At 35.5% G+C, this 1,153,433-nt stretch overlaps 10 long non-coding RNA genes, 1 other non-coding gene and 2 pseudogenes across 17 annotated transcripts, besides 8 other annotated features; 7 read left to right on the top strand and 6 right to left on the bottom strand.

The window, feature by feature from the left end:
• Nucleotides 43,342-44,541: an enhancer, noted in NCBI's record as "P300/CBP strongly-dependent group 1 enhancer chr4:28922847-28924046 (GRCh37/hg19 assembly coordinates)". NCBI's record gives its function as "activates an origin of replication core promoter dependent on BRD2, BRD4, P300/CBP, MED14 and CDK7 cofactors, with strong dependence on P300/CBP, by STARR-seq in HCT116 cells {active_cell/tissue: HCT116}" and the evidence as "EXISTENCE:reporter gene assay evidence [ECO:0000049][PMID:35650434]".
• Nucleotides 141,524-142,717, top strand: MESTP3 (mesoderm specific transcript pseudogene 3; annotated as a pseudogene).
• Nucleotides 146,098-146,184, bottom strand: MIR4275 (microRNA 4275). Its single transcript, NR_036237.1, has one exon. It is a non-coding gene; the product is annotated as a microRNA 4275 (primary transcript).
• RN7SL101P (RNA, 7SL, cytoplasmic 101, pseudogene) lies at nt 254,290-254,568 on the bottom strand (annotated as a pseudogene).
• Nucleotides 282,219-282,727: an enhancer, noted in NCBI's record as "OCT4-NANOG hESC enhancer chr4:28684661-28685169 (GRCh37/hg19 assembly coordinates)". NCBI's record gives its function as "activates a minimal SCP1, AML or CMV promoter by ChIP-STARR-seq in naive and primed H9 embryonic stem cells {active_cell/tissue: H9 hESC(naive and primed)}" and the evidence as "EXISTENCE:reporter gene assay evidence [ECO:0000049][PMID:30033119]".
• Nucleotides 282,728-283,237: an enhancer, noted in NCBI's record as "OCT4-NANOG hESC enhancer chr4:28684151-28684660 (GRCh37/hg19 assembly coordinates)". NCBI's record gives its function as "activates a minimal SCP1, AML or CMV promoter by ChIP-STARR-seq in naive and primed H9 embryonic stem cells {active_cell/tissue: H9 hESC(naive and primed)}" and the evidence as "EXISTENCE:reporter gene assay evidence [ECO:0000049][PMID:30033119]".
• LOC105374559 (uncharacterized) lies at nt 335,630-341,285 on the bottom strand. The gene is made up of 3 exons (XR_925530.3): nt 341,168-341,285; nt 340,534-340,741; nt 335,630-336,936 (listed from the first exon to the last, which is right to left on the bottom strand). It is a non-coding gene; the product is annotated as an uncharacterized LOC105374559 (long non-coding RNA).
• A 21,281-nt stretch (nt 341,286-362,566) lies between these two features.
• Nucleotides 362,567-848,256, bottom strand: LOC105374557 (uncharacterized). Of its 4 annotated transcripts, NR_188396.1 has the most exons (5): nt 848,050-848,256; nt 750,618-750,697; nt 489,257-489,316; nt 387,770-387,850; nt 362,567-365,719 (listed from the first exon to the last, which is right to left on the bottom strand). It is a non-coding gene; the product is annotated as an uncharacterized LOC105374557 (long non-coding RNA). The 4 variants fall into 4 exon arrangements; NR_188397.1 differs by lacking the exon at nt 387,770-387,850; NR_188399.1 differs by lacking the exons at nt 387,770-387,850; nt 750,618-750,697; nt 848,050-848,256 and adding an exon at nt 529,976-530,215.
• Nucleotides 380,413-443,365, top strand: LOC105374558 (uncharacterized). Its single transcript, XR_925528.3, has 3 exons — nt 380,413-380,607; nt 380,743-380,878; nt 442,610-443,365. It is a non-coding gene; the product is annotated as an uncharacterized LOC105374558 (long non-coding RNA).
• Nucleotides 474,825-475,119: a silencer, noted in NCBI's record as "tiled region #1062; HepG2 Repressive non-DNase unmatched - State 24:Quies, and K562 Repressive non-DNase unmatched - State 24:Quies". NCBI's record gives its function as "represses a minimal TATA promoter and a strong SV40 promoter by Sharpr-MPRA in HepG2 and K562 cells {active_cell/tissue: HepG2 | K562}" and the evidence as "EXISTENCE:reporter gene assay evidence [ECO:0000049][PMID:27701403]".
• Nucleotides 533,274-533,775: an enhancer, noted in NCBI's record as "H3K4me1 hESC enhancer chr4:28433613-28434114 (GRCh37/hg19 assembly coordinates)". NCBI's record gives its function as "activates a minimal SCP1, AML or CMV promoter by ChIP-STARR-seq in naive H9 embryonic stem cells {active_cell/tissue: H9 hESC(naive)}" and the evidence as "EXISTENCE:reporter gene assay evidence [ECO:0000049][PMID:30033119]".
• On the top strand, nt 562,815-574,353 carry LOC105374556 (uncharacterized). Its single transcript, NR_188386.1, has 3 exons — nt 562,815-563,114; nt 571,466-571,570; nt 572,416-574,353. It is a non-coding gene; the product is annotated as an uncharacterized LOC105374556 (long non-coding RNA).
• LOC107986268 (uncharacterized) lies at nt 577,915-603,262 on the top strand. Of its 3 annotated transcripts, XR_001741637.3 has the most exons (5): nt 577,915-578,045; nt 583,855-584,338; nt 589,276-589,353; nt 594,957-595,066; nt 603,174-603,262. It is a non-coding gene; the product is annotated as an uncharacterized LOC107986268 (long non-coding RNA). The 3 variants fall into 3 exon arrangements; XR_001741638.3 differs by lacking the exon at nt 589,276-589,353; XR_001741636.3 differs by lacking the exons at nt 583,855-584,338; nt 589,276-589,353.
• Nucleotides 613,173-614,372: an enhancer, noted in NCBI's record as "MED14-independent group 3 enhancer chr4:28353016-28354215 (GRCh37/hg19 assembly coordinates)". NCBI's record gives its function as "activates an origin of replication core promoter dependent on BRD2, BRD4, P300/CBP and CDK7 cofactors, and independent of MED14, by STARR-seq in HCT116 cells {active_cell/tissue: HCT116}" and the evidence as "EXISTENCE:reporter gene assay evidence [ECO:0000049][PMID:35650434]".
• On the top strand, nt 633,938-648,691 carry LOC124900843 (uncharacterized). The gene is made up of 2 exons (XR_007058440.1): nt 633,938-634,163; nt 648,228-648,691. It is a non-coding gene; the product is annotated as an uncharacterized LOC124900843 (long non-coding RNA).
• LOC107986269 (uncharacterized) lies at nt 651,673-654,097 on the top strand. 2 transcript variants are annotated; one of them, XR_001741643.2, is made up of 3 exons: nt 651,673-651,962; nt 652,488-652,613; nt 654,034-654,097. It is a non-coding gene; the product is annotated as an uncharacterized LOC107986269 (long non-coding RNA). The 2 variants fall into 2 exon arrangements; XR_007058439.1 differs by having other exon boundaries at nt 652,488-653,838.
• Nucleotides 832,668-832,884: a silencer, noted in NCBI's record as "fragment chr4:28134504-28134720 (GRCh37/hg19 assembly coordinates)". NCBI's record gives its function as "represses an EF-1alpha promoter that drives an FKBP-Casp9 reporter gene in an ReSE screen in HepG2 liver carcinoma cells {active_cell/tissue: HepG2}" and the evidence as "EXISTENCE:reporter gene assay evidence [ECO:0000049][PMID:32094911]".
• An 8,559-nt stretch (nt 848,257-856,815) lies between the features above and the next one.
• Nucleotides 856,816-941,509, top strand: LOC105374553 (uncharacterized). The gene is made up of 3 exons (XR_925524.2): nt 856,816-856,912; nt 939,629-939,803; nt 941,399-941,509. It is a non-coding gene; the product is annotated as an uncharacterized LOC105374553 (long non-coding RNA).
• Nucleotides 882,959-883,126: a silencer, noted in NCBI's record as "fragment chr4:28084262-28084429 (GRCh37/hg19 assembly coordinates)". NCBI's record gives its function as "represses an EF-1alpha promoter that drives an FKBP-Casp9 reporter gene in an ReSE screen in HepG2 liver carcinoma cells {active_cell/tissue: HepG2}" and the evidence as "EXISTENCE:reporter gene assay evidence [ECO:0000049][PMID:32094911]".
• Nucleotides 941,510-962,693: 21,184 nt separating the features above from the next.
• Nucleotides 962,694-1,034,582, bottom strand: LOC105374552 (uncharacterized). Its single transcript, XR_001741500.1, has 3 exons — nt 1,034,428-1,034,582; nt 972,128-972,277; nt 962,694-962,849 (listed from the first exon to the last, which is right to left on the bottom strand). It is a non-coding gene; the product is annotated as an uncharacterized LOC105374552 (long non-coding RNA).
• A 101,014-nt stretch (nt 1,034,583-1,135,596) lies between these two features.
• LOC105374550 (uncharacterized) lies at nt 1,135,597-1,146,606 on the bottom strand. The gene is made up of 3 exons (XR_925520.2): nt 1,146,495-1,146,606; nt 1,142,681-1,142,752; nt 1,135,597-1,135,901 (listed from the first exon to the last, which is right to left on the bottom strand). It is a non-coding gene; the product is annotated as an uncharacterized LOC105374550 (long non-coding RNA).
• Nucleotides 1,146,607-1,153,433: the final 6,827 nt, after the last annotated feature.

Here is a 1,153,433-nt window from a genome sequence, read left to right as displayed (position 1 = left end):
AGATTTTCCTAAATATGCTAAAATCTTTCATGTTAATATTAAACTTTTAAATGATAGAAAACAGAATTAAGACAGTAACTCACTGCTATACGCTAAATCAACCAATACCAATTGTGATTACACAATGTCTCTCTAACATATTAGATAAGGCCTTCACTACATCTTACCATAAACATGTTCCTTATTTCAACTCCCATGGTTCAGAATTGTCCTCTTGAACTCTGTCAGAGTTAAATTTACAGAAAAAAAAATAACATTTTGAAATAAACTTAAAACCATTAAACAAATTGCTGGTCTCACGTCTTTCCACCAAAATCTCAAGTTGTGGCTGTCACCAAACCCACAAGGTCACTTATTGGTTGTCCTTGGAAAACCATTCAGAGCTTGCAGACCACTCACTATTCAGAAGGAGCATGCATAGGGTCCAGTCTAGCTTCACATTTGTTTAGGTCTCTGAGTGTCTTTTCCTAAGCTAAAATGAGAGGACCATTTCCTCAGCATGGAAAAGCCAAGAAAGAAAGTAGAATCTAGCCTTTTCTTGGGGCCTGTCACTTTTTATGTAGTTAGCCAATTCCTTTGGGTTATGAGGTTAAAGATTTTAAATGTACCACCATTGTGAATTAAGTAGAAGAGGTATCTCAAAGTAAAAGAGTTTTGAGGTGGATGATTAATAAAAGAACTAACTCTTATCAAAGCAGCCCAGACAGGAGAGCAACTACAAGAAATAGCTGGTAAGTCACATATGTTGCATAGTCAAATCATGCTGGGGTTTAAATAAAACAAAATGGAAAAGAAACCACACAATTCCTGAAATTGACTAATTTATAGAGGACTACTAGTACCTTTGATAACTGGATGAAATTCCACTCAATAATTATGTTGCATGCCTTGCTAATTAATATTTTTTGTTTGTATGCTGGGTTAAGGATCTTTGTTATCTGGTATTTGCGTTCATTAGAATGTTTCATGTCTATTAAAATTTAAAAGAATACTATTTTGATTTATTCTTTGGTCATGCACATTCATTACTGGAGAAATAAAATTTTTGTTCTGTGATGTATTATTAAGTATAATTTAATTATTGAAAGCTGAATAATTCTGAAAAAGGAAAATGTGAGTGTGTGTGTGTGAATGTGTGTGTTTCATTAAGTAAATATATTATACATTTCCTCCTTTGCAAATTACCTAATAAATTTTATTTTTTTCAATAAAACCATAAGTACAGTTTCAAACTTTTCTTCTAGGGTGCTTATTGACACAAATAACAATAGAGTTGAACTATACTGATTTACCTATTTTTAAATAATTGCTAGAAACATGCTGTGAAAATTTTTATTTCTTATGATTCACAGTTCCAGGGGGCAATTATGGTAGATAGTCAAACAGCATTTACCTTCTCCTGAGACTTGTTAAAAGGCAGCACGTAGACAAGAGAAAATTTGTAGAAGTAAATTAAGGAAAAATATTTGCAATGATAAAATTTTATATAGTTACAGAAAATACATATTGGTGTGATTCTCATGCATTATTGGTGTGATTCTCATGCATGAGAGCAATTTTATGCCAAGTAGAAATTGCAAGTCTTCTGCAAGCCTGCAGGGGGTTTAAATACTTATGATCTTTTCTGTACAATAATGTGTTTGTCAAAAAAAAAAAAAGCCCAGTCTATAAAAGGAAAATGTGGAAAGGCAGCTACAAGCTGTAATGTAATGGTTTTCTACAATAAAATGCCAATCCAACTTTGAAACTGGTACTTCATGTTGAACCTTTTTATACAGCTCTTCCAGTAGATGAGTAGGCTTCAATAAATGTTGATATGACATAATTTATCACTTCCATCAGGCCTTTATCAACTAGAGTTTCTCATTTGAAACAAAGAAAAGAGATGATGAATTCCATAACTGTGTTCTCAATTACCCCACGTTTGATTCCATGACTATGTTCTCAATTCCCCCCATGGTTGAGTAGTAACTAATATCACACTAACTGTATAGGAGACAAGTTAATAATTTTTATATACAATGGATGCCTTAGGATATTAAAGCTTAATTTTCTTAAGAAACACTAGCTGAAAATGGCTGAGAGCTTCATCCTAAAAGTGACACACTGTTCATATCCCTTGCCTTTTTTTATATAAAACTGTGAATGGTAAAGGTGATACTGTAGATCTTGAATAGTGTAGCCCTGGCCAATGAGAAAGAGACATCTACTGCCACTCTATAAAATTTGAAACGTGTCATTTCCCTCTTAATATTATGTCAGTTTATTCTCTCACCAAAAACTGCAGTTGCTAAAACTGAGATAGTTTTGTGATTGGTATAATTGATGATCTGCTCTTTAATGTTAGGGTATAAATGGGAGGCATAGTTTGATGAGTTTTCAATTCCGTGTGTGGGTTTTTTTTTTCCTTTTTTTCAGTCTCTACCAGAAATCTTTCATTTATTCTTTTCAACAAATATTTATTACGCATACACTCCTTATGCACTGTTCTATGTATCAAGGATTTAAGAAGCGAATAAAACAAATCTCTGCTTTTCTTCAAGGGGTAGAGTAGGAGTGGAGACAGAGACTCTAGTAGAATAGAATGTATAAGGCCAAGGATAGAAGCAAGAGGCTCTAAGAATTTAATGAAATTCTGGCAAGGCTAATTGTGACTTTGGGTAGCCATTAAGGTCACAATGAGCAATCAAAAGTCACATATGTTAAGAAGCTAAAGTAGACAGAAATTTGTGGTACACTAGAGGTAGGTTAAGGAAGATTGAGAGAAATCAAGTAAGCTAAAAGGAACTTTGAGTATAAATTGTTTTATACCTAAATGAGTATCTTTTATGTAGCAGCCAAGAAGACATCATATAGTTACTCAATAATTGAATCATGATCAACTAAAATGAGTAATGGCAAACAAAATGTCTGGTCCCAATTATTTTTACTATTTTAATTTTTTAAAAAAATTTCAACTTTCAGGTTCAGGTAATACATGTGCAGGTTTGTTGCATGGTATATTGTGTGACACTGAGGATTGGGGTAAAAATGATCCCATTACCCCAGTAGAGAACATAGCACCCAATAGGTAGTTTCTCAACCCTTGCCCCACTCCCTCCCTTCTCCTTTTAGTGTTCTCCAATGTCTATTTTTCTCATTTTCATGTGCATGTGTCCTCAATGTTTTGCTCCCACTTATGTGAGAAAATGTGGTATTTGGTTTTCTCTTCCGGCATTAATTCGCTTAGGATAATGGCCTCCAGCTGCACCCATGTTGTTGCAAAGGACATGATTTCATTCTTTTTCATAGCTCAATTCTTGTATTACAGATTCTCTTACACATGGGAGTGCTAGAGAAAAAAGTGATGTTTTAAATTGCAAACATTGTATCCTATAAGAGCAAGATGTCCTAGTGATTTCATTTGATCATTTTAACTTGAATCTCAGAATATAACAGCAATCCAGCAAGTCTCTGAAGTTAGCATTGTTACTATTCCATCATTTTTGTTTCTAAGCTAGCCTATATACAATTAAAAATTCAATAGTTCTCAGACTTGTTCTAAGATGATCTATTATGGGATTCTGCAATTAATATTAATGATAATCTTACAGATATATACACAGGATGATAAATGCAAATTTCAGAATATGACACATTTTTAAGAACTGAAAGAATAATAAATTTTAGCAAATAGTAAAATAAATGAATAATCAATGACTTCAAATAAAAGTTAGTTTCTTTCTATGTACAAGTTCCTTTGCTGTCCCTTTAACTACCACTTGCTGATAGGAAGAGAATTTGTTTTACAACATTTACCATTGTGGGGGTGGAAAGGTGTGATGCCTTTCCTCAGCATCATAAGGGGAACTGCCAACAATCCTATAACAAAAAGCAGGTAAACAAGGACAAATATAATAGATTTATATAATCAAAATTTTTTTGTAACACAGAGCCTTCAGAAATGAAGACCCAAAGGTCCAGGAAAACCTGGCAATTTTTATGTTTAGGTTTGATAAACAATGAACAGCCATGTCGAAATGTGATCGGACAAGATATGATCTAGTAGACTGAGGGGGAAACTCCAGCAAGGCCTGTCTGTTAAGATTCTTCTTGGTCATTTTGTGTGGCATTCCTTCCTCCCACATATGGGGTAGCACCCCTCTAGAATGAGGGTCTTCAAGGGTGAAGGAGAAGAACCACCTTTCTAGGTTTTATGGCTTGCTTTGAGGGACAAGAGTTCTTTTCTATGACCCATCTCGCAGAAATAGAATTCCGGTTTGTGTGACCTGCTTCAGGGGAGAAGGAGACTTGGGAGACAGGAGGGTTGGAGAAGACCAAAGAGACACATTGCCTCTGAGGCCTTCCAATCCCCTTTAGTCGAAAGTACTCAGCAACACCAAAGTGCCATTTTTTGGAATCTTGTTTTTCTGTGCCCCAAAACCTCAAAATTCTTATTTATTATTCCAAAAAGTTCAAGCCTATCATCATTAAACTCAGAGTCAGCCTTCCTCATTTGAATCCTCTTTTTCTTAGACCTCATGCTTTGAATTTTAGCAATAACCCTGAATATGCTTGTTAAGTCCTCATTGGTGAAATCATCTTCAGTGAAGTTACAATTAGTAAACTAGTGTATTGGATGTTGTGCATATTGGTGGCATTTAATATAAAGACTAACATTAAAAGGGTGAAAATGTAACATGAATCAGGCAAAATGCAACATTAAACACTCAGGATCGGTTGTGTGATAAATCATATCTTGCAGTTCTTTCTTTTTCCCTTTTCAGTAGCCTTGTCTTTGTACCAATAGTAGCATTAACAAAACTTATCAATGAGTGCTTTTTGCCAGAATTTATTATCAGATGGAGACCAAATATTAGATAACCAAGAGATGAGGAAAAAGTCAGAGGAAAAACATAAACTAATAATCTTTAATTTTAAAGTGTTGACATAATATTCAAGTGATAGGTGATATATTTGCTTCAAAGTATAATCTTTTGGTCTAGAAAAAAAGAAACTACTATTTTGACCCTATGAATAAAAAAGAGACAGATAAATTATATATTCATTCATATATTTATATTTGAATTCAGTAAAAAATATATATAATGTTTAACTGTAAGTAGGCTGATGATGCAATAAAACATAATAGAACTAAATTCACAAAGTTACAAGGTTCTGGGAAAGAGGGGACCCACAGTTGTATTGTTGTGTGTGTGTGTGTATGTGTGATATTGTATTATGTTTCTCTATATTAGCAATAAATAATCAGAAAGAGATTTGACATGGCACCATTTGTAATGGCATCAAAACACATCAAATACATTGAAATAAATTTTACAAAACAGATGCCAGATTTATATGATGCAAAATATAAAATAGTGATGTGAGAAATCAAATATCTAAGTAGAGAGATATACTTTGTTCCTGATTGTAAAAATCAATATCATAAAATTCTCTCCAATTCTCTCTTATAATATCGTAAATTATTTCCAAATTCTTTACAGATTCAAGGCAGGTTCAATTCAATCAGAGCTACATTTTTGTTGTAAAAATTTACAAAATAGTTCTAAAATTTATATCAAAAACAAGGGCCTACAATAACCAAAAAATAATTTCGAATATGAGGAATAATGTTGTGTTTGTATACTACCTGATTCCAAAATGTCTTATAAGTGTACAATAGTTTATACAAGAGTAACATATAGAGATCAATGGAGTGGAATTGGGAGTCAAGAATTAGAACCACATATTTGTTGCCAGTTAATGGCTAATGTAGACAGAATAATCTTTTCAACATACAGAGCCAAAACGTTCAAGTATCGATAGACACACACACATACACACACACACACACACACATGCAAACTCTAAGACATATCTAACATCATACCCCAAGTAAAAAAATAACTTGAACTGCATTAGATATCTTGTTATATAAAAAAACTAATAACAACTATCTTAAAAGTAAATAAATGGAATTCACTAAAATTAAAATCTCCTGTGGTTCAAAAGACACTATTAACAGAGTGAAAAGACAAGCCACAGAATACAAGAAAATATTTGTGAAAAACATATACAATAAAAGACATATGTCCAGAATATATACTGACATCTCAAGGCTCAATAATAAGAAAATAAACAATTCCATTTAAAAATAAACAAGAAACTCGAACTGACAGTTAAATATATATATGGATGACAAATGGTTTCACGAACATATTCTTGTCATTAGTCATAAGAGAAATAAAAATTCATTTTTGCATTAATTAGTGCAAACCCTTACAGAAGTAATACAATACATAGCAATGTGTTGCATACAGTACACAATTAACATATGGATTAATTGCTTTTTAACCCTTAATGAGATGCAATTACACTTATACCAAAAATACTACCCCTGACACTGGTACTGCCATGTGCTGGCAAGGATGTGGAACAATTTGTACTTTTTAACATTCCTTATAGAAGTGAAAATGGGAGTCTAAGTCTCTTTTTAGGTCTCTAAGAAATTGCTTTATGAATCTGGGTGCTCCTGTATTGGGTTCATATATATTTAGGATAGTTAGCTTTTCTTATTGCATTGATCCCTTTACCATGATGTAATGCCCTTCTTTTCCTCTTTCGATCTTTGTTGGTTTAAAGTCTGTTTTATCAGAGACTAGGATTGGAACCCCTGCTTTTTTTTGCATTCCATTTGCTTGCTAGATCTTCACCCATCAATTTATTTTGAGCCTATGTGTGTCTTTGCATGTGAGATAAGTCTCTTGAATACAGTACATCAATGGTCTTGACTCTTTATCCAATTTGCCAGTCTGTGTCTTTTAATTGGGGCATTTAGCCCATTTACATTTAAAGTTAACATTGTTATGTGTGAATTTGATCCTGTCATTACAATGCTAGCTGGTTATTTTGCCCATTAGTTGATACAGTTTCTTCATAGCATTGATGGTCTTTACAATTTGGCATGTTTTTGCAGTGGCTGGTACCAGTTGTTCCTTTCCATGTTTAGTGCTTCCTTCAGGAGCTCTTGTAAGGCAGGCCTGGTGGTGACAAAACCACTAAGCATTTGCTTGTCTGTAAAGGCTTTTATTTCTCCTTCATTTATGAAGCTTAGTTTGGCTGGATATGAAATTCTGGGTTGAAAATTCTTTTCTTTAAGAATGTTGAAAATTGGCCCCCATTATCTTCTGACTTGTAAGGTTTCTGCAGAGAGATCCACTGATAGTCTGATGGGCTTCCCTTTGTGGGTAACCCGACCTTTCTCTCTGGCTGCACTTAACGTTTTTCCCTTTATTTCAACCTTGGTGGATCTGACGATTACGTGTCTTGGGGTTGCTCTTCTCAAGGAAATGCCCATAAATGATAGACTGGATAAAGAAAATGTGGCACATATACACCATGGAATACTATGCAGCCATAAAAAAGGATAAGTTCATGTCCTTTGCAGGGACATAGATGAAACTGGAAACCATCATTCTTGGCAAAGTAACACAAGAAGAGAAAACCAAACACCACGTTCTCACTAATAAGTGGTAGTTGAACAATGAGAACACATGGACACAGGGAAGGGAACATCACACACCAGGGCCTGTCAAGGGGTGGGGAACTGGGGAAGGGATAGCATTTGGAGAAATATCTAATGTAAATGACGAGTTGATGGGTGCAGCAAACCAACACGGCGCATGTATACTTGTGTAACAAACCCGCATGCTGTGCACATGTACCCCAGAACTTAAAGTATAATAATAATAATAAAAGTGAGAATGGGACAACTACTTTGAAAAAGTTTGGTAGTATCTTGCAAAATTAAACATATACACTCACCATACTATCAAGTAAACCTGTTCCTTTTTATTATCTAAGATAAATCAAAACTCATGTCTTCCCAAAGACTTCTATACAAATGTTTACAACAGCTTTATTCATAGTTAACAAAAATCTAAATCAATTTATTTTCATCATGAATGAATTATCATGAAACTGAGGTACATCCACAAAATGGAAGTCTGTTAAACAATTAAAGAGAACAAACTGCTAATAAGTGCAACAATATGGATAAATCTCAAAAGTATTATACTACATGTAAAAAGCCAGACACAAAATGCTACACACGATGTGATTCATTTGACATACTAGAAAAGATGAAGGTATCAGGAAATAAATAAAAATATTCTGTAAATATCCTCATATGCCAGGAAATGCAGAAAGTTCTATTAAATGGAGAAAAGGAAGATGGCACATCAATAAATAAAAAATAAACTTTCTGTCTTAAATGAAACTGTGCCCCCAGTTTTAGAAGATGTAGCTTATATTTAACTTTGTAAAAAAATGTTAACAGTCATATTTTAAGAAAATTAATCAATTTACATTTAGCCCTTGCTGAAGACTGGCTAATCAACACTTCTAATAATTAAACATTCTGTTCTATTTTTATTTTGTAACTCTGCCATACAATGATACCAGTTCGTAACACAATTTGGCAGTTATAAAATATTTGGAAATTAGTTGATTAACAAAAGCTACTTCTTAAATAATTTTTAATTTGTGAATCACTTTTAAAATGTGAATGTATGAGAAAGTATCAGCATTAATGTCATAAACTAACTCATATTTTATAAAGAATTGTGCAATATCAAAAGAGAAAATGCTCTGTATTGAGATTTTCTTTGTAGAGTGATTTGAAATATATTTTTAAATTTTATGTATACCTTATTACCAAATATAAAGTTATTTTTAGATTATAAATAAGATTTTTTAAATTGAAAAATATATTTGTGGTATAACATGGTTTATGCAGTTTCTCCTAAAAAACTGTTATGTATTTCATTGTTTCTATTTTTCTTTCTGCAAATAATCTAATACAGTATGAAATATCATGAATAGTAGATATTTACTTATTGATTAAATAGTTTGAATATTATTCTTAAAGTTTTTTCAAACAAGAGTTTACATTTATTGGATCCATGTATTATAACATAAAATCAATGTTGTGCTGAAGCCAGCTCATCCTGGCTCACAAGAGCCCATCATTCATTTTTCAGTAATTTTGCTTTCTAGTTATTAAATACAGCCATCATTAAAGATTAATTATAGAAACTTATGATCAAGCATATAATATTTAAAAAGGAAATGAATTCTCAAAACCATCACTTCCTAATGGTTTTCTATTCTTTATTAATATTTGTGTCTATGAAGTTATTCATATCTAGTTGCTGTGTATGGTAGAAATAACATCTCCCATTGTCAGCTAAAAATATGCTATGTTGGGAGTATTTGCACCATAAGAAATTCCATGAAATTTTTTTTTTCTACATTAACTTTATTGGTTGAGCAGCCATAATTCCCTGAAAATCTGTGGTTAATTTCTCAGGTTCAATTAATGTATTAAGAAAATATCAATATCATAGCTGTTATGTAGCTATATTTCTTTTTAATTTTTTTCCTTTTATTTATTTTTATTTTTAACTTCTATTTTTGGTTCAGGGATACACGTGCAGGTTTGCTATACAGGTAAACTGCATGTCACAGAGGTTTGGTGTACAAATAGTTTTGTCACCTGGATAATAAACATAGTACCTGATGATACTTTTTCTGATCCTCTCACTCCTCCTACTCTTCACCCTCAAGTAGGTCCCAGTGTCTGTCGTTCCCCTCCCAGTATCCATGTGTTCTGTTTATTTTACTCTCACTTATATGTGAAAACATGTGGTACTTGGTTTTCTGTTCCTGTGTTAGTTTGTTTAGGTTAATGGACACCATTTCTATCCATATTGCTGCAAAGTAGTTGTTAAACATGTTCCAGCACACAGCCACATTAAACCGTGCTTTTAGATATCTGCTATATAGTAAGCATGTATATTGAAAACACAAAAAAATAAGGTACGTCACTTGCCCAGGAAACCTAAAAGGATATAAGACTTGCAATAAGCAGTGATTGCACCACTGCACTCCAGCCTGGATGGGAGAGTAAGAACCTGTCTCAACAAATAAAACAAAACAAACAACAACAACAGCAAAACACTGCAAAAAAGAACTGACTGCAGACATGTGGGAAATGAACTCCTCCAGAATGCAGGGATAGACTATACAAAACAGGTGAATTTGGAGCTAGACCATAACAAATAAGTAGAAGCTCATCAGGTAGAGAACATGAGCAAAGTTATTCCTGTTATGGAGAAAAGCATAATCAAAGTAAAGAGACATAAGACAAAACCCTAACATTTCTAAGTCTCCAGAATAAAGGGTATGTTATCTCGCTTTGCCTCTGTTTTATAAAGAACACTTGTGATGATATTAATATTTAGGGACCATCCAGATAATCCAGAATAATCTTATCAAGATCCTTAACTTAATTGTATCTGCCAAGACTCCTTTTCCCAATAAGGTAACATGAATTTCAGAAACTAGAACTTAATAGTATCTTTGAGTGGCCATGGTTCACTGTACATGGTAGTGATAATTCAAACCAAAGTAGTAGAAGAATTTGCAAAGAAAAAGTTTATAGAGAAAAAAAGGAAAAGGACCAAATTTAGTATTGCTATAGTCACCACATTACTTCAGTAAGCAAATGAGAAACCAATGAGAGACATTAAAATGCCAGGAGATATTTAAAGGAAGAAGGCCAAGAAATAAACATGGGATCCAAGTGAGCAGAAAAGATACAAGGAGAAAATTGACAGCAGCTATGAATACCTGCATTTGTATGTTCATCACAGCACAATTCACAAGAGCAGAGATATGGAATCAATCTTAGTGTCCATCAAGTCATAATTAGATAAAGAAATTGTGGTATGTACACAAAATAGAATACTATTCAGCCATAAAAAATGAAATCATGTATTTGACAGCAACAGGGATGGAATTGGGGGCCATTATCTTAAATGAAACAACTCAGAAACAGAAAAAACAAATACCACATGTTCTCACTTACAACTGGAAGCTAAATAATGTGTACAGTGGACAGAGAGTGTGGAGGGATAGACAATAGACTCAGAAGCCTGTGGAGTGAGAAGAGGGTGGATGATGAGAAATTAATAGATACAAAGTACACTACTCAGGTCATGGATACACTAAGAGGCATGTAAGAAAATTACACATGTATCCCGTAAATTAACATACATTTTTAGAAATTAAAAAAATTAAATTGTAAAATACAAAAAGCTTGAATATTTACACATACTAATTGCAATCTTAGATCAATTGCACAGGCAATCTAGTCTCATTTCAGTTGTTTACAGATGAGCAATTGGAAAAATATGACTCTCACCCCTGAAGCTAACCTTAAAGCCAGGGAGTTAACTAGTAAACTTAGCACTAGAGAGGCAATATTAAAATCATACTTGTAACTCATAAAGTAGTTCACAGTTGTGAAATATTAAAATTTATACCATCAAGGGAATTTCTACTCAAACTAATCACAGTTACTAAGTAGTTGCTAAACTCAATTGCTTTTAATCTGTTGAAGAAGTGAATATGTGAGTATAAAGACATAATTAAATATTAGAATATTATAATCAATTATTGTTGAAAGACTTTATAATATTTACAGTTTGGTTCATTGTAGCAAAGCCATGTAACCTTAATTTAGTTAAAACTCTCCTTAAAGATTAAGATTATTCTAGCTTCATTACTAACTACATAGGTCTGTCATTTCTCCAGATATCCAGTTGTTTTACATATCCAGTTTTAGTTCTTATACGCCAGTAGATGTAGAAATGTGCTTAACCACTGTTTAATTCTGTATGGATTTGTAAATGATTGCATTTGAGTCTGTCTTGAAATTAACTCTTGCATCTTTTGATCTTTTGCAGAGTGCTTCTTTTGCCCTGATATTTGAATTTTGGTGTTACCAAAAAAAAAAAAAAAAAAAAAGAGAGAGAGAGAGAGAGAACTGACATTCTCTTAAATTAGGTCATTTGTTATTTTTTCAAGATTTTAAAATCATATCTAGTGTCAGCTTTCAACTTCTCAAACTGAAAAATCCTATTTTCCTCTTTTTAGACTTTATGGATTCTTTCATTTTATCAAAATTAAGGCCACATTTTAAACTTTATTTATATTATTCCCATTCACGATAGGATAAAACATACTGAGCTTTTTGACCAAAAATGTCTCAAATCCTCAAAAAATGAGTCATTGGCTCCTATGAAGAGGATCAGACTGGACACAGCAAAATGTTTACTGGGGAGATGGATCATTCAAAGAGCACTATGAAAATATAAGCTAATTCTATGTATCCCAAGCAGAAAGAGATTCAAATGTTTACAGCACCATTGAAAATTCTAGGTTTATGAAGTTTAGAAAGTCCCTGGAAGTTTCCATCAATTACCCTATTTGTCTACAGTTCCACAGTGAATGATCACAGGAAGCACTGTAAAACCTTAGCAAAATCCAATGTTAGAAAGCTCTGTAATCCACACATCTGTCTGTGGCTATCCCTTGAGAATAATGTTTTGTTCTTAAATCCCAAGTCTCAAATTTTACATTAATCACTCTCATTGGCCTAATATGAGAACTCTCCTGGTAAAGAAGTTAGGGAAATACAGTTTCCAGGCTTTTAATCATTGAAGTACAAAGGATAATTTAGAGTTTTCAGCACAGATATTTGACATGATTTAAAACATGATGATTAAATGTGTATAGTTCAGTCATGACAAAGAGTTAATAGTTCTCATTTGTTACAATTTGTTTTCTTGAAAAAAATATGACTGTTATATTACAGAACAAGTACAACTGTGACATGGATGAAAATCATAAACTCATTGTTTGTACTTTTAAGAGTTCTATAATAGTTTTATTATATACACATTTTTCCTACTCTGGTAAAGAGGAGGGTGATTGTGCCATTTCTCTTTATCCAACTGCTTTCCTGCAGACACTAATTTTTCAGCTCTTGAAATCTTCCTAGGTTTATTTGTTTACTGGTGTTTATTTATATTAGTGTATATTACTTATGTTTTATTTTAGTTTTGTATTTTATGTATCATTTTATTATTGGCAATTCCGTATGTTCATCATCTCTGTTTATAGAACCATTATTGAAAATCATGTATGATATTTAAAATAAAACTATATGTAATTCAAAAAGCTATAATTTTAAAATATCACTGCATTTGGTATCACATAGTAATTTAACTTTTAAAATTTTATTAATTTAGCTATTAACATGTATGAGGTATGGATTTATCTTTTAAATGGCTCCAGACCCCTTTATTTTTCAGTTAACGTATGGCTTATTTTCAGGTAACAACACAAAACTTAATGTTGCCAATGAAATGAAAAATATAAAAGAACATTAAACCATGAATAAATTTGTACATGTTGCTTTGGAATCTTAGAATGATTACTTCCTTTCTCACTTCAAAATGATCTCTAATTTTTACTAATGTATTGAGTAGGAGAAATATTAATTCTGCTTAATTCTTTCTTGATTACTACTCATATATATGAGTGATATATATACACACACACACCATATATATGTATATATAATTACACATGTATACACATATAATTACAACTCATATATGTGACTGGTGTGTGTATATATATATACACACACTATATATATGTGTATATATATGAGTAGTATATATTTATCTATGAAAATCACCTCTACCCTACAATTTATCATTAGCCACAGAGATTAAATTATATAAGAAATTATCTATTATGATCACATAGTCATGATTACTTGTTTCCAAACATTTTTGAGACCCAATTTATAAGATATACCTTAAATCCCAAACTAGAGGAAGATCTGATGGCTTTGTGACAGAATACATGTACATGTTGCAGCAATTGGTTCTTCTCTTTTGGTTCTAATTAACTAGTCCAAATCTCAAGGCTAAAAACCTAAATAATTTTAGTGCCCTTGCTCATGAACTTTTACCACAGTTACAAAAGTATAATGATATAAGGATTATTTTCTTGACAGTTTGCATTTTCTTATCCTGTTTGATCTTATTGAGTGACTAAAATATCCAGTGGGATGTATGAAAGTTTAAGACAAAAAAAAAGATAGTTGATTAATAAGGAAGACACATTCTCTAAATGAATGGATAAATAGATTTCATCACATTTGAAAAACATTTCGCAGATCCTAATATTAACAAAACTTAATTTTCAATTCTGAGCCATTTTATGATGCTCATACTTTAAAAAGCCTGAAGAATTGCTATTAACTACAGTTTTATTTTTCTATCTACTGTTTCTCCTATATGCAATCAAAAGCATTGTGGTGCTGTACAAACAACATTAATCTGAAGTTAGAAGACCTGTTTTCAAAATGTGATTCTTTTTTTCAGATGACCTTGAAAAAATCACTCATTTTCTCTCCAGTCTCACTTTAAAGAACCACCATAGGCCAGACGTGGTGGCTCTCATGCCTGTAATCCCAGCACTTTGGGAGGCCGAGGCGGTAGGATCACAAGGTCAGGAGATCGAGACCATCCTGGTTAACACAGTGAAATCCCGTCACTACTAAAAATACAAAAAATTAGCCGGGCGTGGCAGTGGGCGCCTGTAGTCCCAGCTACTCCGGAGGCTGAGGCAGGAGAATGGCGTGAACCCAGGAGGCGGAGCTTGCAGTGAGCCGAGATCGCGCTACTGCACTCCAGCCTGGGTGACAGAGAGAGAGACTCCAACTCAAAAAAAGGAAAAAAAAAAAAAAAAAAGGAATTTACATGGTCACTAGCTGGACCCAATGGAAGTGGGTTAACAACTCATTTTCTATATATATCTAGTCTAAATAATGAAGTAAATTCTTAGATTTGCGGATTTTATGTCATGAGAGAGATACAAGAATTGCACACAGAGTAAGATGAATTAGATAAAATAAGTAACCCCTTGCAGAAGCCACATGCTATTGGTCACATCTGACTCTAACCTGCTAAAAATAAAGTGTAATTTCTTTAAATCTGTCTCAATCTTCCAGGGAGTCAGAATGAGTAAAATACTTTCTCAAAGCAAGTTCTTCATACTTGAGAGGTAAATTGCCTCTCCTGAGGCACAGGAAGGAACTAATATACCCAAGCAAAGGTAATTTCTCAGGGAGTCTCTTCTGGAAGAATTGGCTAAGCAACGGAATATTTTATGTATGTAAGCTCCTCATGAAATCAAGTTCGATATAGACACAATTTGCACTGTTTTCCTCCAAACTTAATATCTAAGTTTTCCTTGTAAGTCTATGCTTTAACATAATAATAAATTCATTGACAAATTTACTATTTCTTGAGGGCACTGCATGTTCAAAACACAGTGCTAACTACAGTCGTTACACACTTGAATCATGCCTAAATGTAATTCTCAAATGCCTCAAAAGTTATTCTCAAATGCCTTAAAAGTTGTAAGGTCATGTTAGGTCAGCCCAAAGCACCATGGTCTTTATATACACATGATACGCACATTGCACATCAGAAATAATCAGTTGCTTCCCTATAACATGCTAATAGTCATTGTGTGATACAAATGCTTTATGTTCTGTTTTAGTCTTGATTTTTATAAATTTTATTGTCTACACTGTACAGCATGATGTTATACATATAGATATATAGAGAGATAATAAAGTTGCTACTATAGTGAAGCAAATGAACATATCCATCATCTCACCTAGTTACTCTTATTATCATACCACATTATCAACTATTGACCTCATGTTGTACATCTCTAGAATTGTCCAATCTACCTATCTGCTACTTTGTATCCTTTGGCCTTAAGAATCCCCATATGATGAGATCTTGCAGTATATTTCTTTTTGAGTCAGGCTTCTTTTACTTAACAAAATGTCCCCCAGGTTCACCCATGTTGTCGTGGCAAATGGCAAGATCACGTTCTTTTTAAAGGTGGAATAATATTTTATTTTATATGTATATATATATCACAGCTTCTTTGTTAATTTGTTGACATACACATAGGTTGTTTTCATATCTTGGTTATTGTGAATCAAACTGAAAGTAACGGCCAGGTGTGGTGGCTCACGCCTGTAATCCCAGGACTTCGGGAGGCCAAGGCGGGCAGATCACGAGGTTAGGAGATCGAGACCATCCTGGTCAACATGGTGAAAACCCGTCTCTACTAAAATACAAAAAATTAGCCAGGCATGGTGGTGTTCCTGTAGTCCCAGTTACTCTGGAGTCTGAGGCAGGGGAATTGCTTGAACCCAGGAGGCGGAGTTTGCAGTGAGCCGAGATTGCACCACTGCGCTCCAGCCTGGTGATAGATCAAGACTCCGTCTAAAAAAAAGAAGATACTGAAAGTAACATGAAAGTATAGATACCTATACAATGTGGCAATTTCATTGCTTTTGGGTATATACCCAGGAGAAGAATTGCTGGGTCATAATATAGTTCTAATTTTAATTTATTTAGAAATTTCCATACTATTTTCCACAATGGCTGTACCAATTTACATTCCCACCAACAGTATTCAACGATTCCTTGCTCCACACTGTCACCCACACTTATCTTTTGTCTTTTTGATAATAGTCATCCTAATGCTATGAGATCTCTCACAGTGGTTTTGATTTGCATTTTCTCTGATGATTAGTGATGTTGAGCACCTGCTAATATAACTGTTGGCCATTTGTAGGTCCTCTTTGGAGAACTATTTTTGAACTTGCATGCATTTCTTTATCTTCTTGCTAATAGTTTTAAGTCTTACCAACATGCACTCAATTGATAAATTACAATAATTTGTAAGGTTTCTGCATATGATTATAAAACATATAGGCAGATATATGTTTACCTATATATGTATATATAAACACATAAATATGTATATCCAGATGTGCACGCTTTCAAGTCACAAAAATAAATCTTCTTTGTTGGGGAAATAATTCAATGAAGAAATAATTTCTGGAAATATTATGTATTATTTTTTGTCCCTAGTGATTCAGAAAGCCTATTAAGACATATATAAACAACGTTTATTGAAGATACTGAGATGTTCTAAAATAAAGAAATATAATTAAATTAGACTGACTCAAAATTTTCTAAGTTTAATTGACTAAAGTATTACACACAACACATATTTATATCACGACTTCAGGCTGAGTCCACAGACATTGTGAAACCCTTTAGTAGAGTCATAGGATTTATCTTTAAGCAGCAAACTGCTCTGTGGCAAGACAGAAACATTGTGTATTTCAAAGTACATTTAAAACACAATGCAACTTGGCATATTAAAGTTCTAGATTAATATTCTAGACTACCACCTCTCAAAGTAATATGGAAAAATATATTTCTGAACCAAAATCTTCACAAATGAAAAGAGCAGTTAATAATACATAGCTCAAACGTTTGTGATTATATTTGTTGATTATATATGTAAAATGTATTCTTTCAGTACCTATTATGCAGCAGATAGTAGTATTCAACAAAAACTAGTTCATTTATCCCTCACTTAACTTGTTAGATTCTTATTTGCCATTTTCACATTACAGAATTCTGACTCTGCATAACTAGCCTCACAATTCTACTGTACATTCCACCCAGTAAACACGGAAGTATGAGGATTGAAGGAAAAGAGATAAGACTTGAGCAAACTCACCTTTGAGAGAATGTTTGACTTTAACATTTTAATTCTTCTTAATTCATAAAAAGATAAAGTACATGGATAATAAATGTCAATTCTAAACTATCTGGAACATGCCATTGATGTATAAGAAGTCCCTGACACACATAAAAATTGTACTTTAAAAATATAATACAAAAATAAATATAGAGATAAGGATAGGGATAGGAACATACACACATACACATTGGCACTCAAATACATGTATTTGAGGAAACCAGATAGGTAAAATATATAACATGTTGTACATAGAAAAAATAATATCTACCATACAATTTTTACATTCCTGTATTCTGTTTATTTTGCCTTAAGTTTTGCTTAACTCCCAGGGAATAGAAGTTCAATTTCCACCTGGTATACACCACTGACTAGGCTACCTTCTAGACTTGGGCTTATATATTAGGCTGGTGCAAAAGTAATTGTGTTTTTTGCCATTAAAACTGATAACTATCTTTCTAGGCCAATATTCTGTCACAACTGTGTGAACACAAGAGCTTGTGAACAAAATCACAATGATTAAGCTTCATTATTATTTACTTAAAATGTTTTAGAGCTTTGGCTTGTGGGCTAGAAATTGTTAGCTTACCTCCTAATAAATATTCTCTCCTTTTCTTATTAGTAAGAAAGTGTTTAGCTCAGCAAATAGACAACACTGCATTTTCTTTTTCCATTGAAACTGTATTTCTGTGATGAATTCTATGTGTGGAAGTACTGTGAACAACACCCTGATTAGAGTCTTAGAAGGAAATTTTCTCTTTTCATCCTGCTTGCTGGTAAGAATAAGTACCTAATGTTGAGCCATAATGGTTCATGAAAGAAAGACAATAACTTTGCAACGGTGGAGAAAAAGATAGCTACATCCTGGATCCCTGGGAAACCTTGTGGAGCAGAGCCATTATTCCATCTGTTCTTCCTACTTCCAGATTGATATTAATGAGAGATATAAACTTAACTTAAACCAGAGCTATTTTGGCTCACAGTTACACCTACAGCTTAACATATATCTTACCTAATAAACAATACCTCATCTTTGCTTATCTTTTATTAATTATTAAAACACACATTTAACCAAATTATAGGCAGCATACAATAAAAGTATAAATATGGGCTTTTGACGCTCCTGGTCCTAACAATTCACAGAAAATAAAAAGCATAGAAGAGCTTGTAAAACACTTCTATGATGTATTCAGAAAAATTTGCAATATTGAAACTCTGCAAATTAAATCACTCAGTTTAGTGAATAAATAAATAGTAAGAATAAAAAAAGTAAGGATGGGGAGAGGGTTTATAGCTGCAGATATTGCAAGGCACAAATCAACAAAATGTCATAAGTGGATCTTGTTTGGATTTTGATTGTAGCAAATCATCTTTGAATTTTGCATGAGACAATGGGGTATTTAAGTACTTACTGAGCATATGAAAATATAAAGGAATCATTGTTTATTTTCATTTAGATGTTATAATGGTACCACTGACACTTGAACAGCATGAGTGTGAACTGTGCAAGTCCTCTTGTAGGTGGATTTTCTCCCACCTCTGCCACCTCCGTCACACCAAGAGCAACTCTCTATGTTTTTCTTCTCCTCAGCCTTTTCAATTATAAAGATTAATGACCTTTATAATCATCCACTTCCATTTAATGAATAGTAAATGTATTTGCCTGATTTTCTTGATAACATTTTCTTTTCTCTAGATTCTTTTATTAATGTTATAAGCATACAGTATATAATATAAATAACGTAGAAAATATGTGTTCTTTTCTTTTTCTTTTCAACTTTTATTTTAGAATAAGGGGGTACATGTGCAAGTTTGTTGTAAAGATGTATTACATGATGCTGTGGTTTGAGGTATGACTGAACCCATCACCCAGGTAGTGAGCCTAGTATCCAACAGGTAGCTTTTCAGCCATTGGCTCCTCTCCCTCCCTCCCCCTTCTAATAGTCCATAGTGTCTATTGTTCCCATCTACGTGTGCATGTGAACTAATACAGAAACAGAAAACCAAATACTGCATGTTTTCAATTTTCAATGAGCTAAGCTGCCACTTAAAAGTGAGAACATGTGAAATTTGGTTTTCTGTTTCTGCATTAGTGCACTTAGGATAGTGACCTCTAGCTGCATCCACATTGCTGCAAAGGACATGATTTCATTCTATTCTTTTATATGCCTGCATAGTACTCCATGGCACCGTTGATGGGAACCTGGGTTGATTCTGTTTTTGCTATTGTGTACAGTGCTGCAATGAACATATGGGTGCATGTGTCTTTATGATAAAACAATTTATTTTCCTGTGCATATATATCCAGTAATGGGATTGCTTGGTCTAATGGTAGTTCAACTCAGTTCTTTGAGAAACCTCCAAACTGCTCTCTACAGTAGCTAGACTACTTTATATTCCCATAAACAGTGTATATCTTTTTCTTCACAGCTTTGCCAATATCTGTTATTTTTTTGACTTAAAAACAAAGTCATTCTGACTGGTATGAGATGGTATCTCATTGTAGTTTGTATTGCATTTCTCTGATGATTATTGATGATGAGTATTTTTTTCTTATGTTTGTGGGCCACTTGTATGTCTTCTTTTGAAAGTGTTCATGTCTTTTGCCTGCTTTTTAATAGAGTTATTTGTTTTTTGCTTGTTAGATTAGGTTTCTTATAGATTCTGAATATTAAGACTTTTTGAATGCATAGTTTGTGAAGATTTTCTCCCATTTTTAAGCTGTCTGTTACTTCCTTGATCATTTCTCTTGATATGCAGAAGCTCTTTAGTTTAATTAGGTCTCACATGTCAATTTTTGTTTTTGATGCAATTGATTTTGAGGACTTAGCCATAAATTCTTTGCTAATGCTGACATCAAGAAGAAGCGTATTTCCTAGGTTTCTAGGATTTCTATAGTTTGAGCTGTTACATTTCAGTCTTTAATATATCTTGAGTTAATGGTGGTAGATAGGGATTTGTTATTGGTAAGGTTTTCAGTAAACAGTGGGCTACCAGTAGCTAAGTTTTGGAGAGTAACAAGTTATACATGGATTTTGAACTGGATGTGGGATTGGCACCCCAACCCCTGAATTGTTCAAGGGTCAACTGTATTGCAACAGTGCTAAATAAAGTCCATGTGTTTTATAGAGCCACAGTGAAATTTTAAGTTGAAATTGTATGATATGTGAGATCTTTCAAAATAATACAGATGAGGTGGAGGGAGAGGTTTAGTGAAGATATGTATGGAACAACAATGGTCACGAAATTAGAAGTGTTCTGAAGCTGAGTGATGGCTATACAAGAGGTTATACTTTCATTCATACTTTTGTACATGTTTGAATTTATTTATATTAGAGGTTTTAAATGGCATGAATTACATGCTTTGGAATAAGATCCAAACTTTCTAGTCTTAGTTCAACCACTTGCAAACTGGTAAACTTGGAAAAATTGACGTCTCTATTTCTTTGTTATATATCAATAAAATAGGAATAATAGTGATTATATGTGCTAATAGTTACTAAGAATAAATTAGCTCATATTTTAATGTATTTAGCATGTTAAGAATCAATAGATGTTAACATTGATTTACACTTACTCAGTGTTTAATATAGTTTGGCTGTGTCCCCACCTGAATCTCTTCTTGGTGGGAGGTAATTTAATCCAGGGGCTGGATAACCTCATGCTGTTTTATATATATATATATATATATATATATATATTTTTTTTATATTATTATACTTTAAGTTCTAGGGTACATGTGCACAATGTGCAGGCTTGTTATATATGTGTACATGTGCCATGTTCATTTGCTGCACCCATTAACTCGTCATTTACATTAAGCATATCTCCTAATGCTATCCTCCCCCCTCCCCCCACCCCACAACAGGCCCCGGTGTGTGATGTTCCCCTTCCTGTGTCCATGTGTTCTCATTGTTCAATTCCCACCTATGAGTGAGAACATGTGGTGTTTGGTTTTTTGTCCTTACGATAGTTTGCTGAGAATGATGGTTTCCAGCTTCATCCATGTCCCTACAAAGGACATGAACTCATCCTTTTTTATGGCTGCATAGTATTCCATGGTGTATATGTGCCACATTTTCTTAATCCAGTCTATCATTGTTAGACATTTGGGTTGGTTCCAAGTCTTTGCTATTGTGAATAGTGCCACAATAAACATACGTGTGCATGTGTCTTTATAGCAGACCTCATGCTGTTTTTGTGATAGTGAGTGAGTTCTCACATGATCTCATGGTTTTATAACGGGCTTTTCCCCCTTTTGCTCGGCACTTCTCCTTGCTGCTGCCTTGTGAAGGACACGTTTGCATTTTCTTCCACCATGATTGTAAGTTTCATGAGGCCTCCCCAGAGATGCTGAACTGTGAGCCAATTAAACCTCTTTTCTTTATAACTTACCCACTCTTGGGTATGTCCTTAGAGCAGCATGAAAACAAACTAATACAGTATTATTTATAGGTATTTTGTGAATTAGTTTAGGAAGCTAAACAGCATTTATAACATTTTTATGGGGAAAAACAGATTATTAATTCAAATACAAATTAATTTGGGGGTCATAGTCTCTTTATAACTTTCTAATTTCTAGAATTATTGTAACTAGAAATGCTTTACATTTTTGCACATAAATAAAAATCTTGATAGATTGGCACTTCCTTGATTATCCCAAGGCAAAAATAAACAAGTCTCTTAGCAGAGAGATTTTTTTTTAATTTAAAAATGATTAAATGAAACCAATGATGAGAATATTTAGCAGGAGAGTCATGCAAATACATTTCTGTGCCATATATATCTAGGGAATTTATAGTAAATAAATGCATTTGATATCCTCTCTTTCTTTTTTTTTTTGTCTTAGTCATATGTAGAATCCACAGGATCTACTAATCATCTAAAAGGTTGCAAAGGGCATATTGAGAAAGTATTCATTGATGTACATTTGATAAATTTACATGAAATTATTGTGTCTGAATAAGTTTTTTGTCCTTTATAAGCGTAAAAAATGCAAACTTGCTTTCTTTTCCTTTTATTAAATCAGCACTTTTGGGGGCCAATTAAACAAATAGTCATGGAATTGAAAGATTTTTGATAAACTCTTTATTTCCACTTGCAATAGACATTTTCAAACCTTTTCTTATTTAATTTCTGAAAATAATTTAATCCTGAAAATCTTTCTGGAAGGCATTCTTCTCTTGACTTCCATACAATCACCTAATTCTTTTCTTTCACCTAATTTACTATTTCTTCTCATTCTGCTTCATTTTGCTCTTTTATGGCATAATCTGGTTATCTTGTGTTCCTTCTCTCAACTTGCTTCCTGAGAAATCCAATCTGTCAATGAATTTAGTCAACATCCAAATGTATATGCCTGTGGCCTCACAGCTTTATCTTAACAAGACTGTTTCTCAATGTTCAAAATCACATATTCAAGCATAGTTTTCCCAGCCAAATTACAAAATTCTCCCTAATACTTCTACATTCAATGTGACTTTTTCAACTTGGCAAATATTAATAGTGCATCTCTTCATGCAGTTGCTCAAGCAACAGGACAAGAACATGTACATCTTTGACTTCTTTACTCTATTAATTTTCATGTGTAAACACTACTGAATCATAATTTTATACATAGCTCACAGCGTTCTCTCTTCTATATTGTCACTACCCAATTCCAGGCCTCCATATCCTCTTACCAGAATGCAGTAACTTCACAACTGGTCTTTCTGATTTCATTCTTACCGTTTTCCTATCTGCTCATTGCTGAGGGAGTAGTTTCTCATAAGTATAGCTCTGTTACTTGTCTGTCTTATCAGCCTTTCCTGGCCCCAAATTGCTTTCAGTATAAGGTCAAAACATCTCAACTTTATATTCAAAACTTTAAACAAACAAGCTCTTGAATTCCCTCCAGTGCCATAGAATCAATAAGACCCATTTATTCCCCTTTGAATACATGTAGCTCTTTAATGTTCTTCTGTCTTTTTCACGTTATTGAATTACCTGGAAAATCTCCTTTCTTTTCTTTGAAAACATTTACATTTTACTGAGAAGTAGCTCCAACAACATTCTTGCCCTGGAATATGTGCTTATATCCACCAGATGCAAGAGGTCACTCCTATGTTGTTCTTCTCTGTCTCCCTATAACACAATGCTGTCATGATGTCATGATACACACATTATATTCATTATAATTATTGACTTTCTTCTGCTTCCTCACACTAGACTGTAGACATTTAGAAGTAAAAATCTTGATTATTCATCTGTAAACACTTTTCAAGATTGAAATCTCATGTGATCTCATGGTTTTATAAGGGGCTTTTCCCCCTTTTGCTTGGCACTTCTCCTTGCTGCTGCCATGTGTAGAAGGACATGTTTGCTTTTTCTTCCACCATGATTGTAAGTTTCCTGAGACCTCCCCAGAGATGCTGAATTGTGAGCCAATTAAACCTCTTTCCTTTATAAGTTACCCAGTCTCAGGTACGTCCTTGAAAAGACCGAAAAGTGTCTGACTTAAAGTAAGGCCTAGTCATGTTTGTGGATCTAGAATTTATCACAGTATGGTTGGCAAAAGATATATTTCCTTTACTAAGATAATTCAACCAGGGTTCCAAATTCTTGCATTCTATTTACAAGATTAAAGAGTATGTTGTAGTATTTAGGTTAAAATTCTTATATTCAATATCTTAGTTTGGCAAATCTGCCATTGTTATCATCCCTTTTCTCTGAAAAGTTTTGGCATAATTCCTTTGTTTTTGTTCTTCTTTTGGTGCTATCTGGTTTTTTTTTTTACAATAATGATGGCCCTATAGATTGGCTTTATTTCTAGCTGAAATAACAAGGGCAAGTTATCGAAAAGTCTAGTACTTTTCTTTGAATTGCGGAGTTTAGTCATTTTTACATACTCTATATAATGTTACAGATAACTTTGGATATAAACTAAGTTTTTCTTTGATAAGTTTTGGGTAAGGGTATATAGAAAATGTGTGGTCAGTGTTCAGTCTTGTCTACTAAGTTTGGAATTATCTGTTATCTTTGGTCATTTTACCAAAAAATAAAAATCAATCTGATTCAGGTCCCCCAATAAGGTAGGAGAAGAACCTGTTATTTCAAAGCCCTTTCTTTTCTTCAAATAATAGACTGATTTAATGACAAAACTCGGCTAACTTTTTATAAAATTTATTTCCAAACTTTCTTTTACAAAGTTATTTTCAACACATGAAGTCTTTTACTGAACATGAAAGCAGTAGAAGCACATGAAGAACTGTTAATGAAAAATAGTTTTTAATTAACCTCACTATTTTCCATTAAGTTAGGTAATATTTCTGTTTCTGTATAACAGGGAAATTTTGGCTGTTTTGAGTTATTATCATATAGTAATAGTAATTACTTCGTGTGGTATTACAAGCTACCCAAAAGGTAAAAACGAAAAGGAAATCTTAAATTGTTTGAGTAATTGATGTAATATTAAAATGAATGTATATCTTCCCATGGTAGTGATTTTTATGAATAATATTCATTAACATGTTTCTTTTAAAATGTGGCCTCATTATCTAGAGCTATTTTTTATGTATAATAAACATTTCACTCTAAGCCTTTGGAAACAACTTGTTGCAGAAATGGGCTAAGTTTTGTTTGCTTGTTTGTTTTTGTTTCGTGTGTGTGTGTGTGTGTGTGTGTGTGTGTGTTTTCTGTGAACGTGGGTAGACTACATATCCCATTTTCTTTAACAGAGGTCAGGTAACTGTGTTCTGCCACAGATGACAAGTGTGGATCTCTGGCACAATGATCTGTTCTTATCCCTCCTATGTTCTATAGAAGAACCAAGCGTGGACTTTAACCCCAACGGGGAAGTTCCATGATTTTCAAACAATAAGGTCTCATCATATTCAAACTCCTAGAGTGATTCCTACAAAACAGCCATCTTAGAGAGTTTCCCAGAAGTAAGATAGTATTTTGTTAATTCACTGACAATACAGGAGTTTTTGCTGTATTACTTAACATATTTTGACTAGTACAGAAGCAGAATACTAATGTGACCCACAAAGAAACAGAAACATATACTAAACCATGTGATGAAACTCATCTGACTTAGATGTCAGACCATGTGTCCACTGAAGTGCTAAGGGCAGAGGATAGAAACCAGAATGCTGGAATGTGTGTTGGTTGGTATGATGTGTGTGTTACACAGTAAAATTACATATGATTTGAAACAAGAACTGGCCAGTTGGAAAACATAAATGAAAGTGAGTAGAAAATGACCAGAAATATAGGGCCTTGAGAGATTGGAAAAAAATATTGTTTATGGACTCCAAGCAGTAAAACATAAGACTGAAAATGATTTTGAATTACAAAATGATTTTGAGTTACAAAATGATTTTGTGTCACAAAATGCTGTTAAGATTCAGCTTTGGATCAAAGATCAGATTAAGGATGTGGTTTTTCCACTCAAGACTATCTTAGATAACCTCCAGATAACACCTAGATATATCACATAACCTCAAGGTATATCCTTTAAGCACAAAAAAATGTAGTGAGATGAGTGCTAATAAGCAAAGCAATCAATCGATCTTGAAAATGCATTCTAAGGGAAAAAAGTAAAATCTTCAGGTATGATGACTATGACATAAGACTGTTTCAAAACAGCTAATTTCAGTATATACTAAGATTTTGAGTTAAGTGTCCTGCCCCAAAAGAACAAGGCCATTATTAAAAAAGCCTTTGTTTATCTGAAAAGCAATCTTGGGGGCAGTGAATTTGTTCCAGAAGGAGATGCTGTGCCAACACAATGCAATGCCTTTGGAAAGTTATTTCACAGGGTTTGCTTCTGAAGGAGCCAAATAGAATGGTACCCAAGGGCGAAGTCACAGGTCATGGAGAACAATGAACAGAGGAGTTCCTAGCACAGAGCAACATCAGTTTCTGGTCTTGAAGTGATAATTTATATTGACGAATAAAAATTGTGGGGTACAATGTGATGTTTTGATATAAGTATGCATTTTGTGTGATCAAATCAGGATGATTAGCATATTCATCACCTTAAGCACTTCTTTGTGGTAAGAATAGATCTGACGTTCTACTGCATAGTTGAGTGACTGTAGTTAATAATAATGTATTATATATTTTAATACTATGTCAGTTTTTAATCAAATATAAGGTTTTCACATTCCATGCCCAGCAGGATTTCAGAATTGCTATGGATGAATATACACCTGTATATTTCCCATTCTTTCCCTTGTCAAACTGGAGTTCGAAATCATTACATGTTGTCTGCATGAATGAGAGTATGGATAAAGATAATTTGCCTTTTTAGTCCGCATAATGCCAAACCCTAAGAAGCAATATGTGACTAATCCCTACAAGACATTAGACTTTGAAATGGTTAAATGGTTGCAAAAGTTGATGAAGACTTTTTTGTTCCGTTGCCAACCACTATCTCTTGATGGCTTGTAAGTTTCCATCACTTGTTCACTTTGTTCCTATGCTATACAGGCAAAACACTGGGAAATTATATGTCCCAGCCTCCCTTGCCAGGGAGAACTGGGTTAGATTCCACAAATAATGAGACACTTTCATGAGAAAGGGAGATGTGTAAGGAGAGAGCGGACATGAGTTTTGAGCAGCTTTTGAGTCAGCACACACAAATCACTGATGTTACAGGCAATTGCAATCATGAAAAAGTCTCTCCAAAACGCAGAAGAATTCTGATTTTGCCACAGTGCAGAGCAGTTTTCCAGGATATTTGCTTTTGTAGATTTTTCCTTGTTTTTAAGCATATAATTCCTTGTATCAAACCCCTTCCTTTTATAAGTTTTTTTTAGCATATAAATCCTTGTATCAAACCCCTTCCTTTTATAAATTCTGGAGAGGTTTTTATTTCTTGATCATCACTGATTAGTATATATCCCAAACAAAGGGTGTCTATTATACGTGCGCAAGAAGAGAGAAGTAGATATTCTATGTCAAGAAAAGTGAAATGTGGCAAAATTTGGCTAACTGCTCACCAAATCATTTTACTTTTGTTTTTAGGCACAAAGCTAATCTACATTTCCCAACCCCCCTTGTAAGTAATACAATTATGTGACCACCTTATAGCTAAGGTGGTATACCGGCCATACACAGAAGATTCCCCGGAGGACTACAAGATACAGGAGAATGGCAGAGCCAATGGGTGAAACAAAACTAAGCCTTTAAGTCACTGCTTGAAGGAGAGCCACCCAACCAGAAAGGTCTGTGTTGAGCTCTTTATACGTACAAATAAACTTTTATTGTTGTACTCCAATTACTTTCTTTTTGATGTTACAAAATTTAGTCCACCGTGTGTAATACACAGCTATTTAATATGAATTTTGTGCCAGAGTTGAAATATAAAATATGCATTATTTCCATTGTTTCTATGAATGATATACCCATTAATTGTGCACACGCTCACGGACAAATATTCAATGATTTCTTAGCACAGCATTGCCAGAGAGTTGAAAGCGAAGGAGGAGGAATAGGGAAGTAGCAACGGCTTGAAAACACTGGGCTCTTTCCTGAACCAGCCTTGACTGAATAATGAACAGATTCAGAGTCAGACGTTGCTACAGACATCAGATTACTATATCTTAGACCAATTGTACTTTCTGCATTCTGAGATTCAGGCTCTTTCCTCTTAATTTTTGCTGTTCAAAATCATGCTGCCTTCCTGATTTTCTCATATCCATGGAGCAATGGCACAATGGAAAGAGCAAGACATTTGAACACTAGTGCATATGTCAGCAAATCCTTGCTATTAAGGATTTCTACCTTCCTTTTCTGCTATGCAAAATACAGCTGGTAGTGTACACTTTCAGTGTGTGATAAAGGTTTGAGTTAAAATGAATTAATGTGTGCCTAAAATAAATGGATCACATTAGAAACTCAGGGAATAATAGTTTGTTCTATTTTCATTACTGACTTGCTTCCATTGCTTTTCATTTGAATATCACACAGGTTAGAACTTAGATATCTATTGCCTTATATTAATGATCATTTTACCAATGCCAGTATCATGTACTAGATATAGAGTCTTAGATATGTAATGTAAGGACATGCTCTTTGAATATAAAATAATAAGTCCTGCCTTGAAAATTAAAGATAAATTAATAGAAAACTAACAAACATACCTGTTCTTAATTTTATTATTAATTAAAAATTTTGAGAGGATAGGCAATGTCTAACTATTTTCATCATTATAATGCCCAGAATATTGTTGGACTACAGAGTAAAGAATTTAATGAATGATTGAGTGGATGTAAACTGACTGATTCTGAACCAAACTACTTTGCTAAGATTTTTGCTTATTTTTATATTCCTGTGTTTCCATATTTTGACATTCGTCTTACTTGAAGTCATGCTTTCCAAACTATGATGAGTTTAGTTAATTCCTAACCCAGCGTTTTATAAAATATGCTGCATATGACAGTTTTTTAATATGTTCTATGAAAAAAATAAAAAGTAATCTGTGTCCAATTAAGTTTACTGTACACTCTCTAGGGTATTTTACTCTTAGAGACTGATGGTGTACCTGAAGATATGAAGGGCTCCATCAACTTGAGCAGTAAAGAGACATTTTTACCTCTTCTTGTCTCAGTGTTTCTCTAATGCTTCTGCCAAATGAAACGTCCCCACCCTCACCAGCTACCCCAGTCTTCATCACGAGGTACTTATTAGCAACTTTTCAGAGCTAATATAATATTGAAATACAACCCCAAATCTCCATATTAAGCCTAGAAGAGTCTACCCTATGAGAAGTTACCTTTCCTCACTAATGTCACAATTCTCTTAGAGACCTGGTCATTTCCTAGGATGCCTGCCTATGCTCAGTATGTGTGTGCACCTGTGTGTAATTGTCTGGCTGTACAGAGTAGCTAACCATACATCTTTGGGCTTTTTCTTCTCATACCTAGGATGGCGCTGGGGAAGACAAAGGCTATCAGAGCCCTCTATGCTAAGAACAGCTGATAAAATAACTGCCTATCTACTTACCAACCAGTGTAATTGCTCAACATTTTATTTCTGTCTCAAAGTCTTGGCCCACTGGTGTTACAGATGGGCATCTCACTAGATGCTTGTGTTGTCTTCCTGTTTGTGTCTTCTTATAGAACTGTTCTGTGTGATAGAGAACTAATCTTCCTCTATCTACTTGGCTAGCCCACTGCCCTGGGTTCTTAGACTCAATCCTGGTTAGGCTTCACACATCCTGAATTCTGGTTTACATTACACATCTTGCTCAATAAAAGCAGCCCTTACCTGCTCCTTCAATTTTGCCTTTATTTAGTTTTTTTTTCCTCGTCTCATATATCTCTAATACCTTTATTTTACAAGAATTTTCAGAGAAAGAATTTTCACTTTTATGTTGTCAAATCTGTCAGGTTTCCTTCATTAATTCTAACTTTGGTTTGATTAGTAAAGTCTTCCCTTCTCTACCCCAATATTATTAAATTTTCTCCTGCAACTGCTTTTAGTTTATTTAAAGCCAAATATGTACCCCAATTTAAAAAATGTAGGAGCAAGTTAACTGAAGCTGTCATTTTGTATTGTGTGTTTTTATAAGCCTGAAGTTAATCATACTCATAATATTGCCTTATGATTTTCTTGATTGTATCTAACCTTTTCCATATAATGTCTCTAAAATGTTCAAATCTTTTTTTCTTTTTTGCTCATTTACTGTGATTTTTTTCCAGCCAGGCTTCTGCTCTTGAAATGTCATGTCTAGAAATCTTTATTCAAGTCATATAGCCTCGTCTGACTTTCTGAAGAACTGTCATTCCATACCTCCTTAAGACTACTATCCCTAGTCATTTGTTTTCTGCAACTAAAGTTTACTGATAGCACATTTTCTAAACTATTTCCATAGCATGAACAAGCTACTTGGGCTAACTGCTGTATCAAAAATATATAAATATAAAAACAGATAGACATTCATATAATTAAGATTTTGATTTTTAACAATTTATCATATAACAGTTGGGGATAAAAATAACGAAAACCAGTTAATTAACTAGTACAGATACTTCCAGTGCTGGAGAAGCTATCATGGTGATTGCAGCTCTTCTATTTATAGAGTAGAATTTCACCCATAGGCATAACTCTATCTCTGTATATTTATCTGTCTATCATCTACTGTAAATACCAACATTATAGCTTATCAAGGGCCCCATTCAGCTGGAGGTCAGTTTATTTTCCATTTAATGAAGAAAAATACATAGCTGCTTTCTCTAGTCCTATAAGTGAAAAATTTGAAATGCAACTGCAACCCTGTGGCAGAATGTAAACTATCCTTAATAAGTTCATGTAGAATATGTTTTAGGAACATCAGCCCCCCAGTTGAGATCTATTTACTTAATTCACCTTTATTAATTCTGACCTGTAGTCCAGTATTCCTGGCGTAAATTCTGCTACAGGCCTAGTCTACCTGGTTTATTGCTTATGGCCCTAGTTAATTACTGGGTTTGTCGCTCTCTTTAATTATCAGTACTGTTTCCCACCTCACTGTTCTGAGGCGCTGGACTTTTATGAGTATCAAGCAATCACTGGCTGGATGTTGTAGCAAATACATTTTGGAATGACTCTCTTTTTCTCCCTTAACGCGGTATAGTTCCTGCCATTTATTCATCAGTTACTGTGTATTGAGTCTAGACTGAGTTTCTTTGGCTCACCGTTGTGCCCAATTCTGAGTTTTGTATAAGCCTTTGATTATACTCTAGAAAGATACTTTGTAAGAAGTAGTTTAAATGGGTTGCTTATTTTCTCTCTCCCCCTCTTTCCTCATCCTCAGGCGTTTAGGAATTCTTCCCATTTTCTCCACCGTATCACTGAAGGCTTAGCATACATTGCATTGTGCTATGATCAGCATATAAAAAAAAGAGTTCTTACTTTAAATTACTTTTACTTTGAGATCCAGATATTTCCCTTTTTCAATGATTTATAGTAAGTAAAATGTATTAAATATGGTTTTGCACCCACTTATTTATTCAACATAAACTTATTGATCACCTACTGTATGCTGGCCCTAATGATTCAACAATAAAACAAGACAAAAACTTTAATAGTCAACTGTGTGTTTTCTGGTATTGTGAAAAAAATAGTTCACATACACATGTCTAAATTTTATTAGATGCTAGTATATTTTCAATTTCTGGATAAAGTATACAGGCCAATTACACAATGACAAAGATAGTTTCCCATTTACTCAGGTCACTGAAAAACACTGATCACTTTGTGTTCAAAGCAGCAGCTATCAGTACTCTTGGGTATGTAAGAAACTAAAACAAACTATGTAATTCCCAAACCCTATCTATGTTGCCCTTTGCCAGTGCCAAAGTGAAAGGGGATTGATGGCAGTTTTGTCAACCATCTTCACTCAGAGACTTGGCAGCCCTCATGACAAAAGACATTTCAAGTCCTTCTTTTGACTTTTGCCTAATGAAATCCTCCCTTACCAAATTAATTGCCCCAGCCACTTCTATTTCTATGTCTACAAAACTGCACCCTGTTCAGGTTACAGTTTAAAACTCACAACATGTTCGATCCGTCTTAAAGCCTTTATGCTGTAGCTAACATTAAACTTGGCCCATTTAATATTTTACAGTCCATACTTCTTATAGCTCCCATACTTGTGCTATGGTTATAATTCTAATAGCAATTAGATTGTAAATTTCACAAAGACGAAAATAAATAGGATGGGAAACAAATTGTAATACTGCCTATACTTTGAGTAAATATATCTTTATTTTACACACCTGTTTGTTATTTGCAAAATATGTTCTCATATACTTGTAAAACAGCTACATGTAAACATTTTATCAATTATCACCTTAAGTTAATATTATGGAATATGGCCTAGAGGCTTTTTATACTTTCCTAATTTTTCACAAATGTTTAAAACTTTAAAAATTAGCCAAAAACAATGCATCAAGACATTTAAATAACAAAAAGCATTATGTAATATGCATCAAATGCGATAGAGGTAATATGAGTACTCCAAAAGTGTGTTCAAATACTCATTAGAGATGTTTAAGCACCTCAGTTCACCGAGCTTCTTGCTCAACTCACATGCAAATATAACACCTTATGCATTTTTTTTTTTTTTTTTTTTTTTTTTTGAGACGGAGTCTTGCTCTGACGCCGAGGCTGGAGTGCAGTGGCGCGATTTCTGCTCACTGCAAGCTCCGCCTCCCAGGTTCATGCCATTCTCCTGCCTCAGCCTCACGAGTAGCTGGGAGTACAGGCGCCCGCCACCACTCTCGGCTAATTTTTTTTTTCTTTTTTTGGTATTTTTAGTAGAATCGGGGTTTCACCATGTTAGGCAGGATGGTGTCGATCTTCTGACCTCGTGATCCTCCCACCTCGGCCTCCCAAAGTGCTGGGATTGCAGGTGTGAGCCACCGCGCCCGGCCCACTTTACGCATTTTTATGTGATTCGAACTTCTCTTTTCCTTTGTTCACTGATTAAACAAATATGGAGAACAACAGCATTCCAGAAGTCATGCCAAAAATAGGAAGTAGGTTAGTGTTTTATCTCCATAATGATATTGTTGATGGAGAAAAGCATATATTATTATTCTCACAGACAGATGAAAGGTGACTGATTTTTTTGTTATAGACGATGAGAACCTTAAATCAAATTACTAAAACACCAGTTGGATGTAAGCACTTTCAGAGGTAAAGAGTGTTGGAGCGGTATATTGTTTTAGATATTGGGGCTTGGGCTAGGTCCTCTTGAGGACTCGATATTTGAGTAGGGAATTGAATTATGGGAACAGTTCATTTGGATATATAGAAGAAGAAGAATTATTCAGGTCTAGGGGAGAAAAATATAAAGACTCTGAGATGGGGATGAGTTTGGTGTATTTTAGGAAAATCAAACTAGCATAGCTTGACTAATATAAGAAAGAAAGAAATTATGATGGAAGATGAGTTCAAAGAGAAGGGCAGTAGCATTCATAAAACAAACGTTTATTCATTGCCATTCATCTATCAGGCATTGTCTGTGTGTGGGAAAAAACAGACTTAGTCTCTTTTCTCAAAGAGTTTATTACAAAATAAGTAAATACGCAAAAAAAAAATTCTTTTCTTAGCGGGCTTTGTCAGTGTTTTCTCTGCACCTTACTTTGTAACACCTTTTATGCTATTTTTCTCAATTACTATCATTCTGGGTAGTATTTCATCTCCATAATGATATTGTTGATGGAGTAAAGCATATATTATTATTCTCACAGACAGATGAACAGAAATAGATTGATTACTAAATCTGATTAGGCCATAATTAGTAGCGTGATGGAAACAGAAATTAAATCCAAGCCTCTGACTTTATGGACAAGCTGAGAGATTTTCTTTGGTGAAATATCATTGCCAAACACAAACTTATCAGGGTGATCATATTGTAGGCTATGAATTTTTCTGGAACAAAGGTGGTTTCACTGAACATCACACTCGGTGTGCAGGCAGAAAGGGAAACTAGGTTGATCTACATTTTTAAAAAAATTTTCCTATGGCCACTATACTCATGCTCCCCTTATTCTAAATGGGACTTCACTATAAATGCAGAATTATAAATCTTCAAGTCCAATATTTGCAGAAAAAGTATCACATGGATTCAAGCACAACTTAAGGACTTTCACTTGTTTAATTTGGTTTTTGTTTTGTGGGGGTTTGATTTTAGTTTGTGGTTTTGTTTTGTTTTGTTTTTAAGGGGTTGGGGGGCATTAAATAGGGAAGGTATATTAAAAGCCAACATGCATAGTTTGATGAATTATTGAAGTCACTAGGGAGATTTACTCTGAATGTGTTTGTTTAAACATAGGCACACATACTTAAATACATGAATTTGAAATATACAGATGTTTAGTATGCTAGTAATAATCTAAAAAAAATTATTTAATAATCTGAAATATATATACTAATATTTTTATCATTTGTGAATCAGCTACATATGTGGGTGTAAATAATGCTCACTACTTGGAACGCTGAACTTTTCTTAGCAGTGTTTTTGGAGTCACAGTATGTGTTCTCTGGGCAGATGGGAAGCAAAAGTTTATTGGCTAGGGAAGTCTGTTTGCAAACTGCAAAAATAAAAGGAAGGGATGATGTAGTACAAAAGATGTTTCACTAAATCAGCGAAATTTTCAGTTTAGATAGCTCATCTATCCTTCAAAACAGTCTTTGAAAATTGATAAGGCTAAGAAGGGTGACTGACTTTTTTGTTATAGACGATGAGAACCTTAAATCAAGAGGGTGTCATTAAGAGTTGTCTAACCCTAAATCATTCCAGATTTATGAAATTCTTGTTTACTTTCAGGAACTGGTAGAGAAAATTTGCCCTAAATCTTTCAATAGACACATCTTAAAGAACTCGTATGATTCTACACTAATGAATGGCTGCGTATTCACACACAGGGGTGGAGACAAGCTGGATCCTTGGAAATAGGCCTGGAGAGAATGATTTATTTGGGCAAAACATGATGCACTTTGGGGATTTTTAGTTTTCACTTTTGTCTTTGTTTTATGTGTATTTTTTTCTCAGATTGGTAGGTACTTGTCTAATACTAAGTGAAACACAGTGAAAATATGCCTTAAAGAAAAGTCCTTGTGAAAAAGTATGTACATAGTATTTCTTGGATGATGAAATAGAGCCTTATATTGAATAATGAAGTAAATTAATAACATAATTTCTGTTCCTAACCAAATACTAATTTTACTTAAACACGAAACCTCTAGGATTTCATATATATGAAATTCTATATTATATATATATAATTAAACTATAGGAGATGATTCAAACTAAAACAAAACTATATCTGGACATATTATAACGTCATTGAAAAAGAATAAACCTGAAACCAGGTTGTTTTCTCAAGTACATTGTTATCACATTTCCAATACCTAAAATTACCCTCATCGTGTTTTTTCATTGTTTCTTATAATCAACATGATAATGACACATCTTTGACCTAAGCCCAGAAGAAGAGTTGGAATGTTATGGAATAATTTCACTTTCTTAGAAGAATGTAGTGAAAAAAGTTTCAGCTTGGAGTTCCTTGTACACCCCTAACTCTGTAAGATGTTGCCAAAATGAATAACAACTACAATTATAGTCAAAATAACACAATGTATTAGTTGGGATTTTTTAAAGGGTCGAAAAAGATCTGGGAATATCCAATTTTTAATAATGTATTTTGGACCGGCTAAAACAGAAATTTATCTATTCACTTCCCTGGGGGGTCAATCCTGTAGAAATTATCTGTGGCCTTCTGTATATTTCAGGGCATACAAGGTTGACAGATCTTGTCTCTGCTGCAGAATAAGCTATTCAGCTGCAAATTTGGGTAGCCTGAAGAATACATTTTGCCTCATTAAATATGTCTGGATCAGCTCGTTCCACTGGAATAGAACATAAAGAAAATATAGCTGTGCCGTGGTTGGGGGCGAGCGAGGGGGAAGAAAATGGAGATGGTTTAACAAATGACTCAAAGCAGATTTTTTGTTTTGTTTTGTTTTTTCTTAATCAGATTGAACGATTTAGTATACTTTTGCCAAATAATATCTCTTTCTTCTTCCTTTTTTTGAAAGGAGATGGACAAGGACGTAATGACTAAGGATAATAACTTGCTCAAAAAGACACTGCAATGTTTTGAGTCTAATGATGCCTCTGCTTCCATTTGAAACAATGGAAATTCCATACAGCTTCTATTACCTGGAACGATCAAGCCACAGGGCAAAGCAGAGTGCTAATACTCCTCATTGTCAAGATAAATGTGGGAAAACAACATTTATTTTGTACCAAACCTTGTAGCTGAAAATAAAGTACAATTCTAGATTTCTGCCTAAGGACAATTGTAATTAGAAAGACTAAGTGTATTTTCTTAGTGATTCAGCATATCAGGAATACTTTCTAATGATCATTTTGAACATTGGTTATCACTTAGAATAGTGCAGCATTAGAAATGATATGAAGTTGGAGTGTTTGCATTTTGAATGAAAGATGTAACTTACATATTTGAATTTTTTTTTTCAGTAATTGACATGTGCTTGGTCCCATAAATTTTTCTTCTATTGTCAAATAAATGGCTGTAAAACTATTGTGATTACTTAAGTCTTGGGGAGTCATCTAGTGCGGAGTTGTTCACCTATGATGACCTATAAGTTGAATTCCATACTTCCAATATATCTAAGAAATAGCCAAACTAACCAAGAAGAAGTGCTTTATCCTCACATATTCTCCTTAATTTATTAACACTAGTTATTGTTGGTCTACTATACTTACAGGACACAGATAGGCTTACTGAACACTATGCTCAAACTTATTATCTATTATATGTCAGTCATAATGTATTATTCCATTTAATGCTCACAGCATTGCAATGTTAACATTATTTGTAATATTTGTTTGTAGCAAAACAATTACAGAAAACCAGGCATATCCAATTCCTAAGATGCTTTTTACCACATTATCTTTATACAAATAAATATATATATAAAATATATATAATGAAATAAGGAAGATGAGAAAGGAAGGAAAAAGAAAAGGAATAACAGGTGAGAAGAGAAAAGAAAGAAAAAGGAAATAACACTATAGGGTACATAATATGTGGTAACTATTGTTTTCATGTGAACTTTTTTCTGGAAATTCTTTGGATATTTATAAATTTTTAATTCTGATTCGTGAAAAAAGAATAAAATGAGAAATTGGGAGAAAGTATTGCAGTTTTTAAAAATTTAATAATATATAATATATAAATTAAAATATTTTCACAGTAATTAAAGCTAAACTACCAACTTAGAGATGTTACTGGTTCAAGGAATGTGTTGATCTCATGTCTGAAGCAAGAACAGAAAATATGCATTCCCTTATACAAGCAATGGTTCCACCATCAGCCCTGACACCTGCACCAGATACATTGAAGGCACTGCAGATTTTGCTTTTGCCATCACCCTCTTTACCCTGTATTCAGTCATTCATTAAGTTTTCAATATTTGCTACCTCAAATAAGACATTTTTTCTTTCTCTTTTTCCCATTGAAATGATAGTGTCAGATTCTCTCACCATGAAGAGCAATACACTCTGACTATTCAATACCTGCCTTCTGAACTCCAAAGTAATTTTGAAATACTAGAAATCTAATTAATTATATCAATTTTTCTCTTTAAAATGTGAATAATCATTAAGTCTCTGTGATAGATTGTATAACTACTCATAAAACATGTTATTTACCTTGCCATGGTGCCCTTTCCTTCAGGAAATCAGTAATGACCACATGACATGGTTTGGCCAATTAAATGTGAGCAAAAGAGTCATGTGCCATTTCTAGATAAGAGTATTAAGAAACACTGCCACCATGATAATTAACACTGAGCCAGATAGATGTTGTTTCACAAGCCTGAGTAATGAACCAGGGTAGCAAATGGCTCTATTGGATGTATTTTGCAATAGGAGAAGTAACACTTGACTTGTGATTATAGGCACTGAAAATAGAGTGTTTATTTATTTAATTTTATTTTTCCATAAGTTATTGGGGTGCAGGCGGTATTTGGCTACAGGAGTAAGTTCTTTAGTGGTGATTTGTGAGATCTTGTTGGATCCATCACCCGAGCAGTATATACTTATATACTGCACCATATATGTCATCTTTTATTCCTTGCTCCCCTCCCACTCTTCCCCTCAAGTCCCCAAAATCCATTGTATCATTCTTATGCCTTTGTGTCCTCACAGATGAGCTCCCACATATCAGTGAGAACATACGATGTTTGGTTTTCCATTCCTGAGTTACTTCACTGTGAGAGATATATATATATATATACACACACACACACACACACATATATATATATAATGGAATACTACTCAGTCATAAAAAGGAATGAATTAGCAGCATTTGCAATGAGCTGGATGAGATTGGTGTGTTGTTTTTTGTGGCAGTATAACCTAACCTTCCACATCTGCTAGTCTACTACACTGCCCATCACTCATGAAAAGATCTTTAAAACACCTAGAGTTTGACATGTTGGATGCTTTATCATATAATTCCTGCCAACACTTCCAGTTTCATTTCCATCCTTCTTTCCTATGTCCTTCTACTCTCAATATCATTTCAAATCCACAATGCTTCTCTGCCTTCCATGCCTTTAAACATGTTTTGGCACCTTTCTCTAATACTCATTACACTTCACATTTCATCTCCTCGGTGAAATCTTCCCTGAAGCATGTAATCCAGAAAGCTACTAACCTTGTGTTCCCAAAGTGGTCCACACATGTCCCAAATACTGTATTAAGTGGATAGTGTTATAATATGTTTCACATATTTATATCCTTGACTAGATAGAGCAACCTGTTGGGGACACAAAACTTACTTAATTCACTTTTGCATAAACAGTGCCTAGCACGGTGTGGTGATTGTGTAGCTATTCAAGAAAGCATTATTGAACATGTAAATAATCAATAAACAATGGATTTTGAGGTTAAGTTCTGATTGTTATTAATAAGGAACATTAAAATATGATAATGCTTTAGTAGCTATGGATATTGACTATAGAAAACATGATCAGATTTTGAATCATCTATTATGCTTTAAAAAATACACATACTAAGTCTGCCACTTCCCTTTAAAAACATTCACAGCAGATGAAGGGAGCTGGCACGTCATCACTTTAGCTTTATTCAGCAATGGCCATTCATCCACAGTTGCAAAACTCTTTTCAATATTTAGGAATTTTATCACTGAACAGGAGGAGTCTTTATAACTATTTTTCTTTACTATACTGTCACAAAATCTGTGCAGTCCATGAGAGCCCTGTAGTTAATGAACTGGAATCCCCTTTTCAGTGTTTGAGCATTCTTTCTTTTCCACCCTCCCTGCATAATTTTCTTCCTTTTGTTACAGAACAAGTCTGTACAGTAATCTGCACTTAATCTCCATATCTTATCTTCCCAATTCATCTTGTTGGATAGAATTCAACATCCTATAATTTTACCCTCCATTGAACTAGAATAATTTCTACATTTAGATTATTCAGAGCCATTAAGAGAACTTTGTTTTCCACCAGCATTTAATTCTACTATAATCCACTGTCAAATGCATTAAATAACAGCATCACAGACCTTTCAGGGGCAAAGACAAACTGGCAAGGAATAGAAAGTGTTTAGAAATACCTTTGTGAACCACTATAATAATCATGTCACTATTATGGGGCCATCATATGTATATTCTATTTTATGTGAAATCAAAATCAGTTGCTCAAATAACAGTCTTTGCTAAAGTACACAATGCTAGTTGAAGCCCCTTCTGAAAGACAGGCTACACAGAGCTGCTCAAGCTTCATGGCAGATATTTTCTATTTGATAAATGACAATCACAAATTTCGATGATTCAGAGGGCAATGAATAGCTACATCTTTCTTATAACTTAATTGGGATGTGAAGTAAACAACCTCCAAAGAGGGCTATGATCAGTAGTTTTCCTCCCTGTGGGTGCATGTCATTTCCCTGTGAAAACATGAACTTTACTTCTGTCTTCCAGACTTTCAGAGAACTGGCAATGTTTTCTCTCTTTTTGTTTAGAATACTTCTTGGCATCCAGATGCTATGCTGTGAGGCCCAAACAGCCACATAGATAAGCCCGCAAGGCCCCAGGCCCAGTGGCCCAGCAGAGCTTCCAGCCAGCAGCCAACTCTGACCATGCACGAGACCATTATACACCTTCCATTAATATCAGAGCCACAGTCAACATCATCTGATAGAGGACTGTTTGGTCAACCACCCAGTTACAAGAAATAAGAAGCGTTTTTATTTTATGCCACTAAGCTTTGAGATAGTTTGTTGTGCAGCAGAAAGTAACTGGAACAGAATTCTCTTATGCACTACATTTAGAATTAAACAGCTAGCTATTCTACAGAGAAATTAACGTAGCTTTAAAGAGAGTGCACCTGAAACCAGACTTCCTGGTTCAAATGCCAGTTCCATCACTAACCAGGTTCATGACTCTTGCTAAGCTACTTAGGTTCCATGAATCACACTTTTTTTTTTCCATTTAAAACATAAGAAACATAGTTAACAGCCATTTCTTTTAGAGTGGTTGCCAGGGTTATATGTGGGTAAAACAAGCAAGCATAATGCTTAGAATAGTGTGTTGCACATAGTAAATGTTTATACTAGATATCATCAGCTTCTGGATGAAGATCTTGATCATTTAGCTGCCATTCAAGGTCCTTTGTAATCTACTCCTTTTATTCTTTTGGTTTTTATCTTCCACCATTCTTCCACCAAACTAATCTATGTTCTAACCAATCAGAAAAAAAGTTGTGTTTCTGCTTCTTTAACATGACACTTTTTCCCTCTCTGTTCTCTTTTCCACATTCTACTCGTCCTTCAGTCACTAGACGATTTCCTCTTTACTAACAGTTTCCCGATAATCCCACAAACCATATATATTTTTTTATCAAGTATTTAATGAGCAGCTTCTGTGTGTCTGGGTTTGCAGATAGAATAGTATAGACGGTCAGATTCACTGTTCTGTCAAGGCATATAATCTAGTTTTTTGTTTTGTTTGTTTGTTTGTTTTGAGACGGAGTCTCGCTCTGACCCCCAGGCTGGAGTGCAGTGGCGCCATCTCTGCTCACTTCAAGCTCTGCCTCCTGGATTCACGCCATTCTCCTGCCTCAGCCTCCCGAGTAGCTGGGACTACAGGTGCCCGCCACCATGTCCAGCTAATTTTTTGTATTTTTAGTAGAGACCGGGTTTCACCGTGTTAGCCAGGATGGTCTCCATCTCCTGACCTTGTGATCCGCCTGCCTTGGCCTCCCAAAGTGCTGGGATTACAGGCGTGAGCCACAGTGCTCTGCCGACACTAGTTATTTTTTAAGCAACCTTGTCTACATTGGTCTTCCAAGTCACTACTTTTAATCATGACTCATTTTTGGAGATTTTGCCCCTTATTCTTTTTTCTGCATAATAAAGTAATTTATTGAATTCTGAAGATATTTAGCAAACATGTACTTATAACAAATTACAGCATATTTATAATAAGTAATTACAATGTACTTCCAAATACTTTATCTCAGGGTGTAATAAAAATCCCATTAACTTCAATACTATTTGCTCCATTTTGTAGACACAAACGGAGACAAGTAACTCAGATACGTTAAGCCTTATGTTACCAAGCTAGTGCCTAAGTAGAAATCAAATCAGGTTTCCTGTGTCTGAAGCCAATGATCTCTCTAATTCAGTTACTTATATCTGTGAGCCCATGTGTTACAAATCCTAAGGGAGAATTGTAAATAATTATAACACAAATCCCTAATCTTAAAGAGGGAGAGCTATTGTGATCAAGGTTAGAGGAAGTAGAAAGAATGAGAGTAGGAGCATGAGCCAGGTTTATAGAATATGAACTGTGTAATTTACTTTTCCCCCACTTAAAAAAAAAGCAAGCATAATTCTATGACATTTATATTTGTGAGAAACAAAAATGTTAGGCAAAATAGGAAACCCTGCTCATTCTTTTATCCTTAATACATATGTATTATTACACAGAATAGTTATTTGTGTATACACAAAACACTCAGGGTAAACTTCACATTTATTAAAAATAGGTTTTCCAGCATATTGGAATAAATCTTTCCCTCCTTGGGGGATCATCCTGAAAATACTCTTAATACCAATGAATGATTGATTATATAAATTCATATTGTGGTGGTTAAGAGTTCAGCCTTCAGAGTCACAGTGCTAGACAAGATTATTGGCAAATGCTCCGTTACTTTAAGGCTTACATTTATGCCTTCGTAGTTCTGAAAATGACCACGAATTCATTCTGCAAAAAGCAAAGAAAAACAGGTATTTATAATAACTTCACAAGGAGGAAATAAAACCAAGTAACATGGATATATACTTCCAGAAGAAAAGTACATAAAGAAGAACAGAGTATTGCATGTGTGTATGAGAGAAAAGAGGGAGAAAGAGAGGGGAGATGGAGAAAAAAAAAGAAGTCTCTAGTAAAGCAAATCTAGGCCAAAGTAGTCTTAATGTATCTTTACCAGACATTCAAGTAGTCCCCATGGAACAAGGGAATCCATAGGGTACTAGTTTCTCATTCCAGGACACCACCCACTTCTGTCTTAGAGGCTCTGACCCACTATCACTTTTGTCTTGTTATTTCCAGAGAACTATTACCATGAAGTCTAGGTATCCAAGAGAGACATCAAGGCTTGCAAGCCTTTGTACAGTCACAGCAGTTTCTTTTTTTGTTTTGTTTTGTTTTGTTTTATCGAAGAAAAAAGTCTGAAGTTAGAGTGTTCTATTCAGCCAGAGAGACCTAGGGAATTCTTGGCACAGTAAAATTTTACTCTGCTAATGAGGCAGGGATTTTCTGACAACCAAAGTATTTATTAAGCCAAGGAGGTTAGAGTTCTCCTCATACTTAAATCAGCACATTTATCTTTAGAGAAGAATAATAACTAGTCAGTAATGGCAAATAGATTGCTTGTAAATTTCCAATTCTGGTAGTGTCATTTACAGATGGATCACCTAAGGATTATTACTGTGGTCCATAGCAAAATTTTTCTGAATTCCTTGAAGATTTTCAGACTCTTACCTAAAAACTGATGCAATGCACTTTATATTTGAGATTTCAATTTTTTTCTTTTAAAAGTGTGTTAAGTTTATCTCTTCCTTAACTTTCAAATAAAGAGGTATTTAAATATCACATCTAAAGGAGGCAGCTAGGGAATACAGAGTTGGGCAAAATATAAAGATTGTTTTTAGTCGAAAAATCTAATGATTATAGGAAAGCATCAGAGAAAGTGGGAAAATTTTTAATGGGGGCAAGGAGGAGGTGGAATTGAGAAGTAAGGTCTTCCCAATGCCAATTAAGCTTTGGAATCAAAATCCATAGAGAATTCAGAGATGGAGAGAGACAATTGATATGAGGAGACAGTCTCTCTATATAGAACGTGTACACCATATTGGGTCCTTACTCTGCATAGCAAAAAGGGCACATACACACAGGTCAAGAAATGAAGTAAAGCAGCTCGAATTCCCCTCATACCAAGTGCATTGCAGCTCAGTTTCCTAATACCAGAATAATCAAGGTTGCTAACCCTCTTTCCCCTTCTTCTCCACCCTCTTCTTTTATTTGTCATGATCCCCAAGACTGAGGAATGTGCCTTTGACAAAACCACAAGCACACGTAGGTGTATGCACATTTATTACTAATTGTGACCAGGAATGCCAATTGTCTTTCATTACTTTTTTTCTTTCTCCTTAATAAAATAAACCCTACGGTGATGGTTAATTTTATGCATCAGCTTTACTGGTCATGGAGCGCCCATATTAAACAGTAATTCTGTACGTATCTGTGGGAAGGTTTCCAGATGAGATTTGAATTGGTGGACCCAGTAAAGTACGTTTTTCTCCTTCAATGCAGGCGAGCATCATCCAGTTCCTTGGGGCAAAAATAGAAAAAAAAGGCAGAGGGAAGAGGAATTCACTCTTTTTTGCTTCCTGCCTGCGTTCTGGAGCTGGAACACCTCATCTCATCTTTGCCCTGACTCGTATTCACACATTAGATCTCCTAGTTCTTAGGCCTTTGGACTTGGACTGAATTTTAGCACCAGCTTTCCTAGATCACCAGTTTGCAAAAGGTGGGCTGTGGGACTTCCTCACCCTGATAATCTCTCTCTCTGTCTCCCTTTCTCTATCTGGATAGAAATATAGATATAAATGTTTTATTGGCTCTGTTTCTCTGGGTAACTCTTATTAATAAATCCACATTATAGTTAAATCCATAACAATGAAGACAAAGACAAGATTCACCAGCCTCCCTTGCAGATAAATGTATTCATGTGACAGAGTTTGGTTTATGGAACATTCTGCTAGTTCTACTTCCGTGTCTCTTGATGCTTCTCTGTCCATTCCATGTCTGCTGGCCTTAGAATCCCGAGACATTTTTTTTTTTTCTAATATGGGCTTCTCCACTGACTATCTCTAATTTCCCTTTACACTAGTGCTTTCTGCTCATTTTCACTAATAAATAAATAAATCCCTCTTCAGAACTGTTAGAGTCATGGCACATTTCTGCTTTTCAAAGATGACTCCTTAGTGCATAGAGAATAAAACCCGAATCCCGTAACATAGAATTAAGGATGTTTCATAGTTCCAACTGGACCCTCCTTTCTTATATTTATTCTACAAAACCCTTGTTATTCCAGACACCCAAAGTCGCTTGCTATACAGAAAATAATTATTTTTCCCTACCCATCTTTTCTATCTTTCCTTGCTGAGCCGTGCTATTTATATGCTATTAGCTATTTATACGGCTATCACTCTGTTTTTTTTTTTTTTTTTTTTGAGATGGAGTCTTACTCTGTAGCCCAGGCTGGAGTGCAATGATGCAATCTCGGCTCAATGCAACCTCTGCCTCCCAGGTTCAAGCAATTCTTCTGTCTCAGCCTCCTGAGTAGGTGGAATTACAGGCACATGCTGACACACCCGGCTACTTTTTTGTATTTTAGTAGAGATGAGGTTTCACTGTGTTGCCCAGGCTAGTCTTGAACTCCTGAACTCAGGCAATACACCTGCCTTGGCCTCCCAAAGTGCTAGAATTACAGGCGTGAGCCACCATGCCTGACCACTGATCTTTTTAAAGCAGAAATTGATTATATGCACTGCAATGATTAAAAATCAATTGCGTCTCATAACACAATCCACATTCCTGAATATGGCTTACATGACCTGACTCCTACTTGCTTTCCTCATCTCTTCTCATACATAGTCCTCTCCCATCATCTGACAGCCAAATCCAACTTCTGGAATGGGTCATGTTCTTTCCTGACTCCAATTTGTCACATAAAGTTTCCCAATGCCAAAATATTCTTCCCTCCCCTGTTACCCTAGTCAGCTTATACTCATTTTTTCCATCGAATCTTTACTTATTTATATTTAATTGCAGAAGAATTAGTTGGCCCTCACGCTTCCATCTTAGTCATGTCCTCTGTAACAATATCTTGTTGTCGTCTTTAATTATACTTTATATCAGGAGCCAATACCTCTTTCCTATAAAAGGTCAGAGAAAAAATATGGTAGTCCCAGTAGGCCTTAGGTCTATATCAATGCTACTCAACTCTGTCATGGTAGCACAAATGCAGCCATAGAAAACAGACCAAAAAAAAAAAAAAGATGAATATTGCTGTGTATAAATGGACATAATTAAATTCTGCCTTATTCACATTTTAGGCTAGATAATTCTTTGGTGTGGTGGACCATCCAGTGTATTATAAGATGTTTTACATCATCCCTAGTATACCCACTAGTTGTCAGCTGCAACCCCAAATTATGACAATCAAAAATGCATACGGGTATTACCATATATCTCCTGAGGGGCTATATTGCCTCCAGTTGAGATCTAACAAAATATAATTTTGTTTACAAAAAAGGCTGCAGGTGGAAGCTAGTTAACCCCTGGTTTGTAGTAAAAATTGTAATTTATATTCACATTTTAACATTTTATTTATATGTATTTACACATGTAAGCAAACACTGGATGCTGCTCTCTATCTGTTTGACTCATCACAATATACTCATTGCTTATAACAAAGCAAGGGGTTCGGTAAGTATTTCATGAGTGAATGAGTGAATGAATGAAATCATTAACGTCTTTTCAGGAGAGTCACTAGGTCAAAAGTCAGTATTTGAGGCATTGAAACAGAGAATGTAGCATTTAGGGATTTAAGACAGAGTAAACCATAGCATATTCAAGGAGAACAACAATAGAAAGAAACAAATGAAAAAACATTACCAGATGGTAGAGAAGATCCAAGAAAGTAAAGAGTTCTTTTAATATGAAATAGATGTGAAAGTAGAAAGGAAAATGACAATAAGAAAATAAATAAATAAATAAATAAATAAATAAATAAATAAAAAGTTGTTAGCAGAAGGAAGTGGTGCATAAATGCCTAATGAAAGAAAACAGAATTTATTCTCAAGCTCAGGTTGCTCCAACACCCAAGACTAGTGGGTACATGTTTAAAATGAGTTTCAGACTATGCTTTCTTTTCCAAATCTGTAGTCTATTGACTATGAAAAAGCAAAATTGCCCTCAGGCTAGAAAGGTCTATTAATGCTTCCATCAAGAACAGTCCTCAGTTCGCAAGGCAAGCTGGAGAGTGAGAGAAAATCTGTATCAGGAGATAATGCATTTCTCATGCTTAGGACCCTTAGGCCAAGAAGTTTCTGTTGAAGCACTTCTCATAGAAAGAGTCAGGGTCACCTTAATGCTTGGAAATGTGGGAGGCAATGGTGTGTCTAGATTTGCCTGGAGCCTATGGGTTGTGTGAGCTACAGGCTTGTATGTTCTGTTCCTTATTTCATTCACCTACATAAATGTATTATATTTGACTCCATCTCTTCAAGCATCATTATATCTGGAAAATATAATCTGTTTTTTAAAAATTAAACTGCATAGCTGAGTATGCATAGGTATTTTTTCTTTAGTTATATGAACATTAACTATGACTATTAAAATGAAAATTAAAATAATTATTAAAATATCAGGATTTACACAGTAGTATTTCAATATTTTTTTGAATACACCTTTTATCCCAGTCCCTACTTTCCTGATGTATTCTGTTAAGGTTCATTCTCTTTCCCTATATTATATGTTGGTCCCTATTTTTTGTGGTTTGCTTTTGACAATATCGCAGGTTGGTACAATCGAAGGGAAAAATTGTTGTGGTGAGAATAATCAATAAAGAATTTGGAGGCAGAAATAATTATTCAAATAGCGATTCTATTTCTTTCTAAAGTTTTTAAGTCCTCTGCTATTCAGTTATCCATTTTGAGAGAGAGAGAAATCTAGTATAATTATTCCCTATATTGTTCTGTTTGACAAATATATCAATTCATCCTTCCATTCTGTCTCATAGTAGGATTACACTTCTAGAGACTCTTGTTGTCTAAGGTCATGTAACCTCGGCTGGTCAATGAATTTTGAACACAATGTGATATATCTCACTTTCAGTCAAAGCATTTTGTTGTTATGTAAAACCAATAAGAGCTCTCCTTTTTTTTCTCTATAACTATGATGAAATCATTTCTTATTTTCATAGTCCATTAATTCAGGATTTAGCATTGGCACGATAAGTATTAGTATACCACCTTACTCCCCAGTGTTGACTGTATTCCATTCTTGCGTTGCTATAAAGAAATACCTGAGGCGGGGCGCGGTGTTTCACGCCTGTAATCCCAGCATTTTGGGAGGCTGAGTCGGGCGGATCACGAGGTCAGGAGATCGAGACCATCCTGGCTAACATGGTGAAACCCCGTCTCTACTAAAAATACAAAAAATTATCAGGGCGCGGTGGCCGGCGCCTGTAGTCCCAGCTACTCCTGAGGCTGAGGCAGGAGAATGGCGTGAACCAGGAAGGCGGAGCTTGCAGTGAGCCGAGATCGCGCCACTGCACTCCAGCCTGGGCGACAGAGCGAGACTCCGTCTCAAAAAAAAAAAAAAAAGAAATACCTGAGATTAGTTAATTTATAAAGAAGAGGCTTAGTCAGCTCATTGTTCCATAAGCTGTAGAGGAAGCATAGCAGCTTCTGCTTCTAGGGAGAATGCAGGAAGCTGATAATCAGGGTGGCGGACAAAGGGAAAGCAGCCTTCCACAGGGCCAGAGCAAAAGGGAGAGACCGTGGAAGTGCTGCACGCTTTTAAACAACCAGATTTCGTGAAAACTCATGCACTATCATGAGAACAGCACCCCCAAGGGGGAAATCCACCCCCATGATCCAATTATCTCCCACCAGGCCCCACCTCCAACACTGGAGATTACAATTTGACATGAGATTTGAATGGCGACACAGATCTAAACCATTTTACATACCACATACAAAAAACTATGAGCCATTTTTCTTTTCGGCTGTTATTGCACCATAACCTAGCCTGTCCTGACTGTATACAAATTGCTTCAGGAAATGGAGCTCTGAAGTAATATCTTACCTCAAATATGCAGCATTGTCTTGAGAGTCAGGGCACAGCCCAATCATTGGAAGCCGGAAGGATGTTCATTGATGATACTGCAAACTTTTGGTAAAACATTAATCCATGATAACCTGAGACAGTGATAGCATAGAAGTAGCTTGTTATTTTATGGGAGAATTTGGAAAAAATAAACCCTTAATTGTAGATCTTTACTATTCCCTTCATTTTAAAAAGTAGTCTAAGAAAGATGCTCTCAAGAAAAAATAGCCCAGTTCACAAATATGATTAAAGGAGAACAAGAAGAGTCAAGAAATTGGGTTCTCATTGAGTAGGAAGAGGCAATATTTTTAAACTAGAAGACATGATAGAAAAATTTGGGAGAGGCTTTGAGTCACAAAGACTGATTAAAATTAAACCTTCTGGCAAGAAATTGATTTAGACGATACATGACTCAGGGAAAAGACCCTGAGGATATGACTTTTTCATGTATGACTGATAGACTCGTAGCACCTTGCACTTAATTCCTGAGACAGTGTCATAGATAAAAGAGAGCAGCAAAATACAGAAATTTTGTTAAAGAAATTTGGGTGTGGAGATTAGTATATAAAGTTAGTTAAGACCAAGTTGGTAATAAGCCAACTCTGTTTCTGCCAGAATATAACTACACAAAGAACCATCAACCTGAACCAAAAAAGACAGCAACAACATAAAATTAAAAGTAATCCTTCATATTAATTTGCTGTGCTGGAATACCAGGATGCAACAAAATCAGTGACTTAAATCACAAAAGTAATTGTCTTACACTTTTAGTAGAAATCCAAGACCAGAGAGTTGGAGGGTTGGTTCTTTCTGAGGGCTGTGAGGGAACAATTTGTCCTGGGGCCGTCTTGTTGACTTAAAGATGGCCATCTTCTCGCTACATCTCTTCACATCATCTTCTTTCTATGTGTAATTGTGTCCAACATTCTTTCTTTTATAAGGATCATTCTGGAGTAGTCCACCCTACTCCAGAATGATCACATCTTAACAAATTATGTCTTCAACAAGGTCTTTCCAAATAGGTCACATACAGAGGTACTGGGAATTATTTCAACCTATGAATTTTGGAAGAGACATAATTCAACTCATAACATTCTTGGTCTTCCAACATTTCACAGGCAGGAAGGAGGATAAAAAACCTGCTCATGCTGGCTAATACGGTGAAACCCTGTCTCTACTAAAATACAAAAAGTTAGCTGGGCATGGTGGCACGTGCCTGTAGTCCCAGCTACTCGGGAGACTCACTTTAACCTGGGAGGTGTAGGTTGCAGTGAGCAGAGATGGCGCCACTACACTCCAGCCTCGGTGACAGAGTGAGACTCCGTCTCAGAAAACAAACAACAACAACAACAAAAAAAAAAAACAAAATAACTGCTCAGCCCTTAATGAAGGCACGTTCTTTTGTTTTTCTCAGATATAGCCAGAGAATATAATGGATAAAGAAGTTCCTCTCAAAGGTTGGATAGGTCAACAAGATTCTGTGGTTGCTGCAACTGTTGAATTCTAAATGAGATTCCAGTTGTTACACAGGCACTTAATATCTTCTCTTCCAGAAAACAAACAAATAAACAAACAAACTAGTATGTTAGGAATGTTAACACCTCCTGCTCACATAGTTCTTAAGAAACCCACTATTAGGATAATGTGGCCATTGTGGGACAATCTAGCCCAAGTTGGGCAAATCAGTGGTCTTCTCTAGAAAGTTAAGAAGTGTTAATGAGGACGGGGCACGGTGGCTCACGCCTGTAATCCCAGCGCTGTGGGATGCCAAGGAGAGCAGATCACGAGGTAAGGAGTTTAAGACCAGCCTGGCCAACATGGTGAAACACAGTCTCTGCTAAAAACACACACACACACACACACACACACACACACACACAAATTAGCCAGGCGTGGTAGCCTGCACCTGTAATCCCAGCTACTTAGGAGGCTGAGGCAGGAGAATTGCTTGAACCTGGGAGGTGGAGGCTGCAGTGAGCTGAGATCACACCACTGCACTCCAGCCTGGGCGACAGAGCAAGACTATGTCTCAAAAAAAAAAAAAAAAAAAAAAAAGCATTAATGAGAAGCCCATGCTAGTTTTTCTCACGGCAGCAGTAGGTGAGCATATATACAATAGCATCTGATGATCTTGTTTAGACAAATGAACTGAGAAACAGAAAACGATGGCTGGTATAAAAGTGAAGTGTGCAGCAGAGAGAAGTGGAGGCCAAAAGCTCTGCTCCTCGGCTTCTGGTAGATCTGCATCTCTTTTGGAGTCCATTCCTGGCATTTATTTTCACCCTTAGATTTCTTGAGGTGCCACAGCATGTTTCTGATATATCTGCTCTTGTCTTATTGCCGTTGCTGCTATTCGGATACAGTCAGAGTTAGTTTTGGTTGCATGCAACCAAATGGAGACTATTCCATACAGAAACTATCACCCAGAAAGGAGTATTACCAAGGAAAGATACCAATATGGACTAATCAAATTGAGGGAGATTATAGGGTAGTGAAGTTTCCCCTGTTCTTCTGGAAAGATGAAAAAATCATTTGTAAGTATTACAATAATTGAATATAAAACTCAGAGGATCAAACCCATTGATATTAATGCTATGTCTTAGATCAGGCAGTGGCACCAAGAATTGTTTCTTACCTAGAATAGAGGTTGTGGCTGCTCTGGGGGAATAAACATAAGAGTAGTGGCTTTCTCAGCCTCCAGAATCACCATAGTCTGCAAATGTCCCCCTTCTCATCCAGAGCTCCCGGATGACTGTATTTGGTTTCTTCATGAAGACATGAAGGGTTCAGCAAACGTTGTAAAAATGTTTCACTTTGTTTTTTCCTGAAAATTCAAAATAAATTCTTGCTCTGGAGTGAGACGAACTCTGTACACTTGTTCCACTTTCTGTATTTCTGGCCACTGAACACAATGAGGTGCAAGGAGAATTATAGGATGCTTTGGAGACACGACTTTTTTATTTCTTCATAATTTCAGTATCTGTGAAATGGCTTTTGTGCTTTTTACCTTGTCAGGAGTCATGGTGCGTCTACCTGACTGCTTCATTTGCCACTGTAATGCCTTGTATGCAATTTTTTGTTTTTTGTCTGTTTGTTTGTGTGTTTATTTCAAATACCTTATATATATATAAAATGAAGTGTTTTAGTTCAGTGAGTATTTCTATACATTGGACGTAACTCTGAATTTGCTGTTAGTCTACTTCTTGCTGCACATATCTTCCCAAACTTCTGTGATGTTATGCACAGCCCTTCTGCTGTCTTTTCAATCAAGACATGTTCCTCTTTTCAAATATACTGACCAGCATTATTCTCAGCCACATCTTCACTGAAGAAGCTGTAGTTTTTAATCTGCAGACATCTCCAGTGTTTCAAAATTGAAAAGGAAAAACATAAGCTTTATAATAGTTACAGCTGATAATAAAATTCTTCCAGTATTTCCTCTCTTTGAAAATAAAGGGTTTTTCATAACATAATTGACTTTCATCAGTTCTGCAGTCTCTCTGGTGGCTGAGCTGTATGTCTTTAAAATTTGCCTCCAGGCTATCATGAAGAGGAAATGTTCTCAACACCACTCATGTTACGGGATATATGTATATATATGAATATGGATAGGGACATTTAAAATAATTATACTTTGAGATGGTATTTAAGACTATTTTCCACTTGAAAACTACTAAGATATTTTACATACCTTCAGGGTTTATAATTATGAGTTTTCAAATATAAATAGATATGTAGATAGATATATAGATTGATATAGATATCTCTCTCCTGCCTGCTACGAAGCTCATTTTCTTCCTGAAATAAAACATGTAATTTCACATTGTTTCTGAGTAAAATTATGTTCATTGCCATTACTTTATAAAAGATACGTCTATGGTTAAATGAAAATTACAATAGCTTTAATGAATTTCAAAATAGATATATATATATAGAAACTGTAAGTCTGAATTATAGAAAACCTAAGAGATAGTTGTTAAAACATATGTCAATATTTTACTGAAGACATAAATTACTCTAAATATCAGTGGTTTTAGCAACAAAGTTTTATGTGCTCCATCTGCATCATGGCTGTTATGGGTTGACTTCCAAGTCCCTCAAGCAGCCCGTGTCTCTAATAGTTACTGACAGTTTCTTAGATTTTTCTAGGCACAAAACCACATGGAGAAGAGAGCTCTTACATGAGTAATTAAATAGAATTGGTACTACTCTTTGGCCAGGACTAGTCATGTGACCACATTCAGCTACAACAGGTGCAGGGAAGTTTCTCTTTTTATGTGCTGGTAAGGTAAGGAGAACCATTTACCAGTGAATGTAATGAATTATTTACCCAAGGAAGAATACAATTTGGACTCAGAAGTCTTACATTTCAATTTCATTATCATCATTTGCTACCTAATTTACATTTAAAAAATCAAATAGTTTTGCTACTACTTCCACTTTTATAAAATGTGGATGCAGCATCTATTGCAATATTTTGATATCAAATGAAACCTGCTAATATGCAAGAATTATATGTAAGATATAAAATATTGCTTTTACAGAAAAATCCAGGAAAAGGAAGATCCATTTAAAATAAGCAGAAAAGAAATTAGATTATTTGGTTCATGTATCGAATATTAATTAGAAATTTATGCATCTAGAGAGGAGAAAATAGAAGAAATTAATTCATTTGAGTGTGTGGTAACACAGTCACACAAAATGCTTTCTCTGCCTATTGCATTATGATTATTGACATATCAATAATTTAGTTATTTTTCTGGATCTTCATCAATAGTGTTGCAGCAAAAAGGTACTTTTGCTCATCTAAATAAGAGGTCTCTTTTCACATATTTTAAGAATTTTTATTGATAGTTTATCAGTGAAATTTTGATTTTGATTTTTTATATTTGTATATTCGTGAGCTCACCAAATAGCATACTTTATGTTCTAATAGTTTATAGCTGATTTTTGTGGATTTTCTAGGTAGTAATTATGTCTATGAATAACAGTTCTAGGTTCTAATTTTCATTATTCAATATTTAGACTGCTTCATTTTGCATTGGGCCTTGTCTAATTTACTGGCTGCATCTTATGGTTAGGAAAGTTAAAAACGTGTTGGAATACTACCAACAAAGACTTAAAAAACTGTAGTTTAGGCAAACAGAATGTTTTATTATCTTGCAAAAAAATAAATCCAGAGGAAGACAGCTTGGGGATTAGTATAGAAGTAACATCATACCATAAAGCCTAACTCTTAACTCTTTACAGAGTTAAAAGAGTTTGAGAATTGGTTTTAAAAAAATATGCTGATTGACAACACTATAAATTGCCACCTATACACTGCTGACTCTCAAATGTGTGTCACTACATAGATCTCACCTCAGAGTGTCACAGAACAAAACACAACCACCAACATGACATTTATATTTAGATATGTAATAGGCATCTCAAAGTTGTCATGTCCAAAACTGACCCCCAGTGTGGCCCCTCCTTTGTCATGCTTTTTAAATTCTTTTCTTTATCTCAACTAACTGAAATTCTCTCTCTCTGAGCCAGAGCAGAAATCTAGTGTCCTAGTTTTTTCAGACTGCTATAAGAAAAATACCATAGATAGAGTGGCTTATAAACTAAAAATTTATTTATCACAGTTCTGGAGGCTGGAAAGTCCAAATCAGGGTGCTAGCTTGGTCAGTTGTGGTGTGGGTACTCTTTGGGATTGCAGATCACTGCTGTCTTGCTGTTTCCTCACATGACATAAGAAGCGCTAGAGAGCTATCTGGGGTCCCTTTTATAACAAGGACATAAATCCTATTCATGAGAGTCACTCTCATAACCTAATTACCTCCAAAGGCCTGACTCCATAGCCTCTTCACATTAGAGGTTAAGATTTCAATGTATAAATTTGGAGGGAACATAAACATTCAGTCCATAGCCCTTGGGGATGTACATGACTAGAGGGCTTCTCTCTTACCACGTGATATCAGACCTTGCAGAAAATCTTCAGGATGACCCTTCATTATATATTCAGAATTTGACTACCTCTCATGAGTCCAACTATACCACCCAGATCCACAAAGCTCAATCAAATTTCATTTGGATTGTTTCCATACTATATTCCTAACTAGTTTTCCAATGTATGCCTTTGCCCTTACCCTCACAACAGCAACCAGAAAAAATCATATTGATACCCAAGTCCAATAAAGCCACTTTTATGCTCAATTCCCTTTTCACTCCACTCAACAACTTTTCATCCCACTCAAACTTGGGGATTAAAAAAATAATTATTATTATAAAAGTCAATATCTTACTATGACCTACAAGACCTTCCAAAATCTTACATCTGCAACCCTTTGACTTTATTTCTCTCACTCTCCCCCAAGTTTCTCTGTTCAGATACGCAGTCCTCCTTAAACTTTCTCAAATGTGCCAGCCCTCCTTGTCTCAGGCCCTTTGCCCCCGTTCTTCCCTCTTCCTGAAAGGCTCTGGCCCTTAATATCACTATGCTTCCTTCCACCTGGCTGCAGGCCCGTTCTCAAAGTCATTCTTCAGTGAGGCTTTCCTGGCAAACCTATCTAAAATCCACTCTACTTTCTCTGAAAAAAATTTATTATTTTTTGTCATTGCTTTATAGGTTCTATGTAGCACCTATCATCCTCTAACATACTACGTATTTTTTAATAATTTTTTCATTTCCATCTCTCATCAATATAATGTAGTTTCATGTAGCTAAGGATCGTTGTCTGTTTTCTCCACTGAGGAATCTCCCACATCTGGAATAATATAGTACCTAGTAATAAAATGTTACTATTAGACTGTTACCTACTACGTCTACCAAAAGTATTTATTGAGAGAATGAGTGCATGAATAAATGAATGAATGTGTATTTATTTTATCTTACCTTTCTGTTGTCTATGGTTTCAGAGTGAGCACTAAAGGCTCAGCTAGCACCTCTACATGCAATGCAAAAGAAGAAATAAAGGGGCCAGGCATGGTGGCTCACGCGTGTAATCCTAACACATTGGGAGGCCGAGGTGGATGGATCACTCGAGATGGGGAGTTCGAGACCAGCCTGGCCAACATGGAGAAACGCTGTCTCTACCAAAAATACAAAAATTACCCGGGCATGGTAGCACATACTTGTAGTACCAGCTACATGGGAGGTTGAGGCAGCAGAATTGCTTGAATCCGTGAGGCAGAGGTTCAGTGAGCGGAGATTGCAACACTGCACTCCAGCTTGGTCAATAGAGCAAGACTGTCTCCAAAAAAAAAAAAAAAAAAAGAACAAAAGATTGCCTAGTGTTACTTTGCCTAGTGTTAATGCTAATTAAACCTCTTTCAGTAATTTTCCCAAACCCTCATATAATTTCTGATGAATCACAATGTATTTAAATATCTATATAAAACTTATTGGTATATGAATGTTCTTTCATGGAGCCCTGTTTAGACTTAAAATCAGAGTTCAGCCAACTTTCTCTGGGCATAAAAGTTGTATATTCCTTAAGTAGTCTTTCTACCAAAGCTATGACAAAAATTAATTCCTAAGCTGTATGCTGAAATCAATCAACATAGGTTATCTTTTAAGACAGAAGTAAATGATTTAATTAGAACAAAGTTGTTTTTTTATCAGTAGAAAGAAACTTTAACACAAAGTTGTATTCAGTTTTATTGAAATACGCATTATATTTTTTATCTCTTTGTGATAATGACTTCTATGTTTCTAACTCATTCTAACTCACTAAACACTGTTTTTAGTGAACATTGATATGGTTCACAGAGCTTGCCAAACACTGAGCCAAAATCTACTGATCTACTCAGATATTATTATCCCAAAGACAGTGAAATCTTAAGCAACTTCTTCCCAGTAGCACGTAAATATTGTCATGTGTACCATGAGTCAAAAAGAGTTGGAAAAGCATGGGACTAAGTATTTTCTTTGGATTTATAACCACCAATAATCTCAGTAGGTAGTTCCTCTCAAATAATTTAACAACTAGCAGGGAATGGAATAAAACAAAGTACAGTAATTGAAACCCAAATTTAAATATTAATTAAACCTCTACGAAGCTTAGCAGTTACAGGTTGAAAGAATTATAAAGGAAAATTGTAAAGAATTATAAAAGAATTACCTTAATTCTCATACATATAAAAACATTGACAGACAATATTAATAATTCATTCACAGCTCATTGTGTGGCTATTTGACAGTCCTAGAGGGAAGTATCAGTGTGTCTACTGGATAGTTGTGTTATTTATAAATTAAATATACTCTGAAGTGAAAAGTAGCTTGTTCTCAGGAAGAACTATCGATGGCAATAGCAATGGTAATTCCAGGCCTCATTAAGTATCAGGCTTCACAAACTCACCTCTGCGATAGTGGATATTTGCTCAGTTCTTTTCATACAACAGATTCATCACAAATGTTACATTCCTCAGACTCTTGTTACTGCCTATTAAACTGACCACTTCTCTGATATGTGTCTTCAAATCATGTTCCCTTTTGTAACATTTCAGTGTGGTCTTAAAAACACATTCTCATTTAACCAGTGCATTCCAGGTGTGTTGAAGAGTAATATTTGCTTACTTTCCAGTCAAGAGCTCCTGAGATTTAAAGCTACACAATATTTGAGCAAAGTGCTTTTCCTATATAATATCTCATTTGATGCTTATCAGAACTAAGGAAATTAGGAAACACATATAACTTCATTCTGGTTTTCCAGATTAGAATGATGAGATAGTCTTCTTCTTTCTCCCCACCATTCATCTTAGCAAGTTCAAGAAACGGTTGTTTGATAGCCTCTGGAATTCAAACTCATTTCCAACACTTACTGATTCTGGAATTGATCCCATTGCTAAAAATCTCTGAGCCTGTGTTTTCTTATCTGCCCAGTAATATTAAAAAGAAAAATCATTTACCTCATAGGGCTGTTGTGAGTATCACGTAAAATAATTCCCATAAATCTTTTAGAGTATGGTGAAACACTCACGGGGTGAAAAGAGTATTACTTTTTTTCCCACACATTATAAGGGTCACAGTCAACACTTCTATATTGAAAGACAGAACAATAAGAGAAAAGCATAACAAATTTAATTAAGTTTACATGATGAGAGACTTCACATTAAAGATGCAAAGATACAGAAGAAACTATTTGATATTATACTTAGGTTTGATGAAGCAGTGTCAGCCTTGTAGAGATGTGATTGGACAAAAAGTGTATGAGCTAATGGAAATAGATTGATCGGGGAAAGCTAGAAAGGCCTCTCTGTTCAGATTCTTCTTGACCTCTCTGTGCAGCATTAATTTCTACGGGGTATGTCAGATGACCCTTTCTGGAACAGGGGTCTTATGACCCTACTATCGGACACAGTAGGTCAGAGAATTTCTTTATGGCCAGTTCTTACACAAACATGTGGAAGGAAGTTAGAGTAATATTTTTAGGTTTTATGGCTGACTTTGGAGAAATGGAGTTCTAGTTTCTCTGACCTGCCTTGGAGAACAGGGAATCTAGTTTCTGGTGGTTAACCTCTGGGGGAGAATGAGGCTGAAAGAAAGGGGGTCAGAAGAAGTTCGGGTATCATTTTCTGAGCTGCAACATAAGCAATACATACATGTTAGTAGACATTACGGATATTACCAGAATTTCTAAAATGTTTCCTCAAATTTCAATGGCCTAATACTTCTTCAACTGCTCAAATCATTTATATGATCCCCTTCTTCCCCTCCAAATCCCTTTTAACCAATGGATTTTTATTTAGATGTGTTAATAAGTCAAAGCCCTGCTCCCTCTCAGAAGTTATTCTGTTACATCAAGAAGAATTTGCATCTGACTGATCTAATGCATTATTAGGTTGTTAGTTTCTCTCTCAGAACAATCTCATTTTTAGGATGACTGGAGCATCAAATCATTCTTATGTTAAGCTGCTTCCAACCCACACACCATTTATTGCCCATAAGACAGAAAAATAATATTTAGGTATAAAGTGGGATTTGAAAGATAGGTCGGAGGTTAGAGTAGAACAATCCAAAGTGGATTATAATGAGTCAATTCATGACAGAACAAAGAAGACAGGCTGGGATCATTAGATGCAAGAGAAGCGCTAATTCAGTTAGGTGTAAAGATGTAGACAGTTCTGACTCATTTCATATCATGTATCAATTTGACAACCAGATAAACCTTATCCAAACTGAATCCAATCACAGGGTCTTAGGAGATTTACCCGTTCCTAATTAGTGAAAATAGCAGAGAAATATCATGTCCCTAATGCCCCCAGGAAAAAGAAAAAAATGCAATTTGTTAATTGTCAACTGCCAGACTGCTCTCCTTATGTGTCAGTCATGACAAGGAGGGTAGCTGTGGTCACTAATTTGATTCTTTAGTACAAGAGAAGAGAGGAAGTAAGTAAAAATATTTCCTCTGGTGGCTGTTACAATTCCACAGACATCCAGAACAATTCCTGTGAACAAACTCAAATGATTTCACATTGAAAATTTACAGCTGGATCAAGGAACAAGATTACATTTGTGCTTTCAATGTCACCAAAGGTGCTAGAGCAATGAAATGAAAGTTGCCGTATGCATGACCTACTTATGATACCCCACACTAAGTCTGTACTTCATAAATCTACCTGGAAGTTTATGTAGAAATGGCCTAACGTAACAGTGCAATTAGGAAGAAGGAATACTTACGTAAAGTTGTTTCTTTTCAATAATAGAGGAAAAACAAATCCTTTCAGTTTACTAAACCCGCGGTCAGACCCTATTCAAATGTTCAAAATGTTTCCAGAAAATGACAAACAAGTTAGTTCCGGGCTTGCAGATAAAATATTTAAATCAGTGTGCTTCTAAATCCATGCCCATCAACCTCAGTTGTACCTCCAACACTGCTTCCAGTCTGATTACATTTTCCTAGTAGGTTCTGGCCCATTGACCACACCAACAATTTCAAACCTTTTCTACAGTTCACCTCCAAACACTGACTCATTTTCTCCTCCAGCTCCCAGCAGATAATCATGTCTCATAATTCACAGAAAAAAAAAAATGAAGTTGTTAGCTTACCACCTCTTCAACTTTTGGCTACTAACTTATGAACTTACTTAAATCTGTCTCATATCTAGATGTTTCTTATAATTTAAACATGCTTTAGTTTCTCCCATGTAAAATGAAATTAAATAGAAACCATGCTGAACTCTTTATGCTCCTACAACTGTTGCTAACTGCTACAACTGTATATATTTGCTAATTTTACTTTCTGAAGTTTTATTTACTCTTTAAAATGCTCTACTCTGGTTTCAGCCCTTATCATGTAGGGCAACTACTAGCTCTTATTTTGTTCTGGTATGGTGGCTAGAGGTGCTCTGTGGACTAATTCGTCAGTGGAAACAACCATAATAGATGAAAACCACAAAATGGAAAAAAAAAAACCCAAACAAACAAAACAATCATTTAAAGTATATTTAAGTAAATTACCATAAGGACATACAACAAATGGAGAAATCATCACTCATGATAATTTACTAAACCTCAGAATTAATAAAAGTTTGGGACATTTGACCATAATCCAATTTCTATTATTCCCTTACATCAATTAGATGGAAGCTCTACTATGAAAGGGTTCACCCAACAAACCAGAGGTCTCTCTCCACAGAAAGTCCAATCTAGGGCTATAGTTTCTCACTGAAAAGGACAGATCCCCAGTATTTATCCCACCCTTGCCTTCCCACCAACTCACCTAAAAATATTGCCAAAAAATAGCAAATCTCCTCAAATTAATCTACACATTCAACTCAAGCCCTATCAAAATCTCAACTGGCATTTTTCCAGAAATTGTCAAGTTATATTAAAACTCATATAGAAATGCAAGGAACCAAGAACAGCCAAAAGAATCTTTAAAAAAGAACAAAGATAGAGGAATAATACTTCCCAATTTCAAAACATATTACAAAGCTACAGTAATCAAGAATGTATGGTACTGGCAGAAGGATAGACATAGACAAATGGACAGAATTGAGAGTCTAGAAATAAACCCTTATACTTTTGGTTAACTGATTTCCAACAAGGACACCATGGACATTTTACATACACCACACACAAAAATTAACTCAAAATGAACAATATAAGTAATGCACAAATAAAAACTATAAAACTCTTATATGAAATCATAGAAGTAAATTTTGACTGGGGTTAATCAGAGCTTACTAGATACAATACTAAAAGTACCAAAGAAAACTTTAAAAATAGACAAAATGGACTTAATAAAAATAAAAATCTCAACTTTTACATGGCAAACAATACCATCAATAACTTAACACACAAAGCAAATAATGGGATAATGTATTTTCAAATACTATATCCAACAAGGAATTATATCCAAAATATATAAAGAACTCTTACGATTCAATAATAAAGCTATAATGTAAAAATAGGTAAAGAATTTAATTAATATAATGTAAAAATAGGTAAAGAATGTCCTTATAAATTTCTCAAAATAAAGTATATAAATGACCAATAACACAAACACACACACAGAAATGTTCAATACTATTATCCAGTAGAGCTATGTAAATCTGAACAACAACTAGAATCCACTCACACACACTTGAATGGATATAATCAAAAAAGACAGATAACTGAAGTCAAAGATATAGAGAAATTGGACCCCAGTATATTCCTGCTGAGGATGTGAAATGGTGCAGTCGCACAAAAAAAAAAAAAACAGTTTAGTAACCGTTTCTTCAATGTGTCAAACATACAGTTGCCATTTGACCTAGCAATTTCATTAATACATACATATTCAAGAGAAATGGTAACATAGTCCACACAAAAGCTTGTACGCTAATGTTCAGAGCAGTATTATTCATAATATCTAAAACTCAAATGCCCATTAACTGAATAATGGATATATGAAATAACTAAAATGTGATGTAGGCTTACAATGGAGTATTAATCAGTAATAAAATAAGGGAAGTATAAATGCACAACTACAACATGGATGAGCCTTGAAAACAGTAGGCAAAGTTAAAGAAGGCAGTCTAATATCCTGTATAGTGTATGATTCCACACATATAAAATATCTGGAAAAGGCAAATCTATAGAGACATAAATTGATGGTTTTCCAAGTGTTAGGGGGAAATAGAGTGAGGAATTATTGGTAAAGAGGTATGCGGCTTCTTTATGGAGAAATAAAATGTTCTAAAATTGATTGTGATAATGGAGATTTATCTATCTTTATGAGTATATACAAAGACACTGAATTCTACTTTAAGGAAGAAAATTTTATAGTGCATAGTATGCACATTATATCTTAGTAAAGATGAAAAAACATATTTTCCAGAAATATGATTCCAAAAAATATGATCATGTAACTTCTATAGGTCATTGTTCTACCTTCCTCTCTTTCCATATACTATGTTAAACATAGATAAAATAGAAAAAAGTAGGAATACTAGTAAGAATAAAACATTAGAGAATATGAACTTATGATAAATTAAAAAAGAGATATAAGAAATTAGATACAGGAGAAAGGCAGTTGTCTGCAACTGAAAACAGAGCTACTTAACTGTCATTAATTAATTACCAAAAAGATCATTATCAATACTATATCTGATGTTTTTCCTCCACCCCCAAAATTGAGAATGTTCTTGGAAAGTGCTTATGAAATATTGATCATAGGTTGTTTTTCTTGTTTTGTTAGATAACTTGCTGATAACTGTCTTGCTAACTACTCAGAATGTCTTTCTCACCTAGAAGCCCCAGAATTTTCTGGATGGGCTCCCTCAACCAAGCTAGCAGATTTTGTCACATCTCCTGTACTAACACTTGGGGAATCTAATGATGGCATTATGTTGGTATCAAATAAGCGATGTTCTCATGAAGATGAGATAATGGACTTAGTCCTTAATACACAGCTTCATTGAAACAAGTTACACTAAAATATCCAAAGTTTCTTTTGTACTAAATCAAATGAGCCCTTTTAATTCCTTTCCTTTTTTATTTTTCCCGCCCACGAGAATTCAATACACTTACTATTTTCTACCTGAGGCATTTTTTTTCCTAATCCTTGTTGCAATTTCTGATGGAAATTATGAAAATATTTACCTGTATTCTTGTATTTGTGTCCCATAAACTTGGGTGATGGAAAATAAAAAAAAGATTGTGACTTTGACAGAGACTCCAAAACTGATAGCTACTTTTGGATTCCGTGAGATTACCCAGGTTTTCTCTTTCATCTTGTACTCTCCTTTTCCATCTCTTTTGCTTGTTTCTTGTAATCCTCAAACAAATTTTTAAATATCAGAAATGACAGGGACTCAAATTTAGGCTTTCATTGTTTGCAACCATGCAATTATCCTGAATGTTACCCTACCCAGTACTTTGGTTTCAATTATAATCTATATGTTATTTCCAAATTTAAAATTTAGTTCATCACTTTTTCTTGAGATCTGGAGTTGCATATCCACTTTTCTATTCAGAACCTTCATATCACTGTCTCAAAACATCTGGAAACAAATATTTCAAACATTAAAATATTTGAAATTATTTCTTCCCCTCTGCTGAACTAACCAAAATTATTAAATTGAGAGAAAATTTTCCTTCTTTTTCAGTGTTCACATGCAATAAATCATCAAGCCCTCATCATTCTGTCTCCTAAATAGGTGTTGAATATCCTCATTCCTCATCTTTACCACTATTTTCTTAGGCTAGTAGGTCACCATGATATTTACTTGATCTAAGAAAAGCCTTTCTATCTCTTCTCTGCTCCTGAGTCACTTCTCACCGACGGTCCTTGTGATCCTTAAAGTAAACCCTGTCTCTTGTCTTCAGAGAAATACTTGAAGTTCTTAACATGTCTTACAAGATTCTTTGTGATGTGGCTTCAAGCATATCTATTTAGGGTCTTTCAACATTCTACTTAACACGTTAGCCATATACTGCTCTTTTTCTTTATTTTGTCATGATTTCTCTCTCAACTTCAGGGTTCTTTGATATTGTTATTTAGTTGTTGTTATTAAAAATTAATATTTCTTTCTGGAGTTCTTTTTGTTTTGTTTTGTTTTGAGACGGAGTTTTGCTCTTGTTGCCCGGGCTAGAGTGCAATGGTGCGATCGCGGCTCACCTCAACCTCCACTTCCCGGGTTCAAACATTTCTCCTGCCTCAGCCTTCAGAGTAGCTGGGATTACAGGCATACGCCACCACGCCCAGCTAGTTTTATTTGTATTTTTAGTAGAGATGGGGTTTCTCCATGTTGGTCAGGCTGATCTTGAACTCCTGACCTCAGATGATCTGCCCGCCTAGGTCTCCCAAAGTGCTGGGATTACAGGCGTGAGACACCGCACCCGGCTCTGGAGTTCTCTTTCTTTTCCTCCTTTCACAACTCCTAATTATCTTTTAGTTGTTAAGTGTAATTTTCTTCTAGAAATATCCATGAAAGCTCTATGCTAAGTCAAATATTTTTACTAGATATTCCCAGAACATCATAAACTTCCTGCAATACAAAATTATTATGTTTTAAGATTAGTTCCTATTTATTTGCCTGTTCTCTGTACATGAAAAAAGATTCTTCATAAAAAGATTTTGCAAATAAGATTTCTCAAATGTCTTCAGAGGTTATATCTTCGTGAATATATTTTCAAATTTCCGTTGAAGTTTTTAAAAATATTTTTAGTATCTTGTCATAGTGGTTAGATTCAGTAAAATCCTAAAAAGAAAAATAAGTTGAATAAATGAGTGAATTAACTCAGAAAAGACCCCTTGCAATTTAGTACCAGATTATGGAGAACTCTAGAAAGGAGTCCTCTATGTTTATAAATATGTCCATCTAACAATTTAATATTCACTGTCATATTCCGTTTCAAAAACACTTATTGTTCTAGGAGATATAAAGGATTATATATATAATATGATACTTGATTTGGTATTAGGCATTCTGTCAATTCCCAGTATCTACCATTTATTTTCAAGAAAAGAGTTACCCAGAGTGCCTATAAAAATGAGATTTTCAGCTAGCTTCTCATGACGTTAGATGTCCAAGACAGCTGGCCAGACATCCTAAAAGGAGTAAAGAAATAAATTATCACAAGAGAAGTGGAATTAAAGTCCATTTCAGCTATAATGGCAGGAAATTTATATGACATTTATTTTAATACACTTGATAAGTGTAATGTTTGGTAGAATTTGTGGTATTCCAGTTTATAATCTCTCAAATGTCTATCAAAAAGCTATAGTTGCATTTAGATTTAAATTTTAACAATAATATGTAGCCATTAAATATTTTTAAATTATGTGTCATTAGTTCACCAATACTCTTAACATTATCCTGATTTTTAAAATTATATCTGTAGGATAGATTGTTATAAATAACTATTAATAAATAACAAAAACAACATATAAAAGAGAATCAGTGTCCAAAGACAATCAGTGTCAGAAAAAGAAAAAACAGAATCTATTGCTTTCATAAAGTATTTTTAAATGTGTGTGTGTGTGTGTGTGTGTGTGTGTGTGTGTGTGTGTAGAAACCTTTAATCTACAAGAGCTTCTTAGCTTCAAAGTTAGGGTATAGGTTAGGCCCACAATATGTTGGGTTAAACAAAAATCTCCCATTGAATAAAACTCAACTCATATCCTCATTTATCTACAAGAGGTGCTGGAAAATATAGAACCTCACTGAATGGCTTTGGACCCAGTTGAAATTCAAAAATTTATTGACAATTTTGGCACCTAGAATTGTTATTACATAGCACTTATTATAGTTTATACTTTTATATGTGTAATTATTTGTTTATTGTATGTTTCTCCAATTAGATTTTAAGCTCTTATAGATTTTGTCTGTTCTTCTTATCATTGTAGAAGGTATCACAAAAATTGTACTGCAGATTAAAATCTCACTAAAAATTTTGAGACATAGAAGATTTCCAAAGTCTAACATAGTAACTGAACCACAGCCAGTCATGAGTAGACATTTATTTAATAAATGAATAAATAAATGTATTTAAACATGGAAGGCATTTAGTTTATCTTACCGGATATAAATGCTGATGAACCCTCAACCTCGTTCACTATTTTTAAAGCTAGTAAAAAAAGGTAAATTAAAATCATAGTCAACAGAATGTTCAAGAGTGGGACTTCACATATGATAAAAAGTTGCTCACAGTATTGCCAAACAAGGAATCATTAAGTAGCATGCGAAACCCTGCATTCTTTCCAATGGTGCTCTAAAATATTCTCCACGTGTATCCAGAGGTACAAGGCATTCTGTCAGTTCCCAGTATCTGACATTAATTTTAACTTTTGTTTAAAGTTCAGGGGTACATGTGCAGATTTATTACACAGGTAAACTTGTGTGATGAGGGTTTGTGGGCAGATTATTTCATCACCCAGATATTAAACTACTACCCATTAGTTATTTTTCCTGATCCTCTTCGTCCTCCTACCCTCAAGCCTCCAGTAGGCCCCAGTGTGTGTTGTTCCACTCTTTGTGTCCATGTTTTCTCATCATCTAGCTCCCACTTATAAGTGAGAACATATAGTGTTTGGTTTCCTGCTCCTGTGTTAGTTTGCTAAGGATAATGACCTCTAATTCCACCCATGCATCTGCAAAGGACATGATCTTATTCTTTATGGCTGCAATAGTAGTCCGTGGTGTATAAATACTACATTTTCTTTATCCAGTCTTTTTTTTTTTTTTGAGGCAAAGTGTTCCTCTGTTGCTCAGGCTGGAGTGCAGTGGCACGATCTCGGCTCACTGCAACCTCCACCCTCCGGGGTTCAAGCAATTCTCCTGTCTCAGCCTCCTGAGTAGCTGGGACTACAGGAGTATGCCACCACATCCTAGCTGGGACTACAGGCGCCCGTCACCATTCCTGGCTCACTTTTGTATTTTTAGTAGAGACGGGGTTTCACCACACTGGTCAGGTTGGTCTCGAACCCCTGATCTCAGGCGATCCACCAACCCCGGCCTCCCAAAGTTCTGGAATTACAGGTGTGAGCCACCACACCCAGCCTTTCCAGTCTATCGCTGATGGGCATTTAGGTTGATTCCATGTCGTTGCTATTGTAAATAGCGTTGCAATGAACTATTTACGCATATGTCTTTATAACACAATGATTTATATTTCTTTGGGTACATACCCAGTAATGGGATTATTCGTTTAAATGGTATTTCCATCTGTAGGTCTTTGAGGAATTGCCACACTGTCTTCCACAGTGGTTGAACTAATTTACACTCCCACCAACAGTGCATAAGCATTTTTTCCACAACCATGCCAACATATGTGATTTTTTGACTTTTTCATAACTCCCATGCTAACTGGTATGAGACTGTATCTCTTCGTGGTTCTGGCTTGCATTTCTCTAATGATCACTGACATTGATTTTTTTTTCATATGATTGTTGGTCACATGTATGTCTTTTTTTTTTTTTTTTTTTGAGACAGACTCTTGCTCTGCCGCCAAGCTGGAGTGCAGTGGTGTGATCTCAGCTCACTGCAACCTCTGCCTCCTGGGTTCAAGCGATTCTCCTGCCTCAGCCTCCTGAGTAGCTGGGACTATAGGCGGGCACAACCACACCTAGCTAATTTTTGTATTTTTAATAAAGACAAGGTTTCACCATGTTGGCCAGGATGTCTTCTTTTAAGACACATCTGTTCATGTCCTTTGCCTACATTTTATGGAATTGTTCATTTTTTTTCTTGTAAATTTGTTTACATTCCATATAGATCCTGGATATTAGGCCTTTGTTAGACGCATAGTTTGCAAACATTTTCTCCAATTCTGTTGGTTGTCTCTTTACTCTGTTTATAGTTTATTTCTCTGTTCAGAAGCTGTTTAGATTATTACATCCCATTTGTCAATTTTGCTTTCATTGCAATTGCTTTTGGCATCTTCACCATGAAATCTTTGCCCATGCTTATGGCCTGAATGGTATTGCCTAGGTTGTCTTCATGGGGTTTTATAGTTTTGGGTTTTACATTTAAGCATTTAATCTATCCACAGTTACTTTTTGTATGTGGTGTAAGAATGGGGTCCAGTTTTAATTTGCTGCGTATGGCTAGCCAGTCATCACAGCACCACTTATTGAGTAGGGAATCCTTTCCCCATTGCCTGTTTTTGTCAGGTTATTTAAAGCTCAGATAGTTGGAGGTGTGTGGTCTTACTTCTGGGTTCTTTATTCTGTTCCATTGGTCTATGTGTTAGTTTTTGTACCAATATCATGCTGTTTTGGTTACTGTAGCCCTATAGTATAGTTTGAAATCAGGTAGCATGATGCCTCCAACTTTGTGCTTTTTGTTTAGGATTGTCTTGGCTATTTGGGCTCTTTATTGATTCCATATGAGGTTTTTACTTTTTGTTGGGAGAGGGGGTGCAGAGTCTCACTCTGTCAATGAGGCTGGAGTGCAATGGCATGATCTCGGCTCACTGCAACCTCCACCACCCAGATTCAAGTGATTCTCTTGCCTCAGCCTCCTGAGTAGCTGGGATTACAGGCGCGCACCACTGGAGTGCAGTGGCACAATCTTTGCTCACTGCCACCTCTGCATCCCAGGTTCAAGCAATTCTCCTGCCTCAGCCTCTCAAGTAGCTGGGACTACAGGAGCATGCCACCACATCCTAGCGGGGACTACAGGCACCCGCCACCATTCCCAGCAAATGTCTGGCTAATTTTTGTATTTTTAGTAGAGATGGTGTTTCATCATGCTGGCCAGGCTGGTCTCAAACTCCTGACCTTAGGTGATCTACCCACCTTGGCCTCCCATAGTGCTGGGATTACAGGTGTGAGCCACTGTGCCTGGCCCCATATGAATTTTAAAACAGTTTTTTCTAGTTCTGGGAAGACTGTTGATGCTATGTAAATAGGCATATCATTGAATCTCTAAATTGCTTTGGGCAGTATGATAATTTTAATGATATTGATTATTCCTATCCATGAGCATGAACTGTTTTTGTCATTTGTTTGTATCATCTTTGATTTCCTAGAGCAGTGCATTGTATTTCTCACTGTAGCGATATTTCACTTCCATGTTAGCTGTACTCCTCAGTATTTCATTTTTTTGCATCAAGTATAAATGGGATTGTGTTTCTGATTTTGCTCTCAACTTAGAGGTTGTTGGTGTACAGGGGTGTCACTGATTTTTGTACATTGATTTTGTACCCTGAAAATTTGCTAAAATTATTTGAGAGCTCAAATACCTTTTGGGCAGAGTCAATGGAATTTTCTACATATAGAATCATGTCATCTGCAAAAGGTATAGTTTGACTTCCTCTGTTCCTATTTGGATGCCCTTTTTTCTTTCTCTTGTCTGATTGCCCTGGCCAGAACTTCCAATACTGTGTCAAATAGGAGTGCTGAGAGGGTATACTTGTCTTGTGCTGGTTTTCAAGGGGAAGGATTCCAGTTTATGCCCATTCAGTATGATGTTGGGGCTGTGGGTTTGTCATATATGGCTCTTATTTTTTTGAGGTATGTTCTTGCAATACTTAGTTTATTGAGAGTTTTTAACATAAAAGGATGTTGAATTTTATTGAAATACTTTTCTGCATCTATTGAGATAATCATGTGGTTTTTGTCTTTTTTTCTTCTTATGTGATGAATCACCTTTATTGATTTGCATATGTTCAACCAACCTTGCATCCTGGGGATGAAGCCAATTTGATCATGGTGGATAATCTTAGCTATGTCCCAAAGATTCTGCCATGGTTGTATCTTTGTTCTCATTAGTTTCAATAAACTTCTTGATTTCTGCCTTAATTTCATTATTTACCCCAAAGTCATTCAGGAGCAGGTTATTCAATTTTCACGTAACTGTATGGTTTTAAGTGAATTTCTTAGTATTAATTTTTAATTTGATTGTGTTGTCGTCCAAGACACTGTCTGTTATGATTTCAGTTCTTTGGCATTTTCTGAGGGTTGTTTTACTTCCAGTTATGTGATCAGTTTTAGAGTATTTTCCACGTAGTGATGAGAAGAATGTATATTCTGTTGTTTGGTGTGAAGAATTTTGTATATATCTATTATGTCCATTTGATGCAGTGCTGTATTCAGATCCTGTATATCTTTGTTAATTTTCTGTTTATGATCTGTCTAATAATGTTAATGAAGTGTTAAAGCCTCCCACTGTTATTGTGTGGGAGTCACAGTTTCTTTGAAGATCTCTAAGAACTTGCTTTATGAATCTGGGTGCTTCTGTGTTGGGTACATATATATTTAGGATGGTTAGATTTTCTTGCTGAATTGAACTCTTTACCATTATGTAATTACCTTCTTTGTCTTCTCCTTTATCTTTGTTAAAGTCTGTTTTGTTAGAAACTATAATTGCAACTCTTGCTATTTTGTCTGTTTTCCATTTGCTTGGAAGATTTTTATCCATCCCTTTATTTTAGCCTATGTGTGTCACTGCATGTGCAATGGGTCTCTTGAAGGCATCATAACAATGGGTTCTGGTTCTTTATCCAGCTTGCCACTTTGTCTTTTAAATAGGGCATTTCACCCATTTACATTTAAGGTTAGTATTGATATGTGTGGATGGATTTGATCCTGTCTTCATGATTTTTTTTTTCAGCCTTGTTTACGTGGTTGCTCTACAATGTCACTGGTTTGTGTACTTCAGTGTGTTTTTGTACTGGCAGTTAACGGCCTTTCCTTTCCATATTTACTGCTTTCTTTAGGAGTTCTCATAAGGCAGGTTTGGTAGTAACAGATTCCCCCAGCGGTTGCTTGTTTGAAATGGATTTTATTTCTCCTTTGCTGATGAAGTTTAGTTAGGTTGAATATAAAATTCTGGGTTGGAATTTCTTTTCTTTAAAAATGTTAAATATTGGTTCCCATTCTCCTCTGGCTTGTAGGATTTCAGCTGAGAGTTCTGTTAGCATGATGGGCTTCCTTTTGTAGATGATCTGGCCTTTTTCTCTAAGTGCCTTTAACATTTTTTCTTTCATTTTGATCTTGGAGAATCTGATGATTATGTGTCTTAGGAGTGATCTTCTCATGGAGTATCTTATTTGGTTGTCTTCATTTCCTGAATTTGAATGTTGGCCATTCTAGCTATGTTGGGGAAGTTCTCATGGATGTATTTGCCTTTTTGTCCTCCTCATAGTGAGTACCCCTTGATTTCCAGCTGCTGGGTCAATTTTGCCTGAGTACCCAAGCTTGGGAAAGGAGGATTTAAAACTGGGCTAACACTGAGTTTCTTCACAGGATATTAACTCAAAAGGCCAAGCATCACATTTGTTCCTTACATGTTGTCCTCATGTTTTACTTGGAAAGGGTAATCAATTTTTACCTTATTCCCCTGTGTCCAAGTCCCTCACTTAGAAATACTCTTACCAGGCTAGATCCTTGACGGTTGGAATCCAGTCTTGATTATTTCGGAATAAACTCAGGAGAGTTGAGTCCTGTCCAATTCTGGGCTCCTAACACTCACTAGGAGATGTCTCTTCTACCACCTTGTACCTGATTGTGTCTGTACATATCCATGTTGCAGGATTTCTCCTTCTGACCTGTCCTTGCCTTTAAGGACATCCTTTACTCTGCTATCAATTCTCCACCAATTACACAATTAGATGCACTCTGTCACCAAGTCTTTGACATTCATCGCTGCTTATCTCCGAAGCTGCAGTCTCAAACAGCTGGAAGATCTAATTCCAGGTACCAACATTACTCAGTTTGCTTCATCCTAATGATTAACTTTTTTAAAGCCAGCTACGTCCTTACAGAAGGTATCTGTAGTTTTAATGTTTCTAATTTTATTTTTAACATGGAGATTCTTTAATGTTTAAATTGAAGTCATAAAAAATGTTTCTATCTAATTGATTTATTTTTACTGCTCCATCACTGATAACACATTTGGTCAGATCCTCACCAACTTAGGCATTGACTATTAAGATATGTTTTGATTATGAGTTTTCTCAGCATTTATATCAGCATATATATATATATATATACACACACACATATATATATACACATATATATACACACATATATATATACACATATATATACCCATATATATATATATACATATATATACCCAACAGATTAATTACTCTCTGCACTCATTAATATTAAGTGATTTTTCATTGTTTATAAATGAATGTTTAAATTCCATAGCCTGAAAGTCCATACTGTTCACAAATCAAGGTTTACCTTAGTTTTTCTTTTTTTTTTTTTTTTTTTGAGACGGAGTCTCGCTCTGTGGCCCAGGTGGGAGTGCAGTGGCGCAATCTCGGCTCACTGCAAGCTCCGCCTCCCGGGTTCACGCCATTCTCCTGCCTCAGCCTCCCGAGTAGCTGGGACTACAGGCGCCCACCATCACGCCCGGCTAATTTTTTTGTATTTTTAGTAGAGACGGGGTTTCACCGTGTTAGCCAGGATGGTTAGTTTTTCTAATCTACTTCCACCTATTTTCTCACAAAGAGATTCTCCATTTCCAAGAAATTATTCAGTCAATGACTTAAAAGCTAATCTAGATAATTGCTCTTCAAAATCTTTGATCCTGTTTTCTACTTCTTTAAAAACTTAGTCCAAGTTCTATGTCTTCCATAAAGCCTTCATTATTTTATTTTGTATAAGCATGACATCTTTTATCTACAAAAGTAGTAATTATTTTTATATAAACTAGATTTATTTAAATCTATTTAAAATATAAACAATTGTCTTGCTTTCTCTTTGTTTGGTAGAATACATTTAGTGCTTGACACATTTCTTTTGCTAATACAAAGCATCATTTTGCTGTGCAATCTAAAGAATATATTATCGATTTTTAAAAAGTTATATCTATTCCTTTTTACTGTCATACCAGCCTAGCACACATTGTTGTCTTTTCTGAATGTCATATAAAAATGATCCAAGGTTTTAAAGATTTAATGCATAAATGATTTCAATCCTTATCTCTAAATGGTATATTTAAAACTTACAATTTCCATACAATTATAACAATTTCAATTTTCATAAACTTTTATTTAAAGTAAAGGATAATTCACTGATAGTTTATACAGTGTTTCTAATAATGCCTTGGTTTATTTACAGTTAATTTGTTAATCCTTTGCATTTCCCACAATATCTAGAAATGTTGTTCCAGCTTGCAGAAGAGAATGTTGAGGCACGTAGATTAAACGATCATCTCCAAATATATGATAATGAGATAGACTTTTACTTAATATATCCTAATAATGTAGTTGTATAGATTTTAATATGAAAAGGCATTTTATCTATGGGACAAAGACGAAGAGGTGAATTAAGATAATTATTTAAATAAGTCAAGATGAAGGGGACATTTTCTCAATTTTTTAAATAGTTTGACTGAAAGCTTTCTTTTTAAGTCTAAGATTACATGAATAATTACCTCATTTCTCCATTTCACTTTACCTGTGTCTATTTGACCTCAATAGTGTGAGATGTTATCCCTATTAGAAGCATTCAGGACGTTGCTTTCTCTTTTACCTTGCCAAGTCATTTCTTCCAAAGAAATAGAGAGAGAGTCTGAACTTGAAATTTAGAATGTTGTTTAACTTTCATCTTTCTTTTTCTTAGGGATATTTTTAAAATATTTGAATTCATACTCAAAAACCCTTTAATATAGATTTTGATTCTAATCATACAACAGAAGAGGCTGAACACAAGCTTATCACCAAAAAAAACCCACAAGCTATTTTCCAAAAATGATTGCCAACTTGAATATTTATAGTTAGCAAATGTTTAGTAGTCTGAACTTTCTCAGTAGCAGTCAGAATGCAAATTAGACCTGCGTAGGTACGAACAACTACCCACGTATTTACTGTGTAAATTAACCAATAAAAAATTTCAGGATTTTTATATGAGGCTGAAAACTCTCAGCTGTCTACTACAATATGGTACTTTTTAAACAATTCATGTTCTTTCTTAAGCACAATGAAAAATAATGACTAAATATGTGTAAAAAATTTGAGGCTTTTTTCCCTTGATGGTTATAGACCAAAACTATCTACCAATGCGAGAGAAAAAAACAAAAGACCAAGTTTTTTGTCTGGATTATCTGTATTTATTACCTACCTTGAAAAGTAATCTATTTCACTCTTCAATTCACTCAGATTAGAGAAAGAGTCAACCTTATAAAAATACAGGGGAAAAAAGATGCAACTTGAACATACATTGCTTTTTAGCTGTTGTATTACTAAAAAGAATAAATCTTCAAAGTGCAAAAAGAAATGTATCAATGCTTTCAACACTAAATTACTCATCTTTGAGGTTTTGATTCAAATTACATTTAGATTGACCCAAAATATTCTATGTAGGTTTTATATTAAATATGCACAATCTATTATTTTTATGTATTGGGTTGTTCTACTTTGTAACAATTTTAGTTTCTAAGATACGTCATCATATTCACTCCATTTTTAAGACAGGGTAGAGGAAAATTTCTTAAATGAGTGTCAAAACAGTATATTACATATTTATATGTAGAATATTTGAGAAATTGCCTTCATTGAAACAAACTATAAAAACCTTAAAGCTTTACAGTGACAGACTTGGTAGGCCACACAGCCAGTGTAAAATTGGATTCAGTGTGATTATTTCTGGGCAATAATTCAGAGCAAATAACATCAAGGAAGGCTTGCATAAATCCAGATGGAAAAAGTGGATTTAAATCAAACTAATAGGTTGCAAAACATGAAATATGCTTTGTACTGTGCCTTGGAGACACATGGCCAAATCCATATTCAAAAAGTAAAAACAAACCAGAATGATTTGAGGAATAAATTACTTGTCATCGTGATCTTTTAAAAATGCCAGAATTTAATGCAAAAATATAATCCTAACATTTATTGCAGCAAAAATAAATGTCAACATATTAGACTTAACTGGCAAAGCCTTGTGGTAGCATTTCTACAGAGTGAAAGGAACGTGACAAGCTGCATTTCACATTTATTAGAATAAGATTTGGTCTTCTTTATCACAAGCAGTAGATTTAAACACTCTATTTTAATTTACTTCATGGTATTGAGGAAAACATTGACTCAGATAAGAAAAAAAATGCTGTATAAACTTGTTCACTGAAGCAATCCATCAATCTTAGAAGCTAAATATGTATTATGACAACACCATGCCTTTATAGTTAGAAGAATTGAGCACAAAATGGCTGTGACACATTCCATGTTTCAGGCAGCATATGTGAGTGGGAAATTCTGCGTGGATGCCTAGTCATACATAATAGACACTTCTTTTTTTTTTGTATCTTTACTTGATATTTTATACAGAGCTCAAGAGTTGACTAGAAATAGTGTCTGGGCCTAGAAATTTCCTTAATTTATTCTTCCCCAGTTGTTTTCCTTTTATTAAAGACTATTACAAAGTATAATTTGTATGTGTATTAAGTATGTTTTTGATATTTCTGTACTATTTCAGAAATAAGTGGTAGGTTTCTGAGATTTTTCATAGCTGATATTTTGTAAGTCTTTTAGGCTAAATCAGCCCCTATATTCTCAACAGATAGAATATTCATAAAATTTAGTTATTCTGGACAAATGACAAATTTGACTTCTCTAGACTTGATAAGGGTCAAACATAAATGTACTTATCATAGGAAAAGTAAAATGTATACAGTGCACTATGTAATACCAAGAAGTAAACACAATAAATATGCATATATGTAAATCCAAATGTTTGCATACACATTGAGTGTGCACAGATAAACATATAAATACCTTTGCAAGGAGTGCAAAAACCAGGTTTTTATATGCACGAAGGAATGCAATTATACATGCAAATTTTGAAGTGTCTAGTATGAAAATTAGTAATTTTAACACACTGCACTCTGCAAAGATTTTTACATTTAAATATGATTCCACTTAGCACTTAGGTAGTAAACAGAATTCCACATGCCAATGCATAAATGTGTTTTACATAAATACCCTAAATGTTGAAAAACTATGTGATTATATGGACTCAGCATATGTGCCACCAAAGCTGACAAGTTATTAGATAATGTTTTGTGAAAAGGTATTTTTTTCCAAATACCTCCTATGGAGTTTTAATTTTAAACACTAATACTTGAGAATTAAGACCCCTTAAAAGTAAGCATTTCATGTACATTTGTTTGACTGTTTAATGAGAGTTTTAAAAGCTGCCATTCTTAAGTAGTTACCTGGGAAACTAAGATAATACGTTCATATTGTTTCAGATAAGAGATAAAAGTAGGCCAGGCAAGCGGTGGCTCACACCTGTAATCCCAGCACTTTGAGAGGCCAAGGCGGGTGGATCACAGGGTCAAGAGATTGAGACCATCCTGGCTAACACAGTGAAACCTTGTCTCTACTAAAAAAAAAATTACAAAAAAATTAGCTGGGCGTGGTGGTGGGCGCCTGTAGTCCCAGTTACTGGGGACGCTGAGGCAGGAGAATGGCGTGAACCCGGGAGGCGGAGTTTGCAGTGAGCCAAGATCGTGCCACTGCACTACAGCCTGGATGACAGAGCGAGACTCTGTCTCAAAAAAAAAAAAAAGACAGATAAAAGTGTAACCCAAACTAGCAGTATAGCATGCTGAATGTCACAGTTTTCTTTAGTTATTTGTGCTCCATACAGCCTTATGCCAGATTAAACCAGTCTTTTGATAATTCAATCCTGTCCACCGTTTACAATTTCTTATTCTCATTTTTTACTGTAATGCACTAAGACTCTAATGTACTATTTTCTTTATCTCAATTAATGATATATTTCATCAGTGATAAACTTAATAACTGTATCTATTAATCAATTCCTTCAGTGATAAAAAATCAATTTCCTATGCACATAGCCCAGGGCTCGGCATATTGTATGTGCTTTGTACATACTAAATGAACATACATCAGACCCTCATATGCCAACTACTGAACTAAGTGCTTCAGATTCAAAACAGATAACCCTCAGGACACTCATAGTCTAGTGAAGAAGACAGACAAGTTAATTTTAGTGTGATATGTTAAAAGTACGGAAGCAGAGGATGTACCTAATCCTGCTTAGGTTGGGACTGAAGAGTACAGGGTCAAAGGGAATGATAAGATGGTGGTTATGAGGGAGACTTCACATAAAAAGTGATTTATATCCTAAAGTTCAAAGATAAGTGGATGTTTTGCAGGTGAATAAATGGGTGGCATGTTCTATGCATGTGCTGGCTTTCAGAGGCACATCAATAAACAATGGCTGAAAGACTAGATTGATAAAGCCATAGGCAATTTTTGTCTTGCCCTTGCCATATATTCTAATTGGCTCAGGGTTCTCTTACTATTTCCCTGGTTCAGGGCAAGAAGAAAGTTTTCTGCATTTAAAAAATCCATCTGTTCAACCCAAAGCAAAACAAATCATTAATTAAAGAATCAAGGGGTTTACACATAAAAACATCAAGTCTGTATGACTCAGAGGAGTAAAAACAAAACCAAATCCATCCACACAACTTTTTAAGTTTCATTTGTGTGTGTGCACTGGTTCCTGATGGCTACTCAATTGCATTCTCTCTTTCTCATACCTACCTTGTTTCGTCCTGATTTCTAGCTCTATCAATTAGTATTTCCTATTCTTGAGCTTCATAGAAATAGATTCATGCAGTATATAATCTCTAGTGTCTGGCTTCTTTCACTTAAGTTATTTTCTCAAGATCTATTTATGCTATTAAACATAGCAATAGCTGATTCTTTCTCCTTATCTCACAGTTTTCCATCACATTGTATGCACAGTAAGCAAATTAACTATGCTCATGACTCAGTAATTCCTGGTTCAATGAAATGCCAATAAATGTATACAAGTTCATAAAGGATCACATATAACATTGTTAAACCCAGTGTTAGTGATGATAGGAGGGAAGCAGAGGCCGTCTGTTTCTCCATCTATGGAAAAGTGGGTAGAAAAATTGTGGAAAATGTAAACCATAAAGTGCCCCACAACATTTAAAAAGAATAACTAGCTGAATATTTTTAAATAATGCCAAAGTAAATATATGCTGCTAAGAGAAAAATTAAGTAAAGAATAATGTATATAATTAACAAAATTAAAAGTAAATACAAAGAAAAGAATAATGCATATTTTTAAGAACACAGACTTATACATTCACTAATCACATTAAAATGGTTGCCTGTGGAGTGTGGATTGGGGGGAATGATAAGGATAAAGGAAACAAACTGGAAACAAACCTTGCATAAATAAATGATATAAATAAATGATAACCTGTGCTAAAGGCATATGGTTAATTCAATAATCTGAACCTGAGGTCTAACAAAATAAAAGAATCTAATCTATCAAAAATAGTTGTTTGTTCTTAAATATATCCTGAATTCATCCATTTCTCTCCATTGCCATAGCTACTACTATAGTCCAAGCTTCCCTGAAGTCTCATAGGAGCCACTGAAATACCTTCCTAGCTGTCTCATGCTTCCATGCTTTCACCCCTGTTGTTATTTCTTTACTCAACAACCAAAGTGAGCTTTTTGAAACTTATATCAGATCGCTCTTTTCCTTTTCTAAAATATTTACCATTAGAAAATTTTAGGCAAACAGAGTAGGTCTTGTCAGTAAATGTTTTAACAATAAGAAAAAATAGCATGGAGAAATATGGGACATCTGAATAACAAGGTATGACAAAAAGCTGGTTATAAGACTTGGGCTTGTGTTGAGTGATTTTAGAATATGTTCAAGGAACCATAGGTTTGCCTTGGACTAGGTACTGAAGTTTTACAATCCATTGTCTTAAAAATCTGTATCTACTTGGCAAAGAAATGTGCAAAGCTGAAATTGAAACTGTCTTTGCAAGAATTATAACTGAGAAAATTATCACAGTGAAAGAGTTATCACTTAACCAACTCCATCTTGCTTCTAACTTCCAGTCTGTCCTTGTTCATTCCGGGGCGTAGGCTGAACTAACTTTGAGAGGAACTTAGTTTATAATTTAAAACAAAGATAATAACAGCCCTTTCCCAAAACAAACTCGTTTCCTGCCTGGGGACTAGCCCAACTTTGTAAGACTAACAAATTAGTCACAAGATTAGAAATTTGGTTTAGGGATCATGCAGTTGTAGGCTGCGAGATTCTGACTCTCCCAAGATTGCTCCTGGGGAAAACATGACTGTTGTAAAACCTAAGATAAATGCTTGAGATATTTCGCAGACCCTGCACTTGATGGATCAGCTGGCACCACCCAGATCAGTAAACTGGTTCCTCTGATCTCATAGCCCCCACCCAGGAACTGACTCAGGGCAAGAGGAGAGCTTGGACTCCCTAAGATTTCATCTTCGACCTAACCAGTCACTACTCTTGACTCACTGGCTCCTACCCACCAAATTGTCCTGAGAAACTCTGATCCCAGAGTTTTCAAGGAGACTTCATTGAGTAATAAAAAACTGGTCTCCCATACAACCAACTCTGTGTGAACTAAACTCTTTATCTATTGTAATTTCCCTGCCTTGATAAATCAGCTGTCTAGGCAGTGGGTAAGGAGAACCCGTTGAGCAGTTACAAAGCTCTTTTGGAAAAGAATGATCAGGCATCCATGTTAGTTGAGTGAGGAGGTTTGGTCATATTTCTGGTTTACCCAGTGTTATTGGTTTCGTCTGTGGTCACACATGATTACAATATGGGCTTTTATTTTGTCTCATCTCACCATAGTCTCAAAATGATCTTGCCTAGGTTTGGAGAAAATGTTTACTTTTAATAAAACTATGGTTTAGTTGTTAATGCCAGGGCAGACAGCTGGCAGGGCTTTTGTTTTCTTTCTCCAAATCCCCCTTTCGGCTAAGGTAGATGAAGTTAGCTTGTAGGACGTTAATTTGTGATATTTACATCTTCACCACTGCCAACATTCTGCTGCTCAGGAGAGTGTCCAGAGAATGTGGTTGGTAGTTAGACTCAATCTAGTCCCCTTTTATCATTTTGTTTTCAAATGAATTTTTGAGTTACCTGATGTATCAATAGCTACAGAATAACACTCAAGGCTCTGGACAGGATTTATAAACCAACTGCAACACAGACAATTGCCAAAAACCAAAATGGTTTTTGATGGTCATCAGTCCTTATAATTGGTCCTGAATACAAGGTCCTACAGTAACCAAACTCACACAATGAAAACGTGTCACAAAATTTATCAGGGCTCTTCTAGCTTTAAAATTGTAGAAAAGGACTACTTATGAAAGATTAAAAAGGTGAATTAGTGGCAACGAAGGCAGAAAAATATATAACTGAGTCAGAATAATGGCAGAACACAAGACCAATAAAGGGACCTATGATATCTCCGTTTACGTAATATACAATAGAGCTACAGGGATACAGTCTATCTTAAAGAATGGTCCATTGTTCTTTATTATGCCTTGTGAGTTTTCTGTTCTTCCTTCATGTGTCTCCACACTTTAAACTTCCATTATCTGAAGTAGCTTGAAGGGTCACTGGTATATCCTCAGTTCTTAGAAGAGACCACATAACAGTGCTCAATAAATACTGAAGGAATAATTAATGAGTATGACTCTGTTTCTGAAAGCTGGGAGAATCTAAACCACAATCTAGTACTATGGTTTATATTCACATATAACCTTCTCAGATACACTCCTTTTTCTTCTCCAAGAACAAAATTTATGTTCAGTCTGTGAGAAATGAAGTCAAACAATTGTAATCCTATCCCTATGGAACTGCCTTTTAATGTGTTCTCTGTCTTACAGTTATAGATCTCTAGTGGTTCAATAGTGAACTCCAGTTTCAGGTACAAATTACCACTTTCAGACAACAGCAGTCACGGTTTAAGGTTACACTCTTTACCCTAGACATGTCTATGCTATTTTGTGAAATTTGTAAGCTATGTCTCCAAGAATTTGAGTGTCTCTATCTAGGTTCTCAAAAAGCTTCAGTTCACCATTAAGAGGTGAGGTCACCATCTCTGAGATAAGAAAAACTCTAAATAAACATACAAACACCCTCACAAACACTAACACACAATTACAACCTCTGCATAAAACATGATTCCTCACTTTTCAGTCTTTATGTTAATCGAAGTAAATCAGGCCTAGAGATACTGTGTAGTACACTCATTAAAAAATATTTCAGCAATGTAATTGCCTGTCCTTAAGTTTCATAATCATAAAATGTCAGAGATAAAACTGAAAAAAGACATTAATGGACCCACTCATCTATTATCTCACCTATAAAAGGCTTCACAGTTAAGTGACCTGAGCTGTCTTCTGGGTGTTTCTCCAGGCCTGATGATGATATTCCTGTCTTTGTTGTCTTCCTTCATTAATCCCTTGGTTCTCTCCCTCCTATTATTAAAATAGTGTGTCATCTACATAACTTGAATGTCTTGTACAGGCTTTGTTTACTGTAGAAGTTTGATACCACTGTCCAGATGCAGCATGACACAGCTCCGTGTGCATGAGACAGCTAAGAGCGGTGGTGATGAAGAAATAAATCAAGGGATGTACATCTCTGAAAAGTGTCTGACAATGAGTAAATATTCAGTAAACATAAGTTGTCTTAATTTTGCCTAGTTCAGGCTGTGGATTTCTATATTCTCTCTACAAACATTTACGATGCCTCCTCCATAAATCATAATTCAATCTCTGGAGGTACACAATAGATCACTGCTCATTATAAAGCAACTTTTAATCTACTGGAGGAGATGGATAATAAACAGGCAAGTTATAATTAGCATAGTAAGTTTTATGATATTGATTTATGCAAGGTATTATTAAAATACAGAAACAATGTGAGTGGTTAGAAAATGGGCTGTGATTTCAAATCCCACTAGCTTTTTGTTTTTTGTCTTTTTTTTCCCCCAGAAATATAGAATTGCTGTATTGGGTTTTGGTAGTTCAAATATGCTTAAAAAGGTAGGTATAGATGCTATAGAAAACTTACTTCAATTTAAGACTCTTTACTCTCCCCATTGTTAAGTATAATTGCCTTTAATGTTTCTGCTGCAGGCATTGAACACATCAGATTGTGTTATAATTTTTGTTTCAACTATCAATAATAATTTTTAAAAAGCATGAGAAGAAATATAGTCTGTTATTATTTACTCCTACTTTTCTTCATTCTAAGCTTTTCTTTTTGAAGTTCCAAGCCCCTTTTTCTTTCAGTACTTGAAAAATATTATGCCGCTTCCTTCTGTCCCCTAAGGTTTTATATGAGACAGTCACTGTCATTCAAATTGGTGTTTCTGTATAAGTAACGTATAATTTTTCTGTGAATACTTTAAAATTTTTTCTTTGTTTTAATTTTCAGAAATTTAATTATGATACATTATGGAATTAATTTGCTTATGGCAAGCTTAAAAAATATATTTCTTTCTGTTTTTCAGATGGGGTAAATTCCACTAATCTATCCTGAAGTTTACTTATTCTATCCTCTGTCAACCACTCTCTCTATTATTGAGCCCTAGCAAGGTTTTTTGCTTTTGTTTCATATATTTGCTGAGTCTTTCCAGTTGTTAGTTTTCTTTCATTTTGTTTTGTTTTTTACTTGTTGAAAGTGTGTCCGTGATTGCGATGGAAGCATTTTTTGTAATTGTTACTTTAAAAGCTTTGACAGGTAATTCCAACATCTGAGTCATCTTGCTGTTAGCTTCTGTTGATTTTTTTTCTCATTCAAATTGTGATTGACCTGGTTCTTGTTATGAGAAGTGATTTACAATTGTATCCTGGACATTTTTAGGTATTATGTGAGATTACCCAAGAGATTCTGTGACCTACTTAATTTTTTAAATTGATTAAATTTAAGATTTAATTTGTCGTGAGATTCTGAAACTAGTTAGTCTTTTTTAGCAGGCAGTTGCTTTGTTTAGTTGCAGTGCACACAGGTGCTTGGGAAGGTAGATCCCCAGCTTTCTGCTGGGCCCTGTTGACATCACCACAGAAGAAATGGGGCTCTGACTCACACTATCTCATTGCAGTCAGAGTGCAAACTCAGCTTCCACTCTGATATGGGATTGAAGGGGGAACCCGAGTGGTAAGTAGTCCTTCTTCACACTGCTTCATTTAGTCTTGATACTGATGAGTGGGGGTGAAGGTTCAGTTTTCCACTAAGTCCTACTGAAACCTACTAAAAGAGGGGTCACAGAAAACTGAAATGCTGGCAAGCTCCTACTCACATTGCCTTGTTCAATCTCTGGACTGTTTCAAACCCTGGCAGGGGAATCAGAACACTGTACACATCCACTAAGCAAAGAATGAAAGATTAGCTCTCTGCTTGCTGGCTGACAATACAAAGTGAGGGATTAGGTTACCAATATGTTTCTCCAAGCGGGGAGAGTGGGTAAGAAGACTGGCTACCTGCTCAGTCCCACTGACCCCTGCATGGACGGGGAGAGGCAATTTGTATATTGATGTTTGCCTGGAATAGAGTTGCCACAGGTAAGCCACCCTTTTCCTCCATTCTTTGGCTGGAGGAAGAGTCTTTTCTTGGATTTATTGTTTATCTGTGTCTGTTGACATTTCCAGGTTGGAGTCTTCTGAACGTTGCTTTCCCAATTATATGGAAGGAAAGAACTCATTGCCATTTCATTCTTCACATTCTAGGATCCTTAAGCAATCTGCATTCTCCTTTCAAACTTTCATCATCTTTTTACATTAGTTTGTTGTGTTATGTCCATGGCTTCCTTAGTAGTAGAAGGGAAGACCTGGGAGGAATAGGCCTACTCCATGTTCATCAGGTCTTTAGATTAAATGTTAATAAATTTCTCAGGACAATTAATTAAGGGATTGAGGATTTACTAACAGGTAAGCCTAAATAAGGGGTATCATCCCCTGTGAATACTGTCTTCCTCACTAATTTTATCCCTTTGGTTTATCCTTTTGAATGTTTTGAATTCAGGCTCTTTACAACATAAAGATGATACGTATCACATTGAAGTGAACTGAAAAGTCACGAAATACATGGAACACAATCATCAGTTTGTATTGACTTACTTCTCTCACTCTTATGCTTCCTCCCATCATCTTTCCTCTCATGCTATACTTAAGTTATTCCAATTTCTGAAAGCAACCTCTCCTCTCCCCTCTAGACCTATATACTTATAGGACTCAGAACACTCCTCCTGTACAAAAATATCCCCAAGGACTCCATATATATTCTTCCAAGAAAACTAAGGGCAGTGTTCTGCATGATGGAAAATATGTTTTCTTCTGTCATAGAACTTGCCGTAAATATATATTATATACATAGGAGTTGCCATAAAATAGTTTGAAACCATACACTGCAACATTTTTACCATCACACTCATATTTGTTGATTACGGCATTGTCTTATTTGGGAGTTTTTTCATTTGACATCCAATTAATACTCATAATTGAATTAGCGTTTCATTTGAGCTAATTAACACTTTTCACAAAACAGTCTTAGGAAATTAAATGTGGATTGTGATGGAATGAAGAAAATTCTGGACGCGGTAGAAAAGGAAATGGAACTATAGCTGCTCTGTCACAAAAGCAGTGAACGTGCCTTAAAATGGTAGTGACATAAGAAGATTTTTGAGTGCTACTCCAGCAGACTTCTGTCCAGGGTAGATGGAGGTATAGGCCAGTCGAACCAATGAGAAAAATGAATGAGATGGAACAATAGAAGTTTTAAGTGCCATTATGGAATTTTCACAAGCTTTAAGCAATGCGATGAAATAACTTATTTTGAAATTACATTTGGTTGTTAGCTTTTGTTCTTTTGAACTGGAAATGTTCTGAGACTGGGCTTCAAAAAACCCTTAAAACGTGACCTTCAATAATAAAGGTTATTATTTTGCAGGGAGAGCTCTAGGTTGCATAAGACCTCAAAGAGTTGAGATAATTGCACAAGGATGCTAAAAGGAGAAATATTGCTGAAAAAGATAAGACATAAGTTATGGTGTCAGGTAATTTATATATAACTTATAATAATTATCTCAAATTTTATCAAAGTTAAAGCAGCCTAAATCCATGTCATTGTGCTACAATGCCCAGTGATAAATAAGACATTTGGCAGTCTTCTGAACTTCAATAGCCCTAAAACAATTTCAATTATACACAGTTGAAAATAAAACTGTACCTCTAATATAGTACATCTTCAACCAAACAGTGTCTGTTTTGTTGTTGCTTTCTTGTTTGGCTAAATTATTTTTTAAATTTTACCTATCTTGTACTATTCTAATATTCTTTCCTTTAAGTCTTTTAAAAATGCTCAGACAATGCATTCTGTCTCTACATTTTAAGATAATCTGTATATGACAGAACTATGGAATAATAACTTTATGCTAATGTCATATTTTAATTTGACTCAGGCAAAGTTAACTTATTATAGCAAAGTGTCAGGTGAAAAAGATCAACTGGTCTTAGAAAGGTATTTCCTATTTTCCTGATTTTGAGATTAATATTTGAGAACAACAACAAAAAAGTGGTACTGCATTAACAACATCTCATTTGTCGCAGGAAATAATTTCACCAATCTTGTCAGCACTTTTTAAAATAATTTATATTTACCTTTAGGTTTAGATAATGAAAAATTCATTTCTTGCTGTAATGAAATCTGTGTAGTCTTTTCATATAATGCTACCCACATCTGATCATATAAAAACAAGTTTGTATACACAAACATATATAAATGCAAATATTATAGACAGAGTTTTGATCTTCCTTCAAATATAATTTTAGACATGTCTTTGTATATGTATATGTGTGTGTGTGTATGTGTGAGTGTGTGTGTGTGTGTGTGTGTGTGAGAGAGAGAGAAAGAGTGGGGAAGTGAGGTGACCCACATACAGGTTTAATATTTAATGCTTTCTTTAGTGTTATCACTATTAATCAAAGCATCCATAATATATACACAGAAGTTATTTATCTCCAAGCTAGCAATTACGTTACTGTATGCTGATAGCATAACCATTCATATTCTCTTTCTTATTCTCACAATATATTCATTCCTCCATCTCCACCTCCCAGCATGATGCTTTCTCAGCAAATTCTAAGTGTAAATGCCAAAAACCTATCTAGTGTATCTCTTTTCTGTTCTTGTTTCACAAACATAAATTCTAATTCACTATCCTTGTTTGTGTCAGTTCTTCTCATAACCCCATTGTTGGGGATGCCAGTAAGGGAACAAATTTATTATGAATACTGGACACGTTTGTGTTTTCTGTCTGCTTGGCTGGGCATTGCCACCTCTGGTTGCTGTCTCTTTTGTCGTTGAAATATCTATTGCCTTGACATATAGCACATAAAGGCTTCATCAGTAAGGAAACTGTTTTTGAATATGCTCTGAAGTCTACAGAGTAATCCAATTGGAAGCAAATGATTGGCAATCATTAAATTTTCTCTTACATTACCAGGCTGTGATGACTTTATCAGCTTTGTCACATAAGCACAAATGCTTTCTCCCTCAAACTAACTGCAGTTTGTAAAATCTCACTCTGACTGTCATTAAAGTAAAGTCATCATCGTTTCATTGAAAATCCTCACTGCAGATTTCCCAGGTGTTTCCAAATTTCTGACTAGAACATGTGCTTTTCCTGTGATTAGACTATAGGGCAGACCTAGCCTTACTTTGCCTAGTATCAATCATCTAGCTATTTCCACTTAGATTTAGAAATCCGACATCAGTTCAGACCAGAAAATCCTAATATTCACCAATATATATGTTTCTTGAAAACAGTTCTTAATAAATAATTGTTATCCCTTCCTTTTATTACTTTAAATGTTGACATTGCTAATATTAAACTAAAGAAAAAAATTAGATGGCATTTTCATTCAGAGAGACCAGTTGGCTTTTTGATAAGGATCTCGAGGACAGTTTCTTGAGTGGGATAGTACTTGGGTCTTGGCCTCAACTTTTAGGCCTAGGAAATGCTTTTCAGCATGCATGGATGTGATTGCTTTCAAAGGTATGTGATTCATGCTAACCAAACAGAAATGACGTCTGTAAAGTCATGATGTGCAATTTATTTTACTAACCTGCAAGCTAAACAAAATATACATGTTGAAGAGTGCAATATCTTCCAGGAAGAAAGTTTTATCAGGAGGAAACTTCTAATCAATACATTGTGTGTTAAGTACGAATCGTAGCGAAAGGAATCACTGAAGATATTAATGATCAGTGTCATCAAGTCATTTGTAGTACATCTGTCTTCTGTGTAGAAATAGTTCTACTGAGCAGACTACACAACTGCATCAACTTATTATGAAGTATCTCTCCTGGACATTGGTGTGTGTACAATAACACATCCTTGCTGAATGCAACCCCTGTTTTTATGATGCCATGATAGCTCTACCTTTTTTGAAAAAAGTTATTGTCAGAGTCATATTTGATTAACTTGACAAATTTTATTTTAAAATTTATGCAATTTTAGTTTAAAAAGTTACTCTTATTAGGCAATTCATTTGTAAAAATCAATTCATGCCTACTTGATCAAATTCTTTCAGCTATTGCCTTATGAGGAAGATGACCACACTATTATTTAAACTAGAATACTTTTGATACCTTTATGCTGAGACTACCACTGTAAAACTGGACTTTGCCAAGAAAACTGGAATACATCATTATGTTACTGATAGGTATTTCATAGTTTTTCAGATGATTAATATCATCCGTGGAATTTACTTGTTCCATCCTTTTACTTCAAAATTCTTGGATTGAGTTTTTGTCATCTTTGACCTTTATCATGGCTGCTGTTCTTTTCTCTATCTGGTTGCTTTAGATTCATCACACGCTAGTACCCATCCACTTTTTTCCTGATATCTTTTTAATTTTGAAAGATTGTTGCCCACATTAGGACTCTAATGTAATAGTTGTTTGCTTGTATATTATTCCTTAACAGCCTTGTTAAGAAGTCACATTCTCTCAATTTCATCTGAAAACAACTTCTTTTAAGAAAACAAGCATCCAGACAACCTCAACTCACACACTGTAAGACACTTCAACTTGTTTCTTCATTGGTAGAGACAATTGTTCCCTGCTTATGTTGTAATTAGATGGAGAACTCACTGGATTCTGGCTAGAGTCACTCTCAGGTCTACCCTTTAATATCTCTCAAGAACCTTCTTCCATCTGTTCCAGATGGATTCAAAAGATCTAGTGGAGGACTGTTGTGTCACCTCCAGAAGGTGGCAGTGAAATAGAATTTAAAAAGCCTTGGCCCTACCTCATAGACCCTCTCTGGGATGAGAAATAAACTATCATTATGGTAAGTCACAGGATTCAGAATTACTTATTGTAATGCTTAATCTTCCCTGATAAATATGGGTGCCACTGAAGATGAATTCACAAAAACACTACCAGAAAAGCCCTGTCTAAATAATATGCAATACACTGGTGAAATAATTACATACTTTTCAGAGCATATAAGGCTTTGCAATATTTTCTCCAAGCACATCTTTTCTGATTGTCTTTCTCTTGATCATCTTTGCATTTCTACAAAACTCAACCAGTCAATGTTCTTCTTGCATTTCTCTGCTTTTCTGCTTTAGTGACTTCACTCATTGTGTAACTTTTGTCCTTCTTTCTAAATTGCACCTGCCCATATTTGAATAGCATCCTTTCTATGAATCACTCCCAAACAAAACCAACACACACACACACACACGCATTGAAAACAAATCCAAATAAAATAAAGACTTCGGAACGAGTTAACACTTTGCTGGAAAGACTCATGCCACTCCATTTGAGTATCTTTTGATTATGAATCTCATTTTACCTTATGTTATAATTGTTTAAGAATAAGTACCATCCCTTTTATTGGAATATGTTACAGATTTCACATTTCATTTAGCTTTGTATTTTCCAAAAGTTTCAAAGTACCATTGAAAATATTTGTTGAATGATTGGAAACTCTTGAGGGTATACTGTTTATTTCAAAATGTTTAGAGATTTGCCCTTTAGCTGTTATCTTTAAATCACTGCCAAATCTATATCTCTTGTCATTACACATTTCTACTGTCCATTGCTGGATAGTGCTTACTTTATATTTTACAGTGATTTTTAAATAATCATACACATTCCCTGCCTTTCTGAGTTCTCATTCTTTATACTTTTTCTTATAGCTCTACCTTAATTTCTATTACATTTACTTAAAACCTGGTAGACATCTTTGGTTTCATACTGTAAATTATCCCTTCATATATTCCACAAATAGGATCTAAGAATCAACTTAAGTGCAATATATACTTTACCACTACTTGGTACCAGTATAAGTAAGTCAGCAGGTCATGTCAGTGCTCATGGCTCGTTCTATTAGGTTTAATTTATTGTTAACTACATTAAACTAATTTACATTAAATGTAGTATTTCATTAGATTTTATTCTTCAAACAATGTTTATGAAGGTTTTACTAATTTAGGTCTTATCATCACAAATCTGTCTATTCTGCACTCCCAATTGACTATATTGCCACTTGTCTTTCTATTCTTTCATCCATAATATCCAGTATTTTTTGGTTGCTCTTCATAAGGCATTAATTTAATCACGCTGTTCAGTGGACTATCCCCAATGACTTCGTCTCTGCCACAGGATGAAGTCTAAACCTATTAGCCTGGTACTTAAACTTTTATCTTCCCCATAATATTAATACCTAAAAAGCCCAAACTGACCAACTTTAATACTCACTAATTGACCACTCCTTCACATTAAAAACTATGTTAATCACTGTACAGTAATCTTCCTAACAAGCTGCTTGCAATTTCCATTGAAATGGTGAAGACAACAAGCCTTACAAGGACTCAATATCCTACCCAAAATTGCATTGGTAGTAAGCACCCAAACTGAATCTATAATTCAGGCAGTTTTTACTTTAAAGTTTTCTAGATTCTGCTAGTATTTTGTCTTGCATTTATCTATTAGAAACACATATTTTCTTCTATATGCTTATGCTCATTTGCCTCAAAAGCAAGAATGAGCAAAGCCATACAATCCAAACAAATCTAAAACTCCAGTGAATGCATAATCAACTAGAATGTCCCAGCAGGTAAAGCACGGTCAGCACTCACTTTGCAGTAGTGTGGGTCATAAAAATGATCATGGAAGTGGAAACTTTGCAAAGCAATAGAAATAACCAATGTGAAAAAAATAATATTTAAAAATGTTTGCCAAAATTAATTTTTTTCTTATTTCTGATTATAAATGTCCAGTGAGAAATAATCAGCCAAGTAAAAAGACAACCCACAGAGTGGGAGAAAATATTTGCAAACTATGCATCTGACAAAAAACTAATATCCAGAATCTACAAGGAACTCAAACAAATCAGCAAGAAAAAAATTGATGAATCCCATCAAAAAGTGGGTTAAAGACATGAATAGACAATTCTCAAAATAAGATATACAAATGAACAACAAACTTGAAAAGGTACTCAACATCAATAATTACAAGGAAAATGCAAATCAAAGCCACAATACAATTCCCCCTTAATCCTGCAGGAATGACCATAGTCAAAAAAATCAAAAAATAATAGATGTTGGGATGGATATGGTGAAAAGGGAACACTTTCATACTGCTCGTGGGAATGTAAAGTAGTACAACCACTATGGAAAACAGTATGGAAATTCCTTAAAGAACTAGAAGTGGAACTTCCATTTGATCCAGCAATCCCACTGCTGGGTATCTACCCAAAGGAAAATAAGTTATATGAAAAAGACACTTGTCTGTTTATAGCAGACAAATTTGCAATTGCAAAAATGTGGAATCAGCCTAAATGCCCGTAAACCAAGGAGTGGAGGAAAAAAATGTTGTATATGTATATATGCATCATAGAATGCTACTTATCCATAAAAAGGAATAAAATAATGGCATTCACAGCAACCTCGATGGAGTTGAAAACCATTATTCTAAGTGAAGCAACTCAGAAATGGAAAACCAAACATTGTATGTTCTCACTTATAAGTGGGAGCAAAGCCATGAGGATGCAAAGGCATAAGAATGACATAATGGACTCTGGGGACTTGGGGGGAAGGGTGGGTGGGGGGTGAGGGATAAAAGACTACACACTGGATGCAGTGTACACTGCTTGGGTGATGGGTGCACCAAAATATCAGAAATCACAACGAAAGACTTTTTCCATGTAACCAAACACTGCCTGTTCCCCAAAAACTATGAAATAATAATATAAGAAATAAAAAGTATAATAAAATAAGTTAAGCAGTAAGAAATTAATATTATTGTTTTCTAATTAATAATATAAGTAACAAAAGATGCGAAAATATTCTTTAGGAGAGATTTCCTCTAGAAGTAGGATTGGGGGTCAGAAAGTTTTGGGAGAGACCCAGACTGATGCTCTAAGGTACTTAATTATACACTACATTCAAAACTTGGTATCTGGAAGGATTGGTCCCAGGACCCACCACAGATACAAAAATCCACAGATACTCAAGTCCCTTATATAATATGGTGCAGTATTGTGTATAACCTACACACATCTTTCTGTATACTTTAAATCATCTCCAAATTACATATAATACCTAATACAATGTGAATGCTATATTTAAAAAGGGCAGTGAAATTTAAAAAGTAAAAGCTATTTATTTAGCATATTACAATTTAAAATATTAGAGATATTCAAAAATATTTTCTTTCTTTTTTAAAAAGCTCACCAAGAGTAGTTTGAATAGTGAATGACTTATTTTCATATAACTGATGATATAGAGTAAGCATCTTTTTTAGGCTTGGCAAATCCTCACACTCCTCCAAGTTTAGGTTGGTTTCCAACATTTTATCCTCTACACTTTCAATGTCATAAAAAATTTCCAAGAATTTCTTAATTGAGAGGCTTCTTCTTTTTTTTTTTTTTTGCTAGCATCACTCCCTCTAGGATATCTTGTCCCCTTTTATCACATTTCCTCATTTATGTAGGTGCATTTGCCTTTACTAAATTCCTCCTCTGTTGTCTCTTGGATGGTGGCAATGTCATCCTTCCTACATATTTATTCTATAACTTTTCTTAAATTATATTCAAATTTTACCTCCAGTACTATCACTTTTTGTTTGTTGCATTTTAAGCTTTGTTGGCCATTTTCCTTTTTTGATTATCCAGTTTTGAAAATGTCATATGGGTTTATCACTGGAAGACAGGGATGCAACACAACTACACACTTTGCTGTCTGTACATGATCTAACTAACAAATATGTAGCAAATAATTGACAGCATTTGAAGGAAGTACCATAATTGCTCACAGATCGTGTTGCACATCTGTTACTCATTGTTGCCTCTGTTACCTATTACCAAGAATTGAAGTCTGAACACTTCTGCCCACTGTGTCTCTGGATAGGATTCACCAAAGAAAACACAAGACAGTAAAGCACTGGATGGAACAAGGCTTTGCTCAACATTGAGAAGAGACAGAGCAAGATCAGCTTCTGTAATGGGTGTTGAATGCCCATGGTCAGCAGGTTCCTCCCGGCAGCCACCAAAGGCAATTGGCCTGCACTCACCTCTCTTGTACTGCAACAGGACCCCATAACTCATTTCAGGGGACAGTTATAAGCAGTAAAGACACACTCAAGTAGAACAAAAAATACACATGGAATCAGAAACAAGGACATATATTCCCACACAAGATTGTATACCTAGCATAGACTGCATGTCAGACTATTTATCCCTTGGCAAAAAAAGTATTCTAAGCTCAAGGCCAGTTCTCAGGTGGCTTCCTGGGGATTGAAAGACTTTGTGCATGAGACCTTTCCCAACACTTATGCAGTGCTTTGCGGACTCAAGAGCTAGTAGCAAAGTTTGTACTTTATAAAATTACTTACAGTTCATTGGAAACTTAAATTTGAGCTGCAATTTCACGTAGATTCACAAATGATTCTCATCTCCAATACTTATGGGTATTCTTTTTTTCTCTTGTAAATAATTTCCTTAAACCCTTTACTCACTCTCATAGCCTCCTTCTCCTTTGTAATTTTGACTTAAAGAGTGAGGCAGAGTCTAGTCCATCATCATCATATTTGCATTTGTTGTTTCTTCCTATTCTCTCCCAATCACTCTTTTTATATAGGTTCATATGGATTTTATATAAACTATCTTAACTTCTACGTCAAAGGTACCAAAATACGTGCGCCTAAGGGTTAAACAAGTAATATAACTGAATGTTGTAGAAAGAAGACTTCTGACTGACTGAAGGATTTGTGCCCTTCGTAATGGACTGAACATCTTCTTTGCTCCAGAAGTATCTCTGCAATGCCAAAAAGAGAACTTTAGGATATTTTCCCAGAAGAAAGCAAATTTTGTTGTTGTTGTTGTTTTGTTTTGTTTTCATAAAAATTACTTCATATGACAGTTTCTCAATGAGTTAAAAATAGAATTACCACACGATCCAATAATTTCACTTGTGAGTACATACTCAAAAGAATTGAGAACAGAGACTCAAATAGATATTTGTATACTCATGTTCATAGCAGCATTATTCAAAATAGACAAATGGTGGAAGCAGCCTAAATATCCATCTACAGAGGAATGAATAAGCAAGATGTGTAATATGCATACAATAGAATACAATATTTTTAGCCTTAAAAAATAAGAAAATTCTCGGCTGGGTGCAGTGGCTCACTCCTGTAATCCCAACACTTTGGGAGGCCAAGGCGGGCGGATCACCTGAGGTCAGGAGTTTGAAACCAGCCTGGCCAACATGGTGAAATCCCGTCTCTTCTAAAAACACAAAAATTAGCCAGGCCTGGTGGTGGGCGCCTGTAATCTCAGCTGCTGGGGAGGCTGAAGCAGGAGAATCGCTTGAACCCAGGAGGTGGAGGTTGCAGTGAGCCGAGATTGTGCCACTGCACTCCAGCCTGGGTGACAGAGCAAAACTCCATCTCAAAAAAATAAATAAATAAAAGAAAAAGAAAAAGAAAATTTTGTCACATGCTACAACTTGGATTATTCTTGACGGTATCATGCTATATGAAATAAAACAGTCACAAAAGGACAAATACTGCATGACTCGACTCATTTTGACGTACTTAGAGTCATCAAATTCATTGAGCTAGAAAGTAGAATGGTGGTTGCCAGAGGTTAGGAGAAGGGATACTAGGCAGTTATCAGTTAATGGGCACAGTATTTCAGTCTTACAAGATGGAAAAAAAAAAAGCCCTTCAATGGATGATGGTGATAGTTGCATAACAATCTGAATGTACTTAATGCCTCTGAATGGTATCCCTAAAACTGGTTAAAGTGGTTAAAAAGAGATGCTATCTATATTTTTTAATGAATTATTTTAAAATATTGGCAACTAATTCACGTAAAAACAAAACAAAACAACCCTGGGTCAGAAGGGCTGAATATAAGTTTTTTTGTTGTTGGTGGTGGTGGGGGGGTGGATTATGCTTATAAAATAAAAGTGGGGGCTCCTTAAAAAAGGCTGTATAATCAAATATATTACTGACAGAGAGACTTTGCTTTTACTTGTTTTTAAAGGAAAACAAATCCTCTCCTTAACAACTACACATTTAATAACTGTAAGAATTTTCCACAGGCTAGCTTCTGCTCTGCACAATTCTAACTTTTTTATCCCCTTCTATCTCACATACTTTAGATCCCAGTTTTACAGAATATTTTCATGTGATTTCCACTTTTGCAAATTCATGTCAAAATTCCTGAAGCCTTTCTATAGGGCTGTAACTGGAAATACTACTTATGGGAGTGATTGCAACCATGTGACTATATCATACTAAATCTAAATGAAATGTCTCTCTCTTTATAAGATTCTCCTTAAGAGACTTGAAAACTGCTCCTGGCCACCCTAAGACGACTCACCATGAGGCAAAGTGTGGCAGAGGTGACATTGTAGTGGAAAGAGATATTTATCTTAACTAATCGAAAAAAAATGTACAATCTGATTAAAAACAAACTATAATTCTGAAGGAACAATAGACAAAAGAGGAAAAAGAGCAAGGAGAAGGATAAGATGTGATTAGCAAAGCTGAAGATATATACTTAATAATATTACTAGAATATTAAGAAAAAGACATTGGTATAATCTAAGAGTAAAGCTAATGGAAATTATATGGCTAGAGGATCTTTGACTCACCATAACATACTTAAAAGAGAGGGAAGGAGAAGAGATAAAGAGATGGTTGTATACAGAAAGAAAAATATGTTTGGCAGAACACATACAATAAAGCAGGTAGAAAGGATTCTGAAACGGAATGCCAGTGCAATGAAGCAATACTGATAAGATAGGAATGAGTACCTGGCAAAGAGGGAGTACCAGATTTAAGCACTAATGATATAACATGTAACAAGAAGGTGCTCAAAAGAGGAAGAGAGGAATGGAGTCAAAAACATTTACTTGCCAACTACATTTGCCATCTGTTAATATGACAGTGTAACATAAAGTAAAATTGTTCAGAAACACTAATGAATGGCCTTTAAAAAGTACAACCTGTGACATCTGATAAAATACAGATAATTGAATGCTTGCCAATTTACAGATCAAGCAAAATTAACTGAGTATCTGAGAATTCAAACCCTCAACTAAACATATATGTTCTCCAAAGGAGAAATGTTCTTTGATAACTGTTTAAAATATGTTGTATTTATATTATTTAATAATGAACATTTTATATCAAGTTTGAGATACTAAGAATGAAATTCTTTCATAAAAAAAGTAAAAAGTTAATGCCCATGATTGGTTTGAAGGTGCTTCAAATATATAGTACCCATCAGTAGTAGAAACTGTATGCAAATGTTCATAAATTGTATTAAAGCATTTTGAGGAAAAAAAACGCGGATTAAAAATGTTTGGTGCAAATTTAATTATTATTTAATTGGTAATTTAATTTTTTTCCTACTGTTTCTCATGGTATAGTTGATTTTGCCTTGAAAAGAACAGATATATTTTATTGCAGAAATGGAAAGATATCTTCAGAGGCTTCCATGCTGGTAAAATAAATATTCAGACATCTCAGGGGTACAATTTATTTCTGCTCTTAGAAGGATGACCTATTTTCTCCTGAATGTGAGGCGGTAGTGGCCATAAGGAAACTGAAGCACAAACATCTCACTGCTGCTATGGAGATGAGAGATAACCCCTCCTTCTAGGGAAACTCAGTTTGTCCTTTTGCTTGATCTTGTCAAAAATATTTACCTCTGTCATTAGATCCTTGAAGCTCCATCCCTTGACACTTCATAATAAGTAGTTAAATTACATAATCCAGTCACCTACGATATTAAGTATAAGATTTGAAATATAGAGCTTTAAGAAGTAAAAGTTTGGCCGGGCGCGGTGGCTCACGCCTGTAATCCCAGCACTTGGGGAGGCCGAGGCAGGCGGATAACGAGGTCAGGAGATCGAGACCATCCTGGCTAACATGGTGAAATCCCGTCTCTGCTAAAAAAAATACAAAAAAAAGTTAGCCAGGCGTGGTGGCGGGCGCCTGTAGTGCCAGCTACACGAGAGGCTGAGGCAGGAGAATGGCGTGAACCCGGGAGGCGGAGCTTGCAGTGAGCGGAGATGCACCACTGCACTCCAGCCTGGGCCACAGAGCGAGACTACGTCTCAAAAAAAAAAAAAAAAAAAAAAAAAAGAAGTAAAAGTTCGTCCGGGAATGGTGGCTCATGCCTGTAATCCCAGCACTTTGGGAGGCAGAAGTGGGTGAATCACCTGAGGCCAGGGGTTCGAGACCAACATGGTGAAACCCCATCTCTACTAATAATACAAAAAAAAATTTGGCCGGGTGTGGTGGCATGCACCTGTAGTCCCAGCTACTAGGGAGGCTGAGGCAGGAGAATCGCTTGATCCTGGGAAGCGGAGGTTGCAGTGACCCGAGATCACATCATTGCACTCCAGCCTCGGCGACAAGAGCAAAACTCCATCTCAAAAAAAAAAAAAAAAGAAGTAAAAGTTCAAATTAAGCATTCATATTTCACTTAGAGTATCAGTATTGTATATATAATTGTGTGTAAAAATCCTATGTAATAATTTCTTTTTTTTTTTTTTTGAGATGGAGCCTTGCTCTGTTGCCCAGGCTGGAGTGCAGTGGCACGATCTCGGCTCACTGCAACGTCCACCTCCTAGGTTCAAGAGATTCTCCTGCCTCATCCTTCTGAGTAACTGGGATTACAGGCACGCGCCACCACTCCCGGGTGATTTTTGCATTTTTAGTAGAGATGGGGTTTCACCATGTTGGTCAGGCTGGTCCCGAACTCCTGACCTCGTGACCCACCCACCTTGGCCTCCCAAAGTGATGGAATTACAGGCTTGAGCCACCACACCCGGCCCTGTATGTAAAAATTTCTCTGAAAAGTTAGAACATTTGGAAATCTGCCTAGGTTTTAAGCATTAATCATTTGCAATCATTTTTTAACATTTGGAATGTTACCACAACATTCCAAACATTAACTTTCATTGACCATTGTTATTAGCAATTGTTCCATGTACTTTCACATTAGCATGGACTAGTATGTTAAGTAGTAATTTAAATTAATTTTCTTGTATTTAGGAATTAAGTAACCCTTAATAATAAGTAGATTCATCATGATATCCAAGAGTCATACAAAAATATGACAGTAATTAATTTTTTTCTTTTCATTCTTTTTCTTTCTTTTTAAATTAATTTTTTCCTTCTTTTTTGTTTTTTTTAATTTTTTGTCTATACTATTTTCTTTTATTCCTTCTTATTTTTCACTCCTACTTGCCTTTCTAAGCATTGCTATCAACCAAATTAACTGATGGGGATGTGTCTCTTGCAAATAAATGTATAACAGACAAGAGGAGGTTAATCTGCAAGACGAATATACTTGAATGCAAAATTCCTCTGCAGTGGTATCTGTTCAAAAAAAAGTCAAAATACAAGTTAAAATATTATTTATAATGATATACATATATATTTTACTATATTTCTGAGGTTATTTGCTTTTGTCGCAAGTTTGCTGACCAGTCATTGCTGACATCTAATTATGAATTTTAACTACTAAATTTATTTTGGCCAAATGACTAAGGTATTTTCTAATTACTCCCCATTATGTTACATTTTATCATATCAGAAAGAATGACTTTTTATTTTTTTAAAGCTTTAATAAGACTATCTTCATAAAACATTTTTAATCTCTTTAAAACATCAATTTGATCATTCTCAGTGAATATCTGCTATGTGGTCTCTGCTATATTTGGCACTGAGACTACAAAGGTGAGCAACCTGAGCTCCATGGAAATGGAAGGAGTCTACTGTGGCTAGATGGAGACAAATGAATAAAGAAAAAAATGATCTGGATATTGAAGCATTAGAATGATATCTCTCAATGGAAAATGAGAATGCCACGTGGAAGATAAAGGAAAGAAAAAGGACATGACATTTGTAGGTGGAAGGCAACAAGGTATCATTCACTTTCAAGAAGCGCAAAAGTCCATATAGTAATAGTGAGATTAAGTAGAGTGAGGCTAAATTCAGATTAATCTAAGCTACTAAAAACAGATTTATATTTTATTTGGTCGACCTCAGAAAATAACGATGACTTTTTGAAAACGGAAATCTATATAACTAAGAAACATTTCCAGAATACAAATTTAAAGGCAAATATATAATATGAAGAAAGTAGAAGCAAGTTGTCCTCTAAGAGATTATTGAATTGATTCTAAAGAAAATGGCTGAGAAATTAGGATATGATTGGATTAAGTTTTGTTATCACAATATTGATAATAATAACATCTGAAATTTTCTGAGCACACTATTAAGTGCCATGTAATATCATAAAGCCTCTTCAAGTGATTTTTTGTTTATTTTATGATGTAGGTGACAATAATAATTATTTTCAAGATGAGAAAACTGAAATGTATAAAGATTATATAGTTTTCCTAAAGTCAGGCAACATAAGTGAATAAATTAGGGTATAACCAACTTTATGTATAACCAATCATATCTGATTGCAGAGTTTAAATTTTTAATCATTACATTTGCTGGTAATGTTAGGTTTGATAAGAAAGAAAATGTAGGAAATATTTTGAAGAAAGAAAAAGCATAACATTGACAAAAATTATTATATAGTAGAGAGTAAAACAGTTAAAAGTAAATAAAACAAGATCAGTAAGATGAACTCCCAGTGAATCTTACAATAATCTACAAGAATTCCATCAATCCATACAGAACAAATCTCAGCACAAGTGCTATCATAGCTAATGGCCTTTGTAATGTTGCTTCAACATTGTAGATAGCTATAGAGCACTCACTCCTATGCCCTCTTCATTTTCCCTGTTTTCTGATTTTCATGTACTACCTTGAATGTTATCCTACCATAGAGTCCATTCTCCCCAGGGACGGCTGTCATAAATTTTAGCTCCATAAACAAAAAGTCATTTTTATCATGGTTATTCATTAAGTAATAGGAAAGTGCCAATAATTAGGTCAAACAACTTGAGGTGAGATATGCTGGAGGCCTCTGCTATTAGAAAAAAAAAAAAACAAAAAAACCCTGTTTTTAAAAATCAAGACTATGTCACACTGAAATACTTCTTCTTCCTATACACAATATTGTATATGGCTTTGAAGTCTCAAGTTGTCATTTGCTATTGTCAGGGAAGCCAGCCTGATGATACAACCCAACCTGATGAAACAAGCATACAGGAGATCAGCCAAAGGTAATCTACCTCCTTCAAGGTACACCACCTTGGAAGTTCCAATTCTATACACCTCTATATAGTCGTATTCCTTAAGAGAAATAGAGTTGTTCTCTTATTTGAAGTTGAAAGCTTTCTGCTTGCCATGAATGTGTACCTCAAACGTTCAAATACAACACAACTATTTGTGAGGAAAAGTTCAGTTTAACTTAATATTTACAGTAAGTTATAGATTCCAATTAGCTCCTTCATTCCATATAGAACAAAAAATTGAGTTTAAATTTGTTGTGATCGTTTTATGGTGCAAATGTTGAACAAAGAGAAGTAAGATATTATCCTGTGGAATGTACAAATTCATTAAACAGACTATACTGGATGCCACACCAAATTACAATATCTGCAAAGAAAGCTACACACACACATACACACACACAAAATGACAGCAAGAAAAAGCGAGAAGTCAGAAAACATACTTCAAATAGCAAAACTTTGAGTGCTTTTAAAGATAATTCAATGCATACCAAGTCAGAAAGCTGCATTTCATATACGATACTTAACAAATGTGTGTTTTAAATATTAACAAAGAAAAGGAATATGAATATTATCAAATCCAATATTCCTAGGAATCATGAAAAAGAAGATATTATTATGCAATCCATACATATGTTTTAGGATTATATGTGTTGTCAACATTTGTAATTGTATTAGAATTCAGGAAAATCATCTAAGACAATATCCTTCTGAATCATATAAAAATAACATAGTCAACTGTTCATTCAATACACATGTATGCACAAGCATAAAGCAAATATCTTACTAAACCTACATATAATGATCAATTTCAACCACAAACTTATCAGGAGTCAATGTGAATGGAGGTAAAGTGATGTATCAGGAAGTAAATTTCAAAAGAATTGCAAAATTAAAATGAAATAATTATATTGATTAATAAAATAGGTTAGATTTGAAACTTTCAAAAAGAATTATTATATTTTGAACACTGACTAGAAAAAGCTGGAAAAACTAAACACGATTTATAGATGCAGAAAACATAATTTGCCCGATTTGGAGAGAAAAACAGAATATCAAATTTAAGAGAAATGTAGCATGGGAATACAGATCTTCATTAAAATCAAGAAATATCTGCATGATGAATTGCCTGTGAAAACAAAAAAAAATTAGTTTTCAAACTATTCGTTTTACCATTAATGATTTATGAGTAAGAAAGCTGGTCAGCAATGCATACCTCAACAACAACAAAAAAGGCACGTCTCATTCTTCAGATAACAAAGCACTACACAGACAGTTTATCATATCTTGCTATTTTTTTAAAGAAATCAACAAGCAGGAGTTTGAGATGCACCGCTAGAACTACATACAAAGTAAAACAAAGACAGGAAAGCTAACTAACTTAAAGATGAAATAATATACCTATTAAGAGCTGAATTGTACCCCCTTATTTTATGTCAACGTCTAAACCCCCAGTACCCCAGGATGTAACTGTATTTGTAAATAGAGCCTGTAAATGAGAAGAAATTAAATTAAATGGAGTTGAATAATGTAGGCCCTAAGTCAATATGACTGGTATTTTTATAACAGATTAGGATGCAGAAATACAGAGGGGAGACCACAGTTAAGACCCAGGGAGAAGGTAACCATCAATAAGCCAAAAAAAGAAGCATCAAAATGAAACCCACCCTGCCAACATTCTGTCTTAAATGTCTGGCTTTAAGAATTGTGAGAATAGAAATTTCTATTGTTTAACCTATCTATTCTGTGGCACTATGTTTTAGCAGTCCTAGAAAACAAATACAATGTGTATAGTCTATCTTCTCAAAAAAGAAACTCTTCTAGGTACAAAATGAAATGATCAGATCAATTAACAAAAATAGGATGGTCAGATTAACTAACAAACCTTCCCTAAGTACATACACTCTGAGGAGGAATGCAGTGGATTACAACCTATGCCTGTGTAAAACCCAATAAAATAGAAATATCTTCCTTTTTTGGTAGCCTAAAATATGTGTTAGTAAGTAAATGATTTTACTTTACAAGAACTAATAAATAACAAGATATTTAACAAACGCCAAATCCCTAAATAGCAAAGCACGCTAAAAAAAAAAAAAAAAAAAAAAAAATCACACAGGTTGACCAGATTCTACTGAATTTCAGGAACAATAGACTATATATGATAATATTTATGTTGTTTCAAATAACACTTATTGGTAACTGCAGTAAGTTATTTCTGGTCAATGACTCAAATGGTAAAAGATCGATAATCACAGCCGGGTACGGTGGCTCACGCCTGTAATCCCAGCACTTTGGGAGGCTGAGGCAAGATCACACCACTGCACTCCAGCCTGGGCAACAGAGCAAGACTCTGTCTCAAAAAAAAAAAAAAAAAAAAAAAAAAAAAAAAAAACCAAGCAAACAGACAAAAAAAGCGATAATCACTTTATATACTATTAAGGTATCCATTTACCAATTTCAAAGCAACAACATTTTTTTTTTATGGCTTCTACTACTACCACTACCACTGCTACTACTGTTACTACTACCTGCTTCATTTGCTTCTTTCGTTTTGTTTTGGAAAAATGACTGGGCTTTTGGCATGCCAGCTGGAAGAAATATAAAGAAGACAAATGTCCCTACTTTCATTGACTCACATTTTAGAATGAGATTTTAAGGTAGTATCTTCAGATAAGAGAACAAGCACAAATAAGTACCAAAAAAAAGTACAAAAGCACAAATAAGAACAAGCACAAATAAGTACAAAACATGGGCAGAATGGAACTCTGAAATGTTTTCTTATTTCTTATTGTTACAGGTAGTTAGGCATGAAGGGGGCAGGCCCCAGTGAGAAGCAACTGCCTGAGCATGCATGTTAAGAGACAAAAATGGTGAATAAAGTGTAATCTTCTGGGGGCAAACTCCACTGGAAAGGGTAAGGAAAACACTGCGCATGTGGGAAGCCACCCTTAAGGGAAGAATCATGGGAAAGACGCCAGCCTATGAAAGCCTTAGGATCCCGGTTAAACGGAGCGCTTGACCTTCTCTGTTTAACCTTCACTTGCTTGCTTGAGTCTCTTCTAAGCGCACCTTCCTTTTTTTTTTTTTTTTTCCCTGTTCTAAGGCCATTTAAATAAACTTCCATTCCTGCTAGGGAACTTGCCTTGGTCTCTTTCTGCTTTACATCCCTCAGTTGAATTCTTTCTTCTGAAAATGCAAGGGCTGAAGTTGCTGTGGATGAGTACAGATTTGCCCTTGGTAACTCGGGGTAACTTGGTTTTCAGCCACCAATAACATTATCTGAAATTCCATATTTGGGAAAATTATAACTTAGGAACTTAAAACTCAGTATAGTCATCCTTTGATATCTGTGGGGGATTTGTTCCAGGACTCCACTACAGATACCAAAATCTGTAGATGGTCAAGTCTCTTATAGAAAATGGCATAATGTTTGTATATTACTTATGCATATTCTCTCATATGCTTTAAATCATCTTAGATTAATTATAATACCTAATACAATGCAAATGGTATGTAAGTAGTTATTTTACTGTGCTGTTTTTATTTGCATTATTTTTAATTTTTGTATTGTTATTTTTTATTTTATTTTTTTCAAATATTTTTGATCTGTGATTGGTTGGATCCACAGATATGGGACCTGCGGCCATACAGGCCCTACTGCAAATGTCAATGAAAATGCATGTAAGCTTCCTGACACTTAATCATAGTTTATACATATTGGTTAAGTAAAAAAAAAAATTCTATGGCCACCTGGAATTTGAATCTAAAGTAAATTTCAAGGATATACAGTTGACCCTTGAACAACATGGGCTTGAACTGTGTGGGCCCATTTATACACAGATGTTTTTCAATAAATATATTCAGAAATCTTTTGGAGATTTTCAACAAATTGAAGAAAACTCCCAGACATATCTTGTAGCCTGGAAATATATTTTCTTAAAGTTAGATATGTCTTGAATGCATCAAATATATGTAAATACTGATAGTGTATTTTTATCATTTATTACCAGAAAATGTACAAAAATATTTTATAAAATATTAACATCTATCAAAATTCTTGCATCCAATTGCAGACAATACATGGTGCGACTTGCATGGAAAGAAATGTAAACAAATGTAAAGATGCAAGATTAAATCATAATGGCATAAACTTAACTGTAGCACATATTGTACTATTGTAATAATTTTGTAGTCACTTCCTGCTGCTATAATGGTGAGCTCAAGTGTTGGAGTATCTCCTGAAAACTCCATGTGCCTCTCAACATCTCTACATGAGCAGTTCATCTCTCCAGTAAACTGTGAATTGCAGTAGAAAGTGGCCTTTTGTGGTTCTTGCAGATTTTTCTATATGTTTAGTGCAATACTGTAAACCTTCAGTAACATCATGAAACCCATACAGAGTGCCACTTATGATGCCAGAATTGCTTCCAAGAAGTAGAGAAAAGCCATGACAGTACAAGACAATGTTGAATTGCTTCATATGTACTGAAGATTTAGTTCTGCAGCTGCAGTTGCTCACCATTTCAATATAAATGAATGCAGCTAAAGGATCATTGTAAAAACAGAAAAAAAGATCGTGAAGCTGTTGCTGCAGTTATGTCAACAAGTGCAAACATTTTACTTTTTTCAAAATACCTTTTTTATTTTGTGGTTGAAAATGCAGCTTGTATGTAAGTGCAAGTTTGCTACAGAAAGGCATACCTATAGACTCTAATAGAATCTGAGAAAAAGTAGAGTCATTATAACACAACTAAAAACAAAAGGAAGGTAAAAGATCCAAAACTGGGGAACTTAATGCCAGCAACGGATGGTTGGGAATTTATGAAAGAGGTTCGGCTTTAAAAAAATGTCAAGATAACAGGAGAAGGAGATTCTGCTGATCAAGAGACAGCAGAATGAGTTCCCAGGCACCATTAAGAAAAATAATCAAGGAGAAAGAATCTGCTTGAACAGGTTTTGAATGCAGAAAAAAGTGTCCTATCTTTGAAAAAAAAAAAATGCCACAAAGAACAATTATTAGTAAGAAAGAGAAACACCAGGATTCAAGACAAATAGGGATAGAGTAACTCTACTGTTATGCAAATGCAGTCAGATTTATGATCAGGACTGCTTTTATCTATAAAGCTGCTAACTCTTGTAGGGAAAAGATAAACATTTATCATCAGTCTTTTGGCTGTACAAGACCTGGACAATGAAAAACATTTTACTGGATGGCTTTCATCTACACTTTGTCCTTGAGGTCAGGAGTTACCTTGCCAGTAAAGGACTGCCTTTGAAGGTGCTTTTGAAATTGGACAATTACCCTGGTCTCTCAGAACCTCAGGAGCTCAACACCAAAGGTGTTGAAGTGGTCTACTTGCCCCCAAACACAAGTCTCTAATTCAGCCTCTAGAGGAGGGGAGTCATAAGGACCTTTATGTGTCATTACATATACTCTATGAAAACGGTTGTGAATGCTATGGAAGAGAACCCCAATAGAGAGAACATCATGAAAGGCTGGAAAAATTATACCATTGAAGATGCCATCATTGTTATAGAAAAAGCCATGAAACACATTCAGGCTCTCAACTGTGTCTAGACGTTGCACATGACTTCATAGGATTCATGACAGAGCCAATCCAATAAAGAATGAAAGAGACTGTGGATATGGCAAAAAAAGGTGGGTGTAGGGAGTTTCAAGATATGGATCTGAGAAATTCACCAGCTAATAGATACAACACTAGTGGAATTAACAGAAGACAACTTTATGGAGATGAGTGCTTCCAAACCAGTGCCAGATGATGAAGAAGAAGACATAGTAGAAGCAGTGGCAGTAAACAAATTGACATTAGACAATCTGGCAGAAGGGTTCTGAGTATTCAATACTGCTTTTGACTTCTTTAACCACACGGATCCTTCTATGATACAGACAGTGAAACTAAAGCAAATGATGGAAGAAGAATGGGAGGTGAGTGCTTTCAAACCAGTGCCAGATGATGAGGAAGAAGATGTAGTAGAAGCAGTGCCAGTAAACAAATTGACATTAGACAATCTGGCAGAAGGGTTCTGAGTATTCAAGACTGCTTTTGACTTCTTTAACCACACGGATCCTTCTATGATACAGACACTGAAACTAAAGCAAATGATGGAAGAAGAATGGCAGCATATAGAACAATTTTAGAGAATTAAAACAGCAAAAAGGCCGACAGAAAATATGGCGTATTTCTGAAAAGTTACTCAAGTATGTCTTCCTGTCCTGTCTCCCTTTCTACCTCTTCCACTTCTGTCTCTACCACCCCAGAGACAACAAAACCAACCTCTCCTCTTCCTCCTCTTCTTCAGCCTACTTAATATGAAGATGCTGTTGATGAAGACCTTGATGATGATGAACCACTTCCACTTAATAAATAGTAAATATATTTTCTCATTATGATTTTCTTAATAATGTTTTTTTCGCCAGCTTACTTGATTATAAAAATGTAGTACATAAAACACATAACATATACAATATGTGTTAATTGACCCTTTATGTTATTGTTAAGGCTTCTCGTCTACAGTGAGCTACTAGTAGTTATGTTTTTGAAGGGTCAGGGGTTATTTTCAAAGTTTTGACTTCAGGGGGTTGGGGTGGGGGTGACAGCTTTCCTAACCCCTGCATTGTTCAATTGTATATGTAAATGCTGCTTGCAGACTTCTGGTTAAAGTATTTCACTAAAGTCTGAGTTTAAAGTGCTTTATAGAACTATATCATTTTCTTGCCCTGTGCTATGGGTAAAGTTATTTAAACTCTTTGTGTCTCATTTTTCAACCAGTGCAATCTTCTTTTGCCATACATGACTCCAGAGTCAGGGTATTGTATCATCATCAAAACTCATATATGTTCTATATTTATTTGAAATCTTTGATAGTTTTTTCCGTTTTTTTTTAATACTCACTTTCATTGTCTTCAGACAAGGAAATTGAATTTAATTGACTTATTCAAGGGCACTAGGGCAGCTTGCATTTTTCTGTTGATTTAGATTAACAGCTTTTATTTTCCTGGTTGGATTGACCCCCTGAGCCTTGTCAACTCTTATTCCATTTCCATAAAATAGGGATAATAGTACTTAACACCTGGTTCAATTGAGTAGCTCTGTAATTATTCTCTTATACATGTAAAGTGCCTTGAAGCACAGAGTAAAGTGCTGTCTTTCAAATTTCAAGCTACTTAGAACAGAGAAGAAATAGCTTGAGAGATATTATAACTCCGATTTTTGGTTGGGCTGGCATTTGACAGAGGCATTACATATCTTTCCTGTTGCTCAAGATACTGACTTTTGGGGGGTTGCTGTGTTTTAATTTTAATAAACTACATACGAATGTAAGCATCTAAATATTGGCTTTTCAGAATAGTTATCACGGGAGACTGGACCAATAACAATTGGTCAAAATATTCTGAACACTTTATTTAATAGTTCCAAACCTCTTTCCCAATAATCTAAACCCTCTTGTACTAATCTATATTTCCTTTCTTGTACTAATCCATGTTTCTTGTACTTCTATCATTAATTTGTAATTATTGGATAATCACTTTATTTCAAAAATTAGGCTTACTCTGTATTTTCTATCATCTCCTTTTCTGACCAAGCACTTACTTACTACCAGCTTCATGGGGCAAGACTATTTGTTTATTATTATTATTGTGGTGTGGGTTATTGATATTATTTGGTAAATATGTCTTAAATTTATAGAATGCTGTCTGAAACATAATAGGTGCTAAGTGAAATTTACTGGGCTAATTAAATTTTGGAAGTTACCATTTAGAATAGATACCAATAATCATTTCTGAACATCTAGCAAAAGTATCATTACTTTATGCTCTATCATATTTTAAAACCCAATTAAGCCACCCACTCAATTCAATGGATTAAGCTCCAAAGGAGTCATGAAAACTTTAAAAAATAAAAATAAATAAATATCTTTGGTTCCAAAGATCAAAGTGAAACACTTGCACGAAAGTATTTCTCCAAATACTTGTCATTACACTGCTTTAAATTGGTTCTTTTTAATTAAAAATTTTGAGCAAAATATTGATATACTCAAATTTAGTGCATAATATCCAAGTTATTATTGCAACTGAATTATGTATAATAGCGCCTAGCATAATGGCAGCTATGTAATGTACACTCTAACAGCTAGTGTGTATACATTCTCTATTGATTCTTTCAATAGGTGACAGATTGTAAGGAGAGATTATTAAGCGAGGAAGCTAATTAATAAACAGAATTAAGCCGTGGAAAATTACATAGTACTTTATTAGATGTCAGAGTATATAGTATGCAATGTGTCAACCTTAACCCTAGTGATCTGACTTAAAAAAAAAATAAAAGTACAACACACGCATGCTGTTTAAAGTCTTCCTAAAGAGTATTTGATTTGCAGATGTTTTTGTTGTGCAGTTTGGATCAGTCTTAAATATCGTTCACTGTGCATTAAAAATTTAGGCTTCAGTAATGCTTAAAGTAATTGATGTTTTAAACCATGTGGAAAAAGAAAACTACAATTATTTGTAAGGAATTAAATTTTAATTAGTTTCCCCTACTTCCCACCTTTATGCTCTTAAAAAGTAAAACCTTATGAAACTTGCTCTCCCTAATGTGTTTTCTTATAGCCCAGCATTTGCACATGTTCATCTCTATCTCTGACTTCACTGAAATCACTTCAATTTATTTTTTTGGAGTTCATAAAGATGCAATTTCTTATACAAATTTTTTTCTTAGTCTTTCAAGGTCAGGCTATATGTGCATGAAAAGATTTGCAATTTATCTATGAATTTCCTCATTGAGAGCATAGGTTCAAGAAAGTAAAGACTTGACTTTACAATGATAATCACTATATGTATAGTGTCTAAAAATTTTCAGATACTTAGTAGGCATTTCAAATATAGCAAAAAAGAAGTTTTGATTGTAAATAGGAATATAAAGGACTATAGAAAGGTGCAATAAATAAGAGCGCTCAATGAAGTTGTATCATTCTTTTATTAGCTAGATTAGTTCTTATTATACTGTAATAAATTATCACAAATTTAGTGACATAAAACAACATGAGAGAGGTTCCAAGATGGCTGAATAAGAACAGCCCCAGTCTACAGCTCCCAGTGTGAGCAACACAAAAGACAGGTGATTTCTGCAGTTCCAACTGAGGCACCAGGTTCGTCTCACTGGGGCTTGTCGGACAGTGGGTGTAGGACAGTGGGTGCAGGACAGTGGGTGCAGCCCACAGACCGTGAGCCAAAGCAGGGCGAGACATCACCTCACCTGAGAAGCACAAGGGGTCGGGGAATTCATTTTCCTAGCCAAGGGAAGCCATGGCAGACAGCACCTGGAAAATCAGGTCACTACTGCCCTAATACTGTGTTTTTCCAATGGTCTTAGCAAATGGCACACCAGGAGATTATATCCCGTGCCTGGCTCAGAGGGTCCCACGCCCACGGAGCCTTGCTCACTGCTAGCACAGCAGTCTGAGATCGAACTGCAAGGCGGCAGTGAGGCTGGGCGAGGGGCACCCACCATTGCTGAGGCTTGAGTAGGTAAACAAAGTGGCCAGGAAGCTCGAACTGGGTGGAGCCCACTGCAGCTCAAGGAAGCCTGCCTGCCTCTGTAGACTCCACCTCTGGGGGCAGTGCATAGCTGAGCAAAAGACAGCAGAAACTTCTTCAGACTTAAATGTCCCTGTCTGACAGCTTTGAAGAGAGTAGTGATTCTCCCAGCATGGGGTTTGAGATCTGAGAAGGGACAGACTGCCTCCTCAAGTGGGTCTCTGACCCCCGAGTAGCCTAACTGGGGGGCACCTCCCAGTAGGGGCCAACTGACACCTCATACAGCTGGGTGCCCCTCTGAGAGGAAGCTTACAGAGGAACAATCAGGCAGCAACATTTGCCGTTCTGCAATATTTGTGGTTCTGCAGCCTCCGCTGGTGATACCCAGGCAAACAGGGTCTGGAGTGGACCTCCAGCAAACTCCAACAGACCTGCACCTGAGGGTCCTGACTGTTAGAAGGAAAACTAACAAACAGAAACGATACCCACACCAAAACCCCATCTGTACGTCACCATCATCAAAGACCAAAGGTAGATAAAACCACAAAGATGGGGAGAAACCAGAGCAGAAAAGCTGAAAATTCTAAAAATCAGAGCGCCTCTTATCCTCCAAAGGAAAGCAGCTCCTCGTCAGCAAAGGAACAAAGCTGGACAGAATGACTTTGATGAATTGAGAGAAGAAGGCTTCAGAAGATCGGTAATAACAAACTTCTCCGAGCTAAAAGAGGATGTTCGAACCCATTGCAAAGAAGCTAAAAACCTTGAAAAAAGATCGGACTAATGGCTAATTAGAATAAACAGCATAGAGAAGACCTTAAATTACCTGATGGAGCTGAAAACCATGGCACAAGAACTACGTAATGCATGCACAAGCTTCAGTAGCCGAGTCGATCAACTGGAAGAAATGGTATCAGTGATTGAAGATCAAATGAATGAAATGAAGTGAGAAGAGAAGTTTAGAGAAAAAAGAGTAGAAAGAAATGAACAAAGCCTCCAAGAAATATGGGACTATGTGAAAAGACCAAATGTACGTCTGATTGGTGTACCCAAAAGTGATGGGGAGAATGGAACCAAGTTGGAAAACACTCTGAAGGATATTATCCAGGAGAACGTCCCCAATCTAGCAAGGCAGGCCAACATTCAAATTCAGGAAATACAGAGAACACCACAAATATACTCCTCGAGAAGAGCAACTCCAAGACACATAATTGTCAGATTCATCAAAGTTGAAATGAAGGGAAAAATATTAAGGGCAGCCAGAGAGAAAGGTCAGGATACCCACAAAGGGAAGCCCATCAGACTAACAGCAGATCTCTTGGCAGAAAGTCTACAAGCCAGAAGAGAGTGGGGGCCAATATTCAACATTCTTAAAGAAAAGAATTTTCAACCCAGAATTTCCTATCCAGCCAAACTAAGCTTCATAAGTGAAGGAGAAATAAAATCCTTCACAGACAAGCAAATGCTGAGAGATTTTGTCACCACCAGGCCTGCCCTACAAGAGCTCCTGAAGGAAGCACTAAACATGGAAAGGAACAACCGGTACCAGCCACTACAAAAACGTGACAAATTGTAAAGACCATTGATGCTAGGAGGAAACCGCATCAACTAACAAGCAAAATAACCAGCTAATATCATAATGACAGGATCAAATTCACACATAACAATATTAACCTTAAATGTAAATGGCCTAAATATTCCAATTAAAAGACACACACTGGCAAATTGGATAAAGAGTCAGGACCCATCAGTGTGCTGTACTCAGGAGATCCATCTCACATGCAGAGACACCCATAGGCTCAAAATAAAGGGATGGAGGAAGATCTACCAAGCAAATGGAGAACAAAAAAAAAAAGCAGGGGTTGCAATCCTAGTCTTTAATAAAACAGACTTTAAACCAACAAAGCTCAGAAGAGACAAAGAAGGCCATTACATAATGGTAAAGGGATCAATTCAACAAGAAGATCTAACTATCCTAAATTTATATGCACCCAATACAGGAGCACCCAGATGAAATAAAGCAAGTCCTTATAGAACTACAAAGAGACTTAGACTCCCACACAATAATAATGGGAGAACTTTAACACCCCGCTGTCAACATTAGACAGATCCACGAGACAGAAAGTTAACAAGGATATCCAGGAATTGAACTCAGCTCTGCACCAAGCAGACCTAATAGACATCTACAGAACTCTCCACCCCAAATCAGCAGAATATACATTCTTCTCAGCACCACATCATGCTTATTCCAAAACTGACCACATAGTTGGAAGTAAAGCACTCCTCAGCAAATGTAAAAGAACAAAATTTATAACAAACTCTCTTTCAGACCATAGTGCAATCAAACTAGAACTCAGGATTAAGAAACTCACTCAAAACCGCTCAACTACATGGAAACTGAACAACCTGCTCCTGAATGACTACTGGGTACATAACAAAATGAAGGCAGAAATAAACATGTTCTTTGAAACCAATAAGAAAAAAGACACAACCTACCAGAATCTCTGGGACACATTTAAAGCAGTGTGTAGAGGGAATTTATAGCACTAAATGCCCATAAGAGAAAGTAGGAAAGATCTAAAATTGACACCCTAACATCACAATTAAAGGAACTAGAGAAGCAAGAGAAAACACATTCAAAAGCTAACAGAAAGGCAAGAAATAACTAAGATCAGAGCAGAACTGAAGGAGATAGAGACACAAAAAAAACCTTCAAAAAATCAACGAATCCAGGAGCTGGTTTTTTGAAAAGATCAACAAAATTGATAGACCACTAGCAAGACTAATAAAGATGAAAAGAGAGAAGAATCAAATAGATGCAACAAAAATGATAAATGGGATATCATCACTGATCCCACAGAGATACAAACTACCATCAGAGAATACTATAAATACCTCTATGCAAATAAACTAAAAAATCTAGAAGAAATGGATAAATTCCTGGACACATACACCCTCCCAAGTCTAAACCAGGAAGAAGTTGAATCCCTGAATAGACCCATAACAGGCTCTGAAATTGAGGCAATAATTAAGAGCCTACCAACCAAAAAAAGTCCATGACCAGATGGATTCACAGCCAAATTCTACCAGATGTACAAACAGGAGCTGGTATCATTCTTTCTGAAACTATTCCAATCAACAGAAAAGGAGGGAATCTTCCCTAACTCATTTTATGAGGCCAGCATCATCGTAATACCAAAGCCTGGCATAGACACAACAAAAAAGGAGAATTATAGACCATTATCCCTGATGAACATCGATGCAAATATCTTCAATAAAATACTGGCAAACCGAATCCAGCAGCACATCAAAAAGCTTATCCACCATGATCAACTGGGCTTCATCCCTGGGATGCAAGGCTGGTTCAACATACACAAATCAATAAACGTAATCCAGCATAGAAACTGAACCAAAGACGAAAACCACATGATTATCACAATAGATGCAGAAAAGGCCTTTGACAAAATTCAACAGTCCTTCATGCTAAAAACTCTCAATAAATTAGGTATTGATGGGATGTATCTCAAAATAATAAGAGCTATTTATGACAAACTCACAGCCAATATCATACTGAATGGGAAAAAACTGGTAGCATTCCCTTTGAAAACTGGCACAAGACAGGGATGCCCTCTCTCACCACTCCTTTTCAACATAGTGTTGGAAGTTCTGGCCAGGGCAATCAGGCAGGAGGAAGAAATAAAGGGTATTCAGTTAGGAAAACAGGAAGTCAAAGTGTCCCTGTTTGCAGATGACATGATTGTATATTTAGAAAACCCCATCGTCTCAGCCCAAAATCTCCTTAAGCTGATAAGCAACTTCAGCAAAGTCTCAGGATACAAAATCAATGTGCAAAAACCACAAGCATCCTTATACACCAATAACAGACAAACAGCCAAATCCTGAGTGAACTCCCATTCACAATTGCTTCAAGGAGAATAAAATACCTAGGAATCCAACTTACAAGGGATGTGAAGGACCTCTTCAAGGAGAACTACAAACCACTGCTTTATGAAATAAAAGAGGACACAAACAAATGGAAGAACATTCCATGCTCATGGATAGGAAGAATCAATATCATGAAAATGGCCATACTGCCCAAGGTAATTTATAGATTCAATGCCATCCCCATCAAGCTACTAATGACTTTCTTCACAGAATTGGAAAAAACTACTTTAAAGTTCATATGGAACCAAAAAAGAGTCCGCATTGCCAAGACAATCCTAAGCCAAAAGAACAAAGCTGGAGACATCATGCTACCTGACTTCAAACTATACTACAAGGCTACAGTAACGAAAACAGCATGGTACTGGTACCAAAACAGAGATCTAGACCAATGGAACAGAACAGAGCCCTCAGAAATAATACTACACATCTACAACCATCTGATCTTTGACAAACCTGACAAAAACAAGAAATGGGGAAACGATTCCCTATTTAATAAATGGTGCTGGGAAAACTGGCTAGCCATATGTAGAAAGCTGAAACTGGATCCCTTCCTTACAACTTATACAAAAATTAATTCAATAGGAATTAAAGACTTAAATGTCAGACCTAAAACCATAAAAAGCATAGAAAAAAACCTAGGCAATACCATTTAGGACATAGGCCTGGGCAAGGACTTCATGTCTAAAACACCAAAAGCAATGGCAACAAAAGCCAAAATTGACAAATGGGATCTAATTAAACTAAAGAGCTTCTGCACAGCAAAAGAAACTACCATCAGAGTAAACAGGCAACCTACAGAATGGGAGAAAATGTTTGCAATCTACCCATCTGACAAAGGGCTGATATCCAGAATCTACAAAGAACTCAAACAAATTTACAAGAAAAAATCAAACAACCCCATCAAAAAGTGGGTGAATGATATGAACAGACACTTCTCAAAAGAAGACATGTATGCAGCCAACAGACACATGAAAAAATGCTCATCATCACTGGCCATCAGAGAAATGCAAATCAAAACCACAATGAGATACCATCTCACACCAGTTAGAATGGTGTGCTGGAGAGGATGTGGAGAAATAGGAACACTTTTACACTGTTGGTGGGACTGTAAACTGGTTCCACCATTGTGGAAGACAGTGTCGCGATTCCTCAGGGATCTAGAACTAGAAATACCATTTGACCCAGCAATCCCATTACTGGGTATATACCCAAAGGATTATAAATCATGCTGCTATAAAGACACATGCACATGTATGTTTATTGTGGCACTATTCACAATAGCAAGGACTTGGAACCAATCCAAATGTCCATCAATGATAGACTGGATTAAGAAAATGTGGCATATATACACCATGGAATACTCTGCAGCCATAAAAAAGGATGAGTTCATGTCCTTTGTAGGGACATGGATGAAGCTGGAAACCATCATTCTGAGCAAACTCTCACAAGGACAGAAAACCAAACACCGCATGTTCTCACTTATAGGTGGGAATTGAACAATGAGAACACTTAGACACAGGGTGGGGAACACCACACACCAGGGCCTGTCTTGGGGTCGGGGAAGTGGGGAGGGATAGCATTAGGAGATATACCGAATGTAAATGACGAGTTAATGGGTGCAGCACACCAGCATGGCACATGTATACATATGTAACAAACCTGCACATTATGCACATGTACCCTAGAACTTAAAGTATAATAAAAGAAAAAAAAGAAAAAAGAAAAAAAACAACACAGATGTATTATCTTACATGTTTGTAGGTCAGAAGTCTGATGTAAGTTCCACTGGGCAATAATCAGGTTGCTGGCAAAGCCACATTCCTTTTTGGGGGTTCTAAAGGAGAACCTATTTTCTTGCCTTTTTCAGATTTAAGAAGCTGCCTTTATCAGCCTTTGGCTCTCTTACATATTCAAAGCTAGTAACACTTGTTTTTCTCACAGTACTTCACACTGACCATGAGGGTTTTGCTTTCCTCTTCCACATTTAAAGACCTGTGGGATCACATTTGGCTCCTTCCTAATAATCCAATTATTCCTAGGAATAACTAGGATTAGATTCCTAATCTTCCTATTTTAAGGTCAGTTTATTAACAACTGATATGAATGGAATTGGTCCTTCCCCAAATTCCTTTGTTGAAGCTTGAACTCCCAGTGGAACTATATTTAGAGAAAAAATCTTTTTTTGTTATTGTTTTGTTTTTTCTGAGATGGAGTTTCATTCTTGTCCCTCAGGCTAGAGTGCAGTAGCAAGATCTTGGCTCACTGCAACCTGTGCCTCCGGGGTTCAAGTGATTCTCTTGCCTCAGCCTCCCGAGTAGCTGGGATTACAGGCAAGCATCATCATGCCAGGCTAATTGTGTATTTTTAGTAGAGACAGGTCTTGTCATCTTAGCCAGGCTAGTCTCAAACTCCTGACCTCGGGTGATCCTCCCACCTCAGCCTCCCAAAGTGCTGAGATTACAGGCGTGAACCACTGTGCCCAGCAGCAGAAAAAATCTTGAAGGGGGAAATTGAGGTTATACAAGGTCCTAAGTGTGACATTCTAATCCAATAGGGCAGGTGTCCTCATAGGAAAAGGAAGAGACACCAGGGGTGTACATGCTAGAAGGAAAGGCCACATGAGGACATAATGAGAATGTGACCACTGCAAGTCAAGGAGAGAAGTCTCAGGAGAAACCAAACCTCCTGGCAACTTGATTTTGGACTTCTAGCTTCCAAAATGTTGCAAAAATAAATTTCTGTTTTTTAAGCCATCTGGTCAGTGATATTTTATTATGGCAGTCCTAGCAGCCATATATAGCAGCATTAATTGCATATGCTATCTTAATTTCTGTTGTGCCTTATAACACTTTTACCAGCTCTGGGATGTATGACATGTGTGGACATCTTTGGAGCTTATTTTGCCACCATAATAGTCTATGAGTGAAGAAAGGAAATTCCCTTTTCACAACAATGATGATGCAAGGACCCCAGATTTCCTCTTTTTTCAGTTTGGCAAATAGGCAAGGACAAAGAAAAATAAATTAAATTTAACAAATTGTCAAGAAATAAACACCATACAGACGTTTTTACCAAGGTGGAGAGGCCTGAATGGGATAAAGTCATTATTTTAAACAGTGTATGTTTTGTTGATAGTGAGAGGGGTGTGAGGGGTGTTATTTCTGAGGATTTCTTTTTTAAGAATTCTAGGAAATCAGAGCATAGTGTAGAGGAAGCAAAACTTTACCTCTTCCTTGTTTGTATTTTTATTCATCTGGATGTGATCATTACTTTAACGTGACAAGTGGGAGAAAAGCATGCAAATTTATTTCTTATAAGTTTTAGGTGACAAGGAGCTCTCATAAGGAAATGAAGGCTCAAAGAAGCAGTTAAAGTCAAACACCATATACTGAATTGGACAGAGTAGTAAACTGTGAAAATGTAATCAAGTAAAGGAACTTGGGCAAGGGTAGTTAATTGAGTAGAGAAGTGACTAGGAGTAAAAAGGATTACATTAACAAGCTTATTTTTTTTTATAGATTTCCCTTGGCTTTCAATTTTTTATCCTTGATGAAAACAATGTTACTTTCAGGCTAGGACATTAGCAAGATGGCCGATTTGAAGCTAATAGCACTCTCCTCTTCCCATAAAAACCCCAAAGCAACAAATAAAGATCTAAATTTTGACCAAAATAACTAACGAAGAGCATCAGAGAACAGCAAAGAAGCAGGAGGAATCCTTTAGAGCACAGAAACCCAGGATGGCTGCATAGAGAAGGGGAGAAAACACATTGGCTCTGCCGCATCATCTCCTGGGTCAGAATCAACACAGAACCAGGAGGAGCTTCTCACTGTGGGGGAAAGGGAAGTAAATGGACCCCAGCAGCTCCAGTCACCACCTTGGACACCTGTAGTCTTCTCTACTGGACATTCCTTTGTACCTCCCAAGCTTTGAACCGGCTGAGGGAGTTCCCTGGAGTCAACAGGGCTGAGCTAGCCACAGAGAAGCTGAGACTGTGCCCCACACCACTGTGGTCTGTGCTGCTACTGCTTTGCACTATTTTGGAACTGGAGACTCTTCTAGAATGCGTCCTGCTCTGGGGATGAGTAGCCATTGCATCCCTTTATCCCTGAGGCTCAGCTACCACTGCACCATGATTACCTGGTAACATACCATCCCCCAGCAGAGCTAATGCTCCATCTTACCCTTTAGGGGCAAGTTACTGCAGAGCAATTCCTACTCAATTATCTCAATTGCTAGGGCAGCCTCCTTTTAGAGTCACAGCTGAGATCACAAATGACCCCGCCCTGTCTAGGACCTCAGGCCTCTGGCATACAGGAGCAGTTATGCCCCCTGGCACCACAGCTAAGGCAGGACCCTGCATTCCATGGGGTCTAATACTCTGGCAAACTTGGGCAGTTGCACCTCCCAGCACCACAGCTGATGTGGTACCCCACCTGCAGGGATCCAGAGGCTCCACTGACCCATGGAACCACACTTTCTGTGGCCAGATAGACACAGTGTCTCACATTTCAGGGAATCAAAGGATTACCTGAGCTGTTTGGCCCTCCAGGCTGAACAAGCATAGATGGAACTGTGGAACTAGTTAGAGCTACTTGAAACTCGATGGCCCCTTGAGGTCTAAATGGCTGAGACATCTGCTCTTCCAGGTAGTAGAATCATCACTACACTGATCCCTAAGTCCCAATTCACAGTAGCACCTCGCCATTTCTAGGTTCTTGCTGCTGCTGCACCTGGCCTCACAAAGACTGGGTTACTGCTATTTCCTAACATCCTAACTGAGCTACTGATGTTTCCCAACATTCTAGGATCTAGTGTCACCTTATCTTCCAGGGCCTGAGCTGCCACTGTGCTCTGTTGGTTCTGAGTCTCAAATTGCAACTCTGCCCTATCTCTGGGGTCCAAACCCCTGGAGTCCTCCTTTTTTCCTGAAACTATGTTATGCTGTGCCCTGATCCCCAGTGTCAGAATTGCAGCTACATCCCAGACCCCTGAGACCAAGGTGCTTGGGTGTACTTCAGAACTACAGACTCCAGCTAAGTGAGAGAACTGTATGCATTTGTTTCTTGGAGAGTGAACTTCTGCCTCAAGTCTCAGGTGCTATACTAGAGTCTCAAGACTCGAAACCACGAATCTGGCTTCACAGCTTCTCCAAGCACCTGTGCCCTGAATCCCTGTGCCACTGTGGCTGTGTGTGAGCCGTGTCAGTCCCAATACCAAGAGAAATCCCCTTAGCTAAGACTCCTCACTGTGAGGAAGACAAGAACAGGAGAATACCTAAAGACCCCGCCCCAATGACCTATGCAGCCACCATCACTGCCACAAACTCCTATAGCCTAGACAACGGAGGCACCCAGTTATTGCTAACGTTGATTACAACAACAACAAAAAGTTGCGTGGAGACTAAACAACTGCACCCACACAAAAACCAGTGCCACCATACCCTGCCCAACCCAGCACCTTCTGGCCCATCTGCAAGTAAATGTATTCTCCTACCAAAGCCATTCGCTAAACTTTGAAATAGGTGGCTGCAACACCAGATGCACAGAAATCAACGAAGAGACATAAACAACATGAAAATGAAAGGGGACATGACAACACCAAGGGAATATAATAATCCTCCAATAACTGACCCCACGAAAACAAATTTATAAGTTGTTTAAAAAATAATTGAAAATAATGATCTTAAGAAAATTCAGTGAAAAACAATAAAATACAAATAGGCAATTCAATGAAATCAGGAAAACAAAACAATTCATAATCAAAATAAGACATTCAGCAAACAAATGAACGTCATTACAAAGGGTAAAACAAAACTGTTGTTGCTAAAGTATTCAGTGAAATAATTTTAAAAAAACATGAGCTACAATAGAAGACTATATCAAGCAAAAGAAAGAATCCATGAAGCAAGGTCATTTAAAATGACTCAAATCAGAAGAAAAAAAACCAAGAATAATATAAAAAAGAGTAGAGACAGCCTATGAGACTTATTGGACACTATTAAGTGAACAAATATTCACATAGAGTTTCAAAAAATGAAAAGATAGAGCAATGACAGAAAGTTTATCTAATGCAATACTTGCTGAAAACTTCCCAAGTCTTGGAAGAGATATGTACATCCAAATTCATGAAGCTCAATAGTCCCCAAATGGATGGAACTTGAAGAGATCCTTTCAAAGGTACATTATAATTAAACTGTCAACAGTCAAAGGCAGAGAATTCTAAAAGCAGTGAGAGAAAACTGTGAAGTCACATATAAGAGAAAAACCATTAGACTATTAACAGATTTATCAGCAGAAACTTTGCAGGCCAGAAGTGACTGAGATGATACATTCAAGGGACTAAAAAGAAAAAGAAAACTGCCAGCCAAGAGTACTATTCGCAGCTAATCTATCCCTCAGAAATAAAAGATAAATAAATTCAGTCCCGCAGAAGCAAAAGCTGAGGAATCATTACCATTACATACACCTTACAAAAAAAAGCTTAAGGCAGTTCTTCAAACCCAAACAAATAAAAAGTGATAAGTACAATGAATAAATATGAAAGTATAAAAATCACTGGTAAAGATCAATATTTAGTCAAATCCAGAATACTCTAATACTGTGGTATACATTAATAAGTCTATTAATACATTTCTCTAATATCAAATTTAGAGATATGTCAAAGTATCTAAGGCTACAAGAAGTTATTGAGGAATCTACAGTATAAAAAGATACATTGTGACATCACAAATTAAATTGTAGGATGGTAGGAAGGTAAAACTCTAGAGTTTTTATTTGTGACAGCATTTAATTATCAGCTTAAAATAGGCCTTCGTAATTATAATTTTTATGTAAGCCTCACAGGAACCACAATACAAAAAGCTACAGCAGTTATACAAACATTAAAGATTAAGGAATCAAAGCATAACACTTCAAAAAAGTATCAAATTACAAAGGTTGACAAGAGATGAAGAAGGAAACAAAAGAGCTACAAAACAACCAGAACGTAAATAACAAAATAGCAAGTCTTTATTTATCAATAAAAAACTGTAAATGAATTAAATTGACTAATTGAAAGCATAGAATGGCAATTATTAAAAAGTCAAGAAACAACAGATGCTGATGAGGTGACAAAGAAATAGGAGCACATTTACACTGTCGGTAGAAATGTAAACTAGTTCAACCTTTGTGGAAGACAGTGTGGTGATTCCTGAAAGACCTGGAACCAGAAATACCATTTGACCCAGCAATCCTATTACTGGGTATATACCCAAAGGAATATAAATTATTCTATTATAAAGATATATGTATGCATATGTTCATTGCAGCACTATTCACAATAGCAAGCACATGGAATCAACCCAAATGACCATCAATGATAGACTAGATAAAGAAAATATGGTACATATACACCATGGAATATTATGCAGCCATAGAAAGGAACAAGATCATGTTCTTTGCAGGACATGGATGGAGTTGGAAGCCATTATTCTCAACAAACTAAGACAAGAGCAGAAAACCAAACACCACATGTTCTCACTTACAAGTGGGAGCAAAATGATGAGAACCCATGGACATATAGAGGGGAACAACACACCCTGGGGCCTATCAGAGGGTAGAAAGTGGGAGGAGGGAAAGGATCAGGAAAAATACAAATGGATACTAGGCTTAATACCTGGATGCTGACATAATCTGTATAACAAATCCCCATGAAACACAGTTACCTATGTAACAAACCTGCACATCCTGCACATGCACCCCTGAACTTAAAACAAAAATTAAAAAAAAAAAAGAAATGAAGATGTACCACAGAATTTAAAGTGCCCCATTTGCAGCTCTTCCCTTGACCAGGACTCAACAGATGCAGAATGGGACAGTTGGCAGGAGGAAGGCTTGGATAAAGTCACCAAAGGAACTGTTGGCTATTGACTCATGGTTTAAGTTTGTTTAATTGTTTTGCCAAAGTCAATATGTTGCTCTTATGTGGAAATAGAAATAATGAGGATATTGGGGGGATGGTTCTGATTTTTTGACAGAGCTGCAGTAGTCTTAAATAAAAAGAATAGAGATTGGACCCAGAAAAGAAAGACTTGGGGCAAAAACATCCACTGCTTCTTTTAAGATTTTAATGAAAACTAATGTCCTCAAAGAAAAGAAATGTAACCCCTTGGAAAGCAGTCTTATAATATGGAGGAAATGGCAGCTTTTTGATAACAGTTTCATTTGTAATTTTTTTTTCTTTTGAGACGGGGTCTTGCTCTGTTACCCAGGCTGGAGTGCAGTGGTGTGATCTTGGCTCACTGCAACCTCTGCCTCCTGGGTTCAAGCAATTCTCCTGCCTCAGCCTTCCGAGTAGCTGGGATTAAAGGCATGCACCATCATGCCTGGCTAAGTTTTGTATTTTTAGTAGAGATGGGATTTCACCATGTTGGCCAGGCTGGTCTTGAACCCCTGACTTCAGGTGATCGACCCACCTCGGCCTCCCAAAGTGCTGGGATTACAGGCGTGAGCCACCATGCCTGGCCTCATTTGTGAATATTGTAAATATCTTGTAACTAGAAATTGTGATGTGAATAAAAACCTGTAATTTTCTTTTTTTTTAAAAAAAAAAAAGAAGAAATGCCTGAGGCTGGGTAACTTATAACAAAAGGTGTTTAATTGGATAATGGTTCCACAGGCTGTACAGGAAGCATGGTAGCATCTGCTTCTGGGGAGGCCTCAGGAAACTTTTACTCATGGTGGAAGGCAAATGGGAGCAGCCATCATCTTACCTGGCAGGAACAGGACGAAGAGGGGAGGAGGTGCCACACACCTTTAAACAACCAGATCTCATGAGAACTCACTCACTATCACAACATAGTCCCAAGAAAAAATCCACCCCCATAATCCAATCACCTCCCACTGGGTCCCACCTCCAACACTGAAGACTACAGGACATTATGCTAAATAAAATATACCAAACACAGAAAAAAAAAAAAAAAATCACATGATCTCACTCTTTTTTTTTTTTTTTTTTTTTTTCTTGAGGTGGAGTTTCACTCTTTCTGCCCAGGCTGGAGTGCCATGACACCATCTTGGTTCACTGCAACCTCTGCATCCAGTTCAAGTGATTCTCCTGCCTCAGCCTCCAGAGTAGCTGGAATTACAGGCGTGCACCACCACACCTGGCTAATTTTGTACTTTTAGTAGAGACGGGATTGCGCCATGTTGGCCAGGCTGGTCTCAAATTCCTGACCTCAGATGATCTACCCACCTTGGCCTCCCAAAGTGCTGGGATTACAGGCATGAGCCACTGTGCCTGACCACATGATCTTACTTTTAAGTCAAATCTAAAAAAATAAATAAATAAACATACAAACATAGAGAACAGAAAAGTGGTTGGAGGTGTATGGAGAGAAGTCGATCAGGAGATCTAAGCAGCAGATATGTAGAATGAACAAGACTAGAGATCTAATGTACAACACGAGGACTGAAGGTAATAAAAGTGCTATATATGAAAAGTAAATAAATAAAACAGATAATATATGAAAAAGAATGTTACTGTTTTTCCGTTTAGGGAGGACAACTTTCATATGGAAATTTTATCTCCTGTTTACAAGAAACAGAACGAAGGTCAGAGTCATATCAAAATGGTCAATATGCTAAAGCAGCATATTTGGATTGGCATATTCTTAAGTCCTTAAATAGCAAAAAGATCCAATCAAAAATTCAAGAGACACAGAGGAAATTCTTAGTAAGAGATAGTGAAGCTGGAGAGAAAGTAAAATAAGATAAATCATAGTAAATAAGTTGTTGAGGTCGGGCGTGGTGGCTCACACCTGTAATCCGAGCACTTTGGGAGGCTGAGGTGGGCGGATCACTTGAGGTCAGCAGTTCAAGAGCAGCGTGGCCAACATGGTGAAACCCTGTCTCTACTAAAAATAAAAAAAAAATTAGTCGGGCATGGGGGCGGGCAACTATAATCCCAGCTACTGAGGGAGGCTAAGGCAGGAGAATCGCTTGAATCCAGGAGGCAGAGGGTCCAGTGAGCCGAGATCATGCCACTACACTCCAGCCTGGGTGACAGAGTCTAGATGAGGGTGAGAAAGTGAGACTCTGTCTCAAAAAAAAAAAAAAAAAAATGTGAAAATTCCTTTCTAGCACCAAGAATCACCCTTTGTAAGCTGAGGGGAAGCTCAGACCAAAAAGACCAATCCAGGTTGGTAGGTGGTCAAAGATTTACTTAGAGGAAACTTAAAAAAGAGCAAGCTTTGGTGGCAGCAAGATGAGGTAGATCTCTGGGCTTGCAGTGCATGCTCATTAGTCTTTCATACCATGAAAAGAAAAAGGAAAGAAAAAAAAAAGAGTCACTGAAGGCATACTGAGCCACCTGATTGCTTTCTTAAATCTATTTACTTTCTTTCTTTTTCTTTTTCTTTTTTTTTTTTTTTTTAAGACAGAGTTTTGCTCTGTTGCCCAGGCTGGAGTGCAGTGGCTTGAGTTTGGCTCACTGCAAGCTCCACCTCCCGGGTTCAAGAGATTCTTCTGCCTCAACCTCCCGAGTAACTGGAACTACAGGCATGCACCACCACGCCTGGCTAATTTTTGTATTTTTAGTAGAGATGGGGTTTCACCATGTTGGCCACGCTGGTTTCGAACTCCTGACCTCGTGATCCACCCACCTCAGTCTCTCATAGTGCTGGGATTATAGGCATAAGCCCCCGCGCCAGTACTTAAATCCATTTACTTTCTACTTAAAGGAATTGTTTGTGTTCCCTGCAATCTGGTCAACATTGCCAAGGGGAATGTTGACAGAAGCAGCAGTTACCTTGGTGCTGGTATGCTTCCTCCTGTGGCTGCATCCTACAACTCACTTTGTGGTCACATACCCAGAATACATTTTCACAACATAATTCTTTCGTTTTCCATGTTAATGATCATTTTTTAATTGTAAAAGGCAGTGAATTTAAAAACACTTCTACATGTATTATTTGTTTGATTCTGTCAGAGATCTTATAGAAGATATATCTTTCATTCTATTTTTACAGATGAAGGACTAGAAATTCAGAGAAGCTAAAGTTCTTGAGAAAGTTAACATTTGTATCTAGATTTTCCAACACAAAGTTCAGGCCATTTTTCATTACCCCAAGGAGATGAATTTACTCTGAGCCAAAATTAAATGGAATACAAGACCCAGAATAGGAGCAAATCTACCTCTGTGGTACAGTTAGCTCACCTATAAAATGAAATATTGGAGTGAGTATAATCTCCAAGGTTCATGCAATTCAAAAACCTCTATGAGTAACCTTTCCCTGCTTTTATAGCAGACCAAATATCTTCTTCATTGACAATTTTTTCTTATAAGTTTCATATAAAAGCAATTTGTCATGTAAGTTTCCTATGTATTTCTTCTCTAGCCATTAGACACTGACTTCGTAGTTTTAATTCTCAAAGTCCAAATTATTTGATGATGGGAGTGGATTACTAACTTATTGTAGTCTTCACAAATGCTAGTCAAGTTGGAGAAGGTCACAGAATTAATAACAGAAATTCTATCACAACCAAGCCTCTTGACACTGAGATTAGTGATTTTTTGTAACACCATGCTGTCTATCATATCTATCTAGATAGCTCATCTGTATGTATTACTGGTTAAATTGCTTTCTTCTTCTCAAGATTTTTTTACCCTTCTTCTTTGGTTTTTCGTGTGTGTGTGTGTGTGTGTGTGTGTGTGTGTGTGTGTGTCTGCCATTTGATACCTTTCCGCAAGTAGAAAATTGCCTATAGAACTAAAGTGCAGTTTGGAAAGATAAGATGTCAATTATGTTGGACATTCAGAAATGATGTATGATTGTCCTGAGTTAGAAGACTGTGCAGGATTATTTTTGCTTTCCTCTCATTGGCTAAATAATCTCCCTCTCAGCTTAAATCCCAGTTGTAACAATTAGCTCAAATAATTGTGTGCATAGCATTCTCATTGCACTGAAAGATATATTTCAAATTTTACTTTTAGTGTCACCTCCATTGTGGCTCATATGTTACCATAAAAATGGATTTTGCTTATGTGTGAAATTAGACAGTGTTTCCCAGAAAGGAAAAGCATTTTCCACATGAAATGAAGCTGGGAAATGGGAAAATGTTACCCAACATAGTCTTAAACATTATATTATGCCCAGCAAAAGCTAAGAACTCAGTTACAAACTGCTCATTTTACAAGTGCTTTGCAAATGTCCTAATTTATTGCCATGACATCCACAAGAGAGGTTGGTTAAGTAATCCAGATATTCTAAAATGCTAACAGTGTCAACATCTGCAATCTAAATTTAACAAAAAAGTGTTTTACTGTGTTCAATATATTTTATACTTAGAGAGGTAGAAATATGTTGCTATAAAAAAGTATCTAGGGTAATGAAACTTACGGTGTTTGGGGGTTTGTAAATTATTCAGTGTTAAGCTCTTCTTACAGTATTTACCCTAGCTAGCTTTATAACATAATCTCTCCTGCTATATATCATTCCATCTTCAGTTTCAAAATAAGCTTTTAAAAAATTTTTAATAAAAAACATGAACTTTTAGAAGGGCTTTAATTTTCTAATTTTCTTAAATAAGAGTTATTTATTGCCTTTATTACCCCAACTTAATAACTAATATGAGACTAGTAAATAATGTTGCTACAGTATACATTTACAGCTTTGTTTTTTACATGTTAGCATAACCTATTCTACATATTATACTAAATGCACATAGAAATACAATATATATATCATACATGAACATTGTATATTACACCAAATTTACAATTCAATGCTACATATCATACATATACTAAATGTACAATACAATTTACATTATATTTAAATTCTATTAAAATATGCTAGCCTGGAATTTATTTTATTTTATTTTTATTTTTATTGTTTTTTTCTTGAGAAGGAGTCTCGCTCTGTCGCCAGGCTGGATGTGCAGTGGAGTGATCTCGGCACACTGCAAACTCCACCTCCTGGGTTCGAGCCATACTCCTGCCTCAGCCTCCTGAGTAGCTGGGACTGCAGGCATGAGCCACCACGCCCAGCTAATTTTTTTGTATTTTTTTAGTAGAGACGGGGTTTCACCATGTTGGCCAGGATGGTCTCGATCCCTTGACCTCGTGATCCGCCCGCCTCGGCCTCCCAAAGTGCTGGGATTACAGGCTAGCCTGGAATTTATCAACACCTATGAGGTATCTGTGTTAAATATAATTAAGATGGCACAAGTTTATTGGTGGCATAAATGGAAATTCTTATTTATTAATGATTTCCATGAATAAACAAAGAGTTAATTCTGTTCTGAATATTTCAAGTAGTAGAACACAACTCAGCTTTTCAGTTTTTTATCATTGGGAGTTTAAATTTTTCTTCTTGTAAGAGAAACATTTAGTTTACTACCTTTTTGGATATAATTACCTTAGATTTTACACATTAAGTAATTGTTAAGATTATTTATTTCTGAAAATCCAAGAAAATATAAATGAATTATATGCAAACATTTAAGATTTTGCTTCATAAATATGGTGTTTTAACAGGTAAGAGTTTCTTTTTTAAACACAAATTTTAAAATTATCCACAACCACACTTGACTTGTTTCATATTAAGTTCTAAAAAAATCTCATTATAGCATACTACATGAATGCAATGAGTTTATTCCTTTTCTGTAATGTTCATACTAAGTTTACCACCATATTGACATATAAAAATCTAAATATAGATTTGTATGTTGATTAGTGGTTTCTTCCTTACTGTTTGCTACATATACCATGCCACTTTCCTAAAAATCCTTCAGTCATGTGACATAATTTATTCATCCTTTCAGCATATCTCTATTGGATACCTGTATTTCCCTAAGTAGTTTATCAACAGCTACATGAAGTTTCTTCACTCCCTGACTGATTTCCAGTCCCTTCCTAATCTAAAACCTCTAAATTAACCAACTGTATTTTTTCTCTACTTTCAAACATCTCCCCTTATTGTTTGGTGAATTACAAATATTTTGTTTGTTACCACTGACTTTTTTTCATTCATTTCCTGACTAATCTAAACTTGATTCTCTTATGAGCCACAGCACTTGGAGTGTGTAGATTTGTTCTCACCAAATTCATTTTACATTAGCATATGTGTTAATTATCTACACAAAGCTGGAATAAGAATTACTTGAGGGAAAGGATCATTATTTATTCCAAGTCTTTCTTTCTTTTCCTTCTTAGGTAAGCATACATATTACACCTATATCAATTATATTCAGTTGATTCATGTTTTCTATCATCACGTTCACTGATTAGTTATGACCCACATCATCTCACCAAGATTATGATGGAAGCCTCCCAAATGAGGGCCCTGCTGATTCTCCTATACTGCCAACAGATTCTCATTACACACTCAAACCCCACCACTCCATCATTATCCTCATACCATTCTCTGGAGGGCTCCAGTGTAGAAGATAACTCAAATGCCATCCATATCGGACTCTTCAAACTTCTCTCGTAACTTGCTCTACAGTCTCTTCATTATCTCCACAGAGACACTGGCTAATTCACTGTCTTCAGAACATATCTGGCCCTGTCATGGCTGTGTATGTTTTTCATATTGTTTATTTCAAAACTATGAAGAAAATTTATGAAGAAAACCCAACTTCACACAGATAGGTAGTTGGAAAAGGAACTCCTTAATAGCCTTTTCAGATAATTTTGGATATATTTCTTTGATGTTACACCCAAACTCAATAAGTGATTGTTTCTTAAAGGATAGTTACGATGTGGACTTAAAGCCACATCAGACTCTCTTCCATTCAAATCTGTTGGTCTATTCTGCATTTAGAAAATATTACTTATATATAATCATATTATGCTTTGATCATCTCAAAGATATCAAATAACTTAATTATACAAGTCTTTCCTATTTTGATACAATTCATTATATAATATAAAAAAATCACTTGATTAATATAACCATCCAAATGATCAGAACAATCTCTAGTATTGGAAATCTTCCAAGTTTATTGCAGTAGATATGAGTTATCCAAAATTCTATTTTTAATTTGAAAACTTAAACTTTTTCTTTGGCAGAAAGTAGTCATTTATTCTTAAAGTAACAGACTCCTTGATACATTTTCGAGAAAATATCTGCCAAATTTTCAACTCAGAATAACCAGTTTGTTTTTTAGTCTTTTTTTTTTCAAATTAAAATGCTTTATGACAAATGTGCCACTTAAGCTCACAGCTCAATCACACACAAATTTTTATTAAAGTCACCATTGACCTTACATAGTGCCTCTAGTAACCTATGAGGCACTAGAACTCTATTGTACTTCTCACTTTATCACATTAGCTATCGAAGTTTGAAATTTAATATAATTAATAAGTACTGCTTCACCAATATTATTCTTAAGTGCAACTGGAATAATTATAATTTTACTTAGCAATAGGGTGGCAGTAAAGAATTCAACACTACTAGTACAGTTTAGTACTGAGGAGAAAACAGTGTGGCCACCATTGCTTTTGTATGATCAGTTGAAATGTTAATTATTGAAAAATGGAAATAAGAGCTTAGCATACTAATAAAAATATTTTTGCCTCTGAGAAGGATTTGGGGGATTTATTGACCATACTTGGAGAACTTGTGCTTTACAGCTTAGTATAACTGATTTGTATAAAATTATATATAAATTTATATTTATTTGGTATCTTGATGCTCAATATGAGGGAATAATCAATATATGCTGATTACCAGTACATTACTCATGAATTGATAAAATTGAGTGCATGGGGAAAAAATAAATTCTTCAGGCTTAAGATACATAAAACTCTAATTTTTAGTGAATTTTATGTTCATTTTGTATTAAAGCCTCCTCCTTAGTCAAGGTTATCCATATTTTGACTGTAAGTGGATAACCAAGACAATCAATAATACTCTTTTTTTAGAGAAATTGATTTTATAAATAAATATTATATGTTAAACTCTTAATTCTTAATTCAACACTGCCCCTACATAATTTATTTCAAATATTTTCTGGCACTGGTCTAGTTCTGGGCTTCATAGTATGTTGCACACAGATAATAAAAGTAAGAAATAGTGATCTCTGCAATGAGCCTCATAGTTTCTCAAAATAAAGATGATTAAAGAATATTATGAGAGATAGAGGACTAATTTGTATTTCCTATCCCTCCTTTGATTTCTATTACAATAGAAATGGGTCAGATTCTTTATTCATTCAGCAGTTCACTCATTGTGGCCACTCAGAACCAGATATTGTGCTAGAATAAGGACATGGTATATAATGAAGAGTAAAATTAAAGTGGATCCTGCCACCATGAGGCTTACAGGAATCCAGAGGAACACGTATATAATTCATACGCTATACAGGTTACACATTATAGCAAAAGCTACTAAAGGAAACAATAAGATCTATAAAAGAAAATTAGAGGTGAGATGGATTATAATTTGATTGGGGATCCATGAATGTGTCTTGTTAAAAGTGACATTTTTCAGAGTGTAAGAAGATTTGAGATGGAAGCAAATAGTTTACAATCGTATAACAGACAATGACAGAAAGAAGGAATAACCCATGTAAATACCTTAAGCTAGGGAACATTTTGGCATTTGGAGGAAACAAAAGATGACTGTGCTTGGTCTGGAATGCGTGAGAGAAAATGATCCTATGTTTTGTTGGAGAGGAAGGTGGGGAGAGGACAAGTATACTTTGATGAGGATTATATTGTATCTTCAGTGGACAGTGAGTCGATGAAGGATTTAAAGAAGATGAGGATATAATTCCATACTCATTTTCTTTCCCTTTGTTTTAAGTATTTTACAGGTAGAAAATGTGCAAATCATAAATAGGTTTTCAAAGAGTAAGAATAAAGTAAACATCCCTTTGTAACCTGAACCTATTGCCAGATGCTACTCCTACGCCCTCTTCTTTATCCTTCCTTTCTCCCAGGGTTGATCACTCTCCTTAATTCCAGCCCTTTAGATTAGTTTTGAATCTTCGAAACTTTACATAATAAATCTTATAGTAAATATTGTTGTGCCTGGCTCATTTTACATTATTTTACATGTTACATTTCTGCCTGCAGCAGTGGTTTATTCAATTTATTTCCGTATAATATTCTGCATTCTGACCATAACTCTATTTACTTATTTATTCTATTACTAATGGACATGTGGGTGCATCAGTGTTTGGCTGTAAAGTTAATGCATCCATCAACATTTTTGCACAATTTTTTGTTGTATCAGTGCACATATTTCTGTTGAATATATACAGAGGAAAGAAATTGCTAGACCAAAGGGCATATGTATATTTAAATTTAGTAATAATGAAACAGTTTCCAAAGCTGGTTGTACTCAATTGCACTTCCACTAGCAGTATATAGTAGAAACAGAAATAAATCTACAGTGTGGAAAAAAAAAAAAAAAAACCACACACACACAAAGAAACATGCCTATTGGGATCTTGGCATTGGATGGAAGGAAAAAGAAATCTCTCCTGAGAATTCATACTCACAAACTGGCCCTCATATGGATTTGCAGCTAGTGATCCAAAACTTTCAAGCTGAGAATTTATTTCTAAGTGATCCCATGTAAGTACCTTTGGGCACCAGGCAGAAGCAAATACAAGTACTCTCAAGAGAAATGCTTTTTTCAGCCAGGCCTTACAAAAATCTCACAGATAATCTTCCAGGAGAAATAAAACCACAGTTAAAAAAAAAATCACAAAGCTTACAATAAGAGAAACCATCATGAGCAAGAACTTACAGAAAGAAGAGACAGAAAAGTTAGATTCCCAACGAGTACAGATATTGGAGCTGCAAGTTAAAAAAAAAGTATGTATTGTTTTAGAAAGGTAAATAAAATAATTAAAATATGAATACTTAATATAATATAAAATATAATATCTAAGAATATATGAAAAAGAACCAATTAAATTATAAACCAGGTTATAAAGATGGATGAATTTTATAAATAGAATCACTGAAGCAAAACAGATTCAATATAAAAAAGATAAGCAGTATGGATGATTGAGAATGTATAATATGAATCTGAGCAGGTTTTCAGAAAGACATAAGAGAAAGAAGTGACAATATTCAAAGAGATAATGGCAGAGAATTTTCCTAAACTTAAAAAGAACAATTCTTAGATCCTGAAAACCCAATCAATTGTAAACAGTATAAAAAGGAGAAATCTAAACTTAGACATGTCACAGTGAATCTACATAGAACAAACAGCCAATGAAATATATTGAAATTAAGATAAATTGACCATAAAGGAGCCATGATGAAACTAAAAACTGACTTCCCAATAGCTACAATAGGTGTTTGATGGAGGCAACATCATTTCATATACAGTGTGTCACCCAGTGATTATCTAAAATCACTATAAATTTATATTAAGCCCGAGCCATATAAATTTGTATTAAGCCATCAAGCTTGGGCTTAATACGAATTTCACCTTTAATAAGAGTATTAAACGGTTTAATACTTGGACTTTAATAGTAGTATTAAACTGTTTAATACTATTAAGCTTGGGCCTAATACAAATAGAAATTTATAGTGTTTTGTTTTTGTTTTGTTACTACCAACGAACCATCATTATGAGTATATTTTAGGATATACTATGGAGAGAAGGAAACAAATCTCAGATAGAAAGTTGCTTGACATGCAAAATGAGGTTATGAGTTAAGATACTGGTAAACACATTGATATATATAAACAAGTATTTTCTGAATGAAACAAAAATAACATCATATTTGAGGAGTGTATTAGTTTCCTTGTGTTACTATATTGAATTACAATGGGCAGGGTGGTTTTATAAAACAGTAATTTATTCTCTTATGTTTCTGGAGGTTAGAAATTTCAAATCGAGTTGTCAACAGGGCCTAGATATCTCTGAAGATCCCAGGGGAGTGTCTGTTCCATGCTTGTGTGTCAGCCAGCCATCCTTGGCTTTCCTTGACTTGAAATGTGTCACTCAAGTCTCTGCTTCTTCACTGTTGTTTGAATCTCTTCTCATAAAGACACCAGCCATACTAATTTTAGGGCCCTCCTCACTCCCGTATAGACCCATTGTAACTTGATTATATCTGCAAAGACCCAATATCCAAATAAGATCGCATTTATAAGTACTGAAAATTTGAATTTAAACATATTTTTTCAGAAGACAAAATTAACACACAACAACAGGTTAAAAAAAATTACTAAAATCTAAACAATGCTTAGAAAGAAGAGGGAGGGGGTGAATAGTATTGAACTGTTCTTATGGGTTTTTTCTTTCAATGTTCTGGGGAAGAATAATGATATTAACTTTAGACTATTTTTAAACATATATGATAGAAATATTATTTGTATATATTCATTATTTAATGAAAGATTAAAATTAATCTTTGGGCCATGTCTATGTTCCTATAAGAATAGAAGAGTTCTTAGCAGAGTTCCAAAAACATAAGCCAACAAACGAAAACTCTAGATTTTTAAAAATATATCCATGTGACAAAAATTAGAGTTAGGTTTTTATTTCTTGTATTTTAGAAGTAAGGAGCATCATTTTATAGTTGTGGTGTCACATATCAAGGTTCTTAAAGAAATAAGATTAAGAGAATGAAAAAAAAGTGACTGCTAATGGCAAAGCAAAAAACTACACATAAATCAAAGTGAGATAAGTCTCCTTTCTATCTCTCTTTTATCATGACTCAGGTACTGTCATTATAAGGAGCAGATAGAAATTTAAGAAATACTTTTTCACAAAGAATTTTTAATAAGGGAATTTTTAAAAATCAGATTTTCAGAGTTTTATTTCTATGAGCCATGTATTAGAAAAAGAAAAATGACTGTTTCACAGAATTGTTCTACTTAATGACATTTGTATCCATGGAATTTTATATGTGATTCAAGTAATCAAACAAGTAAAAACTTTCTTTTTGATAATTTAACCTGAACTCTACAACCTCTGTTTCACTTACCTAGCTTTACATAGCCAAATATTAAAGCCATGTGGATTCCAATAATAACCTATTCTCTAACTTGAGACAGCTGAAGCAAGCTTATTTGCTATTTTTACCTGCTAATTACCTATTTGCAGAAGAATTTTAAAATGCTACCCTGATCTATGTCCTTATTTCCTTATGTTACATGCAATTCCCTGTTACTTTGTTTAAATAGGTTATCTCTTTAACAGTAATTGTCTAGAAGTGAGATTTGCAGTCTGTTGGGTCACCTTTACCTATAACCAGTTATTCTAAAAACAGAACATGACAGGCCTTATGTGATAGGAAACATTCTATAAAGTTCAGGGACTATATTTCACATATACCAATTATCAAGGGACCAGACTAGAAACTGTGCTATTTTGTAAAACCTTCGTAAAACTATTTGCTACCATGTATAGATAGGTTCTCATGTGTACAGAGGAGTTACTTTTATCATATATTATTTGTGGTTGCTCTCATTCGTCCTGTCAGAAATGACAATATTTGTTCTGCAGATAGGTTAGGGAGGAGAACAGGCTGGAAAAGTCTAGATATTTCTTTGATAGCAATTAGAAGCTGCTAGATGCTTCAAGTGCCTGGAGATAAATAAAACTACTGTAATTGCAGAGCCATTTTTAGAACTGCACATCCACTGAGACATTTTGACCTGCAGCTATAAACTACTAGTCAGTACTTGAACTGTTTGTATCAGTTAATTAGAAAATGAATATGTAACTGAATGGATTAATTCAACAACCTACACAAGCACAGCAATAGTATCTCAATACCTCAAAGCTCTACTATTTTCTTTTGTTTCTCCTTTTTTTTCTTCTTTCATTAATAACCACTCCATATGTTAATTTTTCAGTATAAACTTTCCAATAAACATAAGATGTTGTCATTTTTCGCATTAATTGATATTAACAAAGCATTTTATTCACAATTCTTGAACACAGTTTGTATGATGCTCATCTACGAAGTCATTTATTCCCGAGCAAGGAGTGACTTGGATATTCATTTATTTATTTATGCCACAAATATTTTCTTGAATATTTATTATGTAACAATCAGTATGATAGGTAATGTGAATGAAGTAGAGAACAGGATCACTGGCTCAGAAAGCTGAGTCTAGGCAGGGCCAGTATGGAACATATCAAAATGAACATCAAACATGTGAAATAATGACAGATTTTGATTTGTACTTTCATGGAAATTACAAACGCTGACATGACAGGAAATAACAAGTGAGCCTACTACAGATCGGGTGGTTGGAAAAGGCCTCCAAATGAAGTGTTTGCTAAAAGAACGATCTTGAGTCAGTCATGCCAGAAAAGTGAACAGCAAAACCAAGGTGGTGAAATATGAAAAATATACCATCCCTCATGCATTATCTCTCAGTTTAAACTGGTAAATGTGCTTGTTGCAATTCTGTGGAAAAAAGTAATGTAGAATTAGATATGATTAGAAAAGAGTCTGGAGACAGATAAGTAGGACTTCTTTAGCTACAAGAAGGGTTTTTAATTTGATTCTGCATACTATAGAAAACAATGGAGTAACTTTAAGCCAGTGAGTTACGTACTCTAATTTACATTATAAAAATAGGATATAGTTTGCCATGTGAAGAGTGGATTTTTTTCTCGAAAAGGACAAATTGGGAAATCAATTAATTAGTTAAATTTTTTTTATTAGGATAGTGATAATAGAGATGGAGAGGGGGGCAAACCCTAGATTTTGTCTTAAGAAACTAGTTGAATAGAATGCCTTTTCCTAAAATGAACATCTTGGGCAAGAACAAGATTAAGGGGAAAATTGTGATTTCTGTTTTAAATATGCAAAGTTTGAGATACTTAAGATATATTCAAGTAGATGTGTCAAGCAAGCTGTTGTAAATATATGCCTGGAACTCAGAAAATATGTCTGGGCTAAAAAATGTATATTTGGAGATGTTGTCTCACAGGTGGTGTTTAAAGTCATGGAGATTGATGAGATCTCTTAAGCAGAGGAATTTCAAGGTTTAGATTACGTCAGGAATGGAGCCTGTGAAAGAGGGAGAATCCAACAAGAAAGAACAAACACAAGGAAGCTGTTATATAAAGAAGTAGAAGGGTTGTTTCCAGAGAAATAAATGATCTAGTTATTGGATATCACTGACACAGCAAGCAAAATGAGAAACTGAAATCACCTAGAAGATTTGACTTCATGCAGGACATCCGTAGTGTCGACAAGAGCAGAGTTTAGACAATCACTTGGTAGGTTCTGAATTACTGGGAGAGATTCAGTCAGGGCAACCAACAGTAGACTTCACTCAATTCATATAAGAAAATACATACATGTCATTCAATCTATTAGAATATCATGGCGAGTCTCTTCCTAATGGCACACGTTACAAAAAAGAATTTGTTTGTATTGGTATTAAAGTGATCATCCACTCAGTAAGGGAACTCGGACCATCAGAGGTGTTCCTTCCAATTTAGAACACCCTTCCACACATTACAGTCAGTCAGATTCTGGTTGGAAAGCGCTTTTGTCTAATTATCCTATTTTCCATAAATAATTCTACTCAGAGTAATATGGCACAAGATTATATCAGTTGTGTGGTTGATACTCCCAGACCACTTGGAAAAGTACTGGTAATAGAAATAGGACAAAAATTATTTTATAAAAACCAATATTCACAGATATATCAGTAGAAATTATTAACAGTTAAGAATTTTTTTTAAATCAGTGATTATGCTTAAAGGCAGTTTAAAAACAAAAGACGTATTTTTGCATTTTCATAACCAGGTGTGATGAAAATTTTTTATGTTAATGTATTATTTCACATGGGTATATTCAATCTATTTACAGTGCTTTTTTTTTTTTTAAAGGAACTTTTACTCTTTTTGCCCAGACTGGACTGCAATGGCCTGATCTCGGCTCACTGCAACCTCCGCCTCCTGGGTTGAAGTGATTCTCCTGCCCCAGGCTCCTGAATAGCTGGGATTACAGGCGCGCGCCACCACACGTGGCTAATTTTGTATTTTTAGTGGAGACAGGGTTTCACCATGTTGGTGAGGCAGGTCTCAAACTTCTGACCTCAGGTGATCCGCCCGCCTCAGCCTCCCAAAGTGCTGGGATTATAGGCGTGAGCCACTGCGCCCAGCCTATTTACTGTTTTAATAGTTTCTTGCCACTCCTTTCTGGTGAAAGCTCTGACCCCTCCTTATTCTGCTAGAGATTTCAGAGGTCATCACTTTCTTTTGAAAATGTCAAAGTGGAGCTACATTATGGTTACATTCTTTGATTGTGACGGAGTTTCACTCTTGTTGCCCACACTGGAGTGCAATGGTGAGATTTCAGCCCACTGCAACCTCCACCTCCCGGGTTGAATTGATACTCCTGCTTCAGCCTCTAGAGTAGCTGGGATTACAGGCTCACACCACCACCTATTTTTAGTAGAGACACGGTTTCACCATATTGGCCAGGCTGGTCTCAAACTCCGGACCTCAGGTGATCCACCTGCCTCCACCTCCCAAAGCACTGGGATCACAGGTGTGAGCCACCATGCCCAGCCATGGTTACATTCTTTTTTTTTTTTTTAATTTGCTAAGGCCAGTGTTGAAGTTAAGAATCATATTCACCCACGGGAAGGGTTATAAGAACTTTGAAATGGTGGGAGATGCTGGGTTTCAAAGCGTAACTTTTAAATTACCAAAGCTTTAATTTATATTTAAATTCAACACCTGTCTCAAAAACTATTTAAAAGGCATATTTTGTCATATTTTCCCAACTGGAGCCTATTTAAAAGACAAAATTCTTTTTTCTTAGCTATTCAACTACTTTTCCGCAATTTTATTGAGGTATAGTTGACAAATAAAAATTGTATATATTCAATGTGTACAATATTGTGTCCGGAATTGGTGGGTTCTTGGTCGCATTGACTTCAAGAATGAAGCCGGGGACCCTTGCGGTGAGTGTTACTCTTCTTAAAGCTGATGCGTCTGGAGTTTGTTCCTTTCGATATTCAGACGTGTTTGGAATTTCATCTTTCTGGTGGGTTCGTGGTCTCGCTCGCTTCAGTAGTGAAGCTGCAGACCTTCACAGTCAGTGTTATAGCTCTTTAGGCAGCACATCTGGAGTTGTTCGTTCCTCCCGTGGCTTCGTGGTCTTGCTGGCCTCAGGAGTGAAACTGCAGACTTTCCTGGTGAGTGTTACAGCTCATAAAGGCAATGCACACCCTAAGAATGAGCAGCAGCAAGATTTTTTGCAAACAGCAGAAGACCGAAGTCCTCACAGTGTGGAAAGGAACCTGAGCGGGATGCTACTGCTGGCTCCGGTAGCCTGCTTTTATTCCCTTATCTGGCCCCACCCACATCCTGCTGATTGGTCCATTTTACAGAGACCTGATTGGTCTGTTTTACAGAGAGCTGATTGGTCCATTTTGACAGGGTGGTGATTGGTACGCTTACAATCCCTAAGCTAGACACGAAAGTTCTCCAAATCCCCACTAGATTAGCTAGACACAGAGCACTGATCACTGATTGCTGCAATCACAAACCCTGAGCTAGACACAGGGTGCTGATTGGTTTCTTTACAAACCTTGAGCTAGACACAGAGTGCTGATTGGTGCATTCACAATCCCTTAGCTAGACATAAAAGTTCTCCAAGTCACACCAGATTAGCTAGACACAGAGTGCTGATTGGTGCATTTACAAACCTTGAGCTAGACACAGGGTGCTGATTGGTGTGTTCACAAACCCTGAGCTAGATACAGAGTGCTGATTGGTATATTTACAATCCCTTAGCTAGACATAAAGGCTCTCTAAGTCCCCACTAGACTCAGGAGCCCAGCTGGCTTCACCTAGTGGATCCTGCACTGGGGCCACAGGTGGAGCTGCCCGCCAGTCCCGGGCGCCATGCGACTGCACTCCTCAGCCCTTGGGTGGTGGAATGGATGGGGCGCAGTGGGGAGGGGGGATCGAGGAGGTGGGAGGGGGGAAGGGTGGGGGAGAGAGGAGCCGCGGGGAGGCGGGGGTGGAGGATCAGGCATGGCGGCCTGCGGGTCTGGAGCCCTTCCTGGCGGGGAGGCAGCTGATTCCAGGCGAGAATTCGAATGGGGTGCAGGCGGGCCGGCAGTGCTGGGGAACCCGGCGCACCCTCGGCAGCTGCTGACCTGGGTGCTAAGCCCCTCACTGCCCAGGGCTGGCAGGGCCGGTCAGCAGCTCCGAGTGTGGGGTCTGCTGAGCCCACGTCCACCTGGAACTTGCGGTGGCTAGCAAGCCCGTGGGCAGCCCCGGTTCCCGCCCACGCGTCTCCCTCCACACCTCCCTGCAAGCTGAGGGAGCCGGCTCCAGCCTCGGCCAGCCCAGAAAGGGGCTCCCAGAGTGCAGCAGCAGACTGAAGGGCTCCTCAAGTGCGGCCAGAGTGGGCGCCGAGGCCAAGGATGTGCCGAGATTGAGCGAGGGCTGAGAGGGCTGCCAGCACGCTGTCACCTCTCAATATGATTATTTAATATACATATACATTGTAAAATAATTATCAGAATCAAATTAACAGTTCCAATATCACACTTAGTTACCATTTGTTCTTCTGTGTTTGTGTGTGTAAGTGTGTGGTGAGGATACTGAAAATCTATTCTCAGCAGATTTCAAGTAACAATATAAGATTATTAACTGTAGTCATCATGTTGTTAGATTTACAGAACTTATTCATCTTAAAACATTGTTTGTACCCTTTGGCCTTGGACTAATATCTCCCATTTACCCTCTCCGCGGGACCTTGGCAACCACCATTCTACTCTTTGGTTCTATGAGTTCGACATTTTTTAGATTCCAAAGTAAGTGAGATTATACAACGTTTGTTTTTCTGTATCTGATTTATTTTACTTTGCATAATGGTCTCCAGATTCATCTTTTTTGTCACAATGGCAAGATTTCCTTCTTTTTAATGGCTGAATAGTAATGCATTATGTGTATGTAGCACATTTTCTTTATATGTTCAACCACTGATGGACGCTTAAGTAGTTTCCATATCTTAGTTATCATAACTAATACTGCAATGAATATGTGGATGCAGCTATCTCTTTAAGGTAATGATTTTGTTTCCTTTGGATATATACACCTTGATATCTTAGAAGTAGGGTCACTGAATGTATGGTAGTTCTATTAATAATTGTTTTTGGTTTCTGGGGACTGTTTTTGGATGCCTCTCATGTATTTTAAATCTTAGTATTCCGAGTTTTTTTTATATCATGCTTGTCATGTAATAGATGATTAATAAATATTTTCTTGAAATTTAAATGACAGTCTCTCAGAAATTGGTAAACCTACTCATTTAGAACATTTTCTTTTTCTTTTATTTTTTCCTCTTTCTTTCCTTTTTTGTGCTGATGCTTTTTGACTATTATGTAAAATTGCTAATTTGAAAATTTAAAAAAACTTATATTGTATTAATTTCCCCCTCAAAATTAATTATGTGCTTTATTTCCAAATGAGATTATTGAATTTAAACTCAAGAAGGTAAAGTAGAGTAATTAAGTTAACCCAGTTGTTAAGTGGTCATGTCTGCAAAGAACCTAAGATTTCAACAAGTACTTAAATGTTGCACAAGTGATGTCAAATGCATATATTTTGCATCAAACTGCTTCAATTGCGTTGTATACCATGACCCCATGATGCAATCATTAATCTTAGCTAGTAGTGCTGCAAAACAAGTTATTTATTTGAAGAAAAGTTAAAGGATCTGGTGAAGCCTTGAAAATTACTTGTATCTGAGACTTTAATACGTTTTTTTAATTACTTATTTTCTACTCTTTGTACAAAAGTATGACTTTTTAATAATATGTATGTTTATGGAGCATTATATAATCACATTATTGGAAATATATTTTCATGATCATCACCACCTAAAAACACAAAATTACAAAGGCATTGGAAATTTAAAAAACCTAGCTCAATGTATGAGGAAGAACTAATGCTAAAACATAGTTTTCATTTACACAAAATTGTTACTATTAATAAATTGCTATTGATTAATATTTATTAATAAATAGTTTTTAATGACATTTAAAGTAAGGCTTAAATGTTTCAGAAATAAAATGTGGCCTATCTTGATAAAGGACAAAGGTGCACTTGAAATGAATGTTGTTCTCTTGGTTAAATGGTTCTATAAATATCAACTGTTCAAGTTGGCTGTACATAAGTTAAAATACACTAGACTCCCTAGATTCATGTCCAGTTCTGCTGTTTATTAAGTCTAAAGAGAATTCATTCTAATTCTCCTAGTCCTAGTTAAGCTTCTCCCTTTTAAAACTTGGGAATTTAATAACTCAATTCACAGTATTGTTGTAAGCATTGTTGTTTTAAAAACATTTAAGTCTAAAGCATCACACAAAAAGAACCTCTTATGAGTCTTCTAAAATAACAAAACTGAGTTACTCTGTAACTCTAACATAAACCTAAACATGATAATTTTTACGTTGATAATCACATTGTTCAATCTGCTTGGGTCTATCAAACTGACAGTTGCACCTATTTTCATTTTCCCATCTGTAAATTCAGAGTGGATTTGGCTTCCAAAGAGCTGCCCCACTTCTGAGCATTATTATCCCAACTTGAAGAATCTGTAATCTACTGAATTTGGAGAACATGCTCATCTCTGTGCTGTACAATGCCTCATAAGCATACATGGCATAAAGGAGAGGGGGCATGGTATAATGGAAGGGGTACTAGGGGAGAAATCAGGACAATGAATTCAAATTTCAGATCTTTCACTAGTTAGTGTGGGACCTTTGAGGAAGACTAATGGTGTTGAGCATCACGATCAATGGTATGACATAAAACTATTTCTGATGATAATTGCCCCATAGACGAGGTCTTGGAAGGTTATTTATTGTACTTGAAATACTGCTTTTTTTTTTAATCCACAAATTACTCCCTCCTAACCATGAAATCATTAACTGTGATAATATAAATAATGCATCTAATATAATGCCTAGCAGATATTTATGCCAATTAAATGTTTTCCTACTTTTTCTTGCTTTTCCTCTTCCCTTTTTCCTTTTTTACTCTTTCTTTCTCCCCCTCCCCAACTTTTTTTCCTCCCTTATTTTTTTCTTCTTTCCCTTTTCCGCTATTTGTAAAACTAGTATATTGAACTGTCAGATCTCTGAAGTTCTTTGCAGTTCATTGACTCCATAATAAGATAGGAATGCATACTGAGACCTTATTGTTCTAATCATCTCTGAGATTTTACATAGTCGTGTCATGGGTGTTGTTGTATCCTCTGTTTTGAAATATAATCTCCTTTGCCTTGGTATCAGCAACAATTTAAAAGAGCTAAAATAATGAACTTGAAAATTTGGCACTTTTCCTGTACCTAGAGCAGATCAAAAATACTGAGATGAACAGTTTTGGTCAAATTCCCAGATAAGAAGCCTGATTCAAAGAGGTCAAAGGGAAATTAGAGAAGTCTAATATTATAACAACAAAGCCCTTCTGTAGGACTTTCTCTTTGCTAAGGTTATAGGCAGGAAATAGGTGGTTAACAAGTCAAGCTGAAGAATACCATTTGCCTCATTATTATTTCTACCAATTATAATTGTCAAAGTGTATGAAATGCAAAGCAAAATTTATTTCGGATTTTCTATGCAACTCTGAGCCAGATTTTCTCCATCTAAAACGTCCTGCAAATATATGAGTCAGTTGTCAGAAGTTATATGAACTCTCACAGCTTTAAGACAGTATTCTTAACACCTTGAATATAGAAGAATTATACAACTAAAAGGGTCATTAATTTCTTGAATAAGTAAAATCTTTATCATAATTTTCAGAAAAGAGGTGTTATAGCTTAAATATCTGATTGTGAATCGCAGCTTAGCTACTTATTGCCTGTCATCTTGCCAAACCACTTATGGTTCTACACATCAGTTCTATTCACTATAAAATAAGAAAAGAGTCGTATCACCTGTTTTTGTTACAAGAAGAGTATGAATTAGGTCAGACACAAATAAAGCGCATAAGACAAAACTAAGAAAACACTTGATAGGAAACAATTTTTAAAATGGAATTATTGCACAACCTGTTTCTCCCAAACATGGGGTCCTGTAGCCCAGGTCTTACCCAAATCAGGATGAGGTAGTGGGGGGTCCAGGTGGGGCTGTTGGCCGTGACCCTGCTTGCTGCGTACCTGCACATCCCAACTCTTCAGCTGTCCCCTACCCTTCACTCATAGAAGTCTTCAGTAAAGTTTTTCACTTACAAGGGACTGCGTATCTTCTACCAAGACATTGTGGGTGTGGTTGGAAGTCCGGAGATAGTTGTGCTTTTACATGGCTTTCCAACATCCAGCTACGATTGGTACAAGATTTGGGAAGTCTGACCTTGAGGTCTTATCGAGTGATTGCCCTTGATTTCTTAGGCTTTGGCTTCAGTGACAAACAGAGACCACATCACTATTCCATATTTGAGCAGGCCAGCATCGTGGAAGCTCTTTGGGGCATCTGGGGCTCCAGAACCGCAGGATCAACCTTTAGTCTTATGACTATGGAGATACCGTTGCTCAGGAACTTCTCTACAGGCACAAGCAGAATCTGTCTGGTCGGCTTACCATAAAGAGTCTCTGTCTGTCAAATGGAGGTATCTTTCCTGAGACTCACCATCCACTCCTCTAGAAGCCACTCAAAGATGGACGTGTGCTGTCACCCGTCCTCACGCAGCTGATGAACTCTGTATTCTCTCGAAGTCTCATCCCAGTCTGTGGGCCGTATACTCGGCACTCTGAGACTGAGCTATGGGACATGTGGGCAGGGATCCGCAACAACGATGGGAACTTAGTCATTGACAGTCTGTTACAGTACATCAATCGGAGGAAGAAGTTTAGAAGGCACTGGGTGGGAGCTCTTGCCTCTGTAACTATCCCCATTCATTTTATCTATGGGCCATTGGATCCTGTGAACCCCTATCCAGGGTTTTTGGAGCTGTACAGGAAAATGCTGCTGTGGTCCACATTAGCCACGATCTACAGCTAGAGGATCCCATGGGCTTCTTTGGGCTTCATCAACTCCTTCTGAGCTGGAAAGAGTAACTTCCCTGTATTACCTCCCCTACTCCCTTATCTGTTGTGTATTCCACTTAGGAAGAAATGCCCAAAAGAGATCCTGGCCTTCAAACACTATTCTCTCACAAATCCACTTTACTCAAATCGGTGAACAGTATATAGGAATAAGCCAGCAGAAACTCTGACTAAGGTTGACATAATAGTCCACTTCCCATTACTTTGATATCTTATCAATGTATGGACTGGGCTTTGTTTTTGTGTTATTAGGAAATTCTGATGAGCATTACTATTCACTGATGTAGAAAGACATTTTTTTGCATAAAAGACTTTTTAAGACTTTGGACTTCTCTGAAGTATTTAGAACTGTTCATTTCTGGCCCAGCCCCAACAGGAATTCTACAGTAACAATGAAGAGAAGGGCACCTCCTTCCCTGTCCTTGAATGGCTTTATGGGCACATGCTTTTTAAAAGTTCCTTAAGCAACAGAGCTGAGTTCCCTTTGTCATACCTTTGGATTTAGTTTCATCAGCTGTTTTTAATTATAAACATTTTGTTAAAATAGATATTGGTTTAAATAAAATAGTATTCTATGTATGATTTAAGACTGTGATTTACCTACACATTACATATATTTTATAAGGATATTAAACCAGTGTACCCTTACTCTGCCAGATTAGTGAACCTAATTAAACATGTTTGATTTCTGAATAAATTGACCTAAACCCAAACTATTTACAGAATTTCCTAAAATCACAGGACATTAAGGACCAATAGCATCTGTGCCAGAGATTTACTGTTATTAGCTAAGAAGAGCAATTCTAACAGCAAATAACAGTCTGAGATTCCTCACACCTCAGGGCTTAGGAGCATGTCTCTCTTGAGCTACCATAGAGGGGAAGGGATTGTTTTGTAGTGAAGTCACCATGCTGAATGTACACTGATTCCTTTGTGATGGCTGCTTACCTCCCCAGTGCCTGTCCCAGGGAGGCTTTCCAATGTAACTCAGTAATTCCTGTACTTTATAGGCAGGAAAGTTCCAGAAACTTTAAGAACAAATTCTGAAGGATCTATGAGCAAATGGTGCTGAATACTACTTTTTAAAATCCACATTTCATTGCCTTTCAAAGCAGGATTATTAAGTGATTATTTAAAATTTGTTTTATTTAAATTAGCAACTTCAAGCATAACAACTTTGAAACTGGAATAAGTGTTTATTTTCTATTAATAAAAATGAACTGTGGCAAAAAATTAAATTATTGGCTCTTTATTTGATCAGAAAAAGGAATCTCAGACAGGATAGGTGACTTGCTGAAAGTGACACAAGTTCTTAGTGGTCTTTTAACTATTATGTAAGTCACAATTCAGGGCTCTTTACTGATAATTAATAGATAAAAGGACATGAACAGTTAGATCTTTGTCATTATGATATCATCTTAAAAACAGTAGGGCTGCTTAAGTGTTTCTGATTGTAAAGCTTAAGTAGCTGTTTATTTAAAAATTTTAAAAGTTAAATTATGTTACAGAATCAAATTATGGTTTTTGCTTAAGGAATACAATAAGGAACATCACATGTATTTTGTGAGCCATCAGTATCAGAATCTCCTCGAGTACTTTGTAGAAGTGTCATTTCCAAGATATCTCTCATGTACAATCTGAGACAGAATGTTTGAATTGGAGCTAATTATTTCTACGATTTACCTACCACCAGAAATCCCCATTACTATGAATGCTTGAATGTTCCTGATCTAATGTTCAAATGCAAAGTTATAGACTTGAGTTTAAATTCTGGTACCCCCACATTAAAATTATAGAATGTTGGTCAAATTAATTTCCTTTCCTCATTTGTGAAAAAGAGACAATGTAAGTACCTTCCTCATGGAGTTACTGCAGAATGAAATGAGTTAATACATATAAAGAGTTTGGCACATTCAAATAATAGAATGTGGAGTTTGGAAGAGACTGTGGAGGTGATTTCCACATACTTTGACCGTCTTAATTGCAAATCATTGAATTAGATTGTGATGTCTCTAAAGACAGCATCAGATTCATGACTCTGTCTCAAAAATCTAGAAAAAAGAGGCAGTTCAGAAGTCTGTTAATAGTATATAGATTTTTCAATATTTATTCTAATCTGTTATCCTCAGATCCAATCCCTAGGGCTGTAATGTTTCTAGATTTCTGAAATTAATGCAGATTACCCTCATTCAGTACAAGTACCAAAGATTATTTGATATAAATTTTCCTCCTGTATATGTATTTTCCAATGGATATTCAATAGAAAGTTAATTTTATAAGAAGCTTCATACTCAAAAATGTTGAATAATGCCACATCCTTTATACAGTCTCAGAAATATACCATTCATATTAAAAGCTACAAGAAATCCTATAGCAAAAAAAAAAATTTTGATTTACTTCTTTAACTCAGGATTTCTGAAAATTACTTGGTAAAGGAACATTTTCACTGCATAATATCTAACAACATTTTTTAGTATAAGTGATCATCTCTGGTCACTCTTTTGTTCATATAATGTTTAAAAACTATTCTTTGTTCCTCAGTCATTTTTGTATTTAGAAAAGCTGACAATGAAGTTGTGATCTAGTGCAGAAGCATGTCTAGCTTCAAATCCTGATGCCTCACTTAGTAGCTAAGTTATGTTAGGCAAGCTAATCCAACTTTCAGGACCTCTAATTTTCACATCTGCAAAATGGAGCCAATATTTGCTTTGAAGTATTTTTGTGAGTATTCTATTCTATGATATACATAAAGTAGTTATTCCAGTCTAGGAGTTATAAAAATGGCCTATTAATTTCCTTCTGTGTTGATCTCATTGTTGCCTGGAATTACAACAGCAATGTAAAACATCCTAATTATGCTTTCATAATAGCTTCCTTCCTTCTTTCCTCCATTCCTTCCTTCCTTCCTTCCTTCCTTATTTCTTTCTTTCTTTCTTTTTTTGAGACGGATTTTCACTCTTGTTTGTTGCCCAGGCTGGAGTGCAATGGCGCAATCTCAGCTCACTGCAACCTCCGCCTCCCAGGTTCAAGCGATTCTCCTGCCTCAGCCTCCTGAGCTGCTGCGATTACAGGCTTGCACCACCACACCAGGCTAATTTTTTTTTTTTTTTTTTTTTAGTAGAGATAGGGTTTCTCCATGTTGGTCAGGCTGGTCTTGAACTCCCGACCTCAGGTGATTCACCCGCCTGAGCTTCCCAAAGTGCTGGGATTACAAGCATGAGTCACCACACCCTGGCTTATAATAGTTTCAAATCACCCCTTTATCTTTAAATAATTTCACTTATCAAATAAAATAGACTTTTTCTGACAGTGAGAATGAGACAGGCCATGCATAATCACTCAGAGGGAGAGAGAGATTAACTAATGAAGTATTAGAATCCAAAACTCTTAGTCCAACATAGGGCCTTTTCCAGTTATATCCTTATATTTGTCACTGCTTTATCTTCTGCTATGGCTGATATCAATGTCTGCTAAATTCTATGTCAGGTGTTAGAGGGAAATGAAAGCCAAGGTCAGAAAAAAACATGCATTTTGTATGTGTTTTGTTCCTTTGAAGCGAAATGTGACCTGGTTAGACATTAACTTCCCATTATCACTTTTTTATGCTGACTGCTGACTGTGCTCAGGTGGCAAAAAGAAGTGGTAATTGGACAAAAATGTTCTAACCCTCATGGTAATTAAAAAAAAAAAAGTAGTGAAAGCAGCTTCCTCCTGAAGTCTCCATTGTGTAGTTAAGGCAAAATGTCACCAGGAACAATAAAGCAAAAATGGGGCCTTTCAAAATGATTGATCAGTACTTCAGGTCCCACTCATTGGTCATCTGACTTGGAATAAGCCACACTAATTCACAGCCTACTTTCCAAAGGCAATGTCCCCCATTGTGACCTCCAGTGGCACTTCTAGTCTGGATTTCACATCTTGTACCTGTAATGTTTCAAACGTACTTCATACTGAAGGAATATCTTTCTAATACTATGTGAAAAGTTTGTGATCAAAGACAGTTTGACAAAACTTCTTCTAGGACCTCATGCAGAAGAAAAACCTTAGTAAGCTAGATGTCCCCAGTATATGGTTCTCAGCTTTTCTGTCTCATTTTTTCCCTCTCTCTGCATGTATTAACATTCTAACAATAGACCATGTTTTGAGAACAGATTCACATTAATCAAGTTCATCAAAGCCATTTTTCCATTTTATCAATTGAGAATGAAATACATAAACTGTTAAATTATCTTAAATGATTAAACTTACCCAGTTAGCAGGAGTACCTGGGAAGATAGATTGTAATATGGAAATTGAGAAGTGCAGAATCAGAACTTCTATAGATAGAAAGTACATCGTATCTTACTTGTTGGTCATTGCACACCTTAAGTGAATTATTAATTTTTTTATTTTTTTAATTGGTACATAATAATTATATATATTTATGGGATACAGTGTAATATTTAGATAACTATATGCTTTGTGTAATGATTAAATCATTATAATTAGCATATTTATCACCTCAAACACTTCTCATTTGTTTGCAATGAGAACATTCAAAATTCTCTCTTCTAGCTATTTTGAAGTATACAATACACTATTGTTGACTAGTCACTCTAATTTTCAAGAGAATACCAGAACTTATTCCTGTCTAACTATGACTTTCTACCCTTTGACCAACCTCTCCTTATATCCTTCCCTGAATACTCTCCTCAGCCTTGGGGAACCGCTTTTCTACTGTTCACTTCTATGAGATCAGGTTTTTTCAGATTCCACATATGAGTGTGATAATGTGGTATCTGTCTTCTGTGCCGTACTTAACTTTATATGTCCTCTAGTTTCATCCATGTTGTTGCAAGTCGTAGGGTTTCATTTTTTAAAGCTAAATACAATTCCATTGTGTGTATATATATATATCACATTTATTTTATTCATTCATTCATCGATGGACACATATGTTTAGTCCATGTCTTGGCTATTGTGAATAATGCTGCAATAAACATGGGAGTGCAGATTCTTTTTGACATACTGATTTCATTACTTTTGAATATACAGCCAGAAGTGGGATTTTTGGGTCATTTGGTACTTCTATTTTTAAATTTTGTGGAACCTTCATGCTGATTTTCATAGTGGATGTACTAATTTACATTCTCACCAACAGTGTATAAAAGTTCTCCTTTCTCCACATCCTCCCCAAGTTTTGTTACCTTTTTTTTTCTTTTTTTATAGCAACTAGTCTAACTTGGGTGAGGTGATACTTCATTGTGAATTTGATTTGCACTTCCCTGATGATTAGTGATGGTGAGCATTTTTTGTAGACACCTGTTGGCTACTTGTACTTTTTTTTCCCAAAATGTTTATTCACATTCCTGCCCAATTTTAAACTGGATTATTTGTTGTTTTGCTATTGATTTGAGTTTCTTTATATTCTGAATATTAACCACTAGTCAGATACATAGTTTATGAATATTTTCTCCCATTCTGTAGGTTGTCTCTTCAGTCTTGATGATTTCCTTTGCTGTTCAGTGGCTTTTTAGTTTTATATAATTCTACATGTCTAATTTTGCTTTCATTGACTGTACTTTTGATGTTTTATTCAAACACTCTGCCCAGTCCAACATCATGAAGAGTTTCTCCTATGTTTTCTTTTAGGAATTTCAAAGTTTCAAGTCTTACATTTAAGTCTTTCATACATTTTTAATCGATTTTTGTAACTGGGAAAGATATGTGCCTATTTCTATTCTGCATGTGGAAATCCAGTTTCTCCAGCACTGTGTATTGAAGAGCCTGTCCTTTTCCTAACGTGTGTTTTTGGTTCCTTTGTTGATAATTTTCTATACATGTATAGATTTATTTTTGGTTTCTGTATTCTGTTTCATTAGTCTACAGGTATGTTATTATGCCAGTGCCATGTTGTTTTGGTTACCATTACTCTGTGATATGTTTTAAAGTTAGGTAATGTAATACCTTCAGCTTTGTTCTGTTTGCTCAAGCTTACTTTGGCTGTTCAGGGACTTTTGTGGTTCAACAAAAATTTTAGGATTTAAAAACAAAATTCCATGAAGAATGTCATTGCTATTTTGATAGGGATTGCATTTATTCTCTAGATTGCTTTGGGTAGTTTGTACATTTTAACAATATTAATTCTTTCAATCCATGAACATTTCATTTCTGTCCATGGACCTTCCACTGATGAGTGTCAACTTCATTTTTTTATCAGTGTTTTAGAGTTTTTATTTTAGAGATCTTTCCTCTCTTTGGTTAAGTTTATTCCTATATATTTTATTTTTATGTATCTATTGTAAAAGAGGTTGTTTTCATGATTTTATTTTCAGATAGTTTGCTGTTGGCATATAGAAATGCTACTGATGTTGGCATGTTGACTTTGTAACCTTTGATTTTATTGAAATTTTTTATTCTAACAATTTTTTCATGGCGTCTTTAGAGTTTTCTATATATGATATTACATATATAGAAACAAAGACAATTTGACTTCCTTTATTCCCATTTGGATACACTTTATTTTTTTCTCTTGCCTAATTGCTAGGGCTACAACTTCCTGTGCTACATTGAATAGTGAAAGTTAGTATTCTTGTCTTTTCCAGGTTTTAGAAAAAAAAATACTTTCAATTTTCTCCAGTCAGTATGATGTTAGCTGTGGGTATGTCATAAATGGCCTTTATTGTGTTGAAATGTTTTTCTTCTATGCCTAGTTTCTTTAGGTTTTCCTTTTAGTGAAACAATGTTGGATTTTATCAAATGCTTTTTCTGCATCTATTTAGATGATCGTATGTTTCTTGTCTTTAGTCCTCCTTATTTTCCTTCCTTCTTTCTTTCTTTTTCTTTCTTTCTTTCTTTCCTTGAATGTGATGTATACATGTTTATTGATTTGAGTATGTTAAACCATCCTTGCATTCCTGTCGTAAATGGTACTTGATCATGGTGAATGATCCTTTTGAAGTTCTCTTGAATTCAGTTTGCTAGTATTTTGGTTCAAGATATTTGCATCTATGTGCTTCTGGAAGAGTGGCCTGCTAGGTGTTTTTTTTTTTTTCTATATACTTTTTCTTGTCTGGTTTTGATATCAGGGTAATTCTGGCCTCCTAAAGTAAATATGGAATAATTTCCTCCACATCAGTTTTTTCAAATACTTTGAGAAGAACTGGTATTAGTTCCTCTTTAAATGTTTGGTAGAATTCAGCAGTGAAGTCATCAGGTCCTGGGCTTTTCTTTTAAGGGAGACTTTCATTGGAAATTCAATCTCATTACTTGTCATTACCCTATTCATGTTTTCTGTTATCTCATGATCCAGTCTTAGTATGTTGTATATGTCCAGGAATGTATTCATTCAATTTGTTGACATAAAGTTGTTCCTAACACTCTATGATGATATGTTGTATTCATCTGGTATCAGTTTTGATGTCTCCTTTATCTAATCTCGGATTTTATTTATTTAGTCATCTCTCTTTTTCCTTAGTTTGTCCAGCTAAAGGTTTGTTAATTTTGTTTACCTTTTCCAAAAGCAAACTCTTCAATGATTTTTTGTTTTGTTTTTAGCCACTATTTTATTTATTTCTGATCTAGTATTTATTACCACTTTTTCTTCCACAAATTTTGAGTCATTTGTTGTTGTTTTTCTCATTCCCTGGGGTGCAACAACAGACTGTTTAATTGAGATATTTCTACTTTTTGATGAAGGTGTTTTCTCTATACACTTCCCTCTTATAACTGAATTTGCTATAACTCATATGTTGTGTTTTCATTTTCATTTGTCTCCAGAAATATTTTGAATTTCCTTTTTAATTGTTTCATTGATCCATTGGTCATTCAGCAGCATGTTGTTTAAATTTTATATATTTGCACAGTTTCCAATGTTCTTTTCAGCCATTCTATATCTTTTAATGGAGAATTCAAGCTAATCAGTGAAGGTAATTATTAATAGGTAAGGACTTACTTCTGTATTTTGATGTCTGTTTTGTAATTGATTTGTAGATATTTTATTTCTTTTTTCCACTCTCATTGTCTTCCTTTGTAGTTAAGGGGTTTTGTTTGGTAGTATGCTTTGATTCATTGATTTTTATTTTAGTGTACCTGTTATAGGTTTTTTCTTTGTGGTTATCATGAGACTTACATAAAAACCTCTTAGAGCTATAATAAGTTGTTTTAAACTGACAACTGTGATTGCAAATAAAAGAAAACAAACACTATAACTTTGTTTTCTCCAACATTTTGATTTATTGATATCACACTTTACATCTTTGTATGGTGCCTATTAACAAATTAATGTAGTTATAATTATTTTAATAGGTTTGTCTTTTAGTCTTCATACCAAAGGTATAAGCAGTATAAATACTGTGATTACAGTATTAGAGTAAGTATTAAAGTAACTATACTTTGTCTGTATGCTTACTTTTACCAGTGAATTTTATACATTCAGATATGTTCTTCTTACATGTTAGCATCCTTTCTTTCAGTTTGAAGAAATCCCTTTAGAATTTCTTGCATTACAGGTCTAGTAGCAGTAAACTCTCTCAGCTTGTTTTTGTTTGGGAAACTCATATTTCTTCCTTATTTGTGAAAGATAGCTTTTTTAGTTACAGTATTATTTGTTGGCAGATTTTTTTTCCTTTAACACTCTCAATATATCATCACACTCCTTTTTGTCCTGTAAGGCTGCTCCAGAGATGTCTGTTTCTAGGTATATTGAAACTCCCTTATATGTTATTTGCTTATTTTCTCTTGCTGTTACCAGGATCCTCTCTATTTATTTGGCTTTTTAGAGTATAATTATAATATATATTAGGTTATTCTAATTTGGGTTGAATCTCATTGGTGACTTTCATCCAGCCTGCTTCTAGATATTCATATTTTTCTTGAGGCTTGAAAAGTTTTCTGTTATTATTTCTTCTAATAAGATTTCTACTACTTTGCCTTTTTGAACTCCCTCCTGAGCTCCAATAACCCAAATATTTTCTTTAAAATGTTGTCTCATATACCACATAAGCTGTTAGTGCTCCTTTTCATTCTTTTTTCTTTCTTCTCCTCTGACTGTGTATTTATAAATGGCTTGTCTTTGAGCTTTCTAATTTTATTCAATGTTTAATAATTCTGCTGTTGAGACTCTCTATTACATTTTTTTCTTTAGTTCATTGTACTTTTCACATCTAGGATTTCTGTTTGATTGTTTTATCATATTAATCTCTTTTTTTAAACAAAATTATCTGTTAAATGTCTTAATTGATTCTTTGTGTTTTCTTGAAGTCCATTGAGCCTCCTTAATACAGATTTTTGGAATTTTATGTCTAAGAGATAACACATTTCCATCACTTCAAGGTCTCTGGTAGCTTACTTTTTCTATTTGGTGAAATATTATTTCTCTGAATGTTCTTGATGCTTGTGGGTGTGCAACAATGTGATGTGCAACAATGCCTGAATATTGAGGGATTATGGATTTGTTTTGTTCTTTACAGTCTGGTTTTGTTTGTATTCTCCTTCAGGGCTTTCCAAAATTTCTAAGCAGAATGACTACTGCGTTCCCTGAGCCTAGGACCACTGCAGTCTCCTCAGCACTAGAGGACACTCTAAACTCAGGCTTATTGTGAGTCTCATGAGGGCTCCAAACTTGATCCAGCTCTCCAACCCCAATGTACTTGATGAAGACCTAAGGAAGGTATTGCGATATAAAACTGGCCAAGGATCCAAACCCAGAGGACTGTCCCAGTAACCCAGATGGTTCTTACAGAGGCAGGATAGATTCCCAGCTGCAGCAGAAAGGGCTGGAGCTGAGACAGAGCCCCTTCAAAATCTGTTGTAAGACAGCTTTTGGCAAACCTGTCTTCTTGACTCAAATGGGTATGCAGCTCTTCGCAAGTTCCTGCAGAGAGGGCTAGTTCCTCAGCTGCAGTGAGAGGAGCCAGAACTACGACTGGGAACCCTTGAGATCTGTTGCTGGAGATCCCATTAGTTTAGATGCACTTGCATTTCCCAGCAGGTCCCTGCATAGACAGGATAGTTCTTTGAATACCAAAAGAGAGACGCTGGGGTTGAGATTAGGTCTCCTTAAAATCTACTGTGGGACAGAGGTTGGTGACCCATTAGCTAAGACTCCCTCTAGGTCCTTGTGCAAGTAGTTTGAAACTGGAACCTCAGTTGCAAAGGGCTGGGGCTGAGCCACAGGGAAAATTTTAGGTTCACTGCCAAGACAATGTTGGCAGGCAGATAAGCCTCTCCACTGAGGCACTTCTTTGTGCTATTCCTCTTAGATCTTGTGGAAAATGGTTTTGGTTGCAGACTCAAGGTCAAATGGGGCTTATTTATTCCCCATTGGAAATGGGATCACTTGCGGTCTCAAGCCTGAGAGCACCCTCAGTAAATTAGCAACTTGGACACAGGTTTGGCCTCTCAAAATGACACTCCTAAGTCTTGGACTCCACTGGAATTTTACAGCCTCCTACCTGAACCCTGAAGCACCCGCAGAGACTTTTGTCCGTGATGAGTTGCAGAATACTTGTTGTTGAAGAGATATATAAGCTTATCAACCTCTATTCTATCATTCGTTGATTCACCCTCCTTAAGTAAATTTGAATTATTCCATTTGCTCATGTCTTATTGCAAGAGTAAGGGCCTCCAAGATTGTAACTGAGACTCAGTTTCTTTTCTGCCTCCAGAGTATAGTCCATTAGAAAAGGGACTTATACGTTCTTGCTGATTCAACCTAAACTGTTTTCTGACTGAGTCTTGCTTTTTTGCAAATTAATTGTCATTCACACAATCTTTTGCCAAACATTTTATGAGCTCCTACTACACGACAGATTCTTTCCTAGGTACTAAGAATATACAGATAAATTAGAAGAAGTACGTGGCAACAAGAAAGTTAAGGTTATAGCTTGGACAGTGTAGGTTAGTAATAAAAAAGTTGAATTAAAATTATTTACAAAACTACTTGATGAGTGTTATAGTATTGATAAGACTGGGATTTAATGTAACCACAAAGAAGGAGTAAGATGAGCCAAAAGAAAATCAGAGAAGACTTCTTGGAAGAGGTAATATTTCAACATTGAAACTGATGATAACTAACTTATTCAAAAGGGCATTGAGGCCGGGTGCGGTGGCTCACGCCTGTAATCCCAGCACTTTTGAAGGCTGAGGCAGGTGGATCATGAGATCAGGAGATCGAGACCATCCTGTCTAACACGGTGAAACCCCGTCTCTAATAAAAAATACAAAAAAATTAGCCGGGAGTGGCGGCGGGCGGGCGCCTGTAGTCCCAGCTACTCGGGAGGCTGAGGCAAGAGAACGGCGTGAACCCGGGAGGTGGAGCTTGCAGTGAGCCAAGATCGCGCCACTGCACTCTAGCCTGGGTGACTGAGTGAGACTCCATCTCAAAAAAAAAAAAAAAAAGGCATTGAATGCACAAATACTAAGGTATCGACATAATTTAAATATAGGGATAAACAGTGCAAATGAGGGAAGTAGAGAAATCAGGATCACTCCAGCACTCTGGAAGGCAGAAATTTATAGACCTTGTCCCTATTTTGATGCCAATAACATGACTAATGTCCACTCTATTGCTAGATTCAAGAGATCTAGCTGGGGTCAGGTGAATACATGAACTGTGGTCAAATGAGCAGTATTAATGGAGCTTAGAAGTAGCCACTAATGACCCAACTCAATGTATTTGGTAGTTATTAAAGAAAAAGCCTGGTGTGAATTGGTTGTCACTCAAGTCACCCAATGACATATTACTATGTCATTTCATGATCTGATTAGTATACTTGTGTTTTTCTCATAGTCTCAATAAAAAGCTCCAACAGCATAACATAGGCTTATAAGAACTTTTACAAACTTCAAGACCTCTGCTTATCTTTCTACTCCTATTACTTCAGACCACATTTTATAATCTAAGGCCCAACTATGCCAAATGTTTCTCTGTAGGCTCAGAAATGCATCCATGCTCTTTCTTTCCTACAGGGTTTTGCTGTGCTAAGGCATCACCTTGAAACACGCCCAATAGTCTCAATTCCTCTTTTAGCCTGACTGATGTCTCTCATTTTTAACTCATAACTATGATGTCATTTTTACTAAGGAGACTTCGTTAACTCCCAAAGAAGGTTCCATTGAGTTCCCATAGAAACTTGAATTTATTTCTGTCATGCTATGGTCCTATAATCTATCTCCCTGAGACAGAAATCATATCTGTCTTGTTTGTACAATAGTCCAAAAACCTACCACAGGACTAGCACATTGTGGTTACTCAATAATTATATGCTAAATTATTAAGGGGAGTAGCAGCTTTGAATTCCAAATGTCCATTTATTTGTATTTTTTAATATTTTTTAGAAACTAGATTTCTGTTCTACCATCCCATTGCATCTTAATTGTTTAGAGTTTCATGTGTAGCTCAATAAATATCTGTTGACTACACCAGTGAGAGTAATCTTCTTGTGATATTACAAAATGGTATGTTCTCGTGAAAAGTAAAAACATTACGATTGCAGAAACCTGTCTTTTGCTCTTCTACCTCCACAGGGACTAGAATAGGACTTGGCTCATAGTAGATGGCTAGCACTTTTTACTGAATGAGTAGGTGAGACAATGAATCCTGTTCCAAGCAGTTTTAAAAATAATTAAGTTTCAGCATCATCATAATGAGCATTCATTGTCATTGTGCTGGGATTCAATGGTGCAGTGGTGTACAGAGATTTTAAATTGAATAAATAGCATTAAATTAGTTTTATAGCCTGACACTTGTTTCTCCAATATCAGTGTTAATTTCCATATGTAAATAAATTATTAAGTATTGTTTTATTACCTATAATAAACATTGATACTATACAAAAATATTTAGCCAATCTTTTTTTATTTTTTATTTAAATAATAGTTTACAAATGTTTGTCCTTTTACCTCTGTAAGCTATAATCAGTAGAGGAAACTTTAAACAATCTTAGATATACTATGGAAAACGTAAGATTTTTCTTCAGTTGGTTAGGACCTCCCTTCCCAGCTCTACTCCCTTTTTTCTTCCTGTTGATTATCAAGGAGGCAAAATATTTCACCTCTGCAGAGATGCAATTGACTGTTTGGGGGTGGGTAAATACCATTTAATTTTCTCTGAGTATCCACCTGGCAGGTTAGGTTTCTGTATAAATCAAATGTAATAGCACATGCTTGAAGTAAGAACAAAAATGAGAGAGCAAAATTGGCCTTGAGACCAGCAATCTTAAAATAGCCTTTCTCTTAATATTATTAGAGAAAAAAATGTGTGATTTCTCCAATAGAAATGGCAAGCACAAAGGAAAATAAAAAGTGTTCAAAGTGGCAGTGTTTCTGCTTGTTCAGATTCTTAAAATATGGCTTCACATACAATCTCATAAGACACTAAATGAGAGGAAAAAAAAGGGAAAAAAGTTCTCTCGTTGCATTCCCTCAAGAAAGCACAAAAAGACAGATGGCCCAAATGAGAGAGTCCCTGGTCAGATAAGTCCTTAATAATCTTCCTTTGCTTGGACAGAAAAACTATGCAGTGAACTATGTAATGACTTTGTTCTCCCAGGAGAAGCACAACAGTGAGAAAAGAAAGATGCCTAAAAATGGCCACATCTTTGACAACATGGGTTATAATGCTTCATTTTGTTAAGTAATAAAAGAATAATAAGAACCTTTTCTTTTGTACCTTGCGCTATCCTTACTTGGGTATAAAACCAAAAGACAAAAGTCTAAAATAGTATGAATTCTATGGTTTATTTATTTTCCTTTCTGTTATATAATGAGGGAAGAACAAAGAAATTTGCTTTACTCTGTCTCTAAGAAAGGAATAGTGGCAAAAACAAAGAAAGCAAGCAGAAACAGCCCAAACCAACAGAATGTTAAAATAAATTCAAGAATCTGAATTATTATCTCACACGGAACTACGGAGCTCCAATTTCATCTGTCAGTAGCAGATGCCAGTCTTGTACCAGACTCTCAGTTTCTATATTACCTATAAAATAATACCTATTGTGCGAGATCCTAGACTAATTAGCATTAATCACTTCAAGCATTCCTAATTGGAAGATAAAACAGTTTTCCCTTTCAAAGACTCAACACCAACATCCTGGTAGTATAATTAGGGGAACTCTTCGTTAGAAAACTTAATTTCAGAGAAGCATACATCCAATGCTTGACTCATTCTTCAGAATACACCAAAAAAAAAAAAAAAAATGAGCACCAGAGGGGTTTGTTCATGGAAAGAAGTATGATATATTGGAAAGATTGTTTCATTTTCAAATCCAGACTCTGACACTTGGTTATGTGAACTTGCTTGTTATTTAATCTCCCTGCACTGTAATTTTTCAGATGTAAATAAAAATAGTCTCTATTTCAGAAAAGTGCTATGAGGTTTAAATATGAGAGTAAATATGAAATAATTGATATATTTTAGGTTTTTTTCTTTACTATATATTATCATATCAAATATATGTGATCTCAAGAGAGATCTGAAATGAACCAAAATAAAATAGCATACTTAATTCTTAATTAACATATGCCAGCAGTATAGACTAGAGACTGGCAAGCTCCAGTCTGTAGGCCAAATCCAGCCTATGACTGTTTTTGTAAGTAAAAGTTAATTGGAATCCATGCTTTCTTATTTACATATTTTCTACTGCTTTGTTCTTGCTTCCAAGGCAGATTTGTGCAATTGCAATGAGACTGTAAAGACTCCAAGCCTAGAGTCTTTAGCCCTTTACATAAATAAATAAATAAATAAAGTTTGCGAACCCTCATTTGAAAAAGAGGGAGGTTAGCATAATTCTTGAGAATTTCCAAAGTTGTTTAAAAAAATTCTGAAATGTATATATGCTGAGCACTAATATCGTCAACTTGCTATGAACTAATAATTAACCTAAATACCCATCTTTAAAGATTTGTTTCCATTCAGTAATTTAGGTGAAAATGGAATATATGTGTTTTGGTTTGCTTTGCTGAACTCCAAAATACAATAATAGCTGTACTCTTACAAAATATAAAAGCTCAGTAAATTGACTAAGCCAAGCATTTTTAAACCCTCACGTTGTCTTCTCTTCGACTTCTGTTTGTAATCACCTCCTTTCTTCTGTAACTACTGTTTCAAACACGCAACCAATGTCTCACGTCTATTGCTGAAAGAAACCTTAATTAGCCATCATTTAGTTCAAGACATTCGTTTTAGAAGAAAGAAACTGAGGCTTAGAGGATGAAGTGAACTATGTCCACACTGGTGATTAGCACCAGAGCTGAGAGGGGAATCTAGTCTCTGGGATCCTATTCCAGTGACCTTTTTAAGATACCACAATGCTTCTTCAATCTGACTAGCCTCTATTCAAATCCTAGGATCTGCATTCAAATATTATCTTTCATTTCTGGATTTTTAATATCTCCCTGTATCCTCAATCCCAGTCCAAATAAGTCCTGTCTACAGAAAAACTGTATTCCCATCAAGCTTAAAAATTTGCTGTTATAATTTGGGAAAGAGTTGTACCCACGAATTTCTCCGACTTTTTTTCTCTTTCTACCTCTCATGTTCTTACAAGGTCTTTTCCATGGCCACAGCTCTTCCAATAGGACTTGCTGGTTTGTCACCAAATCTTACAAATGACCTATTGTGTTCCCTCCTTGCACCCATTTCTAGCACTGCTTCCCAGTGGCAGCTGACTTTTTATATCCCTCCTTCTTTTTGTCAAATAATAAGGAATAATACTCCTTATTCCCCTGAAGATGTTTTCTTGTGGCTCTTTTCCTGTTATTCCAACCTGTCTTCCACTCTCTGAAGCTATTTTCTCTGAAGCCTTCTCCCTTTTTTTCTTTTTTATTCCATGTATCTCAAATGTTACCTGCACTCAGGAATTCTACTACTCTTTATTTACATCATCCCCAAGAGTATGGTTGATAATCCTAAATTCAGACAGCATTGTGACAAAGGATTCAAGAAAATCTCCAGTTAAGTCCTAAGTAAATTTTTTTCCTGTCTCATCTGTTTACCTATGTCAGTGAATAGCATTATTATTCCTAGAGTCCTGGTTTTTAAAATCTCTCTCTCTCTCTCTCTCTCTCTCTCTCTCTCAGTCTCTCTCTCCCCCTCCCTCTGTTTCTCTCCCCTTTCCTCCCTCCCTTCACATGGTTCTTCTTTCTCTCTGTAACCATGTGGATTCTCAACCACATGATATTTCTTATTTCACTAAACTCTCATTTTTTCCTATTTATACTATTGTCATCTCCCTAATCCAGACATGAGACACTTCCCCTTTCTTTCATGGATAAAGGAATCAGAATAACCGTGCACTCTCAATATCAAGAGGAAGATGAAGAAGTCAGAATGTACTCAGCATATTGCACCATTGATCCTGGTTTTGCTCAGAAAAAAAGAAAGCATCCTTAAATAATGTGAAACTGTACTAAAGGAAGCAGAAACAAGGGACACTTAAATAAAAACCAGCACATTCATAACAGGATTATGAATTCAAAAATACTTTAACTAAAATCATGTTAATAAGTGGAATTTTGTCTGTAATGTGAGTATAGATAGTGTGTTTTTAAGTTGAATTTAGTTTGCACTATGTGCCAAAACACCATTCTAAGTACTTTACACATACTAACTCATTTAAGTTTTCAAACTACACATGAGTTAAGTGGCCTTATTATAGCCATTTTGTAAATGGAAAGAATAATACACAAAGAGTTTGATCAAGGAATTTATAAGTAGTAAAGGGTATATTTGAACTCAGTGGAACCTCAGCTGTTAACTACAAATCTATAATGCTACTCTGGAAATAATTACTTTTGGAAGAAATTTATTACTTGACTGACCAATGTATTTTTACCTATTTACTCATTCACATATATATATATATATATATATATATATATATATATATATATATATATATATTTATATTTATATTTATTTTTTCCCCAAAACCTGGTCTGCAATAGTCAACGTATCCCATAGGGATATATCAGTGACAAGACAGACATGTCTTTGCCCTCATGGAGCTGGCTAATGGATCAGATGTAAGACAAGAAAGAAAAGGAAAGAAGGAAATGTAGGATAATCCTAGACATTTTATTTGAACAAATAGGTGGATGGTGACATTTTTTCCTGAGAAAAATGAGAATTATCCAGTCTCGTGTGTAATTTTCAATTAATTTGAGAGGACTAGACTTTTGTTTTGTTGATTTGCTTTTATCAGGAGGCACATAATGTCTAGGACTTCTCTTTTCATTATCGTTTTACCTATTATTGTTCAATGCTGAGACACAATAATAAATTCGAAGTGGGAAATTGTTGCTAGTCAAATTCTATAATTTCTTTTAATTTTTTTTTTTGCTATAATACTTTTACGAAAATAAACTTTCCCTCATTGCCTACTCATTTGCACAAATTCATTTAGCTATAAAATTAATATAGAAAATATGAAATAAATGCTTGGTTATTTTTCTTAATTTACCAGTTTTTAAGATTAAAAAGTACTTATTATTATCTCCCAAAGGTAATCAATATTATTGTGTGTATGTGTACCTATAAAAATGCATTAAACTCATAAATTTAAATACACTTTATGTGTTTCATTTCATGTGTTTTAATTGATTGCTGAGTCCTTTAGCAATTTAATACATGCTTTTTAAAAAAATAGAGTGACTTAATTCTAATAACAAAAAGTGACTCAACTTTAATACTTTTAACTCAAATGCAGGGCTTAAGGTGGTACTCAGAACATTCTCTATTACCTTATCTCTACTTTTTCTTTCTTACACAGAGTGAATCCTGGTTTTACAAGACACAGAGGATGAGAGAACTAACACACCACATGATTACATATTTTCAATTGCAAATTACAAACAATGGTCCAGAATAACATTATAAATATCCACAGTACTAACATTCTTAAAATAAACCAAATAATTGCTACAAATAGTAAATTTTTTCAGTTGTTGTTCACAATCTTCACCTCCACTTTTTAAGGTGTGACACACATAGTGACAGGATATTGATGTTATTTATTATGTTTTAATTTTTATTTAGTCTTTAGTTCTAGAATTTACTACATAATCTTAATTTTCATTTTGTTATTCTCTTAATCTCTACTCATTTATTGATCTGAAGGTCTTTCTCTAGTATATTTCTCAGGAATGGCACACGGAAATAATATTGCTCAAGTTCTTATATATTGATAACAGCTTATCTGCACACTTTATCTTTGAATAATACTTTTGCTCATTATAAACTCCATGGACATTTTCTACCTTTGAACAACTTAAATATAATCTGCCATTTTCTTTGTGGCAAATATTGCCCTTAACAAGTCTTAGGATTATCTGATTTTCTTTTCTTGCAAGTTCTTGCTCTTTCTGTTTAGATGGAAAATTTTTTTTTTCTAAAAATATCAATAATTTTTAAAAAACATATCTTGACTGGTTTTGCTGAGTAGGTATTTACAGGCATGCAAAGTGCCAATTCAGTATATAATTTCAAGTATTTTTTTAAAAATCTACTTAACAGTTATATTGCATTCCAGGTTAGTTTTGTTTTACTCTCTCTCTTTGTTTTGAGTTTTATAAGTTTATTTTTCTCGTATTTGCTATTTCTTTCAAGGCATTATTTCATTGTTCAAAAAATTGTGTTTCTTTTAGGTTATACTGCATAACAAATTATTTTTTCTTTGTTTATATAATTTATTTTATAATTGAATACTTTTATTTTTTCTTGTTCATATCTTTTCTCTTTCTTTTGAGATGAAGTCTCACTCTGTTGCCCAGGCTGGAGTGCAATGGCACGGTATTGGCTCACTGCAACCTCCGCCTCCTGGGCTCAAGCAATTCTCCTCTCTCAGCCTCCCGAGTAGCTGGGATTACAGGCATGTGCCACCATACTCAGCTATTTTTTTGTATTTTCAGTAGAGACAAGGTTTCACCATGTTGGCCAGGCCGATCTCCAACTCCTGACCTCAGGTGATCACCTACCCCAGCCTCCCAAAGGATTATAGGCATAAGCCACCACACCCAGCCCTTGTTTATGTCTTATATGACATTTTCAATATCTTTTAATTATTTTGAAATATTATGTTACACTTTTTTCCTGTTTTGTGGACAAGTCTTTGGGTATGGTTTCATTGTATGTAAAGATGTTTCAATCCATAGTCTCATTTTTCATATACAATTTTTCCAATGAATGTGATCTTGACTATTTTATGTTGCAAAATTAGCTTTTTATGGATTTTAATGCAAAATTAGTTTTCTGAATCTCTAGGTGGAAGCTTCGTTCAGCACAAGTCTTCTAACTCTACAGAGTTAAACCTACAGTTATCTCTTCTCTGTTGTTTACAAGCAATGCTAAAAAGTATGGTGATTTGCTTTCTGAAAATTTTGCTTCTGTTTCACTTTTGTTATTCCCTCATGCTTATGCATGCTAAATAAATTTGTATGCATAAGCATGGAGGAATTGCAGGAGAATGATCACCCACTTATACAATGAAGCCCCAGTGCTTATAAACCCTTCCTCAAGGGGGAAGAAAGGCAAGGGGCATAGAAGTAAACAATTTTCAGGGAAAATGAATGAGCCCAAAGAACAATGGTGTGGGACAATATTCTTCTATGCTCTGGGGGAGGTGGCGGGAAGGTGAGGGCAGAACTTGATTGTAAACAAAGGTTGACTTCTGTAGATAAAGTCTTCCAGGTAAGTCTCTCTCAGAGCTGTCCTCAGAAGAATAGATGAAAAGTCCACCTGGGCAGGACGATGGCTCCCAGGCTTTTCTTTTTTTCTGATGGCTAATCTTTCCTGGTTATGTGATGAGATTCCTAGAAATGGGTCTTAAGACAGTTTCATTTGTCTTATAAAGAAGCTTCTCAGTCCGATAAATGAATTTCAGAGAGAGTTCCTTCCCATGTTTCAGAAAAGTAAGATGATCAGAGAGACAGAGGGTGGGGAAAGGTCAGAGAGAGACCTTGGTTCTGAAGTTTATTTCTGAGGCCTTTCAATTTTTTTTTTTTAATTCAGGGCTCTCAGCATGCCAAAACACCATATTTTGGAGTATTAGTTTCTGAGCCCCAACAACAGAAGAGCTTCTGATAACATTTTCAGAATTAAGACTGTTCACTCACTCACTCACTTATTTATTCACTCAATCATTAACTTATTCATTCATTTTTATATTCAACATATAGTTAGTGATCACATACAATGTCCTTGACACATTAAATCCTCTAGACTTAGTGGTTAACTAGTAAAAACAATTATTAAATCCCTGCCCTGATAAAGTTGATGATAAATAGGTGGAGATAAATAATAAACAATAAACAAATGAACAAATACATAAAATGTCCAGTTGGGATAAGGAGTACAGAGAAAAATAAAGTAAAATAATGATTTGGATAATAATTACTGCATGTGAGAAAGGCCTCTATAGACAAATGACATCTGAGCAAAGACTTAATTCAATCAAGAGAGATAGAGTCCTGTGGATATTTGAGAGCAGCATCACTCACTCATCCACTCATTTCTCAAATATTTTAGAGTTCTACTTTAGGTAACATCTCAGCTAAGCACTGGAGATTAAAATGAGTAAAAGGGTCACTGTCCTGAAGCAGTTCAGAATGACTAATATATTTTATTGTTTTATTCATCAATTTTATAAATGTTACACAGATTTAATTGAACGATCTTCTAAAACCAGTAAAAAAGCACATGTGCTTTCTTTAAGAATTAAAGGAAGAACTACATTTAAATAAATTCTCAGTATTATCAAGAAGATAATTCACTTCTTTCAACATTTTTTTCTTACCTCATGGTATTTAAGTCATTCTCAAATTCTCAGTGTGAGTTTATTAAAGAGTTGTTATGTAGTTTGAGTACAGAGATTCATTCTCATCTACATGGAGTGCTCTCTTTTATCCTATTGATTGTTTTGATCTTATTTTTGTCTTCCCTTCTAAGATGGAAGTCGCCTTAACAATCCTTCTGAGGCATACAAAAGAGAAGTAGCACAAGCCGAGAGAGTTTCGTTGCTCTTTCTCTAAGAAATGAAGATTTTGTAATGAGAGCACAGAACACGGAGTCTCCCTCAAGGCAGAGGAATAAGTGCTTAGCTTTCCAACTCTGCATGTGAAATGATTCACTAATTAGTAGTCCTAAATGTTAGGGAAAGAGAGATGGAGAAATAAAAGCTGCTTATATGATGTTTTGTGCATGATGAAAGTGTTATATAAAACTTTGCTTCTTCATGGAAAATACCACTCTGTAAAAATCTGGTGCTATAAACTGTTACTTAAGCGGGTTCCTACAGCTGCAGACTTATTAAAACCCAGCAGGTAAAGCTATAATAAACAAATACCACCTGCTGCTGGAACAGGTGTTTGTGTCCTCATTTAGAAACCAAACTAAATGAGAGGATGCACAGGGGTTAGAAGAGACCATTTCCTGGATTACCAGGAGCCTGGCATTCTGCAATTCATTGCTTGTGTGTCCTTGAACTTAATGCTGTGGGTCTTGACTTGCCAGGTTAGTTGATGATGCCTCAAGGATGAAACTTCAGTACAATTAAGAAGACCTATATCTTCTCCTGGTAGGATTCCTCACACTCTGTGTCACATTTTTTTCTCCTAAAGTTGACCTCTCTTCATCCTGCACTACTTAAATCAATTACAGGACATAAATTATTGAGAAGAGTTCCCTTAACCTCGTACACCAAACAAAAAGAAATTTTACAGTATAAATTAAAGAAGAGTATACCGATAGCATACTATAAAATGTAATAAGTACCTTTTAAATATTCTTGCATTATGTGATATTAAACTCTTCTACTCCTAGGTTTTTTTCTATTTCTCACAACTATTCTAATTGTAACACTCACTATTTTCTGAGATAAGAAAATATAGTTTCATTGTACCAAAGATTTGTGACCTCTTCTTTTTAAACAATTTAGCTCTCCGTCCTCATTTTATAATAATTCTGAGAAAGTATGATTAGAAGAGGCTCAAAAAACTTTGGGTAAATGGTTTCCCCAATTTGTTTTCAGTAGCTGCTTTTTTGTTTTGGCTTGAGGTGTGCCTAATATTGTAATATCAGATAAAAAAGTAATTGTGAAAATGCTTGGACTATTTCAAAGTGCTCTGTGGATATAAAAAACAGTTGCATTGAGTTTTGCTTAAAGCCCATAGGAAATAAGCACTGCAATTTTGAAGTAAGTTTTAAGACTTCTGCCAAAGACTTGCAAAAGAGAGTTTGTGACTCTTAGGACCCTCTCACAGGGACTAGAGGTTGAGACCAAAGAGGTTTTGGGAGACCACCTGGAAAAATATTATTTATATCACTAAGTTTGGAGATCACAGTGATAGTAGGTGAGATCTCATACTCACACATTGGAAAATAAGAAAAGCAAAACACAACTGGTAGCTGCTTTGAAAGCAGAACAAAGGAGAAGTGACTGACGTGGGCAACCTGTGTGCTCAAACTTTGTGATCAACATATACAAGGTATATGGATATTCAGATGCTGTACTTGAGAGCTTCACAGAGGAATGTTTTAGTTAAAGCAACACTGGGTTCTTGCTGTAAAGACATAGTCCCTACACATTCAGAGGCTTAATAAGATATAATTTTATTTCTTGCTCATATAAAGTCCAAGCAAGTAGGAAGAAGGCTTTCTTCCTTGTAGTCATTTAGGGGCTCAAGGTCCTTCTGTAGTATGACTACTCTTGGTGATTAAAATTCTTCCCTACTCTTCTTGATACTGAGAAGTTAGACCGTCTAACCGAGTTTGATCTGCAAGGGTGTACATTGGATCTTTTCACAGTCCATATCCTTGCATAGATCCAAGGAAAATTCTTCAAAATACAGCCCCTTACTAAGATGCCACTTTGAGGAAACAACTCAACACTACAAATAAGGATCATGACTGTTTGGTTGTTAGTTATGTTTATCTTCCATAGTGAAGCATAAATTAGTAAGAGGGACCTCTAGGTGTTTCAGGGCTAGTGATCATGTAAAGGATCATCCAGGATAGAGAGGTCCTCAATTCCTTTAAGGGAATGGAGGGAGAAAATGTTCTGTGATCCAGCATATAAGTGGATTTCCAAGGAAATCAAAATAGCCATGAAAGGTGACAGAGCAGGAGCATCACCGTCTTGGACAAATACTGCCATTTTAAGTTCCTCTTGATTAAAAACCTCCTAAATCCAGCCCCAAAACATAAGCCTAATGGCTAATGTCAGCATGACCATAAGCCAGAAGTGACACCTCTGACCAGAAATATTCCAACCCTGAGATAAACCACCCCTGACCAGAAACATGCCAACCCTGAGATAACCTCCTCTCCCACCAGAAACATGCCAGCCCCGAGATAACATCCCCTCTGACCAGAGACATTCCAACTCTGCAATCAAACTCTCCTACACACAGAAACATTCTGAGTGTGTGATAAGCTCTCCCTCCCTAAACCCTTAAATACCCTTAATCTGTAAGAGAGAAGGCGCCTGACTGAAATTGGCCAGAAATCCCTCTCAGGTTTATTCTCTGAAATAAATGTCTTTGACTGTTGAGCTGCTTTTCACATTTCTTTCTTCTTTCTTTAACTCTTAAAAAAGGAAATGTCAGCAATAAAAATTTCCTAAACTAGAGAAAATAATCTGTCAGTGCTGGTAAGCCATTATTTTTCTACTCTCTTAACTCTTTTCCTTTTCTATTTTTCTCATTTTCAGCCCCATCCCTATTCTTTTGGAGTCAGAAGTGGCTGATAAAAAAATAAAGAAGGAAGAAATAAAATTGGGGATAGAAAAGAGACTATCCTATCCCTTTCACAGTAGAACTTGCAATACTGTTTTTAATTTTATTATGAATCTGCATTGTGCTACATATTACTTACTACCCAAGGAACTTTCAATTACCCCAAAATACAACAACAACATGACAGCAAAAAAACCATACCAGATTAACCTTTAATTTCATTCAGTAACATGGGAAGATCTGCCCCAGAGAACACATTTAAAAAGGTAGTTTAAAAAAAAAAACCTTATTATTATTTGATAGTTAGTTGTTTTATTATCATGTCCACAAGTCATGCTTATACAATGTGAGGATGGAATAAATAAAAAGTAGTGTATTGACTATATGAAAGAAAATCTTTAGTAGGTATATAAAATTAAAGGTTGTGGTTTATCACTTTTCTCATTTTATGAATGCTGATCTCCATACCTATGATATTTATTAATTGCACATAATTGTATTTGAATACACTTTTCTTCCTTAGTTCAAAGTGAGTATTATTTACTTTTTGGTGATTTATCATCATTGAGAGTTTCAGCATCACTTTAAAATAATGTAATTATAGAAGAGATCAGGCATATTAGAAAAACTGGCTCTCTCCTTCAGCCTTTCTTAATACTTTCTTCCTCTTTTCCAGGTAGAATGGATTAACCTTTCTTGCAGTTAATTCTATAACTTATAGACATCTGTTTCTCCTGTTGGACCTGAACACCTTGAAGGCAGGGATTTTGAATTCCCTTTATCTTCTACAATACTAAATATGTAAAGGATCTGGTAAATAGAAGAGCTAAATTTTTTTAAAAAGAGGCTGAAAGTTAAAATTTTATAATAAATTCCTGAAATTATCTTTTTAGTGTTTTTTTCTTTAAAAAATTCCCTTTATGTCTTTAAAGTGGAACATTGGAAAAAATTAGTTAATTGAGGCTTTTAGATCTATGTTCCTATTAATCAAAATTTTAATAATATAGATATATATGATAGATCCAGTGTTTGACAAGATGCCTTCCTTGATATCATAATAAAGTCTAACATGTTAAAAAGTCCCTGTAGTAGAGACCTACATAATTCAGAATTCTGTCTTTCTTTTTCCTATACACAGCAACTGGAAAGTGACAAGTGCATTGGTGTGTAGTTGAGCAGCTCTGAGAAAGGGATTAATTGGTCCAAGAGGGAGTATTTCCAATGGGATATTTAGCCTTGGAAAAAGGCAACACAATGCAAGCTATCCCTTCTGCTCAGAAAGGCTTTTTGGGTGTCTATACCATCTCTCCCAAATCATAAAATCTGTGTTGACCTTTGTTTTGCAAGTCAAATTGTGAAACACTTTTGATTCCAATGTGAGGAAACAAAAAGGATCTTTTAATGAATCATGTATGCTTTTGTTACATTTAAAATTAAGTGAATATCACTTAAGATTTCTCAGACTTTAGAAAAAAGTCAGTACGAAAAAAATCCTCCAAGTTTAACATTTGTTGTCATTGCCAACCTAATTGATTATCTTAGGGAAGCAGATTGTACAGTAGTGACAAAATATGATTTGAAAGGAGAAATATATTATTGAAGTGGTACATTAACTACGAAGTAATCTTAGATCTTCTAAGGGTTCACAGTCCTTCTGTTACATGTGAATGGAAAGTAAATGAACTATGCTAAATATTTTTCTACATTCTTCCCTTGTCTTTCGAGGTCACCAAAATTATTTCTGTTAGCCAATTTCCTTCCTATTAGCTCTCACATCAGAGTAACTACCTTGTAGAATTTCTTTGATGCTAGACATTTATGACATGTTGGACTTTTACTGCTTGAGGCTGTTTCTAGCACATTCACTAATTATGTTTAAATAGGAGCTTGCTCTTATAAAATGGCAAATCTGGATTTTTAGAGCAGAACAGTTAAAACAACACTGATGCAAATCCAAGGAAAGTGGGGTTAAAACAGAAGCCCATTCAGCCAAGAATAACAATTCAACGGAAAAGCAATTAATTCATACATATATTTCAGAGGACATATTTCAGGGCTTCCACTTTTTTATCCACTCTGAAATACTTCTTTTCTTTAACATGTTTGCAATTCATCACCTTTTCAGATAGACAACCTCAGCAATTTAAGTGCAGACCTATTGTGCTTTGTTGCTCTTGTTCAGTGATGTAAGACACAAAATTTAACGTTTGCCATCTTTCTCTCTACAACCAATACCAAAAACCAGGCTCTTATGTGGCTCCCTATACTGCTATTTCCTCTGTGCCTAGATAGACGGTGCAAAATGACGGAGAAAACTCCTAACATGGCAACCATATCAGAGGAAGAGAGAGAGTAAAGAGACTTTTTAGTCTGAATTTTTTCCCTAGCTTATGGTATCCATTTAGGCAAGTCAATAAACTTCTTCGAGTCTTAGTTTTACTATTCATAAAATGAGAAATTAAGTTGAAATTTTGTTTTTTCCCCAAATTGACCAACTGTAATATTATCATTATTATTATTACCATAGATTTATGCTTATTTTCATTTACTGAACTATAACTTTATGCAAAAAGCACCCAAACCTTAACTGTACAGATCAATGAATTTTTAGGTATGCATGGACCTGTGCAAGTACCGCTCAGATCAAAGGATAGGTTTCCAGCCCCCAGTGGGCTTGCTTGTTTCCCCACTGAGTTCATACCCTTAACCACTCTCTAGACTTCTGACATAGCTTTGTTTTTTCTGCTTTTGAACTTTTTGTAAATGGACTTATTCATATGTGGTATTTTGTGTCTGCCTTCTTTTGTTCAACAATACATCTGTGAAAGTCATCCATGTTGTCATTAGTAGTAATAGCTTATTTTTCATTGTTGTGTTGTATCCCATTGTGTGCATATGATGTTTGAGTTGTTTTGAGGTTTTGACTATCGTGAAGAAGACTGCTGATAACATTTTTGTAAGCAATAACTTTTTTTTTTGTTTTGGAGGAAGATATGTAACCTGAAACAGAACTTCTGAATCATAGGTTAATCATATTTTTAACATTAGTACATATTTTGAGAAAGTGTTTCATATGTTTTATAATGGTACCATTGTGTACCTTTTTTTATTTTTGGTACATTTTTGCTAACTCATGGTTGTATAATTATATGTTTTTATGGATTCTCAAATGTTTAAGCATTTTTACTTAAAAATATAAGTAATATCTATGATAGTTTGATGTGGTAATTATATTTTGTCGAATTTCCATTAAGACTCATCTAAAATTATTAACAGACAAAATAGTCATCTTGATATAATTTTAAATGCTTTCATGCTAACCATATTTGTTCTAGATAATTGTTCCTGGGTCACTCCCCCAAGAACTTTTAACTTTTAAAAAGTATATTTCTACTATATAAACAATATTTTTATTAAAATCAAAGCAAAATGTAAGCAGTTTGAGTTTGCAATTAAAGAAAATTTTAAGAACACACCAGAAAAAAATATTAACACTATCATGAGTTAATAAGAATTAGTTTTTTGATTGTCTATGCTTACAATGTAACTTCTGTAGGAAGTTTTGGTTTAGTGTTAGCTAAAAGTTTTGTCAAACATGTATGAACCCTAACTTTGTTTTCCAAATGATATCATAAATCTTTTTAAAATTTCACCACTCTGACAGCTGTTATTACCTTTATTATTATTAATGTTACTTTTATTATTGGCATTGAAAGTAATGGCAAAAACTGCGATTACTTTTGTACCAACCTCATATAATCCATTTTGCCACATAAGTCTTTGAGAATTATTTCATGAGTTTGGAAATAACGTTGTAGGACTTTTCCTTATTTCAGCTAAAAATGAGGTTCTTTGTCCCATGTCCACGAAAATTCAGGCTCACAGACAATTAAGTGGTGATTAAGACAGGGTTGCAAGGCCAGAGTCTCTGCTAGAGCACTTCCTGCATGCTGTAGAATCCCAGGTCTACACAGGAAGAGGAGGGGCCAGGCTCCTCCCTGCTGCAAATGGCATGAACTTCCTGAGGCTCCACCCAAATGGGCAGGCTGGTTGGAGTTTCTCCAGGGACCCCCTCCCATATGGCTGTCTCAATAACATGCATTATTAAAAATGATATACACTATGGCCATTACATACCACTGTCATCCAATGATAAAAACAACATGATGGCAAAAGTAGAAAATTTGAAGTTGGCTTTGTCTTTCAATGGAATGTAGTTGGTTTGTTATTGTTAATTATCTGGGTCATCTTAAAGCAAAACTGGTGCCTCTAACCTTTATATTTGCACAATGGACCATGATTACATATGGCAGACACTGCACTCAATAAAAAATATTTTAGGATGAGTATATTTTTCCAAAATTAAACCTGTATACATTTTCCAGTTTCTTTTTCCTGTCAAAATTTGTTTAGAAAACAACAATAACAAAAAACTAGTGTTAGGGGAGAACTCAGATAAAAATAAAAGGTCTGACTCTTGGGATCACTTCATATATTGGTAATCCCAAATTACATAATCTGGAGCCAAGGATATATTAGTAACCCCAAATTACATAATCTGGAGCCAAGTGTTGATTTTCATGGTGGCTAAACTTATTTTTGCTAAATTTCTGTGATGAGAATAGTAACACAAATCACTGGAATAAAAGAGAAAATGCATACTAAAAAATGAACTAATATTTTGTTCATACAAACGTGCTGCAAATTATAATTCTATTTATTCACAATCAGTTTTATTTACAAAGAGGACTTCACCCCTGGACACAGCTGAGCAGTACCCTGAGGCTCTAACAGCTACAGCGGACCTCCCGTATAAGGCAGTAGTACTCCACATGGGAGCTACCTCCATCTCCTGCCTTGGATGCCAGGTCAATAACTAGAGATAAGTTGCATCACCACCCTGCTGAAAATGAGCTAGGGCTGATAGAAGGGAAAAAAATAAACACTAAACTGGTTTTAATAATTAATTAGAAAGATCCAGTAGGAGCTACAGAAATACCCCAGGGATTGTATTTTTAGAGTATTTGATTAAGAGGGACAGAATGTAACTATCAATAAGCAAGCATTAATTAACTTGGGGAACATTTTCTCAGGACATGGGATTTAACTCCCTGGTGAGGGACAAAAAGAATGGGGTAAATTTGCTGCTGAATTAGCTCCTAGCAATCCAGAAAAACAAAAAAAGATGTCTGGTGCTCAGTAAAGTGGAAATATTTATGTTGCCCTCACCGGTGGTAGAGGATGAAGTAAAGAGACTGAGGGAAGGAGCATGCTAGAATGACATAATCAATGTAGCCGGTGACCACTAATAAGTCCAGAAGAAACACCATTCACCAAGGTCATTAGAAACATGGTGAGTGAGGCACCAGAACTTCAATGATGACTCTTCTCTTCAGACCATGGCTGATCATAGGAGAAGGGGGTCACAGAGCTAGAATTCTTAATATCCATGGAAATAGTGCACTCTCAGAGTAATGGAGGCCAGGAAGCAGCATTTACCCTCCACAAGCCAAAAAGCCACAATTTTCTTGAAATTCAGCAAGACAGGTAGGTGACCAAGGATTTGCTAAATTAAATTTGTTAATTTATTCAACTTCAATTACAAAAGAGCAGCTAACAGAGCTTGATCCACAGGGGGCTGAGAAGATGGCATTACTAGGGTCAAACTAGATGCACAGTCAATAAAATTGCTGCTTAACCTTTATTATCACATACATACATACATACATACACAAATGCGAGATACAGAGAGGCCACTGCAATTAAGATTAAGTCAAAATCTCTGGCAAAGTTTCCAGAACTAAGCACATTTTCTGTTCTAGAATCCTTTGATTGAGAGTAGTTACATCCATAGGAAGAAGGATCTTGCCATACGTCCTTTTACAAAGGGGAACTATGATCATTTACTCTGGTGACTGCACACTATGAAGAAAGTAATACTAAGACATTTTAAGTGTTCTTGAGCACGCAGTCATACCTGGAGACTCAAAGCATCTTTATATTTCTCCATTAGAGTGGGAGCTTAAGTGTGCCACATAATACATGAGGTTCTAAATAAAGTGTGTTTCATAATATACCAAATGGATACATGGACCTTGGCCTTGCCCACTGGCCATTTTCCCAGGCTCTGAGTGTGTAATTAGAATTGATATGCTGAGAATAACTCCCTACGTTGGGTCCCAGGCATGTGTGTAAGAGCTATCACACTGAGGTAGTTAAAGCAAAACTTTTAGAAATTGTCCCTCCTCCCCAACTACAATAGTAAATCTAAAACCATATTGCATTCAAGAGAGTGGGAACAGCAAAATCAGTTCTCCCATTGATGAATTAAGGGATACAGAAGTGCTGGTCCCCAACATACCTCCATTTAATTTGCCCGGGTGGCCTCTGCTGATACTGGCTGGACTTCAGAGAATGCCTGTTGATAACTGCAGGCTCAGATAAGTAGTGGTGCCAATCGCAGATGCTGGTAAATGTGGAAATGGTGCTAGAGCAGATTAATAAAGAGGTAACAGGTGCATAATAGGTGCCCATCAATTTGTTAAATATGTTTTCAACTTCAGTTACAAAAGAGGATCAGAAAGGATCATAGGGATTTCATTCATGTGGGGCAGGCAATAATCTTTATTTACAGTTTTAACTCAGGACTATGTTCACTCTGCTGCCCTGTTTTATGAAATAGTCTGAGGACATCTGGATTACCAGGACACATCCAAATACCATTACTTTGATCTATTTCATCAGTGAATTTATTTTTATTGGGAAGGACAAGAAATAGGTGGAAAACATTCAGGTGACTTTGGTAAGACACATGTTCCAGAGGGTGGGAGATTAGGCTAGGAAGATTCAGAAACCTGTTTACTCAGAAATCAATGACATATTTAAGTGTACTGTGCTTAGGGATATTCCCTCCAAAGTAATATATATATATATATAATATATAATATATATATATAATGTAATATATATATATATACACACACACACACACACATATATATATTATATATATGTATGATGGGAACATTTTGCATGCCCCAAAACAAATAAGCAAGCATTGTTCCCTTTTATGAGTTTTGGAGGAATCATACTCCACTTCTAGGAGCCAATTCCTTTTCAGTCTATATACTAGGTGACATGGAAACTTGCTAACTTTGAGTGATCTGGAGCTGAAGAGGGCTCTCGAGCAGGTCTAGACTCTGGTACTTGGGCCATATGAACTGACAGATCCTTTAGTTTTTGTAAGTATCTGAGATAAAAATAGATGCTGCATAAAATTTGTGGCAAGATCCAGTGGGAAAATCACAAGAGCACCCTTACTGAATGTTGAAATGGCTTCCTAAAGGCACAGTTAAAGTGGCATCTTGGAGGCAACACTCAGAAAGGGTGGCATCACATCCCTCAGAATGTAGTATATACACTAAATCATAGGCCTCTATATAATTCTCTGTCTTCAAAAGACAGAATTCATTAGAATCAATGAGTGGAAACAAGTGTGATCACATTTACCTTTACTCCCAAAGACCTGCTTGGAAATTGTACTTTCCAGCTTCATGACTTGAGTCTGCAGGGCTAGAAGTTCTGGTTCCCAAAAGTGGTGCATGCTTTTCAGGGGACAGGATAGATTTTCCATTGTACTACAAGTTATAGTTGCTGCCATGACACTTCGGACTCTTTGTACCTAGGGACCAGTAGGTGAGAAGGTCCGTCACCATACTGTTAGTGGTACTTAGCAACACTGAGCAGCAAGAGAATGTTGGGTTGGTTTTATACAATGGAGGCATCGAGGAATATATGTGCAACACAGGTGAAGCCTTTGGGGTGCCTGCATACTTTCTTGCTACATCGTAACTGTAAATAAAGCCATGCAGCAAACCTGGCCTAGGAAGGTGCCATGGAATACATTTTTGTGTCTCTCCAAAATTCATATGTTGTGTGTCTCTTCCCAATTCCCAATGTGATGATATTCAGAGGTGCGGCCAACTGAGGGGTAATTAGGTCATGAGAATAGATCGCTTACAAATGGGAGTAGTGCCCTTATAAGAAGAGACACAAGAGGAATGATCTATTTCTCTGCCATGTAGGACACAGCCAGAAGGCAGCTTACAGCCAGAAAAAGAGGTCTCACCAAGTGCCCAACCATGCTGGCTCCCAGATGTCAGACTTCTAACCTCCATATCTGTGAGAAATAAATGTTGGCTTTTTGTCCTTCCCATTCTACAGTATATTTGAACCCTTAGTTAACATAACCCTCTCTCTTAGTTCAAAGTACCCAGGAGATACATGTCGTAACACCAAGTAAGCCATGGAGTCAAAGGAGGAAAGGGGATTTTAGCATAGATAGTGTAAACAAGGAGTTGATTATTACCAGTTTTGGTACTAATATCATGTGCAGCAATGGGTCTGAAGTTTGTCCCATTAACCTCTCCTAAGTGTTTCCTCAGGGAGAGAAACCTACGGGAGCCTTGGAGGAGCTGGCTGTAAAAATGCCCTCTTCAGATCTCCTTCAGCAGAGGGAAGAGGATGAAGTTTCTATGAAATTCATTTCAGCGCTACACTCTGAAATCGCTCACCAAGTTCACACTGAAGCTACAATTTTCACTCAGCTATTTCCAGCCAATGCCTAAACTCAATAGGGATATGAATGAAGGCTCTCTATGAAAACCATCGGACTTTTCTATCCTGCGACTTCGGCACAGGGACAATCTGTCAGCCCCACCCAAACTATTTTAGAACTGCACAACATTCTAAGATCTTCCTTTTTCGCTTTCTTCTTCTTAAGAGACAGACACTTAATCACTGCCTGAAGAGCCTCCTATCCTCCTCAGGCTTCCTCCTGAGGCTCCTTCACGGGCTGGACTTTTCGATTAATAAATCTCCTATATATCAAACCTCATCCTGGAGTCTGCTTCTTGCAGGACGCAGATTAATTTACCCGTGATTTCAGGCACATCCTCACTTATTATATGTAAGTTTATGGAAAACTTCATTTCCATCATTACACACCAGTATATCAGCTTTAATTTTTTCATGGTTTTCTGTTTTTTAGGCATATAATAAAAAGTAAATAGCAGATCCTAAAACAGCCAAAGTACAGTGGAAAGAAGAGGATAGAGTGGATATAAAAGAAAAAATTAAGTTAATCCTTTCTCTTAGGGGAAATTAAAAAAAAAAAATAAAACATCCTGAACTAGATTAGATTATTGGCAGGTTATTACAATTTTAGTAAGAAGTAATCTTTTTAAAATTTTGCTTAGGACTGTAGTATTCTCCAGGGCAAATGATCTTTTAAATGATAGATCAAAATGGGTATAAAATTATTTACCCTGTGAGTTACCCACAAAGGTATATTTAGTTTGTCTAAAATAAAGCATCCTTCATTTGCCTTGATATTTGTGTGTGTGTGTGTATAATGCTTGAGATAATTTGTACTTTTCTGTTAGTTAACACTTTGCCTCAAAGTCAGTATTTTCAATGCAATTGGTTCAGTTTTGGGGCTTAGCCTTTTGTCACAAAGAAAACCAGGACTGCTCACTCGCAAAATTTTGAGCCCATGAGCTCTTTTTTCTTGGTTAGGGTAATTTTGTCATAATCACATTTTTGGAACTACAATTCAGAGCACATATTTCTAAATCTGTCACATACATTATATATATATATATATGTATTTGTGTGTATGTCTATATATGTATATAAAATATGCTATGTCCTGAATTGTGATTATATATGTCTCTCTCTATATATATATATATATTCATTCATTTATTTATTTAGAGCAGGAGTGAAAGTTTATTAAAAAGCTTTAGAGCAGGAACAAAAGGAAGTAAAGTATACTTGGAAGAAGGCCAACTGGGCGACTTGCGAGATCAAGTGCACTGTCTGACCTTTGACTTGGGGTTTATATATACAGAGAGAGAGAGAGAGAGAGAGAGAGAGAGAATGTATTTGTATGCATGGTCCACGCCTCCTTTGAACTTACCAACAATAAAAAGATTATTATAGAGCATGCATTTTTTATTTTCCCAGAAAAACAATCTTCAGAGAGGCTGTCCAATATGCCCAAGGCCACAAAACTTTTATATTTCATTTTAGATTCATTGTTATTTTAATTGTAGACTTCCATTTCTTGTCTCGTTTTTTAACCGTCCAATGAATTCTTCCTGCCCACTGCACAAACAAAACCAGACTATGGCATTACAATAAAGACAGACTTTAATAGACATGAGGCCAGCGACACCACGTGGTAGGCAGTCATTACTCAAATCAATCTCTGAGAATTTGGAGGCCAGGGTTTTGAGGGGAAGAGGTGGGAGTGGCTAGGCAATGGGTGCTTGCTGCTGATTGGTTGGAGGTGCAGTTATAGGGATGTGGGAAATGAGCCCGCTAGTGTCTCAGCGCGCTGAGGACAGGGCCTGGTCGGGGCGGGCTGGGCACAAACCAAAGAGCAGCCCTTGCTACTCCAACATGACCCTGGAAACATGAGTGTTCCATGCTGGGGGAATCTTTTGGGTTTCGGCCCCGACCCCCCCAAGTCCTCACCTTTCTCCCTGTACCAGTTAGAACACTTGGCTGATAAGGGAAGAACGCCTCAAGAGAGCATTCATACAACTCCAGCAAACACTGCACATGCGCCTCCTCCCAAGTGCTGACCCCTCCCAAGTGCTGGCAGGCCACGGAGCATGCAGACAGCCCACCCCAAGAGAAGAATCAGGGTAGAAAGGACACAACACCCCGGAAGTATGCCAACGCATAAAACCCCAAGTCAAAGGTCAAACAGTGCACTTGATCTCGCAAGTCGCCCACTTGGCCCTCTTCCAAGTGTATCTTACTTACTTTTGTTCCTGCTCTAAAGCTTTTTAATAAACTTTCACTCCTGCTCTAAATAAATAAGTGAATAAATAAATAAATAAAAATAAAAATATATAGGGATGTGGGAAATGGTCCTTGTGCTTGCTGAGTTGCTTCTAGGTGGGGCCACAGAAGAGGTCCGCAGATCCAGGTGGAGCCATGGGTAGTCAGACATGCAAAAACTCTGAAAGACATCTCAAAATGCCAATCTCAGGTTCTACAATAATGATGTTATCTGCAGGAGTAATTGGGGAAGTTGCATATCTTGTGACCTCTGGAATAATAGCCAACAATTGTTTATGTCTACACTTTGGCAGAATTCAGGCTCCTCTATCCTCCTAGCCTAGCTGTCTCTTGCTATCTTTACAAAGGCCATTGTTTTGGAGAAGGGATATTATCATTTAAACTATAAACTAAATGTCTATCACAGTTAGCTAGGCCCAAGCCCAGGAATAAAGGGAAGCTTGAAGACTAAAGGCAAGGTGATGATTGACTAGATCAGATCTCCCCTACTGCCATAGTTTTCTCACTGTTACAATTTTTACAAAGGTGGTTTCAATTTCAGCCACTGTTTCTTGAGTCTTTTTCGCATTATATTCACTCATTTTGACAAAACAGCTAAAATGACTGAAGAACTCCACCCCCAACCCCACAATAAAGGCAGGTTAACTACTCCCCTCACGTTTTAGCACTTCATAGAAAATTCTCTTGGTTTATAGTCAATGGAGAGGCAGTTTCCACCCTCTCCCTGCTTCCTGTACTCCTTTCCCAAAGGAGAACAGAGATTGAGAAAAGAAAATGAGCATGTATAGCTTAGACCTTGAAGCATTTGTCCTCAGGACAGAGGTTTTCTCTGCTTATTTGGATGGTAAATATACCATAGTAAAATCTTTCCTTGAAAGGGAGGCCTTCAAAAAAAGACTAGCTGTGCTTGTCTCAGCATATGGTTGTGTGTCTAATGAAACAAGAACAGTTTAGATAATTCATTTAGCCACAGCTCCAAGACATGTTACATCATCAGGATTATAAAAAAACAAAGATGACATTTTCAACTCGGTCTGATTCCTGTGTCTACTTATCCAGAGGTTTTGGTATCAACAAAGATGGAGGCAAATTACATATTGATAATTTTAAGTCCCATTCTAAATGCTGACACTAAAAAGCTCTGTTGTGACAATAAAGCAGCAAGAATGGAAACAAATGAAATATATTAAGGCTGGTAAATGTGAATGACAGAAGGAACCCAGATAACAGATGGAAGGACAGCAATTGCCTCACTCTAATTTTTGCATTTTATGACAAAAGTAAACATTCTTTATTTAAGTTATGTTAGTTATATTTTCTATTACTTCAAGTTGGAAGCAATTCTATAGCATAGATAAAAATAAAGTGGACTTACAAGACAAATGTGGACTTGGATTCGCAAGATAAATTTATATTTATTCATTCACTGACTTACTCATTCAACAATTGGTGCATATAATTCTACTTCATATATTTTAGTTTTAAATAATTACATATGGTTAATATAGAAAGGTATTTATATATTAAAATTTTTGTTTTATATATAAAATTTGTATACAAAATAATAAAATATATTATTATAAAATGTTGTATCCTAGTGCCTAGAATACTCTCTGTATAAAGTAGGCACTTAATAATAAATCACCATTGAGTAAATTTAATCTGCTATCTACTAGGTGTATAAGAACAATATGATAGGGAAGATATAAAAAAATAAACATATAATTCAGGGTATAGGTGTAATATATTTTACACCTATATTCCTTACTATATTTTAATGGAAGAAATATGATCCATATTATGGATGAAAACTATCAATCTGTTAAAAAAAAGAAATAGAGTTTTCGTTTTTACCATTTGCAACTCTGGAAATACTCTTACATTATTCCCATAAGTATCAAACTGTTATATATTTTAATGACCATTTGAAGGCTAATTGAAATAAGCGTATATGTAAACGGTAGAATTTGATCATTTTAGCATATGTGTATGCTTGAGAAACTGTCATCATAATTGAGTTGCCAAATATTTTCATCACCCAAAAACCTTTCTTTATGCCTCTAATTTCATTCCTTCCTCCACCTCTGTCTGCAGTTGATAACTAATCTGCTTTAGGTCATTCTAAACTAGTTCACACTTTATATGATTTTAGATATATACTCTTTTTTGCTTAATTTCTTTCCATTATCAGTTACATTGAGATTCATGTTGTGTCTCCACAGTTTTTTTTAATTGCTGAATAGCATTCAATAATAAGAATATATAATAGTTTACAGACATTTGGTTTGCTTACACTTTTAGGCTATTGCAAATAAAGCTGCTATAAACATTTCTGTATAGTTTTTGTTTCATATGGATATATGTTTTTGTTTCTCTTGGCTAAATGTCTTAGAGTCAATTGTTTCAGTCAAACGGTATGAATGTGTTTAAATTGAAATCTATTTTCCCCCTGGCAGGGCATGGTGGTTCACACCTGTAATCCTAGCACTCTGGGAGGCCAAGGTGGGCGGAATACTTGAGATCAAGAGTTTGAGACCAGCCTGGACAATATGAAGAAATCCTGTCTCTATCAGAAATACAAACATTTAGCCACACATGATGGTGCACGCCTGTGGTCCCAGCTACCTGGGAGGCTGAGGTCAGGGGATCCCTTGAACCTAAGAGGTGTAGGTTGCAGTGAGCCGTGATTTTGCCACTGTACTCCAGCCTGGGTGACAGAGTGAGACCCTGTCTCAAAAAACAAACAAAACAAAACAAGAAAACCTATTGCCTTGAGCTTTGCCAATATGTGCAATGTTCCATTGTAGCCATCATAATTCATAATAGACATGTAATAGTATCTTACTGTGGTTTAAGTTTGCAGTTCTTTGTTGATTCATAATGGTGACCAATTTATTCATGTTCTCCTTGGTTACCTGATAAAGTCTTTTGACTGCCTTTAATGGATTGCATATCTTCTTACTGAATTAGGAAATTGTTTATGCATTCTGCATAAAATGTATTTGTAGTATATATGTTATTAATATTTTCTCCCTGTCTATGGCTTGCTATTTTTATTTTCTTAGTTATGTATTTTGAAGAGCAAAAGTTTGAATTTTGATGACTTTCAAGGGTTCCTTTTTGTAGTTTTTTTCTCTTTTTCTTCTTCAAAATATTTGACTAACCCAAGGTTATAAAGATTTTCTTCTGTGATTTTCTAGAAGTTTGATGCTTTAGATTGTAGGTTTTATATTTTAGTCTATGATCTGTTACAAGTTATTGCTTTGTATGGTGTGATATAAGAATTGATATTTATGTTTTTGTGTATATATATATATATAAACAGTCGATCTAATAACATTATTTGAATGGGCGTCCATTAAATCATCTTTGCATCTTTGTCCAAAAATCTCCATTCTGTTCTAATTATCTCTCTTGCCATGTTTTTGCCAATGTTCAAATATTTTGATTATGGTAGGTGTATAGTAAGTAATAAGATCAGGTACTGTTAGTCCAACAATATTGTTATTTTTAAAACTGCTTTGATAATTCTACATGCTTTCTAAATTTTAGAATCACGTTGTCAATTTACACACTGAACAATCTTTATGGTATTTTTATTGGTATGTGTTGAATTTATAAGAGATCAATTTGGGAGAATTGTCGTCACAATTGTGAAGCTTGCACCCCATTAAATTCATCTATTTTTCCACTTATTCATTTATAAATTTATTTTAGTAATATTTATAAGTTTCAGAGAAAAGATATTGTATTTGATCTTGTGAAATTTATGTGTAGGTATTTTTTGTTTGGGACATTACTGAAAATACAATTTTAAAAATATCCAATTGTTCTATGTTTGCACATTGAAATACGATTGATTTTTTTAATAATAACCTTGCATCTTCTGACTTTACTAAATTCAATATTGAGTTCTAGTAGCTCTTTTTTAGTATCTTTGTAATTTACCATGTACACAAAACTGCATATAGGACATTTTACTTCCTCCTTCCTGTCTTTATTATTTTTCATTCTTTCCTTATTACAGGAATTAGGAGCTCCAGTAAAATTTTTGAATAAGAAGGAGGGAAATAGTCATCTTCATCTTGTTCCTAAATTCATGAAAACACAATTCTGATTCAATTTATATGCCATTTTAATATATCCAGAAAAAATCATCAATCAGTGCAATGGTAAGCCCACACAGAAATATATATAGTGAATTATTTTTAATGAGAAAAACAATAAAACAGCTCAAATATAATTAACCTGATAATAGTGAAATATATTGTATAATCAGCAATTTTAAAATTTGAATCAAATTTAGCTATATGAATCAGTAGATAAACACATAAATGTAAATTTAAATCAGGTAAATAGTAAGTTACATAGGATTACCTTAGTGTGATATCATTTAAATATTAAATATTAAAATTTAATAAATATTAAAACCATGTGAAACTGAACAGTATAATTGAAAGGATAGGTACACACATAGTAAAACATTTCAAAAACTCAAGGGAATAATAAATATAGAATTAAGGATACTGGTGCCCCTGAGGGGTTTAAAGGGAAATGTGATGAGAAAAGCATACACTAAGGATCAATAGTTATTTTATTTGGTAAGCTCGATGGTGGATATATGTATTTTTTAAATATTATTATTTGCACCTAATAGTTTACTTAAAAAAAAAGAAAACACTTGTTAGTAATCTTAGAAAGTCAAAGGTGAGTTCCATGTCCTATATCTAAAGGATATTTTCATCAAATTTATGGAAGAATAAGAGCCGATCGAACCAAGGTCTAAAATCTAAAATTAAAGTTTCTGATAAAGTTCTTAATTCTTATTCTTAATATCTAGGTAATAAAGCTTTAATAAAAAATATTCTTTTGAGTGTTTGAATGGCATTTCTGTATTTAAATCTACATTTGAGTGTCCAAAGTGTTAATGACCGCAACATATTCCAAGAATGTAGTACTGTTTACATAGTTCTAAGGATGGAATAAGCAAAATAAAACATTACTAAAAATATAGAAAGAGCTGGCTGTTTTTCTTGTCAAGTTGAATGATTGTGCTCTGCTCTTGAGCTCACTTTATGATGTACAATCTTGTGAATAAAGGTTTCAAACTGACTGATAGCAAAATATGAAAGTCACTTTCATTCTTGTATTTTATGGAAATTAGATGTAACAATCCAAATCTTCTAAAATAGAGTAATTATAGGGAATATTTTAAGGCAAAAGTTTCTCACATTTTACAGATTTGGGTCTTCTGTGTGCTATTCATGAAAGCTATGATGCTGGAATTAAAAAATAAATATTGTGAGCAAATTTCTTGAATTTAAGTTTCAAAAAGTCGTGGTTATTTCAGAGCCTCTACATTCAGTGGAATAAAATTAGTTATTTTGTAAGATTTCAAAAAAGTGGTCCATAACTTGCTTAAAAAGAAAGGACATAAAAAAGAAAGGAGACAAAGACTGAGTACAACCCAAAGTGTTGAGTTCCCTAGGTGTAATACCAGGTGAGCTGATCATCCCCACAGGCCCAGCCTGGCTAGGGTTCTCATACTTAGTTCTTACCCATTCTTGCTTCACTTGTTTCCAATTTACAGTTCCCACATATTTGCATATTTCCAACTCTGTCTATATAAGTGTGTCGCTTGTAATGCTTACTGTTGTAATGCTTGTAATGTTTAAACCCATAAACACTATGACATTAGCAATGAACAGCCATTCAAGACCTTTAATTTTAAAGCATGCATCTGTAAAAATATGCTTTTCAAGATGATTTCAGGGAAATAGTGATTGCTAAATTCCAATACAAGAAACACAACGTCTAAGTATGTTGAATTGAATGCTAGATATTTATAAATTTATGTCGTGTGACTGTTTTTCCCTTTAAGAGATTAAATTACAAGCTTATGAATTTGGAGTAAAAGATATATTTTCTCAAAATAAACAAAAATTTATAAATCATATAATAATAGTCATGAAAAACATCAATACAAAATCAGCTAATGCAACATCTACATTCACAACTTATAGGAGAAAAATAACATGCAGGGTTGACGATCTACAAATGTTTCTACAAGTTGAAAGGAGAGTTCAACTTTCTACAGGTTGAAAGGAGAGTTCAACTTTCTACAAGTTGAAAGGAGAGCAAGAATTGGACCTTAGAACTTCAGGCACATAGTTGTTGACATTATGACCCTTAAATAAGTCCTTTTGATTTACAGTATGAAAAGAAGTAAATTAAGGGAGAAGTAGATAATATGAGAATATAGAAGTACCTGATATCACCTTTTGCTTTCTGCTTTTTTTCTTTTAAATATAGTTTCTAAAATTGTTACTACTTCACATTTACATTCACATAAAAATTAGTTATCTTATCCAAAATGTCCTAGTATAATAATTTAGTGAAAAATAATGTCATACCCATAAAATTATTTCTAACGTCCTAGAGAATTTTATTTTTGAAACTTATTTAAATGATAAAAAAGGAAAGGCATGTCTATTCTGTCCTATATAGTAGAGTATAAAATAGTTTTGTACTTTGGAGAGTTAACAATATAAGTACACATGTAGAGACAATACTTCAAAATTGGGTATTGTTTCACTGAAGATTTGACAGCCCATTTCCTCAGTATTATTTTCATCGATAAGAAAACCTTCATGAAAAGACAATTGTGGAGGAAAAATGCATCGTAGAAATTTTATTTGCCTTTCTACAATTATCTCTTTTAAAAGTAGCATTGTGTCCAAAACAAGGGATTTTACATATTAAAATATTTGATTCACTCTGCTTTCATACAAGAATTTAAAGCTTTGACATGTTCTCAAATGGCAATTACTAAAATAATTATTTGATTTACCAATAATTTATTTGAGAAAAAGGATAACAATTTAAACACTGCTTGAGATAAAATTAACATTAAATATGTTAAACTTTTTTTTTCTTTTTTTTTTTCTTGAGACAGAGTCTCACTGTCACCCAGGCTGGAGTGCAATGGTACAATCTCGGCTCACTGCAACCTCCACCTCCTGGGTTCAAGTGATTCTCCTGCCTCAGCCTCCTGAGTAGCTGGGACTACAGGTGCCTGCCACCACGTCCGGCTAATTTTTGTATTTTTAGTAGGGGCAGGGTTTCACCATGTTTGCCACGCTGGTCTCAAACTCCTGACCTCAAGTCCTCCTCCGGCTTTGACCTCCCAAAGTCCTGGGATTACAGGCGTGAGCCACCGTGCACAGCCTAAGTGTGTTAAGTATTTACTGCTTAAATACCTATCAGTGTTCTCATCAATATAGGATTTTCCAGTTCCTCAGGATATAGTGCCCAACATTCTCACTGTGTCCGGAAAGTGTAATATAAAAAGCTGCTTATCGAAATCCATATTATATCAGTCTGTTTTAGTATTGCAACAACATATAATATTATTTGTTATATACATGTGTTATATGATATCTTACTATATAGCCAATTTAGATACTTATTCCTTCCTCTGCAGCTTTTCCAAGTTTATTGAAGAAATTCAATTCCATCTTCATCCTCAGTCTTCTGAATTGGAACTTAAAGCACTTGACATTACTTTTCTACACACTTACTGTGCCTATATATTTAGTTTCTGTCTTTTCACTTAAAAAACCAATTGCCTTACGTTTATAAAATGCTTTACTGTTATAATATGCCCTGGGTGAATATTTTTATTCCAATATCTGGTAAGATTTGAAGAACCACTGAGTTCCAAGTTAGCTGAAATGACATATGCTCTTGAATCTATTTCTAAACTAATTTCTATATGGGAAACACAATTATGCTCTAATCTTTTTTTTTTTCAGTGAAATACATATCTTTTGTCTGGGTTGCCACTGGCTGGCAAAGCCTGAGACGAGGCTTATTTGGAAGGTGATTCTACAGGTAGGAGTTGAAGACTAGGGACAGTCAGACAGGAATGAGTGAAAACCAACACTTGTGTATTCTCCACTTAGTCACACAGTGCACCACTGAGGTTCAGTTGTTGGTTCTTTTCAGGATCTGTCTAGAATGTGCCTTAGAATGATCATCCAGAGAAATAGAAGAGAGGAGAAATTATCCTTTGGCCCCTCTCACCCATTGTTCAAATATTTTTAAATAAGGTGTTTCCTCACATTTCTAAGACATACCTGATTGAATGCTGGACGGGCTATGACAAAAGTCCAGGGAATGAAAGAAAAGATTATAAAGCAGTGAGTCAAAGTGCTTTCAGTTACAACGATGAGAAGATGTTTGCTGAAGCTAGAGGTAATGTAACAGGTAGATTGAGATACGTGAGATAGGGTAGAAGTGATTTCTGTGTCCAGAGGTGTCAATAATTCATATTGCCATTTAAACAGTGTCCTCAAAACATAATATATTTCTGATGGATAAATAATTATAATTATAATTTTTCCATGCTGTTAATATTCATTATTTAGCAGTTATTGAACATCCCTATCTATTTATTCAATGTATAATTATTTATCATATATAACACAGAAGTAACTGAATAGACATTTACTTCCTTGTCTTAAATTGCACATTACTAATTTTTCTATGAATTTGTAAATCAACTAAATCATATTTGGCAATTCTTTATGCTAGTTGGGATGTTTACAAATAAGTGTGAACTTTCATTTATGTGAAAATGGAGTAGAAATATAATTTTTTATTCCTCTCACAAAATACAATAAAACACCATGGACTTTACATATAAGCCCTATTACATACAAAAAGAAAGAAAGGAAAGAAAGAAAGAAAGAAGAGAAAGGAAAGAAAGAAAGAGAAAGAAAGAAAGAGTCTCAAATAGGTAGGGAAGAAGGTAGATGGATTGAGATGTACAAGCCTAACTTAAAATAATAGCTAAAGGAAGTTGCAATAGCTAAAGGAGGTTGAAATAAGGTATTAAATATTTTAATTAGATTGTGACATGAATTAGTTGGGACAAACTCCTTGAAACACAATCATTAGAAAATATCTAGGAACATGGATGGCCCTCTTTATCTATCACTTCTCAACTTTCTTCCCACATCCTAAAAAAAGTGAAGAAAAGCAGAAATGTCAAATTATGCCCAGTTTCCTAGAAAAATTATATTTTGATGAGATAGACTGCTGTTCATTTATGGGCAATAGTAATGCAAAGAAAGAAACAGAATCCTTGAGCATAATGTAAAATTCATGAAAAACATAATTATTTACATCAAAATTCAGAAAAAAAGGTCTCTAATTATTTCATATAACTGATATGCAGTATTAGATACCTTTTTTTTTTTTTTTTGAGACAAAGTCTTGCTTTGTCTCCAGGCTGGAGTGCAGTGGTGCGATCTCGGCTCACTGCAATCTCTGCCTCCCGGGTTCAAGTGATTCTCCTGCCTCAGCCTCCCGAGTAGCTGGGATTACAGGTGTGCACCACCATGCCTGGCTAATTGTTGTATTTTTAGGAGAGATGGGTTTTCACTGTGTTAGCCATGATTGTCTCAGTCCCTCGACCTGGTGATCTGCCGGCCTTGGCCTCCCAAAGTGCTGGGATTACAGGCGTGAGCAATATTAGATACTTTAAGTGGCCAGAGTGTCTTCTTTTCAGAGAGATTTTAGGTATTCTGAAATTAGTTAATGAAGGTAATTTCAAAGTGTAATATATTGAGACAACACTTTAAAATTCTATGATCTGGGTTTTCCTTACTTTTAACTTTAATTGTGCCCTCTTCATTTTCCTCAAATTTTTTCTGCTTCTCTATTTATGGAGAAACTCTAAAGAATACACTTTCTAATCTTTGAGTTCATATGGATGTGGATTGCTATTTACTGTTTAGTTTGAGTAAAGAAACATTTACAATGTCTTGAACAGCACTCCCCACCCCTCACATTCTTTCCTTGTCATTTCTTGCTCAGGTTGTTTTATGTTACAAATTTGATCATAACTCACTGAAGGTTTCAGTTGTGGTAGCTTCATGAAATAAAAACAAGTTTCTAAAAAGTTAAATTATGTAGATTTCCTGTGGTGTGGAATAAACTGGGGTTGGAGGACTCCAATCTGTTTGAGAAACAAGCCCAGTGAGAATGTATTTACACTAATCCATTAATTGTAGAATAACTTTTGTCAGAAGTTAAATACTGTAGAGCAGTCTACTAGGTTATAACATTAATTACATATGTATTTATATTTTAGCAAAACAGTTAACTTTTACTTGTCACTAAAATAGGTCCATTATTTTAAAAAAACACATTCATGATATGACTCTGTATCTCCTGAATTTCTGTTTTTTAAGTTTTTTTTTAATCAAAAACCCTTTATGTTAAGTTCAGGTGCATATGTGCAGGGCCTATACATTATTATTTTTAAACATTTTCAAACACTGTAGTACCAAGTCTTCATTACATACTCTTTTATCATTCTTTTGTCCCTAAAATTCCCTCTAAACTCTTCTGATTAAAATATAATTTCCAAGACTGTTAATCTGAATATTTTTGACTACGCTGTCACTTTAGTTTATTGTGGTATCCATCTTTGAGCCAGCTAAACAAGTTCGCATCAAAGACACTATGTAGTTTCAAGGAGATAGCTGATTTTATTTTTTCCTTCCCTATTGATGTGACTTTCTCAGAAGGTTTTATTTAAATCCAATATTACTTTCCCAGTAATTCTGAGATCCTTGAATCTTCAATAAAGCAGGTTATCCTAAAATCCTCTGGAAGATCAGAATAAAGAAAAGGCCATCTAGGACCAGGCTAGAACTTCTAGTCCTTAAGCCCTCTTTTATATATGTCCTTTCTACTTGAGCAGATCTTAGCATGATTTGCAGTACAGAGTTTTGTCCTCTGTGATTAAATCTGCAGTGATCAAAAATTCAGATGTGTTTTGCAGAAGCAATCCTCAGACCCATTAAAAGAGCCTTCAGGGCCTGGGTTAAACTAGTCCTATAGCATGCTTTATTTAAATAAATAGCTCGTTTAATCAAATAACAGCTCCCCTAAAGAGCTCACTCATTGAATGAACCTTTTTCCTCTTAGGATTCTCTTCACTGCACCCAGATGTAATTTCTTTGCAAACTGCCTCCAGCAATATTTTTGTTCCTTTTTCTTAATGTACAGATTTGAAATTTTTATGTTCATCCACCAGTGTCTTCAGTGATTTCTCACTGAAGCATTTTCTTGATGAGAAATATTTTACCCTGTGGGAATCAACTGTCTTCTCTACCTGACCTTATCTAACTGATCCATCATTTTAAGTAAGATATACCATGGCATACACAGGTCCGGTCAACAGCAACAATTGCTGAAATATCTCCCATTCCTTAAATTACTACTAATCGGGACACCTAGTTCAGGCTAGTCCGTATTCCACTAACATCCAGGAATAGCAAACCTTAAATAGGACTATTTGCCACTACACGATTCGTTGCCTGAAAGCTGGTTGAACAAAACAAACCAGGAAAGAGAATCTCCAGCACTTCAGACGTAGCCATGAGAAGATCCACTCTGGAGCTAGTTTTTGTTTAACTGTAGCAGGAACATTTAACGGAATGAGATTTACCCTTTTAACACATGCGTAAGTGTACAATGCAGTATTGTTTATTATAGGCATCATGTTGTGTAGCAGATTTCTAGAACTTATCCATTGTACATGAATAAAACGTTATACCTGTTGAATAGCAACTCTCCATTTTCCTTTCCCTCCAACCCCTGGAAACAATTTTACTCTTTGCTTCTATGCCTTTGAATATATTAGATACCTTATATAAGCAGAATGATCACGACTTCCTCATAGATTTATGAACTTGGCCAACTAATTTAACCTTCGGGAGTTTCTGGTTTACAATCAATAAAATATTAACACTTGTGTATATTTTCCAATATTGCTATAGGGATGCATTGGGCTCAAAATAGTGAATGATGCTTAGTAAATATTTAACACACATTGTCTTTCTTCTTCCCTCCTCACTTTTCCCCACCCCATTTTTCATTTTCTCTTTCTAAATTTCTCATTCTCTCCCTCTCTCTTGCTCTCTCTCTCTTTCACAATCCATTTCCCGATCCTTCTCTTAATTTAAGTATTATTTTGCTTCCTCCTAGTTTTAATTCTGTATTTTCAGGCAAATTTGCAAGGTAGAATGATGTAAGATTGCCTAGTTGTCACAATATTATATATGTAAACAGTTCAGCAAAACTCCTATTATATATTAGTTGCTTAGTAAATACTGATTCTGCTCCATAAGAAGGAAGCAAATTCATTAAAGCTGTGGTTGATTTTGGTTGTTGCTGTAGTGATTGTTATAATTGTTGTTGTTGCCTGTGTATGGGGGGAGCGGTTCCTGTTAATTTTGCTTTGCTTGTTTTTTCACCTGAGGGAGCATCTTTTTGTTACTCTGTTTTCAAGAACTTTACTCCTGAAATTAGTTTACATTTGACTATGGGATTGGATAAATTAATCATGTTTTCACTTTTCCACTGTTACTACTATCATTGCGTAATAATAATTTCAGTGAATTTGTAGTATTTATTGTGTAATGTATTCTGGGCACTATGCTAAGGAAATTGTACATACTGCTGTGTTTAATCTCCTTAACATTTTTTTGAAAGTAGAAGCTGAGACCTAAAAGTGTTAAATATTTTATCTAGAATTACATAATTAAAAAGCAACACAACCAGAATTTCAATTCAGGCTTGTCATCCTCCTCAAACTTTTAATTAATGATGTGATGTCTCCATTTTAGCACCTGAAGCAAAAGTTTTGCCACCTAATATGTTTGCCTCCTTTAACTACCAATTTCCTTTCTGCATTCTTTGTATACATCCAAAGTGAAATATCTAAAGCATCAAACTAATCATGCCCTTTTTAGTTCCTGAAGTTTATCTATGGCATCTCATTGTTTCTGCATAAAGTCCAATCTCAGAATCAATGCTGTATCTCTTAATCAAATGTTTCCATTCAAGGAAGTTTTCTTTGTTTCACCTAGGCTGAGTGAGGCTTCCTGTAACTTTACTGTCAAAATACCTGGAACAAACTTACATGATGGCATGTATTATGCTATATTGTAACACTTGGTACACTTATTTGTTTTATACAACTGGATATCATCTATTTGTGGACAGGATTATGTTTTATTCTCTTAGTGCCTGTCTCAGAGCCAGTGTTGTAAAAACAATCATTTGATTAGGACAAAATATAATTAAATGCCTGCCAGGAAAATGCCCTACAAAATAAGAACTATGTATCCTATCACTGATTCCACATAAGACTGCTTAGGTAGGGTCTTGGCGTTCTTTGGGATTTCACCATAAACCTGGAAGACAACTTTGATCCTGTGATCTGGGTAGGGAGTCTCTCCATCAATACCAAGAACCTTGATGTTCTGAATAAAACCACTCAGGAGTAATGAAAAAATAATAATATCAAGCCTCAAAATTTTCAGACACAATCATCCATTACCTTTGCACATCAAGACCAGAAGCATTAAAAGAAACCTTATAATAACTGGATTTGTCATGGAAAAGCCAGGAACTATTGAGAAAAGGAAGAGTATCTGGGAATATGCAGAGATGTAAATACTTCAGGGAGTATTCTTCAAATTTTATTGTGTTTCCAATTTGACTCCACTCACTCCCTACATATTGAGAATGCAATCCTAAAAACAGAAAATGTTATGATACTCACAAGTTCCGCATACAGCTAAATTAGTTCTCATTCTTATCAAGCAATAATATCTTGAGATTGTATTCACTAAAGTCCCCACTTTAACCTCTGTGCTTTCAGCTGAAGTAAAATCCAACTGTCAGTTGATATGGGTGTTGGACATAATTACATACAACTCCTATAGCAGAAGAATGCCAGATTTTCCACTGCCTAATAATTCTCATTATTCTGTTCTGGATTCTGTCCAAATCTCTTAGGATAATTTTATGGAGAGTCCAAAAGTGGAGCATATTTCTTTTTAATAGGAGGAGGATTTCTTTAACCAAGGTTTATTAGGTTTATTCTCCTCTCTGTCACTAGGACTTTAATCTGTTTGCAAAGGATGGTAAAGGGGATATTTATAACATCCCACTTTCTGGGTTTCCACATTCAGTTTTTCCATTATGGAATAGATAACAAGCATATCTGTGTTTTATGCGGCTGCTAGTGGAGCTCTGTTTAACTCACCATATCAGTTCGCATTAATTGATGCAAGAGTAAGGAGGACTGGAAAGTTGACAGCCCAGCATTTCTGAAGCTTGAAATTCCTTAGTCAGGAAATGTGTATCTCAAATTGGTATATTAGGTTATCAAAGAAGTTTTAAAAACCTGGGGACTAAGAGTAAGCAGATTCTATACATTGCAAGATTTATACTTGCATGCTAATGTATTCTTAGAGGAATTTTGTATGCAAGTTGCTAAGGTTAATGTTTTCTAAATGGGCTATTATTATTATTATTTTCCTGAAACTATGGTAGATGATCCATTTAGTTTTGACATAAGTTGGATTATTTGGATTCCACAATCCTACATTTCATATGCAGTACTGCCTCTCCTTAAAACAAACTCAGTAGACAGATTTAATATGGATTTGCGCCTTGCAGTCTGTCAGCATTCTTGAATATTTTATTATCAGAACTAACCAAAATAATTTTCCAAGTCCCAAGTTTCTGCTGGTAGTTGGGCAGAAATCGCATTTAAGAATAATCCATATCTTTTTGGGTCAACAACTAAATGACAATAAAATGAAGGAAAAAAATCAAAAGCAGGTTACTTGAGACCATGAAACTTGCCGGTCAGTGAACTATATATCCTTACATCCCTCCCCTATGGCATGACAGATGCATGGCTATTGTAATTGGTCTTAGGAAGATGTTCATAAGACACTGAGATTTTGAACATTTGTAGTTTCAGAACATTTATAGTCAGTGTTCCTACAGAGAGTATCTTTCTACTAAAATTATTAAGAGTCCCAAACAGTGTTTAGCAACAGAATGTACTAAGTTGAATCGAAGAGAACAAATACAATTATGTGGTTTCATTTTCAGTTTGACTTCAGGCATAAATATCCTGGCCATTATAACAAAATTTGAATCAAAGGCAGAAATTTTTGTTTTACGCCATCTTTAAAAACCTATTTTCTGATCACAGTTACCAATCTCAGTCTTCAATAAAACACACTAGAACTGGAGCAGAATTCTAAAGAGGTTAGATATCTTGGTCTTTGAGAAAACTGAACACATATACAAAATGCAAAGACCACAGAAATAATAAAATGTATAAAAATAACATTTCAACACATCTCATGTTCCCAAATGTTGGCTGTACATTGATTAATCACTTCTTCAAATGATTTTGCCATATTATTTTGCGCATTTAGAATATAAAGATAATGAAAATTCCCTTCTTGGAGGCCGATCAAAATTTATATTTGTTACTTATAAAAAAAGTAAGTTTTAGATTTGTAACACTATCATTGATGACATGTACTCATTTGGAAAAATTATCAATTGGACAACCTCTATGAAAAAGAGAACTTTTGTATTGATTAGACATTAATTACAACTGAATTTTTATTTACTATTCTGTAAACTTTATAATTAGATAAATATTCTACAGCTTCTGTCTTTGGATGTTTCCAGTACTGTTTCTCTTCCACCAGCCTTACACTTTTGGCTCATATCAAAATTATACCAGTAGCCAAGAACTTTGTGTCCCAATATAGAGTCCATTGGCACAGTGCACGGTATGAGTGTTCTATGAGCCAAACCTATACTGGTATAGCTAACAATAACCTAGCTATACATACATGGAATACATAAATATATCCCATTAAATCAAAATCTAATGCATCTTCAACTCAGCATTCCTTTATCTGAATGGAGAAAAAAAAATCCCGAGGCCATTCCAACAGAAACAGATATGAAGGGAACTTGGAATAGGAGACAGTGTTGTTAATTGACTTCAGCTAAAATACCATATTTTGAAGAGTTTGCAAATATATACAACCAATTCATTATTACATTTTATTCAGGATTAAACTGTAGAGCAAAAAGAGAGAGAAACACATAAAAATAAGACAATACAACTAGTGAAGAGTGAGAGAACCAAAGAGGTAAAATAAGAATTGAGACCTGATAGAGTACAGAGCTCTCAGCTAGGGATAATAACAACCATAACAATAATTAAAACTTTTGTGGGATCTCCTATGTGCTAGTATGTTTTATATCCCAGAGAAAAGCCTCTATAATTTTTATCTGTTATTATACCATGCTAAAAACTCTTAAGCTAATTTGCCATCTTACAGGCATCAAAACTCTGATTCACAATTGAGTGTAATTTTCACTTCTCTGAATCTGAACTCCTGGTGTGAACACTATCACATCTCTACTTTAACTGATAATAAATTTGAGGCTTGATTCTTACAGGTCATGTGATTCATGCCCAAGCCATTTGTGAATCACAGGCCAGTGATGCAGAAAGCTTTCCAAGGAACCAGATGTATGTGAAAATAACCAGGCAAGATTTCACTTCAAATTAAGGAAGTATTTATTTTATACCTCCCCTGTGATACATTATTTCACAAATATTACCTTAATAGGCTTTACGATAAATGCTTTCACAAATATTTCCTTTACACTCCTCAAACAACAATGAATCTCCAGTCATGTGTGTTAATTTTATGGAGACAATGTTACAATCAAATGGAGTAAACCCTTCTGGCAAGCTATAGTATTTTGAATATTCTCTCCAAGTCTCATTCATAACTATGAATTTAATAATTATTTAAAAGTCAGAATGCTTTCAAAAGCTAGACAATCATATGTAGAAATTCATTTTGTTTTTCTTATTATCTAGTTCAGGCTGGCAACCTTTCTGTAGAGGGCCAAATATTTGCAGGTCGAATAGTCTCTGTCACAGCTACTTAATTCACAGACAATGCAAAAATAAGTAGGACTGGCCTTGTTCCAATAAAACTTTATTTACAAAATCAGACATGGAACAGACCAAATTTGGCTCATGGAGCTCTACAGATCCCTGCATAGATAATTGAATCTGAAATTTTAAAAATGACTGATAAGACATCAGACAATACCTGCATTTAGTTAGTAATTTAAGTTGTTTTTCAAAGGAAATTTTTCTATTACAATTGCGATGGACCCAATGTATAAGTTCCCCTGAAATAAGTAAGTTGAAACAACTAACTTCCAATGTAATGGTATTAGGAGGTGGGGTTTCAGGGAGATGATTAGGTCATGAGGACAAAGCTCTCAGTGCCCTTATAAAAGAGGCTCAAGAGATACACCTTGCTCCTTCCACCATGTGAAGACAAGGAGAGGAGACACCTTCTTGGACTTCCCAGATCTAGAACCCTGAGAAATGAGTTTCTGTTGCTGCCACTCTGTCTATGGCATTTTGCTACAGCCGCCCCAGTCAAAGACAATAATATTTGCCTAGGGAGTGACTTGAAATACTATTTAGTATATACCACAACTCTAGTGTTTATAGTCTAGAATCATTTAAACAAAGTTATGTTTTCCAAAAATACTTTTATGGCATTGAATTAAAACTTTGGAGAACTTAAATAGTGTGTAAATTCCACAAATATATCTAGTGATGATAATAATAAAGCAAAAGTTTGAGGATGTGTGAACAAGTAGGACCACCTGTCTAAGTAAGCACTATGGCTCTCTCTAAAAGAGGGTAAATTGCATGAACTCAGATTTCTTCTTTAAATGGGAAATTGTCATGCTTAAAACATGTTATTGTTTAAACTACCAAAGCTCAAAAAAAGCGGCTCTGGCATTTAATGTGTTAATACTTTTTATATATTGAATTGGGTCAATAATGCATCCCTGTCTATTTCTGTGTTTTCCTGTTTTTGGTTTGTTTGTTTAGTTTTGTTGGTTATCTACTAATGGGATTAAAGTGAGGCTGTGCTGTCTGGTCAACTTAATAAGCAGTGAGATAATGGCAGAGTTTGTGACTTTTTCTATTGCTAAAAGTAAATTCATACAAACAAACATCCTACCAAAGCCTATAATTATTAAAGAAAAGATACTCAATGTCTATAAAAATATAAGTGTTCTAGAAAATAAAACAAAAATTTGGGGAAAAAAACCCTTACTTTAAATTTAGGAAAAACAGATGTTTTTCTTTGTTTATTTCTATGTCTAGAACCAATAGCCCTGGATTGAAACAATAATGATAAGATCGATAATAATTATAATGGTATTTACTCTTCTATCAGTATGGGTTTTATTTTGTAGATACTTGAGAGCTAAATGTCCCTCTAATATTAAATAGTCACTAACGGCAAAACTCAAAGCCCGTTTAGTATACAAATGATTTTTTTACAGGTTAAAGAACAGTTTACTAGAAATTGTATGCATAAAAATTGTTGTATAGATCGTATTTTTTAGCTTATATTTTTAAGTGTGAAATAAATGCTTTCCATTTAAGCAAACTTTGAAGATTTCCTAGAAAAGTAATACTAGGATGAGAAATTACTTTTGGGACTATTGGCATTCACCTATGTATTAGTCAAGATTCCAGGTGATTTAGTTTCTTAAACTTGTTAACATTTTTTCCTAATAATTTCAACTTTTATTTTAGATTCAGGGGGAAATATGCAGGTTTGTTATATGAGTATATTGTTTGATGCAGAGGTTTGGGGTTCAAATGATCCCATCACCCAGGTAATGAGCATAGTGCCCAAGAGCTACTTTTTAAACCCTTGTCCTGCTCTAACTCTAGCCCCTATAGTAGTTCCCAGTGTCTGTTGTTCCAATTATGTCCAAGAGTATACTCAGGATTTAGCTCCCACTTATAAGTGAGAACATGCAGCATTTAGTTTTCTGTTCCTGCTTTGATTTGCTTAGGATAATGTCCTCTAGCTGCATTCCTGCTGCTACAAAGGACATGCTTTCATCGTTTTTTAATGGCTGCATGGTATTTCACAGTGTATATGTACCACATATTTGTTAACCAATCAACCATTGATGGGTGCCTAGGTTGATTCTATGTCTTTGTTATTGTGAATAGTGCTGAGATTAACATGCTAGTGCATGTGTTTTCAGTAGAATGATATATTTTCTTTGGGATATATACCAGTAATGGGATTGCGGGGTCACATGGTAGTTCTGTTTTAATTTATTTGAGAAAACCCCAAACTGCTTTCTACTATGGCTGAAATAATCTACATTTCCACCAGCAATGTGTAAGTGTTCCTTTTTTTTCCATAGACTTGTCAAAATCTGTTATTGTTTGTCTGTTTATTAATAGCCATTCTGACTGGTATGAGACGGTATCTCATTGTGGTTTTGATTTGCATTTCTCTAATGATCAGTGACAGTGACCTTTTTCTCATATGATTGTTGGCCACATGTATATCTTCAGAAAAGTGTCTGTTTATGTGCTTTGCCCACATTTTTATTGGGTTGTTTTTTTCTGGGAAATTTGTTAAGTTCCTTATAGATGCTAGATATTAGACACTTGTCAGATGCATACTTTGCAAAAATTTTCTTCCATTCTGTAGGTTGTCTGTTCACTTTGTTGATAGTTTCTTTTGCTGTTTAGAAGTTCTGTAGTTTAATTAGATCCAATTTTTTTCAATTTTTGCTTTGATTGCAACTGCTTTTGTCATCTTTGTAATCAAACCTTTACCCATTCCTATGTCCAAAATGGTATTGCCTACGTTGTCTTACAGGATTTGCATAGTTTTGGCTTTAAATTATTTTAATGTAATTTTTCTATATGGTGTAAGGAAGGAGTCCAGTTTCAGTCTTCTGCATATGGCTAGCCTGTTTTCCCAGCACAAATTATTGAATAAAGAGTCCTTTTTCCATTGCTTGTTTTTGTCAGCTTTGTCAGAGATCACATAGTTGTACATGTGACCTCATTTCTGGGTTCTCTATTCTATTCCATTGGTCTATGTATCTGTTTCTGGACCAATATCATACTGTTTTGGTTACTGTAGCCCAAGTATAGTTTGAAGTCGAGTAGCATATGCCTCCAGCTTTGTTCTTTTTGCTTAGGATTGTCTTGGCTATTTGGGCTCTGCTTTCATTCCACGTGAATTTTAGAATAGTTTTTTCTAATTCTGTAAAAACGACATTGGTAGTTTAATATGAATAGCATTAAAACTAGTTTTATTTGAATAGTATGGACATTTTAACAATATTGATTCTTCCAATCCATAAACATGGAAAGTTTTTTATTTGTTTGTGTTATCTATGATTTCTTTCAGCATTGTTTTGTAGTTCTATTGTAGAGATATTTCACCTTCTTGTTAGACGTATTCCTAGGTTTTTTATTTTGTGTGTGTGTGGCTATAGTAAATGGGATTGCATTCTTGATTTGGCTCTCAGTTATTTATTGATTATAGAAATGCTACTCGTTTTAGTGCGTTTTTTTTTTATCCTGAAACTTCACTTGTGTTGTTTATCAGTTTTAGAAGCTTTTTGTCAGAGATGTTGGGTTTTCTAGGTAAATAATCTTATCAGTAAAGAAAGATCGTTTGATTTCTTGTTTTCCTATTTAGATACCTTTTGTTTCTTTCTCTTGCCTAATTGCTTTGGCTAGGACCTCCAATACTATATTGAATAGAAGCAGTGAAAGTGGGCATCCTTGTCTTATTCCACTTCTCACTGGGATTGGTTGCAGCTTTTCACATTCGGTATAATGTTGGCTGTGGGTTTATCATAGATGGGTCTTTTTATTTTGATTTTTATTTTTTGATGCCTAGTTTGTTGAGAGATTTTAACATAAAAGAATGTTCAATCTTATCAAAGGCTTTTTCTACACCTATTGAGATGATCATATGGCTTTTGTTTTTAATTCTGTTTATGTAGTGAATCATTTATTAATTTGCATATGTTGAACCAAACTTGTATCCCAGGAATGAAGCCTACTTGATCGTGGTGTATTAACTTTTTGATGTCCTGCTGATTTTTGTTTGCTGCTATTTTATTGAGATTTTTTGCATTTATGTTCATCAGGCATTTGGGCCTTAAGTGTTTTTTTGTTTGTTTCTTTTTGGTTTTTTGTTTTTTTTCGTTGCCTCTGCCAGGTTTTGGTATCAGAATAATGCTGGCTTCATCAAATGAAGTAGGGAGAAGTACCTCATCCTCGAATTTTTGGAACAGTTTCATTAGTATTGATACCAACTCATTTGCATGTCTGGTGGAATTTGGCTGTGAATCCCTCTAGTCCAGTGCTTCTATAGTTGGTAGGTTTTTCTATTATTATTATTACTGATTTGATTTCAGAACTCAGTATTGGTCTGTTCAGAGTTTCAACTTCCTCCTGATTTCATCTTGAGAGGTTGTGTGTTTGCAAAAATTTATCAATTTCCTCTAGATTTTCTAGTTTGTGTGCATAGAAGCCTTCAGAATAATATATGAGGAACTTTTGCATTTCTGTGGGATTGGTTGTAGTGCCTCCTTTGTCACTTCTAATTATGCTTATTTGGATCTTCTTTGGTTTATTTCTTTGTTAATCTAGTTAGTGGTATATTGATCTTTTTTTGGTATCCCTTCAAAGAACCAACTTATGGTTTTGTTGATTATTTGTATAGATTTTTGGGTCTCACTTTTACTCAGTTTCACTCTGATTTTATTTATGTGTTTTTCTTCTGCTAGCTTTAGGGTTAGTTTGTTCTTGTTTTCATAGTTCCTTTAAGTGTGACATTTGAGATTATTAATTTGAGATCTTTCTAGCTTTTTGACATAGGCATTTATCATTATAAACATTCCTCTTAACAATTCTTTTGGTACATCACAGAGATTTTGATATATTGTGTCTCTTTTCATTTATTTTACAGAAGTTTTTCATTTCTGCCGTAGTTTTGTTGTTTACTCAAAAGTCATTCAGGAGCACACTGTTTAATTTATATATAATTGTTTGGTTTTGGTAAATATTTTTGGTATTACTTTCTATTTGTGTTCTACTGTATTTCAAGAGTATGATTGGTATAATGTTGGTTTTATTTTTAAATTTTTTGAGACTCGCTTTATAGCTGAGCATGTGGTCAATATTGAGGTATGTTCTGTGTGCAATTGGGAAGAACATATATTCTACAGTTCCTGGGTGGAGTGTTTTGTAGATGTCTATTAGGTGCAATTTGTCAACTGTCAAATTCAAGTGCAGAAATTCTTTTAATTTTCTGCCTCAATGATCTATTGCTGCCAGTGAGGTGTTGAAGTCTGCCACTGTTTTTGTGTGGTTGTCTAAGTCTTTTCATAGGTCTAGAAGTACTTGTTTTATGAATCTGGGTGCTCCAATGTTGGATGTGTATATATTTAGGATACTTGGATTTGTGTTATGTTGAATCACTTATCATTATATAATGCCCTTCTTTGTACTCTTTTATTGTTGTTGGTATAAAGTCTGTTTTATATGACATAAGAATTATGACTCATGATCTTTTTCTTCTCTATTTGCATAATAGATCATTCTCTAACCTTTTAATTTGACCCTACAGGCATCATTGCATGTGATATGGTTATCTTGAAGACGGCAGGAGGATGAGTCTTGTTTTTTATTCAACTTCCAACTCTATGCCTTTTAAGTGGGTCATTTAGACCATTTACATTCAAGGTTAATATTCATATTTGAGGTTTCTATCCTATTGTGAAGTTGTTAGCTGGTTGTTTTGCAGTTTTTGTTGTTTGGTTGTTTTATAGGGTCTGTAGGCTATGTATTAAAGTATTGTTTGTAGTAGCAGATGTAATTTTTTTGTTTACATATTGATAACCCTCTTTTGCTTCTCTTGTAAGGCTGGCCTAATGGTAACAAATTCCCTTGGCACTTGCTTTTGTGGAAAATATTATATTTCTCCTTCAGTTATGAGTTTAGTTTGGCAGGATATAGGATTCATGGTTGGAATTTATTTTCTTTAAAAATGCTGAAAATAGGCCCCTAATGTTTCCTGGCTTGCAAGTTTTCTGCTGAGAGGTCTATTGTTAGCCTGGTGGGGTTCCTATTAAAAAAGATATTCATTGTAGTTTGAAATTTCTTAAATGAGTGATCCTAATCCAGATACTCTGATTGATTTCTTTTTAAGATGATCATCTCTTTCTTCATTTTCTGGATTGCTTTAGAAGTTTTTTGTGTTGATTCTCAATGTCTTGGATCTCATTGAGCTTCCTTGCAATCCATGCTTTGAATTCTTTATTTGTTCTTTCTGAGCTTCCATTTTGGTTAGTGACCATTGGTGGAGAGCTAATGTGATCCTTTGGTCATGTCACTACATTCAGATTTTTCATGGTGCTAGAATTCTTGCTCTATTTGCCTCTCATCTGGAGACACTGGCACTTCCATTTTCTGTAATTATTTTTGTGCCAATATGGGCTTTTCTTTCATTCCCTGTAATATTACTGTGGTTTCATTTATTTTCCTTTATCTTCCCACCCCTTCTGGGTTGTTACTGTAGACAATGTTGGGGAGGGTCTTTTGGCTTTGCTCTTGTAGCCCTATGCACTTCTCTCAGCAGGTTTCATATTGGGCTGTATAGTTCAACCTACAAGCCAGTGCATAGCTCTTATGTGTGAGAGCTGGCTGCAACCAATATGACTGAATACATACCTGATCCTTATTTACCAGGAAAAGCTCTCATTGTTTCAGGCAATGGGCTAATCTTTGAAGATTATAGTAGTCTGATCTCCCCACTTAACTGTGGTCATCTCCCCAAATAACTCTGGAGGAATGGAGAGGGCAACATGGGTGGGCCCAGACTGGGCAGGCCAACCTCCAGTTCTCTTGATGGCAGGCACAAACACTAGTGCCAAAGGAGAATCCACTGGGCAGCTACCAAATACCTAGAGGTGTGCCTAGGCTTGGAGCTGAGAAAACTCCTTCCTTGGCCCCAAGTTCTGTGCTTGGAGAGTATGGGGTGACCTAAACTCCTTATCCAGGAGAGTGGGTGCTCCAGATTCCTTGAGATCTGCCTGGATGTGGAATGTATAGGGTCCCCCTATACTACAACTTGCACAGGGAGGGTGAAATGGCTCAGGTGCTGATTTGGGCTGGTGTGTGCTTTGAATTCCTGGTGATCTGCCTGGGCATGGAGTGAAGAGGGCCCTACTTCACCACAGTCTTTGCACAGGAATTATGGGGCAGATCAGGCTGCTGATCCAGGCAAGTGAGTGCTCCAAATGCCTGGAGATATGCCTGGGCTAGGAATGGAGAGACCTCCTCCCACACCAAAATCTCTGTATAGGAAAGGTGGGGCAACTCAGGCTGCTAAACTAGGAAAGCAGGTGCTCCAAATGCATGGAGATCTGCCTGGGCATAAAGCACAGAGGGCCTCCCTGCACAAGGATCTCCGCACAGGAAGTATGGGGCAGCTAGGCTACAAGTTCATGCAAGTAGGTTCTCCAAATGCCTGGAGATTTGCTTTTATCAGATAGATGCCATCATGCAGGCTTTTTGCCTGCATTCTCCTCCCCAGGATCAGGGGTGTCCTTTACAATTCCAGTAGATTCTCCCTGAATTAAGGCTCACATAATTTATCTTTATGCGCTATCTTGCTTTTTCCAAGTGGCTGAGACACACTAAAGGCCTCTAATCCACTCTCTTGGGGAAAAAAGACACTCATTAACTTTAAGAAAAATAGTATATAACATTTATATTGGGCAATTTACCTAGAAATGATTAGTGCATGTCTTTCATGAACATAATAGAGTGCTAGATATGAGGGAAAGGGTTATTAGAGTGCTCTTTCTCTTGGATTATGATTTTGGATTAATTTATTGGGCTACATAGAATTTGTATATTCATAGAAACACATGGGTAATTTGTAGTATAACATCTTGCTGGGCAAGAGTATAGTGTCACTTTATGTTGTCTCTGTCAAAATGAGAGTGTAAAAGTATGCAATGGTATCTAATGTTAATTGAAATTGCAAACCCCTAGTAAAAGGCACTGACAGCTGGTATATTGACTGTGTATTAAAATTGTGAGGAAATCTCTGAGAATCCTCATCTCACACACCACACCATATTTCCTCTATATGGGATTTATATTGGATTTTAGTTTTTCTTGTTGTTGTTGTTGTCATTTTCCCCTTTAAAATGTCACTTCCCAAAGTGCAGCATTAGGCAGAGAATGACTTCCAGAAATGACATTTCAATTTTGCTGATATACTAGCATTTGGTTTTGATTTTTTTTCCTTTTCAAAGCATGGCATCTAAGGCATGACAGTGCCTTAAATAAAATTGCATGGGAAAAGATATGGTAAAACATCAATAGCAAAGTCATTTCCCTTCTACCAAATGGAAGTTATCCTTTTGCGTATGCTCAGATATTGGTACTTGGCAGCCAGCACAATTAGGTGTTCTGTGCACAAGGAAGGGAGTGGTGGAATACTGAGAAAAAAACAATTTCTAATATTTTAATGCTATATGATTACAGAATAACAGAACTTAAAATTTTATGCCACCTCATTATGTTTTACTAGGTTTTATTTTAAAATATAAGAGATATGATCCATGTTAGAATACTTTCTATCTAACACCCATATAATACTACAGAGACTGGCATAATGTTCATGTTTCTGTTGGCTCAACTAAAATTGCTCATAGGCAGCCTTCAAATCCCCCTGAGTTTGATACTGTGTTACATAATGGTCTCAGAACATTAAGGATTTGAAGAGGAAAATTTATATCTTATGCTTCTTCATTTGACAGAACCAGTTAGAATGCTAACAAATACGAAATCTCTGGAACCACCACACTATCACAAATAAACCATCACAAATGAAATCAAACTCATTTGAGCAAGCACAAGACACATTAAGTAACAAGAGCTATTGCTAAATGTAAAAATTTTCTTCCAATCCCTTTCACCCTGATGTGAAAATCAAGGCATTGTGTTTGTATTAACCTTTTTATTTTAATTTTTTATTAACAACTTTAATTCTAGGTTCTCAGCCAGAGCCACTAAATTAATAAAAATAAAGGCCTTTGGAGTAAAACAGATCTGGAAGATCAAAGGGAGTCAAAATCCCTGGCAAGCAGCAGACACCAACATCAGCCATTTAGTAAAAAGCAGTGCTAAAAATGTTAATGTGGTGATAAATATTTAAATTTAGCTTGTTGATAAAAATGCCTAAAACATAAAGCAGATAAAACTTCTATTACTGTGAATACTAAGAAAAATATAAGATAAACTGGTACTAATAGAGAAAGAAGCTAAAAGAAGTCTTGTATAGGAACACTTAGATTTCAGAATTTTAGAGGTTTTGTAGTACATTAGGATGAATATATTTAAAGTGTTAGGGAATAGGGAACAAGGATAGATTGAAGCATAGAAAGAACTAAAGATAAAGATGCTATAAAGAATATTGATGAAGGTGTTTGCAGAGAATCCATTGCAATGTAGTGCCTCGTAGATATGTTTCCAAATGTAAAAGTCAAACTAACTAAAACAAACAAAGAAACAAACAAGAAAACTAATGGATAACAAATGTACTAAGCAACAGGTCATACTGAATTACCATTAGCTGATAAAAGTAATGTGGTGACTTCAACTCAAATTGTACTTATTACCATCATAAACAATTATTATTTTAGCAATTCTACCATGTAGGAAATGGTGCTATAAGAAAGTGCTATAATATTAAATTACTGTCTAAGTCTTTTTTTATTTTAGGTATTCTCATTATGTTGCTATTATGGGTTAATTTTTGTATTTTTTAGTAGAGACGGGGTTTCACCATCTTGGCCAGGCTGGTCTTGAACTCCTGACCTCAGGTGATCCACCCACCTTGGCCTCCCAAAGTGCTGGGATTACAGACGTGGGCCACCATGCCCAGCCTCAGCATATCTCTTATATATTTGTTTTTTGACCTTTTATAGTAGTTGCCCTAGGGCTTGCAATAAACATTTACAACTAATCCAAGTCCACTTTCAAATAACACTGTTCTATAGGTTGCTGCACAAGTAATTATGGTTTGTGCTATTAGAAGCAATGGCAAAAAAAAAGCAATTACTTTTGCATTGAACTAATATTTTGTAAATATTTACCTTTAAATGCATGTACCTTTAAATAACATAATTATTTTGATTCCTACCATCTGTTCCTTGTATCCTTGCTGCCATTATTTTACTTATATATTACCATATATAAATGCACATCTGTAATACATTGTTGCTGTTATTTTGAACACACTATTATCTGTTTGAGCAATTAACAATAATTAAAATGCAGTATATATATGTGTGTATATATATATATATATATATGTATGAGAGAGAGAGAGAGAGATGAAGTCTCGCTCTGTCACCCAGGCTAGTGTGCAGTGGCACAATCCCAGCTCACTGCAGCCTCCACTTCTTGGGCTCAAGTGATTTTCCTGCCTCAGCCTCCCAAGTAGCTTGGACTACAGGTGTGCGCCACCATACCTGGCTGATTTTTGCATTTTAAGTAGGGACAGAGTTTCACCATGTTGGCCAGGCTGTTCTTGAACTCCTGACATCAGGTGATTTACCCTCCTCAGCTTCCCAAAGTGTTGGGATTACAGGTGTGAGCCACCATGCCTGTCCAAAGTTTATATTTTATCTCAATACTTCTTCATTGTGCTTCCTTGATTTATGTAGATTTGAATTTTCTGAGCAATATCACTGTCCTTCTAAAAATATTTCTTTGAACATTTTTTGCAAGGTGATACTACTGACAACAAATTGTCTCAACTTTTGTTTATCTAAGAAAGTTGTTGTTTACTTTTAAATAAAGACTATTAATTCAATTTTGAAAGATATTTTGCAGAAAACAAAATCCTATGTTCTCTTTTCCCCTTCTCTCAACACTAAATATTTCACTCCACTCTCTTCTTGCTCACATGGTTTCTGAGATGAAGTTGGATATAACTGTTATCTTCATTCCTCTGTAGGTAAAGTATTTTTCCCTTCTGTCATCTTTCACTATTTTTATCTTCGATTTTCTGTTCTTTGGAAATGGTATGTCCAGTTGTAGTTTTTGGCATTTATCTGACTTGGTCATCTCTGAGCTTCTTGGATCTGTGATTTGGCGTCTGACAGAGAAATTCTCAGTCACCATTGTCTCAAATGTTTCTTCTGTTCCTTTTCCTTTTTATTTCCATTACATGAATGTTATACCTTTTCCAGTTGTCCCACAGTCTTGGATATCTTGTTCTTCTTTTTTTTTTCCATTATTTCTTTTCTTTGCTTTCAGTTTTCAATGCTTGTATTCATATGAACTCATCAGAGATTCTTTCCTCAGCTGTGTCCTGTGTATTAATAAGCCCATCAAAGGCATTCTTCATTTCTGTTACAGTGTTTTTGATCTTGAGCATTTCTCTTCAGTTCTTTTTCAGGATTTCCATCCCTCAGCTTACATTGCCCATTGTTCTTACATGTGATCAACTTTATCCATTAGAGACCACATTGGTGTTTTACATTTCTGTTCTGAAATTCCAACATCCTTGCTAAGTCTGGATCTGATACTTGTTATGTCTCCTCAAATTGTGTTTTTGACTTTTTGGCGTGACTTGCAATTTTTTTTTTTTTTTTTTACTGATTGTCGGATATGGTGTACCGAGTAAAATGAACTGTTCTAAATAGGCCTTTAGTAATATGGTGTAGTGGCAGGGGAAGGATTTTAGTTTAATGATTACGTCTCAGCTTTTTAGTGAGTCTATGCGTCTGGATTGTCAACTTTACAAGTGTTGTTCTGTTTTGTTCTCCCGCTTTGGTAGGACAAGATGACTAGAGTGGGCTGGAGTTGTGTATTTGCCTTCTCACAGGTAGAAAACTAGTGGAGCAGGAGACAAGCATTTCTCTTCCCCAGGTCAATTAGGCTCTGATGATAGTTTTGGTTAATTCGTTTCTTCTGAGGGCAGGCCTTGATAAGAGGAATAGAGCTCTGTGGTATATTTCAAAGAGGTTTCTTTTTCCCTTTCTCTCCTGAATGTACAAGTTAATTTTTCTCTGATATTTGCTGTGGAAAATGGTCAAATTTGTGAAGGTGAATCTCAAAATATTGTGAAGTTCCCCTTATGAGTTAGTTTTTCTGGAATGTTTAATTCTCAGTCTTGTCCTCACTTATTCTCCAGAAATTCATCAATTAGAGTTCAGGTTTCATACTCCATTTCTTTTTCTCATTGGTGTTTCTTCTCATGAATCTCCACTCTGGAGAGATGTGACTCCCTGTATTCTCCAAGTTGGGAGGCAGCATCATACTCAGTGACTTTCCGTCTTATAAGAGTTGTTGATTTTTTAGTCCATTTAGCTTTTTACTTGTTGATAGGATGGAGTGGCAATTTCCAAGTTCCTTATGTGTGGAAGTAGAAACCAGAAGTCTCTAGAAGCTTTTAATTTTTTAGTATAAGAGGTATACTTCTCTGAGGATATAAGTCAGCAAACCCAATGTTTTCTCAATGGAATCAGTAGCAAAAAGGGACCATGAAGGAGGGGGAGGGCAGTGGGCTATGAATAGATTCAACAAGTCATCTCCTTAGCAAAGCTAGACTGACTCATTGTTATGTGAAAAACTGACACTTAGTGTTATCAGTAGCAAACAGATTCAATTTCCAATATGATTTCTCAGCTATATAATGGATATGGTAGTAGCCCCCACCAAATAGGGTATGAAAGCAGTGCCTGACAATAGTATAAATATTACATATTATTACACTGGAGTGTAATACACAAGAGTAGAGGTATACATTTGTTATATTGTTATACATTTGTTATATTGTTACATTTGTTATATTGTTATATTGAAACTCTTCAGCTGTGGAAGAGTATCAGCTTATCCTTGATGAAACAGATACTTACTAAGATAATTTTACTTGACAGTGCCTCTCATGTTTCTGCTAGCACCATCATCTATGGGTTTAGCAAACATGTTACATTTGTTAAGGTAATATAGAATCAGAGATGACTATATAAATGAATCCACTGTTTCCTGATTTTTCCACACTGAATGGGAGAAGTTCATGGATAACCGGAGCAAATATTCAGACAGGACTTAACAAGTCACATATTCCATAGAAATATAGATTTTGGTTATAAAGTGCATTGAAGAATCTCTCAACTCACTTAAATGATGGCTATAGGAAGCTAAAATGTGAAATGGACAGTAGAGTAGAAAATTTACAATACTATTTGTGGTTTAATGACCAGTTGTAGAATGGGGAATAGAGCCTCTAAGTTATTTCCATTTCTTTTCTTCCCTCCTTTTCTAACAGTAACTGCAAACAGTGTTGTTGTTATTAACCTTTATGATTTAATTACATATTGTCACATATAAATGAAGAGTTCCTGGGCATGAATGTAGTTATTGATACGAACCTCATATATTCCCCTTTGGGAAGAGGTGGATCCATGTTCCATTATCCCAGTTAGGTGAGAGCTATCTTTTGGACACATAAGAAAGAGGAAAGAATATCAAATAGTGCGAATTTGAAGAAGGCAGGATTCTGCTTTTTACTTTTTTTTATGTTTTTGAGATGGAGTCTCACTCTGTCACCCAGGCTGGAGTGCAGTGGCACGATCTTGGCTCACTGCAAGCTCCACCTCCCAGGTTCACACTGTTCTCCTGCCTCAACCTCCCGAGTAGCTAGGACTACAGGTGCCCCCCACCACGCTGGGCTAATTTTTTGTATTTTTAGTAGAGACGGGGTTTCACCATATTAGCCAGGATGGTCTCAATCTCCTGACCTCAAGATCCTCTGGCCTCAGCCTCCCAAAGTGCTGGGATTATAGGCGTGAACCACCACGCCCAGTCCCCTGCCTTTTATGCTTAAAGCCAAAGTGGGACAGAGCTCTCTCCAGTTACTGTGACCTCATGCCCTAGACTATGGTCTTGTCTCAGCTATCTAGAAGTTCACAACCGTCTTTGGGTCTATTGATAATAAAAGAAAATCTTAGGATATTTCATGGACATAATGTCCACTGAGAGAGGCCAGCATCATCTGAATGACCAGTCAGTCAATAGCACACGTTTCCTAACATAATTCCTCATCAGAGTGTTCCTAGGGTATAAAAAAGGACAGATTTTTGGCTGCCTGATTTCACTTGGTTTCTTCCCATATACTGAGCCTGGCCCTCCACAATTACCCTTCTGATTCTGTGAGATTAATATTGTTGCATTAAGTTTGCCTTCTGCTTAAGTTAATCAAAGTTGATTTTCCTTGTTACTAATCTTTATTAATAAAGATATGATGTTAAATATAAACTATGAAGAGTCTGGAATGTGGTAAACATACTATCAGTAATAGTTCTTATTTCATTCTTTTTATTTACTTTTAACACCAGGAAAATAGTATAAAACTCTGTTAATAACACTTTAAGTTAAGATAACACGTACAATTAGGGTAACACTAGCAACTCCAACAAACATGGCATAAAAATATATAATTGCCAATATATGATATTTTATTTGTAGCTCACATATATTCCAAAATGAGTATTTTAAATCCTTAGCTCTTCCCTAACCACTGACTGAGGAACCTAAATTTCTTGTATATTATGACTCTGCCAATTTTTGTGCTGAACTCTTCTACGTAAGCTGGTGGAATAAAAAAAGGGCATGGAGAATCTCACATGGGACATTTCCATTACCTGGAAATATTGTTTGCTGCTTCTGCTCACATTCCATTTTTTGGAACTCAGTGTTATGATCACACAAAAATGCAGGGTTAGCTGGAAGGTCTACCTTCCCCAGCCCACTGACTCAAATGTTAGTCTCTTTTAGCAACACCCATACAGACACACCCAGGATTAACATTTTGTATCCCTCAATCCAATCAAGCTGACACTCAATATTAATCATCACACCCTGTTACAATTAATAGCCACATTTTGTATACATTCTAGCAACCACTACTATACAAACATTGTATATAACCTAACTCATTAAATCATCACAACAATGGGAAATAGACATTAGTTTGCCTACTTTAGATATGTTGTATTTTAGGTAGATAATTTAATTTGTTTACAATCGTGTGGCTTTGTATCAAGAGAACTGAAAAAAAAAAATAGACACAGATGGTCCTGCTTAAAAAACTGATGCTTGTTATACTGATGCACTACTTTTTACTTTTCAGCAAAGCTGACATTAATCACATCAAACAAGTTTAAAAGCAAGATCACAGTTAAATCAGCATTATTATTGACCTAAACCCTTTTGCCAATAGTTTCATGGTGAAATACTCAAACCATATGTTTCTTTCTAAACTTTATTAAAGAATAATTATTTGGACCAGAGACACATGAAGTGTCAGAAGCATGCATGAATGCACAGCTCCTAATTTTGTTATCTTATTTTCAATCTTTGAGTTATTTCATAATAAAAATCACTTAACATATGCCACTTAAAAATCTTAAATTTAGTTTTAGGTCCAAAATGTAATCAATGAATATTTTGTGTATGTCAAACTGAGGAACGAGTATCAGGAAAATCCTGATAGTTTAAGTTATAATATTTCAAGGAGTAAACATACAGGTACAAAGGTATAATACAGTTAGCCCTCCATATCTGTGGGTTTTATATCCATGGATTCAGCCAATCATTAGTCAAAAATATTTCCAAAAAATTGTGTCTGTAGTGAACGTGTACAGACTTTTTTCTTGTCATTATTCCCTATTCGATACAGTATAAAAATAATTTACATAGCATTTATTATACCATATTTGGCATCATAAGTAAACTAGGGAGGATTTAAAATATATAGGAGGACATGGGTAGTTCATATGCAAATAATACACAATTTTATATCAGGGACTTGAGCATCCACAGATTCTGGTATTTATGGGAGGTCTTGGAACAAATTCTCCAGGGATATAGGGAGACTATATATACTTTTTTCTAACCTCTCACCAAGACTATTCAAAATTATTAGACCATTCACTTGCAAAAGATGCTTTTCTTAGGAGGTTATTTAATGGTGTGTTTCAGTTAATTCCTTAGTATATAGAGAATAAGTTTCTTTTGCCATTTATTAGATGATAGTAACTTTTATTTTTTTCATTGTTTTGACAAGGAAAGATCAGTATACCTTTCACATCCACAGATGAAAAAATATAGTAAAATGAAAAAAGGCTGAAAAAATTTAATTCGCTTTTATAAAATATAATGCTCACTTTGTGAAAGGAAAGAAAGTCTACAGAGGTGCAGCTCAGTGACAACACCTTAAATACATTTTTATTCAGAAAAAAAAGAGCGTTGAAAGAACACATTTTCTCAATGGCAATTGAAACTTACATGGAATAAATGTAAACTGTCTCTCCCTGAAAGGAATACCTGATAAAAGAATAAGTCTCATTACCCATGAAGGAGATGGCATAATATAATCCCAAAGTCTTCAATTTTAAATAATAGATTTTCAGTAGGCTTCTTCAAACAATAGCTCAGAAAGAATAGAGTCCTCTTAAATACAGATATTACAAAAATCACTTTATGGAAAGACGGCGTTTTTTTGAGGAGCAAAGTTTTCCATTCAGTTTCTTTCAATTCTGGGTTTACTTTGCAGACTCTGAGATCTTGCATATTGAAAGGAATTCATATGCAAATACCATAGACCTTTGCAGCTAGACTTAAAAATATGTAAATTGTAAGGCTTTCTGTTCCATTCAGTCAGAATCATCATGTGCTCTTCTTTCTTGATGTAATTAATAGAGAAAAATTATGGATTTTTTTTTTTTTACTTAATTTAATATCTTGAAATACTTTTCTTACCTCTACATCTATCTTTATTGTAGGGCTGTCTGTGATCTGTAGAGAAGGAAACTATTCAGAAATGAAAAGGAGAAACTAAAATGTTAACCAACAACTCGCCTTTTTTTAATTCCAGTTTTTTTCCTAGTATAAAATCAGTAAATCATTTTTGATCTACAGTCAAAATTCCCATCTCAATGATTAACATTTCCTGATTAATTTGAAAGCCTTTCCTTATGTGATTAAGTTTCTCACTTATTTACTTTTTTCCTTTTATGTTGGAGAAAGACATTATATTAGAAATAGAGTTTAAATGCCCTTTCCTCAGCTCTCCTGTGGGGCTACTGACAACAGGCACACCCACACTCACACATATACACACACAGATTACGATCTCAAATATAAGAGGAAATGACACTTCTACTACGATGATTTGTGGAAAGGATTTGTCCTGTCATCTGTAAAGCATCTTGTTATCACTTTGCTTTGCTTTCCAAGTACTGATGAAAATCTAAATTGCATCTTTATATCTGTAAATACAGACTGGAATAAAAAAAAGAATGTAACTCAGCAGTTTGGTGATTGCACTGTGGGCCTGGCTCTCTGTAATGCTCCGAATTCTTCCTAAAGTAACCACAGACCTTGAAAATATAACTATTCAAATAGGTATTGTAAACTCAAGTGGTAGAAAATGAGTTTTCAATACCGTTTGCTTTATTTGAGGGCTGGGCCATCTGCTTGCTAGTGTCAGTTTTGCATGGATGAATTTAAAATCGAGAGGCATTGCTCAAGATTTTTTAAAAAGCATAACCTTGTGATAAAAAATGCTCCATTGAAGTCCACTTTGCATCTGGCATACATTCTGTGGCCTTTATCTGACTAGCTATTGACAGAAAATTTGAATGAGAAAGGCTGTATGGGACTTAATTAGTCAGTAACAAATGAGTGTTGCAAAATGCCAATATGTCATTAACACCTGAACAAAAATTAGTTGATAGGATTTATCAAGTTACCCACTAATTTCCACTTCCAAAACTCCCAAGAGTTCAATAATTAGGTGGTTCTTCCTTTTTAGAAAATGTAATTCTCAAGGTTAAGAGGCTCCTGATAGGCCGCTTGATCATTTTTACTCTTATCCCTGTAGAATCAGCTTCAGTGTACAACTATAGTGGTCCCACTCAAAGATTTTCCACTACACACAAGACTATGGCTCACCCTCAGTCTTCATAGTCCCAGAGAAATGAGTCCTAGGAAACTAGGCAAAGAGAACTGGCCAATGTAATACCTGCACTCTGTGATTCACCAAACATAATCTCAATAATTGTTTTACATAAAAACTTTAAGCTCTTTTTGTGACACCATGTTTGTGATACCTCAGGCAATGAACTACTCACTCAGCCTCTTCAAGCAGGAGGCTGACCAGGTAGGATATTCAGTCAAACTTAACCTGATTGTTTTGCCCCATGTAATCCTTTTTCCTTTAATCTATCAGTGAACAAATGGAGGATGGGTAGCTGCATCATTCTCAAGATAGCTTTATGAACTCACACTCAGCAGAGTGTGAGCTATATTTATTAAATATTAGTGGGTGAAATTATTTGGTTTTTATACATGCATTTAAAAATCCTTGCTAACATTACATCTGTTCTATCTAACCCATCACTTAGAGCTTATTGACGTAATGAAAAAGTAATCACTTCAAAAGAGGCAGTGGAGAAGACATTATTAAGATTTGCTATGAATAGTTCTATAGAAGTCTTTATGTAAAGATATGCTTTCATTTCTCTTGGGTAAATGCCTAGGAGTAGAATGGCTGAGTGGCAGAGTCATAGGGTAGGTGTATAATCAAATAATAATAAGAATGATAATAAAACCTGCCCAACTGGAGTATTATCTTTGAACTATTTTTTATATTGTTAAATAAACTTTCAGAGCACATTTTTATTTGTTGTAGGGTATTACATCTTGTGATTATTGCATAATTTGTTAATCTATTCCCCAATTGGGTATTTAGGTTAGTGCCACATTAAAACTCTAACATATATAAGCAAATAATATTTTTATTAGGCATCTGCATCTGTGATTATTTGTTTAAAATATGTTGCTATACATGGAATCATTGGCATTATTGAATCAACAGGATTACATGTTTTAAGATTCCTCTTATATGGTGTCAAATAGATTTTCTGAAAGGTTGCAAAAATGCATATTTTCAATGAGTGAGAGAGTATATCTCAATTAAACTTCTACATCCCCCCTCAAATTTTTTTTCTGAGTTTGATAGAATTTTAAAATTAAAAGGAACTGCATACTTCTTTTAGCCCAATTCTTTACCTGGTCTTCGAATATCCTCTGGAGCATATTTATGAAGTGCCTTTTCAGGCTCTGCCTAGATAGGGGAGTGTATGTATGGCTTTCAACTATTGTTGGACTGCATTAATTATTGAAAAGTGTTTCATATCAGTGAGCAGTGGTCTGCCTCATTTTAGCAAGTATCGGATGCATAAAAACCACAGTTCAGCTGAGGTTTCAGGCCAAATCTATGTAGTTCATGTGCAGCAGAAGTTAAGACATGAATATTTGTTCTGCTTCAGAAAAATTTCACCTTTATATGGCCTTCACTACATCTCTGGCTGAATACCAGGTTCTCTCTTAGTAGCAAGAACCATTTTCTAATTAATAGAATAGGAAGTTGAATACAAAACAACAACACTAGCTCAGTGTATGGTACATTTCAAACATTCAATAACCATTGGATGCTATTGTTATATAATCGCTATAGTATTTATATGAATGGAATATGTATTTATAATTTCTATTCTTAATTTTGGAAAAAAACTGTTGTAAGCATACTTGCTAATTCCTCTTGTCCATTTTTATTCATTGAATCCTTTTAACTGGTAATTTGCTCTGAAGCAGTGGGAAAAAGTGCCGTTGCTAGGGTGATGGTTAATGTTGTGTGTCAATTTCACTATGCTAAGAGGTACCCAGGTAGTTGATCAAGTTGTTCTGGATATCACTGTGAGGGTACTTTTGGATGAGATTAACATTTAAATTGGTAAACTGAGTCAAGCAGATTGCCCTCTCTAGTGTGAGTGGATATCTTCCAATTAGTTAAAGGCCTGAATAGAACCAAAAGACTGACTCCCCACTAAGTAAATGAGAATTTGTTCTGACTGTTTTTTAAAAGAAACATCAGAATTTTCCTGCTTTCAGATTCAAACTAAAGCAACCTTTAAACTGGAATGAAACCATCCCCTCTCTTAGGTCTCCACCTTGCTGACATACTCTGCAGACCTTGAGCTTGCCAGCCTCCATAATACACACACACACACACACACACACACACACACACACACACATATTCTATTGATCCTGTTTGTCTGGAGAACCCTGATTAATACACCTAGTTTATCAAATTCAACAGAATGCACTAAGCACTGTATTTCATAGTGTGGAAAACACAGACATTTAACTGTGCCCCAGCTTACACAGATTTAGCCATGTCAGAAACCTAGAGATTAAGTTCTTTGCTTCTTAACCAACAACCCAAATTGGATGAATGCTATACAATAATTTCACACACAAAAAAATGAAAGCAATCTATGTGAGAAAATCATGTGGATAGTTCTAAGAGGAAAACCCTATGCTCTCATTCCCTATCCTAAAAGCCATTCAATTCTTCTTGATGTCCGTTTGGACTGAGGGCCTTAATACTAGTTTTAAGTCAGATTAAGTGGAACTAGCAAAAAAAGCCTTCTAGTACTGATATAAAATTCGTATTTCAAACAGTAAGAAAAATTACTAGGTAGTGAAAAAAAAAAAAACCTCAGTTGTCTCTAATTACTTGCTTCAAGAAACCAGCTGAAAATCTGAAGCTAAAATAGACAATAGAACTTCACTCAACCTTGATGTCAACCTCTCACCCATTCCCTCTGAGAAAAACCTTATCTGACTTTATAGAAGGAAAATTGACCACCTTTCCACAATGACCTTTATTTTTTTTAGTAAGTTTCTTTTTAGTGATGAGATAATCCCCCAATGTGTCAAAAGGTTGTTTTCAAAGAGACATTAGTTTATTTTGGAGAGGCACAAAGCTTTACTAACACTGCTCTGGATTAAATGCATTCAAATACATTATCTCCTTTGAAATGTATTTTTTGAAATGCTTTGCAGCCATCCTGCATTATCTGTCCTGAATGGAAATTAATACACACTCCTCTGTGCATTCAAAAGATCTGTATATATCCTTCTCATAAGTTATTTGTATTATTATTATTATTTCAAAGAGTATATCAAAGTGGCTTCACTGAGATATGTTAAAAATGATAATTTTTCAGTTACATTATTTAACTAGATGACATTCTATTGAAATTTATGTTGGAATTTTAAATAAATTGTATACTACTTTAAAATACTTTCCTACCTTCGAGATAATCTTTGTTTAAAAAAGAAAGCGGAGAACAAAAAGACTTTATTTCCAAGTTTTCCTTCTTGTAAATAAACATGAAGTATGCTCTACACAGTTTCTAGGAAGTTCTTGGAACTATTCATTCCTCATTATTTCAATCAACATATATTATGTGGATTCTAGGTACAAGGCACTGTATTTTATCATTATATTTTGGTGTTATATTGGGCTTTTATTGTAAAGAGTAGGGCCCATCTTTAAGTAACACGGAATACATATTTTATGTGAATTTTATTGATCAGAAATCTTTACATTCTGGAAATTTACAGCTTTACTTTTATCTAAACTCCCTCATTTTTCGAGAGCTTTTTCTAAAACCAATTAATTCTTTCATGCCACTCCTTTTCCTGAAAATAAAAAGGGATTTTTAAAACTATATTTAAGACAAGTTCAAACTCCTTACAATGCGTAAAACTTACCTCACGACTTCATCATTTCAACCTCATCTCATATACTTGTGTGTGTGTTGTGCGTGTGTATAAAATCTCCCTCTGTTTGTTGTCTGTATCTTGCTTATGGAAGTCTCATCCTTTAAATATCAGTTGGGCATCACATCTTGACAAGGATCACATTTCCTTTCTTGGGCAATAGCATTGTTCCCTATCAAATCCTTATTAGAGAGCTCACTGCGTTATTTTGTATATTTTTATTGGTTGATTAATACTACTTTTTTTCATAATCTATTAAATTCTTGAATATAGACATTTTGCCTGGGGCATATTTACAAACCTAGAAAGGCCTAGCATATAGTAAACATTTAACCAATGCATATCTGAGTGAATGAAAGAATAAACGAATGAATGAAGAAGTATAGGAAAACAGAGATCCTGACAAGTTTAGTGATTTAGTCGAAGTCAGAGAGTGTAGCAAAATCAGAGTTGGGATTCCAGTTTTTATATCTCTTGTGCAGAGCTCACATTTCTACTTAGGTAACGATGGGTGACATTTTCTAAATTCATACACAGCAGAAAAATATAATATCCCTACCTTTGGGCCGGTAGCTTTAAACAAAAAAAAAGATAAGATGGATAATCAAAAAGGAAAGGATTTTTATTCCCAGTAAAAATTTGATTGAAGACCACACAGCTGCCTTTGAGGCCATTCATGTCCACACTTTGCATTCTCCATCCTGGAGCAGAAGTCAGCTTTGCTGGGGAGGAAGAACTCCCCAGGACGACAAATGTAAACGAAGATTCTTCCCATTGCCTGCCCAGCAATAGAGTGTCACTTTTTGCAGTGTGTGCTGTGAGACTGACGCAGGCTTCGCTTCTTTGGGGTATGGCAGTGTGTGAAGGTGTGACACTAGCTACTAAAAAAAATGTCCTACTAAATCTTCTATGACCTTTTCTTATCAGTACATAGGCAACTGGATGCCCAGAGATCCCAAGGCTCCAGCTCTAAGCTAAAGTTCAATCAATCAAATAATCAGACAAGAATTTTATCTTTATCTTTCTAGAGGGCTTAAGCTTATATCATCTGGAGAGAAATGGACAAATTTGATCATAAATAACTAAATAGGAGGACAGTCACTATTTCATTCATATGACAAACTTATTCTGATATATTATTGTTTAAACATATATGCATAATTTATACATAAATGTATGCATATTAGTGATATAAGTAAAAAGCAAATATATGTAAGACTAAAATTCAAAATTGTAAGATTTTTCTAAGGGCCTAACTGCTAATTGTAGCCCCTCCCGAAGTGCAGCTAAATGCTGATTCATATTTAAGAGTAATATCAAATGCAAGATGCAGTTGTTTTTGTTAACTTAAGAAACAGTATATTTAATCAGGTAAATGATTACAACTTAAGTTAACATTTATATTAACAGTGAGTTTAAAACTATACGAGTTTGCAATTGTTGAATGCAAAACTCCAAGTGATTATTCCATTAATGTGTTCTTTGTTTGTAACTAGTATTTATTTCAATAGGCTTTTTCAAATTTAACTTATTTTTATTTCCTAAAAAGTATATTTCCTTCTCTGAGATAAGATTCATGTGGACAATCTTTGCCATTGCTTGTGGATCTTAGTAACAGAATTAGATAAATTAGTTCATTAAACTAATTGTCTCAAAATTATAATGAATACATTGTAGTTCTAAAGCACTTCAGTTAAAGTATATAAATATAGGAAAAACAATAGCAGGTCTTCGAATGAAAAAATCACCGACATAAAGTAGTACATTGAGAAAGGAATATAAAGTAAATAAATTTAAAAATCAGAAAATACTGACTTTATGCCGCTACCAGGTGCAGGACAGAAGAACCCTTAACATAACTACTATTAGTCTGATGTAAACTAAGGGAATATTCTGGTGTGTGATCCAAAAAGAGCCCTGGAAAATATTTTTGCCTCTGGATACAGATGACTTTGAAGAAAGGATGGACAAGGACTGATTGAGCTTTGGTCAAGATGTTTGCCTGCCTGGATGTAATGTGGGATCATATCATACTCAAAAAAAAAAAAAAATAAAGGCGAGGAGAAATTTTTGAAATAAATATATTACAGAAATTTAATTTGCATACCAGATGGATTGGTATCATCAATAAATATCATCAATATAAAAATCACCTAATAATTAATTCCCAAATCAAAATGGATATCTAAAAGAGAAATAAAATTGTATAGAGAGGAATACACAAGAGGTTTGGAAGACAATTGCGAAGGCAAATTTAAATTAACTTCATTTCTGTAAGATCAAAATCTACCCATTATGGTTTCTTCAGCGAAACACAAACTACATTATCAAGACATATATTTATCACACTGAGTGCAAAAGTTTAGTAATTTTATTAACTATTTCCATTGAAATACATTTTATGAGTTTTATTTAATAGCCATATATAACTTGTCTATTTTAAAAAATATGTTCAACTCAAAGAATATCAATGTTCATAGCAAAGTCCTAATTTTCTGAACTAATAAAGAGGTTTAAATAATTTTATTTATTGAATATGTGCTTGGATAATTCTTTCAATATGGAAAAATGCTTATTAAAATGTAAACATGTTAATTATTTTAAGTCTCACAGTTTTGCACAATCTAAAATATTTCAAATAATTCTTGAGGTGATTTCTGGAGGTTAGAAAATTTACATTTTTCTTGGGTGCATTTAGATTTTTCTTGGGGTGCATTTAGGTTTTCTTGGGTGTATTTTACTGAAACACAAATATCAGGCTTTGGGCTCCATAGTGTTATATGTATTTTTAATAAGACATAATTTAACCCATGATAATTTAGCCCAGATGACTTAATATTAGACTATCCCCATGTAACTAGAGATTCTTTTCAGTTTGCAGTGTACACCTGTCCATTATGTATATAGCATTATAAGTGCTATGTCCAAGATGCCAGGGAGTCAAGGCAAACTTCTGAATTTAAGAATTTTTGACAATGTATTTGAAAGAATTAAAAGATTCAAACGTATATCAAACAAGTAGAACTCAAGTGTTTTTATAATATCATTATGTTAAATGGGGACAGCAGAAGCATCCTTAACTCTCACTCTATTTTTTTTTGATATGGAGTTTCGCTGTCCCTCACGCTGGAGTGCGGGATCTCCGCTCACTGCAAGCTCCGCCTCCCGGGTTCACGCCATTCTCCTGCCTCAGCCTCCGGAGTAGCTGGGACTACAGGCGCCCGCCACCATGCCCGGCTAATTTTTGTATTTTTAGTAGAGACGGGTTTCACCGTGTTAGCCATTATGGTCTCGATCTGCTGACCTCGTGATCTACCCGACCTCGGCCTCGCAAAGTGCTGGGACCACAGGCGTCAACTCTCACTCTATTTTATTATCTTTCAGGAATATATTTACTGCCTTGACCACACTTCCAGGCAAGATGATTGCATATTCTGGAAAATGCACTTTCTGCTTTGGTACTAGTTAACAGAACTATAACCTTTACTTTTCACTCAAAGCAAGTTATAATATGTTCTATGTGTTATGGTATGAACTCTCAGCTCAGAATTTTTTTTAATAGACAACATTATACTAGGTCAAGCCTCAGTTGAAGGAAAAATAAAATATACATTTATGAATCGTCTGAAGTCTTTTTATATTGAAATATATCTTCTCAGTTTTTATTTAAAATGTATTTATTGAAGGCCAAATAGGAGCTATAAACTTTGCTAGGTGCTGGTGTTTTAAAGAGGAATAAGACATTCTCTCAACCCTCAAGGTCCTTAAATTTCAGCCAGGGACACTTGGGGTAAACCCAAAACTCTAATATAGGCAGTTAAGAATCTCACGGTTGTTTGTGCTATTTATATCTTTGAGACGCATATGCCAAAATGCATTCTCTAATGTCCCAATTAACATATGTATACTTCACAAAGTTGCTTTTGGGCACATTTAATCTGCAATAATGGAATAATATAACTCTTCCAAAACTGTGAAACCTGTTTAAATGTATTATTTTTTTCTGAATGTATATGCCTTTGAAGAAGCTAATTAAATCAATTAACATTAAACATTGAAGAATTGAAGCATACAACAATTTTATTTATAACTTTAATGTGAAATTTGTATCTCCCACAAGTATCAAGAGAAGTAATAATTAACACCACCCTGAGGCATACCAAAGTGTTTCTTGGAATAAAAAAAAATAACTTTTTTTTTTTTTTGAGACGAAGTTTCGCTCTTGTTGCCCAGGCTGGAGTGCAATGGCGCCACCTCAGCTCACCATAACCTCCGCCTCCCGGGTTCAAGCGATTTTCCTGCCTCAGCCTCCCTAGTAGCTGGGATTACCGGCATACCCCACCACCACGCAGGGCTAATTTTGTATTTTTAGTAGAGGCGGGGTTTCTCTGTGTTGGTCAGGCTGGTCTCCAACTCCTGAACTCAGGTGATCCACCCATCTCGGCCTCCCAAAGTGCTGGGATTACAGGCTTAAGCCACTGCGCCTGGCCCAAAAATACCAGAATTTTTAGTGCTTTACATTTATTTAGTCCACATGCCATTCCATAACCCTCACTTACTCTTACATTTACAAATGTGATAATGGTTAGGTTAAAATTGTTACTGAGTTTGTCCTGCTTCAGTCATTCGGAGGTAGTCAGTCCTCTTTGTGTTTTATTTCGATAATCCAGATTCTTGTTATCTACAAGCTCTTCCTAAAAGTCTGTTTTACAAACTGCGTGGTGTCTTCCAGGTTATTGAATATCATTACATAAACATTAGGGAGCTATAATGTTCTGAATGATACTCATTGGTAGTTTAAATAAATTAATGAAATTTTAAAAACTACCTTTTCCATTCCAAGATAATTATAAGAGCTTATAAATAGATAGCTCTTAGTTCTATAAAGAATAATCTGTATGAATAATGTTATAGTAATTTTTGAGAGATTAAAATAGTAGTTTATTTGGAACAGCATAATTTACATAAACTTAAATGCACTAACAAGAAAGATAAAAGAAGATATTAATGGTGCTATTTAGATTATGCTGGGCTAGAAGAGCCAAGAATATTCTAATTTTGCTTTAGCCCAACCACACCTTTTTTCTACAGAGTCCTTCAGGTAGATTCTTGTGTAAAGGGGTGCAAGGAATAGGTAAAATCTCAGCAAACTAACACAGGAACAGAAAACCAAACACCGCATGTTCTCCCTTATAAGTGGGAGTTGAACAACAAGAACACATGGACACAGGGAGGGGGAACATCACACACCGGGGTAGGTCAGAGGGTGGGGGGCTAGGGGAGGGATAGCATTAGGAGAAATACCTGATGTAGATGATGGGTTGGTGGATGCAGCAAACCACCATGGCATGTGTATACCTATGTAACAAACCTGCATGTTCTGCACATGTATCCCAGAACTTAAAGTATTAAGAAAAAAAAAAAAAAAGAAATGATGCTCTCTCCATAGGCTCACAGCTCTAAAGAACTGGATTAGGCCCAACTGAGAGTATTCTGCCTAGACAAGAAGACCTAATTATAAAGGGCGATTAAAAGCCACACATAAACAGTACACAAAAAAACACTAACCAGAGATACAGATATAGGATAAATATATACCCGCTGTGATGCAACAACCGAGCCAGATACTACCCTTTCATTTGGTCCATCAGGTTTACTTTGGTGGTAGCTAAGCAGGATGGAAAATGCTAAGCAAGAGCAAGACAATGACTGTTGCTTTGATGCCACACAATCATGCACTGCTTTATCTCCTCTCTAATTTCAGAAAGGACAGAAAATGATATGCAAAACCTCAAACGTTGTGGAGTAGATCCCTTTTGAAAACTTTAGCCTTGAAAATGTGGTCTAATCAGGATCCTCAAACCTATGCCATATCCGTTTTTCTTGTGGGAACAAATGCCTTTCCTTTCAGTCATTATTGGGAGAGGATTCAAATGTGTTTATGTTAACAGAGGAAAGAAGGTTGGGAGGAGAAAAAAATGAAAGATCAAACAAACATTTAACTATATGGTAAATAATTATTGTACCACGTCCACGTGTATATAATATATGTGTGTGTGTGTGTGTGTGTGTGTGTACTGATTTGCACCATAATTATACACATATATTATTAGAGGTCTAGTTTTTTCTCTTCCTTCATCCCAGGCAATAAAATAGTTATTTTTAGAGATAAAGCATAAATTTAAATATCAAGTTTGCTTTCATATATTTAATATACAGCTTTTAAACTACAAAGAAGTGCAAATATTGTGTTTCCGCATTTGATGGATAACCATGGGTACTTGTCTCCTTGGATTTTCTCCTCATGAAGCTGACCCGACTCTCACTTCTTCTATGGCTCTCTGAATCGCCGTGTATGGTGAGTGATTCTCATGCTATTCACCATATATGGTTAAATGTTAGATATTTAATTTATTTTAATATCTACAATTTTATTTCATTTTGTATTTATTTATTTATTTATTTATTTATTTATTTATTTATTTAGAGACAGAGTCTCTCTCTGTTCCCCAGGCTGGAGTGCAGTGGCATGATCTCAGTACACTGCAACCTCTGCCTCCCAGGTTCAAGTGATTCTTCTGCCTCAGCCTCCCGAGTCACTGGGATTACAGGTGCCCGCCATCACGCCCAGCTAATTTTTGCATTTTTAGTAGAGACAGGGTTTCAACATGCTGGCCAGGCTGGTCTCGAGCGTCTGACCTCAAGGGATCCACCTGCCTTGGCCTCCCAAAGTGCTGGGATTACAAGTGTGAGCCACCATGCCCGGCCCACAATTTTATCCAAATGTACTCCTAATGTTTATCCCTAATATGTATCCAGAGATGGAAACTACTGCTATTCTCTCATTCTAACCAAGGTAGACTGGAAAAACAGTCTTCTACTTGCTACCTTTCCTAATGCAGACTTGGTTATCTGTTCCCTAAAGATTTGGGAAGAGTCACCCTCCACAGGGAAGAGAGAATAGGATGGAGAAAAGCTGAAGCAGAAAAGGATTGAACTCAGGAATATGATTGATTTATGGCTGCAAAAATCTTGGCAAAGGCAATTTTGCCTTTAGTCTTTACATAAAGGTCTTTTGGTTTTGTTTTGATTTATATGTTTTAATTGATAGAATATAATTGCATTGCATTTATGGAAGACAATGTAAGGTTTTGATATATGTATATAATGTAGACTAATAAAATCAACATATAGCATATTAATATATCCATACCTGACTTGACCTTCTTTTGTGGTGATACATTTAAAATATAGTGTTTTAGTTTTTTTGAAATATACATTATTATTGACTTTAGTCACCTTGTTATGCAATAGATCTCAAAATGTATTCCTGCTGTTCAGCTAAAATTTTATAACCCCGGACTGTCAACTTTCCATTCCTTTCTCCCCATCTTCACCCTCAGCTTCTGGTAGCAATCATTCTAGTCTCTCCTTCTATGGATTTGATGAGTTTTTAAAATTTTTTATTCCACGTATAAGTGAGATCATGCAGTATTTGTATTTCAGTGCCTTGCTTATTTTATTTAGCGTGATATTTTCTGGTCGATTCATATTATCCCAAATGAAAGAATTTTACTCTTTCTTTAAAGGCTGAATATTATTTCAGTGTATGTATAGGCCATATTTTCTTTATCCATTCACCTGAGGACTTTTTTGAACTAGGAAATTCATGAGAGAAATTTAGCTTCTTATGATCACATTGCCATAAAATCATACTTATATGACCTGTGGAGCACTTAGGTATCTTAGTGAAAAGTGAGTTAGTGCATATGCTGACCAGGGCCATATCCCAAGAAACTGATGAAATAAGTGGCTGTGGTTGTACTTTTGACAGAGGGCTAATTTACTGACCTTCACATCAGGGTTTGTCTCCAGGTGGACAGTGTTTCCTTCTCTTGGCAGCAATAGAGGAGATTGCAATAGACTTAGAGGTGGGTACGTCTGGTCAACCGGTTAAATAAATGAGTAATCCAAGAACACCAGTTATAGGCATGAAAATAAATGAGCAGGAAGGCTGCGTAAGTCCAGGAGAAACAAGAGAGATGTGTAAAGCATCCGAATTGGGGCAGGGGAAATTAAAAACTTGTGTTCTTTTAATACTATGTTCTGCCCTACTTTCAAATAATTTTTAACAATGGAGTGTAACAATGATGACTATTGTTTATCTAGTTAAATTTGGCAATTTGAAGAAGATGGGTTTTAGTTTGTTCAAATAAGGTCAAGGGAGAAGAATTAAGAAAGCAATAATTCATTTAGGTAAGACTTAATGAAGCCCAGGAAAGAGAGAGAAAGCATGGGGAAAAGAGGAACAGGCGAGAAAAGTAGAGAGACGGGGAGAGGGTGAGATAGGAAGAGAGGAGGGAGAATGGTGGAAAATGACTGAGAATAATACAAGTAATTTTATCCTATGACTGCTATTAGTAGAAAAATAAAACTGAAAACTGAAATGAAAGAGTAAACATACGGGAAATTGGTCCGTTGATGGGCAGGAGAAATTTAGAGTTTGTTTTAATATACAATGAAATTTAGATTTTGGAGGCAATCTCCATGTCTATCACAGAGATTTAGATGTGGAACCCAGAAAAGAAGCCAGGGATGAACTTCTTCAAAGTAAATTCAGTAGTCTCTTGGGTGTTGATGACCTAGTCCTGGGAGAAAAAGTCATGCCAGAGAGGAAGGAAACCTAAAAAGAAATTGTGAGAAAGAGTCTCATACAGCAGCAACCAAAGGCAGTCACAGAAGCTGCTTAATTCGAACAGGCCTCATATTAACCAAGTGAACCTCCTGCAAGAATAACAAAAAGCATAACGAAACTGTCCCTTTTCAAATCCAAGGCGGCTTGATTATCATGCTGTTCACCGTATGAATTTAAACTTTAAAACTTGACTGTAAGGAATTTACTCTAATTTTTTTTTGTCTATTACATCTAATTTTTGTGTCTATTTTATACAGACAAAACTTTAAACCATCAATTATATTACCTATATCCTCAGCAAATTTTACTGATTCCCCTATTCCATTCTAGAGCTTCTCATCTTCAGGGGGAGAAAATATTTGATGGCCAAATTATGTGAAAATTTTCTTCAATCAAATGAATATTTACTAGATCCAGTGTAATGAAGGAAAGAATGATGTTAATATTGTTTCAATGGGGCTTATGTTATATGCTATGAAATAATCCATGAATAGCAATTTAAGTGTACAATGAAAATTCAGGTAAAGATGAAAGAGTTTATCATTCAATCAAATTACTAAGTTATTTAATAAGATAAGCCTGAAAAATGTTGAATTCGTTCAGTTTGTTTATTTTTAAAGGAAATATTTTTTAAAAAACAACTTTCTAAAATATGATTGCTTTTCTAGTGAAAACACTAAGTCCTTTATTCCTGGAGCATTTCTCCAGTTTTAGTATTATTCATTTCTTGCAATCAGCTAATATGTATATCTTAAACACATTCTGTTTTAACTCAAGCATTTTTCCCCCCTCCTTTAAATTTTTTTTTCTGGTGCCGTGTATGGTGGCTCACCCTTGTAATCTCAGCACTTTGGGAGGACGAGGTAGGTGTATCACCTGAGGTCAGAAGTTTGAGACCAGCCTGACCAATATGGTGAAACCCCATCTCTACTAAAAATACAAAAATTAGCCAGCATGGTGGTGTGTGCCTGTAGTCCCAGCTACTCAGGAGGCTGAGGCAGGATAATTGCTTCAACCCGGGAGGTGGAGGTTGCAGTGAGATGAGATTGCACCACTGCACTCCAGCCTAGGCAACAGAGCAACATTCCATCTCAAAAATATATATATATATATATAAAATATATATTTTATATATATATATTATATATATATTTTATATATATAATATATATAATAGAATTATATAGACTAGCCAATGTTTGAGCATCAGATTTTTCCTTCCTAATTTTGGTCACCAGATAATTCTAGGCAAAGCAAGAGTAAAATATATTCTAGGCTGTGTGCGGTGGCTCACGCCTGTAATCCCAGAATTTTGGGAGGCTGAGGCGGGTGGATCACGACTTCAGGAGATCAAGACAATCCTGGCTAACACAGTGAAACCCTCTGTCTACTAAAAATACAAAAAATTAGCCGAGCATGGTGGCGGGTACCTGTAGTCCCAGTTGCTCGGGAAGCTGAGGCGGGAGAATGGCGTGAACCCAGGAGGTGGAGCTTGCTGTGCGGTGAGATAGCGCCACTGCACTCCAGCACTCCAGCCTGGATGACAGAGCGAGACTCCGTCTCAAAAAAAAAAAAATTATATATATATATATATATACACATACACACACACACACACACACACATACATACATGCATATACGTATATGTATATTCTAAATGTTTCAATGACTTACAGAAATTTTAAGAATGATCAAACCTCTCATAGGCTTCTGAAATCAAATTGCCTAAGATATTAAGCAATTGGCTATTTTGGATAGCATTATATACAGTGTGTTTAGCACAATGTTCTGAACATAATGAGAATTCAAAACATATTTATTTAATTTAATGATCTACTATTTATTGAGGAGAGTTGTTTTCTTGACATTATGTGACCTATCATTTTCAGTGTAATTACATGTATAACTTCTAATATTCAATAAGTATAATACTATTTTTAAAATGCATACCTGTATCCCACATTATTTAAGATAAAGAGGTTCTCTCACCAACTCATCTTTTATTAATTATTCTCATTTTCTCTATTAGCAGATTTTTGTTAGCATATTCCTGTCACTAAAATATCAATTGTCAGACATGATATTGTCCTGACAGGTAAGAAAACTTTGCAGTAACTCAATGTTTGTTTCTTGGTCTGAGACTCCTTAAGTTTTACATTTAAAAAACCCATCTCCAGCTATTTAAACAAAAAGACAAAAGCTAAAATATTCAGAAGCTTGACAGTTACAGCAAAGCTAGATGGATGTGCTGAGGTAGTATCTTACATTTCAAGGGCATTGCTGAATGTAGGGAAGTGCATCTGTGGATGCAGGCAGCCATTTTGTCAACACTAGGAGGAGAAGGGGGCTAACACGGGGGTAAAGTGACTGTAATATATGCTATAACAATCAAAAAATTTAGTTTGAAAATTTGAACTATCATCTGAAATTTTAGTTTTTGCTTTTTTGTTTAAAATGGTTGGAGTCAGGTTTCTTTAATGTAAATCTATGTCTTGGTTCTTCTTTTCTTCCACTTAACCTGTATATTCACACTCTTTCTTCAAAGTTTGAAAAATGGCTGTTTGTAGCTGTAGATTTACTTCCTCTTAATTTAGTAATCTCTACAGAATGTAGGACTCTCTTTCCCAAAAGAATTATACATTTTTTTGAAATTAATTTTGATATACCAAAGTTGATATAGTTCTATTTTTGAACCAATAATTGTGTCCAGGGATATAGTGTAGTTCTTGTTTCACATGGGTTAGCCAGAGGTTAACTTGTGGACTTCACTTAAGGGAGGGATGGCTCTCCAAAGGCAATTAAAAATATCCTTAACAGAAGTTTGGGGGAAAATCTAGAGCAGGCCAAACAGTAGTTATAAAATACAATGTTTTGAATAAAAACATAAATTACAGTATTTTTGGAAGGTTCCTGTGAATAAGCTGATTCGCGACTAAGCTTATTTCTGCCAAATGAGTCAGGTGAGATGAGAACACTTATCAATTTGGGTGGATGCATGTCAATATAGCTCCAAAAAGGTAGCTAGTATTTTATGTTAACAAGTACTGGTACTAAAGAGACATGTCCTCTCAAGGCATAAAATCACTTCTGTCATTATATCTGGCTACATTTTATCCATCAACCCAGTGTACTCTCACTCATTCACCATCAAATTACCCCTTTCTCCATTTACATCATTTTCTTCCTAGTAACTAGAAAACTCCTGATTGTTAGAGATTTTGGCTCAACGTCCAATTTTTTATTTATTTATTTTTATTTTCTTCTGTCTCTCTCCCTTCTGTTTTCCTTCCTTTCTTCCTTCCTTTTTATTTCCTTCTCTCCTCTCTTCTTTCTTTGTTTCCCTTTCTTTTCCCTTCCTTTTTTCTTTTTCCCCCTCTCCTTCTCTCTTATTTTTCTCTTTCTTTTGTTCAGATTTGCCTTCCCAGGAAATGGTCTGGAAAGTTGATGACAGCAATGCACTGCCCAGGAATCTAGATGAGAAATAGTAGAAATGAGAACCTGAATCCTGGGCATGTGTTCTTCCAGGCAGCAAGGAGAACAAAACATCTTTCTGAATTCCAGTTGAAGGAGATCTGGGACCCAAGGGAAACTGAAATATTAAGACTATTTCTCATTTTTCCTAGTACTGTTTGCTCAGGTTACAAGTCTTCAATAAGCTCCTGGAATCTTTTCCCCATATGTTTTAACTAGTCTTTTGATTTTTGGTCTTTCTTTTTTTTCTTTTTTTCTGCTATATATTGCCAGGAAAAAAATGATATCTGATATAAATATTCTAAATTTGACTGCTTTCTTGCTTGGACCCACCATACATGACTGCCCTTTTCTCAGAAACTGGTTTATATAAATATATAAATATATTTCTTGTTCTATTTAGCTACTAAATATTCCTAAGATCGTTACCTAGTGCCTAGGTTTGGCTTTATATCTAAATTGAACAATAATCAAGATGAAAATTGTGTGCTCCTTGAATAAATGTACTGGATTCACTGGTCATCAGGGGAGACCAACTCTGGCCCAAATTCTCTTTATCTTTTCTATTCATATTTAACCAATCAGAATCAATTTTGGGGGGTGTGAGGTGCTTAACAGAACAGAAATTCATTGTATCATTCTTCTGGAGGCTAAAGTCTGAAGTCAAAGTGTCAGTAGTATTGCTTCTTTTGGAGGGCCCTGAGGAAGAATCTATTCCATGCCATCCCCTAGCTTATGATGACGGCCATCACCTCTTGGTATTTCGTGGCTAATAGATGCATCATTTCAGTCTTTGCCTTCATCTTCACATGGCATTCTCCTTCTGTGGCTGTGTGCTATTTTTCTTTTTCTTTTTTTTCGAGACAGGGTCTCACTCTGTTACCCAGGCTGGAGTGCAGTGGGGAGATCACAGCACACTGCAGCCTTGACCTTCTGGGCTTAAGCAATCCTCCCACTTCAGCAACCCAAGTAGCTGGGACTACAGGCACACGCCACCATACCTGGCTAGTTTTGTTTATTTTTTTGTGGAGATGGGGTCCTGCTATATTGCCCAGGCTGGTCTTGAATTCTTAAGCTCAAGTGATCCTCCCACCTTGGCCTCCCAAAGTGCTAGGATTACAGGGGTGAGTCACCAGGCCTCGCTTAGAGTCACATTTTTAACCCCAAATATCAAATATCAAATAATACCAAATTTTTTTAGAGTCAAATTTTTAACTCCCAAATATCTCAACATATTTTAAACATTCTCAATGATTTGTTTCTGTAATCAACGAAAATAGTAACTCTCCTTCTGGCTATTCAATATATTTCTTTCAAAGTTTGTAGATATTTTATATAATTTTGCATTTTTATGTTTCTTCAACACTACCTCACTGGGCAGTACATATGCATCATATTCATGTTTATTTTGAATAAAGCACTAATATACGTTTGACTGTTACATTTTAACAGTTTAACTCCACTCTTCCTAATAATTTATACCCTCATTCCATATGTCCAGATGGCTAGTTGTCCATCAGCACTTATTAACTGAATCCACAATGTGAACTTGTTGCTAAAAGGTAGCTTTCCAGGCATGAAATTCCATTTCTTAGCCCCTTCTCCATCTAGGCTGTGTGACTAGTTTTTGTCAATGGAATAAACATGAATGACTCAGTTCTGGTTCAAGGCCTTGAAACATGAATCTGTCTTCTCCATGTCCTCTGCTAATGTCCTCTGTTACTTTTTTTGGCTATATGCAGGTGATAGGCAAGTAGAGAATAAGGAAACCAGAACCTCCAAGTGGAGGAAACTGGGTAACTGAAGCACTACAGGGAAGAAAGGCATTCTCAAACCAAAGATAACAGACTAGAACTGTGTTATTAAAAAAAAAATTAAAAATATTTTTGGATCATTGTATTATCACCACACTCTTGCCTTGGCTAGTAATTATAACTCAAACCCCTTTGACCTCAGTACTTTTGAGGCTCTTTTTTTTTGGGAAGTCTTTCATGGACCCTCCTAGACTAAGCAAGGTGTTCCTGCTAGGTGCTCTCTCAGTCCATGTTATATCATGTGTCATTTCCATCTTCAAACAATGTTTGATTTTTACAATTACATTTCCCAAGTAGACTGTAGTAGAATAAAAGTACTTTCTGTCTTGTTCAGAATAATATCTCCAGAATCTAGCCTATTACTTAGAACATATGAAATGTTAAATAAATATGTACTCAAGTAAGAAATGATTAAACATACAGAAATAATTAGAAAGCCACGTTGATTTAAGATTAGAGGGCTCCAGTAATACGTAAGAAAGTCAATAGATACCTTAATTTGAAAAGAGTATTTTAACATTCTTTATTTAATTTCTTTTAAAATAAGGCCCTAGAACTTTATCATAAATATTTCCATATAAAAGTTTGTATAAGCTTATTTAAGTAAATTTTAGATTTGTAGTATTAGAATACATTCAACAGTGTTCATGGCACTATGTGAAAGATAAAGAAAAAGAAGTCTCAGGATACAAAATCAATGTGTAAAAATCACAGGCATTCCTGTACAACAATAATAGACAGAGACCCAAATCATAAGTGACCTCTCATTCACAATTGCTACAAAGAGAATAAAATACCTAGGAATACAACTTGTAAGGGATGTGAAGGACCTCTTCAAGGAGAACTACAAACCACTGCTCAAGGAAATAAGAGAGGACACAAACAAATGGAAAAGCATTCCATGCTCATGGGTAGGAAAAATCAATATCATGAAAATGGTCATACTGCCCAAAGTAAATTATAGATTCAGTGCTGTCCCCATCAAGCTACCATTGACTTTCTTCACAGAATTAGAAAACACTTCTTTAAATTTCATATGGAACCAAAAAGGAGCCCATATAGCCAAGTTAATCCTAAGCAAAAAGAACAAAGCTGGAGGTATCACGCTACCTGACTTCAAATTATACGACAAGGCTACAGTAACCAAAACAGCATGGTACTGGTACCAAAACAGATATAGATCAATGGAACAGAACAGAGGCCTCAGAAATAATGCCACATATCTACAACCATCTGATCTTTGACAAACCTGACAAAAGCAATGAGAAAAGGATTCCCTATTTAATAAATGGTGTTGGGAAAACTGGCTAGCCATATGCAGAAAACTGAAACTTTCTTTCCTTACACTTTATAAAATAATTAACACTGGATGGATTAAAGACTTAAATGTAAGACCTAAAACCATAAAAACCCTAAAAGAAAACCTAGGCAATACCATTCAGGACATAGGCATGGACAAAGACTTCATGACTAAAACACCAAAAGCAATGGCAACAAAAGCCAAAATTGACAAATAGGATCTAATTAAACTAAAGAGCTTCTGCACAGCAAAAGAAACTAGCATCAGAGTGAGTAGGCAACCTACAGAATAGGAGAAAATTTTTGCAATCTATCCATCTGAGAAAGGGCTAATATCCAGAATCTACAAGGAACTTAAATTTACAAGAAAAAAAAAATCTCATCAAAAAGTGGTCAAAGGATATGAACAGACACTTCTCTAAAGAAGACATTCATGCGGCCAAAAAACATGAAAAAAGCTCATCATCACTGGTCATTAGAGAAATACAAATCAAAACCACTATGAGATACCATCTCACACCAGTTAGAATGGTGATCATGAAAAAGTCAGGAAACAACAGATGCTGGAGAGGATGTGGAGAAATAGGAACACTTTTACACTGTTTGTGGGAATGTAAATTAGTTCAACCATTGTGGAAGACAGTGTGGTGATTCCTCAAGGATCTAGAACAAGAAATACCATTTGACCCAGCAATCCCATTACCCTGGGTATATACTCAAAGGATTATAAATCATTCTACTATAAAGACACATCCACACGTATGTTTATTGCATCACTATTCACAATAGTAAACACTTGGAACCAACCCAAATGCCCATCAGTGATAGACTGGATAAAGAAAATGTGGCACATATACACCATGAAATACTATGCAGCCATAAAAAAGGATGAGTCCATGTTCTTTGCATGGACATGGATGAATCTGGAAATCATCATTCTCAACAAACTAACACAGGAACAGAAAACCAAACACTGTATGTTCTCACTTGTAAGTGGGAGTTGAAAAATGAGAACACATGGACACAGGGAGGGGAACATCACACACCAGGGCCTGTCGAGGGCTAGAGTAGGGATAGCATTAGGAGAAATACCTAATGTAGATGACTGGTTGATGGGTGCAGTAAACCACTATGGCAGGTGTATACCTATCAAACAAACCTCCACGTTCTGTACGTGCATCCCAGAAATTAAAGTATAATAATAATAAAAAAGAATTTAATAAATGGCCAGGCTAATTTTTTTATTTGCTGCAGAATGGTATTCTATATTGATGTCATGCCCACCAATATGCCTTTCACAGTCATTTAGCATTGATATATATCAAATATAAGTCAATTTTAAAAGGTGTTAGTGGCCATACATATCTGTTTTCAGTATAATTACTTTTCAAAAGAAAAAAATTATCAGCAGCCAAAACATTTCAAAAAAATGTAGCTCAGTAATGCAAAGAAGCTTTTACTAGATTAACCAACCATGTGAAAATAGCATCTTTGAACTACAGATATTTTTGCTTAATATGACAGCTAACTAAGCTTTCTTTAAGTATAATATTTCTACAAAAACTGAAAATCTTTTCCAACTCATTTGTAGGTTGGACGTTTTTATATATTCAAGAGGACATGATGCTTTCTTCCTTACCTCTTCAATTTTAGATACATATACCCTTAAATAAAATGGGTTTTATTCAGGTTAATCACCTTTAGCCAGAATCTGAACTCTTTCTTGTTAAGTTCTCTTGCTCTAAGGCTTAAACTACTTCTTAGATGTCTCCTTTCATAAATAAGATACAATCCTCAATTAAAATCCCTTCTAAAAGAGTTCTGGTTTATTGTCAGCTTATCATGACTATAGAATATAACCTAATTCACTGTTAGATCTCTAGACTTTATACTGCAACTGAAAATGTACAATAATTCATATTCGTCTGAGTACACATACTAATTACAAGTTGAACATTTATTTGAAGCTTAATAAGTGTTCATCCTTTTAAGACACTATTTCAGAGTTTCAGTTCACTTTCTAGTTGTCTTCACTGATTCTAAAATTACCAGCAATTCACCGTTAATTATTTTGTGGGTTTTATTTTTGAATTATTCCTAAGAAGGAGAAGAGGTTTGGTACATTGTATTTTATTAATCTAAGCCTTGTCTGTAAAATCTGATTAGCCTTTAAACAAATTATATCCCTCGTGATTCTTACTATTCCATACCATTAATGAATATGAAAGAGGAACTCTAAATACCATTTTGAAACAAAATATTTATTTGTTTAACTCTTGTTTCTACATGTGTATCTGAATTTATCTTATTACCAGTGAAAATGTTCATTTATGGTATATTTTTTGTTAAATTTTGAAAGCGGGGCATAGAAGCCCAAATGATTAGTCATGACTTAGAGAAACCTAAACAAGTCGATCCATTTGACAATTGAATTAGAGATTTGTTTTGTTTTGTTTTGTTTTTCTCCAAGATGGCAGATTAGAGGCTTTTTGGCATGGCTCAGCCACTTGGAAATAGCAAGATACTGCCTGAAAATCAACTCTGTGAGCTTTAATTCAAGCAAGAAAGTGGGAGTCTACCAGAATCATGAAGGCACCCCAGATCTCAGGGAGAAGAATACGGGCTACCAGCTCTCTTGATGGTACCTGGTGAAGTCCCAGTACATGAGAGAGGCAGGGAGCCCCTCTCTGTGACTCACCTTTCCACTGGGGATCTGAGCAACCTAGGCTGAGGGAGAACATTGTTTCTTGTCAGCCCTGGAGATAACATGGGGAGAGACTTGGTGATGCTATGAAAGAAAAAGCTACAGACAATTTCCCAAACCCAGGATGGAGAGCAAGATGCCATTTTTTAATCAAGATGCACATAAAGTCAGCCATTTTGGGGCAACCCAACAGCCTAGCCACACAGGCATTTCAGTATTGAGCCAGAGATTGGAGCGCCTGCTCTGGATTGGGGTAGGGGCCTCCACAGCCAAAACTGTGGAAAGCACCTCATCGGTAGTTACTGGAATTGTGCTCATCGCTGTTGCAAGCCTGGGGCTGGAGGGGAGCTGCTACAGCTGCAGTTTCTCTGGGGCAGTGAGATTTGCAGCCAATGCCAGCTTGGTGACCTGGAACTGATCCCATTTGTGTGTGCCATTGCTAGTGCCCAATCCCACTCCCCTGAGATTGTGGTGTATAGCAGAGCCCTTTCTGCTCCACCCCAGGCAGAAATCCAAGCATTTGATGCACCCACTTGTCTGGATTAGCAGCATTATTCCATGAATCCTTCCAGTACAGGGATATTGGGGCAGGGGAGACCTCTCTGCACAGGCATTTAGAGAACCTGCTTGCCTGGTCCAGCAGCCTGAACCATCACACCCTTTCTGCGCAAAGATCTTGGTGCATGAGGGGCCTCTCCATTCCATGCCCAGGCATATTTCCAGGCATTTGGAGCACCTGCTCACTTAGTTCAGCAACCTGACCTGTCCTATACATCCTGTGCAGAAATTCTAGTGCAGAGAGGCCCACTCTGCTTCACACATAGGCAGGTGGCATGGTTTGGCTGTGTCCCCATCCAAATCTCACCTTGAATTGTAATAATCCTCATGTGTCAAGGATGGGGCCAGGTAGAGATAATTGAATCATCGGGGCGGTTTCCCCCATACTGTTCTCATGGTAGTGAATTTGTCTCATGAGATCAGATGGTTTTATAAATGGGAGTTCCCCTGCACAAGCTCTCTTGCCTGCCACCATGTAAGACCTGACTTTGCTCCTCATTCAGCTTCTGCCATGATTGTGAGGCCTCCCCAGCCACGTAGAACTGTGAGTCAATTAAACCTCTTTCCTTTATATATTACCCAGCCTCGGATATGTCTTTATTAGCAGTGTAAGAACAGACTAATTCAGCAGGTCTCCAGGCATTAATAGTGCCTGAAATAAACATGTTTATTCCATTGTCGGTTTAGCAGCCTGAGATGACCTATCCCACCTGTGCAGAGATCTTGGTGTAGGGGGATCCTCTCCATTCCATGCCCACAAAGGTTTCTAGGCATCTAGAGGGCCCACTTCCGTGAATTAGAAGTTTAGGTACCCCTTCTTTCCCGTGTAGAGAACTTTCTGGCCAAGAAGTTTTCCCAGCCCCATGTAGGCACGTGTCTAGGTGCTTGGTGGTTGCCCACTGGATTCCCCATTGCATCTGCCATTGGGGGACTTGTGGGTGTGCTCCCCTGGTGGTCCTGCCCATGATGGACTCCATACCCTAGGGGCTCAGCAGGGAGCTCAGACCACTGTGTATTCTACAAATCAGGCCTATTGCCTTAAGAATGATGTATATACCAGCTGCAATGGCTATAGCCAGCTCCATAAGCACCATCTACTGGCCTGTAGGTCCAACTTCACAGCCCAATATAAAACCGTCAAAATAAGTGTGTAGGGCTACAGAAGCAAAGCCAAAAGACCCTACCCATCATTCTCTATAGTAACATCCCCTAGGGAGGGTGTAGGTGGAAGGAAAGGGAGAGAAAGAAATGTATAGAGAAAGAAAGAAAGAGTAAAGATCGTACACACTCAAAAATAATCATAAAAATTAGAACTGCCCCCATCTCCACATGAGGAGGAACTAGCACAAGAATTCTAGCATCATAAAAAATCTGAATGTATAAACACCACCAGAGGATTGCACTAGCTCTCCAGAAATGGTCCCTAACCAAAAGGAAACTCAGAAATGGAAGATAAAGAAAATAAAATATGGGTTGCAAGAAAGCTCAATGAGATCCAAGACAAAGTTAAGAATAAACACCAAGAAACTTCTGAAGCAGTCCAGAAATTATGGAAGAGATAAATATCTTAGAAAAAATCAATTGGAGCTTCCAGAATTGAAAAGCTCACTTAAGAAATTTCAAAATGCAACTGAAAATTTTATCAATAGTACAGACCAAACAGAATAAAAACTTTCAGAACCTGAAGACAAGTCTTTTGAACTAACCCAGTCAGACAAACACAAAGTAAAAGATAATTTTAACATGATCGAAGTGTTTGAGAAACAGGGGATTACAATCTGGGGTCAGTGGCTCACGCCTGTAATCCCAGCACTTTGGGAGGCCGAGGTTGGTGGATTACTTTAAGTCAAGAGTTTAAGACCAGCCTGGCCAACATGGTGAATCCACGTCTCTACTAAAAATACAATAATTAGATGAGTGTGGTGGTGCACATCTGTGGCCCCACTACGCAGGTAGCTGAGGGAGGAGAATCACTTCAACCCAGGAGGCAGAGGTTGCAGTGAGCTGAGATCACGCCACTGCACTCAAGACTGGGCAACAGAGTGAAAGTTCATTGCAAACAAACAAACAAACAAAAAAACAAATAGGGGATTATGTAAATAGATAAAAACTACAAATTATTAGCATTCCTGAGAGTAAAAGATAAAAAGTTAACAACCTGAAAACATATTTGAGTGAATGATTCAAGAGAATTTCCTTAATCTTGCTAGAGAGGTAGGCATCCAAATACAAAACCTCAGAGAAAATTTATGACATATTACACAAAACAAACCAAGGTATATAGGCACTAGACTGTTCAAAGTCAACTTAAAGAAAAAGTTGTAACGGCAGCTAGAGAGAAATGTTAGGACATGTATAATGGGAGCCCCATCAGGTTAACAGAGGACGTCTCAGAAGAAATCTTACAAGTCAGGAAAGATTGGGGGCCTATTTCCAGCATAATTAAAGAAAAGAAATTCCAATTAAGAATTTCTTTCCCAGCCATACTAAGCTTTACAAGTGAGGGAGGAATAAATATTTTCCATACAAACAAGCACTAAGTGAATGTTTTACCACCAGACCAGCCTTACAAAAGATCCTTAATGGAGTTCTAAATATGCAAACAACATAATGATACCTCCCACAACCAAAAAGCACTTAAGTACATATTTGGCTGACCCTATGAAGCAATCACACAATCGAAACTACAAAGCAAACAGTTAATAACCTTATTGTAAGAACAAGACTTCATATATCAATATTAACCTTGAATGTAAATAGTCTACCCACTTAAAAGGCAAAGAGTTGCAAGTTGGATTAAAAACAAGACTCATCAGTCTGCTATCTTCAAGAGACCCATCACATGTAACCATAGGCTCAAAGTAAAGGATTAAAAAAAAATCTACCAGGTAAGTATAAAACATAAAGGAGCAGGGGTCATGATTCTTATATTAGGTAAAACAGGCTTTAAACAAAGAACATTTAAAAAGGACAAAAAAGGTCCTTACATAATGATAAAGGGTTCAATTCAACAAAAAAACTTAACTATTCTATGTATATGCATGCCCAATGTCAGAGCACCGAGATTCATAAAACAAGCACTTCTAGACATACAAAAAGACTTAGCCACACAATAATAGTAGGAGACTTCAACACCCCACTGACAGCAATAGACAGATCACTGAGGCAAAAAACTGGTAAAGAAATTCCAGACATAAACTCAACTATAGACCAACTGGACCTAATAGACCCCTACAGAATACTCCAACCATTAACCACAGTATTTACTTTCTTCTCATCTGCACATGGAACATACTCCAAGATTGACCATATATGTGGCCATAAAGCAAGTCTCAGTAAATTCAGAAAAATTAATCTAGGCCCACATAACCGTAATCTAGTTCTAACCATAATCTAGGACCACAGTGGAAAAAAATAGAATTCAATACTGTGGAGATGTATTAAAACCCAAAATATATATATAAAAATTAAACAACTTGTTCCAGAATGACTTTTGGGAAAATGATAAAATTAAGGCAGAAATAAAAAAAAAAATTTGAAATAACTGAAAAAAGAGACACAACATACCAAAATCTTAGGGATGCAGCAAAAGCAGTGTTAAGAGGAAAGTTTACTGTGCTAAACACCTACCTCAGAAAGCTAGAAAGATCTCAAATCAATAATCCAACATTAAACCTCAAGTAACTCGTAAAACAATAACAAACTAACCACAAAGCCAGCAGAAGAAAAGAAATAATTAAAATTAGAGTGGGGCTGAATGAAATTGAGAGCTAAAATTTCATGCAAAAAAGATCAATGAAACTAAAAGTTTATTCTTTGAAAGGACAAAAAAGATCAATAAACTGCTAGCTAAATTAACAAAGAAAAAAGAGAAATCTAAATAAGCACAATCAGAAAAGACAAAGGTGACATCACAGCTGATTCCACAGAAAACCAAAAAATTCCTCAGAGACTATTATGAATACCTCTATGCACACAAACTAGACAATCTAGAGGAAATGCATACATTTATAGAAACATACAAACTCCCAAGATTATATCAGAAGAAAGTGAGACACTGACTAGACCAATATTGAGTTCTGAAATTGAATCAATAATAAAAACTCTACCAATTAAAAAAAGCACTGGAGAGGATGGATTCTCAGCCAAATTCTACCAGATGTAAAAAGAGCTGGTACTAATTTTATTGAAATGATTCCAAAAAATTGAATAAGTGGAACACCTTCCTAACTTGTTCTACAAACACAGCATCATTCCAATACCAAAATCTGGCAAAAACACAACAAGAAAATAAATTTAAGGAAACTACAGGCCAATATCCATGATGAACACAGACACAAAAATCCTAAACAAAATACTACCAAACCAAATTCAACAGCTATCAAGAAGTTAATTCATTATGATCAAGTAGGCTTCATTCCTGCAAGGCTGGTTCAGCATACGTGAATCAGTAAATGTGTTTCACCACATAAAAAGAATTAAAAACAAAAACATATGATCATCTCAATAGACATAGGGGAATCTTTCAGTGAAATCTGATGTTGCTTCATGATAAAAATCCACCAAAAAGTAGGTATTGAATGATCATACCTCAAATAATAAAAGCCATCTATGACAGACACATAGCCAACATCATACTAAATGGGCAAAAGCTAGGAGCATTCCCTTTGAGAACTAGGACAAGACAAGGATGCCTACTCTCACTACTCCTATTCAAAGTAGTACTAGAAGTGCTAGCTATGGCAACCAGGCAAGAAAATGAAATAAAAGACATGCACATAGAAAAAAAGAAATTAAACTATTTCTCTTTGTGCACAATCTGATCTTATACCTAGAAAACCCTGACAATTCTGCCAAAAGGCCCTGGAATTGAAAAATGACTTCAGTAAAGTTTCAGGACACTAAATTAATGTACAAAAATCAGTGGTATTTCAATACAACAATAATGTTCAAGCAGCAAAGCAAAGTCAAGAATGCAATCCTATGTACAATATCCATAAAATAAAATAAAATAAAACACCTAGGAATACATCTAACCAAGGAAGGGAAAGAGCTCTACAAGGAGAACTATAAAATATTGCTCAAAGTAATCATAGATAACACAAACAAATAAAAAACTTTTCATGTTCCTGGATTGGAAGAATCAAGGTCATTCAAATGGCCTTACTGCCCAAAGAAATCTGCAGATTCAATGCTGTGATGGTTAATACTGAGTGTCAACTTGATTGGATTGAAGGATGCAAAGTACTGATCCTGGGTGTGTCTGTGAGGGTGTTGCCAAAGGAGATTAGCATTTGAGTCAGTGGGCTGGGAAAGGCAAACCCACCCTTAATCCGGGTGAGCACAATCTAATCAGCTGTCAGTGCAGCCAGAATATAAAGCAGGCAGAAAAACATGAAAAGGAGAGACTGGCTTAGCCTTCCAGCCTACATGTTTCTCTTGTGTTGGATGCTTCCTGCCCTCAAACATCAGACTGCAGGTTCTTCAGCTTTGGGATTTAGACTGGCTTCCTTGCTCCTCAGTTTGCAGATGGCCTATTGTGGGACCTTGTGATTGTGTGAGTTCATAAACTCCCCTTCATCTATCTATGTATCTATCTATCTATCTATCTATCCATCTATCTATCTATCTATCTATCTATCTATCTATCTATCTATCTATCATAATAATTCTGTCCCTTTAGAGAACCCCAACTAGTACAAACACTATTCCTATCAAACTACCTATGTTATTTTAAACAGAATTAGAATCATGTTTTAAAATTTACAGGAGACCCAAAAAGAGCCCACCTTGCAAAAGCAATCCTAAACAAAAAGAACAAAGCTGGAGGCATCACATTATCTGACTTCAAACTATACTATAAGGCTACAGTAACCCAAATAGAATGGTACTGGTACATAAAGAGACTCATAGACCAATGGAACAGAATAGAGAACTTGGAAAAAAGCCACACACTTAGAGCCATCTGATCTTCAACAAAGTTAACAAAAATAGGCAATGGAGAAAGGACACTCTATTCAATAAATGGTGCCGGGATAGCTGTTTAGCCATACGCAGAATAATGAAACTGGATTCTTACCTTACACCATACACAAAAATCAATGCAAGATGGATTAAAGATTTAAACGTAAGACCTCAAACTATAAGAATTTTAGAAGAAAACCAAGGAAACACCATTCTGGACATGGGCCTCAGGTTTTGACTAAGTCCTCAAAAGCAATTGTAACAAATACAAAAATTGATAAGTGGGACCTAATTAAACATCCGCACACCAAAAGAAACCATCATCAGAGTAAACAGCCACAGAATGGAAGAAAAATTGTGCAAACTATGCATGTGACAAAGGTCTAATATCCAGAATCTATATGGAACTTAATTCAACAGGCAGAAAACAAATAAGCCAATTAACAAGTGGGCAAAATATATGAGCAGACGCTTCTCAAAAGAAGACACACAAGCAGCCAACAAACATATGAGAAAATGCTCCACATCATTAATCATCAGAGAAATGCAAATCAAAACCACAATGAGATACCATCTCACAACAGCCAGAATGGCTGTTATTAAAAAGTCAAATAATAACTGATATTGGTGTGGCTGTGGAGAAAAGAGAAAGCTTACACACTGTTGTTGAGAATGTAAATTATTTCAGTCACAGTGGAAAGCAGTTTAGAGATTTCTCAAAGAACTAAAAATAAAAATAGCATTCAACAAAGCAATCCCATTACTCAGTATATATCCAACAGAAAATATATTTTTCTACCAAAAGACACAAGCACTTGTGTGTTCATCACAGCACTATTCACAATAGCAAAGAAGAAATCAACCCAGGCGTCCATCAATGGTAGATGGGATAAAAAAAAAATGGTACATATACACCATGAAATACTATGCAGCCATAAAGGCAGCCATAAAGGCATAAATACTATGCAGCTAATTAAGGCAGGAGCAGAAAACCAAATACTACATGTTCTCACTTATAAGTAGGAGCTAAACATTGGGTACTCATGGACATAAAAATGGTAATAATAGAAACTGGTGACTATTAGATGGGGGGGGTAGAAAGAGGAAAAAGTGTTGAAAAACTAACTATTGGGTATTATGCTCAGTGCTTGAATGATGGGATTGTTCATACCCCAAATTTCAGCATTACGCAATATTCCCAGGTAAAAAATGTGCATGTACCCTCTGAATCTAAAAGTGGGAAAAAAGGGGAAAAATGGAATTACAACATGGCCTTTATTATTTTGTTTGTCTATTAGTACTTTGGAAAATCCAAAAGTTTTAGGAAAGCATGCAGCTTTAATACTGCAAAGACAATGATGAATCTAATCAATGCATAATCTCAAAAGCAAAAAAAAAGTTGAAATGAAATAAAAGATAATTTGTAACCTAACTTCATTCTTCTGTTTACCATCAAGGTCAAATGACTTTGTAACACCTCAGGGTATTGACTATCTTACTTTAATCAAAAAAAAAAAAAAAAACACCTAGTTTTAATGTTTTAATTTTATCTTGCTTGGATCCTTTTTTGCATCTGCATTTAGCATGCATAAAGTAAGTAAAAGTATTTTTGAACAAAATGAAAAAGCACACAAGTCTACATAGAATATTAAATTCACTGTGTACAGTCATGTTTAAATGGTTTCTCACAATCTTACACCCTCTTTTTATTTCTTGCTCACTAATAGTAAGCATTGGTCCCTGCCAATGACTGGAGAACTAACACTGCTTTTTATTGTTGTTGTTAATTCATTCTTTCAACACATGCAAACTGTTCTTTCTCTTAGGACTTGTGTGGTTCCTTGATTGAAAATTAAACAGATTTCATATAATCTGCTTTAATAAAACTGATTATCCAAAAGTATTCGAGGCAGTATCCTATAACAACATATGGTAAAAGAACGGCCACCATCGCAGACTGGGTTCCCTGGGGAGCAGACATTGAGATGAAGATTAGTATGATAAGGTGTTGTTATGGGTTTAACACCTCATGTTACAGAGATAAGTTTGCCTATAATGTAGTCACAACCAAGGACCTCAGCTGATGTCAGGGTACACGCTGTAGCTGAGATGGCCCTTCTGTAGTTTCCCAAGTTGTGGCAAAGAGGCGATAACTCGCTAACCCAGCATTTACTTGACATAGGATGAGGTTTTCCCAGAGACCACAGTTTGTCCTTGAATGAGGTGTCCATCTTCAATAGAAGCAACTGCCAAAGTAAGCTTACAGTGAAGAACCGTCAGGCAACCTTCCCAAGAGCAAAGAAAGAAATTGTTTAGAAAGGAAGAGGAATCTATGCTGCATAACATCTGCAATAAGCAATATACATAAAATAATTAGCTTGATAAAAAAATTTCTGGTAAGATTTCAAAGCAATGTGTAACTGAGCTATAGAAAAACTCAAAGTTTATAATTGTTGATATCTGAAAAACTGGGAGGAGAGAGTGTTGAAAATGAAACAGAGTTTATTTTTAACATCTTCTTCCTTTTATCTAAACCCTGCTTTCACTTCTTGCTTTTTTTTCCTGCCAAATGTCCACTGTCCTCATATTCTCACTCTGAACTAATACTCTCCTTTGCCTCACATCCCAAATATACAATTTTCTCCAACACCTTAATGTATTACTGGCAGCCTTACAATAAATAATTCTGCTTAACTAAGGTATATAACATTATGTGTTAACAATTGAATATCTGCCACAACATTAATTGTAGAATCACCTTTCACAAAGCGGTTTCCTGGAAAATAAAAGTTCTGTATCCTCACTCTTGATGTTCTGTATCCCACCTGAACTCCTGTCCACTCTGCCCTTGACAGCTGTGATAGAAAATATACCCCTCTAGTGCTTACCTTCCTAATCTAATTTGTACCTCATAACCTCTGGTTTTATAGATGAAAGAGATAAAAGCACTTAAGTCACTTTCCCAAGGTTGCAGACCTAGGTACTGATCTTTCCATTGCATCTTGATGTTTATTTGGTGTCCCCATGGCTATCACAGTGCCTAGAGCATAGGCAGTCTTTCATTAATATTTGTTGTTAAAAAAGTTTGACAGAGGCAGGAAGCAGACAATGAAAATGACTTTCAATAACAGAATAGCAGGCAACAAAGCCACCAGAAAAGGTAGCAATACTGTGGTCAAAAATTAGAACACATATGCTACTTACAAAATTGGCAATGTAAAAAAGTTATGTTACAAGCTATTTAACCATTGTATATTCTGGATTATAAGCACTTTGGGCAGCAATTGAGAACTTGAAAGGAAGTTAATTGGGTTCCTGATCATCATTGAATAAAGCGTCGTCTGTAGATTCTAGGACAAATAAAATAACTAAATTAGGTAGGAAGTGAGAAACGCTTAGTGATCTTGTTTTTCCCTTTAGAGGTATTCATCTATTAAAGTGAGAAATAGAACATATCTCTGGTCATGTAAACAGGACTGAGTAATTTTAATAATGACTCTAGTGATCTTACAACATCATCTTGCCTTAGGATTATATCAGTAAAGTCTTACAATACCTCTGAGCTTCAATGTTTCCAGCCCCCCCCCAAAAAGAAGTACTTTTTCTATAGTCTCTGACATCTCTGCAAGGACAAACCACTCTCTAAATTTATGAATACCTCTTGCTCATTTCTATAAGCATCATGTCCCATATATTTTCCCTATGCATATATCTTTCTTGATACATGTTTTTAAATTGCCTAGTATATTAAGTAGTACTTTTTCTCTAGATATCTATTTCTCTGTTTATATTTTCAAACACCAAGACATTTAGGACTAAAACATCAGAATTACATGTTTGAGAATACCTGTATATTTAGCTTCTAAAAATATACATATGTTTGATTATGGGATTCTCAGTCAAACTCTGTGAATGATGTCGTTTAAGATATACAGATGGTCTCCAAATTACAATGGTTCCACTTACAATTTTTCAACTCTGTGATGGGTTTATCTGGATATAATTCCATTGTAAGTTGAGGAGCTTTTTATGACCTACGATGGGTTTACAGTTTTTAATGAATGTATATTGCTTTTGGCACGATGGTGAAGTAAAAATTTTCTAAGTCAAATCACCATAACTTGGGGACTGTCTAGTGTGTTGTCAGAAATAAAAGCATTTTTGGCTTTTATTTTGGCTTAGTATATTATCAAGTATATTATTTGACTTAGTATATTATCAAGTTACAATGGGTTCATCAGGAGGTAACCTCATCATAAGTCGAGGATCAACTGTATATATTATATTATCTTCCTATAATCAAAGGAGAAAACTAAAACATGCTGAGTTTTAAAACACTTCTGGATCTAAGGAATTCATGTAACTCTTATGGACTTCAATATATATTTTACAAAGTAGATAAAATGCTGTTCTTGTAACATAGATATGGACTTTTACTTAGAATGGCTTTTACTGCTTTCCACAGGTTTATGAGTATATGACTTTCAGTGAACAAGAACTTACATTGTTTCATTGACTAAAGCATTAGCTTTATGAGTTCTTATTATTTGTTGCAATTCTTTGCCAGTTAATCAGAGACCCCAACTTCCTATTTTTCAGTGTATAATGCTAAAACAAACCCTTTTGTTCCAAAAGCCCAATGTTTTACACTTTTAATTCTTGATTTAAAAGTAAATGCTAAGATAGAGTTTGTAAAGTTTTCTAATACCTTAAGTTAGTTCTGAGTTTTAGCTTTTGTATATTTTTTCTTTGTTGCTGTGATCTTCTAAAGTGTTTCTACTGCTCAGTCCAATAGGAATCCAAGTTTGAGTGTCAGCATTAATTCTTGGAACCAGATCCCTCTGAGTTCAGAAAGACCATTTATTGTAACAAAGGAACAAAGCCTTTTACTAGAGAAATGTTCCCCAGGCCTACATGCTTTCTGCAAGCTTTCATCTTTTGGAGTATATCTTTTAACATAAGCAGTTGTACTAAAATTATAGTCCTTCTGAATAAACTTACAGCATATTTTTAAAGAATAACTACTTCCAAAGTAATCCATGAGGAGAAATACAGACAAACAAGACACTCAATGAAAACGGTGGTCTGAAATATAATTGGAAATTATTGTGTCACTGCAGAGAGTTCCATAATTAATTCTCCAGATTACTGCTGTGATTATCCAAATAAATTTTAACTTATTGTAGCAAAAGTCTTTCCAGTACAATGATGAGCTATTTTAAAATAAGTTAACATTTTTTATAAACTCCAAAATTGTGTTATACTTTGCTGAAGGAAGCATGAAAATGTTAATACAATGATTGGGTAGTTTCCCCCTTGCTTTCAGAAACTTGTGCAGTGTTGGTGGGGATGTAAAATGGTATAGCTACTATGGAAATCAGTGTGGCGGTTCCTTAGAAAAGTACAAATACAATTACCATATGATCCAACAATTTCACTTCTGGGTATATACCCAAAAGTTTTGAAAACAAGGTCTCTAAGAGGTATTTGTACACCTATATTCATAGTAGCATTATTTGCAATAGCTAAAACATGAAAGCAATCCAGGTGTCCATCAACAGATGAGTGGATCAGCAAAATATGGTATATACATGCAATGGAGCATAATTAAGTCTTTAAAAGGAAGGAAATGCTGACATATGCTATGACATCAATGAACTTGGAGGACATTATCCTAAGTGAAATAAAACAGACACAAAAAGAAAAGTACTATATAATTCCAATTACATGAGGTACTGACAGAAGTCAAAGTTATAGAGACAGGAAATAGAACAGAGGTTGCTCGGGGCTATAGATAGAAGAGAAGACGGGATAATCATTTACTGGGTACACAGTTTCAGTTTGACAATATGAAAACAGTTACAGAGATAGATGGTGGCGATTGTTACACAACATTACGAATGTATTTAATACCACTGCACTGCGATCTTCAAAATGGTTAAGATGGTAAATGTTAATGTGCATTTTACCACTATAACAAATTGAGGGAAAAAGAAGGGGGCGTTAATGACACTTGCGACCTAAGCTCTGAAATTTTTGGCAAAAAAAAAAGGTAACCCTTTTACCAAATAGTTCAGATATAAGTTTTAAAATTTTTAATTATTAATAATAATAAAGCATGACTGAGCACGGTGGCTCACGCCTGTAATCCCAGCACTTTGGGAGGCCAAGGCGGGTGGATCACCCGAGATCAGGAATTCGAAACCAGCCTGGCCAACATGGTGAAACTCCGTCTCTACTACAAATACAAAAATTAGCTGGGCATGGTGGCAGACGGCTGTAGTCCCAGCTACTCGGGAGGCTGAGCTAGGAGAATGGCATGAACCTGGGAGGTGGAGGTTGCAGTGAGCCGAGATCACGCCACTGCACTCCAGCCTGGGCAACAGAGCGAGGCTCTGTCTCAAAAAATAATAAAAATTAAAATTAAAATTAAAATAAATTTAAAAATTTTTATATTTTATATTCAATATATATATTCAAATATATATTCAATACATATTGAATACAATACATGGTAATATGTATTGTATTCAATACGTATTGAATACAATACATGGAAATATGTATTGTATTCAATACATATTACATATTACCATTACATGGTAATTACCATGGTTATTATCATTACATAGTAATGGTAATATGAATACAACTTACCATTTTCCCAGCACTACAGAATCAGAGAATGAAATCAGAGAAGAATGAAATCAGAATCAGAGAAGAATGAAAATTCCTTTCTCTCAAATATCTCAGAGTTCATTAGGTAAGATATACTAAACAGATGAACAAAAATTTCCTATAAAATGAGAATTGTAGGTAAACTCTTATTAAAGTAAATTTTATTTTCTAGGCTCACAGCCTCATAACTAATAATTATGGGTATCTTAAAAATTTGTATTTCAACAATACAAGATACCTCTTCATGGTGATGAATGATTTTCCACTTTTTCTCAGAGTAATTACAAAAGAACTAAGAATCATTATATGCAATTCATGTATCTATCACAGGTAGGGCTAGAAAATAACATCAAGAAACACAGATTTCCTTGTTACTGCAATTTTTTCTTTGTAAGTTGAATTATATTTTTGTCAAAGACAAATATGTAATGTTTGAATTTCTTTTTACTTAATATCTTTTACTTCAACTTGATCTCAGTCCATGAACAACAAAATTTACTACTTTTAGTTGTTACTTTTTCCTTTACTAGTTATTTTATAGAGCATATTTATGTCTCTATTTCTTGATACATTAATTTTAGATATATCTACTTCCTCACTTAGTTCCTATCAAAGATTTTTTTTCCTTTTTTTAACTTTTATTTAAGGTTCAGAAGTGCCTGTGAAGGTTTGTTACATAGGTAAACTCATATCACGGGGATTTGATGTACAGATTATTTTGTCACTAAGCACAGTGCCCTATAGGTATTTTTTCTGATCCTCTCCCTCTTACCACCCTCCACCCTCAAGCAGTCCCCAAAGTATAATTAAGCTATCTTATATTTTCATCCTCTTATTTTGCCATTTCTGCTAGTATTGATATATCAAAATTTGAATTGAATATGCTTTTATTCTTATTATGTTACGATTATATAATTTTAGTCACTGTAGATTCAAGTGGTCTTTGATGATTATTTTTTCCTTATATAATTTTTTTGTGTGTTTCTAGGATTACAATTTGCCTTTTGAAATAATTTCTTGTGTTTAAGGAAACAATTCCTTATTTCAGAAACCCAATTTATGTATCAATCATCTATCAATATTCAATTTCAAACTCAAATATATCAGATAATCTATCAATTTCTGTAATTGCTTATTTTGCTTTGATTACCTGGTCAGTTCTCTCTCATCATCTTTTGTTGTCCTGCTTAAATATGAGCTGTTTGCCTTCTGGACTTACTACAAATTTGACACCCTGAATTTTCCTTCCGTGCTTTCTAATGTAGAAAAACCTGTAGCCTAGATCCTATGTCTAAGATTTTCTTATTTTTTTCTTGGTTTCCTAAAAATGAATGCATGTTAAAAAAACATGCTTAAGCCTTTGCATATTTGTAAATACCTTTCTCTCTGAATTCCTGATTCAGAATTTAGCTAGACATCGAACACCGGGATGAAAATACTTATGCCTTATTAAGAAAGCATTGCCCCATCACCTCCTAGGTCCATTGTTGCTATTGAGTAGTCTAACTTTCTGTTTCCTATTTTTGATATATCATTTGCTTATTTTTACCAGAACTTTCTGTTCTTTTACTTATCACTTGTCTTTTGACATTTTGCAATCAGATAGTCTTTAGTTTTGATTTTTTGGGTCATTTCCTCTAGTTCAATGAAGGGGAAAGCCATGCTAGTTAATTAGTATTAAACTTTATCAGTTAGATGATAAATAGCTTGTTTTTATTAACAGAGCTAGAGCAAATCTCAAAATCAGAGTCTTGAGTAGGCACAATGTTTTCTAAAGTTTAATAACTAACATTTTTTGTTTGATTACTATTTTTTAATATTTTCTTTTATTGCACGATACTGGCTTTATTTTTATGGTAGTAACTTCAAGTTTCTTTTTTAGATACATTGATGTCAGTTTAAAAAGTGGCCCATTAAAAATATTCAGGGAGAAAAAGAAGGAACACATGCATGGCCAAAATAACAAGATGGTTTGTGGATTTAGCAAAATGTACAACAGAGACGTGAGAATGGCTGAAGGTGGCATTCTATCCTGTTCCCTCAATTTCTTTGTGCATAGGCCTAATCTTTGCAGTGCTTAAGAGCTACAGGACTTCCAAAAACTACTTTTCTGTTTTGTATAACAAGCACACTATGATTCAGTGTCGATATTTTTGTTTGAGTTTGCATAGTTTCACAGCACAGAGATGTAAGATGCAATTGGCTGAGCATCATTTTGTAGCAATGATGCCGTGACTTTGAAGATAGCTACGATTTGCTTTTCTGCTTGTTTCTATTACAAACTGTATGTGCCCAATGAGATAGCTTTTATTTAATGTCATCTGAGAAACTATTTGTAAAATAGTGACCAAAGAATTGCACTTGTATGTCTCCTAAAATAATATTCTCAGAGTATGGATTTTGATCACTGTGGTTTACTCAAAGCCTTTATGCTGGATAGAATAGAGAGATAATGATGACATGGCCAAGAGGCTAAGGATTGTTGTTTTTCTTTGGCAGGATTCTCATTTTTTGTGCTTTATGTGAATGAGGACACCCACCTTGACTGTATCTGAGGGTCAATGGTGCATCAAAGAATATTATCTCTTCTGCCTGTGCATTTTAAAAAGCAAAATTGCAGTCATTTATCTCTCACACTCTATGTTTTCCTTGGTTCAAATAATTGAATTAGTGATAAGCTTCAAATCTCTCTTAAAGGAGTGAATGGCTAATTTTGCTAATGCATTCATACCAAAGTTTTTGGATACCAGTTAGAAGTTTCAAGAAATTTCAATATCCTCATGGTTTATCACACAAGATACTGTCTTTTAAAACTTAGCTCCTGGTCTTCCATTTTCTAGTATACGGAGTCCCCTAAATGTATTTTATAATGGATGAAAGTGCTTCATCTGTAACAGGAGAAAAATGGAGTATGCCTGGGCATGTGGTTGTACAAATATTATGGAAATAGAATTACAAAAAAAACCTTATGTAATATATATCAGTAATCCATACTATTTTAAAGTGAAAAATGTCCAGAAGTAGAAAGAATCACAGAGCTTTTGCATTAAAAAGAAATCATGATGCTTAGAAATATGAGTTGACAATTTGCATTTGTTGGTTCAGATACTACTTTAATCACTATTGCAGTGTCACATTCTGGTGCCTGTACAGTTTAACGTTCATCACTGCTTTCCCGTAAATCTTTGAGCAATACATTCTGATGCACTAAATGTGAACTTTTTATCTAAGTTATATGTTGCATTAATGCTCATATTTACCTATGAAATAGTAGAAAAATACATATTCTTCTTAAATTTATCTAAAAATAAGTTAAATTATGGCAGCACAATAAAATATAAATTTTTATTTTGCCATGTTTTTCTTATCAAATATTGTTGACTTGTTTTTAAAGACAGAAAATCTAGGGGTGAGCTTATCATAAAATTTATCATAATTGTTTTTTAACTTTTGAAGCTAATTTTTAAATGCTATTTGGTCTATGTCTAAAAAAACCCAAAGCCTCCAATCAGTATCTTCCAGACATTGAATGCCCTTTCTGTCTGTCATTTTGCTAATATCTGGGTTTAAGAATAATAGATATTAACTGGAGATCAGAGGAAACAATTAACCTTGAGAAGCAGCACATAGAACTCTGTTAATGGAAATATTTCCACTTATGGAAATATTTTTCATACGAATAATATGACCTAAAACACATCCTGCTTATCACTCCACAATAATAAGAATTTCTATTGAATGGCCTCAGGCAACTAACAAATCAATGAAATAATCAAAACCTTATTAGTGGAGAATGTCTTAATACTAGGCCATGAAAAGAGTCTTGTCACACTGATATAGACAGATTAGTGTAAGTTGAAAGATAATAATGAATAATTTCTTTTAACTACAGACCTTCATCCTTTGTAGGACAGAAGATAGCATTATTAGAAGAATTAAAATATATGGATTACAACATTTAATATTTTAAAAGCTGATAATTTTTGATAAAATAATCTGCCCTATTTTTTCTTACTTAGAATATTTTACTTTATTCTTACATGTTCCATTTTTTTCTTTGTTTTGATTTTTTTCCACTGTGGTTATAGTATCAACTCTCAGTACCTTCGAAGGTAGGTGCACATGCCACTTATTAAAATATTATTTATTCTGACCTAAAGGGTAGCACACTCATTCATCATCACAGTGTAGGACTAGGATGAAAGAGTATCACACCTAAATCATAGCAAGTCAAACTAATTGTTCTCAAACTCTAGCATGCATAGAAGACACCTTGGGGATTTATTAAAACAAAAATTGCTGGGCCTACCCTGAGAGTTCCTGATTCCGTCTTGGGCATTTGTATTCATCTCAATTTCTCAAGTGATGCTGACGTTGAAAGTCTAGGGATCATGCCTTGAGAACCAGTGACTTAAACATGCACCTTTTTAAACCACTGCTTCTATCTGCACCTCATCTAGCTTCTTTTTATCCTGTTCACCAGCATTTACTCAATGTCCAAAATTCAACTGGTAAGTCATCTATTGGAAAACTTCCAAACTCTCCTGGCTTAGATTTGGTACCTGCATCTGTCATGTCTACTCAGGAGACAAACCACATTATAATTTGAAAATAAAAAGTTTAATATACAGAATACTAATTTCAGTAGATTGGAGTAATGTGAGCTTCATAGCAAAAGTTAAAGAGACCTCTAAAGACCAGAGGAATAGCAGATATAAGGAGCAGTCACTGTCCCAAGGACTGTGATCCAGACATCATTAGACAAAACATGGGCATGGCTCACTGAAGGGCAGAGAGGTCCCTCTGATGCTGCACCAGTGGAACTTCCTGGATATTATTCCTCTAAGGTACCAGGAGAAGCAGTTTTCAGGAAGGATGTTCACCTCTGTGCACACAGAGGCTGGGTGTCACAGAAGGTGCACATGCCATGAGAGCCTGGTGCTGAAGTCGCCCCTGCTGCAGGAGCGGGGCACTGGGTGCATTGAAGGAGTCTGTTGAGAGAAACACAGTGGAATCAGAAACGAAAGCCTCTTCTTGCCAGTAGTAGTTGGTCTTCAGCACAAACTACTGACAAAGCTTACAATCATGCCATCTTGAAAAGCAACAAGGTTTAAAGAGCCCCTGTTAAATTTTCCCAGAGCAGGAAATGAAGGATGGATTTGCGGCCGAGAACCAACAAATTGATGACTAGTCTGTGGGATATATTATATACTCATAGAATGTGTTGAAGTGAACTCCCATGATACCTCTGTATACTTTATTGGTATGTTCACTCAACGATTCATTCAATATGAAGCATTCAATAGATATGATTAAATATGCAATATAATTGTATATATTATATTATTATTTTATCCCCAGCATCGCCAAGTACCTTAAACATATTAGGAGCTCAGCAAATATTTATAGAATCCATGACTATCACATAATAAAAATAAAATGCCTAGGTAAATATTTTGAAATAACTTTAGATGTTTATATTTCGACTTTCAGAGAGCAGAGAGAAGTAATAAAGCATAAGTACTATAAAATTTAGAAAGCTTTACTTAAAGTGATCGAAACAACACAGAAAATTTATATATTCACTTAGGTTATATGTTAATCTACAAACAGAGCTCTTTTCAGGTAAGCCTTGATTCAGCAGGCCATACATACACTCTATGTTCTACTGTTTGTGACATCAGCTTCATTTCCATGTTCACTATGCTCATCCCCTTGGTAGCTCCAGACTTCATCCTAATATTTGCAAATTGCCCTATGTGTTACAGCCTTACTTCTTATCACTTCACTCTTCAAGGGAAGACTCAGTTTGTCTTCAGCACTATAAGCAAAATCCAGTGTCCATATCATAAGGAGGATATAGGTTGCATACTCACCCCAATCTATTTTAATCATTGTAGGCAGGAGGATGAGAGGCATAGATACCCTTTGCCTGGAGATAAGTGTCCATGTAATTAACCTGTATTTAAGAACCATCCTATAGAAACATTAACTCATGAACATAGTATCAATAAGTTGACATATAAATTGTTCAATTTAAATAAAAATCAGCTAGTCATCAAAAAATAAATAAATTATACTCTAGGATGGCCTGAAAATTGCAATTTTTTACCATTTCTTAAATATTACTGATGTGTTTTACATCAAAATGTGTCATGATTATGCCACTCATGTGAATGAGAAGGACCTTATACATCCCGTCTCCATAAATGAAATTAAAGATTGGCATTAAAAAGAGGAGAGCTGCTTTTTTTTTCATTGAAGGTAAAATTAGAGAGTAGGAAGGAGTCTCATATTATATCTCATCAGAGGAATACAAGAAATAAAGATAGCTAGAGAGAGTAATAATATTTGCAGTATATGTGTATGCATATTTTGCATATGTATGTCCACATATAACACTTTCTACAGGGTGACATATATATTAACACATTTAATTCTTATAACCACTCAGGGAAAGTAGCCAATCATTATCATCAGCTTGCAGATGGCACAACTAAAGAACTAAGAGATTAACAATTTGCTCCAAGTCACACTGCTAGTAAGCCTTAAGGCTGGGATTTAAAGCTAGGCTATTTACTCCTGTAGTTTTTCACTTAAACACTACATTGCATTTCTTTACCAGGATATACACTACCTAGAAACAATTGTGGCCCTATATAAGTAAGTGGTCTCTCCTTCTAAACAGACTGCAATATTAATTTCTCCCTCTGGCACACCAGACTTTCTAATCCTGCTCAAATAGTCCTTTTCACCCTTCTCTCCCATGACCCTCCTAGAAATTCTATGCTTCTGCCAGACTTATCCCTGTTTTATTCTCTCAACACAGCTTTTGCTTTCCTTTAAGCAGCCTACTGCTGACACTTTGCATTCATTTCTTCACCTACACTATTTTTTCACCATCTCTAGCTATGGAAAGTTTTTCCACCCACCCTACTCAGCTCATTGTCCCGTCCAATTGCTTACTAGACATGAATAGTTGCACCATAGCCAACCCTTATATCTGAACAAATTTAAACTCATTATCTCTCCCCTCTTTCAGTTCAATAGCCCACAACCTGTGCTCCTTCCATTGTCTTCCTTCCTTATACTAACGAGTTAAGAACTCTCATTCCCCTAGCCATTAAAACTATTTTATGGGAATGTAAGAGAAGAATTTAATCAGGAATGGAAATAATTAGTCCAGTTCTTATAAGTTAACTGCACTGAGACTATTTAATCTCTCTCCTTTTCTTGCCATGGTTTCTGCCACAGTCCTGTCGCTCTCTTAACTTTCTCAGGCCTCACAGTCCTTTAACCATCGTGATCTTTTAACATCATTAAATTATGCAAAGGCACTTTGATATTTCAGTGGAACATAGAATCCTTAACGAGTCATACAAAACCTAGCCACAGATTCCGACTCATCTCCCATTACTACTTCTCATTATTCTTTACTCCTGACCTATGAAAGCACTTGCAATTTTTTTTTTAAAGAAACGGGATCTCCCATTTCTATGGGAGAAATTGCATTAGTAGTGATCCCACTACTCATCAACACAGGAGTTTTGACCTGCTCTGTTTTTTTACCTGGGCTGTTAAATCCCTCCTTAGGCAACCTGGTGGTCCTCCTCTCCCAGGAAGTCAGTATATTGATGCTGAATTTATGGCGGACTCTCGATCACTATAGCACAGAACTCCTGGGCTCAAGAGATCTTCCTGCCTTAGCCCCTGAATAGCTGGGACTACAGGCACACACTACAGTGCCAGGGAGTGCTTGCAATTGTGTAAAGATGCTCAGCCATTTCCCTTGATGCCACAGGACTCAGCATTAACTTTGGTTGAATGTCTCCTTTTTCTTTCACTTCTTTTTTTTTTTTTTTTTTTTCATTTTTTCCTCCTTGTTTACTCTTAAAATTTTATTTAGGGTCAACTAATCTGGAAAGCTTGTCTTCAAAGTTTATAAACGTAAGATATGGACCTCTCCTTTCTGTTCTTGTATCCTTTTATATTTATACTCATGAATGTGTATCCAGGTAGGCATACATATTACTAAAATAGTGTATTGAAATGGATGCATTAATACAATATTTTTCTTCAAATTTATTTTCATAATGATTTTAAAAGTGATGTACACTTAATTGTTACAAATGTGGAAATTTCAGAAAATATGAGAAAGAAAAAAAACTAATATCATCAGCACTGATGAGGCAACCACTCTTCCCATTTTGTTATATAAGTTCCCAGTATTTTTATAGTAAATATTACACACTTATTTAAAAATATTTTATTTTTAAGTCTCTTATCTATTCTTCCTTTTGTGACATTTACAGTTTCATTGCAATTTAAAGCTCTGAAGTTTGAATTTAATGTTCATGGAGTAATCTGATGAAGGAGTTATGCCCATATTATGAAGAGTCTAAATTTTCTATTTTAAAAAATTAATAATAGTAGTAGTAAAAAGAAAAAAATGCTGAGCACTTACTTTATGCATGATACAATGGGGAAAATTTTATGTGGATAATCTTATTTAATTCTCACAATAATCCTGTGAAGCAGGTACTATTTTTTTCACACAAATTCTGCAGCAGAAATCCATCTCAGAGAGATTAAATAACTTACGCAAGGTCATAGACCAGAGAGTAGGGTACCAGAATTGGAAGTATTTTGATTCCAGAGCAGACGTGTCTTTTTAACATAAAGACCACAGAGGCTTTTGCTTCTCTCTCTCCAATACACTCTGCAAAATGCTGATGATCTGCTTTACTTGTTAGTCCTGGGAATATTTTTGGTTGGTATGCTTAGCCCTGCAGCTCTTCCTGACCTGCATGACCTGTTCTTTTTTTTTTTTTTTCTCTCTCTCTCTCTCTTTGTGTCTAGAATTCGCTTCCCACACTGCATTGATGAAAAACACGATATATTTATCTCCCTCTGGGGGAAAAGAGATAGTAGCATATTAGTCATCAAAGGGAAAAATGAAACAAACAAATAAAGTAAAATAAAAGTATTTATACTTTGTGTATATGACAGTTATATGAAGTTATGAAGTTATATGATACTTCCTGACAGTTCCTTGGCTGAAATAGTATTATGGAATTATTGCTTAACCATTTAACAACCAATCAAAGGCAGACCTCAGAAATATTGCACATTTAGTCCCAGGCCACTGCAATAAAGCAAATGTCACAATAAAGCAAGTCACAAGATTTTTTTTGGTTTATTAATGTATATAAAAGTTACGTTTAATTATACTATAGTTTATTCAGTGTACAATAGCATGAGGTCTACAAAAATTATTACCTTAATTTAAAAAATGCTTTATTGCTAAAAGAAAAAATGCTATAATTTGAGACTTAAGAGTCATAATATTTTTTGCTGTTGGAGGATCTTGTCTCAATGTTGATGGCTGCTGACTAATCAAGATAGTGGTTGCTGAAGGCTGAGGTGACTATGACAATTTTTAAAAATAAGACAATAATGAAGTTTGCTGCAACTATTAACTCTTTCATAAAAGATTTCTCTGTAGCATCCAATACTGTTTGGTAGCAATTTACCCACAAATATCTTTTCAAAATTGGAGTTAATCCTATCAAACACTGCTGTTGCTTTCCCAACTAAGTTTATTTAATATTCTAAATCATTTGTTGTAATTTTAAGAATGTTTACAACATCTTCACCAGGAGTAGACTCCATCTTAAGAGATCACTTTATCTGTTAATAAACAACTACTCATCTGTTTGAAATGTATCATGAGATGGCAGCAATTCAGTCACATGTTCAGGTTCCATTTCTAATTCTAGTTCTTTTGCTATTTCCAACTCATCTGCAGTTAGTTTCTCCAATTAAATCTCGAACCTCTCAAAGTCATTGATGATATTTGAAATAAACTTCTCCAAAATCCTTTTAATGATATTTTGACCTCCTTGCATGAATCATAAATGTAGTTAATGACATCTAGAATGGTGAATTCTTTCCAGAGGTTTTTCTGTTTACCTTGTTCAGATCCTTCAGAGGAATCCCTATATATGGCAGGTATATGATATGTATTTCTTAAACAATAAACTTGAAAGTCCAAAATTACTCCTTGATCCATGGACTGCAGAATAAATGTTATTTTAGCTGTCAGAAAAACAATACTAATCTTGCATATGTTCATCAGAGCCCTTGGGTGACCAGGTGTATTGCCAATAAGCAGTAATATTTTGAGAGGAATCTTGTTTTCAATGCAGTAGGTCTCAACAGTGCACTTAAAATATTCAGTATTACATAACGTAAACAAATGTCCTGTCATTCAGTCTTTGTTGTTCCATTTATAGAGCATAGGCAAAGTACATTTTGTATAATTCTTAAGAGCCCTAGGGTTTTCAGAATGGTAAATGAGCATTGACTTCAACTTAAAGTAACCAGCTGCATTAACCTTCAACAAGAGTCATCCTGTCCTTTGAAACTTTGAAGCCAGGCACTGACTTCTGTTCTCTACCTATGAAAGTCCTACACAGCATCTTCTTCCAATAGAAGGAAACTTTGTCTACATGGGCTACCATTCTTTAGTATAGCCACCTTCATCAATTATCTTTGTTAGATCTTCTTGCTTCATCATGTACATCAACACTTGCTGCTTCCTCTTGCATTTGTATGTTATCAAGATTGCCTCTTTCTTTAAATCTCATGAAACTATCTTTGTTATATTCAAAATTTTCTTCTTCAACTCCTCACCTCTCTTAGCCTTCACAGAATTAAAGAGAGTTAGGGCCTTCCTCTGGCATAGGCTTTGGCTTAAAGGAATGTTGTGGCTAGTTTGGTCATTTATCCAGACCACGAAAACTTTCTATCAGCCATAAAGCTTTTTCGTTTTTGTATTATTTGTGTGTTCACTGGAGTAGCACTTTTAATTTCTTTGTTTTTGTTTGTTTGTTTTGTTTTGTTGTTTGTTTTGTTTTTTGAAATGGAGTCTTACTCTGTCATCCAGGCTGGAATGCAGTGGCACGATCTTGACTCACTGTAAGCTCCGCCTCCCAAGCTATTCTCCTGCCTTAGCCTGTCAAGTAGCTGGGATTACAAGCATGTGCCAGCACACCCGGCTAATTTTTGTATTTTTAGTAGATATGGGGTTTCGCCATGTTGGTCAGGCTGGTCTCAAACCCCTTACCTCAGTTGACTTGTCCACCTTGGCTTCCCAAAGTGCTAGATTACAGGTGTGAACCACCACACCCAGCCCCTTTAATTTCTTTCAAGAACTTTCTCTTGAATTTATGACTTGGCTAGCTGTTTGGTGCAGGAAGCTTAGTTTTCGGCCTATCTTAGCTTTCAATATGCCTTCCTCATTAAGCCTAATCATTTCTAGCTTTCACTTGAACACTTTGAGGCCACTGGAGGGTTATTGGTTGGCCTAATTTTAACATCGTTGTGTCTCATGGAATAGGGAGGCCCCAAAAGAGGGAGAGAGAAGACTGAATGACTAATTGGTGAAACAGTCAGAATACACACGTTTATCAATTGTGTTCAGTCTTCCATGGGCATGGATTGTGATGCCCCAGCACAATTACAACAGTAATATTAAAGATCACTGATTAAAGGTAACCATAAAATATATAATAACAATGAAAATATTTGAAATATTGGAAGAATTACCAAAATATGACACAGAGATGGAGTGAGCACGTGCTATTAGAAAAATGGTGCCAATAGACTTGCTTGACACAAGATTGCCACAAATCTTCACTTTGTGAAAAAATGCAGTATCTACTAAGGACAATAAAATATGTGTGTACTTATAAACTGTGTATTATAGTAAAATTTGTAATTTTTTTTTTTTTGCCTCATGAGATTATTGCATTTTAGAGTCATTATTGTATTCTTAGGACTGACACTAGGTCAAGCATATAGAACACTCAAGAAATACTTGTGTAAATAAACTAATAAGTAAACAAATGGTTGAGTTACACTTGCATAACATGCAAAAAGGCATGTTCCATGGCTACTGGGAGGCATTAGTCTCGTATGGCCAAATAGAGGCAGTATGTAGAGATATTTCTTATTATGCCAAGTTTCTAATGTTTAAAACTTAAATATTTTTCCTCCATCATTACTATACATAAACAGCAAGACTGATTAAGCAGAAAAATTACAGTAATCGGTTACTCTATATGTCAAGTCTTGTCCTTAGAAGCAGTGATTAAGTGCTCCTACAAAATGTGCTTCAAAATGAGTTCACCTAATCACTGATTCACACAGACATTACAGGGATCCAACCTACTAAATTGGGTTTCTGCAAAACACTCAATAATCTTTAAAGAGTAGATGTACTTGGCCAGGCGTGGTGGCTCACGCCTGTAATCCCAGCACTTTGGGAGGCTGAGGTGGGCAGATCACGAGGTCAGGAGTTCAAGACCAGCCTGGCCAATATGGTGACCCCCCATTTGTGATTCAGCAGGTCTGGAATGGAGTCCAAATGTTTGCATTTCTAACAAGTTCCCAGTTGGTGTTGTTGATGAGGCTGCTAGTCAGCGCTCTTACTTAGAGAGTCACCACTCTAAACATCAATGTGCTGTTGCAAGGAGTTGTTTAAACCCAAAGAAAGGTTCAGAGATGTTTTGGCAAGGTCATTTACTCTTGTTTTGTTGAGTTAGTTTTTTACAAAATAGCAATGAGATTAAAACAAAATCTCACTGTCAGTTTCAAATTAAACAACTGACAGTCACGTTTCACCACATCATGCTACCTTTCTTATGTGTAATGCTGTGAAGTGAATAACTGTAAACTAAACAACATTAAACTTTACCCTTTCTAAAGACAAGTCAAATAAAATTGTGATTCTGCTACAGCCATTCAACAGTTGTAGCTGTAGTTCTCAATTAAGATTAAACATTTGGAGTCCAGTCACTCTGCCAAATTAAAAAAAAAAAGACTAAACATAATCTAATATATGCCATGGCTTCCAAGTGAGCATTGAGCAATAATACAAATGTGTATTTTCCCCATATGAGCTTATTCTTATTCTGATCCTAAGCGAATCCATAGCTTATATTGTTAAGTACAATGCTTACTGAATGTAATTTATTTTACAAGTGAAAAGTAAGAGAGAAGCAAACATTGGAATAATTTAGGCTAATTGAAGGTAAAGAGAATGTTTCTAGGAGAAGATTTCCACTAACTGCATGAGTACTGTGATTCTCCTTCATCTGTCTTTGCAGTCGCAGGTTAAAATTTAGAATAGAGTCAGTGCTACATTTGCAAGAAGAAAGAAAGTTAAACAAATTATACTTGATTTCTAGCTAATTATATCAGGTGGCAAAAATTCAGAAAGTTTGACATATGTTTATATTTGATATTTATCATCTTTAGCCTAAAGATGAGAAATAAATATTTAACTAAACATTGTATTTCTTATCAAAATAATATAATATATAGTGTGTATATATGTTAAACTTAAAAAGTAAACATGATAATTTGATTATTCCCTTAATTATTGATATTTTTCTTCTTTTTAGAAATCTGATTCAATGCATTCCATGTATAAAACTACAAATCAATGTTTTATTACTCCACATAATTGTGTTAATATGTTTTACAAATATAAAAAAGTTTCTCTGCTTCATGTCTTCTAAGAAGAAAAACAAGTTTCCATAGTAAAACAAATTTGGAAAACGTCATGTTAAATACAAATAAACAGTTTTCCTGAAGTCATGCCTTATAATTTTAATATATTAAATTGCTTTGTAGATCTCTCTTGCCAGTATGGATTATATTTTTGGTACTTATGTGACCACGGGTATCTTTCTTTAAGACCATTTCCTGGGACCAATAGTCCTCAGGATGATCACTGAGAAAGACTACTTTATAATGTTTGTTATGTCATATCCATAACCACCTTTCAGTCAAAGTAAGAGCTACTATCTCTATACTGTAATAGATATAAGTACATTAAAGATCAAAACTTCAAATGACTTGTACTAAGCCACCAGCTAAAAGTTTGTGGCATCAAAACTAGAATTTAAGCTCCTGAGCCCAGTCCAAGTTTTCTTACTGTGCTTGCTTTGGTGATTGTTAAGCTGGCCTTCCAGGCCAACTAGTATTCTGAGAGCATAGTTCATTCATACACATGTGAACTAGATGCCGCATATAAAATAACAATTGAGGGCATAAATATAGTCTGATTAAAATAAAGCAATTTTGTACTTGGAAGATGAAAGATCTTAATGAGTGGTAAGGAGAGCTAGTCAAGACATATTACTTGATAGAAATATATGTTTATTGAGAGATGAAAGCACTGGTACAATTTGAGTTGATTAATAACTGTTGGGCAATATACATGCTATGGATTCTACCAAGAAATAAAAGATATGCTTTTGTCCTGAAAAATAGTGCTTTTTTTTTTTTTTTTTTTTTTTTGAGACAGGGTCTCACTCTGTTGCCCAGGCTCAAGGGGTGCCGTGGTGTGATCACAGCTCACTGCAGCCTCAACCTCCCAGCCCAACGTGAAGTAATCTCCCATCTCAGCCTTTCTGAGTAGCTGGGACTATGCACATTTGCCACCATGCCTCGCTAATTTTTTATTTTTATTTTTTGTGATAGAGTCTCCCTATGTTGCCCTATGTTTTGAGATAGAGTCTCCCTATGTTGCCCAGGCTGGTTTTGAACTCTTGGGTTCAAGTAATCCCCCCACCTTGTCACCAAGTGCTGGGATGTAGGTGTGAGCCACCACACCTGGCCTCTTTTTTTTAAATTTAGGGAACAAAACCATCTTTATATTGATGAATATGAGACAATGTTGTATGCTTATTTCATATTGTCATTTTGAAGTGAAATATATTTTTAATTTAATTTAATGGCATGGATAAATTGGAGCTCTTTTCTTATTTCTTATTTTATAGCTTAATTTGTCTCGTTGTCTCTCTAAATACATTGTAAGCACTTTGTTGGCATATACTGTCTTTCTTTCATTTGCAATTTGTTGAATGAAGATTGCGTGACTAACTCAAATGTGGGGATTCAGTGAGAGGAGATATGAGTGTGGTTGGTGAACTGAATTTAAATCTTCCTAGTGGACACTCTGAACCAACAGAAAGCATCATTGGTAAAATGTCTTCTCCATTCTGCTATTCATTAAGTTGACATGTATTAATAGTGTTCTCAACGTGACAGACAAGTACAAAGCCCTTGTTCTTATAGTAGTTTTTTTCTAGGGAGACAAATGCTAAGAAAGCAATCAAGCTAATACCTTTGCAAAGGTTTCTTATAGGCAGAAACTAAAAGAAGGTCAATGTGATTAGAGTTGGAGAGCAAAGGGGAGAAGTGGGGCACATAAAATTAAATAGGGGCTGGGATACCTGGGGTTATCTGCAGGGATGTTGGTATTTAATCTTAAGAGATTTGGGAAGCCATAGAGGCTTTTAACAAAGGAAATTCCATGAGGAGATTTGGGTTTTGAAAACCATTCAGGTTGTAATGACAAGGAGGAATTAGAGATGTCAGGGTCTTTGCTGCGGGGCCAGTTGGAGGTCTGTCTTTTTAGAGTGGTAACTATGGGGATGAGACAAAATAATATAATTAGAGAAATAAACTTAACATGAGACAGCTGCAGTGCAATGTGATCAATGTGGAAGAGGCGTCAAGGACATTAATCTTTCAGCTCCCATAAAGTATTTTTCTTAACATTATTTCTAAAAGGATAAATAATTTTTGGGTTCATGTAAATGTATTTTCTGATTTTCTATGACTAAAGTCTTAAGACTTAATGACAAAAATCCAGGATTTTAAAATGTGAAGGATACTTCAGTTAGAGAAGCCACATAACAAATGCATACTAGTTGGTCTAAAAAAGTCAGTTCTAGTATTTGAAGCTCCTGGGTTTTAAACATGCATGTTAGGTGATGTTACCCTGGGATAAATCTAGACACTATGAGGAAATGTTCTCATCTGTGTAGTCTACTCTGGCTGTCCACTGGCAGCCACAATCTGCCCCATAAGTGAAACGATATTTTCTGAACAATGAAGGTGAGTTTATGGAGTAACTGGAGTTAAACTAATGGAAAGCATTGAATTGATCAGCTGGAAACTCAAAAAAGGTTAAAATAGCCTCCATTTTATGTTACTGTACAGTAGTGAGTAATGTTAATTGAATTCCCCTTGTGAGATTCTAAGAGATTTTCCCACACGATCCTGTGCTGTATAAAAAGAAACAATCGCTTGTGGTAAAGTTAATTCAAGCTGAGATACATTAACTGCACCACATTATCGGCTGCTAAGAGTGCTGTTAACACACATCACCCACTGTGTGTATTTGTGAATTAGGAGATTTCCTTGTTAATGGAAATGAGACACTTTCCTTGAAAATGCCAAGCACTGTGCATGTTGATATCGTTTTAAAAAACACAAAAAGAGAAGATTATTTTAATTCATATGTAATGTGGCTCCTCTCGCTTTTGACACAGCATTATTTTTTACTATTTCTTTTTTTTTTTTCTTTTTGGGCTGTCATTGTTTTTTCTTTCTTTTCTCTTCTTTTTTTTTTGTAGTGGCTGTGGATCACTTAGAACAGTGTCATACCATGAAAACACTTGCTTTCAATTATACTAATCCATTTCAAATTTTCTAAAATAACAGCTGCTTATTGTAAAACAGAAATATGCCAACTAAGGAATCAGGAAATTCAAGTTCAAATCCTGGCTCTGTCTCTGCCTATGAATGCATGCCTGTGACTGTAGGAAGGAGAAGAGAAGCAATATTTGTGGATATTGCCAGAAAGTGGGCTTAGTGCTTCGCTCATGATCTTTCTTTTGAATTAATCATTTTTTAACCTTGTAATCTATATACTGTTTTTGTCCTCTCTTGAGGACTGAGGTATTTGTAGCTCAGCAAACGACAGTCCCAAAACTGATAAATAAAATATAAATATAAGAGGCCAGGTGACTTAAATGGTCTCTGCAATATCGAAAACATATACAAAAGTGCATTTACCCTTCTATTCACACAGAAACACACACACTTGTGCCATACTCAAAAAGTTAAAGAAAACAAAACTAATGGATAACTTCATATTTTTATCATTATTAATTATGGCAATCACATGTGAAAAAATATTTCAGTATCATTATTTGTTTAATTAACCCCCTACTTATAAACTCAGGCTATGCATCAACATATTCTTAGAGATATTTCTTACACTTGATCAAACACCAAAGAGCATAGCACTTAAAAGCAAAGCATTAATTCAAAACTATGCTGCTGACATTTTCACACTACATTTGCTGCATTCGAAAAGTGGAACCAGGGTATGAATAGAAATATAATTCTTCACCAAGTACATGGAAACAAATGACAGTACAATTACATGATTAAAAATGAATTTTATTTATGCTTTTTCATGCATGAACTCTACATATGTAATTTCCTGCCTGGTTTGTAAATAGGCTTTAAAGCCTATTTACACATTATTACACATACTCTTCCGAATGTGTAATAATTTTCATTGGTGAATTTCTCATAAAATTGCAATTATTTCTGGAAAAAATTAGCTTCCAATACTCTAAGCTGGAAATGGAGGGGAAGCAACATAAGGGAAATTCAGAAAACATGTTTTCAGTTGGCCAAACTCTGCAAATGGCTATGTCACCTACCTAGATTTATCCAGCCATGGGAACAATAAAAACATCCATTTTATTCATCTATTAAGTTAAAAAAAAGATAAAGTAGATCCTGAATCATAAATATACCACAAAGAACACTTTGCATTATTATTAGTTAAAAATTTAGAACACGTTTAAATAAAAAACCTTAGTCTCTGTTGTTTGCATATAATGTTTACCTTAAAAAAATCCCCTTTTTTGATAGGTAAAGAGAAACAAACAAAAACTCTTCTGGGAGATATTGTGTGGGAGAAATGCTAATAATAAGAGATAGTAAAATAGAAAAATAGTTCATAAGATGTAGATAAAATTATATAAACCAAACTTTAAAGCTGACTATAGAAAATTCTGAACATTCCATAGCATTCCACTCACTCCTTCTGCATGTCATTTTGTCATTTGTTCCAGAACAGGGAGCTGCTTATGACAACCTGTTTTCTTCTTCTTCTTCTTTTTTTTTTTTAGATGGAGTTTTGCTCTTATTGCCCAGGCTGGAGTGCAATGGCGCGATATCAGCTTGGCGCGATCTCGGCTTACCACAACCTCCGCCTCCCAGGTTCAAGCAATTCTCCTGCCTCAGCCTCCCGAGTAGCTGGGATTACAGGCATGAGTCACCATGCCTGACTAATTTTGTATTTTTAGTAGAGACGGGGTTTCTCCATGTTGATCAGGCTGGTCTTGGACTCCCGACCTCCAGTGATCCGCCCTCCTCGGCCTCCCAAAGTGCTAGGATTACAGGCGTGAGCCACCGCGTCCGGCCACAACCTGTTTTCTTTTCTGCCTGGGCACACAAGTAAAGGAAATATGAGCAGAGAAATACGTGCCCTTTCCAGGCCTGGTCCTTAATCATTCACGCCTCCCCTCCCATCTTCTTTGAACAATTCTATTTGCTTCTCTTCTTTTTTCCTTTTTGCTATCTGGATGCCAAAGCTTGTGTGGTATTATAAACCATGTGTTGAAGAAAGAGGACTCCCTCTCAATCTGGGTTTCTTTTTCTTTTTTCTTTTTTTTTTTTGGTGGTGGTTGTTTTTTTGAGACAGAGTCTCACTCTGTCACCCAGGCTGGAGTGCAGTGGTGCGATCTCGGCTCACTGCAACCTTCGCCTCCCGGGTTCACGCCATTCTCCTGCCTCAGCCTCCCTAGTAGCTGGGACTACAGGCGCCCACCACCACGCCCAGCTAATTTTTTGTATTTTTAGTAGAGACGAGGTTTCACCATGTTAGCCAGGATGGTCTCAATCTCCTGACCTCGTGATCCACCCACCTCGGCCTCCCAAAGTGCTGGGATTACAGGCGTGAGCCACCGCCCCAGGCCTCAATCTGGGTTTCTAAATAAAAATGTGAATTAGAACCACATATCAGCCAATCTAGAATTACATTGGCTTGATTATGTAAGAAATAGCAACTTTTTATGCTTAGTCCATTATAATTTTAGAGTTTCATTTTCAAGTAGCTCATCTATGCCAATTAATAATTAGTACACTTCACTCTTTCTTGATTAAAATCTACTAAATACGTATAGAAAACATATTCTAACATTAGAACATCATAAGACAACAATGAATAAACTATTAGACATATACATGCAAAATGAATGACATTTTTGTCAATAGAATTAAAAAACAGGCAATCTCTGCACATTATGTATTTCTTTGAGCATCTACCAAATGACTAAACCTAAAAGTACTATCAGAAGACTGTCAGACTGTTCAAAAAGTAGAGGCTGCGTAGCTGTTCATAAGTTACCTAGTGAGAAAGTTAATTTAATAAGCAATGCTATATACTTATACAGATTATTCTCATTTACATAGATGGAAGAGCAAATGATCCTGAAGTGACCCAAACGAAGAAAACTTTAAGAACTAGGTAGTTGACTTACTCTGTGTGATTCAAGAGAAAATTCAAGCAAGCAATGTTTTTCTTCTTACTTTAGACCACGTTTTGTCTCTTTCACTGCTTATTAGCATTACTACCAAAATTGGTTAAGGAAGGGAATCTGAACTTCAGCACTCACCAGTATTGATCTATGCAATTGGTATTATTCCCAGCACCTCTACTACCTTGCCTGTATGGCCACTCAATGTCAGTCATGTTTCGACTACATCACTCTAGGACATGGACTCTAATTTGTAAAATGGAACAACCATTGGCAGCAGCAGACACTAGGCTGCATTTACTAAGTGCTGGCAATGGAAAGAAGCTGGAAGATGGCATTTTCAAGCCAACATTCAATCTATTTGTTGCTATAAAGAAAACATCTCCAGCATTAAGAAATCTGTATTGGAAAAAGCTGAAAAACATTTATTAGCAAAAATCAATGCCTTTCTTTTCTTCCAAACAAGACTGTTTGCTTTTGGAAAGTGCTGATTTTTTGTTACTGTTCACCAAAGTGTATATTGATATGTTGGTAAATACAATATTTCGTGAATGGTTTGCTTTACCCTTTAATTGTTTACTAAGAGTCTCACAGATCTCAAACAAAATTCTTAAATTTTCATTATAACTAATCATTTTTATAGGCTAGTATTGGAATATGCTGTTTTTGTGAATCAAAAGCTTATAGTATTTCTGTGTAGTCTTTTTTCTGCAATTATGCTGCTAACATAGCTCTATATATCATTTGTTAGTTTAAAATCTTTGTTGAACATCTATTTTATGCAAGACACTCTGTTAAGTGCTGGGAATATAAAGATAACATAGCACAAACTGGTTCCTATTATAAAAATAAACAACACAAAACATAAAAGCACTGAAGTTGGACAGTGTTGCTCAGGAGAAGACCTTTTACATAAAAGCCAATCTCAAGCTTAAAAAGAAGGATACTACATTAGAATTTGTTATATGTTTAATTTATGTCCCAGAGGCCCACTTGTTCTCTGAGTGTACTAGCTGAATCCAGGAGGAGACTATCTAAAGGGGTAGAAGATCATAATATTAAGAAAATATGTTCAATTGTCTTTTGTAAAATTTTAGTCATGGGTAAAATATTTTTTTAAATTTATTAGATTGATGAACAATTAAACCCATTACTGAATATACAAACAAAGTACAGTAAATTATTCTACCAAAAAGACACATGCACTCATACATTCATTGCAGCACTAGTCACAACAGCAAAGACATGGAATTAACAAAGCTGCCCATCCATAGTGGATTGGATAAAAAAAAATGTGGTACCTATACACCATGGAATGCTATACAGCAATAAAAAGGAACAAAAATTGTGTCTTTGCAGGAGCATGGATATAGCTAGAGGCCATTATTCTAAGCAAATGAACACAGGAATGCAAACTAAATACTGCATAATCTCACTTATAACTGGGAGCTAAGCATTGGGTACAAATGGACATAAAAATGGGAACAATAGATAGCATGAACTACTAGAGGGAACAGAAAGGGAGGGAGGCCAAGGGCTGAAAAATATCTAATATGCATGTTGAATATTATGCTCACTACCTGGATGATAGTATCATTTGTACTGCAAATCTGAGCATCACGCAACATACCCATGTAACAAACCTGCACATGTACTCCCTCAATCTGAAAAAAAAGTTGAAATTATATAGAATAAATTAGAATTTAGTTCAATGTCATTTATTCTGTCATATTTGCATACTTGTTTATTTAGTTTTCGACCCTGTGATTGGTAATCTAAGTCCAAGGTATTTTTTAAATGACCTGAATCATCAGAAATAAATTTGCCTGAGACAAGTTAAAGATGAGTCTGCAAATATGTTCATGTGGTTTCCTAAACTTACATTGAAGATATTTGCAGTATCATTTATAAGTTAAATATAGGCATTATAAATAATCACATCTTTATAAAAGTTATTTTTCTTATTAAATGAAAATCAATAAAATATCTTAGAAATGAAAAACTTTTAGATAATTAAACTAATAAGCTTATGTGAAGGATAAATAATGGACACCTATGAGACTTAGAGCAGGCCTGGATTTCATTCTTGGATTCTGATTCCAGCTCCATCACTATCACATTTTAGTTCTTATAGGCAATTCATTAAGACATTCAAAACTGTTCACATTGGTAAATGAGGGAGTTTGATTTGATTCTTTGGCTCTTTTTAACAATAAAAGTCTGTGATTGCAAAATAAATTTCCATGGTACTCTTACATACTTCATGTCAGTTTAAACTCAAGTGTCTTTTCTGAGGTCCAGTGTGCCAGATATGGCTTGTCTTTTGCAACCATCATGCCGGGGTTTTTGAATTAAAGATACGACCAGGATTCTATGTCCTCAGAAATTGGAATAAATATTCTTGTTCTCTTTGCATATTAAAGCATATTTGCCTATAAAACACTATTTCCAGCATTTTTCACTGGATAGTTCTAGAATGTAGGTTAGGACTATCCCTCTTCTCCAGGGAGTTAATTGTGGTATTGCATCCTTTCTTTAGATGTCATGTCAAGTTTCATATTAACAGAACACTAGACACTTCAATATGACAAATGTAGGTTTAAATACACTTTTGCTACTTATTATCCATCTACTTAAACCAGTTTGAGGTCTGATCACTGGAAATGAATCTTACATAGTTGAAAGAATTAAAAAGGCATAATATGCAAAATTTCTGATACATAAGCAATAAATCTTAGTGTGCTCATTCTTATTGTATGCTAATCTTCTTTCTTTATTTTGTTTTCTAACAGTAACCCCTTTTCCACTCAAGAAAACAAAAACAAAAACAGTCTGTTCTCATGCTGCTAATAAAGACAGAGCTGAGACTGGGTAATTTATAAAGAAAAAGAAGTTTAATGGACTTCTACATGACTGAGGAGGCCTCACAATCATGGTGAAAGGCGAAGGAGGAACAAAGGCACATCTTACCTGGCAGCAGGCAATAGAGCATATGCAGGGAAACTGTCCTTTATAAAACCGGCAGATCTCATTAGACTCATTCACTATTACGAGAACATCATGGAAAAACCCACTCCATGATTCAATTGCCTCCCACCGGGTCCCTCCCATGACACATGAGGATTATGGGAGTTACAATTCAAGATGAAAAGACGGATGAGGTCACAGCCAAAGCATATCAGTGGGTTATTAAATATAAACTCTAAATGTTATTATGTGTTAGAGAGTAGAGTTATGATAATCCAACCTCCCATCAGTCCTCCCTTCTGAACTAAATGTCTGGAGGAGTTTACACCTTAAAAACAATTGACAATTAATGAATAAAATTCCAGTTTAAAATGGACAGTTTTTAAATACACCAAGAAAGCTAAACAAGTTTTCTATTTCATCTTCTCTCTGTTTATGATTGCCTAATACATCTTACTTTTTTACCTCTTTACAAATATCTGGTTGGAGTGGAAGGGGCTGCAAAGGACATAGAAAGGATTAGATAGTTTCGTTTTAACTGTTTAACCCAGTAAGAAAACATGCCCAATCACTGTTCCATTCTCTGGCCCTTTACATTAGCAATAAGGGTCCTGAAAAGGAGTTAAGGAGAAAAAGAACTGTTTATCCTCTCAAAAGCTACAATGTAGGGAGACAGAAAAATTATCCACTCCCTCTATATATTTGCTCATGATTTGGAATAGTCTGACACTGAAAACTATACTCTGTATTCCAGGAGCCAAAATGTATAAGTGCATTATCATTATATAAATATTTTCTTTCAAAGAGATTCTTTAAGAGGATCTAATAAAAGAAATTTAAATTCTATAACTTGAGAAGCTGAAATGAAACAGGACTGATGCATTACATTTTGTAATGCACAATCAATCAGAAAGAAGCACTCAACCCCACTGAGAAAGAGAAACCATCCTCCCAAACCTACATCAACTCCACCCCCACATGGATGATCATGTACTGCCTTGATTTTTTAAAAAAATTATGATAGTTATTCATGCCTCTTGTTTTTGAAATTCAGCAATTAAGTTTCATATAGGATTTTAATGTATTTGCCACAAGATTCACTGAAAGCAGTTAAAAAGAAAACACCTCTTGGTTTAATATTTTAAAACTTCAACTTATTATTCATGTGGATGAGATTAGAGACAGCCATAGGATCTTAAGACATCTATTGTATAACACTTGCTGTCACTCTATTAATAAAATTCTCAGTGAGTGCACCTGTGACACATGGACTTCGCCTTGATATATTAAGCTTTACTCGGTATATTTTTCTTGCAATCAGGCAGATCATTTAGTAAGTTAAAAGTCAGGCTCTAAAACCAGAAGGTCAGGGGATCCCAAGTTCTACTAGTTACTGACTTTGTGACAATAATCAAGTTATTTTGCCTTTCATTGCCTCATGCTTCTCACTTTAACATGGGATAAAAGTATAAATGTCATAGTCTTATAGAGATTAAATGAATTAATATATGTAAAGTGCTAAGCATAAAACCTGTAAGTGTAATGCATACTGGACAAGTATGGCAACTCTATTATCAATTAAATCTTCTTGAAATTCACTCTTTTTTTTTTTATTTGAGACAGTCTTGCTCTGTTGCCCAGGCTGGAGTGCAATGGCATGATCTCGGCTCTCGGCTCACTGCAACCTCCGCCTCCTGGGCTCAAGCGATCCTTCTGCCTCAGCCTCCTGAGTAGCTGGGATTACAGGTGTGTGCCACCACGCTGGCTAATTTTTTGTATTTTTAGTAGAGACGAGGTTTCGCCATGTTGGCCAGGCTGGTCTCCAACTCCTTACCTCGGGTGATCCACCCACCTTGGCCTCCCAATGAAATTCACTTTTAATGAGCTTCATTGATACATGTGTGTTTGTTTGTTTTTCCCAGTAAACTGTAACTGTTAAAAGGGCAGATATTTGTCTGTGGTTCTATATCATTAGTGTTTAGAAGTGCCTGACACAGCCTACGTGTTAAAAAAATATTTGCTGAATGAAGTAAATAAATAACTGAATTCAATTTTTTAAAAAGTACTTTAAAACCATGGGGGCTATTGATTATATAATAATAATTTAGAAGTAATAATAACACAATTGTTTTTCAATCAATTATTATATGCCATCCTTGAATGTATCATTTAATAGGAGTCTAACTAGATTCTTACTGGCAGTATTACTATCATCTGCATTATAAATATGAGGACTCTTGTAATCAAAAGGGTGAATTATAAGCTGCTCAAGGTCATTCACTAAATATTGAAGCTAGGATTTATGACCAAGTAATATTATAGACAAAATGTGATTTTACTCTCAATGTCAAGAAACACTCTCTTTTTCAGATTTCTACAGAAATCACTGTGGCATAAAAATCTAATAATTGAATTAAATTTAGAAATTAGAAGTTGTTATTTCAAAGTATAAAGTATTAAAGTATTTTCAGAAATGCATTTTCAGTTATATCTAAACACACAGCAAAAGGGACTCAGATGTTATCCCACGAACAAGCAAATCCTTAAATTTTAAGAAAGTGAGTTTCATTGATTTTCATCTTGGCTGAAGGCCATTTTGAAATAAGTTGGTATGTAGCTCATAAAACATACAATAAAAAACAGGCAAACAATCAAAAGGCCAAGTTAGAATTATCCAGCTGTCAGGACTTTTGAGAAGGAAAAAATATACAGTCTGCCATCAAATATAGAGTAGGAATTAATTATTGTTTGCTTGATGAGGAAACAAATCAGATAATACCCATCTATTTAAAGATATAATTGATGCTGATCTATCAAAGACAGGAAGGAGAAATAAAACATTTTTCTGGATTTTATGAGAATCAGATTTTTAAGCAAAGTAAAACATACGAGATTCTAGAACCAAATGTATAGTATGTTTATCAAAAGATTATTTCCATTTTATGTCATAAAGGAAGCTAATATAAAATGATAAAAAATAGACAAACACCTTCAATACTAGGAACTGAATGAAAAAGAACCATAGTCATATAGGCTGGCATAACTGAATTGCTGCCTAATGTGTTGCATTGAATCCCATTAGGAAGAACTTTAGTTTAACAAGCATTAATTTTAAAATGAAACATAAGAAATTCTGTAGTAGAGAAGGTTAAAACTTTTGGAATCAAATATATGATTACATTAAAAATAAATGCCAAGGTTCTATAAAGTCATGGGATTTATGAAAAAGTATAAGAAAAATGATGAGAGCAAAATATGTTCATTTAATATTCAACAAATATTTATTAACTACCATCTAACAGAGTGCTAGGGTAAAATTGATTACTTCTTCCTTCACCTAGTAACTAACCTATTCAATATTAGGGGAATTTTCCAACAATTCAAGATAAAGAGCAGAGATTACAGAAAAATAATGATAAACTGTAAGACAGGTTTAACAGCAGGGCACAAAATTTCGAAATTTAATCTTTTTTTGTTCATTTGCTTTGCATATTTCTCTATTTTCCTGAGTGTTATATGGACCCATTTAAAAATATGAAGTAAATCTGAGGATAAAGAAGAGACTAATGCATAAATAGTATTTTTACACAAACTTTAAATGTCAATAAACCAATAACTTAAAACACTACACCATTCATGAAAATCTCAGTGAATTAAGCAAATCTCTAGGCAGCTTAGTTTCAAAAATTATTTTAGGCTCAACGACATGAAAATATCTAATTTGAAATAAATATTGATAGAATGTAGTTACTTATACAATTTTCCACAAGTAAAATGATGACTTACTATATTCTAGAAATTAACTAGAGATCTGGCAGTATAATGATGAATAAATGATAATTCCTGCCCTGCACATGATCGTAATTCAATCAGACCATGAAAATAACATAGAAGGAAGATAAATAGATAGAGGTCAAGAAATATGCTACAATTAAATCCACATGGACTCAGACAGAAAGATGTCTTTAACTGTTCTTGGTGAAGACAGGAACGTTTTCTGAGATGGTTGCTTTTAGAGCAAGGAAAGGAAACTTTCCACCAAGTCATAGAAGAAAGGTGGACTTTCTGGCAGAGGGAACACCTATCTAAAAATGTGTATTAAGTTTAGGGATTATAAATGAGCTCAAACAATCAGGATTGCAGGGTCATATGGAAAATTTATATTAATTAAATTTAGAAAACCAGAAGTGCCATGTCTTGAGGATCTTTGGTCTCATATTTAAGGAGTTTGAGTAATAAGGAACATTTGGCTGATTGAGACTGCGTTTTAAAAAGATCACGTGAGCATCAATATGGAGAGTGGCGTGCAAGGAAGAAGAAAATGGGGCCAGGGAACCCAGTAACCAATGTATTCCAATGGTTCAGGAAAAAATGTGTAGAGGCAGGAGATAAGGCAGTGCAGGTGGGGAAGAAGGGAAGGGATGAATTGAAGGGATCTTAAGAAGTTGGGTATGAAAGTACATTTTGGTTAAATTAGAAGTGGGGCTAAATGAAAAGGAAGAATCTAGAAGAGTGATTCTACAATGTTCACTGCCCCTATTAAACATACATATTTAAACACATACAATTTTTACGTAGAATTTCAGGAAGTTTTCTCAGATAATCTGACACTCAATGAAATTCAATTCAGAGTTCAATCGGAGAAGCAGAACCAATAGGAGACTGATGAGATAGATGGATAGATAGATAGATAGATAGATAGATAGATAGACAGACAGATAGCTAGATATAGAGAATAGATGATAGAGAGAATACATGATAGAATAGATGATAGATAGATAGGTGATAGATAGATAGATTAGCTAGACATAGAAGAGAGAGATAGAGAAAGATAGAAAGCAAGGATTTGGCTTCCTCAGTTGTTGGGCTGGCTAGGCAAATCCAAAATGTGTAAGACAGGCAGTCAGGAAGAACAGACTGGGACTCTCAGGCACGACTGAAGCTGCTGTCCACAGGTACAAGGTCTTCTCTTTGAGGGAAGTCTCAGCTGCTCTTCAGGCCTTTCAACTGACTGAATTATGTTTTCTCAGATTGGCAAGACTATTCTCTCTTACTTGAAGTAAACAGATTGTTGATTTTATTCACATCTCCAACATATCTTCACAGCAACGCTGGATAAGTGTTTGGTTGCATAGCTAGAGACTTTAGTCTATCCACGTTTTCATGTCAAAGACCATCATGCTATCAACCTCAACCTCAAAAATCTCTGTTCTCAAATGATACCAGATTTTTTATTTAGGAAAATGGAACTATTATGCTGCAATGAATCAAAATGGGAGAAGAAAAAGGAAAGGATAATAGATTTTTTGGTGGCAACAGTCATATTCTGGATATGATTTTGAAGTCACCATGGAATATTTAAGAATAAAATATGTTTTAACATTTTAAATGAGTGTTAAAATGCTGACATGACATACTAATGTGTAAGAAATAACTTAAAAGCATGCTTTTTCTTAAAGTGGTTTTGTGTGCTAGAAAATATAGGCAAGTGAGGATGGGAAACCTGGCTTTTACTTCTTAATATGTCACTAGGAAACTTTGCGTTTGGAAAAGGTATGTAACCTGTGTATGTCACTGTCTTATCTGTTAATTAAGGGGGACAGACCAGATTATAATGCATTGAAATGATTTTTTTTTCAGTATGACAAATAGTTCTCCTCAAAGTTGGAAGTAGGTTGCTGTTAACTAACACTTCACAAAATGCTTATAGTCAATAGTAGATTAAACACAAGTAAACATAGATAAAAGGATGGCAGAGAGAGAGAGAAGAGAGATATATTAAATGATTTCTCTGGCTATATCTAATTGTTAACCAGTTATTTTTATTCTTTCTTAGTATTTAGTTCTACATTTGTTCAACAACATTGGCACTTAATACAGTCAAAACTTTGAAGCCATATGCTTTCAGACACTCAGTATTGCACTTGCATACTTTTTTACATTAAACATTTACAAAAATTAATAAGAGAAGGATAAAAAATGAAAATAAGAATGAGAAGGAGAGAAAGTGTGAGAATAAGGAAAATGTGAAAGTGAAGGAGCATAGCTACCAGAAATAGAAATCTCATGGACACAAAATCAATTGTGGTTAATTTTGCCTTTGATGTACAAAAATTCATATTTAATCACTGTGATAATAAATTATTTCATTCCATTAAAATCTTTTCTGTGTAAGATTTCCTATACCACTAGATTATTGGTTGCCTAAATGTATGTTGTGCCTGAGTCATTGAATTCATACTCTATTCTGCAATGCTGTCAGCAATAGAGGTGATTTGCTACAAATTCCAGTTGTATTTGTGCATAAAATGTATTGATCCTAACTCCATATTCTCTAATTATCAGTCACTGCCAACCGACTTCCTGGGACTTGTCCTTGCCGGATATGCCACAATAGGTAAATGTGATACTGAAATAAAATAAGCCAATGAGATATTACTGAATAAATATTGTTTCTCTCTGTCTACACAATTTCATTCATTTCTTACTGAGGTTCTTCATCACATCCTAGCAATACCAATGAACATTTACAGGAAGGTTTAGCAAGTGAAAGGAAAATTCTTATAGGAGAAATAACAAAACTGAACTAAGTTCTCTAGGTTTGGTTTTACCCAGGCATGAACAAACTCATTACACTCTAATTCCCTCCAAAATTTACATTAATTATATTTACTGACCTGTACTTTTTCAAGTGGCCCAAGTTACTATCTTGTATTTTGTTTGATGATGTCCAAAATGCTTTTAGCAAATAATGATTCACAAAACTGACCCTTTACGAACTTTCTTTTGTTTTTCACAACCATGTTAATGATGCGCTCAATGTCAGTGAGTACTGGCAGCATAATAAAGAAGGGAGATTTATTTTATTTTGTTTTATTTTACTTTGATATTAACTTACATGTGAATCTCATCTAGGCCTACTTTCTCACAGCATTTTAAAATCTGACTTACGAATTTGCCAAATTTGTCAACCACTATCAACTTCAACTTCTCTGCCTAACAAAGAAAATCAAAGATGACATTGATCCAAAATGATGCATATTATAAAATAATGTTGATTTTGCTAAGGAATGTGTTTCTGATTTTTCTGCATTGTATCCATTACTATTAATATATAAGCATTCATTCACAATGTTTGAAATAATGAAGCCCCTTAGTCCTCCATCTTCCATTAGCTGTAGGCTGCCATTCAGATTAATTGTAAACAGAACTGGTGATGATATTATCAAAGATGTTACTTGCTTGTAGGGACAGCTAATTCCTCTGTTATAATCTTTTTTGAAGCTATGAAAGGCAAAAATGCTTAATCACATTGGAACTTTAATCATATATAAGGCATTTTAAGATTTGAAATAAATGAAGTTATATTAGAGATGAACTTAAGAACTGATTTCATTTTCTGAAATAACATTAAACTAGACCATATGCCGTATGTGCTGTATACTTATCTTGCCTCTATAGGCGTATACCTGAAAAAAAAATTCAAGTTGTTTATATTTACCCAATTCTCTAGGAAAGCAAACCTTAAGTTAAATTGCAAAAATACAAAAACAACAATAGTATAAACTTAAAAACAAACAAACAAACAAACAAAAAACATCAATATGGGACCCAAGCAGTCCCACAGAAAGTGAGTGAGCCAAGATTGAAATACAGGCTATAAAAGACAACTTTTACATGATTGAAAAGTTATAGTGGAAAAGATCACTTACTGAAAATCTCTCTGCTACCACCGAGTCAAAATGCCTAAAATATTTCCATAAAGTTATTTCTTTTACTTAAAGCACTATGCCATCCATTGTCCACCATATGCTTTATTGCTTCTGGAAGATTACAGCTATCAACATGCCAGCTTCAGTTAATTTACTTGATGATTTGCACCAGTATTTAATAACTTTGTGTGATAATCATTATTTACATGGTTGGATTTCCTATTGTCCCACACTGTATAACACAAGCTTCACTTCACAATAACTGTAAACACAAACCAGGAAAAATGCCCAGAAATGTAATTAAATAATTTTAGACATAGAACTTCTGACATAAAGACCTCCTTTTTCCTCCACTGGCAAAGGGTGAAGAGGGCTGTTATACGAGAAGGACACAAGGAGCTCTCTGTGATCTTTTTCTTTTTTTCTCTTTCTCTCCCTTAAATCTGGATATATACAGCCAATATTTAGGTCATAAGCCATATGGAGTCCATGTGGCCCCAGAGTGTGACTCAATATATATTAGCTACACGTATGCAGCATTATAGAATAAAGGGAGGTGAAATCAGTGGTCCGTAGCCTCCATCACAAAGGGTGACATGTGCTAGATGAGCAGATTGATAAATTTGGGGTGATGGTGGTATAGTGGGCTGCATATCCTCGAGTTATTAAACTTATGAAACAATTAATGTTGCACATCAATGATTATTGAGAATATACCAATATATCTCCTTCTCTATTTCTATTTTTATCTATCTTCCTATATATCAGTCTATCTAAAATGAGTTTAGATATGCTTTGCAGGAATGTGGCAGGCATGGTGTTACTCTATGTTAGCCCAATGTTGGTTGGCTATGTTTTTCACATGATCATTCCAGCCAAAAGATGCCCAATATTTAGTAATTACATATGTAAAGCCCTTCACTACAGGTAGAAAATAAAAAAGCTTACATGGGACAATGGGTTAGACTGGATTTGAAAATATTTATTTATAAGAGACTTGCAAAAAGTAGTCATTTTATTTTTCAATAAAACAAATCCAATTTTAAGAAAATATTAAATAATTCATCACAAGTTTTAAAATAACATGTTTAAATTTAAATTAGGAAAAAGAATGCTTACATCAGTGAATATGATTTTCTTTTACAGTCAAAGTAGCCATTCAAAATACCTGATTAGAACTATTTTTTTTTTTTTTTTGGTGGTGGGGGTGGCGTAGACAGAGTCTTGCTTTGTCACCTAGGCTGGTGCAATGGCGCAATCTCAGCTTGCTGCAACCTCTGCCTCCTAGGTTTAAGTGATTCTCGTGTCTCAGCCTCCTGAGTAGCTGGGATTACCTGCACTGCCACTATGCCTGGCTAATTTTTGTATTTTTAGTAGAGACAGGTTTTTGCCACGTTGGCCAGGGTGGTCTCAAACTCCTGACCTCTGCCTGCCTTGGTCTCCCAAAGTGCTGGGATTACCAGCATGAGCCACTGCACCTGACCTGATTAGAATTCTTAACGAGGATCTGTTCAAATTTTTCAAAGATAACTGTTAACAACAAAAACTGGGTTACAAAATCAATGATAATTTTTAAACAAATCTTTGAAATCATTTAAAAGTTTATATTTTAAAATATTTAAATAATGTAAGTTTTTTTGCTTTTATTATGTAAAAGTTTATATTTTTTAGTTTTTGTTTAAATTTTCTAATTTTGTTTGCTTTTATGGAGAGATGTAATGTTAAAATGTAATGTTCAAGTTAATGTTGATTTAAATTGAAAACAGATTCTATGTCTAGAAAAAAATGGCAAAGCTCTAAGTTCAGGACAAGCACACATTGTTATAGCAGTCACTGGGCATCTAGCTTGGATGCCACTGAAAGGGCCCTCAAGACAGACAGAAGCGTCTAATAAATGTGAATCTAGCCATTCTGGTGATCTCATTAAAGCTCTGCCTGCCAAGAGTGCCAGCATAGCCTTTCTGCCCCCTACTGGACAGGCTGCTGTTCATGTGGCAGAGCACGCATCTCCAGCACCTGGGCCACAAACATGTCCAGCAGCTCCATAGGGACCTTGCCTTCTGCTGGGCAGAGGCGCAAGATGAGGCTAGCTGCTAAAGCAGATAGAGCCCCTGCTTGGGAATGTTCATCCCAGAACAGTGGAACTGATGTTGTTCGTCATTCTTCCTTCCTGTTGGGAGGGCAGGGAGTGGCCTCAGACCCTTCTCAGCTAGAGCTACACTCTGACACATCCCCAATGAAATCAGTACCTGGGGTTACGCCTGTAACCCATTTAGGACAAACTTGAGGCCAATATTCCACTGACTAGGAGGCTCTATTTTATCAATACCTATTCCTAATAAAATACACTATGGAAGAAAATATACAAAAACATCATTAGCATACATCTTTATTTTAAAATGCCAGACACAATAAATCTCTGAAAGGACAATCTGTATTGGAGAAACTGGGTGGAAATTTTACAATTGGTCTGGGAATGGGGGAGCAATCAGTCAAATTCCAGTTGATTTTAGAAATTGTTTATGCAAAAAATAGTTCCTGGAAAAATGAGTATTTTTGTAGATTAGCCACCATAGTTTGGGCAATTTTCATTTTATCAAGTGATGTGAGAAAGAAGATTTAGGAGGTAAAGTGCTGTGTGAGAAGGTAGGGAAGAAAAGTAAGTTTTCCCTCAGCCCTCATAAGTTCTTAGTTGGAGTGGATCCCTGTAACAAAAGACAGATTAACAGGAGAAAAACAAAAGTTTATTAACATGTAGAGTTTTATATATACCTGAGTAATAACCAGTAAATCAGTAGTTCTCAATGATATGGCTTTGGGTTCTGGTTTATATAGTATCTTTAACAAAGAAAAGTACCATTTTAGAGAAGTCACGGGACAAAAGGAAAAGGACTTTTGAGTCTCTAAGGGCAGCAACTTGTGGAAAGGCAAATAGATAATAGATAAATGCTAGTTAGTAGAGCGTGTTAATGTAGATTCCCCTGGTGCCATCTCCAGCCCTGGATGGGTCTAAAGTGTTCTTCAGCGGTTAACCTTTGTTCTTTTGATAGAAAGGGGAGATGGGATCTTTTTTGTCTTTGTAAATTTCTGTCCTGTTTTTAGGCCAGTAGAAGGAGGGCAGAGAGCTTTCCAACATTTGCTTCATCTTAATTGCCTTCAGCTCAAGAATTCTTATGCCAAAAGGGAATATTTTGAGGTGGCACAGTTAGGTCCTTCTTCCACAAAAGGATGGAGAGAGATAGCTGGGAGGGCAAAGGTCATGTGAAAGCCACAGAAGAAAATTCTCAGTCCTTCAGGGTTTCTTACAGTACCACCGTAAGGACCTGAAAAATATATGTCAAAAGTTTTCACTTTTCTAGCTTTCTTAACTTTATAATTCCAAGGATCCGTTTTGGTAAGCTAAATCCGGAAAAAGAGGTGAAAAGAGAAATAAAGAAGAGAGAAAAATGGAAAGACTTAGTTGCTTATTTCTGCCATAAAATATAAAAAATAATGATTTATTTCCTTCGAGTCAATTATTTCCCTGTTATAACTTTATTTTTAATTTCACATTTTAATCTTTTATACTCTCTCCCCATGAAATAGCCTGAATGTTATTTAAGAATTATCCAAATAGAATTTGAGTAAAATAACATTACAGTTAGTGGAAATAATTCAGCCTTTTGAGTAAGCTGAATACAGTTTTGGTTCTGTCTGTATCACTTTTTAAAATATATTGTTGAACAAGTTAGACCTCAGAGTCCCCATTTTGAAAATTGCTTTTGTGGTTGAATCTGCAGATTAGAAGTGTAATATGCTTAAAACACACAAACAGGGTGCTAGCTTATAACAGGTTTATTAACATGTAGAGTTTTATATACACCTGAATGATAGCCAGTAAATCAGTAGTTCTGTAGGGATTTATTCCTCTCCCTTTTCTCCTTTTCCTTCCCCTTATCCTTTTGATTTGATAAGATCTTACCAGATACTAGGAAAGATACTAATTTTGAATAAAGCAAAAGATCACTTACCCATAAAAATACTCATACCTTTACCTTTAAGTTCCTCATCCTTTCTTGCCCTTACCCCTTCAGTAAAATCCAGGAATGTTTTTGTTTTTTCTTTTACCTGAATGGTATAGATACTTTTTTCATTTGTAGGAAAATGCAATGCTTATTAGAGTTAACTGGGAGAGAGGGGTCCATTCATCCACTCAACAGTTATTTATTAATCACCTAAACATTCAAGGCAGTGTTCTAGTAGTTGGGACTAATCAGTGAATGAAACCCTGTACTTAGGGAACTTATATTCTAGAAGGAAAAACACACCATAAGCAAGTAAGAGTATAATATAAAAATACATAGTGGTAAGTGCTATGGGGGAAAACACATCAGTGCATAAGATGGAGAGTGACAGATTTGGAGAGGGCTAGAACTGCTGATAAAGAAGTCTTAGGTGGTATTATTTGTGCCTATACTTGATGAAGTGAGCGAGGGACAACTGCGGTGTGAGCGGAGATTTTTAATGAAAAAATTATCCTGGCCGGGTGTGGTGGCTCACGCCTGTAATCCCAGCACTTTGGGAGGCCGAGGCGGGTGGATCACCTGAGGTCAGGAGTTCAAGACCAGCCTGACCAACATGGGGAAATGGTGTTTCTACTAAATACAAAAAATTAGCCTGGCGTGGTGGCGCATGCCTATAACCCCAGCTACTGGGGAGTCTGAGGCAGGAGAATCACTTGAACCCAGGAGGCAGAGGTTGCAGTGAGCTGAGATTGCACCCTTGTACTCCAGCCTGAGCAAGAAGAGCAAAACTCCGTCTCAACAACAACAACAACAAAGAAAAGGAAGAGAAAAGGAAAGAAAAAATTATCCATGACATTTGTTAAAACTGTAAGGCTGACTTTATTCAGCAGGGACTACTACAATGGTGTTTGGTAGTAGGGAAGAGAGATTTGGCTCAACTTTGAATCCAGTGAGGAAGAGTGGAGACTTATAGCCAAGGAGCAGAGTAGGGGGATCCATCAGTGGATGGAAAATTAGTAAGTAGGGTAATTCTTTGCTAAACCGATCTAACAGGATTTTTACTGGAGCTAGGTGAGGGTGGTCAGACCAAAGCTGCAGAATTTTCCCTAAACAGACTGTTATGATTCTTAATAAAACTGGAATAAGTGGGCCAAAACAGAGCCAAGTTCAGGGCTTAGTAAAAATAGAGGACTCAGAGGAGCCTGAATAGAGTTAGGTCAAGAAAAGACCATTTTTCATGAGGCAGCAGTGAATGAATATTTACTGTAATATAATATTACATTTTCCCATTCAAGATTTGTTTGTATTTTGGTAGATACACTCTACCTGGAGAATTCAGTATGCTGAGTCAATTAGTATGCTAACAAACATGCAAATAGATCAAACTTCATGAATTTAAAAAAGGAGTCTATCAAAATTATAAGCCATCCCTAAAAATCCTATTTAAGCTTTATTAAATATAAAATGAACCTCAATCAAGAAAACAAAAATCTGAAATAATTGCTGAGATATTAGAAATTTTGAGAATGTTTGTAGGAAGAAAAGGAAGGGGAGATTAGTTCGTAAAGAGCAAAAATGTCTTGCAATATGGTAATATGAAATATTTTAGGAGGAGGCAGCTGATCATTTTTCTTACTTCTCACTTTAACTATCCAATCAGCTAGTACTGAAATGCCCTGAATATGTGAAAGCTTCAATTCCTCCCAGATCTCTTTCCATTGTGTGGCTCAGCAGGTATCTTTTTAAAGGTAAAATGTTCTTAGTTGTCATTAACAATAGTGCAGATCTGTGACCACTGTGAGTGCTTCTTTTGTTCCCTCTGGAACTTTCTCTGACAGTTTTTCAATTCTCACTAGTAAAATTGAATCTATCTTTTCCAACTGTTCATCATTGGGTAATTGCATTCCTATTTGGGTAATTATCTCCTTAATGAGAAAATTGCATTTCTTCTCAATTTCTGCCATATTCCTGAGAACCAATTTATTTAGTTCAGTCATAGTAAAGGTCAACTACTAGAAATATTTACCCTTCCTTCTTAAATCTCTTATTAGTCTCACAGTAATTCAGCTGTATTTCTTATTATAACTAATCTCTTCCTTCTAAGAACACTAGATACAATCAAATCTATCTCTGATCAAATGCCTATTGTCTTTATTTTCAAATTCTAGAGAATCATTACTCTCTGAATAGTGACTGAACAGAAAACTTTTTTCCTTTGGTTCTGGGTTTAAAAAATTTGTTTTTATTTTAACCTTGAAATTAAGCATTCCTATTTAGTAATTTGATACATTGAAGTTAGAAATTGGATTTAAAATGATTGTGTCCTGTATTGCATTATTTGTACTTGCATTTGAGGACATAACTATTTTTCAAACAGGTAAACTGTGAGGAACATCAACAGAATTTTATGTGCCCTCAGAATTTTAAAACCTTTTATATAGTTTTTGACCACACAAAATGTAGTTATCATATACCATATCAATATATTTCTAATGAGGGTGTGTACCTTTTCATCAAAGTAATTCATTAAAACCAGTCAATTTTTGAGGAATATGATTCAACAATTTTGGGGTATATATAAAATGTTTGTAAACATTTTTAAAGATGGCACAACACTGAAGTATGTGTTTTCATTTTTAAATATCTTCTGTGATAAATATTAATGTCTCAGAATAAAGTATACACCATCTTAATTTTTGTAATGTAAAATAATAAAAATTAAGTTAAAATGTTATATAAATATATATATATTGCATACTACAATTATAAAGACAATGGTTTAAGTCCAATTCCTACCACTTTCTAGTTTTGTGGTCTTGGCAAGTTACAAAATTTCTTTGAAGTTTTAGTTTTGCACTTGTAAAACACATGCCAGCCTCATAGAATTATCAGAAGGACAAAATATAATAAATATATTTAAATTGAATACAGTGGTTGAGAGAGTGTGAACGTGATAAATTATATCTTGTTTATTCACTTATTCAACAAATATTTATTGACTGTCCATGCCTCCTAGGGATAAAATAGTAAATACATGCATACAGTGGCAAGCTTATCTAGGAGATAAGAATGAGGAGTATTACTGCTAGGTTGGAAGTTAAGCTTTAAATTGTTAAGGGCTTTAAAGTTTTAAGGGCTTTTACAGGAAAAGGTAATTGACATATTTAAGGGACAGTAAGGAGACCATGGTAGGTGGAGCCTGAGTAGGAGAAGACAAGCAGTAGTAACTAAAGTTTATTGAACACTTCCAATATACAAGGGATATTCTAGATGCTTTGTATTTATTAACTCACTCTTAAAAATCTCAGTGATCATTTTGTTATCCCCGTTAAAGAGCAGAGAGATTAAATAACACCTGGTAAGTGATGGAGCCGTCATTTGTACTTGCAGAGGTGAAAAGGACTTCTCTGTCTCTGAAAGTATAATAACTGAATCTGCTGAAATAAACTGATAATAGATTAATAGGAGAAAAGGCATACAGATTTATTACTTGCAAGCACATCATAGTCCTACAAAATACAAGATTCAAAGAAGATGGTTGAAGCTTAAATATCCTCTACATAAGAGACAGGGAAATGAAGAGTGTAAGCAATTTTAGAGAAGGGGTAAATGATTTTTAGAGGTGATCAATGCATCCAAATCACCCAGACCATAGCCTGGGAAAACGTTTTTCTGGGCTCCGGATGAGTATCAACTCTAGCCTTCTTTCTTGTGAGTTCATCTTTCCAGTTTGATGAGATTATAGGGAAGAGGCTCAAGACAATTGCATTCCTTCTGGAGGAACATAGTAACATTTCCTAGTCAGGTAAAAGAACTTCAGAGAAAGCTTCCTCCCTGCATTTGCTGCTCCCCAGGTTCTTTTGAAGTCAAAAGCAGCATATTTTGGGATATCATTTCCTGAGTCCACACAAACTAAGAAGTCAGCTCCTGAGACTATGTTCTGAATCACTGTATAATAGGAATGGAAACAGAGTTGTGAGGGTGGGGGAGGTCATTGCAAACATACAAGATTTTCCTTTGTGATTAAAAGCCACTTGAACATTGTGAGTAGAGAAGTATTATGATTTACCTTTAGTTTTAACAGGAGCACTTTCCTGTGTAGTTAAGAATGATCGTAGTGGCAAGTGCGGAAGCAGGGACAACAGTTAGGAAGCATTTGTAATAATAAAAACGAGCAATGGTGGTAGCTTGGATCAGAGTGATGGTGTTGATGAAATATGTTAAGAAATGGTTAGAATCTGCATACAGTGTGACATTAAACCCTATGGTATTTGCTGGCAGAATGATTGTGAGGTATGATATAGTATATTCAAGGATAGCCCTGTTGTCAACCTCAACAACTAGAAGGATGCAGTTGTCATTAACTGATATGGGAGGACGTGGTCTCAGGGTGAAGGTGAAAAGGATAGTTTCAGACATGCTGTATTTCAGATTCCTATTAGACATCCAAGTAGAAATATTGATCGCACCACTGGATACTCAAGTCTGTATTCTTTAGCATATAAATAATATGTGAAGTCATGAAATTGGATGAGATTACTACAAGAGGGAGTGTGGATCAAAAAGCCGAAAGGTCTAAGGGCACTTCTAGACTTTAGCAGCAGGAAGGTAAGAAAGACATAGCAATGAGATGAGAAAAGCTAGCTAGTGAAGTATATGAGAAACACAAAGATCGTGATATCATGCATGCCTACTGCAGTGTTCCTAGGAAGAAAGAGTGATTGTGGTAAACATTGCTGAAAGGTCCTGTAAAAGGGGCACTGAAATTTGGTCATTAGAATCAGCAACATGGGGGTCATTTATAACTCTGAGAATAGCAACATTTGTGGAAAGTTGGAGGCAAAGAAGAGAGAGACAAGGAGAGAGTGAGAAAGAGAGAAAGAAGGAACTAAAGACGATTTGAACAGACCACTATTCCAAGAAGATTTACTGTAATGAGGAGCAGAAATAGTGCACCTAGCTTCCCTGTTTGTCGTATATGAAATCAAGACACGTTGCTTTATTCTAAAGGTGGTAAAAATATATTTTTATGGTGATATGGATGATACAATAAAAGGGAAAAATTGATGATGCAGAAGGAAAGAGAAAATACCTAGGGAGATATCCTTATGCAGTTGAAAGCAGATGGGGTTTAATGTACCCATGGATGTGTTTCGCTTACAATCACAGGGAATTCATATACAGGAAGAAACAAAAAGAAATAGTACAATACCTGCTAATACGGAGAGATGAGAAGATGTGGTGGTGCGGGTGTATGGAATCAATGTTCTGATTGCTTCTATTTAGTATTTCCTCAGCATATAAGAGAAAAGAAAAATGTTATAGATGAATGTAAAGTAAGTAGAGAAAAGGAAAGCCTAAGAAAAAATATTATAATGGCCAAACAGCATTACTAGACCACTTGCAGTCAGTCGTCTTAAATTTAAAATAAGATCTGTTAACATTCACAGGATTTTATGTTTTTATATAGCTTTGTTCAGTTATAAGATCTATTACTTTCCATCAAAATTTCTTTCGTCATAATCAAGTTAAGCTGTGCATGTGTCTATCTATCTAGGAGTTGTATTTCAAAGGTTTATTTTTACCTAGGTGGAGTAACGTGACTACATGTGTACCTAGGGATGTGAGCAGAAGGATATGGGAAACTCCTCCTTCAATTGCTTAAAATAATACTGTTAACCTACATGTTCTCTCTTTCTAGATTATATAAATTGAGCCATGAGCATGCACATGATCCAGCTCCAATCAGGAAGGTGAGGACAAGGCCCTAGCTGTGGGGGGAAGAAAAAGAGAACCTAGATTCCTGAAAGTCTGCAACGAGTAGAGGAAGACATTGATGCTAAGGTAGACCATTCATCTTGATATCTTTAGTTGAAAAACAGTAAAACTTTCTCTCGTTGAATTCTATACATTTGTCATGTATCTCTGTTAAAACAGTGTATTATTGACCCTGATAGTCAAGTGAGAATGACAGCCAAGATAATAATTGAATTTTAGTTGGGTTTGGAGACTTGTTAAAGTACGAGGACAAAGTAAGAGTGGTGACAGGGCTCAGGGTGGGTGCATGAAAGACATAATAATGAATCAAGACTTTTAAGCTGTGTAAAAAAGGAAGTGAGGACCTCAGTAAGAGATAGGGAATGGTGGTAAAATCAAGTTATCTAAGGTCAAAATATTGTGAGAATTAAGTTTCAAAGAGAGAGAGACTGTAGAGAGAAGGAAGAATGGTAAAAAATGGAATATTTGAAATTGAAATTATGAAAGGTACAATTATTTATAATGACAAGATTCAGATCATGACCATAGAGTTACTTAAACCGAGGTAAAGTGAATAATAAGAGAAGCTGAGAGGAAAGAGTGTTTGCTTTTGATCAGCAATCTGGATATTGGAAGAAGCTAGAATTATAACAGGCAGTGTTGGGGATAGTGACATTAAAGCAAGAGTTAAATTTTCAAAGAATAAGAAACAATGACCTAAAGATTGCTAAATGAGTTCAACCATGAGAAGTGATTATTATTGTAGTATGTGTTTAAGCCTTACTTCAGTTAACTTATTTCAAACTTCGTAACCATGTAGTCCTTGATAACACATCTTTTACTTCATTTTAGGAACTAAGTATTAAGGATATTTCATAGCAGAGAAAGAGAACATACATAAAACTGTGGAACAATGACAAATGTTGAATTTTAGAGATGTTACAATTGGTTGAAATAACAAACATTTTTATAGCTGGTGTTCTGAGTTTTTCTTTTTTAGCACAAAGCAAAATGCCACTGTCAGCAAGAAAAAGCAAATCATTTGTATCACAGCAGGGAACAAAGATAATAAAACAATAGTGTGAGCCAACTACAACCTCTTTTCCTCTAATCACTCTCCTTTGAAAACTAGAACTTGGTAATTAAAGAGAACCTGGCTTATGTATTGGATGCCATGGAAAAGCAATTCAAGAAAAAAAATTTTGTAGCTTAAGGAAAAAAAAAATGGATTGGGTATCTGAAATCACATTGTAATTGAATAATTTTAGAGAGCTATGGAGCATTTATTTTAATGACAGCTTTCTGGTAACATTTTCAGAAAAATACTAGCATCTTTTTCATTGATAAATACTTACATTATCTTTTACCATCATTTGTAATACTCCTTAAGCAATAATGTGTATAATTTTTCTCTTGAGAACTTGAGATTATCTCAAAATAGATCCTGAGAGGGAGATTTGAGTGTTGGTCAAAGAGTACAAACTTTTAATTATAAAATAAATAAGTTCTGGGGATGTAATGTACAGCATGGTGATTACAGTTAATAATACCATAGTATTTACCTGAAATATGCTAAGAGAGGACATATCTTATGTCCTCATTACCCCCATACACACAATGTATACTTATATTGAGTTATCAGGTTGTACACCTTGAATAGATACAATTTTTATTGGTCAATTTTCAGTCAATAAAGCTGAAAAACATTTTTAAAAAAAATTAATGAGAAACTGACTTAAGAAAAGTCTGGAAATTTACAGGTCTTTGTATTTAAATACACAATACACATAACAAGGCACAGACAGATGGTTTTGCAATTTCTTTTTTTTTTTTTTTGTCTCCAAGAAATGGTTGTACTTGGTAATACTCTTAAATTATCTTATGACGTGTGGAACTCCTAGCACTTTCAGGATGCCCTTCTCCAGTGAAAAAAGGGTCTTTCAGTTTAGGCTACTGTTGGGGCTCAGAAAACAATACCCCAAAATGAAAACCTCAGAAGCAGCTCTCTCTAACCTCCTTCCCTCCTGTCTCTGGCCCCTGATTGTCACCTAAGCCTAGCCATAGAAACTAGAATCCTTCTTCCCCAAGGCAGTTCAGAGAAACCAGAACCTCTTTTCCCCAAAGCCAGCAATAAAATCTAAAAATATTAACTCATGCCCCAACCCTCACCTTTCAGTGTACAAATTTGCCACAAAGAAATTATTCAGCTGACCTTGTTTGGCTGTAGGTCATAAGACGCCCATCCCAGAGAGGATCCTGCCCCATACCCAGAAGGATGGAATGCTACACAGAAAGAAGAATCTAAACAGACAGGACTTGCTGCGTTTCCCCACTCAGTCTACTAGTATTTGATGATACCCTTTTTGTCCAATCATATTTCTGCACAGCTATCCATACTTAATTGAAACTAAGCATAAAAACAGTTTCCCCTATATCCTTGGGTCATCATTCTGAAGGCTCCTGTGTCATATAAAACAACTATATATATATATATATATATATATATAAAATATATATTTTATATATTTTTTTCTTTTTTAGATGAAGTTTTCCTTTGTCACCAAGGCTGGAGGGCAGTGACATGATCTCTACTCACTGCAACCTCCATCTTCTGGGTTCAAGCGATTCTCTTGCCTCAGCCTCCTGAATAGCTGGGATTAAAGGTGCTTGCCACCGCACCCGGCTAATTTTTGTATTTTCAGTGGAGACCTGGTTTCACCATGTTGTGCATGGCTGGTTTCAAACAACTGACGTCAAGTGATCCACCTGCCTCAGTCTCCCTAAGTGTTGAGATTACAGATGTGAGCCACGGTGCCTGGCCAAAATATCAGACCATAATATTTTTAAAATGCTTACAAATTTATATTGGCCATTGCACCCAGCCAAAACAGTGATACAGTTGCCTGCCTTTTCTTCAGTAAGTCAGCCTTTTGTAAGTTGATTTTCAGCAGATCCTTCCCTTCATCCTTACACTACCACATAATTAAGAACACCATTAGAAATTTTAGGTTTTTCTACAAAACAAACAGGTAATTTAAAGAGGGAAATTGGTAAATTACACATTTCTTTAACAAATAATGGAAATATAAGAAGGAAGGAAGGAGCAGACAGTGAATATGCATGTAAAGGGAAAATTGTGAAGATATATATCCAAAGGCAGTGCACAGACACTTACCCTAAAATTATAGGAGTAGCAAGATATCACTGAAACTGTTCACAGTAAGAGGAGGAGTGAGAATATGATTGGATAACAGCATGATGAGTAAGACCTTTGTTGGCAAAGTTAGTCAGCTCTTAAATAAATAAGTATTAAATGAGCAAAGGTTAAGATAATCTATAATGCATATAAAATGAAAGCCCTTTATAATCTAATAATCCCCCTCTAGAGTTAAGCAGAGTTAACAGTTCTGTGTTTACTCTTCTAAAATTATGCATGAAAAATAGAATTTAATTTTAACTGAGTTAATACATATAAAACTGTAACAAATATGAAGCCTAGCAAGAACATCTATAGATCCACAAGTCAAAGGAACTTTTGCAGTTTCATCTGTCCCTTAGCTGTCTTCCAAAGATAAAAATGAACACCAATTTAAGCTTATTTATTTAACCATTCCCTTGATTTTTTTGGTTTGTTTTTTGTTTGTTTGTTTTTGAGAAAGGCTCTGGCTCTGTTGCCCAGGCTGGAGCAGCAGTGCAATCAGGGCTCACTGCAGCTTCAACTTCCTGGGATCAAGTGATCCTCCCACTTCCGCCTCCCAAGTAGCTGGGGCTACAGGGATGCACCACCACACCTGCCTAATTTCTGCATTTTTTGTACAGATGAAGTTTTGCCATGTTTCCCAGGCTGGTCTTGAAATCCTGGGCTCAAGCGATTCTGTTGCCTTGGCCTCCCAAAGTGCTAGGATTACAGATGTGAGCCACCAGGCCCTGCCTTTTCTTAATGTTCTTTATATTGTTACCAGGTATACTGTATCCATAAACGATATATGTTTTATTCTGCTTGGTTTCCTGTGACTTGCTTTTTTAACTATTTTTCTAATAGATGTATATGTTGACGTGTGCAGCTACAGTTCTTTCATTCTAAATATTGCATAATTTCCAATTTTTGAATATATTACAGTGTATCCATTCTCTTCTTGAGCATTTGGGTGTTTGTTTGCTTGTTTGTTTGCTATTATAAATGTGCTGCCTCAGTCACTCTTGTGTTTGTCTTCTGGTGGGCCTGAGCTAGAGTCGCTGTATAGTACATACGTTCTATAAAGTGAAATTGATGGCCTGTATATTAGCATGTGAAACATTGCAGAAGATACTACATAATTTTAAAAATTGTTTTTAATAATTTCACTTTTACCAGAACTGATATCACAGTTCTCATTACATCACATTTTTGCTATCTGATACTATCATTCAAAGTTTTTGTCAATGTATTGGGTTTAAGATTGTGTCTTATTGTAGTTTTAATTTTTATTTCCCTGATTCATATAGAAGTTGAAAGTTTTCATATATTCAGTCATCAGATATGATTATTAGGGTTATTTCCCAATTCTAATCTTCTGTGAAATGTACTGAAATTATTTTTTAGTTTATAATTTATCTTAGTTTTGATTTAAAAACACATAGTATAACAATGTCTATGTGTAAAGAAAGAAAAAGTGGCTCTGAAAATTGTACTAGTAACAGGAGAACATAAAAATAATCAGGCAGTATTACAAAACAAAAACAAAAATAAAATTAAATTCTAGCAAAGAAGAAAAAAATTTTTTAAATGAATCACTTTCCTGAAGGGTTAAACCACAGGATAATCCCAACTATAAGAAAATTGGTAAACCAGTTTTTCAGTGTGAAAAACTATATAGTATATAGTACAGAAATTATGAACAATGAAAAGAATAAGATACATGCAGAATAGCTAAAAAGTTGCAACCTAAAAGTAATCAGAATTTTAAAAGAAAAATAGACAACATAGAGACAGGATTCGAATAAATTATTGGCAGAGGCTTTTCCAAAATTAAAGGAATTAATCCTTAAAATCTGCAATCTCTTGTTGGGAATGGTCAACTCCTTTGCTGAGAGATCTTGTTAACATTGTAAAGTTTCAAAGAAGCACAAAAATACAAATGTTTAAGCTCCCACCATGTGGGAGCTTAGAAATTATAGAGTCCCAAACCCTTATTCCATTAGTAACTGTCAGGGATATTAAGACATACGGCCAGGTCCACCCACCACTGGCAAGCAGAAGAGGAGTGCACAACACCAGGAGCTTCCATTTGCATTGACTTTGACATGAATCGGTCCCTCAGAGCTACTCAATGCATTGGCTTATTCATTGGTCACAAGGAATGTACAGACTCATACCTTTCTCAGGATATAAGAGCATAGACAGAGATATAACTCATGTTGCTATCTCCTTCTATAAAACAAAATTGTCTTCTTCTTAAAGGCCATAAATATTAACTAGATGTAACTGTTAAGAGACCATATCAATTTAAACCTTACACTTGATTTTGACAAAAAATAGCTTCAAAAGGGCAGAATCACGATTTCTTCCTTTTACTTTTAACCTTGGTCAATTGAAGCCTTGTTCAAAACAGGCTTTCCACCATAGCTTTATTAAGCCTCTAGGTGTTGGGTGAAAAAATCAGGCTTACATGTGGAAAAACCATCAGTGCTATTGATTGGGTCATCTAGCCCCAGAGAATTATTAAATGGGTTATTTCTGAGCTCTGCCTCCAGGACCTGTCCCATGGAGGTGTCTCTTTTCTTTAAGAAAAGGAAGAAGTTTTGTCTGAGTTTCAGCAGACATGATATTTTGTTGTTTTTTCAATAACTGAGAAATCAAAGAGACAAATTACTAACTAAAAAAAAAGAGCAATTTAATTCTGAAACTGGTGGCAGAGGTTAGAAAGACATGGAGAAATGAACATTTTTCTTCTGTCTTTGTCTGATATATCTCCATGATTGCTTTGTATAAGGTTTTGGATCTGTACTCTGCTATAGATTTTCCTCACAAGATAAAAAGATAAATCATTTTCTGTCTCCATTGTAGATCTCTGTCATGCCTAAGTTCCTCAAAGTTTCTTAAACCTTATTTTGTTCTCTAGATATACAATAGGCAATCATATAAAAAGAGCCATCAATTTTATGATAGAAAGGCTCAGCTTTAACCCTAAATATCAATGTTTTTGTTCAGATTTAGATATGATTGATGGGAAAGGAGGAGGAGAACCTACCCTTCTTATCAAGCTATTTACCTGTTTCAAATACTATACACAACTTGAATAACCTTAGCATTTTTTAAGGTTCTTAGATATACTTCTTTGTCACCCAACTATTATCTTGAAATGTAGATTAAAATAGTTAAATAAGAGGAGAGAGCAGGGTTCCATCGTGCTCTTTAACTTTGGACTTGAAACCCAATGCAATTGTCTGGTGTCTGCTTGCTGTGAGGTAACCTCAAAGGCAAAGTCGTTCAAATGACTGGTTTTCCAGGTTACTTCTTAATGGTACAGCCTAACCTCTTATACCCATGCTGTATGGCTTTTGTACAATTGGTTTAATGAGTATATCTTCTAATTGCCCCCCAAAGTGACTTTTTATCTAGAACATTAAGGATTTTAAGAAGTTAGTCAACCTTTTGAACCAAGATCTGTCCTTGAATTAAAAAATGTTTACATCCTACTGTATATATTATTTCTTTTACACTTCTAACAGGACACATCCTGATGGGAACCTTTGAAAAATTGTTTTCATTATTGAAAAGCAAAGCATGTTGTTTTTTTTCTAGGGTTTAAGTGTGTTTTCTTTTTCGTTTTGTTATTTTGCCTGTATCATTCCCATCTCCTGGCTGTACAGAACAAACAGGCAGGCAGACAGTGAAAAACATGTATTTAGTATCCACTAAGTCTGGCACTGTTTCACTGGAAGGACTCAGACAATAATCACTGGAATTAATAAGAAGAATACCTTACACACTGAGAAAGGCAATAAAGAAAATAAATAGAATAATGTAGTGAGGGGAGTGAAGGGGTACTACTTTAGTTTGAGAACTTGAAGGGTTTTCTGAGAAAAATGACATCTAGCAAAGTCCTCACTGAGGAGAAAGGGGCAGGCATATGAAAATCTATGAGGCAAAGGAGGAATATGGTGGGAGAAAGATCAGAGAGGTTTGTATAATGCAGCATCTTGAAGACTGTGGTGAAGAGTCTGAGATTTCATTCTATTTTATTTCATTCTATTTCATTTGAGAAACAGTTAAAAATCTTTAACAAAGAGGTGAGTGATATTTGACAAAGTTCCCTTTTCAAAGAGAAACAAAACTGGACATCAGTTAATGGTGATAAAGACAGATTTTATATGATAACTACTGCGGTAGGGAAAAGAAACTTCAGTACAGAACCGAGCTCAGTTTTCAACACAGCGAAGACAAATGAGGGTTTCTAGGTAACAAGCTGAGTGAGGGAATCAGTGGATCGAAAATTGCTAAGAGACATGAAGGATAGGAAGATTCTTGCCAAACTGGTGCAGCAGGACTCTTGCTAAAGGCAGGCCAAGAACTCAGACATCAAAGGTGGTAGATGAGAGACTTGATCAAGGATGATCAGATATCAAGAAAGGGTGGGATTCTTGCTAAACTGACTTGGCAATTTTTTTTTTTTTTTCTAAAACTAGCCTCAGCAGGCCAAGAGCAGGGCCCAAAGATGAGACCTATTAAAAAGGAGGAGCTTGTGTAAAGGTGTTGAAGGAGCATCTTTGTTTCTCTCTCTATGTAAAGAATGTATTCCAAGGGTGCAAAAGAGCCAAAGAAGGGAAACCTATTAGAAGTCTGTTATCCTAGTGTTAAGAAAGACGAGTAGCTGAGTTTAGAATTTTAGCACATAAAATAGGAAGAAATGGTTGTTTGTGGATATAACCTTTTAGTTAGATTACTAAAGATACCATCAGAAAGCAGTGAACCCAAGGAGGCTGTCGGAGCACTCTCCTCAGATTTTAGGCTGAGCACCTGTGTGGAAATTGTATCAATTACAGAGACAGATAGACTTGCAGAGGAATGGCAGGTGTAGGTATCAATCAATCGTTCTTTTGGTGAGGTTTCATCTGAGATACTATTCAACATCTCAGTTAGGTGTTAAATGAATAGCTAGGTTTGGAGCTGAAGAGTAAGAGCAGGCCTGGGAATAAAAATAGGATCCCTCAACACAGACATGGGATTTAAAGGTATGGGACTAGATGGAATCAGTTAAGTATATGTTAATTTTTAAAAATTACTCATGACATTCGTTAAAACACTAAGGGCAGACTTTATTCAAGACAACTGCAACATGTATAGGGACTGCTGCAATGGGGTATTGCAGCAGGGGAGAGAAATTGGGTTCAACTCCAAATACTACCAGGGAAAGTGGGAATTAATAGCCAAGGAGCAGAGCACGATGGGAAGGTGTGTGCATAGAAAATTACTAAGAGGAAATAGCAAGTTAAGAAGGGATACTGGCTCAATGAACCTAACAGGATTTTGGCTGGAGGCAGGCCAATTGTTCTTCACACATTACCTGGGGGATGGATGGGGATGAAGAATTTCTATGAATATGAGGGTGATCAGATCTTGAGGGCAGAGAGTCTGACTAAACTGACTTAGTGGGATTCTTGCTAAAGTTGGGCTTTTGATGACATAACCTAGAATGGAGCCAATTTAAAAAATGAGTTCAGGGGAGCTTGACAAGGGTTCAGTCAAGGAAAATACTTTTGTCAGCTATAAACAGAAAGTGCTGGAGTTTCCTCTTTACTTTGTTCATAAAGGATCAATAAAGTATTTGAAGCCCTCATATTAAATATTTTGACAAAATCACCATGTAGAAAATGTATATAGAAATATGTAATAGGATGGTATATTCTGCATGATTATTGAGTGGTAAATATCCACTTTATATTCTACAAGAGGAGGAAAGGAGAAGAAAACTAATATATTGAATATCTACTCTGCCATGACCTATGATAAATTGTTCACATAATTGTCTCATTTAATTGCTATACTATCTCTACGAAATAGCTATAATTTTCATTTTAGAGAGGAGTGAAGCAAACCTTAATAAGAAATGTGACGACTTTCTGATAATAACACTGCCTAGACAGGATTCAAACCCCCATTTGTCTGGTTAAAAAGCTTGTGCATAGCTCATTAGGGAAAAATCTCCAGAACCCTATCTAGATGGGAATAAATTAGTATCACCCCAGTATACGCAATTAAAATTATCATAATGATTTGTCTCCCTGGATTGCAATCAGCTAAAAGTAAGATCCACAAAACAGGGGGAACTGGCTTTAAGGTGAGTTTTTAATTCCAAGGATCCCCTAAGGACTCTACTTTCCCCAAGATTCCTGGATATGGCCATAGAAGTTGGGAACATTGAATGGAAGGTGATGTCAAAAAATAGAACGTTTTATTACAGTTCAAGATCCCATCCTGGATACACATATGGCCTTCCAAATTAATGGTGACTTTGTTTTCAAAGTAAAATCCCTTATTTGACTGTTTTATGGCTCATTGTGCTGTACATTAGGAGCTATACGTAGGCATTTGTTTTATCTGAGCTCATGATATCACAGCCAGCAAATGTATTATTTCATATTGCAGCATCCTTTTCCCAGAGGTATATCATGGGACTGACATTTATTTACCTCTAAATAATAATCACCAATGGTTTATATAATTGACTTCTCTTCCCCAGAACTTCCTTTCCCTTTGAAAATGTCTGACCTTGTTGTGTCTTTTTCAATCTACTGTAAGAGTCAGTACACATTATTCCGAACAACACTGTTTGAGCAATGTGTGTGTACGAGGAAATGGGAAGCTAACAAAATAACACATCTAAATTTATTTTCCAGTTCTGTTCATTAGTTGCTTTGATATTGTGATAGCATTAAACGATGTTTTTACTTTGCACTTGTGTTCTTAAACCATGCCACTCTTCCTAACCCATGTCACCAAACAGATAACTTGCTTTCATAACATAATTCATTTAAAGTGTTTAGAAGAGTACCTGGTGCACATACTCAATAAATGTAAAGACAAAATGAATTGTGAGAGTGAACCATGTTGAAAATTGGGTACAGGTCCCAAGGCAGAGAGAACAGCAAGTGGAAAAGCCCCTAAGGCAGAAGCGCACTGGGCATGTTAAAGCCGCAGCATGAGGGACAGCAGTATGGCTGGAGATTTAGGGGACGGAAAATAGGAGATGCATTTGTAGTGGCATTCAGGGGCCAGATCATGTAGGACTTTTAGCCCATGTTAAATGCTTTGGATTTCTTGTAACTGTGATGGGAAACTATTGGAGGGTTTTTATCAAGGGAGTGATGTGATTTGTCTTACTGCTTATTTAAGTGACTGAGACTTAAATATTAACATGATTAATATGTGTGTGTGTGTATATATATATACACACACTGGGTATATATATATACTGGGTGCACACACAAATACCTACATCTATGCCTATACCTGATATAGATCACACACCTATATTACTGATATACATCTCATAGATAACATATATACATATATAATATACAGTTTATTCCATTTTATGATCCACACTGTGTTAAAGAAAAATCTCCTGAATCCTCTCTAGACAGGAATAAATTAGTAGCACCCCAGTCTACACAATTAAAATTCTCATAATGATTTGCCTCCCTGGATTGCGATCAGCTAAAAGTAAAATCAAGAATAGAATAGACATAGACAAGAATAAGAAATTGTCCTGAAATACAATATATTTACAATTTAATATAGCAAAAAAAATTTATCTGCAATACCTACAGAAATGTGAATGGCTTGAGGCTTATCTTGGTATCTGTCTCAGTGGTCTTAGTTTTATCACTTGTTAACTGTATAATCTTGGATGTGGTTTTTAGCATCATTAAGACTTTTTGTTACATCTGTGAAACGGCAAAAATTATAATAACTCTTTCAGGTAATAACAATCTATTGGAAAGCAGCTGTTCCAAGGCAGATTCTTCAAACATATAACCATATGAAATTTCAGTGGAGAAAAAAAAAAACCCTAAAACACGTAAATACAAAAATGCCAATACATTGAGTAAAATGAAGTTGCAGTTAGTATTAATACTGTATCTTGGATATTAGTATATTTGAAAGAAATGGAAGGAAGGAAAGAAGGGAGGAAGGAAGGAAGGAAGGAAGGAAGGAAGGAAAGGAAGGAAGGAATGAAAGAAGGAAGGGAGGGAGGGAAGAAAATTAAGGCTATTATAATTACGTGATAAATTTGCATTATTCCTTATAAATGTAGAATAATAATAGCCTCTACTGAGTAGTTTCAAAGTGCCAAACATTATTCTAAGTATCTTATACATATTAAGTCAACTTATCCCCAAAATTTTCTTATGAGGTAAGAGTGTTTTTATTTTCACTTTACAGAAAGGATAATTAAGACACAGATTGTGGAAAACTTGCCCAGTGTCAAATGACAAATGGTATTAATTGTGCAGTTACACAGTACTGAAGGTCAGAACATAATACCCAAATATGTTGCTTTGGCATGTTAACTATTTTGAACTGAAAGAGATTGGACGGGCCCCAGAGCCAAGTTTCCTCTCACTTTCTCCTGCTTTCTTTTCTCATTCTCCCATTTCTCCCTCAAAACAGATCATAGAAACTACAACACCTCTGTCCCAAAGCAAGCTATAAAACCTTGGGAGGTCACCCTCTGACCTACCTTTCCTGAAAGTAGGCTATAAGATCCTCATTCTAAAAGAGAACCTGCCTCATACCTGGGGGGAAGGAGGAGAGGAGAAGAATCTGAACAAACGGGTCTGCCTAAGATCCCCTAGTTTATTAGCATTAGATCATACCCTTTATGTCCAACAACATTTCCAAATGGCTGTCCATTCTTTAGCGAATCCAAGCATAAAAACACAAAATTTTCCTGGTTCTTTGGTCTTTATTTCTGAAGACTCCATTGTCGTGTAAGACTTTTGATTAAATACATTCTTTATGCTTTTCTCTTTAATCTGTCTTTTGTTATAACAATGTCAGCCATAGACCTTGCATGGTAAGGAAGAGGTATTACTTTTTTTCTTCCTTATAATGGCAATATTAACAAAGTTTAGGTTCCGACTGTGTAACATCCAAATGCCAGCCTACTTGTAACTCTCTGAGCCTCTTCTTCCTCTTCTTCAAAATGTGGATTTTAATAACAACCTTATGATTATACAGATGGTGTCCCAAAACATCTTGGTGCTCAAAAAATTATTTTCCATATGTTGTGTTGTAGTCCTATTAACCTCAATAGAGAAGGGGCCAGGTTTAAGAAGCCGAAAAAGAGACCCAGAGACAGCAAATGAGACATAGGGTTTTGTTAGGGGCTTACTTTCGGGGGGAAAGAGTGGCAGTGGCTGTGGGCTGGACAGGATAACCACCATTCCCACAGTATGGTGGTCACTGGCTGGACAACATAACCACATAGCCCAGTGGCAGCAGGCAGGGCAACTACTTGCAAAGAACATGCAGTTTATATAGTATTTCCACTTAATGCCCTTCCCTTAATGACCTCCATCTGGCAACCTTCATTTAACCAAAAACTCAGGACCTAAATTCCCTGTACAGCCCATGTTCCATGAGATGGGCTGGGGGCTCAGATGTTCCTCATAGAGAAGGAATGGATCTCTGGATTGACCATTCCTGGATTCCCTAGCTCAGAACACACATTCAGGTGCATCTGCTGTACAGTGTCATCTTAAGGGTTTGCTCAAGTTATTGCTCTCAGGGGCATTTACCTTACACCACACTCAGTTAATAATTTACCAAATGTTAAGTATTGCTTAGTACATGTTATACATTTAATATTTTGCTAGTTTTTGCTTATACTCTTTTAAAATACCTTTTGAATACCTTGCTGCTATATTTGGAATAAAAATATATAGTAAGTGAGAAAATAAAGACATTATAGTTTCTAAAATAATACCAATAATCTAAGAGATGAGAGAAATGCAACCTCCTTCCCCCCGAATGTGTAAGCATTCTTCCTGTGTCCAGGTTCTTATAAAATAACTTTATTTAACTAACATATTAAAGAATAATTAATCATTTTTATCTTATACTATATAAAAAGATGGTAGCTCTTCAAACATACTTTCCAAGAACATGACAACCTACATAGCATGATCTTAGATTCTGATATGTTCAATTTGCTATGTTTTTATATAATTTATTACTTCCAAGGACCAATTTATTATATGTACAATTTAATATGGTTACATTTCATATTCTAATTTATTATAGCTAAAGGACTTTTCCATAACAAAAGATACTTTTTATATATATATATTTTTTTAACCAAAGTTGGGACATGAATCATAGGTAATTAAGAGAAGAATGCCAATAGAGAGGATTTGAGGATTAAAGAATGTCAGCCTCCAATTATTCATATTATCATGTCACCTCCACCATGCAGTTCTTATTAAGTGCTCTAGGACAATGTGGTTTCTTCCTTACATAAATTGCTGTTTTGACATGTTTTGTTTTGCAGGGAACTAGGGTTATTCCCAGAATTCAGGACACTTGGGAATTTAGTAGTAAATACACTCATCATGAATCTCAATACATTTATGATGAGTGATTCCCCAAAGAAACCATGCATATTTTTTTAAGATGCATACAGTTGCGCTCCAGTATCTACCACATCAGTCATCAAAACTTGTAATTTTATCTTCACATATTCATTTATTCTTTGTTTTTTTGAGACAGTGTCTTGCTCTGTCACCGAGGCTGGAGTGCGATGGCATGATCTCGGATCACTGCAACCTCCGCCTCCCGGGTTCAAGTGATTCTCCTGCCTCAGCCTCCCGAGTAACTGGGATTACAGGCATGTACCACCATACCCAGCTAATTTTTATATTTTTAGTAGAGACGGGTTTTAGCCATGTTGGCCAGGCTAGTCTTGAACTCCTAACCTCAAGTGATTCTTCTGCCCTGGCCTCCCAAAGTGCTGGGATAACAGGTGAGCCACCACGCCTGGGCAAAACATTAGACTGTAATGTTATAAGAAAATTTAAGAATTTGTACTGGGCAACATTCAAAGCAATCCTGGGTCATAGGTTGGAATAGCTTTTTCTACATTGTATAAATAAGACTTCCTGGCAGATTTCCAAAATATTTTTGGGGAAATTTTATGGTGAATTAAATTCCTATGGAAAGTACTATTATATTTAATCATGGACATGGGTGTCCACTATTATATTTAATCATGGACATTTTCCAGGACAGAAAAATGACCTAAACGTGAACAAGGCCATCAAACTTAGAAGCAAGTGTATATAATAATACATTACACAACAACAACATAAAAGAAATGAGGGATATGCAAACTCCTTCCCTCCCTGAGTCTGTAGGTATTCTTCCTGTGTCTAGGTTCTTACAAAATAAACACATATTTGTGTGCGTGTGTTTCTATATGGAATGTACACACGCACATTCCATCGCACATACGTACATACATACATGCACACATAAGCACACAGAGAGGGAGAAAGACCTAGATAGCAGAGTTGCGAATCTCTCTGATCCTTGAGATTCTAAAGAAATACTTGTTCCAAATGCAATTTCCCACTCTGTAGAAAACAAAATCACTTTCTCCCAAATCCCTGAGAATTCTTTTGGGCTTTAATGCTTTTGCCTCCTGTGGCTCTGAGCTTCTATTTCCTACTTTACTACTTTACAGAACTTCTCACTCTCCCATGCGTATCTCTTCTGCAGTTTGGGAACCAAGAAATTGAAAACAGAAATTCCCCATGCCTTCCAAATGAAAGAAAGCAATTCATATAACCAAGTTTATTCAATATTCAGGAAGATGTAGAGAAAAAGATGATTTACAATAACTTAAAAATTTAAATATTAGCAGTTACTGTTCTTAAAAAAAATTATCTATAATTTCCAAAATTACAAATCTTAGGTCCATCTTTGGTTCACTGTCTCCATCTTTTATTTCACTCTGCCCTCTTTGAAGGGCCTGCTCGTCCTTTTCTTACGCCTTCAAATTCATTTATGTTCTTACCTCAAATCTCACCACTGGATCTCGAGATCTCTGCAAGGCTACTATATGGCAGAATTAATGTTCACAAAGCTCCACTTGATTAAGTTCTTAAGCATGACCTTTAACCACATTACAGTCATTAACAGAGTTTTTTTTTATTTCTTCTACTTTATATAGGCATCCAGGTGAAATTATTTTATATAATGAAATACAATAGAACAATATAAATTTTGGAGACATAAAGACTAAAGTTGGAGTCAAATTTGAATCCTAATTCTTTTACCTGGACAATTAAACAATAATATCAGAATAATTCTTCTTCTTCTTCTTCTTCTTCTTCTTCTTCTTCTTCTTCTTCTTCTTCTTTTTTTGGAGTCTGGGTGTTGCTTTGTCATACAGGCTGGAGTGCAGTGGTGCAATCATAGCCCACTGTAACATTGAGCCCTTGGCTCTAGCTGTCTTCCACATCAACCTTCCAAGTAGCTAGGACCACAGGCACATACCATCGTGCCCAGCATAAGATTCCTAATACAGTTCAATAACCTGAGGACAGAATAACTTTTCAAATGGATATTATAAAAACTAAAAAGGTGACACGAAAGCCAGTAAATAAGTACTATCTTAATTATCTTCTATTTCCATTTCTTCCTCATTTACAATGTACAAACTGAGGTCCAGAAGGGTGATGCAACTTGCCCAAGATTATTATTTTCTTCTTATTTTATGTATTTTAATTTTGCTTCCCAATCTTTGACATTGCTTTCTTGACAAGAAGATAAAAATTTGATGAGTTTCTGGCTAGGGTAGAGTAGTATCTCCTAGGTCTCATCAAGAACTTAGATTTGTGGTACCCGCAGTCAAGAAGCCGTTAAAGAGCAAGTCATTCAGAGCAAGTAATTTTTTAAGATAAAAATTAGTCTGATTATTCAGGGAAAATAGAGCAAAACTGTAGGATTATTGAGATAAAGAATGAAAAATCAAGTAAATAAACTACTGGGAAAAAAAGAGAAGAAAAAATAAGTAGAAAAAATAAATCTGGAGTAATTTCTAGGTGGGAGTGCCAACGGTCTTTCATGCCTTTAAAAATGCTCTCTACTAATGGAGTCACAACCAGAATATTGAAGAGAAGAATAAGAATAAACATACTTGTTATAAGTTTCTAGAGATAGCAAGGATTGTATCTTATTTGCATGGATTGTATCTTATCTGCATTCTGAATGTGCAATGCACATAGATAATCTGGTAGTTACTTAATAAATACATTTTGGTTCAATCAATCTACTCTGTATGCTGAGCAAAGTTACATATTTCTATATTGATCCTTTCATATAGGCTTTACCTGGTTTCCAAACAATACTCTTGGCAACCATCAACTGTCAGGTTAAGGTTCTTGAGGAAGGTTTCACCCCAGATCCTTCTGTACTCTCCTCCCAGAGTCACAAAGGACTTAAGGGTCCTTTATGCCTTGGAACATTCACTTTTTTACCAATTATCAAAAAATTGTGGTTTATTCATTGGGAGAAAGATGGAAATATATGAAAAAAGAAAGAAAGGAGATAAATCAAGTTTATTTTGTAAAGCGTTTAGATACTCTGAGTTTATAAAGACAGGGAAATGTTCCAAGCATCATGAGTTATCCCTGAACTACCTATAATTTGGAATTTTTGTTTTTGGCCAATTCATGAATCTCTAGAAAAATGTAATAGTCATGTTTGCATTTGCATACTAATTTGCACTTCTTACCAATAGAATTTCTGATTTTTCTCTGACAGTAAGAAAAAGAAAAAGGCCCATCAGGCATTTTCTTTTCACTTGCTCGCGGGAAATAATACAGATGTAAATTTATCTTCAAAATATTCTCACAATATTTTAGAATAGTCATACCCCAAGCAAAAACTATAAATTTTTCTTTTAGAAAATCCTTTGAAACTTGAACATATATTTCACTCCCAGGCAGGAGTAATAAACATTGCCTAATCTTTTAGGCAGAGTGAGGTAGTAGTGAAGTGGAGTTATAGAAACACTTAATGTTTTAAACTGTACGAAGCAACTTATACTTTCAATTATTGTGAAACTTTGTGTTACATAATTAGACATACTACAGCTTTTGGGTTTATGTGGATAAGTTCTTTTCCTGGAGAAAATAGAAAAATTGACGTAGGTTCCAGAATGTTATGAAATCAATGTCATAAAACTTTAGAAGCTGCAAAATAAAACAGTGTCTTTCTTTACATAGACAACAATATTTTAAAAGTTATCTCTGAATTGCTTAGAGGTGGATTATTACTAAAATGTTCAGTTTACCATGGGCTGTCAAAAAGAGTGTAAGTGGTAAAAACTCCATGTCTGTATCCCCAGAGGGGAGTAGGGTCAAAGTTGAGCCACGGCAAATCAAACCGAAGCAATTTTATGTTCCAGTGTAATTCTCCAACAAATGTGTGGAAAGAGAGAGTGCAGGGCCCAAGGGCATCCCTATGGTCTGGGCTAAAGGTAAATCACAACATGGATTCAAACTTCCCTTTTTCTTTTTCCTTGCTGGCTGTTTATATACTGACAAAATCAGGTTAATGTGAAAGTCAAGGTCAACCACGAAAAAGAAAAGGCTTTTACAAAAAGGCAGCCTAAGGCTTTTAATGGTAGTAAACAATGGTTGTTGACCAACTGCACACATGTGTAACCCTGGGTTCTTCAGTATCATCTGACAGAGACATGACCTTTCTACCTAAATCACATTCTTTCTCCCCAAGGCATTGTCCATTTGACTAAATTCACTAAGAATAACTTTGAAAATGAGCTAAGCCGGGTGCAGTGGCTCACGCCTGTAATCCCAGCACTTTTGGAGCCTGAGGCGGGTGGATCACCTGATGTCAGGCATTCAAGGCCAGCCTGGCCAACATGGTAAAACCCCGTCTCTACTAAAAATACAAAAAATTATCTGGGCATGGTGGCGGGTGCCTGTAATCCCAGTTACTCGGGAGGCTGAGGCAGGAGAATCCCTTGAACTTGGGAAGCGGAGGTTGCAATGAGCTGAGATCATGCCATTGCACTCCAGCCTGGAAAACAAGAGCAAAACTCCGTCTCAAAAAAAAAAAAAAAAAAAAAAAAAAAAAAGGAAAATGAGCCAATTAAAAATATTACTATAATAAAAATGTTTCCTGTCTTCCTAAAGGAAAGATGATGTCTTCCTCAGTTTTGGCTTTTGTAACAGAATACCATAAACCGAGTGGCTTAAACAACCTTTCTTTCTCATGTTCCTTGGAGACTGGAATTCCTACCCTCCAGAGTAGCATGGTCAGATTCTGATAAGGACCCGTTTCCTGGTTTACAGACCAGCCACCCGCCTTCTAGTTGAGTCCTTATGTGGTGGAGAGAGTGAAAGCAAGTCTCTTTCTCCTCTTTTTATAAGGCACTAATCCCACCATGTGGCTTCACCCTCAGGATCTCATCTAAACCTAATTATCTCTCAAAACCCCACCTCTTAACACTATCTCTTTGGGGGTTAAGGTTTCAACCTACAAATTGCATGAGGATATAAATATACACTTCACAAAGGATGAATTATAAATGTAATCCTTTCTTAAATCTTGATTGTTGAAATGAGAATAAATTATATGTTGAGTGTTTATATTTGTCTGATAAGATTCTGGCAAGTATTAGAAGCAAGAAGTTATTTACCCAAATCATCACAAAATTGTTTCTTCCTCCCAGAGTGAAACGTGCAGGAAGAGCACTTTTAAAAAACATTGAAATATAATTCAGTAAAGAAGGTTTTTCTTCTCTATATAAAGATCCATCTTGCCTCTACTAGCATTTTAAAAAAATAATAAGAGGATGTACTAACTACAAAAAATAGTCTAAAACATTTTAAAAAGTGTAGTAGTGGACTTCTTGGCACAAAATTGAGAGCTATTTTATCTTGACCATTTGCACTAATCGGTATTTCTGGAAATGCAGGCTCTGTTGGCTGTTAAGATGCTCCAAATATCTTCTCACCTTGCCTGCTTCTACTTCTGCTCTTCTCACTTTGCAGGAGGTAATTAGGTGATTGCAAATCTCACAAAAGTTTCTGCTCACAGTATTGCAGCAAGCTGATCTAGGATATTATGTCTCTGAAGTTGTTGGTTCTAAAATTCCTCTATGGAATGGCCTTAAGGAGCAAATATTGTAATTGCTTATTTTGTTAAAGAGGAGATGCAAGGTTAAAGGTGTAGCTGAGCCTGCTGTTCTGTAGTTACAGGAAGGTCAGAAAAAAGAGAGCAGGCTTGCTCTGCACCATGTGCCAGAAAGGTTGGATTAAAAACAACAACAACAACAATAACAAAAAAAAACCTTTGCTGAAACTGACTAGAGTTTTACCAATAAAACCTGTTTTGGTGAACCTTTTGCTAGAATTGCCTATGTATAAGAGAAATTTCTATGCCTAGCAGCTAAACTAAAGAATATGTCTGTAATTTCCAAACGGTTCAAGGATGGCAAAGTGTAGAGGTGAATCATTGTTTCTTAGCTCTCACAAATATAGAAAAGTAAAGTAAAGAAAAAAATGCAGCTTACAGAAATCCATGAAGGTTCTTGCAGCTTGCCAAGCAATGTTTACTACCCTCTGCAGTCCTCTGAACATAAAAATGTAAGTATATTACTTTAAAGGAAATTCTGAATATGTGTTCAGGTGCTTATGCATGTGTGACCACACACATATACACAAGACTATTTTATTTTCACATTTGTAGTAAATATTATATAAACATTTAGGGAAGCATAGACATTAAAAGTAAAAGTCTAACCGGTTGGCTTTAGCTGGTCACAATTTCTTTGAGTACTTTACAAACTTTGTTTATTCGCTTCATTCCTGATCTAAAACTTCCTTGCTATTCCAAATTGGGCTTCTCTTGAACTGAGTGAACCAAGGCAGGTAAATTTCTGCTGAATTGGGCAAATCGTGTAGTAACTTTGTGATTTGAACAAATTTCCACTAGCTATGAGGAAGAAATCACAAAATTGATTTTTATCTGTGAACTGAGACAGAACATGAAAAAGTCTTCAGAGAAAGAAGGGAAAAAAACAAAGATTGCAGGTTGTGCACAGAATGCTGAAAATTATTTCAGAATATTTAATGTGAAATATACTTCAATCAGTCTCTAAGGAAAACTATGAAGACTCCACACATGTAGTATGTTTCTTACACATTTTTGCATACATTGTGTTTAACACCTGTTCTTAAATAGTGATAAAAGGGCTTGAGCAGCAGCACCAAGGGCATATATTTTTAGGTTGGAGCTGGGATGTCAAAACCACTTAAATGTTTCTTCAAGCGAGATTTCAATTCTCCCACACCAATCTTCTAACACCAGTTTCACGGGCATGAAGACACTTAATAAGTACCATTGAATGATGATTAACTTTCTAAATTACCAGCTAATTAATCTGCTGTGAACCTAATTGGTGAATTCACTTCGCCAAGTCAGAAGTTAGTAGGGTGGGCGATCTCGAAATTAATTCATCTTGAAAAGCTGGAAAGCTAGAAAAATCCTATTACTTCATGTTAATTATAACTGATTAGAGAAAATATTTTGATAATGTACAGGCTGTTTTGTCCATTCTTTTTCCTTGAGTAATATATGGTGAAAGTGTCAGGTTAATTCTACTTTTAATTGGAATTCTACAATCAAAGCTTATCTTTAAGCAAATACTATGGACATAGACATAGCCATTCTGTATTCTGGCCATGCAAAATATTTTTTAAATAAAAATTAGTTAGGTTGGAATGGCCAATAATATTAGCTGAAAAATCTGTATGAACTAAGTAGCTATCCAAAATCCTAAAGATCTAAAATAAGTCTTGAATAATATGCTTCAGATTGAAGTAGTGGTTATATATCCCATCAATGAACTATAGTTAATAAAATATAAATAACTATCATTTGTTAAGCATATACTGTCTCAGGAAATACATATTTTTGTGATTTATAAAACTAATTAGATACTTGTAAATGAAGAAATTGGGCAACAGATAAGTTAATTGCTTCTCGTAGAAACAGAATTTAAAGCCGGGTGCGTGTAACTCTAAGACCTATACTTTTTAAATTGTTTCTTACTCCTTCAAATACAAAAGCACAAAATAAAGCAAAACAAATAATAAACACACACAGGCACCTGCTTCTGTAAGCATTACAGAGAGCTTATGTCTACAAGATTCTAGCTTCTCATTATACTGATCTAAAGCCAGCAAAATATACCTGCTTTTAAGTCCCTTCACAATTTTTTGTCAATAATATCAGATCAGAATGTTGAAGTAGGTGTTAGAAAAGCAGAACAAAGAGCCATAAGAAGAAAGTTTCTGTGAAATAGATATTCTTTTATATTTAGTTTCCTAGACAACTCATGAATTTTGAGTGAAAAGGAAGAAACTTATTCTGTTAATTATTAAAATCAATTAAGATATATAGGGAAGACATTGTCTTCTGTCCTATATTTGTAATTTACTACAGGGTCTCTTTTTTGGCTTATAAATTGCTTTGGCATTCATGACCAAACTACAAAAAAAGCTCAAATAACTAGATAGTTTGGAAAGAAATGGACATTTTATTTCTTGAGCATTCTTCAAGAGCCTAACATATTGCTTGTCATATACTGTACACCTTTTACGAACCTTCACCTCCTTCTTGACCTGAAACTCCCTTACTCTTTCAGATTGTCCCTTTTTTTTTAACTGAGTGAACCCAGGAAGATATTTCTATATTAGGCAAAGAGTGCTGTACCTTTGTGAAATGACTTCCTTGTTGTTTAAGTCACCTTTGGTATTTATTGAATGCTCTTCACTAAATATCTTAGAAATGGATAGTGTATTATATTCCATTGTAATAGAGAGGTGGCAGAACAGACTGAACATGAGTTTTTAGTATTTAGGCAGGACGAATTTAATAAGCAACTCACTTATGCATGGTTTTAGGTATTGGTGACACAAAGACACATATTAGAAAGTGTGCATCCTACACTGTCAGTTGTTGTTTACATACACAGACTTGTCTCCCTTGCTGGCGTTCTTTCATGGGTGTCCAACCTGTCACCTTATAAGATAGGGAAGGCAAACATTGCCCTTGGTCCATAGATAAAACATGCTTAACATAAGGTTAAGCCAATCACTGATGTTCCATTTGATTTATTGGTAATGGCAGGAGTATTTGGCCTAGTTGCATCTAATGAAACATGAGGGGAATTCAGCATAGAAACTTCTGGAACATTTCCATTACGTCCCCAAAAACAAAAATGACAGAGATGAAACAAGGAAGAAAGGGAGAAAAAGGAGAGAACTGTCACAACTATTTTCAAGTCTTAAGGTGGTACACATGGACACACCATCTTTTGGAAACATTAAGGGAGGTTTATGTTTCTCTACAATCTATTAAAGTCTATACTGATTGGTTGCCATTAACATTAATATACAGTTAGGTTGATATAATGACAGCTAAATTCAATAGGTCTGCAGTCATATTTTTGGTATCTATAGTGCTTAAAACATCTAACAATAATCCTGACATTGAGTTGTACCCACCTATGTATTCATAACATATGGCAATATTTGAGCGTGGTATAGAATGTAGTATTGTATTTTGTCTTCATGTCTAAATACAACTTTACAGCTAATAAACTGTACAAATTATCATTCTATGATGGAGATCCAGGTCCCAGTGATCAATATAGTGATGTTTTACTGGTATTAAATAACACAATCTCAAAGAATATTGATTACAATTTTTCTGTCTTTTGAGGTGCTGTTTATGCAGCTGAATTTAGAAATCCCAGAATATTCCACATGGAATTCATCCAGTTTTAAGTTCTTAAAATCAGTAAGAATGAGGTGGGAATAATAAATACATGCTTATCACAAGTATCTAAAAGTAAAAAAAACTCAAAGTTTTACATTTTTCCTTTTATATGTATACTATAATATTTTGCATATAAATATAGCCAAGGTAAATAAGAAAATTTAACTCTTTGCCCAGGTCATCATAATTTTAATTGAGTTCTAGCAGGCTCTGGGCCCCTTCATATATAAAAATTACTTAATCTCATCATCACCTTTAAATAAAAGTGTGTTTTGTCAATAAATATTGAAACTAAACTTTAGAAAGATGGAAGACAGGGCACATAAAGTAATTCTTGTTCCCCTAAGTGCCTAGATGTGAAATAAGGTATTTTTAAATAAAATCTTAGAACAGTTTAGAAAAAAGAGAATCCTCAAAGAAATTTGAAAATAAAAAAATGGAAAACCCTTAAAAGTACAAAGCACACAGATGTACTCAAACTAAAAAACAAAACAACAACAACAACAAAAATAGAGCCTCAAATACTTGTAGAAATATTGCCCTTAGGGTGCTCCAATTTCAAAAACAACGAATAGAAAAGTACAAGGACTCGTGACAACATTCAGAATAATTGTTGGAGAATAATATATAGCAAAACTAGACTGATTTATTCCATTTGCTTATGCTGAGCTTTGAGTCACCAATATCTGTATTGTTAGATTAAAGCCGAGACCTGGACTATTTGAGTTAAAAGGTATAAGAGGTACCTGGGGGACTGCAACAATTCTCAACATTCACAACCAACACAACCATGAGAAACCTCCTGACAACACATCCCACCTCTTTCCCACAATCATGAGGAATAAGTTCCTAGAATTAAAAAGGCTTTCTTATGCTTCCATCTTTAAATCTTCCACAAGTTCTTCTGTCCAATTCTATCACAGGAACATAGAGTGAAGGGGATTCTGTGAATGTAGAATCCAGCTCATCCAAATTAGGTTAGCACATTCCAACACATTCCTCAAGGGGCTTAAAGAATAAGCATAAAGACCAAATATTTTTATCAAACTTTAGGTTATTATTATATAAGTAAATTAATAAATATATATACCTGGAAAGCATATTTCCTTCTACATAAAACTGAGTTATTTTGTCCTTTGAGGAAAATAAGTACTCTTAGAGCTTTGACTACCTACTTTATCAAACAGGAGCATTCAATGCGAAAAAATACATATTGCATCTTGATAATACAACATTAATATTGAGGCATAGACAGTGGCTGGCAAAAGGGGGTTTTATAGTTATTCTCTATGCAATAACATCATGGACATATTAAAAAGTCAGGTGGAAAGTGACTCATCAGTGGTTCATTTCCTGTTTTTAATCTAGTCTATAAGTCGAATGAAAAGCAAAGTATAGGATATGATCAGGTTCCTGAATTTGTTTAGACCTGTTTACTACCAGGATAGGAAACAGACTAAACAAATATACAAAACTCTAGATGTTTTAATAAAGATAAAAGGAAGACACACACGAACACTCTATCTTATAGTAGGGAAAGAGGAAAATTACTCTCCTTCCCAAGGATGATAATCTACATACGCCTGGAAACTATGAATATGTCAGTTCACAGGACAAAGGGTAATTAAGGTTTTACATGAAATAAAGGTGGCTAATCAGCTCACCTTAAAATGGGGAGATTATGCTAGATCATCTGGATAGGAATAATGTATTCATAATGTCCCTCAATAGTGGAAGAGCAAGGCTGAAGTGGAGGTTGGAGGTTGCACGGAGGAAAGACTCAATCTGTCTTTGCTGGCTTTGAGGATATAGAAATGGTAACAGGAGGCACACAATGCTGGAAAAGGCAAGAAATGGATTCTCCCTTGGAGTATTATTGGTGTCAGACTTCTGACCTACAGAACTATAAGACAATACATTTGTGTTATTTGAAGCCACTATGTTTGTGGTAATTTATTACAGCAGTAATAGAAAGGGAATACAACCCCCATCTCTGACAGACATTTGCTCTTAGATAGTAGGAGTGAGAAAAAGTTCATATTTGCACCTCAAAAAAAGATTCTTTCTCTATTTTATTAAATGTTTTATCAATCTTATTTTCTGTGGTAGTTTTTTTTATCTTTTCAGGAACAAGTCTTCAATTTTTTATATACATAATTTCCATTTTCATTTTCTGAATGGTGTACTTAATAAATTTCATTAATGACCTTGATTATATATTTTGAAAATTATATTTGCTTATCAGACTCAAATTCATAAAATGACATGCATTTGGAAGGAAAAATCGTAGTTGTGCAATAATCTTTCTGAATATATGTTGATCCTCACTCTTCAAGAAAAAGCCCGTAAGCTTTAGGTTCTATGATAGCTGCAACCATGTGTCTCTCCCAGAGTACACCAGATTTTCCCTTGTGTCTGAGCAGGGAGTACCTTCTTCCTATACCAAGATATTTTTCCCTTTTAAATTTGCCTGGCCCACTCCTTATCTTCCAGGCCTCAGCTTAAACAGCACTTCTTTTTGGAAGAATAGCCTCCTGCCTATTAGATTGTATTTTCTATGTACTTTCACCTCACCCCATACACCAAAAAATAATCCTAAATTGTATCACACTGAATTTTAATTTACTGTTTTATTCCTGCTATTTTTTCTCACAATCATTGTGCCTTAGAAACAATATCAAAAATAATGCAATAATCTTAAGCTCCAAAAAAGATAAAAGAAACAGCTAGTGCAATGGTTTTGAGGATGGCGCGTCCTTTGCCTGAAGACCAAGGTGGCAAGTGTCGGGTAAGAGGTAGGGACAGGAGAAGGTACTGATGTTTGATGTTGCCTTGGAGACACTATTACAGAGTTGGATTTAACTCTGAGTGAAGTGAAAAGATTTTGGAAAATTTGTGGAAGAACTAATGCTAAGAACCATCCTACAGAGACCACATCAAGAGTAAAGAGAGAATTGCTCATGGTGTCTAAGAGTTGCAGTAGACAAGACATTGGGACCGTCTCTGAGCCATACCAAATGGGACTTCTGAGAGTTGTTCCTGCTAGGAGGAACAGGCTCTGGAATACACTGAGAGCCAATGCCAAGGAGACCCAATGGGAGTGATGACATCTGCAGCCAGTCCTTAGGGGCAACTGCTAATATGCAGTCTCACAGCCAGGAAGTGTCTGCTTCAAGAACAGATGCCAGGAGACACTTGAGGTGTCTTCTTCATGAAATAAAACTTGTGTGTAACTACAGGGCACACTTACACTTGATGGCATTGGAAGAAATCTCAGAAATTCTAGGTGGATAATCCAACAAACCATGAAAACCTTGGGTAGAAGAAATTTAGAATGTTTTTTTTTTTTTTTTTTTTTTGGTAGGGAGTGGCTGAGATGGATATCTAGCTCTCACAGAAAGAAATGGAAGGGACGAGTAAATACAACACCTTCAACCGAAACATTCAGGTACTCACATTGGGACTAATCAAGAAAACAAATTGACCCCCACAGAGAATGAAGAAAAACAAGGCAGTACAAGAGCTCACCTGGGAGCAGCATGGAGATGGAGCCAAAGGAACCTCCCTCATCCAGGGAAGTGATGAGTGAATGAGTGACCCCAGGAAACTGTGCTTCTCCTGTGGATCTTTGCAACCCTCAGGTCAGGAAATCTCCTTGTGAACCACTCCACTGGGACCTTCAGTCTGACAGACAGAGCTACTTGGAGTCTTGGCAGAGTAGCAACAGCCTGCAGGCCCCACTTTCACGGCACCTCACAAGATAAGACCCACTGATTTGGAATTCCAGCCAGCCCCTAGTAGCAGCATTGTACTTCCCTAAGAAGGAGCTCCGAGGGTGAGGGGCAGGCCACCATCTGTGCTGCTTGGGCAGCTTAGCCATTCTGGACTTTGGGATCTGGAAAGTCTGAACCAACTGGGGGCAGAAGGGATCCCCCAGCACAGCACAGCAGCTCTACCAAATCATGGCCAGACAGCTTATCCAAGCAGGTGCACAATCCCATACCTCCTCACTGGTTGGAATCTCCCAATTGGGCCTCAAACCACCCCTGCTTATGTTCTCCAGCCAATAGAAATTTGAAATTCCACCTGGCATGGCACTCCCAGAGGAAGGAGTGGGCTGCCATCTTTGCTGTCTGGATGACTTAGCCGATTCAGCCTTTGGGCTTTGAAGAGTTCCAGCCAATGGGGACAGAAGGGATCCCTCAGCACAGCCCGGCTGCTTTGCCAAAATGTAGGCTGACTGCTACTTTAAGCAGGTCCCTCATCCCACTCCTCCTCACTCAGCAGGACCACTCAACTGGGGCCTCCAACGTCCCTGGTGTTCTCCTGCTGACAGAGATTTGCAACATCCCTGAGATGAAGCTCCCAGAGGAAGGAGTATGCCACCATATTTGTTGTTTGGGTGACTTAGTGATTCCAACCTTTGGGCTTTGGAGCGTCTGAGGCAACAGGGGGCTGAAATGGACCCCCAGAACAGCAGAGCTGCCCTATCAAAATGTGGCCAGACTGCTTTTTAAGCGGGTCTCTGATCCCGTTTTTCCTCACTGGGCAGGACCTCCCAACTGAAGTCTGCAGACACTTCCTATAGGCGCCTTTAGGCCAGCAACAGGCTCTTACTTCCCTGGGGCAAAGCTTCCAGAGGGAGGAATGGGCTGTCATCTTTGCTGTTTTGCAGGCTTCACTGGTGATACCTCCAAGTGCTGGAAAATCTGAGGCAACTAGGGACTACAGCAAACCCCAAACATACTGCAACAGCCCTACAGGAAAGTGGCCAGACTGTTATAGGGCTGCCCTTTCTCAAAACTCCTCACCAGTCAGGTCCTCCAGGCCGGGGTCTCCAGCCACCCCTGGCCAGAGCTATACAGACAGTAGCAACTCAGCAACTCCTTGGATCGAGCATCCAGGGGTAACTGAAAGCCCCTCTGTCACTGCCTCTGCAGGAGAACAGCCCTTGTCATGCCCTTGGACTAACAAAGGAGCAAAAGCCTTAAATGCCTCACCCACATCTCCAACAAACTGCAGTCGACTCAAGGGAGGAGGCCAATTTGTCTACATGGGTCCCATGCATGCCCCACTGCTTGTCACAAGAGAGGGAACCCCTAGCTTGGCCCCACAGCACAGATCCTCCATCCCGGGCTGATTTTACTGAATGATTGCTGACCTGCTTCTCTCTGAGGTGGAGTCCTCAGGTGACAAGCAAAAGACCCTTGGCCACAACCACTACCTAGATCCCTTCTTCTGCTACCTCTAAGCTGGGTAAGGAATGTAAATACTGAGATCACCCCAGAGCTACCTTGAGCAGCCCTGGAGTGCCAAATCATGATCTACAACCAGCATTCAAGGGGGGAGAGGAACGCACATTTTCAGAGCATTGAGAGGGAACACTGCTGCAATGTGAAGATACGTAGGGGAGCCACACAACCAAGCAAGAGTCTACCAACTGACCAATAAGCCTAAGTGCCACTTGCCAGATGACACCCAAAGCTTCAACACCAAAAATACCTCATTATCATACCCTTCTGTGAAACTAGAGGCAAAAAGTCAGCTTCAAATAAAGACCCTACACAAAGCCTTGGCCCAGTGAAAATGTCCAGAAGAGAATTCTACCGACTGTACCCAATCTACACTGCAATTAAAGGAACACCTACATGCGGAGATGAGAAAGAACCAGTACAAGGACTCTGGTAACTCAAATGGCCAGGGTGCTCTATGCCCTCCAAATGACTATACCAGTTCTCCAACAAGAGTTCTTAACAAGGTCAAACTGGCTGGAATGACAGAAATAGAATTCAGAATATGGATAGGAACAAAGATCTTTGAGATTCAGGAGGATAGCAAAACATGATCCAAGGAAAATAAGAATCACAATAAAGCAATACAGGAGCTGAAGGACAAAATAGACATTGTAAAAAACAACCTAATGGGTCTGACAGATCTGAGTAACACAATTCAAGAATTTCACATTGCAGTCACAGATATTAACAGCAGAATAAACCAAGCTGAGGAAAGAATCTCAGAACTTGAAGAATGGTTCTCTGAAATAAGACAGACAAAAATAAGGAAAATAAAGAAAAAGAAAAAAGAATAAACAAGAATGAACAAAAGAAATATGGGCCTGTGTAAGGAGGCCAAATCTATGAATCACTGGCATCCCTGAAAGAGAAGGTGAGAAGGCATACAAGTTGAAAAACATATTTCAGAATATCATCCATGAAAACTTTCCCAATCTTGCTAGAGAGGCCTACAGTCAAATTCAGGAAGTATAGAAAACTCCTGAAAGATTCTACAGAAGAAGATATTCCCCAAGACTCATATTCATCAGATTTTCCAAGGTCTAAATGAAAGAAAGAATGTTAAAGACAGATAGAGAGAACGGGCTGCTCACCTACAAAGTGAACCCCATCAAGCTAACAGCAGATCTCTCAGCTGAAACCCTACAAGCCAGAAGAGATTGAGGGTCTATATTCAACATTCTTAAATGAATAATCTTCAACCAATAATTTCATATCCAGACAAACTAAGCTTCCTAAGTGAGGAAGAAATAAGATCCTTTTCAGATAAGTAAATGTTGAGAGAATTCTTTACCACCAAACATGCCTTACAAGGGGTCTTGAAAGAAGCACTAAATATAGAAAAGAAAGACCACTACCAGCTAATACAAAAACACACTTAAACACGTAGACCCCTGTCACTGTAAAGCAACCATACAAACAAGTCAACATAATAACCAGCTAACAGCACAATGACAGGATCAAATCCATACATATCAATAGTAACCTTGAATGTAAACAGGCTAAATGCTCCACTTAAAAGGCACAGAGTGGCAAGCTGTATAAAAAAGCAAGACCCAATGGCATGCTGTCTTCAAGAGACCCATCTCACATGTAATGACATGCATAGACTCAAAATAAAGGGATGGCAGAAAATCTACCAAGCAAATGGGAAACAGAAAAAAGCAGGGTTGGAATCCTAATTTCAGACAAAACAGATTTCAAACCAGCAAAGATAAAAAAACATCAAGAAGGACAATACATAATGGTAAAGGGTTCAATTAAACAAGAAGAACTAACCATCCTAAATATATATGCACCCAACACAGGAGCATCCGGGTTCATAAAGCAAGTTCTTAGAGACCTACAAAGAGACATAGACTCCTACACAATAATAGTGGGAGATTTCAACATTACACTGACAGCATATATCAGATCATCAAGGAAGAAAATTAACAAAGATATTCAGGACCTAAAGAACACAAAGAAGAAAACATAGATGCTGGGATCTACTTGAGGGAAGTTAGGGTGGGAGGATGGAGAAGAGTAGAAAAGATAACTCTTGGGTACTGGGATTAATATCTGAGTGATGAAATGACATGTACATCAAACCCTGTGACACGTGTTTACCTATGTAACAAACCTTCACATGTACCCACAAACCGAAAATAAAAGTTAAAATTGTTTTTAAAGCTTGGATTTTTGTTACTATTTTCACAATGTTTCTTAGATTTAACTGTTCCACCTATAACTTCTATCGCATTACACAGGACGGGCTGCCTACACACGTAGACTGAGTCAGTCTATAGTTATGAGTTTTTAATAATCACGTGCTTGTGAAAACATGTCACAATCTCACCTAAAATGTTTTGGAATTATTTTTGACTTTATGATGGTTTGCAGTATGATATTTATAAGTATATTGTGTTTATTGTAATTAGGTTTATATTTATATAAAATACATTCTAATGCTTTAATATTTTTGGATAAATTGACTTTTCAGTTTAGTCAATGAAATAAACTGTCAAACACACTGCTAGATGTATGCAATTAGACTCAGCCTGGGCTTTGTTGTTTTATTCCTGATAGTTAAATTTCAGGATGGTATCAATAGATGGTCTGGAGAAGATAAGACAATAATTTCCATTTGCTCAGTGATAGAATTCAACTAATCACCTATGCACACATGTCATAAAACACAGTATATGGTGCTCAATAACATTTTTGCCTGACTAGATTGTGAGTCAATTAATTATTTTTAACATGTTATAAACATCTTACAGTTTTATCTTAGATTTATTGTTTAAGAATAAGGTCAAAGGAGCTGACAAAGCAGTCTCTAATATTTTATTATCTCATGGAGAGGATGGTGGAAAGGAATACTGGATGAAAAAAGTACATTATATAACGGAGTTTCTGTAATGCTATAATATGAGGTATTATATTAGAAGAATTTTTTTTTAATGAATGCCCTCTATGAGATTACTGAGGTCAAAAAGGTAAAATCCAACATAAAGCGTACCACATTTGGTGAGGAAAGTAAGTTGACAAAGAATTATATTTCATTTTTGTGTGTAGTAGTTTTTACATTAAATTAGGGATAAGTGAAAAGTCACTCAGGATGTGTTGAGCAACAAGAGCAAGAATAGTTTACAATAAATCATGGAGAGTGAGAGAAGAACATGACTTAATTCCATTGAGTTGGTGCTGTCTTTTGTGAAGGCTTCATGGGTTATTGACACTCGATTGCATGGCTAAGTTGAATTTATAAAGTTAGCTTGGAGGATGTACAAAAAATATCTCAAATTATATTATCAAGTAATTAAAAAATTAGATCAATGTAACAGAATAGAAAGCCCGGAAGTAGACCCATATACATTTTGTCAACTGATCTCTGGCAAGGAAGCAAAGGCAATACAATGAAGTAAAAACAATTGTCTTTTCAACAGATGATGTTGGGATAACTGGATATCACATGCAAAAAATTAATCCCAACACAGACCTTACACTCTTCTCAAAAAATAACTCAAAATGGGTCACAGGCCCAAATGTAAAGTGTAAAACCCTAAAACTTGTAATGAAGAAAATCTAGATGACCTAGGATTTGGTAATTACTTTATGGATACAACACTAAAGGCACAATCCATGAATGAATGGATAAGCTGAACTTCATTAAAAGTAAAAATTGCTGTACAAAAGACATTGTCAAGAGAATGAAAATACAAAACACACAGTGGAAGAAACTCTTTACAAAGGAATTACAGAGTACTATTATACAAAAAAACCACAAAGAACATTTGAAACTCAAAAATAAGAAAAAACAAGCAACCCAATAAAAAAATGGGCAAAAAAGCTAAACAGATATCTCATCAAATAAGATATACAGATGGCAATAAACATAAGAAAAGATATGCACATCACATATCATCAGAAAAAAGCAAATTAAAATGACAATGAGATACTGATATACAACTATTGGAATGGCCAAATCCAGGACACTGAGTATGCCAAATGCTGGTGAGGATGTGGAGCATAAGTATTCTCATTTATTGCTAGTGGGAATGCAAAATGGTACAGCTACTTTGGAATACAGTTTGGCATTTTCTGACAAAACTAAACATGTTCTTACCATACGGTCCAATCGTGCTCTTCAGTATTTATTCAAAGAAGTTAAAAACTTTTATCTACAAGAGTACTTGCACAGAGACATTTATAGCAACTTTATTCAGAATTGCCAAAACTTAGAAGCCACCGAGATGTCCATCAGGAGGCGAATGAATGAATAAACTGCTATATCCAGATAATGGAATATTTTTCAATGCTAAAAAGAGATTAGCTATCACATCATAAAAAGACATGAAGGAAACTTAAATGTATTTTACTAAGTAAAAAAACAAGCCAATTTGAAAAGTCTACATACTGTGAGATTGGAAGGATATGACATCCTGAAAAAAGGTAAAATTATGCAGGCAGTAGAAAGATCAATGGTTGGCAGGGTTTAGAGGGCAGGGAAGGATGAATAGGCAGAACACAGGTTTTCAGGGCAGTGAAACTATTCTGTATAACACTATAATGGTGGATACATGTCACTATAAATTTTTACAAACCCATAGAATGTGCAACACCAAGAGTGAGTCCTAATGTAAACCACTGGCTCTGGGTGATAATGATGTGCCATAGTAGTTCATCAGTTGTAATAAATGTTCCACACTGGTGTGAGATGCTGACAATACAGAAGATTGCTTATGTGTGAAGGCAGAGATTGCATGGTAAATCTCTCTACCTTCCACTCAATTTTGCCTTGAACCTAAAACCACTCTAAAAAAGCCAATTAAATATAAAGCTACCTTAAAAGAATTTTGACAAATAGAATACAGTCTTTTATTCAACAAATATTTATTCATCAGCTCCCTTATGCTGTAATTTCATGGGTATAGAAATGTGAAAAATATATAATTTCAGTAAAGTGAGAAAAGAACAGTATAATAGGTGGCAAAGTACTATGGTAACTATTAGATAATAGATGATGGGGACAGATAATGACATATGAATGATCTGGTAATTACTTCCAGCTAGGAATTGAAGAAGACATTCTAGAAGAAGGGATACTTTTCCAGAGCAGTTAATGAATACTGAATATTTTAAAAAAGGTTAAAATGATGTTGGGCATCTTTTTTTGTAAGAATGATCAGGAACAGAGGCACAGAGCCTCAAAATGTAAATAATACCTAGGGCTATTGAAAACATGACATAAAGTTAGAAATATTTCAGAAATACATCATCCAGTACAATATTTTTAAAGTACTGGCAAATGGAAAAAAAATCATGTGATGGTTGAGGGACAATATAAAACTTTGGAAAGTATGTGGTCTTTGGAGGTAGAAAAATTTTATTCAAAACCCTCAGTGACTAGGTATATGTATGTATATACTTAAGTATATATACTTACTTATAGATAGATAAGTAAGTATATAAATAAGTATATATACCTAAGTATAAATATCTGGGTTATCTATATAAAATATGAATGAATACATTTAACTTTATAAAGATCATTATGAGGATGAATTAATTATATTGTAAAAAGATTAGTACCTTGCTTAAGACACAGTAGAAATTTTATAAATATTAATGACTGATAGCAATATAATACTGTATCAGTTATTTGAAAAAAATTAAATTTCCCTTCCCTTCGTAAGGGAGTAACCTTTGAGGAAATTTAAGAAGAGCAAGGCATGAATTGGTGAGAAGATGCGAAAGTAATGTATTACCCTCCTTACTGGTTCTGTAAATTAAAAAATTATTATTTTATTGCATTAAAAATATACAGCTTATTAAATCAATAAGTAGTAATACATTGTGATAAGTTTGTCTCTATTTGATGCCACTTATTTACTAATCTGTTAATATAGATCCTTTAAAGGCTATATCAAGGTCTCCATCAATGCACTGAGGAATTTTATAAAATAGAAGGACAATTGACTAAAATGAGCACAACATAAATATCTTGAGGATTTTGGGCTCTCTATGCAAATATTTTCCAATATTGTTAATGTATTTTTATGTCTTTGATAGTTTTTGAAATAACATATTATTTAAATAGACGTTATTTTACAAGGGACCCTTCAAAAGGGAAAAGGGTATGTGGAAGTCCTACGGTTATATACATTTTGGGAACATGAAATAATATATCTCCCATTAAAGAGTCACAATATTCAAACTTTGCTTATCAGGGCTCTATGGAATCCTGTTGTAATAAAGCTGTTTAACTTTGTCTAATATAGTCATTACAAATAGTCTACCATTACCAAAAAGTAGTTTTCCACTACCAAAAATGCAACATTCCAGGAAACCACGTTTTCATGGTGTAATAATTTGTATTATACAGACTTAGAATTTAGAATATGAGAATGGAGCAAATTGATTGCTAGAAAGTCTGTTTTAGATAAATGATGTTCAGTGGACCTTTCTGTGATGGTGGAAATATTCTATATTTGTGCCATTCAATACAGTAGCCACTAGACTATTGGTCTATTTGCACTTGAAATGTGGCTAATGAGACTCACAAATACAATTTTAAATTTAATTTAATTTAACTTTAAATAACAACACGTATTTTATTGTGTAGCACAGCTATAGTCCTTTTGCAGTACAATTTTAAATAAGCAAATCTGTATCAAATTCCTCACTAATGATCTTCATATATAGAGAGACTTGTGCCTTTGATGTGAAGAGTGCGTATTATAAATAGTTTAGACAGGGGTTATTTTATGGCTGACATGGCTTCATTCAATTACAAGAAGATTTTAATAGGATTAAGAAACTCTTCAAAAATAAATTATGACAATTCAGACACGAATTATCTACATATAGACACTCATTGCACAGTAAAAAAGAATCTAATGCAAATGTCAAAAATCCTTTTTGAAAGAATTGTTTTCTAAAGATAGTATAAGAACAAAAACTTTATCCTGTTCTGAAAGCCTAGAATGTATTATCATATTATGGCCATTGTAATGAAAATTTAGAACAGTAAAATTTAAACTTAAATTTATAATTTTATACAGAAATTTTGACTCAACGTTAAACATCTTAAAATTTACAATGTTAACTAGGAGAAATCTTTATTAAAAGACATTTTAATTAAATGTGGCTAATTATGCCTGTAATCCCAGCACTTTGGAAAGGCGAGACTGGCAGATCACTTATGATGGTGAGGAGTTGCAGAGGAGCCTGGCCAAAATGGTGAAACCCCGTCTCTATTAAAAATACAAAAATTAGCCGAGCATGGTAGCGTGCACCTGTAGTCCCAGCTACTCGGTAGGCTGAGGCAGAAGAATCACCTGAACCTGGGAAGGGGAGATTGCAGTGATCTGAGATCCACCCCTATACTCCAGCCTGGGTGACAGAGTGAGACTCTGTCTTAAAAAAAAAAAAAAAAAGTAGCTAATCAACAAATATAGGAGCCATATTAACCATTTTAGAACATAAAGCTAAAAAAAATCACACCTGGTAGATACAGGGAAAATGTAAAACGATATTAACACAATGGAATTAAATACAAAAAGATAAAAGGACAATGCAAGAATAATTTTTAAAAATTGTTATGAATATAATACAATAAAATTAAAATTAGTGGTGGTGCTTTTCTAAAAAATTGCATGTAGTGTCTGATAATTTTTTCTCTTTTTAAGTTTTCTATGTTCATATAATACAATGTTTGAACTACATTTATTAATTAAATGCAAAACCTACTTATTTATGTTTCCTAGGCTTAAAATATCATGTGTATATGTACTGTTTCAATTTTCCCTTACATTTCAAACAGTTCTACAATTTATATGTGACATTCTACTGTTGGTACATAATGCTTCCTAACAAATATATTTTTATGGCCATTAAATGTATATACAATAAGGCTCCTTTTTACATTATCTTTTAGGTTTGAATATTATTTCATAACACATTACTGTTGCTGCTCATGGCAACCCTGTCTTATGTTGCATTCGTCTTGTAAACCTTTAGTTATTTTATTAACAAAATGTTCCATGTAGAGAACCCTCTCTGGTAAGCAACTTATCAGGGGCATTTGTTCTGTAACACATTCTATAAATATTTACCTTTCTAAGATTGATTTTAATCAGAATTTCCTAAGGACATGCATAAAATTATGTGTATTTAAAGTTTTCCAGGTGGTTCTGATGCAAAGCTAGTTTGGTGTACCTTTACACTAGGCTCCAAAGAAACCGAAAAATTTTTGTAAGAATCGAAGTGATACTGCCCACATGTCATGTCAAGTATAGGAACTAATAAAAGTTTAAATATGTAACTAAAAAAGCAAGCTTGATTAGTTTTCAAACTTTTAAATTACTCTATGATAATTAATACATTACTCTGTCCCACTGTCTTTATTTAAATATTTGCATTATTTGGGGTACAGGCTAAGTTTTGGCAAACATGGACTCCAAAGCACAGTCATTTAAAGAGGATAAAAAAGACAAACAACTTTTCTTCAACATAACACTTCAAAGATAGGTAAGCAGTTTTGGAGACTCTGTCTCCAAAAAACAAACAAACAAACAAACAAAACAAACAGAAATGTGCTTCTATCTGGATTAACTAAACTCAGAGTTTTTGACATAAAATAATAGCAGAATGAATACCAAGGGGTAATTAACAATATTTTACCTAATACCTTTCTTCTGCCTGGAACTTAATTGTCAGCATTACTCAAAGATTTATCTCTGGTTCTTTATCATTTTTTGTATTTTTTTCACCAAGTTTTATTTTCAGAATTTAAAAAATGTGTCCTTTCTTTATACTCTTATGCACAGTTAAATCATCAGCTGGGCATAATTTTTCATTTCAAGACCTTATATCCAATTGGCCCGTCCACTTGGAGTCCTTTAATCCCATTGAATTTAGTATTTTTTGAACTACACAGACACATCTGTTTAATCCCCTACAGACACATCTGTTTAATCCTGTATTCCAGGCATCAGTGAATGCACCACAACTTAGTCATATACTTAGGTCTTTATGCGACCTTCTACCTCTAAAGAGTCACCCAGCCCTATAGATTTCTTCCTTGTACTGTTTGAATACATCTATTCTCTACTATTTTCAAGCCCAAACCTTAATTTAAATACTTATCACAGTTCATCTACATTATGGCAAATTTATCCCCACTAATCTTCCTACACCCCATTCTTGATTTCTCATATATTCCAAATATAGTACATCCCAGAAATTACAAATCTGATGATGTCACTTTCTTAGATAAAACTTTACAGAGACTGTAGCCAGGCACAACATGCTGAACTTTCCCCAGTCTCTCTACTGCCTTACATTCTATGTAGCCCTTCCTGACTAGTGTCAGTTCCCTGTAAAAAGAAGACTTTCTATCATATTTTGAAATCTTTCCAACCTCCTTCTTGGGATGAAATGACTACTATTTCCTCTGTTTTCTTCTTTTATCTGTACTTCTTTATGTCATAACATCTGTATTACAATTTTACAATCTTTTGCTTCCATATATACCTCAGGTTATTACCTTAGATTGCAAACACCTTGAAGTCACACAGTATTTGCTTCATTACTGCTGTGTTTAGAATTATAGAATTTTATAAACTGAGGAAACGAAAAAATCTTCACATTTAAAAAGCTATCTAAACCAAAGCTTTAACAAAGATAAGAATCCCAACAGTAATACAATATTATATTATTATTAAACATAGCCATATTGTATCAAAGACTCTATCTCAAAAGTTGAGGGTATTCCTATCACTTCTGAAAGCCATAATTCTCACAATATTCTTCCTTATATTTTACTGACAGGGTTTTTGTTTTGTTTTGTTTTTTATTTGACGGACGGAGTTTTGCTTTTGTTGCCCAGACTGGCGTGCAGTGGCGCGATCTCAGTTCACTGCAACCTCAGCCTCCCGTCAAGCGATTTTCCTGCCTCAGCCTCTCGAGTAACTGGGACTTGGGAGTTACTGGGCGCATGTCACCACGCTCGGCTAATTTTTTGTATTTTTAGTAGAGATGGGGTTTCACCGTGTTAGTCAGGATGGTCTCGATTTCCTGACCTTGTGATCCGCCCGCCTGGGCCTCTCAAAGTGCTGGGATTACAGACGCGAGCCATCCCCCCCGGCCATGATTTTTTATATATGATACACATTGATCCAACTTCAGGAAAACAATAAAATGCATTTGGTGCAGCATCTACAGCAAACATTGAAACACAAACTAGCATACACTATGAAAAATTTGGTTATACTAAATAAGATATCTTTAATTTTAATATGAGACTTTGGAGTAAATTGTTGTTATCTGCAAAAAAAAGTGTAATTAATTGTCATGAAAAGTGTAATATTCACACATACATGTTTTTCTCAACCTTTAAATGTTAAACTCAAAAACACCTGACCAAGAAAGTATAATTTAGATGCGAAACATTTTGGCTCACTGTGAAACCAATATAATTTACTCACACCAATAAAAATAATTGCTGAAAAGAAAGATTTATTATTCAGTCAATTCAATATATTATAAGCAGAAACCAATATACAGTGGCAATCAATTTATTATACTATATAAAGCATTTCATGTGGAAACCAATTTATAATAAACCAAAGACTTAGTGCCAAACACATTTATAAAAAGCTTGATATAATATTCACATAAATTCCAGGCAAAAAACTAAGACTTGACTTTATAGACACCCTAGAGAGGAACACTGCCCTTCTTTATTTCTAATCCTATCAATTTCCAAAAAAAATCACAGATTTATATGGACTAGGTTTCTTTTTTTATTGTCATTGCAAAAATGCAAAAGGAAATCATTAACAAAATAGAAATGAATTATCCTTTAAAAGCTTAAAAATTATTCAAATCTGGTAAGAGGTGGAAGTTACTATGACAGAACAGCCGTAGAATTACATTTTTGCTGACTTTGATTTTATTTAAAGGAATAATTTCTCAGCATGGATTTTGCAAGCACTAACACAGTTCTCTGATTCACATTTTAGATTTGCTGTAGCCAAAGGCGCACTTGTCAACTTAATAAAGCTTTTGCAACTTGAAATGAGTAGGTGTTTCCAAAACATTTCAATTATTCTCTTGATGACTCTGAGAGATGTGGGGTGAAACTGATTGTAGGAATGCAAAATTAGACATTTAGAGGCAGTCACAATGTCCTCTCTTACACAATCACATCTCTTGTGTCCTTTACACATGAACGACTATGTACAGAGATTTCAAGGGATTAATAAGCCAAAAAGAGGAAAATCAGGTAGGGATATTTCAAGGTTTTGCCTTTTTTCCAAATTTATTTAAAAGTGATTCCACTAGCCAATTTTTACTAGGGAATGTCCATCCTACAGCTGATGGGACAAATAAAAATAATAGTACTAGTAATCATGATAATAAGTCATTGCCCCAAGTATTTTGGGCGGGGATCCATCCTAAAATGAACAGCAGGAGCATTTATTTTCCAACCTGTAAGCATAGATAGTGCAGGATAAACTTTAATTTTTTATATACATATTATACCCAATATGAATTATATTTTAAAATTTAAAGCAATTATAATTTGTAGGTAGTCTGCATTTTATCTGGTGACATGGGCTGGCTTCTTTTAAAGTGGCAACTTAGATAGTAAAACTAAATTCCTCACTTTTCCTTAATTAAGATTTTACTTTTTTTTTTTTTTTTCTCCTGAACTAGGGTCTCATTCTGTCACCCAGGCTGGAGTGCAGTGGCATGATCATGACTTACTGCAGCAATGACTTCCCTGAGCTCAGGCGATCCTCCCACCTCAGCCTCCTGAGTAGCTGGGAACACAGGTGTCCACCACCACACCTGGCTAATTTTTTGTATTTTTGTTAGAGACAGAGTTTGGCCATGTTGCCCAGGATGGTCTCAAACTCCTGGCCTCAAGCGATCCTCTGACTTCAGCCTCCTAAAATGCTGGGATTACAGGCATAAGCCACCGTTCCCAGCCAGGGCTTCATGTTTATGGTCTCAGCTTAAAAAAAAAGGCATCTAAGAGCTTAAATGCCTCCCTTAATTTCTTATGGATAAACAGAAGCCTGGGTGTAAGAAATGGCTCAGCCTATTGCTGATCAGTAACCCACTCATTTTTTTCCTACTATGGCAATGCCCCTATATAGCACTTTAAAAACAGATGATTTCTGCCTGGGTGTGGTGGCTCACACCTGTAATCCCAGCACTTTGGGAGGCTGAGGTGAGTGGATCATGAGGTCAGGAGATCGAAACCATCCTGGCCAACATGGTGAAACCCCATCTCTACTAAAAATACAAAAATTAGCCAGCCATGGTGGTGTGCTCCTGTAGTCCCAGCTACTCAAGAGACTGAGGCAGGAGAATTGCTTGAACCCAGGAGGTGGAGGCTGCAGTGAGCAGAGATTGCACCACTGCACTCCAGCCTGGGCAACAGAGCTAGACTCTGTCTCAAAAAACAAACAAACAAATAAAAAACAGACGATTTATTTGAACTTTATCTACCAGGAACCTTGCCAAAAACTTTATATGTAATATCTCATTTAATAAACTCAACAAGCTTATGATATGAGAGTTATTATTTTTGCCATGATTTCCATTAACACAATCTTTGAGCAAGTAGGGTTATGAGTTGCCTAAAAGTCTATCATGTGTTTAATGGTAATTCAGTTACTCAAAACCTATAAAAGTTTCCTTTTTTATGTTGATCTGATCATGAAAATACAAGGCAGAAAATTGTGACTCACTGTGGCTCCCCACCCTGGCCAATAATTCCTCACCATTCCAACTTCTCTGTATTGTTGCTTATTTTTCAATCACTGCTTTGTTAGGAATAGGAAACAAATGCACGTTAGGTAAATAGGGAAAATGACAGGAAAAAAAATCTTTAGAAACATACACCACACACATACACACACACACACACACACACACACACACACACACACAAGAATGTATGAATATATGAGGATTCATTTAAATATTAAATCCCAGGAGAGTTTACTGGTGAAGTCAGCATCCTAAGAAAAGTACGGATAAAGATAACGAAAATCCTGTTCAAGTACCTAGAAGAAAAACCACAATCTAAGTGGGGTTCCCACCAGCAATGTGGTGACTTTGTGAGAAAAAAATAGATGATCTAAGTGTACATTTAGCTAAAAGGAATATTCTTAGGTGAACAACTAGGAAAAGAGTGTTCCCCCTTGAATGATGAATTAAGGAGGTTCCCTTCTTTGAGTCTGATGCGGTTGTACACTAGCGATCACAGTTTGGCAAGCAAGCCCACAGCTTGATTTCAGCTGTCACTCCCACCCACTTGGCAAAAGGGCCCATGAAGAGGACACTACACACAATAATTTTGTGGGTGGTCCAGCAGGTAGTAAAAATACTTACACCTCCATTGCAAATGGGTGTCAATAATCCAATCTCCAGTAGACTTAGAAATATACCCAGTTCCCATGATGAACATGTTTCCTCTTTGTTCTGCTTTTGTGGAAGAGGTAATCTGAATTTGTCTGGGAATTACAAGATGATCAGACATAAGGAAGAAGTAAAACCTTATATAGTAGGTCATTAAAAAATGTTTTTACTGCTACTACTATCATTGCCAGAGAATAAACTCAAGTTTGTTGCTAACCGTAGTTTACTTTTGAGTCATTCTGCTGCTATTTCAGGTATTACAATATTTTTTTTTAGTCTTTCTTACATGCACTCCAGCGGAACAGAGATTATATCTGTTGTACTCATGGTTGTATTTGCAGCACATCATAGTACTTAAATAAATGTTAGCTGAATGAATAAAGTAATGAATGGGATGTGGATTATAAATGTTACAAAATACGTTGTATTTGAGTAATATATTATAGCATGTGGGGAACACATTCTACCATAAGATAAGATTGGGTGCTCAAACAGAAAACAGAGAATAACTCTCTCCCCAACTTTCTGATGTCTTCCTCCCATTTTGCCTTTCTGAACACTCTTTAAAAAGTTTTTAATTGGGCAAAGATTGAGTGTAAGGATAAAAAATAATGTAGATTTGAGAAGACCTATTCCAAGAGAAACTAGACTTATCTGATTAGTAAGTTAGGTAGTCTGAAGCAAGAAAAGTATCCAAATCTGAAAAGTTAAGGGCGATATTCTCATGCTAAGAACTATTACGTTGACCCTCGAATGATGCAGGTTTGAATTGAGCTGGTCTATTTATAGGCAAATTTTTTTCTGCAAATACAGATAGAAAATACAGTATTTGTGGGATGAAGTCCCACGTATAGGGAGCAAGGACTTTTCCTATACATAGGTTGCCCAGGGCTGACTGCAGGACTTAAGTATGCCAGGATTTGGAGTTTATTTATTCATTTAATTAATGCATGTTTATAGAACACCAACCATTTGCCATGTGCTAGGTCAAACACTCATTATTCAATAAGATAAAGATGGATGTTAATCTTATTCAAATAAATGCACATTTCTTTGAAAGTGATTAATTATATAATAACAATAAAGAATGACCAGGACCAATGGTCAAATTAGTTGATCACCATAATTCTTTCAAAGCACTGCACTTCTACTACTGGCTGATGGAGAATCAACACAGTGCCCTGCCATAGAGCATAGGCCTGAGTCAAACTGGCCAGGTTTGAATGCTTAACTTTACCAATGACTTAGGAAAGGTGCTTAATCTATGCTTTGTTTTCCTCATTAATGAAATAAGAAGAATAACACTAATAATAAAGTTGTCATGAAGAATAAATAAGTTATCATCAGTAGCATACTTAGAACTTATTGCTACATAGTAAGGACTCTGTAAGAATTTATTAAATAAATAATATTTATGGATCCTTTAAAATACTAGGCTTCTATACACCTTTGGAAATAATGTGCTTAGGTGATGTAAACTCTCCTTACTACCTCCTAGGTTCAGGGGATTTCACTGATAGCTTTGTTCCTAAGAGTAATGTATAAGGTTGATATATGGGAATGTAGCAAGAGGTGGAATCAGTTATTTAGTATTTGCTCTAAACGTATTTTAGAAGTCAAGGGATTAATAAGATTTAGAAGTAAGTAAAAGGAAATATATGCGTTTATTGTAGAACCATATTAGCAAAATCCAAGCCTGCATAAAGAACCAAGCCATATTTATTTCTTGAGTGCCTACTAGGATTTAACTGTTCAGGATAGATTACAGGTATAAGACCAGCAGCTTATATGATTGAAGAAGTAAGGACAGTATCTATGATATTTTATTAAGGAGTACAAAACAGTGTAAGATTATGATTGTGTTATAGGTACTTCCTGACATCAGAAATGGAAGAAAGGGAAAGAATGAAGCTTGAATGAGCCAAATAAATTGTATTTGACCCCACTCCCAAATTCCATCTTTTCAACCCTTTTAACTCATCTCTTACTTTTATACTTGAGTGGTATGCCCTTGTGGTCTTGTCTTAGGCTTTGTCTATTATAGAAGCTGAACAAAAAATTAAGTGCAGATGCTGTTCAACTGTCTTCTCAAGTTAGAAGATCTTGTTTCTGGAGATTTTAAATTGGAAACCCATGATATATGAATGTGAGTTTCTCCAAAGAGACCCTAGAATAGTCTTCCTTGGAAATTCCAGACCGTGAACAAAGAGGGATTTACATGGAGAAAAAAAATCCTTTCTCTGAGGAATTTAGCATTTGGGGATGATTTATTGCAGCTTAACTATCCTTGACCATCTCAGGAGTACCTTACATACAGGCACGTCCACATATGCAAACATGGAGATTTTAAATTGGAAACCCAAAATATATGAATGTGAGTTTCCCCAAACAGACCCTAGAATAGTCTTCCTTGGAAATTCCATGAGCAAATAGGGATTTACATGGAAAAAAAGCATCCTTTCCCTGAGGAATTTGGCATTTGGGGATGATTTGCTACAGGTTAGCTATGCTTGTTACCATCTCAAGAGTGTCTTACATACAGTCACACCCACATATGCAAACATGTATTTATATAATTCCTCAGAATTAACTCAACTGAAATCTATAAGCTTATTACTTGCTTTATATCTCCCAAAACTGTCCATGTAAACAAGTTGAAAATATTAATGTTTTAAAATCGAGCACACAAAGAATAGTAATTAATATTCCTATGTTTGTCTGACCAGTGCTGAAGAATCATTGTAATCCAGTTGTTTCAGAAAGACAAACCATTACAAGATGGGTTTTCTGTCCACTGACTTTCAATTGATATTATCTATTAAACAAGGAGAAGATGGAATAATGAAAAAGAATCAGTCATTTGTCAGCACCTGAAGTCCACCAACCACCAGGAGTTTTAAAGGTTAAAGGTCACCTATCATTACTTGTATTATAAATGTTAGAGATGATGGATATGCTAATTACCCTGATTTGATCACTATACACTATATGTATTGAAATATTACTATGCGCCCCATGAATATGAACATTTATTATTGGTAAATTTAAACATTTAAAAAGACAATATTGAATTAAATATCAGCAAACACTTACTGAGAGCTTATCATGTGCCAGGCATTCTTCCAAAAATTAACTCATTCAGTGTGTACTAACTTAATCATCATAAGAACTCTAAAAAGCAGGTGAAAAAAAAAAAAGGAGGGAGAGAGGATGATAAATAACTTGCCTAAGATCACACAGCTAGTAGTCAAACCAAGGGTGTCTGCTCATAGTCTATGCTCTTAACCTTTATATTGCACTGCCTCATATTGGCTCATATTTGTATATAAAATAGGTTCACAAGGCAGAACTCATATTTTTGCCTTGTTGAGCTTTTGCAGACAAGACAAGTTTGTCATGATATAAAATATTTTTTTCTCAAAGATGAGAGCATATTGAGGTCATTTCTGATGTTTTCTTATCTGGTTCAAATAAATAAAAGCTGTTTTTCAACCACGACATCAGAAGACTGCAGACTTGAATGAATCTAAAGGTCAAAAAGAACAGAAGATACTGCTGGTCCTTGGGTGACCATCATCTTATTAGAAAAATTACACCTGATTCCTCTTTTAGATAATGCAACAGGAAATGAATTCTTAGCAAAAAAAATCTGAAAATGAAAGTTGCTCTTTTCATTAAATGTATATTAGCAGAAAAGAGTAATGATGACTTGTTAATTAAATAAATTTCTTGATCTAAGAGACACAACCGAGTTTGTGTTTGTTAGGTAACTTTGAGGCGTAAAAATTTATGTATGGTTTTAAATGTATATAAGTAGCATACTAATTTGCAAATTTCTCCTAAGAAAAGGATTACAGAGAGGTAATTACCATGAAAATAAAGAAATAATAACAGATTTAAGGGAGGTTATGTGCATTTTAAAATTTCTTGTTTTTCATTATTACCTGTCATTCCAAACCCCATCTGCTGTAGGCTAGTAAGAAAATTAGTTTCCTCTTTCTTACGGCCTTTTCTTGGTAGATCAGGGACATCTTATAGGGACATGTTTGACACACTCATTAACAAGATGGTAGTACTCCCCATTAGATATAGTTGGTGGCCTTGGGAACATTTCTCTCTCCCTGTTCTTATTTGAACAGGGAAAAAAAAAGCCAAGGAAAATAATCTAATTTTACTAAAACAGATAAATGAATGAATAAGTCACATCTATATGAAATCATTGATACATATCTGCATAAAGTAAACCAAGAAGATACAACAAGCAAATATATAAAAGTGTGCTAATAACATCACATAGAAAGACTGTTTTCCCAGGTTTTATTAATTTAAATAGGCTGTTGAGATGTCTTACTTTCTGATTTTTGGATTAAATGATCTTATATATTGTCTCTATATTAATCCATATTGTAGTCACAAACGTGAGTTTAATTACCCAAGATCTCCTAGTATGAACGAGTTTACTATACTTAACAAACTTTATATTTTTGTAAGACTAAAGAAACGTTTAAGCTGTCATAAAAAATACTGATAGAGGGAAGTTTCTACCCTAAATGTAATGCTATTCCTTAAATTTCTTCTTTTTCACCCCAATCATCTGCATAATGATCATGACTTTTCTGTGAACCATCAACCATCACCAACTCCATTCTTCTTTACAGCTGCTTTACTAACATTGTATATTTTTTTCTCCAAACACTTATCCTTTATAAATAGCTGTGTGCAAATTGTTAATTTTAGTTTTCCCCATCTTTTCTTTAGGTATTTTAAGAAATAGGATTTGATTCTTTTCTCTTCTTCATATGCATCACTATTTTCATCGCTCTTCTTCCTGTTCTATACATTTTTCTGCATTTCCTCTTTCTTTCATTTTACAATTGTGACAGGCAAAGTCCTTTCAAGAGATACAGTCTAGTAGGGAAGAAAGGCAAGTAAACAGGCGACAACAATACTAGTTGACAAATTCTAAGTTACGAGCAATCATGAGGGATTATGAGAATATGTAAAAGTAGTTGTATCTAATTTTGAGGGATGAGGATATGACATCTAGTTAAAAATCTGCCTTTTAGCTGAATTTGAAAGAATGACAACAAGTTACCTTACAACTAACAAAATTAATGCTAGGAAACTTGAATCAGATGGTTAGTTAACATTTATTCCAGAATTTCTCATGTTGCCGGAAGTCAAGGACCCAGAATGGAGGGACTGGCTGAAGCCACGGCAGAAGAACATAAATTGTGAAGATTTCACGGACAATTATTCATTCCCCAAATTAATACTTTTATGATTTTTTATGCCTGTCTTTATTGCAATCTCTGAACATAAATTATGAAGATTTCTTGGACATTCATCACTTCCCCAATCAATACTCTTATAATTTCCAGTGCTTGTCTTTACTTCAATCTCTTAATCCCATCATCTTGGTAAGCTGAGGATGTATGTTACCTCACGACCCTGTGATGATTGTGTTAACTGTACAAATTGTTTGTAAAACATGTATATTTGAACAATATGAAATCAGGGCACCCTGAGAAAGAACAGAATGACAGCGATTTTCAGGGAACAAGGAAAGATAACCATAAGGTCTGACTGCCTGTGGGGTCGGGCAGAATAGAACCATATTTTTCTTCTTGCAGGGAGCCTATAAACGGATGTGTAAGAGAAATATTGCTGAATTCTTTTCCCAGCAAGGAATATTAACAATTGATAACACTGGGGAAGGAATGCATTCCCAGGGGTAGGCCTGTAGTTGACCACTCTGGGAGTGTCTGTCTTATGCAGTTGAGAGAAGGGATGAAATATGCCCTGGTCTCCTGCAGTGCCCTCAGGCTTACTAGGATTAGGAAATTTCAGCCTGGTGAATTCTAGTCAGACCGGTTGTCTGCTCTCGAACCCTGCTTCCTGTTAAAATGTTTATCAAGACAATGCGTGCCCAGCGGGACATGGACCCTCATCAGTAATTCTAATTTCACCCTTGCCTTGTGATCCTGCTCTGCCCTTTTGCCTTGTGATCTTTTATTGCCCTTTGAAGCATGTGATCTCTGTGACCCACTCCCTATTCGTACACTCCTCCGCTTTTGAAATCCCTAATAAAAACTTGATGGTTTTGCAGCTCCAGGTCACCATCACAGTCCTACCAACATGTGATGGCACCCCCGGAGGCCCAGCTGTAAATTTCTCTCTTTGTACTCTTTCTCTTTATTTCTCAGACCAACTGACACTTAGGGAAAATAGAAAGAACCTACGTTGAAATATTGGAGGCTGGTTCCCCTGATATTTTCAGATATATATTTCTAGAATTATTATAACTACATACCAATCCCACTGGATTAAAGGAAGATTAACAGAAGTAAAGCACAACAAATGTATGTAATCAAAGTTTTACATGAAATGAAAGCCTCCAGAATGGAGACCCAATGGAGACAGGAAAACTGTCCAAATTTATGCTTAGATTTGATGAAGAATGGACAGCCATGTAGAACTGTGATGGGATAGGAATAGACTAAAGGGGGAAACCTAGCAAGATGTGTCTGTTCAGATTCTCCTTGGCCTCTGTGCAGCATTCTTTCTTTCCGGGTATAAGGCCAGACCCTCTGGGATGGGCCTTCCTTACACAGAAAGGAAGGGGAAAAATAGAGTAATATTTTTGCGTTTTATAGCTGGCTTTGGGGGATAGGGGTTCTGATTTCTATAGTCTCCCTTAGAGTCTAGTTTCTCCACCTTGACTTGAGGAAGAATGAGGCGGAGAGACAGAAAGGCAGAAGGTCAGTGAAAACTGTGCTACTAAGGCTGCTATTGAGGCTGCTTGTGAGGCCTTTATTTTGGGGTATTAAAGAAGCGAGGTCAACAGGACCTCACTTCTGAGGTCCTTTCAGTTTCCTTCAGTGTAAGATACTCAGCATGCCAAGGTGTCATGCTTTGGGGTTTCATGCACCAAGTTCCAACAATGGTAACTTTCATGTTCTGTTGGTAAAAGCTGACCAGTTCACTGTAAGGTTTAGGTAAGAGTCACAATGTAGGTCATAATCTATCATCTGCAATAGCTTTTAGATTGTGTCATCCTTGTCAGAAAGTGAACTAATGTATCACACTCTAAATCTTTGTCTTCTTTATGCATATCTCCGAAAGAAAATAATATTGCTTAAAAAATTGAATGAACATGCTCTCCTATCAGCAGGCAGTCTTCAGATAATATTGTGCTGTGATGCAAAAAAATATAGAATGGTAGATGAGAACCTTTATACTGCATTAAATAACATTTTATGAACAGAAATAGAGCATATAATATCTGAGGCAAAGAGGTAGACCACAAAAATGTTGAATAAGATGTAATTTATTTTCTTAAATGGCTCTTGTCTATTATATTTCAGTTCCATCTCCCTTTATAATAGATATTCTTATCAGACATTTATCTGCCATCACTTTCTGACATAATACATATCTTGTGGTTTCCAATTTTATCACACAATAAACTTCTTTTATGTTCTCAAAAATAACATCAGTTAGAATTGACTAAAAATAATCCACAGTATTACCATAGGTATTTCAAGCTAGAAAACTGATTTTTTTTAATACTGTTACTGCCTATAAAGAATGGATTTTGGAGGACATTGAAGGATTCTACTAAAATATCCTCAGAGGGTTTTAAAGCTTTTATTTCTACTTAAATTACAAAGAGAATTTGTTCAGGTCATTACACAAAAACAAAATAAGCCAAAAAAGATGTCTCCTTATATTTCAGCCTCTTTTGGTAGTTTTCTCCATATTAATAATTGTTGTTGTTATAATATTAGCATTATAAATGTTTTTTCAGTTTCATCATTATTTGTTAACCTGCTTATGATGTATCTTTAGTTACCTATTTTCTGCAAATTTCTATACCAAACCAAAGATAGACTGAATTTCAAAGCATCATAAAGGGTGATTCTGTACTCTTCCCTGCAAAACAATAACTTTTTCCCATCTGTAACACGTCTTTCTCCAACTTTATCTTTACAATCATTATTAATAGCTTCTAAATTCCTGATTCTTCCAAAAAGCATTACCAGTAATCAAATCTGTACCTGGTTCCTCTCAATTAATTCTGAAGTGCCCGTGGAGCATTCCTTCTAATCATCTTTTACAAACGGCAGTAAAATTACATACTTTCCTATGCTTGGCATACCTAATTATTTTATTATCTGTAAAACAACAAATTGTAATTGCTTTGTTTGTAGGTGGTCTTTCTGGATGGAGAATAGATTAAATCTGTTGCAATGTGATGAACACTTTAGGGAGATTAAACATTCAGACCTTATACTCACTCTTTTGCCAAGCAAATTAAAGACATGTCTATTTCAGTGACAAATGACATATTAACTTTCATAGTAATAAAATAATGCCTCTTTATCTGCTTATTGTCTGTTCTTTTAATTGTCTTTGCATTATCTACAGTGAAATGCAGCTTAAAATCTATAGTAGTATAAGTAAACTTCAAGCGACCTGGCACTTTAGAAAATATTTGAATGAATATTTTGTTGCATCTATACAAAGTCCACTTGGATAAAGAATATGATGCTTTTCTCAGACATTGAGGGTTTGAATCTTGATCAAACACAGATAGCTTTGTTACCTTCAGCACCAAGCTATAAAATGAGAAAGATAGAATGAAGTTAATTAATTTTCTTGGATAAATAAAAAAGATGAAGCGCTTAGCACAGGGTATGGCACAGAATAAATATTTGACTGTTAGCTGTGACTTTTATGGCCAAGTAAAGAAGAGTCTGTCAAGATATGTTAAATATAAGTATGTTAGTATTTCCATTTTGTTCACTTATTTGATATATATATAATCTTACTTTTATTTTCAATTGAAAGTCAATGTATTCTAAACTGAAAATTCTTACAAGATAGAAATGAATTTTAAGTTCTTCCTACGAACCATCTAATGAACAATCTCTACATTTAACTTTGTAGCAATAGTTTTTAAAGATTATGCGCAAAATCCATTTATAACTATAGTCTATGAGAACATAGTCTATATGAGTTTCTCTAAGAAAATCTCTTCGATACCTTTCCAAAGGAAGATATACCACCTAAAAATACTATGGGATTGGTTCTGGTATTTATCTTTACCCAGTGCTATTAGTGTAACCCTGCGTTTCAGTGTTATGCAATCAAACTATTTTCATGCAAAATCTGTAAAGAGTATTTGTTGACTGAAAACAAGTTTTAAGAAAAGTTTTAAGGAAAGCAATATAGTAAAAGGAAAACAATTGCTTAAAAACACGATTTTCATAATATAGTCCCATGAAAACTCATGTAGATTTAAAAAATTATGTCAGACAGCCAAAAATTTTCAATGACACTTAGGTCTAGTGAATTAAAACATTGATTTGGCAGTGTTTTAGAATGTATTTATTTTATTTATTTATTTATTCTATTTATTTATTTATTTATAAGTGTGGTGGCACAATCTCGACTCACTGCAACCTCCACCTCCCGGGTTCATGCGATTCTCCTGCCTTAGTCTCCCAAGTAGCTGGGACTACAGGTGCACCACCACTCCCGACTACTTTTTGTATTTTTTTTTTTTAGTAGAGACGAGGTTTCACCATATTGGCCAGGCTGTTCTCAAACTCCTCACCTCATAATCCACCCGCCTCAGCCTCCCAAAGTGCTGGGTTTACAGGAATGTATTTATTCTTTAAATAAAATGTATTCCTTTATATTCTTTGAAATATATTAATTTTAAAAAAACAAAACTCAAGAAAGAAATTATGCATCACTGAATATCAATAATAAATAATTTGATAAAATTCATTTGATAATAAGCAAAAACACAAGATTTTACGTTAAATATATGCTGCAATATAGTATTTTGTTCTAAATGGCCATTTATTGCACATCTGTTTACATGTTATATGCTTTGTGTATACTTAAAAAACTCATTAGAGAGTGTCTGAAACACAAAACAGTCACCATTTATTAGCTAGTTATTTTTAGTTTCCTGTATATATTAAGATATTTTTGAGACTTCAGAAGTTGTTTAAAGATTATTTTTCTTAGTGCCTAAAATATAAAACTAAAACAAAACTATTGTTTCTTTGAGATTTATATGGAAGATGTAAGAAATGAATTTGCCCTAAAATTTACTTCAAAGCTTTTTTAAGACTCTTCTGAATGACAAAAAAACCTTCTTTATACAGAGTCATGGGACAGATCTAATATGAAATATTTTAAAAATCCCCTAAACTGTAAACTAAACATTATTTAAAATGACTTTGTATTTTTTAAAACTATGAAAAATTATGAGAAAAACTATTTTTAAATGCCTTTTGTATCTGACCTATAAAACTTTACAAAGACATAAAAGGTTAAATTTGTAAAAATTTTCTTCAGAATGTGTTTTATAAAAAATAATATATGCAATAAAATATTCAAATCTTACTTTATCATAATCTGAACTATATCAGATTATATTTGAAGCTTCAAGCTTCTAGAAATGGTTTACCTGGTAGTAATTTTATTTCCTGAAGAATATTTTGAATCACCAGCATCATAGACTCTTACCTGCACACTTAAAACTCTTGGATACTTTATGGGTTAGCTTTTGTTACAGAATAAATCACCCCAAAATTTAGTGGTTTGTGAAAACAACCATTTATTTAGCTCACCCTGTACTCAGCAGGGTAGTTCTGTTGATTTCAGCCAGGCTCAGCTGATCTTGGCTGGATCTCAATCTTGGCTTTGTGAGTGGTTGCCAGGTAAACTGGGACTAGCTGAGAGTTAGCTGCAGGAGGGTGCTGAATATTACTGCTTCTGCCTTCTTACTTCCCAGCAGAATAGCCACATCTTGTTTACCAGGTAAAGCAAACAGTAAAGAGACATCTCTTTTCGTATGTATGCTTATATCACTCTTGCTGCTCTCCCACTGGCCAAAGAAAGTTACTTATGAAGTCCAGAGTCCCTGTGGGAAGATTCTCCCTAAAGATATAGCTAGAGGGCAGCATGAATAAATTGGGGGTCATTACTACAACAATCTATCACAGAAATTTGAGCCCTTTTATTCTTTTTTAAATGCCAACAAATAAACATAAACATTTGAAAAATTGAGATTGGGTCTCACAGAGAATCTTCCATAAAGGATTGTTTTCAGTAGATGATTTTGATAACTGCTGGCTGATTGAAATAAGTTCAGTATTTATGGAAGGTGATAAATTAACCAAAGGTATCACAGAACTGCTTGCTCAAGTAAGATGAAAATACTGTGGATGGAAGCCAGTTTTTTTGAAGTGATGGTTAAGGTTTTAGAAATAAAGAGTATAATGAAAGAATAAAGAGTATAATGAAAGAATAGATAAAGAGTATAATGAAAGAATAGATAATGGAGAGTCTTGTAATCTAAGTGAAAAATTTGAATTATTTGAGAAAAAATTAACAAAGTAATCACTGAAAATATTAGGTTTAAAAAGCTTATCATTGATTTGAAAATATATAATGATGAATTCAGGATTTGGGGGATTTTGGCTACTGGATGAAAATGATTTGAGAAATTGCCATTAGCTAATAAATTCCATGTGGACAGGGTCTGTGTGTGTTTTGTTTAACATTGTATCCCCTTGAACCTCCTATGTTTAGAAGACAGCCCAGCACAAATAAAGCACTATTTTATGATTTAATTAACTTAATTGATTAATTTTTTATGTTATATTTTATCATGTCAGTTTCATTCACTAGGTTTAGTGAGAAATTCAGGATCAGTCTAAAATAAGCTGTTTCTTCCCCCACATGACATATGTGACATATGTGTCACAAGAAAATGAGTATTGGGTGTAGTTCTTAGCCTATGGCGGTCACCAATTACAAAACACTCCTTCTAATCACCAGCTCTTCACCCAGTATCAGGCAACATTTCTCAGGGCAGGCAGCTGTGATGCTCCCTAGGAACCCTCTTCTCTGTCTACAGGCTCTGCCACATGGACCATTGATTAATTTGCAAGGCAAGAAGCTTCGTATGGAAAGGCCATACCCTCCGAAGCTGTTATGCATAAGGAGGAAGCAGCTTTTCATGTTGTGAAAAAAGTCACTTAGTACAGTAGCCTAGAATGGCTTGAGAAAGGTCACTTTTCCTGCCTTTGGTTTTGGAGTCACTTTTTCTTTTCTTTGCAAATCATCAAACTATGGGCTTGTCTTTATGGGGCTTCTAAGATACAAATAAGTTGTGAGTCTTATTCTCATACCTCTGAATCAGTTCCTTCTGAACACAGGTGTGATCATGTCCACTTTACAAAGGAACAATGGAAGAAAAACATTTTCTTTTAAGATTAACAATTTACTCATGGTTTATACGTTGAGAAAATAAAACAGAATTAGAGTCCAGATCTTAATTTTATTACAGTGTTTCCTCTTCTGGCTGGTTCTGCTTCTTCAATTCAGGTGGATAATGTACTGTAGAAATAAAATAAATGCTGATGTCAAAGGAAATATACTAATCCCTGGGTATTTTTAAAAAATAGTGTATTTATATAAAGAAGTAGATTTTGTCTAATATGGAAATCGTATCACTATGTAAGTCCTAAGAACATATATGTTCATTGATGAGGGACAAATCCCCTATATTAGCATCATTTGGCTTCTCTTTTTCTTTCTGTCTCCTGAGCACTATCTATATTAAGAATGGACATATAACCATGAATAATACAGACAAAGTCCCTTTCTCCATGGAGCCTACAATCTAGTGAGGAGAACTGCCATAAAGAATAAATGAGGTGGATGGATCACCTGAGGTGAGGAGTTTGAGATCAGCCTTGTCAACATAGCAAAAGCCCGGCTCTACTAAAAATACAAAAATTAGCCAGGTGTGGTGGTGCATACCTGTAATCCCAGCTACTCGGGAGGCTGAGGCAGGAGAATCACTTGAACCTGGAAGGCAGAGGTTGCAGTGAGCCTAGATCAAGTCATTGCACTCCAGCCTGGGTGACAGAGCAAGACTCTGTCTCAAAAAAAAAAAAAAAAAAAAAAAAGAGTAAATGAATATGAGAAGAGAAAATTACAAATTTTAATGACCGATGTGGTAGATAGTGGAGAGCAGCTTTAACCAGGAAGGTGGAATTTGGAGATCTCCTGTTAAGGTAATATCTGAGCTCACAACTGCAGAAAGAGAAAGACCCTGATAGGTGGTAAGGAGATGAAAGCATTCAGACAAAGGGAATAGCAAGTGTAAAGTCTCTGAGTTGAGAATGAGCTTTCTACAATTCAGAGACAGAAAGGAAGCCAGTCTGGCCAGACTTTTTAAGTAAAGATGAAGCCCCTAAAACATAGATTTAATATGGTAAGAAGAGCCAGGTCATGAGATCTTACAATGAAAATCAGAAATTTTGATTTTATTTTAAGTGTAATGGCAATTTATTATGTTTTAATTATAACGGCTTCTTAAAAAAGTATTATTATCTCATAGTAGATAATGAATGGAATGTCGTAAGTGAAGGATGGAAGCAGGGAGTCAGACCAGGAGATGATGTTGACTTAGGCTAGGGTAATCGTAGTAGAGATGGAGGGAATTAAAAAAAACGCAAAATATACTTTGTGGTTGGAGCTAATAGCACTTCCTGATATAGTCAATGTATATTATAACAATAGAGGAATTAAGGATTGTCCATAATTCTGAATATGGGCACTCAATTGCAGAGGGATGCTGTTTACTAACATAGGAAACTAGAAGATACCAGGAATGAGAGATGGAAAAGGGCTAAGTGTTCAGTTTTGTCTTTATATGCTCTGCATTGCCTGTTGGGCAGCCAAGTAGACTGTTTCAATAGGCAGTTACATATTGGAGATGGAGGACCACGAGCTGGTTTGAACCAGTGTCATGCGTGTTAAGGCTTATTACTATGATGTTATTATCACCTAATATATAAGCACCTAGAAGATAAAGACAAAGTGTCACATATTTCCATTCTTTTCACAATGCATAGGACATTTTTTACAGTGTACCAATGGTGATGGTGGTTTTGCTGCTGCTACTGCTGCTGCTAATGATGATAATGGTGATGGTAAAGACGATAATGATGATGATCATAATGAGTCAAACAAAGGTCTTGAAGAAACAGGAAACACATTTGTGATCTCAGGCAGAAAGTTTGTTGCTGCCTGTGGCATGATAGGTTCTATTGTCTATGGGGAGACATGCAGGGGTCAGGTATAGCTGGATCCACTTGAGAATGTTCACCAGGAGAGCCTACTATTGCCGCTTCCCCTTTTTATGGGAACTTGGAATAGGTGCTAGTGACATTTATCTGAGCTTATATAAGTGAGAGACTGTTGCAATGAAAGTTACTGTTATCTATTAGATACACTCATCTTGAAGCTTGATTCCAACTACCCAGGGAAGTCATGAACCAGTGCTCATAGCAATTGTACACTCTGTGGCAAAAGGAATATGCAGTGACCCGCTGGTGAAAAATAAAGCCATTGGACCAAGATAGCTTAGATCCAGGTGACAAAAGAAAGGCTAAAGTCTTAAAAAAATAGTTATGTGTTTCTCTCCACATGAAAATAGCAGGTATTTATGGACACTATTTGGTACCTACTATGTGCTAAGAAACTTGTAAACACTTTCCATATAATAACCCATTTGATCCCATTACCATGATAGAAGAGAAATCCTATCATCATCACTATTGTACAAGTTAGGAACACTTGAACTCTGAAAAGAAACAAAACTTGCCCAAAGTCACCCAGGTAGTCAGGGAAATATTTAGCTGTATCTGCTTGATGCTAAACACTTTGAATCACTTTGAATAAAATCGCTATGGGGGAAAGGGTTTTTTATTGCATAGGGAGTGGGTAGGGAGAGACTATAACTGCAAAGTTAGGGGACAAAATCAGCAGAAGACATTCTGCATAAGGGAATTTTCTGTACTTAGCTAACTCCTCCTAACATTGTTTGGCTGCGTCCTTTGGTTTATGTTTCTATAAGTTCTATGCCCCAAATCCTCTGGGTGAAACCCTGGACTTGATCCTTTTATCACTAGATCATAATATCTATCCTTTGTACTTTACAGCTCAAAGGAGTTTTAGATCTATAAACACTGTTCATTCACTCTGAGCATTGTCTTCCTGCTTTTTGAGAACACTACAGATGCACTGGAAGCACGTTCTACCTCAGGAAAGAGGGAGATTTATCATTTCAAAATGTAATAACGAACACATTTTGAGACAATCACAGCTGTCATCTGAAAGCTATGTCAATTTAGTACTCAAAATAGGAAAGAATTAATATAGCCCTGAATAGTAACTACTATATATATCGGTAAGTAATTTTTTCACTACTCACTCACCACTCTGCTAGGATACTTGGTGTTAGCTTTTGGCCTTCGCAATTAGAATCCTATATTGAGTGAAGAAACAGAAAATTGCCAGAGTGGTGCAAAGTTTCCCAAAGCACAAAAATTTATTCCAGGGCAGAGGATGGAGCAAACCATTAAGTTTTCCTTCCACTCATAAGTCAAAAATAATTTGAAACAGAGGGTCCACAGATGGAACCAGCTAGGAGCCCAGGCAGCTACTTGCCATGTTGGTGGTTGGTGGGGAAAGTGACAGAGTAAAAAGCCTCAAGAAAGAATGAAAGAAAAAATGTAAAGCCTACGCAAATACATAGATAACTTCTCAAACATTCTCTTGTAGTTTATGCATGAGCTCAGTGCAGTGAATAGATTCGCACATTTAGTTTTCAATTCTTTGGCAGAGGTTTGTTATGAAAGTCGAGTAATACAGATGGTATGAAATTATTCATGCTGCATAAGAAAACCACTATGAAGACATGATTAAAATATGATTGTCAATTAGTAATCATGATGGTTTCTGAAAAAAAAAAAAAAAAAAAAAGACTTGGTAAAAATTAAATCTTCAGCGAGTTTGGATACTTGCTACTGTGTTAAGGCAAGGTTAAGATGTCAATGTCATTAACTGTGAGATCAGATAACCTAGACCATCACTTTATCCTTTAAAATCTGCCAATTTAAACCATTGCTGTTATCATTAGTATCATTAATGTTCTTTTCTCATGTACTCAACTCTCATGTAGCCTTAGAGTAAACATGGATATTACTCCTTTTTGAAAAAACTTACATTTTTCTACTTTATTAAAACTCTCATTTAATTGTATTTGTTTTTAAGGAAGTTTGCAAATACATAATGCATCACTTTGCATTGGTTAACAACCAATACCTAGTGTAACAATACATTTCATTAGTAATGGTAATAACTTAATGACAGGTCAATATGGAGTGAATACTATGAAACATGCTTCTTATGGATTATCTCTAACTTTTCACAACAATTTACCAAACTGTTGTGAACTATATTGAAAGCCTTCTCCAAAATTCATAAATTGAAGCTGTAATCTGCAATTTGACTGTATTTAGTGACAAGGCCTTTATGAAGGTAACTAACGTTAAATTAGATTTTTAAGATAAGGTCTTAATCCAATAAGATTTGTATGCTTATGAGATGGGAGAGACAAACACGATTGCACATGGTCAGAGGAAAAAAAAAATGTGTTGCTCCAATATGGCAGCCCTAGCAGGCTAATACACAAGGTAAGTATCAGTGTGCCCATTTGAAAGAAAAGGAAGTGTCCTGTGAAAGTTCAGGCTAGAATGTGCCACAAGAGGGTCTGCCACTGGAATTAACACAGGCTTGATTATCCTAAGGCCCTTCCATTTTCACAGTCTAGGTTAACCCACTTCATCTACAAATGGCCTTTAAGGGCCGAAAGTTATTTTAATTCAATTCCAAGTATTCCTGAGGTATATAGAATTTGAGGTAAGTAATTAAATATATTCACTTTTGTTGTTGTTGTCATTTTTATAATACCATAGTAACTGGTTCTCCCAAGGCAGGGAAGTTCAGGATTCTTGAGCATTTTGAAACTACTTTGATTATTTAATTTATATATTCAAGCTACTAATAGTTTTTAGTAACTTACTATGTCTCAGGCAGTTTTCAGTTTAAGTTATGGATACAACGAATAAGACTCAGGCCTTCACTAGAGAATTCCAAGGTGTCATAGAGCTATTGGAGGGAAAAGCTTTAGAGCAAATAGTTTTTAATACAATATTCTCTGGCATTATTTCTAATATTACACAATTTCAATCAATCAACAAACTGCTACTAGCCTGTCATACAATTAGTACAAAATTTGAGAGGAAGCATTTAGAAATTTCTAGAATGATTTCAGTGTAAAATCCAAGCACATGCACATTATCTCTCTCTCTCTCTGTACTCTACAAAAAAAAAAAAAAAAAAAAAATGGCCTAGTCTATGATCAATTGGGAATTAAAGAAGAAAACAAATAAATAAAAAAAGTCTTCTACTTCAATTAGATTAAAAAGCACTGCTCTATATGATATCTTAATTTACTTCAACTTGAGAAGATAAGATAGAAAAAAAATTCAACTAGCATCTGTTTACTGGCAATTTTGCAAATGTTATTGTGTTTACTATCACTTAGTCAAAAGTAAATAAAATTAATAGTATATTTGGAGTCAGCTATTAAGTATCTTATGTTTGAAAGTAAAAAATTTAAAAGATTCAATGATAACTCTATACAGATTAAATCCTTTTCTTTCTTGTGTTAGGTACCTTTTGTCTCAAGCAGTAAAATAAAAATTGAACTTAGATGAAATGCTATGGTCTGAATGTTTGTGTCTCCACAAAATTCTTATGTGGAAACCCTATTCCCAATGTGGTAATATTGAGATTTAGGCCTTTGGGGGATAATTAGGTCATAAGAGGTCCACCCTTGTGAATGAGATTAATGTCCTCCTTAAAGAAGCCCAAGGGAGATTGTTTACCCCTTCTGTCATGTGAGGACACAAAAACATCATCTATGGGGGTCAGGCTCTCACCAGACGATCTGCTGGTCTTGAATTTCCCAGGCTGCAAAACTGTGAGCAATAAATTTCTGTCGTTTATAAATTATCCAGTCCAATGTAGTTTGTTATAGCAGCCAGCACTAAGATAGACTCTAATTAGACATATGTTCCTCTGACTTAGTCTTATAAGGATGCAATGTAATTGTCCCAGAACCTCCACTCCTTATATAATAGTTTAGCAGTGAGATGGAACAGTCAGGAGCTGATTTTGGCTTGAAAGCTGGAGCCAGGTAGAAGCTGGGAGAGAAATTTCTCAAATTTCTTCAGGTTATGCCCAGGCTATTCTTTTCTGGCTTTCTCAAGACAAGAAAGTTGGAAATTCATGTGCTTACCCCTGGACCAGGAGAACTCACTGACATTGGATCAGGCATCAGTCATGTGCCTCCTGAAGTAAAGAATATTTTGTATTATAAGATGATCCTGTTTGGAATCAGCATAGACAAGGGCTTAGCAAACATGCTGATTATTATTATTTTGACAGTATGATTTTTTTGAATTTTAAGTGGTTTGGTTGAAAATATTCAAAATGAAAAATTGCAAGTGGGATTGGAACAGTTTAGATAAACCTGTCTAGAAGACTGTTGGTAACCAATGCAGATGGGCAACGTAAATTTCAAGACAGTCATAAATTGTATTGGTGTCATAGAGAAAGAAGAAGCTAATCTTTGTATGTCCCTAAGTAGCACAAGTTCAAGAAATTTAACATCATATTTTAGATAAGTTTACAGAAAAGTTAACACTATGTATATATTTAAGAATCATTGCCACAAATATTCAATTATGAATATATTTTTTATCTTTCCTCAAATTTTAAGAAAAGTTATGCTTGAACATAAAGTGCTCCTGCTAGGCAAAAATACTATTCAACCTACTCAAATCTAGGCAGGCATTCAGATTTTGTCAGTTATATTAAAAAACTCTGATACTACCTTTTCATTATGCAATCAACTCTCTTCTTCTTTTGCCTTGTCTTTCCACAAAGGAGGACCCATTTTGCTTTTCTTTTGTCTCATTCAAGTCTAGATAGACTGTAATAGCAAGCTCCCTTTTGAGGAAGACCTCGACATTTTTGAGGTATATACGAATAGTTTATTCAAAGAAAACATCATGCATTATTATATTCTTTTTATGATTAATTGAAAAATACATTACAAATTTTATCTCATTATGACTCAAATCTTGGAGAAACTGGATGCCTTTCTGCTATTATTTGAATTTGGCCCCCAAAACTTCAAGTGTGGGAAACAATCTCCAATGTAAGAAGGTTCGGAGGTGGGGCCTAATAACAAATGATTGGGTCATGAGGCTGGAGCCCTCAAGAATAGATTAGTGTTGTTATTTTTGGAGTGGATTAGCTATCACAAGATTGGATTTGTTATAAGAGCAAGTTCACCCTTTCTGGCTTGCACACTCACTTGCCCTTTCTCCACGTTATGACAGAACAAGAAAGCCCTCCTTCACCCAGCACCATGCTCTTGAACTACCTTGCTCCGGGACTCTGAGCTCAATGAATGTCTGTTTATTATAAATTACCCAATCCCAGGATTTCTGTTATAGCAACAGACATTGAGCTAAGACACTGTGTAACATAGAAGATAAAGCTTATCAAATTTATAGTATTTCAACCTCTATAAATCACATGCAAATTCATGGGAGTAAGGAATGACCAAAACATTATGGTGTGTCTTGACAGGACAGGGAAATTTGACATGCTAAATGTGGTCAATCAACATAGTTCTCCATTTGGAAAGAATTTTGCAGTACTTGAATCAATGTAAGATTTGGAGTTTTTCTATGCTAGGACCAAATTCAGCATCTTGTACCTATTATTTATTACTTTCTGAAAACTGAAACTTGCTTACCCTCCCTGAATCTCAAATTGGGGTTAATCTATCATTTATAAAACTTATATGATACAAAATATGAACACACGTATTATAAACTATGAGGCCCCACATAAATGAATAATGTCTTAAGTTGTCTTGATGTTTACCTCTATTGCCTTTCCATTTAGTACTTGAAACATTTAATTATAGCCTAAAGTGTGAAAAATTTGCATATTTTAGTTTAAAATTATTGACAATATGGACAGTACATGTACTTAAACAGTCATTTGGGCGTTCTTATTTACAACGATCTCTGAAATAATGGATGTACCTCCTTCTGCAATTTTTTCTTTGTGAACCAGAATATATGCATATTCCATGGACTTATCAGGTACCTTCTGAAACATATTCATATTTTAATCCTTGTAACAAATTTTTCTCCTAAAATTATTTTTTCCAGACTCTTCTTTTCAATTGGCACTGTAGTCAGAGGTAAAGATTCAGTTTCCAAAATAACTGAGAGATCAAAAAATTTAGATACTTCCACAAATCTAATGAAAGGTATTTTCAGTAAAGTGTCTTTTTAACCAGCGCTTTTGGCATTCATTGGCAGCTAGGGTAATCTAGAAAAGACAAACATCTGTCTGGCTGCTGAGAACTTGGAAGATTTCATTGCCCTCATTTAGCAAAGGAACTCCACAGAGAGCAATGTGATATATCTCAATCATTTCTAAGAAGTACATTTTGACCCAAGATTATATCTGCCACAGAAACAATTTCTCCTCTAATATAACACACCAGGAGGCAAGGTTTTGGTTTCTCTCTTCTGCTGAGACTTATCAACTTTCTGATGTCCATGACTTACAACATACATATCTTGAACGATCAATGTTTCTAACCATCCCAGACTACTGGAGTCAAGATTAACATTATGGCTTTGAAGACAGTATGTTATGGTAATGTTTCCTAGATGAGTATATGTGGAATTTAGTGTGAGAGAAATTGTCTATAGACCTACTGGAGATGACTTATAATAAATTCTATAGACCAGAAAGAAATGAAGGCTCACAATACTGGAAGTTCTCACTAGAGAAAACAGGTAAGAGAAAGAAATAAAAGGCATCCAAACAAGAGGAGAGGAAGTCCAACTATTTCTGTTTGCAGATGATATAATTCTGTGCCTAGAAAACCCCACAGTGTCTGACCCAAAACTCATAGATCTGATAGAAATTTCAGCAAAGTTTCAGGAATCAAAATCAATGTAAAAAAATAAATATCACTTCTATAAACCAACAACATCCTAGCTGAGAGCCAAATCAAGAACACAATCCTATTCACAATAGCCACAAAAATAATAAAATACCTAGTAATACAGCTAACCAGAAAGGTAAAAGATCTTTACTATGAGAATTACAAAACATTGCTCAAATAAATCAGAAATGACACAAACGAATGGAAAAATATTTTATGTGCATGGATAAGAAGACGCAATATTGTTAAAATGGCCATACTTCACAAAGCAATTTATAGATTCAATGCTATTTCTCTCAAACAACAATGTCATTCTTCACAGAATTAGAAAAAGACTATTTTAAAATTCATATGGAATCAAAAAAGAGCCCAAATAGCAAAGGGAATTTTAAGTGAAATAAACAAAACTGGAGGCTTAACATCAGCTGACTTTGACTATACTACAAGGATACAGTAACCAAAACAGCATGGCAGTGGTACACAAAAAGTGGTACACAAAGATCAATAAAACAGAATAGAGAGCCCCCAAATAATGTCACACAACTACATCCATCTGATCTTTGACAAAACTGACAAAAACCAGAAATGGGGAAAGGAATCCTCATTCAAGAAATGGTGCTGGGATAACTGGCTAGACATATGCAGAAGATTCAGACTGGACTCCTTTCTTATACCATACACAAAAAATTAACTCAAAATATAAAACCTAAAACTGTAGAAACCCTGGAAGGTCACCTAGGAAATACCATTCTGGATATAGGCCCTGGCAAAGACTCCATGACAAAAACATTAAAAGTGATTGCAACAAAACAAAAACTGGCAGTTGGGACTTAATTAAACTGAAGAGCTTCCGCACAGCAAAAGAAACTATCAAGTAAACAACCAACTTACAGAATAGGATAAAATATTTGCAAGCTATGCACCCGACAGAGATCTAATATCCAGAATCTATAAAGAACTTAAACAAATTAACAAGCAAAAAAACCAAACAACCTCATTTAAAACTGGGCAAAGAACATGACAATTTTCAAAAGAAGATATAAATGCTGTCAAGCAGCATATGAAAACATACTCAATATTACTAATCATTAGAGGAATGCAAATCAAAACCACAGTGAGAACCATCTCACACTAGTCAAAATGGCTATTACTAAAAATTCAAAAAATAACAAATGCTGGCGAGGTTGCAGAGAAAAGAGAATGCTTATACACTGCTGGTGGGAATGTAAGTTAGTTCAGGCATTGTGGAAAGTGGTGTGGTGATTTCTCAAAGAACTTAAAACAGAATTACCATTAGACCCAGTCATCCCATTATTGGGTATATACCCAAAGGAATATAAATCATTCTACCACAAAGACACATGCTCACATATTTATCACAGCACTATTCACAATAGCAAAGACCTGGAATAAACCTAAATGCCCATCAAAGGTGGATTGGTTAAAGAAAATGTGGTATATATACACCATGGAATACTATGCAGTCATAAAAAAAGGCATGAGATCATGTTCTTTGCAGCAACATGGCTAAAACTTCAGGCGATTGCCCTGAGTGAACTAATATAGGAACAGATAACCAAATACCACACATTCTCACTTATAAATGGGAACTAAACATTGAGCTCACATGGACACAAAGAAGGGAACAGCAGACACTGGGCCAGCTTGAGGGTGGAGGGTGGGTGGAGGGAAAGGATTGAGAAACTACCTATTGGGTCCTATACTCGTTACCTGGGTGATGAAATAATCTGTACATCAAATCCCTGTGACACACAATTTAGCTGTATTTCAAAACTATACATGTATCCCTGAACCTAAAAGTTTTTTTAAAAGGCAGATAGTAACAATTGTTGGTGACAATCTAGAGAAACTGGAACCCTCATACAGTGCTGGTAGGAATGTAAAATTGTGCAGCTTCTTTGGAAAATAAAAAAGCTGAACTCAGTAACTTTCCTAATTAGTTTTCCTATAATTCTCCTCACTTTACTATATGGCAATTACATGCCACCAGTTGCTTCAAACAAAAAACCTCAGAATCACCCTTAAATAATCTATTTTAAACCTCATTATCCACATACAATCTTTAAAGTTATAAACGTATCCAGAATCCAACATCTGTGTACTAAAGAAAGACATTTTCTCTGGTTTATAAGACCATTGGTATTTTGGCATCATTGTTACCTGTCTCAACTACTCCGCATTAATCTTCCCCTAACTCACTTAATTTCAGCTGTTGACTTTATTGCCATTGCTGAACATGCTAAATGCCCCATACCTCAGAATTTTTTTTCCTGAAAAATCTTCCCCAGATATCTGCAGAACTGGCACTTTTTTTTCTTCTGTGTATTTGCTAAAATGACATCTCATCAGAAAAAAATTGTATGACTACACTATATAAAATACCATTCCTCCTAATATTGGCCTCTTTCCCTTTACCCTGTTATTCTTCTACATGAAACTTATAACAGACTGACATATTCCATACCTAAGTATGTATGTATTTATTACCTCTTTTCTCACACTAGAATGTAATCTCCTCTAAATTGGAGACTGTTTTACAAAATGTTTAGTGCTGTATTGGCATCCAACCAGTACTCAATTATTTTTTGAATGAATGAATATTTGTGGCACTCAAAAAAGCAGTAAATGACAGACTTTATTATAATTGTTTTCAAACTAAAGCAAATCATGAGTTTCTATTTTAAGGATATATTAAGTATAATTTTATTTAATTTTTTAAAATAGAACTGATTTTCACACTATAATTTTAATCAAACATTGTCCTTCATACTAAGTACTAATTTATATGTTTAGCATTCTCTATGGTAAAGCTGACTTAACACATAGATGATAACTCACTGTGGGGAGTCTGTAGGGCACTAGACTTCTCAAAGCTAATAATAATCTCACTAAATGTTTTTATCTGATATTAAATTTATAGGCATCATTTCACAAGAGGGCAAATTAATAACAACCGGTTTCTTCTATGACATTTACGTGTGTTTGTCAGACATGAAAACTCGGTGGAATTTTTATGATAGCTTATCAAAAATATGTAATGTAAACCATCTTTCAAAATAGTGTTACCTAAGATAAGACAATCATTGCATTCGTATTGTTTTCCTCAAAATTCAAATGGAACTGTTTGACCTCAGACATATGTATGCTAAAACTCCCTCTTTTCTTAAAGTTTCCTGAAGAGATTGCTGGTAAAATTTTGTAATTTGATTATCATGAAGATTATACAGTACAGGCAAGTCAGTAACTCCAATAACATCACGAGACAACGTATTAATCTCTTTTGCAAACTATATTGTGTACTCTAAGTTGAAGGTCATGCAAACTTATATTCCTTTTGTTGTCTCTTTTTATCTCATTCTCTTTTCTAATGATTCCATCTTTAATTCATATTTTGTACATTGGTCAGAGTTCCAATTCAAATACAAACAACAAAAGAGAAGAATGTACATTCTTGGAATAGTGCATATCTGTAGATGGTTCTCTGATCTTTTTCAGTAACAAGTCAGTGAGAATGTGTCCATAGATCCCCAATGAAAGTAATTTTACATGAAATGGAAATAACACCATGAATCTACTATGGCAGGTAAACTATATCTGGAAATATGACAAAATACCACTCATTCTAGCTTAGATATACATTTATTTTCAAACACCATTTCACCAAAATGAATTTTAAGATATAATTTAGGCATAATACTCTAGAATTTTAGAATTCAAAGTTACAAGATATATAAATGGTTCATTTAAATCAGTAATTTTATAAAATAAAAATGTTCTATGTTCTTACAGTTGTTTATACACATTACTAATGGTAGAATAGTTTTCTTGACAACGTGATCACTTTGGTATTATGAGCATTTCAACAGTATTAATTATTCCTGTACATGAACATATGATTTTTTTATTTATTTCAGTCTTTTTCATTTTTTTCCATATATTTCTTGTTTTCAGTGTACAGATCTTTTTGCTTCCATTTATTCTTAAGCATTTTATTATTTTTAATGCTATTGTAAGAGATTGTTTTCTTAATTTCTCTTTTGAATAGTTTGTTACAGTATGGAAATGCAACTAATTTTTTTAATGTAGACTTTGTATTATGCAATTTTAATTAATTTTTTTATTACCTTTGAGAGTTTTTTCCAATAGTCTTTATGGTTCTCTATAAATAAGATCATGTCACCTGCAAACAGAGTCAATTTTACTTCTTATCTGATTCAGAAGACTTTTATTTCTTCTTCTTGCCTAGTTAGACTGGGTAGGACTTCCAGTACTCTATTGAACAGAAGTAGAAAGTGTGAGCATCTTAATCTTGTTTCTCATCATAGACGAAAAGCTTTCAGATTTCTAACATTGAATATGACATTGGTTACAGGCTTATTATATGTAGTATATGGCACTTACTATGTTGAGGTACATTGTTTATGTACATAATTTGTTGAAATTTTTTGTTATGAAAAGACATTAAATGTTACCAAATACTTTTTCTGCGTTAAGATTATCATTTGTTTTTTATTTTTCATTCTGTTAACATGGTGTATCACATTTTTTGATTTGCACATGTTGAACATCCTTGCATCCAAGGGATAAATTTCACTTGTTCATGATGCATAATCCTTTTAAAGTGAAGCCGAATTTGATTTTTTTTTTGAGTTTTTGCATTTACATTAATCAGGCCTATTGGTCTATAATTTTATTTTCTTGTAGTATCCTTACCTAGTTATGGCAAGAGGGTACTGCTGGCCTTGTAAAAGGAGTTTGGAAGATTTTTTTCCCCCAGAGTATGTATGCCCTTGCTTGTGCTCCAATAACTATATAGACACACACATACACACACACACATACAATAAACAAAACAAAACATAATAGTTGCCCACACACCCCTCAGAAAATTTTGCCTAGCCTGTGATCTACATCTTTCTCAGTATCAGTTGTAGGATATTCTGAGTCATTTCCTAACATGCCTATTCTTTGGGATGTGTTCTTTTAGACTTTTCATCATTGAAATGCTTTTGAAATCATATGGAATCTCCAAGTAAGGTACCTGAGAACAGCCCAGTTAGGACTATTCTAGATGTATTTTCAGATCAAACTTCTTAAGCATTCTTTACACAGGCCATTTCCCGGAGAGTTGGAAAGAGTAAACAAAACTTTTTGTGTTCCCCAAGGAAGTAAAAATAATCTAGTGGCTTAGTTTGACCTTCAAGGTTCTCCTCAACTGAGTACTATTCTAGATTTCCAATATTATCTACCCTTAGCACACATTTTATGTTCTATCATGTTATTTCACAAATGGACATCACATGAAGCCAATGATTATATGTGATTAATTATTATTATGAAAATAAGCTGCCATTCATATAAAAATAATTACCTCTTCTTTGTAGAGTCCTCCTTGGTGGTCTTACAATATTCTGCATATATGTTAATTTATGTTAATGACATTTGAATGCCATTTTTAGCTTTTATAGAAAAGGAATTGTTTTGTTCACTTTAAAATTCTAATTCCTATGTGTAATTTTGCCAGGTCTTATATAAAGTAGTATTCAATGATGCTACATCAGTGGATGCTACCTATAGGACCTGGTATAATAATTAAAATATAATAACTAATTTTTTGCTTTATGATTGTAAATACCTGTTCTATATGTGGATAATTTTTCATTTGAGAAAGATGAACATACTTTGGGTGAGAAAACTTGCCACTTGAATAAGGTTCATGGCAACATAATAGTCTCAAAGTAATTTTAGTGAAAGCAATAACATTTGCAACTACAAACAGGCTCAGCCGTAATCTTCAATATTCTTGCATTTAATTTCAGTAGTTCTTCTACATTCAACACTGTTGTCTCCGAACCTATATCCTCTATAAGTAATAATTTAAAAAACTTTGAGGGACTTAAATTATTCTTTCTACAATGAAAAATATATTTTGTGATGCAAATATGTGGAAATTATTTTAGAGTTTTAAGTTCACAATTACCTTTGGAGACTTCTGCTGTCTCAGTCCCCACTGCAACACCCAGAGAAAATGTCTCTTCATCATTTTGACAATAGGAATGATTTTGGTAAATACTATTTGAATGTATTTCACAGGTCAGCAGTCTCATTCTAATATAGATCTACATTTTAGATTAGATCATAATTTGTTTTCTGCTTTACCTTCACCCTGACATGCTATTTCATATAATTAAACAGTAAATCAATAGAATCCTTGTGGGTGGGATTCTGCAAAGAAAACAACCTGTGTTCTGCTTAATTATAAACTCATTAAAATAAGAACGACATTTCCAAAGCACTGATTTGTTCTTACAAATCAAATTCCACTGAAACCTAGGTGTGGGACTTACTGTCCTGAAAACAGTCTTGGTTTGTGATGACAAACAAAGTCATCACTAATCTTACTGCACTTAAAGAGGCTACTGATTTTGTCCTCCAAATGAATAGGTACAACAGGTCACAGATAAGTAATCTGTCAAATGATAAGTGGAATTACCAAGTAGTCCAGAACTCTATAAAAAGAAAAAAATATGGAACGTTTTCAGAGCAAAGTTATTTCCTGACATATGATTTCTGAGTGGCACATGCTTATAATTCCAACAGGGGAACACTAGGCTATGTTTTATTTTAAAAATACGAGTGCATGTCGGAGGGTCCTATTCACATACAAGTAGATAATTCATAATTTAACTATGTATATGCAACATACTTTAATTTGCTTCTATTTGCTTTCCTCTGGCTTCTCTTTAATTGGTTAGCATTTTATTTTTTGGAGAGGAGAACAATGATACAGTGAGGCTGGGTGACTGGACAAAGATCAAATAGGTAGTATATTGCATAATAATGAAATTTAAGCACTGCCCTTCAAAATTTTATTTGATTTTAATTGACTAATAATAATTCTATATATTTATGGGGCAAAATGTGATGTATTGATATATGTATACACTGTGGAATGATGAAATGTAGCTAATTAACATATTATCACCTCATATATTTATCATTCATTTTTGGTGAGAACATTTAAAACCTATTAACAATTTTCAAATATGCAATACATTATTATTAACTATAGGCACTACGCTGTGCGGTAGATCACTAGAACTCATTTCTCCTGTCTAAAGGAAACCTTGTATCCTTTGATTAACATCTCCCCTTTCCTTGCTCATGTCTCCCACCCCCTGCCTCTAGTAACCACCATTCTGCTCTCTGCTTCTGTGATTTCTACTTTTTTTAGATTCCCCATTATAAGTGAGCTCATACAATACTTGTCTTTCTGTTCCTGGTTTATTTCATTTAGTGTAATGTTATCTAGATCTATCTATGATGCTGCAAATGACAATAATTTCTTTGTTAAGGCTAAATAGCATTTCTTTGTGCTATAAACCACATTTGCATTATCCAGTCATCTGTTGATATGTTGATAATCAACTTAGGTTGACTCCATATCTTGGCTATTGTGAATAGTGCTGCAATAAACATGGAAGTGTAGTTGTCATGTCAATATACTGATTTCTAATTCTTTGAATATCGAAGTTCACTGGGATTGCTGAATCATATTTAAAACTGCTGTTGTTGTTTCTGGAAAAAAGATCATCCAGTGTCTCCAGGCATTTGGACACGTGGGGCATCTTTTCACAGAACATATTCCTTGTCATGCTTGTGACTTTCCTGGTTCCATCATAACAAGAGACTTTTCCAAGGGCTTACTCTCCTGGAACCCTCATTGGGATTTCAATGGTCAATCCGTACTAGTAACTTTGCTTACTATTGTGCATTTTCATTTACAGGAAATGTATTCTAAATGTAAGCTAAACTATAGCATGTTTAAAAGTAATATCTCCATATCAATAAACATTATGAAAATGCAAAAACAAAACAAAACTAAAAGTAGATCCATAAATCCTATTATTCTTCCTCTTAATGCATTTTTGTTAACTGATCTCTTCCATACTTTGGGCACTGAAGACTTCAAAAAGGATTCCAATATATTGCTATTTTTTTATGACAAGATGACGCTGGGTTTTAGTACTTGGCAGATAGTGAAAATACGTGGAATTTTACTATTTTGGTAATGATCTTTTGAGTTGATTTACTTGAGAAATAATGAAATATTGCTAACTTCTCGGCTGCCCTACCACACTAAAAAGTCAATGTATTAAAAAGAGCAATGGATTAAACAATAGGCCTTAAATTCACATTTCACATCATCATCAATGTATGACAGTCTTTCTATGGCACTTGGGTGAAAACCTGTCTTATAAGTTATTATTCTCCCACACAACTAGTCTTCCACTCACTAAGTTTGTCTTATCCTGAGGAAATAATAAAAAGAAGCATCCCCAAATAAGTAGAAAGTGTTCTTGGCTCACAAATACAATCGGATGAAATACTTATGATTCAGTAAATAAGGGTCAGAGACTTCAATTGAAATTGAAATTGCATTGTAATTCTCCCCAAATGAATAGGTATAGTAGGTCACAGATTACTTAACTGAAAATTAAAGAAAATTGGAAGAAATGATCTCTGTAGAATTATATCGTTAAAAAGCTTAACCACTCAAGCCTGCAAAAAAAAAAAAAATGCATTTGAAATACACCTCTCCCAAGGGTCAATATTCTAAATAAAGAAATGTATATTTGCTCCTCACTATAGGTCTTGGTAGCCAATAAACTGTCAGCTGAAGGGGAGCATATTTAAGAAAGCATACTTCTTGATGCCTTCTTTATATTAGAAGTAGAGACAGGTCATTGGTGTGGAAAATTATTACTTCTGAGTTGTTATGTCATCCAAAATGTTTTTTGTATAAGTTATATTCCACATATTTGTGGTTGTTAGAAAACACTGATCAGAAATACATCGCTGTAATACATATATAAATATATATCAAATATGTGTAACTATATATAATCATAAGATATTTCGAATGTATATAAAAATATTTTTATAATTATAAGGGATCTACAAAAAGGAATAAAGCAGCTGCAGATAACTAAAAGGGACTTCTGATGAAAGCCTAGTACACTTAGTTGTATGCATGTACATAGCACATTTTGGTACATAAGTTTAGGCATGTACGATAACTTTTATGATTCTCTCACCCTTTGAATTTAGTTATCACATATTCTATTATAGTTGCACAATATAGGGCTGTTTAATTAAGAAAGATTTTACTGGCCTGGCGCAGTGGCTCACACCTGTAATACTAGCACTTTGGGAGGACGAGGTGGGCGGATCACGAGGTCAGGAGATGGAGACCAGCCTGGCTAACAGAGTGAAATCCCGTCTCTACTAAAAATACAAAAAATTAGCTGGGCATGGTGGCACGCACCTGCAGACCCAGCTACTCGGGAGGCTGAGGCAGGAGAATCGCTTGAACCTGAGAGGCGGAGGTTGCAGTGAGCTGAGATCGCGCCACTGCCCTCCAGCCTGGGCGACATAGTGAGACTCCATCTCAAAAAAAGAAAAAAAAAAGGTTTTATTATTTCTATATAGCTATAATATAATTGTTAGCTCAGAAAACTGTAGCTTTCAAAACGATGGTCTAAAGAGTCATCTAAATGATATATCACTCTGTATATGAAATATTGTGTTATGGAAGGTAATACCATGTTTGTACATAATGAAGTTAAACCAAGGGGCACCCTGAGAGAAGCCCATGGAAGAAAAAATTGGGTAATTCATGATTCACTTATGAATTGAGCAGAGTTTCCTCTCAAGAGGCAATAAACAATGTCAAAACTGTGTTTTCATTTAAGGCGCAGAGATACACTTCGAAGATTCATGTGGAGTTTTGATGTTTAAGTAGAATAAGCAGTTCCATACATCACTTAGTATCCTCCATTCTGGATTAAATTTCCTGAGAGTCTTCGGGCTATAATATTTGCTTCATTGCTAGTGAGTTCAAAGTATTTTATGTGTAAACATTTTGCTAAACACTCTTTATCATAATTCATCTTTGAACTCTGAACTATTTAGTCAATATGTTTAAAAAGAAGATAAATTTTGTCAATATTGATTAAAAATAATCTTGTATCTTACTTTTCTAAATGTACAAATAGCGTGAATTTATATTTGTAAAATGCCTAGTACAATTCCTAGCACATAACTTAGAATAGTTTAAAAAGTTTAGGAGATATATGTGTGTGTGTAGGGGAGTACATAGAGTTAATATAGGGAGAAAATATTTTGGGTTGAAAGAACTTGCATAATGGTTAGTTATAAATATATTCCCAGGACTTTTATTTAGCCAGATGAGACATAAGGAAGATTTATTGAATAATACGTTAATTTTATTCCTTCTGTCTACTTTAATCATCTTCTATAAGGGGACCCTAATTTGCCTAACCTGTAGCAAGTGCTTCTCCAGGCTGATATACTAATCATTCTTAGTAACATGAAGGTCTTAGTGGCATTTGTGAACCCCCTTGAATCTGGTCTTCAAAATTTCTCAGAATCATGAAGAGGACATGGTATATGTATGAGGGAGGGGTAGTTGCAATGATACAATTCAAGGATGAACCATTGGGACACAAGTTTTTCAGAATCTTTTCTGTCCAAAAAATGCTTACTTCTATTTTGGGATCATGTATCATCCTCATTCTGTTTTTTTTTTTTTTTTTTTTTTTTTTTTTTTAGTTTCTTATGTATGTCATGTTAGGCTATAACTCATTCTCAACCTGTCCTCCAGGTAAATGATGTTTGCGTTTATTTCTGTTTGGAGAATATATATGTAGCGGCTTACAAGTTTATTTCCAGCAAAACATACTTCACAGCTCATACTTCTCAACTCAATGAGGATTCCCCTGATTAAGCAATTTGCCATTTTATAAACAAATCTTTAAAAAAAACTTTTTAAAATTATTCTTTAAGTTTTGGGATACATGTGCAGAACATCCAGGTTTGTTACAGTGTATGCCTATACACGTGCCATGGTGGTTTGCTGCACCCATCAACTCATCATCTACATTAGGTATTTCTCCTAATGCTATCCCTCCCCTGGTCCTCCAACCCCGACAGGCCCTGGTGTGTGATGTTCCCCTCCCTGTGTCCATGTGTTCTCATTGGTTATAAACAAATCTTAACATTAATAATGTTCTTGCCAAAATTACCAGTGACAAAATTTCAAGACATTCTACATGAATCAGCTTCTTTTTTCTGTTGTAACTGCCAGGCTTCCTTAAATCACAGTATGTGTGATTTCTTCTAAAAGCTTCAATACTGCTTAATGAAACCACAAATGATTAACTATAGGGACATTCTTATATAAGGTTAACACTATGCATACTGATTAAGATAGAGAAATTCAGATAGCTGTTGTTTTAGTCATTTTTCTACCCTGAGTCCATCAGAATACTCTAGCAGAGTACCATATATTTAATAGATATTGAATAAGAATATAGATTCTTATCACATGCAAAAAGACTTCACAATAATTATGTCAGCATGAATAACAGAAATATGAACCATTAATACATGAGATTTATAAGCTAAATGTCAGATATTTTGTTTTGTTTTTTTAAGAGACAGTATCCTCCTATATTGCCCAGGCTGTAGTACAGTAGCTATTCACAGGTGCAATCATAGCTTACAGCAGCCTTAAATTCCTGGGCTAAAGTGATCCTCCTGCCTCAATCTCCCAAGTAGCTGGGACTACAGATGTGCCACCAGATATGTTTTGAGCTCTTTTCTCCCTTCTTGGAGTGAACATGATGTAATACTTTAAAAATATAGATTATTATTAAAAATACTATATACTGAGGACAGAGCTATATTTTCTCTAGCCATTTCTTTGGTGTCCTTTCAATCAGAGATCCAATTATCATCATTTGGGGAAAGATTCTGACTATTAATTTAATATAATACTTTTTTTTGCAGCCTGCAGTGACACATGGAGAAAATGTAACTATAGCCTTATTTAGTGTTAAATTATCTACTTCATGTAATAAGTAAATGTTGAAAATGAGGAAAGAATGTTCTATGCAATTTCTCTCAAATGACACAAATTGGATGTCCAGTAATTGGTCCCAAGTCCTGATTTCTGGTCAATTACTTAAATTTCAGACCACATTGTATCCATTAAGTGTAGCCACTCTTTATTGAAATTTTGTTCATTTAATATGGAGCTTCCTATTTATATAATGCCTATCTCCAAGGAATTTAATGCAAATTTAAAGATTATCTCAGTAATCCTTATGACTGGAGATTATATGATTATGCCTTTATAGTGATGGAAACTGAGGCAGAAATAATTTTAGTGGCTTTCATAAAGTCCTACCATATGCTATCTGTGACAGTCTTCCATGTAGAAGGAATTGTCACCTCATACACATTTAGCACTCATAGGTCACCATATTAAAAAGTTTCCATGGAGACTCCCCCAAACTGTTAAATTTTGCAGCTCATTAGTGAGGAAAGATGCTTCAATTTTTTGCTACTGCATGTACATCTGACAGAAAAAAAATCTTTTCTGCAACCACTAAAGCAGGAGTGAAGAGAAAATAGAGAGTGCTCAAGATCCTCACTAGCACAAGCAGGGCAATTTTTCTTTCCTCATTATTAATACATCGCATTACCTTGTGAAGCAAGTGTCCCAACATAGGTCTAGTTGCTTAATGTCTCAGACAATAACCTATCATACAAGCAAGGAGGCTTAGAATCCAGATCTAGTAGTAAGGCTTCTTAGAATCCTATTAATGGGGTTCCAATTTGCAATATATTCAATGTATTCAATAACATAAAGGCTTCAATATTCAATAGGAAGGGGCAGAGTTGACAGTCACAGCCTCTTAAAACCATGTGTGTCTCTGAGTTCTTTTTTTCCTACGTACGGAATAAAAATAAGAAACACAGAGTGCCAGATCTCAATGAGTTTCAATAATCATTTTGAAAGGAGAAAGTCAGGCATCTATAGTGAAATTTGTTCCTGTAAAGACAACTTATTTTTTAAAGAAAGAGAGAGAGAGTGACATGAGGCACTAAAGAAAATGTTACTATCAGAGCATCTTTAAGAATCATATCAAATTTGAAATAACTATATAGTAAGAATTACAATGATTGCTAAATTATAGTAAAGAAGTGGATATGGGAAAATAGAACATAAATTCCATTTGCTGTTCTGTAATAGAGTATGGTTACCAAATACCCGCTTTATGATGCCAAATTATCATTTTGAAAAAGCCATTGCTGAGGACTCCTTTAGTGCCTAATGTTTTTTGTTTTTTTTTTCATCTCTTTTTTGTTAATGGTCTAAATTTTAACTAAGTCACTAATGCAATAATAGAATGACATTCTTAATTATTAATTTTTAGAAAATAACAAATACTAGCATATTCTATATACTGAATGCCCCTAAAGTTGTTAGGTATTCTGAATATGTTTAATAGCTAGATAGATAAATAGATGTAATGCTATGGTTAGCATGATTCAGTAGAATAATGTGAATAAAACAAAAGTGTCCTTGCAACATGCATTTCTCACACTCTTTACAGGAGATAATAAAAACCACTAACAATCTATTCAGGAGAAAGTAAAGTAAGTATTGCGGTATTCGCAAACAGAGATATAACAGGCTGATTTTGGCTCCCTGTGATGGAATGTGAATGTCTTTAAGAGGTGTAAAATAATACAAGCAGAAATGATAGATTGAGAATTTCTGCTTGGAGCAATGCATGGAACATATTATCCAAATCACCCTCTGTGAAAGTATATGTGGTTCGCTGTGTAAAAGCAAAAGGAGAAAATCAATATATAGTTAGAGAATATAGTGTTAATAGTTCAGTTGTTTCTTTTTTTCAGGCTTACTTTTTCAAATATGTTTTTACATGATAAATTGTACTTAAGTCTATATTAATGTTCTTGAGATTTTAACATTGTGCTTTTTCTCAAGTACAAAATTAGTGTAATGCAATATATCATGGTTTCCTAGGTAATTCCTGACTCAGATATAGTGGGAGCACTTAGTAAATTTCAAATTTCAGGCTGCAATTCCAGGACTGCTGAGTAGAATTTTCAAAGGTAATCACACTATATTGCTCAGGAAATTCTGATGCCTACCAAATATACGTTTCCTTTTGCTACTTTGACAAACTGCCACAAATGTAGTAGCTTAAACAACACAAATTTATCTCCTACAGATCTGGAAGTTAGAGTCTGAAAATACGTTTCACTGAGCTAATGTCAAGGCATCAGTAGGGCTGTTTCTATCTGGAAGTTCTAGGGAGAATTCATTTCCTCATCTTCTGCAGCTTCGAAAGGCTGCCTTGCCTGATTTCCTCAGATTTTAACCCCTTCCTCTGTCTTTGAATCTAGTAAGGTAGCATCTTCAAATCTCTCACTACTTCTGCTTTCGTAGCCACTTTATGTGTGTCTGTGTGTTTCATTCTGAACTTTTGCCTTCCTCTTTTAAGGAACATTGTTCATTGTAATTTCATTGAGTTCACTTAGAATAATATTTCTGTCTTAAGATCATTAACTTAATTACATCTGCAAAGTCTCTTTGTTACATAAGGTAACATATTCCAGGTTTGGGAGGTTAGGACTAGGCCATCCTTAAGGGACCATTGTTCTGTTTGCCACACCAAATTTGGGTAGAACTTGATGATCCTACTAAGCAATTAGATTCTACAATCCTATATATCTACCAACATTTTTGTTGCTGCATTTAACTATTTATTTATTTATTCATTCATCATTAAATAAGTACTTGTTTCACAGCTACTGGGTGTAAAGCACAGAGCCAATCCATGGAGACATGAAAATAATTTAAAAGTAAAATCCCTACCCTTATGCAATTCTATCTTTCAATATAATTCCTAAGCCAAATTGAGATATGTGGGTATTACCTAATTATGTGCAAAATATGATCTATTTACAAATAAAAAAGACATACTTATGTAGTAGACAGAGAATGTGATATGTTGTTTCCATTGAAATTTCCATGATTATTCTAGAAATAGATTGTAAAATAGCATAAAAAGAGACATCCATGGGAATACATCATAGAATTGGTAAGTTAAAAAAAAAAAGAAAAAAGAAAGTCTGCAAGACTACAGCCTAGGGAGATATACTGAGCAATTGACATACTGTTAGGGTGTCAATAAAATCAAACGTTGCCAGTTAGAAGAATAATGAGCTCTTTTCTCTCTGTACCCAAAGGAGATTAATTCAAGAATATATATTTTCTGCATGTTGCTCACCTCTCCCGATAAAATGAAAGTGCTAAAAATGGTCATCTGGGGGTGGTTTTGACTTTACTTTTTATTCTCTCTACTAAGAAGAAACAAGTTACATAACTCCTATTACACACAGAATTCCATGACAGACATTTTGTTATTTGGATTCCTGGCCAAGTGATTTAATGAATGTTCAGTTAAAGAATATGTGTTTTAAAATTACCATATCAGAACTGACAGAAGAGTTCCTCTACTGTTAAAAATGTCCCAAGTTAGGCAAAAATCTGTTAATGCCACACACACACAAAATTGAAATTAGCAAGTCACTGAAAGAAAACAGGAACTCCCACTCTCCATAGTCAGGCTTTTCTGAAATTCAGACCCAGAAACCCTTATCTTGCCTTGGGCTCACTCTATCTGCTTCTCTAAATTTCTGTTTTCCCTGATGCTTCCATGCATGTTTACCATAGCTACTGTCGACTCTTCTTCTCCTGGGATAGCAGCAGAGATGCTTCAGGTACAATTTTAGCCCTGTACTACACGAGCAATTCTTTTCACTTCTGCCGTTTCATCTTCAGGTACCTTGTGCTTTGAAGGTGCTCCCTAGGTATTTAGATATACTTTTGAGTTTGCTTCATGCTTTGAACTTTCCTGAGCTCTTCTGTTTCTTCAAATTCATCTGTCCTGTTTCCCACTTTCTTTACATTTGAAAGAAGAAAGTCAGGGGAAGTGATTTGAGTTTTATGTTAATATGTGCTCCTGGTTTCATATGATTATGCTCTCAGAAAACATGTTTTTATTTTAACAGGAGCCATCAATACCAAAGGCCTGTGCTCCTCAAACTATGTAACTCAAACATCTGTTGAATAGTATATTCAGTAAATCAAAAGCTAAACATCATGCATTTTGTCTGAAGCATGCATTTTAATTCATTCTAAATAAAGCATTGCTTTTGTATTATTGAATATAATATACAATTTATATTAGATGCTTTTAAGCCAAGTCTCCCACTTCAAGTAAATTTTCTCCTTGTGATATGTTATTTTAGGTTCATAAAGCTCTAAATCTTCTTTGTACAGAACCCCACAGAAAACATATTTAACTCATTTGCTATTCTGGATATTTCAGTATAAAAGTATGAGAATAACTGCGTTAAAAGACGGGAACTTAGCTTTGTTGAAAGATCCTCATGATCCATCTGAATCACCAGCGAGGTTCAGCCTGAAATGGAGAAAGCAGAGGTAATTTTTGAATTCCATGTTGATACTGCAAGTTTAGTAACAAATTCTTTAAGGAGAGTAGGAGAAACGGTTGAGAGGTAGAGGTATCAGAGTAAAAGATGAGTACATAAAAATTGGGTAATAATAGGAGGATTTTTTTGTTACATTCTAGCTAACATCTATCACACTGTGGCAACCACAAGCGTCATGAGAAGTTTTATAGACCAGTATCCAGAGAGAGAGAATCAGAGTATAAGATGGACATGGCAATTGTTTAGACCCACACTCTTGTTCTATAAAAATGTGAGAAGGTTAAGAAGCTTTTCCTTGAATCTTATAGAGATTCACTGGAGGAACTGAATGTGCTAAGGGAATTAGTAAAAAAAAAAAAAAAAAAAAAAAAAAAAAATTCTAGTTTAATTCAAAAAAACACAACTTGAGTTAGTTTAAGGTATAAAAAGAAATTTATTGGGTCATGTAACAAAATCATGAAATTAGGACAGCTTAAACTGCATCATTTAGGGTTGGCTAAGAACAGATGACTTTATTTAGGGATGTCTCTTCTCTCTATTTCATGCATCAATGTCATGTTCTGTTTTACTGTGAGGAATTTCTCTGAACATTGAAACTATGGCAGTAAGTATCTTTTTCTTTTATCTTAACAGCATCTCATCTAAAAACAGCATCTCCAATTTCTTCCTGTTTCAGAAATTAAAATCATAAGGAAAAAATCTTATTGTCTTGGCTCAGGTCACTTGACACTTGAACCAAGGAAAGGTGAGTTTGTAATCCCTAGTCTGTGTGACTTTTTTGCTCTTGTAACCAAGACAGAAACAGTTTTAAAGGAAGATGAAGATTAGCAAGTGCCCTTCCCCTAGACGCTGGGGCTCTAATAATAAACAAAAAAGACATGGGTTTCTGAAGTGCATGTGCTTACAGTCTAGCAGAAGTGTTTTATACCCAACAAACTTCAATTTAGTCAACCTGGAATATCCATTATAGATATCAGTTTTAAAAGGGCTGTCAAATAAGCAACGGTCAAAAGGATAAGCTGTTTCTTCAGTTGTCACCCTTTAAAAAATTCATTGTCTGAGTCCCAGTACCCATACACTGTATAAAATAATATGTACATATGAGCCAAATAATAACTGCAGATTGCATTTGATTACTTTGCAGAAATGGGCTATTTTGGATTCCTCCCCAAATAATATTTATTTTCTACAAGGATGTTTGATCTTGTACTTTTCCCAAAAGACCTTTCTGTCTGTTTTGAAATACAAATGAAGATAATCTTTAAACGCTATAAACCTGACTCTCCTATTCATACACAGAGTTTACCTTGTGACAGTGTCTTATAGTCCTTTAGGTTTCAAAGCAATCAACTGGTTGCTTCTCAGATGCATTTGGCTACTGTCTACAGAAACTGTTAATGCTCTCAACTGGATGGAAAATTAATGAGGACAAGCCAAATATTCTTGGATTTTTGCAGCTATCATAATCAGGATGCTAATAATTAGAACTTCTGAATTTTTAAAATGAAATAGAAATTACTCTAACCTAGCTGCTATTTTTTGACCATGTATAAAATTTGTAAATGTAATTTTATTTTCTGGAGAATGAGAGAAAACGAATGTCTGACTTGTATCCCCAAACTGAGATAGAAATATAACAAATATATATTATATTTAATTATATAATATAATTATATATAATTATGTTATATTTAATTATATATATAATTATATATATAGCCCCTTATAAAACCATCAGAGCTTGTGAGACCTTACCTTCAAGAGAATAGCATGGGGACAACTGCCCCCATGATCCCCAATATATATAACATATAATTATATATAAATATAAATAATTAAATATATAATATATAATTAAATATAATTTATATATTTGTTAAAGGATATATAGATAGATAAATAGCTGTATTCTTTAACAACAAAAGCTTACTTATGAAATCCAGCTTCAGACTCAATTAGTGCACCTGAGTGAAACACTCACTATTTTAATTATTGGTTCTATTTAGGGAGAGAAATGGCCTCAAGTTTAGAGAAAGTGCTTTGTGGGTGTAAGTAGGTCATTGGCCTCAACCCTGCTATATTTGTGCTCTTGAGAGTAACACTCTCTCAGTTTTCCGGAACCTTCCTCTGCCTTCATAGCTACATTTTGCTTGTATTGTAGGGTAACATAAAAGAAAAAAGTAAAGGAAATGATATTTCACCAAACAAAATAATTTTGGGAGACTTTTTTGGCAATTTATGTTTATGACCACAAAACATTGTCACTCTTCCACCTGCTACATCTCAGAGAGAGAAATATTCACCAATGTCAAACAAAGTATTAGAGTAGCTTCTTCAGGCTCCACACAATTCAGTATCTCTTGTAACCATAGCAACTACATGTATAAAGGAGCAAGGCAAAGTACCCCTGATACTGTCTTGCTTAAATGTCCTGTCTAATATTTGATATTCCATGATATATAGCTCTAGCAGCAAGTTAAGTATGTTGTCTTATTATTTTCAGATTATGTAATTATTCTTTCTGTATTTGAAACTACAATTCTGAGAAATATGAAGACAACAAATTATCAACTGTCCCTTAGCTTAAATCCCTCTATCTTGAATATTGTGTCTGTGTTCTTGTAATTGAGTAAGAATTCCATCTAAAAGACCCTTATCCCCAAAGAATTTCATGAAATTGTAATTCAGTCTTCTCAGAGAGATGTAGAAGAAAAGAACAAGAATAAAACAGACCACATGGTACAGTAGAAAGAGCATGAACTTTGGATTGAGACTGATCTGTTTTGTATCCCAAACCTGCACATTCTGCCAGAAAGAATTCAGACAAGTCACTTCACTTCTGAGTCTCTCTTTCTTATTCTCAAAGCAGGGATATTGACAGGCACTTCTCAAGGCCATTGAGATGATTTAATGAGATTGCATACGTTCTAAGTTCCCCAGCATAGAGCGGGCTCAACAGTCATATATTGCAGAAAATGATCTCAATCACAGTTGTATTAGTCCATTCTCATGCAGCTATGAAGAAATACTGAAGATTGGGTAACTTAGAAAGAAAAGAGGTTCAATTGACCCACAGTTGTGCATGGCTGGGGAGGCCTCAGGAATATTACAATTGTGGTGGAAGGCAACCCTTCAGAGGTTGGCAAGAGAGAAAATGAGAACTGAGTGAAGAGGAAAGCCCCTTATAAAACCATCAGATCTTGTGAGACCTTACCTTCGAGAGAATAGCATGGGGACAACTGCCCCCATGATCCAATTATCTCCCACTGGGTCCCTCCCATAACATGTGGAGATAATGGGAAGTACAATTCAAGAAGAGATTTGGGTGGGGACACAGCCAAACCATATCATTACAGCCTGGTCCATTTCAAATCTTATGTCCTCACATTTATAAACACAATCATGCCTTGCCAAAAGTCCCCCCAAGACTTAACTCATTCCAGCATTAACCCAAAAGTCCAAGTCCAAAGTCTCATCTGAGACAAGGCAAGCCCCTTCTGTCTATGAGTCTGTAAAGTCAAAATCAAGATAGTTACTCCATCGAGACATTGGGGTTACAGGAATTGGGTAAATACAGCTGTCCCAAATGGGAGAAGGTGGCCAAAACAAAGGAGCTACAGGCCCCATGCAAATCCATAATCCAATAAGGCAGTCATTAAACCTTAAAATTCCAAAATAATCTCCTTTGACTCCATGTCTCACATCCAGGTCATGCTGATGCAAGAAATGGGCTCCCACAGCATTGGGCAGCTCCATCACTGTGGCTTTGCAAGCTATACTCCACCTGCCAGCTGCATTCATGGCATTGAGTGTTTGTGGCTTTTTCCAGGCATATGGTGAAAGCTGTCAATGAATCTACCTTTCTGGCATCTGAAGGGCAGTGGCCCTCTTCTCACAGCTCCATTAGGCAATGCCCCAGTGGGGACTCTTTGTGGGCCCTCCAACCCCACATTTCCCTTCTGCACTGCCCTAAAAGAGGTTCTCCATGAGGGCTACACCCCTGCAGCAAAGTTCTGCTTGGACATCCAGGTGTTTCCATGCATCCTCTGAAATCTAAGTGGAAGTCCCCAAACCTCAATTATTGACTTCTGTGCACCTGCAGGCTCAATAACATATGGAAACTGCCAAGGCTTGGGGCTTGCACCCTCTAAAGCCATGCCCTGAGTTGTATATTGCTCCATTTTAGCCATGGCTGGGATGCAGGGCACCAAGTCCCAAAACTACACAGAGCAGCAAGGCCCTGGGCCCAGCCCATGAAACCATTTTTTTTTTTTCTCCTAGGCCTCCAGGCTTGTGATGGGAGGGGCTGCTTGAAGACCTCTGACGTGCCCTGGAGACTTTCCCCCATTGTGTTGGCAATTATCATTTAGTTCCTTTTTATTTATGTGAATATCTGCAGCAGGCTTGAATTTCTCCCCAGAAAATGAATTTTCTTTTCTATCACATCATCAGGAATTAAATTTTCCCAACTTTTATGCTCTGCTTCCTCTTGAATGCTTTGCCACTTAGAAATTTCTTCTGCCAGATACCCTAAATCACCTCTCTCAAGCTCAAAGTTCCACAGATATCTAGGGCAGGGACAAAATGCTGCCAGTCTTGTCATAAGACAGAGTAGAAAAGGAGAACTGCAGCACAATTTGTGGTGACCAATAAATGTAAAGCAAAACTTCAGAAAAACAATATCTCCTCAGATAAATCCAGAATTTTTGTTGATATGTTGGCTTTGGTTCCAATTTGACAAAGCCCAGATGTTGCTTTCATTAGCACCTGGGTGACTCCCTGGAACAGTCTGTAAATCTCTAGGGTCCTTCCACCAGGTACTTAGTGCAGCTCCTCTCTTAGCAACATCTGGAGAGGACAGCTTGAAGATGCAGTGGAGCCCACTAAGGCTTCTAGAATGACTATGATGCCATATACTGGAGTATAAGGAGTATATTTATACTCCTTTAGATTTAACCATTTAAAGAAGCTGGTCTTTTTTTTTTTAAATTGATAGACAATATTTGTACACATATATGGGGTACATGTGATGTTTCGATAAATGCACAGAATGTATAATAATCAAATCAGGGTATTTAGGATACTCATCACCTTAAACTTTATCATTCCTTTATGTTGAGAACATTTCAAATCTTTTCTAACTATTTTGAAAAACACAATACGTTGTTGTTAACTATAGTCATCCTACTGTGCTATCAAACTTATTCATTCTATCTAACTATGTATTTGTATGCATTAACCAACCTCTCTTCATCATTTCACCAGCACACTTTCAGACTCTAGTAGGAGCTGGTCATTTAAAGCCTTGTTCCAAACTCTCTAAAGTTACCTTAAGAAAGCAGATTTGAAAACTTGGGATTATCAACAACAGTGGTTCCCTCAAAATCTCTTGCTGTTTCCTGAAGCAGAAACAACCCAACTGACGTGAGCTCACATACTTCATACTGCTGATAGAACAGATTGTTAAAGCACAAAAGCCACTAATGTCTTAAAATAATTTCCCTCCCAAGTACTTAAGGGGCTTGGCAAAGATCACCAGTGGCCCTTCATATTCTCCTCTCCTAAGAACAGCCCAGGATACCTGCAAATTCCCAAAGGCAGGATGTGCAAAAGCATCGCTAGAGCAGCCTCTGGATTCTTATTTCAATAATCATGTTATATTCTGCCAAGGGAATTTTAAGCCATCAAGGTCATGCTGATGTGTTAGTCGTCATTTTCTAACTGTGACAGGGAATGGTAGCATAGAAAGAGCCCTGCATTCTTTGTCAGCTGACAAGGGTTCTAATCCCAGCTCTGTCACTAGGCAATTATGTGAACTTATGTAAATCATTCAACAGCTCTGGACCCAAGGGCCCTCATCTGTGCAGACTAAATTATTTCTCAGCTCTCATTTAGGACTAAGATTTTATGATCTATACCCTCAATTTGCTTCTGCTTAGATAGCAGGCAGATTGAATGCTCTTTCAAAAGCGCTAACCATCCTTCCTGAGAACACTTGCACACAAGGTTATTAGGTAAATAAAAAAGGAGTTTCTGTTTGCAGAAAAAATATCTTGGTATTATGGCTTCATGTTAATATTTAATGCTTTAATATTATAAAGTCCATGCACATAACACTTTCTATTTCTTACATTTTATTCAACAAATGTGAATTTTGTGAGCGTGATATTCCAGACCCCTAATCATCCCAAAATCACTGGGCTCTTTAAATACCTCCAAATTGGAGACACCATTTGAGAACGATTTTTACCCTCTAGCCATTTAATAGTGATTTTGTTTTTGTTTTGATGCCCAAATTACATTTATTTTTAGTTTATTTGTAAATCCAATATATATTGCACCAGCATCTATGTTGAATCATTTATTCACCAATTAAATTACCCATGAATAATATGATGACTCTGGTTTCCCAGAAATAGAGCATCCCTTGGCTGGGTGGGGTGGCTCACACCTGTAATCCCAGCACTTTGGGAGGCCTAGGCAGGCGGATCACGAGGTCAGGAGATCAAGACCATCCTGGCTAACACGGTGAAACCCCGTCTCTATTAAAAATACAAAAAACATAGCTGGGCTTGGTGGCAGGTGCCTGTAATCCCAGCTACTCGGGAGGCTGAGGCAGGAGAATGGCCTAAACCCGGGAGGCAGAGCTTGCAGTGAGCCGAGATAGAGCCACTGCACTTCAGCCTGGGCAACAGAGCGAGACTCTGTCTCAAAAAACAAAAAATAAAGTAAAATAAAAATAAAATAAAATGGAGCATCCCTTATAAATGATCTTCTTCATTGACATAGATCTAGTCATGCTCATGTTTTATGATGCTAGTAATTGTAGATCACAGCTTCTACTCCTTTTCATCCCTGTACACTACATGATGATACAGCTTAAATTCATACCTATCAAACATCAGACAGGATTTCACAAGATTCCATTAGAGCAAATTGCTGGATATGGTACAACAATATCTGCAAACTTCTGCCATCCCAGGCTCAAGATGAACGATGACAGACCTGAGGCTAATCGCTTTCATAATTCTACTTTAACTGCAGCTGTAAAAAAAAACTAAGCCAAAAATATGTCAATGATCTATTTCAAATACTTTTTCAGGGGCACAATTTTGGAAGTGGTGTATTTATACATGCAATCACTGAGACAGGTAAAGCCTATGCATATTTAGAGCTGATTTTCTATATCTGTTTTTCACTTCATGCTTTAATTTGTTAGAATTACTGAGCCCCTTACAAAACTTGGTATTAATAATCACAATAATACATGCTGAAAAACTAATTTATAATTAAGGAACCTGAACTCATAGTTGTTTTATGAACTAATAGAGTCACATTCAATCTTAAATGTGAGACGGCTTATGTTTTCCTGTCTATAAATTGCCCAGGGGAGGAGATAGCCCAAGGTTATGGACATCTATCTGATCATCTCAGGGATCTTATGGGAGTACCAGGTACATCATCAATAACTTCTAGTGAAGTATCTGCTTGTGCTCAATGAAATACACAAGTTTCAATTCTATTGGCATCTACAGATTGCCTATGATAGTCCAGTCACTCTGTTGCACACGATATATAAAAAGGAGACTGTGCCTATGTTCTTGTCTCAAAGGCCCCAAGTAGTGAAGAAAACAAGAAAACACATAGATGCCGATTCATATGATTGATGCTTTTTTAGAGGCCACATACAAATAGCTGCTCTGGGGTTCATCTGTACATGAAGAGGGTAGAGAAACCTTCCCAGATGAGAAGAGTGTAACATTCTTTTTTTTATTTTATTTTATTTTATTTATTTATTTTTATTTATTTATTTTTTGAGACGGAGTCTTGCTCTGTGGCCCAGGCTGGAGTGCAGTGGCATGATCTCGGCTCACTACAAGCTCCGCCTCCTGGGTTCATGCCATTCTCCTGCCTCAGCTTCCCGAGTAGCTGGACTACAGGCGTCTGCCACCGCACCTGACTAATTTTTTTGTATTTTTTTAGCAGAGATGGGGTTTCACCGTGTTAGCCAGGATGTTCTCCATCCCCTGACCTCGTGATCTGCCTGCCTTGGCCTCCCAAAGTGCTGGGATTACAGGCATGAAAATATCCAAAGGAGGGTTGTTAGATGAACCATAGGATGCCATCACAGAGGGAGTAGCAAATCAATACATTTGCACTTTTGTTAATTTGATCAATAGGCCAGTCAATCAAAGTTGGCTTTTTAGATAAGCATTTTTTCCTTATCAGTAAACCATAGCATGGAACTTAGGGTCAAGGTTGACTTAGCATAAAAGAACAATACTAAAAGCCACCTTTTTTTCTCACCTTTCTTAGCACCCTGGTAGCTATAATATATATACATGAAGTAATTAATAAGGGCTTCACTCAACAACAATAACAGCTATATCTATGTAAAATACAAATATAGAGCTGAACATTCCTAATACCTGGTTCTGGTGAGACCATAGTTAAAGCAGACATTAGTGTTAACATAAATGTTCAGAACTCTGCAATAAGTGATTTAGTAGGTGCACACAGAGGTGATTAACAGCACCGAGGAAGATATATCCACATGATCTCTCAGGTCCTATTTAAATCAGTGATCCTATGACTGCATGAACTTTTGCATAGTTTATCTCTAGTCTATGATAGAAAGCAAAAAAGAATTCACTTAAAATGTACAATAAATCCAGTTGGAGATATCCAGGTAACCTTTGAATTGCAAAGACACAATCACACTGTAAACTAATTTTAACATTTACATAGAGATTGGTTTCAGAGTCATGCATGTGAGACATACCCTACATGTCTTCTTGAGTATATGCATTAGCATCACTGATCATAAAGAATGTGGATGAGCAAATCTAAAATCATTACTAACATCTTATTAGAGTTAGCTAATTGCTTTCGTTAAAACAATGCTAATCCCAGTAAAACTAACTGCAGTTTGAAGAAGTCTTAAAAGTATTTCTTGGTAGAGTTAAATATGGGTTACTATAAATAGGAAACACAGAAAAAGAAAAACCTGTTTTTACAAACAAAAGAAAAATTTCATGTGAAGATAAAAAGCTACAGCCTTTAAACAAGGAACACTGGAATTGACAAAAAAAAATGCATAGTACTTTTATTGTAGGAAAGAATGGAAACCTACTAAAAAGATCTCAAGATGGAGACTGTCACCTGGTCCAATATTAGGAAGAGTTAAACGCAAATGTCCATTACTTTACAATTTGGATATTTCAATATTACTATATCTTGTGGTCATTTATTCTCTTTGTTCATCTATCCATTCATCTTGATTTAATTAGGACTGTTCTATGCATATTCATTCAACATTTATCACTTTTTTTTATGCTGGTTACTATGCTACATACTGGAAGTGTTGAGACTTTCTTTATGTAGGATGAATAAACAACAGAAACACAATATGCAATTACCACATGAAAGACAATTGTATGTTGTCATTGAGCACAATTTCACCTTTCTTTTCACGTGATTTGTCGTGACTGCTGTTAACCAGAGTAGATTGATATAACTATAGAGAATCCAGAGGTACAAGTGATTTCTTGTTGAATTTGCTTGTTTGAAAAAAAGGTGTATGTAAGCATGGTTAATCAGAACAACAGTTAATTATTTACTAGAAAAGGCAATTAAATTTCCACCTACTCCATATGTAATGGTTCTCAATACTCAGAATTCTGAAATGAGAGTCTATTTTTTAAGAATCAGACCGTATTTGTTGAAGGTTAGAAAATGAGACAGTGTCAAAATAGTTTTTGTCTATTTAATTCATAGAAAGTTGAAATGCCATTATTTAGAAACATGCCCAGCTTCAACACTACCCACGAACCATCTGATATTCTTGTCTTTTGAATTCATCCTTCATGGTGATGTTAAAACTCAAGTACTCCCTCACAAAGGCAAATTTCTGAGTTTTTAACCTCAAGAGCCTGAAAGGAAAAAAAACACCGAGTCTCCTAAGGATATCAAATACAGTTCTCCAAAGTATACTTGATACAGGGGAGATGACACTCATATTCTGATAACAATAACAGTTGAGAGAAAATAAACATGCCTCCATGTATTTGCTTGAAGGCATTGATCAATAAAAAAACGCTTATTGAGTTATGTGCCTTTAAGTTCCTACTAAAAAATCACAAACAATTAAAACAAGCATGTTACTTGACTTACCACTTTCTCTTTTCATATTTGACAACTAAGAATATCTTTTAAAAAGCAATTCATTCTACTTAGTGTTAGTAGAGATTATTTCAATATCTTTCACACCATTCTAATATATTAGTAGTTTAAAATATAAAATAGACACCATCTATATAACACATTTAGCTTTGCCTAGGTGGCATTACTTCATGTGCTACAGTGATGAACAAAATGTGTAAAATACAACTCTTTCTATATGTGTGATGATTATCTAACTGTGGAGGAAAGTGCGGACAAGTATCTGCAATAGAGAACTGCATGTGCTAAGATACAGGTGATCAGTTCAGTTGAGTAAGAGCTCTTTTCTGAATGCTAGAGCTGAAATGCTCATTCTTTTGTAATTTTACATGAGCTATTTTATTATTTAGAATAAAATTTTGCTAAAAGTCCATGTCTTCCTATTCTTTAATATAATTAAATGGGTATTAGAAGTTACTGCATAGGGAACATATAAATTAAATGATGTGAGGGGTGTACTAGTTTCAGCAGATAGATGATAAATTGCTTTGAGAAGAGTTGGCTCAAAGAAAAATAGCAATAAAGGCCTATGGTAGAAGAAGCCTTCATAGAGAACACAATAACTCAGCTGTCACAGGTCACTGGGCTCTTGGAGAGCTGACAATAAAGTAAATGCAAAGCTGATTCTATAGACTGACTCAGACCACAGGCTTAGAAATCCACCCACCCACTAAGGTGAATATTGCCATATGTTAGGCAGAACCACTTCCCAACAAACATGGAAATATCGACATTTGGGATATCCAAAGACCCAAAAGGATATCAATTGGCTTTGATGCACAGTTTTGGAACATGGACAGAATTTTCTGAATTCTGGAAGAGAAAGTTGGAAAAAGATGAATTTCATTTTATAATAGGCTTTACTTTACTCAATCTAATAGAAAACCCATCATGAGATGACGAAACCAGAGTGGCAGTGGCACTCCTAAGGTGACAGAGGATTCAAGACTCAGGCACTAAAAAGATTAAAATTATTTTTTTAAAGGGGGGTGGTGGATCATTCCTTCTAGGTCAGTTTTCCCTGTAAGAGTAAACAGAGAGGGAGTCAGGCAGGGAGAAAGAGACAGACAGACAGACAGACAGACAGACAGACAGACACACACACACACACACACACACACACACACACACACACACACACACACACACAGACTGATTAATTAAAGTAAATACGTAGGAATCAACCTAACACTTTCAATGCAAATGGGCTGGAGTTGTCCACCCCAGTGGAAGTTTAAGTACAGCATTTTGAATAATACAGTAATCAGTTTTTTTAATGCAGTGGTTTTTCTTGATATGTATCTTACATTGAACACACATTTTGTTTTGGTTTTAAAAGCTGAGGACCAGTTATAAGAAAAAGATTTGGAAGAATATATGAAAAGGCTGAGCTAGTTTCCCCCACTCCCTGGAGTAGAAAATAAATAAAATTTCCAACTTAGATGTAGGACTAATAAGGGGAAAGCAAAAGGTCCTTGTGATGGAGTCTTCCTAAATAGCAATGCTCTGACTTGTCTAAGGAAAGAAAGGGTAAGACACAGTTCAGATAGTTTTTCAAGTCTGAAAATGAAGGGTACTAATTCTTCACTTTAGAAGTATATTCCACATAAATTAAAATTCTATTTTCAGAACGACATGGGAAAGGGAGTGTTGAAAGGTAAGATTGATGTCTCTATGTAAAAAGGGACTGAAGCTGCATCAGAGTGGCCTCAAAAGGAATAACAAGAACACTTTGCTAGACCTGGACCTAGAGAGGACTCTTGTTTGGGAATAGCTGCAACATTCATGTAATAGCTGCGGCATTCATGTAACAAAGGATGAAGCTGGAACAGGTAAACCTCAGTGGATACCAGACTGGATAGATGGCGAATAAGGGCAAATGTTCTCACTCCTAAATATGTAAGCATCATTGCCACCACCCCTTCATACATTAAGGAAAGCCAACCAGATGGTAAAGAGAAATTTCAAAGTGTCTGACAATTTTTTCACCACCCGTTAGAATTACATTTCAATTAGAAATAGTTTTGTTGTGCAACATTAAAGTAACACTTCATGCTTGCCTGAATTTGTGGACTAGATGTTTACCTAACATGCACTTTGTATCGATAGCATCAACAAAACAAAATAAGACAAAACATAACACTCAAATCTATCACAGGATCAACTTCCCTGGGTTTCCTAGACTGCTGATAATTTCAACTTTAAAAACATTTTGCTATGTTAAACGTATTATATCAGATCTTCTTGGTTTCTTTGCCCTGTCTCTATGTTCCCCCCTCTTTTTATAAGGTTCTCTTCACTGTTTTTTCAGTGTTGGACTCGAGTTGGACCTCAAATGTGCTATAGGTTTCAGATTGATCCTGGTAAACCAGACCACCAACCAGACTCCATGGACCTCATATATTAGGAACATTCACAGTAAAGTCTAGTCTTTATATAGGATAAGCCAGTCAAATTATTTAATAGCTTCCCACAATTTCATTATGTGTAGGTAAGATATGCAATATGTCAAACTAGCACGAGGGAGTTATATCTTCATTATATTAATTGATTGGCATACTGGTTTTGCCCCCAGAGAGACTGACACAGCTGGACCTGGAGAGAAGAGTAGCAGGAAGGTTAACTGGTAACTAACATTCAATGAGGAAGAAGAGTGATCTAGGATCCAAAGACAGCAGAGCAGGTCTTTCTATTTCCCGAGAGCCAGGAGCCTAGCAAACGCCCCCAGGAGATGAGCTGCAGCAGAGCAACAATACCCCTGCCTATTCATCCCCTCAACAGTCGCTTATTTCTGACACCCCCTCCTCCACCCAAGGCAACAACCAAACAAACAACAACTTAGAAAAAGGGGAGGGGTTAGAAAGAAATCCTGGACTCCCTAAAAGGAAGGGAGGGCATAAAGTGAGTGCCTTGACTTCTGTTAAAAAGAAAAACTTTAGTCGAATTACATTTCAAGGAGTTTAATTGAGTAATGATGATTTGCAAATGGTGCAGCCCCCGGAATCACAGCAGATTCAGAGAGACTCCAGGGATGCCTCGTGGTTAGAACAAATTTATCAACAAAAAAAAGGGAAGTGACATTCAGAAATCAGAAGTGAGGTACAGAAACAAATGGATTAGTTACAGCTTGGCGTTTGCTCAGCAGCGTATGAATGGCCGAAGTATGGCTGCTGGGATTGACCAAGACTCAGCTATTGTTACAGGCACATACTCCTGAGTTAGGTTTTAATCTTGTCCACCTTTTAAGTTAGGCTGCAGTTCATCTGCAAGGACTCAAATGTAGAAGTACAGAGTCCTTCTCAGGCCATATTTAGTTTGCTTTAGCATTTCCGTTTCCGAAAATACACTAAACTCCGTTTATCCCTATTACTCCTTGCACTAACAACTGCTTTTATCTAAGAGGAAAAGTGAGATGCTACAACAGAGACTCAAAATTACAGTGGCTGAAAGAAATGGAAATGCACAAGTATATTCCTCTCATATGACAGTACTCAAGGCTCAAGTTGCTGTACTATAGGCATGTTTAAAGATTGAGGAAGGAGAGAAGAGATAAAGAGAGAGAGAAAAAAAGGAGAGGAAGAAGAAGGAAGAGAGGGGCAGGGAAAGGAGCCTTGCTGCTCACCTACTGTGGGACTGAACTGAAACAGTAGCAAGTGCCTCTACTGGTGGGGACAACAATGCCACCACAACTAAACAAAGCCAAATAAAACTCAACTAAACAAAACGGAAGCAGCATAGTGTTAGAAATGCTTGTTCCCTAGTGCCGTAAAGAAATAGCACTAGAACATAAATGTCATTTCCTCAGCAAGGCCATTTTTTTTTTTTTACTTTCTGCAGAAAGGGTACACTCGCCAGCAGTTTTGCCACTAGAGTACACCAAACAAAGGAGACAGGCTCATTTATAACCTGACGCATCCACCCCACTGCTGTGTCCAGTTTCCATTGGCTGGAATGGGACCTCACATCCTGTATTTGTCCTGATTGGCTAGCAACTTAGAACTTTTTTAAAAAGGCAAAGGCAGAGGAGAACAAAGGAAGGAGGAACTAACTTATGGAATGCTGAGAAAGGTAAAAACAGGCTATGACCTAAAGCTTGCTTGGACCAGTATAAGCAAGCCAGGGCAAACATTTAGGCTACATTGTGGGAGCTATGAACATAAAGTACACTGATTTCTTTATTACGGCTAGCAGATATTTAAGAATGTTAGCACGGGTCTTTGAATAAATTTTGCTTCTAAGAGAAGTTACTATTTATTCCTAATTAGATGGGGAGGAAAGTCTTTGAAGAGGAACCTCTACTTTACTTTTTACAATAGGTTGAACTTTGGGATGTCTGACCAAATGTTTTCCGTCTCACCACTCAGAGTGGCCACATGCCAGTTGCAAAGAATAAGATTATATTCATGAGCAAGTCAGAATCTGTCCTGTGATAAATGCCTGGGGGATGAAGGTCAGCATCTGCTCTGTCATTTGAATTTGATATTAGAAAATTTAAATCTGAAAAGAGAATCTCGAAGTGGGTATCAGAAGAAGAGAAGATGTGAGGGACAAAAGGATAGGATCTACAGTGCTGTTACATCCTCACTGGCATCAACAATTTAGACTCATCTCTATATCCATGTGTAACTTGTTACAGGTAGGGGTTAATTTAGCCTATTTTCATTCTTTATGCCTTTAAATACATAAAACACACTTTGAAACTGACTTTTATGAATTTGTTTGTAGATTTAATTATTTTCCTTATTCTGATTATTTATACTTTATTTCTCAGTCTGCAGTCATAAGCTGGCCTCAACACACTGAAGTATATTCAGCATTATAAACACACTGAAACACCAAAAAGGCTGAGATGCACATAATTTGAAGAGTGAAAATGGCTCGAGAGCATGAAGTCTCATTATCTGTAGGTAGGTAACCAAAATCTGTGTCTAGATATTTAAATATAAATAGTTCCTGATATCTGGACTGTGACAGATGTAAGTCACATTATCACTTCTTAATTACCTCCATTACTAACTTCATTATTTCTTTTAGCTTTAAGAAGAATCTGCGTGAGCTCATGGGGCTCAACTGCTTCAGGTGAAAGAGAAATGAGCACTTTTCCATGGGTACATTGCTGGGATTTTGTTGATACACATCACATTCCAACCCCAGGTTATGCTAAATGAGTGACTAAAATGATCCTTGGGGAGCTTGTGGCATATGTGGGCTCCCTTAGCAACCCAAATGCCTAAAGCCAGCTCTGCCTATCACATTTTCCAGTCTCTCCCTATTCATATCACCTTATCTCCTGGAGCTCATGGTGTAGTGTTCTACCTAGAGGGCCATTTTGCTTTTCTCAGATAACAGGTATATTTTAACATCAACATTTTTTTTTATTATTGAGATACAATTTATTTTTAAGGAAAAGTCTTCATAGTGTCATACTATATTATGCAATGGGACTTTAACTTCCCCAGAGTTACATAAATTCTGAAGAATTGAATTGAAAATTCAAGATCACATTTTCTTCATTGCTGATAGATAATGGGACAATTAGCTCTGTCATATTCATACACTTTGGGACATATTTTGTTGGTGGTTACTATTTTCCAGTAATATCCTCTCCTGTCTCTGATTATCAGCTGAAAATCTTCAAATCCCTTTGCCCTTTTCTTCATGCAGATACTTAATCTCTTTCACTTATAGGTTTATGCTATATATTCACTGAGTGCTTGTCAAGAGCTGCAGCTCCTATTTTTGTCTTGGACATATGTTGACTAAATATTTTACCTGCATTGAGAAGGATTTAGTCAATGTTCAAATTATGTCAAAATAACTCACTGAAAAGTGAAGAATTCAAGTTATGTGTTTTGAACTCTACAAGAAATTTTGTAATAGGCATTTGCTAAACTACTAAAATGTGCTAACACTGTTCTGGGCACTACACAAATCTAGTGTCCAATACATACTCCCTGGCCTCAGTTTAGAGAGGTTAAAGAGTATTACACAACAAAGTATGGAAAAACAAATTATGTACAATGTAAGATAATGATAAAAACATTGACAGTTGAAGCAAGTTTTGTTTTGGCCACACTAACTGTGAAACTTTAGGTGAGTTATTTCCAAATTTGGTTTCGTCATTTGCATAATGAGATAACAATAATAATGTTTGATCTGAGGAAGAAATAGGAACAAAAATGTAACGTTCTTAGAATAGTGTTGGCACATTCTAAGTAAGCATTAAATAAATCTCAGTTATTTCTACAATTTTCTGTAAAGCAATCAAAATATAGGGTTGTGTTCAGAGCTATGGAGGCTAAGAGAAACAAGATATTTCTCCTGAATAAGAGTAGACATTATGTGTGGCCACAGATGTGATGTATAAACTGGATTGATCTTTATGAATTAGTAGAAACATTCTTTGTCTTGGTCCCACTGTTAAAACATGTATGTAGGTACGCATGTGTATGTGTGCATATGAGTGGGGGTGTTCAGAGATATCTCTAATTTGTATTTTGTTTCTGTTCTCCCCCATATTAGGCCATTTTCAGGCTGCTGATAAAGACATACCTGAGACTGGGAAGGAAAAGAGATTTAATTGGACTTACAGGTCCACATGGCTGGGGAGGCATCAGAATCATGGTGGGAAGAGAAAGGCACTTTTTCCAAGGCAGAGGCAAGAGAGGAATGAGGAGGATGCAAAAGCAGAAAACCCTGATAAACCCATGAGATCTAGTGAGATTTATTCACTATCACAATAATAGCACAGGAAAGACCTGCCCCATGATTCAATAACTCCCTCTGGGTCCCTCCCACAACACATGGGAATTCTGGGAGATAAAATTCAGATTGAGATTTGGGTGAAGACACATCAGAACCATATCATTCCTCCCCTGGGCTCTCCAAATCTCATGTCCTCACATTTCAAAACCAATCATGCCTTCTCAACAGTCCCCCAAAGTTTTAACTAATTTCAGCATTAATCCAAAAGTCCACAGTACAAAGTCTCATCTGAGACGAGGCAAGTCCCTTCTGCCTATGAGCCTGTAAAATCAAAAGCAAGCTAGTTACTTCCTGGATACGATGGGGATTCAGGTATTTGGTAAATACAGCAGTTCCAAATGGGTGAAATTGGCCAAAATAAAGGGGTTACAAGGCCCATGCAAGTCTGAAATCCAGTGGGTCAGTCAAATTTTAAAGCTCCAAAATGATCTCCTTTGACTCCAGATTTCACATCCAGATCTCACTAATGCAGGAGGTGCGTTCCCATGGTCTTGGGCATCTTTGCCCCTATGGCTTTGCAGGGTACAGCCTCCTTCCTGGCTCCTTTCACAGGCTGGCATTGAATGTCTGTGGCTTTTCCAGGTGCACAGTACAAGCTGTCAGTTGATTTCAGTTGATCCACCATTGTGGAGTCTGGAGGATGGTGGCCCTCTTCTCACAGCTCCACTAGGCAGCGCCCCAGAAGGGACTCTGTGTAGGGGCTCCAACCCCACATATCCCTTCCACACTGTCCTAGCAGAGGTTCTCCATGAGGGCCCCACCCCTGCAGCAAACCTTTGCTTGGGCATCCAGGCATTTCCATACATCATCTGAAATCTAGGCAGAGGTTCTCTAACTTCAATTCTAGACTTCTGTGCACCTGCTGGCTCAACTCCATGTGGAACCTGCCAAGGCTTGGGGCTTTCACCCTCTGAAGTCACAGCCTGAGCTCTATGTTGGCCCCTTTCAGCCATGGCTGTGACACAGGGCAACAAGTCCTTACCCTGCACACAGCACGGGGATCCTGGGCCTGGCCCAAGAAACCACTCTGTCCTCCTGAGCCTCTGGGCCTGTGATGGGAGGGGCTGCCATGAAGGTCTCTGACATGGCCTGGAGACATATTCCCCATGTTCATTGGGATTAACATTAGGCTCCTTGCTACTTATGTGAATTTCTGCAATTGGCTTGAATTTCTCCCCCTGAAAATAGGTTTTTCTTTTCTATCACATAGTCAGGCTGCAAATTTCCCAAACTTTTATGCTCTGTTTCCATTTAAAAATAGAATGCCTCTAACAGCACCCAAGTCACCTCTTGAATGCTTTGCTGCTTAGAAATTTCTTCTGCCAGATACCCTAAATCATCTCTCTCAAGTTCAAAGCTCCACAAATCTCTAGGGCCACCAGTATCTTTGCTAAAACGTAACAAGAGTCACCTTTGCTCCAGTTCCCAACAAGTTCTTTATCTTCATCTGAGACCACCTTAGCCTGGAGCTTACTGTTCATATCACTATCAGCATTTTTGTCAGAGCCATTCAACAAGTCTCTAGGAGGTTCAGACTTTCTCACATTTTCCTGTCTGCTTCTGAGCCCTCCAAACTGTTCCAACCTCTGTCCGTTACCCAGTTCTAAAGTTGCTTCCACATTTTCGGGTATCTTTTCAGCAATGCCCCACTCTACTGGTACCAATTTACTGTATTAGTCCATTTTTGTGCTGCTGATAAAGACAGATCTGAGACCGGGAAGAAAAAGAGCTTTAGTTGGACTTACAGTTCCACATAGCTGCAGAAGCCTCAGAATCATGGTGGGAGATGAAAGGCACTTCTTACATGATGGTGGCAAGAAAAGAATGAGGAAAAAGCCAAAGTGGAAACGCCTGATAAACCCATCAGATCTCATGAGACTTGTTCACTCATATTCTCATGAGAATAGCATGAGAAAGACCAGCCCCCATGATTCAATTGCCTCCCCTGGGTCCCTCCTGCAGCACATGGGAATTCTGGGAGATACAATTCAAATCGAGATTTGCGTGGGGGCACAGCCAAACCATATCATCCCCTAAATAATTAAATAGTCTCATTAAATCCATTGTGTCATTTATAACTCTTTGGTTGCAACATAATCTTATTATTTACAAAGAGAATAAATAATAAAAGAGACTTATTATTTATAAAGAGAATTTGCTGCACGTTAGTGGAATGCATGCAATCAAATGGAATGATGAAGAACTAGGCCCAGAAAAGTAAGGAATCAGCAGTTATGGCAATGGAAACTACTCAGAAGCATCATTTGGCCCCCTCTGCTAGAATGAACAAACTCCGACTGTTTGTTTTATTCTTTCTTCCCTTTAGGATACAAAATTTCTTGTATTGTCCCACCCCTGCAGGGTCTGCCATTCTTGCCCCCCACCCTTTAAAGGTGTCAATGTCAAAACACACCACACTGTCGTAACAGAATCACAAGTAATTAAATGGTTTATTAATAAGGAATATGTGAGCAAAGAGAGATACTGGCTGAGGGGCCCACAGATAGCAATTGGGAGAAGGAAAGAGAAAGAATATGGTCCTGTGGCAGCTGGAACAATGTTGAATAATATTAAATAATGTTGGGTGCAGACTAATTGTGGCTGGTCTCTCCTGTTGCATGGGTGGAAGGTCAGAGGGTCAGGGCAAGTTGCATTGCATGAGATTAGTGAGACCTAATTAGAAAAAAGCAGGATGGGGCATCTGACAGTGTCCATCAAGTTAACTGAAAACAGTTTAACCAAATGCAGTTTTGTTGCAAGTGACGTATTGCTTCAGATGTTATTTCTCTAAAGCTCCCACTGAAGACTGAGAAAGACTGAAGGATCACACTTTGGTAATGTGACCACCTTCTGTCTATGGCAGTGACTTTCACTTTGTCTTACTGTTCCACCACGACTCCACACACTGGAAGATGACTGCTCCTTAAAAGGAAAGGAAACAAGTACTAGGTAGCCAGATGATCAGAAGGAGCAACTACCAGCCCTGAGAGTGTAATGACTGCCATTCTTTGAAATCTTTTGAAAAGTTTTCTTTCTTCTGCTACTTTACAACAAAAGCAAGAAATTTGATAAGAAATATTTTTGGGGGGTGGAGAAATGTTATATTGAAAGACACACAGAAACAATAAAGAAGAGAGGGGGAGAGAGAATTTCAAAAAGTATACAGGTGAAAACAAGGATAGTATTCAGATTTTAAATCCTTCTCTTTGAAATCTGTGCTATGCACAAACTTGTGCATATTACTAATCCTCAAAACCGCCTCTATGTTTGTTACAGAACATCATGAGATATAGCAACCTTCCAAAGAATTCTTGAGGTAAAATTTTCACCATAGCATAAGAAAAAGTATTCAATAAATGTTACGTTAGTTTTATAATCTTATACCATGTTCATATAACTGTATTTTGTGAGACTTTCAATACTTGAAATGGTTTTATAATATGTATCATGCCTACTCTGTCAACATTTAATTCAAAAAGACACAAAATATTTAGAAAGAAAATTTTAAAAATTACAAAAGCATCCATACTTCAAAGTAGGTAATTAAAATGATTCATATATGTTAATACAAATTATAATAACTGTTCGTGTGTTTTGTTGACCATATAGCTTTTAACTATAATTGGAACAGAGAAAGAACAACTTTTCTGAAGATCCTTGCATTAAAAACAAGACAAGAGACAATATTTAGTGTGACTCTTTAAAAAAAGAAGCCTTACCCCAAAATGTAAAGATATGATTTAATAACATCAGTATTTTCAAATCATGTTGAAAATGTGTTCAAATGTAGTTGCTTTCATTCTATGCATAATTGAACAAGAAATTACTTTGTGAGAGCTCTTCTGATTTTCAAGGCAAAATAATCCACCAATGCTTTTAGTCTTATAACAATATGTTAGTAACTTTATTGTACCACAAATAACAGCCTATGCTTGTCACATGCGTCCACTTTGGCTTACATATGAAAGAATTAGAACAGAATCTGATCTATGTCCTTGTGGTACCAGCACTTAGCAAAACGCTCACCTTTGATAATAGGTGTGATAGACCTCCCTGCTAAATAATAAAATGATGGAAATATGGCAAAAGAGAAGACAGAGTGAATTAGGCATAGAACATTATTTTTCCCATCCTGGGTCCACTGTGGACCAACTTCATGACTTTGGAAAAATATTTCCCTTATTTTTGTTCATTTGCAAAATGATGTGTGACTCTCTGAGTCGTTTTGAGGATGAAAAGTGATTAAAAGTATATATTAATAAACAAGCAAAATATGATTGTTATTAAAATCCACTTGCTTTCGCATTTCCTGGAGAATAAGTGTTTTGTTCAATATGCAGCAAACTGTAAGGACTGTCTGGCAGTTAAAGCAAAGTGGTAACTACATTTGAGATTTTCCTTAAAGCACTGAGGAACTCTGAGCACCCAAAAATGGTTTGCATTAAGCTCAATTTGGCCTCTTGTCTATTAGTATTGGAGGCAGTAAAATGAGATAATCCAAGGAAATTTTTGTACCAATGTTTATTGAGTACTTATTCTATCTAAAAATTTTGCTAGTTACCATGGCAGTGAGTGAACCAATATGAAAAGTCTTCCATTGTAAAGAGAAATGCATACAAATAAATAAAAATAATAATAATGTAGATAAAAGGTAAGAGTGCAATGCATTATAGAAGAGATAAGCCATTTTTCTGAGGGAATTTACTCAAGTTCTTATGATCACAACAATATAAAATCAGTGGTGTGCTGGGGTTCCTACAAGCTCAGTGAGCCCATTGTATGCATTTCTTCTCAACCTAGCTTTCGGTGCTGTATCCTTGGTAGCTTGAACTTGGCCATGGTGGGGAAGGATACACATGACAGAAACAGACAAATGTTGTAAATCAGGGCTTCACAACCACTTCTAAAGCCATTAAAAAAATATTTACGCAATAGTGCTCATATACTACTGTATATAATTCTAAAAGAAAAAAAAATTTGAAGAGGAAAAGAATATTTATATTTCTTTAGGCTAAAACAACTTGATATTTTACCTTTTTTTTTCCTTTCTCTGAAGTCCTGGTTAGCATGCTTATAACAGTTCTAGAGTGATTGTTTTCCTCTTTTCTAGGAATCTGAAGAAAAATAGAAATAAATAACTTAAAGCTCCTAATAAATGATTTTCTTAAGGCATAAGATAAATTTGGTTGATTTAGAATTTTAATAAGGGGTTATGTAAGTTTTAAACATTTCCCTCCAACTGATAGTATCATTACTTTCCATCACAGATAATAACTCTCATCATATGTTATAGATGAATGCATAGCAAAAATGAAATACCCAACTAGAAAACTCTTGCAAAAAAATGGCTAAGCACTGGCTGCAGTGTTCAATAGGCCTGAGGCAATAATAACTTGCCTAAATACCAACTGAAATTCACAGAACAGCTTTGCTGGATTGAATGCAATTTTGCTTAGTACAAATTAATTTCAGTTTCCTTTTTCACTGGTGATCACCAAGGATCCAGGTCCTACTGCCAATAAATAACACTTCATTTGTTTCTTGAAGTAATTATTTGTGTGCAATAGAACTTTGAGAAGCCAGTTTTTGTAGCCTCCAGCTATCACTTCTCCACAAGAGCCCTCTAAATTAGTTAACTTATAGCAATTACTTCTGCACCAGATGATTATCTTTCTAACCCAATCAATTTGTCTACATTTTCATCACTACAAAGTCTTTAAGCTGGGAGAGAAATATACATGCTTGGATACCTGGTAGAGGTTAAATTTCCATTTTATAGTTGCTCTTTTTGGCTTACATAATTGTAAAAACCTGATGAATTATTTGGTAATGTTCTTCTATAATAACTTTCTATCATTGACTCAGGGTTTAACTTGTTTTAGAAGAGTACATCTTATATTTCCCCTGAATTGCTACAGGTGGGGACAGCTTACAGGGCACTGCTGCTACTCTTAGTGACCTGTATACTGAGACTGGTCCATTAGGCTTTTAGTGGTCTGCTGCAGGCAGGAGACATTTATACCTGAGGGTGAGGTTTTAATTGCTAACACTTCCTAAAGGAAGGTGAAGGTAGACAAAAGGAAAAGAAAAGAAAAAAAAAGGTCAGGAACACAAAATGAGTTCTAGGGGAAAAAGGCAGAAAACAGAAGATTCCCATTGTATTTTTCATAGGATGTTTCAAAGAACTATTCATTATATTAGGACTTGATGTTCTAAGAACATGAGGAATATGGAAAGGACCTGGATTCCTGAGTTTTTTCACCTAGATCTCCTCTAGATTGTTGAGATGCTCTCTCCACAATTGGAAAGGTTAGTTGCCACAGAAGTAAGAAGCTGAGACAGCTGAGAACGAAGACACACATGCCAGACCATCCCAAGGGCAGTTCTGAAGGGCAGTGGGATTCATTCAGTAGGGTAAGTACAGAGATTGGAGAGCCACACAGATTAGAGTGATAAACCTGATTCACACCCTAGCAGGTTTTCAACCTTGGCTAAATTTCCCCCCCACACCCTGAATGTCTGTAATGACATGGAGGTAAAAATGACACCTGGGATATATTGAACACTCGAATGTACCTGCCACCAGGTCAGATGCTTTACCTCCTTCACCTGCTTTGAGTCACATCACTAGCAAATGACAGAGTTAGAATTCAAACCCAGGAAGTCTCATTCCAAAGCTCACTTTCTTATCCATTATGCTTTACTAACCACTGTATTTCTCATCTAGTTGATAACAATGCAAAATACGTATGAGGAGCACATATGATTGTTGTGTAACAAAATACCACAATTTTAGCAGCTTGAAACAATACCCATGTATTAGCTCACAGTTCTGTCAGTCATAAGTCAAGCATGGGGTGGTAGGTTTCTCTGCCTGTATATCACAGCTGGTTATCAAAATACAAAGGCTGAAATAAAGGGATCAGCTGAACTGATTTCTCACAGAGGTTCTGGGGGTTGCAGGGTAAGGGAGGGAATCTGCTTCCAAACTTAGTCTTGTGGTTGGTAGAATGAAGTTCCTTGCAGTTGATGAACTGAGGTTTCTATTTCCCTAAAAACTATCAACTGGGGACTGTCTCAGTTCCTAGAAGCAGATGCTCTCACTGGGAACCCAACATGGGTGTTTGCTTTCCTCAGGCCAGCCAGAGTGGATATTTCTTACTTCTTCTTTTTGACCAGTCAGAGCAATCTCTGTGCTCTTGCAGGAATAACATGATTAAATCAGTCTACTTGGATAAATTCTCATTCTTAAAGACACATATGTGCCACCTAATATAACTTGATCACAGGAGTAAAACATTTTCTTTGTACAACCCTATGTATTATGTAGGACATCCACAATAGGAGCAGAAAATCTTATGCACCATTTTAGGAATCTGTCTGTAATGTGAAGGGTAAAAATCTCAAATGGTTGTGAGAATTAAAAGTAATAATTTTATGTAATATATTTAGCACCTTGATTAGCATATAACACTTGATACCTGGTAGCAATGATGATGATGATGATGAGGATGATGATGACGACTATGGGTTTGAAAGTTTGGGTCTCCCCCAAATTCATATGTTGAAACATAATCACAAATATGATGGTGTTAAGAAGTGTGGCATTTAGAGTTGATGAGATCATAAAAGCTGACCCCCCATGAATCAAATTAGTGCCCTTATAAAAGAAAACCAAGGGACACTCCTCTCCCCTTCTGCCATGTGAGCTCAGAGTGAGAAGATAACTGTGAGAAACTGGGCCCTCCCCAGACACCAGATCTGCTGATGCTTCAATCTTGGACTTTCTGGTCCCTAGAACTGTAAAAAATATATATTTCTGTTGTTTATAAGCCACTCAATCTATGGTATTGTGTTATAGCAGCCTGAAAGGACTAAGACAATGATGATGATGACTCAAAAAGAGATAGATTCTGACTTCCAAGGGACAAGCACGGAATCAAAAGCAGGGTATAGAATTAGAGATACAGAGTCTCTCTCACTCTCTTTCTGTGTGTGTGTGTGTGTGGGGGGGGGGGTGTGTAAATATATACACAGAGATATGCTTTCACCCCAAAGCAAACCTTAATATGCACAAGACAAGTGATATACAAGCCATGGTTATTGGGTATTATAAATTATGACTGTGTCAAATTAAGTTTCATGGTAATATCTATTAAGTCAGGTTAAGGCAACAATATCGGAGCTCATAATTCTTTTACATCCATATTTTATCATAGTGTATTTAAAATCAAACTGTAAACAAGAAAATAAAATAGGATATACTACTTTATATCATCACATTTTGCAACAAAACATTATTCAGATATAAAGATTCTATATCAAGAATTCTTGACATTAATGAGAATGAAAATTATTGAATGAAAAAAAGCTTTCTTGTTTCATAAAACAGATAATGAGAGCCTACTTTGTGCTAGGAAGTGATGATATGTAGCAGGAATAAATAATATCTACTCTCAACCAATTGCAATGTATTTAATGGTGAAACAAGTAAATCAATGACTATATAATCTGATAAGAAGTATACTAAAATTATGCTCAGAAAGCTATAGTGATGAACTTTATTTTAAAATACGTAGCTTGACCTATAACTTCGATTGTAGACTGTGATTGTGACTGTATATTCCATTAATGTGGAGATTACAGACTTAGTTTACTCTTCACTTTTCCTCTAGTTCCTATCATATAATGACACATACAATTGTTTGTAATACATGTATTTTTAATGAATAAAAAATTAGCAGATAATTTATCTATTTGGTTACTGGTATCTGTCCCCTTTCTCTTAATTATTCTCATAAAAAATATTGTCTATCTATACCATTTTCTTCCCTGCATCCAATTTTAGGGAAATTCTACTCCATTCCTTGTTTAGAGTTTAGCTGCAACTCCATCAGACTATCTTGTGGCTCTCATCTAGGATAATTTTTTTCCCTCCAGGATACATTCAGCATGCCTAGAGACATTTTTCCAATGGGAAGGGGTTGTAAATTGCTACTGGCCTCTAGTGATTAAGGCTAGAGATATTACAGCATATTCTACAGCACAGAGGACAGTAACTCTCCACATCAACTAATTATCTGGCCCCAAATGTTAATAATAGAGATATTGAAAACTCTGGTCTAATTTCATTTTTCTAGCCCCAGCAATTGGCTCAGGGATGAACACCTGATCTAAATTGGTCTAATCAGACCAAAGGTTGAAAACTTTCTTTGATGGTTAGGGGAAATGAGGCTCTGTGGGAGCATTCATTGAATGAGAAAATATATAGAGCTGAGACGTAGAGAAACAATTTAAGATCAAGAAGGGAATGTTTTATGTGATTAGAGTCCAACTGAAGATAAGCCAAAGAGTACTAAGAGAGATTAGCATGATTTGAGCAACCACACTGAATATACTCTCTGAGGCTTTTTTCAACCTCTCAATATTTTAGACATATAATCCAATAAGTTTCTTTTAAATTATTTAAGTCCTGGGGTTTGGGTTACTTGCAACAAATAACTTTTATTCTGAAGAAGAATATATGAATAAATTATAAGTAAGGCACAAATGAAAAATGTTATTAAATTATATTTGCAAAAATATTGAATATTTTTGCATTTTTTTGAAAAATAATGTTTTAAAATCTTTAAGAGGGGACTGTTTTGCTATACCCTGTGTATTAGTCTATTTTCACGTTGCTGATAAAGACATACCCAAGACTGGGAAGAAAAAGAGGTTTAATTAAACTTAACAGTTCCACAGGGATGGGGAGGCCTCAGAATCATGGCAGGAGGTGAAAGGCACTTCTTATATGGCAGCAGCCAGAGAAGAATGAGGAAGAAGCAAAAGCGGGAAACCCCTGATAAACCATCAGAACTTGTGAGACTTATTCACTATCACAAGAATAGCACAGGAAAAGACCAGCCCCCATGATTCAATTGCCTCCCCCTGGGTCCCTCCCACAACCCGTGGGAATTCTGGGAGACACAATTCAAGTTGAGATTTGGTGAGGACACGGCCAAACTATATCACCCTGTGATATATTCCACTATCCTAATTATCAAGAGAGAGAGAAAGACAGAGAGAGGGAGAAGGAGGAACTTTATTTTAGAGATAGGATTTAGATGCACTTAATCATTTTCTCTTCAAGTTTAAAGCCCTCCTTCCCTTACCCTTCTATGCTAAGTCATTGTCTAAAGATAAAATAAGGTTTTATGAAGAGTGTCTCCAAAACACAATTACCCCCAATCCTAGACTGGGAACAGAATTATATTGAAAACTCACTTGATAGAAAGGCAGCTAGCATTGGAATTCATTTTCTCTTATTTGATGAGCCCTGTCTCGACCATACAATGTAACAAATGAAAGCATATTATCCTATCCTTTAATACTGAAAATGTTCTCAGGACTCCTACTAGTATAAATATTTAATATTGTGAAGTATGGCAACAGAAGAGAGTCACAGGGCATTGCTGTTAACTTTAGAAGAGAGTCATAGGGCTTTGCTCCTATCCTCAGTTATTATAAATATATTTGTCTCAAACAAATGAAGCAGTAACAAATAGAGAATTAACATATTTTTCATGCTAATTGAGGACAACATTTACTCTTAGATTCTTCCAGGGAGCAGGACAGTTACTGTCAATACACACTCTGTGCAGATGTAGCTCCTCTGTGCTATCTCACACAGCCAGAATAATATTCCCCAAAATCTACTGAAGTCATGAACTCCCTATTTTTAAAATCCTTCAGTAGCTTCCTAAATTTGAAAGATACAAGCCAGAATCTTTCGTGATATAGTAGAAACTTCAGATCCTATTTATTGCCTGCATGTGGGCCACACCTTTTTCCATCAACTCTCCTATGTATATCTGCTACTACTACTTATTACTAAAGTATTTCCAACATAGCACACAATTTCCTACCTCATTGGTTTTGCATATAATGTTTGCAAAGCATTCTCCTCTCCCTTGATCATATGCCACATTTCTATCCATGTTGCTGACTTAAAACCCTGAACCTTACTGATCTTTCTACTACTCCATCACCAGTAAAGATGAGTTTCTCCCTCCCCTCTGTTTCATCAATGCCATGTAAATCTTTCTCTTTGTGCTTGTTGCTTCATTTTTTCTCACTCTCCAAACAACTTATAAGTCCCTGCAAGCAAGCACCATTTGATATTAATGTTTTTATCCCTTAAAAGAGTGACTTTCAAGTTTTTGGAACAGTTATTCACATGAAAACATGTAGTTTAAATAGTGGCTCAGAACATTTATATATTATATACGTATGTATACCATGTATATATGTATGCCATGTATATACATACACACATGTGCGTATATACATGAATCTGAATATAGAGATTTCTCTTACCAAAATTCATCATTTTTTCTCTTCTCTTCTTTCTCATGCCTTCCCTACTTCATATTTGAATAAAACTACCCTCTCCCCAAATATTCTTCCTCTCTTCCATGCATAGTTAAATAGCATCAACATCCACCAACTGTTCCAACAAACATTCTGAGAGTCGTATTGATCTCTCCCTTTTTTTCATCTCTCTCATGTAATCCACATCTACTCTGCATCCGTGGCTTCCAGATCAACTCAAACATTAGTCCAAACTGGAACTATTTCTCATTGAGTAATGAAAATATCCACCACCTGGTCTTCACAATTCCATACTAATCTTTTCATAATCTTTAAAAAAATGGAAATCAAAGCCAGGGCATGTCACTCTGTATTAAATTCCTAGGCCTTCCATAACAAATTACTACAATCTTGGTAGCTTAAAACATGGAAATTTATTTGTTCATAGTTCTGAGGGCCCGAAGTATGAATGAAGGTGCCAGCAGTACCTACCTCCCTCTGAAGGCTCTAAGTGAGAATCCTTCCTTGCCTATTCCAGTTTCCAGTGTCTCTAGGGGTTTCTTGTGCTGTGATTGCAGAATTCCAATCTCTGCCTTTGTCTTCTCATGGCTTCTTCTCTGCCTGTCTGTGTCTCAAATCTCCTTTTTCCTTTCTCTGATGCCTTCCACTGTACTTTGGGCCACCCTAAATGACCTCATCATTAGGGTGTCCTCATCTTGAAATTATTAATTATATTTGGAAAGATCTTTTCTACAAAATAAGGTCACAGTTGTAGATTCTTGGTTATCCTACTTTTTGGAAGACCACAATTCAACCCACTACACATTAATACACCTTCAGTGACCTCCCAGTGCCTCAATACATCATATTTTTAATTTTTATTGTATAGTAATAGTAGTTGAGAAATCAAAAGTAAAGGAGATAAAGCATAAAATTACTGTATTATATTTATTTTTACCTTTTGTAGCTTCTGCCATTATTTGTTTATGTTTTTGTTTATGCCCCAGACTAGAGGATAAGTTCTTAAGAGCAGATATTATATATATAATTGCAGTATCAATCCATGTACATTCAATCAATATGTGAGATTAAGAAATAAAGTAATTGTTGAAGAAAATAAGAGAAGAAAGTAATGGCTACATTCTTTCAACTCTTAGACCATTTTACTGTATTCCTTGGATTATCTTTCAAACTTCTTGTGTATATCAATGAGCTTCCTTGCCACTAGATTCTGAATTCCATGCCTGTCATTTACCCTATTTCAGTCCGGTTAAGAATCATTGCTGGGGAGCTAGTGTGATCATTTGGAGATAGGAAGACACTTTGCTTCGTAGAGTTACCAGAGTTCTTGTGCTGGTTCTTTCTAATCTACCGTGTGGGCTAATGTTCCTTTACTCTTTAAAGTTGCTGTCTTTTGATGGGGCTTTTTGCTCTCATGTTCTTTGATGCCCTTAAGGGGTTTGACTGTGGTATAAATTAGGTTTAGTTGATTGACTTCATTTCTGGATGCTTTCAGGAGGCCAAGTCCTGAAAGCCAAGTCAGTGGGCCCTGTGTGGATGCAGACTGGCAAGACTGTGGAGATGCTCTTATGTACGCACAGTAGCAAAATGACAAGGAAAGGCTGCAGGTGGGTACACAGACAGGAGAAGGCTGTGGCCGGGTGCATGCTAGTGGGACTTTGTCTGCAAAAGTGCTCTTACAATTAGACAGGGTCTGCCAGTGAAAGAGCTATGACAGAAGTTGCTGGAAAGCTAAGGCTGTGCTGCAAGTGGTTAAAGCAAGGTAGGGACCCTGGCAGAGGCAGGAAAACAGAGTGGCATTTACATCAAATGGGCCCTGTCCCATGGGCAAGAGAGTTTGCCCTGTCCAGGTCTTAGAACTAACAAAGGCTAGAGCCACCTACTGGAGCATGGCAAGCTGTGGGAGATGGTCACTGATATGGTTTAGTTCTGTGTCTCCACCCAAATCTCTTCTGTAATCACATGTCAGGGAGGGGCCTGGTGGGAGGTGATCGGATCATGGGCATGGTTTCCTCCATGTTGTTCTGTTAGAGTTCTCAGGAGATCCTGGTTGTTTGATAAGTCTGTGGCTCTTCTTTGATCTCTGTCTCTCCCTCCTGCTGCCATGTAAAAAGTGCCTTGCTTCCCTTTCCCCTTTCGCCATGGTTGTAAGTTTCCTGAGGCCTCCCCAGCCATGCAGAACTATAGGTCAATTTATAAATTCATAAATTACCCAGTCTCAGGTAGTATCTTTACAGCAGGGTGAGAATGGGCTAATACAGAGAATTGGTACTAGAAGAGTGGGGTACTGCTATTAAGATAACTTGAAAATGTGAAAGTGACTTTTGAAGTGGGTAACAGGCAGAGGTTGGAACAATTTGGAGGGCTCAGAAGAAGACAGGAAGATATGGGAAAGTTTGGAACTTCCTAGGGACGTGTTGATTGGTTTTGTGATATGGACAATGAAGTCCAGGCTGATAGTGATATGGACAATGAAGTCCAGGCTGAGGTGGTCTCAGATAGAGATGAGGAACTTATTGAGAAATGGAGTAAAGTTCACTCATGCTATCCTTTAGCAAAAAGCCTGGCAGCATTTTGCCCGTGCCCTAAAGGTCTATGGAACTTTGAAGATGAGAGAGATGATTTAGGGTATCTGGTGAATAAAATTTCTAAGGAGCACAGCATTCAAGATGTGACCTGGCTTATTCCGAAAGCATTCAGGTATATGTATTTACAAAGAGATGATTTGACTTTGGAACTTATGCTTAAAAGGAAAGCAGAGCATAAAGGTTTGGAAAATTTGCAGTCTTACCATGTGGTAGGAAAGAAAAACCCATTTTCTGGGGAAGAATTCAAGGTCAGCTGCAGAAATTTGCGTAACTAACTAGGAGCCAAATGTTAATCACCAAGACAATGATGAAAATGTCTCCAGGGCATTTCAGACATCTTCATAGCAGCCCTCCACATCATAGGCCTGGAAGCCCAGGAGGGAAAAATCATTTCATGGGCTGGGCCCAGGGTCCCACTCCTATGTGCAGCCTCAGAACTTGGTGCCACATGTTTCAGTCACGCCAGCTCAAGCTATGGCTAAAAGCTTACAGCTTAGGCCATTGCTGCAAAGGGTGCAGGTCCCAAACCCAGGCAACTTCTATATGGTATTGGGCCTGCACATGCACAGAAGTCAAGAACTGAGGTTTGGGAACTTCTGCCTAGATTTCAGAAGATGTGTGGAAACACCTGGATGTCCAGGCAGAAGTCTGTTGCAGGGGCAGAGCCCTCATGAAGAACCTCTGCTAAGGCAGTGCAGAAGGGAAATGTGGGATTGTACCCCAACAAAGTGTCCCTACAGGGGCTCTGTCTAATAGAGCTGTGAGAAGAGGATCATGGTCCTCCAGATGACAGAAAGGCAGATACACCAACAGCTTCACCAAGTGCCTGGAAAAGCTGCAAACACACAACACCAGACCCTAAAAGCAGCCACAGGAGCTGTACACTGAAGAGCTACAAGGGGAGAGCTGCTCAAGGCCATGGTAGCTTACCCCTAACATCAGCATACCCTGGATGTGAGACATGGAATCAAAGGAGATTTTGGAGCTTTAAGATTTAATGACTGCCCTTCTGGATTTCAAACTTGCAGTGGGCCTATAGCTCCTTTGTTTTGACCAATTTCTCCTATTTGGAATGTAAACATTAACCAAATGCCTGTACCCTCACTGTATCTTGGAAGTAACTAATTTGATTTTGATTTTACAGGCTCATAGGTGGAAGGGACTTCTCCTGTTTCAGATGAAACGTTGATTTGGAATTTTGAGTTAATTCTAGAATGATTTAAGACTTTGGGGTATTGTTGGGAAGGCATGATTGTTTCTCAAATGTGGGAAGGATATGAGATCTGGGAGGCGCCAGGAGAAGAATGATATGGTTTGGTTCTGTGTCCCCACCCAAATCTCATCTCAAATTGTAATCCCCATGTGTCAGGGGAGGGACCAGATGGAAGATGATTAAATCATGGGGGCAGTTTCTCCCATGCTATTCTTGTGATAGAGTTCTCAGGAGACTGATTATTAGATAAGTTTGTGGCCCTTCCCCACTTTCTCTCTCCTGCAGCCATGCAAGATGTGCCTTGCTTCCCCTTTGCCTTTCACCATGATAGTAAGTATCCTGGGGCCTCCTTAGCCATGTGGAACTGTGAATCAATTAAACCTCTTTTGTTTATGAATTACCCAGTCTCAGGCAGTGTCATTATAGTAGGGCGAAAATGAAATACTACAGGTACTCATGGCTGTGCTCCACTGTGGCCATTCCTATGCTAAACCATCTGGGCTCCACACAGGCTGGGGTCTTGTCTCACTCAACTCTCCAGGCAGTTCTCCCTGCCAGCTCATATGCCCATGGGGGTCATAAGGCCTTCTACAGCTGGGATCCTGGAGGTCTGTGGCTAAAGTGGCCAACTCCAAACCTATTTCACCAACCCCCTTCCCTAGGAGCCACCAAGGGTCAGGAATGAGTCCAGGTGCTTTGCAACCCTGTGCAGGGTTTCCAGCTTCCTCCCCTTGCAGCCCATGGTCTGCAAACTCCCTCTCTCTGCTATGAATGCCCTCCTACCAATGATCTTCCCAGAGTGTGCCAGTCTAATTGATGGCCCAGTCTCTCTTTGTGGGAAAAGCTCTTCCTGGCCCCATATAGTAGGCCATCGTGGCTCATCTCCAAAGGATTTTATTTTATTTATGAAACATAAATATGTAGTATTTATATACTACATGATTTGCTTTGTGCTCCTTCAACATTTACCAAAGTAAAAAAGTATTGTTGGATTTTTTTGATGCTCATTTATCTCAGTTGTGATTAGAAGTTATAATTGACAATGTCAATAGTAATTGAAGAAAGACAAAGACATGAAGAAAATAATAAAAAAGAATTAAAATATATGATTCAGTTTATTTAACACACATGGAAAGTCTATTGTCAAATTTCAAATTTTGGTGTGTGATTGTAAATAATGGAATGAATTTCCTCAAGCAATATTTCTCAACTTTGGTGGAATCTTATAATTACTTTGGGAGCTTACAAAAAATATCACTGCCCAAGCTACACCTTAGAGCAATTACATTAGAATCTCTGGCATTGGGATCAAGGCAACAGGCCTTTTGAAAGCTCCCTAGGTGAAAAACAATGTACAACCATGGCTGAGAATCACGTCTTTGTAGTTATATTTTCTTTGTTAAATTTTATATGTGTGCAAGAATGTGTTTGTGTGTATGTATGTATTTCTTGACTTTTTGTCTATTGATTTGCTTTCTGGTATTATAGCATTTGAATTGTTGCCGATTTTTTTCATATGCTAATGTCACCTAGAAGTAGATATTTCCATCTTTTTCTGAGTATTTTTAATATTTTTATCTGCATGTTCCTTTTTAAAAAAGTTATTTTAGTTTAATATATATAATGTATTATATATTATTTAATGTTAATATATCATTTACTATTAAAATGAATGCTATTTATTCCCTACTTTTTGTTTTTTTCTAACATCAAGAAATGCACTGCTTCTCAATTGGGTGATTTTATTTAAATAATCCTAAGTTTTGGATGTTTCTACTTGATTTATTTAATTCATATCATATCAAACGATATGTAGGTTGGTTTATTTCTTAAATACTCTGTTGATATTGTACTTGAAGTCCCTAGCTCAACATGAGAAATATGATATTTTAAACATTTTTCAAATGGAAAGAATTTTAGAAATCTAGTCCAGTTTTTTTCATAATTTTGACCATAAATCACTCTTAAAAATATATTTTACATCATGTCCCAGTGTACTCATATACACACATTCACAAAACAGTTTCATGATGCAGTGTTTATCTTTTTAATATGTGAAGCCCTGTCATATGTTCTTTATAACTTAGTTTTAAACATCTGTCACGATAAACAAATTGGTTTTACAACCTAATTAAATGTTGAGACATGTCTGAAGGTCAACATCCTTGTTTTATAGGTAAGCTTAGAACCTCAGACCTAATGATCTTGCCCAAGGTTTTACACTAGATGGTGATGGCATTCTGTTCAGTGACTGGAGCTGCTAACCAGAGTGCATCACATCAATGATTCTAAAATGTGATTATTTGTCAGTATTACATCTGGAAGATGTTAACGTGAAGCTTTTCAGGCCTCTCCCCTAGGATTACTGAGTAAGCCAAATTTTCCTAAATATAATATTGTGTATTGTTTCATTTTAACATGCATCTAGGCTAACACAGGCTTATTAGAAAAATTGAACCTCCAAACAGACAGCCAGGCTAGACAGATTCTTCCATGCTTTGTGTCTGGATTATTCCTACTAGCTGATAGCTTCTCTGAATGTTTTTCAAGTACATTGAGTTTATACTAAGAATAGCTAACGTAGCTATAATTTCTAATTAAAAGGAATTAACTAGGGAGAAACAAAACAAAATATATATTATACAATATATAAGTACTCTATGAATACATGACTTTCTTTCTAAATGAGGCTACACAGGAATGAAATACATGCATCTGACCCTTCACTGTAAGCTTATAAAAAAAACTATTTATTTAATTTTTTCTCTATTTCTATAGTTTCTAGACCAAACCTTACTACCTCTTAAAGAGGTGTGACCAAATGTTTTGAGCCATTTAGTATAAACTTTCTGAGGGCATACTCTGAACATTGTATGTGTGCATGTGTGAATGTATATGTCTGTGTGATATAAATATAATACAATTTTGTGTATTGTGACAAATGTTTACATGTATACGTAAAGCACATATACACTTATTTATAAAGTATATACATGTGCCACTCTTCCATTACAATTGTTATACAATATCTACAAAATAGAATTATACAATATCTATCAAAGAGAAATTTAGAAAGTTGAGATAAAAATGAGTAAAAAGATAATTTATCTTTCTCCTCTCCTATTGATAATTTTGCCTATCCCATTATGGAGACTAGGAGAATATTTCTCAAATGTTTCTGATCATTATTTATTAAAAGTATGTATATCAGGGCCTTATTTCAAAGTTATTAGATTGGAATTACCATAGTGGCTGACTAATATTCTAACCTTCTGTTCTAGTTGGGCCAGTTTGTACCAGAATATCTCACACATTGCAGTAAGTAACATCAACAGAGATACTGCCAACCTCTACCTACTCATGTTGACTTAGTAGATGTGAGATTGGCTTGGGAATTGGCATTTTATAAAGCTACCATGGTTTTAGAAGGTACATAATGACAGAATATATCTAACACATGCACATTGATTGACACGTTAATTCACTACCTATGTGTAGTTTTTCCCAAGTTTCTATATGAAACTACTTCCAACTTAGTGGCTAACAATATTTTTCCCTTGAATTTCTAATGATAGTTTAATTGACTACATATGTGTAGTTTTCCCCAAGTTTCTAAATGGAACTACTTCTGAGTTGGTGGTTAACAATCTTTTTCCCTTGAATTGCTAAGTTTGCATTGTTTTCAACAGTAAAGTTTTATAATAGATATGCTAGCTAATTGTTTTCCACTCAATTTAGAAAATTTACCTTGGGTATTCCTGAATGTTTATCACAGGTATTTAGCATTTGATTTATGTTTTAAAGATGTACTCTTTCATTGGGACAGTTATGTTCTGTCATAATAAATACATTTTAGCACTAAAATGTGTGCTATGTAGAAAACATAGGTTTTAGAATCATTAATTCCAAGCTTTTTATATATTTTCTTCAAGAAGGGCATGATAATTTGCATATATTGTCCAATTCATTTTCAGGTTTTTCAAATAATCATAAAGTCATGGGTTATATAAAAATAGCAAATATTTTAATGCAGTAGGTACTCTTGACTTGTATTCTCACCTTAATTATGCAAATACACACACACAAACACACACATCCATACCTACATGCTTATACATATTGCCACATAATTGTTGACACATTCAATCAATCAAAAACTCACTCAGTATTGATTTTAAAAGTATTGAACAAGAATTTTACATGACTGTGTATTGCATATATGAACACTTTTGCCCTGACGAGATTTCACGAAAATTAATTATGGATTATATCAATAACATAAGCTTTCCAGATTTCTAGTCAGGTCTTCTATTTATTGAACCAAGATGGACAAAAAGGAATTGTCTTTAATTTTGCTGTGTTAAGAAGGATTCCAATCCTTCAGAATATGACATTCTGAAAAAGGGTAATTTGTTTCCCTATATGCAGTTGAAACGTGAGTGAGAATTATGAATATCAACTTGCTGCAAAATGATGCGGCAGACTTAACAACCTTGCTTAGAATTCTTGGCAAAGTACAAACAGAAAATGTTCTACAAAGGATGCTAATGTTTTTATAAGGCAATAATCCATAGAAGCAAAAAGAATTTTAGGGAAATTTATCTTTTAGGAAAGCTCTTCCTGCCTTTAGGCAACACTGTCTAAACATAAATCATTTTCAAACTCTATTTAATTTTTGTAATCCCTCTATAACATTCAGAGGGAATTCAGTGTGCTTCTTGAGTATCTGTTTCCAGTATATCATGCCAGTTAATTAATCTTTGGTTTGTTTTTGCCAAAGGCAAAACCGACTATTGTTTATTGGTTTTCAGGATTTACTCAGGAAGTTAACAGCAAGAGTCAACTAGCTCTTAGTATTACTCATTTCTTTTTTTATTTTATTTTTTTTTTTTTTTGAGACGGAGTCTTGCTCTGTTGCCCAGGCTGGAGTGCAGTGGCGCGATCTCGGCTCACTGCAAGCTCCGCCTCCCGGGTTCACGCCATTCTCCTGCCTCAGCCTCCCGAGTAGCTGGGACTACAGGCGCCCGCTACCACGCCCGGCTAATTTTTTGTATTTTTAGTAGAGACGGGGTTTCACCGTGTTAGCCAGGATGGTCTCGATCTCCTGACCTCGTGATCCGCCCGCCTCGGCCTCCCAAAGTGCTGGGATTACAGGCGTGAGCCACCGCGCCCGGCCTGTATTACTCATTTCACTGAAGAGTCAAGTTAGGTAGATGACTGCATTAATTTGTTAATTGGATGGAAAGCCTCATAACCCTTGTCCACAATCTGTAGCAGTTTTCAAAAAGCTGTACATTTGGCATTTAATTAGTAAAGATTACATAACTGACTGACCAAATAACTAATTTTCATATCAGATGAATAAAAAACAAGAAGACTCACCTTCATGAATCCATTTTTGGTTGCTAGGTTGGTTTTCTTTACCAGACTTCTTTAGTGCCTTCTGTTTCTTAGTCTAGACCTCATGTTTGATTTTACATGTGGTCAGTGAGTCTAACACTACAGTTTCTCTTATGTTCTCCTCCAGAAGTTGAAAATAAGAACTGCCTTGTTAATAAGTCACATGACTTTTTAAAAAGGAAAGTGTTACCTGTTCAGGCAGTTTTTGCTACTTCTTTTACTTTTAGAATGTGTTCTATGCTTATTGTGTTATGAGACACTCCTGAAGAATATTAAAGCTACATTAGCTCCAGAGGATCTCATCAATTTCTAAGGAGTATAGTGAAACTTGTATTTGCTCTTCTAAAACACTTAGTCAGAAGTTCGTAGATGCTATTGAATATATTTCTTGCACAAATATAAATTCAACCACATTCTCTAAAGAAAAAAATACTTAAAAAAACTACTTATTGTTCAGCATTTCCACTTTCAAATGATTTCAATTTTAAGCATTTTGTTATAAGGAATATTATGTATCCCTAATTAAGAATAGTAAAGAAAAAAGAATGATGAAAGAATAAAATTGGAAATTTATGGGAAAAAGATTTGAAGATATGTTGAAATGTGAATCAAGAAAATAAAATAATAGTTCCAAAGCAGAGTTATCTTCCCTGAGATCCCGTTAAACGGACTTGCTTTCTGGCTTGCTAAGAACACAATTGTCACAGTCTTTGATGGCTGCCTTAAGAATTCAAACTTATTTGTGGCTTAAAATCTACATGGCACACAAACTTGAACATAATAATAATTATTAACATTTATTGGACACACACTGCATGCCAGGCACTATGCTAAGTGTTTCAAATAATAACTGATTATTACTATAAATGTCAACAACCCTGTGAGGTAGATCTATTATTATTTCCATTTTACGTGTAAGGAAAAAAAAAACAGAAGCCTGGGAAATAAAATAGCTTTCTTTACTTATAGATGGCAGATTGAGAATATAAAACATTTCTCCCTGATTCCAAAGTCCACCCTGTTAATAACTTTCCTATTCATTTATTGTTTCTCAACTGGAAAAAGATTACTGAGAGCCTATTACTGTCAAGCCATGTGGTAGACACTAGAAACAGAGGGGCAAACACAATAATGTCCCCACCATCATGGAGTGATTAATTATGCAATATGTGATTAACAGATATTTGTTAAATCATAAGTTAATAAGTTGAATCTTTCAAGAACCTTCTTGTCTTAAATAAACGCAAAATTTTAAGTGTATTTTTTTCATCAACTTCACTAGGTCTTTGGTCCCACAGAACATGGGGTAAATTGGCATATTCTCCTATTACTAATATTACTAATTTGTCCTAGAGTATGTTAAATAAGTTAACTTATAAAACAAAACTGAATACTTTTTGTGTTTTGAAGATTGAAGTGTCAATCTTCCACCCACTCCTTCCTAGTGCATGCTTTTAATAGTATCAGCTAATTTTCCGAGGCTGCAAAAACTCAAAATATTCAAATTGAGATTCCTCCGTATCATGTCCATTGATGTGCTTGCTCTGATCGCTGGATTATATTTATCTCATCCACTCTTTTGTAAAAGAATTAAACAGTGGCTGCCTCAATGATGAACAGATTTAATATGCTTATTCTCAAACCCATGCCTTACTCCTATTCTTAATCATTCACCTTGTTCCTCTGATATTACCTCCTAAGTACTTTGGAAATCCATCCCTGCCTCCCTTTTGCCATTACTACCACCCTAGCTTAAGCAAACATCTTTCACATGATTATTGCATGAGCCTTCTAATTGGTCTCCCTGCTGCCGGTTCTACACTTCACACAGCACTCCTATTCTAGCTTTCACATTATCTATATCATCTAGAAGCAACTAGGGTACATTAAAGTGCTAACCTATTAGAGTATATATATTAAACAATATTCTGACTTTTCTAATATTTTACTGCATCGTATAGAGAAGATTATATTCCAAAACCATTACAAGCTCCTTTAACTGAAGGTGTATATATCATTTATCTACATATTGTAACACTTAGTAATGCTTAATTTATTGTGATAGTCACTAAATTCTTGAACTGAACTGAAATTAATATTTATTGACTTTGCCGAGAGAAGATAACTGATTATTATTTGGCTTATGCCTGCTATTTTTTGTTCCTTCTTTCCCTCCTTCTCTTCTTCTAGCCTTTCCTCTTCCCTTCCTTCCCTTCTGTCCCCTTCCCCAGCTTCTCACCTTCCTTCCTTCCTTTCATTCCTTTCATTCATTCATTCATAGGATATTTTTCATTTATTTATTTATTTATTTTACTTTTTGTTCTTGGACAGATGTGCAGAATGTGCGGGTTTGTTACATAGGTATACATGTGCCATGGTGGTTTGCTGCATCTATCAACCAGTCTCAAGTGCCCACTATTGCCAGGTTATTGGTGTTTGGGATCCTATAAAACAAAAAGTGTCTGCTCTACTGGAGCTAAGTTTTATAGTGAAGAATTAAAAATAAGAATACAGGCCAGGCACGGTGGTTCACACCTGTAATCTCAGCACTTTGGGAGGCCAAGGCAGGCAGACCATCAGGTCAAGAGTTCGAGACCAGCCTGACCAACATGGTGATACCTCGTCTCTACTAAAAATACCAAAAAAATTAGCTGGGCTTGGTGGTGAATGCCTGTAATCCCAGCTACTCAGGAGAATGAGGCAGGAGAATTGCTTGAACCCAGAAGGCAGAGGTTGCAGTGAGCCGAGATTGCGCCACTGTACTCCAACCTGGGCGACAGAGCGAGACTCTGTCTCATTAAAAAAAAAAAAATACAAAATATTATGAATAGATTATCTGATATATGATAAGATTTTAATTCTTATGGAGAAAATAAATAAAAGCAGAGCAGAGTAAGTGTGATCTGGAATGCCAGAAGGGGCAGCTGAGATGATGTTAGTAGGTCACATGGAGAAGGTGATATTTGAACCAACACTTGAAGTAGATGAAGGGGAAAGCCCAGCAAATATCCCAGGGAAAAATCATTCAAGAAGATAGAGAAAAGAGCTGTGGCAAAGTCATCTGCTACAGGATATGAGATATGATTCTCTTTGGGTATAGATATAAGATAGAAGTCCATTCTTCTGTGAAGACCTTAAAAAATGGAATGCTTTAGTATAGGGCTATTGGATTTGTGCTATTGTGAATGGCTATGGAGCTTGTATGCAGTTTTCATTATACTAGTTTCTGTTTCTAAGCAGCAGTTCTAAGAACTCAAAGAAAGAATGTGCCAGGAGGTGGCTGTGTTTAGGAAGAGGGAGAAAAGCTGTGAGTTACTCAATGGAAGCTGTGGTAGAGACAGGCCAGGGCCAGCATAGCCAGAGGACAAGGCTCTAGATGACTGCAGGGCAGCCTGAAGTGAGGCATGTGACCTCGATAAGGGAAAAGTAGGCTTCAGTAGGCTTCGTCATATAGCAAGGATTATGACTGTGTAATAAGACATAAGCTCAGGTATTAGGAAGAGTAGGGGAGAGAAAACAGAGACTCAAGATTTTTCTCTAAGTTTTTTCAAGCCAAGAAATAAAAAGATTCAACAAATATTACTTTTCTGTGAACAAAAGCTTAACTAAGGATTCATAAATCTAGTAAAATAGATGCAAATTATGAGAACAATGAATAAGGCCTTTTCAGAGTCAGAGGCAAGTATTGATGTGCTTGGAACATTTTAGAGAATAACTTTTTTTGAAGGAATGTCAAATTAATAATATAATTTTTTCTTTTCTACATATTTATTTTCCTCTTATAGTGGATAGTAAGAGTTTTATTTTAACCCTTAATAACTGACAGTGCCTTTGAAAAGAATTTGCACACATTAAATGTCTAAAAAGTTATGAACATTGTAATCAGTGCCTGCTTCTTGTTCTTTTAATTTTATAAAGCAAACAAACAGCCATCCAGAACATTCAGAAAACAAACTATATGATTATCCTTGTAAAGGTGTCTTTCTATTCTTTTCTTTCTTTTTTACTATTTATTTTTTCCTCCTCTCCTTTTATTTTTTCATTTAATTTTGTGTTCAGGAAATTCTTCAATAAAATAGTTTTATTTTTTCAGTTACATAGATGTTTTGAGTTACCTAGTTAGTGTTGAAAACAATGGAAAAACAAATAGTTTATCAGATGGTAAAATCAAATTAACAAGAAACGTGTGTGTGTGTGTGTGGGGGGGGGGGGGGGGCATTTCCAAGTGAAAGAAAGAGAAGGTCTTCCTCTACTGAAGAGCTCACAAAGACTGCCAGAAAGATGGTGTTTCTAGAGGACACATACAAGAGGAAAAGTAACTCACAAAAGGGGATGAGTGACAAGGAGAACTCAGAGAAGAAGATGAAGAATTAAAACAAAGCATGATCTCAGAAAACTTGGGAAAGGATAATTTGAATGACTCAGTGGTCAATGAGAAGAGGTCCCTTAAATTTGTCATTAGAAAGTCATGACTGAGCACAAACCAATGCGGAAAAGAGGAAACAATTGGAGATGAGGTCACGAGTGCAGTGAGCAAATGCTAGGTTCTCAGGGATTTAGCAATCAAAAGACAGAAGGAAGGAGCTATGTAAGTGAAGAGTGGTATAGGCAAGAAAATATTTATTTAGAATAAGAGGGCTGTGTTTTTGTTTTTGCTTTTTCTCTTTGGTGTAGTAAAGGTAGGTGAAAGACCTGCAGTTAAAGGTTTAAAGGTAAAGATAGAACAATTATGAACTAATTATATGACAATAACTACACTATGCCTCACCTTAAGCACTTACTGAAAATTTTATGCTATCACTTTGTATTTTAGTTTTGCTTTCCCAATTAGAATAGAAGCTGCACCTTTCAGGGACCAGGTTTAAGACTTCTTTTGCATCCATCATAGCAACATACACAGTGCTGAGCCAATAACAAGTATAAAGAAAGTGCTTCTTTTTTGAATCATGAAAAGAAATAACGTGAACTACAGCATCAACTTTTTCAGATTTCACTGTGGATGTTGTTATAGTCTGTTCTCAAGAGTGAGCCAAGTATGTATTTTAGGATAAGTATCAGTTATCCAAAATTTGTGTAAGGCTTTATTATGTAAGTACTTTTTTTTTTTTTTTTAGATGGAGTTTCTCTTTTGTTGCCCAGGCTGGAGTGCAATGGCGCAATCTCGACTCACCCCAACCTCCGCCTCCTTGTTTCAAGCGATTCTCCTGCCTCAGCCTCTCAAGTAGCTGGGATTACAGGCAGGCGCCATCACGCCCAGTTAATTTTGTATTTTTGGTAGATACAGGGTTTCTTCATGTTGGTCAGGTGGGGCTCAAACTCCCAACCTCAGATTATCTGCCCACCTCGGCCTCCCAAAGTGCTGGGATTACAGGCGTGAGCCACCGGGCAGGCCGTAAATACTTTTGTATAAGTACCTTAGTCCTGACGGAAGTCATTTCTTCCACATGCATGTATTCAAATCTTATTGTATATCAAGCACTGTTCTAAGCCCTGAGGATGCAGCTGTAAACAAAATAGACCACTTATCTATCTTCGTGGAGATTATATTCCAGTAGAATTACCAGGGCTGTCTGAAAAGGAGCACAACAGTTTCATTATAAAACAAAGAAATATATCATCACAATGGGGTTGAAAAACTGGTAAAACAGGCATCTGTTTTGTGGAGGAAAGTGTTTCAGACCACTCAAAATATTCCAGGCTTCTAATTGCTTAGAAACAACGTCATAGGAATGTTCTAGATAGCTGACCCATTTGGTAGGGGTAAGCTGGAAATCACTATTTTGGATTTTTGCTGTTCCAATAACAGTTTTGGTTTAACTAATAAAACTCAACAGTTTTCCTGTAGCTCCTGACTGCAAGAGTTTGACCATTTCTGCATTTTTTATGCAAAAACACATCAATCTCATCAACGTCTGTATCCTACATAAAGATGTATGTCTTTCCTCCTACAATAGTGAGCAAAGTTACTTGTACCAAGAACTCCTCATCTACGTCAGCATACAGCTAAAACAAGGATTGGGATAAAGTTTCCAATTTGAAAAAGAAAAAAAAGATTATATGACTTAGTGGGCAGGGATCTGGCTGCGTGAATTTTCTGGTTTTCTACTATGAGACAATTGTCCATTTAGATAATTGCAAAAATCATTTGATTTTCACTATTACTTTTATTTGTAAATAAAATTTAGAATCATGCAATGACCATAGGAGTACTGCTTACTTGGAGGTGGTCAGTCAAATGGCATTTACAGTAGACAGGGAAAAATTAGAGCTTAAAGCTGCAGTGTGAGCAAAAGCAGACATTAAAAGAGGCCCTCGGCCCGGAGGTTGTCTTTGGGAGGTATGAGCCAACCCTCCTGGGAAAAGTTGGATTTCTGAGCATTTGAGCATCTGTGGTTTTGTCCCAGGGAAGCAAGTTTTCTACATGCAAGCAAAAATCCCTGTTAGCTCACAGAGCTTTCCCCATGTGACTTCAGACATGGTTGACCCATGTGAGTTAGTGCAGTGAAATGCAGTGTGAAGGCAAAGAATCACACCCACCCAAGTGTCTTCCCAGAAAAGGAAATGAATTGCCATGGGAGAAGCAATGATTTCTGGAGACTGAACAGGAACTACCTGAGCACACAGATTGTGCCAATTCTTTACATAGGTCATTTCATATGTTTATGCCTGAGAGGGTACTAAGGATATTATGAATCACTATACAAATATTTCATCATTATTATTCTTATTCATTAATATAACTTAAACCTGAATTATAATTTTATTACTATGATTATTTTTAGAAATTCTTTCCTACATGGGCATAGAGGAAGGAACAACAAAAAAAGATTGTTTACATTCCCCCCAATCTCCTGTGGCCCAATAGTGGGATGAAAAGAATTAAAAAGCTAAAGCATTAGTAAAAGGTCTAGATTGGCTTGCAGGATTTTGCCTTAAGCTTTATTACAGTATAATTTTTACGCTCAGCTCTCAGCAACAATTTTTCTTTAATGGAGGCTATATTATGGATTATAAAATATATCCTTTTTTCCTTTTATTCTTTCTTGTTTTTTTCTTACTCCATTTCTTCTTTCCTTACTTCCTCTCTCCCTGCTTTTTTATCCTTAAAAAATATTTGTTAATAGCATTATATGCAAGACAGTCTAGAATTTATTGATTAATACATTGTTTTTGTTTTTGACTGTTTTATGGTCTGGGCAACGAAGTTTTGTCTATGCGAAGGATTCATGCTTAGTGCTTCTCTCCTCTGTGCAAAGCATAATTCATTTGCCTCATGAACGAGACCCAACATATTGGTTTACAGCTGACAGCTTGATCACGTTTTCTTGCTAAAAACTGCTTTTGAAATAATTAGAGTATGTAAATTATATAATATTATATATTTCATCTGATAAGTTTTGTTTAATGGTGAGAAACAAACTCATTTACTTTTCAAAATCAGATTCAATGATTTCCACAAATCTTTGTCCTTAGAGTTATGGATAATTGGTGCCCTGCATGTAAGACTGGGAAATGTAAAAATGGTATAAACATGTTGCATTAGATTCCACAGGCTGCCATAATAAATTATGATAAGGTTGGTGGCTTACAACAACATTTATTTTCTTAAAGATCTGCAGCCACGAAGTCCAGAATCAAGATTTTTGGACTCCGAGATTTAATGCTCCCACTGAAGGCTCTTGCAGGAAATCCTTGTCATTTGCAGCTTCTGGTGGCTGAAGGCATTCCTTTGTTTGCAATCTCTACTTTTGTCATCACATGGTCTTCTTCCTTGTGTCTCTGTGTGTCCTTTACTGTCTCTTATAAAATCATTCTCATTGGATTTAGGACCCAGGCTAAACTATTATGATGTCATCTCAACCCTTACCATTATTAAATCTGCAAAGATTGTATTTCTAAATAAGATCACATAATGAGGTTGTAGGTAGACATAAATTTTGAGTGGACACTCTTCAACCCACTACATATGTTAATCTGAAAAGTGAGGACTTTAGAATTGTCACAAGATTTGATGGGTACTCTTATTTACCACTAAGATTTCCCTTCAGAAATGAAGGACCTACTGGGTGTGCTTTTGGAAGATGATCCTTGAATAACAGTTGTCCGTTTTAGAAACTGTTTCAGTTGAAAAGAGCCACCTCACCCAAGATTCCCTAGGTAGCCTGCATCCAATGACAGAATGACATGGAAAGAAAGGACTATAAAGACCTAAATCCTTTCCCTTAGTCAGTACGGTTCTTAAATGGTCATCACGTCTTCAGCACCCTGTGATATGGTAAGGCTTTGTGTCCCCACCCAAATCTCCTCTTGAGTTGTAATCCTCGTAATCCCCATAATCTCCATGGGTCAAGAGAGAGACAAGGTGGAGGTAACTGAATCATGGGGATGGTTTCACCCATGCTCTTCTCATGATAGTGAGTGAGTTCTCACAAGGGATTATGGTCTTATATGGAGCTCTTCCCCCTTCCCTGGGCACTTCTCCTTCCTGCTGTCTTGTGAAGAAGGTGCGTTGCTTCCCCTTTGCCTTCCACCACAGTTGTATGTTTCCTGATGCCTCCCCAGCCATGCGGAACTGTGAGTTAATGAAACCTCTTTCCTTTATATATTACCCAGTCTTATGTATTTCTGTACAGCAGTACAAAAACAGACTAATACAACCTGCAAGATAGATCCGGGTTTCCACTGAAACTGCATTGCATCTTGATGCCTCTGTTGGCCTAAAGCTGCACTGACTCTTTCCTTTGCCTCCCTTCTCTTCTCTTGCCAGATGTCCCCTCCCCAACAAGGGCATTCACTTATAAACCTCCTGTTTACTAATCTTTGGCCAAGATTCCACTTCCTGAAGAACTCAACCTGCTATTAAGATATGGATACACAACTTATATGAATGTTTTATAAGATAGTACTAGCCTTCATTATTTGTGATACCCTCTGGTATATTTCTATTCAATTCAATTGTATTCTATTCTGTTCCATTGCATTCTATTTCATTGTCTATTATATTCACCAGAATCCAGGTCAAGATTAACTTAATGGACATCATGAGCTATAGTTTGAAAAAAAAATGGCTCTTTCATGCTTGCTCAGAAATTAAAATGCATTACTTAAATCACAGTTATATTTACTTCATCGAGGCAAATTCATTTACAAATTCATTAATAATAGTCCTATAGAACATGCAAATAACTTGAGTAGTTACATTTTGCCAAAATATCATTACAATTTCTAGAAATGCATAGTGTAAGCAACTACTCATTGGATTTATACATAAAAGTGTATAAAATATGAAATATAAACTAAAATAATTATTATTTCAACATTTGGCATACCTCATCCTATGTTAAGGTATTCAACTGAAGGTTTGATTCAATTAACCAACTAACAAAAAGAGAAGAAAACTAATACATATTTTTTACTCTAAGTGAGAATTTGGCCTAGAACCTTTAAACTTTCAAGTTAGCAGTCCACAACAAACTCCCCAATAGTAGCAGATCTTTGATACCAATTCTCAGTATAGCTTTTAGTCTTCGACCTGGTAACAATCTTAGAATGTATCACAAAAAAAACTAAATTATGTAAAAACTGAACTGTCAAAACTATATTAAGTTCTCCATCTTTGTTATCTCTGTCCTGTTGTTACACAAATTATTTTTCTTCCTCTACCATTTAAACAGTAATAATATTAATAATTTAAATAAACAAACAATTGTTGCTGTGATATGGTTGTTTTGCTTTTTAGAATAAAATATTTGAAAAAAAATCTAGCCATAGCCTACTGGGAAAAAAAAAAAATCATCTTAGACTCAAATGTACTGGGTTTGAATTATTATTTGATGTTAAGACACACTTAAATGTTAGGTACTTCATGTCCTTGATTTAAAAATGGTGATTGTCTTAGATCATTCCTGCTATTATAGCACAATCCCACAAAATGGGTAACTTTTAAAGTAACAGAAATTTATTTATCACAGTTCTGAAGGCTGGGAAGTCCAAGATCAAGGCTCTGGCAGATTCATTGTCTGGTGAAGCTCAGTCTCTGCTTCCAGGAGGGTGCCTTGAAATGGAGTCTTGTTGCTGCATTCTCAAATGGCAGAAAGCAGAAGGGCAAGTGAAACAAACACTTAGTAAAGCCTCTTTTCTAAAGGCATTAATCCCATTCATAAGGTTGAGACCTTCATGACCTAGTTACCTCCTAAAGGCCTGCTTCTTGGTACTATCATATTGATGGTTAAGTTTCAACATATGAATTTTGGGGGAACACATTCAGGCAATGGTAGTGAGAATAAGGCTGATGAGTGCATTTCAAAGAAGACTAAATGCAAAAATATATTTTTGAAAATGTTTGTGAAAGTAATATAGAGTTTCAGCCACATAATATGAGCTAGCTAATGGTTTAAAAACAATAAAAAATAAGATTCAAAGTTTATTTTGGGTACATATTCATGTTGGTATTTTAGTGCTTCTTTAGAGCTTCTTAAACTATTTCAGGAACTATGAGGATTTTGGAGAACTGCTTTCTTTCCACATTGAAAACTACTATATATATGCAGGACATGCTATTAAGACTTCAAGAGATAAAAAGATGAGTTAGATATATTCTGGGGCTATAAAAATGAGGAAAATGGAAGGGAGAATATAATTACCAACATAAGTTTGACACTATTAATAATGGAAGTATTTCCATAATAGAGATGTATTACAGACTTCAGGAGTAAAATGCAATCAGGTGTGAAAAGTTACCTTAAAAGGAAATTGACCACTGCATACCTATTAAATGGCAAAAATTCAAAACAATGACAACATCAAATACTGGTGAGGATGTAATTAACAAGAACTCTCATACATTGCTGATGGTGATGCAAACTCGTACAGCCACTTTTGAAGACAGTTTGGCAGTTTCTTACTAAAGTAAATATACCCTCATAAGATCCAGCAATTACGGCCCTAGGGTTTACCCAAGTAAGTTGAAAAATTATATCTACACCAAACCTGCACACAGATGTTTATAGAAGCTTTATTCATAATTGCCATAACCTGGAAACAACCAAGATATTCTTCAATAACTGAATGGATAACAAACTGTGGCATATCTAGACAATGAAATAGTATTCAATTCTTAAAAGAAATGAACTACTAACCTATAAAAATACATGGAGAAGACCTAAATGCATATGATGAAGTGATAGAAGCAACTCTGAAAGGCTACATTCTATATTATTTCAACTATGTTACATCCTAGAAAAGCCAAATCTATGGAGAGAGAAAAATGATCAGTGTTTGGCAGGGTTTGGGAAGAAGGATAAATAGGTAGCGCAAAGGGGATTTTTAAGACAGCAAAGTTATTCCATATGATACTACAGTAGTGGATACATTTGCCAAAACCCATAAAATGTAAAATGCCAAGAGGAAAACTTAATGTAAAGTATGCTCTTCAGGTGTCAATGACATGTCAATATAAGCTCATTGATGATAACAAATGTACCCCTTTGGGGCTGGATGTTGGTAGACAAGGTGGCTAAGTGTGTGGGAGGGCAGGGAGCATTTGGAAACTTTCCGTATTTTCTGCTCAATTTTACTGTGAACCTTAAACTTCTTCAGTAATTAAAACTTAAAAAGTTGTCACAGATCTTAAATAAGTTTTATATAACAAATTCAAGACAGTTTCAATGAAACTAAAGTGGTGTCATTTAAAAGGAAGATATTAATTATATAATTAAAAAACAAAGAATTATATTTAGAAAATGTCTTCTCTTTTGAATGAAAAAGCTTTCACATATTAGAAATTATCAAAATAATGAATCATGAATATTGGCAAATATTATTCTATAAATTTTTCTATTATCATATTATTTATCTAAGGATAAAACCTTAAAATTTCTTAAATATCTAACACAGAGAATAATGCCTTAAGTAAAAGATGATTTATACTATATAACAGGTTATTTTACAATCATTTAAATGAAGATGGAGAACAGAATTAATGTAGGAAGAAGTTAAAAACCAAAAGAGAAAACTGATTTTTGATGACCTCAAAAGACATTTATTTATTTGTTCATCAGCATGTAGAAAAACAATTATCTCCCTAGCTTCCAAGAGACTAAGTGAAAAACCACGCCTTCTAATTGCTGAATACTTACATTGAATGGCATAGAAACTGTGTTGGAAATAGATTTTTCTGGTAAGGTCACGCTTTTTGAATATTGCTTCAAAAATGAAACAATATTCAAAATTAAGCATTAACAATCTATCTTCCTGTCATAAACAATGCATTAGCAACAAAGAGAAAAGAGTTATAGAAAGAGTTGGACAGTTGAATTTTGTGTGTGTGTGTGTGTGTGTGTCTCCATATTTTACTGGAAGCACAATAGAGAGATCATATATGTATGAAATGGGGATTTAAAATTAAAAACCCAGTGTAAAAGGAAAAATAAAATTATGAAAGTCACAGATTGGTCTACACAAAACAGAAGAGAAAATGAATCTTAACTAAATGTTCTCCAAACCAGTAGCTAAAAATTGATTCTCTAAATTAGATTGGATGAAAAACAAAAATAACAAAACCTACACAGAAAATTTCCTTTGCCATTAGAAAATATTTTTAAATTTTTCTTTGAAAACTTCATTAAACTAGCTTTATTTTAAAATATAGGATGTAATGAATAGGGTGTCATGAATAAAAATACAAAAGGCTTAGACAGCTGGCCAGATACCACATATTGCAAGTGAGCTACAAAACAAAATGGGACTGAAACCAGTTCCAACTCTTATTTTTTTCCTAGCATGTTTAAATGACATATAACATTAGCCACATGGTCTTATGTCACATATTAATATTTGATACATTTCTCTCTTGCTGGATTCACCCTATATATTCCGGACTCCACCTCTCTCCCCACCACAGATAGAAAATTAAATCAAATATTTTTTCCCAGATTTGTGAGTTTATATATCAACTGAGAGTAAAATCATAATGGTCTAATGTATAAGAAAAGAGAAAAATACCCCGGAACCATAAGACAACAAAAAACAATGTATATGACTTTCTCTTAATACTTATCAAATTCCTTAGCAGCTCTCACAGTGACAATCATACTTTTCTACTTCTGGCCACAACAGAATTTCCAAAACAACCATCTGGAGCCCGAGAATAAACTGTTTCTCCAAATTAAGGAGAAGGTTGCCCCCACCCCTCAATAACTAGCAAAAGGTTCTAGAAATTTTGGCCCAGAATCATTAAAATAAAATGAACTAATGGTTACAAACAAACACCCAAAATAACAATATAAAGCAATACAAAGTGCCAAACAAATTTACCCCAAAGTACACCCCAAGCTAGGACTTTGGCTACCCTGAATTCAAAGTATTGAGCCTTCAATAATTCTGCTTTTTAAAAACTCCTGTGTGATATTTGTTATCCCAGCGCAATGTTGAAGCTATAGCAGTGACTTTCTCTTGTAACCCAAAGCAGAGACACAGAGCCCAGAAAGGTCACAGTGTGCTCTGATAAACTCCTCTGAGAAAACAGCACGTATGTCCATGATTTCAATTCTCTTGGAATCAATAAACTTCCAAATATCTCTGGGAATCCATGGCTCTTGAGAGGCAAATTGTTCTTTCCAGATGTACAGCCGCCTTACCTTGGATGCTTCAGCACTTAGCGGTCGATTAACTGTTACAAGAACTGATTCCCCTAAGGAAATGGGTCCTTATCTTTCCAGCCCAGCAAGCTGAGGGATGGTGAAAAGGGAAGGGGAAAAGTCAGTGAAGGAACGTGGTAGTACAGCACATGGGGGAGGAGGGGACTGATATAAATGGGATTTGCTTGTCTGCCTGCCTCTTTTTCTTCCTATTCTGTGCTCGTATCTCAATATTTTACAGTTCCATTTATTTAACTTTTTATTTTTTATTTTTATTTATTTATTTGTTTGCTGTAATGCAAACACATTCCATGGCCAGCTAAAGTCCTCCATGATAGCAAAAACAGTAAGACAATCTGCAAAACAAAAGCTCCCCCCAGGTATATTAAAAGCTAGTCAGAAATTGGTTAATATTTCTCCAGAAGCTATTTTGCTCAATGCTCCTTTTCTCAACATTGTGGACTCTCCCTAGGGAGGTCGTAACACTTACTGTAAGTACATTTGCGCTCCATGAAATCATAGTCAACTGAGCGAGCTATAAATCAATTAATACTTGCATGAGCTGTGCCTTATTTCAAATAGAAAATCAGCAAAATCCACATTTAAAGAGTGCATTTAAAACATATTAACAATATTTCTGGAACAAAATATTTCTGATTTAGGAAAGTGCTGCACTGAGAGTTTATAAAGAAAAACATTTTTTCCCCCAAAGAATTCAACCTACTCAGACTTCCATGAGGTGGAAATAATTGTTATAAGTTAAAAGCCGCTTTTTCTTTTCTTTTTGTCTTGTTCAACAATTTTACTTAACATTTAAATGTCATTTGACCCTAGTGTTTTCACATAGTTTTTAAAGGATAATGATTATTTTTCAATCTTCAGGATAATCCATAAATATATACTCCCTTACAGACATGCATTTTTTTCCAGCTACCACCTTTCACCCATCATGAAGTGGGATAAAGTGTAGATGCAAATCCTACAGTGCTTTCTGTAACTCAAACAAAAATTGGGTTTGTTTTGTATTTATAATATGGAAAAAAAAATATTGTGGTAATTAAAAATTTTAAAGGAAGACCAATTTCTGTACATTTCTTTATAATACTTGGGTTATTTTATCAACTACTGAGTCATCCACCTACTATACAGTAGTTAAAGGCAGAGACTCCACAGAGTGCCTAGGTTAACATTCTGTTTTCTTCATTTATTTCCCATGTAATATTGGAAATCTTTTCTTAATTTCTTTCTGTCTAGCTAATTTATTTATAGAAAAGGGATGATAATGATAGTAAGCAAAATTCATAGGCCTATTATGAAGATTAAATGAATACACAAAGATGCCAATAGCAGTGAGAATTCTCTTTAATCATATAGATGATAGATAAATACATAGTACAAATATGTTAGCTATTATTCCTAAACTGTATGGCACAATATTTGCCCTATCAAACCTTAAGAATATTTTCAAAATTGAACAGATATGGTTTATAGGTCAAATGTGTTGCCGTAATTCTTAGAAAAATGTTACATGCCACACACGTGACAAACATTCTATTTTCTAATCATATAACAGCAATACGAGCAGACACATTGTGATGGACCTAAAACCAAGATGCACAGTTCTTGGTAGTAACAGGCACTCAAAAGGGACTCCTTGACTTGAATTGAAGTGAAGCAGGAGTATAAGAGATCTTTGTCATTTATGACAGATTTTTAAATGTAATCCACAGATTATTCCTTCTTTTTATTTTTTTATGTAATTAAGCAACTACTATGGGTCAATCAGTCACCATGGTTAGGACTGTTTCCAAGAATACAAAAATGAATAAAAATAGGAATCACCATATGTACTTTAAAGTGACAAAGGCATTACATTAGTAGTAATATAATTTTTATTTATAAGACAACAAGGGAATGAGAATATCTGAAAATATCTGGAATGGTTTGGCAGATGAAATTTTACAGTTAGATTTTGGATAAGTAAGGGATTCTGAGCTTGGAAAATGAATATTGAAATGATAATGAAGAGCATTGCGAACAATAAGAAATGAACTGGTTGAACCTAAGGGAGCTGAAAATAATTCACGGGTATGTCATTTGGATATCTAACACCAAGCAGGAGAAGAGAAGTTTGGACTGATAGGTAAAGACCACACAGACCACAAATGGAAGCCTTCCACAGTGTGTCTAGGAATTCGTGCTCTGTTCTCCAGTATTTTGGAGTTATATTATTTCATAGCTAATGTTATAATAAATATAATATATAACATAATATAGTATAAGCCTATATAATTCTATGATATGTAAAATTATAGGATCAGATTTTCATTACAGAAAGATCATTTTCATAGCAGTGCTGCAGAACTATTCCAAGGAAGAAAGAAAATAAATTATGAGGAAATTATTTCAGTGATGATCCTTGAGGATAAATGGATGTATCTGAATAAAAGTGTTAAACAGACATGAAATAAGTTAAAATCTTTAAAAACCTGGCATATTTGCAAAAAAAAAAAATTGGAAAAGAAGAATGACTGTCATGGAGGATGTTCCCAGGCAGTGACATGCTGGTAAACTGACTTCCTGAAAACAAGAACAAAAATCAAAGTGCCAAATGACAGCATTTGCCAATTTCTAGTGGTATAAATATTCCCGTGAAAGCCAAATTCAAGCTGCCAACATGATGTCATTGAGTACAATGTTGGAAAGAGATACACACAATTGGCTCTCACAAGCCATTAAGTAGCTGGCCCCAGCACACCAGTGATCCCAGGTCACTGGTTTGCATAACTAGATTCATTAGGCTATCATTAAAAGGGGGAGAGAATAGAGAAGGAGAAAAACTTTAAAGGAGTGATGGATTGTGAATTTATTTTGAAACACGCTGAGTATAGTTTGCTTGTAAGACACCCAGATATTGATGTTAATTCTGGTGGCCATTGAGTGGATGGAATTGGTGGGCAATGGAGAGTCTTTTCTTTTTGTAAACTCAGTGAAAATTGATAAACATCTGACCTCAGACAGAATTTGTAGGTAAGCACAGGAAGACACATATTCAAATGATATTCAGAAAAAAAAAAAGGAGAGAAATCATGGCTCAGAATTGATTTATAGAAGAGAAAGAAGACTAGAATTTTTTTTTTTTCAGATTTTTTTCCTGGGAGGCTTGTTTCTAATGGCACCATTAAACAAGGTACAGAAATCATGGTGAAAAAGGAGCATTTAAATCCAGGTATTAAACAGTAATAAATTAAGTTTCATATATGTCGAATTTCCTATGTTATAATGTTGGAGATAGCTTGCAGAGAGTTGTACTCAGCTAAGCTTGAAAGAGTGGATAGGATGTGAATAAATAGAGACCAAGAGAACAATATTTCTAAAGGTGAGAAGGCACCAGATAACACTATGTAGAAAGGAAACACAGGACTACAAGATGATTTATAGAACATCTTGGTCATGTGAGAAAGTGACAAAAGTTAAGCCCAGAAATACTGTTCTTATGCAGCTTGGAAATGGACTCAAAGGCTAAAGTGAAAGAAGACTTAGAGGAAGGCGATGGAGATGCTGAGGAAAGAAATGTGATCAAAAGAGAACTGTATAAAAAACATTTGTGATTTGTGAGATAATTCAGAACAGGGAAATCAAAAATAGTACATGCTTAGGGGATGTTTGTAGGAGTTGGGCTTGAATAAATGAGAATTGGAAATAGGATGAAACTCATGATATTTGAAAAGATGTGAATATTTAAGAACCCCATTTTTCTTTTTATGGAATAAAACTGGTGACATGGAAGAAACCTACTCTCTTTGCTCATCTGGATGCTCAGAAACTGAAATAGCAGCTAGCAATGGCACCAATATTTTTAAATTAACTGTGAAGCTTACAATTTTAGAAAGAAAAAAAAGGACAGGGAGTGCCATCCCTATCAGAAAACAAAACAAAACAAAAAACAAAAAAAGCCATACAGTACACTCAGATCTCAGACAGTTTTTGGGTTGCATATGAATTGGGCTAGTATGCCTAATAGAGTTTATGGCCAAATAGGTAAGGAAAGAAAACTAACCTGTGGTATTGTAACTGGCTGCTTTGCCTTGAAATGTTTCCCTTTGCTTATTCTGGAATCATACTTGTCATTTTCTTTTGCGATGCAAAATATAAAAATAAAAAGATACTGTTTTGAGATGTTTGTTTCCTTCTAGATTGTATGTCTGTCAAAGGCTAGTTTGCAATCGGTTTCAGACACATAATACACTAGATTAACATAACATTTTTAAAAAGTTGGCTGTTTGCACCATGCATAATACCTCAAATAGCATTACTGAGTGTCCAATTTCCAAGCATTTATATTGTTTTTTAATTATCACATGGCTTTGATAGATACATTACATTTTATTATTTTTAGCTATAATTTTTATATTTTGGATGAAATATATTTGCTTTCTACTTTTCATAATATATTTTAATCATAGTATAAGAAAAGAGAATGGTAAATATTTCCTTCTCTAGCTTTCTTAGTGTTTAATTATTTTTTCTTTCTGGGAAATTACTTCACAGTCATTACTGATTTTTTCACATTTGATACGGAATATCCTGGTGATAAAACATTTATTAACACCTTGTTTACTTTGATTATTGTTTAGTTTTATAGGATAAGAATGCACTGGTTTCTCCTACCCATCATAATACTTATCATTGTAACTTATTAGTAGAGCAGGCCAGATCTGAAGCCCAATATTATCATTCTGATTTTATATTAATATTCAGTGTTTGGTGCAGGTGAATTCTGACTAAATGCATGTTGAAATAGATAACATGCAGTTCACAACCTCCCTTTTTGACTTTTCTCTATATTTCTTTCTCAGAAATACTTTGTGTCTTATACAATTTGTATCCTCACAAACATTTTTAGAATTTTCTAATACAATTCCAATTTAAACATGTCTTTGCTCATAACTTTTCCCAAGTGCCATCCTGGTTGGCTCCTCTTTCCTGACTCTATTTTAGGGGCTCACTCCCCCACAGTTCTCATTAGCACCTTTACTCAAAGCCAGAGTCAGGAAAAGAAAGGAGGCATTATTTTGCTCAATCATTTACCCTATGCTAGAAGCTATCATTTGCAACAAGCAAGAAAAAGAAATTGGAGAAATTGTGCACATATGTATGGATTTCAGTTATCCCTATTAACCCGGTTAACATTTACTTAGCTAGTTGAAAAGTGATGGCATCAGTAAGATTATTATTAGAACTCATTAGAAAATCTAAAATAATCTAAAATTCACCCAGCCCCATCCAGAAATAATGTTGCTACCACACAAAAGTGAAATACTCCAAGTTTCAAAGAGAGAATAAATGACCTAAGACTATAAGTAATTATTAAAGAGAATTTTAAAAAGTATAAAAGATTATTCTGCAGAATCGATCAGATTTTTAAAAAAGTATTAACATGCAATTTATTTCTTAGATTCATCATACATGCTCATTCCATGTCCATTCTATTTCTAACAGATGTTTATATTTTAAATAATATTTGGTTTATTTATACACTTTGAAGGAGTTTCCCTGGATTTATGTTAAATATTTATTATATATGTTAGTCATGCAGTAGGAATGATAGTCTGAATAATTAATGAATTAGTAATATGTGTTTAATAGAGCTATTCTCTTAGGTATGTGAAATACTAGGTGACTTGCCTTCACAGTGTATATGTTTCTCAAAAAAAAAAATCATAACCTGCCACAAAGGATGAAGAATTTAAGAAGGTGTCAGTGATATTCACCAGAGCTGATGGCAGTTGTGAGTGCATGATTTTGCTACAAATTGGAATGATCTTGAATGCAATCTTAGAAAAATTACTGGTTCGAAATGTTACCATTTATTAATGGTTATAAAAATCAACAGGTGCATACTAACTTACAATTTATAAAGAGCTTTCATGAACTCTACTTCATTTTCACTTCTACTCTATGATTCATAGGACAGTTTGTTTGCCGAAGCTGGTCTTATTAAATAGTACTAATTAGTATTCTCTTTCAATGAATAAAGTACTGCAATTCAAAATGTTTTAGTGATTAATCCACCTTGAACTGTCTTCAGTACAGATATTTTGGCCTAAAATTCTTATACTTTGTCTTTGGATACAGAAGGATGAAAAAAAATCTCCAACTTCTGTTTGATAATAGAATTTCGGATAAAATCTACAAAGCACAAATTTGTGGAGACTGAATCCAAAATAACAGCAAATAACAATAAATCTACTCCTTATTTAAGACTTAAAAAGTTGTTAAACACCATAGTTCTCAACCTAAAAACAATAAAGAAAAACCACATAAGCTATAAAACAATATGTTTTAAAATCAATCAGAAAGTTGAAGATTCAAGGAAACCTAACTGAACTGAATTTCAGACAAACACATGGCGTTTATATGAGAAAAGAGACTTAGCTGTTCTTATCTCTGAAACAGTGGCAGACGGGAGAAAAAATAAAGAATTTGCTAAAGACTGGTGTAAGAAATACCAAACTATGTGTTAAAAACCTTTCATGTCTGGTATGACAGATTAGAATTCCAGAAGCCCCAGCCACATGACAAGTTTCACCTACTCCAATTCTTTCCCATGGGTCTTCATTAAGTGCTTGAATGCAGTATGCCAATAACTAGGGGCAGGGAAGGAAAGATGAGAAAAATCCACACAAGGCACCTTGGGATCCCAGCAACCACAAGTTAGGAAAGTGGTAGGCAGGAAGGTTGAAAGAAATCTATCTGAAAGATTGCTGATGTGTACCTGCGGAAGGCTAAGGGTTGTACATGAGAAATAAGAAAGATACTCTCTTGGGTTGCAGAAAATAAAATGACTATCCTGTGACTGCTGAGGGAAGCGCAGATGCATATAAATAATTCTCTGAAGTATAGAAAGCACTAGGGAGGATTAGAAAACAAAGACTGTGTAGCAACCTCAAAACTGGGTAGCAAGACTAAATAGCAAAGAAAGATTTTATATCAAAAAGAATAGAACACTTAAACAAGCAAGCAAATGGAATATATATTCAAAAGAAGAAAGAGTTAATAAAGACAGATGCACAGGTAATCAAGATGTTGAAATTATTAGATAGAAACTTAAAAATAACCATGTGGGTTTTACAAAAAATATTGACAAAAGTTGTGAAGAAATGGACAATTTTAGCAAAGACATAGAATCTATTAAAATAAAAATTTTAGGATAAGATACGTAAAGATGTAGATATAGATATATACATATGCATTTATATTGATCTATAGATATATAGATGGTATATAGACGTACAGATAAAGAATACATTAAATAAATATGAGTAAACCACATAGAGGAGAAAATCAGTGAACTTGAAGGCACAGATAGTATTCAATCTGAAGCATAAAGAAGAAAGCAAAAAAAATGGTATGAATATGTGAGATTTGTAGGACGTTATTAAATTGCCTACCACATATGTAATTAGATCCAGATTTTTCAGAATTAGGAGTCTTTTAGCATTTATTGTGCAGGTCTGTTATAATTGAATTCTCTCAGCCTTTATGTGCCTGAAAATATATTTGTTTAACTTTCATTTTCAATGATATTTTATTTTATTTGGATATAGAATTTTAGGTTTGACAGATTTTTTTTTCCTTTTTAAAAAATTTTAGCGCTTTACAGGTATTATTCCATTGTTATTCAGCCTCCATTATTTTGAATAAGAAGTCAGCCATTACACCATATTATTGTCACCAATATATCACATAACATGTCTGCTTTCTCTCTGGTTGCTTTTAACACTTTCTTTTTAACTTTGGTTTTATAAGTGTGATGACAAGGTATCTAAATAAGATATTTGTTATAGCTTTCCCCTCCTTCAGATTTTATGAGTTTCCTGGCTATATTAGTAATCATTTTTGTAGAAATTTTGAAAGTTCTCAGCTATTGAGATCTTTCTTTTACCTTATTTATCCTGTCCTATTTTATCTTCCTTCTCATCCTCTGAGTATAATTCTGTGAAGGTGCACTGTTATATTAAAGACATATATTGTGACTGCAGGAAAAGTAATAATGGGGCATATATTTTTAAAAATTGGTAGGCCAAGGGTAAAGAAAAGGCATTTTATAAAAATTAAAGATATCAAGGCATATGTACATGCTGGTGGGTATAATCCAACAAAAGGGGGAGCTTAATGATGAAGAAAATAGAGGGCCAAAAGTAAAAGGCCAGGCATGGTGGCTCTGTAATCCCAGCACTTTGGGAGGCTGAGGTGGGAGGATCCCTTGAGTCTAGGAGCCAAGACCAGCCTGGGCAACATGGCAAGGCCTCATCTCTACAAAACAACAAACAAACAAAATAGCCAGGTATGGTGGTTCATACTTGAGGTTTCAGCTACTCAGAAGGCTGAGGTAGGAGGATCACTTGCATCCAGGATGTTCAGGCTGCAGTGAGGTGTGATTGTGCCACTGAACTCCAGCCTGGGTGATTGAGCAAGAAAGGGAAAGAAAAAGAAAAAGAAAGCAGAAAGAAAGGGGAAAGAAAGGTAGGAGGGAAGGAGGGAAGGAAGAAAGGAAGAAAGAAAGGAAAGAAGGAAAGAAAAAGAAAGAAAGAAAGAGAGAAAGAAAGAGAGAAAGAAAGAAAGAAAGAAAAAGAAAGAAAGAAAGAAGGAAGGAAGGAAGGAAGGAAGGAAGGAAAAAAATTGAAGACACAATCCATTGAATGAGAAGCAATGACATCCAGGATACAAGCATACAAACAGAGGTACTGGACTTAGATTGAAGCAGACAGAGTTTCTTCATTATTATGGAGAAACATAGGAAAGAGTTCTAGATATTAATGCAACCTGATAGATTTTGTGCCAGCATGATGAAGTAGCTCTACTGTAATCATTTCTATTTTTCTACAGTAAATAGGAAGAAGAGAGAAAAGGAAAGAAATGCTTCTTTTAGAGGATAGTTGAATAGGGTTTTCAAGCAATGATGGAGTCCCAGTTGTGGTTTATGCTGAAAAAGTTTGTATTTATTTTTTCTCCAGCCATATTCTCTTGCCAGACATAACTGGGGTTTTGCTTATGTCAGACTATTATAATGAAGGGAGCTGAAGGTATGTGCAAGGAGACAGAGACGGAAAATGAAAGAGACATAACTTATTCCTCCTGAAACTACAAACAGTGAAAACGTGATAATGTCATGGGTTAAATTTATATTAGGATGTCAGGGAGATGGAACAGGGAGGAGATTAGGGTAGATATAAAATCATGTGGGAATAAAAATATGTGTAAAGAGGGTTATTTCTGAAGTCTACTTATAATCTATGGCCTTCACTGAGATGGATTAGGATGTAAGTTATGATAGGATTAATCTTATTTCCTTAAAAAAAGGTGATTGCTTCCTTCTCTTTTCTTTCTTCTGCTCTCTTTCTTTGTTACTTCTTTTTCTCATCTTTTGCCTTTTAGGCACCTGCTGCTAAGTAATATGTAAGCTTCCAGAAGTATATTCTTACCAAAAGTATTCTGATCAAACTTTAAAGATTGCCTTTGAAATTTGCCATTTCAAAGACTTTCCCACCAGGAGCAGATAAAATGGAGTTGTTGTATCAACCTATGCTTTTATAAAGCCAGGTAGGATGAATGGTTAGCTTTTTCAACCAAGTGTCTTAAGCATATCTCCATGTTCACTTGGTATATCTGGGAAAGTTAGAGGGTGATTTAGTTGTCAAAATAACTGAAACATATGACCTGCATGTAATGTCCAGGGCCCAGAGATACTAAATGTATTTAAAAACACATTTTTTCCTGCCAAAATGCCAATAACTATACCAGTGTGAAACATTGGTCTAAGGGAAGAAGTGTATTACAGTCTCATCCTTTCATCTTTTTTCCAGAAAAATGATTGAATAGACATAGGTAAAATTCCAATGTGACATAATGATTTTTAAAAAAGCAACTTTTACTCTACTCATGATTTCATTAAGATACAATTTTGTGTTGATATTGGTGTTTGAGAACTCATGTCTACAGAAAATTTAAAAATAAAAACTTAGCTGGGCATGATGGTGTACAACTGTGGACCTAGTTACTCGGGAGACTGGGGTGGGGGGACTGCCTGAGCCTGGGAGGTCTAGGCTTCAATGAGCTATGATCATACCACTGTACTCCAGCCTGAGCAACAGAGAAAGACCCTGTCAAAAAAGAAAGCATGTGTTAATATCCAATGAACTAACTTTATTTGAAACTGTTCAAATATAAATTCTTCATGGAATTTCAGCTACTTTTTAGTTTTAAATTATCTATTTTTCCATTTACATCCTCTTGAAAGGTAAATGTTTTTGTAAAGATTTTTTTCCAACCCTTTTCTTTCAGAGTTAATCACTTTCCCTTCAGTGTTTCCACAAACTTTTTACTGATTTTTATTACATAAGTGGTATTTGTATCATAGTATTTTCAATGTTTACATTATACACAGGATTTAGAGTTCCTTAAAGATGGGCAGTTTTAAAAATCTCCTGTATGGGTTTCATTACCTGGAGCTCGGAAGATGCTCCGTAATTATTTACTAAATGAATATATTTTGTCAAGCAAAGAACACTGGCCATAAAAATATTACCCCAGAGTTTTTAATGAGTGGCATATCTTCCTGCAATATTTGGAGTGAGATTAGATTTCTCACCCCAATATGATATATGTGATCTAGATATAGAATATCATATATAAATTAGCCAAACAACAAACAAACTTTCAAGTTTTTCTCTCCTTTTTGGACAGAGAACTGCCTAAAACAATCAAATTGTCTCCATCATTTTAACAATGAAAGAATAACTGATTTGTAAGTTTAAAAGGGCAGTTTTCTTTAAAAGGTGAATTTAATGCTCATCTATTGAATGTAAGGCTCTCAACTTTTGAAATTAGATCTAGCCCTATACTATATTTTGAACTAGTTATTTTATGTTTATTATTCTTTCTGACCCATTGACTGTGCTACCTCTTTTCTATTTCTTTATACCATTGTTCAGAACTCCGTTAATCATAGGACTAAGAACTATTGCTTTGGATAAAAACTGAAAACCACCAAATAATTGTTCAATAAGATTATGTAAAACATGATAACTCTTGATTTCCCCAAACCCCAATAAAATTGTTCTGGCTTTTATTTGATTACTTTGTACTCCATTTGTCTTAGCATATAACAAATTGAGATTTAAGACCAAATATAAATGCTGGAAAAAGTGTGATCCCTACATCAGTGTTAAACTTCAAGTAGAGACTCAATATATTTTTGTTAATTAATTATTTCCACCTCTTAGAAAATAATTTGGATTGTAAATAATTTCCTTCATTGATTAACATCATTGGTAAAGATTTCAGCAAAAATTGCAAAATGATTACTTTCTTGGCCTTTTCAACCTACGTCCCCAATCCAGAGATATCTCCTTAAAGCAGTTACATATTATTGCTGAATCCCTTGGAAACTTGTTATGGTAATCAATGAGACAAGGGCAAAAGCATCTGCCTTTTTTCTTATTGGTTTATAGAAGTCATGAACAAAATAATAGACAAGGAGAATTGTACAACACAGGGTTGTTGCCTTCTTGGAATACGGGTGATCCCAGCATCTGAAATATAGATTGAGAACAGTAGGAACCTAACCCACTTATCACAGTAGCCACAGGGCCATCCAACTACAACGCTAGCGTGAGGGACTAATTCTTTCCTCACACTTTATTTATAGACACAACATGAACAATTACTTGACAGTACCACCTCATGGCCTTATTAACATAGAGCTAGTTTTTCTTTCTTTCTCTCTTTCTTTTTTTTATTGATGGACATGTCTTCATGTGAGGCAAATACCGCAATCTTATAATAATTTAATGAATTACATTTTCTTCTTTACTGAATACATTCCAATAGCTTAAAAGATAGAGGTAGTTTAATTTGTTTCATTTAAATTCAGTACACTGCTACATTGCAGATATGCTCTTTCTGATTTTTGTTGCTTAGAGTTATCATCTTTTTAAAGGATTTTTCAATTTATTCCAGGAAGGATACTAAAAAAAGGAAGGAAAGAAAAGAGAAACCTCAAAATAGAACATAAAGAATTGTCACTCACATTACGATACGAAAAGAAAATGACAGCATCGTCATCACTGACTCCTAACTCTAAAGACAGTACAGTTTAATAGTCTATAAGAACTAAAAAAAGATGGCATTTGTAAAAACTTTATCATTTTTAAAGGTGCCCTGTGGTTCTGTTTAGGGGACTTTTATTTAACATATATTGTTTTATTTAACACTGATTTAGGCATTCAAAAAATTAAAAAAAAAAGATATGTTGTAAAGCCCTGGTCATAAAATCAAAACATCTTTGCATTTTCACTTCTCCATTTCCTAGCTAACTTTGGATAAGTCACTTTCACTCCCCACTTTCCCTCCATATATATTTGGGTTATTAATAGTTCCTGCAATACGTTGTTTTTATAAAATTAGTGCAAAATATTCCTTGGTGCATTGTTGGCATTCAGCCAACATTAGATTATTTGGATAGCTCATCTGAAAATGATCTTTGAATCAGACAGAATCTGAAAATAATATTAACCATAAAGAAAGATTCAGAAATCATGAATTATGTTCTTAGGGCATTATTGGGACAATGTTTTCAGAAATCTGTCCATCGATCACCTTTCATCTATCTATTCCCTACATCTTTAGTTCCTTGCAGGCCTGATTCTTTAATATTTATTAAATTATCATTGATAAAAGCTTTGTAATATAGCACTGAGATTATACAAATTACTTTGAATATATGATACATTTTTGACTGATGGGTACATTGCAAATCCAACCATTAGTTTTGAATTTAAAGAAGAAAGTGATTTTTGCTATCGGAACTTCCATATTTAAAAGTTCATGGGCAGGCAGGCAGGGTGGCTCACACCTATAATCCCAGTCTTTTTGGACGCTGAGGTGGGTGGATCACCTGAAGTCAGGAGTTCGAGACCAGCATGGCCAACATGGTGAAACCCTATCTGTACTAAAAATACAAAAATTAGCCGGGCATGGTGGCACGCTCCTGTAATCCCAGCTATTCAGGAGGCTGAGGCAGGAAAAACGCTCGAACCCGGGAGGCAGAGGTTGCAGTGAGCTGAGATTGTGGCACTGCACTCCAGCCTGCGCGAAAAAGTGAGACTGTCTCACAAAACAAAACAAAACAAAAAAGTTAATGGGTAAGTGGGAATTTCAAAATGAATTGCCAGAAGAAGAAAGGAATGAAGGCAATATCTAAACAGGTAAAGACATTGAGTAGATTCTCACCTTTTGTAAAGAAACGGTTTCACTAGTTACAAAAGAAGGCAATTTCACATCTTACCTTTGTTTCTCTTAAACAATTGTAGATATCAGTATGCTACTGTGGCCACTTTCTGTGTGTAACTTACAGGGTGTTATTGACCTTGTTGTCATTATCCTCTGACACATGAGGTCTTTGGAAGTAATGACAAATGGTAGCAACATAGCTCATCAAGCCTCCCACAAGGAGAGAATCAAATTTATCAACTACTATGCTATCTTCCACATAGTACTTCTTAAAGTGCTCATATTATCAAGCATAAAGATTTTTAAATAGTTTTAAAATAATGAAAAAAGAAGTACTTACAAAAAGTGCAAAGTATTTTATTATCATCCTTTTCCAAAATTCTTAGTTTTCCATTTTCAGCCACCTCTTTTTTCTTTTTCTTTCTTTGGGAGGCTTCAGGGAGCTTTTACGCATGGTGGAAGGCAAAGTGGGAGCAGACTTGTCACATGGTGAAAGGAGGAGCAAGAGAGCAAGGGGGGAGGTTCTCTACACTTTTTCTTTCTTTCTTTTTTTTTTTTTTTTTTTTTGAGACAAGGTCTCACTCTGTCATCCAGGCTGGAGTGCAGTGGCACAATCTTGGCTCACTGGAGTTTTGACCTCTGGGACTTAAGCAATCCTCCCACCTCAGCCTCCAGAATAGCTGAAACCACAGGCTCACGCCACAGTGCCTAGCTTTATTTTTTTATTTTTTTATTTTTCATAGAAACGGGGTTTTGCCATGTTGCCAGGGCTGGTATCGAACTCCTGGGCTCAAGTGATCCCGCCCCCTCAGCCTCCCACAATGCTGAGATTACAAGAGTGAGCTACTGTGCCCAGCCTACACTTCTAAATGATCAGTTCTCAGGAGAACTCACTCGCACTAGGGGAGTACCAAGAGGGATTGTGCAAAACCATTCATGAGAAGTCTGCCCTCCTGATACAATCATCCACCAGGCCCCAACACTTTTTATTATGATGATTATTTTTATTATTATTTCCATAGGTTTTGGGGAACAAGTGGTGTTTGGTTACATGAATGATTTCTTAAGTGGTGATTTCTGAGATTTTTGTCAGCCAAAATCTTTTCAATCTTAGGATGAAAAACTAAAGAAAAACTAAATTTATTTTCCTTCTGTGACTTATACATTGTTGGATAATGTTTACAATTTATTAAACTTACTCAGTGCTAAATGTGTAGCAGTGTAGTAGATATAATGTAGAAAAATTTATGGCTTAATTTATAAGGAAACTATCAGAAAGTAAAATTTCTAAACTAGCTATGAGACATAGTGGGATTTAGTCCTTTGAAATTCATAATAATGACATCCAGAAGTAACATTATGGTTCTATTAGGAAAAATGTAAATATCCTAAAGAAGGAATCTTTTAAAATATCATTTAAGATGATTTTTAGATTTTTATTCAAATATATTTAAATAAAACTAGGCAAGATTTTTATATCAAAACTTCTCTTTCTCTCTTTCCATCACAAGCACATACAGGAGGCTTTGGTCCTGCAATTGATTTTTAATGAGGCAAATCCCTCAGATTTAGAGTAGAATCCCTAAAGGCCCTCTATCAATTCCTTTTTATTAAGCTAATGACTTTTTAAATGAATTATTTTAGGGAAAAGAACTAATGGGCTTACGAATGTTGTTTTCACCCCAGGTGAAAAATCTTCAGGCAAGATATGATTTAAGAATAAATACCTTTTTTATTTCCAAGCAAATTGCTTTTTAATTATTATTATCAAAATGAGCTGGGGCTAAGAGCAACTTCTGAGGGTCTTGGGGTTTTTCCACTTGCTTTCGACCAAAATGCTTAAAAAGCATTCAGCTTATACAATGTACACTACTCGGGTGACGGATACCCTAAAATTTCAGACTCTACCGCTATGTAATACATCCACGTAACCAAAAACTACTTGTACCCCTAAAGCTATTGAAATGAAAAAAGAAAACATTCAGCACAAGTAAGAATGTACCAATGGCCGGGCGCGGTGACTCACACGTGTAATCCCAGCACTTTGGGAGGCCGAGGCGGGTGGATCACGAAGTCAGGAGATCGAGACCATTCTGGCTAAACACGGTGAAACCCCGTCTCTACTACAAATACAAAAAAATTAGCCGGGCATGGTGGTGGGCGCCTGTAGTCCCAGCTACTCAGGAGGCTGAGGCAGGACAATGGCGTGAACCTGGGAGGTGGAGCTTGCAGTGAGCCGAGATCGTGCCACGGCACTCCAGCCTGGGCGACAGAGGAAGACTCCGTCTCAAAAAAAAAAAAAAAAAAAGAATGTATTAATACATTCCATCCATAAACACCTTCCTTAAGAAACTATTTCTTAGCCTTCCTTTTCAATCCATTCTATCATTTTAAAAGCCAGATTAGTAAAAATTTTGACCCCTAATAAAAAGCAGCATCTATAATTTTACTTTAAACATGATTTTCTTGTTAAAGATGAAGAGTTTCACTTTTGGTATCTTCTGTTTTAAAAACTTAATAGACCAGCTTATACTTTTCCTCATCTGACCATCTTCTGTATATGCCCACATTCTTCATATCCTTGTTAGTAATAAAAACTTCATAGTTCATATATATTTTCTTCATCACTGAACATCAAATAGTATGAGCCTCATTCATGAATTAAAGTATTTTGTAGCCATATATGACTAGATTTTTATTTGGAGGCAAAGCTTATAAGGATACAGGAATCCATAATTGCTATGTATATAAGCAGAAATCTACACATAAGAGTATATATGAAAGAGGAAACTGTTTGTAGAGAAATAATTGAAAATGAGAAGAGAACTTTATCAATTGTCCCTTGAATAATTACTAAAACCCACTCTTATGTGATGATTTTCCAAAGACATAATTAGTAATAACTGTGTTAGGGGACATGCTTTATTGATGCAACTTCTGTTTCATTTTGGTTTTTAAATCATAAATAAAAAGCCACATTGAAAATATGTATATATAATAATCATGTGTTCATGTCTATGGTGCAATTTTCTCCTAAAATAATATTTGAATTAAATCAAAAGTTTTTATTTTTTATTTGATTTAGATGTTTAGGTCCATCTTGTGTCAAGGAAATTGAATTCAAACTCTTCAAGTAGAAGCCTCTTCTCCATACCTGTTTTTCTATCTCCCTCAACAATGGCGAAACAAGCTGTATCTCAGAAAATAAATCTTTGGTGCATAAGCCTACTTTATGCTGCAATATACTTTCCACTTATGTGAAGGAGATAATTTAATGAGTGTAAAGATCACAGGCTCTGGGAGACAGGTAGCTCATCTATTAGCTCTGTGACAATGAAAACATTACTCTTTGATCTCTTTTCTCATCATCTGTTAAAAGAGCTAATTATACCTACTTTATACTCTTGTAAAAAAATAAGCCTTGGATTTGTGCAAAGCATCAAGCACCATGTATAGAATAGTTCTCTATTTTGTTCATCTATGTATTTTCATCACCTAGAACAGAGCTGAGTACATAGTATCATTATTAGTTTTGATTGCAATAGAAACAGATTACTGCAAATGTATTGGTTTAAAACAACATAAAATTATTATTTTATAGTTCTGGAGGTTAAAAGTCCTAAATCAAGGGCTCTATTCCTTGTGAATGCTCTAAGGGAGGATCTGTTTCTTTGCCTCTCCCAGGTTTTGGAAGTTGCCTGTGCTGCTTGTCTCATAGCCTCTTCCTCATCATTGCAACATCTACTGCTGCCTCTGACTCTGACCCTCCTGCCTGTCTCTTATAAGGACCTTTGTGATTATATTGGGCACACATGGATAATCCTGAAAAATCTCCATCTCAAGATTCTTCATCTAATCATATCTGCACAATCCCTTTTGCCATTAGTATATTTATAGATTTGGAAGATTAGGATGTGGTATCTTTGAGAGGCAATTATTCTGTCTACCATAGTATCTTATCAATAAATACATGTTACATAAAGTTAACTATAGGTTGTACGTAAAAACTGGTTCTTTCATTTATGCTTTTAAATAACCATCTATTTAATTCATATACATGTAGTTTAGTGAAAGCTTGACTTGGTAGGATACAAGTAGGAAACGATTTTATTATTATTACAAGATGGTTCATTACAAACTCTTTCTATCACTTGTTTTTCTCCTGACACTGGAAAAAAAAAAAAACTGAGACATGTATCACATATTTTTCTGGTTATTTTCAGGTACTACAAACTTCTTCTGCCACTGGTAGGTAATAAAACAAAAATAAATAAATATTTTCTAGAGATTAAAAAAATTTAAACCCAGTGTAATATTGGAAGTCTCATTTGATTTGAAATTGTTTTCTTCCCCTAGTTTAGTCAACATCCGAATGTGGACAGGATGCCTGCACTGAAGATAGGAAGGCATAATTGGTTATCTCTCTAAGTGTTTCCTCACTTCTTAATTGCTGTTTAGATGCTCTAGGATTACAGAATGAAGAATCAAGGACAGAAAATATTTTACTCAACTAATGCAACAGGCATAGCTGGTGTTGTTGCATTCTTGAAGGAACAGATATAAAGGCTGGCTTTCTTTCAGGGAAGTGTTTTTATAAATTATTTTACTTTTTTTGGCTTTGGCAATTTTTTTAGAAAACTATCATGAGAGAGGCTCTTTCTCATAATTTCATTGATTTAAATTGTGAATAATGTCTCCTCCAGATGGCCGCTTAAAAATTCCACTACAGACTCCTAGATTTTGGCAGCCTTCTCCCTTTTTCAGGTCCCCCCCCAACCCCACCCCCTTTTTTTTTTCCTTCTAGTAGTCCTATTAGGCAGAGGCGTTTTAGAATAAATCAGTTTGACACCTGGCTGCTTTCTCATTGCCCTATCATTTGGCCCATGAGAAATACAAAAATATTGCTGTCCCAATATGTTTTGAATACTCTTGGAAGTGTTCTGTATTCTGACCTACCACAGGGGTACATTTAGTATTAGACTCTTCAGTCATGATTCAGATACCAGTACCTGTCTCTCAGATTCCAAGGAACACATTTCAAATTCTCCAAAACAGTCCCCCACTGATCCTCCTTATTTGGTGTCTCTTCTCCTTCCATAGCACTCTCTCAAGAAATCCTTATTACCATCAACCTCTTAATGAAGTGTTTGTTCTGTCTGTAACTTGGAAGGGAGTGGAACATGATGTTTTAACATTTTTAGGATATGTCTCAAAATCTTAGTTGAAGGGTAGTTTTATGTCTTACTTTATAATATAGGAGTATTTAAAAACTGTTGAGTTTTTCTTGACTTTGTGGCACCTTAGCCAAAACCTTATGACTAAAATAATCACACTTCATATTATTTTGCCATTACATATGAAGGAATAAGGAATAACTGTTATGAAACCAGGCTTTCAAATTAAACTACATGAAGTAAAACATAAATCCAGTCATTTTGCTTTTACTTAATGCCATAGTGAAAGAGTAGGTATATCCAAGAGTGTTCATAGCAGCAGGTTCGAATGAGTAAAAACCTGAAAACAACTTAAGTGCCCAATAGAAGAATGAATAATTATTTACAGTTTACAATGAAATACATTATGGTAATGAAAATGAATTAATTAAAGCTATATCATTAATATTTATAAATCATTATAACATAATTTTTTTATTATTATACTTTAAGTTCTGGGTTACATGTGCAGAACGTGTAGTTTTGTTACATAGGTATACACGTGCATGGTGCTTTGCTGTACCCATCAACCTGTCACCTACATTAGGTATTTCTCCTAATGTTATCCCTCCCCTAACTCCCAACCCCCAAAAGGCCCCAGTGTGTGATGTTCCCCTCCCTGTGTCCATGTGTTCTCATTGTTCAACTCCCATTTATGAGTGAGAACACACGGTGTTTGGTTTTCTGATCTTGTGATAGTTTGCTGAGAATAATGGTTTCCAGCTACATCCATGTCCCTGCAAAGGACATGAACTCATCCTAGTTTTAAGAGGAAAAAAGCTAAGAAAGAATATGCTCAATAAGTTTCCATTTTAAGAAGATCAAAAACATATGTCTAAAGTATTAAAGGAAAAAAGGAAATAATTTTTAAAGTATAATACAGAGTAGAATGATGGTTAACAGAGACTAGGAAGGGTAGCAGAGGTGGGGAGGGGGTACTGAGTATGGTTAATGGTCGCAAAAATATAGTTAGGATGAATAAGATCTAGTAATGGCTAACCCAACAGCGTGACAACAGTCAACAATTATTTCTTGTATATATAAAAGTAACTAAATGAGTGGAATTGGAATGTTCCTAGTGCAAATAAATGATAAATGTTTGAGATGATGGATACCCCAGTTTCTCTGATTTGATTATTACATATTCTGTGCCTGTGTCAAAACACATGTACCCCATAAATATGTGCACCTACTATGTACCCACAAAAATTAAAAAAGATACAGTAGATTACTGATTATCCCTGGATTAGGAAGATAAGAATGAAATACGTACTGAGAGAACTTTAGTAGCTTGAGCAAAGTTCAATTTCTTAAGTTGAGTGAAATATTCATGGATGTTTATTTTATTATTTTGCTTTGTAAGTTATGAATATATGTTCTTGTCTTTTTGTGCAAATCAAATATTTTCTAATATTAAGAAGACAGACCATCGACCATTTTAAAAAACAAACAACTGCAAGAAGAAAGACACACGCAAAAATAGGTCCATCTGTTGCTAGTTCTGTTCTTTTGGGTGAGTTATTAAACTTTTCTAGACCCCCCTTTCTCTATCTGTGAGATGGAAATAATGGGGGTGGTTGTGAAAATTAACAATAATGCAATTAAAGTTATCATAATTATAATTAGTAAGTGTGTATAAAAATGAGTTCAATATAGTCAAGTATATTCAAATATATTTAGTGTATAATTCATTTTTAAGTATAGTAAACTGATAGCAGCTATTTTAATACCTTTTGGGCATAAAATACATGAATCTTTACTTTTATCATATTTTAATGATCCATGCAAAAGTTACAATTCTTTTAAGAGTTTAATAAAGAAAGAGAAGCCTAACCTAGGTTTTTTTATAGTATGCCTACGAGAATTTTATTTTTACAACTCTCTATAATTTACATTTTGAAATCCCTTATTTCCAAAATTATAACAGTGATAAATAAGGTTTCCCAGAGAAATGCAACTAGTTTCTCTGTTCCCAATTTTTAAAAAATGTTAGAAAGATATAGCTTCAATAGTGTGTTTGATCATCATGCTAGGAAAAGATTTTTGAAAAATTATATTTTATTTTATTTTTATTGAAGGGAAAGCACAGTCATAAGGACCAGTAGAAGATTTTCCAAAGTTATATGACATGACAGAGAGAGTTCAGAATCCTGATTACCTAGCTCTTCTCACTGTATTTTTATCACCTATTAGTTTCAACCGACATCAAATGCCACCCAGTTAATATATTCCATCCAGTTTATTATTCAATTACCTTTTTTCTCAAATATTGATCACACAGGATGAGCAGCACTAATCTAAGCCCTGGTAGACACAGCCATATCTCTAAGGAAAGAGAAAAAAGAAATAACCAGAGAGGAGAAGAGAAATTAAATAAGACTAAAATTTTACAGATTTGTGAATTTGGCAGAGCAAGGATAAAGGAGATGACTAGAGAAATGAAAAAGAGGTCTTCTGAAAAGATATTTCTGTTGAAACCATGAGGGCTAGTAGCTGTTAATTATTCAAAAAGGAAACGGCAGCCCATTTTATACTTATTTTAAGTACCCAGCAATATTTGTTGAGTGTTTATTATAGATCAGGTGCTGTTCTAAATTTGAATATTGAATTTGGAACTGTGAGTAAAGCAATTAAATTTGCCTCATTATACAGCTTACATAAATAATGATAGGTATACATACAATAAATTAATTAACAAAAACACATTACATTTGTTATGTGGTTTTAAGAACTATGGAGGAAAAAAATAAAGCAAAGTAGAAAGATTTGAGAGTTCTGATGGAAGGAGATGGATGTTAATACTGTGTCATATAGAGTAGCCCTTATCAATACAGAGTGACAGTCAAGGTCAAATCCCTGAGGTTGGAACACGGGTTCCAGTAACTGAAACAGGACAAGCCAGGGGTATCTGAAGGTGATTAGGTCAGAGAAGAATGCAGGGCCAGATCATGACTAGGCCAGAGAAGAATGTAGGGCCAGATCATTCGTGGAGCAATGATGGACTCTGTCTTGTACTCTGAGCTAGATAGTTCCCATTGATGAATCTTAAGAAAGTAATACGATCAACTTTACTGATTAAATGATCACTTTGCTGACTGTGTAAAGACTAAACTGTGGGGACGGTGAGATGATTTATGAGTGGAGGGTTGGGCAGCTAATGAAATAATCTAAATAAGAGGTAACAGTGGTTTGGACCAGGATGTGGCGGTAGATATGGATGTGCTGGGAATATAGACATATTTCATAAACAGAGCCAAATACAATAGTAAGGACTAGACATATAGTATTACAGACAGAGGGAAATCACAATTTCATGGTATTTGGGTCACACAAACTGAACTGAGCAAGATGAGGGAGACTGCACATTTGGGGGCTGGGTAGAGTTGTATTCAGTTATATAGGTTTAAGTTGCCTATTAGCCAATCAATTGGAGATGAAGAGTGGGCAAATAAATACAGAAATGTTGAGGCAAGAGGGGATAAATATTTGAACGTTGTAAGCTTAATGAATTATTTGATGCTATTTAAAACCATCATCCTAGATGAAGTCACCTAGGGAGTGAGTACAGATAGAGAGGGCAAGAGACCCTGGGGCTCAGCTCTTTGTTACTACAACATCTAGAGACTGAAGAAATACAGAGAAGCCAGTAAAGAAAACTTTAAAAAGGAGCCAGTTAAATAGAAGAATGATGACTTTTAAAAAAAAAATTGAGATACCTAGCGGTTTAAGAGGTTAAGAAACTCTATCAAGATCAAATGAGTCCATGACAAAGGTTAAATTACAACAAATAGTAAAATTATATTTTTTATCAAGTGGATATAAGGCTGCATAAGCACCTTTTAAGAATGCTGTAGAACACTAATCTGTCAATAATATTTGAGGTCATATTACATAATCTTCAACAGAGTGTCTCTTACAGAGTACCTATTGACTTTAAGTCAACATTAGATTTTGCTTTCTTTCTCAATGTACTTACAGATTTAGGATTAAAAGTCAGATTTTGAAAATAAATTGTCTTTATAGTATGCAATAATTTAATAATTATACAATTTTCAAATGAAAATTTTTCATATACTCAAGATTTTTCTGTTTTTCTACTTGACAGATGTTTTAGTTTATCTTCTTTTTTATTATTATTATTATACTTTAAGTTTTAGGGTAAATGTGCACAATGTGCAGGTTAGTTACATATGTATACATGTGCCCTGCTGGTGTGCTGCACCCATTCACTCGTCATTTAGCATTAGGTATATCTCCTAATGTTATCCCTCCCCCCTCCCCCCACCCCACAACAGTCCCCAGAGTGTGATGTTCCCCTTCCTGTGTCCATGTGTTCTCATTGTTCAATTCCCATCTATGAGTGAGAATATGCGGTGTTTGGTTTTTTGTCCTTGCGATAGTTTACTGAGAATGATGATTTCCAATTTCATCCATGTCCCTACAAAGGACATGAACTCATCATTTTTTATGGCTGCATAGTATTCCATGGTATATATGTGCCACATTTTCTTAATCCAGTCTATCATTGTTGGACATTTGGCTTGGTTCCAAGTCTTTGCTATTGTGAATAGTGCCGCAATAAACATACGTGTGCACGTGTCTTTATAGCAGCATGATTTATAGTCCTTTGGGTATATACCCAGTAATGGGATGGCTGGGTCAAATGGTATTTCTAGTTCTAGATCCCTGAGGAATCGCCACACTGACTTCCACAATGGTTGAACTAGTTTACAGTCCCACCAACAGTGTAAAAGTGTTCCTATTTCTCCACATCCTCTCCAGCACCTGTTGTTTCCTGACTTTTTAATGATTGCCATTCTAACTGGTGTGAGATGGTATCTCATTGTGGTTTTGATTTGCATTTCTCTGATGGCCAGTGATGATGAGCATTTTTCCATGTGTCTTTTGGCTGCATAAATGTCTTCTTTTGAGAAGTGTTTGTTCATATACTTTGCCCACTTCTTGATGGGGTTGTTTGTTTTTTTCTTGTACATTTGTTTGAGTTCATTGTAGATTCTGGATATTAGCCCTTTGTCAGATGAGTAGGTTGCGAAAATTTTCTCCCATTTTTTAGGTTGCCTGTTCACTCTGATGGTAGTTTCTTTTGCTGTGCAGAAGCTCTTTAGTTTAATTAGATCCCATTTGTCAATTTTGGCTTTTATTCTACTTTTTTTAGAGGGCTGTTTTAAAACTTGAAAGTCGTATATCCCTTTTTTCTCTAGTTTTTCTGAAACGATTTCTGTTGGCCCTTACTATTTTCTTTAGTCTTTTATCATTTGTCTCCCTTTCCTTTTTGATATTTCAATTTTTAGATAGTTATTTTTGTAGTTTAATAGTAGGCATCTTAATCATTAACAATCTATTTGAATTAATACCCATTTATTTTGTAGTCAATTTTTATAGAAAATCATAACCTAACATCTATTGTCAAGGTATTTTCACATTTTTAATAAACTGTTAGATATCTGGACTAAGGGAATCATGAGCTCTAATATTTGCATAAGCATTTATACGAGGATGTTAGTTAACCTTAGAAAGTTCTATAGGGAATGTTGATGAAACACATTGTAACATGGGTGGCATCTATCCTGTTTATAAAACGACGCTAAATAGAGCATTGGACAATGTTTTCTTAACCAGTGTTTCTCAATCTACCTCTGCTGAGGAATTTTGTTTTTCAATGTGTTGTTTACCAAAACTTTGTGAAATAGAGCACAAATGAACTACTAGAAAATAAATAAAAATACATATAAAATGCAGTCTTGATTTTTATTATTATGTTCGATGGACATGAAGTTATTGGCCAAAGTTCTATAAAAACTTTTCAAACATTTGTTCTCATTTGTTCAACTAATGTTCATTGTGGGTACTGGTCTATAGACCACGCTGTATAGGAAAATACTTCTACAAGGTCCCCTCTCCTTGAATTGCCTTTAGAAACACCGAATTTTAGAAGAATATGTTACATAATATTATTAGAAATTATTTTTTAAGGACCTGAAACCCATTATATATGACTTTATAGAAAGACATGCTGATAATTGCAGTACCAGTGTAGTGAGGAATACCAGGAGGTGTTATACCATTGAACAGGGTGTGTGTTTTCTTTCTGCCAAGTAACCAGTAATTATTATAATGGAAATGCCTTTCATCATAATATGCTTCCAATTTGTTTTAAACATCTTTCTCACAACAATCCTGTGAGGCTGACATGATTTTTCTTACTTTATAAGAAAACAGATACAGAAGTCAAGTGAATTTCCAAGATCACAGATCTCATAATTGGCAGCAGTAGTGCCAGAACTCAGGTTTTCTGCCATCTGTTCTCCTCCAGGTTGATGTAATCGTTATCACTTTGTTATGAAATTTGAATTGAGGAGACAGTGAAGCCAATTAACAGAAGAGAGAGGCTGCGAAAAGGGATTTCTTTATGACGTTTTGGTGTATTCTTGCTGCATATAAGGGGGGCCTCAGGCTAATGAGAATGACTTAGGGTAGCATTCAGGCTGTTGTAGTAATTAATGCAGAGGTTAAGCCAGGATAATTCTTGGCAATACTATGGTGTTGTTTTCCCTTGGGAAGAGGTCCAGGGCTGACATTGTACTACACAAACATAGGCCTCCAAGTAGAAGTACAATTCCTAGGTTAGGACAATAGATTTAGTTAGCTTTCCTGGACACAAATCTGTTCTTTTTTATTTTCCTCATTGGAATAGATTTTTAGGAATTTCTATAATAGGTTCAGCTCTATTTTGTGGCTAAAGGGACATAATGGAGTGCAAGTTAACACAAGATTTCGACATTCACCAAGATGATGCTTTATTGGTTTTTTTTGGTGTTTAACTAAACCATGAGATAAGGAAGAAAATATAAACTTGGAGGAAAAGCTGACCCTTAACCAGAAATTATAGTGGTTGACATTGGTGACTTGCTAATAGGGCCGATATAGTAGGTAATAATTAATATACTGGTGTGTTTGTGTGTGTGCCTGTGTGTGTAAGGGAGGGGTTAGCTCAGCTATATGAGTGATGCCAAATACACCATGCTTCAAGGATGCTGTATTAAAGATATTACTTATTTTAACAAATAAATGCAACTTGAGAGGGAGTCAATTCTGCAGTGTATTAATTCCTTAACATCTTATCCTTAATCAGGTTCTCACCTCACTGAAGCAAGACTGGTAAATAAGTTTTGAAGATGAAGATAAAACAGAATAAATTAAGGAAGAAAAAAAAGAAGAGGAAAATCTCCCAAACTGGCCTGTCTTCAATGTTCCTTTGAACTGTCTCTCCTACTGCACTCTTTACATTTTAATGACTTGAGTGTTTACCATTTATGCAGGAACATACCCTTAATGTGCTCAGAAGTGATGCGTACCTTCTATACATGAGACAGACCACCCAGCAAAATACCAATCCAGCTTAGGGTCTGTGAAGTATTATCCATTTGTCTAAAATGTACTGTACTAAACCTTATAATACTTTGTTAGCTGGTTATGTCAAATTCTCATTGTAATATAAAGATTTAAGTAAAATATGAACAAATTGACAATATCCAATACCAAAAGGCCATAAAAACCTTTTTCAGAAATATAACAGACTTACAGCCTTGCGTAGGTCAGCAAAAATGGTATGTACCAGAGCATAGTTATGAAAATTTAAAGAAGTGTATATTTCTTCATTTATTCTGTACCCGTTCAACATTGTGACAAGCATAACAGATTTACAATTCTTACATACTTTTTGCTATATTTCCCCTCTCAATATGATGTCATTCCATTTTTTTTTACAATTTTTACAAATGAAGACAGAGGCAGCTTATTAAGACCAACTACTCCCAGGTTTATTTGTGAAGAAAGTAAGACTCACCTGTGCAGGTCCAGAAATGTTTTATTTTTCACAGAAGCATTAAATTTTGGTACTAATGGGAACAAGAAAGATTATCTCACCTTGTCAGTTATTAGATGCAGCAATACTAAAACAAATTTAAACTGGAAGATTTCCTTCTCAGGGTTATAACAAATACTAAATTAGGTTATGTGTTTTGTTGTTCAGAGGCATACAAATATTTGTATATAATCATTAGGGTGCTGGCATTGATGGGATTAATTATGCATATTACATTACTTAATCATCTTCACATGTGAATCTATTAAAATGATATAAATTGAAATAATATTAAACATAATGCTGGATGTGAGCAGCGAGCATCAAAGTAGAGGAATCGGATGCATATATGTGTGTATAAATGTATGTGAATTCATATGTATACACATACACACAAAGAGAGGAGTTGGTAAGAGACAGAGAAATGAGACAGAGCTTTAAAACATGAGAAATCATCTCATAAAAGTGCTTATTTTAAAAATAAGGACATTTAGGCTATGAGAGAGTACAATACTTGACCAAGGTCCCAAATAACAGCCTGTGTTAGTATGCCCACTTAATGAGAATGACAATGAGGTATGGAGAGGAGAGAGAGCAAAAGAGAGAGAGAAAGAGAAAAGAGAGAGGTGGAGACTGGAGTTTGGGACTGGGGGAATTTAATCATGGTTGTAGAAGTATAATTAGCATAAGAACATTAATTATATGTTGTCATGTTATAGAAGGTTTTACAAGTACTAATACTTTATTTTATGCCTGATTTAGTCAAAGATAATTTTTACTAAGTCATAGTCTTACTTATTTTGCATAGACAATGGTTTTTAAAAATATGCATCTCAAAAAATCTTGTTTGAATTTATTCAAAGAAATTACATCTTCTGGTCTCAAATACTGGCATTCAGAATCATGCATTTTAAAAATGTTCAATTATACTTTAAATTTAGTAACTATAGCATTATATTGATCAAACATATTTGATGATTTAGGCTATAATTTTTAAAAATGCAGTAACTCAGGGTCATTATTAGGAATTAAAACCCACATTTGTGGCAGGTTGTAGACTAACTGATCTATTTAGTTACATTTGGATCTGCATTTGGGTCCATTCTTGCCCTTTCCCTTTCATGCCACTGCCTGCTTAATTTTCCTCATCAGATATTTTCTCACAGAGCAGTCCCTGAACAGGATCACATGAAATACTTCATAATTTACTGATTTTATTTACACTTAACAAAATATACTCTCTCAGGTGTGGGGTTTAAAATTTTAGCATAAATTTCTTAGATAATACTAATACTGGAAAGAATTTGTGACGTCTCCTTCTAGTAGATATAAACGCTACCAATTCAGTTATTTTTATTAAGTAGTGAAAGAGAAAGAGAGAGAAGAAGAGAGACAGAGAGAAGGAGAGGTAGAAGGAGAGGAAGGAAGGAAGGAAGGAAGGAAGGAAGGAAGGAAGGAAAGATAAATTTAATATAATGCTTTTCTGGCTATTATTTTCATTTTACAAGACAGGTGAAATGGAAAAATATAATGCTCAAAGATGAATTTTTATTTTGTGAAATTTAGTGTTTTTAACATACAAACTAGTCCTAGATTATTATTCAAGGCAGATTTCAAATTTCTCAATATTGAAAATTTTTGATTGACAGAATGACAGATAAACCAATTGTTTCTGACAAGACTTGTACAACATCTTATTTTTTTACAATTCTGAAGATTTTGTAAAATGCCAATTAGTGCTCAAATCCCATTAGTAAATTAATTAGAATGTAGTTAAAATCTGCCACAGAGATTGTAAAACAAATCAAATAATGCATCACTATCCACTCTTGATAATAAAGAAATTTTCATTTGGCTCAAGGGAGTTGGCACATTACTAATTAGTATTAATTCAGTTGTTCTTTGTTGTTTAAGAATAAATTTAGTATGACCCATATCATTTCTAAGAAACAGAAATTAAATAATTTATTCCTCCTTCTTTTACTGATTCTCACACTTACCTTTTTGTTTCTAACTACAGGCTTTTAGAGATATAAACCAGATCAAATTTTTGCATATTGTCTTTTAAATCCTAGCATGACTTTGTATCAGTTAGAATAGCTTAAGTAGAAACTATTAAAGCAAATTAAAATGAAGATCATTTTAATGAAAATCCCTGAGCTAACCAAGCCACTTCGGCCTTGAAAATAACTTTAACCTTGCTTAAGTTGCAAATATAGGCAGAAAATGCGGGTCATTTCTTGTAAATGCCTATATTAAAGAAAAACAGAACTTAAGCTTAAACCAATAAAAGGAAGCCAGATAACATGATTACAGAACTAGGGATTTTTCAGTGGGATGGAGCAAATAAGGCAATTTTATGATGCTTATCAGTTAAACATTTTCTTTGTATTACCTTCTGATTCATTCTATAAAAGTATATCCCTTATGCTTTTTCAATGGCATTGAAGAACCACTTCTTGCTTAGAGCTGCCCTATTCATGAATTACTGTTTGTTTAAATACATTATATAAATTATATTTACCTCAGTTTATCTTTTTAACACAACTAACAAATATTCTTAATTTGACTTGCTTTGAAAAGTATTGCATTTATTATCTCACATAGGTGGAATCTCACACATAGTGACATTTTCAGGCAGGTTGACTAAGTGGCTCATTGTTTTCAAAGACCCAGGTTCTTCTCATAAATCTGAAATCCATTGGATTAAATTCACCTAAAAGCTTGTTCCTCTCTTGATTTCAAGATAGTGTCTATCACTGCTACAGGTTTTCTTACTCATCATGCAACATTAAGGATAGCCACAAATAATTTGATATTTCTCCCTCTTGAGATGAATTCTATGTACCATCCCCTTGAATTTGGGTGAGATCTATGTCTATTTGAACAATGGAATATGGCAAAAGTGAATCTGTGCTTTCTCCTAGACCCAAGCCCTAAAATACTGGTAGCTTCTACTTTGTCTGTCTTTGAACACTTGCTTTTGCAGCCCGATGGCCATACTGTGCAAAAGTCTAACAAGCCCCAGAACAGGCCCCCATGAAGAACAACTGTGGCTAGCTGAACTCCCAGGGAACAGCCCACACTATCTAATGATTCATGTAAATTACTATCTTAAATGTGAATCTTCCATTCCCAGTCCAGCTGCCCAGCTGATGCCACATGGAATGGACACGAGTTATCCTCACATTGTCTTGCCCAGATTACTGGTTTGTGAATTAAATAAATGACCATTGTTTAAACCATTGCTTTGTTCTTGTTGTTGTTGTTGTTTTTTTTAGTGGGAGGGAAGAAGTGTTTGTGATGCAGCAATTAATAATCAAAACAGTCATATTTCTCAATAGATGGAAAAATGTAAGTCCTTATATTCAGTGTGATGGGACAAACATAGTCCTACTGCTCACCCCCTGAGTCACTCAGGAAATTCCAAAGCCAACTGTCTTTACCTAAACTAAGTCTACTGCTAAAGTTGAGATGAGGTCAGTTTCCACAGATACACATGGCATATGGAGCAGTGCTAGGTTCAGTAAGGAGGAAGACAATCTGCAGGGTCCACTGCTAACTATATACTTTCTTTTAAAAAGAGAAAATTTTCAGATACTATTATTTAAGACAGAGATTTGAAACTTTTATAAATTGTCCTTAGGTTGTAAAGATAAAGAGAGACTATTAGAGCAAATGTTAATTCATCAAAGAGCATGTTAAAATTGAGGCTCCACCATTTGAGGCCTTTATTCTAAGAAGACAGATGATTCAGAGGCTTACTACAAGATAAAAACGAAGACATTTAATGGTTATCTCTTAAAAATATGGGATGAAAAATGTCTGAGCCCTTATGCAAAAAAAAAAAAAAAAGCTGGCTTTAAAGTGAATTTTGAGAACATTCCTTCTGCAAAGCAGATACTTGGTGCTCCACACATACTTCCCCAATAATCCAAGGGTAGACCACAAAGAGTGAGATGGCTAAGTTCCTAGACTGGTATACACTTTCTACATGACTTTAGGAAAGTTGTCTAACTTTATGAGCTTCTTTTATCTATTTAATAATAAATTATTGAGCAGTTAGGCTATACCAGGCACTGTACCTTCATCCATAAAATGAAAATATGCATATTTCTTTTTTTTTTTTTTTTGAGACAGAGTTTCTCTCTTGTCGCCCAGGCTGGAGTGCAATGGCGCCATCTCGGCTCACCACAACTTCCTTCTCCCAGGTTCAAGAGATTCTCCTGCCTCAGCCTCTCGAGTAGCTGGGATTACAGGCATGCACCACCACGTTTCGGCTAATTTTGTATTTTTAGTAGAGACGGGCTTCTCCATGTTCGTCAGGCTGGTCTCAAACTCCCGACCTCAGGTGATCCGCCCGCCTCAGCCTCCCAAGCATACATCATTTAAAAGTTTCTCTAAAAATTATATGAAGTCCTCTTTGTAAAAAAAAAAAAAAAAACAAAAAACAAAACAAAAACTACTTTTATAACAATGTTTGATTATAAATCACATATTTTAAATTTCTGTATAACTATAGATGGAGATAATAATAGCAGAAAGCCAAGTACACCTTCAAGGTTGTACAAAATGTTTTAACCGGTAGCAGATTCAAAGAGGAAAGAAATCCATTATTATCAAAGCAGAAGATAGTCCACACACTAAGGGTACTGTGAAATAACAGAGATGGCTGGAGCCACCTTTACACACAACATGAGAATCTGAAACCAAGTGGTTCATCCTTCTGTTACCCATGTAAGAAAGAGGCTATTGCAGATACTATAAAACAAATTCCATTACCTTGAATTCTAAGAGGCTGCGATTATTTTAGGCTATAACAAAATTACTATTAAATCAAGTATTTTTAAAATAAGTCAACTGAAAATTGAGAATACTTTATAATTCTCTGATTTTAACTAACTTTGTCAGACTAAAGAACAGCCAGAACTAGTGTCTTTAAAATCTTTTTTTAAATATAGATTTTATTTTTCAAATTGATCTCAGCTCTGTTCCAAATGACTCTGGTCTTCGGGACTGACAAAAAAATCGTGGAGAGTTTTCCATTTTAGATGACAGGTTTTTTTTATTTATGTAAGCCTTTATGCTCTTTCTTACAGGCTTTTCATAATTTGCCTATTGCCCTTTCATTTGTTCATTCATTCATTCGTTGATTTTACACTTACTTATGAGCATTATGCTATATACTGAAGAAATTTTTTTAGTAAGGAACCAAACTATTTCATCAGCTTTTAGGGCATGAGGTATGTAATTTTAATGCAATATCCATAATGGAATGAGCGAAGTGACTTCACAGTCTACATCTGCCTCATTTATACCCAGATTGTAATTTTCCTTGATTTCACATTTAATTTAATCTGGATAAATGCCGTAAGTAGAAGTTTTGACTAGCATTAGAGTTACTCTACAGATGCAAACATACACATACCATATGTGTATATAATTTTCATTCATCTTTGTTGCAAAAATATTAGGTTGATCATTTTCTGTTATAATCTACTACATGATTCCTTGAAATGTTTTTCAAGGGAAATTTAGCGTTATTTAACAATATCTGTTTTTTTTTTTTTTTTTCTGTAACTGAGAAAGAAAGCCCTTGACCTCCCAGGTAATCTTTTCTTATGCAGTGGCTGTAATTCGTCACTCCTGAGTAATTTAGATTGAAACAACAGCAAGTGGCTTTGAAGAACTGTGCTGGGCAATAAAAGGTTAATTTCCTCAAAATGGAAATCTCTAGCTGTCCCTGTGATAACTGAGAGGGCTGCAGAGATAAGTGTTTGCGTGGCGATGAAGAGAATATTCTGGGCATTAAATGAGAGTTTTGATAGGTTTATTTGTGACCATGTTTACTACAGGGATGGTAAAAATGAATTAAAGAAAAGTGCACACACCATACTGAACTTACCTGCTCTTGATGATGAAACCCTTTGGATTTTATACTGTAGGCTTAACCAGCAGTACTCCCCAAGGAAATAACTACTCCGAAGAGCTCTTTTGCCCAGTCAGTTATTGAATTTTGTTCACATATGGAAGAACAGAGCTTACCATGAGGAGGCCACCTCTGCGGCAAGTGTCTGTTTTAAAGGAAGATTCAGGTTCAGGTCCCTTACTAGTCCTTACTAGCTGAGAAACTTGAACACGTTATTTTGAAACTCAGCTTTGTCATCTGCAGTAAGAATGTTGGTGGTACTATTATGAAATCTAGAGGTGTTTTACACTCCCCAAAATGCAGATAAAAATGAGAGCAAGATTGCCCTAGCATGAAGAGAAATGAAAGGCACCGAGATTGGGGATTTACAGTTTATATTTAAACACACTCGAGTTTGAGTACTACATCTGTGTCTTACTGATGACATCGACTCAAGTCTTGTTAATTTACCGGTCTACAGTTTAGTTTTCTGATCTGTAAAATGTTGGCTTTTAGCAGGATGGTTGAGAGGATTCAATAAGATAATTAATATAACATGATGAGAATGCTTTCTAGCACATTGTAAGCACTTAACAATAAATGTTAACTAATAGTAGCTATTTTATTTATTTCAATTAACCAAAAGGTTAATTAAAAGCAAGAAAGCAAGGCCTCCTCTCCCTCTCCCTCTCCCTCTCCCTCGCCCTCGCCCTCTCCCTCTCCCCACGGTCTCCCTCTCCCTCTCTTTCCACGGTCTCCCTCTGATGCTGAGCCGAAGCTGGACTGTACTGCTGCCATCTCGGCTCACTGCAACCTCCCTGCCTGATTCTCCTGCCTCAGCCTGCCGAGTGCCTGCGATTGCAGGCACGCGCCGCCATGCCTGATTGGTTTTCCTATTTTTTTGGTGGAGACGGGGTTTCGCTGTGTTGGCAGGGCTGGTCTCCAGCTCCTAACCGCGAGTGACCTGCCAGCCTCAGCCTCCGGAGGTGCCGGGATTGCAGACGGAGTCTCGTTCACTCAGTGATCAATGGTGCCCAGGCTGGAGTGCAGTGTGGCCTGATCTCGGCTCGCTACAACCTCCACCTCCCAGCTGCCTGCCTTGGCCTCCCAAAGTGCCGAGATTGCAGCCTCTGCCCGGCCGCCACCCTGTCTGGGAAGTGAAGAGCGTCTCTGCCTGGCCGCCCATCGTCTGGGATGTGAGGAGCCCCTCTGCCTGGCTGCCCAGTCTGGAAAGTGAGGAGCGTCTCTGCCCAGCCGCCATCCCATCTAGGAAGTGACGAGCGCCTCTTCCCGGCCGCCCTGCCATCTAGGAAGTGAGGAGCGTCTCTGCCCGGCCGCCCATCATCTGAGATGTGGGGAGCGCCTCTGCCCCGCCGCCCCGTCTGGGATGTGAGGAGCGCCTCTGCCCGGCCGCAACCCTGTCTGGGAGGTGAGGAGCGTCTCTGCCCGGCCGCCCCCTCTGAGAAGTGAGGAGACCTCCGCCCGGCAGCCGCCCCTTCTGAGAAGTGAGGAGCCCCTCCGCCCGGCAGCCACCCCATCTGGGAAGTGAGGAGCATCTCCGCCCGGCAGCCACCCCGTCCGGGAGGGAGGTGGGGGTCAGCCCCCACCAGGCCAGCCGCCCCATCCGGGAGGGAGGTGGGGGGTCAGCCCCCGCCCAGCCAGCCGCCCCGTCCGGGAGGGAGGTGGTGGGTCAGCACCCGTCCGGCCAGCTGCCCCATCCGGGAGGTGGGGGGCGCCTCTGCCCGGCTGCCCCTACTGGGAAGTGAGGAGCCCCTCTGCCCGCCCACCACCCCGTCTGGGAGGTGTACCCAACAGCTCATTGAGAACGGGCCATGATGACAATGGCGGTTTTGTGGAATAGAAAAGGGGGAAAGGTGGGGAAAAGATTGAGAAATCGGATGGTTGCTGTGTCTGTGTAGAAAGAAGTAGACATGGGAGACTTTTCATTTTGTTCTGTACTAAGAAAAATTCTGCCTTGGGATCCTGTTGATCTATGACTGTACCCCCAACCCTGTGCTCTCTGAAACATGTGCTGTGTCCACTCAGGGTTAAATGGATTAAGGGCGGTGCAAGATGTGCTTTGTTAAACAGATGCTTGAAGGCAGCATGCTGGTTAAGAGTCATCACCACTCCCTAATCTCAAGTACCCAGGGACACAAACACTGCGGAAGGCCCGCAGGGTCCTCTGCCTAGGAAAACCAGAGACCTTTGTTCACTTGTTTATCTGCTGACCTTCCCTCCACTATTGTCCTATGACCCTGCCAAATCCCCCTCTGCGAGAAACACCCAAGAATGATCAATAAAAAAATAAAAAATAAAAAAAAATAAAAGCTTAGTTGGTGAGTCAAGAATGAATGGAAAAGAAAAAATAGTTACAAAGGCCAATGTTACTCATGTTGTTAAGAACTGAAAATGTCATCCAGGGCAACTCAACATCTTCCTGGCAGCTAGATCCCTATATAGAAGGTGATTACATCAGGATATGTAAGTCTGATGTTGTGAGAGATTTGAATACTCCACATAATACCCCTTTCTTTTGTTATCATCCCCAGGCAGCCATCTATTATCTGACTTTCCAATGGTTTGCCTAGAGGAAAAAAAAAACAAAAAACGATGATCTCTCCAGGCCCAAATAAATATCTGATCTAGATGTTATAGTCTTCATTGAAAATAATACACAGATCTCTGATTTATATATTAGTCTTCTACATGTTTCAGTAGAAGTTAGTCATTTTAAGCTTTATACCGTCTAAGTATACAATAAAATTTCTAAACTCTTAAACTCAGGATATGACTTGGGATGGGCTGAATACATTAAAATGTGGCTTCCATTTAGGGATCCATTAGAAAAAAATATGGCATTCATCTAACATATTGCATAACTCTAAAACTAAAAGCTTGTTTTCCCATGACCAGTGGTTTAATTAAGACTGATGAGAGAATGTAAGTGAAAAATATTGGTTTTAGTTACTAAGTAAAGATGACAAAAATTTCATTGTGTTTAAGAAAATTATTAGTTGAATCTAGGACTCTTAGGAAAGAATTTATCTGCCACGTTCTGGGAATGAACTAAAGTGTGTATGGGATTATATGTTACTACAACATTACACGTATTACCTCTTATTGTTACCCATGGAAAATTATAAAAATAAAAATGAGATACAAGATACATACTTAAGATTTTGACAATTTGAATACAACATAGAAGATACATTGCTTAATCTTACTGAATTTGATCATTTGGAGTAGGGCTGGTCTGATTCGTAGACTACCTTCAAAATTGCACATTCTTTAGCAAAAGTCCACCTTTAGGGAACTTATTTTAATAAATAACAACCTATAATTAGCATATCAGTTATGGTATATACTCGATTGCTTCCAAATTACTTTTGTATCAATTGAAACAATTTGTTTTGCAAAATATTATAAATTATCATCCCAGATATTATTTGTGAAACTGCCTTGTCTATTTGTAAATAGTTTTATAAGTAAACTTCTGACAAGCTCTTATTTAAATATTTATACATTTAGAATTGTATAATCTGAAATGAATCAAGTTCAACGGTAACATTTCAAGTGAAAAGCACCCTAGTCATAGAGGAAGAAATTAATACCTGATAATTTTGCTGCAGAATTATTATAAGATTGCTATTTTAGCAATACCCTCATAAATAATGTACTAGAAATATGAATTCAGAGCCTATGTAATTAATATTCTTTACACTGAGATACATGTAATATATTATCACATGATAATTAAGGTTAAAATTGTTTAAATTTTTAAATACTCTAAGTAAAAATGTTAAGAAAAAATATAATGTAAACAAAAGTATCAAAATTACTATTCAAAATATTGATATATACAAATTGTTTTTTAGTATCTTCAAGGGTATTAAAATGATGTTCCTAACTGATGAATGTTAATATGTTGTTCTTATTTATTTACTAGAAGGATTTCCAGTTGTATCTTTCCTAAATAATAACTACTAATCTTTTTCTATTTACAAGACAGTATACTGAGTCAAAATATGTATTTTTTTAATTTAGAAAGTCTTTTTTTCAGCTACTCGGGAGGCTGAGGCACTCCAGCCTGGGCGACAGAGTGAGACTCCGTCTCAAAAAAAAAAAAAAAAAAGAAAAAAGAAAAAGAAAATCATTTTTTCTTTAATCTTGAAGCCTTTCAATATTTTCACATATAAAATATTAATTTACTTGTATGTAAAACCTTTATAAAATTTTAAATGAGTAAATTCAATTAATTGCTTATGAAGGTTTAATGTTTTGTGAAAGAGTAATGGCCTATATGTCAAATGTTTAATTACAATTATTTCTTAAAAAATAGTTGCTATCTTAAATTTTTAAAAATTCTCCATGTTATTTGTCATTGATTAAAGACCCTGGAATATGAAATGAGCAAATATTATTCTCATTTTAAATTTGAGGACATTAGAACTTTGAAAGATCATGCAGCCTTTTCAAGTGATTCGGCTACTGTTCGGAGAAGCTACCAAAGAGCTAACTCTTATTCTGGTGCTTTCCTTATAATGTTATAAAATTGTGAAATAATGTGATGCAATTTGATAAAATAAGATGTAGATTACTATAACCTATAAAGTTTCTCCAGTTCACATGAAAATTAATCTAATTTAAATGAGATAAAATAATTATATATGTATATCTGTCAATTAAGTTTTTTAAAAAAGCACACATGCCTAATTATAACTGTGTGTATGCTACAATCTTGGCGTTATTTTAATATCTGAAACAGGATTTGGAAAACTGGAAGTGGCTTTTCTGTCATTTTGCCTCAGTAGTACCAATAAAGTCATATAATTATTTTTTATTTTATTATTATTATTTCCTGAGACAGAGTCTTGCTCTGTTGTCTAGTCTAGAGTGCAGTGGTGCTATCTCAGCTTACTGCAATCTCCGCTTCCAGGGTCAAGTGATTCTCCTGCCTCAGCCTCCTGAGTAGCTGGGGTTACAGGCGCCTGCCACCATGCCGAGTTAATTTTTGTACTTTTAGTAGAGTCGAGGTTTCACCATGTTGGCCAGACTGGCCTTGACCTCCTGGCCCTCAGGTGATCTGCCTGCCTCGGCCTCCCAAAGTGTTGGGATTACAGGCATGAGCCACTATGCGAGGCCTAGATAATAATTAATTTAAAAAAAGAAAGTCTTTCTGTAGTTTTCTTATATCACTAGTTTTTATAGGGATAAGTTTTAATGACCATTATTTTATTTTTCATAATATCTGTATTATAATATTCACTCACATAAATAAAATATGCAGAAATTTGCAAATTGGTGTTTTCTTGTCCCTTCTTAACAACTGCATAGGACACTTGCCTGGCCCCATAAAAATTCACCCTGGGCTCTAGAACAATCACCACAGCCCAATAACTCCAGGGGTTTGATTCACATCTTTAGAACTCTTTCTAGTCTTGACATTCACAACTTATTAAAAAGGCTTAGTTTCTTCCCAACCAAAAACACAACAGGATAAAAGAATAAAGAAAAAGGGTGTTCCCTAACTCAGTCTTAAAATAATTACACAGAAAATGAGTTGCATACCTCTGGGCTTGTAAAATAAAGGGAGGCAAAAGGAAAAAAAAATAACCAAGCACATTCTCTTTCTTTTAACTGCATGAGTAATATAGTGTGTTGAAGAAGAATATCATTATATCCTGGCCTGAAGTATTTTTTAAAATTATGTGTTATTCTCCCCTGATTAAAAAGTGAGTATAGCATGTGTGAAACAGCTTTAAAATATTGCAGTAAGAACTTTCTCACTCCACTTAAATAGAAGTTATTTCCTCCATAAACTCCTCAAACAAGTTTTACTTTGTAGAGACACTTGAATGACTTCCTTTTCATCAACTTAACTAACGTTATGCCCCAGAATCTGCCATTGCAAACCAAAGTGCAATGATGATGCAAAGAACATATGACAAAAGAAGTTATAAAATTTGGCTCTGCAGAAGATTTACAACAAAAAGCAGGTAGAATTGACTTAACTGTTCTCAACATCTTCGGCAAAATCCACATTTATCTTTTAGACTATAATGGGTTATTTAGTTCAGTAACATCTGACAGTGAGTACATTTTCAATGAATTTGCCAAAGGGGTGAGAAATGAAATTTCTTTTAGCTCCAGTTAAGCAATGGACACATTGCTGACTCTGTAGTCATTTTATCCTCTCTGTATAGAAAGGGGGAAAAAAAGGTTAATAATGTTAGGGCTTTGGCATTTGAAAGAATTAAGAATTAAGTTCTAGTTTTACCTATTATTACGTGGGTAATTTTGGGCAAGTCAATGGTTTCTTTCCTCCCTTCTGTCTCTTCCCTCTACTCCTTCACTCTCACTTTCTCTTCCCCTGTTCCTCCCTCTCTCCTTTTCTTTTTCTCTTCCTTCCTTCTTCCTTCCCATTTTAGTCTCTCTCCTCCTTTTATAAAAAACAAATTCAAAGTTGAGGACTGAGAGATATGGCTCACACCGGTAATTTCAGCACTTTGGGAGGCAGAGGCAGGCAGATTGCTTGAGTCCAGGAGTTTGAGACCAGCCTGGGCAACATGACAAATCCTTGCCTCTACAAAAAATACAGTAATTAGCCAGGTGTGGTGGCACACACCTGTAGTTCTAGCTACTTGGGAGGCTGAGGCAGGAAGGTTGCTTGAGTCCAGGAGGTGAAGGCTGCACTGAGCCATGATGGCTCTACTGCACTCCAGCTTGGGTGACATTATGAGACCCTGTGAGTGAAAGAAAGGAAAAGAAAGAAAGAGGAAAGAAGAAAAGAAAGAAAGAAAGAAAGAAAGGAAGGAAGGAAGGAAGGAAGGAAGGAAGAAAGAAAGAAAGAAAGAAAGAAAGAAAGGAAGGAAGGAAGGTAGGAAGGAAGGAAGGAAGGAAGGGAAAGAAAGAGAAGGAAGGAAGGGAAAGAAAGAAAAGAAAGAAAAGAAAGGAAAGAAGGAAAGAAAAGAAAGAAATTCAAATTGAAAAACACTAAAATTACAAAGGGAAAGCATGCAATTCTGAATACTTGAATCCTGCTCCTAAGAAGCATGCACTTTGTGCTTTTTCTTCTTTATTTAGTTGAATTTTCCTTGTAAATGTTTTTAAGAATAAACATTTATTTTTAAAATACTTTTTCATTTACTGAAAAATTGAGAAGATAGTACTAATTTTCTATAAATCCCTTGCCCAGCCCCCATAGTTAACATCTTATGTTAGTGTGTTACAGTTATTAAAATTAATGAATCAATGTTCATTATTTATTTATTCATTTATTTTTGAGATGGAGTTTCACTTTTCTTGCCCAGGCTGGAGTGAAATGGTGGGATCTCAACTCAATGCAACCACCACCTCCTGGGTTGAATCCCAGCTACTGCCTCAGCCTCCCAAGTAGCTGGGATTACAGGCGCTTGCCACCACTCCCGGCTAATTTTGTATTTTTAGTAGAGACGGGGTTTCACCATATTGGCCAGGCTGGCTTCGAACTCCTGGCCTCGGGTGATACACCTGCCTCAGCCTCCCAAAGTGCTGTGATTACAGGGGTGAGCCATCGCGCCCGGCAATGTTCGTTATTACTGTATCATGTTTGTCTCTGTTCCAGGATTTCATCTAGAGCACCACAATACTTTAAGCTGTCATATTGTTTTATGTGCCTCTGCACTGGAAGAGTTTCACAACCCTTTCTTGCTTTCGATGACATAACAGTTTTCAAAAGCACTGCTCAAGCACTTTGCAGAATAGCTCAGGATTCGTATGATGTTTTCTCATGATTAGATTGGGTTACGGGTTTGGAGGAGGACAGTCATAGAAATAATGTGCCATTTTCATCACATCACAATAAGAATATATACTGTCAACCTAACCTGGGCCATCTGGGTGAGTAATGTTTATCAGGTTTCTTTATTGAAATTTACGCCTCCCCCACCCCAAAGCCATTCCACAGTGTACTCTTTGCAAGGAAGACACTTTGTACAGCATGCACTTAAAGTGTGAAGACTTACTCTCCATATCTTGAGGGAGATATATCTACATAAATTATTAAACTAATTCTGCACAGATTTGTCTCATCTCTCCCATTTCTTATGTATTCATATCAGTATAATTCATGGGCATGTATTTTATACTTTGAGTTAGAATCCAAAAGTACTTTGTTTATTGTATGTCTCAAATTTTTCTAGTTATGCCCATTGGAACCTCCTTCAGTTGGCTCCTGTGTCCCTTTGACAAACCCTCATCAATGTATGTAGGTTTGTTTGTTTGTCTGCTTATTGGTTAGGTGGTTTTGGAGAACTTCTTTATTTTCTAGTACTACAAGAAGTTTCAGGATCATCTTGTATATTTCCTGCTGCCCCAGTCTTACAATCAGTGATGTTTTCAAGTTTACCTGAGTCTTTTCAGTGAACAGTGTTAGAAACATAGATGCACTAAGTGTGCTCATTGCTATTGGGATGTTAGTGCTTCTAGGCTCTCTCATCTGTCAGAATAAGAAAATATATGAATGTAGACTAAGCTGTGTAGTACTGTGCTTCCCCTATTCAATCTTATTCTCCTTCCCTGACCCACTAGTAACCACTGCCGTTTGTACCACTTACCGTAAATCTGTTTTTTCCAGAATGTCATATATTTGAAATTGTACCATACAGCCTTCTCAGACTGTCTTTTTTAAACGTATCAATATACGTTTTATATTCATTCACATCTTTTTGTCTTGATGGCTCATTTCTTTTAATCTCTGAATAATATTCCATTGTATAGATATATCATGGTTTAGTCATCTGTTGAAGAATAGCTTTTGGTAATTATGAATAAAGGTATTATAAACATTCACATAAAGTTTTTCATGTTGACATAGGTGTTCAAGCCAGATTTGTAAATATGCTGGAGTCTATTTCCTGAATCATATGATAAGGCTACGTTTAACTTCGTAATAAACTGCCAAGCCGTTTCCAAAACAGAAATAGCATTTTGTGTTCCTACTAGCAATGAATGACAGTCCCTGGTGCTCTGAATCCTTGCTCAGCAATTGCTATTTCCAGTGTCTTTGGATTATAGTTGTACTAATAGGTGTGTAGGAATATCAGGTAATTGTTTTAATTTGCAATTCCTGATGACATATGATGTCAAGTATCATTTATACACTTATTTGCCATATTTATATCTTTTCTAGTGAGCATCAATTCTTTGAACCACTTTCAAATTGGTTCATGTGTTTACTTTTGTTGGGTTATAATCGTTATTTGTATATGTTGGATAGCACTGGTTTAACATATGTTTTCTCGTGTCTGTGCCTTGTCTTTGCATTCTCTTACTGTGTACTAGACAGAGCAAAAGTTTTTAATTTTGGTAAAGTTCAACTACTATCGCTTCTTTCATTGATCATCCTTTTGTGTTATATCTCAAATCTCGTTACCCAACCAAAGGTCATCTAGACATTCTATGTTTTCTTCTGAAAGTTTTATATATTTTTGTTTCACATTTACATGTATGATTCAATGTGATTTATTTCTGTGAAAAATATAAGGTCTGTATCTGGGTTCCTTCTTTTTAATATGTACAACCACTTGTTTCATCTAGACATCCTACGTTTTCTTCCGAAAGTTTTATATATTTTTGTTTCACATTTACATGTATGATTCAATGTGATTTATTTCTGTGAAAAATATAAGGTCTGTAACTGGGTTCCTTCTTTTTAATATGTACAACCACTTGTTTCAGCATCATTTGTTAAAGACTATTCCTTTTCTATCAAATTGCCATTGTCTTGACTATTGTAACTTTATAAGTCTTGCAATCATATTATTTGAATCATCCAACTTAGTTCCTGATATGATTTGGCTGTGTCTCCACCCAAATATCATCTTGAATTGTAGTTTCCATAATCCCCACATGCCATGGGAGGGACCTACTGGGGGGTAATTGAATCACAGTGACAGTTACCTTGATGCTGCTGTTCTCATGATAGTGAGTGAGTTCTCACAAGATCTGATGGCTTTATAAGGGCCTTTTTTCCCTTTTGCTTGGCACTTCTCTCTCCTGCTGCCATGTGAAGAAGGATATGTTGCTTCCCCTTCCACCATGATTGTAAGTTTGCTGTGACCTCCCCAGCCAAAAGGAACTGAGAGTCAATTAAACCTGTTTACTTTATAAATTACCCAGTCTTGGATATTTCTTCATAGTAGCATAAGAACAGACTAATACAGTTCCTCTTCTTCAGCATTGTTTTGGTTATTCCAGGTCTTTTGCCTTTGCATATAAACTTTATAATAAGTTTGCAAGTTTCTATAGAATAGCTTGTTGTGATTTTGACTGAAATTGCATCAAATCTATACATCAACTTGGAAGAACTGCTATCTTAACAATATCGAGTCTTCTAATACATTAACATGAAGTATCTCCTCCTTCGTTTAATTTTTCGATCTTTTTCATCAGAGTTTTGTAGGAATCTGCACGTAGATGTAATAGATATCTCATTAGATTTATACCTAAGTGTTTCATTTTTGGTTTTGGGATGGGAGTATTGTAAATGGTATGTTTTTTAGAAATTCAAATACCAGTTTATCGCTGGTATATATGAAATCAATTAGCTTTTGTATATCAGCCATGTATCCTGTGTCTTTCCTATATTAGTTTATTTGAGGTTTTATTTATTAAATTTTGAAGACTCTGAGTTTTTCTACATAGACATTTATGTCATCTGTAAACCAAATGATTTGATTTCTTCCTCCCAAAATGTATATATTTATTTCTTTTCACGTTTACTGCACTAGCTAGGAATTCCAATATGATGCTTCATATAATTGATGAGGAATGGTATCATTACCTATTTCCAATTTTAAAATGAGATCATCCAGTTTCTCACTACTAAATACATTGTCCAATAGAGGTTATTTGTATATGTGCTTTATCAAGTTGAGAAAGCTCCCCTCTCTTCCTAGTTTGTTGAGAATTTTTGACATGAATGAGTGTTTCATTTAGTCAATAATGCAAAGGCCTATTTGCATTACATAATTTGTTAAAATATGTTGAAAATATTGGAAGATTTCAGTGTCATTTTACAAAGATTAAATAGACTTTTGGAAGTAAAAAATGGTAACAAAGTATGTATAAGGTATATTTATATTTTTAATAGAACTGCTTAGATTATAAGTAGTGTTTGAGTGTAGTGTCGTAGCATGGTTTTTTCCTCCAAAGATATTCAACCACTGGAAAAGCTGTCAAAGAAGCATATCAAGCTGTGCTGGAGTGGTCGTTTGACAATTTTATAACGCAAAGTGTCACTTGTACTGTCAGTTTAAATTCAGATTTCTGGGCTTCACTCTTTTAAGTGTATGATTTTATGGATGGTTTTGCTATGTGCTACTGATGCAAAGTTGATGCAAAAGTATTTGATAAATTTTGGTCTAGAGGTATGACACGATGAGTTCTAATGTTTATTCTAAACTTTGTATCCCATGAATTTAAAAAGATAAATGCTTCTAGCAGAGATGTGATTCAGCCTGGGCCTCAGATGATGAGTATAACTTCACAGTGAATCTTAACGTTGTTCAAAATGACATTGCCCAGACTGGCATTATCTACATCAGAAGACAGATAAGTCTTAAATCTCAACTAATTTTTAAAATATTAACAAATCCATCGCTGGAATAAAAAGTATTTGGCTTAATGAGGGTATCTTTCCAGTTGTCATATCTTAAATGTAATGAAGCAAAAAGTAGGTTGCATTTATTGCTTCTGAGGCAATAAATAAATGTATACCCAATGTACTCTATATTAATAAATGTTGATTTAATTGTAAACTTGCTGAGAAAACTGCAATATTTATTTTAGAATACAACTGCTTCTTGAGGTTAAGGAAACCCAAAGATACTTTAACAAAGGGGTAAGCTATTTCAGAAGCTGCTGCAAACTCAGCACTGTGCTTTTTAAAATTGACAGTATTTTAAGACTAAATGGTTGAACTGAATAATAACAATATTTCAGTCTCATAAAACCTGTTACTTATTAAGTCTGCATAGTAAGTAGATGCATAAGAACCTTATAATTCTATGATTTTCATCCAGGGAATATCATTTTTTATTTGAATAACTTTTCCCTGAATGCATTTAAAATAAGGAAGACAAGGAGTTTATGTGCAATTATATTATTTTAGAACATACAGTGGTAATTCATATCTATTAAATATTTAAGACACATTGCTATTCAAATATTTTCAAAGGTGTTACAAATCTAATCTCCCCTTCATTTCTCATTCTATTATCTTTTATCTTTAAATAATCATAATCAAGAAGTAAAGTCAGCTAGAATATGGCAGGATATGGCTACTTTTGACATGATAAAAGGCTTTATATAGATATTTTGTTATGGTAGTTTAAATATTTGAGATTTTAAAATTGTATGATTCCAAAAACAAAAAAAAGTAAGTGAGAAATAACTCTATTGTATTTTCAAACAGTTATTTTCATATTTGAAATTAGAAAATATTGACAGTATTATCTTAATTTGTATGCAACTATTAGCCAATGTATTAGACATATTTCACATTGAAGAAACCCTATATTAATAAGAGCACAGTTTTATATGATCAGGCATTCACACTGTGTATGGGCAAGTACTCTGATAGGCAAAGAAATATATCTAACTTCCAAGAACAGATACTTGTGCAAGTAAGTTTGTTATTTAACTTGGGACACTTACATATTCTTATTAAAACAATCTCATTAACCAGAGAATCTTATTCTTAATGTAGTCTTCCCTTGTCTTTTGGGCACATAGACTAGTTGATATGCTATCTTGTAATTTTTATTTGGTTATTAAAATTTTCCTACCCATAGCTTCTCATTTTCATCACAAGGCAGAATAAAACCCCAGCATTTTTCTCATTCTTGATTATGCCATAATGGTTTTAGAAATAGACCTCGTCTTCTTTCCTGGTCTTTGGAGATCTATTATACAACAATGTGAAAATAACCAAACATAGCAGAAACTCACAGGTAGAGCTTTAAACTCTTCCTTTGAAGTCATTACTTGGGGAACAGATGTGATTCATCATCCATATTGGTTAGAGAGAAAGAAGATATTAGACAACAAGCCCTGATAAAAGACAAAACTAGAGCCAACCAATTTGTTATAGTGTGAAAGAAACAGATACTGAGAAAAAGAATTGTATTCTTGTCAATTGAGCAGGGACTGGAAATGGAGGCTCATACTATTCCAACAGTCAACAAAGTAGATTTACTTCTTCAATGAGTATTTTTCAGGCCAAATAATATCACTGAAAAAAAGATCCATACCTTTAGATTTATTTTAAAGTACATCTAAACAGTGCTCAGTCACTGTCTTAGGTAACTCCAGTGTAGTGACTGAAAACATGGATTCAAACAGATATGGTTTGTTCTCTGTCTTTGCCAAATATTAGTAATATACAGTGGCTCATAGGAGCTGATTGTTAGTTTCTGTTTCGATTTCTGTGTTCAATGATCACATTTGTGGCTTGAAATAAGCCATGATATGGATACTTACACCATGGAACCAGGAAAATGCTACAAGTCAAGCCTCTTTCTGTCCCAATTTTTGTTATTAAGCAAGGCAAATCAGGCTCCATAACCTAAAGCAAACTGATTCAACTCTTTAACTCTCAGATTATTTCATCTATAAAACTGATCTAATAAAACTATGTATTTTTACAAGAATTATCTTTTGTAATGTTTTAAAGTACCTAGTCTAGTGACTGCTTCATAGTAAGTACCCCAAATGGTAGTGTGTCTTTATTATTACATGTTCACTAGAAATAAATCTACCAAAAATGTCTACCTGCAATAGATATAATAACATCATGAAAAATCATTATCTAGACAAGTGCAAAAAAGTATAGACATAGATGCTGGAATTCCTTATTGAATGATTAATTGTTAAATGAATTAAAACACGAGATATGGTTTGGCTGTGTCCCCACCCAAATCTCATCTTGAATTTCCATGTGTTATGAGAGGGACCCAGTGGGAGGTAATTGAATCAAGGAGGTGGGTCTTTACCCTGCTGTTCTCATGAGAGTGAATAAGTCTCACTAGATCTGATGGTTTTAAAAATGGGAGTTTCCCTGCACATCCATGTAGGATGTGACTTGCTCTGCCTTGTCTTCTACCATGAGTATGAGGCCTCCCCAGCCATGTGGAACTGTAAGTCCATTAAATCTCTTTTTTCCCAGTCTCTGGTTTGTCTTTATTAGCAGTGTGAAAATGGACTACTACAATAAGTTAGGAAAATATCTCAATAAGCTATCAATTAAATAATAAAATAAGTACTTTTGTGGGGGAAGGAAAGAATGCAATGCATTCACATTTCCTTCCATAAATATTTAATGACCACCTACTACTCGCAAAACATTGCTGATACTTTATAGGGGAAAATCTTACTCTCATGGAAGGCACCTTCTGTTCAGTGGGTATGGTCAATGAGCAAGTTAATTAATACAGACACACACAATGTCAGATGGGTAAGATAAGGGAATAGAAAGTGACAGGGCAGAAGGGAGAGACTACTATATTTAATAGAGTAGAGCCAAATCTTCTTTACTAAGGTAACATTTAAGTGGTTATGTGAATACAGTGAGAAAGAGTTGAGCCATGCAGGTATCTGGCAGCAGGACATTCACCATAGTGGGAGAAATAAGGAACACAGCATGATGCAGGATTACGATGTGTTTCACATATTCCAGAAACAGCAAGGAGGCCAGTGTGACTAGCAAATCTTCATAATGGGCATTTATAAACTGATGTATGCATTACAAAATTAGTTTACTCTGTAAATGAATTCAGTTCTTTGTTTCTCAATCATTATCACAAAATATCTCCCCCAAAGTTGCCTGAAATCCTAGATGCTGCCTAGTATTTAAGTGCCTACTCTGCACAAAATAAACTGGTTATTCAATTCTCAATCTTGTCACTTGCTCTGTGCCCAGAGGACAATTATTCATCTGCTCTCTTGTTATGTCAATCAGATATTAATTTGCTTACATTCATATAGTTAATCAATACTTCATCTTTTGGTCTGCCAATTTATTGTGTGTGTGTGTGTGTAGTTTCTGTTTGGCTTTGGTTGTGCTTTTTCTTTTTCTTATTCCCTCAAATTTCCTGCCTCCCATTGGCTTAAAAGTTTTTATTTTCTCTTTTGTACTACCATTATTTTACTGCTATGCTCTGACATGACTTGTGAAATAATAAATCACACAGTACTATTAATAATTACACATACATATTTCACAAAACTACTTAAAATTATCTTTTTCTGATAATTGGAATGTTTCTCTTCCTTCCAAACAAGAAAAAAAATTCCCTTTTCTTTTCCTCTATTACTGTTTATATAGGATTTATTTACATATTTTGAAATGTAGAAAGCTACTATTATCTGTTTCTGAGATATTATTTACATACTTGAAATGTAGAAGTATTAAGAATATAGTTCCTTCAGTTTTTAAAAGATGTATTTATTTGAGTAAACCCCATCTTTTTTTCAGGCACAGAGCATTAACATCAGCCTGCAAGTTCCTTAAACTCCTTCCTAGTCAATTCCTTGCAGAAATCAGTGATCTGATTTTTATCCACATAGCTTAATTTTTCCTATTCTTGGACTTTATAAAAACTGAATTACGCAGTATTTACTCTTCTATGAATTACTTCTTTCACTAGTCATAACGGTTTTAAGATACATTAATGTTCTTGTGTATATAAATAGTTTGATTCTTTTTTCAAGAATTACTTTCTTATTCATATCCACCATTGCATATCTATTTCCTTGTTGATGAACAGGTGGGCAGTTTCTAGTTTGAGGGTATTATAAAAAAGCCACCATTATATTACTTATGTAAGAGAGTACAGAGGTTTTTGAAGTCATGTTTTCTTTATCTTAGATAAATATCTAAAAGTATGGTTACTGGATTGTAGGGTAGTGTATGTCATGGCTCAGAACACAATAACCCAAAATATGGCCTCGTGGCAATTGAGAATGCTTCAGAAGCAAGAAAGTCACTCTGACCCTCCTTTGCCATTCTGTGTAATGAAAGATCATTACCAATTTCTCTCAACTACCACAATTAAAAATAGCTTATAAGATCCTCATTCCAGAGCAGTCATGCCCCATACACAGAGGAAAGGGATGTCACAGACACAGAGATGCAGAAAAGCTCTAAACAGGTTTTTGCTGAATTCCCCCAAGTTTATTACCATTAATAATATTTACCAGGCCGGGCACGGTGGCTCATGTCTGTAATCCCAGCAATTTGTGAGGCTGAGGCAAGTAGATCCCCTGAGGTCAGGAGTTCGAGACCAGCCTGGCCAACATGGTGAAACCCTGTCGCTACTAAAAATATAAAAATTAGCAGGGTTTGGTGGCAGGCGCCTGTAATCCCAGCTACTTGAGAGGCTGAGACAGGAGAATCACTTGAACCCGGGAGGAAGAGGTTGCAGTGAGCTGAGATCGCACCATTGCACTCCAGCCTGGCAAACCAGATCAAAACTCTGTCTCAAAATAATATCAATAATAATCACATTTACAATACCATTTTTGTCCAACCACTTTTCTACACAACTATCCACTTCTTTCATCAGACTTAGCATAAAAGTACATAGTTTTCTCTCGGTCTTTGGGTTTTTTCTGAAGATTTTCATGTGTAATGTAAAAGTTTGTTACATTAATTTGTCATTGCTTTCTCTTGTTAATCTGTCTTTTGTTAATCTGTCTTTTGTTATAGAGGTGCCAGCCAAGACCCTTGCAATGTTTGAGGAAAAGATACTACATTTTCTTCCCTACACGCATATTTTACATTTAAAAAAATCAAACATTCAAATGGTTGTGTCAATGTATTTTCTTACTACAAATCTGTAGAAGTTTTAATTTTTCCATATCCTTGCCAATATTTGTACTGTTGATTTTCTTTTGCTTTAGTTTTTTTGTCATTTCAGTAGGTGTAGATTGGTATTTCATCCTGATTTTAATTTGAATTTCCTGAAGGCAAATGATGTTGACCACTATTATGTACTTACAGGCCATATGTTTTCTTATATACTCATTTGTGAAACTTCTATTCAAGCCTGTTACTTATGTTTGAAACTGATAAAATATTATTATTCTTTATGTATTCCAGATGCAAACACTTTGTTGTTGTTTTTTAACTTTTATTTTAGGTTCAAGGATAGATACAGAGATTTATTATATAGGTAATCTCGTGTCACGGGGTAATATGATTTGGCTCTGTGTCCCCACTCAAATTTCATTTTGAATTGTAATCCCCACACGTCAGGGGAGGGACCTGGTGGGAGGTGACTGGGTAATCAGGGTGAATTTTCCCCTTGCTCTTCTCATGATAGTGAGTTCTCCCAAGATGATGGTTTAAAAGTGTGCGGCAGTTTCCTGTTCACTTTCACTCAGTCCCATGCTCCACCATGGTACGATATGCTTGCTTTCCTTTTCCTGCTTGCTATCATTGTAAGTGTCCTGAGCCCTCCCAGTCACAATTCCTGTTAAGCCTATGGAACTGTGAGCCAACAAAACCTCTTTTCTTCGTAAATTACCCTGTCTCAGGTAGTTCTGTATAGCAGTGTGAGAACAAACTAATACAGAAAATTAATACTAGGAAAGTGGGGTACTGGTATAAAGATACCAGAAAATGTGGAACTGATTTTGGAACTGAGTAGTGGGCAGAAGTCGAGATAGTTTGGAAGGCTCCGAAGAGGAGAGGAAGATGTGGGAAAGTTTGAAACTTCCGAGGACTTTTTGAGTGGTTTTGACCAAGATGCTGATAGTGATATGGAGAATAAGAGGCTGAGGTGGTCTCAGACGGAGATGAGGAGCTTGTTGGGAACTGGAGTAAAGGTCACTCTTGCAATGCCATATAAAAGAGACTGGTGGCATTGTGTCCCTGCTCTAGGGATCTATGGAACTTTGAACTTGAGAGATGATTTAGGGCATCTGGTAGAAGAAATTTCTAAGCAGCAAAGTAGTCAAGATTTGGTCTGGCTGCTCCTAACAGTGTACGGTTATTGGTATTCACAAAGAGATGATCTGAAATTGGGACTTATGTTTTAAAAAGGGAAGCAGAGTATAGAAGTTTGGAAAAGTTACAGCCTGATCGTGTGGTAGAAAAGAAAACCTCATTTTCTGCAAAGAAATTCAGGCTGGCTGCAGAAATTTGCATGAGTAAAAAGGAACCAAATATTAATTGCCAAGACAATGAGGAAAATGTCTACAGGGCATGTCAGAAACATTTGCGGGAAGCCCCTCCCATCAGAGGCCCAGGGGCTTATCATATTAAAATGGTTTGGTGGGCCAAGCCCAGGGTCCAGCTGCCCTGTGAAGCCTGGAGACATAGCGCCCTGCATCCCAGCCATTCCAGCTCCAGCCATACATAAAATAAGGAAAGGTACAGCTCAGGCCATTGCTTCAGATGGTGCAAGCCCCAAGTCTTGGTGGCTACCACAAGGTTTTGGTCCTGTGAGTAGGCAGAAGGCAAGAGTTGAGGTTTGGGACCCCCTGCCTAGATTTCAGATGATGTATGGAAATGCAGGGATGTCCAGGTAGAAGTCTGCTGTAGGTGGGGAATCCTGATGGAGAGCCTCTGCTAAGGCAGTGCAGAGAGGAAATATGGTGTTGGAGCCCCCACAGGGAGTGCACACTGGGGTACTTCCTAGTGGAGCTGTGAGAATAGGGCAACAGTTCTTTAAACCCCATAATGGTAGATCTACTGATAGTTTGCACTGTGCACCCAGAAAAGCCACACACACTCAATGCTAGCTCGTGAAAGTGGCCATGGGGGCTGTACCCTACAGAGCCATAGAGGCAGAACGTCTCAAGACCTTGGGAGTCTACCCCTTCCATCAGCATGCCCTGGATATGAGACATGGAGTAAAAGGACATCATTTTGGAGCTCTAATATTTAATGACTGCCCTTCTGGGTTTTGAATTTGCATCTGGCCTGTAGCCACTTTTTTGGCCAATTTATCCCATTTGGAATGGGAGCATTTCCATGAAGTTCTCCATAAGGACTCCACCCCTGCAGCAAACTTCTGCCTGGGCACCCAAGTGTTTCCATACATCCTCTGAAATCTAGGCAAATGTCCCTAAAACTCAATTCTTGACTTCTGTGCACCCACAGACTCAACACCATATGAAAGCCACCAAAAATTGGGGCTTGCACCCTCTGAGTTAATGGCCCAAGGTGTACTTTGGACCCTTTTAGCCACAGCTGGAGCTGAAGCAGCTGAAACACGGGGCACCACATCCTGAGGCTGCTCAGAGCAAGGTGGCCCTGAGCTTGGCCCAAAAAAGCATTTTTCCCTCCTAGGCCTCTACGAGGGGAAAGGCTGCTGGGGTGGTCTCTGTCATGGCCTGGAGACATTTTCCCATTATCTTAGTGATTAATATTTGGCTTCTCATTATCAATGCCAGTATCTGCAGCCAGCTTAAAATTTTCCCCAGAAAATGGGTTTTTGTTTTCTATCGAAGTCAGGCTGAAAATTTTCCAAGCTTTTATGTGCTGCTTTCTTCAAATGTTTTGTTGCTTTGAAATTTTTTCCACCAGATACCCTGAATTATCTCTCTCAGCCTCAAAGTTCCATAGATCTCTAGGGTAGGGGCAAAATGCTGCCAGTCTCTTTGCTAAAGCATGGCAAGGGTGACCTTTACTCCAGTTTCCAGCAAGTTCTTCATCTCCATCCGAGACCACCTCAGCCTGGACTTCATAGTCCATATCACCATCAGCATTTTGGTCAAAACCAATGAACATGTCTCTAGAAGTTCCAAACTTTCCCACATTTTCCTGTCTTCTTTTAAGTCCTCCAGACTGTACCAATCTCTGCCTGTTACCCGGTTCTAAAGTCACTTCCACATTTTTGGGCATTCTTACAGCAGCGCCTCACTCTCTGTGGTGAGTGAGAGTTGAAAACAAACTGTATTAGTTTGTTTTCATGCTACTGATAAAGAAATACCCAAGGCTGGCTAATTTATAAAGAAAAGAGGCTTAATTGACTCACAGTTCTGCATTGCTGGGGAGGTCTCAGGAAACGTACAATCATGGCTGAAGGCAAAGGAGAAGCAGGCATCTTCTTCAGAGTGACAGGACGGCAAGAATGAGTGTCAGCAGGGGAAATGCCAGATGCTTATAAAACCATCAGATCTCATGAGAAATCACTACTAGGAAAACAGCATGGGGGAATCTGCCCCCATGATTCAATTATCATCCATCTCGTCCCTCCCAGAACATGTGGGGACTATGGGAATTACAATTTAAAATGAGATTTGGGTGGGGACATAGTTAAACTATATCAGAAGATTATAATTTGATAGTGTATAATTTGTTGAATTTAACTGATTTTTTGATTTCTGTATTTTAACCCAAGATTGCTGAGTTGTTCATATTTTATTCTTTTTGTTTGGGTTTTCTGGTTTGAAATACATTATTGGGTAATTTGTAAGAATCTATTGGTAGTATATATTCTTTGTATATCTGAAAATTTCATGTAATAGTCTTGTCTGAATGGCTAGGAAATTCTATGTTGAAAGTTATTTGTTTTATAGTAATCTTACTGTAATAAGTTTTATTTTCAATCATATTTTTATTCCTTTGTATGTATATTTTCTCTTTAGTTGGGATTTAGAGATTTTTCTTCATCCTTAACATATTGCTGTCCCATTATATAATCAGTATAAAGTCAGTGCACAAAGATAATTCATATACTTCTTTAGTTCAACAATAGTTTCAGCCATATTTCCCTGAAAGTTATCCCTGTTATTCTATTAGGAAAATATTAAAATATTAAAAATTTATTCAGTGTTATCTATGCTTATAAATTTATTCTTCATATTTTTACTTTTTTATTTCCCTGTATTTTTTATTCTTCCCCTAAAGATATTTCTCTTGAGTTACAATCTAATTACATTTCTAAGTTATTTTACATTATTTAAGTTATTTTAAAATACACAATTAAGTTGTTATTGAATGTCATCACCCTATTGTGTTATCAAATAGGTGGTCTTCCCTATATTTTTTTATTCTTCAGTGCTATTTTCCAATTTAGAAATCCAATCTAACTATATATAGGTTTACTATTATTCCACTTGTTGTGCATACTTTGTATTTCAAAGCATGTATGTATTTTCTTTTTTTTAATTTTTAAATTTTACTTTAAGTTCTTGGATAATGTATAGAACGTGCAGGCTTGTTACACAGGTATACATTTGCTATGGTGGTTTGTCGCACCTATCAACCCGTCATCTAGGTTTTAAGCTGCACATGCATTTGGTATTTGTCGTAATACTCTCCCTTCCCTTGACCCCCACTTCCGGATAGGCCCCACTGTGTGACGTTCCCCTCCCTGTATCCACGTGTTCTAATTGTTCAACTCCCTCTTATGAGTGACAATATGCGGTGTTTGGTTTTCTGTTCTGTGTTAGCTTGCTGAGAATGATGGCTTACAGCTTAATCCGTGTCCCTGCAAAGGACATTAACTCATTCTTTTTTATGGCTGCCTAGTATTCTATGGTATATATGTGCCACATTTTCTTTATTCAGTCTATCATTGATGGGCATTTGGGTTGGTTCCAAGTCTTTGCTGTTTTAAATAGTGCTGCAATAAACGTATGTGTGAATGTATATTTACAGTAGAATGATTTATAATCCTTTGGGTATATACCCAGTAATGGGATTGCTGAGTCAAATGGTATTTCTGATTCTAGATCCTTGAGGAATCACCACACTGTTTTCCACAATGGTTGAACTAATTTACACTCCTACAGTGTAAAAGCATTTCTATGTCTCCACAGCCTCGCCAGCATCTGTTGTCTCCTGACTTTTTAATGATGGCCATTCTAACTGGCATGAGATGGTATCTCAGTGTGGTTTTGATTTGCATTTCTCTAACGACCAGTGATGATGAGTTTTTTTTTTTTTCATCTGTTTGTTGGCCACATAAATGTCTTCTTTTGAGAACTGTCTGTTCATATCCTCTGCCCACTTTTTGATGGGGCTGTTTGTTTTTTCTTGTAAATTTGTTTAAGTTCTTTGTAGATTCTGGATATTAGACTTTTGTCAGATGGGCAGATTTCAAAGATTTTCTCCCATTTTGTAGGTTGCCTGTTCACTCAGATGCTAGTTTCTTTTGCTGTGAGGAAGTTCTTTAGTTTAATTAGATCCCATTTATCAATTTTTGCTTTTGTTGCCATTGCTTTTGGTGTTTCAGTCATGAAGTCTTTGCCCATGCCTATGTCCTGAATGGTACTGCCTAGGTTTTCTTCTAGAATTTTTATGTTTTGGGTTTACATTTAAGTCTTTAATCCATCTTGAGTTAATTTTTATATAAGGTGTAAAAAAGGGGTCCAGTTTCTGTTTTCTGCATATGGCTAGTCAGTTTTGTTTTTGTCACGTTTCTCAAGGATCAGATGGCTGTAAATGTGTGGTGTTACTTCTGAGTTCTCTATTCTGTTCCATTGGTCTGTATATCTGTTTTGGTACCAGTACCATGCTGTTTTGGTTACTGTAGCCTTGTAGTATAGTTTGAAGTCAGGTAGACTGATGCCTCCAGCTTTCTTCTGTTTGCTTAGGATTGTCTTTGCTATATGGGCTCTTTTTTGGTTCCTTATAAAATTTAAAGTATTTTTTCTAATTCTTCAAAGAAAGTCAATGGTAGCTTGATGGGAATAGCATTGAATCCGTAAATTACTTTGGGCAGTATGGCCATTTTCACAATATTGATTTTTCCTATCCATAAGCATGGGATTTTTTCCCATTTGTTTTTGTCCTCTCTTATTCCCTTGAGCACTGGTTTGTAGTTCTCCTTGCAAACGTCCTTCACATCCCTTGTATGTTGTATTCCTAGGTATTTTATTCTCTTTGTAGTAATTTGAATGGGAGTTTACTCATGATTTGGTTCTCTGCTTGTCTATTGTTGGTGTACAGGAATGCTTGTGATTTTTGTACATTGATTTTTTATTCTGAGAAACTGCTGAAGTTGCTTATCGGCTTGAGAAGTTTTTGGGCTGAGATGATGGGGTTTTCTAAATATATAATCATGTCATCTGCAAACAGAGACAATTTGACTTCCTCTCTTCCTATTTGAATAACCTTCATTTCTCTCTATTACCTGATTTTCCTGGCCAGAACTTCCAATACTATGTTGCATAGCAGTGGCCAGAGAAGGCATCCTTGACTTGTGCCAGTTTTCAAAGGGAATGCTTCCAGCTTTTGCCCATTCAATATGATATTAGCTATGGGTCTGTCATAAACAGCTCTTATTATTTTGAGATATGTTCCATCAATACCTAGTTTATTGAGTGTTTTTAGAATGATGTAATGTTGAATTTTATCAAAGGCCTTTTCTGCATCTATTGAGATAATCATGTGGTTTTTGTCATTGGTTCTGTTCTGTGATGGATTACATTTATTTATTTGTGTATGTTGAATCAGCCTTGCATCCCAGGGATGAAGCTGACTTGATCATCGTGGATTTTTGATGTGCTGTTGGATTTGGTTTGACAGTATTTTACTGAGGATTTTTGCATAGATGTTCCTCAGGGATATTGGCCTGAAGTTTTCCTTTTTTGTTGTGTCTCTGCCAGGTTTTGGTATCAGGATGACCCTGGCCTTATAAAATGAGTTAGAGAGGAGTCCCTTTTTTTCTATTGTTCGGAATAGTTTCACAAGAAATGGTACCAGCTCCTCGTTGCACTTCTGGTAGAATTTGGCAGTGAATCTGTCTGGTCCTGGGCTTTTTTGGTTGGTAGGGTATTAATTCCTGCCTCCATTTCAGAACTTGTTATTGGTCTATTCAGGGATTCGACTTCTTCCTGGTTTAGTCTTGGGAGGATGTATGTGTCCAGGAATTTATCCATTTCTTCTAGATTTTCCAGTTTATTTGCATAGAGGTGTTTACAGTATTCTCTGGTGGTAATTTGTATTTCTGCGGGATCGGTGGTGATATCCCCTTTATCATTTTTTATTGTGTCTATTTGATTCTTCTCTGTTTTCTTATTAGCCTAAGCTAGCAGTCTGCCTATTTTGCTAATCTTTTCAAAAAACTAGCTCCTGGATTCATTTGATTTTTTGATATATTTTCTTTCCAAATTTTTCTACTGGTTATTTTAAAACCCATCATTTCTTGATGTACATTTATTTATTATTTTATTACTTTTTAAATGTACAATATTATTCAATTTTTTAGGACCTTAAACCTAATGAATGTTTGTTAACTTCTAAGCCATGTTGGCAGTTTCCTACATAGTAATTTGCTTATTATATGGGGAAATTGGTCAAAGATAAAATGAAAATGTCCAGAAAAAATACTTTCTAGTTAATAGCTAGCATATGAGACAGGATGGCAGAGGTTTCTCAGCATTCAAAGGTTATGATGGCACATTAACTCTGGCTTGAAGAAGCAAGAAGAACAATTTGCAAAGGAAGGACTATTTCCTAGATCCTGTTAGTGTAGGAATCAAGGGAAATAAATTCTAATAAGGTGGAGACCTCATAGAAAAGTATCTTAGCCTTTAATACTGCACATACGCAAGTTCGAGTACCCTTGCTTGAAAACCTGGAGAGTCAGAAGCCATCCATGAGAACACTGAGCACCTAAAATTAAATTTAAAAAGAGAAAAGAGAAAACAATAAAAGCACTGAAGTATAGATGAGAGAAAAGAGGATAGACTTAGGAAATATAAGTCTTTTATTTAAGTTCTTCATTCGTGAGTTTTACAGTTTTGGGTAAGTAAATTTCTGAATTTTCATGTCTGAAGAGTGGGTATTATAATACTACTCCCTAAATTCTAATAATGTAATAGAGATTATGTTACTCTCTGTAAATTTGAATTATTTGGAAACTGTAGCACCATACAAATATCCCTTATTATTAAGCTATAACAGATACTGTAGTTACAAATAATGTATATTTCAAAATTGCTGAAAGAGTAGATTTTTAGATGTTATCATCAAAAAACAAATGATAATTATGTGAGGTGATGGATATGTTAGTTAGATAAAATTAATTATCCCCCAGTGCATACAGGTATCTTAAAATATCATTGTATACCATAAATATATACAATTATTATTTTTCAATTAAAAATAAAATACAATTTTAAAAATTCAAAAAATATGTTATTACGCTTTGCCTAAAAACAACTTTGTATCAGTAGTGGCTTAAATAATAGAGCCCCACTAGAAATAGAAGAATATATGTCTTAATATACTTTAAAAAATATGTATTTATTAAATATGAAAAAAATGTAAGTTATTTTTCTAGATGTGCCAGTTAATACCCTATAGGTACTGGAGTTATAACACAGAAGAGATCTGAGTCCATTAAATTTAGAATATATTGCAGGTTTGACACTTGTTAAACTTGTGACTTCTAAAACTATGATAGCACCATAAATTTGTATAGGGATGTTTTTATTAAATGTGAGCAATTACTCTTAATTCCTAATACACGACTAGCACATAGTAGGCACTTCAAAATATTATTACTATGGAAGTATAGGAAAACAGCTTTGAAGCAAATTTGCTAGTTCACCGCACTCACCTTCAGTTGAAATTTCACTTTACAGTAAGTGGGGGAAGTGAGTCATTCAACTCCCTAGACTCAAGGATCACATTCAGACAGCCATCCCTATAATGAGAGCACCAGCATGGAAATCTATTGCCCTGCTATCAAAGCACTGGACCAGCACAGGAGAAAGTTTCAATTACATGCGGGACAGATGTCTTGCCAGTGGTCATAGATGTGTGTTTGCCTTTAGTGTCACCCTATAAAACCTATGATGGCTCAAGTTTGCAAATTCCTCATCACAATTTCAGACTAAGGAAAGTCAGTTGTAATGGAATTCCTTTCCTGATGAAAATGGCAATAATTTGCAAGACTGAGCCTCCCGTCGTTCAGGTTGTTGCTGCTGTTTTCAATGCCTAATGAATCACTGTGCAACATCTCATTGCATCTGAATTTATGCAAATTGACAATTAAACAAGGGGGTTATTTTAGTCAAATCAGTCAGATATTGTATCCATTTCAAATAATAATGTAAGCATAATTGACAGTGCATAATTAATGATTAGCTAAGGCTGCTAATAATTAAATGATAAGAAGCTATGAGAGGAGGGAGGCTCCAGTATCTTGGGCTGTAAGCCAGAAACAGAAAAATATATTTGCCTCGTTTCCTCACATCACTGGAACCCTTTTCTAGTTGCACTCATAGCGATGTCCGCATCTCAGGAGGTTGGGCATTTGCTTATAGTTTTCTAGAAACTTTCCTGAGGAAGTTAAGTAAATAAATACTTTGGTTTCATAGAATCCTTACTGGGTTTAATCCTGGATTTTTCTGTTTTTGAATCCTGGCTCTAACACTAACCAACTATATGACCTTGGGAATGCTATGTAACCTCACTAACTGAGCTTCCACCTTCCTAATTTATAAAACAATTGTTGTGTTTTAACACCACTTATATATGATTGTAGTGAGGATGAAATAAAATATTAAATATAAATGTCTTAATTAGTTCCAGAAACTTAATATATGAGAAATATTATTTATTGTAACTGTGATGACCATTTCTTTTGCATGCTCCTTATCTCTCTTTTTGCCTTATAAAAGGCAACTTTATGCCAACATTTAAAACATATTGTTTCAGCTTCCCACATTAATGACTGAGAAATTACAGTTAAAATGTATGCAGTCACAACACCAAAGACACTGCATGAAACAAATTATTAATAAACTTAACCTCAATACAATTAAAAATTACTGTTCTGGTGAAATACATTGTTAGGTGAATGAATATAGAAGACACAGACTGGAAGAGAATATTTGCCAAAGATATATCTGATCAATGACTGTTATTCAATTATATGAAGAACACTTAAAGTTCAATAATAGGAAAAATAACCCCCTAAAATGGGCAACAGGCTTGAACAGACAACCAACAAAAGAAGTTATATTGATGAAAAGTAAGCATATAAAAAGATGTACCACCAGAGAAATGAAAATTAGAACAATAATGAGATACTCAGACACATCTATTAGAATGGTCAAAGTTTAAAACACGAACAATGGCAAATTCTGGGGATGATATGGAGTAACACAAACAATTGTTGATGGGAATGCAAAATGGTACAGTTACTTTGGAAGACTGTTTGGCAGTTTCTTACAATGCAAAACATAATCCTACCATAGCAACCAGCAATGACATTCATTGGCATTTAACTAAATGAGCTAAAAACTTATGTCTACACAAAAACCTGCACACAGATGTTTATAGCAACTTCATTCATAATTTTCAAAACTTGGAAGTGACTGAGATGTTTTTTCAGTAAGTGAATGAATACATTAACCATGCTGCATCCAGACAATAGAACATTATTCAACTCTAAATGGAAATGAGCTGTCAAGCCATGAACATACAAAGGGGAAATATAAATGGACATTAGTAAGTAAAATAAGACAATCTGAAAATACTACACACTGTATGCTTTCAACTACATGATATCCTGAAAAAAGGCCAAACTATGGACCCAGTAAAAAGATCAGTGGTTGTCAAGGGTTAGAATGGAAGGAAGAACGAATAGCAGAGCATGGAGGAGTTTTAGAGCAATGACACTACTCTGTATGCTACTACAATGGTAGATACAAGTCATTATATATTTGCCAAGCCCAGGGAATATACAACACCAAGAGTGAGCCCTAATGTAAACTATGCACTTTGAGTGATAATGATGTGTCAATGTAGATTTACTGATAGTAACAAACATACCTCTTGGTGTAGGATGTTGATGGAGGAAAGTTGTTTATATAGAGAGCAATGAGGTATGTGAGAACTTTGTGCCTTGTGCTCAATTTTGCTATGAATGTAAAACTGCCCTAAAGTCTATTTAAAAACATGAAGTCTACAATATATCAACTTTCTTGCTTATGGCAAATCTCAAGTCTTATTAGATGTCGTTCCTCTTGCCCCTAGAATGATCCAAATCCCACATGTTACTTATATCTTGTTAATTTTTTTCTTATTCTGGAATATTCTGCACACTGTATTTCTGAGTGTCCTCTCCATTCTCTGACACTATTTTATTTTTTTATTACACTACAGGGTATTTCACGGTATCTTAAATACTAATACAAATACCAAAAAGGCATTGCTGAATTATTACTGAAGTCAAAATTCCTTTTTTTATTCCAGTAAGACTTTCTTCCCCAATGTAATGTTAAAACTGTTTATTATATTCATATTATGAGTGCTCCTAATAACCATGCCAAAACTCAACAGCTTTAAACAATAAACCCTTAATCACCTCATGAGTCTGGGAATAAGAGATGTAGATTGCTCATGGTTGGATATTGCTTTCAATCTCTGCCATGCTCAGTCCCATATGTGGGGTTGACTGACTGTCAACTTATTTAGGTTGTTCTTGCTTGGGGTGACTGGGCCATTAATACTCTCACAGCTTTTCTCTGCATATAGCTCTAAACCCCCATCGTGTCATCACAAGCATGTTTTCAGGGAGATGACAGAGGTACAAGAGAACAAGAAGAATATACAAAGATATCTTCAATATTGTATGACTTCATTTCTGCTAACACATATTCATTATGAATCCCAAGGCTAAGTTCTGATTTAAAAGGCAAGGGTAGGTCTTCCTGCCCACAATGAGTTGGCACTGGACAGTTACATGACAAAGTGTGAGAGTGAAGGAGGTGAATAATTAGAACCAAGTAATTTAATCTGCCATCTCCATCACCCCTTTATTATTATTATTCAGTTTATAATTTACAGATCATAAGTGACCCTTTAGATGATAGAAATGAAAAATGAAAAACTTTAAAATGCCAGTTAGCATACAAATAGGCACATCAATCAGTGGAACAAAATAGAGAGCCCTAAAATTAACCCACATATTTACTGTCAGTTGGTTTTCAACAAAGTGGCCAAGAATATACAATAGGTAAAAAAAAAAACAAAAAAAACAAAAAAAAAAACCAGTCTCTTCAATAAAATTATTGACAAAACTGGGTATCCACCTGCAGAAGAATAAAACCGGCCCCTTTTCTCACACCACATGCAAAAATCAACTGAAAAAATCAATTAAAGACTTAAATGTAACACTTGAAACTGTAAGACTACTAGAAGAAAACAAGGGTGAATAACTGGATGGCAACGGCCTGAGCAATGATTTTTTTGGATTTGACTCCAAAAGCTCAGGCAACAAAAATAAAACTAGAAAAATGGGGTTAGATCAAACAAAAACGCTTCTGCACAACAAAGTAAAAAATTAACAGAGTGAAAAGACAACCTGGGAACCTTTGGATTGGGAGAAAATATTTGCAAGCCATGTATGTAACAAGGAGTTAAAACCAAACATATACATGAAACTAAAACAACTCAATAACAAGAGTTGTTAAATAAATTGACGAAGGACCTGAGTAGATATTTCTCAAAGAAGACACGCAAATAGCAACAGATATATGAAAAAATGTTCAACATCACTAATGTTTAGGAAAATGCAAATAAAAGACAAAATGAAATATCACCTCACACCTGTCAGCATGGTAATTATCAAAAAGGTAGAAGATCAAAGATGAAAGATGAAAACGGTGAGGATATAGAGAAAAAGGAACTCTTATACACTATTGGTGGAAATGTAAATTAGTATAACCATTGTGGAAAGCAGTATGGAAGTTCCTCAAAAACTTAAAAGTGGAATTACCATATGATCCAGCAATCCCACTTCTGAGTATTTACGAAAACGATTTGAACTCAGTCTGTTAAAGAAATATCTACACTCTCATGTTCATTGCAGCATTACTCACAATTGCCAAGTTATGGAAGCAATGTAGGAGTCCATCAATGGATAAATGGATTAAAATGTGGTTTATATACCTAATGGAATATTATTCATTCAGCCTTTAAAAACAGAGAAATTCTGTCATTTGTGACAACAAGGATGAACCTGGAGGACATAATGCTAAGTGAAATAAGCCAGGCACAGAAAGACATATACTGCATGTTCTCATGTATATGTGGAATTGAAAACAATCACACTCACGGAAGCAGAGAGTAGAGTGGCAATTACCAGCGGCTGGGGGTGGGAGAAATGGGAAGATGTTCATCAAAGGGTACAATATTTTAGTTAGAAAAGAGGAATAAATGATAGGTATTTGAGGTGATGGGCATGCTAATTAGCCTAATTCAATTATTCCACATTTATACATATATCATGCATCACTTTGTACTCCAAGAATATTAAAATTATAATTTGTTACTATTCAATAAAATGAAAATATTAAATTTTAAAACATTAGACTTAAAGAAGTTTTTCTAAAAAAAAAAAAAAAAAGAGAAATACCAATGGGTAGACAGCTTGAATTTTTTCCAACAAAATGACATAAGGGTGATGACTTGAAGGCAAAAATGGATTTCCTATTTCTAAATTTTTTACTGTTATGTAAGAAAACTCAGAGGAACACTAGAAGTATTCTAGAAATTTGCTTCTGGTGTGTGTGTGTGAGAGTGTGTGTATGTGTGTTTGTGTCTAAGCAATCAGCACATTCATTAGTTGATAGGCAATTCACTAGTCCCATTCAATTATGTAGGATATACTGAGATTACACAACATGCCTCATAGTGCAATTTATTGACTTGTATTTTATATAAGTGTTTCAGTTCACATGGCTGCATAACAAACCACTACAAATCTTAGTAGCTTGAAACAGCTCTTTATGTTGGTCACTAATCTGCAGTTCAGCAGGACTCTGTGGCGTCTCATCTGTGTTCCACTCAGCATCAGCTGGGGCATTGTGGAGGCTTGGGGACGGTTTGCTCACTTATATTTTTAGTTTTAAGAAGATTCAAACTGATGGCTGAAATAGCTGGGGATACTCAAGCATCTGTTTCTATCTTCATTTGACTACTTCAGCATGAATGCTTCAGGATAAATAAAACACAAGGATTTCACAGTTATGTCCCAAGAGAGAAGAGAGCCAGGTGGACGCTGTATCACCTTTTGTCACCCATTGAATCCATGCAGTGTCACTTCCATCAAATTATGATCCCTATTTGAGGGGACAGTATTCAGATTTTATCTTTTGATGAGAAGAGTATCAAAGTTCTGGGGGAGTATGTGACAATACTTATATTTCTATGGTCATTTTTGGAAAGTGCAATTAGCCACAGATGCCATAAGACTATAGCCCTGTGGTAGGGCCCACCAAGATGGCCAAAGGAAGTTTCTTCATTTCAGCACTAATCCATGGAGGACCCCAGCATTTAAGCTGATAAGCTGATAGTTTGTAGCCCCTATACCCTTTAAAACAATCACCATATGCCCCATTTCCTGAGAACTCTTCTCTTCTAAGAAGAAAGCTCTAGTAAGGGCTAATCAAATAAATTGTCTTTGAGCATGTACAATATTTTCAAAATTGTTGATATTTATGATTTGCTAATTTATTTTTAGAGTTGGGGTCTCACTATGTCCCCCATGCTGGAGTGCAGTGATGAAGCCATAGCTCACTGCAGTCTCCAACCCCTAGACTCAAGCCATCTTCCCACCTCTATTGTCCAAAGGCCTGGGATTACAGGTGTGAGCCACCAAGCCTGGCAGCCATGGTACCCAGCGTTATTTAGACAAGAAAATGTGTTCCCCTTTCAGATTATACAATACTGGATTCTAATTATTCCACTTAATCATATGCTAAATTAGTCATTATTTGGCTTATATTTTTGAAATTAACCTATGTATTTATTTCTTTTCATTTCTCCCCAAAACTTTCCCATTAACACCATCATCAGAATATATGATCTATAACAAAGGAAACACATGTTGTTTTGCATTTTACCACTATATTCTCAGCACATAAAATAGTTAAATGAATGAATAAATTAAAATCAAAATAAGTTGTTACTATAAGTAAATAAGGGAGATATTAGGGAAATAGAGCCAGACTTTTACAAACAATGTATAAGAAGCAGATAGGTTTTGCCAATAAGTTTGACAGAACTTAAGAGTTGAAGCCCCCATGTCTCAGTCTGTTCTTCTACTATAACAAAGTACCATAGACTAGTGGTTTACAAACAACAGAAATTTACTTCTCACAGTTCTGGAGGCTGGAAAGTGCAAGATTATGGTGCTGACAGATTGGGTGCCCAGTGAGGGCTGGCTTTCTGGTTCATAGATGATTGCCCTTTCACTGTGTCCTCACATGTTGGAAGGGTCAAGGAAGCTCACTGTGGCCTGTATTATAAAGACAATGATCCTATTCATGAGAGCTCTGCTCTCATGACCTAATCTCCCAAGAGCTTTACCTCCCTATACCATCACCTTGGGAGTTAAGATTTCAAAGTATGAGTTTTGAGGGACACAAATATTCAGTCCATAGCACTCCACATAGAGTAGGTTTCTTTTGTGTTTGCATGCAAGAGAAATGAGGTTATTCAGATTCTTCATGAGCTAAGAGTTATACTGTACTAAACAGCAAATTGATCCTTTTCAATATATCCTCCGTAACTGAAAAAAAGTACTACAGAAACTTCCAGGATGTTTATAAAAACAAACTAAACTAAATAGGATCTAAAAGCTCTTCAAGATTTCTTAAAGCTCTTACAAACTGAGATAAGCCATTTCTGTTTCTATAAGAAGTTTTAGCAGCTCTATTTATGAGTAGAGCTCAGGCCTGCATGGCGAGAGAGTCCATTGAAAGAGAAGGCCCTAAACAGCTTTTTCCCAGAGATTGTTTGAAGTGGGACCATGGATAAGAAATTTAAGAAACTGAAGTATTATAAGAACACCATTCCTCCTTCTCAAACTGTAGATGATGATTAAAATCTAACACAGATCTTTGTTACTTTAGAGTAAGACTTTGATTTCTAAAAGGCAATACATTGACATTGAAGTGAATAAAACTTTTATTGCCGTCATATATCACTGACAAACCTAGGGGAAAGAGTATAAATGTCAGAGAAAGACACCCCTGGATTCATATTCTAACTCTAACGACTATTAGCTGAGTGTCATTGGGCAAAATACTTTACCTTCCTGAGGTTCAACATTTTCCCCTTTTTTTAATTGAACATACAAAAACTTAGTCCACTGTTTGCTTTTTACAATTTCATGAAATTGCATATTTAGGTATGAAAACAGTGCCCAATTAAGCAAAACTAATTGGTCCCCAGATTTCTTCTAAAAACGTGCCCTTAAAATTAGATAACTTACATCCTTTCCCAGGAAAGGAGTGAAAAGTGGCTGAGAGAGTGCAAAGGATAGACACACCATTTGCAGGCGAGCTAAGGAATTGTGCATAGTGAGACCAGCTTCCTTCATGATACCTCTGAGGACTATTGGAATTTAAACGTATTCAAGGGGGCAGTTGGTTAAGAAATATTTAATAAGGTTGTACAATGTACCAGGAACTGTGGGAAGCAAGAAAATGTGCCCCAGAGCAGAATTCCACAGAATCGAACGTCATCACATTTCAATAAATATCTCAACAGTCTCTTCTGCTTCAATGTGAGTTTTTGCAGTGTGAATAAGCTCCCATGTGCTTGATAAACAGGGGGCTTATGTTAGCATAATGGACAAGTCATATTAGCTCAAATGTGATTTTTCCCAGCCAGTTAATTTTTGTGTAATATCAGCTGAGCCCAGCAAGCCATTGAGGAAAACAGGCCTGTACCTCGTGCCCATTCTTCTCCTGTGACTCCAATTGACCACCTGTTCTGTTTGGGGAGTCGTTTTCCTGATTTGCCTGCATTTTGACCTTGTCCCCATGACTCAGCAACCTCAACTCTTCTTGACTCCATTTTGTCAAGCTGCTTTTCCCTTTTCTTTTTAAGGCAAAGTCCTATATTTTTCAGAGTAGTTTGTTTGTTTGTTTCTATAGGATTTAGCGTGTTTTCTTTGTGCTAGTATTTTGATGTGGATTGCAATTGTTTCATTATCATTTTGTTTGTATCAGGTTGGGAGTCACCTATACCAATCCTATTAACATTTTCGCCAAAAGCCCTATTTTTATGCACATTTTTTCAGAATGCTTTTAAAAGCCACATTATAGAAGAGTTTTTGTTACTAACTTCCATAAAAGCCAGAGAAATGGAGGTTACACTTGAACCTTTACTTAGAAACTTTCTCTAAGATTTGTACCCTGAGTTCTAACAACACCAGCGACAAACACTGTAACAGCCAATCTCTTCTACTGGAAAATTTCCTCCTGGATACCAGAGTTCAGTGTACCTCCTATGTGGTCCCCAAACCCCCTTTGCTTTTTAACACAACAGTAATCTCATGTTAATATAATTTCTCATTGATTTCTCAATGTCAAACACAGATTCTGTCTATAATAATTAAAGTTGTAACAGTTTATCATTATTTTGCACAACATTTACCCTATTGTCTGATACATTACAGGGTATCAAAAAGCAGTTCCTGAATGGCAGAATGAATTAATGTTTCACAGTGTGCACATATCAGAGGGGAACCAGAAAATTCATCAAGAGAGTCCATGTCCACAGTTATCATGAGCACATCATCATCGATATCAAATTCAATAGGTGATTGCAGCTTATATTTTTTAGCTTTTGTAGGCTACCCAAATCACATCATTTCCAGCGGTCCTATTCTACTTTAGATCAATCATTCTTAAGGTAAGTTTTATTGCCACTTTTACAGGTGGTAAAATATAAAGACCAGACAGTTAAAGCAGTTTGACTACAGTGAGAACAGGTATTTCGGGTTCCACAGCCTCACAACCCACGTGTTCTCTTTCCTGGCCAGATTGGCCCTGAATTACTACAATTATTCCCAGGGATTCCTGCTTAGTAAGATTTATGAAAGGATTATTTAGTATGCAAGGTTTTTGATTCCTGACACATTATCCTTTCTGTTCCTGTGGGCTAAGTAGATGAGGAATTAACATATTTTGTATGGATTAATACTTTCATTTAATATCTCTGTGGAGACGGTTTTACAGCATTGTGTGATGTTTTGTGCATGCTGATTTGAAGAGGCAGGAAAGAGAATGCTTATTTGTTGACATTTTGGTTTTGGTAAATAAAGTGACCTTTAGCGTTCAGTCACACACTTGAATTTAAGTAAAGATAAATGAAAATCTGGAAACCGTGGCTAAAAATCAAGTATATTTAGAATGAGATGTGCGTTGTGCTCAGAGGAAAATAACTTATTTACTCCTTCCGTCTGGACTGTTTTCCTCTAAAATATCCAGATATTCATGAAGGACAGATTAGACAAATAAATCCAAATCAAACAGTATTATTTTTCTTTGCAAAGGCATTGATAATATGATTTTCTTAAAAGACTAAGATGTAGGCTGGCGCCGTGGCTCACGCTTGTAATTTCAGCACTTTGGGAGGCCGAGGTGGGTTGATGTCCTGAGGTCTGGAGTTCCAGACCCGCCTGGCCAAGAGGGCGAAACCCCGTCTCTACTAAAAATACAAAAATTAGCTGGGTGTGGTGGTGGGCACCTGTAATCCCAGCTACTCAGGAGGCTGAGGCAGGAGAATCACTTAAACCCAGGAGGCGGAGGTTGCAGTGAGCCAAGATCGCACCATTGCCCTCCAGCCTGGGAGACAAGAGCAAAACTCTGTCTCAAAAAACAAAAAGATAAGATGTAAATCATGGTAGCCCCTGGCACCACACCTTCATGCATTTCTCCCAGAAAGATTTATTTAGTGTATGTTATGGTACAGGTACTGTACTAACTGATGGAGCTAAGCTCTGTAGGAGAATTAAAAACAGGATAAGAATCCATGCTTTTAAAGAAAGAAGGGTTTTTTGTTGTTTTGTTTGTTTGTTTTTCTTGAGACGGAGTCTCCCTCTGTCGCCCAGGCTGGAGTGCAGTGGCGCGATCTCGGCTCACTGCAGAAAGAAGGGTTTTGTATATCCTTTTTTTATCTGCATTTTGAGAGTGCACCCACTGTGCAGATAGAAGTAAATCCACAGACACAGATTCAGCCTTTGTCTAGATAAACATGAACTGGGCATTTTTTGCTGTCAGAGAAGTTTTGGGAACGGGCCAAGTACAAATTATTTTACAACAAGCCAGTGGACTATCAAAATGAATTCAAATGTCTATCTCTCCTTACCCCAACCTACATATACACATATGCCTATTTTGGTTTACCTTTTTATTCCTATTTTTAGGTTTATGTAACACCTTCTCCAGAGACATTCCATAGTGCTGCCAGGTTCCCTGTTGATCAGTCTCTTCCCACTGCTTTACATCCTGTCGGCAGTACCAGAACCTCCCCAGGAATGTCCGGACCACCATCCTCCTTTGACCAGATGCAGCTATAACGATACTGGCCTCAGCAAAGAGGTGATACATGAAGGTCACACATTCCTATACCTCAGTCTCATAATTTTCTGCTACGCCACTAATACATGACCGATGTGTGTGGATAGCAGAAAGATTGTAACAGAAACATAGAGAAAGAGCAGAGGGGAGACCTAGCACTATTTTTTAATACAATTTTCTGCTATATTATGAAGGAGTGACTGATACGTGGGGGTAGCAGGAAGAAAAAAAAACACAGAAAGAAAGAGAGAAAGCTGGCATTCCTATAGTCCATTATATTGCAAATTCCCCCATCCCCTTCCCCCTCTTTTGAGCACCTCACCCTCTATGCACAGAACCCGGTATCCCTTTAGGATCTCAACCACTTCCTTGCCTGGACAATGGCATATAGTAACTCACAGAGCATAGTGTCTGGTTTTTGAGAAATTCTTCTTGAATACCTGAAAGGGCTTTATCAGAACACTCAAAGAGTGGGTCTCTGATGGCTAGTTTGGCGTTTCAACTTGACTGGGTCACAGGGCACCCAGACATGTGGCCAAATATTATTCTGAGTGTGTGTGAGGGTATTCCCGGTTGAGTTCACCTTTGAATTAATACACAGAGTAAACCGGATTGCCCCTCCCAATGTGGCTAGGGCTCATTAAGTCAATTGAAGGCCTGAATAGAACAAAAAGGCTGCATGAGCGGAAACCCTTTCTGCCTGACTGCTTTGCTGAACATCAGTCTTTTCTGGCCTTCTAACTTGGACTGAAACATGTACTCTTCTTGGGTCTTGAATCTGGTGCTTTTCAGACTTGAACTTAAGCATAGGCTCTCCTGGTTCTCAACCCTTCAGATTTGGACTGGAACTACACACCAGCTCTCATGGATCATCAGCTTGCCAACTTCAGATTGAAAGAGAGCGAGAGGGAGAGATTCAGAGAAAGAGAAAACCAATAAGAGATATATATATGTACACACACACACACACACACACACACACACACACACACGATGATTCTGTTTCTCTGGAGAACACTGACTAAGATAGGTCCAGTCTTATTTAAGTCTTGTGGCCAGTGCGAGATGAATGTATGTTTCTTTATTCTTTTTTTTCCTAGTAACTTTTGATGTATTGTGCAAAGCACGACTGCAAACACTCATATGCACACTCATTCTCATTTACATATACTCTCCAAATATCCTGTGAAACAATAGAAAAAGGAGAACCATTTTCCCAAAGGTCACATAATTCACAGGCATTACCACAGTCTGCAAATTGAGTACATATTTCACATTACCATGCAGAGTCATTTTAATTCTTTTCCTTATCCTTCTTTTCTACACTAATTTTTGAGGCCAGCCTGTGCAGTAAAAATAATTCTTATAGATTTTAAATTTTATTTGCCGTTAGTTTTCAAAAAAATGGATGATATCAACAACCCCCTGTTATATCAGCACCCTGTCCTTAACTCTGCATAAATAGGGTAGAAGCTCTGAAATTTAAAGTTTTTTGTATTTTTTTTTCCTTTCGGGCATCTAAATTGAATTTCTGGGCATTTGTGCTTTTTCTCCCAGAATACTCTGTATGTAGAAGAGGAGCAGTGCAATAAGGATTTGTTTTGCCCATTGCAGAGATAATCCCCAGGGTTCCCAGCAACCCAGGGCTTCATGAGAGACGTCCCCTTACACTTAGGCTTGTGAATCTCATTCATGGGTGGATGCCACCTGGCATTGCAAATGCCACAACTCCCTCATTATGATCATATAAGCACATTGAGAGCAGGGGTTTGGTCTGTTTTGTTCTTTGTCTTATGCCCCAGCTCTTAAATCACTGCCTGCACATAGTTGGTTCTCAATAAATAGGATCAAAAGCATTGCAATAATTCATGCTTCCATAACACACTTGTTGGGGTGTACTGGTGCCAGGAACTGTAAGAAAGAAAGCTAAGTGGAGTGTGCAAGAGAGAATGCCAAGACAAATGTAGCAGACTTAAATTCTAATGACAGTTACAGACATAGAAGGAAAATGCTAAGCAGTAGCTACAAGGAAGGAAACAATATAGAGAGGCATCTATGGCCCAGCATCGTTTTCTGTTTTAAGCTTATTGTATTTGAATGGCACATTGCATTTTGTTTGTCAGATCTTCCTCTGTTTATGTGCAGTTAAGCAACAAGACAAAACATTTTATCTTATTTCCATTGAAAATTTTGAGTTCTAAAGTTTTTAATGAACAAAAGCATAAAAATTGAATTATAGAAGAAATAGATACCCCTATAGCAATACTACAAGTATTTCAGAGTGATGTTTTTTAATGATAGATTTTTTAATTTAACCATACTGATTGGGTCATATTGTTATTAGCCTGCTTGGTGTTCATCTGAAAATATTATTATTATTTTTTTTCTTTTCTGGGATGGAGTTTTGCTCTTGTTGCCCAGGCTGGAGTGCAATGGCACATCTTGGCTCACTGCCTCTGCCTCCCAGGTTCAAGAGATTCTCCTGCCTCAGCCTCCCGAGTAGCTGGGATTACAGACGCCCGCCACCATGCCTGGCTAATTTTTGTATTTTTAGTAGAGATGGGATTTCGCCATGTTGGTCAGGCTAGTCTCCAACTCCTGACCTTGTGATCCACCCACCTTGGCTTCCCAAAGTGCTGGGATTACAGGGGTGAACCACCACGCCCAGCCAAATGTTATTTTTTAATGACCTGAAATATCAGTTCAGCTATTTTGAGACATTTGTTATAATGTTGGCTTACTCTCAGGTTCTGTAAAATCAGCTGCTTAAACTACGTATTGCTAAAGTGAAAAGACTTTAAATATAATAAACTAGATGACAGAAAAACATGGTAAATATTTTTAAAGTTATATATTACATCTCAGGACTGACTAGTAAATTTAGTCATTGGAATTTACAATTTTACTTCTGATAAATATTAGTGAGTTCAAAAATCGTTAAATGGGGAATTTGAGGGAAGTAAAGAATCAAAGGTTAATTCCTACATGAAATAAAACTTTAAAGACTTTAAATATTCTGTATTTAAGTCAATATGGCTTCATCCAGTCACAGAGCACAACAGTAACAAAAAAGCAATTAATATTTACTCATCATCTCTATTGTGTCAAGCCACAGAATAAGACCTGGATTCCTAAAAAAAAAGAAAAGAATTCTATGCTAATAACAAATGATCAAATTTAAACTTTAAAATAAATTTGTAAGGTGTTTACTCCTCACGTGCCTGTTTAACAAATGAAGCTATAGTGAGAAGTTTATGGTGGTTATTTAACGACACAAGGCCAGTAAATGTCAGAACTTGGGTTACAATTCGTTAGCTGTCAACTTTGTTATTCATGAAGTAATACTGCCTTTTACAGAGGGAAATGGGGAGAAAAGAAGAGGAAGGAATAGAAGGAACAAGTGTAGAATGAATGCATGGCTCTGAGGGATATTTGTGGGCTCTCTCAGTTTAGATGGCAATTTATACATAAGGCATGTATGTCTTCCTGCAGGCTCCAGCCAGAGTATCTTAGCTTTAAATTGGCTTCTACCTTTTGCTCAGCAACTTGGACATTTGTGCAAATTTGCAATGACTCTCTTTGCTGTTCCCCTCTTTGGTTTTGGACATTGATACTTCACAAATATCTCAACCACACTCCTCATTATTAACACAGCAGTCTCAACACACTCTTACCTTCTTGTCCCAACTTCCAGAACCTTGCCCCAGGACTCAGTTCCAGGACTTCCTGGGCACCTGAAATGAGAGTTCAAGGACATTTTATCATTAGAAAATTCATTGCCAAACATTTTTTTAAAGCTTATCCAATGGATATAAGCCTTAATTCTTGATTCTGCCAGATACATACACTAACAACCAGACAAAAAAAGGAAAACAAAGTTCAAAAAAACAAAAAAAGAGGTAGTTATCAATGCGTCAGAAGAGTGTGGAATAGCTTATTTTTTGTTCTAGGCTTATTATTCATTTTCACCTAAGTGTTACAGCTCTGAGTGAAGAGTAGCCAGCCTTTTTTAATCAATCCAAAATCTTTTTTGGTTCACTGTGCAAAAAGAAAGAGATTTGGCACTGCCATTTCATTTTGTTTTTCACTTGTCCATCAATTCTTTTCAGACTCCTCGGGGTGAGTAAAATACAGGTTTGTCAACCCTGTGGAGTATCTGATACGGGATTAAATTTACCTGCTGCTTTAAATTGCCTCAATCCAGGACATTTCTGCAATCATTTCCCTTGATTATTGAATTATGTTTGCAATTTTAAACACTTAAAAGACAATGTCCAAGAAGAATTTTATTTAAAAAGAGAAACACATTGGTTTGTGACAGAGGGAAATTTTACTAAGTTTTTCTGTACTTCTTGAATGTTTCATTTCCAAAGATTTAATTAGTGTGGAGCACATAGTACATTGCTATCAAGAGTTAATAGACAATATTCAGCAAACAAGCATACTGTCTTTATAAACAAGTATTCCTCTGAAGGTGTGGTTTGAAATACAGAGTTTCAGATCTCTGATGATAGAGTTGTGTTTTTGATGCAAAAGCATTAACTCAATAATTCCAGCATGTTGTAGTATGGACTACATTAAAATCCAACATGGCCCTCTGGGACTCATTATGAATTTTTTGGGCCCAGCATTTTTGCATTTGTGTGCTCTTTCTTCCAATAAATAGATGCATTTCTAAAGCTGAGTTGTATTATTGTTTTGGTATAAAGATGAATGGAGTCCAGTCTAATCGTGTTACTTTATTTTTCTGATTTTACTATTATTATTTTTTTTTTTCAGAGAGTGAGTCTCACTCTGTTGCCCAGGCTGGAGTGCAGTGGTGCAATCATAGCTCACTGTAACCTTGAACTCCTGGGCTCAAGTGATCCTCCCACATCAGCCTTCTGAGTAGCTAGGACTACAGGTGTGTATCACCATACCTGGTTAATTTTTTAAAGATTTTTTAAAAGTTGGGCAGTTTGCTATGTTGCCCAGGCTGGTGTTGAACTCCTGCCCTCAAGTGATCCTCCTGCCTCAGCTTTCTAAAGTATAAAGACTAAGGGTCCCCATAACCAGCCCAGATTTTACAATAAGTAAGAGCATTGATTTGCACTCTTAATATAGCCACAGGCCCTAAAATACTACAGCTTCAGTGCCTGAAGTGTAAGTCAATTTTGTTGGCCTTGCTGAAGTTCAAGGTGGGTGACTATACACATGGTGTGATTTCAAGATCTGTTTGAGATTCAAATTTTCCAAAACCATACAACTTATTACAGTTCTATGTTTCCTTGGTCATTGACGTAAGATGTTTACTTTTTACACTGTTCATTTAGTAAAAGATCTGTGGTTGTTATGGACTTTATGAAGACATATTTTATCCTCAGGTGACAGAGGTTATCAAGATAAATTTGTTTTTGTCTATGGAGTTCTCAAAAGTTAATTTTTCAGATTATCTAACTGGGATTGTGATAGGAATAGAGTGTCTGACATCATAGGTTGGTATTAAAGGAGTTGTATAGAGGCTCTGAAAGACTGGAAATAGGGTATACAGAGAGTGCTCCCATCTGGTTCCAAAACCTGCTCTATCCACAGACTTTCTTTATTCAGTTAATGCCGCAATTTCATTCTAGGTGCACAGGACAAAAGCCTGAGACATCTTTGGTTCCCTATTTTTTCTCATACCTTCTACTAAATCACATCGTCTCTAACCTTAATAAAGATTCACTTCTCTCCACATCCCATTGCTATTACTCTTGTCTAAACAATTATCACCTGTCTGAAATATTGCAATAACCACAATTGGTCTCCATGTTTGTGTCCTTGCCACTCTTGTAGCCCTTCTATATTAGTCCACTTTCATACTATATAAAGAACTGCTTGAGACTGGGTAATTTAAAAAGGAAAGTGGTTTAATTGACTCACAGTCCAGCACGGCCGGGGAGGATTCAGGAAACTTACAATCATGGCAGAAGGCAAAGGGGACGCAAGGCACCTTCTTCACAAGGTGGCAGGAAGGAGAAGTGCTGAGCAAAGTGAAAAGAGTCCCTTATAAAACCATCAGATCTCATGAGAACTCACTTATTATCATGAGAGGAGAGAAATTGCCTCCATGATCCAATTACCTTCACCTGGTCTTTCCCTTGACACATGGGGATTATGGGATTATAATTCAAAATGAGATTTTGGTGGAGCCACGAAGCCTAACCATATCATTCCACCCCTGGCCCTTCCAAAATCTCATGTCCCTTTCACATTTCAAAACCAAGCATACCTTCTGAACAGTCCCCAAAGTCTTAACTCATTCCAGCATTAACCCAAAAGTCCAAGTTTAAAGTCTTATCTTAGACAAGGCAAGTCCCTTCCACCTGTGAGCCTGTAAAATCAAAAACAAATTAGATACTTCCTAGATACAATGATAGTACAGGAATCAAATAAATGTTACCATTCCAAATGGGAGAAATTGGCCAGAACAAAGGCTGCAGGCTCCATTTTTGTCCAAAATCCAGTGGGGCAATCAAATCTTAAAGCTCCAAAATGATCTCCTTTGACTCCATGTCTCACATCCAGGTCATACTGATGTAAGAAGTGGGTTCCTGTGGTTTCAGGCAGCACTGCCCTGTGGCTTTGCAGGGTACAGCCCTATTCTCAGCTGCTTACATGGGCTGCTATTGAGTGTCTGTGGCTTTTCCAGGGGGCCAGTGCAAACTGTCAAAGGATCTACCATTCTGGGGTCTGGAGGAGTGGCCATCTTCTCACAGCTTCACTAGGTAGTGACCCAGTGGGGACTCTGTGTGGCAGCTCTGACCCCACAGTTCCCTTTCACACTGGCAGAACCCTCATGAGGGCTCCACTCCTGCAGCAAACTTCTGTCTGAAAATCCAGGCATTTCCATACATCCTCCGAAATCTTAGTGGAGGTTCCCAAATCTCAATTCTTGACTTCTGTGCACCGTCAGACCCAACATCACATGTAAGCTGCCAAGGCTTGGGGCTTGCATTCTCTGAAGCAATTGCCTGAGCTGTACATTGGCCCCTTTTAGCCAAGGCAGGGATGCAGGTCAGCAAGTCCTGAGTCTGCACAAAGCAGCAAGATCCTGGGCCCAGCCAAGGAAACCATTTTTCTCTCCTACACCTCAGGACCTGTGATGGGAAGAGCTGCTGTGAAGACCTCTGACATGCCCTGGAGACATTTTCTCCATTGTCTTGGCAATTAACATTTGGCTCCTGAATACTTATGCAAAATTATGGCTTGAATTTTTCTTCAGAAAATGGGTTTTGCTTTTCTATTACATTGTCAGGCTGCATATTTTTCAAACTGTTATGCTCTGCTTTCCTTTAAATCGTAAGTTCCAAGTCCAAATCCTTTCTTTGTGAATGCAGAAAACTGAATGCTTTTAAGAGCACCCAAGTCATATCTTGAAAGGTTTGCTGCTTAGAAATTTCTTTCTCCAGATACCCTAAATCATCTCTCTCAAGTTTAATGTCCCACAGATGTCTAGAGCAGCAGCAAAGTGCCACCAGTCTCTTTGTGAAAGCATAGCAAGAGTCACCTTTATTCCAGTTCCCAACAAGTTTCTCACTTCCATCAGAGACCAGCTCAGCTTGGACTTCATTGTCCTTATCACTATCAGCATTTTTGTCAAAGCCATTCAACAAGTCTCCAGGAAGTTCCAAACTTTATCACATGTTCCTGTGTTATTCTGAGCTCTCCAAACTGTTTCAATCTCTGCCTGTTACCCAGTTCGAAATTTGCTTCCTCATTTTCAAGTGTCTTTATGGCAGCACCCCACTCTCTGCAGTATTAATTTACTGTATTGGTCTGTTTTCATATCACTATAAGAAACTGCCTGAGTCTGGTAATTTATAAAGGAAAGAGGTTTAATTGACTCACAGTTCGGAATGGCTAGGGAGGCCTCAGGAAACTTACAATTGTGGTGGAAGGTGAAGGGAAAACAAGACACCTTCACAAGGTGGAAGGAGGGAGAAGTGCTGAGTGAAGGGGGAAGAGCCCCTTACAAAACCATCAGATCTTGTGAGAGCTCACTCACTATCACAAGAACAGCATGGGGAAAACCACCTCCATGATCCAATTACTTCCACCTGGTCTCTCCCTTGACATGTGGGCATTATGGGGATTATAATTCAAAATGAGATTTGGGGTGGGGACACAAAGCCTAACCAATCACCTTCCAAACACAGGGGCCAAAAAGATGCTGTTAAACATTTTATTAGATGTCATCCACCTGCTTCATACCCTTTGCTGCTCACCTCTTTTCTCACAGAGTAAAAGCCAAAGTCTTTACTGTGATTTATGCAGCTCTACACAATCTGGCTCCTCATTCCCTCCTTATGTCATCTTCTATTTCTCTCCTCCATAATGACCACATGGTAGACCAATAAAGCTCCTGGAATCTACTGAGCACTTACTGCCTCAGGAACTCTGCACTGATATTCTCTCATATTGACTTTTTGGTTGGTCCTTTCTCTCCTTTAATCCATACCATGTTTCTGTCATTTTCTCCATGAGACTAACACTGTCCACTACTTCTAATCTCTACCATAGACTCTACCTTAACTCTCTTCCCAGATCTATTTTACCGTATAATTTTAACCTTTCAACATAGTATTTTATTATCTATCATTTATTGATTACTATCTGTCTTCCCAGGGACAAAGATTATTTATTGTCAATTTTTATCTCTGATGGGCTTATAAACCCTAGGACCATTCTTGACAAATAACCATCACCTGGCATCTCCAACATTATGCATTGTTTTTTGGAAGAAAAGGGGACTTTGCCAATTTTAATATTTTACCTGAGGCCAGTGCCAGAAACTAGAATTAAAAGAATAATATATCTCTTTTTTCTTTCTTTATCGAATTTTGCTCAGGCAGAGCAAAAATAAAATTTTGATTAAGTCTAGTCTTTATTATTCTTCTAATGAGTACCTATGATATTGATTTAGAAAACTCATTGAATGAAGTCCAAAGGCCCCTGTGAGTCCTTAAAACATAGGGTTTTAATGACTAATCTAATGACCAATAGATTGAATAATTAGTAATGTGAACATGGCTGCACTTGGCATTGCTCAACCTAAAAAGAGACCATGACTAGAAGTAAAGATGAGGCTTCTGGACAGAGGTTCATTGATAACAGAAGAAATGGCTGTTTTGGTTAATCCTTCCCCTCTGCTATGGATATCCTGGAATATTACATCATTATCCTACCCCAGCTGAATCTAAAATCTATAGAAGTATAATTTTGTCTTGAATATGAGTATTTAGGAATATATAACTTCAAAATTTAGGAGACATTTAAAAAATAGTTTAACTATTTTAGTGCTTATTTTAATATTAAAACCTTTTTAAGGTTATTTTGGAGGTTTTCATAGAGAGACCTAAGACTATGTTCCAATGCACTCTACAAAAAGGACTTCTGGGCTTTCATGAGGAAGTCAAAATTCTGGCAAGATAAATTGATAATAGTGCAAGGGTTATTCTAAAAAATCAAAGCCTGTAGCTTACTTTAAAAAACCAACTTGCAAAGAAGCAATATGTTAAAATAGAATACATCAATCGGTCAGCACTGGCCTTCTCTCCTTTGTAAAGTGCTAGAGAGGAAGGCTGTATATTGATTATGTGATTCTGTTCAGTAGCACCTTTCTGTCTTTCACACACACACACACACATACACACACACACACACACACACACACACATTCACTCTTCCTCTCTCTCTCTCTTTCTCTCTGGTTTGGAAACTCGTAATATTTTTTCCATGAGTATTATTGTACAGGCCTTCAGCAGGCTCTTGACAAATTGGGGAACCCTTATTTTCTATAATTTCTATCTCAAATTAACAAATTTTTTTTGTAAACATAAAAAGAGCTTCCACATATACTTATACGGAGGTGTTTTGGTCAACTATTGCTGTGTGACTTACAGCAATTAATAGTAGAAGACAATACGAATGTATTGCTCTCATGTGTTTGCAGGTTGGCTGGGGCAGCTGTACTTTATGCTAAGTAAAGTCAGCTAGTGAGGCTCAGCTCTGCACATCTCTTTCAACTTGTGGGGCCTGTGGGCATGACTAAGGCTGTTTTATTTTCTTAGTGAAGATACAAGCACAAGAGCATTCGTTGAAATACACAAGATTGCTTAAGGATTAAACTAAGAGTTTATGCAAGGTCATTTTTGCCCAAATCCCATTAAAAAAAGCAAGTTCTATGGAAGAAGCCAAAGTAAATAGCAGTAGAGTATATTTCATCTTTCCTAGGAGTTACTTTAAAATCACATGCTAAAGAACCTACATCCAAGAACAAGTTCAGAATTAGGCCCAATATTTTAAACTACTGCAGAAGATTTTGCAAAATAACAAAAGACAGTATTCAGATTTTTTATATATTAAGTATTCTTGTATATAAAAAAGCTCTATGGGTACAGTCAAATAGAAAAAAAAATCTGAATTATTTCCCACCTTTATTAAAGCTGGTAACATTACAATACAATGCTCCTGAGCTTATTGTTCCAAATTACCAATTAATATCTCTCAGCCATTTAACATTCAGAGTAAAGGAGGGACTCTTCCTGTGTTTGTGGGTCTGAGTGTTTATCTGTGGCTATGACTCTAAAATGACTATGACTACATACATAAAGGGAAATGGAACTTCCCAAGATAAAAATGTTCATCTGGTGATTTTATGAATAAATGGAGCATCTAAGAATAGTCGAACTGCTAAATATCACCAAACAAATGTCTTGCTGGTCTTAACCCAACAAATCTATTGTGGAAAAATATATGCAAACAAGCTACAGAGAGCTGTTGCCTCTATTCCTACTTCTCCTTTCTTGGTTTACTATCTACAAAGCCTTTTACTCATGCAGAATAATTTTGAAATGATCTTAACTCCTCTCCTTCTCTTATTCTCCTCACCAACACACCAAAGCAATGCTTAGGCCCTAAGCAACCTACATCTCTACTTGTGCATAATACTCATCATGTTATAATAATTATTATTTTTTGCTACAGTCATCTGTTCTCCAGAGAGGCAGAGAAAGGGGCAGTGGTAAAAAAAAAACATTGACTCAAAGAGTCAGAGTTTCTGACTATAATAGTCAAGTCCACCACTTTCAGCCTGTTATACAACCTTTGGTTAACTTAGAGAACCTCTATATGTCTATTCCTTCACCTTTAAAATAAAAGAGCCAGACATGGTGGCACACTGTAGTCCCAGCTACTTGTGGGGGAGTGGGGGTTTGAGTTAGGAGGATCACTTGAGCCCAGGAGTTTGAGGCTGCAATGAGTTATGATTGAGCAGCTGCACTCCAGCCTGGGCAACAGAGTGAGCCTCCATCTCTAAAAATGAGTAAATAAAAATAAAAATATAAAATAAGGGAAAATATTCCACCTAAAGATATGTCACCTCAAGCTCTAAGCATTCTTTCACAACATAGTTACTCTTACATCATAGTCCAACTTGTACAATAATACATCATTAACTATACTATAAATTTTGAAATCTTCAACAAGACATTGCAAATCTCCTTTTGTTTGCGACCACAGTCCTTTCTAATCCCATCCCCTCCTATGTTCTTATAAAGATCCTGCGACAATGTCTTCATTATAGACACTGAGCAGGCCATGCCCAGAAGCTATTCTTACCCTAGATTGCCCTCCACCTCAATCTATGCTTATCCTTTTCATCCTTTAAGGCTCACCTAAAACACCCCTTCCTTTGCAAATATTCCCGAATATCTGAGTGCGAAAATGCAGATCATTTCTGGTGGCACATTTTATTTTCATATTTTGATTAGCTACACACATCACTCATCCTAATATACAGTCAACATTGCACAGCTTTGTCTCACCTGTTGATTGTATGTCCTTTGAAAGCAGGATTATAATAACCATATCATAATTTTTTATTTTATTACCCAAGTGCATTCCTATATCAAACTTCCTGTTTATATTTGTTGATTTAAAATGAGAAGACTTACCAGCAGCCTGATGTCTATCTTTAGAAATTTAAATAAATGTTCTTTTTAAAAAATATATTTATTGGGCCAGACGTAGTGGCACACGCCTGTAATCCCAGCACTTTGGGAGGCCGAGGAGGGTGGATCACCTGAGGTCAGGAGTTCAAGACCAGCCTGGCCAACATGGTGAAACCCCGTCTCTACTGAAAAAAAAAAAAAAAAAATAGCCAGGCTTGGTGGTGTGTGCCTGTAGTCCCAGCTACTCGGGAGGCTGAGGCAGGAGAATCGCTTGAACCCAGGAGGCGGAAGCTGCAGTGAGTCGAGATTGTGCCACTACACTCCAGCGTGGGCAACAGAATGAGACTCCATCTCAAAAAAAAAAAAATATATATATATACATATATATATATACACACACACATATGCAAACACACACACATATATATATTTATTTATTTAGTGGGGGATGTAGTTGTTCCCACAAGCTAGTGTTATTTTTAAGTTTTTTTTGGCTTTACTAACATAACTGACAAAATTTTACATGTTTTTGATGCTATTGAATGTGGGAGTGTTTTCTTAATTTGATATACGTACATACTGCGAAATGACTACTTCAATCAAATTGATTCACAGATCCATTACCACACATAGCTGTCATTGTGTGTGTGTGTGAGGGACAGAGAGAGAAAGAGAGACGGAGAGAGATGAGAACATTTAAGATCCAATCTCTTAGCATATTTTAAGTAAACAATGTAATATTAACTATAATAATCATACTGTACATTAGATCCCCAGAATTTATTCAAATTATAACTGAAAGCTTGTACCTTAAGGACAATACCTTCCCATTTACCCCACTCCCCAGCCACTGGCAACCAACTTTCAACTCTCTGCTTCTATGAGTTTGAATTTTTTAGATTCCACATATAAATAATATCATGCAATATGTGTCTTTCTGTACCTAGCTTAATTCAGTTTGCATAATGTCCTCCAGGTTGAGCCATGTTGTCAAAAATGTCAGGATTTGTTTTTTTTGTTTGTTTGTTTGTTTTTTTTGAGACGGAGTCTCGCAGTCTCGCAGTCTCGCAGTCTCGCAGTCTCGCAGTCTCGCAGTCTCGCAGTCTCGCAGACGCAGACGGGAGTGCAGTGGCGGGATCTCAGCTCACTGCAAGCTCCGCCTCCCGGATTCCCTCCATTCTCTCGCCTCAGCCTCCGGAGTAGCCGGTATTACAGGCGCCCACCACAACGCCCGGCTAATTTTTTTTGTATTTTTAGTGGAGATGGGGTTTCACCGTATTAGCCAGGATGGTCTCGATCTCTTGACCTCGTGATCCGCCTGCCTCAGCCTCCCAAAGTGCTGGGATTACAGGCGTTATTGATAAACACAAATTGTTTAAATTGTTTTCATATCTTTACTATTGTGACTAATGCTGCAATAAACATAGGAATAAAAACACTAATTTGATTTCCTTTAAATATATACCCAGAAATGAGATTGCTGGATCATACATATGGTAGTTCTATGTTTAAATTTTGAGGAACCGTAATACTGTTTTTCATAATGGCTGCACTAATTTATGACCTCATTTACAGTGTGCAAGGATTCCCTTTTCTCCACATTCTTGCCAACACTTGTCTTGTATTTCTTGTCTTTTTGATAATAGCCATCTTTATAGGTGCGAAGTGATATCCCATTGTGGTTTTGATTTGCATTTTCTTGATGAATAGTGATGTTGAACAGCTTTTTATATGTCTGTTGGCCATTTATATGTCTTCTTTGGAAAAAATGTACATTTAGGTCCTTTGCCCATATTTTAATGGGGTTATTTGTATTTTTGAATCAAATTATAGTATCTATTTATATTTTTTGATATTAACCCTTTATCGGATATTTGCTTTGAAAATATTTTCTCCCATTCTGTAGCTCGCTTTTTCATTTTGTTGACTGTTTTCTTTGCTGTGAAGAAGACACTTTCTAGTTTGGTGTAGTTCCGCTATATTTTTTCTTTTGTTATCCATACTTTTCATGTCATATTTTAAAAAATTATTGCAAAAACCACTGCACAGAGTTTTGTTTTTTTTTTTAACCTATGTTTTCTTCTAGGAGTTTTAGGGCATCGGGTCTTATATTACACTCTTTAATTCATTTCCAATTAATTTTAATATTTAGTGTAAGATAAAAGTCCAAATTCATTTTTGCATCTGAATATCTTTTCCCCAACATCATTTATGGAAGAGAATAACCCTTCCCTATCATGTATTCTTAGCACCCTTTTCGAAGATAAGTTCACTGTGTATGTGTAGGTTTATTTCTTGGCTCTCTGCTATGTTCCATTTGTCTATGTGTCTGTTTTTATGCCATTGCAATACTGTTTTGATTACTATATATTGGAAATATTGTTTGAAATCAGGAAGTGTGACGCCTCCAGCTTTTTCCCTCTTTCTCAATATTGTTTTGGTTTTTCGGGGTCTTTTGTGGTTCCATAAAAAAGATAGGATTTTTTTTTTCTATTTCTGTGAGAAATGCAACAGAAAGTTTAATAGAGAATACATTAAATTTGTGGAGCACTTTGAGTAGTATGGGTATTTTAACTATTAATTCTTCTAATCTGTGACCATGATATATGTTCATTGTGTTTCCTTCAATTTCTTTTATCAGTGTTTCATAGTTTTCTTGGAAATATTTTAGCTTTTTGGTTAAAATTATTTTTTAACCAAAAAAACCATTTTATTGTTTTTGATGCTATGGATTTGGGAATGTTTTCTTAATTTTTTTTTGACATAGTTTGTGTCTAGTATATAGAAACACAACTCTGTATGTTGATTTTGTATCCTGCAACTTTACTGAATTGATTTCTTAAGGCTATAATTATCCTGAACAGAACAGAAACTGTCATGATCCCCTCCATCTACTTCTTATATTATGTTCTTTGATTTTAAGGATTGGGGAATTATTCTTCCAATTGCCAGAAAATTTTGTTATAATTCTGACTTACTTCTCATCCTTTAATTCTTGTTAATTGAAGTTCCCAAGGAGACATCCAATAAACGAAATCATTTCCCCACATATATTCTAAGGAAATAGAAAGTTCAAAGAATGTTCAGATAATTGCCAAAATATTATTAATCATTTATCACTTCATATTATTTGATACTATTATTTGATGATAAATTTATTATTTATTAAGTAATAATATTAAATGAAGGTAAATATCAAATATTATCATTTAATAAAAATAAAATTATCATTTAACAAATAACATTATTCATCATTTAATATTATTTTATTATAATCATTTATCATTTAATTTGCAGATGTGGTTTGGTGTGAACCCAAATGTGCCAGTTCTCTAAATTCCAGAATTAGGCAAACTTATCCATCCAGTTTCAGAAAGGACTAGACTGAGGTAGGTTCTTTCAGACTTAGAGGTTTGCTAGGTAAGACTTAGAGTTGCACTGTCTAATGAGGTAGCTACTTGCTATGTGCAGTTAATGAACACTTGAAATGTATCTAATCCAAATTTATATGTGCAACATGTCTAAAATACACATCAAACTCCAAACACATAATAATAAAAATAATGTAAGCTATATCATTAGTACATTTTATATTTATTACATGTTAAGGTACTATTTGGAACATATGCTATTAAACTATATTATTCCGTTTGCTTGTTCATTGCTTATAAGTTTCCTTGCTTAATATTCTTCATTGTGGTTTCATATGCTGTTTATGATTAAGTATACATTTTATAGCAAAACTTAAAAGAGTCTTCATGATATAATCACTCCTCTAGCTTTATCTCTATATTTTCTATTCCAGCACCAAGAATCTCCTTAAGATTAGAAACCAGGCAACTTTTCTCTTGAATCTAGGTCTTGGTGTATTTACTCATTTTGCCTGAAACAGCTTTAGCCAACTCTTAGGTCTGATGATAACCTCTTGATCTTCAGCTTTTTAGTTCAACTATCATTTCATCTTTAAAATCTTTTAGAATTTCAGGACTAGGTATGTCTCCTTCTAATGTCCTCTTGTGGTACCCTGTAATTAGCATTATTATCCAACTTAATTACACAGTATTTAAATTGCCACTTTACATGTTTGTCTTTTGTACTTCACTTTATGTTCTTGAAAGTCACCTTACGTTTCTTATTCATTTTCACCTCCAGTGCCTCCTATATTGCCTTTTACAATAGATATTTAAAATATATGTCAAATGCAGAAAATAATATATGAACCAATGAAATAATCTATTTAATTTAAGGTGAGGACAAAACTCCTTTATGTAGATGAAAACATATTTTATAAACTCTAGATTGCAATTTTATTATTGTTGAAAATGCTTGTCTTCATATTCTCTGCACCTAGCATTTCCCTCATAGGTAGTTTGTGTATAATAAAGATATTTGAACAAATAACTGAGTGACTAAAATAATTCCACAGTTTAAAAAAGGTAACATAAATTAAGTTATCCGAGCATAAAATGAGTTATTGAGATATTGCTCTTTTGAGCCGAATTGGCCTGTTAAGTTGCTTTGTAACATGCATTTCTTTATTCAGCTGAAAACAAGCAGTCTGCAAGTTTTAAAATGGCTATTCCTTTCTATTCATCTTTTGCTTCTCATAAATTAGGCCAGCACACATCATTTCTACACTACCCAAAGCCAAACTCTTAAGCCGTTTCCATTATACATTCATTCCAATGGAAATATTGGCTTTCATTTACCACAGTGTCAGAGGCCAGTGAAGCCAAATCGGTTGCAGCTGCATTGTTTTATAACAAGAGATAATGTTATCCCCACTGTAGTTACAAATGTGATTTCCTCAGAGTTCAAATACTCTTGGAGCTAAACTGTGATTTGATGTCTAATGGTCAACTCATGTTCTGGGGATTAAGTTAATTAAAACAGTTGCCCTACTCTATTAAAGCTCCCTGTAGACTAATTATTAAAGTGCCAAGCACCGTTACCAACCTACAGCAATTGAAAGTCACAAAGGGAGTTGCTTATATTATGGGAACTCCAGAACTCAGTAGATTATTGCCCGTAGTAAAAGAACATGCACACTGAGAAGTAGATTACCTTCTACACAGCCACTGAGCTATTATAAAATGTACAAAGGAAAAGCCAAATGTACAAGCATTTGGATTCATAGCCCTTAGAATCTACTGTTTCCAAAGCTAGTCGAATATCAGAAAAGCAGCTTGGTAAAGTGCAAATAACTTTGTTCAGGGAATCAGGAAGCACAGCTTAGAATCCCAGAGCTCCCTCTAACTGTCTGTAATGTAAACTCAGGTAATTCCCTTCACTAGGTATCAAATGTCTCATCTATAAAATGAAGAGTATATATGTGACCAGTGATGCTACTTTGACGTATTTTGAGTTAATCAGAGATTTTTCTGCTCAAAATCTTTGGAAGAAAAGCTACTAATGGGTGGCAGAGAGTGGCAAACGTTCTATCTAAACTATAGACCTCCTCCTCTTCAGAAACCTCTGATGAATTGTGCTACATAGAATAAAATATAAAATCTTTTGTATACTTTACTGGTGCAGAAAGTAGATGCTTGATTTTTTTTTCTTGGTGAATCCACAGAAGTCAAAAGCAAACAAATTATAAATGTTTCCCTAATATGCTTTATCTTAACATATGCATTTTCTTACAATTATATGTCAGTAATAGTCACTATACTAAATAATGTTGCTGTACGTATTAAAATAAAGCAAAGGACATTGGTCATAAAGTTAGATTGACCTAGATTTTAATTTCAATTTTAATAGCTCTGTGGATTTAAGACAAATTGTTTCTCCTTTTGGAATCTCAGTCTGGGTCTACAAAAAAAAAAAAAAATACCCCCACCTCCCAACTCTATTGCTAGAATTAAGTAGGACACACCCACTCACTCACATCATGTAGTGATCATTTAAACTTTCTTCATTTCACTTCCACCTTAAAGAGCAGAGAGAAAATATTCTTTTTTAGAGTATGCTTAATATGATAAGATTTGAATTTATTTCTGTGGGCTGGGATGTTGTTCAAGACATTTAATAGACGGGTACATGGCATTTTATGTTGTATTCTGATAAAAATGTCATTATCAGAGGTATAGGAACACAAATTTTAAGAGTCTGTTGGGATGAGGCAAATCAAGACAAGGAATTGGATAGGTCTGAAGATAATTATTCTTTCAAGGTTATCTATGAGCTATCACAAACATCAGGTATTTGGCTACTTATATTACATGCAGTTGATTTTCAAGCCTGCAAACCATTAAGATAGGGCTAAGATCTTTTCATTTTAGATATGTCAGTACAGAAATATTTTTTTAAAAATCAGCTTCTATATTAACTTTCCATTTATGTAAGTTTAATATCAACTGGTAATATTATTGTTACTTGCCAGCCAGCAAATCAGTTTGGGAATCATGTTGTGTAGTCAATAAATCATCTTGTAAAATCCCTTTTCTCTCTAGAGTTAGCAGCAATACCTATTAGGAAGCAGCAGTTCTCATTATTACTCCAAGAAGCACCAGGGCATCAAAGTATATAAGCTGTGGCAGAGCTCATTCATCAAGGTAGGAAATCTTTTTCCAGCATTAAAACAGAGGCTGAGAAGCAATGGAAACCAATATTTGGGTGAAACAAGGAGGAATTTTAAAAAGAAAAACAGGAAAGGGAGGAATAGAGAGAGGAAATTACAGTATATCTAGAGTTACATGTATAAACTGAAACATGTACTGTTATCGAGACAACCTTGCTTTTTACAAGTACACAAAAGTGAATGAACTAATTTAGAGTTTTTTATCTAGAAAAAGAAGTCTACATTTTGTGTAAAAGCTAATTTTAAACAGATGCTTCATTTACCCTGATGACAAATCTGCATATTTATAAATTATGTCCAATAAAATTATTAATATTTTTGATGATATATATGCTATAAAATTCAATAATGAGACTAGTTAACTTATATCTGAAAACATTCAGCTAGAATAAATTCAAGATTCATTATGCCTGGGCCTTTCAATCAAGTAAAGCTTCAGCATACAATATTTAAAATTTATTTTTTAAGTTTTTAATTGTTATGGGTACATAGTATGTGTATACATTTAATTTACAAGAATCCTGGATATCAGAGCCATGAAAGATCACTCCTTATAATTTCCAATTGAAAATGGACCAAGTGGCTAGTTCCCAAATATAACAAGTTGAATGACTCTCAGAACCTACTTTTTGGTCCATAGGCTTAAACAAACAAAATCACTGGGGTAAATGTGGTTATCTTTCATCATTTTAAAAAACTTTTTAATCTAATTATGCAAACTAATTAACATGGGTAACATTTTAAAATATGCAAAAGATTACAGTAGATCCAAAATGGCATGAGTCTCTTAATTGGATAACCATAATGATTGATAAGTAATGTCACATAGCCAATCTGACAATAGTATTATTATCAATTATTAAAAAGGCTTTAATCAACTAAGGCCTATCACCTAGTTGGATTGATCACATTTACTGACTGTTCACTTAATATTGCCATTATTAATAGATAAAATTGTTGACACAATTGGTGACAAAATTGTTTACATTTGGATCCACAAAATATCAAATAAAAAATATCACACTGTGTTTTTCAAGGTTTTCCAGAGAAATAGAACCAATAGGACATATAGTGATGTATTTAGGTATATTTAGATATATCTATTTAGATATATTTCAATGAAAGCAATGGCAAAAACCGCAATTACTCTTGCACCAACCTAAATATAGAAAAAGAGATTTATTATGAGGGGTTGGTTTACTTGCTTGTGGAGGCTGAGAAGTCCCTTGATCTACTCTCTATAAGCTAGAACCCAGAGGAGCTGGCAGTGTAGTTCCAGTCCACACAGAAAGGCACAAGACACAGGAAGGCCAATGGACAAGGGCAAAGGAAGACGAATGGCCCAGCTCAAGCAAAGAGCAAATTCACCCTTTCTTCACCTTTTTGTTGTATTTGGGCCCTTAATGAATTGGAAAATGCCCACCTACATTGGTGAGGGCATTCCTCTTTAATCAGTCTACCCATTCAAATGTTAATCTCCTTTAGAAACATCATCACAGACACACTCAGAAATAATGTTTTATCACCTACCTTGGTTTCACTTAACCCAGCCAAGGAGACACATAAAATCAATGATCACATACACCAAGTAACCTTGTTCCTTGAAACCTAGGAAATTTACCTTTATAATTGTCATTGGATGAAAAGAATGAAACAAAAGAACACCAGCTTGCTTATTACTTAAGATAGACCCATTTCTTTCTGTCAGATTTGACTGGCGCTATTCTCAACATGAATGGAAGTTAAGTGAGCTTCAGAGGTGGTCTTGGCTGTGGGATATTGAATGAGATTTTGAGAACTGTGGAGACCAGTAATTCTACATTTAGTCTCTGACAATGCCGGTTGGCATTTTAGCTCCTCAATGAGAACAGTTCAATGACTAGCATTGCTACTGTTGGAAGATATCTACCCATAAAATATTGCTTTTTTATATGAAAGCCTCTCATCTTCATACTGACATCCTAAATCAAAGTCAGCATCAGGAGCCACAGAGAAGAGAAGAATTATTTAGAGAGCTGTGTTAAATCACCATTCAGAATTTTACATAAAGCACTTGGTAAACCACAAAAAATACAGCAGATTTATTTAATAACACCGTAAATAACAAACAGCACTACTATAAATCAGCTTGTAGTATAACAATACTTTTAGGCATAGCATTCCCAACATTAAAGACTCCCAATTTACCAAAAATGGTTTTCGGTTGTTTCCTGGTGGTTTCCTGGCTAGTGACACTATCACAAATTGTAGAAAAAATAAATTTAGAATGAGTATGTGTGTAAGGACCATTTAAAAGTCTGACAGCAGTTACAACCAAGTTGTACTATATTTTCATATTGTCAAATGAATATGAGCTGGAACATCTTCAATACTGCTGTTTTATTATCATTTAACTGTGTTTCCAGCACACAAAATATTGGCAGTATCAGGCAACTGGGTTTTGATCACAAAAGCAAAAATCTAGTTCTCAGCTCTAGGCCACTGCTTTTTGAAAAAAAAAAAAAAAAAAAAACTGGCTGAAGAATATAATAATAGGGTAGCAGGGAATACTTAGTGAAATTTATCTCCATAGCTTCATTCCCTCTCTCTTTCTCTCTTTGCTTATTTTTTCATTTCCCCCTCTTTTTCTCTCTCTATTTCATTTTGCCAGATTGCTGAGATTTTATTACTCTTTCACTTTTACAGCACTTAAAATATATTTATACTATTTGTTTAAATAATTTTCTATTTAAACTTTAGGAAAACAATGCATTGTATTTGCTAAACCTGTATTTGGTTAGGTTAGCTAGATAATCAGTCACCAAGTTGGTGACCAAAATAGTTAACGATGAAAAATAACAGACTCTTTAGAGCTATGGCTGTATCATAAATTTCAACTTTTCATGTGTTGCTCAATACGCATAGCATGGCTGATTGTATGGGAGTCATTGTTAAGAATAATAAAAGTGTTTAGTCCATTTGATACAAATGTGTAATGTTTAAAAGTACATGAAAAGATAGATAAAATATGCCCATGACAGCTATATTTTAAAATATTTAATAATATTGTTTTCTGTTCACAAAAGTGGAGTTTCCTAATTAAACATATTCTAAAAATTATTGCAAATCAATAACTTGAATATGGCAAATAATATCTTGTTTTTGAGTGCATGTCTGTGGTGCACTGAATGGCAGAGAAGTCACTTAGGTGCTCTGATTGTGGGCCAGACTGGAATCCACCCTTTAGGATGTTGGGGAAACATATTCACAAATAGAATTCCCTAAGAGTGAGGTCAGGAGAAGCTTTTTTTCTGGTACTGAAATAACCATAATGCTCTGCAGGATCCCAGTGCTGGAGAAAATTATTATACTACAGGAATCTGGCACTGAAGAAACCATTTATGCTCCAGTAGCCAGGCACTGGAAAAATCCTTGCTCTGCAGAATCCTGATGAGACAGTGTACAAGAAGATGAAAGAAAAACTCCTTTCTCTAGCAATGCCTCTCTAGTGTCCTCTCCTGACAAGGGTTAATATGCCACCCAGCAAAGGGAAAATATTCAAAGAGCTCACCTCTATATTCTCACACCTGGCAATGAAGGATGAATTTGAAACTACAAGAATGTAAATGTAAGAATGCCTACAATATCATGAAAATCAATAATCCTGAAAATATATGATATGAGTAAAAATGTGGAGAGATTGAAGGAATTAGCCAGGGAAAGATACTTCCAAGCAGAAGGAAGTATGTTGAAATATGCCTGGTGTTACTTGACAGTAAAGGAACCAGTATGGCTGGAATAGAGTGAGTGAAGGTGAAAATGGTAAGAGACAGGAACAGAAAGGAAAAAGGGCAACCATATTATATGGGGTGTTTTAGGTCTTTGTAGGATGTTGACTCTGAGTAAAGTAGAAAAGTGATACAGAATTTTGAACAAAGGACGGTTATGATTAAACTTTCATGTATAAAAATTCTGGCTGATGCTTTAAGAACAAACTAGAGTTGGATCAGATATAGCAAAATGAAGACCTGTTAGAAAATGATTATACTAATTCAAATAAATGGTGCTTTATTTGGTGGCTTAGATGTTAAGTATTAGTAATGGAGAATATAAGCAACAGCTTGCCCTGGATATAATGGAGTTTTGAAAGAATTTATTGATATTTTTATGGATTGAACGTAGAATCAAGAATGATTTCAAAGTGTTTGATCTGTGCAGCTAGAGTTATTAAGTTGCCATCAACTTAGATGGGAAGATTCCCTTTGAGTAGAGTGGGGAAAAATTCAGATTATGATTTTGGATATATTAATTTTTATTGTTACTGATGACATTTTTATATTGTTTGTGGTTAGCTTGCATTAAATAAATAAACAAAAGTTTATGTATCTACTAAATATTCATTGGGAGATGACAAGTAAATGTCAATTTGGTAGTTGGATATAAGCATCTGAATATCAAAAAAATTTAATCTGGAGATAGATTTTGGATTTGTGGGCATATAGGTTTATTTAATGGCATGAAAGTAGACAATTTCATCAAAGGAGTGATGACAGGTGGAACGGAGTTGAGCTCCAAGACCTGAGCCCAAAATACTTCAATGTTAAGAGATTTGGAAAAGGTGAGATGGTAGCTAATAAAACTGAGAAAGAACAGCCAGTGATATAAGACAAAAAGTGTATGTCCCCAAGCCAAGCCAGTGATATGGTAAGTTGAAGAAAGGATATCACTAGTTCATATCTAAGTAAGAGTTTATGACTGAGCATTGTGTTTAGAAACTGCAAGGTCATGTTAGAGCTGAAAAACACACTACAAGAACTTCAAAATGCAATTGCTAGTATTAATAGCAGAATAGACCAAGCAGAAAAAAGAATATCAGAGCTGGAAGACTGGCTTTCTGAATTAAGACACGTAGACAAGAAGAGAGAAAATAAGAATGAAAAGGAATAAAAAAAATCTGATAAATATGGCATTATGTGAAGAGACTGAATCTACAACTGATTGGGGTACCTGAAAGTGATGGGGATAATGGAACCAGGTTGGAAAACATACTTCAGGAATTCATTCAGGAGAACTTCCCCAAAATAGTAAGACAGGACAACATTCAAATTTAGGAAATGTAGAGAACCCCAGTAAGATACTCCATGAGAAGATCATCCCCAAGACACAAAATCATTAGATTCCCCAAGGTCAAAATGAAAGAAAAAATGTGAAGGGCAGGCAGAGAGAAAGGCCAGGTCACCTACAAAGGGAAGCCCATCAGACTAACAGCAGACCTCTCAGTGGAATCTCTATAAGCCAGAAGAGATTGGGGGCCAATATACAACTTCTTTGTTTTGTTTTGTTTTGTTTTGTTTTGAGATAGAGTCTCACTGTGTCACCCAGGCTAGAGTGCAATGGCACAATCTTGGCTCACTCAACCTCCACCTCCCAGGTTTAAATGATTCTCTTGCCTCAACCTCCTGAGTAGCTGAGATTACAGTCATGCGCCACCACCCCCAGCTAGTTTTTGTGTTTTTAGTAGAGGCAGGGTCTCATCATGTTGCCCAGGCTGGTCTTTAACTCCTGACCTCAAGTGATCCACCTGCTTCAGCCTCCCAAAGTGCTTGGATTACAGGTGTAAGCCACCATGCCCGGCCTCAACATTCTTAAAGAAAATAATTTCCAACCCAAAATTTCATATCTGGCCAAACTAAGCTTCATAAGTGAAGGAGAAATGAAATTCTTTTCAGACAAACAAATGCTGAGATAATTTATCACCATTAAGCCTACCTTGCAAGTGCTTCTGAAAGAAGCACTAAGTATGGAAATGGAAAACCATTACCAGCCACTAAAGAACGCACTGAAGTACCAAGACCAGTGATGCTATGAAGCAACCACATAAACAAGTCTGCAAAATAACCATCTAGCATCATGATGACAGGATCAAATCCACACATAACAATCAATACTAACCATAAATGTAAATGGGCAAAATGCCCCATTAAAAGACACAGAGTTGCAAGTTGGATGAAGAGTCAATCCTCATCAGTATGCTGTCTTCAAAAGACCCCTCTGATGTGCAAAGATACACATAGGCTCAAAATAAAGAGATGGAAGAAAAATTACCAAGCAAATGAAAAACAGAAAAAAAGCAGGGGTTGCAATTCTAGTTTCTGACAAAACAGATGTTGAACCAATAAAGATCAAAAAACACAAAGAAGGGCATTACATAATGGTAAAGGGTCTTGTCAAAAGGGTTCAATTTGACAAGAAGTGCTAACTATCCTAAATATATATGCACCCAATACATGAGCACACAGATTCATAAAGCAAGTTCTTAGAGACCTTCAAAGAGACATAGACAACCACACAGTAAGAATGGGAGACTTTAACAACCCACTGATAATATTAGACAGATCATCAAGACAGAAAATTAACTGGCTCAAATGGACCTGACACATCTACAGAACTCTCCACCCAAAACAACAGAATATACATTCTTTTCATTGCTGCATGCAACTTATTCTAAAATTGATCGTATAATCAGAAGTAAAATATTCTTAAGCAAATGCAAAAGACCTGAAATCATATCAGTCTCTCAGATGACAGCACAATCAAATTAGAACTCAAGATTAAGAAATTCACTCAAAAACACATAACCACATGGAAATTGAACAATCTGCTTCTGAATGACTCGGGAAAATAATGAAATTAAGGCAGAAATTAAGAAGTTTTATGCAACTAATGAAAACAAAGATACAAGATACTAGAACCACTCGGACAAAGATAAAGCAGTGTTAAGAGGGAAATTAATGACACTGAAGTGCCTGCATCAAAAAATTAGAAGATCTTAACAACCTAACATCACAACTAAAAGAACCAGAGAACCAAGAGCAAAGAAGCCCCAAATCTAGAGAAAATAAGAAATAATGAAGATCAGAGCTGAACTGAAGGAGATAGATACATTAAAAAAGAAAAACCCTCAAACAATCTACAATGAACTCAAACAAATCAGTAAGAAAAAAAATAAAAAATCCCATCAAAAAGTGGGCTAAGGACATGAATAGACAATTCCCAAATGAAGATATACAAATGGCCACCAAACATATGGAAAAAATGCTCAACATCACTAATGATCAGGGAAATGCAAATCAGAACCACAATGTGATACCACCTTACTCCTGCAAGAATGGCAATAATCAAAAAATAGTAGGTGTTGGCATGGATATAGTGAGCAGGGAACACCTCTACACCACTGGTGGGAATGTAAACCAGAACAGCCGCTATGGAAAATAGCGTGGAGATTCCTTAAAGAACTAAAAGTAGAACTACTATTTGATCCAGCAATCCCACTACTGGGTATCTACCCAAAGGAAAAGAAGTCATTATTTGAAAAAGATACTTGCAGACACATGTTTATGGAGGCACAATTCACAATTGGAAAATTGCGGAACCAACCCAAATGCCCATCAATCAATGAGTGGATAAAGAAACTGTGGTAGATATACATGAAGGAATACTGCTCAGCCATAAAAATGAATGAACAGCATTTACAGTGACCTGGATGAGATTGTAGATTATTATTCTAAGTGAAGTAACTCAGGAATGGATAACCAAACATTTTATGCTCTCACTGTATGTGAGAGCTAAGCTATGAGAACACAAAGGCCTAAGAATGATACAATGGACTGTAGGGACTTGGGAGGAAGAGTGGAAGGGTGATGAGGGATATAAGAATACAAATATGGTGCAATGTATACTGCTTGGGTGATAGGTGCACCAAAATCTCACAAATCACCACTAAAGAACTTACTCATGTAACCAAATACCACCTGTACCACAAGAACATGTGGAAAAATAAAATAATTAAAATAAAATAACAACATGAATTCAGGAACTGATGTCTTGAAAAAGTTAATAAAATAGATGGATTGCTAGTTCATCAATGAAAGACTGAATAAAGAAAATGTGGTACATATATAACATGGAATACTATGCAGCCATAAAAAATGACGATATGTCCTTTGCAGGGATGTAGATGGAGTTTGAAGCCATTATCCTCAGCAAACTGGTGCAGGAACAGAAAAGTAAGCACTACATGTTCTCACTTATAAGTGGGAGCTTAATGATGAAACCACATGGACACATGGCAGGGGAACAACACACACTGGGACCTGTGGAGGGAGAGTTTCAGAAAGAATTAGCTAATAAATGCTGGGCTTAATACCTAGGTGATGAGATGATCTGACCTCCTGATCTGCCCACCTCAGCCTCCCAAAGTGCTGGGATTACTGGCATGAGCCACCGCACCAGGCCCATATTTTTTACCTACATTATTATATGGATACTTTGATAACTCTATGAGTTCTGTTTCCCTAATTTTGGATATTGGCAAATAGAACCACACAAAGTTGCATAGCTTGCACCCAACACACCCTCAATTAAGTGACTCCTAAGCCAAACGTTTTTAACCTCCAAGATATTCTTCTCTCCGACAACTTTCTTGAAGATCTAATTTTCATACAAGATATATCTACGTTTATATTTTCTCATGATTGTGTACTTGAACCCTCAAAATTGTACCTTCTGTTTTAACATGTGTGTGTTGTGTGTGTATGTGTGTGTTGGGTGGGGGGTGCCTTTCTTAATTCCCCTGAATCCTGGAATAGAGCTCTTTCACTTTTACTATGCTGCTAGATATTCTTCAGATTGAGAAAACCTCTATGAGTGGAAGTTCAGTGTTTTCATTAGTCTAGGGACTGCTGCTGATAGGAAAGAGATTAAGAAGAGAACTTTGGTGTTGTGGCTTATAACCTGCTAACCCCCATGCTAAAGGATTTGGAAAACACTTAATCTACAAATTTCACTTTTAAACATTATCTGAAATTGTAATCTTGAAAGGATTATTTTGTTTGTTTTTAAATTCTACATTATTCCTGGGGAAAATGATAACTTTCTCTATGAAAAACCAAATTTTAATCAATGAAGGTGAAATATGCTTATTTGCATATTATCTTCCTAGAATAATGTGAAATCAAGAGTTTATTTTACCTTCATATCACAGAATCACAAACTGATTTAACCCATGAACGTGACAGTTTTGACATTAGAACTGGACTTCATTTTTGTAAGGATTTGCATTATTGCAATTAGAGAACATTAAGGCATATGGATGAAGTATGTTTTATATATATTTAAATATGTACATAATATATATAATAAAAATCATCTCACTAACATGTAGAAGGTAGAAAAGTAGGAGGAGGTGGATGATAGACAAATCGTGAGTAAAGGAGAACATAAAGATCATAAAAATAGCTTTTTAGTTTGGATTGAAACAAAATTTTTTTCTTCAATGCAAACTTTTTTTATAGAAAAGAATGAGAATGACTTGCTCAAATTTTTCGAAATATGTTCAGTAGATGCAATCTTAAAGATGATGTATGTGGTATGACTGATTCATTTCACCTAACACCAGAGGCAAAGATAAAGCCCATAATTTTTATAGTAATCATAAACTAAAATTTTTATTTAGTAGTTCCAAAAACACAAGTCTCCTAGTTATCAGTTCAGTGTTTCACACATAGATTTCAAATAATTAAAATAGTGTTAACAATAACAAAATGACATAAAGTATCCCTAAAGAGTGGGGGAAGTCAATCCTGAAAGACTTCAGAAATAAAAATATTTGGCCAGGCATGGTGGCTCATGCCTGTAATCCCAGCACTTTGGGAGGCCGAGAAGGGTGGATTACCGGAGGTCAGAAATTCAAGACCAGCCTGGCCAACGTGTTGAAATCCCATCTCTACTAAAAATACAAAAATTAGCCGGGTGTGCTGGTGCGTGCCTGTAATCCCAGCTACTTGGGAAGTTGAGGCAGGAGAATCGCTTGAACCAGGGAGGCGGAGGTTGCAGTGAGCTGAGGTCATGCCATTGCACTCTAGCCTGGGTGACAAGAGTGAAATTCCATCTCAAAAAGAAAAAAAAAAGAAAAAGAAAGAAAAAATTTTGAAGTAAGTCTCAAACCAAAGTTCTCTAGATGAATGGGGATGAGGAAATGTGGAAGGGCAAGTCCAGCTGGAAGAATGGCCCGTGTGGATATAAGCAAGAGAGAAAGCGTGTGGCCAACTCAGGGAACTAGAATTATCTTTGCATGGTCACAGCTGTTCAGGAAAATTGTTGTAGTGTTTTGAGACCATGAGGGAAGGATCAGATTAGGGAAGGTTTGTTTGTCTTGCAGGAGACTTTGGATTTAAGGATATACAGAGTCACTGAGGGAATTAACTTAATGACAAAAATGCAAGGCCATGTGAAGGAAAATACCAGTTTTCTGAGCAGCTTTGTTTTGTGTTTGCGTGTATATGTGTGTGTTTGTTTTAAAATTCAAAATAATTTGAGTTTTTCTATTTACCACCTGTGGGAACTTAGGCAAGCACATATTCTCTCAAGTTTTATTTCATCCTTGTAAAATGCAGAAAATATTATATATCTTAAGGTATTAGGAAGAAGACTTATTCTAATATTATTTTTGAATACAGTAGAGTGGATGCTACGCACAAAAATAATCTGTATAAAAAATAGCTAATTGCTAAATGCTACGTTCTCTCTACAAAGCTTATATCCCTAGTAACTCTATAAAACAGGCACTATTGTTTTCAGCTTGCAGATGAAGAGATTGAAATTAGGAAGTTTAATTCCCTCAAGCTATAGAACCAATATGTAATTGGTGTAGCTAGGGTTTGAACATGGGAATTTGACTCTTAACATTGTGCTCCACTACCTCTATTGGTTGAATAGAATTTGGAGATTATACTGTGGAGGAATTATATGGGAAACAGAAATATCTTTTTATGGATGACTGCAATCCCTAAGATAAAAAATAATGATAATCTTAATAATAGCAGTAATATTGAGGGTGATTTGGCTCTTCTATCTTTAGTGACCACCTTTGCCTGTAAAGGGACTTACTTGGGGTCTGAGGGCTTAGAAGATTAACTTTGGTGTTTGAAGCCACAAGATTAAAAGTAATTAAATTACCTTGGCAGTTGACTCCTTTACTCCTGGTGGAAGACATAAAGATAATGCAATCTCATCTAAGTTAAAAGGGGGAAGGAGGGTTCCAATAAAGTCACTCATAAAGATCAGGGAAGCCTAAAAGGAGAGAAAGCTAGTATCCCCTCCCTGGGTCAATGTCTACTTATAAGGCAGATTTGTCAATCTGCCCTCCAGACCTATGTGAGAAGGGAACAACAGGGTACTGAAGAGAAACAGCAGGACAGAAAGAAGAATGCTAGTGAAGGGCATATATCCTCATAGTTGGCTTGAAAATGTGCATATATTTTGCAGTAGTTAACTGAACAACAAAGAAGGTGAATGGGTTACATATCTTGACAGTGTACAACTTTATGATTATCAGCACTGAACCCAGAGATGAGAATGAAGGGAAGCCTAGGGGAGCTGTGGTAGGAGGAGATCAAGCCAAGCAAAACTGCTACAGAAAATCACAAACTCAAGAATGTATTCCCCTGCTGGACTCTGAACATCTCAAAATACTCCCCACTAGGATGCCACCATTTGAATATTTGATACACAAAGGATATTGTTGGCCATTGGTGTACACCAGAAAACAAGCAACAATCAAAAATGTATTTTACATAGGTAGCCATGTATATAAGATATGCTGTAAATTTTCAGCTATTCTTAGATTGACACAGAAAATGGGAGGAAAAATGAACAAAATAGCAGACTCCATCATAATCATACACATATACACCCTTGATCACAGACATCCACACAGAACAGTGGGCTATGGAAAATAAAGGGAATATGTGCATGCACTTGGAATTTTAAATTGAACAAGTTTGTTTTTTGCAATGAAAGCCTCCTGACTCCTTCAAAAGTGACAACAAATAGAGATTCACAAAGCATCACCCAAAGAAATATCAGAAAACACGTTTCATACTTTTACACAAGATCCAGATTGAGATCATTTAATCAAGATCATTCAATAATGGGACTGCATCTTTAAGAATGTACTATTTCCAGAGTTTTGTCAAGGATGTTGTAGGATGATAGAATGGTGTTGTTTACAGCAAGTCTTTTCTTTTTCCTGGAGATAATTAAAAGTGAAAGTGAGAGCCCTCATGAATCTGCCGTTGGTAATTTCAATAACACTTAGGTTCCCTCTTCAATTTTCCTTTATGTTTTGACCATGAAGGCAGGCGCTGTGGGTTCTAGGGGCACGATTTCTGTAGGTTGGATTTTTGTTTTTTTTTTTTTCTGTAGCTTTTGGCATACCTACAGCTGCCAGCTTCCCCCGAAAGCCTAGTTTAGCATAACTTAGTTACTTTCCCATCTGTTCTTCCACCTTTTTTTTTTTTTTTCATATTCTGCATTGCATTGTGGGGAAAAGGCTGGCAAGGCCACTATGTACAAGATCTTAAGAAAACAGGTTATCTTTGACTTTGCACCTAGTAAACTTTATTTTACATTCTTGGTTCTTAGGAATTTCAACTGTATATGTAAACAGCAAGAAATAAAGATTGCAAAGTGTTAAGAATCATATAAAATAATTTCTTATTTGTGGACTTTGAATTCAACACATTACGAGCCAACAATGTAATAAAGAATTCCTCAACCTCTCCTCTTTGCTTAATTGCCAATTGTAGGCTTTAGTAGCAAAAGCAGAAAAAAGAATCCATTGATGATTATACATCTCAAAAAGTTGACATAATTCTCTGCAGAAATTAGATTAAATTTTGACATGTTTTGAACTCCAGTGCAATTGCAGAACTTTAGTGATCTTTATTTACTTAAAAGTATTTTCCTACCTACTCATAAGTTATTTTTTAATGTTCTGTTTTATACCAGAACTGGCATCATATATCATTTGATGTGCCAGCTACTAATTAACTGAGTAAGTAAAATTTGAGTTTTCAGTGATTAAAAGGCCTAACACTTTATTCAAGTTGTATTTGCTATTTTAATTTTTTTCTTTGATTTAAAATACAGCTGGCAGTTGGTGATTCTGGAACACAAATTGTCCTCGTGACCTTGAAAGGGCTGTATTTCCTTATCAGCTTTATAGCCACCTAGAACCATTAATACATGTAATTCCTAAGTTTAAGAATTTTGCAGGTTATTAAAAAGACCTTATATTACTAAGCTATGCTCAGGCCAAAAGAATGAGCACCGTATTCAGGAATATACTTTCTCTGGTGCATCTTATTGCAACCTTAATTTTTTAATTATTCTTACCACTTCAATGTGATTATTGACTGAATTATGTCATTATGTCAAAGGCCAATCCTTACCATATTCCAGTGGGAAAGAAGACTTAATATTTAGTTAATTACATTTGTCCTAGTAAGCCTGAAATTCCTATTGACTCTCCAAGTTCTCAATTTCTATTGCTCATAGGTGAGTTTATTGACGGATCTTACTGAACACTGCAGTCCTCACTACAGTGCACACTGTAATTCAATTGCCTCTAATATAAAAAATTCTTAAGTTCAGCTCTGTAGAATTACAGGGGTCAAAAGTTACAAACATGTTCCTGCTGCTTCTGCCTGTCTGTAATTTAGTTTGTAACCTATGTCTCAGAAAATGTCTGGCATGAAATTTGCTTTTCTTCAAAATAAAGAGGAGTTTGTATTACTTCAGTTGTTACAAATTGCTTACACATATATCATTATTCAGTCCTCTAAGTATCATTATCATCCCAAATTTACAGATGAAGAAATGGAAGCCCAGAAAGTCAGAGGACCAAAGTTACTCAATCTACAAATGTGGCCCCCAAATACAAATATAGATGCCCTATTTCACAGTTTTAATTTTTTTGCTGGCAGCCACTTTGAGAACACAAACTCCAGAGGCAGAGTTCTAATGTGTGAATCCTGGCTCTGGCCACTTGATAGTTGTGTAGTCTTAGTGAAGTTGCTTGCTATCTTTGTGCCTTACCTTCCTCATCTGTAATGCGAGAATAAGAACATTATAAATATAACTCCATATAGACGTGTTGTCAATATTGTGGTAACAGCCTAGCCATGTAGAATACTATGATAACATTTAATTTTTAAAATATCCTCATCATTATGCAGGACAGTTCTCCATGTGACCTTGTACCTACCTAGTTTTCCCACTTTCTTGCTTGTAGTTCTCACGAATAACTGCAGAAAGTTCTGGGAATGCAGCCTCCTGAGATACGGAGGGACTGCCTGCAAAAGCCCAGGTCTTGCTCCTGTCTCTCCTAGGAACTGTAACATCTTGAGTTAGGGAAGAATTGTTCAGGACAGCCTGGGCTTTCGGCTTTGTTCCTTAGAAGCAGGATGTCTTTCAAAGCTTTACTGAGTGAGTCACATGGTTCCTGAAGTATACAACTGGGCTGGCTGTCTTTTGGGGTTCTTTAGCTATGGTGCAAATGGGGTTCACACAGTCAAGACTCCCTCTGCCTTGAGCAGCTTTCTTGAGTCTTAGACCACCTCACAATGAATACAAAAATTCTTTTGTCCCTTGCTGCCTATCTGTAACTAATAAATCCACTTAGCATAAGTTGTTGTGTGTATGTTCTGTTTCACCAGCCTCAGACATAGTTAACCAGTGCATGGTACAGAAACAATAGCCCAAGATACTGTAGGCATAAGTGTATATGGACTTCTGTTGCTGGTGGTTGGCACAGTGATGATCTTTGCTATTCTCCAAACAATGGGAGTCTTCCCTTGGGATTGGTAATTAGCAAACCTACTTTGCATACTTTGCACATTAATTACTGATTTTAAGGAGACTTTTTTTTTCAGACATCTTTATCTGTTGCTCCAACATCAAGTGGCTACTTTCTCTGGTATGAAACTCTCACCCTGTGAAACACTTCTTCATTATCATTTTTGGGAATTTTCTTTACCTCTCCCACGTGTTGGAAAAACTCTTCCGCATCCTACTAATTTTTCTTCTTTAGTCCTTATTAGAGAGAAGCAACTGATCTCTTAGTCTCTTTAAAAGAAAGAGTGCTTGAGAAATAAAAGCATTGAGAACATATATAGATGAAAATGCCATTATTAATACTTTACCTGGTTATAGAATGTGTGGCTACATTTACCGACTATAGAAGTGTAGCCCTCACTGTCTTTGAGATTCTGATCCACCGCCATTCTGATCACCAAACTTTTCTAAGTGACTTGCCACTTGTCTCCAAGTATATAAAGGGTGATTGGTGGGCCTTTTATCATTCATTGTGCTGGACACATTTGGGGACATGAAAATCTCATTTTATGACATTCAATCTGGGGAATTTTTTTTTTTTTTTTAATTTCTTCAGTTCCATTTTCTCTTTCTATATTGCTAAATGTCTATTTAGATATTATGTTTTCTGGGTCAATGTTCTCAATTTCTCATTTTTGTTTTCCTGTTTTCTACTGTTTTCTTGTTTTTTACCTTCTCTGTGATTTCATTAATTTATCATCATTTTTGACTGTTTTGTAAATCTAAAAAATTCTCCTATCATGCATATCCAAGAGCTTTTTAAGGTCACTGAATGTGTTTTTTGTTTGCTTTGTTTCTATTTTTATTTTTTATGTATGTATGTATGTATGTATGTATGTATGTATGTATGTATTTATTTTGAGATGGAATCTTACTCTGTCCCCCAGGCTGAAGTGCAGTGGCATGATCTCGGCTCACTACAACCTCTCTCTCCCAAGTCCAAGCAATTCTCCTGCCTCTGCCTCCCCAGTAGCTGGGATAACAGGCATGCATCACCATGCCTGGCTTTCTTTTTTTTTTTTTTTTTTTTTTGTATTTTTAGTAAAGACAAGGTTTTACCATGTTGGCCAGGCTGGTCTTCAACTCCTGACCTCAAATGATCTACCCACCTCGGCCTTCCAAAGTGCTAGGATTACAGGCATGAGCCAGGGTGCCTGGCCTCTCTATTTTTAATTCTCCTTTTCTTCTTTCAGGGTTGTAACAATTTATCTTATCTCCTTAAAGACTCTACTAAGAACTTATTTTTGATTTTTGTCTCTATTGTTTCTCTTTTCTCTGAGATTTTTTTATTATTTATTTATATGCTTGTGTGTATTGAGGTCACCCTGGTATGTTAATGGTTATGTTGGTTTCTTTTCTGTTATGTGTGTATTTTAAATTTTGTTTTGCATTGTTTTGTTTCTTCATCTGATATCTTTTGATTCAACTTATATTAAATATTAGAAGACAAAATATTAACTCCAATCTCTATGTTAATGTGTAGGGTTTGTTAGCTGTTATACTTCAATTTAAAGGAAGTTTAATGATTTTACTTTTGGGTGTCTGTCAACCTTCGCTATGTATCTGTAGTGTATTGGAGCTGAGTATTTCACCAGAGCCGACTCACCCAATTTCCTGACTGAGTGTTCCAGCAGTAGGGAAGTGATTCAGAGAAATCTTATTATTCAGTATAGGATTTCCATTATTTCCCTGATTTTATTTGTGATATTACCAAATTTAAATATGGCTGGTATCTCCTAACCTAATTATTGGTTTTTCAATATCTCCAGAGAGTAAACTTGTTTTTACCCCTATCTGTACCATCAAATTCAGTTAAATGGAACCTTCAGTTCCCATAAACTTCTGAAATGGTTTGATCCCAATCAGCCTTCTTCCAGGCCTCCTCTGAGCCAGTTTATATTTCAGGAACCTCTGCCCAAAGTCAGTTGTCATTGACCTATCTGCTTTCCAGCTTTCAAAAATGTGCTTTCGTTTTTTTGGTTTTTGTTTTTCATTTTTTTGTCCTTGTGGCTTTATGCTTTATCTGCTTACAGTGATTTGAATGAGAATCACAAGACCTAAGCATGAGCAGTCAGTCACAAAATTTGACAATATTTTTCAGTGTAAGAGAATGAGAAACAGTTATGGAAATTAGAAGTCCAAACCTACCTTTGTCAGACTGTGGTCCCCCAAACTAGACATCTATAAGCTCTTTACACCTAATTGCAACCATTAAAAAGTTCCATTGCTCCAAAATCCTAATCACTGAAGTGATTGCTAGAGCAGCTGCCAAGAGAAAATTACCATGAAATCAGTAAAACATTGATTTGGTCATTAAATGGTGACAAACATTACTAATCAATATTCCCCCAAAATGCATGAACTAGAATGTTCTTCACATAGTGATGAAGATAGGCCAGTCACTAGCAGTGACTGTTAGCCCTTTCATAAATTCACTTATAAGCTGCTATATCATGCAAGGAAGATTGTACATAGAGATTAAAGCATCTCTCTCAGCTATTTATTAGAATGTCATTTTTCTGATAATGAAAATGAGGCATATGATAACATTCTTTGAAAGTTTATGAAGGTTGACTAAGACAATATGTGTGAACACAACAAGAGTTGTACACATAAGGCACTTAAACCTCACGGTGCAATGGTCTTGCTCTGTGGCTCTTGTCCTTCTTGATTTCTTGTTCTCCAGCAATGTGTGTAAAACAGTGTACTTCGCTTGAAACAACAGTCTCCTGGCTTGACTTCAATATAAAATCTCACTCTGTGTATCTCTTCATGGTATTGAACTAACTAGCAAGGCGGCAAGAGAAAATGACAATTTCATACAAAACTCAATGTGTTGAGATAAAGGGCCTGTCAGAATCTCATTCCCTAAGGGAAGAGCAAAGCCTGCACATCAGCAAATGAGCAGCATAACAGGCCGTGCTCTGCTGTGAACTGGAAGGAGCTGGGCCAGCTTCTGCCCCCAGGTGTTCATTCACAAGGCTCAAGGCCAAACACGTGAGTCAGCCAGGGAATGGGAATCCATCAGGGCCCAGCCAGCACCCTGTCGAGCTTGGTTATGGTAATTAAATGAATCTGTCTTAATATTTTTACGGATAAAATAAGAAGATAATTATTTATCAAATTTTTGTACTACAGTTTATTACTCAGTCTAGAAATAGATCTTAACATTTTGCATGACATGAATGAGACTGAAAAGTGATTTGAAAAATGAAACCTTTTAATCATGGCAGCTAATTATCTTACAGTTTCTTTTCTGCTCTCCTGGATTTCTCTCATGTCACCCCCACTCCTTATTTCCTAGTCTTTCCCTTATTCTCAGCCTCCCACCTTCACCCCCTCAAATCTGGCTTTCCAGGCATCTTTTGGGAGCACAGAACAGCCATGTGTGACAGTTCGCAACTACTTTAATTCAGATTTTTCTCCTTTCATGTATTAGATGAAAATTCATGCATTAGGATAACCACAATGCAAACTTTATGTTATCCTCCGTGACTTCTTAGATTCATGGTATAATTAAATTATACCGGTAATTGGGCAGTAGAATGGTTTAAGGAGAGATACCGGTGTTTTATTTTTTTAATCAATTACATTCCTTTTTCTTTTTTAGAGGAAGCCACCAGCTGGAGCCAGGATCTAATCATATCCACAACCCTCCTCATTCCTTCAATAATTCACTTATTCATCCTCTACTAGATGTCAAGTTGTGTGCTTGGCTCTGAGACCAATAATCATAAGTTTTTTTTTTTCTGATTTCAAAGAGCTTATAGGTAGAGTCAAGATTTAAATGCATGAATTTGGAGTACTATAGTGCTCCCAAAATAGCAAGTATAGGATTCTATATGTGCAAATTTGGAAAAAATTTTGATTGCTAGGTTTAGAAAAGTTTCAAAAAGGAGATCAGGCCTGATAAGAATCTTTAAATGAAAGTAGCAGCTCACCAGATGGATCCAGGCAAAAGCAGGAAAACTATAAAATTTGTAAATGTGAAAAAACTTCGTTCACTAGAAAAAACAAAAACAAAAACTGCATTTAAAGATTTCTGGAAATTCATGTTTGTCCCTATTTATAACAAGCAAAAAAGAAGACCTAATAGTTGTTAAGTCCTTCTGTGCCAAAGGATAGAATTCAAGATTTGAGGAACATGATACAGGTCTTTTTGCAGATAACTGTCATGCTAAATAGCATTTTTGAAAAAAAAAATTCTCTTTTTTAAATTTTATTTTAAGTTCAGGGGTACCTGTGCAGGTTTGTTACACAGGTAGACTTTTGTCATGGGGGTTTGTTGTACAGATTATTTTATCACCCAGGTATTAAGCCTAGTACCTATTAGTTATTGTTCCTGATCCTCTCCCTCCTCCCACCCTCCATCCTCCTATAGGCTTGCTAACTGAATTGCATTCTAGAAAGATCATTCTAACTACAGTTTGGCAACCATATGGAAATACTGGAGGCAGGCACACTCATTTGATACCTACTGCAATAAATCACGGAGAGGTAGTCAGGGACTGAAGTAAGGTTGTCACAGTAGATACCAAATGGAGGTCATTCTTACAGATAATATGAGAGTATAGACATAAAATGGAAATGAGAGAGGTGGAGGAGTAAAGGATTATTTTGAGGTTCATGGGTGAGATTAGAAGCACAAAGAGAACAAGGAAAATTGGTGACTTCTGTTGTCAGTTTTGGATGTGTTTTATTAGGTAGTATTTCACTGTTTAATTATCTTCATCTTCTTGCAGATACCAAAGGGATTGAAGCATGATAGTTGAAATCCTGGCTTTACCTGCTTGAAGCTCTGTTATTTAGAGCCAACCAGTTAATATCTTTGTGCTTCAAATTATTCGTGGATAAAATAGGATCAATTTTAGTATTTAACTTATAGGTTTGTATATAGTTTATTGGCAGGCTTGGCATATAGGAAGCACCAACAATGTTTATTGTTGCTGTTGTGTTGATGTTATACTTACCACTATCATCACTATGTTTGGGTGGCAGTAGAGGGAAAATATTAAAGTAATGGCAAAACCTGCAATTACTTTTGTACCAAGCTAATACAACTGACATAACTTAATCCACTGCAGCACATTAAGTCCTCTCTCACTTGAAGTGCCCTGCTGCACCCTATTACAGCATTTCTTCTAATAAACTTTCCTTTTTCTAATCTATATTGTTGTTGGTAAATAACAACCCACGAGTCAACCACTTCCAATGATGCTGATGCTGGGGCTCTGACACTTTTTTTTTTTTTTTTTGAGGCCTCTTTTATCTTCCTTATCCTGATCTAGAAAATAGTACCTCAAAGACAAAAGAAAGTAAAAATACAACATTTTTAAGTATTTGACAGAGAAAGTTTTACCACAGCTGCCATCTGTTCTTTCTGAGAGCTACTACCTCTGAGGTTTCATCAACCTAACAATACAGTCTTTGCTTGCCTTGTGACATGATTTTGGCTGTGTCCCCACCCAAATCACATCTTGAATTGTAATTCCCACGTGGCAAGTTTTATCTTCCTTATCCAGATCTAGAAAAGAGTACCTCAAAGATAAAAGAAAGTAAAAATATAATACGTGCTGTTCTTGTGATCATGAGTGAGTTCTCATGAGATCTGATGGTTTTAGAAGGGGCTTTTCCCCTTTTGCTCGACACTTCTCCTTCCTGCTGCCATCTGAAGAAGGGATGTGCTAGCTTTCCCTTCTGCCATGATTATGTTTCCTGAGGCCTCTGCAACCATGCTGAACTGTGTCAATTAAACCTTTTTTCTTTATAAATTACCCAATCTTGGGTATGTCTTTATTAGCAGTGTGAGAACAAATTAAATACACCATGCTTCTTATACACAACCCTTCTATAGCTTGTGACACTACTTCCCAAAAACCTCCAAACCTCTGTTATTTTATATTCTATAAACTTCAATGATCTGGCTCATCCTTTGAGTCTTACAGCTGCGAGGCTCCCATACCTATATGCATGTTCATCAATTTGGACCCATTTTTTTCCTGTTATTCTGTCTATTGTCAATTCCTCGTAACAATCTTAGATTTAATCCTTCAGAGAGAAGTTTTAGACTTTTCTATACTACATTTCTTTCTGCTACCAAGCCTTCACAAATCCTGTATCTTCAGCTTGGAGTCCTATTTTTACTGGCTAACTCCTATTAATTTCTTCTGTGGTCTGTTCTTACAGGAAGTCTTCCTTGGCATTTTACATATTGACTAGGGGTCCCTTCTCTACATTTCTATGGATCTCTGAGTTTATATCATCAGTAGACTTCTGTTAGGCTAATGATATACTTGTTTGCTTATATATGCCCTGCAATTTGATTTCCAATACTTAGCATAGTTCTTGGATGAGTGTAGTTCCGGTAAATAAAGTATTTCCATTTGTTGTTGGATGTTGTCGATGCCCATGACTGACAGTATTATTCCCACTTCTAATTAATGGTATCAGTAAAGTATCTAGCTCAGCTACACTCTACTACACTATGCAAAAAAAGCATGGAGATCATTCCTACAACATCAGGGGTCCTCTCTCAGCTGTGGCCCCTAATTTTATAAGTTGTCACTTTCTCTCTTTCTTTTCTTTTTTTTTTTTTTTTTTTTTTTTTTTTTTTTTTTTTTTTTTGCTTTAAGATAGTTAATTCTAGAGAACAACTATGACTGTTCTTTTTCCCTAATAGGAATGTCTCACTGCTTATGGTGTGGTAAAGGAAGTGTGTGAGCAAGCAAAGATCAATGGAGTCATGAATGGTTTACAGAGCTTGGATTTCCCTCTAGTTTGTAGAGAGCCAATGAAGGCTTTTAATTAAGGGAGGAACAAGGCTAGATTTTCATTTTAGATGGATCGCTCTTCCACTTCTGCAGAAGATGGATTTGAGGAGAAAAGTGAGAAGAGGCAGGGAAGTCAGTAATAAGGGTATTTAATACTGAAGACCAATATATTAAGGGTCTGTCCCCAGAGTCAGCAAATTTTTTTTCATAAAGTGCCAGGAAGTACATATTTTAGGCTTTGTGGGCTGGGCCATATGATCTCTGTCCCAGTGACTTAACTCTGCCTCTGTAGCTGACAATGTAGACAAAATATAAATGTATGAGTTTGTCTGTGTTCTAATAAAACTTTCTTATGAAATGTAAACTTAGAATTTCATCTGTCACACAATATTATTTTCATTAGTCACATAATTATTATTCTTTTCATTCATTCCAAGCATTAAAAATATAGAAACCATTCTTATTTGTTGGCTGCACAGAAACAGTCAGCGTGCTAGATTTGGCCTATGTATTATAATTTACTGACACCTGGCATCTACTATTTATTTGTTTGCAGAAGAGAAGAAGGATTTTTATAAAGTGCTGATAGGTACTAGGCTTTGATTTACCAGTAATTCATGAGTTCCTAGAATAGTATGCATCAAATAGTAAATATCCAAATATGTGTTGAATGAAGATAAATATATCAAAACTTGGTGACATCAGATTCTGGCCAGGAAGAAAACAAGAATAAATGTCATATTTTAAGTTGGTTGGTTCTTCTGCTCAGGACAAAACATTAGCTGACTTTAAATTGATTAGGATCATCCACTAAACCTCCATGGTATCCAGAGTTTTTGTATCAATACTTCTAGAACTATTGCTGACTGAAAAGTTATCTTACTAATATGTTTTCTGAAGAATATTTACCCTTTCACTGGAGATTACTATGAGCTTCCCTTAGTTGAGACATTTGGTTTAATTTATTTTCACTGCACTGGAGAAAGAAAGACATATTTCTCAAAGATTTTCATTTGGTATTATTATTATTATTATTAGTTTGAAATATAGACAATAGCAGTCAGGGCCACAACATGGAAAATAAGGTGGAAAAATTATGTCACTTATATTACTATTTTTATTCTCTAATTTAACTTTGTCTTAGGTTTCCCAAGGCCAAAATGAAGAAAACCGTTGAAGTACCCTTTATATTACTTTCCCTTTTCTCCCATTTCTTTCCTTCCTTCCATTTTGTTTCCCACATATTCCAATGACATCTCCAGGCTTACAGAAAATTCTCCCTCTCTCTCTCCTTTCCCTCCCTCCTTTCCTCTTTCTCCTTCTCTTTATTCAGACATTTATGTCCTTGAGACTTCTGGTTTCCAATAAAGTAACATGACTAATATTTAAAGTGTAATTTATTCTGTTTCTTGGTAGATATATACTAATATTTTCAGAATATAATCATATACCCTGAATCCAAAAAATAACAGTCAAAAAGAAAACAAACATATAAATGTGGCATTGTAAAAATTTGTCTGCCAAGAGTCATCCATGAAAATCATCTGGGGCAAAATGTGATGCCATTTTGGTTCAATCAAATAATCTAGTTTAAGCAGTAGAGCTGCATTTTCAGAGTTGTCACATGATGTGGGGCTCACAGAATTTTAGTTTTGTAAGATAACCAGACTTTTTAAATCTAAGAGATCTTTGAAATTCAGAACTAGAAAAAAAATGTTACAAACTTCTAATTAAAAAATGGCATTGGGGAATGCAACAGTCTGATTGGGTCAATTGCTTCCTGCCCTAGTTTTATGAATTGAAATTACTTCTGCTTACTAATGGCATTTGAAAAAACATTAAACTGTTTCTACATATCAAGGTTAGACAGGTTAATGAAGAACAGGGTCCTCAGGCATCATTGTTTATAAAATTTGAGCAACCATGTATGAGTAAAAGTAGGATATTACGACATTACCATCGCATGAAGTGTTTTGAACATAATTCTATTGAATTAATCGCTAGCATTCTTTTTCTGGTGATTAATTCTCTTTTTTCTTTAACGTTCCCAATTTCTTAGAATTCTTATCCCAATTCTGACCTATTTTCTGTTTTTTTCTCTTTACTTTTATTTTTAAACTCTTTATCTCTTTACTTTTCTATATATGTAGAAAAATGTTTTCTAAGTATTTGTGTTAATTGATTAAACTATTTTCTGTTCAATAACTAAAGTCATAAACAAAATTATATAATCCCGAATACTATCTTTTGCATCTCTCTAACACTTAAAACAAGGGAGAAAAATTTTTAAAGCAGGTTTGGAAGACATAGAGATCTCATTTGGATCCTGGATTCCTTAATTCTACTTTTCTAAAAACTAAGAAACAAAACAAAAAAAACCCTTAATTCAAACTGGTTTAAAAACTTGTAATGTGTATTCATTTTTGTTAGAATTGAGTGCTTAATCCTCTCATTAATTAACACCTTTTTTTTCAATATGTTTATTAAACCTGTGTTATAAAGAAGGTACTTCGTTTGGTATATTTCATGATAAAAAAAAAGATCTTAAGGCATAATAACCACCTTAAGAAACTAAGAAGAGTTGAATGATAGATGTACGTTTATATCTTCATATTAGTATATGATGCCAGGCAATACAAATTGGAAATATAAAATCCTTAAAAACACAAAACTAAATATTGATCATAAATCATGGAAATATTTGAGTGGTAGATACAAATTTGGTTATTCTAGAATTTCAGGCAACGAAAGTTTATGTAATTGATTAAAGTTTGAGAAAATAGAGCCAATAAGGCACAATGAATTTATTTTGTAGGGGTATGGTTTATGGACGTTAATCTTGAGCTATGATATGGTGAGTAAAAACAGATAGCAATGGAAACATTAGAATGATAAGTTATGTCATTTCTATTTTTCCTTAGGAGTATTTATGGACCTTAAGCCAGGAGCTTAAGGGTAATTTGGACCATACTAGCCACATAGGTCATGACAAATAATCACATTTGTAGTAATTTTGGTGCCTTAACGTAAGCAAGTGTTGTACAGTGAGTTTTGGCATGGCATTCCAGAGATGTATAGAAATTCTAGTTACTTATACATTTTAAGTTTAAAAGAGGTCTGGAAGCAGATACTGACTTTAAATACTAGCGAAGTTTAATTACTTCTACATTCCCCAGTTTTGCGTGTTTGAGGGTCACCAGGTGGTCTTTGCTCCCTTCTAAATTCCTCAGATAAGGAGTTTTCGTCTCTGAGGCCTGTTCAGTGGTCACTGGGTGATTTATGCTCTTCTCAGTAACCACTGTTTACCTCACTACTGTAGATTTTCTCTGCAGTCAGAAATCTCCCCCACAAGAGAACAATTTTTCAGAGCTATTTCTGTGGATTGTAGCCCCTCTAAATAGTCATAGCAAAATATGTCAAACACGTGTGAACTCAAAAGTATCTGAGACAGGTCTCGATTAATTTAGAAAGTTTATTTTCCCAAGGTTAAGGACGTGCCTGTGACACAGCCTCAGGAGGCCCTGAAGACATGTGTCCAAGGTAGTCGGATCACAGCTTGCTGTCACACATTTTAGGGAGACGTGAGACATCAGTCAATATGTATAAGATGTACTTTGGTTTATTCCAGCAAAGTGGGACAACTCAAAGTAAGTCTTCCAGGTTATAGGTAGATAAGAGACAAAAGGTTGCATTCTTTTGGGACTTTGATCATTCTTTCACTGAATACACAACTTACATGAGAGAGGAGGGTAGAGGGATAGTCACGTATGCCTTTAGTCTGACTCACTGAATATGCATTTTTACGTAAATGATAGGACAGAGGTAGTAATCAGATATGCATTTGTCTCAGGTGAGCAGAGGAATGACTGAATTCTGACTGTCCTTTGTCTGGCACCTGTGAAATAAGCTAGTAATTTACATGGCTTGGGTAAAATTCAACAGAAGTGTTTGAGGGTAAAGATCTTGAGGCCCACAAGGAAATTCCTGTGGACAAATCGTGAGGGAGATGTGTAGTTGTTTTTAATTTGTAGCTAACTTATATAAGAATAAAATAGGAGGCAGGTTTGCCTGATGCAGTGCCCAGCTTGACTTTCCCTTCTGGTTTAGGAAAGGAAATAGGAAAATAAATCTTTGGATTTATACAGAAATATATACAGAAGTATATTTTCAAGTAAAATGTGCTGGTTTCCTTCGGTTCCCCATTTGAAATTTAATTTTCAGAAAGTTTCACGTAATAGAGAAGAATTGGTAGCTATGTAGAGATTTGGGTTAAAAGTTTTGAGACAAGAGAGGAGAAAGCATATATAGGAAAAAGCAGGGAAACAACATCTCAAATTTGAATACATTACCACATACCTTTTTCAATCAGTCTATTCGTCCTCCAAATAGGTCAGTTCAGTTAAACAGCTCTGTCTCTTTTCAGGAGGAGCATTGCAGATGGGACCCATCAAGGTTAGGTCTCTTTGCAGTGTAAGAATAAGGAAATTTAAAAGAGACTTTTCTATGTAAACAAACAAAAACTCGCAAAGCCTAACGTCTGGAGTATTCTCCAAGCTACTTTCTGAGTCTGAATAGCAGCTCACTGAGAAGATTTCTGAACCTGAGCTAAAGTATTTTCAGCTGGAGCAGAGCAGGCAGTGGCAAACTGACAGAATTTCCTGGTTTGCAGTTTCAATGTTATAAAGCTTGTCCATCTGCAAGCCATCAGGGTAATTTCTCTGAATTATATTTATCAAGTTGACTAGCTTCAGCATTCAAAGCCTCAGGAAAAGCAGTTTCAATTTTAGTGAAAATTGAAAAAAATCAGAAGGATGGGAGGAAATTTGAAAAATATTAGTTTGGAGATTCAAAGCTTAATATTGAAAAAAAAACTAAAAGAATTCAGTATCTAGTCCAGACTGTAGATAAAGAATAAAATCCTCAAAATAATGAGCTAGAATCTAATAACAGATGTACTATACTTGCCTTTTTTAAACACAATTTTTCTCTCAACATTCACTCCCATTTCTACCAAAGATATTTAGTCAGACTAATTCGTTTGAAACATAAGTTTAGTCTCATTCACTTGACAAGATTATTTGCATAAAGTGTAACAAGAACAGTGATTGATAATATAGGCTTTTAAAAAGCTGGCTTTGCTGGAATTTTTTGTAAGTGACTTCAGGTTAGATTTTTAAAAGGCCTGTGAAGGCTAGGAGCCAAGAGAAAGCCTTACCATCTGACTGCATCTGTAATACTTCTACAAATTGGTAAATTTCTCTTTTCTCAAAGTTCTCAAAATATTTTGAAATTCCTGGGCCTGTCAGAAAGTTACATTCTTTACTTATCATAAAGCCAGTAAACCTACAAGGGAAGGGTGTAGACAAGGTATATGAGGCCAGTTTTTCTGAGGGACTTTTACTGGCTTTATGATTCACTTCGGTTCCTGAAAGCTATCTGGTCAGATCAGAAAATATGACATTATTTTCAAAACCTTGGTGAAAGAACCAGATTTCCAATTGTGTGCTGTTAACAAAGACATTCTTATTGAAATTTTGCAAATAATTATATTGCCGTAAAATAAGAATACTCACGAATAAATTCTAAATTCTAGAGAGATTAGGTAGACAGGAAGGTAAATATTTCAATTCTGTTTACAATAGTATGCATTACCAAATTGCTGCAAATTATATATAGGTTAAAACAAAGTTAACTTAAATCTGGAAAATTAAAAAATAATGAGCAATGTTTTAAACAAAAGCACATTAAAAATTATAATTTTTTGTCAGTTCAATCCCATACAATTAATTCTTATTTTGCTTAATGTTAGGTTAGCAGTTTTTTGACCCCAGTTTTGTTTTAAATTAGATTTCTGGAAATTTAGACTAATAGCATAGACTCAAAGTTATTAGAGCCCTGTATTTGTTAGGGTTCTTTTTATTCTTTCCATATACAGATATACTTCATTTTATTGGATTTCATTTTATTGTATTCTGAAGATACTGCATTGTTTACAAATTGAAGTTTTGTGGCAACACAGTGTAGAATAGTTCTATTGGCTCCATTTTTTCCAACAGCATGTGCTCACTTCATGTTTCTGCGCCACATTTTGCTAATTCTCATAATATTTCAAACATTTTAATTATTATTATATCTGTTATGATGATCTGTGATCAGTGATCTTTGCTGTTACTGTTATAATCTTGGAGGGTACCACAAACCACACCCATAGAAGGCAGCGAAGTTAATTAATAAATATCAAGCGTGTTCTGACTGCTCTACTGACCAGCTTCTCCTCAAGCCTCCCTAGCTATCTCTTGACATACAAAAATATTGAAATTATGACAATTAGTAACACTGCAGTGATCTCCAAGTGTTCAAGTAAAAGGAAGAGTCACATGTCTCTCACTTAAAATCAAAAGCTAGAAACAATGAAGCTTAGTAAGGAAGGCATATCCAAAGCTGAGATAGGCCACAAGCTAGGCTACTTTCACCAAACAGCCAAGTTGTGAATGCTAAGAAAAAGTTCTTGAAGGAAATTAAAACTGCTACTCCAGTGAACATGTAAATGACCCGAAAGTGCAGAAGCCTTATCGCTGATATGGAGAAAGTTTTAGTGATCTGGATAGAAGATCAAACCAGCTGCAACATTGTATGAAGCCAAAGCCTAATCCAGAGCAAGACCCTAACTCTTTAATTATATCTAGGGTGAGAAAAGGTGGCTACACTAAACAACAGATTATCAATTAGATGAAACAGACCTGTTGGACTCTCATAGCTACAGAGAAGAAGTCAATGACTGACTTCAAAGCCTCATAGAAATGGTGAGGAGAGGCTTTAAATGGCTGGCTACAGACACTTAGCACTCATCTCCTGCATAGAAGGACAGTGAGTAGGTAACCACACATTGAATACAGCATTTAAGAGAGAACACTGGAATTCTGCAGGGAAATGACAGGGAACATGGAGACACAGGAAGAAAGGGATGCAAGGCAGCTGAACCAACTGACATTAGCTGGGAGCCTGTAGTGGCTCCCCAGTGTAGGGAAAAGGTAACTGAGCAACTCCTAGAGTTCCACATTTTCACTGAAAACTCCCACAATCCTAGCCATAAGAGAGCCCCTTGGTTATTGCAGGCCCTGAGACTAGGATAGGCAGCTGTCTGGAGTCTGAGTAACTACACAGTTCCAGAGAAGGAGTTCATGCTGGGTCCTACACACCTCTTGAGACCCAAGCAGCTGCTGAATGGAGACATTATGAGAGCCCACCCTCCACCAGACTGTATCCTGCATTTCCACATTCCTGGAACCCAACTGACATTTTCGCATGCCCACCTGGAGGGCTACAGAGACAGAACACCAGCTGGCACTTCCAGTGTATGTAGGGTCCTGAGAATTCTATCTCACACAATGTTCTGCACCCTGGGGAATGATGGGTGCAGCACACCAGGGAGGCTGCAGCTACGACAAAAGGAGCTGGAGCACATGCTTTCCAGAGCCTGCAAGCTGCCCGACTAGGGCTGCTGCCACTCAGCAACCTTGACCCCATCCCTGCAGCAGGGTGGCCATGCTCCGCCATGAACCTTCAGTGGGCCTGGAGATAGGCCCCGTGAAATGTCATTCTGGGGCCTGAGGACAGGCTTGCCCTGTTCACTGCTACCACCACCCGAGCATGCCACCCAAGGGCCTGAGGATGACCCACCCCACCTTTAGACTCAGATATGTGTGTGAAATATCAAGAGTTCTGACAAAAGACCCAGCCTGCTTGCCACGGGAACACAAGAACACCAGCTGGGGCCTAGGGATTGCTCCACCTGGCCTGCCACAGCCTATGCCCATGGGCACCATTAGGGAGACTGAGGGCTGACTCACCCCACCTATTGTCCCAGGTGCACGTGTGCAATATTAGAAGGCCTGACAAATGGCGCAGCTTCCCTGCTGTTGGCACTCAAGCATGCCATTCGGGAACCTGGAGATCATCCTTTTCTGCCAATCACATCCTGTGCTTGTGCACACTACTGGGGTCCTGAGGACAGGCCCACCCCACCTGGTGCCAACTCCCTATATGCAAGAACTCGGTCCGGGGACCTGAGGATCAATTTTCCTTGCCTGCTGCTTCTGGTGCACACATGCACCATTAAAGAGCCTTAAAAAAGGCTCAGATTGTCAGCCACTGGTGCCCAAGCATGTCATATAGTGGCCAGAGTCCCTCCACACCACCCACCATCACTGGTGTCTGTGCACTACTCCTGGGGACCCTGAGGACAAGCCAGCCCAATCTGCTGCCACCACCACTGCCAAAACCAAAGTGTGCCACCTGAGAGCTGAGGGTTGGCCTGCCTTTGATAGTATCTTGTATTTCCTGTATCATCTATATTGTTAGTATCACCTGTATTGCTGATACAAAACCTGCTGCCCACAATCCCAGTTCCAGGCTGCTGGATTCTTAAGCAAGCAGCCTGGAAGCTTAAGAATCAACCTGCCTAAGTCTGCTATCAGTGCCCACTTATGCCTCCAACGAACCCAATAACAGAAAGGCTTGCCTAGTTCACAGTGACAACTACTGGGGACCAAAAACTAGTTTTTTCTGACACCTCTATCCCCAGCAGAGCCTCACTACAGCTTTCACTAACAAGTGCAGGATAGGCAACCGTGGAACTAACAGACACCACTGATGCTGATTACAACCAAAGTAATCATACAAAAACTATACTGCACACACACAGAATCAAGTCTAAAGTGCCCTACCCAAACAACACTGTAGATACATCTACAGAAAAAAATGTCTTCCCCTAGGAAAGTAAATCAAAAAGAATTGGAAGAAGTGATTGTTACAACTCATGTGCAGATACAAACACAAGGACACAAGAAATGAAAAAGCAAGAAAACATGATGCTTTTAAGGTAACACAATAATTCTCCAGCAACAGATTTCAACCAAAAAAAATCCATGAAATGCCTGAAAAACAACCAAAAATGATATTAAAAAAGCTTAGTGAGATAAGAGAACACAGAAAAATAATACAAAAAAATAAGAAAAATGATTTATGATCTGAATAAGAATTCAACAGAGATAATAAAAAAACAGAAATTCTGGATTTAAAAATTATAATACATAAAACAAAAATGTAATCAAGAGCTTCGAACAGAATAAAAAATTATAGAACTTGAAGATGTGTTTGGGAATAACCCAGTCAGTATATATTCATATGCGGATATATATATATATATATATATATATATATATATATATATAGAGAGAGAGAGAGAGAGAGAGAGAGAGAGAGAGAGAGAGATCAGGTTGGGCTGGCTTGTCCTCAGGGCCCCCAGGAGTAGTGCACAAATATGTATATAATAATAACCTTGGATATCTATAGCTTTAATTACCTACTTAAAAGATATAGACATGCTGAATGGATAAAAAGCATTACCTAATTGTAAATTGCTTACAATATTTTCACTTCACCTGTAAAGGGACATATAGACTGAAAGCGATTGGATGGAAAAGGATTTTCCACACAAACAGAAGCCAAAAATGAGCAGAAGTAGCTATACTTAAGTCAGATAAAACCGACTTTAAGTCAAAAACAGTACAAAAAAAAAGAAGCACATTAAATAATGATAAAAGGATCTATTCAACAAGAAGATATAACAATTCTAAACATATATACACCCAAACCAAAGTATCCAGAGATATAAGGTAAACATGATTAGATCTAAAGAGAGACTCCATTACAGTAACAGTTGGAGACTTCAACATCCTAGTCTCAGCATTATACAGATCGTCTATAGACTAAAAATCCACAAAAAAAGTTGCATTTAAATTTCATTTAGACCTAACTGGCATTTACAGAACACTCCATCCCACAGCTGCAAAATACACATTCTTCTCATGAGCACATGGAGCATTCTTTAAAACAGAGCATATGTTAGGCAAAAAAACAAAACAAAACCAAAAATCAAAAACAAACAAACAAAAAACACTCAACAAATTTATAAAAACCAAAATTTATTAAATATCTTCTGAGACCAGCATGATACAAAAGAAAAAAAAAAACAACAAGAACTCAAGAACAAGAGAAACATTGAAAACTGTACAAATATATAGAAATTAAACAACATGATCTTGGTAACCATTGGGTTAGTAAAGAATTAAGAAAACATTTTAAAAAATACTTGCAACAAATGAAAGTGTAAAGACAGCATAGCAAAACTTACGGGATACAGCAAAAGCAGTACTAAGAGGAAAGCTTATGGAAATAAATGCCCATATCAAAAAAATAGATTTCAAACCAAATTATGCACCACAAGGGACTAACAAATTAAGAACAAACCAAACCTAAATTTAGTAGAAGGAAAGAAATAACAGAGATCAAAGCAGAATTAAGTGAAATAAAGGCTAAAGTTACAGTACAAAAATCAATGAATCTAAAAGTTGTTTTTTAAATCAATAAACAAAATCAAAACACCACTTTCTAGACTAACCAAGAAAAAAACAGAGAAGACTGAAACATAACATAATCGTACATTAAAAAGGAAATATTAAAATTGATACCACAGAAATACAAATGACTCTTACAGACCATTATAAACAACTATATGTTAATAAACTGGAAGATCTAGGGGAAAATGATAAATTCCTGAACATATACAATCTAACAAGATTAAATCAGGAATAAATAGAAAACCTGATCAGCCCTATAATAAGTAATGAGATTGAATCAGTAATAAAATGTCTCCCTCCAAAATAGCTCATGACTAGATGGTTTTACTGCCAAATTGTCCTAAGCTTATAAAGAAGAGTTAATATCAATTCTTCTCAAACTATTTTAAAAAATTGGAGAAGGAAATTCCTCCTAACTCATTCTCCCAGGCCAACATTATCCTGATACCAAACTCAGACATGGACATACACACACCCTCACAAACACATGCAAACACACACACACCCCACTTCAGGCCAATATCCACGATGAATAAAGGCACAAAAATCCTCAACAAAATATGAGCAAGCCAAATCCAATGGCACCTCTAAAAGATAATACACTATGATCAAACAGGATTTATCCAAGGGATGCAAAGATAATTCAGCATAAGCAAATTAATAAGTGTGATACATCAGCAGAATTAAGTACACAAAATATATGATCATCTTAATAGATGCAGCAAAAGGATATGATAAAATCAACATATCAACATCTCTTCATGATAAAAACTCTCAAGCACAGAAGAAGCATACCTCAACATAATGCAGGCCATATCTGACAAACCCATAGCTAACATCATACTGAATGGGGAAAAGCTAAAAGCTTTTCTCTAAGAACTAGAAAACACCATAAACGATTATTTTCATCAATTCTATTCAACAGAGTACTAGAGGCCCTAGCTAAAACAGGCAAGATAAAGAAATACAAGGCACCCAAATTGAAACAAGAAAGTAAAATTATTCCTCTTTGCAGATGACATGATTTTAAATTTAGAAAAACCTAGACTCCACCAAAAAATTCTTAGAACAGATAAACACATTCAGTCAAGTAGCAAGTTACAAAATCAACTTACAAAATTAGTAACGTTTCTATATGCCAGCTCTGAACAATCTGAAAAATAAACCAAGAAATAACTTACCAAATGTAAGTCCCTTTTACAATAGCTACAAATAAAATAAGATACCTAGGAATAAATTTTACCATGGAGGGAAAAGGCCTCTATAAGGAAAACTACAAAATATTGATGAAATAAATTGAAGATGATACAAGTAAATGGAAAAAATCCTATGTTCATGGATTGAAATGATTAATATCCTTAAAATGACCATACTACCAAAAGTAATCTACAGTTTTAATGCAATCCCTGAAAATATACCAATGTCATTCATCACAGAAATGGAAAAGAAAACCCTAAAATGTGAATGGAACCAAAAAAGAGCCCTAATAACTAAAGTATTTCTGAACAATAAGAACAAAACTGGAGGCATCACAATATCTAAATTTAAAATATACTATAAGACTATAATAACCAAATAGCATGTATTGGCAAAAAGCAGACACATTGGCCAATAAAACAGAATAAAGAACCCAGAAATTAATCCACATATTTACAGTCAACTGATTTGCAACAAAGGTGGCAAGAACATACATTTGGGAAAGGATGTCCTCTTCAGTAAATGGTGTGGGAAAACTGGATATCCACGGGCAGAAAAATGAAACTAGGCCTCTATCTTTCATTATATCAAAACATCAACTCAAAGTGGATTAAAGACTTAAGACTCAAGACTATACAATTACTACACAAAACCATAGAGGAAATGCCTTAGAACATAGGCGTAAGTGAAGACTTTATGGTTAAGACTTCAAAACCACAGGCAAAAAAAAAAAAAATAGACAAATAGGACCATATTAAACTAAAAAGCCTTCTGTACAACAAAGAAAACAATCAACAGAATGAGGAGACTAACTGTTGAACAGAACAAAATATTTGCAAACTCTTCATTCAACAAGAGACTAAAATTCAGAATATATAAGAAATTGAAATAACTCAACACCAGTAAAACGATCACATTTAAAAGCATTTGAAAGATCTGACTGAATAGACATTTCTCAACAGAAGACATACAAATGGCCAACAAGAATATAAAGATGTTCAACATCTCTACTCAGCAGGGAAATGCAGATCAAAACCGCAATGTGATATCATCTTACCCCAGTTAGGATGGCTATTATCAGGAAAGAGAACCAAACAAATGAATGCTGGTGAGAAGGCAGATAAAAGGAATTTCTTATACACTGTTGGTAGAAATGCAAATTAGTATAGCCATTATAAAAAACAACTTGAAAATTTCTCAAAAGACAAAAAGAAATACCATATGATTCAGTGATATCACTACTGGGTATTTATTCAAATAAAATGATTCACTATTTCAAACAGACATCTGCACTTCCATGTTCATTGCAGCACTATTCACAATAGGAAAGATCGGAGTCAACCTTTGTGTCTAACAGCAGATGAATGCATAAAGTAAGAGTGGCATATATACATAATAAAATACTATTTGGTCATAAAAATAATATCCTGTCATTTGAATGGAATTAGAAGTTAATATATTAAGTAAAATAAACCAAGCACAGAAAAAAAGTGTGTGTTCCCACTCAAATTTGAAAGCTAAAATGTTGTTCTCATGGAGAAAGAGTAAGATCATCTCAGACCAGGGGCTGAGAAGGGTGTGTGTGTCAGGGTGTGGGTGTGATGGAAGGTAGATTAACTGGGATAAACATACATTTAAATAGAAGAAATATATTTTACTGTTCAACAGCACAATAGGATGAGCATAGTTAACAACAATATTGTGTATATTTCATAATAGCTAGAAGAGAAATCTGAAATTTTTCCAACATAAATGAATAATAAATGTTTGAGGTGACAGATATTATAAATATTCTTATATAATCATTACACATTTTTCTGGGTATTAAAATATTACATGTACCCCATAAATACATACAAATAGGTGTTCAATAAAATAATAAATAACAAAGCTTCAAAGGACAGGCCCACTTTTTTTGTCAGGAGCTAATGGCACTGATGACTTTAACTTGAAGCCAATTCTCATTTACAATTTCAAAAATCCTAGGGCCCTTAAGCATTATGCTAAATCTACTCTGCTAGTGCTCTATAACTGGAACAACAAATCTTGGGTGACAGCCCATCTGTTTACAGAATGATTTACTGAATATTTTAAGCCCAGTTTTGAGACTAACTGCTCAGAATAAAATATGTCTTTCAAAATATTGTTGCTTTTGGACCCAAGGGGGCTGATGGAGAGATACAAGGATATGAATGATGTTTTCATGCCTGCTAACACAACATCGTTTTGCAGCCATAGATCAAGGAGTAATTCTGACTTTCAAGTCCTACTATTAAAGAAACACGTTTTGTGTGTCTATAGCTGTCACAAACAGTGATTCCTCTAATGGATATTGGCAAAGTAAATTTGAAACTTTCTGGAGAGGAATTACCATTCTAAATGTCATTGTGAACATTGGTGATTCATGGAAGAAGGTCAAAATATCAACATGAACATGTGTTTGGAAGAAGTTGATACAAAACTTTATGGATGACTTTGATGGGTTTAAGTCTTCAATGGAGGAAGTAACTGCAGATGGGGTTGATAGCAATAGAACTAGCATTAGAAGTGAAGCCTGAAGATATGACTGAATTGCTGAAATCTCCAATAAAACTTGAATGGATAAGTAACTCCCTCATCTGGATAAGGAAAGAAAGCATTTTTTGAGATGGCATCTACTTGTGGTGAAAATGCTGTGAACATTGATGAAATGACAAAAAACCATTTAGAATATTACAGAATAATAGTTGATAAGACAGTGGAACAGCTGGAGAGGATTGATCTCTATTTCGAAAGAAGTTTTACTGTGGACAAAACACTATCAAACAACATTACATGCTACAGAGAAATCATGGATTAAAGAAAGAGTCAATTTATGTGGCAAAATTTATTGTTGCCTTATTTTAAGAAATTGCCACAGCCACACCAAACTTCAGCAATCATCACCATGATTAGTCAGCAGCCATCAATATTGAAGCTGTATCCTCCACCAGCCAAAAGATTTTGACATGCTGAAGGCTCAGATGATCATTAGCATTTTTAGTAAGAAAGTATTTATTAATATACATACATTGTTTAGACATAATACTATTGCACACTTCACAGACTTCAGTATTGTGTAAACATAATATTTATATGCACTGGGAAATTGAAACATTTTTGGGACTCTTTGCATTATAATATTTGCTTAATTGCAGTGATCTGGACCTGATCCCTCAACATCTTTAAGATATGATTTTATCTCTTTGAAGACACAACACTTTATTATCTTTTTCATTAGTTATATATTTACTAGAACTTCTATCAAGAAGTTTTATAGTTTTACTGTTATATATGTATATAATTGTTATATATGTATGAAGTTCTATATGTATAAAACTATGTATATATAGTTATATATGTATATATGACTATATGTGTGTGTGCATGTTTCTTCTTTTTCAATTTTTATTTTAAAATCAGAGAGTACATGTGCAGGTTTGTTACAAAGGTATATTACATGATACTGAGGTTTGGGGTATGACTGAACTTGTCACCCAAGTAGTGAGCATAGTACCTAATAGGTAGTTTTTCAGCTCTTGCTCTTCTCCCCCTCTTCTTCCTCTAGTAGTCCCCAGTGTCTATGGTTCCCTTCTTTATGTCCCTGTATACTCAATGTTTAGCACCCACTTATACATGAGAACATGTGGTATTTGGTTTTCTCTTCACTTAGGATAATGGCCTCCAGCTGCATCCATGTTTCTGCAAAGGACATGATCTCATTCTTTTTATGGCTGCATAGTATATGTGTATATGTACCACATTTTCTTTATCCAATCCACTGTTGCTGGGCACTTGGGTTGATTCTATGGTTTTTCTACCATGAACAGTGCTGCAATGCACATATGGGTGCATGTGTTCTTTTGGTAGAATGATTTATTTTCCTTTAGGTATATACGCAGTAATGGGATTGCTGGATCAACTGGTAGTTCCACTTTTAGTTCTTAAAGAAATTTCCCTGCTGTTGTCCACAGTGGCTGAATTAATTTCCATTCCAATTGATAGTGGATAAGTGTCCCCTTTTCTCTGAAGCCCTGCCAATATCTGTAATTTCTCTGGTGATTAGTGATGATGAGCATTTTTTTCATATGTTTCTGGGCCACTTGTATATTGTTTCTTGAGATGTTTATTCATATCCTTTGCACAGTTTTTAATGGAGTTATTTGCTTTTTGCTCGTTAATTTAAGTTCCTTATAGATTCTGGAAATTAGACCTCTGTTGGATATATAGTTTGTGAATATTTCTTCTATTCTATATATGATCTGTTTACTGCCTTGGTAATTTATTTTGCTATGTGGAAGCTCTTTTTTTATTATTTATTTATTTATTTATTTTGAGATGTAGTCTCGCTCTGTTGCCCAGGCTGGAGTGCAGTGGCACGATCTCGGCTCACTGCAACCTCCACCTCCCGGGTTCAAGCGATTCCCCTGCCTCAGCCTCCCAAGTAGCTGGTACTACAGGTGCATGCCACCACGCCCAGCTAATTTGTATTTTTAGTAGAGATGGAGTTTCACTGTGTTAGCCAGGATGGTCTCGATCTCCTCACCTCTTGATCTGCTCACCTTGGCCTCCCCAAGGAAGCTCTTTAATTAGGTTCGCTTATCAATTTTTGTTTTTGCTGCAATTGCTTTTGAAGACCTAGCCACAAATTATTTGCCAAGACTGACACTAAGAGTACTTCCTAGGTTTTCCTCTATAGCTTTTATAGTCTGAGGTCTTACATTTGTCTTGAATTCACCTTGAGTTAATTTTTCTATATAGTTAAAGGTAGAGTTCTAGTATCATTCCTTGGCATAAAGATGGCCAGTTATCCCAGAGCCATTTATTGAGAAGAGAGTTTTTCCTCATTTATAATCTTTGTTGAGTTTGTCAAAGCTATAGGTGTTTAGCTTTATTTCTGTGTTCTCTATTTTTTCCCTTGGTCTATGTGCCTGTTTTTGTACCAGTACCATGCTACTTTGGTTACTATAGCTTTATAGTATAGTTTAAAGTCAGTTAATGTAATTCCTTTGGCTTTGTTCCTTTATCTTAGGATTGCTTGACACATATTTTAGAATTATAATTACTTGTTAAATCCCCCCCCCAAAAAATCAGAATAAAGCAATTACCAGTGGACAAAAAGACTTAAAGTGGCCATGGTTAAAGACCTGATGGGACTTTATTATACTCCACAATCAAAAATAAAATTAGGTTATTTCTGTGGCATAACATTTTAACATAACCAAAATGATGACTAAAAACATTAATTTCTAGGGAGCTTATACAATTTTCATGCAAATATACCAATAACATATTTATATAAATATTACTCAAAGAATGTTAAATATAATTTATTGACAATAAATTCTGTATAATTTTAACATAGCAAATAAGGCCAATTAGTTTAATATATTTCTCCTATGTTTCCAGTGGCCCTTCTGAAATGTCCAAAAGTTAGTTTAAGGTTGAAAAGCCTTAATTTAGTTCTTGGAATTTGATTTTGGAAAGTCTGCCAAATATGTAAAGGTTTATAACACTTGATTATAATAGAATTACAGATCATTATGAGATCATAGTTATTAATTTAAACAAAACACCAAATAAAGACAGCGTGATACAGAATGTCTTTCTGTCTCTCTTCCCTGTTTTTCCTTTTCTTTTTGTTTTTGCAGTTGACTTAAAAAGTAAACAAAAATCTGTTACTGTATCTTATCAATATTATACAAACATCATGCTTAAAATAAAAAACAAATTCTAGTTTTATATCAATGTATTTTTGGATATTAAAGTGCAATTTTTAAAACCCTGATAATAAACTTGTTTAATCTTAGCGCATTTTATCACATGTAAAATTTCTTTTATAAAATTGTATAACCTTTATAACATTGATATTCATTCAGCTTTAGGTATATAATTTATTTTTGTATTCTTTCATTCTGAAACAACCCTTAAACAACCTGTAAACACTACTACTTTTTCTTCAACAAAAACCACATCCTCAGGCTTTCATTATAAACTTATTTACCAAAAATATATCTTGCTTTTCTTGTACACTTTGCATACCAAATTTTCCCCTTATTTCTAGTAGTTTAAATTACAGATGTTAATGACAATTTTAACTCATAATGATATAGTTTGAATATATGTCCCTACCATGTCTCATGTTGAATTGTAATCCCTAATGTTGCAGGTGGGGCCTAGTGGGAAGTGTTTAGGCCATGGGAAAAGATCTCTCATGGTTTGGTGCTATCCTCACAACAGTGAGTGAGTTCTCAGGAGATCTGTTTTTTTAAAAGTGTGTGGCACCTCCCCCTTCTCTTTCTCTTGCTCCCACTCTCACCATGTGACATGGTTTGGCTGCATCCCCACCCAAATCTCATCTTGAATTGTAGCTCCCATAATCCCTACCTGTTGTGGGAGGAGCTTAGTGGGAGGTAATTGAATCATGAGGGCAGTTACCCCCACGCTCCTGGTCTTGTGATAATGAGTGAGTTCTCACAAGATCTGATTTTTTTTTTTTTTGATACAGATTCTAGCTCTATCTCCCAGGCTGGGGTGCAGTGGTGCAATCTCAGCTCACTGCAACCTCCACCTTCTGGTTCAAGTGATTCTCCTGCCTCAGCCTCCTGAGTAGCTGGGACTATGGGCGCATGCCACCATGCCCAGCTAATTTTTGTATTTTCAGTAGAGACAAGGTTTCACCATATTGGTCAGGCTGGTCTTGAACTCCTGACCTCGTGATCCGCCCACTTTGGCCTCCCAAAGTGCTGGGATTACAGGTGTGAGCCACCGCACCCGGCCAATCTGATGGTTTTATAAGGGGCTTTTCCTGCTTTTGCTTAGCACTTCTCTTTCCTGCCACCATGTGAAGACGGACGTATTTGCTTCCCCTTCCACCATGACTGTAACTTTCCTGGGGCCTCCCCACCCCTATGGAACTGTGAATCAATTAAACCTCTTTCCTTTATAAATTACCCAGTCTCAGGTATTTCTTCATAGCAGCGTGAGAATGGACTAAAACACCATGTGATATGGTGCCTATTCCTCTTTGTATTCCCTCCCTGAGGCCTCTCTAGAAGTCAAGCAGATGCCAGTGCCATGCCTGCTGTACAGCCTGCAGAACTGTGAGTCAATTAAACATCTTTTTTTTATCAATTACTCACTCTCAGGTATTTCTTTCTGGCAATGCAAGAGTGGCCTGATACATATAGTAACCTACATTTCTAGTGAAAACCAAGGTATTAACTCACTTTAATTGTCACATACCAATATTTTATGAATATATATTTCATAATTTCTAAATATATAGGAATCTTCAAAGTTTTGAATGTGGAACATACTAAGAAATCAAAAAATATTCTGTTTCTTTGTAATGAGAAGCAACAAGTAAATATATTTAAACCCTTTGTTAATGTTTCAGTAGTTTGTCTTATTTGAAAATTCTATGAATAGCTATCATTCAATTTAACTTGGCAAAAGTTTAAGTGTATAGTTACGAATGAATTTGGAAAATCTTTAAAGTAAACATATCATTAAACATAATTATTGTAAAAGAAGTATGTTTATAGACTCTTATTGCACCTGTATCTATTTAATTTCTTCATCCTTAACAATTACAGAAACATTTTTGAGATACTAGACAATGCTTAGTCATTATCTCGAGTTATTTTTCTATTAACCAGCTTTATAGTACATGCACATTAGGCAATTACCATGAAAGAAAAACCCCCAAAGTTAATTACGTGAGTATTTTGTTGATAACTTATAAGACAAGCTGTTTCTACTAAACCAGCAATGTTTAATAGTCTTATTCACAAAGATGTACCCATATCACAGGAACTTGAAAAGCATTTAGGTTAGCTATTTAATTTGGGAGTGTCTATATATTTCTCAGTCAGTTTCGTAGCATGTAGACTATACACAAGGACATGTACAGACATATAAATACATGTAAATACAATATATGATGCACACATGCACACACGTATATATTCAAAAGCCCAGTGATCAGGGGGCTCAATGTAAAAGAGAGCAGAGTTTCAGACCTGAGAGAAATCCACCCACGGCTCCTCAGGCTTTGTGAAAAAAACAGAGTCTCCCAAGAAGGGATCAGTGGTGCTTTTTCTGTGTTGCTCAAGAGGTGAAATATTTTGATTTCCTTTGGTAGTATAAACCTCTGTACACAGATACATGTGAACATACATTTGAACATACTCTATCTGGGGTTAGAATCTATGCTTTATCCGTTACATTAGAGTTCTTGTACTATTTTCTGCCACTGAGACCAATGCTAAAAATATCAATGCTCTGCATTTATTTAAACATGGAAATCAGCTACATGCATCTCTTCACCTGAAACACAGACAGTTAACAATGAAAAGCAAATGAGAGTTAATTTTGAACAGGTACATAAAAAAGAGAGTAAGCATTAAAAACTCCATAGTGTGGAATGAGCATAGAAGAGTTCTGGTTTAACTTTAGGAAATCTTTTAGCAAGTTTTGTTGTGGGACCCCTGGAAGAGTATGGGAAGGCCTAGAAGTTTCCTTTCTGCTCCTAGTAACAGCATTGAGCTATTTTTGAGGATGTTTGCAAAAAAGTAGCTACGATATTAGTACACAAAAGGATAACTAGAAATCTGTGGAGGCTGGACAAGACATTCTAGAATTTCTATGACATTTCCCAGGAGTCTGTCATTTCAGGAGTGAATAGTAAACTAATGAGGTAAATGTTTCTCTTCTTTTTTTGTTAAAATAAGACAGTCACCCTGTGTTAATGCCTCATTTATCCTGTGAGCTTCCTGTGTATTTTTGATCAGTTGCAATATTATGCTTGCATATTTTTGCTTTTTTGTAATGTTTCATTTGTTTTACACATTTGTCCAAAACTCGGGGGACAAAAGAATGTGTACTAGTAAGACTACTAACAGTAAAAGACTACTGTAATAACTTTGTTTAGGAAAGCTATCCACTCTGTTCTAATTATTTTCTTATTTCTGTGGATTAAATGAAAATGTTCCTGTAAAAGTTTGAGCATAATACCTGGCACATAGTAATCATTCAAAGGACAGTAGTTATATATTTATCCAATATGGTAATTGTTTTTATGATCACTATTTTTAAACCTTCTACAGTGTGGAAAAAAATACAAAATACGTGCCACCAAATATGGCTTAGAAAGCTTTGCAATTTTTTGTGAAGTATTAGATTAAGAGAAGATACATTTGATAGCATCGTTTAATTTCTGTTTTCAAGTAATTCATCTGGAGTATCCTAAATCAACTTGAAAGTCTTATTAAGACAAATGTAATATGAAACACTCCTGGAACAATAATATTTTGAAAAAAAATTATTAGAAAAATTAATAAACACAAAGTCAGAGGTCACATTTGAAAATCTGCATTACCTCTTACTGCCTTTATAAATTTAACTTTCTGGAGTTTTCAGTCTCCGTATAATATAATGGTCTTGTATCAGTGTAAATATCACAAGAAACAAGTAAACAAAGGAGGTAAAAATTTGGAACATAGACTATAAGACAAATAGAAAACTTTTTATGTTCCATTGTTTCACTCAATAGGGCTATTTTTATGTAAAACATTTTCAATCAAAATATCTAGCTTTGTCCACTTGAATTGCTTGGGTATGCTAAGATAGTTCAGCTCTCAACTACTGTACCTATGGGATTTCTACCCCCAAACAACATTATGAATGAAAACAGGTGTTTATAGAGTCAGAAAAATATGTGTTTAAATCCTACCTGCACCATTTACCACGTCTACACTATCTTGGATAATCATTCTGTGACTCATTTCTCTCTTCTGTAAAAGAGAAGTCTCATCTAAGTCAGGGGTCCCCAACCCCCAGGGCATATACTGGTACCAGAGTCTGTGGTCTGTTAGGATCCCATCCTTACAGTAGGAGGTGAGCAGCAGGCGGAGCAGCAAGCATTAATGCCCGAGCTCCACCGCCTGTCAGATCAGTGGCGGCTTTAGATTGGAATAGGAGTGCGAACCCTACTGTGAACTCCAAATGCCAGGGATCTAGATTGCAGGCTCATTATGAAAATATAATTAATGCCTGATGTTCTGAAACCATCATGACTCAAACCACACCCTCCCCTCACCCCCTTGGGAAAAAACTGGCTTCCATGAAACTGGTCCCTGGTGCCAAAAAAGTTGCCGGCTGCTGATGTAAATGACAGGACGGCTATAAGAACTGTTATCTGTAACCTGTAGAGTGACACATAACACAGTGCTTGGTATATCATCCATGCTCAAAAACGGCGGTGCTGTTTCTGATTGTTCTGCTTCTCTCCCTCATAATCGTACAATTCCCTCAGTACATGCTTGAGAGGATGCAGTGAAATATCGACATAAAGAGCGTTAGGGCAAATTATAAGACATAAGAATAAGAGACAGTTTAAAAAAGAGAAATTGATGCAAATTTATTTTCTATAGAATAGAAAGCAACCTTGAGAAACTAATACAAAACTTAGAAAACTCTTAATTATACAAATTGCCAGCTCTGCTGGGAGGTCAACATCCTTTCTAAGATACAATAATAAGTTGTGTAGGCAGAAGAGCCCACTCGGCTTCACAGAAGGAGGAATAAAATTGGGCCACTTTGTCCTGAGTTCTAAAGCATAATTCAAATGGTATTTTAACAAGTAGTTCAACTATGTTATTTGTCAAATAGGCTTTTGTAATATGGCCTAGGGGAGCTGACAGTCTTATAGAATATTATTTCTGAAAAGCATAATTGTCAAGTTCCAAGCAATTGACTTATATGCACATGTTAACACTGTAGCATTTGCTAGTTGAAGATGATATGATTTAATATTAACACATCAGAATAATAAGGTATTTTAAAAATCTAGGCCTCTACAATTGATGTCTGCTTAAGATGTTTACTGACTCCTAATTCTCAAACTTTCTCTCTTCTGCCAACCCAGAGTAACATTGCAGTAAACCTATTTTAAGTAAACCAGCAGGAAAAAATTCACTGATTTGAAGGTGTGAGTTATGGCATCTAGGAAAATGCTTTATATTTAGGGTTGCTAGATAAAATAAAAGACTCCCATTTTAATTTAAATTTAGGATAAATTATGAGTACTTTGTTAGTATAAGTCTGTCCTATGCAAACTTTTCTAACTACTGACTAGTTTATGTTGCAGGATATATTATGTATGTGTTTGTATGTGTATGTATGCATTTATATAGACCTATAAAATATATTTAAAAGTACACACATATATGTCTATGTATGTATATAAGCATATATAAGCTTTATAAAAATATATACCCTTCATATATATATATACACACACATATGTGTGTGTTATAAAACCTCTATGTGTGCACACACACACACATCCTTTACAGCCTTGTGTAGCATTTTCTGACACCACTTCTGAAATTAAGTGCGTGTGTGTGTGTGTGTGTGTGTGTGTGTGTTGAGATGGAATCTGTCTCCAGGCTGGAGTGTAGTGGCACGATCCCGGCTCATTGCAACTTCTGCCTCCCAGATTTAAGCAATTCTCATGTCTCAGTCTCCTGAGTATCTGGGATTACAGGTGTGCACCACCATACCTGGCTAATTTTGACGTTTTTAGTAGAGACAGAGTTTCACCATGTTGGCCAGGCTGGTCTTGAACTCCTGACCTCAGGTGATCTACCCACCTCAATCTCCTAAAGTGCTGGGATTACAGGCATGGGCCACCGTGCCTGGCCATGTGTGTTTCTTAAAACAAGTACATGTTTTTCTACATCAAACAATTCTTCAACTCTCTGACAAACTGGGAGTAGATGAAATCAATAAAATTCTGACACTAACTCCTGGAGTTAGTCCAGACCCTAAAGGTTAAGGACTTCATCCCAGGAGCCTACCCCACATCAGAGATCAGCCACAAATAGGGCCCCAGGCAACCCAAACTTCTTCCCAGCTGGCTAAACAATTGTGGGAGGGGGTCCCAGGGCCTTCTCCTAGGTTTCATAATTTCCTAGAATAACTCACAGAACTCACAAAAGCACTTTACTTATAATTATTGGTTTATTATAAAAGACGCAATTCAGAAAGAGCAAAATAGGATGTTGCATGAAGCCAGGTGTGGGGTAGGGATGGGGTTGTGGATGCAGCCTACCACTTTCCCAGCACATTGCTGTGTTCACCAACCTGGAAAGTCTCCAAATCTTGTTTAAGAGGATTTCTAACTCAATCTCCAGCCTTCCTCTCTGCCCAAGAGATTGGAAGATGGAGGTGAAAATTCCCATTTTATTCATGAGTTTGATCTTTTCTGTTGGCCAACTCCCTCTTCCTTCTAAAGTTTTGCACCATCACCTCATTAGCAAAAACTCAGGTATGGGCTGGACGCGGTGGCTCACTCTTGTAATCCCATGTAATCCCAGCATATTGGGAGGCCGAGGCAGGCTGATCATTTGAGGTCAGAGGTTCAAGACCAGCCTGGCCAAAATGGTGAAACCCCGTCTCTACTAAAAAGTACAAAACTTAGCCAGATGTGGTGGGACATGCCTTTAATCCCAGCTACTCTGGAGGCTGAGTTGGGAGAATCGGTTGAACCCGGGAGGCAGAGGTTGTAGTGGGCTGAGATCACGCCACTGTACTCCAGCCTTGGGTGACAGAGCAAGACTCCTGCTCAAAAAAAAAAAAAAAAAAAAAAAGAACTCTCAGGTATGGTTTATTATGAATATCAAAAGTCACTCCCACTATTCAGTAAATTCCAAGGATTTTAGCAGTTGTGTGTGTGTTTATGTACACACAAATATACACATACACACACACATAATAAAACAAAAATAAATGCATGTATTTGTAAAATGTTATTTCAAAATTCAATATAATTCAGGAAAAAACATTTACTCTAGTTTGCCTTTGCACTAGATCTAGGAACAATGATTCTAATGAACTCTTAGATATGTGGAAAAAGACACTGGAATATTTTAGAAAGTGAGAGTTATAGATTCAGTTCTGCCCTTAACCTATTGTGTAATAATCAGAAACGTACTTGACTTTACTGAAGTGAATATTCCTTTTTCACTAAATGAGTGATTGGACTAGGTAACTGCCCATAAGCTTTCTATAATTTGTGTTTTCAAAAATATGAAGAGTATATTTAAAACCAATGAAACACCAGATGTTTTCAATATCTTAGGAACATGTCTTTCCATACAAATGAAGACATAAAAGATGGCTATACTAATAACAAGGCATTTTCTCCTATCAATTTAATAATATAAGCACAATTCTAGGCCTTTATTTAAATGAATAAAAACATATTAATAAATATATTTTATAATTCAGATGCACCTTGATCTAGGTTTATCAGAATTTTGTTTTTCAGCTCTTGGCTTTCCCCTTTCTTGGTTCCCCCCTTTTTAATATATTCCTTTGTCTATATTTTGTAAAGATAAGGTAGGAAATAAAAGTATACTGAATTGGGAATAAGAGGCCATCATAAGGCTAAATAGGGTGAGCTGTTGACATTTTATTCATCAGTTTGTCATTCATAGGATCAATATCACTTTGTGCTTGGAATTATACTAGAGAGAAACAGAATACAAAATCCACTGGATCCACTGGTAGGCCGGGCGCGGTGGCTCATGCCTGTAATCCCAGAACTTTGGTAGGCCCAAGTGGGTGGATCATCTTAGGTCAGGAGTTCAAGACCAGCCTAACCAACATGGTGAAACCCCGTCTCTACTAAAAATACAAAAAATTAGCCAGGCATGGTAGTCCATGCCTGTAATCCCAGCTACTTGGGAGGCTGAGGCAGGAGAATCGCTTGAACCCGGGAGGCAGAGATTGCAGTGAGCCAAGATTGTACCACTGCACTCCAGACTGGGCGACAGAGTGAGACTTCGATTAAAAAAAAAAAAAAATTCCACGAGTATTCTGAAACTCAGGGGAGAGGTATGAACTGCAGAGAGAGATTTGGCCATTGCCAGTAAAAAGTAGTAACTGATTTTAGGAATATGTATACTAATAAGAAGAAGAAAGAAGGGGGAGGAGAAAGAGGAAGGAGAAAAGGAGAAAGAAGAAAAGACCAACACAATCGTCACAAACCTCATTTGAGAAATAATAATCAATTTTTTAAAATTTGTTTCATTCTATTTTTCAAGAAGGGACAAAGATATAGTATAAGCAACCTACTTATGTTACTAAGCTTTGACATCTGTAAGACTGAGTATAATGTTAATATGCAAAAGATTCATTCAAGTTTCTCATTTTGAAAATTTAATCATCACCTAAGTTAATTTAGTAACTACTATACATTGTCACTAAAACTTTGTTCAGCATGTAGTAGGATTTTTAATAAATTATTTATAATGAATTCATTATTTAATATGTTATAACTGCACATTATGCACATCTTAATATTTATTATCAGAGACAACTTGATGCAAAGATGTTCTTTTTTCATGAACACATTTTTTTTTAAAAGCCATTTACAGATAATAAACCATTAGTCAGCCAACCAAAAGATACTCTGGGGAGCTTACAATGTGCAATTACAAGAGATAATTGAAAGCACTGACTAGGTAATAGAGTGTTGGAATACATTTTTGTGTATTGTTTTGTTTTTGTTTTATAATATTGCTTAAATTTCTGATATCAAAAGTCAATAATGTTAAGTTGTCTGGAAAAGCAAATCTAAACATGGCTTTCTTTGGGTAAGCAAATGATAGCCAGTATGAAAGTCTACCTTGGAGAGCCAAGCATAGCCTTCCAGGAATAGAACATTTGATCAGAGTCAAAAAATAACAAGATTTTTTTCAATAGAAAGTATTTTATTTAACGTTCTATGGTGTTTATCTTATTTACTTTTTAAAAAATATTTTGAATCTCAAGTACCTGAAAGTTAAGTTAGTCATATTTCTTTTTTGAAATTAAGTTAAAGCACTTTATTTTTAAAATTCTAATAAATATTTTAATTAACAAATAAAAATTTTATATATGGGGTACATGATATTTGTATACATTGTGAAATGTTCTTCAAGCTAATTAACATACATGTCATCTCATATAATTAAATTAACATTTTTTCTAGTGAAAACATTTAAAATCTCTCTGGAATTTGGAAGCATACAATACTTTATTATTATTTTTTAATTATACTTTAAGTTCTAGGGTACATGTGCACAAAGTGCAGGTTTGTTATGTATGTATATATGTGCCATGTTGGTGTGCTGCATCCATTAACTTGTCATTTACATTAAGCATATCTCCTAATGCTATCCCTCCCCACTCCCCCTACCCCATGACAGGCCCTGGTGTGTGATGTTCCCCTTCCTGTGTCCAAGTGTTCTCATTATTCAATTCCCACCTATGAGTGAGAACATGCAGTGTTAGGTTTTTTGTCCTTGAGATAGTTTGCTGAGAATGATGGTTTCCAGCTTCATCCATGTCCCTACAGAGGACATGAACTCATCCTTTTATATGGCTGCACAGTATTCCATGGTGTATATGTGTCACATTTTCTTAATCCAGTCTATCATTGATGGACATTTGGATTGGTTCCAAGTCTTTGCTATTGTGAATAGTGCCGCAATAAACATATGTGTGCATGTGTCTTTATAGCAGCATGAATTATAATCCTTTGGGTATATACCCAGTAATGGGATGGCTGGTTCAAATGGTATTTCTAATTCTAGATCCTTGAGGAATCGCCACACTGTCTTCCACAATGGTTGAACTACTTTACAGTCCCACCAACAGTGTAAAAGTGTTCCTATTTCTCCGCATCCTCTCCAGCACCTGTTGTTTCCTGACTTTTTAATGATCGCTATTCTAACTGGTGTGAGATGGTATCTCATTGTGGTTTTGATTTGCATTTCTCTGATGGCCAGTGATGAGGAGCATTTTTTCATGTGTCTGTTGGCTGCATAAATGTCTTCTCTTGAGAAGTGTCTGTTCATATCCTTTGCCCACTTTTTGATGGGGTTGTTTGTTTTTTTTCTTGTAAATTTGTTTGAGTTCTTTGTAGATTCTGGTTATTAGCCCTTTGTCAGATGAGTAGATTGCAAAAATTTTCTGCCATTCTGTAGGTTGCCGGTTCACTCTGATGGTAGTTTCTTTTGCTGTGCAGAAGCTCTTTAGTTTAATTAGATCCCATTTGTCCATTTTGGCTTTTATTGCCGTTGTTTTTGGTGTTTTAGACATGAAGTCCTTGCCCATGCCTGTGACCTGAATGTTATTGCCTAGGTTTTCTTCTAGGGTTTTTATAGTTTCAGGTCTAACATTTAAGTCTTTAATCCATCTTGAATTAATTTTTGTATAAGGTGTAAGGAAGGGATCCAGTTTCAGCTTTCTATGTATGGCTAGCCAGTTTTCCCAGAACCATTTATTAAATAGGGAATCCTTTCCCCATTTCTTGTTGTTGTCAGGTTTGTCAAAGATCAGATGGTTGTAGATGTGTGGTATTATTTCTGAGGGCTCTGTTCTGTTCCATTGGTCTATATCTCTGTTTTACTGCCAGTACCATGCTGTTTTGGTTACTACAGCCCTGTAGTATACTTTGAAGTCAGGTAGTGTGATGCCTCCAGCTTTGTTCTTTTGGCTTAGGATTTTCCTGGCAATGCGGGCCCTTTTTTGGTTCCATATGAACTTTAAAGTAGTTTTTTCAAATTCTGTGAAGAAAGTCGTTGGTAGCTTGATGGTGATGGCATTGAATCTATAAATTATCTTGGGCAGTATGGCCATTTTCACGATATTGATTCTTCCTATCCATGAGAATGTAATGTTTTTCCATTTGTTTGTCTCCTCTTTTATTTTGTTGAACAGTGATTTGTAGTTCTCTTTGAAGAGGTCCTTCACATCCCTTGTAAGTTGGATTCCTAGGTATTTTATTCTCATTGAAGCAATTGGGAGTTCACTCATGATTTGGCTCTCTGTTTGTCTGTTATTGGTGTATAAGAATGCTTGTGATTTTTGCACATTGATTTTGTATCCTGAGACTGCTGAAGTTGCTTATCAGCTTAAGGAGATTTTGAGCTGAAATGATGGGGTTTTCTAAATATACAATCATGTCATCTGCAAACAGGGATATTTTGACTTCCCCTTTTCCTAATTGAATACGCTTTATTTCTTTCTCCTGCCCGATTGCCCTGGCCAGAACTTCCAACACTATGCTGAATGGTGAGAGAGGGCATCCTTGTCTTGTGCCAGTTTTCAAAGGGAATGCTTCCAGTTTCTGCCCATTCAGTATGATATTGGCTGTGGGTTTGTCATAAATAGCTCTTATTATTTTGATATACATCCCATCAGTACCTAATTTATTGAGAGTTTTTAGCATGAAGGGCTGTTGAATTTTGTCGAAGGCCTTTTCTGCATCTATTGAGATAACCATGTAGGTTTTGTCTTTGGTTCTGTTTATATGCTGGGTTACGTTTATTGATTTGCATATGTTGAACCAGCCTTGCATCCCAGGGATGAAGCCCACTTGATCATGGTGGATAAGCTTTTTGATGTGCTGCTGGATTTGGTTTGCCAGTATTTTATTGAGGATTTTTGCATCAATGTTCATCAGGGATATTGGTCTAAAATTCTCTTTTTTTGTTGTGTCTTGCCAGGCTTTGGTATCAGGATGATGTTGGCCTCATAAAATGATTTATGGAGAATTCTTTCTTTTTCTATTGATTGAAATAGTTTCAGAAGGAGTGATACCAGCTCCTCCTTGTACCTCTGGTAGAATTCAGCTGTGACTCCATGGGGTCCTGGACTTTTTTTGGTTGGTAGGGTATTAATTATTGCCTCAATTTCAGAGCCTGTTATTGGTCTATTCAGGGATTCAACTTCTTCCTGGTTTAGTCCTGGGAGGGTGTATGTATCCAGGAATTTATCCATTTCTTCTAGATTTTCTAGTTTATTTGTGTAGAGGTGTTTATAGTATTCTCTGATGGTAGTTTGTATTTCTGTGGGATCGGTGGTGATATCCCCTTTATCATTGTGTCTATTTGATTCTTCTCTCTTTTCTTCTTTATTAATCTTGCTAGCATTCTATCAATTTTGTTGATCTTTTCAAAAAAACCAGCTCCTGGATTCATTGATTTTTTGAAGGTTTTTTTTGTGTTTCTATCTCCTTCAGTTCTGCTCTGATCTTAGTTATTTCTTGCCTTCTGCTAGCTTTCAAATGTGTTTGTTCTTGCTTCTCTAGTTCTTTTAATTGTGATGTTAGGGTGTCAATTTTAGATCTTTCCTGCTTTCTCTTGTGGGTATTTAGTGCTATAAATTTCACTCTACATACTGCTTTAAATGTGTCCCAGAGATTCTGGTATGTTGTGTCTTTGTTCTCATTGGTTTCAAAGAACATGTTCATTTCTGCCTTCATTTTGTTGTGTACCCAGTAGTCATTCAGGAGCAGGTTGTTTAGTTTCCATATAGTTGAGCGATTTGAGTGAGTTTGTCCATCCTCAGTTCTAGTTTGATTGCACTGTGGTCTGAGAGATAGTTTGTTATAATTTCTGTTCTTTTACATTTGCTGAGGAGTGCTTTACTTCCAACTATGTGGTCAATTTTGGAATAAGTGCGATGTGGTGCTGAGAAGAATGTATATTCTGTTGATTTGGGGTGGAGAGTTCTGTAGATTTCTATTAGGTCCACTTGGTGCGGAGCTGAGCTCAATTCCTGGATATCTGTTGCGGGAAGTCAGGGACCCCAAATGGAGGGACCAGCTGAAGCCATGGCAGAAGAACATAAATTGTGAAGATTTCATGGACATTTATTAGTTCCCCAAATTAATACTTTTATAATATCTTACACCTGTCTTTACTGCAGTCTCTGAACATAAATTGTGAAGATTTCATGGACACTTATCACTTCCCCAATCAATACCCTTGTGATTTCCTATGCCTGTCTTTACTTTAATCTCTTAAACCCATCATTTTTGTAAGCTGAGGAGGATGTATGTTGCCTCAGGACCCTGTGATGATTGTGTTAACTGCACAAATTGTTTGTAGAGCATGTGTGTTTGAACAATATGAAATCTAGGCACCTTGAAAAAAGAACAGGATAACAGCAATGTTCAGGGAACAAGAGAGATAACCTTAAACTCTGACTGCCTGTGAGCTGGGTGGAGCAGAGCCATAATTCTCTTCTTTCAAAAGCAAATGGGAGAAATATCACTGCATTCTTTTTCTCAGCAAGGAATGTCCCTGAGAAAGAGAATGTGCCCCTGAGGGTAGGCCTTTAAAATGGCCCTCTTGGGTGTGGCCGTCTTTTATGGTCAAGGTGTAGGGATGAAATAAACCCCAGTCTCCCATAGCGCTCCCAAGCTTATTAGGAAGAGGAAATTCCCACCTAATAAATTTTTGGTCAGACTGGTTGTCTGCTCTCAAACCCTGTCTCCTGATAAGATATTATCAATGACAATGGTGCCTGAAACTTCATTAGCAATTTTAATTTCGCCCCAGTCCTGTGGTCCTGTGATCTCTCCCTGCCTCCATTTGCCTTGTGATATTCTATTATTACCTTGTGAAGCACATGATCTCTGTAACCACACCCTATTCGTACACTCCCTCCCCTTTTGAAAATCACTAATAAAAACTTGCTGGTTTCACGGCTCAGAGGGCATCACAGAACCTACTGACATGTGATGTCTCCCCCGGATGCCTGGCTTTAAAATTTCTCTCTTTTGTACTCTGTCCCTTTATTTCTCAACCCAGCTGATGTTTAGGAAAATAGAAAAGAACCTATGTGACTATTGGGGAAAGGTTCCCCAATAGGTGTTCCTTTCCATGTTTAGTGCTTCTTTCAGGAGCTCTTTTAGGGCAGGCCTGGTGGTGACAAAATCTCTCAGCATTTGCTTGTATGTAAAGGATTTTATTTCTCCTTCACTTATGAAGCTTAGTTTGGCTGGATATGAAATTCTGGGTTGAAAATTCTTTTCTTTAAGAATGTTGAATATTGACCCCCACTCTCTTCTGGCTTGTAGAGTTTCTGCCGAGAGATCAGCTGTTAGTCTGATGGGCTTCCATTTGTGGGTAACCTGACCTTTCTCTCTGGCTGCCCTTAACATTTTTTCCTTCATTTCAACTTTGGTGAATCTGACAATTATGTGTCTTGGAGTTGCTCTTCCCAAGGAGTATCTTTGTGGCGTTCTCTGTATTTCCTGAATTTGAATGTTGGCCTGCCTTGCTAGATTGGGGAAATTCTCCTGGATAATATCCTGCAGAGTGTTTTCCAACTTGGTTCCATTCTCCCCGTCACTTTCAGGTACACCAATCTGACATAGATTTGGTCTTTTCACATAGTCCCATATTTCTTGGAGGCTTTGTTTATTTCTTTTTATTCTTTTTTCTCTTCTCACTTATTTTCATGTGTTTGATCTTCAATCACTGATACCCTGTCTTCCAGTTGATCGAATTGGCTACTGAAGCTTGTGCATTCATCACGTAGTTCTCGTGCCACGGTTTTCAGCTCCATCAGGTCATTTAAGGACTTCTCTACATTGGTTATTCTAGTTAGCCATTCGTCTAACCTTTTTTTCAGGTTTTTAGCTTCTTTTCGATGGGTTCAAACTTCCTCCTTTAGCTCGGAGAAGTCTGATCGTCTGAAGCCTTCTTCTCTCAACTTGTCAAAGTCATTCTCCATCCAGTTTTGTTCCATTGCTGGCAAGGAGTTGCATTCCTTTGGAGGGGGAGAGGAGCTCTGATTTTTACAATTTTCAGTTTTTCTGCTCTGTTTTTTTCCCCATCTTTGTGGTTTTATCTACCTTTGGTCTTTGATGATGGTGATGTACAGATGGGGTTTTGGTGTGGATGTCCTTTCTGTTTATTAGTTTTGCTTCTAACAGTCAGGACCATCAGCTGCAGGTCAGTGGGAGTTTGCAGGAGGTCCACTCTAGACCCTGTTTGCCTGGGTATCAGCAGCAGAGGCTGAAGAACAGCGAATATTGCTTAACAGCAAATGTTGCTGCCTGATCATTCCTTTGGAATCTTTGTGTCAGAGGGGTACCCGGCTGTGTTAGGTGTCAGTCTGCCCCTACTGGAGGGTGCCTCCCAGTTAGGCTACTCGGGGGTCAGGGACCCACTTGAGGGGGCAGTCTGTCTGTTCTCAGATCTCAAACTCCGTGCTGGGAGAACCACTACTCTCTTCAAAGCTGTCAGACAGGGACATTTAAGTTTGCAGAGGGTTCTGCTGCCTTCTGTTCGGCTGTGCCCTGCCCCCAGAGGTGGAGTCTACATAGGCAGGTAGGCCTCCTTGAGCTGTGATGGGCTCCACCCAGTTTGAGTTTCCTGGCCTCTTTGTTCACCTACTCAAGCCTCAGCAATGGTGGGCACCCCTCCCCCAGCCTTGCTGCCTCCTTGCAGATTGATCTCAGACTGCTGTGCTATCAATGAGCGAGGCTCCATCGGCATGGGACCCTCCGAGCCAGGTGTGGGATACAATATCCTGGTGTGCCGTTTGCTAAGACCGTTGGAAATCACAGTATTAGGGTGAGAGTCACCCAATTTTCCAAGTGCCATCTGTCACCGCTTCACTTGGCTAGGAAAGGGAATTCCCTGACCCCTTGTGCTTCCCAGGTGAGGTGATGCCTCGCCCTGCTTCAGCTCACGCTTGGTGGGCTGCACCCACTGTCCTGCCCCCACTGTCTGACAAGCCCCAGTGAGATGAACCCAGTACCTCAGTTGGAAATGCAGAAATCACCCATCTTCCGCGCCACTCACAATACTTTATTATTAAACACAGTCACCATGCTGTACAATAGATGTCCAGAACTTACTCCTTCTGTCTAACTGAAATGTGGTATCTTTTAGCCAACATTTTCCCATCTCCTCCTACTTTTCTAGCCCCTAATAACTACCATTCTACTGTCTGCTTCTATGAATTCAACTCTTTTAGATTCCACTTGTAAGTGAGATCATGTCGTATTTGTCTCTCTGTGTCTGGCTTAATTCACTTAGCATAATGTCTTTCAGGTTCATCTGGCTTATCACACATGGCAAGATTTCCTTCTTTTATGAGGCTGAATAGTATTCTATTGTGTATACGTAACACATTTACTTTATTCCCAGTTAATGAACACAGGTTGATTCCATATCTGGGTTATTGTGAATAATAATGTAATGAGCATGGGAGGGCAGATATAGCTTTGACATATTGATTTCATGTTCTTTGGATATACACCCAGTACTGGGATTGTGGGTGATATAGTAGTATTGCTTTTAATGTTTTGAGGAACTTTCATGATTTTTTTCTTAATGACTGTACTAATTTTAATTTCCACCAACAATGTACAAGAATTCCTTTTTCTCCACATTCTCATCAACACTTTTATCTTTTTGATAAAAGCCATTTTAACAGTTATAAAGTAATATCTCATCGTGTGTGTGTGTGTGTGTGTGTGTGTGTGTGTGTTTAAGAAGAGTCTGTCTCTGTGGCACAGACTGGAGTGCAGTGGCACAATTTTAGATCACTGCAGCCTTTGCCTCCCATATTCAGGTGATTCTCATGCCTTAGCCTCCAGAGTAGCTGAGATTACAGGCATGCGCCACCATGCCTGGCTAATTCTTGTATTTTTAGTAGAAACAGGGTTTCACCATGTTGGCCAGGCTGGTCTTGAACTCCTGACCTCAAGTGATCTGCCCACCTTGGCCTCCCAAAGTGCTGAGATTACAGGTGTGAGCCACCATGACCAGCTCATTGTGTTTTTAATTTGCATTTTCCTAATGGTTAGTAATGTTGAGAATTTTTTCATAAATCTGTTGGCCATTTTTATACCTTCTTTTGAAAAATGTCTATTCAAGTTCTTAGCCCATTTTTTAAATTGGGTTTTTTGTTTTCTTGGTGTTGAGTTGTTTGAGCTTTTAAAATATATTTTATATATTAACCCTTCATCAGATGTTCGTATAGAATCACAAAAGACCCAGAATAGTCAAAACAGTCTTGAAAGAAAACAACAAAGCTGGAAGCATCACCTTATCTGATCTCAAAATTTACTAAAATATGTAGTAATGAAATCATCACAGTACTGGCACAAAAACATACATATAGACCAATCAAAAAAAGACAGTGCAGAAATAAATCCACATATTTATGGTAAATTGATCTTCCACAGCAGTGCCAAGAACACTCAACAGGGAAAGGATTGTTTCTTCAATACATGGGGGTGAAAAATAAACTGAATGTGCACATGCAGAAGACTGATATTGGACCCTTATTTCAACTCTTATGAAAAAAATCAACTTAGAGTGGCTTAAACATGTAAGCGTAAGACCTGAAACTACACAACCACTAAAAGCAAACATAGAGAAAAAGCCTCTTGACATTGGTGGTGGCAAAGCTATTTTGGTTATGATCCCAAAAGCACAGCCAGCAAAAGAAAAAAGAGACAAATGGGATTGCATCAAACTGAAAAGTTTCTCACAAAAAAAATCACTACCAACAACGGCAACCACAAAATCAGTCAATAAAGTGAAAAGACAGGATTTGCAATGAAGAAAACATTTGCCATACATATGATAAGGTATTAATATTCAAGATAACAAGAATTTGCCAGGGAAAAAAGAGTGAGGAGGAAATGTCATAATGGAGTATCAATGCATACTGAAATGACCCTTTGCTCATTCATTTAACAGCTTTACTCTTGGCCCCTTTTATGTTCTGGGTAATTTTCAGATACATTGACACCCTTCATATTCAGAGAACTAAAGTAATTCAGTATTTCTGAGGCATGACACCTCTGCATATACTTAAAAAGAGTGAGATAACAGAGGTGGAAGAGAGATGAAGTAACGCAGGCAGGCCAGGGTCAAATTATGAAGGCTTACTCTACCACGTGAAGTCATTTAACTTAACTCTGTAGGGTCTGAGAGCCGCTGAAGAGTCTGGAGTAATCACACCATTTTTAAATTTTAGGAAAATCACATTACGGCAGGATGGCAGCAATTAAAGTGTGGTGATATTAGGCCGGGCATGGTGGCTCACGCCTGTAATCCCAGCACTTTGGGAGGCCGAGGCAGGCGGATCACGAGGTCAGGAGATCAAGACCATCCTGGCTAACATGGTGTAAACCCCGTCTCTACTAAAAAATAGAAAAAAAATAGCATTCCAGCCTGGGCAACAGAGCGAGACTCCATCTCAAAAAAAAAAAAGAAAAGAAAAAAAAAGTGTGGTGATATTGGAAGCAGGAATTTTAATAGAGCTATTTTATTACATTTAATATTTTGCTAGAAGTCTTGCTGCATATCAGTTCTTCATTTTCCTCCATTTGGCTTTGGTCTGCACCCACATTCATGGGTGAAGGAAGAGAGTCTCTTTAGAGAGAAGTTGAATACAGGGGGCCCTGGGGCCTCAAGAATTGCGCATCAGCTTCGCGATCCACTAACTGTGTGGATGTAAGAAAGTTACGTAACCTCTTTGAGCCTCAGTTTTAACATATGTAAAATGAAAAAAAAAAAAAAAGTAAATACTTACCAGGCCAGGTTAAGAATTGAATGCATTAATAATTCAAAGTTTAGACCGGGTTTCCAGATAAAATACAGAATGTCCACTTAGATTTGAATTTCAGATAAACAATAAATAAGTTTTTAGTGAAGGATGTCCTCCAAACAAAAAGAATATTGCCAAATATTGCATGGGACATACTTACATTTAAAAAGTAAATTGTTCATTATTTGTTTGAAATTCAAATTTAACTGACCATTTTTTATTTTTATTCACTAAGTCTGTTAAACATCCTTTCACCTAGTAAGCACTCTAGAGGCATTAATTCTTATTAGAACCAGCTTCTGTTACTAATTTGCATTTACATTCCAGGCACCTGTAGGTACTGGGGTTTGAAATCTCCTCTGGATTCTCTGAGATTTCTCCTTTTATTGAGCACATTACCCACATTCTCTGAAAATAGACATATTATTCTGATTCCTATGAACTTACGTGTATGCTATGACAGCTAAAATTGTGCTTTTAGATTTCATAAAATAATTTCACATAGGTACTTACAGGGAATTTCTCAAATTTTTCTGTACCGAAACTCTCAAGAACATTCAATACAGAGCTCAAAATCTTTTGTATAATTATGTACATAAGAAAATTAGCCCAGATCCTAGAGTCATATGCGAGTTTTTCCTTCTTGAACAATGAGATTTGTACTTTTTACTACCCATAGAACTATGCAACCATCTTCTGTTGCGCCTTTGTCTGTTTGTGAAGAAGCTAACGAAGTTTTCCCTCCTCTTAATCCTAGTATTCTCCTCCCTCCTGCTATAAATTGACAATTTCCTCTTAATTTTTTGTAATAATTTTTGCTTTTGTAGTATTTGAGATTACTATTGCAAAGGGTCTAAAATTACTTGGTGAAGGAAACAGAATTAAAATCTGTATAAAATTCTAAACTTATTCCTATTCTAAATATCTTCCCTCTATTTGCCTCTATTTAAATGATACAGAAGTAGGGGAGGGAAGCGCTAGGTAGAGGAGGGCATGGTCTTTGCCCGGGGCTCCACCCAAATGGACCTACCTGAGGTCAGGCATTTCCTGCCCAAATGTTGCATTCCCCCAGACCACTCTGGCCTGCCACGCCCCCATCCTGGGCCTATAAAAACCCGAGACCCTATTGGGCAGATGCGGAAGTGGCTGGACGTCATGAGGAACACATCAGCGGAAGAAGACAAAAGCAGCTGGTCTTGGAGAATCCGCCAGGGGAAGAGCACACTGGCAGGCACCGCAGGCCATCGATCGTCAGAAAGACACGGAGTTTGGCCAGAATTATCAGAGAAGAGTTTGGCCAGAGGGGTCAGAGAAGACTCCAGCGGAAAACCATCTCCCCTGTGACTCCAGAATCTTCTGAGAGCTACTTCTACTTAATAAAACCTTGCACTCATTCTCCAAGCCCACATGTGATCCGATTCATCCAGTACACCAAGGTAAGAAACCTCGGGATACAGAAATCCCTCTGTCCTTGTGAAAAGGAAGGGGGCGCTAATTGAGTTGGTTAATACAAGCTGCCTATACACGGCAACCTAAAAGAGCACCCTGTAACACAGGCCCACTGAGGCTTCAGCTGTGGTATTCACCCCTAGACACTGCTGTGGAGTCGCCGCACGACCTGCCCATCTGTATGCTCCCCTAGAGGTTTGAGCAGCAGGGTACTGAAGAAGTGAGCCACACCCCCATCGTACACCCTTTGACAGAGACAAGGGAACCTTTCCCGTTTCAGTAGTAAACATTGTTGGAATTATACACATTAGGTAAATTGGTTTATGAACTGGGGTGATATTCATTCTGTCTACCTACCTACCTATCTAATGTGTCTTTATCCTTTCAGTTTTATATATAGGGCTGGAAAGTGAGAATACAAAATACATTATCACTATTCTGCATGTACCATTTTTTACTATCTCTTGCACACATACTCCAGGTTCTAGTCACAAAGGATCTAATGAACCGATCAAAGCCAAAGTAATAACATTGTCTGCCTTCCCCACTTATGCACACGTTTTGTTTTGCAATAAAAGGCTGAGGAAAAGGGACACTGATTAATAAAAATTCTCAGATATACATGGTAAGTTTCAGGCATTGTGGCACCAATGTCTGACTTAGGCTTCAGACTGTGAGAGCTTACCTAATGCCTTTGAAATCAAAATACACTCCTGGTATTTCTCCAGTGTACTCACTGAGTCTGCAGACTTAGAAGAAAACTCTTCATACAAGTGCCAGAGAGAGACCAAGAGAAGCCCTTTTCTCTCCCTTGCCAGAAAGGATAATAAAACCTCAAGGATCATTATTCGTTTATTAAGTATTATGTGATAGAATGGCAACTAAATAGTGTCATTTAATTATAAATAACATTAATTGATTAATAATAGAGGATACACAGAGAAAAATGTTAGCACTAAGGAATACACAGTGATTTTAAAAAGAAATCACAAAACATTTCTTAAATTAAGTAAAATATATTCCTTCTCTTTTACAATGCAGCACTACAAAGCTTTAAACACCTTGGTTTACAACGCTATGAATATTAAAGAATTGCATAAAAACTTTCTTTTAAAGAAGTAATTTATTATTTAATGTTTATTTTCTTTTTATTATTGTTGCCAGGCAAGCAAATTTCTCATGGTCAAATAAGAATGTTTTCATATTTTAGTGCTACAACATTAGTTCATTTATTATTAATACAACTCATAAATACTCTAACCATCAAAAATAGCCTCAAACAACCTTATCTGGGCAGACTCAGACTTTCCGTCTTCCCCAGGGTTTTCCAGTTTCTGGACTATAATTAGTTGTCATCTATTCTGACGGAGAAGATTCTACGAACCATCCCCCATGTCTCAATAATGTTCTTGACAGATTTTATATCTTGAGGCAACCTAAACAGTTTACTAAGTGAGACCCACTAGAAGAAAAAGAAAAGATAAAATGGGAAAAACTCATTATTTTTAGCCAGAAGTTAATTAGATGTTTTGGAATTCTATTTTTCTGAAAGCATTCATATTTTGCCAAGTGTGGGACTCAGGTTATGCCACCTTTTAGAACCATTTTAGCCACTTGTTTTCACACTCTAACTGTAAGCCTGTGTCTTAAAAAAAACATTTTCATGTTAATTAAATGCCTCCTATTTAAAATTTCATGCTGTTAAATAATTCTTTTAGATTTAACACTCATATGTTCTGGAAAATAGCTCCGCTGTCATTTATTTCCTACAATTCGTTGAGACCATAAATGGCCATATAAAAATTTCAGTAGTTTCTACTTCTGATAAATACTACTACGCTCCGGCTACCGTTAACGTGAAGAAGCTGCTCTTTCTATGACTACCTCAAGGAATATATAAGCTCATCCTCCACAGTGCAAGCACTGGCAAATGGTTCCAGAAGACTAAAAATAATCACAGCATAATCAAGCCAGGGCTTCACTATCAAACTGCAGACAAGGGTGGAAATCAACTTTCTTGAAAAGGGAGATCTTGGCTATATCATGTATAGTTGTGTCTGAAACTTCTTGATTGTGCAAGGTATGCAAATGAAAGATTTTTACAAAATAACTGTGAGCATTTTGTAGGCATTGTGTGCCTGTACTTGAAATAAAGGAGTGAATAACACAAGGATCAGTTTTCAAGAAAATGTTTTGTGTTTAGAGATAGGTAGATGAGTAAAGGGACATTTATGGAACAGTGTCACGTGTACTGTGATGAGGATTCCAATACACAGAAGAGGGCCCGTTTATCCAATTTGGAGGGGAGATGGTAGTGACTATTTAACAAAGTCTTTCTAGAAGAAAGGACATGTAAACTATGTTCTAAAATTTATTAAATAAATAATAGCTCCTTAAGGTGCTATTTTTTTTTTTTTTTTGAGACGGAGTCTCGCTGTGTCTCCCAGGCTGGAGTGCAGTGGCACGATCTTGGCTCACTGCAGGCTCCGCCTCCCGGATTCACGGAATTCTCCTTCCTCAGCCTCCCGAGTAGCTGGGACTACGGGCGCCCACCGTCACGCCCGGCTAATTTTTGTTTGTATTTTTAGTAGAGACGGGGCTTCACTATGTTAGCCAGGATGGTCTCGATCTCCTGACCTCGTGATCCTCCCGCTTTGGCCTCTCAAAGTGCTGGGATTACAGGCGTGAGCCATTGATTGATCACTCTTGTCATAAAATGTTCTCTCTCGGAAATTATCTTTGCTCCTAGAAATTGTCTTATCTATAACTGCCTCAAATTGTGTTCTTCACTTTTCCTACTCTTCAGTTTAATTTTATTTTATGAGGCAATGAAGTGGAACGAAGTGGCATAGCAGGAAGTGGAGAAAAGCATGTTCTTGAAGCTCACAAGAGAAACAGTTGGTCTTTTGAGATGGTAAAACACTGGGGAAGAGCGTGAACAGGGCTGTTTCTATTAGTTGCTCAGTTCTAACACATCTTCTATGCGTGGCTTTGAGCAAATGACTTAATCTTTCTGTGCCCAAGTCCCTTTATATAAAATATTACCAATTTCACAAGGTTTCCATGAGTGTTGAGTAAAAAATTTAAAGCATACAAAATATTCAATGTTACCTGTGATGATGATGATGATTCTCATCATCATCATCATCATCTTCTTCTTCTTCATCATATTGTTTTATTAGCTTAAAAATTGGGGGTGCACATTAAATGTTGGTGTCTCCATAGGAACACTGTATACCAGGTCTAGCATATTCAATCAAGTGCAGCTAAATTCTCTTTTTAAATTGACAAGGTAGAATGTACTTATTTTCAAAAGCATAGCTTTGAGATAAATATAGCAAACCACATAGTTCTTGTTTTATTTAGCTAGATGTAAATAAAATATATCTAGGATTTCCATTTCTAAAGCCATAGCACAGTTACCATATGAGACCTATGCACCCTTTGTAAACAAGTATTAAAATACCCGCAATATATAAAGTAAATGTTTTCAAGCAGTAGACAGCAGAGAGTGTAAGACTATTTTATTTGAAAGAAGAGAAACACTTCGAGTGAGCTCTGCATTCACCCTGGCTTCTTGCATGGGAATTTTTTTTTTAGACCACAGCACAGAGATGAGGAACCCAGGAAGAAAGCTTGAGTGTCAATGAATGAAACAGGAAGACATAAGAATTCAGATCTTCTGAGTAGGGATAAGTTTATGAGGCAGGATAATAGAAAGGGGAGAGAAGTACAGAGAAGACCCTTAGGGCAGCATGTTATATCCTCTGTTTTTAAGGATGATGAGGACAAGGCTATGCATGCTCAAGGTGAGACTTTAAGGCCTGCCCAACTTCCGGGAGGCTAATGAATGAATGAAGACTTCAGAGGTTGCTCAATTCTGGGAAATATTTCAGTATAGCTGAGCTAATGGGGAGACGCTTCCTAAGTAGCAAGTAATCCTGCTATGGTACAGTTGACAGTCCAGAAAGGTCACTCTTCAAAAGTAGGAGTTACAGACTATAACTAGGCAAAAAATTAAAACAGATACATGCAGAAAAAGCCTAAAATAAAGGCACGTGGTGATTAATTATTCATTTAACTGTATGCCAGAACAAAACACAGTACTTCAAAGAAAGAAACACAATCCAAACATCTTACAGTATAGCAAACAATCATAAATACTAGACATGGGATAACCAGAAACAGATTTTTCACACTTGAGAAACAGAAGCATGTATTCTTCAGCCAAAAGAATAAAAGACAGAGTAGAAACAGACCCTAAAGTGATACAGATGTTGGAATGTGCATATAAAATATTTGAAAAAGATATATATATATTCAAGCATTTGAAAGAAAAGGTAGTCAAAAAGAGAAAAAATGGGGGATCTCAGAAAAAGTAAACTGTAAGAAAAGAGTCCTAATGAATTCCCATAAAATAAAATATTAAATATCTGAAGTGAAAAAACTCACAGGATCAACTGAAAGGAAAAATAAAAATATCCATTAACTTGAATTTAGGTTAATAGAAATTGTTCAAACTGAAGCAAAAGAGAAGGAAAGCTAGAATAAAAAATGAGCAGAGACTCAAATACTTGAGGGATCAAGTCAACTGACATACATACAATTGGATTTTACAAAGGAAAGAGGAGATAGAAAGAAAATTTTGAAGAAATATTTGTCTGCAAACTGCCTAAATATGCTGAAAAAGATGAACTCATGGTGTATCTTAAAAGCTTAGCAAGCCCAAAGAAGGTAACTATGTTAAAACAAAACAACAAATACACCAGGCACAGAGGTTCATGCCTGTAATCCCAGCACTTTGGGAGGCCAAGGAGGGAGAATTGCTTCAACCCAGGGATTCAAGATCAGCCTGGGCAACATAACATGACCACATTTCTACAAAAAATAAAAAAAAAGGCAGATATGGTGGTGCGCATCTGTAGTCCTAGTTACTTGGAAGGGTGATGGAGGAGAATTTCTTAAGCCCAGGAGGTTGAGGCTATAATAAGCCATGATTGCACCACTGCATTCTAGCCTGGGCAATAGAAAGAGGTCCTATCTCAAAAAAACAAAAAAAAACAAAAACAAACAAACAAACAAAAAAACACACAAACACAATGAAAAACACAGAAAAAAAAAACCTCATGTATGCATATCATAGTAAAACTTCTGAAAACCTAACAAAAACAAGATATCAATATCAAAAATTCCAGCAACCTTATTAGATGAAGGCATGATAAAACACAATAAGTTTAATATGTTTTTAAAAAGTTGTCAACTGGAATCCTATAGCTAGAGAAATTATCCCTTATAAATAGGACTAAATTTGAAATACAGAATTTTCAGACACAGTTTAAAGAAATAGTTCCCAACAGAAAAAAGCTGTAAGAAATGATTAAGGATGTTCTTCACATTGAAGGGAAATGTTACCGGATAGAAACTCAGGTATACATGAAGAAATGAACAGAACCAGAAACTAGAATGGGAAAATGTAAGTATAAATACATAATATTATTTTTGCTTCATTTTCTTAATATATTTAAACAAAAATTGACTATTTAAAATAAAATGCCAACATTTTAACATATCTATATATCACATATATAACAAGAAAGGCACAAAGGTTAGGAGAAGTTAATGAAATGATATTGTTTAATATTCTGTTGTTCTTATCATTTACATTTTATGTGAGGTAGTACAGTACTAAATCTAAGTAGTTTATTGGAAATAAGCAATATACTATAATCCCTAAAGCAAATTGGGAAAAATTATACCATCTGACATTAATAGATACTATAGTAATCAAGATAATGTAATTTTTACATAGGATTTTAAAAACTCATATTAATGGAACAGAATAGAATCCAAAAGTAGACTGGTATGTACATGGTAAATTTATTTTTAATAAAGTTTTCAGTGTAATATAATGGGAAAAAGATTATTGGAATAACCATATTAAACAAACAAATGAACAAAACAATTTTGGTCCATCCCACAACATATTAAAACAGTACTTTGCAATAGATCATAGGTTGAAATGTAAAAGCAAACATTATAAAGGATCAAGATAAAGATGACTGCTTTCACAGCCTTGGGGCACACAAAGCATTTTTAGATAGGACACAAAAAGAACAGTTCATATAAAACCAATCCCAAGATCCATAAAAATGCTAGGACCTTGTGTCCAGAGCTTCCTATCAGTGAAGCAGTACCCATATCTGCACTGATCCATTCCCAGCTTACCTGCCTATTGTTCCATGGGGGAAAATGGAACAGGTTTTATTCTCTTGCTTGTACTATCAGAGTAAGTGATTAAAGGCTTGATTGTTACTTTCAATATATTTTGCTGAATTTATTGGCTACCGTCAACATCTGACAGCTCAACTCTCTCTCCAGCTCAACTGATCTGACACACAAAAAGGAAAAAAAAATAGCAATCATAAGTAGCCATCTAGATCATGGAGACTATTTTTAAGTTAATTGTTAAGATTGTTATCAATATGAAAACTTGAAATTAAAAGATTATCATAGACAAATCATTTATTTCCCAAACCCAACTTGGTAAACATTGATTAGGTAGTTAGATGTTCAATTTTGGGGGTAATGAGAGAGGGTCAATAATAGTTTAATATGTGTTAAAGGCCTTGATTTGATGGCAAAACTTTTTTTGATGTATAAAATAAACAAAAAAGTGTAAAAGTAAGTGGTTAGCCTGAAGAAACACTACAAAATGAGCACACATGTGTAACTAGTGATAAGGTTCGAATATAGAACAATGTCATCACCCAAGAACTCCTATGCCTTTTCCCATCTTCTAAGTACCATTCTCTTCTTTCTGAAGTTAAGAAATGTCAAGACATGTGACATTATAAATACGGTTTTATTGTTTTTTCACTTTATGTAAATAAAACCATAAGATATGTGTTCTTTTTCTTTCTTTGACTCTTAACATTGTTTACACTCTTCTGCATTAGACTCCTCCAGAATATTTATGCTACTGTTCCCTCTTCATATGTTATTCCAGATATTTTTTCATATCTATGTTATGATTTTTGAAAGATAAAATAATTAAAAATAAAACTTAATGGATCTGATTAACAGCAGATCGAACATAGCTAAAGAAAAAATTTGTGACTAGAAAGAACAAAAATTTGGTTCTGAAATTTCCATTTCATTTATGTTCAAACTCTTGTTTTCTTCAGTATATTTTGCAATTCTTTGACATATTAATCAGTTTAAAGTCTATGTCTATAACTCTATTATCCGGATTTCTTGCGAGCCTGTATCTATTATTTTGTTTTTGCCACTTGATTAATTGTTAAGGCTTGTCTTGTTATATACTTGGTTATTATGATTTAAATGGCATACATTGCAAATAAAAATATAACTATAATTTAAGGGTTGTATGAATCCATATTCCCCAAGAGATAATTTCTTTTGGCTTCTGATAGGCTGATAGGCTAGGGAAATGAGCAATTCCATTTAATTTTGATCTAACCAGGAAATAACATTATGCAAGGATGAACTTCAGTCCTTCTAAGGACAAGTCAAATTCCACTTCCCCTGTACTCCTAGCATATATCCCTTAGGAATCCTGACTGAATGACTGGGATATTTCTAGACTCTTCCTTCTTGAAGCATTGAACTTCAGTTTGTACCATTCTTCTCTTTGGCTTCATGAGTCGACCAAAAGCTCTTAGCAGTTTCTCAGCCTATCAAACACCATATTGGTCTGTTCTTGCATTACTATAAAGAAATACCTGAGACTAGGTAGTTCTGGAAGAAAAGAGGTTTAATTGGCTCACGGTTCTGCAGGCTGTACAGGAAGCATGGTGCAGTCACCTGCTTGGCTTCTGGGGAGGCCTCAGGAAGCTTTTACTCATGGCAGAATGTGAAGTAGGAGCAAGCATCTCACATGGCACAGCTTGAGCAAAAGGTTCCAAAGGTTCCGGGGGAGGGTACCACACACTTTTAAACAACCAGATCTTGGCGAAAACTCACTCACTGTCACAAGGACAGCACCAAGCCATGAGGGATCCTCACCCATGAACCACGTATCTCCCACCAGACCCTACCTCCAACATTGAGGATTGCAATTCAACATAAGATTTGAGCGGGGACACAGATCCAAACTATAGGAGATACCATTTTAAAAGTCAGCAACTACCTCAAGGGAAAAACATAAACCTAATGATAAGAAAGCTAGATTAAATTTCCAAAGTGTAACAATATAATACCTGAGATTAAAAATTTACTACAGAGACTAAACTATAGACACAACAGAATAAAAGACCCAACAAAAAATATCCTTCAAAAATGTGTTTCTGTGTCTTTGATCATATTTCTCTTTTTTCAGTGTCCAGGGACATCTAGATGATAGAAGTTCCTTCAGATGGGTCCCTGGTGTGAGGGTGTCCTGTATCAGACTGCCTATTGAAGTTCAACCTGTGGTTCAAGACAGGTATGATCCTTTGATGTTGAAGTCACTGAGATTGGGAGTTAGTTTGCTTTTGTGTTTGTTTTTGCTTTTTACTGCAGCTTGTTCTATACTATCAGAACTAATTAAAACATTTTAACTTTGGAAAATCTTTAAATATAATTTTCCTTATAGTTTGTCACATTAAATGGGAAAATAGATGGTTTATATAAATATATGTGGAAAATATATGATAGCTTTCATCACACATTCATATTTTTAAAATCTTAGTAAAGCAGGACGAGGAGAAAGTTATTTAATATTTTGAAAGGTCCTAATAATACTTCTAATAAACATTTTAAATAAAATTTGTATTTTAGAACAGTTTTAGATTTAAAAAAAAATTATGAAGATAGTATGGAGAGTATGCCCCAGTTTCCCATATTACTAATATATTACCTCAGTGTGGTACATTTGTACAAATAATGAACCAATATTTACCTGTTGTTATGAACCAAAGTCCATTCTTTTTTTGTTTGTTTGTTTGTTTGTTTTTTTGAGACGGAGTCTGGCTCTGTCACTCCAGGCTGGAGTGCAGCTCACTGCAAGCTCTGCCTCCTGAGTTCACGCCATTCTCCTGCCTCAGCCTCCCAAGTAGCTGGGACTACAGGCGTCTGCCACCACGCCCGGCTAATTTTTTTTTTTGTATTTTTAGTAGAGACGGGGTTTCACTGTGTTCGCCAGGATGGTCTCAATCTCCTGACCTCGTGATCCACCCGCCTCAGCTTCCCAAAGTACTGGGATTACAGGCTTGAGCCACCGTGCCCAGCCCCCTAAAGTCCATTCTTAACTCAGATTTCCTTGTTACCTCGTGCCCTTTTCTGTTCCAGGATCTCATTCAGAATACTACTTTCATTCAGGCTGGAGTGCAGTGGCATGATCTTAGCTCTCTGCAACTTCCGCCTCCTGGGCTCAAGCGATTCTCCTGTCTCAGGCTCCGGAGTAGCTGGGACTACAGGCATGCGCCACAACACCAGGTAATTTTTGTATTTTTAGTAGAGACGGGGTTTTACCATGTTGGCCAGACTGGTCTCGAACTCCGGACCTCAAGTGATCCACCTGCCTCGGCCTCCCAAAGTGCTGGGATTATAGGCATGAGCCACCATGCCAGGCCGATCTTGACAGTTTTAGTGAGTATTGGTCAGACATTTTGTGGAGTATCTCTGTATTGGAATCTAGTTCATGTTTTTTTCATAATAGATAGGATTTTATATTCTTGGGAGAAAAAACATTGATATATACTGTCCCATTTTCATCACCTCAGAGCACAAGCCAAGGCTAATAACATCTTCATCTTAGAAGTGTTTCTTTCACTTGCCTTCTGTATATCACACTTGCTGATTTTTTTTGTATGACTCTAGTAATACTTTATCAGTTTTGTTAAATCCAATTTTCACCAATTTCATAATTTTAGAGCATCTTATGGATCATTTTTTAAGCTTTTATCTACACTTCTTCAGTGATTTCTTCTGGTTTCACAATTTCAATTGCCATCTGCATACTGATGACAAGTAAATTTATATCTCTGATTCAGATTTGTCCACTAAACTTGATAACACTATATATAACTGCATACTTGATATCTTTACTTGGAACATCTCAAAGTTGAAATGCTCAAAATAGAACTGCTTATTATTCTAGTAGAACCTGTTTCACCCACACACAGTCTTCCTTATCATTGTACTTGATCATTCTAGCCCATCCGGGGAAAAAACACACACAATCAATAAAAAAAACTTGATTTATCCTTGAAATATTTTATTTGAATCCCACGTCTGAAACATCAGCAAAAATGGTTTTAATTACTCAATTTTTTCCAAAACATAGATAGAACCTGAAAATTTCCCACTATCACACACACTCCCACTATTCTCCAAGGCACCATTAGCTCTCACCCAGGTAAGAGTGATAGCCTCCTTTCTCAGCCAGGTTACAGTGACAGCCTCCTGCTGTCATTATTGCCTTCCATAGTCTCACTGAAACACAGCAGCCAAAGTGATTCTTTGAACGTGTCAATGAGATCGAGTCACTGCTCTGCTAAATACTCTCCAGTGGCTCCTCATCTGATTCAGAGGAAAGCCAGTGGTTTTCAATGGCCTAATATTTTCTGCACATTCCAAGTTCCAGTCAAAACTCTGAGCTCATCCACCACACTGTCACGACACACTACTTCCAGTTACTCAAATACGCCAGTGTGCTCATGTCTCAGGGTATTACTACTGTTCCCTCTTTTTGAAACACTGTGCCCAAGTGTCATTGTCTCAATTCCTATCCTGGTTTCTTAAACTTAAGAGGAAAAAAATAAGGAAACTCCCTTATGTCCTCCTCTGACTAGTGATCATATTTTAGTTTCCCCGGCCTGTCTCTTCTGCTAATATTCCATTTTCTGAACTTACTTATGTTTACCCTCTTTATCTTCCTATTAATAGATAATGAGTTTATGAGATCATGAGTCTCTCAGTTCTTACAGCTACTATAATACACTATATAGTTTTTGATACACTGTGGGGACTTTATAAAGGTTTTGTGAATTAACTAGTTAATGAAAGACAAAAAAAATAAATAGCCTGGACCCCTGCAAGCTTTGACAGCAGCAAGAAATCAGCATCGTCTTCAGATTTTAAGTATTTTAGTGTCAACTATTTAAATCAGCTAAATAATACAGTAATAGAATCTATTTTGTTTCTAGTTAGAGTCATGACTGAAAGCACTGCTATTCCCTAAAGGGGAAATTCCCTCATTTGCAGAAATAACAAAAGACTAAAAAATATAATTATGTAAGAATCCTAAAGTAATAAAATACATGGATAGAAGAATCAATTTGTAGGCAACTTTTTTTTTTAAATATACACTAGTAAACCAATATGACCTTCAAAAGGTTAACAAAGAAAATAAGTAAGCACTGAACTTCATTTGATGAGTAACATGGCTGGCCTCTAAAAAGTCACCTTTATTATGAGAACAGCAACTGAAAATACCTCAGCAAAGAAATCTCGGGATTCTTCCACCAAAGATAGTGGAAACAACCTATTTGGGCCGGGGTTTGGACATGACTAGTTCAAAGTCAGTGAACTGTGGGTAGCATGCAGAAAATAGAGACCTTTTTTTGAGAGAAGGTTATAAAAGTTATTCCGAAGAGAGATGTACCTGTCATTGATTTCTTATACTCTAGTACAACAGAAATGAAAGAGTACAGTTTCTCTGTGGAGATGAAAAACAGGAGCTTTCAAGCTGGCCCTTTTACCATTTCTAAAATCCTTCATGAGTAACTGTAATTATTATTGTATTTCTCTTGTTAAAGGGTATTCCGTGAAAGAAACTATTAAAAATTATGAGAATCAGTGCTACTGTTATCTATCATTTTTCCATCTTGTGGACAGTAAGATCTTAATCTTAGAAGACAAGATCTAGAAGTCATTTTACTTGAACTTTAAAATAAACAAACCTATTTATCTATTTTGCCCAATTCTAATGGTGACATTGTATCACACCGTTTGTTAGAGATAAATGAATCTCAATTATCCTGTGAAACTTAAAGACATACATAAAATTAAACAGCAACACCAATTCTGATTGCAGTTTATTTAAATAATTTTATTATTTACAAATGCATTCACTTACCTACCCACATAGATATTTATTTTTGTAAATTGCCATCAAGAACAAGATATGCTGAGTATCCATTTCAACACACAGGACGATTTTATATATCCTTCATGGTTTATTGTAAAAAAAAAGTACTGGTTAAAAAAAAAGTGGGGGAGTTAATTGTCTCTATTTCTTACAGGTATTAAAGGTAAAATGCATACCCCTTGACTCAGTGTGCTTTGATTTTAAGTCTTGATTATGGGTGGATAGTCAATATAATAAATCCTGTTGGCAATTTCATATCTGTTTTCCACATCATTGCACACAGATAACACAAAGCAGAATGTACTACCAATAACCGCGAGCCAGTTCTTCAAAAGTTGACATCTCTCAGAATAAAATTTTATAAATGTTGAAAGTGGAAATATATACAAATAAAATTAGGCCCTTTTATTTGTTACAGGCATACTTTAAATAAAGTTGAACATATTTTCATCAAATTGGGAAGATATATTTTGGATATGTAGTTTTTGTAGTGCAAACAAAATTCTTTGGGTACACACTCAAAGGGTAACACCTCCCACCAAGAAAAACAGAAACCTCTTACCATTAAGAAACCTCTGTGAATGCAAATCAGGAGAGATGAACCATTTGTTATATGTACCATGGAGAGGGGTTTCAAATAACACTTTATAATTTAAGAGTTATAAAAGTGCCTGTTCTAAAAAACAAGTGCTGTTTTATGATTGAGCTACTTCTCACATGGGCGAGTCTGTATAGCAAGCCCTCATGTACTAGATTCAGGGAGTTAGATAATTATGCTTCATGATTCACAAGAAAAATAGAGTCTATCTAAAATGAGGTTTTAAAAAGATGAAAGTTTAGTTTGTGTGCATGATTTAAATGTAAAACAATTTTTTTAACTTCTAGAAAATAGATAACCCCTAAAGATCCTATTGTCCCAGTATATTTTCAGGGCCCAATATTTTAGGTGAGTTCTAATTTTACCTATATTAATACATTTATCTCTATAGGACTATAGTGTTTTGAGATACACACACACATTATGTATCCATTTTAAATAGTCATTGAAAAAGGCTATGTTAACATGTAATTTCTTTACATCATCTGGTTAATTAAGGTGTAATTCCATCGTGGCATGTACTCTTTCTCTAAGTTGCATGGTGCTGATAAATTACTTGCTGACTAACAAGTAATTCACGGCAATACAAATATCATATCTTTATACTGTTTACATGAAATGTCTCTGGCCTTTCTTCCCTCAACATTTCAACAGGCTATATATATATATATATATATTTTTTTTTTTTTTTTTTTTTTTTTTGAGACGGAATCTCACACTGTCACCTGGGCTGGAGTGCAATGGCATAATCTCGGTTAACTGCAACCTCCACCTCCCAGGTTCAAGCGATTCTCCTGCCTCAGCCTCCCAAGTAGCTGGGATTACAGGCGTGCACCACCACACCCGGCTAATATTTTGTATTTTTAGTAGAGATGGGGTTTCACTGTGTTGACCAGACTTATCTGGAACTCCTGACTTCGTGATCCACCCGCCTCGGCTCCCCAAAGTGCTGGGATTACAGGCGTGAGCCACTGCGCCCGGCCTCAACAGGCTATGTTTTAAATGGAGTAATCCAACGATAAGAGGGGAGAAAAAAAAGTTCAGTTTAGATTCCAGATGTAAGAATCAATGTTTAGATCCACTTCTTCAAAGTGCTACTTAAGTCAAATAAGAAGCAAATATATCTTCGAGGTCAAAAATAAAAGAAAAAATATATGTTGTATGAATTGAAGGAGATTCTGATGAAATTCAAGCATTTCATTCCTGGTGTATTAGTTTACTAGGAGTGATGAAACAAAACCTCACTAACTGGGTTGTTTAAACAACAGAAATTTATTTCCTCACATTTCCTTAGGCTAGAAGACAGAGATGACAATGTTGGTAGGGTTGGTTTCTTCTGAAGCCTTTCTTTGTGGTTTGTAGATGGCAATCTTCTCTCTGGGCCTTCAGAGGACCTTCCTTCTGTATCTGTTATCTGTCTATATCGAAATATTCTCTCATTATAAGGACATCAGTCATGTAGGATTAGGACTTAACCCTCAGGACCTCATTTTAACTTAATTATCTCTTTATAGACCCTATCTCTAAATACAGTCATATCTGGGGTACTGAGGGTTGGGACTTGTATTAGCCTGTTTTCATACTGCTATAAAGAACTGCCCAAGATTGTGTAATTTAAGAAGGAAAGAAGTTTAACTGACTCAGAGTTCAGTATGGCTGGAGAGGCCTCAGGAAACACACAATCATGGCAGAAGGCAAATGGGTTTTTTGATATATTACTAGGTCCTCGTAAATACAAAACACACAGGACACCAAACGACCATGGAGCTAGATTTGATCATTAAAATCTGGTCCTGATTGACCCATGGTGGTATGCAGAATAGTGCCCCACCCACCCACCCAAAGATGTTCATGCCGTAACTTTGGTACCTGTGAATGTTTTTCCTTATGTAGATAAAGGGATTTCACATATATGGTTTCAATTACAGAACTTGAGATGGGGACACTATCCTAAAATATCGTAGTGGGCCCAATCTAATCATGAGTTCCCAAAAGTGCAGGACCTTTCCAGGCTGTGGCCAGAATGACATATTATGTTGGAACAATGCTCAGTGAGTTGTGACCTCAGTGCACTGAGGATAGAGAAGATGGTCAGGAGCAAAAAAGCATGGGAGGCCTCTAAAGCCAGAAAAGGCAAGAGTACAAATAATCCTTTACAGCCTTCAGATAGAATGCAGCCCTGATGGCAGCTTGATTTTAGCTCTTGTCAGAATTCTGACCTGCTAAAATGTAAGATATCACATTTGTTTTGTTTTATGCTACTGAGTTTGTAGTACTTTGTTATGGCAACAGTGAAAATTAAAGAAAGATTTTCATGTGGGGATGGAGTGCTGCTGTACCAAATACCTAAAATTGTAGAAGTAATTCTGAAATTGGCAGTAAGTAGAGGCTGGGTGAATTTTGAGAAGAAGGACAGAGAAAGCACAGATTACCTTAAATATCCTGTTAGTAGAAACAGGGATGTTAACAATTCTACCAGTGAGTACTCAGGCAGAAGTGAGGAACATGGTAAGGGCAACATAAATCTTCTTAGAGAATACAGTCAGCCCTGCATATCCAAGGGACCCACATCCATAATTCAACCAACACCAGATTTAAAATATTTTTAAAAAGTTAAAAATAACAATATGACAATAAAAATAAAACAAATAGAATAATACAGTATAACAACTATTTACATAGCATTTACATTGTATCAAGTATTATAAGTAGTCTAGAGATTATTACTGTATACAGGAAGATATGCATAGGTTATATGCAAATACTACACCATTTTATGTAGAGTACTTGAGCATTAACAGATTTAAGTATCTGTGTGGGGTCCTGGAACCAATCCCCTGCTATGACTGAGGAACAACACTACCTAAATTTTTGTGAACAAAATATGAGTAAAAGTACAAACATTAAAGTCACTGTTGGTGAGGGCTTAGAGAAAGAAAAAGAGGAACATGCAACTAGAAATTGGAACAAAAAGGATTGTTGTTTCATAATGGCAGAAAGCTTAGTGTAATTGTTTCCTGCAGTCATTTGAAAACCAAAACTTGTAAATGGCAAAAATGAACAGTAAGCTGAGAAAATGTTTGAGGAAAGTGTTGAAGGTTCAGCCTGGTTTCTTTATGCCACTTATAGTAAAATGCAAAAGGAAAGAGATAAATTAAGGGATGAACTGTTTAATTAAAAGAAACACTGCACTCCAGCCTGGGTGGCAGAGCGAGACTCTGTCTCAAGAAAAAAAAAAAAAAGAAAAGAAAGAAAGAAACCAAGGCTGGAAGATTTGGGAAATTATCAGTCTATCCATATTGCAAAATATGCTACATTTCACTATCATGAAATGTGCTTTAGAAGAAAAAGCCAAGGACGTGCCTATAAAACCTCTGCTAATACCTCAGAAAGATTAAAAGTTTAAAGTATTCAGACACACAAAGGCTCTTTAATATGATCCACAATGTGATTATCCCATCCTCTCAATAAAATTACAGAGCATCTAGGGAGTTTAAGGGTGTTGTCCTTCAGCCATTTCAGCAAGAGCCAATAAAGCATATGGAATTATACCACATTGTATGCATGTATCAAACTATCACAAATACCCCTTAAATATGTACAAATGTTATGCATCAATGAACAAACAACAAAAAAATGTGTTATTTAGGCCACTTAGTTTCTGGGGATTTCTTATGACAACAATAGAAAGCTACTATGCTCACCGAGTCATAAGGTTGGATGTGACCGACAATAACCCAACTCATCAAGGCTCATATAGTTTCCTACTTCTTATGGAAGAAGTACACCCACTGGGATTAAGCACAAGCAGGATCAGAGTGCACAAGAAAGCTGCATGAATAGATATCCCTCACTGCTCTGTCACCCACCACTATTCTTCTCAGCTTGCAACCGTAACTGTATAGAAAATCTGTACAGCTAGCTGAAGGAGGAGCTTTGGTTCACATGTGGGTTAGCTTTGTAGGTGGTGTAAGATAAAAAGTGAAATGCGTCTGTACTATGCAAGCACTACAGAGGTTGCCTTTAAGCACAACCATAAGAGAAAATGCTCTCAATGCCTAGAGCTTCAGGCAGTGCACCTGATCTGTCACTATGGGTGAGAAGATGAGTTATTTGATGTTATTATATATAGCTTATGCACCATGGTTAATTTCCTGACCAGCTGGTCAAATGTGAAAGATAAAGGTTGTAAGATCAGAAATAATGAGTTCTAGTGACAGAGGCATGTAAATGGACACATGGCAGTAGACACAAAGTGTGGTGATTTTTATCGGATATTAGTACTCCCCATAGGACATCTTCCATGTTTAGGAAGAGGCCCTAAACAACAAAGTAGCTAAAAAGTCTGGCCTGTTATCTTTAGCCAGTTTTTTACACCAGCCATGGCAAAATTGCCACACGAGTGCATAAACATAGTGGCTGCAGTGGCAGAGACAGAGGCTGCTCATTGGCACAGCATAATAGACTCCTACTTACCAAGCCTAATCTAGCTACTGTCACATTGAAATGTCCAACCTGCCAGCCACAGACGACAAAGTGAGTGCGTAACAGAACATCATTGTTTAAGGAGACCAGCTGGCCACTTGGTTGCAAGTTGATTATATCCCATCTAGAAGCACTAGCTGTTACACACATACTTCAGCTATAATACGATATTATCTTAAAAATGTAATCCTGAAAAAGAATAGTTAAACAAAATGAAGTCTGGAATACATCTCTATAAATTCAATTTACTTAGAGAAAATAATAATACAAGTTTTATGGTAATGTACAAATAAAAATAAATCCATGTTTTCTCGTAAGGGTAAGAGAATGGGAAACAAAACATGGAGAAAAGATACATTAAAAAAAGTTGATCAAGTATCAATGATAGTGTGGCATGAAGAGTGGAGGGTGATTAACTCAACTCTTTGCATATATGGTTCAAATTAGTGTTTAAAAATGGTATGTCTAACTAAAATTTAAAATTAATATTTGATCTTTTATGTATATATTTCTTGTTGGATTAAATTATAGAATAAAAAGGCAAATACATTAATGATTTAAGACATAAAGAACTAGGAAATGTAGCCAGGTGCTGTGGCTTATGTCTGTAATCCCAGCATTTTGAGAGGTGGAGACAGGTGCAGAGGGGAGCCTATTTTTTGTAGAGATGGGTTGTTTTCATGTTGCCTAGGCTGGCTTGAGCTCCTGGGCAACAGGAGCTATCTTAAAAATATACTTCTGAGTAAAAGAATAGTTAAACAAAATAAAGTCTCTACAAAAAAAAAAATGAAGTCTCTACAAAACACCGTCTCTGCAAAACATACAAAAAAATATTAGCCAGGCCTCATGGTGCATGCCTATATTCCTGGAAGGATTCATTGAGCCTCGTAGGTTAGGGCTGCAGTGAGCTGTGATGACGCCACTCACTCCATCTTGGCTGACAGAGAGGTGCTGTCTCAGAAGGAAGGAAGGAAGGAAGGAAGGAAAGAAGGAAAGAAGGAAGGAGGGAAGGAAGGAAAGAAGGAAGGGAAGGGAAAATGATTTTTTTAAAATCAGAAAGCCTAATTTTTATAGCTCTACGTTTATTAATTTATTTCATGAGGTCACATTAAATATCATAACCATATCTGTTCATTAATTTTGAAATCTCACTTATTAAAAGGATAATTATTCATTTAAAGTGGTATTTCCTCAAAGGTTTGTAAAGATTAAATGAATTATTATGTAAAGTACTTAGAAAAGGATAAGCTACGAAAACCATATAGAAGTGTTAGTTATCATTATTAGTGCACTAAAGCACAGTAAATTATAAAATAAATATAAAGTGGACATCTAAAGAAAACAAATGACATGTATTTTATTGCAAAAATATATTTATTCATGTTTTTAGCTTAGAAAAGCATACATAGTTTTTAGTAGTGTATATTTTTGTTATGAAAATAGCTTTCCTGCTTTGTGATAGATATTGCTTAGATTGGATATGTAGTATCTTTCTACTAAGTATTTTTAATATGTATGCTAAATCATCAGCATTAAACCAAGAGTGATTATCTTTCAAAATCGGGCATGTCATCCATACCCCAATTTACAATAACCTTCAACTCCTTGGCTCCCACCCTAAAGGGTTTCCATCCATATGAAAAGATTTGGCCATATAAACCCCAAAGGGTCTCCATCCATATGAGAAGATTTTGCCGTATAATTTGTCATTCACATTAGAGCACTTTTGAGAATCCATAAATATACCTTGAAAAAGACATAGTCCATGACTATTCCAGTTAGAATAGGTCCTACAGTCACAAATATAGGCATAGAGTACACATTCTTTCCTGAGAATGACCCTAAATCTACATTAGTTAGCATCACTTTCTTGTAAACGCTATGCTCTGAGAAACTAGAGCTTGACCCCACTTTGAATCCTTGCCTTTCTCTCCAGTTTTAATGCCACCACATTAATATGGGTGATCACTGCCACAGCCCCTAACTGTTCCTGCTTCTTTCCCCCTTCTTCCCATTGCATTATCCACACAACAGCAAAATCACACAAGTCAAGAGATCCTGTCACTGCCCATTAAACATGCCTCAAAGACTTCATTTGCCTTAAAACAAAATCCAAAACTCTTAATCATGTTTCACAAAGCCTCACATGACCTGGTCCTTGACTATGGCTCCGATGTGACTCTCATTTGGAAGGCATTATTTACCTTTCTTCTTTAAATCCCTTCAACTCACCAGCCTCTTGTCAAACTAAGAATCTATAGGACACCAAAGGGGAAACAGAAGGAAGCGCATAACAAGCATGAGACTTTAATGTGTCTGTCTTGCTCAGGTAGATGAAGAAGGCAATAAATCAGTAAGGCTATAGAGGAACTGAAAAGTGCATGCAATATGGTACTTTTAACTCTGAGTTCCAATACTAAGGAATACAGTTTATTTTCAAAAACTCATACAACATTTATAAAAGCTAACCACACATTAAAACAAGGACAATCTTAACTCAGAATATATACCACTAATTGTACACACATGTTAATTTGGCCACAATGAAATTAAGTCAAAAATTAATAGTAATGTCAAAAAACCAATTGCCTCTTCTACCAGGAAACATAAAACAAACAACCACCACTACAAAATATGATTTAAAAATATATGGGGTCAAAGGTGAAATATACACAGAAATTGAAGAATTGTTATAAATTCACAATGATATCTTGATGTATCAAACTCTATACAACATAACCAAAGCTATGTTCAGAGAAAAGTTCATAGCCTTAACACAGCTATCAATAAATCATAAATGAAATTGACACCTGCTTCCAAAAAGATAAAACTAAAACAATGAAACAACCTAAAATAAAGAACATCAAAAAAATCAATAGAGATATAAGCCAAACTTACTGTGTTAGAAAAAAAGTAACAAAATAAATAAAGTATGCCTTGAAAAACAGCAAAAATACAGGATTAAATAACCTGATTTTTTAAAAAAGAGAAAACACAAATACCAAAACAATAAATGAAGACAATTTATTAAAAATCATTTTTGCAAATGTATTTTGAAACCTGAATCACACTGGTAATTTTACAAAAAAATAAACTGTGTATAAGTAGCATATCAAAAGTAAATGAAGAGGCAGTTTTTAGCACAGTGACAAAGAAGAAATTGACCTTAGTTAAGAAAATTTAAATTACTACTTTCCTTAGAAAATAGAGAGATTACTCAAGGGAAAAAAAAAAAAAGGCCCGTTACAAAAATTTCCCAGATCTATATGAATTCACAGGGGGCTTTTAGAAACAGAGAGTCCTAAATTTATTTTAAACAATATCCAAGAATAGAAAAAAAAAATATTCTCTATTCTGTTTTCAAAAAGAAAAACTTTAAGGAAACTTCTGAAGTAATTTTTAAAAAGAAGGTGAGAAAATGACTTCAAGACCTGAAAAAGATGATACAGTATATTACAATTACAGGCCAATTTCACTTATGAATAGAAATAAAAAATTTAAATACAGAATTATTAAATAGAATTCAATAGCACTTTTTAACTTTGTATTGTAGGAAAAAACTTCTAGGGGAATTGGATGTGAAAAGTGTCCCTGGTCCTATGATCACAAAGATTTGCAGCAAGGTCAAGACACAGAAGTAACAAATGCTTCCAGCTTCAGCAAATGGTGCCCCATCTTCTGCATGGGAATACCCATTATTCCAAGCCTGTTTTCGGGGAAAGTGATAGACAATGGTGGTGCCCAGGGTGCAGGGAACAAAGGGAACTGGACAGATGGAAAATACGCATTGGGGTTATAAAATACAATTCTGCAGAGGTCCTTTTCCTCAGACACAACCTAGAAAATGGCAATGAAAAAGATAAGGAAAATTAAAGAGATGAAATCCAAGATCATTAGAAAGCTGTACATACTGATACAGACACCCAGGAACCTCAAAATCACAGGATACAAAGGGAGAAAAGCAGTAATCGACCAGCTAGGACTCAGCTAAGCAGGACAGCAGAGTAAAATGAGGCTCAAGTGCTAACTTCTGGCAGGTAGATCAGATAATCTGAATTATTGGTATGGTGTATGTGGTATAGGGTGGATTGTGTGATTGATCGATTGTTACCTGTATAATTCTCCTTTTGGTAATTACATTGAGTTTTTTTTTTTAAGTTTTTTTTTTCTCAATACCACCTCTTAAGGTTTTAAAAACTGTTTCATATCTGATTAAGTAAAAATTTTCAATAACTGCATTGGTAAATTGCTAATAAAAATTAAATGTAACTTTAAACAGTCAATAAGCTATAAGTGCCTCTTAATAAAAGTACTGTATAATAGTTTTGAAAAATTCTATGGCTGTCAAATAGATGAATGTTTGATCATGTTTTTTAAAGAAGAAAGTTGAATCAATTGTTCAATGTACCTATAGCCTTGAAATGAGAATGTATTACGTTTTTTCTTTTACTAAAAGGGATCTCCTCACAATAGTTATTATCCCCAAACATCCCTTAGAGTCTTTATGTTTTATTTTATTTTTATTTTTATTTTTGGGACAGAGTTTCGCTCTGTCACCCAGGCTGGAATGCAGTGGTGCGATCTCAGCTCACTGCAACCTCTGCCTCCTGGGTGCAAGCAATCCTCATGCCTCAGCCTCCCGAGTAGCTGGGAATACAGGCGCCTGCCACCACACCCAGCTCATTTTTGTATTTTTAGTAGAGACAGGGTTTCATCATGTTGGCCAGGCTGGTCTTGAACTCCTGACCTCACATGATCTGCCCAAAATGCTGGGATTACAGGCATGAGCCACCACACCCAGCCTCCTTAGGTTCTTTAAAGAGGATGGCATTGATAGTTATGGCAAGTCAACTTTTTTCACCACTTGACTTAGGAAACAACTTTATATATCATCAAGAAACCTGATTTGTTGAAATGTACAGGCTCCTTCTCATCTTAGAATCATTGGATTACCTTGTTATTCATAGTTCTCCCTTAATTGTAGAAATCTTATGCTCTCTTAATACCACCAGTGGAATCATGAAGGCATCTAAAGGTAAATGGCTACACATCCTGTGCTTGCTCACCTATTCTGCATTACTTGTCTGCAGTAGGGAACCTAGGAGAGTAGTATCTGAGCATATTTCCTGAGCACTTAAATGCTTATTTTGAGGGTTTTCTTCCTCTCTGAACCCTGGAAATAATGTATGGATAACTTCCATTGTTGTCATGAACACTTCCGTTCCTTGTTTCCTTTCAATAGAGGTCTTTCTTATACTGAAATTCCTTTGTGCTTTGGGAAGTTGTTCACTTTCTTTAACCCATAATCACCATATTCTAGTGTGCTTTGGTCTTAGTCAATTCTTGGCATGTTGACAATTTTTATATAAAATATCACCATCTAGAATCCAATTTATTTTCAACATATATAACTGTGATTATTATGGATTGGTGAATAAGAGATTATAAGAAATTGTTTAATCTGTAGTTGATTACAAATTATCAATCCATCTCAAATAAGCATAACTTTCTTATGAAATTCAAAAAGAAAATCAGAGGATAAAGCATATTTTTATAACTGGCATGTTAATCATTTTATTATCAAAATATAAATATTTACTGTGTTTGCAAACTTTGCCACTGTATATAAACCAGTCCACACACATGAAATTTACTTTTTATGAATGTATGTGTATTTTATGTATGTACATTTATCTTAATAAATATATAAAGCCACATTTGCAGCCTTATTATAAATAAATTTGGAAGATAAAGTCTGTAAGAATAGTCATTAAAATTATCATGTTAAAGTCCTGCTTTCATCGAATTTCATGATATAAGATATATAACTCAAATAGATTAGATTTATAAATTACTATTTCTAAAATTTTTAAACAAACGCAAATTAACTATGTGGAAAATTATGAACACACAGACACACACACACATACATATGCACACATACACACATACTTGGGAAAATCACATCTCTCCCACTATAAAAAAAAACTGTCTTTTTTACAGGTAGATTTCTACATTTAAGAATCGATGGAAATTTTGTTCTCCCCTCCTGACAGGCTTTTAAGATCATAACACATGGTAATTTTTTATGTCAACAGTAAAACTGCAAAGAAAATAAGAAGCAAAAAAAGATGAAAGAGTTTCTTCTTAGGCCAAGTATTTCTACCTGTCTGAGAGGAAAGTTGATAAATCATATAATTAGGTGGTGTTTATGCCTTATTAATTAGATGTTAAACAAAGTCTCAGTTTATATTTTCATCCTACACAAATCTGGAAGAACAGGACAGTTTGATATCATAATATACTAACAATATCAAAAATATTAAACTATACCAATAGAATAAAGCAACTAATACACCTCAAACTATTCAAATTCTTCTAAATTTCTTTTCTTAGAATTTGTTTTCTTTTTTTTTTTAAGTAGGAAACCATGTGAAACAACATGTCCTTAATGAAGTGTGTGTCTAAAACCATTCAGTTTCTGTTTCTAAGCATGATAGAGCAACAGAGACCAGACTTGTCTTAAAGCTTTAAAAAAAAGTAGACAAATTTATTACACAAAAAAATTACAGATAGATTGCAAAAGCAATGCAGGACTGTGTTCTCTGAGTGTTGGGAGGTGGTAATTAAGCAAAGTCCTAAAATTACTTCTGCTTGTGGATCACTGATAAACAGTTTTCAGAATGCTGTACGGTGGGGGAAACTCAAACCAAGCCTGGGGTTCTCTCTGGATTAAGGAGACAGATATCTGAGATTAGGGAGAGTAAGCCAGTCAGTATTTTTGAAGCAGAGTACTAGAGAACAGGGCAGTGAACAGAAACTCTAGAGAACTGCAGGGGACGCTGTTGAGTGCTCAGAGAAGGCCTGAAGAAGCAACACTTGGGCATAAATCTAAATGTGAAGAAAGCAGGATTCTTAAGATCAAAGAAAGAACATTTGAAGTGTATGGATGAACAAGAGTGAAAATCTAACAGAAAAATCTGGAATATCTGAGGTTAAAAAATTACGAAAGTATCATAGGCAGTAAAGAAAAGATTGGTAAGAAATGGATCAAGTAAGCAGGGTACAGATGTTGCAGGACTTTCAGGCTTGGTTATAGTTTTCAATTTTGTTACAAATGTCTTGATCAACTATTGAAGGAGACTGACGTCATCTACTCTGTACTTGAGAATAATCACACTGACTGTCCAATAGTGGATGCATTGCAGTAGCGCAAGAGTAATGACTGTGAGATGAGTTAGAGTTTTAGGTAGTCCTGATGAGGTCTTATGATGGTGGTTGTAGAGAAGCTGAAGAAAAGTAGTAATCATCGGACCATGTTTTGGCAGTAAAGTCAAAATGTTTACTGATGGTATATGAAGAAAAGGGAGGAATTTAAAATAATTCCTGGATTTTTGTCTGATTCAAAAGAATAGATTTTGTTGACATACAGTAAGATGAGAAAGGCTTTCAGATAGCTAAGATTTATCACCAATTAGAAGGTGTCTAAATTAGGAGTAGCAATCTAGGAGATATCAGTATGTAGTTGGTGATTAGATGCACAGAAAAGAGCAAGTTCATATAGAAAGAGAATAGAAAGTGAAAACAGAAGACTGTCAAAGTAAGACCCCTGGAATACTCTAATATTTTTAAAGGAAGTCTGCAAATAAGGCTGAGAAAGATAGACAGTGAGATCAAGGGGAATTTTAGAAAACGGTATTTCCCCAAAACAAAAAATACATAGTAAATACTAATAAGAAAGAGGATCAAGTCTATCACAACTAAAGCTACTGAATGGTAGAGTAAAAGAAAAAGAGAAATTAATCAACACTCTTTGATCACCTTAATTAATAGCAATACAGTGGGGTTGTAGAGACAAACATACAACCAGAATAAAATGAGAAAAGCATAGCCATGAACAAGCAGAAAATACAAAAGAATGAGTTTAGACTAGTATGTCCGAAAAAGGTGGAAAGCATGGAATAAACTTATCTTTAAATGTTAGTTACATTTTCCAATAATTTCCAATATTTTAACTTGTTAATTACTTTATTTCTTATAATATTGTTTTTAGCTTCCAGACACCTTTTAAATTGTGGCACCTCTAAATTTAAAACCAACATTTCAGTTGTTTATTCAAAAAGAATGTAATAGATATACTATATGTCTACTCTTTAGAGATTTTGGGGGCTTTTTGTAGCATATCTACTTTCAGATACCTTGCATTTTGAGAAGTTACTCTGTAAAGCAGACAAGAAACTTTTGGATCGGGCAGCATTTGGATCAGATATGGAAATGAAAGAAGTTTCTTCGTGATTTTTTTTTACATCATTTTTATTTTTTATCCCCGAGTGGATAAAATAACTGCACTTGAATTCATTCCTTAAGGATACAGATAGTAATATAGAGAAAAAAGAATTATATTGCCAGAACTTAATTCGAAAGGCAAGAGTAAAAGGAAAAAGGGGTATTGGTAGTGAGGGAGGGCTTAGCTCTTAAAGGAAACAGGGAAGTATCCTCCACTTTAACATGAAGAAAATATATGGTCACAAATTTAGCTAGGTTGATAAAACTGATGGTGGGTTAATGAGATACTTCTCTCAATATGGCATCAATATTCTTATGACTTTTATGTTGGAGTCACCATATGAGAGGGAGTGGAAGTAAGTAAGGATTTGACTCAGGAAATTATGAGTATGCTACCTGACACAGAGTATGATGGTTAATATTGAATGTCATCTTGATTGGATTGAAGGATGCAAAGTATTGTTTCTGGGTGTGTCTGTAAGGGTATTGCCAAAGGAGATTAACATTTGAGTCAGTGGACTGGGAAAGGCAGATCAACCCTCAATATGAGTGGGCACCATCCAATCAGCTACCAGCATGGGTAGAATAAAGCAGGCAGAAGAGGTGGAGAGATTAGACTGGCTTAGCCTCCCAGCCAACATCTTACTCCCGTGCTTGATGTTTCCTGACCTCGAACATCGAACTCCAGGTTCTTAGGCTTTGGGACTCCGACTGGCTTCCTTGTTCCTCAGCTTGCAGATGGACTATTGAGGGACCTTGTGATCATGTGAGTTAATACTATTTAATAAACTCCCCTTTATATATACATCTATTCCATTAATTCTATCCCTCCAGAGAACCCTGACTAATACAGGGAGGAATTGGTTTATGTATAGGGAAGAATGGTAGTATTGACTGGCATTATTGAGTTTGTATTTTATATTCCTGACCACTAATTAGAAAGGAATTCAGTCATCACTCTTGCATAGTTTTTTTTTTTCCTACAATATTCAAACATACAGATCCAGGAAAGTGATACAAAGGTAACTTAGTAAAGCCATAATTGGAATTTTTTTAAGGCAAGTAATTTGGAAAACAAAGGTAAACGAGTTAAGGGAACTCAACAAGAACATTAAGTTGTTGAAACATTGAAGTTACATGTAGAAGAAGGAAAGTGATTAGTAGACTAAAACATAATTAATATGAACAAGAAAATAAAATAACTTTTGATAAGTCAGATAATTCTTGGTTAAGACAAAATGCAGCATATGAACTGATAGATGGAGATGGTGAATAGGGAGTGGGATGTTTGAAAATGGGTTTAGATTTTTGTGATAACAAATTCTGGTGCCAGACTATGGAAATGGTGGCTGAGGTAAAATTAAAAATACAAAAAAAAGAAGAAAAGAAAAAAAAATCACTGTTGGAGCTAAAGAGTATATGAACAGGGGGATCAGAGTTTTGGGTGTATCTAACATTTACCTGGATACTGAAACAGCCAACAAAGAATAGGCAGACAAGTGAGGAGGAAGACAATGAGTCAAGTGATGAAAAAAATGGGAGGAGTGGGCTGGGCGTCAGTAGTAACTGCAACTAGGAAGAAGTGGGAAAGTCTGACTGCATATATATCATAGAGCTTGAGCTTCTGAGGAAGTACAAAGAAGAGTTTGATCAGCATCAGCACACAAGGAGTACATTGACCTTGCATAAGTGGAGAGTGGCAGAAAAAAACATCTCGCACTTGTAAGGTCTTTGGGGCAAATCAGTGTTAACAGGAGCCAACCAGGTTTCACAGAGCAAGAAGATAAAGGAAACCTGCAGAGAAAACAGTGTATTGATCACCGCATAAATGCTGCTATCTCGAGGTTGAAATATTTACGTAGGGCCATATATTTGACAAGTAATCTCAATGCTTATTAAATATACTTTATTAAATCCACACTAATCTTTTTCATTCAAATAAAGGTTCCTCACTATTGATTACAAATAATTACTTACATAAATAACTAAATAAACTAATTGTTTCCTGAATTACCTAGTCAGTTGAGATAATTTCCAAAAGGAGTTGTTATAAAACAAGTTGGTGGTTAGTACAAGTCTCATTGTAACATAACCAGAATGAATTTTGTACTGGATGTTTCTTTCATACATGAAAGTAAAATCTAGGCAAGAGAACCAGAATGCTATAACCATACAAGCCATCATATAAGAAAGCACATCTATTCAGTGTAGAAAACTCATAATGGGAATACTTTAAATCTGCCCATTTCCAAGCCAACATTCCACTCTGCCCTCAGGAGCCCAGTTTGTTATCAGCAGGCTATCCTCTGTAAGTTTATTTCATGTGCTTCCTTTGAATGAAAGTCATTTTTTACTCACCTTCTCCAGTTTTTCTCTTCCCATCATCTATTAAGCCCTCTCTAGGACACTGAAGAAATGCTTATTGCCAAACCCGGTTTTCAATTCTCTTCCACATCCAACTATATAGCTCTTCATTGAGAGATCAGTTGGCAAAGATGAACACTCCATTCGTAAAATGCTTTCTTTGCTTGGCCTCCAGTATATCACCCTCTTTTTAATTCTACATCTAGATCTGTGGCTGTTATTCCTTAATCTCTTTTACCAATTCTTCCTCATCTTTATGAACTTAAATGTTGGACTTCCTTCCACTGTTTACTTTCTAAGTCATTTTGTCTAATCTCTAGTATTACATACCCTAATATTCATATTCCTGTATCCAATAGATTCTTACAAAATAAATAAATTTTGCCCATCTTATTGCCTTCCGCATCTTAGTGAATAGTAATTCATTTTTTCTAGTTTCTCAGGCAATAAATCTTTATTATACACCTTGTATCCAATCTACCAATAACTTTTTATTGGACATATCTACATATTACATACAGAATCCTACCATAATATTCTCTAATGTTCAGTTTCTAGCCATTGTTACTTCTAACTATTAAAATAATAGTGACATAAAATGGTGTCCTCAAGAATTTGTTGTCCCTTTATACAACCTTACTTTCAATACAAGGCTTATCACTAAGTCTTGTATCTTACATCTTAGTATCTTACCTCTTACATCTTAGTAACTTGTATCTTACAACTTAGTATTTTACATCTTAGTATCTTACCTTATCTTACATCTTAGTAACTTATATCTTAGTATCTTGCCTTATCTTGATAAGTATCTTGTATTTCAGCAGAGGTCTGAGGGAAGTAAAGAAGCAAGCCATGACTATCTTGACTATATAACCATCCCGTTTTCTGTTGTGGTTGTTGTTACTCAGGAGTAAATTATGAGAGCATGGTTTCAAAGGACATTTTGTGAAAAGGTGGTATGTCTCAGAATGATCCATAGCCAAGGTTCTTATCCCTGGTAAGGATATTCCTTCCTTACTTACTTAGTCATTACTTACTAACCTACTTAGTCACTATTCCCTGAATATGGTATATATTGCATCATCATAATCATGGGTTTTGGAGAATTTCATGCAATGAGTTAGTAAATGCAAAAACATGTACAGTTCTTGATTCATATTAGCTAAATTGAGTGTTGCCATAAGAGCTGTTCTATTTTCATTAAAGCAAATATTTACATGTATTTTTTGTGAATATAATTGTATTTTAAAGAATGAACAACTGGAATTCAGGATCAGAATTTATAAGATACATTCATCAAAGCTGTCATTGCATTTGATGCTGCCTCACAGCAGGACAAGCAAGTTGAAGAACTACATTGAATTTCTATTGAGTTATTGCTATCATTATATGGTTATCCCCAGGATGACACAATTCCATTATAGCAGCCTTTGTATGACTTGTGTATTCAGTTAATGTAACCTCATAAATTTATTAAATGCCAAAATGAGGGCTCTTGTTTTTCCAGTGTGTTTATCAAACAATGAGTTCATATTGTTGGCTCTAAAAACCTTGCTTTAAAGTAATTAAAAGCAGTACTTATGTCACCCAAGGGCAATTGCTGCTTATTTATTTATTGTTTTATAATTTACCTTCATTAGTTCAGAGTGACGGGGCTAACTATAGAACAAGTGTCAGGTTATTAGGATGTTATGACTACTGACCATTTGAACTCACATATTCAGTGAAGTGCAAATTTCAACATTTAAATAGTATACCCATTTAAAAGTTATTAAGAGAAGTTGTGTAGACCACAAACAAAAGAAAAGCACACAACTAAATTTGGTCAAACTTATTTTATGCTTATTTTGTTTTTTTTTTTCAATTATATATTCTGTGGGTACATGGGCAGCCTTGTTACCTGGATAAACTATGAAACGATAAAGTTTGGACTTCCAGTGAACACATCAAACAAAATATGAACATTATACCAAATAGGTCATTTTTCAACACTCACTCTATGCTCACTCTCCGCTGTTTTGGAATCCCCATGTCTATCATTGCCACCTTTATGCCTTTGTGTACCCATTGTTTATTTCCCACATATAAGTGAGAATATACAATATGTAATTTTTTTGCTTTTGAGTTATTTCACTTAGAATAATGGCCTCCAGCTCAATATATGTTGCTGTAAAAGACATAATTTCATTCTTTTTTATGGCTGCATAGTATTCTAGGGTGTATATACTATACCACACTTTATCCAATTATTTGTTGATGGATAATTAGATTGATTCCATGTTTTTACTATTGTGAATAGTGTCACAATAAATATATGAGTGTAGGTGTATTTTTTATATAATAATTCATTTCCCTTGGGTAGATCCTCAATAGTGGGATTGCTAGGTTGAATGCTGGCTCTATTTTTAGTTCTTCGAGAAACCTCCATGTTGTTTTTCATAGAGTTTGCACTAATCTACATTTCCAACAACAGTGGATAAGTATTTTCTTTCATCTGCATTCTCATCAACATCTGTTGTCTATTGACTATTAAATAAAAGTCATTCTGACTTGTAGAAAATGGTATCTCATTGTGCTTTAATTTGGATTTCTCTAACGTTTTGTGATACTGAGCCTTTTTTAATATGTTTGTTTTGTTGGCTGGCCACTGTATGTCTTTTGAGAAATGTCTGTTCATGTCCTTTGCCCACATTTTAATGGGATTATTTGTTTTTACCTTGTAGAGTTATTTGAGTTGCTTATGGATTCTGAATATTAGTCCTTTGTTGTATGCATGGTTTGCAAACACTTTCTCCCATTCTGTAGGTTGTCTCTTTATACTACTGATTAGTTATTTTGTTCTGCAGGAGCTTTTTAGTTTAATTAAGTCCCATTTGTCCATTTTTGTCTTTGTTGTATTTTCTTTTGAAATCAGTCATAAATTCTTTGCTTAGGTCAATGTTCAGAAGAGTTTCCCTAGGTTTCCTCCAGGATTTTTATTGTTTTAGGCCTTACATTTTGTAAGTCTTTAATTCATTTTGAGTTAATTTTTGTATATAATGACAGATAGGAGTCCGCTTCATTCTTCTCCACTCTCACTACCCCTATTAACATAGTCCTGGAAGTCCTAGCCAGAGAAACTAGGCAAGAGACAAAAATAAAACACATCCAAATTGAAAAAAAGAAAGCAAATTATCTCTCTTTGCTGATGACATGATCTTATATCTAGAAAACCTTAAAGATTCCTCTGAAAGATTACTAGACTTGATCAATGACTTCAGTAAGGTTTCAGGATATAATACCAGTGAACAAAAATGTAGTAGAGTTGCTCTAAACCAATAGCATTCAAGCTGAGATCCAAACCAAGAACTCAATCTCATTTATAATGGCCACAAAAATGAATAATTAAATAAATAAAAATACCTGGGAATACATTTAACTAAAAATATGAAAGATCTCTGTAAAAGAACTACAATGCACTGATGAAATAAATAATAATAACACAAATAAATGGAGAAATATCCCAGACTCATGGATTGGAAAATCAATATCATTAAAATGTCCATATTGTTCAAAGCAATCTACCCATTCAATGCAATTCTTATCAAATTACCAACATCAGTTTTCACAGAATTAGGAGTAACCATCCACAAATTCTTATGGAGCCAAAAAAAAAGAAGCCCAAAAGCCAAATTAATTCTAAGCAAAAAGAACAAAGCTGGAGGCATTGCATTAGTTGACGTATCACATTACCATTTTTTTTGCAAGCACAGATCAAGTCTATAGTAACCAAAACAGCATGGTTTGAGAACAAAAATAGATACATAGATAAATGGAACAGAATAGAGACCCCAGAAATAAAGCCGTATCTCTACAGCCAACTGATCTGTGGGAAAGCTGACAAAAATAAAAACAGTGCGGAAAGGACACCCTATACAATATATGGTGTTGTGAAAATTGAATAGTCATATGCATAAGAATGAAGCTGGACCCCTGTCTCTCACCATATTTTTTAATATCTTTTAGGGAAAAAAACAAACCAACCAACAAACTGAGCCTGAAACTGATAACACAGATACGTACAGCATCATATTTAAGTAACCAATCGGAATTATTGCAGTGGAGATGTTTTATTGGTAAGAGTAACTAACCCTTTATTCAGAGTCATCTGATACTATGTCTATATATGCATAAAACCTAATCAAAAAGTCATCTATGAATGTGTACCTGTATCTCTGTGTGTCTATATCTTGGAAAATTAATGTCTTGTTCTGAAATTTTAGCTTTGGCAATCACTTAATAAAGGTCCATCTGAAAGTTAAAATAAATGGACACTCCCTAACTAACTTCAGGAAATTAGAGATACATTTAGATGTATATATTGTATTGCAAACCAGATATTAATTTTCAAAAAGTTTATACACAGATATGTGTGAATATAAAAATACTAAAATACTGACTATTGATACTTCGTCTTATCTAAATATTAACTGAAGAGAACCGTTATTTTGTTCTCTTATGAACTAAGTACCTGTAAACTCTGTAATTAGAGAGTTTCTAGGTATTCAATAAAAATATACAAAATATAATTTCCAGGTAGATTATAGCATTATATTAACAAAGTAATAAGTGAACTAGGTACCAAAACTAAGTAAATTATGTACTAGGTACTATGGTAAATTTATTACATGTGTTATTGATATATAATTGCTACATAATTGATGAAATTAAGTTAAGTCCCATAATTTGGAGATGATTTAACTGAATGAGCAATAAAATAACTCCTCCATTTCACACAGCTTTTAATTGTCAGAGCTGAGAAATGAATGACACATTTTGGCTCTAGATCCAAATGTCTTCACTGCTATATTTTGTTGTGCCTCTAGAGACATATAGACAAAATATTTCTCTAAAAGTTTGTTACAGATTCCATGATAACTATGTAAAAGGACCGGTATTAAAAAGTGGACAAAGCAAGGCAAGAAGTCAAATCTACTCTCTTAACTTGAATGAAGCAAGTCAAGAGAGTTTATGTAGGATACCACCCAGTTGCTGGGTCTTGAAAAATTAGTCAGTGTCCATGAGATAGGTGAATCAGCTGGTCAAGAAGCAATACCTAAATAAAGGATTCAGTTTTAAAATATTCTAGCATTATGAAAGAATGTCAGGAAGTTCAGTAAGGCTAGAGGATATGATGCAATTAAGGTGGAGGAGGAAAAAGGAGGAGAAAGAAGTCTGAGAAAAGGCAAAATGTTAAACTATTCTTACACTTTCAAATATAACACATATACAAGATAATTCTAGGAGAAACCCCAATAAACCCAAAATAGATTTATTTTAATACAAAAAGCAATTAACATAATTTTTGAGGAGTTTTTAATGCTTATTTTGGGGCTAAAAGTGTATGTAAACTTTAAATGATGAGGTGATGTAAAGAAAACTATCAAATGTATAATAATGCTCAAGTATGGCACACAAAATTTGGAAAAACATTGGGAAATTAAATTTATGTACAAAATAAGGAGCTTAACCTTTATCTGAAGAATAGTTAAGAGCAGTTGAAAGATTAAAAACATTTTTGTGTTAGAGTTTTTATCTTGGAAATATTCGCTTAGCCTGAGTCTAAGGAAAATTTGGTTCCTAGTAAAGTGTTGGAAGGTAGGCAAAAGATACTGCTGAGGATGGCTGGGCACGGTGGCTGACGCCTGTAATCCCAGCACTTTGGGAGGCTGAGGCAGGTGGATCATGAGGTCAGGAGTTCAAGACCAGCCTGGCCAAGATGGTGAAACCTCATCTCTACTAAAAATACAAAAAAAAAATTAGCCAGGTGCGGTGGCAGGTGCCTGTAATCCCAGCTACTTGGGAGGCTGAAGCAGGAGAATCACTTGAACTCAGAGGGCAGAGGTTGCAATGAGCCGAGATCGTGCCACTGCACTCTAGCCTGGGTGACAGAGTGAGAAAAAAAAAAAAAAGATACTTCTGAGGATGACCCAGGTGATTCTGACTTGGGAAAAGTGGCGGCTACTGGTACCACCCAATGAAATGCAGAACAACAGTTGTTTTGTTTTGTTATGTTGTATTTTGAATTTGACGGGAGCACGTTAAAGATTTCCAACTTAGACATATTCAGGTTGAACGCTGAAGTGCAGATGACAATACAATGGGCACTGAGGGTCACTAAGTGCTTTGATAGAGAAAGTGACTTTCATCACCAGAACAGTTGTACTCATAAGCAAAGCACATGTTGAAATGGTATAAATGCATTTTGTACTATGAGACTTCAAAAATCTTGTGATCAGACAACGGTTCAAGGCACTTGGATCTAAATATATAGGACACCCACTAAAAATAAACTCTTGCTTTCTTTACTGAACCCATTTGATCAGAATTTGTAGGTTGTGGGGCTTAGGACTTTGTATTTTTAACAAGTTTCTTACATAATTTATAAGCATAGCCTAATTTGAAAACAATTACTCTTAAATGAATTTAATCCTTCCGTCGATGCCTGCATTCCACACACCCTGCTACCATTCTAGGTGGTTAAAATAATATACAAAACATAAACCAGAGTAAGAGAAGGGGTGCTTTTTGCTCAATTTCAATAATCACAATAGAAGAGTCCAGGTTCAGAAAGATAACATTCATAATTAAAACAAATCAGATGTAACAGTTGGGTCCACATGTCTCTTAAACTAAAGGGGGCAGCTGGTATTACACGCCAGGTGATTGTCCTCTTGCTAGCGTGTGGCTGCAGTGTCATACATTTGTATGTGTTTTAGATGTTTAGTTGGCAACCAAATTTAGAACAAACACAATATATCTATGGGCTGGTTTCAACTCGTTCATCTTTTTGAAGCTCTTCTCAAATTTATCCTCATCCATTGTTTTTTATGGAACAAGGAAGAATTTCAAATGATGGTATCCCTTAATTTTCCACCCCACTACTGACATAATTCATTTGTAAATGGATATAAATATATGAAATGCACAATTATGCTTCTAAGGGTTGATGTATAGTAGGTCACCAATCGCTCGGACACTTGTCATTAATAATGGACATTACTACTTTTTCTCTAAATAGCTGTCTCTGATCAAGGATCTAGACTATAGCACTGCTTAATATATGATAGTTACCCCAAGTCTTGACATTCTAAAACTATCACATTTTATGCTGGCAATGTATCTCCTTGCTCAGTAAAGGAAAAACATCCAACCCCTTTAGTCCTCTAGCTTTGTCTTTCAGTGAAACAAAAGTTAGTTTCTTTAAACAATGACTCTGTGAGTTATTAATAATCATAATAGCGTCTGCTAAATGGATATATTCCATTTGGCAGAAACTTACATAGTTTCAGACAGCAACTTTGGGCTTCTATGCTAAATACATTCAGTCTTTTCTTTCAAATTTTATTCTCTATACTCCTCTACCTTACTCCTCTTCCCAGAAAAATGACCACTGTGTTGCTATATCACGTGGCTCTCTGGTCTTCTGGCCAAAGGAGAACAGCAGGAGATGAAGAAGTGAAGTGTAAGAGTGAGATGGGAATTTACTTTCCTAGCATCCTCCCTGAAGGCTTCTCCACCCCTCCCTGAATCAAAACTCCCTCCAGCGTGGCTGTTTCTTCATTACTGCTACTCAAAAGTGTGATGCAAGGACCAGTGCTGGTGAGAAAGCATCTGGAAACATTAATTGTAATTCTACAGAAAAATTTTAGGTCTACTGGGTTTAAATTTTAAAAGCAGACCTGGCATTTTGTCTTTTTAAATTTTAATTTTTCAGTAATTTATTTTGATTTTATTTTACAATAGTATCTGTTTGCATAGGACTACAAAGTAAACAAAACAAAACTAGCACACACAAAAAATGGATTCTTCCTCATAGATAAAGTTGCCAGACTGAAAAACTAAAAGTAAATAAACCAGTTAATTTTGAATTTCAGAACAACTATTATATAGTATCCAAATATTATATGGATTTTCTTTGGCAACGCCAAACAACCCCTTCTCGAACAGATGGTTCGAGAAGTGCTGCTCTGCATGATCCTGTCTTCTCAGGTTCTAACATGCACTTGTAAGCTTTGCCCTTTTGGAGGTAGGGTTGGTAACAGCTCTAATGTCAAGAGCAGGGGCTTGCATGATTCCTGTGGTTTTCCAACATTATGCTCATACCTTTTTCAAAAGTTCCTTTACTAAAAACTCTCCTTTGATGAACCTAATTTCAGTATGCCATCTGTTCCTTGCTGGGACATAAACTGATACATCTTCCATGCTGAATTCTTTCAGTTATTTCTAAATCCTAGTGTGCAATGCACTTCCCAGTCTTCTCGCTAGATTCTTGCTCCTCAGAATTGCCACATTGTATATACCAACATGTTAACAAAAGGAATAGAAACAGCCACTGGATGCCTAATTTGGGGAAGACAAGAGCCATTAAGCTGCCAATCAACATTATCCAGATGTCTGCATCCGGTTACCTCATTCTTCAAATCCTTTTCTCCCTCTGGATAACCACTTTCAATATGTAGTTTACTTGCTCTCAGATTCTTGTCACAACCTTTTCTTAATTACCCTAATTCACATCCTGCAACTTTGCAATGGAGAAAATGAATAAACTTGCTGTGAACTAATAGTGACTGAGTATGACACTGAGCACTCCTGTTTTCCAATTTTACTTTTGTGCCCCATATGGGAACAGATCCAAGACTCTCCCAAACAGCAATGGTTTATCTCACCTTCACAAAGAATTCCAGAACTCTTGGATTGACAATTCTTTGTTCAACTCTTTTCAGGCAACTAACTCAATCACAGGAAACTCTTATTTTAGATAGTGTCTTAGGTTGAGCCGAAATCTGCTTCCTTGTAACTCTGAACTATTACTTCTAGTCCTGCTCTCTGTAGTAAAAATATGTGTGTTCTCTTCTATACTAGACATTTATTCATTCTATCGACATTTACTGTGTGGCTAAAAAAAATATGTCATTGTATTAGACCTCTAATTATAATATGCTGCAATGCAATGACTTTCTTTGTGACTGATTATACACACACACACACACACACACACACACACACACACTATTTGTATGTTTTATAAAAACCATGTAAACTTTTAAGATATAATTGTATCTATATGCAACTTAATCCTGCCTTACAGTACTAGTACTAAATTACATAGAGCCTCTAAAACTATTCTGTAAGCAAGCAAATAATTATTTTCTATTTGTGAGAAAAATAATGTTCCCAAAATTAAAAGGAAAAAAATACATGCATTTGGAGTGAAATCCAAGTCTACCACTTATTAGCAGTGTGATCCTGAGCAAGCCATTTAATTATTTTACAACTGGTGGATATAACACTTTACTATTATTAGCAGAAAGACTCATTTTCATTTTTGCCAGCCATGTGATGCTACACCCATTTTTTTTTAATCTATTCTGCTCAACTTTTCTTCTTTTTTGTATGTAATGTTGGACTCAGTTTGCTAATCTGTTGTTTAGAATTTTTGCATTTGTTTTTACTCAAAATTAACCCACAACTTCCTTTCTTTCATTGTCTTTGCCTCATTTTGGTATGAAAATGGACAAAACAGAAACAAAAGCAAAGCACACACACACACATTGATCAAAATGGTCTTATCCTTTCCCCCAGCTTGACTAAAGTTTGAACCGTTTTTCTTTGACTATAGACCTCTAGCCTCCATTTTCTTAGAGTATTTACTTTAGAAATCTTGTACATTCGTTCTCAGCTCCTTTGAGATGTAGTCTTTTTCCAGTTTTACAGCCAGGGATGTTTTTCTTAAGGACCTGAGAGCTATCTTTTCGAAGTGTCATCATATGTCATCATAGAAGGAGATAGTGTCCTTGTCTCCCAGTCTTTGTGGGAAGATAGGAGCCCAAATTTGCTAAGTACCAATGAGCAAACACAGACAGTCTACTCACATTGACCAGCCTTCCCACTAATATTCTCAAACACTTCTCCACTAGCTTCTTTTTTTTTCTTAACTTTTCTTTGACAATATATACACATGTTCCCCTTTCACCTCTTCTTTTCTCTCTGCCCCTTAAGCCCTTTGTAAAGCTCATTTTTTTTGTTTTTTTTGAGATGTAGTGGCACCCACCACTATGCCCAGCTAAGTTTTTGTATTTTTAGTAGTGACGGGGTTTCACATGTTGGCCAGGCTGGTCTTGAACTCCTGACCTCGTGATTCACCCACCGCAGCCTCCCAAAGTGCTGGGATTACAGGCGTGAGCCAACGTGCCCGGCCTAAAACTCACTTTCTTATTATATAAAATGAGTCGAAGAAGGAAAGGCATGTGTCCTATTTACCATCTTTACCTAGAAATATTCCTCTGTTAGATGTATTCAATTTCCAAAAATATTTTTCCAGGGCTTTTATTTCCTTGTAGTGAGAGGAGCATTGATATTAGCTGGGTGCACAATGTTTCCTGATATCAACTATTCTTTTAGGAAAGAAGATTGTGAGTTATGCTTCTCGATATAAGTTTCATGAACAACATTTCTTTGTCTTTTATTTCTTTATACCAAGCAACTGGCTCATGGCCAAGTACTTATTAGGAACAATGTACATGCCAAATGATTTAATTAATTTACAAGTTTGCTTTATGTTCTATTATCCATGATGACCTTTCACAATTACTCTATACAGAATTTCTAATGGAACTTGGTCCTAGGCTGTGATGGATCTGTCCTTCTCATACAGTAACCCCAAGCTTGATGGTGTATTTCATGAGAGCAGTTACATTGGCTACATTTTACATATTGTTTAACTGGTAAAGTGAATCTTAATTTTATCTGATTTCAGGAGCAACCTAGAGGCAGTCTATCTGTGTTCAAGGAAGCATAGGGCTGTGTAAGTCCCAATTTGGGCAGATAACTTGAAAGACATAAAATTATTTTAATACTTTTTAAATATTTAAAATAACTTTACTCATACATCTCCACTACATTCCACTGTTTTTTCCCTATGTCAATTCCTCATAGGTTGTTGAACATTAAGATTGCTGAGGAAACGTGGGGAGATATTTTTATAGAAACATTTTAAAAAATAAGTAATCATATAATTTTAAAAATTAACCTATGAGGAGAGGTCAGTGTCCACAGGAACTCCAAACCATTCCAACAGAAATTCTCATTTTTGTAATACCTTCTCTCCAAGCCATTATCCACCAAGATATTACAGTAGTCTTACAAGCTATAAATGAATTAGAGTCACTCTTCTGCTTAAAATACTCCAGTGCCTCCCTTTGTTCAACAAATAACATGAAAACTTCCTTACACATCCTTGGAGTTCTACCTGTGTTTTTGGTGCCTGGCTCAGATGCTGGTCCACATTAAGGGTTTCAATCCATATCTGTCAGTTATGTGGAGGAAATTACGACCCTCTCACTGACTTAGCTTCTCCCCTTGCATTGCACTAAAAAATATGCATTTTGAATTGCATTTCTTGCTAATATTTTCAATGGATATGTGATGTTTAAAGAGTTGAAGGTAACTTACTGAATGAGACCACATGATTCTTGATTTGGAGGATGAAAACAATGATAGCCTATATAAACATTTTTATGGTATCAAAATGCTGCACATGGCTGATATTGTTTTCAGAGTCTGCAGACTAAGTTCAGTTAGAGGAGAAACTTTTTCATGTTGATAATTTGGGAACATTCTTCTAATGGAGAGAATTGTGTTACTGATATTGCCTCTTTTTATGTTTAAAGGACTAAAGACAAGTCCTACTTTTATCAGACTCAGAAAGAAGTGACACCCTACTAAATATTTTAAAAAGGTGTCTAACACCTTAGAAAGGGTTTGAATGAATTCTTCGTGGAAATAGCATCCACAGGGAAGGGAAGAAATACATTAAACTTTAGCTTTATTGTAGTTGATTGTAAGAGTGCATATGAGACTATGAATATCATTTAATATACCTTATAGTATCATACATTTTAATACATTTAAATAAAATATTCTGAAATTCTGTTCTAGGGAAGTATGACACTTCTCTGACAATAAAACTGGCTAATTTTTACCCAAGCCCTGACTATTTTTTCTTTAGCAACAATTTAAATGGCTTTTAGAAACTCACTCAAGGAGTCATACATTATTCTACCCATGATAAACAAAAATGTGTGCTGATCTCCAAGTCTCACTTTACTTCATTGCTAAGCTCCTTACCAACTAGATTTTACACTGCTATATTTGTCTACATTCCTCTGTCTTTTAATTTAGGTGGGAAATACGGTATCACACCATTTCAGACATCAGGAGATAATTATCCCTGTCTTCTCGGAACCAGCTTCTTCAAAGGAGTCAGGAATTATTTATGATAGAAACTACTGAAACAATACTAAGGAGTTCATAGGTTGCTGAGAAGGTAGCTTCCTGCCCTCTGCTTGAGGAACACGGATGGAAGAAAGGAGAAGATCTGGTCAACACAGCTCCTGAAATGCTGATTAAGCATTATGGGATTTAAGGTTTCCTGGCCAAGTCTGAGCTAAAATGTTAACACTCCTGAAGAACACCATAAAGAAAGAAAAACAAAAACAAAAAAATTCTCTCGTTTCTTTGCTTCTCAGTCAATCTTCACACTAGGGTGAGGGATATAGGGGTCGTTCTTATGCTAAGAAAAAGAAACACTGCATGGTACAGATCATATTTTCTTCACTAAATTCAACTTTACTTAGCAAAATATTCAAGTGTCTTAGCTGATTCAGATGGGATAATTTATAAACAGCATAAATATATTGCTCACAGTTCTTGAGGGTAGGAAGTCCAAAATGAAGGTGCTGGCAGATTTGCTGTTTGGTGTGGCTCTCTGCTTCAGAGATGGCATTTTCTATGCGTTCGCACATGGCAGAAGAAGCAAGGAAGCGCCCTTCAACTTCTTTTACAAGGGCGCTAATCCCATTCATGAAGGCAAGTTAGTTTTAACTTATGAATTTGGGCAGGGAGGGGGGATACCAATATTCATATCATAGCACCATGTAAAGGAAAAAGTAAAGATTCTAGTTATGGTACCTATGTATAAAAGCCATTGTGTAAGATTCAACAGGGCCATTATCATGGCTGTGTTTTTTACTACTAATATGGAATCTCACAAACCCAAGTGCAAAGTAGAATGAGATTGCTATGTTAGACTTCCTTTTGTTCTTTATACCTCTTGTCCTTAAATTTTGGTGCACATGTTGATCACATAAGCAGGTTTCAGACATCTGAATGTACAGGTTTTATTAATTTAGATTAATGTCTCTAAGAACAAGTACCAGAACTCATGATTTTTTAAACCTCACCATATAATTCTAATGTACAGCCAAAGTTGATAAACATTGATATATTAGTTTGTTTTTTGTTGCTTATAATGGAACATCTGAATCTGGGTAATTGATAAGAAACAAAATTTATTTCTCACAGTTCTGGAAGGTGGAAAGTCCAAGGTCAAGGGATTGCATGTAGTGAGAGGCTTCTTGCCTGTGGGAACTGTCTGAAGAGTACCTGGTGGTGCAGTTGCTCATATAACAGAGATGATCTTGGCATATCCCTGGAAAAAACATTATCTCATGGTACATGTGTTTCCTCTCCTCCTACAACTTTGGCCAAATAGAATCTATTCTTCCTTCCCTTGCCATCAGAAACTTGATGTTTGCGGGGAGCATGGAGGGATAATCTCACTCAAACTTTAATTTGTATGTTGGTATTCTCTCATTTCTTCCCTGTCTACAAGTATGGATATGTGATTGGATATAACCCAAGAAATAACCTATCCCATAAGTATTGTGAAGGTGCAGAGAGATGCATATAACCCAGTGTGGGGAAACGAGAGTCTATTCCAGGAGTTTTGTTCAAACTTGAAGGACAAAGAACTTCCTTCATGCTGGGCTTGACACTGCAAAATGTAAGGCTACACTACTTGAGTCATCTTATCACCAAGTAGCTTCTAGTTACATAAAGGAAAGCAGAACTGAGAGCAGTAGAGAGATCCGATCCTGGTACACTTGGGAGGACATCTGGATGACATGGTAACTTAAGCTAAATAAACTCTTAGGCTCTCAACATTTTTTGTTAGTTTTGTTGGCTGTTTTGCTTAAGCCAGTCTACAGTCTAGATTGCATTTGCTTACACTTTCAACCAAAAATTACCAAATGTACATACATCTTTCTAAAATATTATTTCATTATTTTTGTTACCATTCTATGTGTAAAATCTATGACGTACAGATTACTATGTATAGTTTGACAAGAATCACTTATTTACTTTTGCTATTCTTTTCTTTTATGTGCTTTATTTCTGTAACAAATGGTCCCTTAGTCTGCCAGAATTCAGATCAGATGTTAAATCTTTATTTTTGCTTCAGTTACCAGTAAGGATCACTCCTCTCCACTTCCCTATTACCTTTTATTTATATTAATTAATTAATTATATTGTATACACCTGATAGTAAGATTAATGTATTCATCTTTTAACTTTCACAATTAGTATAGTGGCTAGTATACAGTAGAAACTTTATTAATATTATTGAATTAACTGAATTGAATTTTTCCCCAAGTTAATAAAACTTCAGGCTGGCTACTTAAACATAATTATAATTTTTACAACAAGGGCAGCAATGTCTCAAATGTTTAACCATGCCTGAAACTTTGTGTTCAGTTCTGGTACAGTCCTTTTGAAGGAACAGAATGGATAATAACAAATTTAAATATTTCTATAAGAAAGTATCAGGCTGAATTATTCAAATTCGTGTATTTAAAGCAATTGAAGAAGCTTGTGATGTCTATTCTGATGTTTGTTTTTAATATTTGAAGAATTGTGCATCCAACTAGAAACAACACTAAAGCCTGTGGTAGAAATTATAGGGGATTAGGAGTATATGCAAGGTACATTGGGCAAATAGAAATATACACTCGGCATCTTCACATACTGTAAAAGTATCATGTTCTTTTAAAAGCTACCAAAGACAGAAGAGAAGGTTAAAGTAGAGGACTTCTAAAGTCTGTCAAATATTCTAGAATATTTAATTTAATAATAGGTGGCAAATACAATTGACCTATAAACAGGAGACAAAGATAATGTTAAAATCATAACCATCACATAGATCTGAACCCATTTAAAAATTTTTTTCAAACATTGTTGTTTCATTGACTAATTAGTGAATGACATCTGAATGATCACAAATATTTTCCAGCTTAAGATTTATATCTCTTCTCAAATTTCCCTTAATCTTAATTAATATTCTACATAGATGAACAGTCTAAAATCAAATTAGGGAAATAAATGTAAACCTGAAAATGTTTATATATATATAGATAAATGAAAGCAAAATACTAGCATGTAAATTAAAAGGTTAAATTTCTGGGATAAAAATAAAACCTTTTTCATTTTAATGTATTAAAAATAATTCCATAATTAGTAATTGAAGGAACATTTTTCTATTATCTCTTTAATTTATTTTTGTCTCCAATTGGAGGTATATCCTTTGAAAATTGTTTCCTTTATATTTTAATAAGAGCAATGCAAATGTCGTTAACACTGACTGTGGTGTTTTAAAACAATGGAAAATTTTGCATTAATTTTATGAGGGAAGATAATAAGAGGCTATAATAAATCATATATAAATCATATAAGATTTTAACCAAAGAAACTGAGAAACATACATTTTAGGAAGATTAAAATGATACATATTGTTTCAAGTAATTATTATGAAGTTTTAAATAAACATTGTAGAACAAGATTGGGTACGTTGATTTAGATTAGAAAGTTACATAATTCTTAGCTTCATTGGAAAAGAGTCTCCTAATAGAGATACCTTGCAAGCAAAATGTTCATTTTAAAAGTTGATACTTAACAGTAGTTCTTTGAGGGGTTTATATACAAATGTGGTCAGAAGGAACCAACTACTACTTTTAGCAATTTTGTACAAGTTTCTGCACCATAAATAGTTTAAGAACGAAGTTAAAATTAGAACTTGGATGGATTTTTTGCCTTATTCAACATTTGATCTAGAAGAGGGAATACAGCTTGCCAATAATTCTAATCTCTCCCACATGTTGAAATATCAAGTCAACCGTGACCCATTTAAAAATCAACTTTAAAATCTCACTATTAGTGTGAATGGGTAGACATGTGTCAAATAATAGACAGACACATAAAGTTATAATTTGAGGCTAATAATTCAAATCATCCTTGTACAAGAATAAAATCTGAGGGAACCAATTTGACACTTTCTATCCCCTCCACTCCTTGCTGACAACAATAATGAATTTTAAAATCTTTAAAAATAATTCACTTGCATTATTGGGCCAATATGGTGATTTGGTCTAAAAGGACAATATGTTATCATACCTCACTAGGAAAGATATAGGAAACAAACAGATCTATAATAATTATAAGAATAAGCAGTATCTTCTTTATGCCAGACTAGTAAACATTCCACATACATTAAATCCCCTAGAAAATTCATGGAGTTGTTTTATTTTTTATTCTTTAACGTATCTGGGGAAATGGGACTCTGTTAGTTAAAAGCAGTGATTCTCAGTCAAGGTTGATTTTGCTCCTCGGGGAACCTTTGGCAAATAAGTCTGGAGACAGTTTTGGCTGTCAAGAGTGCTGGTGGTGGGGGATGGCTGCTACTGGCATCTAGTGGGCAGAAGCAAGGGATGCTGCTGAACATCCTACAAAGCCTTAAGACAGTCCCTATCTCAACAAAATATGATCCAGCCCAGAGTGACATCAATAGTGCTGATTTCTAAAAACTCTGGCTAATAAATGTGTCCCTAAAACTTGTCCGGCAACCCTTAAGCTTTGCATTGAGAGTTGTTCCACTTCGTACTTCATTCCTGTCCATACAGAGAAAAGTTTTAGAGATCAGTAAAGGGTTGAAGAGACTTCAACATAAAGCAGGCCAATATAGGAAGAAAGTATTAGTAAAGGAAGAAAGTGAAAGAGACATTCTTTCATTTTATTTTATCTCATGAATTAAACATATAAAATATAAAAATATAAACATATAAATATAAACATATAAAATATAAAAATATTGAATTAAATAACAATACCTGGAACCTATTTTTGAAATCATTTAGTTAGGTAGATGCAAAAAAAAAAAAAAAAGACATAAAGCAGAACAGAGCAAAGTATAATCAAATTGTAATAAGTATAAGCAAAGTGTAATAAGTGTAAATACTTGAAGTTTTAAGTAGAAAGAACACATATTTGTCTGGCAAAAATCAAAGCGACCTTGTAAAGAAACTTATATTTTTTTTTGACCATTTTATTTTATTTTTTAATAGAGACAGGGTCTCACTGTGTTGCCCAGGATAGTCTCAAGCTCTTGCCCTCAAGCCATCTACCCTCCTTGGCCTCCCAAAGTGTTGGTATTACAGGCATGAGCCACTGTGCCCAGCTGAAATTTTTCCTTGATCTTACTGAATAGGTGAATTTGTAGTAGAAAATGAAAGTGTCTATTTGGACACTTTACTTGCTCTGTATTTTCTTTCTTTATCTCTTCCCTCTTCAGGTCTCTCTTCCTTCCCTCTCCTCCTTTCCCATCTCCTTCTTTGCCCATCTCTCCTGCTGTCTCTTTCCATTTCCATTTATTTGCTTTCCTTTCCTTCTTTGCTTTCTTCAACAAGCATATATTGAATTCTTGACATTTCCTACTCCAGATAAAAATTGAAGGACATGGCCCTAAAAAACTTTCACTCAACTGGAGCATCATAATTATTAAAAAGTAATTAGAAAATAATGTTGAAAGTATCATAAAAGAGAAATAATACAATGCAAATAATGTGCCATTTGGGGGGTAACAGAAAGAGGGGTTAACTAGTCTGAGAAGAAAAGAGTGAGGAATGTTTTCTGGGAGACGTAAATTTTGAATCATGTGAAAAGGGAGAAGTGGATGAGGAAGAAAGGTAAATCAATGAAAGCCTGGAAGGAAGTAGGTAAGGTTCTGTTTTAATGGCCTTCCATTCTCTTATTGCAAAGATAGCATCTATATCCTTTAGATCTTTGCTCTAAAATTCTATCTCAAGAAAGTTTTCCTGATTTCTCTGACTTAATCTCACTCTTTTGTAATTGGCCTATAGAAATACCACTATGTTCCGCCAGGTGCAGTGGCTCACGACTGTAATCCCAGCACTTTGGGAGGCCGAGGCGGGTGGATCACGAGGTCAGGAGTTCAAGACCAGCCTGGCCAAGATGGTGAAACCTGGTATCTACTAAATATACAAAATATTAGCAGGGCGAGGTGGCAGGCACCTGTAATCCCAGCTACTCAAGAGGCTGAGGCAGGAGAATCGCTGGAACTCAGAGGGCAGAGGTTGCAGTGAGCTGAGATCACGCCACTATACTCCAGCCTGGATGACAGAGTGACGCTCCGTCTCAGGAAAAAAAAAAAAAAAAAGAAATAGCACTGTGTTCCCTTCTTTTATGCCTGTTGTCACAGTTGTGATTTTATTTGTATTTATATGATTATTCAATTAATATCTGTCTCCCCATCAGACTGTAAGAATCACAGTATCAGAGACTAGGTCCAATTTTTCTTACCCAATATAGACCACAGCAATTTCAGCAGAGTAGCTGAACAATAAATATTCATAGGAAAAAAGAGATACATAAAATAATGAGGTAAGACACAGAAGAATATTACTGGAGTAATAAGTACTTTCTACAGCATGGCAAATTTTGATTTGCAGGAGAATAATAATACCAATTAGGAAAGGTTCTTTTTTGTCTTGCTAAAGTGCTTGAAGCCTTATTCTATAAGGAATGGGAAAACACGGAAATACTTCAACCAGCACTGGGAATTTGCAATCATATTTCCCCTTAAATAACTTACTTAAACAACAATGTAAAGGATGTAGTCAGGATGTAGGTAAAAATGGGGGATAGTTATGAAAATATTGTAGTCTAGGGCTGAAACAGTAAGTTTCTTAGTAGAACTGTGGCATAATGTTAATAAGAAAGAATCAGTTTCAGAATTTGGGCTTAGAAACAAAAGGTAAATTAGAGCCAGATTATGAATAACTTTTTGCATAGCATCTAATGATACAATTCAAGTCGGAAAACAATTTCATTTTCTTTTCCCTGAGTATCTGTTATCCTTCCCAAATGATCCTGATGCCATTGTGTATGGTGTAGATCATTATGTGTGTACTATCCTTTTGATATTTCTTCTTTTGAGATAATTTATGACAAATCTATCAATGCATTGTTGTGCTCTAAATAAAATATATTCCTCAAGCATACAGTCAGATCCTGTCTTTATAAATGATGTTGCAAGAAAAAGCTAACTACATGATGTATCTTCAGAGTCTTAAGACAAATTATTGTGGTGGATTAGATCTTAAAATGGAATCATAAATTATAGGCAGCACTAAACATTATAAGGTTTAATGATGAGCTTTGCTGTAACTCTCATCTGAGACAAATGTTGCCATAAAATTCTAAATCAGCATTTAATGAATTGACAGAAGCTGGAGAATATGAGTTGGTGCTAAGGTGGGAAAGAATACAGACATGTAAAAAGAACTTAGGTTAGAATTTAAAATCTGTGCCTCCTCCATTCAACCTTCTGGGCACTGAGAGGCTCTCAAATTACCTCTCTCTAAGATATATAAAAGGTTCTGAGGCTGAGGCTTGATCTGTGCAAGAACTAGCCTCTCATTTTTTGATGCTCCAAATGAGACAAAGAATTAGTAGCTGAAGCATCTGTTCCTGCACATGCTGAACAATGGATAAATTCTGTCTTTAGTGAAGTGGCAGACAGAGCAGAGTGATCCGGAAATGTAAATCACCAAAAGGATTTTCCCTGGAGTGTTAATAACAGGTCAGTAATTACTCTGAAAAGGAAGGAGGCAGATAGAACTCTATTGAGAGTCCAACCCTCCCTGTTTTACACCCACTATGTTTTCTTTGGGGAAAAGTAATTTAATTTCAATGGGAAAATATATTTTCTGGCTACAATCTCTATTAAATGTTTAATTAAAGTTAATAGAAAGTCTCCATTTAAAAAAGCAATTAAACACTAGAACACTAGAAAGTGTTTTTCCCCCTTTTGATTTTTACTCTGTTGGAAACAACAGTGTAATCATTGTCCTCAATGTTAGAAAAAATTCCAAACGGAAATATATTACTCATGTCATTTTCCAAAGCTTAGTTTATATGTGAGAAGGAAATAACTCATTTTTAAGATAATACAGAACACAATTATTTATGACAATTTTTCATTGGGAAATAAAGAAACTATACTGGTGATTACTTAGATTGTTATTCGTTTTCAATATTGTTCATATAAAGGCATTACCTAGCCAGAAAAACTTGATCTGGTTCAGATGGCAAAATATAAGCAAAAGTATTTCATCGTGGAAAGTGCTGAGCAAGCCAGACTTCAAAAGATAATGAGTATCTGGGACCTTCTTAAATATTAAATTAACATCTTTTCCTTTTGACAGTGCTGGGAGAAAATCTACACATTCAGTCTTCTAGACTTCTGAGTATATTTAGAAATTCATAAAGAGAGATTCAATGGCCTGAATGTGTCCTTACACCTCTCAAACTGCAAGGGATATAATGGAAATAGTAACATGCTTTCTTTTCTTTTTTTTTTGAGACGGAGTATCGCTCTGTTGCCCAGGCTGGAGTGCAGTGGCATGATCTCAGCTCACGGCAACCTCTGCCTCCTGGGTTCAAGTGATTCTCCTGCCTCAGCCTCCTAAGTAGTTGGGATTACAGGTGCACACCATCAGGCTTAGCTAATTTTTGTATTTTCAGTAGGGATGGAGTTTCACCACACTGGCCAGGCTGGTCTCAAACTCCTGACCTCAAATGATCAGCCCTCCTCAGCCTCCCAAAGTTCTGGGATTACAGGTGTGAGCCACCTTGTCTAGCAAGTGACATGCTTTCTTAAAAACTCTCTACTCCACTCTAAGAATCCATACAAAAAGGACTATGTCTGTGTTATTCATCTTTGAGTCACCAACACCCAGTACAGTGCTTCTTACATAGTAGAAACTCAATAAAATATTGTTAAATAAAGAAATGTATTTTTCCCATGTTTCATGTTTAAAAAATGGATTTTACACAGTGACGTAACATGAGTATGTGTGTGTGTGTGTTTAAAGCAATATTATCTCTATTGACTCTGTTATTCATTTTGTCTTTCCTAAAATCACAGTATGTTACTGTGATTTCCAGAAAAAAGATGGAGAAATAAATTCATGTCTGTAGTACAGACAGAAATAGTCTTACTAAAATAACTGGAGGAAAAGAGTGGCATAGGTGTTATAAGCAATCATTCTTATTTTGATTTTGGCATTTACACTTCAGTTTAGTGCATGTGGTAGTGGAGTAACAGAGGAAAAAGCAATATAGTGAAAAGAAGGTGTGAATATTGTGCTGTTCAGCTTACTATCTTTTCTTTCAGTTAACCTATTCCTCTGTACCTTACATGCTAGAAATTGACTGGGCCACATTGCAAAATTAGGAAGTGAACTTACATTTTGCAAAAAACTTTCAAACTTCCATTTCTCTAGAATAGAGATAATTAAGTGGACTTTCTTGTCCTTCTACTCTTAAATTGGACTAAACCAAGAAACTTGTTCTGTTAGCAGAATTTTTAATTGAGGGACATATTTTTCAATCTAGTAAGAATGTGAAAACAAGATGTAAATGACAAAAGGCAAACTGTGGAAGGTGGAAAAAGAGGATACAAATGAGGAAGTGAAGGAAATTGGATTACAAAGGCGGATATCCAGGCATCTAGAAGTTGAAGTAAGGAAAGGTAAAAAAGAAATCATCATTCTCAGTAAACTATGGCAAGAACAAAAAACCAAACACCGCATATTCTCACTCATAGGTGGGAATTGAACAATCAGAACACATGGACACAGGAAGGGGAACATCACACTCTGGGGACTGTTGTGGGGTGGGGGAAGGGGGGAGGGATAGCATTAGGAGATATACCTAATGCTAAATGATGAGTTAATGGGTGCAGGACACCAGCATGGTACATGTATACGTATGTAACTAACCTGCACATCGTGCACATGTACCCTAAAACTTAAAGTATAATAATAATAAAATTTTAAAAAAGTTTGAGGAAGAAGAGGGAAAAGAGAAAACGTAAACTATAATAGAAATAGAAATACAGAGACTCATTTTTAAAGAAGCAGAATACTTTTGTTTATATTTTTAAAAAAGATAAACTCCAAAAGGAAATATATAAGAGAAACGTAAGTTGTATTTTGCAAAATCTGAAATGGAAAGGTGTACTTTTAAGTCCCAATGATAATTTTTATCTTAAAGAAGAGCTCCAAAAGCAGAAAGTACTTGAGTTCTCTCTTTTCTTTATGCATCACGTACAGTTTCATGCAATTCTTGTTGACACACTTCCTAACCATATCCCACTTTTTTTCGCTTTTCTGTCTCCATTATTACCATACTGCAGCAATCCTGTTCTATTATCTTCCTAATGAGCTATAGCCTTCTAACTAGACCTCTTACATTCCCTTTTAATTCTATACAATCTAATCTAATCTTGATATAGTCACTACTAGATCTTTGTAATTATAAAATATATTAAATCACTCCTTTACTTAAAACAATGCAACAGTCTTGCCAATGGAATGCAATGTAGCAGTCTCTGGTTGCCTGAGGTAGTACCCAGCATCCTTTGATTCAGGACCAAGAAAGTTAAGGAGCATGGGCACTAAGGATGAGGTTGGAATGAAAGTGTAATAAGCAAAAGAAGAAATACTCCATGTTACTTTGTTCCCCTTACTGTGCATGTGTCAGAGGATGGAATTTTCCATTGCAGGCATGTCTGGGCAAGTCTCTTGTGTAGCTTTTCTCATCTGTGCGACAGTAGGCATGTCTTTGGCAAGACCCCCAACCCTCCACCCCACCCCGCCCCTCGCTCAAGTTCCCTGCAGGCTGTTCTTTTGTTTGAAAGATTTCAACCAAGGACCCTCACTAACTGCCTGCCTGACCGGTTTCTTCCTTTCTCCACTCTCAACAATTTGATGATTTTCTATCACACTAAAAGGAAGTCAAAACTCTTCAACTTGGCTTATAAAGCTTCATGGATTGCAAATTTTTTAAATAATCATTTTTTCTCCCCTGTAAGAGTATGATATTTCTGTTCTTACCATGCCTCCCTGGAGAGGAAGTATTCTTACTTATGCCTTTGCCTTTGCTAGGCTTACACATTCATATTTTATTGAATAAAGAAGTCACAGCCCATCCTTAGGCATGTAAGCACACATGATATGCAAGAAGAAAGTATAGCATCTACCACTGTCTCTTCATTCAATCCAGTCCCAGTCCACTCATATGAAAGCCTAAATACCAAAAGATCTGTAGTATCCATATTCATAAGATTCAGGCAACATAAATTAATGCTTCTTTGGGATGGACATTGCAAAGTGCACCTTAGGACAAAAGTCTACTATTCTCTTTGCTTTTATAAAGGCTTTGTTCTGTGGAGAGCTTCAGTACACTACTGGTCACAATGACAGCATAGGTGATGTCAGTGGAGTGTACAGGCCATATTTAACAGGCCAAGAGAGAAAATAGCAAGTTCAGAAGCAAAAGATTAGTATGCCCATGGGCATTAGCAGCCCAGGCTTCTCACACACCTTGGATTGTTGAAACAGGTTAGGAGAAAAATGACAAAAGGTCGTAACATCTGACTTCACTATTTAAAAGTGGAAAAACCCTGATAAACTCCCTGAAGTGTGTGATTTTTTTTTTATATGAAGGGACCCAAATCACAGAAAAATTATTTGCTACAATAAGTGAGACTAAATTATTTACCATGAGATGGGTAATAATATAAACCTTTAAACCCTACCTGTTTGAATATATATCATGATTTCTACTAACTGCAACTTCACCTAAATCAGGTCAGATCAGGTGTTTACTAAATTTCAACAGCAGAATAATTCTATTTTGCATTTTTGCAATGTGGTAAAGGTTATATTAAATTTTACTTTAGCATTGAAAATAAATGGGCTGCTCTGATTATTTTACACAAGAGTCTGAAGTTTAACAGACTCTTTTAAGTAAATCTGAATCAGAATGTTCATAAGTGCTTGTGAATTGAAGCTTCAAGTTGCTTAATCTAAATCACAGCATGAGTAATTGCAATAAATCCTCCTCACATAGCTAACAGTCCACCAGAGGCCAGATCTGTGACAATCTTGTTCTCTAGGCTGGAATTGTGAATAGAACATTAAAAAAGATACTGCATTAGTGAACTTAAAGTGGTACTGTTTCTGCCTAGGTTATCTTCAACTTCAGAATATTTATTCCATCAAATAAAATATATATAATAATTGTTCTTTAATAATAATAGGTTTGTAGTAAAGCATTTTAAAAAATTTTAGCATAGTTTATTTAATTTGTCATAAATGTTTAAATCAATATCCATACTTAATTTTTGATTTGGGAACTAAAATATTTAATTTGTCTAGCTAAATTAAATATGTCATGAATTGAAGTTAAGAACTGAAGGTTTACATAAATATCATTGTCATTTTCTGAAGTGTTTCAAGTAAATTACAGGAAGCAGTTTGGGATGTTAACATTGATTTACAGATTAGTTTCATCACAGAGTAAACATGAATATTACAAACATCATAAAAATCATTAAATATGCATGAATTCTTGCATTTTGGACATACATTGTATGAGTACTGTGTGCCAAATACTGCATTTGCAAGGTACTGGTGGATTAAAAGATAAAATAATTTTGTTTCAAAGCCTTGCTTTCTTTTATTTTGAGCGGGCTGTACCCATTGCAGAGGATCTGAATGGATCTATGACATGGCTGGATCTGAACTGTTTCCATTCTAAAGAAGAGGTTTACTGTAGCATACATGTACTGAGATATAGAAAAAAGCGGAATAAGTTATAGTTTCAAATTTTTTAAAGTCATTGTTAGTGCAAATTTCACCAAATCACATAGTAATGTTAAACACATCTATTATGCATATCACATTCTAATCATCAGTTCTAACTATGGTTAAAAATTTTATATACAATTGGTCCTCTGTATTTGCAAGGTCCACATCCTTGGATTCAACCAACATAGCACCAAAAATATATTTAGACCAGACCTACAAGGGTTGCATCTGTACTGAATGTGTACAGATTTTTTCTTATTATTTCCTAAAGAATAAAATAAAACAACTATTTATATAGCATTTACATTGTGTTTGGTATTATAAGTAATCTAGAGATGATTTAGAGTATTTCGGAGGGTGTGCTTAGGCAATATGCAAATACTATGCCATTTCACACAAGGGATGTGAGCGTCCCTGGATTTTGGTGTCTTTGGGAGAATAGAGGTTGTCCTGGAACCACTCACCAGAGGTACTAAGGCACAACTGTATAGACAAAGAGAAATATTTATTTTGCTACACATAAGCATTGAATATGACAATTGTCAACTAAAAAATAATGAATGAAAGCTATACATTTAGGAAGGAGACTTTATGTCTTATAAAAGATTACATCCTGCAGGGTTACCATTCTGACAGGCTGGGAAGCAGAGCCTCTGGATGAAAACTGAAAGGCAGCCACTTTAAAGGCGGGGAGGGTGGAACAGAGATTTATGCTGAATGAGTTGGCCAAGTATACATACTCAACAGGGTATAGAAAGAGTTATGAATATTCATGAATGGGGTCCTACTGCATGCATACTGAATAAACATATATGTTATTATATGACCCATATCTACCTTGGGGTGGAGACTTAACATTAAAATATATGACAATTAGGCCCTATACGTCAAAAGGTGAAGCAGAGTAAGGAAGACATGCAAGTGCGTAGCCTCTGTAAATTGGCCAGAACCACTCATGGTCAGTCATCTTATCAGGAGAAATATACTGAAACCAGGATCTTGTCCAGTCAATGCTGTAGTTATGGCTTGTGGAACAGGAGGGTGAGAATCAGCGTCTGGTGGTAGATGAGCTACAATTTTTTAAACATTCATTATCTTAAGGCCAGTGCTTATTTAGCTGCTAGAGAAAAAAAGAAAAAAGAAAAACTTTTTGGCAGTTAGAACATAGTTTGTGGCAGTTAGAACATAGTTTATTCTTTTTTATTTTTTTGAGACGAAGTTTCATTCTTGTTGCCCAGGCTGGAGTGCAATGGCGTGATCTCAGCTTACTGCAGTCTCCGCCTCCCAGGTTTAAGCAATTCTCCTGCCTCAGCCTCCCTAGTAGCTGGGATTATAGGCGGCCATCACCACGCCCAGCTAATTTTTTGTATTTTTAGTAGAGACAGGGTTTCACTATGTTAGCTAGGCTGGTCTCGAACTCCTGGCCTCAGGTGATCAACCCACCTCAGCCTCCCAAAGTGCTGGGATTACAGGCGTGAGCCAACGTGCCTGGTTCCAACATAGTTTATTCTTTAAGTGCAGGAGTACATGACTTAAGCTTTGCCTGGCATGGCCTTAGGTCTTCTTTATCATTTGGTATCTTATTTCTGCAGAGTCCATTCTGTCCATCTTATGATCTCTGTTTTAACATTACTGCTGGTTAGTTGTGTTTAAACAGTGAAAGGGAGTGAGCATCATAAGGTGTGTCTGACCTCCCATCCCACCATGGCCAGGAATTCAGTTTTTAAGGTTCCTCTGGGGTCCCCTTGGCTAAAGGGGGTCTGTTAAGTTGGTTGATGGCATTATATTTTATTTTTAGTTCTCAAAATCTAGTGGTAAAATTATAAATTTTAGAGTTTCTATATAAACCTTTTCTCTTCTTCTAATGACAGACATTTCTTTTTAATTTTATATATTCCAAAGCCATATGCTCCATGCCTGGTAGTGATGGTCAGATATCAATTAGCATTAACAATCTGAAGAAGCCCCATACAACTAATTCTATATTAACCCACAATCTTTTCTGCTGTTACAAAATTTTATCAATCTTTGGTTTGATTGTGTTAGATATTGTCAAACAACTTCTTACCTTCGTTTAATGTTCTTACGGTTGACTACAATGGATTCTGTTCTATTCTTCCAAGCTTTAGGATGAGAATTGAGTTTTATTCTCTCTTTGTTACTCTTCAACAGACTGAATGCATGTGTTCCCTCAAAATTCCTATGTTGAAATCTAATTCCCATTGGGATGGTACTTGAAGGTGCAGACTTTAGGAGGTGATAAGCCATAGCAGTTGAGCCCTTATGAATGGAATTAGTGCTCTTATAAAAGAGACCTCAGTGAGCCTTCCTCTCCCTTCAACTATGTGAAGATACAACTAAAATATGTCCATCTATTTGACAGGTAGCAGGTCTTTACCAGACACTGAATCTACCAGTGTCTTAATTTTAGACTTCCTTAGACTTCTAGAAATAGAAGAAATAGATGTTTCTTGTTTATAAGCCACTCAGGCTATGGGATTCTGTTAGAGCAGCCAGAAAGGACTAAGACTCTTCTCTCTCTCTCTCTGTGTGTGTATGTGTCCTCTCACTGTATTCGTGATTCTTCATAATACCCAGGTTATAACAGATACCATTCTTTATACAAAGATTCATCAGCAGAGGCCTGAGGAAGTAGATTTATAGTCCTAATGTGTTACCAAATAATTTCCTAAAAAGAATTTGCCTAAAAATAATTTTCCTAAAAATGTACTGCCCTGCAAGAACAGAATCCACATATATTTCTCTTAAAATGAGAAAGGAAGAGGAATAAAATGAAGAGCTTTACACCTCTCTGATCTCAATGTTAAGTTAGGTTCATACCTTGAGGAAACTTCACTGCCTTGCAAATTTTCCCAAGTTTGTCCTTGTCTATAAAGGGCTACAAACAACTCTTTATAACATCTTAGCAGTGCCAGGCACTCAGAAGAAAACCCTGTATTAGCCTGAAGTGTCAACATATAATGCTGTAGTTTCCAAGACGCTTTTAAACTGTACTGTGGTATATAATGTGCATCCCTGAGCTGTTTGTGAGAAATATTTCTACAAAGTGAACCTCTAGGAAATCTCGTCTGCTCTTCCCATGTTTCATCATGAGGGTCTGTCATTAAAGGTTCTAATATATCCATCAGCTTTATGCTCATGAAACATGAAACTGAAAAATAAAAGAGGGTGAATCAATAATTCAACAACATAATTTGGCAGTATTTTTTAATTCTATGGTCTGCAGAGGACAAATTGTATTCTTTAAAGTATATGCATTCGATATGCAAAGCTAACTGCTCTCATACTTCTAGCCATACCCATTCTGAAGTTGTAAATTGGGAAGTGCAATGACATTCACTATCACTGGACAGAAGATACTATGAGGAGGTCAGAGAATATAGCTTTCGGCAAACAGGACTGCAGACGCTAAGAATGGAAGTGTGCAAGTTCTGTACAAACCCCTTAGCTCAAGACATCATGTAAATCATGAAGACCAATAAGCAAGATGCATCAATTTACAAATCAGATACTAATATTATATATTTCCTCTGGGTAAAGAAACACTCAAAAGATTTAAGGATTTCTTTTTAAACTGCAATTTGCTCTGAGCATCCATGTAGCCCTGACAAAAGAAAAACAATGCAACAAAATAAACACAAGACAAAAAAAAAGAGCATAGAATAACTTCAGTCTGATACAGTAGGAAGAAAAAGTAAAAACCTTTTTTTTTGGTAAACTTTTCTAAAAATACTACATGACAATATAATTCAATTAAATTATATAATTTCTTATCTGAATAATAATTTGTACCATTTAATTGATAGACATGTCTAAACTTGGGAAGTAATTAATTTTGCTATTAGTGTTTTTTTAAGATATTGAGGAAAAGAGATTTTTAAATCTTTGAATTTGTACAAAAATGCATTATTCCAGCTGTCAGATAATTTCACCCCCAAATTGGTGAGCTCCAGGCTACTGTTATAGAACCTGCATTGTCACGTCCTCTGAAGCATTTTGTTCATGCCTTAATCAGTATTTATAACCTTGCTGTGTGACAACACTTGAAGTGATCATACTATTATATTACATGAAACCTGTCCCAGAGCTCAAACTTAAGATAAGGCACAATAAAAAATATAATAGGTGAGAATTAGTCTATTCAAAAAAGAAATGCAAAAGAGACACTTGGGGACAAATGAGATAAAGGGAGAATTATAAAGCATGCAGACTGTAGATACCTGCTATGAGAAACTTGCCTGCCTGCCCCAAATTTTTCAGGAGAATTTCAAATCCTACTGCTCTTTTTCAGGTAGATGACCCACAACCAATTTTATTTTGAATCTGAGCCCCTCATATTACCTTCCCACACCCAACCCAACATCTTCCTCCAGTGGTTTACACTGTCTCTGTAGATGGCAACTAAGCCTCCAATTGCTCAGGACCAAAATTTTAGAACCATCCATGAGCCTCTCCCTCTCTGGTACTTCACATTTCTTTTCACCCCTTGCAAATTCTTTCAGCTCTACCTTAAAAATATATCAACATATATGCAGAACCTAAACACTCTTCATGATCTCCCTCCTACCACCCAGGTCTGAGACACCATCGCGAGTTATTGGGAACTAGGGGAGGCGGGTAGCCTCTCAACTAGTCTTATTTCTTTCCCTTTGGCCCTAAACTCTCCTTTCTGGGTGTCCCCCGCTTCAGACTGTACTCAACACAGTAGTAAAAATGATTGTGTGACAGCTTGAGTCAGATATGTCACTCCACAACAGAAACAGCCAATGGCTCCCCACCCTAGTCTGAGTGAAAACCAGTCTTAAAGATGAACTGAGATTTGAACTCCACCCTCCAGACCTGCAGTGTCACTATCTCAAGGAAAACCATTTCTTTGTCTGTTGCTATCATTTATTCTTCTCCAGGCACACTGATCACTTGTGTGCTACTCATCATTCCTTCTTTCTTGAATGCTTCCCCAATATCTGTGTGGGTCACTGCCTCTGCCACTTCCAGCCTTTGCTTGGATGTCACCGTCTCCTTGATTTATCCTCCGACCACTGAAGTTAACATTTTAACCCTGCTTCTAACCTAGTCCTCCCAACCCTCATTCTTGATTCATTTTTTTTTCTATCTTAAGCATTCCATTAAACATAAACATTGATTTCATATTTTTCATGAAGATTCCAGGTAATGTTTAGTAGGAATTATTGCTAAAAATCAATCCTTTGGGCAAATAACCTCTTTCTTCCTCTTCAGCTCTTACTCTTTGACCAAGTGCTTTACATACTGTATAATTTACTTGTTACTTCATTTTTATATCTTCTTTTTCTAGAACTTAAGTTTCATGAGAGGAGGATTTTTGCTTCTTTTATTAGCATCCATATGGTGAACATTTAGAGGTGTACTTGGAGCCTAATATTGCTCAATAAATAAGTTGTTGAATACTTTGGAGTTTATTCTTTCAATGAATAATAATGGCTTTCATTTATCCCTTCCCTTTAGTATTTAGTAGGCTTATAGATGCCAGGTTTTGTAGAATGAAAGGGAAATGTAAAGGATTTCTATAGATCACAACATGTCTTTCTTCCTTCTCTATCCCCAAACCCCATGATATGAGGATTTTTAACTATTGAGGTTCATTTTTGTAGTTTATATACTTAGCATGGGCCCTTGACTAATGGGGCTTTTAATAAATATTTTGATATGGATGAATGAGTCATAAATATAATTTCTGTAAAATGAATAGCTTGGCTTAGAAGTGTTCCTCAATCTTGGTGCTATTGTCATTTTAAGGCACATTCTGGGTTACACGCTAGATGCCAGTAGTACTCATCACAACCCTTCGATAGTGACACCCAAAAATGTCTTCAGGTATTTCCAAATGTATCCTGGGAGCAAAATCACTCCAGGTAGGAACTTCTGCTCTAGAAGATTCTAACATTTTATAAAATGAAGCTATGAACTTCTCATCTACTACCCTAATGGATGATCCAGGCTTCTTATTCTCTCTCTTGCTTTCCTGATTTCAGCCACCAAAGATTTGCTGTCATCCACACAGAAGAATAAAAAGATGAAATATCAGTGAGTTGATCTATGTTGCTCTGATTCAAAGTTAATGATACAGTCTTCATGTTTCTGTGCTTGTTCCTCTTTTATCATCTCTGCCATCAACTCACTATTAAAGATTTTGTTTTCTTATTGTATGTGCAAAGGTAATATATAGACTACCAATGCAATGAGGTGAATAGGTTTGCAGGTTGAAATATTGAACCGTTTTATGCATGCAAAAGCCAGTGAAAATAAACACTTAGCTTTTTCTGACATTATCTGGTTCTCAAGAGACTCTTGACAAATGGAATTGCTAAGAAAACACAGCAAGAGTATCAAATATTTGGTGTTTATATCGTATCTTCAAATTGGTGAAATAAAATTTAGTACAATGTCTCTGTCAGGATATGTTATATCCATTGAATAGAATATTGCATGTAGATAAAAAAAACTCTTTTCATCAACTACTATGTTTTTATTTTACAATGTTCCAAACAATTAGAAAAAAACTGAAACTACTTCATCAGTGAAGTTCAGGCTCTGGAGAACATCAATCAAGTGACTCTGCCAACAATTCAATGTAGTGTTTCTCTATTATTTCACAGGGAAATTGGAATGTTGCTGAAACACTTTGCTAAGTACATTCTGGCAATGGAAAACATAGCACAACTCTCAAGTCAATCATCAACGTGATTGACATACAAAGCAGGAAGATTTCTACCCTCATGCCCCCTCTTTACCTTATTTCTCTCTCTCTACTACCCATACCATAAGCAGAGCAATCCCTAGTCAAAACTGTAAAATAAATCAACTTGGGGGGTGACTAATGCTGTTTTAATTTGTAATTTGGCCTCTACATCCATCAGGATAGATGAGCAACTCCCACAGACTTAGAAGTTTGAAACAACAAAAGCTTGTTTATCTCATGCTAAACATCTTGAGTCAGCAGGAGAGTCTGACTTGGAGACCTAAAGTGATGGGATCCTCACTATCTGGAACATTGGTAAAAGGAACAGAGTATGCTAAATTGTGGGTTAATACTTCAAGGCTCACATTTCGTTGGCCAAATCATATCACATAATTGCGTCTCACTTAAAGAGGAGTAAGGTTGAGTAATCCTGCCATGTGCCTACCCCATAGGGAGAGAATCAGAAAACAGGTGAAATAGCAATAATGACCATCTCAGGCCTCCTTTATTTTTCAGAAATGTTCTGCTTTATTGTCATAACTCTGGTCATTTAAATCGCTCATATGTGATCTTTTTTTTCTACAACCAAAATCCCTATAATGATAGAAAAAAATGCAACTGATTGTATAATTTCAAAGAGGAAGAGCTTTGCTTGTTCCTAGCACAGATATGTTTTAGTCATCTTTGTATCCTCAATACCAAGGACAATATCTAAAATGAAAGTTGGAGGCACTCCATAATACTTGTTAAAAAATGAATAGTTTTTTTAAAGTAGTGAATTAACACGACCTCTGAACTTTCATACAAAAACAATAATGAAATAATTACTTTCAATTCAAATAGAAAGTGAAAAGTACACAGAGTAAAAATAATATGTCAGTGTTGGAAATGGGTTTATGACATCGGTAAGAATCCACACCAAGGCAATGATCACTCAGCAAGGCTAATTTACTTTCTGCAGAAAGGGTACAACTCACCAACAGTCTCACCACGAGAGCACGCCAAACAAAGGAGACAGGGACATTTATAACTTACATAACCTGATGCAATCGCCCTATGGCAGTGTCCTATTTCCATTGGTCAGAATGGGACCTCACATTCTAAGCTTGACCCAATTGGTTAACAGCTTGGAAATTTCCCAAATAGGCAAAAGAGAAAGAGGACAAAGCAAAGAGGAAGCTAGTCATGAGATGGCCAGAAGGGTTTCCAAATAAGGAATGGCATGCACTGTGGTCAGGGGCTTTAGTCCTGTCCAGGTGTGCCGGGGGAAGTTAGAGCAGCTGCATTAGAACATATAGATATAGATATACATAGAGCAAGGAAATGACAAGCTCTTTATGGTTTCAAGAAACTTTGAAGAAGAACTTCTCTATTCCTCACAGTCAGATAACTTTCTATTGTTATTGATTTTATCCTAATTGTATTGAAATTTTGATGTTCCCATAATCCTGCTTCCAGCCTTTTTCTCTTAGTATACATGCTAACCCCTGGTAATAAGGTAGAATCATGAGAGCAGAAACAACATTTACATTTTGTTTTTCTACTATAATGAAGCCAAAATCTTAATCAGGACTCATCACACAGTAGATAATACATTGAATGAATCTCCACCATTAAGGCTGAAGATATTCTCCATAAGATTATAATCCCCAATTCTTACATCCAGTCCAAATCTCTCTCTTAATCTTCAACTGTGTGTGTGTGTGAGTGTGTATATATACATATATGTATTCTTTATATGCTATGGGTATCTCAAACTACACAAGTCCAAACTGGATGCATTAACTCTACTTCCTTCCAAACCTGATCTTCTAGCCCACTATTCTATGAAAAATACTATCAGTTACCTAAATCAGAAATCTGAGTATTATTTTTGACTATTTCCTCACTCTTACAATCCATAGCCAGCCAATCAGTAAGTATGGTCAAATCTACCTCTTCCCTGTCTTTTAAATATTACTTTATTTTCTCCAAATTCCTTGACAATGACCTGCATTAAGCCACTATTACTTCTTATGGAATTAATGGAACATTCTTTTGACTTTCCTCTAGCCCGTTTGTAATTTTTCCTCCAAGCGATACATGAAAATCTAATTCTACCATTTTCCTGTTTAAAGTCATACAATAGGATATTTTTGTCTCCAGTAAAAAATATCTAACACAAATATATTTTTGTTTAATATTTTTAAATAATAATTATTTTTTCTCCGTTTTCCTTTTTAGCCTTATCTCTAAACATCAGCAGATATGACACCAGATTAAAACATTAGTATTTAACAATGGGGATTATATAAATCTTTGATAGTTTGAGTGATATTAAAAAAAGAACTTTTAGCAAACACACACACACGCACACACACACACACACACACATACATATATATATTTCTAAAATCACTTTACTTCTCCCTAAAGAAAAAAAATGCTAGGATAGGTGGATATCTGAAAATCCACAGAAAAAAAAACAAAAACAAAACAAAACTGATGGATTCCATCTCCTTAGCTGAGTGTGCCACTGATGTTCTTAGATGTTAGATATGGAGCTTGGATATTTGTCCATTTCTAAAATACTATGAATTTTATAGAACAGTCTTTGAGACACAGGGAATATATTATTATTATTTCCACATTGCAAATTGGGAAAATGAATTTTCAGTGAATTAATTGATTTGCCAAAGGTCGGTCAATTATTTTCTGACAGAGCAAAGATGAGTCTTCAGTTTTCTCACCCTTTCTTCTACTCCAGTGTTTATCTGGGATATATGAAAGTGGGGATAGGGACTACCAATCTCTGCATCCTAGAAGATTAAATCTAGATCTAAAGGAAAAGGAGAATTAAGTAGACTAAAATGAAAATCATGGTGATAATTTGACTTTAAAGGATGCCTTGCTTTTTCTGTGCCATATCATTTCCACTAATAAACTATCATTTCAGTGTTTATAGTAACCTAGAATATTAGCAATACACTTGCAAAACAAATGGTGAATAGTTAAGTAAGTAAGATTGTAAGATAAAATAAAGATGATTATAATACTGTCATTTACTACATGTGCCTATGTACATTAACTCACTTAATTCATTTTAATAATAATTTTACTTACCTATTGCCTACATATTTCCTTCTGACAGCACAAGTCTCCAAATTATGAGTGAGTTAGCACAATCTTAGATAATTTAGAGAAGACTGCATTGCTGTCACAGTGAATACTAAGTAACTTCTGTATTCTGCTACTGAGTTTTGATAATATTTGTAAAGTCTGTTACTTATAAAATCTGTAGCTGTGTTGCATTATACTAAATTATTTATTTTTTAATCAGGAAATATTCTTTGGGATTATTTGTTTTTCCTTGAAATTTTATACTTTTTTATGATCCTCACCAAAACTAATCTCTAGCTAATCACTTTCTCACTCCTTTCAAAAGCAAATTTTGAATGTTTTGTTTAGCAAGTAGATTTCACTAGAGTTTAGAACAAAACACAGTAATTAAATGTTTTTTTGTTTTTTTGTTTTAACTTTGGAATGTGCATCTAACAACATGCTCTACAGTTCAGTCCTAAATCAATCACTGGAGTTTCTAATTTCTCCTCCTACTTTTTAATATCCTAGTGGCTCTAGAACATCTCAAGCATGAACTGTGTGCTAAGAGGCAAAAGATCTAATAAATATATTACTGTAGCATATTTAAGAGTTTTAGCTGTAGTTTTTTTTTAATTATATTTCCCTCTAAATAAAAGTAGCACTATAACAGGGGAGTTTTAAGTGATCTTCAGGCATTTTCCCCCATTTTTTCTTTGTGAGACTACCACAAACATTTGGTTGCCAATTTAAGTGAGTACCATAATTTGACAATATATTTTAAACTGACAATGGAATTCACAAATCACCACTTGCTTACTTACATGGCTGAAATCACTTTATTTCTCTGCATTCAAATATTTTCTCTGGAAAATGCAAGAAATAATATTGACCTTACTCAATGCTAACTAATAAAAGTGATCACCAAGCTCTTAATAGATGCAAAGTACTATGCAAATGTAAGTGCTCAATGAGGCAATGAGTCTCGTGGAATATTTTTCTGCTCTGTTAAAATGCTTGAATGTTCCATCTTCATAAAATCAGTTCACAATACTACTAAAGATGTTTCATTAATAAAATCATTGAAAAGTGCATCGATTTTTTCAATTAAAAGGTGGGATACTTCTTTAATGTAAAGTTAGAGTATTTGAGGAGCATTTGTACCAAAAGTCTGCTTAAAAATGCATGTCAATGAGTGATCAGTAAAACATTCAGCAGGTTGTTTGAGCCAAAGGCCAAATTACTTTTTAAAAATAGTGCTTTGTTTCTATAATGTGAAGCTGGTATTTCTAATTACCAAATCACCTACTGTTATTAGTAGAAAATATTTGGGATACGTACACATCACCTAATGCTCCCTGGAAAATCTATTTACATGGTTAGGGCTAGTAAAAACAAGGGATTCTGAATGATCTGATCATGCAATCAGATTTAATTGCTCTCTGTTGGTGCAAACCAATTTAGGATAAACTGGGAATTCATAAATAAAAATTAATATAACATTGCCAATTTGGGTGACTAAGGTAGACCAAGTCCTTCACAAAGGCACCACTATGAGATATTTATCATGATAACAATTTTGGAGATGAGAAAATAGAGACTTCATGTTACTTCCTCAGAGTCATATTTCTCTAAGGGAGTTAACTAAAATTTCATTCTATATCTATATAATTTGAAAGCTTCTGTTCTTTTTTTCCTACCATAGCACGAATAAAGTATCCAAATATTTGGACTTTGTCATCATCTATTACTTTCAAATGGCAGCAAATTCTCATAAGGAATGGACTTGTAAATATTAGTTGTCAAATTTTAAGGATAAAGTGAAAATTGGTTAGGTCAAGAAGGATTCATATATAAAACTTTAGTTCAACTCATATTCATGGAGCATCTATTTTATGCAAGACACAGTGCTTAATGCTGGAGAGAGATAAATAAAATATTAACTAACAGAGACATTACTTTTGCACAAGACCTCACTCTAAGCATTTTACTTCTTAATAATTTAATCCTTACAACAATTCTATGTGCTAGATATAATTACCACATTTCATATATAAAATAATGAGGTTGCGGAGGGTTTTATATTTTACCTTTAAGAAATTGGATCTCCCTATTGTGGAACCTGAATGTCAGAAATTTGTAAAACAGGAGGGCGGGCTGGAAATTCAGGTAAGCATTGATGGTACAGTCGGGAGTCTGAAATCTGCAGGCTGGAAATTAGGCAAGGTTTATATGTTACAGTCTTTGAGTAGAATTACTTCGATTACTTCAAAAGTTAAATTCTTGAAGTAGAATTACTACTTCTTCAAGAAAGAGGAAACCTCCAACTGACTGGATGACATTCATCCACATTATGAAAAATAATCTGCTTTACTCAGTTTACTGATTTAAATGTTAATCACATCTAAAAAAAGAAAAACACCTTCACAGCAGCATCTAGATTGGTATTTAACCAAACATGGGTACCATAGCCTAGCCAAGTTGACACATATTAACCAGCATATCTTCATTTTATAAATGAAGAAATAGAGATAGAATAAGTATTTTTCACAAAATCAGCCAGCTACTAAATGGAAGAGCCACGATTCGAAGCCTGGTACTTTTTTGTGAAGTTTGAATGCTTAACTACAACTCCAATATGAATCAGTCCTTCTACCTTCTGTTTGCCTTCCAATCTAGAGGAAAGGTAGTTAAGGATGCCATTTTCAGTTTCCATGTTTTCATGTTATGCTTGGGAAGATGGTGATGATGCACTGCTCTTATCTAGTTGTATCAGATATTTTAATTATGAATGTTTTTAAAACTTCCTATAAGTAAAGGTGATCAAAAGAAACAGTAGGTAATCACTGTTATACAAAAAATACATGAAGAGTTTGGAGTAGTTGGCCAAGTTGCATCTTTTTTCAATTCTGAAAGCTTAAGTGTCTGTGTCATAAACTTGCTAGTGCATTCCTCACATCTAGCAAGCCCAGAAGAGAAAGGTTACACAAAAGTCTGCAGTCACAACAAGCACAATTCTCCCTCGTTGACAATTAATTCCCTTAATACAGCCACTATCTATTGTGGCTTCGTGTATTTGCTGGGTTATTTTGTTTTGTTTTGTTTTGGATTTTGAGATCCAAAGGTATCTCAATTAAATAATAATTTCAACTTGTCAAGTAATTAACAGAAATCTTACTATACATTTTAGTACATTAAGTTATTGCATGTTAATTGCTTAGAATAGTTGCTGAAAAGTGTTTGTTGTAAGTATTATTATCATATAACTGACTGATGTTACCCATCAATTTTTTAATTCATATAAATATCAATACATACTGACTGTTGAATTTTAGTTGTATTTTTTTGTTTGCTAGTTGCTATGTTACCCAAAAAGAACTCAAAACTAAGTGCTGGCTACCAATAAAAATCTAACCTCAAAGCAGTACTCTATATTTCTGCAAATATTATTTTATAATTTATTTTCTATATATAGAAAGAAAACTAAGTGTAAAACTTTTCCCAAAAACTATTTTGAAAAAAGAAATTGTGAGTTGCAGAATAGAGACACTGATAAGAACTTTTGTGATGCCTCTGAGTATTGTTGAATTTTAGTCAAAGGACTTAGCGCCAATCCTCTCTGTAAAGATGAGACTTTTGTTTACAATTTACTTGCAAGTCTTATTTCTGGATCCCAGTTTAATAAAGTACAAATGAAGCCTCTTGGACTTCATTCGTTTATCTCGTATCTATTAATGTTCTTTTTTTTTTTTTTTTCTTTTTTTGAGATGGAGTCTTGCTCTGTCGCCCAGGCTGGAGTGCAGTGGCACGATCTTGGCTCACTGCAAGCTCCGCCTCCCGGGTTCACGCCATTCTCCTGCCTTAGCCTCCCGAGTAGCTGGGACTACAGGCTCCCGCCACCAAGCCGGGCTAATTTTTTGTATTTTTAGTAGAGATGGGGTTTCACCGTATTAGCCAAGATGGTCTCGATTTCCTGACCTGGTGATCCACCCGCCTCGGCCTCCCAAAGTGCTGGGATTACAGGCGTGAGCCACAGCGCCCGGCCTATTAATGCTCTTTGACTCCAGATTTATCAAAGGGAAAGGGAAAATTTACTTCAATTTTACTCAGAAATTACATTTAATTCATTCCCTGCTAAAACTAATTGCTGCTATCCCATCTACTAATTTTCAATGTCCTAAGTGATAATCCTGTGAACATGTAAGCTATATATAACCTCTACGAAGACACCTTTTTCTCTTTTAGTAGACACTGGCTGATTTATATTATATACATTGTCTATCAGATAACTTCACTTTATGCACAAATCTCTGGAACTTCTTATCTTTATGAACCTAGAGGAGATTGCATCAATGTCTTCTTTTACAAATGCTGTGGAATGGAGAAGACAGTGAATTCTAGTTCAAAGGAAGAAGGTGAAAGCAGGAGAAAATGATTGAGCCAAGGAGACATTGAGACCTTGGTCTGTCACAAGAGATCCCAGTAAGAATCAACAATGAGTTTGCTTCAAATCTAGATTCTCAGTCTTCATCTTTATTAATTCAAATGTAGTAAATCTAATGAAGGGGACCCTGAATTCTGAATTTTTAACTAGCTCCAAAGGTGAGCCATGAACTACCTTTGAAACAGACTGGTCTGTATAATACAGGTTGTTTCCAAATTCTTCCCTTTGCTCCATGGGCTTTTGGTTTATTTCACCCAAAGAGACTACAAATATTCAGTGCATTTCTCCTCTGTCACTTCTATTTATTTCATGTATGCCTCTGTCACTTCTATTTATTTCATGTATGTCTGCTTTTGACATTTATATTAGTCTTTCCTCACACTGCTATAAAGAACTTCCCTAAGACTGAGTAATTTATAAAGGAAAGAGGTTTAATTGGCTCACAGTTTCATATGGCTGAGGAGGCCTCAGAAAACTTACAATCGTGGTAGAAGGGGAAGCAGTGACGTTTTACATGGTGGCAGGTGAGAGAGAAGGCCGAAGGAGGAACTTCCAAATACTCATAAAACCATCAGATCTCGTGAGAACTCACTCACTATCAGGAGAACAGCATGGAGGAACCCACCCCCATGATCCAGTCGCCCCCTCCCTTGACACATGGGGATTACAAATCAAGATGAGGTTGGGTGGGGACACAGAGCCAAACCATATCAAGATTATTTATTAGGTTCTTTGACATCAAATATCCTATCTTTTCTTATTTTCATTTTCATTTTAGTTCTTCCAGAGTTGGTTTTACACAAAAATGAGTTCTAACCTATACTCTCGCTTCTACCAACTCAGCTGTAATGTCACAGTCAGAATTCTGACAGCTTTCCCATGTTCTTCCAAGCATGCCCTTCCTTAGAGACCTTTTTTGTCCTGGCTCCATTGTGACTTCACACTCTTAGGCAACTGATATTTATTATAAGTCGGAGACCATCAGTAAAAAACAGATGAAGAATAATACGGGTCAACTCCAAGGTCTGGTTATATATATCATGTTATTTGGTGGTTGATGATCCTCTTTCCCATAAATCTGTAAAGATAATGTGCATCACATGTAACTACATAGATAGAATCTCAGACATTTCCATCCCCCAAGGCTGCACATTTGCCCCTTCACCTGAGACAGTAGGGCTTTTAGAGTCCTAGCATCCATTCACTCAACTTAGATGGCATTTCCTTTGTCGTTTGAGTTAATGGATGTACAATAATCTTATGGAAGTGTGAAAGGACGTCAAAAGGCACTCCAGCTTTGCCACTATTTCTAGTGCTTTCAGAAGATGACATGACTGATGAATCAAACCTAAATGAAGCCATAGGCATTGTCGGTTACAAATATGCAGGGCACACACTACTGCTAGTTCTCCTGTCAGGACCACAGTACATTTCCTTAGACAGTAATTTAAAGTTAACTTCAAAAATTTCTCCTGGCACAACAAAACAGGGTTAATATTACCATAAAATTACAATCTAAAATTACTATTGTTTTGGACTGCCTAGAATATTTATTAGTAACACTCAGTGTTTGGAGAATAGATAACTATATGTATAAATTTCTCAGGGATCTCTGAGATTCTCAAGGTCAGCCTTTATATTTGATTTACATAAATAAGTACAGAGGCTTTAGAGTAGAGAATATAACAGGATTTGACATCACACAATCATCTTCAAATGCAGGCTATAGCATTACATCTCAGTTTGAGATAATATACAGAAAATAATGCCTATCTAATAAGATAATTTTTAGAATTATGTTACTATCATAGATAATATAAAATAATTGTACTGCAATTAGCATATATTACATTGTCAGAAAAACTTTAAGTGCCTAGTAAATAAACAAAAAAATAGAAAAAAATTAACCAGGAAAAATGCAAGTTAAACAATTCTATAATCAAGAATTTAATTAAGAAATGAAATTTTATTCTTAGAAATTTGAAATATATATATTTCTAAACTATGAATATCAAAGGCCCACAAATTTTTAGCAAAATGAGTTTACTCCTAGCTCTGAAAATTAGTATTAGCATTTTGGAAAAAATATAAATCCAGATATTTTTGACATGATAGACATAAAAATTACTGTAAAGAAACTTTATACTAGTACGTATATGAAATGTCTTTTTAAATAAAAGAAAATATAAAATAAACTATCTCATTTTAGTAGTATAGGTAGAAAAAGTATTATATATGGATATAAGGTAAACATGCATAAATTAAAAATTATAATTATATGAAATATGAAAATAAATTTATTTGAATGGAAAATGCCTGGAAAGCGGAAAATAAAAACTATAAAACCACTATGCTGACAACTACTTAAATAGCTATAAGATGGCATCTAGGTAAAAGATAAGTGATAAAAAGGTTTTTTTCTTGTAAACCAGGATTTTTTTACTTTTATATATTTTTTAAGTGTTTGCAATGCTCATAGTATGGAGAAATAGGAAACTGTACAATTTGCCACTACTTTCTTCATGCCTTCGATATGTCACTTAACTTATCTGAATTTCAGCTCATACATTTATAAATTAGAGATAATTAATCTTATATTATGGATTACTTGGTATCATATGAGTAAATTTCCTGGACCACAGCCTGCAACATCATGGGTAATCAAAATATATTAGTTTGCATGAATTCCTCTTTTATCCCCACATATCTAAAATGTAAAGGGGATGAACCGTATTATCTCAAAATTATCTTCCCATCCGTAGTTAACCATTCCAAGACAACATATTTTACAATATTTAGCATGTGAGGTATTTTGAAATGAGGCATTCATATTTCTGTAAGATATTTGTATCAAAAAAGTCCTGACATTGTATTTCCATGGGACTGTGAGATTTTCTTCATGAAAGTCCTTAAAGTAAAACTAAATGAAAAGCCAACTCTAATATGAAGAAACACTGGTGATTTAAATAATTATTCATAATATATACCATCTTTCTAGAATGACCTTAGGAAAATTAAATCACTAAACAACAAAGAAAAATGCAATAGAAAAAGACTAGTGGAGTCAACCAAGTAATTTATTTATTCATTTAAATTTTTTTTAAGTAAATCATCATGCTAATGAGAGAATCAAAACATTTCCCAATTCAAAAGTTATGTTCTAATTTTGCATTTTTCAATAAATAGATTTCTGTTTTCTGAATATTTTTTCACTCCCATTTCCTCAAAATGTGTTCTTCATCCATGCACTGGTCAGGAAAAAGTCACTTTAATGGGTAAAGGTAAAAGCTGTTCTAAGAGAAGCAGTTCTTCCAACTCTGGCCACCTTGCTGGCTGATAACTTTTTGGAGCATTCATATGTGACATTACACATATCTCTGAAAAAAGAACATATTTCTCATTATCTATCACTTTTGAATAATAGAATGTTAGTCTCACACTTTTATTTTGGTTCTTGTAGGCTGTAAAAGGCCTAGAGAGTGTCCATTCAAATCAAATTTTGACTATTTTTCTCAACACTTATTTCTCTTCTCAGCCTAAGGAGGCCAAATATTCTATCACTTAATGAATTTGAAGATGCCTTAAGGGTTGCCATGGCCTGTTTGTACCATATTTTTCTTTATATAAATTTTGTTGCAATATATGTGAATACAAGTCCAAAAATGGTCAGTGCTTCTGAAGTTTAATCTAGATTGTACCATGGGAGGTCTTTGGAGGAGAGTATCTTCATATGCCTCTCACTGCTCATCTATACAAAAAGGTATATATTAATAACTTAATTGCAGGTTGGTTTAATAAATTATGCATCTCATTTCTGTTTTCACATTTTAGAACATGATAATCCTCTCAGAATCCTCATGTGTTAGTTTCCTGGAACTGCTATAACAGAGTACCACAAATGGAGTGGCTTAAAACAACATAAATGTATTCTGTCCTGAAGGCTGGAAGTGAGAAATCAAGGTGTCAGCAGGGATAGTTCCTTCTGAGGGTTCCGAGGTGGACTCTGTTTCACGCCACTCTTCAAGCTTGTGGTGATGGCTGACAATCTTTGGCATTCCTAGGTTTGTAGATGCAACCCTCCAACCTCTGCCTCCATCTTCACATGGCATTGTCACCATGCCTTTTCTCATTATCCCTCATAAAGATGCTAGCCACACTGATATAGGAGCCCACCCTACTCCATTCATCTTACCTTTTCTAATCTGAAATGATGTAATTTCCAAATAAGGTCATCTTATGAGCTACCAGGGTTAGTACTTTGACATGTACTTTGGGAAGATACAATTCACTGATAATACCCCATTAAGAAATCTCCCTAAATGACTCCTCTGATGAGTTGAACTAGCTGAACTGTCTTCCCACTTCACCCTCAAACCACATAGAGGTTTACCAGCCACCTGTCTGCCATTCTGAAGACTAGACAATTACACTTTTGTTTGTATTGCTTTGTGGCATTTGTTACAAAGAGACTATTTTAAAACTATTGAGTCAACAAGTTATTCTAATAGACCTATGCTACACATCGTACCCTCATATATTGATTTTATTTCCCATGTGGCCAAAGATGCTGCATATGAAAAAAGAGAGAGGCTCCTAAACTTATATGAGACCATCCATCACAAATCAGACTGACATCTTCTCACACAAGTGAGGGAAGCTATGGCGCTTTAATCCCTGACTAATCCTCTTACTTTAAAAATCACCTGTAGTCATCCATTAGCCAATATTTTAAGAGAAACAAGCTAGAGGAGACAGCTCTATCAATACGAAAGGGACTACTTTTAAAAGTGACCTTGCTTATTGAATACTCAGCATTATAAAGGAGTAGCATTCTATACACACACACAGCCTGGAAAATGCTGTGCAGAGAAGAAAGCTCTAGAGAATGATAACATGTCTGTTAGCAGATATGAAACTTGTTAAAATGTGACCTAGACCAACCTGCCGTCAAATCAGTGGAGCAAAATCCTCTGTGAGCCAACAGAAAGCATCGCGCCAACATTGAACAAGACATCACCTAGTTGCAGGTTTCTGTGTATATTCTTTGTGATCCATGCTTAGAATTCTGTACATTTACAAATTCTCTGGTGAGAAACTTGCAATTTGATTAAAAACCTTAAATCTAGAATTTTAATAAAAAACATATTGGATCTCCCTTAGCAAAAGATTATATTAAAAGAGGAACATTTTGAGAGTAAGTTAATATAGAATCTCATCTAGTTTCAAAATCAGATCATTTGACCAACTTAATATTTCAAATTTACTAATCTTTTGCTAATTAAAAGTACATTGTATTTGTGTCTGTTAACATATTTATATAAATTCTTCATCAATCTGTTGTCTATGCTCTGAAAGTTTCATTCTATCTAAATACTACTTGATTGACCTATTTGTAATCAGGCTGATGTGGAATAAATGCCTTTTCATATTTGCAATGAATCTAAGTATCACTATATTCCAGCTATGAGGTGTATGTAATATAGATAATAGAGTATATACTTCTTGCAAAGTTACATGTATTTGCTATACCATCAAATCAGTTTAGCCATTTTGGAACCAAGCTACCTAGAGAGGTATTATTATTATATAGATATGTGTGTGTTTGTGTGTGTGTGTGTGTATTACTTAGCTGGTAGGACTTACTCACCTCGAGAAGGGCAGCTGTACATTATTTTGTTGTTATTGTTGAAATTTCAGGGAAGAATGTTTCTCCTTCAAACTTCAAAAGTGTTTTAAAACTATTATTGTCAACCAGTGGTTCTCACAAATTTTGTTCTCAAGATCTCTATATATGCATTAAAATTACTAAGGACTCCAGAGAACTTTTGTTTGTAGGTGTTGTATTTACTGATATTTATTGGGTTAGAAATTAAAACTCATTTAAGAATGTTTAAATTTTAAATTGATTTTAAATTTAAATATATACATTTACCGACTATTTACAAATATCAATAAACACATTATATGCTAATGTAAATAATACATATGTTATAAAGTAATAACTATATTTTCGAAAACAAAGTGAGAATAGTGCCACTGTTCTATGTTTTTTTAAATATCTTTAACTTTTAGATTAATAGTATACAGCTGGATTCTCATATCTGCATTTGCATACAATGTGGAATGAAATGTTGTTTTAGTTGAAATACATAAAAAAATGAAGGCTCACATAGATAAGTATTTTGAAATTGGATATTTTGACAACATTTTTAGGTAATTTTGGATATTCTTTATAATATGCTACCAAAACTATCCTGTAATGGTTTATTCAAATTACTTGCAATGTGGAAACTGAAATCATATTTGGAAGAAACAATTGTTAGAGGTAATAGTTTTAAAACACTTTTGAAGTTTGAAGGACAAACATTCTTACCAGCGACAATACACTTCTCATACTATGCGATGTTGGTTTATCTTGAAGTTAAAATGGGTATTTTTTCCCAAGCATGAATTGGTAACATCATTCATTTGTCACTGGCTTATGTTGATTTTCCAAAGGAAGGCATATTTTTTATAATGTAACAATTATTAATATCACCAGTGACCTCAGGAAAAAATCTTTTTTTTTTTTTTTTTTTGAGACGGAGTTTCACTCTTGTTGCCCAGGCTGGAGTGCAATGGCACAATCTCAGCTTACTGCAACCTCTGCCTCCTAGGTTCAAGTGATTCTCCTGACTCAGCCTCCCGAGTAGGTGGGATTACAGACTCATGCCACCATGCCCGGCTAATTTATTTTTTGTATTTTTAGTAGAGATGGGTTTTCACCATGTTGGCCAGGCTGGTCTCAAATTTCTTACCTCAGGTGATCCACTTGCCTCAGCAGGTTACAAGCGTGAGCCACCGTGCCAGGCCAAAAAATCTTTCAAGTAGTAAACTATCAAGTTCAAACTAGAAAAATACAAGTTTTTCTAAAATTTTAATTCTTGCTTTAAATCTATAATTTTAACATTGGTAATAAATAGTATCAATTGTTTTCTTTAAAAAGAAAGTGACAGGCTCACTTTGTTCATCTATAAGATGCCAAATACCCAAACCAAAATAATCAATTTTTTTGGTCAGTTGTGTTTTCCACAAAAATATTACTCCTGAAGAGAGGGGCTAGTATAGCTTTCAATTCAATTACATAGTAATTTTCATGGAATAAACCATGTACTTTGGTCAGCAGCAGAAATGCTTTATGTGTAATTCTCATTTTATCACACAGATTACCTTAAGGGTTGAGGTCTTATAAAATAATAACTTTTACTGTTTAATAATGAAAATTGTTAAGTGTAACTGGTATCAGTGGGTATGTGTGTGCTTGTATCTGCAAGGATGTGTTTCCACAAGAACATGGCAATAAAGAATATAGTGACTACAAGAATACTTAATGCCAGCACTTTAATTTATGCTAAGGCACCAGAAGTCTTACCTGCTAATTGCATTTGCATCATCAGGGCAAATTACATTGATAAAGACAAACAGTATCTTAGGGCTATAATAAAAATAGTTTTGATGTCACCTTGCATACCCTCTGAAAGTGCCTCAGGAGCACTTGGAAGTTAATGGACTATACTTTCAGAATCAATGCATAGAAAGGTAACCCTTAGAGGAAGTATCAGTGGAACCCATAACTCCTGATTGTATTTATATATTTAAAATAGTAAACTATGCTTCCCATTCAATCAAAATTGCTCTTTCTAAATTATATTTCTGGTTTAAACATCTTACGTTTTTCTTGCTGCTTCAGATGCCTTTAACTGCATCATTTTTCTTCTGTTTAACATTTTTCAAATTGTAATACAAAAAGGCACCAGTGAAACATTTTTTTCCTGGAAATTCTATGATATAGGACACTTAGAAAGCTTTTAGTTGACAAGACTCAGTTATGTATACTCTTCTTTGCCCCTTATACTAATCACTGTGTGCTGATAACAATGTGAAGCTTTGGCTTTTCTCTTTTGGCCATGCGAAGTACACAAGTTCTCACTGTGATTTTAACCGGTTACATAGGAGATGAGGAAGAATTTTTTTTGACATTCTGAACATCTATCAAAAAATGTATCATCATATTATAACCTAAACTGTCAGGCTATTATATTAATTCCTTTGAAAGATTTCAATTTAGCTAAAGTTTCAAGTAGTGATAATCTTGGTTCTTAATGGATATTATTCTAGTAGCATATCCAGACATACACAAAAAAATCACTTTCTCAAGTGTTAAATATATTTGAAGATAACTTCAGAAAACCATTATGAGATGATGATGATCTTAGATTATAGTCACAAAAAGTCTTTATTTCTAAAACATCAGGATATAGGTACATGTATTTGCTTTTATATGTATGTGTATTATACACGTAAATATAAACACACAGGTATACACACAAAAGTGACTGTGTGTGTGTATGCATAGATATAAAATCATTATATGTATATATAAAAACATTCTCTTTTGCTAGCCTATGTTTTTCCATCACTGGAGAGTCTGCTTTAATTTTACATAAACTCTTGTCTGGAATCAAGTAATTTAAGTAATTAACAATTTATTTAATTAGTCTTAGTTATAGGAAACATCACTCAAATTTAAATTCATATTTATTGGTTACTAAAATTTTAATTTTAATAGCTCTATTAGACAAAAATTGATTGTAATCTCCTTCAAATTTTAATAGTCATTCATTCAGATATTTGTATCAAGAAACAGTTATTGAGACTTGAGATAAAGCAGTAATGAAGAGAGATGTGGCTCCTTTCCTTCATAGATCTTCCATTTTATTAGAGGAGGAGGCAGGATATTATAATTAAGTAAACAAATTAATAATCAAGATAATTCCCAAGATTGTTAAGTGTCCTAAAGAAAATCAAACTAAAGGTTGGAATAGAGAGTTGATTGGTTCTGGGAGGTTCCAATTTAAGTAGTCAAAGGAGGCGACTCTTCTATGTTACACTCAAACTGAATTATGAGAAGCTAGGTGTGTAGAAATCAAACAGAAGAGAATTGAAGATGACAATTCTCTTCAATTGAAGAGAATTGAAGAGAAGAGGTCTGAGATGTTAGAACAGAGAAGTGGTCATTCCATATGGCAACATGAAGATTATTTTTGCTGTTCATATAAGATGAATAAATGAAGTGGAGGAGCCCAAATTCCTCTTACTCAGGGTTAAGTGAAGGACTGGTTCACAAAGCCTGAAAGAATGTAGAGATTTTCTTCAAGTTCACATGTGAATCAGAGTAGAGAAATATGGAGCGAGCTAACAAATTATGTAGCATCAATGGAGAAGAAGTTTAAAATGATTATACTAGAAGGTGGTTTATCTTTAGGAATTGTGGTAAGCTAAATAGGTCCCTTAAATGTGTCCATGGCCTAATTCCCTGTGAATATATTACTTAGATGGCAAAAGGAACTTTGCAGATGTAATTAGTTAAGGATCTTTGGATGGGGAGTTTATCCTGGATTATGCCTGTGAGTCCAGTATAATTCCAAGGATCCTTATCAGAGGAAAGCAGGAGAATCAGAGTCAAAGAAGAAAATGTGCTGATGAAAACAGACTGGAGAGATATGGCCATGAACCAAGAATTGTGGGCAGCCACTATAAGCAGGAAAAAGTAGGGAAGCAGATTCTTCCCTAAAGCCTCCAGGTTTTATTTGGATATTATTTGATTTGATTTGATTTATTTTATTATTATTTGAAAGTCTCGGTTAAAATGCATTTATTTTTCTCAAGACATATACACAAACTCACGTACTGAGAATGAGGGATAAAGGGGATGAAAAGATAATGGAAGAGAAAAGAGTACATATAAGCTAATCCTTTTTCATAGGAAAGGTAGCATACTAGGTGGAAGTAGTAGATTTCTCTTTCCCAAGGAGAAAAGACTAAAGACTAGTCACATTTAGTATAGCATTAAGGTATCAATAAATCTGCAATTTCCAATGTAATCTATGTCAGTTTATTGAATTCAACAAACAATTGTTTAACATATAATATAAGCTGGGTACTATGGTAAATCTTCAAGATTAATGCCATAATCACTGCTTGCAGAGTTTCATAGTTGTTGGTCAAGATGTCAAGTTCAAGATGTCAAATCCAAAGGTAACTTCAAATAGAATATATGAATCTTGTGTCTTGCTAACATTCAAGAGGAGAAAGAACCCAACCATAGTTTGCTAAACTACAGGACAAGTACAATTTTCCAGAAGAGATTAACGTGTCATTTGGGGCTTGAAGGACAAGGATAACAGGAGGATAAGAAGGCCTAGGATAAGAGGTTTCTATGTAAATGTCATTTTTTAAATGCTGTTTTAATGTTTATATTATGGGATGTAAGAACTATCAATCCTATAAATTGTACTTATTATTTAGTTATTACAAAATGTTATAATGTAGTGTTTTTCCAGGCCTTAGAGAGATAATTTGCTTCTTGATTTCTGTAATTTACCTATGGAAGCCAAAGTTCTCCTAAACTTCTTTCCAAGAAAAAAAAATTGCAGCTCTTTCTTTCATGTACTCATTTCCAGCTAACTTACTGAATGTTCACTTTGTTCCACCAGGATAAAGAGAAAAATATAAGGAAATTTAAGAGGCCAGTTTTAATTCATTTTGTTTATAGTTTATCCCTTTGATTTGTAACATTTTCTAATCGATGAAAAGGAACCCTACTTCATAATGAAATTGCCTGGGGTCAAAAATTCAAAACCAAAATATTCACAATAAAGCACACAGAGATGTAGCAATTAAAATGGCATAGCAATAAAATATCACATTGTGATACCTTCTTTTAAAGTAAAAACACCACACATTATACTGCATCATTAATTTTACATGAAAAGATTCATAAATTCTTTCTCTTTGCTCTCTGCCCACATTCAAACTTCTGCACATTAGAAAATAGTAATTTGTGCTTGACTGGATAAAATTCATTCAGTAGCAATTTCTTTTGGTGCTATTGTTGTATGTGTTTTTTCTTACTTTATTGTTATTTTTAATTAGAAAATGAATACATATTTCTTAGAATCCAAAGAATACAGACATTTATAAAGGAAGGGTGAATAGTCTTACCTTTCCCTCTCTTTTCCTCTCTCAACCTTGAGATGTGCTAAAGCAGTGTTGGCAATTTGGTATTTCTGCTTTCAAACTTTACTTTTTAAAAAATCCTTGTGCAAATATACATCCAATGTTTTATTTTCTGTTCTCTCATTTTTATATTTTACAAAACAAAATCGTCCACTGTGGCATAACATGTTATAGACATGTGTCGAGGTCAATAAATAAATAACAAACTAATTTATTTAGCTACTGCATTTTTTACTACTTCATTTATTTAATAATTTTTTACTACTTCATTTATTTAATAATTCCATATTATTTGGCATTTAAATTGTTTTCAGTTATATAACTTGCTTCAATAAATATCCTTGTGCAAATACATACCTGTGTACAAATCTGGCAGTTTCTTGGGATTTGTTGTTGATGTGTGTGTGTGTGTGTAAGTGTGTGTGTGTGTGTGTGTGTGTGTTTTAGCAAAGTTTACTTTTAATAGATAATAGCATCTTGTTTTTACGGAAGGTTGTTCTAATATACACGTCCATCAGCAATGTATAAGTGAACCTTTCATTTAAAAGCAACAACTATGTCAATCTTTAAAATACTTGCTGATATAATACATTAAATACGGTTTTTTTTTTACTGTTTTTATTTTAATTTCCCTCACCACCAGTAATGCTGAAGAGTTGTCTAATATAATTTGATGGCCATCTTCTTTTTCTTTTTTGTAAAGTATCAGTTTATAAACTGTTTTCATTTTTATTGGGATTTTTATATTTTTCATAAGTTTTCAAACGTTCTTCGTGTTTGTAAGTTTAACCCTTGACTTATTATGTATATTTTCAACTTTATGTAGTATACACATATTTTCATTTTATGCAATTATACATGACTATTTTATCTTAAGGTTTCCTAAGATTAAGTTTGACAACTAGAGAACATGTCAATATTTTTCTTTTTTTAATTTGTTAATTATTGCAGCACTTATTATAAAAAATTTAGTACCTTGAAGTTTAATAAAAATGATTATTCTTATGAAGAATATCTAGATTCAATAACTGTTAACATTTTCATACATTTTCTTTGTTTACCTAAGATTTTATTTGTGGAACCATTTGAAAGTTACAGAAATCTTAACATTTTACCCCAAAATACCTTACATGCATCTCCAACAAATAAGGACATTTTTCAGTAGTTCATTCAATTAGCTGCTCCATTTGACCCAGAAAATCAGCTATAATTCCCCAATACGATGGTATTGGGGAATTATACTATCAATCCATATTCAATTATACTTTTATTCTCAAAAGTTATAATTTTTTTTTCTAAACCAGAACACGTCAGTAATGCTAAACTTGCTCACTTTTTAAAGAAAATGACCACCAGATCTTTTTAAGAAAAAGACTCACTTACTTTTCCCACATTTTTTCCCCTTTGCAATTCTCAGGTAATCTATGCAGTGGTTCTTTGGAACTTTACAAATGTCTGTTCTGCAGCCCTTCAATCTTTGGTTTTAGCATTCATTTCTATCTGACTCACACATACACACACATACACACAGATGCATACAAACACCCACATATTAAGGAATCATGAATTTTTAATCTTCTCCAATTACAGAAATGATATTAATAATAACAAAATACTAATTCAGGTGTGTCAGACTTAGCCTATGGGTGTCCCTTTACACTTGACTTCTTTGTTCTTTAGCATGTTCTCATGATATTTTGACTACTTGCTTTGCTTTCTGTTATAAGATGTCCCAACATTACTTAATGCTTTCTTTTTCTGGTCCAGGAAGTGGCCATTTCTCCAAAGAGCCTGGTTCCAATGATTCTTAGCAGTTAATATATTCTTCCTTCTGATTCACTGCCACTATCTTATTTTTGTGGCCGCTTTTTTTCCCTCCTCGCCTCCACTTACCTAAGGGAAATCTCCTATTTCCAAGTGTTTCTCTTTATTCCAGAAGTGGAGCTTTTGCAACACAACCACCACTAGCCCATGTACTTTTCAAGCCCCGTTATTTCCAATCTTCAGGAGCAGGAGCCTGACTCATTGTTGGTGTAGCCACCAGAGTTAACATGGTCTCAGAAGGCCCACTTACACGTAAAAGCACTTGTTTAGAAATCACTGTCACCAAATTATGTGTAGTATGGGTTATGGGTGATTTTTCCTTACCTTCTTGTCAATCTGCATTTTCTGGTTTTGTTCATTTACTTGTTTGTTTACTTGTTTGGATAATGTTAGAGATAGTCCACTTTATGTGGATACTTTATGTTACAGGAAGTAACTGTATTTATATATCTATATCAATATCATTTATATCTATATCAAGATATATTGCTGGTTGCCAATATCCATCTGTTTCTATATTGTATCTCTTTACACCAGTCTAATGGCAAGCTCTGCCAATCATTACAGGGATTATTACCTATTTTAATATGTGCTACTCAAGTCCCTCTTCCATCACCTTCTTTTTTCCCAACTTACTTGAAAATTAATATGAACTATTTTTGCCACATGAATTATTAAATTAGCTTATCCAGTTTCAAAAAGTAATTCCTATTGGAAATAAATGTCATGCATAGAAATATTTGTGAAAGCTGAAGTTTTCTGATAACTTTTATACTCTAAAGGAAGGTACATCTCTTCCAGAATGTTTTATGTCCTTCAGTTATTCACTATAATTTATGCAAGTAACCTACTCTGAATTTACCTTTACATGCTTATTGGTATTGGGGCTCAGAAAATAGTACCCCAGAATGAAGGCCTCAGAAGCAGTCTCACAAGCAGTTTTCTCCGATCTGCTTCTGCCTTCCTATCTCTTAGCCCATTCTCCCCCAAGGCTAGCAATAGATCCCTCTTCCCCAAGGCAGGTCATAGAAACCAGAACCATTTTTCCCCAGTGGTAACCATAAAACCTAAAATGATTATTCTAACTTTCCCTCCATCTTTCTGTGTAAAAACTGACTGTAAATAAATTATCCGACTACCTCGTTTGACTCTAAGTCATAAGACCCCTTTTCCAGAGAGTGCCTGCCTCATGTCCAGAAGAAAAAAATGCATGCTCAAAAAGGACAAGAAGAATCTAGACCACAGCCTTGCTGAGTTTTGCCTCTTAGTTTATTAGCATTAGATTATAAACTTTTTGTTCAATCATGTTTCTACAAGGCTGTCCACACTTTGTTGAACTTAAGGATAAAAATGGACTATTTCCTCTTTTTCTTTGGGTCTTCATTTTGAAGGCTCCCACATATACATGTTAAAAACATTTGTTTGCCTTTTCTCCAATTAGTCTGCCTTTTGTTAGTTGATTTTTAAACAAACCTTCAAAGGGCCCCCCACAGCTGTTTGGATATAACAAATGGACTATCTTCCTCATTTCTATTTATAAACAGGTAAAGTATAACAACAGAAAACTTCATTTTTGTTTGTCTACTATAAAATTAACAAATTATCTTTTATTAAGATTTGTGTAAATATCTTGGGTTTTCTTATTATGCAATTACAATTTATTCTATACAAACCTATAATTTATTTTAGAACTCTATTTTCCTGTCTTTATTTAAGTAATAGTAGTAAGAGAATATTTAGATTCTGTTTCTAAAAACTGCAACAGTTTCAATATTTAATATACGTCACTTTCATTCTTATGTTAACTGCATACATTCAATTGATACCTCTATTCCCATTTCACTAAACTTTGTTTTATTTTTGATTTACTAAAATGTGTAAAATTCATCTCTACACTACATTGTTATAATTACATTGATTTTTTTCTACCTTATAAATATAATAACGTATTTGATTTATTTCCTAATGACAAAGCATTATTTTGTTTCTTGAATGAAATACTTGGTGTTTGGGTATTATTATTATTGAATATACTGATTTTATTTTTTTGTGCTAATATTATATTTAGATTTTTTCAGCTATAATTATAAATCAAATTATTAGGCTTTTGTTTTGTGGTATTTTATTAAGGTTATGCTGGTTTTTACTTCAGTTTAGTAGCTTTCTGTAATTTTCTGTGGTCTTTACAAAAGAAATGGCAGAGAAATTATCTCACTGAACATTCAGTGGTAAAGTCATCCTAAATAGGACATTTTAAAACGTGTATTTTTATAAATTTTTTGTATTATTGATCTTCTGATGTTTTCTACCTCTTCTTGAGTTTCTCTAAAATTTTATATTGTCTTAATATTATATATAACATGATATTCTGTATTGTTTCCTTATTATTTTACCTATTTTCTTGTGTTTGTTGTTTTTGTTTTTAAACAAGCTGACAAATGATTCATATTGTTTATTTACTTTTGCAGTAATGTTTTAAACTTTCAGTGCGAAAGTCTTGCAACTCCTTGGTTAAATTTATTCCTATTTTTTTGATGTTGTTGAAAATTAAATAAATTTTTAAAATTTCCTTTTCAGGTTTTTCTTTGCTAGTATATAGAAAAAAACCCTGATTTTTTGTGTAGGACTGGTACCCTGAAACTTTTCTGAATTCATTTGTTAGCTTTAAGATGTTTTAAATGATTTTTTAGGATATAAAGTCATGTCATCTGGGAATAAAAATAATTGTATAATTTCCCTTCAATTTGGATGCCTTTTATTTCCTTTTCTTGCCTAATTGTTCTGGCCAGAACTTCCAATACAATGTTGAATAGAAGTTGCAAAAACAGGTACTCTTCTCTTTTTCTCATTTTATGGGGAAATATTTCAGTTCTTCACTATTGTGTATCATGATAGCTATGGGTTTCATATCAATGATCTTTATTATGTTGGAGAAGTTCGCTTTTATTTCTAGTTTACTGAGTTCATAAGAGAGTATTGAATTTTGCCAAATTATTTTTCTAGAACAATTGAGATTCTCATTTTTAATGTAATTGTTGTGGTGTATCACATTGATTGATTCTAATGTCGAACCACCCTCACTTTCTTGAAATAAACTCCACTTGGTTATAATGTATAGTGCATTTGCTATCCTACTGGATATGGCTGTTAGTATTCTGTAGAGAAGTTTTGAATCTATAGTTCTGAGGGATATTGGTCTTTAGTTTGCTCTTCTCGTAGTGCCTTTGTTTGGCTTAGTATTAGGGTAATGCTGGCCTCATAGAACAAGTTTGGAAATGTTCTCTCTCTTCTAATTGTTGAAAGAGCTTAAGAAAGATTGATGTTGATTTATTTTTACATGTTTGGAAGAATTTACCAATGAACCCATGTGGTCCTGCACCTTTTCTTCTTGGGTGGTTTTTAAATCTGTATTCAGTATCTTTTCTTTTTTCATGGGTCTGTTCATATTTATTTTTCTTCCTGAGTCAGTTTTTGTATTTATTCTATACCTATACTGTTCCATATACATTTTAGAATAGGCTTATCTGTGTCTTCACAAAACTGGACTGATATTTTGTTGGAATTGCATTAAAACTATAGATCAATTTAGGAAGAATTACTATCTTTTCTATGTTGAATCATATATGTTATAATTTGTCTACTTTTTTTTGTTCCCATTTCCCATTTAGAAACTTCAATTAAACATATATGAAAATGTATTACATTATTTCTCACCTTGCTGAATTTTTTTTCAGTCTTTTTTCTCTCTGTGTGTTTTTGGACACTGTCCATTATATTTTTCAGTTCAATAATCTTTACTTTTACAGTGTGTGATCTCCTGTCTATCCCATCCAAGTATTGTCATTTTGTAAATCTCGACCATGATATCCTTCTCTAGAAGTTCAATTTGTTTTGTAATATCTTCCAAGTCTCTAATTAATATATTTAATCTTCTTTTTTCTTAAATGCAGAGATTACAGTTATATACCTTTTAGCGAAGCCTATCATCTGTCTAATTTCTGGGTGTATATGTATACACTCTAATTTCTCCTAATTATGGTATAAATTTTTCTGGATTTGTATGCTTGGTAATTATTGTTGGATTATGGACACTCTGAATTTTACTGTGTTGGAAGAAAGATGTTTTTGTAGTACTATAAATTTCTTGGCCTTTGCTCTGCAGTGCAGTTAATTTACTTAAAAATGTTTGATCGTTTGAGACTTGCTTTTAAACTTTGTTAGATATGACCAGAGTAGCCGATCTGTTCTGATCTGACACTATTCCCTATAAATTCTAGCTACTTTGCCTTCCCTAAATATCTATCTCCAAATCCTCAGATCAAAGAGACTGTCAGAAACTTCTCTTTAATTGGTAAATTGAGGCAATTTTAAGGATTATTTAATTTCACCTTCTTGCCTAAGTGATCACTCTTCTACGTGATCCAATGTCTTAAAACCATTTGTATATTTTGTCTTAAGTACTAATAGCTTCAGGCAGGAAGTAATTTGGGTACCCATTACAACAATTTTCTCTGGAAGTAGAGATCAGTTGAAAAAGTCATATTGCAGTTGCAGATGAAGATTCGTGGGAAGAACATCCAGATGGAAAAACCAACTAGTAAGAAGTTTGCAGGTGGATATGGGGTTTTCATGTTTGAGGAAGAAAAAAAGAGGTGGAGTAAGACTGTCAGGCAATGGGTGAGAAGAAAATGAGATGAAATGAGACAGACAATGTGCCAAGAATATGCTGTGGAATGTGGGCCAGAGTACAAGTAAAATTAGGTTGTAGCTTTCCTATATGTAAATTGCACCATTTATTACTGTTTCAGAGAGATTGGATTACTATTTTATGAATTTTCTGGTTTGTTACTTTTAAGAATGTTATATTTATCTTTTATCTGTAGTCTACTTGAATAATGTTTCATCTGTAACTATAAATGTACCATAAATTATTTTTCTTTCTGGTGGAAATTATAGAACTATAATTTATCAGAAATCCTATTTTCACAGAGCACAAATTTCTAGCAATATTGTGAAAGAAGTTTCTTGAAATACTTCTCATGTATGTAAAAACCTTAATAGATAATTTCTCAAAATTTGACAATTTTACATATTTGCATGAAAATATCAATTGTCATTGACTTGTGTCCCCCAAATTTATAAGTTGAATCCCTAACAGTCAATGTAACTGTATTTGGAGATAAGAGCTTTAAGGAGGTAATTTAGATAAAGGGAATAATAAAGCTGGTCCCATAATCCAATAGGACTGGTGTCCTCATCAGAAGAGGAAGAGACATCAGAAGCAGGTCTGCACAGAGGAGAAGCCATGCTGGGATACAATGAGAGGGCATCTGTCAGCAAGCCAAGGAGAGAAGCCTCAGGAGAAACCACAGCTATCGACACCTTGATTTTAGACTTCCAACCTCCAGAAATGTGAGAAATACATTTATGTTGTTTTAGCCACCCACTCTGTGATACCGTGTTATGGCAGCCCTAGAAGACTAATATACAAATAACTAGTTGTGAAACTGAAAACTTCTGAAAAAATCTTTATAAAACATCAAATATTATTAACCTTGATTGTAAAAAGACTGAATTTTCTTTCTACTATCTTTATAGAGAAAGATAATACAAAATATTTGTAATATGAATACGAAGTGAAAAAATGTAAGAAAAAAGTATTATAGAGATGTATTAGGTAGCTGATTAAAAATGTTATTTTTCTAGAGTTTGCAATCCTTGTTATTGTTGCACAGATTTTTAAAATGTGCAATTTTTGCTTTTTGTCCTTATTCTAAATGTTCACTCTCATATTTGAGTATGCATTTGTAATTTTGAATTATTTCTTAAAGTAGGCTCCTCAAATTGAGTAAACCTCAGGTTTTACATAATCTGAATCTATCCCTGGTTAAAAGTTCTGGCTTTAAAACCAGAGTGACCTGAATCTGCACACAACTTCAGTATTATCACTGTCTGTGACTTGGGAAATATTTCAAAGGACTTAGGTCTTCTATAACAACACCTACCGCATGAGAGTGTTGTGTTAATTAAATGGCATAGCTGCATATAAAATGACTAGCAGAGTTATCTTCTTATACTTCTTTGGTGGGCTTCAAAATATTGTACCCCAACAAAAGTGACACATGACAACAAAACTGTATTGTTACACTTTTTTGGGGGTACAATATTTTGTTTAAGGTCTTGTGTCACTTAATGATAGGGATACATTCTGAGGAATGTGTTGTTAGGTAATTTTGTCATTATGTGAACATCATAGATTGTACTTATGCAAACCTAGATGGTTGAACTTACTACACATCTGGGCTATATGGTAAGGCCTATTGCTCCTAGGCTACAAAGCTGTACAGTATGTGATAGTAATGAATATTGTCACCAATTATTACACATTGGTATTTATGTATCTAAACATAGCTAAATATTTTTAAAAGGTACATTAAAAGCAGTATAAAAGATAAAAAATGGCCATGTGCAGTGGGTCGCACCTATCATCCCAACACTTTGGATAGACAAGGTAGGAGGATCACCTGAGCATAGGAGTTTAACACCAAGCTTAGGAACATAGTGAGACACCGTCTCTAATAAAGCAAACAAAAATTAGCCAGGTATGGTGGCATGCAACTGTGGTTCCAGCTACTTGGGGGGCTGAGATGGGAGGATCACTTAAGCCCAAGAGTTTGAAGCTGCAGTAAGCCATGATCGTGCCATTGCACTCCAGCTTGGGTGACAGAATGAGACACGGTCTTGGGAAATTTTTTTTAAATTAAAATTTAAAATGATACATATTTCTGAACCCCTTGAGTCCTATAAAGAAAAATTGAATATCAAATTTAATAGGCCAGCTACATTATAATCTTATGGGACCACTATTATATATGCAATCTGCTATTAATCAAAATGTCATTATGCAGTGAGTGACTATATATACATTTATGTAAATAATACATTATAAAAGAAATGAACAATAAACATTTATTAACATATTTTAATGAGCTTTTGATGTTCCTAATAAAGTTAGACTGCTATGGTTTTAATGTATGTTTTTCCCCAAATTTATATGTTGGAATTTAAACTTCAAAATAATGATAAGAAGAGGTGAGGCCCTTAGAAGGTGTTTAGCTCATGGGTGCTCCACACGCAAAATGGAATTAGAGCCTTTATAGAAAGACTTGAGGAAAATAGCTAGACCCTTTCTTGCCCTTCTTCCCTTCTGACTTCCTCTAGTGAGGACACAGAATTTGTCCCACTCAGAGGATGCAGCAATACGGTACCATCTCAGAAGCAGAGAGTAACCCTTTGCCAGACACCAAATCTGCTGGCCCCTTGATCTTGGACTTTCCAGCCTTCAGACCTGCGAGAAATAGAGTTCTATTCTTTATGAATTATCCAGTCTGTGGTATTTATAGTTATAATATCAGGAATAAACTAAGGCCCAGGGGAATTTTATTAAAAGGGAAAATATGAAGCCGCTGCAATCCTAATGGAAAGGCACAAGGAAAAGAGTGAAAAGTATAGAAACTGACTATACAATTTTGTTCTGGGTTAGCCCAGTGGGAACAGAAATTAGGCCTATTATCTCCACCAACCTCAGAAGATGAGAATAACTGAGAAAGTTCACCCAATGTATCTAATATTATGTAGAACTATTTAGGTCAAATTCTTTTTTTACAGGACTATAAAAAATTACAGATGATGCCTATGTCTGTGCATATTTATTCAGTCTCTCATTTAAACAGAAAGTCAATTCAGACGCTTTGTTTCCCATACACATAGAGACAGTTTGAGCCACAGTTAAGGTTTCTAGGATTTAATGGCCAATCTATAGGAACTTTATCTATGTAACTGCTGCACCAAATTCTTTAATATGTCATTTTCTTCACTTTTATTTTACTTCCCTTACTTCTGTTTAAGAAAATTTTCAGGTCCAAACATCTTATTTAAACTCATTTTTTTTTGTATTTCAATCTCTTTCACATTTCTGTCCACTTTAATTTTTTTTCTTTTTTCTCTTTCATGAGTTTGTCCCCAGTTGGCATCTTCTCTTCTATGCTAGGATTTATTTTTTTTTAAAAGTTTTAGATGAAATGAAAGATATGAGAGATATAAATGAAAGTGGCATAAAAACTCCAAAGCTAAGGAAGGTAATAGAAGGAGACATTTTAAAATTAAATGCAAACAGTGGCTCAGAGAGTACAAACAAAAGCAGGTGGAAAGAGGACAATCTCCAGCATCCAGAACCAGAAATGGTTCTAAAAGGTCAGTGCATGAAGCACACAGCCAGGTCAGCAAACATTTCTCTCTCCTCTGGCCAGAGAAGTAAATAGAAAATTCACAGGAGACTTGAACAGTAAAGGAACAGTAAATAAAATTGCTACTTGGACGCCAAAGAGACAAGATTTGCACCAAACAAGAGTTTTAAGTTTAAAAATCACATGAAGGCACCTGAGGCTAGATCCACAAAAATTTCTGAAGACATAAATATTCTGATACGGTCTGAGATATTGTTGAAAAACTAAATTCTCTAACAGAAAAGAGATGAGAGTTTAATTTCTTTTGTTTGCTCTTTCCTAGCTGTGTGACCTGTTAAAATTTATTCAACCCCTCTGAGCCTCAGTTACCTATCAATCATTAACTGAACAACACATGTCAGGTCATCACATAGATTAAATACATGAAAATTGCTGAGGACAGTATAACACAAAACCTTACCAAATTGTAGTTTGCTTCCTAAGAGACTGGATTACTAAATTGAGAGACTGTTTCCATGGTCAATAAAACTGAAAAAAGTATAATCTGAACATAGTTCTGGATTGTTATTTAGAAGGTGTGCAAAATTGTAAATGACTCATTCTCATAAAAAAGCAGCTTTCTTTGGTTCTTATATGCCTCAGGCTCTCCACAGCCAAAAAATGAATTAGATAAATGAACAAGTTCTGGGTAAGATTCAAGTACATACTTCATTGGAGTACTTCAAAATAAAGGTAAGATTGACCTGAACTCTTTTTTATTTTTTGTCTAAGATTTCTTGAGTATATTCAGTCAACTTTCCCTTTTCAGCTCCAACAGGCTGCTGAAATAACTATGATGAATAAAATGTACCAATTGCTTAGTTAGGACACTTAGGTCCTTAGATTTCATCGATCACCCATTGTGAATCCTCTATCAAACCATGTATCAAAGCTGACAATAAATAGCAGCATTCCTATATAACAAATTTATTTTCTGTTCTCTCTTTTGTATATTTGATATATAATAGAAAAACAAAGAACAAGAGTTCTTAGCATAGGTAATCTCAAATGGAGCACTATGTTGCTGGGTAAATAAGAGCCATCTTTGCTTCATGGAAATTAGACTTTTTCATATTGACATTCAGCATCATCTAGAAAGCAGTGCTCTATCCAGTTCAAGCTGTCTGCACAAGAGCTGTCTGCAAAACCAGCTTTAGCTAGTGGATGTGTCAAGTAATTTATTTTTCACTAACTAAAGATTTATTAAACATTTTTTAGCAACACTGTCCTGGGCTATGAAGGGATACAAAAGTTATATATGTTCCAACCCTCAAAGGAAATATTGTATCCTTGCATCAATAAGGGAACCAGGAATGGAACAATGGAAAATATTGGAAGTTTATAGTAAGTAGAATTGTAAGTAAAATGATAACAAACAGGTAAAATCACATATAGGAAATTTAGCATCAAAATTTGGCCTATAGACCAGGGATAATCAAACTTAACTATGTATCATAATCACCTGGAAGGCTTGGTGAGTTGCTGATTTAATAAGTAGCTTGGGTTGAGGCCCAAGAATTTGGATGTCTAGCATTCACATGTGATGTAGCTGCTACAAAGGGGATTGCAATTTGCAAAACATACCTAGAGCACCAGAAAGCCATTTAAAGATCAGTCTAGTTAATTTCAGATAACTTCTGTATCTTGTAGAGACGGCACAGTGTGATGCCCATAATATACATATACACACACACAGGCGCAGGTGCACACACACACGAGCACACACACACATGTGCAGGTGCACACACACACACGAGCACACACACACATGTGCAGGTGCACACACACACACGAGCACACACACACGAGCACACACACACATGTGCAGGTGCACACACACACACGAGCACACACACACATGTGCAGGTGCACACACACACGAGCACACACACACATGTGCAGGTGCACACACACACACGAGCACACACACACCGCAGAAAAACATCAGGAATATTTAGTTGGATTGTGTTAGGAGTTTCTTTCTCCCGTTAGAGATCCTCAGCCTCAGCTATTGCTTTTAGATGAACATGCAGCCTCTCCCTGCTCAGATGCAGATTCCCTTCCTCATCATAGGGTTTTTTTTCTGTTAACCACAGTGTGTGATTTCACATGTTAATATAAAAACAATTCAGAAATACTGGGGAAAATATTATTTCTGTCTGTAGTTGCTCCTCTGATATTTATGAGACCCGCCTGGTTTCCTTACTTGTGGAGTTTCTAGATGATAGTACAACATTTAAACATATTTTTTAAAATATTATTACAAATATTAACTAAAATTACTGAAAAACTAATATTCTTTTAAAATTATAATTTTACAATTATGACATAAGTACTCTACACTTATACAATACTTAGGAAAAAAATCACCAGTTAGATGAAGCTATCATTTTTTGTAGATTCTCATTTTCCCTTTCTTCTATTCATGTATATACCATGTTTCAAAGAATAAGATCAGGACTTGCATTTTGATCTGTAACCTGTTTTTGTGATGTAACAATCCACTATAAATCACCTTCATGTCAACAAAAATGTATCTAAAATATGAGATCACACAACATTTTAAAAGGTATGACTTTTCAACAATGTTTTTTAATTTTCTCCCTTATTTCCTGGTTTTAGGGAATTGAATATATAACTTAAAAGACTAGTTTGTTTTATATTGTGAATTTCTATTATTGGCTGTTTGTACTTTCCTGCCCGTAAGTATAATTGAGTTATGACTGTGCTTTCTATTACTGAATATATCTTATCTGTTTTTCAGGTCCACCTTAGGATAAATTTGAAAGCATAAAGCCACCTATCAATAAAGACATATGTACAACTGACTCCATGAAAAAATGTAGCTTTCTTTGATTAGATGCCTGACACTTTCTGAAGGACCTTGAGAATTTTACTCATTTATGGAAAGATAATTTCCTACTAATGAAACGTGGGATTAAAAGTTGAATCAAAGAAAATTCAATAGCTAATTATAATCTGTGACAATTGGGGTCTCTTAACCAGTGAGATGATCTGTAACTAACAGAATTATTGCTAGGAGACAGGGAAAAAGAAATATTTTTTTAAAAGATTCAGGAAAAAATATTTATCAAGTTTGGTGGAAAATATATAGATTTATTAATTCATTTATAAACAGCATAATATCCAATGTTATGTTCTTATTAATTACGAGTTTTGGTGAGTCATTTTGAAGAATTTAAGAATGTTTTATAGAAGCTAGCTAATTTTATTTTGTTCCTTTTTAAATAAATTTTAAAATGAAATAATAAGTCACAGGAGTTTTTCTCACATGTAAATCTCTAAGTCAGACTATTGATGAGAACATTTAAAACAGTCAGTGCTGAATCATCAACAAAGTCATATTTAGTTGAAATGCACATTGATCACCTGAGAGATGAGAATTCCCTCAACCATTACACAATTGCTGAATATGTCTTCAGTACTAGGCATTATGATAGTAAAGAATGAAAAGATGAATTAAAACATCATTAAAATTGCAGTATATATTTTAGCAGAGAATAAAAAAGAAAATCGATTACTATATAAATTGTTAAGTTAGCCTAAAAAGAGAGTATGTTGGGATTAGGCAATCTTAGTTTATTTGTAACATCAAGCTATCTTTCATGACTCACCTTGAGATTCCATGAAAGTTTTCTTTTTTTTTTTTTTTAACTTATTTTAAGTTCAGAGGTATAAGTGTAGGTTTGTTACATAGGTAAACTTGTGTCATGGGAGTTTGTTGTACAGATTATTTCATCACCTAGTATTAAGCCTAGTGCCCATTAGTTGTTTTCTTGATCCTCTCACTCCTTCCAACTTCCACCTTCCAAAAGGCTCCAGTGTGTGTTGTTCCCCTCTGTGTGTCCATGTGTTCTCATCATTTAGTGCCCACTTATAAGTGAGAACAGGTAGTATTTGGTTTTCTGTTCCTGCATTAGTTTAGTAAGGATAATGACCTCCAGCTCCATCCATGTCCCTGACACATGGTCTCATTCTTTTTTATGGCTGCATAGTATTCTATACTGTATATGTACCACCTTATACAGTGTTGTGCCTGGAGTTGGTTCCTTCCAGTGGGTTCTTGGTCTCACTGACTTCAAGAATGAAGCCATGGATCTTTGCAGTAAGTGTTACAGCTCTTAAAGGTGGCATGGACCCAAAGAGTGAGCAGCAGCAAAAGTTATTGTGAAGAGCAAAAGAACAAAGCTTTGGCAGCATAGAAGGGGACCCAAGCAGGTTGCCACTGCTGGCTGGGGTGGCCAGCTTTTATTCCCTTATTTGTCCCCACCCACGTCCTACTGATTGTTCCATTTTACAGAGTGCTGATTGACGCATTTACAATCCTTTAGCTAGACACAGAGTGCTGATTGGTGCATTTTTACAGAGTACTGATTGGTGCATTTACAGTCCTTTAGCTAGACATAGAGCACTGATTGGTGCATTTTTACAGAGTGCTGATTGGTGCATTTAAAATCCTTTAGCTAGACACAGAGTACTGACTGGTGCATCTATAATCCTCTAGCTAGACACAGAGCTCTGATTGGTGTGTTTTTACAGAGTGCTGATTGGTGCATTTACAATCCTTTAGCTAGACAGAAAAGTTCTCCAAGTCCCCACTCGACCCAGGAAGTCCAGCTGACTTCACCTCTCAATCCCCCCTCTAAACAGGACACCCCAAATGCTGTTGGGAATTGGGCAATGACTGCTCTAGCTAATTCCTGCTAGATATGGGACAAAGAAGGTGCCCTGCAGTTGTAGTGTCCTCCAGAGGGGAACTCTTTAGGCCAGTCAAAGGGCCAGTGGGTCGGTCCAGGGGTCCTCGGTAGAAGTTGTTAGTTGAGCTCATTTGGGGTTCCATTTGTAAGACCATCTGTAGCTTGATGGCCTCGATCCTAGAGGAAACATATTTGACAAGGAGATTAAAAATACAGGACCCAAAGGCAAGTAATAGCAAGATGTCTGTCACGGGACCTAGAAAGGGGAGAAGTCATGTCAACCAACTCCAGAGGTCAGTATAAGAGTTTGAAAGGCATTGTCTGATTTCAGAACCCTTTTCCTATAAACTTTGGGTGGTGTCTTATACTATTCCTGACTGGTTAGTGTAAAAGCAACACTCCTCCCCCAAGAAGGTGCAGAGTCCTCCTTTCTCAGTAGTAAGGAGGTCTAGGCCTCAGCAGTTTTGTAGAGTCACTGCTGCCAAAGAGTCTATTTTAGACTGTAGAGTAAGGATAGATTTTGTTATTTCTTGCAAACTGTCTGAGAAATCCTTTGAGAGTGTGTGGTAGTAGGATAATACATGTTAAACTGTTAACTTTTAGCAAACTTTACTTTTGTTGAAAATTTGTAAGTTTGGGATTTCAATTATTCTTTGCTATTAATAAGACCTCGTTCAGTCCATATTAACTTAAAATTGGTATAGATGGCTCCTTCCTGATTCTGTTTAAGGTTTAGCTGAGTGCAAACAGCTCACACGTTTGAGAAGACCAATTATTAGGCAATTTTCCTAACTCTGCTTCTACAAGAGTTTCCTTATCACTTACTGAATACCCATTTTGTCTTTTTCCTTTAATCACCCTGGAGGTACCATCTATCGTCCTGTACTGAAGGGAGTTCTTCCTAGGTCTGGTCGGACTTTTGTATGGTAGTTAATTAAGATTTAGATCCCCTGTTACGAAACCTGCTGGGTTAAGGATTTTTGATAGGAAGGCTATGGGTTGTCAGTGACCTCAGTGCTTTTGGGCTACTCCCTTGTTCACACTGACAACAAGGTGGCATTGGAATGTTATAAGGTTGCAGAGAAGACCTTCAATTATCAATTATAGGTTTTAAATTTACTCTGGCTTTTAAAGGAATAGGGTACACTTTTTTCTTTACTACTTCCATCTCTCTCCTTCCTTCTCTTTCTGTCTTTCTGTCTCTTTCTCTCTGACTCCGTCTGTCTATTCCTCTCTCTCTCTTTCTCTGACTTTGTCTCTCTCTGTCTCTCTATCTCTTCCTCTCTCTCTCTCTTTCCTCTCTGCTGGTCTTTCCCTGCCTCTGCCAGCCACTTATGCTGCTGTTCTCCCCCTCCTTGCCCTTTTGATGGCTTTTGCCTCAGCAGTGTAAGACTGCCACCTCCTTGGATTTTTGCAGTGTGTGCAATAACTCCATGATTTCCTTGTTGTATTTAATGGGGGTTCTCCTAGAGGTTAGGAACTCCCTTTCTTTCCATATTGCAGCATGGGCATGTAGGGTTAGATAAGCATACTTGATATCTGTATACACATTTATTCTTTTTCCCTTTCCCAGTTCTAAGGCTTGGGTAAGTGCCACTAGTTCTGCTAACTGGGTGCTTGTCCCTGGGGGAAGAAGCTTACTTTCAAGTACTGTTACATCACTAACTATGGCATAACCTGCCTTTTGTATCCCATTCTCCACAAATGAACTTTCATCAGTATATAGGTTAAGGTCAGCATTAGCTAAGGGGACTTCTAAGAGATCCTCTTGGGTGGCATAAGTCTGGATTATAATTTGTTGGCAGTCATACTCGATTGGTTCTCCATCCTCTGGGAGAAAAGTGGCAGGGTTGAGGGCCACACACATGCACATTTGAAGCACCGGTTCCTCAAGAAGTAGGACCTGGTATCTGAGCAGGCAGTTGTCTGATAGCTGTAAACTTCCTTTGGCACCTAGCATGCCATTTACATCATGAGTAGTCCAGACAGTGAGATCCTTTCCTTGTATTATTTTGATGGCCTCTGACACTAAGATGGCCACCACCGCAACTACCTGTAAACAGTGAGGCCAGCCTTTTGCTACTGTATCAATTTCCTTATTTAGGTATGCCACTGGTTTTGGGGTTGTCCCACGAGTCTGAGTAAGGACTCCAAGAGCTATTCCTGCTCTCTCTGTGATGTATAAAGAGAAGTTTTGTCATGTGGGAAGGCTTTAGGCTGGAGCTTGTAATAGGGCCTGCATTAGGGTTTGGAAGGCTGTTTCTGTCTCTGGTTCCCATTCTACTAGGTGAGTATTTGCCCTCTGGGTCTCGTTGATTAGAGTATAGAGTGGTCTGGCCATCTCACTGTATCCAGTGATCCATAGTCGGCAAAAGCCAGTGATTCCAAGGAACCCCCTGCAATTGTTTTAATGTCTTAGGGTGAGGATAAGCCAGTATAGGCTGTATTCATTCCGTACTGAGGGTCCTGGTTCCTCTGGATAAGATTAGGCCTAGATATTTGACTTCTTGTAGGCAGAGCTGGGCCTTCGATTTAGATGCCTTTTACTCTTGATTAGCTAGAAAGTTCAAGAATTCTATAGTAGCCTGCTGGCATGAGGCTTCTGAACTGGTAGCCAAAAGTAAATCATCCACATACTGAAGGACCAGAGTGCCCAGACTTGAGAAGTGGCTTAGATCTTGGGCCAGTGCCTGACCAAATAGATGAGGGCTATCCCTAAACCCTTGGGGCAAGACTGTCCATGTAAGTTGGGACACGTGTGGTCTGTGGGATCCTGAAAGACAAAGAGAAACTGGAAGTCAGAGTGCAGGGGATTACAGAAGAAGGCATCCTTGAGGTCCAGAACCGTAAACCATTCTGCTTACTCTGGTATTTAAGAGAGCAAGGTATAGGGGTTGGGTATAACTGGATATAGAGGAATTACTGCCTCATTGATGAGTCTAAGATCTTGCACTAGTCTCCACTGACCATTCAGTTTTTGTACTCCTAGAATTGTGGTGTTGCAGGAACTGCTGCATTTTCTTACTAAGCTGTGAGATTTTAAATGTCTAACAATATCCTGTAATCCTTTATGAGCTTCATGCCTTAAGGGCTATTGCCTTTGATAAGGAAAAGTGGTGGGGTCTTTTAGCCTGATTTGGACTGCACAGGCATTTTTTGCCCTTAAAATTTGTCCTTCCAATGCCCAGACTTTAGGGTTGATTCCCTCCTCAAGCAGGGGAATACAAATGGGTAACTTGTTCCCCATATCAATGTAGATAATGGCTCCAGCTTTGGCAATAGCCAAATATGTCCCTCCCTGATAATGGTGTGAGACTTTCAGGCATAACAAGAAAGGCATGTGAAAAGAGCAAAGTCTCCCAATTACAACTGAGGAGGTGGGAGAAATACCTGGTTACAGGCTGTTCCAGGATTCCTCAGATGGTAACAGACCTTGAGGAAAGCCATCTGGGACAGGAGATTAACACTGAGAAGGCTGCACCAGTGTACAGGAGGAAGTCAATTTCCTGGCCCTCAATGGTTAAACATACCTGGGGCTCAGTGAGGGTTATAACATGAGCTGGCACTTGCCCAGGGCACCCTCAGTCCTGTTGTTGGATCATCTGGCTGGGGGCTTCTGGCCCAGAGAACCTTTGTCCTCTGGGGAAATGCACCTTCCATTGATTGCTTTGGCAGAGAGGACATGGGTGAGGGGCAGCTTGTTTCTTGTTGGACAATCTTTTTTAAAAGTGTCCTTGCAAACCACACTGATAACAAGCCCCACTGGGTGACTGGTCTGCTCCATCTTCTGTCCTCTCCAAACCACCAAGGTTTGTTTGTCTGAGGGCCATGACTAAGGCTGTGGCCTTTCTCTGATCTTGCTTTTCCTTTTTGGCCTGTTCCTCTTGGTCCCTATTATAGAACACCAAGGTTGTCAGGTTTAGTAATGCCTCCAGATATTGTTCAGGGCCCAGGGCTCGCTTTTGGAGACTTCTCCTGATATCTGTGGCTGATTGGGTAATAAACTTATCTTTTAGGATCAATTGACCCTCGAGTGAGTCAGGTGACAGGGGAGTATATTTTCTTAAGGCCTCCCGAAGCCACTCAAGGAAGGCTGAAGGATTTTCTTCTTTTCCCTGAGTTATGGTGGACATCATTGAATAATTCATGGGCTTTTTCCCAATTCTCCTTAGTCCTTCTAGAACACAGGTCAATAGATGTTTACAAGTATAGTCCCCATGATCTGAGTCAAGGTTCCAGTGGGGAACCATACGGGGGATGGCTTGCTGACCAGTAGGGAATATGTCCCTTTCTTCAGCTGTCATTCTATCATTTACTTGACTAAGATACCAGGTATCTCCAAACTCTCAGGCTGCAGCTACAGCTGCATTCTTTTCATTAAAGGCCAGGGTTTGATATAATAGCATGACATCTCTCCAAGTGAGGTGAAAGGTTTGCCGTAGACCCTGTAGGACATCTATGTATGTATCAGGATCATCTGAAAACTTCCCCTGGTCTGCCTTGATCTGCTTTAAATCAGAGAGGGAGAAGGGGACATGTACCCATGTTGGGCCAAATTCCCTTCCCCCTACAGCTTGAAGGGGACATAACTGATAGCCAGGGGAGTTCTGTGGTCCCTTGGAGATTTCTTTGCTTGTTTCCTTCTGGGCAGGGGAGATTAGAGGAGGCTTATCATTAATAGGAAGGAGAGCTCTAGGAAGGCTAGGATATGGGGGTAAGCTGAGAGGTCCTCCTGTGGGATGTAAATTGCAAGCTTTGCACAGTTGTGGATTTTCCTTCAATGAAAAGAAAGATTGGACATAAGGTATTTCACTCCATTTGCCTTCCCTCTTACAGAAAAGGTCAAGCTGCAGGATAGTATTGTAATATATACTTCCCTCAGGTGGCCATTTTTCCCTATCAGAGAGAAAATATTCAGGCCAGGCTATAGTGCAGAAAAAATGAGTCACTTCTTTTTCAGGGTTTGCAGGTCATATTGGTCCCAATGGCTTAGGATGCCTTTCAAGGGTGAGCCTGTTGATGACTGAGTGTTTCCCATCTGAAAGAAAAAACCACCTGTGGTTTTGGTTTGTTTTCCCCCTCTTACCTAAGAACTCACAATGGTCCCTGGACCCTGCTGATCAGAATAGTTGCGCTCACCGATGCAGCAACAGAAACACTAGTATTCCTCCTAGACCACAAGGAGGACCAAGGAAGGTCGGATTTAGTGGCCCTTACTGACACATTCTCAAAAACCTGCACCCTTGCTTGTCCTCCTAGACCACAAAGAGGACTGAGAAAAATCAGATTTAGTGGCCCTTACCAATGCATTCTCAAAAACCTAAGAATGTTAGAGTCCTAAGCATTCTCCTGTTAGTATTGGGACATTACCCCTGTCCTATAAAGATGTTATTCCCCAAAAATAAAGTGGAGGGCCATACCCTGAAGAAGGGAAGGGATCTCCAGGGTTGGAAGAGTGACATGTTTTGTCCTCACTTCTCATCATGTGAATAGGAAGGATATCACTTCTGAGGCTCCCCATATCTTAGCTTCAGGAATAGCCTTTGTTAGGCCCACTTGTCTGAGGACGGATCCTAAAATTCCAGATAGTCCCCACCTCTGACAAGGCTTTGGGCAAAAATTATGTCTTTCTGATTGGTGAGCCTGGGTGCCTAAAGAAGGAAACAGAGTCCTGAGGTTTATAATAGAAATCATTCTTACAGGTGAAACTAGAAAAGCACCAGAGACAGGGAGTGGTTTTTAGAAGCAGGACTAGCTTTGGAGAAGAGAAACAAAAGGAAGTTTGTCTGACAGGCATTAGGACCCAGGAGGCAAGGTTCAGGATAGATAGGATAAATGGGTGAATCTCAGTTGGGCGACATGACTTAAAGAGTTCTGCTCATGGCTGCAGGGTCAACCAACTTTTTGTCGGGACCCCGTAGCTGAATGGCTTTCCTCTCTGTTGACCCTTGGCTCAGCCCAGAAGTACAGGAAAAATGGAAGCTGGTTCCAGGCAAACCAATGGTCCCAACTCCAAAGAGCCAGGGTTTGTTAGAGAGCTCTTTCCCAGAAAGCCTGACACCCATGTCTTTAGTCCGGCAGCCATGCTGGTTGCTTTTAATTGGCCGGCAGGTGCTTGGTATTTAGCCCCTGAATTCTAAGGAAAAATAGGACAGACTAGCAAGTGAAAGGTGTCCAATGGTACTCAGCACTTGGCTATCATCCCATCGTGGTTGCCAAAATGTGTCCGGAGTTGGTTCATTCCAGTGGGTTCTTGGTCTCGCTGACTTCAAGAATGAAGCCAAGGACCTTCATGTGAGTGTTACAGCTCTTAAAGGTGGCACGGGCACAAAGAGTGAGCAGCAGCAAGTTTTACTGTGAAGAGCGAAAAAACAAAGATTCCACAGCATGGAAGGGGACCTGAGAGGGTTGCCACTGCTGGCTGAGGTGGCCAGCTTTTATTCCCTTATTTGTCCCTGCCCATGTCCTGCTGATTGGTCCATTTTACAGAGTGCTGATTGGTGCATTTACAATCCTTTAGCTAGACACAGAGTGCTGATTGGCGTGTTTTTACACAGTGCTGATTGGTGCATTTACAATCCTTTGGCTAGACACAGATTGCTGATTGGTACGTTTTTACAGAGTGCTGATTGGTGCATTTACAATCCTCTAGCTAGACACAGAGCGCTGATTGGTGCATTTTTACAGAGTGCTGATTGGTGCATTTACAATCCTTTAGCTAGACACAGAACGCTGATTGGTGTGTTTACAATCCTCTAGCTAGACAGAAACGTTCTCCAAGTCCCCACTTGACCCAGGAAGTTCAGCTGGCTTCACCTCTCCATGTGATGGTTAATATTGAGTGTTAACTTGATTGGACTGAAGGATGCAAAGTATTGTCCCTGGGTGTCTGTAAGGATGTTGCCAAAGGAGATTAACATTTGAGTCAGTGGACTGGGAAAGGCAGATGTACTCTCAGTCTGGGTGGGCACCATCTAGTCAGCATCCAGTGCAGCTAGGATAAAAGCAGTCCAAGGGACATGGAAGGACTAGACTAGCTAAATCTTCTGGCCTCCATCTTTTTCCAGTGCTGGATGCTTCCTGCCCTCGAACATTGGACTCCAAGTTCCTCAGCTTTTGGATGCTTGGACCTACACCAGCGGTTAACAAGGGGCTCTCAGGCCTTTGTCCATAGACTGAAGGCTGCACTGTCAGCTTCCCTACTTTTGAGGTTTGGAGACTCAGGCTGGCTTTCTTGCTCTTTAGCTTGCAGATGGCCTATTTTGGGACTTCACCTTGTGATTGTGTGAGGCAATTCTCCTTAATAAACTCCCTTTCATATATACATCCATTCTATTACTCCTGTCTCTAGATAACCCTGACTAATACATTCAGTCTATCATTGATGGGCATTTAGGTTGATTCCATGTCTTTGCTATTGTAAATTGTGCTGCAATGACCATACGTGTGTATGCTTCTTTATAATAGAATGATTTATATTTCATTGAGTATATACCCAGTCATGAGATTACTGAGTCAAATGGTATTTCTGTCTTGAGGTCTTTGAGGAATCGCCCCACTGTCTTCCATACGGCTGAATTAATTTACACTTCCACTAACAGTGTGTAAAGTGTTCCTTTTTCTCCACAACACAGCCAGCATCTCTTATTTTTTGACGTTTTAATAATAGCCATTCTGACTAGTGTTAGATGGTATCTCATTGGGGTTTTGATTTGCATTTCTCTAATGATCAGTGATGTCAAGCTTTTTTTCATATATTTGTTGGTCACATGTATATCTTCTTTTTTAAATTTTTTTTTTTACTTGTTAAATATTTATTTGGAAAATTAATACGATATGCATTTTGGGGGAAGTTAAGGCCTCACCAGTATCAGCATGAACACCCACTGGCACATGAACTTGTTTCCACAGAATGAGTAAAATAGGAATGTTAATTTTATTGACCCAACACCACTGACTCATTGGGAAAAAAAAAAGCCAGAGAGAGAGACCTCTTTCTCTCTCTCTGTCACACACACACACACACACACACACACACACACACACACGTGCGCACTGTGTAACATCAGTAGGAGTCACTGTACAATAGCATATCTGAAAGGCCAAGGTCCATATCTTTACAGATTAAGCTCTAATATATCTTCAACTTCATGCTAGGTGTCTAGTAAAGTATGTGTAAATATTAAATAGAGTTTCCAGGACTTATTAGGGCATCCTATTTGAAAGTGACAGAGGTCTTGTCTTTATAATTTTTTTTTCTGAAAAATATTATTTAATAATTGCTCTTAAAGAAAAAAACCCTTAATTTTTAGAGATATATCTGCATTTTTAATCATGTTTATATTCCTTTCTTCTTCCTCTTTCCTTCTTCCTTCCTTTTTTTATTATTTTATTTTATTTTATTATTATTATACTTTAAGGTTTAGGATACGTGTGCACAATGTGCAGGTTAGTTACATATGTATACATGTGCCATGCTGGTGTGCTGCACCCATTAACTCATCATTTAGCATTAGGTATATCACCTAATGCTATCCCTCCCCCCTCCCCCCACCTCACAACAGTCCCCAGAGTGTGATGTTCCCCTTCCTGTGTCCATGTGTTCTCATTGTTCAATTCCCACCTACGATAAAAAGTTTAACGTTTTTTAAAAATTTAACTTCATTTTAAGTTCCAGGATACATATGCAGGTCATGCAGATATGTTACGTATATTAACATGTGCCATGGTGCTTTCCTTCACTTATCAACCCACCACCTACGTATTAAGCCCCGCATGCATTAGCTATTTATCCTGATGCTCTTTCTCCCCTCGTCCCCCTGAGAGTCCCTGGTGTGTGTTGTTCCCCTCCCTGTGTCCCTGTGTTCTCACAGTTCAGCTCCCACTTATGAGTAAGAACACGTAGTGTTTGGTTTTCTGTTCCTGTATTCATTTGCTACAGACAATGACTTCCAGCTCCATCCATGTCCTTGCAAGAGACATGATCTCATTCCTCTTTATGGCTGCATAGTATTCTATTGTGTATACGTAGCACATTTTCTTTATCCAGTCTATTATTGATTGGCATTTGGGTTGATTCTATGTCTTTGCTATTGTGAATAGTGCTGCAATAAGCATATATGCATATGTATCTTTAAAACAGAATGATTTATATTCCTTTGAGTATATACCCAGTAATGGGATTGGTGAGTCAAATGGTATTTATGGTTTTAGATCCTTGAGGAATCGCCACAATGTCTTTGAAATGTTAAACTAATTTACATTCCCACCAAAGTGTAAAAGCATTCCTATTTCTCCACAGCCTTGCTAGCATTGTTGTTTCTTGACTTTTTAATAATGGCCATTCTGACTGGCATGAGATGGTATCTCATTATGGTTTTAATTTTAATTCATATGTCTCTAATGATCAGTGATGTTGAACTTTTATTAATGTTTTTTGGCTGCAGAAAAGTCTTCTTTTGAGAAGTTTTTGTTCATGTACTTTGTCCACTTTTTCATGGGGTTGCTTGTTTTTATCTCGTAAATTTGTTTAAGTTCCTTGTAGATTCTGGATATTAGATCTTTGTCAGATGGATGGATTGCAAAAATTTACTCCCATTCCATAGATTGTCGGTTCACTCTGATGATAGTTTCTTTTGTTGTGCTGAAGCTGTTCAGTTAATTAGATCCCAAATGTCAATTTTTGCTTTTGTTGCAATTGCTTTTGATGTTTTTGTCATGAAATCTTTGCTGGTGCCTATGACCTGAATGGTTTTGTCCAGCTTTTTTTCTAGGGTTTTTATAGTTTTGGGTTTTACACTTCAGTCTTTAATCTATCTTTAGTTAATTTTTGTATAATGTGTAAGGAAGGGTCCAGTTTCAATTTTCTGCATATGTCTAGACAGTGTTCCCATCACCACTTATTAAATAGAGAATCCTTTCCCTATTGTTTGTTTTTGTCAGGCTTGTTGAGATCAGATGTTTGTAGATGTGTGATCTTATTTCTGAGATCTCTATTCTCTTCCACTGGTCTATGTGTCTCTTTTGGTACCAATACCATGCTATTTTGGTTACTGTAGCTGTGCAGTGTAGTTTGAAGTCAGATAGCATGATGTTTCCAGCTTTGTTCTTTTTGCTTAGGATTGTCTTGGCTACATGGGCTCTTTTATGGTTCCAGATGAATTTTAAAGTAGTTTTTTTCTAATTCCGTGAAGAACATCAATGGTAGTTTAATGGGAATATCATTTAATCTGTAAATTACTTTGGGCAGAGGTACAAAGAGGAGCTGGTGCCATTTCTTCTGAAACTATTCCAAACAATTGAAAAGGAAGAACTTCTCCCTAACTTATTTTATGAGGCCAGCATCATCCTGATACCAAAACCTGGCAGAGATACAACAAAAAAAGAAAACATCATGCCAATATCCCTGATAAATAGCAATGCAAAAATCCTCAATAAAATATTCTGAAAGAAGCTAGAAGAAATAATGCCTTATCTACAAAGGAACAAAAATAAGAATTATATCAAACTTCTCTTCAGAAGCCACAAAAACAATAAGAGTAGAGTAAAATGTTTAAAATGTTGAGGGAGAGAGAGAGAGAGGGGGGCAGAGAGAAAGAGAGAGAGAGAGAGAGAGAGAACCCCAGAAACTAGCAAGCTAAAATTCTGTAGCCTGAAAAATTAACCATTAAAATGGAGGAGAAATGAAAACTTTATGAGACAAATAAACATTGAAGGAATTTGTTGCCAGTAGAATTGCTTTTCAAGAAGTGTTTTTAAAAAGTTTTTTAGAGAGAAGGAAAATGATATAGGTCATAAATTCAAATGTTCAAATGTACATAATGAAAGAAAGAACAATAAAAGGAATATTTTCAATTTTGAAAATTAAAAAAATCAAAAAAATGAAATTTAAAAATCAATTATTTGAATAGATCAATAAAATGTATAAGCCCCCAGATAGGCTACCTAAGGGTGGGGGAAATAAGAAAGGCAACAAATTCCAGTATTAGAAGTGAAAGAGGAGGCATCACTACAAATCCCATGGACATTAAAAGGATAATAAAGGCAAATTGTGAACTATAACCCACAAATCTGATAACCTAGATGGAACAGACCAATTTCTTGAAAGATACAGTTTGCCAAGACTCATACAAAAAGAAATAGACAACCTGCCTGAACCTGTGTGCATGAAATAAATTGAATTGATAACCAGTAACCTTTCAAAACAGAAAGCAGAAGACCCTGATGGTCTCACTAGTGAATTCTATCCATGATTTAATTAATTATACCAATTCTCTACAATTTTTTAAAAACATAAAGCAGAGGTTGTACTTCTCGTCTTGTTCTATGAAGCCAGAATTACCCTAATATGCAAAACAGGCAAAGAAATTTTTAGAAGAAAACTACAGACAGTTAGGCCAGAGAAAGAAATAAAGTACATTCAAATAGAAAAAAAGAAAGTCAAGCTATCCCTGTTTGCAGTTGACATGATTCTGTATCTCGCAAACCTCATAGCCTCAGCCCAAAAGCACCTTAAGCTGATAATCAACTTCAGCAAATTCCCAGGATAGAAAATCAATGTGCAAAAATTAACAACATTCCTATGCACCAACAACAGTCAAGCTGAGAGTCAAATCAGGAATGTAATCCCACTTACAATAGCCACAGAAATAATAAAATATCTGGGAACACAGTTAAACAGCAAGCTGAAAGATCTCTACAAGGAGAAATACAAACCACTGCTCCAAGAAATCAGAGATGACACAAACAAATGGAAAACATTTCATGCTCATGAATAGGAAGAATCAATATCACAAAAATGGCCATACTGCACACTGCCCAAAGTAATTTATAAATTCAATGCTATTCCCACCAACTTAGCATTGACATTCTTCACCAAACTAGAAAAATATTTTAAAATTCATATGGAATGAAGAAAGAGTCCAAATAGCCATGACAATACAAAGCAAAAAGAACAAAGCTTGAGGCATCATGCTGCCAGACTTCAAACTATACTGAAGGGCTACAGTAATTAAAACAACATGGTACTGGTACAAGAACAGACACATAGGCCAATTGGACAGAATAGAAAACCCAGAAATAAGACCAGACATCTACAACTATCTGATCTTTTAAAACCTGACCAAAAAAAAGTATGGGGGAAAATATTCCCTATGAAATAAATGGTGCTAAGATAACTGGCTAGCCATATGCAGAAAATTGGAACTGAACCCCTTCCTTACACCATACACAAAAATTAACTCAAGATGTATTAAAGACTTAAATGTAAAACTCAAAACTATAACAACCCTGGAAGACAACCAAGGCAATACCATTGAGAACATAAGCACTGGCAAATATTTTATGCAAATGACTACAAAAGCAATTGCAACACAAGTAAAAATTGACAAATAAGATCTAATTAAAGTAAAGAGCTTCTGCAGAGCAAAAGAAACTATCAACAGAGTAAACAGACAACCTACAGACTGGGAGAAAAATTTTGCAAACTATACATCTTACAACTTCCATCAATGAAAACCGATTTACAACTGTTACAAAAAGAATAAAATACCTAGGAATACATCTAACAAGGTACATGAAGGAAATTTTCAAGGAGAACTACAAACCACTGCTCAAGGAAATAAGAGTGGACACAAACAAATGGAAAAACATTTCATTCTTGGGGATAGGAAAAATCAATAACATGTATGTCATATTTGAAAAGTATCTGTTCATATCCTTTATCCACCTTTTAATGGGATTGTTTCTTGTAAATTTAATTTCCTTATATATGCTGGTTATTAGACCTTTGTAACTTCCAATACTATGCTGAATAGGAGTGGTGAGAGAAGGTATCCTGTTCTTGTGCCAGTTTTCAAGGGGAGTACTTCCTTCTATTGACTATTCAGTATAATGTTGGCTGTGGGTTTGTCATAGATGACTTATTATTTTGAGATATGTTCCTTCCAAACTCAATTCCATCACCTCCTATATGCTCTGTCTATAAAAAATCTGCTGTTCCTTTTTAACTTTGCCATGTACATTTTATGTACCTCTGCTATATAATTTAGCACAATTAGGTTCATTATTAATGCCTTTTAAACATTTGTGGAGTTTTCTCTATTATGTTTTGAAGTCTGTGAGAGTTTATTATTTACATTTTCTTCCCAAAACTTCACACATTTTGTGAATGCTTCACATGTAATATTAACCAAAATGCTGAGAGGCAATATTTCATAAGTGCTTTGTTTTTTATCTTTTTGCTTTTCAGTCAATGAATTAATGCAAGCTCTATGAGAAAGGGACATGATTACTCTTGATCTGCAGTGAATTGACAGCCCTTAGCATAAGAGTGACTAGCACCTGTTAGGCATTTGATACATGTCTGAACAATCTGTGAGTATATGACTGAAGCACTGAAGCGGTGTAGTATAATAAAATATTCTAATAGGGTGATGAATAAAGAAAAATAAGAAAAAAACAGTTATGCAAGAAATAAGAGTAAGTCAACATACTGAAAGAATATCAGTGATGAAAAATATAAAAAGACTGTCAAAATACCTACAATTTTGTACCAAGTCCTCAATGAGAAAAAAATAATTACAACCTTCATGTCTACATCTGATATTCATGAGGTAGAGGAAAAGCATGGTTTGAGTTTTCAGCAGGTAGAGTCTTTAGTAAATGTTAAATAATTAGGATACCCAAAGCTGAGAATAGACTTAATTTCAGTAGGAGAAATCAATCCAAATTTAATAAGAGAAAAATTTGGTAAATATTTTCAAAATGAAGGCAAAATGTTAAATATGTGAAATGATGAATATGTTAATTAGATTGATTTCTTTTAAATTGTATTCAAATGTCATAGCATCCCTTTTTAGCCCATAAATATACACAATTATAATTTTTTCAATATGTAACAATTTTTTAAAAAGCATGAAAATGGCAGTTTCTAATACATATCCAATATTTTATAAATACTTATAAGTAAATGAATGAATTACATCAGTGTGAGCACATACATCAAAAATATGCTTATTTACAACCAATTTGTTTCCCTTGTATGCTTTAAAAAGTAGGAGAGGGTTTCTCAGTTCCTCCTTTCTTTCTCCCTGTCATCTCTCCTTGTGGGGAAGAAAACAACTGTTAATTTACATAATAAGTGGGTGAGGTGGGCAGGAATAAAAACTCAGAGAGTTTTAAATTCAACAGAAAAAAATAAATAAAAGGAGGTTTATAGTGCAACAGACATGGAAAAGGAGAATTTTGAAAAGTATTTCAGGAGAGGTAACAAGCCACACAATTTAAGCCACTGGGACTAAGGAAGGTAAGGCCACTGGTTTTAATAAAAGTTCAGTAAGAATTAATGTTGATGGGATGTTAGGTAGAGAAAAGCATCCTTCCCATTCCATGCAATTCTTATAAATGTTTGAATTTCTTATTATTCTATTATGTTTAATAGAATTGTTTAAATATTTGGAATTACATGAAATTAAATGAAAAGTTTAATAATATTATTTTTCCTTTCAATTTGTCTCTCTAAATGATAATTTTATGACAATGCCTTCATCTACCACCTTTGTAGGAACAAAAAAAAATTACTTATAACCGTGTGTGTGTGTGTGTGTGTGCTGTGACCACCTTTTTTGCTCTGCACAGCAACATTGAGCAGAAGGCATAGAGATTTTTATATAACCCCTGCCCCCATACACACAAACCTCCCCCACTTTCAACATCCTTCACCAGAGTGATACATTTGTTACAATGGATTAACCTATTTTGAAATATCATTATCACCCAAAGTCTATCGTTTACATTAGGGTTATCTCTAGGTGTTGTATGCTGTGGGTTTTGGCAAATGTGTAATGATATGCATCCACCATTATATAACACATGGAATAGTTTTACTGTCCTACAAATACTCTGTGCTCTGCCTACTTACCTCTTCCTCCCGCCTCCCCACCCACCAACTCCTGACAATCACTTATCTTTTTACTGCCTCCATAGTTTTGCCTTTTATAGACTGTCATATGATTGGAATAATACACCACATAGCTTTTTCAGAATAGTTTCTTTCACTTAATGACATGCATTTAAGTTTTCTCTGTTTTCTCATGGCTTGATAGTTCATTCTGTGTTTTCTTTTTTTGTTTATTGTTTGTTTGTTTTTGAGACAGAATCTCCCTCTGTTGCCCAGGCTGGAGGGCAGTGGCATGATCTGGGCTCACTGCAACCTCCCCCTCCAGGATTCAAGCGATTCTCCTCCCTCAGCCTCCCTAGTAGCTGAGATTACAAGTGCTTGCCACCACACCTGGATAATTTTTGTTTTTTGTAGAGACAGGGTTTCGGCATGCTGGCCAGGCTGGTCGTGAACTCCTGACCTCAAGTGATCTGCCCACTTCAGCCTCCAAAAGCGCTGGGATTACAGGCGTGAGCCACCCTGCCTGGCCTAGTTTATTTCTTTTTAGTGTTGAATAATATTCTGTTGTTTGGATATAACAGAGATAATTTATCTATTCACCTGCTGAAGGACATCTTGTTTGCTTCCAAGTTTGGGTAATTATGAATAAAGCCTCTGTAAAATTTTGCATATAGGTTTTTGTGTAGACATAATTATTTTACTTCTTTCAGTAAATACTGAGGAGTACACTTGCTAGATTGTATGGTAAGAGTACATTCAATTTTGTCAGAAATCACCACACTGTCTTCCAACATGGCTGTGCCATTTTGCATTCCCACAAGCAATGAATAAGGGTTCTTGTTGTTCCAAATTTTCTATAGCATTTGGTGTTATCAGTGTTCCAAATTCTGACCATTCTAATACATTCATAGTCATATCTTATCGTTGTTTTAATTTACATTCATCAAATGACATATGATGTTTAACATCTGTTTATATTCTTAGTTCCCATGTATATATTTTTTTCAGTGAGGTGGCTTCAAGTCTTTGGCTCATTTTTTTAAATCTAGTTGTTCATTTTCTTATTGTTGAGTTTTAAGCGTTTTTTATCTAACAGTTTTTTTTATCAGTCACATGCTTTGCAAATATTTTTTCTCATCTGTGGCTTGTTGTTTTTTAATTTTCTTGACAGTATCTTTTACCGAGCATAAAGTACTAATTTTAATAAAGGTCAGCTTCTCAAATGCCTTTTCATGAATTATCATTGGTGTTGTATCTGAAAACTCATTACCAAACCTGAGATCATCCACATTTTCTTGTATGTTATCTTCTAGGAGTTTTAAAGTTTTGCATTTTATACTTACATCTATGATCCATTTGAGTTCATTTTTATGAAGGGTGTAAAGTCATTGTGTAAATTCATTTTTTGACTGTGGATAGCCAGTTGTTACAGTACAGTTTGTTGAAAATGTAACTTTTGCTTATCAAGTTGCCTTTGCTTCTTTGTCAGAGATCAATTTACTATACTTACGTGAGTCTATTTCTGGGACCTCTATTTTATTTCATTGATTTGTTCGTCATTCTTTCACCAACAGAACACTGTCCTGATTACTGTAGCTTTGTAGTAAGTCTTGAAGTAGGGTAGAGTCAATCCTTCATCTTTCTGCTTCTTCAATATCTTGTTGGCTTTTCTGAGTCTTTTCTTTCTTCATATAAACTTTAAGAACAGTTTTCTAATATCCACAAAAAACTTGTAATTTTGATTTTGAGTGCATTAAATCTAAAGATCATGGGAAGAACTGACATATTGACAATACTGAGTCTTTTTATCCATGCAGATAGAATACCCCTTTATTTATTTAGATCTCTGATTTCTTTTTTCAGAAGTATGTAGCTATTAACCTTCAGAGTTTTGTATACTAACATTTTCTCCTACAACCTTGGTATCATTGCTTACAGTTACATGAGTTTTTTTATTGATTCTTTTGTATGTTATACATACATATATATGATTATGTCACCTGCAAATGAAGATAGTTTTAATTCTTTTTTCCAAAATAATACAATATAAACTTTATTTTACTTTCTTGTCTTGTGGGACTTCCAAAACGATTTTGAAAATGAGTGGTGAGAGGGGACATCCTTACCTTGTTCCCGATCTTAGTGGGAAAGCAATAAGTTTCTCACCATTAAGTATGATGTTGGCTGTGGTTTTTTTGGAGATATTTTTTATTAAATTGAGGAAGTGCCCTTCTATTGCTAGTTTACTGAGAGTTTTATAATAAATCATGTTAGATTTTGTTAAATGCCTTTTCAGCATGTATTGATATGATCATGTGATTTTTCATTTTGAACCTACTGATATGATGGATTAAAATAATGGATTTTAGAATGTTAAACCATCCCTGTGTAACTGAAACAAATGTCACTTGGTTGTGGTGTATAATTCTTTTTATACATTGTTGAATTCAATTTGCTAATATTTTACTGGAGATGTGTACTTCTATCTTCATGAGAGATATAAAATTTCTTGATGCCTGGATATAATGTAATAGGTAAAAGAAACTACTGTGAGTAGCCCCTTTAGCAATGTGGTGGTCAAGTGTCGGAGCATGGGGACCAATCTCTAGTCCTATAGATCTCCATATTTTAGTGCACCTGTGTCTCCAGATTGTGAATTTCACAGGTGATATTCACCTCTTCCCATTGTCCTCCCCTCTTAGAAGGGATGGATTCACAAGACAGGGTTACAGTTGGGTATTTCCCTTATTCATTTTGGAAGTCTAGAGCCTGCTGGGTTTGGGAATTTCCCTGCCTCTAATTGGGTTAGACTACAATACTCCAGCAGAGCAGCCTCTGGTTGAATAGCTTCTCTTGTGAGCAACCCTTGTTAGGAAGATAATGCTCTGGTGTATTTCAAAATGATCACTTTTTCCCTCTTCTTGTTGGAAGTAGGTGGGGAATTTTTTTCTTGTATTCACTGTCAGAACCTGGTCAAGCTCTTTGAGATAAAACTAACAAAAGTGTGAAGCCTACTATAACTGGGTACTCTTGGAGAGGAGATTTCAGCTCTCAGACTTGGCCACATTGAGCTTTGAGCAATTCCTCAATTACAGTTTAGGTTTCCCTCCCCTGACACTGATTCCCTTGGAGCTTTCTGCCTCAGCGTTTCTGCTTTCGTGCGTTGTGATTCTCTGTATCCATCTGTCCTTCTCTCCAATTTTAAGGGCAGCGGTTTGTCCTGTCACTTATGGATCTAAGACTACTTGATTTGTCAGTTTATTCAACCTTTTTTACCAGTTGTTGGGAGGGACTAGCAACTTCTAAATTCTCTAACAAGCTAAAAACAGGAAGTTGTAAGTTAGCTTTTAAAATGTAAATATTACGCCATTTCATCTACTTAACATGTGCCAATGGTTTTCCATTTCTTGATAATTAAATCCAAATTCTTTACCATGAAAAGTTATAATCCTTCCTGCTTGTCTAGGATTTACATACCTCTGTCTAACTTCTTAGACAAGTTAGAAGAGTGAGCCACACAAAAATATTCCCAATGATCAAAACTCACCGTTATTTTCTCACATCTTTGCTTTTACGTATTTCCTGTTGGCTCAGTCTCAATGGGTCAAATTGGGGTAGTGTGGGGTGAATATCAAGCATTGCTGAATCAAGAACTATGTGGAGAAATATGCAAACATACATGTGAAAAACACTGAAATTTAAAAATCAGATTAGATTTTAATAAAAGAGAGAAAAGCAGAAAACTTTATTGTAATTATTTTTAAAATATTATAAATTTATTGAATAATTGTTCTGGAGAGAGTTTAGTAATATGGGGCTGTCTTACTTATTTTGCAGATGTGGAAACTTAGTTTTGCAGAGCCTACAGTTTTGATAAACAGCAAAGTCTAAAAATAAAATCAAAAAGCAGTTAATAATTTTGACTTTCTTATATTCTTTCAATATGGTTTGCATCTGTGTACCCCACCAAATCACATGTGAAATTGTAATCCCCAATATTGGAGGTGGGCCCTGGTGGGAGGTAATTGGATCATGAAGGCTGTTTCTAATGGTTTAGCACTATCCTTCTTGTGCCGTCTCCTGATGGAGTTCTGATTGTTTAAAAGTGTGTGGCACCTCCCTCCTTGCTCTCTCTTTCTTCTGCTCTGGCCATGTGAAGTGCTGGCTTCCATCATGACTGAAGTCAAGCAGAGGCTACCATGCTTACTGCCCAGCCTGTGGAAGGATGAGCCAATTAAACCTCTCTTCATAAATTACCCAGCTTCAGGTATTTCTTTGTAGGAGTGCCAGAATGGACTAATACAGCTTTCTTATACATTACTGTCCCTCCACACGTAGTGCAAGGATAGCTTTTCATTTATTACATGGTTAAGTTAGTCCTGAAGAGTAAACTAGTATAAAAGAGGGTAACTCTGTCTACACCAGTGAATGTTAATGACAATTATTTCCTGTATAGTAGATCTCTCACTGCTGTCCTCATTCTATTTATTCTTCAAGATCTGCCTCAAAGGTCTTCCATTAAATCTTTTCTAATAAATGACAAAGTATGCATTTTTCTCTTCCAAAATTGTATACTTCTGCTGTGATGACATTTATAGTTTTCTACCATATATTATCTCTTGATTGTTATCTAATTGCTACAATGCACAAAATAATATTTGCCAAATAGTTATAATAACTTCAGTTTTCACTTTGAGACAGATCACACTAATTTCAGAAAAGGTTATGTCTCATAAATGAAACGGAATGATATTAATTCAAAGGAGCTTTGGAGAACAGCTGTACTTGAGTTTATTAGTCAGAATTAGGCATTGTTCACAAGATTACCTCATTAGACATTGTATGTAACAGACCTTAGCTTAAAGCCAAAATAGAAAAATGAAAATTAAATACAATTGTGGATTTCAGCCTCTATATAATGCACTTGAAGACCTATCCAACTAAAACTTCATTTCCGAGTAATATGCCATTAGATAAAAATAGATTCAGCAAAATACAAAATATTAATGCTTGCAACTTATGAAATTTAAGCACATGAGACTCAAATGATAAAAGTAAAATCCAACCTATATTATGTTATTAATGTAATATAGAAATATTATAGGTAATATTTTAAATACTCAAAGTTAAAGGAAAGAGATCATTGTGATATTAAACAAAGCATTTATTTGCATTTTGGAGAGCATATGCAAAGTATGATGCAGGGATTATAGAAATATGTTTAAGTCCTAACTTCATTACTTGCAAGCCAAAAAATATTTTTAAATTTACTTAAGACTTTGGGGCATTTTTCCTTTACATGTAAAATGAAAACAATAAAAATAACTTCATATCTTTTACAGGATTATAAAATGAATCAATGAGATAATGCTTATATAAGTATTTTGTAAGTCATAAAAAATTTTACGTTAGCAAATTTTTAAAGTATTAAATTAGGTAAAAAATAATTCAAGCAAATCTTATAGAAAACAATTATATTTTGTTTATTGCAATATAACCAGTGTCTTTTATAGTGCCAGACATATAGTATATGCTAAACAAAAACTTATTAAATAAATTGGAAATATTACCTGACTATATTCTGTTCGTAAAACTTGTGATAAGTAGTTTAAATTCATGATGAAATCTAAATAGTAGTTCATGAGAGTACATTAATGAACAATTTTCAATCAAAACAAATTAACATTTTCCCAAAAGTCTTTTATTAGCTAATATGTTTTCTTATTTTTAGACATTAGCCATTAGTTGATTTTTGCATTTGAACAAAATTCATAAATATATGTTCAACAGAATGAGAAACAACTTTTTTCTGAGGTCTACAAATATTGGAGGATAATAAGGCATATTAAAATTTTTCCATGGAATTTTCATTTTTTAAGTCTTTTGAAGTTGCTACGTTAATTTTAAAAGTTTCATTCTACGTTGTATGCACATTATTTATCTGCTCATACTTTCATTCATCTTGTTACAGGACAAGTCTCTACTTAGAAAGAACCCAGAGGCAGTGCTAGAAAACTTACTTTGTTATCAACCAAGGAGGTACAAAGATGCACAAAAATGCAACACAGCATCTATTTTCTTAGAACGTAAAAAATTTTAGGTATGTTGTTTGAATTGTCAGGCCATTCTTTTCTTTGAACATCAATATCCCTTGATTGTGTTCTGCAGGCTTCTCTGGCAGAAAGCAAAGAAGAACTAACTATACCTATAGAGATGCTTCTTTAAAGATAATGGTTTGAAATTCAACCAATTAGGCAACACCAGGGATATTGCCAGTAGAAACATATAATGTTGTTTTTGTTGACTGTGTCCTCAGCACTTAATCTACTGGAAAGTATAAATAGAAGATATTACATTATTTATTTTATGTAGTTATAAGAATCTCCTCTTTCAAATATGCATGTTTGTACGACTTCTGTTTAAACCATTTTTTTGGTCCATCCATTTGGTTTTACAGTTCTTCACTAAGAATGCAAATGTAATTGCCCAAAGAAGAAAAAATGTGGATAATTATAGTTACTATTTAAATGTCAAAATGTAAAAATTAGTATCAAGAACAGACATGTGTGAGGGGAATAGGTGGGGCATTGCAGTGGCTTTTCTTTTGTTAAGAGAAGTGAACAGTTAAGAAAAAAAAATTGCCACAATTATTAAGATTTCTGAAAGGTCTCTGGCTAGACATTCCATTCATTCCATTCATTCCAGAAGAGTGATATATCCTTCATCTTCAACAAATTTGCATTGCCACATCTTCCCAAAGAGCCAAGTTTCCAGGCGTAGAGGTTGAGCCCTCCCAGCATGCGTCACTTGGCCATCACTGAAATATTGAATGAATTAGATCTGTCCATTTTTAGAATTGTTATTCCTGGTACTCAGACATGATCATGTTTCTCATCCAGTGAGACAGTGTCTGACCACTTGACTCATCCCAGAATGACTCCAGGGCAGACTGATACAGGAGTTTTAAATTCCAAATGGTTAGGCTTCTTAGTTGTAATGTTGATAACTTACTGTCAAATTTATGTAACAGGAGATCTTTAAGACTGTCGTAACCAAGGGAGCTCTCCCTACAAAATCAAAAACATAACTCTTAAGTCACCCTTATTAATTCCAGCTTGAATCACAATGAAAACATTTCATTCTCACAAAAATTTAGAAAAATGCATCTGTTTGCAATCTCAGGTCCCAACTTCACAAGAATCTTTGATATATTGGTTTTTGTTCAAAATCAGTTTTTAAAAGTAATATCTATGTAAAATATTAGGGCAATTCTAAACTCTTTAAATTTTACAAGGAAGCCATTATGTCTATCCAATATGGATAGACTTAATGCATGTTTGTGTGAATATAAAAATCTAATTTCACGTTATTAAAACATTTCTAATGTGCTTTTATGCATGCAAGTTTTTTTTTTTATTTCAATAGTTTTTTTGGGAAACAGGTGGTGTTTGGTTACATGACTAAGTTCTTTAGCCGTGATTTCTGAGATTTTGCTGCATCCATCACCCTAGCAGTGTACACTGTACCCAATGTGTAGTCTTTTATCCCTCATGCCCCCTACCCTTTCCCCTGAATCCTTAAAGTCTGTTGTATCACTCTTATGCCTTTTCATCCTCAGATCTTAGCTTCCACTTATGGGTGAGAACACAGCCTATTTGGTTTTCCATTCCTGAGTTACTTCACTTAGAATCGTGGTCTTCACTTGCATCTAGGTTACTGCAAATGCCATTATTTCATTCCTTTTTATGGCTGAGTAGTATTCCATGGCACATGTGTTAGTCTGTTCTCATGCTGCTAATAAAGACATACCCGACACTGGGTACTTTATAAAAGAAATAGGTTTAATTGGCTCACAGTTCCACATGGCTGTGTGGGGCCTGGGAAGGCAAAGGAAGAGCAAAGGCACAACTTACATGGTAGCAGACAAGAGAGCTTGTGCAGGGGAATTTCCATTTATAAAACCATCGGACCTCATGAGACTTATTCACTATTACGAGAACAGCGTGAGAAAGACCCACTCCCATGATTCAATTACCTCCCACTCGATCCCCCCCACTACATGTAAGAATTATGGGAGCAACAATTCAAGATGAGAGTTGGATGGGGATACAGCCAAACCATATCAGTGCATGTGTGTGTGTGTGTGTGTGTGTGTGTGTGTATATATATACACACACCACATTTTCTTTATCCACTCATTGATTGATGGGCATTTTGGCTGGTTCCATATTTTTGCAATTGTGAATTGTGCCACTATAAGCATGTGTGTGCAGATATCTTTTTCATATAATGATGCATTTTCCTCTGGATAGATATCCAGCGGCGGAGTAGCAGGATGAGCCGCAGACAAAACCCCTCAGACACCGAGTTAAAGAAGGAAGGGCTTTATTCGGCCGGGAGCGTCAGCAAGACTCACGTCTCAAAAACCGAGCTCCCTGAGTAAGCAATTCCTGTCCCTTTAAAGGGCTTACAACTCTAAGGGGGTCTGCATGAGAGGGTTGTGATCCATTGAGCAAGCAGTGGGTACATGACTGGGGGCTGCATGCACTGGTAATCAGAATGGAACAGAACAGGACAGGGATTTTCACAATGCTTTTCCATACAATGTCTGGAATCTATGGATAACACAAGCAGTTAGGTCAGGGGTTGATTTTTAACTACCAGGCCCAGGGCATGGTGCTGGGCTATCTGCCTGTGGATTCCATTTCTGCCTTTTAGTTTTTACTTCTTCTTTCTTTGGAGGCAGAAATTGGGCATAAGACAATATGAGGGGTGGTCTCCTCCCTTATGGGATTATGAGATCAAATGACAGATCTATTTTTAGTTCTTTAAGGAATCTCCAAACTGTTTTCCATAGTGGTTGTACTAGTTTACATTCCCATCAGGAAAGTAAAAGTGTTCCCTTTTCACCACATCCATGCCAACATCTTTTTTTTTTTCTTTTTTGATTATGGCCATTCTTGTCAGAGTGAGGTGGTATCACATTGCTGTTTTGATTTGCATTTCCCTGATAATTAATAATGTTGAGCATTTTGTCATATGTTTGTTGGCAATTTGTACAACTCCTTTTGAGAATTATCTATTCATGTCCTTAGCCCACTTTTTGATAGGATTGTTTCTTTTGTTCTTGCTGATTTGTTTGAGTTTCTGGAGATTCTGAATGTTAGTCCTTTGATGGATGCAGAGATTGTGATGATTTTCTCCCACTTGGTGGGCTGTCTGTTTACTCTGCTGATTATTTCTTTTGCTGTGCAGAAGCTTTTTAATTAATTAATTAAATCCTATTTATCTGTTTTTTGTATTTGCTTTTGGGTTATTGGTCATGAAGTATTTGCCTAAGCCATTGGCTAGAAGGGTTTTCCCACTTTTATCTTCTAGATTTATGGTTTCAGGTCTTGGGTTTAAGTCTTTGATCCAACTTGAGTTGATTTTTGTATAAGATGAGAGATGAAGATCCAGGTTTATTATTCTACATATGACTTGCCAATTATCCCAGCACCATTTGTTGAATAGGGTGTCCTTTTCCCACTTTATGTGTTTGTTTGCTTTGTCAAAGATCAGTTGAGTGTAAGTGTTTGGCTTTATTTCTGGGTTCTCTATTCTGTTCCATTGGTCTATATGTCTACTTTTATACCAGTACCATGCTGTTTTGGTGACTATGACTTTATAGTGTAGTTTGAAGTCAGGTAATGTAATGCCTCCATATTTGTTCTTTTTCTTAATCTTGCTTTGGCTATGTGGCTTTTTTTTTTTTGGCTCCATATGAATTTTAGGATTCTTCTTTCTAGTTCCGTGAAGAATAATTGTGATATTTTCATGGGAATTGCATTGATTGATAGATTTCTTTTGGCAGTAAAAGGATTTTCACAACCTTGATTCTACTTATCCATGGGCATGTGATGTGTTTACATTTGTTTGTGTCATCTATTATTTCTTTCAGCAGTCTTTTGTATTTTTCCTTTTAGAGGTCTTTCACCATCTTGGTTAAGTAAATTTCTTAGTTTTTCTTTCTGTTGTCTGTTTTTGCAGCTACTATGAAAGGGGTTGAGTTCTTGATTTCATTCTCAGCTTGCCCACTGTTGGTGTATAGCAGAGCTACTAATTTGTGTACATTAATTTTGAATCCTAAGTTCCTTTACCAGTTCCAGGAGCTTTTTGGATGAGTCTTGAGGGTTTTCTAGGTGTACGATCATGTCATCAATGAACAGTGAGAGTTTGACTTCCTCATTACCAACTTGGATGCCCTTTATTTCTATCTCTTATCTGATTGCTCTGGCTAGGACTTACAGTACTATGTTGAGTAGAAGTGGTGAAAGTGGGCATCCTTGTCCTGTTCCAGCTATCAGGGGGAACGCTTTCAACTCTTCCCATTTAGTATAGTGTTAGCTATGGGTTTGTCATAGATGGCTTTTATTACCTTAAGAAATGCCCCTTCTATGCTGATTTTGTTTAAGTTTTAATCATAAAGTGTTGCTGGATGTTGTCAAATGTTTTTCCTGCATCTATTGAGATGAACATGTAATTTTTGTTTTCAATTCTGTTTATGTGGACTATCACATTTATTAACTTGCATATGTTAAACCATCACTGCATTTCTTGTATGAAACCCACTTGATTGTGGTAGATTATCTTTTTGATATGCTGTTGGACTCAGTTTGCTAGTACTTTGTTGAGGATTTTTGCATCCATGTTCATCAGTCATATTGGACTGTGGCATTCTTTTTTGCTTATGTTCTTTCCTGGTTAGGGTATTGGGGTGACACTGACTTCATGGAATGATTTAGGGAGGGTTCCCTCTTTCTCTATCTTTTGGAATAGTGTCAATAGGATTGTTACCAGTTCTTCTTTGAATGCTTGATAAAATTCAGCTGTGAATCTGTCTGGTTCTAGACTTTGTTTTTGTTGGTAACATTTTAATTACATTTCAATTTCACTGATTTTTATTGGGCTGTTTATAATTTTTATTTCTGGATTAATCTAAGAGGGCTGTATATTTCCAGGAATTTATCCATCTCCTCTAGGTTTCCTAGTTTATGCGTATAAAGTTGTTCATTGTAGCCTTGACTAATCTTTTGTATTTCTGTGGTAATCGTTGTAATATCTCCTGTTTCTTTTCTAATTGAGCTTCTTTTTATTTTCTCTATTCTTTTCTTGGTTAATCTCACTAATGATCTATCAATTTTATTTATCTTTTTAAAGAACCAGTTTTTTGTTTCATTCATCTTTTTTTGTTTTAATTTAATTTAATTTAATTCTGCTCTGATCTTTTTTGTTTTGTTTTGTTTTGTTTTGTTTTTCTGCTGCTGGATTTGGGTTTGGTTTGTTCTTGTTTCTCTAGTTCCTTGAGGTGTGACCTTAGATTGTCTCTTTGTGCTCTTTCAGACTTTTTGATGTAGGCATTAATAGCTATGAACTTTCCTCTTAGCACTGCTTTTGCTGCTTCTCACAGGTTTTGACAGGTTGTGTGACCATTATCATTCAGTCAAGGAATTTTTAAATTTCCATAAGGATTTCATTGTTAACCTGATCATTCAGGAGCAGGATATTTAATTTCCATGTATTTGCATTGTTTTGAGGCTTCCTTTTGGAGTTGGTTTCCAATTTTACTCCACTGTGGTCTGAGAATACTTGCTATAATTTCAATTTTCTTAAATGTATTGAGACTTGTTTTGTGGCCTATCATATGGTGTATTTTGGAGAAAGTTCCATGTGCTGATGAATAGCACGTATATTCTGCAGTTGTTCAGTAGAATGTTCTGTAAGTATGTAAGTCCTAAATCTAGGGCAAAGTTTAAGTCCATTGTTTCTTTGTTGACCTTCTATCTTGATGACCTGTCTAGTGCTGTCTGTGGAGTAATTAAAACCCCCCATCATTATTGTGTTTATGTCTATCTCATTTCTTAAGTCTAGTAGCAATTGTTTTAAAAATTTGGGAGCTCCAGTGTTAGGTGCATATATACTAAGGAATGTGATATTTTCCTGTTGGATTGGTCCTTTTATCATTATATAATGTCCCTCTTTGTCTTTTTAAACTGCTGTTGCTTTAAAGTTTGTTTTGTCTGATATAAAAATAGCTACTCCTGCTCACTTTTGGTGTCCATTTGCATGGAATATTTTTTCCTACCCCTTTACTCTAAGTTTCTTGAGTCCTTATATGTCAGGTGAGTCTCTTGAAGAGAGCAGATATTTGTTGGTCAGTTCTTATCTATTCTGCCTTTCTGTATCTTTTAAGTGGAGCATTTAGGCAATTTGCATTCAACATTAGTATTGAGATGTGAAGTACTATTCTGTTCATTGTGCTTTTTGTTGCCTGAATACCATGTTGTTGTTGTTTTTTCATTGTGTTATTGTCTTATAGGTCCTCTGACATTTATGCTTTGAGGAAATTCTATTTTTATGTATTTTGAGAATTTGTTTTAAGATTTAGAGCTCCTTTTAGCAGTTCTTGTAGTGCTGGCTTTGTAGTGGCAGATTCTCTCAGCATGTGTTTGTCTGAAAAAGACTGTAACTTTTCTTCATTTATAAGCCTTAGTTTCACTAGATACAAAATTCCTGACTGATAATTATTTCGTTTAAGTAGGCTAAAGATAGGACTTCAATCCCTTCTAAATTGTAGGGTTTCTGCTGAGAAATCTGCTGTTAATCTGATAGGTTTCCTTTATAGGTTACCTGATGCTTTTGACTCACAGCTCTTAAGATTCTTTCCTTCATCTTGACTTTAGATAACCTAATGACTATGTGCCTCGGCAGCGATCTTTTTGTGATGAACTTCCCAGGTGTTCTTTTAGCTTCTTGTATTTGAATGTCTAGATCTTTAACAAGGACAGGGAAGTTTTCCTCAATTATTCCTTCAAATATGTTTTCAAAACTTAGATTTGTCTTATTCCTCTGGAACACCAATTATTCTTAGGCTTGGTCATTTAACATAATCCCAAACCTCTTGGAGGCTTTGTTCATTTTTTTTTTATTTTTATATTTTATCTTTTCTGGGTTGGGTTAACATAAAAACTTTGTGTTTGATCTCTGAAGTTTTTTTCTTCTGCTTGTTCTGTAGCAGGACGAGCCACAGACAAAACCTCAGACACTGAGTTAAAGAACGAAAGGCTTTATTTGGCCAGGAGCGTCGGCAAGACTCACTTCTCAAAAACCGAGCTCCCCAAGTGAGCAATTCCTATCCCTTTTAAGGGCTTACAACTCTAAGGGGGTCCGCGTGAGAGGGTCATGATCGATTGAGCAAGCAGGGGGTATGTGACTGTGGGCTGCATGCACCAGTAATCAGAACAGAACAGGACAGGGATTTTCACAGTGCTTTTCCACACAATGTCTGGAATCTATAGATAACATAACCATTTTAGGTCAGGGGTCGATCTTTAACCAGGTCCAGGGCACGGTGCAGGGCTGTCTGCCTGTGGATTTCATTTCTGCCTTTTAGTTTTTACTTCTTTCTTTGGAGGCAGAAATTGGGCATAAGACAATATGAGGGGTGGTCTCCACTTAGTTCGATTCTATTGCTGAGACTTTGTGGTGCATTTTCCATTTCTCTATGTGTGTCTTTGATTTCCAGAAGTTGTGATTGTTTTTTATTTATGCTATCTATTTCACTGGAGATTTTTCCATTCATATCCTGTATCATTTTTTTTTTCTTTATTTCTTTAAGTTGGACTTCACCTTTCTCTAATGCCTCCTTGAGTGGCCTTTTTTTGGAAATTCAGAGATTTTTGTCTTGGTTTGGATCCATTGCTGGTGAGCTCGTGTAATCTTTTGAGGGTGTTAAGGACTTTGTTTTGTCATATTACCCAAATTGTTTGCTGTTTATTATTTTATTTTTTTCTCATTTGGGTAGACTATGTTAGAGGGAAGATCTGGGACTCAAGGGCTGCTCTTCAGATTATTTCATCCCACAGTGGTGCTCCCTTGATGTGGTGTTCTCCCCTTTCCCCTAGGGATGGGGCTTCCTGAGAGCAGAACTGTAGTGAGTGTAATTTTTTTCTGGATCTAGCCATCCAGCAGAGCTACCAGGTGTTGGGCCAGTACTGGGGAGTGTCTGCAGAGTCCGATGATGTGATCCATCTTCAGTTCTCTCAACCGTGGATATCAGCACCTACTCCAGTGGGGGTAGCAAGGGAGTGAAGTGAACTCTGTGAGGATCCTTGGTTGTATTTTTGTTAAGTGTGCTGGTCTTGTGTTGGTTGACTTCAAGCCAGGAGGTGGCACTTTCAAGGCTGCATTAGCTGCAGTTTTATAGGGAGGATCAGGCGGTGGGCAGGGACATAGAACTCCCAAAAGATTGTGTCCTTTATATTCAGCTACCAGGGTGGGTAGAGAAAGACCTTCAGGTTGGGGCAGAGTTAGGCATGTCTGAGCTCAGGCTGTCTTAGGGTGGGGCTCCGTGAGGCTGCTGTGGGGGATGGGGGTGTGCTTTCTGGGACAATGGAGTTATGTTCCCAGGGGGATTATGGCTGTCTTTGCTGTGTCACATAGGTCACCAGGGAAGTGGGGGAAAGCCAGCAGACACAGTCCTCACCCAGTTCCCACACAGCCCACAGCCCAAAAGGCCGGTCTCACTGCTACCATGCCCCCACAACAGCACTGAGTTTATTTCCAGGTAGCCAGTGAGCAATGCTGAGAACTTTCTTCAGACTACAAGCCTGTCAACTGAGAAAGTAAGCCAACTGACAGTTCCTTAGCTGTCCCACGGAGCCTGCAGAGGCAGACCACCTCCTTCAAAGGGACCGTGGGTTCTCTTGGCTTTCCTGGTATGTTCCTACAGTAGTTCTTGCAGCAAAAGTTCATGATGTGGGTAGCCACATACTACTCTGTCCATCTAAGTGGGAGCTTCAAGTTGGTCATATCTCCCGTCCTCCATTTTTCCAGGCTTTGACCCTCAGAATAACTTACTGATTTTACTTGGATAAATATGTAGGGTTCTTTTAATAAAAACTGTAGTACAAAAAGAGCAAGTTTATTGTTCAAAGGGGAGGAGGGAACAAAAAAATAAACAAAGTAGCCCTGAAACAAAATAAGATTCTGATAAATGTTATTTTCCTATATTTTCTGATGACAAGAATATTGAAAATATTCCTTTAAAGCTTTGACTGTGTTATGTTGATGAAAAGAGTCAAATTCTGTGAAATATTTGAAGTTTACTCTGAGCCAAATATAAGTGACCATGGCCTGTGACATAGCCCTCAGGAGGTCTTGAGAGCAGGTATCCAAGGTGATTGGGGTGGAGCTTGGTTTTATACATTTTAGGGAGACATGAGACTTCAATCAAATACATTTAAGAAAGACATTGGTTTGAGCCAGAAAGGCAGGGGCTTCTAAGCTATAGGTAAATTTAAATATTTTCTGGTTGACAATTGGTTGAGTTTGTCTAAAGCCCTGTTGTCAACAGAAAGGAATGTCTGGGTTAAGGTAAAGAACTGTGGACATACAAGTTCTTATTTGCAGCGGAGGCCTTCAGGTAGTAGGCTGCAGACAGAATAGGTTGTAAAATGTTTCTTATCAGACTTAAAGTCTGTGTTGATGCTAACACTAGAGAGGTATAATGAGGCATGTCCAACCCCACTTCTCATCATGGCCTAACAGTCTCTTAGGTTACATTTTAAAAGAGCCCCGGCTGAGGAGGAAGTCCACTCAGGTGGCTGGGAGGCCTTATAATTTTATTTTTGGTTTACAATTATGTTATCTTGCTATTTGTGTGTGTTTTCCTTTTCTCAGTTTTCACTTACCCCAAACAAGGAAACATGTTCATAAATATGTATTAAACCACTACAGCAATCTCTAAACTGGGAAAATGTATGCATGTTTGGGTGTGGGTGTATGCTTACAGTCTGCTTAATTCCTGGGTTTTTTGTTTGTTTGTTTCTTTGTGTGTTCTTTTGTCAAGCAAGCTGCTAACCTCCACCCCGCATCCCTCACAACCACTCCAAGACCTTTTTTGTTGTTGACACCTTCCCCAAACCAGAAAGAAATAAGGTGTGTTTATTACTGACTCCCTGGCAGTTTTAATGAGGTCATTTCCCCAGTCCTTCCTCCAGGACAGACTGTACTTTCACTGTTGAGCCTCAATATTTGCTGCAGAAACTACAGATATGTGATAGAACTGCTGTCAGTTTGGTAAAGTAACCCTTTCTCCCCTTAATCCAACTTCAGATGACAAGAGTTATTGAGAGCTGAGAATGACAACTTTAAACTCATCCAGTAGCTAAAAATCAGTGGATTTTCTAACACAGTATTTAAGCATAGTATACTTTGCTGCAAAAGAGCCAGCCAGGATCCTTTCTTACCAAACACAAATATTGGGATATCCAAGCGAAAAGAAGTGAAGAAGAAGCTTGGAACTCTCTTGTGATGAGGAATGACTGTGGGAACTAGCGTGAGGTCCTGTTTTGGGCTAGGCACTTTTTCTGATTAGGTTCATAAGTTGGCATGCCCAATTTTCTTGTACACATGGCCTGGAAAATGCAGCAGAAGTGTATGTAAGAGTACAATGGAATAATCTTTGAAAAGGGAAAATATTCAAAGTTCATCTTCTTTCTTCCTTTTTTTTTTTCCAGTGTGCACAATTTCTAGCAACTCTTCCCTTAGCACCTCCCCAAATCCCCACCTCCTTGTGCACACATACAGGCCAGTTCCTATCATATTGGAACCTGCTGAACTAGATTATAATCTCCACCATAGGAAAGCTTTCCTTTGTGACCTCATCTTTTTGCAATTCAGAGCCTGCTTATACATACTACATGGCACTGCTGGACCATTATGAAAAAGAGAAAACACTGTTTTCTTTATTCTCTACCAAGAGACCATCTCATTTTATTGCAATTTCAAAGAAAACCTTGTAAATGCAGCTGGGGAAATAAATGTACAAAACAAAACATGTAACCAGACATTCTTTTCTTATTGACTAAACATGTAATAGGTTCTTTGTTTCACAAAGACAATCACTGGTTTTGATTTTCAAAATTTCCCTATAAAGGAAAACACAATCAAACAATTCTTTGGTTTCACATTTGTATAATTGGAAATCACCAACATAACACATGCAATTAACAACTTTCTTCTTACACTTTTTTTACTTGCTTATTGAACCTGAGTATGAATTTGTGTTGTTTAAAAATTAGACTTTAAAGCTCAAAAACAATTTTAAATATAATCACATTTGTAAGTAATTTAATTCCAAAACCATGAAAATGTTTTTACACATTATAGGAAATGGTTTATGAAACTTAAAAACATTAAGAATCTTAGAATGTCATTGTTCCCAATAGAGCAGAGCCAAAACTCACCTTGTGTGTTTTAAGGAACTTAGATAATATTTAATCTATCTCCTGTTTACTAGCAGCCAAAAGTTTCTGGGCATTATTATGACACCCATCTCAGTCCAGTAGTTGATTAATAAAATAATAAAAATGGAAGCATTATGATTTTATCTATTTTTTATATATTCCTTAGTAGTGTTGCTCTCCAAGGCAGAAATGATCCCTTTAAAGTGAAGAAAGGGAACTTTCTATATATATAGATATATATACACATAAATATATATACACACACACATATATACTTTATGTAGTAATTTTGAGACAAACTACCCTATATAGAGATGAACTGCCATATACCATATATTTATATATACACACACATATATATATTTTATATATGTATAAACACACAAATACACATGTATGTATACCCACCCATATATACACATAAATATATATGCATATATACATGTGTGTACATATATGCACATATATGCATATTGACACATACATATTTGTAATACTATTTTCTCTCCAATATAGTTTTAGAAAATACCTGTTTGCTTGTAAAAAATGTAAAATATAATAAAATAACAAAAGTTACAATTAGACATGAAAAATAATCAAAGACTGTGCCAGATACGAGGTTTAGAAATGTTTTAAAATCAATTACCATAAACTTTCCCCTCAGCATGTGAGTCTATTCCACACAACTGACAAAATATGGATACAGGAACATCTATATGGCCAAAGTCACTCATTTTCTTTACCTGTTAGCTCTTTTCTTTACCTGTTAGCTCCTCATAGAAATGCTTTCTAACCGTAAACCTTGAATTGCTATTTATTTTAATAACAAACTTTCAAAACTGCTGACATTTTATCACATAAAATTCTACATTCATTGTAGTTGAAACTTCCCTGGCTTTATACCATAAACAGCAATTCCTTGTATTGTCAGAGTGAGCTGCCAATCTTATATGCCTGCTGTCAAGTGTTTACAATAGATATGATGAGGAGTTTTCATAATAATATTTTATGATTTTTACCATAGGTGTAGTCTGATGGCATCGCTTCAAAGTGTAGTACTTTTGGCATAGTCAGTAATTCCCATAGAAAACGTTACTGTGATTTTTTAAACTAGATTTATAAGAAAATAATCTAGACTTTGAAAAGTGGCTTATATTAAAACATATTGGCCTAAAACACAGATTTAAAGAGTCTCAAGGCCTAAAATATGTGTTTGTGTGTGTGTGTGTGTATATATTAATTATATAAAATTAATTATCTATGTATAAACTTCATCTTAATGTATTTTAAACATTACATCTCCCCTTTGTAGTACATTAAACAATACATCTCACCTTTGTAGTACATTCTGTCCAGCTAAAAAAAAGTAACTTTCATTTCTTCTGATTTACATAGTTCCCTTTTCTGATGCAAATAGTAATGATATATTTTATGTCCCTAAATTAGTTTAATGTCTTAAATTTCTTAAAAGGATTCCATATTCCTAATCTTTTTTGAGTCTTATAACATGTAGGATATGGTTAGTTAGAGTAGTTTATATCAAAATCACTACGTCCCAACTGGAACTTGTAATGCCCTCATTCAGATTTTACTGCCATATATTTCTATTTGGTAATATTACTATCTGTCATTGGTTATTCTAACTAAAATACTGGCACATAGTTTTCATTCTTTTTTTTCCTCCCATTTGCTAAATTCAATTAAGTAACAAATTCAGTCATTTTAATTCCTATTTATGCATGTTATCTGTACATGTGTGAGTATACATAGAGTGCACACACTACTCCCTGTTCAAACTACCTAGACTTACTTTCAGTGATCAAAGTTTAACTAAGATGATCATGACAGCATCTTAATTGTTTACCCTTCAAATTCATCTACCATAAAAACTATCAGACTATTACACATAAAATAAAAATCTGGCCATGACATCTCTAGCCATTTGGTTTAATTTTTTTTTAATTTCCATAGATTATTGGGGAACAGGTGGTGTTCAGTTACATGAGTAAGTTCTTTAGTCATGATTTGTGAGACGTTGGTGCACTCATCACCTAAGCAGTGTACACTGCACCCTACTTGTAGTCTTTTATCCCTCACCACCTTCCCAACCTTTCCCTGTGGGACCTGAAAGTCTATTGTGTTACTCTTATGCCTTTGCATCCTCATAGCTTAGCTCCTACTTATGAGTGAGAACATATGATATTTGGTTTTCCATCCCTGAGTTGAGTTACTTCATTAGAATAATAGTCTTCAATCTCATCCAGGTCTCTATGAATGCCATTAATTCATTCCTTTCTATGGCTGAGTAGTATCCCATTATGTATATATCATATATATAAATATGTATATCATATATATTTATGTATATTACATATATATATATATATATATATCCCAGTTTCTTTATCCACTCTTTGATTGATGGGCATTTGGGTTGGCATTCCTGAGCAAATGTGAAAGAACTGAAATAATAACAAACAGCCTCTCAGACCACAGTGCAATCAAATTAGAACTCAGGATTAAGAAACTCACTCAAAACCAGACAATTAAATGGAAATTGAACAACCTGCTCCTGAATGACTCTCCTGGGTAAATAATCAAATTAAGGTAGAAATCAAGAAATTCTTTGAAACTAATGAGAACAAAGAGACAATATACCAGAATCTCTGGGACACAGCTAAAGCAGTGTTAAGAGGGAAATGTATAGCATTAAATGCCAACATCAGAAAGCTAGAAAGATCTCAAGTCGACACCCTAACATCACAATTAAAAGAGCTAGAGAGGCAAGAGCAAACTAATCCAAAAGCTAGCAGAAGAAATAACTAAGATCAGAGAAGAACTGAAGGAGATAGAGACATGAAACCCCTCAAAAAAATCAATGAATCCAGGAGCTGGTTTTCTGAAAAAAATTAACAAAATATATAGACTGCTAGTTAGATTAATAAAGAAGAAAAGAGAGAAGAATCAAATAGACACAATAAAAAATGATAAAGGGAATATCACCACTGATCCCACAGAAATACAAACTACAATCAGAGAATATTATAAACACCTCTATGCAAAAAACCTAGAAAATCTAGAAGAAATGGTTAAATTCCTGGACACATACACTCTCCCAAGGTTAAACCAGGAAGAAGTCAAATCCCTGAATAGAGCAATAACAAGTTCTGAAATTGAGGCAGTAATCAATAGCTTACCAACTAAATAAAGCCCAAGACTAGATAGATTCACAGCTGAATTCTACCAAAAATACAAAAAGGGGCCGGTACTATTCCTTCTGAAACTATTCCAAACAATTGAAAAGGAGGGACTCCTCCCTAACTCATTTTATGAAGGCAGTATCATCCTCATACCAAAAGCAAGAAGAGACAGAACAAAAAAAGAAAACTTCAGGCCAATATCCCTGATGAACATCGTTGTGAAAACCCTCAATGAAATACTGGCAAACCAAATCCAGCAGCACATCAAAAACTTATCCACCATGATCAAGTTGGCTTCATCCCTGGGATGCAAGGCTGGTTAAATATATGCAAATCAATCAACATAATTCATCACATAAGCAGAGCCAAAGACAAAAGACACATGATTATCTCAATAGATGCAAAAAAGGCCTTTGATAAAATTCAACACCTCTTCATGTTAAAAACTCTCAATAAACTACGTATTGATAGAACATATCTCAAAATAATAAGAGCTATGTATGACAAACCCACAGCCAATATCACATTGAATGGGCAAAAGCTGGAAGCATTCCCTTTGAAAACCGGTACAAGACAAGAATGCCCTCTCTCACCACTCCTATTCTACATAGTCCTAGAAGTTCTGGCCTGGGCAATCAGGAAAGAAAGAAATAGTGTATTCAAATAGGAAGAGAGGAAGTCAAATTCTCTCTGTTTGCAGATGGCATGAGTTTATATTTAGAAAACACCATAACCTCAGCCCCCAAAATCCTTAAACTGATAAGCAACTTCAGCAAAGTCTCAGGATACAAAAATCAATGTGCAAAAATCGAAAGCATTCCTTCACACCAACAATAGAGAGCCAAATCATGAATGAACTCCCATTCACAGTTGTTACAAAGAGAATAAAATACCTAGGAATACAGCTAACAAGAGAGGTGAAGGAACTCTTCAATGGGAACTACAAACCACTGCTCAAGAAAATCAGAGAGGACACAAATGGAAAAACATTCCATGCTCATGGATAGGAAGAATCAGTATCATGAAAATGGCCATACTGCCCAAAGTAATGTATAGGTTCAATGCTATTCCCATCAAACTACCATTGACATTCTTCCCAGAATTAGAAAAAACTATTTTAAATTTCACAGGGAATCAAAGAAGACCCCGTATAGCGAAGACAATCCTAACAATTAACGTTAAAAACTACATTATGTCCACCTGGGCTTTATCCCAGGATTCTAATATAGTTCAGTATTCAAAATATGTTAACAAGGGCTATATGCCTGCCCTATGTTTGTGCATATGTTTAAAATTACTCTGAATAGTCAAGTAAATAAGGCAAGAACATCTGAAATATACAATTTTCCATGCAGAATAAACGAGAAAATATTTGAGTCATTTATTTTGATTGATAAGAGCATTCCACAAGATGCTGTGGGACAAATAGATAAATGGAAGAAATGATATAGAGTGATTGTAAACAATCTATGCTTTCAGTGAAATTTGATGTATTATTGGTACAGAATGAGATCTGAGACATGATCACTATTTGCTTAATAAATAACACTAAGCCAAATACCTATTTATGTACAAAACAAAGAAGAAACTAATTTCTTATCTTTTAGTACACATAAAAATTAAATTATCATGCTGGCCAATAAATTATTTAATCAAGAAAAGCAAAATGTAAAATATCAAGAATAAAATATTAGATAATATATTTATGGTTTAGCAGGACACTAAGAACACAACACATAAAAAAGAAATTAATTTGACCTCATTGATATTAAAAGTTGTGATTGCTTTGTTTTCTATAACACAAAAGGTATAGAAAGCAAAGTAAAGATTTAACTACAATGCCTATAATTTCTGAATACTAATAATAAAAGAGAAACTACCAAAATAGGCAAGGAAATATTCAATTTACAAATAATTTCTAATATATGAAAATGCTCATTTTCACTTTTAATCAAGAAATCGTAGTTCCAAATCACATTAGGACATTTTATATTATCTTGACCTGAACATTAAACATTCTATGCAAGTAAAAAAATTTCGCATGTGTCTTGTAAATAGGTAAAATATTATGTATCAATTTAAAAAACAGCATGTTATGGTATAATATATTATTTATTTATTTATTTTTATTTTACTTTAAGTTCTGGGATACATGTGCAGAACATGCAAGTTTGTTACATAGGTATATGTGTGCCGTGGTGGTTTGCTGCACCCATCAACCCGTCATCTAGGTTTTAAGCCCCACATGCATTAGGTATTTGTCCTAAAGCTCTCCCTCACCTTGCCCTCTACCCCTCGACAGGCCCCAGAGTGTGATGTCCCCCTCCCTCTGTCCATGTGTTCTTGTTGTTCTACACTCACTTATGAGTGAGAACATGTGGTATTTGGTTTTCTGTTCCTGTGTTAGTTTGCTGAGAATGATGGTTTCCAGTTTCATCAATTGCCCTGCAAAGGACATGAAATCATACTTTTTTATGGCTGCATCGTATCCCATGGTGTATATGTGCCACATTTTTTTTTTATCCAGTCTAACATTAAGGGAATTTGGGTTGGTTCCAAGTCTTTGCTATTGTAAATAGTGCTGCAGTAAACATACATGTGCATGCGTCTTTACAGTAGAATGATTTATAATTCTTTGGGTATATACTCAGTAATGGGATTGCTGGGTCAAATGGTATTTCTGGTTTTAGATCCTTGAGGAATCTCCACACTGTCTTCCACAATGGTTGAACTAATTTACACTCCCACCAACAGTGTAAAGACGTTATTGTATAATATTAAAGTTAATAAATGGAGAAATTTTGAGAATAATAACTGATAGCAAATATGTGGTGGACAAGAACCCTCATATGCTGTTATCTGCAAAGTAAATTAGTACAAACACTTTGATAAGCACTTTATCAATATTCACTAATGTAGATAATTTTTATATCCTTAGAGCCAGCAATTCCTCTCCCAGACATAAAAATAAAGTGTAACATTTTTGTCTAAAGTTTTTGTGGCAGCATGATTTTCATAACAAAAGAAAGAATAATAGGGATATACAATAAATAAATACATACAGTGTATTCTCTCAGTAGAATACATGTGATATACATGTGATCCATTCTTACATGAGAATTCTATATATCCTGTTATATGTATTACCTGTAGTTATTTGTTTTAATGTGGATTATCTCAAAAATATATTTCATAAAAATTTCTAAAGCTGCTGAAATTAGAAGTACATATGACTCTATTATCATTTAAAAATATTTCAAAATATAAAAACAATACTATGCATATTGATAATTACATAAATTTGTGTCATTTTTGTAAATATTGTGAAAGTTTTACTCTGCTCTCTATGCAGTGCCCAAGGCTTATGGGGGGCACTCAAATAATGTTTGCTTGAATAAAGAAGTGATGACATTGAATAATCAATAACCACTGTAAGATATGTAAGATATGGCTAATTCTGGAAAGAAATGGAGTAACAATATGATAAAAGGGTGTTCAGTGAATCTTTCCTCTTAATTAGTAAGTTTTGTTCATACAGGCAAACACTCAGAAACACAAACATTCAATATTCTCTGAAACATTAATACAATATTGAAGACTTGCTACTTAGTGTGAAATATTTTGATATTTCAAATACTTGGGAATTTTTGAAATATATATTAAAAATAATTACTCATAAATATAATTATCTAAGTAGACAAATATTTAGAAAATTTCATATTGAAACTATTTTCTCCATTTATAGTATATTTTAGACATCAATACATTTTTTCTTAATTTTTGAATGTAGTCAGTCATATTATCTATTTTTCTCTTCACTTATCATTTAGATTGTGAAAAATAAGTGGGTTTGTTTGCATCTCAGAGCAAATTAGAGTCAAAACAAATTATATGATCAGCGCTTTTAAAAAAATTAATTAATGCCATCGAAGTACTTGATACTGACATTTAAGTGCTTCAGCTGGTTAATAATTCACTCAACATATTAACAACAGCATCGTAAGGGCTAGGAGCTCAGAATACAAATAAAGATCTATATTTCTTTACAGACAAGCATATATTAAAAGGACCAATAGTCAAATCAATTTTCAGTATAGAAATTCATTCAGAATTCAGAAATCAAACAAATCGGCTTAACTGAGTAAAAAGCAAAAATGTATAAGATGAAATGACTAAAAATATATTTTTTAAAAGTGAAAGTAGGTTGTCCATGTCTCCCAGTGCCATTTTGGATTTTAGTTGTTCACTTTATGTAAATCTAAGTCTTTGAAATCCTGTTAAAATATCATTCTCTATACAATGTCCACAGGGAAAATAGTATTTTAATTGCTCACAGGATGGATTTATAGTTCACTTCTATAGACACTGAAGGAGCACCTATTAGATATCAGACATGTACCTGGAAGAGACAATGAGATCAATCTTCATCATTAGTGTTTGTAGATATTTAATGTTATAAAAATGATAGATACTTTAAAAGGTTATTTCAATATAATGTGGTAGAAGATATAAGACTTTATAAGCAGGATACCTTATGAGTGTAGAGCAGAAAAATTTACTCCAGACGAGAAACATAAGGTACTGCTATGGTGTGAATGTTTATCCTATTCCAAACTCATGTTAAAGTTTAATTACCAAAAAAATATTTAGAAAGAAAGTATGAATAAGACCTAGTGTTTGATAGCACGACATGGGGACTACAGTCAATAATAACTTCATTGTACATTTAAACATAACTAAAAGAACGTCATTGAAGTTGATTAATGCCTTTATCACAAGAGTTGGTTCCTTATATAAGAATGAGTTCAGCCCACTTTTGTCTCTCTCTCTCTCACACACACACACCCTCTGTTTGACTTTCTGCCATGGAATGACTCTGCAGAAAGTTCCTTGCAAGATGCCAGCCCCTCCATCATGGACTTCCCAGCCTCCAGAAGCATGAACCAATAAGTATTTGTTAATTATAAATTACCTAATCTGTGGTATTTTGTTATAGCAGCACCAAATGGACTACAACAGGTCCCACTAGGATAAGCCTTTCTTGTCAAGGTTTTAACAAGACATGAGAGGTTGAAAATAGTGGTGTGGTTTTACAGTATGAGATTTCTTCCCAATTCCTGTTATTCAGCCAAAAACTTATGCAGAGTCCTACTTTTTTTATATATAGAAAAAAAATCTAGTTACTTGTTCATTTTATAGCATATATAAATTCCTTGACTCCAGGTTTCTCTCATTTAAAAAAAATTATTCCCTTTAAATATAAGTTTTCCATATCTCATTTGTTGTCTTAACACATAAAGCACTTCACAGATTCTTTTGCTTCTTGGAGGCACCTTAGCTATACTCAGTTTCACAAATAAACAATTCCTTTGTCTCCTAATATGTCTATATTTCTTCATTCAAATAATGCATGTTTCTCATGAATTCAAAACAGTTTTAATCATTTTGAGCAGGAAATCATTTGTACCCATTTCATCCACTTTCCCACTAAGGTCTTAGCCAGATACCTCGGAAATTTGAGTTTATGACCTAAAGATATCAATTCATCAAGGTTTCATATATGTTTCTGAATGAACAAAATGGCAAAGTGAATGTAGGAGTGGTAGTTTGCTCACTCATATGTACAAGAATATTGTAGTACCATTATTTTTCACCTGTGGGATAGTAATTGTCTAGTATATTGGAAGCAAAATCATGCAGCTATAATGTACCACACATTGAAATGTGTCTTTACTTCAATTTGCCCTCTATTTTTGTCCAGACACAAAGATTGAGAATGTACATGGAATTTAATAAATAATATTAATTATTTATTTAATTTTAAGCATATAAAGCATACATATAATTAAAGGATTAGTTAAGTCTTAGTGTTTTTAAAGGGGTTGGTGATAATGAATTATCCATTATTTAATATTTCATTGAAAGATCTAATAAAAGTGATTTACAAACTTCAATTAGTTTCCACCATGACAAGCATCATGCAGTTTCTCAAGACAACAAAGTAACACTAGATAGGCAAAAAGCAAGAAACCATGATGGGAAAAGTATAAAGATTCATTTTAACCAATAGGGAGTATATTATTTGCTTGGGCTGCCATAACAGAATACAACAGAGAGGGTGGCTTATGCAATAGGAATTTATTTCTTCACAATTCTGAAGGCTAAAAGTTCAAGATCAAGGTGCCAGCTGGGGTGCTGTATTTTGAGGCCTCTCTGCTTGGGTTGCAGATGACCACCTTCTTGCTATGTCCTCACATGGCCTTTCCTTTGTACTTCTGTGGGGATAGAGAGATTCATGTAGTCTTTCCCTCTACTTATAAGACACCAGTCCTATTGGATTAGAGAACACCCTTAAAGAACTCATTTAACCTTAATCACCTCTCTAAAAACCCTCTCTCCAAATAGTCATATTGGTATTAAAGTCTTCAACATTTGAATTTGGAAAGGAACACAATTCTGTTCATAACAAGGATTTGATCCCATGAAAAGGTCTTGAGTATTTAAACTTTAGAAAGGCTTGCATTATAATGTTAAGCATAAAATATGTTACAGATTACATTAAATAAAACCCATGTACACATTGATGAGTTATATCTACCTTACTATTACTAATGTTTTCACTGATGCAATAGTTCATTAATAAGAAACCACTGCTCTTCTGTTGCCCTCTAAAGGGTTGCAATAAGGAACCCTTTTTAGAGGAGCCAAAAATAAAAAAAAAAAAACTAATAAATTAGATTATGAATCTAACTAGAATACCACTGGACCTCTTTAAACAACCTATTTTCTTAATATGGCTGCCTTGAGATAATGTTGCGCTATAGCATACCCTTGAAATTATAAATCTAACTCCAAAGATATCAGCAACTATAATGAACAAGTAACTAATTTATCTAGTTTCTCTTTCATTCAGGGAGCTTTATGTCTTCCAATGAATATAAATTCTGTTCATTCAGTAGAACTGAAGTCAGCTCTTTCCTTTTCTATTTCCTGATTAACCTCTTTGATGATATCATGGCCCAGAAATGCACCATCCTTCTTATATTCCCTGTGCCTTATAAGTCATGTATTCCTGTATTAGGATTAATCAATTCTAGTCTCTTGTTGAGATTTAAGATGTGAGTAAACGATGTCAGTTGAGCTTGTTTCTGCATCTGTGTTTAGCCAGTAGGTCAGCTTACTACTAGAGAATCTAATGTGGCCTCAGTCATGGGTCTCATGGATGGCAGGCTGTCAGCTGGGGAAGTGGGGGTCACTCAGTCACCACATGTCTCTTACCATCCAGCAGGTTAGCTCAGACTTATTAACAAGAGAGCACAGGAGTTTTAAAAGCCTCAAGATAAAGAGTCTCAATGTGTAAGCACTTTTCAAGTCTTTACTTATATCATAATGTCTGTTGCCCACTTGCAAAATAAAATCAGATAGTGTACCCTAAAGTAGAATGGGAAAGAGGTACCCAAGCTACAGATAAAAAGAGGTGTTAACAACATGGGAAATTACTGCAATTATATACTAGAGCAGGAAAAAGTTGGAATCACCTTGAAATATTTTGTGTAGAATTAAGGATGTATGTCTGGGAAAGCTTGAAAATGAGATTGGTGCTGGATGTAAAAGAAGATGGTAAAATATTGGATTAAGAAATGTAAAGTTTATCAATGAAGAGCAGCAGAGTTAGAGGGAGCCCAGTCTACAAGACTGCCCTTGCTTTGATTCCAACTACAAGTTAAGGAACTCCAAGACCATTCTGATTTTCATTCATTTGCTAGAACAATTCACAGAACTCAGTAAGAGCTGTAATACTTATTATTGTTTATTATATTACAAGACACAAATTTAAAGCAGCCAAGGGAGGAACTGCAGACAGCAGAGTCCAGGAAAGTTCCAATCATATAACTTCCCAGTTGTTCTCTCTCTATGGACTTGAAGATGTCATTACCTTCCCATCAAGCCTTAGTGTCTATAAGAAGGTATTGCCAACCAAGGAAGCTCACCTGAGCCTTGGTGTGCAGATTTTAATTGGGGTCCATCTCATAAACATGGTTGAATGCCTACATGGCTGATCTCAGTCTCTAGCCTCTCAGGAGTTTGAGCAGATACCACATGATCCTACCCTAAATCACATTGTTAGAACATCTAGTGTGGCCAACTTCTACTCTAAATCACATTGTTACACTATCAAGGCCTCTAGGCAAACAAAGACAGTTCTATAAGGCAGGGCATTTCAAGGGTTTTTAGATTACCTGCAAAAGTGATGCAAAAACAAAGCCTCCTTTTTATCAAGTTTTGATTTTTTAGTACATATTTGCTGAAGATATTGTCAGTAGCAATCGATTGAAGGGATCATGATCAAAGGTACAATTCCAGGATTTATTATGCAGCAGTATATAAGATGCCACCTAATATCTTATCTAAATTGAACTACTTAGACAGGTAAGGGGTCTATGTTTTGCCACTCTCCTCTATATTCTCTCAATCTCAGAGAAGGAAGCTAAAATGAACAGAGAGGCAGAGCTCTAATGTGCACTGAGTGGAAGATAGGAAAATAAATTTAAGTTTAAAAATAAATAGGACTGAAACAATAAGTCTGTTGTAGTAACTAAAGAGTAGGAATATTTATGAGCACTGTTACTGATAGGAAACGGGACTTGAATGAGCAGATTATCTTGGATTATCCAAATGACCCTCCACTTGATTTTAACAAAAGTAATGCAAAAATTCAGTTAGACAGGAGAATACACACAAGAGATCTATTGTAAATCATAGTCACTATAGTTAATGACGACCTGCTTATACTTGAAAATTGCTAGAGTAGATTTTAAGTGTTCTAACCACAAAAATGTATGTTTGACAATGTTAATTTGCCTGATTTAGCCATTTCACAATGTGTACATATATCAAAACATCATGCTGTTCACCATAAATATATACGATTTTATTTGTCAATGTAAAAAAAAAAAGTAAATTGCCAAATGGCCCTAAATTCTATATATGTATCATTAAAAGAGGGAAGTAGAGGGAAAATTGATGGACATGTAGAAGAGAAAGAGGCAGAGATGGGAGCAATACAGCCACAAGCCGAAAAATGCCAGCAGCCATCAGAAGATGAAAGAAGAAATGGCTTCTCCCCTAGAGTCTCCAGAAAGACACAGCTCTGCAGAGAGCTTAATTTCCATTCAGCAAAACTGGTTTTGGACTTATAATCTCCAGAACTTTAAAAGAATACATTTCTTTTGTCTTAAACCGCCAAGTTTTTGGTAATTTGTTACAGTATCCCTAGGAAAGTAATAGGGAAAATCAGTGGAAACAAATTCATATCATGTGTAGATTGTATTCGTCAAGGAATAGAGGACCTCCTTTAAATGATTTTTATGTATATAATTTTTAATCTCTATCCACGTCCAGATCTAGCTCTTTAACTCTGCTGAAGTCCATACCTGCAGACACTGTGCAGCACTCACTCCACATATGACAGATCTCCCCTATCCATCCATTTAATTTCAATTCAGCAATGGTGAACAATTCCTTTTAAAGTTGCCTGTGTTGGATATTTATCATTTTCTGCCATACGTTTCAGCTTTTCTGTCTCACAGCTCTCTTCCAAGGTCAGCCTTAGTAATGCAAGGGAAGGAATGGTCCTGGAGAAACCCTCAGACGGTAGACAAGAAACAGAGGTTAAATGCCTCTTTACCTTCAATGGGTCAGTCTGATATATTCCGCATGGCTCTGCAAAAGGTCTTAGGTAAGATTGAGCCCCAGTCACTAACAGCACTAGGCAGCTCAATAAACACTATACTGTATATTTTTTTTTCTCTACACTCATTTTTCCTCTTCCTCATATCTCTTCATAGGATCGTCTGACAAATAAACTACTTGCAGACAATCTTCTCAAATTCCACCTTCAGATAAACATAAACTGAGGCAGCTTTAAATGAAAGTAGTTTTGGAAGTCAACCCTTAGAATGATATTCTGAAACTAGATTATTCACTATTCAGATACCAAAGAGCACTTATTAGTTGTTGCAAGTGGAGGGTGACAAAACCTGACATGTTGTAGGATCACAATTTCTAAGATTATGTTCTGGATTTGTATATAACTTGTAAGGAGAATATAGGGTAAGAGGAAAGGCTGAAGAAGTAATTATATACTAGATCACACAGTCTTATATGGTATACAAAAAATAAAAGAGGCCTTTTTTCCCTATTAGAGAATGGGTACCATTTTTAAGCTTTGCTATAAGAAAAGCCCAAGTAGTTTCTGTCTTTGCATGACCCCAGGAAAATCATTTAACCTCTCTGGGGCTCATTTTTCTCCTCTGCAAAATGAAAATTTAAATGGTACTTATATGAAATAAGGCAAAATGCAGAATATTGTACTTAGAAAATTTTAATGTATAGTAACTGTGATGGTTAATGTTATGTGTCAACTTGTCTAGGCCATGATAACCAGGTTTGCTCAAACACCAGTGTAAATGTACCTGAAAAGGTATTTTTTGGATGTGGTTAACATTTAAATCAATAGACATTGGGTAAAGCAGATTATTCTCCATAATGTGTGTGGGTCACATTCAATCTGTTGAAGACCTTACGGGAAAAGACTGAGGTAGCTTGAGGAAGAGGAACTCCACCTCTATTACAGCCTTTGGACTCAGGAATGTAACATCCTCTCTTCTCTGGGTTTCCAGCCTGCTGGCCTACCCTGCATATTTTGGACTTTCTAGTCCTCAGAATCACATGAGCAAGTCTTTAAAATAAATACCACCCTCTTCCCAAACTTAATTTCTTCTGTTACTCTGAAAAACTAATAATTTTAAGGTGCTCTAATACAGTAACTGATAATTTTAAGGTGATTACTCTGGAAATTATGTAGAAATTAGTGTATGGTGGGCAGAATAATGGCTCCTCAAAGATGTGCATGTTCTGCTCCTGAGAACCCGAGAATATATGAAAAAGGAATTTGCAGATGTGAGTAAGGTATCTTAGTTTATTTAGTGTGTCTATAACAATATCTGAGGCTGAGTAATTCATAGGAAAAAAAAAAGGTTTATTTTTGCTCATGGTTCTGGTGGCTGGAAAGTTCAAAAGCGGGCAGCTGCATCTTCTGAGGGCCTCAGGCTGCTTCAACTCATAGTGGAAAGTGGAAAGGGAGAAGGGATGTGCTAAGAAGTCACACGGTGAGAGACAGAGCAAGAGAGATAAAAACTAAGGAAGCCAGGCTGTTTTTAACAACCTGCTCAGTGGAAACTAGCTAGAGTAAGAACTCACTCATCCTCATGAGAGAGCATTAATCTACTTATAAGGGATCCACAATCACGGGCCCAACACCTCCCACCAGGCCCCCATTCCAACACTGCCACACGGGCATCAAACGTCAACATAAGGTTTGGTGGAAACAAAACAGATCCAAACTATAAGGTTTGAGTATAAGGTTAAGAGACTTGAGATGGGGAGATTAGCCTGGCTTACCCGGGTGAGCCCAGTCTAGCTATATTGGATCACCATCTTCTTAAAAGTAGAGAATCTTTTCTGGCTGAAGAGGGTCAAAGAAATTTAGTAAGAACAGCCTGATACTTCATCATTTGTTTTAAGAATGGAGGAAGGAAGGCAGAAGCCAAGGAATGTGGCAGTCTTTAGAAGCTGGAAACAGCTCTCAATCTAGAAGCTAGGAAAAAAAAATGGGGACTTTAACTGTTACAGGGAAATGAACAGAAATTGTATTCTTTCCTGGAGACCTCCCAAAGAAGCACAGCCTTGCAGACAACTATATTTTAGCCTATTTACACAAACGTTCTACTTCTGGCCCACAGAGTTGTGAGAAAAAAAAAAAAAGTATTGTTTTAAGCCACTAATTTGAGGTAATTTATTGTGGCAGCAATTGAAAAACCTAATAAAGGTGTCTGTTTACACCATCTTCATCTTAGAAGCCAATTTTAAAAAACTAAATATAAGTGTTAAAGTTCATAGATATTCATGTGTGACATAACTGGACACCTGTTAAGATCTTCACATTCACATAGACCAAAGCATCATATCACTTTCCACATATACAAGTTTAGAAAATACCCTACTAATAGCCATTGAATAGAAAATTAGTAGAGAATATGATAAAGAGCTTGTGGTGCAGATGCTGGGCAGTTGTCTAGGATCATCTGGGACATCGGCTCTCCCCTACTACTCTTTCTATTGGCCCTATTGCATTATACCAGCTCTGGGCCTAAAGCCAAATCCCGATGCATCTTCTAAACGAATGGCAGAAACCCAGGCATTTATCCCTGTAACTGTTTCATGGACAGAGCTAACCTTGACTTTATGTGATATCTCTGTGCATTCCTCAAAAGGAATTAGTTCAAAGGGGCACCCAATTTGTAACATTTACCTAGATATTCAGAATTTATATTTAATGATTGGAGTAAGAGAAAAATTTTTTCTCCTTCTGGATGGTTTCCTTTATTTTAAGGAAAATTACATATTTCATGGTACAGAACTTTACGGTGATTCTGCAATAGTGGGTTTATGCAGTATAAATTTACAAATGTGAAGAGTTTGCTGTAGTATAGCAGTCATAGAAATAATTTAAAAAATGATAAAAGAAGTTAATTCTAGTAGTTGAAAGGCTATTTATCTGTGTTGTTTTATGCTTCTCTTCAGGTACCATCTCATCCATAAATTGTCCCGGATTCCTCAGGCTAGGGTACACCCCAGTCCTGTCCTTCTTTCATATCTTGTTTGTATTTATATTGCAACATTTAATGTGAATTGAGTCTCTATTGGAATATTTATATTTTTGCACTTGAATAAACTAAATTATTTTAGGATACCAACCACATATTAGTGTACTACATATAGAAAGTATTTAACATGTATTTTTTGAATTTAATTATCATGAAAAAGTGAGCATGACCTACTTTTTACTTGCTCTGTTAAGCTAGTCATCTCATATATAGTTCTGTTGGAACCAAATCTATAAGGCATTTTATCAGTCCCTGAAGCTTGCTTTGGCTCTTTAGAAGTAGAGAGATGCTAGGAAATTATCTGGGACTCTGAAGTTGAGTGCCACATTGAGCACTCAACCACTAATTGAAGACTCTTTTAATTCAGCCAGATTATTTGCAGTGTTAGCAAGAGACCTCAAAGGCACCATTGCTCATCATACTTACTTGCACTTCCCACAGAAGGAAAACCCTGTAAGGCCACTTCAGTTTCTGTTTTGCTTATTCAAAAGAACCCAGAGCTACAAAGCTTTTGCACCAAAGAAAAATTATATCAGGGGATTAGGAAGTTGTACAAGTGACCTGAATCTAGACAATTAAATGTTTGGAGTCTTTTTTTTTTTAGTGTTAATTTGCTTTTGTTGTACCATTGCTACCATTTCCTCTTTAATTTCAAACATGCCAACCAATTGTCAAATGAAAAATTCAGGTTGGTAATAGAAGGAGCATCATTTAGCGAAAAGCAGAGCTATATTTCATACTTCCTTCAGCATAAAACATTAGCAATTCCAAGTTTCAGATTCAAATGTGATATAATAATTCTTCACAGCAGCCAAATATGAAGGGTCAGGATTTTTCCTAGTTAAAAATTATATAATGACATATGTCTATTCTTAACTAGTAATGAAGGTAGAGAAGACATGAATAATAATAAAAATGATGAAATGGTGCTAACATTTCAAAAGTTGAGGTCAAGACAGAAAATAGATATGATTAGAGATAGAGTTTAAATTTATCAAAATATATAAAAGATTCTGAATTTTTTTCTAAAAGGAACTGTCAAATTTTATATATGTGTGTGTGTGTGTGTAAATATTTTCATTCTTCTTTGTATACACTTTTTAGGTTTCTATAACCAATTTCACAGATGTTTCATAAAAACAGAATTAATGATTATATCCTATTTTATTCATATTGGAGAATTTCATTTGCATTGAACTTGTTTCCAAATTCTATAAAATTTAATAACTTTTATAGGTAATACATAAATGATTTTACCATTAGTATAATTGTTTTTAATTGTGAGAGTAAACTCGAACAGAAAAGAAAATACAGTCACTGAGTTAAATATTTTGAGTTCATGCTTGGAAAGAGAAGAGAAGGGAACATCCTCAAACATAAATTCATGTAGTTCCATTTACCTTAGCTATGCTTGTATAACTATTACAATATTTACTACTTTCTTAACTAAATACGTCCATGTTTAAACAAAGATTTACATTTTCTAAAACTAGCTCTTTTTCCTTTCAGCCTTCCATAAAACCAACAATGCCAAAAAGATAATATCATGTATCTTACAACATAAAATATGCCAATGGTAAGTGTAGGTCCAAAGTGACATGCAGTAAAATAAAATAATCACAGCATACCTTTATCAAGTCTCCACTAACATTATTACAATAGATGTTGAGCCAATAATTGTGTGACTGACATATTTGAGAAAAATATTACTTTCCTTTTATTTTTATTTTAACACCTTTAATAAAATATAAAACCAGTCCTATTTGCCAATCAGCAAATCTAGGTTAATAATGTTTAATTTGCTTTCATGAGAGGTACACATGAAATTATTTTTTAGAGAAAGTGTTTTACTGATTGTAATCAGTTACACTCATATTTGAATTTTTCAGCTGCTGCCATAGATTATGATGATTATTTCACTCCTATGCTTTGTCTCACCCACCTGATCTGAACAAAATATCTCCCAACTTGACAGAAACTGATTTTAGTCTGTCTTCTTCCCTTTCCACAGGTCTACAGACCTCGATTCATTTTAAACTTAAGCAAGCATTGGAATTCAGAACAGTTCCTCTTTAATGGCCTCTCCTGAGAACTGACCACTTTCAGGGAAAATCATTACTGGCTCGACAGTTAGATCATGCCACTTGATCATCAAATTTACCTACACCTGTTGCTTTCTAGCCAAATGTCCTCCTCCCTATATAAGAAGACCCCATTCTGTCTAAACTTTGAGATAGGCATAGATTTTATCCTGAGAATATTCTCCCTTTCACAATGGTCTCCCTCCATTTATTGCAGTAGTCTATTTGAATACAATCTCTTCTTACTTAAATTTAGGTTTGTTTTTTATTTCATTGTCCATAAGGTATTTGTTAGTCAATTACATGATACAGTCAGGAAAAGCATGCACTAGTTTATCAGAAAAAATAAACAAACACTTATTTCTTGTTGTTTGTGTTGCTATAACAAAACACTTGAGACTGATTAATTTATAAACAACAGAAACTTATTTTTTTCCACAATTCTGGAGCCTAAGAAGTCCAAGATCAAGGTGCTGGCAGGTTTGGTGTTTGGTGAGTGCTGCTCCCAATATGGCGCCTTGTTGCTGCATCCTCAATAGCCGAGGGATGAAAGCTGTGTCCTCACGTGGCAGAAGGCAGAAAGGCAAAAAGGGCCTAGCTAGTTCCCTACAGCTTTTCCATAAGGTTGCTAATCTCATTCATGAGAGCACAGCCCTCATTGCCCTAATCGCCTCCTAACAGCCCCTCTTCTTAATAATGTTGCATAGGGGATTCAGTTTCAACAGGAATTTCAGAAAGGACAAGTATTCCAACTACAACAACTTCAAAAAACTCATCATAAAAAAAAAAATAGCTGCCAGTGCCAGGTCCTTAACACACAGGATTTCTACATGGCTATCTAGAGTATCAAGATATATATATATATATATATATATATATATATATATATATACACATATACATACATATATATGTATATATATAGCCATATATATATAGCCTGATATAGCCTGATATATCATTAGCCTTATTTTATAGAGGAGAAAATTTATGGGTTGACCACCAAGTTAGATCGGAGTTCTAGCACTCATAAACTTAACCACTACACCAAACTTCTTCCTAGCTACCACAAAACAATCTTAATTCTCCAGAAAATCAAAACTGCCACATCTTCATCAAAATACTGCTGTAAAGGGAGTTTTCTAAAATTCTGTTCAATTTAATAATTGTGAATGTTGAACTTTTAAATGATTTGTTAAAGTTGTATTTTACCTTAGATAGTGGATGTTAAACCACTTTAAAGTAGTATGCAAATTAAATGTGTCTGTATGTACATTTCAGCAAAAAAAAAAAAAAAAAAAATGTGAATGTGCCTACCTAGTGATTTCACAAATATTTTGGCAGCTTTAAGATAGAAATGATGGTATTAGAAACCAACTTAGTTGCTACGGCTTATCCCTGGGTTCTATGTCAGTTTGTAACCAAATACAGGTTCAACTGCTCACCACATGCAAAACTGAATAACAAGGACGTGGTGTGGTAAAAGAAAGTGACTTTACATTTTCCAAAGCTAGCCATGGGAAATGGATTTAGGCTCTTGCCCTAACCAAACAACCTCAGAATCCCAGGCAAGATGCAGGGGTTTAAGAAGGGGAAGTTTGGTGTGGAGGGCATTTGGTGCGGTGGGGGAATGCATCTGTGTAACTTGTTCTGTTTTTCTTTTTTTTTTTTTTTTTTTTTTGAGATGGAGTCTTGCTCTGTCGCCCAGGCTGGAGTGCAGTGGCGCCATCTCTGCTCACTGCAAGCTCTGCCTCCTGGGTTCACACCATTCTCCTGCCTCAGCATCCCGAGTAGCTGGGACTACAGGCGTCCACCACCACGCCTGGCTAATTTTTTGTATTTTTAGTAGAGATGGGGTTTCACCATGTTAGCCAGGATGGTCTCAATCTCCTGACCTTGTGATCCACCAACCTTGGCCTCCCAAAGTGCTGGGATTACAGGCGTGAGCCACCGCACTCCTCCTGTTCTGTTGTTTTATCTTGAGTTACTGCCATTATCTGGTGAATGGGCTGATGCTATCTCAAGATGACCAGGTTGGAAACTTAACTGTAGCCTTGAAATAATCTTCTGGTGGGGAAGAGTTCCACAGGGACTGAATTGGCTCAAGATTTAGTCTTTGGAACTTCTTTTCTTTTTTTTTTTTTTGAGACAGAGTCTCACTCTGTTGCCCAGGCTGGAGTGCAGTGATGCGATTTTGGCTCACTGCAACCTCTGCCTCCTTGGTTCAAGCAGTTCTCCCGCCTCAGCCTCCTGAGTAGCTGGGACCACAGGCACATGCCTCCACGTCCAGCTAATTTTATTTATTTATTTTTATTTTTATTTTATTTTATTTTGTTTTTTTTGAGACAGAGTCTCGCCCTGTTGCCCAGGCCGGAGTGCAGTGGCACAATCTCGGCTCACTGCAAGCTCTGCCTCCCTGGTTCACGCCCTTCTCCTGCCTCAGCCTCCTGAGTAGTTGGGACTACAGGCGCCCGCCACTATGCCCAGCTAATTTTTTTTTTTTTTTTGTATTTTTAGTAGAGGCGGGGTTTCACCGTGTTAGCCAGGATGGTCTCCGTCTCCTGACCTCGTGATCCGCTGGCCTCGGCCTCCCAAAATGCTGGGATTACAGGCGTGAGCCACCGCGACCGGCCTAATTTTTTTTATTTTTAGTAGAGATGGGGTTTCACCATGTTAGCCAGGATGGTCTTGATCTCCTGACCTCGTGATCCGCCCGCCTCGGCCTCCCAAAGTGCTGGTATTACAAGTGTTAGCCATTGCGCCTGGCCAGTCTTTGGAACTTCTAAGCAAACATGCATGTAACTAGCTATGCTAGCAATGTGAGGAGGTGACTAGTGGAAAGAAGGGAAAAAAAAGTTATATTTTCATTCCTACGCAAACAAAAAGGAACGAGAAGATGAAGAAGAAGAAGAAGGAGAAGGAGAAGAAGAAGAGGAGGAGGAGGGAGGAGGAGGAGGGAGGAGGAGGAGGGAGGAGGAGGAGGAGGAGGGAGGAGGAGGAGGGAGGAGGAGGAGGGAGGAGGAGGAGGGAGGAGGAGGAGGAGAAGGAGGAAACTTAAAAATAGAGTACTCACAAATTGAGAAACAGTAATAACTCTAAGTTTAGAGTTATTGATGCATTTTTTCTTCCTCCTATGGATTTTTAAAAAAATTTTTCATGTAGTTTTCTAGTTTTGAGTGTTTCTTAATCCTGGGTTCTAATTTGTGCTGTGGTCTGAGAGACTGTTTTGATTTTAGTTATTTTACCTTTGCTGAAGAGTGTTTTTAATTCCAATTGTGTCATCAATTTTAGAGTAAGTACCATTTGGCACTGAGAAAAATGTATATTCTGTTGTTTCTGGGTGAAGAGTTTTGTAGATATCTATCAGGTCCACTTGATCCAGAGCTGAGTTGAAGTCCTGAATATCTTTGTTAATTTTCTGTCTCAATGATCTAATAATGACAGTGATTTGTTAAAGTCTCCCACTATTGTGGTATGGGAGTCTAACTCTCCTTGTAGGTCTCTAAGAACTTCTTTTATGAATCTGGGTGCTCCCATATTGGGTGCATATGTATTTAGGATAGTTAGCTTTTCTTGTGGAATTGAACTCTTTACCATTATGTAATGCCCCCTTTTTTGTATCTCTGATCTTTGTTGTTTTAAAGTCTGTTTTGTCAGAAACTAGGATTGCAACCCTATTTTTTTCTGCATACGATTTGTTCGTAAATTTTCCTCCATCCCTTTATTTTGAGCCTATGTGTGTCTTTGTGCGTGAGATGGGTCTCCTGAATACAGCACAACAATGGGTTTTGCCTCTTTATCAAATTTGCCAGTCTGTGTCTTTTAATTGGGGCATTTAGCCCATTTACATTTAAGATTAGTATTGTTGTCTTTTAATTGTGGCATTTTGTCCATTTACATTTAAGATTAGCATTGTTGTCTGTGAATTTGATTCTGTCATGACGCTAGCTGGTTATTTTGCAGACTTGTTAATGTAGTTGCTTCATAGTGTCATTGGTCTGTATACTTCAGTGTGTTTTTGTAGTGTCTGGTAATGGTTTCCTTTCCATATTTAGTGGTTCATTCAGTAGCTCTTGCAAGGCAGGCCTGGTGGTGACAAATTCCCTCAGCATTGGCTTGTCTTAAAAGGATTTTATTTCTTCTTCATTTATGAAGCTTAGTTTGGCTGGACATAAAATTCTGTGTCAGAAATTCTTTTTTTTTTTTTTTTTTTTTTTTTTTTTTTAACAAATGTTGTATATTGGCCCTAATTCTCTTCTGGCTTGCAGAATTTCCACTGAGAGGTTTACTGTTAGTCTGATAGGCTTTTCTTTGTGGTTAACCTGACTTTTCTCTCTGGCTGCCCTCAACATTTTTTCCTTCATTTAGACCTTGGCGAATCTGATGATTATTGTCTTGTGGTTGATCTTCTCATGGAGTATCTTACTGGGGTTCTCTGGAACTCCCAAATTTGAATGTTGGCCTATCTTGTTAGGTTGGGAAAATTCTCCTGGATGGTTTTCTGAAGTATATTTCTAACTTGGTTCCATTCTCCCCATCTCTTTCAGATACCTCAATCAGCCATAGGGTTCCATCTTGTTACATAATTCCATAGTTCTCAGAGGTTTTGTTCATTCTTTTTCATTCTTTTAAATCTAATCTTATCTTCCTGTCTTATTTCAGAAATATAGTCCTCAAGCTCTGAAATTCATTCCTCTGCTTGGTCTATTTGGCTATTGATACTTGTGGTTGCATTGTGAGGTTCTCGTGTTGTGTTTTTCAGCTCCATCAGGTCATTTATATTTCTCTCTAAACTGGTTATTCTGGTTAACAGCTCCTGTAATGTTTTATTATCGTTCTTAGCTTCTTTGAATTGGGTTAGAACATACTCCTTTAGCTCAGTACAGTTCATTGTTACCCACCTTCTGAAGCCTACTTGTGTCATTTCATCCATCTCAGCCTCAGCCTAGTACTGTGCCCTTGCTGGAGTGGTGTTGCAATCATTTGGAGAAGAGGCACTCTGACTTTTTGAGTTTTCAGCATTTTTGCTTTGAATCTTTCTCATCTTCATGGGTTTATCTACCTTTGATCTTTAAGGCTGCTGACCTTTGGATGAGGTTTTTATGGGGGTGTTTTTGTTGATGATGTTGTTGTTGTTGTTCTTTTTTATTTATCTTTTAACAGTCAGGCCCCTCTTCCATAGGGCTTCTGCAGTTTGCTGGGGGTCCACTCCAGACCCTATTTACCTGGGTTCCTCCCACACCTGGAGGTATCACTAGCAGAGGCTGCAGAACAGCAAAGGTGGCTGCCTTCTCCTTCCTCTAGGAGCTCTACCCTGGAGGGGCACCAACCTGATACCAGTGGGAACACTCTTATATAAGGTGTCTGGTGACCCCTGTTGGAAGGCCTCACCCAGTCAGGAGGCACGGGATCAGAGACCTGCTTAAAGAAGCTGTCTGGCTGCCCGTTGGTGGAGCAGGTGCACTGTGCTGGGGGAATCCCTACTGTCCAGACTGACTGGACTCTTCAGAGCCAGTGGCAGGAGAGACTAAGTTTGCTGAGCCATGGAGATTGCAACCACCCCTCCCGCTAGGGGCTCTGTCCCAGCCAGATCAGACTTGTCTGTAAACCCCTGGCTAGAGTTGCTGAAATTCCCACAGGGAGGCCCCACCCAGTGAGGAGGGATGAATCTGGGACCCACCTAAAGAAGCAATCTGGCCATAATCTGCCACAGCCACTGTTCTGTACTGTGGGGAATTTCCCCCAGTCCAAACCACCCAGTCTCCCTGGCACCAGCTGGGGAAAACAGCTGGCTGGAGCTTCAGTGATGGTGGCTGCCCCGAATTTGATAATTTTTAATGCTATGTGGTAGTATTTGATGCAAATAGGCTTAAAATAGTTTTTTATGACAATATTGATGGAGATGTTTTCTAATAGTTCACTACAGAAAACAGTGTAGCGACGATTATCTTTATGCCTATGTTCAGTCATGTTTATGCAATGCTTTTTCTAATACATTCTTAAAACAGAATTTCTATGATAGTACATTATTGGTTAAAATTTGTTCCCACAGAATTTATATATTGAATTCTTAACTCCTAGTACCTCCAAATGTGACCTTATTTGGAGACAGAGTTTTAATAGTGATAATCAACTGAAGATGTGGTCACTCTAATCCAATAAGACTGTTGTCCTTACAAAAAGGAGGAAATTTGAACACAGCCATGTACATTCAGGAAAAACACCGTGTGATGATAAAGGTAAAAGACATTAGACATTAAAGATTGCCATCAAACCACGAGGAGATAGGGGAGAAGCATGGACCAGATTCTCCCTCACAGCTCTCAGAAGAAACCAATTCTGCTGACACTTCAATCTGAATCTTTTAGTTTCCAGAACTGTGAGCCAGTAAGTTTCTATTGCTTATGTAGCCCAATATGTTGTGTCTTTTTATGGAAGTCCTAGGAAATTAATCCATGGGATATGTGCATTTTTTACCAGATGCTACTAAATATCCTTGAAATCAATTTCACTTCTACCAGAAGTTTTTTTTTTTTTTTTTTAATGTCCATTTGGGGAAACTTAACTCACCAAAGAAATCATCAGGTCTAGAAGCTCTTCTACTCTTAAAAGATAGAGGTAAAGAAACTGTGTTTCTCTCTCAGACCCTTCTCTTCAGTAATATACATACCAAAGTGTTAGGAGAATCATTGTTTATTCTCTTAATCACAGTCACTATCTTCTACTTTCTCAAGCCAGAATTCTGGTGAATTTTTCTCTCTGATATAAGGCTTACAATTATAATTATTATTTATTACATTACTACTATATTAACACTTTTCTAAGCACTTTACATAAATTTAATTTTCAAACCTTTTATATTAAGTCGTTTCTATGGCTTCTAAGTTAGGGCTGAGAAAGCTCAGGCTCAGAAAATATTAATAAATGTCCAACATCACACAACAAGCAGGAATTAGAATGTGAGCCCAGCTTCTCTGACCATTACTCTCTGAACTCTCAGAACATGTGGTGGGCAGGATAATTCCCTTGCAAAGAAGTCCATGCCTTAATCCCCAGAACGTATAAATATGTTTACATGGCAAATGGAGAATTAAAGTGGCAGATGATATTAAGTTTGCTAATGGGCTGACCTTAAAAAAGAGAAATTCTTCTAATTATTTGATTGGGCCCATTGTAACTACAAGGATTTTTACTAGGGAAAGAGGGAGGCAGAAGGCTCTGGAGATGTGAGCATGACAGAACATCACAGTCAATGCAACCTTACCACATTTTGAAGAGAGAGGAAAGGGCCCATAAGCCAAGGAATGAGGATGACCTCCAGAAGCTGGAAAACTCGTGGAAACAGATTCTGCCGTAGAGCCTCCAGAAAGGAGCAGAGCTCTGCTGGCATCTTGATTTTAGTTTAGTGAGAACTAGGTCAGACTTCTGACCATCAGAGCTGTAAGATAATAAATTTGTGTTGTTCTTAAGCCACTATGTTTGTAATCATTTTTACAGTATCAATAGGAAATGAGTAAGTATTCATCACTGTCTTTTTATTTGCAGATGACAGAGACACATACCTGTCTAGCTTGAGAAAAAAAGTAACTTATTATCTCATGTCAAGATAGAAAGGTACAGAGGAATGACTAGAACCATGTAGGCTCTCTCCTTATCTCTGGTGTTTAGTTTCGGTGCCAGCTTCCTTCTCTTTCTCCACAAAACTCAAAGAAGATGTCAAATCCTCATCCCAACAATCAGAGGCACAAAGCCTTGGGTAGGCCAAATTTGTTACCTAGTTATCTGTCCTAAAACAAACACAGAAGCAAAGGGGCTAGGTAGTACTAACATCTTAGCTCCTTAGAAAACCAGACAGTTGGCCGGGCGCGGTGGCTCGCACCTGTAATCCCTGCACTTTGGGAGGCTGAGGTGGGTGGATCATGAGGTCAGCAGATGGAGACCATCCTGGCTAACACGGTGAAACCCCATCTCTACTAAAAACACAAAAAATTAGCTGGGCATGGTGGCACGCACCTGTAGCCCCAGCTACTCAGGAGGCTGAGGCAGGAGAATGGCGTGAACCCAGGAGGCGGAGCTTGCAGCCTGTGGAGATGGCACCACTGCACTCCAGCCTGGGCGACAGAGTGAGACTCCATCTTTAAAAAAAAAAAAGAAAAAAGAAAAGAAAACCAGACAGATGACGTAAAGACAGCTGTAATATGTATATTGGAAGACCACTCAAGCATCTATTATCAATCCAACCTGTTTTTGCCTTAACTGGGCAGTGACATATCTTAATTTATGACATCCCTTCTGTCTGTTGATGATAAATAAAATTAGAAGAAATAAAATGAAATGATGTAAAATAAAATTAATCTGGTTATTTAGAAGAATTGGAACCATCAATATAATCACAAGCGAAGCTTACCCTACTGTATGCATTTTCTACTGCTGCTTTAACAAATTACCACACATTTTGTAGCTTAAGCGGCACAAATGTATTATCTCACAGTTCTGTAGGTCAGTGGACTTGGCTTGTCAAAAGATTGAAATCCAGGAGTCAGCAGGGCTAATTTCTATCTGCAGTCTCTGGGGTTAAATCTGTTTCCAAAAACATTCAGATTGTTGGCAGCATTGAGCCCATGTGGCTATAGGAATAAAGCCCTGGCTTCTTGGTTGGCTGTTGGCCAAGGGTCTTTTCAGCTTCCTGGAGGCTGCCTGACTCAATTTCCAGAGCTGGCAATGGCAGTCCAGTCCTTCTCATGCTTGAAATCTCTCCTGTGCCTCCCATTTCTGCTGCGTGTCTCTGATTCATCTCTTCCTCCCTCTTGTGCTCTTCTTACACATCCACATGAGTACTCTGAGCACACCTAGATGAACCAGGATAATCTCCCCTTCTCTAAGCCAGTCAACTTAATGACATCGAATATAAATTTGTAATGTATTCACAGGTACCAGGGATTAGCGAGTGGGCATTTTTGGTGAGGGGAATATTATTATGTCTATGGCACCATCATAAATTTAGGTCAGATTTAAGATATAGTATAGGTATAGTATAAATATATATTTTATTTGCCATGGGTGAACTTTGAATACATTGGAATCTCTAGTAAAATTAATGTATATTTTATATCATTCCCCATTTTTATGTCTTAAAAATTTCTTAAGTTTTTTAGTATAATAGTTATACAGGTCTCAGGTCTATGATAGCTTTCTTTTTTTTTTTTTTTTTTTTGCTTTGTAACATATTATGGTTATTTCTATTACAGGAGGTATACACTGAGTTCCAATCCTGGTTAGGGTTATAGCCAGTATTACAATGTGCTTCTATTAGATTACAGTGTTCTTAATAAGAAATGTGTTCTAAGACAGAGACTTCCAGTTAGACACTGATATGACTAACAGAGTATGCCCATTCTTGTTTGGCTTAAAAAGACGCATGTAGCTTTAAATGGTAAAAGGAATAATGCAGGCACAGATAGAGGTTCCACAGGACTCTTAAATCTTAGTGCTGAAGTAAACTCTGAGAAAGGGGTAATTGCCAACTGAAAGAAAGCAGACTCCTCCGGGGCATTTATGAGAACTCACTTCCTAGCCCAAAACTGATGGAATTCATAGAGAAAAGGAGTGCCATGGAGAAAACAGTATGATTTTTTTTTTTTTGGAAATAATCAATCTATTTCATAATCATATTAAATGAGTAGAATGGAATCTGTTTAAACATACAGTGGTTGCAGTCTTCCAGACAATAGCATAGAGAATGTTTAATAATAAGGTGATGTAAATAAGGAAAAGTGTTCTCACATGGCCATATGGTTGTATTTTCTGTGAAAATGTCATTTTTCCTCAGGGTTATGTTATTCCTTTTAGATTTGAAGATAATTTATTTATTTTGTTAATGTTATTTAATACTTCTCTAGAATATTTATGTAATTGGAAAGGCATTTTCAGTGACTTTTATTAGAACATTCTGATAATAAATATATTGATGGGAGTTAAGAAGATGTCAAGAAAATGAAAACTTGTGGGTGGTTATATTTAGAATCCCACGAAGCTGAGTAATGTAAGAAGAAAAAGCAGCTACACACAGAATATGATGATTGCAGACGCCTGAAAGCTGAACAAAGGGCACACAAACCCTGCTAACTCATTCTCAGAGTCAAAAGATGGTCCCTCTCCCTCCCTACTAATATTTCCAAATCTGCTCAAAGAACAAACCCCCCAATCTATCAGAAAGACATATTACTAGTGACAGTAGCAGCAGTTTTGTAGTTGTCCAATATGAGCTATTCCACTTTCATCTCAGGGATAATGAGGCCCACCTACAATTATACTACCACTCCCTGATATTTTTCACTTTCAAGTAACATGCATTTTTACTGAGGTGGTAAATGTGCTCTGTTTTACTAAATAGCTATGTAAGGATTTACTTTGAAGGAAATCATTGTTTTGTGGGATTGGAAGAAAAGAAGAATGTGTTTCTTTTTTAAAAAACGAATAGTCTTCTATCCTACAGTGACATTATCGTTTGACAGATTCTGAAGTTGTGGGAAGTTTGAAAAAAAATTTTTGATTAAATTCTTTTTCTGACCATAAACATTTCCATTATAAATAATATTTACCTTTCATCTGATAGCCTTCCACATTTTATATTCTTTAAAGTTTACAAATATTTTATTAATTGAAACAAACGGGGTGTGCAGAGAAAGCTACTAGCTTTTGAGATGAAAATTGTTATATATATATATATATATGAATATAAGTTTTATATGCAAGCACATTTCTAGAAGTTTACACAATTATTTGTATCAATCAGGGTCCAAACAAGAAACAGATGGCACACTCAAATTAGAATAATTTGATGAAGGTTTATTTACCAAGAAATTAATTACAAAGGTGTGGATGTGTATAGGAAACCGAAAGAAACGAATAGTGCAAAATTCTTGACTATTAGTAGCAGGACTGTTATCACATGTAAGGCTGAAGGGATTTTTTTAAAAAATGAAAGAGGCTTCCAAATGTTGAAAAGAGGAAGAATCTAATAGAACAGGTTGTCATTAGAGGAACAAAGACAACCTAAGTTGCTCTCACACTTAGGCAACAAGAATAAGGACCTTGACCTCATTCTCATTTCTCGTTTCTTCATCTGAATCCAACAACCAATCCTGAGAGGCCGAGTGTCCTGTCCATATATGGTTCATATGAATCAGCATCTCAGCAAACACACACACATACATGCACACAAACACACACACACGGAGGAGGGGGTGTACAGCATATTGGGAGAGGCAAATAGAAGAAATGTACCACCGTACTCTTAACTATGCTTCACTAGGTTTCTTGCAGTGCATTCATTGTCATGAATAGCTTTGTCATCCAGAAATTTTTACATTTTTAGCTCTTAATTACTTATTAAAACTGGCTCATAGAAAGTGTTTGCCAGTAAAGAATGAACAACACTGTAGTAAATAACTTCTTTTAGAAAACCTTTCTTTTTTTTGGTCTGAATTGAGTTACAATGGTGCATTTCTTAACAACACAGACATATTCTGAGAAATGCATTGTTAGGCAATTTCATCACTGTGTAAACATCATAGAGTGGACTTACATAAACCTGGATGGCATAGCTTACTACACACCTAGGCTATACGATATAGCCTATTATTCCCAGGCTTACTACACACCTAGGCTATATGATATAGCCCATTATTCCCAGGCTTACTACACACCTAGGCTATACAATATAGCCTATTATTCCCAGGCTTACTACACACCTAGGCTATACGATATAGCCTATTATTCCCAGGCTACAAACTTGTACATGTTACTGTACTGAATATTCTAGGCTGTTGTAATACAATGGTATTTGTGTATCTAAACGTATCTAAATATAGAAAAGGTAAAATAAATATACAGTATTATAATCTTATGAGAATGAAATGTCATTATGATGTGTTTGATTATATTTCATTGATATTTTCTGAAATTATATTAAATAGACAAAAATTAATCTTTTAAATGGTAAACATTACCAAAGTGATTTGGGGATAATTTCTGTTTTTCTCCAGAGAAAGTAGAGGAATTGCTCATGTTAAGAACATCATATTGGTTTAACAATTTGTTTGTATATTTTGACATAGTTCTTATAGTAAACGTGGTGGTTACCTAATTGGCTCTCCTAATTTTATAGCAGAGAAGAGTACGTCTTCTGTGCTAAAATGTCAAACTGAAATTTCAACCTAGCTCTGCTGATAGATTATTATTTTAGTCCATTTTGTGCTGCCAAAGCTATATAAGAGAATACTGAAAACTGGGTAATTTATAAAGAATGGAAAGTCATTGGCTTACAGCTTTAGGAACTGGGAAGTCCAAAATCAAGGTGTCAGAATCTGGAGAGAGCCTTCTTGCTGTGTCATCCCATGATGAAAGGTAGAAGGGCAGATACAGAGAGAGAAAGAGAGAGAGCAAACTTCTTCCCTCAAGCCCTATATAATGGCATTGATTCATTCATGAGGATTCCACCCACATGACATAAACACCTCCCTTTAGACCCCACCTCCCAACATTGTTTCATTGGGGATTGACTTTTCATGTGAGTTTTGGAATGAACAAAATCATTCAATGCATATCACTTATATAATACTGAAATATGAAAATTACATAAAAAAGAGGTGTTAACAACTTGGTTTCAAATTCTACCTCTGTCACATTAATTGCATGTTTTTGACAAGTCACTTAATTTCTCTCAGCCTAGCTTACTTTTTGTTAATATAGAGTATCATTAAATTATTTTCTCATAAGGGCTGAAGTGAGAAAAACATAGCCAATATCTGAGAAAACACTTAACATAAGTTAAATAATTATTTTGGAAAATGAAGTACAGTTTATAGTTCTCTATTTCTCTGTCTTACACACACCAATACATACACACTCACATGTTCACAAAGACGGAGTATAAGCTGGTTCTACTGGCCTTGCTCATGATGAAATGCAAGTGCATTGTTTTGTAAGACATGGGCAGCCTTCACTGTTTGTTCACTGAATTGGACTACTGAAAATATTTTAGCAAATCCCACCAAAAAGCTTCAGAAATTAAAACTTTTGTCCATATGAAAGGTTTCAGGCATCAATGTAGCTGTTTCACCATGAATTCTTCCTTTTTTTTTTTCTTCTGTCCTGTAGATAATACAGTTTTGAGCCTCCTTTTCCTAACATAGGCAATTTTGGCAGGAAGGAAAAGCAGAATTTGTTTCCGGGACCCTCTCTTTGTTTGGCATTTGTTTTCTAAAACCAAAACTACTGAAGAAATCAGTCTCGCTTCCCTGAAGGAAGAAGAGATAGAAGGAGACATGGACAGAAATAATTTCTTTCAGGCTAACAAGAGAATTGGGGGAACAGAGGAAGCAAACTGTGGTGTAGATCTGTGATTAGGACAATCAATGGTGATATTTAATCCACTTTGAAGTTTTCCAGAAAAGAATCAGAAACTCGAAGTGGAAACATTTTATGGTTGCCAGCTCTGGTAAAGATTTATAAGGTAGAGAGGCATCAGGACAGAGGAAACTGAGAGAACCATGTGAAATGAACCTGTGGGTTTCCTAGAGGGAAGCAACACACACTGATGATCAAAAACTACAGGGAACTATTTATGTTAACTTATTTTTTATTTTTTATTTTTTTGCTGCTGTCCATGGCCAAAGTTGAATTTTCTACCTGAAAATAGGAAGGAGACACATACCTAAAATTACATTATTTTTGCAATTAATGACATTGAAAATAACATAATATAATTCTTGCTTGTGAAGAATGAGCCTTATCTGATACATTCGAAGAGTCTACGCCTATGGCTTAAGGCAGTGGTCCCCAACCTTTTTAGTAAGAGGGACCCGATTTTGTGGAAGATAATTTTTCCACAAATGAAGAGTGAACATTAGATCTCTCACATGCGCAGTTAACAATAGGGTTCCGGCTCCTACGAGAATCTAATATCATGGCTTTCTGAAAGGGGGTGGGGAACTCAGGCAGTAATGCTAGTTCACCCACCACTCACCTCCTGCTGTGCCGCCTGGTGCCCTACAGGTCATGGACTGGTACCGGTCCGTGACTGGGGACCCCTGGCTTAAGGGCTTCAGTAAGTGAGAGTAACAGGTAAAAAAAATATCACTTTAGGTGATATTTTACCCTGATGTTCACTATCCGGAAAAGCTAATAAGGGTACATACCATGCCTACGCTGAACTGTAATCAGGCACGCCACTCAGGTTTTATTGTGTTTGTTTTGTTTTGTTTGAGACAGGCTTTCACTCTGTCACCCAGGCTGGAGTGCAGTGGCACAATCACGGCTCACTGCAGCCTCGACATCCCGGGATCAAGCGATCCTCCAACCTCAGCCTCCCAAAGTCTGGGATTACAGGTGTGAGCCACCACACCCAGCTGTTGTTTTGGTTTTAACTGTGAATTTGTATGTTCAATTAAGTTCTGTCTTTACACGGTGGGGCGATTTTCTTCAAGTGTATTTTTATACCTTTACTAAGCATTTTTTTAAAATGCAGCTTTATTGAGTTATAATTAACATACAATATATGACGCACATGTAAAGGTACAATTTGCTAATATATACAGTAATCCCACAGTATCCATGGGGAAATTGGTTCCAGGATTTCCACAAATAAACCAAAATCCACAGATGTTCAAGTTCCTGATATAAAATTGTGTAATATTTGCATCTAACTCACACATCCTCTCATATATGTCTAGATTAAAAATAATAGCTAATAATTACATATAATAGCTAATAATTTGCTATCTCTAGATTACATGTAATAGCTAATACAATGTAAAAGTTGTTATATTTTTCATTTGTGAAATGTTCAGTTTTGTATTGTAATTTTGTATTTGTTTTCAAATAGTTTTAATCAATGGTTGGTTGAATCTGTGGATGTGAAACCTGTGGATATGAAGGGCTGACTGTACACCCACCAACCCATCATGAAAATCAAAATAATGGACATATTGATCACTCCCCAAAGTCTCCTCATTTTCCTTTGTGATTCACCCTTCTGTTTCTCCCACCCTTTACCAAACCCTACCAACAGCTTCTCTCTCCCCGCAGGTAACCTCTGGTGGGTTTAAGCCATGATAAATTAGTTTGCCTTTTCCAAGTTTTATGTAAATGTGGCCTTACAATATAAATTCTTTTTTTCTCAGACTTCTTTCACTCAGCATAATAATTTTGAAATTTGTCCACTTTGTTATGAGTATCAATTATTCATCCTTTTTATTGCCGAGTTGTATTTTCTTTTATGGCTATACCAATATCTCTTTATACATTTAGCTGTTAATGGATATTTGGGTTGTATGTAGTTTTTGCTTTTTAAAAATAAAAAGACTATGAACATCTATGTGCAACTGTGTGTGTAGACTTATACTTTCTACTCCCGTATGGTAGAATGTCTACTTTCTACGATCGTGTATGTTTAACATTTTAAGAAACTGCAAAACTCTTTTCCAAAATGGATGTAATATTTTGCATTTTCACTAGATGTATATAAAAATTCCAGTTTCATCTTCATCAATACTTGGTATAGGTAGCCTTTTTAAATTAATTTGTTTATTTTTATTTATTTATTTATTTTTTGAGACTGAGTCTCGCTGTGTCGCCCAGGCTGGAGTGCAGCGGCGCGATCTCGGCTCACTGCAAGCTCCGCCTCCCGGGTTCACGCCATTCTCCTGCCTCAGCCTCCCTAGTAGCTGGGACTACAGGTGCCCGCCACCACGCCCAGCTAATTTTTTGTATTTTTAGTAGAGACGGGGTTTCACCGTGTTAGCCAGAATAGTCTCGATCTCCTGATCTCATGATCTGCCCGCCTCGGCCTCCCAAAGAGCTGGGATTACAGGTGTGAGCCACTGCGCCCGGCCACTAGGTAGCCTTTTTAATCTAGCCATTCTAATATGTGTGTAGGCTTATTTCATTGTGTGTTTCCCTGATGACTAATGATGTTGGAGATATTTTCACGTGCTTATTTGCTATCCATATATATACTGTTGCAAACTATCCATTTTTTTTTGTCTATTTCAAATTGTATGTTTGTTGTTGTTGTGTTATTACTGAAGTTTTATAATTTTTTTATATATACTAGATATGAGTTCTTCATTAGATATGTGATTTCCAAATATTTCCTTTTGATGTATGGACTGTATTTCACTTTTATCAATGTTTTCAAAGACAATAAGTTTTAAATTTGATAAATAAGTTATCAACTTGTTATTTTTGGATTATGAAATACAAAACAGAAAAATAATACAGAAAATTAAATTAAAGCTGTTTCACTGAGATAAATAAAATTGATAAACATCTAGCCAGACTGTTTAGAAAAACAAATAGAGAAGACACAAATTACTGATCTTAAGAATGAGAGCAGGATCATGCTTATATGTTGTAAAGATACTAAAAGAAATACAACAGAATATTATGAAGAATTTATGGCTTTACATTCAACATCTTTACAGAGTGGTACAAATTCCATGAAAGACACAAACTTCCAAAGCTCACTTAGAAAGAGATAACATGAATAGCCTTAAATGTATTAAGGTAACTGAATTTGTAGTTAAAACATTGTCACAAAGAAAACTCCAGACTTAAATGGCTTTCTTTATAATTTCTACAAACATTTAAAGACGTAAAACCAATTTTATATAACTCTTTCAGAAAATTGAAGATGAGGGCATACTTCTTAACACATTCTATGAGGCCAGCATTACCCCGATGATAAAACTAGAAAAAAGACTTTGTAAAAAAAGAAATCTACAGATACCCTTTATGCATTTAGACATGAAAATTCTAAATAAAATTTAGCACGTCAAATCCAACTGTATATAGTGAATAAAGATTATAACTATTGACCAAGTGTGAAAAAAAATTATCCCAGGAATGCAAGGTTGATTTTGCAATAAAAACCTATGAATACAATTCACAATAATGACAAACTAAACATTAAAAACCAATGATCCTCTCAATAGATGCAGAAAGAGCACTTGAAAAAATCTAACATGTCTCGTAACAACTTTCAGCAAATTAGAAATAGATGGAAACTTCTATTGCCCCATAGCTCACTTATGCTTTTTTCACTTTTAAAATTATGTATTTCTCGCAGTGTCTTTTTATGAAGTTACTGTCATAGTTTTTAAATTTTACCAAATTTTTTCTTCTGCAATGTCTATCTGCCATTATTTCCATCTAGTATGTTTTCATCTCACACGTTGTGTTTTCATCTCTGAAAGGTAGTATATGCCTCTACTTAACTTTTTAAACTCATAGAATGCAGTTTTAATAACAGTTTTTTAAGGTACTTTTCTAATTGTAAAATCTGTGACAGTTCTGATGTAGTTTCAAATGATTAATTTTTCTCCTCATTATGTGTCTTATTTTCCTGTTTCTCGAACTTTGTTCTGAGATGCAGTTAAGTTATACAAAAAGAGTTTGATTTTTCAATTCTTGCTTTTAAGGTTTGTTAGCTAGGATCAAAGCAGTATTTGGCCTAGGAATAACTCTTTCTCACTATAGAGACAAGACTTTCTTTTTTTCAGTATTCTACCCAATAGCTATGAATTATGAAATTTCTCCAGGCTGATTAGTAGGAACAGGCATTATTCCAGGCTCTTTGCATAATCTGTTCCTAAATCGCTAAACTTTTCTGGTGGTTCTGCTCTAGAGTCAGGTAGTTTCCTCGGGTATCTGCACTGATCAATACTGCATACGAGGTGTAAGGGAAGGGGAGAAGGGGTGTTTATACATATCTTTGCAGCTTTGTCTCCCCTTCTGTTCTGGAAACCCTAGTCACATTGGCTTCCAAAGATGCCTGGCATCTTCTCCTCAACTCAGAAAGTCTAACAGGCTCCACTAGTTTTCTCCTCCCTCCACCACAGCCTAGAAACTTTAGGCTACATAGCCTGGGCCGTCCCGGAGCTCACATTGTTTTCTGTCTTTCCTTGTCTGTTCAGCATCTTATAAACTAGGGTTTCGATATTTTTTAGTTGTTTCACATGGGAATGTAAATATGGTCTATTTTATTCCATCTTTTTCAAAAGTAGAAATAAATATACTTCTCTTTCCTTTTTTTTTTTACTAATTATGGCACAGATGGCTTAACGAATGTCTATTGAACATATAGTAATGGTCAGACTCTATGCTATTGTATGTCATACAAATTATACCAAAGTTGTAAAACTATGGAATAAAAACGAAAATATATTATCTTTTTTCCTACTTTCTTATTTACTTTGTTTATGTGTATATAATTCTGGGATGCAGTTAAACAAAATAGGACACATATTTTTATGTGCTCGTCATCTTTCTCTGAAGGAAAAGATATTTTCTTACACATTATTAATCCCTTTGTTTAAAACCTCAAATCCAGAAAGTTGAATGAATCATACTATTCATGGTATTTTATCATTGTTGGTTCATTCAATTATCCTCTCTTTTTTTATTCCTCCTTCTCTCCCTCCCTCAAACATCCTTCTTCCTGTCCTTTCCTTCCTTTCTTCTCTGTTTGTAGGTGTTTTTCTTCCATTCCTCCTCAGAAACAACAATTCAAATATATTTAGTATGCATTTACATTTATGTGTTTTAAAAAAATGTATATAGATTACATGCAAATATTTTTAATTTAAATAAATAATAAGGTGCTTTGCATGATTCTTTTTTTTGCTTTTTTTGTTACTTAGAGCTGTATTTATAAGATCCAGCCATGCTCTGTTATGTGCATGTGTGTCTGTGTGTGTTTTTTTCTTTTAATTGCTATAAGTTGTGTATCCACTATACTTCGCCACCTGCTTTCCAAGTGATGGACACCCAGGTTGCCAGTAACTCTTTACTATCTCATTATGCTATGTATTGAGTGTCCTAATAAATGACCCCTTCTGGATCTGTGTAAGAAATTCTGCACTATGTATTCCCAGGAACAGACTTCCCTGAACAAAATGTATGCATAAGAGTTATTTGACTTTGTATTAACTGGTTGTTATCCAGAATGGATTCTGTAGTCTACAGTGACAACACCAGTGCTCCAAAGTTTCTGTATTCTAGCGTGTATGCACATACCTAGAATGAATCTGTTTTTAAAGTTTTGCCAGAGAAATAGGTATAAGCTAATATTTCATTGTTGCTTTCATTTGCATGATTTTTATTTCAAATGACTTGTGCATCTCTTCATATGCTTATTAGCACTTAAGTCTTTCTCTTCTGTAAATGACACTTTCTAACCTTTGCTCATTTGTCTGTTGGAATTATTATGTAATTTTTGTTGATTTTCAAAATCTCCTTGTTATATGTTTTTTGTATATTTATTTTTGCCAATTTTAAATATGTAAATATAATCTCCCCTTCTGTCATCCTTCTAATAGTTTTGTTTATAGTGCCGTTCACTAATAGAAATTGTTAATTATGATGTAATTCAATTAATCCTCTTTTATATGTTGGTGAGAAGTTTTATATAGGAATTTTTTCTCCCTAGGTTAGAGATACTTTCTACATTTCCTTCTACTAACTTTGTAGCTTTTCCTTTCACTTTTCTGTAATTAATCCAATTGGAGTGAATTTGGTATTATATAGAGATATAGTTTTAGGTTTTCTCATATTGTGAACCAATTTTTATAGATTGAACAATGTATTATTGTCCTTTTGATTCATAGTAACATATTTATAGTATTTTATATTCCTATACACATAGTTCTGCCTCTGAACTCTTAATTCAATCTATTTATCTATCATTCAGCCAAGCTGTACTGTTCTAATTACTAGGCCTTTGTGATATGTATTAGTTATTTATCTTATATGTTTAAGCTTCCTTCCTTTTATATTTTCAAGCCTTCCTTCGGCCATCTGGGAGTTTCTCAATCTGATATTCCAATCTACCAATTTCCTCTTTACTGCATCTTTACTATTATGAGCTGTATATATTTTGCTCTTATTTCACCCATTACAGTTTCATATATGATATTTCAAATTGTTAGTTACTGCTAATACCTTTATTTTCCTATTTAAAATGATTGCCCGTTGCAATAATTTGGTTTCACGATTGTGTTTGTCAAGGTCTTTTAGAGTGTTTGTCCTTCTCAGATATCTAGGTTTTGGCCTCTGAGCTCAAGTTGCCTTAAGGTTATCAGATATAATCTGCTAATATGCACTGAGTAAGGCTACAAAGTCAGACCATTTTTTTCTGACAGTCTCAGCCAGTTTGATTATTACTATGTTATGTCAGTCTTTCAGAAAAATCTTACAGTCTTAAAATAATGCCCAAGGAGTACTCAGTTGACAACTGTTTTCTCCAACTTCTCACCCCAGCCAGGCTTCTTAAATGCACTGATAAAACCTCAAGACACTAGCACAGATGGCCTAGGCTACTGCTTGGGGTTTTCTTCTGAAGAAACAGTGTTGCCAGGAGCCTATGCAGGAACAAAATTTAAAACATTTTCCCTAACCTCTCTGTAGGTTCCAGGGGCAGTATTTTTTAGATGACAGCCGTGTTCTGCCTAAGCACACAAGTCCAAAACAACATCCGATCTTCCCATGGATGTCTTGTGTTGTTGCTTAGTTACCATTATTGTTATTGTTTGATTGATTAGTTCTTGGAGTGCATGTTTCCCGCCTGCCTTTAATTTCCCCAGCACTGAGTTTTGAGGAGGGAGTCATAAACTCCTGCTGTGTGCTATCTTTTCAGGAAGCTGTTAAAGTTTCTTCTTATCCATCTTTCTTCTATTTGTGCCAATGGACTAAGGCAGAAATAAAAAGTACTTCACCATATATTCATAGGCTTTTAATACATTTTAATTAACTTCTATAAAATTTTGCTATTTATTTTTAACCCCAAATTGATTTTTTTTTAATTTTAAGGCATATTGTATTTCCACATGTGCTCATCGTACCTGGCATGCTGTGTAGAAACTAAGATGCATCCTCACTAACAGTAGTGATTGTCTTAATCAGTATTTTGTTCTGAAAAATTATTTAATTTAGTCTTTGTATTAAACTATTATTTTAGATATTATTTTCACCAGTTTTTCCATGAAAAAATCATTAGATAAATAACTTTTCTTGAATCTCAGCGCTTGCATTTGAACTGAGGTCTGAATTGGTCAGAATCTAAGTTTGTAGTCATTACAATCTATTGTCCTCCAGTGCTGAGTAAACACTGGCAAGCATTTACTTGTTAAAAGTAAGAAGGAAGAAAGAAAGAGAGAAAGAAAGGAAGGGAGAGAGAAAAGACAGGAAGGAGGAAAGAAAAGAAGGAAGGAAGGAAAAAGGAAGGAAGGGAGGAAGGAAGGAAAGAAGGAAGGAAGGATGGGAAGGAAAAAGGAAGGAAGGAAGGAAGGACGGAAGGAAGGATGGAAGGGAAACAAGAACTAAAAAACAAAAAAAAAAAGAAAAAAGAAAGAAATATTCTCTACCTCTTTTTCTCTACCTTAGTTTGCTGCATATCACAGTTTATTTTCTAAGCGCTATTTCCCAACAGAATTAATCCACTTTGCCAAGCATAACTTTATTTCATCTCATGCTACCCGCTGGGTCAACACCAGAGTTATATGGAAACAAAGGCCTGTCCTACTAATCCTGATGAAGATGAAGTATTCATACTAAGATCCAGGACCAAGTAATTACAGTACTAATGCTCTGGTGTCCCAATATATGTTTATAGACCATTGCATACTGATGGGAACTGCTGTTCTGCTATTGAATGCCATGTACATTATTCATAATGCATGGCAGTAAGACTGAATAATTAATACCTCAATATCACTAATAATTCACCCTCCCCTTCCACATGCCAATATAGAATTTGGAAATTCTTTTTGATCCATGCCCAAAGCGCATATCACACTGTGCAAGACTTCTGCATTCTGAAAGATATATGCATATTCTATAAGTCTGAAACATAGCTATTTGGAGTCTTATAACTCAGCAATTATTTATCCCAAGATCCCATAAATTTAAAAAAATTAAAAAGTTTACCTATATATCTTTATAAAATTGGATAGTTGGTGCAACTTTAGTAAACTATTCATCTGAAAATAACTGCTATTGAACTTAATGTGCAGCTGAATGTATGTGCAGAAATTTACTCCCTTGACAATGCAATTTAAAAGCTGACTTGTTTCAGAATTAGACAGACAGTAACATATGGGAAGGGATTTTTCAGTAAGGGACAGAGCCCTCAGTCCTTAAATGACTCTCTGAGATTTAGTACTTTTTTTAAAAAAAAGAAGGGGAGGATATTTTTCCTTTCCCAATTAGATAATAGTAGCATATCATTTCTTATTATTTGAAAATCCATAGTTTAAGTTAAAAGATATTATCTGCCTCATTTTAGCCAGTGTCATGTCATCTTTTATCTCCCATTAATACTTCTGACACTATTGATTAATATTCCTTCAATAGGTAAAGCGTCTATGCCACGGTAGCAAAATACATGATCTCTCCAAAATACTGATTTTTGATCTAAAGTCATGTAAGCTACTGTTGTAATAATGAGGTCACAATTAATTAAAGAATGATATGAATTATACATTTATAAGATATCGTCAGCATTTCCTGAATTCTAATTGCAAAGACATGAGCTGGCATACCTATTCTTATTTCTAGTGGCGATTATAATTGATATTAAAAAGACAGAAAACACAAAAGCACAGGGAGGGACTAGATGTAGAATCCTAAAATAGCACTCTTGTCAAAGTAACTTCAAATTATGGTGACAGGCAAGAAATTTAAAAATAGACATATGGAAATAGCCAAGTTGATTAAAAAATGGGTTTCTGAATTAGTGCCATTTGGAAGTTAATATCAAATTCTGATTCTGTTCTGACATATAAGGAAATGTGTTATATTCTCACCCTAGGCCATTTAGATATCCTTTGTCTAATGGCACCCAGGATTCCCAGGGAGTCATTTTTATTCCTCTTGAGAACCCAGTAGCTTGCAGCATAAAGACCTACATCAACCCTTAATAGAAATTCATCCCAATATGACCAAGGCATGATTATTTCACTTGTATGTACAGGATAGCTCCCTGCTGTTCTGGGCATTGTGAGAGTCATTTTTTCTCCCTCTCCCTGAAGTTGCAGTGTTTTTTGTTTTTTGTTTTTTTTTTTTCCATTAACAACAGAACATTTCAATTCAGTTGGTGTTTCTCTAGTCACTAAGGTGACATTACCACTACCTTTAGCACTTTGAAATGGTTGCAGTCAAGTCTTAGATCACAATCCTCCCACCATTACTAAAAGTAATGGTTTTCAAACAATGCAACTGTGAGAGAGAGCTTGGGAATTACCTAGGAAAAGAAAGGTGGGAAAGTAGTTCTATTGAAAGGTAAGGATCTCCTGTGACTGTAAAACCTCCTTTATGCAGTGAGTGCACCCCAAATGGATCTTTCCCATTGACACGCTGAAGGTATTTCTGAGACTGGGATAGTCAAGTGACAGAAACTAATTTCTTCCAAATCGAAGTGAATTTCTAAAGCTACTGCTTGAAAGAATGGCCTCTTCAGAAGACAGAGCAGAAGAGTTTGGTGTTTTCCTCCTTCCACTGTGTGCAGTTAGCAGAGCTGTTATCCATTCCTACCCCCACTAGGAACAGCCCCTTTGAGCTGCAAGGGGAGAACAGGTTCAACATGGTAGTCTGATTCTGCTAAGGAGGCCAGTACTTATCCCTTGTCACAGCATTAAATATGTGTTACAGCTCTCTATATTTGATTCAGCTTCATCTTTTCCCAAATAATTTAGATTGTTGTATACATATAAACAAATACCTGCATGAATTTGATTTAACATTTAGCCTTTAGCATATGTGCAAAAATATAAAGTGCCAATGCCTAAAGTGATTCCCCATGGGGCTTGAAATACATTTACCAGATGCTTGTACTTTGCTATAGTCTGAAGGACAGTGTCTCTAGGTTGACATTTCTTCCTGATATTTCGCACAGGTTGGCCGAAAAAGGTTTAAAAAAAGTGACAGTTAAGCATTTCAGCATTCCTTGATCCCACTCAGAGCAACAGTTAGAATTTTATTCAATTTTTTTTCCTATGGTATGAATATGGATTCTCAGCATTAACTATGGTTTTCCATGATCACCCAAGGGATAGTACCTCTGTTTTTCTTAAAAAGAAAAAAAATTAGATAAAATTATATATAAAGATAACCAGTTTCTCATTCATAAATCCACCAGAATAACAATCTTATGTATATCTAATTTTTGTGTACTTGTCTACATAGTTTGGCAATGAATAGATCTGTCTTGGTGGGTTTAATTATATTTCTTCTATTTTATAACTGTTTCTCAGGTATCAGAGTAGACATGCAAGTACTCTCAGATGACTGGGAGACAGAGCAAGACTAAGTCATAAAAATATTTAGGAAAGACAAAAAAATAAATCACGTCAAAAATGTTGATGAATGAATCAGCCATCAAATCCTGATGTGTGTAAGTCACATTGGTATGGGCTGGCTCTAACTTTACCTAGTTCATGTAATAGTTTTTACACAGAACCTGGACTACAATCTTTTGTAAGTGCAGAACACTCCAAATAAAATTCTAAAATTATTCATGATTACATCTCTGGATTTTAAAATGGAATTCCTCCCCTTGTTTTACTATCTTAATCAGATAACATAGGTACCATTCTCAGATCCTACTTTGCCAACTTTCTCATTCAAGGTCTTCACTGAATCTGCGGTAGTCACCAAATGTTTACATGTTAGTCATGGAAAGACACAATTTACCTACTCTCTCTGCTACGATTCCATCCAACTTTAAAATTCTAAGATGAACCAGAAAAACTATCAGCAAAGTAGTAAATGGAAGATGATATTAGGCACATTTATTTGTTCTAATCACTATGCTTCCATAGAGAAGGTCACCTCAATGACTTTTAAAGTGGAAATGAAAATTTAAGTTTTAGGTGAGATAACATCAGTGTCAACAGAGATCCCCAGCTCATGAGAAAAGTTTTCATCAGAGTGGGAGGTAAATGAGAGAAATCAGTCTTATCCAAGCCTTTTTTTCCAGAGTTCAAGTGAGGCTTATAATGGTGAGTAGCATATGAGTTTGATCTTGAGCTCTCCTGACATGGTTTTTGAGACAAATTATCAGTAAAGTGGAAGGGTCAGAAGAAAGGCATCGAGGAGAAGAGGGAAGGCTAATTTAATTGCCTTTGTTCCTCAGTGACATAGCTTAAATTGAGCTTGCATTTCTGAGAGCACAGGGATATTTGCATGCTTGGATTTTCATAAGTGGAAAATGAACTCAAAGCACTTGGTCTACAGATAACATATCACTTTATATTTGAAGGACAGAAAATACAACTGGGAGGCAAGGGAATTTGAAAATTCTTCTTCTCTCTATCATTTTTCTCCTGACTTTGGGTGGGGGGATGATAGTGAAGTTCAGTTTAAATGTAAAATACAATGTACCAAATATAATTAAATACAATTAAAGAGTTAAAAGTGGAAAGCTAAAATACATACACTAAATATATATTCTTAAGGAAGAGTTATAATTCGTGGCTATGGACAAATACGGAAATCAGTTTACTCCCTGGTGATTCATTTATGTGTGTATTAAACAAAGGCATATTAAAGATCCTTTGAATCTGGTTTGTATCTAGGCACATTCTGGCACTGATACATTATTCAGAAGATACTTTGACTATATAACTAAATTTATGATGAATTGAAAAAATACCAGGGTGATGATTCTATGCTGTTCTAGGAAAATAAAGACAAATTGGAAAATCTCCAATAATATTTAAAGGTTGAAAAACTTGGAACTCTTTCACTAAAAATCTGGTAGTACTGTGATCTCCTAGAGGTGGAGATAATTAAAACATACAAGCATGCACAAAGGCAATTTACAATCATTGCTTCCAAATCCTCCAGCAAATTTAGATTTTATTTGAGTTGATTTCTTCCACATTTCTTAGTGTTTGTTGTCACTTAAGTCTTCTATCTATGATCACTGTTTGAGATTTTACTAATGCTTAATTGCATCTAAGTAATGAAAAGTTAATAAAGCCATTATAAATATAATCAAAACTATAACTTTGCTATAGAGGTAAATAATTAATTGCTTGTGAAACACTAAATTGTAATTCAGTGGCATTTATGAACAATATAAATGTATAAAATTCAAATAAATGAAACATCAATAAATGTGATCTATTGCTGGCAACTTGAGGAGGGAATAATTAATAGCATCTTTTTTTTTCTGCCCAAGTTGGGAACCAATTAAGAAACACAGGGATCAGACAGATAGAGATCAAAAGAGCATCGAGAATACTGATAACACCTAAATTAGAGAATGTGTCTTTCAGTCTATTAGCCATGTTGGCTAGCTCAGACTATAACCTGAAGTTGAACTTGCTCACTCAGTTCCAAGTATTGCTGGGAATTTACAAGATGTCTCAATGGGGTCCTGCTCTTTTAAGGATCTAAGGAATGTGATGCAGAGAGTATGTGCTTTTTGCTAGTAGGCATATTCCAGTGAGGAAGAGGCTGGGTCACACTTATTATCTTCTCTCAATATCACCCATGGGAAAAGTTACTTCTCTCATGGGCAAGAGTGAATATTAAGTCAGAAAGCAATCCCTATTTTACCCTATTGGAAGCGTTACTACTATTATTATTATCAATGGAAATTTAAAAAATAATAATAATAGTAACAATCACCTCTTGAGAGATTTAAAGACATTCAAATTTGGAATTAAGGAGATGAACTGTCTGAATGTTTTGTTTCAACCCTGTGGTCCCAGTTAGACTGGTAGAATAAATATTGATAGGATAATAGCTACTTTGTATTACCTTCTCACTTGGGCATTCCTTTTACAAAAGAAGAAGACAATTAACAAATGCTTGAGCTACTGTTATTAAATGTTTAACAGCTAGTCATTTAACTCCAGATTCCATTGTCTGCTATGCTGGGCATATGCCAAGAGAAGGACTGGGATATGCAACCTAGATGTCACATTTCAAAACTGTTCCTGTAGCCTGTCCTTACAGGCCTTTGCTTGTCTAAGGTGTTTGATGGGTTGAGGAAATGGGAGACAAAGGAGTTCACAAGGCAGTGAGGGAAGTCTACGGTACTTTTCTGAGAATAGTTGCAATGAAACTCCATTTATTCCTCAGCTAAGATTTTGAATAGAGGCAATAACATTTGGCTTCTGTTAAAAAATAATGCCGGGATAGGAGGCTTATCTCATAATATTTGCTGAGGGATGGACAGGATCACTTGTAAATATGAATGAAATGTATAAAACTGAATACAAAGGTGAAGCATTTAGGGTTTATTAAACTTCTGGTTTTGTAGTATTAAGTTGCAAGAGCATGACAGATACAGAAATAATCTTTTTTTTTTTTTTTTTTTGAGATGGAGTCTCGCTGTGTCACCCAGGCTGGAGTGCAGTGGCTAGATCTCGGCTCACTGCAACCTCCACCTCCCTAGTTCAAGCAATTCCCCTGCTTCAGTCTCCCATGTAGCTGGGATTACAGGTGCATGCCACCATGCCCGGCTAATTTTTTTGTATTTTTAGTAGAGACGCGGTTGCACCATGCTGGCCAGGCTGGTCTTGAACTCCTGACCTCAGGCAATCCACCCGCCTTGACCTTCCAAAGTGCTGGGATTACAAGCATGAGCCACCTTGCCTGGTCAGAAATTATCTTTTATGTTGTATGTAAAGTTCATTAAAGCTGAACAAAAGTGACATATTCATGTTACCTGGGAAGACTACCAATGCAATGTAAATGCTGTATGGGCAATAAATATATAATTATTAAGATAATTGAGAAATGGACACCATATTGAAGATAATCAACATTGTTGTGCCATAGACTTTGAGAGAGCAAAATATCAGAAAAGAACGCTACCTCTTATCGGATTAAATTACTGAAATATTGATACAGGTAGTTAGGCATGAGTGGGGCAGGAGAGGGCTCTCCCCTCCTACCCACTAGAAATGCCAGGTGATGGTTCGGCAAATTTCACATTGCCTCTCTAAAAATAATTCCACAGCACCAGGGAGAGGCCATTTCCTGATGGTCGGCACCTGTTAACATCAAAATGTTAATTGAAAGCAGCACCCAGGGAGAAACAACTTCCTGGGAATGCGTGTTAAGAGATAAAAATGGTGAAGTATGATCTTCCAGGGCACATTCTCCCAGAAAAGGGAAGAAAGCCTCAGATGGGCATGAATATAATTCCCTAAACACAATGCTTGTGCTCACTTCTGAAGGGTAAGGAAAGCGCTGGGCATGCGGAAAACCCACCCTAGGAGAAGAATCATGGGAGAGAGACAAGCTTATAAAAGTTCTAGGATCACGGTTAAATGGGGGCACTTGACCTTCTCTCTTTAACCTTCACATGCCTGCTTGAATCTCTTCCAAATGCACCTTCCTTTCTTTTCTGTTCTGAGGACTTTCTAAATAAACTTCTATTCCTGCTCTAGAACTTGCCTAGGTCTCTTTTTTTTTTTTTTTTTTTTTTTGCTTTATGCCCCTCAGTCCAGTTCTTTCTTCTGAGAAAGCAAGGACTCAAGTTGCTATGGACTCATAAGGATAGGCCACCAGTAATTTAGGGTAAATCAGATCTCTTTCACTAGTAACAATATTATTGCACTTAAAAATCACTGACACTTTTCCTGTTCTTTATTGTATATTAGACACTCCAGGATTTATATTAACATAGATAATAATTTAGAAAAATTAGAGTCTATGAGATAGAGTCATAATGAAACCAAAAGTTTCTATAGAAATATATATATATATATATCTCCCAGAAATAGAGAGAGAGAGATTATATATTGTCTTCCACCTTCCTTTTGTTTTAGACCTTAATTTAAAAAATCGGGGCAAGGAAGAGAAGCATTATTCATTGGGATGCCTCAGAGACTTCAGCTCTCATTATATATAAGTATTTATCTTTCAATACACTGCTTTCAATACCTATCAGTATTCCTCAGCTCCTACATACAAATACATATACACAACATTTTAAATTACTTTAGAGCTTGAAAGTCTGTACATTTTGGATCATTTCTTATTTGGAAATCACTGAATGTTGCCTTTTTTTCCCTGTAATCTATGGCATACGATCAAAATTATGCAAATTTTTTTGCTCCTTAGTTCCGCTAAAACAGGATTCTTGTCACATGACCAGGAAAGATTAGGCATGCAGACACATTGAAAGGTGAAGAGAGGAGAATTTATTAAAAGAAAACTCTCAGTGAAAAAAGGAGGGGTTCTGTTAACAGGCTCCCACCTCACAGACTGAATACCAGGCCACCACATAGGAGTTGAAGAGGCCAGGCTCTTCCCCCTACACAAGACACGAACTTCCTGCGTCTCCACCTCATTCTCCCAGTGCCCAGGAGGGTCCCCCGTCTGTTGCAGGCATGTGCAGAAAATATCCTGGGCAGTTTCCCTCATCTGCACAAAAGCATCTGATGTAAATACTGGGAGGTGGGTCAGGGATTCTCTGGGGAACATGCCCCATACCTACCTCCTGCATCTATCAAATATATAATGTAATCCCAGAGCAAATAGTAATGACACAGGAGTGGAATGCAATTATTTTACCATTTTGCTCAATTTGATTCTGTATAATACTATGGCATGTTATAACTAATACTAATTTATTTTGCATAAATTTATTCATTTTTAGCACTTTCTGAATTGGGACCTATTTTTGAAATGCCTATCTATTTGGTTTTCTGAACGTTGTAACTCAGAAGACTGGCTTATCACTGACAATAAAATTGTAAATTATTGTCTTTATTTTTAAAGAAATTATTGATGTCTGCTTGTTGTAATTTTGACTAGTTATCAATTATTTGAAAGGAAATAGATCTAGGTAATTTTGTGTACTTAGTCTTCGTCTCTGCTTGTTCACACAATTTCTTTGGTGTTTCCATTATTGGACCCCAAATGTCATTATAAAAATGAAAGCAAAAATAAATCGAATACAACTCTCTGCTTGTGGCCCCCTCCTTATGTGTGGCCTGTGAAAGACAAATGTTATTATTCCTTCAATTCTTGAGGCTACTGTACTCTGGCCTCCTGATCCAGGATCCTTTACTTAGCTTATTGTACTTGGGTGCTCCAGAGAGACATAACTGATAGGTTGTATATGTAGAAAGAGATTTATTATGAGGAATTGGCTCACACGAGACTGAGAAGTTGCACATCATTGCTAGCTGGACACCCACAAAACCTTAATGGTGTAATTCATGCTGAGTAATAAGGCCTGAAAACCAGATCTAAGTCACAGCCTGAGGGTAGAGCAAGATGGATATCTCATTCAAACAGCACTACAAAAGAAGGGATCAATTCCTTCTTCATATGCCTTTTGTTCTATGCAGGCCCTCAGGAATTTGGATCAGGCCCACCCACATTGAGGAAAGCAATCTTTTTTTACTCAGACTACTGATTCAAATGTAACTCTCACCCAGTAGCTCCCCCACAGACACACCCAGAATACAGCTAAGCCAAATATCTGGACACCCCCATGATTCCCATCAAGTTGACACATTAAAAGTAGTCATCACATTTATTAACATTGGCTTGGCCCTGTTGAGTTTTTATTTTTGAGGCAGCTCAACTTCATCCTGCATCAGTATCCAACAGTACTATGCCTAAATGTAAAAACAGCTTGAAATGAGCCTAAAATATATCCAGAGGCAACATTCTACAATTCCTCTATGTCCTTACTTGAAATGACACAAAATTAGTAGGATCTCCACTAAACAGTGAGTAGAGTGCCCAGGGAATTATTTACATTTGAGTGTCACATAATATAAACTACTACAGAGTTTAATAGAAAGTGATGCAAAAGTGGAAACACATGTTCAAACTCTGAGGTTATTCCCAACTCTATATGATCCTTGGCAAATACTTTCTGGTTAGGTTGCTTCATTTAGAAAGAGAGGAGAGTTGGGCCATTAATAATAGCTGCCATTTATTGAGTATTTACTCTATCTAGACATCTCTGTATTACTTATATACATTATACCATTTAATTTTATCAATAATTGTATGAGTTCTGTTGATCTAATTTTACGTTTGTAGAAAATGTGTCCTAAAGAAGCTAAGACACTCTCATGGGTGCATTGCTAGTAAATAGTGGAGGCAGAACAAAAACTCATGTCTCTCTGTATTCTAAGTCTGTGCTGTTGGGATATGGTTCTTGTTCATGTTCACATTCTATGATTATTGGTTATTTGGGTGATATGTGTTGTCAACAGGAAACAAAAAAGGTTGTTGGCACACAGCATGCCCTAGAATCTCCTGCAGCACTTTTATACTCTTAGGCAGGAGGAATAACATTTTTTTTTTCAACAGGCTACCAGCTATGTATCTTTAGATTGGAAGCTTGTTGTAGTTGTATTTCTGAAATAAATGCGGCACAGGACAGTGCCTGAATATAATTTGGGGATAATTGAAAAAGGCAAGGAAATCATCCCTGATTAAATTTGTAAATGGCTGTCTGGAGAACCATTATAATTTATGAGGATTTGTTGCTCAGAGAGTAAATAATACCAGTGACAGCATTTCCTCAGAGAACAGAAGATCAAATCGGTTGCAAAGTAAGTGCCAATACTTCCTCTCAAAAACACAGCAGAGGAGACAGTGGTAATAAATGATGCTCCATTTGTTTCAATGCTTATGACCCTCCTGGCTGCTTAAGAGCAGAGACAGGATTTAACTCTTGCATTGCAGTGAGACTACTACATATTCCTGCTGCATACAATGGTCTGAAATTCTTGAAGAATGTAAACAGATTAAGTAAGTTGTTTAGGTAAGTGGGCCACTTATGAACACACCTGCCATTCTGACATATGGACAAGTGTTAACTAGTTTCATGTAATAATCTTTTTTATTTATCCTGTAATGATAATGGTGATAAAACTTCATGCAACACTTTAGAAAGATGACAGGACCCTTGCAATTAGCATTACTGTGGGTGCCTGGTAGTGCAGACTGGGTATTGAAAAATATAGTTTGTGGTCCAGACTTCAATGCTAACCCCAAATCCAAGGTTCAGATTCTAGCAAATTTAATTCTACCTTTAGCTCTCCTATGGCATATAAACTGAAAGCTAGGCAACTTGTCATTCAAATGAGTTTTTAAAAATTGAGACCCTGGATCTCACCATTTTAGAATCTGGTGGTGTCAGCACATATTAAGAACAATTTATGAAACCTTGAAATGCTATTGGTCAAATGTTAGCTGTATATACTGGTGCTGCCACATTAATTAATACATGCCCTTTTTTTTTTAAACAGGCATTTGTTGTATGAGACAAAAGTATTATTCTATTCAGCTAGCAATATCTGGCCTTTGTTGATATCTTAGTACATAGCTTTAATAATCATTTGACATTTAGTATTTCCCAGCTAACAACGGAATGCAATGATTCATATCTGTTGAATGGATTATAAAATCCTAGAGGGCAGTCATCATGTTCTACTTGCATTTTACTAATTGATTAATTAATCTGAACAAAGTTAGGATGTAGTTGGATTAATAAATACAAGACTGATTAAGTCAAGTTTGCACTTAATGGGCACAACACTATATATATTTGTTAGTTATTATTTTTCTTTGTTTCAGTAAATTAGACAAAATTTGGTATATAATATACGTAAAACAGGCAATACAGTGCTCATCATAAAATATATTATATAATACATGTAGTTTCCTTTTATTCATGCACTTAATTTTATGTATTCATAAAAGTGGTTGTATGGAAAACATGCACCCCTCGTTCTCTCTAGGCAAGATGTTTGTTTTCACGTAGGTGTAACAGATACAGGAATTGTATCATTATAAGTAGTACTTAGAGTGAACTTTCTGTACTCTCTATTCTATCTGTAAGAGCCAACACTGAAATTCACATATGCATGCTAAGAATGTAAGAAAGAAGAATGAGCTCCATGCATTTCAATGGGAAAAGAACATCACGATGAATTGCTTTAGTGAGGGATAAAGTAACACAGGTCCAACTTCAGACAACAAGGATGCTGGCTTCTCATTTTGCATTTTACAACCATTTGTCCAATTTTTTTGGTTGATTGCACTGAATTGTTTTGTTTTGGAAAAACAGCAATAGATTAAAAGAAAGCTCTCTGCACAGAAAAAAAAATAAGCTTCAGAGGAGAGAACAAAAAAGGCATTATTAATATAGTTAGTTATATAATTATTCTCCTTACAATTTGTTTCTTAGGGCCCAGTAGCAGCTTTCTGAACTCACTTTGTTGGCCACAACACTTAATGGATTATCACACAATCAAAGCAGTCTAATTTTATCACACAAAATTAAAGTATACCTGCTATAAGGAAACAAGCAAATACACAAGCAAAGATATGAAGAGAAGTCAGCAATACTTGAAAATTAATACCATTTCCTAAAATGCCACGTGTGCAATAATTCAAAGTAAATGACAATATATTATACTCTAAGTCCATAATGTTAGAAAATAAAAGCCTAGTTGTTGCTTGACTTACAAGAGCAAAACAAGCTTACGGTGCATGGGTCCGTGTTGTTTGGCAAGTAGTCAATAAAACTGTACCTTATGACTTTCTCTCCTAAAGGTTCTAATCAAAACAATTTATTTCAGGCATGTAAACCCTGCTTTTCAGACTGTAGCTATTGTCAGCATGTACAGCAGCATCAGCAATAACGGATGCAATTTTTGGATTGAGAGTCTCAGAGCTCCCCCATCTGTCTCAGTAATGGTTGGATTTCATATGGATCAATACAGCATGTCAACTCTAGTACAAGGATTTTCCCTCTAACCTTTATAATAGCAATTTCTATGCATCCAACCTTGTCCAGCATAAAAGCAATATTTGAGGATATTATGTAAAGGAGCTGGAGCTGACAGAGCTGGAAGGACATTAACTACCAGTACCCTAATTGCTAGGGTCCAAGCATTCAGACATTATAGCCCATTTGAAACCTTAAACTTCAGTAACAAAAAGAGAACATGTTTTCATACAAGTTAACTTGCTTGCCTCTATGAGCATAGGACGGTGGTAAAGAAAGGAAAGAGATCTGTAAACAAAGCCACTGCTTATTTTTGTGTGAGGGATATTTGGATGCTCCAGTTGGTTCTCTGAATGTATTTCTCTCTCATCAGCAATGAGATCGGAGAATTGAATGTGATGTGTTTGTCTTAGTAAAAGGTATAACTAGATCCTGGGGGGAGACAAAGTGTTTTGCTTTGTTTCTGCTCCAGTTCTCTACTGAGAAATAAAACCAAGAGGATTCAATTCTTTTTTCTGCAATGGACTTATAGCTGCCATGACTTGCTGCTCAGAGCCACAAGGTGCCGATTGTTATGTATCACTGCCCCTTAGTGGTTGGCCAACAGCAAACCTTTTTAATACCTACCCAACATCACAGGTTTATAGGTATATAGGGCATGCAGGCCCTCCTCTCTGCTTCTTAGAGCAGGCAACAGAGACTTAATGTGCAGACCTGCCCTTTTCTAAGATGATGCTTTGTTTTCTCTGTGTCTGTGTAATACAGAGAAAGAGCAAGTATTCTGGGATCAGACAGAGCTGGAATTATATCTCCCCTCTGCTATTCTCTAACTGAGTGATCTTGGGAAACTCACTTAACCCCTCTCAACTTTATTTTCTCCTTCCAAAATGGAATTAGCAACTACCTTGCTAAACCAGTGCTGTAGGATTAATTTAGAAAATGAAGGAGAATGGCTAGCAAATCATCTGTCATGCCTTCTATTATTGTTACTAACATGATGCTGATGATTATGGTCATGAACATTTATGAAGGATGTGATCTTCCCACTATTACGAGACCAAAGAAATGTATGAATGCTATATAAACTGTACTGTAGTCTCTATGAAGTTACTAATGTAGTCTGCCTTGATGAGTGACTCTAAGAACAGTACAACAAAATGGTTCCTGCTTTCATTCCAGATTATAAATTAATTTAGTAGTTGTGGTTTGTGGGTTAGATTATGGTTATGTGAAATAAGATTTTAATTCAATTTGCCACATATTTTTGGGAGCCTATTGCACAAAATGTGCTGTTCTGTGTAGTCATTGTACAAAGAAAAAAGTAAATGATGTATGTGTTTTTATACAGTTTGCAAGTCAGTGGATACAACAGAGATATACATTTACCTAAATAGAAATTAGACAGATTTATAGCAAGTGCTGTGGGATTATAGAGGCAAAAGAAGTCAATGTCACTCTCAGAGTAGTTTTCATAGAGATGGTGATATCTGTTGTGGTATATGAAGCAGTATTTTTAGAGTTGGAATAAAAGAGGAAACATTCTAAGTAGGGAAGTAGTAAAGGTGAGTACTTCTCAAAAGAATGTATGAAGTAGTCAGAGAATAATGAAAAAATTAAATGTAGAAAAAGCTTGAGTTATGTGTTAGAAATAATAACAAATAAGGGTTAGCAGGATAGATTTTTGGAAGGCCTCGAATACTGTGCTGAACTTTTAAATGGTGTACTATAAGCATTAGGGAGCCATGAACTAATGTATTTTACATTTTAGGGCTTTTATCTTATTTCGGGAGAAGACAATGCGAAAATGTGTTTCTTCAATATTATCTTTTATATCAAGCTAAATTATTTATACTCATGTTGAAGGTCATGAATTATTGTATACAATGTTGATTTATCTTCTCTTTAAAATATTGCCATTTTCATTTATAATTCTTTTCATTCCTTTTCAACAATCAAATCTTCCATTGGCCTATCATTTTATTCTACCTGTCAATGTTGGCTGGTTATGAATATTTTTCTCTACTCCTAAATAATTTTATTCTTCCCAGAAAACAAATGGTTACTGAAGCAGAGAACACTGTGAATATCCAAATTGAATCAATCTGCATGTGATGTAAAACCTTGGACTATATTATGAAGATGTAAAAATTATAAAGGAGCACTGAGACATGAATGAAATTCCCCAGAGAATCATTAGATGATGTATCAACTTGACAAAATATACCCAAGTATTTGTCTATTTCTGTCCGTCATCACTAACACTTCCCAGATCCAAGACATCATCATTTCTCACCTGGACTACTGCATTGGCTGAAATTGAAAATCTGAACTTCCTGGTTTGACTCCTCGTTTGACTTCTCATTTCATTAAAAATAAAATGTGAACTTTTATTCATGTTTTACAAGGTCTTAATAATATCTGTAAACTCACTGCATACTCATACTCCTGTGCAGTCACTCCACTTTAGTCAGGTTTTCTTGTTTTTTTCTAAAAACTAAACCCTTTTCTACCTCAAGCCCTTTGCTTTATCTTTCTTTTCCTGGAACATTGATCTTCTTCAAGAGCTCACTTCTTCACTTAATCAAATTTTTGCTTCAAATCCTTGGTCCCAAGACTGGTCCTGACCATATAAGGTAAAGCAACTCCTTTCCCTGTTCTCATCGTTTCTTAATTCCAGCACATCATGCCATTTTATTTCCTTTCTGAAATTTATTGCAATAACAAATTATTGTAACTTTTCTCTATTTACCTTTTATAGTCCATCTTACAAAATCTCAGTGAGAACAGTCTGTTTTATTTATCTTTGCATCCCCTGTACTTTAAACAGTGCAGGCACATGTGTTTGTTAAATATTGGTTACATGAATGAATTAATTAATTAATGATGCATGAAAGCCTGAACCACATGGGAAGGAAAATGAAATAGAAAGAAACCGAGAGGCTAAAATCAACAGGAAGAACAAAAGAGAGTGGGAGATGGCTCAATGAGGAAAGTGTGAGTATCACACACATCAACATGGTAAGATAGGAAAAATAAAGGAGACATAGCTAGTACCCAAATGGCCATATTTATAGTCAAGGATAATTTCAATTCAATTTGCCAATGAATAAGTGGGAGGTCTTGGAATTAATTCTCCCCACTGTAAGTGCATAGGCTCTGGGGAACCAGTCAAAGGAAGTATGAGACATATAAAGAAGTAAAAAGAAGTATAAGCAGCCTCTATACCTGGTACTCAGGTGGGTGCAGGAAAAAGCAATGTGGGCCTATGTAGCTGGAAGGCTAAAGTTATATTGCAGGATGTCCCCACAGAGCTTATAGCAGAGTTCTGGCAAACAAAGGAGGAGGCATTATGAATTAGAAACCCTGGCATGAGGTGTTGTGGTTCTAATTTTAACAAGCTAGATTCTAATATAAAGCCCCTGCTCTATAACAGAGGAATGAAAAGAGGGGAGATAGCAGAGAGAGGAGGAAATGGCATAAGGAAGGTAGGACCAAGGTCCTGGAAATGAAAAGATACTATGCATGCTGTTATTTAGAGAATTCTCTCAGGTGGGTAAGTTAAAAATCAGTACAATCAGATAAAGAAGCAAAGTCAGAATTAGAACAATAGGTACTTGATATTGTGTTCTGACGGCTGGTTTAAGCATTTCTCTGAACCACCTACTTAAGGCAGGCGCTAGTGTCTGAGCTGTCTCTTTAGGTGTGAGTCAAGTGTCTTAAACAGAAGGGGATAACTATAAAATCTGGAAATCACATAGGTCAGGTGAAAAGGTAGGAGATACTCATATTCTAGTCCAATTTGTTCTTTTTTTTTGAATCCTGTTGCAAATGACAATATTGTCTGAAAATGACTTTTAAAAATAGCATTAACAGTGATAGTTGTCACACAAACTTGTTTACAGACACTCTCCCTCATTTGGCACATACCTACAGGAAGATTTTTTAGCTGGGAAAATAGATTCATGTGGCCCAGAGTGCTAATATAAATGCTGATCTCCTGAATCTGTGAGAGCACATGGCATGAATAGTAACACAAGGTATTACAGGCTTTATGCATGAAAAATGCCTGTGATTAGAGATAAGTTCATGGGGTAGAAAAGAATGTGGAGACAGAATTACAGACTTAGTACAGGAAAATAGATTAAGGTTGAGAAACACTAAGATAAAAAGATTTGGCAAGAGTTTGAAATGCTTTTCAATTCATGCAAATAATCGACAAGGGGAAGTGAACAGGTTGGAACTGGATAAAACAACAGATATTAGAGAAAGACAAAAGATCAGACTCAGGGACAAAATATTAAATAACCGCCTATATCTTGAGTTACAAGTTATCTAAGAGTACAAACTGACTTGAAAATGTTCTCAGTAATGTACAATAAAAACAACAACCAAACAAATAACATTAGTTGAGCAAGAAAGGAAAAATCAACGTGGCTTTAGTTACTAATTGTATCCAAATGGAAAGTAGAGATTTCTGCAAAAAAAAAAAAAAAAATCCACTGTAAATCTCAAGTGGAGCATTTATGGATAGATTTTACCTTATGCAGTTTAAAGTTTGCATTCGACAGTCTTTTTGGAAGACGACATGTAGATCGAGATCAAATCCTTATTAATGATACTATAGAGAAAGACAGTGATGATCCTCAATCCTGAAAGACTTGGTATCTCCAGCTTCTCTAATACTGAAACATCATAGACTCTATATCTTGTCCTCAAGGTGGTTCAACATGAGAGATAGCAAACTGAAGTTCATTTTTATGGATGTTCATTAGATATGAGGGCATGAAGTAAACAAAAGGGGAACATTGTCTATATAGTTAGCTATACATTTCTTCAAAGCAGTCCTTGGCTCAAAGATTTCAAAAACAGTAAATGGTTATCAAATGATGACATAAAAGATTAATCTAATGTTTGTAAATGACAACGTATATAGCATAACATTGTAGATTGCAATATGTGTATGCATACAATGTTTATATGTCTAGTTATGGTATCTAATCTGTATGTTATCTATAAATATTAATTTTTTTTAATATAATAATTTGATCAGTATTCATATACAATATAAATTGAGAAATTGAGAATGAATGATAAATTCACAGAGAACAGTGATTGTTTTGGTCACTATATACATGACGCAATAAAAGATTGTCAATAGGTCAGGCGTGGAGGCTCACGCCTGTAATCCCAGCACTTTGGGAGACCAAGGTGGGTGGATCACAAGGTCAGGAGATCGAGACCATCCTGGCTAACACAGCGAAACTCACTCTCTACTAAAAATACAAAAAAATGAGCCGGGCATGGTGGCAGGAGCCTGTAGTCCCAGCTACACGGGAGGCTGAGGCAGAAGAATGGCGTGAACCCGGAAGGCAGAGCTTGCATTGAGCCGAGATCCCGCCACTGCACTCCAGCCTGGGCAACACAGTGAGACTCTGTCTCAAAAAAAAAAAAAAAAAAAAGATTGTCGATAAATGTACTCAATAGATGGATAACTATCTCCAAAAGCATATTGAAATACTTGTGTTTTCTTTCCTCTCTTAAACATTCCTAAACACAGACGGTGGCTATATCAAATTTTATAACTAGTTTATTTCATTCAAATTATAAATTAATGAATGTTTTCATTAATTAGTAATAAAATTATTTTAGCATTAATTCAATCATTATTTCAATAACTGGAGTTTACATTTTAAGTGCTTTATGTATACCTTCCTGTTCCTACTTTGCTAGCTTTTTGTTTTTCTTAGAAATGACCAGAAATAATTTCAATCTGGAAACAGCTTGCCTTTCTAAGGGCACGAAACCAATGTAAAACTAAATAACTAACTAAATAAATAAATATCTCAATTCAGCTGTTGGTAAAGCCATATAGCTAATTAAACTGAACTGTGATTGTGTCTTTATATACCACAATAATTAATCATGAGACAAAGCTGAAAGTATAGAACAGAGAATCTTTCTGTTCTGAATGCAGTCAAGGTAGATGAAGTAGTCAAGGTATAGATTAAAAACTTGAAGCAGTAGCACCAAAAATTTTTTATTGCTTACGAGACTTAGAAGGCAGGTAATAAGCTTAAACAACTACAATATTCCAAAGTCTTTTAGAGAAATGCCTGGAAATTCTGAGCAAACATTTTCAGATTGGGAACTTGTCCTGTTTCAGTTCCAAAATAAACATTTCTATATTCTCCATATTGCTGAAAAAACTTAGGCAGAATTTTCTGAGGGGTCTTTTGTATGTAAACTGAAAAGATTCTGCTAATTTTCTGTAATCTAAATGTCAAATTGGGGAAATTTCTGTAGACTTTCTTCTAGTAACATTTTCCCTATAAAATTTTTTTTGTTTTATAACCCCAATATCCCAACACATACATGTTTCTCATTACCATGATTTTCAACTGGTACTTAGATAGGAACAATTTATGTTTATTTTCCCAAAGGTGATTTTCTATAAAACAACATTTTTAACAAAATATCAGACATCATTCTCGAGTGACATTTCAAATGTAATTGATAGTATGCCATATCATGTATAGAAATTTCAAGAAGCTGATATGTCAATTAGAAAGGATTTTTGCAATTTTGGGCTCTTAATGGAAGGATATGGCAAAATATACAACCTGAACCTTTCTCTGCTGTATTGGTCTCATCCTGGAAATGACTACACTATGCCTTTATATTTAGCCATTCTTTTTGTCTATTACTATACAATGAATCTTCCCCTAAAACTGACAAAGTGTTGAAGGAAATCATATGAAAGGAAGCAAAACAGGTAAACAAAATGTAATTATTATGATCATGTATCTGTATATAAAACAACTGTGGTGTGTGTGTGTGTGCATGTGTGTGTGTGTTTGAGACAGAGTTTTGCTCTGTCAACCAGGCTGGAGTGTAGTGGCGCCATCTGGGCTCACTGCATCTTCTGCCTCCCAGGTTCAAACAATTCTCCTGCCTCAGCCTCCAAGTAGCTGGGATTACAGGCATGCATCACAATGCCTGGCTAATTTTTAGTAGAGACGGGTTTTCACCATGTTGTCCACCAGGCTGTCTCAAACTCCTTACCTCAGTTGATCCACCCACCTCGGCCTCCCAAAGTGCTGGGATTACAGGCCTGAGCCACAGCGCCCAGCCTGTTTGTTAATAACCATATTGACATTTTGGAGACTAGGTAGCAATGTGTAAGCATTTCATATTTTTAGATAATAGTTTGATACTTCTTCTTGGCATTCTAAAGAGTTTATTTACATTTTTGGAAGTTGTTTCAAGAGTTTTAAATATTCCTGTAACATTTATAATGTTTTCCATCTAAAATAATGAGAATTTGAGTTCCTCTTAAGATTTTAGAACAGAAAGTCTGAGTTTCAGCAAGGAATTGCTAACTTTATGAGGATGATGACTGATTTCACTATTTCTAAAGCTCTAAATTGTTGAGCAGCCTTGCTAATGCTTTTCTTTAGAATCTAGCTCTTTTCTTTTTTTTCTTTAGGCAACTTCCAGCTTCAAGATTGTTCTTGTTGCTTCATGATTAAGGACAGTAATATGACATCTCAGTGAGACCAAGCTCCAAATTTCTCTCATTCTACAGCTATAAATAGTGCTATTGTAGCATTTTATTTAAGGGAGATTGGACGATTTTGAAAGGAAGATCCCTGAGCATGGAACTTAGTTTTACACTATAGTCTTCCCTCACTCTACCTAGAATTCATGAGAGTGACTTATTTTACCTATGACAAATTGTAGATTTGGAAAAGGCATTTGTTTGTAGAGACATCATGTCATCTGGAAAACAAGAATAGATGTACTTGATCATGCACAGGTATGATCTAAGAAATGTATGCATAAATGATTTATAAGAGATGAATAATTTAACCTCAAATTATTTTTAAAAAGCCTTGTTGAATAAAAGGCAAAACTAATTAATGGCAGAATTTAAATAATTACTTTTAACAAAAATGTTAGATTTGAAAAGAAGCCTTTATTTTTAAGTGTCAGTTGAATACAAAAATACATATTGTGTCATTGGCATTCCCTAATGTGAGAAATTTTCCATAGATATTTGTACTTTTTGAGTATCTTTCTCTGTATTTTTCTGTCTTTCTCATGCATAGTGGCTTTCAAGGGGGCAGAAGTCTTATGCAAATAATGACATTATCTTCTTAAATTATTTTCAATAATGGGTCTAAATCAAAGTAATGAAGGAAACAGGCTAAAACCTTAAAAAATAAAATAAAACTTCTCTGAACTAAGGCATCATTGTGTGATTCAATTAATGACTTATAGTCTAGTGAGCCCCTTGCCTTCCCAATAGGCTTTTGTTCAAACTTGCTTTTTTGTCTGTTTTTTTCTTGCTTTCTGGCTGGCTTGCATGCTTGGCTTTTTATTTTTATTTGTAATAATTGTGCTTCTGTGGGTTAGAAACAGGAATCACCATCCCCACCATTGAAAATACGTTTCTAACTCTTCTTCTGCAAAATTATGACGATCTAAATGAGGCCTTTTAAAAATGTAATTGTTTAAATAAAATCAGTGTTAGTATTTGAATTGTCACTATTTACCAGAAATACTTATGGTAAATAAACTTTTCCAAATTTCTTATAGTATACTATGAGAAGCATTTTCTTTTTTTTTTTAATTTTTTTTTTAAATTTATTTTTATTTTTGAAATGAAGTCTCACTCTGTCGCCCAGGCTGGAGTGCAGTGGCGTGATCTCGGTTCACTGCAACCTCCGCCTCCCAGGTTCAAGCGATTCTCCTGACTCAACCTCCTGAGTAGCTGGGACTACAGGCGCGTGCCACCATGCCCGGCTAATTTTTTGTATTTTTAGTAGAGATGTGGTTTCGCCATGTTAGCCAGGATGGTCTCCATCTCCTGACCTCTTGATCTGCCCGCCTCGGCCTCCCGAAGTGCTGAGATTACAGGCGTGAGCTATCGCGCCAGGCCGAGAAGCATTTTCATCCCAATAAGGAAAGCTCAAGCTTTAAAATTCACTCTGTTAAGCTGGTAGTTTCTAAGTTTCTCCTTATGGAAAATTTTCAAGAGCACTTGATGAATAATTTGATATAGGTGCACTAGATGGCTTAGTATATCCATAGTACTCAAAGAGGTTTATTCACCAGGAATATTCACTTCATCACTTCATATTTTTCACACTTATAATTTTTCCTTTTGCTTTCTTAAAGTTCTTACTTAGAGCAGTTGCTGTCACTATTGTTCAGCTGGTTAGCACTGAACAATATTGACACAGTGCTATTGTGGAATACCATCAAAACTGAGACACTGAGCATTAGGTACTAATCAAATCCAAACACACAATTTTTTGGCATATGAGATATCTTTCATACATATAGGATCAATAAGATGCAATAATAGTCAATGTTCTAAGACAAATATATTCACATGAAAAACAACATTACAAAAATGTTCTCCAGTAAGTATTTTGTCCTACAAGTTGGGAGAATACTCATTATTCAATTTGAGCAGCAGAACACCTTGATTCTGCTAATGGAACATGTTCTGTACGATAATTGCTTCAAAACCATCTTCCTACCTTAATAGACTTTGAAAAAAGAACAGGAAGTAAAAAAATCCTGAGTATAATCAAAATGAAAATTCGGTGGACATCTAAATGTACAAAATTTATTATACACAGCATGATTTATGAACTAAACAGGATGTTTTAAGCAAATAGAATAATTCCTTTAAATCTTCCCCATATCTGTATATTCACATTTGCCTTGGACAATAACTTATAGAAAAATTGATATGATAAGTGGTCAGATAATTTTGGTTTTCTTCTCATAAGAAGATAAAATAAAAATTTAAAAACCTAACAAATAGTGAATAATTTCATTAAATAACTGCAGTAGGTTGCATTTAAATAAATGTCCATTCTGAAACCACAAAGAATGCAGAGGAGATATATTTGTACGGAGGGCTATTTTGTGAATTGGTTAATGGTGCAAGACAGTCTCAGATCATCACAGATTCATAGGAGAATGTTCTGGCAAAAGTTCATAGTCTATTTCCTTCTGGAAAAGGTTGGTAAATTTAGGAGAATTTATTTAAAGTTGACTTTTTCCTTTATCAGTGGCCTGGCTTAAGTTTTCAAGATGATGATCAAATGATTTTAAAAGGTAGGTCTTGTTCACATAGGTAGTAAAGAGGTTATGTGCATACCTACATACACACACACACACACACACACACACACGCGCACACACACACACACACACACAGAAAAGAAGAGAAGGCTGGCTTTTACATATTTTAATAATTTTCTTTACTCCTAAAAACTGCTTGTTTGAAAAGTTTCCACTGGAACTAGAGTACTAAAAAGGCATAATTACAGCTTTTTAAAATTGAAAAACATCGCTAAGTGTAAATAATTTAATTTTGCAAATATGAAGCAGAAGTTTAGAGAGGATAAGTGACTTACCCAAAATAGTACAGAATGGAATCCTGGATGCAGGTCTTCAACCCCCAAGCAATGTTCCTTCCAATTTTCTAGACTATAAACACTATATGACTTACATATTCAAATTCTCTATTAAATGATGCTTTTTTAAATTTTGCTGTTGACATTTACAACTTAGCAATGAAACAAATTTCCAACTATTTTTCAGAAAACTAGAACTAGAATCTTTACTCACCTACTTGCGAAGGATTGATACACATCTGCAAGATCCTATGATGTCCACTGAGGAGCAACAGCTCAAATAAGCCATGATCCCTGCCAACAAGAATTTTATAATTTATTAGTGGGAAAACTGCAAGTATCTAACTAGAATATGCCATTTAACATGTGCGACTTTCATTCTGGAGACCTCCTTCTATTGCACTATTTATAGCCATATGGAATGTGTGGAGATTCGGATCTCTGATGAGTGGCTGGTATGTCTAATCATGATAGGGTCTGACATGTGCATCCGTCTTTTAGGTTCACAGTCTACCCAGAACCTTTGTTCAGAATGAGTATAAATTCATGTAGTAAGATAACTTTGTTAGAAGAAAATACAGATTATCTCAAAATGTTCTAACAATTAAGTTAGAATACTGTTTAATAAGCTCACACCTTCTAAACACCTTGTCCTAAATGTTCCCTTTAGAAAAATCTGACATTTAAAAAAATTCAAGTTGTAATATGGGAATAAACATGCAGTTATACTATTACATTTTCTTTATTCTTCATAAATATGGTCTAATCTCACATAAGAAATACTTTTACACAATATTTTCCAAATTTAAGAACGTATAGCTAAATAGTAAATGCAATTAATTATGGAGAAATAGAATTTTGAATGCAGCATAATTATATTAATTCACTTGCAGATTAGAGAGATATTAAAGTATTTTTTCCTATATCCAGATTTAGACATACAATATAGACCATTTCATTAAGAAAGTCCTTACAGTAGTGGCTTAAACCTCATAGACTTGAGGTGGATTTTTATTATATTTATTACTTTCATGTAAGTTCTAGCTTAACATTTTTTAACAGTGAGAAATATGGGACACACCCATAGCAAGTCTCGCTATCTGGATATCTAAATGCAGAGCATTCATAAGATGCTGGTTAGGTTTGTGAGATACAAAAACTTGAAACTGAATCTTGATGATATAAGTATTTAATAGAAAGGGACTTAGCAATAGGATGTTGAGTAGTGCTATTTCTTTTCTTTTCTTCTTTCTTTCTTTCTTTTTCTTTCTTTTGTCCTTCCTTCCTTCCTCCCTACCTTCCTTCCTTCTTTCTTTCCTTTTTCCTTCTTTCTTTTTTTTTTTTTTTTTGGTTGTTGTTGAGACAAGGTGTTGCTCTATCACCCAGGCTGGAGGGCAGTGGCCAATCTCAGCTCACAGCAATTTCCACCTCTCGGGTTCAAGAGAGTCTCCCACTTCAGCCTCCCAAGTAGCTGGGAATACAGGCACATGCCACCATGCCTGGCTAATTTTTGTATTTTTAGTAGAGACAAGGTTTCATCATGCTGCCCAGGCTGGTCTCGAACTCCTGACCTGAGGTGATTCACCTGCCTCGGCCTCTCAAATTGCAGGGATTACAGGCATGAGCCACCGCCCCCCAGCCAAGTGGTGCCATTTCAAATGACAATGTGAGGAGACCTGCAAAATTGCTCCTTCTCAGCAAAACAACCACAAGTGGTGAAATTACGTTAAAAAATAATATTTAGCATTTGTGCAAGTGGTCCTGAGGACAAACAAAAAATGAAGAAACTAAACCTCAGTGAAAAACACCAAGAAACTGTAGGAATTGAGCTACACTCAAACCCTCTCACTTCCTCAACCTCTACCCTACCCTCATCTAGTCACACTTGGCATGACTGAATGCACCACTCTGGGTGTGTCTACCAAGATGGGGCTTTCTCTAATCCCAGCTCCCAATCAAGAACTGCCATGTTTATGTAAGAGCAACAGTCAACTAGCATTTCTCATAATCCTTATCTCTATAGCAGAAGCTGTATTCTAGGTGAGTGTCTTGGAAAGGCTGAGGCTCCCATCTTCTGTAAGTCCCCATTTGTAGGGTAGAGTCTGTCATAGACACAGCCAGGACTAGAATACTGGAGCCTCCAGTGCCCTCACCCAGCTCACTACTAGGATGGAGTATCTATGCTGGAGGAGGCAAGCAGAGAAAATGAGACCACCATCCATTCTGAGCACCCTGCTTGTAAAGCAGGATGTCACTCTGAGAAAGTGGGTCACTGTCCCTGCTCCTAGCTCTGTAACAATAGTTCAGAGATTTTGCCTAGGCAGAGAGGCAAGCTATATAGAGAGTTTTGAAGCTCTCTCCAAAGGAACTGACTTCATTTGGAGCACAGTACAGGAAGTTCAGATATACCGGTGATATAAAAACAGTGAAGACTTGCTAATAAGTGATTAACAGGAAGTTGGTAGCTCCATTCGTTCAGCAAACTAAACTGCAGGCCAGCTAATTCACCAGAGAAAAGCAGGGAAAGAGGCAGCTGAGAACAGCCCTCCTGGAGTCAGAACAAACTTCAAAGACTGGTCTCCAAGATTACCTCTCGAAAGTGGAAATAACCCAAATGTTCATTGCTAATAAATAGGAAAAATGTATAAATGTACAATGGAATATTATTTTGCAATTAAAAAGGATGAAGTGTTGATATATGTTACAACATGAATAAACTTTGAAAATACTATATTCTAAGTGATAGATGCCAATCACAAAATATCACATATGATACGCTTCTATGTATGCGAAATAGCCAGAAAAGGCAAATGTATAGTAACAGACAGTAGATTAGTGCTTGCCTAGGGCTGTGGGTGGAAGGGTTGGGGAAAATAGGGAGTGACTGCTAATGGGTGTAGTGTTGCTATCTGGAGTGATAAAAATATTATAACCTTGATGTGATAATTGTTGCATAACTATGAATTGCATAGTATATGATTTATATCTCAATGAAGCTGTGATTTGTAAAATAGATATTTGGTGTTTCACATTATCACTGTGATGACCAGAGAAACAGGCTCTGAAAAAGATCAGGAAGAAACTGGAGCCACAACTGGGAGGAATTCATAACAGCTGAGGCATGAATGGCTGGACACTACAGATAACAATCTTTCAGCCAGGAGAATATAAGCCACACAAGCCTTTTTTGTTTATAAAATATCCTGTCTCATTTATAGCAATGCAAAATGAACAGAGACACATACACTAATAAAATACTAATGAAAATAACTAACACATATACTTTTTTTAAAGCCATGTACAAGACACTGTTCTGAGGGTTTTACATATTTTAACTCATTATGCACTAACCTTATTATGTGAAATAGACACTTTTATTACTATCTCTTGTTTTCCATATGAGGAAATGAAGACACAGCAAGATAATGTAAAAATTTCATGAATACTTTGCCCTTAAAAGGCAGAGATGGGATTTACAACAAGAGTCAGCTTCTGGAGACCTTGTTCTGAACCACTACTATGTTGAACTTCTTCCCTGTGAATAACACAGTTCTTTTGATTCAACTCGGCTCTCATAGATAGATCATGATCCATGTTCAGAAATATGTCTTTTCTGCTAGGCATACACGCTGAAAAATCACCAAGTCAATCTAGCACTGCATTATTTTACTACTGGAGAACTGTGTTAGATGGTGGGGGAGGGATTAGGAAGCAAACTCCATACCATACAACCTCTGCTCCTAAGAAACTTGCAGTGTAATGAATTCATGCTACATAAATACACTAAACAGCTCTAATTAAAGGGGTATTTATTCCTTAAAATTTTAATTTGTGAAACACTATCTTCAAAATAAATATCATGCGAAAACATGCTATATACCACCCAATAAGAGTATACTGGCTCTGATTCCAGCTTGAGTTTTAGATTTCATGTCTATACTACTTATTACTGTCCCTGGTCCTACAAGACAATTTCCAAAGCAGCTAAGAGAAAATGCTCAGCTCTCTGACTTTCAGTTTGAAAAGCTAGATTATGATAAATTCAGGGAGAAACATGAAAATCAATATTTATGAGGCTTTCTAGGAAGAAAGATAGCATTGAGTTAAGGGAAGCCCAAAGGTGATCCTTAAAGAGATGACATTTGAAATAAGCGTTGACGGATGAAGATGGGTGGTGGTGCTGGAACTAGAGAGAAACTATTATGACCATAGACTCACAAGCAGATTCAGGAAACAGTAGATAATCTAGATTTGTTTGAACACAGATTATATACACAGATGCCCTAGAAGATAAATCAGGCCAGGTCAGTTGACTCATTATGAACCATAAATTGCCAATGTAAAGCTTTCATATCAACTGAAAAGTAAAAAAATTGTTAAGTTTTTTAATCACAGTGGGAATGTGCAGAATTATGTTTTAGAAAACTAAATTTCTTTTGAGGTTAGGATAGTTTAAAATGTTAACAGAAAGGAGAAATAGAGCCTTTCTAGAAGACTATTGAAGTATTGCTAATTCCAGATGTATAAATTATGCATGGGTGGAAATATTACTGAAAGAATAGAGAAATGGATGATGTTTTGTGGAGGAAAAATCTATATAATTTGTTCAGCTTCTACAATATGAAGTAAAATATGAAGTTGGTGTCAGGAATTGCTTTGAAATGTTAAAAATATCCAGGGTAATGTTTGTGTTATTAACACAAATGAAGATAGAAAAGAGTGGACAGTTGTGATATGGAAATAATATGTTTATTTGATCTATTTAGATAAAGAGTGTATTGGGACATCTTTGAGGTAATGTCAAATACTGAGTTGAAATTACAAATAAAGCTTTAAGAGAGATTTTAATATGTGTATGTATGTGTGTGTATATTTATACCATGTTTAAGGCTCATGAAGAAAAACAAAACAAAAATAAGTGAAAAATTTTAGGGCAAAAGGAAAACAAACAAGCAAAAAGAAATACAGGGCTGGGTGCCGTGGGTCACACCTGTAATTTCAGCACTTTAGGAAGCTGAGGCAGGAGGACCACTTGAGCCCAGGAGTTTAAGACCAGCCTGTGCAAGGTATTGAGACCACGTCTCTACAAAAAGTAAATACATAAATTAATTAACTGCATGTGGTGGTGCACACCTGTGGTCTAAGTTACTTGGGAAGCTTAGGTGGGAGGATTGCTTGAGCCGAGGAATTCGAGGCTGCAGTGAGTCATAATCATAAGCACTGCACTCCAGTCTGGGTGACAGAGTGAGACCCTGTATCAAGAAGGAGAAGGAGAAGGAGAAGGAGAGGAGGAGGAGGGGGAGGAGGAGGAAGAGGGGGAGGAGGAGGAAGAGGGGAAGGAGGAGGAAGAGGGGGAAGAGGGGGAGGAAGGGGAGGAAGGGGAGGAGGGGGAGGAGGGGGAGAAGGGGTGGAGGGGGAAGAAGAAAAAGAAGAAGAAGGGAAAATAATTGTAGAGTACAGATTTAAAATTTTATTTTTAAGCCTATTTCTTAGTAGTGTTTAAACTCAGTCATGAAGCCTAATGTGAGAACTGAGATAATGCACATAAACACATTGTGCTATTCCATTGCATCACTATAAAGAAATATCTGAGGCTGGGTAATTTATCAAGAAAGGAGTTTAGTTGGCACATGATTCTGCAATCTGTAAAAGCCTGGCACTGGCATCTGCTTTGTATCTGGTGAGGACTCAGGGACCTTTTATGCATGGCAGAAGGCAAAGTAAGAGCAAGAAGGTCACATGGTGAGAGACGGAGCAAGAGAGTGAGGGGGAAGGTCCCAGACTTTTCAACAACCAGATCTCACATGAACTAAGAACTCACTTGTCATCAAGGGAATGGTGCTAAGCCATTCATGAGGGATCTGCCCCCATGATCCAATTACCTCCCACCAGGCCCCATTTCCAGCACTGGGAATCACATTTCAACATGAGATTTGGAGGAGATAAACATCCAAACCATATCACACAAAATATGCCAACTACAAAACACTCTAAAGCAGCCATTGATTAATCTCCTCAACATGTACATGAGGCAAAAGGAGAGAGTATTTATTAATCCAACATATATATAATGAAATAGAAAACAATGCTAACAATGATGTCAGTTTGTATAGCACCATGCAGTTCCACTCATTTTGTCTTACTTGATGTTCACACTGACCTTGTAAGAAACAAAAAGTAGATATTATTATTTTTGTAAGTTTTTAAATGGCAAAACTAATACCAATAGGTAGACATTAGTAAACTTCATATAGTTACCAAAATGAAACAAATAATATGCTGTGTCTTTAAAATATACATATATATATATTTTTTTTTGAGATGGAGTTATATGCTGGATCTTGTGTCGATATTTTGTACTCCCAAAGTAACTTTGCCAAGGTCACAAAAGAAGAGACATGGATTAAACTTTGCACTTTTTCTGTCTAGCATATGCAGTATTTCTTGCAATCATTCCTATGATATAATTTGTCCTAGGTTTAAAATCAATTTAAAATAGATTTAAAATGATTGTATTATTTCAAACAAAATTACTAAAACTGACTTTCAGATATTTTGTTTAATTCAAGAAACACTGATATTGATAGCCTAGGATGTTCAAGTCAGAAGTTTAAGGCATGATGATGAATTTAAAAATTAAGAGTACATGTTTTCCCACTGCTATCTCCTCTCCTCCCTCCAAATCACAGGGACTTGCAAGTTAATACTGGTGGCAAGTTATTATAAATTGCTAATAATATAAAGCATATATGCATAAATATTGTAATAAATATTCAGACAAAGCACTATGGGAGTGAAAAGGATATAAATGAAAAATGTGTTCTGATTAAAGTGATGTTGAAAGGTGTCTTGGATAAGACAGAATTGGTTGATGGCACTGAAGGGAAGTCAATGTAAATAGGAAGCTACAGGATAGAGGATGTATAGGACATTCTAGAATGACCATACTGAAATGGAAAATTCAGAGATTTGAGATTATACTCAGACAATTCATAACTACATCTAAGAGTAGAATTGTATAGGGTATGTTCAACGAGCGTAATGCAAGCCTTGAGAAAAATGTGTTGGTCAATAGTTATAGATAGATATGTGTTAAGGCAGTCACATCAAATAAGTAGGAGTGTCCGTTGGAAAAAAATCAAATTATATACATATGGTATAAATTGGTAACCCTTAATTGTGCAACAAATATAATGCTAACCAATATAAACAGTTGTCATAGACTTGAAGCAGAAACTGGGGAAATTCATCTCAAATATGCTGCTTTTGTGCTATAAATGAAAGGAGACTTTTATCTGACATTATTGAAGCCTAATTTTAATAGACATCATTGTAAAATATGTAGTCATCTATCTTTTCCTAACCATGAGGCAAAAATACATCTTTTTGAAAAATCTAACATAAATCAGAGATTACTGTGTAGCCTCATATTTGACAATTTAGAGAAGCTGGAAGTATTTAAGACCTTAGATAACTATATCCCAGGCCTTCTGGTGATCTATCATTGAAGATTTATTAATCAGAGGTATATTCTATTTTATGCAGATTTTTTATACTTTGTAAAATTTCTGTCAAGTTTCTAGAACCAGAATGTAGTTTTCAAAAGAATGGTGTGGAAATTAAAATGTAATACTAAAAGAACAGGTAGAATTTTTGTGTCTTTTAAATTTTATAATATGCTCTCTACACAAATAACAAATAGCTTTCATAGTATTCAGATGTTTTGTGCTGCTATATCCCAATTCTTACTTTATTTAGAAACTTATATATATATATATATATTTTTTTTTTTTTTTTCTAAAGCTCCACTGTGTCAGGTGGCTTCTCTCCCAAGTAACACTTACGGTTATTTATTGTCCAACCACCTCGACCCTTCTTACAATTACACCCCTATATGATCTGTTCATATATTTTCTAATTCCATTTTCCCTCCTTCAAATCTTTACCATGTGCATGATCTCTGGTAAGATTATTTTTCAGACCATTTTTTGGATAGACCTAAGCTACCTATGCATTTGACCACTGTGAACACTTATTCTACTGGTGTCTACCAGCTGAATTCTTACATTTTATCATGACCTAGCTCTGTCTTCATTAGGTCTTTTTAAAGAGATTTATTAACTATGTTAAAGACATGGCACATTTAAGTAACTTTCTTGTTTTCAAGGATAGGATAGTTTAATCAGAGCAAATTAGAACAATTTATCAAGTTTACCAATACGTAGAATTCTCTGGAATTCTATGGTATGGAAATGATGGCATGACCAAACCGTATGTAAATGAGTGGCTGTATTCCAGGAAGGAGAGGACCTGTTTTCAGGCAAGATATTAGACACACGGACACTGAACGCCCTCCCCAAAATGACCTCTAATTCTACAAATTAAGTGAACCAAGTGCAAATGGCAGGTCCTTACCACCCAACTCACTGCACCATAAGCCCTGTACATTTGAAACTCAGGAAAGAAACATTACCAGGAGGTCTGGGCTCAAATCATTAATCCCAAATAAATACTTTATTGTGTAATAATCCAGGGTACTCACAAGACTGACTCTTCCAGAAGGTAAAGGATTCATTGTCTTATAAGGTTACCAGATCAAAGTGGACTTATACATTCCCTATAGATTTATTCAGTAATTATCCCTACATATGGTTACTGAGGCCTACTGTGTACTAGGCCCATGGAGGATCTCTGGTTACATGCCATTTTGTGCTTCAAGTTTTCCCATAATCTTGACTTTTATGCTTGGGTACTGATTTTCAGATCCTAGCAGCTCTACACAAGTTTATAACATTCTACATGGTGAATTTGCCCATATAATTAAATCTACTCAAAGTCATCTTATTTGCTTTTCTCCTTTCACCCCACAGATATCCTGTCTTCATCGCTCCTGGAACAAAAGTACTTCCAGGGTCCAGTAGCATATTCTGCTCTATAGTCTCAGGGCTAGTAGCAGATTCAGTGCTGATGTGGCCTGGTTTCCAATGGGTCTAAAGTAGAAAGAGGCTAAGCATGGTGGCTCACACCTGTAATCTCAGACCTTTGAAAGGCCAAGGCAGGAGGATGACTTGATGCCAAGAACTTCAGACAAGACTGGGAAAAATAGCAAGATCCCAGAACTACAAAAAAAAAATTTAAAAATTAAGATGCCCCTGGAGTCCTAGCTACTCAGTAGACTGAGGCAGGAGGATTGCTTGAGCCCAGGAGTTTGAGGCTGTAGTGAGCTATGATTGTACTACTGCACTCCAGCTTGGGTAATTGACATGGTTTGGTTCTGGGTCCCCACCTAAATCTCATCTTGAATTGTACTCCCATGTTTCCAATGTGTTGTGGGAGGATCCGGGCAAACGATAATTTAATCATGTGGGCAGGTTCCCCCATACTGTTCTCGTGGTAGTAAATAAGTCTCATGAGATCTTATGGTTTTATCAGGGATTTCCAAGTTTGCTTGTTTCTCACTCCCACTTTGCCTGCTGCCAGCCCTGTAAGATGTGACTTGCTCCTCCTTGTCTTCCAACATGATTGTGAAGCTTTCTCAGCCATGTGGAACTGTGAGTGCAGTTAAACCTCTTTATTTTGTAAATTGCCCCATCCCTGGTATGTCTTTAACAGCAGCATGAAAATGAACTAATACAGTAAACTGGTACCAGGAGAGTGGGGCGCTGCTGGGAAAATACCTGAAAATGTGGGAGCAACTTTGAAACTGAGTAACAGGCAAAGCTTGGAACAGTTTGGAGGGCTCACAAGACAGGAAAATGTGGGAAAGTTTGGAACTTCCTAGAGACTTGTTGAATGTCTTTGCCCAAAATGCTGATAGCAATATGGACAATAAGGTCCAGCCTGAGGTGGTCTCAGATGGAGATGAGGATCTTGTTGGGAACTGGAGCAAAGGTGCTCTTATTATGTTTTAACAAAGAGAATGTTAACATTTTGCCCCTGCCCTAGATATTTGGGAACTTTGAATTTGAGAGAGATGATTTAGGGTATCCAGTGGAAGAAATTTCTAAGTAGCAAAGCATTCAAGAGGTGACTTGGGTGCTGTTAAAAGCATTCAGGTTTAAAAGGAAAACAGCATAGAAGTTTGAAAAATTTGCAGCCTGACAATGAGATAGAAAAGAAAATCCCATTTTCTGAGGAGAAATTCAAGCTGACTGCAGTAATTTGCAAAAGTAACGGGGAGCCAAATTTTAATCACCAAGGCAATGGGGAAAATGTCTCCAGACCATGTCAGAGACCTTCACAGCAGCCCCTCCAATCACAGACCTGGAGGCCTAGGGGGAAAAGTGGTTTCGTGGGCTCGGCCCAGGATCCCTGAGCTGTGTGCAGTCTAGGGACTTGGTGCCCTGCATCCCAGCTGCTCCATTGTAGAGGGACCAATGTAGAACTTGGGCCATGGCTTCAGATGGTACAGCTTCCACATGGTGTTGGGCCTGCAGGTGCACAGAAGTCAAGACTGAGGTTTGGGAACCTCTGCCTAGATTTCAGAAGATGTATGGAAATGCCTGCATGCCCAGGCAGAAGTTTGCTGCAGGGGTGGGGCTCTCAAGGAGAACCTCTGCTAGGGCAGTGTGGAAGGGAAATGTGGAGTTGAGCCCACACACAGAGTCCCTACTGGGGCAGTGCCTAGTGGAGCTGTGAGAAGAGGGCCATTGTCCTCCAGACCCCAGAATGGTAGATCCACTGACAGCTTGCACCAAGCATCTGGAAAATGCCACTGCAGACACTCAATGCCAGCCTATGAAAGCAGCTAAGAGGAAGGCTGGACCTTGCAAAGCCACAGGGGTGGAGCTGCCCAAGAGCATGGGGACCCACCTCTTGCATCAGTGTGACCTGGATGTGAGACATGGAGTCAAAGGAGATGGTTTTGGAGCTTTAAGATTTGACTGTCCCGCTGGATTTCAGACTTACATGGGCCCTGTAGCCCCTTTGTTTTGGCCAATTTGCCCATTTAGAATGGTTGTATTTACCAAATGTCTGTACCCCACTGTATTTATGAAATAACTAGCTTGCTTTTTATTTTACAGTTTCATAGGTGGAAGGCACTTGCCTTGTCTTGGATGAGACATTGGACTGTGGACTTTTGGGTTAATGCTGAAATGAGTTAAGACTTTGGCAGACTATTGGGAAGGCATGATTGGTTTTGAAATGTGAGGAGATGAAATTTGGCATGGGCCAGGGGTGGAATAATATGGTTTGGCTCTGTGTCCCCAACCAAATCTCATCCTGAATTGTACTCCCATAATTCCCATGTGTTGTGGGAGGGACCTGGCAGGAGATAATTTAATCATGTGGGCACTTTCCCCCATACTCATTTCATGGTAGTGAATAAGTGTCATGAGATCTGATGGTTTCATCAGGGGTTTCTGCTTTTGCATCTTTCTCACTCTGTCTTTGCCTGCTGCCATCCATGTAAGAAGTGACTTGCTCCTCCCTGCCTTTTACCATGATTGTGAGGCTTCCCCAGGCATGTGGAACTGTGAGTCCAATTAAACCTCTTTCTTTTGTAAATTGCCCAGTTTCGGGTATGTCATTATTAGCAGCATGACAGCAGACTAATATAGTAACAGAGCAAGACCCTATATCTGTTAAATAAATACATTAGAAAGAAAAGGGATCCAGTAATTTTTACCTGGGTGATTTAGGGCAAGATAATCAGTTTTACCAAATCTAGGTTTATTCCTCTTGAGGGAGAATAGTAATGCATGCCAGCTGCCATGATTTCATGAGAATAAAATGAAGAAAAAAAAACACATAAAAACACCTTGTTAACCATATTACACAATATGTATTACAAATAAAATTAATGAAAATAACATAACCTGATATTCCCCCAATTATTATTTAGTTCATCACTAGATTTTACACAGTACCTAGTCATGTACAACATAGATTGAACAATGTAGTACAATGTAGTCATGAACTGTAAGCATGTAGTTAATGCACAGAACAATGCTTTGATTCAATGAAAGATGAAATGAAGTTTAAAATACTATATTGTTTTCTACTTAGAAAGGACAAAACTCTGTCCAGATCTATTTTCTAGCCTCACACAGAAAAAGAAAAATGTCCCATTCTCTGAAATGCAAATGTCAAAGCCTATACAAATTTCTATATTTCACCATTTGGGGCACTTGGCAACAAACGAACAACCCCTAATTTGGTTGACAAGGAAGCAAATTCTGAGATGGATATTGGCAAGCAGAAGGCTAAGTTCCTTGGGGTCAATACTATGTGGAAGTAAAAGAAGTAAGAATGAATAGAGGGAGGTGTTGAAAATTGATGCAGATGCAAAGGACAACTTTGCTGACTGTTCAGGGGCTCTAAGCTGAAATGGCCCTTCTTAGTTGCCCTACTAAGGCAAGGGGGCTGGGATACACACCATGTAACCAGCATTCATTGGATGCAGATGGGCTGCTGGGGAGTGAGCACTAACATGGGCCAAGTGGGTCCCCTCAGGGCAATATCCTAAGAAGGGCTTAGTGTAGGACCATCATCTGGACACAACACTCCTAGATGCCTGAGGAATCCTGTTTTGGTCCTGAAGGGAGGAAAGGTTGTCTTATCACAACAGGCAGTAAAGCCCATTCCTCCCACAGTGCAGATTAATTTTTTTCTTAGAACAAATGCTGGAATCAGCTCCTCTAGGACTCTAATGTGGTGTTGATGTTTCAACAAATACTCATCATCTATCTTATTTCTGTATAAAAAATATTCAGAGAGGTATTATTCCACTGTCATATTACTCATCATAATCATGTAAAATTGGTAAAATATGCATATCAGAACCTTTCATAAACTCACTTAAAATGGAATTCATAATTGCTGGAACTATGACTTGATTCCAATAAAAATTATCTGAATATTTTAGATGTTACATTGCCCTGAAAAATTTTTTAGATTTTTAATTTCCTGGTTATTTTTCTAATTCCAATCAGCCAACTTCCTTTCACTAATTGTTTTTGATTCAAAACTATTCCTCAGGCCATATTGAGATTTTGTGAGGCAGATACATGTGACTAGGTTTGTTTAGTGCTACACTGATAAGCAAATAGGACAAGGTCTGTATCATTGTGTACAAATATATTTGTGTACCTATATATGCTTTTATATATTATACATATGCTTATACATTATATATATTATATATGCTTAAATATACTTTTTTATATGTATGCTGAATGTTATATCAGTGTTTTGCGCTCCCAAAGTAACTTTGCCAAGGTCACAAATGAAGTGACATGGATTAAACTTTGCTCTTTTGCCGTCTACCATATACAGTATTTCTTGAAGTCATTGCTATGATAGAATTTGTCATAGTTTTAAAATGAGTTTAAAATGGATTTAAAATATATGTAAAATGAGTGTATTTTTTCAAAAAAATTATTAAACTGACTTTCAGATATTTTGTTTAAATCAAAAATATTGATATTGATAGCCTAGGATGTTCAGTTCAGATGTTTATGGTATGATGATAAATTTAAAAGTAAATAGTACATGTTTTCCCACTGCTATCTCCTGTTCTTCCATATCACATGGACTTGTAAGTTAATAGTGGTGGCAAGCTATAATAAATTGCTAATAATATAAAGCATATTTGCATAAATATTATAACAAATATGCAGACAAAGCACTATGGGAGTGAAAAGAATATAAATTAAAAATGTGTTCTGATAAAAGAGACGTGGGAAAATGTTCAGTGCTACATTGATAAACAAATAGGACAAGGTTTGTAGTTATTAAATGCCCCACAAAGAGAAATTCAATATAAAATGCAAGATACTCAGTTAAATTTGAATCTCAGAAAAAATATAAATACATTTTTAGTATGAGTATGTCCCAATTGTTCATGTAAAACATTCATACTAAAAATGAGGAAGAAAAGAAAGGAAAAGAAAAGCTCTTTATATAAAATCAAATTTAATTTTATATCCTATATTTTTGTTGTCTCAATCTGGCAATGCCCTCCAAAAAACGAATGACCTTTCATCAGTAATGAAAATTTCAAGTTTCACTTCAAACTCTATCTAGGTTTTTACACTGTGTCTCTCTCAACCTCAGTGCTATTGACATTTTGGGCCAGATAATTTTTCATTGTGAGAGGTTGTTCTATAAATTTTAGAGTATTTGGCAACATTTGTGACCCCTACACACTGGATTCCAGGAGCACCCCCCTAGCTGTGACAACCAAAAATGTCACCAGATATTGCTTAGTGTCTCCAGGGACCAAAACATCTCTGGTTAAGAACCATTGATCTAGATTACATGAACTAAAGATACAACCAATTCTATCATCATGATTATTCAGGGCAAATCTTCTCTTTTAGTTAGATAATTGAAGCAAGCAAACACACAAACAAAAAAATGACACACATGTAGGTGTTTAAATCAGTTGAGCTTCATTCAGTGTGCAGCAGAAGTTTCTAGCTTATCTATTTGCTTTTATATTTGATTGCTTAAGAGCAGACCATGAAAAAGCCTTCTGTTGTAGCATCCTGCTTGGAAAACTATTGACTCAATACTTACTACCAGAGCAGACCTGGTCCAAAATATTTAGATACTGAAGCTACAGATACATGAAATGTATATCCTACAACATTTCTACATGGATTGAAAGGCAAATAGGCCCTTTTGTAGCTCATTTGCTTTGGTTTCTGTCCTAAGACAAAGTGTAATTTAACATAATTGAAATAACAAGGATGTCTGCTGAGATTTGTTTAATTCTATGAAAAACAGCTGTAGGATAAAAATAAATAATCAAGGCCAGTGGTAAAATATCATTTGTTTCTAATCAAATTATTATCAAAGAAGGCATATAAGCTCCAGGGTGGAGACTTTGTTTTCCTCCCTACTCTACCTCCCAAACCCAGAATGGTACCTGGTTCATAGTAGGCACTCAAAAATATTTTCCTATGAATGAATCAAAGAATGAGTCAGTGGGATGCAGTAATACATAGAGATGACACAGTCATATATAATATAATTGAGTAGGCACACTGTCCAATCAAAGATAGCACATTTTCTAGAAGACAACATTTGCTTGCTTAACAAGGTGGTATTGATTAAAAGAGATGTAAAACCCTTAACATTAATATGCTTAATAAGTGATTAAGCTCTTATGAAAATTAATGTTGTAATTCATTGACATACTGCAGGATTCTACTTTCAACCAGCCAAGCTAAGTTTCTAGGTTAATTTGTAACTCTTAGAATTTAAGTATATGAATAGATAAGACAAAACATGTCATATGTCTTTATCAAAATAACTGAGAAACTTCCATATGACAATGAAAGAACTTAAGAATGTATTTGAGAAAAAAAATCACATTCTTTATATTAAATATCAAATTTTGCTTTTAAAAATGCCTGTACAGAGTTCTGAGTGTACTGGTCACTATTTTTCTTAAGCTGAGAGGATTTTTGTAGTACTTAGCAATTTTGTATAACATAGCAATTAACTGTGCTCTAGCCTTCGGTATGTTACCGGCAAGTAATTTCTCAAATACCAATGTTAATAAGGTTGATGAAGCCAGTTTATCATTTTGAAAACATCTGTTGAGACATCACTAATCAGAAAGAGAATATTGATCAAAATTTCTGAAACATCTCTTTCATAGTTTATTATGTAGAAACAATTACACTCTAGAAATATAAAATACACATAAAGTGTAATTATGGCTTTTTTTCTTATTTGAAGTTCAATACAAATATTCAGTCATAGACAAAAACATTAAATGTATGCAAATGGATTAAAAATCCTAGCCACTGTTTTACGACTCTTTGCATCTAAATTAGAACAGGCATTGCAGGAGAGAACATCTTCATTCTCTAACCCTAAATTTGTGTTTTTATTTTCAATGAAGCACTGAAAGATATTACTATCCTATAACAAAGGCAGTATCATGTGAAATCAGGCAAATTTCCTAGGGGTGCCATCTTGCAATACCTATTTTTTGGCGGGGGGTTGTGGACAGAGTCTTCCTCTGTCACCCAGGCTGGAGTGCAGCGGTGAAATCCCAGCTCACTGCCGCCTCCGCCTCTGGGGTTCAAGTGATTCTCCTGCCTCAGCCTCCCGAATAGCTGGGACTACAGGCATATGGCACAATTCTCAGCCTGGCTAAATTGTTGTATTTTTAGTAGAGATGGAGTTTCACCATGTTGGCTAGGCTGGTCTCAAACTCCTGACCTCAAGTGAGCCTCCCACCTCAGCCTCCTAAAATGCTGGGATTACAGGTGCGAGCCACCATGTCCGGCCTTGCAATAGTTTCTTAAACTGTGAGTCTAAATGTCATTATTGGTAAAATAAGAGTAATGGTGATTTACCCCCTTATTAATTAACGGCATGAATGATCTTTAATAACTATTTAGAAATGTGTTTGACAAATACTTTCTTAAATGACAGGAAGTTACTGCGAGGCAGGTGGTTCTCTAAGAAATGTCAATTAAGATATAAATATAGCAATTTGGTTTGAAGTAAATACTTTCTATGATTGTTTAAATTCTTGTTTTATATATCGTAATGTTTTGTACATTTTGTAATCATATGGTAATGCAAACATAAACTTTTAGATGTGCAAATGATTGCTGTTGCTGTTTGTTGAGCACTGTAACAGTTCAGATCAATGCATTTAGTTCATCACCTGGGATTTACTGAGTAGGTGAAAAGTGCCAACAATTGTGCTCAGATAAGCACAATTATATTATCTCAGATAAAGATGGCAAAACTCAGATAAAAGATGAGCTCATTTTGGATAGTGAGACAGACAAGCAATCATTTTACATTTATGTGCAGAGCAATTTAGCACTTCTCTTATCAATCTTTTCTCTCTAGACTATAAAACCTAGACTCTGGGTTTTATATTTGCATAGCTAAAAGACACATTTGAGTGTGTGTATGTGTGTATACTTCTTTGGTTTTGATTACTTAATAATGAAGAGGTCTTTTCCAAAGATGAATTTTATCTCTATTCCTAGATGCAGAATAGTTCTCTGCGTGGCCTTTTACCAGTTCTCTTCCTTGCTTGCTCTTAAGAATAACTGTAGAATGTGCTGGGAATGCAACATTCTCAAATATGGGAGAGACTGGCCAAACACTTTGGGCTCTAATCTAGTCCCTTTTAGAAACAGGATGTACTTTAACACTTCAGCTCAGTGCATCATGTGACCCCAAGGTATAAAACCCAAAGTGGGCTACTTTCCAGGGTCCCTCAGCAGCTGTACAAATGGGACATGTGCAGATGAATCTCCATCCACCCCAAGCAGCTTTCCCGAGCCTTGGAGGACTGGATAGCAACACATCCTAGGCTCTCTTGTCCCTTGCTGCCTGTCTGGAAGTAATGAACATGTTTCAGGTAATCGTGTGTATGGGTGTTTTGTTTCACTGCACTCAGACAAGCTGGTCACTGGCGCACCGGAGCACAACTGCTTCACACTATAGCACCTAAGAAAACCAGAGGCAGCTTTTAAAACAGCAATTATTTCCCATCCGACTACATATCAAAAATGCACCTGTTTAATCAACATTTATTGAGCACCCACTTAGAATTCTCATAAAAGTTGGGAGAGGTAAAGATGTTTATTATGTATGGCAGAAAGGATGGCATGTCTCCATCTTTTCAGAATGCAGACTTTACTGGATTCACAAATATATATCATATAAACAAACATGTATATTCAGATAGAGCTAGAAGTATATTTCTATAGTTATACTTGCTCTGAAATATTCATCCAAATTAATACAGAATATCTTCCTTTTCAAAACATAAAATTTTAACAAAAGAAGAAAAAATAAAATGTTTGCACACACTGAAGATCTCTTTGTAACCTTTTGAAAAACCATCTATGCATTTGTGTAACAAGTATTTATTGTACGCATTATGTCTACCAGGTATCTTGCTGAGAAGTGGTTATAAAAAGACTCTGCCCTTGGCTCAAGTTGATCTCTCTCTAGGGCACACATCAACTTGTAAAGAAAATTAAACTCCTCAGTTTCATGTCTGCCCCCCAACTCTATCACCTCTCATTAACATAAGTATTTTTACATACCTCCAACTGTTGGGAGTCATTAGTTTTGAAGAGAGAGCTAGGCAAAAATAAGTAAGTGCAATAAAGTGCTAGAAATCTTTACAAACTTCAACAAAGTCACAAGGGATTGTTTGAATAATTTTGTCTCGTCAAACAAAGGTGTTTAACACTTTTTTTTTTTGAGACAAAGTTTAGCTCTTGTTGCTTAAGCTGAACTGTAATGGCACGATCTCAGCTCACTGCAACCTCCGTCTCCCAGGTTCAAGGGATTCTCCTGCCTCAGCCTCCCTAGTAGTTGGGATTACAGGTGAGCACCACCACGCCCAGATAATTTTTTGTATTTTTAGTAGAAACAAGGTTTCACCATGTTAGCCAGGATGGTCTCAAACTCCTGACCTCTGGTGACCTGACTGCCTCTGCCTCCCAAAGTGCTGGGATTACAGGTATGAGTCATCACACCAAGCTTTAATACTCTTTATTTATTTATTTTTTTTATTTTTTTATTATACTTTAAGTTTTAGGGTACATGTGCACATTGTGCAGGTTAGTTACATATGTATACATGTGCCATGCTGGTGCGCTGCACCCACTAACGTGTCATCTATCATTAGGTATATCTCCCAATGCTCTTTAAATAAATAAGAGACCTTGCCAGAAATTTTGAGAAGTGAATAAAATAATCTAGCCTGTTTTCTAGGATATTGGTGGCGAAGAAGGGACAGGCATTTCAAAAGTGGGAGTTATGCTGTCCCAGGCAAAAAAAAAAAAGGATAAATCAGTGTGGCACTTTCTGAAAACTACAGGTAGTTTTGCATGAGTACAAAGTAGTTTGCAAAGGAAGTGGAAGATATATATGAACCTGACTGCACACACAGAAACACCCACAAAGGCAAACATCTGCGTGCACACACACAAACACATAATCATGTACACATTCATAGGATTGGCTAAAGAGTGTAGGCTTTCTCCCATGGGTGATATTGAATTGTCTGAAACTGGCGATAAAATAAACTTGTGTTTTTGAAAAACTTCCATGGCAGCATTGTGGGAACCAGATTAGAGGAATGTAAAATTCTAAGCCAGAATAGCAAATGGTGATTGAAGTAATCCCAGTGAATTAGATCATAAGAATATCAAAGAGAGAAAACCCAAACTTTCAGAAGTTCAGTGAGCTTTCTTTCTTTATTTTTTGAGATGTGATCTTGTTCTATTGCCCAAGCTGGAGTGCGGCGATGCATTCATAGCATTCTTAGCTCACTACAGTCCTTGAACTACTGGGCTCCAGCAGTTCTCCCACTTCACTCAGCCTCCCAAGTAGCTAAGACCATGTCTATGCTCGAGCCACCATGCCCAGCTGATTTGTAAATTTTAATTTTTTTTTAAATGTAGAAACGGGGTCTTACTACATTGCCAGGGATGGTCTTGAACTCCTGGCCTCAAGTGATTCTCCCACCTCAACCTCCCAAAGTGCTAGGATTATAGATGTGGACCAGCCTCAATGAGCTTTCTTAATAGACAAATGTGGTAATAAGAAATATTTTGTTCTCTGAAGTGAAAAAGAACACTTGGCAGTCTTCGGCACCAGACTTGACGTTCAGTTGCTGGGGGCTTGACATGTAGAATCTGTATAAACCAGTTTTCTGACTTCCACCTTTGCCAGTGTAAAGAGAGAATGTAAAAATCTGTACCAAATGTTCATTTGAACCAAACTTGGTGTGTTAAATATCTCAGCTGAGAAGTCTTGGTGTGCTATGTTCTTATTCACAGCTTTCTAAACAAAAGGTCAAATATTTTATTTTTAAGTTCTCATATAACAGTTGCAAAGGATTTTAAGTAACTGGCAAATTGTGCATAAAAGTTGATACTTAAAGGAATCTGCTTATACAAAGGCTAACAAATATGTAAATTTGCTTGAATGTGAATTTTGCTTGCTTTTCAAGATTCTTACTTGGATTGTTTTAATCCATAAGGTAGTAGAATTCTCTAGGCTATATTTAGAGTGATCCTGAGACAGATACCAGTTCAGCATAAAGATAATGATTCCAAAAAATAAGTCCAGAAGAAAAAGAAGTTTGTATGAAAGAGAAAATAATTGTTAAATTTCTGATAAATCTAGATACTTAAAAATCATAGCAGTATTTGGACAAGTCCAAGACTATTACTTATAGAGTCCGTCTTTAAAGATGATCAAATATTTTAAGATTAATTTCTTTTGTTTCAATGAACATTAGAAAAGATTAGAACCACTTCTAATTTAGGACAAATGTCTTGTAATTTGCCCTATAGGATTTGATCTTTTTCTTAAAGAGTAGCTTTGAATGGATACATGAAATCTCCATCCTTAAAAAAAAGGCAGAAAAAATGTAGATTTATATGAGACAGCAAAATAAAAGTAATAGTAAACTTTTTTTTAATCCTCAGCAATTATCACAGTCAATTGTTAATTGGCAAAGTCATTAAAACAATTTTCCTGCCTCTACCAGCAAATGTAGTTTCTTTTCAGATTCTAGTGTCACTTCTTAACCCTTTCCAGTAATATTTCCTTCACAACATTGGAACTCACTGCTTTTTCTTTGTCTTCATTTCTAGATTTGTCTTTTCTCACATGTTAAAAGTACACAATTACAATGAATAACATTTCCTTATAAACATATTCCTTGGTCGGCATTTCCAATTCAGTCCACATAATCAGGAAATTTCATCCAAGTTTGAAATAGAACTCTATGCTCTATTTAATCCATTTCCTCTTCAAGCCATAAACACACTCTGGATTATTTGGCCTTTTTTAATCTCTTAATGAAAGTAGACTCAGTATGCTATTCAAGTTTGTCAATTTCACCTGAGCACAAGGCTAGAAAGTTTTACTTATATATAAATAAAATTATTATTTCTATATTATACATACCAGATAAGCCTCCTTGGGCTGCCATAAAAAAATGTATCAGGTTAGGTGTGGTGACTCACACCTATAATCCCAGCACTTTGGGAGGCCAAGGTGGGTGGATTGCTTGAGCTCAATGTTGTTCAAGACCAGCCTGGGCAACATGGTGAAATTCATCTCTACAAAAAATACAAAAATTATCATGGCATGGTGGCCCATGCCTAAAGTCCTCACTACTCTGGAGGCTGAGGTGGAAGGACAATTTGAGCCCAGAAAGGTCGAGGCTGCAGTGAGCTGACATTGTGCATTGCACTCCAGCTTGGGCAACAGAGCAAGATCCTGTCTCAAAAAAAAAGAAAAAAGAAAAACGAAATACAACATAAAATAGCCTAGGTGACTTAAAGTAACATAAATATATTTTCTCACAGTTCCAAAGGCTAAAAGTCCCACATCAAGGTGCTGGCAAGGTAGGCTTCATTCTGAGGCCTCTTCTCTCAGCTTGTAGGTGGCCAGCATCTCCATATGTGCTCTCATGACCTCTCCTTTGTGTGCAGGGATAGTGAGAGAGAGTGCTCTTTGGTGTCGCTTCTTATGTAGACACTTACTCTATTAAATCAGGGGCCTATACTTTTGACCTTATTTAACCTTATTGTTTACTCTAAATGCAGCTGCCCTGAAGGTTAGAGGTCAACATGAAATTTGAGAGAACACAAGCATCAGTCCATAATGTATACCAATTTGGCCCTGTGGAACTATATGAAAAAGTCTATTTCAGATGCCCTATAAAACTACACTGATTCGTTGACATATAAGATATCCTTTGGCTCTCACATACCTCACAGCATCTGATATGGTTTGGCTATGTCCCCAGCTAAATCTCATCTTGAATTGTATCTCCCATAATTCCCACTTGATGTGGGTGGGACCTGGTGGAAGGTACTTAAATCATGGGGGTGGTTTCCCCTATACTGTTCTCCTGGTAGTGAATAAATCTCATGAGATCTGATGATTTTATTAGGGGAAACCCCTTTCGCTTGGCTCTCATTTCCTCTCAACTGCTGTCATGTAGGCCGTCTGTACCTTTCGCCTTCCACCATGATTGTGAGACCTCCCCAGGCATGTGAAACTGCTGAGTCCATTAAACTTATTTTTCTTTATAAATTACCCAGCCTCAGGTATGTTCTATCAGCAGCCTGAAAACAGACTAGCACAGTATCAATAATTGTTCTTGCTGGGGCAGTTCATTGGTATGTTTTCTTTGGGATCAGTTATTTATTCATGTTTATTTTCCATTGAGGAGCCATGAAAAATTCTGAATTCTGCTTCTCCAGCCCCCTCTTTCCATACTTAAGAATAAGTAAGTACAGTATATCAGAAAACAGGTTAGTGAATTTCCCCCAGACAACATTTCACCAAAAAATAAAATTGTTCATGGAAAGTAATCTAAAAGAAGGCTCCCCCTGCACCGTATAAAAGATTAAGGTGTCATGTCTTTGGAATATAGATAAGAAAAGGATGAAAACATTCCTTCTAAGAAGCTGTTTTCTTCTGTCCCAAAGTTGGTGGCTGGCAGTCTGGCATCTTAGTTTACATCTTGGACATTAAACCTGGCCTATAAATATACCTAATGGGGTTTTCAATAGTTTTGTTTATCTCCCTGAGGACAAGAGAAACCTGCTGCTTAGAAATGTCAGATCTTAAACCTTGTTTCTGTGAGTTGTTTTTATTTATGTTCCATCTTGTGTTTCTCTGAAGCACACACAAAAGTCAACTTCAAAGAGCTATTTGTCATATTTGAAATTTTTAAGTAGTTAAGTTAGTTTGAAGAACCACCTGGAACTTATAGACAGGCGGTACATCTAGCACAATAAAACCAGAATATGAATATCTAACATTTTTTCCATCACATTTTATATTTCAGAAAACCAAACAAACCTGACATAATACAACATCATAAATGTAACACAGCGTAATATCATATAACATTGTAAAATTATACTTTATTCATGTTCTACTGTGAAGTGATTTTGCTTGTGCTTACCATTGTATTATTTTCAAAAATGGCAGAAAATTTTATAACATAGTTGACAGCTTTTCATATGCAGGGATTCTAGGTAATGAATGAAATTAGTATTAAATCTCAAATAATAACAAATGTGGTTTGTTCATCAATCATCAAAGCCAGATGTTTTTTGTTTGAATCTGATGCCCCCATTTGTTTTCTTAAATTGTAACAAGAATTAATATCACCGATTCATGCACTCTGCAAGAGTTATTTAGCTTAGACAGAATCATAGAATATTATAAGCATCCTGGAGTAAATTTCTGTCAAATATCTAATTTTGCAGAGGTACCTTAAAAAATGAGGCCAAAAAAAAAAGAAAAAAGAAAAGGAGGCCATAAAGCCATTGAATGGCAAAGCAAAGACACCACCTAGCATTTCAATCTCTCAATACTATATAAGAGATGCCCTGGACGTTGTTCTTAAATTTCTAATTCCCTTATAGTAGTTTACTTTGTTATTTTTTCCTCATAATCACTTAGCACTTTTCTAACCTATTATTAAATTATTTATTTACTCTTTATTATTATAGTCCATATCCTCTAATACCACGTAAGTTCAACAGGGCAAGGCCTCTTTTATGTATTATTTACCTATATATTCTGAGTGCCTACAAAGTGCTCAATAAATATTTATTTAATGAATAAATAAAGGATTGAGTAGTGACTAAACTATTAATAATTGTAGGGCCATTCATTTTTTAACTTACATATATTTACTTGGTAACTATTTTTTTTTTAAATACTGTCCTACACATTGAGTTTAAAATAATAAAGAAATCAAACATGGCCTCTCTACTCATGGTACTTACAATGTATTTGGAAGGCTGAATATTAAACAGGTAAATATAACAATTAATATGCAATTGAAATCAATAATTAGTGAAAGAAAGACAAATAGGAATAAAACAGTAGTGCTCAACTTCAGAGTGGATTTTCAGGAAATGATGAGAATTGAAGAATAAAGAGGAGATAGTAAAACCAAAGAGAATGCCTGTCAAGATACATTGGTTCCAGTTATCAGGGTTAATTCTGTGCTTCTGTATTAAATTTTCCACGTATGCCAATAAATTACTATATTTAAAACAAGATTATGTAATGTTAAAGTACACTATTAAACAAGTGATGTAAGTATACTGTTAAGCAAGTGATTATAATCTTCTAATCTCCACTAGTACCATTCCACTTTATATAATAAATGAAATCTACATTTTTTTCTGCTTCTTTTTCTTAAAGATGGAGTTTTCATATATCCATTCAAAGCTACTCTTTAAGAAAGGAATCTTCCATTTATTATATAAAATGGAATGATACCAGTGGAGATTAGATTATAAAGAGTAGTTCTCTTTTCTTTGTTTCCTGTCATCTTGGGGAGATTTTTCTCTCTAGTGCTTTTACACATGACCTACCTGTAAATTGACTAGTAGATTTACATATCACCCTAACTCCCATCAATTACTTAATATTTTAAATGTCATCATGATATGATTTTCTTTTTAATTCCCTGTTGTCTCATTGACTTCATTCTCATTTAAAACCACTTATCCTTAGGTTAACATAAATGGCTTACTGCATTCAGCTAACATCCAAGCAAAAGCCAGACAAATGTTTTAGATAATGTTGCTTTTAATATACTCCTGGGATAACCTTGGATATATTTTATATTTAGCTAAACAGTGAGAGTGATTATTAATTTTATCTCAATAATGTCTAGTAATTGGAAGATTGTTTTCTGAATACAGTTTATATGAACAACCCTACATGTTCAAAGTCCTTTTATTTGTTCCGAACAGTGGAGGAGGATATAATAAACACTCTAATGTTTTTGTATATGTGAAGAAACACAGATTTAGAGGTAATTTGCTTGTTCAAAGTCGTACAGAAGTAATTCAACTCAGATTTCTTAACCCCAAATCTAAGATTCTTTTAATTGAACTTTATGTCTAAAGGCAATTTAATGGAGGATGGGAGAGAAGAAAATGCAGTAATCAGGAGTATACTTAGTTGGGAAGAATTATGAAGTATTTATCATATTATCTATGAAGCAAAATGCAAGAACAAAAAAGGAAAAAATAAGATTTCTTGCATTTACATCTATGTACATCAGTAAGTTAAAATGAATGTTCCATATTACATAAAAAGAAAAATAGCAGAAAGCTAATGAATGCAAACAGAAAAGCAAAGACAGAAAGAATAAGAGTTTAATCTTTTGCACTGTTTTTTTCTTCTTTCTCTATTCAGAAATTTCAGTCTAATGGAATTTCCTAAAGTTATTTGTTTGAGAATTTTATAGATTTTTAAAATTTCCCCGATATTTCTTTTAAATAGAACTTGAAGAAAGTGAAATATTACATTCGGTTAGAAAAAAAGATATTCGAATACATTAATGAATATAAGAATTCCATCAGAGCTGATGAAAACATAGTCATATCAGAAAAGGTCAAATATCTAAATTAAAATCGAATAATAGTTAATGTACTTTCTGATAAAATAAAAGTTATATGGTAGAAATCTTTCTTCTTATGCATTGGCTTCATATCCAACATGTGAGATGCCCCTAGATAGTTCTGGCTAAATCTCTTAATTAACCTCTCTGTGGATCAGTTTATATAAATATACATACTTATCCAAATAATCTGATATTTATTCAAACCCTGAAAGTTGAATAAAGCATGAAAAAACTTCTAGGTATAAGAAAATAAATCCGGGCCTACTCAGATGTCTTCATAGAAAACTAGCCATTTCAACATTACACATTTCATTTCATTTATTACTTTTCACTGAAAAGTCTTTCTGTATAAAATATCTTCTTTAGAACTGTGTAGATGAAACTAGATTATGAAAATATGGACTGGGAAAATTTGGTAAAGTCCCTTCAAAACTCCTGATTCTCTTTCATCAGTTATAAAGTAAACTTGAGGTCTTTGCCAATTTGGATTGGGTTTCTTAAAAGGATAAACCAATACAAGGCAGGACCCAAGAGAAGTGAAATTACAACTAAAATATTTGTATAGGAAATGAATAAATATACACTTATCAAAAAAAGTCTGGTTAGTACTTTGAAATTCAAAAAGAAGGCATGAAAAGGGGAAACGGCAGTCTCTATGACTCTAACTGCTTTTTAAGTATTAGTTACTAAAGAGAAAGAGAGAGAGGCCAAGAGAGAGACAATGCTTAAATACAAAATAACTGCTTTTGTCTCTTACACATGAGATATATAGAATCATAGCAACAAGTATTTCCAAAAAGCAATTACTATGCCCAATTTAAACTGGGATGGTAGACACTGATGTACACAATAAAGAAATAAGAACAAAAACAGTACCAAAAATAACAATTTCCACAACACAAATATTATTACATGACTTTTTTTCCTCTGGAAATGTGTATAATAAATGGAAAGGCTACGAAAAACTACAGTAACTATCCTGGAAGATAAAAACATGTCAATTTAATAATCAATTATTCTTTCACAGAATTCAAACTTCTAGGGACATTTTGACTCTAGAAAAATAATCATTTGCATCTTTTAGATCAAAAGATTTACATTATTTTGGCTCAATATTAAGTCATTTATCAAAGGTATTCATCACTGTTAATTTCCCAGGACTGCTTTAACAAATTTCCACAAACTGAGTGGCTTAAAACAACAGAAATTTATTTTCTTCCAGTTCTGGAGGCCAGAAGTTCAAAGTCAGAGTGCTGGCAGGGCCATGCTTCCTCCAAAACCTGTAAAGGAATCCTTCCTTGCCCCTACCTAGTTTGTGGTGGTTTGCCAACAATCTTTAGTGGTATAAATGCATTTAGGCTTGGAAATATACCACTGCAATCCTGTGCCTTCACATGACGTTCTGTGTCTTCTTATTATCTTGTCTCAGTGTGCATCTCTATGTCTAGTTTTTCCCTTTTATAGGGATACCAATCATATTGGATTAGGGCCCACTCTAATGATCTCATGTTAACTTTTTTAATTTGCAATGAACTTATTTCCAAATAAGGTCAAGGGTCCTAGTCCTAAGGGTTAGGACTAAAATATATAATTTTTGAGAGACAAAATTCAATGCACAACAATCCTATTTCTTTGCTTAAGAGGTAATACTCGTTGTAAAATATTTACAAAAGAACCAAAGGAAGTAAAAATCACATAATTCCACAGCAGCACTATCAGTATTTGCACAGCAGTTTCTTTTCTGCTTTTTTTACATATATATGTGAATGAATATATGTAAATATATATGTATTGGACTTCAGATTCCATAAGCAACCTGGCTTCGCTTCTCTTCAACCACCAAAGGAAACAAAACAAAACAAATATATAGCACTAAGATTATCACCAGAAATATCCCATAACTGAAATATGAAGATGAGACAGTTTATGGAGCCACAGAGAAGAGAAAAATCTCCAAGCAGAAAGTAAGAGAGTCAAACATTCCCATGTGCAGTATCCATCCTCCCATTCTGAATAGCACAAAAATGTGAAAAATTTTCCCCCAGCTCGCTGTTTCTATATGGAAAAACTGAGAGCAAGGTGGACAACTAGCTTCTTCACCATCTTAGTTTCCTTGACAGGGGACCTATCCCTGCTTAAACCCACTGGAAGCATCACAAGTGTTTGAAGTAACAAATATTCCTGAGGACAGGGAGAGACAAAGGGAAAAGGTGGGACTATTATCACCAGACCTGGAAACTGTACTCTCACTCAGCCAAAGAAAGTGCCAAATCAGTGTGGTCGTTCAGCAGCACCATGCTGTCAGAGGTGCATCACACAGGTTCCTATGGCATGAACCCCTTGCTAGCCTTCCCACATTGACGGGGTAACCCCTTTGGAGCCTCCTCTGTTCAGGAATGGTAGTGCTCCAATTATTTACTGGGGAAAAGAAGAACTTGGGCATAAGGCATCACCTAGAGCTGAAAAGAAGGCAGTGAACAAATGGTAAAAAACCTGTAAGCAAATATATTCAATAAAAACCGAAAGGAGTCAGACTGAGAAGACTGAAATAAATAACTCTTTAATGCAAAGACATAGATATACATCCACAATAAATAACAGCAAACAGGAAACCACTATGGAATGGTTTCAAAACCCAAGTGGACAAAGCAAGGAACCAGTAACTGACTCTAATAAGGTGGTGATATGTGAGCTTTCTGATCAATAATTCAAAATGGCAGTTTTAAAGAAACTCAGTAATCTCCAGGATAACATGGAAAAGCAATTTAGAAATTTGTCAGATAAATTTAACAGAGATTTAAATGATTTTAAAAATCAGACAGAAATCTTACAACTGAAATACAATTTTTGAATTGAAAAATTTATTAGAGGCTCTCAACAATGGAAAGAATCAAACAGGAAAAAAATCAGTGACCTTCAAAACAGGCTATTTGAAAACATAGTTCGAGCAGAAAAAACAAGAAAATAATAAAAAATAAAAAGATCACCTATAATATAAAAAAAAACTCAAAATAACAAATGTAAAAATTATTGGTGTTTAAGAGAAAGTTGAGCAAGAGTGAGGGGTAGTAAGGTAATTCAAAGTAATAATAACAGAAAACTTTCCCAAACATGAGAAAGATATAAATATCCAGATAGAGGAAGGTCTGAGAAGACAAAACATAAGTGACCAAAATCAGAATACCCTAAGTCATATATATAATAATCAAACTCTCAAAGGCCAAAGAGAGAATCCTAAAAGCAGCAAGAGAAAAGGAGGAAATAACATATAAAGGTGCCCCAATTTATCTGCCACAACACACTCTCAACAGAAATCATACAGGACAGAAAGGAGTTGAATGGCATTTTCAAAACGCTGAAAGAAAAAAAAAACAAAAAAACTGCCATTCAAGAATACTGTATTCAGCTAAGCTATCCTTCAAATACAAAGACTGGGTAAAGTCTTTCCCAGACAAACAAAAGCTTGAGAAATTTTACCACCAGCAGATCCATCTTATAAGAAATGCTAAAGAGAGTTCTTCAGTCTGAAAGAAAAAAAATAATAATGTGTAAGAAAAAACAACAAACATGCAGAAAAATGTGCAGGAAAAAATACACAAAAAATATTGGAAGGTATAAAATCCATTGGTAAAATTAAGTACATGGATACATTTGGAATACACTAATATTATAATTTTAATTTTATAATGCACTCTTAAAAGACAAATCTATCAAAATCAAGAATAGCAATAGCAACCTATTAAGAGATAGATAATATAAAATATGTAGATGAGACAACTGATAGTCAAAATGTGGGGAAAATGGAGTTGAATTTTGGAAGTTTTTGGTTTTTGTTTGTTTCTGTTCTTTTCTTTGTATTCTAAAATAAGTTGTCATACCTTTAAAACAACTTGTTATACTATAAGATGTTTTTGTGCCTCTCATAGTAGACACAATGCAAAACCCGTAATAAATTTACTAAAAATAAAAAAAAAATGAATTAAAACACATTACTAGAAAAAAGTCGGGCCAGGCGCAGTGGCTCACCCCTGTAATCCCAGCACTTTGGGAGGCCGAGGCGGGTGGATCATGAGGTCAGGAGATCGAGACCATCCTGGCTAACACGGTGAAACCCCATCTCTACTAACAATACAAAAAATTAGCCGGGTGGGTGGTGGGCGCCTGTAGTCTAGTCCCAGCTACTCAGGAGGCTGAGGCAGGAGAATGGCGTGAACCCGGGAGGTGGAGCTTGCAGTGAGCCGAGATCGTGCTACTGCACTCCAGCCTGGGCGACAGAGCGAGACTCCATCTCAAAAAAAAAAAAAAAAAAAAAAGAAGAAAAAGAAAAGAAAAAAGTCAATCACAAAGGAAGACAGTAAGAAAAGAAGAAAGGAGTTACAAAAAATGAAGATAAAAGTGACAAAATGACAGTAGTAAGTCCTTAATTATCAATAACACTAAATGTAAATGAACTCAATTCTCCAATTAAAAGACATAGATTGGGTAATGAATAAAGAAATAAGACCAACTATAAGAAACCCACCTCACCTATAAAGAAACACATGGGCTGAAAGTGAAAGGTTGGAAATGATATTCCATGCAACTGGAAACCAAAAGTGAGCAGGAGTGGCCATACTTATAGCCACAGATAAAATAGAATAAAACCCAAAGACTGTAAAAAAAAAAAAAAAGTCACTGTATAATGATAAAGGTGTGAATTCAGCAACAAGATATAACAATTACAAGTATTTATGTATCCAACACCACAGATCCCAAATATACAAAATGAATGTTGATACATATAAAGGGAGAGAGAGATGGCAACACAATAGTGGTTGGAAACTTTAACATCTCACTCTCAGTAATTGTAATAGTCCATTCTCCCATTGCTGTAAAAAAATACCTGAAACCGGATAATTTATAAAGAAAAAAGCTTTAATTGGCTCGTGGTTCTGTAGTCTGCACAGAAAGCATAGCAGCTTCTGCTTCTGGGGAGGCCTCTGGAAACTAACAATCATGATGAAAAGTGAAGGGAAAGCAGGCACATCTGCCATGGCCAGAGCAGTAGCAAGGGAGAAAGACAGGAGATGCCACATTTAGACAACCAGATCTCATGAGAACTCACTCACTCAAAATCATGAGAAAAGCTCCAGGAGATTGTGCCAAACCATTCATGAGAACTTTGCCCCCCATGATCCAATCACCTCCCATCAGTCCACACCTTCAACATCAGGGATCACATGATATTTGCTCAGGAACACAGATCTAAATGATGTTAGTATGGACAGATCATCCAGACAGGAATTCAGCAAAGAAACACTGAAGTTAAGCTACACATTAAACCTCATAGTTCTAACCGACATTTACAGAAGATTCCATTCAGTTGCTGTAGAATACACCTTCTTTTCATCAGCACATGGAACATTCTCCAAAATAAACCCTATTTGGGGCCACAAAACAAGTCTGAACAAATTCAAAAAAGTCAAACATTCTAATAATTATTGGATACAACAAAAGCAGTAGAAAGACAGACATTTATAGCAATAAATGCTTTTATCAAAAAAGTGGAAAGGTTTCAAATAAATAGCCTAACAACACACTTCAAGGAATTAGCAAAGCAAAAGCAAACTAAACCACAAATTAGTGGGAGAAAAGAAATAATAAAATTTCAGAGGGCTGGGTGCGGTGGCTCACGCCTGTAATCCCAGCATTTTGGGAGGCTGAGGCGGGTGGATCACTTGAGGTTGGGAGTTTGAGACCAGCCTGACCAAAATGGAGAAACCCGTCTCTACTAAAAATACAAAATTAGCCAGGCATGGTGGTGCATGCCTGTAATCTCAGCTACTCGGGAGGCTGACACAGAAGAATCGCTTGAGCCCAGGAGGCGAAGGTCGATGTGAGCCTAGATTGCGCCATTGCACTCCAGCCTGGGCAAAAAGAGCAAAACTCTGTCCAAAAAAAAAAAAAAAAAAAAAAAAAATTCACAGGATAAACAAATAAAAATGAGGCCAAAAAAGTGCCAAAGATCAACAAGATGAAAAGTTTGTTTTTCGAAAAGATAAACAAAATTGGCAAACCTTTAGGTAGACTAAAGGAAAAAAGAGGCCCCAAATAAATAACATCAGAAATAAAAAACGAGATGAAACAATTAAGACCACAGAAATACAAGGAATCCTTGGAGACTATTATGTACAACTATATGCCAATAAATTGGAAAACCTAGAATAAATAGATACGTTCTTGTACACATGCAGCCTACCATGACAAAGCAATCTCAATAAACCAATATCAAGTAACAAGATGGGTGCTGTAATAAAACATTTCTTATCAAAGAAAAACCAAGGACCTGATAGCTTTACTACTTAATTCTACCAAACACTTAACGAAAAACTAATACCAGTTCTACTGAAACTCTTCAGAAAAAATGGAGAAGGGACTACTTCCACACACATCCTATGAGGCCAGCATTACCCTGATATCAAAACTAGAGAACACAACAAAAAAAGTAAACAACAGACCAAAATCATTGATGAACATAGATGCAAAAATCTTCAACAAAACCAAATTCAACAAAAAATTAAAAAGGTCACTTACCATGACCAAGTGAGATTCATCTCAGGCATGCAAGGATGGATTAACATAGAAAAATCAATAAATGTGTTAAATTACATTAACCAAACCAAGAACAAAAAATATATAATCATTTTAATAAATGCTAAAAAAGAATTCAATAATATTCACCTTGTCTTTATAATAAAAACCTTCATCAAACTGTGTATAGAAGGAACATACATCAAAGTAATAAAGGTTACGTAAGACAAACCAATAGCTAACATAATACTGAACAGGAAAAAATTGAAGGTTTTTCTTCTAAGATCTGGAAAAGAAAAAGGATACTCACTTTTATCACTTTTATTAAATATGGTACTGGAAGTCCTGGCCACAGCAGTTAGGCAAGAGAAAAATAATAGCAGTATCCAAATTGAAAAGGAAGAAGTCAAGTTAGCTTTGTTAACAGATGACATAATATTACGCTTACTAAAACCTGAACACTCTACTGAAATACTGCTAGTACTGATAAATTCAATAAGGTTATAGAATGTAAAACCAACATATAAAAGTCATTATCATTTGTGTATACCAACATCAAACAATCTGAAAAATAATCAAGAAATCAATTCCATTTAGAGTAGCTACAGAGAATAATATAAAAATATAGGAATCAATGTGATCAAATAAGTAGAAGATCTATACAAGGAAAATTATAAAACGTTGACAAAAGGAAATGAAGACGACACAAAAAATGGAAAGATATTCCATACTCATCAATTGGGAGAATTAATATTGTTAAAATAACTATTACCCAAAGTATTTTACAAATTTAGTGCAATTCCTATCAAAATAACAATGACCTTTTTTTTTACAGAAATAGAAAAAGAATCTAACATTTATATAGAACCACAAAAGACCCTGAATAGAAAAAGCAATCTTGAGCAAAAAGAACACAGCTAATATTTACTACAAAGCTATAGTAACCAAATCAGTGTGGTATTGGCATGAAAACAGACACATGGAATAAAGGAACAGAAGAGACAACTCAGATATAAATCCCCACATTTACAGCCAACTCATCTTCAATCAAGGCACCAAGAACATACTATGGAGAAAGGACAGTCTCTTCAATAAAAAGTTCTGGGAAAACTGAATAACTATATGCAGAAGACTGAAACTAGACTCCTATCTCTCACCATAAACAAATATCAAATAAAAATGGATTAAAGACTTAAATCTAAGATCTGAAACAATGAAATTAATGGAAAAAATATTCAGGAAACTCTCCAGGATATTGATCTGGGCAAAGATTTCTTGAGTAAGACCTCAAAAGCACAGACAACCAAGCAAAAATAGGCGAATGAGATCATATCTAATTAAAAAGCTACTACACAGCAAAATCAAACAACAACCTGAAGAGACAACTTACAGAATTTGAGAAAATATTTGCAAACTACTCAAACAACTGAATAACCAGAGAAGCAAATAAAATAAAACATTGGCAAAATATCTGAATAGATATTTCTCAAGATAAGACATACAAATGGCCAACAGGGATATGAAAAATGTCTATCATCACTAATGATAAGAGAAATACAAATCAAAACCACAATGTCATCTCACCCTAGTAAAAGTGAATTATGTTAAGAAGACAGACAGTAACAGATGGTGGCAAAGACATGGGAAAAAGAGAACACCTTTCCCTTTTGTACATTGTTGCACACTGTTGGTGGAATGTATAAAATAGTATAGCTACTATGGGGAATCATACACTGGGTCCTCAAAAAACTAAGAATAACATTTTCATGATCCAGCAGTCTCACTACTGGGTATATATCCAAAAAAAAAAAGAAAGAAAATCTAAATTTTGAAAAGACATTTGCACACCTGTGTTTATAGCAGAAATATTCACAATAGCCAAACTATAAAAGCAACCTAAGTGCCCATTAACAGCTGAGTAAAGAAAATGTAGTATATATACACAATAGAATATTATTGTGCCATGAAAAAGAATAAAATCCTGTCATTTGCAGCAAAACAGATGGGACTGGAGATCATGTTGTTAAGTGAAATAAGCCAAGCGCAGAAATACTAATATTGCATGTTCTCACTCATATGTGGGAGCTAAAGAAGTGAATCTCATGAAGCTAAGAGTAAATTAGTGATTATCAGAGACCAGGGAAGGAAGAGGATTGAAGGATGCAGAGAAGTTGATTAATATGTACAAATATACAGTTCAATAGAAGACATAAGATCTGGTGTTAGATAGACCAATAGGGTGACTACAGTTACAATAATCTATTGTGTATTTCAAAATAAACTAGAAAAGAAAAATTCAAATGGTTCTGGCATAAAGAAAAGATGAATATATAAAGTAATGAATATATGAAGTACACTGATTTGACCTTTACAGATTATATGAAGGTATTAAATTTTCACATGTACTCTGAAACTATGTACATTTATTTTTCATCACTAAAATATATGTATATATGCATTACATATTGCACGTTGGTGAACATACTAAATATATACCTTGTAATGTTTTCCACCAGAGTGTATTTAATTCATATAAACATCTAAATATTGCTAAAAACTGTGATCTTAATGATTATGCATTTCTACCATAATCATGTCTGAATATTGAATGTTAGAATAATACAATCACATGAATTCCTCAGATATATTTTTGTATCTCATCTCTTATTATTAACCCATAATAAAACCTTAGTGGTAGAATTTTGGTTTAAAAAACAACAAAAAAAGTCTTAAGGATTCAGCCATATAATCTACAATTAGGATCCTCTAACTGGTATCTTTTTATATTTCTAACATCTGTCAGCAAAATTGCCCGATTTACTGAACTCACAATATTTATGTGCCATACTATCTAATAATTTATCAATTGGATAGGTTAAAGCTGCCATTTTAAAATTAATTCATATGGCTTATTGGTGAGGTTGACTTATTTTAATATATTATTTTCTATATCTTTGCATTAGTGAACTCTTTCAGTTTTTTGTCTATCATCTATTAGTCTACTAAGATACTTGTTTTCTATGATGAAAGACTTTAATACATAAGGGTCATAATAATCTTTTTTAAATATGTGTTTTGTTCTCCTCACATTTTACCTTTCGCTTCGTATTTTATTTTATGAATTTTCTGCAGACACATTTATTTTGTAAGAAATATCTCTTTTAGGGATTTTTTTAGTTAAATATTGTTAAATGGAACTGTCCTGCCTTAATCCCAATATTAATAAATATTCACTTACAGTCTTCTCTAATATATATAATTGTATACTAAATAATACTTTACATATATAATATTTTTAAATCTCTAGCTTATCTACCTTTAATTTATCTTAAGGCTTAATGCATTATATTAAGCTGGTATCAAATTTTTGTTTTCTCCAAAAGGTAACAAGTTTATTAAAGATCAGTTTATTTAAAAATATATACTTTTGCCTTGCTGATTAGAAATTCTGTTATCAAATACTCAACTTTTATAATACTTAGAGAGGTTTTTAGTCTTTACTTTTCTCTTTTAATTCACCAACTTTGCTATTCTAGATCTGGGCAAATGCCACACATCTGTTTATTATAGTTTTAGAGTACATGGTTGTCATAGCTTTTTGTGCGTTTTTTCAAGATATTTTCAAGATATTATCCACAAAACCTCTTCCAGCTACAGATGTTGCCTTTATTACACACCTTAATAAACAAGCTATTTAATTAATTTTATAGTTTTTCTTTTTTTCTTGTGCATGGTCTTTAGAAGTAGACATAGCTAGGTATGGATACAGGTGTTTTCACCTCTAGATTACCTCTTTATGCCAGTTACTTAAACAATATATACTCAATCACCTCATATGTAAATGAAAATAACAAGAGTATCTGCTTCATAGGGTACAATAATAAGTAAAAATGGCATAACGCACATAAAACACTTAGCATGGAACATGGCACATGGCAACTGAACAGCAAATAGCGGAAATTTTGTTTTGATTGATTTAGTTGTTGGTGGTACCACTCTGCAAATGCCTGTATAGTCCAAGCAAACATACTACTGGATCTTTCTTGTAGACTTCAGTCAACTCATCACATATTTGTGGTTTTCAAATGAGTCTCATGTCTATAATAAGAACAATAGAAATATCAAATAGCACGAAAGATAATTTTCTAAAAACTCTTGAATACTCACTTCTGAGATGAAGATGAATCTAAAATTATTTTCATTATTTTAGACAGACCTAAAACTATTGTGCCTCTGTATCACTTTTACTAAATTATCCTGTCATAACACACAATTTCCAAATCTCAGTGATTTATAAAAGTAAATGTTTATAGTTTGCTTTTGCCATGTCAGTTCTACATTGGTTAAAATTTTGCCCTATGTGTTTTCTTCTTCCTGAACTGAAAAAAAATGATTTAGGCCATGCTTTTATTGTGGCCAATTTTTAAAATTATTATTATATTTTTAAGTCCTAGGGTACATGTGCACAACGTGCAGGTTTGTTACATATGTATACATGTGCCGTGTTGGTTTGCTGCACCCATTAACTCTTCATTTACATTAGGTATTTCTCCTAATGCTATCCCTCCCCCACTCCCCCACTCCACGACAGGCCCCGGTGTGTGATATTCCCCACCCTGTGTCCAAGTTTTCTCATTGTTCAATTCCCACCTGTGAGTGAGAACATGCAGTGTTTGGTTTTCTTTCCTTGCGATAGTTTGCTCAGAATGATGGTTCCCAGCTTCATCCATGTCCCTACAAAGGACATGAACTCATCCTTTTTTATGGCTGCATGGTATTCCATGGTGTATATGTGCCACATTTTCTTTATCCAGTCTATCACTGATGGACATTTGGGTTGGTTCCAAGTCTTTGCTATTGTGAATAGTGTATTGTGGCAAATATTTTTTAAAAATAGATTAAATCCATAATGGCTATTAAAAGCTCATGTGAGTAAGAGTCACATGATGCTTTCTCTCACAGTCTATTGACCAAGCAAATTATATGAGCAAACCTCATATTAATGGAGTAGATAAGTATAATTTGATAATAGAAAGATGAAGCAAATAATTGGGAGTATTGGTAACCTACTACTACCATTTTTTTTAAATAAAATGCATCAAAAAGCCAGAGAGAAAAATGATTATTTTTCACCACTTCAGTGTGGTCAAATGTCAAGGAAAATCAGAATGCCCACTCAAAAATTTAAAATAAAGCTATTAGTAAAACAAAAATAGAGCTTCACCCAGCAGATTGTTTTCTGAAGCAAAAAGAAATAAAAACAAAAAACAAACAAAAAACCTCTAAGTGTCAGTTCTTTTAAGTAGCTGTAACAAGTACCATAAATTGAGTGAATTACAAATGACATAAATTTATTGTTTATGGTTCTGGAGGACAGAAGTCCAAGATCAGCATATCTGCATAGTTAGATTCTATTAAGGGCCCTCTTCCAGATTGCAGACTGCTGACTTCCCTTTGCATCCTCACATGGCAGAAAGAGAGCAAGCTAGTTCTCTGGTCTCTTCTGATAAGAGTACTAATCCTTTGACTTGGACTCCACCCTCATGACCTAATTACCTTCAATGCCCTGCCTCCAAATACTATCACACTGGGGATTCAATTTCCACATGTTCACTCTGGGGAGGCACAAACATTTAGTCTGTAACACTGAGCAAATTGCATATTGGTGTTCTCTATCTCACAGAGACATAGTACTATTGATAGGGCTCTTACATGAGCACCCCAAGATTAAAATGTATAAATGAGTTAGATAGAAAAAATCCATGAGTATATATGGAAATTGAAATAATATATTTAGTGCTTAAACTGTATTTTTCTTTCACTAACCCACGTATTAATAAATATTCCTTTGAAGTAATTATGTCAATTGTATTTCTTAGATATTCTTAAATTTTCAGTGCTAAGCTTTCCTATAGTCAAATACCTACATTATATACTTCTTGAGCCACATAAATCAATTTGGAGCAAAACTTAGAATAAGTTCATGCAAGAAATACTGAATTAAGAAAAAAAAGTGTGATAAATGTTTGCAAGTCATCAAGAGTTATGGATTCTTACCTGATCATTTTAAGTCAAAACTCAGTTGTCAGTTATGTCCGTTCACACTCAGTGAATTTGCAGTGACATTGCTCTATTTGATTGTTAAATAATCCTTTTGATTACAGAAAGTCAAATGCAGTATGAAGGAGGTAGATACAGCAGCATATTCAAGGCTATTGTGCAATTATTTCTGTTTGCCTAGGCATGGCCTTGATGTCAAATTTCACCATGACTCTGCATTTTTATGTCAACCCTATTTCTATTTACATACCATAACTCTAATACCCTGAATGCACTCTCATCAATTAAATATCAATCAGAGGTTAAGGAAGGATTCATTCAGTTCTACCAAAGGCAATACTATTCCTGACAGCCTCATCTTATATATCTGGATTTTGAGATATACCAATCCTGCCCAAATTCTCTTTCAAATATCATGTATTAAAACATGAGATAAGTTAGAGAAAATTCTAAAACTCATCAAACCTCTCCCTAAAGCAAACCTTCAGAGTTTTGTTGGGCTTGTTTGGGAAGTGTTTCTTTACTCTCTACTTAAATTATTTTATAAAATTATATAATTTTTTTTCTCTCTCTCTCATTTTCATTATTCAGTTATTCTGGGATTTAAGTTTTAGACATCTTCCTTACAAACATGTTCAACCAAAAATGCCCATGTTTTCAGACAAAGCATTGGCTTGAATTCTCATAACATTTAGAAAAATCAAATTCATTTATTTATAATTGATTTTAAAACTATTGAAAATTTTGATCATTTGATTATAAGCAAAGAGCATATTTAAAGTTACATATAATACAGTTATAATTAGTAAAGTTTTACTCTATTTTTGTAGCAGAAAATATGGAATGATAGCAAATTCAATATTATGAGAAATACATAGTCTTAGCAAGACATTTTATAGATAAGAACATCCATATATCTCTAACAAGAAATAAAAATACCATTATGGAATGGAGACATAATTCGCATCCATGCTCTCTAATTATCAATATTCTTATCAATGCCATATGTGTAAATATGTTTACCAGATATAAGCCCATGTTGCTAACTGATATAAAGAGCTTGGGGAAAATGGCAATTCATTTTGGAATTCATAAGGAACTCAGGTTTGATATGTAATTTTTAGACAAAGGTTTAACCTGCTTAAATCATTTATAAGTCATTTGTATAGTAAAAATGTGATTCTCTTAATGTAGAAGGTCATTAGAAAATCATGCATTTCCTTAGAAAACATTCAGTATAAATAGAAAATATATCTGTGTTGTATGTATATAGAGAGTGCGAGAGAGAGAGAGAAACAATATATGAAAAGCAAATAAACTTTTCTTAAATATGATTAAAATTAATGGAATTTAAAATGAATTATTAACTATTTTTGTTGCATAAACGTGGCCTAGAGTTCATCATGATGGTTTTGGGAGACATTATATGACTCAGAGGGCAGTTAACTTCTCAGTTAATACTCTTAGGCTCTTGCAAACCCACTACTCACAACATTTTAGTTATATATTTAGTTAACTTTATAAATTATTAAGTTAAATACTGCAAAAGATCAAAACTAGTGATCTAAATTTCTTGCTACCATTTAATCTAAATTTTAAAAATTGAATTTGAAAAACAAAGGCTTATGTTGCAATTTTCATGTCAGATGAGTTTTGGCTCCAGAAGATAACTAGAAACAGACTTAATTTTAAGGAATAATATTGACATACTTTTTCTATGAGGTTAATTTTCATTCTCACAGTTTACCAAATATAACATCATACATAATATAAACTACAATTTGAATAAGTCCCATTATTACAATAGCTTAATACCAAGACGATTTTTTAACTTTTATTTGAAAAGATTTTTCAAAATGTGTGAAATGTTGAGTTATTGGGATAGCACAGAAAGCATATAAAATGTGACTTTGTTTGATGGGATTAATGAGAAGACAATGTTCATCAGCCCCAAAGCCCCATTTGAGGAATATACTTCCCCACCCTGTGAACATCATACTTGGTTTTGTGATTTGCTTTGAGCAAGTGGATTGTCAGAAGGCATGACATGTATCAAGTTTGGGCTCTTGCTGGATATGGCTTAGCCTCTTGGCCACTCTCATCTGCAGTAAGAAAAGCACACAACAAGCAGAAGTTGACTTTTCTGCCTGGGTGGATAAATGAGAACATAAGGAGTAGACCAGAACCAAACCTGCAGCCTGGAGCAGAGCTTTGGCATCTGATCCACAGGCCTTGGAATGAAAAATGAATGTAAGTTGTTATAAGTCATTGAAATTCTGAGAGCAGCATTATCTCAGTAAAAATTCACTAAAAGAGGATTCCACAATGAAAGCAACAATAACAGCAGCAAAGAACACTCATTCACTGCCACAGAACACTGATTATATTAGTGTTATACAGATTATATTATATTGCAGTTCTAAAATCGCAATTACTTTTGCACCAATTTATAGTATAAAGTGGTATTGAAAACTAGTGTTACGGCATACACATTTGTAGTGAGGTTATTTGAAAACCAAAAGGCTTCTGGCTTAAAATTGATAATTAAGCTGGGTTTTATCTGAGATTATTTGCCAATCAGCCTATATTTTATTTATTTAAAGCCCATTTGCAAAGATAAGTGAATCCACTTATTCAATGGTCATTTAACAAACATTTGTCAAATGACTACTGTTCTTCAGTTTCTGGTGAATTCAAACAAGCAGAAGAGATAGAGAGCAGGAGAGAAACCTATACAGTGTTTCATTCTAACTACTTACTAAATTTTCATCTATGTTCTTTGATTATTGTAATTTATATATAGTAGACATTTAAATGAGACCATGTGAAAATTTTGTCATAGTCATTTTGGGAAGTTTAGCTAAGTATCTGATAAATAACCAAACATGATATTTAGTAACCTTCACAAGATCTCTTTATCTATATTAACATGTCCTAATCTTTACCTGGCAATTCAAGGCCACCATAGATCAAATTTAATTTCCATAATTCAAAAAGTATTGCAACAAGTTGGGCTTATTTTTCCCCCTACCCAAAAACTGATTTTTTACCTCATGAAATGTTCTTTATGTTCTCCTTGTATGAACTGAACCAATGCTAAAATTGTTATTGTCAAAAGCACGTAATAAACTTCAGCAGTTCTACTATGCTTAGAATCAAATCTTACTTCATTTTATAAAAATTAAGTGCAAGTCTTGTGACTTCATGTAGTGCAGTTTTCTAATATAGCTATCATCAAATCTTGTTTTGTTTTGTTTTCATTTTTCTGTTGCCTTCAAGGAAAACAAAGTGCTTTTCCTCTATGTTCTTTATATACTCCCTAGTTGTAACTTAAGTGGATTTAGCTACTTTAATTCCAGTCTCATTCTTATGAAACATTCTTCAGAAAATAGCACTAACTTGGAGTTAAACACAATACTAGTAAAAACTGGTTCAATCTACAACCCACAGTAGTATAATTGCATCAAACAAGTTGTCACTAAAATTTAGTGTGGATGCTTCTGGAAACTCCCATTTTCAATGAGTTCTAGTATTTAGTTCTTCCTAATAAAAATCAAAATCTTGCTCCCTGGAATATCTGCTTATTTATCATGGCTTTTCTAATTCAAATGAACACAAAATTCATTCTTCTGTGCAAAGGAACTTCAGTGATTTGAAAGTATTTATCATGTTTCTAAGTTAAAGTCCCTTAAGTTTCTCCACTTATCATTATAAGCCATTATATCCTAAGTCCTTTCCTTGTTTATTAACCTCCTAGATGTTTTTACATTTGTCAAAGCTGTTCATAATATAGGGTACTGTTTACCAATGGAGTGCTTCGAATATAGTGAGACTGTTGTCTTCATATATCAAAACATATACATCAATGATGCAGTGTGAAGTCACAATACTTTCATTTGTATTGGAATGCTTAAATTATATAAACAATCAAAATCGCCATGTAGCATTTTTAAGAACTTCACAAGAAAATCCACCAAGTAACCATTTGGCTGTCTGTACTGGAAGTATTAATGTAGTAAATAGACAAAAGTGTAATTATTGTTGATGAACATAATTTTTCATGTTCACTTATGTCTCTCTCTCTTACTATTTGAATAACAAATTTAACAACTGCATACTTAAAAAATAAGTATCGCTAAGACATGCAAGATCATGCATGTGACGTCTACTTCAGAAGGGGCTCCAGTTTAGGTACAGGACAACTCTATTCCAACATGACAAGAGGTCTTCAAATTTTTAATCACAAAAAAAAGAGATTTTTGAATTTTGAGTTAATGAAATAGCCAAGTTGAGCCTGTATAATTAAGCTAGACACTAAGCTAGCCAAAGAGCCAGCTTAGCTACCCATCCATATACAGCCATGTTTTTGGCTACAGTTTGGTACCCACAGGTAGCAGTTGCCTATTCCTTTTTAAGATCTTGTGGCTGGCTGTGATATTGAAGATGGTGGCTGTGATTGCAGATGTGTCCTGATCAATTGAGCTGGTTTTATTGGCCAGATCTGAGGATACTGAGCAGAGTCAATAGTAGGGAGTGGTGTGGAGTGCCTAGATTAACTCCACAACTTCATGAATTTTCAAATCTTGGTTGCAAGAGCTTGATACACTTTAGAGCCACCATAACCCTCTTGCTCCCTAACCATAAACACATGGGAGAAGTTGAGCCTCTTCCCTTCAGAGACTGGATACTAGGAAGTTGATAGAGTTATTCATAGAGTTAGTAGCTACTGGGGATCTGTTAGAGATAATTTTCTCATAATCAGAGTATATGCTAGTTTGGTTTTTCTGTACACCCTTAATATTCTCTTAGTATCTGCTATTCGGGTACCTAATAATTTACTTTGCATTTGCCCCTTATCTGATGTTTGCCAATTCTTTATACATTAAATCTTTCTTTATAAATCTAATCACAACCTAAATTATCTGTCACTAAGGGAAGGGGGTGAATAGACAAAATAAAAAATTATTTTAGTATTTCTTTATGAGTTTTTGTTTCATCTTTTAATGTTTAATGCTTCCCTCATGCTTCTCCTCAGCTTGCTCTTTTCTTAGATATATGTTGTTTTTCATATTTCTTCAGGGACTCTACTTTTCCAATGGTTTAATCATTTTTATGGCTTTTATTATTGACTACAAAGCATAACACAAAAATACAGTATTTCTTGTACTTAACATTTGGCAAAAATGCAGTGTTTGATGATCTTCAGTAATGCTTCCAACTCAGATATTATTTCTCTGGGAAAACCAATATTTCAAGTGCAATGTAACGGATCAGTAAGAATATGAAACATTAGCTAATGTGCCAGTATTCATAATCATAGAATCTCCTGACTGCGGAAGCTATTGCTGATAGTGGCTAAATGTATGTGGCCTATAAGCCCAGTTGCTCTTGATTTTCTCCTCGTTATACTTAGTGGTCCATCAGCTCATTTGAAAGTCTTAGATTAAAGGAGGCTCATGATTCTTAAAGAAGCCTATTTCCTCTGGATAGCTCTGTATGTTAGAAAGTTCAGTGTGATTTATTTTTATTTCTGTGCTACTTCCCCTTATTACTTCTATCATATTCATTGGTGCCACACAGGGGAAAAATCTAATTCTTCTTTCATGTGACTACACATCATTTGACCACTGAGTTTTCTGCTTTCTAGACTTATAAATGTATAACTTAACTTAAAAGATTTCTTTTTTGTCTGTTTTTTACTTCATTACCTAAGGTAACTTTTGTATTTCTATTATTTAACAAATAAAACAACATCACTTGTGTTCACAAGGATATGTCTTGTAAATGTCTGCTTCTATGTCTCTGGACATAGTTATCTGGGAGCCTCAACTTCTTACAAGGTATATGAATTTGGTCAAATTATTTAATCTGCCTGTCTTAATTTTCTTCCTATAAAATGGGGGTAATAGCATAATTATAATAATATCGCCCTCAGCGTATTGGCAGGAGGATAAGATGAGTTAACAAGGTAAAATCTTGAAAAAATGCTGGGCTCAGAAATAGTACCATTGAGATATTTTTGCCTTGCTCCTACTTTTTAATCTCCATTTAAAAAAAAAAAAAGAGGTCTCATTTTTATTAACTGAGAAAACACTTAATTTAAACGAAATTACTAAATATCTTAAATGTTGCAATATGATAATAGTGGTTCAGATTCATAATAAAACAATTTAGAAAAATCACATATATTCTGCATACTCTTCAATTAAGGAAGCTCTAAATATACTATATATTTAGATATTTAGCATGTGCACTGAATTTGTTTTTTTTTAAGTTGTTCCTTGTGTATTCCTCATAATTACGCAAGTAAGAAAGAACTTAAACAAAGTTTTGATTAAGTAAATATTTTAGTAGTATAACAACATATTCAACATATATTTATGGAGTGCTACTCTGTGAGAGGTGCTGTTCTAGCTTCCGTGGATAGATAAGATACTAAAACAGAGAATCAAATCCTGGGTCTCAGAAAGATTGCATTCTGTGAGAGGAAGAAAGAATAAAATAAATCATGAAATATATTAGGTGGATATAAGTTATAAAGAGAAAAATAAAGTAGGGTAGAGGTTAGGTGATGTTTGGTATGAAAAGGTAGGGTCACAGCTTTTCTATATTACTGGTCAAGAAATACCTTTTTGATATTTGATTTAACACAAACATATGTAGGGCAGACAATTTTCAGAATAACTGAGAATAAAGTTTTTTTTTCGTTTTTTTTTTTTTTTTTGCATAGAAGAACAAGTACAAAGTATGCCTAAAATGTGTTAGGAGATGCCTAGCATGTCCTAGGAATGACAGAGGGACAAAAGACTAGAGCAGTCTGAGGAAGGAGAAAGCAGAAAGATATGCTCAGAGGGGTATTGACACCAGCAGGCCTTGTAAGGTCCTGTACACCTCCTGGGGACAGGTGCTTCTATTCTGTAATGGGAAGCCATGGGCCAATTATGAGCAGAATGATATGAATGTCCATGTAATATGATCGTGCAACCTGATATATAAAAAGTAGAATAAAAGGATAATTTTTATTAATGTCAGTAGCAGTGTAGTTCATTACAGGCCAAATCTGCTGGGGCTAGACAAACCAAATATATCTATTTGGAAAAAGTAGAAGAGCTACCAAGACAGTAAAAACTGATGAGTCAAACTCTCAGACCAAGTGAAACACAGAGGAGTGAGTTCAATATTTGAAACTGTGTTTTCTCTTGAAGCATTTGTCTTTTCAAAAATCATATCTGAGAGTCTCAGAATTTGAGTAATTTCACATGGCTGAGAGGAGAAAAACTGGAGTTCAGTAACTTCCAATAGGGGGAAGCCTTGGAAATTACTCCAGATCTAAAAAGAAAAGATACAGAAACGTACACAGTAAATGGATGGAAAAAAGCATTCCATATGAAAGCAACCAAAATAAAAAAGGCCCACTTATTCTAATATCAAAGTATTATTGGATTAAAATTTATATTTTATAATAATGATAGGGTCAATACATCAGAAAAGTTAAAAAACAATTAAATTTTGTGTATTGATAAAATAGTCCTCAAATAAGAGGGACATATGTAAAGGAACAAATAGACAAACCTATTTGCAGAGTGAGTGATATTAACAAGCTTCTGTTACTCATAGCTTGAATGAACAAAAAAAAAAAGCAGAAAATATTTAAAATAAAATTTAAAAAATGGACCTGCCTAATATTCCTAAGATTATTCCCAATAACTGCCAACATATTTTATTTTCAAAACCACATTAAACATTTTAAAAATTTATGCACATGGGTCATAAAGCATATCTCAAACATCTTCAAAAACATTGAAATCATCAGGCTATGATCTCTGACCACCAGAAGATTAACCAGAAAACCAATAACGAATAGATAATTTGAAAATTCTTTGATATATTTTTGGAAGTTATGTAATACATTTCTAAGTAACCCATGAGTCAAATTAGTTATAATTATATTGGAGGCTTAGTTATAATTGAAATTAGGAAGGCTTTTGAACTAAAAGACAATGAAAACATAACAGTGGAAAGATATTAAGGCCATGAACAGAAAACCAATTTACCTTCAAATGCATATATTTAAAGAGAAGAAAGTCTGAAAATTAGTTATGTAAGCATCTACCTCAAGAAGTTATTGGTGTAGACAGATCTTGTAAGGCCTTTAGTTCACCACAGAAGCTTGTTCTAAGAAATTAGTGAAATAGCAGATTAGGAGAAAGCAAAGCAAGATGGCAGAATAGAAGACTCCATTATCATTCCCACCCCAAGGAAACGAATTTAACAACTATCACATAAGAAAACCACCTTTATAAGAACTAAAAATCAGGTGAGCACTCATAGTACCTGGTTTTTAACTTCAGATCACTGAAAGATGCACTGAAGTGGTAGAAAAGAAACAGACTTGAATCACCGACGCCACCCGCCCTTACCCCCCAAAAGTTGCTGCATAGTGCAGACGGCATCTCTGGGTGCTACTGGATGGACAGCACAGCAATTATGAAATTGAACTTAGCGCTGCCTTGTTATAGCAGAAAGGAAAACTGGACCAAAATCAACTGATGCCCACCAACTGAGGGAGCATTTAAACCAGCCCTAGCCAGAGCGGAACTGCCGATGACGTGGTCGCAACATTAGTTCCCACAAGCCCTGCCACTGAAGGCTAAAGTGCTCTGGGGCCCTAATAAACTTGAAAGGCAGTCTAGGCTACAAGGATGGCAAGTTTTACATGACTCCTAGTGCTGAACTTGGCCCAGAGACAGTGGACTTGGGTGGGAGCGGATGCAACCTACTGGACACTAGCTGGGGAGGTAAGGGAGTGCTGTTGTCACCCCTCCCCTAACCCCAGGCTGTACTGCTTGCAGCATGAAAAGACACCCCTTTCTTCCCCCTGAGGAGAGTAGAGGGAAGAGTGGGAAGGACGTTGTATTGCGTGTTGGACACCAGCTCAGCCACAGCAGGACAGGGCACTGATCAGAGTCAAGAGGCCCTCTTTCCAGGTGCTAGCTCCTGATGACATTTCTAGACACACCCTGGGCCAGAAGGGAACCTGCTGCCTTGAAGGGAAGAGCCCAGTACTGGCAGGATGTATTACTTGCTCACTGAAGAGTCCTTGGGCCCTGAATAAGCAGCAGTGATAGCTGAATACTACATCAAGGGTGTTGGGTGAGGTTTTGAGACTTGCTGGCTTCAGGTAAGTAATCAGCCCATTACCAGCTGTGGTGGCTATGGGACAAAACCCACTCTACTTCAGAAAAGCAGAAGAAAAGTAAAAAGGACTTTATCTTGCACCTTAAATACTACCTCAGCCACAGGGGGTTAGAGCACCCAGCAGGCTCTTGGGGTCCCCAATTCCAGAACTTGGCACTTGGATGGTATTCCTGGACCTGCCTTAAGCCAGAGGAAAGCACAGTTCCCTGAAAGGTAAGTCCCAGGCCAGGCAGCATTCACAAGTTGGCAGCACTCCCTGTGGATCTGTGGTGGCAGTGGCCATGAGTGAGGCTCCTATGCCTTTGGAAAGAGGAGGCAAGAATGGGAAGAATTGTGACTTGTGGTTTGAGTGCCAGCTCAGGCACAGTACAACAGGATACCAGGTAGATTTCTAAAATTTTTTTACTTTAGACCCTGGCTCCTGGATAGCACCTCTGAACCTACTTAGAGACTCTAGTAACTTGTTGCCTGGAGGAAATGACACAGGCCTGGCTGACATTCCCACCTGCTGATTGTGGAGCCCCAGGGCCTTAAGCAAACATAAGCAGTAGCCAGGGAGTGGCTAGAATAGGCCTTGGGTGAGTTTCAGTGCTGTGCTGGCATCAGGTTTGACCCAGCATAGTCACAGTGGTGGCCCCACAAGGGTGCTTACATCATTCCAACCCCAGCTCCAGGTGCTCAGAACAGAGAAAGCGAGACTTTTTTTTTTTTTTTCATTTTGGAGAAAGTAAGGGAACAGAACAACAATCTCTGACTGGAAATCCAGAGAATCCTCCCAGATCTTGTCCAGGACCAGCAAGAAGGTACCTGTACAAGTTTGCAAGAACCACAGTGTTATGGGGCTTCGGGTGCCCCCAAAGGAGATAGAGCTTAGAACACAACATTGAAGTCCTTTTGAATATCTGGGAAGCCTTTCCAAGAAGGATAGATACAAAAAGCCCAGACAGTGAAGGCTGCAATAAATATCTAACTGTTGAATGCCCAGACACTAAAGAACATCTACCAGCATCAACAGCATCCAGGAAAATATGACTTCACCAAATTAACTAAATAAGCCACCAGAGACCAACCCTGGAGAAACAGAGATATGTGACCTTTCAGAAAGAGAATTCAAAGTAGCTGGGTTGAGGAAACTCAAAGAAATTTAAGATAACACAGAGAAAGGGTTCATGATTCTATCACAGGAATTTAACAAAGAGATTAAAATTATTTAAAACAATTAAGCAGAAATTCCAGAGCTCAAAAATACAATTGGCATGCTGAAGAATGCATAAGAGTCTTTTAATAGCATAATTGATCAAGCAGAAGAAAGAATTAATAAGCTTAAAGACAGGCTACCTGAAAAAACACACTCAGAAAAGACAAAAGAAAAAAGAATGATAAAACAATGAAACATGCTTACAGGATATAGAAAATAGCCTTAAAAGGGAAAATCTAAGAGTTATAGGACTTAAAAGGGAGGTAGAGAACAAGATAGGGCTAGGAAGTTTATTCAAAAAAAAAAAAAACAGTAAACTTCCCTAACTTGTAGAAAGATACCAAATTCAAGACCAAGAAGGTCATAGAACACAAAGCAGATTTAACCTAGAGAAGACTATAGCCAGGCATTTAATTATCAAACACCCAAAGATCAAGGATAAAGAAAGGATTCTAAAAGCAGCAAGACAAAAAAAAATAAATAACATACAATGAAACTCCGATATGTGTGGCAACAGACTTTTTAGTGGAACCCTTACATGTCAGAAGAGAGTGGCATAACATATTTAAAGTGCTGAAGGAACAAAAATTTTACCCTAGAATAATATATCTGATGAAAATATCCTTCAACCATAAAGGAAAAACAAAGACTTTCCAAGACAAACATCAGCTGAGGTTTTTCATGCAACACTAGACATGTCCTACAAGAAATGCTAAAGGGGGTACTTCAATCAGAAAGAACAGAAAGTTAGTGAGTAAGTAATTGCCTAAAGGTATAAAACTCACTGGTTATAGTAAGTACACAAAAAAAACACAGAATACCATAATACTGTAACTGTGATGTATAAACTATGCTTATCCTCAGTAGAAAGAATAAACAATGAACCAATCAAAAATAATAACAACATAGACAGTACAAGAAGATAGAAATAGAAACAATGAAAAGTTAAAAAGTGAGGGGATAAAGTTAAGCTGTAGAATTTTTATTAGTTTTCTTTTTGCTTCTTTGTTTATGCAAATAGTGTTATCATCTTACAGTAATGGGTTATAAGATAGTATTTGCAAGCCTCAATGCAATCACAAACCAAAAATATACAATAGTTACACAAAGAAATAAAAAGAAAGAAACTAAATCATATGACCAAAGAAAATCACCGTCACTGAAGGAAGACAGGAAGGATAGACAGAAAGAAGAGAACACCACAAAACAACCAGAAAGCGAATAACAAAATGGAAGAAGTTCTTGCTTCTCAACTATAACTTTGAATAAATGGACTAAAACTTTCTATCAAAAGACATAGAGTGGCTGAATGGATAAAAATAAGAAAGATCCATTGATTTGTTCCCTACAAGAAACACAAATCACCTATAAAGACACAGATAGACTAAAAATAAGGGGATGGAAAAAAATATTCCATGCCAATGGAAACCAATAAGGAGCAGAGAACCAGGAGCAGCTATCCTTATGTAAGACAAGTAGATATCCAGACAAAAACTGTAAGAAGAAACAAAGAAGGTTAGTATATAATGATAAAAGGGTCAATTAAATCGAGAGGATATAGCAATTTTAAATATATACGCACCCAAGAGTGGAGCTCCCAGATACATAAAACAAATATTATTAGAGCTAAAGAGAGATTTGGGCCTCAATACAATAAAAGCTGGAAATTTCAACACGCCCCTTTCAGCATTGGAACATCTTGCAGACAAGAAATCAACATAGAAACATTGGACTTAATATGCAATATAGACCAAATGGATCTAACAGATATTTACAAAACATTTCTTCTAAGAACTGGAGAATACACATCCTTATCCTCAGCACAAGGATTATTCTGAAAGATAAATTATATGTTAAGTCACTAAGTCTTAATATAGTCAAAAATGAAATAATATGAAGCATCTTTTTTGAGCACCATGGAATAAAACTAGAGATTAGCAACAAGAGGAATTTTTGAAACTGTGAGAATACAGAAAAAATTAAACAATATGTTCCAGAATAACCAGTGGGTCAATGAAGAAATTACGAAGAAAATGTTAGAAAAGTTGAAACAAATGATAATGGAAACACAACATACCAAAACATATAGGATACACTAAAAGTAGTGTGAAGAGGAAAACATTTTTAATTGCCTACATAAAAAAAGAAAAACTTCAAGTAAACAACCTAAACACCTTTGAAATGAAGAAAACAATACAAAAGAGCAACAAAAGAAAAAGTTGTGCTTTTTTAAAAATTGACAAACCTTTAGCCAGACTAAGAAAAAAGGAGAAAAGACCCAAATAAAATCAGAGATGAAAACAGATATATTACAACTGATACTACAGAAATTCAAATGACCATTAGTGGCTACTCTGAGCAACTATATGCCAATAAATTGGAAAATCCAGAAGAAATGGGCAAATTCCTAGATGTATACAACCTATAAAATTGAACCAGGAAGATATCCAAAATCTGAACAGACCAGTAACAAATAATGAGAGCGAAGCCATAATACAATGTCTCCCTTTAAAGAAAAGCCCACATTCCAGTGGCTTCACTGTTGAATTCTACCAAACAATTAAAAAACAATTAATATTGATCCTACTCAAACTACTTCAAAAAATAGAGGCGGCGGGAATAATTTCAAATTCATTCTATGAGGCCAGTACTATCCTGGTACCAAAACCAGACCAAACATATTAAAAAATAACTAAAGGCCAATATTTCTGATGAATATTGGGGCAAAAATCCTCAACAAAATACTAGCAAACCAAATTCAATAATACATTAAAAAGATAATACATCATGACCAAGTGGGATTCATCCATGGGATGCAAGAATAGTTCAACATATACAACTTTTCAATGTGATACAGGAGATCAACAGAAATAAAAAAGTAATTTTATTTACAATAGTGACAAAATTAAAGAAGTTAAAGATCTCTATTATGAAAACTATTAAATACTGATGAAAAAAATTGAAAAACAAACCAAAAATTGGAAAGATATTCCAGGTCATGCATTGAAAGAATCAATATTGTTAAAATGTCCATACTGCCCAAAGCAATCTGCAGATTTGAGGCAATTCCCACAAAAATACTAAGATATTCTTCAAAGAAATAGAAAAAAAAATTCTAAAATTATTATGGAGCCACAAAAGACCCAGAGAAGCCAAAGCTATCCTAAGCAAAATGTACAGAACTGGAGGAATCACATTACCTGACTTCAAATCATACTACAGAGCTACAGTAATCAAAAGAGCATGGTACTGGCATAAAAGCAGACACATAAACCAAGGGGACAGAAGAGAGAACCCAGAAAGAAGTCCGCACACCTGCAGTGAACTGATTTTCCAAAAAGGTTCCAAAGACATACATTGGGTAAAAGACAGTCTCTTTAATATCTGTTGCTGGGAAAACTGGATATCCATAAGCAGAAGAATGAAACTAGACCTCTATTTGTCACCATATACAAAAATCAAATCAAAATAGATTAAAGGCTTCAATCTAAGACCTCAGACTATAAAACTACTACAAGAAAACACTGGGGAAAATCTCCAGGACACTGGTCTTTACCAAAAAATTCCTGAGTCATACCCCATAAGCACAGGCCACCAAAGCAAAAATGGACAAATGGGATCACATCAAGTTTAAAAGCTTGTGCACAACAAAAATAAAAATCAACAAAGTGAAGGGATAACACACAGAGTGGGAGAAAATATTACTCAAAAAAGTAAAAATCATGCAATCATATGATCCAGTAATCCCATTGCTAGATATACAAAAAAGAAAGAGATATCTACACTTCCATGTTTGTTGTAGCTCTGTCCACAGTAGCCGAGATTTAGAAGCAGCCTTAGTGTCAATCAACAGATGAATGGATAAAGAAAATGTGGTACCTATACAAAATATAGTACTATTCATTCAGAAAAAAGAATGAGATACTTTCATTTGCAAAAAGATAGATGGAACTTGAGATGATTATATTAGGTGAAATAAGGCAGTCACAGAAAGGCAAACGTCACATATTCTCCCCTATGTGTGGGGTCTACAAATCAAAACAATTGAACTTATGTACATAGAGAGTAGAAGGATTGTTACCAGGGGCTGGGAATGATAGTAGGGTGGGAGCGGCAGGGTGCTGGGGACAGTGAATGGGTACAAAAAAATAGAAAGAACAAATAAGACCTAGTATTGGTTAACACAAGAGGATAACTATAGTCAATAATAACTTAATTGTAAACTATAAAATAACTAAGAGTTTAACTGAATTGTTTATAATACAAAGGCTAAATAATTGAAGGGATGGATACCCCATTCTTTATGATAATATTATGCATTGCATGCCTGTATTAAAACATCTTGTGTATTCCATAAATATATATATCTACTATATATGTAACCATGCAAATTAAACATAAACATTTTTAAAAGATGGCAAATTAATTTGAAAGAAAGAAGCAGAAAATAATAAATAGCATAAATTCTAAAATAGAAATAATAGAATCTTCAAACTGAGATGTGATTGCGTGAAAATTAATGAAATAAATCATTCTTGTCAAAACTGAGAGTTGTATTTGTTGTGCAGGCAAAAGTGATTATAATGATTGGCCATGGAATGTAAACTGGGTAAGGAGGCAGATAAGAATATTTGCAGAAGTGAATGATTTAACTCTCCCTGACCTTGTAATTGTCTCCTCTTGTAAGTCACTCCAATATACACAGCTTCATGTCCTGCTTCCAAACCAAAGCTAAGAGGATGGTATCTACTCTTTCTTACTCCCATTACTAAGTCCAAATGCTTATGTAACAGCAATTGTGAGCATCTACTAACATATGGAATTCTTTATCTTTATCTTCAATTACTTCATCAGCGGTCTGCAATACTTTTGTGTGCTCTGACTTTAAGAGCTTTAATAAACACGTTGATACTTCTCATAAAGACATTCTGGACTCGCAATTCCCCTTTTCCTGACTTTCTTCCTCTCTCCCTCCCTCTCCTTCCCTTTCATCTATGGTTCCTTCCCTCCTTCTCATCCTTCTTTCCTTCACTTATTTTTCTATGCATTTCCTACCATGCATCTTTAAATTTTATTCACAAATATTTATTGAGCATATAATATCTGATAGGAGTCCTGGGGATTTAAAACTAACAAAAGGGCATCCCTGCCCTCAAGAACCTTAGAGCCTGTTCAGGACAGTGCAAGTAGAAAGAGCAGGAAGGATGATAGTAAACATTTAACAGTGCCTTGCAGCATTATCTCTACATATATCACCACAATAACTTGATGAGACTGGAAGTAAAATCACCTTCAATTTACAAATTTAAATATCTAAAGTGTAGGAAGGCAAATAATTGGCCTATAGTTACATTGAAAATCAGTACAGAAACAACAATTCAGTCCAAACAATCTGCAGACATTATTCTACACAGACTGCCCCAAATTTTTACAACTAGTAGGTACATTCAGAACAATGCGTTATCAATAATGTGTGAGCTTTCATTTCCACTGAATTCCATGTCATTTCTGTCATGCCTTTCCACATCCCACAGTGTAGGGAGAAACAACAATTTATCATGGAACATGTCCTCCTATCAGAATCTGAAGTTCTGAGAGTGTTGATAGCTCACACTCAGAAAAACAAGGTTTTTACTAGTTTCAAAGATTTAGCCTGTCTCTTTTCTTTCTGGACCTCAGTTTCCTCATTCTAAGAAAGTGAATGTCATTTTCCCAAAGAACTGTAAATCAATTTTTGCTCCTTTTTCATCTTTGATAAGTAAGAATATAAAATATTATGTGTTTATGAAAATTTGGGCCAATATGCTATGATGTTGGAAGTGCATATTGCATAATGTTTGACTGTTTCGCTTTTTCTCCTTCTCTGGGACCTGGAGGTCAAAACATTTGAATGGTGGGAAAAGTTGCAGAAATTAAATATGAGACACAAACAGCAGAATTAAGAAGGTGTCTTGGCCAGGCACGGTGGCTCACACCCGTAATCACAGCACTTTGGGAGGCTGAGGCAGGCAGATCACAAGGTCAGGAATTCGAGACCAGCCTGGCCAATATGGTGAAACCCCTTCTCTACTAAAAATACAAAAATTAGCTGGGCGTGGTGACATGCACCTGTAGTCCCAACTACTCAGGAGGCTGAGCCAGAAGAATCGCTTGAACCTGGGAGGCGGAGGTTACAGTGAGCTGAGATCCTGCCAGTGCACTCCAGCCTGGGTGACACAGCAAGACTCCGTCCCCACCAGAAAAAAAAAAAAAAAAAAGAAGGTGTCTTAAGCAATGCTGAAGTAAGTAATAATAGAAATCTAAGAAAAAAGCATATAACAGGCATGCAGCACTGATTTTAAAATAGCTTTTGGAATATAAAACCAAGAAAATAAGGTCCAGTAAACAGTATGATTGGGTGGTTTCGACTATGTTAATAGTTCATATTTCAAGGGTTTTGGTAAATACCTGTCAGTTAACTCTGTGTGCATGTGTGTAACAAAGCAAACTTAACCTAAACCGAGTAGACTAAAACTGCAAACAGTTGTTAAATTTATTATTCTATGGGTTGACAGTTTGGCTTGGTCTTAGCTGGAATGTTCTGTTGACCTTGGCCAGGCTTGGCTTACTCATGCATCAGAAGTGTAGTCTTCAGAACCCCCCGATCCTCCACCTGTACGCCATTCCTTCAGGCACCTGGGACAGTTGGCACCTTGTCAGATTTAGCTTCTTGCTTATGCTATTGCAAAAAGTGATTAAAGGCTTAACTGTTACTCTTTTTGGCTTCTTGTCTTAATCTGCCATTTCCACACCTGCCATCTTAGCTTAGTCCTTTTCAGCTCAGCTGAGTTCTAGACAGGAATCCCAAGAGCAAGAATGGAAATACATAAGGCTGTTGAGGACCAGGTTTGTAAATCATACATTGTTGCTGTCCCAATGCCATCCTCAATTTAAGGAAGAGGAAAAGAGACCCCCTTAATGAAGGAACTGCAAGGAATTGTGGACATTTTTTTTTAAATTTTATTATTATTATACTTTAAGTTTCAGGGTACATTGTGCACAATGTGCACGTTAGTTACATATGTATACATGTGCCATGCTGGTGTGCTGCACCCATTAACTCGTCATTTAGCATTAGGTATATCTCCTAAAGCTATCCCTCCCTCCTCCCCCCACCCTACAACAGTCCCCAGAGTGTGATGTTCCCCTTCCTGTGTCCATGTGTTCTCATTGTTCAATTCCCACCTATAAGTGAGAATATGCGGTGTTTGGTTTTTTGTTCTTGCGATAGTTTACTGAGAACTGTGGACATTTTTATACATTCTACACTGTTGCTGTGGGGATTGTAGTTTAATAGCACAATTCAGGGATCTGCCCTCTGCCCCACCGTCTTTGATATCTCTTGCCAGTTGGTTTTGCCATATTTGAGGTATTATTCACCTGCTATGGTTTATGAGTAACCAAGAGTGTGACCATAGTGTAGAATTAAAATTCTGGGATCAACAGAGTAAAGTCATAGAATCCCTGGACAGTAAGGAGAAGTAAAGGTGAGGGCTGAAATTAATGACTGAAAAGCTGGGAGTGTTTAATTCAACAGGAATATCTCAGTTTCAAGATGATGGTTAATAGAAGAGGGAATGACCTTAATCTATATTATCCCAGAGGGAAGAATTACATCAAAGCCTGGAAGTTACAGGAATCAAGATTTAAATGCATCATAGGGAAGACATTGGTAAAAATTAAAGCCTTCTGAAAATAGAACAGATTGACTTGTAACAAAATCTAAGGTGTTGTAAGTTGATTAAGGCATTAGAAGTGTTAAAATGAGAAAACTTTTAAGATTTTTTAAGATAAACTCTTTGGTTTTATGTTCTGTCCCATCATTTTATTAATTTTTCACATTCATTAAGCTTTCCTTACTCCATCAAAACCTAAATTAAAAAACAAATATATTTCTTATTCTTCCTATTACAAACACATGAATTGTAATTTTTATAGGAGTGAGTAGAAAACCAAATTGTGTGCTTCATATATGTTTCTGACCTAGACATACACTCCCCAGCCTGTGTGTATGTGTGTCTGTAAGTGTGTGTGTGTGCAAGTCTGTGTGTGTAGAGATATAACAAATGGCAGGAACCGAAGTATGTAATACCCATCCTTGCAATACTGTATGCATTTCATTTTTAAAAAGCAATGATTCTGCTGTTTATATCAAGCAGGGCATTTACCAAGGTAGATTTATTTCATTCAGCACTCGATTTGAAAATAAAATGGAGTATTTTCTATAGTTTTGAGAATATTTTCACTCATATTTTATTAAATAAAAGTGATAACTGGCATGAACTAAACCAGATTTAATTTCTGGTTTTTGAAACTTACCAGATTCTTATAAATGTAAACATACTACACTTTAGTGCCTTCATTAGTAAAGTGGGGATAATAAAGAGTAACACAAACCTAAGAGTTTTGTGTTTTAATTATAATAAAGTATATGAAAAATATTTAGCTATTTGCAGGATACTATACAAAAGGTAAATAATAAATAATAAATATGTTACCATTATAATCATCATTATTACTTCAATTTGAACGCTATCTAATACAATAATGCAAAGTACAGACATTTTGGAATCCATCACTCTGTGTGAAAATCCTAATTTAGTCACTAAATAGTTGACTATTGATAATTTCATTAAACCATCTGTATCTCAGTTTTATTATCTATCACATGGCAATCACGATATTACCAAATTATTATAGTTGTTTGAGCATTAAATTAAGATGATAGACATATCCAGATGTGATTAGGCTGAAAATGTAAGCTATTATTATTAGATTTATAATAATAAAATTTGTTTTTTCTAGCCACCAAGCCAGAGAAAGTCACTTTTTGAAGTAACTATAATAGACCGCATTCATAAGTACTTTTTCTTTCTTTATGAGAAGACAGCTAAATACTCCTATTATTTATAGATTTATTTACTGGTAACAAAGTATGCACAAAATAACATATGAGTGACTCACAAATGAATGAACCAAAAATTGCAATTACCACATAATTATATGCTTTTGTTGACTGGAGCATTTTGATCAATAATGTTTCTGTTAAATATTATACTTAGCCTTCATTCATTTATTTAATCTTTATTTGTCAAAAATGTATATGAGACACTGGGGATATAAAATATAGTATTTCCCATCTGTTTTCTCATTGAATTTACGTTGTGGTAAAATATTCAAATATTAAACAATTTGAAAAATATATTTTGATATTTACAACTAATTTCCCTGGTGATGTAGATTCATTAAGTAAATAAAAACCCAATGCTCATATTTAGACTGAAACATAAAATAATATCTAGGATATATTTATTTTTTAATCTCACATTCCCATTGAACCAGTCCCTTATGGAGCTATCTGACAAAATAGACTACTCTTCTGCCTTCACAGCATTTGGTTTTTGTTGAGTGTCCTTCTCTTTTCCTGCAAGATGAATGTTACTGTAATTGTTTACCTGTCTCCTTTTTGCTAGATCATATTTTCAATAAGGGCAGTGGCCAGTGGAATTAGTTTTCTGGAATTATCAACTGCGGTATGGACTACCAGAAAGTCAATAGCTCACTAAATAAAATTATAGAAGTTCCATGATTCATCTATGACTTAGGGCTCAAATTCCACAGACAGTGTCTCCTGTTGAAAGAGTAATGTCTACATGAAAAATAAAACTTGAATTGTCTTCACGAAATTAAGTCAAATTCTCTTCAGCTAAAAAAAGGTGTCATTGGTTATTCAATGAACCAACTGGCTTACAATCTGCCTGTCATCTGATTATATAAAATACACTCTTGGGACAAATGATAGATATGTTTTAAGTTCTTTGAAAAGTCTCCACACTGCTTTCCACGGTGGCTGAACTAATTTACATTCCCATCAGCAGCGTATAAGTGATGTTTCCTTTTCCCTGCAATCTTGCCAGCATCTGTCGTTTTCTGACTTTCTAATAGTAGACATTCTGACCAGTGTGAGATGGTATCTCATTGTGGTTTTGATTTGCATTTCTCTGATGATTAGTGATTAATATTTTTATATATTTGTTATCTGCATGTATGTCTTCTTTTAAGAAGTGTCTGTTCATATTCTTTGCCCATTTTTAATGGCTTTATTTGTTTTTTCTCTTGCCGATTTGTTTAAGTTCCTTATAGATGCTGGGTGTTAGACCTTTGTCAGGTGACTAGCTCGTGAATATGTTCGCCTATTCTTAAGGTTGTCTGTTTACTCTGTCAATAGCTTCCTTTGTTGTGCAAAAGCTCTTTCCCACTATTGGGTATACATCCAAAGGAGAATAAATTGTTCTACCAAAAAGGCACATGCACTCGTATGTTCATTGCAGTGCTATTTACAAGAGTAAAGCCATGGAATCAACCAATATGCCTATTAACAGTGGAGTGGATAAAGAAAATGTGGTACATATGGCACTGCAGAATACTAGGCAGCCATAAAAATGAATCAAATCATGTCCTTTGCAGCAACATGGATGTGGCTGGAGGCCATTAGCCTGAGTGAACTAACACAGGAAGAGAAAACTAAATATCACATGTTCTCACTTACACATGGGAGCTAATCATTAAATATACATGGATACAAAGATGGGAACAACAGACATTGAGGACTGCTTGAGGGGGGAAGAAGGGAGAGGAGAATGGAATGGAAGGCTACCTGTCAGGTACTCTGCTCATTACTTAGGTGATGAAATCATTCATACATCAAGCCTCAGTGGTATGCAGTTTACCCATTTAACAAACCTACACATGTACCCCTTGAACCTAAAAGAAGAAAAAATAAAATAAGATAAAATAGAACACTCTTCAGCCACGCCTGGTGGTGTGCATCTATAGCCCCAGCTACTCAGGAAGCTGAGGTGAGAGGATTGCTTGAGCCCAGGAGTTTGAGGCTGCAATGAGCCATCATTCCACCACTGTACTCCAGCTTGGGCAAAAAGGGAAGACCCTGACTCAATAATATAATAATAATATAATATAATAAAATACATTATTCATTTCTTTTCATGAATTGTGTTGCTATGTTCATCTGTTTGTTCCCTAGTTCAAGAAGCAGACATTTGGCATGGAGAGTGCTCTCACGGATCTCTGAAGAGCCAATTTATGTTATTTCAAATGCTTTTGAAGCAGTAACAATAAAAAAAAAGTTCCTTAAGTAACAATTTTTGCAAACCCTAGTATGGAAATAGTCTGATCTGCATTAATAAAAGTGTTGATTGATTTTTCTTAGAGAAACAACCTGACGAAAACATTTCATTCATAATATTTTAAAGCAGAGGAGTGTACTTCATTTGCAGCATGTTGCCTATGAGAGTTTTAAAGATTCTTCCCAAAGGCTGTGACATAAAACCTGAAACGAAAACAACCATCTTGAGATTTTCTAAACATTATCCATCAATTCCACTCTTCAACATGAACTCTATGGAGACTCTTTTTTTTTTAACTTCATTTTTTAACCCTGCACCCTGAGGATAAATCCAATATTACCAATAGTACCAATATAACCAAATAAAAATACTGCCTGCTCATTATTCAAGTAAGCTGTGTCTAGTTCTCTGGTTGTGTCAGTTCTGACACTTCTAATGATAATTTTTGTTGTCTTTTTTTGGAGAAGAATATACAGCAAAACCATATAGGCCATGTAAACAGTGTATCACTTGTCATCGACCTAATGATTATAACACTTGAATAAGTAAGAAAATAAAAGAGCATTTTAAATTAATAACTTGCACTAAGGGATTTCACATTTTCACTCAACACATATAAACTGGGTACAATTACTTTACTAATTAGATGATAAAAGATTCACCATATCAAGTGCCCTGAATATAATGAATAAAAATTCTCTCATGGTAAATGTTTCTATTTCCTTTCCCTTTATAACTTTTTTTTACATGATGCTAATCCTAATACCTTCAAATTGGAATAATCATAAAAGACACCTGTTTAATCCTTGTCTGGTTCTTGAATCTTCTGTATGATATTTTTATCCACTGGCTAAGAAACTACTTCCCAAACGCAGCAATTTTCTACTGATCTGAATTAAAATGTACTTTGTAGAGTTGAAATCTCAATTCCTAAAATTTTATGTGGTAGCCATGTTTATTTTCCCATGTTTTAATGTGTTTATGTATTTAAAATATATCTATTGATTATCCAGATATGCAATCATATTGGTGATATGATAGAGTGGGTCCCAGTGTCACTAAAGATTTAAGTCTAGTGAGAGAGCATTGTTCAAATAACTCACAAAAGAATAAGAAATTACAAGTAGCATAAACGCTACGAAGAAAAGGTTTATTTCTTAGGAGAAGCTTAAAAGCTTGAAGAAAAGTTAATAAAATGAATGAAAAAAGATAACTCAGTGCATAGAAGCCACATTTATGGTGTTCCTTTTAGGATGAGGGACAGTAGTATATAGATTTGAAGTACATTTATGAGATTAAAATATGCATATGGAGGTTCCATTAAGAAGAACCATAGATAACTTCAAGTTTCTGGCTAAGAGAACAGAATGGAGGTTGGTGGCAGCATGAAAGGAATAAAAATAATAACTTCATAAAAATAAATAAAAATAAAATTATGAATCAATGAAATATAAAATTTAGAAAGCACATAAGAAATTAATAAAGACAGAAGTTAATTTTTTGGCAAGATGAAAAATAGACCAATCTCTGTAAACGTGAACCAAGAGAAAAGAATCCACGTCAGTAGAGTTATAAATAAAAAGAAAATCATAACCATAGGAGACATTATAAGAATGATAGGAGAATACTATTAACAATTTATGGCAATACATTTGATAAATTAGATTGAAATAAAACTATAAGATAGTCTAATTTCTTAAATCTTACTCCAACAGAAATGAAAGTACCGAATAATGTTGCTATACTTGTTAAATAAACTGAAACCATATTTTAATATATTTTTACAAAGAAAACAACAATTTTAAGTTTTAGAGGATATTGAATTCAAATTTTCAAGACAGATATCAATGTGATCTTATACCAGATTTTTCAAAAAAAATAAAAAGGAATAAACACTCTACATCTCATTCTTTGGGAATAAAATAATCCTTATTACCAATACTCAAAAAGAAAGTGTGATAAATGATAATTACAGGCTTACTTGAAACATGAACATAGAAGCAAACCTCCTAAATACATTTGGTAAAATTTCAATAACACAAATTAGAAAACAAACCAACTGGTGAGTTAGTCATCCTACAGTCAGTTCCTATCTTCATGAATAAATTAAAAGTGTATCTGTTAAGGAGCGGGAGGAAAATGCAGAGAGGGAATGGACTTCTGAAGTAGAGGCATAAAATCCTATTTTAAGGAGCAGGAGCGCAGAGTTTAGATCCTTGTGTATTTAGACATTTCCCAGCCCAATAGCTCTTGATTGGGCCAATAATACAAGCCTTAATGAACTACGATATTTCTGAAATCTCTGCTATTGTCTTGGAAGTCCAGGAGTTTGTCATTTCTAAATGACAAAATTACATATGTATACATCACATATTTAAACCTCATTATAAAACCACTGTCATATAATACCAATAAATTTGGATCTGTACTTAAATTATTCAGGAAAATTCTTCTGAAACTCTTTGCCAGCTAGCTGTATAGAATTGCTTGTATCATTTTCTTAATCTTACTCTATTAGTAAACTGAAGTCTGGAACGTATTTTTTTAAATATCAATATTTACTAAGTTAGGATTATCTTATATATTCAATAAGGTTTGAATATTATATTTTAAAGTGTCAATTCCATTAAGAGATTAAAAAAGGAAAATGTGATTCCTCTTATAGATACAGAAAATGGTTTTGATACAATTTCATATAAAATAATAATTAAGAAAAACAAAACAAAGAAACAAAGACTATTCCTGAACAAGTTACTCTACAATGTCAATTTCATAAAGAAAGGGATTTTAACCTATTCTGTTTATTGATATATCTCAGGCACCAAGAATAGTTCCTCATACATAGAAGACAAATTAACTTTTTATTGAACGAATAAAAGGAAATATTTAATTCGAGAAATAGTAACTATACAACTGAAGATATTAATAAACAAGTGGTTAAATGTTATCAACATTCCCATTAAAAATAGTGAATAATTAATACTAAAATACTCTCTATCTTCTATTCAGTTTTTCACTGGAGGTTTTACAGAGCTACTAGGAAAATAGAGTGCAATGCATGCATAGGAAATGAAAAGAGAAAACTGAAACTTTCATTATTTGTCATGAATGATTTTTCACATGGACTCACAGATATATGGATAATTTACTATAAACGTATTATAACTGAGGATTTTAGAAAGTTCCATGGATATAAAATTTTAAAAGTCAAATTTATTTCTGAACATCACATATTTTGAAAAAACATTTGAATCACAGATTATATGACATAATTTACAATAGCAATACTACTATGCTTTATTTGGGAATAAATTTATCAAATGATATGCCGAGTGTGTTTAGAATCAGTAATGAAACTGTAACAAAGAGCATTCAAGGGCACCTAAGAAAATGGAGACATCCCATGTTTAAAAGGCTTAATATTAAATAATGTCAATTTTTCCCAGTTGTTCATAGAACACTCCAATGGAGCAAGAAAACATCTCTAATGAATAGCAAAAACAATTTTTATGGGATTTAACAAATTGATATAAATTTTGTAAGAAAAAGTACACAGCTAAGTTACATTGGGAAAAGACAAAAAAAAAAAAAAAAGAGATGTAATACCAAGTACAAGTTGCCTCTAGAAGTTAGAGTAAGTAACATAGTGTGGTATTGGTAGAAAGATAGACAAACTGATCAATGGAACAGAAAGAGAGGCCAGAAATAGATGCACACATATATAGACATCTGATATAGGACAAGTAGTATGGCTTTTCAGTAGGAAAGAACAACTATTCAATGAAGAAATTTCTAAACAATAATTATTCAGCGGGAGGCTGAGGGCAGAAATGGAATTGGAAGGCTACTACATGTCTTAAATCCAGTTTTTGTGTCTTTGGATGGTTTCTGGGCTCCCTGTTATGCTCCATTGGTCAATTTGTTTATACTCTTGTTGAGAATATTTTTATGTTTTGATATGCTGTGTTATCCCTTACTAAGATGCTTAACTTCCTTTCAACATTTTCTTTCTCGGTTTAACCAGTCTGTAATAGTGAAAACATACCTTTCATGACAGCATGCCACAACAGAATACCATCAAATTTTTGTTTAAATTATTGTGCAGCCTGCAATAAATAATGTAATGAAAGACTAATAATAAGTTAGGGCACAAGAATTTGGAGGAATAAATAGGGGTCTATGAACCCTGCAAAACTGAGCAAAAATTATCTTTTACATGACTGTGCATTTTTCTGGGAAGACAAAAAGAGGTTTGATAAATATTTGGCCTATTTACTTGGATAGTATTTTGTTTATCTTGCATTAGATTATTTTAAGGCATATACAAGTGCTTCTCAACTTACAATGGGTTTGTGTCCTAGTAAACTCATTACACATCAAAAATATCATAAATCAGGCTGGGTACAGTGGCTCACACCTGTAATCCCAGCACTTTTGGAGGCTGACTTGAGGACAGGAATTCAAGTCCAGCCTGGCCAACATGGTGAAACCCCCTCTCTACTAAAAATAAAAATATTTGCCAGGCGTGATGGCACATGCCTGTGATCCCAGCTTCTCCGGAGGCTGAGGCCAGAGAATTGCTTGAACCTGGGAGATGAAGGTTGCAGTGAGCCGAGATCGCACCACTGCACTCCAGCCTCGGCAACAGTGAGACACTGCCTTAAATAAATAAATAAATAAATAAATAAATAAATAAATAATAAATAAATAAATAAATAGAAAATATCATAAATTAAACTGTAAAGTTAAAAAAAAAGTCAAACTACCATTAAGGCCAGATGTGCCTCAGTTTTACAGTGGGTGTGTAAGTCAGGGACTGTCTGTACTTGTTTCCCGAGTCTTCAAGATGCTGTTGTAGTTCCCTTACAATGAAAACATAACATTTTCACTCGCCACCCCCTCTGTGTGAAATAGCATTTCAGAAGAATTATTGACCCGCTTTCCTAACATAGAGAACTACTGTGGCAGCCTCATTTTTTTTTTTGTTTTTAAAATGAGAGGGTGAGCAAACCTGTTTCTAGGTTTACTTTTGGCTCTAACATTGGGCTTATTTGCAGTATATTCAGTCTTTATTTCTCATGAGATTATTAGCATCTGCCTTAATAAGTGATGCATGTTAAAATCAGTAATGTGTTTCATTAAAAGAAAGGTGAAATAAATATCTCAGTAGTTCTTCTCTTATCTAATGATTATTTAGGAGGAAATAAGACCAATGGAGCTAATAATGAATATTCTCCTGCAATGACTTTATTGCCATAGATAAAGCTATAGACTCAACACCATGTTTAACACAGAAAAATGGATTTGAACATAGTTATCATAAAAATTTCTATTTCCGTGTCATTTTCAGAGGTGGAATGGAATTTTTAAACAGTTTCATAGACCTTTCAGATCCTATAAAATGAGAGTAGATACAAAATTCAAAGAAGCATGCACTTTTTATTAAAAATTTGTAAACTTGAAAAATTGCAAAAGATAGTGGTACCTAGATATCAAAATAATTTCATAAACTTAAATTAAATTAACTTCTTCTGAGATCAATGTGCCTTTCTACAGTTAATCTATTTCCATAATGTGCCTAGGAGGCAAGTGGCTTATTTTTATCTCTGCGAGTTATTAAAAAATAAACAATGATAAACTTTTGCGTACTGTTTTCATAAAATATTAGATGTTTGTGTCCAGATTGCTTTAGATACATGTCTATTTCAGAGTCCATGGAATTATCTGAGAGTTGGCAGATAATATCAAACGCTGTGACATTCCCATTATATCTGAGAATGAAACAGCACAATCAGTTGGCAGCTCTGAAGACAGTAATCTCTATAAAGCCCAATTAGTGAGCTATCTGCCAAATCATACACCTTGATGAAGAGAAGCCTTGGTGGCAGTTTGCAGCTCTCCTATTGCAAAAGAGGCCCTACTCTATGCCAGCTTTCTGGCATGGTGGTTTGACACAGAATACTATTGTATGTGGGAAAATGTTCAAACTTTATCCAAAAGTTTTTGACATACCAGATGTCTAGGAAAATTTAGACACGGACAACAGGGATTGCTTTACAAATGTAGGAAGGAGATCATTCTTCCCTTTGGAATTATTTATATTGCATAAACTATTTCATCCTATATTTTATATTTTTACAAGTCAAATTCATTTTAATTTTGAATAGGTTATAAAGATGCACACACATGAAAAAATAATCTAAAGCTCTACGTTCCAGTGCCACTTTTACTTGATTTAAATATCTCTAAGTTCAGTCTTCACAGAAGTAGGATGTGAAAATATTCTATCTGTGATGTGAGAGAAATTTATCAGTGACTCTTCCATATCCTCACAAATTAATTGGCTGTTAAACAGAAATTATCTTTAGATCATTCACTCGACTTCTTCATTAGATGGATGTTAATGTGTTTAAATGCATGTAGGGCTACCCTTCTTTCCCTCCTTATAGTTCTTTACCCTATAGAAGGTAACAGGCCGGGTATGCCCAGTAAAGAGCTGTGAAGTCCCATCCTCTGCTTCATTCCTTCATATATTTCTCAACATTTAACCCTCTGTTAAGTAATTATCTCAAGTTTCTTCTTTCAGTGAACAACTGATAAACCATCTAATGAATTAAGCCTCAGATAGGTGTTAGGTCCAGAATATATTACAGTTTCATTGGTATTTTTTTTTCACAGAGACATTAACAAGAATATATTTCTAGCATTCTGACATAAGGGGATACAAGTTGAAATTTAGAGTCATACCACATAAACATCTATACGTTTTCAAAATTAAGAATCAGATGCCAGAGAATTAGAGAGCAGAAAAATGAACAGGCAACAAACTTTGTAGTCAGATGCATATGTGAATCAGGGAGAAACCAGAAACTAAAAACTCAAACAGGGTTACTATTCAGTGGTAAGACTAGAGTATCAGAAAAACAAAAAGAGTTGGGGCAAAATGTAGCTTAGGTAAGTTTTGCTTAACTTAATCTCACTGGGATGTCCAGATTATCACAGTCTTACTATAAATATGTAAATATGTGGGTGGTTGTGATGAAAAAAACAGTATGTGCAGATCAATTGCTAATGCTAGGCAAGTCATAGACCATGGTAAAACAATGAAGATGATGGATTAAAAGTATGAAAAGGCTTTTCAAAAATACCTTTTTTAAAGGCAAATCTTTAAAAATACTTTCAAATTTTAATATAAAATAAGTCCAGTTCATTAAGCTTATGTCTCTCTCCTTAATCTGTCAGTTGCTGAATAATCATCATCATTTTATGTTATGAGTAAATTAGTCATTGCTAGGCATCAGTCATGTCTAAATAATTTTCTATGTGACCGTATGTAAAGAAAAGGTCTGAAGGAAGCTATTAGCCAATATCTGGTTGAGGAGAAGGAAGAAATGCAATATGATGTCATCTAGATATTAGAATATTATGGGAAATATTGCCAATGGACTACAATCATAATATTCTACACTTAAGTAATTCAAAATCAGATCTATATTGGAGATTTTTACAATGTTCACTTTTTGTCAAAATCAACTTTGTCAAGAAGAATCAGTAATCTCCTAAGTTTAAAAATGTTTCAAATATGGAGCCTAACTTCCAACAAGTAGTTTGCAAGATGAAAGTAGAAGCTGATACTTAAGACATATTTGGTGAATTAATAATAGAAGTTATATTTTTAACTTTTTAAACTTTATATTTGATATTTTTCCTTCCATGTTCACCCCTAACTGGCACAGATACAATTATAAATGTGTCCCTAATAAGGATCCATAGAAAAACCCTTAATGTCTTGATAAATCATATCAATGTTTCAAACAAGGGTCATTGAACCCAGGCAGCAGAGGCTGCAGTGTGCCGAGATTGGGCCACTGCTCTCCAGCCTGCGTGACAGAGTGAGACTCCATTTCAAAATAATAATAATAATAATAATAATAATATAACCAATAGTAAGTTACAGAGAAATTTAATATAAAATGAAATATATGTTAATTTGATAAAATAAAAATTAACAACATAAAAATGAACAAAAAATGTAACTAAATATATAATATCATGATATAGAAATAATTATAAGTGACAGGAAGATAAAAGTAAAACAAAAAATGTGAAAATTTGAAAAAATGTATATTAAAGTATTACAACTTTAAAATATTAATAATATTAACAGACAAATGGCAATTGAAAATCAATTTGCTATAAATATAACTCAGAAAATTAAAATCTTAACTAAATAAATAAGAAAAATAGACAATGAGTAAATCACCAGCTGGTCCAACTTCACCCATACAGAAAACTCAAAAACTAAAACTATTAATGAATGTGTTAAAATACTCAACACGACTTATAATTAAAGAAATGCAAATGGATAGTCTGATATACTGCTTGTGGGAATACAAATATATGTAAACTTTCTGGAGGGCAACTTGGCAATGTTTATCCAGATCATTAAAATACCCATACACTTTGAGCCAATTATTCCATTTTTAGAACTATATCCTAAGGAAATAATCAGAAATGCTCACAATGAATTATTCATGAAAATGTGAATTGTAGCATTATTAATGGTAGCAAAACCATGGGATCAGAAACAATGTCCATTATTAAAGAAATAGTTGAGTAAATAACACCAAAATAAAAGAACGGCAATAATACAATATAATTTTATGCATTATTTAGAACAAATTATCACATAATAAAATATAAAATTTATTAAAATGAGAACATAATACAAACTGTCAAATGTTATTGTAATTTTTAAAATTATGTATCTCATCACAGAGACAGACATGCATACTTTTTCCTGGAAGAAAATGCACTAAAATTTAATATTTTACATTAGCATGTCCTGTGATTATGCATGATACCTTACTTTCTTTTGCTCACTTCGTAAAGATTGTTCATTAAATTTATATTAAAATATATGTACATATGTCTCAAAGATATGCCTATATGGTATCACTTTCTGAATATGTTAAGAAAAAAGTTATTATCTTGACACGAATGACAAATTATTGGTCATGATATTATAATAGTGCAAAGAGAAATGAAATATTTGATATTACTTTATCAATGACAGTACAAACATAACAAATCATAAACTTGTTACTCATTTATTAATAATTAAATATTATTAGAAATGTGTATTAAATTGCCAATTATAATTGTAATCAGAGCAACAAACTTACAAGTATGAGATGAAATGAATAATGTAAACATAAAGATGGACAGGGCTTTAAAAGTATACCTATGGTGATATTTCAAATATCTCTTACCCCAGACACTATGACTGCAACCACGTGGGAGTTCCTGAGCAAAAACACTCAGCTGAGAGTAGTCATCTGAGTCACAAAACCATGAAATAATCAGTCAATCAGTAAGTGTGCTTACAGCTATTGGCATGGCTTATTATACAGCAATAGAGAACCAGAGCAATGGGAGAAAAAGTGTTAGAGGCAAATCAAAAGTTCTATTTTACAAGTTCAATGTCGGATGGTCATCAATCATCCAAGTGAAAACGTTAACTAGGCTAACTAACAATCCCTGTGGGGGACAGATATTTAGACTAGAGCATTCACCCATGAAGGCATGAATGTTAAGGCTATTGGGTAAAATATTGTATTGTTATGACAGTGGATATCCCTCTCTTATTTCTTATTTTAATGTGAAGGCTTCTACTTTTTAACCATTAAGAATGATGTTTTTGATGACTTTCTGATAAATAGAATTTACCTATGATCGTTCTTTATTGTTTATGGCTAAGGTGTTTTTCCTTTTTATATTAGAATGAATGATGGTATTCATCAAATGCTTTTTCTCTATCTAGTCATATGATCACATAGTTTTACATACATGCTGAATTGCCTGTTGTCAACAAAGCGTAATATTAGTCCCTTCTAAGATACCTTTCTGCCTCACAAAGGAGTAATTAGAATCTGTTATTTCCCAGAATCTCCTTCATCTAGCTTGTGTTGTAGGTTAAAGGCTGCCTATGAACAGACTTCACAGGAGATGTCAAAAGCATAAGAAAAGAGAGGTATTGTTCTGAGTAGATATTTGCAAACATACAATGCACAAATGTGGTATTTGAAGCAGCTGTCAGGAGAGATTATTGAGAATTAGGTGCTTCTTAATGGCATTTGAGTAAAGTAGAAGATATTGCCAGTGATTCTTTAGATTTGCAGCAGCAGGTCACAGGTAAATTATTTTAAAAATTACTTGACTTCATCATGTGGGCTGTGACTTTTGGTGGAAACTCCTCTGTTCTTTACTCCATCAGACCTTTCAAAAATTATATTAGCTTTTAGTCTCCAGCATTCAACAACTTTATATTTGGAATTGATAGAGCTTGGATATTTCTCCCTGCCTAAATATCTTGTTGAATTGCAATCCCCAGTTCTGGAAGTGGGGCCTGGTAGGAGGTATTTGGATCATGGCGGCAGATCCCTAATGGTTTGGTGCTGTCTTTATGATAGTGAGTTATTGTGAGACCCAATTATTTAAAAGTGTGTGGCATCTCCCCCCAGCCCCTATTATCTCTCTGTTTCCTGCTTTGACTATGTGGCAAAGGCAAACTTCCACTTCACCTTCCACCTTGAATAAAAGCTTTCTGAGGCCTCCACAAAACCAGATGCCACCATGCTTCCTGTACACCCTGCATTACTGTAAGCCAATTAAATCTCTTTTCCTCTAAATTACCGAGTCTCCAGTATTTCTGTATTGCAGTGCAAGAATGACCTAATACAGAAAGCAGAGGGTCTTCTATGTTCTATACAGAATCCTGTCTTATATGCTGATAGATTTTTATAGTTAAGCCATCTTAAAATTCCTAAGAAAATCTTACTTTATAATTGTAGTAGATTGTTCACCAATTACTTTGTCGCAATTCTCCACCTTATAAACACGTGGATCCATTGTCTTTCAGGTTCTCTGAGCAGGTGAGGCCATGGAATTTGTTTTAGCCAATACATTGTGAGGAAGTAGAAAGTGTCACTTCTAGGCCAGACATTTAATTGCCGGAACAAGACCCTAGATTTCTTTTCTTCTGCTACCACCATTAGTAATGGTCCAGGTAGTGGCTGCTCTTGCCATTTCAAATGTGAAATAAGGACATAGAGCACAGCCTCTAGTGGATTCACTATGCATATATAACATGATCAAGAAATTAACATTATTGTTTTTTAGTCACTGTCATTGGTTATGGCTTAGTATAGCCATGTGGTATTGGCTTAGGAAACAAGAAATGGACAAAGAGAAAACTGTTATCGGAGCCTGGAAGGATGTTGATGCAAGTCCTGTATTGGCGAAACATTTGGTAAAACTGTCACCTTAATTAACTTGTACCTTGAGGGAACAGGTTGCAGAAAAGAATGCTGGAAGCATTTAATGTTCATTGTGGCTGGGTGTTACAAGAAGCTGAGCTCGGAAAAGGATTGGTTACTTTGAAGCAGGCAAGAAAAGAAGTGTAATTCAGAAACTCAGGGATATTTTGGATTGGAAAGCCAACTGCCTCTTTATCTCAAACACTAAAAAATGGAATAAAACAGATCTTTGACATAAAAAATATTCAAACTAGTCATCCAGCAAAGATTACTAAAAAAAGTTTGGATTGCACAACCATTGATAAGATCCTTTAATAAACTAAGTTGGCATCCAATAGATTCTTCCAATTAGACAAAGCAGCTCAGAGAAAGCAGAGTGAAAGTGTGGCTGTTCTCCTACTTATGTGGCCAAGTTGCCTATGATTTAGTTGAGAGAGAGCAGAAGCCTGGGGGCAGGCAAACAGAGAAATAGATGAAATATAAGAAGAATGTCTGGATATTTGCAGATGTGGATATTTGCAAATGGAGCTGACAGGAATCAAATATCTAGAAGCCAACTAAGCTTGTAAGAGATTTGTACTACCAAAGAAATCATAACTCCAAGCATTGTCAACTCCAAGTTAGTCATGGTTGAAGATTTAACCAAGCCCACTGTATGAGAATAAAAATAACTGTTGGGTGCCCAAATGTTCACTTAATTAGATATTCTCTGAGTAGGTTAAAGGATGCAGAGAAATCTTCCAGAAAATGGAGCAAGAGGTTACAGAGTTCAATGGAATAGTTATTTCTTTCAGGAAGCAGAATCAGGGCTTAATCCAGCATTTCCCTTCCCTGTGGAATGGGATATTTGCAACATCTGCCCATAATATTTGATTTTCTTTTCTTTTTTTTTTTTCTTTTAGATAGAGTCTTGCTCTGTCGCCTGGGCTGGAGTGCAGTAGTGCGGTCTCGGCTCATTGCAAGCTCCACCTCCCGGGTTCATGCCATTCTCCTGCCTCAGCCTCCCGAGTAGCTGGGACTACAGGTGCGTGCCACCATGCCTGGGTAATTTTTTGTGTTTTTAGTAAAGACGGAGTTTCACCTTGTTAGCCAGGATGGTCTTGATCTCCTGACCTCGTGACCTGCCCACCGTGGTCTCCCAAAGTGCTGGGATTACAGGCGTGAGTCACCGCACCCGGCCAATATTTGATTTTCTGTAGACCAGTTTACCTCTCTTCTTTTTCCAAATGGCAGAATGTACTGTAGTTATTCTGCTGTTAGAACTGTAAAATGGTACAGACATTGTCACATCCTCAAAAGGAATCTGGCTCTTATATCAGAAGATACAGGAAATTGTCTTGTGGAATAGGACGTAATAAAGTAAGACAATGCCTCATGGGGAGTATTTTATTATAATTGGTAATATAATACATATTAATTTTTGTCATATTAAAATTTAGAATTCCAGAAATAAAGTATGTCAAGTAGAGTATTGTTTTAATAAAGTATTGATTAAATAATGTTCTTCAAAATGAACATCAAATTTAGTATGTGCCTATCTGTAGTCTAAAAGTCCTGCTTTTGGGAACATATCCTTAATAAATGCTCAAGGATGTTAGTTGCAGTGTTATTGGCCGTGGAGGGGTGATAATCTGCTTGTGTCACCACTAGGGGAGTAAACTGGTAAAATATGGTAGAATAGATCATGGAGTTCTGTACAACAGGTGGAAAAGAATCGATATGTATGGTCTAAATAGATAGATCTTAAAAGCTTTTTGCTGAATGAAAAAAATAAGCAACATATGAGACCTTTAATAGAGAATAATGTATTTATATATGAGTTAACACAAAACAAATTACATATTTATGACAAAATGCATTAAATATATAAATATACAAGATGATTGTTTTTAGGATAGGGGGAATAAAGGGAATGGGTGATGGAGATTAAAGAGAATACATGAATACAGGATGTTGCTGAGTGAATCAATGATGGTAATGCGCCATGAATTTAGGAGCACCTGCACTTCTAAAAGAGAAGTCTATAAAATTTAAAAGCAAACCAGCTAGTTCCCATGAAAGACACATGATATTAAAAATCAATCAATCCTCAATCAATGAAAAGTGAGTGAAGTAAAAAAAATCCGGGAACTGGAATTCTAAGAGTGGACATTTCAGTGTAAATGTAAGGAAGTTCTAATGAGATACTGAGGGACAGATCTGTGCCTATTCAAAAGGCCAGACTCTGTACTGGCAAAGAAAACTTCATTTAGAACCACCAGGTTTGTTTTCAGGGACTTCCCCCTTTACATATGCGTTGAGTGAACTTGGGCCCATGCCTTGCTTCTATGATCAATGGTGAGTAAAACATGCCTCATGTAGTTGTTGTGTAGAGTTCAATTTAATTACAAACTACTGAGCTCCACAGATATGCCAGACAACTTGCTATAGCCTCCGTCATCCAGTTTTTATGATCTTCTGGAGAAAACAAATAATAGGCACATATGTGCTGTGATGGAGTATGAGTATTGTGCTGCCAAACCCATCACTAAGGATCTAATATAGTTTAAGGTAGTAACGGAAGGTTTCTGGAAGGGTTGTTCCAATCATTAAAGATTTAGAAAATGAGTACAAGTTAAAGAATGGTGATATAGGATATGTGATTGTGTGTGTGTGTGTGTGTGTGTGTGTGTGTGTGTGTGAGAGAAAGGTCAATTTGGGGGATCAATTTAAAACAGGAAACAAAATGAGTCTTTTCCAAAAAAAAGGCATTAAAATTTGTTGGCTGTTATTAACAATATTGCTATATCAACAGCAGAAGCAGCAAGAGTTAGGAGCAGGACCAAGATTTGTATGTTTCTGTTCCTGGAAGGCCACATTATTCCTTCCCTTGAATACTGATGGTTAGCAGCCCAACATTACAGGTCTCCCACATATCTGTTCTTTGTTTAATCCACACTCAGTTTTCAGGTATTCTAAATTGTCTTTATTTGCCACCCATTTTTTTTTTTTCTAAATGAGTACTTTGAGTTGTTCAAACTGGATTGGGTTACTCTTTGAAAAACAAAACAAAATATTTAACTTGCAAAAAGTGTCCCAAATTACTAATGCATGCTGTTTGTGTGTGCTGTGTGGGTGTCTGTGTTATGTGTAAATGTATTTCTTCTTTCTTACTCTAAGAGAGAATGTACAGCTTGAAAATAATAGGAATCATCATAGCTTTCCACTCTAATTTTCTGGAGGCTTCTCATAGGGGATGTTAAAATTAACAAAAATATACATTGCACTAAACATCAAACTACCACGTAATTTCTTTTTGTTGCAATCACAGACACAACCGTAAAACTAGGGACATCAATGGCTATGGATGCTACACTTTATACATAGTTTGGAGTAGCATTCACTTTATAATTATAGTGCTTTAAACATCAGAAGATATGAGAAATTATCTCATGAAATAGGACATAATAAAGTAAGAAAATGCCTTATGTGGAGTGTTTTATTATAATTGGTATTATAGTACAGATTAATATATGTCACATTAATATTTAAATTCCAGAGATAAAATATATCCAGTAGAATATTGCTTTAATAAACTATTGATTAAAAATGTTCTTCAAAATGACACATTTTTAAAGCAGAACCACTTTAATAAACTTAAATTATTCATCTGCACCCTATACAAAGTATATCTGAATTTTTAAAGCTTTCTAACCCCAAACATTAATTTGCTCCATTTTACCTTTGTTTATGGGATAACACTGAATGCAAAACCATTTTACATTTCTTTCCATCCACCACTTTTCCACTCTATATAAGCAAATTAAGTATCTTCTATTAAGAATTTTAAGTGCAAAGTATGTAGAAGCATTGGAAACATTTGGCAGGGTATTTAAACTCTAAAAACATTTTCAGTAGGGAAATACTGAAGCATCGTAACCAGACAGTACCTGTTCCATATTCAAAATTTGTTTGAAATACTTCCCAGTCCTTCTCAGAAGCCTTTCCAGGATTTCAGTCACCATCATTAGAACCCTAATGTTTCTAGACATTTCAAAATGTTTCTTAGAGCACCTGCATCAAAATCACTTGACGTGCTTATATATTCAAATTACAGAGTCCCATCTTGCAGCATTATTATTTTAGTTCATAGCTAGTTGTGGCAGTACCAAGCAGTTTCAATAGATCAATATATAGCTAAAAAGAGGGGACATAGCATGTGATTGCTGTCTCGTTTTAATGTCTCTCTGGACCCAAGCAGTTTAAAGTGTTCAGATTCTTCAAATAAAAGTTATTTTTTCCATATATATACACACACACACACAAACATACCTAAAAAGAAGAGGATAAAGCCATATAAAACTATAATTATCTGTATGTAAAGAAGTAGAAAAGATTCTGATATGATAAAATTATTAAATTATTAATCCACTAATAATAATATTAATTGAACACTAATGACATTTCTGAGCAAGGCATTTTGCATGTATACTTTGTCTCATCAATATCTTACAACAACCTTAAAAGAACGTTTTAATTTTTCTATGTCAGTTATGGAAATTGATGTTCAGAGAGACTAAAGTAATTTGCCTTAGGCTGCTCAGATGGTAGATGACAGAGCTGCGTGTCAAACCCAACAGTGTGTGGCTTCAAGGCCAGTGCTCATATTTCTATGCCACGCTATCACCAGAATTTTATGATTTTAAACTCAACCCAGCCAAGTACCCTGAGCCTGCCATGACTTGGGTAGAGCTTCCATCCTCTGTGTGGGGTTGGGTGCAAGAATACCACCAACAGAGCTCTTGGATACTATCTGTGAGCTTCATCTGAGCTTTATAACACAGTACCTCTCTAAGGCAAAGTACTTAGGGAAGTCCAAATTCAAGAGGAGAAACAAAACCAAGCACACTAAAATAATTCAAAGCCTCTAGTGCCCATGGCTGCAACAAACATTAAATATTTCAACTCACAATCAAATTAACAGAAATGCTCACAGTAAAGGTGTATTTACCTCGTTCCAATTACTCAATTCAACATATCTGACTTTTACCAAAAATTGAATGACATGACAAAAAAGGCAAGAAAAAACAATCTGAAGAGAAAAGGCAATTATCAAAACCAGATTAAGATATGAGAAAATTGCTATAATTATCAGACAGGGAATTTAGAACAACTGTGGTTAGTATGTTAAGGGATTTAATGGTAAAAGTAGACAGCATGAAAAAACAGATGGATGCTTTAAAGAGAAAAACAGAAACTGTAAGAAAATTTTTTAAATGCTACAAATCAAAAGCACTAAAATAGAAATGAAGATTGACTTTGATGGGCTCATTATTAGACCATATGGTTGAGTGAAAAATTAGCTTGAGGATAGTTCAATAGAAAGTTTTAAATTCAAAGACAAAAAAATTCAAAAACAATGGGACCATTTCAAATCTTTTGCATACACATTTGAAATACTGAAGAAGAGATAAAGAATGGAGCAAAAGTAGTATTTGAAGTAATAATGGCTCAGAATGTTCCAAATCTAATGATAGATCCAAAACCACAGATCTAGAAAATTCAGAGAACATTCATAAAATAAATTGTAAAAAATCTAAACCAAACTAACAAAAAACACCCTAATTACATCATATTCAAACTTCAGAAAACCAAAGACAAAGATAAAATCATAGAAAAGGCTGGGGTATGGGGAGCATCTTACCTATAGAGGAATAAGGATATGTTGGCCATCTTGTCAGAAACCAGGTGAACAAGAAGAAACTGGAGTAAAATATTTAGAGTGTTGGAAAAAATTCACCAAACTAGAATTCTACCTCCAGCAAAATTCTTCTTCAAATGTAAGGAAGAAATAAAAACCTTCTCAAAGAGCAATTGAAAAAAATTATCACTGGCAAATTTTCCTGCATAGAATGTTAAAAGGCTACACACTGGGTACGGGTACACTGCTCTGGTGATGGATGCACCAAAATCTCAGAAATTACCACTAAAAAACTTACTCATCTAATCAAACACCACCTGTTCCCCAAAAACCCATTGAAATAAAAAAAATTTTAAAAAATTTTAAAAACTTATGTAACCCTTTAAAGAGATAGAAAGTCATGATAACTAGAGACCTAGCACAGTTTCATTACAATGAAAGCTATGTTCAATTAGGTTTATTTTCTTCATTTGGCAGTTATTGGACTGGGGTATGAGAGTGAAATCAGAAATTAAGCTTATTTAGATCACATTCCAAAAAGGTCATACCATATTTCTGTCTGGCCTAAATGAAGAAATGTGGGCTGAGAATGAGAATGAGCTACTTCCATGACCAAATCCAAAGGATGTGGAGGAGGCTGGATATATGCAGATTTTGAAGGAAGATTACGTTTGGCCTTTTTCTGCTTACTATATTTAAAATAAAAATTTGCCTATTAAAGCTACAAAAGATAAAATGGTAAGAGTCACTAATATGCTACACAAAATAACTAAAAAATAAATAATCCATTGGCCCCAACAAAGATCCAAAAATAGTAGATGATTGCCTGAGTGGAGTAAATACAAAAACCTGTACCAAAGCTGAAAAACATCCACTGCATAATAGGAAAAGGAAGAAATGAGATTTAAAAGTCAACCATGCAAAAATATACCTTTTTTGTTTAATTGGCTATACACTCAAGTAAAATGGATTCCAAACTTAAACTTACATTATTATAATAAAAAATGATAGTTTCTATTGTACCCAGCACTTATCAGAACATATATGCCATTGTTCTGTAATTAGTTCTGAAGAAATGTTTTAAAAGGGGACATTGACAACCAGGGTATTCCAGAAGGCAGAACTTAGAATTTCAAACTATTTCAAAATCACTCTTATAGGAGAGAGGAGTTAAGGATGTTAGCCTAAAGACGGGTAGGCTAGAAGGACATTTGGTAGAACTCTCCAAATATTTGAACTGCCATTTAGTGGTTAGAGCAGACCTACTTCATTTGAGTTCAGAAACATAACTAAGATCAATAAGTAGAATGTATAGAAAGTAAGATATAGAATCAACAGCAAGAATAATTTTTTAATAATTAGAGATATTGAAAATGGGAGACATTAATAGCCAAGGACCACATAGAGACTTAATCTTACCAAAAATTTTTAAAATGCAAACAAAAACAAGATGCTACCATAAAAAAATTTTTTTGAGTCCATCAGACTGATAAAAACCATAGAGATGATAACATGGAGTTTAGGAAAAGATGTGGAGAAATGAACATGCATATCCATTGCTTGTGTGAGGGGAAATTGGTGCAACCATTGAGCAAAGGATCTACCAGAGCATAACATGTACATACTCAAATGAGATGCCTAGCATCTCCATTTCTAGGCATCTCATTTGGAAACATTCATGTCACTGTGCACACTATGTGCTCAAATACATTTATTGCAGAATTTTTTGCAATGCCAAAAATATTGAAAGCAACCTAAATCAATCAATCAGGGATTTTTTAAAAAGACATAGTATATCCATGCTCAGGACTATTATGCATGTATTAAAAGGAACAGAAAAGATCTATCTGTATGAATCCAGGACTTATTACTAAGTAAAAAATTAAGTTGCAGACTCGTAGTGTAATCTTGTACAAACAATAAGCCCCACCACGATGTTATTTGTTGGTACATCACAGAAAAATCACTTGAAAGTATACAAATCAAACTTTTCTATCAAGGGTGTGAGGTGAGGGGTTGGAGTCGAGGAAGACTCTATACGCTTTTGTAGTTATGGATTTATATGGGTAGGTTAGGTTTTTGTAATTAAAGAAATAAAGACTTCAAAAATGAAAAAGGAAAACAATTACAAAAATAATATATACTAATTTAAATACAGTAATAATCACTTCAAATGTGAATTGTCTAAATACACCAAAAATGGGAGACATTAATAGCCAAGGACCATGAAGTGGACTTAAATAGAAACCTAACTATACATTTTGTACAAGATACCCACTTTTATAAAGACTCAGATAGGTTAAATACAGTGGAATGGAGAAAAACATTTGGTGCTTGCTAATAAAAACAAAGTTGGAGTAGCTATATTAATTTCAAAGTAGACTCTAGAATAAAGGCTATTATTAGAGACAAGGAGGGAGATTACATAATGTTAAAAGGCCAGTGCTTAAGGAAGGCATAATACTGCTTAATATGTATGCCAATAAAAACAGTATCAAAATATGTGAGGCAATATCTGACAGAACTACCAAGAGAAATAGACATATTCATGATTATAGTTGTAGATAAATACCACTCTTTTAATAACTGATGGATCAAGCAGGCAAAAAAATTAGTAAAGATATAAGTGATTTGAACAGACCTACTGATCCACTTGATCTAACTGACATTTATAAAATATTGTCTTACCACAGCTGAATACATATTTTTCTCAATATCACATGATAAATAATTGAGATAGATCACATTGATGCCATAAAACATATAAAATATATTTTTTTAAAATTACACAATATCCATTTTTAGAGCAGAGTGTTATTAAACAACAACAAAAATTCAATGAGAATAGCTCAAAATTTCCAAATATTTGGAAGTTAAGTAACACACTTCTAAATATTATTCATAAAAGAAATGTCAAGAGAAATTAAAATATTTCAAACTAAATCAGAATAGAACTATAACTTATCAAAATTTGTTGGATGCAATGAAAGATGTGTTTAGTGAGAAATTAACATTAAATGCATATGTTAGAAAAGAAAAAAAATCTAAACATAATAGCCTAAGCTTCCATCATATAAGTTCCAGAGAAAGAAGAGTAATTATAGCTGAAATCAAGCAGAAGAAATAATAAAAATCAGGGAAGAATTGAAGAAAACTGCAAACAGGAAAACTATAGAGTAAATCAATAAATACAATTTATTGATTATTTGAAAAGAACAATAAAATTAAGGAATCTCTAGCCAAGCTAATTGAGAATGAAAAGAGAGAATACATAAATTGAAAATATTTGAAATGAAAGAGTGGTCCATAGATATTAAACATATCCTATAAATATTCATTAAAATAATAATAAAAGAATACTATGAATAAATCTATGTCCACAATTATCATAAATTAAATGAAATGTAAGTAGTTATTTCTTGAAAGACACAAACTACCAAAACTTACACAAAATAGTAATAAGTAATCTATTAAAAACTTAATACCTGTTAAAATTGATTCAACAATTAATAACATTCTAAAAGAGAAGGCACCAGGACAATTTTAAGAGGCAAATAATCTGAACAGAAACCCTTTCTAAGAAAATACATTTTTGCAAATAAGCATATGAAAGATGCTCAATATTATTTGTTTAGAGGAAAATGCAAATTAAGGCAACTATGTGATAACACTATGTATCATTTAGAATGTCTAAAATTTAAACCAATATCAATTGCTGCAGGTGATGCAGACAAATGGAATTCACCTTCATTGCTGTTTGCAATGCAAAATGATTTAGCCACTTTAGAACACAGTATAGCAGCTTTTTAAAAAGCTAAACCATTTAATCCAGCATTTACAGTCTTATGTATTTACCCAATTATTAAAAACTTAGGTTCACACTAAAACCTGCATGCAAATATTCATAGTGTTTTATTCATAATTCCAAAATCTGAAAGCATCTGAGATGTTCTTCAATAGGTGAATGGATAAACAACCTGTCGTATAGCAATACAAATAGAGTATTAGTCAGTGATTATAAATATAGTGTTAAATGAAATCAAGGCACAAAACAATATATATCTGATTTCATTTATATAAATTTCAAAAATATGGAAAAGTATCCACGGTGCTAAGAGATAGTGGTTGTCTTTGGAGAGTAGAGAAGTAGAGATTTTAAACAAGGAATCACAGTAGCAGTTTTTTATCCAATTGTTTTTCTTGTCTTAGGTTGTGCTTCGATGAGTATATTTATTTCACAACAATTAATCTAGCTTTATACTTATGATTCTCCAGTTTTATGTATGTAAATTGTATTCATATAAAAAGTTTTTAAAAAGTTATTAATTTCTTGACTTTGTGTCCTTGGGCAATTTGCTTAACGTCTAAGAGCCTAGATTTGTTTCATACATAAAATTGTTACGATAATGTAAAGTTGTTTGGAAGATTAATTGTAAACATTTTGGCACAAAGATTAACAAATACAAAAATGATAAATAAATAACAGCAATAGTTTAAAGCCCAAAATGTTAGTCCAAGTATAAACATCTTACTAAAACCTTATTTTTCAGTAAATCTAATAATTTAGATTCAAATGGAATAGGTGTTCCTTAAATTAGAATTGTGTAGAAAAGAAACATTTATTCCACAAATACTAAGCGTTTACTGTGTCAACAGAATTATTCAATGCACTCAAGATACATTAATTAACAGTTAAGTAAAAACACTCCTGACTCTTTGTAGCTTAAATTAAATGACAGGGACATACCTTAAACATAAGAAATAAAAATTTCATATTGTTAAGTTATAAGGTAAAAATTGCTAAGTAAAAATGCAGAATAGATGAAGCTACACCCATTTCTTTTGGATGGGGAAAGGAATAACTGAGGAAAAGCAATGCATTCCAAAAAGACAAAAGTTGAAAAAGCCTGAAACTCACAGGATCTACTGATGGATAACATGTGTGGTGGGGAAAGAAAAGAGTCAATGATGGTGCTCGAGGTTTGGGCAGGTGAAACTTCAATAATGCGGTTGTTACTAATTGAGATGGGAAAGGCTGGAGAAAGGTTTTACTCAGCCTTACAGTGCTCCAATGTGAACAAAACCTTGGGATTATGTCAGAGATCTCTATAATCACCAATTCTTAAATTTTGATTCTGGTGAAGAGAGACTAGATTCACCCTTCCACCTATATGCTAGCATTTTGAAAGCAAAATGAGGAAGAAGGCTGGTATGAATGAAATGATAATGGAGTCTCCATCTTCATCAAGTAAATTCTCATTTATTTCCAGTTTACACTATGCTACCTATGATAAGTCAGGTCTGTGTTTCCCGATCTACAGATACTGTTTTACCTAGGCAAGAGAATAATTCTCAAGTATCCTGTCAAGGGTGAGTAGGTAGGAGATGGGAGAGCACCCTCCTTGACTGTGGAGTGGGGAAGGGGATCTGAGATTATACCAGGTTTCTTTTTTTTTCTTTTTTTGGAGGGGGAGCATTAGTCTGGGTTTCTCTAGAGTATCAGAAATAATAGGATACTTGTATATATGAAAGGGAGTTTATTAAGGAATAAAAGGGAGTTTATGAAGGAATATTAACTCACACCATCACAAGATGAAGTCCCACGGTAGGTTGTCTGCAAGGTGAACAGCAAGGAAGCCAGTGGTGGATTAGTTTGCGTCCCAAAACCTCAAAAGTAGGAAGCAGACAGTGAAGCCTTCAGTCTGTGGTCAAAGGCTCAAGAGCCCCTGGCAAACCATTGATGTAAGTCCAAGAGTCCAAAAGCTGAAGAACTTGGAGTCTGATGTTCGAAGGCAGGAAGCATCCAGCACAGGAGAAAAATGAAGGCCAGAAGAATCAGCAAGTCAAGTCCTTTCATGTTCTTCTGCCTGCTTTATTCTAGCTGGGCTGGCAGCTGATTATATGGTGCCTAACTGGATTGAGGGTGGGTCTGCCTCTCCCAGCCCACTAACTCAAATGTTAATCTCCTTTGGTAACACCCTCACAGATACACCCCGGAACAGTACTTTGAATTCTTCAATCAAGTTGATCCTTAATATTAACCATCACAGGGGGCATAGTTTATATTTTGAAATAGCTTCAAATTTACAGGAAAGTTGCTAGAATCGTGTCAGGAAGTCTTATATACCCTTTATCCAAATGCAATGCTTGTTTCATTTTAGACCATTTACATATCTGTGTATTAATTTTACACATACAGGATTTTGTATGTATCTTATAGTGTATTAATTTTATACATACAGATTTTGTATGTATCTTATAGTAAGCTGAAAGTATTCTGATTCTTTAACCTTAAATAATTTAGTTCATATTTCTTAAGAAATTATACAATTTCTTACAAAACCACGGAAAAATTTTAAATACTAGGAAAAATAAGGAAATTATCCGATCTACAGACAATATTATATTCAATGAAGTTTCATAATAATGTATTTTATAGCTATTTTTCTTTTCCAGAAACAAATTCCACAATTGCATATTGTATTTAATTGTCATATTTCAGTCTTTCTTTCTATGTATTGAGTTTAACATTTTTTAAGAGGACAGGCCTGGTTATTTTGTAGACTATCTCCCACCTTAGGTCTGTCCAGTGCCTCCTCATGATTAGATTAACAGAAGTAATGATGTTTTGTCTTTCTCTGAGTTTCTTATTAGACACAATTTTGTTTGTCCCAATTTTGATTATGCTATGTTTGTTATTTTGGTTCAGGTGGTATTACCTACATTATTGAATGATATTATTACACTTTTTCCTTTGAAGTTAATGAGTAGATTTTTGGAGATACTTTGAAACAATGTCTTTCCAATCAACAACTACCCTGTAAGTTTAGCATCCACTGTTAATTTCAAATATATCATTTCTGCTATGCTTATTATTTGGCACTCTAGTGTAGGGAAGGGCTTTATTTATTTATTCATTTATTTACTTCTATGAGTATGGGTTTATGATTTATTACTTTATTGAGTTATTTCAATCCAATCCTTTCAATATTTACTTTGAATATGACAAGAGGGAGCCCTGTCAAACTGACTTGTGCATTTTGACATATTTCCCTAATTCTTTGAGCTCATCTTCCTCAATGCAACAAGATGCTCCAGGCTTATATTGCTCTTTTCTAGCCCTGAAAATGGTAACCATTTCTCCATTAAGCCATGGATCCTTTTAGTGGGAAATGGTATTTAAATATGAATGCTGGGTGTGCTTATTCTTTTTTTTCTCTCCTGCCTTTCCTCTTCTTCTTTCTCCCTTCTCTCTCTCCCTCTCTTTCTGTCTCTCTTTCTCTCTCTCTGTCACACACACACACACACACACACACACACACAAATATATATGATGTAAATAAATATTGATATTTTCAATCCAACATCACATAGTATATATTAGTTTTCCCCTTTCCAATACTGAAACTCTCTCAGCAGTGAGAAACATGGATTTCATTATTTTCAATATATTAACTAGAGTTTACTACCTGTCTACTTCTTTACACACATTGAAATTCACTGAGTTTAATGAGTTTTAACAAGTGAATATACTCGTGCAATGAATAACAATAATAAGATATAGAAAATTTCCTTCAAACCAAAGAACTCTCTCATTTGCCATAGGGGTAAATTATATCTCCCTATACCCCCGCAAACCCTAGGCAACCACAGTTAGATTATCTTTTCACTATAAATTAGTTTTGAATACTTTAGAACTTCGTATAAGGGAAATCTTATCATATGTACTTTCTTGTCTTTGGCTTATTTTGTTCATCAAATTATCTATGAGATTTACAAATAGTAAAGAAATCAGTTTTTCTTCTTTTTATTGATGAGTAGTATTTCATTGTACGAATTTGATGCACAGTGTGTATCTATCCTGCTGTAGATTGAATTTTGTATTTACAGCTGTAGTGCAATGGCACAATCTTGGCTCACTGCAATCTCCGCCTCCTGGGTTCAAGCAATTATTCTGTCTCAGCCTCCCAAGTAGCTGGGACTACAGGCACATGCCACTACACCTCGCTAATTTTTGTATTTTTAGTAGAGATGGAATTTCACCATATTGGCCAGGCTGGTCTCAAACTCCTGACCTCGTGATCCACCCGCCTCAGCCTCCCAAAGTGCTGGGATTACAGGCGTTAGCCACTGAGCCCGGCCTTTTGTAGACATATTTTAATATTTCTTGGATAAATCCTGAGGAATATAATTGCTAGGTCAAAGGGTAGGGAAGGGCTTTATTTATTCATTTATTTACTTTTTTATATGTTCAACTGCACGTTCAACTTTATAGGAAACTGCCAAGCATTTTATAGAATAGTCGCTGTATTAGTCCATTCTCATGCTGGTATAAAGAACTGCCCAATGTTGAACATTGTTTCATATGTTTGTTGGCCATTTGTGTATCTTCTTTTGAGAATTGTCTATCCATGTCCTAAGTCCACTTTTTGATGGGATTGTTTGTATTTTTCTTACTGATTTGAGTTCATTGTAGATTCTGGTTATTTGTCCTTTGTCAGATGTATAGATTGTGAAGATTTTCTCCCACTCTGTGGTTCGTCTGTTTACCCTGTTGACTGTTCCTTTTGCCATGCAAAAGCTCTTTAATTAGGTCGCAGTTATTTATCTTTGATTTTATTGCATTTGCTTTTGGGTTCTTGTCATGAAATCCTTGCCTAAACCAATGTCTAGAAGGGTTTTTCCAATGTTATCTTCTAGAATTTTTATAGTTTCAGTTCTTAGTTTAAATACTTAATCCATCTTGAGCTGATTTTTGTATAAGGTGAGAGATGAGCATCCAGTTTTGTTCTCCTACATGTGGCTTGCCAATTATCCCAGCACCATTTGTTGAAAAGGGGGTCCTTCCCCCACTTTATGTTTTGGCTTGCTTTGTCAAAGATCAGTTGGCTGTAAGTATTTGGGTTTATATCTGTGTTCCCTATATTGTTCCATTGGTCTATGTGCCATTTTTAGACCAGTACCATGCTGTTTTGGTGACACTATGACCTTATAATAGAGTTTGAAATCAAGTAATGTGATGCCTTCAGATTTGTTTTTTTGCTTAGTCTTGCTTTGGCTATGTGGGCTCCTTTTTATGATGGGTACACCAAAAATCTAACAAATCACCACTAAAGAACTTACTCATGTAAACAAATACCACCTGTACGAGAGTAACTTAAGAAATGCTACTTAAGAGGTTGACTCTAATACGTAAAAGTGTTTTGAGGATTAAAAGATGAAATTTAAAAAATAAAGTGATTATTGGAATAAAAAAGGAGCTGCCTGAGACTGAGTAATTGATAAAGAAAAGAAGTTTAACTGACTCACGGTTTCACAGGGCTGGTGAGGACTCAGGAAACTTACAATCGTGGCAAAAGAGAAAGCAAATGCATCCTTCTTCACATGGCAGCAGGAAGGAGAAGAATGAAAGTCAAGTGAAAGGGGAAACCCATTATAAAACCATGAGATCTTGTGAGATCCTGCTCACTATCACAAGAATACCACGGGGGAAGTCACCTCCATGATTCAATTACATCCCACTGGGTCCCTCCCACCACATGTGGGGATTATGGAAACTACAAATCAAGGTGAGATTTGGGTGAGGACACAGCCAAACCTTTTCAGTTGCTCTATTTCATATTAACATAAGCAATATATGAGAATTCCCATTGTTCCACACCCTTGCCCATATTTGATATTGATAGTTTATTTAAAATCTTGGTCATTAAGGTGAACACATAAAGTTATTCTGTGGATATAATTTGTATTTCCCTCTTGGCTAATGCTACATACTTTTTCCTAAGCTTTTATTTGTATATTTTTGTTTTAAGAGTGTTTGTTCAAGCCATTTGCCCAATTATTTATTGGACTTTGTACTTTGAGTTATGAGATTTTTAAAAAATACATTCTGGATATGTCTTTTATCATGCATATGTTCCTGGCTGTGAGTCACTTATTAATTTTCTTAGCAGTGCCTTTTGATGATCAGACTTTTTTAAATATTGATAAAACATAATTTATCATTTTCTTTTATGATAATTGTTTTATTCTGCCTAAGAAAATTTTCCTTACCCTCTGATAAATCTTGAGCCACTTTTCTTTTAACCTTTATGATTTCAGTTTGTAAATTTAGCTCAAGATTTATTTTGAATTAAGCTTGTGTGTGTTGTTATATATAAAACAGAGTTGATTATTTTTTCTACATGGATATCCATTTGTTCCAGCACCATTTGTTAAAAAATCTTTGTATTTCCCATTGAATTGCTCTGGAACATTCATTTAAAAATCAACTGAACTTACAAGCATTAGTTTACATCTCCACTATCATTTCTGTTCCATTGATTTGTTTGTCTTTTCATGACACTGCCACGGTGCCTGTAGCTTCATTGTAAGCTGTTAAATCTGATAATGTGAGTCTTCAAATTAATTTGTACTTATTCAAGATTATTTTGATTAATCTAAGTATTTTGCATTTTTAATTGTAGAATAATCTTGTCATTCACTACAAAAAGCCTGCTGAGATTATGAGGTAGATTTTGTTGTTTCTATAAATCAATTTTGGATATTTATCATTTAAAAAACATTCACAATTTCAGTCTTTTTAGATAGCTACATTTCTTCATTTATGTTTTTCTTTAATTACTCTCAGCAATGTTTTATAATTTCCAAAATAGATATCTTGCTTTGACTGCTGTTAAATTTCTTCCTAAGTATTTCAGGCTTTTTAATGCTATTGGAAATAGATATTTTTATTTAATTTTATACTTTTTTGGTGCTACTATGTAGAAATATAGTTGACTCTAAAATGGATACTCCATGTCCTCAGAGGTTGCAATATTCACTTTTTAGAACTAGAAGAGATTTGTTTTGGTGAATTACTTAATATTTGTATACCTTCAACAGAATCTTGTTTGAGAATACAGACAGTTTGACTTACTCTTTTCTAATCTTTATGCTTTTTATTTGTTTTTCTTGCCCTCTTTCACTGGCTGGGAAATCCATTTTAATGCTGAATGGAAGTTGTGAAAGGTGGCATCTGCATTTTTCTCAAACTAGAGAAAAAATAGTCAATATTTCACAATTAAAAATGACATTATTTGTAGAATTTGTCATAGTTGCTTTTTACTTGATTGAAGAAATACCATCCTAATTGTAATTAACTTATAAATTTTGTCATGAATGGATGATTACTGAGTTGAGTTGATTATATGGTTTACTCCTTCATACAGCTCATGTGTTAAATACTCTAACTGGTCTTGAAATGTTAACTAGCTTTAAATTCCTGAGATATATTACTGAATTAAATTTAAAGTGCCTGTATTTATGAGAAATATCAGTTTATAATTTATCTTTTTTTCAATGTCTTTGTGAGGTTGTTACATCAGAGAAACACTGATCTTATAAAACAAATTAGTGTTTCCACATCATTTTTATTTGTGATTTGTAGGTACATTTCAAAATAACTAACATTCTCTAAATGGTATATTACCCAAAAATGGAAAAAACTTCTCCATTAATTTAGGTGTTATATGTTTTAATAAATCTTAATTGCACTTCTTAGAAAGTCCAGCACTCTTTTTGTTAAATTTAGGTTTATTTACTTATATTGTCTAATGTTGTTTTAAATGAGATTTTATTTTAAATAATTTTTGGTTGGTGGTTGCTGATATAAAGATATGCATTTGAACTTTCTATATTATCCTTATGTTCTGCTTGCTAGATAAACTTTACAATAATATGTAATAATGTGTCTAAATAGTTTTCTAAGTAAATAGTCATATATTTTACAAACATGGCAGTTTTATTTCTTTATTTTAAATCCCCCTGCATCAAATTCTTTTCATCATATTATTGTGCATGCCAGGGCTTCCAAAATATGTATTATTTGAAATTGTGAAAATGTGCTTCCTTGTGTTGTGTTTTTTATTTTAAATGAAAATCTCTCTACATTTACACATTTAGAATAATACATATTGCTTTTTAAAAAATATATTAGATACAGAAACACACTTTCCTATTTTTTAATATACTGAGCATTTTTATCACAAATTTATGATAAAATGTTTCAAATACATACTTTGCATCTGTTTAAATGACTATCTGGAGATTTTATTTTATTCTGTTAATGTGATAATTAAATTTATAGATTGAACTTCTTTGTATGTACGAGATGAAATAAACATAGTCATGGTATTTAATGTTCCTTTTTAGCTTTTATTGTGGTAAAATAAACATAACATAAAATGTACATAAAATGTGCTATCTTATTGCTTTTTTTCTTTCTTTTTTTGAGATGGAGTCTCGCTTTGTTGCCCAGGCTGGACTTCAGTGGCATGATCTCAGCTTACCACAACCTCTGCCTCCTGGGTTCAAGGGATTCTCCTTGAACCCCCAAAGTAGCTGGGATTACAGGTGTGCACCACCATGCCAGGCTAATTTTTGAATTTTTAGTAGAGACGGGGTTTCACCACGTTGGCCAGGCTGGTCTCGAACTCCTGACCTCAAGTGATTTATCAGCCTCGACCTCCCAAAGTGTTGGGATTACAGGCATGAGCCATCACGCCCAGCCCTTATTTCACTTTTAAGTGTATAGTTTAATGGCATTAAGTACATTCATATTATTTTACAACTCTCATAACCATCCATTAACATAATTATTTTCATCTTTCAAAGCCCAAACTCTATGCCCATTAAATGATAACTCCTCCCTTACCTGCCTCCCCCAAAACCCTAGAAACCACCATTCTGTTTTCTGTCTCTTTGATTTTGACTACTTTAAGTAACCACATATAAGTGGAATCATACAGCCTTTATCTTTATATGACTGACTTATTTCACTTGGCATAGTGTCATCAACCTTTATCTATATTTTAGCATATGTCAGAATTTCCTTCCTTTTCTTAAGGCTGAATTGTATCCAATTGTATGTACATATCACATTTTTGTTTATGTTTTCATCTGCCAGTGAACACTTCCACATTTCGGCTATTGTGAAAAATGCTACTATGAACATGAGTATACAAATACAGGCATATCTTATTTTATTTGTGCATTGTTATATTTTGTTTCAAAGATATTGCTTATATTTTTACAAACTGAAGTTTTATGGTAACCCTGAGCCAAGCAAGTCTATTCATTTTTCCAATAGCACACGCTTAATTCCTGTTACTGTGTCACATTTGGTAATTTTTATAATATTTCAAACTTTTTTATTACTGTCAACCAACCATTCCCTGTCTCTCTCCCTCTCCTCAAGCCTCCCTATTTTCTGAGGCACAGTAATATTGAAGTTAGGCCAATAAATAACCTTACAATGCCTTCTAAGTGTTCAGATGAAAGGAAGAGTTTCAAGTCTCTCAATATAAATCAAATGGCCAAGAAGCATATGAAAAAATATTCAACATCACTAATCATCAGAGAAATGCAATTTAAAATCAATGAGATATACCACCTACACCAATCAGAATGGCTATTACTAAAAAGTCAAAAAATAACAGAGGTAGGAGAGGATGTAGAGGAAAGGGACACTTATACACTGTTGCTGTGAATGTAAATTAATACAACCTGTAAGGAAAAGTGTATTGAGATTTCACAAAGAACTAAAAATAGAACTACCATTTTGATCCAGAAAGCTCACTACTAGGTACCTACCAAAAAGAAAAAATACATATTATATTAAAAAATACTTGCACTCATATGTTTATTGCAGCACTATTCACAATAGCAAGTATTCGGAATCAACCTAAGGGGGTCATTGATGAATGAATGGATTTTAAAAACCATGGTATATATAGACAATGGAATATATTCTACCTTAAAAAATGGAATCATGACTTTTGCAGTAACATGGATGGAACTGGAGGCCATTATCTTAAGTAAAATGACTCAGAATCAAAATGTCAAATAGGGCATGTCTAACTTATAAATGCATGCTTAATAATGCATACACATGGAAAGTATGGAATGAGGGACAATTGAGACTCAGAGGTTTGGGGGCGGGAGGAGAGTGGAAGATGGGAGGTTGTTAGCTGAGTAAAATGTGCATCGCTCCAGTGATGGATACACTGAAGACTTGACCATCATGCAATATATCAATATAGTAAAATTGCACTTTTACTCCATGATTGTTTATATATATATATATATGATTGCGTGTGTGTGTGTGTGTGTAGCTAGAAATAAGCTTAGTGAGGAAGGCATGTCAAAAACTGAGTTAGGCTGAAAGGTAGTCCTCTTGAAGCTAAGAGTTAGCCAAGTTATGAATGCTAAGGAAAAGTTATTGAAGAAAATTTAAAATGCTATTCCAGTGAGCACACAAATGATAAGAAAGCAAACAGCCTTATTGCTGATATGGGGAAAGCTTTTGTAGTCTGTATAGAAGATTAAGCAGGCCAGACCATTCCTTTAATTCAGAGCCTAATCCAGAGCAAAGTCTTAACTCTCTTCAATTCTGTGAAGGCTGAGAGAAGTGAGGAAACTGCAGGAGAAAAGTTGGAAACTAGCAGACACTGGTTCATGAGATTTAAGAAAAGAAGCCACTTCCATAACATAAAAGTGCAAACGGAAGCAGAAAGTGCTGAAGTAGAAGTTGCAGGAAGTTATCCAAGAGGTTTAATTAAGATCATTGATGAAAGTCCCACAAAACAACAAATTTTCAATGTTGATGAAAGTGCCTTACATAGAAAAAAGGTGCCATCTAAGACTTTAATAGCTTGAGTGGAGAAGTCATTGTCTGGTTTCAAAGCTTCAGAGAATAGGCTAATTTTCTTGGTAGGGACTAATGCATCCTGTGCTTTTTAAGTTGAAGCCAATGCATATTTACCATTCTCAAAATTCTAGGGCTCTTTAGAATTATACTAAATCTACTTTCTGTGGGCTGTGTAAATGAGAAAACAAAGCTTGGATGAAAATGTATCTGTTTACAGCATGGTTTACTGAATATTTTAAGCCCACTGTTGAGACCTACTGCTCATTGATTCCCATTGACAATGAACCTGGTCACCCAAGGGCTCTAATGGAAATGTACAATGAGATTAATGTTAGTTTTATGCCTGCTAACACAACATCCATTCTGTAGCCCATGGATTAAGAATTTTGACTTTCAAGTTATATCATTTACAAAATATATTTTGTAAGGCTATAGCTATGATAGAGAGTGATTCCTGTAATGGATCTGGGCAAAATAAATTGAAAACTGTCTGGAAAGAATTTACCATTCTAGATTCAATTAAGAACATTCATGACTCATGGATGGTTGTCAAAATAATATTAACAGAAGTTTGAAAGAAGTTGATTCCAAGCCTCATAGATGACATTTAGGGATTGAAGACTTCAGGGGAGGAAGTAACTGCAGATGTAATTTAAAAAAATCAAAAGAACAGGAAATGGAGCCTGGACATGTGACTGATTTGCTACAATGTCATGATAAAATTTTTATGGATGAGGAGCTGCTTCTTCTGATGAGTAACAAAAGCGGTTTCTTGAGATGAAATCTACTCCTGATGAAGATGCTGTGAATTTTTGAAATGACAGTGAAGGACTTAGAATATTACATAAACTTTTTTTGATAAAGTCAGGACTCCAATTTGAAAGAAGCTCTACTCTAGGTTAAGTGCTACCAAATAGAATCACAGCTACAGAGAAATATTTTGTGAAAGAGTGAATAGATGTGGCAAAATTCATTATTGCCTTATTTTAAGAAATTCCCAAAGCCATCCCAATCATCAGCAACCACCACCCTGATCAGCCGGCAGACATCAACATCAAGGCAAAGGTAAAACCCTCTACCAGCAAAAAGATCACAACTTTCTGAAGGCTCAGATGATTGTTAGCATTCTTTAGCCATAATTTATTTTCAATTTTTATTTAAAAAATTTGGATATAATTTATTTTATATTTTTAATGAAGGTATGTACATTTTTAGACACAATTCTATTACACATTTAAACAAGCTATGGTATAGTGTAAGCACAAATTTTATATTCACTGGGAAATCAAAATAAATAATTGTATGACTTACTTTATTACAATATTTACTTTATTGTGATGATCTAGAACTGAGCCCACAGTGTCTCCATTTCATGCCTGCATCTTGTTAAGACCTTGCTTTCAATTCTTTTGATTACATACCTGAAGTGGAACTGCTGACTTATACATACATCATTTAAATTTTTTTATGAATAACCATAGCATAAAGTCTATTTTTACTATTATAAAAATAGATACATAGATCAATGAAACAGAATAGAGAACACAGAAATAATGCCACATATCCATAACCAACTGATCTTTGAAAAAGTTGACAAAAGCAAACACTGGGGGAGGGTCACCCTTTTAAGTAATGGTGCTGGGAAAACTAAAATAGCCATAAGCAGAAGAATAAAACTAGATTCCTATCTCTCACCATATGCAAAATTTAATGCAAGATGGATTAAAGACTTCAGTGTAAGACCTGAAACTATTAAAATACTAGAAGAAACCGTAGGCAAAACTCTTCTAAACATTGGTCTAGGCAAAGAACTCAGGACAAAGACCTTAAAATTGGAAGCAACAAAAACAACAGTAGACAAATGAAACATAATTAAACTAAAAAACTTCTATATCATTTATCAAAGAGACCATCCTTTCTTCATATTGTCTTCATGGTATCTTTGGCAGAATCTAATTGGCCGTAAGTGGATAGATTGATTTCTGCATTCTTTATCCTATTTTTTTGGTCAATGTGTCTATTTTTATGCAAGTATCACGCTGTTTTGATTATACAATGGCTTTATACTATGTTTTACAATTACAGTGGTTTTTTTGGTGACGTTTTTAGGGTTTTTAAATTTAAAATCATGTCATTAACAAATAGAAGCCATTAAACTTCCTCCCATTCTATTAGAATATATTTCATTTCTTTTTCTTGCCTAATTTTACTAGGTAGGACTTCCAGTATTATGTTAAAAGAAATGATGAGAGTGAGCATCCTTGTCTTACTCTTGATTTCAGTTAACAATCTTTCACCTTCTCACCACTGAATGTAATACTATCTGGGGCTTGTTGTCATTAGATTTTTGATAGGGATTGTATTGAATCTGTAGGTAGCTTTGAGTGGAATTTACATTTTAACAATATTAAGTCTTCCAATCTATGGAAACAGACTGTCTTTTCATTATTGGTGGCTTCTTTAATTTTTTACAATTAAAGAAGTCTGTCTCTTTTTTTTTTTTTTTCTTTTTTTGAGATGGAGTTTTGCTCTTGTTGCCCAGGCTGGAGTGCAATGGCGCAATTTCAGCTCACCGCAACCTCTACCTCCCCAGTTCAAGAGATTTTCCTGCCTCAGCCTCGCGAGTAGCTGGGATTACAAGCATGCGCCACCATGCCCAGCTAATTTTGTATTTTTAGTAGAGACAGAATTTCTCCATTTTGGTCAGGCTGGTCTCTAACTCCTGACACGTGTGATCCACCCGCCTCAGCCTCCCAAAGTGTTGGGATCACAGGCAAGAGTCACCGCACCTGGCTGTCTTTCTCCTTCTTGGTTAAGTTTATTCCTAAGTATTTTATTTTTTTGATGGTACTGTAAATAATTTTTTTGATTTTATTCTCTGATTTTTTATTGTTAGTGTATAGAAAAACAACTGATTTTTGCATATTGATTTTGTATCTTGCAAATTGCTAAATTTGTTTACTAGTTCTATTAGTTTTACGGAATCAAGGATTTTCCTTGTTTCTTTAAAAACTTTATTTTAGAGCAGTTTTAAATTTACAGAATTAGTGTGATACCAGTATAGGGAGTTTTCACATACCACACAACCAGTTTTACTTATTAACATTTTTCCATTAGTGCGATATATTTGTTACAACTAATGAATTGATATTTATGCATCACAATTAACTGATGTCTACACTTTATTCACAATTCCTCAGTTTTCTACTAATGTCCTTTGACTTTTTCAAGATCCAAGATAGCAGGGTTCCCCAAGCCCTGGGCCATGGACCAGTACCAGTCTGTGGCCTGTTAGGAGCCGGCCACACAGCAGGAGGTGAGCAGCAGGTTAGCAAGCATTACTGACTGCCTGAGCACCTCCTGTCTGATCAGCAGCAGCATTAGATTCCCATAGGAGTAGGAACCCTACTATAAACTGCACATGTGAGGGACAAAGGTTGTGCACACTCCTTATGAGAATCTTATGCCTGATGATCTGAGGTGGAGCAGTTTCATCCTGAAACCATCCCTTTACCCCTAGTTCATGGAAAAAAAAAAATGCCTTTAACAAAACTGGTCCCTGGTGCCACAAAGGTTGGGGACCATTGCCATATAGGATACCACATTACATCTAGTTATCCTGTCTCTTAGGGACCTCTAACTATGATGGTTTTTAGGCTTTTCTTGTCTTTGATGACTGTGACAATTTTGAGGATTATAGGTCAGATATTTTGTGGACTATTCGTCCACTGGAATTTGCCTCTTTTTTTTTTTTTCATGATTAGACTAGGGTAGTGGGCTTTTGGGAGGAAAATCACAGAGGTAAATTGCCCTTCTCTTCACATTCTAACAAGGGCACCTTGTAACCACACAACTAAACACCATTGATGCTGATAGTGATGACCTTGCTCAATTGATGTCTGTCAAGTTTCTCCAGGGTGAAGTAGTTTGTTGCTAATTTCCAAAATGTACTGTCTGGAAAGAATCACTTTTGGGAGTCCACACTTTTAAGAATGGGGAGTAATGTGCCACCACCTTGAGGGCAGAGTATTTACATGTTATTTAGAATTATTTTGCACTGGTAGAAGAAAAAAATCAACAAAGTTGAAAATAGTACAATAAAAATTATGGAGTCTGAAGAACAGGAAGAAAAAAGGAAAACTATACATCTGATAAAGTTCTAATATCTAAAAAATGTAAAGAACTCAAAACAACTCAAAAGCAAGGAAACAAGTAACCCAATTGTGAATTGGGCAAAGAACCTAAACAGTGCTTTTGGTGAGACTGAGGAGAAGGAAAGGAGAGAGGAAGAGGTGAGAGAAAAAAGAAAGCCATTCTAAAATTCAATTTTAGAATCTTTTTATACCCTTTCAATTCATTGAATTTTTTTTTTTACTTTTTCCAGCCATGTTTCTTCCTGAAAACTCTTGCTCCTCTCACTACCAGCTTTTGTGTGAAAACACACACACACACACACACACACACACACAGTGTTCCCCTTGATATAAATCAAAGCAGGTTGAGAAGTTCTGTCTCAGTGCTTGGTTTTGTAAATGGAAATGTAATATTTAGATATCTAAATATTGTTTACATATTCTCAATAATGATAATGGTGAAGTTTCACCTCGACTCAGGAAAAGCTGAAAGGAAGCTAAAAGTTTATTAGAAACAATCCATAAATAACACCAAAGTGAGAGAATGGCAGCATGTGGCAATATCCTGAATGACGTTGTTTCTGGTAACCCTCCAGCAAAAGTCTTTTTGAAGTTTTAGATTTTTGAAGTTTAAATTGAACTCCACAGACCAGAGCATAATGTTCTGTTCTTATTGTTGCATTTGTTTGTTTTGCTATTTAATGGCTCTAATTATTAAGCTTAACCTAAATTAGAGGATGGTGCAGAAAAAAGTCAAGCAACTTAAGGTTTGACTTGATGAATCTATCCAGGAAAGCGTATGAGATTTGGAAACAGATGCTTAGGCCTCTGGACAAGGAGAACTTATTGCTATGGAGTATGAGACTCCATAGCAATGGAGGAGCCCTGGGGGAGCCAGGGCTTACAGCTTTGAATTAATCAAGCTCTGTTCTCTAGATATTTGACTCATTCTATTTTATAATACTTCTCCAAAATGGCTCCAGTCCCCCTCACTTTTTCACAGCTCAAGTTGGAAGGAAGTCATAAAGAATAGAGAATAGAAATATGGGGGATATTCCCAAGCTGAGCTAGTACAAAACAGTTCCCCTAGGTCAGTAACACTTGCGTTTCCAAGGAGACAGACACTTTGAGGAAAGTCTTACCAAATCATAAATATGTAATTTTTTTCTTCTCAGAAATCCTATCAAGCAAATTTAGTTAACTTGGCCATAGCTCATAAAACCTAAATATTGTGAGGTTGTTGAATGTTTAAACCTAACATCAATGTACAGTTCTACAGACCCTGAAATGTTTTCTGAATTCAAATCCTCAATGCAGAAGAATAGAAGCTAAACATAAGTTGGAAGTCATCAATTTCTCTTTAACCTGGGCACCAGGGAAAAACAAAAACCTGAGATGGAAAAAATAAATTTATTACAGGGATTCCAGGACTCTACAGGGTTCTGGGGAATTAACCGATTATCGTACACAGCGCTAACAAAGCACCTACATGATTCCTTCTAGGTACACAGGCCACTTCACACACATTATTTCCCTCATTCTCCCCACAGCCTGGTAAAGCAGGAGAGGCAGGTGTTTTCATCCCCATGACTCTCATATAGTCTTAGAGACTTTGTCCTCCTGTCAATGCCTCAAGGGTTTCACTACTGAGTGATCAGTACATCTATACATTTCACATAAGCAGAGCTGAAGTGCTACCTCTAATTCAGCTTCTTCACCAAAGCTCAGATCCTCAGAACAATGACCAACTTTGCATTCCTTTTTCAACTTCAGCTGCCTCATTTGAATGACACCATTTTAATGACAATAAATGTATGGGCACCGTGAAGTAAGAAATATTACCCTATATTAATACCCATCTGCCTGCCATCTCCCTAAGATCCTGAGGCGTGTTTCAAAGTGAGCATAGGAGAATTCGCACCTAATTAAAACCACAGGGGGAATGGAATGTCAGAGGCAGAATTTAGTTTATTTCTTAGAATGAGAGCATTTCTGGGACTAGCCTGTCCACCAAACTTGCCTAAGGTCTTGGGGTAAAGCGTATGTACGAGAGAAGAAGTATCAAGGAAAGAGAGATAGGTTTGTTTCGTTTTGTTTGTTTTTAATAAAAATGCCACTTAGGTCTTAAGGAATGAAAGTGCTAGAAAATAAACTTAATTGAACCAATTTTTGCCCTCACAATTTTCTGTTTTCCCCTACATACCTAAGTCATATTGAGAGGTGACGGCGTGCTGGCAGCACTCACAGGCCTCGCTCGCTCTCCGCGCCTCCTTGGCCTAGGCGCCCACTCTTGCCGCGCTTCAGCAGCCCTTCAGCCCGCCGCTGCACTGCGGGAGCCCTTTTCTGGGCTGGCCGAGGCCGGAGCCGGCTCCCTCAGCTTGCACAGAGGTGTGGAGGGAGAGGCGCGGGTGGGAACCGGGGCTGCGCGCGGCGCTTGCTGGCCAGCGCGAGTTCCGGGTGGGCGTGGGCTCGGCGGGCCCAGCACTCAGAGCGGCTGGCCGGAGCCGCCGGCGCCAGGCAGTGAGCGGCTTAGCACCCGGGCCAGCAGCTGCGGAGGGTGCGCCAGGTCCGCCAGCAGTGCCGACCCGCCGGCGCTGCGCTGGAATTCTCGCCAGGCCTCAGCTGCCTCCCGGTGGGGCAGGGCTCGGGACCTGCAGCCCGCCATGCCTCAGCCTCCCCAGCACCGTGGGCTCCTGCGCCGCCCTAACCTCTCCGACGGGCGCCGCCCCCAGCTCCAGGGCGCCCAGTAGCATCAATCGCCCAAGGGCTGAGGAGTGCGGTCGCAGGGCGCGGGACTGGCGGCAGCTCCACCTGTGGTCCGGGTGCGGGATCCACTAGGTGAAGTCAGCTGGGCTCCTGAGTGGACTGGGGACTTGGAGAACTTTTATGTCTAGCTGGAGGATTGTATATGCACTAATCAACACTCTGTGTCTAGCTCAATGTTTGTAAACACACCAATCAGCACCCTGTGTCTAGCTCAGGGAATGTAAATGCACCAATCAGCACCCTGTCAAAACGGCCAATCAGCTCTCTGTAAGACAGACCAATCAGCTCTCTGTAAAATGGAACAATCAGCAGGATGTGGGTAGGGCCAGATAAGGGAATAAAAGCAGGCTGCCAAGCCAGCAGTGGCAAACGCTTTGGCCCCCTTCCAGCTTGTGGAAGCTTTGTTCTTTTGCTCTTTGCAATAAATCTTACTGCTGCTCACTCTTTGGGTCCACACTTCCTTTATGAGCTGTAACACTCACCGCGAAGGTCTGCAGCTTCACTTCTGAAACCAGCGAGACCACGAACGCACCGGGAGGAACAAACAACTCCAGACACACTACCTTAAGAGCTGTAACACTGACGGCGAAGGTCTGCAGCTTCACTCCTGAAGCCAGCGAGACCACGAACCCACCAGAAGGAAGAAACTCCGAACACGTCCAAACATCAGAAGGAACACACTCCGGACACACCATCTTTTAGAACTGTAAGTCACCGCGAGGGTCTGAGGCTTCATTCTTGAAGTCAGTGAGACCAAGAACCCACCAATTCCAGACACAATGTAACTACCCTTTTAGTAGACTCAGAAAATACAGATAAAGAAGTTTTGGTAGAAGTAACAGTAAATAGCTGAAAGATGAAGAAACAAGTCCGTAATCCTAGCACTTTGGGAGGCCGAGGTGGGTAGATTACCTGAGGTCAGGAGTTCGAGACCAACCTGGCCAACATGGTGAAACCTCATCTCTACTAAAAATACAAAAATTAGGGCAGGCACGGTGTTTCACACCTGTAGTCCCAGCACTTTGGGAGGCTGAGGCAGGTGGATCATGAGGTCAGGAGACCGAGACCATCCTGGTTAACAGGGTGAAACCCCATCTCTACTAAAAATACAAAAAATTAGCCAGGCGTGGTGGCAGGCGCCTGTAGTCCCAGCTACTTGGGAGGCTGAGGCAGCAGAATGGCATGAACCCGGGAGGCGGAGCTTGCAGCGAGCCAAGATCGTGCCACTGCACTCCAGCCTGGGCGACAGAGCAAGACCCTGTCTCAAAAAAATAAATAAATAATAAGTAAATAAATAAAATAAAAAATAGAAATACAAAAATTAGCCTGGCGTGGTGGCACACACTTGTAATCCCAGCAACTCGGGAGGCTGAGGCAGGAGATTTGCTTGAGCCTGGGAGACGGAGGTTGCAGTGAGCGGAGATCATGCCACTGTACTCCAGCCTGACCAACAGAGCGGGACTCTGTCTCAAAAAAAAAAAAAAAAAAAAAAAAAAACACATGGAAGCCAACAGTGCAGCCCTCAGTCTGAGGCCTAAGGCCCGAAAGTCCCTGGAAAGCCACTGGTGCAAGCCTCAGAGTCCAAAGGCCAAAATTCTGGAGTCTGATATCCAAGAGCAGGAGGAGAGAAAGCAAGTGTCTGGCATGGGAAGAGAGAGAGGGAGGGAGGAGACTCTGCTGCTTATATGCCCTTCTTCTGCATGCTTTGTTTTAGCTGCACTAGTACCCCGATTTGATGGTGCCCACCCACAGTGAGGGTGGGTCTTCCTCAGTCCACTGACTCAAATGTCAGTATCCTCTGGCAGTACCCTCACAAACATACTCAAAACCAATATTTCATCAGCCATGTAAGCATCTCTCACAACAATCAAGTTGACACATAATATTAACCATCACAATCTTTCATAGTTTTAGATGCTAGGAAGCCTAAGATCAAGATGCTAGAAGATCTGATGAGGGCTTGGTTTTTGGTTCATAGATGGCACTTCTTCACTGTGTTCTGACATCATTGAAGAGATGAATGAGCTGTGTGGGGCCTCTTAAGGCCACTAATCTCATTCATGAGGGCTCCCCCCTTATAATCCAATCACCTCCCACATATTCCACCTCCTAATACCATCACTTTCAAGTGTATAATTGTAACATACAAATTTTGGGGGGACATAAACTTGCAGCCCGTTGCATATGGTAACTCTGGAAATCAGGTTTTCCTTTTTTTCCTAGGGTTTGTTGTATTTTTGTTTTTGTTTTTCATTTTTGATTGTTGTAGGCTGTCTCTGTACTGAGGATCAGTCTGAGATAAAGCATAAGATGTTCTCATGTCTTTTCCGAGCTTCTTCCTTCCCCTAGGCATGCCAGGTGACTTTATAATGTCTCTCATTTTTTTTTCTTTTTTTTTTCTTTGTTTTTTTTGAGACAGAGTCTCACTCTGTCAGCCAGGCTGGAGTGCAGTGGCACGATCTCTGCTCACTGCAGCCTCCATCTCCTGGAGACCAAGATGACTTAAACTGGACAAATATATATATGTGATACTTTTTTTTTTTTTTTAAGATGGAGTCTTGCTCTGTCGCCCAGGCTGGAGTGCAGTGGCGCAATCTCGGCTCACTGCAACCTCCGCCACGCCACCACGTCTGCTTTTTGTATTGTTAGTAGAGTCAGGGTTTCACCATGTTGGCCAGGCTGGTCTCGAACTCCTGACCTCAGGTGATCTGCCCGCCTTGGCCTTCCAAAGTGCCGGGATAACAGGCATGAACCACTGCACATGGCCCTATGTGATACTTTTTAAATGTCATAATCTTCAATGCCTGGCCCTTGAAAGAGGAAAAAGAGAAAAACGAAACAGGACAATAAAGAAGCACCAGCCCTTTAAATTCCCTGGAAGTCACTTCAGCTAGAGGGGGACAGGCTTGTAATAATAGGGGAGGTGCAACAATGGCTTTTGCCTCTTTGTCTGTACCTCTCTCATCAGAAGCAGCAATCAGTAATGACCCCTCGTATTGAGAAGGGAGAGTCTATTTGGTCCACCCATGCTCCCAGGAGTTACGTGCAAGCTGCTCCAGGAATACATTTACAGTTGCCTGCCTCAAGGCTGAGATGGGAGAAGGTATGTAGCTGATACTGTGTCCGGAATTGGTGGGTTCTTGGTCTCACTGACTTCATGAATGAAGCCGCGGACCCTCGCGGTGAGTGTTACACTTCTTAAAGGCAGCGTGTCCGGAGTTTGTTCCTTCTGACGTTCAGATATGTTCAGAGTTTCTTCCTTGTGGTGGGTTCCTGGTCTCGCTGGCTCAGGAGTGAAGCTGCAGACCTTCGCGGTGAGTGTTACAGCTCTTAGGGCAGCGCATCTGGAGTTGTTCGTTTCTCTCGGTGGGTTCGTGGTCTCGATGGCTTCAGGAGTGAAGCTGCAGATGTTCACGGTGAGTGTTACAGCTCATAAAGGCAGTGTGGACCCAAAGAGTGAGCAGCAGCAAGATTTATTGCAAAGAGCAAAAGAACAAAGCTTCCACAGTGTGGAAGGGGACCCCAGGGGGTTGCCACTGCTGGCTTGGGCAGCCTGCTTTTATTCTCTTATCTGGCCCCACCCACATCCTGCTGATTGGTTCATTTTACAGAGAGCAAAGTGGTCTGTTTTGACAGGGTGCTGACTGGTGCCTTTACAATCCCTGAGCTAGACACAAAGGTTCTTCACGTCCCCACCAGATTAGCTAGATACAGAGTGGGGACACAAAGGTTCTCCAAGTCCCCACCAGAGTAGCTAGATACAGAGTGTCCATTGGTGTGTTCACAAACCCTGAGCTAGACACAGGGTGCTGATTGGTGTGTTTACAAACCTTGAGCTAGATACAGAGTGCTGATTGGTGCATTTACAATCCCCTAGCTAGACATAAAGGTGCTCCAAGTCCCCACCAGACTCAGGAGCCCCGCTGGCTTCACCCAGTGGATCCCACACCTGGGCTGCAGGTGGAGCTGCCTGCCAGTTCCGCCTTGTGCCTGTGCTCCTCAGCCTTTGGGTGGTCGATGGGACTGAGCGCCGTGGAGCAGGGGGCGGTGCTCGTCGGGGAGGCTCCGGCCGCACAGGAGCCCATGGAGTGGGGTAAGCTCAGGCATGGCAGGCTGCAGGTCCCAAGCCCTGCACCGCAGGGAGACAGCTAAGGCCCGGTGAGAAATCGAGCGCAGTGCCTGTGGGCCGGCACCACTGGGGGACCCAGCACACCCTCCACAGCCGCTGGCCCAGGTGCTAAGCCCCTCATTGCCTGGGGCCAGCAGGGCCGGCCAGCCACTCCCAGTGCGGCGCCCACCAAGCCCATTCCCACCGGGAACTCCAGCTGGCCGGCAAGCTCCGCGCGCAGCCCCGGTTCCCGCTCGCGCCTCTCCCTCCACACTTCCTTGGAAACTGAGGGAGCTGGCTCTGACCTTGGCCGCCCAGAAAGGGGCTCCCACAGTGCAGCAGTGGGCTGAAGGGCTCCTCAAGTGCCGCCAAAGTGGGAGCCCAGGCAGAGGAGGTGCCCAGAGCAAGAAAGGGCTGCGAGGGCTTGCCAGCACGCTGTCACTTCTCACTGCTCTGCTCAGGGTTGAAATGACCAAACTTAAATCATCATTTGTGATCCAAGTCTTCTTTTGCAAGCATTCAGCACACTCTAGGGCTGCAAAATAGTTACATTGGTTAGATACCACCAGTGAGATTGTTCTCTAGTAGGGAAATAGTTTACTGGTGCTTCCTACTCTGCTATCTTAACAGATTCTTTACCCTTTTAAATATTATTGAGCCAGCCTCCTGGCTCATGCCTGTAATCCCACAACTTTGAGAGGCCAAGGCAGGAGGATCTCCAGAAGTTTGAAAACAGCCTAGGCAACATAGTGAGACCCTGTCTCTACAAAAAAAATTTAATATCAGCTGAGCATGGTGGCTGTACCTGTATTCCTAGTTACTCCAGGGGCTAAGGTAGGAGGATTGCTTGAACCCTGAGGCTGCTGTGAGCCATGATCTCACCACTGCACTTCAGCCTGGTTGACATCACCCCCTCTCCCAAAATACTATTGGATTTGATTTTATGGCTAAACAGAAGATTCTAGGGCCAGGCACGGTGGCTCATGCCTATAATCCCAGTAGTTTGGGATTCCGAGGCTGGTGCATCACCTGAGGTCAGGAGTTCGAGACCAGCCTAGCCAATATGGTGAAACCCAATCTCTACTAAAAACACAAAAAAGTTAGCCAGGCGTGGTGGCACGCGCCTGTAATCCCAGCTACTAGGGAGACTGAGGCAGGAGAATCACTAGAACCCAGTAGGCGGGGTTGCAGTGAGCTGAGATCACGCTATTGCACTCCAGCTTAGGCAATAAGAGTGAAACTCCGTCTCAACAAAGGAAGATTCTAAATTCTAAGTACCATTTCTTTAATACTTAACAAATGCCACCCAATGATCTTCTTATATCTCATAGTGTGGTTAAAAGAAAAACCCTGATGAAGATCTGTTGTTTTTTTTTTTTCTTTTTCAAATGATATTTTGTATGCCTGGGAAATTTTTATTTAAAAATTATTTTACCCTTCTTTCGTATATATTTAAACATCACTTATAGCTAGATCTAAGTCTTTACTGATCTCTTTGGCATATCATGTGCCCTTTCAATGTTAGCTCTTTCACCCTTATTTATGGTAATTTTATCTTCATTATTTCTTCAAATATTTTCTCCATTACATTTAGGGTAAATTTTTTTCAATGCTATTTAATATTATTGTGTTTATATCAAATTATTTGATTTGAAAATTGTAATAGTTTTCTGATGCCTCACTGGAGTCTGGTATTTGATAAAATATATGTGTTCCAGAACTTTAAAAGCATAGGTGTTCTCTAATTATTAAATAATGAGTTCTACAATTGATTAAACGATCTGATATGACAACTGCGCAATTCAAAATATCTATATTCATACTTTGTTAAAAAGTCTTGTTATATCAATTACTAAACTATTTTACAATTCAAGTAATATCTATTTATTTGTCAATATTTTCTTGTGACATATATATGTATATGTGTCTATATAATTATCTATGTAAATATTTTAAAATATTTAATAATGTGTATACCCTATCTGGTAAATTGCATATTTAGAAATATGTAGTATTTTGTTGCAATATTGCATTTTGCTCTTGACTATTATCTGATGTAAATTATTTAAACAACTCATTAATTTAGTACTTCCATTTTGCAAGTATTATGATAGGACTTTTAGTATAAGGATAAAACCCATGGTTTTTGTCCTCTAGGAGTCTAAAGTTTCATAAAAATAAGCAAAAAAAATATGAACTTTGGACTGCATATTTACATTTGAAAGATAGAACAAAAAAAAGTGAAACCATAGATACATGCCATTTGCCACTTAGCAGCTTTATTTAATGGAGTCAAAAAGAGTATATATATATATACACACACACACACACACACACACACACACGCATATATATATACACATACACACACATATATACACATACACATACACATATATAACCAAGATGAAAAAAAAAATAAGTGAAGTCATAGATATATGCTATTTGCCACTTAGCAAATTTATTTAATAGAAGTCAAAAGAGTATATACATATATACTTATATATCCATATGATTACCAATCTCTTTTATGTAGAATAATGATATTATATTTCAGGAATAGAGTTCTATTTCTCCACTGAGTTCCACATCAATATTTAAAAATATAAATTGAAATGGAAACCCATGCCAGATAGCATGATATAGTTAGTTTTCAAGGGTTCAAAATACTCTGCATATATAAAATGTAAAAAGATTAACTTCATCAGATTTAATATTTTAATCTTGGGATTATTATTCCCTTTTTGATTTTTTTGAAGTATCTAAATTTAGGCCATGTTGAAATATAAACATATGATCTTGTACATAAATATTCATAATAATAAAAATATGTCTCATCTCAATGGACATTCAAGGTCATTACAGAATGATTTATTTATGTGGGAGTTATTTGGCAGTTAATCTGAAAAATCAAATTAGTGAACAGAACTATCAGAAAAGAAAAATGTCACTGCTCAGAGCTCTCATTACAAATAATATAACATCTTTCACATGTTTTATCAATTTCTTAGGACTGATAGACCTTACAGAAAGTTACTGTAAAAGGAGAATGTATGTGTTACTTACATACCCAAGATAAGACAGAAATTATATCTACTTTATGTCAACAATTGCATTGTAAGAGTAAGTGACTTTCAACAATGAATAGTTATTAAAACAAGATTCCAGCCTGAATGCACATATTCATGAGGAAATGCCTTTTTTATGGAGTATTTATTGAAATGTTTTATTTATAAAATACTGTGGCTGGCAGCTACATGCTAAGACAGCAAGAGAAAGACTAAATTGTCCAAGACTTTTTATATGTTATTGAAAAAGCAGAGAAATTTTTAATACAAACTCATTAGGATCTTTGAAAATTGATGAAATCATTATAATCCTGACCTTTTTTTATGTTCTTAAAGGAATATAGCTTTACTGCACTGTATTGTCTAACACGTAAGAAATAGGCCCTTGAACAGGAGACAATTTGCAGTACAATGGTAAGCTGCTGTATGCTTTCGTGTGTTAAATTTTTTATGCCACATGAAGATTTCTGCATATTAATACATAAATTTAATCTGATATCTAATGATCTTTCTCATATGGCACAACCCAACAATTATCAATAAAACATGATTTTTTAATACATGGGAAACAAACAGATATAAAGTTGTGCTCAATTAGGCAATACACATTATTATGTATTTTTTGACAGTTATAACTGTACCCATAGAGTATTACTGTCGTAATATATATTTTATAAACTTTTCTTGACCTATTTATTCTTTGATGTATATGATAGTAATTTCCTTTTTTTTTTTTTTGTTCATGCTGTTGCTTGTTGCAGAACTTACCCCTTTTACTTTCTTCCATGATGAACTACTCTATTCACTTCTAAATTCAGTTTGAATTCAGATTCCTCCACAATGTATGACGGTTTTTTTTTCCCCACGCAATTCTTCTTTTCTATAATAAGCTAAAAGTAATTGTGTGTGTGTGTGTGTGTGTGTGTGTGTGTGTGTGTGTATGTGTTTGTATTTTTCAGAATTCTTAAAACCTTTAAGCAAGTTCTGGGCCCTGATATTGATCCTTTTGATATACTAACCAGATTGAAAGCTCCTTGAGCACAAATATACGTCAGATTCATCATTAAATTCATCATAATTCCAGGACCAAAAGCTCAAATTGGACAATTTGCAGTCCCCAAAAGGTCAGTGCTTTCAGTCACTAAGAAATGTGCGAGTTGTGACACTACACAGGTGCTCCTTGACTTACTATGGGGTTGTGCCCCAATAAACTCATTCTCTGTTGAAAATAACAAGTCAAAAGTGTGTTTTTGACACATAGGTTTATTCAGACATAACCGCGTGGTAAATTGAGAAGCATACTGAATGTGTATTGCTTTCTTCCCATTTGTCAAGTAGAAAAGTTCTAATTTGAACCAATATAAGTTGGGAACTAACATTAGGATGTAACATAGATTATTATTCAGAAATGTCTATTTTCCATTCACAGTGGGGTAGCAGTGAAAATTATTCAGCTGCAGGTGCTAGAAAATTCTAAAATTATGATTAATAATCAAGTTCTAGGAAACACAATTCCTTTCAGGAATTAGAGAATATTATTTTCTTCTTCAATAAATGAGAAAGCATTCCTCTTGACAGAACAAAAAGGAATACAACTGTCAAAGCCTGATTTCACATAGAGTAATCATTTCAGCCGAGAAAACACAGTATGTGATCTAGTAACAGTTTGTCGTGACAAAGCTACTTTTGAGAGCTTAAGATTGAATACATACACACAGAAATTCAAATGATTACAACTTCAAGATCAGGATTTATGATAAACTGTAATATCTTTGGGACTCTAGGTATGTAGGGTCCCTTAAAAATGTTACATTCAATTATTACAAACTTTTTTGCCCAATTAGCAGAAAGCAGTATTTTAAGGGATGAACGAATTCTAACATTAGTCAGAAGAGGTAAGTCATATGTCAATGTGTGCTAAAACGGTCCTTTTGCAAAGCTCAATACTAACTCTTATTTTTGTGATAAAATTCAGAATTAAATTCCTCATTTTCATTTTTCAAGGTATCCTAATTCATAACTGTTATGTGTGAATTTATGTTCAGCAGTATATATTCTTTCTTTAGAAAAAGAATAACCTTTATTTGAAAATGATATCTAGTAACAGAGTTTCCAACACAATACTATTTATTTTCAGGAACATATTCAAACCAAGCATCGATGTTTGATGAAAGCAAATCTGACTGTCAGGAGAGTAGGTTGACACATGCCTTTCTAAATATTATCCAAAAAGAAGGCTTTCCTTTCACCAGCTTCAGAGGACAATGGCATTATATGTCTTGAAAAAGTCACATATGCAAAAGAAACATTAAATTTTAAAGAACTAGAGACTGCTGGTTGGGCATAGTGGCACACCCCTGTAATCCCAGCACTTTGGGAGGCTAAGGTGGGCAGATCACCTGAGGTCAGGAGTTCAAGACCAGCCTGGCCAATATGGTGAAACCCCATCTCTACTAAAAATACAAAAATTAGCCGGATATAGTGGCTCGTGCCTGTTGTCCCAGCTACTCGGGAGGCTGAGGCAGAAGAATCGCTTGAACCCAGGAGGCAGAGGTTGAAGGGAGCTGAGATCATGCCACTGCACTCCAGCCTGGGCACCAAAGTGAGACTCCATCTCAAACAAACAAAACAAACAAACAAAAGAAAAAAAAAACTAGAGACTGATACAGAATCTTCACTTAATTCTGAATTCTTATAATCATACTGACTTATCAAATCCTATGCTATTTTTCTTCTTTACATTACAGTTAACTAAATGATAGTCGTGGTCAATCAAAAACATGCCTAAAGATAACCATTCTGTAAATCCACAATTTTAGAAGAATCTCGTTCTCCTTGCTTTTCCTTATGGTTTATTAGAAGATCCAAAAATAAAATACAAGTTTACTTATTGAAAATGTTGATGGCTCAGAAGAAAACATTCTTTTAAAATGTAGCAAAGCTATTCAAAATCAAGTCTGATTAATAAGATCTTGTTCTTGGTAAATTTGGGAAATATAATACATCAAAGTTTTGCAACACTGTAAAAGCAGTTTCCAACTGTTGTTGAGCATGTCAGAAAACAATTGTTTATACCTTTCAACGTTTTTAGAAAGATGCTTGAGAAATTGACCCACAAAAAATAATTATTGCTTACCCATTTCTAAATCTTACATTTAAATTTAAGACATTTTACTGGATCAACTCTGACAATAGTTTTCAGGCTCAGACAGATGCTATATCAACTAGTAAGTATTTCGTGTACTCTACTAGTAAGTAAACTTGGAGTAAGGAAATTTCCTGTAGATAAGGCATACAAAAATAAATACAATCAAATTAAAACACTGAAATTTCTTGTTTCATCTAAATTGACTACAAAATAATTTTTTTAATCCTGTGTGTTTTTGTGTATATTCTAAAGAGATGGAATTGCTGACAAGATCCAAAATAGCTAATCCAACAGTCCTTAACTTTTGCTTTAAGATCACCTAAAATAATTTTTAAAAAAGGTTATCCCATTGTAATTTTAAAAAAAATCACATCTAATGTATAATTTAAAGATGACTAGATAGATTTGTTATGACTTACACATACTTATTTTATTTTATCAATAAAACAATGTGTCACTGCCTTCAATAGATTTAACATCAGTCTTTCTGGATTTTTTGTTTGTTTGTTTTCCAGAAGAGCAATGCCCCATCCTTCCTTCCTTCCTCCCTCCTTCCCTTCCCTCCCTCCCTCCCTTCCTTCTTTCCTTCCTTCCTTCCTCCCTCCCTCCCTTCCCTTCCTCCCTTCCTTCCTTCCTTCTTTACTTTCTTCGTTCCTTCTCTTTCTTCCTTCCTTCTTTCCTTCCTTCTTTTTCTCCTTAGAATGGCCAAATGAAAATGTACATTTGTGTAATGAAAACTGCCATTATTCATGTCACTCATTTTGCAGTTCAGAACATCTCAACACAGATTAAAACACCATTTCTAACATCAAACTTCAAAATTATCAGAAATGTGCTTGAGTCACGAAGCTCAGCTATATGTTTGTGTTGCCTTATTAAAGGATACTTTATTCACACCCCACTTTCTCGGACATATCTGTTGAAAGAAACACTTCATGTAGAGGTGAAACATCTAGAAGTTGATTTTTCTAAACTACTGATTCTAGAAGAGGAACAATTTTGTCTCCCTTCCAGGGGATGGGTGGGATCATAGGGAGGCAATTCTGGGTGTTGGGGCTTGGATGGGGGTGCTACTGCTGTCTGGTGAGAGCAGCGTGTTGCTACATTTCCAACACACAAGACAGTCACCTACAACAAAGAATAATCCGGCCCAAAATGTCAACAGGACTGAGATCAAAAAGCCCTGTCCTAACATAATCTTTGTCCCCAAGATTTCATGTGTGCTTAAGGGTCCACAACCTCATTTTGAAGACTTGGCTATGGTAATTCCACTGTATTTTTCTAAATATAATAGTTCATTGTCTTCTATTTGGGGCAAAGGACAAATACTTGCATAAGCAAACATCATTTCTTCAGATGGAAAAGGAAGAAATGTTACAGGATGGGCAAAGTTTGTCACCCACACATACACAATACCTGCACATACACCAAATGCCTTACATCCTCAGAGTAACTATGCTTACCTGAATAGAAAATATAAAAAAAAAAATTAATCCTTTGCTGTCTAAGAATGTTATTGCAATGTCATATGTGGGTCTATCCCTTCCCACACCCTTACTTCTTACCTACCTTGTCCTGCTTTCACCTTCATAATCCATCTTTTCCCTTTTTCTTATCACAAAGTATTTTTTTATGAGTTTCATTGCCTTGGAGGTGTGTCTAAATTTCTGCTTCTCACTTTTGGTATTTGATATCATGTAACAGATTAAATAATGAATTGAGATTTTGCATTAACCTTACTTTAAAGGAGCCATCTAGAGGCACAATGCTTTGATCAAAAAAGAGATTTTAATGAAGAGAATTTCAGGTAATACAGCAAACTAGGGGAGAAAATAAATTGGCGCAAGCAGGCATTTCCACATCCTGTCACTAAGAATCTGTCTATGACAAGAAAAGCATATCAGATAATTTTAGTAAAAAAAAATTTAATTACATCTTTCTGATAAGTTAAACTGGACTACAGTGTCTGTTAAGTCCCAAACCTGTTCAAAGCTATTTACCTGTGTGGTATATTGGAGATGAATGAGAGAGAAGGATAAATTATTAACGTCATGTCAACCATTTTAAAGAAAATAATTCAATTATAACTTCAGCTTTTTAGAGCCATCACAAAAAAAATCTTTATGTTAATCTTCTAACAAGGGGTTTAAAGGAAAGTGTTGCTCAAAACAAGAAAGAAAAAACTAGATTTTGGCATATAATAATAACTTCAGGAGTCCGTTCCCATTGCTTATCTCTTGTATTATACAAAATATTTTCATCATCAAATGCTGATTTTCATTGCATGTAATTTTTACAGTGGTTGATATATTTAAAGCCCACATAGAAGACATAACTCACATTAGGATTAATGGAGGTTGAAAATAGAGTTCAAGGAGAGAATATACACTAACCTCTTTGTTATGAGACACACCTCATCTGCTATTCATTAGAACATCTTGGAAGCGCTGTATAATACATCAAAAGCAAAAGTGCCCATAATGCAATGTCGTTTATTTTTATATAGCAACTCACACACTGTGTATCTTAAAATGTTTTTCAAAGAGTATTAGTCACAAGCAGCAAAAAAAAATAGGATTTTTTTTTTTTTTTTTTTCAGACAGAGTCTGACTCTGTCACCCAGGCTGGAGTGCAGTACCGCGATCTCAGCTCGCTGCAACCTCTGCCCCCCTGGGTACAAGCGATTCTCCTGCCTCAGCCTCCCGAGTAGCTGGGATTACAGGCGCCTGCCACCGCGCCTGGCTAATTTTTGTATTTTTGGTAAAGATGGGGTTTCACCGTGTTAGCCAGGATGGTCTCGATCTCCTGACCTTGTGATCTTCCCGCCTCGGCCTCCCAAAGTGGTGGGATTACAGGCATGAGCCACCGTGCCTGGCCAAGAATAGGATTTTTATAGTGATGTAAGATGCCACTACTGGGCAATTCTGCACCAAATGTAGTTACAATAAAAGCAAAAACTAAGGAAACCCTTTTCAAGATTTTGGAGTCTCTAAAGAGACTTTCACCTTGTTAAATCCAGTATTATCTTACATTTTTTCTAAGTTCTGAGCTATTCTTCAATTATTACAGAGTCTTATGAAAATTAAGAGAAAAATAGCAAAATAACTCTAGTTCTTTGAATATCCTTTAAAAAACATTTTCAATGATAACATTGAAAGAATTGTCTGAGCTCGGGTTGTGCTGTGGATGACTCTAATTTTGTTAGGAGTTGACCTCAATCTCATACATGGATGATTTAAATGACTGATGTGAAAACAACGTGGTAAACATATGAAGTAGAAAAGCTCCCTAATTCTACCCAAATTAATGCAACTCTTTCAATTTCCATAAGATAACAAAAAAATAAATCAGGTTTTAAATTATTAGTTGTTCTGATAATACTTCTTATTAACATTCTCATTTACGAGAATGCAAAACTATACCTATTATACATTCAAATGTCTAATATACATCTATAGCATCCAAAAATCAAATACAGTATGTAATTATCACGGCTCTCCTCTGATTTGCACTCTTTTTATATTTGATTGCAACTAGAATAAAATAAATTCCTTACCATTGGCTGTGAGAATTTGCAGAGTGGTCCCTAGCTAACCATCTAACTTCCTTGATCATAGATCCTCAGGATTCTCACACTCTCAGGTCACACTCATCCTGTCCTTTTCCCAAAGCCCCTCTGTGCCTTGCCCTTGGTGACCCTTTGCTTAGGACAGTCAGTCCCATGCTTATGGTCACCTACTCTTAACCCTCATAAAAGTAGCTTCCCTTCTCATTACTCTGTATCCTGTTGACCTTGCTAAATTTTCTTCATGGCTCCTGTAACTACTTATTATTCTATTTAACTTTACCTATTTATTTCTTTATTCTCTGTTCTCCAAATAGAATGTAAAGGTAAGAGAGTAGAGATTTGTGTTTCTTGCCCACAACTTTCTTCTTGTCACCTCCAAGAGACACTCTAGGAACTTCATGAATATATATTGAATAATGATCAATCAACCTAGTAATCATTTTAGTATTGGCATATAGATTCATATGTGAAATCGTGTGTGATAGTTTCTTGCTTGTTTGGTTTTTTTGTTTTTGTGCTGTGTGTGCACACAAGTAGATGTCTATGTCTCTGCATGTGTGATGGGTTGTAAATGGATTGGGGGCAATTAAAAACCAACCCAGCATAATATGCATCTGAGAAATATGCAAATAATAATGTATCATTCAAAAGGAGGAATAAAATGACATTAAAAGCAGATTCTTAAAATACCATTGGCTCCTGCTCGTAAATTCAGCTGGCAAACCCCACCCTCAATATTTTTCTTCTTTAAAAAAAAAAACTCAGACATAATCAAACCCAAAACCTTATCTCTGGTGCATAGCCCCCTCTAGCCTTTTCACCGACTTGTTATTTTTTTCTTTAGGAAAAGATTCTGGAAATAATTTTTATAACAGCTTCTCATCCTCAGTGTCATTTATTTTCTTACACTAATTAAGTGATTCTTCAGCTTTCTAAAGCAATACCTTTGAAATTATTTTGCCAAGATCACCCAGGATATCTTTGCTATTTGCCATATCTAATGTGTAATTTTAGTTGTAATCTTAGAATGCTACTCCCAGACAAAATGGTGCTTTTATTACCTTATTATTTGTTTCTGTGTCTTATTTATCAACGTATTTCAGTCTAACTTTATAATGTTCAGCCTAATGGGTTACTATTACTGCAGTTCTCTTTACATGTCTCTGTTTGCTAGGAATGCTGCTTTGGTTTCATTTTTCACATACGCCTAAACATTTTTCTCACTGGAAATTCATCTGTGTCCACAACTTCAACTATATGTTCATATGATGATACTTTTCTCTATCCTCTACATCCTCTGGATGTACTTCTTTCCTGAAAGCACAATAGTCCACCTAACAATTCGATGGATATCTCCTCCTGAATAGCCCAAGAACCATGAATGAAAATGTAATGCATCTTCTATTAATACCAAATCACATGTTCTCATGATTTGTTCCACCATCTTCCCAGAAGCACAGGCTTACAAGTCTAGACTTTTTGTGCTGGCACAGCAAAAACGTTCCATTAATATTTATGAATAATTGAACAATCCTTACTCCTGTACCTATTGTTTGCACATTCTCTTCTCCTGCCTACACATATTGGGAAGCTGTAATTAATAGTCATAAAACTTGGGTCTCTGGGGTGACTTAATTGGATTCAAATCCTAGATCTTCTATTTATTAATTACAGGATCTGGGACACATGACCTAAATGGCTGTGCCTATTTCTGCTCATCTAGGAAATGGTAAAAATAATGATAGTCCTCACAGAATTGGGCAAAATGGGATAATATAGATAAAGCATGTAGAGCAGTGCCTGGCACACAGTTACTCTATTAAATGCTATGAATTTATTATTTTTGAAATTAGAACTCTCCCTATCTGACCTATGCCAATGTTCAGGCCAAGTGAAACTCTTACCTGAAATGATATTTATCTTTTATATCAGTCCACCTTGAACTCACTGTCAGAGAGATTTTTTTTTTTTTTTTTTTTGAGACAGAGTCTCACTCTGTCGCCCAGGCTGGAGTGCAGTGGCGCGATCTTGGCTCACTGTAACCTTCGCCCTCCGAGTTCAAGCAATTCTCCTGCCTCAGCCTCCCGAGTAGCTAGGATTACAGGCGCCTGCCATCGTGCCTGACTAATTTTTTTTTTGTATTTTTGGTAGAGGCGGGGTTTCACCATCTTGGCCAGGCTGGTCTTGAACTCCTGATCTCATGATACACCTGCCTCGGCATCCCAAAGTGCTGGGATTACAGGCGTGAGCCACTGCGCCCGGCCAATCCCACACTACTTACATTGTTACAGAGCACAGAAAAAAAGAGAAGAATAAATCAACTTGTTTTATTAAATTAATATATTCTGAATACAACACATGCTAAATGTTTTGCATGAAAAATGTTAGCATGGAGAAATGCAGTCAACATAAAAATATAAAGTTTTAAAAATCCCTAAATAAAACCTGTTTTAAGTATAATACAATGATATCTTAAAATAATAGTGTAATAATTTGTGCCTCTGAAACTCAGGGTAGAGTTCAGGGGTTCAGAAATAAACTAGAAAGATATCAGTATATGAAACCTCTAGACCAGATAAGATCATTGAAAATGCAAAAGAATAAAAAAAAAAAGAGGCCGGTAATGGTGGCTCAGGCCTGTAATCCCAGCATTGTGGAAGGCCGAGGCTGGAGGATCACCTGAGGTCAGAAGGTCAAGACTAGACTGGCCAACATGGTGGAACCCCATTTCTACTAAAAACACAAAAATTAGCTGGACATGGTGGTGCATACTTGTAATCTCAGCTACTCGGGAAGCTGAGAAAGGAGAATTGCTTGAACCTGGGAGACAGAGGTTGCAGTGAGCCGAGATCATGCCATTGCACTCCAGCCTGGGCAACAAGAATGAAACTCTGTCCCCCGCAAAAAAGAGAAAAAATAATAATATAAAAAAGAAACCTTTAACATTCTAACAATTAGAATTGATGTTGATGAGGGGAGCAAGTAAGAGAAGATTGAATGAAAATATTATTCTGTGAAGTTGGAGTCAAATTAGCTAAATGAAGCTTAGTGGAAAATTAATTTACCCTGGAATGCTGCTAAGAGGCTACAATGAGGACAAAAAAAAAATGACATGTGGGTTTTCTGAAAGGCCTGGCCCTTAGTATCACTCATATGATCATGAAGGCTATTTTCTTGGGGTGGTGGGGATTACAGTTTTTGACTGGGGAGGGCTCTCATTTAGACAACTATTGCACGGCACAAAGCTGAAACCTGTACATTATGAAAGATAAATATATGATAAAGGTGTTTTCTTTATTTAATATGAATGATGCTATTAAGAAATAATTTTGGCCTGGCGTGGTGGCTCACGCCTGTAATTCCAGCACTTTGGGAGGCAGAGGGGGGCAGAACATGAGGTCAGGAGATGGAGAACATCCTGGCCAACATGGTGAAACCCCGTCTCTATTAAAAATTCAAAAATTAGCTGGGCGTAAGGGTGCGTGCCTGCAATCCCAGATACTAGGGAGGCTGAGGCAGGAGAATCACTTGAACCAGGGAATCGGAGGTTGCAGTGAGCTGACATCGTGCCACTGCACTCCAGCCTAGCAACAGAGTGAGATTCTGTCTCAAAAAGAAAAAAAAAAGAAATATTTGTATATAATTTTGTCAAAATATTAAATTGTCTAATTTATATACATTAGACAATATTAGTAATAATCTTCATTATATTAATAGATCGAAGTAAAAGAGCAAAATCTAGGTCATCTTTACAGATGCTACAGAATCATTTGATCGTCTTTATACTTTCTTATTTTTAAAAGTAATCATAGTAGACTGTCTAGAGAAACCTCTATAACATAAGGTATAAAATGTTCACAAGCTAATTTATTAATTCAACACACTAATAAAAATTCTAATATCTTACTATAACTAGGCCAAATTATATTCAGACACATTTGAGAAAAAATTTATATCAGAATTATCAGAAAAATTATAAAAATAAGTAAGTAACAAGGAGGGATTTGTGTTATCGTGATATAAAATTATATTAAACTATGTTATTCTGTAAAGAATACATAGGCAGTTTTTAAACAAAATAGAACCTGAGAAAAACTCTGTGTTTGTGTGTGTGTGCATGTTCGCGTGTGTATAACTCTGTTTATGTGTATTGATTCATTTTAAACAAAATGATGGTATTTCAAGGTTATGTGACAAGGTGCAACATTGATCAAATGATATGTGGACATGGTTTTCTGTTTTAAATAAAATAACAACTACTGTCTCAAAAAAAAGCAACATGAGAATTAGCCAAAAAATATAGGTATACATTTATTATATATTACAGAGGAAGTTTTTTGCACAATGCCTAAAAAAAATTTCACATCATTTGATCACATAGATGTTTAAATGTGCACATTACAAAACAGTATATAAAATTGAAACATAAAAGCTATCACAAATTGAACATTAAGTCCATATATGCATATCTTGCTCAATATACCTTATATTAAAAAGAATAATAAATCAATAAAAAGAGAAAGAAACTCATAAAACTGAGCAAAAGTATTACTAGGCAATGTATAAAGAAGACATACAAATGCCGAGAGATATTTCCCCAATCCAATTTGCAAACATTGAAACATTGGATAAAGTTTCAACAATAGCAGGTGCAAGAAGAAATCAATAATTCTCTTTGCTGCTGCGGCAAGCATAGAATGATGTCATATTAGTGCATTTCTTGAAATAAATTGGTCAGTTTACATCAAACATAGTTTTTTAAAAAGGTAATTCTTCCCAGTTATCCTACATTTTAAAATTTTCTTTCTCATGGTAACCATAAATACATAAACATAATTACTATAGTTATTTAAGATAATAAAAGTATTAGAAAGAATTAAAATCTTGGCCATAGAAAATTGCAAAAATAAAATATGATTATTTATAAGATAAATTGATAGACGCATGTAATAATTGCAGATAATATTTGAACGTAAAAAGAAAGGTACCCACAATATGTTGGTAAATATGGCAATGCCTAATTTACATATATAGCCACATGTTAACACATGTGCACATAGCAAGGAAAAATACATTAACTCTGGAATACAGACTAATTTTAATTTTTCTGTTAGATTTTCTAAATTATTCAGATTTCTGTAATAATACACACTAATTTCATCATCAAAAACATTAAAGATCAATTTAAGTTATGAAAAATAATAAATTTAAGAGACCTGCTCTTCTCTTGGCATGCTAATCTGACCTTTTATTGCTTAATTTTTCTTTTCATTCCTCTATATAATAATTTCAGCATGCATTAACTTGTTCTTATATCTATATATATATGTAATATATAGTATATCTATATCTATCCTAAGTGAACTACAGTTGAAGGAAAAAAGCTGCCCTTCAATAATAATAAGCTTCCAATTTTCATATTTCTTGGTAATAACTCGATAATTGGCAAAATAGCAAGGAGGCCTCTGTAAGTAGCTACTCTCTAAGTTCTTTATCAGTCCTTTTATAGTCATCACATTGGTAAAGGTATAAAACTGCAAATCTGTGTTTTTCTTTCATATTGACATATGGCTGGAATTGAACAACATATGATATTTGCTTTCCTTGCTTCTAGAAGGTGGAAGCAACATGTAATTCTATATTTCAGGACTTGCATCTTTTATTGACTAGTTTATTGACAAAGAACAAATAACTCTGAATCCATTTCATATCTGAACGTGATTATTCTGGAAATGTTGCAAGAATTGATTGCATATAGCACTCTTTCTTGTTCTCTCTCTCAAGCTAGAGCTCTAATATAAAGTAAGACATATTTTCTTTTCAAGGGTCAATTCAGGGTTTTTCCAGGGAAAGCTCTGGAAATTGGTTCTTTGCTTATCTCAAATTAGCTATAAAAAAGATAAGATAGTTATACAACAAATAGATTCAAGAAACAGGACTTCAACAGCTAACACTAACCTTAATAAAAATGAAAAGAAAACAGAAAAGATCTTTCAGAACGAAAAGGAAATACTTCAGATATAAGCTAGAAATAAAGTTTTCCTTGATCCAACAGTTTTCAAATAAAGTCAAATTAACTCATTTAGCAATTGAAAATGTACTGCTTAAAAGGCCAAAATATAAAACAAAGAATAAAAATAATAGGACATCATTAATATTGAAAATAGAAAATCTTCTCCAACTTCATAAAACAATTTTGGGAGACTGTGATGTGCGTAATAGTATCATTATTTAATATATGCTGTGTATTATTTTATTTGAACATTTTCTGTTCTCCCTAATTAGCATGCAAATTCCATGAGGCAGTGAACTTGCCAATCTCTTAGTGATTACCAAATGCCTACTGAATGGCATAATTTACATATCTATATTCTAAATTGCTTTATTTTCAGTGCAAATTATTTGTAAAGTTGTATTATGAGATTTTTTAACGGTTTTGTGAGACTACCTCTCCTTAACCTTCAAATTTGTACAAAAGATCTATTTTATTCTTTATAAACTATTCACAGAAAGAAAAATGTCAGATTAACGTTGAAAATTTTAAAGGCCACTCTTAAGTCACTTGCTGAAAACACTTTGAATACACGAATTAATTATAAGTATTAGGAGATAACTAATATCACAAAAACATATCACTGAACTCCAAATTTATTTATTCTGTGGCAGAGATTCTCAAATATTGTTCTGGGGACTTCCAATGTGCCCACAGAAAACACATGCATGCTAGATGATGGTCAATTCACCTCTGGAGGTATCTAGGCACACCTGTACAAGTCTTATCAGTGTTACACGAATTGGGAAGGTTAGGGAGCACTGGTAAACGTCATTCCACCATGCCTATTAATAATACAATTAGGTACATCTGGCATGAGTGTTCTTACAGATTTTAAGCTGTACCCTTTTGATCAGTTTTCAAGTATTTATTCTCCCAAATCTTTTCTTTAACAAGTAGAGCTCTGGCCTTTAGGTTTTGATACATAAACCAGTGTAAGGTGTTGACCTGACTTCTGAATGTGGAGCAAAATGTAACACAAAACGTGTTTGGGGAACAGCAAAGTTAGGCAAACAAATCAACAAACAAAAAAACCAAACAAGTAGTTTGACAAAGGAGACAGTATTAAAGGGGAAGATGGAAAAATGCATACATTTATTTATGCAGATTAGAGAGGAATTTGATTTCTGGCTATACAACACTCCGGACAAAAGGCTGGGTTCGTTATCTTTGAAAATCCTGATATGGGGTCATCCTATTTGGTAATTACAGATCGGTAACTTAGTTCTGATTCTTCCCGCCTTTCCACTTGGAATGTACGCAGAAGGATAAGGAGAATAAAATCTTTAGAGCTAAGCCAGGAGACAATAGAAACATAAACTCCAAATTGCATGTACTTGTGGCCCAAAGCAACTGAGACCAGCAGAAATGAGACAGAAAGTGTGACAATGCACCCACAGGGAAAGGGGTGACAGAGGGACCTAACACAGTCAAAGACCAGAGACATTTGAATATATTCACAGTCAGAAAGAGCATTCGGTTCAGTGACAGGCTAGGCAGACAAGATTCATTGCTGTCTACTTTTGTCAATGAGCAATTTATATACATATATTTTTTCTAGCTATTACTTTTATTAGAAGGGTAGAACCTTAGCCTGGCTTAATAACACAGCTGAGTTTCAACTCTCTTCCTTGTATACCCAAAAACCTTATCTCCTTCTTCTATTGTGTTTAGGTCATCATCTTCAAGTTCAAATTGTGTTTTGTTTTAGTATGCTGAGGCTATCTTTTACTTTCTTGCAACTCAGTTTTTTATTTTAAAATGTTGTTGTTATATTGAATTGAATGTGTCTAATTGTTTTGCCTCCTGATATGGTTTGGTTCTGTGTCCCCACCCAAATCTCATCTCCAATTGTAATCCCCAGTGTTGGAGTTGGGAGGTGATCTGATCATGGGCAGGGGTTTCTCATAATTGGTTTAGCACCATCTCCTTGGTGCTATTCTCCTGATGGAGTTCTCAAAAGATCTGTTTGTTTAAAAGTGTGGAGCAGCTCCCCACTCTCTCTCTTACTCTAGTTTCTACCATGTGAGATGCCTTGATACCCCTTTGCCTTCCACCATGATTGTAAGTTTCCTGAGGCCAACCCAGAAGCCAAACAGATGCCAGCATCATGCCTCCCGTACACCCTGCAGAGCCATGAGCCAATTAAACCTCTTTCCTTTGTAAATTACCAAGTCTCAGGTATTTCCTCATAGCAATGGGAGAAAGAAATAATACACCTTGGTATATTATCTTAAATTTAAGCACATGACTCAAAAAGCATACATTTCATATAACTCACCATGAGGGAATCAGCTACATTAAGTCTAAAGTAGAACGTTAAAAAATTAATGGCTTAGAAATGAAAAGTTAAAAGGAGAAAAGCAAGCAGTTCTTGGAAACAATACTAGACCTACATGTGGTAAAGAAGGAAGGAACTCAAGTAGAATGTACGACTGTTTCAAAAATCTACTGAACCTTGCTGAAAGTATATGGAAATGCCAGAGAAAAATTAAATACTAAAGGTATATCTTAGAATATACTATTTAATCTCTGTGTCCCTCACTTTCTTCAAGAGAGAATTAGTAATAGCATCTAATTCTAGATTCTTAGGTTGTGAGAATAAATGTGATGAATGTGTGATATATATATGTGTGTGTGTGTGTGTATATATATACACATGTATATATGTGTGTATATATATACATGTATATATGTGTGTGTATATATATACACACATACACTATATATAATACACACATATACACTATATATAGTACACATATACACTATATATAATACACACATTCACACTATACTATAATACACGCATACACACATACACTATAATACACACATACACACATACATACACACATACACACTATACATACACTATACATACATACACACATACATACACACATACACACTATACTATAATTCACACATACACACTATATATAATACATACACACTATATATAATACACACATACACACACTATATATATACACATACACACTATATATATATACACACGTATATATGTGTGTATATATATAAATGTATATATGTGTGTATATATGTATACACACATACACACACTATATATAATATATAGGTGCTATTGTTTTTATTATTGTTGTTTTCCCATCATACTTGCCTTAAAGTAAATAATTTTATTGACATACCACTTGTGAGTAGACATTTTCAGTCCTAGGCCATATTTGTTTCTTCCACTGGCTTCTGCTATAAAATAACTCAGGCTCAGGAAACCCACCTTTTGGGAAAGTTATCTCAGTTTTTTAAAATAAAAAATGGACTTTATCTGTTATTGATGATTCTGAAACCTGTACCTTCTAGTAGCTTAGTGGGAAGCAGTGTATCTGCCATTTTCTCCCCAAACGTAGATTGTTGTTCCTTGGATAGTAAATGTCCCAAGTTTTCAAGAGCATTTGTTTCTTCTCTCTATAGATAGGTAGATAGATAGATAGATAGATAGATAGATAGATAGATAGATAGATACATAGATAGATAGAGTTATATAGATAGATAGATATATTGTTTTCTTCTTCTTTTAGTGAATGATAGAGCTGGAGGATAATCTCATATAGTCTGATGCTAGAATTAAGTACTTAAAAGTACTTATTGCACTATGGAGAATGACATACCATAATTGAGTCAACTATCAAGTGTATATTTATATGAATCCACTTATCTCCTTAAAGTTTGAAATTAATCAGTGTGATCAATTCCCTACACTGATCTTGACCTTCTTGTGTGACTCCACAGATGTATTTTAAATAAAAACAAACGGAAAGGACCACAGCTCCAATAAATACAAAGACATTTACCAGGCAACACATGATTTGTGTCAACTGCTCCTAATGTTTTTGACAAATCGCAAATTACCTGCAGACAAGCAAACAGATGCTTCAAAATGGACCCGTGACAAATGATAAATGACAAAAATGTTAGGCCAAATCACATGCAATCACACACCTGCTATTGAATTAGCTCTGAGTAAATAAGGTAAAGTTTTGTAGAAAGAGAACAGAAGACCAGTCCTCTGTCATTGTGTCACTCTTTGCATTTAATAACAGACACCAGACTGTGAGGTATCTTCACTTTTACAGAAACTTCTTCCTGGTGCTCTGGAATAACATCCCTAAAAAAAGAACAAAAACAAAGAAAACTGATTAATATGATTAGGCTTCATTTAGTGTACTAAATTTCCTGTTCTATAACTAAATACTTCAATGTTTTTCTTCCCACTATGGTTTAAGTCCATGATGACAGACTGTATCTGACTTTTTATTGTTTTCTCTTTTATGTCTAGCACAACACTGGCATATAGTAGGCAATCAATAAATATTTGTTGAATGAAAGAATGTATGAGTCACAAGAGCACAATAAATGTTTGCTGAATGAATGGATATCCAACAGAAAAGTGTTCTGCAGCAAAATAGGAACATTCTCATATTTCCAAATATTGTCTATGAATCATAAGTTTACCTAAAATCTGAATAATCAAGAAAATGAATCATCTTTATCAGTGTCTCTGTCCATTCTTCCAACTTATCACTTTCTTATTAGAGATGGTCTCGTTTCCTTCTCTTCATGCTTTGGGCAAACTGGTATTGTTTCACTTGACCTAATACTTAGAACTTTTAAGGCTTGTTTAAAGTTCAAATACTTAGAGTCTTAAAACTTTAAGACTTGTCCTTGTTTTTAGGCTCAGCACAGTCTCATGAATGCTTTATGTTATTGTAATAATAAGCAACTCAGTACACAAATGCATGAAAGATCTAAAGTAATCCTCTGGATATTGTACATAGCAAAGGAGCAGCACAAAATAATTGGTATAGTTTTTACTAAAGTGAAATCAGATAATACATAGGGATTATGTATAAGAATGAGTGAATAATCAATCACTAATTATCTAATGGTGCAAGATGTTTTTCTGATTACAATGAAATACACTGCCCCACACTCTTTTGCAACTTTACTGAATCCAATTTTTAGAGTTTTGCACTAAAAGAAAGTCATAGAAAGTCAGAGGAAAAGGTGAGGATAGAGAGACATATAAATGAAATAGCAGCAATAAAATTGCAATCTGCATGGAATTTATCTAGAAATATGTTTAAACCACATTAAGCAAGTAGTAGAACCTATAGATGTATTCTCTCAGGAACTTCAATAAATTAATTTGCCGAAGCCTCAGTCTCCTCTTTTGTAAATTGAGAGTGATAATAAATCCTCTAACACATGATTTCTTGGGGAAAGAGGATACTGGAAATGCAATTTATTCACCTTAGATTTTCAGCAGATTTCTGCAGAGTTGTTTGAACTTGCCAGTTTCAATTGTTTTCTATTTAAAACCATTGTAATCAGGTGTACGCCCCCCCACCTTTCCATCAATATTGGAAAAGGTCCCTAATGATGATTTCCACAATGCTAAATTTAGTAGTAAACTGTCTTACATGATGTCTCAGTAGATTTAGACACATTTCATTAGTGCTTCTTAAAATATGTTTTTTACTGTTATAGAAAGAGACTCATCTATCTGCTTTTTTTCCTTATCTCACTGACTGCTTCTCAATCTCAGTTGCACCATTTTTCTTATCCTCCGTAACATTTTCTTTACGTTGAAGATTAGAGCTCAGTTCTTAGACTTCTTTTCTTTGTTACCAGCATTACTTCTCAGTACGAGTTTGCCCACTCATGACTTTGATTTATTCTATAATCTGAAAATTTGAATAGGTGTACACCCAACTTTGGCTACTTCCCAGAAGTCCAGGTTTATATCTTCAACTGCCTATCAGGCACTTCATTTGAATATATAATAGATATCTCCAAATTAACATGTCTAATCATGCCTTCTAAACTTGTTTAACCTACAGATTAAACAAGTCTCCCATTTTAGTAATTGCCAACTCAATTCTATTTACTCACCTCAAAAGTGCAGAATAATGCTTGCATGTTCTCTTTATATTATGTTCCCATTCCAAATTTACCATTTCTAATGATATTTGTCCAAAATGATTCTGCTACAAACTTGATTCCAGCCCCTGTCATCATATTTCCAGCTAGATTTTAAAAGTCTCCTCCCAATTTTTCCCACTAATGCAATTGTTTTTTATTATTCTTTTCTTCACAAAGTAGACATATGATACTTTTAAAACAGTATAAATTACATCCTATCATTTCCTTTTTAGTACTTACCAACATGTTATTATCTTAACCTTAGTAAGAACTAAAATCCTGACAATAATCCATAGCACCTTCTCATGGCACTGTGATTCTTTATCTCTAACACCAACCTCATATCATAAAAATCTAATCCTACAGATTCTAACCCAACCATTCTCTTCCTGGATTTTTATCAACCTCCTACCTCTGAGTATTTGTATCTGCTAATACTTGCACATTTGTCTACCTGGAATACTGTGCTCCGAGACATCTGCATAGTTTTCTTCCTTGTCTCCTTCAGGACTTGACCAGCATGTTTGGTCCTTTGCTGAAATATCATCTTGTATGAAATGCAGTTTACTCTTTCATTCCCCTGAAGATGTCTTGATTTGAGTTTTAATTATTAAAAAATCAGACTTGAAGGAAAAGAATTAGAAATAGTTAGATTATCTGAAAGTTAAACCAAGGAAACAGAAATGACAGAACAGAAAAAAGTGAGGAAGATAGGAAGAAAGAGGGAAAGATAAAAGCTGGTATAGCATATATTAACATTACAGTTGTGGAAATTCCAGTTTTTACATACAGGTCAGAATTATTTCATTAGGTACTGGAAAGAACGGTGCATGTAACCACAAGGCTCCACCTCCTATTGGTTGAGAGTTGTCCTCAGAGATGATAATAACTCCACGACTCATACCTGTCACTGAGGCTTGAAAGACTCAAACAGCTAAAAAATAGAACGGCTGGGACTCTTCAGGTATTTTCTTGTTTCTCTTGGTCTTCCCAGTATGGCAGTTTCAGGGAAGTTAAACTTTTTACAGGGTATCTCAGAGCTCCAAATGTATGTGTAGAGGAAGAGTGAAAGAGAGAGAGAGAGAGAGAGAGAGGAAGAGATCCAGCCTCTGAAGTCAAATAGTAACACCTCTGCTTTATTTTGTTGGTTGTGACAATCACAGCCTTCTCTGTGTTATTTTGGGTTTTTCAAATTTTTCTTTTAGATAATTGTTCAATTCCATGCAGTTGTAAGAAATAACACTGAGAAATAATGTGTATACTATGCCCTCTGTTAATGGTAACATTTTGCAGAACCATATTGTAATATCACAACTAGGATAATGACATTGGTGTAATCCACTGATTTTATTCAGATTTCCTCAGTTTTACTTGCACTCATTTGTATGTGTGTGTGTGTGTGTATTAAGTTCTATGTAATTTTATCACCTGTGTTTGTTCCTGTATCTACCATCACAGTAAAGATTCTGAACCGACTCAACACAACCAGGATACTTCAAATTATGCTTTTCATAACCACACCCATCTCTCTCTTTCTCCATCTCTGACCACTCTCTTCTCTATTTCTAAAATTTTGTCATTTTTGAAATGCTACCTAAAAATGTACATCAATGGAATCATACAGTATATATCTTTATCACTCACCATAATTACTAGGGGATTTATTCTAATTATTGAGTGCCTCATTAGATTAGTTACCTTATTTTGCCAAGTAGCATTCCATGGTATGTATGTTCCACCTAATGAAAGATATGTAGGTTGATTCTAAAGTTTAGTTGCTACAAATAAAGCTGCTATAAACATTCATATACAAGTTTTTGTGTCAACATAAGTTATCATTTTTTGGAGGATAAATGCCCAGGAGTGCAATTGCTAGGTCTGACAGAAATTGAAAGTTTAGTTTCATAGGGAACACCAAACTGGTTGGTTCCTAGAGTGGCTATAGTAGCAATGTATGAGTGATTCAGTTTCTTTAAATCCTCACCAAAATTTTTTGCTATCACTATTTTTTTAAACAGCCATTCTGATAAGTGTATAGTGATCTCATGTGATTTTTATTCATACTTCCCTGATGGGTGAAGACGTTGAACATATTTTCATCTGTTTATGTGACTTTGGCAAAATCTCTATTCATGACTTTTGCCCATTTTCTATTTAGTTTGCCTTTTTTCACTGTTGAATTTTCTTTATATATTCTAGATGCTAGCTCTTTTTGCTTATGAGGATATATTAATGTTGTTTTATTACTCTAATATTTCCTATTTTCAGTTTCACAGATCTTGTTCTTATCTTTTATCCTTCTTTCTTGCTTTGGTTTTTTTCTTTCTTGCATTTTGCTTTTTTTCCTAGTTCTTGAGTTAGAAACAGCTTATTGCTTTGTGATCTTTTCTGATTTTTAACATAATAATTTAATGCAATGCATTCCAATCAGCCCTGCTTTTGTTGCATCCCACACATTGTGATATGGTGCAATTTCATTTTAGTTCAGTTGCTAAAAATCTCCTTTGAGTCTTCCACTTTAATCCATGGATTATTTAGAAGTGCATTTGTTTACTTTTTATTATTATTGTTATTATTGTACTTTAAGTTTTAGCGTACATGCGCACAATGTGCAGGTTTGTTACATATGTTTACGTTTTTTTGTGGCTCAAGATAGAATAATGTTTTTTCTTGGTGTATGTGTCATGGGAACTTGAAAAAAAGTGCATTGTGTTGTTAGGTAGAGTATTCTACATGAGTCAATTAGATCATGTTGGTAGCATATGTTGTTCAGATGGTCTATATTCTTACATAATTTTTATGTAGTAATTCTATTAGTTGCTGAAATGTGGGTGTTGAAGTTTCCAATTCTACTTGAAAAATTTGTCTATTTCTTTTTTTCTTCTAGTTTTAAGGAGGGTAGTGGAAGCAAAGATAGTATTCTCAGTGGAAGACGTGTCAGCAAAATACGTAGGAATAATACATAAGCTGGGGTATATATCTCTCTATTTATACCTATGTAGAATATCTATATCTTTATATTTTACCTGTCTACCTGTAGCCATCATTGGGAAATACAATTTTACGCAACTATTAACAGTAGCCTGGACACTAATTTTATGTAAGATGTACCACTGTAAATCTTAGCCACAAACAATAACGTAGCTACTCAGATACGCTGGTTTCAATCTTAGTAGTGTGTTTTTAATTTCCCCAGTTAAGAGACTGTCATCTGGGAACTTAGACATGTAATGGGTACTTTGGTTTCATGTAAAGCATTCACTCTAAATGACCATCTCTTTGAGCCTTCTGACACACAAAAGAATTATTTAATATTAATGATGCTACAGCTTACCGGGAGTTACCATCTCTCCACATACCATTGGCAATGGTGTCTTTGATGCAATCCAACAAGTAAACGTTTTTACACTTGAATACCACCCTAAAGCTCTTATCTGAAAGACCACTTCCAGTATGATCTCTCTTAATTTTGGTTATCTCAAAAGCCTACCTAAGGTAAGGATTTAAATGCAGGTAATACATTTTGATGGGGAACCCACTGAACAGAAGTGAAAAATAAGAGAAAGTAAAGTAGAGGAAGAAAAAAAGCCACAAAATGTGCATTAATGTAATGTTAATAACGAAGATTATGAAGACATGTGTAGAATATGTCTGAGAATTGACCCTCATTTGCTCTTAGAAATGAAGTATAATTGTATTAAATTTAACTGCATAACTTAGCATTAAAACTCTTAAATATTAGCACATTTATCTATCTAACATACTTTCTCATTATAATTTAATATTAATAAATATTTTTATTGTTTATTAATATTAGTAAACAATAAATTAATTAATTAATAAAACAAATAACAATTTGTTTTAAATTTGTGAATAACATTCTCCTTTCTAAAAATTACTTTGTCCAGGTTTTAGCTTTTGAAAAGTCCTACTTATCATTCAAGGTCCTAAGAAATTTTATCCTTTTCCCTGGATTATTCTTTTTCCTATTTTTTTGTTCCACACTTGATTGATTTAGAGTTCATAATTCCCCTCTTTGAACTACCACTCTGATTTCTATATAACACTATATTAAGTTTGTATTTTAACCATATGTAGCACAATTACTTGTTCATTTGTTTATTTTAATAAATTGTGATATGCAGCATGACAATTTTTTTTTTGTATAGCTATGCATTATTTTGGAGAGAAGGACAAAAAATCAATGACATAGTTAACCTATCACAGTACTCCAGCATCTAGAAGAGTTCTTGTCATTTATAAACTCCATTTGTTTCAGGTAAGTGAACAAATGAGACAATAGCCTAGTTGGGGATGTAATTGGAGCCCTGAGCCAAGCCACGCAGCAACCTTTAGAATCTGGAAAACGCAAAAAAAAAAAAAAAAAAAAAAAAAAAACAGACTCTCTTGTAGAGCCTCCAGCCCTGATGTCACCTTGAATTTAGTTCCAAAAGATGGATTTTAGACTTCTAACCTCCAGAACTGTAAAATTACAAATGTATGTTGTTTAAAGCCCCTAAGTTTATGGTAATTTGTTACAAGAGCAATAGGAAACTAGTACAGTCTCTTTACTTCTCTCTTCTCTTTCTCGTCCTCCTGTTATGTGTATGTTGGCGTGCCTAGTACAGTCTCACGTTTCTCTAAGGCTCTGTTTATTTTCTTTCACTTGTTTTCCCCTCTGTTCTTTACATTGCATAGATATATCTTAAACTATGCCGGTTGGTTCTGCTGGTAGTGAAATGTATTGTTGAGTCTCTCCAGTGAACTTCTTCATTTCAATCATTGTACTTTTAAACTCAATTTCTATTTGATTCTTTATTATAGTTTCTACCTCTTTATTAATATTCTATACTGGTGAGACTTTGTCATCATATTTTCCTTTTCTTCTTTATTCATGGGTTCTTTCATTTCATTGAAATAATAGCTACCTTAAAATTGTTTTCTATTATGTCAAACACTGTAGACATGTCACAGGCAGTATTGTTGCCTGCTTGTTTTTCTATGTGTAGGTCACACTGTCTTGTTTCTTTTCCTGTCTTATAATTTTTTGTGAAAACTGAATATTTTAGATAACATACTGTTGCAACTATGGATACCTCCCCTCTGCCCCAATTCTACCTCAAGGCTTGTTATTGTTGTTGTTGCTTATTTCTTTAGTAACTTGGCTGAAGTATTTTAGTGAAGTCCATTTCCCCTGCAATGTGAACTATCTGGTATTGCTCCTCAGAAGGTGCAGTCTTAGGATTCAGTTAGTTACCCTAGGATGACTGGTTTTTAGAGGGCTCTCTTTGTCTCTTTCCCTAATCTCGCTTTGCAGCTATCTGCCTTTTCAGGTATCATACTCAGATGTCAAGCTCTGATATTTGCCCAGTGATTCCTCTGTTGTTTTTAACAATGTCTTGGAACATATATTGAGCTGCAGTTAAATGTGGGTCCCTTTGCAGGGGGAGTTTTTGAGAACGGTCTTTGAAGTTCATTAGGACCCCAGAGGGCACCTCCTTACATACTTTAATCTTGCCCAAAAGGTTTCTCTGTACATAGTGAGCTATAACCTAAATGGAGGTGTAAACACACCGTATGCTACTCTTATGGCAATCACTGAGTTTTGGCCAATTAAAAGGACCTGGTATGGTTTGGCTCTGTCCCCACCCAAATCTCATCTTGAATTGTAGTTCCCATAATTCCCATGTGTTTTGAGAGGGACCCAGTGGGAGGTAACTGAATCATGGAGGGGGCCTACTCTCATGGTGCTGTTCTTGTGACAGTGAGTGAGTTCTCAGGAGATCTGATGGTTTTATACGGGGCTTTTCTCCCTTTTGCTCTGTACTTCTCCTTCCTGTCCCCATGTGAGGAAGGATATATTAGCTTCCCCTTCTGCTGTGATTGCAAGTTTCCTGAGGCCTCCCCTGTCATGCTGAATTGTGGGTCAATTAAACCTCTTTTCTTTATAAATTACCCAGTCTTGGGTGTCTTTAAAAGCAGTGTAAGAATGGACTAAAATTGGTACCAGTAGAGTGGGGTGCTGCTGTAAAGATACCTGAAAATGTGGAAGCTACTTTGCAACTGGGTTACAGGAAGAGGTTGAACCAGTTTGAAGTGCTCAGAAGAAGACAGGAAAATGGGGGAAAGTTTGGAACCTCCTAGAAACTTGTTGAATAGCTTTGACCAAAGTGCTGATAGTGATAGGAACAATGAAGTCCAGGCTAAGGGGGTTTCAGATGGAGATGGGGACCTGGAGTAAAGGTTGCTCTTATGCAAAGAGACTGGTTGCATTTTGCCCCTGCCCCAGACATCTATGGAACTTTTAAATTGAGAGAGATGATTTAGGGTATCTGGTGGAAGACATTTCTAAGTGGCAAACCATTGAAGTGGGAGCAGGACATAAAAGTTTGGAAAATTTGCAGCCTGATGATGTGATAGAAAAGAAAACTCCATTTTCTGCAGAGAAATTCAAGCTGGCTGCAGAAATTTACATAAGTAATGAGGAGCTGAATGTTAATCACTAAGACAATGGGGAAAATGTCTCCAGGGCATGTCCTAGACCTTGATAGCAGCCTCTCTCATCAGAGGCCCCTAGGCCTAGGAGGGAAAAATGGATTCCTGGACTGGGTCCAGGACCTGCCCTGCTGTGTGCAGCCTTGGGACTTGGTGCCCCTATAACAAATTGCTCCAGCCATGGCTAAAAGGGGCCAACATACAGCTCAGGCTGTGGGTTCAGAGAGTGCAAGCTCAAAGCCTTGGCAGCTTCCACCTGGTATTGGGCCTGTGGATATGAAGAAGTCAAGGATTGAGGTTTGGGGACCTCTGCCTAGATTTCAGAGGTTGTATGTAAAAGCTTGGATGTCCAGGCAGAAGTCTGCTGCAGGGGCAGAGCCCTCATGAAGAACCTCTAATAGGGCAGTGCAGAAGGGAAATGTGGAGTCAGAGCCCCCACACTGAGTCCTCACTGGGAGACTGCCTAGTAGAGCTGTGAGAAGAGGGCCACCATCCTCCAGACACCAGAATGGCAAATCCACTGACAGCCTGCACTGTGTCCCTGGAAAAGCTGCAAACACTCAATGCCATCCCATGAAAGCAGCCAGGAGTGGGGCTGTATCCTGCAGAGCCATAGGAAGAGCTGCCCAAGGCCATGGAAATCCACCTCTTGCATCAGCATGACCTGGATGTGAGACATGGAGTCAAAAGAGATAATTTTGGAACTTTAAGGTTTAACTACTGCCCTATTGGATTATGGACTTTCATGGAGCCTATAGCTACTTATTTTGGTCAATTTCTCCCATTTGGAATGGCTGTATTTACCCAATGCCTGTGTCCCCATTGTATCTAATAAGTAACCAAGTTGCTTTTGTTTTTATAGGCTCATAGGCAGAAAAGACTTGCCTTGTCTAAGATGAGACTTTGGACTTGGTCTGTTGGGTTAGTACTGGAATGAGTTAAGACTTTGGGGGACTGCTGGGAAGGCATGATTGATTTTGAAATGTAAGGGCATGAGATTTTGGAGGGTCCTTGGTGGAATGATATGGTTTGGCTGTATCTCCATTCAAATATCATCTTCAATTTTAGTTCCCATAATCCTCATGTGTTGTGGGAAGGACTTGGTGAGAGGTAATTGAATCATGGTGGTGGTTGCTCCCATGCTGCTCTTCTCATGATACTGAGTAAGTTCTCACAATATCTGATAATTTTATAAGGGTTTTTCTCCCTTTTGCTCTGCACTTCTCCTTGCTGCTCCATGTGAAGAAGGACATCTTAGCTTTCCCTTCTGCCAAGATTGTAAGCTTCCTGAAGTCGCCCAGCAATATTATACTGTGAGTCAATTAAACCTATTTTCTTTATAAATTACCCAATCTTGGCTACGTCTTTATTAGCAGTGTGAGAATGGACTAATACAGTGGCCACCTCTTCAAATACTGTTCAGATAAGACAAATGCTTAGTTATAACCAATCTAGCCATTTCTGTACTTCACTTCCATTCTCTGTAGTCACTTTCCTTTTTCTGTCTATAAATCTTCCAACAAGTTGTTGTGCTAGTGTCTCTGAGCCAACTCTTGTTCAGGAGGCTGCCCAATTTATGAATCATTCTTTGCTCAATTATTCTGTGTTCAGTTGAACTCAGCTAAGGTTTTCTTTTAACACTGGTAAACTGTCAGGCTTTGATGGTGGCTGTCACAGGGCCCCTGGCCTCCTCCTAATTGCTCACAACCCACCAAAGTCTCTACTCTTTTGGGAAGTACTCTTATGCTTGAACTTCATACATTTTTCCCAAATAAAGCTAGTTTCCATAGATATAGTTACAGATATCTGCGTTTTAATGTCCTCTTTCCCTTGGCAACATGTCTGGCCATGTTCTCTGGACTCGTGTCTATAACAGTGGCCTGCTTATCCTCAGAATGACACACTCACTTTATTTCCAGGACACTGGAAAGGGGCAGTAGCCTCTGGATTTCTTGGCTTTTCTCTTCCAGTGTGGATGCTTATCCCTGTGAGTGAGTTGAGGTGAGGATAATCTGAGCCCCAGTGTTCTTGGCCTGCAATCCCTGGGGTAAGGCCTCCATACCATGAATGGGTGCTGGGTGGAGGAGAAAGCCCCTGATAGTCTGATCACACTTTCCTGGACTTTAGCCTTTCTTATACAGAGCTGTAGAGGAGGCATAAAAAATGCAGATGACTTCTCTTTCTTGCACTTTAGGAAGAGGGATTCCTATCATATGGGCTGTACCTGCCCTTCACAGGGGAATTTCCATCATGCTGAGTCGAGGATGGGATAAATAAGTTGAGGATGGGATAAATAAGACTCATGCCAGGGACTCTCCCTGCTCTTACCACTGAGATTTAGTAGATTATCTTTCACAAATATGTCTTCATTTTTGCATATCATTAAGGTGATTTCCATTTTTTTATTTTATTATACTTTAAGTTCTAGGGTACATGTGCACAACGTGCAAGTTTGTTACATATGTATATATGTGTCGTGTTGGTTTGCTGCACCCACTAACTCATTGTTTACATTAGGTATATCTCCTAATGCTATCCCTCCCCCCTCCCCCCACCCCACGACAGGCCCTGGTGTGTGATGTTCCCCACCCTGTGTCCAAGTGTTCTCATTGTTCAATTCCTACCTATAAGTGAGAACATGTGGTGTTTAGTTTTCTGTCCTTGTGATACTTTGCTCAGAATGATGGTTTCCAGCTTCATCCATGTTGCTACAAAGGACATGAACTCATCCTTTTTTATGACTGCATAGTATTCCATGATGTATATGTGCCACATTTTCTTAATCCAGTCTATCATTGATGGACATTTGGGTTGGTTCCAACTCTTTGCTATTGTGAATAGTGCCACACTAAACATATGTGTGCATGTGTCTTTTAGTATCATGATTTATAATACTTTGGTTATATACCCAGTAATGGGATTGCTGGGTCAAATGGTATTTCTAGTTCTAGATCCTTGAGGAATCGCTACACCATCTTCCACAATGGTTGAACTAACTTACACTCCCACCAACAGTGTAAAAGCATTCCTGTTTCTCCACATCTTCTCCAGTACCTGTTGTTTCCTGACTTTTTAATGATCACCATTCTAACTGGTGTGAGATTGTATCTCACTGTGGTTTTGATTTAAATTTCTCTGATGATCAGTGATGAAGAGCATTTTTTCATGTGTCTGTTAGCTGCATAAATTTCTTCTTTTGAGAAGTGTCTGTTCATATATTTTGCCAAATTTTTGATGGGGTTGTTTGATTCTTTCTTGTAAATTTGTTTAAGTTCTTTGTAGATTCTGAATATTAGCCCTTTATCAGATGGGTAGATTGCAAAAATTTTCTCCCATTCCATAGGTTGCCTGTTCACTCTGACTGTAGTTTCTTTTGCCGTGCAGAAGCCCTTGAGTTTAGTTAGATCCCATTTGTGTATTTTGGCTTTTGTTGCCATTGCTTTTGGTGTTTTAGTCATGAAGACTTTGTCCATGCCTATGTCCTGAATGGTATTGCCTAGGTTTTCTTGTAGGATTTGTATGGTTTTAGGTCTAACATTTAAGTGTTTAATCCACCTTGAATTAATTTTTGTATGAGGTGTAAGGAAGGGATCCAGTTTCAGCTTTCTACATATGGCTAGTCAGTTTTCCCAGCACTATTTATTAAATAGGGAATCCTTTCCCCATTTCTTGTTTTTGTCAGCTTTGTCAAGGATCAGATGGTTGTAGATGTGTGGTGTTATTTCTGAGGCCTCTGTTCTGTTCCATTGGTCTATATCTCTGTTTTGGTACCAGTACCATGCTGTTTTGGTTACTGTAGCCTTGTAGTATAGTTTGAAGTCAGGTACTGTGATACCTCCAGCTTTGTTCTTTGGCTTAGGATTGCTTTGGCAATGCGGGCTCTTTTTTGGTTCCATATGAACTTTAAAGTAGTTTTTTCCAATTCTGTGAAGAAAGTCATTGATACCTTGATAGGGATGGCATTGAATTCATAAATTACCTTGGGCAGTATGGCCATTTTCACAATATTAATTCTCCCTATCCGTGAGCACTGAATGCTCTTCCATTTGTTTGTGTCTTCTTTTATTTCGTTGAGCAGTGGTTTGTAGTTTTCCTTGAAGAGGTCCTTCACATCCCTGGTAAGCTGGATTCCTAGGTATTTTATTCTCTTTGTAGCAATTGTGAATGGGAGTTCCCTCATGAATTGGCTCTATGTTTGTTATTGGTGTATAAGAATGCTTATGATTTTTCCACATTGATTTTGTATCCTGAGATTGCTGAAGTTGCATATCAGCTTAAAGAAATTTGGGGCTGATATGATGGAGTTTTCTAAATATACAATCATGTCATCTGCAAACAGGGACAATTTGAATTCCTCTTCTCATAATTGAATACCTTTTATTTCTTTATCTTGCCTGATTGCCCTGGCCAGAATTTCCAACACTATGTTGAATAGGAGTGGTGAGAGAGGGCATCCCTGTCTTGTGCCAGTTTTCAAAAGGAATGTTTCCAGTTTTTGCCCATTCAGTATGATACTGGCTGTGGCTTTGTCATAAATAGCTCTTATTATTTTGAGAAACATTCCATCAATACATAGTTTGTTGAGAGTTTTTAGCATGAAGGCTGTTTAATTTTGTCAAAGGCCTTTTCTGCATCTATTGAGATAATCATGTGGTTTTTGTCTTTGGTTCTGTTTATGTGATGGATTACATTTATGGATTTGCATATGTTGAACCAGCCTTGCATCCCAGGGATGAAGTCAACTTGATCTTGGTGGATATGCTTTTTGATGTGCTGCTGGATTCAGTTTGCCAGTATTTTATTGAGAATTTTTGCATCAATGTTCATCAGGGATATGGGTCTAAAATTCTCTCTTTTTGTTGTGTCTCTGCCAGGCTTTGGTATCAGGATGATGCTGGCCTCATGAAATCAGTTAGGGAGGATTCCCTCTTTTTCTATTGATTGGAATATTTTCAGAAGGAATGGTACCAGCTCCTCTTTGTACCTCTGTAGAATTCAGCTGTGAATCCTCCTTGTCCTGGAGTTTTTTTGGTTGGTAGGCTATTAATTATTGCCTCAATTTCAGAGCCTATTATTGGTCTATTCAGTGATTCAACTTCTTCCTGGTTTAGTCTTGGGAGGGTGTATGTGTCCGGGGATTTATCCATTTTTTTTTCTAGATTTTCTAGTTTGTTTGCATAGAGGTGTTCATAGTATTCTTTGATGGTAGTTTGTATTTCTGTGGGGTTGGTGATGATATCCCCTGTATCATTTTTTATTGCATCTATTTGATTCTTCTTTCTTTTCTTCTTTATTAGTCTTGCTAGTGGTCAATCAATGTTGTTGATCAGAAAAACCAGCTCCTGGATTCGTAGATTTGTTGAAGGGTTTTTTTGGTCTCTATCTCCTTCAGTTCTGCTCTGACCTTAGTTATTTCTTACCTTCTGCTAGCTTTTGAATTTGTTTGCTCCTTTCCATGTTTAGTGCTTCTTTCAGGAGCTCTTGTAGGGCGGGCCTGGTGGTGACAAAATCTCTCAGCATTTACTTGTCTGTAAAGGATTTTATTTCTCCTTCACTTATGAAGCTTAGTTTGGCTGGATATGAAATTCTGGGTTGAAAATTCTTTTCTTTAAGAATGTTGAATATTGGCCCTCACTCTCTTCTGGCTGGTAGGGTTTCTGCCGAGAGATCTGCTGTTAGTCTGATGGGCTTCCCTTTGTGGGTAACCCGACCTTTCTCTCTGGCTGCCCTTAGCATTTCTTCCTTCATTTCAACCTTGGTGAATCTGACAATTATGAGTCTTAGCATTGCTCTTCTTGAGGAGTATCTTTGTGGTGTTCTCTGTATTTCCTGAATTTGAATGTTGGCCTGCCTTGTGAGGTTGGGGAAATTCTCCTGGATAATATCCTGAAGAGTGTTTTCCAGCTTCATTCCATTCTCCCCATGATTCTCAGGTACACCAGTCAAATGTAGATTTGGTCTTTTCACATAGTCCCATATTTGTTGGAGGCTTTGTTCATTTCTTTTTACTTTTTTTTCTCTAAGCTTCTTGCTTCATTTCATTCATTTGATCTTCAATCACTGATACCCTTTCTTCCACTTGATTGAATCGACTACTGAAGCTTGTGTATGCATCACCTAGTTCTCGTGCCATGGTTTTCTGCTCCATCAGGTCATTTAAGGTATTCTCTACACTATTTATTCTAGTTAGCCATTCGTCTAATCTTTTTTCAAGGTTTTAGCTTCCTTGCTATGGATTTGAACCTCCCCCTTTAGCTCAGAGAAGTTTGTTATTACTGACTTTCTGAAGCCTACTCCTGTCAACTCGTCAAAGTCATTATCCGTCCAGCTTTGCTCTGCTGCTGGCAAGGAGTTGCAATCCTTTGGAGGAGAAGAGGCACTCTGGTTTTTAGAATTTTCAGCTTTTCATCCGGGTGCCGTGGCTCATGCCTGTAATTCCAGCACTTTGGGAGGCTGAGGCAGGAGGATCACGAGGTCAGGAGCTCCAGACCACTGTGGCTAACAAGGTGAAACCTTGTCTCTACTATAAATACAAAAACATTAGCGGGCGTGGTGGTGGGTGCCTGTAGTCCCAGCTACTTGGGAGGCTGAGGCAGGAAAATGGTGTGAACCTGGGAGGTGGAGCTTGCAGTGAGCAGAGATCTCACCACTGCACTCCAGCCTGGGCGACAGAACAAGACTCCACCTCAAAAAAAAAAAAAAAAAAACAAAAAAAAAAAACAGAATTTTCAGCTTTTCTGCTCTGGTTTCTCCCCATCTTTGTGGTTTTATCTACCTTTGGTCTTTGATGATGGTCACCTACAGATGGGGTTTTGGTGTGGATGTCTTTTTTGTTGATGTTGATGCTATTCCTTTCTGTTTGTTAGTTTTCCTTTTAACAGTCAGGTCCCTCAGCTGCAGGTCTGTTGGAGTTTGCTGGAGGTCCACTCCAGACCCTGTTTGCCTGGGTATCACCAGCGGAGGCTGCAGAACAGCAAATATTGTAGAACAGCAAATATTGCTGCCTGATCCTTCCTCTGGAAGCTTCATCTCAAGGCGCACCTGGCTGTATGAGGTGTCAGTCAGCCCCTACTGGGAGGTGTCTCCAAGTTAGGCTACAGGGGGTTCAGGGACCCACTTGAGGAGGCAGTCTCTCTGTTCTCAGAGCTCAAACACCGTGCTGGGAGAACCACTGCTCTCTTTAGAGCTGTCTGACAGGGACGTTTAAGTCTGCAGAAGTATCTGCTGCCTTTTGTTAGGCTATTCCCTGCCCCAAGAGGTGGAGTCTACAGAGGCAGTCGGGCCTAGTTGAGCTGTGGTGAGCTCCACCCAGTTGGAGCTTCCTGGCCGCTTTGTTTACCTACTCAAGCCTCAGCAATGGTGGGTGCCCCTCCCCCAGCCAGGCTTGCCTCCTTGCAGTTAGATCTCGGACTAGCAGTGAGCAAGGCTCCATGGGTGTGGTACTCACTGAGCGAGGCGTGGGATATAGTCTCCTGGTGTGCCGTTTGCTAAGACCATTGGAAAAGCACAGTGTTTAGGTGGCAGTGTCCCGATTTTCCTGGTACAGTCTATCACGGCTTCCCTTGGCTAGGAAAGGGAAATCCCCCAACCTCTTGCACTTCCTGGGTGAGGCGATGCCCTGTCCTGCTTCAACTCACCCTCCATGGGCTACACTCACTTTCCAACCAGTCCCATTGAGATGAACCAGGTACCTCAGTTGGAAATGCAGAAATCACCCATCTTCTGCGTCGATCACACTGGGAGCTGCAGACCAGAGCTTTTCCTATTTGGCCATCTTGGAACAGACTCCCAGAAAGTTGTAATGGTTATTTAAAATAATTTTTAACATTTATTGTTGTTTCTCTGGGAATCTCCTCACACCATCATTCCATACATGAATCCTGAAAAAATGACTTTTAGTTCCAGAGGAAGTTTTATTTGCCTAAAAACTTATCTCTCTTAATACAGTATTGTTTATTCAAATACTTTATTATCTGGTCAATAACTGACTTTCTTTTGTTCTAGCTTGCTTAATATCCTTAAAAATTAAAGGCTTCTTTGTGCTTTGTACTACTCTAAGAAATGAATGATTTTCTTAAAAAAGCAATATATATTATATTTATCAACTTTTGATTTTTAAATTACCGTATTTTCACATTTAAAAGAAAGGAGCAATTAAAAATAATCTTTTACCTATGGAGAAATAACTTTTTATGAAAAGAGATATGTAATAATTACTTTAAAAATGTTTCTTAAAGTGCAGAGAGTATGTAGAAAACATAATTATTTGAAAAATTTGAGGATAGTAAGTCAATTATTTTTACAGAACCATAAAATGTGTTGACCTCTAGATGCTATTGATTATCCAAATATACTTTCTGGTGTTTTATTACTTTAACTTTCAGGAATAAAGAATATTTTACTGCTGAATTATAATTACAAAATATAGTTGATAAAATAATTGTTTCCTGTAAGGGGAAAAAGTGTTTTACACTGTGTTGCAGTACAATCAATTAGTATATATCAATTTGGAATAATTTTCATTTATTTTAAAATCTCATTATTTTATTTTCTAATGCCATTAAAGTTCTTTTGAAAGAACTTCCTGTCAAATCACAAAATAGGAATTCATTATACCCATTTTTTTAGAAATGTGAACTGAAATTAATTATTTTGTTTGAAGTTCACTTTATAATGAAAAAGTGCCCAAATAATATTCAGGATGAAATTTTAAAACTTGAAAAAATAAACAAGTACCATTTATACGTTTAATTTGAAAGAGGTAGAAATCTATGAAGGTTTATAACATTCACTCTAAAGAAGGCTGGACTTTCTGTTTCATAGTGTCTACTAGACTGAAAGATAAATAGTATGTTGCTTCAGTCTTCCACTATCTTTTAAAACTTTAAATTACACACTAGAGAGAAACTGGCTTGATCATCTCTCTGACTTTATGACTTTATACTGTAAGATGCCAAAGAAGTATCCCCTGGCTATATTTGGTAAAAAGTTAGATCATAAAAGATAAACATTCAGGATGAACTCAAGGCTAAGAGACTGTTTTAGCCATTTGTTTTATATTTGATGCTTCCTGCAGTAGTTTTGTAAGTAAATTTGCAAAACCAGAAAAGCTTTCATAGACTTAAACATGGGGCATTCCCTTGAAGGTTACAGCCCAGATTATGATTTGCCCCAGGTGAAGGGATACTGCATTAAGGATACATAATAAGAGCACTGACTATTCAAGAAAGCCAGAAATGAAGGCAAGAGAGTGGAAGTGAGCCTTCTGGATAAAAAGATTAACTTTTCCTTTGGTCCCTGTCTTGATGTACATTTCTCATATCTTTGATTACAGGCCCAAACCAGATCAAAAGGTCTTCCTTTATTCCGCTTTCATCCACTTTAAACTTTTAATATTCTTAGTTTTCTAACTAGTTTGGTGTGCTTTCATCAGTATTTTCTAAAAGATTCCTTTTCAGTGTTTGATTCATCTGTGACCTTGGGGCACATTAAGAGGCACATTAAGTTGGTGGGAGTGGGTATGTGAATATATGTATGATTTTGTGCATATGTTAGGAGAGAGAAACATGAGTAGAAATATATATTAACCTCAGCTAGTAATTTAAAACCTGGCAAACTAAATAATATTCACTTCTCCCAACTACATAACACAGACACACACCACGTCATTGCCCTCCTCTCATCACAAAGATAACAATACATTTTCAAAAAAGCCTATTGAAACTAATACTATCGTCAGATACCAACTTACTATAAAGTACTTATTTTGAAATAATAGGCTCTCAATACGTAGACATAAATGTTTAAATGGTTAGATATGGAATTACAACATTGAACAGAAAATTTAAAGAACATGGATTTCTCTATTAAATCCTAGTTGACATTCCAAAACCAGAGTTTTTCTCAACAGTACACTTTTTCCCCTTTCAAGGAAATGATTACTTTATCAACTGTATTTTGTAATTGTAATTCAGCGGTAAAATATTGGTTATTCCTAAAAGCTAAAGTGATAAAGCACTGGAAAGTATATTTGGATAATCAATGACAACTAAAAGTCAACACATTTTTATGGCTCTGTAAAAATAATTGACCTACTATCCTCAAATTTTTCAATATATGTCCATGTATATAAAATCTGTATCTTCTCCTCTCACCAAAAAAAAAAACAATTCAAGGTTTACCAACCCTCACTTGCTAATAGCTATGCTTTTTCATCTGTGAATTCGGAAAATATTCATTGACCCAAATTTACATAAATGAATGTTTTATTAAACATAATATCACATGTAAATATTTGAAAAATAAATATATTACACATATGTAGACCATGTGACTTTTACTTTAGTCTTCAGGCAATCCTTAGTGTGCACATAGTTTAAAAACCCCTAGAGGCAGGGCGTGGTAGCTCATGCCTGTAATCCCAGAACTTTGAGAGGCCGAGGCAGGTGCATCACTTGACGTCAGGTGTTGGAGACCAGCCTGCCCGACATGGTAAACTACAAAAATTAGCCGGGCGTGGTGGTGCAGGCCTGTAGTCCCAGCGACCCAGGAGGCTGAGGCAGAAGAATCCCTTGAACCCAAGAGGCTGAGTTTGCAGTAAGCCGAGATCGCGCCACTACACTCCAGCTTGGGCAGAGCGAGACTCCATCTCAAAAAAAAAAAAAAAAGAAAAAAAAAAAGAAAGTAGAAATAAATTCCTGTCCCTAGGTGTCCCCAGTGCACAGGATGGGGAACATTGGTTTAAAATAGTTGTTTTAAACCATTTTGACACAAAAGCATTTCCTTAAAGGCAATTCTTACTTGAAAGGTCAATTTAAACTGCAAATTGAGATAGATTTTTCTCTCTGGATTCCTGGATTTCTGTCCAGTTCACCTGCCCCACTGTCCTATGCATCCCCCGTCCAACTCCACTGAGTTCCCCTTTGCACACTAAGAGAAGAGTTGCGAACCACCTTCCGTGTTTTATAAGAGAATTCAGCCATGTAGGCATAATCAGATCAAAAGACTCTTTATAAAACATAAATGTCTAAATGACTAGATATGGAGTTACAACATGAAACACAAAATTCAAAGAACTTAGATCTTTCTCTATTAAATCCTACTTGACATCTCCAAACCAGAGTTTTTCTCAACAGTACCCACTAAATCAGAAGTTTATGAAAAAGAATTGTTACATGTTTTCTTGAACTACATTTCGTAGTCGATCACATGGCTCTAGTTTCATGGTAGAGGACGTGACCTAGAGTGGTGAATTTTGAATTACTTTCAATTATTATTATTATCATTATTCCAACATTCATTTTTTACCCAGATGGATAGTTATATTTTCTAATAATAACATTTGCTCTTTTATTTATTCAGTTTAGATTAGGTCTAAAATGTAAGGAGTTATATATTTGTTTTTCTACTGGTTAAAAACTTTGGGCCAGGTGTTGTGGCTTACACCTGTAATCCCAGCACCTTGGGAGACTGAGGCCAGTGGATCACCTGAGGTCACGAGTTCGAGACCAGCCTGGCCAACATGGTGAAACCCTGACTCGACTGAAAATACAAAAATTAGCTGGGCAGAGTGGCGTGTGCCTGTAGTTCCAGCAACTCGGGAGGCTGAGGCAGAAGGATCCCTTGAACCCAGGAGGTGGAGGTTCCAGTGAGTCGAGATCATGCCTCTGCACTCCAACCTGGGCGACAGAGTGAGAATCTGTCTCAAAAAACAAAATCAAAACAAAAAAAAAACTTTCATTCAGGCAATTTAATATGTTTTTCATCATGTTGGAAGCATGATTACCTATTATCATCATTGAGTTATTGACCACTTCACTGGCAAATTTTGTTTTGGTTTTGTTCTTTGGCAACTTAATATTTTGCTCTGTGCTTTATATATATTATGCCGTTTAGTATTTTCAATATTCCTATGAAGGATAGGAGGAATTAAAGTAGGCATTGTTATAACAGGAATTTTCACATAAGGAAACTAAGATTCAAGGGTAAAATAATTTATCTAAAGTCTCAGAGTGCTTGAAGTGAGAAGCCAGCTTCAAACACAGACCTTATATTGGAACCCCAAGTCTTAGGCGTATGTCAAATTGACTAACTATACATACAATTTATATATGTAATACATATTTATATATCATATATAATGTTCTAATTTATATTTAACATATACAAATGTATAAATATATAATATTTAATTTATTTAATATGATAATATATGTATATTTTCCTGCAATTTTCCAAGGGGAATTTAAAGCTGAATAACATTTACTGTGCATTTGTCCATAAAAGTACAATCAATACTCAAAATAAAAATACCGACTAGCAGGACAAGATATAAAATCACTCATTTTAATAATGTCTATATAAAGATACTATTGTCACATGTATTGACACATGTTGCTAATTTTTCTTCTAATCTTTACATGTATTTGCATAGCTATGATCGTAGTACCTGTGCAATTTTATTTTTATGCACTTTTTTATTGCTATAAATTTATGGGGTGCAAGTGTAATTTTGTCACATGGATTGATGGGATAGTGGTAAAGTCAGGGATTTTGGTGTATTCATCAGTTGAATAAAATATTGTACCCATTAAGTAATTTACCATCATCTACTTCCTCCCACTGCCTCACTCCTGTGAGCCTCCTTTTTCTGTCATTCCAACTTCATATTCATGTGTACATCTTTAATTGACATTTATAAATGAGAACATGCTACATATGTCTTTCTGTGTCTGACTGGTTTCACTCAAGATAATGGCTTCCAATTCCATCCATGTTGCTGCAAACACATGATTTTATTTTTTATGTGTGAATACTATTCCATTGTATATTTATATGGAATAAAAATATTCCATATATATCTATATATATACACACACACACACACAACATTTTCTTTGTTGAATCATCTGGTAATGGACATGAGGGGTGGTTCCATGTCTTTCCTATTGTGAGTACTGCTGCAATAAACATACAAGTTTAGAGAGTTTTTTGATATAATAATTTTTTTTCTTTACATAGATACCAGTAGTGGGATTTCCGGACCAAATGGTAGTACTATTTTTAATCTTTGAAAAAAATCTGCATACTGCTTTATGTAGAAGTTGTACCAATTTACATTTCCATCAATAATGTATAAGAGTTCCTTTTTCTTCACATCCTTGCCAACATAACTATTCTTTTTTCTTTTTTTGTTCTTAGGCAATTTAATATTGTGCTCTGTGCTTTGTATATATTTTGTCATTTAGTGCTTTCAATATTCCTATAAAGGATAGAAGAAATTAAAGGAGGCATTATTTATAACATTTCTATTGGTAACTATTCTAACTGGTGTAAGATGATATCTCACTGTGATTTTAATTTGTATTTCTCTGATGATTAGGGATGTTGAACATTTTTTTCACATGCTTGTTAGCCATTTATATGTCTTCTTTTGCAAAACATCTATTTATGTTCTTGGCCTGTCTTTTAATGGGTATTTGTTTTCATTTTGTTTTTGTTGTTATTTGAGTTCCTTGTAAATTCTGGATATTAGTCCCCTGTAAGATACATAGTTTGAAAATATTTTCTCACATTCTGCACTTTGTCTTTTCACTGTTAATTGTTTCTTTTGCTTTGCAGAAGCTTTTTAGTTTAAGACTTGTCTATTTTTTTATTATTGCTTGTGTTTTTGAGGTCTTAGTCCTGAATTCTTTGCCTAGATCAATGTCCAGAGAGTTTAGCCTAGCTTTTCTTCTAATATTTTTATAGTTTTAGGACATATATAAGTTTTTAATCCATCATAAGTTGATTTTCTTATGTAGCTCAGTTTTATTCTTCTGCATTATGCCTATCCAGTTTTCCCAGCATCATTTAATGACAAGGGTGTCTTTTCCCCAATGCATTTCTTCTCAATTTTGTCAAAGATCCATTGGCTGTAGATAAATAGCTTTATTTCTGGATTCTCTATTATGTTCCATTGATCTCTGTGTCTATTTTTATACTGGTATCATACTGTTTTGGTCATTACAGCTTTGTAGTATATTTGAAGTCAGATTCTATGATGCTTCCAGAGTTTGCTTAGGATTGCTTTAGCTATTCAGGCTCTTTTATGGTTCCATGTGAATTTGGGGATTGTTTTTTCTAATTCTGTGAAAAATGGTGTTAGTATTTTGACAGGGATTGCATTGACTCTGTCTAATGCTTTAAGAAGTACGATCATTTTTACTAATATTAATTATTCTAATTACCAGAAGGGAGGTTTGTGTCATCTACAGCTTTAGTAGGGTTTTTGTGTGTGTGTGTGTGGAGATATTTCACCTCCTTGGTTAAATATATTAGCTAAGTTTTTTTTTTTTTAATTTAGTCACTGTTGTAAATGGGATTACCTTCTTGATTTGGTTCTCCTCTAGATTGTTATTGGTATATAGAAATGCCACTAATTTTTGGATGTTGATTTTATATCCAGAAACTTTAGTGAAGTCACTTATAAAAGCTAAGTTTTTTTGGTGGAATCTTTAGTCTTCTTGTATCTTTTGTAGATATGAGATTATATCATCAGTGTACAGGGAAAACTTGACTTCTTCTTTTTCAATGTGGATGCCTTCTACTTCTTTCTCTTGCCTGAATGCTCTGGCTAGAATTTCCAGTACTACGTTGAAAAGGAATGGTAAAAGTGGGCATCCTTGTGTTGTTCCATTTCTTAGAGTGACTGCTTTCAACTTTTCCTAATTTAGTATGATATTGGCTATGGCTTTGTCATATATGGCCTTTATAATTTTGAGGTATGCCTCTTGTCTGCCTAATTTGTTGAGGATTTTTATCATGAATTTTGTCAAATACTTTTTCTGCATCTATTGTGATAATCATACTTTTTGTCCTTAATTCCGTTTATGTGGTGTATAGCATTTGTTAAGTTGCATGTGTTGAACAATCCTGGCATCCCTGGTAAAACCCATTTGATCATGGAGTAGTATCTTTTTCATTTACTTTTTGATTTGGTTTGCTAGTATTTTGCTGAGGATGTTTGTTTCCCTGTTTATCAGGTATTTTGATGTGTAGTTTTATCTTGTGTGTGTCTCCTTGTCTGGCTTTGGTATCAAGGTGATACTGGCCTTTTTATATAAGAAGTTAGAAAGAAGTCTCTCCTCCTTGATTTTCTGGAGCACTTTTGGGAGGATTGACATTAGTTCTTCTTTGTATGGGTCATATAACTTAGCTGTGACTCCATTTGGTCCTGGGCTTTCTTTTGTTGTTGTTTTTTATTACCGTATTTTAAAATCATATTAGACTTCATAAATGTTCTTTAAAGCAGTTAAGTATTTAAATATAACTAGCCATTTAGATTATTTTATGATTGTCTCTATTATGAATCTTTGTTGAACATAATAGAACACAGGTTTAATTTTCAAAATTGTATTTTATTATGGAAAGTTTGTAGAAGTGATGTTACCATGTCAGAAGCTATGAAGATTTTTCTTTGTGCATAATGCTAACATCTTTTCCAAAGAAAAAGTCATGGCAGTTGGCAGTTCTATCAGAAATGCCTAAATCATTTCAAGCAACAAACACTCTGGAAGGTGCTGTAGCTGGAAGCCACATCTTATACCCACTCCTCTAAAGTGCTAGCAAAACAGAGGCCTTTCTATATTCATATTTTTTTAGTTCATATCTTTATGGACAAAAGGAAAAAGCAAATCAAAGCACCAGAGATGATGAAATGGGTCACACAAGCAGTCCTCTACTCATCTCCTATAAGTGAATTCAAATGTTGCAATGATGCCATTTTCAGGCCTGTGCAGAAGATTCATGTAACTCCCTTGAGACTACTCTTACCTTGGTAGAGGCAGACTAGAATATTTAAATAAAATTTTCATGAAAAATGGATCAACATAGAACCATACTTTCCCCAGTCTAAGGAAATAAAGGCCCACCCTTTTGCACTTTGCCATGGGATTCTCTACACCAGCCCCTCACTCCCTGGTCTTTCCCAGTATATCCTCACTTTTCTTTTGGTTTCAAATCACTGTGTTCATTTTTATTCGCTCTTCCTAATGCCTAGATTATATTTTTATTATTTTCCCTCTATTAATACTCAACTATTATTTCAATGGTCATCCAAAAAATTATAATAATATCCTTTACTTATCATAGTTTAATATAAATTAATAATTTCATTATTTCCTATTAAAACACTTTAATTCCATTTACCTTGCTACTTTATTGTTTGCTGATTATTTACTTCTATATATGCAGTACACTCAGAGACCAGTATTAGTGCTATTTTTACTCAGTCTTATAACTGTTACTAATATACATAATTATATTTTTCATTGCTTTTTAAATTCATTGCTGATTCCCTGAGTTGCCTTCTGGGATTACTTTTTTCTCATAAAATAAAATTATTTATGAGAACCATTTGACCCAGCCATCCCATTACTGGGTATATACCCAAAGAATTATAAATCATGCTGCTATAAAGACACATGCACAAGTATGTTTATTACAGCACTATTCACAATAGCAAAGACTTGGAACCAACCCAAATGTCCATCAATGATAGACTGGATTAAGAAAATGTGGCACATATACACCATGGAATACTATGCAGCCATAAAAAAGAATGAGTTCATGTCCTTTGCAGGGACGTGGATGAAGCTGGAAAGCATCATTCTCAGCAAACTATCGCAAAGACAAAAAAACCAAACACCGCATATTCTCACTCATAGGTGGGAATTAAACAATGAGAACACTTGGACACAGGAAGGGGAACATCACACACCGGGGCCTGTTGTAGGGTGGGGGCACGGGGGAGATATACCTAATATAAATGACGAGTTAATGGGTGCAGCACACCAACATGGCACATGTGTACATATGTAACAAACCTGCACGTTGTGCACATGTACCCTAGAACTTAAAAGTACAATAAAAAAAGACAAAAAAAGTTAAAAAAATTATTTAGTGTTTTCTTTAGTGATGGTGACAGATTCTCTCAGTTTTTTTTCTGAAAATGTTTTAATTGTATGATTATTTTTTAAGGCTGCTTTGAGTAGGATTCTGAATTGAAAGATTTTTTTCCAGCCTTTGAAGAAATCATTTCATTTGCTTCTGAGTTTTAGTGTTTAATTTAATGAGTCTTCTATCATTTTATTATTGCTACTTTGAAAGGAAACAGTTGTGTTTTTTCTGGTTGTTTTTAAAATATTTTTTCTCCTTTATTTGGGAGGCTGGTCTCAGTTTTATTTTAGTATGCTATGATGTGATTTTCTTTGTATTTATCTTATTTAGTCTAAGTAATGTTTCTTGAGTGTCTAGCCTAAAACCTTAAACTAGTTTTGAAAAATTTTAGCCAATATCTTTTTAAAAATGTTTCTGCTCCATTATTTTTCTCTACTGGGGCTCTATTCTTAAGCTTTTTTACTGTTTAACAATGTGGTTGTTTCTCTTTTAGTAACCTCAGCTTTATCTAATCTTCTGTTAAGCCCAGCCATTGAATTCTCAATTTTATTTAGCAGCATTCTTAGCTCTATGCTTTGAATTTTGTCATTTTAAAAATGCATATGTATACTTACCTTTAGAAACTATCTGCCTTGTCTTCTGTATTTTAAAACACAAAGTCTTATTATACATGTTAAACAAATGGAAGGAACAAAGCAAATATACATGAATGTGGTATATAAATCAGAGCACTCAATTTAAAAATTGAACAAAGAACTTTATTTTCAAAAATGCTACATTATTACATTAACAATAAAACAATTATATTGTTATATAGGAGATTAGATTTTATGGCCAGATGTTATTTTCATAAAGCACTTTTACAATCGTACAGCTTCACTACTGACCAGCTTCACAGCGGCATCTCACTGCAGTTTAAAAAATATTCACTGGCTTCCTATTGCAGTTTAATAAATACTATGCTTTATTTGGATATGAAACAAATTAAAATACATATTTAATAATTCATAGATTTAATTTTTTTCAGGACGTTTTAATAAAAGGAACAATGTGTCAGATGTTAAAATAATACAATTAGAAATATGAGTCAAATAAAATAAAAATTATGTAAGGTGCTAATTGATATCATCTCCACTATGATATGAACTCAGCTTTTATTTCTGACAGTACCCGCCCTCTTGCTGATCACCCCAACTTGAGGGCTGGACCAGGCATGAAGTCATAAACAGGCATGAGCGGCAGTGGTGCTTGGGGCGAGGGAAGTGATGGGATATATCCTTTTTAGAGAAGATTCAATGAAAAGCTAGACAGATGCTCCAACAGATGTACCAAAATCAGGGGGTTAGAGAGAGAGAAAACTAGAAGTGATCAAAAAAGAAACCAGAGAAATGAAACACATGTTGAAGTGCAATATGGGCAGTGGGTGTGGGATAGAAACAGGCACTAGTTTAGTCCATTTTTACATCTTTTATGGGTTAGGGAATAACAAACAAACAGAAAAACAACTGCTAAATGTGCTGTAACAGATCAGAAAACGTATACAAACAGACCATATTGCCAGTTTTCAAACTCACCGTACTGTTTTACTATCATGCTTTTTCAAGCTGATCTCCATCTGGAATGGTTTTTCTCCTTGAAATCTTCAGCTATATATGATAGCCATCATTTAAGAGCTGGTTCAAATTTTAGACTTAACAGAGTGTTAGTTAGGATTAGTGTTAGGATAAAGGTTAGGATTTCTACTGTTCACCTACAAAAAGGACTTCAACTTGCTCTTAACTCAGTACTGTGATTTTACTTTTATCAATGAAATATTTTCTAGCCATTATCATTTTAGTTGTATATATGGTCACATTACAAATATATCTGGTTTTAAGTAATCTGGCACAGGTTTGGTTACTTTATAGATATTTGCACCTGCCTTGTTCCCTACTAAATAATATGCTCTGAATGGTCAAGACTGTGCTGAACATGTCTCTGTATCTACTGGAAAGTAATGCCAAATAATATTAGGAAAGTAAACTAATGAAAATGAAAGGCATTTTTCTCAAATTATTTCTTTCATAACATGTATAACTTAAAAATGTCACCAAACTTTGTTTTGGGTTAAATTTTCAGTTTGAATACATTCTCTTTTTCTCTCCAAATAAATATTAAATATGCAAACACAGAGATATGCACATATACTTGTTGCATTGTGCAAATAATAATAATTACATTTATGATTTGTTTAAATAGATCAAATAATAAAAATTAGTTTAAATCTATTTGTTTTGACTTGTTTACATTCTTAGTTTGCTCATAATTATGACCTTTTAATACCTCGCCAAACCAGTCATATAAAATCAAGAATAAAATTGTGGGGACATATGATGATAAGATATGAACCAATCAATTATTTTAGATGATATTCTGCGCACAAAACATTATCACAGATTCAGTGGGAATACAAAATTACTATAAAAATGGACCTGCCCTTGGTAAGCATAAAATCTGACTGAGGAGAGAGAGGCTCGCAGGTGAAATATTGTGAAAATAATGCCTGACAGAATTTAATTGTTAAGTTGTATGGTTTGTATCTATAAATAGTGAAGGAACTGAATACCATCTTCATGTGAAAAGCTCTGCAACTAGACTTAACTAATTTGCGTAAGAAAAAAATAATAATGAATTTTTAGTGCAGTAATGTCAATGCTACTCTTCACATTCATGTCTATATTTTCTATTATAAAAAGACTTTCCTAAGTATAAATATCAGAAGAACATGAAGCAAATTTATATTTGATTTGAGGCATAAAAAACTATAAGATCAATTTTTACCCTATATAACCAATGTACCAGACATGTTATGGTAGAATTTTAAAAATCTGTAATTTGCTAATTGTTTAATAGACTTTGTGAGTGTGAGTGAATTACTTAGTAAATTCTTTTAGCCAAAAAATAGAAATGAAAAATTATTGTCAATGACAATGTTCATAATACTCTAAGCTTTGTTTTATATACAGCAAGCTTGAACTTACAGAAAATTTACATAAATCTGTATTTGGCGGGGTTCTCTAGAGGGACAGAACTAATAGGATAGGTGTATTTATAAGAGGGAGTTTATTAAGTAGTATTGACTCACATGATCACAAGGTGAGGTCCCACAATAGGCCATCTGTAAGCTTAGGAGCAAGAAAGCCAGTCCAAGTCCCAAAACTGAAGAACTTGGAGTCAGATGTTCGAGGGCAGGAAGCATTCACCACGGGAGAAAGATGTAGGCCAGAAGACTAAACCAGTCTAGTCTTTCCATGTTCTTCTGCCTGCTTTTATTCTGATCATGCTGGAAGCTGATTAGATGATGATACACAGATTGAGAGTGGGTCTGCCTTTCACAGTCCACCGACTCAAATGTTAAGTCATTTGACAACATCCTCACAGACACACCCAGGAACAATACTTTGCACCCTTCAATCCAATCAAGTTGACACTCAGTATTAACCATCACACATCTTATGCACCCATGACTGTTTATTCCAAGCTCTACTAACTCCTTTTGTTTTGTAGAAAATTTATAAGTTTATACATACAAAGATAACCCGCTCCCCAAATTGTGAATACTGAGTTGGAAGTTAATAAAGTTATGACGTATATACCTCCATCAGGAGAGCACAAAAAGGAGAGAAGAAGAAGAAATGAGGGAAATATAAATAAATGAAATATAAACATATACAAATATATATGAAATACAAATAAATGAAGGGACACATAACGCACCTATGAATTTGATTCCAAATATATGGGTTGAGGTGATTCTGACCAAATTCTATTCCACACTCATGCTTCCAAAATATCAGGATGAAAAAAATCTTCAAATTTTTAAGTGACTCAGACTTTTTTCTATGACCTTTTTGATTTTTATCTGCACCACTGTGATCTATGTGATCTCATCAATCCACACAGATTTTAATACCAACTATGTGGTGGGCACTTTCAATGATCTATTTCTTGTAAAAGTTACACATACCTCTACAAATGTTTTCTTAGCCCCTCTTTAATAAGTGATGAGAGAGGAGAATAGATCTTATAAATCATCTACTGTTCTTTTGATACATTAGTTTGATTTAATAATTCAATTCCATAAATATAGGCAAGTTTGTTAATTACAAATAAAAACATTATATATCTATATCTACAGTTCTAACCAATAGCCAAGTCATCTAGACAATAAAACATATAAAATACTCAAAAGATATCTCACTTTGGAGCCCTATCAAGTCTGGATAAAAGTGATAGTATATCCATGAGATGGATGTTTCTCTCACAATTTCAGGATTCATTCTGCCACCGGCAGGAGTTTTCTGTATTGAGTATCTATAATCAAAAAACATTTTTCATCTTACCAGGGTGACTCTAAGATTACTTCTTCCAGAGACATTGTATAAGCGTATTGAAGCCAAAGGAATCCAATCATCTTTTTAACACATTTTTCTTTCTGGAATATATTTTCCCTTCTTCACTTTGAAGAATTTTAAATCATCCTCAACTACCCTCTTGAAAATGACCAAATAAATGCTTGATCTATTTCTGCCTTGAATTATCTATCAACTCTATCTCCCACCATTTTTTAAACTCTTCGATGGTACTTATGTTATTTTGTGTGCTTCAGTAATGAGTTCAAAATGCCAGATGAGTTTACCTTATCCTCTCATATTTAAACCTAATCCATTTAAATCATCCCCTTGAAACAATCATGCCTTTTCTACTTACAACTACCCAAATTTTGATCCCATACATGTCTCTAATTCTGCAGATGGTCTTTTCTCTGTATTCAGTGCTGTTTCAAGAGTGATATATAGCTTATTTTGCTTGATCTCCCCACACTCAAAAATAAAATAAAAATATGCACGTATTTTTGAAATAAAACCAATGCATACATACAGTAGAATTTAAGAATGCTAGCCTGGGCAACATGGTGAAACCTCATCTCTACAAAAAAATATAAAAGTTAGCCAGGAGTGGCAGTGCATGCCTGCGGTCCCAGCTACTTTGGGGGCTGGGCTTGAGCCCAGAAGGCAGACATTGCAGTAAGTCAAGATTACCACTGCACTCCAGCCTGGCTTACAGAGTGAGAGACTGTCTCGAAAAATAAACAAATGTTTTGCAGAAGTTGGAGGAAGGGCACATTTATATTACAGTAACACACTTTAAAATAAAACATTAAGAAATGTCCTGTTCATAAAAGTCTTTTGACCAAACTGCTAGTGGCAATTTCTTTCCTGATCATGTTCTCCAGGTCTCCAGACTTTAAATTCAAGCCACATCCATAGTTTAATTAATCTAATCCCATTCCCATTCCTCTTTCTCCAGGTTCTCCAACCTCAAATTTATGGTTCTTAGGCTATCTTTCTATTTTTTAATTGATTTCCAAATAATATCTTTTGGATCTCAGTATGCCGATTCAAGGGAGGTTGGCAAGATACTTACTTTTTTTTAAAAAAAGACAGCCTACTACCTAACAAAATTCTGATGCCAGGTAAAAATGTAATATATATTTTTTACCTTATTATAGTTATTTGAACTTCTCTTCACACCTTTATTAGAGATAACAAATGATTTTCTAACTGTAGAACTTTTCATTTATCTATATCCATCTATGTGTATATATATATATATCTTCTGTGAAATATATATATAATAATCATCTGATAAGTTTCTGATATTATCGTCCTTATAAAAACTGTCAAAATCAATCTGGCTTTTACTTCTTAGTAAAAAATAATTATTAAAACAGTGAACTAGGTTTTCTTGACAACGTAAATTATGATTTGTAGATTTTATCTGCCCCAATTCCAGGCAACTGCTTCAGCTGCATTGGAATCAACTGTGTTTAAAGTTATATAATAATAGAATAAATAAGCAAGAGAATTTAAAAATTATCAGTCTAAAATTACCATTATTAATAAAATAATCTGAGAAGCGAAAGAAGGCAAGCTGTAGGTTAAACAGTGGAGTAGAAATTTAAAATGACTTGGGGTGTTTTGAGTTTTAATAACAGTGATGGTTAAATGCACTTGAAGCTGTATTTTGAGACACAAACCTGGAGTTTAATACTAGTCCTAATTTATATAACCTTATGAAAATTTATTTCTATTACTTATTTGTATTTCTGAACCATGACACAGGATTTGTAGCAATTTACAGTGACCTACATGATGAATGAAAAAGATATATTTAAAAAATTAAGACTAGAACCTACAGCAAACAGCAAATATGTTAACAATAAATGGTAATCTTTCATTTGACCCTAAGCTTGCTCAAAGCTAGGACCCAAACAGAAAACTTTCTTGTTATATACTTCCCAATTTTAGACAGCACCTCAAGTTCCTGTTGCTTTCAAAAGACAAATCTAACAAATTCCCTAATACCAGTCTCTAAACTTGTTTTCTCACTTACATAGTGTATTTAGTAAATATTCATGAATAAGTATCAAGATTCTTAGCAGCTGTTGATGATACCAATTAGGACAATTAAGATGTGGCCTGCTCATGATAATTCTTCTGTCCCACTAAACACACAGAGTTGTATCCTCAGTGGCTATGTGTCCTTTGAAATTTTTGTCCTGGAACATGGATCATGAGTAGGTGAACTGGATCCTCATTATTAAGCATGTGAAATTTGGACTTGGAGATATCAAAAACAGGGAACTGCTGGAACTGAGTTGTATTAATGGCAGCTGCTTGGAGAAGTCAACAGATTTTTCCAAAATTGTCCAGCTCTATTTCTTCAGCTCTCTTTTCACTTCCGTGAGTTACATCATCGCCTTCCTATGAATTCAATCTGCTACGGAACCCTAGCTAAATTCAGTACAATTTAAGATTTGGGCATATATAAGCATACATATATGAGCTTTTAGGAGTGGTAGGCCAAGCAAAGTTTTCAACATTGTCAACAGATTAGGTGATTTAATTTCCATATAATATTTTAGAGATATTTGTTTTTCTTTTCCTTGAGCCAAACAGGCTGTAAGTATTCTAAATAAATAGTTTCTTGAGAAACTGTAATTACCAGTGTGTACAGAGACAGAGCAGTTCCATGGACATAAGTTTGGTAGCTATAAGAGGAAACCGGCATTAATGAAGTGGGTTTATGAAAATCTTATCAGTTGGAGCATTTAAAACAAAGCAGTTAAGAGGCTTTTATATCATTAACCAACCACAATCACTCATAATATCACTCTGAGGCTTTAATAAAATAGTTTTCTATTTAACCTCAGTTTAAATGAAGGCAACAACTACTCTGAAAGTATTAACAGTTTTAAATTAGTACTTCACTTATGAGAAGCTCTGCTAAGATATTGATCTTAGCTGAGAAAAAAGATTTATGCTCAATAATATTAATTACAACATTATATATTAATAGAAAAAATGAAATTTCCAAAGTCAAAGTTAGAATTATGTAAAAATGTAATATTTAAGTAAATTGTGGTGAATACATATAAGAAACCAACACAAAAACTTTAAAATTAAAGTGCAATGACATGGGAAAATGCTGACATAATGTTGGGTGAAAAGACAGTTTATAAATATGCATATTCTTAATATTTATATTGTTTTAAAATTTACATAGCATAGAAAAATTAAAGAGTTTTCTACCTTAATCTCAGCTCCTGGAATGGTCAACAAACTTCTACTGTTGAAACAGTGGCCGTTAAACACTTTCTTCTCTTCTGTGAATGACCTACCCTAGTCTCCTTCAAGAAATTCTCCCAAATCAAAATTTTATTAAAAAATCAAATTATAGGAATAAAAAATCACGACTTAATCCAAATTTGGAAAAAAATGTAAATATATACATATGCTGTACATGCAAGCAAATAAACAGAACAAAGAGTAGAAAATTTTACAGCAAATTACAACCTATTACCTTTGAAGAAGGAAGAGTATGGATGGGAGCTGAGATCTTCTATATTTTACTTTGTGATAATCTCTACAGCCTGAGTCTTTTGTGATAAAACTAATATAAACATACATGACAACAAAAAGTAAAGAAAACATAGGAAATTAGCAAAATGGATTATACGTCTATTTAAAAATGTCAAAGTATTACCTTTTTCAAGATAATTTATATTTTTTATTTGTGTGTGTGCGTGTGTGTGTTTTAAAGACATAATATCCCTTGTTTCCTATAGGAACTGTTATTTTCAGTCTCAAAAGGCCAAATAGTGTTTGGAAATGCATTTGAATTGTTGAAATGTGCCCAGCGTTACTGCAGAATATTAAGCTTAACTTAGTTCTTAATAATATTTGTTTGAGATACCTATGAAACATCAAAATGTCATTGAAAAACTCTTCAATACATTACTGCAGCAAGTAGCAAGTGGCCTCCGAATGTTTGTATTGGCTTGCAATTCTCAGGAATTTCATCTGTGGCTTTTGCAAGCTATATATGAGCTGAGATTTGTCATAATCTGCTTTGTTTGTTCCATCCCTGGGAGGTCATCTCAATGGGAATTTTATCAAAAATAACCATATGGCAATAACAATAATCCTTCTGCATCTAGATTAGTTCTCTGTTTTATTTCACTAATGAATGCCCTGGAGAAATATGGGTAATTTTACAGAACAAATTAACCTTAGAGCACAGCTACTTATAATGTTAATTTTACTGGACACCTACAAAGCAGTATAAATTTAAGTATAAAATTAAGTACCCTTCCAGGCCTGGTAGAAATCAAATAGCTAGGACCTAAATATAACGATAATTAACCTAAAATGGTGTTAAGATATTCTTTAGATAAGTACTGATAAATGTCACATTTGGGATCCAAATTCCAAGCAAACAGAGAGAATATAGGAATCGGACTAAGACCCCATCCTATGTATCACTTGTGCAACAGTAGTTCAGAGGTTGCTTTTGCTGGCAAGGAAATCTGATTTTCAATTACTATGTTTCCAGCACATAATGGCCATGACTTGTTTATCACCAGCACCATAATATGAGTTGCATTTTGTTTCCCTCCTTCTTTCATTTCACTGCAGAATTAACAAAATATAAGTCTCTGTCCTACTAATAGGGCAACATGAAAACTAATTGGTATTCTCTGTTTTCAAATATTTGTATCCTCAAGCCTCTCTGCTTAAAAAAAACCTGACAGAGTCTCTTCATTATCTCATTATGCTATAATTATTGCATACTCAATTGCCAGGGCCTGAGAGTAATTCATTTATGTTGTGCATCAATATAAGCTTGTGCCTCTAGAACTAGATTTAACCAACTTTAAAACATTCTAATTTGTTATTTGTCTCCTGGTTATTCCACTCATGAATAATCTTTTTCTTTTTATTAAAAGAGGAAAAATTTAAATTAATATACAAGCTATTCTAGCTTTTAAGGCTTTGTTGATATTTCTTTGCTATTTTCTTACATCTGACTCAGACAAGATCAAAAAGTATTTTCTGATACTTTTGTGCACACCTGTTCACATCTGCCATATTCAGGCTGGCATTCTGTTACTCTCATCCAGTAAACTCTTCTGAAATTCATACATCTTTCTTCCTATTGTTGACACGATGACTATCACATTAGTTACTCCTTATTGTGCAATTTTAGTCAATTTACTTCAATTCAATACAACCAAGTCAAATAAGCAAGCATCTATTTTGTAATTCCAAGCAGACTGATTTCTAAATTGTACATACTAAATATATATTTATTGAATTGACTTTCTCAGTGAGGTAAAAATCTGTTTCCATTTTTATATGTCAGTATTTTTACATTCCATTTTTCTACTTCTTTAACTTATTTTCCAGTCAATGTATACAATCAATGGAACATAAATCATAAATCTCTTAAGTACACAAATATAACAATTTCCTCCAAAGATCTAGAAACCCGAGGGTTCCATTAGAGATTCAAGTTCTTTCCCTTGTACCACATAAACCATCCGCCTTTTCTGTCTTTATTTTGTTCTCCAACCTTTCAAATCTTCAAATGTATTGTGCCCATCGTAGTTCTACCCAGTTTTCTACATATTCTACATCAGATATTTAAGGCAACTACTTCCCAATGCAATAGAGGTACTCAGAAAAATATTACAAACAATAAAAATGACAATAACCAGAAACTCAAACGACAACCACAACATGAAAACACACGTCACAAGGAAATAAGGCCACTCTCAGACTTCTCCTTCATGAAGTTTCTTTCTGTTTCTCTTTGCCACCTTTGTCAAACACTATCATTTCTTAATGGCTTCTCTGCTTCTAATGCACCCCTAATAATTCATTCTCTATAGAAAGATCTTTTAAAAATATACATTATATCATATTACTTTCTTTTTTTGTTAGTTTGTTTTGTTTTTTGGACAGAGTCTCACTCTGTAGCCCAGGCTGGAGTGCAGTGGTGTGATCTCGGCTCACTGCAGCCTCCGTCTCCTGGGTTCAAATGATTCTCCTGCCTCAGCCTCCAGAGTAGCTGGCCAACATGGTGAGAGCCCATCTCTACTAAAAATACAAAAATTAGCCGGGTGTGGTGGCAGACATCTGTAATCCCAGCTACTCTGGAGGCTGAGGCAGGAGAATCGCTTGAACGCGGGAGGCGGAGGTTGCAGTGAGCCGAGATCGCACCATTGCACTCCAGCCTGGCAACAGAGCGAGACTACATCTCAAAATAAATACATAAATAATTAAATAATCAAATACAAAGAAAAAAGAAAAAAGAAAATTATATTCAATGCTTGCTAGTCAAGCATAGAATGTAAGTGGCAAATAACATATATTAATTTAATATTTAAAATAATCTAATGAGTTAAGAACTATTTTTATGCCCAATTTTGCAAAGAAAGTGAGACTTGTAAAGACAACATTTCAGTTATATGTATATGTATGTATGTATATATATATATATATATATATATATATATATTTTTTTTTTTTTTTTTTTTTTTGAGACAGAGTCTTGCTCTGTCGCCCAGGCTGGACTGCAGTGGCGCGATCTCGCGTTTCAGTTATATATTAAGCCGAGTCTCTCAGACCTCAATATGACTTTGGAGAAGACTTGGATGTAACAACTATGCTGAATTTCTTTATTATTCTGAAAGGCTTCAATAAGTGTAAGGCAGATCACCAGCCATCACAATGCCTCTAATGTAATAACCTGTTTTTTCACAAACTTCCAATGCCATCTTTATCACATACAAAAGTCCTATATAAATATTGATATGTTTCAGAACTTTCTGATCTGCTCTACTTATCTGTCTCTCTGTGTTTAAAGTAGTATTTCAACCATAGCAATTTTATTAATATTTTTTCAAAACTGGAAGAACAAATCACATTTTAATTACCTCCTTATTCAAAATATGTATTGTTCATTTTATCTATTTATTTTATAAAGTAAACATTTGTCTTATTAAGCCAATTGCCAAGCCTGAATCTCATTGAAATTTTAACTTTCATTCTATTACTTTTTTGAGCTTTATGCAATTTATATACAGTCGAGTTTTCCCTTCCATGGATTTAGGACACATTATTTTAAGTAAGACTAATTTGGAATTCTTTCTCAACATATTTAGTCTTCTTACAAAATTTCTGTTTAAAAGCTTCGTGTAAAGTCTTATGTAGTTTATTTCCATCTTTTGTCTTCTGTTATTGTGAAAGAAACTTTTTCTATCGTGTTGTTATATTTTCTATTTTATCGAATATATATGCCATTTCTATTTATATTCTTGTATGGAGTGGCCAGCGCAAGGCTTAGTGCATCTCTCAGCCTGACTAAACTTCAGACAGTCTTCTTTCTGACTATATATCCTAAGCTCCTTTTTCTGAAAAGTTATTGTAAATTCTTTTTTCCTGCCCCACTGAGATGTGTGTGTGTGTGCGTGTGTGTGTGTGTGTGTGTGTGTGTGTGTGTGTGTATATATATATTTTTTTTTTTTTTGAGATAGAATCTCACCCTGTCACCCAGGCTGGAGTGCAGTGGGTGATCTCGGCTCACTGCAACCTCTGCCTCCCAGGTTCAAGGGATTCTCCTACCTCAGCCTCCTGAGTAGCTGGGACTACAGGTGCGCACCACCACGCCTGGCTACTTTTTTGTATTTTTAGTAGGGACAAGGTTTCACCATGTTGGCCAGACTGGTCTCGAACTCCTGACCTCAAGTGATCCACAACGCCTCGGCCTCCCACAGTTCCGGGATTACAGGCATGAGCCATGGGAGATGTAAATACTTTTTAAACTTTTTGAGGGTGTTACTTTCCAAAAATATCTTTCTCAAAGACCTAGAAACCATCTCTTTGTAATGCAAGCATCAAAGAAAATAGCATCCCTCTCACCCCTCTCTCCCTGTTCCTGTATCAGGACAGGAGCCTAACTTTATTTTATTTCCCCGCTCTAATTTGTAAAACTACCACTGATGATGAAGATCTGAGAAAGTTTACTTTTCCTTTGGGTAAGGCCGGTTAGCAAACACAGGTAGCTGGCCTGGCTCTTAACTCCTCAGTCCTTTGTGCTCAGCTGAATTGAGCTGAGACTGCTTCTGGCTTCTCTCCTCTATTACAGTCTTCTTGAATAAAGTTTTCCTTGCCTGGTTAATGTGAAATTTTTGCTTTCAGAAGGGCCAATAATCTGTTTCTACATTCTTTTGTGTTTTTCCAGAATAATCAGATCCTCCAAAAAAAAATTGATATCCTGTATTATCTTATACCTAAAAGCTTATTGTTCCTAAATTGTCAAGAATCACATTCCTATATTATCAAAAACATAAAAAATTGTAACTAATAATGTATGTTATATACTATCGCTTTTTTTCTGATTTGTGATTTACTCTACAGGAATATTAAGATATTTTCGTATTAGAATCATGTTGGCTTAATGAACTGGGATTTAGAAGCTTTTCTTCTAACATACTTTATTGTAGGTATTCTCAGTTTTATAGACGTTATCCAAAATTATGACCAGTACTTACTTATTTTTATGTCTAGAATTTTGATTATTGTTAAAATTCACTATATTTGATTGTTTTAATCTAGTTAACCATCTCTTCTTTTGTCAGTTTTTACTGTTTAAATTTTCAAAAATATATTTATTTATAAAAGTATTCAATTTAATTAGTGTGAATTTGTATATATTATTCTCTTACATTTTAAAATTATCTCATAATTGGAATGGTATTTATTTTGCCAATTATATAGTTGCATTTTTCCCTCTTAATTGGCTTTATCATATTTGTGTTCATTTTACTGAATTTATGTTTGGCATCCAATTCATAAATTAAATCGGTATTTTTGATTTCTAGTTATTGAATACAAACCTTGGTCTTTATTAATACTTCACTTCTACATTCCTCGGTTTAATTTCAATAATTTATTATTGGTCTCTTGAATTGGAATTCGTTTTATAATCTTTAAAAATATATCATTAATGACTGTATTTTTTCATAAAATACACTTGTCAATTACCCATTGCAAATTTAGCCACAAAATAAAACTGAATTAATCCCCTGATTAAAAAAAATGTAGACTATAATATCTGTGTTTAAAGTAACAAAAAACAAAGGTGGGATATTAAAAAAACTAAATTATTTGAAAATGAAACAAAATTTATCTCTCCCACCTCTTAATTCCTCTTAAGTCAAAGATAATATAACAATGAAAATAACATATACTGAAATTCTTTGGTGTAAGCAAAGAGTTATTTACAAGTTAATTCTTAGCTCTAACGTATTTCATTACTAAACTTAAAAGAATAAAATTTAATTAAGTATACATTTTACATTATGCATTTGTCTACACAAATAAAGGGAAAATGCAATAAGGGCTTAATCAAGTACTAACTACTTAAATGTTACAAAGTCCTAAAGGGCCTTAGAGGTCTATACCTTTGCAAGAGAGAATGAATAAATAATATACCTTCAACACATGTAAACCTCTAATGATACAGAGAGCTACTGTTGTGATTAATAAAATAAAATGTAGCCCAGTGTTTACAAACAATGAACTTTGGTGGCAGAATGATATGGGTAAAATCCCAGTTCTCCCTTTTGCCAGTGTTGACCATATCAAGTAATGTGACTTCTAAAACATCAGTTTGAGCATCTGCTAGATAGAGGTACTTATTTTTTAGTAGAAATGCCCTGAGGATTAAATGAAATAATGTATATTTTACATTTTGTGCTGGCTACACAGTAAGCATTTACTATATCCTGAGCAATATTATCATAGATATTTTAAGTAGTATTGCATCTTCTAAAAGGCCCAGTAAATCACATATGTAGGAATAAATTAAAGGACAAAGGCTGAATAACATTTATTCTAGGATTGAAAAATTTATTTGATGTGAGATGATGTAAGAAATAATACATAAAACTAGCAGATAAATTGGTGTTAAGAAATTCTATTTAATTAAACACTCATTCCTAATTGAAGTGATTAAACATGATCTTTAATATGATTAAAATTCACTTATTTAAAATTAATAGCAATCATTTTACCTAATGACAAAATATATTGGCATTCTCATACATATGGAAGGAAGATCAAAAGTTCATCTACATAATTATAACATTGTCCTAGAAAAATTAGCCAAAGTAATAATAGCCAAAATAATAATAATAAAAGATAAAAAAGCTATAAAATTTAAAGACAGAGGAGCAAGACATTAAATATGTAGAAAATATAAATATTTTAGAATCGGCAATTCATAAAGAAATATACAAGTCAATTGTCTTCCTATGTTTTCTACCTACAACCAATTAGAAGACATAATGAATATTCCTAATAATAGTGATAAAATGTAAAATACATTCAATAATATTATTCCTATTTTAAAAATCATATATCTAAAAATCTCCTGACTAGCAAAATAATAATATTTTGTTATAATTGCTAACATTTCATGGCTGTCTACAAAATGTTAAATGCATGACCAAGAAATATTTATAATAATTTGTAAAATTAATATTCTTTTTTACTTATTTTTTTTTAAGAGACATGGTTTTGCTCTCACTGTGTTGCCCAGCCCGGTCTCAAATTTTTGAGCTTAAGCAATCCTCCTGCCTCAGCCTCCTAACTGTCTTTAAAATCATAAGATATTGGTACTATTATTTGCCTTATTTGATGGATGAAGAAGCTGAGATTAAACAGATGAAAACAGAGCTGACAAATTTCAGAGCCGAGATGTGAATTCATTTTGTGCAGTCACTATCTAGCAGACACTTCCAGTTGCCTACTCAACACCCAGTCTTCCTTTTTCTTTACAAATAGACACAAAATTCTGTTGAGGATGAGTAGGAAAAAAAAATGCATGCATTGTGGGAAGACTCAGCTAGTAGATATGTTTCCCCTTCCCCTTTGTCTTTTGACTCACCTAAAATGTAAATGAGATTTTAAATAAAGCAACTAACTGCTCCGCAGCCATCAGGCATGAAGATCAAAGCCAGCTTCAATGACACTATTCAATACTAGAGGCAAGGATATAGTGAAAGAAGGATTCTCATAGACTTCATTTTGGAGAAGTTAACTGGAAGGCAATTTAGAATTGAAGATACAATATTCAAAATATTTTGCTTTCTACTAGCATATTTCCAAAATTCTCAGTAATAATATTATTAATTGATAGTGGTACATAGTTAAATATTACAACAATATTTTAAAATCATGTTTTTTAAATCTAATAAATTATGTGTGGAAACATTTTTTATAACATTATTTGGACGGGTAAAAATGACAAAATTAAGATATCCTAAAGTATCTTTAAAATGTGTGTGTGTGTGTGCGTGTGTGTGTGTGTATGTGTGTGTTGCAAGCATCCAAACATAACATTTTCTAATGCTGATGGGAAAAAATACATTTCTGAGTTTTTCAAATAATTTTTAATAATCATATATGACTTTCATAATAAGTAAAATAACTTTAAAAACCTGGCCTCAATATTCATTAGATATTTCAATCAAAATATCTTTTGAAAGTTGTGGGTGAAATTTAGTATTAAAGCAGCCAGTTTGCCACACAAAAGAAAAAAAAAGATGGCATCAAAATTATCAGTTGTGCAGGAGTGTTGGTACTTGGCAAAGTGTTCCGTGTCCTTAACACTTGTTTCCATTTGAGTGTGTGGCCTGAAATTCAGAGGGCGTTATGAGACAGACTTTTTGTATTCTGAAGCTGGGAAAAAGTGTGAACAGAGGTTACTTTTTATCTGGCTGCCTTAGAGAGGGTCATTAATGATATTTTCCTTGAAGTTTCAATTCATGACAATGTGAAGATATTGTTCTATACATTTTCACTCACACAGATAATTTTATATTAAAAAAGAAGATAATGGTTAGCTCAACAAAATCACATTAGCTTCAGTGGTTGCTAGCATAGTGTGTATGAAATTCCAGAAAGAAAAGCTTTCAAAGTATGGATCAAGAAATAAAATTAAGGTGATATCAGCAATATGGTACAATAGGAGCTTTCTACAATCACTTACCTTTAGAAGCATCAATTTTGACAATACCATGAATGAGAGTTACTTTGAGAGAGTCTAGAGGTCCAGCAAAGAAGTTACAGCACATCATTAGAACAACAACCAAAAAAGACTGAGACCAGATGTACTGAGAAGGATATGAATAACAACTTCATTTTACCTGGGTCACCCCTTCTCCAAGGTGGTACATCTCAATTCCAAGGGAGACCCCCTCAACCTGAGATTTCTCCCACAGAGGAGAGTGAAAGTATAGTGAGTGCCCAATTCTTTCAGCCATGTGGGACACTGCCCCCAATACTCATTTCTTTCTATTCTCACCCAGATAAATTAGGTGATCAGCGCAGCTGAGTGGTTGGGAGAGGCTGGGATCAGGGAACAGAAGCCACAGATCTTACCAACTGCTCTGTCAGGAAGCCCACTTATGGAACCCTTGGGAGGTCTCACACAACTAACCCAAACATACCCTAAATGATTTATGTAGCTTATGCATCCCCCTACTCCTTGTCCAGCTCCTCAAACACATCCCCTTGTTTGGGGGAGTGCAAGCTTCTTGCAGTCAGTGTTACCTTGTAGTATTGGGAAAAGGGACATAACTGAGAGTATTTCAGGGCACTAACCTAGGGAAAATGAATGTGAGTCTCTCTGCACTGAGCCTGGCTTTGTGGGGTTGGGAGAAAGAGAACAATATTAAGAATCCTTCCTCCTAAGAAGGAGCAAGAAGTGTATGAGTGAACATCATAGAGAACATCTGAGAGCCACAGATTCTCTAGCTGGGCTGATTGGTAAAGACGTTTCTCTGATGTTTCTTTCTGAAAGCCAGTCAGTAAAGCCTAGGAGATGAGACTCCTTCAAATGAGAAGACAGAAAGACAACTCTTCAAAGAACATGAAGTATCAAGGCAACATGACACCAAAAAAAGACACAATTATATTTCAGTAACCATTGCCAAAGAAATGTAAATCTTCAAATTGCTTCATAAAAGACAAAATAATTGTCTGAAGCTCAGTGAATTACAACAGAACACAGACAAACAACTCAAGAAGAATCCGGAAAACTTTACACAAACAGAATTATAAGTTCAATGAAGTTATAGAAATAAAAATACAAACAAAAATTATAGAGCTGAAGAATACAATAGATGGTATGAAAAAGTAAGAGAGCATCAACAACAGACTTGACTGAGCAGAAGAAAAAATCTGTGAAGTTAAAGACAAGTTATTTGAAAATACCCAGTTAGAAAAAAAAAAAAAAAAAGAGCGAGAGAGAGAGAGAGAGAGAATAAAAAGGAATGAAGAAAGCCTAGGATATTTATGGTGCACCACTGGTAGGGGTAAACTGCACATAATAAGAATCCCAGAAGATAAAGAAAGAAGGAGAATGGGGCAAAAAGATTATTTAAAAAATGGCTAAAAACTTCTGAAACCTGGGAAAGATATGTACATCGTGGTATTTGAAGCTCACAATTCTCCAATCATGTTAAACTCCCCCCGCCCAACACACACACACACACGCACACACATAAACACAAATCACCAATATACAGTATAATCAAACTGTTGTAACAACAATAACAACAACAATGAGAATTTTGAAAGCAACATTAGAAAAGAGTTTCCTCACATACAGGGAAACCTCCATAAAGCTACCAATCAGATTATTCAGAATTCTCAGCAAAAACCTTATAGGCCAGCAGAGAGTAAGATAATATAGGCAAAGTTTGAAAACTAAAAAAAATAAAAATAGAAGTAACAACAAACAATACTTAACCTGACAAACTTTTCTGTCCTTCAGAAAAAGAGAGAAAAATACTTTTCCCAGGTAAAAGCTGAGGAAGTTCATAATCACTAGACCTGATTTACAAGAAATGCTAAAGAGCGTTATTCAAGCTAAAATGAAAGGATGCTAATTAATAACATGGAAACAGGGCAAAGTATAAAACTTACTGGCAAAAATAGGTATACAGTTAAATTCAGATTACCCTAATACTATAATAGTGGCTGGCATGTAAATCACTTATAATGCCAGTAAATGTTAACTGCCAAAACTATTAAAATGATTATTACTAAAATAATTTACAATATGAAGAGATATAAACTGTGACATTGAAAACATAAAATTTCAGAGGGAAGGAATAAAAATGTGGTTTTCATATGTGATTGAAGTTAGGTTTTTATCAATTTCAAATAGGATATTTATATTATTATAATAATAGGATATTTTATGGAGTCTCATGGTAACCATAAGCAAAAGCCTGTACAAGATATACAAAAGATAAACAGAAAAGAATAAAAGTATACCAGCAAAAAAATCATAGATTTACAGAGGAAAGGAGCAAAAAAGGAAGAAAAAATAAAAACCAAAGAATCTAAAAAATAGCCTTAAAACTATAACAAAAGGACAATAGTAAATTTTTACTCATCAATATTTACTTTCAATGTAAATGTATTAAATTCTATAATAAAAAGACACAGCGTGACTGAATAAATTAAAAAATATAACCAAGCTGTATGCTTCCTAGAGCTTTAGCTTTAAGGACACACATATATTAAAAGTGAAGAAATAAAACATATATATATTTAATGCAAGTGAAAATCAAAAGAAACAAAGGGTATCTATATTTCTATTAGACAAAATAGATTTTGAGTCAAATATTGTAATAAGACTAAAAGTCATTATATAATGATAAAGCACTCCATTCATTAAGAAAATATAAAAATTATAAACTTACATGCATTCAACAGTTTAATACCTAATTAGGCAAAGCAGATATTAATAGATATTAAGGGGGAAGTAAATAACAGTAAAATAATTGTAGACTATAATGCCTCACTTTAAACAATGAATACATTTACAAACAGAAAATTAACAATGAAACATTAGACTTGAATTGCACTTTAGATCAAATAGACCTAACTGACTTATATAAAACATACCCAGCAGAGTACACATTCTTCTCAAGTGGACATAAGACATTGTCCAGGATAGATCATATGATGGGCCACAAAACAAGTTTTAAATTTAAGAAGATTGAAATTATATCAAGTATCTTTGCTGACCAAAATTGTATGACAGTAGAAATCAATAACAGAAAGTAAACTTGAAAATTTACAAATACGTGGAAATTAAACAACATACTTCAATACAACTAATGCATCAAAGAAGAACTCAGAAGGAGGTGGAGGTGGAGCAAGATGGCAGAAGAGAAGGCTCCACCAGTTGTCTGTCCCACAAGGACACCAAGTAAACAACTACCTACATAGAAAAAAACACCTTCATAAGAACCAAAAATCAGGTGAGCCCTCATTTGAATAGTATCTGGTTTTCATGATATATTGCTAAAAGAGACCCTGAAGATATAGAAAAAAACATTCTTGAATCCCTGACGCAACTCCTTCCCCCTCTTTCCACAGCAGCAGCATGGTGCAGAGAGCATCTCTGGGTGCTGGGGGAGGGAGAACATAGCAATTGTGAGGCACTGAACTCAGTACTATCCTGTTAGAAATGGAAAGAAAAAGTGGACCAAACTCAGCTGATGCCCGCCCACAGAAAGATCATTTAAACCAGCCCTAGCCAGTAGGGAATTGCTGACTCCAGCAGTCTGAACTTGAGAGCCGCAAACTTAGTCATCGAGGGCTACAGTGCTCTGTATCTCCAAGTAAACTTGAAAAGCAGTCTAGGCCATAAGGGCTGCAAATCTTAGGTCAGTCCTAGTGCTGCTAGGCCCAGAGACGGTGGACAAGGGGGCACATGACCTACTGATAAACTAGCAAGGGTGGCTAAGGGAGTGCTGGCATCACCCCTCCCTTAAGCACAGGTTACACAGATCATGACTCCAGAAAAGACCCCTTCCTTCTGCTTGAAGAGGGGAGATGGAAGAGTGGGAAGGACTTTGTTTTGCATCTTGGGTACTAGCTCAGCCATAGCAGGATAAGGCACTGCTCAGAGTCATAAGGACCAGTCCAGGCCCTAGCTCTCAGAAGACATTTCTAGACAAACCTTGGACCAGAATGGAATCTGTTGCTTGAAGGGAAGTACTCAGTCCTGGCAGCATTCATCACCTACTAACTGAAGAGCCCTGGGGCCCTGAATAACCAACAGCAATACTCAGGTACTACATTGAGAGCCTTGGGTGAGCCTCTGAGACTTGCTGGCTTCAAGTGAAACTCAGCATTACCAGCTGTGGTGGCTATGGGGTAAAACTCATTCTACTTCAGAAAAGCAGAGGGAAAAAATTTCTTGAACCAAATGGTAATGGAAAAACAATATACCAAAACAGCACAGGTAATACTAAAAGGGAAGTTTATAGCTGTAAGTGCCTAGATCAAAAAGAAGGAAAATGCAAATAAACTATGTAATGATGCATATTAAAGAATTAGAAAAGCAAGAGCAAACCAAACACAAAATTAGTAAAAGAAAAATAATAAAGATCACTGCTGAAATAAATTCACTTGAAATGAAGAAAACAAAAGATCAATGAAACAAAAAGTTGTTTTTTAAAAAAGTTAAACAAAATTGACAACCCTTTAGCCAGGCTAAGAAAAAAAGAGAGAAGATTCAAATAAAGTCAGAGATTTTAAAAAAGACATTACCACTGATACTGCAAAAATTCAAAGGTTCATTAGTAGCTACAAAGAGCAAGTATATACAAACAAATTGGAAAATCTGGAACAAATGGACAAATTTTTAGATGCATACAACTTACCAATATTAAACCAGGAAGAAATCCAAAACTTGGACAGACAAGTAGCAAGTAATGAGATTGAAGCCATAATAAAATGTCTCTCAGTAAAGCCTGGATAGCTTAATTATTATTAATTAATTATACCAAACTTTTAAAGAAGAAACAATATGAATCCCACTAAAACTATTCCAAAAAATAGAAGAAGGAATACTTTCAGATTCATTCTACAAGGTAAGTATTACCCTGATACCAAACCAAACAAAAACATATCCAAAAGAAAAAATCTCTGAGGAATATTGATGTCAAAATCCGCACCAAAATACTAGCAAACTGAATTCAACAATACATTAAACAGATCATTCATTATGATCAAGTGTGATTTATCCCTTGGATGCAAGGATGTTTCAACATATGCAAATCAATTAACATAATACATCACATCAATAGAATGAAGGATATAAAACATATAATCCTTTCAATTGATGCTGAAAAATCACTTGATAAAATTCAACATCCATTCATGAATAAAACCTCAAAATATTGGATGTAGAAGGAACATTATTCAACACAATAAAAAGTGTATACAACAGACCCACATCTAGTATCAGACTACATGGGAAAAAAAATGAAAGTCTCGGCTGGGGGCAGTGGCTCATGGGTGTAATCCCAGCACTTTGGGAGGCCCAGGCGGGCTGATCACAAGGTCAAGAGATCAAGACCCTCCTGACCAACATGGTGAAACCCCATCTCTACTAAAAATACAAAAAAAAAATAGTTGGGCATAGTGGCATGCGCCTATAGTCCCAACTACTTGGTAGACTGAGGCAGGAGAATCGCTTGAACCCAGGAGGCGGAGGTTGCAGTGAGCTGAGATCGCGCCACTGCACTCCAGCCTGGGCGACAGAGTGAGACTCCATCTGAAAAAAAAAAGAAAAGAAAGAAAAATGAAAGTCTCCTCTAAGATCTAGAACATGACAAGGATGGGTGCTTTCACTACTGTTATTCAACTATTCAACATAGTACTGAGAGTCCTCGCTAGAGCAATCGGAAAAGAGAAAGAAATAAAGCACATGCAAATTTAAATGGAAGAATCCAAATTATCATTGTTTGCGGATGATCTAATCCCGTACTTGATAAAACCTAAAGACTCTAAAAAAAGTGAGAACCAATAAACAAATTCAATAAAGTCGCAGGATACAAATCAACATCCAAAAATCAGTAGCAAACAGTGAACAATGTAAAAAAGAGATCAAATAAGTAATTTCATTTACGATAGTGAGAAATAACATTAAATACCTAGGAATTAACCAAAAAAGTGAAAGATCTCTATTATGAAAACTATAAAACACTGATGAAATAAATTGAAGAGGACATCAAAAAGTGGAAAGATATTCCATGTTCATGAATTGAGATAATCGATGTTGTTAAAATGTCCATACTACCCAAAGCAATCTATAAATTCAATACAATCCCTATCAAAATACCAATTACATTCTTCACAGAAATAGACATAACAATCCTAAAATGTATATGGAACCACAAAAGACCCAGAATAGTCAAAGATATCCTATGCAACAAGTACAAAACTGGAGAAATAACATTACCTGCCTTCAAATTATACTACAGAGCTATAGTAACCAAAACAGCATAGTACAGGCATAAAAACATACACCTAGACCAACAGAACAGAATAGAGAACCCAGAAACAAGTCCACACACATAGAGTGAACTCATTTTTGACAACGTTGCCAAGAACATACCTTGAGGAAAAGATAGTCTTTTCAATAAACGGTACTGGGAAAACTGAATATCCATAGGCAGAAGAGTGAAACTAGGTCCCTATCTCTTACTTTTTATGAAAACAAAATCAAAATGGATTAAAGCTTTAAATCTAAGACCTCAAACTATGGAAGTACTATAAGAAAACATTGAGGAAAATCTCCAGGACATTGATCTGGACAGAAATTTCTTGAGCAGTATCCTACAAGCACAGGCAACCATCGCAAAAATAGACAAATGGGATTATATATCAAGTTTAAAAGCTTCTGCACAGCAAAGGAAACTATCAACAAAATAAAGAGACAACCCACACAATGGGAGAAAATATTTGCAAATGACCTGTCTGACAAGGAACTAATAACAAGAATATATGCAAACAACTCTATGGGGAAAATTTTAATAATTTAATCAAAAGATTGGCAAATTATTTGAACAGATATTTCTCAAAGGAAGATATACGAATGACAAACAGGCATATGAAAAGATACTCAACGTCACTGATAATCAGAGAAAATCAAATCAAAGCTACAATGAGATATCACCTCACCCCAGTTAAAATGACTTATATCCAAAAGACAGGTACTAACACATGCTGGCAAGGATGTGGAGAAAAGGGAACCCTCATATACTTTTGGTGGAAATGTAAATTAGTAGCAACAGTATGGAGAAGAGTTTGGAGTTTCTTCAAAATATTAAATGTAGAGCTAACATAAGACCAGCTCTCCTAATGCTGGGTATACACCTCACAAAAGAGGAAATCAATATATTGAAGATATATCTGCACTTCCATGTTTGTTGTAGCATCATTCACGATTGCTAAGATCTGGAAGCAACGTGTGGCCACCAACAGATGAATGGATAAAGAAAATGTGGTACTTATATACAATGGAGTACTATTCAGCCATAAAGAAGAATGAGATCCTGTCATTTGCAGCTGCATAAATGGAACTGGAGATCATTAAGTTAAGTGAAATAAGCCATCACAGAAACACAAAGAGCACATGTTCTCACTTATCTGTGGGATCTAAAAATCAAAACAACTAGACTCATGGAGATAGAGAGTAGAATGACGGTTACCAGAGGCTGGGAAGGGTAGTGGAGGGCTACAGGGGATGTGGGGATAGTTAATAGGTACAAAATAAATAGAAAGAATGGATAAGACTACTACTTGATAGCACAACAGGGTGACTATAGTTGATAATAACTTAATTGTACATTTAAAGATAACTAAAAAAGTGTAATTGGATTGTTTGTAACACAAAGGATACATGCTTGCAGTGATAAATGTCCCATTCTCCATAATGTATTTATTTCATATTGAATGCCTGTATTAAAACATTTAGTGTACCCCATAATTATATATACTCATTGACCCCCCAAAATTAAAAAGATAAAAAGTTATAAAATAACTCAAAACAAAAATAGAAAATACCTTGAAACAAAAAAAATTTAAAACAAAGCATACCACATATTATGGGATGCAGCAAAAGCAGTTCTATGAGGGAAGTTTATAGTGATAAGCAGCTACAATAAGAAAAAACAAAGATCTAAAATGAACAGCCTAATTTTACACATCAAGGAACTAGAAGAAGAGGAAAAAACTTAATTCAAAGTTAGCAGAAGGAAGAATATAACAAAGCTTAAAGCAGAAATAAGCAAAATATTGACTTTAAAATATCAATAGCAAAAGCAAAGAAACTAAGAGTGGGATTTTTGTAAAGACAAACAAAATTTAAAAACCTTTAGCTAGACTAAGTATAAAAAGAGTAACGACTCAATAAATAAAATTAAATATGGAAGAGAATACATTAGAACTGACACCATAAAAATGCGAAGGATCAGGAGAGACAACTATGACCCATTATAAATCAACAAACTGGAAAGTCTAGGAGAAACAGATAAATTCCTAGAAGCAAACATCCTACTGAGATTAAATCAAGAAGTAATTAAAACTCTAAACAGACCAATAATGGGTATGGAGGTTGAATCAGTAATGGAAAAAATCTTCCAACAAAGAGAATCTAGATTTGATAATTTTGCTGATGAATTTTACCAAACATTTAAATAATTAATATCCATCCTTTTAGAACTTTTCTGAAAAATAAAGAGTGGGAAATGCTTCCAAACTCATTTTAAGTGGCTGGCATAACCCTGATACAAAAGCCAGACAAGAACACTACAAATGAACGAAAATTACAGACCTATATATACATGAAAAAATCCTCAGCAAAATATTACAAGTCCTCACGTAATACCATTAATAGGTTCCTGAAAATTGTGACTTTAATTGAAGTGTAACAAAACCGATTTTACTATAGGTTAATTGATCTACCCAAGAGTTACTTCCTACAGCATATTTCTATTCACAAATACATTGTCGAAGTACTAAATAAAGACCCTAAACACTTCTGATACTAAACATTGAAATAACTGTAAGGTATACATATATTTAAGATAGATTAATAAAAACAAAATAATTATGTCTCCAATTTTGGTGAATCAGTGAGAGATGGTAGTCATAGTGGTGGTAGGTTGAATTAAGAAATAAATGTTTGCAAAGTGTAAGTTTAAGGAGCACCTCTAACCACCACACAGTTAAAAAACAATAACAAAGATGGTGGGCGAGATGAGCAATTGTACCACTTTATTTATTACTATACATTTGTATGACTATCATATGCTTCACCACTTTTTATTTTACAATAATTTGTATTCATTGATTGATTCATTTTTCAAGACATTCACTGCTGTTCAAGGTTGCAGGTGGCCAGATACTATCCCAGCAGCTCAGGGTGCAAAGTAGAGCCAACCATGGACAGAATACTATTTTATCACAGGACACATTCATACATACACGCACACTCTTATTTGGACAATTTAGGCACATCATTCAACCTAACATGCATATGTTTTGGAGGTGGAAGGAAGCCATAATATCCAAGGACATGGTGAGATCTTGCAAACTCTACACAGACAGTAGCCCTGGCCAGAGATCTCTATCTCAAAGACGCATCTGCACTCCCATGTTCATTGCATCATGATTCATAAGCAACAAGATATGAAAACAATCTGTGTCCATGAATGGATAAATAAAGAAAATGTGTGTATATACATATATATATATATATATATATATATATATATTCTGTCCTAAAAAGAAGAAAACCCTGCCATAAAGAATCTGTCTTTATGGTTGTGAGGTATAGTGGAAATCTCTCTAGATTAGGATGGACCACAGTTGGCTCTGGGTCCCAGCTCTGTCACTATCTAATTTTTGATAAGTGTCATATGTTTCCTGAGCTTTATTTCCTCTCTGCAAAAAGGAGAACAAAGACATCTCCCTCATCTATGTATTTTATCATTTTACTGTGTATACCTAATGAGACAATGAAAGCATTACATGATAAGTAACATTTCAAATATAGTCTTAACGTTGTATAGCACAGTGTGAAAGATAACTCTTTTCAAGCTCCCCAAAGCCCCACAACCCACTCCAATGATTTGCCATTTCACAGAAAAGGCTAAACTTCTAACAATAACCTACGAATCCCTATTCTACGTCTCCCATCACCTTTCTGCTATCTCACTCCTCTCTGCTCATCTCCATCATTAAATAAACCAGGGACATCCTGCCTGAGAATTCTGATTTACCATTTCTTCTAACTGAAACACTCTTACCTCAGAAATCCAAATGGCTTTGTTTTTGAACTTTTCCAAGTTTCTATCCAGATGCTATTTTATGAAGGTCAATCATCCTCACCGTCTTTGAAATGACATCCTACCTCTTGGCTATCTAGATTCCACTTTAAAGCTCAATTTATCCTCCATAGCAATTATTGTTAACCACCATTTTAACTGTTTGACTTGTTTAAAAGCCTGTCTCACAAAGTTTAAATGATTTTTTTCCCCTTTAGAACTTTTAGGTTCAGGGGAACATGTGCAGGTTTGTTACATGAGTAAATTGTGTGTCACGGGGGATTGGTGTAGAAATGATTTCATCACCCAGGTAAGTGAGCATAGTACTCAATAGGTAGGGTTTCTTTGTACCCCCATCCTCCTCCCACATCCCCAAATAGGCCCCCATGTCTAATGTTCCCATCTTTGTGTCCATGCATAATCAATGTTTAGCTCCCTCATAAGTGAGAACATGCAGCACTTGGATTTCTGCTCCTATACTAGTTTGCTTAGGATAGTGGTCTCCAGGTGCATTTATGTTTGCTGCAGAGGACAGGATTTTGTTTCTTTTTATGGCTGCATAATATTCCATGGTGTACAGATACCACATTTTCTTCATTTAGTACACCGTTGATGGGCAGTTAGGTTGACTCCATGTCTTTGCTATCGTGAATAGTGCTGTGATGAACATACAACTGTATGTGTCTTTTTGGTAAAATGATATACATTCCTTAGGCTATGTACCCATTAATGACATTGCTGGGTCAAATAGTCATTCTGTTTTAATTTCCTTGAGAGAGGTCTAAACTGCTTTCCACAGCAACTAAACTAATTTACATTCCCACCAACAGTGTATAAGCATTCCCTTTTTGCCACAGCGTCACCAATAGGTTGTTTTTTTTTTTTTTTTTTTTTTTTTTGAGACTGAGTCTCGCTCTGTCGCCCAGGCTGGAGAGCAGTGGCGTGATCTCGGCTCACTGTGAGCTCCGCCTCCTGGGTTCACGTCACTCTCCCGCCTCAGCCTCCCGAGTAGCCCGGACTACAGGGGCCCACCACCACGCCCGGCTATTTTTTTTGTTTTTTTTTCAGTGGAGACGGGGTTTCACCGTGTTAGCCAGGATGGTCTTGATCTCCTGACCTAGCGATGCCCCCGCCTCGACTTCTCAAAGTTCTGGGATTACAGGCGTGAGCCACCGTACCCGGCCCTATTTTTTGACTTTTTAATAATAGCCATTCTGACTGGTATGATATGGTATCTTATTGAGGGTTTGACTGCATTTTTGTAATGATTAGTAATATTGAATATGTTTTCATTCACTTGTTGGCCATGTGTATGTCTTCTTTTGAAAAATATCTACTTATGCCCTTTTCCCATTTTTTAAAGGAATTGTTTGTTTTTTGTTTGTTGATTTATTTAAGTTACATACAAATTCGTGTCATTAGATCTTTGTTGGATGCATACTTTGCAAATATTTCCTCCCATTCTGTAGGTTGTCTGTTTACTCTGTTGACAGTTTCTTTGGTTTTGCAGAAGCTTTTTAGTTTAATTAGTTCCCACTTGTCCATTTTTATTTTTGTTGAAATTGCTTTTGGAGACTGTCATAAAATCTTTTCCAAGGCTTATATCCAGAAGAGTATTTCCTGGTTTTCTTCTAGAGTTTTTATAGTTTTAGGTCTTACATTTAAGTCTTTAATTATCTTGAGTTGATTTTTATATATGATGATAGGAAGGGATCCAGTTTCAATCTTCTGCATATGGGTAGCCAGTTTTCCCAGCACCATTTATTGAATAGGGAGTCTTTTCCCCATTGCTGGTTTTTGTTAGGTTTATTGAAGATCAGATAGTTGTAAGTGTGTGGCCTTATTTCTGGGTTTTCTATTTTATTCTATTGGTCTGTGTGTTTGTTTTTGTAGCAGAATCATGCTGTTTTGGTTAATGTAGTTGTGTAGTATAGTTTGAAGTCAGGTAGTGTGATGCCTCTGTCTTTGTTCTGTTCTTTTACCTAGGATTGTTTAGCTATTCTGGCTTTTTTTGTTTCAATACAAATTTTAGCATAGTTTTTTTTTTCTAATTCTGTGAAAAATGACATTGACTGTTTGATAGGAATAGCATTTAATCTGTAAATTGCTTTGGCCATTTTAACAATATTGATTCTTCCTATCCATGAGCATGGAATGCTTTTTTTTTTTTTTTTTACACAGTCTTGTTCGGTCACCCAGGCTGGACTGTAGTGGTGCCATCTTGGCTCACTGCAACCTCCGCCTTCCGGGTTCAAGTGATTCTCTTGCCTCAGCCTCCCAAGTAGCTGTGATTATGGGTGCCACCACATCCAGCTGATTTTTGCATTTTTCATAGAGATGGGGTTTCACCATGTTGGCCTGGTTGGTGTTGAATCCCTGACCTCAAGAGGTCCTCCCGCCTCAGCCTCCCAAAGTTCTGGGATTATAGGCATGAGTCATTGTGCCTGGAATGCTTTTTAAATTTTATTTGTGTTGTCTCTGATTTCCTTCAGCAGTGTTGTTTAATTCTGATTGTAGAAATTTTTAACTTCCCTGAGTAGCTATATTCCCAGGTATGTGTTTTATAACTATTGTGAATAGGATTGTGTGCTTGATTTAGTTCTCAGCTTGAATGTTATTTTTGAATTGAAATGCTACTGATTTTTGCACATTTATTTTGTTCCCTGAAATGCTGAAATTGTTTATCAGTTCTAGCAGCCTTTGGTGCAGAGACTTGTGGTGTTCTAGGTATAAAATCATATTGCCAACGGGTGCGGTGACTCATGCCTGTGACTCATGCCTGTAATCACAGCTCTTTGGATAGCCGAGGTGGGTGGATCCCTGAGGTCAGGAGTTCGAGACCAGCCTGGCCAAAATGGTGAAACCCTGTCTCTACTAAAAATACAAAAATTAGTCGGGCACGGTGGTGGGTGCCTATAATCCCAGCTACTCAGGAGTCTGAGGCAGGAGAATCACTTGAACCTTGGGGGTGGAGGCTGCAGTGAGCTGAATCACACCACTACACTCCAGCCAGCGTGACAGAGTGAAACTCCGTTTAAAAAAAAAGAAAATCATATTGCCCGTGAAGAGAGATAGTTTGATTTCTGCCCTTTCTATTTGCATGATTTTTATTTCTTTCTCTTGCCTGATGACTTTGGCTAGGACTTTTATACGATTTGGATCTGTGTCCCTGTCCAAATCTCATGTCAAATTGGAATCTGCAACGTTGGAGGTGGGGCCTGGTGGGAGTGGCTCCTTCCTGAACTGTTTAGCCCCATCCCCTTGGTGCTGTTCTTGTGATAAAGAGTGAGTGAGTTATTGTGAGATCTGGTTGTTTAAAAGTGCATAGCACCTCCCCACTCTCTCTCTCCCTTCCACTCCGGCCATGTGAAGTGTCTTGATCTCCTTTGCTTTCCATCACGACCGTAAGTTCCCTGAGGCCTCCCCCAAAGCTGATGCCACCATGCTTCCTATACATCCTGCAGAACCATGAGCCACTTAAACCTCTCCTCTACAAACTACCCAGTTTCAGGTATTTCTTTATAGCAGTGTGAGAACAACCTAATATAGAAAATTGGTACTGAGGAGTGGGGCATTGCTTTAAAGATACCTGAAACCCTGGAAGCAGCTTTGGAACTGGTTAATGGGCAGAGATTAGAACAATTTGATGAACATTTGGAACTTCCTAGTGACTTGTTGGATGATTGTGACCAAAATGCTGATAGTGATATGGAGGGTGAAATCCAGGCTGAGGAGGTCCCAGATGGAAATGAGAAACTTATTAAAAATTGGAGTGAAGGTCACTTATGTTATGCTCTAGCAAAGAGCTTGGCTGCATTGTGCCCGTGCTCTAGGGATCTGTGGAGCTTTGAACTTGAGAGATGATTTAGGATATCTAGTAGAAGAAAATTCTAAACAGCAGTGTTCAAGACTGACCTTGCAGCTTCTAACAACCTACACTCATTTACATGATCAAAGAAATTACCTAAAACTGGAACTTATATTTAAAAGAAAGAGAAGCAGAGCTTAAGAGTTTGGAAAATTTGCAGGATGGCCATATGGTAGAAAAGAAAATCCCATTTTCATGGGAGGAATTCGAATGGGCTGCAGAAATTTGCATAACTAAATGGAAGGCAAGTACTAATAGCTAAAACAATAGGGAAAAGATCTCAAAGGCATTTCAGAGACCTTCATGGTAGCACCTCCCATCACAGGTCTGGAGGCCTAGGAGAGAAGAACAGTATCCTGGACCAGGCCTAGAGCGCTGATGCCCTGAGCAGCCTCAAGACACTGCTCCCTGCAAACCAGCCACTCTAGCTTCAGCTGTGGCTGAAAGGAGCCCAGGTACAGCTCAGGCTGCTGCTCCTGAGGGTGCAAGCCATAAACCTTGATGGCTTCCTTGTGGTGTTCAGCCTGTGGGTACACAGAGTACAAGAGTAGAGGCTTGGAAGCCTCCACCTAAATTTCAGGGGATGTACTGAAAAACCTGGATGTCCAGAAAGAAGCTTGCTGTAGGGGCAGAGCCCTCATGGAGAACCTCTAGTAGAAGAGTGTGGAGGGAAAATGTGGAGTTGGACCTCCCACACAGAGTCCCCACTGGGACACTGCCTACTGGAATTGTGAGAAGAGGGCCACTGTCCTTCAGCCCCCAGAATGGTAAATCCACCAGCAACTTACACACTTTGCCTGGAAAAGCCACAGGCACTCAACATTCACCCCTAAGAGAAGCTGTGGGAGCCAAACCATGCAAAGCCACAAAGGTGAAGCTGTCCAAGTCCTTGGGAGCCCACACCTTCCATCAGGGTGTCCTGGATGTGGCACAAGCAGTCAAAGGAGACTATTTTGGAACTTTAATATTTAATGACTGCCCTGATGGGTTTTAGACTTGTACAAGGCCTGTAGCCCTTTTGGTTTGGCCAATTTATCCCTTTTGAAATAAGAATGTTTACCCAATGCTTGTACCTTCATTCTGTCTTAAAAGTAACTAATTTGTTTTTTATTTTATAGGCTCATAGTTGGAAGGAAGTATCCTGTCTTAGATGAGACTTTGGACTTTGGACTTTTGAGTTAATGCTGAAATGAGTTAAAATTTTGCTGGGCGCGGTGGCTCATGCCTGTAATCCCAGCACTTTGGGAGGCTGAGTTGGGCAGATCACCTGAGGTCAGGAGTTCAAGACCAGCCTGACCAACATGGAGAAATCCCATCTCTACTAAAAAAAAAATTATATATATATATATATATACAAAATTAGCCAGGCATGGTGGTGCATACCTATAATCCTAGCTACTCAGGAGGCTGAGGAAGGAGAATCACTTGAACCTGGGAGGCGGACATTGTGGTGAGCTGAGATCATGCCATTGCATTCCAGCCTGGGCAACAAGAGTAAAACTCCATCTCGAATTTAAAAAAAAAAGATTTTGGGGGACTGTTGAGAAGGCATGATTGTCTTTTGCAATGTGAGAAGGAGAGGAGATTTGAGAGGGGCCACAGGGTGGAATAATAGTTTGGATCTGTGTCCCTGCTCAAATCTCATGTTAAATTGTAATCCCCACTGTTGGAGATGGGGCCTTGTGTGAGGTGATTGAATCACAGGCATCCTTCATGAGTGGTTTAGCACCGTCCCATTGGTTTTGTTCTTGTTATAGTGACTGAGTGAGTTATTGTGACATCTGTTTGTTTAAAAGTATATTGTACCTCCATCCTCTCTCTTCCTATTGTTCAAGCCATGTGAAGTGCCTCATTTCCATTTTCCTTCCACCATGATTGTAATTTCCCTGAGGCCTCCCTAGAGGCTGATGCTGCCTTGCTTCCTGTATAGCCTACTGAACCATGAGCTAACTAAATCTCTTTTCTTTACAAATTACTCAGTCTCGGATATTTCTTTATAGTAGTTTGAGAATAGACTAATATAGACTTCCAATTCTATGTTGAATAGGGGTAGTGGGAGTAAGCATCCCTGTTTGTTTCAGTTCTCAAGAGAAATGCTTTCAGCTTTTGCCGGTTAAGTATGATGCTGGCTTGTCATAGAAGGCTTTAATTATTTTGAAGTATGTTAATTTCGTTCCTAGTTTGTTGAGGGTTTTTAACATGAAGGGATGTTGAATTTCAGCAGCAGTCTTTTCTGTGTCTATTGAGATAACCATGTGTTTTTTCCTTTTACTTCTGCTTATGTGATTTATTGATTTGCATATTCTGAACCAACCTTGCATCTCAAGAATAAAGTGTATTTCATCATGGTGTATTAGCTTTTTCAAAAAAAATTTGGTGGGTACATATAAGTGCATGTATTTATAGGGTACATGATATTTTTGTACAGGTATGCAAAATGTAATAACCACAGCATGGAAAATTGGGTATCCATTCCCACAAGCATTTATCTTTCCTGTTACAAACAATCCAATTATACTACTTTAGTTATATCAAAATGTACAATTAAATTATTATTGACTATTGCCTCCCTGTTGTGCTATCAAATAATATGTCTTATTCATTCTACTTTTTTGCACCCATTAACCATCCCTACCTACTCCCCACCCACCTACTACCCTTCCCAGGCTCCAGTAATCATCCTTATATTCTCTATTTCCATGAGTTCAATTATTTTGATTATTGGATCTCACAAACAAATGAGAATATGTGATGTTTGCTTTTCTGTGTCTGGCTCATTTCATTTAATATAATGACCTCCCATTTCATCTATGTTGTTGCAAATTACAGAAACTCATTTTATTTTTTTATGGCTGAATAGCTCCATTGTGTTTAAGTGTCACATTTTCTGTATCCATTTGTCTGTTGATGGACACTTAGGTTGCTTACAAGTCTTGGCTATTGTAAACAATGCTTTGATATATTAATTTTCTTTCTTTTGAATATGTACTCAGTAGTGGGATTCCTGGATCATATTACAGCTCTATTTTTAGTTTTTTGAGGAACATACAAATTGTTTTCTATAGTGGTTCTACTAATTTACATTCCCACCAACAGTACACAAGGGTATCCTTTGCTCCACATTCTTGCTAGCATTTGTTATTGCTTCACTTGGATAAAAGCCATGTTAACTGAGTTGAAATGATAACTTATTGTAGTTTTGATTTGCATTTCTCTGATGATCAGTGATGTTGACCACTTTTTCACATGCCTGTTTGCCATTTGTATGCCTTCTTTTGAGGAATGTCTATTCACCCTTTTCCCTGTTTTATGATCAGATTATTAGATTTTTGCCCTACAGAGATATTGGTACTTCTTATATATTCTTTTTACTAATCTCTTGTCAGATGAGTCATTTGCAAATATTTTCTTGCATTCTGTAGTTTGTCTCTTCACTTTGTTGATTGTTTCCTTTGCTGTGTGAAAGCGTTTTAATTTGATGTATTCAAATTTGTCCATTTATGCTTTGGCTGTCTGTGCTTGTGGTGTATTGCCCCCAAAAATTTTTGCTCAGAGCTATATCCTGGAGAGGTTTCCTGTTTTCTTGTAGTAGTTTCATAGTCTGACGTCTTATATTTAAGTCTTTAATATATTTTGATTTGATTTTTGTATAAAATAAGGGATAAAGATCAAATTTTATTCTTCTTTACTAGAATATTGAGTTTTCCCAGCACCATTTACTGTGTTCTTGGCACCTTTGTCAAAAATGAGTTCAGTGTACGTGTTTGGCTTTGTTTCTGGGTTTTCTATTATGTTCCATTGACCTATGTGTCTATTTCTATGCCAGTACATGCCATTTTGATTACTATAGCCATGTAGTATAATTTGAGGTCAGGTAATGTCTCCTCACATGTACTGATTTGTAGATGTTGAACCATCCTTGCATTTCTGGAATAAATACCAGATGGTTATGACCAATGGTCTTTTTAATGTATTGTTGAATTCAGTTTTTTAATGGTTTACTGAGGCTTTTCACATCAATATTCATCAGATAAATTTGACAATAGTTTTCTTATTGTATGTGTTTTTGATTTTGATGTCAGGGTAATACTGGCCTCATAGAATGAGTTTGGAAGTATTCCCTCTTTATTTTTCAAAATAGTTTGAGTAGAAATGCTATTAATTCTTTAAATGTTTGGTAGAATTCAGCAGTGAAGCCATTTGGTGCTGGACTTTTCTTTACAAGGTGACTTTTTATTATTACTTCAATCTTGTTACTTGTTATTGGTGTATTTAGGTTTTGGATTTTTTCCATGGTTCAATCTTGGTAGGTTGTATGTGTCTAACAATTTTTTTCATTTCTTCTAGATTTTCCAATTTATTGGTGTATAGTTGCTCATAGCGGCCAGTAATTTTCCTTTAAATTGCTGAACCATCAGTTGTGATGTTTTATTTTTCATCTCTGATTTTATTTGGGTCTTTTCTCTTTTTTTCTTAGTTAGTCTTGCTAAAGGTTTGTCAATGTTGTTAAACTTTAAAAAAAATCAACGTTCTGTTTCATAGATCTTGTATCGTGTTCTTTATTTCAAATTCCTTTATTTCTGCATGATTATTATTATTATTATTTCCTTTTGCCTACTAATTTTGGGTTTAATTTGCTCTTGCTTATCTAATTATTTAAGATGCATCATTAGGTTATTTATTTGCAGCTTTTTTTAGGTAGGCACTTACAGCTATAAATTTTCCTCTTTCTATGGCTTTCCCTGTATCCCATAGACTTTGGGATTATAGATTAGCTTTCTGGTATGCTATTGGGTTTGGCTTGCTAGTATTTTTGTTGAGGATTTTTGTGTCTATGTACATCAGGAGTATTGGCTGAAAGTTTTCTCTTTTCTGTCTTTGCCAGGTTTTGGTATTTAAAAAAGAAAAGTTCTCAGAGACCTATGAAGAGACTTAAATTACCAACAATAATAGCAGGAGACTTCAACATCCCACGGAGAGTAGTAGATCATTGAGGCACATAACTAACAGTTTTTTGGTACATAAATTCAACTCTTGTCCAAATGGACCTAAGAGGCATCTGCAGAACACTGTACCCAACAACAATAGAATATACATTCTTATTATCTGCAAACAGCACATATTCTAAGATCAGCCACACACTTGGCCATAAGACAATTATCAGAAAAAATACAAAATATGAAATCATACCAACTACTTTCTTGGACAGGAGCACAAAAATCATATAAATCAATGCTAAGAGAATTGCTCAAAACCATACAATTACATGGAAATTAAACAACCTGCTCCTAAATGGCTTCTGGGTAAATAAAGACATTAAGGCAGAAATCAAGAAAATTATTCGAAACTAATGATAATAAAGACACAACATGCCAGAATCTCTGGGACACAGCTTACAGAGTGTTAAGAGAAAGGTTTACAGCAGTATATGCCTATATCAAAAAGTTTGAAAGATCTCAAATTAAAACCTAACATCACAACAAGAGGAACTTGAAAAACAAGAGCAAAACAACCAGAAAGCTAGCAGAAGAAAAGAAGTAACTGAAATCAGAGTTGAATGAAATTGAGATGCAAAAATCCATCCAAAAGATGAATGAAAACATAAGTTGGTTCTTTGAGAGAATAAACAAGATCGATAGACCTTTAGCTAAAGGAATAAAGAGAAAAAGGAGAAGATCAAGATAAACACAATCAGAAATGGCAAAGATGACATTACTACTAACCACAAAGAAATACAAAAAATCCTCAGAGACTATTAAAATTACCTCTATGAACACAAACTAGAAAACATAGAAGAAATGAATAAATTCCTGGAAATACACAAGCTCCCAAGATTGAAACAGGAAGAAATTGAAATCCTGGCCAGAAAAATAATGAATTTCAAAACTGAATCAATAATAAAAAGCCTCCCAACTAAAAAGCCCTGGAAGAGACAGATTCACAGTTGTATTCTAGCAGACATACAAAGAAGAGCTGGTACCAATTCTACTGAAATTATTCCCCCCCCAAAAAAAATGAGGGACTTCTCTCTAACACATTTTACTAGGCCAGCAGCATTCTGATACTAAAATGTAAGTTCTAAAATGAGAATTTTTGTATTTTCTGGTATAATATACTATACTATCTATGCCTAGAAAGCTTCCAGAAACACCATACACACTTAATAAATATGTGAAAATGAATGAATAAAAATGATGGTTCACCACCTTCTCCCTTGCTTTCCTCTTTCAGAAGAACTAAAAAATGAATATTCATTTTTCCTAGCTACATTTCAGTGTGGTATGAGCTTATTGTGTCTCTTGTAAGTGAGATATGTATGGATGTTTTGTAGGAAGGGATTCCTTCCCAAATAAAAGGTAAATTTCTTACAGAAAAGGATATGGAATTTATGACTTTTTTCTTGCCTAGAATGAGAATGTGAAATATGGAGACTAAGCAATTATCTTTTGATTTTAAAGAGATAAAAACACATGAAGGATGAGGGAAAAGCAAGAGAAAAAAGTCAAAATTGGTGATGGTATTTTTCAGCTGCTGTCATAGCCTTTGACTCTCTACCCCTGAACTTCCCACAGGTAAAATATAAAACCCCATGTGGGGTTTAAACTGTACTTAAATTACGGCTGACTGCTTTCATTATGTTTTGAACACATTTCTAATAGAAACAGAATGTAAAGCCATAATAAGAGTCAAGACAAGATAGATCATATTATTAAATAAACCTTTCTTTCTTTCATGGGTTCCCACTGCCCATTCAAAGCTAGTACTTTTGTTGTGCTTCTTTCTAGGCATATGACATTTTATCCAGAGAAACCCAAATGTCTACATCTTATTCTGTACTCCTTAGCAGAAATACATATTGACTGCTATTTTTTCTAACTCCTCATCTACATAGCTATTTTTTTAAAATCTAATAATTGCATTCATGATAGTGAATTATGATCAGTAATAACCCCTTCATAACCTCATGGGCATTTGTATTTTAGTGGGGAAATAGTCATTTGTCAGGAACGCATAGGTAGTTATATCACCAAACATTTATGGGAAAAGTCACAAAGGAAGATATTTTGGGGAAGAGTGTCACTAAAATGAAACTAAGGACTTTGACCCATTCTCTTTATTCTCAAAACTATGATTATTATTTTCATGCCCATGGAAAGAGGAGATACCCACTTTTTTAAGTTAGTTAAGAAAAGTACACACCTATATCAGTGTATTTCAAGCTATACTATTAAGAAAATTCAGGATTTTGCAATAGTTAATCAGGTAGGAGGTCAGGGCTGTGAGTTGAGAGAGATAGTGACGATATTGCCTGTCAATACAGAAGGAGAAAAGCTTATTTTTAATTTCTGTATATGTATAACATATCGAATGAAATGAAGTACATATACAATAGTCCTCCCTTATCAGTGGGTGCCAGAAACCACAAATAGTACCAAACCCTGTATACATTGTTTTTTTTTGATCTAATAACTGAGAGTGCTACTAAGTAATTAATGGGTTGATAGTGCATATAGTATGGATATGTTGGAAAAAGAAATGATTCATGCTCTGAGCCGGACAGAGTGCAATAACAGAAATTTTTATCAGCTACTCAGAATGGCACACAATTTAAAGCTTATGAATTGTTTATTTCTGTAATTTCCATTTAATATTTTTAACCACAGTTGACCTCAGGCAACTGAAACCATGGAAAGCAAAACTGCAGATTAGGGGTACTATTATATGTAAGAATTTCTTTAAAAAAAAAAAACTAAGGATAAAAATAGCTTTGTGCTCACCAAAGACAAACCTGTTATTACTCAGGTAGTGTAGTTTTAAGTATTCTTTTGAAGTAATATTAAAAAATTACAACGAACAATAATGATGATGAAACAAAATGCATATAGGCAATGCAACTCTTGTTATTATATAAGGAAAGTCATATATTAAAGTTAAAACACAACTGACAGGTGACACTGTCCCTTCTCAGGTAGTCCTAACAGAAAAAGCTGATAATATAAAAAAATTCCCTTAAAATGATATAGTGAAAAGAGCTTGGGCTTTGGAATCAAATAGGCATGACTCAAATCCCTGATTATTTTCTTAGTAATTGTGGTTTCAGACATGTTACTCTGTATGCCTCCAGTTCATCACCTATCAATTGGGCATCATTGTACCCACCTTGTAGAGCTGTGTGATTATTAAATGATACAATAATCATAAATGTTTTATAACATTTTTGTTCTTTCTGAACCAGCAGGATGGGAGTAGGGAATCAGCCCATTACCAGTATCATTGTTCTCTATTGACTACTTCTATTGACAGGAATGGCCTAAAGCTCAGAGTGTGGTCCCAGGACACTTTGAAGGTCCTTAAAAGCCTTTATGTAGGTCCAAAAGGTTCTGCATTTTTCCATTGCATTATCTGAGTGAGGCCAGATTTTCTTTATACACTTCAACCAAAACAGTATATTGCAACAGAATGGAGAACTGCATGTCAAAATTCATGTTTGTTACTATCAAATTAGATAATAAAGATATTTGCAAAAATGTAAAACAATACCACTGTTATCCTCAATTTATTGTTTCTGTTTTGTGAAATATTATTTTAACATGAAATATTTTTAAAACACTAATATGCACATTTATTATCATTTTAAAATAAATATTTAACTGTTTTTCCATTTTAACTTCTAACACAAAAATATTAATATATTTAACCTACATAAGCAAAAACATTTTAGAGCATTCAATAATTTTTAAAAATATAAAGGAAACAAAAATGTTTGAGAACTGCACACATAAAGTGCTACGTTTTTACCATTCTCTACAACCATGAAAGTTTAGGCTGTGATCTCTACTTTAAGAAAAAAATCGAGGATGAATATATGTATATATATATATCTGTAAAATATGGATATTTATTATCTGTCAATATTTTATTTTGTCTATCTATAATATATGTGATGTGATAACAAATCTTGAGTTTATTTTGCAAGCCAATATTCAATTTATTTGAATTCTATGTTTTATTATCTGAAATGGCTTTGTTACAAAATCCCAAAGACAAATTATATGAACTTGATTATCTTACAGTACATTAGAATTAGGCAAGATCACCATGAAAATACGTAGGTACTTACTATCTATGTCTTAGAACGTTCTGGAGTTAAACACTGATAGTCCTGAGCACCAATCAATTACGAATAGGTTTGCATATAAAATACAAAATGTATCCTGAAAAATTAAGGGTAATATTCTACACAATCGCAATATAAATGTTTGTAACAAATACTACTGTATTAATACCAAAAGCACAGAGAAGTAAACATGTATCAGCACAAGGGAAAAACAATATTCTAAAATAGTGTTCTCCTTGGGTAATATGGCAAGTATGTCTAAAATCTTAACCTGACCAGAAAAAAATTGAGTTTCATTAGCAAGTAGTTTCAGCTTACCAGGAGATAACATTATTCCTGTGTTATTTTTACTCAAAAACGGTGTGTCATACAAATTAATTAACTTAGATAGATGACAGATGTATACATTTTCTTTCTATTCATTTTGACTGCTTATACAAACCTAATTGTAAGCAAAACAAAATAACCAAACTCATTTAGACTAAGATGATGGTACCTTAAAATTACCGAATTTTCCCTAAGGCCACTGGGCTGACTAATCTCCATTTTCCCTCAGATGCTTCACTTACGCTTTCTTCACTACCTTGCTCTGGGCCACGGGAGATTGATTTATGGGTTTCGTTACCCCGCACGTCCTAACTCCTCCATCCCCAGTTTGAACTTGGAGGCAGCAGTAGAAAATTGATGAGCTGCAAAGAAAGCGAGAATTTTTTCTTTCCTCTCTTTTTTGCCAGGGTGCAGTTTGGACAGGGATTGCTTTCCTCCATGTAGAGGAAACTTCTACCTCTGCTGCTCACTCCAGCTGCCAGATTTCATGTTTCTATGCTGCATTGCTCCTTTAGGTGAACAAGTAGTAAAAGGGGTGAAGTTATCAAGCAATTGCCAACATCACACTGCCTCTATTTAGGTCCTTAAGTCCAACCTTCATATCTAAGAACAGATCTTGTGTTATAAACCTTCATTAGACTCCCCTGAATGAACATTTTGGGTATATCCTGCCGAGTGGTACAGCTGTTGTTTCCAAATGTTCCACACTCCAGTGTGATTTTTGGATACCAACAAGTTTTCCATCTATAGGGTTGCTGTTTGGAAAACTGAACTGTTCATGAAAGCTCATTACGTGCCTAATTTATTCCCACTGTAAAGAAGGAGGTAATATTTATTGAACTAACAATCAACTCAATAAGAGTATTTGATATTTATTATCATTTCAATTTTATCTATAATACAGAGCAAAACTTATGTTGAGTTTTAAGTTTACCTATGGTTCAAAAAATTAGATACAAGCAGTATTGAAACCACCTTGAGCAAATTAGTTATTAAAAAGTGAATGCTAACTCATTTAATACGTGTTTCTACTAAATAGAGAGGTAAAATGACAAGATAGTTGTCCTTTGATGATTCAAGTGGCATCTCTAAAAATTGAAGAAGGCATAGCACCAAATACTGTTCAAGTTTTTTCAAAAAACTAACAATAATAATATTCTAAGTGATTTACATATATTGACTCATTTTAGCTTCTTAAAATCTCTGTGAGCTTAGTTCTAATTTTTCTCTAACTTTTAGGCAAGGATTTCATCACAGAGAGATTAAATAACATGCCCCGAATCACACAGTTTTCTTTCTATTCATTTGGATAGATTATACATATTTCCATAACACAGAGAGATTAAATAACATGTCCTAAATCACACAGCATATGGCTGAACTAAAAAGACAACAAGAGTTAAAAGTAGTTAAATTGGTCTTTGCAGGTGTCATTTTCTTTATATCTTTTAATGAAATTAATAAATTTCCAGAGAGATTAAGAAATTGACCTTGAGAATAAAAACTAAAACTCTACGACTTACATAAGTAAATTTTATTTTTACTCAATTACATTTCAGTTGTAATTTTACTAGGATGTATTTTGAATGGCTTTTTAATTATTTTGTTTTGTTTTATGAGAACAAGAAAATAATTACCAGTGCAACTATATCACAATTAAAGGAAAACAAAGTAACAAAAAGAATTACATAACACCTAAGAAATAGGTACATCACTGGCATTTCTAGCTCATCCTTTCTCCATTGCTGTCTTTGTTTATTCAGAAAATATTCATTAAATGATTGAGGTGTATCTGGTACTGTGCCTATGCTGGCATGATACACTGAACAACATAAATACTCATCCCAGCTCTAATGGACATTTCACCAGAGAGAAAGTCAAGAAAATAATTACCTCCGTGATGATTATCCTGCAGGAGAGACTTCAGATAATATGAAGGTAAATTTTCTAAATCAAAACAAGGAAGAAGCATTTTTTCTGAGATGAACCTAGATCTGAAGGAAGAGAAGGTCTTTTCTGGATAGGGGTGGGGTGGGTACAGAGAAAGAATAGCCTAAAGACAAGGTAGACCAGAGCAAGGGAAGGCCTGGAGAGGACGAGCTCAGATCTTTCTGAGAAGTAAAAATATCACCATTGTTTCTGAAATGCAGAAACTCCTAAATACCAAGGCCTAGATATTATGGTTGTAGAAGGAAAGTAGCTTATATTGTCTCCATTTAGTTTAGAAGGCAGAAACTTTGAAATACCCCCTTCAAGTGTGGTGTCTAATGTCAAGGCCATAGACCCAGTCATTCATTTATCATAGTCTCCCATTCTAGAGGGAGAATGAAAAAGGGAACTGAGTGACGGTGAAAATCACATGACAAATTCATCTTGAAAATGTCTCTGAAGGAATTGTCTTAAAAAATTTTTCCTAAAGAATGTTGTCGATGGAAAAAAATGAGTAACAAATGGAGACTGGGGTACATTTGGCATAAAATTCTAGTAGAGAGTTATGAAAGCTTCAGTTTAATGAATATCTATTAGGCATTTCACATACATGATATTTAATCCTTGTAAGAACCTTACAGTACTGGCACCATTATCTATCTCTGATAGATGAGGAAACTAAGAAGTCAAATAACTTGCCCAAGCCTCACACCTATAAGTAGCAATCAATGCAGGTATTAGAAACAGAGTCATCCTGGATCCAAAGTTCTTACTTTTTCCACTTTATTTCTTTTCAATGAGAATTGTTTCTTTTAACACAAATGTAACATGTGGATGACCCAAAAAGGATGGGCGTTGTGTACTAAAGATCTAAAGATATATAGAAATGTAACAAATATAAATTACCTTAGACTCTTCCTTCACTGGATTTTAAAACATTCACCTAAGATGTATTGTTTAAGGGGATGTTTCTCATACAAATTTGATAAATTTACTTGTCTATAATGGTTTTACAGGGCAGGATTCTGTCAGACGTAGACAAAGGGGAGAACAGGGAGAACAAAAACATATATCCACCAACTTTTAGTCACAGAGAATGATTGCTTCTTAAAAGCTCAATGTACATAGCCTTGACCACCTGCTTTATGAGAATATTCTCCAATTGCTAAAGTTGAATTCAATATTTTAGCTTGCACTATATGTCAAGTTATTTATTAAGTGTTATACAAGCTTTTTAAATTTGATGCCTATACTGTTGCAGACCTAGAAACAGACAGTATAATCCCCATTTTACAAGGGTAAATCTGAGACTTACCAAGATTATACAACTTTCCTACTATTTTGTTTTAAGTAACAACTGGAAGAGCCAAGATCTCAAAAATATATATTTTTACTTTACTAAGTATATTTAGAATTTACTTAGAATATTAGTATATGATTGCTACCTGCCAGGGTATATGCTAAAGCCTTCACATCAAATGTCTCAATAAATCACACAGTATTAGACAGGAACAATAATGAAAATAGTGATGATGATGATGATGACAATGATGATGAGGATGATGATACAGAGGATGATGACTGTGATAATATTCTTTCTATAGGTGAGGAACTGGAGTAAACATCTCCATCTACCGCATCTTGCATGTTGAACTTAACAAGCTAAAGGTTTGAGGGATCACTTTGAGATGCTGGAAGTCCCAGAATATTCCTTCCGGAAACTGTAAATTTAACACTCTTCAGCCTGGTCATATTTTTAAAATGTTATATTCATATTTGTGGTTTAAAAGGTAGCTCCAAGTAACAGGGCTGCAGGACCTTATAATCATTCATCCGTGGCAATTAGATTAATGGCCTCCATTCTAAGAACTATTGCTTTAGCATCTCCTTTATTCCATTACTCAAGCTTATTTTTCCAGCTGTGATCATATGCTGACTGGGATATGCATAAATGAAAATCAAAGAGCTCCAAATACCATAATATATGTATTGGTTTGAAATGTAACACCTTGGAGACCTCATGGGAAATTACTTCTTGTTTAGAAATATTGTAATGACCTTGGCCCTGAAAGGCTCTTAGATAGCCAATTCAGGCAAGAGTTGATGACACTAAATGAAAAAATAATTACCTGGTTTTGAGCAGTGATAACGAGAAAATATAAATTTAAAAATAGAATTTAAAGTTTTTAGGGTATTATCACAACAGGTATTATAGGATGGCTCTGAAAACTCCTGTGTCAGTTCAACTTTTATGTTGTTTCGTTTGATTGAATCAGAGTGTATTTATCTCCTCCTCTTTTCCATTGTCTAGGAAGGATGCTTATAGCATAAGCTCACTCTTCCATACCTCTGTCTATATCAGAAAGCACTATGGATAACACATTTGCTCCTCTTCAGTTAGCTCACTGCTTTCACTTTGCTGCTTATGATTTTTAAAAAGACATACTGCACCTGTAATCCCAGCACTTTGGGAGGCCAGGGCAGGCAGGTCACCAGGTTAAGAGATTGAGGCCATCCTGGTCAACATGGTGAAACCCCGTCTCTATTAAAAATCCAAAAATTAGCTGGGCATGGTGACGTATGCCTGTAGACCCAGCTACTCAGGAGGCTGAGGCAGGAGAATCACTTGAACCCAGGAGGCAGAGGTTGCAGTGAGCGGAGATCGCGTGTCACTGCACTCCAGCCTGAATGACAAAGTGAGACTCCCTCTCAAAAAAAAAAAAAAAAAAAAAAGACATACTGTGAAAAAAAGTGATACAATTAAATTGCTATGTACATATAAAGTGATTAAATTTATATAGAGAGAGAATGATATGGGTATGTATACAGTATATGTTAAATATAAATAGGTGCAGAAGAATTATCACCAGGAAAATATTTAAGCAAAAAAAACCCAGAAGAGTTGAGTTTTTCTTTGTTTGCCACTTCTAAAGATTCAAAAAGATATATTTGAATTTTGCAAATGATCTGAAGGAAACAAATCAGTTACTGTGTATACAGAAAGCTAGCTCTACTCAGATGTGTAAGAATAATAACTTATAATTTATATAAAGCACATTTAATCCTAAATTTGAGGATGAATAAATTGGGACAATGTTAATTTTCCTTACTCAGTTAACATATTATAACATTTATTCTTAATAAGAAATGTGTACCCTCAAGGGTTCATCAAAGAATGATGTCCCATAAAGAATTCAAATATGCTCTGCCCTAGCTTTCTCCCGCTATTGGAAACCCCTGGTCTTGCTGTTGAAATCATACCACATTACTAGTCATGTTCAGAGGGCCATCGTTGGAGGATCAAGGGGATTAAGTTTGAAAACTAAATCACATTTTAAAGAAAGAAACACTATCAGCATCTTCCATAGGTCTTTTGGGATTTTGTTGAAAAAAGCATTTTGAAATTAAAATGTAATGATATTTATAAGGAGTAATAAAGATTCCTGCACTATTTCACTTCCCTAGAGGACCAGATGAACTTATCCAATTACCATTCTCAAGGATAGGTGTCTGTTTTGGAGTGAACAAAGATATCATGAAACTTAGTGGGGACAAGAAAAATTGATTTTTATATAGACTTATGTTTAGTATTTATGGGGATTCTGTTGTTATAGTTGTTACCTGTCAATTTTAAAATTATTTAAATTAGAATGTAACAAATGCTGGTTGCAAAACATTCAAGAATAACAGATTACCCTAAAACTTTCCTTTTTCAGTATTATGTCCTACTTTTCATGATAATGTTTTATACATGTATATTAATAAATACAGGAGTGGACAATGTATATGAGTATAAACATATATACATACACATACATTTTAAAATATGATGTACTATAGAACTTGTTCTTCAATTTGGTTTTGATTTTTTCTTAAATTTAATACATGACAGGGCTGTCCCTTTATGTCTGCACATATAAAGTTATATTTGTTCATCTCAAAATAAATGCTATTCCACAATATTAACATACAATTGGAGGGAGAAAGTATAGTTCTTAAGAATACTAACTTGAATGCTTAGTCAACTGTTGATTCTCAAACTAGCACTAAAATTCTTTTTTTTTTTGAGTCGAAATGGCTTTAATTTATTATTATTATTATTATTATTATTATTATTATTATTATTATTTAAGTTTTAGGGTACATGTGCACAATGTACAGGTTAGTTACATGTGTATACATGTGCCATGCTGGTGTGCTGCACCCATTAACTCGTCATTTAGCATTAGGAATATCTTCTAATGCTATCCCTCCCCACTCCCCCCACCCCACAACAGTCCCCAGAGTGTGATGTTCCCCTTCCTGTGTCCATGTGTTCTCATTGTTCAATTCCCACCTATGAGTGAGAACATGCGGTGTTTGATTTTTTTGTCCTTGCGATAGTTTACTGAGAATGATGATTTCCAATTTCATCCATGTCCCTACAAAGGACATTCACTCATCCTTTTTTATGGCTGCATAGTATTCCATGGTGTATATGTGCCACATTTTCTTAATCCAGTCTATCCTTGTTGGACATTTGGATTGGTTCCAAGTCTTCGCTATTGTGAATAGTGCTGCAATAAACATACGTGTGCATGTGTCTTTATAGCAGCATGATTTATAGTCCTTTGGGTATATACCCAGTAATGGGATGGCTGGTTCAAATGGTATTTCTAGTTCTAGATCCCTGAGGAATTGCCACACTGACTTCCACAATGGTTGAACTAGTTTACAGTCCCACCAACAGTGTAAAAGTGTTCCTATTTCTCCACATCCTCTCCAGCACCTGTTGTTTCCTGACTTTTTAATGATTGCCATTCTAACTGGTGTGAGATGGTGTCTCATTGTGGTTTTGATTTGCATTTCTCTGATGGCCAGTGATGGTGAGCATTTTTTCATGTGTTTTTTGGCTGCATAAATGTCTTCTTTTGAGAAGTGTCTGTTCATGTCCTTCGCCCACTTTTTGATGGGGTTGTTTGTTTATTTCTTGTAAATTTGTTTGAGTTCATTGTAGATTCTGGATACTAACCCTTTGTCAGATGAGTAGGTTGTGAAAATTTTCTCCCATTTTGTAGGTTGCCTGTCCACTCTGATGGTAGTTTCTTTTGCTGTGCAGAAGTGCTTTAGTTTAATTAGATCCCATTTGTCAATTTTGGCCTTTGTTGCCAGTGTTTTTGGTGTTTTAGACATGAAGTCCTTGCCCACGCCTATGTCCTGAATGGTAATGCCTAGGTTTTCTTCTGGGGTTTTTATGGTTTTAGGTCTAACATTTAAGTCTTTAATCCATCTTGAATTAATTTTTGTGTAAGGTGTAAGGAAGGGATCCAGTTTCAGCTTTCTACATATGGCTAGCCAGTTTTCCCAGCACCATTTATTCAATAGGGAATCCTTTCCCCATTTCTTGTTTTTCTCAGGTTTGTCAAAGATCAGATAGTTGTAGATATGTGGCGTTATTTCTGAGGGCTCTGTTCTGTTCCATTGATCTATATCTCTGTTTTGGTACCAATACCAACTAGCACTAAAATTCTTTTTACATTAAAATCCAATCACTTGCTAGCTATATTAATTCAGGCATTTTAAAGCTCTTTATCACTAGATTTTTTTATCTGTACGATGGCAATAGCTGTATACATATATATGTAGCTATATATATATATATGATTGTTTTGAGTTTAAATGGTTAATTTGTTCATCAGTGTATTTAACAAATATTTACTAAGCTCCTACTATGGGCCATACAGATCCAGGTACTTTTGAATCTTCACTTAATAACATTTTCGTCTCATAGAGCTTATATTCTAGCAAGGGGATATAGAAATTATTTTTATACAGAAAATATAAATAAATATGTAAGTTATAGAGAACATTACTATACAAGTGTCATGTACAATAGCAAAAAAAAAAACAGACTAGACTAGGAGGCATTAGGACTCTCTGTGGTGAATTTTATATCTGCACTTATATTTTAAATGGGTGCTTAGGATAGGCATGCTAGGGAAGGTAATATGCATAAGGACTTGAAGGTAGGGAATTTTGAAGATCTTGGGGAGAAATGTTTACCAGATGGATGGTACAGTCAATGAAAAGTCTTAAGACAGTACAATTATGCATAAACCCAAGGAAGAACAAGGAGGGCTGCTGGACAGAACCCAGTGAATGAGAGCGAAAGTAGTAGAAGTTAAGTTATACAAATGAGGATGGGAGGACCAATAATGTAAGTTTTTGTAGGACACTGAAATAACTTAAGAACTATTTTAGGACTCAGATTAGAGGAGGGACATCATTATATACATTCAAAAGACTCCTTTGGCTGCTCTCTGGACTATAGCATGTAGGTAGGGAATAAGTATAGAAAGGCAAAAGGAAGGAAGAAACTACTGCAGTCATCTGTAGTAGTCATCTGTAATTAATGAAAATTAATTGTGGCTTAGGCCAGGACATTAGCAGTGGAAGTGGGTTGGAAGTCAATGGATTTGGATATAATTTGAAGGTCAGGAAAACAGAATTTGTGGATGAATTGGAAATAGGGTGTAAGAGAAAGAAAGGATTTCAAAGTGAATGTAAATATTTTGGTGTTAGTACCTATAAGAATGGAGTTGTCACTAGCAAAAAACGGGGAAACTCCAGGAGAAGCAGGTTTAACAGAGAAAACCGGGAGTTACTTTAGTTTCTGCTAAGTTTGCAAAGGCCATCTGACTTTCTGACTTTCAAGTAGAGGTGTAGAGAAGCCAACAGTAAAATAACATAATTAAAATAACATAATTCACCCTTAAAAATGGCTCTATGAGACTTTGTCATGTAAACTAATTTTGTTAGATTACAGAACAAGTTCCTAAAGGAGATGATGATGATGTCTCATGTATATTGAATACTAGGTCAGTTGATATAAAATTTATTATCACATTTCCAACTTCCAACCTGTGTGTGCCTGGCTTAAACAATGATGGACAGGTTACTGAGTGCCAGCAGATGTAATGAGTACTCACGCAAAACTGCTTTATTAAGTTTAATTCAAAGAAATCCATTATATTCCTATTATGTCAAAGTGCTAGCTAAGCCTAGTTCACCAGAAGAACAGAACAAAAAAAGTAATCATGCTTGCCAGTCACTAAGACTCCGGGAGAGCTTTTTGTACTCTAATGGAATCCACATGGTTCAAGAAAAAGAATCAGTATGAGCCTGTAACAGCAAAGACCTCTCTCAGTGGCCTTGATGTGACAAATTTTTCACACTGAAGTGTCTGTGAAAAGGTACTCAAGAAAAGAAAAGCAATTATTGCATTGTCCCCCACTCTGATGAGACTTTTATCAACACTAATTCATTTAAGGTGACCAGAGACTTTTATGCTAAACCAAACGGTCACAACTCATTCTTCACTTTTCTTGATGTAACAGCATCAGTTGGTACACTTGGTACTTTTCTGCTTGAAATATTTTCCACATTTGGTATTGAGAGTCTCATTCTCTCTTGGTTAGTGTTTCATCTCATTGTCTTTTCTTGATTCCCTATTCTTACCTCCACTGTTGCCAAAATTGTTTGTCCTGCATTTTCCCCAAAGGCAGTTACATCCTTCTAAATTTCACCTCCCAAAGCCCCTGAGACTTATTTCTTCCTTCTATCATGTATTCAATTCGTAACTATTTTTACCTCAGACTTCTAAATACATTTAGAATTAAGCCTCTTCCAATTATACAAGGTGAATAAATCCTAAGAGTCTACCATACAAGATAGTGCCTATAGTTGAAAATATATTGTATACTTAAAATTCTGCTAAGAGAATAGATCTTATGTGATCTTATCACAATAGCATTATATTTAGAGGGTGAAAAAACTTTTGGAGGTGATGGATATGTTTATGGTATAGACTGTGATGATAGTTTCAGCAGTATACACTTATCTCCAAACTCATCAAGTTGTGTAAATTGTACAGCTATTTGTATGCTGATCATACCTCAATACCTCAATAAGGTGTTTTTTAAAAAGAATCTAGCCATTTCCAATACTTCCACTGCTACTGTGGTTTAAGAAAGTACCAGCATTTGGTTAGGCTTATGTGGCGGACTTCTAAAGGCGTTCCCTGCCAGTGTACTTACGTTCTTCCCCATAGTCTATTCCTAACACAGCACCAAAGCACGTCTTTAAAACTGCAAGTTAGATAAATTCATTCCTTTGCACAAAATCCTTCAGCGGTTTCTCATTTAATTCATGAAAGAGCCTACATAAATTTGTCTCTAGCTACCCATCCGCCATTATCTCCTATTGCTCCCAACCTTGTTCATTTATTTTCACCCACACTGGTTCCTCATTTCTGAAACACCCTAAACTATCTCCACATCTGAAGTGCCTCAGAGCATTGGTATTTGCTGTTGTATCTAACTGAAATGATCTTTTCAGACAATGCTATGTGGCTCATTTCCTTCTTCCATCAATGAACTGCTCATATGTTTTCTTCTCAGTGATTCCTTAGGACCCAACATAAGGTAACAACTACCTGCCTCCTAGACCAGCAGCACCTATTTTCTTAACACTGTTTTTCTCAGTATCTCTTATCTCTGTAAGTAATATCATGTATCTATAGATTTAGTAGCTTCTCATTGTCCTCCCACCAGAATGTAAGTTTCATGAATGCAAGAATCTTGTTCCCAGTAGATAATTGTTAAATGGATAAATTCTTCTTTGAAGTAGTACCTGTGTTTATTTTAATTACTCAACAGGGTATATATCTCTCCTAATTTTCTGCTTACAGAAAAGTTTCTAAGCCTAATATTAGATTAAATACCCAGGTGGCCAGGTAAGCTATGTTATTTTTGCCCCCTCTGCCTATCCCCATGAAACCCAATGCAGTATTATATCTAGTTGAGACTCTTTGAAATTTTCATATTATCCTGATTAGTGAAGATTTGAGAATTACATGTTAATGTAAAAAGTCTGGTAGTGTTTTTGAGTATTAAAAACCAGCAGAGACATAAGCATTTCAAGGTTTTGTTACATATGTAATTTTATCATCCACACCTTTTTCATCATCATCATTTTTGTGGTCATAGTTAAACTTTACTCAGAATTTACTGCAAACTACACACTCTTCTCTGTCCCGATAACTACATATGGTATCACCTACCTATTTTATTAATTTTCATAATTTACAGATAATGAAACTGAGATGATTTGGCTCAGCCTTTTTGTAACATAAACATTCATCCTGGACGTGATTGCTGTTTAACAGGAATTCAAATAATAAACACTAGCCTACACCATAAACATACAGTTATTAAAAGGGAGCCTGCTGTGGAGGATAGTGAATGGCCAACTCCTAGCTTGGCACTTTCTCAGCAGCCTGGGCTAATCCAGTCCTAGCCAAAAGTCCCAAGTGTTAATAATATGATTGTAAATGTTGGCTTACCAAATATCCATTTAGCCATACCCATTGTGAAATAATCTCATCATTTCAGTCTTCTAAACACAGAACAGTCCCACCTGATCACCCACTTTATCACTCATTAGATATTGGCCTATAAATCAGAAGATTTGGGAACCAAGTGTCACCATCTAAAATATGCCTCCATTGCATTTGCCTTTCACCTGCTGCTTTTCACTTCCCAAAATACACAGGTGCTAGGTCAATAAGCCCTACCAGAATGCTTAACAGTCAGCAATTTCAAGAAAATAGCAAGAAACATCTGAGCTGTGATTGCAAGAGGTGTTCTCCATGAAAGATGAAATGAATCATTAGCATTCCACAGATCAACTAGGGCTGAGCCTTCTCCTGATGAAAGCAGCCCGTGTAATATACAAGGTTAAGTCTCTCTTGCAAAGGAAATAATAACTCGCCTTGCCCAATTTGTGGAAGAACAGAAGTGAGAGTCATCTATCTGATGATAAGGTCAGTGGCTGGCATCATTCTTATACAGCCTCTTTCAAGAAATTTGTAATTGCCAAAAGGGCAAAATCAAATGGACACAGGTAGAAAACCAACAGAAAAAAAATTGTGTTCAAGATATTAGCAGAAACTATCCATAGAAGGCTGGCATTTTTATAACTGAATACGTCATCTTTCTGATTAAAAAAAAACATGGGGTTTACACAGTGTAATGGTCAAAAGTAACTTTTAATTTTATTTGGCTTGAAGTCTGATACATTTTGGGGTCTGTGGCACTAAGAAATGATTGCGTAAAATATTTTAAATTTTTAAAAACTTTTTCTCCACTTGCAAATTTGAGCTTCTTCAAAAGGACAAACAAATGCCAAACATTTCAATTCCATTGACTCTTTCATGAAATTTACTCACTTTCTTATTTGTAGTTTTGGCTTCATAGAGACATATCTATGTGATGTGATGATTTTTGCATCTTGATGCATTGCATGCTATTAAAACTAGAAATGGCTTTTAAACCCATTACAATGCAAAGCTACATTTTGGTCACAATCAGCAAATAACTGCCTCTAAAGGAACGGTTTTTATAGCTTCTTATTAATGCCACATTGATCACTGTGACATGTGGCCTCATATCACAGGTCAGGGCAAGAAGCCTGATGAGTGATATTGTATTTGCCTAATTCTCACCAAACTGGGCTTGTACACTCAGCCCTGAATTTTAGGAACCTGGTTTTGTTATCTTTCAGCAATATGGCATCTTCACAAAACTAATAAGACTGAGAAACTAGACATTCCAATTTATGAAGTTAAAGAAGGAAATATTAATAAAATGTCGAACCAACTGGACATTTGCATCAGCCTGTTTGACATATTTTCTCTTTGCAAGAAAATTATGTTGGAATTCAAATTATCAAAAAGCTTACTGATAGACTTAATCCTGACCAGAGGAGTTACTCTTATGTTTCAAATGTCAGAGTTCTAGGCTCTAGTAGCCTGGTGCAGCCTTGAAGACAAATAGACCTGGTTCATGGGCAGGTGGAAAGTCATGCAGCCCAACAGTACAGTCAGTCAGCATAGCACCGTTGCCTTCAACATTTGGAGTTGCCCTTTCCTATTTTACCTGGACTGACTGTAAGGAAAATGGATGTGCTTCAGTCAAGAGTAGGCTGAGGTAAACTTCAGTCAAGAGTAGGCTGAGGTAAACTTCAGTCAAGAGTAGGCTGAGCAGTATGACACAGCAGGATTGGAGTGCAAGTGCACAAGCCCATGCATTATATAATCACAGTTATGTAACCACATTATGGGTGGGCTCATCACCTGGCTTTGAGCCACTATTTTCTGTGAGTAATATAACTGCACTGCTGACTCTGAAAGAGAGCTGCCAGCTGCCTTGCAGGCAGACAAGGGTGGGAAGCCAGAAAGTGGCAAGTGCCAGGGAGCCACCTGTCCACCAGCTCCCCTCAGACCCCAGCTTGGGCTGGAACCCGATACTTGGCATAGTCGGTAGGATTCTGAGGTGAGTGAGCCCTCAGCCTGATGATCCCGGGTAAGCTATGTGGCCATGCTGCTTCGATGGCCCCCAATGGAAACATGGGTGGCAGTGGACAGGTCCCCCATAAGTATGGAAAAGGTGCTGAAGTACCTGGAAGCACAGAACACTGGACAGAAGTGGGCCTTTCCCAGTAGAGTAGGATGGGCATTTCTGACTACACTATGGGACAGGCACACTCAGTCCTTGTTGGATGCAGCACAGGTAAGGGACCTCCACTCAGTCTGATACAGAGGAGGAAGAACCTCCTTTTCAGGCTCGTCCAGTGTTCCACCAGAAAGTAGGGCATGAACAGCTCTGGGGTGGGGGGGCCCAGGGATCCTTACCATGGCAGAGCACACTTCATATATGCCTATATCCCAACTGAGTTGTGGGAATTAGGTAAACAATGTCAGCAGCCTCCTGGGGAGCTCCCACCTCCCCTGGATGCTTGGCCTCTGGAACTAAGGAGCTGACAGTATTTCCTGTTCTGCCCCACTGTGGAGGCAATTATCCTCGGAGCAGCAATTCTGAGAAATGTCCATAAGTGGGTAGGGTTAGCCGCTAGACCCAGTCCCACCTGGATGCTCCAGCTCACGGATTACTTGCAAATGAGCAGAGGAATAGAGCCTTTTGTGTTTAATTAGGGAAGTTGCTGAAGTAATTGTAGCCTCGTCTGTGGGAACCTGGATAAGTTTCTGGGCAAAGCTGCATACATAGATGGCTATGGAGGCCGGTCAGTGAAAGTGAAACCTGTATCTCTGCACCTAGGCATCAGCCGTTTGGCTCCATAGTTATACACTGCATATGTCTGTCCCATACCAGAGTGCATTCTGGGGATGGATATTTCACATGGCTTGGCAGCTCTGCCACATCTATCATGGATTTCATGGACTGCTTGACGATGGAATTGGGACAGTACCACTATGCAGTGGACTTGGCTAATGCATTATTTTCCATTGACATCGCTCCAGAGAGTCAGAAACAGTTTGCCTTCACATGGAAGAGGCCACAGTGGACTTTCACAGTGTTGCCACAGGGCTGTGTGCATAGCCCCACTATATGTCATGGTCTTGCTGTCATAGATTGAGCTCCCTGGAAATGTCCAAAGGGAATCCACCTATTCCATTATATTGATGATATTATGTTAACCTCTGATTCTCTTGCAGATTTAAAAGCATCAGTAGCCCTCTTGTGACAACATTTGGCAGCATGTGGTTAGGCTATCAATGAATCCAAAGAATGAGGGCCTGGATTGACTGCCGAATTCTTGAGAGTTATCTTGTCGTGTAAGATGAAAAGCCATACCAGAGGCCATCACAGACAAAATTCAGGCATATCCCCAGACCACCATGGTGAGGCAGTTGCAAACCTTTGTGGGCCTCCTGGGGTATTGGCAGGCATGTGTGCCCCTTTTGGGTCAAATAATAAAACACTTGTATCTGTTGACAAAAAGGGGGGCTATCTGGGATTGGGATGATAAGGCTAAGACAGCCTTTCTGGCAGCCAAGTAGGCTATTCAGCAAGCACAGGCCCTACAAATGATTGATCAAGGGTGCCCATTTGAACTTGATGTGCACGTGACCACAGATAGGTTTGGCTGGGGCCTATGGCAGCACATGGAGAGCTTTAGAACACCAGTAGTCTTTTAGTCCCAACTTTGGAAGGGAGCTGAACTCCAGTATGCATCAATAAAGAAGCACTTAGCAGCTGCATATGCCACCCATCAGACTCGTGAGAGCATGACAGGATGGGCTACAGTCAACATGCAGGTGACTTACCCATTAGTGGGGTGGGTACATTTATGGGTAACAACCCCCTGGACTGGGATGGCACACACATCCACTTTAGCAAAGTGGGGTGCCTACTTTGAACAGTGGAATACCCTGAGTACAAGCCCCTTAGCAGCAGAATTACAAGAAATCTTGGGATCTGTAATCCTAATGCAAGATAAGGCCATGGGTCAGCTGAGGCACCCTTAGACCCTCATCACTGTTTAAAGAGTGGCACCCCCAAGTCAGCCCCAATGGGGCATGGTACACAGATGGGTTCAGCCAGGGTGCTGGACTAACGTGGTCCAGGCTAATACTGACATCATATGGTTTAATATTGGGTGTGGACAACATAGTCAATGGGCTGAGCTCAGAGTGGTATGAATGGTGATCACCAAGGAGGAGACACCTATGGTAAATCTGCACCGACAGTTGGGCAGTGTATCAAGGTTTAACCTTGTGGTTAACTACCTAGAAGTTACAGAATTGGCTAGTTGGTCATCAGCCCATGTGCTGCCAGGCCAAACTCAAGACCTATGGGAGGAAGGATGACCTCCTCCGACCAGTAATGGTGATAAACATTGTGATGGTTAATACTGAGTGTCAATTGGATTGGATTGAAGGATACAAAGTATTGATCCTGTGTGTGTCTGTGAGGGTGTTGCCAAAGGAGATTAACATTTGAATCAGTGGGCTGGGAAAGGCAGACCTACCCTTAACGTGGGTAGGCACAGTCTAATCAGCTGCCAGCATGGCTAGAATATAAGCAGGCAGAAAAATGTGAAAAGAGAGACTAGTCTAGCCTCCCAGCCTACATCTTTCTCCCATGATGGATGCTTCCTGCCCTAGAACATTGGACTCCCAAGTTCTTCAGTTTTGGAACTCAGACTGGCTCTCCAGCATATTGTGGGACCTTGTAATCATGTGAGTTAATACTTAATAAACTCACCTTTATTCCATGATTTCTGTCCCTCTAGAGAACCCTGACTAATATAAATGGTAACCTATTGCTGCCTGCCTCAACACCAACAAAGGCAGGGAAACAAAATACCTGGCTTTGGCCATGGACCCTCCAAGGCCCCACTGCAGGTGGTTGGCCATCATAGCCCCCTGGGGGGAAGGCCTACAGTATAATTTACACGTCACTCCTTGGGTATTTAATATATGGCCTCCGTAATTGACCGTTTGTAAGGGAAGAGCCAGGGAAAGAACCCTCCTCCGGGGGACATATATGTTGTCTAGCCTATTATAAGCTCCCCAGTAACAAACACAGATACAGAACCCAAAGGAAACATTGGGGAGCTGAAAAGGTGTGGTACCATTGTTCAGCACAGAGGCCCCTGGCTGACCCATAGCATCTATAACGAATAGGGCTAGTTAGCAGCGAGTTGTTGCTCCCTGTATTAGTGCTGTAGCTTATGGGTCCAAGGTTCTGCCCTGTGAGCACATCTCCCCACTAGAACGACTCCCTCATCCTACGGAGTGGAGTGTAAGGAAAATGGATGTGCTTCAGTCAAGAGTAGGCCCAGGTAAACATTCCAATGCAGCATGACACAGTGTGATTGGAGCACACGTGCACAGTTCTGTGCATTATATAATCACAGTTCTGTAACCATGTTATGGGTGGGCCCATCACCTGGCTTTGAGCCACTGTTGTCTGTGAGTAATATAACTTCACTGCTGACTCTGTAAGAGAACCACCAGCTGCCTTGCAGACAGACAAGCAAGGGGGAGTCAGAAAGCTGCAAGCATGCAAGGGAGAGTAGCTGCAGGCATGGGAGCAGCAGGAGAGGTGGAGCTGGTGCAGAGCGGGACTGCGGCCAGAGCGGGCAGCTGAGACAAAGGCTGATGAAGAGAGAGAAAATAAAACCATATCACAACTGCCTACGGTCTCTTGAGTGTACTTTCAGCTACCCGCCACCCGTCCACCAGCTCCCTTTGGACCCCAGCTCAGGTTGGAGCCTGACACTGACTGTTGCCTTCTGTTTGCATTCTTTCTCCTACCATGATGAATATAACTGCTGATCAAATTAGCATGCTGTCTACTCTTTCAACAATTAGATTATTCCTGAGTCATCTTTGTTGGAGTTCTGGAATTCTGTATCTCTTTCATTCTGCAGCTATTTGGTTGCACAATTACTGGCCATTTTTTTCAGCATCCTTTTACTCAAGAATTGCTGAGTATTTATTATGTGAAAATAAATGTGTTAGTCCCTATGGATATAATGTTACCTCTAGGCAAGATAGAAGGAGTGCTTACCTTCATAAACTGCAAATTCTGAAAATAAAAATGGAAATTAAGTACATCATTTAAATAAATCGTACTGAATATATGATTAAAAAATACCTGGCACTATTGAAATTTTAGGAAATTTCATATGAAATAATGTGTTGCATTTATACTGATGGATGAGAATAAATTATTGTTTTTCTATTACTGATGGTATTCTTACAATTTATGGACTCTTTTGGTTTAGTTCTCTAAAATACAAAAAATTCTGATTTCTCATATCTGTAAATAAATTTACAGCACCTTATGGTTGCCCAGGGTTGAACAAAATTAATAGTCCATGTTATAAAAATAGAAGATCATATATATAAAGGAGCGATACAGCATCTAGTATAAATAGCCTCTCAAAAAGCCATTATTAATGGTGTTCAATTGTTTAAAAATGGGAATTATTACACAAGAAAATATCTTGTGTTTTTGTACATTAGAATATTTTCTCAGCCCTTTCTCTCCATTCAAGCCCTCATCATTTCATTCCCTGAAGGATATTTACTAGGGCTTCCCAACAAAGAGCGTCACTATCTAAACTACATTTCTACTTTCAAAGAGGGGAGGTTTGGAGAACTCCCAAAAGCTTCAGCATGCAGATGCTATAAATTTAAGCCCGAGTCTTTAATATTTTAAAAATCAGAAGTTTTCCTTGAATTTATTAACATTAAAGGCTTTCAAGTCATGACAATTCAAAATGGTGATAATACTAGTTGTATTTCACCAAGCAGTCTTGAGAGGAAATAGGGTGTATCTAGGATCAGTTTCTGATCTTGCTCAATTTCAGCAGCTGCCTCATGATCCAGGATTGCATTAGGAGTTCTTCTCCTTCCTAGTCATGCACACTGTGATTTTCTGACTACTGTGCAAGGTGAATGCACTTCCAGGAAACCTAAGGTCCACAAACAGAGGTTATTTTCTCATTTGACATTCATCACACTTGTCCGTTAACATTAAAATATGCATATGGTTGTCCAAATGAGAATGAGAGAGCAAGAATATGAGTTAACATTAAAAACCTTCCCAATACAATTCAATACCATTACTCATATAGTTTTTTGTTATATCAATCTAACCTACAAACTTTTAAACTATTACAGAATTCCAAATTCCTCCCACAATCTTCCTGGCTTTTAGTACCCTTCATTGTCTGGCCACACTCTTCTTATTTCTCAGTCTTAGCGTGTCATAGCTTCTTGGTATGTTTATATGACATATATTTATATTTATGAAGACATATTTGGAGGTCTTTTTATATTTACTTGAGCTCCAAATTTTCTTTCAAATCTTATTTCTGTCTAGTGGTATATAAACTGATCATATTACACCTTAAGACTTTCCAAATTTCACTAACATTTTCTAATTTGATGAGAAAATTTTGACCCAGCTGAGGCTTTTCTGAAAACAATTAATCACTGTTTTTTAAATGTCATAGAGTATACATGAAGGTCTTATTTCCTTCTACTATCTTAGCACCCATGAAAATTGACTCTCTTCTGATTTTTTTTTTTAATCTAAAATTTGGCTTAAAAAACATTACTCTTTTAGGCCTCTTCTTTTAATTTTTACTTCTATTAATTTTGTTTTTGTTGTTACTTGTGGGTGTATTTATTTGGTTGGTTTGGAACATCTTTCACAAACATACTAGTTTTTCTTTTTCATTTTTAAAGAATGTTTATTTTGTGAGAATTGTGACCAAAATACTTACACTAGATGGAGCAGGTAAATGTAGGGTAGTAATGATGGGACCGTAAACATCATGCACGAAAGATGGAAATAAGTTTGTGTCTCATGCCATAGAATATTGAAGTCATTCCCTGTATATAAATGTATATTATATACATATTGTTATATGTATATGTATATTGTGTGCATATATAGGAATGACTTTAATATTCATGTCTGTGTATAAATGCATACTGTACACTATATGTATCATATGTTTCTAATTAAGTTATAAGCACTCTTACTGCAGAGTTTTGCTTCATGATATCATTTAATCCCAATTAAAGCAAGAGTTTCTTCATTACTCCAGACAGTATCTTTCTCTCCGTGAGCTCTCACAGTCCCTCCTATGTCATATTCAGATTTGTCCAGGCATGTATCTTACTTCTTTAATTTGCTAATATACTCCTTAAGGTCAGGAGCCTACTAATTTAGTTCTAAATTCCCTCATGGTATGCAGTATATTATAAGCATTTGATAAAAATATTGCTAGTTAGTACATTTTACCCCATAGATACAATAAGTAGATTTAAAAAATGAAAAGAAGAACAAATATGTAACAAAAAATAAAATTAGACACATTTCTTAATTATTTATATTAAGAACAAAAAGGATGTCTTTTTTTCTTAAAGATTGAAACAGCTTTGCCATAATGGATTAGTGTTTTATTTACATTTTAATATTCTGTCTCCTACATTCCTATAGATTCTGACCTGAGCTTAGCAAAATAAATGGAACGTAAACAAATGAATAAAATATTTGTTAAACTGGCTAAAGTGATATTAGCATTTCCTGCTGTCAGCCAGCAAAAGCTATAAGGAAGCTGTGGTAATCCAATAATGAGTTGCCACTAAGGCACAGCAGACAGAGGTCACGTGGGACTGGAAGATCTTCGCCAAAGAAAAAATGTTTGGGCAATCACAGGGCAATGGTGAAAATAGTAGAGGACAGTATCTGCTTTTAGTTTTTCTTGGCTCTACCATCACTTCAAAGAAAGAAAGCCATTGTGTACGAGCTTGTTGGAAACTCAACTGGTGATTGAAACTCTTGTTGTTCACATGGCACAAATCTTTGTTAAAATTAGTAAGTTACAAAAATAGAACATGAGTACATGTTTTGGAAAAATGTTTAAAATACAATATCTAAGGTCTTATTTGTTGACAATTCTAAATACCATCGCCGTCTCCCCGTCTTCTCCAAAGTAACCATTTTCTTATTTGCTTTGTATCTTTTCCAAAACTTTATATTTTATATATGTCCTATATAAGTACATGTAAATATATATGTAGTATATATAAAACAGATATAAAGATGTAATATTTAATGCCATATACATATATATAGCATGTATGTACAGTATTATATTTATATATATTCTTACTCACATATACACATATATATCATGTATATATGTATACCTATATAGGGAGATATATAAATATATATGAAATCTGAAATATTAGCTTACATATTAGTATTCATTGGTTTTTTGATCATTTGACCCTTGTTCATTTTAATAACCTCCTTTTCTTTCTACCTGGTACATTTATTGGTGAGGACTGTGCAAATAATAAGTTCAATGAAAGTTTGGTTTAAAAATGTTGGCTTGTTTGAGGATCCTGCAGGCAGTTAAGCCAACTTCTCTTCTGTTCCTAAAAATCCTTTTAATATCCTCCACTCCTGATTGCACATACTGGATATGATCACAGTCTCTTGCCTCTCCTGAAGTTTCAGAGATGCACAAAGGAAGAGAGGAGGCAGCAGAAGCTATACCTCACCACACTCTCTGTGCTAGGGCTGGGTTCAAACTATTAGTAAGTTCAGAACTTTATTTTCAGAAGTTAAAACTTTTTATAATAAGGAGGAGATCGTTTTTTACTTTTACTGACCAATTTAAATTGAAACGTGATCTTAAAATTTCATTGGTGAGTCCCTGCTCGTAGTATCTGACAAACTGTATTTTTCCATTTAAATTTAAAAAGTCACAATAAGAAACTAATATATTAATGCAATAATTTGCATCTTATTAAATAAGAATATTTAAAAAGTAATTTTACAAAGAATTTAATGATATATATTATTACATGTGGTATCTATAATATAGATAATATAAAATGTAGTAATACAGAAAAATTGTCTAATAATATAGTAATATAAAAAATTCTATATTCCAGCAATAATAGAAAAATTCTCAAACTTCTGTACCCCATTACCATCCTTTTTATCTGCTAATAACATGAGGTTTTAAATAATTAAAATGAAACATCAACGTACAGTTGACCTTTGAACAACCAGGATTTGAACTGTACTGGTCCACTTTTTTTTTTTTTTTTTTTTTGAGACGGAGTCTCACTCTGTCGCCCAGGCTGGAGTGCGGTGGCACTATCTCCACTCACCGAAAGCTCTGCTTCCTGGGTTCACACCATTCTCCTGCCTCAGCCACCCAATTAGCTGGAACTACAGGTGCCTGCCACCACGCCCAGCTAATTTTTTATACTTTTTAATAGAGACGGGGTTTCACCATGTTTTGCCAGGGTGCTCTCGATCTCCTGACCTCGTGATCGGCCCACCTTGGCTTCCCGAAGTGCTGGCATTACAGGCATGAGCCACCGCGCCCGGTCGCTGGTCCACTTTCATGTGAACTTTCTTCTGCCTCTGCCCACCCTGAGCCGGCAAGACCAACCCCTCCTCAGCCTATTCATATGGAGACAATGAGGATGAAGACATTTATAATGATCCACTTCCACTTAATAAATAGTAAATATATTCTTTCTTTCTTATGATTTTCTTAGTAACACTTTCTTCTCTCTAGCTTAATGTACTGTCAGAATACAGCATATAACACATGTAACATACAAAATATGTGTTAATTGATTGTTTATGTTATCGGTAAGGCTTCTGGTCAACAGTAGGCTGTTAGTGGTTACGTTTTTTGGAACTCAAAAGTTATATGCAGATTTTCAACTTCACAGAAGTTCAGCAGGCCTAAACCACACATTGTTCGAGGGTCAGCTCTATTAACTAAACTGTTTTATATTAAAAGATACAGAAAATAAAGCTTACCAAATGAAGCCTCAGTGATTTCATTTTATCTTGTCAATCTTACTCTAACAGTACTGAGCAGACATTTTTGACATTTTTTCTCACTGTTTACTAACAATATTATGCACAGAATGAAGCATAATATTAAGTTTTATCTGGTTTCAAAGGGTTCCCCAATTTGACCCAACCACTTCACAACCCTCACTTATTTTTTTTCATTTATTTAACTTCACTGCAACCACTCCCTCTTAGTCATAGATAAGGCTCTATGCAGGTGGCCCCGATCTCTCCGCTCCATGACAATGTTGTGTACTTAAAACATAATATTATAAATTCTATTTGTCAGGATATTTCTGTCAGCATTTGCAAACTTTGTAAAACAAAATCAAAGTTATTCAATTCAAACATTACATAATTCCATCAATCCCCTCCCCAAAATAAAACAACAATTAGTTTTGTAGCTATTACAATTTGCTATTCTTTTCAAAATATGTTCCAGAACAAAATTTTTAAAAATAATGAAAATCACATATTTTAGTAAAGTGTAATCTATTAAGGACTCATTTTATAATAAAACCTGCATTTTAGATGAATGTGTGTGGGGTCTGCATTTTAACCTTTTCAAGTATGATTAGTTTTCACTATCATCAGTGTAACATTTCAGCACTGGTGAAAAAAGAAGGGACTCATTATTCTAAAGACAGCATGCTATTTATTAATAAGTTCATTAGACATTTGGAAAGAGGTTAAGGTAATAAGTAGGATGTTCATTATTGCTTAATCATCCTAGTTATTTGAATATTTTTTGGTACAGCTCTATCAATACACTTATTAAAACCTTCATTTACGTCTCTCATCATTCCATTTCTGTATGCTCATATAAAAGTTCTTATTAAAACCAATTTGTTTTGTGCACTGACAATCATGTTGAAAAGTCAGCAGGAAATATAAATCATCCAATTATTCCTATTGAGGAAACAGCATGAAAGTGTTGATAGATTTAGACTGATGATTTGTGCAGCTTTGCATCACTGTGCAGTCTAAGGGCCTTTGATGACTTGATTCAGATTTTAATCTGCTGTTCTTCCCTTTGTTCTGTAGGAGATTATTTATTCCTACATGCTCCAGAATGTACAGGATGATGGGTAAAAAATACAGCAGGAAAAATGAAGATAAATTATGGTGTGGGACTTCTAGTGGAAAGCATCTGTTGTTGAAACAGATGAGGTTTATCAATCTAGAGTAATTATCAATGTCTTTTAAAAATCAATGTCAACTCAGCCATTTCTTGTGTCAGAATTTTCCCTAATCAGATTTATTGGTGATGTTAGAGTACACAAAATAATGATTATCTCCTAAATTGAAACAGCCGGAAACGAAAAACCATACCTCTCCACCCTCTGACACAGACATCAGGGGAGAAACTGCTCATTAAAAATCTGGTGAAGTGGATAAAAATTGGTGTTGTTCTCTGAAAGTTAAAAACTCAATGTGGTACACAACTTAGAGACTTTTAATAAAGCACTGTTGAAACCAGCACAGCTGTTGCTTTGAAATGCAACATTATTTTCTGTGTTGTCTTAATGTTAGTCTTTGATAATAAATAAAGAAAACAGCCAATTTAAAACTCAGGGATGTCCTTCGAGAACAGAAAAAGTTGAGTGGCACACTGAGAGCAAATTAGAGGAAAGTAAATGCCATTGTAACACTCCAGATGGTTTAGAGAACTTTCTCAATAGATCTGTGTAATTCCCACTGGGAACAGGGGCTGAGCTGGCCCAAAATTTTGCCAAAGGAACTGGGCACACATTTACTTCTTAAAACCATTATATTCTATGTTCTAATTGTATTCAAAACTTTTGAATGTAGAAGAAGAAAGATTTTATTCACTAACTAAATTCTGTATATAGGATAACAGAGTCAAACTGTGGTATAGATTTTACTTGTATATTGGCACATAGGCTGCCCATAGACTCAGACAAAATAACCCCACTCTGGCCCTATTTTAGCCATGCTCCTACTTACCACACAGTTAGCAGGCCATGGAACAAAGGGTCCTTGCTCACTCAGAGCCTTTATGCACCCCATCCCTAAACCTTTCTTGTTCTAAATGCCCAGGATCTTGCATGTCTGGTTTAAATAGCCTTAAGCCTCCTTCCAGTAATTCAGTGGGCATTATCTCAAGCTCCCTTCCCCCAAAGGCACACCATGAACGTGGTAACCTCATGGATAGCAAGAGTGGCCAGGGGATGGTTGTTTCTCTGAGGCTGTGACAGAAACTTGGAATGTGGGTCAAAGTGTGTAACTGCAGAAATTGGGAGTAGGAAGAGAAGATAGGTGGAATCTTAAGCCAGGAGGTGCAAACCAGCGGTCCTTGCATCACCATTTCTGAGTGGCGATCTGTCTACACTTGTGCTCAGTTTCAAGACTTCTACTGACATATTTGTCAGGGTAAAAAGATAAAACATATTTTTAATAACTAATCTTGGTTTATAATGTTAAAAAATTCTGACTTATGTTATATGGGCCCCAGGTATTCTCTAGACCTCACAGAGGTTAATACACTTCCATTTTAAAGACAATTTTCTTCATCATTAATAGGGTCGTTTAAGTTGAATCTTATTTTTAAACATGGAGAATTTTATTTTTTTCTACTAAGTAACATTAACATTTCTGGAGGTGAATTGTGTCAGGAAACTTTGCCATGGAATCCATCAGTTTGTCCCCTCTCAGTGCTTAATGTTTTTCTCTCTCTGATGTATCACTGTCTCTTGCACAGGTTCTTTATCAACTAAGGAATTAGTACGTCTTGATAACTTGTCTAGTTCTGGTCTTCATTATTTTAGTCCTCTCTCTAAAATAAAAGAAGAAGAAGGAAGAAAAGGGTGGGAAAACAGAAGGAAAAGAAAAGGAGGAAAGGCAAGAGGAGAAAAAGTGAAAGAAGCAGTTATCTCTGTAATGACATGAACAACTACTTCTGTCTACTTCTAGCTCAAACTGCTAATATATTACATTAATAACAACCATATATTAAACCTTAACTAGATGTCTCGGCTTGGATGTATCAATGTTATTGTAACATATATATTTATTTGTTGAGTACTTAATACATTCAGGACTCTGGGCTACATCCTACAGAGATGAGTTAAAAATAATATGTATGGAGTGAGTGAGAAGACGGCAGATAGGAGGCAGGACTAGCTTGCAGCTCCTGCTCAGATGGACAGAGCAGCAAGTGGAGACTCACATCATGAACTTTTGCTCCAAGTACTACCTTAGGATCATACAAGGAAAGCCAAGAAAATCCACAGACCCTTTGAAGGAACTAGGCTCCCTGAGACACCAAAAAACTGTGAGTTGGTTTGCTTTCTCAATGGGGAGGCTTATAGTCTGGGGCAAGTACTCAGGCCTGGTCACTGGCTGACTGGAAATAGATTCAGTGCTGTTGAAACGAGGGGCACGGTGGGAGTCAGACCAGCCTGTAGGATGGTGGGCTGTGTGGGAGCAGGGTAAGCCCTGTGACTGTGGCTTTCTCCCACTTCTCTGGTGACCTGTGTGACTCAGCAGAGACAGCCATACTGCCCCTGGCAATATAACTGCATTGGACTGGGAACCACACCCCCATCTCCCACAGGAGCTGCAGAAAGCCCCACTCAAAAAGAGGCTGAGCTCAGCCATGCCCATCCCAGCACCCATTCGGTGGTCTTTCTCTACCCACCCTGGTAGCTGAAGACAAAGGTCGTAATCTCTTGAGGGTTCTATGGCCCTGTCAACCGCCTGAGAAACCTGAATACTTAACCAGGTTTCCCTAGGGCAAATTTGCATCTTCCCTGTAGGACCATAGCTGATGAGGTCTTAAAAGCGCCACCTCCTGGCTGAGGCCAACCAACACAAAACCAGCACATTAAACAAAAACACAATCAAGGACCCTCACAGAGTCCACTTCATTCCTCTGCTATCTCCATGGGAGCTGGTGCTGGTGGAAGACCTGAAGATGGATCATATCATAGGACTCTTTGCAGACACTCCCCAGTACCAGCTTGGAGCCTGGTAGCTCCACTGGGTGGCTAGACCCAGAAAGATAAAAACAATAACTACAGTTTGGCTTCCAGGGAACCCCATTCCTAGAGGAAGGGGGAGAATATCACATCAAGGGAGCACAACATGGGACAAAAGAATCTGAACAGGAGCCCTTGAATCCCATATCTTCCCTCTGATGTAGTCTACCCAAATAAGAAAGAACCAGAAAAACAATTCTGGTAATGTGACAAAACAAGGTTATTATACAAGCCTACCAGCAATGGATCCAAACAAAGAAGGAATCCCTGAATTGTCAGAAAAAGAGCTCAGAAGGTCAATACTTAAGCTAATCAAGGAGGCACCTGAGAAAGGTGAAGTCCAACTTAAAGAAATCAAAAACTGACTTGAAAGAGAAATTCTTCAGTGAAATAGATAGCATAAACAAAAAACAATCACAACTCTGGAAATCAAGGACACACTAAGAGAATTGAAAAATGCACTGCAAGTCTCAGCAATAGAATAAAACAAACAGAGGAAAAAATTTCAGAGCTCAAAGACAAAGCTTTCACATTAATCCAATCCAGAAAAGACAAAAAATAAAAACAATGTGAACGAAGCCTCCAAGAAGTTTGGGATTCTGTTAAATGAACAAACCAAAGAAAAACTGGAGTTCCTGAGGAATAAGATTAATCTAAAAGTTTGGAAAACATATTTGAGGGAATAATTGAGGAAAACTTCTTTGGTCTTGTTAGAGATCTAGGCATTCAAATATAAGAAGCTCAAAGAACACCTGAGAAATTCATCACAAAAAGATCATTGCCTAGGCACATAATCATCAGGTTACCTAAAGTCAAGATGAAGGAAAGAATCTTAAGAGCTGTGAGACAAAAGCATTAGGTAATCTATAAAGGAAAACCTGTCAGATTAACAGCAGATGTCTCAGCAGAAACCCTCCAAACCAGAAAAGATTAGGGTCCTATTTTTAGCCTCCTTAAACAAAACAATTATCAGCCAATAATTTTGTATCCAGCAGAACTGAGCTTCATAAATGAAGGAAAGATACAGTCTTTTCCAGACAAACAAATGCTAAGAGAATCTGCCACTACCAAGCCAGCACTGTGAGAGCTATTAAAAAGAGTTCTAATTCTTGAAACAAATTCTAAAGATACACCAAAATAGAACTTCCTTAAAGCATAAATCTCAGTGGACCTATATAGCAAGAAAACAATTAATTTTTTTTTTAAAAAACAAGGTATTTAGGCAACAAATAACATGATGAATAGACTAATACCTCACATCTCAATACTAACATTGAATGTAAATGGCCTAAATATTTCACTTAAAAGATACAGAATGGCAAAATGGATAAGAATTCACCAACCAAGTTTCTGCTGTCTTCAGGAGATTCACCTAACACATAAGGACTCACATATACTTAAGGTAAATTGGTGGAAAAAGGTATTCCATGCAAACAGACACCAAAAGTGAGCAGGAGTAGCTATTCGTCTATGAGACATAACAAATTTTAAAGCAGCAGCTGTTAAAAAAGACAAAGAGGAATATTATATAATGATAAAATGACTAACAGTAAAATTCTACAATTCTAAATATATATGCACCTAATACTGGAGCTCCAAAATTTATAAAACAATTATTACTGGACCTAGGAAATGAGATAGATGGCAACACAATAATAGTTGGGGACTTTAATACTGCAGTGACTGCACTAGACAGCCCATCAAGACAGAAAGTCAACAAAGAAACAATGGACTTAAACTATGCCGCTCAACAAGTAGACTTAGCAGATATTTACAGAACATTCTCCCCAACAACTGCAGAATATACATTCTATTCATCAGCGCATAGGACATCCTCCAAGATAGACTTTTTGATAGGCTGCAAAACAAGTCTCAGTAAATTCAAGAAAATCGAAATTATGTCAAGTATTTTCTCAGACCACAGTGGAATAAAATTGGAAATCAGCTCCAAAAGGAACCCTGAAAACCATGCAAATACATGGAAATTAAATAACCTGCTCTTGAATGATCAATGGATCAACAATGAAATCAAGATGAAAATTTAAAAATTCTTTGAACTGAATGACAATAGTGACACAACCTATCAAAACCTCTGGGATTCAGCAACAATGGAGCTAAGAGGAAAGTTCATAGCATAAAATGCCTACATCAAAAAGTCTGAAAGACCACAGACAGACAATCTAAGGTCACACCTCATGGAACTGCAGAAACAAGAACAGTCCAAATCCCAACTCCATAGAAGAAAAGAAATAACAAAGACCTAAACACAACTAAATGGAATTGAAATAAACAAATAAAAAAGATAATTGAAGCAAAAAGTTGGTTCTTTGAAAAGATAAATAAAATCGATAGAACAATAGCAAGATTAACAAAGGGAAAAAGAAGAGAAGATCCAAATAAGCTCATTTACAAATGAAATGGGTGATATTACAGCTAAAACAACAGAAATACAAAAGAGTATTCAAGTCTACTATAAACAATCTTACATGTATAAACCAGAAGGCCTAGAGGAGATGGATAAATTCCTGGAAATATAAAATCCTCCTAGATTAAGCCAGGAAAATATAGAATATCTGAACAGATCAATAACAAACCTTGAGATTGAAATGGTAATAAAAAAATTGCCAATGAAATAATGTCCAGGACTAGAAAGATTCACAGCTGAATTCTATCCAGCATTCAAAGAAAAATTGTCACCAATCCTATTGATACTATGTCAAAAGATAGCAAAAGAGGGAATCCTTCTTAAATCATTCTGTGAAGCCAGTATCACCCTAGTACCAAAACCAGGGAAGGACATAACAAAAAAAGGAAGCTACAAACCAATATCCCTAATGAAGATAGATGTAAAAATCCTCAACAAAATGCTAGTGAAACAAATCCAATAGCATATCAATGATTGTCCACCATGATCAAGTGGGTTTCATACTAGGGATGAATGGATGTTAACATACACAAGTCAATAAATGTGATACACCATATAAACAGAATTAAAAATAAAAATCACATGATCATCTCAATAAATACAGAAAAAGCATTTGACAAAACCCAGCATCCCTTTATGATTAAAATCCTCAGCAAAATCAGCATAGAAGAAACACACCTTAAGGTAATAAAAGCCATCCATGACAAACTCACTGCCAACAATATACTTAATGGGGAAAAATTGAAAGCTTTCCCCCTGAGAACTGGAACAAGTCAAGGATGCCTTCTTTCACCACTTCTATTCATTGTAGTACTAGAAGTCCTAGCCAGAGAAATCAGATAAGAGAAAGAAAGAAAAAGCATTCAAATCATTAAAGAGGAAGTCAAACTGTCGCTGTTTGCTGATTATATAATTATAAACATAGAAAACCCAAAAGACTCATCGAAAAAGGTACTAGAACTGATAAATGAATTCAGCAAAGTTGCAGGATACAAAACTTATGTACATAAATCAGTAGCTCTGCTGTACATCAACAGCGACCAAGCTGAGAATCAAATCAAGAAATCAACCTCTTTCACAATAGCTGCAGAAAAAACAAAACAAACAAACAAAAAATCTTTAGGAACATACCTAACTAAGGATGTAAAAGACCTCTACAAGGAAAACTACAAAACAGTGCTGAAAGAAATCACAGACAACACAAACAAATGGAAATACATCCCATGCTCATGGATGGACAAAATCAATATTGTGAAAATGATCATACTGCCAAAGGAATCCACAAATTCAGTGCAGTTCCAATTGAAATACCACCATCATTCTTCACAGAACTAGGAAAAAGAACTAAAATTCATATGGAACCAAAAAAAGAGCCCAGATAGCCATAGCAAGACTAAGCAAAAGGAACAAATTTGGAGACATCGCATTGCCCAACTTCAAACTATACTATAAATCCATAGTCACCCAAACAGCACAATACTGGCATAAAAATTGGCACATAAACCAATGAAATGGAATAGAGAACCCCAAAATAATGCCACTTACTTACAGCTAGCTGATCTTTGACAAGGCAAACAAAAACACAAAGTGAGGGAAGGACACCCTATTCAAAAAATGGTGATGGGATAATTGGCTAGCCACACGTAGGAGAATGAAACTGGATCTTCGTCTCTCACCTTATACAAAAATTAACTCAAAGTGGATCAAAGACTTAAATCTAAGACCTGAAACCATGAAGATTCTAGAAGATAACATTGGAAAAACCCTTCTAGACACTGGCTTAGGCAAAGACTTCATGATCAAGAACCCAAAGCAAATGCAACAAAAACAAAGATAAATAGATGGGAGCTAATTAAACTAAAAAACTTTTGCACAGTAAAAGAAATAATCAGCAGAGTTAACAGACAACCCACAGAGTGGGAGAAAATCTTCACAATCTATACATTTGACAAAGGACTAATATCCAGAATCTACAAGGAACTCAAATCAGCAAGAAAAAGCAATCAATCCCATCAAAAAGTGGCCTAAATACATGAATAGACAATTCTCAAAAGAAGATATACAAATGGCCAACAAGAACATGGAAATATGTTCAAGATCACTAATTATCAGGGAAATGCAAGTCAAAACCACAATGCAATACCACCTCACCCCTGCAAGAATTGCCGTAATCAAAAAGTTAAAAAAAAATAGATGTGTTGATGTGGCGAAAAGGGAACACTTTTACACTGTTGGTGAAAATGTAAACTAGTATGAACACTATGGAAAACAGGGTGTGGAGATTCCTATAAGAATTAAAAAAAGATCTACCTTTTCATCCAGCAATCTTACTACTAGGTATCTACCCAGAGTGAAATAAGTCATTATACAAAAAAGATACTTGCCATGCATGTTTATAGCAGCACAAATTGCAGTTGCAAAAATATGGAACCAGCCCAAACGCCCATCAATCAACAAATGGATAAAGATATATACACCATGGAATACTGCTCAGCCATAAAAAGGAATGTAATAATGGCATTCACAGAAACCAAGATGGAATTGGAGACTATTGTTCTAAGTGAAGTAACTTAGGAATGGAAAACCAAACATCATGTGTTCTCACTTATAAGTAGGAGCTAAGTTATGAGGATGCAAAGGCATAAAAATGATACATTGGAATTTGGGAACTAAGAGGAAAATGTGGGGGGTGGTGAGGGGTAAAAGACTACACATTGGGTACAGTGTACACTGCTTGGGTGATGGGTGCACCATAATCTCAGAAATCACCACTAAAGTACTTGTTCATGTAAGTAAACACCACCTGCTTCCCAAAAACCTATTGAAATAAAAAATAATAATAATATATATGCTTTAATAACAAGTGATTTCATCCACTTCTCTATTTCATGACAACTCTCATCATTAACTTTCCTATTTTTGTTTTATAACCCCAACATATGATGCTTCTTCTTCCCTTACATCTATTCCAAACAAATGCTAAAGTCTATTTCATTTTGCACTTATTTTAAACATTAGTGGATTTTTCTTCCTCTTTATCCAAAATGCTACCTTAACAACATGGTGATTAAAATTGCATCTTATTTCTTCCCATATATGCAATCAATATGCTGATTAACATTTTATACTTTTGGGTTGTACATTTAAGTCTTTAATCCGTCCTGAGTTAATTTTTATATGTGATGAAAGGAAGGGTCATTTCAATCTTCTGCACATTGCTAGCCAGTTTATCTCAGCATCATTTAGTGAATATGGAGTCCTTTTCCTATTGCTTGTTTTTGTCAAGTTTGTTGAAAATCAGATCGTGATCTACATGGTTACTGCAGCCATGTAGTACAGTTTGAAGTTGATTAGCATGATGCCTCCAGTTTTGTTCTTTTTGCTTAGTATTGCTTTGGCTATTTGAGCTCTTTTTTGGTTCCATATTAATTTTAAAATGGTTTTTTTCTAGTTCTGTGAGGAATGTCAGTGGTAGTTTAAAAATAATAGCGTTGAATCTATAATTTTCTTTGGGCAGTATGGCCATTATAACAATATGGATTCTTCCTATCCATGAGCCATTCAGGATATAGGCATGGAAAAATATTTCATGACAAAAATGCCAAAAGCAATTGCAACAAAAGCATCCCCATTAAAAAGTGTGCAATGAATATGCACAGACATTTCTTAAGAGAAGACCTAAACACAGCCAACAATCATACGAAAAAAAGATCAACATCACTGATCATTAGGGAAATGCAAATCAAAACCATCATGAGCTAATATCTCTCAGAAGTCAGAAAGGCTATTAAAAAGTCAAAAAATACAAATGCTGGAGGGGTTGTGGAGATAAAGGAACAATTATACACTATTGGTAGGAGTGTAAATTAGTTCAGCCATTTGAAAGTGTGATGATTCCTCAAAGACCTAAAGACAGAAGTACCATTCAATCCAGCAATCCCATTACTGGGTACATACCTGAAGGAATATAAATTGTTGTATTATAAAGACACATGCACACGTATGTTCATTGCAGCACTATTCACAATAGCAAAGACATAGAATCAACATAAGTGTCCACCAATGATAGGCTGGATAAAGAAAATGTGGTACATATATATGATGGAATACTATGTAGCCATAAAAAAGAACAAGATTATGTCATTTGCAGGGACATGGATGGAGCTGGAGGCCATTATCCTTTGCAAGCTAATGCAGGGACAGAAAACCAAATACCATATGTTCTCACTTACAAGTGGGAGCTAAATGATGAGAACACGTGGACACATAGAGGGGAACAATACACACTAGGATATTTTGGAGAATGGGACGAGGAGAGGATTAGGAAAAATAACTCATGAATACTAGGTCTAATACCTCAGTGATGAAATAATCTGTACAACAAACCCCCATGACAAAAGTTTACTTATGTAACAAACCTGCACATGTACCCCTGAACTTAAAAGTTAAAAAAAGTATCGATCAGCAGCTATTTTGCTAGTATTGAATAAAATCTGTGTTTGCTAGCATTGAATGTTATAATTCCTAAACCTTTGACTTAGAATGGTATTTTCTTCTACAATGGCTTGCATTGTGTAAATTGGCACTGGTAAATTACGAAGTTAAATAAATAAAGGTATTCATAACACATTATACATTATAACACATTATATATCAATTTAGTGGTCTAATCTGAAATAGCCCTCATCACTAACACTAAGGTTACATTATATTTGTCATTTCTACATTCATTAAAATAATAAGATTATTGATCAGAAAATTCTGATATATTACTAAAACATGAAAAGACATATTTCGTATTACTTCTTGTGTTGCGTGTTGTGTATTCTAGCTAAAGTCTAATGTCCAGTAACCAAGAGGCATGGAAGAAAAGTGATCTCTAAATAGATTGTGTTATGAGTTGAATTGTGTCTCACCTAACTATATGTTGAAGCCCAAACCCTCAATATTCCAGAATGTGACTGTATTTGGAGATAAGATTTTTAAAGGGGTGATTAAATTAAAGTTAAGTTGAAAGGGTGGGCCCCTAATTCAATCTGATTTGTGTACTTAAAAAAGGGAAAATTTAGGCAAACAAAGAGATACTGGGGTATGTATGCACAGAGAGAAGGACGATGTCAGGCCATAAGAAAGCACCCATCTGCAAGTCAAAGAGAGAGGCCTCAGAGGAAACCATATGTTCCAGACCTTGATATTGGACTTTTAGCCTCCAGTACTATGAGAAAATAAATTTGTGCTGTTTAAGAAAAAAAAAAAACCTAACATTTTATAAAATGTCATTTTCAAACAGACTGAAAAAAATATTTATTATTCCTTAGTACCCATTCCTGCCTGACCTTAATTGTCCTCATCCAAAGACAGGCATGCTCACCATAGGCAGACTCATCAGTGGCTTACTTATATTTGTATTTGTAACTTATTTTTTTGCCAGACAGTTCATAGTTAACTATACTTTCTGTCTAAATGCTCTTTTTTAGGTAAATTTGATTTTTTTTTAATTTTTTGTCTATTCTTATCCTACCAACGTTACTATCATCAGAGGATGGGTGAAACATATTGGAATCATACTACCTGGGAGATTGTAGAGATCATGTTTAGGCTTTAGAACCTGGTTTGATTCCTGAGCCCTCATGTACTCATCATGCTTACCTGGCCCTGCTCTTGCCCTTTTCTGAAAAACCGGAATTCTGGATTGCTGAATTTTCTGATGTACTAGTTGTTTCGCACACCTGGTTTCACTGCATAAAATGCAAATCACTTCGCTGCACTTATGACATTCTTTGTCACAGTTTGGGCCCTCTGGAAACAGAAGTTGTTAGGGGTGCAAGATGTTTATTAGAGATCAACATCTATAAAAGGTAGAAAAAGAAAACAAAATTTGTAAGATCAAGAAATCAAAATTCTTTGCAGCATCAACAAATCATTAATCAACCCAGTGGGAAGTTCTAGTATTGCCCATCAGAGCTGTCTCACAGTACAGTGAAATGGTTAAACTTCTGTTACATCTGCTTCACTCTGTTGCCTGATGTGGATTGCTCTGAGAGGTACTACCTATATTAAGACAAATGGTGTGACACTTACATCATCTTGAAAGATGAGAAAGAAATTGTCAGATGGGAAAAGATTTGTAGAATATAAAAACAATTTATATAAACATGACATTGAAAAGTATGACATAATTGTATATTAGAACATGGCTTAATATTGGTGATATAAAATGCATAAAAATGAAATGTGGTAAAGAAGGTCAAATAGTGAACAGAAGCTAAACCTGGAGACATACATTTTACTAATCTCTATGTGTTAGACACCGTTTTATGTGCTTCATATGTATTACTTCAGAGAAGTACTGATAGAATGATAATGAGATAACGTAGGCCAATTATTTATTTCTGGACAGGAATATCCCTAAATCTTAATACTTAATATGTATAAAATGTTTGGAGAATCAGGTGAGAAGAGTAAGGAAAAGAGCAGAATGAATACATAGGTCTATCTTTCTCTTCATGAGTTTTGTAACACATACTTGATGATTAAAAAAAAAAAAAAACACCATCTCATACTCAAGAAAATGGACTTTAAAAGGTGGGAAGGTAAAGTTACCCAAACAAAAGTGATGTTTCCACACTTCACTCAAAGTAGTGAAATGCTGATACCAGTAGAATGTTATAAGTCACAAACATATACTATAATACCCAGAGCAACAAATATAGAAAATTTCAAAGACATGCGCTCAGAAACATTATAAATAAATCAAGATGGAATATTTAAAGTATTCAAGTTAAACCACAGGAAGGCAAGAAACAAGAAACAGTGAAATATGAACCAGAGGACTGAAATAGTAAGCAAAAATGATCAAATGGCATACTCGAGTACTAACACATCACTTACCTTAAATGTAAATGATCTAAATATTCCAGTTAAAAGTCAGAGATTATGAAAATTAATAACAGAAAAGGGGAGGGGACAATTATGTGTTGCTAAAAAGAAATAAGTTTCAAATTTAATAATATAAGCAGGTTGAAAGCAAGGATGGGAAAAACATACCATGAAAACATGAATCCAGAAATAGTAGGAGTGGTGATATTTAATATCTGATGAAGTCGAGTACACAGTAAAGAAATGACTAGCAACAAAGAGAGACATTACATAAAGATAAAATAAGCACACCAGGAAGACCTAATGATCCTACATATTTAAACAACTAACAACAGAGCCTCAAAATACGACAATTAAACGAATCAAAATGATGAAAGAAAAGCAGACAAACCAAGTTATGGCTGGGGACTTCAACACCCCTCTCTTAGCAACCAAAGGGGGAAAAAAAAAAAGAAAATCAGCAAGATATGGAAGAACTGAACTACACAATCAACAAGTTGAATCCAACAGACATATGTAGATTCATCCACCTGAAACAGCATAATACACCTTTTTTTTCAAGTACATGTGGACCATTTCCTAAAATAAGTTGTATCTGAACCATAAAACAAACTTCAACAAATTTAAAAGAATTGAAATTATACATATACAGCATGTTCCCTGGTCACAATAGGATCAAAATAAAAGTCAGTAACTTGAAGAAAACAGGAAAATTTCTAAACACGTGGAAATTAAACACACTAAATATTCTGTAGGTAAGAAAATCTCAAAGGAAATAAAAAATACAGAGAAATAAAATGAAATTGAAAACACAACTTATAAAGGCATATGAAATGCAGCCAAATCTGTCCTGAGGAAAAAAATTATAGAACAATCAACTAGAAATTAGAAAAAGAGTCAAATCAATAATCTAGCTTAACATCCAAAGTAGAAAAAGAAGAGTAAAATGAAACCAAATTAAACAGATTAAAGGAATAAACAAGGATAGGGCAGATCAATGTAATTAAAACTGGAAAAGTAATAGAGAAAAACAATGAAACAAAAAGTTATTTCTTCAAAAAATCAATAAAATTGGTAACATTTGAGCAACACTGACTAAACATTGAGAAATAGATAAGACATAAGCATGCAAATTACCAAAATTTGAAATTATACAGGGGATTCACTACAGATACTGCAGTCACTAAAAGAATGATAAGGGGCTACTGTGAATCATTATATATTCCTATAACTATTACAATCATTGTATTTATAATTTTACAAAATACAAATCTTTAACCAAGTGGGTTTCATTGGCAAACTCAATCTAACAATTAATGAAGAGTGGAATAGGAGGGAAGAAATATTTCTCAATTCAGCATATGAAGCTAGGATTACACTGATACCCAAACCAAAGGAGTACAAAAAAATAAAATAAAGCTATAGAAAAATATTTATCAAGAACTGAGACACAACCATTGTTAGCAAAATATTAGTAAATATAATTCAGCAATATATAAATAGAGTTTTAATTTTTGTCTAACTATAAGAGATACAAGTGCAATTTTGTTACATGGATAACATAACCATGCCAGAAATACAAGAATGCTTCAGTATTTAAAAATCAATCTATTTCACATCAATGTCAAAAAGCTAAAGAACAAACATCAATTAATTCAATAAATACATTTAACAAAATTCAATACCTATTATGATAACTATTCTCAGTAAGTTATGATTATAGAGAAATTTCCTCAAATTGATAAGGGCTACCTACAAATATCTGCCAAGTAACACTTTACCTAGTGGTTAAAAAAACGAACATTTTCCCCTAAGATCAAGAACAAGGCAAGTGTGTCTGCTCTTACCACTCTTGTTCACATAATACTGAAAATTCTAACTTCTGCAATAAGGCAAGTCGAGAAAATAGCATACTGATTAGAAAGGAGAAAACAGTCTCTGTTTGCAGATGACATTATTATCTATGCAAAAATCCAAAAGCATGTAAAACAAAATACACAAAAGAAATTTTTAAAATAATAAATGAGCTCAGAAAATTTGCAGAATATAAGGTCAGCACACTAAAATTGATTACATTTCTACTTACTGACAAGGAGCACTTGGAAAATGAAACTAAAACACAAAACCATAAAAAACTACTCTAAGGAAAATGAAATACACAGGTAATGTATTTGCCAAAACATGTATACGATTTTTGTGCTAAAAATTAGAAAATGCTGGTGAATAAAATCAAAGAAAACCTAAGTAAATGGAGAGGCGTAGTGTATTTATGGATGAAAACAAAAAAGACATCAATATTCTTAAAAATGATCTATAGTTTAATATCCCAGGTAGATTAATTTGTAGACCTCCACAAGCTTATTCTAAAATTTACATGCAAAAGCACAGGCCTTAAAGTATTTAAAACTACCTTTACAAAGAAGAATAAAATGAGAGGAATTATTTTATCTTATCTTACAACTTACTAGAGACCTACAGTAATCAAACCATTATAGTATTACCAGAGAAATAAGCACATAGGTCAGTGAGACAGAAGACAGATCCTAGAAATAGACCCACAGGAATGTGCCCAATTGACTTTTGACACAAGTGCAAAAGAAATTCAAATAAGGAAGAATAGATTTTTCATCATATGATGCCAAGGTAATTGGACATCCATAAACAAAAAACCTTGACGTTAACCTTTACTTACACATCAAACTTTATATGAAAATCAACTCGAAATTGATCATAATATTGAATTTAAAATGCGTAAGTATAAAGTGTTAGAAAAATCATAGGAGACAATCTTTAGAACCTAGCGTTAGGCAAAGGGTTGTGAGAATTGACACCAAAGACACAGTCCATAAAAAATTCATAAATTGAATCTCATCAAAAATAAAATTTGCTATGTAAAAGCCCATACAAAGAGGATGAAAAGACAACTACACACAGGGAGAAAATATTTGGAAAATACTTATTTATCACAGGATATATCTAGAATATACAAAGAACTTTTAAAACTCAAGAGTAAATATATCAATTAACCAAAATAACAAATGAGGGGGCAAAGAACATGAACAGACATTTACTATATACTAAAGACAATATACAGATGTCAAAAATAAGCACATGAAAATATGTTGGAAATCATTAGCCATTAGGAAAGTGCAAATTAAAGACACAATGAGGTATCCCTACCTACCAGCAGAATAACAGCAACAACAAAAGTGTGGCAGTAATACATTATGGCAGGGATCTGCACAAACTAAGTCATTCATGCAATGCTGATGGGAATGGAAAACGTTATAGCCATTCTGAGAGAAAACAAAATCTGTCAGCAGTTTATTAATAAAAAAGAAAGAAACGAGGCAAGGGAGGAAGAAAGGGGAAAAAAGGAAATGGAAGGGAAGGGGAAGGGAGGGGAGGGGAGGGAAGGGGAGGGGAAAGGAGGGGAGGGGTGGGGAGAGGAGGGGAAGGGAAAAGAAAAGAAAGGAAAGAAAAGGAGAGGAGAGGAGAGGGGAGCGGAGGGGAGGAGAAGGTAAGGGGAGGGAAAGGAAGGTGAGGGAAGATAAAGGAAGAGGGGGAAGGAAAAAGAAAAGGAAAAGTGATTATCATTAGCATTTATGCTAGAGAAATCAAAATATTTTTAATACATATATCTGTACACTATTCAAAGAAGTTGCATTTATAATGGCCCAAATCTGGCATCAGTCCAGATATTCTTCAAATGATGAATGATAAAAATTCTGAAGTAGGTGCATATCTTGCACCAACTCACAATAAAAATGGTCAAATATTTCATACACACAATTTGGAAGGGCTGGATAGAGGTGGATGTGATTATGAAAGGACAAAAGGAAGGGTCTCATGGCAATGGAACTATTCGATATCTTGACCATAGTAGCACATGCTTGAACCGACACATTTAATAAAGTTGTATAGAACTAAATGCATACATATGAGTACAAGAAAGTAAGGAAATATGAATACGTTGAAGGATTTTGTGGATGAAAATACCCTCGTTGTGGAATTACATCATAGTTTTACAAAATGTATATAGGTAAAATACATGTAGGATTTCTCTGTGTTATTTCTTATTAGATTATCTCAATACAACTTTCAATTAAAAATGCTCATAAGTTATTGTTATTATTATTATTTGAGATGGAGTCTCACTCTGCTGTCTAGGCTGGAGTACAGTGGCGCAATCTTGGCTCACTGCAACCTCCTCCTCCTGGGTTCAAGCGATTCTCCTACCTCAGCCTCCTGAGTAGCTGGGATTACAGGCACACACTATCATACACGGCTATTTTTTATTAGTAGTAGTAGTAGTAGTAGATAGAGACAGGGTTTCACTATGTTGGCCAGGCTGGTCTCTAACTCCTGACCTCAAGTTGTCCAGCCACCTCAGCCTCCCAAAATGCTAGGATTAAATTCCTGAGCCACCACACCCGGCCTGATTATAAGCTTTTAAGATGACTTCTGTGAACATTTTTGTTACCATGTATCTGACTCTGAAGGGGTAGGAAGTATATGGAGGAATATAAAATTGGGAGAAAAGTACATTATTTCTCAACCTGTGGAAAACTAAACGAAGTAAATTTAAAATGAGGAGAGTGGCTATAAAATCAAGAGATGAACAAACTCCCACAACACAAGTTTACCTATGTAACAAACCTGCACATGTATCCCTCAACTTAAAATAAAAGTTAAAATAAATAAACAAATGAATTCATGAGATGGGCTTCCAGACGATCATGTAAGACCACTACTTGTGAGGTTTTCCAGGAGAGTCTAGAGAACTCCATCTCCTAAATAGTTAAACTGGTTTTTCTTAACAGGTATGACATTTAATACTAAAAATGCAGATATTAATAGATGTTAAGAGAAAAATATTTTCATTGCAAAATTGGAATGCTGAATTAATAAAAAAATTAAACACTTCTTTAGGAATTTACAGGGACTAAATGTTAATTTTCATTTTTAAGTCTCTATGAAGGGGAGATAAAATATAAATCCTAAACAACTTCAGTGTGTATGTGTGCATTTAAAGCACCTTTTAGTCCTAACATTCTTTGGAGTATATTTTTGCAAGGACTGGTTCAAACCAGAGTTGATCCATGCAGTTTCTAAGGTAATGTTTACTATTATACTTCAATTGTCCAAGAAACTCTCTATACCTCTTAGCAGATACATGAAGTATTTGTGGTTGTTTTTTTGTTTGTTTGTTTTATAAAGGTCTAGAGAAAAAATACTTTTTTCTCAATTATAAAAGGCTTATACAGGAAATATATTAAGTATATTTTAATTTATTTTTCCCTCAGTAAATAGATATTGCCGTCAGTTGGCTTTTTAAATATGGTAATATGTAGGTCACCAATTAAATTCAAATATAATCTTATTTTTGTATAATCAAAATAAGGAAATTCATAGTGTTTCATATATGAGATATTATTTTTCTACTTCTACATGCTCTTATATTTTGACTTAAATTTCATAATTTATGATATGAAAATGCCTTTGTGATCTGGAGCAATTCACTAAAACCATGATTCCCTAAAGTCATCTTGTTCCAAACACATTGTTATTTATTCTCATTTCACTGCAGTGATTTGACTTAGCATAATGCTGATCTGACTCTATTTTTGACTCTGAATTTTGTTGTGGGCATGTGTCAGCTTATTCCTGAAGTGGTTATACATAAGCCCCTCTCAAATATTCACTGTCCTATTTTGTGGTTTCTTTTTAGACAAGGCTTCCATTGAGAGCAATGGCCCTGACTTAGCGCTTTAGTGTCTCACCAATCAGGATGCAAGTTACATTTCTGGTGGAATTAACTGTTCAAGCAAACATATTCCCATGAAGAAAGCAAAGCTGAAGGTTCATTAATATTCAGGCCCACTGCAGATGAGAGGCTTCTCTTAAGTAAGCACATTAATCTTATCTTTTCTTATGAGCATGCTTTACCAGTGACCCATGCCAAGTGCCTTCATGTGGCTGTCTCCATTTTAGCACTCAAAAATTGCAATGTGGAGATAAAGTTGTTTTTTTCCCCCTAAAATCAAGTTCTCTGGATTTCTTCTTTATCCTGACCATTTAATTATTATTCCTACAGAAGTTAACACTATTGCTATGACACAGAACTTAGGGACAAGTGTGTAACTTGTGTACAATGTTGAAGTTTATCTTTCTTCCCAAATAACTATTAAATATCATTAGGCTTCATGAAAAATAGTCACAGGATTTCTTATTTTGGAAGTTGCCATCTACAATGGTTTATAAAAAATGCCAAGGAAAGATTCTATTATTAAGCTACACTATTTTATTTCTTCCCTTCTATTAATCCCTTATTCTCCTCCCCTCAATATCTACTAGGTTTTTTTCTCCTCTAAAAATCATAATCAATATTAACAAATCAGATATTATTTGAATGTTTATTTCTCTATCAGGTAAAAATGGCCAGGTGAACTCTCACCTAATTCTCATGGTATGCTTGGAGAAATCTAAGTTAAATAGATTCTTACAGTATGTGCAAAATTCACTTCAAGATTTCCTGGACAACACCTCTAAGTGTAGGTCATTGTCATCTGGACGGAAACTGCGCTAAAATGTGAAGCTATGTGGCTTTGTAAATTGAAGTGGGCCACACATCAAAGTTACCACAAAGAAAGTACGACCTTAAATATGAAAGTCAAACTGAAAGTCACAACAGCAGATATGCTAAATTCCAGGCATTGATTTGACAATCAGTTGGTTTTTTTTTTTTTCCAGGTGAGTAACTCCGTGTTAATTGTTTCAGATTGAGTACCAATTCTACAGAAGCTTTTGTGCACCTGTCACTTCTATTGGGTTCCTAGTGTTTACAACATAGTTCTACACTTTGATTTTACTTCACTTTCATAATTCTCCTTGAGCAGTATGTGTACTATTTCCCTTATGTTAAAATTGAAGATATTTAAATTTTAAATTAAATTTTAATTTAAATGTTTTGTCACATACCTCGTCAAATCAGAGAGGTAACCTAGCAACCATGCCTCACCCATAGTTTGTGTTCAATATTTTTTTTTTTGCTTCTCATTCCTGATTTCTGATAAGTATAAATGTCATGATGTTTTCCTCTGTAAATCTGCTTTCCCTGTCTCATCATTTCAACTGGGGGAGTTCAGTTGTATTTTAGAATTTGAGATAGACTGCAGTTCCAAGATAGAAAATACTGGAATACCTTTATGTTTAGAAACACCTGATGAAATAGAAGGGTGGCCTATGAAACACTGATTCGATGAGAAAGACCAAGGACTTCAATGTAAAGTGGAAAATTAGAAGGATATCACAATTGTAAGCAAACTGGAAACGTCTAGGAAGAATACAGAAGCATTTAATGCAAGAGATAAGTTAACAGACCAGCTAAGAAAATGAAATTATGATTTAAATATGCTGGTCATTTCCCTGTCGTTTTACAGCTTCAAATTCATCCTTTAATTACATTTGCCATCACTCTGTGATGCTATGGCTGACACTATACAAACCATAGGGTTTTTGTTTGTTTGTTTCGTTTTAACTAGCGGTAACCTCATTAGATTTAGGCAATAGAAGGCAGAGAGGAGACTGAAAAGAAGGCAAAGGCAAGAAGGGATGTTCTCTTGTTTTGTGCTCTGATTCCGGCGAGGTTCCCTATGAGAAGCAACATTTCAGCCCAGCAGCAGCCATTTGCTAAAGCATTGTCATTTGATTTCAGCCTCTAGCATCTTCCAGAACCAAGTACGTATCATCCTCTCAGAGGTACTAACAGCAGCCAGGTGACACTGTTTTCTCTGAGTTTTGAGCCCCAGCTATGTGGGGACCCTCATCTGAGCTTCTAATGTTCACTTAATGCTAATTTCATTCCTTTCTTCTCCAGCCCTAGAGATGAGAGCTAGTTCCTGCAATTATTATCTCTGAGTTACTCAAGGTTCCCTTTATGTATTCAGGTCTCTAATACCTATGTAACAAGTTCCCTGTATTAAATGATCTCTGTTGAAATAAGTAAGATAATTTTTATTTGCCAACTTGGTCCTGGCAAAAATAAGGCGATTCCAAGAAAAAGCAATGCAAATATAAAAATTAAATTCTTAAATGTAAATACAATTTTTATTCAGCTGGTATATCACTATTCCTAGCATTGGTGAGTCATGATTTTCCTTATCTCATATTGAGAATTTTTCTTCAGTTTTAAGCAGCTCAGTGAGAGAATTGAAATTTTAAAATTAGGCCAAAACCACGTATTTTGTTATTGATCTTAATATTCTAGTTGAATGTACAGACACAGACAAATATTACCAGGAAATAGACTTTGAACATTTTGAAATGGGGCTTATTTAGGGCTAATAGTGAGTTGACATGTGTGTGCCTGTGTTGGTGTCTCTGTAACTAATTTTTTGTTGTTGTCGTTGTTAAATTATATTTAATCTGAGTAGTATATGTGCATCATAAAAAATACATTTAAAAATATGGAAATTAATGGAAACCATATAGAACATTTAGTCAAAGTTTTTAATCATAATTTGTTGCCATTATTAAAATCATTGCTATATTGATGCTAAAAGTGCACTACACATTTCCAAAAATTGAGTCAAATGCTCTTAGGTAATTAATTTTAGTCATATTCCAAAACATCAAGATTTCAACAATTTAAAAACCATTTGTTGGCATGGAAACATCAGTTTAATTAAAACTGGATTAAACTAATTAACCTAAAACATATTATACTACTGAGTGTTTGATTTAGAGCAATTTGGAAGAAAAAGAACATTTTTCATAATCATTTTAGGTCTTTTATCTAATGGAAGTGTTTAGGTTTCATAATGAACCTACACATGCACTAATGTCTCAAATGACTGCTTTCACTGGAGGAGGATGGTTATGAAGAAGGTTTCCATTAAATGAAATGCCAGTTTTCTTGAGGGAATTCAGAGGGCAGAGCATTTTATGAAAATTGCTTATTGTCTTTGCTTATCCATAGTATCCAGGAGATTTGAGAAGAATAACCTCAGTGTGATCCTTTATTTCATGCCTTATATTTCATCCCAAGAAGCTAAGTTTTGTATTATATGAGGAAAATCACATGATGAACCACAAAAATAAAACATGGATTAGAGTAGGATCACTGAAAAGTTTACAGTAATGATACAGTCATATCTGCATGGCAATGACCAGTATTTCTTACAGCAAAGAAGCCCATAAGTTTGTAGATGATATTCTTTTTCAAATACATTTTAGATTGTCTAAAAGTTTCTAAATCAATGGTTTCATTCTGTTTCTTTTCGTTATTTTTTTACAAATATCGAGTGCTTACCATGTTATAGGCCCAAACTTGAACAATTTAAAAGATCAGTGGAGATGTCCTTGCTTTCTCACATTTGTATTCACATTACCTATTCTCTCTGGGTCTCATTCTCTATCCTCCAAAGATGGAGCTGATTTGCATCCTAGCTCTAAGGCAGTATGGAGGCTTTGCAATGTGTCAGCTTGACTACGGTAAACTACATTTCCCAGAATTATCTTTCCTGAATATTTCCAGTTGTGGTGGCTACATGCATGATTCTTGAGAGATTCGGAAGGCAAAAATGAAGCAGCAGCCATTTGTAACTAGTACACGTTATTGTTGATTTGCTGATTCACTTCGTGAATAGCATTGGACTTACAACTGCTCAACTTTTTGCTGAATTCTCCTTCAGTTTTTCTAACACTGGAACTCGTGTGTGTGTGTGTGTGTGTGTGTGTGTGTGTGTGTGTCAGTGTTTATCACAGTGAGAAAGACCCCTGGCTTCTACAGTATACCCATATCCCAAACACCAGAGGCAAGAAGGACTGACAAGAGTTTCAGTCTCTCCTCCTGGGCTCTTGGTTCGTGTGTGTGTTTCTGCCTTCTCTGTACATTCATCTTACCTTCTTCACTACTTGCCCTGTGGATTTCAAGCCCCAGCATCAGATAGAAAGACAACAGCTTTACAAAGATTGCTTTATTCACTCTAAGAATTCTGCAAAGCCAAATCCCTAACCCCTGATAAATTATATCCTAGCGGTTATGAAGTTATCCTTCTCTGGATAAACCCTGGTGATATAGAAGATATGTAACTCAGGCATAGAAAATAAACAGACCCATTTTGCTAGCCACCGTGGCATGTTGTTTTAGAGATTGGTGCTTAACTCAATTTGGTCATTGCCATTTCAATAACTCATGCGTTAACTAACACTCTTTTAACCTATATACTGAGATTTTCTATCAGTGAAACTAAACAAGTTCTCAAAACTCACTTCATATTTCCCACAATTGGTTGAGGGTGTTATTCTTATGCCCATTTTACTCATAAGGCACATGGTCATTGAGGCCTGGAAAAACCAGTTTATCCAAGGTTATACAACAAGTTCCTATAGGAGACTGATTACAACATAGGTCCATTTTCTTTCAAAGCCAGTTCTATTTTGCATGATTAATTAAATGGAATAGGCAGGCAATTATCATAAAGATTCATTGCTTCTAGAAATCTCCTTTGTAAGTAAAATGACAGCTGTAATTTATGATTTGGGGAAAGTGTTGAGCACCTTTAAAAAAGCAATTGTATTCTACAGCATATTACCTCCTTCTATGACAGGGTGACAGGGTACTGGATTACATTAAGCAATTATTTGCTTGAAGACATGGATTCTGGTCAGATTCTCTAAATCGAGGCTGGTCATTTTTTTTTTCTCTGTATCACAGGATATTTATACTTTCAAGGAAGAAACAGTTTATCTGAATTTTCAACAGATTCAGTGAATTGACCAATTGCCTTTTGGCATAAAACAGAAATACTCTCAGATTCCCATGAGTCTTATTAATAGAATTTGATTAATGCTTTTATTTCTTTAATGTTATGTGAATATTTCATTTCATATTAAAATATCACTTATACATAATTTCTTTACACCAGAGAGTCTGTATACATTTGCATCAAATTGTAAAATCTATGTACCAGTGAAGTAAAGCCCATCCCTCAGAAACTATGGGGAAAAAAAATTAAAATGAAGTGTCATTCACTCGAGTCCGTGTGAAGAGACCACCAGACAGGCTTTGTGTGAGCAACAATGGTGTTTATTTCACCTGGGTGCGGGCAGGCTGAGTCCAAAAAGAGAGTCAGCGAAGGGAGGTAGGGGTGGGGCTGTTTTATGAGATTTGGGTAGGTAAAGGAAAAATTACAGTCAAAGGGGGTCATTCTCTGGCTGGCAGGGGTGGGGGTCACAAGGTGCTCAGTGAGGGAGCTTTTGAGCCAAGATGAGCCAGGAGAAGGAATTTCACAAGGTAATGTCATCAGTTAAGGCAGGAACAGGCCATGTTCACTTCTTTTGTGGTGGAATGTCATCATTAAGGCAGGAACAGGCCATCTGGATGTATACGTGCAGGACACAGGGGATATGATGGCTTAGATTGGGCTCAGAGGCCTGACATTCCTGTCGTCTTATATTAATAAGAAAAATAAAATGAAATAGTGGTAAAGTGTTGGGGCGGTGAAAATTTTTGGGGGTGGTATGGAGAGATAATGGGCGATGTCTCTCAGGGCTGCTTCAGGTGGGATTAGGGGCAGCGTGGGAACCTAGAGTGGGAGAGATTAAGCTGAAGGAAGATTTTGTTGTAACGGGTGATATTGTGGGGTTGTTAGAAGAAACTTTTGTCATATAGAATTATTGGTGATGGCCTGGATATGGTTTTGTATGAATTGAAAAACTAAACGGAATAAGAGAAGGAGAAAAACAGGTATTAAAGGACTAAGAATTGGGAGGACCCAGAACATCCAATTAGAGAGTGCCCAAGGGGGTTCAGCATAATTACTTGCTTGGTTGGTGAGTTTTTAGGCTCTATCCAAGTTTTTGGGGTGCAGTTCAAGTTGGGCTGGTGTCTGGAATGAGACTGGGGCCTAATAAAAAGGAGTGTCCATACAGGAGGTCAAATGGGCTGTAATCTGTAGCATTCCAATGATAGGCCTGAATTCTGAGAAGGGAAAGTGGTAAAAGTATTGTCCAGTCCTTTTTAAGTTGTTGGCTGAGCTTGGTGAGGTGCGTTTTTAAAAAATCATTAGTTCATTGAATACCAAGAGCCTGAGAAACTGCTTGGGTGATTTGACTAATAAAGGCTGGTCCGTTATCAGACTGTATAGAGGTGGGAAGGCCAAACCAAGGAATTATGTCTGACAGAAGGGAAGAAATGACCACGGTGGCCTTCTCAGACCCTGTGGGAAAGGCCTCTACCCATCCAGTGAAAGTGTCTACCTAGACCAAGAGGTATTTTAGTTTTCTGACTCAAGGCATGTGAGTTAAGTCAATTTGCCAGTCCTGGGTGGGGGCAAATCCCCGAGCATGATGTGTAGGGAAGGGAGGGGTCCCGAACAATCCCTAAGGAGTAGTAGAAGAGCAGATGGAACACTGAGAAGTGATTCCCTTGAGGACAAATTTCCAGGATGGAAAGGAAATGAGAGGTTCTAAGAGATAGGCTAGTGGCTTGTAACCTACATGGAAGAGGTTATGAAATGATGACAGAATAGAATGGGCCTGTGAGGCTGGAAGGAGATATTTTTCCTTGTCTAAGAATCATTTGCCTTGTGTGGGAAGAGATTGATAAGTGGAAGTTTTAGTGGGGAAGTAGGTGAGAGTGGCCGGATGAGAAGGAGAAAAACGGCCGTGAGGGACAGAAGTTGGAACGCTAGCTGCTTTTTAGCTACCTTATCAGCATAAGCATTGTCCTGAGTGATAGGATCTGATGCCTTTTGATGGCCCTTGCAGTGAATGACTCCAGCTTCTTTTGGAAGTAAAATGTCTTTGAGAAGAGTTTTTATTAAAAAAGCATTAATGATGGAGGCCCCTTGCATAGTGAGGAAATTTCTTTCTTCCCATATAACAGCATGGTGGTGCAGGATATGGAAGGCACATTTAGAGTCAGTATAGGCAATGAGTTTGGCTTGTTGAGAGGTAGTGGAGCGGGGCAGAGCAGTAGCCTCAATGATAGATGTGGAAGATACTATAGCATAGCCTGCCTTTGCTGGTGAGTGGCAGTTAGGTCTGGTGGAACTGCCATCAATAAACCAAGTGTGTTCAAGGTGAGGAACAGGAAAGAAGGAAATATGGGGAAATGGAGTGAATGTCAAGTGGATCAGAGAGATACAGTCATGGTGGTCAGGTGTGGTATCCGGAATAATGTGGAAGGCCGGATTGAAGTCCAGGACAGGAACAATGGTAACTGTGGGAGACTCAATAAAGAGTGAGTATAGCTGAAGGAGCCAGGGAGCAGAAAGTATATGCATCAGGTGGGAAGAAGAAAATAGATTTTGGAAGTTATGAGAACTGTAGACAGTGAGTTGAGCATAGTTTGTGATTTTGAGGGCCTCTAAAAGTATTAAAGCAGTGGCAGCCACTGCAGGCAGACATGAGGTCTGGGCTAAAACAGTAAGGTCAAGTTGTTTGGACAGAAAGGCTACAGGGCGCTGTCCTGGCTCTCATGTAAGAATTCTGACTGTACTAACAGAGGTGACAGCATGCTGGCAGTCCTAAGAGCCCTCGCCTGCTCTTGGCACCTCCTCTGCCTGGGCTCCCACTTTGGTGGCATTTGAGGAGCACTTCAGTCCCCCACTGCACTGTGGGAGCCCCTTTCTGGGCTGGCCAAGGCCGGAGCCCACTCCTTCAGCTTGCAGGGAGGTGTGCAGGGAGAGGCATGAGTGGGAACCGGGGCTGTGTGCGGCGCTTGCGGGCCAGCTGGAGTTCCGGGTGGGCATGGGCTTGGTGGGCCCCACACTCGGAGCAGCCAGCCAGCCCTGCTGGCGCCGGGCAATGGCGGACTTAGCACCCGGGCCAGTGGCTGCGGAGGGTGTACTGAGTCCCCCAGCAGTGCTGGCCCACCGGCGCTGCGCTCGATTTCTCGCCGGGCCTTAGCTGCCTTCCCACGGGGCAGGGCTCGGGACCTGCAGCCCACCATGCCTGAGCCTCCCACCCACTCCATGGGCTCCTGTGCGGCCCGAGCCTCCCCGACGAGCACCACCCCCTGCTCCACGGCGCCCAGTCCTATCTACCACCCAAGGGCTGAGGAATGAGAGCGCATGGCGCGGGACTGGCAGGCAGCTCCACCTGCAGCCCCAGTGTGGGATCCACTAGGTGAAGCCAGCTGGGCTCCTGAGTCTGGTGGGGACGTGGAGAGTCTTTATATCTAGCTCAGGGATTGTAAATACACCAATCAGCACCCTGTGTTTAGCCCAAGGTTTGTGAATGCACCAATAGACACTCTGTATCTAGCTGCTCTGGTGGGGCCTTGGAGAACCTATGTGTGGAAACTCTGTATCTAACTAATCTGATGGGGACTTGGAGAACCTTTGTATCTAGCTCAGGGATTGTAAACACACCAATCAGCGCCCTGACAAAACAGGCCACTCGGCTCTACCAATCAGCAGGATGTGGGTGGGGCCAGATAAGAGAATAAAAGCAGGCTGCCCGAGCCAGCATTGGCAACCCGCTCGGGTCCCCTTCCACACTGTGGAAGCTTTGTTCTTTCGCTCTTTGCAGTAAATCTTGCTACTGCTCACTCCTTGGGTCCACGCTGCTTTTATGAGCTGTAACACTCACCGCGAAGATCTGCAGCTTCACTCCTGAGCCCAGCAAGACCACGAGCCCACCGGGAGGAACGAACAACTCCAGACGCGCTGCCTTAAGAGCTGTAACACACACCGCGAGGGTCTGCAGCTTCACTCCTGAGCCAGCGAGACCACGAACCCACCAGAAGGAAGAAACTCCGAACACATCTGAACATCAGAAGGGACAGACTCCAGACGCGCCACCTTAAGAGCTGTAACACTCACTGTGAGGGTCCACGGCTTCATTCTTGAAGTCAGTGAGACCAAGAACCCACCAATTCCGGACACATAACCATGCCTAGGAAGGAAAGGAGTTGCTGTTTTGTAGAAGCGATTGGGATTTGGGAGATTAGCTGGATATGATCAGCAGGGAGAGCACGTGTGTTTTCATGAGAATTATGCCAAGGTAGGTAACAGATGAGGAAGAAATTTGGGCTTGACTGAAGTAATGGGGGCTATCTATGAAGCACTGCGGCAGTACAGCCAAGGTAATTTGCTGAGCCTGGTGGGTGTCAGGGTCAGTCCAAGTGAAAGCGAAGAGAGGCTGTGATGAAGGGTACAAAGGAATAGTAAAGAAAGCATGTTTGAGATCCAGAACAGAATAATGGGTTGTGAAGGGTATTGAGGATAAGAGAGTATATGGGTTTGGCACCATGGGGTGGATAGGCAAAACAATTTGGTAGATAAGGCACAGATGCTGAACTAACCTGTAAGACTTATCCAGTTTTTGGACAGGTAAAATGGGAGAATTGTAAGGAGAGTTTATAGGCTTTAAAAGGCCATGCTCTAACAGGCGAGTGATAACAGGTTTTGATCCTTTTAAAGCATGCTGTGGGATGGAATATTGGGATTGAGCAGGGTAAGGGTGATTAGGTTTTAATGAGATGGTAAGGGATGCATGTTCAGTTGCCAAGGAGGGACTAGAGGTATCCCATACTTGTGGGTTAAGGTGGGGAGATACAAGGGGAGGATGTGAGGGAGGCTTTGAACTGGGGGAAAAGGCAGCAATGAGGTGTGGCTGTAGTCCAGGAATAGTCAGGGAAGCAGATAATTTAGTTAAAATGTCTCAACCTAATAAGGTAGCTGGGCATGTGGGGATAACTAAAAAGGAGTGCATAAAAGAATGTTGTCCAAGTTGGAACCAGAGTTGGGGAGTTTTAAGAGGTTTAGAAGCCTGGCTGTCATACCCACAATGGTTATGGAGGCAAGGGAAACAGGCCCTTGAAAAGAAGGTAATGTGGTGTGGGTAGCCTCCGTATTGATTAAGAAGGGGACGGACTTACCCTTCACTGTAAGACTTACCCGAAGCTTGGCATCCATGATGGCCCAGGGGGCTTCCGAGGTGATTGGGCAGCATCAGTCTTCAGTGGCTAAGCCGAGAAAATCTGGGAAGGAGTCAGTCAGAGAGCCTTGGGCCAGAGTTCCAGGGGCTCTGGAAGTGGCTGCCAGGTGAGTTGAACAGTCCGATTTTCAGTGAGGTCCCCCACAGATGCGACACGGCTTAGGAGGAATCCCGGGCTGCGGGCATTCCTTGGCCCAGTGGCCAGATTTCCAGCACTTGAAGCAAGATCCTGGGGTAGGCGGTCCTGGAGGAATGCCTGGCCGCTGCATTTCAGGGGTTCAGAAGCTCTTTTATGCTGGAGATGTGTCTGGGGTTTGTCTCACAGTGGAGGCAAGGAATTGCAACTCAGAAATACATCGCTACTTGGCTGCCTCTACTCTATTATTGTACACCTTGAAGGTGAGGTTAATTAAGTCCTGTTGTGGGGTTTGAGGGCCGGAATTTGATTTTTGGAGCTTTATTTCTAATGTCAGGAGCTGACTGGGTGATAAAATGCATATTTAGAATGAGACGGCCTTCTGACCCTTCAGGGTCTATAGCTGTAAAGAATCTAAGGGTTGCGCCAAATGGGCCATGAACTGGGCTGGGTTTTTATATTTGGTGAAAAAGAGCCTTAACGCTAACTGATTTGAGATAAAGAAAAAAGAGCATTAACCTTGACTATGCCTTTAGCTCCAGCCACCTTTTTAAGAGGCAATTGCTAGGCAGGTGGGGAAACTGTAAGACCGGGTGTGAGGAGGGGAAGTGATAGAAGGATTATAGTGTTGGGGAGTGGAGGCTGAGGAAGAATTGAGACCTAGCTCAGCCTGGCGATGAGCAGCCTGGGGAGGAGGGGAGAGGTCAGATGGGTTGGTAGAAAAGGAAAGAGGAAAGACTCAGCGACAGAAAAGGAAAGGAACTGAAATTAAGAGAAGGGAGAGATTGAAGTGTGGCACCAAGATTGAAAGGAGAAAGAGGTGGAGGGATAGGGAGAGAGGTTGGAGAAGAGAGTAAAAAGAGGCCGCTTACCCGATTTAAAATTGGTGAGATGTTCCTTGGTCTGGTTGATCTGAGGACCAGAGATCGTAGGTGGATCTTTCTCATGGAGCAAAGAGCAGGAGGACAGGAGATTGATCTCCCAAGGGAGGTCCCCCGATCCGAGTCACGGCACCAAATTTCACTGAAGTCCATGTGAAGAGACCACCAAACAGGCTTTGTGTGAGCAACAAGACTGTTTATTTCACCTGAGTGCAGGCAGGCTGAGTCCAAAAAAGGAGTCAGTGAAGGGAGATAGGGGTGGGGCCCTTTTATAGGATTTCGGTAGGTAAAGGAAAATTACAGTCAAAGGGGGTTGTTCTCTGTCTGGCAGGGGTGGGGGGTCACAAGGTGCTCAGTGGGGGAGTTTTTGAGCCAAGATGAGCCAGTCGAAGGAATTTCACAAGGTTAATGTCATCAGTTAAGGCAGGAACAGGCCATTTTCACTTCTTTTGTGGTGGAATGTCATCAGTTAAGGCAAGAACAGGCCATCTGGATGTATACGTGCAGGTCACAGGGGATATGATGGCTTAGCTTGGGCTCAGAGGTCTGACAGTATCTATGCCATTCACAATGGATTTATGATGGATGATACAACATTTTAAAAAAAGATAGGCATTTGTATTTGTTTAATATGTGTTTCATAATTTTAAACACTATCCCTTCTTTCTTCCAGTGAAAGCCTATTCACAATTGGCATTTAGGAAGGTATTGCAGATGCAAAGAAAATTAAGGCTTTCCACTTGCTGTTGGGTAGCTCCCAGATTAGGAGAGGCAGACAAAACAAACATGAATACAAAAGTTGGTGGTCCATTCAAAGTGTTAAATCACAGAGGGAGGAAGGTTGCTTAACTGGGGAGGAGTGTTAGGAAAATGCTGGGCAGGGAGTGGTAGGTAAATGCCACTTGTGTTGAGTCTTGAAGCCTAAGTAGGAACTAACCACGCAAAAGGAATTTCAAGTAGAAGAAATAACATATGCAAAAGTTCAACGTAGTAAGAATGATAGGTAGGGAATGGAGGGAGCAGATAATGGGATTAGGGAAAGGGAGGACCAGATCATAGGTTTGTGTGTCCCCTGTGCCAAGAAATCTATGAAAGAGGGTTATTGAGGCACTTTAAGGATGGGATTGGCACAATCAGAGAGGTTATCTAAGGACAAAGGTAGAGGACGGGTTAGAAAGAACATAAGAGATGGGGAGGCCATTTGGGAGACTGTGGCAAGCAATAGTCCAGAACATAAGAGACAGAACTCAGGCTGTGGAGGATGGATGCTTACATTTGAACATTTTGGCATAGATTCAAAAGTACATATAAAAATAAAGAAAATCTATTGACATGTATTGGAAATGATGTACAAAATCAAAGCCCCAAATCACAATTTTTAGATCAATAATACTGGTAAATGTTTATACAGTGTTTACTTACAAGAGCCAATAACAATTTTAAGTGCATCTCTATCTAACGTGATTATCAGAATAACTCTCTAAAATATGAATCATTGTAATAATTCATATTCAATGTTTATAGATGACTCACAAAGGTTAAGAAAATAGTCCAATGTCACCAGCTAGTGTGATGGGTGGCACTTGAATCTAGATTTTCTGTTCAGATTCTGCAATTTCCAACCCATGCACTCACTCACAACTAAGGTATCCTTGAGTACCTGCTGTGTCTAAACACTGTGATGAACATTTGAATTCTTACAATAATTTTCTACATTATTTGCTTTTGTTTCTCTCATTTTGCATATGAATAAGCTGAAAATTGGTGTCTCAGCAAGATAACTAACACTACTAATAAAAAAACTAATGAAATACCTAATAAAATTAGCATTTGGGAAAAATAGCACAAATATGGAGTGAGGTAACCAGGACTCAATGATACATCTGTCTGATTTCACATCAGTATTTTGTTTTTATTTCTTACCTGAGAACCATGTCAATATTTTTAATGCCATGGATTTCAACCCAAAAAATTGCTATATGCCATGAACTATGCCATATGTTTGATATGCAACAAGGAAAAAAATACAGTGTTTGGCTTCAACCAGCTTATCATCTAGTAAGACAGCCAAAAGCATAAACATTTATTGCACTGTGGTTGAAATGGTTTGGCTGTGAGCCTGCCCAAAATCCTGTCTTGAATTTTAATCCCCATAATCCCCAGGTGTCAAGGGCACGACCAGCTGGAGTTATTTGGATCATGGAGGTCTTTTCCCCATGTTGTTCTCATGATAGTGAGTGAGTCTCAGGAGATCTGATGGTTTTATAAGCATCTGGCATTTCCCCTGCTTGCACTCACTCCATCCTGCCACCTTGTGAAGAAGGTGTCTCTTTCTCCTTTGCCTTCCACCTTGATTGTAAGTTTCCTGAGGCCTCCCCAGCCATGCGGAACCATGAGTCATTTAAACCTCTTTCCTTTATAAATTACCTAGTCTTGGGTATTTCATCAGAGTAGTGTAAGAATGAACTAATACAGTGGTATATGCTATAATATTAGGGAAAAAAAGAACCTCATTAGAAAGGAAAATAATAAGAAAAGGAGATACATTAAAAGCATTAACATAGTCCTGCTTATATTTTGTTTGGTATTAAAGATTAATTTGTAATGCATTTGTAAACATTTATTTTCTTTCTGAATCACCTGATACATAAGTTAAAAATGTCCATCTAAGCTATAAAAAAATTTATTTAAAAATTACTCTGGAAATATTCTTCAAGTGTTGAGATAAATTTATCATCTCCTTAGTTCAACAGATACCTGTGGGCATCCAATTTGATACTGAAGTTTCAAAATATAGATTCTTAAGAACTTGAAGTCCTAAGTGACTGTTTCTTACAGCTGCATTGTAATCAGCCTTAAAAATATTATAATTTTTTTGGATTATTAAAAAAGTAGGGAGGACAGTTTTATTGAGAAGATTAGGAAACATTGAGAATATAGTTTTTGCTATAGTCACATATTATCAGAGATTATTTCAGAAGTAATAGAAAGGGATTTTTTATTCTTCATTTTTGTGTGTGTGTGTGTGGACGGGATAGTATACACAAAGATACTGAGATGACACAAAGAAATTATCCTCAGGAAGCAAGAAGCATTTAATTTTGTTGTTGCACTGGAAATTAAAGGGGAATTATAAGAGATATGGAATGTAATTTAAGACTAGCTGAAAAGAGCATTGGCTATGAATCTGAGTAATTTTTATTTTCTTTGACAGAAAAAAAACTAGAATTTTAAGCAGGGGGTAGGTTTGACTTGTTGGCACAGGATTTGCATTTATTATCAAGCTCATTACAATTTTAATGTAAACTTATTGAGGCCCTACTATGTGCGAAGTCGTTCAAACAGGTCTTTCCCTCTAAATAATACATAATCTAATTGTTGAGTCAAAATAGAAATCATTAATGTGATATAATGGTTTGCAGTTACTCCACACAATAGATTCTTAGTGAATGATGTCAATGCTGCTCTGAAATGATTAATTTAAGTCTGAAATATTGACTATTACATCATTATGTTATTACATAAACAACTCTATTTGCTTTTCCCTCCTTTACTATGACTGTGTGATTCATTAGAATTGCTTATGGCATTTTACTTTACTTCTTTTCAGCGGCATCAGAAACCCAGATTTAGGTAATTAACTACATAGGCCATTTTGTGATGGAGATTAGTGGCAAAAATGACCAAAATTATTGAAGTGACTATATAAACATTTTCCCCTATCAAATATGTATCCTCAGTTTTTTTTAAAATTTCCCACCAGCTGGTTTTGCTAGAATTAGGAGAAAATATGTATAATTGCAGTTTGTTTAAAATTTTATTTTAGTATTTTATAGCCTTGAAGGTGCTAATATTTAGATTATATATATTCATGTACATTCATTTATGTACATTTATACAATGCAATGGGAATACAGCAATGAACAAGGAAAACAAAAATTCATGCATCAGTGGAACTTACATTTTAGTGGAAGGGTGAGATAAAAAATTAATAAATACACTGTACATATATATACATGTACATTCATATATCCATGTCTATCGATCACATATGTCTGTCTATCTAGTTATCTATGTTAGTTTTCCAGAGACACATAAGCAATGGGATGTATATATGTATATGTATGTATGTACATATATAAAGATTTATGTGTACATATGTGTATATATAAAGTAGATTTATATGTATGTACATATATATAAATATATAGATATAAATTTATGATAAGGAATTGGCTCTTGTGATTATGAATGCCAACAAATCCCAAGAACTTCATGGTGAATTGGCAATCTGCAGACCCAGGAAAGCTGATGGTATAGTTCTAGTCCTAAAGCTCACAGGCTCAAAACTGAGAAACAGCTGATATTTCAGTTCAGGTCTAAAGGCAGGAAAAAGTCAATATCCCCATTTGAAGGCTGTTGTGCAAAATAAATTATCTCTTATTTGGGCATGAGTCAGCCATTTTGTTCTCTTCAGACCTTCAATGAATTATATGAGGCCCACCCACATTTGGGAAGCTAGTCTCCTTTACTAGGTCTACCTATGTAAATGTTAATTAAACCTAAAAACATCCTCACAGAAACACCTAAAATAATGTTTAATCAAATATCTGGACATCCCATGAGACAGTCAGTTTGACACATAAAATTAGCCATCACGTATTGATTTATTTATCCATCCATGTTAGAAAACGTGAAGTGATGTGAAAATAATCAAGCAAGAAAAGGGGATTGGAAACACTGGACCTGGGATCTGTTGCAGATGGCTTCACATTTAAAAATGGTTGATATGGAGTGCCTCACAGAGAAGTTGATGTTTGAGTAAAGACCTGAAGAAATTGGGAGGTGAGGGAGAGCAAGACAAACAAATCTTAGAAACTTTAAACACAGAGCAAAGATTCTGAAGCAGGAGTCACTCTGGAGTGTCCCAGGAGCACCATGGAAGCTAGTGTGGGTGCAGTACAGTCTGTGACTGGGACAGTGATATGAGGTGAGCTCAGAGAGATCATGGAATTCAGATCATATAGGATTTTCTAATCCATTGTACAGTTTTTGTCATTTACACTGGCAAATGTGAAGTGAAATGGGTCATCACTGGAGTGTTTTGTGCATGCAACTGACATAATCTGATGTACGATTTTACCAGTTCATTCTAGCTACTCTATTAAGGATAGATTAAAGGGTGGCAAGAGTGCAGGTGAAGAGCCCAGTTAGGAGGTTATTGCAATAATATGGGTGAGAGGTGATGGTGACTTCAACCAGAGGTATCAGGGCAAGCTGAAAAATTAAATGAGGTTAAAATATTTCTTCAGAAGCCACACATATAATATGGCATAAAAATTACTGATGAATTTTAAAACATACATAAATTTAATGCTATTAATCTATTTATCTTAAAACCTTGAATGTAAAATTAAATTTTGTTCATTTTTAATGATATATTTTATTTGCCAAGGTAATACCGTACTTATCTCAGAAGAGTTGACCACATATTTACCAAGACACGTGAGCTAAAAATGTGCAGCAATGTGAGAAAAAGAGATGATCCCTTCTTTTTGATAATTTAATTCAAATTTGCTCTTTTATTCCTAATGTGGCATGTAATAAATGCAGCTGTGCCAAGCAGGGGGCTGAGGCTTCTCTGTCGGCTGTGTTGTTATGCTCTGCAGGAATATTTAAAACCATTCATACAACTCAAAATCTCTAAGCATTTTCATATTACTTTGTGAATTCATTTGGAATGTAAATACCAATGACCTTTTCAGAATCAAATGAAGAAAACTTCTCAGTGAAATTGCCCCTTTCTTGCAACTAAGACACTAGCAGTAGTCCATGGTGTTGGAAGCCTATCCTTATTGATTATCTTTGAGCATTCTTTTATCCAGTACATTGTTTTAATTAGATGTAGTAAACTCTAATGGGGGAAGTCGGGAGTACCTATTTAGCTCACAATGATCTTTCTGTCCAGCGGCCATAAGTTTTCAACCTCTACCACTTTCAGAAATGATTCATCATTACCCTAGAAAAGTGAAGAGGCCTGAAAGCAACCCACTTTCTGACCACCTCACCCCACCATCACAGCCATTGTAAATAGCTGATGGGTAGGAATATGCCCAATGTAAATCTATTTGTGTCCTTTCTTCTCATTTCATTGTGCAGGCACTGAAGTTTGCCTTAATAATTCTATAATCCCTTCTTATTCTGGTTGTGGGGCTCTGATCACTGTCTTGTAAAGAAGTCTTGCTGAAGTAGTCATTTTAACCATGGCTAGAATAAACTCATGATTAAAGAGAAAAAGAGAGGTAGCCAAGGAAGCTGAGAGACACAGAAAGAGAGAGAATGGTGTTTGAACCCCTGACTCCATTTGCTGAGGTTTCTTATCCAGGCTTTGTTTTGGTCTCATCCGTCAACTCTAGAGATTTTCTGATAATATCTTCAGTTAAACTCTTTTTTTCTGACCTAATGATATTTTGTCTTTAGGATGCATATGGCACAAATGCTAGGAAACATTTATTTATTTTTATTGCACTTCTTACATACAACACATGAAATAGCCAGGCTCTATACCCATGTACTTTATAAGTGGGAATAAAAAATCTAGGCCGGGCGCGGTGGCTCACACCTGTAAACCCAGCACTTTGGGAGGCCGAGGCGGGTGAATCATGAGGTCAGGAGATCGAGGCCATTCTGGCTAACACAGTGAAACCCCATCTCTACTAAAAATACAAAAAAATTAGCCGGGCGTGGTGGCAGGCGCCTGTAGTCCCAACTACTCAGGAGACTGAGGCAGGAGAATGGTGTGAACCCAGGAGGCGGAGTTTGCAGTGAGCCGAGATCATGCCACTGCACTCCAGCCTGGGCGACAGAGCAAGATTCTGTATCAAAAAACAAAAAAAAACAAAACAAAAAACAAAAAACAAAAAAAACTAATACTTTCTACCACTGATTAATTCATATTTTACAAATTGATATAGGAAATAAGAGAGAATTCTAGTCTCAGTTCACGGTTAATTTGGTTGAATCACTTTAGTTCTCTTGTCTAAATTATCTTTAATGTCTACTGCAGCCATATTGATAGCTATTTCTTTTTATCCATATAATGCAACATACAAGGGGCTTAATCATCACCATGCTTTTGAAATAATCCTAGAACACTAGGTATTCATAGAGTGCTACAAGTTCAACTGTATTAATATCCCAAAAGGGGTCTTAGAAAGATATCTTAAGACTGCATATGTGCTGTAAAAATTTCAATCACCTCATTTATAATCTTAGTTTTCCATGAACATACAGATAGATGCGATGATAGATGGATGGATGGATGGGTGGATGGATGGATGGATGGATGGATGCATGGATAGACAAGATAGATGATTAGATAGATAGAAAGACAGACAGACAGACAGATAGATAGACAGACAGTGCATAGAGAAAAGCAAGTTGTAACTAGTCATCCTATAGGTGAAGATTGGAGAATGTTTAGAGGCAAGTCTCTTCTTCTTTTTTTCCCCAGCTTCCCTTTGTGGCTAGAGTGAAGTATACTGGTATAAAGTGCTCTAAAAATACAGAAACTGAGAGAAGAAGAAATATGAAAAAGAAATGGAGAAATGTGAGAGAGAAAACCATTTACTGTGCGACATTAGACTTCCTCGTGATGAAGGAGGAGGAGAACATTGGATCTGATAGGTGATTCAAGTCTAAAAATTGACTGAACTAAAATTTAAAAGCCAAAAAAGGTGAAAGGTGATGGAATCTGTCTCAAGTATGAAGAGTTCCTGTAACTTCATAAGGATGAAAGATTTAACAGAGTACACTTAAGAGCAACAAGACAACTGTAATCTTTTCACATTTATACCGCAGTGGACTGAGATTCAACAATCTGGTAATGTTGTTCTCCTCCTACTCTTTTCCTTCTCCACCTGTGTCTGCTTTTTCTTCTCCTTATTATTATTATGTTGTTATTCATTAGTTACCAAAACCTGAAATATTTCTCAGGGTTCTTCAAGTGTAATGCAAATCTGGCTATAAATTGAGATTTTCTACTCACCCTTTCAATTCTTGAAAACACTAACTTATAAACTTCCAAAACATACAGGAGATCCCTAAATAGTAAACATGGAGAAATAACATAGGTGTAATGATTTTATTAAATTATAATAACTAGAAACAAACCTCTGTAGTTTCTGATTTCTTTGTTAGATGCTTGAAATTGCAAAGCCACACCCCATAAACTTGCGAGGATCCATAGCTGTGGTCACCCCTCCTTCCCGCCAGAATGAATAACCAGCTGTGCTACTTGAATTTCTATTCATTAGGAGAATTTACCATCAGCATTGCCTTTCAGGGTCATCCTGGATTGGTGCAATCGTACTCAAACTGTCCATCTTTGCATGGTGCCTACATATTGTGCAGAACCATCTGGAAACCAAGCTTGAGTTTTTCTTCCTCAACCAACTGTTCAACGTAAATGTGTGGATTGAGAAAGAGAAGCCAGTGCAGCAGGAGTATATGAAGTGTGGATTTGTGTTACTTCCTCATTCACTTGTGCCTTCAGGGCATGCTTAAAGCTGATCTCATATATGCTACTTTCAATTTATGGAGCACTGCTGTGAACGCCCAACTTTATGGGTTGAGGAGTCAGACAATACCCAGTTTCTGATGGGCAGTTCAGGTCACATATTGACTTGATAACCCATGATAAAGCATTTGGTCTCTACGGAGTTCTGATAACAAGACAAAGGCTATTTTTCAAAAGAAGAGTGGTTAGGCATAGAGTAGAAGATAATATTGCTTAGCTCCCAAATTCTAAGCCTTTGCCCTGTGATCCATCTATAACTCCCTGTCAAAGCCTCCATAAAGCATCCTATTTGCAACTTACATCTCAAGCAACAACAGGTCTGTTAACTCACATGGCCCAAATTGTGGAGCAGCTTGCATGGCAGCCTGAATCTATTGACAAGCCTTCTTTGGTTCTTGGGCTCGTACACTAGAAAATCAATCAAGGTCTCTGCAGCCTAGGACATGACATAGGCTGGAGAGTTGACATAATGCTAAAGTAGAGCAAGGGAGCCAAATGCTAGTCCTTTTAACAGAAATGAAACTGCTTTCGATGATCTTTATTAATAGGTATGGAGAAAAATGCAGTGTCCAGCTTAATTGTCCCAGCTATTGAGGATCTGACTCCAATATATATATATTTTTGGGGGTTACATAATTCCATTCATAATACCACCAGAGGCATTGAACTTGAATGGACCAGAGAGGACAGGCAAACTTCATGAACAAGTAGTGCAGTTCTCCATAATACTGAGAATGCTGCATAATTCTGAATTCCTGATACTGAATTATAGTTTAAGGAGACCAACCAGGCCTTTGGTGGAAAGTAGATTACATCACATCATTTCTGTCTTAGAAAGGCCAACAGTTCATTCTCATAGCTGTAGGCATATTTAATATATGAACTTACATTTTCTACCCAAACAACCTCAGCTAGCCAATTATCTGGAGGTTTACGCTATACCTGATACATTGGTATAAACTCCCATATGACAAGACATGGCTAGTAACCAGGAAGAATTTTCACGTGAAGGAGGCACAGCAGTGGTCCCATAACCATGGGTATGGGTTCCACTGGCTATGTCACATACTGTATCATGCTAATGCACCTAGTCTCATACACTTTTGGAATTGCCTACAAAAGGTACAGCTGAAGTAGTAGCATTGAGATAACATTTTGTGAAGAAGAAATTCCACCCTTCAGGATGCAGTACATGCATCGAATCAGAGATCTCTCTATGGCATTGTGTCCATAATGAAAAGAATAGATAGGTCCAGGAATGTAAGATTACAAACAGGAGTGGCCCTTCTTTCACTGATATCCAATAACCCCTAGGAATTTTGTGCTTTTGGTCCCTCCATGTTTGGGATCTTCAGAACTGAAGCTATTTATCCCCCAAATAGGTACATTCTTGATGTGGACATCATAATAGTTCCATTTAACTATAAACTGCTGCTTTTGTCAGAGCATTTTATTCTGCAGCCATCAGACAAGAAGTCACCATCCTGACTGGGGTAATTGACCCTACTCAGCCAGAGGACTTTGGGCTGTTTTACACAGTGAGGACATGAAGAAATACTTGTGGATGCTAGTTGATTTACTTGAGCCCTTTTCCATACTTTCTGGACATATAAAGCAACTTGACCTGGGAAGAATGGTTGCCAAAGGGCCTTACTACCTGGAATATAGGTTTCATTCACACTACCACATAAGACACCAAAACCTGTGGAGATGATAGCTGAAGGTGAGGATTTAGATATACAGAGAATGTAGAGTGTCCAATAAGAGATAAAGTACATGAGTAACAGGTGTGTTCCCAAGAGCAACTGCAAGGACGATGGCTACAATTCAACTCACTAACTTTCCTTTGCTAAGTTCCCTCTTAGAGAACCATGAAGTAGCTGCTTCCAAGTATAGATGAAGAAGTGGACCTAAGTATAACAAGAGGTGAACTGTGATGGCCATGTAGGTGTGCTGCTGTAATTTCCATCAAGAGAACGGCTAGAAGAACATAGTGGACTGACAGCTTCTATCAGCTCCTGTCCGTTTGGATCTGCTATCATGTTTATGCTAATACTTGCTCTTCTCACTGTCCATCAATGACTGAGAACAGTAGATGGTTCATGCCTGTAATCCCAGCACTTTGGGAGGCTAAAGCAGGAGGATCACTCAAGCCCAGGTGTTCCAGACCAGCCTGGGCAACATAGTGAGACCGTATCTCTACAAAAAGTATGAAAATTACTCTGGTGTGGTGGTGCACACCTGTAGTACCAGCTACTCAGGAGTCTGAGGCAGGAGAATAAATGGAGCCCAAGAGGTTGAGGCTACAGTGAGCCATGGTCCTGCCATTGCACTCCTGCCTGGGTGACAGAGCCAGATGCTGAAGAAGAAAAGAAAAGAAAAGAAAAGAAAAGAAAAGAAAAGAAAAGAAAAGAAAAGAAAAGAAAAGAAAAGAAAGAAAAGGGAAGGGAAGGGAAGGGAAGGGAAGGGAAGGGAAGGGAAGGGAAGGGAAGGGAAAGGAAGGGGAAGGGGAAGGGGAGGAAAGGGAAAGAAAGGAAAGGAAAGGAAAGGAAAGACAAGACAAGACAAGACAAGACAAGACAGACAGACAGACAAGACAGGGAAGGGAAGGGAAGGCTGGGCAGGGCAAGGCCTTGTTTGCATATTTGTTTTTAATAGAGCAAATATATGAAAATGTTAAAACATAAGACTGGTAAATGTGTTCTCTATTCAGATTTTAGCATTAGGATGGTACAACTGGACACAAGAAAGAGGAAATATCTTTTCAGAATTAAAACTAAAGAATGCATAATGTTTAGCAAAATTAAACTATAAAAATTAAGTTTTAGGTATCTCTCTACTATGTTTAGCACAAATGACCCTTATTTTCAGCAAGTACTTTCTTAGAATAAAATAATGATTTTTTTTGAATGTTCACTGAAGTTGAATAGTCCAGTGTCTTATGACGTACCCCCGCATACATCTCTCATTCCATCCAATGTGCACACACACACACACACACACACACAAACATCTGTGTTAGAAGATAATACTTAAACACAATTTTTAAAAACTCATCTATCAAAATGTTGAGATATTAAACAGATTATCATTTCTGTTATTATAAACTAATTATACATGCCTAAGTCATGATTCTTGGCCATCAAGTTCAAGTTGAATATGCTGATCAATTTGCAAGCACATTGGGAAGTGAAGAGCATTCTATCTTCTTTTTAATGTTGTCCTTGGATTATAACTTTAGTTACCTAGTACGGGTGTTTTAAAAAGTAGAAGTGATTAAGAAACATCACTTCCAACCAAGATATATGGGGACCTAATATCTTCTGCTGAAATTCTGTAGTCTGGGGGTATTGTCAGATATATACAAAATGAAGATTGAAAATTTATCTATGAACCCTGCCAAGTTTTTCAATAAATACATAAAGTAATTTAAAGTTGCAGAAGTAGTTATTTGTGTGCTAGCCTTATTGTGTGGTAGAACTCCAAAAATCTCGAAAATATTTCATTGAGTTAAACTTTAGATTGGATTTAGAAGTGTATCTCTGAATTAGACAATTCCAAAGCCACAAAAATAATCTATTTATCTTAGAGTAGATAATACACTTTCCTGATCTCTGCCTTAGAGAAAAAAAAGAAAAGAAAAGAAATGTGTTTCAGATAGGTAGGCCATAGAATTAGGAGTTAGGAAATGTTAACATATAATATGCCTATATTACGAAATTTTTAAAGACAAAAATGGCAATTTGGTATATATCTAATTTCTTCTAATAATGACACTCTTTATTTATGTTTCTTCATTTGAAATATTTCTTTCAAATGCCTTTTCTCTTTTAGACATTAGGTAAGGCATTGGTAATAAATTGCTTTAGTATGATGAGTATTCCCAAAAGTAAGCAATGGTAATTTATTAAAATGAACAGCACAAAGAAAATGCATATGGGATGTATGGGAGTCCACAGGAAAGGCATGTTGATTGGCCTGGAAGGTGGAGGGAAGCTTTGGATGAAATAACATAAAATAATTCATAACAAATATACTACTCTGTAAAAGAAAAGCAGGTGACCCATGGAAAGAAAAAATAAACATTAAAAGGTCACTGGAATTGAAAAACTGAAGTAACAAATACAGTCATGTGTGACTATACAGATTATGCTTGTATGGAGGGATGCAGTGTTTGAGCAGGTGAAATAAAAAAGAAGACAAAACAGATGTACAGAGGCTCCATTTCTTCATATGCTATGATTTTTAATTTAAAAAAATTACTTTAAATTTATGTTTACTAATATTTATCTTTTTGGGTGTACAGTTCTATGAAATTTGACAAATGCACAGTCTTATAACCCCTACAACAAGCAAGATATAGAACAGTTTGATCACCTTCCAAAATTTTCTCATGCTGTTTTTTTGGAGTCAGTCCTGCCCCCAACCTTCAAACTCTTGCAAACTGGTAATCATTATAATTTTGCTTTTTCCAGAATGTCATTTAATTGGTAATAAAGATAATTCTGCCTTTTGGATCTGGCTTCTGTCATTCAGCATAATGCAATTGAGATTCATTTACATTTGCTTTCGTATGAGCAGTTAATTACATTTTACTGTTGAGTAGTATTTCATTGTATGGTTATAGTACAATGTGTTCATCCATTTACCAATTAAAGTGCATCTAGATTATTTCCATTGTGGAGCAATTATGAAGAAAGTTGCTATAAACATTCCTGTATGGGTTTTTGTATGACTACTTTATTTCTTTTGGGTAAATACATAGGAGTGAGATTGCTGGGTAATAATAGTAAACGTATGTTTATAAGAAACTGCCCAGCTGTTTTTTTTAAGTTGAGCCATTTGCATGCCTGCACACAATGAATGAGAACTCCAGGTACTCTGTACCCTTACTATTACCTGTTATTGTCAGGTTTTTTTTTTTTTTTTTATGTTAGCCATTCTAATGGATGTATATTGATATCTACTTAGGATTTCAATTTGCATTTCCTTAATGACTAAGGACATTGAATGTATTTTCAGGTGCTATTTGCCATCTTTATATCTTCTTTGAAAAAAGGTTCATATTCTTTGTCCTTTTTATAGGATAGGCTGTTTGTTTTTATATTGTTTTCAGACTTCTTTATGTTTTCTGAATACAAATCTTTTATCAGACATATGATTTACAAGTATCTTAATCTGTGGCTTTCTATTTTATTCTTATAACTGTCTTTTAGAGAACAGAAGTTTTTAGTTGTTTTCTTTTTAATTTTGGTAAAATACACGTAATGACATATAATTTTAAACACATTTTAAGTGTACAGTACACTACCATTAACTAAATGTATGTTGTTATACAATGTTCTAGATCTCTAGAAGTTTTTGTCTTGTATGATTGAAACTGTATACCCATTGAATAGCAGCTATTCCATTTCTCCTTCCATTTAGCCCCTGGCACGTCTACTTTCTGGGTCTATGAATTTGACTACTTCAGTCACTTCATACAAGTAGAATCATACAGCATATGTCCTTCTGTGACTGGCTTATTTTACTTAGCATAGTGAAATAAGTATTTGTCCTCAAGATTTGTCCATGTATTATTGACATGATTTACTTATTTTTTAAGGCTGAATATTTTATTGTATGTGTGTGTTGTGTAAAAATATGTACTATGTATATATGCTATGTACATATATGTATACTTGCTCTGTACATATATACACACATATATGGTTAAAATGCCATATATACACACATATACACACACATATTCACATATATACACACATAAAAATACACTACATTTTTAAAAACATCTTTATTTTTTAAATTTATTTTTAATTTGACAAAAATTTTATATTTATTGTGCATTTTAAAATACATCTTCATTTTAAAATACATCTTTATTTTTTAAATTTATTTTTAATTGACAAAGATTGTATATTTATTGTGTAGATGATATTTGATATATATACCCATTGTGAAATGAGCAAATCAAACTAATTAATGTATTCATGCCTCACATGGTTTTTGTTGTGGTGAAAACATTTAAAATCCGCTCTCTTAGTAATTTAAAAACATGCAATCCTTTATTATTAACTATAGCCACCATGCTGTACAATAGGTCTCCAGAACTTACCCTGCCTGTCTAACTGAAACTTTGTACCCTTTAACCAACATCTCCCCTTTCCCGTCAGCTCCCCATCAGGCCCTGGTTACCACCATTCTTTTCTCTGCTCTGGTAAGTTCAACTGTTAAAAATTCTGCATGTAAGTGGGATCATGCAGTATTTGTCTATATATCTGACCTATTTTACTTATCATAATGCTCTACAGGTTAATCCATATTGTCACAGAATGACTGGATTACCTTCATTTTTAAGGCAGAATAGTATTCCATTGTGTATATATACCACATTTTCTGTATGGATTTATTCGTGGATGGGCACTTAGGTTGATTTCATATGTTGGCTATTTTTAATAATGCATCAATAAACATGGGAGTGAAAATATTTTATAACATACTGATTTTCTTTCTTTTGGATATATAACCAGAAGTACAATTGCTGGGTCATGTGGTAGATCTATTTTTAGTTTTCTGAGGAAACTTCACACTGTTTTCCATAGTGGCTATACTAATTTACATTTCTACAAATGATGTACAGGTTTCCTTTTCTCGTATCCTTGCCAACATTTGTTGTATTTTGTCTTTTTTATAATAGCCATTCTAACAGGTGTGAGATAAAATCGCATTGTGTTTTAATTTGCATTTCCCTGACGATTACTTATGTTGAGCATTTTTCTCTGTATTTTCTTCTAGGAGTTTTATAGTTTCCAGTCTCTGTTTAAGTCATTAATCCATTTTAAGTTAATTTCTGTGTGTGGCGTAAGATAATGGTTTGATTTCATTATTTTGCATGTGAATAATCATTTTTCCCAATAACATTTGTTGAAGAGCCGATCCTTTCTCTATTGTGTAGTCCACCTATGCATAGATTTTATTCTGGGATATCTATTCTGTTCCATTGATCTACCATACTGTCTTGATTACTTTAGCTTTATAATATATTTTGAAGTCAGAAAGTGTGAGACATTCAGCATTTTTCTTCTTCTTCAACATTGTTTTGACAACGTGGAGTCTTTTGTGGTTCCATTTTAATTTTAGATTTGGGTTTTTTATTCTGCAAAATTGGGATTTAAATAGGGCTTGCATTGAATATGCAGATTGCTTTGGGTAGGGTAGACATTTTAAAATATGAAATATTCAATCTGTGAACATAAGACGTCTTTGCATATATTTGCGTCTATAATTTCCTTCAGAAATGTTTTACAGCTTTTAGTGTACATCTTTTGCCTCCTTGGATAAGCTTATTCCTAAGCATTTTAAGCTTTTTTTATTTTAATTGGGATTGTTTTCTTAATTTCCTTTTTTGATTATGCATTGTTAGTATATAGAAATGCTACTTATTTTGTATGTTGATTTTATATTCTGCAACTTTTAAAATTCATTTTATCAGTTTCAACCTTTTCTGTGGAATCCTTAAGGTTGTATACATTTGAGACCATGTCATCTGGGAATAGACTATTTTATTTCTTCCTTTTTGATTTGAAGGTCTTCTATTTCTTTTTCTAATCTAACTGTTATAACTAATATTTCTAGTATCATAGAAGTTTTAAGACTGGACATATGTCTGTTTCTTCTCTTAAAGGAAAAGCTTTCCGTCTTTTACTGTCTAGTAGTCTGTTAGCTGTGGGCTTTCCATATATGGGCTTTATTGTGTTGAGATCATTTCCTTTTATCTGTAGTTTACTCAGTGTTTTTATTATAAAAGTACTTGTATGTTGTCGAATGCTTTTGTCTCATATATTGATATGATGATTTGATTTTTTATCCTTTGTTCTGTTATAGTGTGGCATATTTATTGATTTGCATATGTTGAATCATTTTTGCAACCCACAGAGAAATCACACTTGATGATGACATATGATCCTATTCAGTTTGCTAGTATTTCATTGAGAATTTTTGTGTCGGTATTAAACAGGGACATTGGCGAGTAATTTCCTTTTCTAGTAGTATCTTTGCTTGGCTTTTATATCAGGGTAATCAGAGCAATGCTGGGCTCATAAATGTGTTCCGAAGTGTTTCTTCTTTAATATTTTGAAAGAGTTTGAGAAGGATGGGTGTTAATTTGTTTTTTTAAATGTTGGTGGAATTCTTCAGTGAAGCCATCTGGTTCTGGGCTTTTCTTTGTTGGGAGATTTTTGATACAAATTAAATCTCTTTAATCCCTTCACAGGTCTGTGCAAATTTTCTATTTCTTCCTGATTCAGTAAGTTGTATGCTTCTAGGAATTTATCTGTTTCTTCGAGGTCATCCAATTTTTTTGGTGTATAGTTTTTCATAGTAGTCTCTTATAATCATTTTGATTTCTGTGGCATCAGCTATAGATGGTATCATCTTTCATTTCTGAAACTTACTGTTGTCCTCCTTCTTTGTTACATATTATTAAAATAGAGAGCTGTTGAAAGAATTCAGGACAAGGATTCAAATGCTTGATGTTTATATGTGTGCTGGCTGGCAAATGTATATATAATTAAATTATTAGATGGTCATCACACTAGGCCTCAGATGTGTAAATATCTCATAATACATAAAAATATTAATTTCATTATGTTTACAAAGCCTACTATTTAAATTTTTTGAACAGGGAATATAATAACGTGGTTCAAAATTTAAATGTACAAAAAAATTCCGTTGAAAAGTTGCCTCAATCTTCTTTCCACTCCTGGAGACAAACAATATTATCAGGTTTTTTTTTTGTTTGTTTCCTTATTGAATATTGTTAACATATACATACAAATATTTCAAATTCATATTTTATAAAAACTATAGCATATGTAGGAATTGCTTTGCATGTTATACAATTTTATAAAGTTGCTGGAAGATGATGAAGGAAAATCTCCAGGCAGCTCTGATCTGTAGGCCAAAAAAACCAACCAGTCCGAATTACAGCATGGGAACATTTTGTTGTTGTTGTTGTTGTTGTTGGGAGATCTCCTAGAAAATTAACGTGAAAAGGATAAGATACTTGATATGCTTGATATAGTAAGGAGTGATTTGTAGTTCTGAATTTAATAGGGGTTCAATTAGTAAAAGTATGTAAAAAATTGACAAGATAAACACAAGGTAATTATTCACTCAACAGAAAACAAAGCAAGCAAGATTCAAGAAAGAGGATGAAATACAGTATATTTCAAGACTGTAATATGAATGATAAATCATATTAAGTCAATAAATAGGAAAATACAGAGTATTTCACCATTACTGAGAGATGAAAGCAGGAGAAATTTGTGTGTTTCTGTGTGTGTGTGTGTGTGTGTTCACAGCTGTACTAGGATATGCCTACCTGAATGAGGCACTTAAAAGAGAAAAATTCTCACCTTTAATAGTGGGAATTTTGTATATAATAGGTACATATAAAAACTAAAGAAATAGTAACATGATTATATCATTAAGATATATGAGTAAAAAAACAGAAGGAACAGCTTAGGGTTTAATGTAGTTTTTTTTTTTAGAACAGGCTATGAAGTGTTAGTAACAGGAAAAGGAAGCACAATTAGACATTGGAAGTTTTGTAAATTATACTAAAGCCTGGACATTTTACTACTTTAATAAAAAAGTATTAAATAAAGATAAATTCCATTCATTATTATTTAAAAAATAAAGATGTCTGCATCATAGCTTTATATATTTTGAGTAAAAAAAGCACTGTTATGAAAGTAAATGACGAACTTGGTACATAATATTATCAATGAGGAAATGAATCAAAAGATGTGCATAGACCATAAATATCTAAAAAGTTATCTTTCAAATCTAATTTTAGTAGAATGATTATTTAAGAAATAAATCTACAAAAAAATAGGCTACATATAAACTACCGGTCATAAAAGACATAAAAATGTACTTGTATAAATGGAAAGACAGTTGATTATTTTAGTTTCAATAAGGTAACTTTGGCTATTGAATTGAAGTGAAGCTAAAGGGGGAAGGTAGGTGGTAGGATTCAGGGTGAATATTTGGGAAGCTACCATGATGATCCAGTGGAAAAGTTATGGTGTTATCAGATGGATTAAGAAGAAGTAGTGAGACATTGATTCCAGATTTGAGAATCAGAGGACAGGATTTGCCATCATATGTGCAGTGTGAGAGAGAAGAACCAAGCTCCCTAAGCGAACCAACAACAACTTATTTTGTGTCTTCTCTGGGTCCTGTCAATTTGTCTTTTTTTTTTTTTTTTTTTTTTTTTTTTTTTAAAGAGACATGCAGATAGGTGAATGCCAGTTCTCATCTGTTGGAAAAGAAGAATGGAGTGGTCATCTGTCCCACAGTAAAAAGTTTCTGTTTAGTTTCCCATTGCAGCTATAACAAATTATGGAAAACTTGAAGACTTTGAAAACACAAATATATTACCTTAAAATTGTGGAAATCAGAATTCTAAAATGGATATCACTGGGCTAAAATCAAGGCATCAGAACGATTGTACTTCCTTGGAGACTGTAGAGAAGAATCTGCCTCCTCGCCTTCTCTACCTTTCAGAGGCTGTCTACATTTCTTAGCTTGTGATCCTCTTCCATCTTCAAAGACAGCAACAGCCAGGTGACTCTTTCTTACACCAAATTACTCTGAACTCTGCTTCAGTCTTGACATCTTCATTCCCGACTTTCTTGCCTTCTTGTTTCATTTATTGGGACCCTTGTGATTACATTAGATTCACTTGCATGATCCAGGATAATCATTACACCTTAAGATCCTTGATCAAATCTTCAAAGTTCCTATTGAAACGTGGGGTAACAAATTCACAGGTTCTGAGAATTAGGACAAGGACATAATTGGAGGGTCATTATTCTGTCTATAACAAGTAACAGCATACTGGTTACGGGTTTGGCATAAAACTGGATTTGAATCTTTCCAGCACTTATTGTGAAGGTTAGGCAAATCCATTGTAAAGATTTATCCATTCTAAGGATAATGGCTTCCAGCTCCATCTTAGAACACACAGACGCATGGTGGGGAACAATACACACTGGGGCCTGTCGGAGGATGGGGGTTGGGAGGAGCTAGAGCATCAGGAAGAACAGCTAATGGATGCTGGGCTTAATGCCTAGGTGATGGGATGATCTGTGCAGCAAACCATCACGGCGCATGTTTTCCTGTGTAACAAACCTGTACATCCTGCACATGTACTCCTGAACTTAAAATAGAAGTTGGAAATTAAAAAAAATTTATCCATTCTAGGCTTCCATTCCCTCATAGTTCGAATAGAAATGCTAACTGAATTTACTTCAGAGAGTTTGTGGGTGTGTTTTTAAAGAAATAATGCCTATAAAGCACTTGACACAGTGCTTGGCACATAAAATATACTCCATACATATTAGCGGCCATAATTATATCCCTAAGGAACTCCTTAGTAAAAGGTAGGGTTATGTAAGGTTTTCTGACAGTTTCTTTACTATATTGGCTTTTATACAATTTACAGCTCTGAATTTTCTTTTCTTTCTTTTTCTTTTTTTTTTTTTTGAGACAGAGTCTCGCTCTGTAACCGAGGCTGGAGTGCGGTGGCGCGATCTTGGCTCACTGCAACCTCTGCCTCCCAGGTTCCAGCAATTCTTCTATCTCAACCTCCCAGAGTAGCTGGGACTACAGCCGCCCGCCACCATGCCCAGCTAATTTTTTGTATTTTTAGTAGAGACGAGGTTTCACCGTGTTAGCCAGGATGGTCTCAAGCTCCTGACTTCGTGATCCACCAGCCTCAGCCTACCAAAGTGCTGAAATTACAGGCGTGAGCCACTGCGCTCGGCCCAGTCCTGAATTTTCTTTCCAACTTTAGACCAACTTTGGATTTTATATTTGCTCTTTACATCTTTAATTAATAAACCTTTAGGCTATTTTACTTCCGTTGACGATGTCTATAAACCCTTATTGTCAATTACCATGGCAAGAAAAACTGCCATATTTGATTTACATATAGTCATAATATTAATTGTGTTATTATTTAAATCACTTATAGAAATTCTGAAGACGAAAGGACTGAGAACAGAAATTTCAAGAAAGCAATTGTGTAATGTCTTAAGGTTGACATTTCCACATGCTTTTAAGGTTTTGTCCCTCAGTTCCAAATTTAGTCTCATTTTTCAATCCAGTGTGTGTGTGTGTGTGTGTGTGTGTGTGTGTGCGCGCGCGCGCGCGTCTGTGTGCAACTAGGGCCGGGACTCTAAAAGTTACCCTTGTCCTTTGCCAGATAGCATCCTGTTAAGTTTGGCCCATAGAATGAGCTAGAGACTATTGGAATTCAGGAAGATGTGAAATAATTGTTTCTGTTTTCCTGAGTTCTTGGGTCATCCTAACAATGGGCTTTCATGTTGTCAGTAGCAATTGGGTTCCACTGAAACCAAAAGTTTCATTCAACACCTCAGAACTGGCCTCTTTGTGTCTCCCCAGAGATGCCAGCGTCAGCCATTGTCACTTTCTCCTCAGAGGTTCAGTTTTAGCATTACAACGATCCTTTTTCTTGTTTCTAAAATACCAGCACCTGTTTGGCAGCAACACCTTCTCAAAGATTTGCTGCCTAACTCCACAGGGTCCTTTTTCAAACTTCTCGTTTCCAATAACTCTAAACTGTCCACTTGATTCTTCATTCCTAGGGGCGTTAGCTACTTTCTGACAACAACCTTAGGAATGTAACAACTCTAGGTTCACTTTTTGCAGTTTAACTATTCTAATAATCATTCAACCAGTTTCTTACATTAAATTATTTCTCCTGAAATAATTCCTGAGTCCTCACATTTCTCATGGCACCAATTATTTACCTCCCATTCATTTCTCTCCTCTCTTATCTGGATCCCCTTTATCTCATTCTCACTTAATCATCTTAGTGCCTGTTTCTAGTTCCAGTTCCATGAGCTCCCCCTCCACCCTGTAACCCCTTTTCAAGGACCACCTCCAGCATTAATTTCTATTCTCCTGCTTTTCCTTCTAAAATCTTTCCAACATATCAGCTCTCATTTGTGCACCTCTTTCTCCAGAAGAACACATCTCTCAGTCTAACAAGGCCATTTTCTCTACTTGATATTCTTAACCCATCACTGGACATTGGACCAAGTTCTAAAGCCACGAAGACTATAGAATAAAGCCTGTGCCTTGGGTTGATGAAGGAGCAGATTGATTTTAAAAGATGGTATCCTTAAAAGGAGAAGCAAAATGAATTCATCTCAGAGTCCTGACTTCCCACTACCTCCTTTAATATCTTTTTTCAGGCCAGGCATGGTGGCTCAAGCCTGTAATCCCAGCACTTTGGGAGGCCGAGGCGGGCAGATCACGAGGTCAGCAGATCGAGACCATCCTGGCTAACACGGTGAAATCCCGTCTCTACTAAAAATACAAAAAATTAGCCAGGTGTGGTGGCGGGAGCCTGTAGTCCCAGCTACTCGGGAGGCTGAGGCAGGAGAATGGAGTGAACCCGGGAGGGGGAGCTTGCAGTGAGCTGAGACTGCACCACTGCACTCCAGCCTGGGCGACAGAGCTAGACTCTGTCTCAAAAAAAAAAACAAAATCTTTCTTCATAGGTGAACAACTGTCACATCCAAATATTAACTCAAAAACCAACCAAACAAACAAACAACCAAACAAACACAAAAACTTAACTTTAGACAGTATTCTTACAGAAAACAATGGTTTCTCTGTGAAATAGTTTGGATGTTTGTCCCCTCCAAATATCGTGTTGAAATGTAATTCCTGGTGTTGGAGGTGAGGCCTGGTGGGAGGTGTTTGGATCATGATTGCAGATCCCTCGTCAATGACCTAGCACCAGGGATGATTCTGGTCATTCACGCAAGTTCTGATTGCCTCTAGTGTGGCCCCTTCCTCCATCTCTCTCTTGCTCCTGTTCTCACCATATAATACACTGGCTCCCCCTCTGCATTTTGCCATGATTGTAAGCCTTGCTGATGCCCTCACCAGAAGTAGATGCTGGTACCATTCTTTCTCCACAGCCTGCAGAATAGTGACTCAATTAAAACTTTTCTTTTTATAAACAACCCAGTCTCAGGTATTCCTTTATACCAACACACAAATGGACACCGTGCTACTCTCTTAAGTATGTTTTTACCCCATTATCCTTGTAACAGAATATCTGAAATTTCTTCTTTACTTCAATCCTTGTTCCCACTTCTCTGTCTGAGCTGTACTCTCTTCTTTTCAATATGTCTGCCAGATACCTCAGTACTGAGTGCCTGTTACCTGCTGCCTTTATTTACCTGAAGGTTCTTGTACTTGATTCCTTGGGGCCTCTTGGATTCCTTTCTCTGTCTCTGGTATTTTAAAAGTCTACCCTTTGAAATCTGACTGTAGCTTTTTATCTTCAAAGGCATATTTTTTCTTCTCTTTTATCCCCATCTTTTCTACCCCCCTCTTATCAGCAAGTTCCCTTTTGAAATTCTTTATATAATTAAAAAAATGTGAGTTTATTTAAGGAAAAACCTAAGAAAATAAGAATACATGTGATTTGCAAACATAGCAAAAATGATGAGAGCATCATGCACTAATGTTTTCTAAAACATTTCTGAGATCCCAGTTGAACAACTGTATTTTTTTTAAAAAAAGATAAATCTCCTTGTTCTTAGTAAATTTTTGATGGCTCTGAGTAATCATTATTTCCTAATTTACCTGAATCATCACATTAATAGTTCATTTGTTCTCTTTGGAAGAGATGTACATTTTACCAACTGAAATTTTGAAAAAAAGGTTACAGTTATCTGTGTAAAAAATATCTGAAAAATATTTATTAATTGCCAGTCTTTTGGAAGATGGTGCATTATTTACCACTTCTGAAAACTTACTGACAGCCACTTAGTGTTCTCATTTACAAATTATCGGAGTTCCCTGGAAAGAAAATCCTAGAGACCAAGAGAAGTGTTTGTGATATTTTTTTGCATTTAGGTACAATTTTGTTTTATATATTTTTACAACTTTATTTTAGAATCAGGGGATATATGACCAGATATTTTACAAAAGTATATTGCATGATGCTGAAGTTTAAGTTATGACTGAACCCATCACCCAGGTAGTAGGCATAGTACCCAATAGGTAGTTTTTCAGCCCTTTCCCTGCTCTCTCTCTATTGCTCTCATATTTATGACCATGTGTACCCAGTGTTTAGTGCCCAATTATAAGTGAGAACATGCAGTATTTAATTTTCCTTTGCTGTATTAGTTTGCTTAGGATAATGGTCTCCAACTGCATCCATGTTGCTGAAAAGGACATGATTTCATTTTTTATGGCTGCATAGTAGTCCATGTTGTGTGTGTGTGTGTGTGTGTGTGTGTGTGTGTGTGTATTTTTTTTTTCTTTATTCAATCCACCATTGATAGGCACCTGGCTTCATTCCATGTTATTGCTATTGTGAATAGCACTGCAGTGAACATATGGATGCATGTGTACTTTCAATAGAATGATGTGTTTTACTTTGGGTATATACCCAGTAATAGAATTGTTGGATTGAATGGTAGTTCAACACAATTCTTCGAGAACTTTTCAAACTGCTCTCCACAGAGGCTGGGATAATTTACCTTCCCAGCAACAGTGTATCAGTGTCCTCTTTTCCCTGCATCCTCACCAGTATCTGTTATTTTTTGACTTTTTAACAAAAGCCATTCTGACTGGCATGAGATGCTATCTCATGGTAGTTTTGATTTGCATTTCTCTGATGATTAAGGATGATGAACATTTTCCCATATGTTTGTTGGTTGTTTGTATGTCTTCTTTTGAGATGTGTCTATTTGTGTCCTTTGCCCACTTTGTAATGAGGCAGTTTGTTTTTGCTTGTTGGTTGGTTGAAGTTCCTTACACATTCTGGATATTAGACCTTTGTCAGATGCATACTTTGTGAATATTTTCTCCCATTCTGTAGATTGTCTGTTGACTTCCTTGACTGTTTCTCTTGCTGTGCAGAAGCCCTTTCATTTAATTAGGTCCCGCTTATTAATTTTTGTTTTGTTGCAATTGCTTTGGAGGACTTAGCCATAAATTCTTTTCTAACATTGATATTGAGAATAGTATTTTATGGGTTTTCTTCTAGGATTTGTATATTTTGAGGACTTATATTTAAGTCTGTAATATATCTTGAGTTAATTTTTGTGTACAGTGATAGGTAAGAGTCCATTTTCTTTCTTCTGCATATGGATGGCCTGTTATCCCAGCACCATTTATTATGCTTTGCTTGTCTACATCAAATTTGTTAAAAATCAAATGGTTGTAGGCATGCAGCTTTATTCCTGGGCTCTCTATTCTGTTCCATTAATCTATGTGTGAGTCCAAGAGATTTAAACTGATGTTAAGCAACTAGAGTTGTCCTATATTCTAAATAATCGTGGATTTTAATTCTTTATAAAATAATATGTGTTCTATTCTTGCTCATTTAAAGATATTCATTTGACAGAGAAGAAAGAAGTAAAATGAGTTTGGGTAGTTATGTTTTTAAAGAAGGTCTGGCTTTAGCAGACTGATTTGCTTATCAGAGTTTTTTTAAGTATCTGTAATTATAATATGCAATTACACTTAAAATAATTTAGGATATGTAATATCTATGCCATCACTTTAATGACCACACTAAAGTAATACATTTGCCTGCAATAGCCACTATTTAATCCACAAATACTACCACACTTTTAATTATGTATTTGAAGAGTTTGTGTCTGGGAGCATAATTCAAAGTTAGGTTTCCCATGAGATTTTATTGCTGTTCTCAGTGTGTTTCTATTTAACACTAATATTTACTGTCTATTTAAAGCAGTGTTTGTATTTGGGCTGAAATCCAAATTGAAAGTTCCTTTCCCATCCATCCTGGGAAAATTCTGCTCAATTCAGAAAGATCTAATTATATCAAGCAAAACATAAATATAAATAATATCAATATATTGAATTTTTCTTCACACAATTAATGTGTACCTAAACAAAATTTTGAAAACAATTTAACTCATTGGAAAGAATAGGGTTAAGGCAGTAGAGGGGCACAGTCCACCCTCTGCATCTGTGGATACTGCATCCATGACTTCAACCAATCATGAATAGAAAATATACAAAAAAATAAAATAATACACAACAATACAACAATAAAAATAATACAGATTCATCATAGCTACTCTTTACATAGCATGTACATTGTGTTAGTGTGATGGTTAATACTAATTGTCAACTTGATTGGATTGAAGGATGCAAAGTATTAATCCTGGGTGTGTCTGTGAGGGTGTTGCCAAAAAAGATTAACATTTGAATCAGTGGGCTTGGAAAGGCAAACCCACCTTTAGCCTCTTAGCCTACATCTTTCTCCCATGCTGAATATTTCCTGCCCTCGAACACTGGACCCCACATTTTTCAGCTTTAGGACTTGAACTGGCTTCCTTGTTACTCAGCTTGCAGACAACCTATTGTGGGACCTTGTGATTGTGTAAGTTAATACTGCTTACTAAACTCCCCTTTTTATATACATCTATCCTACTAGTTCTGTCCTCTAGATAACCTTGACTAATACAGATTTTGGTATCAGGAGTAGTTCTAGAGGAACAGAATATTAAGGATGAAGTTATTTTCTTGGTTTTTGGGTTTCTGGAGTTGGATGGTTAATATTATTGGCCCCAAAATGCTAAGGACTCTATTTTTAATAGCATGGACAACACTGACAGTCCTTCGCAGGAACTGTTTAGAGAGTTATGCAAAACAAATACATTTGACACTCCTGATTCACTACTCATGAGACGCAAGGATTTTTATGACTCTATATATAATACCTTAACATATGTGGAGACACAAGGAACATAACACTGTGTTAGGTGGTATGGTTTGGGAAATCAAGCAAAAGATTGACTTTGAACATTCATTTTCCTTCTCAATTTGTTGCCTTCTGAGGTAGCCCTGTCTACTAGGAACATTACAAAGCAGTAGAAGCAATGCTGGAAGTAATGGGAACCACCAGGTATAGAATTAAAGATACAGACTTTTTAAAAAAGTATCTATTTAAGGATTTGGTAAAGCACTTCTCAAAGGACTTCTAGCTCCTGCTGGTTTTTTTTTCTGCGTGGGAAACACAACTCACAGATATTACTGTGTAACCTTCTGGGAGCATGTAGCAGTCTCTCAAACTATTGCAGAGAACTTCAAATATGAAAGCAACATTGTATCAAAGCACAATCCCCAAGGGTCATCGCTGGAGAACTTGTCAGTTTTAGTTTTGTTCTGTATCCTGGTTGAACAGGATGGTTAATACAGCTATTTCTCAACCATAGTCATGTGCTAGAGCGATTAAGAATATCTTACTATATAGGTTGCTCATTCTTTTCAATCAATCCTTGTCACTGCAGATTTCTGAGGATGATTAACATATAGCTGGGATCATTAGTTATGACTCTCCAACTCTGCTACAGGCAGACAGATCCTCTGGGGTCCTATGGTCTCCCCACTACCCCAAAGTCCCTAAAGGCTTCTAAATATTTGGGTTTAACAAGATTTGAAAGTTAACTCTCTGACAAGCAGAATATTTGACCAATGACAACTAATACTTCTTTTAGTAGATTACATAGGCTTAACTTTCTTTGAGATTATCATGACTTCTGTATTCAATGTAGATTTTCTAGATAGACTTAGGACATTTTCTTACATAAAAAAAGATGTAGATTACATAGGCTTAACTTTCTTTGAGATTATCATGACTTCTGTATTCAATGTAGATTTTCTAGATAGACTTAGGACATTTTCTTACATAAAAAAAGATGAAAAATGCCTTGGGATAGAAACTAACACACAGGATTGCATCTAACATGTTTATCTGCTTATGAGAAGTTCTCTTGGGCTGGTGATGGAAGGTGGTGGTGATAAGGACTGTGATGCAAAATAATTTAGACATGAGAAATATTTGGATAAACTTTAAGCTCTGCTTAAAAGTAGGATGAACAGAAATCTCGCTGAACTACTCATTTTGAATCAAACTTTTCCTGTTGATATTTTCACTGTTATTTTCAACACTTAGGTAAATTAATTCAAATAACCAACTTCAGCAAATTGCCTACTATTATTTGAGATCACTAACAGCATCACCTAAATATTATAAGTAGAACCAGGCCAGTTTTATTCTTAGCATTCCTATATGAACATGAAGGAGTCACTACGAAAATGTATCAATCACAGGATCTCTTAGTCTCTATGGAAAATGATTCTGTAGTCAGCATGAATTGCCCACATTCTGAGATTTTGTACAATAGCTTTGTGCTATCATATCTTAAGAATAAGAAGAGTTATTGTCAAGTTCATTATCTCAGCAGGGAATGTTTGTGATGATGAAACTGCCAAGCTTCATCAGATTGTTCATGCTCTTTCCATTTTATTAACGTGACCCAATTCAGCCTCCCTCTGATGATAACTCATTTTGATTTTAACTCACTTTAAAAATGAGTCAATTTGATTTTTAAAACCTTGTTGATTTAAACTCATTTTAACATTTCCTGATGTAATATCTTGCATTTTAGCAGGAAAAAAAATAACTCATTTTTCTCTTGACTCAGCTATCTTAGGAAGAAAATGTGAGCAAGTAGAAAATGGACAAATATGACAGTAGCACTAGTTCATTTTTACTTTTTCTTCCAACAATTAACCTTCTTCTGAAATGTATCACCATTCTTAAAAGATACTTACCCATTAATTCTCAAGTCACAATTCTGGCCTAATCCAAACTGATTTTAATCACCTTCTTAATTACATGTTGACATAATGTCATCATGTCCGGTTCCAGTAAAATAGTACAGTATGTAAGCTAAGAGTGAGACAATCCCTGTAGAACAGTCAGCTTTCATGAAACATGAATTACACCATTCTATTTTTATGACATTGCTCACTGCTAACATGTCCACTTGCTACCTTGCTCCATTCTCATTTTGCCTTTTTTAAGATTTATTCCAATATCCTCTGACAAAGACAGAAAGAATGCTAGTGGCAATACCTTAGCAACAATTTTGAATGTAATACTAAAATGTGTAATACTGCTTATAGAGAACCCCCCCAAAAAAAAAAAAAAGCAATGCTTTCAGTTTTAAGTTGCTCGTTAGAAATTCTGAATGACATTTGTCATATAAACAGCACAGTTATTGGTAGTTAAGCTCCCAGGCTAGTCCAAACTATACCTAAGCTACCATACAGTTGTAGTAAAAAACAAGAATAATTAGCAGTTTTGAATACTATTCAAAAGATTGAAAATAAAATTGATTGTTGCTTTCTTGTATATAGCTTTAAGACTCCTGGAAGAAAATTTAGTTCAACTACCCATAGACGATGTGGCCATTTAATGTATACATCTATGTAGACATACATGGATGTATGAACATTTTTGAAAGACAACTTCTAGACATTTAGGATTCTAGAGGCATAGCATATTGGAATTGGACACCAACCTTCAGTCTTCCGCGTTTCTTGCCTTTTGTTTTGTTTTGCCACAGCCAGTTTAACAGATCTCTCTATCAATAGTCTTAGTGTAATTAAGTTCTTAGTTCCCCAACCCAAATCAGTGGGATTTTGCATAAAGCACCATGGAGGGCCAGCCATGGCATTAAAACTTGGCAACCAGAAAACTCCCAATTGGCTAATAAGTTCTAAGGGCCTACTACCTTTAGGATGGTATCAGGAAATCCTATCGTATTTTAAACAACTCATCTCCCCATCCATTGTGTTGTCTTCATCCATGCTACAAAACTCTGCCAAAAATTCTAGCAAGCATTCCTTCCTACTCCAAGGCAAGAGATTTGATTTCAGTATTTGGACATTTGGTGGGAATATGTAGAAACTCTGTTCCTCCTTTAATGGATCCCTTGATGCCAAACACCACAGAGTTGTGAAGATCGCTCAAGGCCTCTCTCATGTTTCATTCTGCCCACTGCTGTATTTCCCAGCCATTTAACCTTGGACATTCAGTTGCTCACCATTTCTCTGAAATCATGATTTATTAATGCAAGAGCCTATTAGCACTGCAAATGGAACCTGTTTTTTTTTTCTGACGTTATCTCCAGCTTAATAATTCTACTGCCTGTCCTGCCCAGCAGATTGATTATGTAGTATGTTCTACCTGCTCACCATTATTTTTTAGCTAAAGTAAACCTATCATGCAAAGCTGATTCACTAACTACAACTAAAAATATTTAGCATAGAATTTAAGTATTCTACTCTACGGCATATATCTCTGAAACTATACTGGCAAAAATGGTATCTCTTTTTGGAGACTATTTCAGAGTAATTTCTGTTTTTAATCGTCCTGCTAGTATGCCCATCTTTAAAGTATCCTATCTATGCATATCAGTTCATGCATCAATGTTTAATTCTTAAAGGATTCCCCTAGGTGTGCAGAGTTATCTATGAGATTATGTATAATTAAGTCCTAATTTTAGCACTTGCTGGCCATGAGAATTTGTGTAAATTATTTAATCTTCACAACTGCTGATAAGATTAGCATTAATGTTTTATTTAAAAGATAAGAGAACTCAAACTCATGATTCTTTCTAAAACGATTTATATGAAAATCTTTAACAGTCTTTTATGTAAGGAGAATATAATAAGCATGTAGTCCTTAATTAATCGTTGATCTATTTATTCAACTGACCAAGGGTTTTGTTTGAGTGCCTGTGTGTGAGTATCTGCTCTGGTTTATAATTTTTGACCATAAATTCCCTTAAAATTCTCTCTTCAGAAAAATGCATGTATTCAAACACATTAATTGGCAAGATGTTAAATTGATTTTAATAGCAAAGTTTCTAGGGATTTGATTGTAGCTGAGATTTTAGTTCTAGCAAAGCAAAACTTTCAAAACTTAGAAACATGACATAATTATTACCTTATAATGATTAACTTTTAAGCTAGTGTTAACCTTATTTAGCTTAATTTACTTTTGTTTTGTTTTTAGCTATAACTTGACCATTAATGCAAAAAACAAGATGTCCCGAAATCAGATCTCTGCAAATATGGTCAGCAATTAACTAAATGCCCCAAATTTCTCAACATCAGGATTGCTTCTGATACATGCAAGCCTAAAGTCTGGAGACACATTTCCTGACAATGATTATTATCTTCTTTTAGAGTCTGTACACTGCTTCTTTGCACAAAGTAAAACAACTTTCAAGCAAGCCAACTCAACGTTCTTGCTTTATTTTCAAACCTGAAGCACTTCCACATCTGTTCTACCTGATATAGGCATGAAATTGCATAACTGTTTGACAATGATTCAGAGAGTTTTGGAGACATCAGGTAGAAAACACGAGATAGTCTGTTGGAACAAGAATCACATTCCCTGATAGATGGTCAGGAAGCCCCAGATGAACAATCCAGTGGTAAGAGGTTAATACTTTCAGAGGCTTTCTACTTCAATTTTAATTTTATTACATATTTTTTAAAATAGAGGTAAATTTCGTCTAGTCCTACTCTTCCCCTGCAAACAGGCAAGGAATAAATTCATATTCTCTTCTACTTTATAACATTGCATACTTAAATTTGGCTCATGTATTTTCCAAAATAAGGAGCCCATTTTCTTCATTATTTTTGTGTAACATTGCTTATCAATTTCTAATTGTGTTTGTTTTATCTTTGGCTCAAAAATTCAGCTTACAAATTTATACCAAAGTGAGTTGAGCATATTATTCTATGTATTATCTGAATATAGTAACCTCTAAATGAGGAATTCAATTTATTGTTTTTTATTTAGTCTTCATCAAAGTTAAGGAGAATTATTTGCTTTCTTCAGTAACAGTGGTTCACTAAGGCAATTAAATGATTATTAACTAAGAAGACCTGAATTCTTAGATGGTATATTATAATTTCTAGAGAAGAGTAGTTCTTCTGACATGGACCCCAATAATGAGTTGTGTTGCAAATCACAGTGAGAAAGCATTATATTAGAAATTTAGTTTTACTAGTACTGTTTCAATTAACCATATGTTTTAATATCCAGCCTTATATTTGATTATAATAATTTGGAGTATTTTTTTGCATGAAAACCTAGATGACTACACTTTTATTTAAGGACTATTACCTCCTTTAAATAAGTATGCAATGTTATATTTAATCCCACTACATTTCAGTGTTATAAATTTTTTCAATTTTCTACCTGACCAAAGAACTTTAAATTCTGGTTTTATATTTCCCTAATTTATATATTTTCCAAATTTAGTTTCTTTTCCTATGTGGTTAACTTGTCATCTCTATAGTTTTAGCCTTTATATTAATTTTATGATGCTCATAGAATAAGATGGAAGTGAATTAACATTAATATTTACAATGTTAATTATTTATAACCAATATAAACTTCACATGTTCAAATATAAAACCAATGTTAATGATCACAATGTAGGATGAACCGATATGTCACTTTAACTCTCTCATCATTAATATAGAGGAAATGAATATAAGGATGGACATTTTGGTGTAACTGACAGTGTACATGTGCGAAACACAGAACTAAGTTTGAATCATGTCTCTGAAACTTTCCTGGCTATATAGTCTTAGGAGACTTTTTATACTATCCTAATTTTGTTCATGAAAATAATTTTTTCATACCTTCGTGCATAACTTGTTAGCAGAACAATAAAATAATTTTAGAATTTTAATCTAGAAATACTTTACCCACTATCCTTCAAGAATCAACTGCTATCATTTTTCTGTTCTCTATATCTTGTCAAAATTCCCATATATTTATCCAATAAAAATCATAGCACATACAATTTTGCAATTGATTTATTTCACTGGACATTAAAAAAAGTCATTTTCAGGCTTCTATATTATTTCTGTAATGATTGTAATTGTGTAACAGAACACAGTTTATATTTCTATGCTTACTTAACCCTTTTCTATTTACATACTGAATATTTTCCATCAAAAAATGGTTTTAATATTTTAGTTTAGTGTTCATCGATCTTGGGCAAGATCATCAAAATTTATATCATTTTATTGTTTACTTTTTAATGCTATGACCAGAAAAAAAAATTGTATCTCTTTAAGTAAAATGATTTTCTGTCTATTCTAGTAATAAAAGTAAGATGATATGTTTTATCCACATACAATTGTGTATAATCTACGACTTAATTTGCTTAAGAACCATATGATTGAAAATAAGAACATAGGATGGCTTAGAAGAGAACACCAACAAAAGATCTTATGTTTAACTTCTAGTTGAATTACTTCCTAAGCTTTCTAAAATATACATTTATTGACATATTTAAGCTGCAATTTGACTCTTTCTACTAACATCTCTCTAAAGATGTTCTACTAACATCTACTAACACTCTCTAGAGTGTGCAAGTTTCTATGACGTGGGCATGCATTTGGTGAGTATCCGTCAATAAGTAGAGGGAGGTAAGAATTATATTATATTCCTCAAAAACATACTTGCCTCTCTTGACCACTCTACAACCTTCAGGAATCTATGCTGAAGTCAGAAGTAGCCTATTCGTTGTTAGCAGTAACTGTGGTGAGGACTCTTAAAGTTTGTAAATGCATTCAAAAGCATGAGAGCAATGCTATTTTCCAAAGTCAAAGGCTCAAACCATCCTAATTCTTGTTCTTATCTGTTGGAATCAGGGAGAGTGACAGTGGAATGCTACCTTGAAGATAATCATACTAAGTCTTCTTATTTGGCTAATAAGCAAATTGAATCTCAAATATTTGAACTGATTTGTTCAACATCACATAGAAAACTTTCATTTTAATGTGTAATAACAACATTATTCCGTGATTGGTAATTTTTTGTTTGTTTTCTGCTGGTATTATAAAATTTTAGTTATGCATAATAAGTACATTCTAGAGATTTGTTATACAACGTTTAGCCTATGGATAATGACACTGTATTGTACATTTAAAAATCTGTTAATAGAACAAATCTCATTTTAAGAGTCCTTATTACAATAACAATTTTTTGAAAAGATCTTAGACGTTCATGCAGGGCAAACCTAACAGACTCTAAAGTGAACATGCAATCTCCAAGGGTGATCTGTTAGCAGCTTCTATGAGTACACTTTGTTTTCACAAATGTAAATAAATACACAAGTACTTTTTTGTAGCATATTCTACCAGTAGTTACATGAATTCATTATTTAAATTTGCTTTTGCAAGGAAGTGAGTTTCATAGTTACTATTATTCTCATGGAAACATTTTACATTATTTTACAAACATAATTCAAAAACCACTCAATTAGCAAAGAGAAACATGGATAATACATAATTAAATAAAATATGCTAATCAGTTTACATGAAATTTAACAATGAGTTATGATCCTGAAAAAAAATTCCAAGCTGACCAGAGAAATGAGCTTTATTTATTCTCTGACATTTACATTTTTACAAATACTATAAAGATGTTTGGCTAGCATTTTTTCACTAAAGTAATGTAATTTCAAATATGCACCCTGGTAAACAGAAAAAAATCACTGGGGCTATTTTTTATTTATATTTTGAATGTTCTTTTTCTATGGGTATGTATAAGTTTTATAATGGTTAATTAGGGCCATATCTATACTCAACAAGAGAATAAAATGCCTTTCAATGTTTAATAACAGATGTATAACTGTTAATTAAGTTGATTTATGCCCAATGGGTTCCATTGTTTATTGATTTTGTTAGCTGATGGCATTAGTACAAGTACAGAAAACTATATGTCAAATTAAATAATACATGATAGTTTTTAAAAACTAAAAATGTAGAATAAGGAAAATATATATTTTCATTAACGATACAAATAGTGGTCTACAAAAAGTTATCTGAAATAATTTTGAGGGATGCATACATTACATGAAATATAAAGTATGCCTGCCACAATCAAAGATAATTTTTTTTTTTTTTTTGAGATGGAGTCTTGCTCTGTCGCCCAGGCTGGAGTGCAGTGGCGGGATCTCGGCTCACTGCAAGCTCCGCCTCTCGGGTTCACGTCATTCTCCTGCCTCAGCCTCCCGAGTAGCTGGGACCACAGGCGCCCGCCACCACGCCTGGCTAATTTTTTTTTGTATTTTTAGTAGAGATGGGGTTTCATGTTAGCCAGGATGGTCTCGATCTCCTGACCTTGTGATCCGCCCGCCTCGGCCTCCCAAAGTGCTGGGATTACAGGCGTGAGCCACCGCACCCGGTCAATCAAAGATAATTTTTAAAGCTAAATTTCGGTAATCAATAATCTTCTAAATATTGACATTAAAAATCACTTTACTAGGGTATTAAATGTTCACTTTATTTACAACCCCAATGCAAATTAAAACATGATACAATACAATTACTTCCGTCTAGCAAATTAGAAAGATTATACATTATACTACTCAAGTCCTTAGCGGAACAGTGCAAGTTAACCCTCTTTTTTCTTTACAGAGAACCATTTAAAATGATAATAAATTATTAATGATAAAATATTACAACTTATTGAACTAGAAGGGAGCCATTAGAAAATGAGACCTGTCTATACTTTTTTTTTTTCTTTTTTTTTCTGAGACAGAGTCTCACCCTGTCTCCCAGGCTGGAGTACAATCTCCGCTGGAGCGATCTTGGCTCGCTGCAACCTCTGTCTCCCGGGTTCAAAGGATTCTCCTGACTCAGGCCTCCCGAGTAGCTGGGATTACAGGTGCCTGCCACCACGCCCAACTAATTTTTGTGTTTTTAGTAGAGATGGGGTTTCACCATGTTGGCCAGTCTGGTCTCTAACTCCTGACCTCGTGATCCATCCACCTCGGCCTCCCAAAGTGCTGGGATTACAGGCGTGAGCCACAGTGCCTGACCCTGTCTATACTTTTTTCACAGCAGAGACCATATGGGTGGGTGGTAAATGAGGAGGTTAGAACAAGGGAATTGCATTCTGGAGCTGCATCTTCAAACCTGAGTGAACATACCACAGGAAAGTGTCAGGAGCTTGGGCTTTGCAACTTAACAATACTTGGACAACTAGATTTACGGATTCAGTTAAGTAATTTTCAGTATAATTACCATCACAAAATAGACATTTATCTTTAAATGTCCAGAAATGAGGCTATATTAATAATGTAAACAAGTTAAATAAGGCAGCATGTATTTTTTCCCTACTCTTATGTTGAAAACTAAACCACATTATAAGGATTTTTAACATGATGATTTTAACAGGCTACAGGGAGTTAGATCATCATAATCAGAAACTGACATCAATAAAAGCTTTTGTTTTATGTGGAATTACACTAATAATATACTACAAAATATTTCTACTATAATTTATAAGTAATATACATATATAAATTATTTAAGCATCCTAATGCTACCTATACTAATATACTAATAATACAATGTAAAATATTTCTACTATAATCTATAAGTAAGAGACATATATAAATTAAGTATCCTAATGCCATCTATGAATAATTTATAAATAATAATATATTATGAACAGAGAAGTATTAACTGATATAAAAATAAATATATTACATATAATATACATGTATTTTATATATACATATGTGTGTGGGTGTGTATATATGTATGTACATATATATAGAGAGAGTGTGTGTGTACCACTAAAATATGTTACCAGCGTAGATGCTTATTAATTGAATTTGGGAGTAATAGTCTGGAAAATTATTCAAATATCTCCAGAAGAAAGCCAACTACTTCCACAATACCCAAAATATTTGAAAACTCAGACATGCTGAGTATGCTGAAAGATGCAATTACCATTTGGTGCTAAAAATAAATATATATTTATAATAATTCTATGTACATTTGTGAAAAGTCTGGAATCCTGTTTTCTGCCTTCCAGGCAAAGAATCTATTAGTGTTTGATTTAAGAAATTGAATCACTTCTCAGCCTTTTAGCTAAGATCAAGTGAAGAAATGGAGACATCTCCAAGGGAAAGATATTTTAATTTCCATTAGGTGATTTTCTTGCTTGGCAGCTGACTTCTTATCAGACCATCCTGGGTTAAAAGTGGCAGCCTTAGAGTTAGAATGAGGTATGTAACAAGTATATATTTTAAGTGTAAATTATTTATAATATATATATATAAATATTTGTTTTTCCTGATTTTGCTTCATTTTTTATTGTCTCCTCTTAGATATGGATAGACAACCAAGGACTAAGTATTACTAGACATGTGCTAAACAGGATAAAAAAATGAAATAGAGTAAGTGGTCCTGTTGGAAGCTGAGATATTTCATATTTTTATACCCAAAGAAAATATGCTTCAAAAATCCAGGCAAAATAAAGACATGTTCAGAAAGATGAAAGCTAAGAGAATTTGATGGCACCATACCTGCCCTTTAAGAATGTGAAAAAAAGGTCTACAGGTTGACAGAAATTTAGGTTTTTACAAAAGAATGAAGAGCGCCATAGGTGGAAAATAAGTTAAGTAAAATATATAAAGCCTTTTATCTAATGTATAATTTTATTTTACATATTATTATTTAGAGCCAAAATACATGACAATAACAGCAAAAAGACAAAGGGGGAATATTGTATGATTCTTACATTATATGTGAAGTGATATAACATTTTGAAAATAGACTGATAAATATGAATACTGTAAATTTGAGAGCAATAAATTAAAAAAAGAAGTATGTCTAATAAAAGTATAGTGCAGATAAGATGAAATGCTAGAAAAATGCAATTAATCCAAAAGAAAAATGAAAATATAAAAGGAGAAATAAACAGATAAAAAACAGAGAGACATCAAATATGAGAATGGTAGATTTAAACACAATTGACATATTTAATATATACATTAAATGTAAATGTTCTAAAACTGCAATTCAAAGGCATAATTTCTGAGAATTCTGAAAAAAAAAACAGAGAATCATAGGAGAAGAATAAACAGTTCAGACGCAAAACCATGCATTGTAGCCACCTGATTTAACTAAAAGGGGCCATTCTGGAAAGAATGTTCTTTGAAATAAATGATGGCAGATCAAGTGCATATCCATATGGAAAAATAAATGAGTCTCATATTCTTCCTCACAAAATACAAAATAATTTATTTGAGATTCATCATAGAACTACTGTAACATATAAAATAATGTTGCAGCAAAAAACATACTAAAATGCATTTTGATGTTACAGTTGTCAAAGATTTTCTGAAGGATACAAAAATCACTACGCAGCAAAGTACATATTCATTATTTTGTTCTGATTACAATAAAAAGTTATGTTTATAGAGGTCAGAGATCAGGAAAGAAGATTTATAAAGCACATAGACTACAAGTAACGTCTACACATAGTATAGAGAATATGGTTGATGAATGAGTAAAACGTTTGAAGGAGCATTTCACAAAATAGATATTCAGATGGTCCATAATGATACGGAAAGAGGCTGAAGAGCAGTAATCACGACTGAAATGAAAGTTAAAATGACTACAAGATACCGTGACACATACACATTAGGATGGCTGCAGTTTAAAAGCTTGACAATGTCAAAGGTTGCGAAGGACATAGAACAACTAGATTGCTGGTGGGAATACAAATGAGTGAAATCTCTTGGAAAACAGTTTGCTTAAAACTGGTCAAATGGGATATTCTTGAAAATATTTTACATCTTGATCTTGGTGTTGGTTATGCGGTATATACATATATAAAATTAATTGAGATCTAGAAGTGTATATTTGGAAAGATATTTTTCTTTGCACAAATACAAATTTAAAACACATCCCTGTAAAATTTAAAGAGAAGAAAGTTTGATTTTATTATTGTTGATATAAATCTTGCTTCCAATTTAAAAAACAAATTTCAAAATCATATTAAAAATTAATTTTCCCTATAAATAATTTATACTTATTACTGTAAAGAATTAAAATATTAAAATCAGTTTCCTAATTCTAGTCTTTTCTTAAAAATAAAATAAAATTTTATCAAATACCATAAATCAATCAGAAAATACTTTGGATAAAATGTAATCATTCTATTTTGTTCAAATTGCTAAGAAATCTATCGCCATTACTCTAACTCATTGTGTTTCAGGCAAACTAAGAAATAAGATGGTTTGTACAACCTGAAAAATTATAAACTATATTGTGGGAGTAAATCATCTTACAATTCAATATAATTTAAGATCAGTAGTTCTCAAACTTTTGCGTTTAAATATCCGTTTATGCTCTAAAAACTTCCTGAGCACCCCAAAATGCTTTGGTTTTAAGTAAGATTTAATTTTTATTTACATTATGTGAAATTAAAAATGAAAATATGAAATGTTTTTTATTCCATTTAACATGAGCAAACAAATCACCTATTAGTTAACATACTGATTCTATTTTTATGAAAATAAGCATATTTTCCAAAATAAAAAATTACAAGAGTGGCATCATTTTCTCTCTTTGTAACTCTCTGTAATGTCTGACAATAAACGACAGCTGGTTTCTCATAAGCTGTTTGTGCATTCAATCTATTGTGATATTACATGCTATTTAGCGTCTGAAAAGTTCTACTTCACCTTTGTGAAAGAATGGGATTGAAGAATGCAAATTTGAAAATATTATTATAAAAATGGTTTTGACCTTGCAGAACCCTTGAAAGTGTCTCAGAGATCTCCAGCATTCTCCAGTCTCCAGCTTGAGGTCATCTGATATGGATTATTTTCTCTTAATATTAAAAGATTTGAGTTAGGCCCTTCCATCTACATAACAACCACATTCTAGAACAAGCTTCTTAATTATTTAAGAATGAGGAGGTGCAAACTCGTATCCATCTTCCCTTGACTCCAATTAATGTTTGTCTTCAGCTGGCAATTAGTTCTCAAGAACTGCGTTTGAGAATCTTATGGGTCTTTTATATATGGAAACAAAATAACTTTTCAAAATGTTCATCTTGGACAAGTGTTCCAAATATGTTGGCATCAGTAATTCTCTTCACCAGTTTAAGCCATCAATAAATTAGCATTATTTTTTTAAAGTGTTTTTAGCAAAACAATTCTTGCTCCTGTTATCTAACAGCACCTCAGTAATAGATTAAGAAGACAGAGGCCAGGTGCATCGCTCACTCCTGTAATCCCAGCACTTTGGGAGGCCCAAGGAGGCAGATCACGAGGTCAGGAGTTCGAGATCAGCCTGGCCGACACGGTGAAACCCGTCTCTAGTAAAAACACAAAAATTAGCCGGGTGTGGTGGCGCATGCCTGTAATTCCAGCTACTCCGGAGGCTGAGGCAGGAGAATCGCTTGAACCCGGGAAGCGGAGCTTGCAGTGAGCAGAGATTGAGCCATTGCACTCCAGCCTGGGTGACAGAGCTAGACTCTGTCTAAAAAACAAAATAAAACAAACAAAAGAAAAAACCAGAAAATGTAGAAAATCATGTTCTAAGCACTTTGTAGAGGGCAAAGAAAACAGTCAGAAAGATAAAAGCACATGAATGTAGTCTCTGACTATAAACTTGAAAACCAGTTCAGGGTCCCCAGGGTTCACCTCAGAGCAATTAAATATTCTCTTTTTCAACACGGATGGTTAAGAAGGTAAATGGGCAGATAGATGTTTTTAAGAAACAAAAGTATTTGAAAAGACATCCTTGACATAATTCAATTTGAAAATACCAATTCTAATGTATTAGATTACAGCAACAGCATTCTGAATATTGTACACATAATCAAAAGATGGCATGTTTAGTGGGTTTTTTTCTTTTAAGGATATAATCTCTAAATTTGATTGCCAAAAATAACATTTTTCCTGATGAAATGAGAAAAACATGATATGGTCATTCACAAAGGGAAGGGCAAGTATAATTCTTCTAAAGGCCATTCTATTATGATTTTAAAAATACAATGGAAAATTCCTTTGGAAAGCTTAAAAGTGCATAAGGAAAATAGATCAGAATGTTATGAGAGAGTGGAAAAAAAATAAGGGGATGAGTTTACTCCAAACAGTGTTTTATGGCAAATGGGCGGTAAAGAATGTGAAAGGAAAACTGCAATGTCAAAACAACAGTGCTCAGCCTTTTAAAATAACTAAATTCCATTAATGTTGATATGTAAATGATTATGCTAATTTTATTAGCTTTAAAAATAGCTATAACATTCACACAAACCTAATTTTTTGAAATATTCTTTTTAAATACACTTTTGAAGTCTTCTATCATAAAACAAATATGTACTGTATAACATATCAATAAGATATTTAAAAAAAAAACAGAGCAAATCCCCTAATATCCACATACAGCTCGAGAAAAATTATGTTATAAATACTTGCAACATCTTGTTTATCTCAGTAGTCTTAAAGTGTTTCCTTCTGCCTAAGTTAATTATCTGTAATTTTATATTTATAATTTACTTTGTTGTCTTTATTTTCACCTAAAAATATGTACTCATATAAATAAAATCTTTAGTGAGGTATATTGGAATCTGACTGTGTATTCTTTGGTGATCACCATTGTTCTTCAAATGTTTTAGAGATTAACATCAATATGTATTGATAGATACATTTCATTCATTTTCAATGATAGGTAGTATTCATTTGTATTAATATATGATAATTTATTTCCCTGTTTTGCTATCAAAATATTTTTGTTTCCTTTTTTATTACTTTTATTAAGACTGCTACCATGTACCATTTTCATACATGAACACAGCTTTCTCTCCAGCATATATCCAGGACCCTAACTTATGACTAATACAGTATTCATGTTTTCAATTTCACTGGATAATGCTTATCTATTTCTCAAAGTGCTTGAATTAATTGTTTTCCTCATCAGTGATAGATGGGAGAGAAGAGAGTTTCCTTATCTTCTATTTGCCAGCACAAAGTATTTACAAATACAGTATTTTATTCTTGCTACTATTTTGGATGTTTAAAGTGGTAAACAATTGTCATGTAAGGTGCATTTCTGCAACTAGCAATGAGTTTGACATCTTTACATGCATGAATTGGCCATTAGCATACATCCCTTTGTGAAGTAAATATTTAGTTTGTCCAATGTTTTTGTTTGGATGTTCTGGATATTTCCTATTGATTGATATTAGAAACATGTTCTCCAAGATGGTTGCCCTTAAAAAAATAAACATATGAAATCTTTTGTAAGCTGATATTCTCAATTTTAATGTAGTTGAGTTTATTAATCCCATCCTTCTTTGGTAGCATATTTGGGTTTTCAGAAAACTTCACTCAGCTTGAGGTCACAAAGATACTCTCATACTCGATCTTCTAAAACTTTATTAGGTGTTTAGTCCCCTTGGAATGAATTTGAGTGGGAATCAAATTTCTTTTGTTTCCCTTTCTGGATGCCTAATCATTGTACCAACAATTATTGAAAAGATTCTGATTTCTGATTTCAGTGATTCATTTTATACGCTAAGCATCTGTATAGATGTGGTTAATTTTCAGGTTCTCTATTGTCTGTTCCTGCACCTATTGGTGCTACTTTGTCAGAATTTATATAGTTTTATAATAAATAATGATATTTCATTGATCAAGTCGTCTATCGATAGTCTTTCCTTAAATGAGTATCTTGGCAATGATTGACCCTTCTCAATTAATTTCACATAAATTTTAGAATTAGCTTTCCCCTAAAATATGTGTGGTATTTATTGGGATTAAATTAAAACTATAAATCAATTTAAAGGGACTTGATGTTTTTATAATATTGAATTTTTCTATCCATATGTTGTATATCAATAGATTAATTCAATTCTGCAATGCATTTCAAGCTGGACAATTATTAACAATTTCCACTTATCATATATTTACATATATATTTTTTGCTTTTTATGATATATACATTATTTCTTTAAAATTTTGACTAAGATTTTTGGTTGGTCCAACTTATTTTTCTGTAATTGTTTTGTATTCAGCACTCTTGTAAAACTCTTATAAAATTAGTAGTATCTATTGATTGTTTTTAAATTTTCCATACACAATAGTATCATCTAAAATTATAGTAACATTTATTGTTTTGTATTAATCTCTACAAATTTATTTACTTCTGTTGCCTTAATGAGATGTTCAGGGTTTCCAGTTCAAAGAAAAACAGAAATAGGCATATGGAACAAATTTTTCTTAGTAGTGAATTTAAAGAAAAACTTTTCAGTATTCCAAAATCAAGTGTGGTTTTGGTTGTAGTTTTTAAAAATACGTACTTTTCCAAATAAAATTTTCTTCCTAATCCCAATTTGCTAATATTTTCATCATGAATTATTATTGAAGTTTATTTAAAAATTTAATGAAAAGGTCATATGATTTTTAAAAATCAAACTGTTAATCAGATGCATTACGTTGATTGATGGTGTAGTAATTTTTGAGAAAATATTTCTAATATCTTAAGTAAAACTTAAATCTTAAGGAAAAACCTCATGCATGAGGCCTAAGCACGTTTCTTTTTCTATCTCTGTTTTCTGTCTCATTTTAAATCTTCCCAAAAATACATTGCTTTTCACTTGTGTTTTATAATGAACGTGCTTTGTATGTTTCATTAAAATGATTTTTTTTCTCTCTCACAGTCTTTTGAGAATTTAAAAGGCAAATTTCTTCTAATAATTATCAGTTCAGTATGTTAGGTAAAAGCAATATAAATTATATTATGATATTGATGATATTGATTTCAGTGTTATACTGTGCTTACTTTTTAAACTATCTTGGTAGTTTACATATGAGCTTATAATATTTAAATGCATATGTTCAAATCTATGTTATGATTAAAAAGTGCTATAATTGCATTTTGAGCCCTAAAGTTTTATTCATATGCTAAAAGTAGGTGATGATTTAATTCATGAAAACGTGGAAATTATATACCCTGTAAAAATCCCACAGCAACAAAATAAACTACAAAATACATAAGGATTCTGTATAAAATGTTTATGTCATTTTTTAAATGCATGGCTAGAATGAAGAGAAAACAAACAAACAAACAAAAAACAAAAACAAAAAACGAGAAAGAGTGAGAAATTCTCAGAGCCCAAAAACTGAAGCAGGAATCCAGGTAGGTAAGCTGAAATGAGACTTGGGAGATATGCTGAAAACTGAAGACAGGAAAAAACATTCTCAATGCCCATTAAATGCTTTTATTCATGTCATATGACATAGTAGATGAGCCCCCAAGCACAGTGTTTACATCTACTGTGTTCATGTACTGTACAGACTGTCCATCAATACAGCACATGCCTAATTGTAGAGTCTGGTAAAAGAATGGTTTGATGATCAGGCAAAAAGCATGAGAGGTAAGACTTATAAAATAAGTTCCTCTACAGGCATTATTATTTTTCATTAAATGATTGTTATTTCCAGGGAAGATTTCCAAATCAATCAAATGTACAATGTGATTGTAGTCTCAACCATTTTCCAGAAACTTGCCATGGAGCAAAAATGGTCTTAGAGCATATCCCTGTCTCCATGCAACAATTTCATTTTGTATGGCTCTGAATAAACTGTATATGCTCAGTATTATGAAAAAAATACATATTGAGAGCGATTTTCAGTTAATTTTGTTAAAACTTTTAACACAATATTGGCATGGTTCCTTGTAGATGATAAACCAGCCATCAATTGTGATCAGATGCCAGATTTGTTACCTGATGAAGAGTGGGCTTGTCTATTCTTCATCTTTTGTTGGTGCACAGCTTCCAAAGAGACTGCATCCAATTCTTCATCACACAGAAGTACATATAAATTCTCCTGCATAGTTACAAGCTTCTGAAAATAATGAGCCTTATTGTCATGCCGGTAATCCCTTTGTAAACATAAAAAAGTATTAATGAATAGAGTTGTAGCACTGTTTGTCAGACAAGGGATGCTTTGTCTCAGAATTATCTACTGAAGAAGTCAGATATATTCAGTAAGCAGTATGTAAGAGCAGATGTATATGTGAAGTCCTTGTAGGTATAGAAGTGAAATTTTTATGATCCAAAAAGGACTCTATCAAATTCAAAATCCCAAGCGACTGAGTCTCTGAGTCTTAACATTGCTTAATTTGAAGGGCTGTTATGAAATATTGATTGATAATTAGTTTCAGTATGGTTATAAGCTTGTAATTTCAAGTTGCCTATATGTTTAATTTTCTCAATAAACTGAAATATAACTGACTTCTTATTAGATTTTGTCACAATAAAAGCTATTTTCTCTTCATTTTAAGTCAACTGGGAAAGTAGTTAAAACTTTTTGAAAAGTACTTTTTTAGTAGGTTTTTAATTAGATGACTTTGATTAAATTGGGGCTCTGAAAGGGATTTCACTAACTCCCAAGATTGTGCTAGTTACAAATGAAATCATAAACATTCCATTTAACTGTCTCTGTGAGAGCTCACTAACCAGTTGCGTGTTTTTCTATCAACCACATCTATATGCCTGACATTGCACCATTAGTTCCCTAAATGATCCTGAAGAAGTAAAACAAGGTGGATTATCCTTGTGTAGTAAATCAAAGAGACAGACTTTCTGATCATAAGGCATGATCTCTGACCTTCTGCTCCTGGAATTACCCAACATCAGCGACCTAGTGCCTTGAGATTATAATCAGGATTTCTAATTTGATAATTTCTGAGGCAGAGAGGAGAAAATGTATCCCTTCTCCACTGGGAATATCCAGAATTTCTTAGTAGATCTTAGTTGCATTTCGGTAAAAAAAAAAAAAAAAAAATCTTTGTATATTTTGGTCTCATACTTACCTAACTCCTTCTTACCATCCTGCCAAATGCTTAAGTATCAATTCTGGTGATACTGAGTTTCTTAATGTTTTCAAATTAATGTTCCTTTCACTTCTATTTCTTAGCAATATTTCTCATTTTCTTGGATGACCTCTCATGTAAGAAACTCTGCCCAGTCTTTAAAACATTGCCTCAGGTCACCTTCTCCATAACTGTTCTCGGAAATCATTCATTTCATCTTACCCCATCCCTGGCAGAGTCAACATCTTGTTTCTATTTGCCAGTTTGTCTGGTGTACTCATATTGTGCTTATCAGTCTAGGTTATAAATGATTGTCTCCCAACATAGAGCACGAATTTTTTGGGCAAAGATTTTATTATTCAGATATTTCTTCCATTGCTTACACTAGATGCTCAATAAAGGTTAATGGAACCGAACCAAATTATTAACACGTTGTACTTCATACTTTCCACTAACAGACTTGCCAATGACTAACTCAATGTTTCAGGTGTATAAAGCATGTAAAACACACATGCGCATGTGCACACATACACATACACTTGATATTAAAGTAGAAAAAGCATAGATTCTTGATATTTATGCCTGGTCAATTCTCAGTTCTGCCATCTACTGCAAACAAGGGTAAGAGTAAGATAAATTTTCATAAGCCTCAGTTTCTTTTTCTATAAACATATAACTCATATTTCCATAAGTAATATGAGTTACATTTACTTCAGAGTATTTTCTTAACAATCAATCAAATGGTAAATATGAAAGAATTTCACAGTTGTTACTCTAGTGATAATCATAAAGCCAAAATTATTTATGTACTGAGTGCCAGTCTCTTCGCAGACATTATCTAGTTTGAGCCTCACTGCAAACCAATGTGATCATGCTTTTATCATTCATATTTTACTAAGGAGTGAACTCATGTTTAGAGAGGTCAGGCTTTGCTTAATAGCCCAAAAGGTGACTAACTCCAGAAACTATGTTTTTAACCACTGTAATACAAAAACAAGGAATACTGACACAGGTAAAATAATTATGAGACTGGAAAACTATAGACCTGTGTGACTAAACTGCTTTACTTATCACTTAGGGCTATGGGGACAAAATGGGTAGCTGTTCCTTTTTTTTATAAGTTTAACATAAGCAATAAACATTTTCTTAGCACACATCCAGGAGAGGAAGGAATTGGTAAAAAGATCTGAGAAACGTAATCAGGATTTGTGTGTAAAGTTAATAAAAATCATCCAATTTCACAATCTTTCCACCAGAGTAACTTGGCGTTAATAGCAGAGAAGAGATATTTCTGGCTTATTAAATACAAAGCACATCTGTTTGGTGACATATTTTCAGAGTCCACAGTACTAATTACTGAGTCAATTCCAAAAATTCTGTCCTTGTAGTCTCAGTGTCTGGGCTCTCTCTATTCTTTCCTTTCCAATGTGCTCCCCTTCCTCGTCAACATTCCCAGAACCCCTTTATCTTTGCCACACACCATCTCTCTCATATCTCAAACCATACACACATCTTTCAACTAGACTAATAACTAAGAATTGTTAATAGAAGAGTAAATTCTAACAGTGAGGGCTTTAATTTATTTTTACTTATATGCCAGGAATATGATTAGGCATTTAAGAAAATCTATTTTTCTATTGATTTCCCCTTCCATTCTAAGAATTGGGTACCATTATGATGCTTTTCAGTGAAGAAAATGAAACTTAATTGTCCACGGCCAAACAGCCAGAAAACACATGGCTGGCATCAGAACTCCGAGCTGTCCCACTCACTCCAGAATGCAATCATTAGAATTTACTTCCTCCCTGAATGAGTCGTAATTGTTTTATTGAGTAAACATTTATTGAGCATCACCTTTCTCAGGCTAAATATGGCATTTGATATTAGAAATGGAAAAAAGAAATAAAATAAAACAAAGTGATTTGCAGAAAGATCTCTGGATGACCAGGTAGTAGAGACAAAGGGGAAGCACTGAAGATATGTTCAACACCACGAATAATAATCCAGAATCTTAGCCACAGAGAATTCGGAATTATTTTCTCAATGATGAGAGTCAAACCTGAAGGCCACTGATAGTTGATTTTCTCCTCACCTTTGGTAGCTTTGTGCATTCTTCAGGGTTTTCCAGAGGGACAGAACAGGTAGGCTAGATGCAGATATCTTTATTAGGCAGAATTGACTCACAGGATCACAAGGTGAAGTCCTGTAATAGGGCGACTGCAAGCTGGGGAAGAGAGAAGCTGGTAGGGGCTCAGTTTGAGTCTGATAGCCTCAAACCAGGGAAGCCAACAGTCCAGCCATCAGTCTGTGGCCAAAGGCCCAAGAGTTCCCAGGAAACCACTGGTGCAAGTCCCAGAGTCCAAAAGCCTAAGAACCTGGAGTCTAATGTAAAAGGGCAAGAGGAGTGGAGGGAAGCATCCAGCATGGGAAGAAGGAGCCAGCCAGAAGACTCAGCAAGCAAGGTTATCCCACCTTCTTATGCTGATTGGATAGTGCCCACACACATTGAGTGTGGGTCTTCCTCTGCTTGTCCACTGACTCAAATATCAGTCTCCTCTGGCAACATCCTCACACTCTCAGAAACAATACTTTACCAGCCATCTAGGCATCCTTCAATCCAACCCAGTTGACACCTAATATTAACCATCACACTTTGCAAAAACTAGCTCAACTGAATTAACTCAAAAGAAAAAGAGATTGATACCAGCCACTGGGCTCTGAAGGTTCCTCATTCTAACAAGGCCACTTCCTTCACCAAAGAGCTCCTGGTGATGCATGGTTGCCTAGATTATCCCTGACCTCCCATGAATATGTAGAATTTTATTCACAACTAAAACTCTCTCCATGTTGTATCCAGTGTGGCCTGAGCACCCCTCTTTGTGTCAATAATAACTTACGGGATCATATGCATGCTATGACATCACTGCTTGTAAATTCACCCCCACCGCAATAAAATCTATTTTAAATTTGTACCATGGGGGAATAGTCATGTTTCTGTTTCCTTTGTTGATCTCACTCATTTCAAAAGAACAACAGCAGCAACAACAAAGAACCACATTATTTTAAAATGCGTTGTATCTTATACAATTGCTTCTTAATAATATTTATTTTTTGATAGCTTAAAGGAAATGTATTGCACACACATTATCCTCAATATAAAAACACATTGTTTTCAAGGTAAGTATTACTAATATTTATCTTTTCCAATGAGGACAATAAGGTTCAAGGGATAATGCAAATTCTTTCAGTACTATACTATTTATCAGGAGTCTATTATTTGTTGGAACCTGGGGATAGACCTGCTGTCTAAACGAGCATGGTGAGTGAGCAGAAGAGAGTGACAAGCAAATATTCATTCAAACAATACAGAATTACATACTGTGATATATTATGAAGCAAAATAAATTGTATTATGAGAAATCAAAACAGTAATTCAATTTAGGAGATTAAAGAACGAATGAGAAAGTGACAATTGAGAAGAGATCTTGTATGTAAATAAAAGTCAAAAAGCTGAACTATATGGAAGAAAAATTACAATTCAAGTGAGGAAACTAGTGTAAAAACCTCAATGTGGAGACATTTCTGGCAAGGAGAAGGAAATCAAAGAAAGGCAGTGGGTGGGGCTGGAATCTAGCAGGTGATAGGAAATGGCATGACATGTAATAAAATATTGAAAGGGGTCACATTATATGGGCTTTACCTATCAATTAGAGAATTATTGATTTCATTCCAAGGGTAATGTAAAGGAAATTAAAAGGTTTTGTAGGCAAAATGGTAAGATTAGATTTGTATGTTAACAATCTCGTTCAAGATGCTCCGTGAAGAAATAATCCCATAACAAGGATTTGGCACCAGCTCTGTCTTGCTATAAAGCTACTCTTTTGATGACACTTGACTCCAGGATCCATTATTGTATTTGCTTTTCAACACAACTCACTGGAGTGGAAAGCGCAGGAATTATTATTCACATTTTACACATATTGGACCTGGGATCGAAAAAAAATGTATGCAAGACCAAGGTCTTCTTACCCCTAATAGCAAAATGATATGGCTAAAGAGCCAGTGAGTAATGCCTAAGAGTTGCCATAGGCCTGCCCAGTTCCAGCTTCTGTTCTCAGCATTTCATGACTATTAACTCCTCTAATAATTACAAAAATATTATTAGGATATATTCCCCATTATCTGACAGGAAAGTTGGGGCATAGAAAACTTAAGTAACTTCCCCAAATTCACCTAACTAGAACAGTTCAAAGCTATTGATTATATAGCTTAAAACAATGATCACTCCCCCTTTCTGGATTAAGCTTCTATATCAAATCATTTTTTTCTCAGTAATTAAAAAATTTGTATCAGTTCTTCTTGTCTATGTAAATGTGACTGGCAAGCTTTATTCTCCTTTGTGTAATAATATGATATGAGATTTATGATTAACGTTTACAGCAACTAACATTAGATGGACTTACTAAATCTTACTAGGAATAGGATGATTAAGTAGTATGAGTGAAATTTTTATTCAAATTGTACTGATTTTTATCACAAATAATAAATGAACATTTGTAGTGATGATAAAGTAGCATAATGTTATGTCTGAGAATAACACAAAATACCCAAAGGGTCCTTGAACACAAATGGTAGGTTAAGTGTAAATATCCCCACTAAAGTCCCTAGAAGTAAAAGCAAAGAAATCAAGCTTAAGTACGTATTACATTATTTTCAGAATAAGTATGTATTAAGCAGCTACATGTCCCAGTGTTTTTTAGCTTGAATTTGCATATGCTGTGGGTTGCTTGCCTGTACATGTGAATATTCTCTTTCTGCTCGATGAATGCTCCCCAATTAAAAATAATGATGTAGATCTATAAATTATTGCTTCAGCTCATACTGTATCATATAATTGAATGCATGAATTGGATTAAAATATAACAGAGCAATAAATGCTATGAAAAGTATGTACTTTTAAGCTTAATTAAAATTAGTTTAAAATGTTATATTTTATTCATGTCAAGAATATTTGATTTGAAACAGGTGTTAGTGCCTCCTACTTTTGAAACTCATGACCACTCCTGGATCTGGTATAGCCATCCTTTGATCGGGGGACAAGTAATCTAAGAAAGGGAAATCAACATAATGAATATGGTACAGCAGTAATGTGAGAACCCCCAGCTTGATGATGTCTTTGAGCTCTTGAACTATCTTTGAAACTACCTTCCTCTGGACTTTTACTATGTAAAATTAAAAGTGCTTTTTTTTTTTTTTTACTGTTAATCATGTCTTCTCTTACTTATTGATCTTTGCATTTTAATTGGCAGAGATATTTTATCAAAAAAAAGAAAAATGTAACTATGGAAAGAGACAACTCTCAGTTTTAAATAAACCAAATAGTAGGAAGAATTTAACCTAGTGATTTCTACTCCCAGTTCCTATCTTGTCCCTTGCCTAGTGTGTGTTCAATATGTGGTATTTTGGAAATGTTATTTTAATTAAGATAATTAGACTTCGATGGTCTAATTAAAGGGGGTGAAGGGGATGAGAAAACTCAGAAACTGGTGGGCATTCTTCTTGGACCAGTTCTATTCCAAGGCTCAGGATTCCCCACATTATGATGTCTCCAGCATGTGTCGGCTCTTTAGTGACTAAATTATAGATCTTGGCACAGGCTATATAAATTGGCATCATTCCTGGCTTAACAAATAATGTACCAACTGGTGCATGATGTATACCTTCATTAACAAAATTGGGGCATGGTATTCAATAAACTTGCCTAACCACTGGTTCATTGTCTGTCAATTTCAATTTAGTCAGAGCTATTTTTAGCTTGGGAATAAATTGTTTTATATTGGCATGGAGCTTGGCAGTGGTCATGCCAAAAGGCTTAATTAAGCATCAAATAGTAGTATTATTTATATGAACTTTTTAAAAATGTAGTTTAGGCTTCAGGCAAGTAACACTCTAAATTTTCTTGAAGATCTTATAATTTGTGACAAAATAAAAACAATCTCCTGACTTAGAGAATAATTTTTCATGGTTTTCTCTTTAAAAAGTTATATTTTATACATTGAGAGATTAGGATATATAGACTAATTCATTAATTCATGACGTTAATGATTGATTTATTCCTTAAAAGAAATATCCAACAGAGATGAACTTATCACAGAAAACATTTACAGCCAACACTAAAATCAATGTTTTTAATGGCTTACTGAGTAGTACCCTAAGAGCTTCATTAATGTTTCTCCTCTTTCTTCGTGAAACTCAAGAGATTCTTAACCTAGGGCCAACAAATATTCTCAGAAGTATGTGACTCTCCTGATATTGAATGCAAAATTTTGGATGTAAGAGTCATAGATTTATTTGATTCTCAAAGCTGTTATTTGCAACAATAATAAAAAATTAATTAACTGTTCTAAACCCTCTTCTGGATCAATGTAAGTACCTCTTTAGTGTTAATAAATATGCTTAATACTTACAAATATGTACTAATGGACAACACTCTAACCTAAATAACAGTTCTATAGACTCAGAAATGGCAGCACTGAGAGCATTGATAATTATCTTAAACTTACTATCTCTACTACACTTTCTACCACATCTTCTACCCAGTTACTAAAATAAAAACAAAAAAAAGTAGATACAACTCCTTTCTCTTCACCTACTCCCTGCATACATGCATTGAGTTCTATGTACAATGAATTTCTACATGCATGTCAAATTAACCCTTTTTTATTTATTGTCACTCTCACTTCTTTAATCCAAATCCTCATATTCTCCTGCTGCAACCAGTGCAGTAGCTTCCAAATTGGTTTCATAATTCTGATATTCTCTGTTAGTCCAATCTCAGTATGGTTATTTGAATAATACAGCCAAAATATTAACCTGATTATGTTATTCCTTTGCTAATTATTTTTCATGGTTGTGTGCACCTACAGGATAATCTGAAGTAATTTATCATGGCACACACAGTCTTCCATGTCCAGGCCCCTGTCTCATGACTGTTTCAGTCATTATTCTTCACAGTTCCTCCCATGCTGTCTATCCAAGGAACTATCTTTACCTAATTGTCTTTAATTCTAGTTCTGCCTTCTACCATCATCCTAAAGATATCAGAGTCTTCTGTCACTTCAAATAAAAGAGTATTTTTCTGAATATGCAACTCTTACTCTATTCCATCTCTTTGCATACTACATTGACTCTTTCTACAATGGTGTTCCATTGCTTCAGTAGCCTAAATCAAGCACCCAACATCAGTTTTTTGATCCTCTTCTCTTGATTACAGCATTTGAGCATCATTAGGTACCTTTTTTCTGTGTTCCAATGTGAACTTGTTCAAATTTTCACTATAACACTTCAAGTGTATAAGGTACTCATTCTCTCCTCCAATAAACTAAGAGGTTGTTTTCGATGAAGCTGATTTTTACTCATATTTGTTTCAACAGTGTCTGGTCCATAGAAATGACTCAATAAGTGTGTTTCGAAGATATAGGAAAACAGAACATACATGTGTAACAGAAACCTGTACTTGAGCCTAGAGGAACCTAAATGTGACATTTTACATACAATAACTCAATCCATCATCTCTTATGCACACATCTTCCATTCCTTTCCAGATAAGTCTCTGAAAACAGAAAGAGACATGAAGTGTCAAATTTATATCTTCCTTGCAAGAATGTAAGATACTCATGTGTTTTCCATCTTCTTTCACAGCAAAGACAATATTAGAAGAATCTGAATTTTGCAAGCTAGCTTCCACGCAAGCCCATCTTCAAAAATATTATCTCTTCTCTCTCTCTCTCTCTCTCACACACACACACACACACACACAAACACACACACACACTGACACCCATCTGTATATATGAAGAGAGAGAGACAGAGATGGGGATAGGAAGAGATCATCATTTTTCTTTTTGCAGTTTTTATTTTAGGGATTTTGCTAATTTTATTCAGTAATAGGGAAGCCCATCAGTTACATTTTGAAGAGTCACCAATTATGGGAAACTAATTTTGAGTAATGCATGTTGGTTATTTTTTAAAAATATCCAGGGAATTTATTTCCCTATGAAATATGTAGAAAATGTAAGCTTATCAGGAGAAACTATTTTCTGACCTCTTTATTTCTTATCAGACATTTGCTGAACTTTTTAAAGGCATTTCATTTTTCTATATACTCAGCAGTAATTCTAAGAGTAAACCTGTCTACATTTAAAGCTTGCCTTTTGTTTTCAGTTCTGCTCTTCGGGAGGAACACGTGCTTTTAAATTAGAATGTATGACAGTAGTTAGAAAATTTATTGATACTGACAAAAATAGTAATAAAAGAAAGTTGCTTTTTTCATTTATCATGTTTGAATACAATCCAGGCTCCAATATATATATACACACACACATACATACATATTCATCTTTTGGTAAGGGCAACTAACCAGCAGGTTTTACACAAATGCCCTCTGGAAACATAAAATGAAGGTAGGCATTTATAGCATAGTGTAAAAAGTATCTAATTCCTCTAAGACCCAGGGCAAAGCCTCATTTGAGATTTGCATAATCCATCACTGGTTAGGGATCACTCAGCAGCAACAATCCACTATGAAGGCATTTCCTAGTGAATTGTGAACTTTGCATTTATTTTGATTTAATAATAAAATGACAGTAAACCCTTATTACTGTTAGTCCGAACTTTACCATTTTGTAAGCCCCCCACCATTTCGCAGACCTTGGTCAAAGTGAAACATTCCATGGGTTTTTGGGCCATCAGAAATATCCTGCCCAACCAGCTGACTTTCTCATCATACTCTGCTGGGCAATGGTCCAACCAAAGGAATGTCCCTATCATATCCTGTTGGGCAAAGATTCAAAGAACATCCTATCACATCCCACCAAAAAAAGGGCCAAACTGCCTGATCATAGGGACATCTTATCAATATCCTGCCGTGCAGCAAGACATACTGCCCAGACCCCTCTTGCTCATACCCATTAAGCACACCAGCCTGTAAGCAGCGGTAGGCATTGGCTTTAAGCTGGCCCCCACCTCTGTAGGTGTATGCTGGACATAAACGCCTGCAATTGCTGTTGAGCAACTCTCTCTCTCTCTCTCTCCTTTTCTTTGTATCTTTCTTTAACCCTTGCCTTCCCTTCAAAACCTAACAATCACCACATCTAGAAATGTCTTTAAATTGAAATTACCATGTCCATGAAATTCTTGTCATACGTACTAATTTCACATATTCGACATGTATTAATTTGGTTTACTTAGTATCTATATCTGAGGATCCTTTTAGTTGCCAAGCACTGAGCTATGTCCCAGAATGTCAGAAGTTGATATGAGACAGATTCTCTTCCAGAATCTCATATGCTAATGAAGGAGAATGTTATGTATACAAACAACTTCAGCATGGTGTGCAAGCACAGCAATTAAAGTACATAATCAGCCTTTTCTGAATTCTTACTAAATAAACAGGAAAAAATTTTTAAAGTGCATATCTGATGAAAGTATTGAAGCCTCAGAGGTAGATAAAGCCTTCACTGAGTCACAGTGCTTGAGGGGAAAATGGATAATTCATCCCACTAGACATTACTGGAAAGAACATTCCAAGCAGAGAGAATTTTCTAGTAGGGAGACATAGACAATGTGATTTTTGTTTTTAGAGAACTGTAAAGATGTTTTTAATTCTGGAGAAAAACATATGAAGTAGAGTGGTGAGAGTAGAGGCTGAGTGTGAGGCAGAGGACAGATGAAAGTGTAATTTCATACCATGATAAAATATTTGGTATTAATTTTAACCATATGTGGTGATGGGCAGTCATTTTATCCCATATCCATGTTAAAAATCATTTAACAACAGGAATGCTACTAAAAATGTTAAGCATGAAAATGACATGTTTTTATTTGTATTGGAGAAAAATTATTTAACCACTATATAGAGAATTGTGTGATAAAGTGAGAGAACATAAGCAGAAATATAAACAAGCCTGTTCCAAAAGTTGAGCCTAGATGTAACAGCTTAAAGTGGCACAATACAAATGAAGGTAAAGGTGAAATGTATTAGACTTATTAACTCACTGGATCTACTACCTCAAAAATATTTGTTACCTAACTAGATTTAGTACCATCAATACATATACTCACATGACTATTTTCTATCATGTTAAGCTCACAGGTATTGACATTTTTGGAAGAGACCCTCCCTTATCCTTCAAGTAATTAAATATTTTTAAAAATAAAAAGAGATAAGGAAATTGTGAATGGTGCTGTAAGAATTATTGAAATAGGCATGTTCATGTCATTGTTTTAACATTAGGTTCTATCTACCGTCAGGAATTTGGCAATGTTTGTGTCATTCACAAGAATATCAATGATCTGTACTCTCAGTTTCAATGGCAATATACAGAAAAAGTTCTTTGAATCATCTGTCCCTTGGGTAGTAAGGAATTGATTAAACATAATATTGGTGAAAACAAAAAAAACCACTCATTATTCTATGCCTATTATTATTTAAAAATCTTCAAAGATGCTACAGATGCATTTCATAATCTGCTTTTATCTGTATTAAGACATTTGGATAAGGTAGTTAAAGCATTATTTGCTCTGCTAAAGTCTTAAGTATTCCCCTATTAATTCCATGGAATGACCCATGATTGATTGAGATAATACCAATAAGTTAAGAGATAGCATATTTCAATGAAACATTTTGCAATAATTAAAGTAGTTTTGAATAACCTAAACTGCAGTCATATAGTGTCTATTTTAAGATGTCTGAAGCCATTAATGATGTTAATATATCTACATTAGCATCCTTTGTCATAAGAATAATGTATCATTCATTCATTCAAGACTTATGCTAGATAATAAGAACACAAAGGTGGAAAAAGAACATAATAGCAACAACAAAACCCACACTGGAAAAAAAAGAGGTAGTCAGAAATATCTTTCCCCTGCCCTATAGCTGATGATGGCCTTTAAATATAATTCCTTCCTCCTGTTTCTGGAGTATTTTATAGTAATACAGTCATTCAAGGCAGAAAGCCTTGAATCCAGCATTTTCCCTGCTTTTATCAAACAATGTGACTGTGGGCAAATCTTATACTTACCTTGGACTTTGCCTTTCTTTTCAGTAGCATCAGGAGTTGATGCAATGATTTCTCAAGTTATTTTAAGTGACATTACTGTGATTCTTAATGAATCATAAGAAGAAAGGGCAAAACTAGATGAATTTCACAGAGAAGTTGTATGTCAAGAGGAATAATGATATATTTTCCAGACTTGTAATAAAAAACTTTACTTAAAGGTTTATATTTTTAAAAAATCAAAATAAGTAAGTTTCAAAAGAACTGAGTCTTTAAGAATTAGAGCTAAAGAAATAATATAATTGAGAGAAAAGGTATATTTCAGGGACTCAGGAAAGCTTTTACCTAAACTGTGTGACTGAGGTATTTTTGTCCTTCTTACTGGTCTTTCAAATCCCTCTGCATTTTAGTTCTCATAGCTTCATCTCACTGCTAAATGGTGATACCAATGCTTGCCAGGTACTGTTCAGGAAAGTGAATACGATCAACAGGATGATATTTATCAAATGCTTTGAGCTCCTTGGACAGTAGGACTATATAATGTCATATACTGCACTCAAGTATATAACAGAGAATTGACCCAGACTTCAAATTCCTTAGAGAGTTTCCAATACAATGGAATCTGTCTCAGTAAAATTGAGATTAATGGAAAAATGAGTACTGTAGGAAAGCTTGTAGAATGTCTTGCCAGGGTTCTACCTGAAATAATAAAATATAGCTTTCATATTCCTACGCTTCTTACAAGTAAAGAAGTAAATGGAAATTCCTGTAGGATGTTTGCCTTATGACAAACATGGCAGCAAGTAGGATTCTTATTTTTAACAATATGAACAAAATTAAAAGTCGATACCTTGTGTACAGTTTGGAGTAAAATATCTGGTTAGTAACCAATTCAAGTGGGTTTTCTCCTTTTAAACATATAAACATGAATTATTTTTATCCCTTCTAAAGTCTGGCAAGACCCTAAGTGTTAAAGACATAAATAAATTAATTAAGCTAACATTAATTGAGCACAAGTACCTGCTATGTACAAAATATATACTGCTGAACAACAACAACAAAATAGATGGCCTTTGCCCACATCGAATTCTTCAACTACATAAAACATTTACTCACATGGGCAAGAGAAGTAGTTCATTTTTGTTAAATCCCAAACACCTCAAAGGGTAGACCGATGGTAGGGCTGAGATGGCCAGGATCTTGGAAGAATTAGTATATCCGACTAAACATGAAGACTTTAGCAGCAAGAGAAATGTACAGCAAGAGACATAACAGGCTTTACAATTCAATCAGAACAGATCCTGACCAGGTTAGGTCAAGCTTGCAAAGGACTCTATTAGAGCTAATGCAGTAGATTTTGCCTCAGATTTATCTGGAGGAGCAGTGGACTGACTATAATCCCAAATTTGTAGCTAACTGGCACAAGTAAGAGTCTGCATAAAATGCAAGTAACAATGGGAGAAGCAAACGATGCAATTTAAGAATAGGTACAGTGTGACCTTCTCATTCCAATTAGATCACAGAACTACATGGTAAATCTCTTGTTTTCTGAATTAATGTAATTCTCTAGCCATTCCTCTGAGAACAGCTACTGTTTTGTTTCCCAGAGTATCAGAAGAAAAAGGGATTAAGGAACTGCAGAATAAAGACAACTTTGTTGTGGGCTAAAAATACCCTCAGAGGGATGATGCACGGTACCCCAGAGGGAGCAAATAATTGAAGGTTTCTTCCTTTTTAAATAATGGCTAGCTCTGTGGAGAAGGAAAATAGACTGGCAAATCCTTTTCCTGATAGAAAAAAAAATAGTGCATGATTATTTTGGAGATTCATTTAAAATTTATTCATAAAATTATTCAATCATGCATTCATCAAACATGCCTTGAAAATTTACAAGCAAGGCACTGTTGTAAACTCTGGAGGTAAAAGTTGTTAAAACAGCAGACGAGATGCATATTCACATGTGTCTTTCTAGTGGGTTAAAAAGACATTAGACAAGAAAACAAATAAGGCAATTCAGCTGGTGATAAGTTCTATGAAGGGAATAAACCATAATAATTTATAAGAGTGTAGTAGTTGGAACTGTTTTATCTGGGGTGGGCAGAAAAGTCTCCCAAGCCTCACTTGGGGAAATGGACTAAATGACAAGAATAAGCCAGGCATGTGAGTGTCTGGTGACAGAACTCTTCACACAAAAGAACAGCAAGGGCAAAGGTCCTCTGCCAGATGACACTTGTTTGGATCAGAATGTCACTAAAGGTTAGTGTGACCAGAGCCCAGTGAGCAAAGGGAGAGGGCTGTCTGCGATGGAGATTGAGAGTTGGGCAGGGGCCAAGCAGTAGGGAAATTTGGAACTTGAAAAGTCTTTTGCATTTTTTATTTTTTGAAAGCCTGTAGTAAGCAGTATAACAGCCCAAAAATGTTTACGTCCTAATCTACAACCTGTGAATGTGTTATTTTACATGATCAAGTGGAATTAAGGTTGCCAACCAGCTAAGCTTAAAATAGGAATAAGCTCAGCATAATCACAGGGTTCCTCAATAATGGAAGCAGAAGGCAGAAGAGTGAGTGTCAGATGATGTAGATGGTGAAAGACTTGTTCTTCCACTGTTGACTTTGAAGATGGAAAGGGTTCAAGCAGCCTCTAAAAGCTGCAAAAGTCAAGAACATATTCTCCCTAGAGTCTCCAGAAGCAATGCAGCTTAGCTGACACCTAAATTCTAGCCCAGTGAGATTTATTTTGGAATTCAGATCTCCAGAACTGTTAGATAATGAATTTGTTTTGTTTTAACTCAATGATTTTGTGGTACCTCATTATAGTAGCAATAAGAATCTAATACAAATCTAGTGGAATGTTGTAAGCCAAGGAGTAGCTTAATTTTACTTAAATGTTAATATATTCTGGTTTGTCCTTGAAGAATAAATTATAAGAATACAAAAGTAGAAAGAATAATTAGGAGGCTACTGCACTAGACCAGATGTAAGATAATAAAATTATAATGGAGTAGATTTCCCGGAGAAAGAGTAAATAAACTTCAGATCGATTTTTGAAATAAAAAGTAGCCCACTACTTTTTGAGGAATTAGAGTTTGGTAGGAAAAATAGAGAAAATCAACCCTAGACTTTTGGATGAAACATTTGGGGAAATGGGGGTATTTTTTGCTGAATCAACACTAAAGATAAAGACTTTAGCTGAATAAAGTAGTACTCTTTTAGATGTATTTGCATTGCCATCTGTATTGCAAATATGCATCTGTTGAATTAAAGAAAGAGATTAGAGCAATAAAAAGAAGTATGCAAGAAATCTTCATAAAGACACCTTTGTGTCATTGTTCTGAACTAAATCACTCATGGGAGATTTATGAGTTGGATTCTGTTGAGAATCCAACAAATTTATTCATAAACTCTTCATAATTCTGTTGAGAATACAACTCATAAATGAGTTGAGATACTTTTGAATTCCTGAGTATACCATACCTTCATTTAGTGGAACCACAGGATAGGATTAATGTATATGACTGGTCTGCGTTTTCTAAGCTTGTGAATACAAAGGCTTGTCCATAGTATTTTTTTTAAGTTCACCAGTATCTATTAATATATCTCTTCTTCTATTGGCATATGCAAAGATTAAAACTGATAGGTCAAATAGGATATATATTTAAGCTTTTGTTTTTCTTTCCTAAGGGTAATGCCACAACTCTAAGCGTAAAATTAGGATAAAAATCTTGGAGAAGGCATGATCTTAATCCTGGTTCTAAATAAAAAGACTTAATATTCTCATTGAAGATCTAGAAGTCTAGGATGAAAGTGAATATAGAGAAATTTGGAAGGGATGCATTACATGAAACCAGAGATCATGTACTAGAAGACTGAGGAATTCATGCAATGCATTGACTCAAAGAACTTAAGCAGATTAAAACTTAAGAAGTAGGCAATGAAATAGACATAGAGAATTAAAGATCTGCGTATAAATATAACGAATAGGTCACAGAGATATTTCCCAAAACATTGTACTATGACTTCCAAGCTCTTTGATGTTAAGAACATCTGCTGCATGGTAAAATAGAAAGGACAAAATGATAAAAAATAGAAGATAAACAATCTTAAGATTTTTCCATTTTTTTATTTTACTTTAAGTTCTGGGATACATGTGCGGAATGTGTAGGCTTGTTACTTAGGTATACATGTCCCATGGTGCTTTGCTGCACCAATCAACCTGTCATCTAGGTTTTAAGCCCCACAGTCATTACCTATTTGTCCTAATGCTCTCCCTCCCCTTGCCCCCAACCCCCCACAGGCCCCAGTGTGTGATGTTCCCCTACCTGTGTCCACGTGTTCTCATTGTTCAACTACCACTTACGAATGAGAACATTTGGTGTTTGGTTTTCTGTTCCCATGTTAGTTTGCTAAGGATGATGGTTTCCAGCTTCATTCATTTCCCTGCAAAGGACATGAATTCATTCTTTCGTATGGCTGCATAGTATTCCATTTTGTGTATATGTGCCACATTTTCTTTATCCAGTCTATCATTGATGGGCGTTTGGGTTGGTCCCAAGTGTTTGCTATTGTAAATAGTGCTGCAATAAACATACATGTGCATGTGTCTTTATAGTAGAAAGATTTATAATTATTTGGGTATATACCTAGTAATGGGATTGCTGGGCCAAATGGTATTTCTGGTTTTACATCCTTGAGGAATCGCCACACTGTCTTCCACAATGGCTGAACAAATTTACACTCCCACCAACAGTGTAAAACTGTTCCTATTTTGGGCATGAGGTCTTATATTCCCAACAACCTATTTTGGCAAAGGTTTTATCCTGTTACTGTGTTCTTGAGTTCTATGACTGCCTCCGAGTTTCTGAACATGACACTCTGCCTTTTGAAACACAGCCTAATTTTACCCCCTCCCTATTTGTTTCAACTTCTTAAAGTGTTTACAAGATTCCTTTGAATTGAAGTGCCAACACAGAGCCAGAGCAATGTGTCCAAATAGGATACAAGCATCAACAATATTTCTATGAATCGAGGTTCTGGGTCACATGGTGTATCAGTCAGATTTCCCCAGAGAAAAATAGCCAATACTATCTATCTATCTATTGAGAGAGAGAGAGAAAAAGAGAAAGGAAGAGAGAGACAAGACAGAGAAAGTTTTATTATAGTCATGTGTCACTTAACCACAGGGATATATTCTGAGAAATGTGTTGTTAGATGATTTTGTCATTGTGCAAACATCCTAGAGTGTACTTCTCCAAACTCAGATGGTATAGCCTTCTACCCACCTAGGCTAATATAGTACAGCCTATTGCTCCTACGCCACAAACCTGTACAGCATGTGACTGTACTGAATACTTTAGGCAACTGTAACACAATGGTAAGCATTTGTATACTAAACATATCTAAACATAGAAAAGATAGAGTCAAAATATGATATAATCTTACAGAACCACTGTTACATATGCAGTTCATTGTTGACTGAAACTTCTTTTGTGACATATGACACTATGAGGAATTGGTTCACCTGATTATTGAGGCAGGGTGAGTTGGCAAGCTGGAGACCCAGGAGAGCAGATGATTAGGTGTCAGTTTGAGTCTGAAGGCCTGAGAGCCAAGAAATTCAATGTTGGAGTTCTAGTTTGAAGGCCAGGGGGCTCAAGACCAGGAGAAGCCAATGTTGCAGTTTGAGTCTTAAGGCAGGGAAAAAACAACAATAAAACTGAAGTCTCAGTTCAAAGGAAACCGGGCAGGAGAACTTCCCTCCTACTGAGGCAGACCTTTTATTTATTCAGACCTTCAAATGGTTATGTGAGGTCCATCCACATTAGCAAGAGAAATCAGCTTTATTCTGTCTACAACTTAAATGTTATTCTCATCCAAAAACATCCTCATGGAAAAACCTAGAATAATGTTTGATGAAATATCTGGGCACCTCATGGCCTAGCCAAGTTGACACATAAAATTAATATGGGGATGCTGGAAAACCAGCTAAGACAAGGAATGGAAATAGGGTAGAAAGGAGTTAGTTCAAATAAATTCAGGGAAAACAAGAACCAGTACTAAGCGTGCAGCTTTTACTTGTTTTCAGTTTAGAGTACAGAAATAGTATTTAAATGTATAATCTTTGGGATCAGATGGATGCGATTTTACATGGTGCCAGACCTATAATAGCATTATGACATTGAGCATTTAGTAAACCACTCTGAACCACGATTTCCTTATGTGTAAAATGAGAAGTATAATATTGGCCTAATTAGGTTGTTAGAATAAATATAATATATGTAAAACATTTAGCACATTGACATTTAAATATGAAAAATAAACTTTCAGATATTGTTAACATTTGTATCAATATCCTTATGTGTATGAACAGATTGAATCTCTTAGAGAAGCCTAGAATGAAATAGAAACTCACTTCATTACACCTTCTCACTACTAGACTTACTTTCATTTTAAAGGATTTGCTCCATATTTTTCTCATTTTAGAAATTGTACATTTTTGTTGAAGTCAATAGTATACAACAAACAAATATCACCAAAACAGTACAGCTCAGATATTGCTGCAAAGCTTCACTGATTATCCAAGCTTTTATTATGTATCTGATTGTGTGGGGTAAGTAATCCCCCTATTACATTGAAAATTAAAATAACCACTTTAGTCTGATAGTGTCACAGAAGGTTTTACAGCACCTTCTGTAAGGGCATGTGCTTGTTTTGATGGAGACTGATATCACAGGATGGAAGCGAATTACAAGTGATATTTCCCATGCCTTTTCTCATGGTCTACTAGGTAGTGATTTTCTCACATCATAGAGTATTCATTTCTCTTTATCCTAAGTGAAAAATTTAGTAGAAACACAAAATGCAGGGTTTCAGAAAATCAATTGTTTGCAACCAATGTTTTATATTTTCAAAGATCTTATCTCTTTCTTCAAAAAGTCCCATTTGCTGCATTCTTACTCGGGTGAGGCAGCAAACTAGATGTGTTACAAGGCTTCCCACCCCTAGTCAGTATATGGATGTTGCAAACCTAAGTCCTCTTAGAAAGAAGAGGTCTAGGGACCATTATGATTATTTATTGTTTTATGAAAAGTGTTTGCCTTAACAAACCAATAATGGGTTGTCGAGGTGGGAGCTAACAAAAATGAGCAATGTAGAAATGTAGTGAAGTTCAGAGTTAGGAGCCAAAACCTGGAGTCATATAGCTTAGGCTTCTAATCCTGGATACACCATGAAACAGTTACACAGCCATTAGCCTGTTAGTGAACCTTATGGGCAGTAAATTTACTCACATGTGTGTAATTCACCTCTGTAAAATCACTTATAATACTGAGAAAATATATGTAAAGTGTCTGACAATTACTGTTAACCATTTTTATTCCGTATGACATCTTTATACAGATGGTTCCTAACTTAAATGTTTTGGCATATGATTTTTGTCTTTATAATGGTGCAAAAGTTATAGACATTCAGTACAGTATTCAATAAATTATATAAGATATTCAACCCTTTGTTATAAAATAGGCATTATGTTAGATATTTTTGCTCAAATATAAGGTAATGGACGTGTTCTGAGCATGTGTAACGTAGGCTTGGCTAAGCTATGATGATCTGTAGGTCAGGTCTATTAAATGCATGTTCAACTTATGATATTTTCAGGTTACAATGGGTTTATCCGGACATAACCCTATCGTAAGTCAAGGAGCATCTGTAAATGTATTTTTACTAGAGATCCAAAACTCACATCATAGATTGTTGAACAAGTAGGTTTGCTTTGGATGCAATCATCCTGTCTGGATTGATGTGGCTGAATTTGGAATGACCCAGATAAAGGGATTCAGTAGCCAATTTTTTCTATGTTATTTTAAGTTGATGGCAGTCCAAGTGGGTACGGAATAAGCAACACAGAGATCATGAGTATCTACCCTAGAAAGTGCCAAGGTATCCACAAAACACCTCTCTTGTACTGGCCATGCAAATTAAGCTTCTTGGACAAAGGACAGAAGTTATCTATATAGAATGTTCTTTTCTTATCATTCGGTGTGGCTGGGGAAGGGTGTTTACCTCAGTTTTTAGTTTAGGACTCAAGTATAGATGGGATGCCAGGTAGGTCTGAACTATTTCTGGAGCACAGTAAGAGGAATTCTGATGATTAACATTTCAAAACGTGTAAAAAATTGTTTTAAAAAGTGTGAAGATATTTAAATGTAAAAGATAAAGAGGAGATACTCAATTCCTAAATTATTTCAAAGGGTTAAGATAGTGAATACAAACAAGAGAGATATTTTAGGAGTATTCAAAATGTGGAACAAAAAATGATACTTTCCAGCATTTAGTATTCATTACTGTTGAATAATTGACAATACCAAAGTGAAAGCAGGCCAGTGAGCAGGCACTGCCCCTGCCTCATTTCTCAGCTTCTTTGCTTTACTCGTTGAAAAACAACCCTGCAGTCCAAGGCTCATTTCATTTCCTTCATCAGTCTGTCCTGATGCAGAAGGGATATATATATGCCTCCCACCTGAGAGGCGGGAGGGAGCACATATATAAAAAGCTGTAACTGCATCCAGTGGTACAGTGTGAAGTTGCTCTTCTCACACATTATGTCAAGCTTATTTTGGATGACACCTGGGCATCCCTGCAGTCTCACAGACTCGGAATCCCTATATTCTCATCTCAACCTATTACACAGAAATGGTGTTGACCCCGTTATATCAGAGTAAAATCTGAACCTGGACCCTAACCTACTAATCTGGTACTCTGGCACCTTGCCAATTTATCACTATCTTCTTAGAATCTGCTTCCCCTACCCTGAGAAAACTATTGCAGCCTTTGAGTGAGTAAAATCACAGCCAGAGCCTATACTAAGCAACACTCACCACCTGAGTTAGAACAGGTGAAGTCATAATTTGTGCAGACTAAATATGAAATGCATTAGACATCACATCAGGGGTTAATTTAATTTTATTTTCCCAATGATCTTCAGAAAGACAGCCGGAAGAAAGATGCTAAATCTTATCTCAGAATTCAAAAGATATCACAACAGGCGTGATACAAAGGTAATGGGAATTGATTATGTACCAGAAGAGTAGCATGAATATTATTAACCTTTATAGATGATAAGAAATGTAGAGATAGTGAACCAGAAGTGCTTCTGCTCCCTGAATCTCCCCCACAAAAACCATGAGTATGCTAGGGTTAGCAGGGCATCCTTCTGACATTGAGGTTGAGATGGGAAAAAGTCCAGACCATCACCGACATCCAATCCATCCAGAAATCCAGGATTTGGCCAATCTGCCTGTGATTGCTGCTTCTAGATGTGGGAGTGTGGAATCAAACAACATTGTAGAAAAATCTTCATGTTTTCCTTGAACTCAGGCATAGTGGTGGCATTTAGGAAAAACAGTGAACAAAAACCTATCTCAGTCAGGACTTTGTTATGGAGTAGAGTCACTATCCGTGCTATAGAATATTGAGTTATTATAGGACTGGTTGAAACGTGTAGGAGAGGTGGGGGTTGGAGGATACAGAAAGAGACTAGTAAATCTGTGAAACCATGTGCTTTCACAACCAGAAAAGGGGCCTTGTGCAGAGGTCTTTTGGCCTCTCTATCTCTCTTTTACTGCATCTAGCTGCAAAAACAGCTTCAGAAGTGATGGTTGCTAATTCACTTCTATCTTCCAAACTGTGCATATGTTTTTCCTGTGGCCAACGTTAATCTGACACCAAAGAGGGAGGGGATCTGGTACATGCAGTTCCAGGCATAACAATGGCCACCCAGCACAGCCTACCTTTCCAAGCCAACACTCACAGGTAGAATAACAACATCACAGTACAGAGATGTGAGTGGCATCTGCCTTTGAGTAAGGGACTGGTTAGCTGCGATTTTATGGGTTTCCTGACACCGTGATACTGATGGAAGCCAATTACCTGAGAGCCATCAAAAAGAATGGGACAAAGTGAAAGAGTCAGTTGTTTCAAAATCAGCTCTGTTCAGTGTTATCACAAGATTGATGATTAGATGAGATCAAGGTCAAGAATACCTTTAAGACACACATGCATGCACACATATACACAAACCCACACATGCACACGCACACAAACACTATCCTACTAGATTGACAGTAGCTGGGAAAGCTTTTGTTGCAATAGAGCCGTTCAGAGATCAGGAAGGTGGAGAAAGTTTGATGTTGGAAATTTAAATTGGGTAGGACTAAACATAAATTACACATTTGAGTGGAAAAAAAATTCCTGGGTTAGAATAAGCTATCTTGAATTAGCAAGATCAATTTTTCCAACACTAAGCAGAAATAGGGCCTCCAAAGATAAATAAAGTGAATTTTTTGAACAAGTAATTTTATGATATTACACTGTTCTGATCACTATGAGTACTTCCCTAAAGCTGTGTCACAAATGCCGAATGGACATGACCTCCTCCCCGTGCGTCTGCAGAGCATGAGCTTGCCAACTTCATCAGTCCCCTGCTCAAGGATTCTAAGTTACTCTCGGGGGACTAGACATTGAAATTATTTGTCTCCCCAGCCCAATCCTTTGCATTCCTGGACTCTTTCTATCCTGAAAGCCTGGTGCCACTGTAGGTCCTGCATTCTTTGCCCCAGAGTCTGCTTCCAATATGACATTCACAGCAGCCAAAAGAACTTTTTCTTACAGTGGTTTACATTCCAATGACTGACACTAAGTATCTTTAAATATCTACTCAGTTTGGAGCCCTTCTATTGGCTTAAAACTTCTCCTATATAAAATGGAATGTGTTCAAGATTTCATCTTAAATATGAGTAAAATGCTGTGCTATGTTCAGAGAGATTAGTGGAAGCTTAGAAAAGTGTTTGTCACAATAATTCTGCAAAGGAAATTATCAGTATGTGCAATTCCAATACCTTGCAGAGAGGATCCTTTGAAACATTTCTGTAAATGTCTATTTAGGTCAAGGGTTATACTGCAAAGGATAATTGAGCCTATATAAAACATGGGCACCTAATGTGCAAGATTAAAGACACTCGAATCTCAAGGGCCTGTGATTGTTTCCATGGGTCCTGAAACAACAACAACAACAACAACGACAACAAAATTCTGCATGCTTCCAGTAGATTATTAAAGCGATCAAAAAAGAGCCATTCACTTACTGTTTTTAACTAGGCATACCATAGTTCTAAACATCATACTAATCAAAATTCTAGAAGTATGCCAGATCTCCAGTCACTATTAATGAATAATAAGATAGGAGACAAAATATTTGAAGCAACAGTGTACTAAATTATGTCACATATTATTTTTTATTTTCACCTACTTGTACATCAATAAATGTCGCAATGTTGCTTTTTTAACAATCAATTCTAAGCGATATTGTAAAATTTTTTCTCTCATAAAAAATACAAGCGAAGTGAAAGAAAACATCAGTTATCATAGCAGTTAGGGAAAATATATTGATATATTCCCTTCAAGTAATGCTACCCAAGTGCTAGCCAAGATATATCTAGTATGTGTGTGTGTGTGTGCGTGTGTGTGTGCGTGTGTGTGTATGTGTGCATGCATGTATGTGTGTATGCATGTTGGATTATTGATCTTTAAGAAAAATTGTAGAAATAATTTGGATGAACATGAATTCAGTGATCCTAATTCAAACCCAAGAAAGTCCAATTATGAGTCATCCTTTATTAGTCCCAGTTGGATTTGTTTGAAAAAAAAGTAATTAGTTTTCTATATTCTGTGATTTGCAGGATGATTAGAAATTAACTCCTTTCCGAAACATCTCTCACCAACAGTGCCATTGTGCTTGAAATATTGTTATATATTAATTATTACTAAAATATTACTGCCTCAGGATAATTCGTAACAACAACATAAACAACTAACCTTTGCTAAGCATTTGTTGTGTGCCAGGAATTCTGTTAAATCTATCAAGTGCATTATTTCACATAATTCTTAAAGCTGAAAACTAAATTCTGAAAACTAAAGCTTAAAGAGGTTAAATAACTTACCAAACATTGCACAGATAGATAATGGTGGAAATGTGTGTTCCAATACTTTGAAACTTACCTTATTCTTTATATTTGTTATATTTTATATTTGTCCTAGAAAATATGCTTATATTTTATATTTGCCTCTTGGCAAGAATACTCTTTCTGCTCTGAGTGTCAAAATTTTATCATTCAATATAAAGCTTTGTATGATGATCACAGACAAGTATCCTCTGCATTTGAGCTGTTCTTACTTCTATAATAGATCGTGTGACAGTGATTTGAAATATTTTTTAAATTTCAATATTCCTTACCATGCTACATTTTGTAAGGGCAGTGAACGTATCTTTTATATAATAACAATTATTATTGTTACTGCTATTCTTAGTGTTCTAAGACTGAACACAATGGCAACTGCATATATGATGTTCCATAAATGATTGCTAGATGAGAGCATATAAAATTAGCATCAGCATCTTATAATGTTTCATGTTGCTTTCCTTTATAAATGGTGAAATCTACAGTAGCATGGAAAACTTTAATGCCCAGGAGATATCAATAGATATTAATCAATATCTAATACCCATGTATAGAAACAAAAATGATAAAAGGATGTGGAAATCCTTTGTGGTTTGGCATTGAAACAGACCTGCTTTTGCTGTTCACTAAAACAAATTGTCCTGATAAAGTGACTGATTTAGGTATTGATGACAAAGAAGAGTGGTTGGAGCCTTCAGTTACAATTGGTGAACTGGACCCTCATGCTTAACTCTCCTCCAATCTGAAATCTGCACAAACAATATTAAAGGGTTAACAAAATGAATCACGAGATCAAAAATAGCAGGTAAGAAGAACCATTAAGAATGAAGTTTTGGAGGCTATGATATGGATGCATAAGTAAATAGCACTCTAGACCAGGGGTTGGCAAATACTTTCTGTAAAGATTCAGATAATTTGGCCTGTGGCCCACACAGTCTCTGTCATAACCACTCAATTTTGTCATTGTAGTGTGAAAGCAGCCACAGGCAACACAACAATGAATGAGCACATCTATGTTCTAATAACTTTATTTACCAAAAGAGATAGGTAACAGTCATGTCATGGTTTGCCATCTGCTGATATAAATCCATAGACTTGCAAAACTGAACTTAAGCTTAGAGTGGAAGAAGCTCAGACTAGCCCACTGTAGACCTGAGAATGGCACAAGGGTTCAGGAATTAGCAATGACAAGTAATCTAAAATGTGGTTTGCACTTGAAGCATTTAGGAGCACTGTTTGTCAATTCAGGCAAGAGGCAATTAGACCTGAAGTTGCACTATGTCACCTGTTACGACTGATTGCTTGTATCTTGCCAAAATTCATATCTTGAAATCCTAACCTTCAATGTGACGGTATTAGGTGGTGGAGTCTCTGAGAGGTTATTAGGTCATAAGTTTAGAGTACTTATGGGTGGAATTAGTGAGCTTATAAATGAGGTCTCAAGGAATTTACTTGCCCTTTCCACCATGTAAAGATATAAGATGTCAGCAGTCTGCTACCCAGAAGACGGCTCTCAGCAGAACAAACCACGTGGCACTCTAATCTCAGATTTCCAGCCTCCAAAACTGTGAAAAATAAATTTCTGTTGTTTATAAACCACCTACTCTACACCACTTTGTTACAGCAGCCTGAACTAATACAACATCAAATGCAGCCATGAAACTGTTTTTTTGCTGCCCTGAAAGGAACCTGGAAATTACAATTCTGAGAAGACAGACCATTAGGAATCTGGACTAGGAAACAACAGGAATAGTTAGAATCAGTGATAATTTTCTGAAAGCAGAAAATGGTAAGAGCCCCTACCTCTTCCATTTCCCTATTGATTTTAGCAGGCTGGCAGCCTCGTTTGTCTTCCGGGGAGGACATTGGAAGAATTTTATCTAGTCGGTAAAACCAGCCCCAAAGAATATCTTGAAGAAAAGTGGGGATCTGCAACTTATGGTACAGTCATTTTAAAGCATAGTCAATCATGCTTTTCAATAGTTTGTATCCGTAAAACAAGGAGTTATCTCTAAAAGAAAAATTCAGAGAACAAAATTATGCCTTGAAATTAATATGTATTAACATCAATTTAAAAATCAGATGAATACTGAGAGTTGAAGTTAAAATTGAAGACTTTTCTCAGAAAGTAGATTAGAAATACCAAAAATATTAATAGAAAACAAAAATTATTTACAAATACAGACTCTGCCCAGATGTTATAGAAACTGAAAAACAGGAATTACAGAATGAGGGTATGAAAGATGGAGGAGGAATAAACAATTCGATGTTTTGTTTTTTTTTTTCAGAACACAGAACTGTGCATTTATAGATTAAAAGGTTCCAACAAATGCTCAGGATGATAGCTAAAGGACATACTATCATAAAATTTTAGAATAGCCAGTTAAAAAAGAACATCCTAAAAGTGTTCATAGAGAGATTTAAAAAAAACACGGGGGAAATAAGAACAAAATCAGATTACAAACTTGCGGTTAAGAATAAGCATGGCAGAATAAATACAAAGGAAACTACACCAAAGCACATCATTGTCAAACTATTGAAAATCAAAGTTAAGGAAAGAGTAATAAAAGCAGACAGAAAGAAAATGACATACTATACTTAGTCTATGTTGGATTAAAGTGTTTGCAAATTAATTCCTATTTTCCCATCAAAAGGTAGAATTTATTTACTTGAAATTTTCCATGTGTTATTTATTTCTGTCATATTTTTCTTTGTGTCCTTGAACAAGTTTATAATATTTGCTTTAAAATCCTTTTTAGATTTTAAAAATCTAAAAAGATTGTTGTATGGTAGAACCACCTGACAGCAAAAACTTAAGCATACCCTGAGAATGATCCTATGTGGAGGATACTCCTCACAGCAACAACCTAAGCATACCCTATATGGCAGATGTGATTGACAGCAATAACTTAAGAAATGAGGATTGCCACGTGGAGGTTGCTAGTAGGTAGTATGTTAAGTGAGGGCGCTATGTAAACTGCAGGCTTTTTGCAAGCAGTGGCAATTCTCCTGTCCAGCCTACTGCTACCAGACTGGCTTGTAAGTAAGTTCCCTTGAATAAAACCTATGTTTCATTTACTGGCTCTGGATCTATTATTTGACCTCTTGAACCTGGTACTATCCCTTTTGAAGTTAATAGGGATCCAGCATGGCACTGGTAATTATAAAATCTCAGATATCGTAATGTCACTTTTATTAAATGTTTTCTCTTTTAGTGATGGGTAATATTTTGACCATGTCTACTAGTTTTCTATTGTATGCTGTTCATCATGGATTAGTTATGACCTCTTCTTTTAAGAGGTATTCAACTTTGTTCTGGCACGCAGTGAAATTAGAGGTGGTATCTTCTGATGTAACCAGGCTTGGTTTTGTTCTCTGTCAGTTCATATCCACTTAGAGTTTGAACTGAGTACTAGAATGTGTCCTTACTCTTGGTTATTTTCTTTATCTCTAGGTTATGGCTCTTTGAAGGTCTCAGCTGAATACCTGGGGTTGTTAGATTTCTCCTTTCTGGTTGTATCATAACCACTTCAGTGTCTCCCAGTTTTGCACATTTTCTGTAACAGGTGATCTCTTTTAAGCCCTTAACACTTTACTCTGCGCATATGCCCCTTGACCCTTATCCAAGAACCCTTGCTGAATGTCCACACAAACTTCTGTGATCTATCTTCCCTGCAGCCCCTTCTTTTCAGTTATCTCCTCCCACAAATTCTGGCCACTTCCGTGGCTCAGAATTCTGAACTCTGCTCTCTCAACTTGTTGAGACCAATGTGTCACTTCCTTGTTCTTTGTCAGAAAAGTTCTCCAAAATAGAAACTTGGGCATCTTGTGGGTTTGATCATGGGGCTCACTTTTTGTATTGTCCTTCTCCCAAAGATCACAATTCTTTACCATCTACTGTTCAACACCTCGATATTATTTCTTAACATTTTTTCCCCAGTTTTAAAACGTTTACAATTGGGAGGGCAGGTTTGTTACCAGTTAATCTTTCATGGCTGGAAGCAGAGGAGACTCAATTTTTATTTTCAAAGGTAAACTTCCTTTTAAACTTTTACAATTGAGAATAATGCTGGAGAATTGGTTCTGAGTAACCAATGTAATTGTTTTCCTTCCAGACCCCACTCATTTTCCTCATTCACCTTATAAAAGGGAATTCTCATTAGTCTTAGAAATCTGAACTTGCACAAACTGCTATCTGGCAAAATATTATGAAGATAACATATGTAAATGATGTACCCATAACCTACCCAATTACGTGATAAAATTTTAAGCTGTTTGCTTTGTCCTTCTCTGCAAACCTGACCAATTACAATGCCTGGACAGTAGATTACTTAACCGAGTTCATTTACTTCTGGCCTAGACTGTGTTTCTTCAGTTTTCAAAACTGTGCATCTGTATCATAGACTATAACCTCCAAGCCATCTTTTGAACTTCTGCTTTTATAAACGTTATTCAGCCAACTATCATCCTAGTAATAGGAGTGGCCACAAGTTGTTATTGCAAAGGTTTTGTCTTCCTAAAATTCTAGTGTCTTATCATCTTCTTTACTGCCATTAGTATGCATACTTACTTTCTCCTAAATATTTTATCTGAGGTAACAGGAAGGAAGAGTTGCTATTTGTTAGATTTATTCAGTATGTTCTATAGTTGCTAGGTGATACCAGCCAGTACCAACCAAAAATACTTAATAATCTTCAGATTAAATTTTCTTGTTACTTTTCCTTTAGGCAGCGCAAGGCACCTGGACCAGACTGATTTAGACTACATTATTAAACTCCTAGGATTAAGAAAACATTTTGATTGGTCCACAGATTAATGTAAAGGGCAGATTAATTTTTGTGAGCGACTAGTTCGGCTGAAGCAGCTGCTCATATTTTAAAGTGCTAACATCATCACATTCTAGCACACTGCAGTATGGTTTTCTAAGAATAAAGATATCCAAAAGAGAAACTAATAAGGCATATCTAAGTAGGGTGTTTGGTAATCATGAGATAACGCTCTGGAGGGATTAGAAGCATGGGGCTGCATTTCTGTCAAATTATTAGCTCATGATAACCCCTTCCTTCTTGTCATACCTGACTGCATAATTCCTATCCAATTAAAAATGACATTTTCGGGTGATTCTAGCAATTTAGGTGCAAACTTTCTTTTATTTCACAACCTGTTTGGAAGACAGATCACTGAAAACCATAGATGGCTTCGTTCCTCAGATACTCTCATACATACTAGGTAAGAAAATTGTCTAGAACATATCAGATGAGCCTGGCTAGAACAAGGGAATCTAGGCTCCTGGGTCAAGCAAGTGAACCTATGTTGTTTTGTCCAAGGCCATAACATGATTTGCTCTTCTCCATTTGTTTCATGTCAGCAATGACTGCTGAAAACTACCCATGTATTTTTAAGGAATCTTTTTTTTTTGTTGCAATTGTAATTAGGTTGGAGGTTTCTTGTAGATATGGTAACAAGGAATCCTAATTCTAAATCATACATTGTTATAATTAGAAAAAGTTATCCATTGTAATTGTGAGTGTAAACTTTATAAGAAAATAGTTTTGATTATCATATGTATAAAGAGATTAAGACTATTTTATGTTTTATACATTATTTTATATGTCAAACTATTTACATGTATATATATACATAAAATACATACTTATATGCACGCACATATATTCTCAAGGTGACATGAAAGACATTTGTAAAGATATGCCAATATTATAACACAGCTTTAAAGTTTTTAGTTCCTTGTAACAACATCCCATGTTAAGTGGCAGAAAATGCCTCAAAAATAACATTTAATGTACTTGTAGTCACTTAATATTATGCTAACCATTCTGTACATGTCTATATGGTTTCCACAATAGTACTTTTGAACTTTCGCTTTTATGAATTTATGTCCTAAATAATATCCCAATTTTTTTGAGGTTCCAAAATCCACCAAAATGTTTCTCTATTTCTCATTTTGTTTCTCTGTAATTAATGGTGCTGACATTAACATAATTTAAGAAGAAAATTTGGTTTCCTTGTCTCAAATTACTTCCCCAGAATAAATCCCTTAAGATAGAATTCCTAGGTCTAAATGTACAACTCTTGCTATGTATAACCATATTGCTTTCTGTAGTTATAAATTTGGCTTTGCCACCACCATAGTTAATAGGTCATTCAAGGATCTATCACTGCCTGGTCTTGAAGAGACTTAAGCCATTGCTTCATCCAGCCTCACATCACTACCATTGCTATTTAATTCATACTGACAATTGATGACCATTTCCGACAGCCGTGTCCTTCCTGCTACAGACCTTCTAGTTGGGTACTCTCACTGGTAAGTTTCTCTGTCTTATTACATTCTTGGCCAATATTTTTTTTGTGATCTAGTTTTGTGCATCACTTGTTATTCTAATTGATCCTGGTAACAGAATACCCCAGGGCTCCCCCTCAGAAGCCCTTTAGTTATGGTACTCTATCATGTTCTTTGCCCTCTCCATGGTTATAACCCTTTATGTGGACAACACTTAAAAAGCAGAAAATGGTTTATCTGGGACAGTAATGAACTGATCCATCCAGGCAATAGAATAATGATGATGATATATTCTTCTGCTCTCAATGACTAGTTGATGATGTGACCCAGAATAGACAGGGGTGAGGCAAATTATAACAATGTATCAACAGGACTCCTCAGAAAGTTATTTCATGGTGTTAAAAATCTCTTGATGTTCCATTCAACTAAGATACTTAATACTAAGAAAGAAATACTACAAGCCAGGAAACAAACTTCAAAATAAGTATAATAAGATATTAAAATATCTTAATGTTTTCATCTCAAAAAAATTAATAAAGGTTTCATGAAAAATAGGCTAATTTTAAAATATATTTTTGGATGGTTGTAAGGAAATGGGTATGCATTTTGAATACCAATTTTTATGCAAGTATGTATAAATAAAAGGTTTACAGTGGATTTTTGTGACTAAATAGAATTTTAAGTAACTTCTTTCTTTTTTTTTTTTGAGAGGGAGTCTCACTCTGTCACTCAGGCCTCCCAGGTTCAAGCGATTCTCCTGCCTCAGCCTCCTGAGTAGCTGGGACTAGAGGCACGTGCCACCATGCCCAGCTAATTTATTTAGTATTTTTAGTGGAGACGGGGTTTCACCATATTGGCCAGGATGGTCTCGAACTCCTGACCTTGTGATCGCCCCACCTCAGCCTCCCAAAGTGCTGGGATTACAGGCATGACCCACCGTGCCCAGCCGTTAAGTAACATTTTGTATAGTAGGTACCCTTCAGATTTTTAAACTGCTGTATAATGACAGTTAATCATTGCATTCTTAATTGTATTTGCATCTTAAAGAAATATTCTTTATAAAAAATGCACTTTTATCATTTTATTGTAATAACATGTACAATTTACCATTTTAAACAGCTTTAAGTGTATAATTCAGCTCCATTATTTACATTCACGATGTTGTACAACCATCGCCAATATTCATCTTTAGAACTTTTCATCAACCCAAATAGAAACCCTGTATCCATTAAATAATAACTCCGTATTCCCTTTCCTCTAGCCCCTGGTAACTGCTATTATATTTTATGTCTCTATGAATTTGTCAATTTCAGGTACCTCATATAAGTAGAATTATACATATTAGCTCTTTTGCAACTAATCTATTTAGCTTTGTCTGATGATTTCAAGGTTCATCTGTGTTGTAGCCTGTATCAGAATGTCATTCTGTCTTAAGGCTGAATAACATATAATTGTATGTATATACCACACTTTGTCTATCCAGTCATCTCTGGGTGGACACTTTGTTATTTTCATCATTTGTCTATTTGAATAAAGTTTATATGAACAGTAGTATACAAAGTATGTTTTACTCCCTGCTTTCAATTCTGTGTACGTGTATATATATATTTATTTGGGGTATGTGCAGAGAATTGCTAAATCATGTGGTAATTTTCTAACATTTTGAAGAACACCAAACTTTCCCCCAGCAGCTGTACCATTTTACATTCCGCCAGTAATACACCAACACTTGATATTTTCCTTCTTTTTTTTTTATCATAACCATCCTAAAAGGCAAGAAGTGGAGGTAAAATGTGTACCTTTAAAACTTTTTTTTTTCCACCATAACTTGTGTCTTACATTACCCACAGGATTCTTGTGGGAAAGCACCCTAAATATGGTCTTCTTTAAAGTTATACAATTTAACCCCAAAAGATTGCTAATCTGAAAGAGATTGTAATCTAACTGGTCCTAGAAAAATGATAAACAATAATTTATGTTACCTAAATGGATAATGCAATCACTGGGGCGCTAATTTTATCAAATCATCTGCCATGTGATTTAGTGTCTGTGTGTGTGTGTGCAATTATTTTTAAGCGTTTGTTGTGTGGAAAATCCAACTTTATAATGTGTTATCTATAGTTTATTAGGCTTCTAAATTTGTTTTGTCTTTATCAGTGCAAGAATGTTGGCCCTAAGAGGAATTTCTTTTCTTGTGCATGTATTTATCAGTAATCAGCATTTTGCTAATCTAGACTTTATACCCATTTCTTATTTTTTCCAGCTTTTGTATACATTTCTAATAAAAATATATTCCAACTCTCTCATTAATTTGCTTATCCAAATAAAACTCTTTCCTAATAATCAGCCTCAAAAGAAAAGAAATGAAGACTATTTAAATGAAATCCAGGGAAGATTTGAAACAGTTAATTGTAATTAAAAATTGGGGTTTTTTTGGCCTGGCACAGTGGCTTAAGCCTGTAATCCCAGCACTTTGGGAGGCTGAGGTGGGCGGATCATGAGGTCAGGAGTTCAACACAAGCCTGGCCAACATGGTGAAACCCCTCTCTACTAAAAATACAAAAAATTAGCCGGGCATGGTGGTGTGTGCCTGTAATTCCAGCTACTCGGGAGGCTGAGGCAGGAGAATCACTTGAACCCAGGAGTCGGAAGTTGCAGTGAGCCGAGATCATGCCACTACACTCCAGTCTGGGTGGTAGAGTGAGACTCTGTCTCAAAAAAAAAAAAAAAAAAAAAGTGTTTTTTTTTTTTTAATTTCAAGCATAAGTGCCTGCTTAAGGATCTGAACTCCCCTTTTACAAGCTGAATGAGGACACTGACACAGACGGAGGAACTAGAATTGTGTTAGAGCCTGAAAGGTATATGTGTACACAGTTATAAGACAATAATAATCTTTATAAGCTAATATAAATATTAGCTTATGCAGTAAAAAAATAGAAAAGACACCAGATGAACTCTTTCCCAGATTAAATGCTAACAAAAAGCTAACAAACCGGAAGTCAATAAATGCATCATTTTACACAAATTCTAAAATGAGTCATAAAAAAGTTTTAAGACATTGTAGGAGTATAAAGGTAGAAATAGTTTGGGGACTATCTACAAAAACATAGAAATTAGCTGGTTTGAAATATAAAAGCTGTCTATTAGGTCTACTTTACCAAAATACCTAGATGGGTAACTTATACACAATAGAAACTTATTTTTCACAGTTCTGGAGGCTAAAAGTCAAAATCAAGGTACCAACAGATTTGGTTCTTAGTGAGGGCCTGTTTTTCATAGGTGGCATTTCTATACATTGTCACATAGTGAATGACAAGCTGGCCTCCCTCAAGCCTCTTTTGTAAGTAATACTAATCCTATTCATGGAGGCCGATTCTCCCATGACCTAATCACCCCTCAAAAGCCCCATCTCTTAATATCATCATAAGCAGAATGCTTAATAGCACAGGATTCTGCCCCTGGGTTCCCCAAATTCATATTCTTCTCACATGCAAAATACATTTATTCCATCCCAATAGCTTCCAAATTCTTAACCCATTCCAGCATCAACTTTTAAGTCTAAAGTCCAAAGACTCATCTAAATATTATCGAATTCAGAGATGAAAAACTCAAGGTGTGATTCATCTTGAGACAGCTTTCTCTCTGGCTGTGAGCCTGTGAAATCAAACAAGTTATGTGTTTCTAAAACACAATGGCAGAATAGGTATAATATAGACATTTCCATTTCAAAAGGGTGAAATAGGAAAGAAGTTAAAAAAAAAAAAGTAAAAGATCTCAAGTAATTCCAAAACCCAACAAGACAAACAACAATAAATCTTAAGGCTTAAGAACAATTCTCTTTGACTCAATGTACCACCTTCTGGAAACACTGTGGTGAGGATTGGGCCCCCATGGCTCTGGACAGACTCACTCTCATTGCTTTGTTGAGTGTAGCCCACACAGCAATTCTCAGGCATGGGAGTCATGCCTGTGACTCTTCAATCTGGAGTTGCACACCGGTAGACCTTCTGGTCTGGACTTGCTGTGATGGTTCTGCTCCCACAGCTCCACTAGGCATTGCCATAATGGGTGGTCTCAGTGGTGGCTGTGCCCCAGTGGGTAAGTCTCTGCCTGGACCTCCCAACTGTCCAATATATCCTTTGAAATCTACAGGAAGTTAGTCATTTCCCCACAATTTGTGCACCCCTAGAGATGGCAATACATAATGCTGCCATGGTTTACCACCTGTGCCTTCCAGAGGGGTGGCCTGAGTAGAACATGGGCTCACCTGAGCCACAATTGCAGGAGCCAAAAAGTCTTATACCAAAATACAGAAGCAGTGCCTTGAAATTATGTTGCCAGCAAACCCTTGGCATTCTGGATGGTGATGGGTGGGGCAGCCCCAGAGAGCTCCGAAATGCCTCCAGTGTCATTCTTTTATTTTCTTGATGAATAACATCTGGCTTCCTTCTCTCCATACTAATCTCACCAAACACTCGGCCATATCCTTGATGTTCTTTTCTGAAAACATTTTCTCATCCTTTACAATATGGCCAGGCTGATAATTTTCCAAATCTTTAAATTCTGCTTTTCTTTTGTTTATGTAATCAGCTTCAAATAGGCAAACAATGATTACTACACTGTAAAGAATAGTGGAACAACAATATGTAAGACACCCAGGTCCCTGAAAGACTTCATAGATCAGAGCCACTCTGCTAACCTGGGCCACACTGAATATAATATGATTGAGAAATAAACAAGACATAACTTTCTTAGCTTTGCCTATTCTAGCCCCCATCTGGTCTGTAATAGGCCTTTTAACCTTCGTTCTAAGTCTCACTATTTCTTGCCTTATCCAATACAAAAATTCTGCTATGGTTAAACTCTGTCTTTATCTCCTTTCTGGAACATGTCAATGGATAACATTTCCAGTTGTAGGTGGTTTTCCAGATATAGAGATATAGTTATTACTATTACTCTCTCTTCAATCCTAAACTTACCCATGTAGTCTGCATTACTTTCAGAATAAATATCAAGCTCCTTTATGAAGCCATGCAAGATCCTTCATAGTGTGTCCTGAATTTATCTTTTCAATATTTTTCCAAGTACCTTATACTTTATCATATTAATTCTTGTCTGAAATGCTAAGTCCCATCAATTTCATACACATCTACATGCACTTGTCCCTCAGCTGTCATTGTTATGCCCAATGGAATTTTACTTAGCCTTTAAGAATCAGATCACGCATTATGACTTTTAAACCTTCAATTGCTTTAAGAGGTGTAAATAATTTTTGGTTCATATGCTTCATCAATTTGATTTATTATAGTGCATTTTAGTTCAACACATACTTATTCCTAGATTGTCTATATTGTCTGTATATAACATGGTAAATTATTTGAGATAAAGAACTATTTCTCATTCATTTGGTAGGCCAAGTAACTAGGATAACACTTGGTTTACTGTAAGTACTTTTATTGATTAAATTTGCAAATAAAAATCCAGTAAGCCTATTCGTAGTGCTATGGTTTGCATAAGTCCCCCAAAATTCACGTGTTAGAAACTTAATTCCCATTGCAGCAGTATTAGGAGGTGGGATATTTAAGAAGTGATTTGATCATAAAAGCTCTGCCCCCATGAATGAATTAGTGCCATTATTGTGGGAATCCATTTGTTATCTCAAGAGTAGGTTCTTATAAATGATGAGTCAGCCCCTGCCTCTCTCTCTCCCACCCATGTGATGCCTTCTGCCATATTATGAGGCTGCAAGAAGGCCTTCAGCAGATATGATCTCTTAATCTCAGACTTGGAATTCTCCAGAATTATGACCGAAATAAATTTCTGTTCATTACAAATTACTTAGTCATGACTACTATGTTATCAGCAGCAAAAAAAAAAAAAAAAAAAAAAAACAAAGAATCAGATGGGAAACTGGTACCAGAGAATGGGATGTTATTATAATACTTGAAAATGTGAAAGTGGCTTTGGAGCTGGGTAAATGGTAAAGGCTGAAGTACTTTTAAAGTGAATTCTGGAAAAAGCCTGTATTGCTATCAATGGGGCATTAAGGGTGATTCTGGTGAGGGTTAGAAGAAGAAAATAGCTGTAAGGAAAGTGTGGAACTTCTTAGAGATTACTTAAGTGGTTGTGACCAGAATGTTGGTAGATATATGGGCAGTGAAAGCCATTCTAATAAGGTTTCAGGCTGAAATGAGGAATATCTTATTGGAAAATGAAGTAAAGGTCATCCTTCTTATAAAATGGCAAAGAACTGTCTGAACTTTGTTTTTCACCTAGGATTTTATGGAAGGCAAAATTTAAGAACAATGAATTAGGATATCTGGCAGAAGAAATGTCTAAGGAAAATATTGAAGGAGATGCATGGCTAATTTTAATTGAATATAGTAAGAGGCAAGAGTAGAAAAATGATTTAAAGACAGAATTTATAACTGAAAGAGAAGCAGAAGGAAAGATTTGGAAAATTCACAGCCTGACCATATAATGAGTTAAAAGATGTCTTTAGAATAACAAACCAAGTATGTGACCAAGACATAGTTTTCTAAAGAGATTAATATTGACAGAAGGGAGCTAGGTACTAGTTATCAAGACAATGGGAGAAATACTCTGAAGATATTTCAGAGATCGTCAAGGCTGTGCCTTCCATCTAGTACCTAGAAGTCAAGGTTTCCAGAAAGATGGCTTTGGGACTTCAGCATTTGCTTTTCAATGCCAACTCAAGTGTCTACTTCCCACGTTCCAACACATCACTCTTCAGCTGCCCCAGCCTTGGCTCAAGCAGGCTCTGTTGCTGTTCTAAAAAGGTACAGGCTGTAAACGTCTGCAGCATCTACATGGTGCTAATTCTGCAGATGTGCAGAGTGTATGAGCTGTGGGGCCATGGAACTTTCCACCTAGATGACAAACGATGTATTGGACAGCGTAGGGATCCAGGAAGAGACTTGTCATAAGGGTGGAGCCCCCACAGAGAGCTCCCACTAGGACAATACCTAGTGGAACTGTGGCAGTGAAGCCACCTCAGAGATTCCAGATCTATAGAGACACTGGTTTACAATTTCAGCCTTGGAGAACTGCAGGAATGACACTCCAACTGGTGAGAACTGTGGCATGGTTTAAGCCCAACAAAGCCATAAGAGTGGAGCTATCTGAGTCATTGAGAGCTCAATCCACTCAGAGTGTTCAGGATGCAGCACATGAAATAAATGATTATTCTGGAGGTTTAAGATTTAATGCTGTCTGCACTGTTGGGTTTGGACTTACCTGGGGCCAGTTATTTCTTTCTTCTTGACTATCACTACCACTTGAAATGATATTATCTATTCTATACCTGTCCCACCATTGTACTTCAGAAACATATAACTTGTTTTAAAAAAATTTGACAGGCTCAGAGTTGGAGGAGAATTTTCCTCAGGAGGAATTGTGCCTTGAGTCTCACTCAATTACCGTCTAATTTAATTTAGATGAAATTCTGGACTTTGGACTTTTTACTTAAAAGTGAAAAAAGTTAGGACTTTTGGGTCAATTGGGATGAAATAAATATATTTTGCATGTGATAATGTCATCAATTTGGGGGGCCAAGGGAGGAATGCTATAATTTGAATGTGTTCATCAGTGTTCATGTATTGGAAACTTGATCCCCAATTCAGCATTACGGAGAAGTGTGAACTTTAAGAGCTGATTGGGTCATAAGGACTCAACTTTCATGAATGAATTAATGCTGTTATTCTGGGAGTGAGTTTGATATCTTGGAAGTGGGTTTATTTTTATGGGAGATAATTCCTTGTAAAGAGTGAGTTTGGCCCCATTTTATCTCTCTCTCATCCACGTGTTCTGCCATATTATGACACAGATGCTGCCCTGCAATCTTGGACTATCTATCCTACAAAACTATAAGCCAAATAAATTTCTGTTCATTACAAATTACCAAATCTCGAGATTTCAGTTTTAGCAACAAAAATGAACTATGACACAGAGCCACTCATAAAATTAATACAAAGTTTGTGATTAAAATTCAGATAAATCAGGCTAATGGGTTGTCAACCACACCAATTAAAGCAGTAGAATATTTAAAAATATTTAGAAGGGGATTAATTTGGACTCAAACTCATAAGAAAGGCTTCTTGAATTGTATTATTATAAATAAGGGGATAATTAGTAATAAAAATTGGGGCCAGAACTTCATGTGCTTCCTCCACTAAGAACAAGAATCATTTCCATCTAATACAGTAAATTTTATGCAATATTCAGTGAGCTATAGAATCTGAAATAAAATCAGAAATTTAGTTTTTTGCTCTGTCTACCTCAGGCCTATTACTCGAAATTAAACTTTATGTTAATAAAGATAATATGAAAGCATATGATTTCCACAGGGTATAGTAAGAGGGTCATTTAGTATGTAAGTAGTAGAAAACATTTCAGTGTATCATATAATATCTAAAAATGTATTGTATTTAAGATGAGAAAATTGTATTTTCCATTTTAATTTACATTTAAGTTTTCTCTTAAAAATAAATGTTAAGATTAAACAGACCATAGATGACAACAATTCTGAAGACATGGAAAATAAACAAGTTCAGAGGCTTTTTTGCTGTTATAATCAAATAACCAATTAAAGCTGACTTAAAAGGAGCTATAATGCATTTGTATAAGTCTATTCTCACACTGCTAATAAAAACATACACAAGATTGGGTAATTTATAAAGAAAAGAGGTGTAATTGACTCACAGTTTAACATGGCTGGGAAGGCCTCAGGAAACCTACAATCATGGGGAAAGGAGAAGCAAACACGTCCTTCTTCACATGACATCAGGGAGGAAAAGAATGAGAGCTGAGCAAAGGGGGGCAGACCCTTATAAAACTATCAGATCTTGTAAGAACTTACTCACCATCAAGAGAATAGCATGGGGGAAACCGCCCCAATAATTCATTTACCTCCCACTGAGTCCCTCTGATGACACATGGGGATTATGGGAACAACAATTCAAGATAAGATTTGGGTGAGGTCACAGTCAAACCATATTATTCTACTATGGGCCCTCCCAAATCTCATGTCCTTACATTTCAAAACACAACCATATCTTTCCAACAGTCTCCCAAATTCTCAACTCATTCTCACATGAACCAAAACGTCCAAGTCCAAGGTTTCATCTGAGAAAAGGCAAATCCCTTCTGCCTATGAGCCCATAAAATCAAAAGCAAGTTAGTTACCTCCTAGATTCAATGGAGGTACAGGCATTGGGTAAATACCCCCTTTCCAAATGTGAGAAATTGGCCAAAACAAAGGGGCTACAAGCCCCATGCAAGTCTGAAATCCCATGAGGCAGTAATTAAATCTTAAAGTTCTGAAGTAATCTCTTTTGACTCCATGTCTCACATTCAGTTCACCCTGATGCAAGAGGTGGGCACCCATGGCCTTGGGCAGCCCTGCTCCTGTGGCTTTGCAGGGTACAGCCCCCGTCCTGGCTTCTTTCATGGGTGGGCATTGAGTGCCTGTGGCTTTTCCAGGCACATGGTGAGAGCTGTTAGTGGAACTACCATTCTGGGATCTGGAGGATGCTGTCCCTCTTCTCGCGGCTCCACTAGACACTGTATGGGGACTCTGATCCCACATTTCCCTTCCACACAGCCCTAGAACAGATTTCCATGAGGGATCTGCCCCTGCAACAAACTTATTCCTGGATATCCAGGCATTTACAGACATCCTCTGAAATCTAGACGGAAGTCCCCAAATCTCAATTCTTGACTTCTGTGCACCCAGAGGCTCAACACCTTGTGGAAGCTGCCAAGGCTTATGGCTTGCACCCTGTGAAGGCATGGACCAAGCTGTACCTTGGCCCCTTTTAACCACAGCTGGGACACAGGGTACCAAGTCCGAAGACTACTAAAAGCAGCACGGCCCAAGAAACCATTTTTTTTCCTCCTAGGTATCCAAGGCCTGTGATTGGAGGGGCTACCACTGAAGGTTTCTGACATACCTTGGAGATGCTTTCCCCATTGTCTTGGTGATTAACATTCAGCTCCTCTTTATTTATGCAAATTTATGCAGCAGACTTGAATTTCTCCCCAGGAAATGGGTTTTTGTTTTCCTATTGCATTATTAGCCTGCAAATTTTCCAAACTTGTATGCTGTGCTTCCTCTTGAATGCTTTGCTGCTTAGAAATTTATTCTGCCGGATACACTAAATTATCTCTCTCAAGTTGTAAGGTCTACAGATCTCTAGGGCAGGGGCAAAACTGCTGCCAGTCTCTTTGCTAAAGCAGAGCAAGAGTCACCTTTGCTCCAGTTCCCAACAAGTTCCTCATCTCCTTCTGAGACAACCTCAGCCTGGAATTCATTGCCCATATCACTATCAACATTTTGATCAAAGCCATTCAACAAATCTCTAGGAAGTTCCAAACTTTCCACATTTTCCTGTCTTCTTCTGTGCCCTCTAAACTGTTCCAACCTCTGCCTGTTACCCAGTTCCAATGTCGTTTCCACATTTTCAGGCATCTTTATAGCAGCACCCCACTCTATCCATACCAATTCACTATATTTGTCCATTCTCACACTGCTAATTAAGACATAACCAAGACTGGGTAATTTATAAAGGAAAGAGTTTTTATTGACTCACCATTCTGCAGGGCTGGGGATTCCTCAGGAAAACTTAAAAACATATCAGAAGGAGAAGCAAACATGTCCTTCTTCACATGGTGGCAGGGAGAAGAATGAGAACTGAGTGAAAGGAGAAGCCCTTTATAAAACCATCAGATCTCATGAGAACTTACTCACTATCATGAGAATAGAATGGGGGAAACTGCCTCCACAATTCAATCACCTCCCACTGGGTCCCTCCCATGATGCATGGGGATTTGGGAACTACAATTCAAGATGAGATTTGGGTGGGGCCACAGCCAAACCATATCAGCATTTCATCACATAAAAAGAACACTGGGGCAGGTATATACCTGGTTTGGTCCAGGTACTCAATAATTGTAATCAATAACCTGACTCTTTCCATTTTATTATCTAACTATCCTCCATATTTTGTCTTGGTCCCTTAGGACCGAGTGTTCTCTTAGGATATATGATGGCTGTCCCAGTTCCTGCCTGGCGTTATATGTAGGTACTGTAATACCTGGGAAAAGAAAAGGAGCATTTCCTCCTATTGTTTTTTTTAAATTTATTTCTTATAGAAAATAATATCTTCAATAGTTTCTTAGGAGTCATTTCCTCTAGTATCATTGGCTAGGTGTGGTTAACATGCCTATATAATAAAACCATACAGAGCTGGAAAAGGGAGTTTCTGGCATTTTTGGTCTCTGTGCTGGACACTGAGCTTTGTCACATCCTGTGAATATTTTTACAATTACACTTATTTCATTCTGCATGTATACTTAACTAGATTGTAGGCTTATCAATAAAAATACTTTATTTGAATATATATACTTAATATTTCAATGAATTATCTTTCTTGAAGTGAAAGGAAGGAAGGAAGGAAAAGAAAGAAAGAATGAAAAAGAAAGAAAAGAAAGAAAAAGAAAGAAGAAAGAAAAGAAAGAAAGACAAAGAAAGAAAGGAAGAAAGAAGAAAGAAAAAGGAAGAAAGATGAAAGGAAGGGAGGGAAGGAAGAAGGGAGGAATAGAAGAGAAGGAGGGAAGGAAATTAATTGTAAATTTTAAATGGGGAGAGGATCTTTCCCCTTGCCCAAGCTATGTCACTCCAAAGAAAAGTCTAGACAAAAATGTCCAACTAAGTGAACACCATTAGAATAATATATCAGGCTACTTATTTATTGATGCTTCTTTGGAATCATATTATGTATACCTACTTTCAGGCATCTCTCCAAATGCCAAGCTACTATTTCTTCTCCATGGCTCAAAATACTTTCCTTAATGCTGCATAGCTTCATAGGAGTTGTATTAACAGTTTCCAATTTCAGATAAATAAATTAACCAGAGCTACTTCTGATATACATTTTTGTTTCTTTCAGATCATACAATCATTTTGAAAGTTATTAATTTTTAATCACAATGAAGTTAACATTATATATTGTAGAATGATTGACTAATTAGAATAAGAAGGCAGAAGTCCAAGTTGAATCTAGTTCCAGTGATTTAATGCATAGCTTTGGACTCAAATGTATACCACTTAGAACACAAAGTTTCAGTTTCTGTGGTAAGCACCTCATTTTCATATGCCAGCCTATGCTTTATGCTAAACAAGGGCAAGGCTGAGCTGCATTATGATGCCCTTCAGGGTGCATATTATAATATAATGGGCCCAATCTCACGAAAGTTGAAGTCAGAGTGCTTTCCAGGGCTCCACAAGGAACAATAATGAAGCATGAAATATGCTGTGGAGTGGGGTAGTTAGTGCTTTTAAAATGACCAACACTGCTGAAATCTGTCTTCTAATATGTGAATGAACATTACTGACAAAATTCATGGCATAATGAAAGCTGTAGCATAAATATTGAAAAAGTGGAAACTTTTGGCAAAGAAATATGTACTGAGGAAAGAAACAAACTTGTTCTTTGTAATTGATAAGTATCAGTTGCATTTAGACATGCTTTCTATATGCCAACTTGATCATTAAACATAAATTATTTCAAAGCAATACAATTATTTAGAAACTTCTTTTAATTTAGATTCTCTTTCTCTTCTTTTGACCATTATAATAACTGTCTATACACTTACTTGACATATAATGGGTTCTTAGTATTACTGAATGTGTAAGTAAGTAGATTGGAAAATTCATTCTCTCCTCCAACTTGAAGAAATCCTTTCATAACTTCAATGCTGCACATCAATCCTTCACACAAAAAGATTATTATAGCCATTGATTGTCCAACATCTGAAATTATTTTTCTTAATATTGTCTGTAACAGGTACGGAACATGTTGCACTTAAAAGTAGGTACTGTTATGATATTATACAATATTTCCATACAGTTATATGATCGGGCTCTTGAAGTATAGTTCATTTTCTCCTTAGCATCTTCTGGTCTGTATTTAGCTCATTGCTAATCCTAGCTATTACAGAGACTCAGATGGGAGGATTGCTTAAGCCCTGGAATTCAGTAAGCAACAATCATGCTGCTGTACTATTCCAACTTGAGCAAAAGAGCAAGATTCTGTCTCAAAAATAAAAATGATCTTTCTAGACATTTTGGAATTAGCTAGATGAGTAATAAGGAAAAAGATTTTGGACAATGAGAAAACAACATATACAAACATATAAGGACTTATAAAAACACAACATTTTGAAGAAATGTGAATATTTCAATAAGAGTATTTATAAAAATCTAATTAATAACAAGTTATAGATAAGGATATAGCCATATCTAAACAGTGAGGAGTCAAAAAATATTTTATCTGAGAGAGTAGCCTCATCATAATCAGGATTTAAAAAGATTAATCTTTGAGTAATAAATAAATTGAAAGATAGATTTTAAGGTTAAGAAAATGGAGATTGGGAGACTAGAATATTGACAAATTTGCAAAGTGATTAATCTTGAACTTGGGCAAAAGCATTGAGGAAAGAGAATGGACATCCAGAAGAGATATTTAATTAAGTTTGGAGGACATAGCAGATTAAGAAGAAAAGCATAAGAAGTTTTGAACATATTAATTTTGAGGTCCTTGAAGGATGTCCAGAATTTAGCAATCAAATATTTAGTTAAGACATAATTTGGGAAGTTATTAGCATTTGGATATCGTTGAAACAGTGGGCATAGATGAAATGTCCAAAAAACAGTATAAAGAGGTAGACCAGAAGATGACTGAGACTAAGACCCCTGTGAAGCACTCAAATGAAACGACTTGAAAAAGGAACAAATTAAAAAGACTTGCAAAATAATTAAAAAACTGTAAAGTTTAAAAGACCTGCAACTTGAAGGAGGAACCAATGAAAAAGACAGTAAAGTCAAATTGTACTGATGTTAGGCATGTTTGCATTCAAATCAATTATTTGTACTGCCCTGTTTGGCTCTGTTTATGCAAGCAGTCTGACCACTTCAAGATGATTCTCTGGGCTCTAATGCCTCAGGTAGCATATCCAACACCAACTACATTCATCCCCACTACCTCCTGGTATGCTAGCTGCCTCACCTGGCTGCTGTAGTTCAAGCTTCTGGACCACAAGAAAATATTTTGTGTCTTCATCCTGGGGTTTCTGGTCACTTTTGGCTTTTGTTAATTTCTGCATTGCTTCTCTATTCCTGTTGGCTTTTGGCTTTTCTGTCACCATTTTAATCCATTTGCTGTAAGAAAATTGCTCTGTTTCAAATACTTAGTGTAGTTTCTGTTTTCATAATTGAACTTTTACCAATACAAAAAGACTTTGGGGTCATGTAAGCCAAGGAGACCCTTTAAAAGAAAGCAATAAGTGTTGCAGAGAGGTTAAGAGTTGAGAATAGAAAATCAATAAGCCACTAAATAAGGCAGGGTTTCTGTTTGTTGAACAATATATCAGCTAGGATGTGGTGGAACTGGACAGAAAACTGTAGATTCCAATCTCTGATTACACAATTTTTCTGTATTACATACTGTGTAAATGTTAAACTTAGCACAGATCTTTCCTAATAATTCGATATTCATGGATATCTGCCTATTTCTGCTGCCATAGCAATGACTCACATAATATAGCTCTTAGCGTCACCTAACTCTGCAATACCAGTGATAGAAATGAGTCTACAAGCCTTCTGAAAACATTTGTACCTGGTGCTCCATTTAACAGCACCTAGCAAGAAACACTATAATACATTCTGAAGAGACAAAGTAAACATCAGAATCATACTCATATGACACAGATTTTGGAAATGTCAGAGAATTTATAATAACTATAATTAATAATTAATATATTAAAAGTTCTAATAAAAAACAGTATAAGGGAACCTCTGTATTTTTTCAGTAAACCTAAAAGTACTCTAAAAAATTTTAAAAAATTGTATTAGAAATCCCCTCCAAAAACACTCCACTAAATAACATGGAAGAGCAAATAGTAATGCAAGAAGAATGATAAAAAAAATTTTTAAAGTACCTTTTAATTAATTCCCTTTATTAAAGAGAAATAAAAAAGAAAAAGTAACAACAACGTAAGAGAAATAAGAAAAAGTTTTGAGGTACTCATCACTAAACTGGACATTGCCAAGTAAAGAATCAGTGAGCTTGAAGATACCTCAATAGAAACTTCTCAAAATAGAATGCAAAGAAAGAAAAAAAGTAATAATTTTAAAGGAACAGAATTTACAAGATTCATAGGAACATTTCAAAAGCTGTAACATATACATAATTAGAATAACAGAAGTAGAAGAAAAATAAAGTGAAACAGATAAAAATATTTGAAGTAACAATGGCTGAGAATTTTCTAAAATTAATGAGATTTGTGAAATCACCCATTCAGGGATCTCAGAGAACATCAAACAAAATATAAAAAAAAGAAATCTGCACATAGGCATATTATATTTGAACTGCAGGAAACCAAGGACAAAAACAAACAAACAAAAAATGTGAAAGAGTAGAGGGAGGGCAAACACACTCTACCTATAAAGTAATAAGAATAGGAATTACAGCAAACTTTTTATCAGAAACCATGTCAGCAAGAAAGTAGAGTGATACGCTTCAAGTATTGAAAGGAAAAAAACAAACCACAAATAAATGATTTTATATTCAGTGACATGAACATGAAGGGGTTATAGTCTCTCAAACAAACAAAAACTAAGGAAACTCTGGGCCAGCAGATGAGCCATTCAAGAGACATTAACAGGAGTTTTCAGAGAGAAAGAAAATGATGTAGATCATAATTCAGATCTACGTAAGTAGGTGAAGAACACTGAAGAACAAATGATGATGAACTACACCTTTTAATTTCTTATTCTTAATGGATTGAAATAACTGTTTAAAGTAATAAAAGTAAAATATATATTGTAATTTGCAGCACATGAATAAAAAGAAATGAGGAAGAGCAATGAACAAGGATGACAGGGTGAAACTGAGAGCACTCTGTTTATAAGGTGCATACATGACATGTGAAATGGTGGAGTGTTACTCTGATGTGGACTTAGATTAATTGTCAATGTATATTTTAAACTCTGGGGAAACCACTGCAAATTTTAAAGGAAGTACAATTCAGATGTGAAGAGGGGAGAAAATGAAATTATATAAAACATTTAATGAAACCAGAAAATATAGAAAAAAAGAGGAAAAGGAAAAAGAACAAGTGCAACAAATAGAAAACAATTATAAATACGGTAGATATTAAGCCAAGAATATTAATAATCCCTTTAAATGAAAATGATCTAAATTCTACAATTAAAGACAGAAATTATGAGAATGGGTTAAAATAAACAAGATGCAACTAGATTATATCTGCAAGAAAACCACTTTAAATGCAAAGAATCAGTAAGGATAAATGTAAGGGACGATGTATGCTAACACTATGCAGAAGAAAGCTGGAGCAGCCATATTAATTTCAGAAAAAGCAGACTTCAGAACAAGAAATTTTACCTAGGAAAAAGATGATCACTATGTTATTATAAAGAGGTCCAAGAATATATAAAAATATTTCAAGAGCATGTAGAAATCCTCAACCTATATGTACTGGACAACAGTGATCAAAATACATGAGGCAAATTCTTATAGAACTACAAGGAAAATAAGTATGCTATTATAGTTGGAAATTTCATATCTGTTGTCAGGAATTCATAGGTAGATAGGCAGGAAATTAATAAGAATGTAGTTGACTTGAACAGAACCATTAATTATTTGATCTAATGTATACGTGTAGAATATTTCATCCAGCACAAACAGAATATATATTCTCAAGCTCACATACAACCTTCACAAGGATAGACCACATTCGAGGGCATAAAAATGACTGCAAATATTTAAAAGAATAGAAATTGTATAAATTACGTTTTCAGACTACAGTAAAATTAGCCTAGAAATTAATAACCGAAAGATAGTTGAAAATACCAAAAGTATTTGGAGGTTAATCAGTACATTTCTCAATATTCAATGAAGGAAAAAATTCAAGAGTAATTTCAAAATATTTTAACTAAATGGAAATGTAAATGAAAGTAAAATTTATCAAGATGTGTGGAATGTAGCAAAAACAGTGCTTAAGGAGACATTTATAACTTTAATGTATAAATACAAAAAAGATGTTTATAATTAATAGTCTAAACTTTGCTTTAGGAAACTAGATAAAGAACAATTTAAGCCCAAAACAAAGAGAACAAAATAAATAATAAAAGTTTAAAGTATAAATCAATAAAATTAAAAATAGAAAAAAAGTGGAGAAAAATTAATAAACTTAAATTGGATACCTGAAAAGATAAATAAAAGATGAACTAAGCTAGGATAAACAAGTAAATTAAAAAAAGAGGCCTGGCCTGGTGGTTGACACCAGGCCCCATTTATAACTCATTTAAAAAGATTTGGTTAGTAGGAAAAAAAATTAATAGCTTCATATTTAAAGGCTTTTGTACTGAATGGGAAGCTTCTATTGAGTTTACCTTGAGCTAATAAAAGACTAAATAATTCCGCAGCCCATTAAAATTATTTGAGTGATGCATCAAGCCAACAAACCATTAATATTTTTAGTAAATGTTCGAAACACTTAATGCCTTATAGAAACAGTTTTATGTCTGCTTAAAATTTTAGATTATTGAAACCCTGTTATTTAAACACTGTTTTCCAAACAAATAACTGCTTACTCTTAATTTCAGAGAGAAAAACATTAAGCATCATCTGTTCTTTGTTGCCCTGTATCATACTGTTTCTCATTTATATTTTTAACCTATAATGAGGCCTTCTGCGTGGAGCAGTTCACCAATTTCTCTGCATGAAAATAATGTAACCTACGCTAGCTAATGCTACCTAAGGAAAGCAGGCCCTTGAAAAAGAAACACATTTTTCTAGTAGTAAATCAGATATATAAGCCCTGTTAGGCAAATTACCAATAATTATAACAAAATTAAGTTGAGGTTTTAATTATTTATAGGTCATTTTCAGGCTTTGGTTTTGTATCAACACCTACCTTCAATTTTTAATAGTAGACATTTGTTTGCAAAATGATTCATGAGCTTCATGAACACATATACATTGTGTGGTTCCAGTATAAAAAGAAATATACTAACTAGAAGAGTGCAAAGTCAATTGTGTGAATTAAAAACTTAAGAAGAAATTCAAGTTACTAAAAATAAAATATATAATTTTCTAACAGCAGTTAGAGAAGGAAGAAAATTTGATAAATTTAGTAAAAGTCAGGAAAAAATATAAAAAAGCAAACAGCATGATAAAGAGCAAAAAGCAAGTGGTGTGATTATATTATATGTAAATATTACACATATTCATATTTATAAATATAGTATTTGTAAATAATATTATTAAAGTTAACAAAATCCAGAAGAATGCAATTTTTAAAAAAGGGTAACTAAAATATAAGCACAGAAGAATATTAAAAGCGGAAAAGAAAAATAACTTTTAACAAACTTTAGTAAAAGTAATGTTTGATTGGCTAGACGATTATTACAAAAGACTCCCAGATGAGAAGTCTAAATAGTGACAAAGAGATTCATTACTAAAAGATAAAATTTAATCAGCAGATAAAGAAAAAAGTCCCAGGAAAAGGAAAAACAGGAGCAATAATTCAGAACAACTAGACTACAAATAGTGAGTTGGGAAAACAGGGAAACTGGCATAGCTTGACTCTCAATTTCATATGAGATGTTACAGAGGAGGTAAAGAATAGTGCTTCACAAGGTGACTGGTGATATAGTTTCAAATTTTTTTTTTTACTTACTGAGGAATTTAAAATGTTCTTGCAACCATTCATGTACAAATTTAATTATAAAGTACAAAGTATTTTACTAAGTATCAGTTTTTTAGAAATGATTAAATGAGGTAGGTACTTTCTGTTCAGTGTCTGACAGTCTAGTGTGGGGTTAAACTAGTGAATCATTTATTATAGTATAAGATGTGAAAGATCTACCCAAAGTATGAGGAAATAAGTCAGGGAATGAAACCCCAGATATCACTCAGGTCTTTCAAAAAAAGATAACTGATTACTCCACTGATTAACAAAACAAAAAGCCAATAGTTTCAGCAAGGTAACCTTTCTATTAAAAGCATCAAGAAGTCAATTTCTTAATGGGGCCAGAAGGACCATGGAGAAAGATGGTGTTACTAGACCCCTGAAATCAGGGTGATATGGTCTGGATCTGTGTCCCTCCCCAAAACTCATGTTGAAATGTAATCCTTAGTGCTGGTAATGGTGCCTGGCAGGAGGTGATTGGATCATGTGGGCTATTTCTAATGGTTTAGCGCCATCCACTTTGGAATTGTCTTGGCAATAGTGAGTGACCTTTCATGAGATCTGGAAAAGTGTGTAGCATCTCCCTCATCTCTCTTCCTTCTGTTCTGGCTTTGTGAAGAGCTGGCTTCCCCCTTTGCCTTCTGCCATGATTGTAAGTTTCCTGAGGTCTTTCCAGCCATGCTTCCTATACCTGCACAACCAGAAGCTGATGAAATTTATTTCCAGTCTCAGACATTTATTTGTAGCAGTGTGAACTAATGCAGAAAATTGGTATCAGTCTCAGGTATTTCTTTATAGCAGTGTGAACTAATGAAGAAAACTGGTACCAAAAGTGAGGTATTACTATAAAGATACCTGAAAATGTGGAAGCACCTTTGAAACTAGACAATGTGCAGAGTTAGAAGAGTGTGGAGGCGGCCAGACACAGTGGCCCATGCCTGTAATCCTAGCATTTTGGGAGGCTGTGGCAGGCAGATTGTGAGGTCAGGAGTTCAAGACCAGCCGGGCCAGCATAGTGAAACCCCATCTCTAATAAAAATACAAAAAAGTTAGCCAGGCATGGTGGTGAGTGCCTGTAATCCCAGCTACTCAGGAGGCTGAGGCAGGAGAATTACTTGAATCTGGGAGATGGAGATTGCAGTGAGCCGAGATCACGCCACTGTACTCCAGCCCAGGTGACAGTGCGAGACTCCATCTCAAAAAAAAAAAAAAAAAAAAAAAGAATGTGGAGGGCTCAGAAGAAAACAAGAATATGAGGGAAAATTTGGAACTTCCTAGAAACTTGTTGAACAGTTGTGAGGAAAATGCTAATAGTGACATGGACAGTGAAGGCCAGGCTGTCAAGGTCTCACATGGAGATGAGGAGCTTATTGGGAACTGGAGTAAAGGTCACTCTTGCTTTGCTTTAGAAAGATCCTGGGTGCATTGTGCCTCTGCCCTAGGGATTTGTGGAATGTTGAACTTGAGACTGTTGATTAAGGGTAACTGAGAGAAGAAATTTCTAAGCAGCAAAGCCTTCAAAATGTGGGCTGTCTGCTTCTAACAATGTACGTTTACATGCATGAGCAAAGAAATGAACTGAAACTGGAACTTATATTTAAAAGGGAAGCAGAGGATAAAAGTTTGGAAAATTTGCAGCATTGCTATGTGTTAGAAAAGAAAAGCTCATTTCCAGGAAAGCAACTCAAGCCTACTGCAGAAATTTGCTTAACTAAAAGGAAGTCATATGCTGATACCCAAGGCAATGGAGAGGCCTCAAATGCATTTCAGAGACCTCTGTGGCAGCCCCTTCTATCACAGGCCCAGAGGCCTAGGAGAGAAGAATATATTCATGGGGTGGGACCAGGGCTTCACTTCCCTGTGCAGCCTCAGGACACTGCTCCCTGCATTTCAGTCACTCCAGCTCCATCTATGGCTCAAAGGGGCCCAGGTACAGCTTGGACCACTGCTTCAGAGGGCGTAAGCTTTAAGCCTTGGTGGCTTCCGTGTGGTGTTTAACCTGTGGGTGTACAGAGTGCAAGAGTTGTGGCTTGGGAGCCTACATTTAGATTTCAGAGGATGCATGGAAAAGCCTGGATATCCAGGCAGAAGCCTGCTGCAGAGATAGAGCCCTCATGGAGAACCTCTACTAGGACAGTGCAAAGGGGAAATAGAAGGTTGGAATCTCCATGCAGAAGCCTCACTGGGGAACTGTTTAGTGGAGCTGTAAGAAGAGGGTCCTCCAGACCTTCAGACTTGGAATAGTATCTCCACTGGCAGATTGCACCCTGTGCCTGGAAAAGTGACAGGCACTCAGCACCAGCCCATGAGAGCAGCTGTGGGGGCTGAACCCTACAAAGCCACAGAGGCGGACTCTCTAAGGCATTGAGAGCTCACCCCTTGCATCATTGTGCCCTGGATGTGAGACATGGAATCAAAAGAGATTATTTTGGAGCTTGAAGGTTCAATGACTGCCCTGCTGGGTTTCAGACTTGCATGGGGCCTACAGCCTCTTTCTTTTGACAGATTTCTCCCTTTTGGAACAGAAGTGTTTACCCAATGCCTGCACCCCCATTGTATCTTGAAAGTAACTAACTTATTTTTGATTTCCCAGGCTCACAGGTGGAAGGGACTAGCCTTATCTTAAAGGAGATTTTGGACCATGGACTTTTGAGTTAATGCTGGAATGAGTTAAGACTTTGGGAGTTTATTGGGAAAGTATGATTGTATTTTGAAATGCAAGAAGGATATGAAGTTTGAGAGGGGCCGGGGCAGAATGATATGGTTTGTATCTGTGTCTCTGCCCAAATCTCATGTTTGAAATATAATCCCGAATGCTGAATATAGGGCCTGGTGGAAGGTGATTGGATCGTAAGGGTGGTTTCTAATGGTTCAGCACCATCACTTTTGGTATTGTCTTGGCAATGGTGACTGAGTTCCCATGAGTTCTGGTTGTTTAAAAGTGTGTAGCACCTGCCCCCTTCTCTCTTTCTCTTGTTCCAGCCATAGGAAGTACTGACTCCCCTTTGCCTTCCACCATGATTGTAAAGTCCCCTGAGATCTCCCCAGGAGCAGAAGCTGTTCTGTTTCCTGTACAGTGAGCCAATTAAACTTCTTTTCTTTATGAATTACCCAGTCTCAAGCATTTATTTATGGCAGTGCCAGAATGGACTAATATACAGGGCCACCTAAAGAGATCTGAAACTGCAATGAAAGTGTGGGGTAAGTGGCCTGATAAGATTTGGACCATGGAAGGAAATAATTGGAGTTACAGAGAGAAGAGGCACAGCCCATGCCAGAATGATTGGGTGTGGCAGAGTAAGAGAGGGAAATATATCCTGTTTCTCTCTGTTGTCATTGGCTGGACCTACTTGAAAGCCAACTGTTAAATTATCCTTTCAAATGTGGTTCTCTAAAATGCAGATCAGAAGCATGGGGGAAATAAGAATAGATAAGAAAAAGACAAATTACCAGCACCTGGAGCCTTAAGTGGAGGGCATGTAAATAAGTAGATGACCAAAAATGCTTTTAGGACATGGGATTAAATTATATTTTGAAGAAAAATTTAAGATTGGTTAGACTAATGATGAATGAGAAAGTGTTTCAGAATATAATTTATGTTAAACAGACATAAATATTCATGAGAAAAAAATCAAAAACACTGAGCATGAAAGAGATACAAATATATATGCTGTTATTGGATGTTAAAAAGCTATTGGAACAGTGACAATTTCTCTACATTAAATGCAATTCCAATCAAAATGATAACAGGATTTCTTTGAGGCACTTGACAAACTAATCCTACAAATTATGTATATGATAAAATGAACCAAAATAAGTGATATACACATAAAAAAGAACAAAAAGGCGATAGTAGGACAGTTATTGGCACAGAAAAAATGAAATAAAGGGCAATAGAATGTAATAGACAGCCCAAAACAGGTCAAAACTTACAGAGATTCGATATATGAAATAGGTAGCACTATATATGTGAAGAAATCATGACTAAATTTTGCTAAGAAAATTATTCTCTGTATTTGAAACAAATTGAATTAAGCCCTATGTCACACCTTACACAAATGTGCCAAACTGGTTTAAACCTTAAATGAGAAGGGCAAATGCCAAAACTTCTAGAAAACATAAAGGAATATTTTATGTTTTATTTAGACGGTATTTTTAAAAAACTAAACAAATTGTACAGGGCACAAAACAAAATAGTGATAACTAATACCATATCAAATTTCAACATATATCAATAATCTATTATTGCTGGGTAAATGCAGCACACTACTTAGTGGGTTAAAATAACAAGTATGTAGTATTACTTACGAGTTTGTGTCAGCTAGGGAGTTTTGCTGATCTGGCCATGATTAGCTGATCTCAGTTGAGCTTATTCATATATCTGAGGTCAATTAATCAACAACAGAGAAATGGCTGACTATTGGCTGGAGCAATGGTTTTTACTGGACCACATGCCTCGTCCAGCAGGTGACCATGGATACCTTCATATTTCAAATGTAGTGTTCCCAGAGGGAGAGAATAGACACAACACTGATGATCAAGACTAGCACAATGTTGCTTCCACCATATTCCTGTGGCCAATGCAAACTATAAGCACATCAAGATTCAGGAAGTGGAAAATAGCCACTGCTTGTTGAAGGGAGGAGCTGCAAGTTCATATTGTATTACTACAGAAAAGTACAAAGATAAGACAGAGAAAAGATATTTATAATACATTAGCAAAGTAATTGTTTTAGAGCTATTGTGTTTACTACTGTGCATTCTGGAAGAAGAGATATATTGAGCAATTCAATAGAAAAGAGGGCGTAGAAGCTGACCGATACATATATAGACATTTGTCATGCAAGAAAAGGACAAAACTTTTAATAAAAATGGAGCTTAACACGCTTGGTTATAAATAAGGGGAAAAATGTGCACTACTTCCCAGCAAACACAAAAATCAATACAAAAGTATCTCCAGCAAGGATCACAGTAGCAGCATAGACTGTTGAAATAGCTAGGCTGCAAATTTTGCGTACAGTAAATTATAGGAGATAACAGAAAGACATAAACTAATAATGATCAATGCTGTACAATTCAAGTAGATTGAATAATATTAAAAATATAGAGAAACTAAACAACATTATCAATTAGGTAAAGGTAATGATATATGCATATACCACATATTTTCAAACCCTGATATATTTATTACATACTCTACACTGATACTAGGGAAAGCACCTTCTTTTCAAGAGAGCATGGGATGTTGGCCAAAATTAACCAAGCAGATACATGGGACCAGAAAGTAAAGACAACTAATTTTTAAAAGTGGAAATAGTAACTTTCAGTATTCCTTAAATACAATGCAACAGAATATTAAATATTTTTAAACCTTCCATTTGAAACATTAGAAAAATAGAAAATAAATATATTTCTTATTAAACAATATTTGGTCCAAAGGAAAATATAAGGAGTTGCAGATATAATGATAAGAAAACTGTGACTCAGAAGGCTCTTTAGGAGTTAATGAAGTGTTAAATGGAAAATTCATGGCACTAAATACTTAACCTAGTAGATAATGAAATATAGCAAAAATTCAAAGTAAAAAGGTAAAAAAAAGAGAAGGATGAAATACTCAATAAAGTATTTTAATAAAGTTAAAAGAATAAGACAGTAGAACAAAGATGCATTTATGAAAAAGTTTATTCTTTAAAAAATGAGGTCGGTGCAGTGGTTCACGCCTGTAATCCCAGCACTTTGAGAGGCCGAGGAGGGCGGATCACGAGGTCGTAGTTCGAGGCCAGCTTGGCCAACATAGTGAAACCCTATCTCTACTAAAAATACAAAAAATTAGCAGGGCATGGTGGCGGGCACCTGTAATCCCAGCTACTTGGGAGGCTGAGGGAGGAGAATTGCTTGAATCTGGGAGGTGGATGTTGCAGTGAGCCAAGATGGCGACATTGCACTCCAGCCCTGGCGACAGTGCCAGACTGTGTCTCAAAAAAACAAAAAAAAAAACAGAAATTTCAGAAACAGCTGCATAAACTCCTATAAAAATAAGAAATGACTGGAGAGAACTAGCTAGTGTAAGGAAAATTTTAAAAAGAAAGTAAATTTTCAAGTTTATAAAAATAAAATGGAAAAAACTACATGAAATAAACATGCTTTTAAGATATTAAAGTTACTGGGCATAGACTTGTACTTACCAATAAGATGGGTAGACTAATGACTAAAATACACCTGTAAACTGTTATATTTAATAAGACGATATAGAGGAATTTTTTTTTTTTTTTTTTTTTTTTTTTTTGACGGAGTCTTGCTCTGTCAGCCAAGCTGAAGTGCAGTGGCGGGATATCGGCTCACCGCAACCTCCATCTCCCGGGTTCAAGGGATTCTCCTGCCTCAGCCTCCCGAGTAGCTGGGACTACAGGCATGCACCACCACGCCCGGATAATTTTTGTATTTTTAGTAGAGACGGGGTTTCACCATGTTGGCAAGACTGGTCTCCATCTCTTGACCTCGTGATCCGCCCACTTTGGCCTCCCAAAGTGCTGGGATTACAGGTCTGAGCCACCGTGCCCGGCTGAGGATTTTTTAAAACAGAAAGTATGAAAATATTTTATTTAACTAGACACGGAAGTACAATCTATAAAGAGCAAAATGGATCATTTTTTAAGTATTATTGGTTATCAAAAGTCATAAACACAAAAGCAGAAAGAAAAGCCCTGATGGACTTCATATGTGACTTATAACCGATAAGAAATTCACTTTCAAAAGATGTAAAGAATTACTACAAATCAACAGACAAATATTTTTAAAGGGAAAGGAAACGAATAGCCATTTCAGACAACAGCAAACAATAATGAAACACAAACTGTAAAATAACGTGCAACCCTGCTAAGTCATGGAAATACAAAGTAAAAATATTTTATACATAATTACAATTGATATATTTATAAAAATTTGTTATATAAGGTATAGCAGATTTATAATGGTAAATGTTTGGGTATACAAGAGGATATTGAGCATTCCTAAGAGTGAAAGTTTTTACCCACTTTCTAAAACGACTGGCATTACATAGTGAAACAATAAATAGAAGGTATAAATCAGCAATTTCAGTCTTTGTACATATGTAACAGAAAATGCATGTAAGAATGTTTGTGAAACTCTGATTCTTGTAGGATATGTACCTTTATTTAGGTATGTAAATTTTTATCTTCACATTATAGTGCTGAATTATTTTCCAACGTAAGAATACAAGCTTACACTCTCACCAGAAAGGTATTTGCGTTCTCATTGGCTCAAGTTTTCACCGACACTTGTTATTTTCAGATTTACCAATCTTTCCTAAACTTGTGACTATACAATTTTATTAATGGCTTAATGGTATTAATTCAAACACGAATTAGGTTGAGCAACTATGTGGGAAAGAAATATTGTCAACGTAATTTATTTATAACAGAAATATCTTTTTAAATATACATATTATACGGCAACAGGAAGAACATAATTAATCTATTATAACACAATTATAAATTGAGGTTATTTATTGATTTAGCATGCAGTGTACCTTTTTATTATTTTAAATTGTGAAAAACATCATGTATTCATGAGTTTATGTAAATATCTCTTTGTGTAAAATATATAAAAGTACATTTTAAAAATGTATAAATCAGACACCATACACAATGCACTCTCCAACAATGTTAGAAATAAACCTTAAGCACCAGGAGACATGTAAAAGAAATTTCAGAGTAGATAAACAGAAAAAACTAAGGTAATATTTACTGACAGTAACTGGACAAATAAGTTGTCATATATGCACTTAATGGAATAGCATATATTAGTGAAAATGGTTGAAACATAAAGACAAGCAGCAACGTGTATCATCTTATTATCATAATGCTAAGTGAAAAAGTCAAATCACAGAAAAGCATACACAGTGTGATGTGATCTTTTCAAATCACAGAAAAGCATACATAATGTGATGTGATCTTTTTGTACCTCAAAAACAAGGGGAACCAAGCAATATTCTGTTTACATATACATATATATGAGGTACCTGTAGTAAATAGTGATGGTGTATATAGTTACTGGCAATAGTAAAATCACAGCATCTTTGACCTCATGGAGTAGTTCCCTACAATTAGTTTAATGTAGAATAAAATGTCCAAGCTTGCTTTGGATATTTTTCTGTATGACATTCCAGTACCACCCAAAAGTGCATGCCTGCTGCATTACCACACAAATTAATGTTGACTTTGAAGGAAAGCAATGATGAAAATTTATTCCAGTGGGCAGACCATAGAGTTATACATTTGTGGTCCACTTTGAGAAAATGGCCAGAATTTTTGATCTACATTGACTCATGAATGCTTGCTGATGGTTTGATTGGGTGATCACAGGCTGAAGTGGAATAAGCTTGAAAGACTGATATAAAAGAATCCCAGAAAAGATGACTCTCTCAAAATATGCATAGATGATGAAAATATTGTGTTTCAAGTTAATATGCACTAAAAGACATCCACTGCTAAATCCACTGTAAATCATGGGTCGACCAAATGACTTACCTTGTGGATATTTGTGTCTTTTTCCCTAACCAGTCCAGTGTCTTTTCAATTGGCTTATGAATAATAGCAGGACAGAACTTATGCGTGGGCTTAAGAAAACAGACTTCCCCTTATTAAAGCCTTACCCTTACCAAGGACTTTACAACCATCATGATATTCTGTATAGCATTACTTCTGAGCAATTGATTCATTTCACAGTAAAGGAATTACAGCAATGTAGTCGTGCCCAATGAGTAAACTGGTCTTACTTATCTCATATCGCACCACCCAAAGTGCCTGTCCTAACAGAAATTTCAAAGTACTTATTGAACACTCGTGTACAATGACAGTACAAGACAACCCTCTGAATGGATGGAATTCTGTCTTATGGATACATTTTGTGCTTTGATCAAAGACCATTATATGGTGTGGTCTTGCAACACATTTATTCTTGTGAACAGAGCAAATTAGTCCTGGAATAAAGGGGTGAAGTGTTGGTGTCTTTTCCCCCTCTGATGTACCTCATAATCCCCAGGCAGAATGTTTATTTTCTGTCTAAGCACCTTTGAGCTCTCATGTTTTAGAAGTCTTAGTTTCAAAGGGGATAATGTTTCCACCAGTGCACAAACATTGGTTTCATTAAATTGAAGGTGAGATTGCTGCGTGGGAATTATGGGTTCAGAATAACACTGAAGCAAAAAGCAAAGAAAGGGGGCTACTCTCCAAGCTAGAATAATAGATGCTAATTACCTAAGGAAAGATGGTTTGCTGCTATGCAGTGAGGACAGAGGTGATTCCATCTGGACCGCAGATTTTTCTCTTGAATATTCCTTATTACTTCCATGTTCAATATAAAGGCTAATAGAAAATTACGGTAACCAAAAAGAAAGAAGGAAAGAACCCAAACAATCTGGGATTCTGGCTGAAAGCAAAGAAAATATGGAATGGGTACTGGAAACAAGTCGTAGATATCACAATGACCTTGTGACCAATTACAAAAGTGATAGTAGTAGTTTTGCATATTTCATTTCAATCATTAGCATATATAGAAGCTTGATTAACTACTTTTTCCTTCTTTCTACTTCTTTCCCTTGTTATTTTATGTAAATTGTTTGATGCTACCTTTACAATATAATGTTTAGGTAATGGAATATTAAATGAGATTTTCAATAAATTTCAATAAAAATTTGCATAACTAACAGTAGGTACAATAATACTGGGACACGTGTATCTTTATTAGGGGAGACAGTGAGTACCTTAAAAGTATGAAGAAGTTTCCTATCTTTAGGTGGACACATACAGTTGTTTTATTGCTGTGTAAATGTTCAAATGTCGTACAGAAGGGTGCAAGTGTGGGTAGAAGGATGCCTAGGCTAAAACAGGAATGACTTTTGTTCCTTCTTCCAGTGTGTGGTTTCTGGCACAGCATCCACTTGATAGGATACGTGTGTGTGTGCGTGTGTGTGTGTGTATGTGTGTGCATCCTGTGGCTTTTGTCCAGCTTGTCTCACGAGTTTCTCCCTATCACAATAGCAACTTTCAGGGTTCATCTTAGCCCTTTCCTTCCACTATTAAGCAGCTAACTGCTCATGCATTCCATCTGCAGCCTACACCCTATGACATTTAATCGAATTCTCTGTTCTCTGGCAAGATTTTTCTTTCTTACTTTCTTTTATACATATGTCTTTATTTTTTTAATTGACAAAAATTGTATACATTTGTGGTGTACAATGTGATGTTTTGGTGTATGTATACATTGCAGAAGGATAACCTCAATCTAATGAATATAGCCAACTTACTACCAACTATTTATCATTATTTTGTGACGAGAACATTTCAAATCAATCCTTTTAGCAATTTTCAAGTATATATTATTATTAACTATAGTAATTGTGGTGCACAACAGATCTCCAGAACTTATTTCTTCTGTCTAACTAAAACTTTGGATGTTTTGGTCCCACACCTCCTTATTCCTCTCCTTCCCCTTGACAAAGATAACTGCCATTCTACTCTGTTTCTACGAACTCAACTTTTTTTAGATTCCACATATAAGTGAGATCATGTGATACTTGTCTTTCTGTGCTTGACTTATTTCACTTAACATAATGACCTCCAGGTTCATTCACGTTGTTGTAAATGACAGGATTTACTTCTGTCTTTAAGGCAGAATAGTATTCCATTATGTATGTCTACCATATTTTCTCTATTCATTTATACTTTGATGGACATAAGTTAATTCCATTTTGGCTATTGTGAATGCCGCAGCGACCATGGGAGTGCAGATATCTCTTCAATATATTGATTTCATTTTCTTTGGATATATACACAGAAGTAGAATTGCTGGATTATATGTTAATTCTATTTTAAAATTTCTGAGGAATGCCCATACTGTTTTCCATAATGGCTGTACTAATTTGCATTCTCACTGACAGTGTACAGGGTCCCCTTTTCTCTATATCTTTGTCAACACTTGTTATTGTTTGTCTCTTTGATGGTAGCCATTCTAGCAGTTGTGATGTGATACACCCTTGTGGTTTTAATTTGTACTTCCCTGGTGACAATGATATTGAGCATTTTTTAGATATCCGTTGGTCATTCATTTGTCTTCTTTTGAGAAATGTCTGGCAAGTTTTTCACCAGAAGGTTACATATTTCTGTAACACCCATGCCATCTTCTCAGAGCTCTGAGTATCAGTTTTAGGGGCAAGGCCTTCTCTACTTTTCTAAGTTCCTTCTTTGTTTATGCTCCTGCGGTCTAGGAATAGTAGCTAATCCTCCATTTACTACTTTGCGCCCTACAGATTTCTCCTTCACCCCAGTTTGGCATTATTCACCTTTCACTACTTAGTGAAATAGTATTCAAGTTCAAGTTATTGGTGCAATGTTTATCTCCTATCTGCTATCTTAGGCCCTTAATAACATCTTGAGTAGTTTAAGTGAAATAGTACAGGGCTTTTCTCTTCTGCCACAATGGACCAACTACAGACCTTTGCTAGGGGTAGTTGTTCCACAAATTTTCATGAATTAAAGACAGATTTACACTTGACGTTCATGGACAAATTGTTCCTGTTACAGGAGGTAGCTAGACAAGCATGAGCAGGACAGAAGAGGGCTCTCCCTACCCTCTACAAGGAATGTCAGGTGACTGACTATCAGGTGATGGTGAAGTGGTTGTTAACTGTCTCTCTAAAATAATAATTGGTGGCAGGCAGCACCAGAGCAAGTCGGTCTCCCAATAAATAGAACAGACCTGAAACTAGTGATCGCAGCTTCCCAATGAGATCTCAGGAGTTGAACGAGTGGGCTCAAGTGTCTGCATTCAGAGGTAAAATGGCGGAGAGTTCAACTGGTATATGACTTTCTAGGTATATTTGAATGGTAAGGGAAGAATACCTCAAGGGAGCATGCATTCAACTCCAGTAAACACTCTGTGTACTCCCCTCCCAGGCGCTAGCAGGCCACTGTGCATGCTGAGAGCCCACCCCAAAGGAAGAATCAGGGTAAAAGGAATGCAAGACTCCGGAAGCATGCCAACAAAAAAACCTAAGTTAAAGGTCAAACACGGCACTTGTCTTTCAGGTTGCCTGCTTAGTCCTATTCCAAGTGTACTCGCCTTCCTTCAGTTCTGCTCTAAAGCTTTTTAATAAACTTTCATTCCTGCTCTAAAACTTGCCTTAGTCTCTCCTCTTGCTTTATGTCTCCTCCTTGGTCAAATTATTTCCTCTGGGGCAGCAAGAATTGAGATTGCTGCAGACCCATATGGATTTGCTGCTGGTAACATTCCCAAATGTATTGCCTCTAGTGAATAGATTTTGGAGGGGATGGTCACATGATAGAACCCTGGAAGGTGAGAATGGTAAAAATAAGTTATTTTGTGTTGTTTTCTAAAATTTTTAAATGTCACATTATTCCATTAATTGCAACAATATTTTGAATGCTTTTCTTTGCCTGGAAAAAAACATTTTTCAGGCTGGGCCTGGTGGCTCACGCCTGTCATCCCAGCACACTTTGGGAGGCCAAGGTGGGTGTATCATGAGTTCAAGAGTTTGAGACCAGCCTGGTCAACATGGTGAAACCCTGTCTCTACTAAGAATAAAAAAATTAGCCGGGCCTGGTGGCATGTGCCTGTAATCCCAGCTACTTGGGAGGCTGAGGCAGGAGAATCACTTGAACCAGGGAGGTGAAGGTTGCAGTGAGCCGAGATTTTGCCACTGCACTCCAGCCTAGGTGACAGAGCAAGACTCCATCTCGGTGCAGGGGGTAACATTTTTCTTAATATATCTAAAAATGCCCTAGTGGGAAACTACAAAATAGAGAGAGAGGGAGAAGTGGAAAAACAAATTTAAAAGTGTATGTGGGAGGAGGGCAGAGAGAGAGAGAGAATGAGAAATACCGGGTAATAATGAAAACAAGGTCATGGGGCTTATTGAATGAAGGTTGCACATTCTTGCAAAGCTTCAAGGTTCTCAGTAAGCAAAATACTTATAACTTGACTATTTGTAAAGAATTTACAAGGATACTTCATAAAAGTATCTTTAAGTGCTCAGTACTCAGTTTACAAATAGGTGCTAATGACAAACACTGACAGTTATATTTTACAACAAAACTACCTTCCTTGAATTACCACTGTCCTTAAACAGAAGAGAAAAGGAAGTTGAAATATTATAGGTAATTCAATTCTGCCTAAAAGCTGTTATAAACCAGTATATTAAGATTAAACAGGTTAACGTTTTATAACATATATAGAAATTAAGAAAAAAGTTCTAATATCTGCTAAAATACAAGCAGCTAAGCTCTCCAAAATTATAAAATGTAAAGAAGCTAGATTAAGCATTATATATGATTGTAACTAAATTTCTCTACCCTGTATAATGTAGTTTCTCAAGTATATTCTATTATTTGTTAAAAATGTCTCTGTGCCATATTTATAAACATAAATTTAACACACAATTGTTCTGGAAGAATAAAAATAAAATAAGGAAATTATTTTTTTATCTTTATCAAATGAATATTTGCTTAATAAAAATAAAAAATATGTTTTCATAGTTTTTATCTTGAGCTGGCAAGCTTTTTGTGGCATTTTATTTGGCTTCTGAAAAGCAGTATTCAGTTACAATAATGAAGCTTTAGAGATAAGCTGAACATTCGATGTTCTCTAATTTAGGACAACTAAATATTAATACTAAAATTAATCCTAAATGATGCAAAAGCTGCTCTCAGAAGGTCATACATTTGTGAGATTTTTCTATTTTTCCAAAGAACCTTTGAGAAATCAATTTCCTCTCTTTTGGCAATAAATAGTGCCCCAGAGTACTAAAAGAGTAATTTGATTCAATCTGATGGAGGTGTTTGCTGTTAGTAGTTTATTTATAAAGTATTATTATAAGAACTGCATTCCGGAGTGTGGTTCAACTCATTTATGGGAAGTCTCTACTGAAAAGGAAGAAGGTAAGGCAAAATTAGTATAAGTAAATAGTTTGGGCCAAACTTTGGAGCATAAATTCAGTTGACCTGAATAAATACTCCATCAGCAACAGTTACAAATCAGCTTTTAAAGAAAAAGAAGAGGCAGTTTCTAAGTTGTTTAAGAATTTACAATAAAATAAGAATTTACAATAAAATAAGAATTTACAAAATAAGAATTTACAAAAATAAGATATTGATTGCGCCTACATTAGGAACCTGAAGATAATCGGTGAGGCAGCTAGTCAGGAATAAAATGCTTTTAAACAATTGCCCCTGGGCATTAGTTTTGAGGGTGTGTGACTGAAGTCCTATACTGTTGACTCTTTGGGCCTGATAATTTTTTTTTTTTTTTTTTTTTGAGAGGAAGTCTTGCTCCATCACCCAGGTTGGAGTGCAATGGCACAATCTCGGCTCACTGCAAACTTCGCCCCCTGGGTTCAAGCGATTCTTCTGCCTCAATCTCCCGAGTAGCTGGGACTACAGGCGCGCGCCACCACACCTGGCTAATTTTTGTATTTTTAGTAGAGATGGAGTTTCACCATATTGGCCAGGCTGGTATCGAACTCCTGACCTCATGATCCACCCGCCTCAGCCTCCCAAAGTGCTGGGATTACAGGTGTGAGCCACTGCACCCGGCCAGGGGTAGGTATTATTAATAGTTACTGAGGTTAGCCTCAGGAGGCCAGAGTCTATTGAAGAACTGAGAAGTAAAACTGATTGAAAAGTGGTAATACTTTGTAAAACATTATAAAACTGATTGAAAATGGTAGAGGATAAAATGATGGTTACCGGGAACAAAGGTGCTCCTATTTTTTTCCAATATCTAATCTTGGGGAAGTGGAGTCATGAATTTGAAGATTTCAAGAGAAGCATTTCATCAGGAGTTAATATCCAGCTAGCACCTGCAAAAGGCTATGGTTTATAATCAGTTGTTAGACCTGGGAGCTTGGTTGGGGCCGGTGCGGGGGTGACATATCTGTGAGATTGAGTGTGGTAGCCATCACTGGAGAATGACTCTCTTTTATCTGGATAGTGGGAAGTATAGGAGAAGGAGGACAGAGAAGAGAAAAAGTTTTCTCAGGATGTTGGATAATAAGTAAAGGATGTGTTAAAGGTCAGTAAAAAAGAAGGGATATGACAAGGAGTAGACAAAGAAGGAAAATGGCAGCGTGATACAAACCCAAAGTGAAATCCTCATAGTTTTCCAGAGATATTGGTTAGGAGAACCAAATTAGATCCCTCCCACTTGTATTCAAGATTGTTTCTTCTTCCGTGTCTTTCCAGAAGACTATGTTTCCAACCAGAAGATCATGCAAAAACTGTAGCGGGATGCATGACAAAAGAAATAATTCACATGTTTGTGTTTAGTATGAAGATGTTTAACAAAACCTTGCCAGTATTTAAAAATATCTAATTGTATTAAAGCCTCCCTAGATCCAAGAGGAGTAAGTGATCTTCACTGGGCTGCTAATAGTTATTTCTTAAGAGATAATCAATGCAGAAAAGAGGGGCAGAATCACAGGCTCATCAGAGATAAAAGCAAGACTTTGGGCTGAGACAAGTTGAATTCTTTAGAGAATTTAGCTAGTTTGATTTAAAGAGTGTCATTTGCTTATTCTTTTTTTCTACAGAATTTATGCGAGTAAGGTACAATACGGTTTTTGTGAAAATGGAAATACTCATTGAATATCCTGAAGAACTTTACCAGTGGAATGCCTCTATTGCACGGGAAGAGAAAAAAAATTACTCAAGTGGAGAATCTTAGTTTTGGTGTTGGCAGTAGCCTGTTTTCAGGGAAAGGCTTATACCCATCTTGAAAATATGCAGGCTGTGGTTAGAACATATTTGTGCTCATGAGATTTTGGGAGTTGAATAAAATTTACTTTCTAGTGAAAAAGGAAATCTGGTTTGAGATACAATATACTATGACTATAGCTAGCATATAGTTGGAATGTACCAAGAACATATCAAGACTATGAAGTAAATCTATTTGTTAAGTTTGGAGTAGGTCCTAAACATCTATATTTTAATAAAACTCCATAGGTAAGTGATGTGAATGCTCAAATTCACATCACGAAAACCATCAGCCTAGAATATGCTAAAAGCAAATTAAAAAAGCAAAGTTGCAATTAAGGTTGCATTTTTAAAAAAATAGCTAAAATTGTATAACACCGTATTACTATTATCTAATTTTCTGCAAAGCAGCACCAGGACTCTGGTAAATTGAAAGATTTAATTGACAGTGAAGGCAATAGCAAATCCCTGGAAACTTTATGCAATTTCTTAAATATTTACATAAGTAACATTTCCCCATACTCTCCAGATTTTACCTCAAGAAGCCTAAGCTGTTCTGATTTGACAGTACCTCCATTCAGCTCATCAACAGAAATATTTTAGCATGTCTCTTTTTACAAGGTGAGATAACAAATCATTTGTGTTTTTCCAGAGGCCCTATTCTCATTTATGATCTGATTTGGGGATGGCAAAATAACAAAATATTCAGGAGATTCTAACAATTTAATAAAATCATAAGTTATTAAGAAAAACAATACTTGACTAGTTAAGTAGCTGTAAAATATTTTTTAAGTAAACATAAGAGGTAACATGCTTATAAAGAATCTTAGATCTTTTAAACGTGAGAAGACAGTATCCTCTCCATCTGAAATTTTTTCAATTACATAGAATCTTTGCCTTCTAGGCAGATTACTCAGAAGGTAAAGAAAAATCTTTGCAAACTTTTACTAAAAGCAAACCAAAAATCCCGAGATAATTTTGTCAGTTTAATGGAGAGAAAACGAAATTTAGTTTTGCATGAATATAATATTTGATATTAAAGCTAAACCCATCAAAACATAGCCAGCTTTGGTGGGGGCAAATGAAATTTCTTTTTTCCAGACTTTCTAAAATTGTCTATATGCATTCAGATTTTATCCTACACTTTCTTCTTTGTCATTCTAGGATAGTCAATTTACTTTAGGGCAGTAATATTTTCTTTTCCCTTAACACATATTTTATACCTTCCATAAAAAATTGTTCCTCTCTGTATTATGGCTCCTATGATCCTCTCATTCATATATAGTAATTAGAGCTTTTAACCACAGTAAGTTCAATTTCACAAAGAAAACTAAGAAGTAGTTAATTTTAAACTGTCATATACCAGCATTTTGAATTAGACCAGCAAAACCTATAAATATACATCTTAGGACTTTTTTTATAGCCATCCACATTCTTTATAGTGCAAATTCTAAGGTACAAAAATGATTGTGTGTGTGTGTATATATATATATGTGTATATGTATATGTGTGTGTGTGTGTATATATATACACATATATATACAGTCTATCTCTGTAAAAATATTAAAAATGAGGCCAAAAGTATATAAATTTAAATTATGCTCTGTATTTAATACTTCAGTATTTTTCTTGCTTAGAAATGATCCAGTTATGCAATGAATATCCATTAAATAACATAATTTGGCATATGTTCAGAGTTTTAAGTTACCTAATGATCTTGAAAACTATCCTCAAGTTTACCCACTGCAAAATATGATTGTTGAAATAGAGTTGTCAGAATAATGCTTTAATTTGGTTGAGCACAAATTTACAATTTTTATGATCTTAATGATCTAGTAGATGCAATGCTATCTTAGTCAAACAGTAAACCAGCATAACCTGAAGAAGAACTATCCAAGTGGGGTAAAATGCATATCTGTTTTTTTATTTGACACGGGTAAATCAGAAGACAGTTGATTTATTAAACGAAGCATATTAAATTAGTCTTGTTTGCAAACAAAAATTCCTAAATAAAGTGGTCAAAGTCTTAAAACATGTTAGTTTCTAAAGGCATACTTTTAGGCACATTGAAAGTTTTGTAAGTCCAATTCCCTGAAGTTTTAGAAAGTTTAATTAATAGAAGTGCTTACATACCTGTAAACCATTAGGATAGAGTTATTTGAAGTGATAATATAACCTAATTTGATAACACCATAAAATGTAGGAAAGTACTGCATACTCACAAATATATAAACGTGATAAACGTGTGTGCAGATGCAAAAGGCTTATTACTCAATGTTTCGCATCTAAAAATTGCTCTCTTCCTAATAGTTATGCTGGAGTATCAGCACTAAGCTCAGCTGGGTAGTAAGAGATCTTAGTAAGACAGAAAAAGGTTGGGATAAAGGAAAGTCAAGAGGTAGGTTATCAAGTTTCACCACCGTACAATTTTTGTATGCTGAGGCAGTGTAAGGTGAAAATAAGTGGTAGAATGTGTTGTCTCTATGTCACCTAGGAATATTATAGGATTTTCAAAGATAAAATGATTCTTTCCTTCGCTCTTTGAGACATTGAGAATTTTGAGGACAAAAGAGAAGGTTCCTGGGAGAAAAGTTACTAGAGAGACTGAATTTTGGACTCATTTCCTTTGATATTTTAAGGGCAGTTAAGGAAAGACAATTCTGAACTACATTTAAAAGGTTCTTTTAAATAATCAAAGTGAAATTTACATAACTTATAAAAAATCAGATTAAAGTATTAAAGTATATAATTCAGCAGCACTTAATGCGTTCACAAGGTTGTGCAACAATAGTTTCATAACTTTTCATCATTAGAGTAGAGCCCTCTGCCTACAAACTAGCCAATCCTAAATCTTCTCTTTACCTATTCTCTGGAAACTGCCGATCTGTTTTTCTGTCTCTATAAATCTGCTTATTTTGAATATTTTATGTAAAAGGAATCGTACAATGTGCAACCTTTGTGTGGTTTTTTTCCCTTAGAATATTGTTTTTAGGGCTGGCCCAAGTTGTATCATTATCAAAATTTGCTGCTTTTTATGGCTGAATAATTATTTCATTGTATATATGTACCACAATTTGTTTATCCATTTGTCTAATAATATAGATCTAGGTTGTTGCCACTTTAGGCTATTATGAATATGAGACAATAAACAATCATGGACAAGTTTCTGCATGTACACATATTTTATTTCTCCTGCACGTATACCTAGGAGTAGAATTCCTGAGTCCTATGATAAGTCTATGTTTAACTCTTTGAGGAACCATATAACTGTTCTCCACAATGGTTGCACCCTTTACATTCCCATCAGCAATGTATAAGACTTCCAACCTCCACATCCTTACCAACGTTTATTTTCCATTGTTTTGGTTATAGCCACCCAAGTGTGTATAAAGTGGTATCTCATTGTGGTTATAATATGCATTTCCTTAATTGTGAATGATGTTGAACATCTTCCCATGAACTTCTTGGATGCTTATATCCTATTTGGTGAAATATCTATTCGAATCATTTGCTTGTTTTTGAATTGGGTTGTTTGAGGTTTTTTGCTAGAGTTATAAGAGATTTTATGGATTCTGGATATTCAATACTTATCACACATATGATTTGCAAAATTTCCCCCAAGCCATAAGTTGAATTTTCACTTTCTTGACAATATCTTTTGATGCATGAATGTTTTAACTTTTAAAAAGTCAGGTTTATCTTTTTATTTTTAACTTTTTGTGTGCATGATTACAGTGTCAAATCTAAGAATCCATGCCAAACCTGAGGTCAGGAAGATTTACCTCTATATTTTCTTACAGTGTCTTACAGTTTTAGCTTATTAATTTAAATATTAATCTATTTTGAGTTAAAATTTTTATATGGCATGAGGTAGGGGTCCAACCTCATTCTTTTGAATATGTTTATCCAGTTTCACAGCTCTGCTTCTTGAGTGAATTGGTCATTCCCCATGGTCTTTGCATTCTTTTCAAAAATCAATTTTAAATTTCTTTCTGTATTATGAAGTCTATTCCACTTGTCTATATATCTATGCTTATGTCAGTTCCACACTGGTTTGACTACTGTGGCTTTGTAGTAAGTTTTGAAATTGACAATCATAAGTCCTTAACTTTGTTTTCTTTCAAAACAGTTATGGCTACCCAGAGCCACATGAAATTCAATAAGGTCCAAAATGGTGGCATAGAAGAAAGCAGGCTTCATTCCCCAGGCCCGCAGAAACCCAAAACAAATATACAGCACTGAGATTATTATTAGCAACGTTTTATACCTCAAGTATGAAAATGAGTCAGTTTCTGTGGCCACAGAGAAGTAGAAAAAAAAAAAAACCCTCCAGCAGATGGTAAGACATTCAGACTTCTACATTCACAATGCACTTCCCTGCAATGTGCCCAGCACAAAGCCTGTGGAAAATTTCCCGAACTCACGGTTTCTACACGGGAAAAAGGGAGATTGAGACAGACAACCAATTTCCCCAATATATTGTGTTCTCTGGCAGGAGAACTGTTTCTGCCTCAACCCATAGGAAGCACTGAGAATGCCTGGAGGGATAAATATTCCTTAGGACTGCCAGAGACCAAATTGGGAGGTGGGATGACCATCCACAGCTATAAAAACTCTGCTCCATAATTCGGATGAAAAAGATGCCAAATCAGAACAGCTGTTCAGTAGCACCACACTGTTGAAAGTTTGTTCCACAGGTTCCCTGGGCACAAACTCCTGGGAAGCTTTCTGGCACTCCAGGGCATTCTTTTGGCACCTCCCACATTTGGCAATGTGATTACTAGAACCAAAGCAAACCTGGGCTTAAGGCACCATCTAGTGCTGAAACAGAGGCAGTGAGCTGGTGGGGAAAAAACAAGATCAACAGGTAAATTACAAAGAGTAAGCAATTGTATCTAATTAAAAAAACAAACAAAAAAGCCAGACAGAGAAGACTGAAAGAAAGAAATAACCCTTTAATGCCAAATGTGGGTGAAAATCCACAAAAAAACTACAGAAATGGTGAATTGTCACCTCCCCAAATGAACAAAGCAAGGAACTAGTTACTGACCCTAACGAGATAATGATATGTGAACTCTCTTACCAAGAATTCATACAGCAGTTTTAAAGAAAATCAATGACCTCCAAAATAACACAGTAATGCAATTCAAAAACTTATGAGACATTTAACACAGAGACTGATATACTAAAAAAATCAAAGAGAAATTTTGGAACTGAGAAATATATTCGCTGAACTGAAAAAAAATCAAAGGCTCTCAACACTAGAGTGCATCAAGAAGAAGAAAGAATGAGTAAGCTCAAAGATAGGTTATTTGAAAACAGAAGAGAAAAAGAAATGAAAAGCCATAAAGATTGCAAACAAGATACAGAAAATTACCTCAAAAGACCAGATCTATATTAGGTGGTTAATGGCTAGGTTAAAAAAAAAGAAAGAAAAAGAAAAAAAGTCAAAATTTAAGAATTATTAGTGTTCAAGAAGGAGTTGAGCAAAAGTAAGGTATAGAAAGCTTATTCAAATAAATAATAACAGAAAACTTTGCAAAAGTTAAGAAAGAGATAAATATTCAACTGAAGGACGTTCAGAAAACACAAAACAGATTTGAGCCAAATAAGACTACTACAAGTGCATAATAATCAAATGCTCAAAGGTTAAGGAAGAAGAAAGGATTCTATAAGAAGTAAGATAAAAGAAGTAAATAACATATAAATGACCTCCAATTTGTCTGGCAACAGACTTGTCAACAGAAACCATACAGGACAGGAGGGAGTAGCATGACATTTTCAAAGTTCTGGAAGAAAGAATAAAACTCCTATTCCGCAAAGCTATCCTTCAAATATGGAGAGATATAGTGTTTTTTAGACAATGTTTGGGAAATTTACCACCATCGGACTCATCTTCCAAGAAAAGGTACAGAGAGTTCTTCAATCTGAAGAATAAAACACTAACATTAAAAAAAACCTCCAAGATATAAAACCCACTGGTAAAATTAAATACAAAAACAAAGCAAGAATACTCTAATAATATAATTGTGGTGTGCTATCTATTCACAAAGTTAATATAAAGCCCAAATGAAAACTCTATCAAAAACAATAATATGTACAGCAACGTGTTAAGAGATAGGCAATATAAAATATGTAAATGGAGACAACATGAAGTCAACATATTGGAGAGGAGGGGGAGAATTTATAGTGTAGAGGTTTTTTTTTTTTCCATTTGCTTTTTGTTTTCTATTCTTTTCTATGTGATCTAACATGAATTGTCATTTCTTTTAAATAACTTGGTATAAAATGTGTTTTGAAAGCCCCATGGTAACCACAATGCAATGTAATAGGTTCACTAAAAATAAAAAGCAATCAATTAAAATATACTACCAGAGAAAATCCCTTAACCGCAATGTGAGACAGAAAAACAAAACAAAACAAAAACAACGAAGACAGGAGTTACAAAACAGCCAGAAAACAAGGCACAAAATGACAGCACTAAGGCCTTCCTTATCAGTACTAACTAAATGTAAATTAAAATTTAAAAATTTAATAGGACTCAATTTTCCAATTAAAAGGCATAGCTGTGTGAATGGATTAAGAAACAAGACTGAACTATTTGCTTCCTACAACAAACCTACTTCATCTATAAAGACAGGCAGACTGGTTGTGCATGGTGGAAAAAGATATTTCATGCAAATGGAAACCAAAACAGAACAGACCAAGTTAAAAGACTGTAAAACAAACAGACAGACAGACAGATTGTTAAAACAGAGAAAGAAGGTTACTATATAATGATAAAAGCGTCAGATTAGCAAGAGGATATAACAATTATAAATACCTTTGCACCCAACATGAGTGCTCTCAAGTATATGAAGCAAACATCAATAGATTTAAAGGGAGGAATATACTGCAATACAATTTATATAAAGGGAATTCAACACCCCACGATTAGCACAAACAGAATATTCAAAAAAAAAGTGACAAAGAGATAGCAGAGTTCAGCTACACACTATACACACTGGACCAAATAGGTCTAACTGACTTTTTTTTTTCTTTAGAGACAGAGTCTCACTTGGTCACCCAGGCTGGAGTGCAGTAGCAAGATCACAGCTCACTGCTGCCCAAATTCCTGAGCTGAAACAATCCTCCTGCCTCAGCCTCCTGAGTAGCTGGGACCACAGGCCTAACTGACTTTTATAAAACATTTCACCCAACTGCTAAAGAATATACATTCTTTTCATAAGCACATGGAACATTTTCCAAGCGAGATGATATCATAGGCCACAAAACAAGTCTCAAGAAATTAAAAAATATATAGAAAGAATATCAAGTATTTCTAACCACAATGGAATAAAACTGGACATCAATAACCAGAGGAACCTTAGAAAATGCAAAGACACATGAAAATTAAACAGCATGCTCCTGAATCAACAACGGTTTAATGGAGAAATTAAGAAGAAAATTTAAAAATGTATTGAAATAAAAATGGAAATACAACATGTGAAAATCTATGGAATACAATAAAAATAGTACTAAGAAGGAAGTTTATAGCAATAAACACCTACATCAAAAAAGTTAAAAGACCACAAATGAACAACTTAATGATGTATCTCAAGGAACAAAAAGAACAAGAACAAACCCAACCCGAAATTGGTAGAAGCAAAGAAATAAGAAAAATCTGAACATAAATAAATAAATTTGAAACTAAAAAATACAGAAGATCAATGAAACAAAAGTTGGTTTTTTGAAAACATAAACCAAATTGACAAAACTTTAGCTAGGCTTCCAAAGTAACAAAAAGCCTGGGCACAGTGGTTCACACCTGTAATCCCAGCACTTTGGGAGGCTGAGGTGGGTGGATCACTTGAAGCCAGGAGTTGGAGACCAGCCTGGCCAACATGGCAAAACCCCATCTCTACCAAAAATGCAAAAATTAGCCAGGTGTGATGGTGCACACCTGTAATCCCAGCTACTTGGGAGACTGAAGCACAAGAATCATTTGAACCTGAGAGGCAGAGGTTGCAGTGAGCAGAGATTATACCACTGTACAATGCACTCCAGCCTGGGTGACAGATTAAGATCCTGTCTCAAATAAATAAATAAATAAAATAAGAAAACATACCAAATAAATAAAATCAGAAACAAAAAAGGATGTATAACAACTGAAATAACAGATTTAAAAAAAAGTCTTTAGAGATTATTATGTACAACTGTATGCTAACAAATTGAAAAACCTAGAAGAAACTAAGAAATTCCTGGACACATATAGCGTACCAACATCGAACCATGAAGAAATAGAAAACTTTAATAAACAAATAACAAGTAACAAGATCAAAGCTGTGATAAAAAGTCTTCCATCAAAGAAAAGCTCTGGACTTGATGACTTCAGTGCTAAATTCTACCATACATTTAAGAAGAATTAATACTATTTCTACCCAAATTATTCAAAAAAATTGGAAAAGATCTGAATACTTCTAAGCTCATTCTATGAGGCCAGTATTGCCCTGATGTCAAAACTTGACAAGAATACAACAAAAGATAAAACAACAGGCCAATATCACTGATAAATATAGAAGCAAAAATCCTCAGCAAAATACTAGTAAACTGAATTCAACCACACATTAAAAATATCATTCATCATGACCAATCATCTACACATGCAAGGATGGTTCGACATACACAAATCAATAAATGTGATACATCACATTAACATAACCAATAACATAAAACACATAATAATTTAAATAGATGGCAAAAAATTAATAATGTTCAACATCCCTTGATGATAAAAACCCTAACAAACTGGATATAGAATAAATATACCTTAAAATAACAAAGATCCTGCATAACCAACCCGTAGCTAACATCATACTGAATGGGGAAAAATTGAAAGACTTTCCTCTAAGATCTGGAACAAGACAAGAATGCCCACTTTCACCACTTTTATTCAACATAATTTTGGAAGTCTCAGCCAGAGTAATTAGAGAAAAGAAAGAAAGAAATGGCAGCAAATGGGAAGGAAATAAGTCAAATTAGCCATGCTTACAGACAATCTGATGTTATACTTAGAAAACCTAATGACACCATCAAAAAACAAAACAGATAAACTAATTCAGGAAGGTTGTAGGATACGAAATCAACATACAAAAATCAGTAGCATTTGAAGATGGCAATATAAATTCAGTAATCTGGAAAAGACATCAAAAAAGTAATTCTACTTACAATAGCTACAAATAATATAAAATACCTAGAAGCTAATTCAACCAATGAAATGAGAGATCTCTATAAGAAAAACTATGAAATGCTAATGAAAAGAATTGAAGAGGACACAAAAAATGGAAGAATATTTCATTTTCATGGACTGGAAGAACTAATATGTTAAAAAGACAATATTACCCAAAGCAATTTATAGATTTGTATAAAAATACCAATAAAATTATTCACAGAAACAGGGGGGAAAATCCTAAGATTTGTATGGAACCACAAAAGACACCCAATAGCCAGATCAGTCCTGGGCATAAAGAACAAAGCTGGAGGCATCACACTACCTCATTTCAAAATATACCACAAATCTATAGTAACCAAATCAGCTTGATACTGGTATTAAAACAGAAAATTGGACCAATGGAACAGAATAGAGAACCCACATATAAATCTATGCATTTACAGCTAACTGAATGTAAATTTTATCAAATACATTTCATGCATCAATTGAGATGCTGATGTATTTTTATTCTATTGATGTGGTATGTTACATATACTAATTTTCTTCTTTTGAATTGGTCTTGCATTCTGGAGATGATGTCCAATTGGTCCGTGTATATAATACTTTTAATATGATGTCAGATTTAGCTTTTTAGCATTTTGTTGAAAATTTCTGTATCTATGCTCAGAGGGGATATTGGTCTGTACTTTTGTATTGGTATCTTTGTCTGCTAATCTTTATACTTTCCAATATTGGTATCTGTCTGCTAATCTTTGTACTTTCTAATATGTTCTAGGAGGCCAAATGTTGGCCTCCAAATATTGATTTATTTCTTCTTTTTAAATGAAGGTATTCACAGTAATACTTTCTTTCTTTACTTTTTTTTTTTTTTTTTTTTGAGACAGGGTCTCGCTCTGTCTCTGTCACCCAGACTGGAAGGAAGTAAGTGGCATGTTCTTGGCTCACTACACCTCCACCTCCTAAGTTTAAGCGGTTCTTGTGGTTCAGCCTCCCAAGTAGCTGTGATCACAGGCAGGCACCACTATGCCTGGCTAATATTTGTATTTTTAGTAGAGACAGGTTTCACCATGTTGGCCAGGTTGTTCTACAACTCCTGGCCTCAAGTGATCTGCTGGTCTCAGTTTCCCAAGTGCTGGAATTACAGGCATGAGCCACCATGCCTAGCCAACAGCTATAATGTTTTCAATGTGCACGAGGTTTACTGCATTTCATTACTTTTGGTATGTTGTGTTTTCTCTTTACTCATCACAATACATAATGTGATGAGTGCATTGTGATGAATAAAAATATTTTGGTATGCTGTGTTTTCTCTTTATTTGTTATAATGTGCATTGTGATGAATAAAAAGAAAACACAATATGACAAATTAACTCCACAATTCCTGCATTACCACTTTTTAAAATAACTTAGCCAATGCATAATTGTGATGAATATTCTCTTAATTTTGGTATGTTTTGTTTTCTCTTGTGTTTTCTTCTTCGACTTACTGGTTGCTTAAGACGTGTTGTTAATGTCCACATACTTGTAAATTTTCCTGTTTTCCTTCTGTTACTGATTTCTAGTGTTATTCCATGTAGCCAGAAAAGATACTTTGTAGGATTTCAATCTTTTTATATTTGTTAAGATCTTTTTTTTGGTCCAACATATGATCCTAGAGAAAGTTTAATAAACACTGAGAAGAATATGCATTCTCTTTTTGCTGAGTTCAGTGTTCTACATGTGTTAGTAAGTCAAAGTGGCTTAAACTTTTGTTCATGTCCTCTGTTTCTTTCTTGCTTTACGTCTGGTTGCTCTGCCTATTGGTGAAAATGGGGTATTGATGTCTCCAAATATTATGGTTGTACCATCTATCTCCCCGTTCAATTCTATCAATTTTTACTGCATATATTTGTTGCTCATTTGGCATGTACAACATATATATTTATAATTGTTATATCTGCTTGCTGTATTGGCAATGTTTTTAATACGTAAGTTTTTGTTTGTCTTATAAACTCTTTACTTAAATATCATTTTGTCTGATGTTAGTATTCGTACCGCAGCTCTCTTTTGATTACAATTTACATGGAATGTCTTTTTCTACATTTTTACTTTTATCTTCATTATATCTTTATATATAAAGTGAGTCTCATGTACACAGTGTACAAATGAATTACCTTGTTTTTTTTTTCTGTCCAGTCTTCCAATCTGTAAGTTTTGATTGGATAATTTAAGCCATGAACATCTAAAATAAGTACTGATAAGGACGGACTTACTTCTGCCATTTAGCTGTTTGTTTCCTATATAGCTTATATGTTTGTCGGTTTTTGTTTTTTAATTCCACGATTTCTGCATTACTGCTTTTTTTTAATACTTAGCCAAATTTCTGCAGCATACCATTTTGATTCTCCTTTCCTTTTCTCTATATATTTTAGATATTTTCTTAATAGTTACCTTAGGGCTGAAATTAATATCTTACTTGTATAACAACCTACTTTAAATAATAATAACGTAGATTCAATGGTATATAAACACTACTACACATCTCTGTCCTTACTTTTTAAATTATTATTGTCACATATTACATCTTTTTACATTGGGTGCCAATTAAGACAAATTTATGCATTTTTCTTTTAAGTTATGTAGAAAAAGAAGAAGTATTAGAAACTCAATGTACACAAATACTGGCTTAGCTATTTAGTTATTGTTACCAGTGTTTCTTATTTCTTCTTATGGCATAAAGTTGTTATCTACCATGTTTTCATTTCACAGAGAAAGTCTCCTTCTATCATTTCTTGTAGGAAAGAAGTATTGGTAATGAACTACCAAAGCTTTTGTTTATCTTTAAATGTCTTAATGTATTCTTTATTTTTCAAAGATTGTTTTCCCAGGTATATAATTTTTGGTTGACAAAATAAATCAATCCAATGCTTCCTAGCCACAATGTTTCTGATGAGAAATTAGCTATTATCTTATTGAGGATTTCCTACACAGGATGGATCACTTCTGACTTGCTGCTTTGTCTTTGGCTTTTGACAGGTTGATTATAATATGTCCATCTGGATCTTTTAAAGCTTATCCTACTTGAAGTCCATTGGGCTTTTTAGACGTGTATGTTAATATCTTACATCAAACTTAGAAATTTACCAAATATTTTCTCTTACCTTTTTCTTCTCTTCCTTAGATTCCCATAATTTCTATGTTGCCACACTAGGTAGTGTCCCATATGTCACTTAGTCTTTGTCCATTTTAAAAAAATCTTTATTTGTTTTCTTCTCCTCAGGTGGGGTAATTTCAATTGCTCTATCATTAACTCTCCTGGTTCTTTTTTTTTTTTTTTTTTTTGGTCTGCTCAAATATGTTATTAAAACCTTATAGGAAACTTTTCATTTCATGTACTGCACTTTTCAGCTCCAGAATTGCTATTGGTTCATTTTTATAATTTCTATATGCTTATGATATTCTCTATGTAATGGTACATCATTCTCCTTGTTTTCTTAAGTTCTTTCTTCATAATTTTCCTTAGCTCTTTGAGCACAGTTAAGGCAGTATTAAGGGCCCTGTTATTATTAATGGGTATACATTTAAAGTTGTGTGCTTTTCTTTAGACAAGTTCAGCTACACACAATAGAAGGCTGGGGATTTGAATTCTTTAAATTGTAGGTTGCCGGTCCAGTTGAATAAATTGATTAAAAGAGAAAATTTAGGCTTATGCAAGATTGCCATTCTAATTATAAGCCATAGAATCCAAATTTTATTAGCAGAGATATGAAGGCATGAGGGTTTTCAGGAGACAATGAGAAACTGATAAGAGTCATTGGTTTGCATGGGATCAAATAATTTTGGGAAATGAGATAATGAAAACATTAAAAGTCATAATTAGAAAACTTAGAAAACTGGATACTTGGAGCTGAGATTATGTTGGGGTTAAAGTTACTGGTAAAAGCATTCATTTAACTAACACAACAGAGTGTCTTTTATGTGTGTTCATAGTAAATATTGTATGGCCCCTATTTAGTAGAAAATAAGAAAACTGAAATTGTAACTATGTTCTTGCCCCAGCACAGTAAGCACATAGGATGTGTGCAATAGCCAGATGAGTAAATGAGAATATATATTTTAGATAAAAGAAACTTAAATTAAATGAAAAAATAAGCTTTTATAGATACATATCTACTTAAAATAGATATAATTAAAGCCTGGGAACATGATATAGAAACAGTGATATGCTGGTAAATAGGCTCCCTAAGGACTTTGGGTGAACGGGGGAGCTCTGACTTCTAGTATTTTGTATTTCCTGAATGTAATTACTCCCACTATGGCCCATTTCAAGCTACCAACATATTATTACTACTTGCAATGTTAGTAAGGGATGTATAAATAGTCTCCTGTGAGCTGGTATGACCCAGCTCCATTACATCAGTTCTGCCTTTCTTAAAAAAGTAAAAATAATTGAGTGAATTTGATAAATTTTCCCTTAATGCCTTTTTACCAGACTCTCAGACAAATGTTTTCATTATGGCTACATGTAATCTAAATCTTAAGATTTAGAAGATTGATTATAATACAAAAATGCTGCAGTTAAAAACAAGCACACACATTAGATATGATGATGTTCAATTCTTCATCATTCAGCTTTTCAATTTTATAGATAAAGAAAATGAAGATGTAAAATACAATTACAGACATCTTACTTTAAATAACTGATCAGGGATCAGCATATGGAAGGTAACATAAGAAGAAAATTATAAATTAATTGAGCAGAAAAAAATAATTAAATAAGAAGGATTATTTAAATTAGGAGAAAACAATGAGAACATATTTAACATCCAGCACAATCTCTCCTAGACTGCTTACATATTAAATGCTATTTTTAATTATGGTTGTTTATATTTGTATTACCATCCTCAATTTGCATAATAATCTCACATACGTTTTCTGTTTTAAGTAGCTATTCACTTTTGTTTCTCTGGAATATTATAAATAGATGTGGAGCTATTAAATTTATTCTACACAGCAAACATGACCCTGATGATACTAAAATCTAATTTGAAAAATAGAGAAAACAAAACCACAGGCCAGTCTCACTTACGAATATACATACGGAAGCATAAAAATATTAGCATAGAATTCAACAATACATTAAAAGAATACTGTAAGCTGTCATTGAAGTATTTAACTACAAAATGTAGGGATAGTTCAATATAAGTAAATCTATTAATATAATACAATAAAAAACAGCAGAGTGCAGGAAAAAAGTGTATTGGCTGTGGAACCTCATTGCCTAGATTTATGTCCTTGCTGTGCTATATTGTTCAAAATTTCTTTTTTCCAGACTTGTCATGGCTTAACTTTAGGAGTATATACTAATTTGCCCCTCTGATGCTGAGCTGTGACCCGTTTTGCCAATGGAATGCAGGTACTGGATATGAGCTGAGGCTTTTAGACGTAGATTAGGTTGGTGCTAGCCCTGTTGAGAGAACCATTCATGGGAACAGCACCCCGTTTAAATCAACACCCTTTTTGCCTAGGTCCCAAAATGAGAAACATGTGGAACAGATCTGAACCAAACCCAAAGTTTAGCACTCAGTTCGGCCAGCGTAGGCCAGCCCAAATCAGATGAACTGCTGCAGCCAACCTACTAAGCAATGGACATAAAATTAATTAGCTTGAAGTAATGTAGCCACTGATAGATTTGAATGGTTCATTATACTGTCCTAGGCATAATAGCTAAATAATACCGTAGCTCTGTGACCCTGGGCAGGTTATTTTACATTATATCTCCATTTCACCTTCAGTAAAAGGTAAAATAAAAATACCTATACTTGATATTATAGTGAGGATTACATGATTTAGTACATATTAGCTACTTAGAGCAGTGTATTATACAGCAAGTATTCAATAAATATTAACATTATTTTTAGAAAGTGCAGTATCATTTCATCTTCTGCTAAAAACATATAACAGTTTAAATATTATTTTAAAAAGTAGAGCAATATTACTTCTTCAAAATGTTGAAGAATATATTTTAAAAGTGAATAGCCATAATAACATTTTGTATGAAATTTTTCAATTTGTAAAATATATAATACACAGGCCATCCATGTATTATATTTCATTTAGTAATTAATTCTCAGAAAATAATTATCTCCCTAGGTAGTATTATAAGCTTTCCTTTAAATGAAACAAAAATATGTAACCTATGTTTTCCTTCTTTTTATCTTGGTTGTTAGGAATCTCTAAACCAAATAGACTGTTCACGTATAAAAATCAAAACATCTCAATATGTATTACATCTATTTATCTTCTACTAGTGTTTTTTTAATGTAAGTGCGCTTCATATATTTTTAAATATGGCCATTGCATAATTCTTATAGGTATTTTTAAGCTTTATTCTGAATAAATGGCAAATATAAACTATTATATTAGAAAATAGTATTAGAAATAACTGAATTCTCTTATTTGCTCCATAAATACATGATTATGCACCCTGGGCCATGTTTAACTTTCCTGGGATTTTTATCCACTTGTAAATTGGTAATAATAATAATTCTTTTCTGAGACACCTAAATTATTGCAAGGATAAATTGCAATAGTAAGTCTTAAAATACTTAAAAAATATGGACTGATCAAATGTAAGAGATTCTTATTTAACTGAAAGCGAGATCAAAGTTTATGTTACTTAAATGTTCAAATTTCCATTTCCCTGCAGACATCTTTATTTCCAATTTAGTTCTAGACTTCTGCTTCCCAAAGAGTCAGTGGTTTGTTTAGTAATACTGTCAACAACCCACTTTTAATTACATATTTTCTCAAGGTGATAGAAAACTTCCCTGAGTCTCCAAACACCACAAAATGAACTGTAGTAATACTCTATAATCGATAGTTCATTTTTAGCAGGGTAAAAAATAGTGAGCATTTAAAATCCCATAGCTTTCAAGTTGAAGACAGATGTAAAGCCTACATCCAGTTAAAAAACAGAGATAATTTTAATTGCATGTCTCATTGATCAGTAAATATAGATTGACACTTAAAAATGTAGAATAATTCTAAAATCGATCTCAGTAAAATACTAATTTGATTAACCTAAGTTTAGCCTCACAAAATATTCCTACTTTCATGGCTCTTTAAAATTCCTACGTAGCAGGATTTATAAATTCAAATGTCAACAGAGGCCAGACAAATAAATAAATGAGTAAAATATGCAGGTTAGCAAACCTGGCAAACTGAAGAATATATGCCGGTAAAAAGTGAGTGGCAGGCACTCAGCTCCACTAATTGTTGCTGAGCACACAAATGCAAGTTCAATATTTTCCATCAGTTTTTCAAGAAAAGAGAAAAGTTGTGATTTTTTTAATGCTAACCTTCTTGACTATAAATGTTAAAATCAAATCTAATTATTTTAAAATTACTAAGCAGCCCAAACAAATCAGTTATACAGTCCAACGATTTTCAACTTCTGTGCTATATCACAGCAAGATACTATCTTCTGCCATCTGTTTTCTCTTCTCAATCATCTCCATTCCTTCAGTAATGTGCACTGGCTACTTTCCTATTCTGTCCTAACAAAACCCGAAATCTAGCTGCACCATCCAGTAATGTAGCCCTAGATAGACAATATGCCCATTCTTAATCATGTATCTTTGCTCAAGGCATACATAAACATGGGGAATAAGCAGTCCGTTTTGCCTTTTGTTAGAAACACTGTTTAAATGTTTAATGGAAAGGAGAGATATACATGTTTTGAGGTGGAGGAATACAGAAGTGTGAGGAAAATATTTCATCCACTGTCTTATTAAATTCCTAAGCCTAACTTTTTACGTAGAATGAGGAAGAACTATTTACCCTCTATTCTTTTGTTTAATCCAGTTTGCTAAAAGCTTACCATTGAATTGGGTATTGGGATAGAGAAATGAGTAACTCTTTGATAGAATTTACCATCTAGCAAAGGGAAAGTTAAGACACCAATAATTGTATACTTATCAATTAACTTGCAAATCTGAAAGACCACATAGGTGAAATACAGTGTGCTATGAGAATATCTAATGGGGTATTCATCCAAATCAGGGGATTATGGAAGCTGACCTTTAATCTCAGAGCTGCAGAATGCACGAGTTAGCATGGCAAAGAGAATAAGACGTCTAGGTAGAGCACATAGCATGGATAAATTGTTTACATTTTGATCCAATTGCTCCATCATGCTCTCTCTCTTCCTCTCTCTGCCCCCACCCAAATACAGAAATATTTTTTGAAACTTGTAGGGATCAGTTGGAGAAATCATGCTTCTTTAACTCTAAAATAATTCCACTTGTCACTTGTTTCAAAGAAACAGTATAAATATAGATCAATTTATTAGTTACGAGTTAATTTCATTAGAAAATTATCATTCATAATGGACTAGAGTTTTTATTTCTTTCAAGACAAAAGAGAATACTATCTTCCAAATAGTTTCAGAACTTTTATAATTGTCTCACCCATACTTCATTTGGCAATACATCTTAAGCAAGCTGACTTTTATTTTTGTTTTGAGACAGAGTCTCACTCTATCACCCAGGCTGGAGTACAGTGGCCTGATCTCAGCTCACTGCAACCTCTGCCTCCTGGGTTCCAGTGATTCTCCTGCCTCAGCCTCCTGAGCAGCTAGGACTACAGCAACCTGACTTTACCAGGTATTTCAAAGTATATTACCTTTGTTTACCCCATATTTCACCAATATTAGGAATCATTAGTTCATTGTTCATTGAGTGCCAAAGAACTATGGTGAGTAAATTATCAGGTCAGTTAAGACAGATTCTACTCTATTTCGATATGCTTTCAGTTAAAATATTTTAGGTATACATGTCTTTTTTTTTTTTAGTTAAGACTTATTTTATATTAACATGTTTCAAGTAAAAACTTTTAAGGTATGTACACATTAATTTTTTTATAATGTATTGCTTTTAGTTACTATTTGACTAGGCTACTAGCTGCTAGTCCAGATAGAGTAGAAAAAGTGTCTTCTACTGTCTGCCACCAGGAAAAATGTTTTATTTTCATTATTACTGATCAAAATGAGGGTGAAAGAACTGCTTTTGCATATCAACTAATTTAGAGATCTATACTTAAGGCTATGGTTAATTTAAAATAAGTTGCACTATCGAATTCAATAATCTGGTATTACATTTTAGCCCACAACCATGTTTTCTAGCTAAAAATCTCTCTGCGCTTTTGAGTTTTGAGATTTGTAAAAGCAGACAACCATGTCTCTTAAATTTCTGTAAGAAGTAGGATGAGGTATAGTATAAACACTTCCTAAGACTGCTGGGCATCAGGACACTGACTCAAGTGGGCCAGGTCAAATTTTTCTGAACTCTCTAAGACAGAGATTCCAGAAGTGAAATCCCTGCCAAGCACTATGCTCTTAAGGTGGAGAATGGCTGGAAAAGGGGTTAAATATATGCCTTTTGTCTGAATTAGAGGACCGATATTCTTAGTTTATTTAAAATTAAATGTACTCAAAATTAAATTTAAATATTATCTTAATAAACTACGGATTTGAGTCCCTCTCAAATGTGAAAGAAAAATTTTAAAGTGAATGTGATTTGGAGAAGAAAAATATAAAACTCAGAGAATTAGCACAAGGTCATATTAGCACAGGTATATCTAAAGGCAGAAATAATGAGTTTCTGTTATATAGTTTTAATGATATTTGTATTGCTCAATAATGGATTTGGCCTTTATAATTAAAAATAAAAAATAAAGTTCATTGGGATTTAGCTCTGCCTCAGAATTAATATAGCTTAATTTCTTCCTACAATATTATTTTTTTTCATAGAGCTAATATTTGATGTTCCGTAGGTTTGATTCCATTTTCTTATCCTGTGGTCTTTTCCTAATATGAAGAAACTTTTTTTAGGTTTATGACACATACTGTAAGTTAAAAAGTGGTTCACCAAAGAAATGACTGTGCTTTATAAAAATTCATTTTTGCCAAGGTTTGAGTCATCTTAAATATGTCCTTGAAAATTATCATTTCTCTCAAGCTTAGGCTACTGGGAATGTATTAAAAAATAGCTTACAACAGAATTCTGTTCCTATGCAATAACCAGTTAATGCTATTTTAGCTAATAATTTAAAAGTGTTATAGAATGTACATGAGGCATATCTATATATTGGCTTCCTTCTCAGCATGACCAAAATGCCCTATCATATGAAATGTTTTCATTTCTTTAAGTATGCTTATCCATTTACTTTCTTCTGTTATCTCCCATTGGTGCCATGATATAGAAAGGATATATATGCCCAGTTCAATTCTTATACTATCCAAAGGACACATCTACCCAAATACCCATTTTCAGGTTCAAAGAATAAAATAGATAATACACTGAAATAAATCTTAAAAGATTCACAAAGTCAAAGACTGTTGTAATATATGGGTGTATTTCCCTGAGGAGTCAGATTTGACAAGTTAGGAAAAAGAAGGAACAACAGGTGCAAAGACAGGGCAATAATTACAATGGCTAAAATTGATTGAGCTCTTATTTACCACAGATACTGTAACAAGCCATTCCCAACCATACTAAGCTATTATTTACTGTATATATTATTTAATACATTTAGGTTAAATTCACAAATGTTGTTTTAGGTTTGAACACACATAAACATTCAATCATAGAAATAGGTGCATTTCAGCAATATAAAAATTACATTCATTATATTTCTTATATATTTATTTCACTAAGTCACAGCTTGTTTGTGGTTATTTCTCTTCAAAGACAAACTATTTTTTATTAGCAAATGTCTTACTGCACTGTTAAAACTTCAAAACTGCTGAGTTATTTTGAATGAACAAGACATGGTATAATCTTTTATTCATGCACTAGACAAAGGACTTGGATCATATTACAGAACTATCTGATGTCAAGTAGATTTCAAACAGTTCAAATAACTATAATAATATTATGCAACCTAATTATATTATAAAAAGCAAATGATGAAGCAATAACTCCTACTCTCGTAAGTATGGGCTTTATGATATAAGCTATTTTTTACAAGAAAAGCAATTATGAAACTTTATCAACCATTTAACTTTTTACTATTGGGACCGGTTTTATAATAAAAATATTATAAAGCTATTTATATTAACAACTGGCAGATCATCAGAAATCTACCAACTGGAAATACCTATTACCTAATTTCTATATGCAGAAGTTTATATCAGTGATTCTTATACCTTTACACTTTTCTTCAATTTAGAATCACCTAGAAAGATTTTATATATTGTCATTTCTAAAACATGCCCCCACCTCCTCCAAGTCCAATTTAGAGAGAATCTCTGGGGATGGTGCCCAAGCAAAGATCTTTGTAACATCTCCCCAGGTGAGTCTAAAGTCTAGGAAGCATTGGTCTACCAAAAACAAACTACTATTTGAAGAAGAAATACACTACTGTGATACAATAATGCTGGTCTCTCTTGTAAAGTAATTTCTCCAAATAGAAATTTAACCATTTCCTCAAAAAGAGCCAATAATTACTCTCTAAAGTGTTATATAGAAACAGGTATTTTTCTAGTCTTTGCTTTAATTCCCCTTTTAACAGCCACTTTATATAAGAAGAGTTATCAGTTAAAAAGAGGAAAAAGGAAAAGAAATTAGAAGGGTTCAAAAATAGGTGATTATTTCATCTAAACATTATGTGAATGAGATCACAAATAAAACTCATTAGGCTAACACAATGAAGATCTTTCATTGAGTTAGATATAAGACTAAGCCTTGTTGATGTGTTTTGAGAGATGAAAAACAGTTTTCCCTTTCCCTACTATTCACTTATCACCCTGAAATAATCAACTTTAGAATCAGTAGTAGATTAGGTAACAAAAGCAAGAATATTCAATCTAAAAGTGTTAGTGTATAAGAATAAAATTATGAAAATAATAAGTAGAAATAATTTTAAAAGGTGATAGGCAAACTTCTCATATCATAGAATGGATGAGAGATTCCTAGGTTAGCAATTAGAAAATGAGAACTGCCAAGAACAGTGGCTCATTCCTGTAATCTCCACAGTTTGGGAGGCTGAGGCCGGAAGATCACTTGAGGCCAGAAGTTCGAGACCAGCCTGGGCAACATAGCAGATCCCATTTCTACCAAAAAATGAAAATGAGACTTGCTAGCTTTTTGCTTTGGCAAGTTACAAATTATTTGACCTAATTTCATTATTTTTGCCTTCTCTGTAGTGATTTATTAAAGCTGAAGAATTTTGAAGATTCTAAAGCACTATAGAAAATGAGGTATAATTATTATCAAATTATATAATCATGCCATTGAAATCTCTACCAAGGCCTTGAGTAATTCCAGGAAAATCTGACAAGATTCAGCGAAGAGAAAGCAAACGGTATAAGAGTAAATCTGATGAATGCTATATTCACTGCTATATTCTCAGTGTGTAACAGAGCCCAGCACATAGCAAGAGCTTAATATGCATGAGGTTCTAGAGAAATTGGCACCCTCATACATTACTGCTAAGATTGTAAAATGATGCATCCACTTTGGAAAGCAATTTGGCATTTCCTCAAAATGTTAAATATAAAGATACCATATGATTCAGAAATTCCACTCCTAGAAATATACCCAAAATAAATGAAAACATATGTCCACATAAAAACTTAAACACTCATGTTCATAGCAGCATTATGTATAAAAGTCAGAAAGTGGAATAACCCAAATGTTCATCAGCTGTTGAATGGATAAATAAAATGTTCATACAATGGAATCTATACAATGAAATATTTGACAATCAAAAGAAATGGAATATTGATACATACTTCAACATGAATGAACCTTGAAAACATTATGCTAAGTAAAAGAAGTCAGTCATAAATGTCCATAATAGACAAAATAATAGATACAAAAATTAGATTAGTAATTTCCTGAGACTGGACATCAGGGACGAATGAATGTCATTAATATTACTCCTTTTTTAAATTATATAAATGGTGTAAAATTTGTGATGATAATTGCTCAACTCTGCAAATACATTAAAAACTATTGAATTCTACACTGTAATTGAGTTGTATGGTACATGAAGTATATTTCAAATCTGTTCTTTAAAAAGCTTTAATATGTGTTGTTAGACTGAATGACTTTTACATGGAAACAGAAAGATGAGGATTTGGCCCAAAAAGGAAAGTAAAAACAAGAGAGTTCCCAGAGGATATCATCTGTGTGTCCAGAATTTGTGAGGAGTGAGGGACAAATTGTTGCTCAAAATGCCTCCAAAAGTAATTAAGAATCAAGAGAGTAATTATTCTGAAATTCATTAAGCAAAAAATATCTATTTTTAAAGTTTTAAAAGTTTTTAAAAGCTATTATATACCCAAATACTTTTAATTTTTATTTAAAATAATAGGTTTTAAAAACTTTTAAAACTTTAAAAAATAGGTAATATAAGCTTTTTTCCTTAATTACACATATGTTTATTGCAGCACTATTTACAACAGCAAAGACTTGGAACCCAAATGTCTATCAATGATAGACTGGATAAAGAAAATTTGGCACATATACACCATGCAATACTATGCAGCCATAAAAAAGGAGGAGTTCATGTCCTTTGCAGGGACATAGATGAAGCTGGACACCATCATTCTCAGCAAACTAACACAAGAACAGAAAACCAAACACCACATGTTCTCAGTCATAAGTAGGAGTTAAACAATGAGAACACGTGGACACAGGGAGGGGAACATCACATACCATGGCCTGTCCGGGGGTGGGGGGACTACAGGAGGGATAGCAATAGGAGAAACACCTAATGTAGGTGACCAGTTGATGGGTGCAGCAAACCTCCATGGCACATGTATGTCTGTGTAACAAAACTGTACGTTCTGCTCATGTACCCCAGAACTTAAAGTATGATAATAATAAAAAAGACAAATTATGCCATTTTAGTGGAAAAAAATTATGAGTATGTGTCTAATATCTGGCCTTATGTATAAAATACAATTTCTTCTCTCAGAATAAATATACTGGAAGAGAACTGCTTCTATTTTCCTTTGAATTCTACTCTAATACGATTTCTCATACCCACAGAGGTGAATGGGTTATTTGTTTTGTTTTTTGTTTTAGGAAAATGTTTTATCTTAAAGAAAATAGAGATAGTTCTAAAATATTTTGCACTTATATACACATTTATAAGAGCCAGAACAGTAGACTCTGATTTGACTAAAAATCCCAAAACAGCACCTGAATTTCCTTTGTGACTTAAATTCCGAAATCAAATGATTTTATCCCTCCACATTATGTTTCTCCATTTGCGAAATGATCTTCATATAGGGAGGGGTGTGGTATGAACAAAATTACCCAATATGTGAAAATGAAATCAGTATTTCAGAAAAAGAAATAAAAGAAATATTTTACTTAGCCATATCTACTTTGACTATTATTGAATATAGATATGAAACTATGTTAAGGAGATTCTTCTGTTTCGTGTACAGTTCTGACAAAATATCAATACCATATGCAGCACATGGAGTACAGGTCTTGATGTTGCCTTCCTTTGGATATGCTATTAGACTCCTCACACTCTTCTTCCTTACCATCCTGTCAATCAGAGCCCTATGGCTTCCTCATTGAATTCAACTTCTTTTTATCCTTATTGATACTTACTTAATACATTGATTATCATCTCTCTTAAACTCAAGCAATATCCTCTAGGTTTTGTCTTGTTCTGATTTGTTCTCAATAAGTTAGGATAAAGTTACTAAAATGAAATAATCATTCTATTAGTTAAGGTAGACTTGCTATATAACTAATGTAACCCTTTTCTAGCTCTCCATAGCACAATCATAACAGAAGTTTATTTCTTGCTCACAATGGCCATGAGCAAGGGCATGAGTTAGCATGGCATCCCTACTTCATGTTGTCATTCACGATCCAGCTCTTAGAGTCTTCTCCATCTTGTGTAAGTGGCCACAATGGTAATCTCATATCACCATTTGATCCGGCTGTTAGGGGAAAGGGCATAGGGAGTATGGCGTTGAATGTCTTTGTATCAGGCCAAGGAGTGTTGCTGATCACTTACACTCACATTCCTCTGGCCAAAAATAAGTCACCTGAGTTCATGTAAATGAAAATGAACATAGAGAATTCAAGAAAAACAAAAATGTGGGTTTTGATGATTGCTGAGAAATTTCTGTCACTTTCCAAATATTATTTCCCTATGTCGAAACTGTTATAAATTGTACTGAGATCAAATAGATGTGCACAGTGAGAGAGGTGAATAAAGAAGGCAGAAGTGGGAGGTCACTTTAAAAAAACTGGTTTTTCTAAAAGTGGTAGCCTTGATGGTAGAGGCTGTGCTAATAGTTCATATTGACTAATATGTCAATCAATATCTGTGCTGGTGGGAGAAGCACTCTTACACCAGATTCTGAGAGGCAAAGGGAGTATAGCTACTAAGAGGTATTATTTTAAGATACAGTCCTTCACTATATCAATAGAAATTGTATGAGAATTGTAAAGAAACACCTTACAAAGTTCTGATATCCCACATCTACAAGGAACTTAAAAAACATTAAAAGAGGAAAACAAATAATCTCATTTAAAAGTGGGCAAAGGACATGAACAGACATTTCACAAAAGACATACACGCAGCCAAAAAGCATACGAAGAAAAGATCATTAGAGAAAGGCAAATCAAAACCACAATGAGATACCACCTCACACCCGTCAGAATGGCTATGAATAAAAAGTCAAAAAATAACACATGTTGGTGAAGTTGTGGAGAAAAGCGAACACTTATACACTGTTGGTGGGAGTGTCAATTAATTCAACCATTGTGGAAAGCAGTACGGTGATTCCTCTAAGAGCTAAAGGCAGAACTACCATTTGACCTGACAATCCCATTACTGAGTATATACCCAGAGGAATATAAACCATTCTACCATAAAGACACATGCACGTGAATGTTCATTACGGCACTATTCACAATTGCAAAGACATGGAATCCACTTAAATGTCCATCAGTGACAGACTGGATAAAGAAAACGTTGTGCACACACACCATGGAATACTATGCAGCCACAAATAGAATGAGATCATGTCTTTTGCAGAAACATGGATGGAGCTGGAGACTATTATCTTTAGCAAACTAATCCAGGAAGAGAAAACCAAATACTGTATGTTCTTACTCATAAGTAGGAGGCAAATGATGAGAACTTCTGAACAGAAAGAAGGAATCAACAAACACTGGGGTCTACTTGAGGGGAGAGGGCGGGTGGAGGGAGAGGAGCAGAAAAAATAACAATTGAGTACTAGGCTTAATACCTGCATGATGAAATAATCTGTACAACAAGCCCCTCTGACACGTGTTTACCTATGTAGCAAACCTTCATATGTACCCCAAACCTATAAAAGTAAAAAAAAAAAAAAAGAAAGAAAGAAACATAAGGAGCCATCGGGCCTCTCTCACTTTTCCAAGGATTCGTCTTGCTAATAGCCAGTCCAAGAAAATTCAACAAAATGTAATATGTTTTTTGAAAAAGAATAAACATGACATCCATAAAAAGATCCTGTGTATAATTAACTGTAAAACTTAACAAAAAAGAAAGAAAAATGTAAACAAAATTTGTTTTCGTTTTTCAAATTTTTGAAAGGTTTTCTTTTTTCAACAAAACCAAAAACAAAAATTTTATTAGAAATTAGATAAGATTATTTCTAACATTTCGGAGAAACAGAAATTTCTCAGCAATCATCAAAACCCACATTTTTTTTCCTGAATTCTCTATGTTCATTTTCATTTACATGAACTCAAGTAACTTATTTTTGGCCAGAGGATTTGAGTGTAAGTGATCAGCAATATTCCCAGGCCTGACACAAAGAAACATGAGAAATTAGATAAAATTGTTTTTACAAAAAGAGAAAATGTTTAAGCGTATTTAAAAGTAAAATGGTAAATATTGATAAAGTTAACCCTAATTACTAAATTTAGGAGAACAAGACACAAAATAATTGGTTGTTTTCTCTCTTACCCATATAAGAGAGATATTATAATTTTTAAAAAAAAACAAAAATTGAATGTAGTATGTAAAAGCATATAAATGAAAGGTAATCACTACAATAAAACCACAAACAATTCTACATATAAAACTATACTTGTTAAACATATAAAAATATTTAGTATCATTTATAATAACAGACACACAAATTTAAACTGGTTTTAGATACTTTTTTTTGGACTGTCAGATAAGCCAAAACTTAAAATTCACTGCATGCTCCATTATAGAGGAGACTGGAAAATAGGCCCTCTTCTGCATTGTTTCTGGGAGTGCAACAATGCCATGACTTGCTTCCAGGAAGGATAATCTATTATTTAATATTTAGGATTTCAAATAAACTTACTTTTGATCCATTGATTCAATTTCTATGACTCTGTCCTAAGGGTCTACTTTCATCTACAAAATGTTGTGTGCACAGTGGTATGGATTGCCATAGTTATCATAATAGAAGACAAGGAAAAAAACTATTCTTTTAGTTTTTTTCTAAACTGTAAAAAAGACTATATTTTTACACATGTAAAAGAGACTAGTTAAATAAGTGGCATACATGCAGATGAAAAACAGAACAGGGAAGCTCTCTTCTACATATATAAAAATATATCCAGGAAATATTGTCAATTTAAAAAAAAGAAGAAAAGAAAAAGAACTAGTGAGATGGATAAAAAAGGTGTGTCCAAGTATGTCCCAGAGTTTTTTGTTGGGCTGTTATTTTTAACAAAATCATAAATAATTGTAAAGAATATAAGACAATGACATTCAGAGAATAGACTTTAAAGCAATATCCAATATCTTGAGAAATTTGTTTTTTTTTTTTAAGGAAAGTTTCCAGTGTATGCTATTATAAGGTTAAATAGAATTCTGTAGAAAATTTGCAAAGGAGATAATTGCTAGTTTTCCATTAAAAGTTATAAAAATATATTTTATACATATATACATTTATATACCCACCTAATAAGAGAAACACAGTTAAGCAGCTGTTGAAGCCTCAAATCCTTGAGAAAATTTTATCTTCAGGTTTGACTTCAAGGCAGAACTATTGAGGTAATTTCTAAAGCAGCAGTTATGGGACACAATTATTGTACAGGACTCCAATTTCAGTTCCTGTTGAGTAGCATACGCTATATGGTAGAGTGATCCATACTAGAAAACTTTAAACTGGTTCCTTCTTTGGAGAAATTTTCAGATTTTTTGATTAAATGTAAAGATAACTTTCTTAACTGCCTGTTAAGAAAAAAAAACCATGTGTATGAATTGATATATATTTATAGTTTAACTAGAAAATATATATTAAAATAAATACAGAAAAAGATCATGAATACCAAAGAGTAGATCTGTAATAAAATGAACAACTGAATAGGAAGCCACACAAATAAGAAGTGGAACGTTCTCAGTACTTTGGATGTTACCTGTGGAATACCTCAGTCCTGATTACATCATCTCCCTAAAATATATATTATTATTTTTGCATGTGTAAGCATTATATACATTGAATGTCTCTGTGTGTTTTCTTCTGTATTTTTTCTCATTATTATATTTTCATATGCTTTAATTCCTACAACTTGATATGTTAGCTATATTTGATTGAATTTTAATACTGAATAGTGTTCCATTACATCAACAACCCTCAGCTTTTTTACTCTATTATAATAGATAAACATGTATATTTTTCCATATTTGTGCTGTTATGAATAATACAGGAAATGTTATATATACTTAGGAATGGAATGGTAGGTTATGTTTTATCTTCACTAGTAATTATTTTAATGTCTATTGTTCCTTATATTAATTCAGCTCCTCCAGCCTTCTTTGTTCAGTTTTTACCTTATAAAGTTTATTTTATAGGCAGTAAATAGATCACTCAATTATAATGGCAACCAGAAACTCAGATTATACATTGCCAGTAGCCATACCCTAAAATAAAACCAAAGGTAGAAGAAAAATAATTCTAGATCTAACGAAATAAATAGAGGAAGGAAAGAAGAGCTTGAAAAAGAACAAATAGAAATGAATGTTTACTATAAAAAGAGTACCATATTGACTTATGAGGTTAAAATATAGGTAGAACTTAAAAATCTGAAAACAAGAATACAAAAAACAGAAAATGTAGATGGAGTTAACATTTTCCAAGCCCCTTTTGTTATCAGAGGAGTGTAAAGATAAATAATTTGTATCTGACCTTAATATGACAATGATACATATCCAAACCTCTAGGGTGGCACTTCACATTACAGGTTGAGCATTTCTAATCAAAAAATCAAAAATCCAAAATGTACCAAAATAAAAAACTTTTTGAGAGCTGACATGATACTGCAAGGGGAAAATTCCAGACCCAGCCTGAACACTGTTCCATGTGATGGGTTGCAATTAAAATGCAGGTGCACAACACACAGTTTATTCAGCATCCCGAAAGAGCTAAAAAACAACCAACCAATCATCCCTGCCCATTCAGCTGCAATCAGTCTTTTTTGCACATACACAGATTACTCCACATAATCACACCCAGAAAAGGGTGATAAAGTGACATACATGCAGGCCAGATGCGCCAACAGTAGGTTCCCCACGACACCGCACGTGGAGCCCATATCTACATACATTACTCGCTGTGGTTTTTTTGCTTACTCTCTACTCTGTGGTGTAAGAATATTGTTGAATATATCATAAAGGCCTATGGATACCGCTATGGGTAACAACGATAAGAAAAAAGGCATTTATGTTTATCTATAGCACAAAATGTCAACCTGTTGAAGGAACTGGACAGTGGTGTAAGTGTGAAACATCTAACAGAAGACAGTGGTATAGGAATCACCACCATGTATAACCTGAAGAAACAGAAGGATAAATGTTGAAGTTCAATGCTGAAAAATATGAACATAAGTTGAAAAATAGAAAAACACTGCATAATGCTAAAAATTAGGATCTCAGTTGTGCATTGAAAGAGTGGATCTGCCAGTGCTGCTGTGCACACATGCCATTGGTGGTATTCTAATCATGAAAGGTCTATTGAAGTGAACTGAAAATTGAGAACTGTGAGTGGTCAACAAGCTAGTTGCAGAAATGTAACAAAAGATGATGCTTTAAATTTTTAAAGATTTGTGGTGATAAAGCATCTGTTCATCATGAAGCAGTGAAGAAATTCATTGACTATTTTGTCAAGATTATTGCTGATGAAAATTTGAGGCCAGAACAAATCTATAATGCTGATGCAATATCACTCTTTTTGCATTATTGAGACAGGAAGACACTGACTACAGCTGATGAGACAGACCCTGGAGGAATTAAGAATGCCAAGGACAGAATAACTGTGTTGGGATGTGCTAATGCAGCAGGCATGCATAAATATAAACTTGCTGCGATAGGCATAAGCTCGCGTCGTTGCTGTTTTCAAGGAGTGAATTTCTTACCAATCCATTGCTATGCTAACAAAAAAGCATGAATCACCAGGATCATGTTTTCTAATTGGTTTCACAAACATTTTGTGCCAGTGGCTCATGCTCACTACAGGGAAACTGGAATGAATAATAACTGCAAGATTTTATCATTCCTTGATAGTTGTTCTGCTAATCTTCCAGCTTAAATTCTCACAAAAAAGAACGTTTATGCCACGTTCTTTCCCCCAAATGTGACTTCATTAATTCAACCATATAATCAGGGTATTTTTAGATAAATGTAGAGTAAATATAAAATCACCTTCTTGAGGAGCATTGAACAGAAGTGAAGAGAAGTGAAGATGTGTTAGGTTTTCAAAAAAAGTTTAGCATGAAGAATGTCGGATATGCTCTTGCCAATATTTGAAACACACACACAACCTCTGGCCTGTGACTATGTTCAGTGATGATAATGGAAAGGTGGTGACTTTGAAGGTTTCTGTATGCCAAGTGAGAAAAGATGATGTCTGACCTTCTTACATATGCAAAAATATACCTTCAGAGTCTTTCAGTAGGCTGAAAGAAGTGGATATCCAAGAAGTTGTTAACATGAATAATGAGGTTCCAAGTTGTTCATTCAGTGACCGATGGTGAAATAACTGAAATGGTTCTCAAACCAGATGACTGTGATAATAGTGATGATGCAGATGATGTGGTTAACACTGCAGAAAAAGCATCTATAGAAACATGGTGAAAATGTGTGATGGACTTATTGAAGAACTAGAGCAGCATGTATTCCTAACAGAACAAGACATCTTGTCAATGTATAAGATCAAAGAGAGACTTTTAAGACAAAAAGCATTGTCAATGAAAGAAATGACTGTAGATGAAACATTTTAAAATGCCATTCAGCAGATTGCTTCTTTATTCCTAAAGGACTCACTTCTTGGTCCTTCAACTACTTCTGATGTCTCTTCTAACCTAGTGTATAGTAACCTTTTAATCGGAAGAAAACATCATAGATAGAGACAAATCCTGCTGTTGTTGTTTGTTGTTGCTGTCATTTAATAGCTGATGCAAGTATTCTGGTGATGCCATGTGTTGTTTAGTTACCCTGAACACACTATATTTCATTGTTTTAATGGTATGCCACTTTTTTTTTTTTTTTACTGTTTAGTACTCATGTGGAAATAAGTGTCAGGAAACAATTGGTAGCATATAAACTCAAAGTCAGGAATGATGGTGATGCCAAAAAATCACAGACTGTACACATAGGTGGCTAAAATAGTGGCGCCTTTGTTTTCTGAGGGTTCAATGTACAAAAACGTTATAATTTTGTATGATATTATTAAATATATTATATTAACATCGTATTTTCCCATCAATTTTTATCATTATCATATGATATTATAAAAACATCATATAAAATTACCTTCAAGTTTGTGTGTATAAGGTTTATATGAAGCATAAATAAATTCTGTATGTAGATTTAAGTACCATCCCCAAGATAGCTTATTACATATATGCAAATATTCCAAAATGCAAAATAATTCAAAATTCAAAACACTTCTGATCCCAAGCATTTTCGATACAATTTACTCACTCTGTGTATAATGGCTATGGTTTGATCGTGTCCCTCAAAATGTCCTGTGTTGGGAACTTGTTGCCATTGTGATGATATTAAGAGGTGGAGCTTTTGAGAGGTAATTGGGTCATGAGGACTCTGCCCTTATGAATGAGTTAATGCTGTTATTGTAAGAGTGGGTTAGTTATTGAGGGACTGGCTTTGTCATTGAAGTGAACTGTCTCTCACATGCACTCTCTTGCCTTTCCCTCTTCTGCCTTTCTGTCATGCGATGACCCTCCCTGTATGTCAGCACCATGCATTTGGACTTCCCAGCATCCAGAACCATGAGCAAAATTAACTCACTTTCTTCATAAATTACCCAATCTGTGATATCCTGTGATAGCAGCAGAAAATGAACAAAGACAATAATAGCCTGTGATCATATAGATTTTCTATATTTGCACTGTTCTGTACAGTAGCCTCACCACAATGAGCACTTGAAATGTCACTTTTGAAATTTTAATATCATTAAATCTTATCACATTTAAATGTAATCAGATATGTGTAGGTACCAGCTACAATATAGGACAGCAAAACTCTAGGGTAATAGTTTAAACAGAGAAAGTTATCTTCTTTGATTTTATTTATTTATTTATTTTGAGATGGAGTCTTGCTCTTTCGCCCAGGCCGGAGTGCAGTGGCATGATCTTGGCTCATTGCTACCTCTGCCTCCTGGGTTCAAGCAATTCTGGCTTAGCCTCCCATGTAGCTAGGACTACAGGTGCCTACCACCATGCCCGGCTAATTTTTGTATTTTTAGTAGAGACGGGGTTTCACCATATTGGTCAGGCTGGTCTCAAACACCTGACCTCAGGGGATCCACCTGCCTCGATCTCCAAAAGCCCTGGGATTACAGACGTGAACCACTGTGCCCAGCTGAAACAGAAAAAGTTAAATAAATAACTGGTTAATAGAGAAAAATATGGTCTAACACAAATATTTCTTTAACTTAGAAACATAAGAAAGTAGGGAAGAGAATATAAAGTAAAAAGTCAAATTGAAAATGAATAACACAAACAAACACAAATAGATCAGTAATTACTTCTAAGATAAATGAAATAATACTGCAGATTAAAAATTATAATTCTCAACATGTGTGAGAAAATAAGACCCAAATATATAACTGTGTTTTGGTTATAAACAGATGCTAGGAAGTTAGGTAGGTAGGTAGATAAATGATAGATAGATAGATAGATAGATAGATAGATAGATAGATAGATAGATGATAGATAGACAACAAACAGAAAAATAATGAAAAAATATGCAGTGAAAGTACTACTCAAAATTAAGTTGATTTATCTAGCCCAATATCAAACAAGCAAACAAAAAAATTAAAGCAAGACATATTTCTAGAGTTGAAATGGAACCTAGGAGAATTTCAGGAACATATGGGATTGCTTTACTTTGTATAATCAATGACATAGTTTACACACATACAAAGCAAATCTATCTCTCTCTATATATGCATATATATGTATTAAAAACCAAAAACAATAGACAAATCCACAATCACAGATAATTTAACGTCCTATTTCTTTTTCTTTTCTTTTCTTTTTTTTGAGACAGAGTCTCCCCTGTCGCCCAGGCTGGAGTGCAGTGGTGCAATCTGGGCTCACTGCAAGCTCCGCCTCCCAGGTTCACGCCATTCTCTCCTGCCTCAGCCTGCCCAGTAGCTGGGACTACAGTCGCCCGCCACCACGCCCGGCTAATTTTTTGTATTTTTAGTAGAGACGGGGTTTCACCGTGTTAGCCAGGACGGTCTCAATCTCCTGACCTAGTGATCCGCCCGCCTCGGCCTCCCAAAGTGCTAGGATTGCAGGCGTGAGCCACCGTGCCCAGCCTTAACATCCTATTTCTTGATGATCGTCTGCCTTATCACCTGACTGAGGTAGTGTTTGTAAGTTCTCCTCACATTAAATTTACTTTTTTTCACTGTCCATGTAGTACTCCCATCATTTCAGGTTTCATATAATTTGTTTTTCTTTTTAGCATTTTCTTATTGTCAAGCACTATAAGACATTCCAGGTTCATTATGTATATTTTAAGCCTCAGCCCGGAATCAGCCATTTTTCCAAGGAGCCTTGAGTCCTTTTACTGGAGGATGCCATTAGAAACCATTATCTGCATGCTGAAAGTGCCTTAAATTTTTCTGTTCTTATATTTACAAGGTATATATATATATATATATACACACACACACACACGTATATATGTGTGTATGTATATATATGTATGTGTATATATATATATATATATATATATATATATATATATATATATACATGTATATATTTTAATTTTGAGATGGAGTTTCACTCTTGTTGTCCAGGCTGGAGTGCAATGGCAGGATCTCGGCTCACTGCAATCTCTACCTCCCAGGTTCAAGTGATTCTCCTGTCTCAGCCTCCCAAGTAGCTGGGATTAGAGGCATGCGCCCCCACACCCATCTAATTTTTGTATTTTTAGTAGAGATGGGGTTTCACCATGTTGGCCAGCCTGGTCTCGAACTCCTGACCTCAGGTGATCCACCCACCTTGGCCTCCCAAAGTGCTGGAATTACACGCGTGAACTACCACACCCGGCCACAAGCTTCTTTTTCATTTTTAAAGACTATTAAATAGAAATATAGTAATCTTAAACTCTGAATCCAATCACTTCAACAACTGATTTATATGTGAGTTTATTTTTGTTCACTCTTGTTCTCTTCTATGCCAGTGTACGCTTTTGATTTCTGAAAGTTGATCATTAACTTGGAAACTTTATTGAAAATGAATTTTCTTTTCTAGGAAAATTGTGTTTCTGCCAGTTACCTGCAGGCTCCACCACCTCAGCATGTTTAAATTAAACTATCCTTTTGAGGTTTCTATGTCAATAGAAGTTTGAATTTTCATTGCAAAGACATGAGATGACTGTGGTTATGAATTCTCAGTGAGAATACGTAACTTTTCCTCCTCTCCAATGCCAATCTGAGATAGGAAAATCTCTTGGCATTGCACTCTTCGCAGCAGGATTCCTTTCTGTATCATCTCTTATAGTGCAGCTGTATCCTTTGAATTTTCTATAAAATTCTCCACATTGATTATATCTAAGGTTTTGTTTCTTATCCACAAACGCTAAATTTGGGGCTTACATTCTTTGACCCAAGATTTGGCAGAAATTTTCAGTAGCAAAGTCATCTTTGGCAGTAGGTGTCTCACAAAATGTCTGTTTTTGCCTTTTCTTTGATTCTGAATTTCATGCTATTTCAAGGATGCATTTTTATTACTTTCTTAATTACACGGAATAGTAGTTGTTTTGGCCTGAAGGGATTTTCAGTTTCCCTACAACACCATGCTGTCAAAAAATATAGGGCAATATGTTCTCTGACATTTTAGCCAGTGTAACAACTGTTTATTCTTGGTGAAAATGAAAATGTTTTTGGTTACATTAAGGTGCACAAATTAATTGTGAAATTCTTTCATTTCATGATTCTACATTATTACTATTAAAAGAAAAATATACTGATTTTGGAAAGAATATAAAATTTAAGTCATACATGTCTCATTTTATATTAAGCATATTGTGTCATTAAGGAGAGTAACTTTAAAATGATGTCAGATAACCTATTTCTCAAGACTCCTATAATGTGCAATAGCTATAGTGTAAGTTTCTCCCACAAAAGGAAGACAGAAATACAAGGTGCATTGGGAAATAATCTCTGAGGTTTCATAATCTAGAGAAGGGACCAGATTACTTAGCAAGAAATTTGAGATTTTAAAAAATCTTTGTAGTTTTTGGTTGTTCGGGAGTTTCCATGGACCTGGAGAAGAAACTTTAATTCCTCAATGATTCCAGTTTTTCACCTGATGGAAAGACAAAACATGCACTCTACTAAGATACTGTGTCTAACTCCTCTTCTCCAATAGAGAAGAGTATTTGTAACACTTTTCTGTTCTCCTCTGGTAGAATAGGTGGGTAATTTTTGCCTGCTAAATTTGGGTGCTTAAAACTTTTGCCTTAAAGCTGACTCTAGTATATGGCCGAACTACTATTTTTAGTAGAAAAACGTTTAATGTAACAAACCTGCACGTTGTGCACATGTATTCTAGAACTTAAGGTATAATAAAAGAAAGAAAAAAAAAAGAAAAACATTTAAAATACATTTTACTCGTTATTTTTGAATAATGAAAATAAAACTGTAAAAGGAGTCTTGAAAAAATGTGCACTACTTTTCTAAAGAGTGATTTACAACCAAGAAAGCCACAAATTATGGAGGGCATAAAACCAAGCAGTTACCGTTTCTTGTGAACCTAATTAATAATCGTAGTACATATGTCTGATTGTATATATCTCAATGCCCAGAAACTTATATTCACAGTATATCTTAATACAAATTCATTATGAAGTTTCTAATATTTTATTTTGCAAACATTTTTTTCTATAAATTTTATTAAATGTTATTCCCATACTTAATTTGAATCACAGAATCAACAAGTTTTGGAAGGTAAAGTGGCTGTTGAAGGAAAGTCATACATAAAATAGGCTTGTACAGCAGGGAGACTTTTTTTTAACTCTCTAGTTTTACTGCCATGGATGTGTTTAGTTACCCTGCCTAGTCTCAGTTTTCTCACAATGCAATGACATGGAACTAACGCCCGCTTAACATCCAGCATGACACCTTGCACTTAGGAAGTATTAAATCAAAGTCTCCATTACAGAAAGTATATAGAATATGCAGTTGAATAGTACAGGACTTATATACTAGCTATTTTGTCTCGTCCTGGTGGCTTTACTTTTCTCAACAATAAATGGGGAAAATGAAATCTCCCAGACAGGGCTGTGGTGAGAGGTAAATGAAGTAACATACGTAACGTATCTAGCCCTGCTATTATACATATTCAATAAATATTACTTCTTTTTCCCCCTTTACCTTTTTTTCTTTGTTATCCAAATATTCTGTCTTCAATAACAAGATAACTAAGACTCAGTGAGGTCTTCGGTTTATGCAGAATTGGCAAATAGCTGCAAATGGTTGACACTTGCATGATGGGCCCATCACTCTTGCCAAGACACAAGTTGTGATATGCCACTTGAAAGTAAGTATACGTCATCTCCAATGTGCTTCTGTGTGGACTTCCTGGTGTATTATGACTGCACTCTTTCAGAGTCTCCATTTATTCCAGTTTATCATACTTTACTAGTGTGTATAGAGACTTTTGTACCAAATATATTCGTATTTATTTTTCTGATAATAGAACAAAGAAGAGAAAGGTTTCAGATTGAAAAACTTTTGATTTTATATTTTTGCAAGGTGGCTTGCATAATTTTTTACTCCCCAACTTTTAAGATGTGGAATGCCAGAAACCACACTCTAAGTAAAATGTTTAAGTGTATATTTTAGATAATACTAAAATTTAAAAAGTGATATTGTTTTAAAAACATCTTAGTCTCAACATTTTTGCATCAGTTGTGATTGTGATTGTATTGCATTTTAAGTCCAGTTTATTTTAAATTCCCTAGAGGAACACATCTCCAGGCATGTCTCAGTTTATAATGAAAGCCAATAACAAAATCAATTTCAATATGTAGGAATTTGATTTACAGGCAACTGTTTAGAAACATATCTGTTCAGCAAAATGAAATACATTTCTATGTTTGAATATGTAAAAACTTATACAAATAAAAAGTAAAAATATATTTTATATCCTGTCATCTAATTTTTCTTCAAGATATTCTGAGAGAGAAAAATAAATCAAATTCTTAGGAATTGAATAAAGTCTTATACATATGATGCAAAGTGAAGAATTAAGTTAGTTTATAAGATACCACAAATTAGAAAAGCATTATTCAGTCTAAGTTGTATGATTAATGAAAATTGGTTTTGGCTTTTTTTTGTCTGAATATCGAGTGTATTCTCTAATGAAAGCATGAAGGTATATAATAGTGTTGTATCCATGTAATATAAAGGGCCTTTCAGGCTCACATTCCTTTCTGGAAAGGAATCCTAAGGCCTTTTCCTAAGATTCCTTTTCTTTCTTCCATGGGACCTGGATAGACCAATAAAACCTTTTGAAGTAGAGATGAGTCATGTACCAAAAGGCAGATGAGGACATCATGCTCCTAAGGAGGGCCATCTCCCTGGAATTTTCTTAAAGTAACACCTGATAGCAATCATCAGTATTAGAATACAAAATTAATGTGCATAAGGAGAATATGGCAAAGATTTACTGGGAGAAATAGATCTAATTCTAAGGGTTGGAAAATTTGATCGAGACCTCAAGAACCTAAAGCGTCTCCTGCAGGATGTCAGATTTGCTGAAAAAATCCTATGTCATTGTGTAAAGATTAAGAAATCTTTATTGCTGATTTTCTGTTTCTCAGGACGGTTGTAGTTCAACATCTAGTTTTGGATGTCTTTGCCAATGCCTATTATGTAATGTTTTCTTCAGATCTCTTAATTTAAATTTAGTTTTAATTGTCTATTATAATTGTAATTTTAAAAATCCTAGTTAGTAGATCATATTTCTTCTATCGAACTTTATGTTTGTAACCATCAACCAACCTCTCTTCATTCTCCACTTGCCCCCACACTCTTCCCAGCCTCTAGAAATTATCATTTTACTCACTATCTCCACAAGATCAACTTTTTAATGTGTCAATTTTTAAAAAGTCCTTAAATTATATTGTCACTACTTCAGGCCTTAAGTAGTAAGCCAAATAAAGAACAGAAAGAACAGCTCATTTTAATCTGGAATGCAAATGGTGTTTTATGTGTTGTATATACTTAGCCTTTCAGTTCAGGGGTCTACTAACATCTGCCTAGGGTTTCTTGGTCTTCTAGTTCAAATAAAATGCAAATCCCATGCTTTATGTTGGTTCATCTTGTCCAGGTGTTTATTACACATATAGTCAACTGTAATCACGGGATATTAAAATGCTTTCAATGTGCGTAATTTAATGAGGGGTTATAGTTAGAAAACAGTTTCAGGGACTAAATATTTGTACTGTGGTCTCAGAGTGGCTATCTTGCTAGCAAGAGATCCTGATGTTTGGTAGCTATCTCGTGTATCCTTATAATAAACTTCTGTAAAACAAAGACCTTTGAATTTGCCATATTTTTTTCTGTCTGGAATACGCTTTAACTGGATCATAAAGTAATACACTCCTTTCCCCCACTTCTGATCAGCCCAAAATAATATACCCGTCTCTAGTCAACCTGCGCAAGTCGCCCTGGCTTCCTTCATGTCCAGTCACTCTAGATCTAATTTTACTATTGCATGTATTTCCTAGTATTCAGCATTCTTCAGAATGATTTTGTTCAACTGTTACATGTTAATTGTTTTTCATCCCCACTGGCTTGTAAATTTTCTATGAGCAGTTAGCTTTTCTTTCTTGCTCATCAATGAAATCACAGCACTGAAAACAGTATAGGTCATATAGACTTTGATACACATTTTCAATGATTCAATGTACCCACATATTCTAAAGTGTTTCATGCAGACACTATTATGGGATATATAAAGTGAAAATTTGCAAAATGTAAATAATAAGCTCATACTTTTTTTACAATTCTATTTATAAACTAAAGATGTTGAATAGCCTTAGAGCCAAAACAAAGCAAACTCTGTTTAATTTTTTGAAACAAGCAGTTCTCACACTTATATTTAATAAGTACTTGATGAAATACCTATTTCTGCACAACTAGCATTCACTGGAACATACTTTGTTCATTGCTAATGCAAGGGAACCTTTGTATGCCCCTTTCTTGAAACCTAGAAGAGATTAATTAATACATAGGGAAGACAGGGTGGCTGTTTGATTCACTTAAGATGTCATGTGCCAAAGTTTTTAATTGAATTTAATCCTCCTCGTGCTTTGACTGAAACAAAATATTCTGAGCTGTATTTCGGTCTTAAGAATGGAATTTAGTAGGATTATTGGTGCAGCAAAATCCAGTCAACTTGATATTTACCAACTCAATCTCTATTAATTATCATGTCACCAAATTTACTATGCACACTCTTGATAGCTCCACAAGAAGTTACTTATGAGTTCTGTTATGAATGGTACAGATTATTAACCATTAATTTATTTTAAATAGATTAATTTCAAAGAAGGTAATGATTGTACAAAAAATTCAAATAAGGGCTGGGTGCAGTGGCTCATGCCTGTAATCCCAGCACTTTGGGAGGCCAAGGTGGGCGGATCACATGAGGTCAGGAGTTTGAGACCAGCCTGGCCAACATGGTGAAACCCAGTGTCTACTAAAAATACACACAAAAAATTAGGCTGGCATTGTGGCATGCACCTGTAATCCCAGCTACTTGGAAAGCTGAGGCATGAGAATCTCCGTAACCCAGGAGGTGGAGGTTGCAGTGAGAGGAGATCACACCACTGCACTCCAGCCTGGGGGATAGAGCGAGACTCTGTCTCAAAAAAAAAAAAAAAAAAAAAAAAAGCAAAGAAAAGAAAGAAAAGCAATTGACTGAGAAATTTACTGAGATTACATATGCTTAGGAATATAGACAAACCTTGAAAGGAGATGAGGGTGGGTGTAAGAGGGTGGAAAAAGACAATAAGAAGGAATCAATCAAAGCAATTGAGTCACTACCTATTGCTTTTTCAATCAGTAAAGTTAAAACTTGATATTTCCCCAAAATCTCATTGAGATAAGCATAACAAGTTTGCCTAGTAACCTTAAAAAATGAAGGTAGTAAGCTGACTATAAATATATCACTTAAACAAGTAACTTCTGCTTAAAGTTCCAATTGCGAAACAGATTGGATAAAGAAAATGTCATATATATATATATATATATGCAATTATAAAACATTATAATAAATTAATGAATTAATAGGTATAGAATGCTAATAAAAATAGAATGAAGAATACCAGCCTTGGAGTTTTAACTTAGGCCTCTAAATTTTCAGCTAACCTCTTCAGCGTTTCACTAAAAAAACTGAAGAATGAGCTTTCAAAAATCCTAAAATTACTCTTTGTTGAATATAATTCATAAAACCCCCATTCCTCCAGAGAGAAATTTGAGAAGAAATTTCATCTTTGGTATTTACTGCTATTAAAAGCAAATATTCCTAAAGATAGTAAAATAAAAACAATGATGAGCTTCATATTATTAAGAAGAAATCAACTTAGATGATCAGACTATTAACATAGATACCAGAAAACAGAAAAATCCTTCTGAAATAACATTTTGGTTGTTTTTGTCTTTTGCCTGCAAACTAAAGAAATACTTCCTTAGTCTCGAGAATCAGGCAATGAGAACAGCAGAAATGTCATTTTAACCATCTTCTGGAGAAAGCAGGAAGAAGAATGCTTGTTCTGCATATTAAGTGATTAATGAACCTTGGATTAGTTTTGACTGATTTGCTGTTGAGCTTTTTTGCCTGGGATAGTTTGTCAGCAGTAAAGTTGCCGACAGTGTTTTATACAGAAATTAAATCATTTCAGGAGTTTGCAGAAGGCTTATATAACATTCCAGACAGTATTGAAAGTTAAAAAATCTAAATAATGTATATGCTGATAGAGTCACAACCATTTGGCAAAAAATTGTACATACTGAATACATTAAACTAATAGCAATCCATTTTGGTTCAATGAAAGTACAGCAATAAAAGATATTCATGATGCACATCATGAACCATTTAGAAATGTGTCTCAGTACAGAAGAAAAGTTATGAATTCTTCATACAAAAACATCACCAGCTGCAAATATGGCTGCTGTTGAAGACAAAAGAGCCTGCTCTTCACACACTTAGGTGTTTCTGAACCATACAGGAGAGCGAATGAGCCTTTGATTTAGATGTTGCTTTGAGGTAAAAAGGGATATAAATTGTCTATATTATCCATATAATATATATTTTTGGATTAAAAATAATACATACTTAAGAAAATTAAAACTATATAATAAATAGCAGACAAAAATTAAAAATGCTACCACTTTCAGAGTAAACTCCTATAAACGCTTTGGTAGATTTGTTTTCAGGATATTTTCTATGTCAAACATATTCAAAATTAGGCCCAGAACATATATTATAAATATATATGTTATATATATAATTTCCATATGAAAAAATATTAATATAAAAGATTGTTTTCCATTTTCCCTATGAACATTTTTATTTTTATAAAGTTTTCTTTAAAAACTGATTTTCATGGTTTCTCACAATGTCATATTTTAACTACAACAAAATATATTCCATATTCTATTATTAACTAAGCTTTTAATTACCATTTTATTATTATAAATGACATTTATATAATGTATAGAATATGTAATTTTTATATATTATATATTAATTATATTTATATATTATATATAAATTACATATACATTTATATAATTTATATAATTATATATACATTTATATAATTATATATAATAATACATTTATATAATATATATACATTTTTGTAACTAAAATTATAATACTGATTTTTATAATGGAACAGACACAAGCTTTCAAGTCAAACTGAGAGTGTACTTATTCGAGGTTACCATTTGTGTCTATGTGCACCAACCCAAGTTGCAGAAATTAACCTTGAACTCAATTTTTTCTATGTTTATTTCATTTCACCTAAAATTGGATTCAACTATCCTTCAATTGGATGGCACACTTGGGTGGCTCTCCTCTAAGTGATGCATTCAGGGATTCTTCATCCTTCCTTCTTCGCACTAAGCTGTTTAGAGCGCTTTGCTTTTGGCTTCCATGGGTGAAGGAAAGACAGCATATAAGACTGCAAAGAACGTTTTATGGCCAAGTCAAGTGGCACATATCATGCCTGCACTACTTTCCATTGGCCAAAACTCAGTCACATGTTTCCACCTAGTTTCTTAGAAATTAGACATGCACACTTCCTGCTCTGCTGGAAGGAAGATGTAACAGTCCCATTCACAAATACCTTACAGGGTCATTAAAAGGAATAAGTAAGATAATATACAAAATTGTCAAATAAATGGTATTAAGAAAGTGAGGAGCACAATTTAGCTTTTAATGTCTAGAGTAGGGAGTTGATTGGTTGTTGATGTCCATAGCCTAAAACAGGGAAGGCCGGAAGCTGGGTCCTCCCATGGTGATTGCTGAAACTAAAAGTTGAGGCACAATCTTGCATGCTGCTGAGGCACATAGCCAGATATTTGTGTTGGAAGTTGGTGATAGACTTGGAAGGCTTTAGGTTTTGTTATTTTTTTACTAAATTTTTAAAAAATATTTTTTCTCTGTAGTACAGACATCAGAATTATCCAGTTTTTCACATTATTTCCTTCATTATGTAAATGACATATTTATACTTACAAACTACTCTATTGAATGGGATATTTCCAAATTTTAAAATTAAATAGTGGTAAAATAAACGTTTTTTTCCCCTACAATATTTTTTCTCAGTATTAGTTCCTTGGAATAAATTACCAAATGAGAAATTCCTGGGTATGCTTGTACAACTGGTCATTCATTTTTCTAGGACATTATATTGTTTTCTTAAATATTCAGATGGGGAAATGGGATATTGAACAAAGTGAAACTTTCTTTTTCATTGAAATAAATACCTGTTTACATTTTTATCATCAATCATGTATTGAGTATTGACTATACGTGAATTACTATGCTAGCTAGTGAGTATTCAAAAAAGCATAAGGCACTCTTCCTACATATGTGGAAGTACAGGAATATTAACCCCCGGGGCCATCAGTTGTGTAATCTTGGGCAGGTTGTTTAGTCTTTCTGACATTCTGTTTTCTCATTTATAAATGGGAAATAATTTAATTCTCCTTGGATTAAATGAAATAATGTACATATTATCTTTAGCAATAGTAGCAGATATATACTATTTGTTGAGTTCTTATCATCTGCTAGAAACTTATTAAATGAGAATTTATTATTAATATCAAGAACCTACATATTGACATGGATCAGGCACAAAATTTAAAAAATGGTACTAGGTAGCATATGGCAAGGTGCCATGAATGTATAAGAAAGTACTACTGAGTAAGGAGAAGGGGTTACTCACAAGAGATTACTTGATGAATGCTTCATGCTGAATGTAGGGATGAAAGGGCTTCATAAGAATGAAAAAAAGAACCTGAAAAAAATGCACAGATATGTTGAGACACCAATATATAGACAACCTAGAATGGGAACACAAATGGGTGAATTCATGTAGGGGATTAAGAGAGATAAATTTGAAGATGTTGAACATTAGGTTTGAGGAAGAGTAGGCAAGAGATAAACAGGAATTGGGTGGCATCCAGCATCTTCTAGCAAGTATGTTTAGGTAGACAGCCATGGGCAGTGTGATTGTTTGCTTCCTCCAAGGATTTGATGTATTATATATTTAACAAATAACAAACAAGTTTTGTTCTGTCTATCTTAATTGAAAATAGGCACCAAGGGATAACATAGAATGAGATAAATGACAATATTAATACATCCCACATCATTTATCATATATTAGAGGCCTTTCAGAGATGATCTGTTTCCAAGGAAAGACTATATGTAACTTAAAGGTTTGCCCAGTTTCACATAAAGCAAGGGAAAGCTAATTTAACTCTGGCCAAATTGTATAATATTTTGTGTCCTCAATATCTCCACAAGTTAAATAGGCAAGGCAAATTATTACAATTAAACTATTGTTTTATTGCTTGGCATTTAAGCTATTTTTAAAAAAGGATTTATTTTCAGTCTCTTTACTCACCTCAAATATGAATTATGATACCAAACTCACAGAGTGATTTTCAAGATAGAATATGAAAATGCCCAGTATGCTATCTGGTGCATACTAGACTCAATAAAACTTAAATGACTAGAAGACAGATTCAGGTCTTGGTTAACTAGTTCCATTTTTCTTTCTCTCTGAGTGAGTCAAAGAATCTCACATGAAATCAGATTGTAATGCTTAGAAGGCTTGGGCAGGGGAAGGGGAGCCATTTAGTCACAGATTCGACTTCACCTTCTCACGCCCCTTACCTCACTCCCTCAACCACCTACCTCACCGGATTTCAGTATGAACCAAAGAAGCTTACAGCAGTGAAAAAGAAAATTGGAGAACTGTAGAATGCTAGTCCAATGCCAACTATTCTTAAAATTATAACAATGCCTAGGCTTTCATAAACTCTGATATTCAAGGCTGCTTAGATAATTTATACATACTTCTATACAGAAAGGGTGGTGAATAATATTCTTTCATTGTTCTAGGGTTGGGGTCATTAATGATCTAATCTCACTAAATCCTCTGGATATATGACAAAGCAAGGTGAGATAGCACTATCTGAATCTTGACAGCCAGATAGAGAAAGGACAGAAGGCAAACTGTCATCTACCTTATTAAATCACTTTCAATATTGTACATCTCTACCTAATAGCATTGCTCTCCAACTGAAAATAGTTTTTTCTAAGTGGTACAATGAGCAATTCTTTCTGAATGTTTCCCTGTATCTTCATCTTTGTCAGATTTATTTTTCTTTTTTAAAACTAGGCTAGGGTTATCTGACTGCATTTGACAGTCTGTAGTCAGGTAAAGAATTTTAAATGAATTTTAAGACAGGAGGTCAGCCCATGAAGTGTCTTGCTGGGAAAACTGGTGACATAAACCTGCAGGGTATGAATGAAAGCAATCTTGTACCACAGAGCCAGCAGAGGCCACCTAATCAATTACAATGGCTTTTGGTAGGACTTTTGTGTAAAGAAGTTTGCATTTGTGTCATCATCTTTTAATCTGGAGAATTCTAGGAGCACATAGCGATGTACAACTGGCTAGGGATCTTAGAAAAAATACAGGTAAAAGCTGGTGGTTGTGGGGTGGGGAGATCCTGAGAATTGAATTTAATACGTGCACACTTTGATGGCAAAACTTAAATCTTTGAGTAGAAATTTTTTAAAACATGTGCTTTGCTTTTTGACTGAGGCGTGATTATAGTTCTAGTAAAGAGTAGTGACTCATTGACTAGGGAGGTATAATAAGAAGAGAGTTTAAGAAATAAGCCAGTTATTAAATTAAGAGTACTAATTCGTTGCATAATATGAAATATAGTAAATTTAGTACTTATTATAAAATCAGTAACAGCTTCCACTTCTGTATCTGTTATTCATTGCCACAATAATGGTATGTAACAAACAACCAGGAAAAAAATCATAAAGACATGCAACAAATAGTTATTTTTGCTCAGAAGTCAATTAGCCAGTTAGACAGTTCTGGTTATCTGGACTGGGCTGGGCTGGGCTGGGCTGGGCCCTTTCATGCAATTACAGTCAGGTGGGGAGCTGGTGGAGCTTGATCGAGCTTGGTCAATCTAAGATCGCACCAGCTGGTTTGGCTTTTTTCTGCACATGGTATTTTCTTCTCCAGCAAGCCACAGGGCAGTGGAAGCATTTTGAGAGAGAGAGAGAATAAAAGCACAAGTCCTTTTAGGGCCTGGGAACTGGCACACTGTCACCTCCATTGAATTTTATTTTTCAAAGTTTTCACGAAATGAGTTCAGATTCAAGGGCTGGGGGAAAATATCATCTACCTCCTCATGGGAACTGCTGCAGGTCACATTGCAAAGGGTATGGATACAGGGCAGGGGTGGAGAATTGTAGCAATTTTTACAAAAATCAAATCCAAAACAAACAGAACCTACACCCTCTGTATTGAATGATTTGTATTAAGAAGAAATATATCTGGTACATTGATTTTGTTATTTTCAGTAAATAATATCTGACCTGTTGCAATATTCAAGGCATAATATATGTTGCTACATTGGGTAGAATACGGACAGTTAAAACTAAGACATTCATAATTTAATAGAGAAAACTAATTTGTACATGAATACAAATAAGGCAAAGAATTTAAAAAAAAAAAAAGCTGTCAGAGAGATACAACTGCCCAAAGAAGGGAGACAGAAAAATCTTTGTGGAAGAATTTACACTTATGTGAAAAGTTGGATATATTGAAAATGGAGTCAAAACATTCCAAATGCCTCAGTATTCATGGGGCATTGGTTCTAGCACCTACCAGGATAGTAAAATCTCAGGATGCTCAAATTCTTATATAAAATGGTGTAATATTTGCATATAACCTATGCAAATCTTCCCATGTACTTTAAACCATCTCTAGGTTACTTACAATGCCTAATACAATGTAAACGCCATATAAATAGTTGTTATACTTTACTTTTTAAGTATTCATATTATTTTTCATTGTTGTATTATTTTTATTTTTATTTTAAATTTCAAATATTTTCAATCTCCAGTTGGTTGAATCCACAGTTGGGGAACTATGGATATAGAGAATCTGTACATGCAAAGTAAAACATATTTTAGTGTGAAACAAAGGAAAACAGAAATAGTAAGCCTTCATAGCAAAAGGACCTAAAATAGGCCCACCTTCTCACCTCTCACTTTCAGAAAATATCCCTGATAAGTGACATTTGTAAAGAAAAAAAAAGTAGCTGTATTTATAAATATTGTTAAGGATATCAGTTGCAGACCCAAGGCAGCTTTTCTCTATTAAATATGGGTCTCAGAGAGCTAGGCAGAAGGCTAGCACAGAAAAGAATTATGTTGACATGATTTGAAAGCCCTTGGAAGATCTCCCATACTTCTTCTCGAATGACTGTGGTGATCAAATATATCAGTTATTTCAGAGAAATTCCAGTGGCATCCGAGTGACTTAGGAAACCTCAGGACTCCTGTTCAGGGAATGTTTTTGGAAGGTTTAAAGGAAATATTTCCCATCCACAGAACACAGAGTGGCTCCATAGTTGGACTAATTCTCAAACCCATTCAAAGTGGTATTTAGAGAGGATTTTATCACTGACTGGTGTGAGCTGAGTCTATGTTCTTACCAAATGACTGTTGAATTTCTCTGTTTAAATCCTGGACATATTTGGAGTTGACTGCTTGTAAGTAATTCTGTCTCATATCTCATCTTAGATCCCTGAAGATCTGGGAATTTTAGAAAAATTACTGAAATAAAATTAAGCTGTGAACAATAAAAAAATTTAAAATTATCAAAGAGATAATGGTAAAAGAGAAAGAAAGCCACAGAATACAAGGTTTTATAGGTAATCTACTTCCACTTGCCCAGTGGCCCCAAAACTAGTTTTTGGCTACACGATTAGCTTTTAAAATAAAAATATAATAAATGGGAAAATAATGCCATGTAATAACTATGCACATCTCAAGTTAAAATGAGCAGAGATGAAACAACATAAAATCTTACTGTTGATTACTACTCAGAATGTTTCAAATGAAAATGGTTTTATCACTATTACTGGATATTTTTAGTTTATCTTTTCTTTGAATATCATGTTCTGGCTGGTATGGAACTTTAAGCTGTCTTATTTTGATTGATTGATTGATTGTTTGCTAAACTATACACTTCAATTGTATTTCACCTGTCTCTTCAAGTACATCCTATTTCTGTTCCAGGAGCCAATCCAAGGTCCCATATTGTATTAACTTATCACTTGTCTTTAGTCTCCTCTGATCTATAACACTTCTTCAATCTTCTTCTCTTTCAGGATCTCAATGCCTTCAAAGTGCACTCATCAGATATTTTGTAGAATATTCTTGAATTTGTATTTCTGTAATGTCTTTTCATTACTAGATTCAAGTTGTGGATTTGGAGAAAGAAGTCCACAGAAGGGAGGCCATGTCTTTCCTAGTGTATCTTATCAGGGGGCACTAGATGTCAATATTTTATTATTGGTGATGTTAACATTGATAACTGGTTTGAGCTCACAGTTCTGGGGACTTGAATTCTGAAAGCAAGATGTTGGCACAGCAATGGTCCCTCCGATGTTTGTAGGGGAAAAATCCTTTGTTGCGTCTTTTATTTTCTGGTGTTTGTCAACAATCTCTGGCATCCGTTGGCTTATAGATCTAGCCCTCCAATTTCTGTCTCTGTTGTCAAATGGCCATCATATCTATGTGTCTCTATCTCGTATCTTTTCTCCTCTTCTCATAGGGATAGCAGTCATATTTGATTAAAGGCCTACCCTACTCCAGTATGACCTAATCTTAACCAATTGCATCTACAATGATCTATTTCTAAATAAGTTCACATTCTGAGATACTGGGATTGAGACTTCAACATATCTTTTGAGGAGATGCAATTCAATTGATAATATCTAGTAAAATCAGGAGGGCCTCAATTGACCTAACCCTCTGCCTCTCCTCCAATGGATGAGGTCTCCTAATCCAATTGTCCCTGACATTTTTAGCACAAGGGCCAAGTTTCATGGAAGACGTTTTTTCCATGGACGAGGGTTGGTGAGCAGGTTTCAGGATGATTTGAGTGGATTACATTTATTGCACAATTTATTTCTATTATTATTACATTGTAATATGTAACAAAATAATTATGCAACTTATCATAATGTAGAATCAGTGGGCGTCCTGAGCTTGTTTTTCTGCAACTAGATGCTTTTATCTGGAGGTGATGGGAGACAGTGACAGATCATCAGGCATTAGATTTTCATAAGGAACAGGCAACCTAGATCCCTCACGTGCACAGTTCACAATAGTATCCAGGATCCTATAAGAGTCTAATACCACCGCTGATCTGACAAGAGGCAAAGCTCAGGCAGTGATGCTCCCCTGCAGCTCGCCTCTTGATATGCAGCCTGGTTCCTAACAGCTACTTGTCCCTGGCCTGAGGTTTGGGGACCCCTGCCCTAGCCAATCAACTTTCTTTATCACAGAGGCAAGGCATAATGCCTGCTTATCCTTGAATAATGGTTAGTTTAAATCAATAAAACACATCCTTCCATAAAAATTAGAGTTCACTATGTTCTCTTATTACTACAAACCCTGCCTCTAATGTCCCTGTTTATTCATTCAGTTGCCAAGTAAATCCCTGTGAAGCAAAGAATGCAGGGTCCTCTGCCCCACAGGCTGTGAATTTGTGTCACTGATAAACTGCAGTCAATCTCATCTGTCCAGTCTCTGTTTCCTGTGTCCCCCCATCCCTGTAACTTTAGGACTGGATTCCCTCCCTTACCAGTGCAAAAAGGAGGTTAGTAAAACACTAGGATTCTCCATATCATGTTCAGGAGCGGAGAGAAGACTTCCTTGAAATGTTACTCATCTTAGGGGAAAAAATTCAGTTATTCATTACTACAACTAATGTCAGTTATGAGCTTTTAATAGATACTCTTCATCAAGTTATGAATAACTCTTCTGCTGAGAATTGTTACCATGAATGAATATTGAATTTTCTCTGATGTTTTTACAACAATTATTGAGATAATTAAATGGGTTTCTTTCTATAGTCTGTTACTACGGTTCAATGATTAATTTTTAATTATTGAACCACCCTTCCATTTGTTAGATAAATGCTAGCATCATAAAATGAGTTGGGCAGTGTTTTCTCCTGTTCCATTATGTAGATTATTTGTGTAGAATGTATATATATTTTTTTTCTTTAAATGTTTGGCAGTGAAAACATTTGGAATCAGAGTGTTCCATGTTGGAAGCTTTCAAATACAAATTCAATTTCCTCAATACGTAAAGAATTTTTTCTTTCTTGATTTAGTGTTGGCAGTTTGTGAATTTCAAAGTAGTGGCCTATTTCTTCCAAGTGGTGGGGATAGAATTGTTTGTAGTATTTCCTTATTACCCGTTAATATTTGTGTGGTCTGTAGTAATGTTTCTTGTTTCTGATATTGGTAATTTGTGTTTATTCCTCTCTCTCTCACATTCACTTTGATTAGATTGAATAATACTTTAAAAACTTTATTGATTTTTTTCCCCAGAGAACCAGCTTTTGATTTCATCTGTTTTCTTAATTGTTTTTCTATTCTCGGTACCACTGATTTTTGCTATTATTTGTATTATTTGCTTTACTTTGTTTGCTTTTGTCATAATTTTCCCTTCTTTTGTTTTTCAGGGTGGACCCCTACATGACTGAATTATCTGTTTTTCTTTAAAATAAATATTTATCGCTGTAGATTTCGTTGTAAACACTGTTTTAGCTACATCTCACTAAAACATCAAAATTTTGATATGTCTTATTTCCATTGGATTCAAAATATTTTTAATTATTTTCAGAGTTGTCCTTTGATTCATTGGTTATTTTACTTTTTAAAAATTTTTCAAATATTTGAAGATTTTCCAGAGCTTTTTGTTATTGATTTCTAGTTAGATTCTGTTAAAAGTGTAAAAATATTCTTTGCATATCTATTACTTTAAATTTGTTAGTGTTTGTTTTATGGTGAAGTATATTGCCTGTCTTTGTTAATGTTCTATGTGCTTTTGAGAAGACTGTGTATTCTACTGTTTGAGGGTAGAAGGGACTATAAATGTCAACAAGATCCAGTTGGCTAGTAGCATGGTTCAGGTCACCTGTACATTCACTGATTTACTACCTACTTGTTTTGTCAATTACTGAAAGAGGAGCGTTAATGATTTTAGCTAAACTTTTATATTTTCTCATTTCTTTTTTGAGTTCTATAATTTTTTATATCTATATTTTGAAAGAAAATATTCTTAGGTACTCAAACACCTTTAGGATGCTGTGTCTTGGAAAAGGAGTTATTTTCTCATCCTGTAATATCTCTTTTTAATCCACAGTAATAATCTTTCTTCTGAAGTCTACTTTAGCTGATATTTTTTGTCTGCTTCTGCTTTATTTTTGTTAGTTTTACATGATATATCTTTCACCCTCCTTTAACTTTTTATCTCTTTGCCTTTATATTTAATGTGGACTGCTTATAGAGAACATGCACTCAACTCTTGCATTTTTATCCAGCTTTACAATTGCAGCCTTTGAACTAGTGTGTTTAGAGAATTTGTGTGTAATGTAATTATTGATAGGGTTGCACTGAAATCTACCAGCTTGTTAGATGTTTTCTATTTTTTACCATCTATATTTGGTTTCCTTTCTTGCTTCCTTCTGGTTACCTTTTTTTTTTTTTTTTTTTTTTTTTTTTTTTTTTTTTGCTTGAGACAGAGTCTCACTCTGTTGCCTAGGCTGGAGTGCAGTGGAGCAATCTCGGCTCACTGCAACCTCCATCTCCTGGGTTCAAGCGATTCTCCTGCCTCAGCATCCTGAGTAGCTGGGATTACAGGCACACACCACCATGCCTGGCTAATTTTTGTATTTTTAGTAGAGACGGGGTTTCACCATGTTGGTCAGGCTGGTCTCAAACTCCTGAACTGGTGATCCGCCCACCTTGGCGGCCCAAAGTGTTAGGATTACAGGCGTGAGCCACCGCTCCTGGCCACTTGAATGTTTTTAATTATTCCCTTTAATTTCCCCTATTGTCCTATTATTTATACCTCTTTAATATTTTTATAATGGTTCCCTAGGTCTTAAAATGTTCATATTTACATTCAACTAATATTATACTATTTAATATATAAGAAACTCATGAAATGCCCAATTCCTCTCTTTCATACTTTGTGCTACTATTATCAATTATTTTATTTTTCATATGCCATAAAATATATATTGCTACCATTTTTGCTTTAGATAATCAGTTACTTTTTACAGCAATTAGAATAGAATAAAAATTATGATGGACAAAGCTCTAGCATTACCTCCAAGAATCCAGCCTCCTAATGTATACACTCTGTACAATCCATATCCTTTGAGTTGGTAGAGATCTATGAATATGAAGAGCTATCACTAATTATACTATGGTATATGGCAGAAAAAATATTGCAAATGTAACTAAGGTCTCTAATCCTTTGGCTTTGAGTTAATCAAAAGGAAGATTATTCTGGGTGGATGTAACTTAGTCAGGCTAGGTCATTGAAAGAGGGTAACATTTTGAAAAATTCCTCCTACTGGCCTGGGAGAAACATCTTTGTTGTGAACTACCTGTGGAGGGACCATGTGATGGGGATCTGAAACTGACTTCTGAGAGCTGAGAGGAGTCCTCTGCCTGTAAGAATTAAAGAGGAGAGAAACAGGAAGGGTGACTCACCAGTTAAGACAGGTTTATTTTAGAGAAAACAAATCTGAAAGGAGCTTCTGGCTGAATTAGGTCCGAGGCACACTCTTTTACGGAAGAATTTTTTGTTTGTTTGTTTGTTTGTTTGTTTGTTTGTTTTGAGACTGAGTGTCGCTCTGTTGCCCAGGCTGGGGTGCAGGGGCGCGATCTCGGCTGACTGCAAGCTTCACCTCCCGGGTTCACGCCATTCTCCTGCTTCAGCCTCCGGAGTAGCTGGGACTACAGGCGCCCGCCACCACCCCCGGCTAATTTTTTTGTTATTTTTAGTAGAGACGGGGTTTCACCGTGTTGGCCAGGATGATCTCGATCTCCTGACCTTGTGATCCTCCCGCCTTGGCCTCCCAAAGTGCTGAGATTACAGGCGTGAGCCACCGTGCTGGCAGGACTAAGAGTTTTTAAGGATTTAGGGTGGGAGAGTTTGTTAGAGACTTGGACTGCTTCTGTATTTTCTTGTGCTTATTTGGGAGGGAGAATTGCGTGTCTGTCTCCATATATCTTTCTGCAGCTGCAGGCATATTCCCGGAGTTTGCTTTTAGCTTCCCTATTTTAGTGCACCTGAAGGGAAAGGAATGTGTTTATTAAGGCCCACTGTTTTACCGGGGCCCATTGTATGAGGGTGAAGTTTGGCAGTTACCCAGGAGACTTTCCCCCCACCTCCCTCTGTGCCGGAGTTGTCTTATCTGTGTTTTACTGTCTGCTTTTTCTGGCTGCTTGTAGTTAGAACAGACGTGATTTCCTTGAAATGCGTGAGGCTAGAAAGGGAGCTGGAACTTAAAGTGGTGGTGTTTGTCCACGGTGACGGTGCTCCTGCTCTGTCATTCCAGACCCTATAGTTATAAAAGGATTTCAGTTAAAGCCTTGGTAAAATGACCAGTTTTTCCAATTGAGTTCTGTTACAGAAGAAAATAGATTCTTATTGAACTGATGCAAACAACTATATTGTTGTAATTTACGAATACTTACAACTAGTTTTTAAATTCTAGAGGAACTAGTCAGAGAGAAACAAACACTTTAAATTCTGTTTACAGGAGTACACTTTACTTAGTTGTTAAACGCTGTAGCTAGCTTAAGACAAGTTTTATTGACTCTGAAAAATAAGATAAAGATTAGCCATGTTTTAAGCAAAAGTAAAATTTGTTTTGGTTTTCTGTTAGTTTAGTCCATTTTATTAACCTCTGCTTTGCTTGATATTTATAAACATTTTAGCTTTTCATGAGTTCTGTATGTTTTGTTGTTGTTCTTGTTGTTGTTGTGAGTAACCTGCATTTGAGAGCACTTGTTAAAGTTCCACAGCTTGAATATAAACCATGTTTTGAAGAGAATTAAAACAAAATAACAATTATCTGTAAATAATAAAATGTCCAGTTTGGATACAGTTAGAAACACAATTGACAAAGAAATTTGATCATTTTTGTGGTTTACGCTGCCAAGAGCCAGCCAGAAAACAGGGACTTAAGTTCTCCAAATTCAATAAACTGAATTATGGCAATAATTGAAATAATTGGTGCATCTACAAGAAGATCTTCAGCCTCAGATGAGATCTTAATGCTGGACTGTAAAATCCTGCGCAGAGCTGCCATTCCCAGACTTCTGAGCCTTATGACTGTGAGATAATACAGGGATGACATTGTAAGCCACTAAATCTATAGCACTTTGTTAAATACCACTCCAAACCAATACAAAAATAATCTTTTTTAAAACCATCATTTGTTTCAACTACCATTGCTCTTCATTTATTTATATAGATGTAAAATCTATTATATCTGTCTGGTATTATCATCTTTTTACTTGAAGAACTTTCTTTAATTTTTTTTTTCAGGGAGA

The sequence above is a fragment of the Homo sapiens genome, chromosome 4 (genome assembly GCF_000001405.40).
Source record: "Homo sapiens chromosome 4, GRCh38.p14 Primary Assembly".
NCBI lineage: Eukaryota > Metazoa > Chordata > Mammalia > Primates > Hominidae > Homo > Homo sapiens.
This window is presented reverse-complemented; position numbering and strand designations above follow the sequence as displayed.